Source organism: Tiliqua scincoides, chromosome 2 (genome assembly GCF_035046505.1).
Source record: "Tiliqua scincoides isolate rTilSci1 chromosome 2, rTilSci1.hap2, whole genome shotgun sequence".
In the NCBI taxonomy this organism is placed as follows: Eukaryota; Metazoa; Chordata; class Lepidosauria; order Squamata; family Scincidae; genus Tiliqua; species Tiliqua scincoides.
Genome location: NC_089822.1, coordinates 74,915,653 through 76,069,085, shown reverse-complemented (window position 1 = coordinate 76,069,085; position 1,153,433 = coordinate 74,915,653). Strand labels below are relative to the sequence as shown.

General features: G+C 42.9%; 1 protein-coding gene and 5 pseudogenes across 4 annotated transcripts; 2 read left to right on the top strand and 4 right to left on the bottom strand.

The window, feature by feature from the left end:
- Window positions 1-16,215: 16,215 nt before the first annotated feature.
- Window positions 16,216-16,334, bottom strand: LOC136642809 (5S ribosomal RNA; annotated as a pseudogene).
- Window positions 16,335-115,099: 98,765 nt separating this feature from the next.
- LOC136642729 (5S ribosomal RNA) lies at window positions 115,100-115,218 on the top strand (annotated as a pseudogene).
- Window positions 115,219-342,431: 227,213 nt separating this feature from the next.
- Window positions 342,432-1,133,498, top strand: PTPRD (protein tyrosine phosphatase receptor type D). Of its 4 annotated transcripts, XM_066616307.1 has the most exons (35): window positions 342,432-342,589; window positions 402,979-403,001; window positions 572,118-572,158; window positions 789,712-789,877; window positions 850,341-850,486; window positions 858,615-858,756; window positions 946,129-946,317; window positions 949,970-950,080; window positions 953,447-953,716; window positions 956,074-956,655; window positions 962,737-962,870; window positions 963,643-963,787; window positions 965,407-965,712; window positions 966,562-966,755; window positions 969,043-969,069; window positions 970,675-970,792; window positions 975,135-975,722; window positions 976,096-976,193; window positions 985,993-986,252; window positions 1,000,711-1,000,804; window positions 1,012,679-1,012,888; window positions 1,014,509-1,014,669; window positions 1,018,943-1,019,055; window positions 1,025,836-1,025,933; window positions 1,050,331-1,050,454; window positions 1,070,700-1,070,875; window positions 1,082,132-1,082,251; window positions 1,083,076-1,083,230; window positions 1,102,847-1,103,132; window positions 1,103,529-1,103,707; window positions 1,104,925-1,105,051; window positions 1,111,624-1,111,749; window positions 1,120,491-1,120,645; window positions 1,125,538-1,125,673; window positions 1,129,316-1,133,498. In XM_066616307.1, the coding sequence occupies exons 4-35, from the start codon at window positions 789,793-789,795 to the stop codon at window positions 1,129,382-1,129,384; spliced, it is 5,724 nt and encodes a 1,907-aa protein (XP_066472404.1). In that variant the 5' UTR covers window positions 342,432-342,589; window positions 402,979-403,001; window positions 572,118-572,158; window positions 789,712-789,792; the 3' UTR covers window positions 1,129,385-1,133,498. The 4 variants fall into 4 exon arrangements, with proteins under 4 accessions (XP_066472404.1, XP_066472402.1, XP_066472401.1 ...); XM_066616305.1 differs by lacking the exons at window positions 342,432-342,589; window positions 402,979-403,001; window positions 572,118-572,158; ... (2 more) ...; window positions 858,615-858,756; window positions 946,129-946,317 and adding an exon at window positions 1,025,270-1,025,311 and having other exon boundaries at window positions 950,003-950,080; XM_066616304.1 differs by lacking the exons at window positions 342,432-342,589; window positions 402,979-403,001; window positions 572,118-572,158; ... (2 more) ...; window positions 858,615-858,756; window positions 946,129-946,317 and adding an exon at window positions 1,025,270-1,025,311 and having other exon boundaries at window positions 950,003-950,080; window positions 976,093-976,193.
- On the bottom strand, window positions 468,740-468,859 carry LOC136642630 (5S ribosomal RNA; annotated as a pseudogene).
- Window positions 541,030-541,148, bottom strand: LOC136642692 (5S ribosomal RNA; annotated as a pseudogene).
- On the bottom strand, window positions 960,363-960,482 carry LOC136643340 (5S ribosomal RNA; annotated as a pseudogene).
- Window positions 1,133,499-1,153,433: the final 19,935 nt, after the last annotated feature.

Genomic DNA, 1,153,433 nt, shown 5'->3' with positions numbered 1-1,153,433 from the left:
AGATAAAGATACGTCATTATTTTCAGTCACATTGTAGCTACATCTGAAAGCTGATTCAGGAAAGTTGAATGCTCCACCAGATGGCAGTAAGCTTCCACCTACCCCAACAGAAATAGTGACAAGTTGGATTTACCTTTTCAGAACATTCTGTTAGCAAAACTGGACAGGCTCATGGGTGAGTTTCGAAGTGAGAACTGGTATTTCACACAAAGCAGAACAAGTGGCTACGAGCATGAGGTTCTTATTACACCATGATACTTCACATAAGAAGAATATACATAGCAGCCCTTCTGAAATGTTGAAAGGGTTTGTTTTGCTAATATTTAGAAAATGGTTGGCAAATGGATTTGCATAGGATTATGAGATATTCCTATAAATAGACAGTACTACCTTAAGTGTATGTACAAATAAGGAATCAAAGGAAGTTGAGGCTGAAATCCTACGCGCATTTCCCTGGCCTATTGAACTCAATGGGCCTTACTTCTGACTAAGCATGTAAGGGATTGCGCTTATAGGGATCCTGTAGTTTTTCCCTGTACATAGTTGCAATTAATGTGAATAATGCCCAATGCATACTGAGAAGCAGCAGTTTTACTTTACATAATAAGTCCCTAGGATTATGGCTAAATATAATTGCAATGATTTGACGAATATATTGTCCCCATGTTTGTGAATAAACTTGCCTTGGTGCTGTTCATTAAGTTGTGTCAGGCCCTGGGGCAAGCCATGGAAGATGTGCTCTTGCTTGGTTAATCATACCCACAGTGGGCACTCAGCTAGTGCCTGACCTAAATTATATCTGACATGGCCCATGGTGTTACTTCATCAAAACAGATGATGGAGGACCTTATAGATTTTTGGATTTACAGTGTCCTGATTCAGACATAACAACAAACTATGAATCTAATCCTAATTTTATATCCTGATTTATTAAATAGCAATGGTTTGCATAGGATTTGCCATTTTTTGTCATCATTTGCCATTTTTGGTTTGTTGCAAATTGCAAGAAGAAGCTTTAACTGTCCTCCAGTTGCATGTAGATGAAAGCAGATGGGGAGCTTATGGAGCTTACTGAAGCTCATATGCATAACAGCAAACCATGGTTTGTTGTTACGTCTGAATCCATTTTGTTTGTCTTAAATGTATTTGTGCTACTCCCTGTAAAAGCAAATCTCAGCAGCCATTGGAGAGAGCATGTGCCATCATCAAGTGCACATGATGGACAATGGGCAACTGTTATTTTTCAGGAGAATTCCACTGCCATTTGCACTGTTCCACCTTGCAGAGCAGGGCAGAGGTGGAAAATCCTGGGCAGTTGATTGGCTGCTTGGTTGGGGAGGGGGTGTGGTGCGACTGCCTGCTGGGCAGTTGGAGCACTGACCTATCATGTTTCTGTATTTGTGTAGTGTATCTGAGTTGTGATTTTACTAGAGTTGCAGGGGCTGTGTTTCTAGGTAATATTTTAAGGAATATATTTAAGAAGATTTTGAAGTACATCATTCAAAAAGTTGAAATTAATTTGATGCCAGTAGAGAAAACTGGTCCGTGGTGATTTTTAAAATGAAAGTATACTTGTATTGTCATCTATATTCATGCAAAACATCAGAACATGTAAGACCACCTTTCTCTATATTTATCAGGAAAAATTACAAGTCATTTGCTCTCAAAAACTGTGCTGTAATATAACCAGCTATTCCCACAAGAGCTCTAATCATATAGCAAAGTGCTAACTTTGCTAAGCTATGACTTCTGCAATTCTGTAAATGATGCAATTAATGGATGCACATTAAAGGTCCATCTTCCATGTTGCTACTCTGAGCCCAATCCAATGCTGTCCTACTGCTGGCACTGCAACTGCAGCACCAGCACTGGGTATTGCAAACGTGCCTTAAGGCATGTTTGTACCACCCAGGTAGTAAGCTGCACTGGTGGGGAGGCCTGAACTGCCCTATCAACCCTGCAGTGGGAGCCCTGGCTGCCCCCAGAGAGCAGGTAAGTGCCAGGTGGTGCAGGGGTGTGGGGAGGGTGGTAGGAAGACGTGGGAGACGTGTTCCTGGGTGAAGGGAGTGCGGTGAGAGGGTGGAACAGGCCCAGGAGGGGGTGGGACCACCAGAGGCCTCCACTGCTCAATCCTATCGCCCTCACCAGGCTTGAAAGACTGACACAGGGATTCTCAAGTCTGCATCAATGAATTTGCTGGTGTAGTCTTGAGAAGCCCCATTGAGCAGTCTAGGGCTTTTACTTAGGGTGAAGCGATGAATACCACCTTACCCTGAGGAGACCTCCAGCCTGTTCAATTCCAGCACAGGATGCAGCAGTAGCCGTTTGGAGCTGCTGTTTCCGTGCTAGATAGGATTGGGCCATCAAACAGTAACAACTGAAGAACATGATCAACTTTTTAAAAATGTTATTCTGTAGCCCCAAGGCAAGGTGAACTTTTTGGGTTGCAAAGGCTATCTGATATGCAAACATTAACTGGCAGTATGAATAGATAGTCCCTGTCAGGTATACAGTAATGCACCCATTAAAGAAAGGCCACAATCACTAAAAGAGAGAAACAAAACTTTTTTTTTTCTACATATGGCCAACTTGAAGAAAGGGAATTCCTTTCCAGTTCCACAGAATAAACCATTAGAAAACTTTTTGTGAGTACAGGTCCAGCCTTGTTATACATGGATTTGACTCAACACGAATGGCCCCTGCAAATGAGAAGGAATGTGCTGATCCCTGGAGAAGGGGAGAAATGCACCCCTTTAAAATCACAGTTTAAAAAACTGCTTTTTACTGTTGCAGAGACAGTGATGCAAGTGATTACAGGTATAACCTAAGTATCCACAGTTTTTTCTATCTCAAAGCTGATGAGAAGGGCCCTTTAAATTAAAGGAAAACAGTCTTTAATACCAGAGAGGGCAGCCAGCTGACAATTCATCAATCATTCTCTCTGCAGTCTTCACTCCTCCCTTGCCCATGAGCATGTGAACTAAAGGTAAATGGCAGTGATTATCACCTCCATTCTTTCCCCCTTGCTGGGGCTCCTGGTGAAGGGAGGAATTGCTGCCTCCTAGTGAAGCCTAAGTGCCTGGAGAGACACTGCCTCTGTGTGCATTACAAAGGTCAGCAAGGCTGTTTTTAAATCACCAGAACAAAGAGATTTTGTTTTTTAAATTGATTTGCTGTAGTTTGTTTTTTTGCCATGCACATGAGGGCTTGGAAGGGAACCCTCAGGTATAATGAGACTCAAGCTGTATTAAGTTTCCTCAAATACTATACTATCAAATCTGGGATTGGGGGAAGGCAGGGCTACTATTTCTTTGCTGCCTCTAACACGTGGTCTTAACCTCATACTTGAAGCCCTTTCAGTTTACTAGCCTTAAACTATTTTTAAAAACCTCAAATTATAATACTATTGTCTATCCATCTGTCTGTTTTATTCCTTCTCATAGCCCCTACATTAAATAATTTGCTTAGTAACAGATAGTTATTTTTCTCTTGCTACACTTTATTTTCCTATATTGTACAAATGAATTAATTCCACAAGAAATGCATATGTTTGTACTAAAATATATTCATTTCTGTGGGAAAAAAATGGTCAAAACAATGTCCCTCTTGGCTCAGTATGCTCCATCTGACAGAACATCCATCTGAAAAAATCCCTGGGAGGGGAACAGCTCTTGACTGCATCTTCAGCCTCAAACAGGCACTTTTTCTTTGGTGGTGGCTTAATTACTTGGGAATTTGTGTCTCCAATTTAAAAAAAGAAATGTTTCCTTTCCAAATTATTTGCATGAAGCTATGCAGTCAGGATAACTACATTCTCTTCTAACAGTCTTATCTAGTTTCTCAGAAGGAGTCTGATTTCCTCATCCAATTTCTGTTTTAAATTATTTTCAGTATAGAAAAACTTTTCAGCTGATGTATTATTTTACCGCTGCGAGTATAACTATGGTATCTGCCTAACTGCCAGATTTGACTTTCAGAAGCCCACACAAGTTCTTTTCTAATTAACATCATGTGGACACATATGGAATGCCTCAAAATAAACTTTATTCGCACCATAATTATTTAAGTGGATTTTATAGCGTTCCTGATTAAAACATCTGTTCATCATTTTACCTTTGGAATTCACCATCTTTTGTTCAGATACAACCAACTTATGTCTATGCATCTAATTGCCCTCTAATGTTTTCAGATATTGCACTGAGATGAAACTTTTCAGTAGCAAAAACAATCAACCCTGAGGAAACCATTTTTATGCTTATTTGCCTGGTTTTGAAAAGGATGGTTACATACTCTTGAATGAAATATTTCAGTATCCCTGACAGATTGTTAATTCTTGGTGACAATTTTTGGCTGTCACTCATGTATGCATGAGTAAAATCTATCCAGTCTAGCTTGGTACTTCGTGCTCATCAGTCATCTTAGAAGGTAGAAAAAAGACCTGCTTATAAACTATGTACTGCATTCTGGTGCCAGGGTACTAGAGACACTGAAGCTCAGCCTTGCACTAGGGCTCCCATGTCACCTTCTGATTCCTCACCAGGAGGTACTACTGCCCCCAGTACTGAAGGTTCAGGGGTAGCTTGACTAGACTATTGACTCTGTAAGAGGCATGGGTCTTGGAAATCTCAGAGGCTGGTCCAGCTAAAACCTGCTTTTTGCAGGTTTGAAGGGAAACCAGACCACGCTATATGTTCAGAAGAGTAAGGTTAATTGGCATGTAGTGGAGCATTAGGCAAAAAACAAAAGAAAACAGCTTATATATACAGAAGATACATTAAGTGAAATAAACCTTACTATGTCTCTTCAGCTGATCAGGGATTCCTGATGGCAGTAGATGGACTCCAGTGTGGTAGGTTTCAAAGCATAACTGTGCAGTCCTTGACTACAAGTGGAATCTGAAGAGCAGGGACAATTCTGAGCCTTATATACCTACTCTTTGGAAAGCTAGATGCTTAGCCTCTCGAAAGGCTTATAATGCCTTTCTCACATTCCCCCCCCCCCGCTGGTGTCAGTATAAAACGGCTTCTCTGAATAGAAAAGTCTTAAGACCCTGCCAAAAGGACTCTAAAGAGGGAGCTGTTCTCAATTCCAGGGGGAGGAAAATCCATAGATGGGGCACCACCACTGAGAAGGCCCTATTGGTTGCCACCACCCTCCTCACCTCTACTGGTGGTGGCACAGTTAGAAGAGCCCCTCTGATGACCTGAAAGCCCAGTTTGGATGTAAGTACAAAAATGATTACCATTGTTCTTGGTAAAATGCATCCCAGTATTAGACATTTGCATTCCTTTTTTTTGTGTCCTGGACATTTGTATTCCAATATATGCATAGATACTGGATATATAACATGAGGTTTGTTGGCCAGTTATGGTGTGATGCAAATGACTGGGACGTTAGAGGGAGAGAGAGAGAAGGGGCTCAATACATTTTCCTTGTCATCTATCAGTTTGTCAGTTTCACGACCCACCAAAAATTGTTGTGACCCACTGGTGGGTCCCAACCCACAGTTTAAGAACCATTGCTCTAAAGAGATAAATCCCTCAGTCTTCTACCTTTCCTTCCTTACTGTTATAAAAAAAAACAAAGTATTATGAGAAATCAATCAATGGAGCTCAAATATTGGGCTGAACCAGGTGATTCCTGTGCATCCCTTGTTACAAATATTTTATCTGTTTCTTATTTCAATAAAATCTATTTCTAATGTGTTAAATGCATTTTAAAAATGAGATTGGAAAGTTGCATTGAGTAGTAAGCATTATTGGGATGAACACTGGAATTCTCAGAAAGCAATTTTGCCCTTAGCACTGTGTATATCAACACTTTGAAGCCATTTGCAAAATATTATCCCAGTGCATTATTGCTCTATTGCCTGTGTGAATCCCGATCGCCCAATTACAAGCAGGGAGATCGGAGTTTGTATGGCCTGGCCAGAACTCGAAAGCCCCCTCCCCTGCGAGGGGATTGGTGGAGGGCTGTTGATGGGGGGAGCAGAGGTATTTTAAGGACACAGCAACAGCCCCCCTTCCTTCTTTGCTCTTGGGCACCAAGCAAACCTTACCCCATCTTGGTCTCGGGACCAGTGCAACTTCCGAGGCGGCCTCCTGGGCTGGATCCCACGTGCAGCGTGTTTGATCTGTAAGGGGGGGATGGGGGTTTGGACAGGCTCTGCCTAAGGAAAGGATTTGGAGCAGTCTAGGCACACTTTCCTGGGAGTAAGCCCTGTGGAGCACAGGGGGACTTGCTTTTGAGCAGACATGCTTGGAGTGTGCTCTCAGTCCCTGGCCTGGTGGGCAGAGGGGGCAGGCTGCCGCCTTCCAGCTCAGAGCCAGGTCTCCCTGCTGGCCTTGCAGGGGTCTCCAGCGCACGTGGTGCTTGCAGCTCCTGCTACTGCTTCCCAGGAGGGCACCCACATGGGTTGCTGGGTGGAGGGGGCAGGCTGCCGCCTTCCAGCTCGGAGCCAGGTCTCCTTGCTGGCCTTGCCGGGGTCTCCAGTGCAGGTGGCACTCGCGGCTCCTGCTGCTGTTTCCCAGGAGGGCACCCACAGGGGTTGCTGGAGAGGGGCGCCGTGATCTCGCAGCTGCTCCAGGGCTCCTGCCTGCCCAGGGGGCAGGTTGCAGTGCGCTCCATGTGGGAGCAGGCTCCGCATGGTACAGAGCCCTCCCAAAGGCGCAGGTGCCTGGCTACGTGAACTGCAAGACTGTTGCAGCTCCCTGTGCTCGGCTGGCAGGCAATCCCGGGGCTCCAGGAGGTGTCCCGCCAAGCGGGTGACCTCCGGATCCCTGTGGCATCGTGCACATGGTGAGCCACGCAACCCCCACCATGGGAGGTGGATGCCAGCTCAGCGCCTCCGCTGTCACCCACTTTCATGGGAATAAGCCCCAGGGACTGTAATGGGGCTTACATCTGAGGAGCCAGGCAGAGGCTTAAGCACTGGGGCTGCAATCCCAACCACACTTTCCAGGGAGGAAGCCCCTTGGGCTATAATGGGGCTTGCTTCAGAGTAGGCATGCAGAGGCTTGGACCATAGGACTGCAGTCCTCGCCCCACTTTCCAGGGAGTAAGCCCTTTGGACTATAATGGACCTTGCTTCTGAGGAGGCAGGTAGAGCCTTCGACTCTGGCCACAATCCTAGACATGCTTTCCTGAGAGTAAGCCCCATAGTTTATAATGGGCCTTGCTTCTGAGGAGGCAGGCAGAGCCTTGGACTCCGGCCACAATCCTAGACACACTTTCCTGAGAGTAAGCCCCATAGTCTATAAGGGGCCTTGCTTTGGAGCAGGCATGCAGAACCTTGGACTTTGGCCACAATCCTAGCCACGCTTTCCTGGGAGTAAGCCCCATGGACTATAAGTGGCTTCTGAATGGGCATGCAGAGGCTTGGATCATAGGCCTGCAGTTCTCACCCCACTTTCCAAGGAGTAAGCTCCTTGGACTATAATGGGGCTTGCTTCTGAACAGGCAAACAGAGGCTTGGTCATAGGGCTGCTGTCCTTGCCCACTTTCCAGGGAGTAAGCCCCTTGGGCAGTAATGGGGGCTTGCTTCTGCTGGGGCATGCAGAGGCTTGGAACATAGGGTTCCAGTCCTCACCCCACTTGCTAGGGGTAAGCCCTGTGGGGGCTATAATGGGGCTTGCTTCTGAGTCTACATGCTGAGGCTTGGAACATAGGGCTCAGATCCTTGCTCCAACTTCCAAGGAATAAGTCCCACCGAGTATAAGGGGTCTTGTTTCCGGGTAGGCTTAGCTGGACTTAAGGCTGCAATCCTGTCCACACTTTCCTGGGAGTGTGTTCCATTGATTTTGATGGGACTTACTGATGAGTATACAGGCATAAGAAGAACTCCTGTGAGTGCAAGCCAGCACAGATCCAGTAGCTCCTAAATGGGCACATGGGGATGCAAGGAACTGGGGCTTCCCATCTTGCACCAGCCTATAGGAGGTAGGAGGGCACTACCCCCAGCCCAATTCAGCCTCCCCCCCCCCCAGGTGGCCTAAAAGGGAGCACCTTACTGGCTTGCGTGGGCGGCTGTGGCTCCTACCTCTCCCCCCCCCCCAAAAAAAAAGCCAAAAAAAAAAAAAACAAACCCAGGGCAACTTAGACTCTGCGCCTGACAAGGGGAGCAGCCCAGGGTCTGGTGGTCGGGATAGTAGAGAAACTCAAAGTATCTTACAGGGATATTGCCCCCCCCCCGGGCTGAGGAGGGGAGGGAGTTGCAAGTATCAGGCAATTTGGCTAAAGGGATTTTGATTTACGCCTCAGCCGTAATTTGGATGTGCCCTGTTCTGTCAACAACACGCTTACCAGGAATACTGCCCCTACCCTCTTCAGAGAAGGGGGGTGTTCCAGTGCAGACCCACTCAGTGGGCATAATGCCACGAGGCCTTTGGAAGAGGGGAGGAAGTTTCTGTTAACAACCTGCGTAGCCGCTTCTCCTTAGAGAGGGGTGATGTTTTCTTACCAGCCCACTTAATGGGTGCACTGTCCCGGCTCCTGGGGGAGGGGCAATGTTTGGTTACAAACCCACTTATGGATTTGTGGCCCCTTCTTCTTCAAGAGGGGGGTGTTCTATTAGCAGCCATTTAATGGGTGCTCTGCCCCTCCTCCTAGGAAAGGGGTGATGTCCAGTTACCATCCCGCTTGTCAGGATTGTGGCTCTTCTCCTTGAGAGGGAGGATTTTTCTGTTAACAGCCCGCTTAACGGGTGCTCAGCCCCCACTTCTTTAAGGGCGATGTTATTACCAACCCACTTAACGGGTGTGCTACCCCTGCCCAGTGGGTGAGGGGTGACGTTCTGTCAACACCCCGCCAGCGGGTATGCTGCCCCAGTTCCTTGCGAGAGAGGTGAGGTTGCCAACCCGCTTAATGGGTGAGCGGCCCCTCCTCCAGTGGGCGAGGGGTGATGTTCTGTTAACAATCCGCTGGCAGGTATGCTGCCCCTGTTCCTTGAGAGAGGGGTGAGGTTACCAACCTCACTTAATGGATGAGTGGCCCCTCCTCCAGCAGGGGAGGGGTGACGTTATGCCAGCAATGTTGCTACCAACCTGCTTAACAGGCAGTGTTACCAACCGCTTTAATGGGCGTGCTGTTCCTGCTCCAGTGGGAGAGGGGGGAATGTGTGCTGTCACCAACCTCCTAACAGGTGCACAGCCCTTATTCCGTTGTAGAGAGGGGCGATACCACCAACTCACTTAACAGGTGAGCGGTCCCTGCTCTGATGAGGGAGGGGTGATGTTCGGATGACAACCTGCTTAGTTATCCCAACTCCTTTAAGAGAGGGGTGATGTTTTCCAACCTGCTTGACAGGCGGGTTGCTGCTGTGCCCGGTTGAGGTGCTGCAGGAGTACATTCAGCAGCATTCAGCGGCGCGAGCAAGAGCCTTGTTCCAGCATGTGGACGGCGCCCCACTGACTTTATTCCAGTCCAGGGTGGTCTTTTTGCATGCCCTCATAATCCTGGAGTTGCAGCCAAAGGAGTATAGCCGTCATTCCCTGCGTATCGAAGCGGTATCTGCAGCCGTGGCGCTGTGCCTGTCCGGGGGTGACATTCAGCGGATAGGACATTGGCGTTCTGCAGCTTATAGGTGCTACGTTCGGATCTTTTAGAGACAGGCTCCTTCATTGGCACCCCCCCTTTATGGGGGGGGCACTGCAAAGGGCAGGGGTTGTGGCAATAACTTCTCTTTCTCCTTCTGCAGGATGCAGTGAGAAGCCAGTTTGTGAACCGTCTGTGGCCATTCCATGATAGTTTGGGTGCATAAGTAGGCGGCCATGAGGCAATTTGGAACACAGCTCGGGTTCGGCCCCGCCATGCAAGTTGTCTGGCTGGCCAAGCGGGGGATGCGGTGGGGCCCGCTGCTGCCTGCAATGGCGGAGTAATTGAAGGAGAACTTGTCGCCTGACGTATTGGTGATCCACCTGCATGAAAATGATCTGTGTGGGATGTCCGGGCTGCCGCTCAGGCCCAGAGCAGGCAAGGAGCTTGCCACCCTTCAGGGTTGGCTGCCCAGTGGTCTAGTTGGACTTCCTACAGCGGCAGGTGTGGCATGGTGTCAGCCACTGTGCTAAGGTGGAGAGGATGAGGAGAAAGGTTGCCAAAGAGATTGGCCAGTTTGTGGCATGGACCAGTGGACGGGTCATTGTGCATCCAGCCATTGCCTTCTCGATGCCTGCTCTCTACAGAGGAGATGGGGGCACTTGTCTGAGCAGGGGGCGGACATCTTTCTGAGAGACCTGCAGGATGGCCTTAAGGCGCTTCTCCCTCTGTTTGGGAGCGGGGGGGGTCAAGCGCTAGGCTGACCCCTCCCTGTGGCAGGTGGTGTGGTAGAGGCGTGCTTGGGACTTTGGAGTGCACCTTCAGACAGCATAGGCAGGGCAGAACCCAATAGCAGTCCTCAGGGGCTCAGCGGCATGAGGACATCGACTGGGGCCCTGGCCGGGACCGCGGGGGTCCTCCTCAGAGGCTCAGCGGCTCAAGGCGGCACAGCCCTCAATCCGGCTGCCTTCCCCTTATGGGACAGACCTGGATGAGCTGCGTTGCCCAAGAACGGGTGCACACCCAGCCTGCAGGACAGATTTGGTTCTGGGGCCACCCAGTGGTCCCACCTCTGCACCACAAAGGGGTTTTTGCTGCCCCTGCAACTGCAGGTCTCAGCCTCCTTTCTGTATTAAAATGCTAATAAAGTGACCCTTTCTCCCATGTGTGTTGTCTGGAGTATTCATTGGACAGTGCCCAGACAACTGAATCTTCTTTCCAGTGTAGACAGAAGGTAATTGGACACTGCAGTTGGAAAAGAGAAAAAATTGTGGTTCTGGGGCTATCAGCAATCTCAACTGTTACACTGTAGAATGTTGCTATTTCCCATCATTCTGTTTACCACCTGATGTAGTGTGAACCTAAATTCTCTTTCCTTGTTTATGCCAAGAATACTGACAGTTTCTTTATATTCTTAATATAAACAAAGTGCTTTTTGTGTTGCTGTCATGACCCTTTCCCACAGCACATCAGCAAGCAGTACATACGTTACCTGGCTTTATTGTGAAGTAAACTAAAGATCAACTTCTAATTTAGTGAGCATTTATAAATAAACTTTCTCATGCTTGTTATATATTTCTACACTTTGGCAAAAGACTTGATTTGTACCCGAATACCTGAAAAGAAAATGGTGTATTGATAGTTTCATACAGGAAAATTAACATTAACACGCACGCACACGCTTCTTAGAATGGAAGAAGCATATCAAAGTAAAATCCTATTTTGTCTGAGTGGACAAGTTGTCCCTATCTCATGCTTTCCTTCTTTTACAAAGCAGATGGCCAGGGAAGAGAACAAGTGTTTATGTAAAGAATAACTTGTTCTCTTAATGAAGGAAGTTGAGCTAGATGGCTTATTATGGAGTTTCACATTTTCTGAAGACTACAATTTAAAAATGGAAAACCCCTAACTGTGGTAATAGTATTAACAAAACCTAGGCCTTTTTCTAATGCTAAGAAAGCCCACATGACAGCTGGTATTCTTTCTAGAGAGATTGCGCTGCTGTGAACAGGAGGATTAAACTAGCAGTCCAATCCTATGCTTTCCCCCACTGATACAGGCACACCAAAATGGCTCGTGGTGTATCATGCGGGGGGGGGGGGGAGATTGGCAGTGTAAGTCCTGGTGGTCCCCTCTGGACCTCTGGAACATTTGTTTCCTTACATGGGGGGTAAGCCTCCATTGTGAGAGGGGTCTACTTTAACCTGCACCAGCAAAATCACTGGTGCAGGTCCACTTGGACCTGGCCTACAGGATCGGGTCCAGGAAAGGGATTTGGTTTTAGTAGGCTGCCACTGCCCACCCCTTACCTGGGCCTGATCCACCCTCCCCTGCCACATCCCTGTTCTGCCTTAATGGCAGAAGTGAAGGAAGAAAAAGGGGCAGCAGAACATACAAATATCAGAAGGGTTGCCTAGGGGAAATAGGGCTTGAAGAACTGGGAGTTTTATGATAGTGTGAGGAAAGAGGGAGAGGAGAAGGACAAGGGAAAGAAGAGAAAGAAACAGGAAAATGCCATGTTTCCAGCTGCTGTGATGGTCTGTGGCTGAGTTCCTATTCACTTTAGCCTGACCCTGGGCTACAGCTTTGTGGCAGTCCATGAAACTAGAAACAGGCTGAGAGCTAGTCTTGTCTTGATGTGGATTCTCTTAGCCAGCACTGCCACAAGTGGTTCAAGAACTGAGACAGCATGCCAAATGCTGCCCACCTTACTGGTGATGTGCCAGCTTCTGTGCCTCTGGCACTCTAACCCACCAGTCTCCTGTCTTCCACACTTATCACATGCCCCCCCCCTTCCTTTTCCAGTTCAGGGAGTGGGAAGAAGTATAGGAAGATCAGTGGAGGAAAGCAAGTGGACAGAAGGGCCTCCCCCATATACTATCTGTAGCAACCACTAGTTGCCTCACATGGCTAGCCCTGAGCACTGCAGATGTTCAAGGGAACTTTCTTTACATTGCTGAGAAGCCTGGCTGCTTGAGTAGCTGCAGTGATAGTTAAGGGTACCTGTCTAAAAAGAAGGCCTGGGACTAATCTTTGGGCCACATCTAAAACAGACCAAGCATCTGGAGGAGAAAAGATAGAGGCAGAGAGGAAGTTAGTAATATCCTTGGCACACTTTCCATGTTAAAGTAGAAGTGGTGGAAGAGGAATTGCAACTTACACTTCCTGTTTTGCTACTTATTTGAACCACCTTGGGGTGGGGGTGGTCGTGACGTACATGAAACACTGTAAGAACACAATCCTAACCCCTACTTGGGCTGATGCAAGTCCCTTGCGCCGGCCTGAAAGTTTCACAGAAGTGCTGTAAGGCAACTTTTGGGGAAGATAGGCTGGCACATGGAGTGTGTCAGCATCTCCTTGCCAGCGCAGGCCCTGGAGGACAAATAAGTTGTGTCGGCCATGCTCTGCTGACACAGGGGTCTGGGAGGACGTTTTGAGGAGGAGGGAGGAGGCATTTTGGGGAGGATGGAGGGTGGGTGGTGGGCTTTCCTGGGGGCAGGTGGGTGAGGAGTGGGAGGCGGGGCCAGGATCTGGCAGTCATGCTGGATCCTGACCCCATTCCTGGGCAACACAGTGCGGCTCTGAGCTGCTCGGATCTGAGCCATGTCCTCAGGTGGTACAGATTCTAGTAGACCCATTGGGGTCGCTGCAGTACGATACAGGGTAAGGGGAAATGCTTCCCCTTGCCTCAGCCTGCTCTGCTTTTGGCCCCAAACTTGCACTGGATGCTGCGCAGACCTGCTGTCCTGCCTGCTTCCAGTGCAAGTTAGGATTGTGCCCTTAGTTGGTTACAGTTTTTCTGTTCCTACTAATGCTTGTCTTGTGTTCTATTTTTTAAATCCATCTCAGGGCAGTTTATTGGAACAGTTTTAGGGCCACATGACATGATGTCTTCTCTGTGAAGGAACATATGCAATCAAATCTTCTCTCTGTGTACAGTGTTGGCATCGCAGTAAGAAAGCAGGCTCTCTTCTCACAGAAGCTGGATCAGGTGCAGCAGTTTGAGAGCCTCTTCTAGTACCTAGCTAGAACTTGCCTTGTTTCACACTCCCAGCAGTGAGAAAGCTCCTACTCACCCACTCTCTGAATCAAGCCCTAGTTTATTTTTAACTGGTTGTACCCCACTGCACTAGCTATGTTCTTTCTTGTTTGTTCTATGTTGAGCAGACTAAAGGGTGCCGTGTACTCCTTTTCTTCAGGCTGATCAGATATACGCATTTCAGGTGGGTGCTTTAACAGGAGTTAAGGAGTTTACATGATATATAAAGCAACTCATCTTACTTTGTGTGACATCTAAATATTTGGATCACATTTCTAAAGGAAGATTATCTCTTGCATTATGGTGAAATGCTAATAAAAGATTCTAAAGCACAGATGAGCTTTTTTCTGTTTGTCTGGCATTTTATCTGGCAGTCTGAAGGCTCAACAAAGTCTAGGTGGCAATGGAGCTATAATTCACGCTGTCAACAAGCAACCATTTAGGTGTCTTAGATGTCAGGGAGCGAACAGAGCAAATGGGTACTGGGGACACTGGTTGTTTTCAGGTATGTGTACTGTCAGCTTTTGAGATAAAAATTAACAATCTTCTGTTTCCAAAATAATCCACAGCTGTTTACAAAAAGGATATATGTGGTATGAATTTTAAATAAACTATCTCTCAAGTTTATATGCGCATATGTCTACAGTTGTCCCCCACCCCAATGTTCTTGACATTTGCAGATTTGGTCATTTGGGGATGGTGGAGAACAGCCTGTGGTGCTCCCAGAAGCCACTTGTGGGTTGTGCCAGATGCTAAAAACTGTTCCCTTTAAAAACATTTTTAAAAGTTAAAAAAAATATATTCTTACTTTAGCACCAGAAATTGCACAGGCTGCAGGCCAGTCTCTGGCACCCCCAAAAGCCACTTCCAGGTTGCTCCAAGGCCTATGACCCCCTCCCTTGGCCCCAGCACACCTCAGAATGAATAGTGGAAATGTTTCCCAATTACATTTTGAGGAATGCTAGGGCCAAGGGAGGGATTGTGGTTCTCGAAGTGTCATGGAAGTGGCTTTCAGGAGTGCCAGAGACTTCACTGACGCTCTGCAGCTGGTGCTGTCTGTAGCAATAAGGTAAGGAATGCCTTTTAAAACTTGGTTTTAAAAAAAATTTCAACATTTTTAACACAGACCCCAATATCCGCAGACATTGGAAAGTTCAAGAATGGATCTCCCAAGTTATCAAGGGACTACTGTATATGTTATAGAGATGAACAATCTTAATAAATTACTGATTGAAGGCATATTCTTAATACAGCACTAAACAACTTTATTTATGTATTTACTTATAGTTTTTTCCCTGCCTTTCTCCCTGAAAAGACCCGTCAGCTTTATGCCACATGAAATGAGATCATCATTCTCTAGCAATCCGTCAATTACCTTTTAAGGACAGCTTCTAGTAAGGTCCAAGTATACAGTTAATAAGTACATTTGCAGCATATTTAATAAGATTTGTTAAGGCCCCAATCCAGTGGTTCTCAAACTGGGGTCGTGCGACACCCCCCAGCTAGAGAGTTCTGGCCTCTGGCCTCTGGCCTCTGACCTCTTAAGGGGGAGGGAGGGAGGGAGCGACGTGATCACCAGGATCGCGTTACTCTAAAGGGGCACAGGGGCTTGGCTGGACTTACCAGAGCCTGCTGCAGCCTCCTGGGGCTGCAGGAAGTGCTCCCCAATATGTGGAGAAATGCAAAACTAACAATCTCGACACACTTCCAGTTTGCGATCATGTAACTGGAAGTGGGTCGCGATAATTATTTTCACAGTCTCTGCATGTTGGGGAGCCCTGCGGATGCTGGAGTGGGGCTCCCCATGCCCCTGGGAGGTTGCAGCAGGCTCTGGAAAGTCCAGCCAAGCCCCTGTGCCCCTTCAAAGTGACATGATCCTGGCAATCGCGTCACTGCCTCTCCTCCTCCCCCACAGGGACTTACAGCAGGGCTCGAACTCCCTGTGAGTTTGAGAACCACTGCTCCAATTCTATGGAAGCCTTCCACTGATGGAACTCACATTCTGTCACCAGAAGACTCTCTCCATTTGTGCTGCAGATGCAGCATCAGTGAACACAACACAGCCAACACTGCAAATGGCTGGCAACTGCTCATTCCACTGGAGCACCCAGCAACTGCTACAGGAGGTGTGTTGGCAGCAGGGGTGGGTAGTGGGCAGGGAGGAGGAGTAATGGGGCATTTTGAAGAAAGAACTGGTGAATGGAGGGTGAGGGTGAATCCAGCAACAGTTGCACATGCTGGATTTTACCCCCTATTCGTCTGCCTTTTCTGCCCCATGCCTCTCCTCAGACTTACACCAGCTGTGTATCTGGAGTAGATCCAAGGAGACCCACAGGAGTTCATGGGTCTTATGTAGGGAAAATCCCTTACCTCTCACAGGCCTTCTGTTCGCCTCCCACTCAGCATGCAGTATGGCACGGCTGCATGCTTTGGCATGGCAGGGGATAGGATTGGGTAGTCAGGATTCTATGTATGTGTAATCAGAAGTAATTCCTGTTGTGTTCAGTAGCACTTATTCCCAGAAAGTGTATATAGGATTGCATCCATTGTCACAGCTGGGACTGTTTGCTCCTTTGATGCTAATCCCATGCTGATTGTAAAGTTTGTGTGGTTGGCAACCTTCAGTCTCGAAAGACTGTGGTATAAGCCTACAGCACCCGGTATTCCCAGGCGGTCTCCCATCCAAGTACTAACCAGGTCTGACCCTGCTTAGCTTCCAAGATCAGACGAGATCGGGCATGTGCAGGGTAACAGCCTAATTGATTCAGATCAATTCCCTAACCCTAATCCTATGCCCCCCCCCCACTGATTCAGTGATACATAATGGCTACAGCTGTATCCGGCAGGGGGACAGTCCTGGAGGTCTCCTTGGCATAAGGAGGTCTCCTTGGCATTAGGACTGTGCTAATAAAATTACCAATGCAGTTTTGTGTGAATCTGTAACATGGGGATTGGGTACAGGAGGGTACCGTATTTTTCGCTCCATTAGACGCACCTGACCATAAGACGCACCTTTTTTTTAGAGGAAGAAAACAGGAAAAAAAATGTTCTGAACCAAATAGTGTAATAAAATATTTAATAAACTATAAAAGAATAACATTTGAACCATCCCCCCCTTCTTAGGGTGAATGGGATCATAAACTGGCATGAAGATCCCTCCCTTTATTAGGGTGAATGGAATCATAAACTGGCATGAAGATCCCTCCCTTTTTTAGGGTGAATGGAATCATAAACTGGCATGAAGATCTCCCCTTCATTAAGGTCCCCAACATGCACTCTTTTTTGCAGTATTCGCTCTATAAGACGCACACGCTTATGGAGCGTCTTATGGAGCGAAAAATACGGTATATGGATTCAGCGGCTTCGCACTCCTGACTAGGCCACCCAGTAATCCGTAACTATCTGACATGGGTCAGTTGTCATCTGTTATTTAATCATGTTTTCCTCATTTGTAGGAAAATCAAATTTGGTTGATACAGATTAATTTGAGAAGAGAAAAATGGACTGTGACGGATTCTGCCTTGGGGCAGGGGTTTGGGTTTAATTGTTTTCTGCACTTCCAACTCTTCTGAATCTACAAAACAAGCCTGGTCAAAAAGCTGCTAAATAATTAGAAACAAAACAAGCAGAAAACATAAGATCTCAAAAACATAGTGAGGAATGAACAACTAATCGCATCCATTTAGGACCCAATCCTATCCAGTTTTCCAGTGCTGGTGTAGCCATGGCAGTGGGGCATGCGCTGCACCCTCTGGTGGAGAGGCAGTCACAGAGGCCTCCTCAAGATAAGGGAATGTTTGTTCCCTTACCTCAGAGTCCCAATGGGGCTGCACATGTGCTGGAAAGTTGGATAGGATTGGGCTCTTAGGGTGCAATCCTAACCCCTTATGTCAGTGCTTTCCAGCACTGGCATAGTGGTGCCAATGGGATGTGTGCTGCATCTTCCAGTTGGGTGTCATTCACAGAGTCCTTCTCAAAGTAAGGGAATGTTTGTTCCCTTCCCTCAGAGCTGCATTGCCCTTAGGTCAGTGCTGGAAAGCACTGACATAAAGGGTTAGGATTGTCCCCGTAGGCAGTTGTAGATAATCATAGGAAGAGAAACAGGTTAAGGTAGCTTGCTTGAACAGGTTTAAAAGGTAGAACCTGGCCAAAGCATGAAGTATTTGTGGGAAGAATTGCAGGAAATATTTTTAAGATGTTAGGAAAGCTAACACAAAACCATGAGGATCTAGATAGGAATGGTTTTTGGTGAAAATAGGATTGCAGGATCTACAATCTAAGGTAAATGTAGAAAAGAGGAAGATGGATGCAAACCCTTTTGATTATCACAGCACCCGGATTCGATACTAGCTGGGATTGTAAAACTTCAGAACTTCATGGTGTTAGCAACTCCAGGTTTAGGTTGGCAGCAAGATTTCCTAGATTTCCAGGAAGCTGGGCAGTAGATAAGGAGTCCCTAAGGTATTCAAATACATTTTGATCTTTTTCATATGCCTAAAGTGCTACAAGGGGTTTAAGGTTATAAAAGCCCTGCTGGATCAGGTCAAGGAGCCTTATAGTTCAGCTTCCTGTATCTCACAGTGGCTCACAAGATGCCTCTGGGACAAGGCAACAAGACACCAGCATTCTGTTGCTACTCCCTGTGGCAAAGAGTTACACAAATTAATTATGCACAGAATAAAGAAAAATTTCTAACTCTCCCACCACGCAGTTTCAGTGGTTGTCCCCTGGTTCTGGTATTATGTGAGAGAGAAAAGAACGCCTCTCTACCCATTTTATCCATTCCATGCAAATTTTAATATGTCTTGCAGCCCAGTCTTATCTGCATGATACCCTGGCAGACCGAAAGTATTTCCCTATTGCACTGTGCAGGGATTGGGCCAAGGTGGGGCTGATTGGGACAGAATGAGGTAGATCTTGGTAGACTTGGCAGCCATTGAAACCTATACTGCTGTCCCCTGCTGCTCTTCAGAGCTATAAGAACATAAGAACAGCCCCACTGGATCAGGCCATAGGCCCATCTAGTCCAGCTTCTTGTATCTCACAGCGGCCCACCAAATGCCCCAGGGAGCACACCAAATAACAAGAGACCTCATTCTGGTGCCCTCCCTTGCATCTGGCATTCTGACATTCTGACCAGCAAAAAGAATCCCTTGCATCTGGCATTCTGACATTCTATACCAGCAAAAGAGCTGGTGTAGACATGAAGAGTCCTATAGGGGACCAGTCAGTGACCAAGGAGATAAATAAAATTTTTCTTTACTTATCTCTCCCAGCCAGTCTGTCTCCTGCACATGAAGGATGCACAAACACTGCATCAGCAGCGCTGCACCCTAGCAGGAGATAGAATTGGGCCATCAATCATGGTGCCTTTTACTAGACAGAAGAACCACAACTACACCTTTTCCAGTTTTGCTATATCCTTTTTGAGATGTGGCAACCAGAACTGGATACAGTACTCCAGATGTGGTCTTACCATCAATTTGTACAATGACATAATAATAGTGGCTGTTTTATTCTTTTTTTAATTATACCATGTATGGGATTGGCCTTCTTCACAGCTGCCACACAATGGGTTGACACATTCATCTTTTTGAAAGGAAGGAAGCGATAAGGGAGTGGAACCCCAGGGTGGTCCTACTCCCTTATCGCTTCCTTCCTTTCAAAAAGATGAATGTGTCAACCCATTGTGTGGCAGCTGTGAAGAAGGCCAATTCCATACATGGTATGATACTTCAGCACCAATCAGTATGACTCCACCCACCAGTACTTCTGATTGACTGAAGTTGGACTTCTGGGCACTCCAGAGACCTTACTTAATGAACTTTACTTCTGAGTAGACATGCCTGATCTTGTCCCGTTAATATTTTATGAATGCAGTATATTGAACTATTTTTAGAAGACTTGGTTATCAGAGATCATAAATAGACACAGTCATTAACTACATGATTGTACCATGAATATTTTAATTGGAAAATGTCTTCTAAGTCATGTAATGTAATATATATGACCTTTATGTTCTACAAACTGCACTATTATGCATCATTACTACTGTATAAATTCTTCTTTATAAGGCTGTTTTGCAATGGTTTTAATATCTAATGTTCACTTGTCTTGTTAGCCTTTTTAATAGCATGATGCTTGGTGACAATAAGTGTTAATTAAAATTTTTGAACTCTTTTACAGGGAACTTTTGAGGGGTCTTACTCTTCTAATCCTCCAGTCATTGATAACTTTGGGTGTTGAAAATTGAAAGTTGGTAAGTCCTTGTTTAGCTCTTATGCTGGTTGAAAGACATTGTGCATGGTGTGAGAAGTATGGCTAAAGATGGTTCTGTATCTTAGATTAGTCAATTAAATCTTGAAAACAAGGTCAATGTTTCAAGTTTAGCCTAAGTAGACATGCAAAGTTGATGAGGTTTGGATGGTAAATTGACATTGTTTGGGAACTGAAGAAATATGGACATGGACTGAAAATAATGTAACTTTGAACCATGTTCTATTCTTTACAAAAATTGTTTGGAATAGCTGTAGTTTTCGAACTCTTCGGGAGTTTGAAAACTGCAGTAAGTGCTTGCAGGGGAGGGGAGGGAGGCAGCGGGGGCGGGGGGAAGGCAGCAATGTGATCCAAAGGATCGCGTCGCTAAGGGGGGCTGCAGGGACCAGGATGCACTCACCAGTCCCTGCAGCAGCTATCCTGGGGTACGGGGAGCCCTGCGTGAGCATCCGCAGGGCTAACCAGGCTTCTAAAAGCAAAAGTGGAGCAATCGCACTCCACCTCCGGAAAACCGGAAGTGGAGCACGATCGCTCCACTTTCACTTTCGGAAGGCTGGGGAGCCCTGCAAACGCTCGTGCAGGGCTCCTTGTATCCCAGAAAGGTTGCTGCAGGGACTGGTGAGTACATCCCAGTCCCTGCAGCTCCCCTTAGCGACGCGATCCTGGGGATCATGTTGCTGCCCTCTCCCCGCCCCTGCCTCTTAAGGGGGCAGAGACCAGGGCCTTCAGGCTGGGGCGTTGTGACAGCTGGGAATAGGATGGATATTTTTCAACTTTTAGGATAGAAATAACATGCAAGATGGATGAAAATGATGGCACTGAGATAAAACAGTTTTACCTAGGGACAAATAAATTCCAGAAAGCTTCTGTTTTTTGGTGTTTTTTTTTGAAATTTCCATAGGGAGATTCACACTGACAAATCCTATGCATGTCTACTTAGAAGTAATTTCTATTATAGTCAATGCTGCTTACTCCCAGGTAAGAGTGGATAGGATTGCAGCCACAGTTTGAGAACCACTGGACTACCTATATTGCTTTACGTATGTTTCATTTATTTTGGATTCCACTTTTGATCAAAGGGATGTGCTAAGTTCAGTCATTCTGGTCTTTGGAGAAACCGGTTTACATGCCAGTCAGTATGGCTGAAAAATGAAATGTACTTTCTAGCCTACCCATAACTGAAAACTTAAAGCAGTTATCAATATTTTCTGGTCATATCTATTTTACAGAAATATTGTTTTAAAGAACACATTGCTATTTAGTATTTTCTGGTATTACATTAACATAATGTATTAGTATTATCTAATACATTTTAATATTGTATTGAAAATTGGTCTTTTCTTCTGCTATTGAAAGCAGATTTTCAACCAAATTGATTTAAATCCAAGGAAAATAGGGCTTAAAACATATTATGAAACTAAAATATGGATCAGTGCTTCTCTGTTGGGCAGCCCAATCCTGCATAACTGTGGGTCACAATCCACAGTTTAGGAAATGCTGCTGTACACACTTCCCAGGGAGTAACTCTGATTGAACTCCTTGGTACTTACTTCTGAATGCACATGTGCAGGATTGCACTGTAAGGCCCAAATCCTAACCAATTTTCCAGCACTTCACAGCTGTGTCAGTGAGGCATGTGCTGCAGCCTGCAGTTGGGTGGCACACACAGAGGCCTCCTTGAGATAAGGGAATGTTTGTTCCCTTGTCTCAGAGCTGCATTGCCCTTACTTCGGTACTGGAAAGTTGGTTAGGATTGATTGCGCCCTCAGAAACTGAGCTGTGACATATATGACTTCCCTGGTTTAAATCTCTCCTCTGCCATGAATTCACTCAGTAGCCTTAGGCAAATTACTCCCACTCAGTCTCAGTTTTTCAGAAGCAATATAGGAATAATAATACATACATTGCAGCATTGTTGTAAGGATTATATTAGATTATACATGGAATGTGTTTTATACACTCGGAATGTTCTATACAAATGTAGTCAATTTGATTCAATTGAAATATGAATAAATAAACACATCCTTATTGCAATGAAGAACAATGCAATGCAGGAGTTTTTGGTAGGATCAAGAAAATTTACAAGTCGTAATAAACCTAGTAGCACACAAGTAATGTTATGGATGCCCTTTTTCTACACTAATGATTTATGTGAAGTGAAAAGCAGTTAATGGCAAAGGCACTTTAAAGGAAAAGTTCGTTTTGAACTGTCTGTGTTTATTGGCTTCCTAAGAGTGAAATATCAGTTACGTATCAGCGGCTCTAGATTTTTTGCTTTATGTGCATAATAAATCAGATTAATGCTTTTCATCATGGATAAGTAAAGCTAATTTTATATATACTGCTTCTATGGAGTGAACAAATTTAGGTCTATCATGCATACTATGTTTCTGAATGCTTTACTTAATTTAAATTAGCCACATTATGAAGCTTAGTCAATTAAACTATATACACTGATACTCTGCAGTCTATGAAATTATAAAGAAAATTATGCAAAGTAAAGTATGCTTAGCAAACACTGAATTGTCTTCAGAGTATGCAGAAAACATGCTCTATTTTAGCTCTTTTGGATGATACTGAATTGATTTTAAATACAATGAGGATGGCTATATTCTAAATGAGGGTGTCAAACAGTGGTGGGCCTGGAGGGGGGGCAGGGGGCAAAAGCCCAGCGTGCCACACCCACATGGCATTGCAGACAGCTCGGAAAATCTTCTGAGGCTTCCGACGTGGTCTTAAGGAGTACTTCCAGTTTCCCACAAGTACTGTTGGGCAGCCCAATCCTGAGCTGCTCGGAGCGCCCAGGCTCAGCGGCACCGAGAAGGGCTGCCGCCGAATCCTGCGCCTCCTGCGCTACCACAGGAGGCTCCTCAGGAGAAGGGGACATTCATCCCCTTACCCCGAGTAAGGTAAGCAGCCCCGCAATGGGGCTACTCACTTTACCGCCGACCTTGGTAGGAAGTAAAGGCGCTCGTGTAGGGCGTGCAGCCCTCCATAAGCACCCTGGATACTACGGAGCTTGGCTCCGCAGATCTTCCTCCTGCCCGCCCCCCGGCATGCCTCCCGCCCGCCCCCACCGGCCTCCCCCCTCTCCGGAACGCCTCCCCCACACCCCCATCCACGCCCCTGCCTCCCGTTCTGCAGCCCAGTGGTCCGGGAGACCACCGAGCCGTGGAACCTGGACCACCGCCCAGCGCTAGCCCAGCACCGGCCAGCGCTGGGCTAGCACCAGCGGGAGCCCGGTGGTGAGCCCTGCAAATGTGCCTTATGGCATGTTTGTGACTGTGGCCGGCGGCACGGAGCCATGCCGCTGATCACACGATTGGGCTCTAAGACTGCGTGGGAAGCCTCAGAAGGCTTTCCAAGTTGTCCCGAGTGCCACGGGAGACTCCATTGCACTGGGACGGTATCTGGGCAGGGGGCGGCGTGATGCAGGAGGGGAGCAAAAATATGGACCTGCACCCCAGGGCAACATGAGGGGCAGGGCACCATGAGGGGCAGGTTCATAACTGGAGTCAAACTCATGTCATACAGTGGGCCAAACAGCAGTCATAGCACCTAGTGAGGGCTGAAAGTTATGTCATTAAGCAAGAAGTGATGTGTAGGTGATGACCAGAAATAAGCACTTGGTTCTCACCAAGGAACCCATTAGCTGCAAATGACAGAAGAAACAATATCCAAATCTTAATCATGTTTTCAGATATGGGAGAGCCTAATTATTATATTGGCTGCCCTTTCAACAGTGCTGCTTCTGCCAAGGTGTCACTTCACAGCTCAGCTCTGCAGAGTGACACCTAAGCAGAAGTGGCACTGCTGAAAGGGCAGCCTGCATGATAACTGTGCTCCACCAGCACCTTGGCAGCACCTCCCTCTTTCACCCCTCTTGGTCTGCCCCTTCCCCCATACTGTTCCTTGCCTTCTGAGGTCTCCTTTCATCTCTCCTTCCCAGCATCTCAGAAGCGATGCTGCTGAAAGGGCAGCACTGGGAGAGCCTAATTATCATGTGGGCCACCCTTTCAGTAGTGCCACCTCAACAGAAGCAGTGTTGCATGATAATTGAGGCCTCCCAGGAATTCCCTTTCAGCAACACTGCTTCTGTTCATGCATCATTTCACAACTCAGCAGCTGAAAACAGCTGATGGAGAGCCCAATTATCATGGGGGGCAGATAAAGAGCTTCCATGGGCCGTATCTGGCCCGTGGGTCCTGTTTGACACCTAAATTGATTTACTTCAGTAGCCCAATACCACTTCTCCATTTTTTTTCAGCCTATGCACATTGTGCAGTGGCCCGTGTGATTAGATGACATGAACATAGAAAAGGGAATTGGAGTTCTCATTGTCATATGGGTGTATGTTACCTATAATCTTTTTTCAAGAAAGTTAGGGGGAGAAACCAAGGGGTTTTGTTTAATAGAATAGACTTAAGAGAAAACCCCTTTGTTGGAAAACAGGGATCCATGGGTGCTAATCCTAGATCTAGAATTTGTCATACATGCCTAATTGGATGAGAAGGTGTTAAGTGGTTTTGAGGGTATACATGAGTAGACTCATGTACTGGACCTAAACTGATTTTCTCTCTCTGATAGAAGAGAAGTTGCAAATAAGGGGGAATGAAAATGGGGACTCTCCATTGCTTGTCTGAAAATTGATGAGTTCCTGCTATTGTTTTGCAATTCACAAACAAGCAGAAGGTGTGTCTCATAGCTTCTGTGGTGCAGTGGCAACCCTGGGCAGTGTCACGCCCAGGGCCATGACCAAAGAGTGCACCCCCCTCCCAGGCTGGCACCTGTCCCTCATGGCTGGTGCCCTTCTCACTTACCTGAGCGTTCCGGAGCCTCATGCAGCATCCTAGAGTGCTTGGAGAGCCTTATGAGTCTCCAAACGGCCCTTAAACAGTCTTCCAGAAAACCGGAAGTACTGTTTATAGGGCCCTCTGGAGGCTCAAAAGGCTTTCCGAGGACTCCAGGATGCTGCATGATGCCTCGCTGCCCGGTCCCACATAGGCCTCTGGCTCTAATGCCAGGGATGCCACTGTTGTAGTATGGTGTGCATATGTCTATGTATGGGTATTGGCAGTGTAGCTAATAGGAGTAGCAGATGACAAGCTATTTGGAGAATCCCCACATCCTTCATTCTCTTCCCAAAGGGATGCCTTTTAAATGAGGATGGTGGGGCCAATAGAAATGTAAGAGAGAGAGGGAGAGAGAGACCATGCCTTGTTAAGGGAACAAGCAGACCACAATGCTTAACTCCAATGCTGTCAGACCTTTCAATGCCTGGCACCATTGTGTGGCTATATATAATTTTTAGGGTGCAATCCTAACCCCTGAGTTAGGCCAGCACAAGTCACTTGTGCAGACCCAGGGGTGTTGCAAATGTGCTGTAAGGCATGTTTGCATCTACCTAAGAGTTGGGAGAGCCAGCACAAGGAGTTGTGCTGGCCTCCCCGTGTCGGATCCAGGCCCTGTGGATTAAGTTTGCGTCAGCTAAGCTCAGCCAATGCAAGGGCCTGGGGGGGGGCGTGGGAAGGGCGTGGAGGAGGCATTTGGGAGTCTGGGGAGGATGGGTGGCAGGTGTTCCCAGGGGTGAGCAGGTGGGGAGCAGGAGGCGGGGCCAGGATCCAGTGGTTATGCCGGATCCTGACCCCATTCCAGGGCAATGCGGAGCAGCCTGTGGTTGCTTCGTTCTGCTCAGAATTACACCACCTAATGAGTGGGCGCAGATCCGAGTAGACCCATTGGGGCCAGTGCAGTGTGACATGGGGTAAGGGGAAAGTTTCCCCCTTGCTTCGGGTTGTGCAGATTGTGGTCCCAAACTTGTACTGGATATAGCCTGGTGGCCTGCCTGTTCCAGCACAAAGTAGGATTGGGCTGTTAGTTATTTATGTTCTGATGCTATTTTCCATCACCCTTGCCAATTCTACTGATTTTCCTCAATAAACTTTTCCTTGTTCAGCATTTTGAGTGTTAAGCTTTTGCCTATCCCCCTTTCCTGCACACATGTGCATGTAAGGTATACCACAACTAACATTTAAATTAACATTTAACATTTAAAGCCTATGCCATGGCTTCCTCTTGAGGAAGCTGCTTGAACCATTCACTAAAGAGGCTATACTGTATCTTCAAAACCAGACGTGATAGGGCAAAACGGATGCCATTTTTGGAATCGGCACCCCAAATTCATATCAAACCACCATAAAGTTTGGGAAAAACTTTTCTGACCCTCAATTTTGTAGCCCTGTGTAATTGAACAAAGGAAATCAGTTCATTCCATATTTCTTGGAATAATCACAATGTACGAGCTTTTGGCATCGCTTATCCAATTACAGCAAGCTGTTTGGCTCTACAGAATGTTATAAACTGCTAATAAGTACTTTGAGTCTATTCTCTGAACTCAGTTTTGCTATTGTCTCAAATGTCGTTCCATATGTTGGTCTGGAGCACTGGTTCCCAAACATGGGAACTAGCCTACAAGATGTCAGGCCGCAAAATTCTGAGCTGCCCAGGGTGCACAGCTGTAGCAGTGCCAAGAATGGCTACCACTGCATCCTGCGCGTCTCAGGCAGCTGTGGGTGGCACCTAGGGAGAAGGGGACTTTTGTCCCCTTCTCCTGGGTAAGAGAAGCAGCCCCGCAATGGGGCTACTCGTTTCACCGCCAACCAAAAGGTCGGCAGTGAGGGAGGAGCGTTCGTGTCGGGCGGTGAGCCCCGCACAAACGCTTTGGATCCAGTGGAGGAGAGCCCCACCGGACCCACCTCCCTGCTTCTCCGCTCCAACCCCCAGCACACCTCCTGCCCACCCTTGCCCTCCAACCCCATCACACCTCCTCCCTTCCCTCTCTCTGCCCTCCACCAGCCTCCCCCGTCACACCTCCACCTCGCCTCTGCCCCTGCCTTCCTCTCTGCTGCTCGGCAGTCCATGAGACCGCTGAGCAGCAGAGGCTCTGCACCTTCTGGGTGCTAGCCTGGCGGACTAGCATGGGCGGTAGCCCAGCAGTAAGCCTAGCAAACGTGCCTTACTGTTGCAAACGTTTGCAACAGTGCGCTCCGGCAGAAAGCCGGAGTGCCGAGCTCAGGATTGAGCTCTAAGACAGTGTATTTTCTAAGACAGTGTACCACTTAAGTGCTATAGGCAGATGAAACCCTGACATGGTTTGATCTGTTTGTGGGTGTGTAGACATCCAATTTTATGGATGTTCAGGAATACTAAACTAGTTGAGATAAATTTGGCACAGACTAGGCATAGGACTATTTGAAATATATGTGTCTTCTAATCCTGTATATTCTTCTAATTCTTCTAATCCTGTATATCAGGGCTCTCTAGACTCCCACCCGTGGGCCAGATCTGGCGCCCTTGCTAATCCCTCCCCCATGTGAATGGAGGTTACTGTTCCTCAGGGGAGGCTTCTATTGTCACAGTCAATCGCACCCCCCACCATTCACTCTGCCCTGCCACTTCTGCATTCTGCTGCCCCAGCAGGCTGTGCACCAGAAGCTCCTGACAGATGCAGCGGAGCAAACATGGGGGCGATCGTAGTGACAATGGAAGCCTCCCCAGCAGAACAGCAAGCTTTGGTCCTGCTGGGGAGGCTGTTTTATGGCATATTCAGTCATTTTTACAATGTGCTATGTTGTTTTTATTTTTTTCTGAAGTACACAATTTTGAAAATTCCTGTTGGGTAAATGACAAAGGGCAAAGTTCATTGTAGGTTTCATTATATGCAACAGGAGAGTGCTTTTATTCCCAAGGACAAGAAAATTGGAAACAAGTTAACTATATTCAATTCAACCAAGCAATCCTTTGCAATTATATGCCTCTGTGGTGATGTGAGTTCCTGCCTTCAGGATGTGAAATCAAAGCTAACAGCTTGAAACGCTGCCACTGATCAGCCAGTCTTCTTTTCCAAAATAAAGGACGTAATCTCTATTTTCTCTTCCGTGATGGTGTCAGATTGATTTCTTGGCAACATTTTTGTAAAATATATTATTACCCCTTTTGTTCCAATATATAATATCTTATACAAACTTGATAATGTTATAGCATTCACAATGCTAAATGTTATATTTTTTCACAAAGTATAGAAAACAAAAACATTCCTTCTTATAGTATCCAGTGATACCAGTATAGTATCATATACTTTCATGGTCGCTTTCATTTTTCACAACTTTTAATGGTGCCAAGTTTGAGAACTGGTGTCATTTATTGCTGCAAATATGTACTATGTAGCTAAGATGCCATCAGTTAAAAATTCTCCTCAACCATAAATTCACCAGCTGGCAATCCCTCAGATTCAATCCCACCCCTATATATAAAACAGATAATACTGCTCTGTCTTGAAGGTTTACTGTAAGGATCGCTGATAACGATGAGCTTTGAACACTCGTATCACTATATAACTATAAAGCTATATATAAATACAGGGATTTTTTTTTTCCAAATATGTCATTAATGAAAGATATATGATGTAGATTTATAGCTCAGCATTAAAACCTAATGTGGGATGTTCAATATTTATAGATAATTTAGAAACTTGCATTCCATTTGACATCCTTGATTGCAGAAAAGTAGATAATCAAATTTAATAGGTAAAGTACAATGTATAGAGAACAGAGATCCTCAGGTACATTGTACTGCAAGAGTAATGCTGACTAAAAACTGCTTAGGAGATCTCCACTTTTTAACTCAGTTGAAGGCTTTTCAGACAGGAAACTCTAAGATTCATTAGTTGATTATTATGGTGAGAAAACTATGAATCATTTCTCTCCTGTTAATTGTAGAATTTTTATCAGAGAATTTTCCTGCTCATTGCCAATATCATCTCCATTATGATGGCTCAGTTCCTAGACAGGGACTAAAGAGTTTTACATTCCCAAAGATCTGTATATTATCAAAACAGCCTTTCAATATTGAGAACATAGAATGTCGCAGAACACAACTTGTGTTCAACACAGCCTACATCCTTAGGCTGTAATCCTGCAGTTTAGTTGCAAATAGGTTCGATTGAAGTAAATGAGATTTACCTAGAAATAATTTAAGGCAGGATTTAACACTTACAACACAAGGGTATACAAGTTTACTCAGAAGCTAGTCCCAATAATTTCAACGGAACTTACTCTCATGTAAATGTCTATAGGAGTGCAGCCATGGTATATTTCCCCAATATATGGCAGCCCAATTCAACACCAAGGGAAGAGCCTGCGGCTTGTGTGCTGCTCCAGCAGTTGCAAAAGTACCATAAGGCAGTTCACTGTCAGTGGGAAACAAGCAGCACCAGCAGGGAAGCCAGCGTCAGTCAGCACTTTGCCTTTGCACTGGCAGGATGCCGCAGAGGTAAGTATCCGTGCCTCTCGGTGGGGAGACATTTCTCAAAAAAAGGAATTCCAGAAAATGAAATGAGTTCCAAAATAGGGACTCAGCTAGCATGACATTACTTGAGCATCACACTTACCGATAGGTCAGTGTATGTAAATTATAAATTTGTGGAACCTTATAAGCATCAAGCATGCAGACCATGTTAAAACATTGAGGGCCCAATCCTATCCATCATCATTACAGCTGTGCCAATGAGGCATGCACTGCATCTTGTGGTAGAGGCCTCTTTAAGGTAAGGGAACAAATGTTCCCTTACTTGGGGCTGCATTTCAGCTGCGTCAGTGCTGGAAAGTTGGTAGGATTGGGCATGCATTCATATCATTAGTCAGTTCTCTTTAGACGCAAATTCTATCTGCCAATCCCCTTATCCGCAAGGGGCAGAATTGTCATCTGCCTCTCATTATCTATGGCTCTGTTCTCATTATCTACACTGGCCTGGGCACAGTAGGGAAGGAGCTTAGAGAGCCTAGTGAATGAGTCAAGAGACAGGTGGAGGAGGAGGAAAGGTGAAGCAACCGCCTCCCCACTGCTGAACCCGGAGGCTTCATTGTTGAACCAGTAAACGTCAGTGAGCCTAGAGATAGCCAGTACGGAGAAACTGCCATCACAACAACTTTCAATGCGTCAAGGGATATCCAGCACATAGGAGGAAGCATCAGATGTTGGAGATGTTGATGAGCCCTCGACATCACCCAGCCCCATAGAATTCAAAGTAAGATTCAGTTCTATAAAGTTCATAGTGTGTATGATGAATTGCTTCTGGAACGTAACCCTATAAGTTCAGTGGTTCAGTATCTGCTAATTCAGTATCCACTAGGTTTCCAAGAAACCTAACCCTAGCACAGGGGTGTCAAACATAAGGCCCATAGGGCAAATGCAACCCCTCTAAGCAATTTATTTAGTCCCTGTTATAACTGGGCTCTCCCAGCATAATAGACTCTCTCATACCTTAGAAATGAACAAGAAATGAACAAGATTTGCACATTTTCATCTTCTGTCATTTGCTCATTTCATGAGTTTTTATGTGAGAACAAAGTGCTTATTTCTGGTCATCATCTGTTTAATGATGTCACTTTCCACTTAATGATATCACTTCCAGCCCTCAGCAGGCACCATGAATGCTAACTTTGGCCCTCTGTATGAAACGAGTTTGACATCCCTGCCCCAGCAGATAATGTGAACTGACTGTATTCAGGTCAAATGAATCTTACAGTGGTCAGAAGTGACCCTGGAGGATTTTGATGTGAGAAGGATCAAACACTTACAGAGTTTGTAAGGAAATGTTTCAAGTAAGTACAACCATAGTGTCCCACTGTGTTCAAGCCATCTTTCTATCTCTTTCTACAGATTCTGAACTGTAAAGGGGAATATTGACCCAAAAAAGGAAATGGCTCCTCCCAATTTCCATTCTGCACTGCTGACTTGATTTAATAGAGCAAAAGGCAGTCCTACTGATCATGATTTCTGGAAAAGAAAGATGCTTTGTTTTTATGTCATATACCATCCTAATTCCATCATATAGACTTGCAATACGGAATGGAAAAACCTCTGAATTTTTGTCTGTGGCCCCACTCACTATTTTTAAGTCATCTCTTAATGGCAGAAGTTTGTACTGCAGCAATTAATTCATGCCTGTCGCATATACTATAAAGATACACATGGCCTACTTTTCTGAAAAAGGCACACAAGACTGTGCTTTCATTTGCTGCTGACTTAAATGAATCTAGAATGCAAAATAGAAGAACCAGTTGAAGTCCAGTTCCTTCCTTATCTTGTCAGAAGCCACATAATTCCTCACTCACACATTGCACACTTGGTCTGCAACAGGTTCATGGAGCATCACAAATGAGAATGTTGTGGATGAAATTGGTTCTGATACATGCAGTAAGAACGCTCAGGCTCATTTTTTCTTCATCATAGGATTCAATTCTCCAACATTCAATTAGTCACCATTGTGACATGACTGTTTGATTGCAGAGAGGCATGGTGAATGTGTTTCTTTGCCCTCATACAGTGGAAGAAGGTCATGCAATCCAAGCTTCTTGTGATTAGGAAAGAATATGGAGAGTTTAATTGATAGCTGGCCCAGCCCTGTAGCAATATAAGGCAGCAGTCATATCCACATTTAACTGGGAGTAAGCCTCATTGACCATCATGGGACTTACTTCTGAGTATACATTCATAGGATTGGGCTCTAATGCAGCTTGCATCGGGGTGGTTCATGGGAAGAACAGGGGATTCAGTGGCCTTCACCTGGAGCCTGCTGCCGGCTCCCTCCAGCTTACTATAGATGCAAGCTGCATTGATCTGTCCCTGCTTGTTAAATGTCAGTAGGGGTTAGATCATCTTTTCCCCTTGTCTTGCTCCACCCTCTCACAAAGTTTAAAGGGAAGATGAAAGAAAGGAGTACTTTGCTACCCTCTCACTCCATACCTGCATTGTGTTTAAGGCTTAAAGGGACATGTTAACTTTAAACTTGGTACCAGGACAGTGCACACAAAGGAGGTAAGGAACTTTCCCCCCTACTCTCTCCAGTGCTGCTGAAAGAAGGAGAGGGAAGAAAAGATCACAAGACTCCAGGTCACCCTCCCTGCCTGTTTGGTGCTTACACACCACCATGTGGGCAGGCACAACTGATTTAGTGCCTGTCCTCCTTCCCATTCATTTTCTTACCAGGAACATGGCAAGTCTTTGGATCATTGCTTTTCTACTGAATAAACAGTAAGTTCTCATGGCTATGACTGTGAGTCATAGGAAAAGGTAGTCTTAAGTGAAATACCTTGAATATTTTTATATATAAATTAAAATTGTGTTCTTCAACTCTTCTGAACCTGTATACGGTTGTGGTGAAACATAAAGAAACCATTTTTTTGGAAAAGCTAAAAAATGATAGCTAACTCCTCGCACATGGATGCAGCAGCACCAGCGCAGCTTCCGCTGTACCCTTCGGGGAGTTTCAGCCTTCAAAGGCCTTCTCAGGGTAAGGGAATATTTGTTCCCTTGACTGGGAGTAAGTCCAAGGCAGTCCACCAGGTCTACTCAGATCTGAACCAGTGATATCACTGGCACAATTTGTGAGGAGCTGTGAAAGTGAATTGAGCCCAGGAAGGAGGAAAGGATTCAGTGGACACTGCTGCCAACAATTCTGGACCTGATCTGCCCTCTTTCCTGCCTACATTGCCTCCCCATTCTGCTCACCCCTACTTCATTCCATCCCCTCCCTGCCTCCCTTCTGCCTACTGTCCAGTCTTACCTTCAATCACCATGTGAATCCAGCTATATGCCACTTCTGGTAGCATTTGTGACAGCTGGAAATCATGTTTGCCCTGGAACAGGAAGTGTAACTGGAGGGTAGGATCTGGGTGTTAATTGTTTTTGCAATACAATTAAGGGCACAATCCTAAGCAGATCTACTCAGAAGTAAGTCCTATTGTGTTCAATGGGACTTACTCCCAGGAAAGTGAGGATAGGATTGCAGCCTAAGATAGTCGGGGATTCAACTTAAACATGGATGAACTGTATTTTCCATTCCATTCGTAATAGAATGTGTAGAAAATATAGAAAATGTAGTTTTTGTCCCTTTTCCAGTATTGCATAGAAATGTAACATTGCACTGTAAATGTTTCATGATGCTACTGAACAATACCATCAGTTACTTCAAGGCTGATCCACCTCATACAAGTGGTAGGAAATATAAATTGCTGAAGGTAACATAACAAGTTCAACAGATTACATCAGAAAGAATGCAATAATCAACATCTGAAGCTAATTTATATGTGCGGTAATTAAATATTTAAAAATCCTGCCATCAGATACATTTGCTAGCAGTTGCTAGGCCCTCTGATAAGAGCACAGAAAAAGCTGAATAGCTGACCTACTTTTCAACAAGATCTGAACTTTAGCTTGACAAGAAAACGGAATACCTATCAATAGCAAAGAGCACATTCTTAAAGCAAACTAAACATGTTACTTGAGAAAGAATATTGTAACTTCAACAAATGTGGAAATTCTGAAAGCTAGGGTTTTGTCACCCTTCAAGATTTATAATAAACATAATTGGGTATTTTTAATTAGGTTGAAAAAGAATATGAACTGCAGAGCTCTTTACAAAACAAAGCAGGACTTCTGACACAAAAGTACCAGATCAATAATAATTTACAAATGGTTTTTGCCTGGTGATTCATTACTTTTGTTCACTTGTCTTCCTGAACCATACTATGTTTAATCACCTATGAATGAGAAGGGACAACAACACATAATTCAAATTGGGAGAATAAATTTAATTTTTTAAAGTTTTTTTTTTAACAGATTAGTAGTTGGCAACCTTCAGTCTCAAAAGACTATGGTATCACGCTCTGAAAGGTGGTTCTGGAACAGCGTCTAGTGTGGCTGAAAAGGCCGATTCGGGAGTGACAATCCCTTCCACACTGGGAGCAAGTACAGTCTGTCCCTGGCCTGTCTCCCTGGCTATGGGCCTTCCTTCTTTGCCTCTTAGCCTCAGACTGTTGGTCAAGTGTCTCTTCAAACTGGGAAAGGCCATGTTGCACAGCCTGCCTCCAAGCGGGCCGCTCAGAGGCCAGGGTTTCCCACTTGTTGTGGTCCACTCCTAAGGCCTTCATATCCCTCTTGCAGATGTCCTTGTATCGCAGCTGTGGTCTACCTGTAGGGCGCTTTCCTTGCACGAGTTCTCCATAGAGGAGATCCTTTGGGATCCGGCCATCATCCATTCTCACGACATGACCAAGCCAACGCAGGCGTCTCTGTTTCAGTAGTGCATACATGCTAGGGATTCCAGCACGTTCCAGGACTGTGTTGTTTGGAACTTTGTCCTGCCAGGTGATGCCGAGAATACGTCGGAGGCAGCGCATGTGGAAAGCATTCAGTTTCCTCTCCTGTTGTGAGTGAAGAGTCCATGACTCGCTGCAGTACAGAAGTGTACTCAGGACGCAAGCTCTGTAGACCTGGATCTTGGTATGTTCCGTCAGCTTCTTGTTGGACCAGACTTTCTTTGTGAGTCTGGAAAACGTGGTAGCTGCTTTACCGATGCGTTTGTTTAGCTCGGTATCGAGAGAAAGAGTGTCGGAGATCGTTGAGCCAAGGTACACAAAGTCATGGACAACCTCCAGTTCATGCGCAGAGATTGTAATGCAGGGAGGTGAGTCCACATCCTGAACCATGACCTGTGTTTTCTTCAGGCTGATTGTCAGTCCAAAATCTTGGCAGGCCTTGCTAAAACGATCCATGAGCTGCTGGAGATCTTTGGCAGAGTGGGTAGTGATAGCTGCATTGTCGGCAAAGAGGAAGTCACGCAGACATTTCAGCTGGACTTTGGACTTTGCTCTCAGTCTGGAGAGGTTGAAGAGCTTTCCATCTGATCTGGTCCGGAGATAGATGCCTTCTGTTGTAGTTCCAAAGGCCTGCTTCAGCAGGACAGCGAAGAAGATCCCAAACAAGGTTGGTGCAAGAACACAGCCCTGCTTCACGCCGCTTCGGATGTCAAAGGGGTCTGATGTGGAGCCATCAAAGACAACAGTGCCCTTCATGTCCTTGTGGAAGGATCTGATGATGCTGAGGAGCCTGGGTGGACATCCAATCTTGGGGAGAATCTTGAAGAGGCCATCCCTGCTGACCAGGTCAAAAGCCTTCGTGAGATCTATGAAGGCTATAAAGAGTGGCTGTCGTTGTTCCCTGCATTTCTCCTGCAGTTGTCTAAGGGAGAATACCATATCAGTGGTGGACCTGTTGGCTCAGAATCCACACTGTGATTCTGGATAAACGCTCTCTGCAAGTACCTGGAGCCTCTTTAGTGCAACTCGGGCAAACAACTTTCCTACAACGCTAAGGAGAGAGATGCCACGGTAGTTGTTGCAGTCACCCCTGTCGCCTTTGTTCTTGTACAGCGTGATGATGTTTGCATCCCTCATGTCTTGAGGTACTCCACCTTCTCTCCAGCAGAGACAAAGGATTTCATGCAGCTCAGTGATGATGATCTCTTTGCAGCACTTTAGGACTTCAGCAGTGATGCTGTCTTTTCCAGGTGCCTTGCCAAAGGCAAGGGAGTCCAGGGCCACGTGAAGTTCTTCTAGGGTTGGTTCACTGTCAAGCTCCTCCAGCACAGGCAGGCACTCAATGTTGTTCAGCGCTTCTTCGGTGACTACATTTTCTCTGGAATATAGCTCAGAGTAGTGCTGCACCCAGCGTTCCATCTGCTGCGCCCGATCCTGGATGACCTCGCCTGTTGCAGACTTCAGAGGGCCAATTTTCTTCTGTGTTGGACCTAGGGCCTGCTTGATACCATCATACATCCCCTTGATGTTGCCCGTGTCAGCTGCTATCTGTATCTGGGAACAGAGCTGGAGCCAGTAGTCGTTAGCACATCTCCTGGCAATCTGCTGGACTTTGCTGCGAGCACCTCGGAGGACCTGCAGGTTGCGCTCACTGGGACAGGCCTTGTATGCTGTCCCCAATCTTTTTAACAGATTGGATTGTTTGAATCAGATTATGAGTTGTAAAATAATTTCCTCTTCCCTTTGGCACTCCAAACCATAGCTCATGGGCCAGATCTGGTGCCCTGCCTTTTCCCTTCCCCTCGTGCTTACCATTCCATGGGGGAGGCTGCTATTGTCACTTCTGATCTTCCCCCATGTTCACTCCACCCTGCTGCGTTTGTATTCTACTGCCCCAGCAGGCTCTGCACCACAGTTTTCTGGCAGATGTGGTGGGACAGAGTAGACATGGGGGGGAGATCAGTGGTGACAATAGCAACCACCCTGGTGGAACGGTAAGTTCCCGTCACACCGGGAAGGTTGTTTGCCACACACAGCAGTCTCCGGTTTGGAGACTAACCTTTACAATAAAGTGCTTAGCTTCTTTTTAAATGTTCATCTGACTTCTGGTTTTTGTTATTTTCATTTGGTGCATGAGATTTTACTGGATGGCTGACTCCATAAACAGTTGGCTGCACTGTGCCTCATCTAGAGCAGCAGTTCTCAAACACCTGCTTGGACTTTGAGAGTGAGGTATTTGTGGGGGTGGGACGGAGGCCCTGATGGTGCTACAGCAGCTACTTTATCTTGTTTTAATTGTTTTTAATGTGTCTTGTATTTTTAATGTTTTATCTGTATTTTTTAACTTGATTGTTAGCCGCCTTGGGTGCCCTTCGGGGAGAAAGGCGGAATACAAATCCAATCAATCAATCAATCAAAACGCGATTATGGTGCCACCAGGACCAAGGGACTTTTACACGTACCTCAGGGGTCATGCTAGCCTCCAGGAGGGTTCAAAATGCTCACAGCCTCCGCACTGCTGCAAATATCACTGCTGCGCCATCAGGCACCCATTTCTGAGCCGCTCTCCTTAAGCCATTTCTGCCCAGTGTTGCATACATGCAACAAGGACCAAATGTGTACATCTGTGGGCCAGGCAAAAATGGATTAAGGGAGAATGGCCCTCTTCTGGTTCCCCTGGTGAGTCATTACAGAGTACTGTATCCAATTTTGGGCGCCACACTTTAAGAAGGATAAATCTATACTGGAGTAGGTTCAGAGAAGGACAACAGGGATGGTCTGGAAAAAACAATTCTATGAACAAAATTTGAGGGAACCTTGTGTGTTTAGCTTGTGAAAGAGAAGGGTGAGGGGGGACATGATAGCACTCTTCATAGACCTGAAGGGCTGTCACCTGGAAGAGGGCAAAGGTTTGTTCTCTGCTGCCCTGCAGAGTAGAACTAGATCTAATGGCCTTAAGTTGAAGAAGGGGAGATTTAGTTTGGCTATCAGGAAGAAATTCTTAACAGTGAGAACAGTTTAATAATGGAACCATCTTCTGTGGGAAGTGGTGTGTTTTCCCTTGGGAAGGTCTTCAAGCAAAGCCTTGATAGGCAACTTTTTATAGAAGCTTTAGAGAGGATTTTTCTGCTTCAAATAGGGGGTTGGCCTAGATGGCCTTAAAGCCACCTTCCAACTCTATAATTCTTTCATTGAACAAATCCAAAAGCATTTTAGATATTTTATCATCTCAATTAAGAGAGTTGTCTCTGATTTTCATCCAATCTAGAAATAGATGGACATACTTTTCCTTCATATATTTTAGTTCTATACTAGCATTCAACTTGGTGTTTCCATCATAGTTAGAAACTTAGAGCTAATAAATTTACGGCACAATCCTATGCTAGCTTCTGCTGGCAGGTTGGTCACATTTACTGTCACAGATGTGCTATAAGAATCCCGTGGTGCCAGTGCAAAGTCCTGCACCTGCCGGAGAAGGTAAGATGTCCATGGGCTGGCAGAGGGGCAGGGTGGAACGGAAGCAGGGAGGGGCTTAACAGGGTGAGGGGAGGGTGGGAAGGCGATGGAACTATCCTGGGAGGGGGAAAGAACAGCAGCAGAGGCCTCTGCTGTATCTTATCCCCTTCCCTGGACCTGATTTCCTGACACAGAGCTGCTGAGATTTATTCCAGCTATTTTGCTGGCACAAACCCAAGTAGCCCCACTGTGAGTGCTGGGCTTACCTGGTGCAATGGAACAAACATTCTGTTACTTTGTAGTGCGCGCTGGTGGCCTCCTTTCCTATATAGGATGCAGTGGGGGCATTTTGGTGTCATTGCATCCCTTTGCAGTGCAGAGAATAGGATTGGGCTGCCCATCTCTCTGATTCTTCAGTGGTATACATTGAGGTAATAAAATGTAATTTATCTTATGTGTTTTAAAAATGTAACTGTTTTGTAAATATAACTGTAATATAACATTATTTTTTAATCTGCAATTTGTGAGCAATCATGGATGTTACTAAGATTTAATTGTAAAATATGGAGAGTATCATTCTATAATTGAAAATGAATCAGAGGAGGCCTCTCAGCTATGCACATGTGGGATGCTGAGAATAGGAGTTTATTGTCGTCTCCTGTTGGCATCACTTGTAAGAAATAAGTGTTGACACACTTATAATGAAAATGCTGTTACTGCAAATCTGTCAGGTTAATGTTACCCTAGGGTTGCCTTGTGGTATTTCATTATCCATTATAGTAAATAACATTTCTACTGTGAAATTGTGAAAAGATGAGTTTTGGCTGACCAGTTATCATCATCTAGTTAGCAGATAATATGTTAAAGAAAAAGCAAGATAAGATTTATTTTATGTATTGATAAACCACGTCATTACATATTCATAAACAAAAATGGAGGTGAAAAATTGGATCAAAAATAGTGGTATTTGCCATTTATTATTACTGGTACCTTTAATTAGGCATGGACAAACCGAAACATTCTCATCTTGAAGTGGTTTTGAAATCATTTCCCCTTCAAATCAGGGAGAAAAATATCAGATCAAACCGTCTGAAGCTCAGTAAATGCCTGATTTTTCAGAGGCTCCATCCCTCAAGCACCTCCCCTCTACCCTGCATAAGACTTCTTTCTTCCCTTTACTTATCCCGTTCTGTGGCAGTGGTGGGATGGTGGCAGCAACACCACCACAGTGGGCGGAAATTACAGTTTTCCTTGTAGCTACAAGTCCCAAGGGACATTATAAGTTTCCCACCGTTATCCCTGGTGCTTAGAAGCACAGCATAGAGGTGAGATGGTTGGGAGATGAAGAAAAAGCTTTCTTATTACCTGCTTCACTTTGATGGCTTCTTCTGATCCCTGCAAAATCAAGAAGGAAAAAAAGAAGAAATATGTCCTGTGGCAGCTACTGCAGCCTGTCTCACCAGTGTTCCAGGGACCTGGAGATGAAAAGAAAGGTGGCAAAGGGGAAGCCATCCAATGCTCATCTCTAGGTGGAGATGAATTTTGGAGGATCAAAAATCTCTCCTCTCCTTTGAGGTGAGCTTTTCAAGCCTCTGAAATTCTTCTCTGAACTTGAAGCAAGCTACGTTCACCTTTATACCTACTTCTAATGCTATATTTTCATTTCTGAACATGAAAAATTGGATTTAATTGTAGCCAACTTTCAGAAATATTTTGCAGTGCAAAAGCATTATATTGTTTGCATTTGTGTTTCTATCTATATATAGAACACTGTTCCCTTTCCTCTAACTTTCATTTCAGTGAAGGTTATCTGGGAACAGAATTGTCTAAAATATGCCATAGTTTTGAAATTCAAGGCAAATCCGGGGATTTCTATGTAGACAGAAGCTCTGATGGAATTATGAAGAAAGTGTAATTTCAAGGGAATATGAAAGAATTTCAATAAGATTTGCTAGAATACTGTCTGCACGTAAAAAAGAAAAATATCTTTCAAAGCACATTGGAAATTCCATTTATAAACTAAATAAGCCACAGGGGTCTAGTAACTTTACAGGAGACACCCAATACAGTCCCCAGCTTTCCTCCTGTCAAAGCAAATGTAATAACCAAACATTGTTTTAGGAAGCGCTCTCTCTCTCTCTCTCTCTCTCTCTCTCTCTCTCTCTCTCTGTGTGTGTGTGTGTGTGTGTGTGAGGGAGAGAGAGTGCGAGCTTCTCTGTGTATGTGTATGTGAGGAAGAGAGAGAGAGAGTCAGAGTCAGCTTGATGCTGACTACCTCATTGGCTTCAGGCTTTCCATTGGACCATTTCAGTGACTTGGAGAGGGGGGATTTGCTGCATGGGTAACAGTCTATCCTCCATATCTACTTTAACCTGGCTTCGCGCACTGGAGAGGACACTCTGTTCCAGAACCACCATTCAGAGCGCAATACCATAGTCTTCCGAGACTGAAGGATGCCAACAACAACATTTGTTATGAACCCAACAGTCTATTTTTTGCAAACGGGGCTACACACTACAAGTTAAATGGAGGGAATATTTTTATTTTTGTTCACAACTGCCAAGATTTCAAGGTTTGAGAGAAATGTAAGGATGCCCCCTCATACTTTGAAGTTCTTCCTCTATATAAAAAGCAGATCCATCTCACATATTTTTGGACCAGTAAAAGCAGGATAATCTGACACAGCTTATTTCACTGTGATCATGTATATCAGTAGTTTTATATGAATGAACGATTGACTGACAATGAATGACAAGAAAGAAACATGAGAATGATCACTTTTCTTCTGGTATGAGCAAACTGTTAGATAATAGCTTTCCACTGTTTTCCATATGAACAATTTGACGAACATACCAAAAGCAAACATAAATCGAATGGGAGGATAAAAGCTAAATAAATATGTTGGGCAGCCCAATCCTAACCTACACTGGAACAAGCAGGCAAAGATTTCTGTGCCAGTTGTCTTTGCAGTGGTATACTTGGGCATATGCCAGTAAGTCTTAAGGTTGGAATTGAACTGTTACACCCATATAAGCATGCAGAAGATTGCAACAGTAGAGGAAGAATCAGAACTGAACTTTAAATATAGTCTTAAAAAAGCATTGTCTGAAAGTGTTCAAGGGTTAATAAGATAGCCAGAGCAAAAAAAAAAAAAAAATGAACATTCAGGTCCTACACAGTCTATAATTTTTAGTTAGTGAGTGCAGTGTCAATCACTATTATTACATGATAATCTTAGTCATTTTCTCTTTTCTGGCTCAGAAATATCCCAATGTGAGGGATTTCTAAGTGCACAGTGAATATTCTAACAGATTTAATCTTGAAGCATTTGATACATTTTCCCTGGCTCTGTAGATCCAATTTCTGATATATATAAAATGTGTAGTTAGCAATTTTGAACATTCCTACATTGGTACCTAAGTAACACTGATGTATTTCTCAAAAAATCTCTGATTCTTATATAGACAAGATCTATAACAGTAAAATGTGAGAAAGCAGAATTACACCATTCATTATATTTTCTGAGAAATACTTGTGTGCCTTCCAATTCTTTAAACGCATTACCTATATTAATTTTAATGCCATGTTTCCTTAATAGTTGTAGTATTAAATGCACTTATTTCTATCCAACATACTTGGCACTAGTAACATGTTTATACAGTTTTTCTCAGGCTGCAATCCTAGTCACACTTTCCTGGGGGTAAGCTCCATTGATTATAATGGGACTTACTTCTGAGTAGACATGCTTTGGATTGGGCTCTAAATGATTATTTGCTAAACAGCATCCTGTTGCATTTTTGAAAAGAGAAAAAAAACCCTAACTGCCCTAGAACTTGGTAAGTAAAGGGAACAAAGGAGTCTTTTGGAGCGTAAGGATTGGAAGTGACGTGCGTGAAGGATAGAGGGCTCTGGGAGTTTAGGGAAAGTGTAATTTCTGCAATAACCTTAAATACCAAATGTATGGATGGATAGATAGATAGATAGATAGATAGATAGATAGATAGACAGACAGACAGACAGACAGACAGACAGACAGACAGACAGACAGACCTTTATTGGCATATAGATAAGCTATATTCTGTAGAATCTGGTGTAACATAATGGCCAAGGGCCTGGTTCTGTTTCCTGCCAGTCAACATCAGGCAGTGCCCTTAAATGTATTCCCATTCTAGTTGATCAATTACAGATATAATTCTGTACATAAGAAAATGTCTTAGACTATTGCTCCATCTGTCCTAATATCTACTGTAGCAACAGGTCTCTAGACAGCATTGATTTTTAACCTTTTTTACAAATAAACACTGTTCCTTTTTTCTATATCTCTTAATAAAATTTATAATCTTCTGGAAAACTCTAGTCTAGCTTATGGTCACGGTTAACCTAATAGTTCATTCTGCTATCCAGTCAACAGTCCCAAATCAGCCATATTCTGCTTTTTGGCCTGTCTACTTATAAATTCCCCCAATTTAGTTTAATTCCGGGTCAGGCAATCCTGGGTCCAAGATTGTGTGTATATATATGTTGTAGTGAACATATTTGAATGTGTATCAGAGCAACGTTGGCAACAGTAGACCAATCACCTTCTCATAAACCTTAGAGTGGCTGTAGAACTTTCAATTGAGACAGGCAGTTTGAAAACCCCCATACCATTGCTAGCAATCACAGAAACTGAATCTTTGTTCAGACTTAAATGGCAGAGTGAAAGTAAAGCTCATTTTATTTTGGTGGTGTGGATACATTCCCCTGTGAGCTGCAAAATATAGATTCCTAAATGTTGAATATCACAGGATCCAAATATAAAAGCTGGAATGTCACAAATAGCCATGCAGCAGTGCTGTTTGCAGAGACTTTCTGCTTAGGTAATCACAGAGCAAGGAGCAAATGCTGACAACACTGATATTCAAGAATAGAGCTGCATTCTGTTACAGTAAATCGAATCTTGCAATGCAAACTTGCCTCTGGGCTTAAGTGTTGTGAATTAGCACTGTGTCTTAGGTAACACAAAACTCAGGTTCTGTGTTGAACATTATGTTCTTAAAACAGTTCACTTCAGAACACATTCAATTATATATAATAAAGAGATCAAAAATGATTTTTTTCTAAAAGGAATTCAAACACAAGGCTGCTTGTTAAGTAAATTTCATATCTGCTTCATTGCATAAATCTGGAAGAATCAAATATTCCTCTGAGCTCCAGTCTCAAGTCACTTTATATGAAACAAAAAAGAGATTTATTCCCATTTTAATCATAAATCAGAATGAGCATGCTGTTTCCTTTTTTCAACTATTCTTTTATGCATATGGAGAATAAGCAGTTGAGTTATAAACCAGACAGAAAGATTCTAGGAAGACATATTTCTAGGAAAACACATATTTTTACATCTTTTTCGAAATCAAACATTTTGTCCAGTATAGTGACATGCAGAGTATATGATTTGGAAGAAGTGTTCCTTTAAATAATTTAACCATTGTTTGAACTTCATATCATCTCCAAAAATTTTCACAGTGACTACGAGTTTTATGGCCCAGTCCTGTCAGACCCTTTCTGACATCCTTATGCTAGTTTCAGCAACACAGAGGCCTTATGGCATCATTAGCAGCCACTTTGGATCCACCATCTGTAGCAGTGCCATCTCAAGGGGAGAAGTTCCACATCAAAAGGGGAAGGGTAGGACATCATCAGGGATGAGGCAAGCTCAATGGAGGACAGAACCAGGGAACTATCTGCTATAGTGAGGTTTATCGGAGGAGTTCACCTCTCTCTGCTAGTCTATCTCCTTCCTGTTCCTCTTTCCTGACTTAATTCCCCCCTTTTCTTTCCCCTGTGCTCCTTCTCTCTTCCCTCTATCTTCACTGCCTACACCTCCATCTTCCTCCATGTTTCTGCCCTGTTTCAGTATCTGACTCTTTCTCTGTCTCTGTCTCCATTTCTCCTTCAATTTCTGCCAGCATCACCCAGTCACTTCTCTCTTCATCCACCTCCTTGCCTGTCTCCCAGCTATTTTATACCTTTCACAACATGTTCCGTGTCTCCACTCTCCCTATTTAGCCCAGCCATGTCACTAGCTGGCTCTTACAAGGCTTTGACGCCTCACACAACTGGGCAGGACATTCTGGAGCCTCGCCCTATCATCATACCCACAATGTAAGCCCACATTGCCAGGGCTTACACCAATCAGGGCATACGGAGTCCTTCTTTTGGTGTTGCTAATCACTTTGTTCACTTAAAGTCACTTTGTTCACTTAAAGTTCCCAGGATGTGGTGGAGGATCTCAGTAGCAGTCATGCATGTTGGATCCTATCTCCCTTTTACAGACCAGACCCACCATTTCCTCTCCTTGAACTTATACCAGCCGAATAGCTGGGTTGCAATCAGGTGATCAAATAAATTTTACTTACTTCATGCTGGCCATCTGATCGTGCACACCCCCCCCCCCATTGCATGCAAAGCATGCTCTAGTGGTGCCACTACAGGGTGGAAGAAAGTGGGGGATACATTTGGGCTGTAAGAGTGTGGCCTTCCTTGATGCCTGTAGGCTCTGAGGACTCTTGTCATCAGTCCAAATTAAAAGTCACAGCAAGTCATGCTATCTTGTCAGGCACTTCTTGTCAGGCACTTGTCACCTCGTATAAGTGCATATAAGCGGGTCATGAATCACACATCCAAATAAAGAAAAGAACTGTCATCAGGCAGCACAACATCCATCCCTAGTTCAGTGTTACTACATATTTGGCAACCATCGGCATCTGCAATGTTCAGTGTTATACTTTCTGATGGTGAGGAAGAACAGGATGTCAGAATAAAAAAGAAAGAAATGAAACATTGTCATTCACATACGTAACATGGATGGAGATGGAAATAGGATAGACCAGTAATTCCCAAATTCCTCCTTAGGAGGAGGAAACCACCTAAGTCTTTGCAGGGAAAGTCTTTGTGGGGGTGGGGGGATTGCAGCAACGTGATCCTCAGGATCATGCTATGCTGGGGATGGAGGGGTTCTGGCTTACCTGATTGTGGGCTCTGGGGAAGCCCTGATTGTGGGCTCTGGGGATGCCTTTACAGGCATCTCAAAGTCTGGAAAATTTAAAAAAAATAGCAATTGGAAGTCATTTCAGGTTTCGGTTCACGAATCAGGAAGTGACTTCCATTCACAATTTTTTATATTTTTCTGACTTGGAGAGCCCTGTGGAAGTGTCCATGGGGCTCCCTGCACCCCACGAGTACATCACTGGCTTCTTTCCCCAGCAGCAGCAGATCCTGGGGATTGTGTTGCTGCAATCTCCCTGCCCCCACTCCTTAACGGGCCAGACCTGAGTGCTTCCCTGGCTGGTGGGTTACGACCCACCAGTTTGAGAACCACTGCAATAGACTTTTAATATATTTTATATTTTGCCCTTTTAATGTCATGATCAGTTTTAGTGCCCCCAAAAGATTTTGTCCTAGGATAATCTTCAATTTGATGACTTGGTTTAATATTCTCCACAATTTCCTCTGGCAGTTAGGTCCTGCAGAGATTATTTTATTTCATGATGTGCTTCACCAGGGATTAACTGGGGATTAATTGGTGGTTTGTTCAGTACACTTTTGCTATGATTTTTATATATTAAATTCTTCCTTTTTTAACCCCAAAACTCATTTGGCATTGGGGTCATAATTCTGTTGTCTTTAGATATTTGTTTCCTTCTTCAAGTTCTAATTATTTTTTCCTAAAGGCAAATAACTTTCCTTGACTTCACAGGATGAAAGACTTTTCTTCCTCCACCCTTCCCAAAATTTGACTGACATTCACAAAGCTCATCCCACGTATCCACTTTTAGTGTAACATCCCATGGAGTGTGATTTCTCACATACGATGCTATCCAAATCTCACTTTATTCTATATTGGGGTGCCCAAATCCTAGCCCAAGGGCCATTTGCATCCTTCAGGGATTACCAATCCAGCCCGCTGGGAGTCCCTAGTCTCCAATGAGCCTCTGGCCCTCTGGAAACTTACTGGAGCCCCTGTTCGCAGTGTGACAGCGACTGTTCAACATCTCGCGTAAACTGCGGGCCAAGCGCTCCCTCCACTGCTTGCTGTTTCACATCTGTGATGCAGCAGTGGCAGCGAAGGAAAGGCCAGCCTTGAGCTACTGCAAGACCATTCATTCAGATAAGTCCCATCGCTAATATATTCATGTATGTAAATTTATTCAAATTTGAAATGTAAATTAATTATTTTCTTTTCTGGTCCCCGACACGGTATCAGAGACATGATGTGGCCCTCCTGCGAAAATGTTTGGACACCCCTGTTCTAGATAATCAATACTTGTGAGCATATTGCTTTTTAAAAAACTACAACTGGAATTCATTAGCAAGCAGCATTTTAGCCATTTTCATGGGTTTGCATTGCACAACCTTGTAACTTGCAAATATTTAATGATATTTTATACTTTGAACAAACAACTATAACTTCCAGCTGGTTGCAAAAAGTATCATGGACATTGTACCCCCAGACACTACTTAATAAAAAGTGAAATGAATCCCTTAGTGGCTCTTTTATTGTGTGATAATCATTATTCACAGTACCACCATCATGAAGTAACACTATGATAATTAGTATGTACTAATATCTGGAAGTAATAGTGTTTGTGTGCTGTGAGTGCATCAGAATACTATGAGTGCACAAGAACAAAAACTTGTTTAATTTCTCCATTTGTTTTTGTTGCCAAAAGCTTGATTTATAGAAATTTAGATTAACCAAATTCATATTTGTTTCTGTACAGACTTTGTCAGCTGTGTTCATTCATATGGTTCCCATTTCAGTGAGACAACCAGGAAACAAGCTGCATTTCTCCTGCATCTAAATTCAATGCTTTCCAGTCAATGAATGATGTGATTTCAAGTTAGTCTTGCATATGCTTTCCCATACAATTCTATACTTGAGCTTTCTGTGTCACAAATCCCTATTGGATTTTTGGATACTTTGGCTAGAATGTTTGAGTTCAAGAGTGACAATTGATATTATCAGTCTTGAGCTCAAGATTGAGAGTTTACAGGTTGTGCCTGTTTATCCATGGATCTGGTGTCCACGGATTTGATAATCCACCCAGTGGTGGGATTCAAATAAATTAGCAACAGGTTCTATGTCCTAATGAACAATAAGCAACTCAGCTTCAATTGTCTGCCGCAAAGGACGTTGAAAGACTACGGCTGCACTCCTCTACTGTACAGTACACACTTTCCTGGGAGTAAGTCCCATTGAATATAATGGGACTTACTTCTGAGTAGACAGTCATAGGATTGCACTGTAACTTTAACCCAATGTCTAAATCCAAATGGCAAGGCTGCAATTCTGTCCTCTGTAGTCACACTTACAGGCCTCTGGCCACTAGTTTCCAAGGAGGATAAACATGCGGCTGAAATGCACACTTCAAATGGACATTTTTCTTGAATTCTCAAGGCAGTTGTATAATGAAATCAGGAAGGCACCAAGAAGAGGAGGTGGGAACTGCCAGGGCTCCAGGAGACCTCTGGAGACACCACAGCAGCATAGCACCTTCACATCTGCACAAACCAACTTGCTGCACTGGGCTTTGAGCTGGGCCACCTTCCTTCTCAGTGGGAACTTGGTGATTTTTACCAGAGCAGTCAATCCTCTCAAGGATCTGGTTCACTTTTAGTGGTGAACATCTGGTCAGCAAAAGTGCACTGAGCACATAGTCTGACACCTCATCATCAACCAAAAGCAACCACAGCACAGTAACATCTTTACATCTCCCCTTCTTTTTTGTTCTATTACAACATTCCTCAGCATCTGCCTCTTGCCACTGTGCATGGCCCACCTCTGGGAAGTACAACTGAAAGTAACTAGAATGACTTTATCACCAGTTATTTCCATACTAAGAGGCCAGACATGATGCAACAAACCACAGTAAGAGGCTCAGGCTACAATCCTATCCACTTTTTCCTGGTAATAGGTCCCATTGACTATAATGGAACTTACTTCTGAGTAGACATGCATAGGATTGGGCTCCCAGGGTAGATGGGAGGGCTTTTTTGAGTACAAGAAAAGCAGAACTGAGCCTCCTACCACTGTTTGTTGCATCATATTGCTGGTCTCACTACCAGGCAGTGGAGGGGGTCCTGCCATGGGTACGACTGGGCACTACCTCAAGTACCACTGGTGGTATGAGTACTACTGGTTGAGAAATGCTGCTCTATTCCTTTTACCACCCAGCCCCAAAAAGAATTCCAGTGAACTCTAAAGCTTCCCCCTCCAACTTCCAACTCTGCAATCTAATGCACGTCTACTCAGAAGCATCCCCTGGGGGCTGGGGATAAGAATAGGCCCTCAGTTTGGCTGTACTTGTCATAAGAGGCGACTAAACAGCCACCGGGTAGATGGGACTCGTCAGCCTGGGAAGGCAGCTCATCTGAGAGAAGGAAAACTCTGATCCCAAACCTCCACTGCCTTGTGGCTACATCCAGTTATGGAAAAGGCTTCAGGAGTCAACCTCGAGGCAAAATCTGGAGCCGGAGTCCCTGAGGCAGTTCATGGCTGAACACAGTCACGTTCTGGCAACTCCTGCAACGCCGCTGGAACCAACTGTATTGGCTTCTGCCTTTCCATTGGACCATTTCAGCGACGTGAAGAGGGGGGATTTGCTGCATGGGTAACAGCCTATCCTCCATACCTACTTTACCCAGGCTTCGCGCACTGGAGAGGACACTCTGTTCCAGAACCACCAATCAGAGCGTGACACCATAGTCTTCCGAGACTGAAGGATGCCAACATGTCTACTCAGAAGCCCAACAAGTTCAAGGAGAGTTGTTGACTTCCAGGGTTTGAGAGAGAATGGCAGCCTTGAAGGACAGTTTCACTAATGAGCAAAAAAGTACTATGAGGGGACTGTTCTTCTAGGTTGCTTTCCGACAGGCAACAGCAGATACCCATCACTTTCGTCTACTCTAGTGGCAATTCTCCCACAAGTTTGAGGGCTGCTACTGACCAGGGAGTGCAAAGCAGGGGCCTGCACTGGGTGGGGAGGCAGAACCTCCCCACCACAGTCCTTCGAAAGTGTTGCAGCTGTGTAGGTGCCCAAGCACCCACAACCCAGCCTAAAAATGAAAATTAACAGCACATGTAACAAGCCTTGCAGGTTTTGAGGTTCACCCTGATCACAAGTTCTTCCCAGTGCTTCTCCAGTTCTTCTTCATTAGGTGATAAGACCTAAACCCAATTTGCAAACGTGTTCAAAAAATCTTCAATTTCTAGTCAGCCTGCCATGGGGGGGGGGGGGAGAATAACCTAAATGAACTTTTCTGCTAGAGAAGGAGCAAATGCTAACTGTACCATCCTCAGTACACTTACCTGGGAATAGCAGCCCAATCCTATGCAAGCCTACACAGGAGTAAATCACATTCTATAGTCAATTGGGCTTGCTTCCCAGGTGTGAGTAGGATTGCAGCCTAAGGGCTATCCAACTTTCCAGAGCCAATGCAGCCACACTGCAGTCCCGAGGTAAGGGAACAAACATTCCCTTGTCACAAGGAGACCTCCAGGACTTGGTGCTGGAAAGTTACAGTTAAGAGGACTTGGGACCTAATCCTATCCAATTTTCCAGTGCCAGTGCAGCTGTACCAATAGCGCATGCACTGCATCCTGTGGTGGGGGGCAGGGAACATTTGTTCCCTTACCTCAGGGCTGCATTGTGACTGCACAGGTGCTAGAAGAGAGCCTCACTGAGCACAATAGGACTTACTTCTGAGTAGACATGCATAGGATTGTGCCCTAAGGCTGCAATCCTACTTCCACTTTCCTGGGAATAAGCCCCATTGGCTATAATGAGATTTACTTCTGAGTAGATATGCATAGGATTCTGCTCAAAGGCTGCAATCCTATCCACACTTTCCTGGGAGTAAGACCCATTGAACACAACAGGACTTACTTCTGAGAAGACCTGCATAGGATTGTACCCTTAATGAAGTAATGTTTGGTGCCACATTCCTGCCTTTTTTTAACCTGAAGAATTTCAGCTGTGGGAGCATCGCCTCTATGTGTCTGATAGTGTATTATACAATCGTTGTGTAACAACACATTGGATTGCAATGAAAAGATCCCAGGCACAAAACTGCATTCCCAAACCCCAAGGATGAAAACCAACCCCATGGTGCAGTCATGTGCTTTTGGGAAGTAAGGGCACTATCCCTATGCCCGTCTACTCAGAAGTAAGTCCCATTATATTCAACAGAGCTTACTGCAGCTTGAGAGCCCAAGCCTATGCATGTCTACTCATTATAGAGTCTCATTATAGCCAAAGGGGCTTACTCGCAGGAAAGTGTGGCTAGGACTGCAGCCTTTCAGCACAATCCTATGCATGTCTACTCAGGAGTAAGTCATTATAGCCAAAGGGGCTTACTCCCAGGAAAGTGTGGATAGGATTGCAGCCTCAGTGATGAGGATGAGATGCTTCCTTCCTTCGCCTTCTGATTGACAGTGGCTGCAATCCTAACCACACTTTCCTGAGAGTAAGCCCCATTGAACAAAACAGGAGTTACTTCTGAGTAGACCTGGTTAGGATTGTGCTCAGTGCCTACCCAGAGGTAAGTTCCATTGTGTGTCCATGGACGTGCGGGGGGAGGGGGGCTTGCCCTCAGGGGCAGCAGGGGCTCTTTGGGCGGGAGCTGCTCCGGTGCCCTCCTCTTCGTCCCGCCCGCGCCCCCAACCCACCGTGAGAGCTGAGCCCAAGGAGCCTCCAGGCACAGGAGCAGTCTACTCGCCAGTCAGCCAGCTTGGCCGGGGAGGGGAGTTGCGGGGCAGGCAGCTGGGCTGCTTCTCTCACCCTAGTCAGTAGGCTGCATCTGCGGGCGCACGTCGTGGGAGACTCCAGTTGGCCGCGTCTGGCTCGCCCCTTCAGCCCCAGCAGCCTCGGCACCCGCTGGGAGCAACCCGCTTTCCCCTGGGAGGGGTTGGCCCCGCACGGCTGCTGCCCCCAGGAGGGTTAGCCCTGACATTTCAAGGCGCGAGCTCCCTGGCCAGCAAACGGTTCTTAGAACCAACAGCTGGATTAGGTACAGGTTCTATAGAATAGGTGAGATCCTGCTGAATCCCACCACTGAATCCACCGGTTCTGAACCTGTGGGATGGACTGACCTGGACCCTCCAAATGCAACCAGAGCTGTGCTCTGGTCATGTCCAGAGAGTGTTCTGAGAGCCAGGGAGGACACGCACTACTTCCCTGGCCCTCAGAATGCCTTCTAAGGGGTGAAAACATCACTTCTGGTTTTCAGCTGAAAACTGGAAGTGATGTGTTTTTGCCTTTAGAAGATATTCAGAGGGCTAGGCCCGGTTAGTACTTGGATGGGAGACCGCTTGGGAATACCGGGTGCTGTAGGCTTATACCATAGTCTTTCGAGACTGAAGGTTGCCAACCAGAGGGCTAAGGAAGCCATGTGCAGCCTCCCCAGCCCTCAGAACATGCTCCGTTTGCATTTGGAGGGTCTGGTGTGCCTGTCCTGTGGATTTCATTTGTTGGAATAGGGCTAGGCTCAACAGAGCAATTACCAGCCAAAGGAGTTGCTCTTCTACCCAGGTTGCTTGCAACTAATAAGGCACAAGAAAAGTTGAGGCAACAAGTTTCAAAATTAAAAAAAAGTTTACTTACAATTCCACGCAAGTTCGTACACCAGCCCCTGTATACACCTGTATCCAGTGCAAGATAGGTCTCCAAAGTGGCTCAGCCAGAGATAAGGGGAAACTCTTCCCCTTACCTCCGGGTCAGCCACTGCAGCCCCAATGGGTCTCCTCGGACCCATGTAACTTCCTGAGGTAGCATAAGTCTGAGGAGAGCTGAGCGACTTGAAGCTGCTTTGCACTGCTCAGGAATGGGGTTGGGAGCCCCATAATTGCTGGGTTTGAGCCCCACCTCCCCCTCCCTTCCCCCGGGACCGGCCTCCACCCACCCTCCCTCTGCCCCAGAACGCCTCCCTCCCACCTCCTCCCTGCCCTCCCCAGAGCTTTGTGTTGGCTGAGATTGTCCGACACAAGGCTCCCTCCCCATTTCAGTGCAGAGGCTGGATTCAGCCTCCGTGGGCCGGTGCGCATTCGTGCGTCCGCCCAGCTGACTCACAAGGAGGCACAAATGTGCTTTGCGGCACATTTGCAACCCTCCTCAGACAGTGCAAGGGACTTGCACTGACTCAACCCTGGGTCAGGATTGCGCTCTTAGTTACATCAGGAGTTCTCAACACTTAGAAGACCAGGAGCCCTGGATAGGTACTCCTGGAGACATGAAAGTAAAATAAAATTACAGCTGAAAGCAGAGACTGAGGAAGACACATCTACACAAAAAGGAGTCAGGAAAAAAGATAATATATACCCTAAAAGGAAGAGGAAATCACCAACGGACACACCATTTACAATAACCACTAAAAGTGAACAGGTGCAATATCAGAGAGCAGGGGCCCAGGGGCCATTTGGGGACCCCCATTCTGGCCCACAGGGAGTCCCCATCTCTAATGAGCCTTTGGCCATCTGGAGACTTGCCAGAGCCTGCACAGGTCGAATGTGACTACTCTCAGAACAAGGGACAACTGTTTGACCTCTCATGCAGGGCGAGGGCTCCCTCCACTGCATGCAGTTTCATGTCTGTCAAGCAGCAGCAGCAGCAGCAAAAGAAAGGCCAGCCTTCCTTTGCGCAAGGTCTTTTACAGGCCTGGAGCTATCACGAGACCTTCATTCATTCATATAAGTTCCATCTCTGATATGTTAATGTATGCAAATTTATGTAAATTTATTCAAATTTTAAATAGAAACTATTTTTTCCTGGCCCCCAACATAGTGTCAGAGAGATGATGTGGCCCTCCTGCCAAAAAGTTTGGACACCCCTGCTTCAGAGGATTAGATGCTACCCTCTTCTGGTAAAAGCAATTCAGTGTTGCTATTTCCCAACATAATTATCCATGGGTTTCAGCATCTGCAGGGGTTCCGGGAACAGAACCCCTGTGGATGCCAAGGCACACCTATATATTGTCAGTTGTCACTTTTTCTCCTGCCTCTTAACTTCTGCTGGCTAGGAGGAACAAATTGAAAGGAATGAAGGAAACTTGAATGAAACCAAATAGATTGCTGCTCACTTAGGACTCTTTCATTCCTTTGTTGATTGTTTCGTTACAAATACTGAACTGAAAGAAAGGGTTCAATTAATCACATTTTCCCATTGTATGCATGTACCTACACAATACTAGTATGTAGTAATGCTATTACAATAAGATGATAACTCTGGATTTTCAGCAGTCAATTGTGCCTTTGAGGTCTGCCAAAGTTCAAAACCAGGTGCTGTCGGTAAGCCCCTCCTTAAATGCTCATTTGAGTTGAAATGCAGTGATTTGACTGAGTCAAGTGTTGTTTTTATATGCCCATTAGAGAGTATTAGAATTGTGGATGAAGGTTACCTCCCCTGAGCCTAAAAGGAGGATGGTTAGAAACCTGGAAAAAATGACAGCATTTGGAACCAAAGATCCCTTTTTTTCCAGAGAAAACCTTCCTCCAAAGGAAAACCTTTGGATCAAACTCTATGCTCACGAAAATCTATTACTGCCAGACAATTATGTTAGAATTCCTATAAATGAAGCACATGACTTTATGCTTCCTTCTTTTTCCTTGCATTTCTTTTCATTTTGTCTACTTGGCAATGATCTGCCATGGCTTCACTTTGCTACACTATCTCGGTCGGGCTCCGTTGCTTCCAGTGTGTGAATCCAGCCCTGGGGCTGCAGGTTAAGATTGTTAAGGGACTTGCTGGATCTGCTTTTTCCTTTCTTCTCTTCATAAGTAATTATGAGCAATTTGCTCACTGTTATGAGTATAATAAAAGGTTCTGTTCCACTCCAAGATGAAGCAAAATTACATTTTATTGTAGTAGCTGTCTGAACAGCTTTCTAGGGTCTACTGTGATTTCTCTGCTATATGCATTAACTTGGCTCACATTTTCTTGGTGGAAATTAGGGTAATTTATTTTAGGCTTGACTGTAGGCCTAACTTACATGAATAGGACATTATTAGCAACTTGAACATGGAGTTGTAGGATGAGGCTGTGCATGGCTAAGCAGCCCATGAATTATTTCTACTGAAAATAAAATATTTTATTGCTTTCTTTCTTTCACAGAATAGTCACTCGCAGCATTCTGTGTCCTGGGAATGATAATATGCTTTATCATTAAGTGAACCAAATGAGAATATGGATTCACAGGTGTTAATCAGGCTTACATGTGAAATTATGAATGTTTATTTGAAAATAAGGCAAAATGAATTCAACAGAGCTTAGAAGTAAGGACTGCGGAGCTGTTTGTTCTGAAAGCTAATCCTTACTTTGGATAAGTGACTTCCATTATTTGTCACACAGACTCTTGGGTTTTTACATGATCCATGGTTAATAATCATATGAGAAGTTTACAGAGTCTGCTCCACTTTGTAAAGGCTGTCATTTTTATTGTTTGATTTATTTTATGTGAAAATGTATACTAAATTAAAAGGTTATAAAGCCAGATAATATGCTTTTCTTTTACTTTTCCTGACCATGGTATTGTCTCTTATCCATTCTAAGACTAATTTTCCTTTTTTCTTCTTTTCCTTGACGCGTGGACTTAGCACCAATACACCTAATCATTATAGACATCTTGCTAATTTCTTTTAGGAAGAGCCAAATATGGCTACTCCACTATCTTATGTCAAGGTTTCCCCTATTTTGCCATTCTGAAACAGATTCAAAGGTGTGTGCATGGACTCACAGCTGAAGTTGCACTAATTAAGCATTTTTTAAATGGGCAGGTGTGAATTTCGAACATACCCTGAATTCTGGGACACACAAAGTTTGTTACTGGATAACAGGGAACAAATGTGAAGTGACATTAAATACAAGTGTACTTGTCTGGAGCTAACCAGATATCAGAAATACTGATATTGCAGTAACATCCAATGGGACAGTGAGAAACGGAAGAGAAATGGGAGGATATTTACAGTTTTAAATTGGGAATAACAGAATAGGACTGAGCACCCAAGCTGATAATCCTGACCTCATTCAGTCTACCTAGGAGGAAAAGGCTTATACCTAAGTCTATGCCAAGGCAGAAATGGTATGCTTAATGGGAGACATTAATTAGGAATGGGAAACTTTTACTTCTGCTCTCTTTTTAACCCATGTATACATTCATCTACAGGAAGAAAAATGTCAACAGACAAAATGTTGCTAACCTGTATTTCTGTGAGTGTATAGGCCAAGTAATCTTAACTTATTGTCTACCTACATCTTCCTCCTTTTTATATCTGAATTCTTATCCTGTGTTGGATAACAGCTCAATATGTTTATTCCATCTTCAGAACAGAACCTGGCAATGAATCTGATACAAGGCAAACACCTCTGACTTTTATACTCTTTAGCTCCGCCCAGAGTCCCCATGATTGGTGCAATTGAAACATTAACTAGAGGGCCAATCGGATGGTAGGATTTCGATCCATCACCTGATTGACCAGCCATAAGTCTGGGACAATCAGTTATGCAGGATGGAGATCCTGTATAACTTGCATACATAACACCCCTCCCCAGCAAACCATTCAAGGTTAACAAACATAGTCCTCAGAATGGCGGGGCTATACCCACATTCGCAAGGTGTGGCGAGGCTTTGGTATCGGGACCTCTGGTTCCTTAGTCCACTCTGGGGTTGGCACAGCTATGGCAGAGGGACTCTCCACAGGTGCACTGACATCGTGGCTCAGAAAAGTCCAGGGAGGTCTCTGGTTCCCACGGTAACACATCAGGAGTGATGGCCTCTCCGGTCTGTGGCAAGACCTGATGCTGGTTACCAGGGACTGGAATTGGTGTGGTGGGTGCTGAGTCAGCCAGGTGGCGGCGCATCTGGTCCACTTGACGGCGGAGAGTCCGGCCGTCCTGGATGGCAACCTTCTATGAGACAGGACTGGTGACTCTAATGATGGTTGCTGGGATCCACGCTGGACCGTTCACATAGTTCTGGACGTACACTTGGTCACTCGGGCTGAACCCACGAATAGCCTCTAGTATCATGGAAGTCGGTGGTCTTTCCAAAGTTCTGTTTGGCACAGGATGAATGCTATCAGCATCAAAGTCTTATTTGCTCATACTCTGGACCCCAGTTACCGGGATGCTGAGAGGATCAAACCATGCAAGGTCGAGGAGACTGGTGTGATGGCCCTCGACGACCACCAGATCCAGGAGCCCCTCAAAGTGTTTATAACGAACCTGAAACTTACCCACACCCTGAATGGGGATGCGGTTGCCCTGAAAATCTGTAAGCAAAAGTTCAATTGGCTCGAGGCTGGGGCCCTTTCTAGGGCAAAGACGCTGAAAAGTCTCTGTAGAAATAATAGAGAGTGCTGATCTGGAGTCCACTTCCATTACGCAGGGAGACCCTTGAATTTCTACTGTCACATGTACCTTTTCCTTGATTGGCAAACAGACGCTCTGGATGGGGTGTACTGAAGTAGTGTAGAGCTCTTCCTGGCTGACAGACCCCTGAAGAACTTTCTGGCTCCAAGCCCAAGAAGGCTAACTGTGACAAATGCAGGCAATATGGCCCCTCTTTCCGCAGGCCTGACAAGTCACATTGCGGAACCGGCAATTCCGACGTTCATGCGGTTCCCCACAGCTGGCTCAAGGGCCCAGGTTGGACACATCGGAGGCTTGCCGGGCCCCAGGTCTAGGTGCTTGTGGTTCCTGGCGACCATTGTGTCTCAACATACCTCGATTAATTCATAGCACCTCCCCTTCTTCCAAACGGTCTGAGGCTGTGTTCTCATAGTGGACTGCCTCGGCTTTTCGAGTTGTGGCTGGGCTGCGAGAGGCACAAATCTCCGTTGCTGCTTCTTCAAATGCCAGCGCCTCCTTGACAGCCTAGTGAAAAGTCAGCTTCCTTCGCAAAGAGCTTCCTCTGAATCCTTTCGTCCCAGACGCTGCATACAAACCGGTCGATGAGCATTTCTTCCAGGTCTCGGAATTCACATCTTTGTGCAAGATGATGAAGCATGGACACGTAAGCCGGAACAGACTCACTGGCATCCTGATCTCGCTTGTAGAAGGCATGGCGGCATGCAAAACAGGACGGCTGGGGCGAGAAGTGATTCTTCTCCACGATGAATCTTATAACTGGTAGCCCTTAATTCTGCTGGTGCCTCGAGATTCTGGGGGATTTCAAAAGTGGCAGAGCCACAGACGCTGAGTAAGGTGGCTTGCTTTAGGGCGGCATCTTTGACTGCGTTGGCTTCAAGGAAGAACTCAAGACGTTTTGCGTAAGTGTCCCATAGCTCTGGGGACGCTGGATCGAATTCCTCAATGTGACCTCGGGTGGTCATCATGGCAGCTCAGCAGGCTTATGGAAGCAGGTCCTTCTTTCCTGGTCTGGGGCGACAATTCCCCGGTGATGAATCAGCTCTAACTGAATCAGCTCTTGGTTCTAGCATTGTTAAGCATGGAGGAATCAAATCCCATCCTCGTCTCCAGTATTATATAGTAGGTTCATGCAAATAAAGGAAGGCATAGAGATAACAGCTCAGTATGTTTATTCCATCTTCAGAACAGAACCTGGCAATGAATCTGACACAAGGCAAACACCTCTGGCTTTTATACACTTTAGCTCCGCCCAGACTCCCCATGATTGAAACATTAACTAGAGGGCCAATCGGATGGTAAGATTTCGATCCATCATCCGATTGGCCAGCCATAAGTCTGGGCCAATCAGTTATTCAGGATTTCGATCCTGCTTAACTTGCATACATAACACTTCTAATAGGGTTTATTTAGTGTGGGCGATTATTACCTACCTCAGTAGGTGAGACACCTACATCTTTGCTACAGGAAGAATACAGGTAGACTATAGATCTTTGGCCTTTGCTAGAAACCCATAAAGTATTTCCATTAGTTTAAATGGCAATTTGAACAGGGCATGAATCTGAGAAAAAAGTTTAGAAGACATAATTTCATAAACTGAGGGAGCAATCCTAACTGGCACTTATACCAATATAGGAGCCCCTGAGGAGTCGCAAACATGCCATAAAGCACATTTGTGCCTCCTTAGGTGGGAGCCGCATCAGCGCATCCAGATGCACCGATGCACGGACGGAGGCAGAAGCCTCCACCGCAGCTCCTGCGCTGCCACTAAGCAAGCGCCTAAGGTAGGCGTGGGGGGCGTGGGGAGGAGGCGTTACTGGGTGGGGGGAGGGCGGGCCCAAGGGCAGGCACACGGGGAGCCAGGGGCGGGGATGGGACCTAGCAGTTATGCCAAATCCCAACCCCCATCCCCGGGGCGAGTGGAGCAGCTTCGAGATGCTCCGGAGGTGGCGCGGGTCCGAGAAGACCCAAAGGGGCGTGCAGCCCTTACCTGCGGGTAAGAGGAAGCGCTTCCCCTTGCCCGTGGCTGAGCCGCTGCCCACTACAATCCTGCGCTGGATGCAGCACAAGCCTTTTGGTTTGCCTGCTCCAGCGCGGGTTAGGATTGCGCCCTAAGTATCATTGATCTAGCATTATATATCAAGAGTTGAATCCTGGTTCAACTATAGACCTGATGATCAAGTGTAGCAGATGATCTTACAGCAGTACTAGTGGTTGACTCTGCACCTGCATTGTGAAAAAGCCCTGATTAGGGACAGACAGAGCTTTCTCTTTCCAAATTTCACATGATTTCCTATGATTTCCAGTCCACTCTCTGCTACCAGAAAATCCCAAGGTGTTTTTCTCATCACCATAACATTTTGGTGTGTTTTTCAAATGTTCATGTAATTCCTACTCAAGCAGCTGGTGTGCTAATAATATCAGCAGTTATAATGTTGACGAGCATGCATTTAAAGATGTGTTTTTAAGTAAATGTATTGAATGTACAGAAGCCATAGATGATCTCAGTGTCTTATAAAATCCAATATGCTGGCGGGTGAGAAGAGTTAAGAGCCAGCACTCTCATTAATATTGGAAAATTCAGAATTTGGTCAAGTTCCTAGCAGTACAAAAATACTGTACATGATGCTTTTGTAAGATAGGGAGAGGGTGGGTGGCTAACTAGTCAGTGACTAACTAGCATGGCATTGTGAGGTACCTGGGGATGGCCTCTTGTACATCTAAGGAAAAAATGAATTAATGGAAGATGGAAAGCTTTTGGGAAGCAGGTGGGAGCAGAGCATCTATCTGTGCCAGAACAGCTGCTGCAGCACAGGATGGATCAGGATGTAAGTCCTATATATAGGGTATTAAAATAACACTGCAGCTGAAAGAATGATTTGTATATTAAAGGTTCAGTGTCTTACGCTTTGAGTAATGAAGATCATCAACAGAACATTCAGGAAAGGTCTCATGCACTCATTTTTGTGCTTTCATTTAACTTTTCTTCATAGGAGACTATTTAAAGTATCATTTCATAAGTTTTGCTAAATGGATTAAAGGCAAATGAGCTCAAGGGAAACATTTTCCTCAAACTACCACCGATCTTTATTATTAAATATGAGATGATGCTCAATGAAATGTCAGCAGTTAAGCTTTCTTTTCCTTTTAATCATTAAATTTTGAAGTAATAAGGCAGTGCTGAAAAATACATGTACTTTATACACATGCGAACACTCACACATGCAGACACACAGAGGGAGGGTTTGTTTTGTCCTGGAACATGATTTCTATGTACTTCTTTTTGAATTAGCAATCCTATACAAAAATGTTTGCAATTATATACGTATGTTACAGGATCGATTCACAGCTATTTTATTTAGGGCGCAATCCAAACCTGCGCTGGAGCAGGCAAGACAGGAGGCTTGTGCTGCATCCAACGCAGGTTCGTTGGTAGCAGCGGTTCAGCCAGAGGCAAGGGGAAACTCTTCCCCTTACCCCTGGGTAAGGGCTACTGGCCGCAGTGGGTCTCCTCGGACCTGCTCCACCTCTGGAGGTGGCGCAATTCTGAGGAGAGCGGAGTGGCTCAAAGCCGCTCTGTTCTCTGCGGGGACAGGGATTGGGATCCGGCATAACTGCCGGGTCCCAGCCCTGCCTCCAGCTCCCCACGCGCCTGCCCCTGGGGCCACCCATTGCCTGCCCTTCCCCTGCCCAGAAATGCCTCCTTCCCTCCTCCTGCCTGCTCCCCACGCCTACCTTTGCCGCTTGTGTCGGCGCAGGCATGCCGACACAAGCAGCTGCAGGGACGCTGCCACAGAGGCTTATGTCAACCTCTGCGTGTCGGCGCATCTAGATGCGCCGACGTGGCTTCCTCCCATGGAGGCGCAAATGTCAACTTTAGGATTGCACAAGTCAACTTTAGGACTGTACCCTTAGTCTCTTCCTACAACTATAACAACTGCTATTATCAGTTCCCAGATTCCTAATTTTTTGAAAGAACTTCCTCTTGTTCCAAGCAATAATGAATACTGGGAACTAAAAACTTTCTGTTTTCATTTGGCTTTCTTTCTTTAGCTGCTTTGGTAGTTTCCCTTTTGTCTGAGCCTCTGGTTTTAGATGTTATTTTTGCTGCCAGTTCTTCAGTTTTGTTGCTTCTTTATGGTTTTAACACTGCTTTTTATGTTATTGTATTTACTTTTTATTGCATTTTTAATGTTGTAAAACTTCTTGAGTGCCCCAATGGTATGGGGAAAAGCATGATACAAGTATTTTTAAATAAATGAATATGTATTTTTTCTTGATTTTAGTTTTGCATTGGTACACGTAATGCCATGCTTAAAATTCAGCAAGCGAAATTGAAAGTTCTGCAAATTGTTTTCGGGTTGTATTTTACTAATTTTTCATAGGCTTCCAGTTTGTTTCTGGATGCCATTTGAGCAGGGCCGGATTAACATAGCAGTGAAAGTAGCAAATGCTATGGGTCCTGCACCCAGTGGCAGCACAAAGGGGGATAACCTGCCCCACTGGGTACTAGGGGCCCAAGGCAAATGAGAAGGTGTGTCACAAGAGGCAGAGGCTAATTGAATTAGAGCCCAATCCTGGGCTTGGAGCCGCAGGTTCATGCCACTGCGCACTGTTGCAACATGCCGTAAGGCACATTTACAAGTCTCACCGCAGGGCTACTGCCCATGTTAGCCCAGCACTGGCTGGTGCTGGGCTAGCGCCTAGCTAGTGTGTGGCGGGCGCCCAGCCTCAGCTGCTCAACCATCTCATGGACCACCGAGTTTTGGCAGGGTAAGTGGGGGTGGGGTGGGGGGCAGGGGGGAGGCGTTCTGGGGAGGGGGGAGGCATGGGAAGGGCAGAGAGAGGGTGGATGGGAGGCGTGGTGGGGAAAGGGCAGGCAGAAGACATGCCAGGGGGAGGGAGCAGGGAGGCAGGCAGCAGGTCCAGTGGAGCTCTGCTCCACTAGATCCTGTCCATTCGTGGAGGGCTTGGCGCCCTACACAAACGGCTTTATACAGTGAGTAGCCCCATTGCGGGGCTGCTTCCCTTACCTGGGAAAAGGGGACAAAAGTCCCCTTCACCCAAAGCGCCACCTGCGGTAGCCCAAGGTACGCAGAATCTGCCAAGGCTGGGCATTGGGCTGTTCGCTTGCTATGCAAGAAAATAATTTATGTTTTAATATTTGTGTATTTTTGTTTGTTTGTTTAGGGGCCCTTTATAACACGCTACAGGCCTTAATCCAACCCTGCATTTGAGGTGCTTTGCTTTTAAAAGTCTAAAAGTTCAAAACATTTAGGGTCAAGATATCTGAAAGATCATCTCCCAAGATACAAATTTACCCATTTCTTAAAATCTTGTAGGAAAGCTGCTTTGCATGTTCTATGCCTTCTGAGTTTCAAATATTTGTGTTATGTGATAGGGCCTTCTCAGTGGTGACTCTCACCATTTGGAACTTCCTGGTGCATAAGGTACATCTGGCTCTCTCTTTGCCAATGTTTCAGCATAAAAGAAAAACTAAATATTTGGCTATTTCAGCAGGACTTCTTTGATCTGCCTTATAAGCACTCTGATTGTGGTTTCTCTGATTGCTATTTTAAATTAGTGCTCCCTGTATTTTTTTCCCCTTGTTTCCTGCAGCTGTTTTGATTGCTCTTCATTTTTCTTAATTATTTTTAATTAAATGTTGTAAATGGCATTGGGTCCTTTTTGGAGACTTGATATGGGAATGACCATGTGTGTGATACACACACACACCTCAAAATTCTGAAAAACATGAGATCTTTGCTATCCCACATATCTAGACCTTAAAGGGCTTTCTATCCTCAGATGTCTAAGAATATTAGCATTCACTAGAAGAAAGAGATCTCAGGTGTAGTTCATTCTTCAAGACAAACACTCCAGACATCTATCATAACTCTGTGTCACTCTCCCAGAGAGTTAAATACTATTTGGAAGGTCACAGCCTTGTCAAATCTGTAAAGACTTTTTGACCAATGATTCGTTATTATGCTTCAGTGACTAGACATATATGACTGACCATTTTGCTTATCTGACCTTGTTACAACACATGATCACCTTAGCAGCCTGTACACACTCTGAATGCCAATTGCTAAACATCCAAAATTTCCATAAAGGTGTCTTAAACATTTTCTTTTTGCCTGACTAATTAAGGATGTCTGAGTTTGTGACAAATTGTACAATTTAATGATAAAGTATTACATTTTATTGCAGTTGAGCAGTGGCGTCACTAGGGTTCGCGTCACCTGCAGTGGGCGGGGCAACACTCTAGGTGGTGGCATGGTGATCTATCATCGCCCCACCCCCACTGGTTTTTTGGCTGTACCTTTTGATAGACTAAAGATATTTCAACGTACAGGTCCAGCCTATTTATACATGAATTTTTTATACACGAATTTGACTCAACACAAATAGCCCCTGCAAATGAGAAAGAATGTGCTAATCCCTGGAGAAGGGGGAAAATGCATTCCTTTAAAATCAGTTTTAAAAACTGAACAGTCCTTTAACAACAGCCTCCTTGAGAGAGAGAGAGAGGGCAGCAGGCTAACAATCCATCAATCCTTCTCTCTCCTTCAGACCCCTCCCTTCCCCCAGTGAAAGAATGAAACGTGATCATTTTGCACTGGTGAAGGGAGGGTTGAGTGAAGTGCTGATGGATTGTCTTCTTAATGACTCTTAGAGTCAAAAGGTCAGCAAGGCTGTTTTTCAATCACTGGAGCAAAGAAACTTTGTTTTTTTAAATTGATTTGCTATAGTGCGTTTTTTTAAATCCATGTGAGTGCTTGGAACCCACGTGAATAATTACTCTCAACCTGTAGTTTGTTTCATCGCATTCTGCATGAAATTACACATTGACTGATATATAACATGATGGTATTATTCCTCCAAACTCTGAGTTTAGTGATTTTGGTCACTAGTGGTGTCACCTGCCCCCAGGGTGTCAACTTATTAACACCTTATTTGAGCAGTTCTCAGACTTTTAGCACTAGGACCCACTTCTTAGAATGACAATTTGTCCAGGACCCAGCATAAAGCAAATTAAAATAAATAATTATAAATAAAGTAAAATCAATAAATAAGGGAAAGCCAGCCCTGTTCCACCAAGTGAATTTCCTCTGCAGCCTGCCTGCAATAACACCCCCCCCTCAAAAAAAAGAATCAGTAAGATTTTCACCCCTACCCAGTACCCAGTTCAATTTAAGTTCTTATATTTCAAGCATATCACTATCAGGACCCACCTGGCTTTGCAAGTCTGAGAGCCCAATCCTATGCCTGTCTACTCAAAAGAAAGTCCCATTATAGTCAGTGGGGCTTACTCCCAGGAAAGTGTGGATAGGACTGCAGCCTAAAACAGAAAAAAATTTCACCTTACCCTGTCAAGCCTGTTTCATTCTTTTTAGGGGGGGGGGCCTGCCTTCTGGAGCATTTGTTGAGCTCCAGTTGCATCAGATCAAGACCATTCTGGTAGCCTCACATTTCCCTTTGCTTGACCTGCCCAGGAGCCAAGGCACATTTGCTTACTCACAAGTAAATGTGACCATGTGGCTTAGTTTTGCTTTCCATAGGGCTCAATACATTCACCCGTTTGGAGGGAGGGACCTGCTTCTTGGGTGTTTTTTGGGGGGCTATATTCATTGGATCAGGACCATTCTGGTGTTGTTGGATTTCTCTCAGCCTGCCCTTTCAGGTGGACTAAGGCATGTTCACCTACTCTTGAGTAAACGAATGATACGCCTTGGTTTCTCTTTCCATTGGGCTCCATGCATTTTTTGTTTTCTGGTTTTTTGCCAATAACTTTTGATAGAAAGGAGATATTTCACTTCCTGTGTTTTGCATTGCATTCTGCTCAAAATTCCGCATCCAACTGTATATAACACGATGGTATTACTCCTAACCACCACGATTTTAGCGCGTGATCCTCCTAGTATGTGTCACCCCCCCTCTCCTAGTACGCGTCACCCAGTGCAGCCTGCACCCCCTGCACCCCCTAGCGATGCCAGGTTATAAGCTGATTAAGCTGTGATGGTGGTGAAGATGATGATGATGAAGATGACGATGATGTCTTCATGAAGTGCTTGTTTGTGTGGCCATACTGGAATGCAGCAGCTGCTGTACCTGTGTAGGCTGTTGCAAACATGCCATAAGGCACATTTGCAGCATGCTGTGAATAGCTTGCACCGGCAGTAAGGCCTGCACTGTCCCGCTGGTGTTGAGTCCAGGAGCACTGTCAGGGAAGCAGGTAAATTCCCACCAAGTGGTGCATGAGTGGAGGGAGGACAGAGGGGTTAATGGGGTGGGGAGGGCAGAGAGGGGGTTTCAGACATGGGAAGGGGGCAGGATCCGCAGCACTGGCCTACGCCACATTCTATTCCCCCTCCTGGGCCTGAAAGCCCTACATGGGGCCTCCTGGACTTGCACCAAATGCCCCATTACCCTGAGGAGACCTCAGGACTGCTCGGTCCCATCGCTGGACACAGTGTGAGTCATGCAGCCCCACTGCACCAATGCTGGTTAGGATTGCGCTGCCCATTAGTTGATTTCAGTCTTATCTCTTCCAAAGGGCTTGGGGAAACCATCTAAGAAAAAGAAAATAAATAGAACAGAATTTGTAGTTGAAATATAGAAGGTGAGGTGTGTTGGAACTGTTTCGAAGTGGTTAAAACATTTATTCTGCTTTCGAACTGACAAATTTTGCGAATACTAACACAAATACTGATTTAAGGTTTCTGTTCTATTTGTAGTTTTCTGTTTGTAGAATATAAAATTATAACACTGGACACTTTATTTTTAATGCAATTCAGGAATAGTGTTGTTGCCTCAAATGAACATAAGTTAATTAAGAGCCCAGTCCGATCCAACTCCTCCATCTTGCAATGGGGAGGGTGTCATGAATGTTGTTTCCAAACCTCAAGGCTGCATTGCGATTGCATCAGTGCTGGAAAGTTGAATCGGATTGGGCCCTAAGGGCCCAATCCTATCCTGCACTGAAACAGGCAAGCCAAGAAGCTTGCACTGCATCCAGCGCAGGATAGGGGCCATAGTGGGAGGCGGGGCAGGGTGACACAAGTTCGAGAAGACTCATAGGCACTAGTGGCCCTTACCCATTGGTAAGGAAAAAATGTTTCCCCTTGCCTCTGGTGAGCCGCTTGTGGCCACAATCCTGCACTGGATACAGTGCAAGCCTCTTGGCTTGCCTGTTCCAGTGCAGGATAGGATTGCGCCCTTAGTTTACGTTTGCAATTTTCTTGACATTTATGTTTAAATAAAATTAAAAAGGATAAATGTCCCTTATTCATTTATATAGATGACTCAGTATCAAGCATTCAAGAGTAATGCACAGAGTTGAATACTATATGCATCATGTCTTTGCAAGAGAGTTCAATGAACTCCTTAATGTGACAGGGAAAGATAACACACGGAGTGACTTATTATGCCTAGGAGACTATAAAAAAAAAAGTGACTGATGCAGGGTTTTTATTTTTTTCTTCCAGGTGGGGATAAAAGGCAACTGGTTTCCTGGCCTTTGACAATCTAGTTAAGCATTTGACTGACAGAATGTTGGCACCAGTTTTGGAGGAATCGATCGGCCTCAACTCAAGGTACAAAAGTTCCACAAAAGTGTAGCTGAATCTAAGACTTAATTTGCAATGTTAATTAATCTTCACTAGCAAAATAAAATGTAGCCGAATAGTGCAAGGAATGCTGAGTCAGAGATTCTCTTTTAAATTGAAAATAGCATCATTATAAAGGAAAATGACAGAGATAACGATGTGCAGTTCATAAATCCATTTTTGTAAAATTTGGAAATTCATCTTGTACTGAAATAGAGTTACAGATAGATGTGTTTTATTTTTTATTTACATATGCAAGCACTCAACTTCTGAAAAGTAAGGACAAATGCGACTTCCATTGAGCAAAATGTAGTCAGTATCAAAACATTTGGATTCTGTCATGTACAAGGGCTATTCTGAAAGTAAATACTGCTTGGCTGTTATAAAAGCAAGACTTAAGGAACACAGGGTGCAATCCTCCCAGGTGATTGTCCTCCTTTAAGGTCCTTCCTTTAAGGTCCCAGAACACAGTGGCCAAACAGTCAAAGGGCGCAATCCTATCTTGAGCTGAAACAGGCAAGCAAGAGGTTTGCACTGTATCCAGAGCAGGATAGGAGCCATAAGCAGCTCAGCTAGAGGCAAGGGGAAACATTTCCCCTTACCTCCAGGTAAGAGTCTGGGTCTCCTCCAACTTACACCACCTCTTGAGGTGGTGCAAGTCCGAGGAGAGCGCCGCTCCATTCTCCCTGGCAACGGGGGTTGGGATCTGGCATAACTGCTGGCTCCCAGCCCTGTCTCCTGCTCCCTGCCCCCTGCCCCTGGGAACGCCCACTGCCCGCCCTCTCCCCACCCAGGAATACCTCCCTCCTGCCTCCTCCCCTCCCCCCTCCTACCTCAGAGCCATGCGTCGGTGTAGCAATGCTGATGCAAGGCACTCGGAGGAAGCCAGCATGGAGGCTTCCGTCAGCCTCTGCAGGCCAGTGCTTCTCTGAGCGCTGGCCCAGCTTCCTCCCGAGGAGGTGCAAATGTGCCTTACGGCACGTTTATGTCCCTCCTGGGCCAGCGCAAGGGTCTTCTGCTGGCCCAAGTCAAGGGCAGGATTGCGCCCAGTTTGTTTGACCAGTGCACTTTTTGGGCTGTTTGAGCAGTAACCTCTGTAAGACAACCTTCGTCCTCAAACTTTGTCCAACAAGAAGCTGACGGGTCTTTAAAGGAGCTCCCGGGGGCAATATTCTTCATGCAGGGGATAAAGAAGGTGGTCCCACAACATGACAATTGCCTCAATTCAGATGGAGATTACATGGAGAAGTAGTGTGGGCATGGTATTTAACTAATGAGCAGTATTAAATTGTGTTCCTTTGTTATGAGGAAAGGCTACAGCGTTTGGGCCTCTTCAGCCTAGAAAAGAGATGCCTGAGGGGGGACATGATTGAGACATACAAAATTATGCAGGGGAAGGATAGAGAGATGCTCTTTACACTCTCACATAACACCAGAACCAGGGGACATCCACTAAAAGTGAGTGTTGGGAGGGTTAGGACAGACAAAAGAAAATATTTCTCTACTCAGTGTGTGGTCAGTCTGTGGAACTCCTTGACACAGGATGTGGTGACGGCATCTGGCCTGGATACCTTTAAAAGGGGATTGGACAAGTTTCTGGAGGAAAAATCCATTGATGTGTATGTGCAACCTCCTGATTTTAGAAATGGGCTATGTCAGAATGCCAGTGCAAGGGAGGGCAGGTCTCTTGTTATCTGGTGTGCTCCCTGGGGCATTTGGTGGGCTGCTGTGAGATACAGGAAGCTGGACTAGATGGGCCTATGGCCTGATCCAGTGGGGCTGTTCTTATGTTCTTATGTAATAAGCTCCCATTGCTGTTTTGTATGTTGGTATGAGAGCTTGAGCTGGAAATCTCTTGTTTGATGCCTGCTCATGTAGCTCTCCTATTACTGGGCATATCAATTGCTAGCTATGGAATGAGGGATGTTGTTTTGTGAAATATTTATCATTGTGAGGCTGATTTTTTTTTGCTGTTTGGTATCATAAGTACTTGGAATGTGTTTAGCTATCAGCATGGACTCTGTAAACTGTGTTACAAACACCAACAACAAGCTCTCTTAAATGGCAGCATTATTATAAATAGCTAGCACGATGTATTAGTTTGCATCTAAATTTGTTTAATGAATCAAAACATTTGAAAGCTAAAATGTAATATGTACACAACTGTCAGCACCACCAATACTTGATGTTTACATATGTTTTTTTTTTCTCCTCTTGCCACTCTGCAGTCCTGTTTATCTGCAGTCTGTGGCTATGTTTAATCAGAGACATTTATTCATCAACTTGTCTTAAAAAGAAAACTTTATTGTCCATATATAAATGTGTTGAAATAAACAAAGGTAGGTTTATGCCTGTACCAAATTAACTTGAGTTGTGTGGAATCTAAAATGAACCAGCAGTTTTCTGCCCTGCACGTCATCATTTTTATAGTTTTGTTGGGCCTGTAAGTTAAAAAAATAAATAAATCACAAAACCCATGCAGTGAGTGTGATTTACACTAGATTATATCGTTCAGGTGCTCCTGGAGTTATGAACGAAGGTGCTTCTTTACTGCTACAGTTGTTCTTAATTAAAATATATGCTCAAATGAGGTCTCAAAATTCTTTGGGTGCAATCCTAGAATGGACTTTGGCCAGTGCAAGTCCCTTGCGCCAGCCTGGGAGGGTCACAAACATGCCGTAAAGCACGTTTGTGCCTCCTCAAGAGGAAGCCAGTCCGGCGCTCTGAGAAGCGCCGGCCTGCAGAGGCCGACATAAGCCTCTGTGCTGGCTTCCCCTTGGATGCTTGCATTGGCCCGGACGGGCCGACGCAACCGGAAATGGTAGGCGGGGAGGGGGCGGGAGGGAAGCTTTCCTGGTGAGGGGATGGCAGGCAGTGGGCGGCCCCAGGGGCAGGCAGGCGGGGAGAGGGAGGTGGGGCTGGGATCTGGCAGTTACGCAGGATCCCAACCCCCATTCCCGGGGAGAACAGAGTGGCTTCAAGCCGCTCCACTCTCCTCTGACTTGTGCCACCTCCTGAGGTGGTGCAAGTCCAAGGAGACACATAAGGGACAGCAGCCCTTACCCAGGGGTAAGCGGAAAAGTTTCCCCTTGCCTCTAGCTAAGCCGCTTCTGGCCACTCTCCTGCGCTGGATACAGTGCAAGCCTCTTGGCTTGCCTGTTGCAGTGTAGGATAGGATTGTACCCTTTGTCTCTAAGTGCCACATATTTTTAGCCATGTTTATTTGAATGTTTATTTGAGGCATATTTTCAAGGAAATCTGGACAATCAATAGGTTTCCTCAGAATTATGCCAGTTCTTAAGCTGGTAAAAGTCTGAAGGGACTCCTGTAGGAAGATCTAGGCCAAGAAGAAGGGACAGAATCTCAGCATGGTAACTGCTACCAAAATGTTCATCCTTCCATTCCCAACCTGGCCTGTTCCCCAATTCTCTCATTATTCTCACTCAATTGCCTGCACTGCTAACTTACCCATAACAACGGAGATGGTGGAAATTCAGTGGGCCACTGTTGCTGGTGCCATTTGCCCTGGTAGCTGTGGATCACTGAATGTTAGAACGTCTTTCCCACCATCAGTCCAAGATTTATGCTGATGGATTGCAAAATAGAATTGGACTGTAAGTTCATCAGAAGCTCCAGCTTCATGTTGTCTTGTCACTGGACTCGTAACTAACTGAAACATGGATAGAGTCTTCCAGGTTTTAATTGTTTTGGTTTCATATGTCATATTTATTTTTCTACTGTGTTATGTTGTTGATTTCTTTGAAGGTCCTTGAATGGGGCTGAAACTAAACATATTTCATTTTTATTTTCATTTAGTTCCCAATCCTGTTTCATTAATATGTCATCAGATTCAACAAAGCATAACTTCAGCACCATTTTATTGTCACCATGAATTGACAGCTGAAGTGGATAAAGCTTTTGTCCGGATCCACAGTCACTGTGTCTGAATCCACAATTACATCAGTTATGCATACAAGGGGGAGTTATGAAGCAGGTAGCATGTCACCTCAACCGGTTTTCCATTGCTAGATCCCTTAGGTTCTTTGAATAAGAGGCACATTCCAGAGAGAGAGAGAGAGAGAGAGAGAGAGAGAGAGAGAGAGAGCAGTTTGTTCTTCATTGGCTCACTTCTTGCGGCCACTGATGAAAGAGAATTCCAGTGCTGGATAAAAGCTAATAGGCTCCCTACCAAGTTACTCACATTACGTTTTCTTCTGTAGCTTCCTATTCTTCCTGTCTAATGCTTCTCCTCCACCATCTGATACCAGCTCTTCCCTCCTTGCCTCCCTTTTGGATCAAGGCCTCTTTCCAGGCAAATAAAAGCCACAGCCTAATTTCTGTCCTAGTTCCACCACTAGTAGTAATTCCTGCTTCCACCACAGCCTAATTCCTGTCTTGTAGTAACTCAGCCTGCGATTTATTGCATTTTTAGATGTTATATTTCTACCTGTCATGGAATCATTAGCAGCAATAGGAGGTCCGAAAAACAAACAAAACAAAACAAAAAAGACCAAGGTAACCTGCACACTTTTTCAGGGCAAATGAAATAAGTGCTCCTTTATTATTCACTAGTCAAAAACATAAATGAACAAAGGCATTCTGCCAGTATCTGGAAATTATAACCATAAATGGAAATAAGACTGCAATGCTAAGCACTGTAGATCTCTCTCTCTCTCTCTCTCTCTCTCTCTCTCTCTCTCTCATGTGTGTGTGTGTGTGTGTGAAGTAGTATCAATGTGAAATATACCTTTCTTTGACTTTCAGAAATTTGATGTGGGACAAAAATCACCCCCACTCCAGAAATGCACCTTTCCGATTCTGTGCTTCCCCAATATTGTTTTCTAGTGCTGCGAATGCTTTTCTGGTACATTCTGCCTGTGGTCAGGCACTCAGATCAATCACTTTTAGCTTCTCATCTTGAAATCAAAAAGTCATAGAAGATTGGGCATACTGCCACCACCAGGTGATAGTGTGAATGGGTTCTGTGCATGCATGTTAATTCCTAACTGCCCAAGGAATATGAAGCGGGCCACTCACAGTTCAGAATGTGGACAGGGTTGCCTGGTAAGGTTGACATGGAAAGTGACCTAAAATGGGGCTGAGGGCAGGCTAGAACAAAAGGCTGTAGCAGAGGGAAGAAGCGGAAGGCTAGGAAAGGAAAAGATGAACAAGGCCAGAAGGCAGAATCTAACTTTCGAAGAACTCTTGAGGTAGAGATGTTGAATCAGCAAGTACTGAAAGGCTTATGAGGAAGATAGGATGCCTCACCCCTTCCTGAATCTTACTGAACCCCAATCCAAGGCTTGTGCCTGGGCTTACTTCAGCTGAGTAAGCCCAGAGGGAGGGGGTTCTTAGGTAGTACCGCTTTCCAGTTTTGGACATTGGCATTGATCTGGTGTCGCTACTGCTCTTGTGGTCAATGGAGGAAGTCTAGAGCTGGTCCAGGAGTCTAAATGGAGGTGTGTTGGATCCCCTAAGATCTCAGTCTCTTTGGGATATTTATCTACAGAAGGAGAAAGCTCTGGTTGTCTCTCAAGAGCCATGGTTGCCAGTGACATGCAGTCACAGCAGTGGACCTAGCACTGGAAGAACAGGGCAAATGCACCTCTAGGACCATGTGGAAAGTCTCATGGAGGTTCCTGATGCTGTCAGAAACTGCACTTCTTGTTTTCCAGGAGTCTAAGACAACAGGGAAGTGTTAGAATGCTTCCCCAGTTGGTCTAAGGGCTGTGAAGCTTTGTTGTGTGTAAGAAACGTACGGGCAGCTTTGTGCGGGGGGGGGTATCTCGGAGCTTTGCCATGGGAGCAGGGCGGGGTAAGTCTGTCACTGTGCAGTCAAGGTAGGCAAGGTAACAGAGACATATCTACTAAAAACCATCCCTATGGCAGGCACTGAAATTGCACCCAGGTCAATGCCTGATGTCATGACACCACTCAACTTCATGACATCATCAACACACTCATACTCCAACTCCTTCCCGATGGGGAAGCAGCTGGAACACACTTGCTCTCTCTCTCTCTCTCTCTCTCTCTCTCACACACACACACACACACACACACACACACACACACACACACACACACATGGAGGGAATAAGGAAAGCTGCCAACCATCCCAGTTGCTATTGTGGCTTGCAAGGGACAAAATAGGTAGGAACACCTACACACTTAAAACACTAGAGAGGAGGAGCAACAGGAAGAGCTGTTTCCATTTGCCCAGTAATTAAAAAAAGCACTTGTGTCATCAGTCTCTGGGGAGGCATTAGAAAGACTTGCCTCCAGCTGGTTAGGCTATATTCATTGCTAGCTTCTTCGAGAGAAAAAAAAAAGCAGGGCAAGCAGGGAGCCTGCGCAGTGGGCTGGTTTCCCAAAACACCAGGAGCAGCTGTTTTCTAGTTGCTTTAGGAGCCCTGTGCTGAGCTCTCTCCAGCTCCAAGTGGGGGAAGAAGAAGTAAGTTGTTTTGTTCTGTTTTTTTTAATTTGTTGGGGACAGAGAGAGTGTGTATTCCAGGGACTGAGCCTTATTTATTATTTCCAGAGGGGGAGGAGAGAGTGTTTCAGAGACTGAGCTTAAAAAAGGGAGAGTGAGTATGTGTTGCCGCCCCTGGACTGAATCTCAAGGCACATCTCTGATGGTTGCTGCAAGATCTTGGTTGGTCCTTATTTTTTAGTTCTGTCAGTGATGTGCAGTGAGGTCCAAGGCTGGGAAAGCACAGCATGCACTGCAAAGCACTTTGGGAGCTACCTGGAAGTCCTAGCACTTGCATAATCATAGCAGAGGCTGAGTTGCCACTGCTGCAGTAGTCTCTCAGAGAGACTAGAGCTTACGGCAGTGGCAGCTCAGCCTTCCTGGTGATCACACAACAACTCAGAAACTGAGTGGTGGGTCACTGTGAGATACCACTGTGGGCCACTATGAGATACAGGAAGCTGGACTAGATGGGCCTATGGCCTGATCCATTGGGGCTGTTTTTATGTTCCTATGTACTTAAACTGGGTGGAGCGTATGCGCAATCACAGGGCAGGCTGAACTAACAGGAAAGGAAAGGCTTCCTCCCCTGACTACATGTTCCTGCCGTAACTGCATTTCTAGCATCAAGTAGCATTATGAGTGGTCAAGCACTCAGATTAGTTTTCCCACTATCAATTTCCCAATTTGAACTAAAAAAAAACTATAGGTCAACTGCAGAGACAAGTTCCCCTACTTCTCCACAGAAGATCTACTCAGTCTGGATATGGCTGGGTCCTGACAAGTGCAGTGAGTGATATATAAAAATAAACAGTTTAAACCATGAGTACTGAAGTTAATTTGTAATATTATAGCAGCATCTTATTGGCAACAATTGTCTGTGATTATAGCTTTTGGTTTATCTGTATCTCTAATTAAGATGTGTGAAAAATTTACTCACAGAAAGCAATAGGTCACAAACTACTGACTAATTCATTGATTACTGTAACTTTGATATATTGCTACAATTTGTACAGGCACTTATGAGTAGCATGACTTAGGGGCAGAGCTTTCCCAATTAATAATATAATGTATAACTTTATTTTTAAAAGATTCTGTGACTGTGTAAAACAGGCGATAAAATCTGTATCTCCAGTGCCCAGATATTTATGTTATACACAGTCACAGTTATTTAAATATTTATAAAACGAGAGTAAAGAGAAGCACTTTTGAAAAAGCAGTTAATAACGGGCCAACATCAAGGGAGCCATCAGTATAACAGCAAAGTGCTTTGCAACTCCAATAACTTCACTAGTGCAGAAGCAGGCCATCAAATTTAATTAAAAGCAGTCAAAAATAAACTGAAAAATTGAACTGTAAAAGCCTATCCTTTGCCAGCAGCTGAAGGCAAAGAGAAAAGGGAGCCTTGAAAGTAGTAATGAATTGATAAGCCTTACTGCCTGCAACTTGTAATTTGCTCTGTCAGATTTTAGTATCAGTTAAACTAGATTAATAGAGCAGGCGCTGATTCTCTATCTTAAATCCTTCTTCACAGTCCTTTTCTTATGGACACCCTTGATAAATGGAAGCCTGAGTGGGTCAAAGTTTCAATTTGTTTCCTTGCTTGCTCACTTCCTTTAAATAATTCAGGCATCTATGCTTACAGAGATGCAGAGCAAAGTCTCCTGGACAATTTAAAGACTGAAATAAACCTTCTTGTTGACTGGCTTCTGGCCCGTGTGGGGAGCCTTTAATGTCTCTAATTCAGTGGGGTTAGAAAATGCCTGCAGTGCAAGCTACTGACATCTCCATCTGCCACTAGAGGGTCTCATGGTGAAATGAATGATAAGGAAGCTCATTTGTAATATGATAGGGCTAACACATTTATTGCTGCTTTAAATGCTCAGATTAATGTGGATCTGTGCAAACTGTACCACAAGGACAAAAACAATTTACTCGAGATCATTTTATTTTTTTTTATAATAATGTTCTTTAATGAAGCTAAAGCCTCCCTGCTGTGACCTTATTATGTTTTCCGACATCAGTAGGAAACAGATTACGTTGAATTGAAAGAGAGCTCATGAAACAGCAGGAATTTTGCAAGGGAAGATCAATTACATTTTTTTCTCTCCAAAGCACTGAATATTGAACTTGGAAAATCTAAAGCAAAGTCTGCGTATACTGAGAGTTAAAATCAATTTACTTACAAATAACAAAAACATGATTTAAAATACCAAATGTCTAACAAATGATTTGTATTATTTTTGACAAAAATGTCAATCCTCGTGGTGGGGTTAGAACATAATAATGGCTTAGATTAGATAATGTTATACTGTATTTTCTCCAAATAGCATGTTGTGAATACCTTTAATGACAGCCCTGTCCTATCCCCTGCTACCAGCACGGATGCCACCGCAACATGGAGGCACGCCCTGCATCCTGTGGTGGGTGGGTGATCAGGAGGCCTCCTTGATTGGGTGATAAATCTGCTTTCTATATATTGGAAAAGTTAGGATACTAAACAGTGTGAGGAGGAATGGTCAGCAATATGTGATTTTTTCTTCACCTTTTAACATGCTATTCCATGGCTTAAAAGCAGCTACAAATTATCAACCACACTGAATTGCCTTATAGGCATAAAAAGGCAGAATACAAGTGTTTCAAAAATCAATAAAATAGTTTTATTTTTATTTTCCAATCTGATCAAAAATTTTAAGAAACAAAAGAAAGATCTGCAAATCTCAGTTTTAGGTATGGGAGAAAGTTGGTCCCACAGTATTTAAAGACTCATCTTTATAATTCAACAGACACCACTCAAACAGCATGTAAGAATTATGTTTTACTAGCATGGATCACTCCACAGGGTATGTAAAAATTCAGAACAGACAACTTTGGCTGGATCTTTCCTTTCATTCATCTACATTCTCTCTTTGTCTATTTTGTTCCTTGGAACCCACACACATATGCAGGGCAGCCATAAGCTCACTTAGGAATGCTATTTGTGTTCTCTATGGTACAATTCACTATTTTGGGATCTCCATAAAGAAACACAGAAACCCACACTTGGCATTTTTAACAAACCTAACCAGTTTTCTCATGTCCAGGATGACTGCTCATTAAAAAAACTGATTAGTTAGTTAAATGTGCCTTGGGATTTGGTAGGTCTGTGTCATCATTACTGTGGGTCTGTGTCATCAGCATGCTCACTCCATATGAGAGTGAATCAACCGTCTTTTATTTACATTTTACTTTTAACAAAGCATATGGTATTATAGCCGTATGCTTCTGTTTCTGTCTGCTGAACCAAGAAGCTCACACATGATGGTTTGGGGAGCAGCAGAGCTCAGCTGGAGTAAAGGTGCAAAAGGGGAATGTGCTGCTGGAATCTGATATTTCAATGGAAAATGAAGGTTGTTTGTGTTGCATGATGCATTAACTTAAAATTTAGGACAAAACTACTGATAACATTACCAGTGACTGGTTTCAATCACTTACAACAATTGACATGATTAGCCCAATTATCTGAATAACACTTATCTGTTTTAACCCAAGAGCAAAAACCCACAATGTGTCTAGAATTGCACTGAGTCATTTCATAATCTTTTGATTGTGAAACCCTTTTTCAGCCCTCTTCAGTTGTTTCTTCAATTGTATGTGTACCGACCCACCCACCCACACACACACACACACACACACACACACACAGAGAGAACTATTTAGCTGGCATAAACCCAAGGAGACTTGGGGGGGGGGGTCAGGGTGGAGAATGGGGGTAGGATATTGAAGTGCATGGCTGCCACCAGAGGCGGCTCAGGATCATGCCTTCCCACTACTAAGGCAGCCCCTACCCAGTCTGCTCCCTGTACCTACAATCTTCCCTTTGATCATTCTTCACTTATGACCTGTCTGCTCGAGCAGGGCTTCTGTGTACCACTGTTATGCACATGAGACTTCCAGCCGTTCATCCTGGCAGTCCCAGCACGCATGACAGTGGTGTGGCTGTCACACCATCAGCCTGGGACTTGCAGTAGCAGGTTGTGAAATCTGCTGTTGTAACCTCTGGTTATGATTGGGCTGCTAGAATTGCTTGCTATACTAGATTGACTGTGTCAGCATTTCTCAAACTGTGGGTCACAACCCACATGTGGGGTTGCAGCCCCAAGGCCAGGTGGGTTTAGAGTTGGGCCCACTGCCCCCTTGCCTCTGTCCAGCTCAAAATTAGAGCAAAATGGATGCAAGTGGAGGCCACTTCTGGGTTGTGACCCAACTCCAGAAGCCACTTCTGCATTGCGCCAGGCCCAGGACAGCCTCCAGAGGCCTCTGTATTCCTGAGGCCTCTGCAAGTATGGGAATGCCTCTGGAAGTGACTTCTGTGTCACCACTGGTTTTACAAACTTAGTAATGTCCAATTGCATCCAGAGACCTGTTTCAGGTTGCAATGGCAGTACAAGAGATGGGCAGCCCAATCCAAAAAGGGCTGCCACCAAATCCTGCACCTCCTGTGCTACCGCGGGAGGCTCCTGGGGAGAAGGGGACATTCGTCCCCTTCCCCCGAGTAAGGTAAGCAGCCCTGCAATGGGGCTACTCACTTTACCGCTGACCAAAAGGTTGGCGGTAAGGAAAAGGCGCTCGTGTAGGGCTCGCAGCCCTCCATGAGCGCTCTGGATCCTGCAGAGCTCAGCTCCGTGTATCCTCCTCCCACCTGCTCCCGGCATGCCTCCAACCCGCCCCTTGGCATGCCTCTTCCCCACCCCTGCCGGCCTCGCCCCTCCCTGGAATGTCTCCTCCACACCCCTGTCCATGCCCCCACCTCCTGCTGCTCTGCAGTCTGGGAGACCGCTGAGCTGCAGAACCTGGGCAACCACCCCACACTAGCCCAGCACCGGTCAGTGGGAGCCCAGCAGTGAGCCCTGCGAACGTGCCTTACGGCACGTTTGCAACTGTGGTCGGCGGCACAGAGCTGTGCCGCCAACCACAGGATTGGGCTCTGATGTGGGTCAATACTCTGGCAAGTTCGAGAAGTACTGGACAAATGTTTTATCATCTAGCCAATTGTATAAGCTCAGCCCAGAGCAAAAAGAAAGATGTTAACAATTTCCAAGTATGTGTGTGAGGGAGGAATTATACATTTGTGGCCACTTTTCAAAAGGTATCCTATACTCAGTGTGTTGTACAGGATGACATACCTACTATCCTGACATCATCACAGTTCATATTTTCTCATCCTGCTTCACATAATTGGCTGCTATTTGCAGGAAAATGCACAACATGACAACACCAGAACAAGAGTGAAATGATCCTGCATAATAGTGGGAGCAGAAGTGAATTCAACATGTTGATGCCAGTTTTGGTCACAACCCTATGTCAAGCATACTGTATAGTTCACTGCCCAAAGCAATAAAGACTGCATCAACCTTGACTTGCCAAAGAATAAGCATTTATATGAAGAGAAAAGAAATGCTCAATCTCTTGTTTGAATGGCACTGGCACCCATAGATCTCTGTTGCTATGGCCCATTCACTTTCATTTGATTTGTAAGGTCTGTCAAATACATAGTTTATAATTCTGGATTGGATTGCTGATATGGAAAACTGAATGAAAATCCCTTCAATTACAGCAGAACCAATGTGCTAAACATATTTTAACTGCTAGAAAGGTTTGGCCACTGGCTTTTTTGCTTCAGAAAAAAGCAAAACAATCACAAACAAGGCTTTCATAATTTCAACATCTGGTGGTTTGGCTTCTAGTAACATACAGTTCAAAATTTGGAATACACCAGCATTTGTAAGCTGCTTATGAATACTTGAAAACTTTCCAAGCAGAAAAAAGCAAATTATGTTTAATTTTATGTGCAGATGAGATTGTCAAAATGTTCACAAAGCTAATCACACTATTTGAAATTCACCATTCATAAAAGGTGTAAAAATGCTTGCATTGGTAATCAAAACATTTTATCAATACCTGAAGAAAAATTAGATGTGATATTACAGTAGGTCTACTACTCTTACCTTGTTACTGAATATTTTATTATTTTTCATCATATACCGCAGACACCCACTGATAAGTCGATCACACAGATAAGTCGAGGGCAGGTTTGAGCCAAAAATCATGGAATTTTCTATGACCCTCGGATAAGTCATGGGTTAAACTTAGGGGGGGTGTCTGACTATAGTTTTGTCTGATTTTACCCAAGGCCAGATCCTGAAAAATAACCTACCACTAATTGTTACCTAAGAACTGTACAGTCTCTAATTTATAAAAACATAGTAAAAGATCATAAACCACCAATAGCTAGTTTTTGGTCATCAATTCATGTACGAACCAGTGATTGAAAACCAGCACAGTAAAAAAGCTGAAACATAATATGGAAAGTGATCAATCACCCAGAATTTCTCAGCACACTTCTGGTGCAAAACAGTGCAAAGGCAGAGTCTTCTGTTCTTCCAACAGATAAAACGAGAAAACACTGTGGTAAATACATGACGTCTGGGCTTTCATATAGAGGAGATGAGGGCTTGTATTATTAATTACAAACATTTTGCTAATATGAAGGGTACAATTTATGGAAATGGGCTGCCATGGGACATGCAAGTGAAAAAGGTTGAACCATGAATCAAATCCACCTTTAAGGTGTCTGGTGTGTTAAGCCAGAAGCTCTACATACTACATACAACCCCTAACACATAATTGGGAGTGTGCAATTCAATTCACAGATGCAGCTGCATATATTTGCAGCCCTTTTTACTCAGAAGTAGACCCACTGCTTTCCATGGGAGTTATTCTTAAATAAAGGTGCACTGAATTGTAGCCTGTGACTTTATTTCAAATGGAAGGAGGATCCCATCCTGGTGTTGAAAAAAAGAGACCTCTGCCAAATGCATTCATGCATTTGCAAAAAGGAACCAGGTTGCAGGAGAATAAAAGGTTAATGTTGGCTGGAATTTCCCAGGGAAGTTACTATAGAAACAAATGACCTTTAGCAAGAACCAAACCAAAACCAAATGACCTTTAGCAAGAACAAAACTGTTCAGAGTGGAAAGGCTCTGCCTTCTGATTGACCTAGAGATAAGGCGAAGTGATAATTGGAGCTTGATTACTTGCCAAAAATTTTACATACTATAGGCGAGTATCTATGGTAAGTATTTGACTTAAATTGGGCTTGTTTTATCATGATGCATTAATTGCAGTGCACACCTTTGTTGATTTATTAGCATGTATAGAGGGGCAGTTTGGATTAACCATGCTCCACTACCTCATGCAATTCTAAGAAAAGTCCCAAAATTACCATAGATGCTAGAGTACAGTATCAATTTCACAGATGAGGGCAGGTTTTGAGTCCAAATCACAGAATTTTCTATGAACTCTGATTATTTGGGGGGTTGGTGTTAGGGGGTGTGTCAGCTGGGCCCAGCCCCGTGGCAGGGGTCTCCTCATGGGTAGGGGCCTCCTTGGGTAAGTCACAAGTACTGCCAGGACTGGGCATCTCCCGGGGAATAGGGCCCAGGCCTCCTAGGAGCATCAAACAGCCACGTGGCTGGAAAGGGTGGGACCAGCTGAGCCAGGCACAGGCTTCATAAGCAGCCTGGGGAAAGGTCACTTCTCCCCAGGCAGCCCCAGCCCCAGAGGGAGCAGCAAACCCGGCATTATTCTGCAGGTCCATGACCTGAAAGAGAACTTGACTGCCCTGGTCCTTGAGAGAATGAGCCAGGCCAGGGAGCCCCCAGGACCAAGACCTGCCTGGGCTTCATCCTGAGGACATCTGGGCTGCAGGCAACCAACCTCTGGGAAACCCATATCCCAGGGCACCAAACAGCAGCAGGGGAGCCCTGCCTGGAACCTCAAAGGGTTGGGGAGCAATCCTAACGTGCATCAAAGGCACAAATCTGTGTAAGCCAAAAAGGGCCTGTGATGTAACAGACCCCATGAATGTTACGCGTCTGACTCAAGTAAATCGTCTGTGCAAAGTCTGTCTCCTGTCCTTCTCTTTGCTGACAACTACCTGTCATCAACAGGGTAAGCCCCCATGTTTGGTTGCACACCAGGGGGTGGTGTCTTTTCCCACTATGGACATTACAGGGTGTCTGGCTATAATTTTGTCTGATTTAACCAGAGGCCAGATTTTACCCGAGGTTTATTCTGAAAAATAACCTTCCAATTGTTGCTGCCTAAGAAGTGTACGGTCTCTACTAAAAAAATATAGTAAAATATCAGAAGGTACATTTTTATTCATTAACTTTTTAAATTCTTGTCTTCACAACCTTTTTGTAAACACTATTGGAGTAAGTGCACAGTAAACATACAGCAGAATTGTTAATCAAGTCTTTCTTTAAGGCGTCTGGTGTGTTAAGCCAGGGGCTCAACGTATAACATACAACTTATAGCAGGTAACTGGGAATATGCAGTTCAGTTCCCAAGCAATAAAGAATGAGCATGAGCAAGTGCAGTTACACATAGTTGCAACCTGATTTACTCAGAAGTAAACTTATTGCTTTCCATGGGTGTTATTCTTAAGTAATGGTGCCCTGAATTGTAGCCTCAAACTTTGTTTCAGTTGGCAATGAGGATTACATCCTGGTGTTTTAAAAACCAGACCTCTGCCAGACACTTGCAGAATTGAAGGAAGGTGCAGAAGGGTCAGGTGTGATCCTACCAAAGAGAAGAAGGCATGCTGGATTTAAATTGAAGTGTTGAGCCCTGGCTTACTTTTTTCTCAGGAGGAATGAAAAAGTTAACTTTGGCTGCAGCTTGTCCTGGAGCGGTTGCCCTGGAGAGTGATAGCTCTGTATCTGTATCTCTGCATTGTTCTCTTGCTCTCCTCTGGGCTTCTCCTGATGTGCCTGAACCAGCCCCGACCCCCCTAAGTAACCCGCAGATAAGGCGAGGAGCTGATTTACACTTGATTTATTGGCAGAAATTTCTCACCTTATAGGCGAGTGTCTACGGTGCTCAAGATGCTAAGGAAGACCAGGACTATCCAAACCTAAAACATGGTTACTGCATGGTGCTGTTTCAGACATTAACAGTGCAGTCCTATGAGTTGAAGCCAGCAGCAGACTGTGCATTCTACTGGGGGCAGCTTCTGAAAAGCAGCTGTAAAGTGCCTTCCAGTGGCATGATGGGTAGCATGCGGCCAGGGTGATGGCAGGAAGACCAGAGCCTTCCCATGCACATTGCTGAAGTGTCAGCCCCGAACTGAGGAAGGTGAGATGGCAGAGGAGCAGGAGGAGGCAGGGGAAGAGTGTAATGGGGGTGGGGAGGAGATTAAATGGTATGGGGAGAGGGAGAGGCAGAGGCAGGGAGGCTGCGAGAGGCGGCTGATCCAGCAGTGATGGTATGTGCCTGATCCTATCCCCTCCAGCAACAGCCACCCTGCTTCCTTTCTCTCCTCAGACTTGCACTAGTAAAATTGCTACTGCAGGTATGAGGAGACCCATTGAGGAGCTGATGGCTTAAGCAGGGGTCAGGGGATTTAAAGCCTACTGATTTCTCCCCCCCCCCCCCCCGAAAAAAGCTGAATATAGCTTGTCTATTTCTGGCACGGCTGCACCAGAGGGTGGGAAGGAAAAATAGATAAATGTATCATCTGACCCAGCCTCCTGGCAACCATTGGATTAAGCCATTTTAGGGCAATAATGCTCTTTGAACAGTGCATATCCTATGTCTCTTCGGGCACAGATGAAATATATATTTGGCACTGAGCAACTCATAGCATAAACTCCGTATCATACTCTGGAGGCAGGGCCATTGTTTCAGATTTCAGCAGGCACAGGTGGTGGATCTACTCTCGTTTAAAAAGGCAGAAACTCCAATGTGACATTGATCCATACAACACAAAGGATTTCTTTCAGTGAAGTACCTATAAAATTACATTCCTTAAAAATAAGGGTTGATTCTTGAGAAATGTGAGCAAAATTAAAACTTCTACGGAAGACACAATGGAGAAGAACAGTGGCAGTTGTAGCAGCTAGGATAAGAGGATGTGTTCTATACCAACCTGCAGCTTGAGGTGGCTACCTCACTCCTATCAGCCAATACTTGCTTGTACCTGATGCCTCCTATCTTCTCTGTATTTGGAGTTTCTTACCATTGGTCTTTGGGAACTTTTCATCTCATGCTCACCTGCTCCCTCCATTCATTCATTGTTCATTTACTAATTCATTCGTATTCTCTCTCTCTCTCTGAGCAGTGATGTAAGAGAAGGTGTTTTATAAGTGACACGATTGCAGTAGTAAAACATAGCTATGACAGATAACTATGAATGATTAACACCCCAATTCTATTGGGCATTTACAATGGCAGATCTTGCAACCAACCACTATAAATGCCTCTGTGGCACTGCACACTGCTGTCATGCATGTCAGAGCTGCTGGCCCACCAGAGAAGGGCCCAGCCTGTATCGGAGTAGGTACGTTGTAGAAGGGGCCAATGTTGTGGGGGGCTGAGGGAAAGTTTGGGATGGGGAGTGTGGAGGAAAGGTGGCAGCAGTACACCCCAAGATGCAATCTCCACTTTCCTGGCCCTCTGCCTCTATTACACACCCTCTGCCTCTATTACAGCAGCAAAATAGCTTTTGTAGGTCTGAGGAGACCCACTGAGAGCTAGCTGGCTGGCCTTTGGAGAGGTAAGCATGAAGTTTTTTTTTATGTTGTGAGATGTAGAGCAGCTGGTGAGCAGCTAGTAAAACCTGTTCTCATTTTCTGTCTTGTACCTATCAGTAGAAAGAACCTTGGCTAATCCTAGTTTTAAAAAATCTCATACTCCACTTTCTCCCTTAGTTTAAAGCAACTATTCCATCTTTAAATCAGTTATTTGAATAAATACTTTCTGGGGAGTAGAATAGCATATATATATTTTCATGTGTTTTGTTTATTCCATGGCATCTTGTGACATTGGTAACAATACCAATTACAGGCTGTGACAATAAATAATCTTTTACACTGTCAGAGCTAGTAATGCAGCAAATAATCATTATCCTTTTCTTCCCAATGGGAAAGAGAATCAAATGAAACGCATGACTCAGTTAATTTGCTCCTTATGAACTAAAGTCATTCCAGTGGGTGGAACAGCATGGAGCACTGTGCTAACAACTCCAGCCTTACTGCTCTGCTAGATTTTATAATCTAGCACAGTTTGTTGGAAAGGGAAAGGCAGTTAAGTTGGAAGAAGGGACTATAGGGGGAAGGTAGCGTTGAGTACCCTTCAATATTTTTGTTCAAGACAACCAAAACAGAGACCAGTGAGACCTGGAATGAGTTTCTCCATAGCAGTCTGTTCTTGTACTGTTCTTGTTCTCATTGCCATGTGTCCCAGACTTCCTGAACTCCAGTTTAACAAGACAGATTTCTAAGATTGATTCCTAAACCCGAAAGTACCACATTTTGTCACAGCTCTGAGTTCCTTTATTTTTATATTTTTGCTCTCTATGTCATCATTGTACATATGTGAAAAAGGAAAAATCCATGTGATTGAATGTGTAATTGCATCACAGTCCTTTTTGCACAATATTAACAATGTGCACATGCTCTCCAGTGCATACATGTTTGGTTTTCATGTGGTCTTCCAGTCTTGATACAGATGTACAGGGCTATTTCTAGCTTCAGCAGTGCCCAGGGCAAAAATAGTTTTTGGAGTGGGGGCTCTGTGGTATCACTGAGAAAGGAGGGTGGGATTTAAAAACCATGCTAGTTTGTCCTCCAGCATTGCCAATCACCCCCTAGCAGACTTCCTGCACCTACACATAGCAAAGTACCACTTTCCCAGAGAGCTTGCCCTTCCTGGTTCAGGCATACTATGTCATTTACTACCTGAGGCACGTTTTCTCCCCTCTTTCAGTTCTGTTCTTTAATCAAGAGCAGGGCAGTCCAAATGTTTTGGCAGGAGGGCCACATCATCTCTCTGACACTGTATTTGGGGCCAATAAAAAAAATTAATTTACTTTTCAAATTTGAATAAATTTACATAAACGAATATATTAGAGATGGAACTAATTTGAATGAATGAAGGTCTTATGATAGCTCAAGGCCTATAAAAGGCCTTGCACAAAGCGAGGTCAACCTTTCGTTTGCAACCACTGCTGCGTCACAGATGTGAAACAGCAAGCAATGGAGAGAGCCCTCGGCCTGCAGCTCATGTGAGAGGTCAAGCAGTCAGCCCTCACACTGAGAGTAGTTGCGTTGGGCCAGTGCAGGCTCCAGCAAGTCTCTGGAGGGCCAGATGCTCACTGGAGACTTGGGACTCCCCATGGGCCTGATTGGGAGCCCCCAAGGGCCTCCAGGCCAGGATTTGGGCACCCCTGATCAAGAGAAAGTGGTCCCTGGAAGGAGACTCCCACTGGCGTTGATTGCTCATCCACAAACCAAGTTGGAAACAAGAAAGAGATCATGTTTAGATCCCTGCAACATCTTGTGTTCCTGGCATAGAAATAAATATTTGAGCAAATTGTAGAAATAAAACACTAATTTTAAACCAGTGCTGATACCTCCAACACTGTTGTCTTATTTATAAACATAAAAACAGCAGTTCAGATGCACTGACCTACATGTTACAGAAGCACACTATTGAAAGAATTGAAGAGAAGTTGAATTCCTGGGTCTTCTATTCTAATTGGAGAATAGTGATGGTGTCTATTCCATCAGTACCTAATGGAGAACAAGTCTGTGCTGCAATGTGGGTGACATTCATTCATCTCCTTCCCCCAGGTAATGAAAGTAGCCCTGCAATGGGCTACTCAGTTCTGCACCAGCTATTTATGAGTAGTTGGACCGTAAGGCCCAACACAGGGCTCTGGATCCAGCAGAGCAGAGCTTCACCAGTCCCACCCCCTTCCCATCCAACTCCATCCCTCGTCATGCCTTCTCCCCACCTTCCCCTGCCTTGCCCCACCCTAGAATGCTTCCCCCCACGACCCCCACTCAGCTTTCTGCTGCCTGGCACTTCTCACGGAGTGCTGGACAGTAGTCCACTGGCCTCCGAATGGCGCTGTCCCATTATGTATGTCAGACAGAAATTAGGTCCAAGGTTTCTGTTTGCATTTGTATGTTCCTTGTATTTTCCAGCAGGGTATATTTTTCCAGTTCTTTAACATTCACCTTCAGTTTATGAGATTTAATGTGATGCAAAACTGACCAAAATCGTTGTGGAAGGCAAGGAAAAGTGACGTGCTGGACCAGAAATGGCCAAAGGACCCTGGTGAGTGATTACCCCATCTGTCCATATTGGAATCAGTTGCCATTTCTGAAAACTGTACAAGTCATGATGTCATCCCAGTGCTGACCTTTCAAGGCACCTTGTGCACAATCTGCGTGTCGCAATTGTGCCATAAAGCACATTCACAGTACCATGGGAGTCGAGCAGGCCACTGCAAGGATGCGCACTGGCTTCCCTGTGCTGGCGCAAGCCCTGGCAAAGGTAAGTTTGCACTAGCGGTGGGCCACCAGCACAGGAGTTTGGGGAAGACGGGGAAGAATGTTTCATGGGCATTCTGGGATGGGGAGGGCAGGCAGCAGGTGGACTGGTTAGTGGAGTGGGCCCAGGGTGGGGTGGGACCAGCCTCTGGCACAGGCTGGATACTAACCCCCTTCCTGAGCAGCCTTGCCAAACACTAGGCTGCTCAGATCTTCACCAGCGATTTAGCGGGCACTGATCTGGTAAGCCTCATTGCAGTGGCTGGGGCAGTGTAAAAGGAAAAAAAATTTGTGCCACAGCCTCCCCCAAACCTGTGCTGGCCATTGATTACTGTAATTTGGAACACAAATACAGCATGTTGCTTTAAGATGGCAGGAAATAAAATGTTTCCCTTTCACGTGAGAAATCTCATCACACCTTAATGGACAAAACCTCCCAATAATTGCTGCACAGAGTGAGTAGCTCATTTAAAGGGAATCACATCTTAAGACACTAAACAAGTTCTTTAGTGAAAGATTGATAGCATGGGCCCTAACATGTTTATGGGAAGAAGATCTCACTAGTTTCAATCACATTTGCTAGGAGACAAGCCTATGTGGGAACATAGTATAAATGTAGACATACAAGCATGAATTTCTACACTTGGGTTGTAACCTATTACTATTGGTCTTGTGCATTCATAGTGCATTCATGAATTCAGTGTGAATTCACAGAATTCAATGCATTCTTGTGCATTTCATACAATAGCCTTCTTTATGTCTTTCCTAGCCAGTGCAGCTGTCTGCAAGCATCCTTACAGGTTCTGTTCAGATTGAAATTCAGAAACACTGCCACCTGAATTTACCAGCTTTCAGATAAAAGATCCCCTGTAGACTCCCTTTGGTTGGATCAAAGAAATCACATTCACTGGCAGATATGTGGAAAAATATGACCGCTAACAAACTCTAAAGCGGGTAAATACACTTGACAGTTATCAAGCAAAAGGACAGCTTTATTATCCTCTGGTAGAGCCTCCTTTCTAAAATTCTCCTTAATGGCTGGCAAAGAGTAAGCCAAAAACCACTCCTTAAAAGATTCTGGCTGTCATCCAACATTCCCCTGTGCCTTATAAATCACTGGCAAACTCATAAGAGTTTTGAAGGCCCTAGGTTTTTTGTACTTCCTACAAGAAAAAGCTTCAGCTTATGCATGCCAGGTGTATTTGCACATAGTAGTAGGCAACCTTCAGCCTCGAAAGACTATGGTATCGCGTTCTGAATGGTGGTTCTGGAACAGCGTCTAGTGTGGCTGAAAAGGCCAATTTGGGAGTGACAATCCCACACTGGGAGCAAGTGCAGTCTGTCCTTGGTCTGTCTCCCTGGCTGTGGGCCTTCCTTCTTTGCCTCTTTGCCTCAGTCTGTTGGCAAAGTGTCTCCTCAAACTGGGAAAGGCCATGCTGCACAGCCTGCCTCCAAGCGGGCCGCTCAGAGGCCAGGGTTTCCCACCTGTTGAGGTCCACAAAGACTATAATGCACTCTTAGTTTATTTTGAAGCCATAAGCACCATTTTCACCACAAACCAGCGTAGAGTTTGGCAAACAATGTCAGAAAAGCCCAGTTCTGTATACCTGAGAAGGTATTAAACCATGTCCCTCACCAACTGCTGAAAAATAGTGGTATGCAGCTCAACCGATATCTAATTTACAGATCCCAGGCTGATTCTTAAAGTTATGGAACCATCCACCTGAAAATGCACATAGTTCACCAATGTTAATTTCACTGTGAAACCCTTTTGCTTTCTCTGGGCTTACCTTTGGAGCACTTTGCACTAAACCAGCAAAGCCACCTCCAACTGTGCCTTCTTAGGAGTTTGCTGAACTTTGGCACATTCAGTAAATGTTTCACTTTCAGCAACAAATACTTGCAATGTGTCTTTCTGCCGGGGTGTCACTAGGGGATACAGGGGGTGCAGCCTGCACTGAGTGTCAACCTCAAGGAGAGGGTGCCATGAGCAGGAAGGAGCCCTGTGGCAGAAACGTAAGTGGTGGAAGATGGGGGCCAAGACGTGCCAGCAGTGAGTCAGCCTTGCTTTCCGCCCTGCCCAGCAGCACCACCAACCTGTATTGCATACCTGCCACCTCTGGCAGGGGGTGGTGGTCACCCTATGCAGCCAAGGAGAACCGAGAGCTTTTTGTAACCCATAAGCAACAGTGGGAAACTACACGCTTGTCTGGGCCAGAGCTGAAGGAGGAGAAGGGAGGACCTCCAGCCTACTGACCCACTAGTGCAACAGTAGCAACATTTGTTGCAGCTGCCTCCAGAGAAGGGTCAGGCAGCAAAGGGCCCTCCTGGCATCTCCCTTTCTCTTTGCTCTCTCATTTTCTTTTTTGGATGGTGGGTTTTTCTCATAAAAAAGAATGAAAAAGCTCAGCAACCCAGAAGTTTGGCAGTGATGTCATCTGCATTGCTGAACTCCCCACACTGGATGACACAAGCCTATTGATGTCATTGCTTTCTGCTTCTTAATGTCACAGATCCTTGAAGAGCCAATGTTACATCCACTCATGCTAGGGTTCCAATTTACTCCTCTTTCTAGCATCCTTGCAATCTCTTAATTTCCATTTCAATGTTAGCCTTGTGTGCTTCCTTTTTACGCTTCTCTTACCACCAGCACCTTCATTCACCTTTGATGCCATCACTATACACAAATGAGCAAAAATACTCAAAGTACTGTACAATATAAATTGAAACTGCTGGAGGAGACAGAAGCACTCTCAGGTATCACAGAATGGCACTGCTTCAGTTGGCTTTATGGATGCACTGGCCCTGGGTACAGGCACCAAAAAAGCTTAACAAATGATCCGGGATTTGAACCTGGGTCTCCCCAGTTCTACTCCAATACTCTAACTACCTCACCATACTGTCTTTCTTTTAAGATCACAAAAAGTTTGAATCCCAAAGCAGGGCTTTCAGTCTCTCACCTAGTCAAAATTCAGCATTCCTTAGACCAGTGATTTTCAACCTTTTTTAACTCGCAGCCCATTGACATGATGCTAAAATTTTCAAGGCACACCATCAGTCTTTTGATAAGTGGCAAGGCACACCATGCTATTGGTGGGGGGCTCACATCCTCCAATGCCCCTACTTATAAATTACCCTTCTTCAAACTCCTGCAGCATACCTGCAGGCCATTTGCGGCACCTCAATGTATCACGGCACAGTGGTTGAAAATGGTTGCCTTAGACACTATGCTTCACTTGTTCTCCACTGAATTTCTGAGATCATGGCTCAATCATGCTTGCCTTAAGTGATGTCACATGTCATCTAAGTCAGAGGTCTAGTTTCATTTTCTTTTCTTTTTTTAGTTTCACATAATTTTCTCATGTAAATGTGTACATCCACTGTGGCATAAGATTATGTCAAAGAGCTGATCTTTCTGCCAGATTGATTAGCAGTTCCACAACACTGACCCTCCGTTCGGAGGTAATTTGCAATTCTGTCTCTGGCACAATTAACCAAAATTTGTTGCAGCCTTCAGTTTGGTCCGAAATTAATCCAATTTTTAAAAAATGAGGTAATCATTTCAACCCTTTTTTTCAGTCATCGTGAGCGGGGCGTTTCCTGAAAATTTGGGGGCAAGAAGAACAGTATCTTGTATGAGAAATACCTCATTGCATCCGTCCAGAGAGTATAAAGACATTGCTAACACATCTCTATAATATGCAGCACTGTTTTAATCTATCAGAGGGTTCTGCACTTTTGCACGGCATTTTGAGACAGTGACATGATGTTACATTTGCTTGCATAATATATTAAAACATAATGCATGTTGAGTGACTGGGTCATGATATATCTTTAATTTAATGCTACAATACTTTTTTGTAATGGCTGTCATTTATTGATGTACCAGGCCAGCATAAACATGCATACATTTGCAATAAAAAAGTGAAGAATCTTATCCATGTTGGTTCTTTCAGTGGGAAATCTCATTTTCTCTTTCAAAAATGCAAGTGTATCCTTAAAAGCCATTAATCAACATGCTAGCCATCCATAGCAAAATTTTATTAACAATACTTTGCTAACCACTCATTTGACAGACATGCCTCTCCAGGTAGAAATCTGCCTGCCTTATTTAATTTATGATGAGCAATACATGTGCATCAGCAATCAAAAACTATTAAAATCTGCAAACAAAGAAACTGAACTTTCTGGAAGGGGGAATTATTTGCAGAACCTTGGAGGATATTCTACCAACACAAAAGCATTCAAAAAGCAACGTTCAGGGGCAGGGACGGGCAGATTGGATCCCAGGAGGGGGTTGGGATCAGTTACCATATCCTATCCTCCTTCCTGGACCAGGTCCACCGACTCAGATCCAGTGAGACTTACACCGGTGATTTAGCAGGCACAGGTTCGAGCAGGCCAATTTCCATGACTGGGACTTTCTCTGGAGTAAGGGGACAAATGTCTCCTTACTTTGAGAAGACCTCCAGGCTGCAAAATTCCCTGGCAAGATACAGCACAAGCTGCAGTAGCCCCCCTGCATTGGTGCAGGGGAATTTCATTAGAACTAGGTTATTAGAATTTTTATTTTCTTCTGTTTGAAAGGAAAAAAGATCGCATATCCAGATGAATAAAATTTATATATGGAATCATTTGTTTTACTTTTGAAAGGTCAGTGGGCATGCACTTTATCTGCTTCTGAATTTTGAGATGCATCTACAGATTGTGAGGAGAGTAACTGTCAGCAGAAGCTTCTTCCACAAGCAGAAGAAGTTTTATGCTCATGAAGCCACCTACCACAAGCAGAAGATCCTTTGGGCGAGTGTAGCACTCCTTCTGCTTGTGGAAGTGACTTCTGCTGACGGAGCTGTGGTCTGTGTGATCTTACACTAGAACCCACTGTGAATGTCTAATTTGGATTCTTGCAGTTAATATTTATCTAATTATATTCATTAGGCCCTAAACTGTTTAAAATTGATTAGAATATGTCAGTATTAAATTACAGCCAATATTAAATTGCCATAGGCACAAAGCAGCTTAAACAAGCTCAAAATAAATTGCTATCCTGTTTGTAGCATTTTCAGTGAAACTCTAGATATTATAAAGCATCAAAAACCAGTCATTAGAAAGAAAATGCAGTCTACTCTTTAGTTCAGTTTCATTATTTCGCTATCTCTCCTATTTTGCTGCCTTGAGTATTTGGAAGGAAAGGTGGAATAAAAGTCAATTAAATCTTTTTTAAGTTAGCCCTTTTTTCTGTCCCAAAAACGTTTCAGTTTGGAGCAATTTCTTGTTCATTCATTCGTTATCATTATGCTAATATTCACTCCAGACCTGCATCGCATTTAATGATGGACTTTGGTTCTGTGTCAGTATAGAGCCACATAAGAGCCCAACCCTGTGCTCAGCAGCGCTGCTTCGTGCCACTGAGTACTGTCTCTGCCGGGATACCGCTGGGCTACGCCAGGCTCCCATCCATGCTAGCCCAGCACTGGCCGGACACCCAGCTTCCACGGCTCGGCGGTCTCATGGACTGCGGAGCCATGGCACGGTATGCGGGGGTGGGGATGGGGGCATGGAGGAGGTGTTCCGGGGAGGGGGGAGGCATGATACAGAGGAGTGATTAAGGGAGGGGGTGGGGGAGGCATGCTGGGGAGGGGGGAGGCGGGTTTGCGGAGCTCTGCTTTGCAGGATCCAAGGCACTCATGGAGGGCTCGGTGCCCTACATGAGCACCTTTACTTGGCGATAAAGTGAATAGCCCCACTGCGGGGCTGCTTACCTTACCTGGGGGAAGGGGACGAAAGGTCCCTTCTCCCGAGGCACCTCCCACGGTAGTTTGGGGTGAGCAGGATCCAGCGGCAGCCGTTCTTGGGGCCGCTGAGCCTGGGCGCTCCGGGCAGCTCAGGATTGGGCTGTAGGTGGCCTGTTTCAAATGTTAAAAGATGTTTCAAGCTCATCCTTGAACTGTCACATAATTGAAGAGGTAATTGCAGATATAATCTCTTCTGGCTGTATGTGCTTTTTTTTTATCTTGAGAATAACAAATGTGTATGATGTGTGCTTCCGTGAAATGTGTATGATAATATACATATACATAATACTATGGCTTCTAATCCCCAGGAAGCCCAGGTTATAAGCTAAAAGCTGTCTTCTTGAAAATAGATTTTTAAAAAGCTGCTATAATGAATAAAGGAGTTTGTCTTTGTATACATGTGGTTGGGTACCAAGCCTTTCATCTGTCTCATTTGCAGAAGATGGTGTATGATAAAACAGACCTCTTAGAATTCCCTCATTAGTTTAAGATCAAAGTGTTGCTTGTAAGCATTGGCTATGCAATCCGATGTCATATAGGTCTTCTGTTACAAAGGAGCTTATGGACTGGTGGAATGGAGAGCAGGGAAGTGGCGGGAGGGTGTTGATCCAGCGGCAATGGCACATGCCAGATCCTATCCTCTCAGTTCAGATTCTCTATCTCTTTCTTCTCTTTGAACTTGAATCAGCTGAAGAGATGGTACAGGTCTGAGGAGACCCATTGGCAAGTGGGAGGTTTATGGAAGGGTAGGGGAAAATTATTCCCCTTCCCCTGGAAGGATAGAGTGCACACCTTTTTTTGTGGAAAATGATAAGATTGGTCTGTTAGGGAGCAAGCCTACCCTGAGCCGCAACAGGCAAGTCAAGAGGCATGCACTCTATCCAGCACAGGATAGGGGCCCAAAGTGGCTCAGCCGAGGCAAGGGGAAACTTTTCCCCTTACCTCCAGGTAAGGCGCCTTTCCCCTATGGGTCTCCTCAGACTTGTGCCACCTCCTGAGGTGGCACAAGTCCAAGGAGAGCGGAGCAACTTGAAACTGCTCTGAACTCCCCGGGAATGGGGGTTGGGATCCAGCATAAGTGCTGGATCCCAGCCTCGCCTCCCGCTCCCCACCTCTCCGCCCCTGGGACTGCCCACCCTCCCCCCGCCCAGAAATGCCTCCCTCCTCGCCCACCCGATAGCTGGTCTGATGCAAAGCTTGCCAAGGAAGCTGGCACGGAGGCTTGTTTCAGCCTCTGCAGGCCAGCGCACTTCCATGAGCCAGCCTGGCTTACTCCCAAGGTGGCGCAAACATGCTTTATGGCACGTTTATGACTCTCCTTGCCCAAGTGAAGGGCAGGATTGCGCCCTTAGTCTGCTGGGTAGAGTGGAATATGATGAGTGGAATATTATGAGTATCACCTGTGAAGAAAATTTGGTCTACATGGCTATGAATCCTATTCCACAAGGAAAACAGCCAAAAATGAGACCCTTGGTGGCAGGGAAAGTAGCTCCTTTAGAGGTGAGGCCAAAAGGCTTTTCAAGCAAGAAGAATCCCACCACAAAGGGACACTCCTGGGTGAATAATGACATTTGTAACATTTTGGGTATGCAAACAGGGGTTTCCTGGGCTTATTTGAGTTAAAGGTGTTTCCTTCCAGGGGAGCACAAAGGCTTAATTGTACCCCAGTCAGTGAGGACCTGCTTTGGAGTGGACATGCATAGGACTGCACTCTTAATCTGTAACAAACGAATGTGTTCACCAGTACAACTGGTTTTCATATCAATATGGAAAAGATTTTAAATGCAGAACTGTCAATAAATTTAACGGAAGCTGGATGCCCAGATCCCAGCAGAATGAATTGAGAATATTCTGTCCATAAATGTCTTCATGTCGCTGTGAGTGTTAGAATCTGGCTGCACAACAGCCGCAGTAATGAAGGTGAAGTACCATAGGTCAAGTACAGCTAATTGCAGACTTTGAAAATCTCTGATTACTGTCAAGACTGTAGATAAAGCACTAACTTGCCATAGAGTGAAGAAAAGCATTCGAAACAAAGGTCAAAGCATCATCACTGCAGTTGAGCTGTCTGGGGCTAATAGATCAACAGAAACACTTACATGCATGGTTGCCTTTAATAGCCGTATTTGCCCTAAATAGCATCTGTTTAGACTGATATCTAGCCTTAGAAATAGACTGCAGTAATAACCATTGTTCACGTATATATGAAATAATGCCTGTCACAATGAAAGACACAGAACAGTAACGCAAACAATAGCTTCCTTAGGAGGGTTAGAAAGAGCAGTACTTACTAATATTTAGCACAGCTACTATTGTGATGATATACAACACACAAAGAGAGAAAAGCTTGTACTGCTAAGTTACCTTGCAATGCATTCGTTTCTTACTACATCTTCATAGCCGTACACTATCTAGGCCCATTCTGACCAGCACAGGCAAGATGGAAACATCAATTCCAGAACCACAGGAATAGAGATGTAAAATTTCCAGAAATTTTGAAGCTTGGAAAAAACCTGGTTTTTTTTCCAGTTTTTTTCAGAAAAAAATGGAAATTTTCAGAAAAATTTAAAAAAAAATGCTACATTAGCACCTTTTTTTTTCTTTTCCAGATTCAGTGTCATTTTAGGAACATAAAATATGACTATGGACAATTTGACGGCATAAAATTATCACAACTAGCATATTAAAAATATAGTGTATCCTAATAATATTACAAACAGAATTTACTTTTTAAATAATATTTATTTGTAATTGTAACAAATGGAGCAACAATCTCCTGAACTGTTTACTAGTTTATGTGGAACAGACAAGAAAAACTCCACAAAACAATTTTTAAAAATCCTGAAGTAACAATTAGTCATATTTCCTCTCCACAGTATTAAATTAAAAAAAAACAAACCCATTCTCATAAAAAGAATTGAAGAGGGGGGAAGTGTATAGAAAGGAGTGGGACTAAGTTTCAATGAATGGGCATGAAATTTAATCAGAATCATTTTCTGAGCTGTAATTATCAGTTTCAGTCTCTGCTTCTGCAGCTCCTCTGTTGTGTCTGTCATTATCACAGTTATTATGGACTTAAGAAAACTGAAGGTTTGCCCGGATTGTAACAAGCTTCTCTACCCTTTCACATGTCAGTTTATTTCTTGATTTAGTGTGAGTGTTTCCAAACATAGACTAGATTCTTTCACATGCTGCAGAAGATGGCAGAATCTGAAGAAGGCGAGAAGCAAGAGGAGTCAGAGGCTGTGTTGTGCAAAGACCTTGCCACCATGTTGCAGGAGAATATGTTTGGCAGAATCCAAGATTGAATTTCTGGACCAAATTCCTGAAGATTTTCTAAATTCTGCAACATTTGAAAGTACCTTCCCAACTTCAAGTCCTAAATGTGATGCTTGTTTTGTAATCCAGTCAAATGTAGTAACAGTGCTGTCATCACTTATATTTCCACCTTTGAATCTTGGATCCAGCAGATTTGCAGCAGCATGAATTTGATGGCAACAAAATTCTTCCCTTTTTTAAATAAAATCTTTCACTTTACTTTTTTCTATAGTTGTAAATGGAGATATATTGAGATTTTCAAAAACAGTTGTTTTTATCTTGGACATTAAATAAGGAATTTCTGACAAAAGCGCACTATCTGATTCAGATGCAGTGATTGCTGCAGCAGTTGGCTTTAGAATCTTCAGGGAATTTTGCAGCTGAACCCAGAAGACATCCTGATCAAGAACAGTGTTTCTCACACTCCTGGGTACTTTAAGATCTTCAACTATTACTATTTCTTGAAGAGCTTCTTTGTTTTTTAGTAAACTTTCAAAGGAGATCACCATTCCAGCCCACAGAGTTTGACTACAGAGCTTCAATGTCACTATTTTATTCTTTGCCTTTTCTTCTACTTGCTTCTTCTTGAAAACTGCAGCTACAATATGAGTACCTTTTACATGTTTTATAACTTCTTTTGCTCGTCCATAGATCATTTGAAGGGTGTCTGGTTTCATAATATCATTAAGAAGCAAGTTGAGCCCATGAGATGCACATTCTATTGCAGTAATATGTGGATTCTTATCCATTATGATCTCCCATGCTGCTTTCATATTGCTGGCAGCAAAGCAAATACTTTACCACTCCCAATTTTCTGTAGGACTTCACATATTTTACAGCTGATATACTCTGCAGTATGTCCGTTCTCGACATACTTCTCTGTGCCTTCGACCTGGTCAGCAGGGACGGCCTCTTCAAGATTCTCCCCAAGATTGGATGTCCACCCAGGCTCCTCAGCATCATCCGATCCTTCCACAAGGACATGAAGGGCACTGTTGTCTTCGATGGCTCCACATCAGACCCCTTTGACATCCAAAGTGGCGTGAAGCAGGGCTGTGTTCTTGCACCAACCTTGTTTGGGATTTTCTTCGCTGTCCTGCTGAAGCATGCCTTTGGAACCACAACAGAAGGCATCTATCTCTGGATTAGATCAGACGGAAAGCTCTTCAACCTCTCCAGACTGAGAGCAAAGTCCAAAGTCCAGCTGAAATGTATGCATGACTTTCTCTTTGCCGACGATGCAGCTGTCACCACCCACCCACTCTGCTAAAGATCTCCAGCAGCTCATGATTCATTTTAGCAAGGCCTGCCAAGATTTTGGACTGACAGGAGTGACAATCCCTTCCACAATGGGAGCAAGTGCAGTCTGTCCCTGGTCTGTCTCCCTAGCTATGGGCCTTCCTTCTTTGCCTCTTAGCCTCAGTCTGTTGGCCAAGTGTCTCTTCAAACTGGGAAAGGCCATGCTGTACAGCCTGCCTCCAAGCGGGCTGCTCAGAGGCCAGGGTTTCCCACTTGTTGAGGTCCACTCCTAAGGCCTTCAGATCCCTCTTGCAGATGTCCTTGTGTCGCAGCTGTGGTCTACCTGTAGGGCGCTTTCCTTGCACGAGTTCTCCATAGAGGAGATCCTTTGGGATCCGGCCATCATCCATTCTCACAACATGACTGAGCCAACGCAGGCGTCTCTGTTTCAGCAGTGCATACATGCTAGGGGTTCCAGCACGTTCCAGGACTGTGTTGTTTGGAACTTTGTCCTGCCAGGTGATGCCGAGAATGCGTTGGAGGCAGCGCATGTGGAAAGCGTTCAGTTTCCTCTCCTGTTGTGAGCGAAGAGTCCATGACTCGCTGCAGTACAGAAGTGTACTCAGGACGCAAGCTCTGTAGACCTGGATCTTGGTATGTTCCGTCAGCTTCTTGTTGGACCAGACTCTCTTTGTGAGTCTGGAAAACGTGGTAGCTGCTTTACCGATGCGTTTGTTTAGGGTGGTATCGAGAGAAAGAGTGTCAGAGATCGTTGAGCCAAGGTACACAAAGTCATGGACAACCTCCAGTTCATGCGCAGAGATTGTAGTGCAGGGAGGTGAGTCCACATCCTGAAATATGACCTGTGTTTTCTTCAGGCTGATCGTCAGTCCAAAATCTTGGCAGGCCTTGCTAAAACGACACCTGTTTTGCTTATGATGAGGTGGTGTTTTGAAGATGACATCTTCAGGTGTCATCTTGTCTACAAATGAAGTTATTTGAATTGAATAGTTTTTGGATGTAGCTGTCTTCAGTATCTGTTTTACTTGAAGATGCTGCTGATGGGACAACACTTTGTGCTGATGTTACAGATGGAGTAGAAAGAGGACTTCTTGAACGAGAACGTGGAGAGAAACTATGTGCATTTTCATCATTGTGGTCCTCTTCACTTAGATCCATGAAGGATTGTTTAATATCTACAGAACACGTGTTACATACAAGAATGTGTTTTGTCACCCTGGTAGCATTTGGAAATGCGTATTTCATCTGACAATATTTCCAAATCACATTTTTCTTCTCAGAAGAACTTGTAATGTGTAAATGCCTCCATATGCTAGATGTTGGTCTCACCATTTTCCTGAGGGAAGTAGGAAAGAAAAATAATTTAATGGCTAGTTTGCAAGAAGACACTAATCTATGGTTGTGGGTGGGGGAAGTAAAGAACCAGATTAGGAGTAATTAAATCATTATTTACACAAAGGTTATAAAGATAAACTAATGTAGCTAAATGATTCAGTTTTCTGGAATCATAAATGTAAACACCTTTTTAAATTACCGTAAGTATATACTTTCAGGTCCTTTTTGTTGCTCTGTATTTTCTTCCAATGCTTTGAGGCCTTGTGAAGAGGACAGAACAGAACCAAACATACCCACCCACATGCAAAAGCAAAACTGAAACCTTTTTCTTCTCTTGTGACAATGGCAGCACCTCCTAAAGGAAGAAATGCATCTTGTTCTTGCATTGGAGAGTTCACTTTGTAACCTCGGACTTGCTTGTCCTCAGTGCACAGAAATTAGAATAATCTGATACCATACATAATTTTTAGAAATGATTTGGAAAATATTTGAACAGCTTGTTTTAAAATATTTTATTTATCATGTTAAGATAAAACATTCCATAATCAATTTTTTTCTTTCTTTTTTTTTCTTTTTTTCAATTTTTCCAATTTTTCAGAAAAAAACAAAAAAGTCTTCAGGAAAAAATGGAAAAGAACCGTTTTTTCTGAATTTTTCCAGTTTTTTTCTGGGCCTTCACATCTCTGCACAGGAACAGGAATAAGATATATTCCAGATTTTTGTGGGCCCTAACCCCTCCTTATTTGGCATTACCAGTTTGTTATCTAATCCAGTGTTTCTTAAACTGTGGGTCGGGACCCTCACGGGCCAATTTCAGGTGGATCCCGATTCATTTCAATATTTTATTTTTAATATGCTTGATGCTACCATGGTATGTGACTGCATTTGAGGAAATGTTACAAATCCATACTTTTAACAAGCTACTATGTATATTCTTCTAACAATGATAGTAAATGGGACTTACTCCTGGGTAAGTGTGGGTAGGATTGTTAAAAAATTTTCCTGCTTGATAATGTCACTTCTGGTGGGCCCTGACAGATTCTTATTCTAAAAAGTAGGTCCCAGGGCTAAATGTGTGAGAACTACTGATCTAATCCTATTGGGCATTTATGACTGCAGAATTCATGTTCTGCCATTGTAAATGCCTCTGTGGTGCCCCAAATGGCATGACTTTGCTGAACATTTTGAAGCCACTATGCAGACAGCCTGCAGCTCTGTATGCCTGGCACCAGTGGACCCAGCCTGTGTCAAAACAGGTAAGGTTGTGGCAGGGGTGGGTCATTCAGCCCAAATTTGCAAGACCTTAGAGATGGGTTACACACAAATACCCTCAGGTGCTGCAGCCTTCACTTTTGGTCAATGGCCCTCAGCACGATTTTGATTTGGAGCAGAGGCAAAGCCCTGGCTGATCCTCGGGAATATTTGCTAAAGAACCAAAATGGAGTCAAGAGAGTCTCTACACATGTGGAAAGGAAGGTCACTGGCAACAAGGGTGAGGGGAATAATTTTTCAGACACTCCACCCTAGGAGAAGAATTCATTTATGTGTTTGTTTTGCACACTGCTTGTTGTGACAAGAATCTTACTTCATGTTGGTTGTGGTTCAGCAAATTACTAATATCTTTTGAGACCCAGGTCAGCTACGCACACAACTTTGGGTTTGCACATTTTTGTATTGTCCTCAATAATCCTCTCTATGACACATCAGCATTGCCAAAGATACATCAGATCATAAACAGAGTCTTTAGAGAATGCGATCTAACATCATATGTATTTCTTATGCTTTGTGCTCTATAGTGAGAAAGGCATTTCATAAATGTATCTTAGAAATGCAGCTCATTAGCTTTCTCTAGTTGTAATGCATTTTTTTTTAAATCACAACATTTGTATCCTGTGAGGTTATCGGTCAGAAATTATTTTTTGTGCTATATTGGAATTTTAGTCAAGATGAAAAGTGTTGGAGATAAATAAAAAAGCAATTACAGGACTGAGACCCAGAGAAAGAGCTCTTGCTTATTCTGATGGTTGTTAGCTTTAGCTGGAATTTTATCCTCCTCACCCTGTGGAAGATGGGCAGTGAATATAGTTTGGGGTTATGGTTTTAAAAAAATGGTCATGGAAGCTTCAAGTTCACAAGAATCTTTTCTCATTCCTGGGCAAATCGTTTCATTGACAATCGTTTCTTAAGCATTTTGCAGACAACATCCTTTTCCATTGTTACAGAAACAGGCTCATTTATTCTTGTTTCCTCATAAAATCATAATAGAACCCACCCAGCCTGAGCATTTAAAAAAAAAATTATTTTATTTTTATTTTTCCCCCAGTATTGAAAATTGATGAAAATTTTAGCAAGCTCTGAGATATAATTTTCAAATCTATCACCATTGTGGTGGAAAGGCCCAATCCTATCCAATTTTCCACAGCTGGTGCAGCTATGCAAATGAGGCATGAACTGCACCCTGCTGTGGGGAGGAACTCACAGAGCCCTCCTTAAGGTATGGGGACATTTGTTGTGTTACCTTGAGGCTGCATTACAGCTGCACAAGTGCTGGAAAGTTGGATAGGATTGGGCCCACAGCTGGATCAAAGATTTGTCATGGTTGTGCCTCATCCCTTTATCCTTACTATAAACTCCAGGAGTGTCTTGGGACAAAAACCAATTCTTTCTCTGATATTTGAGAAGCACACAGTATGCATAACAACATGCATGGAGAAGTAAACACAATACTTGAGTTCACTGGCATAAGACATTTCTTTTTCCATCATTGACTCTTGTCTCTGAAAATTCCTTTGGTAGATGTTTCATGTACACTTGTAAATAAAGTAATCCATTTGTCATGACCCCAGTAATGGAATTCTCTCAGTTGGGAGAAGTGTGGATGAATCAAGAGAAGAAGGTAGAGTCAGGAATCCCCTGAGCACATACTCAGGACACCCATTTTCTGAAAACCCCTGTGTGTAAGGAATACAACAGGAATAGGAGACAATCTCTGCCACAGCCAGGAGACACAGGTGTGCTCCTTGCTCAAATCATAGAGCAAAGGTTCCCACACTGGTGGGTGATGACCCACCAGGGGAACTGGAAGAGGTTTGTTCCCCCTTAAGGGGAATGGCCTAGAAATGGGTGCCCCAATGGCACCACACCGATCCTGGCACCAGTGCTGTGGCTAAAGGGCTGCAGCGGGTAGCAAATGCACCAGGCTACAGGGTGGGAGGGGGCTACAATGCGTGGGCTACAAATTGTAGTCTGTGCATTGTAATCCCTCCCACCCTGTAGCCCAATGCCTGTGTACACCAATCGGGCTGCTGCAGGCACACGGAGGGGCAAGGAGCTTAAGGGGAGGGCAACAGTCGACTGCTGCGCTCCTCACTGCCGCACCATACATTGGGCTGCAGAAGCGCAGAAGAATCAGCCTTGTAGGTTAGAGGGTGGTGGCAGCAACTGGGGATGGCGTGTGCTGCTGCTTGCTTGCTTGCTTGCTTGCTTGCCGCGACCACCCCTGCAGCGCAGCTGGCTGGGAAGAGGGGAATGGTTCAGCCCATGCCACGCACACAGGAGACAGGCGAGATTGAAGTTTTGCCCCCCACCCCTCCCCCAGCCGGCAGCAGAGATGGTACTGCAGCACACACCTCCCCAGCTGCTGCCGCTGCAGCTGCTGCCACCACCATTTCAGCTGCCCAGGAGCTGCGTGCTGCTGCTCTGGTGGCTGCTGCTTGCCGTGGGTCCCAGCGCTCTGTGCGCTTTGCTAGCATTGGGACCAGCAACTGAGCCTGGGCTGCAGGCACTGCGGAGCAGAGGAGCAACTAGAAGCAGTCCCGTTGCCACGCCACGTGGCCCCCTCTCCTGCAGCTGAGCTAGAGTCTTTCCTGTCTGCAGTGCATGGCGAGGGGCTCACAGTTAGGCTGCAGGAGAGAGGGGCTTTCAGCGACAGACTGCTTCTTGTTGTTCCTCTGCTCCGCGCTGCCTGCAGGCTGAGTCTCAGTTGTGGCCCCAGTGCTAGAAAAGTGCCTCATTGAACACAATGGGACTTACTTCTAAGTAGACAGGCATAGGAATGGGCTCTAAATTAGATATGCCTTTTAGATTTGTGGTCACTTACAGAAGTAAGGAAGGCTGAAATCCTATCCACATTTACCAGGGAGTAGGTTCCATTGACTATAATGGGACTTACTTCTGAGTAGACATGCATAGGATTGGGCTCTGAGGGCCCAATCTTGTCCAACTTTCCAGCTCCGATGTAGCCTCAATGCAGCCCCGTGGTAATTTAATTTAGGGTGCAATCCTAACCCCTTATGTCAGTGCTTTCCAGCACTGACATAAGGGCCATGCAGCTCTGCGGCAAGGGAACAAACATTCCCTTCCTTTGAGGAGGAGTCTGCGAGTGACACCCAACTGCAGGATGCAACACACGTCCCATTGGCACCACTATGCCAGTGCTGGAAAACACTGACATAAAGGGTTAGGATTGAGCCCTTAATTGATTAAATTTAATGTCATTGCGGGGGAAGGGGGCTACAGAATCTTCTTTGCACCGGGTAGCAACTAGGGTAGCTATGCCACTGCCTGGCACCATTGGGACCCAGGGGCCTTTTTTACTTACCTGGAGAGCTAAGCAGCAATAGTTCTAGAGAGAGAAACAAGGCAGGGGAGCCAAGATTGCTTCACTGGGAGAAGGATTCTGAGAGATAGCTGTGTGGGTGCTGCAGCAGTGGTCTGTATTTATAATTTATCTGTAAAAGAAAGGGAACTCAAAGGGCCCTGGAACAGCACCTTGCAATAGAGCTCAAGAGAAGCGTGTGGGGAAGAAGAGGGGCAAAATATGAAGAGGGAGAAAAAAAAAAAACACCTGATAACCTTCATGGGTGCCAGCAGACATTGCTGTTCTTGGGTAATAATAATAATAATAATAATAATAATAATAATAATAATAATAATAACTTTATTTCTACCCCGCCTTTCTCCCCGAAGGGACTCAAGGCGGCTTACAACATATTAAAAACAATTTAAAAACAAATAAAAACATATTAACACATACTAAAAACAGCAGTCAGAGTAAAAAAAAATAGGTAAAAAGAGCATAGAGCAGCAGCAAGTCATAAAAGAATCAGGCCTGTAAAAAATATTAAAAGATGTTAAAAAGATGTTAAAAGGCCAAGAACTCAGAAGGCCTGTTTAAACAGAAGGGTCTTCAGGCCTTGCCGAAAGGTCTCAAGAGAGGGAGCCATTCTTAAGTCAAGGGGAAGGGAGTTCCATAGCGTTGGTGCCACTACTGAGAAGGCCCTATTTCTTGCAGCCGCCCCACGTACCTCCCTAGGCGGCGGCACTTGTAAAAAGGCCTTCTCTGATGACCTGAGAGGGCGAGCCAGATTGTACGGGAGCAGGCGATCTCTAAGATACCCTGGTCCCGAGCAGTATAGGGCTTTAAAGGTCAATACCAGCACCTTGAATTGGGCCCGGAAACGAATGGGCAGCCAGTGCAGCCGCTGGAGAAGTAGTGAAGGGAATGGAAGTCCTTGATGCAGCATTAGTGTGTTGTCCAGAAATTCATGACTGGCAGCAGCAACAACAACAGAGAAGCAATGGAGGCCTGAAGGTACGTAGGATGACACAGTTTTTAACAGTTCAAAGTCCTATAAGGTAATATGACGTTTACTGTTAGGTGAGCACATCAATTGGTCTTTTGTTTCTTGACAACCCTTAATGATCTATCCCCACTGAAGATGAGTGCCTTCTATTGTTCTGCACCCTGAGGAGGATATAGCAGAGGACTCTATTATTGCTCAGGAGGCCTGTGGCTCAAATACAATATAATTCTTGTTTGAATTTGCAATAGGATTGGTGAGGGAAGCCATGGCTGAAAGCACCTCTTTTGTGCTCAGTAACAACCTTGTTAGCTCCAAAGTCAGGCACCTCCCAGGAGGTAGTTTGTGTACTATTTTAAATATGCTGACCAAACATGTTGCAGCTGGCCATGGTATTTCCTAAAAAACAACAACAATGCTTTCCCTAAGCCAGTCATATAGGGTAGGTGGTAGTAGGAGTTGCTCCGAAGTTTGACCTTTACCCTGTGGCAGGTGGGAACTGAAGTTCATAACAATTAACTAACTCTAATGTTCAGTTTAGTTCTGCTTTAAAAGAATTTTTTAAAAATCTATTTTGGAAATGTTAGCACAAATCATTTGCCTTCCTCCTCCCCATGGCACTGGAAGCATTTGGTATGGTTGAAGAACTGCAGATGGTGGTCAACAACAAAAGAAAAATAAGTATACTGTATAATTTTGCAAATTAAGAATGCATGTCGATGATGCTTGGTTGGCTGATTGCCACATTTTTATATCAACAGCAAGACAATTGTCATAAATGTTCCCTTTTCTGTATAATTCTGTGAAAAAAATATTTTTTATAAATTGTGTACTAAAGAGAAAATATCAGTCTGCATACATTTTAAGCAAACAAGAAGAGTTGCAACATTTCCCCCAATGGAATCTACAATATGGATTCCCATTGTTAAAATATTTATAATTTATCCAGATTGTATATAAAAATCTGGCACCATAAGGAACAAGATTCTGTTAAAATAACTGCCAATTTAAATCTTCTTTGTATATTGCATTACAGACTTGACTTGAATGCTAACATTTGAACTATACATCACCATGTGCTGCAATGTAAACATGATTCATTTATAGTAATGCCTAAGGGCCATATCCTACCCAATTTTCCAGCTCTGGTACAACTGTGCCAATGAGGTTTGCACTACATCCTGCAATAGGGGAACAGTCACAGAGGCCTCCTCCAGGTAGGGGAACATTTGTTTCCTTTCCTCAGCAATGCATTGTGGTTGCACCGGCACTGGAAAGTTGGATAGGATTGGGCCCTTAGGCTGTAATCCTATTCACACTTTCCTGGAAGTGAGTCCCATTGAACACAGTGGGACTTTCCCAGTCCAGACCTGCACCCTGTAGCTAAATAGCTGGTGTAGGTCCAAGGAGATCCATTGGTGTTCAGGCAGCCTATTGAAATGTAAGTAAAAAATACTTTAACTTACCTCTACTGATTCCCCTCCCACCAAAAGGATGCAGGGTGCACTCTTTGGTGCCACTACATCATGTAAACTGGTGGGGCCTTAGTTACATATTTCCTGCTTTGGCTCACTTTAAAACAGTGGCACCCCATTGTTTTGTTCATCAGAACACCATTAATTTTTTGATTCCCTGAACCTACAGAATTTGTATTCTTCAGCCCCCTTCAATATGGTCCCGGGTAACCCTGATTTTTCCACTTTTGGTCACCTCCTTTCTCTCCTCTATTTGAGCCACTAGGCACGCCCCTTGTCCTTGTAAAGATTTCTGCTTTCTCTTCTACTTAAAAACCATTGACATTTTGGGAGTAGTTGTGTGAGTGATTGTAGTGTCATTTCATTGCATTTTCTTTTGATTCCCCTGCCCCAATTATTGTACTATTAGCCCCTTTCAAAAAAAAGCTCCCTATTGTTGCACCCATGTCCTTGCCTCTCTCCTCATTTCATGCCATTCCATCACATTATGCCATGAGCCACTGCACTTTGTTCCCACACACACAATTGATTTCCCACGTGTATGTGTTACATGTGTTTTAGCATGTAGCTGGTAACACAACCCTGATAGTTCATCACCTTTTTGAATGGCCACTTGAAATAGTTGCTTCACATAGCCTCATGTGTGAGTCAGCCTTTTGATTAAACCAACTTCATCCTTCATCCAAAGTGATCCAAATATGTCCCTATTCCACAAACTGCTTATTGAATTATTGGAGACACACTTTGCTTGGTGCAATTAACTCATTCTCCCCTACATTTTCTCCTTCTTCACTGTTTAATTTTTACAGTAGTGTTCTATAAAAACTATTTATAATGTAAGTCCACTGGACATAGGCTGTGACACTACAATAAGAGTGTGCACATGTTATAATTGTGTACACTGGATATGTATAGTGGGGAAAAAGGAATCATTTTGCCTACTTACACCTATCATTGGTGTAACTTACACACAATCATTTGCCTACTTACACCTGATGGTTATGTCCCTTTCCCTAAGCATGTACACCATTAATTCTGAAAGGGCCTGTGTGCCTAAAAACTGTAAAGATTCCTTATGCACACTGGTACCCATCTTACAAAGTGTATGTGTGTATAATGTGCATGTCTGTATGCTCTTTCAGCAGTTATGACTGTGCATAGGGTTTCTCACAGCTATATATTCATTCAGTGTTCAAAATTATAACTTGTGATTGATACTATCTGATCCCTCTGCTAAGTGTTTCACCCAAAGCAAGTATTTCCCAAACAAGTATTTCACTTAAAGAAAGCCAGTTTATTAAAAATCATTGTTCCCTGCATTTTTCAGTACTGTAAATACTACAAGCTAAACTTGATATTGCGGTGGGGGGGTGTTCTGTGTTTTTTGTTTGTTATTAATGTGGTACATAGTACAAGTCGATTCTGGTCACTAGGGGTACTCCTGAGTTAATTTTGTTTGTGGAGCTGACCTGGGTTACACTTTGAAGTTGACATCTCATACTGTGTGCAAAGCAGAAATAATTTTGTACGGTATTTTTTTTAACCTATCTATGAACTATGATAAAAAGCAGTCTTCAATTTGACCTTCAGATGGCATACATGTTCTGACTCTGTAAAAGTCACCTTTAAAGGAAGAAAGGAACAAACAGCTATACACAAAAATCTGTTTAATCTTTAATGGTACATTGATGTCAACCATTATGCTGTTACTTAGTTCCTACAAATACGTATTACATTTTAAGTATGCCTTTAAAAAAAAAAAAAAGGCTTACAGCACTGGACCGGAATAGGCCGGCCAGCTGGCCTGCACTGTATCCAGCGCAGGCCTGGAGGTGGCTATGGTGAAACTCAGGGCAGGGGGATATTTTTCCCCTTATCCAGAGCACTACCCCAGCCACCTTCAACTCTGTGCTGGATACAGCACAGGCCAGTTGGCCTGCTGGCACAGATTTGAGCAGCCCTACTGCTCGGTGGGGGGTTAGGATCCAGCCTAAGTGTCAGAGGCCGGTTACACCCCCTCCTGAGCCTGGCCTGCCTACCGGTCCTCCTTTGCACCCCCTGCACCCAAAACACCCAAAAAACACCCTCCTGCACACTCCCCAAACCTCTGTGCTGGTGGCCCGCTGCCAGCGTGAACTTACCTCCGCTGTGTCTTGTGGGGAGGCTGGTGCATGTCCCTGCCCCGGCCTCCCCACCTTGAGCAGAAGCACAGATGTGCCTTATGCCACATTTGTGACACACCTCGGCTAGCAAAAGGGACTTGCACTGGTCGATTGAGCGTTCAGGATAGCACTCACAATGTCATATATACAGAATAACATTGAACCTGTGTTGCAAGATAATGATCTGTTTTCTTGTATTTAAAATAAAACTTATTTTAATTTTTTTTTAAACTGCAGTTTATTTTGAAAAGGCCCTCCATGCAAATAAAAATCCTCATTTAATTTAGTAGCAATATTTTTTGACAGCTGGTAATTTGCTTATTTACAAGTTCTTGATTACGTCTTTTAAATCTATGTTTACTACTAAAGATTTTCCAAGCTTCTAGTTTCTTAATACTTTGAATTGGCTTCAATAGCAATCCAATTTTTCTGTTTAAAAAGTTAAATGTGGCTAATTCTTAATTATTACAGACAAGCTTTCAACGCTTTGAATAAGATTATGATATAGGAAATAGACATATATGAATAGAAAATGCATTGTATTTTTGTTCCTTGCTATTCCATGCAATGCCACTGCTAATAGGACTATTTTGCAATGTAGTAAGGAAACCAGAGAACATATTTTCTTTGTTTTAACAGATACGGATGAAATAGGTTATTGCTCCTTTAATATTGTGCAAGACTAGTTATTTGAATGAATGTTACATCATCAGGCTATGGATATTTTAACCCAGAACATAATAACTAAGAAACAGGAAGGCAGTGGTTTAAGAATAAGCAGGTATAGCAGAGGTAGTGTCAATAGATGTGATGGCTTTGGCATCCTGCACCTCCTCCTTCTATATTGTTATCCTCTTCCTCTCACTTCCTGACTTCAAAAGCCCATGAAGTGAACAGAAAAGAGTATGGAGGGGTGTCAGGTTGTGGCGTAGACAATTTCCCTGGAGACACTTTCGGTCAGTGGATCCCAATTTTTTTCAACATGCAGCTCCCTTGACCTGCTCGGCCAGGGCCTAGGAAAGGGGGATAAAGGGGGTAATTTGAACCCAGGCCCAGGGTCAGAAAGGGGGCCCAGGAGTCAAAGGAGGAGGCCCAGAAATTTCCTGGGATCTGACATTTTCCTGTCTACTCAGACTTGTTGCGCACTCCAGATGCTGGGGACACTACCACGAGCTGCAGCTATTGGCAAGCCATATATGCTGGACAGAGGAATGCATACATGACATTCTTTAAAACAGTGTCAAATCTGGGAGGAAACTGGACTGCTACTAGGTCCGTTGCTGATACAGATCAGACAATTGGGGAAACATAATTGCGGTAGCAGGATTTGTGATTAATTTGTGAAACATGGCTTAAATAAATAGGTAGTCTTTATACATAATCCATGTAACATAGGCTGGACTAAGCTTCATATAAGTGTTTGATTTGTGTGCCACCTTTACATGACTGTATTATTAACCTAATTTTTGTTTTTAAAAATCGACTAAGGAGAAGTTATAGGGTTTGCCCCATTACCAAACAATTTGTGCTCATAGACTGTTGAATGAATGAATGAGAATGAGAATGAAGCAAGCTGTTCTACAGGGGCTTTCGCTGTGCTGAGCACAATGGGATGGGAGAGAGAATGATAATACATGCATGCATCCTTGGGAATAGCATCAGGCAAGGAAATTGCTTTACTTAGAACATTTTGAAGCAGAGGATATCCAGGATATACAAACACAGGAGCATGTGATTTCAACAATTATTTTAGACAAATAATTTTGAAGAAGTTGTGAGCCTGTGACCTAGTGGAAGACTTACCTGAGCCTAAGTGGACTGTTCCTTGGTGGAAGTCCTCAAGCACAAGCTGAACAGCCATCTGTTGAGAAGGTTCTACCTCCGGATTTTCTGTCTGAGAAGGAGGTTGGAACATATGGTCTGCAAGGCCCTGCAAACTCTATGATTCTACCATCTATGACTCTGTTTCTCTGGTCTCTGGCCATTGTGGGTCTACTCGCAGCTGATGTCAGTTCCTAGGTATCTACTGAACCCCAGAGGTGTGCAGAAGTTTGAAACATTTAAAAAAAAGCCCAAGGGAATAAATAAACCTCCAAATTCTTTCCTTTCTGGGCATTCTAAGGCTTAGAGACAATATTCCTAGAGAGGTATCCTTAAGAGGAGGGCAGATGGAAAAAGAGTAAGAAAAAGAACAAAACTGGCAACCTGGCCACAAATTGAATGAATGAATGAAGCTGAGAAGATTAGATATGTATATATGAGACTGGCTGTAGCAGTTCATATCACTAGGTAGTAGACAAATGCTATCTAGACCCTACAGGATAATAGTTCTGCTTACTTAACAAGCAAGCAAAGAATATTAGCTAGTGCAGTTATCACATACCCTCCGTTTGCTATGAATATTAGAATAGTTAACTGCAATCCAAACCTGTGCTGGAGCAGGCAAGCCAGGAGGCTTGCGGTGCATCCAACACAGGTTCATTGGGTGCAGCGGCTTAGCCACGGGCAAGGGGAAGCTCTTCCCTTTACCCGTGGGTAAGGGCTGTGCACCCCAACGGGTCTCCTCGGACCTGCGCCACCTCCGGAGGTGGTGCAAGTTGGAGGAGAGCGGAGCGGCATGAAGTCGCTCTCTCTTCCCAGGGACGGGGGTTGGGATCTGGTATAACCGCCAGATCCCAGCCCCACCCCAGGCTCCCTGTGCACCCGTCCCCGGGGCTGCCCGCCCCCTCCCCACACCCCCCATGCCTAACTTTGCCGCTTGTGTCGGCGCAAGAGCCGCTGCAGAGGCTTCTGCCTGCCTCCGCGCATCAGCGCATGTAAATTCGCCGACATGGCTCCCAGCCACAGAGGTGCAAGTGTGCTTTAAGGACACATTTGCGACCCTCCAGGGGCTCCTATACCGGGATAACTGGCAGTTAGGATTGTGCCCTAAGATAGACTATAGCTACCTAGACCCTACAGCCTAATAGTCCAATTCATGTATGTTGACTCTGAGATCTGGTGGAACTAACTCTAAAAAAGATGTCTACACCGTATATTGTAACATATTGTGGGACACTTTCATATATTAACAGTGCATATTAGTTTGTACACAAAATGTGTCTCAGAGAAGGCAGATTCCTACACACTTGGGGGAATACATAAGTGTACAGTTAAGTAGCTAAATTTGTAAATTAAAAGCTATAAAAAAATCCTAAATAGTCTGATGTGAATGTGGCATGCCCAGTGGCCCCCAAAAGTCAGGAAGAAACAGCAGCTCATATGGTAGGAGTGGGAAAGGCCTTAGACCAGGGGTGTCAAACTCGTTTCATACAATGGGCCTAATAGCATTCATGTTGTCTGCTGAGGGCCGGAGATGATGTCATTAGGTAGGAAGTGATGTCATTAAGCAGGTCATGACCAGAAATAAACACTTTTTCTCACTTTGGAACTCATTAGCTGCAAATGACAGAACAGAAAATATGCAAATCTTGATCATATTTCAAGATAAGGGAGAGCCCAATCATCATGCTGGCACCCCTTTCAGCAGTGCCACCTCAGCACTGCTCAGCAGCTGAGAGCTTGAGGGCTAGATGAAAAGCTTCAGTGGGCCGCATCCGGCCCCCGGGCCTTGTGTTTGACACCCCTGCCTTAGACAATTGGTCTGCTTGTGACAATTGGCCACTAGAGGCAGGAGGTTGCAACATTTGGTTGCAGATTCCGCTTGTAATTCTGTAATTGTATGATTGCACATTATCGGTGCTTACTTGACAAGCATGCAAAGAATATCAGCTAGCACAGTTTTCGCATGCCCTAAGTTTGCTATGAATATTACAATAAGTTAACTAAGATTAAAACATCCTTCATATGTCTGTAAGTGGCAAGCAGTAGGATATTAATGTGATCTCTGCCATTTGTTAGGCTGTTTAATGCGTTAGTATGCCAGAGGAACCAGTAGGGGGCACGAACATTACAGTAGTTTCCAGCAGGTCTGGCACTGAAAGGCCAACTACGTCACTTCTAATGGTATTCAGCAATTCATGAAACGATATGAGACACTGACTATAATTTACTGCCTTTCTGAAAAGCTACTGGGTGTCTGTGAAAGTGTAGTGCGGTATAATCCAGTATACTGTTGTTAGCTAGATCAGGGGTGCCCAAACCCCGGCCCTGGGGCCACATGCGGCCCTTGAGGCCTCTCAATGCGGCCCTCAGGGAGCCCCCTGTCTCCAATGAGCCTCTGGCCCTCCGGAGATTTGTTGGAGCCTGCACTGGCCCAACACAGCTACTCTCGGCGTGAGGATGACTGTTTGACCTGTTGCGTGAGCTGTGGGATGAGGGCTTCCTCCACTACTTGCTGTTTCACGTCTGTGATGCAGTAGCAGCAGCAAAGGAAAGGCCAGCCTTGCTTTGTGCAAGGCCTTTTATAGGCCTTGAGCTATTGCAAGACCTTCATTCATTCATATAAGTTCCACCTCTAGTATATTAATTTATGTAAACTTATGTAAATTTATTCAGATTTTAAATGTAAATTAATTCTTTTTTTTCCCCGGCCCCCGACACAGTGTCAGAGAGATGATGCGGCCCTCCTGCCACAAAACTTTGGACACCCCTGAGCTAGATGGATAGACTTGGACATGAGAGATCAGGATCAAGTACTTGTTCCTTAGATGACCTTGGACAGTTCCCTCCTGCTCCTGCTAATCTATCTCACAAAGCCATTGTGACTATAAAATGACCCTTGTATACCACCCTGAGCACCTTGAAAGACGCATGATCAATACACAAATACCTGCATGTACTATGACAGCATTTTCTACAGTAAAACAGAGCAATAACTAGATACATTGGCTTATCTTCTACAGGGGACAGAAGAATTAAGAAATGCAGTCCAGCCGCACACTTCCTCTTGTTCTCTCACCAGACCATTTCTCATTCCTAAAATGTAATTAATGATCTGCCTTAACCAGATGCCAAAACTACCAATTTTATCCTTTCTTCCTCTCTTCATATACGTAATGATGAAAATCCAAAAAGAAAAGCAGTAGCTCCATTGACCACTGAAACTTTCCATTTCCAGAGCAGCAAATCTGGAACAGTTTAAACTATTCATATTGAAAATTCATAAGTGCCATTCAGCTGTTATTCTGAAAAGGAGTAGAGAGGATATGGGATCCCGGCTCCTCAAAGCTTCTGACCCTACCAAGTTCCCCAAACTTTGAAAATTATGTCTCAATTGCTTTAGTATATACAAACTATGCACGCTTCAGATGTGTTCACTTGACCAGACCTTGAGTAACCAGTGCCTAGGTACATACTGGTTATGTACATAGTCATAGGGTCTTTTAGAATTACTTTAGATGCATGAAGGAGGCAGGTGGGGCCAATGGCCACAAGTAAGCTTATCTCATTTCCGCTCAAGACGTGGTCAGGCAGAGTTACTTCTGAGCAAGTCAGTTGATAACTCTGAGCAATTCTTGCAGATTTTTTTTCCAGCATAATGTGTTGTTGGAAATTCCTGGAGGCCATGTTAAAACTGCCAGGATTGCTTTCAGAAGCCACTTGGAGATGGATGCTGATTCCTAGAGACTCCAATTCAAGTCATCCAGCTAAATAGTCATGGGAGCCTATTGTATTCAACTTTTAAACTTTACACATTCTTGGCAGTCTTACTTTTTTATATGTAGCAATTTTCATTTGGTGGAATCATACTATACATAAGTGGGATACTTTACAACACTGATTTTATTATCATTTGCATATACTTATATTTCTGTCTATGGGAAACAATAGCAGCAAACAATTTTCACTAGTGTAATTAAATCTCAAACACAATTGTTAAAGCATATTTCAATTTCAACTTTCCAGAAGTAGTCTAACAATCATTTTCAGAAACTGTCAGTTGTAAACAAATGCTGGAAAACATCAACAGATTGCTGCTTCATGCTGGACCTGTTTCGAAGAGTTAAACAAAGGCAATTAAGAAACAAAAACATACAGTAGGTGCCTAAATGTCTAATCAAACTCAAATTATGACTATCTAATCTTCAGAATGAACAGTTCTCAAACAATCACAAGATGAAAAATTATCACACAAAGTTGGTGGGAGAAAATGGGCAAGCAAAACAAAAACACTAACACCTGCTCTCAGACAATTAACAAAGGATGCAAGAGTCATCCAATAAACTGTGTCGCTAATTGTTTCCCATACATGCTGCTTTTACTATTCTACGGAATTGTTTCTGAGGGTAAAAGGAGGTTGCTAGGGGAACTGAGAAATTTTTTCCCCTCTCTCAACCTACCTTTATCTGCAAGTTTCAACAACGTGTTGCCCACAAAACCAGTCTTCCTGTTAGCTGTGCTGGATTGCTACCAGAAGTGAGACACGTCATCAGTTTTTGCTGCCAGGCAGCCCAGTCCTGAGCTGTCCAGGACACCCAACCTCAGCGGCACTGAGAATGGCTGCTGCTGGGTCCTGCGCATCCTGGGCTACCACAGGAGGTACCTCAGGAGAAGGGGACTTTAATTCCCTTCTCCCGGGTAAGGTAAGCAGCCCCGCAATGGGCACAGAGCCCTCCACAAGCGCCTTGGATCCTCCCTCCCTCCCTCCCTCCCTTCCTGGAACGCCTCCTCCTGCCCCTGTCTCCGCCCCCACTTACCATGCCATGGCTTGGCAGTCCGGGAGACCGCTAAGCCATGGAAGCTGGGCGACCACCCCGCGCTAGCCCAGCACCTGCCGAACACAGGATTGGACTCTGAGACTTCAAAAACAGGGCAGTCACCAAATAACTGTGCAGGCCTGTTTAAGTCTAGTTGTATTTGAAAACAGAAGTTCTTTCACTACTTGAAGTCAACCTGACAACTCCTTGGTCTTATCTCTGTCCACAATCTTTCCCCTTGGATTTTTCAAATCATGCTTTGAGCCACTAGATCAGTGGTTCCAAAACTTTTTCAACTGGCGGCTTCCTTGACCTACTGGGCTGTAAGGGCTACAATACATTGTACAGAGTGATGGGATTTTTACAAGGATACTGTGGCTCCCCTGGCTGGTTTCCATTACTTCCCGGGGAGCCACAACTTACAGTTTGGGAACTACTACCTTAGGATGTCTTCCTTCCATTTCATTGTGTTTGTCATGATCTGGAATAAATATGAGCTCCAAATGCACATTCTTCCTGCAAATATGTGAACGAATTCAAACATGCAAGTTTTGATATCTTACTGTGTGATTGTACCATATCAAAATGAACATGGCAAAGATTCCTAGTTTCAAAACATTATCATTCAAAATTTTCCTCTGTGTACCCAATGGATAAAAGGTTCTTGCCTAGTTTTATTCTTGATCCAGATAAATCTTTTCACATGGGAGTTTTTTGTTTTGTTCTTTAAGAAAGAAAGAAAAAAGGCCATGCAGAGGTCCTAAGACAGTTCATGAGAATTGTCAACCCAATTCTACCTAAATCCCCACACGGAGCTGCAGCAATGCCAGTGTGGCTTCTTCTGCATCCTGCGGGAGGGGGGGGGAATGTCAGCTGCTGGAGGTCTCCTTGGGGTAAGGAAACATTTTTCCCCTTGCCCCATAGTAAGCTCCAGCAGCTGTTATAGGACAACTTGGACCTGCACAAGCTCAGTTGCTGGCACAAGTCTTCATTGGTGGATCAGGCCTAGGAAGTTGCTACAGATTTGGTGTACACCACCATTGCTGATCCTGCAGGATTCCTAGGTGGGGGGGGTGATCCACCCTCCTCTCCACCCCATCACTCAACTGTTCTGCCCAACCCTTCCTTCATTTGGCTCATCCTTGTCCCATTCAATCCCCTTCTCGCCTCCCTTCAACCTCCTAAGCCAGCTCACCTTCTCCGGCAGGCATCCTGCATCTGTCAGCTAGGTGTTCGCTACTTGCTGCAGTGGACAGTTCGCGTGCATTGGCCTTGTCTTTGTGACAGCTGTAAAGGAGGTTATACTATTGGAATGCACATTAGGCTGTCACAAAAAAAACAAAACACCAAACTTATATGCATCAGGATTTTGAGTGGCCATAAGGTGGCAGCATTAGAACTGTTTTAAAATGGAACCAAAAACAAAGAACTCCAGTATGTAGTTTTTCTTCATAAGGCCCATAGCCAGGGAGACAGACCAGGGACAGACTGCACTTGCTCCCAGTGTGAAAGGGATTGTCACTCCCGAATCAGCCTTTTCAGCCACACTAGACACTGTTCCAGAACCACCTTTCAGAGCGCGATACCATAGTCTTTCAAGACTGAAGGTTGCCAATGTGGATATTTACTAAAAACTTATAAAATTGAATTCACACATGGACAAATCTAAAAATGTTTCTCTCTTGTTTAATTTCTTTTTTTTTTTTTAATGCTAACAGGGGAACATTGGAACCAATATTATTTGTCTGCACTAAGTTTTATCCACAGCTGTTCATAACAACAAGTAGTGAACCTACATAAGTACTGAGTTCATGATCTTGACATTTTTAATATGGTTGAAACTCTTATGTTAGAACCTTTCAAAGTGTCATCAATAACAAATACTTCCCTTTCAGTTTGGATAGCTTGTACATAAAAAAAAATTATTATACATATTAAGACAATGACAGGCATGATTCCTTGCAGCCATGGGCCATGGACACAAGAATGACCTCAGGCATCTGGTGTATCTGAATTGTGGAAATCAAAAGTGAAAATCAGTGCACCTGGGCTGCAGCATTAAATCATCGCTCCGGATAGGCCCTAAGAGCTGTTCAGTTACAGCAAAATGTACACATTTCTGTGGACATTTTCTAGCTATGGTAATTATTTAAGGCCTGGTCTAGCCAATACTAATTCTCTGACACTGAAATTAAGATGACTTATAAACATGGTGTTCTAGCCCATTTTCACTGCATATGCCTGATCTCATCTGATCTCGGAAGCTAAGCAGGGTCAGGCCTGGTTAGTACTTGGATGGGAGACTGCCTGGGAATACCCGGTGCTGTAGGCCTATACCATAGTCTTTCGAGACTGAAGGTTGCCAACCATAAGCACAGTTTATAGAATTTGTATCTTTAGTTTTGAAAGTGAATCCTTGTATTACAGAAAACTAATTTTTCTTAAAACATCTTTGTATTTCCTATTCCTATTGCTTCCATTTGCTAGTGCGCAGCCCAGGTGGTTTGCTATGAGGCCGTCTGATTCCTGGAGCCAGGTGATTGGATTCTATTGGATCCCTGCTCCAGTGGCTGCACTGGTTGCCCATTCAATTCCAGGCCCAATTCAAGGTGCTGGCTTTAAAGCACTCCATGGTTTGGAACCAGATTACTTTCCCGTCCACCCTCTTCAAACATCTAAGGGGGCTTTCCTGCAAATGTGTCCTCTCACCCAAGTTAGGGGAATGGTAATGTGAGGGCAAGCCTTCTCCATAGTGGTGCCACAACCAAGGAACTCCTAGGGGTGTTAAGAACTGCCCCCTCCCTCTTGGGCAAAGGCACAAAATATTTTTATTTTGTCCAGAGTTTGAATGATGTATGTTTTGAATGTGCATTTCTATGTGCTGATGGTTACCTCCTGTGCCTCTGAACGATACCTGCTGCTATTCAGCCTTTTTTTTTCTTTTTTCATACCAACCCCAACTGTGTGTTTTTTTTAACTAATTGTTTTTTTCTATTGTATTTATTGTTTCTATTGTAAGTCTCATTGTTATTTGTGAAACTTTCAGCCGCCTTGGGCATTTGCCTTTGGCAAAGGAATGGAGGGATATAATATAAATTTCTGTACTGGTAGTAGTAGTAATCTGTCCCGCTTTTAAGGTATGGAGTTTTATCCTGATTCATAGCAGGGGTGCTCAAAAGCAGACAAGCACTGTTTGTGGCATTAGGCTTTGGAATTTGTTTTACTAGGTCAATACATGATGTTTACAATATCTTTGACAGCCAGTTGGGTTGTCCAGAAGCCTTCCTCACTGGCCGTGCATACCCTCTGGATCATATTATTGACTCTTGTATTTGCAATGGCAAATACAAAGATTGATCACAATTCCTGTAATATCTATATCCTTTTGTTATGCCAATTGATTGATTAGATTTATTCAGGCTTCCCCAGCAAAAGTTCTAAAGGCATAAATAAATAAATAAAATGGTTTCACTACTCAGAATATTCTAGCTAAAATAGCACATACCAAAATTTCCCAGCTCTCAACTCCCTGTTCTTGGCATGAAATGCATTCCTTGTTCCAGACACCCAAAGCAAGGTCTGTACATGATGCTCTTGCTTCCATGAGAGGGCTACTGAAAAACAAGACGGTGTTATATAATCTACTTCTGTAGCTTGCTGTATAGCGACCTAGGATTATATGGCCGGCTTATAGTATGGCTGGCTTATAGAGTAAAAGTGTTTTTTTTTTTCTCTCTCTCTTTTCTATTTTCCTATTATCAATAGTACAATTTGTATTTAATATACAAATCCCTTTGAAAGTACTAGGGTTAAAAATGTATTCAGTAACCATGTGAGATAGAAGCATACATTTATCTTGGTCATACGGAAAGTCTTCTCAGTCCACATCACTGGCATCCCTGACTCGTCTCTTTTGCCATCAGGATGTTGCTGGAAAGCAGCATGGGCTTTCCTGAGGCACCAGTCACATTTCCTATTAATGGTAGAAGGGGCTTTAAAAACCTTATGCTTTACTTTCTAAGTCTTCTTAATCTTTCTAAGTCTAGACTTTCGGGCAACCTGAGCTGCCCGCAGTGCCCAGGCTCGGTGGCTCTGTGGAGGGCTGCCGTCGGATCCAGCGCCTTCCGCATGACCGTGGGAGAAACCTTGGGAGAAGGGGACATTCGTCCCCTTCCCCCGAGTAAGGGATGCATCCCCACAATGGGGTTACTCTCTTTAGCGCCAACCAAAAGGTCGTCGCTAAAGTAAAGGCGCTCATGTAGGGCATGCAGCCCTTCATGAACACCTTGGATCTTGCGGAGCTCAGCTCCGCGGGTCCGTCTCTTTCCCTCCCCCTGACACACCTCCCACCTGCCCCCTGGCACACCTCCCCCTCCCCGGAATGCCTCCCCCATGCCCCTGGCCACACTCCTGCCTCCCGTTCCGCAGCCCGACAGTCCGGGAGACCACTGAGCCACAGAATCTGGGAGACCGCTGCCACTAGCCCAGCTCCGGCCAGCACTGGGCTAGCTCCAGCGGGAGCCTGGTGGTGAGCCCCACAAACGTGCCTTATGGCACATTTGCGACTGTGGTCCACGGCATGGAGCCATGCCGTGGACCACAGGATTGGTCTGTAAGTTTTTTGTGTTTTCTATCACCCCCATCATTTCCTCATTTCATGCCATATATCTTCTTCTATTTTTATTTATTTCTTTTATTTACTCACACAGTTTTCTTCTTGATGAACTATATTAACCTTGGCAGAAACAATGAGACAAGTGCCATAACTAAAAGTTGTGTGTTTTTTACAGTGGGGACATCTGAACTGTCTAGAGGGGTTCATTGGAGATTTGAGCTGCAGCAAAGCCACTCATCTTGTTTTGTTTTGTTCTGTTCTGCCTAGCATTGGGGATCTTTTCTGAGTTTGTCTCTGATTCAACTTTAAAAGCTCATTCCTCTGTTTACTCCTAAGACTTCTACTGTATACTCCTTATTTGTATAAGAGCAAATGTGGTGGGGGGCTGAGGATTGTAATAGTGCTGAAGAGTGAACAATTCAGCTTTATTTAAGGAAAAGCTTCCCTAGTCATTCTCAGAAAAGGACTTTTAAAAGTCAAAAAGAAAGAATAAAAATGTCTTTCTAATGTTTTTACTGCTTTAAATTCGGAAGTTATATTCAGCAGCTGAAAATATCTTGCACGCAGCAATTGAATCCTCTCATGTAAAGAACCCTGGAGATTTCCTTTTTTAACATCACATGGACATTAGGGGAAATGAGAACGATGTTCAATATGGTTAACAAGCTGTTCTGTTAAAGCTGTCGACAAGTATCTGATGTCTCAGCCTCTTCCCTAAGCACTGGCAACTGGTCTTTTGAAATGTAATCTTGGCATTGGATACCTGTATTGTCATCCTTGCATTTTATCTGAACTGTACAAAAATATATTGCACCTAGTGAAGTGACAGTATTGATAAATTAAGCCCATCAAATCTCTAAGGAGCACAAGCTGAGCTTTTTTGTTAATCTTGGAATATGGAGTGTTTGTGTTTCTGTATCCTCATCCACTGATAATATGTGTAGCAATTGCATTATCAAGCTTGCAAACTTGTGACCTACCAAATCAAATGCATCCCCCCACTACCATTTATTGTACTACTTTCAGGATTGTCAGGTTGGACGCATTCCAAAATGTAAGATGCAACTAGCATGGTCTGGTGATGTCACAAGGCTACCAGCCCTTGAAATACAAAACAAATGAACAAAAATGAAATCTTGGGTGGGACTGAGCCCAACAGTGATGGACACAGGGAGAACTGGAGCTCAAGAAGTGACAGCCCAAGAAAATGGAACAAACAATCCAGGAAAAAAGAAATCAGTTATGGAGAGAATTTTTCCAGGAGGGAAATGTTAATATTTTCTAGTTTAGAATTAAAGTGGAACACTTTTATTTTTTAAACGAATATTATCACAGCCACTTCTTGTACAACTCTTAGATTCAAAGTTCATAGATAGTACTATTAGTAGTGACAGCAATTGTCTGGATTACTAAACCCTCTAACAAGAGACGTTAGGGGCATGCTTTCTGTTCCAAAATGCAGGATCACTTTCCAAGCTTCCGGCTCCCACCTCCTCACACACACTTACTGGTGCACTTAGCTGAAGGGTTTTGTTCACCTGCTGTATTTGTTTATTCTGCAATTGCTTGTCCTGCAGCAATTTAGAATTCAAGAGCAGTTTGTTCTGTTACCTAAAGATATACTTAAAAAAAAATTGGCCTACAACATTCATTTTTAAAAACATTTGTACAATGCCCTTTCCCCCCAAAATGGAGGCACACACATTAGCTCACAATAATCTCCCGTTTTTTAATCTGTTAGAGATATTTTATGTATTCGTCTTTCTTTCAAAACCGAAAGTGAAATTCCTGGATGACTGAATGTAAGAAGGGGGTCTAAACCAACATACATAGCTTAAAAAAAATACGTTAGTGAGAAACTTACTTTTAGCCATTCCTCTCAAGCAGAAAAACTGGAACCATGTTGTATTGCTTTTCTGCTTAGGTCTGCATTGCAACTTTCAGGCCGCAATCCTAACCCAACTTTCCAGCACTGATATAAGAACAACACAGCTCCTAGGTAAGGGAACAAATATTGCCTTACCATGAGGAGGCCTCCATGACTGCCCCCCAACTGCAGGATGCAGCACATACCTCACTATCACAGCTATGTCAGTGCTGGAAAGTTGGTTAGGATTGCGCCCTCAGTTTCTCTTTCACATGACAAATGGTCTATTCAAAACATTGAGGATGTCTCTTATGTGGGATGGATCTTTTGTAAGGAAAATCTTGTCACCGAGGCTTATCAAACCTACCTGAAGAAAAAAAAAATAGTCAGCAATAAACCAATGTTTCTTTCTTTGATTTTGTTTTTAAATAGCCTGAATGTTATCTTTATAAAGCACTGGGTGCCAAATAATAATGTTACCACTTGGTCCATCTCATCTGTATTCAGCAAACCAAAAAGCCCTTGGATAAGGCTGTAGCTCAGTGGAAGAGAATGCATTTTTCATACAGAATGTCTTCAGGTTCAGTTCTCCACCAATCTCTTTGTAAACCAGTAGGTCTGAAATGCTGGAAAGACACCTTTTTATGTTCCCCAGTCACTAGAAGTCTTCTTGTTTTTTACTGATGTGCAGTTGAGTGTCCAGCACTTCCCTCTCTTAATTATTGCGCCCATTTTCAGGCACCAAAGGCAATATATCAATGCCTTATCTTTTTCTTCCTAATATGCCTTTCCAAGTTCTAGAGTTAGGGAATAGGAATAACAGTAACCTCTGTTATCCTATTCATTTTTCATCTGCCCACTTTAGCATCCATACCCCGTGCTCACACCTCTGTGAGCAGATTTACTGCTCTTTTGTTTCAAAATACATGATGTGTGACAATGGGCAGGCAGTGCAGTTTTCCCACTGTGCTATTTGTGGTTCAATCAAGCCTTGCAACCAGCAAATCATTTCTTAAATGCCACCTTTTAAACTGCAGATTTTGGAGGAGCCCCATGGATATTCCTTAAAAGCTGTAATTTATTCACAGATCTGTATAGGAACAGGAGACGTAAACTTCGTCAGACAATTCAAACTGTTGACTACTAGTCTAAGATAAATTTAAGATCCCTCTTCTTACTGAGAATAGAACCATCCTTTGCTACCTCCGTTCCAGCTCAGCTGAGTTTCAACAAAGCTCCAAGGGGCTAATAGGAAATGAAGCTTTTGCAGCCGGTACCTATTTCCCTGAATCTATTCTTATGTGAGATCTTTTCTTCTTTGCTAATTTATCATTTGAAGCACAGTAGTGACCTTAGGTGGTATCAGGCCTGGCTGTATTCACAGGAGAGTTTTCAAGCTTGCTACATTATTTGTTGGGGCAGGAGCTGGCACTACCAAGAGAATGAGGAAGCCAATTAGCAGTCTCAAAGGATCCCAGCTCAAAAGGAGGGCAGTCACAAGTCATTACTCATTACTACTCATACATGAGAACTCTCAAGGTGTGGTATAGTTAGAGACAGGCTGAGATGGAAACACTTTTTTATAATAGTGCTTAATAGATATTTAATAGCATAATAGAGGAAAACACTTTTTTTTATATTTCCAGAATATTTCTAAAAGAAAATAAGGTCCTTACTCAAGTTCCGTAAGGGCCTGATAGGAGCATTGAGAGTGTATATGAGCAATATACTGCCAACAGAGTATTTTTGAATATTGATTTTTTTAAAAATTGAATTGTCAACATTTACTTAATTTGAAACACACATTGCAAAACACACTTACTCAATTTAGACTAGTTTTCCAGCGATTTGGCATTTTTACTGTACAGAAATAAAGTATGCTTTCTCTCTTTTTCTCCACCCCACCTACACATATGCAACAAAACCACAACAGCGATATTAAATATTTGTATTACTTTTTCTTGACAATATTTTAGTGGCTGATTTGAAATGTCATTTTCCATTTTCAAATACAACTCATGCCTATATACAGGTGAACCTTTGTTAACCACGAGGGTTCTGTTCCCAGAACCCCCGCAGATACCAAAAATCACAGTTAATTAAACCCATGATTTAAGACACCTTTAACCCTCAGGAGCCTCCTGCAGCCTCCTCAATGTTCAAAAGCCCTTCTAAGGCCACTGGGAAACCTTAGAACAGCAGTTTTCAACCGCTGTGCCGCAAGGCTGCCTCAGGTGTGCCGCGGGATCAGAGGAGGCAGGCAGCAGCTGCGTGCCCGCATGCGGGAGAAGCGGCTGCTTTGAGCCTCCCGCGGCAGGGAGAACAAGCAAGGGAGCAGCTGGGGAAAGGGCTGGTCACAGCTGCTTTGCATCCCACGCAGCAGCTGAAGAGTCCACTTGGAGCTTGCTCCTGCTACTGAGCACGACTCAGGCTGCTACCTGATAGTCACTTTCCTGGGAGTAAGCCCCATTGGCTACTATAGGGCTTACTTCTGAGTAGACATGCATAGGGTTGGGCACGAAAGTGGTTGTTGCCTGCCTGTGTGCTGATTGCCCAACCAGAGAAGCCCGGAGGAGCCAGGAGGTGGGAGCTGCAGAGTGAGTGAGGAGGAAGCCGGAAGCGGGCAAGCAGGTACACAGTGAGCGAGTCTGCTGAGGCCCCCAACCTAAGGACTGGCCGGCTGAAAAGAGTTCCTGAAAGTCCCTTTTCCTTGCCTGTTTGCCTGCAATTCCCCAAAGTGACCCTCCCTGCACTTTGGGGCTTTTAGAGGAAGGGCACTGGGCCACAATCCTATCCAAACTTACCTGGGAGTAAGCCCCATTGACTATAACGGGGCTTACTTCTGAGTAGGCATGCATAGGATTGGGTTCTGGGGGTGCTATCCCATCCACACTTACCTAGGAGTAAGCCCCATTGACTATAATGGGGCTTTCTTCTGAGCAGGCATGCATAGGTTTGGGCTCTGGGGATGCTATCCCATCCACATTTTCCTGGGAGTAAGCCCCATTGACTATAATGGGGCTTTCTTCCGAGCAGACATGCATAGGATTGGGCTCTGGGGGTGCTATCCCATTCACACTTACCTGGGAGTAAGTCCCATTGACTATAATGGGGCTTACTTCTGAGCAGGCATGCATAGGATTGGGCTTTTGGTTGCACTCTTTTTTCTCAAATACCCAAGCAGGCAACTGGCATTTCTCTCCTCTTCTCCCCGACCCCACCCTCTTCCCTAGGCATCCCCCCCCAAATCTCACAATCACAGTTAGCAACTTTCTTACTGCCCCTCCCCTCACTTGTCTACACCTTCCAAAGATACAGAATCACTGCCTCACATTCTCTCTCTCTCTCTCTCTCTCTCTCTCTCTCTCTCCCACCCCCAGTTTAATCCTGCACTTGTTTCAATCATGTCTCCTCACTGCCCCTCACCCACTTTGTGATCAACCTGCCCTGTCCTTGCCAACACTTTCTGGCACCTTTGATAAGAATTTGAACATAGGATTTTTCTTCCTTTTCAGAAACCACATATACTTCCCTCTCCGTGCTTCTTGTCAATTTTTTTGTCATGTAATGATTTAATTGTATTAATTTTATTAATTCAAGATTAACTGTAATGTAGTAATTTAAAGTAAGTAAAAAACTGGTAGTGTGCCTTGACAATTTTAGTGCCTTGTCAGTGTGCCTTGAGCTGAAAAAGATTGAAAATGGCTGCCTTAGAAGGTCACTTCCAGTTTTCACTAAAAATTGGAAGTGACGTTTTAAGATCTTAAAAGGTCTTCAGAGGGCTGCGAAATCTCCCAGAGGCTTTAGAAGGGCTTCTGAGATCAGGGAGGCCGCATGCGACCTCCTTGGCACTCAGAACATCCTCTGGAGGTGAGGGGAGCTCAGTTCCTGTTGCCTCTGGAGGGTCCAGGTTGAGCCATATTTGGCTCAACATGTGGCCAGCGGACCTGCGTTGAGCTAGATCCACAAATGAAAAATCCATGGATGAATAGGCTGAACTGGTATAAACAGATAACCTATATGAACATTTATGATGACTAACAGCCCAATCCTATCCACACTTTCCTGGGAGTAAGTCCCATTGACTCTAATAGGACTTATTTCTGAGTATACAAGCATAGGATTGGGCTGTTAGGGCCCAATCCTAACCAGGTCTACTCAGAAGTAAGTCCTATTTTGTTCAGTGGGGCTTATTCTCAGGAAAGTATGGTTAGGATTGCAGCCTTATTCATTTTAGGTGACTTATGACATGCTGAATCAGACCCTGTTAGGAGTCATTAGAAGGTCCACCTGACCAGACTGACCCTTGAACCATCGGTTCTGGTGGGCAGAACTAGTACCTGATGTGTGCCATCAAGGAATGGAGGGCACCATGGGGCCCCAGTGAACAACAATATGTTGACAGTAAGCTGCGGTAGCTCTCCAGAGTTTTACAGTAGAGTTTATTCCCAGATCAACTTTGATGGTTGGGAATGTAAAGCATGCATCACTTATGTTTGACCTTCTTGTTTCTCCTCCATCCCTCCCATGTATACAGTGTGTCTCCAAAAAAAATGTACATGTATAATATAATATTATAATGCATGCATATACTGCTTATGCTGTACACAGAATATACTGCTTATAGTGTTGCTTGACCCAGTTAATAAGTAATTAGTTATGTCCAATCTTTACTGAAGTATGCGCCAGCAGAATGCGTGTTCTGCCGGTGCTGGCTGTCTCAAAAGTGCTTTAAAGTGTTTTGTGGCAATGTGGTGAGCTGGCATTCTAGTGGAAAGGCCAGAGCCTTCCCACGTGTCCTCCATTTTCTGGCTGCCTCCATTTTCTGCCTCAAACTGGTGTAGGTTCAAGGCGAACCATAGGTGTTTGGGCAGCCTACTGGAAGTACATTAAAAACATTTTTATGGCTTATGACCCATAATGGATGTTTCTTCCAGAAACTTGTCCAATTCCCTTTTAAAGGCATCTAGGCCAGATGCCATCACCACATGCTGTGGCAAGGACTTCCACAGTCCAACTACACACTGAATAAAGAAATATTTTCTTTTGTCTGTCCTAACTCTCCCAACACTCAACTTTAGTGGATGTCCCCTGGTTCTGGTGTTGTGTGAGAGGGTAAAGAGCATCTCTCTATCCACTCTGTCCATCCCCTACATAATTTTGTATGTCTCAATCATGTCCCCCCTCAGGCGCCTCTTTTCTAGACTGAAGAGGCCCAAACGCTGTAGCCTTTCCTCATAAGGAAGTAATCATTTTAGGGCACAATCCTAACCGGCAGTTATGCTGGCATAGGAGGCCCTGGAGGGTTGCAAACGTGCCGTAAAGCACGTTTGCACCTCCGCGGGATGAAGCTGTGTTGCCGCAGCCAGATGCGTCGACGCACGGAGGCCGATGGAGGCCTCCGCAGTGGCTTCCTCCCTGCCGCTTGTGCCAACACACCCGTGCCGACATAAGCGGCAAAAGTAGGCATGGGGGGGTGAGGAGGAGGTGGGAGGTAGCATTTCTGGGCGGAAGGAGGGCGGGTGAAGGGCGGCTATGGGGTGGGCGCATGGGGAGCTGGGGCGGGGCTGGGACCCGGCGGTTATTCCGGATGCCAACGCCCGTCCCCAGGTTGATAAGTGGCTTCGAGCTGCTCTGCTCTCCTCAGACTTGTGCCACCTCCAGAGGTGGCGCAGGTTCAAGGAGGCCCATTGGGGCGCACAGCTCTTACTCAGGGGTAAGGGGAAGAGCTTCCCCTTGCCCCTGGCTGAGCCACTGCACCCAACGAACCTGCATTGGATGCAGCATAAGCCTCCTGGCTTGCCTGCTCCAGCGCAGGTTTGGATTGCGCCCTCTGTCACTCTCTTTTGTACCTTTTCCATTTCCACTATGTCCTTTTTGAGATGTAGTGACCAGAACTGGACACAATACTCCAGGTGTGGCCTTACCATCGATCTGGAAACCAACTTTCCAGTGCCAAGGTAAGGGCAATGAGGTTCCGAGGTAAGGGAACAAACATTGCCTTACCTTGAGGAGGCCTCCGTTACTGCCTCCCATACTGCAGGATGCAGCACATGCCCCATTGGCACAGCTATGGCAGTGCTGAAAAGTTGTTTAGTATTGCACCCTAAGGTGATCATAGACCAATAACTATAACATATATGGTGGCACCAAAGAAGTCCTCCTGTTTTTGATGCCTGTCTGAGATTTTAACAGTGGGAAGGGAGTTGGCCAGCATCAGTATTTCACAATACATAGCTGGTAAGCTGTTTGGTTTCTTGAATCCAAAGTTATGAGGCTTCTTTTTGAGACAACTCTGATTTTCTCAATATAATAAACTGTAATTGACACTGTATTTTCTTAAATAATCGATCCTAACCACCACCACTAGACTAATATCTTAAACCTCATATTGTTCTGCATTTTCGATTATCTAGCTTCCTTACTTGCTATGAGAGGTGTCATAAAGCTATCATATTCAAGGCCAGGTTGGAGGAAAAACTATATAGCAATCAGTGCTATATGTTTGAAACAAAAAGGCATAACACTAAAAGGCACTTGCTTTTTCATTTCATTCCCTTCAAGTGTTGTGAGCATTCTTTGAAAGTGTCATGCCCTTTATTTTGAATGAAGACAGAATGCTTTGATATGAACGGGTTAAGTGTATGCCATTCTTCCATTATGTAGATGGTGCAAATGTAGTGTCACTTTCTATTCTTCTTACAATTGGGAGACTGTCACTATAATTGATTAATTTTGTGCCATTCTCTCTTTCTCTGATCTCTTTGTCGCAAGAATAAGCCATCACAGAATGTTAATGCTCAGTATACTTAGTGTTCTTAATGTATTCTGATTCTCATTCTAGTGACAAAGGTTGGCACACAATCAGACCGTATTCATAAAAATGGCTTCCAAAATAAAGCAGAAAGACTGTACAAAATCCATCTTTATGGCAATCTTGAGAACAATAAGAACAGAAATATCACAAAACAAAGCCCTGTGTTCTGGTGGCAATTTCAGTATTGTAATCTCACAATACTCCAAATGCCTTTCTCAACCTTTTTGATTGGATTTATTAAACGCAATTTTAGAATACAGAGACTGTTCAAAATATTGCTCAGAGGATGTCAATGTAACTGCAAGCAATTTAGATCCTCCTCATGTGATTCTTTGAAATAATTGTTGTATAGTGAAAAGCATCACTTGGCAGCTAAGAACCTATATCCATGATCAGATACTTGGGGATTTTACAGTAACTGATTTTAACGTCAGATTCATACATTCACTTGGTTATAGTGCAATCCTAACTTGTGCTGGAACAGGAAGGCCAGCAGGCTACCCTGTATCCTGCGCTAGTTTGGGGCTGAAAGCGGCTCAGTCCAGGGCAAGGGGAATTGCTTCCCCTTACCTCGAGGAGAGCTGCTGCAGCCCCAATGGATCAACTTGGATCTGCGCCACCTGCTGAGGTGGCGCAGATCCAAGCAGCTCAGAGCTGCCCTGGGCTACCTGGGAACGGTGTCAGGATCTAGCATGCCGGGTCCTGACTCCCCAGCTTTCCTGTCACCTGCGCATGGGCTTGCCCTCCCCTCACCCTAGAATGCCTCCTCCCTCCCCTCCCCATGCCCTCCATAGACTCCTGTGCTGGCTGAGCTTGGCCGGCGTGGACCTACCTTTCTCTATCGGCACAGAAGCTTGATGCAGCCTCCGTAGGCTGTTGCACCTTCATGCGCCAACCCAGCTAATACTCGAGGAGATGAAAACATGCTTTATGGCACGTTTATGACCCTCCCAGGCCAGTGCCAAGGACTTGTGCTGGTCCAGTACAATGTTAGGATTGTGCTCATAATGTGATAAAAATATTATTGTAATATGAAAAAAGTCTATGTACCCATCTTAAAAATACAGACCCTGATCGAAATGCAAGCACATGGGAAACTCACCCAAGCCCAATGGATGATGCAATTACTTTTAGCTTTGACGACGGTAGCCATCAGGTGGGGTTTGGGTAACAGAATCCTCCCACCTAAACATGTGGGGTTGCCCTTGATGATGGTTTGGAAACTGCAGTTAGTGCAGAATGTGGTGGCCTGTGCAATTACTTTGTCAGTTTGACTTTGCCAGGCTGCTTCTCCATGGCTACGCAGTCTGTCCATTTGTTTCCGGCCTCAATTCAAGGTGCTTGTTTTGACCTTTAAAACACTATACAGCTCGGAGTCAGAGTATCTTAGAGATCGCCTACTTCCATACAGGGTCATGCCGTTAGGTCATTGAAGAAAGGTCCTTTTACAAGTGCCGCCACCCAGGGAGGTATGTGGGACGGCGGCAAGAAATAAGGCCTTCTAAGTAGTGGCACCAACACTATGGAATTCTCTCCCTGTTGATTTACGAACTGCTCTCTATCTCGAAACTTTCTGGTGAGGCCTGAAGACATTCCTTTTTTGACAAGCCTTCTGAGTTCTTGGCCTAACATCGAACATCTTTTTAACATCTGGTTCACAGGCTTGGGGCTTATAAAATTGCTGCTGTTGCTCTTTTACTCTTTTTAACATGTGATTACTGTTTTTAATATTTTTTGTGAAGTGTTTTTAACTTGATTTAATTGTGTTTGTGTTTTGTATTTTTTATTTATTGTTGTAAGCCGCCTTGGGTTCCTTCAGAGGGAAAGGCGGGATACAAATGTAGTAAATAAAATAAATAAATAAATAAACACATACACAGAGAGAGAGCGAGAGAGAGAGAGAGAGAGAGGATATACACAGCACTGGAGTCAGAATCTATGTACAGAGACGCATGGCCCAATCCTGTCCATGTGGTACACTGGAAGGCCATGTGCCACTGACAACACCCTGGAGATTAGTCATGGCCATGGCTCAATTTTGCCAGTATTGGGTGCGAATCGAGGTGGAGATTGGGCCAGGAAAGGGACAGATCGGGGCAGATTTTTGTGGAAGTGGTGCCCACCATATCCAAAACCTTATCCAGACATTCCCCCCAGAAGACTTCCCAAGGCAGCAAAAGAGCAGGAGTAGTTTTGAGAAGTCCCATAGGGGACCAGGCAGTGGCTGTGAGTGTAAGTAAAGTTTTTATTTACTTACTTTCCCTGCTGGCTTGGTTCCCAGCTGGTCCATGGATGCAGGGGATGCTGCATCAGTACCTGCACCATACAGGCCAGCCCAGGATAGGACTGGGCCATCAGTCTGGCAGATTTACTTGTTAAACTAAACCTGAGTTTAGAGTAAAAACAACAAAGAGTCTTATAGCACCTTAAAGACTAACAAATTTACTTTAACATAAACTGTCTCACTTCATTAGATGAATCAGATGTAGTTAAGCCAATAGTTCAAATGATGTACAATAATGGTCCAGAACTTCATTAATTTATACTGAAGTCTGTGCTTTTCACTGGAGAATATGATGTGCAAAAATAGAAAAAATGGATCCCTCTTATATGCTTTACTTCTGACAGGTGGTGTTGAGAGTAAAACTTTATCAATCACATTAATGTAGGTGCCTAATGCTACCTAAAGATGACAGAACTGTGGAGGTTTGAGTGTGCTAGGACCATCTAGAAGAGGGGTGCCCAAACCCTGGCCCTGGGGCCGCTTGCAGCTCTCCAGGACTCCCAATCCGGCCCTCAAGGAGCCCTCAGTCTCCAGTGAGCCTCTGGCCCTCCGGAGACTTGCTGGAGCATGCGCTGGCCTGATGCAACTGCTCTCAGCTCTCAGTCAACTGTTTGACCTCTCATGTGAACTGTAGGATGAGGGCTGCCTCCACTGCTTGCTGTTTCACATCTGTGATGCAGCATCAACAGCAAAGGAAAGGCTGGCCTTGCTTTGCGCAAAGCCTTTTATAGGCCTTGAGCTATTGCAAGACCATCATTCATTCATATAAGTTCCATCTCTAATATATTCATTTATTCATATTTGAAATGTAAATTAATTCTTTCCCCCCCCCCCCGGCCTCCGACATAGTGTCAGAGAGATGATGTGGCCCTCCTGCCAAAAAGTTTGGACACCCCTGATCTAGAATCTAGTGGTCCAACAGGCAGCCTGCATCCCTCCCACCTGCTGCTGCTGTCCCCTCATGCTGACCATCCCCTCCTGCCTTGCAGAGCTTAGATGCCTCCCTTTTGGTCTGTCAGTGGTGCACTGCTCAGTGTTCCTTCTGACAGCAAAATCGGGAGTTGTGAACAGGGGTTCGTTGCTGGGGTTCGTTAAGTAACCAATTGCTTTCTGCCCTGCTGCACTCAATTGAATAACAGCACAGCTTTTGCTTACATAATGAACTGAAAAGCGAGTTTGAAGTTAAGGACCTCAACACATCACTGACTGCAGATGGAATGGGAACATCAGGGGAGTGTATAATGAGAACTGTGACGCACACACACAATCCACCAGCACCTCCTTTTTTCCGCAGAGTCATGTGGCTTGACTCGCTTTTCGAAAAAGACTCTGACTCATGTCAAAATGACTCTAAAAAAGGCACAGGATGAATTGCGCCAACCACCTGTTATGACTCACGAGCAAGTTGCTTCAAGGGGGCAGAGACTCACAACTCAACTCGCAGCTTGGCGCAGTGAATCTGGCACACCCCTGCCTGAGCCCACCTAATGAGTTCTTGGCAGAGGTAACACTTAAACCCTGGAAGTCCTGAGTTATAGCGCAGTGTTATCACCGCTATACCACACCAACTCTCTAGTCTGTGCTAGCCCTATTATGTTTGTTCTTAAAACAGAATAGAAGCCCAATCCTATCCCTCTTTAAGAGGGTCCGTTATTCTCATGAAAGGGGAGCATAGGAGACTGCTTTGGGGAAAGAGTCCAGAGAGTTACATCAGGCAGGTTGCTTGTATAAGACTTAGATGCAAGCTACACTAATTAATTTTAAAATGTGCTGTAAAAAAAGGTAGTCGCAAATGCCATTAGCAATTAAAGAACTGCCCAAAAGATAAAGTGCAGGTGCACAATGAAGATACTGCTACCATTGCCTTGGAAAATGAACAGCACTCTGAGAAACTCAAATGTGTACAGAATAATAGCATACTTCTTCCTGGAGGAGAAGCAAAATTGGATTGTATGACTGATTTGAAAAAAAAAGTTGTTATGACTATTAAAACATGGATATGAAGATCTGAGTTGAGAAGACCCTATTTCTTTTTCTTGCTTTATTTCTTTCTTGAATCCCTTTTTGCAGGATGCATTTTTTCACTTAGTAAAAAGATCTTTACAAATCTATCCCAGTATTAAATCTATAGTTTATTGCTGTTTCTGTCAGCCACTGCTTCAATGCATATATTCAACAAGGTAGTATCTAAGGGTGCAGTCCTAACCCATGCTTTGCAGCACGTTTGCAACCCTCCAGGGCCACCTATACCGGCATAACTGCTGGTTAGGATTGCGCCCCCAGCTGTCTAAGGGCCCAATCCCATCCTTTTCCAGTGCCAGTGCAGCCACAATGCAGCCCTTTGTTCCCTGAAACAATGTTCCCTTACCTTGAGGGACTTACCTCTGTGACTGCTTCCCCATCTCAGGTTGCAGTGCACACCCTGTTGGCACGACTGCATCGGCACTGGAAAGTGTGATAGGTTTGGGCCCTAAGATTTTTTTTTTTCTATAGACAACAGAAGGGAGAGTTGTCTCCTGGGCATTTTGCCTTTAAACACCTAAAGAATGGAAGAATAAAAATATTCTTATTTATTCAAAAAATATTCAATAAATATATATTAACTATAAAGACATCCAGTGTTCTAGTGGACTTTTGATTCAGCTCTTGCTCTTCTCACTTTAAAGCTTTGCCCATCCTCAAAAAACAAGTCCAAAAGTCATGCACTAGGAAATCATTATTTGTTCTTCTGCATTTTATTATTTCTTTCTGGGATTAAATTGGATTAAACAATGCTTAGGAGTCAGAAAGACGGGTGGTTATCTGTTGAAGATTTTTTTTGTGGGAGGGGGAAGAATAGTTTTGCTCAAAGAGAGCTTTGTTTGAAGTAGGTGGAACATATGAGAGATCAAGGATGTCAATAGTAAGGGCTGGCTCAAGACCTCCTGATGCCAAATGCTACCCCCTTACCCAACACTGTGCCAGCCTCCCATTCTCCAGATTGGTAGCTCAGGCCTTCCTCCCCTCCACATTTCCTCTTCCTCTCTGTCCCCCTTGGGAAGGAGATGGAGGACAAGTGGAGGCAAGTAGTAGACAGAGATGGATGCCAACCTGAATGACAGAGTGGTGATTGCCTGTGGATCTGCCACTTGCTGTTTTAAAGTCATGCTTCAGTCCTGGGTTGTGCTCTCCTTGCAGGCGCTGAGCACCATGAACCCATGTATATTAAATGTGACACTTAAATGACATGTGATTTGAGTACAAATACCAACAAACAGAGCTGTCAGGCAACCCTTCTGAGGAGAAGACTGTAGTTCTATATGTACTTACCTGAGAGTAAATTCTATTCACCTCAATCGGGTGTGTTTTTTTTTCTGAGTAGCCATGCATAGGCTTGTGCTGTAAGTTTCTTCATTGTGTTTGTTTAACTCCTTATACTGCATTTAAAAAAAAAACAAAAAAAACAGGAGAAAATTGTCATTTTTCTATAGGGTTTAAATTATAGGCTTCCAATTTTATATTTCTTGTAAAATTCTGATTTCAGGTGAATATTATTATTTGAAATGTTAAATTAAAAAAGCCACCTTACTCTTATTTTCACCCCTTTGAGCTGTAATTCCTTGAATGTATCTTATCTCACAGCAGTAAATGACACTGTCCAGATCTATGACTTTTCTGCATTATCACTCCACTCTAACCAAGATTTTTAGAAAGTGTTTTTTTTTTTTTTTAAATCGCTAATGGATTTGCAGCTAACCTATGGCAACAGTCCTGGTCAGTTGCCTTCAGTATCACTTGTGTATGCATTGAGCTGATAAGTACTGTAGTTCATTTTCCTCTTGGGCAAGCACACTTTTTTTTAAAGGAGAGAGAAAAACCTTCAGACTAATAATTACCTTTGCTTGAGACAAGAATAGTGAAATACACTTGATTGCTTTCCAACTCTTTGTAGAATTTAATGAAATATATCTGCTTCAGCAATGAAAAAAGTGATAGTTTTTGGGGGTATTTTTCAATATACAGTATTTATCTGAATTCCTCTGAACTGTGTTACATTCAACATTATCAGTGTGATAACGTTACAATTAGAGGGCAAATCTGTGTATAATTGTGCTGCAGTTAAAAAAAAAACAAAAAAACAGCGTCGCCCCAATTGTCAATGTCATAATTTAATATTTCATTTTAATTTGCCTGTTAGTATGTTGAATTCAGTGTTTCTAGTACAACAGAATTACTTGAGTTTGTAATCTTAAAGCTAATTGAAAGGTTGAAGTTATGCGAAAAGAACTATTGTTTCTTGTTCACTTGCCGTGGGCTTGTTTGCTCACCTATCCCCTTTCCTTGCCTTTGACTTCAGTCCTAAAATACTTAGTGGGTAGTAAGCTCTAGGGAACTCAGTGGGACTTACTTCCAAACAAACATGCACAGGATAGTACAGTTATAAATCTTGTTGTTCCCTGTTTCTGCCTGTTACCACATCCATCTTCCCAATTCTTTGTATGCTTTAGGCCGCAATCCTAACCAACTTTCCAGCACTGACATAAGGGCAATGCAACTCCGAGGTAAGGGAACAACCATTGCCATACCTTGAGGAGGCCTCCATGACTGCTCCCCAACTGCAGAATGCAGCACATGCCCCACTAGCAAAGCTATGCCAGTGCCGGAAAGTTGGTTAGGATTGCGCCCTGTCTGGGAAGTCTTAGAACTAAAAATCAATACTTTTATGTAAGATACATTGTTGGCAATCAAAAGAGATACTGAATGAATAATTTGGGTTCTTTTTCCTTACTCAATACACAAAGATGTGTTGTTGATGATTGTTTACTACATATTCCATCCAATTTAGCACCATCAGTTGACATCAGAGACATACAAAATTATGCAGGGGATGGACAGAGTGGATAGGGAGATGCTCTTTACACTCTCACATAACACCAGAATCAGGGGACATTCACTAAAATTGAGTGTTGGGAGAGTTAGAACAGACAAAAGAAAACATTTCTTTACTCAGCGTGTGGTTGGTCTGTGGAACTCTTTGCCACAGGATGTGGTGATGGCGACTGGCCTGGACACCTTTAAAAGGGGATTGGACAAGTTTCTGGAGGAAAAATCCATTACGGGGTACAAGCCATGATGTGTATGAGCAATCTCCTGATTTTAGAAATGGGCTATGTCAGAATGCCTGATGCAAGGGAGGGCAACAGGATGAGGTCTCTTGTTATCTGGTGTGCTCCCTGGGGCATTTGGTGGGCTGCTGTGAGATACAGGAAGCTGGACTAGATGGCCTATGGCCTGATCCAGTGGGGCTGTTCTTATGTTCTTATGACTCCATCCAGGATCTGATTCAATTCTAAAGTAAAGTTATGCATAGGTAGGTGTATCTGAATCTGCTTTGTCAGTAGCAGGAAATTCTCTGGTTTGATGGGCAACAACGATGCAAGAATTGACAAACTACTGGTACTAAACTCTGCCTAATATATTCATTTTCTGAACAAGGTACTGTTTGTGTCCAGGAGATTCAGAGGGTCCTCAGCAATGGGTTCAGGACCCGCAGTGGATCAAATCCATGGGTCCTGAATCCATGGAAAAAGAGGCCCCACCTTTATATATGAATACAGGATGCTGGATCAGATGGACTTTTGCTCTGATGCAGCAAGGCTCTTCTTATATTCTTCATTGTTGTAGTGCTAAATGGAATGGACATGCAGTATCAATTTAGTGTATCACATTCTTCCTTAGTTGTATTTTGTCGAGTCTTGATAGTTGCTGTTATCATGAATGACATTTTTTTCCTGCCTTTCAAAACAAAGTATGCAGGTTAACCCTGGTGTCCTGGACAGATTCCAGTTTGGTTTATTACATTCTGCCTACCAACATTTCCCCTGCAGTTTTAATTAGGTGCAATGTTCTTTTTCTGTGTCCTGAACTGTTGCAGTGTAGCAGTTCGCTTTGTAGCAGCTGCCTCATTGTGCTCAGGTAGTTGAAGCATTTCAGCATTTAGTGATGCTATCCTTGTGTGGGACAATAGTTATCTGTTTAACCCAGCTTAGCCACAAGGTCTGTGCAAGCACAGGAAGCCTGTGCAAAAATGGTATTACATTATGGCAGCGGTTTTCAAACTCTCAGAGAGAGTTTGAACCGCAGTGAGTTCTTGCGGTGGCAGGTGGATGCAGTCCCCAGGGTGGCGTCGCTCAGAGTGCATCCCAGTCCCTGCAGCCCACTGAGCAATGCAATCCTGGGGATTGCATTGCTGCCTCCCCCCCGCCCCACCCCTTAAGGGGAAAGTGGCCAGGGCTCACAGGCTGGGGCATCGCGTCACCCCACTTTGAAAAGCCCTGCATTATGGCAAGGAGAGTCATGGGGCAAAAATCAGGGCTTGCAGATATATGTCATCCACATGGGTATCTCTTGATCCTATTACAGATAATAGGAATCACAGAGAAAAGAGTCACCTGTATGCATTCCTTTGGTACATTTTTTTTTTCTGGAATTTGCTCTGGTGGGTAGGCCACAGACAAATAGGTTTAAATTACAACAAGGGAAGATTGTGATAAACATTAGGAAGAACTACCTAAAGTTCACTGTAAAGACGGTTCAGAGCGGAAGAGTCTGCTTCATAATGTAGCAGACTCTCCATTGTTGGAGGTCATTAAGCAAAGGCTGGATAGCCATCTATCAGGGATGTTGTAGTTATGGTCTGCCTGCATTGGCAGGGGGTTGATGACCTTGTAGGTCCCTTCTACTTCTATGATTATATATCTCTCTCTATCTGAGAAGAGAATTAACCTGTCCAACTCTATATCAGCGGTTCCCAAACTTACTGCAGTCACTATTGGCCCAAACCTATGGGTGCACAGTGGAATGTGCATTCCACCAGCATAACATGGTGGTGGACATTGCCAGAGCACATGGCCTGACTGCTGCTGCAAGAGGCAAGCAGCTACGTCCGCATGAAGATGAATGGAGGACACCCACTTGTGCAATCAAAGCCCATGCCAGGATTGGGAAGTAGGTAAGAAAGGGGTAGAACAGGGCAGGGGTGGGCAGACGGGAAGGAGATGGCAGGATGGAGGGCAGATCAGGCCTGGGAAAGGGATGGGTTTGGTGGCGGTGGCAGCACCTGCTGAATCCTAGCCCCCTTCCTGGGCCTGACCCACCTTCTCAGGTCAACACAGACCTGCACCAAGAGACGCCTCTGTTTTGCTCTAGCTGGCCGGAATGGATCCAAAGGGGAGGGGCCGTTTGCGTGGCTCCTTCAGGCACCTGCAAAATGTAGCACTATGACCCCCATCTAGCTATGCTACTGACATGAAGGGCTGTAAAAGCTTCAACTCTGGGCAAGGCCGTTGCCTGAGCAACAAAGTCTACTTGGAGATTAGTATCCTCCTATGTATTAGTATCTTCTATGACTCCTGGCGAGTTTCTGACCCCTGGATTCACCTCAAACTCCTTGTTTGATTCCTGGCCTAGGTCCTGGTCCTCACCTTTTACTCTCAAGAACTGCTGCCCACAGACTAGCTCTGACTCCTTTACAGAATTTTGTGTTTATTTAGGATTCATCTATATTGGTTCACTGAATCCCAGACTATTCATTTTTATGAATACAGATTCATCTGTATTGGTTCACCCAATCCCATAATCCCTTATTTTTGAAGAGCCCCACTGTTGGCAACCTTCAGTCTCGAGAGACTATGGTATCACGCTCTGGGTGGTGGTTCTGGCACAGCGTCTAGTGTGGCTGAAAAGGCCGATTCGGGAGTGACAATCCCTTCCACACTGGGAGCAAGTGCAGTCTGTCCCTGGTCTGTCTCCCTGGCTATGGGCCTTCCTTCTTGGCCTCTTGGCCTCAGTCTGTTGGCCAAGTGTCTCTTCAAACTGGGAAAGGCCATGCTGCACAGCCTGCCTCCAAGCGGGCCGCTCAGAGGCCAGGGTTTCCCACCTGTTGAGGTACACTCCTAAGGCCTTCAGATCCCTCTTGCAGATGTCCTTGTATTGCAGCTGTGGTCTACCTGTAGGGCGCTTTCCTTGCACGAGTTCTCCATAGAGGAGATTCTTTGGGATCCGGCCATCATCCATTCTCACGACATGACCAAGCCAACGCAGGCGTCTCTGTTTCAGCAGTGCATACATGCTAGGGATTCCAGCTCATTCCAGGACTGTGTTGAAGAGCCCCAGTTCAAAAATAAAGGCAGAGTATACAAATGCTTTAATTATCTTTAATCAATGCTTTTATTATTAAAAACACACTGTGTTTATAATCCTATTTAAAAAACCCTTTCAAGGTTGATTTTTTAAATATATTTAAAAATGCCAAATCAAATAGGTCTGAACATGAAAATATGGTTGAAGTCAGCCACTGAAACTCCATTCATGCTTTGTTGGAGAAGGCAACATTACAGTAGGTTCACAGAAAGGACAAACATAAAATAAAAACTCTTAGGGGTAAAACAAAGGAAAGAAAATTCCTCCAGCAGATTCATAGAGATAACTGTGTTATCAGTCGAGATGTGCCTTCCGTAATGCTGCACATTGCATGACTAGCACTGACAAGATTAGCCCCAGCTGAAATTAGAAAGAAATAAAAGGCAAACGCTACCTTCCCACCCCTGTAATTTGTTGACAACACAGCTAGGTAATGTGTCAGTGTCAGTAGAGTGGTCTGATAATGTTGTGCCACTGCCATGTTACTACATAACGCTGAAATTCATCTGACAGAACTAATACAGGCCACTTCTATGTATTCACACTCACTCAGAGATGAGTGCTGGTGAGGTTCTTTTTCATAAGCTAATATTAAGCTGTTCATAATTCCAACACTACTGTCACTGGAAGTTAACTTAGCTGCCACCTTTGGTTACAGTGCTGGCTTGTGGCAGTATTGCAAGAGGCAGGGAGTGTTACCAAGAACACAATATGTAAGGGAAATGCTAATTGAACTTTTGTGTGAATGGCTTTGCAAATGCTGATACAATTGGTTTGGTAACAATAAAATAAAATACTGAATATTAATTTTATTTTTTTTAAAAAACTATCTTCACTTTTTAAAACCTGCTTCAAGGTTAAAAAGGCTGTGAGTGGTTGTGTGTTTGTTGATAAAAGCAAATGGAACAAATTTCATTTTTGGAACTAAACCTGGAATTGTCCCAGTAGCAACACTGTCTAGCTAAGCCAATGGGATTACTAAAGGCACTCTTCCAGAGATGGCCTCAAATGATGAAGTCTGCTGTAATTGCCTGTTGTCAGACTGTGATTTCACAGGAGTTTATAGATTCACTCGTACTCATCAGGGGTTGTACATAACTCTGCTGCAAACAGATGCTACCTTCAATAATAGAGATATCTAATTTTGGAACTTCAGGATGCTGTTTCTTTGAAAGGCCATTTATTTAGGCCATGTTGCTGACACGTACCCATGGCAAGTATTTCTGTAAAGGAAAACTTTAAGCATAAATTAGGTAAACATATTAATTCTTCGTATTCTAAATGGGGCACCCAGAGACCTGGCATTTGACAATTGTGCTATGTTACAATGGGCGCAATCCTGTCCTTCACTTGGACTGATGCAAGTCCCTTGCACTGGCCCAGGAATGTCGCAAACATGCCGTAAATCACATTTGCACCTCCTCAGGAGTAAACTGTGCTGGCACATGGAGGTGTGCCGGCACAAGGAGGCTGAATCCAGCCTCTGTGGCGGCTTCTGTGATGAGCCTTGCATTGGCCCGGCTGGGCAGACGCAAGGCTCTGGGGTGGGCAGGAGGAATCAGGGAGGAGGTGGGAGGGAGGCATTCCTGGGCCGGGGGAGGACAGGCTGTGGGTGGCACCGGGGGCGGGCAGGTGGGGACTGGGAGGTGGGGCTGGGATCCAGCACTTATGCTGGATCCCAACCCCTGTTTCCAGGAAGTTCAGAGCAGCTTCAAGCCGCTCCACTCTCCTCTGACTTGCGCCACCTCAGGAGGTGGTGCAAGTCCGAGGAGACCCATAGGGGCCTACCCAAGGATAAGGGGAAAAGTTTCCCCTTGCCTCTGGCTGAGCCGATTCTGGCCCCTATCCTGCGCAGGATACAGTGCAAGCCTCTTGGCTTGCCTGTTCCAGTGCAGGGTAGGATTGCGCCCCTTATTAGTTACATTGCTATTGTATTTTAAAAGCTTGAATTTTTGTTTCCCTGAGAGCATGTTTTCCTTGAGAGATCTTTCCTGCTGTTTCTAACTTTTTCCCAGATATTTTTCTTCCGCAAAAGCCCCCTTCAGATATTCATTATGTCTTGGGATGTGCCTGCAAGCTCTGCCATCACTGTGCTCTGTAGCTCCATCATGTGTATACTGCTTGTCTGTCTGGACAAATGTTGTACCTGTGGACTATCATCCTAACGTTTAGGGAAGCTGGGTGCCAGCATCCTCAATAACCAGGAAGATCTCCTTCCAGGTACAGCTAGACAAACTGCTAGCGTGATGGTCAGGTTGCTTGGCTGTGAGCCATGGCAGGGCAAAGATAGGGCTTGCCACCAGGCTTCTAACTGTTCAGATTTCAGTTACAAATATCAGCATAGGGTATATGCATAGATACTTTGTTGTCATTCTTTCTTATATGGCTGGTTTAGGCTTGGGCCTTTCCCCCCCACCATGTATAATTGAATCCTTATTCTTTGACCAATGTGGGTTGAATTTTACCTGTAATTTTAGCATTACAAATATGTCTTTTGTATGTACCACATGTTGAAAACAGGTAAGAAATATGTGTTTGATTCTCTTTAAATCTATACGTTCTACAGTCTAACTCAGTTTTATTGAATGTGTATCTGTTGTGAAATAGGATGTGTGATATTTGTTGTGAATCAAAATAATGTTCAAGCATTTACATAAAATGAAACACAGTCACTGAAATTTTAGAATTGCATTTTTGTTGAAATATACTTACAGTATTTTAAAATGGAAATACCATCAATGCTTCTTATAAAATATATTCCTTCTGGGTGTTTTCTATTAATTTAGGAATATGTAAAGTATACTTTTAGTTTGACATCTTGTGTCTTTCTATGCTCAGCTCTGTTAGAAGAAATTGGATATTCAAAATCTCTCTCTAGTTAACTTTTCCCCAGTCCCCTCTTGTTTTTCTTCTCTGTGTATATTTGCCTATAATTGACAAGCTGTTCCAAGGAATTAAGTATTCCCTAGCTAGATGGCCTTTGTAAAGAAGAATATCCTTGAAGGTAATCAACAAACTGAAACACAGCATGTTTTCTTAGCTTGTAATTCCTGATAAATCAATATCAGGCAAACATTCTTACTTTAAAGGTTAAATACTTTAAGCCCTTTGACAGTAATTGAGTGTATTTTCAAGAGAGGTTTAATTTTGATGGGAAGTCTCTCTCTCTCTCTCTCTCTCTCTCTCTCTCTCTCTCTCTCTCTCTCTCTCTGTGTGTGTGTGTGTGTGTGTGTATGTGTGTGTGTGTGTGTTTTGCTCAATTCCAATGCTTCTGTCCTAGTTGGTCCAAGAGTAGATACTGCTTATTACTTACCACAGGCCATTTTGCATCCAAATTAATGTTCACAGTGCTTATATTGATAGTAAATATGTCCAAATAAGCAAATATATGATTCAGTATAACTTTGTGCCACCTTATAGAGTGCACTGCAAATTCACCAATCAGAATGTTTTCACCTTTTAGCAGAAAAGGAAGAGGCTGGGCATAACTACTTAAGTGTAACTATGTAACTAAGGGAATGCCAAATGACTTCAGTAAAAACAATATTGATAAAATGGGCAGTTGATAAAAACATACTGAAAACCAATATTGTGTAATAGATAGAGTATTGAAAGGAGATCAAGAGACACAGGTTCAATAAGACCCATTGAGCAGGAATCTCAGTGGGTAGTTTTGGGTCAATTGTTGTTGTTTAGGTAACCTAAAATTACCTCACAGGGAATAATACTATATGCAAGTAAATTAGAAAAGCGTTCAACAGCACCATCATTTGGGAGTTTTTGTAGAAGAGATTAAAATGATGCTTAGGAATTGTCACTCACATACATGGTGTGGTGCAGGGAATGGTGTAGGGAGGGACATTACTTTGTCATTTAAATAGTATGCTTAGGGACTGTACTTGTATTCTCAAATACATTGGATTGCATCCAAAGAAATGTGAGTGGAAGGAGAGCATTATTTAGTGCTGATCAATGAGTGCAGTAGTGGAAAAATGAAGAACCAGAATGAAGAATGGAAGAATATATGAAACTGCCTTTTATTGAATCAGAAGCTTTATTCATCTAGCAGCCCAGCCTATCCCCTGCCAGTTGATAGTGTGTAATCCCAGGTTCCTCCCTCAAACTTCCCCAATTCTCCCCCAAACCATCCATTACTTATCCCCGCTGCTATGGTTCAGCCCAGGTGTGCAAAGCCTCTTGCTGTTTGCCAGCAGCTGTGGAATGCCAATGACAGCATGCCTTTTGTACTCTTGTAACTGGACTTATGCAGCAGATCACTAGTTCTTCCGCCATAGGGCCCGAAGAAGATTGGGCCATAAGTCAATATTGTTGAGACTGAATAATAGAAGCTCTCCAGGATTTTAGACAGGGGCTTTCCCAGTCCTATCAAGAGATGCCATGGATTGAGATTGGGGCACTCTGCCTGAAAAACAGGTAGCTATCACTGAGCTTTCCTTCTTGCAGAATGTACAGGGTTAGCATTACAGTACATAAAACATGGTGAATAAGGAAAATACAGGTGGTAGCTTATAAATTCTAGTGGACCATTAGAAAGTCTGTTTTAAAAGGTTTGTAGCTGTGTTGATAAATTTGAATAGAGGGGGAAGATCAAAATATTGATGGGATAATTCTGCAGATACTCGCCTATAGGGCGACAAATTTTTGCCAAGTAATCAAGTTTAAATTATCACCTCGCCTTATCTCGGAGGTTGATCAGAGGGCAGAGCTTTTCAACTTCATCCTGTCCTGACTTTCATTTCAAGCAGTTATGTTTCAAGCACCGCTTTATCATTAGAAGCAATTCAGAGATCATTAGAGGGCTGTTAATTTCTATGGTAACCTCCCTGGGAAATTCCAGCCAAAGTTAACATTCAGTTATTCAGGAGAATAACTCCCCCTGAAAAAGAGCTCAAGGCTTCCACTGAAATCAAGCAAACCTCCTTCCATTTTGTAAATACTTGCATTTGGCAGGTCTGTTTTTTTTTCAACACCAGGATGTCATCCTCTTTTCCATTTGAAACAAAGTCCCAAACTACAATTCAGCCCACCATTACTTAAGAATAACACCCATTGAAAGCAGTGGGTCTACTTCTGAGTAAAAGGGGTTTCAACTATATGCAGCTGCACTTGCTCATCTCTCTGCTGTGAATTGCACATTCCCAGTTATGTGTTATAAGTTATTTGTTATATGTAGAGCTTCTGGCTTAACACACCAGGCACCTTAAAGGTGGATTTGATTCATGGTTCTCCTGTAGTGGTTCCCAACCTTTAACACTTGCATATCCCTTGGCAGCCCATTTCCATAAATGGTACTCTTCATATTAGCAAAATGTTTGTAATTAATAATACAAGCCCTCATCTCCTCTATACGAAAGTCCAGAATTCATATCTGGACATATGAAAGTCCAGAATTTATCACAGTGTTTTCTCTTTTTATGAGTTTGAAGAACAGAAGACTCTGCCTTTGCACTGTTTTGCACCAGAAGTTTGCTGAGAAATTCTGGGTGATTGATCACTTTCCATATTATGTTTCAGCTTTTTTACTGTGCTGGTTTTCAATCACTGGTTCATAGATGAATTGATGACCAAAAACTAGCTATTGGTGGGGCTTTCACAGCCAACTAGCTAACTCCCTTCCTGCCTTGCTGGCCTGGCAAGACATTCTGGAGGACTGCCTGCCTTTTTCTGCCTTTATTCCATTCTTTTTCAAGTACCCCTAAAGGTCCTGTTGGCACTGGGGTAGCACCGGCAGGAACCTGGCAGTGAGCCCCGCAAACTAGCCTTACGGCACGTTTGCGACTGTGGCTGGCGGCACGGAGCGGTTCCACCGACCACAGGATTGGGCTCTAAGTCCCTTTATGTTGAATCAAATGTTCGCCCAGGAAAGTGTGGTTATGATTGCAGCCTAAGTGTTTCAAAATAGTCAGTGAGCTTCTGTAGGATTCTTCTGTAGGCTGGAGGACAAAAAAGAGGAGAAGCGTGCTTGGGGGCATGATTGACAAGGCCCAGTGTCAGTCATGGTATAATTTCAGAAATGTAGAAAGCATAATTTCAGACTTAGAATAGAAACTTTGCTTTCATGAAATTGTATGTATGCAGTGGGATTGTGGTATGTGTGTGTGTGAGGGGACACATGGGACAAGTTTATACTGGAACCCCTCAAAAGATGGTATGTTGGCTCTGCTGCTAACAAGGACACAATAAGGGAGGGTATGTAAAATGCAGTGAACTTTCTCAGTCATACTCCTGGACTCAAGTTTTCTTTTGCATATACATCTTCAGTGTGGAAAAATTAATGCTGTCTAAGCCTTAAGGAAAATAAATAACACTTTTGCCCGGTACAGGTTAAACATCTCTTATCCAGAATTCCAAAATATGGAGTATTCTGAAATACAGAAATTTTTGAGCACCAACATGACTTTTTCTTTTTCTTTTTCTTTTACTTTTTGCCTAAAGAAATAAAATCACAAACTGTGTTTCATTCGTAAACCTTGGTTCATGCACAAAATTATTAAAAATATTGTGTAAAATTGCCTTCAGGTTATGTGTATATAAGGGGTGTATGAAAGATGAATGAATTTTGTGTTTAGACTTGGGCCCCATCTCCAAGATCACTCATTATGTATATGCAAGTATTCTGAAATACGGAAAAATCGATATCCAAAATGCTTCTGGTTCCAAGCACTTGGGATAAGGGATGCCCAACCTGTATGTAGTTACATATCATCGGAACATAGGAAGCTGCCTTATACAGGTCATTGGTCCATTTAGCCAAGTTTTGGTGACACTGATTGGCAGTGGGTCTCCAGGGATTCAGACAAAGGTCCTCCTTTGTATTCTTCCTACATAGAAATGCTGAGGGCTGACTCTGGCACACTGGAACCACTGAGCTACAGCTCCTCCAGTTTGACAGGAAGACTCAGATAAAAACTGACTTGGTGTGTAAGTCTTAGGAAAAAAAATCCATCAGGGGGAAAATGTGATAATGACTGATTAGAATTGCCACTGTCACTTTAACTTCCATTTCCCTCTATTTTCTCTTCTGTGCTTGATGTACATTGCTTTAATAAGTTTCCCTAGCCCTTCAGCTGATCTTGCAGATGCTTTTAATTTAAAAGGAATGTGGGGAAAAATAATTTGCTAGAACTATCTCCCATTTTCAATGATTTTTCATCTAGAAATGTAGTTACTGAATTAATGCAGGACGTGTTGTACACTCTTCAATGTGTTCCATATAGATATTGATCAACAAACCCAGCAAGAGACATTTTGACATATTTGACAAGTGACAAGATCAAGTCACTATACTTAAAGGTGAACTGCAAAGACATTTTAAAAATCGGCATCCTTATAAAAAAAATCTATATTTTGTGTGTTGCCCTGAAAATTCCAAAATATAATATACAACAGACACTTTAAAAATATTTAAACAAACATGGTAGTTTTATAAATGCAAAACTTGAATAAAATTTTCATCATCGTTAGATAACCACTGATTTCTTTCAAATGATTTCATTCATAAATAGCTTCTTCTGTTTTTCCAAAGGCTAACCCTTTTCACTTCTCTAAGTCTGTTCTATCCATGAGCTGAGGATACTGTGACAATTAGATGGGCAGCCCAAACCTAACCTACCCTTCTGTGTTGCAGTGCAGCTACACAGAAACAGCTTCCACAGCACTGAAAGAGAGGCTGCTGAAGGTCTCCCCGAGGGAAGGGGACCTTTGTTCCCTTCCTCCAGGGTAAACTTCAGCAGCTGCTATGGGAGTACTCAGTCTCGTGCTAGAAAAATTGCTGGCACAGGCCCAAGCAGCCTCATGTTGGTGGATCACGTCCAGGAGAGGGAATAGGATTCAGAGGGAGCCTTTGCAGCTGTCGCTGCCCTTTCTGGGCCCACTCCACCTGCCTCCCTGCCCTCACACCAACCAGTTACACCTCTTCTCGCCTCCGTTCCACCCTTCTCCTGTCCCTCTGCTGGCCTGCAGTGAGCCTACCTGCTCCAGTGAGCTCTGGTCTCCAAATAGTGCCAGCAGGCAGATGCATGCCTGATTGCAGGCATCACGATCCTCTGCATTGCACGCATCTGGTCTGCAGGAAGTAGCCGGCTTAGAATTGGGCTGTAAAATGGCATTCTAAGGAGTGATGGGCAACCCAATCCTAACCTGCACTGACAAATGTCCCCTTACCTGTTCTCTTGCTGGATGCAGTGGAGGTTGCACTGGCACTGCTGCATTGCAGCCCAGGACTTATAACACTTATAGGTAGCAATCTACTTAAAGGAGCAATCTACGACAAACGGTATCTTTTAAAAGAAGAACAATGAAATGTGGACAAACTTCATGCTACTACTTAATATGGATATCCTTGGGCCCTAACAATGCATATGTACGATTGATGTACACAAAGTGAATCTCACGAGTTTGCAGTGTATCTGTGATAGTAAATCTTCAGGTTCAGCCATGGTGTAATTTTCATGCCACATGTATTCTTTCAGGTGACAGAATTGTAAAAAAAATTTAAAAAAGAGGACAAGTAAAGTACTTATAAACACACCTACTAAACTACCCATTTCACGTTACATTGTTTATTCGTTTTTTGTTCAACATTTTATGAATGTACGGTTTCTTTAAATGTACAGGAAAGACATCTAGGTTTTTATTCCTTTTTAAAGTGATAGAATAACATTGTGAATGAAGGAAGAAAGCATCTTGCACGTTCAGCCACTGATGAAGCATATTTCATTTTTCTGTTTTAGCTCTCTGCCCTGAGACATACCAACAGGATGTGCCTTGGAGAAGAGTAAGTAAACTAATTAATACATTTACTGTAAGTGTCCCTGTGTATATATTCACATGTGTGAGAATGTTTTTTTTTTTTAATGTGCTCTAATACCTTTTTTGTGTTGTCTGAAAACTCAGAATTTGCAGATTTTGAAAAAAAATGGTTATATGTATTCAGTAAATAACTCCCCAAAACATTCTGCATTCCAGCCACTGAGTATTTAAAAACTCAATGAATCCACATAGTAGGAAAGAAGAGGATAACATTGGAATTTTGTTTTTTGTTTTGAAATGGGAGGTAGTAATTGAGATAGTTTGTCCTAAAACCCCCAACTTCAAATTCCAGATAGAAGGAATCAAATTCCTACTCTGAATTGTCTCTCCTTTAGCAGTTCCATCAGTGGAAAATCAGTGGAGCAGAGGTGTCAAACATAAGGCCCGGGGGCCGGATGCGGCCCGCAGAAGTTTTTTATCTGGCCCTCAGGCTCTCAGCTGCTGAGCCATGCTGAGGTGTTACTGCTGAAAGGGCAGCCCACTTGAAAATTGAGCTCTCCCGTATCTTGAATATGATCAAGATATGTATATTTTCTCTTCTATCACTTGCAACTAATGAGTTCCCAAGTGAGAAAAGTGCTTATTTTTGGTCATGACCAGTTTAATGACATCACTTCCTAATGACATCACTTTCGACCCTCAGCAGGCATCATGAATGCTATTCGGCCCTCTATGTGAAATGAGTTTGACACCCCTGCTTTAGAGTATTTCTTTCTTTCTTCGTTCTTCAGATAACCCCACTCTATTTAATATGAGTACACTTCCAGTATATCTAGACTACCCACTAGCTTCCTGTGAGTTTGTAAGCTGCATACTTCAATTAACTGAGCTGCTAAGGTGTTCCAGAGCCCAAGGTAAGAGATAAGAAAGTCAAGGAACAGGCAAGGAATCTTAAAGGAAGCATGAATACTGGGCTGAAATTGGGCCAGGGATTTCCAGGACTCATTCCTCTCTAGTCTATTTTCCATCATAGGATCAGTGCAGGGTTGTAGGAAATTGTCAAGGAGAGTATATGGTGCTGTGGCGTGAGAGCCAGGCTTCTATCTTGTGCTTCTGGGCCACTGCCACAGGCAGAATAGTGCAGCACATGCACCAACAACTTCAGGAGGCCCACGAGAGCTGTAAATTGGTGAGGGAGGGAAGGGAAATTCTGGGGAGGGGATAGATCCCGGTTGCAGCAACATGCACCAGGATCCTATCCCCACTTTGCCAAGCTGCCTTGCCCTCTTTCTCTCTTTGGACTACACAGCTGGTGTCGGTCCAAGGAGACCCATAAGCCTACCCAGAATAAGTAAAACTATCCCAAAGGAATCACTTTACCAAAATACAATGCCTACCTGATCTACCCCCTCTACTGAGAAAACATAGGGTACAATCCTATCCACAATTATCTGAGAGTAAACCCCTTTCACTGTAAAGGGACCTACTTCTGTATAGGTCCCATAATGCATAGAATTAGGTTCACAGTCTTTTTCCCCTACACAATGTTCACAATGGCCCGGGGGCCACTTGCAGCCCTCAGGGAGTCCCCACTCTGCAATGAGCCACTGGCCCTCCAGAGACTTGCTGGAGCCCACACTGGCCCAACTGCTCTCAGTGTGAGGATGACTGTTTGACCTCTCAGAGAGCTGTGGGATGAGGGCTCCCTCCACTACTTGCTGTTTCACATCTGTGATGCAGCAGCAGCAGCGAAGGAAAGGTTGACCTTGCTTTGTGCAAGGTCTTTTATAGGCCTTGAGCTACTGCAAGACCTTCATTCATTCAAAGTTTCTTCTCTAATATATTCATTTATGTAAATTTATTCAAATTTTAAATGTAAATTAATTCTTTTTTTCCCCTGGCCTCTGACACAGTGTCAGGTGATGTGGCCGTCCTGCTAAAATGTTTGAACACCCCTGTCCTATAGAAACACAACTCTTTGCAATTCTGCAAGTGACAACGCCCTCACACAGTTGCATGTGCAGGATTATATGTTTTGATTTTAAAAACACACACAGACACACACATGCATTTAAGCCATTTCTGCCCAATGTTGCATATACGCAACAGGGACCAAATGTGTATACCTGTGGGCTGGATAAAATGGGGTCAAACAGAACAGGCAATGGACCACATAATGTTATTGTTAAAAATAGTAATGTATTATAGTTCTAAATTAAAAAGACATATTTTACATTCTTCACAACAGAAAACAATGTATTCATACTAGTCTTAAAGGGTACATTCAAATAGTGTAATTCAGTCACATTATCCTTTATTTTTGAAGATTTGACTTCAGGTATGTTTACCTGTAAATAACATTTATAGGAAGAATTTTCCTGGCCATTGTAGTGTTTGCGAATCAAATATTTTCAAACACTTACATCTATGATTTGAACCTTGATCCCATGGCGAAAGTGAAAGGTAATTAATCAAATATTTTTTTAAAAAAAATCTAAAATAATCTTCTCTGGTTTAGAATCATAATACTGGGAAATTCAATATTTCTGCTCAAACAAAGAGGCTGGTAGACATATTTACAAAAGGCCTTATGATGTTTGCAGTTGACTTTGCAGAAGACAACATTTATAAAACCTTTACAGGGCCTGACAGGTGCCATAAATTCTCCCGAGGATTAGTATATTCAGATATTGTCTTTCATTTGAACTTCAAACACACATTTTGCTATAGAGTGCATTTTGATAGCTTTTGGAAATTAAAACCTTTGTATTTGTGTCTTCCTAATATTCTCTATGAATTTACTTTTGGGAAACAAATTGCTGCAAAGCTAAATGCAATTATAAATTTTGTTTAAGTAAAAAAAATAAGCTGACTGAATAAATGTAATAAGGATACGGAGGAGAAACTAAGAAAATGGGTTGTTTCTGTGACTGTCTTTTCAAAGAAAGACACAGGGAATGAAACAGACAGTTACAGTACTCAGAATCTTCTTAGAAAAAAATAAAATGAGAGTTGAAAATCTCAGCTTGCTTTGTAAGTTTTAACGAATATTCTAATAGGTCTTTGACTCCTTACCAGTTAAAGTTAGTCATGACTAATGGCCCAATTCTATTTGGGCCTTGTGCTGCCAAAATACTCATTCCAATGGCATAAGGCCCTTTACAGATGTTGCAAAAGGCTACAAGCCATTCAGTGCATCCTGGCCACCAACCACAAGCAGCAAGTGGCCAGGTCTATGTCTCAGATAACCAAGGGCATCCTCATTGAGAGGAGACAAGGGGCAAAAGCCCCAGGTGCCATGCCTTTGAGCCCTGTGGGGGCGGCACTACTGTGCCTGCCACGGCACCACCTCCACCTGCCACTGCCACCTTCACCTACCGTCCAGAGCCATTCCGGGGCAGGTGAGATGCGACATCTGCAGGCACTCCAAAAGCCTTCTGAGGCCTCTGGAGCACTTAAAAGGAGCATCCAGTTTCTGTCAGAAAACCGGAAGTACCATTAAGGGCACTGCAGAAGCCTAAGAAGGCTTTCAGAGCATCTGCAGACATTGCGCAAAGGTCTGTTGGGTGAATATTCCCGGGGGGGGGGGCAGTGTGTTGTGAGGGAGTTGGCGTGTTGTAGTACTGTGCCCCAGGGTGGCACAGGGACCAGGTCTGCAACTGGACACCCTTCAGTGCCAGTAGGTTTGTGCAAGGGGTTGGAGGGAGGTGGGGAGGAGGGTGGAATGGGGCAGAATGAGGGAGGAACAGAGGAAGATAGGGCAAGTTGGGAGCAGATCAGAGCTGGGAAGGGGCTGGTATCAACGGCAGTGGTGCACACTGTTATTCTAATCCCCTTCCCAGCCTTGATCTCCCCATCAGGGTCCACACAGACTTGTGCCAGCAATAGAGTTGAGTAGACCCACTGGTTCATTGCAGGCAAATGTTCCCATACCCTGAGCAGGTCTCCAGAGACTGAAACTGCCCTGCAGGATTCAGCAGATGCTATGTTGGCATAGCTGTATTGCTCTGCATGGAGTTGTGTAGGACTGGGCTTTGTCCCTAAAGTAGTGAAATTAAGGGCACAATCCTAAAGCACCCTTGTGCCGGATCAAGTCCCTTGTGCTGGCCCAGGTATTTTGCAAACGTGCCATGAGGCACGTTTATGCCGACTCGGGAGTCAGGGAGGTCGATGCAAATGCAGGCCCACCTGCCTGTTCCAGCGCAAGTTTGGATTGCGCTGTAAATTATTTACAGCTCGCATAGTTTCAATTTGACTTACAGATAACTAACAGTATCCTGAGGCACAACAAAAAATTCAAATTGTGACAATTCAGAAGCACCAAAAAACAGACAGAGCATTTTGGAGGCTGGGTGGAGAAAGTAGATAGCTTACTGGGGCGTACTCCTCTCATTGAAAGCTGGCAGCCACCATTTTTCTGCAGTACAGCTTTGATATTTGATTAAGGAGACAGTCCTAGCTGGCAGGCAGCGCCCAGGAGCCTGGGGGGGGGGAAGGCCCATACTAGCCTGTGCCACCAGCACAAGGAGCAGCACAAACAGTTCTGTGAGTTCTGAGTGGTGCTGAGTGATGCAGGGGTGGGGGAAGAGCAGGGGAGAGGGGGAACAGAGCAGGGAAGGGTGGCTCAGGCCCAGGATGGGGGCAGGATCAGCACTGCCAGCGTGTGCCGCATCCTATCTCCCTTAGCATGCTTCATCCGCTGATACGGGGCAATGTGGACTTGCACCAATGATTGAGGTCCAAATTGCCCATTTTGGCAGTTGGTGCTTACCCCAAGGCAAGGGAAAAAATATCCCCTCACCTCAAGAGACCTCCAAATGGCTAAATTTCCCCACAGGATGCAGCGCAAGCTGTGCCAGTGCTGCTGTATTGTTGCAGGGGAATTTGTCCTGAATTAGATGGAACATAGACTTGTACCTGGTGCATGTTGGGTAAAACAAGTGGTGGCCCATTGTGACACACATAGGCTGTAATCCTAACCAACTTTCCAGCACAGACATAAGGGCAATAAAACTCCAAGGTAAGGGAACAAACATTGCCCTGCCTTGAGGAGGCCTTCATGACTGCCCCCCAACTGCAGGATGCAGCACCTGCCCCACTGGCACAGCTGTGCCAGTGCTGGAAAGTTGGTTAGGATTACGCCCATAGTTATGTATTAATGTAGCCTGAGAATGATCTCTCTGGTTACACAGACACATGTATGAGGTTGGAAATAAGAGGTGCGAGACTGAAAGTTGAAAGTAGTATGTATTATTAGAGCCACTTTTGCTCATGGTATGAAATGCATTTCAGTTCCTCCAGTATGATCTTTGGATGATGGCAGTGATGTGGATGATTGTGCCACAGCCAGACATAGGCAGCTGCCTTACCTGGCACCAACCTCCAGGGGGTGCAAGGAGCCCGCTGACCTCTCCAAAGGTCTCCCCAAACCTCCGATTAGCTGAAATAACCAATGGGAAACCACTTCAGGTTTCATGATCAAAAACCAGAAGTGGTTTCTGATAGCTTATTTCAGTTCATGGGAGGATTGGGAAGCCCTGTGGAGGAGTCTGTGGGGTTCCCCACACCCCTTGGAGGCCAGCGCTGCAGCAGGTAAGGCAGAACCCACCTCCCTTGTATCCCTGGCAGCAGCACAATCCTCTGGATTGTGTCTCAATCACAGCCCCGTCCCTGCAAGCACTTAGGTAGTTCCGAACTCTCCAGGAGGAGTTTGGGAATAACTGTACTATGGGTAACAATCATTGCACAAACCTATGCATGTCTATTCAGAAGCAAGTCCCATTGTGTTCAGTGAGACCTATTCCCAGGAATGTGTGTATAGGGTTGTAGCGTTAAAATGTTTTCTGGCTTGTTTTGGCAAATATTGAATAGCTTGTTAACTTCTCTTTACTTTCCTATGTAATAGGAAGTCTACAGATCATTTATTTTTTTCTACATGCAAGAAATATTGTTTGACCTAGACATTTAGATATCCTTGGATGCACTGCAAGTCAGAAAACTGACAGCATCTCATGTGACACCTGTGTATAAGCATGAAATAAATCTAAACAATAGCTACAACAAAGGTTCTTGTTCTGGCATTTAAAATATATGTACTTGCAGCTTCTTGATTTCTGTTTAAAAGTGATTAAATGGTTCAAAGCTTGAAAGATTTCATACTGTTTTTATGGAGAATGTTTGCTGTTTGTCATGTGGTAAGTGGTTTCATTCTTCCATTTCTGCAGTATGTCTCTGCAGAAATCTGATGTTTACTTGAGCTGTAATATATATTATGGAGCTCAGTGATAATTACTGTAAAGAAAATCAGTCTTCACTCTTTGCTTCACTTTCTTTGTCCTGTTTAAGGTAGATAACTTAATGTCAAAATAAAATATACAAATTCAGGGAAAATAAAACAAAATATAAATTACCTATTTTACTTTACATATAATTAACATTTCAGTCACAAAGATATCTGCTAGTGATGTTATTATAGAATACTCAAAACAATGTTTACTGATACTGTGTTGCTGTGGTTCTCAAATTATGAGTCCTGACCCGATTTTTGGTGGTTTGCTAACTTGACAAAGCAGATTAGTCAATGTGCATCAAAGGTTAAACAAGCTGCTACTTGGGGGGCTGCCCAATCACCATTATGGCCACAGCCTTTGGCATTTATAAATCATGCAGCAGTCTCTAGGGCCTCTAAAATGTTTGAGAGCCACTGCTGTATTGGTTTGTTGGCATGTTCCAGGCTACACACCACTGTGTTGTTTAAGGCTAGTCAGAGCCAGGTGCTTCAACTTCCCTGGTAAAAGCATTGCAGACTCTACTGCATTTCAGGTTCATTGCAGACCCTGGTAAAAGCATTGCATACTCATCAAATTCTAATTGCATCTACATAATGTACAGCACTGGGGTCAGGTAGCTGAGACAGAGTAGCCAGATGCAGAAGCAACTCCAGGTTTCGGAGGGACTTTGGGCACAGATAATCACTGAGCCTTCTTTGTCTCCACCTCTTCTTCCTCCCATACGTCCCTCCTTTTAACTAAAACAAGGGTTTTTGAACACAAGCCTTATAATGTCTGACAATGTGGGGGGGGGGGATAACTGGCTTAAAAATGAAGAATTGCACTCCCTTTGTACCGTCTTAAGTACAGAAACATCTTTAGTTGCAAGTAACGGCATACTCCAGTGGAGCATCCAGCCAGCAACCATCAAAGGAAAATAATAGGCCAAGGGTGTCAAATAGAAGGCCTGCAGATCAGCCTCAGCCTACAGAAGCTCTTTATCCGTCCCTCATGATAATTGGGCTCTCCCAGAGCCGCCCTTTCAAAAGTGCCGCTTCCGTGGTTGTCACTTTGCAAAGCACCTAAGCTGCAAAGTGATACCTCAGCAGAAGCAGCACAGCTAAAAGCATGGCCTGTGTGATAACTGTTCTCCCATATCTTGAAAATATGATCAAGATTTGCGTATTTTCTCTTTTGTCATTTACACCTAATAAGTTCTGGCCATCATCTGCTTAATGATGTCACTTGCTGCCTAATGACCTCGTTTCCAGGCACCACGAATGCTATTTGACCTGCTGTATAAAATGAGTGACACCCCTGCAATAGCCTGTTTTTAGCATTTTTAGCTGTTTTTATAACTTTCTTGTATAAGCACAACTTAGAAATATCTTGATTCAAAAATTGATTGCATGCAAAAAAAAAGTGCTTTTCCACTCAGTTCTTCCTACCTAACTAATCCCCTCACACACACATACACACAAACTGGGGAGGAGGGCTTCACCTCTATTATCATCAACCAGTCCCTCATCCCAGGTGAATCTGTGTTCTGCTCCCCTCTGTTCTGCAAATCTCCCCTTTGCAAATTCCTACTTGATAGGAGCTGTGCTAGCTGTGGGAATGTCCCTGAAAACAGGGGGCTTTAGAGGTGGATTTGTGACAAGGCTCTTTATGGTCCATGATTGTTAAGACAGTAAAAGATTTTCAGACTCTGTGGTGGTCCAAATTAATATACCAGGAAACTAAATAAATCCTAAATAGCTTCAGTTTTTAGCTTTCTTTTAGTTCTTCGTCTTTACCATTAAAGTTTTTAGCTTTTACATGGGTTTTTAAGTCTTCAGTTTTAATCCTTAGATTTTACTTCAGTGTTTGATTTTTAGTGTTGGGTTTAGCTGTTTATTACTTTATTTCGTTTTCTGGTATATTATTATACAGCACTTAGCTTGAAAATTTTTCACTGTCTTAAAAGCCTCAGTGTGTTTTGTCCATGATTGTGCTTGCTCAAGCACAGAAAACGGTTTTGAGTCCAGAATTTGGCATCTTGAGTATCTCTGCTTTTTTTGCTTTCCTGCTTTAAGGCAGGTTTCTAGTCCTCAAGCCTGCAGGTGGGGTAGTGGCATAGCTAGAGGGGGTGCAAAGCACCAAGTTTTACACAGCACCCCACCGCGCCACACAAGCGGTTCCTCCCTCTGGGTCACCAGAGCAAAACGGAGGTGTATGCTTAGAAGGTATACACCTCCATTTTGTTCCAGTGGCCCAGAATGACCTCCAAGGGGAGGGCCCACCCTCACAGCTTGGTGAGGCACCCTGCAAAACCTAGTGCTTTGCACCCCCTCTAGCTATGCTACTGAGGTGAGGGTGTGCAGTGGCGTGAGCAAATGCAAGGCCTCGTGTGACTTCAGAAGCCAGGCTGGAGTGGGAAGGCCACAGGTAGTGCTACCTGGCCACAGGTAGGCAAGGAAGAGCCTTTGGCCACCAAGTACCTTCCTGCTGTGACTGCCCATTAAGGAAGCACCTTTAGCTCTGGCCTGATCTGGCTCAGCAGGCAGGGGAGGCGAGTCCAAGAGAGGGAGAGGGAGTCCGCCTGCTCGCCCCTCTACCTAAGTGGGGAAGGGAGACCCGGTGGTTTCCTCTGGTGAGGGCTTCCCTCTCCTCCACCCATGGTCTCCACCCCAGTCTCTCACCCAGTCCACCCAGTCTCTCACCTCGCCACAGCCTAGCCCAGCCCTTTCCTGCTCACGTTAGGCCCCACAGATGGTCAACAGCGTGACATTTCCACAGCAACCACCTCTATTACTTCAGGAAAGCTTTTCCTTCCAGGTATTATATGGAGAATTGTACTAAAAAGAGAACTGTTTCTTCTAGAATCTAAGAGGCTCCTAATAACTTAGATAGTCTCGACCTGAGCAGACAAATATTTTCCTTTTGTATCGAATCTATGAGGTTCCACCTTGTAACAGCTCGTGATGCATGCACCTATGCTGCTTCCCAGAAGCAGGCATTGAGAGGCATACTGCCTCTTAACCTAGATGTAGCATGGAGCTCATCATTGCTAGTAAACAACCATCTGCCCTTGCCTCCAGGAATTTGGCCAATTACCTTCTAAAGCCATCTAGGCTTGCCTAGGTTGTTGGCTAGAAGGTTGTTGCCCCTTCTTCTACAGCAAATTCCACAAATTAATTATGCTTGGTGTAAAAAAGAGTACTTCCTTTTCTCTATCCTGACTCTCCTACCAGTTTGTTTCATTGAATGTGCTGGTTCGATTCTGCTTAAAAAGGCCATTCTCTTGAGAAAAAGTTTCTTAAATAAAATAATCAATTACTATGTACTTAATAATTACTATCAGTGGGATTTAGAAGTACTTAATTTTGGGAGGATTGTTCCCACTTCCTTTAATTCTGTAAATTTGGGCAATTCTCCTACATCCAATGTTTCAAAATATTTTTAGAAATATTACTCCACTTCTTCATATGATTGTGCAGCTCTGGATGAAAACTTTAAGAGCATCAAAACAACATGGAGCAATGGAATTTAAACTCTGTGTTGTGCTCTGATCAGCTAATTTGCCCCCTTTGCTATGGAAAACAGACCTTTAAAAACAACCCCCCAAATGGTGTTTTGTGGAATGCTGAAGTTTACACTCTGTTGTGGTGCTGTAATTGGCTGATTCATTCCTTTTCTTCTTCTGCTTCTGATTTGCCCATTCTTGTGAAAGATCTATTATTTAGGAACTTTTTAAATGTTTTGGTGTATTATTTCATTATTTATATATTTTAAAGTCCAGCTCGACTGTGACTTTTTTGTGTTTGTGGGGACCATGGACGTTTGAGCATCCTGGAATGCTCTGATGCTCAAGAGCATCAAGAAGAATGCTGGAAGGGAAGGGAGCTCCTTTTGTCATCCATTCTCTATGAATCTCCTAGCTATTCATCTTCAGTTTAAAATCTTGTCAGATGCTCTTTTTTTTTAAAAAAAAAGAAAGTTTACTAGAACTACCAAATTTGTCTTATCTGTCATAGCAGAATTATTTTCCAAGAAATGTGTTTAATTAAGCATGTACTCATCTTCTGGAACAGCTATCCTAAATCAAGCTGTGCTTTTCCAGGTGTTCTCCAAGTGATTTAGACTATTCTTAATCATTCCCCACCCCCTTTCCATAAATAAAATTATTCTAAAGTTTCTAGATTGGCAACTTAACAGAGTTTTAAAGGTGGATTCTAGAAAATTTGCTGACAACAGTATAATGAACATATATTGTTAAAAGTACAGGTCTGTAACATTTCCCCAAATGCAGTCACATACCATGATAGCATCAAGTCTAATATATTAAAAATAAAATATTGAAGAGAATGGAGACCCACCTGAAATTGGCTCACGATCCACCTAGTGGGTCCCAACCCACAATATGAGAAACACTGGTATGTCATAAATAACTAGTACGGAGAAAGAATGATGACCATCCCACCTCCTTTGGAAGCCCATCCACCTCTCCCCCTCTCTCTGAGAGAGAGAGAGAGAGAGAGAGAGAGAGAGAGAGCAAGGACCACAAAAACCTGGAACTATCCCCGAAGGGAAGCTTTTTCAGTGAGACATCATATCCTAAACTCAGACCTCCCTCTCCCATTTGTCAATTCAGTGCTGGTGCCTGATTGCTGGGGCTCTGGGACAAAGCCCTACACTGGGTTTCCCATGGTACCCTGCATGTTCCTGTTACCACTATCACTGGTTCAGAGGTTCAGAAGTTAGACCTCCCAGCTACAACCAAGATCCTTCCCCTACCTCCCCAAACTGCCTCCCTACTCTCAGCTCCAATTTTCCACTGATTGGTGATCTGCCACTGGCACCAGCCTACCTGCTATGTCAAAAGTTGGGCTTCCTACACTGCCAGCACATGGCTTACCAGCTTCCACAGTAGGGAGCTGCTCACAGTTGGAGTGGCTCATGTCGTGGCAGGCCTGGCCTTATGCTGATAGATCATGAGATCCGTCAGCATTAGGCTCAGATAGGATTGGGCCATAACAGTGCAATCCTATGCAAACTTTCCTTGAAATACACTCCATTGAATCCATTGAGGTTTTCTTCTCACTTGATGTGCATAGGATTACTCTGATAAGCACCTAGATCCTTATTTTATAGTGGATTAAAAGTGTTTATCCTATAATAATTTAACCTTAGATGTTGTTTATTATATGCTATGATGAAACTGTTAGGATACTTGGAGAATATTGCTCCCATCTAAACAAATGCAAGTAAATGCATAAATATTCAAGGATAAAAGGAATTTCTTTGATTTACAGTGGATTTCTGCTCTTCTTTTCATATTTAATATTCCTAAAGATGTTAATAATCCTGAAGATTAATGTTATTGCAGCAGTGAGCAAAAGGATATTATTTTTTAAAATATCAGTGACTGAAAGGAGAAAAATTAGATGGAAAACAAATATGATTGCATGGATCATTTGGCTTCAAGATGGGGGGTTCATTTGTTTTGAATTATGCAGTGTTGAAAGTCTTGAAGAACAATGAACATAAAAACTTCTTAATGACTCAAAATGCCCAAGAGCAAAGGTATTAGATTTCTCAGCAGTACTGAAGGGAATTTATGGGTGTTATTACATATGACATACTCAAAGTTTTAAATAGCACTAAAGACTTCTAATCAAATGTGCAGTAAACAGAACAATTAACAAGCCTGAAGGTAAGGTGGACGCCAAGGATGGGAACAATTTGGACAACCATTTTACTAAAAGACTTGGGAATGACAAATGAGCAAGTTAAGAAATGAAGAAAGGGAGTGAAAAGCCCACTGGCAACAATACAACCACTCTCTGGGGCTATATCTTGCTGTATCCTCTCTATCATTCACATGTGTCATAATGTTGATCCTAACCTTTGGACACATGTGAATATCTTGCTGTTTTACTACTCCTCAATAAGTAGGTTCAAAGACCATTAAGAAATGCAGTTGCTCTTATATATCCACCTTGCTACACTGCAAGTACATCCATAATGTGTAGAACTTCATAAATACAACAGCTTGAATCAAACAGCAGGAAGTGAAAAAGATGGATCCAGATTTTACCACATTCTACCTGTTCTTTGCTTTCTTATGCTAACAGACACATTTCCTACTAGGTAATCCAAACTCCATTATTCTTCCAGCAGGACATCATCACAAAAAGGGGGGGGGGGTTTGATAACCTTCAATGTCCTACTCAAAGCAGAAATGATATGTATTTCTTATTACACGAGATCAGAAGGTACACCTACAATTACTAGAGAAAGAGAGGAAAAGAGACAGTACTGTAATTAGAGTGCTACATTAGCACTCTTGAGTTCCACTACAAAGCATGCATGACATGGTGAATACCTCATCTAAAATCTGTCTTCTTAGGCAACCAACTTTTCACAATAATTTTTCTACATTTTTCTTCTTTGCTCACATACACTTTCCTTCAGACATATCAGAATTACCACAAAGAGCATACAGCATTGGGAAATAGTGGCTTAACACCTCAGTGGAAACTGCAAAATAGCTTCCATATAAGCCATTTTACTATGTCCAGAAGGCTGACAAAGATCATTTGACTCAGAGGAAGCATAATGTAGCAGGAAGATAGTGAAAATGTCAATGTGGGGATTAAATGCAGGTGAAGCATACTACTCTTGCTAGAGGCCATTCAGAGACTGTACTAATTTTACTTTCTGATGTCTTCAAGATTGTAATCAGACTCATATTAGTAGACCAAGGTCTGTCCTTTACAGACTCTTGTGTAGTTTCAGATTTTGCTATTAGCTGCTTTAGTACTTCCAAATCTTCTGAAATTTTTTTCCTCTTGCTCAGTTATTGATTTGAGAATCAGTTAAGGTGGTCTTCCCTCAAAGGTTAATTATTTCTATTGGTTTACAGACGGCTCTTGATGATTAACCTGTCAATATCAGCTAGAGATGTTGCTTGACCCAAATGATTGCACCCCAAATAAATTGATTACTTTAAAGTTTTCATATCAAACAGCTTTAAGGGGCACTTTGAATAATTGATATGAACTTTGAACTTTGAATTCAACTTTGAATATGAATTGATATGAACTTTGAATAATTGATATGATATGAATTGATATGAAAATGCCAATTTAGCCACTGCTCCCACTTCTTTTCTATCCTCCAATCAAAACAAAACAGAAAACCTTATCTTGGGGGACAAGTGTGGGGTAGCAAATAGCAAGGGACTTCCTAGTACAGGAGAGGTACTGGGTGTGTCCTCAGTGCCTATGAATGTAAAGAGGATATGGCTTATTATGTTTTTTGTGTTCATAATATTTGTACAAAAGAGTTCATTAACCAACTCAGGTGCCATGTGGCAAATAAATATGTCAGCACAACGTATCTCATGGAATCTTCATTTAAGATTTTTAACCCCATCAGCAGTGGCTAGCAGTCACAAACAATTGAGCCCTGACAAAAGTTAGAAGAGGAAGAGAAACAAGGAGAACGGACCACTTCTTAGAAGGGGAAAGGGCAGAGAGAAGATGGGGAAAACTTGGGGGATGGGCATAGGGAGATTAGCTGGGCTTCCAGAGCAATCTGGGAGATGGAAGTGAAGGTTTTGGGGTGCAGGGAAGGAGAGAGACTGGAAGGAATAGGAAAAGAAAGGATAAAGGCTCCTAGGGTTCAATTCTCCTCACCTCATGCTCAAGGGGCTGCTTTGGGTTAAATATCCTTGTACCCAGTGCTCCTGTGTGTAGTTCTGACCCCAGTCCAGATATGGCTGTTTGCTGTGGCACTCCTGGTTGGCAACCTTCCATCTCAAAAGACTATGATATAAGCCTACAGCACCCAGTATTCCCAAGCGGTCTCCCATCCAAGTACTAACCAGGCCTGACCCTGCTTAGCTTCCGAGATCAAACCATTCTGCAATGAAGCCTTCCATTCCTGACACGTGGTGACAGCAGCAGAGTATTTGTGTTACCATCTCCTCCTTGTTCCTGGCAATCATCTGCAGGAGAAGAGAATCTACTCTGCAAGCTTTACTGAATGTGTACGCAAGTACATGAGTTCATGCTGGAATTACTAATTATTACTAATTACAAATTATCCCTTTGTGCATATGAAGGTCAGATCTTATAAAGTTATAACAACAATCAAAATTATATCTCTCCTTGATGTTCTCAATCTGAACGTGACTCCTAGCCCAACATTAAAAACAGTGTTAACAAAACAATAGTCACATTTTGCTTCTTTGGTAGTTGTTTAAATTTCACCTTGTAGTAATTTAAAGCAAATGATCCAGTACATTACCCAAATATTTTATCCCCCCCCACACACACACACTTTTTAAAGCTATGGAATGTGAAATGTATTACTTAATAAAGCAGAGAAGAGGCTTTGTATTTTGTATTAAGATAGATTACTTATGTGAAATGAAAATTAAGATCATAAATCAAAACAGCTCATTATAAGTTCCCTGTTTTACTGTAATTTATCAGTTGTACTTCTATTTTTTATTGTTTGGGTAACTAGCCTATGCCACTTATCCCTTTACTTCATCACTAAATCTGGCTGCTAGATATTGGTTACCTATCCATGAGCAAATGAATTATTGCCAAATGACTGCACAGTTTGCCGTCATCACAGACACTGAGTTTTGAAGGGGACCATTTCAGTTCAGGTAAAAACCCATAGTGAGAAAAATGAGTTAAATATCACTTTTCTTTCAGAAATAACTCTGTTATTTTAAAGTTGGGTGAAAAAAATGAACATATTGTTTGAAACTGTTATTTTCTCAAGATTTTAGACAAACATCATCTTTTTGATATCTAAATGGAATCTCTTGTAATGATGTTGAAATCATCTGAAGAATGCACCTTTGAAGAAACAGGGAGCCCAAGCGTATATAAGCTCCCCTGCACCAACACAGTGCTGCATCCTTCTGGGGAATGTCGGCTGCCATAGGTCTCAGCGAGATAAGGAGACATACCCCTGGGGTAAGCCTTCAGCCGCTATTGGGGTACTCAGGCCTACACCAGTGATATCATTGACACAAGTCCACGTTACCCCATGTTGACGGATCAGGCCTGGGCGGATAGGATATGGTGCACACTCGCACCACCAATCCTGCCCCCTCCTGGACCTACTCTAACCATCCAACTCCCATTTCCACCCCACCCTGTCTTGCCTCTCCCTGCCCTTCCCCCAACTCTCCCTGCCTTTTCCAGATCCCTATGCTGCCTGGCAGCATCTTACCTGACCTGGTGCATGCTGCTCCCTGTTCTGGCATTGGAGGAAATGTGCAAGCCTTCTCGCCAGCAGGCCCAGAAGGTGCAATGTGCTTTGTGGCACCTTTGCAACAGTAGTGCACAGCAGCCGAAACCCACAGATAATGAAACCCACGATTCAGGGCACCCAGACCTCCAAATGCGACTGATCACATCAGGAGGCTGTTCTGAGGCCTGGGCAGGTGCCCCCTGGAGGTGTTTAATAGGCACTTCCAGTTTTTGCTTGCAGCTTCTGAGGCCTCAGAAAGGCTCCTGGACATGATCGGAACAAGGTTCCAGTCACATCTTGGAGGTTCAGTATATCCTCAGTTGTGGGTTCAGGACCCACTGTGAGTCACATCCATGGGTTCCGAATCCACATATAAGATTTCCAAGGGGTAGACACCTTGGTCTGTTGCTGCAAAAACAAAATCCCTTAAAGACCAACCAATTAATGTCAGAATAAGCTTTCATGGAATACGGTCCACTTCACTGCATATATTTAGAGTGGAACAGCTAGACAGTTGGTTAAAGTAGATTCATGCTGCAATCCTACACTTACCTGGGAGTAAATCCCATTGAAATAGTGAGCTTACATCTGAGTAGACATGCATAGGCTTGCATTTATCACGCCAAGAGAACCAGTACTCTTCTGCCTGTAACTTCTGCCTTCTGAATTCAATTGACTTGAAATTTTCAGATTTTTCACTAATTCTCATGTATAGAGAAAAAAAAACCCACTAGTTTCCACTTGAAATAAAATGTTACTTTCCATTTATAATAAATGGAATGGATTTACAAAACTATGGAAATATTACTTTAAACTGCATTATATTTAAAACCACAGACTAGGTGTTTAATTTGGGAAAAAGAGGGGGAAGGTTTTTTTCAGTCCTATCCTTTTAAAAGCTGCAAAACCTTTTGTTAAATTTTCATGACTTTTGAGGAGAGATATGTATTACTAGTTTAATACATTATTTGTCTCTACAGGAATGCTTTTTAACTGGTCTCATAACATCCCATGTATATATCCCAGAATAACTTGTGTGTGTGTCTGTAAGTGCAAAAGATATGCAACATAATTTATTCTAAAGGTATAAAAGGGGGATTTTTGTCCAGTGACACACTGTGAATCTGGGCGCATTGTATTATGGACAGTGATGAATGACTTCTCTTTCAGTCTATGCATAACGGAGCTCTGAATGCATAAACCTTTTGTATGAATGTAACTGCATATAGAATAAAGTGTTAATGCTTAAATTTTACAGTCAGTGCTATTCTAGTTTCAGCTTGGTCATGGCATTACTCTAGTAAGTTCCAGTTGAAGAGGCATTCATATAGGCCAGCAATTTTCAACAACTGTGCCGTGGCACACTGATGGGCCGCAAATGGTCCACAGGAGTGCTGCAGGAGTTTGGAGGAGGGTCATTTATTAATAGGGCCATTGGGGGATGTGAGCCCCCCACCAGCAGTGCAATGTACCTTGTCAATTGTCAAAAAACTGGTGGTGTTTAAAGAATTAAAACATGAAAGAATTTCAAAGCTGCCATCCTCACAGTGATATAAGTCCCAGTGAAATTACTTGAAATAAACATGTTTAAGATTGGGCTGGAAATCCAAAAGTAAATATTACTGCATGGTGCATGGCGAAGGAGACTGCTTCTCTTACTTTCAACTGCTATTGTATTACAGATTTCATCCATGGTTGCTATTTCCACTGCAGTGTGCACGGAATTAACTTGTGGCCCTATCTGGGACTTGCACTCACATTCTGTCAGTGCAAGGCCTGGGCCTGTGGCATAGCAGCCACTGCAATGGCACATGGGCTGGGGTTGCCAGTGCAATCAGCTGGCAGCCCCACCCATTATCTCCAGAGTCCCTGCCAGAGCAGGTGAGTTGGTGATGGGGGCATTCGGAGGCAGTCAAGGGAGGATCAGTGCAGGAACTGGGACCGGCTGGGGATGGATATTGGCAGCAATAGCAGAGGCACCAATATCCTAGGTCCCCAGCCTGGACTCAGCATGCCCTCCTTGGAACTACTCAGATTTACATTAGTGAAAGAGCTGTCACAGTTCTGAGTAAGTCCATTGGGAACAAGGAGCTGTGGATTAGGCAAGTAGAAAGTTTTGACTAATCTGTTCATCATTGCCTGGTCCCAGGCCTGTCAATAACACGTAACAGAGGCTGTACCCATGCTGCTGCACACTGTGGTCTGGCCCAGGACAGGACTGGGCTATTAGTCATTGCCTTGTGTTTTGCAATAAGCTCTCAGATCCTATTGCATCTCCTCCTAACAAAACATAAAAACATTTGCTGTGCAGCTTGCTTGTCAAAATTGCAGTACCTTTGTGCTTTTACCAAAAGCCCTTTGAACAAACATACTCTTATCTCAGCAGCTGGATGGAGCAGTATATACTTGAAGCAAAATACATACGGTGATTGTTAATGTTTTCTTAGCTTTTTGGAAAGGAACCCTAAGGCTGTAAACCTGTGTACCCGTACTTGGAAATGTGTCCCAATTTGTGACTGTTTCAGAATAAACATGTCTAGGATCATACTGTGTGCTTTATTGCATTTTTAAAACATAGCCAAGAATATTTCCACTTTCTAAATATACAAAGCAAGCCATGAACTTGTACAGCTTTTCCATTAAATTTCATACACAAATTAATTTTAATGTAAAATGGGTAATCATGCCCTTTTAAACTCCTGTACTGTGAATCAGCAATAAAGGATGGAGAAGCATACAGATGAAGAGCCCATTATGAAATATTACCTGTCATGTGCAATTCTATGAATGTTTACTGAGCAGCACTTGACCTAAGATGCAGCTAACTCTGAAAGATGGATTTCCAGCATCATACAAAGTGCTCCGTGTAGCATAAAAAATGTTCAAGCTGATCCCGAGGGTAAAAAAGGAAAAAAAAAAAGCCTTCAGTTACAGCAAGAAACCGCAATTGCATATGGAATACGTAAAATGAAAAATAAGAATAGTGAACATTTGAATATGTTGTTGTTGTTGGCATCCTTCATTCTCGGAAGACCATGGTATCGCGCTCTGAATAGTGGTTCTGGAACAGAGTGTCCTATCCAGTGCGTGAAGCCTGGGTAAAGTAGGTATGGAGGATAGGCTGTTACCCATGCAGCAAATCCCCCCTCTCCACGTCATTGAAATGGTCCAATGGAAAGGCAGAGGCCAATACGGTTGGTTCCAGCGGCGTCGCAGGAGTTGCCAGAACGTGACTGTGTTCAGCCATGAACTGCGTCAGGGACTCTGGCTCCAGATTTTGCCTCGTGGTTGACTCCTGAAGCCTTTTCCATAACTGGATGTAGCCACAAGGCAGTGGAGGTTTGGGATCAGAGTTTTCCTTCTCTCAGATGAGCTGCCTTCCCAGGCTAACGAGTCCCATCTACCCGGTGGCTGTTCAGTCACCTCTTACGACAAGTACAGCCAAACTGAGGGCCTATTCTTATCCCCCAGCCCCCAGGGGTTTTGAATCTGTATAGAAATGATAAATGGGTGTTTTCCCCCACCCTCTGCTCAGTTTTAGAACTTTGTAAATTATGCAGGATGCAATTAATATAATGTTAAAGCCAGTGCTTTTTTTGTGAATGCATATACATATATTTTTATGTATATATATATAAGCCATTTTTTATTGGAGAAATAAAATATTTTTTATGTGCTTCCCCCGTAAAGATGAACTGTGTAGAGATGCATAGGATTGGGCTGTCAATCTCCACATCCCCTTCCCCCTAGCTACTTTTTCTACACATGGGGAAAAATACTGTACAGGTGCACTTGTAGAGTGTAGTATGTAGTGTGGCACTACTTCGAGGAGAGGAAGCAGTGAATGGATTCCGAAAAATGGCTTACATGAGTTCCATGTAGTAAAATTACTCTAAGCAACTGTGGGAGTAAGAACAAAAAAGGACTTCTTACACAAGAGGGGTCCTTAGGTGCACATAGAAACAGCTATGTTTGCAAACAAGCGATTAAATATGGTTTAATTCAGATATCAGAATACTCTGTGTCTTTGGGAAGGCGCTTGGCATGCAATTGTAAGTTCTCTGCTGCCCTGAGCAGCTGCTGTGCATTGCTGGAGAGGAGCTGCAAACGCTGGCTGGTGGAGGGCATGCTTGTGGGGGAAGGATGAGGAGGATCTCTGGCAAGGCTGGACAGCATGTTGTACACATGTAGAATCCCTTTTCACCTGCACTTAGCATGTGAAAACGGGTGCAGATATATATCTCTGCCAGGATTAAGAGCCCAATCCTAGGTATGTCTACTCTGAAGTAAGTCTCGTTCTAGTCAATGTAGCTTACTCCCAGGAAAGTGCCTAGGATTGCAGCCTAAGAGCCCAATCCTATGCATGTCTACTCAGAAGTCCACTTTAGTGAATGGGGCTTACCGTGGATAGGATGGCAGCCTTAGAGTCCAATCCTGTGCCTGTCTGTTCTGCCTCTGTTTTGCTCCCCGCCCTCCTGGAATGCCTCCGAAGGGGAGGGGCCCCTGCAAAAAGGTGCCAGAACTCTGTCCCCCCGCGTTTCATTACAAAAAAAGCCCTGGTTAAAGCTATCATTAACTGCAGTTGAACTGAGTAACAGACTATATTATCTGTGAATTTTTAATATGTTTTTTAAGATATCAGTGTGGTTTGTTATGTTGTAGGACTAAAATGAGATCATTTTAGTGAAATGTATATCAAACATTGATGTGCCTGCTAAACAAGATGACAAGGCAACACGACATAGATTTAAAATGGGTCACACCTTTGATTTCACAGTTGGGGTGGTGATTAATCACACATCAAGGCTAAAACGGTTTATTTTCCTTTAAACAAAAATTTGTCAAAACTCCTACCAGAAGAGTCTTTTTAGGAGGTCAGGATTCAATACCCAAATAACAGATAATGGATTAAGCAAAATACATTAAGTGCCCATCCCCCCCCCATGCAGCAGTACCAAAATGGCTACCACTGCATCTTGCAGTTGTGATGGTCTCCTCTGGGCGAGGGAATAATCATTCCCTTACCTGGGGATAAGTATTGTGGTGGGGGGGGCTATTTGGACCTGGGCTGGCTGGATAGCTGGCACAAGTCTGCGTGGACCTACGCCATGGAATTGGGTCTAAGAAGGGAGTTAGGATTTGTTGGCCACTGCTGCCACAAAATCCATCCCTTCTAAGACCCAATCTACCCCTCTCCCTGCCCCTATCGCCACAGTATTTTGCTGTACCAGCCCCATTTCACTCTCCTACCCTCCCCAACACCTTACTTTCAGTGGTAAATAGTAATGTGACTAGATCAGGGAAGGGAGTTAGGATTGGATGGCCACTGATACCACTGAACCCTCCCCCTTCCCAGACCAAATCCACCCCTGGCCCTATCACTGCGGTGTTTCATTCTGCATGCCCCCCATTTTGCCCTCCCCCACCTCTGCTGCCTACCCGGTCACCTTCAGTGGTGGGTGGTTCCATGTCTGCTGGCACCAGCTCTGACTTGAACTTGACTGAGCATGCTGCCAGAGCACCTTTTACAACCGGTGGTGGAATGGTGATGGGAAGAGTTGTGCTGCCATTGCCCGACTTAGGTAGGATAGGGTTGTAAGAGCTTTCTAGGGTACAGTATCCAGAAGAAAGGCACATGCTTTGGCAATTGCTAAAATGGACAGCTACCCCCAATAACACTTCCTGTGTATTCCAACTGACTACTTCTCCTATGAATGGATGTCTAGTTTCAAGAAAAGTTCCTGAATAAAAGATGTAGAACGTCTAAGCTAAACTAGCCAATCTAAAAGCTTTGTGTCTTTTTGTTGGAGTAAAAAGTTTAGTATACTTGTTAATTGGCTTCTGCTTCTCCTTACCTATGCTTCATCAGCTGCACCTGGATTCCCCAGGATTCTTCTGCCATGCTTCTTGCTAGAGAGCTTTGCCTTCCCTAGGAACAGAGGAAGAGCTTCCCTCTTTACGGAGGAAAGCTCAGTACTGCAAAACACACACCATTATTATTGCATTCTCAATAGGCACCTTACACTTTGCTAACTGTGATGCTTTGCTGCACTGGCATACCTGCTTGTTCTGCACTCCTGGGCTATTCCTCCAAATGCCACCCCCCACTTGACCCGGAAGTAATTGCAGTGATGTGACATCACTGCAATTACTTTACGCTTCCTTGCGCCAAGTCCAACCACCCAGGGAGCAGTCTGTGACTTCTTGTAGCCAATTCCCGCTGCCCCAGGCAGAGCCCTGCCTGCCTCTGGTTAATGGGAGCCTCAGTTTGACTGTACCATCACTACCAATGCCAGAGTGAGTGCGGTCAATGAGGCACTTCCCAGGAAGCAGGAGCAGGCTGCAGCTTTTTGCAGTCATCTTCTGCCTATTCTGCCGCCAAGGCCAGAGTGAGCATGCTCAGTTAGTGCTCTTGCAAGAGAGGAGAAGAAGGGGTGGCTTGGTGCTCCTCACCAGCTGCAGCTACATCAGGCAGTGGTTGCTTGTGATTTGCTAGTTGCGCCGCTGCTGCCGAGCACAGCTAAAGAGATTGAGAGTGGGCGCTGATGCTTCTATACCAGCTGCTCGCTGGCTTGCCTCCTCCTGCCAACTTCTCCTTAACTGAAGCCACACCACTGGGGACTGGGAGCCACCCTCAGAGCTTTTCCACGCTGCTCCAGGAGCCACCCTCCTACTCCACTTTTTTTTTTTTAACCCTCAGAGCAGTGGGGAAAGGCTCTGGAGTGGCTGCAATCATACTGGCAATGGGGGGACTCAACCAAGGATCACTGGGCAGGGGAAGTGTGGCGCCCCAGGACATTTGCACCCATTGAAACCCTTCTGGTACACAAGTGCTTTGCTGTCTCTATTGAACCAAACTTGTTCATGATAGATGATCATCTTTGTTCCTGGTAGAAGCTCTTTGCCTTAAATGGCACAAATTGCCATTTCGTGCAAGAGCTCCACCATCCTGCAAATGCAAAGGGGGAAAATTCTGTCACCCGTTATGTGCTTGCTTCACTGGGGGCAGAACTTTGCCAGCTGTTAACTGGCATCTTTGCTGATCTGCCTCAGTGTGTTTTGGCTGTCTGACCCTCCATCCTCCCTCCCTTTGTGTAGTCTGAGATTAGTTGGTTGCCTTTGGAATTTTTTTGGTTTCTTTTTTATAGCCAGGGTGGTGACTTTTGGCAGGTTTTGTGTGGGCTGGGGGCAGGATTTGGGGGTACACACTGAGGAAAACAGAAGCTAGTGAGTGAACCATTACTGCTCCCTAGAGATGGTCTGGCACAGGCTGACTAGTGAGGTCTCAAATCTGAATTGCAAAGTCTCCTTCAGTGTCTTTCTAGCTTGTAGATGTGCAGTCCAGCTTCCTCCACACTTTGAGAGTGGCACAGAGAAGCTTGGACCACAGTTGACAGGCCACAGCTTTTAGGCTGCAATCCTAACCACACTTTCCTGAGTAAGCTCCTTTGAACAAAATAGGACTTACTTCTGAGTAAACCTGGTTAGGATTGTGCCCTTAGTCTGGGTAGGAATGCCCTAAAGGGGAATAGATGGTGGGTTGCTGTCTCCTCTAGTTGGCCAAGCTAAGGGGGTTGCAAGGCTGGGCCCACTGCAGGGTTGCTCAAGTATTTGATTGGCTTTCAATAAAATGGCCTAGTTTATCTTTCAGGCAACTTACCAGTATCTCACATGTTTATTGGGGGTTTATGGGCAATAACTGTAGGACAGATCAAAAGTCAACATGTGCTGTTTTCCCATAGTTTCATTTTCCTACTCAGAAACTTGCTTGTGTTGCATTTCTGGCTGTCCTGCTATCATCTCAGATTCTTGGTCATGGGAAAAGGTGGAAACATATAAGAACATAAGAAAAACCTGCTGCATCAGGCTAAAGACTCATGGGAGTCATCTTCATTTCCCACAGTGGCTACCAGCTACCTCTGGGAAATCCACCTGAAAGAGAAAAAGACACACCTCTTTCCCACCATTGTTGTCCTAAAGCCAGTATTCAGAGGCACACTGCTGCTAAACTTGGAGGGAGTGCATAGCCACCATAACTACTAGCAATTATAGACCTGTCTTCCATGAATGTGTCCAATCCCCTTTTAAAGTCATCCAGGCTGGTGGCCATCACCTCATTATGCAGAAACGAATTCCATAGAATGATCATCTGCTGTGTAAAGAAAGACCTTTTACCAAGTCCTAAATACCCTACTAGTCAGATTTGCTGGGTGTTTCGTAGCTCTAATATTGTGAAAGGGGAATAAATCCTTTCTGTGCATAATTTTATTAGTCATGTCCCCCTTTATTCGCCGCTTCCTCCATCTTAAAGAGACACAAATGCTATAAACATACTTCATAATGAAGGTATTCCAGCCCTCTGGTCTTTTTCGCTGCTCCCTTTTGCACCTTTTTGAGCTCTGTCACTTAGTAAACTCAGAAACAGATCAAAAGTCACCTTTTGGACCATGTGATACCTCACAGTACCACATCACAAAGATCGCATTATCCTGATACAAATCTTTCACCTTTATTCTACTCTAAGTGCACATCTATGGCTTCCATCATTCTAAATCCAAGGTTTTAGAGGAATGTGTCCTATGCTTCACCAAAACGTTGTGGTGTACTACCAAATAATGCCCAGCACCCTCCTTCTGTATAGTTTTGGGCGTGATTAATACAAAATCCTTGTGATATAGGAATCGGTTCAGCATGGCCCAGATTCATGCCTGTTCCTAGAGACAGGTGCTGCTGGCATTAGAAAGAACCACATAATTTGTCTGACCCATATGGTTTCTATTCAGCGATGTTACTGGAGCAACGAACAACAGAGTCACAAAGAAGCAGCAAGTCCATCTTGAACACAGGTAGAATAACACAGGAAGGAAACATCAGACAGTGATCCTGCTCTAGCTACACTACAACTTTATAGATTTGCACTATTTAACCAAACTGTCCCAGTCCACTCTTTAAAAGGGCTGAAAGCAAAAGGCTGGTTCACCCTGAGCCTCACTGTTGCTGTTCAGGTGCAGGACCTCATGTAAGTGTAAAATGGGACAGTGATTAGCCCCACATAATTAGTCCCATATAAATCAATATGGTTGCGTGCTTTCTCAGTGTCCTATCTGGAATGGGGCCTCCATGAGCAACTTTGCAATGTAGTTGTTAAAATCCAGTACTATCCCATTTCAGAGTTACCTCCCCTGAACAGCAAAAACACTGCAACCTCTGATTATGTGAGCAGCTGGTACTAAGGATCTTGATTTGATCATGTTGCTTTTCTAGACAGACTAATTGTTCTGATTTATGGTTATCACCTGTATTTCATGGGTGCTTGCTTCCAGCTCTAATTGATGGATAATTTTCAACTGCTGAAACTTTAATTGTCCCTTGAATTTCAAAAAGTGGAAAGAAACATGGCTGCTGGTAACACAAGGTTTATTTTGTGACCTTTGGCATACCATGGGTCAAAATAATAAAAGGAACATTACGTTGAAATCATCATAATCATCAAGCAAATATGAAGTACATTCTGAGCAATATGATGATATCATAGACATTTTGGGTACGTAAAATTAACATTGGTTTGATAAATTAGATAGCTAGACAACTACAGGGAATAGTCATGTTAGGGCCCAATCCTATCCAGTTTTCCAGTGCCAGTGCAGCTGTGCCAATGGGGCATGCACTGCACCCTGTGATGGGGAGGCAGTCGAGGAGAACTCCTCAAGCTATGGGAACATTAGTTCCCTTATCCTGGGGCTGCACAGCAGTTGCACTGGCACTGGAAAATTGGATAGGATTGGGCCCTTAGTCTTTGGCAAAGAAAACAGCAAATAGTCATACAGTACCTTTAAAACTAAGAAATATACTACAGCATAAGCTTTGCATCAGAAAGGTCCACTTTGTCAGATTTATGATTGGTTCTGCCCCATAAAGACTGATGTCACAATATACTTGTGATACCTTTATTTAGTGGTATGTTCTATTAAGTCTGCACATGTGTAAATTTGGAATCTGATAACTTGCCTGATCACTGATAAGAACATAAGAACAGCCCCACTGGATCAGGCCATAGGCCCATCTAGTCCAGCTTCCTGTATCTCACAGCGGCCCACCAAATGCCCCAGGGAGCACACCAGATAACAAGAGACCTCGTCCTGGTGCTCTCCCCTACATCTGGCATTCTGACTTAACCCATTCCTAAAATTCTGATAATATCAGAATGAAATTTGGTACTCATGATTAAAACACAGTTCTGCACTTAACTTGTGCACATGTTTTCAGAAGAGAAAGGGAAATGCAAAATATAACTCAACCTATATTCTTGCCTGGTGCCACAGGGCACAGCAGTGCTGAAATGGCCACTGTTGTATCCTACGGGTCCAGAGCAGCAGCCAGAGGTCTGTGCAGGGTAAGAGAACTGATTCTCCCTTACCCTGTGTAGAATTTTGTTGGCCCTGATGGGCCTACTTGGATCTGCACCAGGTATTTAGCTGGTGCAAAACCAAGGAGACCATGTCAGGCTTCAAGGCCCGGGGGGGGGGGGTTCAGTGGCAGCCTCTGCCGCCATCCCCACCCCCCTCCTGAGTTGGAACCGCCCTCGGCCCAGCCTCTCCATGCCCAGTTTCACCCCTCCACGCCCTCCCCTACCCAGACATCTCCTCACCAAGTGGTGGGAACAAGTACCGCTGCACACTCCTTTCTGGCATACTGCCAGCACAGAGGCCCAGTACCAACGGGTGCTGGCCTCTCTGCCAGCACCACTTGTTGCCTAAGGGTGGCAAAGTGCATTATGGCACTTTCATGACAGCCATTGCTGGGGCAGCACACAGGCCATTGGTACTGCCCCAGTGTTGGAACAGGTTGCCCGTGTACTGTTTGCTTTGTTGATTGGCATATGTGATCAGGGTATTATTTGACATAACCTGTATAAAGCCCAGTATGTTCGAAGGGCATCAAAAACACATTAAAAATGTCATGCAGTATCCCTTTCGGGTTGAAACATCAGAAGAATTGGTGTGAACGTTCACCAAGCTATCCCGACTTTATTTTTGTACCTATTTTCAAAACACAGGAAATAATATCGGTTGTAATTAGACGAAGCATTTGAAGCATTGACTCCTCTGCAAGATGGCAACCCTGCAATTTTTCCTGTATAGTTTCTAGATAGCATTCTGTGTATTGGCTCTAGCTGGTGGTTTCCAGGAGTTGACAAGCATATTTGTAGCTCGACAGCTGCCTGAAGTACTGTCACTTCTCAGCTGCAACAGTGGAGAGGACTGAAGATGTCAACAAGATCAGCAAGCCTTTGTCTGGGCTTGTGAATGTGTTTTTCTCACCATATCATTCCTTGATCTGTGGTTTCTCATACACTGAGGTTAGTACTGTCAGAGTATGAAGCAAAGGATTTGCTGTTGTGCTGCCTACTTGGAAAATTATCTTCCCCACGAGAGACATCTGACTTTTTCATAATATTCATTCACTGTCAGGTAATGTGTAATCTTCAGTCGGGTGATTTAAGGATTGGGGCCACCAATTACTGAACATAGGGACCAATGCTGTGGTCGCTCTGCGCTACAGAAATTTGCGTTCCAGCAGTGCAGGGCACTTACTGGCAGCATGAAAGCTAAGTCGCAGTTACGTCTGCTGGGTCACTGCTACAAATGGGCAGCAGCATGCAGAGGCATAGCTAGGTCATTTGACACCTGAGGCCCATAAATTTTTGTCACCCCATATGACATTAATTAATTCATTCACATTTTTATACCACCCTTCTTCTAAGCAGCTCAGGGTGGTATGCATGGTTCCTCCCCTTATTTTGTCCTCACAACAACCCTGTGAGGTAGGTGAGTCTGAGAGATAGCAATAGTCATGACATGAAATTAATAATAATAATGGCCAGAAAATAAATGCAGTGAATATTTCCCCACAAGCAATGGATGAAATTCTGAATCAAATTGTATATAACACGATGGTATTATTCCTAAAAGCCATGATTTCCAGGATTTTGGTTGCTAGGGTGTCACCCCCCCCCCCAAGAATGTCTAAGTGACCTGTTTTGAGTTAAGGCAGTGGTTCTCAAACTTTTAACACTGGGACCCACTTTTTCGAATGACAATCTGTCCAGGACCCACTGGAAGTGACATCGTCAAGCAAAATAAGATAATTATAAATAATTGAATTAAAGTAAAATGAATAATTAAATAAGCCGAAGCCAGCCCTGTTCCACCAAGTGAATTTCCTCTGTACCCTGCCTGCAAGAACACCTTCCCACACACAAAAACATCAGTGAGATTTTCAGCCCTCCCCAGTGCCCATTCAGTGTAAATTCTTATGTTTTAAGCATAGCATGATCAGGACCCACTTGGCTTTACAGGTCTAAAAACAAATAAAATGAACCTTACCAGCTGAAGCCTCTGTTTTATCCTTTGCGGGGTGCGGCCTTCTGGAGCATTTGTTGAGCTCCATTTTCATCAGATGGGGACCATGCAGCTAGCCTTGCATTCCCCTTTGCCTGACTCGACCAGGACCCAAGGCATGTTTGCTTACTCTTGAATAAACACGACCTTGTGGCTTACTTTCTGCTTCCATAGTGTTCAATACATTAGTCTGCTTGGAGGGAGGAACTTTCTTCTTGTGTGTTTTGGGGGGGGCTGCTTTCATTGGATAGGAACCATTCTGGTGTCATTTGACTCCTCTCAGGCTGTCCTTTCCGACAAATGATGGCACGTTCGCCTACTCGCAAGTAAATGTGTGTTATGGCTCAGTTTCATTTTCCATGGGTTCCATGCATTTTTTTGTTTCCGGTTTTTTGGCCATAACGTTTGATGGAATTGAGCTATTTCATTCCGGTGTTTTGCATTGCATTCCGCTGGAAATTCCGCATCCAACGGTGTATGGCATGATGGGGTTGCCCCTAACCTCTGCAATGTTGGGGCATTTGTGGTGTGTCACCGCAATGTTGGGGCATTTGTGGTGTGTCACCCCCCCAAGGGTGGTACCCAGTGCGGACTGCCCCCACCCCGCTAGCTATGCCACTGGAAGCATGGTACATGCAGCAGGGGCTCCCAAAGCCTCTATCTATGTAATTATGTTAGTGGCAGAGCAGTGGGAGTTTGGGGGCAGATCAGGGAAGGGCAAGGACTGAGGATGGGGAGGCAGGGGTGGATCTCCATGCCACCAGCATGCGCCAGGATCCTCTTCCCTCTTTCCCAGGCCACCTGCCCCTTTTCCCTGCTAAGACTTATGCCAGCAAAATGGGTGGTGTAGGTCCAAGGAGGGGCTTGGACATCCTACTGAGGGATGAGTAACGAATATTTTCACTCATCACCTGCTGGCGGTCCAAATCCCACCCCCATTGCATGCAGCTTGTGCTCCATCAGTGTGCCAATGATGCAGGATACAATTGTGCATTTTATTAAAACTTTGCTGTGGTGGCTGTTATTGTAACTAATGATTTATACAAATTTATAAATTACACAGGCCAACACACATTTTGTTTCCTTAAACGTTACACCAATTCCTGGGTATATTTGGGGTGCCGATTCCAAAAATGGCATCCATTTTGCCCTATCACGTCTAGATTTGGAGACACGGCATAGCCTCTTTAGTGAATGGTTCAAGCAGCTTCCTCATGAGGAAGCCTACACCATGGCTTCCTCATGAGGAAGCTGCTTGAACCATTCACTAAAGAGGCTATGCCATGTCTCCAAAACTAGACGTGATAGGGCAAAACGGATGCCATTTTTGGAATCGGCACCCCAAATTTGTATCAAACCACCATAAACTTTGGGAAGAACTTTTCTGACCCTCAATTTTGTAGGCCTGTGTTATCTTTCCACTTAAAAGGGCATCCAGCAATGATGTATAAGCCATATGAGCATCTATAAGAATAAAAGATGGTGGTATTTTTGAGATGAATTATTTTATATTGCTTTCATTGTGTGTTACTCAATGTGTTTTTATTGGTGCATATTGATTGATTTTTGTAGATAAACAATATATGAAATGCACTTCCTCATCCCCACATGTTAGTGAACATCTATTTGGCCACTATAGGAAGGAAATTAATAGACTAGATCAGGGCTTTTCAAACTGGGGCGTTGCAACACCCCAGCCTGTACGTCCTGGCCATTTTCACCTTAAGGGGCGGGGGCAGCCTGAAGTCAGGGAGGAGGCAGAGACATGGTCCCGAGGATCGCGCCACTCAGGGGGCTGCAGAGTCTTGGCTGCACTTATCTGAGCCTCCCAGGGGTGTGGAGAGCCCTGTGCAACCTTCTGCAGGGCTCCCCGCAGCTTTTAAAGCGAAAGTGGAGCAATCACACCCTGCCTCCGCCAAAGCAGAAGTAGAGCACGATTGCTCCACTTTTATTTCTGAAGCTGCGGGGAGTCCCACAGAAGGTCACAGAGGGCTCCCTGCCCCCCCCGCCCCCCCCGGAAGCTGCAGGAGGCTCAGGTATGTGCAGCCAAGCCCCTACAGCCCCCTGAGCAGTGCGATCCTGGGGATCGCGCCGCTGCCTTCCCCCCACCCCCACTGCTTCTCCCCCATCCGCGCAAGAACTTAAAGCGGCTCAAACTCTCCAAGAGAGTTTGAAAACCGCTGAACTAGATGGATCTTTGGTCATGCAAGTCCTTTCCTATATCATTCAACTGAATGCTGGTTTTGTATCAGGAATTTCTTGCACATGCCACACTGTCATGATTTAAGGAACAGCCTTACTTTAAAGATGTGTTATTTTGGATCAACCCAGTACTAGGATTAGGATTACAGTCTAATCCTACCTCACTCCCTGCATGGCAATTCAGCGGTGCTGGCATGGCTAATGCTGTATTCTGTGGTGGTGTTTTGGATGCTAGAGTTCACCTTGAGGTAAGGGGACATTTGTCCCTTTGTCCCAGGGTATGCTTCAGCAGCCGCTATGGGTCAACTTGGACCTGCACCAGCTCAAATGCAGGCATTAGTCCATGTTGATCCATAAAGGCGGACAAGGCTTGGGAAGGGTGTCAGATCTGGCATGCACTGCCACCGATCCCCTCCCGAACCTCATTCGGCTTTCCCCCCACCCCATCTCCATTCCGTTTTGCCCATCCCTCCCTGTTCCACTAGCTCCATGCCCCATTCAGCCTTCTCCCCACTAACCCCTTGCACTAATTTATGTTTCTGGCTGGTGTCTGCTACGCACTGGCCTAGTCACATTTGTGACTGCTGTAAAGGAGGTTATGCTGGCAGAACACTCGTTCCACCGGCATACTCCTTCAATAGGATTGGGTCATTAATCCTCTTCTTGTGGATTCTCACCTTGAATATAGTCTCCTCTTGAAACTTACTGACTGATGTTATTAGAATAAGTATGAATGTGGCACCATTATGCAAATACATTATTTCAGCCAAAAGGACATGCAGATCATAATCTCATTTATACTGCATACTTATTTTAGAGCTTCTTTTAAAAAAAAAATACACTTCAATGACTGAGTAACCTGCAGGGGTTGTTTGCTGCAAAAAAGGCACCCATTAAAATAAAATCCCTCATAATATTTTGAATGTTTTAGCTGCCAGCCTCCTGCCACCAGAGAAATACAGATTTAGCCTCTCTGACCTTGATTAAGTCATGCCACTCACTGCTAGTTGGGTGCGCACTCTGTCACATTGCTCTTTCCTGAGTATGGCCTTCGTTGATGACTTGAAGACGAAAACAGGTCTATTGAGGTCTATTATGTTCCCATTAACCTAAAAAGCCAAAAGCACTTACTGTCATTGTAAGAGTCTATGTTCTGGTCTAAGTAGCAATAAAGTTGATCACCTCTGCCCTTGCCCACTGTATGTCATTAGAGATTGAGAAAATGACTTTGAAATGAGAATATTCCATCAGGATCTTGCAAGTCTAGCATGGCCTGTAAGCTTTTGAAATATGTCCTTGCATTTATGAATACTAATGGCCGAAAAAGGTAAACTTAGACTTATCAGTGATCTTTTTAAAATCCATCCAACTATGGAAAGCATGGTCTGGTGAATGGAGCCCCTGTATTGGGTTCAATAGGCAGAGCTCTAGTGTTGGTTGACAGATGCCTGGGAGTCAGAAAGGATCCTGATGAAAGAAATAAGCTTTGAATGAACATTCAGTGAAGTCTGTTTTCCAAAGGACCAGTAGTTTTAATACGGAATACTTTAGCCAGGGAAATCTACTGCCTTGAAACATGGCTGATTGCTTCCACCCTGAGAAGACATGGGACAAGGCAAATTAGACATCAGATGGGCCAGAACTTTATTAACTGTACAAAACAGATCCACAGTAGGACCCAGTTGGCCTCAACCTCAAGCAGTCTCAGTCCTGGTAATTATTTGGAAGACACAGCTCAGATTACAAATTCTGTTTTCCTTCCTACCAGGTGAAAATTCCACTCTCTGCTCAGCATGAGCCAGTCAAGGGGGCAGAACTGTCCTGGTAACAGGAGGTGGGGTAAGGCCTCCCTCTTCCGCAGTTGACGTGGAAGTGAAGCACTTCTCCATTTAGCTATATTGGGTAGTAGTCTAAGATAAGAATTTTCCTTTCTTAAATATTTGCCAGGTTAGTGCTTTTCTGCAACCCAGATGCTGGGGAGGAAAGTGTGCCACAAATTATATATCTGGCATTTTAATGAGATTGTCAAGCTCATCAATTGTCAGGGAGAAAAGTGGCTAATCATCGGGAAGAAAGTTCAAGGTGATGTCTATGCTAGCTGCAGAATGCCAACAGCTGCAAAACCAGCTATGAATATTAGAAACACTCCCTCTTTTCACCAGCCACTGAACAATCCCATATATAAAAATGGCTTTCCTCTTCTGGTGTCTCAAATATTTTCACCATGTCAGTCAATGACATGAAATAAATTAATCTTCTCTTTTGGAATCTACTTCTGATTAACATGGAAATCAGCTTATGGTAGCATGAAGATGTCACTTCCTCAAAGAACAATGACTGTAGATGAGCAAAGGTATGCCCACCTTGCAAAGATAAGCATATATATTTAACATATTTTCACTCAGTGTGCTAAAAAGTTATTTATTCATGATCAGGTCTTTTCTCCATCAGGGCACTTTAGCACTGCTAAGGCATAACTCTTGTGTAATCAGCTGGATGTTAAATTAAACTGATGGTTCCTTGTGAAACTTCATATAGTGGAGGAGTCTGAAATCTTAACCAGGATGCAGATATGGAGCTGCCTTGCAATAAACAGATAGGCAGCTAGGAGAGCAGAAAGGAAGTACAGTTAGTTGCCATGCATCTCGTTTGGATCCAGAAACCTGCAAAGAGAAGAGAAAGGGAGCCCTGTCCAAAATCACCTCACCCTCTTCTGCAGAGTCATTTTCTAGATTAGAACAACTAATCAACAGATTAGTTCAATCTAGATTAGAACAACAAAGAGGCTAGTTCTAAAACCCAAGTTCCCAAGAGCTCCCAGCTAAAAGCTAGGAGTAACTATGAGCTCAGAGAGACAAGCTGAGCAGACACTTGTGATACTAACAGCCCAATCTAGTGTTTTGGTGCTTCAAGGCCCTTTTTGTATTGGCAACCTTCAGTCTTGAAAGACTATGGTATCGCGCTCTGAAAGGTGGTTCTGGCACAGCGTCTAGTGTGGCTGAAAAGGCCAATCTGGGAGTGACAATCCCTTCCACACTGGGAGTAAGTGCAGTCTGTCCCTGGTCTGTCTCCCTGGCTATGGGCCTTCCTTCTTTGCCTCTTTGCCTCAGACTGTTGGCAAAGTGTCTCTTTAAACTGGGAAAGGCCATGCTGCACAGCCTGCCTCCAAGCGGGCCGCTCAGAGGCCAGGGTTTCCCACTTGTTGAGGTCCACTCTTAAGGCCTTCAGATCCCTCTTGCAGATGTCCTTGTATCGCAGCTGTGGTCTACCTGTAGGGCGCTTTCCTTGCACTGTGATTCTGGATAAACGCTCTCTGCAAGTACCTAGAGCCTCTTTAGTGCAACTCGGGGAAACAACTTTCCTACAACGCTAAGGAGAGAGATGCCATGGTAGTTGCATCAAGGCCTTTTATGGATGTCACAATGACATGCTGCCCAGAGCAGCTGTCCTGACACCACAAGCAGCAAGCAGTGGCATCCTCCGTGTTCTCTGATGCTGTAAGTCAGTGCATTCAGGAGGAGGGAGGTGGGGAGAGAATAGAACACTGCAGGGGGAAAGAGATTTATTTCCAGTATTTGTACCCTGTCTTTCTTCTCATGGGGACCCAAGGTGGACCAAGAGATGGGGTGGAACAGAGCAGAGTGAAGGCTGGTAGGGGGCAGCATTGGTGGCTGTAGCATCACTGATATGCTATCCCCATTCAGGGTCTTGACCTTCCTTCCTGTATCTATTTGGATTTGTTGCTGCATAATCACTTGTCTGATCTTGGAAGTTAAGCAGGGACAGGCCTCGTTAGTACTTGGATGGGAGACCACCTGGGAATACCAGGTCCTGTAGGCTTCTACAATAGTCTTTCGAGACTGAAGGTTTCCAACCAATCACTGGTGTAGGTCCATGTAAACTCATTCCAGAGCCAGAGGCTTACCCACAAGAAAGGGAACAAATGTTCCCTTTCCCAGAGTAGACCTCCAGGACTGCCCCCACCCCACAAAATGCAGCATGTGCTCTGGCAGTGCAGCTGCATCAGCAAGAAAGGAAAAGGCTAGGATAGGAAATGGATAGAGGCCTAAGTGAATGAGGTGACATATTGGGGGAAGGGTGCGCTTACGTGGCACTTTGCAAAATCACATCTTAGTAAGAAAATAATTTGTCTCCCTTGTTCAATATTATTCCGCAAGGAGGAAGTGTGACAATGCAGAAAAAAAGAATATGCAGAGATGACTTATGGACAATGATGAGCATTAATGTAATGAATTTAAAATAACAAGATAGGAGTGTTTGAATGGATATAGCCTAAACCAGTATTACTGCACTCCCTTACTTTGGAATATGAACTCTGTGGGACTTGCTTCTAAATAAAGAGAATCGGGCGACATGACAAATTATTTAAATAAATGCATATTAACACACCTACTATACCAGATGTCCCCTGTGGGGGTGTCTGGTTCTACTTGCCTACCTACCAGTTGCAGTTCCCATCACAGCTTAGCCTCCGCCCCACCTCTAATGAGAGAGGAAATGTGGAGAGCAAGAAACAGAGCCTCTTGTGCACACTTCTACTCCTGCACTTCTGCTGCCCCCACCAGCCCTCGCTCTGCCCTGTTCCACCCCATCTCTTGGTCCACCTTGGGTGCCCATGAAGAGAAAGACAGTGTGTAAATAGTGGAAATAAATCTCCTCCCCCATGCAGTGTTCTATTCTCTCCCCACCTCCCTCCTCCTGATTGCACTGACTTATAGCACCAGAGAACATGGAGGATCCACTGGCTGGCTGCTTGCTACTTGTGGTGGCAGGACATGAAACACAATGGGTTTCCGTGAAACACAATGTGTACTGAGTCAAGTAGTAGTTCAAGTTGCAGCAACCACAGAGGATGGCAAAATGGATGGAAGGGAGGTGTGTGTGCATGCGTGGACATGGATGGATGTCATCCTTTTTCAGAATTCCCATGGTGTCCACAGGCCCCACAAGGTTGGGAACCCCTGTACCACACTATTTTCAAAATGTACCTGAATGTTCAACATTTTTCAAGAAGAGTTTGGCTTAACAAGAGTCTGTAGTCACCTACAAGAAATAGATTCTTAGGTTTAAAGAGTCAGATGAAAATTATATATATAAGTTATGCTATTCAAAGCCAATCAACAGTGCACAAGACTTTTATCTGTTGTCACATTTTGGGCCTGAGAGAGAAGCTACTGTGAATCGAAACAGTTCAGAGAAGGGCAACAGAAATGATATATGATGTTTCCTTTGCAAAAGTGCTAAATGCACGTGAACTGGATCTATACTGCTCTGTTAAATTGAATGCCACAAAGAAAGCAAATCAGTACCAGTTTGCACTACCTCAGAACACAAGAGCAAGAGTACACTTAATTAAACTGACATGTGGCAACTTCAAAACTGATCGAGGTTTAATTTTTTTTATTAAACTTCATGACTTTTTGCCATATGAAGAGATCGATGCTATGAATTTAGCAGAGTAAGTAAAAATTGGTCATTTATACAAACAGAAGACATCTTCCCAGCTATGGTAGCAATTGCTATTAGCTTTTTAAAATGATACATAACTGCATAGGCCAAATTGAATCTAAGCATGTTTAATAGCACCAAAGATATGATTATACATTTTACTGTTACAGATAAGTATGTTTTTCAAAGCAAAGGGAGAAAGTGATTTTGTAATCCCTACATAAGAACATAAGAACAGCCCCACTGGATCAGGCCATAGGCCCATCTAGTCCAGCTTCCTGTATCTCACAGCGGCCCACCAAATGCCCCAGGGAGCACACCAGATAACAAGAGACTTCATCCTGGTGCCCTCCCTTGCATCTGGCATTCTGACATAACCCATTTCTAAAATCAGGAGGTTGCGCATACACATCATGGCTTATAACCCGTAATGGATTTTTCCTCCAGAAACTTGTCCAATCCCCTTTTAAAGGCGTCTAGGCTAGACGCCAGCACCACATCCTGTGGCAAGAAGTTCCACAGACCGACCACATGCTGAGTAAAGAAATATTTTCTTTTGTCTGTCCTAACCCGCCCAACACTCAATTTTAGTGGATGTCCCCTGGTTCTGGTATTATGTGAGAGTGTAAAGAGCATCTCCCTATCCACTCTGTCCATTCCCTGCATAATTTTGTATGTCTCAATCATGTCCCCCCTCAGGCGTCTCTTTTCTAGGCTGAAGAGGCCCAAACGCCATAGCCTTTCCTCATAAGGAAAGTGCCCCACCCCCGTAATCATCTTAGTCGCTCTCTTTTGCACCTTTTCCATTTCCACTATGTCTTTTTTGTGATGCGGCGACCAGAACTGGACACAATACTCCAGGTGTGGCCTTACCATAGATTTGTACAACGGCATTATAAAACTAGCCGTTTTGTTCTCAATACCCTTCCCAATGATCCCTAATGATCATAATCACTTCTGGTCTTCACCACTCGGAAAAGTTTGGTGTCGTCTGCAAACTTAGCCACCTCACTGCTCAACCCGGTCTCCAGGTCATTTATGAAGAGGTTGAAAAGCACCGATCCCAGGACAGATCCTTGGGGCACACCACTTTTCACCTCTCTCCATTGTGAAAATTGCCCACTGACACCCACTCTCTGCTTCCTGGCCTCCAACCAGTTCTCAATCCATGAGAGGACCTTTCCTCTAATTCCCTGACTGTGGAGTTTTTTCAATAACCTTTGGTGAGGGACCGTGTCGAACACCTTCTGAAAGTCCAGATAGATAATGTCCACGGGTTCTCCCACATCCACATGCCTGTTGACCATTTCAAAGAATTCTATAAGGTTTGTGAGGCAAGACTTACCCTTACAGAAGCCATGCTGACTCTCCCTCAGCAAGGCCTGTTCGTCTATGTGTTTTGAGATCCTATCTTTGATGAGGCATTCCACCATCTTACCTGGTATGGGTGTTAGGCTGACCGGCCTATAGTTTCCCGGGTCCCCCCTCTTTCCCTTTTTAAAAATAGTCGTGACATTTGCTATCCTCCAATCTTCTGGCACCGTGGCCGTTTTGAGGGACAAGTTGCATACCTTAGTCAAGAGATCTGCAACTTCATTCTTCAATTCCTTAATATCTGCCTGAGCGGTATCTGCCTGAGGTCTTCTGCCGTGAAGACAGATGCAAAGAACTCATTTAATTTCTCTGCCATCTCTAAGTCTCCTTTTATCTCCCCTTTCCCTCCCTCACCATCCAGAGGGCCAACCGCTTCTCTGGTGGGTTTCCTGCTTCTAACATATTTGAAGAAGCTTTTATTATTCCCCTTAATGTTGCCAGCCATGCGTTCCTCATAGTCTCGCTTGGCCTCCCGTATCAACTTCTTACATTTCTTTTGCCACAGTTTATGTTCCTTTTTATTCTCCTCATTAGGGCAAGACTTCCATTTACGGAAGGAAGCTTCCTTGCCCTTCACAGCCTCTCTAACTTGGCTCATTAGCCATGCGAGCACCCTCCTGGATTTAGTGGAACCCTTCTTTCTTTGCGGTATACACCTCTGCTGGGCCTCTATTACTGTTGTTTTAAGCAGCCTCCATGCACTTTGGAGAGATTGGACTCTTTTTACCCTCCCTTTCAACCTCCTTCTAACCAGCCTCCTCATTTGAGGGAAGTCCGCCCGTCGGAAGTCAAGGGTTTTTGTTAGAGATTTGCCTGGTATTCTTCCCCCAACGTGCTTGTCAAAACGGATCGCAGCATGATCACTGTTCCCCAATGGCTCAGTAACATTTACATCTCTAACCAGGTCCTGCATACTGCACAATATTAAATCCAGAGTCACCTGCCCTCTGGTGGGCTGCATGACTAGCTGCTCTAAGCCACAGTCATTTAGCACGTCAAGAAATCCGGTTTCCTTATCGTGACCAGAACACAAATTGCTATGACACTGAGCAATCCTGAATCCACAAGTTTTGCTTAAGTTCTCAAATCCTGAGCTCTCCACATCAGCACATTCATTAGATAAATATTGGGCCCTGTGTTGTAGCTGCTGGCCAACCTTGTTGTACAGATTACTGGTTGATAGACAGTCCAGGGAGATAGTTGTTATGCCATCAGTGGGAGCTGATGGTTAGGAAGGACCCTCCCAAGAGCTGATAGTTTCTAGCTGGACTTTGCTGAAACTGGAGTACTGCACTGAGTGGGGGAAATTTGCCCAGGGGCCAAACTACAAGACATAATTAATGTATTGCTAGGAGAGCAATACATCTCCTAGCACTGTTTTATCTTGCTAAAAGTAGCTGTACAGAAAGTAAGACCAGGTCTGTGGCAACGGGAATGGATAATCTAGGTGTCTTTGGTCCCAATCCAAATGGCCTCACTGAAGCTGCTGGTAGCTGCAGATGGGAAAACATATAGACACAATTAGAGCAGCGGAGGATGATGTGCCTCCTGCCCACCACTCAGAAGACAGTGGGCTTGACTCCTCTTCCTTACTTTCTCCTTTGCAGTCCTTTTAAACAGAACAGGAAGTGTGGAATGTGCTGGGAGTGGCCCCAGAGTGTTCCATACTTCCTGTTTTGCTCAAAGGAGCTGCAAAGAAGGAGAAATAATTGTGTCAAGGGGCAAGAGGTGTTCGGATTTGCTTTCCACCTGCTAGAAATGAGTGGGAAGCGAATCAGAGAGGCTTCAACTGTGGCTTTTTTCATTTCTAAACTATGGTTAGTGATGTCTGAAAGGAGCCCATTTCAAGTGTCTATGGACAGACTTATACTGCAACTTGGTGCTCTTTTTAATCTTATTTATTTATTTAACTATAATAAACATAAAATACATAAACAAATACATAAACAATATTCTAATGGTGTAGCAAGAGCGAAGCCAAAAAATTCCTACTAGTTATATTTTAGATACATAGAGTCTAACAAATAGTAGTCTATACCACTATCTAATCCTTCAAAACCAATCTTCAAATCCATAATACATCAAATCATTGTCTTCTCTCTGTTTCAAAAAATCAATAATTGGTTTCCAATTTTTCAAGAAGCTCTTTTTTTTTTTTTAAGCAAGTTTCTAGATATATTGTACAACATGTCTGGTTGTTGGGGACTGACGCTTCAGTTCCCTGCAATGTCATGCAGAACTTGTTCATTCCCTGTGGTTAGCAGAAGCATAATACAATGTTAAGGAAAACAGGATGTAAAAAATCAGTGGGAGAGGGAGGTTCCTTAACTTGCTTTGTCCTGCACATAATTTCTATTTTTTTTTTTTTTTTGCAGTACTGTATACAATATGCATACAGATCCCTGTTTATGCTTTCCTGTGCTATTCATGAGAACTACCAAGGTCACAACTAGACAAGTTGGGTCTCTTGTACATTTTCTTAAAATGGCAAATGCAGCTATGGGGAATTCCAAGCATGGTTTTGAGACCATGATGCTGTGGGATGGGGATGGTTCAAATGTTTCCTTCTTCATTTTCCCTGGTATAGATCCTCCCCCCCCCCCCCCAAAGATGTGATTCATCCAGTGGGACAAGCAGCAGTTTCTAGGATTTGTTATTTCAACAAGGAAAATTGCACAAGAGGAAGAGTAGCAAAGAGTGCTGCAGTCCAAACCACCCCACCACAAAGTCATTTGTCATTTAATGACACAAAGTCATGTGTCAGATACACAGCTCTTACATTCTGTGTTTATTACTAGTTACTCCATTAGTAATAGCAGTCTTGCAGATAAAAAAGGGTAAAAGAAGCACTGCAAGTAACCTATTCTCAGGACAAGTTGCATACTACATTTATGTCCCATGCTGCCAGAGTGCATGCTGCACGCAATGGTGAGGGAGGGACCTCACAGCCTGGGAGAGTTATGTAACTTTTTTAGGCTGTCAGTGAATCTCTTTGGACCTATGCAAGATCTTTTGCTGTTGTATGTCTGAGAGATAGGGTAGGGGGCCTGGGCCTGGAAGGGGACATAGGATCTTGCCTTTTGCCCCACTGTATTAGGACTTACAGCAGTGGATCACAAGATCCACTGCTGTAGGCCCTGCATTGGATTGGGCTGTTAGTATTTTAATCTTGAGATGTGCTTTGTATTGGCAACCCCTACCAACCCTCAGACATTCAGTGTGCTTCCTATTAATAAACCCTGATCTCATCAGAGCCACTCACTTAGAATGAGTTGACTATCATAACTAATAGTACTCGGGGGAAACCAAGAAGCCTTGCTGGGAGCCATTCCTTGCACTTTAAACTTTGTTTTAAATTGTACTGCCCCAACCTTACAAGAATTCATTGCTACGTAGAGTATATACATGCAGAATCTTGAAATCCAGTGTGGCTGATGAAAGCAAAGCTTCGCCTGGAATTCAGTTCTTAAATTGAGTTTGGGCTTCCATGTGAAATATTAATTTTATGTGCATAGGTTCAAATAGTATATTAATGAATGTGATTTATGCCATCCAAGCAGATGTAGACATGGCAATAGAAACAGAAGTACTGTGCACTGGAAGGAATTGGCAGCTGTTCTGTTCTTATTTTGCTATCTCAGTTCAAGTGGGGCATGTTCAGCTTCTCAGCTTTGGAAAAAGAATACACTGATTACAGCAAAACACTGCATTATATTATGGAACGGCTTTTGTATGTTTGGGGATGGTGTTTTGAAAGGTCTTCTACAGCTGTGAATGGAAGTACTCTATGGAGCACTGGGAGTGCCTTTCTGCTAATGCCTCGCTCTTGTAAAGCATCATGGCTTGATAGCAGCAGAAACATTGCGGAGGCATTATAAGCCTATCTGTGGGGGATGAGATAGCCTGTTGGCTGCCAATAAAGACAAAGATCAAGGACAGCTATAAATTCTAAACTTCAAAGCTGTAAACATGTCTAGCACATAGACATGACTGCTGCTAGGAGTGATACTGCCAAGGCATTTTGATAAAATCTTCATCAAGGGTGTATTTGACTGCTGTTGTTGCCAACACTGCAGTCTCTCTCTCTCTCTCTCTCTCTCTCTCTCTCTCTCTCTCTCTCTCACACACACACACACACACACACACACACACACACACACACACACACAAAATACTTGGGCCCATGATTGCCCCACCCAGACTTAAACTCAGTTTGGGGTTTATAATTAGAGACTGAAATACTGTGCAGCACGTTCTCACTTAAAGTTGTTGATAAGTTCTTGGAAATGGCAACTTTAAGGGTGCAATTTTAATTGCGCCCTGGACCAGCATAGGTCTCTTGCGCTGACCTAGAAGGGCCACAAACATGCCATAAAGCAAGTTTGTGCCTCTGTGGATATAAGCCATGCCCACAGCAGAAGTTGGGTCCCTACCAGCCAAGATCAGCTGGTGCAGGGGTCTGATGGGGGCAGGCAGAGGGCGGGGAGGAGGCAGGGAGGGTGGGCAGTGGGTAGGCTCTTGGGCAGAAGGACAGGGAGCAGGAAGTGGGACCAGAATCTGGCAGTTATGCTGAATCCTAGCCCCCATTCCTGAGTGGTGCAGAACAGCTCCTGGCTGCTCCATTCTGCTCAGATCTGCGCCACGTCGTCAGGTGGTGCAGATCCAAGTAGACCCATTGAGGCTGCTGCGGCTCTCCCTGGGGTAAGGGGAAAAGTTTCCCCTTGCCTTGGGCCGAGCCTCAGCAAGCTCCAAACATGCCTGTTCCAGCACAAGTTAGGATTGTGTTGCCTGTGAAATGAGTTATAATGAAACCAGTTTTACTCAGGGAGAGTTTGCACAGCTGTAAGTCCTTGCAGGGGAGTGGAGCGAGTGATGACATGAATGCCAGAATTGTGCCACCATTGGGGATGAAAGGGGTTTTTGAGACTTACTGGGCGGATCACTGTGGCTCCCTCTGCAGGCCTCCTTGTACCTCCAAACTGCTTTAAAAAGTGCACGCACACACACACACACACACACACACACACACACACACACACACACACACACACACACACACTGTTGAGTGCGCAGAAGCGCCACTGCTCCAGAGACCCAAGGTCAGGCAGTTACTCCTGGAAAATAACAAGGCACAGACACAGCAGTGTACCACCATCACCAGATGTCCTTTTACTGAAGTATGTACAGTATGTACAGTGCCAAGGCAGTGCAGCAAAGCAAAACAGCAAAGATAGAACTTGCCACAATCTCTGATCACCAACTCCACTGATGTAGCTTCCCTCAGACACTCCACTCCCACATAGCAGCTTGTACAAGCCCCAATATGTACTGGCACTGGCCAATGGAAAGCGGGGTATGATCTGGTGACACTATGACTTATGGTCTTGTGACATGGTATTACAGGCTATTGCATCATCCAAACTGTGCCCTGTTGCATCAGCCAATCCCATGATGCAACAGGGCTACACTGTATGCACTTCAGACATCAGGGCCTAGCCTTGTCCTATCCAGCCTGTAAATTCATATAGGCATGGGGCATATATCACAACACACACACCCTCTGTGTGCAGTGAAGTCTGTCTCCTTTATACATTGTGTGTTTACTGATTTCCCTATTTGTACAAATTGTCTCATCACTCTTACTTTGTCAAGCCTCCAGCCAGACATGATTTTCTGCTCTGGCAGCAGATGTTATGCTTGCAAAAGTGTCAGTTTTGCTGAGAAAGAAGTGATGTTTTGCCTGACTCCTGAACTAAGTTGCAGGACCGCATTAGAGTCAATTCTGTAGGACACTACTTGTTTACATGTCAATTAAATTTGACAGGTTTCATGCACCTCAGTTGGACATGTGGCTTGAAGGGTCACTGTCAAATTTCTATTTGTATATGCAGAAGAGATGCTGCTGATGTGAACAAGTAGCAGAGCAAAAATATGCTTGGCCTTCAGAACATCTGCATTGCCTTTTTTCCTGTTCTTTTGAAAATAGCACCTGACCTGATGAATGCTCACAAGATACATTGCAGCCATTTCAAGCTGCCACAATGTTGTCATTATTTACAATATTGACAAATGCTATATTTAAAAGTATTCACATTTTAATTTTAATTAAAATTAAATAATTATAATTAAAGTACATATTTAAAATTATAAATTTAAATAAAAATATCAGTGTTTTAAATTTAAAAATAAAAATCAGTTTTGTCTTCTCTGGCTCAGACTAAAGTATTGAAGTCTTTAACAAAGAGTGATCCAGTATATAGTGATAAATAAAGGCTCAATCCTATCCACAATTACCTGGGAGTAGGCCAAATCTGTTGTTTGAATTGGGCTGCTTTAGCTACGTACAAACCAAAGCACACTTACCGGAGTGTCTCCCTGAACTCAGTGGATTTACTTCTGAATAGAAATGCATAGGATTGGGCTGTTAATTGATAACTGTTAATAACTGTTAATTGATTATATCAGTTCAAATAATTCTGCATTGGTTCCTGGCTAATAAATCTCCTCCCTTCTTAGTGCAAGCATCTATTGCATGAGACACAGATGCAACTGTTGTGTTTCTCCCTTGGGCATTCACACCCTGGCTCCAATCACACCCTGCCTCTTGTCGACCCCTGGTTTTCCCCACCAAGTTCTGGAAAGGGGGTCAAAGCAGCCAGTTTGCTCAGCCCATCAAAAATCTGACAGCCTTGAAGATGGTCTTTGCAATTTAAGCTCCAGGGGTCACCAGCCTGCATCCTTGAGCCAGATAGCCTCTTGCTATAAGTTTCGGCTTCTCCTCTGACACTTTGGCTTCTCCTCAGACCTGTAGCACCAGTGGGACTCTGGGCGATGTTGGGTGGTATGCATAGCATAAGTAAGATTGCATGGGAGCTTCCAATAGTGACAGAAAGTTAAAGCTGGCAGGCAGAGCTCTAACACGCTGTTTTTGAGTGGAAGAAAAAACTCTCCCGCCTGCCCTGAGCCTCTTACTGACCTTGGAAACTCCTGTCATGGTCTCCAAACCTGAAAGTAACTGGAAGTGAATTAAAAAGTGACGTCATTGCCCATTACTTCTGGTGGTACCTCCGAGGACAGTGCAAAGTTAACACTGGGGGAGCAGTGTTGAGAAACACTGCCTTAGAGCAGGGATGCCCAAACCCCGGCCCTGGGGCCACTTGCGGCCCTCGAGGCCTCTCAATGCGGCCCTCAGGGAGCCCCCAGTCTCCAATGAGCCTCTGGCCCTCCGGAGATTTGTTGGAGCCCACGTTGGCCTCAACTGCTCTCAGCATGAGGGCAACTGTTTGACCTCTCATGTGAGCTGTGGGATGAGGGCTCCCTCCACTGCTTGCTGTCTCATGTTTGTGATGCAGTAGCGGCAGCAAAGGAAAGGCCAGCCTTGCTTTGTGCAAGGCCTTCTATAGGCCTTGTGCTATTGCAAGACCTTCATTCATTAAGTTCATCTTTAATATATTCATTTATGTAAAACTATGTAAATTTATTCAAATTTTAAATGTAAATTAATTCTTTTTTCCCTGGCCCCCTACACAGTGTCAGAGAGATGATGTGGCCCTCCTGCCAAAAACTTTGGACACCCCTGCCTTAGAGTGTAACCATTAGTCACTAATGATGAGTAGATCATTAGATAACGTAATCATTAATCACTAATTCTACTCCCAGTCCTGCACTATGCCTGTCAGAAGTGGCCAACCTGGCTAAACAAGCACCACATCTCAATGCCACAGTCTGGGGTAGGTTTAAAAGATTAAAAAAAAAAAAGCCACCAAAAAAATTCCTTACAACTGCCGATCTAGAGAGAAGCAAAACATTCCTACCCAACCAGCAGCCAGCTAATCTCAGACTATTCAGACTATCCCCTCCAACCCATTCCACCCCCTGCATGTCTTTACCTGCTCCTTTGGCTGTCTGCCAGCACACAGGAAGCTACTCCAGCTTCCCTCCAGCAGTCTGGCAGCACATGCCAGTGGAGGCTGCTTTACAACTGCTATGAAGAGCTTACTCTGAAACAACACATGTTATTCTAGCACTCAGTCAGCATAAGATTGGTCTGTAAAGCCCACAGACAGGCATGATCTTTATACATACGAAGGGAATCAATCAAAGCCTGAGTGAAGGCAGGGCAGAGAAGAAGAAAGCTTGGTTTGGCCATAGATATGAATTTCCCCATCTAAAATAAGGAGCATCTGGTAACTCTACCTGACACAGACACTCCTGACTGGAGTAGACTTTCACAATCTGAGCTTAGGCCACTGTACAGATTACAATATTACAATACTGTGAGATGAAATATTATAAAATTTTGAATTCATCTGAGAGCAGGAATTAATGACTCATGGAATTATAGGAGATGCTTGATAATTCTTCTATAACAAGTCTATTTTATCAACCTCACTTGGTACCCATAGGTTTATTGTACTTGTCACACACACACACACACACACACACACACACTGTAATGATGATAATTCCCACAATCCAGAGCATCCTGTGAATGGGAAAGGAAAAAAATGTGAATTTTAATCATTAGCTCCTCTACAGTAATCGTTATTTGAAGTCTGATGGGTATTACTAAACCAGGGGAAAACAAAGTTGTGAAAGGAGGAAATAATTCTGTAAATTCAGAAATAATTTAGTAAATAAATATTCAAATTGATTAATGTGATATATATTAATGAACATATATATATGTTCATATCTCTGCTACAGAAGGTTGATAGATTTCCATTGCTCCAGCACGCTATGGCTTTGGGAAGCTGGAGATTACTAGTTCAGAAAAGATTTCTAGAATAAAATGCTTCTCATTAATATACAACAAAGGTAGAAAGTACTTCTTCACTGATTTTTAATCAGTTTATGACATGGACTGCAAGACTCTTTGAAAAGGAGATTCTGCTTGACTAATAATACATTAGCAGTAATCCAGTGATCTGTCCATGCATTAAGGATACAATTTATTCTTTTACTGATCAATTCTGTTTTTCCCAGCAAAATGAATTACCTAACTTTTCATCAAAGTGTCCAAGAAACGGCCTTTGTGGCTGAAGTTGACAGACGTTATTAGGCATGGTATGCTCTGAATGTGAAAGTTAGAACCCTCCGCATTTGAATCAGAATGGAAAGGAATTAATTCAAATTGAAAAATATAATCTACCCCACCCTCTTCAAATGCATGTTGAATGTCAGCATAGCTCCCCTTAGTATGCATCTTTTACCTCTCTCAGCAGAGATGAGCAGGAAAATAAAAATTATAACCAGTTTAAACAAAGGCTTTTTTGTTTCTAACATCAAAATTGGGACTTAGAAATATCCCCACATCTGCTGCTCATAATCTGCCCACAAGGAAGACAAGGCACAGAAATGCAAATACAAAAATATGATTTATGCTTTCTGTTTCCCTTCCTTAATTTGAATTTTATTCTCATGCACCATTACTCCTTAGAAGAAAAACAGGACCTGGTCGTCTATGCTGTATGTCTATGCCCAATGTAAATGGGGCGTCCTGATCATTGCTCATCCCTCTAGCCAGTTATGCAAATTGGAAGGGAGGAAGAGGTGATCCAGAACCAAATCAGAACCAAACCAATCTAGGATCTAGTCCAAAGTGTGTGAATGAAGACTCTCTGGTCTGGTTAAATAATTTGCAGCCCAAGCCTGAGCTGCCCAGTGTGTGGGGCAGCAGCGACGCCAAAAATGGCCGCATCCTACACACTCCAGGCAACCGCCGGTGGCTCCTCAGGAGGAGGGGACTTTTGTCCCCTTCCTCCAGGTAAAGCAAGTAACCCCACAATGGGGCTATTCAATTCTATGGTGACCCAAAGGTCAGCATAGAATCAAGAGCCTCTGTGTCGGGCAACCAGCCCGTCATGGAGGCTCTAGATCCTGTGGAACGAACCTCCACCTGTCCCGCCTCCCTCTCGCACCACTCTCTCTCCCTGGAACACCTCCTCCCCATCCTCCCTCCACCTCCTCCCTCCCCAGAATGCCTCCTCCCCTCCTCCCCCCACTCCTCCACCTACCTCTATGCGGCTCAGTGGTCTGCGCGACTGCTGAGTGGCAGAGCTCTTGCGCTAGCCCAGCACTAGTCCAGCGCTGATCAGTGCTGGGCTAGCACCGGCGCTATGGCCCACAAACATGCCTTATGGCGTTTACAACAGTGCGTGCCAGCGGTGAGTCGGCATGCAGAGCTCAGGACTGAGTTCTTAGATATCTGAAGTTCACTAGTAAATCTTGTAAATCTATAAAGACTGAACTATATCACATCCAGCTTCTGAAACTACCAACTTCTAGCACTGCCCCCTAAGCTGAAAATAAAATTCCAGCAAAATGAAAACTCACATCTCCAAAGTACATAAGTTTTAATCAGTTCCGGAAATCTAATAGGTGGTACTGTCGAAACCCACAGAATAGTTTAGAAGAATTAGTGGGTTCACACTTCCTTGGTCCTTCACACTTCCTTGGTCCTTCTCCAAGTATTGATTGTTACCAGAACTATTAGGACAGTGCCAGTTTCTGCAATAAGGCTATAAGCCAGGAATGGGGTAGGTCCAGAATATCAGCTTTATGTAGAAATGCCTAGTACTAGGCCCACTATCAACTGTTTGGCAACATTACCTCAAAATGGAACACTGCCTTACAATTCTCTAAATTGGATGGATTATAAAACGACATCTTCAATCACTGCTTAACTGTTGCCTCCTTTAGTGAGACAAAAATACTACTATCATGTAAAGAAACAATAACCCCTTCTCTGTTATCAGTCAAGATGGGTAAGCAGAAAAAAGAAAATGTTATAAGCCAAACATGTCCAAAGACTCACTCTCAGCATCTCACAGACAGCAGCAACTGGAATTGGGCCAAGCAATTGAGATAATAAGAGGAGGATGGAATAATAAATGTTATTTTCAGAGCAAATAAGATTTTATGGCTGTATTCTTCATATCTGCAGGCAAGTATGGACACCCATCAAATGATATCAATTTATGTAAAGGCCTTAATGTGGCTGACCTTTCCTATGCTTGGGCAGCAGAAAACCATTTATGTGCTTGTGCTAGAAATGGAAGAAAAGTAATCATGGAAAATTCATTTTTTCAGAGACCACTAAAGCTACAAATTGCTTAGTCTTCACAATTAGTAACAAACTTTCAATGTGTGGGCTTTATTGTGCCACTTTTCTAAGAGCTGGAAATTCTCCCTATTGATGGTTCATATCTGTTGTGTTGCATAGAAAACTCTTTTCCCTTCTGCATAAATATCTCATATAGAAATTGTGATTGAAAATTCTTATTCATTCTCTTCATGCTGACACTATCCATATGACTAAACAGAGCCAGGAAATTATTTTGCTTCATGGGCATAACCTAGAAAATAATACTATGGAGCAGATCAGCTTTAACATCATTACTGATGGTGTGCTACATTTACTATTATTCATTTCTCATGAAGGATCTTTATGTTATTGGGAAAGATTTGTTGTTTCATTTACATTTTGCAAGCAAAATGGTTGCGATAACCGCATTTCTCATGAAAATGTTATTACAGTGTTTATCTTTAAATATTCCAGAATGTAGTTTTACATTACTATCTCAGTGTTATAATGATAATACCATGTCGATATCTTGAATTGTAACCCTAGGAGGCATCACAGCAATGACCATATGACCCTAAAAAATCAGGTGGTATAACTAGTATGAGTCTGTAATTGACTCACAGCCCAATCCTATCCACACTTTCCTGGGAGTAAGCCCCATTGACTCTAATGGGGCTTACTTCTGGGTAAATGTGCATAGGATTGGGCTCTCCTACTAGTTATAACTAGTTATGAGTATATAATTTTTTTTCCTAGCAAAGAATGGCAAACTTAAAATTGCTTTTGGGGAGACAAGGGAATCCTGAAGTATACATATACATTTATGTCAAAACACACACACAAGCAGACTGTCTATGATCTTGATCTTCTATTTATTACATCCATTGTACATCAGTCACACCATATGCTAAATAGCCATAAGAATTAACATTGTAGGTAAATCTACCCTGATTACAGTAGGACAGAACAAAATGAATCATGGAAGAGAATAACTATAGTAAATACAGACCTGTAAAAATATTTCAGCTGATTCCCAAATTAACAGCCTGATTTTAATGGCTGTTTACATTGGCGGAACATAAACAGCTTTACGTTCCAGCAGCATCAACAGCTTTATGACTGTCACAAATGTGATAGCACCGGTGTGCACAGCCTGGCCGCAAGCGGTGAGTGACCAGGTCTGCGTGAAGATAAATGCTGGAAGCCTGCCTGCTGGAGAAGGCAGCACAGGGGTTGGGAAGGAAGCAGGGAGAGGGTGGAACGGGGCAGGGGTGGGTGGAACAGGGAGAAGATGTGTGAGGAAGAGGGCAGAAGGGGGAGGGGAGGATTCGGTGGCAGTGCTGCCCCCCAAATCGTAACCCCTTTCCCAGGTGTGATCCACCTTCATTGATCAACATGGACTTGCACCAGCTACAGAACTGATGTAGGTCCAAGTTGACCCATGGTGACACCTGGGGCTTACAATAATAACAGATACAGGTGGGACCTCAGTATCCGCGGAGGATCCACTCCTGGACCCCCCACGAATACCAAAACCTGTAATGAATAATAATGTGGATAATGAAATCTGTGGGTTGCAGTCCATAGGAGCCCTAGACACAGCTGGAACCTTGTTCCGGTCATGTCCAGAGCCATTTTGAGGCCCATGGAGGCCGCATGTGGCTTCTGTGGGCTGCAGAAAGGCTCCTGGACATAACTGGAACAAGGTTCCGGTCACATCCAAGAGATTTAGTGGGTCCTCAGCTGTGAGTTCAGGACCCATGGTGGGTCAAATCTGTGGAAGTTATTTGCAATTTATTGGAATTTATTTGCAAATAAAATAAATAAAGTATTTATAAATAAATAAGTGCGCAATCCTATCTTGTGCTGGAACAGGCAAGCCAAGAGGCTAGCACTGTATCCAGTGCAGGATAGGTGCCCAAAGTGACTCAGCCAGAGGAAAGGAGAAACTTTTCCCCTTACCCCCAGGTAAGCCCCTATGGGTCTCCTCAGACTTGTGCCACCGCCTGAGGTGGCACAAGTCCAAGGAAAGTAGAGCAACTTGAAGCCACTCCGTGCTGCTCGAGAACAAGAGTTGGGATCTGGCATAATAGCCAGATCCCAGCCCACCTCCTGCTCCCCCCACCCGCCCCTGGGACTGCTCTCCCCTACCCCAGAACACCCCTCTCCCACCTCCTCCTCACCTCCTTCCTGCCCTTCCAAGAGCTTTTTATCGGCTGAGCTCAGCTGATACAAGGCTCCATCTGTCCGTCGGTGTGGAGGCTGAAGTCAGCCTCTGCAGTCTGGTGTTCGCATGCCAGGCTTGCCAACTCTTGAGGAGGCGCAAACATGCCTTATGGCATGTTTGAGACCCTCCTGGACTGGTACAAGGGACTTGCGCCAGCCCAAACAAAAGTCAGGATTGTACTGCACATAATATGTTATTTATTTCTAGATGCCCTTTTTAAAAGTTTTGTAAAGCTTGGTGGGTTCCAATAGAGGGTCATTTTAAAAAGAGGGTCCTGGTGCTAAAATGTTTGAGAACCACTGACTTAGCTTATTGGAAGGAAGAGAGAGAACTAAGGCATGGTTCCAAGGGCTTCATGGAAAAGGTTGGTTTTAATCTTGCACTTGTAAAAGTCCCCCCAAAATGAGTGAAGCAAAATCACGACTAATGTTTGTGAGCAAGATGAACAGAGTGGTTGTAATGGAAAGACTGTATGGAAAAAAATGGAGCAAAAGCAACTGGGGATGGACTTACATGACAAAAGTTGCAGTTGGGGATTCAGTACACAATGTGTTAGGTTACAAATTATTCCTAGCTAAGAATGTATCTGTGTACTTGTATTTCATTGATTTTAATAGGGGTTAGGCATGCTTAATTATCTTTGGTTTGCACTCTTAATATTTTACATATGGGATATTCTGTCATGTAATTACGAAGCATAACTTTTATCCAAGTTACAGTTAGTAATTTATATGAATGTCATCTGCTATTACAAAGGCTCAGATAAAATCACAAGGACCATTGATCTCCTTTTCAGACATGAGCTAATCACAAGCTGGGGGCAAAGATGAAATGTCCCCTGACATATGGAGCAGCACAATTAAGTACTTTGTGAGAAATATCACATTGCCCTTTTTATGAAGCATCTGAAATAGGCTGTGTCAGAGGCAGGATACTGGACCATTGGCCAGTTCCATTATAACGCCTTCTCATTTCCATATGCGCGTTTGTGTTGCACACACACAAGCATTATTTCTTTGCTGACTTCAAAGGAAGGCATTCTTGCTTGTTCTTGGCAGAGGGCAACTGTAATCTGTGATGTTTAAATGCATTTTGTCTTTAGTCTAAGGAAAATGTGGGAATACATGAAACCAAATAGCTCTCTCTGTGTATAAGCAGTGACCTACTTAAAATGCAGTTACATGCTTTTGCAGTGCTGTGAATATCCATAAAATGCAATATGAGATTAACAGAGATAAGGTAATTAAAATCTTAAGAACTATAATCTGCTTGTTTACATGACAGCATTACAAGGTAATGACCTGAAATGTAGCCTATGGATGAACAAAAACCTGTTTCTCCTCATGGCAAATTTTTTCAACTCCATTACATTACTTTAAGATTGAATCTTTGATCCACAACATTGGCCTTTGGAGAGTTCAGTTTTGTATCTCTAACCTTGCTTTCATCATGTTCTAAGCGAGGCTTACAATATTCTGGTACATCAAAGGTAAAAGATTAAAAGTTCATAGATAATATCACTGCTCTAAACACTATTCAGATAGCCCTCCAATACAGAATGCTAATAGTTTTCATGACTTTCATAGCAGTGTAGGAAGATAAGCATAATTTCCCTTGTTAGTGCTATAGGCAGCACAGATCTTCCTGTTAATTGCCCATCCATACTAACTGGAATCAGGCTGAAAAGGAATCATTAGAAACTCTATTTATATTAAAGAGGAAAATACAGCAACAACTCAGTATATTTTCCTCTCTCTCTCTCTCTCTCTCTCTCTGCACCCATTTTCTTTTCTACTGAGAAAGGCATTCATCATAATGTGATGCTGTATTTTCTGGCAGAAGATCAGTTAAAATTTCAGAGTGATTAGTTCTAGTAGTATCTTTCAGAGGGAGGGGGATGAAGACAGAGAGGAAAACTTCTGCATAACCTGTTTGAGAATTACAATAGTTGGTGGATATGCGATCCAAACCAAATTTTCTGGAATTTCATATCCTGTCCTATAAACCCGCTATAAAATACTTTAAATTTGATATTCAACACTCTTCAGGTTCACCTTGACTGAACAACTATCTGCTGCATAAAACAGAAGAGAGATATGCTATAAAGAATTAGCACCAATTTATTTGCAGACATTCACCATTCCGAAAGTGTGTTCTCCAAAGTCAGATTAATGGGTATATATTGAAGAGTTACCACTGTAGCTGTCTGTGTCTTATACGTTATTCATTCATTTTTTGGAGTGATGGGAATCACTTTTCTCTTTCAGTCTTATGCTGACACTAGACTTGTCGTTACAGCATCATGAGATAACTACATATAATGGATGAAGGGCTAGATTTACTGTAAAGGAAACCCTTGTTCTGTCCTCCAAATATGAGATGTGAACACAACATCTCACATGTGGGAGACAGGGGGAAGGGGTAATAGTGGAGACTGTCACTCTCCATAGCCAGCATTCCACATTTTCCGTTCCTGTTTAGAATTCTCATGCATGGGTTTCTGCCACTCATGGTTAGAGGGAATGACAACAGCTCAGAGAGAGTAAGTGGGATCCATCATACAGTACACTTACGGCATATTTTCCCATGTGTGTTTGTTGTTTATCTTCCATAGTGCACAAGTTTCTTTGGCATTTTAGTCTCAGTGAGCTGATCCAACCTAAAGTGAATTCTAATCTTCTCTGCTGAATTTGTATGAAAATAATATCTAGAACTGACCAAAGATATTCTGGTGCATGTCAAATGCTGAAAGGAGAAGAAAATATTCTAATGAGTAAATGTAAAGATTTGTGTGTGCGCGCGCGCACTTTATAGTCTTAATGGGGCATGACTGTGGAGAATGCCATGATAAGGTCCAGAACTTCAAAACTTTATCACTGTACCACTAAGAGGGAGGGAACAAGATCAAGCATGTCTCCTGTCTACTTCCACATTATATCAGATTATATAATATGGTTATATCATTTTGTTCCAAAATAACATTTCCATTTGAAATGCACTACGCATGTATAAGAACCCACCTTTTTTAGTATCAGAAACGGCAAGACTGAAGAGCACTTTGCTGAGCCACATGGCTTTAATAACACATGGCACTCTGCTTGATGGAGGGATAATAGATAGGAATCTGAATATAAGTGGAATAAGACAGCAGGTAAGTATATACCACTTCTGGAGTTAATTTTACAGCTGCTGTAACACAAGCGGTTCTACTGGAGAAACCTCATTAAAAGAACAAATTGAACAGAATGTGCAAGAAAATACATTTCAGAACTAGTTGGCGGGATCCTATATCTCAAGCAGTTTGACTGATTTTTAAAGACACCTGTTTTTAGTGATACAGGATTACAGCTTCTATTGTTGTTCACGGAAGCAGAATGATTGCGTTCAATGAGAATATTTTCAGCATTATCAATCGGGCAGAATGACAGGCCACTTGCATGAACATTGTTCACATGTGTTAATCATATGACCCTGGTAATAATGGCAATGTATTGTTCTTTTAGGACTCAAAAATAAAACAAAAAGCAATGTTATGTGTTTTAGTTATTCTGAGTATAAATTGATAAATGCTTTGCATTGAGATTATTTATGTGATGGATCTTGGGGTCTGTACAAGTCTATAGCCATGAACGGTGGCAGTACATATTGTCCCACCCTACATCATTTTATTCTCTCTGTCAGATTAAATTATGTTCGGAATTACATTACCCTGCACAGTGTTTTGATATGTTTTTACTGGCTGAACATTATATATTTATACAGTATCTTTAATTTTCATAGCATTTATGAGATTCTTTTATCTCAAATTGTTGTTGTTTTAATCCTTACAGCTTGTTGGATTGACCATTATTATGATAATTTTACAGAGAAGGAAACTTCCACTAAAAGACAGAGTACACACTACAATAGTCATGACAATTTTTGCCACAAATGTTACCATACATTGGCCATTGATGTGTGGTGGTCACCCTTTGGTGAGATGATTTACTGTCCAATTCTATTAGCCGTTTATGTCAGCAGAACATACATTTTGCTGGTGTTTACAGCTGTTGCTAATATGACGCTGCCAGTATGCATGGTCTGGGTGCCACTGCAAGTGGTAAGTAGCCAGTCTGCATGAAGATGGAGACCAGATGCCCACCAGAGCAGCTAAGGCAGTGCAGGGGTCAGGAGGTAGGCGGGGAGAGCGGGAATGGGATGGAGTTGGGTGGAACATGGAGGAGATGGGGCAGAGAGGAGGGCAGATCAGGCTTGGGAAGGAAGCAGGTTTGGCAGCAGTGCTAAATCCTAAACCCTTTCCTTGGCCTGATCCACATTCATGGATCAGCTATAGAGTTGGTACAGGTCTGCGATGACCCACAGTAGCTACTGGCAAGAGAACAAATGTTTCCTTACCATGAAGAGGCCTTAACTTTTCCAAACTCCCCCATGGGATACAGCAGAAGCCACCCTGGCATTGCTGCATCATCGTGTGGGGAGTTAGGACTGGGGTGCCCATTGATGAAACACATATAGCTATTCCTCCCAAGACTATTTGGTTATGTATATGAGATTGTACTGATTCGCACAAGGTTTTATCAAGCAAAACTTTTGCTGAGATGAACTGGAACCAAGATCTTTTACAGCCCAATCCTAAGCTGCCTGTTGGATGCCACTGCATCCCAAGAACACTGCCTCAGCCACCGGAGTCTCCTTGGGGAATGGGAACATTCATTCCCTTCAGGGACAGGGACATTCATCCCCTTCCCCCAGGGAAGGGCGTAGTTCCCCACAGTGGGTCTTCTCTGCACTGGCTATTTTGCCAGCACAGACTGGAAGAGCTCTGTGTCAGACTTTTCAGCCTGCCACGGATCATAGGATCCAGTGTAGCAGGGTTCTGCCGGTCCTACCCCCTCCCCCCCAGTTCCTCCCCCACCCACCCTGCTATCCCCCTGCTCCGGAACACCTCCCCCAACCCTGGCAAACCTTACCACTGCTCTTCCCTTGCTCTGGGTGGCGTCTGTCCAGCACTGGGCGCAGCGCAGACTGGTGATGGGCTGGAGCTAGTGGTCCCTACATGCAGGGTGCTGTAAACCTGCTTTACGGCATGTTTACGAAACCCAGCACTGCTGGTACGCTTGTCTCACTGGCACTAAAGAGCTCAAGATTGGGGTATCCTATCAGGCCCAGCACTGGCGCTGCTGGCCCGACTGTTGCTAAAAGTGCTGTAAGGCACTTTCGTGCCAGCAATTCAGGCGCACCTCCAGTACAGGGCCCAGTGGCAATCGGCGTGGCACCAAAGGATGCACAGCAGGGGCTCCTGCCGGTAAGTTTTGCCACCAGCCAGGGGCAGGACGTTTCAGGGTGGGAGTGGGCCGGGAGTGGGCAAAACTGGGAGGGAGGGGAGGGGAGGGGAGGGGAAGGGGAGGAACGGGACTGGGATGGGGCGGAGATGGTGGCAGGCTCTGCCACTGTATCCTACCCCCCCCCCCCAGACTGGGAAACCTAACACAGGTCTCCTCAATTCTGTAACCACTCAATAGCTGGCTCAGTTCTGAGAAGACCCATTGGGGCCACCTGGCCGCTACGCAGGGTAAGGGAACATTTGTTCCCTTACACCGAAGAGACCTGGAGGTGCTTCCCTGCCCAATTGGATGCAGCAGTCGCCATTTTGGTGCTGCTGCAGCCCTGGGCGCTAGGGAAGCTTAGAAGTGGGCTGCCCATCTGTTTATTCCCCCATATTGGAAATGTAGATGAAAGTTCCATAAATGTAGAGTTAACTTTGAAAGTTGTGCTCAGACAAAACATCTGAGGACTTGTGAAGAAACCAAAGAAGATTCAATGTCTAGCAAAAATTCTGAAGGATAGTTGCATGCTCTCCTTTTTGACATATGCTAAAGGAATTTGCCATAGTTCTTCCTCTTCAAGTACTTCAGTCTACCTCCTCTACATTTTAGTAACTTCTAAACTGGAATGTGCTTCTTTCACATTCATAATATCCATTTAATATGACTCAGAGCTATTAGACTAATGAGTTAGCTTACTACAATGAATGATTAAAATGTCATAGACAATCTTGCTCAGCAAAACAATATCAAAGTTCCTTATGAACTTGACTGTAGGAAGCAATTTATCACAAGCTCTTTTTAAAAAACGTTCTTTTTCTAATCATCTTTCTTTATTCACATGTTCAAATGTACATTTTTTCAGAATACTCACTCTTTACCTTACACTATTTGACTTCATGAGCTGTTTCATTCTGAGGTTCATTAGTTAAAGCAAACAAACTTAGATTACGGGTTACTTTGAAAACTTTCATTTTTACTTGCCACAAACTGGTGACTTGTATTCACAACACACATTTCTGAGCATAATTCAATTTTTATCTTTATCTTTGCTGTGTGAAGTTCACCTTAAGGTAAGAAAGTCACTATAATTACCAGCACATAACTTCATGTCTCCTGTCATAGTAAAGTCTATTGATCCTGTGTAACCAAGGGGCTCTTGAACCATGAGTTACTTCAGTCAATAAAGTGATAAACTATCCTGATGACTTTTTCATATGCTACTGTGCTACCATGTAGTGTTTGACTTGACATTGGACCAGCTGAAATCTGTCTAGACAGCTGACAGTTATTCCTTGATATCTTTTAAAAGCTCATCCATCTTGTAATAAGATGTTGTCACAAGACGAGTCTTTACTGATTAGAAAATAAGTGTTTGAGTTGTACTTCTTCCATGCTTATATTTTTTTGTAGATGTATAGTTATCCCAAAGAGTTCACATCCCATTCTGTGTTATTTCTTCTTATCAGATTTGAATAATTTTATGGCAACCTCATTTATATACCCATTTGATCACATGGTAGCCACAGCTATTGATTAACTCAGGCTGGCTTTTCCCCATGAATCCATGAGCTCACAAAGTGGTTTAAAACAAATGTTTTTTATATGTACTGAGTGCCCATCCAGATCAGCTATTTGCAGTTTTGTTTATTTACTTACAAATTTATGCCCTGTGGCTTACAAAAGACATAAAATTATAAACATTATAGAAAATAGAAAATATAAAAACATACACATAAAATCTAATCACAATAAAAACAGTAGACAATCTAAAAATATTATTAAAACCAGTGCAGTTGGAGATGTTGTTCAAGAAACAAATCTAAAGTTCCCTGGAGCGTATGGAATGGTTCATTCAGTTCTTAGGCTCAAGAATCAAGAAAGGAAACAATGCAATCTGCCTATGTGTTACCATCTCTGTCCTTTATGGTTCTGGTCCCACTGTATATATTTTTTCCCAGTTCTCATATTGTGAGACTAGTGCAGTTACAAAGACAAATGAATCATGCTCTCACTATATGTCTTTTTTATTCAAGATCTCTGAATGAGTATGCATTGAGTTTCATAAAATATGTAAAAATGTTGTTGGTTTCACAATTCCCTGAATTAATGCTTTGAAATGCAATAGTACAGACTTTTGCAGAAGTGCGTTGCCATGTTTGATGATAAAGCAATGAAACAATTAGCACATAGCAGGTGAGGTGAAGGGTTTTATAAATCTTTTCAGCCCTGAACAGAAATAAAGTACAATTATCTTTTATGCTATTCTGTACTTAAATCAGTAATTACAAAGAGGGATGCCTAAATCCTTTTGTGTGTGCGCGCGCGTGTGTGTGTAAAAAGACACATTTTTAAGGCTTCGTAATATTCCAGTGCTTTGTTATATTCCAGCCTGTCTCTAAAATTAATGGCTTACCAACATTATTCACAGATCTACCCAGAAGATTTAGTTATTTTAATGAACTATATGAGTTGTCAAAAGAGATGTTTTTATTAGCTATAAAGCAGCAGATAGAAACAATGTTTTTAACAAGCAACACCTATTCTTTTAAAAAAAAAAAAGTGTAGATTTTGGCTGCAGTACTGCACCCTCTTCATGTAGAGGGCAGAATGTGAGTGAGCCTTCTCATAGGGCTCAAGATAATATTTTCCTCCTTTGCCTCATCAAAACCAACCCACCACCAACAGATCACTGCTCCACCAAGTTAATTTACATAGAAGCAGGAGTGAAGCCACATGTGTGGCCAGGAGTAAGAGTTGGCTAGCGCAGGGCTTCTCAAACTGCCCCAGCCAGAGGGCCCTGGCCTCTGCCCCCTTAAGGGCATCTGCAGGGCTCGCCAGCCTTCTAAAACTGAAAACGGAGCGATGCACTCCACTTCTGATTTTGCGGAGGTGGAGTGTGATCAGTGCTTTCACTGATCTGGAGCTTTCACTTTCTGGAGGCTGGGGAGCCCTGCAGATGCTCATGCAGAGCTCCCCATATCAGCAGGGGACTGGTAAGCACATGCCACTACCTGCAGCCCCCTGAGCCATGCAATCCTGGGGATCATGTGGCTGCCTCCCCCTGCCCCCACCAAGACTTACAGCAGCTTAAACTCTCCCTGAGAGTTTGAGAACCACTGAGCTAGTGGATGTTCTGAGTGCAAGATGCAAAATGATCCAGGTTAAAGAGATTGGCCTTTCATGTCACAGTATGCCTCGAAGAACTTGCTTGTTGAGCAGGAAAGAAATATGGTAGGTTGAGGAGCCCTGTAAAAATATTGAGTTTATATAAGAGGGAAGGGGGTGTACTTTCCACTATCCACATGTGTAAAATGTATGCATTTGGTCTTGATTATTCACACACACTAGTGTATGAATAATACATGGCTCACCAACTTTGTTATAATACTATTTTTGTGTATTTCCTTGGAGATGCTGTGTACATTTCTGATGTGGGGAGGGAGATTACAGATACTGTCTTTTGGGGGGAGTTCACCTTCAACAAAGTCCTGTCTTTAAATCAATTCTGTTAATGACACCTTTATTTAAAGAGTGCATTTTTTTCTGCAACATCATGCTCCTCATGGAGTTAAAAATTTTCTGTCTCCCCAGATGCCACTTGTTTTCATCTAAAGAAAGGATTCTAGAAAAAATTGATTTTTTTGTTTTGTTTTGTTTTTTGCAAAACAGTAAGAGAGAGATTCATTCCTATCCTGTCACTTAGACAACTAATTACACCATTACATGCTGCAATTACAATTAAAGATTTTCAGCTGATGAAAGGCATGTTCACTGCATTCTCATTACCTGATGTTTCCTTGCTAGTACTCAAGAGTATCATGGTTTTGATGAAACAAAAACATCACAAGTACCTGAGTTTCCTCAATCACATCAACAGTCATAGGTGGCAGTCTGGTGCAGACTTAGGCCACTGAAATCAATGGGATTTCAGCAGTTTAACTATGCCTTGGTTGCAGCCAAAATTGCAGTTGTGCTGCATCCCATCTCTTCCCTCCATTTAAAGCTGTACTGCTAACATTCATTATATGTTTGTTTTGATAATTTGGGACAAAAAAAATCAAGAGAGACAATATGGTGCAATGACAGAGTATAGGGTTAGGATTAAGGAATTTTGGGATCGAATTCTTGCTGAGTCATGATGCTTGCTGCTAGAATACCTTGCATGAGTCATTCCTTTTCAGCCTGACTTGCCACACTGATCTGCTGCAGAAATGCTGAGGATGAAATGGAGTAACCCTATGTATGCCACAGTGTCCTTGGAGAAAGACTACAGGCATGCCCCAGAACCCCCCATGGTTACCTGAAACTACAGATACTGGTGAATGCCTGCCCCCTACCCTCCAGACCCAAGGGGAGCAGTGCTCCTGTCATCTCTAGAGCTCAAAACATGTGACTTCCAGTTTCACTGAAAAACTGGAAGTGATATTTTTAATGCCTTGTAAGGCATTAGGGGGCCTGGGGAAGCCCAGAATTTCAAACAATCTTGTTTTTCCTGCTCTCCTGCACACCACTAAATAAAACCAGTTTTGGCCCTGACCATAGCAAATAGATTCAACTTGTATTCCAGATACTTACAGAACAATCCTGTGTATGTGTACCCAGAAGTAAGTCATGCCTTATTCAATGGGCCTTACTGTGTAGTAAGTATGTTTAGGATGGCAACTTAAAACACCTCATTGTCCCCATTGATGATACGCCAAAGCCTAAATGGGATAGCCAATTTTCATAATAGGACAGTATAACTCACACCAAAATCTGCAGTTTGGTTGAATTCTGACTTTAGCATTGTTTATATACAGTAAACATACAAAGGGCGCAATCCTAACCCCTTATGTCAGTGCTTTCCAGCACTAGCATAGCGGTGCCAATGGGACGTGTGCTGCATCCTGCAGTTGGGTGTCACTCATGGAGGCCTCCTCAAAGTAGGGGGACATTTGTCCCTTATCTCAGAGCTGCATTACCCTTATGTCAGTGCTGGAAAACACTGACATAAAGGGTTAGGATTGTGCCCAAAGATGACAAATGTAGGTGGCATGGATCAGATTGCCTTGGATTTCTGTTTTCCCATAAAAATGCTGTCTAATTTATAGAACGCTCAGTTTGTTTTGAATAATAGTAGACTTAGGGCCCAATCCTATCCAATTTTCCAGCACCGGTGCAGCCACAATGCAGCCCCAAGGAGAAGGCCTCTGTGTCTGCCTCCCCACCACAGGATGCAGCGCACACCCCATTGGCACAGTAGCACTGGCACTGGAAAATTGGATAGGATTGGGCCCTTACATGTTTGCACTTATGTCCTTCAGTCCTTTTCATGACTTTGTATACAAAAATGTTAATAATAGGCTTTAATGTGGTTAAAGTAGTTAATAGTCATTAACCACTTGCTCAACGTAGTACAAGACTATGGGTAGAGCTTTCATTGCATCTTACAGCCTGATCCGGAACATGGCGCACCAGTGCTGCAAACATGCTGTAAGGCACGCCTGTGACACATACTGCCTGGCCAGCTCATTGCAAGCCTGCGCTGAGTCAGCAACAGGCAAAGGATGAGCTGCTGCCTGGAGCTCTGGGTGAGCGCCAGGCAGCGGAGAGGTAAGTGGGGAGGCATTCTGGCATGGGAGGAGGGCAGAGAGAAGGCTTTGTGGGGGATGGAGTGGGGCAGGAGATGGTGGAGCTCAGCCCTGAAGCCCCGCGGCCCCTCCCAGCCAGATACAGGACTCCCTTATTCTGTGCCAGCTAAATAGCTGGCCCAGAGTCAAGTAACCCCATTGCGGGGCTACTTTTTTACCCAGGGGATGGGGACAAATGTCCTCTTTCCCCGAGGAGCTGCTGACAGCTGCCTGGCATGCTCAGGATGCTGCAGCAGCCATTTTGGCACCACGGCAGACCTGCACACCAGGCGGCTCAGGATTGGCCTGTTAGACCCCAGACACAATCATGGGTGTTCTTCATATCATACCCATGACTAAAATTCTGGCGCACACACAGAAACATTATCCTATCCTTCATCAATTTCTTCTCAGAGTTTTGCCAAATATTTTGTGGATAAAATTTCGACGATTCATGTTCATTAACTCTTATTCCTCTTGAAATGTTTCTACAACTTGGAATGTTTGACTAAGTCCAGGAGAGAGCCAGCGTGGCTAATGTACAGAGTTAAAGAGCTATAAAAGGCAAGGAGGCTTCCTTTGTCCTAATGAGGAAATTATAAAGGAATACAAATTCTGGCAAAAGTTTAAAAAGATAATACCGGAGACAAAGAGACTTTTGAGGACCATATGCAGCATATGACCAGCAACATTAAAGGAAACGGCCTGGTTTTAGAAGTAAATTATATATGTAGCCTCCTGGTTTTATATTGGGGTAGGCAAACTTTCAGCTTTAGGTATCCTGGACTTTTAACAATTGTGTAGGAGAGAAAATTCAGCAGGTGAGATAACAATCCGCACCTGCTGAAATTCCCTCTTCTATACGATTGTTAAAAGTCCAGGATCCCTAAAGCTGAAAGTTTTCCCACCCCTGTTTTATATGAAACAGCAGCTACAGGCAAGAAATGAACCCCTTGATTGGCTTTACAGAAAAACTCATTCACTTGCAATGTACAGAGCTTGTATTTCTCATTGTATATTTCCTCTTAATTAATTCCTCTTTTAGCAGCCCCATAGCTGCTAAAAATGTTTCTGTAGGGGTGCAATCCTATACACACTTTCCTGGGAGTAAGTCCTATTGAACACAATGAAACTTATTTCTGAATTCACATTCCTAGGATTGCATTGTAAGATGAGGAATCCATCTGTCCATTTAATTTTTCTTACACTTCTACGAACAGTGTAACAAGATTGTTTTTCTTCACTGACTTTCTCTGTTGAAACTTAAAATCTTGGGTCTCTTCATTATTTGTTCCTTTTTAACCATCTTTGTTTCTTTCTCTCTTGTACTCTTACTTGCTTGCCTTTACTAATCAAACACTTCTTATTAACTCTTTATTAGAACTCTATTGCCCTGTGCTATATCTTGTCTCCATGCTTTTTCCTCTCTTCCTTTAAATGGTCACTTGTCATCTTATTTATCTCACTTTAAGAAATAATGAAAGACTAATCTTTTGTGTCTTGCATAATTCATATGATTTGCCTTTTTTTTTTTTGTTTCTTATCTGTTCTTAGGTTAATTCTTGTACTCTCCAAATGTTTAGATTTTAAACTCTCAGCTTGTGTAAGCTCCATGTTTTAGCTCATGAGCTAAAAGGTTTTTTAAAAAATGTTTCTTTATGGTACCTAGCATTGGTGATGATGATGAATAGTTATATACTGTTTTTCAACTAGAAGTTCACAGGTTGTTTATATAGCAAAATAAATGACTCCCAGAGCTTAAAATCTAAAAGAGTCAGAGGGAGCACAGCAAGCAGTCATGCAGACATGAATAGGGACAATTGCCGTACCCCTGAAAAATATAAAAGAACCACCTCTCTTAAAGGTGTCTCTCTGCAGGGGCTCAACACTTTAAAAAATAAACGGGTGATAATGGTTGGCATTGTTATACTATGTCATTTATCAGGCACTGGTGTGCCAATCTGATTCTAAACATATCTGCATCTGACATGGGTTGGAACAGATACAAATTCTACCCAAGTTGTCATTTAAAAAAAATGAGAAATGAATTATGGAAGCATTATTGTGAACAAAAGTGGTGATTCAGCCCCTGAAAGTGGTTGATAAAGTCGTAAGGTGGTAAGATAAAAAACCTTTCACAAACTCAAATCACACAGTTCTTCCTACTAATAGCTTGCATTGGGGGAAAAAGTGAACCTTGGCACTATGCCAACATTAATAATTTCTTATGACCTCTGCTCAAGACTCAACATTCTTTAATAATGTGCTAGAAAGAATAATGAAAAAGTCTGAAACCCAAGCAGCAGGAGGTATGAACTCCTTATTTATTATATACCTTTTAATCAGTTGTATTGTCCTGGTAAAATTCCTACACCTGTACCATAGACAAAATCTATTGTTTTTTTATTAAAGTCACAATGATTGGGATGAATGATTTTTTCTTTACAAAAAAAAATACTGGTAGGTGCTGCTGTCTCTGTGCTTCCTACAGATGTCACTGAAATTCTGCTGGGACGACATGTGATATGAATATGTTTGACTCAGTGTCCACTGATATCCCAAACCAGGCAAGAGTTCCTCTGCAGCTTGCATCATAGTGTTACCAAGCTGAAACAGAACTCTCCAACCCTCTTCTCTTGCTCCCTTCCAACTTTTATCTGGCCACTTCAGCAACAATGGCAGCCGAGAGGAGTTCTGAAGGGCACAGGCTAGCAGTAAAGTAATGGAATGTGTTTATTTTCCCCATTCATTCCAGATTTTATCTGGCTAATTTATTCTAATTCATTGGACGTTTTTGCATGCGTTTCCTAATGCACTGTTTCCTGTCCAAAACATTTGGCTTGAGGTGGATTTTAAATAAAGTGCTATTTTATAGTTTTACATAAACTTAATTGATGAACCAGCCCAAAATGTCTACAATTTTTGTTACCAGATTACAGAAGTTAGAGCAGTTCCATATATAACATTGTATTCCTCCTTTCTTCTTCAGATTAATATCTGTGTCCCCACCTCTGTCAAATTACCTTGTTCCTGGCAAATGGCAAAATGGTTGAGATGGAAGAGTTTTTCAAATACAGGGACTATGTTCACCATGTTTTCTTGATATGTCATACATACTGGAGTTTGGTGTTCTTTCTTTAGATCCTCCATTGAACAAATCCCACCAGAGTTAGCTATGTCTTCTTTTCCAGCTGTATCAACCCCTTGTTTCAGAGTCCATCAACTTATTTCCAGGGTAGCTCATTTCCTCTACTTCTCCCTGTGGGCAGTTACAGCTGAGTCATACTGTTTAATGGCCCTTTAGACATGGTAATAATGCTCAATAACAGTCCCATCTCCTGAGGTTGGAAAAGCCATTAGCCCTTGTCTGTGTGAAATTCCTGCCCTCTAAAATGACTCATTTCTTCTAATTATACAATATAATCCCTCCAATTGAGAGTTAGGCATCTACATCTCTGCAATTCTAGGCTCACATTCTTCTAAAACTTTTGTTTTCATTCACATAGGCACACTGATTTAATGGGAACTGCATGTGCATGTATGGTTATGTTATTTGTTCGTATTATAGAAAAAGTTATAATTCTCATTTATGACACTCAATTTTCTTTTAATGATTATCATGTTAGAATGTTTATTCCTTTGGATTTCCCAACCATTTCAAAAATATTTGTTCATTTTTTTTACTCTACCAAACCTTTGTTCCTGCTATTGTCTTCTTGTATTCACTACATTTATCTTTCATTAAATGAGAGGATACACTGCTGAGGTACTTCAGCCTTTTATTATAATGTTCCAGTATTGCTTTGTTGTTCTTTAGGATGATTTTAATCATGGAAAATCAAGAGGGGCTTGTTTGACTTTATTTAATTAGCAAATGTTTTGTACAAATAGCCGCAGTGAAGATTACTTTATGTACCAATAATCAGATTAAGAAACCATTTCTACAGGAACCCTTAGCTATCACTTCTGTCAGGTACTCTCTAGTGATTCAGGATTACCTGGTTTTGAAACAAAACCATAGTATTTTGCATGCACAAATTATTGTGCAATGCTTGGAAAGATAAAACAATTAATTCTAGGGCTGAGTGTGCTGAAACACCTATAGCCAAGAATACATGATAATATCAAAAGTCTGTGGACTTGCTGCTGCAGTATTAGTTGAAAAAGGATTACACAATGTTTGCACTCTACATCGAATATTTCATTGACTAAGGGCCCAATCCTATCTCCCACCAGTTGACAGCACGCAGCACTGCTGCCAGAATGTGTGCTACATGCTATGGTGGGGGGGGGGGACCAGACAGCCCAGGAGAGGTAAGGGGCAGCCAATCGTATCCAAGCCTTACACTGATGGATCTTGTGATCTGTCAGTGCAAGTCCAGGACCAACAACAACAAATCTGCTGTGCTTTTTGGTAGGTCACGGCCATCAGGGCCAACAGCTGGAGATTGTGTGTAGGCGACAGCACTTCACTTAACCTCCTCCATCCCATGTTGTTGCAGTTACATTGTTATCAGGGATAGTTTGGGAAGGATCATAGGCAGATTGGCATGGGTAGCAGCTGGGTTAGGAAGGAGTTGGATCTTGGTGGCACCAGCGCATTCAGATTCTATTTAGATTCTTCGGCCTTCCTGGCCCAAACCTACTCCCAGGGGTCTCCTCAGACTTACAGCAGCAAAAGAGCTGGTGTACGTCTGAGGAGACCCTTTTGAGGCCAGGTGGTCTATGAGGAGGTAAGTATAAAAGATTTTTACTTCTCCTGAGCTATCTAGTTACCCTCCCCAGATAGATGCTTGTTAAATAATAAGTATATATAATTCAGTTCTGAACTAATATAGTCAGTGGCTAAATTTTGACTGAAAGAGGCACACTACCACCATTGGTCCTGTGTTTCAGACATAAGTGAACATTCCTAAGAGTTCCTGTATCTCCACACAACATGCTGCTTCTGCATATTGAGTGGTGATTTCTGTCAATCAAACAGAGCTATATACTGGCTTTACCTGCCAAAGTCACAGATCTCATTGCTTGGAACACAAGAAAGAAGGGTAGCCACTCTTGTGAACATTAGTAAATTTTGCATATATATTCTGTGTATGATTCTACAAAATGAAAGCTTTTTTGGGGGTGGGGAATCCTGTCACTATGCATATTTAGATTTTTGTACATGGATTAAATTAAATTGTAAACATGTCTAACATTGAATGAATAGAGGCTTACCTAATCGCATTATTCATTTCAGTTTCAGGGTCTAGTAAATGAGATGTGACCTTAGATGAGAGATCCTATCTCTAAATTTTAGCAAATAGTTGTAGGAAGAAGGTGATCAGGATTACAGCACAGAAAGTGTTCTTTTCAGATGAAAATACCTCCACCCTCTGGATGCTATTCGCTTCAGAAGAGGAAGCTTAGGTACATAGGAATGAGGATGAGGATGAGGGAGTACATAGGCTGAGGATGGGGAGGTTAGAGAACAACAAGACAAAGGCAGAGTAGGAGAAGAAATTGGAAAAGGTAGCGTGATGGGATGTGATAGACGGTTTGGCACAATGAGAGGATGCGGGGACAAAGGAGCGAATAAGCAGCCCATCCTAGGGCATTCTGTGTACAAATGCTTTTATGCGAATGCCCGAAGTCTACGAGCAAAGGTGGGAGAACTGGAATGTCTGGTGACAAGGGAAAATATTGACATAGTGGGCATAACGGAAACCTGGTGGAATGCTGAGAATCAGTGGGATACGGCAATCCCGGGCTATAAACTCTACAGGAGGGACAGGCAGGGGCGTGTTGGAGGTGGGATGGCCCTTTATGTTAAGGAAGGGATAGAATCCAGCAAAGTAGAGATTGAAGGTGGGTCCGACTCCACTGTAGAATCTCTGTGGGTTAAATTACCAGGCTTGTGCAGCGATGTAATACTGGGGGCGTGCTATCGTCCTCCAGACCGGAAATCGGATAGGGACCTTGAAATGAGGAAACAGATCAGGGAGGTGACAATGAGGGACAGGGTTGTAATCATGGGGGACTTCAATTATCCTCATATTGACTGGGTCAATTTGTGTTCTGGTCACGATAAGGAAACCGGATTTCTTGATGTGCTAAATGACTGTGGCTTAGAACAGCTAGTCACGGAGCCCACCAGAGGACAGGTGACTCTGGATTAATATTGTGCGGTACGCAGGACCTGGTTAGAGATGTAAACATTACTGAGCCATTGGGGAACAGTGATCATGCTGCGATCCATTTTGACCTGCACGTTGGGGGAAGAATACCAGGCAAATCTCTAACAAAAACCCTTGACTTCCGACGGGCGGACTTCCCCCAAATGAGGAGGCTGGTTAGAAGGAGGTTGAAAGGGAGGGTAAAAAGAGTCCAATCTCTCCAGAGTGCATGGAGGCTGCTTAAAACAACAGTAATAGAGGCCCAGCAGAGGTGTATACCGCAAAGAAAGAAGGGTTCCACTAAATCCAGGAGGGTGCCCGCATGGCTAACCAGCCAAGTTAGAGAGGCTGTGAAGGGCAAGGAAGCTTCCTTCCGTAAATGGAAGTCTTGCCCTAATGAGAAGAGTAAAAAGGAACATAAACTGTGGCAAAAGAAATGTAAGAAGGTGATACGGGAGGCCAAGCGAGACTATGAGGAACGCATGGCCAGCAACATTAAGAGGAATAATAAAAGCTTCTTCAAATATGTTAGAAGCAGGAAACCCGCCAGAGAAGCGGTTGGCCCTCTGGATGGTGAGGGAGGGAAAGGGGAGATAAAAGGAGACTTAGAGATGGCAGAGAAATTAAATGAGTTCTTTGAATCTGTCTTCACGGCAGAAGACCTCGGGCAGATACCGCTGCCCGAACGGCCCCTCCTGACTGAGGAGTTAAGTCAGATAGAGGTTAAAAGAAAAGATGTTTCAGACCTCATTGATAAATTAAAGATCAATAAGTCACCGGGCCCTGATGGCATCCACCCAAGAGTTATTAAGGAATTGAAGAATGAAGTTGCAGATCTCTTGACTAAGGTATGCAACTTGTCCCTCAAAATGGCCACAGTGCCAGAAGATTGGAGGATAGCAAATGTCACGCCTATTTTTAAAAAGGGAAAGAGGGGGGACCCGGGAAAGAGGGGGGAGGCCGGTCAGCCTAACATCCATACCGGGTAAGATGGTGGAATGCCTCATCAAAGATAGGATCTCAAAACACATAGACAAACACGCCTTGCTGAGGGAGAGTCAGCATGGCTTCTGTAAGGGTAAGTCTTGCCTCACAAACCTTATAGAATTCTTTGAAAAGGTCAACAGGCATGTGGATGTGGGAGAACCCATGGACATTATCTATCTGGACTTTCAGAAGGCATTTGACACTTTCCCTCACCAAAGGCTACTGAAAAAACTACAGAGTCAGGGAATTAGAGGACAGGTCCTCTCCTGGATTGAGAACTGGTTGGAAGCCAGGAAACAGAGAGTGGGTGTCAATGGGCAATTTTCACAATGGAGAGAGGTGAAAAGCGGTGTGCCCCAAGGATCTGTCCTGGGACCGGTGCTTTTCAACCTCTTCATAAATGACCTGGAGACAGGATTGAGCAGTGAAGTGGCTAAGTTTGCAGACGACACCAAACTTTTCCAAGTGGTGAAGACCAGAAGTGATTGTGAGGAGCTCCAGGAGGATCTCTCCAAACTGGCAGAATGGGCAGCAAAATGGCAGATGCGCTTCAATGTCAGTAAGTGTAAAGTCGTGCACATTGGGGCAAAAAATCAAAACTTTAGATATAGGCTGATGGGTTCTGAGCTGTCTGTGACAGATCAGGAGAGAGATCTTGGGGTGGTGGTGGACAGGTCGATGAAAGTGTCGACCCAATGTGCGGCGGCAGTGAAGAAGGCCAATTCTATGCTTGGGATCATTAGGAAGGGTATTGAGAACAAAACGGCTAGTATTATAATGCTGTTGTACAAATCTATGGTAAGGCCACACCTGGAGTATTGTGTCCAATTCTGGTCGCCGCATCTCAAAAAAGACATAGTGGAAATGGAAAAGGTGCAAAAGAGAGCGACTATGATGATTACGGGGCTGGGGCACCTTCCTTATGAGGAAAGGCTATGGCGTTTGGGCCTCTTCAGCCTAGAAAAGAGACGCCTGGGGGGGACATGATTGAGACATACAAAATTATGCAGGGGATGGACAGAGTGGATAGGGAGATGCTCTTTATGCTCTCACATAATACCAGAACCAGGGGACATCCACTAAAATTGAGTGTTGGGCGGGTTAGGACAGACAAAAGAAAATATTTCTTTACTCAACGTGTGGTCGGTCTGTGGAACTCCTTGCCACAGGATGTGGTGCTGGCGTCTAGCCTAGACGCCTTTAAAAGGGGATTGGACAAGTTTCTGGAGGAAAAATCCATTATGGGGTACAAGCCATGATGTGTATGCGCAACCTCCTGATTTTAGAAATGGGTTATGTCAGAATGCGAGTTGCAAGGGAGGGCACCAGGATGAGGTCTCTTGTTATCTGGTGTGCTCCCTGGGGCATTTGGTGGGCCGCTGTGAGATACAGGAAGCTGGACTAGATGGGCCTATGGCTTGATCCAGTGGGTCTGTTCTTATGTTCTTAGGAAGTTACTTTAGACTATCAGCCCACTCCAGTGCATATTCCCCCGTACTGGTGCAGTGGCAGCAGTGTGGATTGCACTGCATCCCATTAGGGAATTTTGCAGGCTGGTGGTCTCCTCAGGGTTTGGGGACATTTGTCTCCTTGCCTGCAAGTACAATGGGTCTACTCAGACCTGCACCAGCAAATTGCTGGCACAAATTTGAGTTGATCTGTGTTGGTGGATAAGGCCCGAAAAGGGGATATAGGATACAGTGTGTACCAGGGCTGCTAGTCCTGCTCTCCTTTCAGGTCTCATCTGCCCATCCCCAGCCCTCCCTGCTTTCCCATTCCCTTCTCCCACGTAAGGAAAGCAGCCCTGCAATGCGGCCACTCGACTCTACTTACTTACTTATATACTTAGATGACCCATTCCTCATAGTGTCAGGTTCCTCCGTGCGGGTTCCAACATTTCTTCCATTCTTCATAGCATCGTGTTTTCATCAGTCAATGTCGGGTGACCCGACCTCTTGCGTCCCTCTCGTTGAGTTTGAGCGCGAATGCATCCGCCCATCATGTTGGTGGTTGTCCGAGTGGTCTCTTCCAGTCTCACAGATACCATTCCAACATCTTAGTGCTCCAACAATCATCTGTTCTTCTCGTGATGTTGCCTGCCCATCAGTGCTTCATCTTCTTGATGTGAATGAGTGGATTCGTCACACCAGAGAGCCTGCGGCTGTCCTCCCGAAGGAGCTGTCAGCCTTGCTGCTGTTGGAGAGTCAGTTCAACAAGTCTCTGTTCGAGAGAGGCGTGGGCAACTTGTAGCTGCTCCACAAGGACTTTTGGTCAACGGCCATGTCTCGGCTCCATAGCAGAGTGCAGGAAGGATGGTTGAGTCAAAGAGCTGCGCCCGTTGGGTGGCTTCTCTGGTGGTGTCAACAACTGTGCTGATGGAGGAGAAAGCTGCCCAACCAGCTTTACAGTGTCGTACGAGCTCTAGCCTGAGTTTGTTCTGCACGTTGACGAGGCGGCTGAGGTAGATGGACTCCTCCACGTTCTCAAGCTGCGTTGCACATACAGAGACCAGTGATGAGTGTGCAAATTGGTTCCAGAGCAACTTTGTCTTTTTGATGTTCATCTTCAGGCCGACGGCAATGCTCTCTCGCTGCAGGTCCTCCAGCATCCATGAATCATTGATTGACGAGTAGCAGAAGAGGATGATGTCATTGGTGAACTGGAGATGGCTGAGTTGGCGGCTATCAATGTTCACTCCTCAGTTGTCCCAGTCGCAGTGGCGGATGACACTCTCCAGGCATGCTGAGTAGAGGTTTGGCAAAATCGGGTCTCCTTGTCGAACGCCTCTCTCAATGGGAACAATCACGTCTCCTTGGAACAGAGTGAGCGTCGTCGTACAATCGGAGTAGCACGCGTTGAGGACATCAATGCATTTGGTGTCAGTTCCTTGATCTTTGAGGCTCTCCCAGATGCACTGCGGCTCCATGCTGTCGAATGCCTTCTTGTAGTCGACGAAGGTCAAGACGAGCGGCATGTGGTGCTCACGTGCTGCTTTGAGTAAGCGGCGGACGGTCGTGATATGGTCGATGGTGGAAAAGGACGGAATCCAGTCTGCTCGATGGGCTGTGCATCTTCCAGTGATTGGGGTGATTGCGGGCAAGTATGCATCTTGTGAAGACCTTGTAAACTGTAGGCAGGAGTGTGATTGGCCAGTAGTCTCCGAGTTCTTCACAATCTCCTTTCTTGAAGAGCAGGACTGTCTTCGAGAAGTGCCATGCTGCAGGGACATTGCTACTGTCGAGGTAGAGGGAGAAGCGTGCAGTGAGGGCAGTGTAGAGAGGGTGTCCACATGCTTTCAGCAGCTCCATCATGATGCCATCCGTTCCTGGCACCTTTCCAGACAGGAAAGGTGCCTTTCCCCTATGGCACCTTTCCAACCTTTCCCCTATGCCACTGCAACTTGAATTTTGCTCGTAGTGAAATACACCTCATGCTCAGGGCCCGGATTCAGTGGTGAGGGTGACCTCGACGTGGGAAGACGCCTGCTTCCCATATGGAAGGACTATCTGCTTCCCATATGGAAGGACTATCTCGATGAGTAGCCATGAAGTATCTTGTTCTCCAGCAGATGTCTTGAGACACGGGATCATTGACTGATGCGCGGCAATGTTGCATGTTACTCATTTGACTCTCCTCTTTGCTTCAGCTGCTTGCAGCAGTCTTATCTGTTGGTATGCCTTGTGGTTGGCGACAATGGCCTCTCGGCACTCCTTGGACAGGTCGCGGAAGAGGAGCAAGGATCGGTCAGCATGTCTCCTCTTCTCGAGCAGTCCTCTCATGTCCTCTGAGATCCTTCGTGTCACGTGGGTCAAGCTGCAAGATGTTGCCTGCTTCCTGATGCTGACGAGTGTCTTGATGAGTTGGTCATAGTCCTCGTCAATATCGTTCATCTCGTGAATGAGGCGTGAGCAGTGGGTTCATTTGCAAGGTCCGTATCGAGCACACAACGAGATGGCTGTCTGCTTTTCAGCTTGTCCAGCTTCGTTTGCTGCAGGTCGACTCTACTCAATTCTACATTGGCTATTTAGCTTAGCTTGTCCCTTCCCCCTCTGCCCCACTCCCTCTCCCACTACGCCTTCCCCTGCCCTCTGCCTGTCCCGAAATGCCTTTCCCCCTCCTCCCCCTATGCCCTGACGTACCTCTGTGCAACCAGGCACTTCACATGGAGCACTTGGTTGGCAGCCTCCAACTGGCGCTGTCCCAATGCAGGCTCGCACTGGGCCAGCTCCAGTGCTGGTCCAGCACTAACCCCTGCCTTACAGCGTGTTTGCGACAGTTTGCACAAGCAGTGAGCCAGCCCGCATTGCATAGGATTAGGCCCTTATTGTGTTGTTGCAACATGCTTTACGGCAGAGTGCTTGTTCCGTCAGTGCAGTTATAGGTTAGGATTGTGATGTAAGTCAAACCTGGAAAACTAGCTCAGTATTGTGCATCTATCTCAGTAACATCTAATGAGCAACCAGTAGCTGCTCTCCAGGGTTTCACATGGGTTTTTTTCCCAGTCCCATCTGACACTCCCGGATTGGCCTTTTCAGCCACACTAGACGCTGTGCCAAAACCACCTTTCAGAGCGCGATACCATAGTCTTTCGAGACTGAAGGTTGCCAATACCAATACCTACCATCTGACAACATGAGGGATTGAAGCTTGAACCTTCTGCATGTAGAGGAGGTGTACAATTATCTGACTACAGACCTGCATGCATCAGGTGCTGAGAATTGTATAACCCCACTGGCTGGCTTCTGGCAACAATCTTTAGATTTCCTGGTGTTCACAGGTAATTTTCTTACTCCAGAACCACAATTTCTGAACAAATGTACCTATTTAAAAGTGAAAATGCAAATGGTAAGTTGCAGTTCCAACTGATTTAAACTGAAAACAGTACAACTGATACATTGTATTGTAGACCAATATTCCAAGATGTTCCCAAAGTCAAGGCAGGAGGAAGAGATAGATCTCTTTACCGTCCTAGTCAGAACATCGATTCCACGAGCAATCAAAATATCACATTATCTTCTTTTTGGGACATCCCACATGAAAAATGTCTCATCACAGTCATTGAGTCACCCGAGTCACTACTGATCTGGTATCAACAGAACTCTTTCAAGTAGAGTTCTGAAACCCTGGACACTCGCTATCCTTAACTCACAGAAACTCTCCATAAAATGTTTATTTTCCCATCCCACCTCTGAAGATGAGCATCTTTGACCTTATCATTTCTTGAAGTGTTACGGAGATATTTAGTCACACAGATAGAACTACATCTTTTAGGGTTTTTTGGCAAAGACAATTGCCACTAAGTCTGTTTGGGGTTGTCGTATTGCTGTGCCTTTGGACACTAGGTACGATCAAAAAGAGCGGTGTAATTAGCCTAAGGTCTTAAGTTAATGTCGAGATGATCTCCTTTCCCAGGGACTGAGAGACAGTATGGAGCTCATGTTGTGTCAAAGCTGAATTTTCTGTGTGAATTTACTTGGTAGCAAGTCCTACTGTACACAGAGAGACTTACTTCTGAGTAAGCATGCATAAGCTAGCATTGTAGTATATATTTGATATTTATTTAAGTTATTTTTTATTCAGTTTTTAAATATTTATATATTCGTATCAAAACTATTGCAACCCACTTCAAGAATTTAGGATGAAATGTGCCAGTTATGAATCTCAAAGTAAAACTAAGTGATAGGGGAGGAAAACATACTGTACTAATAAAGGAATTAAAGTTGATTTTCTTGTCATTGTTATAATCTTAATGGCTATGGGGGTATCATGATGAGGTCCTGCACTTAAATATTTACCCCTACATCACAGTATAGAATATTAACAGAAATCTTACAGAGCCATATATAAGTTATCTGTGCAGTGTCAAATTAATCCAGGGCTTCTCAAACTAGGGCATCGCAACGTTCCAGCCAAGGGCCCTTGCCTCTACCCCCTTAAGAGGCAGCTCCTGGGGATCACATCACTAAGGGGGAGGCTGCAGGAGGCTCTGGTCAATTCAGCCAAGCTCCTGCGCCCCTTCACAGTGACAGGATCCTGCCCATTGTGTTGCTGCCTTCCCCCCCCCCCCCCCGCAAGAACTTATTGCGGGCTCAAACTCCCTTGGAGTTTGAGAACCGCTGAATTAATCAATAGAAGTCAATGGGCGAAATCCTAACCCCTTATGTCAGTGATTTCCAGCACTGACATAAGGGCAATGCAGCTCTGAGGCAAGGGAACAAACATTCCCTTCCTTTGATGAGGCCTCCGTGAGTGACACCCAACTGCAGGATGCAGCACATGTCCCATTGGCACCGCTATGCCAGTGCTGGAAAGCATAAGGGGTTAGGATTGCGCCCAATGCTATTCCTGGTTGTTTGTATAGCACCACTTTAGAGTAACTCTAGTTTCTCCCTGGTCTATGTAAGTTGAAAAGTCTTGAAAATTGCTGGTCTCTGACATCCCCCTGCTGCTTCCCTCAGCTGACTGAATTCACCAGTTCTCCAAGGGGAGGGTGGATGTTACTATCTTCTCTGAATGACTGTGTTTAATTTAGCATACCTTCTCCAAGCTAACTCACAGCTCAATCCTATATTCGGCAGTGGCACTGGGTGCAGCGGCACCAAAATGGTTACCAATATATCCCTCTTGTCATGGATGTACTTTAAGGCAGTGGCATAGCTAATGATCATGTAGCCTGGTGCAAGCTCAAAATAATGCTCCGGAAGAGATGTCACAACCAGAAGTGATGTTATATCCAGGCTTTTTTAAAAAGTGAAAATCGGGGGGAAAACGTGCCTCCTCCCCCAAGAAGCTCGCTACCCACTTACTCTGCTGCCTCTGGTGCTGCCCCCGGCCAGTGGCATAGCTAAGGCATCTATCTGCTACCTGGGGTCAAAGAAGATTTTGTACAACAAAAATCAAATCAAATCAAATCAATAAATAAATAAGTGTTCCCCCTATTGGTTAGAGTCACTGTGCTGGTGTGAAGAGGGACATTTATTCTCCCCCTGCTAAATATAAGAGGAGCACCACTTGAAAAAGTGCCTCTTTACCCTGTTAGCAGGGGTAGCTATATTATGATACATAGAAATTAGAGCTGACTCACCTTACTGGTTCCATGCTGCATCTTAATAATATCTCATTGGCTCTCAACAATCAGTCTCATAGGTCAGTTTTGAGTCATGGAAATCCATTTCTTGTTCCATAAGGCAGATGTGTTTTCATCTTCTGGTTAATTGGCTGTAACTTTTGATAGAATACAGATATTCCAATGAGGTTTATTTAATTGCATACTGCATTAAATTACCTTTCCAATGACATATAACATGATAGTATTATTCGTACATACCATTTTTTTTCACTGTTTTGCCACTAGTGTCAGCTTGTTGCCCCCCTAAAGTTTGTTGCCCAGTGCAACTGCTACCCCCTGCACCCCCTTAACTAAGCGACTGCCTTACAGCATGTTTGCAACACCTGGCACTGCAGTTTAGCATAGGATTGGGCCCTCAGTCTGGAGGGGCTACAAAAGGCCTTTCTTTCTTAATGTTAGTTATACGAATAACATTTGGGGAAAGGAGGTAATGATTCATTTTCTCATTTTAACTCAAAATATGCAATAAAATAACAAACTGATCATAACCACCACTCTCTGCTTCCCAGAAAAAGATCAAAATATATTTCTGGAGAAAATTTTTCCCAGAAAAGTATACTTTATGGTGAGATTTTGAATCCTTTCTATTTAATCCTAAATTAATATTGGTTGATTTGTATTCAAGTATGGTCTGATCTGGGGGGAAAAGAAAAGAAAAACTTAGTTTGAAATTACTTCTTAATTGCATGTCCTGTATTGTCTTATAACAAAATACAAAGTATTGAAAATGAATTCACGTGTTGGATAGAACTTTTGAAAACTGGTTTATTGGAAGCTTATGGATGGAATTAAACTTGAGCACAGAAGCATGAAATGGTAATAGTTCAAACCCATTTCATTCTTTCACTCCTGACACTCAGATGTTTGGGTTTTTCTGCTTAAAGCTTTATCGCATGTACATAAGATCACTATTTGGAGACACATCTTGTCCAGAAGATTTTTAGAAACCTCAATTTAATGATGCCCTCAAGAGAAACATGTCCTTAAAAAAAAAAATAAGAGTAGTATCCAGAAAACTCTTGGCAATACAAATAGCATTTCCATCATGTCATGACAAGCCACCCTGACCTGTCAATAGTGTCTGCCATATAAAAAATTGCACCCCATCTGAGACATGTTCCCCTTTATGCTGGTTTTTTTTTTAAGGATTGTAAAAAGTGCTCCATGTACATTCCAGATTTTCTCTATGCATGATATAATATAACAATACTATACATTTTAACTTAAGGTTTCCAAAACAGTTGGTCATAGAAAGCAGCTTGTGACTTGGTTGTAAAGATTAACTGCTAATCCTGTTCAACCGCTGCACTGGTGCAGATTTGAAGCGAACCATTGCAGAGTGGGAGGCCTACAGAGGGATAAATCTCTTTTCCTCTCCAAAGCCTCCTGATCGGTTCCTCTCCCCTGCTGGATACAATGGGCTTCTTTTTAGTGTGGCTGTACCAATGGAGGGGGGGCCGAGGGAGGACTGAACATATAGAACCACAAGGAAAGTTGTGGGTTGTTACCACGGTTATAGTAAAAGAGAAATTACCTTAGTCTGCTGGGTAGACTGAGGTATGATGCCCTTCTGCAAAGCAAAGCTAGACTGCACTTCTTTAGGTCCCAGGAAAAAGGAAAAAAACACAGGTACCTTGGTGGCCAGGGAACATAATTTATCAGAAGGTGAAGGCAGCTACTGAAGCAAAAGGCTCTCGAAGTAGGAAAAACTTCTCCAAAAATGTACAGAGTGGCAATTATAATTAGAAGGAGAGACTACCAAAATGGAAAGTATGAACACCTTCTGTAGAAAAGAAAATGCTAAAATTCTGCTTCCAGAGCTGGGGGTTGTTACAGGAATTTGGACAAAAGCAAAGACATTGCTGGGTGAATAACAGTATCTGGAACATCTCCTGGGCGGACAGCCAGGAGTATCCTGGGCTTGATTGAGTTTAGGTGCATCTTTCCAATAAGGCACAAAGGCTTGATTGCATTCTAATCAGCAAGGTTCCTGAAGGGACAAAAGGTGTGGGCTGCACCCAGGCTTTGGTTGTTAGTGGGAGAGGTTTCCTGGATAAGGAATCTGAAAAGACTGTCCAGTGTCCTGGCCACCAGGCAGTTAGGCTTATTTTATTATTCAGGAAGACTTGTGCTTGCAACTGAGATTATGTCAAGATGGAGAACCCAAATTTACCATAGAGGAAGGTGACACTCAGATAACTCACAGTGCTACAGCTTTTCTTTCCAATAAATGGTTCTTTCCAATTAATGGTTGTCTAGCGTGGTCCTGATTAGAGGAAGCTATTCCTCATTCCCTCCAAGGCAAAGTCCTGGCTGACTCTCAGGAATGTCCGCTAAGGAACCAAAATGGAATCAGGTGAGATTGTGCACATTTTGGAAAGTGAAGTCATTGGCAACAAAATATTGCAAATGCTTATCTAGATGTGCATCTAAATCTGATTATAATACAGGTTGAGCATTCCTAATCCAGAAATCCAAAATGTTCCAAAATCTGAAACCTTTTGAACACTGACCTTTTGAACATCCTGTGTAGATGCACCCCCCTCCCTACTGCCAGCCGATTAGTGTTTCCCCAAGCTTCTACAACAGTGCCACCCTGGCCCACTAGAGGGCAATGCTCCACTGCCAAGCAGAGCAACAGGTTTTATGTAATTACGCCTGCCTGGCTTCCCAGCAAATGAAGCCCAGGAGGTTAAGCTTCAGGAAGAAAGTGAAGTGGCAAGCAGGAGGGGATCCTCTTCTTGGAGGAGGAGGGTGATGGTCGGCAGGAGGGATGGTCGAGAGGCAGAGGATTCACCTTGGCTTAGGGGGCTGGAGGTTGCTGACTTACCCATTACCCAATGCAGAACAGGCAGGGAAAGAAGCTGACTTGCTCACTCCACTGGTAGGATTGCTCTGCCCCCTTTGCACCTTTCAAGTCTACATGTGATGTATATGCAAATATTTTTTAAAAAAAAAATATACAAAACACTTCTGGTTCCAAGCATTTTGGATGAGGGATGCTCACCCAGTAATCTGCAACCCACCGAATAGTTTGGCTCAGGAGTGGTGTCAGGAGTCAGCTAGAGAGACCCAAAATTCTTCTTAAGACTCCTGTGACAGTGGCGTAAGAATTTACACAAATTCCCCATTTTTTTAAACAGATGAGTACTAAGTATTTGGCATAGGATATGCACAGGCAACCTTAAAACATTTGCTTTGAAACCATTTTTGCTTGGGTTACTTCTGTGGCCCAAACAGAGGAAACCGAGTAAAGGGGGAGCAAACAAACAAACACTTAAAATGGCTCCTGGTTGAGTTGAATATTGTTAAGCGGAATAAGAAAGCAAAGTGATGGGGGAGATGTTTATCTTGTCAGAGGCTGTGCCTTTAGGTCTATTGGCCAAGAGTTTAAGTGTTACCATCCCTTTTACTTTTAGATTTGTGGTCTCTTAACCACTGCTGAGAGACCTTCAGGCCAAGGAATAAGAGAATTTGCTTCTCACAGCAGACACATATTTAGAAGGTTAAGGAAAGAATTATGTGGGCAGTTGTGTTGTATAGACTGGCTGGTTTTGCAGCAGGAGACAAGTTATTAGGGAATGATTTCTTTTCTTGTAGTATAGCTAAGAATGGCAGAGAAATGTGTATGTTCGTAGGTACTGCTAACACTTAATTCTTTCAAAGACTGTGTTACTCTTCAGGCGGCCTCACCTAGAGATTAACTGCAAGATTAGTTGCCCCAAACCCCAGTTAATTGCTACCCCCTCCCCAATTTCAGGCTGTGAACAGATAAAATATAATCAGCTTTGGCATGCAGAGAAAAATGCAAAATGATGGGAAATATAGAGTAGACCGTGGAGAGTTTGCACTTTTCATCTTGTTCTTACCTTAAACCTGTGGGTTTCAAACTCTCCCGGAGTTTGAAACCCACAGTAAGTCCTTGCAGGGGTGGGGGCAGGGGGGGATGCAGTGGGGTGGGGGGGAGTCAGCAGCGATGAAATCCTCAGGATCATGCCTGCAGGGGGGCTGCAGGGACCGGAAGTGGAGCACCATTGCTGGGAGCCCTGCAGACGCTCACGTAGGGCTTCCCACACCCAGGGAGGCTGCTGCAGGGACTGGTGAGTTCCTGCAACCCCATCAGAAGTGAAAGTGGAGTGATTGTGCTCTGCCTCCGGTTTAGCAGAGGCAGGGTGCAATTGCCCCACTTTCATTTTGGAAGCCTCAAGGAGCCCTGTGGACAGCCACACAGGGCTCCCTGCAGCCCCGGGGAGGCTGTAGGAGGCTATGGTAAGTGTAGCCAAGACCCTGCAGCCCCCTGAGTGGCATGATCCTGGGGACTGCGCCACTACCTCCTCCCTGCCTCCTGGTTGCCCCGCCCCTTAAGGGCAAAGAGGCAGGGCCCTTAGGCTGGGGCATCGTGACACCCCAGTCTGAAAACCTCCGCCTTAAACCATGTTAGTATTTAAGTGCATGCAATGGCTTCCTTGCCATCCGAAGGTGAAGCACTTCTCTGGCCTATTCCTGGGCTCACTCTTGTTTCAGGCTGCAGAGAACCATTTTTAGCCACAGCCTTTAGCCATGGTCTGAACTATCTGTAACTTTCCCTTTTCTTTCTGCTTTAGCTATCTCCCCTCCTTTTCTTTTCTTACAGCACTATAAACTTCCCTCTTTTCTCCTAGGTTTACCTGGTTCAACTAAGTACGTATTCCCCCCCCCATGTTTTACCCCTCTTTGCTTTGCCCCTTCTCCTTCAAGGGAGTTCCTCTCTCCTCCCCACTTTTCTCTTTCCTTCAAATTAGCTTATTCTTTAGGGCTCTATTGCTATGTGTGTAACAGCATGAGATTCCTCCTTATATAGCATATGTGAGTATTATAATTCAGTGTCCCAGTTCAAACCCCCCATTTGGTTTCTGAGAAAGAATCAATAGCAAAACTAGTGAAAAGCAACACAAGGTAAATAATCTTTAAGGTATGGGCCCTGAACAAGCACAACTTTCAGCTCGGCTCCCTAGTCTGAGCTTCTTGTCAACAGAAGGTGCCAAACAGATCCTTCTCTCATCTCTCCTGATGACTGACAGCTCAATCCCAAAATGCCCCTATACTCCAGAACTAGTATTCTGGAAATGTGAGGTGCTTTATGGCTATCACAAATGCAACCTACCATCAGGAACTGCTGGGCCACTGCCACAAGTGATGAGTAGTGGCAGTAACCTGCCAGCAGACCCTCCACAGTTCCTAGTGCTGGTAAGTCAGCCTAGGGGGTAGGAGGGAAGTGGGTAGGGGAGGGGAAAGATAGGATTGGGTCCTTAGTAAGGGGAAATTAACCCCATGAGGAAATCAAAGATGGTTGCAAAATATCTTACGGCCCAATCCTGTCCAACTTTCCAGCACTGGTACAGCTGCAATGCAGTCTTGAGGTAAGGGAACAAAAGTTCCCATACCTTGAGGAGGTCTCTGTGACTGCCTCTGCAATACAGGAAGCAGTACGTATTCCATTGGCACAGCAGCACCAGCACTGGAAAATAGGATAGGATTGGGCCCTCACACCACTGTCACAAACAGGATAAATCTAGGCCCAAGTCTAAACCAAATTATTAGTTGCACCAGTTCTCTGCAGCTGTGGGAAAGGAGGCAATTAGAAAGGAATGTGTTTTCTGTCCTTCAGAGGCCATGGAAGGCAGGCAACTAGGGAGTAACCCAGTAGAAGGCAGAGTACCTTTGCAGGCAAAGGAACTCTTATCAAGAGATGATTTTCCCCAGCTGTGCATTTTGGAGATGGGAGAACTGACAGTGTTAAAAACATAAGAACATAAGAACAGCCCCACTGGATCAGGCCATAGGCCCATCTAGTCCAGCTTCCTGTATCTCACAGCGGCCCACCAAATGCCCCAGGGAGCACACCAGATAAACAACTGTTATCTGGTTATCTGTGTTAGCAACTAGCCTCTTCCAGAAGCTTCTAGTCATCAAGCAACATGGTTGGCTGGTGCAGTAATTATTCAGTCAGCTCATTATTAGCATGAGGGGATAAAAACAAACCTCAAGGGGTAGGGTGTGTTCCATCTTGGGCAGAGAGAGTCTGGGGTGTAGCTTGACCTGGCACCATTATTCATCATGGGCTACTGATGAACCATAGGTCTTATAGGTAACCAGCCTGTTCTTCAGTGGTCAGCTGACCCAGGTGAGATATAGTTAAGTTTAGTAAGTTAACTTTGTTATTTTAAACTGATGTATTTCATAGATGTCTGTAGTCTTGCAATTGCTGCCTTCAACCTTTAAGCCTGTGTAAACTTATTCTCTTAATAAACTAAAAATATCTTTTAAAAATCTGTGTTGTTATATCCTGAGAGCAGGAGTCCAGAATCCAGCCTAGCTACTTGGTTAAGGTACTAAAGGTGCAATCCTAGCCCCTTATGTCAGTGCTGGAAAGCACTGACATAAGGGCAGTGCAGCTCTGTGGTAAGGGAACAAACATTCCCTTACTTTGAGGAGGTCTCCTTGAGTGACACCCAACTGCAGGATGCAGCACATGTCCTATTGGCACCGCTATGCCAGTGCTGGAAAATACTGACATAAGGGATAAGGATTGCGCCCTAAGTAATATACAATGCTAGAGGCAGAAGGGAGCCCAGTACCTGCAAGGGCTGGAACAAAGCCTGGGAGTCCCAGCTTCCCTGGACTTGTGCGCTAGCTAATACAGGGTGGTGATAGTTCTAACAGGATTGGCTTGTGTGGTGGCAAAAACCTGCAGGAGGAGTGAGTGCCTGGAGAGGAAGGACTAAGGCCCCCCCCCCCAGCATTTGCAACCACCTCATTATGTAGTGACACATTATGTAGTGTGCAATGTGGTCAAGAAAACCAGCTTGATTCTTTTTGATCACAATAAAGCTCCTTGTAAGTGTGTATTACAGATATCTTTTTCATATATAGGTTGAACATTCATTGTATGGTTTCTCCTAACTAGTGTTCTACTTAAAAATATTTGCTATCTGGCATATTTCTCTTCCATAAATTATCTAATGAACACACAGAAAGCTGTGCTGGTGGTGGGGGGGGGGGAAGCTTTTAGTGGGAGCAAGGAAAAGCCAAAAGAGTGTTTCTTGTGATGGCCACCATGCATTTTTTTTAGAAACTATATTGCAGTTTTGGCAAATATCCACATTTTGAAAGTGTTACTGCAACCCATTTCTTCTGGCAGGTTTTCTCATACAGAAACTATAGTTAAGCTTTTGTCCCCAGAATTTGGGACCAGATATAAATAATTGTACCTTGCTGACTTCACCATCTTGTCTTCCTGCTCTGGAACCAGTTACCTCCTTGATTACACTATAAGCCTCAAACCCTGTGGCCCATTGGCTCCTTACCTATTCCCTGGCTCCTTTCCCACTTCAGAGTGCACTTCAGATTGGGGGCTGCTGCTAGATTCTGTCATAATGTGAAGTAAAAGGATTGAAGAGGGCAGAAACAGAGACCATCATAATTCTGAACTGCATGGAGCCTACCAGTGCTGTGATAGCTCTCACATTCTAGTCTATAATTTCTCTATAGATTAAAGTCACATGGATCTAGCTTAAATATATAGAAAAAAGTTCTGACTTTTTAAAGTCAGATATAAATTCTACTTAATGATTTTCATTTTTCAGCCCAGTCTCTTGCAACCTGACTGCAACCTATGCCTAGACACATTTACCAAGGTCAATTGCTTGCTGTTCTAACTTTCTTTTTTGCTTTCTGAGGTGTCCAGGCAAAAGGTGGAGTAGACTACCTATAAAGGGCATGAATGATAGATCAATAGTTAAGCCAACTCAACACATTTTGAAATAACTAACCTTCTTCAGGGGCTCAGGAAAGAATTTCAAATTGCATAGGCTTCCATTGACTGTGGTGATCCTCATAAATCTTACGTAGTAGGCAGCAAATTGCCAACCCCTTTTCACCAGGTGTTTAAAAATGTATTCTACCTATTCAGTTCTATCCCTTGCCATTTTACAGCATGCAGCTGTGCTAACAGAGGCTGTGCTCTATGCTGTGGGGATGGTGAATTGGACAACCTGCAGGTGGTAGGTATATACCCACAGACACATATCCAAAGTAAAAATATTTTTTAATTACCCCCCCCCCCTTGGTCAGCAGCCAGATACACCATTTTGCTGGCATATGTCTGAGCCAGGGGCAGGGTGGAAAGAAAAATGGAGGAAACGTCAACATGCACAACTGCTGCCAGATCCACCTCTCCCCCCTCAACACATCCCTGGTTCCTTCCCCAATATTCCTGGCTACTCCCCCTCCCTCCCCATCCATGTCCCTCTGTCGCCACCAACTTACAGGCTTTTACACCACTATGCGGGACATTGTGCTACCAGAACTCTAGTTTAGGCAGCCCAAGTCCCTGATTGGGACATCCATTAGAAGTGCTGGTGTAGAAAATATGCTACTTGAATATTAGCAAGAAGAGAAAATAGCTTAGAACAAAGTTGCAGTAACTGTGCATATTTATCTTTGTTCTTATCTGACTCTCTGCTTGGTGCCTGCATCATCCTAAGAACAAAAGAACAGCCCCACTGGATCAGGCCATAGGCCCATCTAGTCCAGCTTCCTGTATCTCACAGTGGCCCACCAAATGCCCCAGGGAGCACACCAGATAACAAGAGACCTCATCCTGGTGCCCTCCCTTGCATCTGGCATTCTGACATAGCCCATTTCTAAAATCAGGAGGTTGCACATACACATCATGGCTTGTAACCCATAATGGATTTTTCCTCCAGAAACCTGTCCAATCGCCTTTTAAAGGCGTCCAGGCCAGATGCTGTCACCACATCCTGTGGCAAGGAGTTCCACAGACCAACCACACGCTGAGTAAAGAAATATTTTCTTTTGTTTGTCCTAACCCTCCCAACACTCAATTTTAGTGGATGTCCCCTGGTTCCCTTCCCATGCATAACTTTGTACGTCTCAATCATGTCCCACCTCAGGCGGCTCTTTTCTAGGCTGGAGAGGCCCAAACTCCGTAGCCTTTCCTCATAAGGGAGGTGCCCCAGCCCAGTAATCATCTTAGTCGCTCTCTTTTGCACCTTTTCCATTTCCACTATGTCCTTTTTGAGATGTGGCAACCAGAACTGGACACAGTATTCCAGGTGTGGCCTTACCATCTTCCACTTTGTTTCTTCTCAAATTCTGATCAAACTATTCACCTTGTGATCCAGTCTCTTCATTGTCCTGGTCTACATTACACCTTTGCTTTTTGCTATACTTCTATTCACTGTTTTCATTCTTCAGGCACCAATCTGATATTTAAGCCTAGGGCCCTTGGACTGCACTTAGAGCCCAATCCTCCTCTCCACCCCTGCTGGTTCAGCTGTGCCAAAAAGGAATGTGCTGTATGGGGGCAGGGGCTGGATCAGGAGGCTTGAGAGGGGAAAGGGGAATTATTTCTCTATACTGCTTTGTGAACCTGCAGTGGCTGACCACAGCTCTGTAGCTGGCATAAGTCTCAGGAGAAGAAAGGGGCAGGGAAGCTGCTGACAGAGGGGATAGGATCTGGCACATGCCATCACCACCACATCCACTCCCACATCTGTGCTCCTTAAGAGTAGAGATGCTTTTTAACATACATAACAACATACATAACAATTTTGAAAATTTGAAAATTAGATTAACTCTTGTGGAAGAACAGCTTTATGGTTCAGACCCTGCAGAAGGTCGTGCAGGGCTCCCCGCACCCCCGGGAGGCTGCAGGATGCTCCGCTACGTCTGTCCAAGACCCTGCAGCTCCCCGAGCAGTGTGATCCTGCCTTCCCCTGCCCCCTCTACCACTTAGAGTGGCTCAGACTCTCCATGAGAGTTTGAAAACCACTGATTTAGACAATCACTGTTCTGTTTTTTTTACACAATTATATTACACAATTAATCAGTACTCTATTTGGGCTTTTATTTGTTTATAATAGTATTAGCATTGGGTTGCCTTTGTTGTAAAAAGTAGATTGACTCCTTAATGCATTAAATCCTTAGAAAAGGAAATCAAAGAGTGAATTGCTCTGGCTTCATATTTGTCATTGTATCATCTGAGAGAACTGAAAATCAATCATCCATTGTACTTTTTTTTCCCTAGTTCAAAAAAAAAATCTCAAAAAAATACTGCAGAATACTGTGATGGAATAGAGAAGGCAAAAATTCTAAGCAACGCATGATAGACTGTTACAAATTTATGTATAATTGCACAACAATATTATGAAATATGTACACTCTGTAAACTCCTTTAGTATTAGAACTTGTAGAGAATGCTTACTCTAATGATCATTATTTGAAAGTGGGTATGATCTATTTCCTCTTTGAGCTGAGGAGAGGGGAGAGGAATTCCTTAGAAGGTAAAGGGGTAAAGCAAAGAGAGGGGAAATATAGGGGGAGAATGGGTATACTTCCCAGAGAAACCCAGGGCAAGGAAGGGAAGTGTCTGGACTGCAACGGAGAAATAGAGGAGAATGAAAATGGACGAGTTCATAGGACCTAAAGGAGAACGTTTCTGGCAGTGGTAGAAGGTTGCAGCTGCAAACAGCTCTCTGTGGCTGTACTGAGGGCTACAGGCAAGGGGGTGAGCCTAGACCCAGGCTATGAATGCACATCACCCACTTGAAGTGGGGAGCTAGCCTCTCCCACCAAACAAGCATTCTTAAACTATATTCCAAGCCAACAAAAGAGATCACAAGAGGCAAGTGAGATTCTCTCACTTGAAGTCTTCAATGACTTCCTGGATTGGTCAAGGGAGTCTGTTCTGGGAAAAGATGGATGCGTTAATCAGCTGAGTGACTTGCTGAGAGCACCAGTTGGAACCTTGCTGGAACTGGAACTTGAACATACAGGTCCAGCCTATTTGTACACGGATTTGACTCAACACGAATGGCCCCTGCAAATGGAAAGGGATGTGCTGATCCCTGGAGAAGGGGAAAAATGCATCCTTTCAAAATCAGTAAAAAAAAACTGAACAGTCCTTTAACAATAGCCTCCTTAATGACGGGGGGGGGGCAAGCTGGCTGACAACCCATCAATCCTTCTCTCTCCTGGGGACCCCTCCCTTCCCCCTGAGCAGGTGAAAGAAAGGTGATCACTTTGCATTGGAGAAGGGAGGGGCTGAGTGAAGCACCTTTGTAAGCCCTTGGAGGAGGACTGATTGATGGATTGTCTTCTTAATGACTCTTATCTTACATCACAAAGGTCAGCAAGGCTGTTTTTAAATCACTGGAGTGAAGAAACTTTGTTTTTTAAATTGATTTGCTATATTGCGTTTTTTGCCATTCACCTGAGTGCTTGGAATGGGACCCGTGCAAATAATAAGTCTCAACCTGTAGTCATAAGTGTTGGCAGTCCACAATATTAGTTTAGTGGTAGGCAATGCTTGTAATTCTCACTAAAGAGAAATTCATTTTTAGGTTCTCAGGTCATGTTAAAGAAGTCTGAATAGTTCCCTGATGTTTTGCCACAACTATGTGGAGCTCTCTCAAGGGAACAAATAACTACAGTGATAGCCCAAAAATGTCAGAACAAAGTATCATACTCTACTGCTTCATAAACCTGAAAGGTATGGCAAGTATCCTAGCCAAAAGCTCAAAGGAACCCTCAGCATAGGTAAATGCACCTGCTTCCAGTGGAGCTTACTCCCATCCCATCCGCTCTACTGGAAGAGCAAGGAGCGTGAATGTTTTGGAGTAGGCTGAGAGGTCTAGTGACTAGGATAAATAGCTTGACTATTCAGGACAAAAAATATTCAAAAGAAGCAACAGCTTTGTTTTGGTGGAGGGATATAGAGAGTATAACTCCTTTTTATTTAGTGGCACACAGTGGAGTTAATGAATTATATTGGCTGTAGCAATACTAAATTTTGCAGCAAATTCATCCCAATGTATCTAGAAAAAAGACAATCAGAACATATGGGACAACAACCTCATTTTGAAAAATTTGATTGCTTTACAGCTCATACATTTTGTATGGATTGTGCTGCCAGGGAATAGGAAGCACCAGACATGGCAATTCCTGGTGGTAAGTCAAGAAAGAAAGATTCCCGGATGGCATCCACGCAAGAGTTATTAAGGAATTAAATTAAGGAACGAAGTTGCTGATCTCTTGACTAAAATATGCAACTTGTCCCTCAAAACAGCCAGGGTGCCAGAGGATTGGAGGATAGCAAATGTCATACCAATCTTTAAAAAGGGAAAGAGGGAGGACCTGGGAAACTATAGGCCAGTCAGCCTAACATCTATATCTGGTAAGATGGTGGAATGCCTCATCAAAGATAGAATCTCAAAACATATAGACAAACAAGCCTTGCTGAGGGAGAATCAGTATGGCTTCTGTAAGGGTAAGTCTTGCCTCACAAACTTTTTAGAATTCTTTGAAAAGGTCAACAGGCATGTGGATGCAGGAGAACCCATAGACATTATATATCTGGACTTTCAGAAGGCATTCGACTCGGTCCCTCACCTAAGGCTCCTGAAAAACCTCCACAGTCAGGGAATTAGAGGGCAGGTCCTCTCATGGATTGAGAACTGGTTGAATGCCAGGAAGCAGAGAGTGGGTGTCAATGGGCAATTTTCACAATGGAGAAAGGTGAAAAGCGGTGTGCCCCAAGGATCTGTCCTGGGATGGGTGCTTTTCAACCTCTTCGTAAATGACCTGGAGACAGGGTTGAGCAGTGAGGTGGCTAAGTTTGCAGATGTCACCAAACTTTTCTGAGTGGTGAAGACCAGAAGTGATTGTGAGGAGCTCCAGAAGGATCTCTCCAAACTGGCAGAATGGGCAGCAAAATGGCAGATGCGCTTCAATGTCAGTAAGTATAAAGTCATGCACATTGGGGCAAAAAATCAAGACTTCACATATAGGCTGATGGGTTCTGAGCTGTCTGTGACAGATCAGGAGAGAGATCTTGGGGTGGTGGTGGACAGGTCGATGAAAGTGTCGACCCAATGTGCGGCAGTAAAGATGACAAATTCTATGCTTGGGATCATTAGGAAGGGTATTGAGAACAAAACGGCTAATATTATAATGACGTTGCACAAATCTATGGTAAGGCCACACCTGGAGTATTGCATCCAGTTCTGGTCGCCGCATCTCAAAAAAGGCATAGTGGAAATGGAAAAGGTGTAAAAGAGAGCGACTAAGATGATTAGCCTTAGTCTGGGGCACCTTCCTTATGAGGAAAGGCTACGGCGTTTGGGCCTCTTCAGCCTAGAAAAGAGATGCCTGAGGGGGGACATGATTGAGACGTACAAAATTATGCATGTGAAGGATAAAGTGGTTAGAGAGATGCTCTTTACACTCTCACATAACACCAGAACCAGGGGACATCCACTAAAATTGAGTGTTGGGAGGGTTAGGACAGACAAAAGAAAATATTTCTTTACTCAGTGTGTGGTCGGTCTGTGGAACTCCTTGCCGCAGGATGTGGTGATGGTATCTGGCCTGGATGCCTTTAAAAGGGGATTGGACAAGTTTCTGGAGGAAAAATCCATTACGGGGTACAAGCCATGATGTGTATGCGCAACCTCCTGATTTTAGAAATGGGCTATGTCAGAATGCCAGATGCAAGGGAGGGCACCACGATGAGGTCTTGTTATCTGGTGTGCTCCCTGGGGCAATTGGTGGGCCGCTGTGAGATACAGGAAACTGGACTAGATGGGCCTATGGCCTGATCCAGTGGGGCTGTTCTTATGTTCTTAACGTGGGGCATAGGATCCTGCAGAGGAGGCCTCCACTGGTGCCAACACAGTTCCTCCCTCCCCCTGCCCTCCCCCACCCTGGAATGCCTCTTCCCACCCCCAAAAGCCATCCCACCACCCTGCAGTGAAAGAAAGGAAGAAAGAAAGGAGGAAGACTAGGGGTTTGGGCCCTGGGACCTTTGTTCTTGGCTATCTTTGTCTCCTATAACTTTGGCAACTGGGTGAAATGGAGGCAGAGGCTGCAGGAAGGGGAGCCTTTGCATCTGTATGGACCCACTTCAGAGACACTTGGAAAAAGACGATCTAGGGACAGAAATAGTGGGTGAAAGAAGAGACGGAATACGTACTCACTCAGGCGATAAAACAATCTTTGCTGGAGTACGTGAGGGAGGCGGTGACTCTGATGAAGGAGATGGGGCTCTCGGCCAAGCCATATAAAACCAGCAGGCTGGAAGGGAAACAACTCAAATGTTACATGTATGAAACGACGATACAGGCCTCACCAAGAGAAACAGCAAAGTAAGATGCACCTTTCTGCGTACCTCTTTCAGGAGAAGGTGGCGCACAGTGCCTTTAGCGAGAAGAGAATCCCTGTAAGTTTATGGGAATTAAGGTGGAGGGCTTTCCATCAGGTCCTCAGGGTGGGAGCGGCAAACCCATGGTTGCAAGAAGATCAGAAGAGGTGCAAGAGGCCAACCTGTTTGGGGTCGGGACCCTCTAGATCGGTAGGTGCCCCACCACTGATAGAAATGGTAGCCCATTTCGTCCAAGAGTGTATGCCGGCGAAGGAGTTGTGGAGGGGCATAGTGAGGGCCTTTAAGTGGCCTGAACTGGCCCAACAGGCCAGGGAGACTATTGTCTCTGGGAAGGAGCCAGCGGAAGGTATGAGGGGACCCAAGAGGATGAGTAATGCAGGATAGTGGAGGGGAGGAGACGATAGGTAGGAGGAGGAGTTTGAGGTATCCCACCACCCTGCAGTGCTATTTAATATCAGCAGCTCCCCAGCATCCTTCTCTAGGTGCTGAGGCCCAGGGCCAACTGGCACTGGCCCAATGCTTGCACCCTCTCCTCACCAGGTGCTGCAAACATGCTTTACCACACATTTGTGACACCCAGTGCCAGTGGTACACTCATACCCTCCATGCTCAAGTCCGTAGGATTGGGTTCTAAGTCTGCGTAAACTTTTCTTCACTTTACCATTTTGGGGCTCTATCATTTTTTTGTTCTGCTTAATATCTAGAAGGCTTCTGTAGAACTCAAAAGCATGCTATTTGTGATATTTCAGTTGAAATAATATTGGGCAGCACAATCCTAACTTAGGATGGAACAGACAGGCCAGTGGACATGAGCTGTATCCAGTGCACGTTTGGGGTTGACTGTGGCTTGGCAAAGGGAAACCTTTCCCCTTACTCCGGGTAGAGCCACAGTGGTCCCAATGGGTCTACTTGTATCTATGCCACCTCAGGAGATGGTGCAGATCTGAGCAGAATGGAGCAGCCAGATGCTCTTCTGCACCACCCAGGAATGGGATCAGGATCCTGCATAACTGCCAGGTCCTGGCCCCGCCTCCTGATCCCTGCCTGCCCCAGGGAATGCCCACCACCTGCCCCTCTTGCCCCAGAACAATTCCCTCCCACCTCCTCTCTGTCCTCACTACGCCCCCCTCCCCCGAGACCCCTGCATTGGCTGAGCTCGGCCGTCACAACCTTACCTTTCACTGCTGCCACAGAGTCTGGATCTGGCCTCCATGGGCTAGTGCACCTCTGTGTGCGGGCGCAGTGTACACGTGAGGAGACACAAACATGCTCCATGGCACGTTTGCAACCCTCCCAGGCTGGTGCAAGGGACTTGTGCCAGCCCAGGTCACAGTTTAGATTGCACCTTTAGTTTGTTCCACCTTCTGGCCCAATCCTATCCAATTTTCCAATGCTGGTGCAGTTGTACCAGTGGGGTGTGGGCTGCATCCTGTGATGGAGGGGCAGTCACTGGGGTTTTCTTAAGGTATGGGAGCATGTGTTCCCTTATGATGGGGCTGCATTGTGGCTACATTGGAGCTGGAAACTTGGATAGGATTGGGTCCTTACTCTCCCCCTCCCCAATCTCATATGTACTATATATTCAAACAGTAACAATTTCTTTTTCTTCAAATCTAGTATAAAATCCCAATGGGCAGAATTACATATAATGTAAAAACTCCTTTACAGAAACAGACTTGCATATAGAGTTAATGAGGGGACGTTTGCAGCTGACTTTTAAGGTTATAAAGGTATTTTTCTGGAAAATCTTTATTAAATGTGAATGTGCTGCTGCGGGACTTGTTTAACTGCGAAATCCTTGATTATACTGTTGACTTTTTTAACTGGACGTTTTATTGTTTTAATTGCTTACTCTTTATATGCTTACATTTTATTGTAATTTAGTGATTTTATGGCATGAATTGACTTGAGGGCCTCGCTAAGGCCATATGGTGGGGTATTAATTAAAAAAAAACACCTAAAAATACCTTTCCAGAATATAGTCTGACATCTTAGCAAGGAAAAGGGTCATATTAAACAGCAGCATATTAGACTGTGTTTGCAAGATAATTCAGAAAGCTTATTATAAGAGATTTATATAGTGATAATTTATAGTGTTAGAAATCTGAATTAATTTTCTTTGGACCCCCGTGGATATCAAAAACTTCAGTTAACAGGATACCGCAAACCGCTGTGCTCCAGTCTCCTCCAGAGTGTTTTCTGAATTCCTCAGAGACCATGCGTGTCCACCTGCAGCCTCTGCAGGCTTCAGAATGGCCCTGAAGCATTAAAAAAAGATTTCCAGATTCCCAAGGGAAATTGGAAGTGATGTTTTTTGCCCTTGTAAGGCATTCTGAGGCCTGAGGAAGACTTCCAGGCTTCTGCAGGCTTCAGAAAACCCTCAAGAGGCTACAGGAGCACAACCGCAATCTCCTTCAAAGTGTTCAGCTTGGGCCAAGTCTGGCTCAGTGCACGTCCAGGGGACCTGTTTTGAACCAGATGGAAAATCTGTGGATAAATAGGCTCAAACTATATTATATTTGGCTCTATGGTATGTTAACAAAAGAGTTCAGTGTAATTCAAAAGCTGTTTACATGTAAGAAGCTGGCTTATGCAATAATACATCTCCTGCTCGGGGATATGTAACAATTTATGATTGTAGAGAAATTTTTCTAGTCTTATTGGCAGACTTTTGACTGCTTTTGAAATTAAGAACATAAGAACAATCCCACTGGATCAGACCATAGGCCCATCTAGTCCAGCTTTATGTATCTCTCAGTGGCCCACCAAATACCTTAGGGAGTACACAAGACAACAAGAGACCTGCATCCTGGTGCATCACTTGCATCTGGCATTCTGACATAACGCATTTCTAAGATCAGGAGGTTACACATGCACTTCATGGCTTGTAACTCGTGATGAATTTTTCTTCCAGAAATTTGTCCAATCTCCAATTCTGCAAATATTTTGTCCAAATTCATGCTGAATTTTACTTTAGGCAAACTGGACAATGAAATGTTGCTCACTTTAAAGTTTCTTTCTTTCTTTCTTTCTTTCTTTCTTTCTTTCTTTCTTTCTTTCTTTCTTTCTTTCTTTCTTTCTTTCTTTCTTTCAGCAAATTTCACCACATATGAATTTCGTTCTGTGCTCCTAGCTGTTCCAGTGCACCTGGAGAATTTCTACTAGCAGCACAGCTTTTCATGTGATTAAGCTTTATCCAGAGTAAAAAGAAATCCTGGAAGCTCTACAAGCACAGCGGTGATCACCGGTTTTAAACCTAAAATTGCTATTGCAAAGCAAGCTATTAAATGTAGCTGATGTCACACATACATGTGCGTCCTCAGACAGACAGACTGCCCAATCCTGTGCAGCATGTTCTATGCAGCACTTTGTGACAGAAGAAGACACTTCTGGTGTCACAAAATAGCTGCCAACAAAGCACATTTTGGGAACGCTGTCATGCGACACTGGGAGGGGTGAATCCAGGGATGCTGGCATTTGATGGGTCCTGACCTCTCCAGTAGCAAGTAGCAGCCTCCCTGCCCCCTTTTCCTTCTGATGTCTCCCAATCCACACCCCTGAATACTGCGCACTCATTTTCAGCACGACTGCATCAGCGAGGGGAAGGGCTTAGAGGAGGGCTCACAGTTTCTTTGTATTTGGTTGAAGGGTTCTGTGCATAAAATTCACAGGATCATGACACCAGTGAGAGACAATAGCAGCTTATCAGCTACTTGTGAGCATCTTGCTATCTCAGGGATGATTGGTAAAACTCATGTATAGCGCGCACTGTTCATTCTATACACAACTTGGAGCCATCTCAGTTTTTTGAATTTAACTTCATTTATATTTTTATCCTGGCAAACAAAAATAAACAATCATAAGGATTGCTCTGTTTCCTTTGCCAAAGGTTTACAGACATATTTGCAATTCTGCAGATCTCAGACTTTGGTATGTAGACCCTATAAAGTAATATATTATATGATATGGATCTTTGACTAGCTGCTTTGAATGCCCACTTGGGAGAGAAAGTGGTATATAAATTTGTAAATAAATAATTTCACTACATTATGAGGACATTATTGTTCTGTGGGAACTGGTGGAAAATCCCTGAAATTGACATCTGAGAGAATAATGAACAGTAGTGTTCACTAGTATTCATTAGACTTGAAAGAAAGGGTTTGTCAACCAGTTAAGGTTGTTTAAGGAACCAGTATGCTGACAATATGAGCTTATAGCACATATGTTCATTACAAATGCTGTAGTAAGTCCAGCCAAACAGCCCAATCCTATGCAGTTTGGGCTGTTGAACTTCCGTTCAACATTTGTGACAGTGGAACAGAGTTCCACTCTGGAGCAGGTAAGACAGCAGCAGAGGTTGGGAGGGGGCAAAACTGGGTGGGAGGGTGGAATGGGGCAGGGAGGCTGCAGGAGGTGGTAGATCTGGCAGCAAAGGCAGATGCCAGATTCTATCAGCAGCCATTTTAAAATAGTGGAACTCACTTCTGCTATCAGAAATGGCTGTGGACAATCAAATGCTAGATAGGATTGGGCTGTAAGTGCCTTAACAAAGCAATGTTGAAAATGCCTAGAAGAGAAGTCAGCATTTTGCTGCATATGGAAACAATGCTAGCTAGGATAATCACTGAAATTATGTCTGAAGCACATCTGGGTCTTTTTCCTAGGAAAGTCAAATGTGTTTTGCTCAGACACACCCCAGATAGGTGTGTTGCCCATCCCTTGTTGTCCACCATCACTCCTTTCTGAGGGTTAGCAGAATTGTATTGACTATAATATAGTTTCCAGCTATTTTAATCCTTGTTTCAAAGTTCATGGCAAATTGATTTTCATAAGACGAGTGAGTTTTTTCCCCTGATTCGATCAGACACCTCTAGAAACCAAATTGACACAAGAAATGTTTCCCCTTATAACTAAGCAAACAGCAAGGATGCAGGAGGGATCCATCAGATTGTGTCATAAAGCTGACATACCTTGTCACTTTTTCACTGCTCTGAGAAATGATGGCTCTCTCACTTTGTACCTGTGGTTTTGACTTTTGGTTTTTCATAGCCACTGTATAGATAACTTGTTTCATTTATCTACTTACCTAACATTTCTTGAAGGATTCCAGAAAACGTACATTTTATTTGAATGCCTCAGGAAGCAATAGTACTTTACGCAGTGGCATCGTTTCATTTGTCTTGTACCTTTGATTGCATATGTGTATTTTTTTCCCCCATCTGAGTGATACGATGGTTTGAACCATCTGGATTGCTTTTCTAAATTATTCCTTCAGTAGTTAATCTGCCTTTCTCTGCTTTCATTGTAACTGGAATGATGTGGGTTTTTGACCTCTAGCAGGTTAATACATAGCATGGAAGTGCTATTATTATGAGTGTTGGATTAACTAGATATGTATGCAGACTTTGCCTTAAGGCAATTTTAAAAAGGCAAGTTATGAAAGAGAGGGGAATTGGGTGAGCAAGAAAATTGAAGGGAGGGCAGGAATCTGGACAAGCTAGACTGAAGAGGTGAATCAAAAGGAGTCATTTAAGCAAAGGAAGGAAGGGAGCATACTTTATGCCGTAAGCCAGGAAACTCTGGTAATATCAGCAGGCAAAGACATGGAAGATGCAATTCAGGGTTGGACAAGCATGTATTCCAGGAAAGCTGGCATCAGGTTGCTGGAGGGCCTAGTGCAAAGCTCTGCATTGGAGCCCTATGGTGCCCCACCTGCCCCCTAAAGGCCCTTTGAGTACTGCTACTGTCATTAGTACTGAAAGTTCCAAGGGCAGAACTAGCCACATGGGCTCTTGGATAAGAACATAAGAACATAAGAGCAGCCCCACTGGATCAGGCCATAGGCCCATCTAGTCCAGCTTCCTGTATCTCACAGCGGCCCACCAAATGCCCCAGGGAGCACACCAGATAACAAGAGACCTCATCCTGGTGCTCTCCCCTACATCTGGCATTCTGACTTAACCCATTCCTAAAATCAGGAGGTTGCGCATACACATCATGGCTTGTACCCCATAATGGATTTTTCCTCCAGAAACTCGTCCAATCCCCTTTTAAAGGCGTCTAGGCTAGACGCCAGCACCACATCCTGTGGCAAGGAGTTCCACAGACCGGATGTGGGCCTTTGGCCAGTGCCTGAACTGGATGGCTCCTGTTGCCACTCATGTGTCCAGAAGAATAAAGAAGGAATGCAAGGGCTGGTGAATATTGGAATACGAAACTAAAATAAAAAGGAACTAAGGAAATATATGACCTTTTAAAGTAGGTATCTGTTGGCATCCTTCAGGCTCGGAAGACTATGGTATCGCGCTCTGAATAGTGGTTCTGGAACAGAGTGTCCTCTCCAGTGTGCGAAGCCTGGGTAATGTAGATATGGAGGATAGACTGTTACCCATGCAGCAAATCCTCCCTCTCCACGTCGCTGAAATGGTCCAATAGAAAGACAGAAGCCAATACGGTTGGTTCCAGCGGCGTCGCAGGAGTTGCCAGAATGTGACTGTATACAGCCGCGCACTGCCTCAGGGACTCCGGCTCTGGATTTTGCCTGGAGGTTGTCTCCTGAAGCCTTTTCCATAACTGGATGTAGCCACAAGGCAGTGGAGGTTTGAGATCAAAGTTTTCCTTCTCTCAGATGGGCTCCTTCCCAGGCTAACGAGTCCCATCTACCCGGTGGCTGTTTAGTCGCCTCTTACGACAAGTACAGTCAAACTGAGGGCCTATTCTCTTCCCCAGCCCCTAGAGGCCAAAGTAGGTATCACAAGCTTTAAAAAGTTAGGAGAAGAGGGAAACAATGTGAGCAAATTAAAGATGAACATCATGAAGAATGCATTTATTTTGTCAGTATTGTATTGTAAGCTTGTATGCCCTTACAGAAGAAAAGCAGGATGGAAATAAAATAAATGCTTTATGAATTCAGAACAGAAGACAGTAATTCCGGGATAGAAACAGACAGATAAATAATGTAATTAATTTATATTCTTTATTCTGAGAGTATTGTCTCAACAGAGCGTGGAGAAAGGGGGAAAGAGGAGTCAAGCAGCCCAAGCTTATCATGGGCTTATGCGGTAGGATCTTGAGATCTAGCCACGTAAGCCGCATTTTGGTGGCATGGTCGCCATGCCACCATCATGCACTTCAGAGGCATTAGTGCAAAAGGCTGGAGGATTCACGCAGAGCAGGTAAGGTGCGGGGGCAGTTCTGGGGAGGATCAGGGCAGGGAGCAGACTGAACTGGGGGCTGGAGGGAGCAGAAGGGGGAGGACCGTAACGGCAATGGTACACACCAAGATCCTATCTCCCCTTTCCCATCCCAACAAGCTCCTTGAGGCTCCGTGTCTGACCTGGATGCCTTTAAAAGGGAATTGGACAAGTTTCTGGAGGAAAAATCCATTACGGGTTACAGGTCATGATGTGTATGCGCAACCTCCTGATTTTAGAAATGGGCTATGTCAGAATGCCAGCTGCAAGGGAGGGCACCAGAATGAGGTCACTTGTTATCTGGTGTGCTCCCTGGGGCATTTGGTGGGCCACTGTGAGATACAGGAAGCTGGACTAGATGGGCCTATGGCCTGATCCAGTGGGGCTGTTCTTATGTTCTTAAAGAGCTGGCCTAGGTCCAAAGAGGCTCATGGGAAGCTAGGCAGCCTATAGGGAGGTAAGTAAAAAGATAAAAAAGTAAATCTTTTTTACTTACCACTCAAGGGCCATCTGGTTGCCTCTTCACCTCCCACAACAGCATCCATTGTGCACTTCATTGGCAGAGCTGCATGCTCTGGGCTGGCAAGGGATAGAATTTGGGCTAAAAAAATATGTTCTTGGGAATAGGGTCTGAAAGAAATAATATACATCTCAAAAAAAGAAAGGAAATAAGAATACAAGGGCTAGTGGCTGCCAGTTTGCCACCTTTGGGCATTATGCACTGATAAAGTTTGATTCATATGGCAATAATTGTCACTAGGTTTTCATGCTCTGGTATTTTTGTTTAAGGCATGTGTAGAAATGATTTTGAAAATTAAACTGATTAGTAAAAAAAATCATCCTTATCAGTTTTAATTAGAGACAATGTCAGTAGCAGATAGCATCACTGAAAAATAGGTACTTGATTGTTTCAAAAATCCAAATGCTTGATGCTTCTGGAAGCTTGTCACTTAGGTAGTTTAGTAGTTTTCACTAACCACAACTAAGAATTAGGGCAGTTTGCCCAGCTACATATTTGCTATCCCTAAATGAACTGAAGTGATAAGAAGTAAATAAATAAATTATCCCAAACTCAAGAGAGACTCTGACTATTTCAATACACAACACACACCATACTTCAGGCATTGTCGTATAGCAAAATAAAACCAAAGCAAAGAGTGCTGTGAACTTAACACCACAAATCTAAAAAAAGAGTTCACTGGCAGCACAATCCTATACTCAGAAGTTCCATCATGTTCAGTGAGGTTTACACCCAGGAAAGTTTGTACAGGATTGGAGCCTGAATCACTGAAAGAAAACAAAACAAAACAGAACAGTTTATTACATAAAAACAGTTTATACTGTAGAATCAATTCAGGCCCAACTATTCCAGTGGCACGTGAATTAATGCGCCACCAGCATTTGCCCTGCCCCGCACAAGGTACAGGAGGAGCCAGCCCTAGCAGCCTATTGGGTGCGGGCTCAATGGATTGGGGCCACGTGATGCAGCACGGGGAAGCCCACCCAGTCGGGACCAGGCAGCGATTCCCAACCTGCCCACCCTTTGGCAGTCTGAGGTTAGCTGGTTGCCATTTGGGGCCGGGTAGGAATTTTTTGCCATCAGCCTGATTGGCATAAGGCTGGTGGTTTTTTCGCCTACCCCAGACTGTGGAGTTAGGGGCAGAGAGGATGTCAATATGTCTCACTGGTCACTTTAGGCAGGTATTGTGCGGCTTTTGGGTAGGTAAGGATAATCTCGGTGTACACCACAGGGTGACAAGGGCTGGGTGGACTCCATGCTTGCTCATGCTGGCATTCCCAGCTGGGTGAGGCAGGCTGGATGAACCTCGGCCTGGTGGCAAAGGCGCATTGCGGGTTTGCTCAGATGGCCTGAGCTAGCCTGCCACCCTGACCCTTTGGGTGACAATGAAGGAGCGGCAGGCTTGTACTGATGCTGACCAGAGTTGGGTGTGGTCGCCCAAATTGCTATAGGGGGAGGTAGATGGGCAGCTCTGTTTCCCCTATATAGAACCCACACGACATAGTTGTTAGGCCCTGTTGCAATTTATGGTATAATTAAATAGTTAATAAAGTGGCCCTTTGTACCATATGCCCGTGCCTGTGTCTTTATTGGAGGGTGCTGGGTAATAAGGAAGGAGAAAGAGATTGCATCAGTGATGGATCACGATAGGTCTGAAGGGGCAGTAGATTCAGAGTGCCCTTCATTCTGCTGCCACCTCTCTCCCACCACTGATGTAAGCCACAATGATCCTCCTGCCAGTCACCAAAATGAGAAATGTATTATCCACTTCCTTACCTTTGCTCCCAATGCAATTTCCTAAAGGCTGAAAGTACAGTATTTCCAGCTTCATTTACAAGGATAGCATGTGCTATTCCTTTAAATAAAACCAGAAGTCTCACACTTCTGGGTTGGATGAAACTGTGGCAAAAGCATGGTAAGATTTTTTTTTTCCTTTTTAATAGTGCTGTGGCAGTACTAATGTTTCCATAAGTCTGATGCTGATTCTGTGTTTGATGGTATGAAGATTTTTTAATGCATCTTTATAGTTTTTGTATTTGTCATCTGCCTCATGGATTTCTATGATTAAGAGGTTTGGTATAAATATTGTAATTAGACAATATACATAGCTATTAATGCTCTAGTACTCACCAGCCATTTGCTTGATTTGCATTATTTTCAGTTTATGTTTTAAAGTCAGATGACTGAACAATTTTTCTTCTGGATTTTTTTCAGGTCTCAGGGTAGAGAATTTGGAATTGAATCAAAATCTACACACTCAGGGTAAGCTTATTTTTCTTACATGGTAACATGGTTTCTAGTTTGAGAAACTGTATTCCAGCAGAAATGTTCATTGCTGAGATACAAAGAACACTCAGGTTTTTGCTGTTTGAACATCTCTTGGGGTGGTATCTTTGATTGCAGATGATTGTGAGGCTGCTTGCTATAAAGGCAGTTAAAATGGTCCATATTTCTGTTTAGAATTGTTTTAACAAATCAGTGGTTAAATCTGTTACTCTTTCCTTATTGTCTGCATTTCTTATTGATTATAAGTTGTATATTGGTTATGATGCAGGGAAACATCGGATTTAATTCATACAGTGAGCAAAGACTCAATGAGCGTGGATGAATCTTTGTATTTGAGTTGTACGAATTGGGACCATAGTCCTGTTAAAGAATTGGAATAGCTGTGATTTAAAATATGATTGAAACAGCTGTTTATAAAAATGGCAGAATAAATGTGAATTATAGAAATTAGTTTTTCATGGAAAAAAAACCCACTGATGAAAATGAATGGTGGCCACCAGAAGCAGAAAGTAAAATGTCAGTGCAATCCCATGCATATCTACTCAGAAGTAAACTCCATTGAATTAAACAAAACAGTCCCAGCAAAAGTCTGTATAGAATTGCAACCTGTATCTTATCTCTTGTCAAGCATTAACAAAATGGATTATAAACTTTTCAGTACGAGGATCACAAAGAATATTTTATTCATTTTTGTGGGTGGAAAAAAATCAGTTTTATAAGTGAATGAATGAAATTTAAATGAATGAATACATTTTACTTGGATTTTTTTTGTTAACGAACATGACATGATCCAGAACAGAAGAGAAATGTGACAATTACAAAGAAAAATGTCATATTTAAACTGAGAAATGATATATAAGGAGTAAAAATGTCAAACATTAGCAAATGCTGTGACAGAAATGTTGCTGGGGCCAGGAAAATATCTTCTTGTGAGCTGGGTGTGGCCCCCAGGCCATAGTTTGGAGATTATAGTAACCAAAGTAATGTCATAGCTTCATAGAATAATTTACAGTGAAGACAAAGATGGTTGGAATCTTGTTGAGATTATTCTTGGAACAATTTTCTATCCTACTGGTTTGAATACTAGCCTTCAGCAGAATGTCCCTTCTCACTATGGTACCACTCTGCCAAAGGCTAGGATCCAACCCAATGCATTTCTAATACTTTTAAGAAGTGGCAGTACTAAATATATTTGGAATAATGATTTTCAACATGGTCATATGTTATGTTTATATGAAAATCTTACTTTCAATGGGATATACTCACAGCAAAATATGAAAAGGATTGCACCTTTAGTTTCATTTAATCACCTGCCATAATTTAAAAGTCAACCGCATTACTGTTTGAAGGAACAACCTGATCAGTGTTTCTAGAATGTTGTGCAGTATCTGAAATTGTTCAGTAGGACTACGGGTAATAAACTCAAGTGGTTGTTTATACAAAGAGATACTCTTGTTAGCATTCCACTGAGATAAGCTTATACGGAAACATCATTTGTATTACGCAAATTAGCTGTCATGCACAGCACATCTGGGAAAGCAACAAAATCCCTGAAAAGCAGAAATCCAAGCCCTTGAGACCAACCTGTCAACTCTGTGCTGTGGTTTTGTAGATTGTGTAAAAGCAGTAGCATCAAAAGTATTCCCAAAGAAGTTCTGTTTCACCACACCCTTCAACTTCCAACAGTAGCACTTTAAAGCCCAACATCACAAACCCTTATGAAATATGCTTCAGGACTTCTATACACATATAAAATATATTTAGGAAGACACTTGATTCCTCTGTGGACCTTGAGTTTATAAAATCAGCTTTCTATTAAAATGTGTTTTTACATATTAAAAAGGAGAGTTTTACTGTTAGATTACAATGTAATGGACTTAGACCGCAGTCCTAATCACACCTACTTGGTAATATGTCCAATTGAATTAAACAGAACTTACCTCTGTGACATGCTTAGGATTGCAAGATAAGTCTGTTTTCTGGTAAAGACAGATTGTATATGTTTTTCAATATCTGACTGAGGTTCTGTTGCATCTGGGAACGGGAAGCGTGAAAGAATGAAGTTGCTCAGAAATTACTGAGCAACTTGTTCTGGAGGAAATGTGTCTGCCTGGCCCCTCCATTCTAATATTAGCCCCACCCCTTGATCAGTAGCACTTGATCGAGGATGATGGGATGCCCCTGATGCAACCATGCCTTCATTTTTTACGTCTATGGTATATAAAAAGAACAGGATTGTGGTTTATTCATTCTTGGAAGGTTGACTTGATAGAGCACCTGGACGTTGAATTAGTTTGGTGGAGGAGCAAAAGAACTGGATAAGGATCAAATGGGATAGTGATTGTAGAATACTGAAATTCAGTGATGAAAAAGAAGAAAAACGGGGACAGTTCTGTGAAAAATAAGCTTGTATCTCTGTGCTGTTTAGGGTGGGACTCAACCTTCCATATTCCTAGCAAGTAAAAGTCATATAATGTGCTGTTGTTGATTTGATATCCAAGTTTGCTCCATCCCAGTCATAACTACTGTGCTTGAACACTGAAAGATGAAAAGGAAATTGAGAAGAGGAAAAGGAATTCATCTGGCTTTTAAAAAGTCAGACCAACTTAGCATTCTGCATTGCCATTATTTCAATGTTCAGACTTTGCTTTATAATAAAAATGGTACCTAGAATGACTGCATTAGGTTAATCCCTAGATTATAGGATATGGTTGGAATGAAAAGGTTTCAAAACTTTAATTTTAAGTAGTCTAGAAAGGAAAGAAGATGTTTAAATGGAACAAATCTAATTGAATTATATAAACTTTAAATGGAAGTACTTGATAATGTCAAAAAGATTAGCTTCTTCAAGGGAGCACAGCATAAATGATGAGTCTACAAAGCAAAAGACACATTCAGAAATTCAGATTCAAATGGGTACCAAGGAGTTTTTGTGTAATCTGGAAAAAAATGTAGGAAAGTCTTACAGGCACCATTACTCAGTCAAGTCTGAGTTATACAAAAGAAAAATCTCTATAGCTGGCATATGATTAACCAGAAACAACTGCAATAAATCTTAACAGGCCCATCATTAGTCACTTGGTGTTCTATTATTAGTACAATTCGAAGAATAGTAGTAGTAGTAACTTTATTGTCATTGTGCTACAGCACAACGAAATTTATGCACCTTTGAGATACAAGCATAAATATATACTACAATTCCAACAATCACACTCTACACACTCACCCACACATTCTATACAACATGCATCATAATATAAAAACAGTATAATTGGTTGTATTAAGATTAGTGGTGAAAACAGAAAAATCAGTTACAGGTTGATAGGTTTTTCATGAAAGCGTGTTACGTTACTAGAACATCAGATCCATTCTATTGCCTCAGCTGTGTTATTTTGGTCATGTGCTGCCTTTTCCTATTCATGTTTATTCAAAAGACACATGGATTACATTGACGCATACCCCCAATTAAGTAGAATTGCAACCATAAACTATTATGAACCTCCTAAAGTTTGTTGGCTATACGGCATCAGGAGATAAATGCTGCCAAGTTGTAGCTATGTGCATTGGCAATCTAACAGCCCTTACCAAAGTTCCAGCACCAGTGCAGCTCTGAGTAAGAGAATGAACATTACCTTACCTTGAGGAGGTCTCTGTGATTGCCCCACCACCACAGAATGCAGTGCATGCCCTGTTGGCATGGCTGCACTAGTGCTGGAAAGTTGGTTAGGACTGGGCTGTAAGACCATAAATTCCCTATCTGTTATTTCTATAGGGCAGCAATTTTCAACTGTTGTCATCTCACAGCACACTGACAAGGCACTAACATTGTCAAAGCACACCATGCTGCTCCTGGGGGCTCTACTAATAATTGACCCTTCCCCCAAACTCCCATGGCACACCTGTGGACCATTTGCAGCACAGCAATGTGCTACAGCGCAGTGGTTGAAAATTGCTGTTATTAGGATTTTGTGAGGATTTATCACCACATTACTGATGGAGCATTTACTGCATGCTATGATGGAGAGGGAGTAAATCTTTACTCCAGTGGATCTCCTTGGACCTATGCCTGCTATTTAGTTGGCTTATGTTCAAGGAACCTCAAGGTGTGTTTTAAGCCAGAAAAAAGGGGATAGGATCTTAGGCTGCAATCCTAACCACACTTCCCTGAGAGTAAGCCCCATTGAACAAAATAGGACTTACTTCTGAGTAGACCTGGTTAGGATTGTGCCCTTAGTGTATCTTGCTAAGATATAATAGAATCTTGCCAAGAGCCTCCCACCATAGGCTTGGCCCACTCCCTACCCCAAACTTCCTATGTTCCTTCCCTGCAGTCTTCCTGGTGGCAGTGTGGGATGGAGGAGTTCCAGCAGGCTGCTTATGCCCACACATGGCCTCCAGCCATTTGTCCTAGCAGCCACAGCCTACAGAATGACAGGGCAACTTTTGTACCGGTGTTCCAGGACTTATGCTGATGGATCACAAAATCCATCAGTGTAAGCCTACACACACACACACACACACACACACAGACACACACACAGACACACACACACGGTTTATTCTCCCAACATTTTACAGAAATAAGGAGTAATTCTAGCCCAAGTTATCCTGTTAGGATGCATTTCGGAAAGTTTGATAGGACCCAGCTTTCCCTGCAGATACAGTTATTGACAGAATCGTTATACTTGCCAACATGAAGACTTTCCTTAACTATTGACTTGGGATTTATAACAAAGTTTCCATGTCAGTGTTTAGGTAATCTTTGGAAAGTTTCTTGAATGTACAGTAAAAAAATTCTTTAATGTAACAATCGTTACTTGTACATTTCAATCTGTTCTTTGTTCCCACTCTAAGAAATGTTGTTCAGAAGAAAGTGGGATGAGTAGGAGACTATATAGGACTATGTTCATTGTTAGTGATGGGGTGGTCACCTTTTTGGTTCTGCCAGTCCATCACAAGCTGTGCAATTCAATATCCCCCCCCCCCGTATGCTGCAGCTTCCAGCTTTTTCCTACTCCTAACAGCAGGAATTGGGGTGGTGAGAGAAAATCATGCACTTTTTAGGGTGTCAATCGCTACAGGGAGTTTATATTTAAAAAAGAAACCAGCCCTACTTGTTGTCCAATTATTTATAATAGGTAATGGTGCTGTGTAGAAGGAATGAATCAGAAACTGTTGAAAGAAATGGATAAAATAATAAGTAATAATCTCTATCTTCATGTATTTGAGTCTGCAGGCAGCAGCCTTCCATCAAAACTGACCTTCCTTCAAATATTGTTCCAGATGGTGTTGTGTTCATTGTACTATGTATTTTCTTCCCATTCTGAATCAATCCCTCTCATCTCATGCAAAGTAACTGCTTTTACACTTAAAAGCTGTACCTGGAAAACCGGAAGAATTAAAGCTGTAAAATAATAATAATACCACAGATCTCATCTATGTTGAAAAACATTTGGTTTTCATTAGGCTGACATGGTTTATTATACATGACATTTAGAGCTACTCATTTATAACAACCCATAAAACATACAAATGGGAATCTTGCAAATGTAGCTTCCATCCTAAACAAAGAAGATAACTATAAATCTGGATGAAAGCCTATTTGCATGAGGTAGTATAGGGTAAGCAGTCTCCCAAATGTTACTGTGCAGTTAGCACACCAGAGTCTCCTCCCTTTCAAAATGGCTATAGTACTGTCACAAGGCCCAGCTGTGAGCTGGATGTAGCTTACCTATTGTGTTCTGAGCAAGAAAGAAAGAGCAGGTTAGATGATAACACCTTGTACAGAATGTTGTGAATGGGATCGTAAAAGAGGTGACACTGGGCAAATTTAGGGGAAAAAATAACATACTAGAACATGTTATTCTAGTTATCATTATCTGCAAATGACCGAAGAGAAAATACGCAAATCTTGATCATATTTCAAGATATGGGAGAGCCCAATTTTCATGTGGGCTGACCTTTCAGCAGTAGCAACAGTACTGCTCAGCAGCTGTGAGCCTGAGGGCCGGATAAAAAGCTTCTGCAGGCCGCATCCAGCCCCTGGGACTTATGTTTGACACCCCTGCACTAGAACAACACTTCAAGAGAACCCATGTCTCTTTTATCCAAGGTCCTGAAGTACCCATTTCCAACTTAGGAAAGAAATAATTAAAACTTAACGTATTGGATACCAGTCCAAGGGGTCCCAATCAAGTGTTGGCAAAAGGGATTTTTATGACTCCCACTTTTACACCACACTCCAGGAGCTTCTTGTTGCCCTGACTTAAAGGAACAAAAGAATCTCTAAAAGATACTAAAGGCTATCTTATAGCTGACAGTTAAGGAGTGTCTTCTTTGAGGTCACTGTAAAGTTATGTTATCTTTGAACAGGAATGGAAGTCTGAGTATAAAGTGCTTGCGTAAGTTTGGTTTGCCTGTTTGGTCTTCTGTTTTGTTTCTGTGCTTCTGCGTGATGCATCAAAAAGGGGAAGGGGGGAGACCCCAAAGTGCAGAAAAAAGTTTTATTGTTAAGAAAGATCCAATAAAATCCCACTTTAATTTCGTGATAGGTTTCAAGCAACCTCTTCATCAGAGGTGAACTAAAATGCAAAATGTAAAACCAATCACTGTCATTTTACAAAACAAAAATGCATAACATATGTAAAACAATAGAACAAACACCTACACCATGTCAACTCCAAAAGGCACAAAGTATCATTAAATTATATATCGACATATGAAGGAACAGCAAACTCTTTAAAACATAGATATATAATTTACTTTTAATTTTATTTATTTTTCACATTTTTATACTGCCCTTTCTCCAAGGAGCTCAGGGTGGTGTACACAGCAGCTCCCCTCCTTTTTGCCCTCACAACAACCCTGTGAGGTAGGTGAGGCTGAGAGAAAGTGACTGGCCCAAGGTCCCCCAGGAAGCTTCATGACTAAGAGGGGATTCAAACCTGGATCTTCCAGGTCTAAGTCTGCCTCCCAAACCACTACACCACCCTGGTTACACTGTAATTGGCTGATGGTTGGCAACCTTCAGTCTCGAAAGACTATGGTATAAGCCTACAGCACCTGGTATTTCCAAGCGGTCTCCCATCCAAGTACTAACCAGGCCTGACCCTGCTTAGCTTCCGAGATCAGATGAGATTGGGCAGTAATTGGCTACAGTGTAGGTATCTGCTGTACTATATACCCATTTTTGAGGTAATTTGACTCATGAATAGCCACATCCTAAGTAACTTCCCTGTCTTGCAGATTTAGCCATGGCTACAGTGCATGTGCTGCAGCCTATCAAGAGCTGTTGCAGAATTCTTTCCTTGGTAAGGGATCTTTGATTCCCTTATCCTTGGGCAAGCCTCTGCTACCCATATGGGTCTCCTTGGATCTGTGCCAGCCATTTTGCTGTCACAGTTAGGATTAGGATGTGGTATGGATCACTGCCACAGAGAACTACCTTCCTTCCCTTCTCCACCCTCTCCCTCCCTGCCCAGAAACTCCACTGTACCTCCCTCCTCCCTGCCCCATTCCACCCCCACCCATCATCTGCCTCCCATGATGGCTTACCTACCTTTATGCAGGACACTCTCTGCAGCAATGCATATGGAGGGGGAGGATCTAACCCTCCCCCCCCCCCCGCCTGAGCAGCAGCCCCAATCTATATCAACTTCTCCAAGTTGCTATTCACTGTAAATAAGAAAACTTGCAGGCACAAACACTGGATCTGCACTGACCATACCCTTGCAATACAACTCAAAGGCAGACTGTACAGTACAGCCTGCAAGATTGCCTCCCTCTTTGATCTGTTTTAGTTACCTGAAACCCTGATTCTGCCTTGATCCAAATAGGAACTCCACCCTAAATGTCCTTCCAAATATGTACTGGCAGGATAATATCAACATTCATTTAGTTTCATTTCTTAGAAGAAGACCAGAATGGAAGTTGAATTAAATGGCTGCATCAGTAGTGCATACTTGACTCTGTTATGTGGCCTTTGAGTCTCCTGTTTAGGAACAGAAAGGCAGGATAAAAATTCTGTAAATAGAACACTAATGGCTGGTAATATATCCACTAATATCTGTCCTAATGAAACCAGAAGACACAAACCGTAAACAGTCCCTACCCCTCGAGAGTTTTTCCTACACCTACTATGCTACGTCTTTTTAACAGAAACCCATGCTAGGATATGCATTTCTCTTCAGATAAAACAGGTGATTTATGTCCTAAGCAGTCCCTCATTTACAAAGTTGGGATTTTTACATTTGGCCTAGGTGCACTCCAGTGCAGACCCAAGTCCTCATCCTCTGTTACTTCTTTACTACATTATAGAATGCATTAACTTACACTGAGCTGGAAGGATTTTGTCATCACCAACTGGTGAATTACAGCTGTGAGTTTCTGTGTGTTTATCTTGTTTACAGAGAATTGTCACAGGCTATACCTCTTGCATTTCATAGCCACTCAACCTCATTATTATCATTTCTTTCTCCTTGTAAATATATTCCTGCCAACTGCAGGTATAGAACACTTCAAGCATCTGATAAAGCAATCCAGAATATACCAAACCCCATGTTACAATAAATTTGTTAGTCTTTAGGGTGCCACAATATGGTTTTGTTGTTTTTACTTCTTAATATTTCCTTCATTTCTGTGAAGACACAGGATTTAGAGGTAATGTTTTTAGGAGAACCTCTGGTTAAATGTGAAAGCTGAGCTGGTGAGAATATGGATACATTGTATGGGCCTTACAAAGACTGACTGCTGAAGGAGAGAAGTGATGCAGGTTGCATCACAGCAAAGGAGGGGATGAGAGGGCAGCATATTCAGGGTGCCTGTCAGCCCAAGTCTGCCACTGCCTTCCTTCAACCTGCTGTGGATCAACCTGCACTGATCTGCTTTCTGCCTACTAAAACAGAACAGAAAGTGGGTCACCTCCTTACACTGCTCCCCATGCAGTTTCTTCAAACATGGAAGTGCAGGACTTCCAGTTTGGTTTACAGGAACCATGTGAACGAAGGAACTCCTTCATTTGCACAGTCCCTTTAAATCAGTGGTTCCCAACCTTTAGTGGCCCATGGATCACTGACACAAAAATTGAAATTTTCTTGGACCACATGCAACCCCTGCACACACAAAAATACAATTGAATTTGTAATTAGAGATGTATTAAATTTTTTTATAGATAAGATCTTATTGCCTGCTGAGGCTGCAGGTGCTCCATTCTCTGCCCTCTCTGGTGGTCCATGGGGGAGCATCTCTTGAGTGAGCACTGCCCCATAGACTACCAAAGAGGGCAGAGAATGGACTGCCCACTACAACAGCCAGCACTGCCCACTACTACAGCCAACTTTGGTGGCCCATGGGGGAAAACCTGAGACATTGGAAGTGATCAAAGATGATCTTTTGGATCACTTCTGAGTGCTTCACAGACCACCTGTGGTGCATGGACCACAAGTTGGGAACCAGTGCTTTAAATCAAACATGGAAGTCCTGCACTTCAACAAATAAAGAAATCACATCAGGAGTGTGGTAAGAGGCAGTTTAAAAAAAAATTGTGCAAAGACTCAAGTTGCCATCAGCTGGTGTTCTGGGTTGCACCACCACTAAGAGAGAAGGAAGGCAAAGTTTTGTCAATCACAGTAATGAACACCAGCTACTCAAAGATGACCAAACTGTGGCGGTTCAAGTATACTGAGATTATCTAGATCAGGGTGTCCAAAACCCAGCCCAGGGGCCATATGTGGCCCTCGGAGATCGGGGACTCCCCAGTCTGGCCTGCAAGGAGCTCCCAGTCATGATGATGATGATGCATGCACTGCATCCTGCAGTGGGGGTGGGGGAGTCATGGAGGCCTCTTCCTCAGGGCAGCATTGCAACAACGTACATCGGGGCTGGAAAGTTGTATAGGACTGGGCCCTAATAGTGGGTCTTGTAGATAGTGATATTTGCTCTCTCTTTTTTCCTTCTTTATAGAGAAGGATTGAAAAAAAACCTTCATAAATAAGGAATAAAAAAGGAACAGCATGGAACTTGCTCAGTCAAATGGTTTAGCATAACCTTTATGCATGACAGGTGAATATATTATCCTAAAAAGTGTTTCTTTGATATTCTTGCAAATACATTCACAATTGCATGAAATATTGTTAAATGATTTCAGTGGTACTGAAATATTAATGAAATCTGTGACTGTCGTGCCTGAAATTAGAACTTTTGGACAAAGCCTACACTGCAGTTCATAGTTTACTAGTTTACTCTCTGTTCTTCAGGCAGTAACATTTGGATGTGGAAAACTTTTCTTTTGCTGTTTGTAAGAATGTGATCTATAAGAAACAGCCTGCTCTTTTTTAGGTAGCCCTGTTTGGTTCAAAAATAAAGGAACAATTCACCATTCCTTCATAAGTTAATACAGCAGCTCAGGAACCATATTCCTAAGGCTTTGTACATGCTGCCATGGCAATGTTTTGAAGTCAAAGGAATCATGTAGGTTGAACCAATCAGGTGTGCTTCCACCAAGTCATCATTGTTTCTTTTACCTGACAGTCTGTTAGAGAGGAGCATATAGTTATCCAGCAATGATTGATATAGGTATTTATTGGCAGCAGGAATGGGCACTCAGCTTGGAATGATTCACAAAAGACACTATTTTTAGCGACTCGAGTTGACTCAAGTCATGGACATCACTGATTCTGACTCAACTCACAATGTGGGGCCAGTGATTTGGAAAAGAGTCATGACTCAAATAGACTTGAGTCCCTATCTAAAGTCCTTAGTATGTGTTGTGTGTGTTCTTGCTCACTTTTTTGACTTGGGTGGTTCAGAAGTTGGCCTTCAGATCGATGGCAGGAGCAGACATATTGGGAGGAAGGTTGGTGGTTCCAGGAGGTTGGAGCTGGGAGGGGGTTGAGTGGAGGCAGAAGGTTTAAGGATTTTTTTTTTTTGCTCAAGGATTTGACTCACTTCTCAAAATGACTTGTGACTCGACTCAAAATGATTCAAAATCTTCTGTGAGTTGAGTCACGATGGCACATGCTGTGAACTTGCGACTCAAGTCAAGTCATGGGGTCGCTGGCCTGTGACTCGGCCCAGTAATTGGAGTATATCCCCGGTTGGCAGCAAGCAATTTTTTTAAAAAAATCCTTGTGGGCTAGTATCTTTTGTGGATTTATTTGCAATGCTGCCTTATATGGTCACACTGTGTGAATGAAAAGAGATCAATGTTGCAATCCAAAGGCCTCAAACCTATCTCCTGACATCTTATGGCATGTAGCCGTACCAACTGAGGCTGCTGTGCATGCTGTAGTGGGGGGGGGGAGCAATGAGACAGCCTGCATGGGGTTAGTAATAATATTTTTCAATTACATCCTGGTAGGTTCCCCAATTGCCTATTGGTCTCATTGGACACATGCCAGCCATTTAGATGGTGTATGTCCAATGAGAGAAAAGGGGCAGGGAGGTTTTGAAAAGAGGGAATAAGATCCAGTATGCAACTGCTGCCAAATCCACCCCTCCCTCGACATACCCTGGTTCCTCCCGAGCATGCCCCATTACTCCCCCTCCCCACCCACATACTGTCCCCTGCACCAGCTTACCTAACGCATAGCATGTTGCTGGCTATGACAGCAAGCCACCGGTGCTGCCGCTGCTTTGCAGTGGAAGCTTGGAAATGGTTGCCAGTGGAGCACTGTGTGTGTCATTGGCTCATTTACAGCAGTGGGACAGTGTCCCATTGCCATAAATCTGAAAATAGGATTTGAGCAGAAAAGATATCGAAGGGTCAGGCAAGCTTCTTTCATCTCAATTAAGGCTTATTTGTTCTATTTTTTTTAGTTATTCTTCATAGACTGTGGTGATGCTTGCATGATTTCCCCCCCTACTATTTTTAAAAACTGTTTTATGATCCCAATGACAGGCATGCTTTTCGGACATGCAAGTGTCATTGATAATGGACATCCTAGCAGTGACCACTGCCAAGAGGTTATTAACAGTTGTTCTCAGATTGATAGCTGTATGTGTCTTTTGACCCTTCTGAACAACTAACGGTTGTCCCTCTAAGTACAACCATTGTTGTTGTCAAACTCCAGGAAAGTGGCAAAATAACCTACTAACCTACTAAGCAATTACTTTACATTCAAAGGCTGTGTCAATATCTGCTTATCATAAGCCTGGAATGATATACATTAACAAAGGATGCAGAATAGAAAATGTAAATTGCAAGCTAAAGGTAACATAATTTCTGTCATCCAAATGTTAATTTTTCTTACATATTTAAAACATAAATGGTTTAAAATGCTGTTGAGCTGAAACTTTACTGTTTAGTTATTCAAATGTTTGGAAGATCAGTGTGTGTGTGTGTGAGAGAGAGAGAGAGAGAGAGAGAGAGAGGGAGAGAGAGAGAGAGAGAGAGAGAGAGAGAGAGAGACTGACTGACTTCAAGGGTATTATGGCAGTATATTATGACAGTGGGAGAGATCCTGGAATCTCTTGCACCAAATAAGCCTTTTAACTTGCACAACAGTCACTTAAAAAGGCTTGGAAAACTGGTTCTTGACTGTTTGCCATGATGGTTAAGGGAGTCCGCCTAAAAAGGAGCCTGGGTGGTCCCAGACTTCCCTTCCAACAATTAGACCCTAAGGAAAATTCCTAAAATCCATTAGCCTAGACTCCTTGATTGTGTTTGGCCATAAATTTGGTGAGGACAGCTAAGGCTGGGAATCTTCCTTTTGTGTTGTTAAGGATTTTGTTTGTTACAGATTGGGAAGCACCAGGCAGTGGTTTTTGTTCACATGGTCAAATGTGCTGTGCAAGCAAGTTGTGGATACCAATGAGATTTTCAAAAAAAAACACAAGGCAGGTGAGGCTTCCTCCAAGCCAGCCTAATGGATAGGGGTGGGTTTCCTTGAGGCCTATGGAATCCAAGGCCTCTTGCCATCAGTCATTTCAAATACCACAAGACTGGCTTGGTTGAGCTATTCTAGCAGGCATCCAGTGTCACGTACATGTGTGTATGTGCATGTCACACTTCACTTATTCAAAATAAAATAAATAAGAAAGTATATCAAGCAATAAGACAGAGTACTTTTTATAAAGGGGAAAAAATGACCCAGTCCATGCATCTGGAGTGATGTGTGCTTTGACATGTCTATTTGCCAGAGCCCAGCTTTCTACCTTTGCATGACTGGTAGAGAAAAAAGTGCTTCTGAGCATGCATGGTACAGAGTACTACTGAGTGATGATAGCTGGTCCCACGTCATCTAAAAACAGGACTTGGCCTCCTTTAAAAAAAAAAATAGTTTCAGGAAATTAACAGCATCTATGCCTTCATCTCCTTCTTCTTGCCTTTCTTTTCCAAAATTAAATACTGGATAGCATACCAAGTAATAGCAATAGAATAGCAGTCATTCAGCAGAGAGATGGCATTCATGATACACAGACCATTGCAGCAAAACTCAAAGAGGATAAGAATGCCTTTGTATGCTCCAGAAGTTAGGTGAGCGTTCATTTCAGAAGCCATTCTATTCTTCCCCTTGGGGTCTGTCTGAATCTATGCAGGCCCACTAAGTATACTTCTAACTGGGTTATCCATCCTCTAGAGAGCAAGAGCTCAATGATCTTATGCCATAAGAACTTAAATTGAACACACTGCAGAATTCACTGCTCTGCAAACCATTGTATGCATGTGAATTAACACAAATGAAGACAGAAAAGTCTTCCTGGGAGAGAGGAGTGGAGATGATTGTTTACTATGAATGATGGCAATGATGAGCAGTCTGGCTAGGCAGAGCCTCCCCTAACCCAGCAAGTAAAAAAAGTAAAGAAACATACAAGTTAAAAACAACAACACATACCTTTTGCCTTTCCCAGCAGCTCCTTTCTGCTCCTGCTCCAGCTATTTAAAACAACACACACATAAAACATAGAAGGAACAAGGACAGCAGCCAATTAGCTCAGTGGCTGTGGGGCTTGCAAGGGACAAAATAGGCAGGGATGCAATTAAAATCACCAAGGAGAGCTACCTCGGTTTGTCCAATAATAAAAAGGACAGTACGTGCATCATCAGCCTCTGGGGAGGCATCAGGAAGAGTTGCCTCCAGCAATTAGGCTGTAATCATGAGTTTCTTCCAATATAAAAGGAGGAGGATGGCTGGCTTCCAGTCATAAATATAGCAGGATGCCTGCATCAGCAAGCTCTGGGGAGGCAGCAGGAAGAGTTGCCTCTCTTCTGTTGCTTCAGGGAGCCTTTGCTGAACTCTCCCTAGCTCCCAGTGGGGGAAGAAGTGTCTGGCAGAGAGTGTCTGTTTATACAACAAAGGCACTAGATTGGGCTGAATGTTTGTTTAATGAACTACCTGCTTAACAACAGGGATTGGAGAATGTATCCTTTCTGTATGTGTGCATCACTTAATAACATGTGAATATGTGGATACATTCATTTTCTCTCTCTCATTCAGAGAGAGAGAGAGAGAGTGTATTGCTTCCCTGGGCCTAGACCTCACTGCATGTCACTGAATGATGGGTGGCTTGAGCAAAATCAGAATCCACACATTGACATCTCATGATGTGAAGAGATTTCAGTGCTGAAAAGATTCTTGGTGAAGTATTATGTTGAAGACATGGAAGAAAAGAGGAAAGAAAAAAGGTTATGTAAATACACGTTTATTCCCCTCCTTTGCTACTTTCTTCATAATGTTTCAGCTGATTGTTCATCTATTCATTTGTTCAACAGAGACAGCTTACTAATTTCATCTGTGTGTGTGTGTGTGTGTGTGTGTGTGTGTGTGTGTGTGTAAGGAGGATGTTATAATTGTTTCTAACCTTGTAGAGCTTATTTTTGTCCCACAGAGACTTTTTGAATTTTCTCCACGGTATATCAAACCTTGCCATGTATGCATACACAGGTGTGTCACTACTATAAGTAGCAATATTTAGAGATCTGTTAAACAACATAGCACTGCTGTAGATCAGAGGCAGAGAAAGTGCTTTGCATGTCAAGGATTTCAGGTTCATTCCCTGGTATCTTCAGGTATGGCTGGAAAAGACCCCTCTCTGAAACCCTGGGAAACTTGACCTAAATGGATCAAGAGACTGACTCGTCATAAGGCAGTTTCATGTGTTGTCAGTCCCTCTGAAGGAAAAGCAAATACAGTCGTGTGCCACTTAATGACAGGGATCAGGACTACGATCCCTGTCGTCAAGTGGCACTTTGCGCAATCCAGACCCTCTGCAGGGAAGGAGATGCTCTGCTCCCCTTCCCTCCAGAGGGTCTTCTGAGCTTCTCAGAGGCAGTGTGCGTCTGCATGCTGCCTCTGCGGAGCTCAGATTGAGGGAAATCTTGACTCTTGCATGACTTCAAGTTTCATGGAGAGCAGAGGCAGCACGCAGTTGCAGAGGCAGGACACAGATGTGTGCTGCCTCTGGGAGGGTCAGACAACCCTTGGGAGGGGAGCAGAGCTCCCCTTGCTTTTCAGAGGGTTGGGGTGTGCATCCCTGACAATCATGTGACCACACATGATCATCAGTTATGCGATCCCGGCGTAAACCAGAACGTTGCAAAGTGATGCACACCTGTACAAATATTCTTAATAATAGTATTATACAAAAGAAAATGCAACAAGGTACAAACTGCAACAAATTAGCTAATGTGAGTTGTGTAAGCATCTTGTTTTAAGATATTCAGTGCAGATCGGGGCTATAATTATGAAAGATATGTTGGTGAGCACTCTGAGGCATCACTTTGAGGATGAAGGACTTTCTTCTCTGTGCATGCCTCTTGAGTCTACTTTGGGCCTGCTGACATCCCGAAATGTATCAGTTACCTGAACTGGTAACTCAGTAATACCTCCCATAGCACATTTTGATGCTCTGGGGAGCAAAGAACTGGCAGCTGTTTTGAAGTTCTGACCCAGGGAATTATTCATTTGGTTGCTGGTAACTCAGTAATACCTCCCGTAGCATATTTTGATGTATGGGCTGTGGGCAGCAAGAAACTGGCAGCTGTTCTGAAGCTCTGACCCAGGGAGCTGAATATGGGAATAAAGATTATGCAGACAGATTATCCTCTATCTCTGGGTGAGATTTAAATGCATACACTGAATTTTGGGAGTTCCTTATACTGATTAACTATTAACTTCCATTACTATCAATAAAGTTCTGGCTGCTGTTTAATCCAAGAATTTGTGTCATGTCTCTTCATTCCTTTCTCAGCACACAAGCTCTGGACATATTGTTGCAGTTAATCTATAACAGGACAGTTATAAATTGTCAAGCCAGAGTACAAGACTCATCTTTTCTGGTGACAACTTGGCAATAAAATCAGTGCATGTGTACAAGTATATGTGTATTCTTACCACACAATATTTTTCCCATAGCTTGGCATGTTGAGAAGAGTTTGTGTTTGGTTAATAAGATTATTTTGTTTTTCTGATGGTAGCTTTATCAGCCACTATCAGCATTTGTATCTATTCTGAAACGTGCTCCTATTTGGTGGACTGTGGATATGCTGGTATGCCAAGATATGACTTCTGACGATGTCATTTGTTGATAAGAAGTTAATGTGGATAAAACGATAAACTGTATTGATGAAGCAACTTGAAGGCATGTTTATGCTTACAAAACCTTTTAAACAGCATGTTTGTAATTCTGGAGGTAATAAAATGGATTATTTTTCATTGTGTAGCTGAACAAAATTCAGTATCTAACACGTCACCTTTACATAACAGATTATTAATACACTGCCACTATTATCAGTAGATTCCAATCTACAGTAACGACCATGAACTTGAAATGGCTTTGTTTTCCCCTAAGTATCCTTGGCTTCTAAATCACTTTCCCTCTTTCAATACAAATGATTTTCTGTGCTACTTAGAGCAGCATATATATTTGTCTTGCCATACAATTGATGACCTTCAGGATGCTAAGTAATATATTTGTGTAAAACAGTAAGCCATAAATTGTTGTACAAATTAGTTTTGTTCATGCTTCTATCTGCCATATAAGAGAGGGGTTGTCCATGATTTGTGGGAGTGCTGTGCATTCCACATGCCCACTGAATTATATCGTTCAGATGGCCTTTCTGTGAAGACTATGATTGCATGACCTGGCAATTTTCACCCAGCCCTCCCCTTTGTTTTGGGGTGCCCCTCACACAAAGGTCAATGCTAGGTATGCGAGCCAGACTGATGTGGCTTTATGTCTAAGGTACTCGTAGATGCTAGGAATACATCAAACACAAACTTGAGTCAAAAGGACAACTTTTTTCTCCTGTGCCTTATTCTCCTCCATCAGTCTTGCTTAGAAAAACAGTCCTCAAGCCTCTTTGGAGAGGCTGGAGGTCTCCACCTCCTTGACTCTTACTTCAGTTGCCTTTCTTTGGTTCAAAACAATTGGACTAAACCGCAACTTAATGTGCAACCCAATCTTATCCTTCCTGGGGCCACCAATTACAGAGGCGCCAAAATGTATACCACTGTATCCAACAGAGCCAAGGAGGCTGCCAAAGGTCTCCTCAGGGGAAGGGGACTTTCATCCCCTTCCCCCGAGGAAAGCCCCATGCTTTGAGATAGAGATAGAGAATAGAGATTGGGCTATTTGAGTCTGCACCAGCTATTTTTCTGGCACTGACATAAGAAGCCCCGTGTTGGGCTTTGCATCCCAACACACAGCATAGGATCCAGCAGAAGAGGCTTCCGCTGGTCCCATCCCCCTCCTGGGCTCATCCCTTCCCCTGTTCTGCCCCAGAACCCCTCTCTCTGCACCATAAAGCCACACCATCACCTGGTGAGGCTACTTACCGTCAGTGGCTCCTGTGCAGCATCTTCATGTTGCTGAGGCCCAGAGCTGGTGCTTCCCTCTTACCAGGTGCTGCAAATGTGCTTTATGGGACATTTGCCACACTTAGCATTGGCGGTATACTGGTACCGCCGGTGCTTGAACACACAGGATTTGGCTGTTACCTTTTTCTTGATAAAAAGAGCCCATGGAAAATTACTATAAAAATTTTGACCAGAGTCCCCTGAGTTGTTCACACTCCTTCCACCTCAATTTTGATGTGTTGGAGAAATACCCACTGTATTGCACCATGCACTTCCACCCTGTTGACTCAACGGAAGTCTCTGTGCCAACCCAGGCTCTTAGGAAGTTCAGTTGCCTGTTCCTCATCTTGTTGCTCTGCCTTCTCCCCCTGTCTCCCCTTGACAGACACAAGCCCCCCCCCCCCCGCCCATTATTGTAGACACAGAAACGTAGTGGACAGCTGCAACAGCAGAGTCATAACTAGGGTGGAGTCTAAAGGGCACCCACCCCAGGTGCTCTACCAAGGGGGGCAAGACTGGCTGCAGCCACTTCCTGCAGCCAATTCCATCTCCTCTGGAGGGTTCCAGCATCCAGAATAGAAGTAATAAGGCACACAAAGCACCTGCAGCACCTGCCCTCTTCTCCAGAGAAAGTTAAGTAGAGACTATGCTGCTTGCAGCATGAAGGCAGTTACCTGGCAAACATGGTTCATCGGAATGGTCCTTTAATGGTTCCTTTCAAGTTCCATGTAGGTGCTGCTGAGCTGTTCAGATGTTCTAAACTGTGTTAAAAACATGCAAAGAAGAATGCGAAGAAAGTCGCATCTCTTTGCCCTTCAGCTCATCTATCTCCTTCCGCACGAAAGTGTGTGAGGTAATAGGGCTGGATTAGCCATTAAGCCACAGTGTCTGGCCCAAGCAAAACTAGAACTGGTGCCATAGTGCCATTTTCCTGAGAGCGTTTCTATGTAAAGAATTCAACCACTCGTGTTCTCTTTCTTGAGTTTCTTTAAAATAACATGGAGTTAAACAATGTGTACTTGTGTCATCCTATCATGCGATGCACTGAATTATTCCCATTTGTGGCAATATTTTAAGAAGCTGGTAAACTTGCACAGGATGAAAAATACCTTTTCACCCAGTATTATGGCATGATTTTCTCATGACAAGAAAGATGCCCGCTTTTGCTTGTATATGTAAAACTACATCTGGGTGAATTCAGGCCAAAAAGAATTGCACACAGATCAGTGATCCATATGGGCCCTAGGATATTTTTCAGCATAGGGTCTCTCTCCAGTTAATGCTTTTTCTTAATTGGAATGGAGACTGAATGTGTGACTTTCAGTTTCTCATCATATGAACAGTATTTGCTTTAGTTAGTATCAAGAAAATGTGGACACCCTTGGGCAAATTCTGTAAACAACCACAAAAAAGTGGATCGTTTCTTTTCTAATTTAAGGCACATTCCCTTTGGCTCAGTAGCTACCTAATCCTTTATTTAATCATGCTGAATTTCCTAGACTTGCTAGGGGACATTTTTTTTTTCGAGCGAGACACAGCCTGAACGACTAAAACAGAATCAGAAATCAAGGATGAAACAGTTGTGCCATGATACAGGTTGTTTATGTATCTGAATATACAGTATTGTCATTTTTAAAAAGCTTGCTATGTTTATTAGAATTATACAAGTACGCCCCACAACAATGTGTTGTGTGGATTCTCAAGGAGAGACTGGGGAGAGACTGGGATAAGGTCTTTGTGTTACCTTATCTCTTGGATATAGGGTACTCCCTTCTCTCCCATATTCTTTTGTCTTTTTCAGCTGATATCTGAACATTCTGCTTTTGCTGTGCTCTTCAGCTGCCCTCAGTTATACATTTAAATAACAGAGATGCACAGCTGACCTAACTTCAGACTTTTTGAGACACTTTTATTTTTATTTTTTCCTGTCTTGGGAACAGGAATGTGGGCTTCTCCTAGCCAACATTTGTCCAGGATTTTAGTGTAACTGATTTTGCAGCAACATTGTATCTCCTCTACCCCAATGAAAAGTAATGGAAAAGATCCTTCTCTACAGACATGTATTTTCTTATATCTGTATGTCATGAACTTTCTGAAAGAAACAGGAAGCTAAAAGGACCACTTTGTTGTTGTTAAAACAAAAATTAGTATGCAATGTATATATTTCTTCATAATTGGGTAAACCCCTGAGTACATGGAAACCGGTACTGTGTGACTTTATTTCACATACAAACTGATAGGTATTTGTTCACCTATGTTCACTATTAATTTAAAAAATTGAAGACAGCCTGTTATTCTTTTTTCAGATCTTTTGGACAATTCTACCATTTTGTACATATGGGGGGGGGGGGACAATATTCGTGGATCCTGTATCCGTGGATTCAGTTATCAGTGGATCAGGTCTGGGACCCCCTCTCCTGTCCTCTGGAGACGCTTCTGAGCCCAGCAGAGGCCAAAAACATCCATCACCGGCCTCTGCCAGGCTGAGACTGAGCTTTAAAACTCAAAATACATGACTTCCAGTTTGACAGAGAAAGTGGAAATGATGTTGTTAATGCCTTATAAGACATTAGGAGACCCGGTGAAGCCCCTTTGAAGTTGGGGGGGGGAGCGAACTGCTGGGACTGGAGTTCACCCATATCAGCAGTATCAGCTATCCACAGGGCAGGGGGTTCTGAAACAGAACCCCCAGGCACACCTGTTTTTTTTAATTTTTTAATTTTTAAATAACCAGACTTCCATCTTTAAATCCTTATAAAAGATGCTCCAGCTCAGTGAATTGCAGGAAATTGCTGATTCAGCACCCATTGACAAAGTAGGTGTTGTCATGTTGAGTGCTGCAGTCAGACTTTATTTAATTCCAGTCTAAGTATTTGATCCTATCCACACTTTCCTGGGAGTAAGGGCCCAATTCAGACTCCTGCATACCAGCGTATTGCCAGTGTGCACTGTCATAAACATGCCTTATGGCATGTTTGCAAGCTCTTACTGCAGGACTAATGCTGGAGCTAGTCCAGCACAAACCTACACTGGGCCAGCTCTGGTGCTGGGCTTGTGTTCCACCGCCTGGCGGTTACCTGGTCCGCCTGGTGACGGTGACGGAGTGAGGATGTGGGGGAGGTGGGGAGGAGGTTTTCCGGGGTAGGAGGAGGGTGCAGTGAGGATGGGGGAAGGTGTAGCAGGGGAGGGAGTAAGGTGGGAGGAGGGCGGGACCAGTGGAGCTCAGCTCCACTGGATCCTGAACACTGTGTTGGGCCACATGACCCAACATGGGAGTCTCTGATTCTGCGCTGGTCCAGAGTTGCCGCAGAATCGAGTAGCTCCATTGCAGGACTACTTTGCTCACCCAGGGGAAGGGGACTTTTGTCCCCTGAAGAGTCACCGCCGGCTGCCCAATAGTGCTCAGGATGCTGTGGTAGCCATTTTGGTGCTGTGATAGCCCCGTGCTCTGGGTTACTCAGGATTGGGTTGCTTGTCCTGTTAAATACAATGGAACTTACTTCTCAGTATACATATAAACTGGAGAAATGGGGCAGAGCAATGAGCCTGGGGGCAAGGTGCTGAGTTCGTCCACCCCTTACACTAATTTTGGAGATGAGTAGAAAAACTTGTTGGCAGCTTAGGAGGATTTTATTGTACTCAAGCAAATCTGTTTGCACCTGGACTTTATGTATCATAATACACTTAGGGCCCAATCCTACTCAGTCCGTGCCAGCTTACCACCAGTGCACACTGTTGCAAATTTACTGTAAGGCATGTTTGCAGGCCCTAGCACTGGTAGAGTGCCAGTGCTAGTCCAACACTGGTGGTTGTATGGACCATTGAGCAGCAGAGAGGTAGGTGGGGGTGTGGGGGGAGGTGGGAGGTGATGTTCTGGGGCGGGGGGAGGTGGAGGGCAGGGAGAAGGCGGAGAGGAGGTGTGCCAGGGGAGGGAGCGGGGCAGGAAGGAGAGGGAACTGGTGGAGCTTTGCTTCACTGGATCCTGAGCCTCCGTGTCAAGCTGTCTGTGACAAAATTCCTCTTCTCCTGAGGAGGCAGCGGCAGCGGCAGTGTCTGGGGCACGCTGGACGCTGTGGCAGCCATTTTTGGTGCCAGTGCAGCCCCGTGCGCCAGGCAGCTCAGAATTAGGCTGCCCAATGACAACGTGAAGACCAAGACACTTGGAAGTAATTTGCTTCCTTGAAGGACAAAACCAATGGCTCAATTTTTGTTTCCTTCACTTCCATTGTGGTTCCAAACTGAGACTGGTGTTCCAATAGAATGTAGCACATTTGTACTTCTGCCACACAAAGAAACATCTTTGTTCAGCCCTTCTGTTAAATTGGCCACCTGACTGCCAGGTGGCTTTGCACAGGAATTGAGTAAAGGAGAAAAAATGACAGTTGCGCCTGTATTCATTTACTGGGTGCTGTTCACTGAAAATTCTAGAGCTGTGGCAATGGTGGTTAGCAATAGCAAGCATACAGTAGGCTGTTCATAAGTGCTTCTATTTACTTTATTGGCGCCTTGAGCATATTTTTATTTCTCAAATCATTCACAGTGACAACCCACATCAATTCTAGTCTCATGCCAGCACCAAGCAAGAAGGTGCTGCTGGGTCTATTTTTTCCCCCGCTTTATTTTTTGTAAACTGCAAAAGCATTTGGTTAGCTTGATCCAGCCCACTGGCTGCTATGCCTCAAAGGCATTGACTTCCTTTAGGGAGGGCAGTGGTGCCTGCCTTATCTTCCCCTAAGAGTTCTGTTGGGGAATAACAGCTGAGCCCCCACCGTACAACATAGTCACAAATGCAGCTATCAGACGCTTCCTTGGGGATGTACTGAATCAGAGCATCCTTCAAGCTTCCTGACATATGTCTCCCTGTCCACATCTTCCTACTTTAGAAAGTTTAGCAGCTGGTTCAGTGCATCTAGCAGAGGAAGCCTTACTGGTATCTCTCAAATAGCTCTCATCCTACAGGGAGGTTGACATCATGACTGACCCCAAGTGACTAAAGATCAAAGCACAGAGCTTTCACTCCAATGTTTCTCTTTGGAAAGGAAAAAAAAATGTCTTGTGTAATTGAAGTGCACATTTAAATACAAAAGAAGGAATATCGTTGTATGAGGACTGTAAAGGCATGATACAAATTCATGATGAATTGTCGTCATTGCCACATGCTTAAATCCTATATGAAGCTGTGGGCAAAATCCTAACCCATTATGTCAGTACTTTCCAGCACTGGCATAGCGGTGCCAATGGGACAGGTACTGCATCCTGCAGTTGGGTGTCACTCACGGAGGCCTCCTCAAAATAAGGGAATGTTTGTTCCCTGACCTCAGAGCTGCATTATTCTTAGGTCAGTGCTGGAAAGCGCTGACATAAGGGGTTAGGATTGCACCCTGTACCTTACATCAGACCAGACCATTAGTCCATCTAGGTCAGTATTGTTCACGCTGTGTGGTAGCAGTTCTGCAGGTTTCAAACAGGGATCTTTCCCAACCTTGTCTAGACAGCAAGGATTGAACCTGAGACTTTCTAAATAGAAAGCAGCTTCTCTTCTAAGCTACAGCCCTTCTCATATGGATGATGTACTATTTTAAAAATAAATTCTGTGGGCTCAAGATATGAACTTGAGACTATAAAGTATAACAAGACCTTATGATTCAGCCATGTCAGATGATAATACAGAGGAGGGGAAAAATTTTTCCTTCCTCGTACTTTTTCTATTCTTACCTATGCCAGTTGTCTAAATTTGAAATTTGCTTTCCTTTCTGCTATATGTATGTTCTTTGTATAATAAGAACATAAGAACATAAGAACAGCCCCACTGGATCAGGGCATAGGCCCATCTAGTCCAGCTTCCTGTATCTCACCGCGGCCCACCAAATGCCCCAGGGAGCACACCAGATAACAAGAGACCTGCATCCTGGTGCCCTCCCTTGCATCTGGCATTCTGACATAGCCCATTTCTAAAATCAGGAGGTTGCACATACACATCATGGCTTGTAACCCATAATGGATTTTTCCTCCAGAAACTTGTCCAATCCACTTTTAAAGGCGTCCAGGCCAGTCGCCATCACCACATCCTGTGGCAAGGAGTTCCACAGACCGACCACACGCTGAGTAAAGAAATATTTTCTTTTTTCTGTTCTAACTCTCCCAATACTCAATTTGAGTGGATGTCCCCTGGTTCTGGTGTTATGTGAGAGTGTAAAGAGCATCTCCCTATCCACTCTGTCCATCCCCTGCATAATTTTGTATGTCTCAATTATGTCCCCCCTCAGGCATCTCTTTTCTAGGCTGAAGAGGCCCAAACGCCATAGCCTTTCCTCATAAGGAAGGTGCCCCAGCCCCGTAATCATCTTAGTCGCTCTCTTTTGCACCTTTTCCATTTAGTGCTGGCATCAACAATTTCTTAGCTTGCTTACTCTTCTCTGCATGAGCTGTGTCCTCTCAACTTCTTTCCTGCATTCTTCCCTGTTTGTTCATGAAATGAACAGAGTACTATACTATGGTCGGATTTCAATGGAACTTGCTCTATTATCTGGGACAGTATGACCAGGCTGACATGGTGCTGAATAACCCCCAATCTACCTTCTTCCTTGCATGCCTGGCCAACCATCATCTAGAGGTGTCCAATCCTGTAACCCACAATTAGGTTGTACACTGATTAGTTGGAAAGTCAGATGTGATTTAATTATACCAAGAAACTTGCCTATAAGTTGACACACCTCTTGCTAACTTACAAATACACCCTAATTATAAATCTTGTCAATATTAGCATTTTCTTTACTTGTACACTATTGCTAGGATAGCAATCACGCAATGAGCAAAATACATTTTCTCTGTCCACACTTACTGAGCTGCTGCTGTGGGGGGGATGCCCCCCCAAGTAAAAATTATGAATGGAAATTCCGTTCCACTCATGGTTTCTAGGTACTCTACTAGAAGCCCACTAGCACTGCATCCTGTCCCATTGCTATGAATCCCCCAGATGTGATTGTTTTTGGATGACTCGGGGAACTTCACTAGGTACAAGATACAGTAGTTGGGATTTTCTTTACACTAGTACACATTGTGCAAATGCTACTCTTCTGTTCCTGTTGATGGTGGAAAAGAGACTGGGGTGCTGGGAAGCAAATGTTCAGAGTCTTCTCTCTCTGCCCTCATCATGTGTTCCTGCTACGAGCATTGCTTTAAGAAGATAGGAACTATAGCTTCCAGCCCTTAGAGTTGAGCAAATGGAAACCCAGGAATTGGGGGGGGGGGGGAGAGAGAACTCAGAATTCTCATTATGTTTTTTCTTTTTTTTCTTTTCTTTCTTTTGTAAAGCTTGAAACCAAACTTTTAAAATATTCTATTTTTTAAAGAATTGCTCTTAAAATAAAACTACATGAAGCTCTTTACAACAATTTTCTAGTTTTAAAACTTGGTTGTGCTAATGCAGCTGCTACTAGGATAGTCTGAAAAATGGTGAACTGTAGTTTAAAAAATACTTCAAAAGCAGAATCATTTGTCATAGTATTTGTAAGTAAATAAATACCCTATTCTCTGTAATGGCTGGGCAAGAGATTATGTTGGTAGCTATATCCATTAGTCATATATTCAGCTATGGAATTCTCAGTTCTCATCTGAATGGATGTTCTGTGCTTTGGCAAACGAGCTGAAATATTTTCAGTGTAGTGCTTGACATCCATTGTGTTCTGTTTTGTAATCAAATTCAAACAGTGACTGCAGAGCCATCTTTGAGCTCTAGGGTACAAAACAAGCATCAAGCCTTGCAATTGGCCTCTACCACTGAAAAGGAAATTCTGTAGCAGAACCTAAAGTCACTGTACTAAAAGAGACAAGTTTCAAAGGCAGATTCCATGGTAAAATTGCAAAACGGAAATGCATCTGCAGATTTGATAATGTGTAACTTGGCTTTGGCCAATCCAGAGAATTGCTAGCTTACTCTAGAAAGTAATTGTTCCTCTTCAGGTTTTGATTTACGCTACTGATCTTGCTATATCTTTTCAGCATTAGTGCCTGATAGTTGGCTTACACCCAAGCTGACTGAATGTTGCCCTTATTTGATTGCATTATTGAATTCATATTATTGTTCTGAAAGCTGCTTTGGGACTGGCCTCTGAGCAAGAATGCTACTGCGATACAAATGCTTATACCATAGTCTTTCGAGACTGAAGGTTGCCAACCAAAAAAACGCATCCTGCATTTCTGCTTTGTCCAGTATTCTGACATCCTACTGCTGACTCACACTGGTCAGTGTTCTGGTTTCCCTTGTTAAAATAAATAAGATAATTTTTTTGTCTCTGTACTTAAAGTACAGGTGTGCGTCACTTAATGATGGGATATGTTCCCCAATCCCTGTTATGCGATTTGGTTGTTAAGCGAACATTCAGCCCAATCTAGTGCCTTTGTTTTGTATAAGAGACACTCTGCCAGACACTGGCTTACTGCACAGGCTACTGGACATAGATTGCCTCTTCTTTTCATTAAAACCCTCTTTGTTGTGTAAACAGACACTGCTACAGGCTATGGGAGACCTGAATGCCTCATTAAAAGCCTCTGTTGCGCTTTGACCACCACTGAATATGCAGTCCGTCGTTAAGCGGACAGTTGTAAAACGATGCATGTGTGTATATATCTACCATTTATGTGTCTATTTCATGTATCTAATAAAATCAATTCTGGCATACAGAGTCTTACGGCACAATTAATTTTGTTAGTATTTAAGATGCCCCAGGACTCTGTTGCTGAAGCAGACTATTGTGGCTATCCATGGAAACAGTCTCTGCATGATGAATTATTCTCCAAGAAGTGACTGGGGTGTGTTATGCGAGCTTTCTGCATCCAGAAGATGCGATCGCTGGTAGTATATGTTATGACTGTAGGTTGGGCTCTTCATCGCACAGAGATAATATCTTGTGGGCGTCATAAATTTGTAGTTCTAGGGGATGAGACTGTATCTCAGTAGTAGGCACATGCTTTGCATACAGAAGGTCTCAATTTCAATCTCTGGCATATCCAGATAGGGTTATAAGAAGGGCCATGCCTGAAATGGCTGAGAGCCACTGCTAGTCAAAATGCTTTTTGGCTAGGTACTCCCCAGGTACATTGAGCCAAGGACAACGTTGGTTGAGTCAGCCACTTTGTTAATTAATTACAAATAACAATGCAATACATCTTTCAGCAGATCTCAATATAACTCTCCCACACTTTAGTGCAGGTACCTATCCTGGAGGAGATTCTCGTTTACCCCTTGGGCATTACCACCCTGGCTCCAACTTGCCTTTTGACAACCCCAGATTTTTTACAGCAACCCTGGAAAAGAGGTCAAGGCAGGCAAATTGCTGACCTGGCTAAAAACACCACACCTCAAGGACAGCCTGGGAGAGGCGAAAAAACTTCCCACCAACAGCCAATGTGGGGAAGCAAAACAGTCCTACCTACCTCCCACCGAGGACAACCAGCTAACCTCAGATAGTTCCACCAGTTCACAAAGTTCCCCCAAATTGGAATGCTATGTTGCAACCTGCACACTGAAAACACTGCCTTGGTTCCACTTCTGGCACGCCCAAGGTCCAAATGGAAAGGGTCTGTCTTTCCTGCTCTTGTCTCGTGCTCATGCAGGGTGGAACCAGGCAAAGAGAGCCTTGCCTTAGCCTTAACAACATAGGACCTCAGGCTCAGCATAAGGCAAAAAATGGTTGGCAACCTTCAGTCTCAAAAGACTATGGTATAAGCCTACAGCACCCGGTATTCCCAGGTGGTCTCCCATCCAAGTACTAACCAGGCCTGACCCTGCTTAGCTTCCAAGATCAGACAAGATCAGGCATGTGCAGGGTAACAGTTAACCCTTTATGCTATTCCAGTTCTTAGAGCCAGCAGGAATTGTCAAGTAATTTTGTCAGGCTTGTGCTCAAGGTTCTTCACAGCTAATTGAGAGACAGAATTAATCCAAAGCAAGGACATAACCATGGAGAGCACAGGGGCACAACTCTCTCCTCAGTTTGGAAGGCAGACAACTTTTTTTTTTTAATCTGCAGCTGATCTTCTACCTCCCACTTCCAAGCATCTATAGGATGACATGCTGAATATCTCCCAGGCAACAGCAATGACAGTGTCAGTGCAATATGAGCTGAAGACTGGCAGCTTTAATCACAGCCTCTCTTTTTGTCCCTCTTGTCCAAGCCTTGTATCATGAGGAGGAGGAAACCTGTGGCAGATAGACAAGTGAGTGAAGCTAGAAAGAAGGAAGCAGAGAGAGGTCTACTTGCAAACTGTTTAGTGTTGAGAGTGGGCAGGAAGGGAAAAGCACGGGATCGTGGGGAAAAATACAATAAAAGTTTTTGCACACATGATAAGAGTTGCAGCCTTAATCTTATAGAAATTAAAAACAAGGAAATTGATTCTTGTGATGGAAGCACTGCTGGTGATAGGCTGCTGGAGGCCCTGGGACAAAGCCTGCCCTCTGGACAACACCACTGCTGCTACTGATAACGGTTCTGGGAGATTGGTCTGGCCTGGGGCCCCTCTGAGAGGTGTGGGCCCTCAACCAGAGCCCAATCTGGCCAGACATTTGGGAGCACTTCTGCGGAAACAGAGGAGAAGGATGCAAACAGATTTAAAAGAAGGACTTCCCACATTATATCATCAAGGCGTGACAGAAAGAAGAGCTCTTTATACAGGTGGGGCAGATGTGACTCACTGTCCATTCATCGTTTCTGTTCAGCAGTATCTCTGGTAAACATGTCTTATTGTTCAAACATGTTTAACTGACAATATTGTGCTAGAACGATTGGTCATTTTGTGACTTTCGGAATACCTTGTTCTTAGTTTGGCCTGCAGGTCACCTTGTGCCTCTCAGGCTGGCTGCAGTTTTCTTTTTGTCTTGGGGGGGGTGTGGGGCAGCAAGGCTCAAGTGAGCCAGAAGGCTGTCCTGGTGACAGGAGATGGGGCACTGAAGACTGGCCACTGAAGGCCCGTTCAAGACCCCTCCCCCCAGCACCTTACAGTATGCCAATGAATAAATAATGGCCCAATCCTGTTTGGTGCATCTGTCACTGGAATATTAGTTATGGTGGCATAACGCACTTCATGGTATCGTAAGTGCCATTCTGGAAGCACAGATCTGTGTGCTTCTGGGCCACTACTGCCTTCAGTGGGGAGGCCCTCATACGGCAGCAGAGGAGCCCTGATGACATTGGTAACTTGGTGTAGTGAGTGGAAAGGTCTGGGAAGTGAGAGGATCAGGATAGATTGCAGGGAGGACCAGAGGCAAGTTGGAGGCTGGAGATGGTGGCACTCAGCATAAATGACTTGTGCCAGATGCAATCCCCTCCGGAGCTAGCTGACACAACCCCTTTATCTCATTGGAATTGCTGGCATAGGTCTGAGGAGACCCACTGTGAGAGGCTTCATGGGGGGAAAGTACTCTCTCTTACCTCTCCCAAGCTTTCTACCCTCCCCCCAATAGCAGTATAGCCTGTTTTTGGTGTGGCTGTATGCTAGGGCAGGGAAAGGATAGGACTCGGCTGTCAATCAAAGAGGCTTTAACAACAAAATAGGGGGGGGAATTTATGTACTGCTTACAGGTCCAGCCTTGTTATACACACATTTTTTATACATGGATTTGACTCAACATGAATGGCCCCTGCAAATGAGAAGGAATGTGCTGATCCCTGGAGAAGGGAAATAATGCACCCCTTTAAAATCACAGTTTTAAAAACTGCTTTTTACTGTTGCAGACAGTCATACAAGTGATTACTGGTATAACCTAAGTATCCACAGATTTTTCTATCTCAAAGCTGATGAGAAGGGCCCTTTAAATTAAAGGAAAACAGTCTAATAATGCCAGAGAGGGCAGCCAGCTGGCAATTCATTAATCATTCTTTCTGTAAGCTTCACTTCTCCCTTCCCCCTGAGCATGTGAAAGAAGACTGAATGGCAGTGATTATCACCTTCTCCATTCTTTTCCCCTTGCTGGGGCTCCTGGTGAAGGGAGGGATTGCTCCCTCCTAGTGAAGCCTAAGTGCCTGGAGAGAGACTGATTGTCTCTGTGTACATTTCAAAAGATCAGCAAGGCTGTTTTTAAATCACCAGAGGAAAGAGACTGTTTTTTAAATTGATTTGCTATAGTGTGTTCTTGGAACAGAACGCTCGCAAATAATGAGTCTCAACCTGTATTTTTTTCATTTTTCCAACGTTTCTTCTGTGTTATTGTTATTATTGCAGTGGTTCTCAAACTCTCCCAGAGAGTTTGAGAAGCTACTAAGTATGTGTGTGGGCGGGGGGAAGGCAGCAGGGGTGGGGGGGAGGCAGCGGTGCGATGCCCAGGATCGTGCTGCCCAGGGGGGCTGCAGGGGCTTGGGTGCACTTACCCAAGCCTCCTTCAGCCTCCCCGGGCTGCAGGGAGCCCGGCGTGACCTGCAGCAGGGCTCCCTGCGGCCTGGGGAGGCTGAAGGAGGCTTGGGTAAGTGCACCCAAGCCCCTGCAGCCCCCCTGGGCAGCACGATCCTGGGGATCGTGCAGCTGCCTCCTTCCTGCCTCCAGGCTGCTCCCACTCCTTAAGGGGGCAGAGGCTAAGGCTCACAGGCTGGGGCGTCGCGACGCCCCAGTTTGAAAAGCCCTGCTATTGGTTTCAGACTACTAGTTGTCATTTTAAAATCTGCTCATTGTGATCTGCTCAGTGTAACAGTAAGCAACACATGTTGGGAGAGTTTCTTTCGTGAAGAAATTACACATTTTGAGTGTCTTGCTTTTACAAAATCAAAGGCACCTGAGACAAGTTGTTAACAGTCCAGTCCTATGGGCTCTCTCTTCTGGCACTGCAGGACACCTTACAGCAGTGTGAATGCCTGACCACTGCTGGGCCATTGCTGCAAGGAATGAGAGGTGTTGTGCATGCGGCAGTGACTCCAAGAGGCTCTACTGATGCTAGTGAGTTGACAGATGTATAAGGTGGGAGGATCAGGAGACATGTTGGAGAGGGATGGTGTGGGACTGGTGGCAGCGACTTGCACCAGGATCCTATCCCTGAAACCCCTCCCTGGAACACCTCCGGCTGTCCTCAGACTTATGCCAGCAAAATGGCTTGCTTAAGTTCAAGGACCCCAATAGGTGACCAGGGAGCCTACCGGGGGTAAGTTAAAAAAAATTAAAGTAACCTTACTTACCACCTGCAGACTGTCCAATCACTCCCCCAGAGCAGGCAGCCTGCATGCTATAATGTGCCAAGGGATCAGATCGGGCTGCTTTATGTGTTTGTGGGGGGTTGGGGGGTGGGTAGAGCTGATAAGGTAGTGCTTTGGATATTTTACAGCAAATTATTTTCCGCTTAATTGTCAGTGGGGGTGAGCCATGCGGGGCAGGGGATGTAATGGGGTGTGTAAGTGGGGAGGATCAGGGGGCATGTTGGGAAGGGAGGGTGTGGTCTGGTAGTAGTGACTTGCACCAGTTTGTGACCAGGGAGCATACCGGGGGCAAGTTAAAAATACATTTTTTTCGCTCCCCCAGAGCATGCAGTCTGCATACTATAACGTGGCTGGGGATTAGATCAGACTGCTTTTTGTATGTGTGTGCATGTGGTACAGTTGATGAGGTAGTATTTTACCTTTGCATATTTTACAGCAAATTATTTTCCACCTCGAATGTAGTGGTAAAAAGAGTTTTTTGTTATTTCAAAGAATCCCCATAGCTGTTCATACAAAGATGTTTACAAGAAAAGATTACACTCTCGTTTTTATTTTGGCCTACATGTGGGTAGCAGGCAACTTTTTAAAATTAGCTTTTGAAATCTGACCAAACATCCCAGATGTTTCAGCATCTCCAGTGGAGTTTTTCTGTGATCCATATCAGAAATGCAGCTGTCAACACAAATGTACACCTGCTGCTAGTTTCCTGTCAGCAAACAATTCTTCAATTGTTTTATGAAGTGTTGAAAACTCTCAAGCTGAAGCCCTGGCCTCCTAATGAAACCTGTGTCATGTTTGGAATTCATGATGAGTCAAAGGGTTAGTTTAGCTTCATTAAACTTCTACCTTGACTTAAAAAAAAGAAGAAAAAAAAGAGTCCTCTGCAATCAAGTTAATTGTCTAAAATATTCCAAAATACAATAGACAGAATGTAAGTGTACAACATTGGTAAACAAAGCACATAGGCAAGAAATAAAAGAAATTTAAACAGAAGTAAAATAAGTGCATTGTATTGCTGTACTTGTCTGACAGGATTGTTGTAATCATTGCATCAAATAATACAGTGAAACACCTTGAACACTCAAAAGTGCTATAGAAAAGCTTAATATTATTGTCTGTGTCCAGCCAATGAGTTGGATCTAAAGATTCATGATTCATTCTTTGACCCAAAGGAGACTTGGGGCCCAATCCTGTCCAAATTTCCAGCAGCCTCAGTACAGCCCCAAGAGAAGAGAACAAATGTGACCTTAGAGAGGCCTCTGTGACTGACCTTGCCCCCACACTGCAGGATGCAGTACACACCCAATTGGCATGGCTGCACTGATGCTCAAAAGTTGGGTAGGATTGGGCCAATGGACTTGTGATTTTTTAGCAGTAGCTAACCCCCCCCCCCAGCACCACCACAAAGCTCTTTTAAAATTGAGGACCATTTGAAAAGCAGCATATGATGTGGCATGATGATTTGCCATTCAAAAGGGAGAGTCTACTGGACATGCCCAAACAACTCTTTGGATCCAAGAATATACATGGAATATGCTAATATTACATACATACCTGTCTGTTGCTGGTTGTAAGCCACTTATGCTAGCTCAAGAAAGAAGAGGATCTGAAATTGGCTGCAATTCTATACACACTTTTCTGGGAGTAAGCCTCATTGAACATAATGGGATTTACTTCTAAGTAGATATGAATAGGATTGCGCTTTAAGATTTATAATGATATATCCAAGCCTATAGGCAGAGACAGATGTGATATAAGGCCGGGGATAAAGTTTTTTCCCCATAAAAACATTCTATATAAGTCCCATTACATTGAAATATACTTAACTGCAGGTGGTGGCTGAGTTGCGTGTAACATTAGCATGCCGGAATTGGAGACTGCTGATGTGCTAATGCTCCATCAAGGGTGCCAGCACATATTGTACAAGCATTTAAACATCACAGGATATCATGCCCTTTCCCCATGACCCATGCCACATCTGTTTGGCCTGAAGGTCATGGATTCCATTCAAATGTGTTGGAGAGTATATAAAGAGGAGAATGAATTCAATTGCTATTTACATTGCAGAGAAAATGTTTATAGCAGTAAAGGTACTGTGTAACAAATATAGCAGTCACAGTATAACAGGAGCTGTGACTGTTATACTGTTTAGGTACCCAAACTGGTCTAAATAACAAAAACCATAATTTTACAGGTTTTTCAACCCCCCTTTGCATTCCTTACACCTATAAATCACTTTCTGCTTCTTGTCTGTTCCCCCTGTAAAGACACTAGTCTCCTTTTTATGTTGCACAGGATTCTGAGAAGGAATTGAGCTATAGCACATTTTATATGGGATCACCAGTTATAAAGACTTGAACTTGTTCTCTAAAATAAATGATTAGGCCTCTATCTGCAACACTACCTTGCTAGAGGCACTACAGCTTTGCAGTCCATTTGTCAATTCCATAAGGTTGTTCTATAGACTGCCCAATGCCTTTTTCATGCCAAAGTAAAGTTTCTTCTTTCTAAAGGTGAAAAAGTAACAAAACACTTCCAACCCTAGTTCTCACTCTGAATAGAAATTTCTTAGTGTATCAGGTTGGATTACCATGTTAAGTAAAGTATTCAAATTAAAAAAAAACCCATGATTCCCTCGCCTTTGAACATTTATTGTGTTATTTTGATAGCACACATTAATAAGGGGACTTACCTAATAATCTACAGACCAGCCGTTCTGAGAGATACATTAAGTACCTCCCAGAAGTTTATTCTGCTCCATTCTTTCCAGGTCCTAGAAGGAACTTCATATAGCTGTTGAAGACCTGCTTATCTTGCCATGCATGTGAAATAGAGGAGGATGGGAGGTCTCTTCCATAGTTGGTTAATGTTTCCAAATTTTATTTGTATTGCTTGTTGTTGTATTATGTTTCTACTTATGTGGTTAAAAGCTTTGAGGTCTAGTTGCAGAAAGTCGCATACAAATCTATAGATAAATATATAATGTTATAACATTTATTTTTCTATAGATTTCCATACAGGTTGAGGCTACTTATGCACAGATTTTCCATCTGATTTCCCCCCAGACTCGCACTGAGCCAAACTTGGCTCAGTCGCAACCCTCCAAAGGTGACCAGAGCTGTGCTCTGGTCGCTTCCAGAGGGCTTTCGGAAGCCTGCAGAGATAGCCTGTATCTGCCCATGGCCTCTGTGGGCTTTAGAATGGCCTTTACAGGCAAAAAGTGCTACTTTCAGTTTCCCTTGGGAAACTGGAATTGACATTTTTATGCCTTTAAAGGCATTCTGAGGCCTGAGGAAGCCCCCAGAGCATGGACGTGTGCGGTGTCTGAGGACTCCTGAAAGCCTCCGGAAGTAACCAGAGCATAGCTCCAACTGCTCTCAGAGGGTTTAAGGGGCCAAAACCATGGATTTTGGTATCCACAGTTTTGGTATCCATTGGGGGGGGGGGAGTCAAACAACAGATACCGAGGTCCCACGTATATGGTTTATTTATCCTGTGTATTTTCTTTGGTTGTGCATGCCATTGTAGTAATTATCATTGTCTATATTAGTATTAGTATTTATATATACATTATGATATCAAACAATTAGGAAATCAGCTTGTAGCTAGGCAAATTACAGTCCAATCCTATAAGCATTTACTCCTTGGTAAGTGCGTATATAATTGTAGCCGAGCTCTTCCAGGTTAATAGATTGTAGTACCTAGTGGTGGGTGAAATCTGTTTTATTTTTTTGTGGATTTCAGTGTTTTCCAAAGTTAGAAGCACAGAAAGTGGTGTTACATATTATTATTCCAAGGGGCATTTTTATAAATTATAGTTATAACTGCTTTAAAGTATACTAGGTAGGTGATACATGTGGTATAGTGTCAGCAGATGTAGCCACATGCATGTAGAGGTGTTAGCGAATATTTAAAAGTATCAGAATTGTTTTATTTTTTCACAGATTTGGGTTTTTTTTTTGTTTTTACAAAAATGAGAAGTACAGAAAGTGGTGTTATGCATTTTTATTTCGTTATCACAGAAAAAGCTCACCTCTTGTAATACCCTATCTTGACCTTTCAGGATGACATGAATCCTTACCCAGTTATAGTTAGAATCATGGTTGAATACAGATGATCAGTAACTAACAGAGTTACTTTTGGGGCTGGCTTATACCATATTGCAGCGTTTCTCAACATTTGTCCCCTGCTGTACCACTTCACACCTTTTGGAAGTATCATTGAAAGTAACTGGTGATGATGTAAAAGCCAGTTACTTCTGGATTGGGAGGCCAGACGCAATGCAACAAACACCAGTAAGAGGCTCGGGGCAAATGGGAGAACTTTTTCAAGCAAGCAAAAAGCACACGTTCGAACTCAGCCTGCCAAGCTGGGCATCCTACTGCTATTTGTTGCATTGTGTTGCTGGTCTCTTTGCCAGACTGCAGGGGTCCGGGGGGGGCAAAAGTACCACCAGTCGCCACCTCAAGTACCACCTCAAGTGGTATGAGTACCACTGGTTGAGAAACACTGCCATATTGCTTTTTTGATTTGGAAAGACTCATCACAGCAATTTAGGAACATGAACCAATACTTTAGGTATACCCAAGTATGCCGTGTGACTGTTTTTCTTTGAACACCAGATACTTCTGTGATACAATCATACATTTGTGTTTGAGAATAGCCAGTTTCAGAAGAAGTTTGCCATGTGGGATGGAAGAACTAGTATTCCAGAAATATTATTTAAAGTTGACAGGCATCAAGAACTACTGTGTTTCCCCAAAAATAAGACCTACACCAAAAATAAGACCTAGTTGTGATCAGGGCCAGGATGGGGGGCGCAGAAGGGGTCCTTGGGCGGGTGCGGGTGGACAACGTTGTTAGAGTTGCAACCCTTTGTCTGGTAAAGAGTTGTATGGAAACTTGGATGAGCAGGCACACAAAACAGCATACACCAGCAGAGTTCTTTGAATGCAGTGATTATATTTCAGAGCAAGGGTTATCACAGGTAATCAGTAAACAGTCCTAGTCAGCACAATGGGCAGTCAGTCCATAAACAACAAATCCAAATCAGCTTTCCAAGATACACAGTCAAAGTTCATTCCATGGTCAGTATCAACATGCATATACTCACATCTAGCCTCCCATGTTACTGGCAGCAGTTCAGTAGTCTCCTACTACACTCCTACTGCTGCACTGGAAGCTCAACAGACCAAACATTAAGTAGTTGGAGTGGCCAAACAGTGTAGGCTAAGCCACACCCAGGGTGAGGCAGTCACAGGTGTTTGCTGATCCTGCTGACTCCAGCAATCTGCACCTGTTCCTGAACCACCTTGTTGGCTGTGTTTCTGCCTTATCCAGAACATAGACCTGACAAACGTGACCGGGAATGCTGCACCACCTAGAAAGCTGATGGTGGAGGGACGGAGGGCTGGACGGAGGGAGTACATCCTTGCTAGTCCTTTTGGACCTCTCAGTGGCTTTCAACACCATCAATCATGTGTCCTTCTGGGACGGTTGGCCGAGGTGGGGATCGGGGGCACTGTTTTGCAGTGGTTCCGGTCCTTGGCCGACAGATCCCAGATGGTGGTATTGGGGGACTCCTGTTCGGGACCCTGGCCCTTGAGGTGTGGGGTGCCACAGGGTTCTATATTGTCCCCCATGTTGTTTAACATCTACATGAAACCGCTGGGAGAGGTCATCCAAGGATTTGGAGTTGAGTGCCATCAGTATGCTGATGACACCCAGCTCTGTCTCTCCTTTCCACCTGACTCCAGGGTGGCTGTCTCTGTCCTGGAGTGTTGCCTGGAGGCAGTTGGGATCTGGCTTAGGGCAAACAAGCTGAAATTAAAACCGGACAAGACAGAGGTCCTCCTGGTGCAGAAATCCACGATGCAGGTGCTGGACTATCTCCCTGCTCTGAATGGGGTTGCACTCCCCCTGAAAGAACAGGTTCGCAGCTTGGGGGTTCTCCTGGACTCGCAGCTCCTCCTGGATGTCCAGGTGTCGGCTGTGGCCAGGAGTGCCTTTGCCCAGCTTCGGCTGGTGCGCCAACTGCGGCTGTACCTGTCTCGGGTGGATCTGGCCATAGTGGTCCATGCCATAGTGACATCAAGATTTGATTATTGTAACGTGCTGTACATGGGGCTGCCCAGGAAGATGGTCCGGAAGCTACAGCTAGTGCAGAATGCGGCGGCTCAGGTCAGTCTCTTTACGTTTCCTGGGCTGTCTGGTCTCCTGCCAGCTCTTAGCCCATGGTCAGAGACTTTGCATTTAATGGGCTGGTGGGGGAGAGGATTGGGCTAGAAATTATTCAGATTCTAGGATACAATGATCTCTGTCTCTGATAGATACTAGGAAACTAACTGCAGAACACTGAAGGTAGATAACTCTTCTGTGTTTTCATCCTATACAAATCATTTGACTATTTTAGACATGTATATGCCACCTTTCCATGTCTCATGGTAACTCGTATAAATGTAGCATAAAGCCCTATAGGAAAGCTATGTGAATGTTCCTACACACACTTGTTTTCACCTCAGTGTGAACGAGACAGTATCACTCATGGATTGGTCTTGTTCCATTGGCCATTTCTCAGAGTGTTTGAATTTTAGTGCACTTTCTTTAGTATGGATCTGTGATTTAAAAAATCACAATTGTTTTTTAAGTACGGAAACTGATGTTTTGGTGCCAGGTGTCATGATGCTTGCCTTCTTTAATCAGTCTTGGTATAGATGTCTTAAACAGTCATGATTGCACAATCAAGACTACTGTAGCAGTGAGATGACACTGCTTCTTGATGGAGATGCAGTTCATTCAAAACCGATGACACCTGCACAGTCATTCAAGCATCTTCATAAAAATTCTACATGTTTGATTTCAATAACAAATGCAAAAAAGACATGTTACCAGAATCCTAATTTCTTAGCTGAAGGGATGAATTTAAAGGTTACTAAGTAATCAGGTTGTAAAAATTATTTTGTTTGCCTGTTGGATTTCAGGGCTACAATCAGTGGTTCTGATGCAGCTGCAACTATTTGGTCTTTGTGTTCATGAAAAGTCCTAATTATCAACTTTAATACATAGGAAAAGACAGCTAAGAACAACTATGACAAAAGTATGTCAATGCCTAAAGTGATTATTAATTTCTCTGTGTCTGTTTTACAACTCAGAAGACATTTTCAAATATATGCAAGTTTCAAATGTATGCATACATTTTCACATGTATGCATGTGTGGTATGCGTGCAGCTCCACAAAACCTTGGGTCTTATCATTTTAAGGCTGTTATACGTGCTGGATGTTCTTGCACAACTATGAGCATCACTTGAGAGAACTGAGATGATTGACATGAAATGGCACACTATTGCATGAATGAAGATGGGTAAAAAATGTACTGCAATATGGATATCTTAAGTATACATAATACTCTTTCATGCAACCATGGCTCTTAAACAGATTCCTCAGAAGCTCAGGAAATTTAGAAATGGCCACTAGATTATTTATATTTGAAAGCCACAGAATAATAGTCAGTCTGACCTCTGTTTCAAAATTTCAGGAGCGTATTAACTAAAACTAAATTGCTTATTTTGACAACAAACTGTTCCATCCTATAAATCTTCAAGGAAAGGCTTAGGAAAGCCTTGGAAGTACTCAGCATGTTTAGCTGAGTTCTGCACTTAACATACCTTAGCATATGCCTCCGTAGATGGAATTAATTTTTAACCTTCTTGGTAGAACGTGCAGTAAGCATAACTGCATGCATATACACTGCTGAAATTCAGCTGACGTTTATCAGTCTGAAAAATATGCCTGTCTCCTCTTTATCCTTTCGGTGGCCTCCTGCTTTGACTGCTACCCATAGAGACTCCAGAAACCAAACTTTCTCTTGCGACCAAAAAGTTTTAATTGAAAACCAGAGTACCGGGCAGAATGTAGCTTCAACAGATTAGCAGTTAAATGAGAAGGAGCTTTTCGTTTAAGTTCCAGTGTTGATATGTCAGTGCACTGTGTCACTTTGAAAAGCGATAGTGCTTTGTTATCAGTGCTGAGCTCAGGCAGCCTCCTGATGTAGAGTTAGACTAAAATAGAATGCCAGAGTGATGAAGGTACCGCTTACATTTAACATCCTCGCAGCTACTGGACATGGAGGGAGGTGCTGACACACTGTTCTGTGCAGACAAACAGGTTGATCATCTTCCAAGGTCTGTTTTCCTGACATTTAACAAAGAAAAGCTGATAGCAAAAGAACGGTTCATTCCAGTTCAGATCGAGAAAGAGTACCAAGAGCATTTCTTATTAATAAATGATTCTCACTGTGTTGGCTTTTAATCCCTCTTTGTCAAGGAAAATGTTCTGCACGATTAAAATCCTTTGTATCATTGATTTTTGCTAGGAATCCTCCATGTACGAGCACTGCTGCAGTTGAGCCTGCATTTTGAATGTTGAGTAATGTGTGTCGTTCCACCCACCAAATGGGATGGAATTTAGGTCCATTTCAGGAAAGTGAGACAAGGCTTTGATTTAAGTGATAAGAAAGGCAGGGATGGAAAATATTCTGGCATCTCCAACTGAAGTGTTGACTGCAATCTAAGGATCTGCTCCGAGGCGGACAGATACCATGCAATCTCTTCCAACCACCAGGGCCAAAATGAGGATGGAATGAGAATTCTTGACCATATGTGAGATGGTTCTTCAAGTCAGCCATGTGCTGAAACATCTGAGGATGCAGTTGGATCATTTTTCTTTGTACACCCAAGGCCATGAAACATACCCACATCTCGGTCTCTTATTTTGTATTCCTATTTAATGTAGTGGATCTTTGTTTCTAAATTAAGGAACTGCTGAGTTCAATACTGAGAGCAGGGGGGGGGAACTCTTTCCTATGGACACCCACAAGAGATGGGCTTCCACCCCTATGTCTTTGGGTTTCGCTCCCAAAGTCTCTTAAGTTTTCTTATGTTTGTTGTAACGTAATGCAATGGTGAATCACTATCACTTTACAGAGGGAGAGAATTTAAATTGTAGCTGAGAGTGAGGTGGAATATCATCCCGCAGCAGAGGCTCCAAAAAAGATGACTTCTTCCATCCTGAATTTTTACTCCCTGAAGACAGAAGAGTTGCATTCATGCAGGTGCCAAACCACACTAGTTTCTGAGACCCCACAAGAGTCTCCACGGCTTGGCTAGACAGAGCTCTAGGGAGCCAACAATGCTTCTCAGCTCCGTTTTTTTTTAACCACCACCTCAGAAGAATCTGTGGGCTTTCAGACCCTAAGAGTTGTTTTCCAAAATTGCTTTGTAGAACCTTCCCACTATCCCTAGTTCCCTGGCCATAGCGGTTCCTCTTGTAGACATGCCTGGCTCTGTTTCCATTCTCCAGTATGAAAGTTAGCACTAGAGATGCCAGAAAACCCATACTTCTGGGATTCAGATATGAATTTTGTGGTTCATAATACATGCCTGTGTTAGGAGGTATTAGGATGTCTGAATACCTCCCCAACTATGATTAAAAATAAAATTGAATCAAAGAAGACTTCCTGTCCAAGCCCACTTACACCCACTCATCCCTCAAAACTTAGGCAACTTCCATTATTTCATTACATTTTAAAAATGTTTGCTTTCATATCATAATGGAAGAAGACTGAACAAAATGTCCTGAGTTTGTGCATGTGATCTTCATGCTCAGTTCTGCGGGAATGTGCAAAAGGTCTTCACAAAATGCCTGATGATGACAGACATCCACATCTGGCTACTCAAAACCATAGTCCTATCTAGGTGATATTAAATGGATTGTGCTGTGTCTGAGAAGAGGGGGAAAGTGCATGCACCCCTGCAGCATCACGCTCCTTAGTCGGGGTGGGGGGAGGGTGGGGAGGGGGCAGAACTGGGCTGGGGAGGGTGGGGGGAGGAGCAGGTCCAGGAGGGAGGGCAAAGATGGTGGCAGACTCTGGGCGGGAAACCTGGGCAAGAAACCTAACCCAGGTCTCCTTTGAATTTGTGCCCGCTCAGTAGCGGGCACAGATCTGAGGAGACCCATTGGGGCTTCTTGGGTCTTGCACAGGGTAAGGAAACTAAAGTTCACTTACCCTGAGGAGAACTGGTGGTGCTTCCCTGGCCCCATTGAATGCGGAATGTGCCATTTTGGCACTGCCACATCCCTGGGTGCTATGGAAGTTTAAGGTTGGACTGCCTGAACCCTGGCTGTTCCAGGTTCTAAATCATACGGTGGAAGTCTCTTTGGGTTCACTGCTACACTATCAGATAAATGTTGAACCAGGGGAACAACAGGAGGCAAGCTAAAAGTGCATCACATCAGTATGGTGACAGGAGTCTTCAGTGCATTTCCCCTTCCCCATCTGAGTACAACGTATCTGGTGAATAACTTCTGAAAAATGATTCAGTCTCGCATACATTTCAGTTGGTACTTTATTTATACAGGTGTCCTCCCATATCCGTGGGGGTTCTGTCTGCAGCCCCCCTGCAGATACAGAAACCACAGCTATGGGGCACCCTATATAAAGCACTGTAAGGCCCCCCCCATGCATAGTACCTTAGTTTTTTTTTTTTTTACTAGCAGTGGAAGCACACATTTTCTTGCTTAACACAGGAATAGTGTCTTGCTAAACACAGGAATTCGACATGCAGGCAGGGAGCCTGAACACTAGAGGGAGGAGACTGACTGAATGTTGACAGGAAGCAGGACAGTTCCTGCTTCCTGTTAACATTATGGCATGTTACATTCCTGCCTGCATGTCACATTCCTGGGTTAAACAAGAAAATAAAATAAAGAAAAACGAAGGCAGTGGGTGCTGGGGGCCCTGCAGAGAACCATGGATTAAAGAAACTACAGATACCAGATCAGCGGATGTGGGGAGAACTGTACAGTGAATGACTTCAGTAATATGGATCTCAGTTACAGATCTGCAGTCAGCCAAGTAGGATCCAATACATCAGATTCGTTTTGGATTCCAACCAGGGCAAGACTTTCATCCTTAGATTTTATTTTGCTCCACAGTGCTAAGCACTGTGCTTAGCACTGACATTATAGTTGGAAGCTTACACTTACACCTACTTAAAAGTATAGTGAACAAAGATATATTATTAAAATTAACAGGTTCCATGAGCCATATTTTTCTTTTCAATTTCACCACTGGCTGAAACTGCTTCTAAATTTTACAGTAATATACTGTTCTATCTCTATTTGAAAATACCCTGTGTTTATTTGTGTATTTTTCACGTTACAAAATGAAGCAGCATTCAAGGATTTTTTTCCCAAAGTCATTGCTGGAGAGTGATTTTAATTCTATTACTTGTTAAATTAACAGACAAAATGTGCCATTAAAGAACAAAAACATATCTTGCAGTTTTGACATACATTTTCACTGGATTGTTAGGAGGAGAGATATGCTTCCTCTCAATGAAAACATCAGTCACCACTACCGATGTCATAAAAACACACTCATGGATCATACACTTTGGAATATAGGAGCCTATGTTGTCCAGTAATATGGAAAGACTGATGATATCATTAATATTACAATAGGTTTGCAAGTGCATGTGAAGTAAAGGAAATTGAATCAGATGTGATGAATTATATTATATACAGATTTAAGCATTTTTGGAATAAAAGAAAAGTAATACTTTAGTTGAAGGTCGTTCCATACACTGCTAATATTGTTCAGGGTATTTATCAGATAAGATGGAATAGGATTGAATGTGCTCCTTTAACTCTCGTGTATGTAAGCACAGGAGAAGAGAAGTGAGCACAAGCATTAGCTGGAGATATGAACTAGTACTACCTTGATATTGTTGATTTGTGTTCTAAACATAGAGCATATTGATATATGTATTGATTTGAACATCTGTTTGCATTTCCACTTATTGAGGATTATTAGCCCTCAATCCAACCTCTGATCCATGTGCATTTTCAACAGGTGGATCGGGGTCAATGTGGAATGAGAGAGCATCACCAAACTCTGACAAGATCATTCTTTCTCCTTTATTAACTGAATTAACAATTAATTAACAGTTATTAAATTTATTGTGAAGTAATCACAAAATTGTAATATTAGTGGGTATTCATGGCTGCATTGGTGCTGGAAAATTGAATAGGATTGGATCCTTAGAACTGGCAGTAATATTTGGCTTTGTCGGTGTTTTCTATACAAGTGGGCTGAGTCAGAGCACATCACCTTGAAATGAAACAGCAAATTTTATGCAGATTTCTAAGATGTTGGATAAATTGCTTTAAGTAAAATATGTCTTTGAGCAGTAAATGAAATATCACAATTTAGACCGTAGTAGCTTGAGCCACAATCCAGTCCCTTATTTATTAAAGTTTTCGTATCCTGCTGTTTCAAATACACCATCGCTGGGTACCAGCTGAAGCTAGAAAAGTTTTCTTTGCATGGATTCTTTGCGTGGCCAATGCTAATAGAAAGGAGTATTTCCACAGAAAGTAAGAAAACATGACCTTCACGAGGAGGTCCTTCCTTCATGTCAAGGAGCGAATAAGCAGCCCATCCTGGGGCATTCCGTGTATAAATGCTTTTATGCGAATGCCCGAAGTCTGCGAGCAAAGGTGGGAGAACTGGAATGTCTGGTGACAAGGGAAAATATTGACATAGTGGGCATAACGGAAACCTGGTGGAATGCGGAGAATCAGTGGGATACCGCAATCCCGGGCTATAAACTCTACAGGAGGGACAGGCAGGGGCGTGTTGGAGGTGGGGTGGCCCTTTATGTTAAGGAAGGGATAGAATCCAGCAAAGTAGAGATTGAAGGTGGGTCCGACTCCACCGTAGAATCTCTGTGGGTTAAATTACCAGGCTTGTGCAGCAATGTAATACTGGGGGCGTGCTATCGTCCTCCAGACCAGAAATCTGATGGGGACCTTGAAATGAGGAAACAGATCAGGGAGGTGACAAGGAGGGAAAGGGTTGTAATCATGGGGGACTTCAATTATCCTCATATTGACTGGGTCAATTTGTGTTCTGGTCACGATAAGGAAACTGGATTTCTTGACGTGCTAAATGACTGTGGCTTAGATCAGCTAGTCACGGAGCCCACCAGAGGACAGGTGACTCTGGATTTAATTTTGTGCGGTACGCAGGACCTGGTTAGAGATGTAAACGTTACTGAGCCATTGGAGAACAGTGATCATGCTGCGATCCGTTTTGACGTGCACGTTGGGGGAAGAATACCAGGCAAATCTCTAACAAAAACCCTTGACTTCTGATGGGCGGACTTCCCTCAAATGAGGAGGCTGGTTAGAAGGAGGTTGAAAGGGAGGGTAAAAAGAGTCCAGTCTCTCCAGAGTGCATGGAGGCTGCTTAAAACAACAGTAATAGAGGCCCAGCAGAGGTGTATACCGCAAAGAAAGAAGGGTTCCACTAAATCCAGGAGGGTGCCCGCATGGCTAACCAGCCAAGTTAGAGAGGCTGTGAAGGGCAAGGAAGCTTCCTTTCGTAAATGGAAGTCTTGCCCTAATGAAGAGAATAAAAAGGAACATAAACTGTGGCAAAAGAAATGTAAGAAGGTGATAGGGGAGGCCAAGCGAGACTATGAGGAACGCATGGCCAGCAACATTAAGGGGAATAATAAAAGCTTCTTCAAATATGTTAGAAGCAGGAAACCCGCCAGAGAAGCGGTTGGCCCTCTGGATGGTGAGGGAGGGAAAGGGGAGATAAAAGGAGACTTAGAGATGGCAGAGAAATTAAATGAGTTCTTTGCATCTGTCTTCACGGCAGAAGACCTCGGGCAGATACCGCTGCCCGAACGGCCCCTCCTAACCGAGGAGTTAAGTCAGATAGAGGTGAAAAGAGAAGATGTTTCAAACCTCATTGATAAATTAAAGATCAATAAGTCACCGGGCCCTGATGGCATCCACCCAAGGGTTATTAAGGAATTGAAGAATGAAGTTGCAGATCTCTTGACTAAGGTATGCAACTTGTCCCTCAAAACGGCCACGGTACCAGAAGATTGGAGGATAGCAAATGTCACGCCTATTTTTAAAAAGGGAAAGAGGGGGGACCCGGGAAACTATAGGCCGGTCAGCCTAACATCCATACCGGATAAAATGGTGGAATGCCTCATCAAAGATAGGATCTCAAAACACATAGACGAACAGGCCTTGCTGAGGGAGAGTCAGCATGGCTTCTGTAAGGGTAAGTCTTGCCTCACAAACCTTATAGAATTCTTTGAAAAGGTCAACAGGCATGTGGATGTGGGAGAACCCGTGGACATTATATATCTGGACTTTCAGAAGGCGTTTGACACGGTCCCTCACCAAAGGCTACTGAAAAAACTCCACAGTCAGGGAATGAGAGGACAGGTCCTCTCGTGGATTGAGAACTGGTTGGAGGCCAGGAAGCAGAGAGTGGGTGTCAATGGGCAATTTTCACAATGGAGAGAGGTGAAAAGCGGTGTGCCCCAAGGATCTGTCCTGGGACCGGTGCTTTTCAACCTCTTCATAAATGACCTGGAGACAGGGTTGAGCAGTGAAGTGGCTAAGTTTGCAGACGACACCAAACTTTTCCGAGTGGTGAAGACCAGAAGTGATTGTGAGGAGCTCCAGAAGGATCTCTCCAGACTGGCAGAATGGGCAGCAAAATGGCAGATGCGCTTCAATGTCAGTAAGTGTAAAGTCATGCACATTGGGGCAAAAAATCAAAACTTTAGATATAGGCTGATGGGTTCTGAGCTGTCTGTGACAGATCAGGAGAGAGATCTTGGGGTGGTGGTGGACAGGTCGATGAAAGTGTCGACCCAATGTGCGGCGGCAGTGAAGAAGGCCAATTCTATGCTTGGGATCATTAGGAAGGGTATTGAGAACAAAACGGTTAGTATTATAATGCCGTTGTACAAATCGATGGTAAGGCCACACCTGGAGTATTGTATCCAGTTCTGGTCGCCGCATCTCAAAAAAGACATAGTGGAAATGGAAAAGGTGCAAAAGAGAGCGACTAAGATGATTACGGAGCTGGGGCACCTTCCTTACGAGGAAAGGCTACGGCGTTTGGGCCTCTTCAGCCTAGAAAAGAGACGCTTGAGGGGGAACATGATTGAGACATACAAAATTATGCAGGGGATGGACAGAGTGGATAGGGAGATGCTCTTTACACTCTCACATAATACCAGAACCAGGGGACATCCACTAAAATTGAGTGTTGGGCGGGTTAGGACAGACAAAAGAAAATATTTCTTTGCTCAGTGTGTGGTCGGTCTGTGGAACTCCTTGCCACAGGATGTGGTGCTGGCGTCTAGCCTAGACGCCTTTAAAAGGGGATTGGACGAGTTTCTGGAGGAAAAATCCATTATGGGGTACAAGCCATGATGTGTATGTGCAACCTCCTGATTTTAGGAATGGGTTAAGTCAGAATGCCAGATGTAGGGGAGGGCACCAGGATGAGGTCTCTTGTTATCTGGTGTGCTCCCTGGGGCATTTGGTGGGCTGCTATGAGATACAGGAAGCTGGACTAGATGGGCCTATGGCCTGATCCAGTGGGGCTGTTCTTATGTTCTTATGTTCTTATGTTCTTAAAACCTGAAAATTTATTCGTACTGAGAAAAGGAACTCAATTTCATTTTTGCTGTATTTTTAACTATCTGGAAAAAAATTAATTCTGAAACAGCCTTAAGAACAAGAGAAGTTGTAATTGAGTATATTTACACTGGAGACTCTAAATTAAATTGTTAATAAACTTACTGCGGTTAGTCTCGTGGATGAATTCTGCCTGGCTTACCTCATAATCACAATTTTTCTTTGAGCTTTCATGCAAATGTTTCAAAAATGCACAAGTTCTTTCTGAGAAAGGTTTTTCTGAGAAAGCTGAAAGTGATAGTGGGAGAGGGGCTCATTTCAGCCTTCCTCCTGGTGCCTCATCCTCAAATTTGAGGGGAATTCTGAAGCAGGGAAGATTGGGATGGAAGGCTTCAACAGCTCCATAGACTTACGGCCCAGTCCTAACTGGGCTGGGGGCTGACACAATGTGGATTGGCTTTATGGCAGCCAATAACCTCCACCAATATTGGCCATTGGTGGGGAGGCAGAGCAACCTCCTGCATGCTGGCAGATGGCCAAAGACCTGCTGGAGCTGGTAAGGTCACTCAGGGGGTGGAGCAGGGCAGGGAGAGGGTGAAGGGTGGCTGGAAGGGGGGAATGTGGACTGAGTGGGGTGGAGATTTCCCTCACCAAAGCTACTGAAAAAACTCCACAGTCAGGGAATTAGAGGACAGGTCCTCTCATGGATTGAGAACTGGTTGGAGGCCAGGAAGCAGAGAGTGGGTGTCAATGGGCAATTTTCACAATGGGGAGAGGTGAAAAGCGGTGTGCCCCAAGGATCTGTCCTGGGACCGGTGCTTTTCAACCTCTTCATAAATGACCTGGAGACAGGGTTGAGCAGTGAAGTGGCTAAGTTTGCAGACGACACCAAACTTTTCCGAGTGGTGAAGACCAGAAGTGATTGTGAGGAGCTCCAGAAGGATCTCTCCAGACTGGCAGAATGGGCAGCAAAATGGCAGATGCGCTTCAATGTCAGTAAGTGTAAAGTCATGCACATTGGGGCAAAAAATCAAAACTTTAGATATAGGCTGATGGGTTCTGAGCTGTCTGTGACAGATCAGGAGAGAGATCTTGGGGTGGTGGTGGACAGGTCGATGAAAGTGTCGACCCAATGTGCGGCGGCAGTGAAGAAGGCCAATTCTATGCTTGGGATCATTAGAAAAGGTATTGAGAACAAAACGGCTAATATTATAATGCCGTTGTACAAATCGATGGTAAGGCCACACCTGGAGAATTGTGTCCAGTTCTGGTCGCCGCATCTCAAAAAAGACATAGTGGAAATGGAAAAGGTGCAAAAGAGAGCAACTAAGATGATTACGGGGCTGGGGCACCTTCCTTATGAGGAAAGGCTACGGCGTTTGGGCCTCTTCAGCCTAGAAAAGAGGCGCCTGAGGGGGGACATTTTTGAGACATACAAAATTATGCAGGGGATGGACATAGTGGATAGGGAGATGCTCTTTACACTCTCACATAACACCAAAACCAGGGGACATCCACTAAAATTGAGTGTTGGGAGAGTTAGAACAGACAAAAGAAAATATTTCTTTGCTCAGTGTGTGGTTGGTCTGTGGAACTCCTTGCCACAGGATGTGATGATGGTGTCTAGCCTGGACGCCTTTAAAAGGGGATTGGACAAGTTTCTGGAGGAAAAATCCATTATGGGGTACAAGCCATGATGTGTATGCGCAACCTCCTGATTTTAGAAATGAGTTATGTCAGAATGCCAGATGCAAGGGAGGGCACCAGGATGAGGTTATCTGGTGTGCTCCCTGGGGCATTTGGTGGGCCGCTGTGAGATACAGGAAGCTGGACTAGATGGGCCTATGGCCTGATCCAGTGGGGCTGTTCTTATGTTCTTATGAGATGGAGCAGGGAGGAAGATGAATCTGGCCATGGATCTGGTTCAGTGATGGTGCATGCCAAATCCTTACTCCTCTCCCTGGACCTAATCTACCTTCACAGATTTACTTGGTTGTATGCCAGCTATCAAGTTGGCATTTATGTTGGCAACCTTCAGTCTCGAAGGACTATGGTATCGCGCTCTGAATGGTGGTTCTAGAACAGCATCTAGTGTGGCTGAAAAGGCCAATTCAGGAGTGACAATCCCTTCCACACTGGGAGCAAGTGTAGTCTGTCGCTGGTCTGTCTCCCTGGCTATGGGCCTTCCTTCTTTGCCTCTTTGCCTCAGTCTGTTGGCCAAGTGTCTCTTCAAACTGGAAGAGGCCATGCTGCACAGCCTGCCTCCAAGCGGGCCGCTCAGAGGCCAGGGTTTCCCACTTGTTGAGGTCCACTCCTAAAGCCTTCAGATCCCTCTTGCAGATGTCCTTGTATCGCAGCTGTGGTCTACCTGTAGGGCGCTTTCCTTGCACGAGTTCTCCATAGAGGAGATCCTTTGGGATCCGGCCGTCATCCATTCTCACGACATGACCGAGCCAACGCAGGCATCTCTGTTTCAGCAGTGCATACATGCTAGGGATTCCAGCACGTTCCAGGACTGTGTTGCTTGGAACTTTGTCCTGCCAGGTGATGCCGAGAATGCGTCGGAGGCAGCACATGTGGAAAGTGTTCAGTTTCCTCTCCTGTTGTGAGCGAAGAGTCCATGACCCGCTGCAGTACAGAAGTGTACTCAGGACGCAAGCTCTGTAGACCTGGATCTTGGTATATTCCAAGTTTACCCACCAGGCCTGCCTTAACGAACTTAACCCAGGGCAAGGGAACAAATGTTTCTTTACCCCTTGGACACTTCTGAAGCTCCCTCACAAGATGCAGCTGAGGTCACAACAGTACCACTACATCTCTGTGCAGGGAGTGGATTAGGCTGTTCATCCTTAAGGTCTGGTTGTTCACGGATGTTTTTGAACATTCTCATTGCCACATAGGATCATTCCCTATGTCTGCAATCCTATATACACTTTCCTGGAAGTAAGTCCCATTGACTGCAATGGGTCTTACTACTGAGTAACTTGCATAGGATTGTGTTGTATGACTCTCAGCTCTGTCATCCACTAAGTATAAGAATTTCCTTTTCCAGATTTCCTGACATCAACTACAGAACATGCTTAGATAATCTTAAAGGGATGCAGTATCTGGTCCTCGTAAAAGTTTATAAAGATTTACAAAATTGGTCATACCGATGGCATAGTGATGAGAGAGAGGATTATATGAATGATACTTGAATTATGATGTTAAAAAGTGATTACATGTATAATGGGTTCTTTATTAACAAGAACGTACTGAATTCAGAATTAGAATGTATCTGAATATATACAGCCTACTGCAAATATTTTGCTGGAAGTATTTAAAGTTGGTTATAGCTCATTAGATTATCCTTTCATCCAGCAGTACAACTCTGGCACAAATCTTCTCTAATTTAGAATTTCACATGGACTGTTACAAGGCACAATTTGTATATGTATTTATGAGGTAATCAATCATAGCAATAATTTTTTATTACATTATATTTTTTAAAAAAGACTTCAGGAAGATTCATATGCATTATAACATAGTTGCCTTATTAAAAGAGATGCTGTTGGCATTCCTACTTGAAAAAAAAACTGTGACAAAATATTGCTTACCAAACCAATTAATTCACGTTATGCAATGAAGTTCTAGTTACTATAAAAACACTGCAAAAGTGAACTAAGTATTTTGACAGCTGTGTTGTCTGAACATATGGTGATCTATCTTTTGCTATTGAAAGATTTTCCTACTGAGCTACACTTTAAATGTAGTTTTGAACAAAAGTATATAGAGTCATGCACAGAGTTGCCAACTCTCTCAAACTGACCTGGAATCTCCAGGAATCAACATACCAAGTGACTTCTGAAATCAGCCCTAGAGATTTTAACATGGTGGCAGCCCAATCCTGAGCTGCCCAGGGCATGGGGCTGCAGCAGTGCCAAAAATGGCTGCTGCTGCATCCAGCATGCTCCAGGTAGCCGCCAGTGACTCCTCAGGAGAAGGGGACTTTCATCCCCTTTCCCCAGGTAAAGTGAGTAGCCCCTCAATGGGGCTACTTGATTCTCTGCCAACCCAAAGATCAGCAAAGAATCAAGAGCCTCCATGTCAGGTGGTGAACCCAAGACTCTGGATCCACTTCCCTCCCACCCCACTCTCTCCCCCCAGAATGCCTCCTTCCCACTTCCCCCCACGCCTCCACCTACCTCACTGCTGCTCGACGGTTGACACAATTGCTGAGCAGCAGAGCTCCGGAGTTTACCTGGTGGTGGCCCAGCACAAATCAGTGCTGGGCTACCACCAGCGAAGCACCGGCGCTAGGCTTGCAAATACCAGATACCACCTAAAGTTCCATTGGTGGTTCCTGTACAACTGGTTGAGAAACACTGGTCTAGGATGCCTGCCGATGTGAACCGCGTTGAGCAATATCCAAAAGAGTACTCTGAGGAGTAGGAAAGGCAGTATATAAATATAGTAATAAATAAATATTGACATTTTAAAAGGGGGAGCAGATATTCACCTTTCTGTAAGAGTGAATCTGTGTATGATTGATTGATAAAGAATGGATGAAGGAAAATTTGTTGTTGCTGAGTGAGAGGTTAGAGAGCAGTCTGTTGAACTGGTCAGTGGAGGATCCATTGATGCTTGTGAAAGAAAGTGTTGCTAGGCTTGGGTATTAGTTCAAATCAAAGTGTTAGTAGGCCTTGTATTTAATAATTTCAGGTAGACCTGTCTTTGAAACACAGTCCTGTCTGTTAAAATGTTGCACAAGGACAAAATTGTCATGGCACAGTGTGGCCCTACGCATGTCTGCTCAGAAGTAGGCTCCATCGAGTTTACTTACTCCTGACTGAGTGTACATAAGATTGCAGCCTCCTGAGTTACAGACCCTTGTGCATGTATTTAGTGAAGTTTAAATGTTTTATACAGTACTCTGATTGGAAACTCATTGCTGGGGAATAGGTCCTACTAGTTTCAGTGGGGTTTGCTTTTATGTAATACGTTCTGAACTGGGTTATGAATGTATAGTTCTCTGCATTCTTTTCTCTGTTTAACTCAGGCTATCTAGACAGGAATCAGATTTTCATTGTGTTAATTACATCTGCGTCTCAGCATTAGGTACTTTGATCAGAAGTATTTGAAACAGCAAAGGATGTCTCATGGCGTAGTGTTGACCTTCTGCTTCCAATTTTTTCCCCCTCTTTCCTTTTAATATACATTATTTTTACACAAATCCATATATACACGTGTATGTTTGAAAAGTGCTCTCCTTGAAGGGGAGCCTCCACAGGAGAAAGAATGGGGGCACAAAGCTGCCAGCACCTCCTCCAGCAAGAACCAGAAGTGGCTGCCTTGTGTCACTTGATCTTCCTAGAGGGTGGGCACTCGCTGTGACTGCTTCTCTCCCCTGTTCCTTCTCCTGTGCAGGCTCCCCCTGAAGGGGAATCACCACAAGAAAAGGAACGGGGACGCAAAGCCGCCAATGCCTCTTTCTCTGGGAGGAACCCGGAAATGACTGCCTTGTGGAGGAGGGGCACTTACTGTAGTGGCTTCACACCTCCATTCCTTCTCTACAGGAAAAGGAATGGGGTGCAAAGTCATCAGCGCCTGCCTCTTCCATAAGTAGGGCAGAGCCTGAGGGGCAGTCATGTGCCTTCCCTTTGGCATAGCAGCCAGGGTAAGTGCTTATCAGTCTCCACCCTAGTTATGCCTCTGGTCTCCTTCCTGTACTGTGCAGGCTTGTTGACTGTATGTCATTCTCCAGTTCAGCAAGGATTTTGCTTTGCTTAAGGAAGAAACACAAAAACTAAGGCATAATGGAATGGGCATGGGAGGGCGTGGGGGGCTGCTTCAGTATTTGAATAGTGTCCCCCATATACACAGTTTCCATATCCATGGTGTGTGTGTGTGCGTGTGTGTATGTAAGTAGTTAGCCTTGCATAGGGCACAAAATAACCGGCAGCAGCCCTGGCTGTGCCTCAATGATGCGTGGAGGCAGTGGCAGACCTACCATTAAATGAACAGGGAAATGCCCCAGGCATGGAGCCTCACGCACCTCTAGGACTGCTTGGATGTCTCCCTGAGTTTAAAATGTCAAGAAAGCTTCAGGAGGCTTCCCCAATGCATCCTGGAGTCTCACAAGGCTCTGTGCACTCCAGGTAAGTGGGGGGCAGCGGATTTGTGCACGGGGCAGTGGCATCCTGTGGGGGAGCATTTTGTCCCAGGGTGCGGGGCTGGGGAGGTCCACAACTGTCTGGAAGCAGGACAAATGGCAGGATCTGCTCTTCCTGGGAGTCTAACTTGGGAATTGGGCACCCCAACAAGCCTTTAAAATGTTTCTAATATTAAATTTGACAATGTGGTGGGTCAAGTTTTCATGGTGAATCTTCTTTAGCCCAGCTCCAGGGTGTCTGGAAAGGTGCCTCAGATGTCCAGCTGCATGTTTCATTGGGCCATCAGGTGGTAGAGGTGGTGGACTCCCTGACAAACTTGGAATTTCATCTTCTGCCAAAGATGAAGTGCTGCTCAAAGAGCAGTGAGCCCAAGGATGTTTTTGACACATGAGATTCACACCTAGTGGACACAATGATATACCAGGCATGAGAACTCCAACTCACTGACGAGCAGAAATGAAGCAGAGCTGAGCACTGCAGAGAGGCTTCTTCCAGTGCAGAGAGGCTGCATACACACTCCCAAAGAACCCATAATCTATGCCATGAGATGTGAAATGGGGCTTATCCCTCCAGATAGAAGAAGTGATGTCAGGGCCGATACAGTCACAGAAGGGACCAAAACATGGCAGACATCATACTTCTATGATGTCATCCCCCTCACCTATAAAGAAAGCTGTGGGTCTAAGGTTGTCGCAATGGGATAGTGGCTCTCTTTGAGCACAGTGAAAGGGGTAGTGGCTGCCACTTCCTTACTTCTTGCAGCCCTTTTCTTCTTCCTGCAGTATATCTTGCAGAACATGTAGCTGTAGTTTATAATGGAGGAGATCAATAATGCTGCAAAGGTGAGACAAAGGACCATGTGAAGTGATGTGAGAAAGCGAAGAAACCGGAGGATGTTCCACTTCCCATGCAGTCTCTACAAGAGAGGCTGCTCACCAGTCCATATCTGGCTGTGGGGCCACAAACCTATTACACAAATGGGAAAAGAATAAAACATTGAGGACATGTGGGAAGGCAGGATATGTGGTCTTCATTTCTTTTGAATTCATATGTTATTTTTCAGTAACAGACTGCCACACACATTCCACTGCTGCTTGATTCTTAGGGGATTCCCCAGATTTGGGGGCTACTTTTCATTTGGGGGAGGTTTTCTCAAGGAGGCTTCCTTCCATGTAGGCTCTTTAACTTTGGGTCATGGCGATGTGAACCACCTTTTCCCTGCTCACTGCCAGTTAAAAGGGTGAAGCAGGGAGGTAGGTGTTAGTCATTGACTGCTAGGTGCTCCACCTGCCTGCCCCTTCTCCATTAACTTAAATGTGTGTTCATTCCTAGGGTCTGAACCTGAGGAGTTCTGGCAACTCTCCTTCATGCTCCTTAGATCTAGGCCAAAAAGCTAGTTCTTACATTCAGAACACTAGTGAACAGGTTCAGTTCCTCCTCCTTGGGTGAGGAATTCACAGACCCTTCAGGAAGACTCCTAATTCAGACCAGGATTCATCTTTTTCCCCACAGTGAGGTTTTGCTTTTCCCTGAGATCCAACCGGAAACCCTAGAATATGGTGAAGAGAACCAGATATAAGAGCTGCTACAGTCCTTCAACAAAGTCACGACAGGGCATGTCCATCATGAGCACAAACATGATGCTGCCTTGCAACCAAAGACCAAGAGCTGCTCTGGCAGTTTCTGGACCAGACTTGGAAAGAACCTCTGACATCACAAAGGGCCTAGCCCTGATTGGCTAAGGGGATCTTTGTGATGAAAATACAGCAGACTTCACAATTAGGCAGGAGCATTACACCATAGCTGTGGAAAAAAGTATAGAAATAAATATATAAGTAAATGATTGTCTATAAAATCAATAATTCACTCCCTAGAGAATGTACACTTTGCGGTATCCCTGCTTTTGTTGATGTGCAATGTACAAAATTGGCCTTAGAGCGGCTTAGATGGAGGGGGGCTGCATTTGTCTTAGGTGCATTTTAAAACTTGCATTTTGCAAGAAGTTACAAGTTGTATTTGTATTAGTTGGAGACCAGGGCCCTGCTAAGAGCTGTGCAGCCCTGCAACAAAGTCACAACAGGGCATGTCCATCACAGGCACAAATATGATGCTACCTTGCAACCAAAGAGCAAGAGCTACTCTGGAAGTTTCTGGACCAGACCTAGACTTTCCTTGGAAAAAAAACCTCTGATATCCCAAAGAGCCTAGCCCAGGGGACCTCTGTGATTAAAACACAGCAGACTTCACAATTACTGTGTACAAAATGGGCCTTAGTGTAGCTTTGATGGGGGCTGCATTTAGCTGCATTTTACAACTGCATGTTACAAGCTGCACTTGTACTAGTTGAAGAGCACAGAGCCCATGAAAGGAGGGTGCAGGAGGTAATTTGTACCTGGGCCCAAGGTCAAAAAGGGGGAACCATGAACCAAAAGAAAGGGCCAAAAAATTTCTTAGGATATTACATTTTCCAATTTCACCAGGGCCCATGAGAAGGGAGTGCAGAGAGTGTATTGTACCTGGGCCCAGGGTCAAAAGGTGACCTGAGTGCCAATGGAGGGGAGCTGAAAATTTCCTGGGATCTTAGAAAATGTTTGCATATATTGTATGAAGACCAGCATTCACATTTTGGATAAGCCCACATAGTTTTTTATATTGTGATTTGTAGCAGTTATGATCCAATGATCATATGAAATTATGATCCAATAGAAAAGGGAAGGGGCCCAAAAGAATCTTTGTGCTCCCAAAAGGAGCCCCCAAAACCTTTATACTCACTAATAAATTTCCTCTCAGAGGTCCTGGGCTGGAGAGAGCAAAACACAGGCTCTCATAAGCTCTGCCAATATGGATGATAAAGATGAAGGCAAAGTGAGGCACTATTCAGGCTCTACCCCTCAGGCACCAATTAGGTGCCAGCCCTGCCCCCTGCCTTGTGTGGGGTGGGGACTAAGCAAAAAACTTTCCTGCCCACAGACATTGGGGAGGGGGCACATTCCTTATGCTGCTTTTCTGCTGCATAATCAAGGCAGATATAGGCATAGGAGTTCCTCCCAGATTGAAAGAGTTTGTAGTGCTTTCTTCTTCCTGAAAAGTGATCACAAAGACAAACAGCTGTCTGTTCTGGGTTACCAGAACCATAAAGTTACCATTTTCCTTTTGCCTGGCAGCAGCAGTCACTTTAGAAACTGCATTTCTACCTGTCAGGAGTGATTCAAGTCTCTTTCCTAAGCACATTTGTTATCTCATGGGGTGTAGAGTTGGACTTGCATACCAAACTGCCAAGCTGGTGATAAAGACAGAGGGGAGGAGGAAGATTCTCTCTGGGTAGTTTGAACACTTCCCTGAGTTACACAAGGAATCCTACTTCCCTGCTGGTCGTTTCTGCTCTGCAGTTACTGTCTGTCCTACCATCTGTGTCTTTGATGCTGATAATTTCAAGGAATTCATGTGCTTTGGTGAGGAACAAGATGGTGCTGATAAGCAGGAAGGAAGACATGATTGAAGGTAGTCAACTTCATGGGGGCTGTCTACCTTTTTCTCCTGCTACTAACACTGGTATCCAAAGACACTATTTTGTGTTTGTTTTGAACACACAGAGGGAAATTCTGTCTGCTGAATCTGTTGTTTAGCAGTGGGTCCCACAGTCTGGCAATAGTTGCTTGGCAACAAAGTCCACAATATTCCTTCCAGCATCCAAGAATGCTGATGAGCATATTTGCTCCATATGCAGTGGTTAAAAGATGGCTGTGTTCACAATCATAGTGACTACATAGTCACTAAATAAGCTAAAGTGAAAACAGTTCAACCCTTTATGCTGCCTAATTTTTAATTTTAATTTTAATTAGGGCTGTCAGTCAGATGAAGAACTGTTAGTTGTTGTCATATGATTTTTAGTCAATGGATTAAAAGTATCTAAACCTGAATAAACGTGCATTAAAATTAGAGTGCATTGTTTTCAGATAATGCATGCATGTGTTGCAGCAGACATCAACCTAGAAGAGGCCTTGCCTCTTGTGTCTCACGCAAGAGGGAATGCGTCTTTTAAGATGGTATTTGTCATATCAGATTTTGTAAAAACTTCTATGAAACATAATGACACAGATCTGCTGTCCAACTTTTAATTGTTTTCACGTTAAGGTTTTAGTATTGTTTTATGCATCATTGTAGGGTTTCTCAAACTGTAGGTTGTGACCCACTTGGTGGGTGGGCCGTGAAGCCCCAACTGACAAGCTGATAGCAGATGAGCAAAATACATTGAACTCTATGGAAAGTGAAACTGAGCAATACTGTGCATTTACTTGCACTACCAGAAAGGTTTACAGGGCTGCCACAATGATCCCGATCCTATGCAAGTGGAGCTCAACAAGTGCTCCAGAAGGCAGCTCCCCCAGTATAGTACAATATAAAGAGGCTTGACCCAAGAAGACTTTTCTTTTTCTTTTTTAGTCTTGTAAAGCTAGGTGGGTCCTGATGGTGTGTAATTTAAAAAAGTGGTTTCCAGCGCTAATAGCTTTGGAATCACTGCTTGATTGGAAAGACTTGTTGTCTTTTACAGACTCCTCTCCCCCCTCTTCCCCCCCCCCCACTGGAGTCTCATTTCCTATCCTCATCATTCTGGGTTTTTAATGCTGTTTAGAGGGAAGCTTTTAAGCTCAGTTCAGCCAAAAAAAACACATGTTGGATTTAAAATTGCTTTTGTCCCAAATCACACTGAACTGGCTTAAATATAAGAACTTAAATTGAACTGGGCATCAGGTAGGGCTGAAAATCTTATGGTTTTGGGGGGGGGGGCTTGAGGTTTATGCAGATAGGCTACAGAGAGAATTCATGTGGTGGAATAGGGCTGGCTTCCCCATCTCATCTCCTTTTATTTAATTATTTGTTTTACTTCAATTATTTCTAATTATTCATTTTAATTTATTTAATTATTTGTAGCCTGCCTATCTAAGGAAAATGATAAAATTTCAGTGTTTGCCATGCATTTATATGCCATGCAAATATATTGGTGCTTGCTGCATTCTCAGAAAAGTATGTCCTGCTTGATGATGTCACTTCCGGCCATGACATCACTTTCAATGAGTCCCAAACAGATTGTCATTCTAAAAAGTGGGTCTGGGTACTAAAAATTTGAGAACCACTGCATGGATTGTATTGATGCATTATTTTGTAAGCTCCCTTGACGGCCCTAAGCAGGGTGGAAGGGTGGGAAATAATCAAACAACTAGGGATTTTTTTTTATGTTGATAAAAATGTATTAAGGGCCCAATCCTAACCAGTGCGCACCAGTGAAGCACCAGAGATAGCCTAGCCCTGGCCAGCGCTAGGCTAGTGCCGGTAGAGCGCTGGATCTCTGCCATTCAGCGGTCGTGTGGACAACCGGGCAGCGGAGAGTTTGGTGGGGGTCTAGTGTTCAGGGGCGGGGAAGAGGTGAGGAGGAGTCATTCAGGGGCAGGGGGAGACTGAGGGAGGGCAGGAAGAGGGTGGGGATGAAGCATGCCAGGGGGAAGGAACAGGGCGAGAGGGAGGCAGGACCGGTGGAGCTTTTCTCCACTAGATCCTGAGCATCCGTGTCAGGCTCTCTGCCTGACACGGAGGCTCTGAATTCTATGCCAACACTTGAGTTGTCATAGAATTGAGCTACTTCATTGTGGGGTTACTCGCTTTACCTGGGGAAGGAGATGGGGACGGCTTCCTGGGGCGCACTGGATGCAGCGGCAGCCATTTTTGGCACCACTGCAGCCCCACACGCTGGGCAGCTCAGGATTGGGCTGTAAATCAGTCATTCCAGGATTCTCAAGTTTATGGAACCTGTGGATTCCACAGGAATTCTGAGAAGAGATAGAGGGCACTATTGAAGGAGCAGGGTCAGACATAAAGTAGCTGCCAAGAGGATAGTTTCAACCCATACATCTATATGCATGCATCCATCCAAATGTTCTTTTCCTACCATCCATCTGTACTTATGCATTTTGCTCTCGTCCATCCATAAGCACATAGACACTTGCATCCACCAACCCCACCTTCCATCTTTTTGTCCTACCATCCTGAACTGCCCTCCACCGTCACTACTGTTGCCTGCCATAAGAACATAAGAACAGCCCCACTGGATCAGGCCATAGGCCCATCTAGTCCAGCTTCCTGTATCTCACAGCAGCTCACCAAATGCCCCAGGGAACACACCAGATAAAAAGAGATCTCATCCTGGTGCCCTCCCTTGCATCTGGCATTCTGACATAACCCATTTCTAAAATCAGTAGGTTGCGCATACACATCATGGCTTATACCCCGTAATGGATTTTTCCTCCAGAAACTTGTCCAATCCCCTTTTAATGGCCTCTAGGCTAGACGCCAGCACCACATCCTGTGGCAAGGAGTTCCACAGACCGACCACACACTGAGTAAAGAAATATTTTCTTTTGTCTGTCCTAACCCGCCCAACACTCAATTTTAATGGATGTCCCCTGGTTCTAGTATTATTTGAGAGTGTAAAGAGCATCTCCCTATCCACTCTGTCCATCCCCTGCATAATTTTGTATGTCTCAATCATGTCCCCCCTCAGGCGTCTCTTTTCTAGGCTGAAGAGGCCCAAACGCCGTAGCCTTTCCTCATAAGGAAAGTGCCCCAGCCCCGTAATCATCTTAGTCGCTCTCTTTTGCACCTTTTCCATTTCCACTATGTCTTTTTTGAGATGTCGCGACCAGAACTGGACACAATACTCCAGGTGTGGCCTTCCATAGATTTGTACAACGGCATTATAATATTAGCCGTTTTGTTCTCAGTACCCTTCCTAATGATCCCAAGCATAGAATTGGCCTTCTTCACTGCCGCCCCACATTGGGTCGACACTTTCATCGACCTGTCCACCACCACCCCAAGATCTCTCTCCTGATCTGTCACAGACAGCTCAGAACCCATCAGCCTATATCTAAAGTTTTGATTTTTTGCCCCAAAGTTCATGACTTTACACTTACTGACATTGAAGCGCATCTGCCATTTTACTGACATTTGAAGCGCATCTGCTGGATGCAGTGCACACCCCATTGGGACAGCTGCACCGGCACTGGAAAATTGGATGGGATCGGGCCCTTAGTTGGCATGTGCTAGAATGGCAAGTTGATGCTTTTTGAAAAAAATACTTTACAGGGAGAAGTTCTAGAGAAGGGCTTTTGTTTGACATTCAGAGATTATCCAAAAGTGTACCTACACATAAGAAAACTGTACATGTGTACTGTATACATGAGCCACTATAACTGTTGTAGTGATGCATGCTATGCATGAGCAAAAGACATTGGCCCCACCAATTCCAGACCTAATCAGCTGCCACTGACAGTAGCAGGGATCACAGCTGGTTGGCTGGTGTTACTGATTGTGCTGATTTGTGCTCTGCTAGTTGTTTATGCACTTTATTTACATCAAGTACCCTTTATCTGAAGCTGCTGCTGTGTGATTCTGGTTTGTGCATTTCTCCCCCTGGTTTTATTATTTTTTGGAATAAAGACATGACTTGTTCTAGGTTTTTATCAAGGGTGTAAGCATTCTTTGCATCTTCCATAAAGTGCGCTCATTTGTATTCTGTTTGGTTGCATGGTTTTTGATCATAAGGGAATGACCTTCATAACTAACATGAGCATACCTTATGAGAGTTATGGATCATTCTTTCCCTAGTGAAAATAAACGGGACTGTGTAACTAACCGCATTATTTTTTAAAAAGCTTTCCTTGATCTTCTTCATTTCACAGAGTTCAAACAATGACTGTAGCTATTAAATTATCACGTATTGTATGTGTTCAAGTTTAATATTACTATGGAAGATTAAGGTACTTGCTGAATCCAAGAATCAGTCTTGGAGCATACATTTCGTCTTAGTTCAGTTTCCCTATCCCTGCCTCTCCCAGGTTAACACAGGATCAGATCTTATTCGGTTTTTGTGCACTGACTGTTTCCATAAAATGAGAAAAAGCAAATGAGCCACCAGTTATATATTTAACTGAGAACTGAATAACAGTTCTGAATAACACATTATAAGTAGTGCAGTTAGGGTTAAAATTGATATTTTGAAATATTCAACGTTCATTAAATTTATGTGCATTTTGAATGTACATTTTCAAATTTGAAAAACTAAATATGATTTTTTTCTTAAATTTTGAAATTGAAGCTCTTCTGACTTCTTTGGTATTGTCCCACATTTTGACTTTTGCAGGCATCTAATATAAAATCTCACACATGTCAACTATTAAACACAATCCTATGTATATCTACTCAGAAGTAAGTCCCATTGTGTCCAATGGGACTTACTCCCAGGAAACTGTATAGCAGTGGTTCTCAAACTTTTAGCACCAGAACCCCCTTTTTAGAATGAGAATGTGTCAGGACTCTCTGGAAGTGGTGTCATGACCGGAAGTGATATCATCCAGCAGGAAATTTTTTTTAACAATCCTAGGCTGCAATCCTACTCACACTTACCCAGGAGTAAGTCCCATTGACTATCGTTGTTAAAAGCATATACATAGTAGCCTGTTCAAAGTACAAATCTGTAACATTTCCCCCAAATGCAGTTACACACCATGGTATCAGCAAGTCTAATATATTAAAAATAAAATATTGAAATGAATGGGGACCCACCTGAAATTGGCTTGCAACCCACCTAGTGGGTCCTGATCCATAGTTTGAGAAACACTGGTGTATAGGATTGCAGCCATAGTCACATATATGTATGTCATGTGTACCCCAGCACTGGGCTCATCACAGTGCCAGGCCATTTGTTTTAAGGCAGGCTCTTTTGTGCTAATTACCCCACAAGCATTAACAAGCATCCTCTGCTCCCTCCCTCTTCCTTTCTCACTCACCTTGGTTCTGCACCAGCGCAATGGCTGAACCAAGGAGACTCAATGGAGATACAGGAGATAAAGGAACCAAGTTCCTTGACCCTGAGGAGACCTCCATGACTGCCCCGCCAATCATAAGATGCAGAACGTGCTGTGTTGATACGGCTGCATCTGTCGGTGTGGTTTTTCTATAGCAGAGTCTCTCAAACTGTGGATTGTGACCCACTTGGTGGGTTGTGACCTGATTGCTGGTGTGTTTTTAGCTTAAGCTGATAAACTGATAGCTGAAAAGGCAAATGCATGAAGCACTTTGGAAAGTAAAACAGAGTCATATTGTGCGTTTACTTGTGAGTAGGTGAACCTGCTTTAGTCCATTGGAAAGGGCAGGCTGAGAGGAATCCAACAACATCAGAATGGTCTGGAGGGCAGGATCTGAATGGTCTGAATGGGCAGGAGGTCTGGTCTAGAGGGTAGCGCCTCCGTTTGCCTGAAGATAAGATCCGCAGGTTGCCAGTTCGAGGCCACCGGCACCGTGCGACCTTGAAGCAGCTGACAAGCTGAGCCGAGTTATTCCATTTGCTCTGAGCGTGGAAGGATAGAGGCCAGAATGTGAAACCAGATCAAAAAGAAACATCTGAATTGTTGTGGTTCTTGAAAGATAGAACCTTCTTTCAATCGTAAAAATCCCTACGGGGATTTAAATAGCCTGCCTATGTAAAACGCCTTGAATAAAGTCTGAGGAGAAATCTGAGGACCAAGAAAGGCGGTATATAAATACCTGTATTATTATTATTTATTAATGGTTCTGATCCGATGAATGCAGCCCCAAAAGAACACCCAATAAGGAAGTCCCTACCTCCAAGCTGATGAATGTATTGAGCCCTATGGAGAGCAAAACTAAGCTACATGTTCGTGTTTACTCGTGAGTAAGCAACCATGCTTTGACTCATGGCCAGATCAGGCAAAGAAGAATGTGAGGCCAGCAGAATGGTCCCAATCTGATGAAAGTAAGCTCAACAAATGCTCCAGAAAGCAGCCCCCACTCAATAAAAAGAATAGAAGCTTGGACTGGTAGGGTAATTTTTTTTCTCCTTTTTAAGACTTGTAAAGCCAGGTGGGTCCTGGTAGTTGGTATGGTTTAAATATAAGAACTTAAATTGAACTGGACACTGGATAGGGCTGAAAATCTTACTGATTTTTTTTGTAGGGTGTGTGTTATTGCAGACAGGCTGCAGAGAAAATTCACTTGGTGGAACAGCGCTGGCTTCCCCTTATTTATTTTGTTTTACTTTAATTATTTATAATTATTTTAATTTGCTTGAAAATGCCACTTCTGGCCATGACATCACTTCCAGTGTGTCCTGGACAGATTGTCATTCTAAAAAGTGGATCCCAATGCTAAAAGTTTGAGAACCACTGTGCTGTATGGTAAAGGCATATGTGTCAGTTCAGGATCTCAATTAAGCCATTTCTGTCCTTTGCATATATGCAGCAGTGATCAAATGTGTACACCTATGGGCTGGGCAGAAATGGGTTAATGTTGCAAAACCGTTTCTCAATTTGTTCAGGAATGGAAGATACTTCATTCATATTTTCTCCATTTATATGCAGTATATAGTAAATATCACTAGCATTGTTTTATTCTTGTTTGACTCTTAGCTGAATTTTTCATTTTTTCTGCATTGTATATCTTCAGTCAAGATGTCAGCCAGTTATTGAGTTTCTGTGTAATGGGAAATAAATCAGACAAATAGAATCTTGTTGTTTTACGAAGTGATAGGCAGCCTGTCTTTTAGGATTTATTGGACTGCTAATTAAAGGTCGTTATGAAACTTACTATGAAAAAGCATATCATTGCCAATGGAAAGTCTGCCTTTCAGTTTCCTTAACAACAAATGTTTGCATAAAGACTCCATCTCCAACTGTCATAGACAGCTTCTGATTCGGACTGATAACATGTCATTCCTAAACCTAGAATTGAATTTGTGGTCCACTGTGTATAGTCAGCAAGCATCCCTATCTAAAACTTACTTGCAAGGATTGGTCTGCATAAAGAGATCTGATTGGTTGGATATCATTATCCAACCAATTTAATTTTCTGCATCAGAACCATTCTTCTTTAGCAGAACATAAAGAGACATATTGTGCTCCCTAGGGCATACCTTGTATAGTCCCTGTTTCCTTCCCTCCCCAGCTGTCTGAATGACAAGCATTTAGGTAGAACTGTTTATTAAACAATGGTAGTATAGGGAAATTATACAATGTTAAATTGCTCTGCCTTGTGTCTCATTTTATGGGTTTTTCTTTTTGCTTACCCTTTGACTGACAGAGGTGCTTTATGACATCATATCATGAAGGATGAGAACATGTAGAATGTCAAAAAGTGAATTGCTGACAGGCTTATTTGTTCTTTTTTTCTCTTATGAAAATGTTTTTCCCGTGCATTCTAGGCAGAAGCTGTGCAAATTTGAGGCAATACGCAAAAAGTGGTGTAACCACTGTTATTAACATACAGAACCCCTCCTGGATATTTATTGCTGCAGAATCACTTGTGGCTTGCATGGATCAGTTTTCATTACATCTTATTAGTTATCAAAGGTTATTATTTGGCTCCGGTGTTTACAAACTATAATTCATCATCCTCTTATCTTTTATTTATGAGAAAATATCAAACGAAAGAAGCAAATTATGCATTGTTTTTGGTTGGAGGAGTTTTGCAGTCTCAGTAAATTAACCCTGCTGTTGCACTGCAGTCTTCAGCAGTCTGCTGTGTTGGCACCTGATCTCCCTTAAATCCACAGGAAGTCAGATGATGGGGTGGAGGGAGGCAAAGAACTGCTAATCATCAGGTATTGCTCTGTAAAATATCTAATTTCCCTTGAGGTAATTGTGAGTTGTGCTGTAGTGCTGGAATTGTGTGTTCCCCTGGCACAAGGGGAACCACACCATGAGACAAACTACACTGTGAGATGTTTCCTTTCAGATCAATAGGAAGAGGAATAGGATGGAGGCATAGTAGGACAGGGGGAGGGCGGGTGGTGGGCGGGTGGGGAGCAGGAGGTAGGAAAAGTTTCCCCTTACCTCTGGCTGAGCCACTTTGGACACCTATCCTGCGCTGGATACAGAGCTCGGCTGACGCAAGACTCCCTCCCTCCCTCCATCGGCATGGAGGCTTCTTCCAGTCTCCGCGCACCTTTGTGTGCCGGCCTTGTCGACTCATGAGGAGGCACAAACATGCAGCTCAGAATTGCATGATTTGTTATATATATAGTCAGAGCATAGGTCCATTTATGTTAGTATTGTTGACATTGACTGGAGGTGGCTCTGCCTTAGCTGGAAATTGAAGCTGGGGTCTTCTGCACACAAAGTAGAAGTGCTCCGTCACTGAGCTGCGGCCTCTAGCAATAGTGTAGCACTCTGCAAACAAGCTGGGGAGTGCTTCACATGGGGAAACTAGAAGAACATTAATAAAGTGACTAGGACTTTGCACAGGATGAGAAATTAAGGTTAGCATTTTCTATGGGGAATGAGGTGAGCAAAAGCAAACTGTTCATTACTTTGAATAGTAACCCAGATGAGAAACAGCAGACATGCCAGGCAATAGCAAACTGAGGTTTGATTAAAATTAAAGTCGTACAAGGCAGCCCACCCGCTTCCGAAGCAGAAACACTGCAGGCAGGAAACAGTGGTGTTCTGCCAGGACTTATGACAAATAACCTTGTTTTCTCTCTGATTTAATCTTACACAGGCAGTGGCGTTCTCACACAGATCATAACTTGAAATGAATATTCATTATGTTTCACTAAGGAGTTTATGTTTATTTTTCTGTAAGGGAAAAAAAACCAACCAGCTTCATTCATTGCTTTTTGTAGATGGAGACTCAGTTCATGGTCTGTGCATCATTTGCCTCAAAAGATTTATGAATTAAATGCACCCATGATGCATTTTGTGGCATTAATAAATAGGAGAACAATTGCAAAAAGACAGTGTTAACATCTCCTGTCCTCCTAAAAGCTGTGCATGCAAAAGGCTTGTGTTGAATGCACATTGGATGCCATGGGGGAGGAGTTTAACGGTTCCATATAAAAGGGATGTGCATACAGATGTATGATTTATCATTGGAATAATATTTGAAGTTCATGAGCCCGGCACTGGCTTTGTTGACTTGAATGTTTTAGCACTCAGATTTCATTGCTCTGATGGTTTGATATCTTATGTTTGTCTCCACACCACACAATAGTTATTTGTTCCCTGAATGATGCCTCTTTTCTTCAACATGCTAAAATTCTGCCTGAATGAGCTGTAGTGTTTCAGGGCTGTTATGGCTTTCTGTGGAACTTAATCCATCATTTTTCCTTCTTCTTGCTGTGTTTCAAGAAGGCCTATTTCAGAAGCTGAGCAGCTTAGCAGGTCAGGTGTCGTTTCCCCCATAACGTGATCCAGTTTGGTTCCACAAATCGGTTTCTGAAATAAGAATACAACTTCATCATCAGAGTGTAAACCACCCAGGGTTTGGGCTTTCTTTTTCACGTTCTTTAATCAGAGACAAAGATAAATGGTAAAGCAGAGAGTAGGGTTGTATTATACTAAAGAAGCACTGGGTTTTAGCAGTTGGCCTGATAGTCTTGGGAACTAGTTTCCAGAATCTGCTTCTGTCTCTTATTCCTGTCTTATCCAAGAGATATACAGTCCTTGATACATTTTATTTACATATAACAGGGGTGGCCAAACTTGCTTAATCTGTTGATTTTATGCTGCTTTTCAGACCAGTCCTTTGCTGACCTCCATTGCCTATTGTTGCAGATATGCCATAAGGCACATTGCGATACAGTGGAGACCCATCTCAACAGCAGAAAGGCCTGCATTGGCTTCCCACCATCAAAGTCCAGAGCCTGCTGGAGTAGTTAGTCACTCCGCAGGACAGCGGGAGGGCAGAGGAAATGCCTACCATATTCTGAGCCTGAAAGCCTGACACGAAGCTGCTTGGACTTGTCCAGTGATTTTGCTGGCAAATATTTGAGTAGCCTCAGAGAGGCTGCTGAAGCTTTACCCTCCTACCTCTAGGAGACCTCCAGCTTCTGTTGCTGCACCGAATACAGCAGAGGACGCACTGGCCCTGCTGCACCACAGTGTGGGAATTTGGTTAGAACTGGGCACTTAATTCTGATGCTAGTGTTATTAGGCTGCCATCCTATGCACACTTACATGGAAATAAGCTCCACTGAATTCAGTGGGCCTTTCCTCTGAGTGGACATGCCTAGGGGTGCATTATTAGCCTGATATTTTTTTTCTTTTAAATTTTGTTTTTATTCTTTCCTTGTTTTATTTCATTAGAATACCTTTTGGAGATTTCATTTGGAAAGGTGGTGTGGAAATGTATTTAAATAACAAAGTGGTCAAATAATTGCTGTTGCTCATGTACTGTGAATTTCTTATATAGGCAGAAATGGGGGTACATAGAAAGTCGTCATAGGAAACAAAGAGGGACCTGAGCCATTCAGGGAACATCATTTCCAGACTGAGACAAAGACAACACTAACAATCAATATGTAGCCGTGGCTGTTAGTTTTGTGCTCTATATGTTCAGGTCTGCTTATGAAAAGAATAGACGTAAAGATGCTTAGTGGATAAGGGCATCCTGAGGAGTCTCCAGTTGGACAAAAATAAAATTATACTCCACACTGTGCTCAAGACAGCCCATAACATTTTGTTTCCAAGGATACAGCAAGGAATGGTGAGTCCCATTCTGCAAAGGAACAATTCTCATTGTCCCTGTATTTTGAGAGGGAGGCTGTAGGCAAAGTAAAGTGGAAGCAAAAAGATGTGACCAGTATACCAAAGGTACGCAGCAAGTCAGTTGCTGACCTAGAACTATAAACTGAGATTCTTGAATTAGCTCTCTATTCTGTGTGGACTGCTGATTTTCCACACATTTTTAGCCACCCCATATTTTCAGTATTTCTTGGAAGCTCAGTGAAATACGTCAGGAGCTTGATTCCATTGAACAACTTGTGCATTTTTCTGCATCTAAACAACCTTTTGCTCCACTGAGGCACATCACATATAATTTAGTGAGACCCCCAATGTCTTGCCCCAGTGGTGCTTTTGCTGTAACCGAGGGCCCAATCCTATCCAACTTTCCAGAGCTGTTGCAGCCACAATGCAGCCCTGATGCAAGGGAACAAATGCTCACCTTGAGGATACCTTCATGACTGCTCCCCCATGGTAGGATGAAGTGAATGCCCAGTTGGCACAACTGCATTGGCACTGGAAAGTTGGGTAGGATTGGGTTCTGAGGCTACTACCTGAAAGGGAACCAGAATCTCATACACATTTCAGTTTGTGCTTCTGAAGTGGCAAGGACAGTATGCTTGTCACACAAAATTGTAAGTGACAGTTGAAGAGGAGGGCATAATGTGGTAAGATGATTATAAAGCACACCTGTGATCATATTATCAATAAAAATTAAAACGGGCTGGCATCCTGTGCTGTCATGTAGTGTTCACAACTTTTGTGGTAATGAAGCATTTATGCAGCTTAATCATGCTGTTAAGAGTGCTTTCCCTCCATCCCTTATCCCTGTATATTTGCCATTGTTAACACCATCCAATTTGTTGCATGAATGCCAAAAGCACTTGGTCGCTTTGCAGGTGTGAAAGAGGGATGCATATTTTATACCTATGAAAGAATAAGAACAGTATGTGACTTCTGGCTGCTTATTGCTGAAATATATAACATGATTGCAGCTTCACATCTGAAATTAATAGCAAAATAAATAGCAAAAGGAAAGCTAATGACAAAAAGTTGACATAATATGAACATCCCTGAAAACTATAGAAGAGCCAGTTAAAAAACAAACCCAAAACAGATGGTTAAAATCCGTATTTGATTCTGGCATGTATGTGGGGGTTATACTTTTAAAAAGCATATTCTTACTACCCAATTCTATCCCCCACCTGCGCTGCCAGAACTTGTGTTCTGGCAGTGCAACATGGTTGTGGTGTCACAAACTGCAGCGCACTGTCTCACGCAACCAGGCTGCTGCTGCTGCAAATGGAGAGTGGTACCACTGAACAGCAGTGGCTTGTCTGGTTTCCCCGGCTCTTGTAAGTTGTCATGGTGGATGGGGAGTGAGTGGGGAGGGGGAGAAACGGGGCATAGTGTTCAAGGTCTGGGGCAAGGATCAGGGTCACTGGGAGGCATGTTGGGTAGGCAGCAGGCTGTTGTCAGTAGCAGTGTGGCTGCCAATATCCTATGGCGTTGCCACACTTCCTTGTGTGCACTTGGACTTTCAGCAGACAGAAAGCTAGCACGGATCAAAGTAGGCACATGGGGCAACAGGGGGCTTACTTGGAAGTAAGGGGACAAACGTTTCTTTTCTCTAAAGAGGCCTCCTGATTGCACCCCCACCATCAGTGGGGGAGGGAATAGATAGGGCCGTAAGTAATACACTCTTTAGCTTCACATATAAATATGATCTAATGTTTCCTTAAAGAGAAGTAGGCTACCTCAGAAGGCCAGGTGCAAGGGAGTGGCACCAGGATGCAGGTACCTTGTTGTCTTGTGTGCTCCCTGGGACATCTGGTGGGCCACTGTGAGATAAAGGAAGCTGGACTAGATGGGCCTTTGGCCTGATCCAGCAGAGCTCTTCTTATGTTCTTATGTTAGAATCTGATATTTCAACCCCTTCCCCCCTAAATAAGACAGGTTTAGCTTTTGAAAATTATTCTTAAAATTCTTGATGAATAAGGGTGGCAGCAATAAGATGAAAACTGCTTTTACTGCTGCTTTCAGTTAATTATGCTGAGTACACTGAACAAAAGTGCATTCCTGTAAGTTAGCCCCTGCAACCAGCAGTACAGAAAGTGTCCCAAGAAACAGTGCGTGTCTTCCCCTTTCCTGTAGCTGTCAATAGGAAGTCTGTCTGGAAGTATTGAACATCTTGCTCTGAAGCCCCTAAAAGCCCCAATTTAAGGAAAATGCAGGACAGTCCTATGGATGTCTGCTCAGAAGAAAGCCACATCGAGTTCAATGAGACTTACTCCCATTTAACTGTGTATAGGATTGCTGCCTTAGCCTTGCTTAAATCCCATTGAAATCAATTTATGTCATGACTGTTGCGGATTTGTGGGACCTAAGCAGGACCTTCACTTTCTGTGAGCCCCTGATGTCACAGATCCCTGAAATAAGGGCCATTGACTTATAAGCTTGGTTTTAGTTTATGTTCTGGCACAAGCTTTGTCTGCCAAGCTAGCTTAGTTCCAGGTTTCTCTGATATGCCCACTGAGCTTCTCTCAGATTTTCTCACAGCACAGTAATGCTCAGAGAGAGTTTTCCAGATTTTTATTAGTATTTGTGGAGTGCCTTTGGAAAGGTGGAATATGAATAAAGAGTTTTTCTATATTCTATATTCCTCTCTTTTCTCTGTTTCACTAAATCCTTTCATTATACTGCCCTTTTAAGATTTCTCTAGTTAACCTTTGTCTCTTCTTGTATAAATAACAATAGTACTACAGGGAAATGTTACAGGATGTGAATTTCTCCGTAGCATATGAATGGAAGACGCATAGTACTAAAATACATAATTTCACTTAGATGCATTTATTTTTCCTCTGCCAACGGTCAGTTGCTTTAACAGTGTATGTGTGGTGCAATAGTGTGAAAATTAAATATCTATTAATACATGCTTTTCAAAAAGTGGCAGGAATATGGTGCAGCAGCAGTATGGAGCACTGTCACCAGCACAAGCAGTGGGGGTGGAATGGGGTGGGAAGGGTGAGAAATGGGTGTCATTCTAGGTGGGGTGGTAGGCAAGGAGAGAGGCAGGCTGGGAGCAGTATCGGCAGCACTCACATGCACCAATATCCTAACCCCTTCCATCTCCCTTACCTCTGCCATTATATGCCTAAGACTAACACCTACTAAATAACGCATCTGAAGAGACCCCATGGCCGTGATTGAGGCTTTCCTCGGGGTAAGCAAAGCAAACTCCACATCCCAAGGAGACCTTTCTGACTGTCCACCTCCCATGGATACAGCATGTATGGTGTTACATCCAGCATACAGCATACATCCATGTATCCATGGGACAGCTGCATTGGTGGGTGGGTGGGAGATTTGAGTAGGATTGGGCTGTGAGCCTCTATCCCAGTGGTTCTCACACTTTAAGCACTGGGACCCACTTTTAGAAATTAGACGCTGTGAGCACCCATCGGAAGTGATGTCATGACCGGAAGTGACATCATTAAGCAGGAGAATTTTTTTTTTACAGTCCTAGGCTGTGATTCTACCCAATCCTACCCAGGAGCAAGTCCCATTTACTATCATATACAAAATAACCTGTTAAAAGAACAGATCTATAATGTTTCCCCAAATGCAGTCACATACCATGGTAGCATCAAGCCTAATATATTAAAAATAAAATATTGAAATCAATGGGGACCCACCCGAAATTGGTTCGCGACCCACCTAGTGGGTCCCGGCCCACAGTTTGAGGAACACTGCTCTATCCTATTTCTTCCTCTAAACTATCTAATCACTAACCCTATCATACCCATGCACTCTCTTATAGTTTGCAACAAACCGCCACTTTGCACTCTGCACATCGAGGGAAGGGCCCCTTTCTGCGGATAGTCCATAATCATTTAAAGGGGATTTAATTAGATGTAATATGGAAGGTTCAGGAATAGGATTTCCCACAATTTACTTTGTTTTCCTAAAGCTGTGTGGTGAAGACATGGACATAAATATGAGTACCATAATATTGTTTGGGTTCACCCTTTTCCACCAAGATCTTTTCTCCATTAAAATCAGTCCTTTCCCTGCAGAAGTTGCCCTATAAATAGAGCAAATTGGTGTGGTGTGGTGTGGTGTGGTGTGTGTGTGTGTGTGAGGCATTTGGGAAGGCAATACTACGGAAAAGGTTAAGGGGCATTTGTTATCTCTCCTAGTAATACATAACTTCACAAAGTCATCATCCTTTTGCAGCAGTGGAAAAATGGGGCTTTTGAAGAATCTTTCTGTGTTTAAGCATATCAATTTAAGTGCCAGCAAAACCGAAGTTTACTCAGGCACAATCAAGAGGTGAGATAGATATCTAGTGACTAGATTTTGAAAAGGACTTCTTATTTTCAACGCTGGCAGTGCAAGCTGCATAATTTTCAAATAGTATTTCTCTGTCTTTCATATCAATCAGTATTTACCAAAATAAAGTCTGAAAATAATTTACATTAGAAAGGTAATTTGCTTTTATAGTTGGTTTTTGAAAGAAGAGTACTACAATTAACACTGGAAACACATATTGATCTTGTAATTCATCCCTTTCCATGAGTATCTCTTACTCCTTTTCCTAATAAAAACATTGCTTTCCTATACAATACACAATAAACAGTTCAATACTTTTCTCCCTGGGCCTATGATTCCGTTGCTTGTGCAGGAGTACCATCATAGCCTTAGTTGAGTCCTCCCTTATCCCTTTCCCTTTCTGGCACTGCTCTTTGCACTGCGGGTGTACAAGGTTGCAGTCACGCCGAAATGGCTGCCGCTGCATCCTATGGTTGCTCGGGAAGCCGCGAGCCTCCTCAGGGGAAGGGAACATTCGTCCCCTTCCCCTGAGTAAGGAAAGCAACTCTGCAATGGGGCTACTATTTAGCCAGTGCAGAGTAAAGTAGTTCCATGTCAGGCTGAGTGGCCTGATGTGTGACTTTGGATCCCCCCTCCTGCCCTATTACCCCATGCTGTCTCCCTGCCCTCCCCCACCCCAGAATGCCTTCCGCCACACCTCCACTCACCTCTCCACTACCCAGCACTTTCCATGGAGTGCTGGGCGGTGGCCAGCCGGCCTCCAACTGGCGCCAGTCCAGTGAGGTTTGCGCTGAGGAGTGGCATGTCTGTCTTGGGCCCTGTACTATTTGACTTTGTCATAAATGGCATGGTTGAGGGAGTAGAGGGACTGCTTATCAGTGTTGCAGAGGACAGTGAATTAGCCTGGGCAGTTCAGGATTGGGCACTGAGTAACCTTAAGGCAATCAATTTAGACTGGTCAAGGTAACTTTGATGAGGTTGACTTTTCTATGGATGTAGTTTGGAAGAACTTATTTTTTTTCAAATTCAGAATCTAGTCCTGGAAAAAAATGCATTCATGTCACAAATGTCACAAATTTAGTGGTTTAGCATTTAAAACGAAGCACTTTTTAAGCACCTTTCCTTCTCCATATAGATGAAAAGCAATACTGATCTTTGCAGATACACTTGGTAACAATATTTAGGGCCCAATCCTACCCAACTTTCCAGTGTTTGTGCCACCACAATGCAGCTCTGAGGTAATGGAACAAAAATTATCTTATCTTGAGAAGGCCTCCATGGCTGCTCCCCTACCACAGGATACAATGCATGCCCTGTTGGCACAAGTGTAAGTGCTGGAAAGTTGGATATGATTGGTTCATAGTAATGTTCAGTGCAAAATATGTGGGCTGTATTTTCTCTGAATGCTTCAGGAGACCTTTCTATATGGGACTCCCATGCTGCCTGGCTTATGTTTTGGAGAAGAAATTGTTTTGATGGTGATTTCCTTTTAAATATTCTTCTCCAAGAAGTTTAATTTAACATCAAGCAATCATTAAGTTTAGGGCGCATGTGACAATGTATAATTGAAGATTATAACATACCCCACTCACGCATTCAAACACACAGCTACTGTTCCATCAATAAAATAATTCCCTTTTTTGCTACGTAGTGCATTTTTAAAATATTCATCACAGGGGGTTAATTAATGAAACAATGCTTATAGACTTCCTGTCAGAGGCCCTCTAAAAATGCAATATGTTCTGTAGGCAACTTTCCTGAAATGTTCTGATGGGACTAAAATTCTATAGCATATCACTTAAGGCATGTAGACTCTATCTAAAATCTTTACTTAAACAATTAATACAATGTTTTTTTTTAAAGATAAATCTCTATGCATTTACAGAATTGTTGCTCAGTTAATAATCAGGACCAAGGTCTTAGGTCAGTCAGATCAAGCACTGTTTGAGGACCTACATGTTCCTGATGAGCTACCTGACTAAACCTGAGGTCCCCAGTACCCACCTTTACAGTTGGACTGGTGGGGAGATCTGCTTAACAGAAAGCATTGCTCCATTGCAGCCTTCTGACTTTCAGGCATGGTGTAGCCAGAGTCCATTTCAGGAAGAAGGAAGGATTTCCACAAGGCCTTTCTTCTGTCATTCTCCTTCCAATTGCCTTACTCCACAGTGACCTGCATGATTGAGTGAGGAGTGGAGGAAGAAAGTAGGGCCTTTGTGAAACTAGCATGCAACCAACCATCCTAGCTTCCTCAGTCCTCCTAATGCAATTTAAAGGCATAAAAAGTCACTTCTGGTTTTATAAACCATACAACGGAAGTGACCTTTTTGGCCTAAATGGCCATTCTATGCCCTGCAGAGGCTCTGAGCGGATGTGCGTGGCCTCTGCAGGAGTCAGCCAATCCTCGTAGTGAGGGCAGCACAGCTCCCCTCGCCTCCCCAGGGTGCAAGAGGGTGCAGGGGGCCCCCACATCCATAACGTTTCAGCACTGCTGTTCCACGCAGCATCAGGCAAGCATAGGTTTGGGTCCCAAAACAGCTAGATCTTTTTCACTCAGAATCTGCCAAGCCAGGTTTCCACCATTCAGTACTCTTGCCAGTGATTTTTTTTGTTTCTAAGTGCAGGACTTTACACTCAACTGCTGAATTTCATCTTCTTGGTGTGGGCCCAATGATCAAGTCTGCCAAGCCCATTTTCTGAATCCTGATTCAATCTTCCAGGATATTCACTGTTTCCCTTCTCCTAATCCACTGTCATCTGCACCACTGATAAGCAGTCCCTCTACTCCATCCATGCCATTCATAACAATGCTGAATAGCACAGGGCCCAAGACAGTCACACCACTCCTGTGTCATACTACTCGATACCTCCCTTTAGGTTGATATGTAACCATTTAATATAACTCGGAAACAATGCTGAATAGCACAGGGCCCAAGACAGTCACACCACTCCTGTGTCATACCACTCGATACCTCCCTTTAGGTTGATATGTAACCATTTAATATAACTCGGAAACAGATGTTCAATCTGCTTTGAACTGCCACTGCTGTTTGGTGTGGTTGCTAATAATAATTTAAAATTGAGTAGTCTTGTGCTACTCTGTTGTTGGCATCCTTCAGTCTCGGAAGACTATGGTGCTCTGAATGGTGGTTCTGGAACAGAACACTTGTTCTACTTGTGCTACTACTAACACTTGTGCAACTACTATTTATTTATTTATTTATTTATTTATTTATTTATTTATTTCGTGATCTATCCCAAAGGTTGTGAGTGGCTTATGAAAATATTCTCTATTCTATACTTAACAATGGGGAATGTGTGGAACACTGAAATCAATTGAATTTTCTGAAATACTCTGTGGATACCTTCAAGTTATTTATTGACCTAGTCGTTATTTTCTTCATGCTCTGCATAGATGTACTAGTATCACATAATATGTTGATTGTGTCTGCCTTGAAGTTTAGTCCAGACCATTCCAGAAGAATTATAGAAGAACAAAAGATAATCTTCAGGATCCATATTTCTTCTTTAGCTGAGCTTTTAAGCTTGGGTATACACAGTGTATACAGGTATAACCTAATTAACCACGGATTTTTTACCTGCGGTTTTATCTCAACACAATGAGAAACACCCTTTAAATTAAAGGAAAAAAGTTGTTTAACAATAACCTCGTTAATGCAGTAGAGGGCAGCCAGCTGACAATCAATCAATCATTCTCTCTCCAGGCACTTAGAACAGCTTCAGAGCAAGACCTCTCCCTTCCCCCTGAGCATGTGAAGGAAGATAATCACTTTACATTGGTGAAGGGAGGGGTTGCTGGCTCGGAGTGAAGCCTTTCTAAGCACCTGGAGGGAGAATGATTAATGGATCGTCTGCCTAATGACTCTGTTTTACATCACAAAGGTCAGCAAGACTGTTTTTAAATTACCTAGCAAAGGGACCTTGTTTTTTTTTTTTTTAATGGATTTGCTTGAATGCAATTATTGCCACCCACTTGTGAGTTCTGGGAAGAGAACCCTCGCAAAGAAAGAGACTCAACCTGTAGTTAACTCCTTTTTAACATTTTTAATCAAATACAATTTTAACTGTTTTGTATTGTCCATTGGGGTTTGTCTTGTTTGTTTTAATTGTTTCATATTTTATTATGGTTTTAATTCTGTAATTCTGTACTGTTGTTTAATTCTGTAAGCCACTTTGATTGCCTTTGCCAGGAAAAAGGCAGGATATAAATTATTTAAACAATCAAACATAGATATATGGATTGATAGACTGATTAGCAGATGCCATTTCATATCACAATATTGTATTGCTTTGAAATTCTTTTCAGTTACAGAAATAGTTTGCCAAATGGGGAAAGGCCTCTTTGAGATGGTTTTTGATGCCCCCAAATATCCTAGGCACACAATGATAGAGTATTTTGCTGCTTTCCACAAGGAAGAAGGCTGTATACTTTATTGTCTATAGTAAAGAGTAAAATTTGTTTTGACCTGTACACAGTGCCTTTCATCACAAAAACTCTCAGTTCACATTTTTTTTATATTCCATCCCTGTTATCCTCTGATATAAAATTTCTGAAATATCTCGCACAAGAGTGTCACCGTTTGTTTATTTTTACAGTTACCTTGTTGATCTTTTTGACAAACTAGAGGTGTTAGATTTGCTGGAAAGGTTTTACCTGACACCTTGAAAACCACCTGCTGAAAACAAACTCATGACATTCTTTCCTGCTCAACTGAATCTAAAGTAAACCAAAGAAAGCACTAGGATTTATCCAGCAGCAAGAAAAGAACAATACAATAGTGGGTAACAGCAGAAGTTGTTCATCCTTGAAAATATATTTAAGATGTGCTATGAATTCATATGAGCATTTAATGGACTCCTATAAATAGGAAATCGCATGTGGTTCAGCATGCCCTTCTATTGACTTAGCTTCTTAATTATAAGAACCCAAATCACCTTGATTGCTTCCTTCAGTGACAAGTGTTTCTTATATTTTTGACTTTTAGGAGAAATTTTTATCAAGGGAATGCTCAGTGAGGCCAGTCAGCTCTTTATAATGTGAAAGGTGGACAGGAAGTGTGGTCTAGAGGTTGAGCTGTCGAACTGCCAGAAAAAGCTTCATGAGCTTTGAGGATGAGGACCCTCAATGCTAATAAGTAGGATCAGCCTTAATCTCACCTTGGACAGGCGACAGGAAGCTGCTGACAGATCTTGGAAAAGTGTGGAACAGAGATTAGTCAGCTGGCAAGAAATTGATTGCATCTTGAAAATAAGTCTGAGGCATGATTTGCGATAGCCGATGAAAGCTTGGACAGTGCAAGTGCTGTGCAGCCGGATTGACAACTGCACTATGAAGGGGAAGCTGCTGGAGAAATGGAGGGTTCTATGAGTTCTCTCATAGAATAATACTTGTAAAAACCCCATTTGGAAAGAAACGAGACTTAAGGTCAACCTGCCTGTGTAATCTACCTTGAGTCTTTGAGAAAGGCAGTATATACTGTAATAAATAACAAGTAAATCCATTAATTTCATTATGGACATGTGTGGTGATGGGGGAGTAAGTAGACACACACCCTGTGCACCAGGTTTTCCCAGGCACTCTGAGATCCTCAAGGAAGACTGGGATCAGGCCAGGACAAATTTTCTAGGAGTTCAGCATTTAACTTGGGCTTCCCTAGAACTGGCTGGTTGTGGGAGGAGTGAATGAGGCGGCCCTGGACCATTTGTGCCAAACCTCTGCACATTCACACACACTCAGAGGCCTTGTAGCATTTAGCCAAGTGAGTGAGTTGTTGGAGAGTGAGGAGACAGAGTTCTTGCCTTAATGAGAGACAGGTAAATTCCTAAAAACAGATAAAGAAGTCAAGGATAAAAATAGAGAAAAACATGTACCTGAAATCACAGTCAAAATAAAATCTACCTAGACCCTGTCTAGAAAGCAGTTATGCTGGCTGCACTTCCTTGCTTATCTCCTGGTTCAGAAGGGCGTAGCATCCAACAGCATTCATCCTGCAACTGCTGAGTGGGGGGGGGGCACTCTCCCATGCGTCCATGGATTTAACTATCCACAGATACAGAGGGTCCAGATGGGTGCCTTTGGAGGCCTCTCCTGTGTCATGCTGGGCAAGAGACCCACTCTGTTGGCCACTGCGGGCCTTAGAATGTTCTACAGAAGCCTCTGGAAGCTACCTCCAGTCAAACTGGAAGTTGACTCTGAAAACCAGAAGTTGTTTCTTGAGGCTTCTGCAGGTCATTCTGAGGCCTGTGGAGGCCAATAGGGTGGGAATGACCCACCACACTCAATCCACTCCACAGTCCATGGAACTCTGAAACATGAGGCAAGGCTGGAGGAAGAATAAAGCCAACAGTGTGCTCCTCTGTCAGCTCCCCAGTTGAAGATGATGAGATATGTTGAGCCAAAGGAAGGTACCCTGAACTGACAGCTGCCTTTTAATGAAGCAGCCAGTAGGGTGCTTTCAGTTGCTTGCTCCTGCCTTTTCCCTGTTGTATCATTTTGGCTTTTAGAGAAGCAAAAAGATGCTTTTCTACATTCTCCTGTAGAATGCTACAGTGGAGCAAGAATAACAGGCATGGAGAAGCGCCAGTAGAACAAAATCAACTCTGAACTGGACACTGAGAACCCTAAGGAAACAAAAGCTTCTTGGGGAAAACAAAACGAACAAAAAACTCCAACAAATTCAAGGTTTACAGCCATGTTTCTAGTTGTCTTATTTGAGCTTCAAGGACATTCTGAAGTTATCAGGTCATAAGCCACATGACAGTATGTGTTCACATCTGCCTAAAAGGCCACAGTCTTCCCTGTACAAGAGAACCCTCTGATTTTAGAATTCTTGGTATTATTTCTTATTTGCCTACCGAAAGAGCAATGTCTGTTGCCTGTGTAGGTAAAAAGAATGTGAGAGCTTTCTGAAAAAGAAGACGCGTCAGCCATTTGAAAGAACATATTTTTTTGTCTTTCATTTTTCAGGTATAGGACAAAGTCTCGCACAAACATGAATATGCATATCCAGATGCATGACAGATGAGTGCAGTAATTTTATCCCCAAGCTCTTCTGTTTAACTCTGTATGGTGTGATATATTGCCTGATTGCTTGGAAATTTCTCAGATGCTCAATAGTTGTCATTAAATAAGAAACGGTAGATATAAACATAGCAATCCCTGGCTTAAGTGCACAGGCATAAAGGCTCCCTCACAAACAGGACCCAAAAAGAAGATAAACTATGACTGAGGTGGAAGAGATGGGGGTGTTGGTGATCAAGCATCAAAAGAAGCCCACCCCCTTCACTTTTTTTTTTTCCAAGAAGAGGGAATATTGAGCTGAAACTAAGGATATTTTAGGAAATTATTTAATTTACTTAATTCATTTCTGTATCAGTTTTCTTTACTTAGTTCCACAGTGACTAGCAAAAAATATAGAACAGATTCAGCCTTTCAGAATAATCAGCAAAAGATAAGAATACAACACACCAGCAGCAGATACAAATATTTTTCATACACCTCAGCTTCACAACTTCCACTTCTTACTGTGCTATCCCTCACCATGCTGAAACATGCAACCAGACACAAAAGTTCATGCTGCATGCTATTTGGGGGGGGGGAGGCAATTAGGAGCCCTGAGAAAGATAAAGGAAAATATTTTTCCCTTACTTGTACATAGGAGTGTTGATCTGGTTGCCTGGGCAAACAAAGATGCTTTCTTTCTCTTCTGTGATTTATAGTCAAGACAATGGAAGTACTTTACCCTCAGCATTATCTTTATAGCACCAAAAGTACAATCTTATCTTTGTGCACTGCTGGCACAGTGGCTACTGTGCTGGACTAGAGTGCCACAAATGTGCCATAAAGCACATTTGTGATGAACTGAGAGTAAGCTGCGCTGGTGGGAAGGCCTGTGCTGTCCCACCAATGCCAGATCCAGACTTGCAGTGCAGCCTTTGGAGCAGGTGCTGCTCCGTGTGGTGCGGGAGTGGGGGGAAGGTGGAATGGAGGCAGGGAGGGGGTGTTTCTAGGTGAGAGAGGGCAGAATAGGGCCAGGAGGGGACAGGATTGGTGAAGCAGGCTTACACCGTATCCTATGAACCCTTCCTACGTCTTTTTCTCCGACATGGGCTTCTTGGACTTGCATCGGCTAAGTAGCTGGTGCAGATCCAAGAAACCCCATTGGGTAAGTTGGGGCTTTACATGGGATAAGGGGATAAATGTCCTGTTACCTGAGGTAGGTAGGAATGAATGAATGAATACTGGGAAGTATGTAAGAAGATTATTTCCCACTTCTCCATTCCTCATTCCAATTTATAACTCAATCCTATCCCCTAGAGTGCTGCCAGGTACAGTAGCGCCAAAATGGCAGCCACTGTATCCAGAAATCTATCAGGGGACTTTCATCCCCTTCCCCTGAGGAAAGTCCCAGGCCCTGCAATGAGGCTTCTCAAGTCTGCGCCAGCTCTTTTGCTGGTGCAGACAAGAGAACTTACATGTTGGGCTTTGCAGCCCGACACGGAGGAAAGGATTCGGAGGTTCCACACCCCTCCTTGGCTGGTTCCTCCCCCTTCCTCGGCCCCCCACCCCAGAATGCCTATCTCTCCCCCATATCACTGCCCAGCAGGTGAAATTACTGCTGCTGGTGCCACAGAGTTGTCGCAAACTTGCTTTATGGCACGTTTGCGACATGCAGCACCAGTGCTGGAGGCCCATGGGATTGGGCCCTTAGTGCCATATCTGTAAAAGTAACTTCTGTGAGATCGGGGAACAAAACAAGGTAAACTCATGTCTCTCTGTAGATAGATATAAATATGTTGAAGTTGCCTGAAAAGAGTACGGCTAAAAATATAGTCAGCTTATATTTTGATGAGATGACATGACGAATCAATTCAGTGAAGTAGTTGAGCCGAAGACATCTTGCTTTTTCTGCAGCTTGTGATTTGGTTGTTCCAACTCAAATTCTACAATTTGGCTATGTGAACAACGACAACAACAGCAACAAAAAGTCACGAAATACTTCTCTACTGAATGTCTTGCTGATTCAGGGCATACAGAAATGCTTACTGTAATGAAACTAATTACTAGGAAATCCATGGTTCTTCCACAGCTGTGTTATTACTAAATAGTGAATATGTGCTTGTTAAACTTGAGCTAAAATTAACATTATATTTTATAAGCATTTTTTTTACTCTATGTGTGCTTGGGTTTTTTTCTGGACTGCAGGCCTGTTTGTCTCTCTTATTGGGTTGTGCAGGCAAAATGTCTATATCATGCTAAGGGTTTCTATTAACCTTTAATACAGAAACACATTTAGTTTTTCCAGGCTAAAAGCGGAGGTATTTTGATCAAGTGTAGGGAACCCTATTTTTCTAAAAGAAAGAATAGAAACTTTTATGGAGCTGCAGGTAACCTGAATAAGGATTTCTCTGTCTCAGATCTGCAAATCCAGATAATTGCATAATATATATAAATATATAAATTTATGCATTTTCTACCAATCTTTGTTAGTTAATGCAGATTTTGTCTGATCATTTGCTTATGCCAGAAAAGAATGGCCTGTCTTCTGTTCTACTTACAGGTTCCTCTGAGGGCAGAGCAGAGTATGTTGCTTACAGCAGGGCACTCTGTCCTTATCTTTACACTCTACAGATCTAACAACAGTACATAGCTTGATATGTATTGCTGAATGAATGGAACATCCTGTGGCACTTTACAACCTGATGTAACAAAGCAGAATGTGCAAGCCTATGCATGTTTACTCAGAAATAAGTCCCATTGTATTCAATGAGGCTTACTCCAAGAAAAGCATTATAGGTTTGCAGCATGAGCACAGCAACAGCTTTTGTAGACTACAGTTTGCTTCATGAGATGCACTTGATGAATTCAGCTTTATAATCCATAAAAGCCGATGTTATACTAATAGCTCAATCCTAACGTGGGCTGGCCCAGAGCGTGCAGTAGTGCTGGTGAAGCCTCTGCTGCATGTTATGGGCCGGTTGGGGACCAGCCAGCAATGGAGAGGTTTTTTACTCTGCCAGGCCACGCTCCCAAATAGGCTTACTCAAATCTGTCCCTGCTCTTTGGCTGGCGTAAATCTGAGTAGGTCCAGGGGAGCATAGGATATTGGTGGAGCTGCTGCTAGTATTTGTCCCAGCCCACCCTCAACACACCCCTGACTGACCCCAATCCCTGCACCAATTCTTCCTCGAAACGCCCCAAAATGCACTCCATTGATTTATCTTCTTTGGTGGGGTGGGGGCTGAGCACTCCATTGGGGCTGCCAGCCATCTGTGCTGGCGGACTCAGCCTGTGCACCATCACAGTAGCATCCATGCCAGTGGCTTGAGCCTTGTGCTGATGGAGCACAAGTTCTGTCACTCCAAGGATAATATAGGATAGGGCCATAAATTTGTTAGTCTTTAAGGTGCCAGAAGACTCTGTTCTCTTTACTGCTGTAAACTAACGTGGCTACCTCTCTGGGACACCGCTCCTAGCTTACTCTATCTAGCCAGTGTACTTGAAGCAGCAGCAGAGCTTGAGGTTAGGGATTCAGAGGGATTCCTCTGCCTCCTTCTAGCAGGAGAAAGCAGAGCAATCCTGTCGCACTCGATCATGGACATGAGCGATCAAAACAGGATCGCTGTGCTGTCCCATCCTGTAGCACTGCTGCCACAGTTGATTGCAGTGGAAGTGCTGCAGGAGAAAGGGCTGCTGCTATCCTGATCTTCCTCTTGCTGACTTTCAGTGAGCAAGAAGAGGATTGGGGCAGTGATTGAAGCAGCTAGGTGGGTGGCAAATCTGAGGGATTGTTGGACAGAGAACCCCTTGCCTGTTCACTGCTCCCTTCTGACCAACTGCTTGAAGCAGCCACTATAGTCATCATAGCTAGGGTGGCTCTGATGAATGAACCTAATGATGATGCAGGTTTGCATGTTCCTCTTCCTTTCCCTCTCTCATATATGAATGGAAAAAGAGTAAAACGTTTTGTTTGGGCTGAGAGGGGAGGATGGAATGTGCCTCCCTGGCAGAACAGCAACGTAATGGGGCAGCACAAGAAGCAACCGGTCCCAAAGACACCGACACAGCAGCAAATTGAGTAAAGAAGCTTGTACTGGAAAAGGAGCAGGCAGGAGAGTAGTCATCAAGGTCAGGTACACAGCCGGGCAGAGTAACGATAAGCAATCCAAGTCGGTATCCATCTACCACATACAGCCCACACCCTATGACTGCACCAGTCACCTTATATACCGGAGCCCACCAATCACAAACAGGGTGACCTCATCATCTTGTGACTGGCGATCCCATGTTGCTCTCCATAGCCTTACATTCAGCCTCCTTGACTCAGCACTTTTACCCTGAGGTCATATGACTTCCATCTATGCACAGGTGCATATCATTAACACAGAAGTGCAGCAGTTACAATGTTTACATTGCTAGACCCAGGCATCAGGGCCTCTCTGCCACATCCTGGCTCATAACAATCTTGTTCTGAGAAATGTCAAAGGCCTGACAATCGCCTTACAGCAAACCACAGTATTTGGTTACATCAAAACTCCAGGAACCATTTTTTAAACTGGCTATAGTTAAAACAAACCAGTATATCAAACCACAGTTTAATCCTAGTTTGATATCCTGATTTGTTCTAATTATAGCTAGTTAGCAACCACAATTCTGTGAGTTATTATAATGGAAAATGATTATTTGTTCTTAAAATGAAAATGGATGCTTTCACTTGATGCCATTTTTCTCCCGTGGCATACAAGAGAAGGCCATGCCTCAGACTTACTCATGTAGAACTAAACGGTTTAACATTAAAACTTCACTGGGTCTCAGAACACATTTAATTGTTATTCCCTTGCATCAAAATGCTTTATTTCTGTCTATATTAACTTTTTAAATTAATAAATGTAATTGAACTAAATTTTGAAAAGGGTTGAACTTTGAAAAATCTCTTTAATCACTAAGAACATTTTTTTAAGGCTGATGTGCAGTCAAGAGAAATTTCTCAATTACATACGTTTCAGTGGAAAAAGAAAAATTACATGTGGCTAGGGATTTCTACAAAAATCACCAGCCAAATCAAATTCACTTACAGTTAAAGCAAATTTATTATTCATGTAACTTGAGCTACATTTAGTCATTTTATAGATCAAATACTGCTAGAGGCTGAAATCAAGGATGTTTTACAAAATAAAAATTGTAAAATAAATATTTGGCCCTCTTAAATGTCTCATTGCTTTCAACAGGAGAGAGCTAAGCATATGATCAATCTTCTCATTTAAGAAAAGTCTTTAAATGGGACTTACACATGCTAAACTTAAATGGGTACATGCCAAATGGAATTTGCCTGAAAGCTGAGCTAGAATTACTCTGTTCAATCCCTCATTCTTCCTTTCCGTCCATCCCCCCATGACAATCCCTACCTTTCAGCAACTCTTTTATTTCATGTGGATAAGAAGACAATCAATGTTTAAATCAAGACTTCTCCATTTTTTTGAAGTGATGAAAGAGTAAAAATCGACAGAAACAGAAGACTCTGATCCGAGTTCTGTCTAGAACAGGGCAGTCCAACTTTCGGCAGCCAGGGGCTGCATGACCCTTGTGTGACCCCCAGCTGGTCCAATGTGGGCTGACCTGGAAGTAATTGGCAGTGATGTGATGACAAAGTCATTCGTCAGGCTCAGAATGTGAGGAGAGGAGGAGGCAGAGGAGACCTGCTGGGACCTACTTTTAGCACCAGGACCTACTTTTTAGAATGAGAATTTGTTGGGATCCACTGGAAATGATGTCATGACCGGAAGTAACATCATCAAGCAGGAAAATTTTTAACAATCCTAAGCTGCAATCCTACCCACATTTACCCAGGAAGTCCCATTTACTCTCATTATTAAAAGCATAAACAAAGTGGCCTGTTTAAAGTACAGATCTAGAACATTTCCCCAAATGCAGTTACATATCATGGTAGCATCAAGTCTGATAAAATAAAATATTGAAATGAATGGGGACCCACCTGGAATTGGCTCATGACCCACCTAGTGGGTCCCAACCCACAGTTTGAGAAACACTGTTTTATACAAATGGTTACATGCAATCAGATATATAGCAAGAAATCAGTTTTAGGGCTGATTAAATCCTAATTAAATTCTCTGCTGCCACAGATGCAGCCATGCCAAAAGAGCATATGCTGTATCTTGCAGTGGGGTGTGTGTGTTGCAGAGCTCTTTACGGGAACCCCATGGCAAGCCTCCACTGCCCCAGTGGGTCAACCGGAAGTGGAACGCGATCGCTCCACTTTCACTTCTGATGACCTGGGGAGCCCTGCAGACACTCGCGCAAGGCTCCCCACACCTCCGACAGGCTGCTGCAGGGACTGGTGAGCGCATACCAGTCCCTGCAGCCGTCCTGAGCGGCATGATCCTAGGGATCACACGTCACTGCCTTCCCCCCCCCACTGCCTCCCCCTGCCCCTGCAAAGACTTACTGCTGTTTTTTTTTAAGCTTTTTTTTTTTTAAATTTCTTGTTGTAATTGAAAATTCCTTTGTGATCCCTTTGTGATATTACATTGCAGGATAACCAGAAGAGAATCACTTAACAAAAAGTGACATATGGAAATCATGTATTTGTGTATTTTTGGACATTCCTCAAAATCCATGTAGCCAAATTTAAAATAGTTTTTAAAGTGGGCATCTCTAGAGTGTCTTCTGTTCTGTTATTCCTATTAGCTGTAGTGCTCTGTGTTGCAGGATTTTGATTTACAGTTTCGTATAGGCTTCAAAATATAATAGAACGTCTTTAATTAAATCCCAAAAACTCACATTCAGGGATAAATAATAATCCATCAGCTATTTCATTCTCTTACAGTACCCAAGAGGACTTGACAGTCTTAATCACTTCAGCCATTTATACCTTCATTTTAGCTCTATTTCAGTCAAGCCATTTAGCGGAGTTTATCTAAATTACAGTATCTTTTTTTATCACACGTCTGGAGCTGTAACACCGAAACTAATTTCTGGTGCAAAATGGAATATCTCAGAAGCACAGACATCAGTAGCAGAGGTGCATTAGAATGAAAAGTTACCTGTCGCTAACTGATATTTGTCTCTGTAATGAACAGAACCAGTCAGGAAATGTGGCTATAATAAAATTAGGAGCCCCCAGTAGCACAACAGAATGCTAAGCATAAAAGAACATGACATTTCTTGTCTTTTCAAGACGACAGCGCTTTCACATGGTAAGCAGAGACCATTTCACTAGCCTTGCTGAAATACCTTGTACAGTGTACATTCAGTGGATGACATGCTATACTGAGTGCAGTGGCACAGCCCTATAAACTGCTTCACTTACCTCACTTCAAACAAGGCAGAGTCAAAGTTCACTGTATACTAGTCAGGGCAGGGTGCAAATGTGACCGTGTGATCAGGGAATGTGTCCTAGAGCCCAGTGTGTTATTATAAAGAATTCTGGGGCATATACTTGCTTTGTACAGGGAGCTTACTGTGCCAGGAACAGCACAACAGCCCAGATATCCTCAGTGGCTTTCAGTGCAAACAGAGGGTGCACTTCAGGACTGTATGGAACCATCAGGTGGTTCTGATAGGTCACTTATCAATTTGCATTGAGGACTGGAAAGAACATGAGAGCGTAGACTCTCACACTGTTTGAGGCAGGTGACTGGAGTCCCAAGAAACTGCCTAGTCTAATGATAGGCCTTGTCCCTGATGACATCAGTAGCCCATACCTATGCATGCTTATTTCCAAATGTATTTGCCTGTGTAGCCCTAAGTCCCTTTCAGATGTTCTGCCCAGTGTGTGGAAAAACGCATTGTGGGAGGGACAGTGAGCATGCTTGCAAGCCCCACGCTGTGTTGACCCTGACCTGAATCTCTACCCAGGGCCTCTGAGATGAATTTTATCAGGGGGTACAATGTTTCTTTTGGGCTCCTTTGTAAAGGGGGGGAGAGTGGTGATGGGTGAGCAGAATGAGGGCAAGGAGGATCAAAACAGCGTGGGGGGGGAATGGAAACAGCTGGAAAAGTCTTGGGAGCTCAGGTCTACCCATCCATGTGGCATTAGCAGCTAGATACAGTAATTCAGAAAACTAAACATACTCCTAAGTCTCTCTAAAATCTTTTAAGTGTAGAAAATCATGCAGAAAATTAGCATTATCATATTTAGGCTCACACTAGAATGGAAAGTGTACTGTGCGTACCAAAACTTGCTTCTGCAACAGCTGTAGTCCCACAGCTGTGTCCCTGAGCTCCTATACACTCCTTTGTGGCAAGCAGATCCACAAGCCAAAGAGCTACTATAGCAGGCCACTTTCCTCCCAGATCTGTGTTAAGGTGTGTCATGTATGCATTCCTCAGTCCAGCATATATGGCATGCCAGTAGCTGCAGCCACATGTTCATGGTAGTGTACCCAGCATCCTGTGCAGGCTATGAGTAGATAAGAAAATGTCAGATCCCAGGAAATTTCTGGGCCCCCTCCCTTGGCTCCTGGGCCCCCCTTTGGACCCTGGGCCCGGGTACAAATTACCCCCTTTACCCACCTCTCCTAGGCCCTGGCTCCACCAGCCATGAGTACAGTGTTTGGCTAAAGCAGCAAATAGTGCATCCAGGAAGAGATCTGGCCCTGTAAGCTGGAATGCTAGGTTATGGTTGATGAACTCAGGCTTTGGAAGCATGTAGGCATAGGGACAGGGTTTGCTCTTGGGGTTCCCCATGACTTTGTGAATGGCCAGCAGGGCTCCTCAAGACTCCATTTAGGAGTGTAAAGGGCTTCATTTGGTTTGTCAGTCCTTATATAACAAGAGACCACTTCAGAACTTCATTTAGCCTGAAATCCTATACGTACTGATCACCAGGGAATAAGTGCTATTAAACTCATGTGCATTACTTCTGAATAGACATGTCTAGGATTGCACTGCTAGGCTGCAATCCTAAACACAGTTTCCTGGGAGTAAGCCCCATTGAACATAGTGGGACTTCTAAGTAGACATGCCTGGGATTGTGCTCTCAGTCTCAGTACTCTTGTGCAAATAACTTTTTCACCCAGACTTTGCCTTCCATCAGCCAATTGATGCATGTTTTCATCTTTGAAAAGCCTTGGTTTAAAAAAAAAATGCAGCTCCTTCAGTAAACAGTTCAAAGGACAGGTCTTTAATATTTTCCATGAAGCAGGTGGTGAAATGTTCTTAACGTTTACATATTTAGCTCACTCATTAAATTTTACGATGCACATATGCATGTGCTTCCAGTGGTGCTATTAAAATTTATGCTGTATTTTACATTTTCTGTTTTGTACATCTGCCTCTTGTCAGCTGTATACAAATACAAAAGAAGAGCCTACAGCAGGGCAATTGTAGCCTCTGCGGCTAATGACCAATTCAAGGGAAAGTTGTGTCTGAAAAAAAATGCTGAAATGTGAGGGCCGATGTCAGAGAGAGCAGTGGGAGCTGGATGAAGTGGGTCTGAGGCTTTTTCATCACACATACAGATATATGAGGACAACTCACTGTGTTGCTGTAGGCTTATTCTTGGAAACCCTGCGTAGTTACACTAAGCCAACAGGACTTGGGTGAAAAATGAACGTTAGCTAATGTTGCCACTCCATAGCTCTTCTTTGGCATTTTTTTCTTTATAAATATGTGCAACCATTTTATTAAAACAATACCATGTTTTCTTGTTCACAAAATGCTCTTTACAGTGTTTGTCCTGCTGAACGCAGTAGCAACTGACTAGAAAACAATACGGCAGGCTTACTTCGGAATTGTTAGGCTATTAACATTTTAGTATTAAAACCCAGTGGAAGGCAAAAATAAATAAACCAGTGTCTTTCCAAAAGTGTTATGGTAATAGAATAATCTTGGCCAACATCAAAATTGATATAAATCTCAACAACTAACAGTACACACATAGCTAGCAGGACTTACGTTGCCAACATAACAGTAACTTGATCCATAGCTGGCACCCAATGATCTTTTCAACTAGCCCCCTGAGGTGCTTTGGATTTGTATTTCTTAGGCCCAAATCCTAACCAACTTTCCAGCACTGACATAACTGTGCCAATGGGGCATGTGCTTCGTCCTGCAGTTGGGTGGCACTCACAGAGGCCTTCTCAAAGTAAGGAATGTTTGTTCCCTTACCTCAGAGCTGCATTGCCCTTAAGTCAGTGCTGGAAAGTGAGTTAGGATTGTGCCCTTAAACAACAACCCCTGCAGCACTAACGCAACACTGGAAAGGAGCTTTGAAACTGAGGAACATTGCAAAAGCAGTTTGTGAAATTTAACAGCAATGTGTTGTGTAAGAAGGGGAAAAAAAAAATCAAGACTGGCTGAATTACTGCAAGCCTTTGGGTTCCCTTAAGAATCTCTTAGGGTCCCAGCCAAAATGTTTTGCACACTAAGTTGGACATGCTGCTGTGCCAGAAATCAAAAACCAATCTAACTATCCTTTGATGGCTTTGCATCAATATGTCTTCCCACTTCAATAGGACCCTACAGTCCTTCCTCATTTTATGTGTCCCACTTGTTTTGTCTTTCTCCTTCTCCTTTCATCTCCTCGAAGTCAGTGGCTGGAGAGAGAGGCATAAATTTGCAGGACAGAGAGGAGTGTTGCTGTGGTATAGGGCACCAGTGGCAGGACAGCAAATAAGTAGGAACTGAAACAACCTTCTTCTCTCCACTAAGTATAAAACACAGGCAAAACCAACCACTGACAAACAGTTTGAAGGCACCAGTTGGAGACTGTGCAGGGGAGAGGGAGAGGTAAGTAAAAGATCAGATAGAATTGGGCTGGAAAAGTAGCATTTTTTGTGCAATTTTTGGTTATCTTCTTTTCCTGGCAGTGCCAGAGGAAACACAATGGATTGAGTTATATTGATACTTGAAATGTATTTGAAGACAGCTTCTCACAAAGTATTAAAGCAGCTTTGCTATTAATTAGAGCAAAAAGCAGCAGTTCTATATATGACACCTAGCCTTGCAAAACCGTAAACATATTTAATGTTTCTACCCTTCGGCAGAGCCATAGGGTTTTACTGTGAGGTTTCATTTTAATTTCATAAAATGAAAGATCCTTAGAGACAGCTGCAAAGTTGGGTAAAAAAATTGCCCTTCAGCAAATCTTCATATTACGCAATTCATTTCAAAATCAATATGGCACTTCTATGAACTGAAGTGCCAAGCTGTGCAACACAATTTTAAGAAACTCTTAGCTATACTGTTACAATAAGCATATTTTCTCTTATATTATCAGGCTTTGACTTTGTCACCAGATTTGTTTAAGTTGTACTTAATTAACAGACAATGGTTTCAACTTGCAATCTATTGAATTAATGAAAACAGTGTTTCCACCAAAAATGCTGGGCTTGGTTTTGCTAAATTTAGAGCGCAGTCCTAGGCATGTTTAATCAGTAGTCAGCCCTACTGAGTTAAAGAGATTTATTCCCAGCTAAGAATGAATGGGGGGAGTAGAACTCCAAGACTTCTATATCAGGAACAGTGATGTCATCAGCAAGAGCACTTGGGTGTTTCCTTTGAACCCTTTAAAAAATGCTTAGCTGGGAGGAAGCATCAGGCTCAACAGGAGGTAAATTACAGAATTTGCCTAGTACCATCTGCTCATGTCTATGCCATCGTGTTTCCCAAAGACCACCTGGGAGGCAATATGTAGCTCATGTTACATTAGGGCTACCATGCTATGCAGATTTACCTGGGAATAAATCTTACTGAACACAGCAAGAGTTCAGCTGAATAAACATGCATGGGTTAGCACCTTACTATTCTTTTTATAATTATTTGGGATTTTTTAAATTCATTTTTAATGCCTTTGTTTTAAAACTACAACAAACCACTCCAAGAGGATGGGGTGAAATGAGCTAGAATCTCATAGCAGGAGTAAGTAAGCTGGAGAATAAATCAATCTAATGGTGGAATTTAATGTTGACCACTGATTGCAGTCTCGCATGGTGGCAGCAGAGCAAAATCCTATCTTCTTTTTCCCAGCTTGACACCCCCTAAGGTTTCTTGGACTTATACAAACTAAATAGCTGGTGTAGGTCCAAAGAGACCCATTGGCGGCCAGGCGGCTGATGGGGAGAAAAGTAAAAATGATTTTTAGTAGCCTATCCTGGGCTATCTGTGCGCTGCGTTGATACAGCTGCATTGCACAGGCTAGTGGGATATATATAGGATTGTGCTGCCCATGTTTCTCTTGTTCCAGAAGAGGGACCCTTTCTTTCTTTCTTTCTTTCTTTCTTTCTTTCTTTCTTTCTTTCTTTCTTTCTTTCTTTAAAATAGCTCTTATATACATTTCTAGGGAAAAGACATCACATGCTTTTTAACATGCTTGGTGTGGTGTGATTCATCTTTCTTTCTGCTCCACATCAGCTGTAAACATTCTTCTATTTTAGCTTTAGAATGACCCATTTCTTTGTTTGATGATATTATGTTTTAGTCACCTGGGATTGTCCTGTGGAGGCCAACAATAGAAGTAACTTCTGCCTCAGTGGCTAGATTTTCAAATGAGCTCTGTTACTTTCACTTCTGCCTACTTTTTTTGGTATTCTTTTGTCTTTTTCACTATACAATGATCTCATACATGAGTTTTCATATCAATATGTTTCTTTCTTCAACAAAGTTCTTGCTATATTATGATATCCAACTGTGTCTACTGCCATCTGAACCACATTAAAACACTGTGCAAGCATTCTCTGTGGTGGTTAAATATGCAGCTGGTGTCTTATCTTGTTCTTCTGACAGACCTCCAACAAGTTTTTCTTTTCAATTGTTTTGCATTATACTTCAATATGAGTGTTGTACTGTCACTTGTCTTTGCATCACCCTCAGCTTTGTAATTTACGGCCTAATCCTGAAGTCTCATTATGCTGCTGAAACAAGCGTTCCAGCAGTGTAATGTACTTTCCAACTGTTGTGAAAGGCAGCACACACTGGAGCTCTTAGGTGGCTGCTGCCAGAAGTGGTGAATGGTTGGCTCAGCCTGCAGTGGACATTTGATGCCTGCTGCCCCAGGTGGGATTGTGCAGGGGGTGGTAGGAAGGCAGGGAGAATGGGGTGGGGTGAATGACGGGGAGGAGACTGGATCAGACCCAGGAAGGGGGTCTGTTTGGTGGTAGCAGCCCTTGATGAATCCTAACTTGTCTCTTGGACCTGGTCTGCCTTTTCAGGTCCACACAATCTTGCACCAGTGATATTGCTGGTGCAAGTCTGAGTTGATCCACCAGGCCAGCAGGGGCTTATCCCTGGGGAAAGGAACAGTGTTCCCTTCCCATGAGGAGGCATCTGAAGGCAAAAAACAAACACAAACAAACAGCAACAAAAAAAAAAGAAACACCCAGCTGGATGCAGCAAATGACAATTGGCACTGCTGCATTGCCACATAGGGAGTTGGGTAGGTCAGTTTGGGTACCTGAGTGACATACTTGAAGATGTTAGGCTTCCATCCTAAACAGCATTACAAGGGAGGAAGCCCCACTGAATGAAGTGCGACTTATTTCTGAGTAAACAGGCATAGGAATGCACTGCTTGACATCTATATGTTTAAAAAAGAGCAAGGCAAGTCTAGCTACTTATTAGGCTGAATACAAATTCAGGTACATTACCCAATGTGGTGTGGTTGCCATCAGAAGGTTCCTTTTCTTCTATGTACTGGACCCCCATTGCAGCAATAATATATACAAATACTGTTCACTGGGACCTCCTGATTCAAAAGGCTACTTTCTACAGCAGCTGACAAATGTATGAACTTGAGTCAGACCATTAGCTTTTTGAGTAGACAGTACTAGGACTGGCGGCACTTGTTCAAGGTTTCAGGTAGAAATCTTTTCAATTCTGTTACCTAAGCTTCTTCAATGGGAAATATAAGAGATTTACAGCCTAAGCCTGAGCTGCTTGGCGCGTGGGGCTGCCACGGTGTCAAAATGGCTGCCACAGCATCCTGAGCACGTTGGACAGCTGGCAGCAGCTCCTCAGGAGAAGGGGACATTTGTCCCTTTCCCTGGGTAAGGGAAGCAGCCCCGTAAGGGGCTTCTCACCTCTGTGTCGGCTATTTAGTTGGTGCAGAGGCAAGACACCTCGTGTCTGCTTGCAGGGCCTGGCACGAAACTCTGGATCCTGCGGAGCTGAGCTCTGCCAGCCTCTCCCCCTCCTGCCCCGCTCCTTCTCTCCGCCCTCCCTTGGCCTGCACTCCCACTTACTTCTCCACTACCCGACGCTCAAGGTGAGCACTGGGCAGTGAACCACCGGTCTCTGACTGGCACTGGCCCAGTGTGGGCTCACACTGAAACAGCTCCTACACTGGGCCAGCGGTAACAGTCTTGCCTTACAGCATGTTTGCGACACTGCACACTGGCAGTGAGCCTGTTACGTGAAAATCCCCTTTTTCTCTTCCAAGTTGTGATTTTAACTAAAATGCAGGCCTAAAACTTCTCTTTCAGGCCACAAAAGGAGTCAAATCTTAAACTCACTCATTTCTCATGTTGTTTGTCAGTCTGGGGAGACTCATTTCCTCTAGAGACACTGGAAATGTCTTTATTGTTTAAGTCAATCACTGAATATGCAAACACCTTAAAGAAGGAGGACTGTGGCAGCAAAGTCTACCACCTATTGTTAATTAAATCACAACCATTAAAGTCACCTCCAGACTCAAATCCAGTAGCAACAGGAAGTAAGCTACTCCCCCTCCCCCAGAGTCAAGCTTTGCTGATAACTGAGTTTTGGACCCTTCCACCTTTTCATCACATACTCCACGTGTACCATTGTGTGTTACTGAGCATGCCCACAGCTCTGGGATACTTCCGGTCAGTTTAGATTGACTTCCAGGTCAGACAGCTCTTATAAGAGAGAACGCAGAGCTCAGGTCTCTCTCTCTCTCTGACTGCCCACCTGCTAGAGGGGCCATACACAGGACTCTCTTCATCCAACTGCTCCCCCCCCCCACAGGTAAATATATCGTGCATCTAAACTTCCCCCCTTCCTCCCTACCTATTCCTCCCTTCTCCCCCACCCCATCTTTAGTCAGCAACTGGGTTTAGCAGATTAAGGAACCCCTAAAATACCTTCCTACACCCTAACCATTTCTGTTTCTTTTTTCGGATGCACTCAAATACATAGCACATGCATCCACCACAAGTTAGGTACACCAGACAAGTATATACTTATCGATTCTCCATGTGTATTATGTTACCTTTGTGTGTTTTTGCAATAAAAATATAATCCTTTGATTGAAAGTTACCTTCCTCCCAGTCTCCTCATTAGGCTAAACAAGGGATTTCTTTGCTCTACGCTGTCTTGTATCCAGCCTATGGTCCCAAAAGTTTCCAGAAGGCTAATCTAAATAATTCCCCTAAACAAAACAGCCTTTTTGGTAACAAGCCAGCATGAAGTACTCTGGATTGGGCCCTTAGAGCCTGATCCAATTGTTTCCCCCTTCCCCCTGCTGATCAGCAATGCCAAAATGGCTATTGCTGCATCCTGTGGGGGGGGGGGGCAGTCCAGGAGGTCTCCTCCGGGGTAAGGGAACAATCCATTACCAACATCAAGCAATGGCTCAGATCATCCATAGCCTCCCCAATATCAGGTGGAAACGTGGTGTAGAGGTGGGTGTCATTGCACAGATGCAAAGCTGTGCCCCCATAGCGCGTGCACACACCCTGAGCCTGCATTTCTCTCTCAGGCTGAAAATTTATCTCCCATTGTCATTTATAATTTGAGGGATGGATCAGCTATGAGCCTTGCCACATAACCTAATCTTCTAAGTAAAGTAAAGAAACTGCTGTGCAGTTAAGCAAAGCATTACCTGTGAACTGTACACTTTGGGCTGGACCTTGACATATGGATTGCATGCACACCAAATGTGCATTTCAGTGTATTGATTTGTGCCACTAACCTCTGCTTCAGTGGCATTCCTCATTTGTCTAAGCAACTGATTGTTTCTTCAGCACTTCTAGTATTTATTGATCTGGGGAAAGAACTTATTGAACCTTGTTATTCTTTTCCCAATATACTACCTCACCAGTATGAAGTTATTTGACAGGTAGCCATTAACAAAAATTGCTTGTGTGAGCTTTCAGACTGGGGGATGGAAGTACAGAAGTAGAAAATCATGCTTTATGCTGACATTAACATGTGGGTTAGAAGCTGGATGAAGAAAGGAAGAAAGGGAGGGCATTTCTTGTGCACACTTATGGCTCCCCTGGTGGACTCACTGAAGCCTGAATACTTGATAAATGTACTGCGAAGGCTTTGCTCTCTGAGTTGCTTAGAAATTTTCCAATATTATTGCTCCACCACCAAATATCTTCATATTTATTGACACTCACTGAACCATGTGTCCTGGTGAGGACGATGCTCAATCAGACTAAAATGAAAACTATTATTTCCACATTTTAGTATTAGCAAAGAAGAGCAAAAAGAAGATAGTAAGTTGCATATTGCACCACTTAGTGCTCATACAGTTGTAACATTTTGTAAGCCTTGACTTTGTCATGGCCAAACATGACCCAACCAGCAACCCAGATGCTGAGGATTATGCCACTGATAGGAATACTCTCAAGATTAGGCCCTCAGATTCCTCAGGTATCTGGATTAAAAAACGGCCTCTAAATGGAGAAGGAAGCATTGATAGACACCTGACCTCTTGCATATACCCTGCCTGAAACAGACAGCAATCGTAAACTAACCTCCGATTCATGCCGGAGAAGAGAACGGAATCTTTCAAAAAAGAACAATATAACAAATCTCCCTCTCACTAATGATACCCTCATTTAATAATAATCAAGTATGCAGCAGCAGTGAAGAGGTAATTCTGCATATTGTCAAGTGAGCAGTGATATGGAGTTTAGGATCTGGGATTCTTTATAAAAGGAAAAACATCAACACGTATTTTCAAAACTCTGCTGCTCAGAGAAGAAAGAAATTATCATTTTTATTGAAAAGAACCAGATTCTATATGCAAATTAGTAGCACTAGAAGGAAGATGCTTCAGAAGACAAGAATGGAAATTGCTAGTCAAAATACTATTAGAAATTCTCACAAGAGGATTAAATTCATGTACTTCTAATTTTTGACCCTAATCTCATTTTTTTTCTGTCATCCAAGTTAAACATATCATATGATTATGACAAGCTGCTTCCCAAAGTCCAAATTTTCAGGGCAAATTCTAGTACAACAATGATCCCTCAAAGCGTATAATTAAAAAAAAAAATCAATGACACAATACAGGTAGATTGTTGAAAACTTCAAGCAGAATCCAAATTTCAGAAGGGATTCTTGGAGTGCTTTCCACAGATCATTTTCAAGAGCTACAATCACCAGAGCGAAATTTTCACTGAAGTTCTAGCATGTATATATGATTAATGTATTAATGTATCATCATTGTATCACTTTTCCCTTTTCAGTACACACATCATTGATTGTTTCAGCACATTCCAACAATTGAGCTGTAGCTGATTGTCCATGTTAGTTCAGCTCTGGATTTAGACCCCCACCCACACTTGCCTTGGCAGGCTGAGATTAGCTGATTTTCTTGGGAGCAGGGTAGGAATTTTCTGCTGTTTGCCTGACTGGCCTTGACAGGCAGTTTTTTCACCTACTGCGCACTTTCAGTTGTTTGAGGTGGTACAGTTTTGCCTTTCTGGTCACTTTGGGCAGGTTTAGGCAGGAGTTGGGAATGCATCCTGAGATCAGACGGTGACTCAGTACTACTCCTCAGAGGCTTGCCAGGTTGGAAAGGCTGGCTGATTAATCCCCTGGCTTGGATTGCAAAGGGTAATTCAAAGGCTTTCTGGCTTGAGAGAGTCCGTGCAGTTTAGCTGCCTCAATCCTTCAGGAATGGCATAGAGAAGCTTGGACTATCCAGTGACAGGCCGTAGCTTGAAGTCAGAGTGGAAATTCTGGTCCTGGGGAATAAATGGTCATTTTCTGTCTCCTCAAAGTTAGTTGCTGGCACTTAGCAGGGACGCGTTTCAGGTCTTTCCCACTTCAGTTTTCCTTTCAGCAATTGGTTTTCAATGTAGTGATCCAGTTGAACCCAAGACTTTGTCTTACGTGATTACTGGGGGTGGGGTGTGCATGGGCAAGTTCACAGGGTCTAATTAATGTCCATGGCAGTCTGTAGTAGTATCTTATTGGCAAACTGTACCCTGACCAATGTGTATTCATTTCTCTGTTGAAAGACCCCAGCTGTACAACTGTATGTACCAGGCTACAGAGTCTGATACCACATAATCTACAGATGAAACCTGCTGCCATATTGTTGTTTACCCTTGCTTCCTATATAACGTCAACTGGTTTCATCAAGGCCAAAACAGTAGGCACTCCTGAACCTATTCATTACTATGCATTCTCAAACTCAAGGCTGAGAGGAATGGTTGAAGGATGTGTTATTACCATATTCTCCCTAAAGTATGTTCATAGCCTTCAATCCAAAGAACTACTTGGACAGATTCTTTGATTTCTTCCTTGCGTATAGGTCCTCACACCACATCACAAAATGCCAGAGTTTGAGCTGAATGTTTGAAACTGCAGGAAGTCTGCTCTGGATGTTTCCATAAGTGCCTCTTGCTGTGCTCTTTGGTTGCCTAAAATAGCTATGAGGTTGGGCACTTTATTTCCTAATCTGTGCTTGGCTAATGTCACACAGCAGGCGCGATCCATGGGACAATGAGTCAGGAGACATAGGGTTACTTGGGCTATGTCCTTGGCACAGCGTTTCAGCTAATGACTAAAACCTTACAAATACCAACTGATAGTTCTTAAAAAGTGCTGGAATGATGCATATATTACAGCCCAATCCTATCCACCTCCAGTCCATGCTGACAGAGCGTGCACTGCATATGTTATGGTGTGGAGCTGACCAGAAGTCCTGGGAGAAGTAAGTAAAAATATTTTATACTTATCTTTCCTTAGGTCACCTGGCCATCAGTGGTTCTCTTCAGACTCACACTGACTCTTTTGCTGGAATAAGCCTGAGGAGAGTCAAGGGGCAGGTCCAGGCTAGAAAAGGAGAACAGAATCCGACACATGCAGCTGCTGCTCTCCTCTCCCACTCCCTATTTGGCCTGGCTCCTTCCCCAAACCACTCGAATACTCCCCTGAACTGCCCACAGCCCATTCCACAGCCACTTTCCCTGCTCCAGTGTGATCTGGGTGGACTAAATGGGTGCACAGAGCCTTCTGCTGTTTGCACCGACCACACCTGAGCTCCTGATGTCAGTGCACCTTTTGCAAGATCCACTGCTGTAGACCCAGGATAGGATTGGGCCATTATATACATTGTGGGTTCTTAACTGTCTGCTCTCAGAACTCCTTCTTCAAACGGTGTGCAAAGTCAGCTATTTTGCATCCGGCATATGTTTCAAATTGTTTCTCATTCAAATGGTTCAGAATTTTGGCATTCTGGGAAATATTTCCACTTTTGTCTCTTGACACCCTCAAGTATGTCAGCTCCCCAAACTTCTGGTTTGGATTAGCTTGTGGTATGGCAGTGTTGTAGGCTGAAAGTTGAGCCATGTAACAAGCGCAGCCCATGGCCGTAAACATATGGTCTAACATCTTGAACTCATTGAAGAATACTAGTGCGGCTTTCTTACATTATCAGTGTGTCATCCAACTTAAGCACAGCACATTTGGACAGTCCAAGGTTCAGTGCTTTTAAGCATTTGTAGTCCATAGTGTGGGCAATATGACCAGGTTCTACAGATGGCATGGAAAATTGTTTAATTAGTTTGGAGCATGAGGCTGGATGAAAAATTACCAGACACATATTGATAACTGAACAAATATCCCCTGCTAAGAATACTCAATAATTTTGGTTTAGTTTTCCAAATTAATTAATGAGGGGGATAGATGTTGGGGGGCATCTGATCCTGAGCTTCTCTGTCACTCTCTCTCTCCATCTAATTCTTTTTTGCTTGGCATTTATGTCAGAAATCATCTTTCTTTTTGCATAGCATTACAGGGAGAAGGGATGGTGGTTCCTATTAGCACATCTGCTTTTAATTAGCATGTGCAATGTGGGAAAGTATTCGCTACTTTCTTGTTTTGCTACTGAAGTCTTTCTGTGTGCTCATGCGTGCAATGCTAATATTTTAATTAGTTCTGCAATTACTATCAAGTCATTTATTCATATGCTCACCTCATTGATCTTGAAAACCTGAGATGATTTGATTGCTTGCTGTACCTTTTCAGATAGGAGATAATACAGTATTTGTATGTCTTTTTCTAAAACTCATAAAAAAATACCTTTGGTATATGAAGCCACACACTAGTCGATTTGGCATTCAACAGATTAAATGATAAACAAGAATCAGTTCAGTGATCAGCTAAGAATCAATGTATCACCTACACTTAATATGAAATAAATACTCTGGCACTGATAAAATTACTCAACTCTGTTCTGATGGACTATCAAGCCTATTTTTGCTACCATTATAGCACAATCCTATGCATTTCTACTCTGAATCAAGCCTCATTGTGTTCATTGGGACTTACTCCAAAATAAATATGCACAGGATTGTAACCTTTCTTTTTTTGCATGATAAAATACAGGCCTTGAGCATGACCAATTTGAACTTTAAACTGTAGCAGATAGATTTTTTTTGCCCTCTGTTCTGCTCTTTGTCTGTGTTCTTTACCAGACAATTCTTATGTTCTAGTCATAGCTTCAGGCCAGTTTTGTTGTTTTCAAAATTCATGCAGATAATTATGAAGTAATCCTGTGTCCTGTAAAGTAACTCTAGGGTGTATCTTATCTCACTTAGGGCGCAATCCAAAATTGCGCTGGAGCAGGCAAACCAGGAGGCTTGTGCTGCATCCAACGCAGGTTCGTTGGGTGCAGCGGCTCAGCCAGGGGCAAGGGGAAGCTCTTCCTCTTACCCCTGGGTAATGGCTGCGCACCCCAATCGGTCTCCTTGGACCTGCACCACCTCTGGAGGTGGCGCAAGTCCAAGGAGAGCGGAGCGGCTGGAAGCTGCTCTGTTCTCTCCGGGGACAGGGATTGGGATCCAGCATAACCGCTGGGTCCCAGCCCTGCCCCCGGCTCCCCACGCACCCGCCTCCGGGTCTGCCCATCGCCTGCCCTGCCCCACCCAGAAACACCCCCTCCTGCCTCCTCCCCACGCCTACCTTCGCCGCTTGTGTCGGTGCGGGTACGCTGGCACAAGCGGTGGGGAGGAAGCTGCTGTGGAGGTCTCCACTGGCCTCTGTGCGTCGGCGCATCTGGATGCGCCGATGCAGCTTCCTCCCACGGAGGTGCAAATGTGCTTTACAGCACATTTGCGACCCTCCAAGGGCAACTATAACAGCATAACTGCCAGTTAGGATGGCGCCCTTAGGGCGCCATCCTAACCAACTTTCCACCACCAAGTTAAGGGCAATTCAACTGTGAGGTAAGGGAATACATTTCCCTTACCTTGAGGAGGTCTCCATGACTGCCACCCAAAATTGCAGGATGCAGCATATGCCCCATTGACACAGCTGTGTCAGTGCTGGAAAGTTGGTTAGAATTTGGGCCTTATCTGAGAAAGTTGGTTTCTTCTAACCATATTGTAAGGTGCTCAAAACAAGTTGAACAACTTTACATTGACTTTGATATGTCTTTCGTTTTTTTTCAGGATTATAAATGCTCAGTGGTCTATCACAGCATTTCTCCAACTTTGGGCCTGGACTCACTAGGTGGGTCTTGAGCCAGTTTCAGGTGGGATGTGTAGCACCTAGCTCAGTCACCATTGAAAATACAGAGCTGAAAATTCAGAGTACAAAGCTGCTGGACAGGTGGGCTCCCGGTGAGAGAGAGGCATGGTGCTTTACCCTAAATAGGAGGGAAGATGGGGTACTGGAAAGGGGGGGAGGGCTGTGTGGTTGGAGAAGGATCCAAGTCTGCCTACTGCTTTGATTTCTGAGCTGGATTGTTTGAATTCTAAGCTATGCAAAACAACAGCCTGAGCATGCAGTATAATAGAACCGTTGTCTGATTGCGGGTTAGGTTTGAAGCCTAAATTGTTGATGTTACTTCTGACCATGACATCACTTCCAGGTTAATGACATCACTTTGGGTGGGACTCAACAGATTGTCATTCTAAAAAGTAGGTCCTGGTACTAAAAGGTTTGAGAACCACTGGTCTATCAAATAATGACTACAGATATAACCTAATTATCCACAGATTTTTTACCTGCGGTTTTATCTCAACATGATGAGAAGGGCCCTTTAAATCAAAGGAAAAAGTCATTTAATAATAGCCTAATTAAGGCGAGAGAGGGCAGTTGACTGACAATCCATCAATCATTCTCTCTCCAGGCAGTTTCAGCTTCATTCCAAGGCAAGTGACCCCTCCCTTCTCCCAAAGATAATCACTTTGCATTCTCTCCCAGAGAGAGGTTGCAGGCGCAGAGTGAAGACTTTCTACGTGCCTGGAGAGAGACTGATTGATGGATTGTCTGCCTAATGACTCTAATGACTCTATCTTACATCACAAAGGTGAATAAATTGTTTTTAAATTGCCTGTCAAAGGGACATTGTTTTTTAAATGGATTTGCTTTAATGTGATTTTTGCCACATTCTGTTCTGGGAATATAATGAGACTCAACTTGTATTTCCAAAGACATCTAATGGAAGCTAGAACGTCCTAATCTGATCAGATTTTTCATAGCCATGTTTCAGAACTGACAATATTTTATATTTTATATTTTAAATATTTTAACTGACAATATTTGATGGACTTACAATTTGTTCATCCTAGATGCAGTACTAGGATGTCCGTCCATCCCCCACCAGCATAGTCGATAGGGGGCTGAGAGTGCCTGACATTAGCCAGGGAGTTGGAACTCTGTACTCTGAGGCTTCCTATAGCCTCTGTGGTGATGCCACTGCAATACGCTAAATAATATAGAAAGGAGAGAGTCAAGGAACTTGTGACTTTTGGCCCATTTAGAATCAGACATATCAATTGAAGATGCTTAGGTGAAAAGACATGATTAAATATGTCAACCAATAATGCTTAAGTGAAAATATCAAGAATGAAAAATGTCTGCACTAAAATGGGTGTTCACATGTCCAGTTATGCTCTTTCTTAAGACTTCTTGGACACAGGATGCATTACAGTCTACTTGCATCAGTATTCAACAGTAATAAATAGGGAAAGTACATTGCTTAGAAAGGATTTAAAACTCATTGAAGTGAGTGAGAATTTTCCACTCCCTTTAATAGGCCTTGGATTGCCTGCATGCATTGTACACTTAGTATCATTTTTTTAATGGTCAGTTGTTATGATGCAGTTGCAGAGCTATGTCCTGCTTTATTCTTATAAAACAGAGCTCTGGGGAGAATTGCATCAAGTCCCTTGATTAGAAGAAAAGTATGATATATATTTGATTGTAAGAAATTCATTAAGGATTGGGAACAATAGACACTAGTTCTCGCAGAGTCTGATGCATGGCAAATTGGGCAGGAATGCTTCCCAAACTGAGAGCTGCACTACCTGTTTCATGGAGCTCAGGAACGGGAAGTTTGGCAATGACGTGATGACGTCATCGCTGAATGACCAGGCCCTTTGTCTGAAAAGGTTGCCAACCCCTGCTTCATAGGTTATGGGAGTATCATTCTAGTCAAATGTCACAAAGAGGCTTTGCTGCCCATCTGCCTTGCTGTCATTTCTTGTGTGGCGGTGCACAGACTGAATCTTCTACAGGTTCAGACCCCTGACAGAGTGCTGAATCGTTCAAATCTACTGTCTCGGTCTTTTAGACAGTGCTATAACAGCAGTTGAAATACGACCATTCAAAAGCTGCTATTCCTTACTTTTCTTTTGTTGTCCCCACTAACTCCAGAATAATGTTTCTCTTGGGGGCTGTTTGCTGGTGTTTTCTTTTGAATCATGTTAGACCTTGAGTTGTTTGGAGAACAATTTATTTATTTAATAAATTGTTCTCCAAATGGCTCAAGGTATATTATTACTATATAACCTGCTTTATGCATGTTTTTGTTGAAAAGCAATATGTATATATATTCTTATTAATAGTAATGACACTTGAAGTATGACAATCAAAAATATATTCTACTATTCCCTACTTTCCTTTTACTTGACAATACAGCAGCTTTTATTAGAGTTTTGGAGTGTGCTTTTGATCTTTCAGCTTTCTGTGTGTACTCTTGTATGTATAATTTTCTGATGGAGCCCATGACATTTCATGGTAGAACTGTAAAAGTAAAGTATATTTAATTTAACCCCCATTTAACCCTCATTTTCAAGTAATGAGGTCTTAGAGGCTCTCATTACTGAAAAGAAGATTGTGTCAAACTTCTCCAATACCATACTCCATATTCCTCAATTATTTTGAATAGCCACGTGATGTTTTAGGACCTTCCCATCTAGAAGTAGTAAAAACTAGATGTTTACATTCTTACAGTATTAGGAGTCAATTCTACTGTCATTTGAATGACAAACCAAAAAAAAAAAAATCATGAACATGCAGTGGTACGGGTAAAGGTGACCCTCAAAATGCTGTTTAATATTTTAATTACTTTTTACGTGTATAGCTGCTTATAACAGAACCTATTATGTCCATTTGTTGCAGAAAAAGAGCATAGAAGGTCATAAAGTATTCTGTTTATTTTAAAAATAGATATTTCAATTTTCTTAATCCCACAACAAATGGTTCTCATGGTCAGTAATACTCCTCAGGTCTATGAAACCTCTTTTACATATTTGAATTTTAAACATATTTTCTCCCCCAGTCGGAGCTTTCTGTGTGACTTTTGAACTCAATTTTTGGGATGCTTTGCAAATTTAGCCAAGTTATCTTAACACTTTAGATCCCATACATTTTTCCTAGAACTAGGATATGACCTTGAAAGTTTCACAGCCAGACCCTAACGAAATGGCTCCCCCCCCCCGATGCAGCCATGCCAACAGAGCTGCGGCCACAGTAAGGGGAACAGTTGGAAAGATCTCCTTGAGGTTAGTGAACTTTTATTCACTTCTCCCAGGGAAAGCCTCCACTGCCACCATAAGACTCCTCAGATCTGCACCTGCTATTTATCAGGCGTTAAGTCCAAGGCATGTAACGGTACTCCAGAACTAGATATATACAGTAAAACTTTGCTTCAGCCCAGTGTTAATCATTTAGAGCAATTCCTTTCTACCTTTTGCAGGAAGATGAAATGTTAGGAAATTAGACTGAATCCTAAACATTCATACCGAGGTGTTGATCCCACTGAACCCAGTGAAATTTATTTCTGAGTATCCATGCAGAGAACTGGGCTTCTGCCAGCATACAGAGCCATTTATGTCAGCAGATTAATGTTCTGCTGTTGTAAAATGGCTGCCAATGACACATTCAGACCAGCGGATCGATGGGTGGACCAGCCCTGGAAGAGGAGTGGAACCGGTCTGGGTAACCTAGTCCCAATCCTAACTCCTCTCCCAGCCAGCCTGAACAATTTCACTGGTGCAGATCTAAGTAGCCCCATGGGGTGGATGGTGGCAACATAGACTAAGAGCAGTGGTTCTCAAACTCTCTGGGAGAGCCGTAATAAGTCTTTGTAGGAACGGGAAGGGGAGGCAGTGACACGATCCCCAGGATCGCATCACTACTGGGATTGCAGGGACTGGCATTTACTTACCAGTCTCTGCAGCAACCTCCCGGGGATGCAGGGAGCCCTGCGCAACCATCTGTGAGGCTCCCCTAAGCTTAAAAAGTGAGAGCGAAGCGATCGCACCTTGCTTCCACAAAACCGAAAGTGGAGCGTGATCAATCCACTTTCACTTTATGAAGGCTGGGGAGCCCTGCAGAGGGTCGCGCAGGGCTCCCTGCACCCCCAGGAGGCTGCTGCAGGGACCAGTAAGTAAATGCCAGTCCCTGAGCCCCTGTTAGTGATGCGATCCTGGGGATCACGTTGCTGCCTGCCCCAGCCCTTTACGGGGGCAGAGTCCAGGGCCCTCAGGCTGGGGCATCACAATGCCCTACTTTGAGAAGCCCTGGGTAAGGGGGAAATTATCCCCTTACTCTGAGTTGCACTGCAGTCACTTCTAACCTCATGCTGGGCACAGTGCAGGCCAGATGGCCTGCCTGTTTCAGTGCAGGTTAGAATTGGGCTGTTCATATGTTACCATATACTTGTAAACCATCTTGTCTTTTCTGATATTATGAAGTGTGATATCATACATCTGAACAATATCAAATGCCACAACATCAAATTAGTGGTTACTGGAACTGTGCAAAATAGAATAGCTCTCTTCTTAAGATTCGGGAAATTGAGAAAGATGGCATGTATTCATAGATGATGAAGCAACGCATAAATGAGTAGTTTATTTTGCAACATACTTTTGTTTTTAAAGTGTCCCAGAAATTCTCTAGTTAGCATTCAGGAACCAAAGAATTAGAACTATATCCAGAACCAAAGAATTAAACTGGGGGGGGGGGGAGAGATGGGACCTTTTGTTTAGAAATGACTCTGATGTGTTTATTCAGCATTAACTGAAAAGGAGAAGAAATCCTTGAAGCAATCAATATAATGTGGAATGACAACCTCCATTGAAAATATCAATGTTCTACAAACCCATTGATTTTATATAGTATTAACAAAGGCTATTACAATAGTGCTATATTTTGAGATAATTCAGTGTCTGAAAGAGACATCATCAATTCACTAAAAAGTTTATGAAGTTTTGCTGGATCTGGCAATTTCGGGATCTCCAGCCAAGCAATTGTTGTGCAGTGTTCTGTTGCCCAACTTCAGCTGGTGGCCAAATCCTGCCCTTTTTTTGGGTCTCAGATAGCCCTGGCCATGTTCACCCATGCTGGGCAGCCCAATCCTAACCTGACGTATTCAGCACGGAGTTGGGACTGGCTGCAGCTCAACGCAGGGCAAGGGAATTGGGAATTGGTACATTTTACCCCGGGAAACACAGTAGCAGCCCCAACAGGGCTACTCAGATCTGTGCCACTGAAAGAGATTTTTATTTCAATGTATTATTATTGTAATTTATTACATTTTTATTAGATTTTATGTTGTAAAACACTTTGAGCGCTAAAAAAACAGTATAAAAATCTTTTAAATACATAAATAAAATGACTGAGCATGATCATATGATAAGAAATCGAATGAGAAAGAGTTTTATCCTCCTAAAGGAGCAATAGGAAAGGTTGAAAAAACTAAACATGACTTTTTCCTCTCAGTTATTGTATTACATTCTGTCTTTCCTCTTTGTGTGTATGCGTGCGGCACTAGAATTTGCCATTCTGCAAAAATTCAGCCTCTAGTCTTTGTTGCATCATAAATGCAGTCTATTAAATCTGAATCTGTTAACATAAAAATGTGAGTATTAGTCTGACATGTGCGTGCAAGGGTTAATTGTTTTGTTTGAAACCATCTGCCATTTTTATGGAAAGCAAGTATTCTTGACAACCATGGAAAGCAACTGAGTGCATGTATACCGTAGATGCACTGTATAGCAAATCTAGCAAATATTAGAAGACATTTGGACCCCAAGACCTGGGATTAGGGGTGGCATCAGAGATCAGCTAGGTGGGGTACTGGTTGAGGGTTAATACCCAGGAGAAGAGCCATCTGTCCAGGCTGACTCCTGAACCTTCAATAAGGGTGGCAGTGATAGAACCCAATGTGCTGTGAAAGTTCAAGTGCGGGGCTTTGTTCCAGAGCAACCAATGTATGCCAGAAGAACTCCCTGTGTTCTTTTTAATATAATAATAATAATAATAATAATAATAATAATTATTATTATTATTATTATTATTATTATTATTATTATTATTAAGGCTGTGTTGTGCATAAAGGTAGTGTAATGCAAAATGCATGCTGAAATAACATTTCTACCAAAGTAGAAGATTAGGAAGATGTGTGCTTATTATAATCTACTAGCAGTGAAGGTATAAACTGAACTTAAGGAATATGTTGCCTGATATTCCAGCAGAGAAACTTGGAAAATATTATTTTCAAACTACAGTATCTTGCAATTCAGCTGTGCTATAGAGTTGAATTGGGTTGTTAAATAAAAGATGTTAAATTGGGTTAACATCTAGTCTGAATTTAGGAATTGTAATTCAGTGAGTGGGAACTTAGGGGTTTAAGAGAATTCTCAGAGACCATACTACAGAATTATATAGAGTAAGCCATGATAGCAAGGCTGCCACCCCTTCCCATGAAATCTGGTAGTTCCCAAAAGCAAGGCAGCTCTTTCAGGAGGTGGCACCTTGATCCCACATCCCATTCCCTACCATTTTAAGGGTGGCCCCTCTTGCTCACATACCTGCTTCTTTTTGTTGACCTGGCTAGCTTAAGTTAGACTTGCTTCTCTTTTCAGCTAAGTCTAGGTACAGATATTAAACATCAGTTGTGATTGAAATGTATTTAAGGTTATCTTTCCTGAGGGCCATAGCATGGAGGCATGTCTTAGCAGTAACAAGCTCAGGCATGTCTCCTAATGTAGTTGCAATTATTGTGTTCACCAAGATAAATACAAAAGATTCCACAATATTGTGATAAATTTAGAGTCTATAATTTTAGACTATTATTCTATAATTTGGTTTTAAAAGTATTTTGGCTCAAAGAATGTTTGCTCTTCTAATGCAATGTGGACCATAAAAAAGGCAGATACTAGATAAGTTTGTAATTAAGATTAATGGCAGAATGAACCAGAATTTTGTGTATTCATAAGGAAAAAATCCCTACCCTCTGTGAAAGAATGTCATTAATTTGAATCATTCCTTAGATTTGTTAGACTTCCTCTGAAATTGTGGTAGTTGCTGGATGTCTCTTGGGGCCAATCTGCACTATTAAATTATTCCAGAAGAACAGAAGAGGAGCCTTGCTGGATCAGGCCAAAAGCCAGCATTCTGTTTCCCACAGTGGCCCACCAGCTGCATCTGTGGGAAGCCCACAAGCAGGAGAGAAAAGCATGCTTCTCTTCTACCATTTCTACCATTTCTCTCCTGTGATTGGTATTCACAATCCTGTGATTGGAATTCACAGGCCTCTCCTGGTCCCATCCCTCTCCTGGGCCTGTCCCTCTCTGTTCTGCGCTCTCTCTGCCCTCCCTCCACCCAGGAACACATCCCCATGCCCCCACGCACTGATCCGCATTTACTTGTGTTAGCCAGCAGCTGGGGCTTCCACAGCAATGTGGGCAGGGTGGCATAGGCATTCCTGCCAGCGCCGCTTACTCCTTGGGCTGTGCAAACGTGCCTTACAACACATTTGCAACACCCAGAGTCAGCACTGAGGTCACAGAGCTGGCGTTACGGTAGCGCAGGATCGGGCTGCCCATCATGTCCTCCCTTAATCACCCTTTCTCCAAGCTAAAATGCGCCAAATGCTGTAGCCTTACCTTGCAAGGAAGGTGGTCCAGTCGTTTGCTCATTTTTGTTGTCCTCTTTTGCACTCTTTCCAGCTGTGCAAAATTTCTTCTGAAGGTATGCAACTTGGCATTATATAAATGTGGCCACGCTTCACATTTATATAGGGGTGATCTAATATTATTGATCCCTTTCCTCATGTTTCTTGTCAGGGGTTATTTGCCTTTGGCATTACTACCGCACATTGGGTCAACATTTTCATTGAGCTATCCACCATGACTCCAAGAAGTCTTTCCTGGTTTGTCACTGATAGCTCAGACTCTATCAGTACGAGTGGGAATTTTTTGCCCCAATATGCATCACTTTACACTTACTAACATTGAAGTACAATTGCCATTTAGTTGTAGATTCATCCAGTTTGGAGAGATTCTTTTGGAGCTCTTCATAGTCTGCTTTGGTTTGTAACGACCCTGAATAGTTTGATATCATCTGCAAAATTCGCCACTGCACTAAATCCAGATTGTTTATGAAGAAATTAAAAAGCTTTGGTCTTAAGACAGCCAGTACTTATATTGATCCAATTTACCCGTTCTGTGTATGGGTGATTGGAATCACCCATTATTACAACACTTTCTCCTTTAGTTGCCTCACTGTATCTCATGGGTTCTCTCTATTCCACCAGGTTTCCTCTAGCAGCCATGGCATATCTTCAGCTTCTTCTCTAAAGGTGGTGGAAGAGAGAGTGGCCACCACTGTAGCAGCAGTGGCAATAATGCTTGTCCACCTTATTCCTTGTCATCCATGGTGGTGTTTCGTCTACCGCCTCCTCTTTGCCTATCTACTCTAGGTAGACTAGGCAAGTGTCTTGCCAAATTGCAACCAGCTTTTAATGGACTGGACTTGAAATCCAGTTGGGATTCCTGCACGTTCAAATCCCATTTGTGACGCCAAGTGTCTTGCCAAATTGCAAGCGGTTCTTTTTATATTGGATTCTAGCATGCCAGTAGAGAAGCATACCAGTGGAGAGAGATCACGATGCTTATTTAATGAAGCCAGGAAGCAGGGCTCTTGTTCTCTTGTGTGCTCCCTGAGGCATCTGGTGGGCCACTGTGAGATACAGGAAGCTGGTCTAGATGGCCCTTTGGCCTGATCCAGTGGGACTCTTCTTGTGAAGCCAGATAAGGCATCTCTGAAGAATTAATAGGCGAGATTAATGCAGCATAGCACATATGACACCGAGGCTGAGCAGGAAGGGCTTCCTTCCCCTTTCTCTCACTGGGAACCCCAGGAGAACAACAACAGAGAGACCCCAGGAAACGGCAGCACACAGCACCTCCGTGGCTGAGGTCTGCATCAAGGTTCATCCACTTCTCCAGCACTGTTGGAGCTTGTATACCTGACCCTTCCGCAGATTGGGATGGTCTCTTAGTTAATAGCACCTGCTCATGATAGGTAGCGTATCTGTTCTTACGACTCTTGTGTCCCCTCTAATAAACTTGTGTTCTTACGACTCGTGTGTCCCCTGATAAACTGAGGCGAGTGGACAGCAGTCAACATCAAATATCTGGGAATTCACTTGCTGTGCCATCCTTGATGAACAGCTACTCTTGAATAAGTTAAAGTTGTGGAGAAAGCCTGTAAAAGCTCACCCAACCTTTTAAAGCATAATATTTCAAACAATGCAGCACGGAGAGAACAGTCTGTCTCACATCAACCTGACTCCTCGAAATACAATCATCTTCTGCGTTTATTCCCCCTACAGTGAGGTACCCCCACTGTTGCAGTTTGAATAGCGCATCAGGGTGAGTAAGTGAGGGGGAAGAGCTGAATAAATTGGTACAAGTGCCAACTCTTCTCTTGAATATTATTTGAACCATTAATTTTACTGGCTGCCTTTTCAAACTTTTGCATTTTTTTACAAATAATCATCACTCCTTTTTATAAAGGAATTCCTACAAAGGTCCATTAGCATGGCAGGAATTTTCCCGGAGAAAGCATCTTTATTTTAGAGATATATAAATATTTCACCTCCTTTTGTGACACTGACTTTCATTTAATTTCTTGAACAATTAAATACATCAAAATACCACAGAAAAAAATGTCAAGCTCCTACTTTCCAAGATACTCCTTGAGAGCTTCTCGGAATGAAGGTTCTTTGATTCATTAACATGTTATTGAAGTTAGGATCTTGTGGACAGAGCCAAATCCTATCCCGGCCACTGCACCACAGTAGAGTGGTGCCAAAATGGCCCCTGCTTTAACCTGTGGGGCCAGGAAAGCAACTGGAGGTCTCCTTGGGATAAACGAACTTTGGTTCCCTTCCCCATGTAGAGCTCCAACAGCCCCTATGGGTCTACTCAGAGCTGCACCAGTTATTTAGCTGGCACAGAAACCTGTGCTGGGCTCCGAGACCCAGTAGGGGGGATAGGATGCAGTGGTAGCCAAGGATGCCATCCCTCCCTCCCTTCTGGGCCTAAACCACCCCCAGCCGGCTGCCCCACCCTCCCCACCATTCTGCCCCCTCCCTACCTTCCTACTCCTCTCCCCCATTTGGTGGAATCTTACCACTCCTGGGTGCAGGCCAGTCACTGACTGGAATGAAGGCCCAGTTCCCACTGGCAGTGGCTTCCCCACCAGCACGTTTTCCCTCCTGGCTGCCGCAACCTGTCTTATGCTACCCGGCAGTAGGATCAGGCTATGAGACTGGTGGCTGCCAAGAATTATATGTTTCATGGGGAAAACACTATCATACCCCCTACAAGCTTTAAGTGTTGTAGTATTTTCCAGACTAGCCAAAGAAGAAAGATACTCCAGGAAGATCCTCTGCTTTGTCAAGTTCTTCCACCTCAGTTTCATTTTTTAGACATGAAACACATCTCACAACAAGTGAAAGGTCCTGACTATGGAAGTTACAATGGGGAGGAACCAACCACAGTCACTGCCGCAGGTTTTGCAAAAGAAGCTGCTACTTCCAATATCTCCATCACTAGCAATGTCTTCTCTAAAAAATAATAGTATGCACTCTGTGAAGTAGCACATGGGAAATGATGTGTGGCATTGCATACTGACGAATGATGTAATTGTGTCACTGACATATAAATAAAATTAAGTGGGTGAGAACAGTGAATTGTGAGACATACAGGCACTACGTAATGATGAAATTGTGCACTATTATCAACCTATTTCAGTTGTGGACCACAGTATCAGTTTTCAGTGGACACAAACATGCATTTCTTGGGCAATACAGCCACAAAAGCTTCCTGTTTTGCATCAGCAAAGATGACTTTGAAAACGATTTGGAACATGCAGAAAATTTAAATAATCACAAAATTCACAAAACAAAGCTTGGGTGGATGCTATTTTTGTTATATATAATACGTATAAATTACAAAATACTTCCTAAGATTACAAAACAATGGACAATCACATGTCAAGGACTGAAGGCTTAGAGTGTCATTATAGGTTCAGTCATAATCCCATCGAGAACATACCATGTTCTTGAAAATACCTGGAATACAAAGCTCTGTAGGGAAAAGAAGTGATTTTGATGTCTCTGTCTGCTTTCAGCTGATACTCCTGTATAGGTTATGTAAAGATGCAAAGAAAGATGCAGCCAGAAATCTTGCAATCATCTTGTCAAGGAACACTTACTTAAATTGGATGTGTAGACATGTGTTCCATTAAATACATTTTTTGTAGCCCTAGAAGTGTCCTTTCCTTGTCGTCCTGTCCAGAATTCATGGACAGCCCCATTAGCAGGAATCACCCAAAGCAACATTTAGATGAAAGCAGTTTAAATGAGATTCTAATCCTGCAGACCTTTCATTCAAACGCAGCCTGCTTTCTAAAAGGACAGTGCCTTTTGCATGGCAGCAAGAGGCATAACACTGATTAAGTTCACCGACATGTGGGGAAGGTCGTCCCTGTGAGGTCAAAATCTGTTGACTTTGAAAATGACAGGGAGTACTCAGCATTTTAGATAATTGCTGTTTATGACATGGTTTATTTAAACCACTACTCATAAAATTTCAAATTCATAACAGATGCCTGAGAAGCAAGGATGAATATTTTTTTTCTCCTCTCCTGATACACATAGTGTAGGTCCAGCCCACATAGCATGTAGGTTAATAGAGGTGCTAGAGAATAGTTTGATACAATCATATCTGATTGTGGGCTTGTCTGGACTAACACTGCTTTCCCCCCCCCTTGAGTTCCTTACATTAGAGTGCAATTAAGAAACAAGACACTTAATGACATTAATGACTGGTACTCCAAATTCAAAGGTACTAGATTAATCAAAAAATGGCCAACTCTTTACAGTATGCTTCTTTGGCATTTTCTTTTGTACTCCTTCTCCAAAGTCACTGTAGTGACTCCATTACTAACAAATTCATGTTTGTATAATATAGGGAGGCCAATCAATTCTTTTGTGAAGCTGTGGTACGATAATCAGCATTGCTATGTGGCATTATTGGTAAAGTGTGAGGTGGAGGTTACATTGACTGGCTATTATTTTACTGTTACTGACTTTAGAACAGAAAACGACCCTCAGTAAAAACTATCATTATCCCAAAGGAAATATACCTAGAGCTTAAGTAGTATTTTATGATAGGGAAACAGAGTGAAATAGCTTTTATTCACAGTATGACATGCTGTGAAGGTGCCGTGTTTTTGTCTTACACCTGAATCACTGCTGCACATACATTTTCTCCCACTGCAATAAATGGAAACATAAAAGGAACCCTTGGGGATGATTGACATGATAGTCTCTCTTTCTTCAGAAGGTTATTTTTGCTCACGTATATACGATGATGTGAGCCACTAGGAAGGGAAGCTTATCAGCAGATCCCAAAATACTGAGTTCTATTGCTACCGTGGAAAAGACCTCATGGTAATGAAAGAGCAATTACTGTATACAGAAATTCAGACATCTCTGTCAAGTGGTTATCAGCTTTTGTCCATAATCAGCTATCTACATGTGTGCACTACATTGACATTAAGCTCTTCTGCAGAATCTGGTCCTTTAAGGATGAATAGTGCAGGTCTGCTGCCAACACATCTTCACACTTTTCATATTGACTTTTGTCCAGCCTGTAAGGCTAATAGTGACTAGTTAATTTCTCCTATAATATAGTTACAATGGCCACAGTTCCACACACAGGAGTACTTCTGCCCCATTGATTTCAGTAGGATTTCAGTACATGTTACTGGATTGTTGGGCAATATATGTTGTCATAGTGGTGCTGGACAACAGCCTACAAGTCAAGAGGGCCTATTTGGAGGTTTCTGCATGCTTGCTAAACTGTTCCTTCACTTATACAGATAGAATGTAATACATGTGATAAAAACATGCATGCATAGTAGAGCATGACGTAAGATAGAGTGCATAAACCCCATTTTCACATTCCCATGAAAAAGATGGTGATCCTGCAAATATTGCATAAATGTAATCTTGTAATCTTCTCTGGGAGGAAAAATTCAACTATTTTCTATATTCTAAATTCATCTCATCTATATTCATCTCACCCAATAATCTATTCTGCCTTTTAAATATCTCTTCATCTGAGTATGCTGACCCTTCCACCACCAGCAGCAGCTGTTGGCAAGGACATCTGTTGTCCAATTGCCACACAATACAAGGCTGGTGACAGAGCATGCAGCCTGTTGGTGCTTGTTGGTGGGGTGGGGTCGCAAGAATGTGTGAAATACATGGCCTCCACCCACAGCATTTGAGGCTGGTGGAGTGCATGACTCCAGCACACCCACCTGTAGGATTAGCTGGTCACTCTTGGTCATTAGCTGGTCTACAAAAAAAAGTAGAATTTTTTTTGCTTCAGTCCTGATTGGCAGTTGGAGTGAGGACTTTTCACCTAACTCAGCCTTTCCTTAAGGTGGGATTTTAGCCAGGGGTGGCCACAATGGGTAGGTATAGAGCAGGACTAGATGGGGCGTAGCTGACAGGCATGCCATCCTGGGGCACGCCAGTCATCCTGCTGCCCCCTCCACTCATATCCCCTCCAACCTGGAAGCAATTGTGGTGATGTGTCTAGGTTTCAGCCTCAGGAACAGAAAAGAGAAACAGGGAAATCTTCCCCTTTTCCCATCTCAGCCACATTGCTAACATGCCAAGATAAAAAGTGCTATTGGTCCTTAGGATACGGAATGCTTCTAAGGATTACTGACATTACGGACAACATTTCCAAGAAACACCAGGGGGCAAAGAAAGATCTCTTTCCTTCTGCCTCCTGCTAGAGCATCACTGCTGCTGCTGCTGTCCTGGGATAGTGAGTTTAGGGGGAAATAGTGTTTTTGGGGACTGACTGCAAAGGTAAGCAAGAATTCTTTTCTACTTGGATTTTAATCCAAACAAGAACTGAACAGAGATTTGTTAGACTCACTTCTTTAAAAGAAGCATTACGAAAGTCCTTGAGGCAACAGCTTAGCAAGTATAAATGGCATCTCTTAACCATTATCCTGAAGACTGTAAAACCACTAAACTTCAAAGCAAAACATGTGTTTATTCAGAATATGCTCAGCACTAAATGTAATACAATTCATTTTGAAAACAGCAATAAATGAAATTAAGTACCGGCTTAATTTCATTAAGTGTGAAATGCAGGGTTGCCCTATTGTAGCTGACTATTTTTTGTAGGGTTCTGCCCCTTTTTAGCCCTTACCCTGCATTCCACTTCCCCTAAGCTCCAATTTAACTAGGAGCATTTTTAATTAATTCCAAAATTGGAGCATGTGCAGTTGCCACCTGTCTCGCTCAACAATCAGCTAAGATTCCTGACGCAAAGTGCAAATCAATCATCTTTTCCCCATACAATTCACAAGCCATTATTTTTTTAAAGAGCTTACTCTGAATGAAAGTATAAATAGATCAACAACACACAGTAGACATGGAGTCTTAAGGTTCCACCTGTCCCAAAGGGGATTTCCTGCCCTACAAGGTGAATACCACTGAGCTCCCATAACAAAGGACGTTCTTTTCCTGAAGGGGATAGTAAAATTGTAAAGCTTCAGGACACTATACATCAGATGAACTTGATAAGGTTAGAATAGTCACTACTCTTCGTGTCCTTTTAGCCCCTTGCTACAATGTAAGATTTAGCTTTTAGTTTTCACATCAAATGATGATCAAGGAAGTCAATACCATCTGCATTTGTTTCTGTATCTCTCATACCAAACCTTTTTTAAAAAATTCAGTCATCAAGCCCTTGATTTCCATTGCTGCTATTTAAAAGATAATGCAAAATAGAATCTAACACTGTGTCTGAATAATGGTCTCCCACTTCGTGAGAAATGCCAAAGCATTTATAGAAAGCAAATGCTAAAGTGAAGAAGATACATGATGCATTTTTTTTTCCTTCAAAGCAGGAAACAATTTTCCACTTGCAACTCTTAGTGCCAAACAATTCATTTTGACAATGAAAAGCAAATGAAAGCCACTAGGTAGATAAACAGACTCCATGATCGGGGAACATTTGCTTCATTTTAGTTTGCAAGGTGAACAGTGGTCAAGCATCAGAGGCTCTTTATACAAATCAAGATCTAGGAAGTTCAATAAGAATGAGGGCAGTATTTGCCCAGATGCTTTTCTGCCCTACTGTACTGGGTAGCTTTGGCTTATTGCTGTTGGCAACCTTCAGTCTCGAAAGACTATGGTATCGCGCTCTGAATGGTGGTTCTGGAACAGCTTCTAGTGTGTCTGATTAAGGACGCAATCCTAACCCCTTATGTCAGTGCTTCCCAGCACTGGCATAGAGGTGCCAATGGGACATGTGCTGCATCCTGCAGTAGGATGTCACTCAAGGAGGCCTCCTCAAAGTAAGGGAATGTTTGTTCCCTTACCTCAGAGCTCCATTGCCCTTATGTCAGTGCTTTCCAGCACTGACATAAGGGGCTAGGATTGCACCCTAAGTGTCTAGTGTGGCTGATTGGCTTATTAACTTTTCTCTTTCAATTGAAACATTTACGTGGATCACCCAGAATATAGGACCCCAAATACCCCATCAGTGCTGAATTTTTACAGTGAATGTTAATAGCTGATAATAGCAATAGGTGATATTGGAAAGAAAAATATTTTGAAGCAGCTGGTCCTCGCTACTACCCAGTAAGCCACCCCACTGGATGCCCAAATGAAAAAAGCTAACTAGGAATCAGGCAGTAACCAGACCAGAGTTCTCCTTCACTAATACTATTGTTGCTCCTGGTGGAGGCATGGGAGACTTTATCCGTCCACTGCCTCAGACACTATGAGAGGGCTAGGCTAAGTGGCATGCACAAATCCTTTCTAAAGAATAGGAGGAATATAAAAGTGGGGGACCCTGCAAGTCTGCTACTCTGAAGCCCACCCAAAGCTGGTGTTGCCAATGAATGCTACAGTTAATTTCACCTTCTCATTCCCAACTTACAGCCCGACCCTGAGCTTCCATAGTGCCCAGGGCTGCAGCAGTGCCAAAATACTACTGCTGCATCCCAAGGGGCTGGAACACATTGCCAGGGCTACTCGAAGTAAGGGAGCTTACACTCTCCTTACCCTGTGTAAACTCCAAGTGTCCCTGATGGGTCTCCTCAGATCTGCATTCGCTATTGAGTGGGTGCAGGTTTGAGGAGACCTGTGTTGGGTCTCCCAGGCTGGGAGGGGGGTCAGTATATGACGGCAGTGCCTGCCACCATCTTCCCCCGTCCCACCCTGCTCCCTTCCCTACCACACCTCCCCTGCACTCCCCTTCCCCAGAATGCCTCTCTCCACCCAGACTTACCTCTCCATTGCCCAGAGCTCTGGGTGGCGGTCTTATGTTCTCTGCCTGGCACTGGCTCACCATGGGCTTGCACTGAGCCAGCACCAAACCAGCACAGAGTGTTGCAGACATGCCTTACGGCACGTTTGCAACACCCAGAGTTGGTGGTACAGGTGTACTGCTGGCGCCAGGGGGCTCTGGATTGGGACATTCTGCTGCTTAGGTAGACCAGGCCTCTAATGGTGTCTTGAGATGCAAAAAGAAACCAGATAGACAACTATAATAGAAAATAATAGGTGACTGCCAATATCTTCAATTTGACTGTTACTGCAGGTAATATGCAGTGTTGGAAAAACCCAGTGGGGCTTGACTCAAGTTGAGTTGCAGAGTCACTGCCCCCCATTAGTTGACTCAAAAAAGCGTCATAACAGGGGCACTTTCCAAGTCTCCAAGTCACCCTTTAATGAGTCAAACTGCCCCCCCCACTTTAAAAATTCAGCTGTGGGGAAAATGGGACTGCTGCTGGGAAGTGTGTGTGTGTATGTTGGAGCTCTCCCCTGATGTCCCCACCTGTCTGTAAACAGGGTAGGAGGGGTGGGAGAAACTGCAAGAACTGGGACAGAAGCAGCAAGAGGGAGGAAAGTCACGAGGAGCAGCTGGGAGGCTTACCAGGATGACCTGATTCTTGGCAGCCCTGCTCAGAAGTAGTCCCACTGAAGCTGGTCACTAAATGAGGCTCCTTACCCCAAGTAACAATAGAGTCAAGAAGCCACCACAAGGTTGGAAAGCAGAATTGGGCAAAGGAGTTTTCTCACATCTCCCTGGGCTTCTGGCAAGAAACCCCTTTGGCTCCTCCTCCTGCTCTCCCTCAGCCAATGAAATATGAGAATGCCAATATGCAAATATGAGAATGCCAATCCTTTGTCCAATGATTATCTGTTCCTTCTATCAGAGATGAGGAAATAGAGCTCACTTCCCCGATTCTTTAACCCTCTCCTGCTTCCCTTCATTCCCTGCTGCTTCAGAATGCCATTGGAATGCTGGCCCCACAAGGTTTTCCACAGAGCAAAAACAGTAAGCAAGCACCCCCAGACACAGGCAGACTTGAGTCAGCATGCATGGGGATGAGTGCCAAGTTGAGGGGCCCTGACTCGAGTCTTCCACATATGTGACTCACGAGAGTCACCAAAAAACATGCGTTTTTGTGACTTAAGTCCAAGTCACCTGACTCAAGTTCCCAACATTGGTAGTATGACTTGACACATACATAATTTTGTTTAGACAGAGATTATTATGTGTTACAATTTGTTGTGGAATTGCTAACCAAACTCTTGACTTCATTCTAAGGCAGGGGTGGCCAACCTTTCCACTTTAGGGCTCCTGGACCTTTAACAATTGTGCAGAAGAGAGAGTTTCAGCAGGTGCAGCTTGTCATCTCACAGATATTGGTGCAATATTTAAGCATTGACGAATCAATGGAAAGTATTAGGAACAATGCCGCAATGCTATTATGTGCCATAAACATTAGTACAAAAATTTGCCCAACCTCATCATATTTTGGCATGGAAGCATTTCTTTTTGTAGAGGTGGATCCAAAGTTGCTGAGGATCTAAGATTTAGCGTTTTATAGTATTCTGACATGTATGCCTATTGTCTCTTCCTACCATGCCGTCTTATACCTGGGACAAAATGTGATGGTGTATCCTCTATTAAGGGGCATTTAAATTAATGAATTTTTCTCTGTACCTCTATTACTTGTTATGACTTCATCATAATCAGTTCAAGAACCAGCCGTTTGTGAGCCAGATTAAAAATGCCTTTGAAACGTTGTTGACAATGAAAGTAAATGAACAACAAATCACAGTGAGAAAGCACATTTAACTGATTATGCCTCCACTCTCTATATTAGCAAAAGCTGATTTTTCTAATCCTCCTCTTAACCAAAAAAGAATTCTTTTAAAATCCTGAAAGGAAACTATGTAATATCCATATCCCCATTGTTGTGTTGCCCATAATTAGTATTTCTTAAAAAAATAAAATTCCCCTTACTTTTTTTTCTATGAGAAGCCAGCATCACTAATTAATGTGAGCCGATAATCATGTTACAGGTTGGTTTAATGAGATTAGTGCTTTTGTAATTATTATGGTAATACATTGCCTCTGATTTGTACATAGTCCTCTTCTATTAATTATATTGTGATTGCTTTGCTATAACTTAGTTTGTCTCATGGTCTAAGTTTATTATACCATGCAATCCTATGCATGTTTACTTAGAAGTAAGCCCCATGGACTTTAATGTAACTTAGAATACAATCCTAAAATGGTAATGGGCCAGCGCAAGTCCCTTGCACTGCCCATTGGTGTTGTGAAAGTGCCATAAAGCACTTTTGCACCACCAGCAGAGGAGAAATGCCAGCGCACAGATGTGCGCTGACCTCCCAAATCCAATACAGGACTCTCTCAGCTGGTCCAGCAGGTGAGCCCATACCGGCTGAGCTTGACCAGTGTGGGGTCTGGGAGCATGTGAGGAGGGCAGGAGGGAGGCATTTCAGGGTAGGCAGAGGATGGGCAGCGGGCGGGCCCGTGGGCGGGTGGGGGTTGAGTGGGGGTGGGGCCAGGATCCGGCACTTATGCTGAATCCTATCGCCTTTCCCAGGCAGCCTGGGGCAGCTCTGGGATGATCAGATCTGCACCATTTCTTTAGGTGGCACATATCCAACTAGATCCATTGGCTGGCCTGCCTGCTCCAAGGCAGGTTAGGATTGGGCTGTTAACTCTCTAGTAAGTGTGTATAAGATTGCAGTCTAAGGCTTCAATCCTATGCAAACCCCATTGAGTGCAGTGAAACTTACTTCTAAGTAGACATGCATAAGATTGCACTGTATATACTGAATCTAATATACACCAGCAACCCATACAACCCATACAACCCATACAACCCAGCAACCCTCCCCTCCATTGATGCAGCCATGCTAGCAGAGAACATGCTGCGTCCTGTGGTGGGGAGGTAGTCACTGAAATCCCCTCATGGTAAGGAAACTTTTTTTCCCTTACTCTAGTGGTTCCCAAACTTTTTCAACTTTTGGCTTCCTTGACCTACTGGGCCATTGCCCACAGCTCCCCATTAGGGCTACAATCCTATACATTGTGTAGGGCAGGAGGTTTTTCATGATGATCCCATGACTCCCCTGGCTGGTTTCTGTGGCTCCCCAAGGAGTCATGGCTTACAGTTTGGGAACCACTGCCTTACCCTGAGGCAAGCCTCTGCTCTCCGAATGGGTCTTCTTGGAACTGCACAAGCCATTTTGCCAGCACAGAAGCAAAAAGTGAAAGGGAGAAGGAAGAGGTTAGGGAGCAGAGTAGGTATAGGATCCTAGTGCATGCCAGTACCCCCTCTCTCCCCCTTCCACCTCCCAATCACCCCTTTCCCTGCTCAGACACTCCCCTGTTGCTTCCCCTCCCTGCCCCATTTCTCCAACTGCTCACCCCCACCACCAGCCTATCAGTGTTCCTAGAAGGAGGTCTTTCCATCGATGGGCAACGGATCTACTACACTGCTTCCCAATTCCTTCTTAGACTTTTGTCCTATCTTTAACTGTAGCAGTAACACACTGTTTGTGAAGTATGGTTATTGAACCATGTTGATTAAGGAATGCAGCCTTGACTATCAGGGCATTCTTTTATCTCTGATCACTGGCTGGCAGGGAATCACTGGGGATAGATCATTCCTTATTGCAGTTCATCAGTACTATCGAGAGAGCGTTTTCTGCACTGCTGGTCAGCACTTTAGTGTTGGAGCATTTGGATAAATGGGGGTATCATGTTATGCAGGATTTTGTGTGTTCTGTGATAATTGTAGCTCAGCACTGATCCCTGCTCCATCATTTTTCGTAATGCGGTAAACTCTGTTGCTGTATGCCTTTTGGGATGTTCTGACTAAGTGAAGATGTTGAAATAAGCAGACTTCATCAGCTGCCATAAGTGGGGGATTATCACTGCACCTTCGCAAGCAAGTGGGGTGGTCTGATAAAGTAAATCAATGCAAATAGCCTAGTAGCTCTATGAAACTTCCATCACAAGTCAGTACTACAGAATGCCTGTTTTATTTTATCATGGGCAAGTACTACTTGTCAAAGTGGAAAGATCTCATATAACAGCTCTGTACATATAGCTTTCTACGCTGGCAGTGGTGTCACTAAGGGGAGCAACTGTGGTGGACCGCCTTGGGTGCCATGCTGCAGGATGGGAGTGACAGGCACATCATCCGAGTTTCCACCAAGCGGAGATCTGTACTGTGTTTGGCAGCAAAAAGGCCCTCCTGCCCACCCTGGCATCCAATTGGCTGAAAATTGCAGGCTCCCGGAAGCAATTTGTAATGGCGCAATGTTGCACCAATGTCACTGTGTTACCACTGAACTATTTTTGGATACTGCACTTGTGCAATGGAAGTTGCAAGTGCAAAACTACTGGTGGCACTGAAGTGACTGGGAATGTCATAATCAGATTGCTCTCTCTCTCTCTCTCTCTCTCTGTAATGGTACTGGTATGCTTAGCCCAGGGCAATTACCATGTATACTGGCTGCAGTGCAAGCCTTTAGAGCAGAGGGTTCCCAAACTGGGATGTTGTGACAGCCCAGCCAGGGAAGCTATGTCAGTGCTGCTTAAAGGATAACAGTGACAACAGTGCCAGCTGTCCTGTGATCAAGCTGGTGCCAGGGGGAAGAGTTCTATTTTTAAAGTGTAAATGTTTATCGAGAGTTGCTACTGCTATCCAGAAGGTGCCAGGAGACCATGGACCCCTCTGTGAGCCTCTCCGCACCTCTGAAGTGCCACTTACAGAGAGGTCTACGGGCTCACTGCACCCTCTGGAAAACAGTATTGACTCCCCCCCCCGTAAGTGTTTACAGTTAAAAAAATAGTACTCCCCACCCATTGCGATCACGGGAGTGCCAAAGCCGCCCCCTTCTCCTACCTCACAATTACTTTCAGTGGCCCAAACTCTCCCAAAGAGTTTGAGAACTGCTGCTTTAGAGAGAAAGACTTAGGGTGCAAGCCTAACTGATATTCCAGCACTGACCTAGCTGCAACGCAGGCACAAGGTAAGGTAACAAACATGCCCTTACCTTGAGGAATCCCCCCTTGACTGCCTCCCACTGCAGGATGCAGTGCACGCCACATTGGCGCAGCTATGCCAGTGCTGGAAAGTTGGTTAGGATTGCGCCCTCAAGGACACATTTCTTATGTATGATTACTTCATACATGTTATGTATGGAGTATTCTAATCATAATTCTAAGTTCTGGTTTCTGGGTAACAAGTATTTTGGTGAGTTTTTTAAAAACGTTGTTAATGTCTGTACAATAATTCAGAATTGCTGTATTGTCATAACAACAGGCTATGGAGAATCAAGATTTAACAGATCAAAGCTTTCCCGAATAATTAAAAGACTGCAATTCAGCCCACACTAGTGGATTGAATTACAGTAAAAGGAGCAAGTAATGGGACTGAGTTCTGAGTACACATGCCTAGAACTGGGCACTAATACAGATGCATGACTCTGATGCAACATAAGGCTGTGTCAAGCATTTCTGTCAACTTTCTGCAGACTCTGAAGACTGGTCTAGATAGGGCCCACTATCTGGTAGAGACAGCTGCTTTTGGTCTCAGCATTTTGCTAGTTCATTTGAGAATCCTAACATGCAGCACCCAGAATATGGCTCTTTGCCAGTGGTGTAGTAGAGGGGTGCAAAACTCTTAAGTCTTCCACGGAGCCTGTCCATGCTGTGTAAGCTACCCCTCCCCCTCGCCACTGGAGCCAGTCAGGGTGGTGAAAACAGTGTGGCTCTTTGTTGTTTTCAGTGCCCCAAGTGGCTCTGCTGGTGAGGCTGAGGGGCTGCTTACTTGGCATGGTTGGGTGCCCTGAAAGCAGTTTGCACCCCTCTAGCTACACCACTGCTTTTTGCCCCATGTCAGGTTTTGAAAATGGTGTTAGAGCATGGGATTTTTTTTCCCCTTCTCACCAGACTGCTATTCAGAATCAGCCTAAGATTTACAGTGTATTCCCTGTGTCACCATGCAGAATCCTTCCCAAAAGGAATTAGTGCTATGTATTAAAAACACTTGACTGTATTGAAGCTTTCATGCAGATCCCCCTCCATTGCTATGGTGTTGTTATTGAACAATCTTTCCATGTCTTCTGTAGTCATCTTTTCTGAACATGTTGAAGACATTTGCCAGCATTGCCCTTAATCCTTGTGCCTCTGTCAGCTGTTTTTCTTTTCCTCTGAGTAAGAAATGGATTTGAGGCACACCTGACAGCTAGGAGATGTACAGATCAGGAGTGAGTGTAAACTTAATTTCTTGGGAAGTTCTTAAGACCTCTATCAAACCTGGAAGACTCAAACATTATTTTTACAGCCTAGTCCAAGAAAAAATATAGGTTTTAAACAGAAAATCAAAACCCTTAATTACATGATGAAGAAATACTATATTCAGGGAAATTAAAGCTTTGAATGATTCAAAGCTTACAAGTTCATTCAGTGTACACTACAGAAGAATGACTTTTGTATCATAAAACATTATAGCATCGGGCTAGGTTCAGTATAAGGTCTTTGGTTTCATTTCTCAGGATGGGGGGGGGATGGAGTTGGCCCTGGGAGGAATTTCTTGTATAGTTTATTGTGTCCATACCAAATGTAGCCTCTGTGCAGCCCAATCCTATCTTGTGCTGGAACAGGCAACCCAACAGGCTTGTGCTGTATCCAGCGTGAGATAGGGTGCCAAAGTGGCTTAGCCAGAGGTTAAGGGTAAGTCTTCCCCTTTGTCCCAGGTAAGCCACTGCAGCCCCTATGGATCTCCTCAGACTTGCGCCACCTCTGGAGGTGTCACAAGTCCGAGGAGAGCAGAGCGGCTTCAAGCTGCTTCGCGCTGCTTGGGAATGGGGGTTGAAATCTGGGTTAACAGCTGGATCCCAGCCCCTCTTCTTGCCCACCTGCCCCCAAGGCTGCGCCAGCCTAACTTGTGGTTAGGATTGCGCACTTAGTTTACTAGGCTGCAATCCTATACACCAGCTGTTCCCAAAGTCCTAGTCGGACATTGGGACCACTGTGAGTTGTTCCATGGGCAGGGTGGGGTGGGAGCAGGGGGGTGGCCCCAACAGCACCGCAGCTATCATGGTGCTGCAGGGACCCAGGGATATTCCCACGTACCTGCGGGGGGCCTGCAGGCTCCTGGGGGGTCCTGGAGGCTTGCAGCCACCTCTACAACCCTCTGCACAGCTGCAATGAGCTCCATTCTGCTCTCAAAGCTCACTTCTTGTTTGTGCAATCGGAAACCACACGTGAGCTCCAAGAGCACAATGGTCATGGTGGCAGCTGCAAGCCTCCAGGACCCCCCCCCCAGGAGGTTTCAGGACACCCCCAGTTACAAGGGAATGTCCTTGGATCTCCCCAGTGCCATGATCGCTGTGGTGCTGTCGGGGACCCATTCCTGGGCCACTCCACTTAAGGGGGAATAGCCCAGTTTTGATTCCCATTGGTGGATCACAACCCACACTTTGGGAACCACTGCTGTACACACTTACTAGGGAGTAAATTCCATTAAGCCCAGTGGGACTTATAGACATGTATAGAATTGCACTGCCAATGTATCTGGATCTTTAACCCAATGTGGATCCCTTTTGCTTGACCAGGGTGCAGTTCAGTAGCTGTTCCCTTCACCAGTACTATAGTTCCCTCTATCTTATTTCAATATTCATTTATAGATAACTGACTGAATGGAAGGAAAACTGAGTTGGTGGAATTTAAGGCAAACATGAATATACAGACAATGGGAAATTTGTCACAGTATTTATCATATCATAAACCAAATGTGAAACAACATATCATTTACAGAGATGTTCTTTGATATTTCAGCATGCATATTGTTGCAAAATGTTAACTTGGAACAGGACAAGCCAAATAACAACACGATGGAATTTTCCTTGAAGATGGAACAGGGTTGTATCTGGCTAGCTTCCTTTCATCACAGATTCCTTGATCTTGGCTAATGGTAGAATCCTGCTGACTTCTCAGCTGGTTCATCAAAGAGGAGACTGAATGCAAATTCAGTGCTGCATACTGTCTGGCAAAGAACAACGGAGTTGACTTTTGAGGAGAAAATGTGTGTCTCTTCATTTCCTATTACCATCTTCCCTTCATACCTCAGATACAGGGTCTCTTAGTTCTACATTATTTTTTTCCAGAGAAATTACATAATTTCCATTAAATTTCAATAGGGTGATAGTGTTGCATGAAAGTTCTATTGCTGCCATTCTCAGTTGCAATAAAAATAAGTCAGGATTACTTTCAACCTTACTCTTCAAAAACTTAAATGTGAATATCCAGGCACATGAAAATGTTGTCAAAGAGGCACATATAGACCAAACCAACAGGAACAAGTCCAGATGAAGATCCCAGAGCTTCTCTAACAGACACATCACTTCCTTGTGTGTGTGTACACAAGAAAGAGATATGGATCCTAGAGTGAACCAAAGCGTTCATTTTTCCTTGCATGTGTGTGCACATTAACTGGAGCCATTTCAGAACAACTGGATATTTCTGATGGTCTTGGGCAAGACCTCAAATTAAGACATCCCTATATTCCTGAAAGGAATTCCCTATATTTTGAATAGCATATTCTGTGGACCTGCAGGCCATAGTCCCTTTTAGTTCTCACTTAAATTACAGTGTTGCCTTACCAACCCAGCTATCATACTTGGACTCCTATAATGATTTTAAGACTCCTAAATATTTAGACTTTCTGAAGAAAGAAATAAACTTTCAGTGCTGTTTTTCTGTGTTTGCATTTTCTGTCTAAAATATCATCTTCAACCTGGTAATTCCAGTAATGCAGTACTACTGAAAAACAGAACATCTAAACATCTTGACCTTGTAGAGGTTTCTTTGTAAAAGTGGGTGTGGTACCTGTGTTACTATGTGTCAGTTTTGTCCCAAATTTAAACTTTTGCACTGAATGTGTCACCCCAGAGTTGGCTTTAAGAGTCATTATTCTGCAGATGTATATTCCCTGCAGTGGCCAAAAGTTAAAATTGAGAGCATCTGTAGAGTGATTTGAGAAACCTGAAGCCTCACACTTTGGTTCCATTCACCTTGTTGGCTCCTCTGAGCTGGAATGATAGGACACTCCTGGCTCAGTGGCAATGCTAGCTAAGAGCAACTTATCCATACACGTGATAAGTTGAGGAGTTTCTTTCAGGCAGTGGCTACCCTCCCATCAATGACCCTGTAGTGTTGACCACCATAAATTCAACCAGAGTCTGGATATCCTCAACTGCACACAGTTAGATCCACTTCACCTGTTGAATTTGAATGCAGGTGAAGTCTCCACCATGGTCCACCTTATTTTTCCCTTTGGTCCACTCTCAGATCCAGGCCGCTTCTCAGGTAATCTCCCCACTTCCTTTAAAAGGGACAGCGCTGCTCCTGAGAACTGAAAATTGGTTTACCCTCCTGACCAACACTTCCTGCCTGTGCTAAAACTTTTGCGCCCATGGATTCTACAATCTTGCTGAATCACAATGGGTGCAATATCCAAAGAGAGGAATACCAATGGAAGAACTCCATATATTTCACCTATCTTTTACTGGGAGAGACTGTGGTTCTGAAGGCAATCCCAAATTTTCCACTGTAGTTCAGTTACCTTGTCTGGTGCAAAAGAACTAGGACATTTAGTCTAGGTTTGTCCAGAGTGAGTCTTAGCTTTTTTATAAAAAAAAAAAATCTCTGTGGCACTGAACAAGAGAACCAAACTTCGGGAAAGATAGTGCCTGGGCTAAGCAAAATGTTCATTAGGTTGCTCCATGGAGCTTCACTATCACTGTGCTCTGTTTCTTCTGAATAACAGCAGCCCAACCCAAGGTGCCTTCTCTGAATTGTTCCCAATTCTTATAGGGTTACCTCCTTTGAGCTACTCTGAAATCTTCATTTCCTGTTTTCCTCATTTAAATGCTAGCCTCACACAGGATCCCTATTCTCTCACTGGCAAAATCTTATCTGTAGAGTGCACACACCATAACCAGCCAAAGATCCAATAGCACACTTGTTGGGGGGACATGTGTATACTTGCCTATGTGTGTCCCTAGAGTATCTTTGGTAAAAATATACTTGATTTTTCAGGATAAGAATTCCATTGCAATGAATTCTAAACTGTTCAGCATGCATATAAGTACTTTTCAGGCATTCTATAACCATGGAAAAAGTCCATGGTTAGAGAGCACCTAAAAGTGCATCAGTCAGTTGTTGTTGTCGTTCTCCCCCCATGCTCCATTGCTCTGTCCCCCATTCTTCTCAGGAACAATATCTGAAAATGCAAATGCTGTCTCTGAGAAAAGTTTATACCCACAATTTTGAATTCTGAGGTTCTAGTGTTTAAAATTATGGGGAAGATCTCTTCCTGGGGATACCATTTGCCTCTTCAGACTAACACTGTCTCCGGTAGATTAGAGAAGGAAGAGCTACAGACCACTGTGGCCGGGATGAGACTCATTTGCAAGATCCTAGGTGTTCTGTTTGTCCATAGTCAGAGAACATCCAAGCAAGACTACCATATATCTGTCTGGCAGTCATTATTAAGCAAAACCCGCATAATCCTTTCCCCTTTGCCTTGCACTGATCACATTCTGCCCACTCCCTTTGGTTTCTATTTCCTTTACAGTCCATGACACATTCATTCAAAAATCATGCCAGGCCATCTTTCATCCATGTGGGCTTATCTCTCTCTTACTTTTGACTTGTGGTTCTCCTCTTCAGCCTGGAGGCCAATTGTATCTTCCACCTTTCAGGGATTTATTTTACTTCATTGTTTCTTCCACTTCTTTGGCTCTTTCCTCAATGTGTTTTCTATTTCTGCAATGCTTTCCAGTTTCCAGTTCTAAAAAGTATTTATAGCCCCATCAAAAACCTTGCTTTATCCTGGTTGAAAGACCTGGTTTAGGGACTGAAGTTGCTTTCTGAAAGACGGATTTCTTCTGGAGAAACCACAAAGCTGCTGTCCACCTGACAGAATTGCAGATCCACCTGACTGCTACATGCTGTGAAAAACTATATAATTCATACACAGCTTCTTCGCTAACACTAACCCAAAGTCTATGATTTTCAGAGTTATACTATATAATCACATATATTAGTAAATATATCGTATACTTAGCAAATATATTTTATACTTTGGAGTGTATGCAGTCTTTTTCAGTCTTTTCTTCATTTGTTTGATAACATCTTTTCTCTCAAATGGATGGCATAAGTAACAACTAAGAGCTCAATCCTATCCAACTTTCCGATGCCAGTGCAGCAGCAGTGCAGCCTTGAGAAAAGGGAACAAACATTCCCTTACCTGGAGGAGGCCTCCACGATTACCCCCTCATCTCAAAACGCAGCACATACCACATTGCTGCACTGGTGCTGGAGAATTGGATAGGATTTGGTCCTAAATCAACAAATTGGTTTTAGCATATTGCCTTGACACAGACTTGGTACCAAAAGATGCAATGGTTTCTGCAAAGCCATAAAATGCTTTTTTGCAAATGCCTGAAGTCTCTGAGCAAAGATGGGAGAACTGGAATGTCTGGTGACAAGGGAAAACATTGACATAGTGGGCATAACGGAAATCTGGTGGAATGCAGAAAATCAGTGGGATACCGCAATCCTGATCTATAAACTCTACAGGAGAGACAGGGAGGGGCGTGTTGGAGGTGGGGTGGCCGTTTACGTTAAGGAAGGGATAGAATCCAGCAAAGTAGAGATTGAAGGTGGGTACGATTCCATAGAATCTCTATGGGTTAAATTACCAGGCCTGAGGAGTGATGTAATACTGGGGGCATACTATCGCCCTCCAGAACAGAAACCGGAAGGGGACCTTGAAATGAGGAAACAAATCAGGGAGGTGACAAGGAGGGACAGGGTTGTAATCATGGGGGACTTCAATTATCCTCATACTGACTGGGTAAATTTGTGTTCTGGTCACGAAAAGGAGACTGGATTCCTTGACATGCTAAATGAGAGCAGCTAGTCATGGAGCCCACCAGAGGACAGGTGACTCTGGATTTAATATTGTGCGGTACTCAGAACCTGGTTAGAGATGTCAATGTTACTGAGCCATTCAGAAACAGTGATCATGCTGCGATTCATTTTGACATGTACGTTGGGGGAAGAATACCCAGTTGAAAAGCGATATATAAATACTGTTGTTACTAATAATAATAATAATAATAATAATAATAATAATAATAATAATAATAATAATACCGGGCAGATCTCTCACAAAAACCCTTGAGCGGACTTCCCTCAAATGAGGAGGCTGGTTAGAAAGAGGTTGAAAGAGAAGGTAAAAGGAGTCCAATCTCTCCAGAGTGCATGGAGATTGCTCAAATCAACAGTAATAGAGGCCCAGTGGAAGTTTATACTGCAAAGGAAGAAGGGCTTGACTAAGTCCAGGAGGTTGCCCGCATGGCTAACCAGCCAAGTTAGAGAGGCCGTAAAAGAAAGGAAGCTTCCTGCCGTGGAAGTCTTGCCCTAATGAGGAGAATAAAAAGGAATATAAAATGTGGCAAAAGAAATGTAAGAAGGTGATTCGGGAGGCGAAGAGAGACTATGAGGAACACATGGCCAGCAGCGTTAAGGGGAATAATAAAAGCTTTTTCAAATATTTTAGAAGCAGGAGACCAGCCAGAGAAGTGGTTGGCCCTCTGGATGGTGAGGGAGGGAAAGGGGAGAGAAAAGGAGACTTAGAGATGGCAGAGAAATTGAATGAGTTCTTTGCATCTGTCTTCATGGCAGAAGACCTCGGGCAGATACCACTGCCCGAACGGCCCCTCCTAACCGAGGAGTTCAGTCAGATAGAGGTTAAAAAAGAAGATGTTTCAGACCTCATTGATAAATTAAAGATCAATAAGTCACAGGGCCCTGATGGCATCCACCCAAGAGTTATTAAGGAATTAAAGAATGAAGTTGCTGATCTCTTAACTAGAATATGCCACAGTGCCAGAGGATTGGAGGATAGCAAATGTCATACCAATCTTTAAAAAGGGAAAGAGGGGGGACCCGGGAAACTATAGGCCGGTCAGCCTAACATCTATACCGGGTAAGATGGTAGAATGCCTCATCAAAAATAGAAACACATAGACGAACAGGCCTTGCTGAGGGAGAATCAGCATGGCTTCTATAAGGGTAAGTCTTGCCTCACAAACCTTTTAGAATTCTTTGAAAAGGTCAACAGGCATGTGGATGTGGGAGAACCCATAGACATTATATATCTGGACTTTCAGAAGGCGTTCGACATGGTCCCTCACCAAAGGCTACTGAAAAAACTCCACAGTCAGGGAATTAGAGGACAGGTCCTCTCATGGATTGAGAACTGGTTGAAGACCAGGAAACAGAGAGTGGGTGTCAATGGGCAATTTTCACAATAGAAAGAGGTGAAAAGCGGTGTGCCCCAAGGATCTGTCCTGGGACTGTCTCTCTTCAACCTCTTCATAAATGACCTGGAGACAGGGTTGAGCAGTGAGGTGGCTAAGTCTGCAGACGACACCAAACTTTTCCGAGTGGTGAAGACCAGAAGTGATTGTGAGGAGCTCCAGAAGGATCTCTCCAAACTGGCAGAATGGGCAGCAAAATGGCAGGTGCGTTTCAATGTAAGTAAGTGTAAAGTCATGCACATTGGGGCAAAAAATCAAAACTTCACATATAGGCTGATGGGTTCTGAGCTGTCTGTGACTGATCAGGAGAGAGATCTTGGGGTGGTGGTGGACAAGTCGATGAAAGCGTTGACCCAATGTGCGGCGGCAGTAAAGAAGAGCAATTCTATGCTTGGGATCATTAGAAAAGGTATTGAGAATGAAACAGCTAATATTATAATGCTGTTGTTCAAATCAATGGTAAGGCCAAACCTGGAGTATTGTGTCCAGTTCTGGTCGCTGCATCTCAAAAAGGATACAGTGGAAATGGAAAAGGTGCAAAAGAGGGCAACTAAGATGATTGCTGGGCTGGGTCACCTTCCTAATGAGGAAAGGCTATGGCATTTGGGCCTCTTCAGCCTAGAAAAGAGACGCCCGAAGGGGGGACATGATTGAGACATACAAAATTATGCAGGGGAAGGATAAAGTGGATAGACAGATGCTCTTTGCACTCTCACATAACACCAGAACCAGGAGACATCCACTAAAATTGAGTGTTGGGAGAGTTAGGAAAGACAAAAGAAAATATTTCTTTACTCAGCATGTGGTTGGTCAGTGGAACTCCTTGCCACAGGATGTGGTGACAGCATCTGGCCTGGAAGCCTTTAAAAGGGGATTGGACAAGTTTCTGGAGGAAAAATCCATTACGGGTTACAGGCCATGATGTGTATGTGCAACCTCCTGATTTTAGAAATGGGCTATGTCAGATGCAAGGGAGGGCACCAGGATGAGGTCTCTTGTTATCTGGTGTGCTTCCTGGGCATTTGGTGGGCCGCTGTGAGATACAGGAAGCTGGACTAGATGGGCCTATGGCCTGATCCAGTGGGGCTGTTCTTATGTTCTTATGTTCAAGATCAAACTAGTCTTCCTGCAGTCTGTAAGAGCCAGTCAGTGCTGGTGTAATATTTCAACAAGACAGATAGTAGGGTGAACATGAAATGAAATGGGACAGTTTTAGTTAGGAAGAGGGAGGCCTGTGAAGAAAGGAATGAGGTTGGAGAAAGAGGGATTATTGGTGGCCTGGTCCCTTGCCTCATTCGCTTCTGTTTTGCTGAGCAGATAGATCCACAAACTGGCTTCTCTCTCTGCCACTTTGGTAAGAGGAAGGTAGCCCCTGAATCCTCACAAGCACCTGTTAATAAGCTTCCAAAGAAAACAGATTGCCTGATTATGGGAGTTCCTCAAATTCTATAATTAGATTCAGTGTTCTATGGTTTATTGTACAAACCAATATCAGTGGAACTTTATACCCAATCAACCCTAAGTGTTGACTCCAGTGTAGAAGCATATTAACAATCTTCATGATTTGTTCTTTCTTTCTGTGTGTGTAGAGCAGACTTCAATGAAGAGCATTGCACTTGTGCACTTATTAGTCAACTTCTTTATTGCTTTTTCTTTGATCATCAAGCATTTCAATGTTATTATAAAAATGTTCATTGTTTTTAAAAGTATATTGGGATAATAAAGCATATCTGTAGGTCTATATCATCAGGGTCTTCTATCATGCTAGTGCCTATAACTCCACCTCATTAAGCTCTGCAGCCTTGTTTGCCAACATATATTTTCTCCAGAATCTAGGGAACATATGTTCTCCTTCCCTACCTTTCCTGGCACTGCAACATGAGAACAAGAAGAGCTGATGCCAGCAATTTTTGAGGTTTGGACAACGATTATGTTATAGCAGTATCTGGTGGCTCTGCATCATAACAGAGCAGCATTTTGTTTTCATTCCTGGAAATATTCTCTAGTGGTCTGTACAGATGTTTGCAGTAATACTTCCTATCTGCTCATAAGATAGCTAAAGTTAGCCAAAGGTACCCTATTTGAATATGATTTTTACCTTCCTCTGAGACTTCTGGGATACTGCATTGGGCTGTTGGTTCTAAATTGTTTCATGCTAATTAATTACTTGGATTGGTGAACTCCAGCATACCTTGCATACCACAAGAGACTAATTGTAGCAGTTTAGCAAAAGTGGTTTTCATTATCAGCAATGCTGCCTCCATAATATTCTAAAGCAAGGTATCAGTTTTTGTAGTTTCCTTGGTAAAGAATTCAGAATCAGGCTATGGTATGGAACTCTGCTGCTGCAAATATGTTACAATGTATGTGTTTTTCCTTTAGCAGTCTCATTGTTAGTTTTTGTTTTTTTTTTTTTTGGCCACAAAGACAAATAAATTGCAGTGGTTGTACCCAGGGCAGCATCAGGGGTTAGTCAGGAGGTACAATTGAGGACCCAGTACAGGGCTTTGACCTAGGACAGAGGTCAGAAACCTATGACTCACAGGCTGCATCTGGCCTACTACCTAAAGTCATCTGGCCCACAATCTCCAGCCTGTCGCCGACCAATGGCACCTTTCCCCAGGAAGCAGTGGTGATGGCAAAGGGAATCTGAAAGCCCAGGCAGGTGGTTCTGCCATTCCCTGCTTAGAGCATGGCAAATTGGTTGGGAGGCTTTGACTCTCAGGCTGAGCTCTGAGCAGCTGTTTCTGGAAATTCTGACATGATGAAATCATTGCTGAACATCCAGCCCATCTGCAAGAAAAGGTTGCTTACTTCTGCCCAAGGACCTCCAGCAGTCTCATTCCAGTACTGTGACCTGTAGCCACATACTCAAAAGTTCATTCATGTTAACCATATTTCTTTCCCTGAAACTTTCATTGATTACTGTGAAACTGACCAGAAGACCACCAGACCAACAGTCTTAGTAACTTTTCTATGTGACTTGTCAATCTCTCAATCCTTTCCTACAAATCTTTTATAATTCTTCATCCAGATTTTAAAAAACCATCTGTTCTTTCTGGATGGTCTTGTTTTGAAAGGAAAAGAAATGATTGAATTAAAATTTAAAGTACTTCCCTACTGTGGCTTGTGTTAATAACATTAATTCCCCTGAATGCACACTGCAGTTCACACATACGTAGCATGTGAGAATGCACATCAAACAGGGAAATGAAGTTCATATACAGCTTGGGGCAAGGGTACAGAGGAATCACTTTCTTCAGGGGTGCCCAAACCCTGGCCCTGGGGCCACATGCGGCCCTCAAGGCCTCTCAATGTGGCACTCAGGGAACCCCAGTCTCCAATGAGCCTCTGGCCCTCCAGAGATTTGATGGAGCCGGCACTGGCCCGATGCAACTGCTCTCAGTGTGAGGGCGACTGTTTGACCTCTCGTGTGAGCTGTGGGATGAGGGCTCCCTCCACTGCTTGCTTTTTCATGTCTGTGACGCAGTAGCGGAGGCAAAGAAAAGGCCAGTCTGAGCTATTGCAGGACCTTCATTCATTCATATCAGTTCATCTTTAATATATTCACTTATGTAAACTTATGTCAATTTATTCAAATTTTAAATGTAAATTAATTCGTTTTATCTTACATAGTGTAAGCAAGGTATCAGTTTTATGTCTTTATGTAAGATAAATCACTATGTTTTATCTTACATAGTGTAAGAGAGCTGATGTGGCCCTCCTGCTGAAAACTTTGGACACCCCTGTTCCATATGAATGGGCTTGTTCCTTAGGGCCCTGCTGCAAGTGCTTCCTTTTCCTTAAAACTAGATAGGCAGCAACAAGGGGTAGGGTCTTCTCTGTAGAAACACAATGATTGTGGAACTCCTTCCTTGTTGAGTTAAGAGCTGTATCATCACTGTTAGCTTCTTATCAGGGGTTGAACACTTCCTTTTGTTTAGCTTTTCCTTAGTTTTGCTAGTTTTGTTTTCCTTTTATTTTAGTTACTTGGTTACTTTTGGTTTGTTCTGCTGGCTGTCTTTTGGGGGTGTGTGTGAAATGTTTTTATTGTTAAGGCTTTTTGTTTTTACTTCTAACTTTTTTCTTGTTGTTGTATTGACATTCACATTGTAACTTTGGGTTATTTTTTATGATTTCATGAATATGGTAAGCTGCCTTCAGCACCCTGGTAATGGAGGAAGGAGAAGGAGTTGGGGTATAAATATTTTAAATAAATTATTTAAAAAGATGCTGATAGCACAATGCTATGTATGTCTACTCAGAAGTACGTTCCACTGTTTTCGATGGGACTTCCTTCCAGGAAAGTATGTATAGAATTGTAACCTTAGCAAATACAAGCCAAAGTTCTGCAAAGATATTTGTGTTTGTCAGCACCACTATTCTAAACTGATCTAAGTAGGGTCTTCCCATCCATATTTAAGACTACTGGAGTATGTGGGGCCAGGTGAAGCACTGCTTTGTCTAAGAGTAAAGCGTTCAATGCTTTTCATCCTGGATATTTGCTTTTTAAGTGTTTTTAGAGGATGCATGGCACAAAAGTAGGAGCTTTCAGTGTAAACTCAAATCTATTTTGATTTCATTCAACCTTTTTTTGAATTCTTCTCAAGTTCCGAGAGAACAAACTACTAAATCCCATTGTGATTCTGAGAAGCAATTTGTACAAGTAAAAGAAAAAATGATGTTCTCATCCCATCATTTATCTTTTCCGTTCAAATAGGTCTCCCTTGATTGTCATGTAGAAAGAAGTACCAAGGCAAATTTCAACATTATGCTAATCAAGCTTTAGAACTCACAGTTGCTCTAGAGACAATGCTGAGCTCCTAATAAGTAGAAAGCAAAGAACTTACCCTGAAAACATTCCTTGTTAGTTTAATAGTAACATATTCCTACTTCATAATTCTTCATATGTGTGGAGCAATGTCTGTCAGAGCTATTTTCCGAATAAGTATAATGCACTACACTACATTTAGTTCACTGTGCCATTGATTGTTAATTCACACCATTATGTATTTAAAAGCTTCTCTTGACACTACAGGATAGTACTTGGTGCTGTTATCCGCAGGGTTGGAAGACTTTGGAGGTTCAGAATGATGGATAGCAACTAGACTCACACTAAATAAAGCAGACCTAGCAAAAAGGCGAATAGATGAGCTAGTCCAGCAGTTCCCAAACTGTGGGTCATGACCCAATTTTTGATGGGTCGCAAAACTCACAGGGTGATAGCTGACATACATCCAAGGAGAGATAAAGGATTTTAGAAATGGGTTATGTCAGAATGCCAGATGCAAGGGAGGGCACCAGGATGAGGTCTCTTGTTATCTGGCCCAAGGTCACCTAGGAAGTGTCATTTCTTGGTAAAGGGAGATGGAGAAAGATAGAATCTGCTTATGAGCTGACTGATTTCTGAACTGGTAAGAAAAATGGCAATTTAGAAAGTACTTGAGATTGTCAGGACGCCAAGATTCTGAGCTCAGATCCCCTTCTGGGCACATGGGTAATGCACATTCAAAGCCGTCTTGGGACAGAAACAGCAAAAGCAGAAGGATAGATAGTAGTGGTATTGTATGACGCTCTTCCTCTAGTTTGCATCAAATTGCCTCTAAATATATCAATTAGAGATAAGTTGAGCGTGTTATTTTTATTGCCCTTTATTCCCTTCTGTATATTTATATAGCACATTTTTTTGGTGACAAGGTTTTACAGACATTGAAGTAAAACCAACCAAATATATCCTTATCACTGAATAAACAAACAGGGTAATAGAACGCATGAAAGCACTGTGAGGTTGCATTAATTTTATTTTTATTCCTCTTTGTCTCTCCCCTCCCCCTGCCCACCCTGAGAGGAGTGACCCAGTTTGTAGTCAGATCAGCATTTCCTAATTACTGTACTTGTCTAACCTGATTGATGATGCAAATGCTCCAGCCTCACAGACTCCCCTGCATTTGTCTTCCTGCTGAATTACTGCATCAACATTAAACACATAATAAAACAAAACTCTATTTTGGAGCAGTCTCAAGTCAATGAAGTGATAGGAAAACGTCTCATTTGGAAAGACGTAGAGTGCAGTAGGTGAAATGATGGCTTTTATGGGCCCAGCATGGAGCCCAGTCTCCTTAAGCATGTTTACTTTGAAGTAAGTTCTGTTGATTTTGGTGGGACTTGCTTTCAAGTCAGAAAAGTGTCATTTGTGGACAAGAGCTCTGGAGAATCAGACCAAGGCATCAGCCAGTTGTGTATTTTGTTCCCAGATACTTCCAGAAGGCAATACCGTCAGAGCTGAAATGGGAAACAGAAGCCAAGGTGATGCATCTGTAGCGTGAGGGCTGTACTTGTTGGAATTATAGGTGCAGTGACACCTGGAGGTCTCTAGGGGTCCGTGTACTGTCCAGATGACTCTTACCTGCCCTCTGTGGTACATGTTCCTGGCTTTCTCTCTGTAGGGTTCCCTAAGAAGTAGAAACCTCTGGTATCTCAATACAGTATATGCAAAGAACTGTAAAAATGTCAGTCATGTATTTCTTTTTGAAACCTTAACTGCCTCTGTTTCTGTGTGTGTTCATGGATAGCAATGAACTAGGTGGGTGGTGAAACTTCCCATAGGATAAATGTCTTCTGCTGATTGCTCTGCTTGCTAGAATCTCCCAACCACCACCCCCTTCCAACAGTACTACCACTTCAGACTGAAAATTGGGGACTGAATGTTTCATTTCCTCCCCTCCCGTGTCAAATGCATCTTATGGAAAACAAAACCAGCAGAAAGAAATTTAGGCTGGCTTTTTTCCCTGACATGTTGCGCAAGGGAATAGAGAACATATAGAGTGGAAAGCAAGTCTTTGGCCATTTATTTATCCAAAGGGGTGAAGGATCACCCCCTTATTCATGCAAACTTTACCTCAAAAGCAACTGTATTGTAGTTTAATACAGTTAGAACAGAGCAGAACAAAGCTGGACAGCTTTATCCCACAGAATGGCACTGTAGCCACTGTAGCTATACAGCCATCAACCATTTCAAGCTTCTGCAGTATTTGTGCTTCTGTAGCTTTAGGAGGGGACGGGATCAGACCTTTCATCTGTAGAAACGCATTTAAAACTTAGACTATACGTTAGTATTAGACTGGAAGAGGCAGCATGTGTTCATGACCCAGCTGTACCGTATTTGTGGGTGATTTGAGTAATTAAGCAATCAGATCCAAAATGCTGTTTTCTATAGTTGAAAGAAAAGGCAGCTCCCCCATGAATTTTAATAAAGTTTGCAAGCTCTGAGCTAAATTATCAACTCTCTTTTGCAGCTGCATGTCATAGCACCAGATTGTTTTTGTTTTTTGGAGATCTGTTAAGGATGGATGTGCAAATGAAGTAGTCCTTCTTTTCAGGATATACACAGTGGCATATGTTGCATACCAGTAAATAGAATCTCGCATTTTCAAAAATAGCAATCATGTATAATTTAAAGCTGTTGCGGAATGGGCTGGACCGAGCAATCCTAAGACCTATATTAAGATAAAGCAGAGCAGGATCCAGATGTGCTGACTTATAAGAATAAACTGAAAAAGGCTGTACCCAAATGTAGTGTTTTATGGTACCACATGCAGTACAAGTGAGGACCCAAGGAAGATATTAACAGTGAAAGGAAACCTCCAAAAGGACCATCTTCCATGGTCCCTTACATATGTACCACATGCCTTTACACTGTGAGAGGACAGTACTCCTTGCATTTTTAAAGAATCATTTAGAGAAGAGAAAATGGACTCGGAGATCATTGCACACTTTGGAGCACAAATTCGCCAAGCTCAATTTCTCTAAGGTAGGTGGTTTAATTTGCAGGCAGTTTAAAGGATCTGGGGTAGACGAAATTGGCTCAGATTTATTTAAAAGTTGAAAAATCATCACATTCCATAAATAATTCTGACTTTTCATATAATTCACTTCTGTATTTAAGGTGTATAAATTTATTTCAGTCTAACTACCCTTGCTCCAGTTTCATGACTAATCCTTAGTTGCAAAGTCTGACTGAAGTTATTCTTGAGAGGTTTTTGTCAACATGATCTAATGTTAGAAATTCCTCGACTGTTTTACTTTAATGTTTTGTTTTTTTTTTAATTTCATTTTTTCCATCTCTGTCAGTAAATATGTTATGTTAGAAGTTCCTAGAGCCCTTTACATAAGAACATAAGAACAGCCCCACTGGATCAGGCCATAGGCCCATCTAGTCCAGCTTCCTGTATCTCACAGCGGCCCACCAAATGCCCCAGGGAGCACACCAGATAACAAGAGACCTCATCCTGGTGCCCTCCCCTACATCTGGCATTCTGACTTAACCCATTTCTAAAATTAGGAGGTTGCGCATACACATCATGGCTTGTACCCCATAATGGATGTTTCCTGCAGAAACTTGTCCAATCCCCTTTTAAAGGCGTCTAGGCTAGACGCCAGCACCACATCCTGTGTCAAGGAGTTCCACAGACCGACCACACGCTGAGTAAAGAAATATTTTCTTTTGTCTGTCCTAACCCGCCCAACACTCAATTTTAGTGGATGTCCCCTGGTTCTGGTATTATGTGAGAGTGTAAAGAGCATCTCCCTATCCACTCTGTCCATTCCCTGCATAATTTTGTATGTCTCAATCATGTCCCCCCTCAAGCGTCTCTTTTCTAGGCTGAAGAGGCCCAAACGCCATAGCCTTTCCTCATAAGGAAGGTGCCCCAGCCCCGTAATCATCTTAGTCGCTCTCTTTTGCACCTTTTCCATTTCCACTATGTCTTTTTTGAGATGCGGCGACCAGAACTGGACACAATACTCCAGGTGTGGCCTTACCATCGATTTGTACAACGGCATTATAATACTAGCCGTTTTGTTCTCAATGCCCTTCCTAATGATCCCAAGCATAGAATTGGCCTTCTTCACTGCCGCCGCACATTGGGTCGACACTTTCATTGACCTGTCCACCACCACCCCAAGATCTCTCTCCTGATCTGTTACAGACAGCTCAGAACCCATCAGCCTATATCTAAAGTTTTGATTTTTTGCCCCAATGTGCATGACTTTACACTTACTGACATTGAAGCGCATCTGCCATTTTGCTGCCCATTCTGCCAGTCTGGAGAGATCCTTCTGGAGCTCCTCACAATCACTTTTGGTCTTTACCACTCGGAAAAGTTTGGTGTCGTCTGCAAACTTAGCCACTTCACTGCTCAACCTTGTCTCCAGGTCATTTATGAAGAGGTTGAAAAGCACTGGTCCCAGGACAGATCCTTGGGGCACACCGCTTTTCACCTCTCTCCATTGTGAAAATTGCCCATTGACACCCACTCTCTGCTTCCTGGCCTCCAACCAGTTCTCAATCCACGAGAGGACCTGTCCTCTAATTCCCTGATTGTAGAGTTTTTTCAGTAGCCTTTGGTGAGGGACCGTGTCAAATGCCTTCTGAAAGTCCAGATATATAATGTCCACGGGTTCTCCCACATCCACATGCCTGTTGACCTTTTCAAAGAATTCTATAAGGTTCGTGAGGCAAGACTTACCCTTACAGAAGCCATGCTGACTCTCCCTCAGCAAGGCCTGTTCGTCTATGTGTTTTGAGATCCTATCTTTGATGAGGCATTCCACCATCTTACCCGGTATGGATGTTAGGCTGACCGGCCTATAGTTTCCCGGGTCCCCCCTCTTTCCCTTTTTAAAAATAGGCGTGACATTTGCTATCCTCCAATCTTCTGGCACCGTGGCCATTTTGAGGGACAAGTTGCATACCTTAGTCAAGAGATCTGCAACTTCATTCTTCAATTCCTTAATAACCCTTGGGTGGATGCCATCAGGGCCCACAATCTTCCAGATTGCTTTCAGTAGTCACCTGGAGATTTATGATTATTTATAGTGTAACTAGTCCAGTCCGAGAGAGTTGGCAACTCTATTTAGAAGTCCATTCCAATAATCCTGATGCCATTTCTTGTAGACACCTTTACCATTATGGAATCTAGAACAATTCCAACTACAGTTTTACTTATTGCTTGACCACAGACTGCACCTGGTCAGGCAGTCATGAAATATTTTTCCAGCACTGACATAACTGTGCCAATGTGGCATGCACTGCATCCTGCAGTGGGGAGGCAGTCAAGGAGGCCTCCTCAAGGTAAGGGCATGTTTGTTACCTCACCTTGGGTCTGCATTGCGCTAGGTCAGTGCTAGAAAGTTGGTTAGGATGGCTCCCTAATTTCAATAAAGAGATGGGCTGTTTGCACATAACATCTCTCTGCATTTTCCAAACATGGCCATAAAGAATACCACCTAAAGCCCCTATTCTGATATTCCTGAATATAAAGCAACTTAAAAGCAATCATTTCTCCTTCAGTACGACTTCACTTGACTTGTATTTCACCTGATGAGATAGAAAATCTGGATAAAGAAAATACTGTATATTTGAACATCTTGATGAAAAGTCAGAGAATTTCAGTTGACACAAATCAAGATGTGACTTTAGGAAGCTGCGGGTGGGAAGGAATGAATGTTTTTTATTAAAGCTGATTCTGACTTCATTTGAAAGTCAAAGAAGCATCTTTCCTTGTCAAAAGTTTCCGCAGTGGGGTGTGTGCCTGCAAGTGTTTGTTTGGGTGGGCCTTTTATACACTGACTTACCTCAAACTGTGACAAAGAATAGTTTACCAATAATGGCAGAAAAAAACACCATGCAGCATTTGACAGCTAAGTGCAGGCTATTCTAATTACATATTTCTTATAGGGTTTTCCAAATAGCTCCCTGTTGCTCGCCCCAGCACTGTTTCTGATCAATAAAAAATGGAGGTGAATGGAGACTCAACTTCCTTTACTAATGGAGCCATTTTTCTTCCCAAGTGAAAACGTTCCAGTGAGTTAAATTAAATTTAGAGCACCTGTGCTATGCAGCTGCCAGAGTGTCATTGAGGTCAGCCAGGTCGGGCACCGGCCAGGGGCCCACACTTTTCGGAGAGCACACCTGAACCCCTCAGTGCTTGTGGGTATCGTACCACCTAGTGCGCCATGAAGAGACTAATGAGGGGCCATGTTCTTTATAAGAAATCCCCTTTCTTCTTTTTGTAATATATATCATATTTCTTTATTAACAGCAGTTGCATAAAAAGACACCCCAGTTGCTTTTGTTTTTAATTTAACTAGGCTGTAGATCAGGCTGTAAAAGTCCATGATCGACAACATCCCAGATGTAAGAAAGTTCCTTGATTACTTGGACCCCAACACACCACTTCATTCAGTTATGAATTAACCCATATTTTCTGAGAACAAGTAGATTGTTCAACCATGCATTATGCATACCAAAATCCTGTTTTGCAGACCTTCTGTATGCTTGACTTAGTTTTAGAATTGAGACTCTAGGGGAAAGGAACCGTAGTACCATTTTGTGCACTGTGTTTGTGTCCTAAAAATGTTCTTAAAAGATGTTGGAAGTAGTCTGTCCCCGAATAAAGTAGATTAGGTTAGCTGTGTTGGAAATATGTGATTGATATGTGGATTTGCTATCTCGAATATTGGGGGAGGTCAGTATCATCACTATCTACTCAGTCAAGGCTGCTAATCCATTTGCCTAATATTGCCTGGCAATTTAGAAAGCTGATGTGCTGATGCTCTGACTCACCAGAAGAATTTGTATGTACTGCTTGGCAGCAAAAAAACACTGCTTCCTAATATTTCAGAGAAAACCAAAGCCAGCTGTGTATTGCAGGTTTATGCTGCATTTTCTTTACACATTTGCCTTTGATTATTTCTTATCTTCTTGTTTCTTAATCTGTGAACCTTATAAACCTAAGATTATTTCCATGAAATCTGAGGATGAGTTACAATGAGTGTTACAATGTGTGTGACTAGTCTGCTTTATTGCCAACTTTACCCTTTCTGCATTGCAATTTGCTTAACTGTGGAAAAAAGTATATTTTCACACTCCTGCTGTTATATATGATGGTGGGTGGGAATCCCTGTGTGTGAGGTAGTGGACAGTGGCGCAAGGAAAAGATGACAGGGATGGACTGGTTGTCTTGAGCCAAACATAATGGCTTTGTCCCAGTGTTAACATGAGATCTGTGCACACATATTTTCCCTATCATCATAAGCTGCAGCAGACACATTTGCTCAAAGGGGGATAGTTTTCTCTGTGCCAGTGCAGATTCCTGCCACACCCACACCATTTCTCAGATGTTTTCAGCCAGATGCTTCTGTCCAAATTTGCATTACATCTGCTTCAGCTTGGCACTGAGCTTGATTAAAGCAGACAAGCCCGAAGATCAATATTTACTTTATTGAACAAGATGAGTTCAGACCAATGCATTCACTTCCAGAAGAGTGAAATAGATTTGAGGGAAATGATTGGTGAAGTAATTTTATTAGATATATGCTGTCGTCGTGAATGATGCTTCCAGTAATAAGAACATTTTAAAGTGTGTTTTCTTTTCATCTTTCTCAACATCATTTTGTGTTCTTGTAGTTTTACTGTTTAATTGAGATTACCATCAAGTTAGGTAAAGAAGGGACATGACATTGGTCACAAAACCGTGGACTAGCAGCTTTTTATTACTGCTGTTCTTATATTCCATATTAATTTATATTACTTGTTTAATGAATGCTGTAGGAATAAACCTGCTCCTGCCTTCCTCTTATTCAGTATATTCAGTACACAGGATACAAATACAGTTCCATTAAAATAATGGAATTGCAGTATCCTGTAGCTATTTAAATGTTTTGGAAAAGTACAGGCCTGTCCCCCCACCTTTCAGTATACAATAAATTGCATTATGAAAATTGCCATATCTTTGTTCTGCACATGTTGGTATCTCTACCATTCTCCAAATAGAAAATAAACAGAAAAATGGAATAAAGAGTGAAAATAGCTGTAGAAAACAGTACAAAGACATTATTTTCACGTTTTTGGGGAAAGTTTTGTGCTAATTTTCTCATGGTCTTGTATTTAAAAAAAAATGAACTTGCCATGTATTCCCAGTGTATGTCAGCTTGTTAAAGCTTCAGGAGACATTTATTTTCAAAGAAGCAACCTGGTTTTCTTTCCTCTTTAGGAATACACCATGCTTGGCTGCAGGCTGAAAAATTTCAAAAGTCGGGGGCACTATTCTGCTTTCTGCTGCGCAGCCTTCATGCATTTCAGTGGGGCTTTTGCTGCAGAACCAAAGGAAATCCGTAGGATTTTCAGCAGTTACTTTGGAAGTGAAAATTAACCACTCAGTAGGTGATTCTGCTCTCTTTTGAAGCTGCCTTGCAGTGTGGTGTTGGTGACTGGGTATGATCTGGGGGGATTCTCTCTTGCAGTGTTAGAACGTTTGCTTTTAGGAATTTGGCTATTAAGTTATTTGATGGTTGGCCACCTCACGGTAGAATGAGTGCTAGCACACCTACGCATGAATGATATATTTCAGTTTTTACTACATAGAGATTAACTCCCCCAAAGGAAATTGTAAGCCCTTTATGAACAAAGAGAGTAACAGCTAATTCATGCTATCGCCTTGCTCCTCACGCTCAGGGATAGACTTAAACAAGCCATATGTCAAGGGGCAGTATCCTGAAAGCAATTCTATAAAAAGAAATTAGGAGCTTGCAACTGATCCAGGAGCAGTCAAGATGCAGCCCCCACCAATGAAATGAGACAAGATATTCTGGGTAAAATGGGCCTACATTTATTAATTAATAACATATAATCATCAACATACAGTAGGCCTACTATAGGACATATAATGTGGAGGAGATGGGAGTCCTGTTGTCGTCATTCTGAGGATTAACCACCCTGGTTCAAACCTAGGTTGCCTCCACATCAGCCCTTTGGAAGAGGGTTGAGGCAGCCAAATTGCTTTGTCTGTCCCAAGCTTGATACACCTTGAGATAGACATCATGAGCAGATGTGACTGGCCAGAGCGTTCCTGTTCCCCAGTCTAGTAGGAATACACACGGCTACCCAGGAGAACGGTAAAGTCCACTCACTGGGCTTGTCAAAACCCCAGATCCAGCCCCAGGACCAGGGTTTGAAAGGCCCTGACTTAAATAAACATCATTATGGTGCATGCTGTCACACCTGAACAATGCAAACTGGAAAAAAAAAAATGATGGCAGAGAGTGCAATGACTGCACCACCCATCACCATCATAATGTTCTTCAGGTCTCTGTTAACCTTACATCTAATTCTTGCTTTCCTCCTACCAGTTCTAACACCCCTCCATAATCTACAGTGCAGCGAATATGCCCAGAGTCACACCACTCCAGGGATCTGCTCCTGTATAGTTGTGAGATTTTTGCATGCCTGGTGCTCCAAGGTCAAATAATCTCTCCACTGGCATGTCAATTTCATTCTGTTGTATTAAAGGACCTGTGGAGGAAAGGCTTGATGAAGATGCTCCCAAACCACAGGCAGCAACTGATTTCAATGAACTTCGCATCTGGCCACCTAGTTCACATTGTCTGCTTCACCAAGGCCCAGCTGGGTGCCTGTAATGCTGATGTCTGCTCTCTTGTGGGCCCAAAAGGGTGCCTGCAAAATAGCACCCTTACCCTCAGAGGGAAAAAAACAAAATTAACAGAGCAAGCAGCAACATCACATATGCATACAATGCCCAATTCCAGTGGCAACTTCACCTCAAGGGCAAACATGAGCTTTACACATCACTGCATACCTAGTGGGGGTCAACAGGGCAAATTCCCAGGGCACCACTCCTGTGGAGGCCTCCTCAGCCTTCAAGAGGGCTTCTAAGGCTATTAGAACACCATTTCTGGTTTTCTGCCCGAAAACTGGAAGTGCGCGTTGAAGACCCTCTGGAGGCCCCAGAAGGCCTTTAGAAGGTTACAGAGGCAGCATGTGGCCTCTGTGGCCTTCCGAAGGCCTTTGGAGGCCTCCAGAGGGCTTTTAGAACACAGATTTCCCCAGCCAGAAGTTGGGCTTACTGCTTTAGTGAACTTTTAGTTGGGATTGTCACTCCTGAATTGGCCTTTTCAGCCAGACTGTGCCAGAACCACCATTCAGAGCGTGATACCATAGTCTTTCGAGACTGAAGGTTGCCAACAAGTTGGGGAAATGTGTGTGTCCGTTTTTACTGTTTGTACTTTAGTGGAGTATTCACGTCTTTGCTCCTAGTGGTTTCATGATTTTAGGTGTTGTGCTTCAGTCCTTTGACAATGCCCTATGTAGTAGAGGGTAAAACATTAGGAAGAGCTAAACTTGATGACTGTGGTCCAGAAGCCTGCAGGAAGAATTTTTCACTCCTTGATGATGTCCTTATAATGACCAGGTTAGGTACATACCAGCCCAATTTTATCTCCTGCCTGTCTATACCATGCAGCTGCATCAGTGGGGGGGGGGGTGCACTCTGCATGCTATGGTGGAGGGAGGTGACCAGATGGCCAGTGAAAGGTAAATAAAAAAAATGTAGCTCCAGAGTGCATGATGACAGCATGCCTTTTGCGCTGTTGTAGATGGACTGATTGAGATATCCTCACTATACTGCTGCATACTTTGACTGTAAAGCTATCTAAAGTATGGTGACTTTTCTGAAATACTTGGGAACAACAATATCCACAGTGCAGGTCCAAATTATTTTGTGCTCACTACTGGAAAAGAAAGTGTGGTTGTATTTGCAAAGTACTGCAGTAATCTTCACTATGAAATGCCTACTTGTATGTACAAGCCAAGCAATAACATTCAGTACTGTTTCTCCTACAGAGAAGAGAACAACGCACAACTTTTAATAATGTACTGAATATTATTTAACGTTGGAAGCTGCCCCTGGAGTTTCCCTTGCAATTATGCAAAAAACAATTTTGTTTTTACTGTTGTGATTTTAAATATTAAGAAACATTTATTATTTATTTACTACCACAACACAAAGCATTCTGAAATGTTTGATGGAGCTGCTAGTACATAAATACCACCCAATGTGTAGTTTTAAACATGATATATCAAGGAATATGAAATTGCTTTTTTTCATCTTTACTCTGTAACAGTAATTAACACAGCATGGTTCACAGCGTACAAAGATTTTGTGATTCAAATAAATTCAAGTGATAAAAAATTCAACATGAAAAACTATTCTTTCATCAGTAGAATATATTATATTTAAATTCCCAGCAAAAATTCAATTTAACAAGTCTTTTAATCTGCTTGTTCTTACATTGTGCAGTTTTGCTGAGGCCAACACACAAAAAATGAATTAACTTGAGGTGCCGCAGTTTTAATAATGAACCCCCTGGTGCATGACAAAACAACACCTTGGGAGCAACATTGCAGGTGATATATGAGGAGCAGGGAGTCAGTGGGTCTCAATATAGCCTCCTTTTCCTGTAGAAAAGAGAAAGTATAGGGAGATACTTCTTCAATGTCTTTTTGACATCTGAGAAGGTCAGGGAGAGAAAGCTGCAATGTGAACTGTTATTTGAATGTTCTCGCCACTGTCCTCATGAGAGGAAGGGATCTGCAACCCATTCTGATTACAGTTTAGGAGAACTCATCAATTACCCAGGCAACCCCCCCCCCAAGAAGAACATGAGACAGAGGCTTGAGATGAGTGTAATTTAATGAATCAATAGAAATAACCTGCAGCAGGGAAAAATAAGCTAGTAACAGCCCCAAAGCGTGCAGGCCACTAACAGCTTGGGGGAAAACTGCACTAGCTATTTACCTCCTCCCAGACCCCGTGGATGTGACATCCTGGCTCCAGGAGTCACCCAAACAGCGAATGGGTTAGCCTGTCCCAGCCAACCCCAAAGGGGTTAAGCCAGCTGGCCAGCATAGATCTGCACGGGCTAAGTCTTGAGCTGGCCCTTGCTTAACCAGGCAGGGGGCTCGCCAGCCAGTCTCACCAACCCAGAGCAGTCCTGGCTCACCCCTGACCTTGCTTACCTCAGCGTGCGTGCCACCCCCATTCCTGACTACCCAGCCAGTTAGAACACACTCCCAATAAGAGACATAACACCAATAATTTTCCATTACATTGATATCTCTCATTTGCATATTTGAAATCAGGCACTTTGCAAAAGTGTAACTGCTTTGGAGGAAGGCATAAATTAAGGTCTGTGGTTGACAGGATGTTGCTTTGTTGAGTATTGAATCAAACTGTTGGATAATCATGATGTCACTGTTGCGTCATTGTGTTCAATAGGACTTATTCCCAGGCAAATTTCCATAGGTCTGTAGGCTTAATGACTTTGTAAAAGATCCCTTGTGCAAGCAGAATGCTTGTCATGTTCGTGGGGGGAGTTCCTTAGAGTGGAAGCGCGAACTCGGGTGCTACCTGAAAAGACACGGTCAATGAATGGTATTCAGATTCTGAAGAAATGCATTTGTTTCTGTGGTGCAGCACAATCCTATCTTGCCCTGGAACAGGCAGGCCAGGAGGCCAGCGCAATATAGGAGCCCAAAGTGGCTCAGCCGGGGGCCGGGGAAACCACAGCCCCAATGGGTCTCTTCGAACTTGCGCCTTCTCAGAAGGTGGGATAAGTCTGAGGAGAGGAGAGTGGCTTGCAGCCGCTCCGTGCTGTTTGGGGAACGGGGGTAGAATTCGGCATAAATTACCGGATCCCAGCCCCCACTGCCTGCCCGCCTGCCCCCAGGACCATCCTCCACTCACCCTCCCCCCACCCAGGAACATCTCCCTCCTGCCTCCTCCCCACCCTCACAACCCTTCCCAGGCCTTTGTGTCAGCCAAGCTCAGACGATGCAAGGCTTGCTCCCTACATTGGCCTGGAGGCTGGATTCAGCCTCCGTGGGCCGGCTTCCCTACTCTTGAGGAGGTATAAAAGTGCTTTACGGCACGGTTGCAACCCTCCTGGGCTGGTGCAAGGGGCTTGTGCTGGTCCAAGGTGCAGTCAGGATTGCACCCTCTAGATATTAATTGGTTAATTTCAATAGGAGTTTGGTAGCTAAATAGTATAATGAACTGGCTTCCCAAATGGATATGCAATCAAAATTCACAATCAATGTATACATCATCTGCTCATCAGTTTAAAATATTTGAGTCCCTACCCAAGCATACCTATTATTTCAGGATATCACTATCTGGAATGTTCTGCTTTCCCACAATCTACCCACAAGCTGCTGAGAGCTGGCATTGGACCTGGAGCAAGATGCCTGATTGTGCCCCACCTTCCTAAAAATTTTTTTTTTGCACTGTATGGATTGTTTTGCCATTGCCTGGGCCCGCTGGAAGCCCAGGCCCCAGGGATTTTGCCCCCTGCCCTCCTTCTCCTCGGGTCTGCCCACAAACGTATGCCAGTGTCTGAATTCTACAGTAATTTCCTGAGGGTCCCCCCAATTTGGAAAGCTACAGAGGACAAATGCAACAGCTAGACATTATGTCTTCCAGAGATACTTCTCCAAGCCGCTTGATCAGCCAAGTTTAAATACCCATCAGTGAAGGGGTGAATGTGAAAAACACAACCTTCCATGTACTAAGTTTAAAATAAACACAACTGAGCAGTGGGCTTCAAAATGGAAGAGTAGGTGAGGTGTACCCCTTAGACTTGGCTGCAAGAGCACTGGTTCCAATGTCTCAAATAAGATTTGGCTGAGGCACTCCCCCCAGCATTCTTCCCAACACCTGCAGTACCTGCCACCTAAAGCCATGCACATTGCTCCCAATGAAGCAATGCATATTAGGACACTGGTTGTGCAACTTTGGTTGCATTTGAAGCTCCACCCATATTGCCTCCTGCCTAGAGCCCTGCAAAAGAATTTTATTCAGGCTCTGAGCCCAGTGCATAACTAGGCCCCCAACTGAACTATGAGTCACCCAAGCCTTGCCCTCCCAACACAACTAGGGTGAGCAGGAATTCCTGACTCCCTGATATAACATATTGCCTCCGCCCAATATGCCGCTCCGTTGATGGGGCCAAATCTGCCACTGCCTCTGCTGTCACGTTGTCTCAGGCCCAAACACTACCTCTGCTAAAGCCCTTAAACGTTGCTGCCACTTTGTCTCTTAAGCCATTTCTGCCCAACGTTGCATATATGCAAGTAGGTACATCTGCGGTAAGGGCAAAACTCAAGCCTAGTTGCAGAGCAAGAGGCACAGCCCAAACTCTGAAGGCTCCTTCCCCTTGGCACACCCACTGGTGGAAAAGTTTGTCTTCATCTTCTCCCTTTATCTTGTGCACCAGGATAAAGCAAAGATATGGAATGGCTAGAATCAGAAAACCAATGAAAGAAAAAAAAAAGCAGTTAAGAAACAAATAGACAAATAGAGGAGCTGCTTTGCTATATTTTTAATTAGATGCTTATCTTCAACACCAATCTCACTCAAGAACCTCAGAGTAATCTTTTGGTTTTGACCTTTCGAGCAAGTCCAGCCCTGCTACTTACCTTGCAACAAATGGTTCCTCTGCTATTTTATTATCCCTCACCAAACATTTCAAGACTGCAGTGCACTTTTTTATTCAGATTTGAAGTGTATGTGATTTCTACATACACTTTCAGGTAGAAGTATTTTTGTTTATATCCATGTCAAAGAAACACAAGTACTCAGAAAGTTGATATTTCAGCATCCCACAGGGGAGATCCTTGAAAACATTCATCTGTAAGTGCAGTGCTTGAATGTGAATGAAATGTAGCTGCTGATTACAGCCATGCTTGCATCCGATTCAAAAATATCAGTTGCAGCTCGATGCAAAATAAGGGCATTTCCAGATCAGTTTCAACAATCTGTATTTTCTGTTAGCAGAGTGTAGTGTTTTAGATATTCAGTTCACTTGTACCCTCCTGAAAACCCATGTGGTGTTGGCACTTGGCTTGCTTGAACATGAGATGTCTAACTTTGTCCTGAACATGTCCACTAATATGCATTTTGGTGTTCCAGGCTTTAGTGGTGCAATTCAATTGCTATGCTGTTTTTTACTTTTTCTTGTCTCCCTTAAATATTGGTATTTCCAAATCAGAAATGTCTGGAAATAGGTGGGGATTGTGTATGGAATTCTGGAAATTGAAGTCTAATATTAATTTATGGTCCAATCCTATGAACCTTTTAGGAAAGCAGAACTAGGGTCCCACTTGTGTAAAAGGTTCTGCAACTGCACAAATATTGTGCCACTGGGTCATTTGTGGCCACTGCAATAAGGTGGCTGCAGGGCCAAATTCTTGCCACTGTGGACCCCAAATGGCACCAGGGCAAGTAGGCTGGTATGGGGGTGGTTTGTAGATGGGGAGGGAACAGGATGGTGAGGGCAAGGAACTGGGGGGGTGTCAAGTGTGCGGGGGGGGGGTGGATTCAGTGACAGTGACTTTTGCTGGAACCAATTCAGCATGCCCCCTTTCCCAGCTTAACATTCCCCCTAACTTTCCTCGGACTTGCACTAGCAAAATGGCTTGCACGGGTCCAAGGAGACCCATAGATGATCAAAAAGCCTACCAAGTATAAAATATTTTTACTTACCTCCTGCAAGTACATTCTTATAGCCCTATTCGTTGTTGCTCTCCAATTCTTGCTGTGAGTCTACTTCCATCAGCACGAATACATTTTGAGTGCAGATGTTGGAGTGGGGAAAAACAAGGATGCAAAAGAGTGAATTTTTCCCCTCTAGAACTGTCTGTTTTACAAAGACAATAGTCTTATGCAGTTGCACTTTCAAAGTTTATTTGTGTTAAGGTGTTGATGTGCAGGCCTCTGAGCAGAAGTTACAGTCAGTGTGTGAAGGCCTTCAGGGGCAGCTGTCCTGCCCTTCCTCTCGCTGTACATTCCTGCACAAGATGAGTATCAGGTTTCCCATCTTCTCTTCTGCATTGGAAAGAAACGGTAATCTTCAAAAGCAGTCTAAATGGTAGCTGCTGGAGTCCTCTCTTCTGTTTCCTATCTTCCAGATTCATTTATGTGAAGAGACTAAAGCCAGGCAATTGATGAATTCATAGTTAAAGCAAATGGATAATGTTCCTCTATAAATCTTAAAACACGACTACCTCACCTTAACTGCTCATGCTAATCACTATAAAGATATTTTTATACTGTATTTTAACACCTTCCAGCGCATTTCTTATTCCTCAATCTGTCAGTGGCTTTATGGGTCCCAATTGGACAATAAAAGACAATGTAAAACTTTATTTCAACTGATGGCAGTATCCTTTTGATTCACCTCTCCAAGTACTGGAGAGAAATTAGACAACACAGAAACCTTTTCCTTATTTAAAATGTCCAGTAATTACAAGGACTACATTTTAAACCATTCCATTTCTTCTTCATAGATCCCAGAAGATGAATTCTCAATAGTATTGTTTAGAATTAGAAAACCCCTCACCTCCCTGCAGCTTTGATCAAACACATACTCATGTACATGTGGAAAGCATGCTTCACATGAACTGAGGAAGGGGGCCCATGCCAATACATCTGATGTGCCTCATATTCCCATGTGCATGCAGAACATCATCCACAATGCTTTGATTTTCGTCTTGGTTTTGAAGGTTAAGGCCGTTACACCACCACTGATATCACAGCAATCAAGCTTGGGATAATGGGTACTGGAAAGGTGGTTGGGTTCATTGGTGGCGAGTAAAGAACCAGATGGCTTTCCATCCACCAGCATGTAATACAATCTGGATGTACGAGGAAACTTACTGTTTTGTTGGGTGACGTTATATGTCATTACATGGAATTCACTTTGCATCATGCTCCTTTTTAGTAAAGTAGGAAAGTTTCCTTTGAATTTTTGGATTAAAGAGAAATGAGCTTCTGGGTGGTGGCAAATGTTCAATAGTGGCAAATTCTCATGCCTCTTTATTGTGCATCTTTGTGCATCACTAAATCAACATGCCTTTGTGACAGAATTCGACTGCATGTCAACACTACATCTTCAGAGCGGGATGAAAGCATTTCAAGAATAGTCCCATTTCTGATACTTTCCAGTTGGTTTTGAACCTAATCTGCAAATAAAGGGATGAGTAGAAAAGGATGTAGAAAAGGATGTAGAAAAAGGGGAGGTGTTTTTGCAGCCCCTTCCTGATTAGCTGTCCTCGCAGGTGTGTCACTACAGTGGTTAGTGGGCTACCGCAGCGGTTCTCAAACTCTCAGGGAGTGTTTGAGCTGCCGTATCTGTGTGCAGGGGTGGAGGAAAGGCAGCGACATGATGTGCTAGATCACACAGCTTTGGAGGGGCGCAGGGGCTTGCTGCCACTTACCATGACTTGCAGCAGCCTCCTGAGAGTGCGGGGGGCCCCCACGCCAGCGTCCGTAGGGCTCCCCAACCTGCAGAGACTATCAAAATCAAAATTGTGATTTGAGTTTCACGAAGGCAAAAGCAGAAGTGGTTACAATTGCGATTTTAAGAGTCTCCGCAGCATAGGGAGCCCTGTGGAGGCTGGCGCGGGGGCTCCCTGCACCCATGGAAGGCTGCTGCAGGCTATGGTAAGTGGCAGCAAGCACCTGTGATCCTCCAAAGTGGCACGATCTGCTACATCGAGTCGCTGCCTTCCCCCCCCTCCACACCTTAAGGAGGCAGAGGCCAGGGCTCTCTGGCAGGATGTGGTGACGCCCTCGTTGAGAACCACTGGGCTACTGTCTTGCCCAGAAAACAAGGAATCTTGATAACATTTTACAAGATTCATGTGCTAAAGGATATAAGAGCCTGCAGAATACTACATTTTAACAGAATCAGCAGACTCTAATTGTCAATTATGTACCCAAAAGTTTTATTTTGTTTCATACCTTTAAAGTTCAGAGTTAGGAAACAAAGTAAGCCCAAACTCTATTATCACCATAATCCAGTGGTTCCTAAACTTTTTTTGACTGGCAGCTCCCTTGATCTGCTGGGCCACTGGCCATGGCTCCTCATCAGGGCTACAATCCTATACATTTTATAGAGTGGCAGGTTTTTGTGACAACTCTGTGGCTCCCCTGGTTCCCTGAAGAGCCGCAGCTCACAGTATGGAAACCACTGCCATATTCATTGTATTGGTCTGTGTTCTGGGATGGAGACTGCTCAGTGTCTGAGGTGATGCATGGATCCTGACATCAGCAGTCTGCACCCACCATAGGCTATCTGTCCACTAAGCAACTGAGCATTTCCACAATACTCTCTGTAATTTCCCCGGTCAGCTGCATGTGACGGCAATGATTCCGTGCCCACTGCAATCACCCCACAGCAGCAAGAAGAGATCTCACTGTTACAGAGATCATTTCCAGTGGATCAGGGACACTAGGACTGAGAGAGGAGGATCTGCAGCTGCCTTTTCTTCCATTGCAGTAGAAGCTTTGTAGGCAACAGTCTAGCCAGCTCACCTGGCATCCCTGCATAGGCTGAATGCCTACAGGTCTTTCAGTCCATCTGAATCCCCATCATTTCAGTGACTAAAGAAGGGCACAAGGCTCACTTTGTAGTGGAGTAGAACAGATGTTTTCCTGACACTGTTTTTAAAAGCATCTCCCCTAGTAGAGGGCCATGGCTCTTCCCATAATGTTCCAGATTAATGCAATGTCAAGTGTGCTATGGCAGAAAACATAACAGCTACCAAGAGGCAGCTATCAGGAAGACCCTCTAGTTATGAAAGCAAATGCGAGAGAATGAACAGAGGCTTGAATAACAAAATGCCAAACTGGGGGAAAAAATCTTGCATACTCTGATTCTGCACTTGTAAAATGAAAATAGTTGCCTTTTAAATGGGCCTATTAAAATATAAATTGCCTATTAAATTTTTTTGGGAACAAATGAAAGAAGAATTATACTCTGCTTTCTGAACTTAAAGGTATCACAGCCCAATCAATTGTAATTTCCTGCATGTTGATGCAGTGGTGCCAACATGGTGTCTGCTGCCTCTCATGGAGCGGGGTGGGGGTTTGGCCTCTGGAGACTTCTTCCGGTAAGCCCCTGCCAGCTCAGTGGGTTGACCCAGATTTGTGCCAGTAATATTGCTTGCTGAAGTCCGCATGGACCCACTTAGGCGAACTGAGCCCAGGAAAGGGGCTTGAATTCAGCAGACACCACTGCCCCTTCCTGGTCCCAATCTGCCCCAGTTGCTGCCCAATTCAGCTCAGCCCACCCCATTCCATTTACCCCACCTCTCTCCCAATCTCTGCATGCTCTGAACTTGGGCGGTGGGGATCAGAGTCTGCTGCTGCACAGAGCCGGCCATTTGCTGATTCCAGTGGTGGCCAGCCTGTGTGCTCTGACGTGTCACACTTTGCAACTGCTGGAGAACTCCTAACGCCAGTGGAACTTTCATTCCATAGGCACTAGCCAATATTAAGATTGGGTCGTAAGTAAATAAATTTTTCAAATCAAACAATGTTTTTTTCTAGGTAGAAAATTTGAAATCAGACTTTAGAAGTTAATTCCAGAACACATGCACAACTCTGATTTAATCTATACTGACAAATACATTTTATTTTCAATCTTCAGGTAAAATAAATCTCCAGAAAACAAACCTGTTTCTCTACACTTATTGTTTTCCTCCTAAATTTGTGTGGTTTCCCTCAATATAAGGAAAATCATTCTGACATGATTTCCCCTCCAGTTTAATTGAGTCAGTGAGTCGATATAATGAAGCGTTTTGTTAGTGGTCTCCAGTGGAGGTGTTAATGGGAAGGAAGGCAATTTTCACCTTATTTATATGTTGTATAAATATAAAGCAATCTTTCTGCTGAAAGCTCAATTTTATTCATACTATTTCAGTAGGAGTTGCAGGCCTGATTCAAGAAATACCATCTCTTATTGCAAATTACAGTACAAAAGTTGGATTTCTAGAAGCAATAAACTGAGCTACTGACTCATGATAGAATAATAAAGCAAACAAAAAACATAATCCAGATGCCATATTACTTACCCCTTTGAGAACTTTAAATAGACATTTTCTCCTAATAACTGAACATGATTATTAGGCAATCCACATTTTTGCATTAAAATATGCTGAATTAAAGTTTTCCAAAGACAATGTTTAGTCCCTTTGAAACCAATTTTTTTTCTTAAAAAAAAAAAAAAGGAATTTATGCATTTAATGACTCATGTCCTTATTAGATATGTAATCCATTCATTTTCTAGAATGGTGCTGCTAGTATCAATAATCTGGTTAGTGAAAAGGATAAAATTCATTTTTGACCACTGCAGAGAATAGTCAGATTGAAATTCCTTCTTGAGGGAATTATTAGGACCAAGCTAAAGCTATGGGCAGTTTACTCAAATAAAGAGTTTGACTTGTTTTCCAGCCTACAGTCCCTGAGGAACTGAGGAAGGTATTGATCACTAAGTAGCAAAAGCAGGCTAAGTTTGACGAGCGCATAGCATTTACTTGTTCAAACAGCAGAACCATGTTCTGTCAAGAGTTTTCTGTTTTTGATCAGTCCAGTGCTCTTTTCCTGACAAGCCAAACTGTTCCATGCTGTGTCCCTGATTGGTCCTGTCTCCTCCTGCCCTGTCTCCATTTCTTGGTCACATTCAGGGGCAGTATCTTTGAAATCAAAAGATGCCAGTGTTAGGCCAACCTCCTAGTATTTATTGGGCCTCATCAACCAAAGGTTTCATGTAACTTTCCAGATGAATGATGTCACCGCAAGAGGGCACAGAGCACTTGCAGCCTCAGATTTTGCTCTCCTTGACCTTTGTATAAGAACATAAGAACATAAGAACAGCCCCACTGGATCAGGCCATAGGCCCATCTAGTCCAGCTTCCTGTATCTCACAGCGGCCCACCAAATGCCCCAGGGAGCACACCAGATAACAAGAGACCTCATCCTGGTGCCCTCCCCTACATCTGGCATTCTGACATAACCCATTCCTAAAATCAGGAGGTTGCGCATACACATCATGGCTTGTACCCCATAATGGATTTTTCCTCCAGAAACTCGTCCAATCCCCTTTTAAAGGCGTCTAGGCTAGACGCCAGCACCACATCCTGTGGCAAGGAGTTCCACAGACCGACCACGCGCTGAGTAAAGAAATATTTTCTTTTGTCTGTCCTAACTCTCCCAACACTCAATTTTAGTGGATGTCCCCTGGTTCTGGTATTATGTGAGAGTGTAAAGAGCATCTCCCTATCCACTCTGTCCATCCCCTGCATAATTTTGTATGTCTCAATCATGTCCCCCCTCAAGCGTCTCTTTTCTAGGCTGAAGAGGCCCAAACGCTGTAGCCTTTCCTCATAAGGAAGGTGCCCCAGCCCCGTAATCATCTTAGTCGCTCTCTTTTGCACCTTTTCCATTTCCACTATGTCTTTTTTGAGATGCGGCAACCAGAACTGGACACAATACTCCAGGTGTGGCCTTACCATCGATTTGTACAACGGCATTATAATACTAGCCGTTTTGTTCTCAATACCCTTCCTAATGATCCCAAGCATAGAATTGGCCTTCTTCACTGCCGCCGCACATTGGGTCGACACTTTCATCGACCTGTCCACCACCACCCCAAGATCTCTCTCCTGATCTGTCACAGACAGCTCAGAACCCATCAGCCTATATCTAAAGTTTTGATTTTTTGCCCCAATGTGCATGACTTTACACTTACCGACATTGAAGCGCATCTGCCATTTTGCTGCCCATTCTGCCAGTCTGGAGAGATCCTTCTGGAGCTCCTCACAATCACTTCTGGTCTTTACCACTCGGAAAAGTTTGGTGTCGTCTGCAAACTTAGCCACTTCACTGCTCAACCCTGTCTCCAGGTCATTTATGAAGAGGTTGAAAAGCACCGGTCCCAGGACAGATCCTTGGGGCACACTGCTTTTCACCTCTCTCCATTGTGAAAATTGCCCATTGACACCCACTCTCTGCTTCCTGGCCTCCAACCAGTTCTCAATCCACGAGAGGACCTGTCCTCTAATTCCCTGACTGTGGAGTTTTTTCAGTATACTTGTTCATTATTATACTATGCAAGACTTAATAGACTTGCCTATTATTAGTTCATATTATTAGACTCTGAACTCCTCAGAGCTGAAGCTACAATTATTGACAAAACTGTTTACCATGCAGTGGGAGGTGTGCATGTCCACATCTTGATCCTAGTGCACTGTTTTGCTTGGTCTAGTGGCATGGCTACAGTTATTGAATCACTTGTAATGAATTATCTGAACCATGCCCACATATGATTTAAATACTGCATTAGACTTTAAAGTAGCCCAGTGGCTTAATAATAGATTTATAGATTTAGTTAGATGACTATTGAAAACAGAATCTCTAATAGCCAGTATTTTATGGAGGTCTTGATGTAAGTCTTCTTGTAAATAATTGCTCCTTGGTCAACATATTTATATTACTGGATTGGGAAGTAATTCGTATTACAGGAATCACAAGGAGCTCAATCCAGTCCTACTGTGAGAACAGCATGCAGAAGAGATGTGCTGGTGTTCTCAAGCACCACACCAGGACAATTCAGGAACAGGAAGTCTTTGCGCACCTCTTATATTGTCATCTAGACTTCCCCATTTCTTTGATCAATGACAGCAATCTCAGAGACGATGTTCCGTTACCAAACAGGGGAGAAAAAGCTACAAGTCTCCAGTTCTCCATAATGACCTGGTAAAATGCCTGCATGTTCTGTCCATGCATGGCAATCTGTGCACACCAAGGTGATGATGGGGAGGAACCAGGCTTCATTATCTCCTATGGCAATCCCACAGAACAGCGTGCTGGGAAAAATACTTCAATAGTTGAACTAAACATTGTTTCATTCAACTGACAGTGGTTGGAATCTTTGCTAATTAGTCCATGTATGCATACTATCAAATTAATATGTTTGTCCTTTATGAAGTGTTGGTGAATACAACAAAATTACAGTTTTTTTTTTCCATTTCTCAATAGGAGCCGTGGTTCACAAGGTTGAGGTAAGAGTATTCCAATCTTCATAAAAAATAAATGTAACTGTCTAATTGGAATGAAATCCTAAAGCATGGAATCATTGTTTCAAGCTGGATTGTTATACCACTTGATGAAATTAAGCACAAATTCTGAAAATTACAAATTGACTCTATTTAGTCTTTAAGTTTCTGTTTAGGCAAGGCAGAATCAGCATTGTTTAAACATTTTGCATTGTTAAGAACTTTTTTCATATCGAATGTTCACTTCAACTGAATTAACAGAGCTGTAGTTCTGAGTTAACCCAAGTCATCCATGTTTTTAGCTGAGCAACTACATTTGCAAATCAGTGCAAAGACTGGTTGGTGTGGACTTCTACTCATGTTTGTTGATAGTCCCATGATTTTCTCAGTGCACGGCAGTTTAATTTATAATCATCCCTGACAGATTAATTAAAGTGGTATATATCAATATATTCAAACAGGATATATAACTTCAGGTAAGTTATGAAAGGAGAAGGGTTTCTTCACACCTGGGGTCTTTAAAACAAGTGATATATCACCTGTAATATGCGGTACAGTCAACAAGATCAGGATAAAACTAGAACCAAAACAGCATGCTGGAAAAGGATCCCTGAGATTTAAAGAGGTGGTTCAGGTGGAGAGATTTGAAGTGAGAGCTTATTCAGAATCCTAAAAGAGAACATAAAACAGTGGTCAGCAGAAGTATGGAGAGAAGGTCTACTACTGGATAGAGCTGGGGGAAAAAAGAATCATTTTTAAAAGGGAGGAGTTATAAACAAGAATGGTGTTTATAAAATGGTATGGAATGGTACAGCCATACTGTCATCCAAATAGCGACTAAACAGCCACCGGGTAGATGGGACTCGTTAGCCTGGGAAGGCAGCCCATCTGAGAGAAGGAAAACTCCGATCCCAGACCTCCTCTGCCTTGTGGCTACATCCAGTTATGGAAAAGTCTTCAGGAGTCAACCTCGAGGCAAAATCCGGAGCCAGGAATCCCTGATGTAGTTCATGGCTGAACACAGTCACATTCTGGCAACTCCTGTGATGCAGCTGGAACCAACTGTATTGGCCTCTGCCTTTCCATTGGACCATTTCAGCAACATGGAGAGGGGGGATTTGCTGCATGGGTAACAGTCTATCCTCCATATCTACTTTACCCAGGCTTCGCGCAATGGAGAGGACACTCTGTTCCAGAACCACTATTCAGAGCGCGATACCATAGTCTTCCGAGACTGAAGGATGCCAACCAGATAGAATGGTACCAAACCATCCCAAATGAGACAGAAAAAGAAAGATTTTGAATTTCTATTTTTCATGCTTGTGTCAGATTCTAAGGCCTAGTGGTCCAAAATGCAACTTGTGGGCTATATGCGGCCCTCAGGCCAGCTCTGGCTGCCCTTGGGTGGCGTCTAGACCCCCCCTTTCCCAGCAGTCTGGCGCTGCATGGCCTCCCCCTTAGAAGGTGCTGCAGAATGCCTTCGTTCATCGGCTAGATCAGGGCAGGTCCATGCTGGAGGCTTTTCAGTCTGCCTGCCACACCATTTCAGCTTGTTCTTTGGAAAAGGAGAAGTGAGAATGGTGCTGCCGCACCTGCTTTGAGCCTGCCAAAGTCATTGCTCTAGACCTGTACCTGTGACCATTTGGTTTCTTCATTGTCTTATCTACATGTTTGCGCATGAGTTCTGGAACTGTTTGTGTATTCAAAACGTACGGTGGAAATCATCCCTAAGGTCCTTTCTTAGGAGATAAAAACAAAATCTAACCAGTTAAAAGTGCTAACGTCTAACTACTTTACATCTCATGAGGAATTCTACCTGTGTTGGCTTTAATACTTCTCAGTCTGAATGTGTGATAAGTTACCTCATCTAATAAGATTTGCTGCAGTGTGAGATTTGCGCAAAGATAACTGATTTCTGTCTATAATGTCTATATTAAATATAATTTCTGTATTCCTCTATAACATTTTCTAAGATTTCAGTGTCAGTTTTTAATGAAGCATAAAGCACTGTAAGTGTATGCCTCCCAATCTTTTCAGAGCCTGGAGATATTCTTGTCTCGTAGATCTGTTTCTTTCTGTCCGAAATCCAATAACTTCTTCATTCTGATCGTGGCATGGGTATTTTTCTATAGTTGAGCTAAATGAGCTACCAATAATGTTCTTTCTGCTGTATTTAGCAGGTCACTATTTTAAACTCAAATTGCACAAATGGGGGGGGGCAACAGAACATCTTACTAAGCACTAATTCTATTTACACCATTCTGCATCACCATGAGTTTGATATTTGAGAAAGCAGTAGAGTCTATTGGTACTTATCTGTTGTACTGGCCTTATCAGTCACAGATGGACCAGACACTTGTAGTGAAGTCCTCAAATAGAGACAAAAAACTGTGTGTAGTATCAAGGAAGATATTGTCTCATGGTGGAAATCAGCCAGAACCATTTGGTAGACCTGTGCATCATGCCACAGGTAAGGTGGCCGACTGGTTGTGTTTAGTGCTTTAAGCATCTAAGATTATTACTGTTGCCCAGTCAGTCTTTGCATGTTTCTGACAAGTGCATGAAAAAGGGCTGAGTGTCACCTCATGTTGGCTCTCATCCAAAGCCAATTAAAAAGAAAAGAAAAGAAATAGTGATATTCATCGTTTTAGAGATGTTTAGGGTGCAATCCTACCCTGCGCTGGAACAGGCAAGCCAAGAGTCTTGTGCTATATCCAGCACAGGATAGGGGCCAGAATCAACTCAGCCTGAGGCAAAGGGAAACCTTTCTCCTTACCCCTGGGCAAGGTGCCCTGGTCCCAATGGGTCTCCTTGGACTCATGCCACCTCCTGAGGTGGCACAAGTTCGAGGAGAGTGGAGTGGCTTCAAGCTGCTCTGAACTCCCCAGGAACAGGGGTTGGGATCCGGCATAACTGCCGGATCCTGGCCCTGCCTCCTGCTTCCCACCTGCCTGCCCCCAGGGCTGCCCACTGCCCGCCCTCCCCCTGCCCAGGAATGTCTCTTTCCTGCCTCCTCCCGGCCTCCTCCCTGCCCACCTCAGAGCCTTGCGTTGCCCCAGCTGGACCGACGCAAGGCTCACCATGCAATCCGCCACGGAGGCTGGATTTCATCTCCATGTGCCAGCACACCTCCGTGCACTGGTGCAGCTTGCTTGTGAGGAGATGCAAATGTGCTTGCTCGTGAGGAGGCGCAAACATGCTGCCCAAGTGCAGCTTAGGATTGCACTGTTACAGCCCAGTCCTATCCCCCACCACCAACACTGACGCAGCCGCACCAATAATAATAATAATAATAATAATAATAATAATAATAATAATAATAATAACGGGTATTTATATACCGCCTTTCTTGGTCTTTATTCAAGACTTTATTCAAGGCGGTTTACATAGGCAGGCTTTTATTTAAATCCCTTATTAAATAGGGATTTTTACAATTTGAAAGAAGGTTCTTTCTTTCAAGAACCACTACATTCAAGGTGTTTCATTCCAATCTGGCTTCACATTCTGGCCTCCATCCTCCCACGCTCAGAGCAGATGGAATGGCTCGGCTTCAGCTTGTCAGCTGCTCCAAGGTCGCACGGTGCCGGTGGCCTCGAACTGGCGACCTTGCGGATGTTATCTTCAGGCAGACGGAGGCTCTACCCTCTAGACCAGACCTCCTGCCCTCCAGACCAAAATGTGTGTACTGCATCCTGTGGTGGGGGGATGACCCAAAAGCAAACAAGAAGTAAGTAGACATACTTTGTTTACCTCTGCATAAGCCCTGGGACCATTTATGGGACTCCTTGGACATATATCATCTTTTTTGTGACATATGTCTAAGAAGGGAAAGAGGTGGTGAGGTCTTTGAAAGAAGGGATGAAGCATGCACCATTGCTGCAAGATCCACCCCTCCCTCCTCGTTCTCTCCCTAGCTTCCAGTTCCACCCACTCCCCTCCCACAAACTGCCTCATGTGGCAGTTTACCTGCTCTGGGTCAGATCACCATCGCTGTTGTTTGCAGTGGTGGCTCCAAAATGGCCATGAGCTGCATACTGCTCTGTGGCCTGCTACAACAGTGTAAGCCCAAATAGGATTAGGCCCTACGTTGCATAACTATTATCTGCAATATCAAACTTTTAAAAGATACATAAACTAGACATTCAGACATTATTCTATCTAAACTTTTAGACATTATTCAACTCCTTTCTCTCCCTCCCTTCTAAGTTGCAGTGCTCCTTCGACTATGCTGTATGATCTTACAATACCTTGCATTTATTACTGTAAGAAAACAGAAAGCAAGGGATAAATTACATTCATTATGTGCAACAATATAATGGAGAAAATACTAATTAAATTATTAAAAACTGAATTGCAAGTAGCAATTATAACTATGGTTGTCATGGAACTGGGAGGATTCCTGTGAGCACTGTACAAAAATACATTAGTTAAGCGTGCTGGTATTTTGCCTTGACCTTTTCCAGTTATACACCTGAGCAGACAGTCTGCAAATGTATTTGCAAGAATAAAGTTAAAGGTACTTGGTTGAAGAAGAAAAAAAAAAAGAAGGGGAGCCTGTTGGGCAATTAGGAGTAATGATTTTTATTATATTCAAAAGGTTAGGGAAAAGGAGTTTATGTGCTAAAAATAAAAAAGCAATTCCTATGGAGAAAATTTTGTCACTGTGGATTATTTCCATTGTAAATAAAGAGGCCTGATCCTAGGAACTCAATTTATAAAGATTTTCAAATGTAGCCTATAAAGCAGTGTAGCAAGTTAGACAGATACGTATTACAAATGGCACCTGTCCCCTGCATCATTAGGAATCTGCCGGTTCACACATGCACGCATATCACCTTGATGATTTGCAGCAGAATGTGTGAACTCCTGTAGTGAATGGGAAGCCTTCACTCTTAAAATGGAACCAGACTGGCTCAGGCTGTACAGTATGATTCCTCTGTTACAAAGTCCCTGCAGAGGCCAGAAATCCTGGTAACATCTTATATGGTCCGTTTGGGAATTACGTGGGAAAATGTATCTAGCACATTTGCCCTTTAGGACAATGGATATGAAATGGCACTTAGAATAAGTTCTAAGCGTTCTGTGTGTAGAAGAACCTACATCTTCTTTGTCATGCACTAGTGAATGCGTAGCTAGAAACTGCTTTTGATTTCTTTTGGTCTTTCCTCTGATCAAGAATGTCTGTTTTCCTTTATTTGTACTTTGCCAATTTTTCCTTCCAGTAAACCTTTTCCTATATTTAAAATAATACTGCCTTTCTCATCAAGGTATGAGCTTCAATTTGCCTGCTAGATTGCTCTCTGCCACTGTAAGGCCCAGGCTGCTGTGCACCAAGTGCTCTGCTGTTCTGAAGTCCACTGCTGCCAGTACAAAGCCCCACATGAGACAGCAGAACCAATGCTATTGCTGTTAAATGGGTGGCAGGGGCGGTTTAGGGGAGGTTTAGAATGGAGTGGGGCAGGAAGCGGACCAGGCTGGGAGTGGTTCAGGGGTGGGGCTTGGGAGGTTCTCAGTGGCAGCCAGACACATCACATTCTATTCCCCTTCAATGTCTGGACCCACCCCAAGTCTCCTCAGACTTATACCAGCTAAAGAGCTGGCATAGGTCTGAGAAGACCGATTGGAGACCAAGCAGCCTAAGTTAAAACATTCTTTACTTTCCTGGGCTGCCTGGTCACCTGTGCACCCATAAGCATGCATCACACGTTCCATTAGTGGAGCTGTACACTCTGGGCCAGTGGGGAATAGGATTGGGCTTCTAATTGTATCACTACATTACAGAGTTCCTTGTATTCACAAAAATCCCTGTTGAATCATCCATGGGCAAGGGCCTGCATTCTTGAATCATTGGTGAAATTGGGAAGAGTCTTCTTCTAAGGATTTACAGGTGTGCCCCCTTATCCACAGGGGTTCTGTTCCGGAACCCCCCCCCCTCATGAATAGTCAAAACCACAGATGCAGGGTCATCCCTGCAGTCTGGACCCTACAGAGGGGAGGGGAGCCCAAATCCCCTCCCCTCCAGAGAAGTTTCTGCATGCAGCGAAGACTACAGATATCCACGGCCTCTGCTGAGCTCAGAGAACATAAGAACATAAGAACAGCCCCACTGGATCAGGCCATAGGCCCATCTAGTCCAGCTTCCTGTATCTCACAGCGGCCCCCCAAATGCCCCAGGGAGCACACCAGATAACAAGAGACCTCATCTTGTCTCATCAGGGAGATGCCCTCCCTTGCATCTGGCATTCTGACATAACCCATTTCTAAAATCAGAAGGTTGCGCATACACATCATGGCTTGTACCCCGTGATGGATTTTTCCTCCAGAACCTTGTCCAATCCCCTTTTAAAGGCGTCTAGGGTAGACGCCAGCACCACATCCTGTGGCAAGGAGTTCCACAGACCGACCACACGCTGAGTAAATAAATATTTTCTTTTGTCTGTCCTAACCCGCCCAACACTTAATTTTAGTGGATGTCCCCTGGTTCTGGTATTATGTGAGAGTGTAAAGAGCATCTCCCTATCCACTCTGTCCATCCCCTGCATAATTTTTTATGTCTCAATCATGTCCCCCCTCAGGTGTCTCTTTTCTAGGCTGAAGAGGCCCAAACGTCGTAGCCTTTCCTCATAAGGAAGGTGTCCCAGCCCCGTAATCATCTTAGTCACTGTCTTTTGCACCTTTTCCATTTCCACTGTATCCTTTTTGAGATGCGGCGACCAGAACTGGACACAATACTCCAGGTGTGGCCTTACCATCGATTTGTACAACGGCATTATAATACTAGCCGTTTTGTTCTCAATACCCTTCCTAATGATCCCAAGCATAGAATTGGCCTTCTTCACTGCCACCGCACATTGGGTCGACACTTTCATCGACCTGTCCACCAGCACCCCAAGATCTCTCTCCTGATCTGTCACAGACAGCTCTGAACCCATCAGCCTATATCTAAAGTTTTGATTTTTTGCCCCAATGTGCATAACTTTACACTTACTGACATTGAAGCGCATCTGCCATTTTGCTGCCCATTCTGCCAGTCTGGAGAGATCCTTCTGGAGCTCCTCACAATCACTTCTGGTCTTCACCACTCGGAAAAGTTTGGTGTCGTCTGCAGACTTAGCCACCTCACTGCTCAACCCTGTCTCCAGGTCATTTATGAAGAGGTTGAAAAGCACCGGTCCCAGGACAGATCCTTGGGGCACACCGCTTTTCACCTCTCTCCATTGTGAAAATTGCCCATTGACACCCACTCTCTGCTTCCTGGCCTCCAACCAGTTCTCAATCCACGAGAGGACCTGTCCTCTAATTCCCTGACTGTGTAATTTTTTCAGTAGCCTTTGGTGAGGGACCGTGTCAAATGCCTTCTGAAAGTCCAGATATATAATGTCCACGGGTTCTCCCACATCCACATGCCTGTTGACCTTTTCAAAGAATTCTATAAGGTTCGTGAGGCAAGACTTACCCTTACAGAAGCCATGCTGACTCTCCCTCAGCAAGGCCTGTTCGTCTATGTGTTTTGAGATCCTATCTTTGATGAGGCATTCCACCATCTTACCCGGTATGGATGTTAGGCTGACCGGCCTATAGTTTCCCTGGTCCCCCCTCTTTCCCTTTTTAAAAATAGGCGTGACATTTGCTATCCTCCAATCTTCTGGCACCGTGGCCGTTTTGAGGGACAAGTTGCATACCTTAGTCAAGAGGTCTGCAACTTCATTCTTCAATTCCTTAATAACTCTTGGGTGGATGCCATCAGGGCCCGGTGACTTATTGATCTTTAATTTATCAATGAGGTCTGAAACATCTTCTCTTTTAACCTCTATCTGACTTAATTCCTCGGTCAGGAGGGGCCGTTCGGGCAGCGGTATCTGCCCGAGGTCTTCTGCCATGAAGACAGATGCAAAGAACTCATTTAATTTCTCTGCCATCTCTAAGTCTCCTTTTATCTCCCCTTTCCCTCCCTCACCATCCAGAGGGCCAACCGCTTCTCTGGCGGGTTTCCTGCTTCTAACATATTTGAAGAAGCTTTTATTATTCCCCTTAATGTTGCTGGCCATGCGTTCCTCATAGTCTCGCTTGGCCTCCCGTATCACCTTCTTACATTTCTTTTGCCACAGTTTATGTTCCTTTTTATTCTCCTCATTAGGGCAAGACTTCCATTTACGGAAGGAAGCTTCCTTACCCTTCACAGCTTCTCTAACTTGGCTGGTTAGCCATGCGGGCACTCTCCTGGATTTAGTGGAACCCTTCTTTCTTTGCGTTATACCCCTTTGCTGGGCCTCTATTACTGTTGTTTTAAGCAGCCTCCATGCACTCTGGAGAGACTGGACTCTTTTTACCCTCCCTTTCAACCTCCTTCTAACCAGCCTCCTCATTTGAGGGAAGTCTGCCCGTCGGAAGTCAAGGGTTTTTGTTAGAGATTTGCCTGGTATTCTTCCCCCGACATGCATGTCAAAACGGATCGCAGCATGATCACTGTTCCCCAATGGCTCAGAAACGTTTACATCTCTAACCAGGTCCTGCGTACCGCACAATATTAAATCCAGAGTCACCTGTCCTCTGGTGGGCTCCGTGACTAGCTGCTCTAAGCCACAGTCATTTAGCACGTCAAGAAATCCGGTTTCCTTATCGTGACCAGAACACAAATTGACCCAGTCAATATGAGGATAATTGAAGTCCCCCATGATTACAACCCTGTCCCTCCTTGTCACCTCCCTGATCTGTTTCCTCATTTCAAGGTCCCCATCTGATTTCTGGTCTGGAGGACGATAGCACGCCCCCAGTATTACATCACTGCACAAGCCTGGTAATTTAACCCACAGAGATTCTACGGTGGAGTCGGACCCACCTTCAATCTCTACTTTGCTGGATTCTATCCCTTCCTTAACATAAAGGGCCACCCCACCTCCAACACGCCCCTGCCTGTCCCTCCTGTAGAGTTTATAGCCTGGGATTGCGGTATCCCACTGATTCTCTGCATTCCACCAGGTTTCCGTTATGCCCACTATGTCAATGTTTTCCCTTGTCACCAGACATTCCAGTTCTCCCACTTTTGCTCATAGACTTCGGGCATTCGCATAAAAGCATTTGTACACGGAATGCCCTAGGATGGGCTGCTTATTCGCTCCTTTGTCCCCGCATCCTCTCATTGTGCCAAACCGTCTATCACATCCCATCACGCTACCTTTGCCAATTTCTTCTCCTACCCTGCCTTTGTCTTGTTGTTCTCTAACCTCCCCATCCTCATCCCATAGGGATGAGGAGTCCTGAACCGGATGCCCCTAGGCTCCTGTCGGCCTTCCCCCAGGGATCAGTTTAAAAGCTGCTCTGCCACCTTTTTAATGTTATGCGCCAGCAGTCTGGTTCCATTCTGGTTCAAGTGGAGCCCGTCCCTCTTGTACAGGCCCCGCTTGTCCCAAAACGTTCCCCAGTGCCTAACGAATCTAAACCCCTCCTCCCTACACCACCGTCTCATCCACGCATTGAGACCCCTGATCTCCGCCTGCCTAGCTGGCCCTGCACGTGGAACAGGTAGCACTTCAGAGAACGCTACCTTTGAACCTTCAGAGGACCTTTGAACCTTCAGAGGACCCTTCAGAGGCTCAAGGTTAACTGAATCCAGGGATCCATTGATATGGATTTGGATATGGATATTGATATGGACACCCCCCTGTACTTAGCACTATGAACTGCTTTTAGCTGTTCTGTGATAATATGGTTTCTGTTTCCAGAAACCCAGTGCTTCCTCCACTACAAATTACACATTTACTGTATTTTGTAAGATGTCTTGCTTCTCTGGGTCCTAAGCACTCTTTAATTTTTAAAGATGCTTAAAAATATCGCCCAGGCCATTTTCTCTTTTCTAGGTTTAAACTGAGAAACATGACCTGTGTTTGTTTCCTTTTGTTCCCCTTTTATCTTATATATGCAGCATTAAGAATAGTTTCATTTCCTTTTCTGTCAGTATACAGTTTTTCAAAGAGAAAAAAACCACAAAGGACATTTTATTTTGATATCATATGCCAGGTTATGCTTTAGCTTTATAGCACATTGTATGTATAATGGAATGAGGTGAAAGCCAGGTCAGATTCCTGACCTACAAAAGTGTAAAGTCCTCTTTAATAGATTTTATATAATACTTAATGTTACATCATAGCTGATGATTTCATCCAGAGGTAGCTAAGGGCCTGAGGTCCTCAGCTCCTGGGGGCTCCAGAAGAGAAATACACTGCCCAGGATCATGTCATTACCTTCCCCTTTGGAAGGAATATTCCATGTGTTCCGTGAGTCAGCTTCAGCCTTAGAGCCGGGGGAAAAAAAAAACACATTTGATTACAGTGTGGAAGTATATTCATTTGGGTTTGTTCTGTGACTGTTGTCCACTTGAAAATGCAGCCAAACACGCAAAGAATGCAGTTGTTCGTCTGTAGGAAAAGTCCATCAAAACCTACTCTGTCTGTAACAGTCAGCTGATGGAGGTATTCTGGTCAGCTTCTGAGCACATGCGTTTAACACATGGCCATGAGAACTCCCTTATCAAACAGACTTGAACCAGATGGAAATGACTGAAATCATGTTTTAGGAGTGGAGGCAGTGGTTTTTCCAGTGGTTTTGCAGGCACCTACACAACATGTAAAGCAGCCCCACCCTCTCACCTTTGGAGCCATTCTGGGCATTGAGAACAACAGAGATTCCATGTTGTTATCGCCACCCGGAATGGCCACCCGGAAGGTGAGGGGATAGGGCTCCTTGCTCGTTCCCTCTGGGAATGTCACTGAGCAGAGGATAAAGGAACCCAGTTTGTGAAACAAATCGCAGATGAAAATATTCATCTGGAATTACAATCAGACAACTACTAAAAGGGCAATGTGAAAACATCAAAACCATGTGATAAAAATAACATTTGTTCTGGCTCATATGGTGCAATCCTATACATGTTGATTCAGAAGTAAATCCAACTATATTTTATCACTGTTACTCACAGGTAAGTGTGTATTGGGTTCCACTAAATTCAGTGGCACTTACTTCTGAGTAGGCATGCTTGGGATGGCACTGTAAGGTTGCAATCTTATCCACACTTACCTGGGAGTAAGCCCCATTGACTATAATGGAACTTAGTTCTGAGTAGACTTGCATAGGATTGGGCTCTTGGTCTCTGAAAGAGGAAATGGGAATACTCAGAGACTTCCCAAAATATTAGCGTATATAGATGACAAAGTAGAGGGGTTGCAATTTGAACAAATAGTTTGCAGTAATGGGGTCCCCGTCCCCTATCTCCCCCTACCCCCCCCCCACACACACTCCAAGTAAAACAATCCAGGTGTAGATTGCACTGTGCAGGAATCTAGCTTGTTGTCATGTATAGAGATATATCCTCACCCGCTACTCACTGCAGTTCTGTTAATTTACTGGCATCTTCTGCTAACCCGTCAAGCACGTGATTTGCATGCCACTTCATAAAGAATTAGTCTGTGACACTTTCGCAGGTGGTGTGTTAAAATAGGAAATATCTTAGCCTTCTGGCCAAGAGAGCTTCCCACCTCCTTCTTCAAAGATAAACATCTTGCTTCATTATCTCTTTCATTCTAACACGTTTATCTGAATTGAATTAATAAGTACCTACCACAGGTTCTCCTGCACTGATTGCTTGCAAGTTTGTGCAAGCTAATATTCAAGGACATTAAAGGCGAAATAAAAGAAATGAGGTCTTGGCAAGTAGGAGATACTTTACCGTTTGGTCCCATAAAATAAAATAAACATTGTAAAAAAAATGAAGCCCATAAACATCAGGAAGACGGATAAGTTGACATATTGTTCTGCATATCTCTGTTTAATAATATTATATTTCATTTCCCGTGCTAAGAAAACAGCCATTACCCAAAGCAGCCATTCGTAAACAGCCATTGTGAACAGATTGCTTCCTTGTTGGTGGTATGATAATTGAAATAAGTTTACCAGTCTTTTATGAGAAAATACCAGATGTATAAAATACCTATTAATCAACTCACTCGCTTTTGCAGGCATCAGCTTCAGTACTGATGGCTATTAAAGAATAAATGGGATAAGGGGAAAAAGGAAAGAAAAATCAGAGAATGAGCTGAGCAGTTCAGCCATGTGGCATGTTGCTTGAAGAGACAGGAGGGGGGAGAGATGGAGGGGGTACTTGTGTTCTCATAGCAGCTCTGTTGAATCAAGCTTACAGGCCATGTTAATCAATTCAGCATGTGTTGGTATTCATAATTGGAGGAGTACATTAACCATTCCTTTGCAGACAATGATACAGAGCATCCAGCTTCCATTTGCCCACCTTCTTATTGCATTTAAAACCTTCTTTCCACTGCTAATCACATTTTCATTGAATTCCCTTCCATCTGAAGTTCAGAGGGGCTTCAGGGGCATGATTTGTTCTCATGTGCGCTAAGGATAACGTTACATTTATTTTCTCTTTTCCTGCAAAGCTAGTTGGAGAACGAAACAGTGGGGGCAGCTCAGTAAAGACGTTTGCTGATATAGTTCTATTGACAACATCTGGGGCTACCGTCACAGTGGCCATCAGGGAGGTGAAACACACACACACACACACACACACACACACACACACAGAGAGAGAGAGAGAGAGAGAGAGAGAGAGAGAGAGAGAGCAAGGCATTATTTAATGCCACAAATATTTGACCAACATTGTAAGGAAGCCTACTAGCAATACTGAAGGATCAAACAGACACCCAGGGGCACAGAGTTGTGTAAATCTTAGCTCAAGGAATATGCTCCTGCACTTGTTCTGCTTAGAGAAACAGTGTTTTGGATCTAGGCTGATTAAAGACCTTATTCTTGCTAACAAATCCTTGCTTCACCCATCAGCTTATCTGGATTGCTTGGGTGAGGGTAAGTGGGAAGGAGATAAGATTACAGATGTAGAAGAACTTGTGATGATATAATTAGCCTGGTAAAACAATTCTGGTAAAACGGACACCAGTGCAAGGGAGGTCAAGGGGCAATGTAGCCCCTAGTGGTTAGGGACAGCACCTTCTTCCAGGGATGGGAAAACCCAGCATGGCTTGACTCAAGTCTAGAGTTACCCCCCCCCCGTGACTCAACTTGAAAACGAGTCATAACGGAGTCACTTGCCGAGTTGCTGAGTCACTCTTTTGCGACTCTAAAGGACTCGAGTCGATTCATCCCCTTTAGAAAGCCAGCAGTAGAAAAAAACAGGGCTCCTGCTGAGGGGGGGGGTGTTTGTTGGAGTTCTCTTTATCCATTCCCCTGCTGTCCCTGCCCCTCTGTAAACAGGACAGGAGGGAGTGGGAGGGTTTGCATGAGAGCCAAGAGAGAAGCGGCAAGAGGGAGGAGAATCACATGCAGCAGTTGCAAGGCTTACCAGGATGACTCAATCCTTGGCAGCTCTACTAGAAGTAATCCCTTTTGCACCGGTTATTCAATGAGGGTTCCTCGCCCAAAATAACAGTGGAGTTCAGAGCAGCCATGCCATGTGGTAGAAAACGTGATTGTTATGAACTGCATCTCCCTCCCCTGGTTTCCCTGCCTCCTTCCCCTCCCTGGGCTTCTCCAAGCAATTATAAGGCAAGAATTATAAGGCAAGAACCCCTTTGGCTCCTCCATTTGCCCTACATCAGCCAAAGAAAACATCAGAATGCCCATCATTTGTCCAATGATCATTGGTTCCTTCCTATCAGAGATGGGCAAAAGAGCTCACTCCTGCCTCTCCCCTCCTGCTTGGATGCATTAACCTTTCCCTGTCTTGTGAGTGGAACCTTCCTGCTGCTCACCTGGTCAGAATGATGGCCGCACGAGTTTTTTCACACTGCAAAAACAGTAAGCAAGTACACCCAGACACAGGCAAACTCAAGTCAGCATGCGTGGGGAACAAGTGCCATGTCAGGGAGCCATTGGCTCAAGTGTTTTTCCAAGTCTTCCACACACATGACTCACAAGTCTACAAATCAGCAAAAAATGCACATTTTGAGTCCAAGTCACCTGATCTGAGTTCCCATCCCTGCCTTCTTTCCTTGTTCTCCACTTCACGGGACAGGGAGTGAATGGGGGAAGGTAGTTACTGCCACTATCCATTGCTAGAAAACCCAAACAGAAAGAGGCTGCCTTGGGAAAGCCTCTCTGCCAGGTTAACAGAGAATGCCAAAATCCAGGGGATGGGATCTTAAACTAACCAGTAGAGTATGATGGTCTGAAATACATGGGAACTCACTTCTGCACAAACTTAGACTGCTCAGATAAAACAGGAAAAAATGCTGTTTTTAATAAAGAAGTTTATTAAAAACTTAAAAAATCAAAACAGTGAATGAAGAAATGCAGGCGTTGAAAACTAGGCAAAATGGGGGCAGTGAAGGTTGTCAGGAAGATTAAAATCTTTGATGCAGCTAACTGGGTACAATCAATACCCAATAGACTCATGCTGTTTATGGATCTTGGGTCTAACACTTAGACATGCAGCAAGGCGAACCCCTTACCTGAAGCATCAGATGCTTCCAACATTATACCTGGGCAAACATGCAAAGGGGGTGTGTGTGCCCTCACTTTATGTACGTATTCTGGGGGCATTAATCCTGCTTTATCTGTATGACTAGTCACTGGAGGTCATCTGCACTCCTGAATTTCTAACTATTGGGTGTTGGGTGGGCTTCATGGTCCAAAGCCAAGTCCTTTGTCTGCTGGACAGTCAGGAGAAGAAGAAGATGCTCAAACCCACCCACCCCCAATAAGGGTAATGGCTACTGCATCTGGATGATTCAGCAGCATTTCCAGAAGACCAAGGCATCCCAAGTGCCTCCTGAGCGCTAAAAAATTGAAAATTGATAAAAAATAGAAGAAAATTGGAGATTTTCACTATAGCTTGTATTTTCCATGATCTCATGTGCAATTAAACTAGAAAACAGAAGCAGTGCTGGAAAGCTAAAAGTTGGAAAAGATCCAACATTCTGCTGTAAAGAAGCCACTCATCTACTTTTGATCATCCCAGTCATCCATTTTGCTTGACTGCCAAAAGATGGGTTCTCTACCAGACGTTATGATCATATCATTCAATGTCAGATAGGAATTCCAGGGGCTGTGTGATGATTGGCGGTGCCAGTGACATTCTACTTTTCATCCTGGTACTTCCATATCAGGAATAAGGATGTTGGCATAAATGGCTGAAGGTCATCTGAAATGTCTTGAATCAGTTTTCTGTGACCCTGTTGTCTGTATTAGCAGATTGGATCTTTTGTTCTTGTGGATAATCATTTAAATTCCTTAATTTATGAAAGAATAAAACTGGACTACATAGACAGGAAAGTGTGAGGAGAGTGGCTGAGTAAAGCTACAAGGATTTCTATCACTGGGGCTTAAGACATGAGTGGGTCTGCACAGGATAGGCCTAGGATGTTTTAAACCTCTAAAGCAGAAGTACAATGAGTAAGAAAACACATGCATGTACACATTTGGTTGTGTGTGTGTGTGTGTGTGTGTGAGAGAGAGAGAGAGAGAGAGAGAGAGAGTATCTGTATACAATATACATGTATTTTGAATCAACTGTATGACATTTACTAGAGTGTATCTTTCACCCCATTTCTTTCAAACATGCACACAAGCCCTGTCTCTGAACATGTATGTTTAAGGAATTATGGGACTAAGAATGCTTGCATTTAAACTTCATATCTGAAGCACTCCATGTGTATTTTACATTTGGATATTTATATCCCAGTAGAAAGTAATCTGCTGAGAATCAACCCTCAGACAGAAATACAAACTAGAAGGTATCCTATTAAATGCATTATCTAAGTTCCTAGTGTGTAATCGTGACTCATAAAAACTCCCTTTGCAGCTGTCAGTGGAGCCTGAGACATCGTTTGGAAGTTTAATCTACTGATGCTTATTCCATGCCCTGCAAAGGGACTCTTATCTCATCCACAGGCAGATTTTTCTATGCATTGCCATGCCTGCTGCTGTTTAACAGGGTGCTAGGTGATGTACAAAATGCAAAAGTGATAATATACACAGTCTTCTTGCAAATGCAGACATCCTCCAACAATGTATGTTACAAGGGATAATAAATCTTGAGGAGGTACAGAAATGAGGAAAGACTAGCAAAAGCATATCTTGAGAATGAAGGTAGTAAATGGCATTGTAAAATGAGACCTGGGAAAATTGATAATCACTTGGTGAAAGGTATGTAATTGAGGCAGAATGGTGCATATTTCTCTCTCTCTCTCTCTCTCTCTCTCTCTCTGTGTGTGTGTGTGTGTGTGTGTGTGTGTGAGAGAGAGAGAGAGAGAGAGAGAGAGAGAGACATCACAAGCTCATGCACTTTGAAATTTACTCTTCTCCACTGGTTGTAGAAAAGTTTGCAGTAGACCGGGAGACAGCACAAGAGAAGCAGAAAAACAGGCTTACTACTTTGAAGAAAAGCCACATGAATTGTATACAGGGTTGCTCCAATCTCAGATCACTGCTGATACGCTTGAATCACTATGTACACCTTACCTAATATACAGCATGCCAGTGACATCACTGGGTCTCTGTTTTCACTGCAACTGATTGAATATGCAGCCATTAAAAATAACAATTCCTGCAATGAATTAAATGAAAAACTAACCAGAAAAGCAGTACATAATACAGACCATAATAGTTGTCTTGAAATGTGTATCCTGGGGTTTCAGATGATGTCATAATCTGCTACAGCAAATTTAATAGTATTGTTGCCTGGAAGCTAAGCCATTATGCTGTGTTTAATTTCTCTAAGATGTAAATTACATGGTTCAATGTTGTATACCATTGGCTACTGCCATTTTAGATTCTTGTGCTTGCAGCTGTCAGGCAACATAATGTTTATGGGAGTTTTGTTTAGCTAGGAATCTTGATCATTAACAGACTTATCTTAAAATTATCCCACGCTGTTTTATTCGTCCTTAGTATTTCAGACATCACTTTCATTCAGATGACACTGATTTCACATTTCAAAGAATATATGAATACTAGAAGCAAAATAGGGCAAGTATGCCAGTTCTCATGTTATAGATTTGATGCATTGTTTCAGTGTATCTGATCCCCACAGTGTGTGGCTAGTCATGCTGGTCCACATTGCTATTGGGGAACAGAAGCTAGATAGGAGATTGCAATGGTGATTATTAAATTTCTGGCATACAGTGGCTAAACCGATGTAATGTTGCTTAGCACAAGAGTTCAGCAAGGACCAAGAGGAGGTGGGTAATGCTGATTTTTACACCTTGTTTTGAAGTCATTGTCCAAAGATTTGCCTGTTGGCTGTGGTCAGATACAAAGAAGGGTGTGAGAATAGGAAACAATGACCCAGGCATTGTACAGGCAGATTTTTCATGGTTCAAAGTTGCATAGTAGGGAAACCTCCATTAGGTTAAGCATCATCTGTCATAGTTCACACTGTGATGGGAAAAATACCATGGTTAGTGAAAGTGTTTCTTCTATGCAACTCTGAAGGTACACTCTAGGGTTATCTCAACACCTAAGCCCTGTGGAGAGGGTGAGAGAAGGGCTGAATTTTACAGAGTGATTGATTAAGGGTGTAATCTAGACTTGCCCTTGGGCCAGCGCAAGTTCAGGCTGAATTCAGCCTCCATGCTGACATAGGGAGCGAGCCTTGCGTCAGTCAAGCTTGGCCAATGCAAGGCTCTGGGGTGGGCAGGGAGGAGGTGGGAGGGAGGCATTCCAGGGAGGGGCGAGAGTGGGCAGAGGGCTGTCCCGGTGGTGTGTGGGTGGGGAGCAGGAGGCAGGGCTGGGATCCAGTTGTTATGCCAGATCCCAACCCCTGTTCTCGAGCAGCACAGAGTAGCTTCAGGCCACTCCACTCTCCTCGGACTTGCACCACCATAGGACCCATAGGAGCTGCAGTGGCTTACCCAGAGGTAAGGGGAAGAATTTCCCCATACCTTCAACTGAACCACTTTGGAGTCCTATCTTGCCTGTCCCAGCAAAAGATAGGACTGCACTGTAAGTAATCTAAGCTGGCATGGATGGAAGTGCTACAGACTCTGAATATTAATCTGAACATGCTTGCTGAATGGCCTGCAAGAGCCTGGCGTTGGGGGGGTTGCAGTGGTACCACCAGCTTTTGCTTTGTTTCACCACCATGGAGTGGTGAAACAGTTGCTATGGAGTGGCAAACAGTTCTGCTTCTTAACCTGTTTTTGCCCAGCCCACAGTTGTACGCATTTGGTCTCTGTTGCATATATGCAGCACTGGGCAGAAATGGCTTAAGAGGCAAACTGATGTTGAGAGGGCCTATACAGTCTGGGGTATCACAGGAATTGTATGAATAGGTATGTACACACACACACACACACACACCCCTACCTTTAATGAAACAGCATTCATTTCTTCTGTTCCAGCAGCAAGTATTAAATGCTTAACCCCCCCCCTCCATTTCTGCCAACGTTTTAAAAGTGATTTGAGAGGGGTGGGGCTAATGTATTCCATTTAAGAGAATACATACATTTCATTACTCCATTACTTAACACATTTCAATACTTGTTGTGCTTTCTGAAATGGACAGTCAAATTATACACTGCAATCAAATATAAACCCCATTATGCAAAACAGGCAAAACCTGTGCCAGATTAAGATATTCCACACAAAATTTCCCACTAATAAAATCCATTAGCTAAATTGCCTTCAGCATCTCTTAGTGAACCTTTGAGACCATACAAAGCTGTCTGCTCTCCACAATATTTATCATTCACAGAAAATATGCAACAGTCACACTATTCTCATATTAAGGTAGCTTTTCATTTATTCTCTTTCTTTAAAGCGTGACGTGGTTTTGAATTGCTTTTCCTTCTCCAAGTGCTACTGCAGTTTCTTGGACTGCCTGTGTCTGAAGTGAAGATGGGATCTATCAATATCACATGTCAGATCTGTGACTATATAATAGTCAGACACTCAACACTTTTTGCATGTAAGGAGGATTTGACATGTCTGTGCTTCAGCATCTCAAAACAGCTAGTCTCTAGTGTGTAGAATTCCAGTGTCAGTATAATCTTAATCCATTAAGGACAGAAAAGATGCTTGATAGATGGACTTTTTTTGTGGCTTAGGGGGAAAAAACAAAATGAAGACATGCCAAAACTAAGACATTCGTCTACTTCAGTGTAGTCCTTTTGAGAAGAATACCTTTTGTAGATTTACAGTTAGAGTCTTGCAGTTTACCACTCAAGTACACCATTTTTTTTCCTGAGAAGTAATGGAGCAAACTGAATGGATGCAAAAGTGCAAAATGCTCATTGCTATTAATTGACTGTGGTTTTGCAAAAAGAAATGCCCTGAAGTACATTTTGATTCTGCCTTCATTACCTCTTAATTTAATTATTGTTAACAATCATCTTTTGTTTCCTTAGAAAATTGCCTCATTTTCTATAGATATGCAGTACCTATGGTGCTGGCATGGTTACTTTTTAATATTACAAACTCTAATAATGTCTAGCTTCATAAAGGAAATGGAGCTGCTAAAATAAGCAAAAGTTTGATAAAAGTGCAGAGGACCATTTTAGTGATTGTGGGGTATATTGTGCTGCCTGTATTCAAGTTATGGATGACTTTATTTTTTCTAATTATAAATATACCGTATACATATTTTCAATGTAAACCATGGGCATTTACTATATTTGCAATATCCTATGCAGTCATCTCTTGCAGTGCTATTTTTAATATTGCTCTGCCCTGTGCTTTGAAATATTAGGCCACACAAAAAGTACAATTTTTATTTTGATATTCTAATCTAAGCGTTTTGCCCATACAATAACTTATATGTCTAGAAGCCATACCTTCAACTGGGAACTGATAGGCCTTAGGTCTGATCTCAATTATTGGTTGCCATACCAGAACAAACCTGCTCATGAGGAAAGATAAGTACGTAGCTGCTTCAAGCGGAATACTGGGAAGGGGGTGATGGTGGAGACCTGGTAGATGTTGCCCTACCTGCGTCTTCTCCAGTGCTACTACTGTGATTCTAGAAGGAAAGGAAGCAAGCACTACTGCAGCACTGGAGAAGGTCTGTCACCACACAATCCCTGGACCATAAGGCATGTGGGAGGAAGATCCTGGTGGTGGTACTCTGTCTGTTTTCTGCCCACCAATCCTCTTCTCAGCTCTTTTTGCTTGTAAATGGGGCTTTATGTGGGGCTTCCCCTGAAGACGGTTCGGAAACTGCAATTAGTGCAGAATGCAGTGGCCCGTGTGGTCACTGGAACTAGGCGGTTTGACTCTGTTAGCCTGCTTCTCCGGGGGCTGCATTGGCTGCCCATTCGTTTCCGGGCCCAATTCAAGGTGCTGGTTTTGACCTTTAAAGCCCTATACTGCTCTGGGCCAGGGTATCTCAGAGATCGCCTACTTCCGTACAATCCGGCTCGTCTTCTTAGGTCATCAGAGAAGGCCTTTTTACAAGTGCCACCGCCTAAGGAGGTACGTGGGGCGGCGGCAAGAAATAGGGCCTTCTCAGTAGTGGCACCAACATTATGGAATTCCCTTCCCCTTGTCTTGAGAATGGCTCCCTCTCTTGAGACTTTTCAGCGAGGCCTGAAGACATTTTTGTTTAAAGAAGCCTTCTGAGTGCATGGCCTTTTTAAACATCTTTTCTGTATCTTTTTAGTATTTTTACAGGCCTGATTCCTCTGATTTGCTACGTTTTGCTCTTTTTATCTGACTATGGTTTTTATGGGTATATGTTAATGTGTTTTTAATATGTTTTTATTTGTGGTTAAATTATGTTTTTAATCTGTTTTTAATACGTTGTGAGCCGCCCTGGGTCCCTTTGGGGAGAAGGGCGGCATATAAATAAAGTTTAATAATAATAATTAATAATAAATGGGATTGAGTAGCGCTGAAGAGCTGCTCGCACGCCTTAATCACCATCTAATTGGCCCGATGATGGTGGTTGTTTTCGCCTACCTCAGACTGGCTGTGGAGCATGTTTGGGTTTACAATATAGCTTTTAAACGCCGTGGTCACTGGCGGTAGAAGTGTGGGGTGGGTAGGCAGAAGACCTTCTCGGTGTCCACTCTAAGTCAGCAAGGACAGGGGGTGAACCAGAACCGCTCCCATGATGCCTGACTGGCTTGAGGAGGCAGGCTGGCTAGCCCCTTGTCTGAACTTGGGGGCCTTGCAGGGGTGACCTGAAGGCATAGCAGTTCGGCTGACTTACCCTCTTCGGGCGACAGTGAAAGGCGGGCTTAATAACAATTGAGTTATGCCTGGAGTCGGGTGGACGCCCTATGAGACTGGGGGACATAGACGGCTAGGGCCGTTTCCCCCACGTAGAACCCCGCACTTGGGATGGGTATTGTTTACCCTGTTGTTGCCTTGTTGCAATCCTGTGGTATTCAATAAAGTGGCCCATTTTAATTCCATACCTGTTGTCGGCTGTATTTATTTGGGGAGTGCATAGTAATGAGAAGGTAGTGCAATGGCAGTGAGGAAGACAGCGTGATGGTACAGGAGTATGCTTGGATAATGCATGTACTGATACATGTGTACAAAAAGGGGGAAGGGGTGAAATTTTGACACCATTTCATGTGCTGGTTTAGCTTGAGCTGGGCCTCGCCAAAGCAGAGTGCTGTTAAAATAACAAAGTAGGAATAAGCAGTCCAGAGTCCTAGGGGCTAGAGGCAGGGGTGCAGGGGCAGGGGTGTAGTCATGTTCAGACTGACTATCAAGTTCCAAAAAATTATTTCTGTGGTCTGTATTTCCAAAACAAAGCAGTAGTTATTTTATCCCTTCCTTATTGGACAGTTAATTTTATCTATGTGAAAAGCATGGTTGTATTAGTACTTCATTCCAGGAAGTTGTCAACTAATGTGTGTGTGTTTTCACTCATGCGAACAAAATACATAAATTAAGAACAGGATTTGGTTGTTTGTTCACCTTATGTATGTTCTGAGTCTACGAAAATTTGTTTCCTGAATGGAAAACAATGTTTAGCATATTGTTTTTAATCTTAATTTATGCCATAACGAATATATTCTTTCCGGCATGGGGAATGAAATGAACACCCAGAGTGATCTTCAATCCATCCATGAAGTTATAAGAATAATGATGGATTAAATGGTCTAAGTTTTGTAGAAAATTTGTTCACTACATGCTCATAAGAGATATCCGTATGTCTATAAACGGTCCCTCACGGTCCCTCACCAAAGGCTACTGAAAAAACTCCACAGTCAGGGAATTAGAGGACAGGTCCTCTCGTGGATTGAGAACTGGTTGGAGGCCAGGAAGCAGAGAGTGGGTGTCAATGGGCAATTTTCACAATGGAGAGAGGTGAAAAGCGGTGTGCCCCAAGGATCTGTCCTGGGACCGGTGCTTTTCAACCTCTTCATAAATGACCTGGGGACAGGGTTGAGCAGTGAAGTGGCAAAGTTTGCAGACGACACCAAACTTTTCCGAGTGGTAAAGACCAGAAGTGATTGTGAGGAGCTCCAGAAGGATCTCTCCAGACTGGCAGAATGGGCAGCAAAATGGCAGATGCGCTTCAATGTCAGTAAGTGTAAAGTCATGCACATTGGGGCAAAAAATCAAAACTTTAGATATAGGCTGATGGGTTCTGAGCTGTCTGTGACAGATCAGGAGAGAGATCTTGGGGTGGTGGTGGACAGGTCGATGAAAGTGTCGACCCAATGTGCGGCGGCAGTGAAGAAGGCCAATTCTATGCTTGGGATCATTAGGAAGGGTATTGAGAACAAAACGGTTAGTATTATAATGCCGTTGTACAAATCTATGGTAAGGCCACACCTGGAGTATTGTGTCCAGTTCTGGTCGCCGCATCTCAAAAAAGACATAGTGGAAATGGAAAAGGTGCAAAAGAGAGCGACTAAGATGATTACGGGGCTGGGGCACCTTCCTTATGAGGAAAGGCTACGGCGTTTGGGCCTCTTCAGCCTAGAAAAGCGACGCTTGAGGGGGGACATGATTGAGACATACAAAATTATGCAGGGGATGGACAGTGTGGATAGGGAGATGCTCTTTACACTCTCACATAATACCAGAACCAGGGGACATCCACTAAAATTGAGTGTTGGGCGGGTTAGGACAGACAAAAGAAAATATTTCTTTACTCAGCGCGTGGTCGGTCTGTGGAACTCCTTGCCACAGGATGTGGTGCTGGCGTCTAGCCTAGACGCCTTTAAAAGGGGATTGGACAAGTTTCTGGAGGAAAAATCCATTATGGGGTACAAGCGATGATGTGTATGCGCAACCTCCTGATTTTAGGAATGGGTTAAGTCAGAATGCCAGATGTAGGGGAGAGCACCAGGATGAGGTCTCTTGTTACCTGGTGTGCTCCCTGGGGCATTTGGTGGGCCGCTGTGAGATACAGGAAGCTGGACTAGATGGGCCTATGGCCTGATCCAGTGGGGCTGTTCTTATGTTCTTATAAATGGCTTAGTGCTGTAGCTCCCAAACCGGTGGGTCTGGTTCCCCACTAGGGGAACCAGAACATAAGAACAGCCCCACTGGATCAGGCCATAGGCCCATCTAGTCCAGCTTCCTGTATCTCACAGCGGCCCACCAAATGCCCCAGGGAGCACACCAGTTAACAAGAGACCTCATCCTGGTGCCCTTCCTTGCATATGGCATTCTGACATAGCTCATTTCTAAACTCAGGAGGTTGCACATACACATCATGGCCAGTAACCCGTAATGGATTTTTCCTCCAGAAACTTGTCCAATCCCCTTTTAAAGGCATCCAGGCCAGATGCCATCACCACATCCTGTGGCAAGGAGTTCCACAGACCAACCACACGCTGAGTAAATAAATATTTTCTTTTGTCTGTCCGAACTCTCCCAATGCTCAATTTTAGTGGATGTCCCCTGGTTCTGGTGTTATGTGAGAGTGTAAAGAGCATCTCTCTGTCCACTCTGTCCGTCCCCTGCATAATTTTTTATGTCTCAATCATGTCCTCCCTCAGTCACATGTCTCCAGGTCATTTATGAAGAGGTTGAAAAGCACCGGTCCCAGGACAGATCCTTGAGGCACACCGCTTTTCACCTCTCTCCATTGTGAAAATTGCCCATTGACACCCACTCTCTGTTTCCTGGTCTTCAACCAGTTCTCAATCCATGAGAGGACCTGTCCTCTAATTCCCTGACTGTGAAGTTTTTTTCAGTAGCCTTTGGTGAGGGACTGTGTCGAACGCCTTCTGTTAATCCAGATATATAATGTCTATGGGTTCTCCCGCATCCAAATGCCTGTTGACCTTTTCAAAGAATTCTGTAAGGTTCGTGAGGCAAGACTTACCCTTATAGAAGCCATACTGATTCTCCCTCAGCAAGGCCTATTCTTCTATGTGTTCGTCTCTCCAGAAGAGCCATTTCCCCTTAAGTGGAGTGGATCAGAAATGAGTGCCCTGATGGCGCCACACCTCTGGGAGCAAGGAACTTTTAAACTTACCTGGGGGGGTGCGCTGGCATCCAGCAGGGTGAAGGGAAGGGCTTGCAGCCTCCTCTGTGGAGGAGGCTTTTCCGCTGCTGCAAATAGCTCCAATCGATGATCAGAACTCCCAGTTTTCATTCAAAAACTGAAGGAGGTGAACGAGGTATGTTATTATGTTGCTAGAATAGCATTGTTGTCACACCACTGTGTTTTGTTCCCTCTCAGTAATGGCTTGGTTTGAAAGCCATCGTCATGTGAAAAGGATGGACTGTGTAGGTACTACTCACATCAATGGCCCAGATCTTTGGGAAAAGGAAATGACAGCATGTGTTTAATTTTTATCGTATTGGAAGCATATGAACCTCGGCAAAGAATAAGGAGGACTGCAGGTGGGGGTCTAAGTTGTAAATGTACCTGACTTCTTCCATTATAGAAGGTTTATTCCCAGCAAATGTATTATTTTATGTATATTTTTAGAAGCTGGTTTTTTACAAGAACGCTTAATAGCAATTTATCAGTTCTATGAGTACACGTCAGCTTTACAGTACTAAAAAAAAACCCCACTTGTTCCCCATATGAACCCCATCTAGCTACAATCAGCAAAACAGGCAATGAATATACAGCAGTATAACACCAGTGTGGCATTATCTCCCAATGGGAAGTAGCCTGGCAAGACTGACTTTTGCTGCCAAAAGCTTCTTTAAATGGTTCCACAGGGAATGTACCAACAACTTTCCAAGCCTATTATCCCGTCTGTTTAACAAAAGTCACACATGCTGCTAATAAAAGTTAAAATGCTCACTAGAGTTGAAAGCAATGCAATGGAATCACCCACTGATTTCTGTGTCAGCTGCCTGCCCCTACAAAGGTAGCAAGGCAACATGAAAAGCCCTCCAGCTGTTAATGCAGGTGGAGGGAAACTTGCGCGGTTCCTGCCTGCATGGCATGGTGAGCAGCTATTGGTCGGGGGAGCGGGCAAGCTGGGGCGTGTAGTTTAAAGGCTGGCGCCCATGCTTTCCCAGCCTCTTCATTCCTGGGCAGCAGTGGAACAGTGCAACTTCTGAGGAGGCTTTACCTGCGCTGGATCCCACGTGCAGAATGTTTGATCTGTAAGATGGGAATGGGGGTTTGGGCAGGCTCTGCCCAAGGAAAGGATCAGGTGCAATCCAGGCACACTTTCCTGGGAGTAAGCCCCGTGGAGCGCAGGGGGACTTGCATTTGAGCAGACATGCTTGGAGTGTGCACTCAGTCCCTGGCCTGGTGAGCGGAGGGGCAGGCTGCTGCCTTCCAGCTCAGAGCCAGGTCTCCCTGCTGGCCTTGCAGGGGTCTCCAGTGCACGTGGTGCTTGCAGCTCCTGCTGCTGCTTCCCAGGAGAGCGCAACCTACCTGCTGCAGAACCCACAGGGGTTGCTGGAGAGGGGATCCATGATCGGGAGCTGCTCCAGGGCTCTCCCCGCCGGCCCAGGTGGCAGGTTGCAGTGCACTCCATGTGGGAGAAGGCTCCGCATGGCTCGGAGCCCTCCCAAAGGCGCAGGTGCCTGGCCACGCGCTGCCCTGGGAACTGCGGCCGACCACGGCGAGCTGCAGGACTGCTGCAGCTCCTTGCGCTCGGCTGGCAGGCAAGCCTGGAGCTCCAGGGGCGGACCACCTCAGGATCCCTGTGGTGTCGTGCACATGGGGAGATGCCCAACCCCCGCCATGGGAGGCAGGTGCCAGCTCAGCGCCTCCGCCATCACCCACTTTCATGGGAGTACGCCCCAGGGACTAGAATGGGGCTTACATCTGAGGAGCCAGACAGAGGCTTGAGCTCTAGGGCTGCTGCCCCAACCACGCTTTCCTGGGAGTAAGCCCCATGGACCATAATGGGACTTGCTTTCAGGTGGGCATGCAGAGCCTTGGGCTTTACGGCTGCAATCCAGGTCATGCTTTCCTGGGAGTAAACCCCATGACCTATAATGGGACTTGCTTCCAGGTAGGTATGCAGAGGCTTGGACCATAGGGCTGCAGTCCTCGGCCCACTTTCCAGGGAGTAAGTCCCTTGGCATGCAGAGGCTTGGACCATAGGGCTGCTGTCCTTGCCCCACTTTCCTGGGAGTAAGTCTCTAGGACCTTAAGGGGGCTTGCTTATTAGTAGGCATGCAGGAGCTGGGACCATAGGGCTGCAGTCCTCACCCCATTTTCCAGGGAATAAGCCCCTTGGACTATAATGGGGCTTGCTTCTGAGTAGGCATGCAGAGGCTTGGACCATAGGGCTGCAGTCCTTGCCCCACATTCCGGGGAGCACCTTCCTCCATCTGATGAGGGGGACGAGGAATCTAACCGGAGCCTCAGGGTAAGGGTGGAATTTTTGGAAAGGGCCCTGGCAGAAAGTCGGGTGGGGGGGTTGTCCCTTCAGTGGCTCCTGCTTCTCCAGCGGATCCCCCATCATCCTCTTCTTTGGCTCCTTCCCACAGCGGTGGGCCACAGCATGGGGATGGGACACTCATGCAGTCCATTCTCTCCCAGCTTTCAACCATTACAGGTATGCTGCAAAGACTGCCTGGGGAACCTGTTGCACAGTCATCAGAGGCTCAAGACTCCAGGATTTCAACTCAAAGGCAGGATGCAGTGGCACGGATTCCACTAGGTGAGCATGCAAATGCACACAACCCAAGGGAGGGCAGTGCCAAGCCACATCAGGGCATGCAAGGCCTGCCTTTTATGAAGGAAGTACAGGATCCATGGAAGAGTCTCTTGGAGCACAGGAGATTTCTGCACTCACATCCCAAGGGGTGGGAGGGCATGAGGGACTAGCTAGCACCGCAGTGGCCATCACACAACCTGGGCTTATGTTGCCACAGGGTGAGGGGGCTCAGGGCTCCGCGGCAGAGGCTACAGTTTGCGCCCAGGTGTGGCAGGGCAAAGGAGGCTCTCCAAACTGGTTGGCACTGGATGCCTTGCCTGCCAACTCTGAGGTCCAGTGTGCATGTAGATGCACTTCGGCGGCTCAGCCACCAGAGTCAGCAGCTCAGCTAACAGGTCTTGCAGCTCAGCCAGTGCCAGCATGATAAAGTGCCACCGTAGGACACAAAGCTAAAAAAGAGGACATGTCCTCGAAAAAGAGGATGTCTGGTCAAATTGGTTGGCTGGTTACCTTATATACGCAAGGGTAATGATAGAGTGCCACCACTGGACACAAAGCTAAAAAAGAGGACTGGTCCTAGAAAAAGAGGATGTCTGGTCACCCTGCAGGAGATAAAGTCACATATTCAAGGCTGAGAAGGAATCATAAAAAAAAAAGGTGAACCCCATCCTGTCTGAACAGGAATGTTTTAACTTGCCTCTCAAACACCTGAAAAGAAGGCAGGTCTTTAGGGTGGGAGTCCAGTTAATGTGGGTTTATGAGCAAGGAAGTTGTAAAAGACAGCCTCAGAAGAAAGTCTTTCCCTCTCCTTGTGCATTTCATTGCAATTACAAACAAGATGGCAAGGAGGCCTGGTCTCCTTCCTTGTGCATTTGGTCCTCTCAGCTGCTTTTTATTTGGGGGTTATTTATTCGGAAGGTTATTTGGGGGCTGCCTATGCAAAAATAGGGACGGGAAATGGGGGCCTAGGACACTACTAGACCCATATTACACATGAACTCACCTGACAGCATGCACATTCTGAACAAAAGGCCTTTGCAGGCCACACAACTGCTCTTGGCATGAAGGTGACTGTTCGACTGTTGCGTGAGCTGCGGACCAAGGATTCCCTCCACTTCTTGCTGTTTAATGTCTGTGAAGCAGCAGTGGCAGCGAAGGGAAGGTTGACCTTGCTTTGTGCAAGACCTTTTATAGGCCTTGAGCTATTGCAAGACCTTCATTCGTTCATATAAGTTCCATCTCTAATATATTTACTTATGTAAATTTATATAAATTTATTCAAATTTTAAATGTAAATTAATTCTTTTTTCCTGTTCCCCAATACATTGTCAGGGAGATAACGTGGCCCTCCTGCCAAAAAGTTTAGACCTCTGACTTAGACCCATTTCAATTCACATCTAAATCTGTGTTTGGATCTGAAACTGGATTTAGACTGACTTGGTAGATGACTGGCCAAGGAAGTCAACAGGAGAATGCAACTCTGTTGCTCCTCCTGATTCTTTTATATCATCACCTGTGAGGTCATGATCATGCATCTGAATAGGATGGGGCCCCATTTTGTTGTAGTTCTAGTCCTACCTGGTAGGGAGAAGGTGGTGATCCGGGACTATAGTTCAGCATCATGGAAGTTGTGCTGTGGTGTTCCATGAGGTTCTATTTTTTCCCCCAATACTGTATACCATTAAACCACTGTTTAAGATAATCCAGTGAGACACCAATGGCACTCTCTTTTAATAACATATTCGGTTAAATCAGAATCAGGTGAGGTAGCAAAATTGTTGATACAGTACCTTGACTCAGACAATATGGTGCTTATCTGCAGCGTGGACCAGTGGTGGACCTCACCAGTCCCACGTCCAGGGGCAAAGGTTCACAATGGCTTCCCCTGCGGGCTGTCGCCATGCCCTGCATGGAAATCCACCCTCCCTCACCTGAGGTTCACAGAGCCTCCTGAAGTTTCCCCAACGCTATAAACTGTGCTTCCGGGAAACCAGAAGTGCAGTTTCTGACCCCGTAGGGAACCTCAGAGAGGCTTCCACAGGGTCCTAGAGCCTGGCACCCAGGGGCATTTGCCCCATAGACTGAATAGGACTAGCATGGATCCCCAAATGGCTAGTAGATCGTGTGTCACAGTCTCTCTCTCTCTCTCCCCCCCCACCCCCCAGGGATCTTCTGTTAGGAGTCTATTTCCACCAGTGTTTTCACCTGCAGACTAAATCCTCTAATATAATTGTTTACACTTCCTTTTCATAGCACCCTTAGTTTCTGATGGCTTTTTACTGAACCCTGTTGCTGTTGCAATTATATTGATTCTTGATATTTAGTTTTCTTGATTGTTTAGTTTACTTGATTGTTTAGTTTACTTTTTTGTCTCCTGTGTTTTAAGTTCTATTAACAGGTTTTAATCTAAAGCTTATATTGGTGATGATGGGCATGGAGTTTCATTCCCATGTGTATCTCACATGCCCTGAATACAGAACTCAAATCCCTTCCAAACAATTCTGTTGATTACCTCATCTGCAGAGTTGTGAGGGCAAAGTTGATGACTTCAAAGTATGAAAAAAGCAAATTTGTGCTTCTTTCTTGGGTTTTGTGTGTGTGCTTTTCCCTTTAACATGGTTTGCTGTTAAACCTTCACAAGGGTTTAGAACCATGAAAGAATCTTACACAAAAATCTTAAAAGAAGCTATTGGTCTGTCAGAAAATACCCTCAATGCCCGTGTTCTTAGTTACTCTGTTTTTGGATCCAGTGCAAGGGAGGGCACCAGGATGCAGGTCTCTTGTTATCTGGTGTGCTCCCTGGGGCATTCAGTGAGCCGCTGTGAGATACAGGGAGCTGGACTAGATGGGCCTATGGCCTGATCCAGTGGGGCTGTTCTTATGGACCTGTCATGTCTACTGCATGACAGCCAAGACTCTCTTCAAGCTGTGTTTTTCAGAACAATGTGGGTATGGTTAGCGCTAGATAATTTTCATGTGTTTAATTTTCACTGGCATATTATAATTTTCACTGGCATATTATATTCTATTAATTGTAATTTTTCATGAAGTTAAAAGGCAAAGTATGAAATGACCAGCTGGTAATTTTTAGTAGTTTTTGTTCCAGTAGTTTAAAAAGCACAAGCACTTATCAGAAAAACTCAGCTATGATTTGTGAAGATTTTCATACAAGGTTTAAGATGGGTACATTTCTCACACACACCATGGTTGCTTTGAAACCACCAAGGCCTTCTAGGGGCTAGGTAGCTGTCTCTTAAAAGTTGTGAGGTGTCCCAAGGGTTGCAAATACTAAACAAAAAGAGAACACAAAAATCATCCATAGAAAATCATCAAAGAGCCTTCATTTTTTTTTTAATTTTTCTTATTTTGCTTTAAACTTTTAACGTTATTTTTCAATTCATTTCACACAGCGCATTCATTACACTGACGAGCCAGAGTTCAAATACACCAGATGTGTGCTGAATATGCAAATAACCAGAGAACTTGTTTCCTTGGAAACCAGATGAAAGCCTTGGAATGGTCCCGCCTCCCGCTCCAGCTTTCCGTTCTCTTCTCACAGTCCAGCCATAACTGAACAAGACACCTAGGCTCACATTGTCCCCTTCACTTATGTGAAGAGAGAGTAAGCAGTGAAGTCAGTTTTCTCCCTAAGGATGTGGAAGAGAGAGAGCTCTCTCTGGTTTAAGATATTTCCCTCTCCAATAACTCCCTTTAAGTCCTTTTTTAAGAGCCAGGCTTTGTTGTTACCTTTAACAGACTTGAATGGCATCCATATGGAATTTTCCAAGTGCTGCTCCTCTAACCTGTTATATCATTTTCCAGTGGGTCTTACTAGGTGTTGTGGCTGGTTTCCATACCAACATCAGCTACTACTAAGGAAGTACAACACTAGCATAAAAAGGTTCATGTGATGTGTCAGAATGAAATGGAAAGTGGCATTATGTGTATTGTAAGGGTGGCCTGGAAAAAGACACAAAAGGGAGCCTGTTTGAGTGCCATTTGGATGGGACAATACTACATGTCAGCTTTCTTTGAACTGGTGGGGTCCTCTCTATAACTGTGTTGGTGATGTCATCAGGAATTCAGCAGTTGTCAAGATCTCTGCAGTCACTTCAATGTGCTTGAACATATTTTCCTGCTTCTAAGTAGTGTCCTGTCAATAGTACATGTTGCTAATCTTAAGGAAGAACCAGTTTCTATATCTTCATAAACACCTGCTTCTAAAGCATCCTTTGGAACAAAGTCTGGGGATCTGCATAGCTAAGAAGCTTCAACTCCATCCCCACATTCTATCTTCGCTCAGTGGAAGTAGGTTGCTAGAAATTGAGTTAACCTGACTTCCACTCTTCATTTTGCGACTGTCTTTCCCCCCTAGGCCTGAAAGAAAGATAACCAATTTAATCTGCTTTCCTAAACAGATGCATAAGATTTGTGGAGGCATAAATAACACTGGCCTACCAAGAATGGCAAGCTACTTCACCCAGGCAGGAATTCCAACTAGATACCAGGATGCCTCAATGGCCTTGAAAACTACTAACAGCCCTGTCCTATCCACTACACCCACTCTCTGTTGATACAGCAGCACCAAAGGGACGACTGCTGCATCTTATGGTGTGAGGCAGTCCAGGAGGCATGAGAAACATTTGTTCCTTACCTGATAGGGTAAGCCTCTGTGGTGTAGGGGGATCTACTTGGACCTGACAGCTAAATAGCTGCCACAGGCCTAACTGGACCTGCACTGCAGAATTGGGTCTAGGAAGGGGGTTAAGTTATCCACAGTACTGGCCCATCCCCCACAATCTTCCCCATCCTCCCCCACGCCTTGCACCCCTCCATGTTCCCATTCCACCCCCACCATCCCCTCTGTCTCTCCCTCTCATTTGCCTTTTTTGGCAAGCAGCAGGAGAAGCAACGATGTGGGCAGGAAGGTGCAAGCTTTCCTGCTGGCACTCCCAACCGTGTGCTGACTGGCATGTTGATGGAGTGCCTTTTGCAATGGGTGCTGACTGTTTTATAGTAGTCAGCACCAGCAGAAGAGAAGATTGGACTCAAAGACACAATTTGAAACTAGAATAATGTTGTTCTTGTGCATACTACCAAAATTTCCGGCTGCCATAAAATCAAACCAGAGGAAGTTGCCACAAATCCGTTGTGGTGGACAAACTGCCTTTAACTCCTAAGGAATATCAAGGTTGTCCAGAAAACAATTGGAAAACCACAAGATTGAGTAGAAACATTTCCAGATTGTACTATTCCTATTCAGTTTCATTCTTTATGTATTTGAGGATCAAGATGAGGAAACTAAAGAAAATGTCTTGCTTCATAAAATCCCATGGATGAGGTATTTCTGAGTATGCATTGAGATTGCATCTCTCTCCCCTATGAGTGTGGACAGAAGCACTGCTTGCTTGGTTCTTCCCTACATAAGGCAGGGAACAGACCTTCAGCTGATTAGCTGCTCAGGCAGAGGGAGGTGCTTAGAATGCTGGTATTCAGTGCAAGTACCTCCCAATACTTGTTCCATGAGGCAATCCTGAGTTTGGAATCAGGTTAATTTCACCCAAGAAGTTCTTGGCAGATTAGCTGTCTCCTCCATGATAGGTGCCAAACTTGCGGGGATGCAGTGTCCTAGGTAGGACCCACTGCACCTATTGATTGATATCTGTTTTCTGATCAATAAACATGGCCCTATTTCATACCAAGTTAACTTGTTTGTTTTACGGGGAGATACGTGGGCTGTGTGAGTTGCCATCTGCCCATCTCCAGAAAGCGATCTAAACTCTGGAGCAAACTTCTGTGGACATGGTGAGCTGAAGCCAAGGAGAACAAGTCACGCATGCATGCCCAGGCGTGCACGCACACACACACACACACACACACACACACACACACACACACACAAAAGTACCATTGCCTTCTGCTTGTGCAAGGGGGTCTTTGGATTCAAGCCAATTGATTATGTAGCTAGAAAGATGAACACAATGAAATACACTTACTCAAAATTGTCAGCCAGAATGAATACAGGGAAACAAACAATAGAAGTATCTTTCCCTATTAATGAGCAGTCGCTATCAGGATTAGCAAGTATTTGCCATATTTCTAATTAGTTTTTTATTGTATTAACATGGCAATGTTAATATGATACATTAATTTTAGTCATGCAGGCATAAAGCCAATTTTTAGGGACTTGGACTTTATAAAGAACAAAAATAGAGAACCAATGAATAACTAATTTACAGAACTACTCAGCCTAACACCATACCACAGAGACGGAATGTATAATCCCCCAACTTTTCAATACACGGTTGTAATTAAACAATGTACATTTTATTTTCATTAGCTATGGGTTTTTTTCAGGAAACAGTGTCCGTTTATATTCTGAGTGTGGTTCTCATAAAAGTTGGAATGAAAGTAGACTTTATGTTTTCTGTAGGCAAGATATCAAATAGTTTGAATGAAATATTTAGTCTTTTTAGTCTCCCTTCAAAAGACAGTAAAAGTTTCTGTGAAAAATAACATTCTATAGGATTTTGAATACAGAATTCCTAGTTTGACAATAGCAAAATATCTTCCCTTTAGGGGGCTTCTTTATTGATGTCTAGATAGTCCCAAGGACAAGATTTTTGCATTGCATGAACATGCCATGAAGATGAGAATTATGTTTAAATTTCTAAGAATCAAATATATATTTTTTCTAATACAAGAATTTCAACAATAAAAACATGGGCAGCCCAATCTTGAGCTGCCCGTTGTGCGGGACTGTCGCAGCGCTGAAACGGCATTGCTGCTTTGGATACATACATACATACATACATACATACATACATACATACATACATACATACATACATGTACATGTCTTCATTGAAATTTACTTCATTTTTAACCAGGAAACTAGCTATGTGATCTTATGTACACAAGATTCTTTTCCCTCAGCTTCCTGTTCTGAAATAGATTTGTCAGTATATTTTTAATCTTCAAAGCAGCCAGCTATACAATTGTGATATCAAAATGGGATTTCAGAGAATCAGCATTATTGTCTTTAGGCACGTAAACAAAAACAAATATTTGGATATCTGGTTTGGGATTCCCATCCTACATTACCCTTGCAGAATACAAGTAATTAAAAAAAAAAGAAATGAAGATGCAAGGGTATTTGCCTTTCTCCACAAACAAGTACCTGTCAAGAAATATAATTTCTGTTCTTATGGTTCGTTTATGTAGAGTATTATTGTTGCTTCGTTTTAGAGGCCTACTTTTTTGCATAATTAATTTGGTGTTGACACTCTTACTTTATATTCAAGACTGGTCATGACTTTTGTGTCAATCAGAGTCAAAAATAGATTTGTTCATGCCTTTGCCCATAAACAGTTTCCCATAAAAGAGTTCATTGCCCTCGCAGGACAGTTTAGCAATGTCCATTGCTGAATTAATTTACTCTAAAACTAGTTCATCTTAAACTGCATGTGTATACATGTTAAATAAAGGTCCCTTAATTCAGATTCCTGATTAGATACTGGGATACATGCCAACTAGTCAGTGAATTTTGTACTAAACAAATTAACAACTAAATACATCTTATTTCTTCCTACAGTACTATTTGATCAATGGAAATATTACATTTACAATATTACATACTATAGTATGTTACATATGCATACTAGGGACAGTATTTGACAGAATTATCTTATTAAAAGTAAGAATTAATACAGATTACTGTAAGTTTTGTTTTATGATGATGTGCTTTATATTGAATTTTTACCTGTTTAAAGATAAAGATAAAACTTTTTTCACAAAAAAAGATAAAGATAAAGCTTTTTCACACCTGGCACAAAAAAAAAATGAGGTTATGGGTTTACACGATATTATAGAGCTAGGAAATGCAGAACATATTTGTATCATATGTTAAAATTCCATTAAAATGCACATCATTAACCTTAATTATTTTTTTAATGAGGCTTCAGACACTAGGCAGTTGCTCCTGTGTCATCTGTGGCCATGGGTTAGGTTTACTCTTGTACTATGTAGCAAACCTATGTTCTGCTTTTGGGAAAAAAGATAAAATGGCTAGTTAGACAAAGGATGGAAGACTGTACAAAATGGACAACTTTAAGAATGGTGTCAGAGATGGATTTCCTGAAGTGTGGCATATGTAGCCAACTTGAGTGCTCCATTTATTTAAAGGTAAAGGTGTAGTGTGCATATGTGTTTGTGTTGTTGCCAGCACTGCTCTACCAATCTGTTGCCAACACTGCTCCTTCACATGTACACGTGTCCTACATGTGTCATGCGCACATACTCAAAGAACTGAAATTGGGAAAATTAGCAAGCAAGAGGTCAAATCTAGCAGTGTGACAAGGTTTGGGATCATTGGATGAGCAGTGTAAAACAATCTCAGAGTGCCTTAGAATTAGGCTAGCAGTAACCACAAGACAGAGCTTTTCAAAGAAGATGAGTTTATTAACAAAATATAACAAGTAAAAGGTATGTTTAATTTTAGGTCAGTTGCAGAGGAGCAATATACAGGTTGAACTTCATTATTTGCATGGATTCGGTTCCAAGCACTCATGTGGATGGCAAAAAACTATAGCAAATCAATTTAAAAAACAAAGTTTCTTTGCTCCAGTGATTTAAAAACAGCCTTGCTGACCTTTGTGATGTAAGATAAGAGTCATTAAGAAGACAATCCATCAATCAGTCCTCCTCCAAGCGCTTACAAAGGCGCTTCACTCAGCCCCTCCCTTCACCAATGCAAAGTGATCACCTTTCTTTCACGTGCTCAGGGGGAAGGGACGGGTCTGCTGGAGAGAGGAAGATTGATGGATTGTCAGCCAGCTGCCCTCTCTCTCTCTCTCTCTCTCTCATTAAGGAGGCTGTTGTTAAAGGACTTCTTGGCCCAGAGTCTGAAAAGAACTACCCTGTTGGGTAATTGTCATTTAGTTTAATATTCAGGCAGTACTATGTGCTTGCTGGTTATCCTTTTGTCAGATCTCAAGCACCCAGATTAAATTGACCACAGAGGGGCCTTTCCTTGGGAGCCAGCAAAATCTCACCCCTTTTTTCAGATCAGGGAGGCCTGCCCAGCTCTGAAACCAAGATGGAGTCTGGGAAAGAGGGTGTCTGTAACACAAACACTGTGTGTGTGTGTGTGTGAGAGAGAGAGAGAGAGAGAGAGAGAGAGAGAGCGCACCATGACTCGGACTTGAGTCTCAAAAATCTGGGTTTATCACAACTTATACAGACTCGAGTCATGCATGGCAAAAACTTGGGCACTGACTCAGGACTCGGGTTTTACCCTAAAAATGAAAAGAATAAACTAAAGACTCGCTTTTGTGTGTGCTTGTGACTCTATTTTGTTTGTGCTTGCTTGCTCACTTTTTTTTTGCCACTTTAATGACTCTTTTTGTCTCTTGAAAATATTTGAACTTGAGACAAAATAGCTCAAAAAATGGCTCTGGACAAATCACAATGGCATGGGAAACTCTAGTCAAGGAGGGTAGTGACTCAAGACTCAGCACTGTAACACCAGCACATCTCCTGGGGTATCCCAAGCAATAATGAAATGGTACTTGTTTGGGGATGCGTATCAAGTAGAAGATGATCAAACTGTGGCAAATGACTTTTGTTAGGGGTAAAATATATTATTTCTCTTTTTAGAATTCTTTTTTATTTCCAGCACAACCTTGCTCATGCTTGCTCAGAAGTCCCAGTGTGTTTATTGAGACTTACTGTCAAGTATGTGTGTACAGAATTGCAGTCTTACTTTCAGATAATTCTTAGTTTAATACTTTTACTTTTGTAATTCATTATAATTGTATTTGTTTAACACCCTATTACCATTTTGGATTTTTAAAATTCTGAATTTTGTTCTGAATTTATATTCTTACACTATTCTGTAAAACTTGTCGAAATCCATTTGCTGGTGTATTTCTTGCCTGGAGCACAAATGTCAAACTAAAGTGGAAGATTGCTAAAGGTCACTGGATTCAGAATCCCATAATCCCAGGTTCCCAGCTTTCCAGTTTGTTATGTTTTTATTTTACAGTGGTTAAAGTCCTACAAATTTCCAACAGTCATCCAAGGGATTATGTGTTCAAGAGGAAGAATCCCATTAACTCAGAATCCAGGGCTTTACTTTGAGTTGAAACACTTTCATGAAAGTTAAACCTATTTACTATCCCAGATCTTTCTTATGGGGCCTGTAGAAGAATAGCACTACCATAAGAAGCAAACAATAAATGCACAATTTTTTTTAAACTGCTAATGTTGGAATTCCTGATGGAATTTTCCCTGTGCTGGCCATTCCACAGTTAATTTGCATAGCTTCATTAGTGAAATATTCATTAATAGCATATGCATAAATTTCAGGTTTGCTCTGTGAAATGTACTGTGCTCTTCTATAAATAAGTTCTCAGAAATGATTCTACCCTGGCAGGAAGAAAAATATCTACCTGTTCTTGCAATCTCTTTCTTTCACAGGCTGCAAATGAGCTCTGCTTCATTTATTTATTTATTTTAATAATTTCAGCATGTTTATGTTTGAAATTAAAGGGTTTGGATGTCTTATCTTTTCTGCCTTAGGCAGCATAACTCTGAACTTGTTTTTCCTATAAATATTTCATGTGATGTTTTGCAGAATTTTAAAGGACTATATTGCAGGTATCTATAAATGACAGAGGGGAAAGAGTTTGATTTATTCATTAAAAAAAGAAAGTGAGAGAGAGAACATCCAAACTAGATTAGTTCAAGTCTTTTAGAGTTCTATCTTGACACTGCATTTTTGACATTTTGTATAGACAATTTACAGTTGATGTAGAGTTATTCAACGTTTTTAAAAGCAGTTCAAATATATACTTTTGGTCACAAACACTATACATTTTTATTGAGGTTAGAGACATCTAAGATATGTATGATATCAAGTGAAGACACCAGACTTCATTTTATATGTTTATGCAAAATGTATATAGCTCCCCACTCCAAAGACAGAGACAATTTAATATAGTAACATACTAAAAAATGCCATACAGCAAATTAAAATTGATCATCAATACATAAGAATCATCATTGGGAGACAGCAGATCAAACTAGTTGAAGCCTTAAATTGGCCATAAACTTGATAGAAGATCTTGGAGATATAATTATGTTTTGGCATCCCTACCCTACAGCTGGAAATGAATAATTACCTATCTGAGTTCACAAGGAATCTACACAAATTAATAAGATGCACATAAAATAGGTCTGTAGTCAGAAGTTTTTCTCTTAAGCCTTTCCAAAACCTCAAAGCCATCCTTTTGTGTAGAACTGCTGGAGTGATTATGCTCATATTTCTACATAAAGATGCCATATTCCAATAGAAATTGTCAATACTGCATTCTGGTCCCTGAGTGGAAGAGCAGAGTGAGGGGCAGGTAGGTCAAGGAGAGGTACTGGATAGTACCCAGAAGCAAGACAGAGGAATTTAGGGGGAGTTGGTGTATCATGGTAAATACTGACAGACACTAGAGTTCTAGTTCTAGAAACCCGGGTTGTAGTTCCCTGATAGAACATAGTTTTGCAAGCCAGACAGATACCGTAATGACCAGATTGCCACTCAGTCTTCCAATCCAAATGTTGTTTTACCCTTTCACCTTATCTAAATCAGCGCCAGCCACATCACAAGATAGTAACCATTTTAAGGAAGTGCACCTCACTTGTACAGCCTTCAATGAGAATGCTGTGCATCAATGTAGGTGTATCTTATAAGTGCCCCTTTTTTCCTAACTTCAAACTGCTACAAACATTTGTGAGGATAAGCATTGTATAAATGACTATTGATTCATGTGAGCATACTATCTTACTTTTGTTATCATTGTTGCTTCTCCCATCCATTGCCGTGGGTTCAAAGCTTGGTGAAGACAGGAAGAAAAATACACTCAATGTATACAAAAAGATCAAAGAGGAAGTCATAATCCTAAAAAGAACTGAGTCAACAAAGAAAAGACAGGGGACAACATTTGTAAAGACTCAACATTAAGTATAACTTCAAACAATTTAAATTCAAATTTTCATTTACTGAAGGGAAACATTGTATTCTGTGTAAATAGCCAGAAGGATTCTTAGTGCAGCACAAATAAATGTAAGTCACACATATTGTACTCATGAATTACTATACTTTTATTCAATGGTGAAATATCTTAGAACATATTTGATATGATTGGCTTAAACCAACTCATATTTTTTTATTTCATTTGATTTTATAATACGTTACTTGCAGTTCTTGTTGTGCATCCATTCTTCTTTACTTCTGGTCAAGGGTGCAATTCTGAATGATTATTTAGGCTGAAATCCTAAAAACAGTTGCAAGGGAGTAAGTCGCATTGAACATAGTGACACTAAGGACCTGTTCTAGTTGTGGCTTTCGCCAGACCTGGAAGTTCTTTTGGGGTTCCAGGGAAGAAGCACCTCTTGCCCAAGGTTGTCATGATAAAGCTTTCTCTAAAATCTAAGAGAATCAACCTACAGGAGCACCTCTAGGCATCTCCTGGCATAAACCTGCAGCATTTCCAGGCACAAGGCTAGCACACAGGCATCTCTAGGCATAAAACACACAGTGTTTCAGGCAACTCTTTGGGCAACACAACCTGCCGGTGTTCAGTGAAGTCCAAGAGCAAAGCCATGACCCAATAGAGGGACTTATGTAGGCTTAGGTGTTTTCGAGCAGTGATTTCCCAGGAAATCAGTGCTAATTAGCAAGACAGGCTGCAATCCTAACCACACTTTCCTGAGAGTAAGCGCCACTGAACAAAATAAGACTTACTTCTGATTAGACCTGGTTAGGATTGTGCCCATAGTCTAATTGACCACAAAATTAGCCATCTAACAGGTGGGAAACCCTGGCCTCTGAGCGGCCCGCTTGGAGGCAGGCTGTGTATTATGTGTACACAAAATGAAGCAGTATTCAAGAATTTTTTTTCCCAAAGTCATTGTTGGAGAGTGATTTTAATTCTAGTTGGCAACCTTCAGTCTCGGAAGACTCTGGTATCGTGCTCTGAATCGTGGTTCTGAAACAGCATCTAGAGTGGCTGAAAAGGCTGATGTGGGAGTGACAATCCCTTCCACACTGGGAGCAAGTGTAGTCTGTCCCTGGTCTGTCTCCCTGGCTATGGGCCTTCCTTCTTTGCCTTTTTGCCTCAGTCTGTTGGCCAAGTGTCTCTTCAAACTGAAAGAGGCCATGCTGCACAGCCTGCCTCCAAGCGGGCTGCTCAGAGGCCAGGGTTTCCCACCTGTTGAGGTCCATTCCTAAGGCCTTCAGATCCCTCTTGCAGTTATCCTTGTATCACAACTGTGGTCTACCTGTAGGGCACTTTCCCTGAACGAGTTCTCCATAGAGGAGATCCTTTGGGATCCGGCCATTCTCACGACATGGCCAAGCCAACGCAGGCATGGCTAATGGCACACAAGATGGAAAATGGTTGCTGGGCCTTACAGCTGCTGTTGCAGGACCCAGTTTTATCTTCCCCCTCCCTTGCTGGTGCAGCCATACCGAAAAGGAGTGCACTATATCAGGATGCTTTAGAGGAGAAAGGAAATTTAAACTCCCTTATCCATCTGTAAGCCTCCTGCTTCGCAGTGAGTCTTCTGCAGACCTGTGCCAGCTCTGCAGCTGGTGCAAGTCCGAACAGAGAAAGGGACAGGGAGGCTGCAAAATGAGGAGACTCATTCATCCCCTTTCAGAGCCTCCCTGCCCGTTCATCCCTCCCTACCCCTTTCCTGCCCCATTTTGCCCTCCCTGCCCCATCCACTTACTGCCTGGTGTATACAGTGGGATCTGGCATCATCAGCAGTGCTACCAAAATGCTTACCAGTGGAGTGTTCCATCAGCAGCCGCAAAGCACTATGGTTGGTGGTCCAGTCCAGCTAGGATTGGGCTGTTACTTCTGAGTAAATATGCACATGATTGCACTGTTTGTGTAGTTTGGTTTTCCTTTGTAGCTGTGTCTCACATTCAGAACACATACGCACTCTGGTGTTATTTCTACAAAGTCATATTTGAAGTTATACAAATATGGTAATTGCATGTGCTTGTAATATGTTCACATGCTGTTATTTCATTTCATTTCAGTTCTGTTTTATTTTCATATCAGTTGTGGACTGCTTGCATTGGTAGGGGGTTCGACCTGATGATCTTGTAGGTCAGTGGTTCTCAAACTATTTAGTACCAGGTCCCACTTTTTAAAATGAGACTTTTTCGGGACCCACCTAGCCTTATGAGTTAAAAAAGGTGATCTAGAAAGAAATAATATTTTATTCATATACAAGTAATATTTATTTTAAAAACCTCAATCTCTTTCTCATAATGAGGCTGCCCTAAGGAATAGCTTCAAGGCTTGAGGGTCTTAGTTATATGATCCAGCCTTCACCTGCCCCCACAACATGTCATTGATGGACTTGAAAACACACACACAAACATTATCTCCTTATATTTACACAAGCTTGCAAACTGCAGGAGCTCAGCTCTTTTCAGGGCAGTTAGCAGCTCTCTGATTTTGAATAGCCTCAGTATTAGAGGCAATTAGTTATCTGATCTGCCCACCCATGTTTTCATTGGAGGCTCTGAGGGACCCACTAGAAATTGGGTCACTGTGGGCTTCAAAGTGGCTGAAAAGGAAAAGCAAAAAACAAAACCGCTACTTCCCAGGCACTCGTATTGAGCCAGAACCATGGATATAAAATCCTAATTTATATTTCTGTCTGGTACTCTCTGATATTTGTTCAGGTAGCCTTGTGTATACTAGCTTCAGTTTGTCTACATAAAAGACTTGAGAAAATATGGGGTCGCAATACATGGTGCCAAACAATACAATTTGAAGAGTTTTAATTAAACATTACAGAATGTAACAGACACCTTGGTTGTAGATTAATTTCAGCCAGTATTAATATGCAATATGTGTTTGTTAAAGACAAAGAAAACACTAATGTACTGGTGATTAGGTTATTTGTAAGTAATTATTCACCAGTTCTTTTGTCATATACTGTTTTCTTTCTATTCTGTTTATCGGACATAATCCCTCAACTGATGTGGAGAATTAATCTGTAGCAAACCAATAGTGGAAGATCACACCCAAAGAACAGGGAGTAAGCCTAGATGGTTATCTTTCAGTCCTGTGAGTGCCACAATGATGATGTTGTGCTAAATTCCCTTTCCAAGCTTGTTCTAGAGAACTTGTGCCCACTTTAAGCTAAGTTTCATTAAAAATGGAATGGCCCAAAGAGGGGCTTCAGAACACCTCCAGTCAGAACCGAATAACATCTCCTGCTGTGTCTGGAGTTCCAATGGACCAGACTCATGGATTTGTTTGCCACAAGTTTTGGTATCTGTGGGGGGTCTTGGAACGGATCTCCTGTGGATACTGAGGTCTGACTGCACGTGTGTCTCTTTTGGGCCACGGTAGAAAAGTCCCAGTGTGAGTCGTGAAATAATCATAAATGTAGAAAATGCCGTTTCAAAATTAAAAGAGAAATTTAACTTTCAGAACTAATGAGATTCTGTATATGGAATGCAATTATTGTAAATGTGAAGGAGAGTATCATTGTTACAAGTTGTACTAGGCTCCAAAAACGATGCCTGGACCCTGCCTAGAAGGCACCTCATCATCAGAGATCCTGCTGTGTGTGCTCCTTCCATCTGAAGTTCAGTTGGCAGAGACATGTGCAAGAACCTTTCCAGCTATGACTCCCAGTCATGGAACTCCCTGGGCTGTAAGGGAGTTTGCCCTGTTTCCACTCCACACTGTTGTCTTTTGTTGCCCTGTGTAAACCTCCCTCCTTCAACAGAAATGTAATTTAGGGGACAGTTTCCTGTTTCAATGAATTTGCATTTGCACTATCTCTGTTTATTATACTGTTTTTAGGTTAGTTGTAGTTATAAATTATTTTACCTGGTATTCATTCATTGTTTTGATTTATGTGATTTTGTTTTATTTTAAATTTTTGTATGCTGCCTTGGGAGCCCTTGTTAGCTGGAAAACTAAAGTAGATAAAATAGATTAAAAAGTCTATAAAATAGAGCATTAACTGCCCAATCCTTTCCCCCACCATTGGCGCTGATGCAGCCACACTGGCAGTGTGGACTGCATCCAGTGGTGGAGGGGAGAATTGGACAGCCAGCAGGAGGTAAGTAAAAATATGTTTTTTACTTTCCTCCTGCTTGGCTGCCTGATCTCCTATGGGTGTCCTCAGACCTATGTCAGCCATTTTATTGGTATATGTCTGAGGAGGGAAAAGGGCTGGGGCTGCTTGGAAAAGAGGGGGAAAGATCTGGTATATGCCAATGCAGCCAAGATCTACCCCTTTCCACCCCTGCACCTCCCTGAAATTCGCCCTGCCCTGTCTCCCCACCCATGACGCACCTCTGCCACCAAGTTACCAGTGCTGGCAGAGGCCTCTAGTGCTGCTACTGCTGCACTCTCTGGCCCACTGCCTTTTTGCTGCTGCAAACCAAAAGTACACAACAGTGGCCTGGCTTTCATTCTGCCATAAAGGATCTTGCACTCCTGGAACTCACATTCCAGCAGCACCCAGAAGGACTGGAGCCTAAATAATTCAGAAGGCTGAGATTGGACTCTAATAGAAGTAGCAGATTGTCTGAATTCTCATTTCTAGCTGGCACAATATTTGAGCTAATTGGGCTACATTTAGTGTAGAGTCATTCTTGAGGTCATAAGATCATTCTTGACCTTCCTGAAGCAATTGCTCATAATTTTTGTTCACATACTTGCTGCATCTTTATCAAATGCTAATGGCAGAGAACTTGGAGATCATTACACGCTGGGAAGTCGGTCAGACCAATCCTATTCACCACTGCTGACGGAATGTGTGCGGCCTGCTGTGGTAACCAGGTGGCCTGAGAGAGGTTGTTGTTGCTGTTATTATTATAAAGTAATTATTTTTTACTTACTTCTACATAGGCCACTTGGCTGCCAAATCATTCTTCTTGGAACTATGCCAGCTATTTAGCTGTTGTAAGTCCAAGGAACCTCAGGGGCCATATTGGTCCAAGGAAAGGGGGATAGGATCTTAGATAGGGAGAACAGAATCACCACTGCCACCAAGATCCTCCCCTGACACTCCTGAACTCCCCCCAATTCAGCCTAATCCTCCCCTAAACCGCCCTGTACTACCCCTGCCCAGGGTCTAGGTGAGGGGGTAAAGGGGGTAATTTGTACCCGGGGCCAGGGTCAAAAGGGGGGCCCAGGAGCCAAAGGAGGGGGCCCAGAAATTTCCTGGCATTTTACATTTTCCTATATATTCAGACTTGTTGCCTACAGAGGATGCTGGGGACACCACCACAAATGTGCATCTGCAGCTACTGGCAAGTCATATATGCTAGGCCAAGGAATGCATATTTAACTCCTTAATACAGTGTTAAATCTGGAAGGAAACTGGTCTGCTACAGAAGCTCTTTAGCTTGTGGATCTACTTACCATGAGGGAGTGTATAGGAGCTCAGGGATACAGCTGCAAGACTATAGCTGCTGCAGAAGCAAGTTTTGGGACGAACAGGACACTTTCCATTCTCGTGTGAGCCTAAATACGATGATGCTGATTTTCTCTATTTAAAAGATTTTAGAGAGACTTAGGAGTATGTTTGGTTTTCCATATTACTGTACCTAGCTGTCGATGCCACATGGGTGGGTAGACCTGGGCTCCAAAGACTTTTTCCAGCTGTCTCCACCCACCCCCTCTCTGTTTCACCCCTCCCCCTTTACAAAAGGGTCCAAAAGAAACTTTGTACCTCCTGATAAAATTCCTCTCTGAGGCCCTGCCCCTGCCACCACCATACCTGGTCAGGCATGGGCTGGGTGAGTCTGTGGTGCATGAGCAGGGCCTCCAGACATTTGTGCAAGTGGCCCCAGCCTGCATGCCAGGTGGCTTTTGCACTGCTGACTTGGGACAACAGCTGCAGATTGCTAGATCTGCTGCTGTAAGCCTCAGGCATGATTGGTGTCAAAATGAGGTCATGTGCACAGAATTGTATTGCTGCAATTCTGGGGGGGGGGGAATTAAATTTTCAGCCTTGGCTTCACAGTCTGAAGATGTTTGATACTATAACCTCACTGAAGCTATGTATACCTTGTTCTGGTTATTCCTGGTTGGGAGACAGCTGGGCCTTCTGTATGTAACCCTGAGCTCCCCAGAGAAAAGGTGGGTTATATTATTATTATTATTATTATTATTATTATTATTATTATTATTATTATTATTATTAACAGTATTTATATACCGCTTTTCAACTAAAAGTTCACAAATCGGTTTACAGAGAAAAATCAAACAGCTAATGGCTCCCTGTCCCAAAAGGGCTCACAATCTAAAAAGATGCAAAAAGAAAGCCATTTTTGTTACTTATCCTGATGTCATCTGAGATTACCAAAAGTGAGTGTTTCTGGTTGTTTGTACAATTGTTACAGTCAACTCATAATGAGAATTATGATAGACAGTGGACTGGAAGCATAGCGAGCTTGCTTGTTGGTTCTGGCAAATCAAACATTCTCTAAACCTGAGTGCCACGAAGCTAGTTAAACACGCTGCACAGCTTTGAGGCAAACATCCATTTTTCCCATTTACAAACTGACCTTTCGGTTCTTTTGGACAGCCGTTGTCTACAACTAGTAATTTCCAGGGCCAAAGCGACTCACAAAAGCCTTTATAATCACAGCTGGAAGCCATATTTTTATGGGAATTATGAGAACAAACTTCAATTTCATAATGATATCCCATGAACAGAAACAGCATTTTGAAAAGACTTCTGGGGAGGGGGCACCTCAAAGTCTCTTTTATGAGGTGGGTGTTACTCTTTATCTCAAAAGGTTGTTTGAAGTCTCAAAAGACTTTTTTTTCCAATAAAAGCTGATAAATGAAACTTTTAAAGTAACAATTTTGTCATTATTTTTCTTTTGCTCTGTTAAAAATAACTCTCTTCATTGATGAAAATGATTACATCCAATCAGAGCAGAGGTAATCAGATTTGAAGCTAAAATTGAGAATTTCTGAAAAAAGAAAAAAGTGCTATCTAAAGTAAAGTAAATGCTATCTAAAATAGTCTAGAGTATAGGATTTTGATTGTTATTATAGTAGCCATCTTAAATCAGAGAATCATATCATATACTTTGTCCAGAAAGAAGCTCGTTGTTACTTAGAAATTTTTTTTTCAAATTAATCATTTTTTCTAGAAATGTGAAAATAGCTTCTAAAATAATAATTCAGTCATCAGGACATGGAGACTAAAAATCCAAATGGTTAAGGATACTAAAGTTATTATTGTTGTTGTTGTTATATTTTCGCACAGTCATGTTGTTTTTGATTGGATTTTGTTTGTATCCACGTATCGAGTCCTTCCCAAGGACCTAGGATAGGCAGCTATTTTTTGTCTTCATGATGTTGCATTACTAATATTGCCAAAATATATGTGCTGTTCCTAGTAAGGTGGCCTTTTGTAATGGACTGATAGTGCTTGTGCTCCTCCCGATGATGTTCAAGTGCTTTTCCAGCTGTTTTGGGATGGCACCCAAGGCCCTTATGACTATTGGGATTACTCTTGCTTTCATGTGCCACTGTCTTTCAGTTTCTATTTGCAGGTCTTTATATTTGGTGATTTTCTCCAGTTCTTTATTTTCTACTTTACTGTCACCAGGTACTGCAATGTCTACTATCCAGACTTTCTTATCCTTCTTGTCGGTGACGGTTATGTCTGGTGTGTTGTGTGGCTGATGTTTGTCTGTTTGTGTTCTAAAATCTCAGAGCACTTGGCCTTCTTTGTTCTCTACTACTTTTTCAATTTTGTGGCTCCACCAGTTGTTACTTGAAGGCAGTTTATATTTTTTACACAAGTTCCAGTGAATTATTTCTGCAACTTTGTCATGCCGTTCTTTGTCGTCAGTCTGCATGATCTTCTTGCAGCAGCTGACGAGGTGGTCTATCGTTTCATCAGCATCTTTACACAGGCAACATTTGCTGTCCGTAGATGTTCTCTCAATTTTGGCTTTATATGCATTTCTTCTTAGTGCCTGGTCTTGGGCAGCCAAAATTAATCCCTTTGTCTCCTTTTTCAGTGTACCTGTTCTTAACCAGTGCCAGGTTTTGTTGTTGTCAGCATTTCCTGTAATGTCTTTTTATGAACTGTCCATGGAGAGCTTTGCTTTGCCATTTTCCCCTATTATTATTATTGTTATTGTAACATTAAGCATCAAAAGGATTATCTCAAGTTTTATGGAGAGGTAGCCATGAAAACAGCAGGAGACATGAGAAGTGTTGAAATTTGTATGGGACGCAACAGCCAAGTATAGTGTTTACAATAAACAATCAAGAGAGGTAACCAATTGATCACATGAACCTATTGCTATTTTTGGGTGTGTGTGTTAGCAGTCATATGCACATGCAGTTTATATGCAAAGCACAAAGATTAAGGGCGCAATCCTAACCCATTTTCCAACTCTGACATAAGAACAGTGCAGCTCCAAGGTAATGGAACAAACATTGCCTTACCTTGAGGAGGCCTCCATGATTGCCCCTCAACTGCAAGATGCAGCACATGCCCCATAGGCACAGCTATGCCAGTGCTGGAAAGTGGGTTAGGATTGTGCCCTAAAAGGACTAAATCATGTATTATAATAATAATAATAATAATAATAATAATAAAACTTTATTTTTATCCCGCCCTTCTCCCAAAAAGGGACCCAGGGCGGCTAACAACATATAAAACAAATTAAAACATAATTTCACAGATAAAAACATATTAAAAAACACATTAGCAGAACCCATAAAAACAGTAGTCAGAATAGTCAGAATAAAAGAGCATAAAACAGCAGTTCTTAGAGGAATCGGGCCTGTAAAAAAGCAACTAAAAGATATATAAAAGATGTTTAAAAGGCCATAACGTCAGAAGGCTTGGTTAAACAAGGTCTTCAGGCCTCGCCGAAAGGACTCAAGAGAGGGAGCCATTCTCAAGTCAAGGGGAAGGGAATAATATACAGTATTTATATACCGCCTTTCTTGGTCTTTTATTCAAGACTTTATTCAAGGCGGTTTACATAGGCAGGCTTATTAAATCCACGCAGGGATTTTTACAAATTGAAAGAAGGTTCTTTCTTTCTTTCAAGAACCACTACATTCAAGGTGTTACACTCCGATCTGGTTTAACATTCTGGCCTCCATCCTCCCACGCTCCGAGCAGATGGAACAGCTCAGCTGCAGCTTGCCAGCTGCTTCAAGGTCGCACGGTGCCGGTGGCCTCGAACTGGCGACCTTGTGGATGTTAATCTTCAGGCAAATGGAGGCTCTACCCTCTAGACCAGACCTCCTGCTCTATATTTACAGTATAGAAACTGTAAATGCACAGAAAACACATTTTGCAAGGTTTTTGCTGAAAGGTTTATTATTTCATGATGCTCTCACCCAGTGGTGCTATTGTGTTCAGACCATATGTCTTTTAAAATAGAAGTGAAATGATGGGGGTTTAAAATATTGCTTTTAAGTGCTTATTTCCTCATTTTCAGCAGGACGGATAAATTATAACTGAGCAATATCGGCATGTTGTACCCTCCTCCTTTCTAACAAACTCTGTAGAAAACAGCTTTTGCAGCCATGAAGAGAATGTTTCATTGTGATTTCTTCCAAGCCAGTGTACTAGAACAAATTCAGCCCATTTAATCAGGTGACATCAGGCAGCACTGAGAACACAATTTGTTGTGAAATTTGGTTTTGCATTTGCTATTAGGAGCCAAGTGTTCGGCTCTTTTGCAGCTCTCCGCTGGACCTTATCAAAGAACACACTAGCTGGAGGGCATCAGCAATGCAGCTCACTCAGAAGGAAACAGAACAGCTGTGTTCCTGAAAGCTGGAATAGGCATGACGTCCATCAACCAATGCTGGGGATATCTAAAACTGTTTCCCTTAGCAGGGAGTCCAGGAAACCTGTTAAGTAGTAAATGAGAGCCTTAGCGACTGCAAGATTCAAATCATGGCTTTTCCAGGATGTGACACATTCTTCTTTTATACATCTTTTAAAAAATCTTTTTCATTTATGATTTTCAAGTTTTCTTACAAATCAATAAACCCCAAAATAAATTCATGAACAAACAAAAATGCCATACTGTCATTCACACCATAAAGTAGTTTCAGGTAAGAATCGTATGAGGAAATGTTTTTAAGTAAACCTGGAACTGATATAACAGGAAATGCATAGAGATGTATAAGTTGTACTTCTACAAATAACAGGATAGTTGTCATAGGTGTATAGCTGAAAATATAGGTATATAGCTGTATACATAGGTGTATAGCTGTATAAATAGATGTATAACTGGAAAAAGAGCCCACAACACTTTGCCTATGATAGTGAACATACATAGGTTTGTTTATAAGAGTGCTGTCATTCTTGATCACCCTTTCACATGAATCAATAATAAAATTCACTTTTTAAATTGGTGATTAGTGAATTAAGTTACGAATGATTTCAGACTTATTATCAGGGTTCATGGAACAAGACTCAAGATAACTCACAATAAGTTTGATTCCAAACCAATTAATTATCACATAGTAAGTGACATTGCCTTACGTGCTGTATCTCTAATTATGGCTATGAACCAAGCAGCTGAGCAGGGGGACAACAAAATCACTGTGTGTCAGGGAAGAAGCTGGAAATGGTACCTTTGGGGCTAGGACATCATGAACACCTCCTTTTCTTTTAATTATAGAAGGCAGGCGTAATTGCAATATGAAAACTTTTTTCATTCCAATTGTTTTTTTTCACAAATATTCAGGCCGCATTGCTGACTGGAAAGTGACCATTACTAATGAACTTCATACAGGGGTTACACAACTGCACATGAGCAAATTATTATATTGGCAACCTTCAGTCTCGAAAGACTATGGTATCGTGCTCTGAAAGGTGGTTCTGGCACAGCGTCTAGTGTGGCTGAAAAGGCCAATCCGGGAGTGACAATCCCTTCCACACCGGGAGCAAGTGCAGTCTGTCCCTGGTCTGTCTCCCTGGCTATGGGCCTTCCTTCTTTGCCTCTTTGCCTCAGACTGTTGGCAAAAGCATGAACAAAGCTATGTTGCAATCTATCATGGTGTCAACTTCTTCTTCTCAACAGCAAAGTATAAAGAACACACACAACTGTGCAGCTTGCAACAAGTACTTGCAAATGTGCAGGCTCTCAGTGTATACAGTATATGAAGCAGAACCTGCCTGTATCATTTGCTTAGTGTTGTGAACTCACAAAAAACATGATCATTGTGAATAGTTGACTGATGTGGATGCTTTTGGAGCCAAATTTTAAGTAGATATTTTATTATTTTCTGCTGCTCTTTTTTTCTGAAATGGAGATGGGCGACTAGCTGCAGGGGGGTGCAGGGGTAGCAATTACACCACGCTGCTGGTTGGCTATTGCTGGAGGCAATAGTCTGGCTACCCACCAATGCGGTGTCGTCCCATCCCATCCCCTGTTCCCCCCGCAATCACTGCTTGCGCCTCTTGCAAAAAGTGCTGGGAAAAAAGGGCACTCTGCAAGAGGGGCAGTGGAGATTGCAGTTTTCCTTTGCTCTGGGGGCTTGAAGGTGACCCGGAAGCTTGGGGGGACAAGCAGGAGGGGGCTGGCAGTGGGGGGAGGTGGCAGAGCACAGGGAGAAAGCGGCCAGAGACTCGTGCGGAGTGAGCAAAAGGTGGCCTGGGTGCGGGGCGAGGCAGCAGACTTAATTTTTTAATTTAAAAAAACAAAAACCATAGGTGTGACATCACACCTGGAAGTGTTGTGACATAGGATGTCATCATTTTTAACTTTGCCCCAGGATAGAGGTGGCTTGCTATGGCACTGACTAGTTGGATAGCCATTTGACTTGCCTTATTCTTTCCTAACAAAATGATCCTCTTCATAATTTTCCAAGCTGCTGTTTGTGCTTAAGGATCATCAAAAGTTCTTTAGAAATAAGAACATAAGAACAGCCCCGCTGGATCAGGCCATAGACGCATCAACTTCCTGTATCTCACAGTGGCCCACCAAATGTCCCAGGGAGCACACCAGATAACAAGAGACCTGGATCCTGGTGCCCTCCCTTTTATCTGGCAATAAGAGGCAGCCTACCTCTGCCTTGCACATACCTACCATGACTTGTAACCAGTGATGAACTTTACCTCCAGAAATAGCTAAGCCCTATTAATTTCAATGGTATTTAGGAACAGAACATAAAAATAGCCCCACTGGATCAGGCCATAGGCCCATCTAGTCCAGCTTCCTGTATCTCACAGCAGCCCACCAAATGCCCCAGGGAGCACACCAGATAACAAGAGACCTCATCCTGGTGCCCTCCCTTGCATCTGGCATTCTGACATAACCCATTTCTAAAATCAGGAGGTTGCGCATACACATCATGGCTTGTACCCCGTAATGGATTTTTCCTCCAGAAACTTGTCCAATCCCCTTTTAAAGGCGTCTAGGCTAGACGCCAGCACCACATCCTGCGGCAAGGAGTTCCACAGACCAACTACACACTGAGTAAAGAAATATTTTCTTTTGTCTGTCCGAACTCACCCAACATTCAATTTTAGTGGATGTCCCTGGTTCTGGTGTTGTGTGAGAGGGTAAAGAGCATCTCCCTATACACTCTGGTCATTTCCTGCATAATTTTGTATGTCTCAATCATGTCCCCCCTCAAGCGCCTCTTTTCTAGGCTGAAGAGGCCCAGACGCTGTAGCCTTTCCTCATAAGGAAGGTGCCCCAGCCCAGCAATCATCTTAGTCGCTCTCTTTTGCACCTTTTCCATTTCCACTATGTCCTTTTTGAGATGTGGTGACCAGAACTGTACACAATACTCCACGTGTGGCCTTACCATCGATTTGTACAATGGCATTACAATATTAGCTGTTTTGTTCCCCATACCTTTTCTAATGATCCCAAGCATAGAATTGGTCTTCTTCACTGCCGCCGCACATTGGGTCGACACTTTCATCGACCTGTCCACCACCACCCCTAGATCTCTTTCCTGATCTGTCACAGACATCTCAGAACCCATTAGCCTATATGTGAAGTTTTGATTCTTTTTCCCTATTGTGCATGACTTTACACTTAGTTACATTGAAACGCATCTGCCATTTTGCTGCCCATTCTGCCAGTTTGGAGAGATCCTTCTGGAGCTCCTCACAATCTCTTCTGGTCTTCACCACTCAGAAAAGTTTGGTGTCATCTGTAAACTTAGCCACTTCACTGCTCAACCCTGTCTCCAGGTCATTTATGAAGAGGTTGAAGAGCACCTGTCCCAGGACAGATCCTTGGGGCAGACCGCTTTTCACCTCTCTCCACTGTGAAAATTGTCCTTTTACACCCATTCTCTGTTTCCTGGTCTTCAACCTGGTCTCAATCCAGGAGAGGACCTGCCCTCTAATTCCCTGACTGTGGAGTTTTTTCAGGAACCTTAGGTGAGGGACCGTGTCGAACGCCTTCTGAAAGTCCAGATATATAATGTCCACGGGTCCTCATGCATCCACATGCCTGCTGAACTTTTCAAAGATTCTGCCTCAGCAAGACTTGTTCGTCTATGTGTTTTGAGATTCTATCTTGTTGAGGCATTCCACCATCTTACCTGGAATAGATGTTAGGTTGTCCGGCCTGTAGTTTCCCGGGTCCCCTCTCCTTCCCTTTTTAAAGATTGGTGTGACATTTGCTATCCGCCAATCCACTGGCACCGTGGCCATTTTGAGGGACAAGTTGCATATTTTAGTCAAGAGATCAGCAACTTCATTCTTCAATTCCTTTATAACTCTTGGGTGGATGCCATCAGGGCCTGGTGACTTATTGATCTTTAATTTGTCAATTAGGTCTGAAAAATCTTCTCTTTTAACCTCTATCTGACTTAATTCCTTGGTTAGGAGGGGCCGTTCGGGCAGCAGTATCTGCCCGAGGTCTGCTGTGAAGACAGATGCAAAGAACTCTTTTAATTTCTCTGCCATCTCTAAGTCTCCTTTTATCTCCCCTTTCCCTCCCTCACCATCCAGAGGGCCAACCGCTTCTCTGACACGTTTCCTGCTTCTAACTTATTTGAAGAAGCTTTTATTATTCCCCTTAATGCTGCTGGCCATGTGTTCCTCATAGTCTCTCTTGGCCTCCGGTATCACCTTCTTACATTTCTTTTGCCACAGTTTATGTTCCTTTTTATTCTCCTCATTAGGGCAAGACTTCCATTTATGGAAGGAAGCTTCCTTGCCCTTTACGGCCTCTCTGTCTTGGCTCATTAGCCATGTGGGCACCCTCCTAGATTTAGTGGAGCCCTTCTTCCTTTGCGGTATACACTTCTGCTGGGTTTCTATTACTGTTGTTTTAAGCAGCCTCCATGCACTCTGGAGAGCTTGGGCTCTTTTTACCTTCCCTTTCAACCTCCTTCTAACCAGCCTCCTCATTTGAGGGAAGTCCACCCATCGGACGTCAAGGGTTTTTGTGACAGATTTGCCTGGTACTCTTCCCCCGACATGCATGTCAAAACAGATCACAGCATGGTCACCGTTCCCCAGTGGCTCAGTAACATTGACATCTCTGACCAGGTCCTGAGTACCGCACAATATTACATCCAGAGTCACCTGTCCTCTGGTGGGCTCCATTACTAGCTGCTCTAAAACACAGTCATTTAGCATGTCAAGGAATCCAGTCTCCTTTTCGTGACCAGAACACAAATTGACCCAGTCTATATGAGGATAATTGAAGTCCCCCATGATTACAACCCTGTCCCTCCTTGACACCTCCCTGATCTGTTTCCTCATTTCAAGGTCCTCTTCCGGTTTCTGATCTGGACGACGATAGTACAGTCCCAGTATTACTTTGCTCCTCATGCCTGGTAATTTAACCCACAGAAATTCTATGGTAGAGTCTGACCCACCTTCAAGCTGCTGGATTCTATCCCTTCCTTAACATAAATGGCCAACCCACCTCCAACACGCCCCTCCCTGTCCCTCCTGTAGAGTTTATAGCCCGGGATTGCGGTATCCCACTGATTCTCTGCCTTCCACCAGGTTTCCGTTATGTCCACTATGGCAATGTTTTCCCTTGTCACCAGACATTCCAGTTCTCCTATCTTTGCTCGGAGACTTCGGGCATTTGCATAAAAGCATTTGTACATGGAATGCCCTAGGATGGGCTGCTTATTTGCTCCTTTGTCCCCGCATCCTCTCACTGTGCCAAACCGTCTATCACATCCCATCACGCTACCATTCCCAATTTCTTCTCCTACTCTGTCTTTACCTTGTTGTTCTCTAACCTCCCCATCCTCGTCCCATAGGGATGAGGAGTTCCGAACTGGATGCCCCTTGGCTCCTGTCGGCTTTCCCCCAGGGGTCAGTTTAAAAGCTCCTCTGCCACCTTTTTAATGTTATGCACCAGCAGTCTGGTTCCATTCTGGATCAAGTGAAGCCTGTCCCTCTTGTACAGGCCCCGCTTGTCCGAAAACGTTCCTCAGTGCCTAATGAATCTAAACCCCTCCTCCCTACACCACCACGCATTGAGACCCCTGATCTGCTCCTGCCTAGCTGGTCCTGCGCATGGAACAGGTAGCACTGTTGCATCATGTGGGGGGAGGAGGTTTCACCTGTCAGAGGTAGATCATGGGAGCTGCTGTGGAGCAGGTACTTCCATATACTGAGTGGAGCTTGCCAGATTGTTACCATAATCAAACTTTGGGGCTGAATTGTGGCAAAACACAATTTATAGCATGTGGTTGTGCCTCTTTAATGAGAATGTGTAGGATGAAATGTCTGAATTGCTTATTTATGCAAAACACACAAAGATAAAAATTGATTGGAGGTCATTTGGAAACAGCAAGACTCCTCTGTACCTGCTGTTAGTCAGTAAAGGAGAGCTTCCAGCTTAATTTAAGTAGAATGTCTCCCCTCCTCCTAAATAAGTGATTTATAATCTCAATAGCTGTAATTTAGTGTAAGCAAAACATAAGATTAGTAATATCCTTAATATGAATTATTAAATTCCCATTAGACTAAATTACCACCCAGAGAGATGTGCAAAATGACTCTGAATTAATTTGTATACTTCAGTAACCATGTGTTTCACCTGTTCTTTAAAATCATTGATTATTCAAACTCCTTTTGTTCTAAATCCTTCATATAGATAGCAGTTCAGTTAAGATTTCCCCCCTTTACATTTCTTAGGGCCCAATCCAAACCTGCGCTGGAGCAGGCAAGCCAGGAGCCTTGTGCTGCATCCAACGCAGGTTCATTGGCTGAAGTAGCTCAGCCAGAGGCAAGGGGAAACTTTCCCCTTACACCTGGGTAAGGGCTGCACGCCCCAATGGGTCTCCTTGGATCTGCGCCACCTCTGGAGGTGGTGCAAGTCCAAGGAGAGCAGAGCGGCTGGAAGCCGCTCCGTTCTCCCTGGGGACGGGAGTTTGAATCCGGCATAACTGCCAGGTCCCAGCCCCAGCCCCGGCTCCCTGCACGCCCGCCCCTGGGGCCGCCCATTGCCCTCCCTCCCCCCGCCCAGAAACACCCCGTCCTGCCTCCTCCCCGCCCCCACACCTACCTTCGTAGCTTATGTTGGCGCGGGGCCGCTGGCACAAGTGGCAGAGAGGAAGCTGCTGTGGAGGCTTCTGCTGGCCTTTGTTCCTCAGCGCATTTAGATGCGCCGACGCATCCTCCCACGGACGTGCAAACGTGCTTTACGGCATGATTGCGACACTCTCAGGGCTCCTCTGTCTGCGCAAGTGCCAGTTAGGATTGCCCCCTTATTCATGTTTAAACCTAGGGATGGCATCAGGACTGTCCAAGTCCACCACTGGCTGAGGGCCCACACCCATTAGAAGGCCTGTCTGGCCAGACTGACTCCTTAACCTTCTTTGTCAGGGACAGTGGTGGTGTCCAATGCACCATCACAGGCTGGGGAAGCATTATAAGATAGGGGTAACAGCACCATTTGGATCCTAAATCAGTAGTTCTCAAACTTTTTAGCACTGGGACCCACTTTTTAAAATGACAATTTGTCAGGACCCACCAGAAGTGATGTCATTAACCTAGAAGTGATGTCATGGTCAAAAGTGACATCATCAACATGCAGCACAATCCTGTCTTGCGCTGCAATAGACAGGACAGGAGGCCTGCTCTGTATCCAGCACAAGATTGGGGTCAGAAGTGGCTCTGCCAGAGGCAAGGGGTAACACTTCCCCTTACCCTTGGGTAAGCCATCACAGCCCCAATGGCTTTCCTCGGATTTGTGCCACCTGCGGAGGTGGCATAAATCCGAGGAGAATGGAGCGGCTTGCAGCTACTCTGCAATGCTCAGGGAATTGGGTTGGGATTCAGCATAACAGCAGAGTCCCAGCCCTGCCTCCCACTCCCTGCCCACCTACCTGCGCCTGCGACTGACCTCCACCCACTCTCCCCCACCCGCCTCCCCCTCATACCCTGCGTCAGCCAAGTTCAGCCAATGCAACCCTCCCTCAAGGTGGCACGGAGGCTGGGTATGGCCTCCACGAGCTGGCATGTGTCCCTGTACCAGCCCAGCTGACTCTCAAGGAGGCACAAGCGTGCTTTACGGCACATTTACAACTCAGGATTGCGCCCTTAGGCTTCAGACCTAAGCTGTGATCAGCGAAAGGTCCCATTATAAAGAGCGTTCATGCTGTTATTTTGCGTAGCTCGGAATTTAAACATTCTAGTTCAGAAATCAAAGCAGAACACAGACTTGGATCCTTCTCCAATCACACAGTCCTCCACTCCTTTCACAGCATCCCATCTGTCCACCAGGGCAGAGCAAAGCACCATGCCTCTCTCTCTTGCTGGGAGCCTGCCCTGCCCAGCAGCTTTGTACGCTGCATTACAGTTCTGTATTTTCAATGGTGGCTGAGCTTGGTGCTATGCAACCCACCTGAAATTGGCTTGAGACCCACTGTCCCGTCCAAATATTCCAACTCCCTTCTAATGCCCACTTTTTGGCTAATTAACACCCTCCTTTTCCAAGAACAACAGCTGTGGTGTGCAAAGAAATGAACAGAACTCCTTATCAGTTGAGCAGTTAACAAGAATTTATTGCAACAAACACACTCCCTGCAAGTCCTCTTGTCCAGAGGCTTTCCCTCCCCAAAACTCCACTTAACTCAGTGGGTAAAGGTCTGAAGCCTCCAGTCCAAGTCCAATCCAGTCTCCAAAGCACAGTCCAGTCTTCCCAGTCCAGTCTTCTCCCAATCCCTCCTCTCCAGCAGAGTGTCTCCTCCAGCAGGGTCCTGGCAGTCCTATGTCCTCCAGCAAAGTCCTGAGGACATAATGTATGTCCCATTAAGTCCAAATTAGGCTCAGGTGAGCCATCCCTTCAGTCCATGTCCATTCAAAGTCCCATCAAGGTCAAATTAAGCTCAGGTGTCCAACCAGGTCTCCATTGGCCTTGATTGATTACAGCTGTGGAGCCAGCCCTGCTCTTCCCAGAGCTGTCAAACAGCTGTCAAAACATGGAATCTCCTGGACTGAGACCTGGTTGAAAACCAGGAAACAGAGAGTGAGTGTCAATGGGCAATTTTCACAATGGAGAGAGGTGAAAAGCGGTCTGCCCCAAGGATCTGTCCTGGGACCGTCTCTCTTCAACTTCTTCATAAATGACCTGGAGACAGGGTTGAGCAGTGAGGTGGCTGAGTTTGCAGATGACACCAAACCACAGATGCAGATGACACCACCAGTTTCCAAGTGGTGAAGACCAGAAGTGATTGTGAGGAGCTCCAGAAGGATCTCTCTAAACTGGCAGAATGGGCAGCAAAATGGCAGATGCGTTTCAATATAAGTGTAAAGTCATGCACATTGGGGCAAAAAATCAAAACTTCACATATAGGCTGATGGGTTCTGAGCTGTCTGTGACAGATCAGGAGAGAGATCTAGGGGTGGTGGTGAACAGGTCGATGAAAGTGTCGACCCAATGTGCAGCGGCAGTGAAGAAGGCCAATTCTATGCTTGGGATCATTAGAAAAGGTATGGGGAACAAAACGGCTGATATTATAATGTCGTTGTACAAATCGATGGTAAGGCCACACCTGGAGTATTGCGCCCAGTTCTGGTCGCCGCATCTCAAAAAAGACATAGTGGAAATGGAAAAGGTGCAAAAGAGAGCGACTAAGATGATTACTGGGCTGGGGCACCTTCCTTATGAGGAAAGGCTACGGCGTTTGGGCCTCTTCAGCCTAGAAAAGAGATACCTGAGGGGGGACATGATTGAGACATACAAAATTATGCAGGGAAAAGATAAAGTGGATAGAGAGATGCTGTTTACACTCTCACATAACACCAGAACCAGGGGACATCCACTCAAATTGAGTGTTGGGAGGGTTAGGACAGACAAAAGAAAATATTTCTTTACTCAGCGTGTAGTTGGTCAGTCTGTGGAACTCCTTGCCACAGGATGTGGTGACGGCATCTGGCCTGGATGCCTTTAAAAGGGGATTGGACAAGTTTCTGGAGGAAAAATCCATAACGGGTTACAAGCCATGATGTGTATGTGCAACCTCCTGAGTTTAGAAATGGGCTATGTCAGAATACCAATGCAAGGGAGGGCACCAGGATGCTGGTCTCTTGTTATCTCCCTGGGGCATTTGGTGGGCCGCTGTGAGATACAGGAAGCTGGACTAGATGGGCCTATGCCTGATCCAGTGGGGCTGTTCTTATGTTCTTAAGAATTGCTATCAATACCACATCATCCATCTGGTAATCTTCTGATCTTCCATAAGACCCATCTAGTGCAGCGTTTCTCAAATTGTAGATCAGGACCCACTAGGTGGGTCGCAAACCAGTTTCAGATGGATCCCCATTCATTTCAGTGTGTATTTTTAATCTATTAGACTTGATGCTACCATGGTATGTGAGTGCATTTGGGGAAATGTTACAGATCTGTACTTTGAACAGGCTACTATGTATATGTTTTTAACAATGAGAGTCAATGGGACTTATTCCCGGTTAAGTGTAGATAGGATTGCAGCCTTTGGGATGTTTGGGGATTTTTTTTTTTAACTGGTCAGCAACTGCTTGGGAGGGTTAGGAGGTTTCTTTATTTTAAATAAAAATTTAAATGTATAAATATGTTAAACTTTTAATTTATTTACATAATTAGATTTTGTCATATGGTTAAAAAAATTACTGCTTGATAATGTCACTTTCGGCCATGACATCACTTCCAGGTTAATGACATTACTTCCGGTGGGTCCTGACTGTCATTCTATGAAGTGGGTCCCAGTGCTAAAAAGTTTGAGAACCACTGACCTAGTGGATCCTGACCCACAGTCAAGAAATGCTGCCCTAAACCATTTACATTTACTTCTGCAGTTGAGTATGTGAGTTCAAACAAATCTATCTGAATCCTTTGACAGGTCGCAAAATAATGGTCTTTAGATATCTGCAATCTCTGACATTACCCATAGCTTAGGAGAGTCCTGTAATCTTTTTGGCATATCTTGATGTGCGTCAAGTAGGTCATTTCCTGTACTGTTCTGAAATGTAAAAAAAGCAACAAGAGATTGCTCAGCTTCGCTATGAGTTGGGTAGATCTACAGTTTCACCATAACGCCTTTGTCCACCTTTCCCAAGCCAAGAGCCTGGACCACATGTTTTCAGGTTTAAATTATGATTTTATTTTTCTTTAAAAACCAATATTACTGCTGCTCGTTTTCCATATTCTAAGGCAACTAGTAGATTCCCTGATGGGCATTTTTTTTCTCTTTAGGAACCCTACTAGCATTTATGTTTGTTGGAAGTTTATCTAGATACTGTAGGTGTACTTCAGACTTTCCCGACAGATGACAATGTATTCCATTCCCATGTTATTTGTTTCATTTTGTCATCTAATCCTTAACACCTCCAGTCCTACAGTTTGCTATCAGTCATCACATTCTGCAAAGCACCTCATTTTAGCCAATCCAATGGTTGTATCGGTGTGGTTTCCTTTCCTGTGCTGACATTTTCTTTTGATGAATGCATGACTGCGTTCAATAAGTTCTGCGGGTTGAATATATTGATTTCAATTTCAGTTGGTCTCCGGAAAATGCTTAGGGGCTTTGCTGAATCAGGACCTCAGTTCCCCTATACTTCCTCTTAGGAGCAGACTGCTCCTGAGATTTTCATTAGATAACAGACATCCTGCTATTTTAGAACTCACTTAATTATTCCATACTGGTATTGAGTCAGAGAATCAACAGAATAACTGGAAGATAACCTGTGGGACTATATGCCCTGTTTTGCAGTGTTGCAGAGATTTTGCTATCTTACTTTTTTCCCCCAATATCATCACTTGTCACAGTCAATTTTTCTCTTTCTACCATATCAGATTGGCAAAAGACAAAATTAAAAAGCAGCTTGAAATACAAGCATTTCTCTACTTACGTCCTGCATTCTGCCACACGTTACCTCCGTTGCTTTCTGTTGATCTCCTTTGTAACCAGGAATGCATACAAGTAAGTTGGGTTAATAACAACCTCATATGCAGAAAGTAAAGTGATGAGCCTTTTCCTATCATTTTGTATCTATACCAGGAAAAGTCTCACCTGTTACATTGTAGCGTGTAGTGCTTCTGTTAATGGAACAGGAGCAGTTGACCCATTTCTGCCTAGCCCACAGGTCTGCACATTTGATCCCTGTTGTATATTTGCAGTGTTGGGCAAAAATGGCTTTTAAAAGAGAGCAGTATTTATTGTATTAGTGTAGGGGCTCACGCTAATGAAAAGGGTGGAGTTTCTTAACTGATAGCACCAGTGGCTCGTCCATGGGTGATCAGCTCCTGGCTCACTAAGAGATCTCCTGGCAAATAAACAAGAATCCTTCCCCTTGATCCAGACATGTTGGGGGATGCCCAGCTTAGGTGCTTGATCAGCCCAGGACTGGATCATGGCTGTCTTGTTGCAGAAGAAGAGGGGAGGAGGTTTGAGCGGCACCTGATTCCTCCTCATCTGCTGGGCAGCCTCTTTAGGTCTCCGTCTTCTTCCAAATCTAACTAGAACTCTTGGCTTCGTATCCTGCTCTCTTTGCCTCATCCCTGGCAATGGGAGGGGTTTTAAACCCCCCTGGGCCTTGTCTGGCATCACCCCCTCTCTGCTCAGGTTCTGGACCTACAACTTCTGTTGTGGCTGGCCTCTTAAAGGCACCTCTCATGGTAATGGACCTGGAGACAGCAAACTCAGAGGTCACACCTAGGGTGTGAAGACGGTTTGCCTCCTGTTCTTCCAGCAAGGAACAGAACAGCATTGTAACATCACAACAACCCTGTGTGGTAGGCTATGCTAAGGGACAAGGAATTTTGCCAAAGCCATCCATTGCGGGTTATACCGGAGTTGAACTTGGGTTTTTCACATTCAGCCAGCACCGCACATGAACTCCCGCCCCAACAATGACACTTACGGCCCTAATCCTGTGAGCATGCTGCACTGCTGGAACTTGCATTCTGGAGATGCAGAGTGCTTTATGGCTGTCGAAGAAAACAATGCAACCAGGCCGCCACCTGAAGAGGCCCACGCTAGGAACATACTAAGGAGTCTTGGTACTGGTAAGTTAGCATGGGAAGCAAGCCAAGAATGAGGAGAGAGAGGATCGTGGTGAAGACCAGGGCCGGGAAGGGGCAGATCAAGCCTGGGGAGAGAGTGGTATTGCTGGCAGTGGTGCTGTCAATAACCTATCCCCAGCCTTGATCCACCTTCCTGGATCCACTCGAACTTGCACGAGCTGAATTGCTGGAACAAGTCCAACTACACCTATTCAGGTAGCAGAGGCCTATCCCTGGGCAAGGGAACAAATGTTCCCTTACCCAGAGGAGATCTCTGGGACCACCCTCCCTCCCCTTGCAGTGTGCATGCTGGTGGTGCGGCTGCATAAGCAGTGGTGTTGGATTAGATAGGAAAGGGCTGTTAATTGTGGAATAGTATTCCCTCTGCTCACTTCCAATGAACTAAGCAATATCAGTCGTGAGAATATTCCTCTAGCAACTGTCTTAAATTAGGACATGGTGCAATATTTGAGATTCTATGCATCTATAGTATTCCCTACTGGAAAAAACATCAACATTGATTTATTGAATTTCAACATCCTTTTAATCACGGTATAATCTGTTAAGCTTCCATGTGTGAATGAAATTAATTGAGGCCTGAATTATTTTTTTCCCCCCTCAGTCTATGAAATTGTAACAATTTATCTCCCGTAGAGACCTAAGTAGCAGGAATGAAAGATGAGCTGAACTACCAATAGCTGTTCAATAGTTGTGCATTAAAAACAAAGGGCCTTCAAACCTGCATTCTGGTTGGAACTAGGATAGGGTGGCGCTCAATGCTAGAGGGAGTCATCTTTAGTTTGACTGATGGCACTAAAGCCAGAGCTCCCAATTACAAAGGCTTTTCTCCTTATTGGAGGCATGGGTGCCTTTGGTTCAGAATTAGATCGTATTCAAGTAAGATTTTTCTGTGCCTTGCTTTGGCCAACTCTGGCTATTGGCCCTATCTCCATTATGAGAGTGTCTTGTCCCAATTTTCAAATCCTGCCGACTGCGCCAATTTGTCCCGTCCAAATATCCCAACTCCCTTCTAATGCCCGCTTTTTGGCTAATTAACACCCTCTTTATCTCTAGAACAACAGCTGTGGTGTGTAAAGGAATGAACACAGAACTTCTTATCTATAGCAACTAACCAAATTTATTGCTATGAGCACAGACACTCCCTGCAAGTCCTCTTGTCCAGAGGCTTTCCCTCCCCAAAACTCCACTTAACTCGGTGGTTAAAGGTCCAAAGCCTCCAGTCCAAGTCCAATCCAATCCAGTCTCCAAAGCACAGTCCAGTCTTCTGAAGCAGAGTCCCTCCTCTCCAGCACTGTTCTCTCCAGCAGAGCATCTCCTCCAGCATGGTCCTGGCAGTCCCCTTCTCCTGTAGGTCTGGGTCAGGGTCCCGCTCCTGGCCAGCACTTTGCTCCTTCTGAAGCTGCCTTTTATCCTTGGATGTCTCATAATCCAAAATGCAGCTCAGCTGTGAGCTACCTTGTTAAGTCCAAATTAGGCTCAGCTGAGCCATCTCTTCAGTCCATGTCCATTCAAAGTCCCATCAAGGTCAAATGAAGCTCAGGTGTCCAACCAGGTCTCCATTGGCCTTGATTGATTACAGCTGTGGAGTCATCCCTGCCCTTCCCAGAGCTGTCAGCCAGCTGTCAAAACATGGAATCGCTGTCAACACCACATCATCCACCTGATGATCTTCTGATCTTCCATTACAGAGAGGCTGTGTGCTTTATCACTGTTGTACAAAAAGATTATGTTTTAAGTGAGAATGAAAGAGTGGAGAGCACCTAACAAACTCTGTTCTTATAAGTTTCCTATACTTTCACAGTGTTTCCATACATTGTATAGATAGCATATGAGGGTTCAATAAGTGAACTGTGGTTTAGGTTAGGGTGAACCTGAAAGCAGCCACACCTGAAACCCTTGCACCCTGATGGCTCAACATTCCTGGCACTGTGTAGAGACCGGTCTGAAAGAGTCAAAGTCTCTATTGCCTGGTTTTTCAGTTCCTTGTACACAAATATATATTGCACAGCACCAGGGCCTAGGAGAGGGGGGTAATTTGTACCCGGGCCCAGGGTCAGAAGGGGGGCCCAGGAGCCAAAGGAAGGGGCCCAGAAATTTCCTAGGATCTTACATTTTCCAATCTCACCCAGACACACTGTCCATATGAGATGCTGGGGGCACTACCATGGGCACATGGTGGCAACTGCTGCCACAAGTCATACACACCAGGCCCAGGAATGCATACATTCTTTTAACAGTGTCACATCTGGGAGGAAACTGACCTGCTACAGTAGTTCTTTGGCTTGGGATCTGCTAGCCATGGAGTGTATAGGAACTTAGTGACACAGCTTTGGAACTGCAGCTACTGCAGAAGTCAGTTTTGGTGTACACAGGACATTTTTTTCTATTCTAGTGTAAGCCTAAATACAATGATGCTGATCTCTTGCAATGAGTTTCTATATTTGAAATATTTTAGAGGGACTTAGGAGTGAGTTTGGTTTTCTGTATTACTGTATCTAGCTGCCAATGCTGGGCAGGCAGGTAGACCTGAGCTCTGCATTGGGAAGCCTGGTAGACCAGGGCTCCGAAGACTATTCTGACTGTTGCCATTTTCCTCCTGCCTGTTTTGCCCCCATTCTGCCCACCCCTATTGCCACCCTCCCCCCACTCTGATTCACCCCCTCTCTCTTTGGAAAGGGGCCCAAAAGAAACTTTGTACCTCCTGATAAAATTCCTCTCAGAGGCCCTACACAGCACAACTTCAGAATCTGATGGTCAATACAGAACCACAAACCTTACTGATCCTCTTTTGCACCATTCCTCTCTAATTTAAGTGGGCTTTGGAGAGATAGAATTGTCAGACACTTCTTCAAGAAACTGCCTATTATTTAAGAGCTTAGCAGACAGCAGGAGCTATGCCGCCTTTCTGTTTGTCTTCCTGCTGGTTCTGCAGTGGTCACAACTAGAATTTCACTGCCACCAATAGCAGGAGAGAAGTATCTATTGAAGCAATGGGATCAGAGGTGCTTCTACTGCATACACTCGCATTGCTCCTGATCTGTTGAAAGGACATACTGCAAACCAGTGTTGGTTACTTTTGAACCCTTGAAGGGCTTCCCACCTTTTTACCATATTGTAAAGCAGAACTTACTTTGTGAGTTAGAGACATCAGGTACTGATAGATATAGATATAGATATAGATATAGATATAGATATAGATAGATAGATAGATACTTTATTAACGGTCATCCGACCAGCTAGTCACAAAACAACACAACAAAATACACAAAATTAAAACCAACATCCCTTTACACATATATAAAATCATAAAATCATCAATTTATACATCAGGTACTGAGTTTTCCTGTCTCTGATCCATACCAGTGGTGACCATTGGGACAGGGGACACTTTCTGTGTGATATCCCAGTTCAGGTGATGAGTTCTGCTTCAGGAAAAGAGCAGGCCCCTGAACCAGTGTTTCCAATCTAGGGGTCATGACCCCCCAGGATACGCATTCCCAACTTTCTTTTGGGATGCTGCCCCTTAAGGAGCGTAGTGACCTAACCAGGGACCTGTAGTGCCATTAGAATAGCACTTCCGGGTTTCACTGCTGCCTCCAAACACATGTAAGTAAAAAAAGGGTTTTTTACATGCATTTGGCTGTGGCGGCAGCTGAAGCCAAACCCAGACTAATGATACTACGGGTTCCCAGTTGGGTTAAGGGGGAAGTGTCCCAAAAGAAGGTTGGGAACCATTGTCCTAAACGCGCAGGTCCTGGCTCACTGGAAAGCCCACTTCTCTCATTTGAATCTGACTGCACACTAAGCTTTTTCTCAGAAGCTCCACTTTGCATGGCCAAATCCGACTGATGGCCATGGGTCTGATGGCCACAGTGCTAACAATATTGTGGGAATTCCCTCCTAGGTATGTGCACTTTTTCTGTTGTGTCTTTTATGTGGCTAGCCAAGTTATGCCAATTCTGTATCTGATTTTTAATCTTTCATTAGCATTGTTAGTCTCCTCACGTGTGTTTCCCTGGAAAGGTGATATAGACATGGCTTTTAAATAAATCTTGTTGTTGCACTCAGTATCCCTGAGACAAAAGTAACACCGAGGCCAGCTGAGTGTCCCAGGCAAGCCCCTTTCAGGCCTGCTGAGGAATGGTTGGCAACCTTCAGTCTCGAAAAACTATGGTATAAGCCTACAGCACCCGGTATTCGCAGGCGGTCTCCCATCCAAGTACTAACCAGGTCTGACCCTGCTTAGCTTCCAAGATCAGACGAGATCGGGCATATGCAGGGTAACAGTTGCTGAGGAATCCAAAGACTGTTTTAGTCATTTTACGTGATACTATGATATTATTCTCAGAGCCATCATTTAAAGAATAAAGCAATACATATTTAGAACCACATAGATAAGCCAAGGTAAGCCAATATTATTCTTATGTTGCAGGTGGGGCTGGAGTTTTAGAAATAGTGAGTAATTTGCCAGCATGGCTATGCTGTGACTTGTAATGGGGAGTGCCTGGCTCATGTTCCCAGTGGTGACTCCATTGCACAGTTCCCCAAGATCAAGTAGGTCAAGTACAACAAATCACCTTTAACAAAACATAAATAAAAATAAGCCTCCTTATTGAATGCCTCCTTAATGAAGCAAATGCTGGAATGTTTTGACTGAAATTATGTGAATCCCTATGAGAATGCAAAAAGCTCTGAGTCAGATAAATACCAACAACAACAACAACAAGCAAATTCAGTTGTTCACTTCTTGCCTCTTTATATTTGGGATTTTTGTGTGTCATTAGTTTTGTCACCCAGCAGCTGGGACCTTGCAGGCTCGAAAATACCCTCAGATTTGGAAAAACCACTGAACCATGTCGTCCCTTAAAAGACTGGAATCTGGAATTGTGCATGTTTAATCAGATTTCATTTACATCTGTGCTCCATAATTCAGCATGTTTGGGGACAGTATTGCGCTCTGTCACTTCTTATTGATAGGGAACAAGGAGAAACTGCAGCTCTCCACTCTTACCCTGCGCTCCTTCAGCTTCAGGTTAAAGGAATGGCAGTAAGAGTGAGAGAGGGGGAGCATGGTTAGATTGTCAGACTGAATGTTAAGACCCAGGTTCAAATCCCCACTCTGGCTACAATCCTATTCATACGTTCCTGGGAGTATGCCTCATTGACTATAATGGGACTTACTTCTGAGTAGACATGCATATGATTGGGCTCAGGCTACAATCCTATCCACACTTACCTGGGGGTAAGTCCTATTGATTATAATGAGATTCACTTCATAAATAGTCATCATGAAGCTTACTGGGACAGTTGTTTCATCTCAGCCTGACTGTTGTGAGGATAAAGTGGGTAATATTAGAAATGTAATAACTATTACTGAAAGCTTAAGATAGATAGCTTCTCATACGCCACAGTTGTTGACAATTTGCTATTTGCAATTTGCTATTGCTGACCTGGGGGAAAGAAAGGACGGTACCTCCGTGGTGAACACATACTTTGCTGGGGTCCCAGGTCCCCAGAAGGCCCCTCTTGGCTTCGGTTATCACAACTATGAAAGACCCTTGGCTGAAGCCTTGGAGCACCATCAATTGAGACGGTACTGAGCTAAATCAACTCAGGGTCTGACTCAACAGAAAGCAGGCAATTTTGATATTCTCTCCCTGTGTAAAACAATCTTAGAAGTATGGATACAGTAAAAATGATTGTTTTATCTTAAAATTTGGGCCCTGGGAGATTCAGCCCAATCCTATAGCCTTGATATAGCATGCAGCCACGCCAATGGAACATGCACTGTTGCATGCAGTGGTGATGGGGTGACTTAAAGGGAAACTGGAGGTAAGTAAAACACTTTTTTACTTAATTCCATGTAACCCCACAGGCTGCCTATCTGTCTCCTTGGATCTGTGCCAGCTATATAGCTGGTGTAAGTCCAAACAGCAAAAAGGGGAAGGATCAGGTAAAGGATAAGGAATAGGATTGTGGCACATGCTGGTTCTGCTGGGATCCATGGCCTCCCTTTCCTGATCTGTCCCTGCCCTCCCCCTTCTTGCCCTGGAACTCTCTTGCCCTCCCCCTCCCTGCCCATAGCACGGCCCCACTGCCAACTTATCACAGCCATGAAACCTCCAGTCTGGAACAGGTCCACAGCAGAACAAAGATCTAAAGCCTCCTTCCTCACACACCAAGGTCCTGATCCCAGGACCTGAGAGGAGGCCTTGCTCCCAGTTGCTCATGAGTAAAGGAACATTGAGCATGTCAGAGATGAGCAACATGCAGTTTGGCCCTGGATAGAGTTGTTTCCTTGGAGAGAACTCCTTGACTCTCTAACAGTATTGATTTGCTTTGATTTCATGGGTGTTGATATTTTCTTCCCATAAGTGCATATACAGGGAAAGAATCATGCTTTAAAAAATGTTAGGTTTTTGTTGTTGTTTTTTTTAAGTGAGCGAACTGAAACTCGTTTGAAGCCCCTTTTAATAGTGGTTACGTTCAAAAGAATTACAATAATGATTTCCCTATTCAATTAACCTCTTTTAAAGTATTATGTTAGCGATTGTGGGTCATTTCAATGAGGGAGAAATTGGCATACAAAGGGCAGAGAGAAAATGTGAAGGCACAATGGCATGAGTTGCAAATTTAATCAGAAAGGCCCTGATAAAAATACTTCAAAGTTTTGTGCCAAGAAAGAAGGGCAGCTATTAGCATACTTATGAATTTTGTTTCAGAAAGAAAAAAAACTGGGATATTGGTGTAATGCCTTGCAGAAAGAGTCACATATTATTTTGTGGATTTTTTATGTGGAATTGCATTCAACTTTGCTGAATCACACAGAGGATTGTTTGTGTACTTACTCCCACCCAGAAGTTCCTCAATTTGCATTACTCCATTCTGGGGCTTCTCCATGTGCATGCACCCCTGCACCTCATTCATCTTTCACCGCCTGGTTCAGCCTCTCCACCTCAACTCTTCCCCATTCTCTCCTCTCATTCAGTTCAGTCTTCCCGCCTGTTTGCTTCTCTCCTGATAGCTCAGACTTCCACCCAGACTTCCCCATTAGCCTCTCTTCCCTGGCTCTTTCCTAGCACTAGTACATGCCAGTAGTACTGGCACTATATACCAGTACATTCCAACCCCACCGCATTTGCCTCAGTTCTCACAGCAGCTGCCTGATTGGGCAGACCAGTGTCCCTGGACGTACCCAGGTAGACCCACAGGGTGCAATACTAAGGCGCCCTTGGGCCAGCGCAAGTCCCATAAGGCATGTTTGCACTTCCTCGGGAGTCGGCTGGGCCAGCACAGGGATGTGTGCTGGCTCACAGAGGCTGAATCCAGTTTCCATGTCAATTTCACAGAGGAGCCTTGTGTCAGCTGAGCTCAGCCAACATAAGGCTCTGGGAAGGGCGGGGAGGAGGCTGGAGGGAGGTGTTCTGGAGCAGGGGAGGTGTTCTGGGGCAGGGGAGGGTGGGCGGAGGGTGGTCCCGGGGGTGGGTAAGCAAAGAGTGGAGGTAGGGCTGGGACCCAGCAGGTATGCTGGATCCCATTCCTGAGCAACACTCTCCTTGGACTTATGCCACCTCTGGAGTTGGTGCAAGTCCGAGGAGACCCATTGGGGCTGCAGTGGCTTACCTGGGAGTAAGAGTTTTCCCTTACCTCTGACTGAGCCACTTTGGCCCCTATTTTGTGCTGGATACAGCGCAGGCCTCCTGGTCTGCCTGTTTTCAGCGCAAGATAGGATTGCGCTGACAGTGTTATATATTACTTATCCATGCAAACAATTCCAGATTAGTGCTAATTTCATACAAAGGGTCCTGTATATGTAAATATAAATGATGTAAAAGAGTGCATTCACCCCACATTTACAATTTAAGTGCAATCCCTCACTTGTATTTACATTTAAAGAATGTACAAAGTATACATGTGTCAATAAGAAAGTAACCCAGAAAGATATCATCTGTAAGAAAGCTGATGGACTAGTATGGTGTTCAGACATTTGCCTGAATATGTACATTGTACCAAAAACAGTATTGTGCCTATTTGTATTCAATGGCCCCTCTCCATGCATGTACTTGGCCCCCAGATGCAAGGAAGCCTACTTTCCTACAAGCAAACTATATGTGCATAACTTGAGTGGTGCAGTCAAGGACCTTGCCTCTTTCATGGTTCTAAGTCACATAAGCAGGATCTATCCAGTACATTTTGTGCTTTTTTACCAAATGTATTCTTCAGCAAATAATACATTTGGAGCAGAGTCAGCAGGCTCAATCCCAGTTTGTCTGCCCTGCCCAATACAAGTATATAGAGGAATATCTGAATACTACTTAAGACAACCCATCAAAAGTGGGCAAAAATCAGCTGGCAAAAATGAGCTGGCATAACCACCTATGATTTTTCTCCTCTTTGTTTTTTCTCCCCTGCCTCCTGAGTATGAGGAAAAAGTTTGGAGCAAGTCAAAGGCCTGGTTTTACCACTTTAAGGAATTATTTGAGGCAGGCATGTTTTTAAATACTTTGTCTTTGTTGATTTCACTCTATACCACCAATGCAGCTACTAAGATATTGAAGATTTTTTTGTAGACTTTAATCCAAACCGGGTTATATTAAAATTGTGGTGACATAAGATACGTCCTGTTTAACGGAGGCAGATAAGCAAATGCAGGCCTCGCATTATTTCGGCCTATAAATGAAAGATAATTAATCTCAACTTACCCATATGAAAGGTCTCTGCGTTGCCTTCCTTATAAAGACCTTGGGTCAGAGTCAATGAAAACACTGTCTGAGCTGTGAAAATTATGCCCTGTGCCTGTAAACCAGAATGATTGCTAATTCTTAATTTAGATAACCTTTTTAGCTGTGGCTTTTAATATAAAACAGTACTGCCACGGAAGCTACTTTCAAAATACAGCTAGTCTCTCTTATTGGGCTTAATTTCCTGTTTATAAAATAATTGCTCCTCATGCACAGACTTCTTCCTTGATCTGCCCCATTTAGTCATAACATTTCTATAACACATTTATGTGTTATATAAATCATTATATATAGAGGGGGGGTTGTATTATCTTGATGATATCCCTTACAACAACCCTGCAAGATCTGTAAATATTAGCTTCCCTGTATTGCAGCTTGGTAGCTGAGATTGAGAGGGAGCAACTTGCCTAAGCCCACTTAGGCTGCAATCCTATACACAATTTCTTGGGAGTAAGTTTCATTGAACACAATGGGACTTACTTCAGAGTAGACATGCATAGGATTGTGCTGTTTTTGATGACATGGCAGAGATGGCACTAGAATTGGGGAAGCCCTGATCTGCAGTTCAGTCTCTAACAGTACAATCCTATACACACCTACTCAGAACAAACAGTCCAATCCTATGAGCTCTTTTTGCTGGCAGAACTACAGTTCCACCAGTGTGACTGCCCAATGGCATTCATAAAAACACTTCCAGCAGTATACAAAGTGGCATGCTGCCTGAACACCAGCAGGAAGGCCAATTCACTGGCTACCCACCACAGCAGGTAAGCTAGTGGGGAAGGTGAGAGGGCGGAGGGTGGATTGGGGCAGGGAGGGGCAAAACTGGCTGGGGAGAGGGCAGAATGGGGGGCTTCAGGAGAGGGTAAATCTGGCAGTGGTGGTGCACACAGAATCTGATCTTTCATCAAGGGCAGCCTCTCTGCCACCTTGCTCTCTTGGACTTGCACTAGCAAAACTGCTGGTGCAGGTCCAAGGAGACCCATTGTAGAACAGGAAGCTTACAGAGTTGTAAGAACATAAGAACAGCCCCACTGGATCAGGCCATAGGCCCATCTAGTCCAGCTTCCTATATCTCCCAGCGGCCCACCAAATGCCTCAGGGAGCACACCTGATAACAAGAGACCCGCATCCCAGTGCCCTCCCTTGTATCTGGCATTCTGACATAGCCCATTTCTAAAATCAGGAGGTTGCACATACACATCATGGCTTGTAACCCATAATGGATTTTTCCTCCAGAAACTTGTCCAATTCCCTTGTAAAGACATCCAGGCCAGATGCTGTCACCACATCCCGTGGCAAGGAGTTCCACAGACAGACCACACACTAAGAAATATTTTCTTTTGTCTGTCCAAACCCTCCCAACACTCAATTTTAGTGGATGTCCCCTGGTTCTGGTGTTATGTGAGAGTGTAAAGAGCATCTCTCTATCCATTTTATCCTTCCCATGCATGCATAATTTTGTATGTCTCAAACATGTCCTCCTCAGGCGTCTCTATTCTAGGCTGAAGAGGCCTAAACGCCGTAGCCTTTCCTCATAAGGAAGGTGCCCCAGCCCAGTAATAATCTTAGTTGCTCTCTTTTGCACCTTTTCCATTTCCACCATATCCTTTTTGAGATGTGGTGACCAGAACTGGACACAATACTCCAGGTGTGGCCTTACTATCAATTTGTACAACAGAATTACAATATTAGCTGTTGTGTTCTCAATACCTTTTCTAATGATCCCAAGCATAGAATTGGCCTTCTTTACTGCCGCCGCACATTGGGTCGACACTTTCATCGACCTGTCCACCACCACCCCAAGATCTCTCTCCTGATCTGTCACAGACAGCTCAGAACCCATTAGCCTCTATGTGAAGTTTTGATTTTTTGCCCCAACGTGCATGACTTTACACTTACTTACATTGAAACGCATCTGCTATTTTGCTGCCCATTCTGCCAGTTTGGGGAGATCCTTCTGGAGCTCCTCACAATCACTTCTGATCTTCATTACTCTGAAAAGTTTGGTGTCATCTGCAAACTTAGCCACCTCACTGCTCAACCCTGTCTCCAGGTCATTTATGAAGAGGTTGAAAAGCACCGGACCCAGGACAGATCCTTGGGGCACACCGCTTTTCACCTCTCTCCATTGTGAAAATTGCCCATTGACACCCACTCTCTGCTTCCTGGTCTTCAACCAGGTCTCAATCCATGAGAGGACCTGCCCTCTAATTCCCTGACTGTGTAGTTTTTTCAGTAGCCTTTGGTGAGGAACCGTGTTGAATGCCTTCTGAAATATAATGTCCACAGATTCTCCCGCATCCACATGCCTGTTGACCTTTTCAAAGAATTCTAAAAGGTTTGTGAGGCAAGACTTACCCTTACAGAAGCCATGCTGATTCTCCCTCAGCAACGCTTATTCGGCTATCTTTGATGACGCATTCCACTGTCTTACCCGGTATAGATGTTAGGCTGACGGGCCTATAGTTTCCCTTTTTAAAGATCGGCATGACATTTGCTATTCTCCAATCCTCTGGCACTATGGCTGTTTTGAGGGACAAGTTGCATATTTTACTCAAGAGATCAGCAACTTCATTCTTTAATTCCTTAATAACTCTTGGGTGGATGCCATCAGTGCTTGGTGACTTATTGATCTTTAATTTATCAATGAGGTTTGAAACATCTTCTCTTTCCTCTATCTGACTTAATTCCTTGGTCAGGAGGGGCCATTCGGGCAGCGATATTTGCCCGAGGTCTTCTGCCGTGAAGATAGATGCAAAGAACTCATTTAATTTCTCTGCCATCTCTATGTCTTCTTTTATCTCCCCTTTCCCTCCCTCACCATCCAGAGGGCCAACCGCTTCTCTGGCAGGTTTCCTGCTTCTAACATACTTGAAGAAGCTTTTATTATTCCCCTTAATGCTGCTGGCCATGTGTTCCTCATAGTCTCACTTGGCCTTCCATATCACCTACATTTCTTTTGCCACAGTTTATGTTCCTTTTTATTCTCTTCATTAGGGCAAGACTTCCATTTATGGAAGGAAGCTTCCTTGCCCTTTATGGCCTCTCTGTCTTGACTCATTAGCCATGTGGGCACCGTCCTGGATTTAGTGGAGCCCTTTTTCCTTTGCGGTATACACTTCTGCTGGATCTCTATTACTGTTGTTTTAAGCAGCCTCCATGCACTCTGGAGAGCTTGGGCTCTTTTTACCTTCCCTTTCAACCTCCTTCTAACCAGCCTCCTCATTTGAGGGAAGTCCACCCATTGGAAGTCAAGAATAGGATTGGGCTGAAAGAGAACTTTTCAAAAAGACTATGGGACCAAAGGTTCACTGAATAAGTGCAAGCTGGGTTTAAAACATTTTAATTTGTTCTTGTGTTGTTATACCTTGGTTCTTAAGAGTCTATTATAGGAATTGCCTTCATTCAAAATATCCATGCATGGGAAGAAATTTAAAGGGGAAGGGTAAAAGAGAAGAAAGAGGAATGGAACAGTGTGATATATTCACTTGATCATCTGTACAGTGAAATGAATATAAGGTGACTGAGCAGATAAATAAATGCCTGGTTTTTATTTTCAATGAAGGGAATATGTATTAAGAATAATCATTATTGCAACCCCCCAAAGCATTCCGTATATCATTACTTTTTCTAAGTTATTTCTTTATATACATACCACGTATTCCTTATATTGCAAATCTAGAAGTTCTCCAACCAGCCTTCAATATTTGGAGGTATATGAGCTTTCTGAGCCTTCAGTTAGCTACTGATTTTCCGCATTCCACCAGGTTTCCATTATGCCCGCTATGTCAATGTTTTCCCTTGTCACCAGACATTCCAGTTCTCCCATCTTTGCTCGGTGACTTCGGGCATTTGCATGAAAGCATTTGTACATGGAATGCCCCAGGACGGGCTGCTTATTATCTCCTTTGTCCCCGCATCCTCTCACTGTGCCAAACCGTCTATCACATCCCATCATGCTACCATTCCCAATTTCTTTTCCTACTCTGCCTTTACCTTGTTGTTCTCTAACCTCCCCATCCTCGTCCCATAGGGATGAGGAGTCCCGAACCGGATGCCCCTCGGCTCCTATCGGCTTTCCCCCAGGGATCAGTTTAAAAGCTGCTCTGCCACCTTTTTAATGTTTTGCACTAGCAGTCTGGTTCCTTTCTGCTTCAAGTGAAGCCCGTCCCTCTTGTACAGGCCCCGCTTGTCCCAAAACATTCCCCAGTGCCTAACGAATCTAAACCCCTCCTCCCTACGCCACCGTCTCATCCATGCATTGAGACCCCTGATCTCTACCTGCCTAGCTGGCCCTGCGCGTGGAACAGGTAACATTTCTGAGAATGCTACCTTTGAGGTCCTGGCTTTCAGCTTCCTACCTAATAGCCTAAATTTGACCTCCAGGACCTCCTGGCTATATTTGCCCACATCATTGGTGCCCAACATGCACCACCACCGCTACCTCCTCCCCAGCACTATCTACCAGCCTGTCTAGACGAGAAGTGATGCCCGCAACCTTCGCACCAGGCAGGCAAGTCACCATGCAGTTCTCACATCTGTCGCAAACCCCCCTCTCTATGTTTCTAATAATCAAATCCCCACTACAAGAAGCCCCCAACCTCCCTCCCGCCGAGGAGTACCCTGAGTGCATTCGGATATGGGCCCGTCTCCTGAAGAAGGGGTCCCCCCAGGGGATTGTTTCCCTCCTCTCCAGCATGACATCCTCCAGCCCCGAGACTTACCACCTGGGCAGCTGAGGAGCTGCACCTGAGGAGCTGTGGCCTGAGGTTGGGACGAAGCCTGATTGTCCCCGGAAGTCTCCCCATAGTCCTTGTCTGCCTGCTTCTGCTTTTCCAGGTCAGCCTCCAAAGCTTCAAGGGAGCAGACACGTTCCCTAAGTCCCTGGAGCTCCTTGCGCTGAGGACACACCCATGACTTATGCCCCAGAGGCATATAGTTATACATGTTGCACACGATGCAAAACACTGGACAGCCACCACCCTGCTGCTGGCTGTCTGACTGCATAGTTGTTTTTTGTTTGTTTGCTTGTTTAGGGGTGCTTAAAAACCCTTCACTGGTTTGCTGCCTTCTTCTCAAGGAGAAGGGCAGTGCCTGGGGCCCAGGCTTCCTTGCCCTGCTGCTGAACTTGCACCAAGGCTAAACTCGCGGTGCCTTACCCGGCACTTTGTTCCCGAGGCACTTGGTTTCCCAGAGGCCACGTGCACTTCTGCAGAGAGGCTCACGCGGTGGCAGGCACTAGCTTTATCTAAGCTTTATCTATTTGTAAGGGGATTTAAATCTCATTGTCCGTCCCAAGCCACCCAATCCCTCCTCTCTCGATTGGTTACAGCACATCCACTTGGTATGGCGGCACCAGCAAGGGGGAAAGATAGGATTGGGCTGAAAGACCCATTGTGTTCAGTGGAGCTTACTTCAAGGTAAATATAGGGCTGCAGCCTTAGATACTGTGTTTTGATCATCTGCTTCTGTGGCGACAGCAGTGCACACACATACCTCTCTTTCTCACTTTAGCACTGCAATTTCACACTGCTTATACCTTCTAGCACAGTTAACTCTGTTATAGAAGGAAGTGCAGCATGTCAGGCATGGTTATTTTCTCCAAATTGTAACCCTGGGGTTTGGGGTTCAACTTACTAATGGAGACAAATTTTAAATTGGGGAAGTTCAAAATATGGACTTGGTTCAAAGAGTCTCATCCTATTTTGGGACCACCTGAATTTTCTTCCAATTTAGGAGCAGCTCACAAAAATGAGCTTCTTCTCCACTATCTCCCAGGTCTCTGTGCCAATTCTCTCACTTCCCTTCCCTGAGCAAACATAAAATAAAATAAAAGCTTTTTAAAAAAAGGGCAAGGTTAACTAGTGCCAGGAAGGGCTCAGGAAAAGCCAGCCATGAAACGTCCTCAGGAACATCACTTCCAGTTAAGGTGAGATTTGCAAGGACTTCCCTGTCTCTTCTCTGGTCAACCTTTCTGCTGTCATCCTTTGCCAGTTATTACCTGCCCCTTTTCAAAGGTAAGACATTTTGGTTGAGAAGTGCTGGGGAATTCACAGGGGAGAGCACTGTACTCATAAAGGTATTGTTTTTAGTATTTTTGAAATAATCTGAAGGATGCTTTTGTAACATTCTCCCAAAAAGTTTAAAATAATACATTTTTGTATAAGCCCAAGACAGTTCATGAATCACCATCATCCTTGGATCCATACTTTGGGAAGGGTCCATAGTTCAGTAAAAGAGCCATGCTTTGCATACAGACAGTTCCAAGTTCAGCTTGTTCAAAAGCAATGACAAGATTCCTAACCAGTGCTTGGTTTTGGGAAAATACAACTCCTGTTTTGTACGATCTGTATTTGCTGCATGTTTATTTCTCTACACAATCAAAATTGCTTTCATTACCTTTCTGTCTTAGGACAAGGGCAGGTACGTGACAGACTGCTTCTCCCCATATGAACCAATCTGGCCACTGTGGAAATCAAAAGAGGCCTTCCATGTTTCCTATTACAATCAGAAGCACAATTGGTAGACAGAAAGGAAAGAGCCTTTTTGGTTGCAGGGAACCTGCCCCAAGACATCCATCTTGCCTTCAGTTTGTGAATTTTCCACAGTCTTTTGAAGACATCCTTGTTTTAGTAGGCCTCTGACCTATGTAAGCCTCTGTTAATTTGCTCCCTCCGGAGACTCCCTCCAGATGGGAAAAGTTTCTTCTGCTTTTCCTATCTAATTTTTATGCTATAATTTTGTCTTACACATATGATATTGTTAGTTGTGGTGGTGGTGGTGGTGGTGGTGGTGGTATATGCCTTAAGCATCTCATTTCTGAGATGAAGAAGTAGGATAAAAATTACTCTGTATGTTTTGCTATGCAGCATGCATGCCATTCAAGGAACACAATCAAAGCACTCTTGGTGCATGGAACCAGTTGACTGGATCTCTAAAACATGGCCATGGAATGTAAGGCCTTGCAAAACCTAGGTGTAAAGACAAGACAGTCAGTCTTAATCAGTTGGCAATCCAATAAATATTTCCTTAGATTCCACTTTCAAAGTTATCATCATTCTTTTCTTCAATCAGAACTTGCTAATATTTAGGAAAAAAGTAATCAAACACCCTGCAAATCTATAAAATGCTAATCACAAGCAGGTTTCAAGCTGAAGCTTCCTGCTTAATAAAAATAGGTTAGCTTTCTAATCTGTTGGTAATGAAATATGGATGCCCAGTTAATCCTTTGCTTTTCCCCCAACAGAGGAGGGCATACTTATTTTTAATAGGGAGACATTTTCATACCAGCTTTGCTTAAATTTGCAGAAATACAGAACATTTGTTTTCTTTTCCATTCTGCACTTCTCCTGTGCTTGTGAATTTTTAGGTGGTATACTAGATTTTAGGCAGCAGTCTTTTTTCTCCAAAGGAAAAACTCCAATGGAGAAAAATCATCATCAAAAAGTGGTTTGGTTTTGATCTTATTTGGTTGTTTCTGGAAAAATGTTCTGTTATATGAAATGGGGCCAAGAGAAAGCAGTGTTTGTGGTCACAAATTATTATTTGTTTTCAACCCACTCGAAGCTTCTCACTGTGTGGATCATACACCTTTAAGCACATGCAAAACAGAGGAATTGAAAACTCTTTTGACAGGTAAATGTGAATCATCTTGTTTCATTGAAAGGAAAATAATCAAGCTCCTTTCAAATAATGTAAAATGTAAAATGATTGCCTGTCAAAATGGGAGGGGCACTGATCAGCACCTCTTCTGTAGGAAATGATTCCCTGTTTTATAGCAGGAGAAACATATGCTGCGGCTTAACTTGCCGTTTGACTGCAATCCCTCATATCTATTAACAGTTGATTTCCTGGAACTTCTGCTGCTGTTCGTATTTCCCCATCAATTATTTCCTTGAAAACTATCTCTGCTCTCCTTTCTATTACTGTTTCTTTAAAATAGTTTATTATTTCATTGTAGGTTTTGAAAAGGCATTCGTAACAAGCAGCATGCCCCTCCTGTCTTCCCCTCTGTGTGTGTGTGTGTGTGTGTGTGTGTGTGTGTGTGTGTGTGTGTGTGTGGCACCTTCTCTTTTTATCAAAGTCCAGGCAATTCAGTCTTTTGTAGCTGCTGCATGGAAATGCAGCAATTGTGTCTGTGGTTTCAACAGGGGACTTAGCATTGATAGAAAGGTGGCTAGGCAAACTTCAAAGCCATGTCGACGATTGTGTACCTCAACAAGAAATCTGTTACAAAGGTAGAGCTCTGTGGAGCAAGAGGCATATTAGCCTAATATCTTGGCAGCAGGCACCTCCTGCATCTAAAACCTCTGCACACAGAGGATCGTCTTGTAGGCTGTTGTCCCCCTCAGCAGTTGATCCTTTTATAAAACTGAAGAGCCACTTTCTCCCATTTCAGAGAGTTTTGACTGGAAGCTTTCTTATGTCTACTGACGTACTGTGGTGCATCTGATTACTTTTGTACAGATCATAATCCTCGCTGCCTGTGAAGGGGGAGTTACATGCCTATTGTATTCTCAAACTTTGGCTATTCAAAAGCTGAGGAAAAGCTTAGTCACTAATGCATCTACGGTGCTTTGATCCAAACTTGGTGCCTGCAGCAGGAGTTGGGGAGGGAGAAATAATGAGGGAGCTTACATAATAGAGAGGAGTGAACAAATAAATTACAACTTTATTAATCATAATTCCAGTTTCTTTTGGCATAAGAGGCCAGGGGTGTAGGCTTTAACCTGCCCAGACCAGTGATGTGGTGATGCCACTGTATCACTGCACAGGGGGTTAGGATTGGGCCATAAGAATTATAATTACAGGTAACCCATGGCTCAAATCACAAGTTCACAGCATGTGCCATTGTGACTCAGCTCACAGAAGATGAGTTGCTAACTACTAACCAGGTAAACCCCTGCTAACTGGGTAAGAGGCACTTTTTCAAGTGGGTGCTCTTCTTTTTAGCAGGCGGAGAGTAACTGGCCCACCTCACTCCAGCAGTGTCTTTTCTAGTGGTTGTCTGCTGGTGTTCTTTTGCTTCTTTTTAGATTGTGAGCCCTTTTGGGACAGGGAGTTATTTGACTTTTCTCTGTAAACAGCTTTGTGAACTTTAGTTGAAAAGCAGTATATAAATATTGTTAAGAAGAAGAAGAAGCAGCAGTGGCAAACTGTCACCTCCACGCCCAACGGGGGAGTTTTGGTCTCTGAAGGCATCCTTGGGGATAATTTCTAGCAGCAACTATGGGTCAACTATCAAGCATCAAGTTGATAGCTGGCACAAGTTCAAGTAGCTCTGTGCAGGCATACTGGGCTTGAGAAGGGAGGGTCAGGATTTGGTGGGCACCGCTGCCACCAAACCCGCCTTCTTCCTGGGACCAATCCACCCATTCTCCACTCTGTCACCGCCTTCTTCTATGGCTGTATAAAATGGGGTCAAGCATACGCACCCTTGTGATTTGCCCAGTCTTTCATTGGATGCAGCTCCGCCTTCATGGGGGCTTACCTGCTCAGCTTGCTGCAAGTCTGAGTGTAAGGACCAGGACCCTGGAACTGTGTGAGTAATTAGGGTTAGAAGTGTTTCCAAAGTTCTCTGGGTCTGGGCTCAGAGACAGATGTTGGGAGTATATTATTACTGGTAGGCACTCTTATTCAGCCCTCCAGCTTCCGACACATATCTCATTAAAAAGAAAATTATAACAGCAGTGTAAACATTCAAATTCAAAACCAGAAACCTAAAACTGCAAAGAAGTAAACACAGCAGACATAGTGTAAAAAGTAACAGAAATCATGTTATTCCTTAATGTTATGGTCTGCAAAATGGCTATCCGAAATGAATGAATAAGTTTAAGATAAATCTGCATGAAATCTGTGCCAGTTAGCACCATGGGAAAGAACAACATAATTGGAACCCATTTGTTTATCAACTTAATCCATAAATAAATTTTAAACCAAAGCACCTGGATTGAAATTAATTGAATTGGTTTTAAGCCAAATAGTCCACCTTAACATGCTTTCAGACTGAATCATGCATTTGCAGTGATGTCTTCAACTCTAGATTAGATCCAGGCATTGAAAGTGGCATATACAGCAAGACATAAAAGGGTCACAGTCCTAAGGTTTTGACTTAATCTCCAAGCTTAGGTTATCTGCATTCCCAACAACCCTGATCTTCATCTACAACAACCTAAATATTCTGTAGGACCTTAAGTGCAAATGGCTAAGAAAAAGTCAGCAGATATATTCTGAAGTGGACAGCTATAAATCCAAGTAGTCCACCTTAGGAGGTGTCCAATCAGCCTTTAAATGAGTATCTTAACCCTCAGGATATGAGTTACAGACAAGCCTGTAAGTTTCAAGAGCGTGAACCATTCAATTGGCATTTATGGAAAGAGTATATTTGTTATGAACCTCAGGCTCTAAACTAGGTTCCTGATGCTCTTCTTCTGACATTGATTTCTTCTGTAAACTGGGTACATTAGAAATTTGAGCAGCGTTTTTGATTTATTTGATGCCCACTGAATGCCCTTCAGTTTCGTACACACACTGGCTTAAACAACGTTCTACTGTGAAAAAAGGGTTTTGAAATGTCATCAGTACCATATGAAAATGAAGTCTTTTTTTAATGAACCATATTGAAATAATTAATATTTCTTAAATTAAAATGCCTTGGTTTTGTGATAACCTTTTGGAAGTTGTGTAAAATGAGAAAATGAAGATTCTCTGTGTGTGTGTCATTTAAATGTCCAGACTTGCATTTGAAAAGATGGCATTTCAGGTATCTGATCAGATCAGTTGCTTTTATTCTCAAAGAAGCACCGATTGTATTTAACTATGTGCTGAAATTTCACACAGTGCATTCTACCTTAGATCTATTAACTCCCAGGAAACTTTTCCAAAGCAGAAATGTCTACAGAGAATTGATTTAGTTTTGTTTCACATAAGTATTAAAGTCTATAAACTGTGTATTGAGCTTCCCACCTTCTCAATGAAAAATGCATTTTTCCTCTAAAGCTTTTAATGAAAAACACACCATCAGACAGTTTTACTTTTGAAGCAGAAAACTGATAGTGTGGAGCTAGTTCGCAATGGCTTGTAAGTGAGACTTTTCCATGAGCCTATATTTATTGTTCTGTGTAAATATTGTGGAAATATAATATTGGGAAGGACAATCCAATGGCTCCAGCTCCATGAGGGACCACTGAAATGGTTTGAATGTCTGCCTTGCTTAGCTGGGATAATATGCGTGCCCAGCAGAAGTGCTGAGAATATAATTTACCAAAAAGATGGCAACTCCAAAACCCTCACCTTTAATGTCCATGGGAACACTGCCACTTATTGTCAGCTGAACAAGGATAATGAAGCTGCTAAGAGACTAAGGGCCCAATCCTATCCAACTTTCCAGCTCAGGTGCAACAGCAATGCAGTCCCAAGGTAAGGGAAGAAATGTCCCCATACCTTGAGGAGGCCTCTGTGATTACCTCCCCACCACAGTATGTAGTGTTTGCCCTACTGGCTCAGCTGCACTGGCACTGGAAAATTATTCCACCAGCACTGCCTTAAACAACTTTCCAGTGCCGACGCAGCCATGCCAATGGGGTGCATGCTGCATTTCGTGGCAGGGGAGCAATCATGGAGGCCATACCTTAAAGCAGGGGTGGTCAACTTTTCAACTTTAGGGTTGCTGGATCTTTAACAGTCATGTAAAAGAGGGAATTTCAGCAAATGCCACTTGTCATCTCACAGATGCCGAAACTCCCTCCTCTACATGGAGTTCAGTGGAAGTGTTTTGATTTATACCAATCTCTTTTGTAAGTTTGCACTAACGTGGGGGAGGGTTAAAGGAAATTTAGGTTTTGGACTAAGCTAGCACCTGACCTCACATCCCATACTGCCCAGACTTTACACTGAGCCAGTAGTAGACTTTTACATTGTAACCTTACACTGGCGTAACCTGGAGATATACCAAACACACTACTACAGGGGATTTATTTTGTGCATCACAGACATCTCCAGAGTGTCAACTGAGAATAGAATTCTATCCAGGCCTGGCCTTATGAGCTGTGAGGCCCAATGCAAAACATATTGGTGAATCTCCCCGTAGGCCCCCTATTCACAAGAACGAGCAGCAGCGATGAGCACAGGATCAATGGCACCCCACGCAAAGCATGGCACCCAGAAGTAGGTGGCAGTGACATGATGATGTCACTGCCAACTGCTTCCAGGGGTGCCAATTTCAAGCCAATTGGACCCAGCAATTGAACAGTAGCAACGCTCTGCTTGCCACACACTCCTCATGATGCTTTGGCATGGAAGATTCCATGCCAGAGTGCCCCCTGCACAGCAAGGTGCCGGCTGGGGCTGTGGGTGCTCTGCTCACTGCCCTAGCCTCACGCTCCAGGTGCATGGCCCAGCTTGGCTAAATTGATCAAATCACCCTACTAAGGCTGCCCTGGCTCTGGGGCCAGGCAGGACATGTGTGCTTTGCAAAACTGACCAAAAACTGAGCAAGCACTTCGCAAGCGCTGAGTCCAGCCAGGGTCTCTTCTACAAGTTTGGCATGGTACTGCCTGGAAGTGATCTCCCAAGTACCACAATCTACTGGTCTAGCACAGGACCCCCTTAGAAGCAGAACCCAATTTGGCCAAATTGCCCTAAATCAAGGCCTGATTCTTCCCCTAATAAATTAGTTAGCTGTACTAAGATGTTAGAAATAGGTTGCCTGCAAAAAGTCTGTAAACTAGGTCAGTGTTTTTATCTCCATTTTGCAGATGGAGAACTGTAGTGGGAAGAATATTTAAGGTATCTCAGGCCACTTGGTTTGTGCATGGCAGAGATGAAAGTTTTGAATTGTGGACTTCTCTGTTCACCCGTTCCTTCAGCATTCAGGAATTTACATTTCATTTCATTGTTGTTTGGCAACCTTCAGTCTCAAAAGAGTATGGTATAAGCCCACAGCACCTGGTATTCCCGGGCGGTCTCCCATCCGAGTTCTACCCAGGCCTGACCCTGCTTAGCTTCATTTCATTAGTAGCCAACTATTTCCATAGTGTTAAGAAAAGCAAATACTGTCATAGGCATTTCTTATGTGTGTGACCCTAAAGAAAATACCTTCAGAATTTTTTTTTTTTAAAAAACAGCCACCATTTGTAAAATGATGGTCATAGGGAGCCATTTAAAATAATTAGTTGCGAAGTTTTCTATCATTATTGGAAACACATCTTACAGAATTAGATCATTTGAAAATGGGTGTGTATGAGTTTGGAAATGTCAAGAGTTAAAATTTTACAGTGAAGTAGCAGATGCCAATGGTTCTCAAGGATGATTGAATTTAGCTGCTTTTATGAAATTTGTTGGCCTTAGGCAGGGAGCAGAATGAAATATATTTTATCATTCTTTCTTCTGGTGCTTCTGGAAACAATGATACTTGTTAACGAGAGGAATGAACTAAGTGGGAAAAAGAAGTTCATGGATTAAAGAATGGTGCAGAACCTTTATTAACCAAATATACGTTACTCACATAGCACCTCAGATAATTCTGTACCTTAAGTCAAATTTTCCTTAATTCCTTTTATTCATGTCTACATATAAAAAATATCCCCTCATTTTTGATATTTTGGTAAATGTTGGGTATTTATAATTGTATAGCTCTGTTTGGATGAGTATGGGTTTTAAGGAAGGGAAGGATGAGGGGGTTTCCTCCATCAGAGATGACCCAATAGGAGAGAATTGGTGGGAGATTTTAAAACAAGCATTGGGTAATGGAACTTGTTAGAATGGATGTGGAATTATTACAAGGGTTAGGAAGAAAGTGAAGAAGAGAAATGACTTTTCTGTAATCTGCTTGATAGACTGGGGTATGGTAGCCTTCTGCAAAGCAAGGCCAGGCTGCAACGCTTCCAAACTGGGGGAAAAGGATGAAACACAGCCTAAAATGATACCGTTTTCTGGTCAGGGAAAGTAGCTCCTGCAGAGGTGAAGGCCACTAACAAGTCGAGGGGCTTTCCTCACAGAAAATGGACAGAGTGATTTCCTTGAGACTTTTTCCCTGCTGAATTATATTTCTTAGTATTATAGGATTAGCTTTGGGGTTGGCTGTTAGTGCAAACCTGGAGGAGACATCCTTGCCGCTGCAGTATCTTCTCCTTCACAAGTACTCAGAGTGGTTGCAAGCCACTCTGAGTGGCTGACTGCCATTTTCATGAAAAAGATGGTCAGCCACTCAGCGCCTCACAGCCACTCTGAGTGCCAGCTAGGGGGGTGCAGGAGAAGGTACTGCGGTGGCGACAAAGCGCCACAGGCAAGGAGACATGGAGGGTAGGCTGGATCCAACTCTGCCTCGTGATCCACTATCGGGGGTGCAAGTTGTTACCTCTCAAGGCATGGTACCCAGGGCAAAGTACCTCCTGCCCCCTTAGCTATGCCACTGCTTTAAGTGCCCTCACCATTGATAAAAGACTTATATTAAACCATTGGAAGCATGTGTCCTCCTGTCATAACTCAGTGAATTGAGGACCTTTTAATGTTATCAACATTTGAACAAATGGCTTTTAGAGAACAATGACAAATGGATGTATTTGTGGATATTTGGAAGCTGTAGTAAGTGTGTGTGTGTGTGTGTGTGTGTGTGTGTGTGTGTGTGTGTGTGTGTGTGTGTGTGTGTGTTTCTTTGTCCTTTCCTTTTTTTCTGTTCTTTTTGATTACTTTTTTCTATTCACTAATAAAGGGTGGAAAAAAATAGAATATTGGAGTATCGATTGTAAAAAATAAGTACAAAAAGTAGGAGGAAGGAGTTGAGGAGAATCTTGGATAGCAGTGGATAGTAGGTCTTACAGAGGTAGTGGTGGACCTCCCATTCACTCAGTGGGGCAAATGCCCTGGGCATGGAGCCTCGTGCACTTTTAGGACCACACGGAAGCCTCTCTGAGGCTTTTTGTGCTCCAAGTAAGTGTGCTCCACTTACACTAGTAAGGCTCCGTGTGCTCCAAGTGTGTGGGGGGCAGATTTGCACATGGGGGGCGGTGGCATCCTGCAGAGGGCGCCATCATGGACCTTTGCCCTGGAGCACGGGAGGTCTGCTACTGTACAGAGGGAAGATGAGGATGGCATTGGGGAATGAACACTATGAGGCAAGAAAACATTCCTTCCTGGACTTTACAGGAATGTTTTGAAAAGAAAGTTTCTCCCTTTCCTGCTTTCCAGAACCCACCATGGCCCACATGGAATAGCAATAGCAGTGCTCAGGCTTGTACTAACAGCCATCCCCAGACTGACCCTATAATAGTAATAGTACTAGAAATAGTTTCAGAACCTTTATTGGCATATTACACAAATACATAGACAAACAATTCATAGACTCAAAAAGTGATACTAATTCCTAGGATGTTAAGAGGTACACCCCATTTCTCTAATACTAGTAATAGTACTATAATTCAGCAGGGAAAAGGCCTCAAGGAAATATGGGGGAGACAGTGTCTATTCCCCAGTTCACTGGAAAAGCACTGTAAAGCTATTTCCTGTTCAAGGATGGTTTGAGTCCCAAATAGAAGCACTCCTCCATGGGACGGGGAATACACTGTAGCAATGTATTACAGATGCTACTTGAATACACTATAGTCTGTGCAGTGCTGTTTAAAAAAAAAAAAAAAGGCTTCTTTCCCCTCTGTTTCTGCCACTACAAAACATCTTGTGAATCCAGGTTGCTCTTTGTTGTCATGCTCCATAAGAGATTAGGCTCTGGCCTCTAGCCAGTTGGTCTGAGCCAGCACTAATATAATTCACAACTGGGAGAAGACAATCAATTAATCAATACTATAATTTGGAACTGACCATGACACTAACACTCACAGCTATTAGATTCACTGACTGACACCATTTAGGATTAATGAGGTAGCAAGAGCAGACAAATGAAGATTCGTTTAAAGACTTTTTTGTTCTAAGATCAAACTGCCCACTCTATTTTGTCATTTTTTAAGTTGCCAGTGTCAGTATGAAGTACTAATGTAAATACAAAGTATTGAAAACTGCAAATTAGTTTATCACTGATAGAGGCGAGGCCAACTCTCTCACAGATGCATTTTTTTGTTGTTTGGACTAAGCTAATTTATTATTTTCTGGACTCTACATTAGGAAACATAGAAAAAGATGAACCATTTTCCTGACTTGCAAGTTACTGTTTGGCGCTCTTATCACATATATGGAGCATATGCAATCCTGCTGTGGTTACCCATGGCAACCAGAAGGCCAGGGCCTAATCAACCTTGGCACAAGCTGCTGCACAGAAATGTGGGATCTAGATGTTGCGAAATGGCACCTTGAAAGGCAGTACTTTCCCACTTATTGTACAAATAGGTGGGAGCTCAAAACAAGGTTGATAAGGACCCAGCTCTTGTGGGCCTAAAGTTCATAATGATAATAACATGAGCCTTGCATCTGCAGTGTATGCAATGAGCAATTAATTTTACAGGATGGATCTGGCTCATATAGCACTGCACAAAGCACAAAGACAGATGCAATGGCATTTTTAACAGGCAGATATAAACCACAATTATCCATGGATTGTTTATATAGTCAAAATAATATGGTATCAAGGCTATCAGGCTCCATCCCTGACATCTGACATCTGTGCAGCTTATATAACTCAGTTCAGTAGGAGAAGGAGGACTTGTGGCTTCTCCAGCCATTTCTCCCCCATTTCTGGTATCTACCATTCTCACCCACCTCATATGCCACACCTATATCGTTATAGCAGGAAGGTGGTTATAGATGGATAATTAGATGGGACAAGGAGAAGCTGCAGTTTGCACTATTCCTCCTGCATCCAGGAATGTAAAACTTCCCACATTGTCCGGGTTATACTCCAGCAATCCTATTACTAGATCAATTTGTAGCTTCAATTGTCTTATCGTTCTATTCCCATTACCTTTCATTGCACAACTGCCGCCCCCCCACCCCTGCATCTGCAGTATGATTGATTGATTGAAGCTGCAATCCTATGTACTTTTTCTTGACAGTAAGCCCCAGTGAACACAATGGAACTTGCTTCTGAGTAGAAAAGCATACGATTGTGCTGTAAAACTTTCATTGAGAAATGAATTTCCTGTGAAAGGAGATGCACTTGAAAATCCTGGTCAGCTACAATGTCTGAAATACAGTAAGTAGTTTTGTAGTAATAGTTTGCTCAACACTAGATTTAATTTTACCATAGGCAACCCAATCTGAACCTGCACCAGCACAGCTGGCTGCATGTATCCAGCACAGGTTAGGAGGTGAATAGAGGTCTCCTTGGGGTATTTTCCCTCTTCCCTTATGTTGAGCCCCAGCCTCCCCAGTGTAGCTTCTCAGATCTGTGCTAGGTATATAGCTATTGCTAATCTAGGAAGCCTTGGGTAACACTCCCACCAATCCTGCCCCCCTCTTGAACCCAATGCACCCCCCATTTCTCCCTCCTCTGCCCAGAAATGCCCCTTCTCACCTTTTCACCACTCTCACTTTTTCACCACCACCCACCTTTTCACCACCTTGCGTTGCTAGGGGGGTGCGGGGGTCATGCCATACAATGTTGGGTGTGGAATGGGCAGCGGAGTGCAGTGCAAAAAACAGAATTGAAATCGCTCCTTTTGTTCAAGAGTTATGGCCAAAAAACCAGAAGGAAAAAATGCATGGAGCCCTATGGAAAGTGAAAGTGAGCTGTATCGTGTGTTTACTCGTGAGTAGGCATACTTGCCATAGTCCATTGGAAAGGACAGGTTGAGAGGAATCCAAAGACACCTGAATGGTCCTGAGCCAATGAATGCAGCCCCCAAAAAACAGCCAAGAAGCTCCCCTGTCCCAGCTGCGAGTCTGAGCCCAAAAAGAAGCCATGTGGCTGCATTTACTCGCGAGTAGGCGGACTTGCCTTAGTCAAGGCAGGCTGAGAGGCTCCAAGGATGTCAGAATGGTCCTCATCCAATGAGTGCAGCCCCAAAAAACACAGGAGAAGGAGGTTCCTCCCTCCCAGCTGCCTCCCTCCCAGTCTATGGAGCCCTATGGAAAGCAAAGCGGCCTCACAATCATGTTTACTCGTGAGTAGGCAGATGTGCCTTGGCTGGTGGTCAGGCCAGGCAAAGGGGAATGTGAGGACACCAGAAGGGTCCTGATCTGATGGAGCTGGAGTGCAACAGAAGGCAGCCCCCCCCCCCAAAAAAAAAGAACAAAAAAGAGGCTTGAATGGTAAAGGGAAAGTTTTCTATTTTGCACTTGCAAAGCCAGGTGGATCTTTATTCTGATGTGCCTGAAATAGAAGAACTTAAACTGGGCACTGGGAGGGCTGGAAATATCACTGATTCTTTTTGGTGGGGTTATTGCAGGCAGACTACAGAGTAAGCTCCGTTGACCACTATGGGACTTACTTCAGAGTAGACATGCATGGGATTGGGCTCACAGGCTGCAATCCTACCCACACTTTCCTGAGAGTAAGCCCCACTGACCACAATGGGACTTACTTCAGAGTAGATTCACTTGGTGGAACAGGACTGGCTCCCCCTTATTTAATTATTTTATTTTAATTTCATTATTTATTTTAATTTGCTTGATGATGTCACTTCTAGCCGTGACATCACGTCCAATGGGTCTTGGACAGATTGTCATTCTAAAAAGTGGGTCCCAGTGCTAAAAGTTTGAGAACTGCTGCAATAAGGTGTTAGTAAGTTGACACGGGTGTGTGTGTGTGACATAGGCAGGGAGTTCCACAGAGCTGAAAACAGTAAATGTGTGCATGAATCCATCCTTGGACCACTAGGCTGAAGTGCTAACTAATTAAGCATAGGAAATATGTTGCTTATACATTGCTGTATAAGAATAATTCGTAACGAGTTATCTGAGAAGAACCTTTCTAGCACGAGTTTGTGAATTTGACCTTTCAGAGTTGGGTCACCTAAACTTACCCTGTCAAATCAAAAGTTATCCTACCTAAGCATCTCTGATTCTTTTTATTCCTAGCCAGAATTGATAGCTATATTGTTAGATTTCTGTAGCGAGCTTGCTGAAACTGCTGTGTGTTACAGCTGGTGAGCCAGCTGGTTCTGTACTCCTGGATCAAGTGTCTGTATTTTAAAATACTTTTTCATTGTTAAATCATACTTCAACACATGCAATATTTGGTTTAACAGAGTGGCCCATGAAATTCTGTTGTGGAATTAAGTTTATATATCGGATATTTACTACATGGCATAAATTCTGATGTTACAACAGATGACACAGTAACAGATGGGACATGAGGGAGAAAGTCATGATCAGCATAGGGGGTTCTGTTCCTGAAGGAAGATTCTCAAGGATTTTTATTTAAATTTAATTATTCTCTCATTTTATGTCAGCTTTTACATGTCAATGAATTGCACTGAGGGGAAAAAATAAATGCTTGCACCAGCTAGAAGGTTTAATTCAAATCATGACTCCCCATCTATCAAGTTGATGAACATTTAAAATGGTATTTCCATACACTTGAAACTTGAAAAAGAAAATATCAAGCTACATAGGTTTTTCCTCATTTTATGAAGACGTCTTTCCACAGAAAGAAACACAAGGAGTAATAAAAATTGTCTTCTGCTTCTGGATTATACATTAAAAAATAAATTCTTAAAATGGGTTTTGAGTAATCGTCTGCACATATCCCCCATAAATAAATGCAGCAAGGTTCAAATTTAATGGCCTCTTTAATTAATTTTCAGTTAAAATTGTGCCCAATAATTAAAATTAATGCTAAGCAGCCAAATACTGCAAATTCTGCATGGAAAATATTCAGTTAGAATGGATTAGCCCGGCCATTTTCAACCTTTTTCAGCTCACGGCACACCAACAAGGCACTAAAATTGTCAAGGCACACTATCAGTTTTTTACTTACATTAAATCACTACATTACAATTAATTGTTAATATAATTAATACAATTATATTATTACATGACAAAGAAACTCACAAGAAACTTGGAGAGGAAAGGATATGTGATTGTGAAAAGGATGAAAAATGTTATTAAAGTGCTTGAGCACATAGGAGAGCTGTGGGGTGAGGGGCAATGAAGAGACATGAGTGAAGCAACTACAGGATTCAGCTGGAGTGGGGGGAGGGGAACTTGAAGCAAGTGATCCTGAACCTTTGGAAGGTGCGGAGGAGTAAAGGGAGGAACAGTAAGAGAGGTGCTGACTGCAATTATGAGATTTGGGGGGCAAGTGCGTGTGGGAGGGAGTGGGGTGGGGAGAAGTGCCAATTGCCTACTCCTGTATTTAAGAAAAAAAAAAGTGTGACCAAAAGCCCAATCCTAGGCATATCTACTCAAAAGTAAGCCCCATTATAGTCAATGGGGCTTACTCCCAGGTAAGTATGGAGAGGATTGGGGCCCAATGCCCTTCCCCTAAAAGGCAAAAGGCAATGCAGGGAGGGTCGCTTTGGGGAGTTGCAGGCAAACTGTGGCAAGGAAAAGGGACTATCCAGGACCCTTCGAGCCAGCCAGTTCTTAGGCTGGTGGCCTCAGCAGACTCACTTGCTTCATACCTGCTTGCCTGCTCCTGACTCCCCCACTCCCCCACTCACTCCACCCACTGGGACCTCCTCCAAGCTTCTCTGGTCACCCAATCAGCACGCAGAGGAGGCAAGGAACTAATACCCAATCCTGGGCATGTCTACTCAGAAGTAAGCCCCATAATAATCAATGGGGCTTACTCCCAGGTAAATCAGGATTGGGTTGCAGCCTTTGTCTAGCTCAGGAGCAGGAGCAAGCAGGAGGTGCAAAGCAGCCGCGACCAGCCCCTTCGCTGGCTGGCTGGCTGGCTGCTCCTTTTCCTTCTGCTACGGGTAAGGCTCAAAGCAGCCGCTTGTCCCACGTGCATGGCTGCTGCCTGTCTGCTCTGATCTCGCAACACACCTGAGGCAGCCTAGTTTTTAAGGCTAAAACGCTGGATTAGCCTTACAGTTTATTTATCCAAGAACTTGTGAGGTAGCATCACAGGCAGCCTGAGCCTAGGTTGCCCTACCAAAGGCACTACTGCCCCAGCATTGTTGTTGGGTTTACAGATGTGCCATAAGGCACATTTGCATTACCCGGAGAGGAAGCAGTGCAGGTGGGGAGGTGTGTGCCTCTCCATCAACGCTGCAGAAGAAGTTGCGAGTGCCGGCAGAGCAGAGTTGAGTGCCAAGTGGCACAGGGGAGTGGGGTGGGTGGCGGGAAAGTATGGAGGAGGTGTTCCTGGGTGTGCAAGGGTGGGTGAAGAACAAAATGGGGTGACAAACCAGGAGGGCAGTGGGACTGGTGGAGGCCTCCTTCACCAAATCCCATCACCTGTTTCAAGCTCAGAAACTGGAAATGGGGCTTCTCGAGACTGTGCCAGTTATTTAGCTAGGACAGACTTGAGAAGCCCAATTGAGCAGGCTGGAGCTTTACTCAGGATAAGGGAGTGAATGTTCCCTTTCCCCAAGGAGGCCCCCCAGCCTGCTCAGATCCTATGGTAGCCATTTGGAGCTACAGTTCCTGTGCTGGATAGGATTGGGCCCTACATCATCACAAGATGGCCCTGAGCCAGTGGCTTAGCTAAGGGGGTGCAGGGGGTAGCGGTTTCACCAGGCAACAAGCTTTAGGGGAGCAACAAGCTGAACTTGACACTAGTGACCAAAATTGTGAAAAATTGGTATGTATGAATAATACCATCATGTTATATATCATTGGAAAGGTAATTTAATGCAGAATGCAATGAAATAAACCCCATTTGAATATCTGCATTATATCAGAAATTATGACCAATGAACCAGAAAATGAAAACACAACTGCCTTATGGATAAAAAGTGGATTTTCTTAACTCAAAACTGACTTATGAGACTGAGTGAGAACAATGAGTGAGCCAATGAGATGTTATTATAACACAGGATGGAACCAATAAGGTGTTAATATGCATCAGCTCTCATTTCCATGTATCATAATATAGTTACTCCTGCTAATTGGTAAAGATGCACTTTTTCAAATGGTGCTCCCCTTATATTTAGTAGGGAGAGAATAACTGCCCCTCTTCATCCCAGCACGGTGTCTCTAACCAATAAGGGCACACTTTTTATTTATTTACTTAATTAAATTTGATTTTGTCATGGAAGGGGCGGCTACAAAATCTTCTTTGATCCCAGGTAGCGTATAGATGCCTTTGCTATGTCACTGGCTGGGGGGAGGTGGCAGAGCAAGTGGGTGGTGAGCTGCTGGGGGGGAGGGGGCAGGTTTTCCCTTGATTTTCATTTTCTTAAAAGCCTGTGTGTGATGTCACTTCCGGTTGTGACTTCCGGGGCATCATTTTGAGCTCTGCACCGGGCTACACATTCTTTAGCTACGCTACTGCCCTGAGCTATTACACAAATTTCATTCTGGCAAACTCTTTCCTTTTAATATCTGAATGGAATCACACTCTTCGTAGATTCACAATGTTATGTTCAATGGGATTGAATAGTGTTGTCCAAGAGAGGTATGCTGAGAGTATTTCTGCTTTCTACTTAGTTTTTAATGTTGAGAAGAAGAAAGTAGATACCATCATGGTGGTGACACTGATACATAACTCACATAAAATAACAAGCTCAAAACATTGTGTAAAGTCGCTTTTATCAGGGATAAGCAAGCAATGCAACTTGACTCAAGTCAAGTCACAACTCTCCACCCCCCTGCAACTCAACTTGAAAACAAGTCATAACAGGGGCACTTTCTGAGTCACTGAATCACGCTTTTGCGACCCAAGAAGACTTGAGTCTCGAGTTGCCCCCTTTAAAATACCTGCCATGGAAAAAAATTGGGACTGCTGCCAGGGTGTGTATGTGTTGGAGTTCACTTTAAACACTCCACTGCTGTCCCATCCCATCAGTAAACAAGGCAGGAGAGAGTGGGATGGACCGCATGAGAGGGGGACAGAAGCTGCAAGAGGGAGGAGGGTTACTTGCAGTAGCTGCTATGCTTACCAGGATGACCCAATCCTTTGCAGCTCTATTGAGAAATAGTTCCATTTGTGCCAGTTGTTCAAGGAGGCTCCTCCTTGGAGCCATGTGCTTGGCAAGTGTGATTGCTACAAACCACCTCCCCCTGGCTTTTCTGCATCCTCTCCCTCCCTGGGCTTCTCCAGTCAATCCTAAGGCAAGACCCCTCTTAGGCTCCTCCTCCTGCTCTGCCTCAGCCAAAGAAAATATCAAACCTCCCATCCTTTGTCCAATTATCATCAAAGGAAAAGAGAGCTCTCTCCCACTTCCCCCTCTCCTGCTCAGATGCAAAAGCAAACATTAACCCTTCTCTGCCTCTTGACTGGAATTTCCCTGCTGCCTCCTCTGGTCTGAATGATGGCCCCCACGAGGTTCTTCACACCACAAAAACAGTAAGCAAGCACACCTAGACACAGACAGACTTGAGTCTGCATGCGTGGGGATGAGTGTCAAGTCAAGGGGTCCTTGACTCAAGTGTTTTGCTGAGTCTTACACATGGGTGACTCAAGTGTAAATGAGTCAGCAAAAAATGCACATTTTTCATGACTCTGAGTCAAGTCACCTGACTCGAGTTCCCATCCCTGGCATTTATGTACAAAGTAGTGCACAAAAAAGCCTATACTTCCTTGTTCATATAGTGGTGTGGCATGTTGCATGATGTTAATTTCTGCCCTTTATTAATTTTAATGAGAGATTGAAAACTTGCACTTTGATTTTTTAAATGAGGGTCAATTACCAGAACTTAAAGGAGCACTAGGAATTGCTTTTCTTTCATGAACAGATTTATGAATAAACAGAGATCAATGGAGGGTAGTTTCATAAGATGGGTTAAAGAAAATTCAAGTATTTATTTACAATATGAATAATATTCACTCTGATCTACTGAAGTTACACTCCAGGTTCCTTTTATTTCTTAAAATGAAATATATTGCCACCACTGTCTGCTACATAAATATGAGGAAAGGGTTGCATTATGAATTTTTAAGTTCTCTATATCTTACAATGAGACCCATGAAATTGATACGAATGCATTGAACCATTGTGGAGAAACACTGTGAATTGAATAAAACTTTGGCATGACTTACACACACACACACACACACACACACACACACACACACACACACACTTTAAAATTTGCTAACAATTGCAACTAGTTAATAGAAAAAAGTGTAGCTAGAATCAATTGCTTTTCTAAGCTTGGGAATAAGGATATGAGATGCTTAGATGTCTGAAAAGAACCACAGCTTTATTCCACAAAATAAGTTAGGTAATGCTAAACTAGGACCCAAATCCTATGGGGGCCTTGCACTGCTGGAACTAGCATTCCAGTAGCGCAAGGTCCTTTATGGCCAAGCAGCCATTGTGCACTTCCAGGCTGCTGCTGTAAATGGGTAATGGCACAGAGCATGCAGCAGTTGCTCCAAAGGCCTCCATCAACATTTGTAAGTTGAGACAGCTGAGTTGTGTCATGGGTGGAGAGGGAGAGGGCAAATGAAGTTTTGGAAAAGGATTAGGGGAAGGGGAACAGGTCACTCTCCATGGCATCAGTGTGCACCATACCCCTCTTTTCCAGGTTGCACCACCCCTTTCCTCTCCTTGGTCAGCAAAATGTCTGGTGTGTGTTTGATGAGATCCATAGGTGATTGGGCAACTTACCAGGGAAAGGGAAAAAGTTTTACCTCCTGCTGGCTGTCCAATGGCCCTTCCATCACTGGATGAAGCGTATGCTCCACCAGCATGGCTGCATCAGTGCCAGTGAGGGAGAATAGTATTGAGCAGTTGCTCTAGTCCAGAGCCTGGCAAACTGTGGCCCATGGGCTGGATCCAGCATTCGTGCAGATCCATCCACCTGGTGAGCAGACCTTTTCATTCCACTTGGGTGTCACACGAAGTCCCCCTCAGTCAGAGGACAGGGACATTCAGGCAGTTGCATTGTTTGCCTGGCATCCCTGAAGGCTGTGCGACAGAACATCCGGGTGAACGCAACTGCCCAGGTCATCTGTTTCCCCTGATTGAGAGGGACTTCGTTCAGCACCCGAGTCGAACGCTCGAATGCAGTTCGGACAAGGACCGCATTCTGGACATGCAGTGGTGGCAACTCTGAGCACAGCTGCTCTATTCAAATACTGATTGTATCCTCCTTCCTTCCATTTATTTGAACTATTGTGGCCAGCACTATCTCAGTGTCAATCACAAGTCAAAATTCAAGGCTAGTCTTTCCCATCCCTTATTTTGGAAGGTCATAAGCCCAGTGCAGGTGTTACAAATCTGTGGACATGGTACCCAGATTCGATACCCATAAACACACACCTTGAAGCTCAACTAACATGGGCTGAAATTCCATCCCCCATACTTACAGTGTTTGTATGAAGAGTCAAATGCTGTACTCAGGGGGAAAAAATTCTCCCCATGATTAAGAGTGCAGCAGAGCAACTTTTGGAAAAACAAAGAAAAAAAATAACCACAGTTATGACCATCGTAATATTTCTTATTGCCTCCCTTTTTAGAAAATTGGCACAAATTATACAATGATTTAAAGCAGTGGTTCTCACGCATTTAGCACAGGGACCCACTTTTTAGAATGAGAATCTGTCAGGACCCACTGGAAGTGATGTCATGACTGGAAATGATATCATCAAGCAGGAAAATTTTTAACGATCCTAGGCTGCAATCCTACCCACACTTGCCCAGGAATAAGTCCCATTGACTATCATTGTTAAAAGAATATACATAGTAGCTTGTTCAAAGTACAGGTCTGTAACATTTCCCTAAATGGAGTCACATGCCATGGTAGCATCAAGTCTAATATATTAAAAATAAAATATTGAAATAAATGGGGACCCACCTGAAATTAGCTTGTGACCCACCTAGTGGGTCCTGACTCACAGTTTGAGAAACACTGCAAAGGAAGAATTAATGACAGTTATTCATTTTTCATGAAAAATCGAAATAAGTTAAGATGAGGTTTAAGCCATTTCTGCCCAACTTTGCATATATGCAACAGGGATCAAATCTGTGGCGTGGCAGAAATCGGTTAAAAGATGGAAGTAGAAATAGTTAAACATTACCAGGACATTACAGTGCAAAGAGCCAAAAAGATATTTGAAAGAAGAGCAATTTACAGTGCAATCTAACTGCCAGTTGATCTAGGTCAGTCATCTCTGTGCAGGTTTAGAAAGTCGCAAACATGCTATAAAGCATGTTTGAAACAATATGTGAACCAGCAGCACTGGTCCAATGCCGTGGTCCAGCCAGCATTGCATCCAGGAGCAGCACTGGCCGACACAGGTAAGGTTGTGCCAGGCAGTGCAGAGGCATGAGGAGGGTGATGAGGAGGTGGGGAGGGGGTGTTTCTGGGTGGGGGAGAGGTGAATCGGGCCCAGGAGGGGGCAGGATCAGCAGAGGCCTTCTCGGCCATATTCTAATCCCCTTTCCTGGCTTTACATGGGGCTTCCTAGATTTGCGCCAGCTAAAGAGTTGGCACGGATCCAAGAAGCCCTATAGGGATGGCTGGGGCATTACTCAAGATAAGAGGAAAAATATCCCCTTATCCCGAGAAGGCCTTCATTTGCCTCCTAATCTGTGCTGGATACAGCACATGACATGCAGCCTTGCCATTCCAGTGCAAGTTACAATTGGGCTACGTGTTGGAGAGACAGTGATGGGAAGTGGAATTACTACTCAGAACTCTAACAAAGTTATTTTTATTGTCTTGTTAACCCTATTTCTGAGAAAACCTGTTGTATAGTGTTACTGAAATCAATGGGACTTTGATTACCCTTACACTCTTGTCTGGGAGTATGCTCCACTGAATATATTAGCACATACTTCTGAATAAACATGCATAGAATTACACTTCATTTTTAAGTTTAATACATTTTAAAATAGGCTGTTCCTGTTCAATGACCCTAGAATACTCAAAACGGGAGATCTAGGAATAGATGAGAATCATCCAATCCTTCACAGTGACATTCAGCGTGAAATAAAATCCAGTACACAAACCATGTGAATTTGTCTGAGGAGGAACAGAAAAATAATGATACAATTCAGGCAAAAGTAGGATGCACTTTTCGATTTTATTGATTTCAAAGAGAGAGATTTGTGTTAAACTCTGTTACTGAATTTAAAGGACACTAAAGTCATTGTCGTCATCATTCCCCGTTTTGGCTAGTTCATGCCCTAAATTTGTGAATTGGGGAAACCTGTTCATGATCTTTGATATTTTCTCCTTCTTAATGTTCTTTGTATGCTGTTTGACCTTTAAATAACTTAGCAGCCCAATCTAACCTAAATCCCTGTGCGGTGATGCAGCAGAGCCAGTACAGCTTCCATTGCATCCTATGGATTTCTGGCTGCTGGAGGTCTTCTTGGGGAGGGGACATTTGTCCCCTTACCCTGGGGCAAGCCCCAGGAACTGCTGTGGGTCAACTCAGACCTGCACCAGTGATATTGCAGGCACAGGTCCATGTTGCTCCACATGGGCAGATCAGGCCCAGGAAGGGCCTTGGATGCAATGTGTGCTGCTGCTGCTCGTCTTGCCCCCTGGGCCAAATTAGCCCATCCCTACCGCCTCTGCTCCCTGTACCACCCGCTCCCCACCCTCCCCCCTGCCATCCCCTTTACTGGGCTTATCTACTGCAATGGGCCTCCCTATGACCACTGGCTCCAGCCTTCTCCCTGGTGTGCTGGCTGATAGCCTTTACTGCTGCTTTGTGGCAACCTGCACTGGTGGAACACGCATGCTGCTGGTGCTTCCTTTAGATAGGATTGGGCCATAGGTCTGGGTTCACTATGCAAGGAAAGTCAACCATGCAACAAGCTTGATTGTTCAAGCTTCCATTCCATGGTGTCTTGTCAAAAGATTTGGCCATAGAGGTATCCAAAATTTGCAGGAATGCTCAGTCAGTTCTGGTGGTTTAAAGCAAATTTACTCCCTTACAGTTTAGCTTTAGTCATATAGCACTCTATAGTGGTGTAGCACTGGAGCACTTGATTATCCAACTCCTTCGTCTGATAACAGTTTTGTGTCCCTAGAGATCTTTTCTTTCCTTTTTTTAAAAATCAGGATTCTCTGATGTGATCTCCCATGTTGCAGTGTAGAGTCATTAAAAATGTACATATTGGTGCTTTCTATGCTGTGTTTGTATTGTTTTTGGTTACTTGCTCTTGAAAGCACTTCTTTTTATTTGCCAAACCAATTGATCTGCTCCATTTGATTAAGCCTCACTACACCTGTTGTTTCACAAAGGCTTGAGATAATAGAACATATACATTGCATAGTCTCTTTTACTTCCTTCCTTTTTCTGGGTCAATGCAGATAGAACAGCTTTAACATGGTTCAGAGATTAGGAATGGATTCACTTCACGGAACAATAGGGGTCTCCAAAGAGAATGCAGCCGGACCCAGAGATGCAGCACTTGCTTACTTTTTTAGCTTACTTATTTAGAACCTTTCCTGCTCCTCACTTCCCTTTGTTGGACAAGCAGTTGAATGGAAGAAAGCATTGGTATAATGTACCCACTGCCACTAGCCCAAGCTATGAGGTGGCCATCGGGGGGGGGGACCTTCCCAGGAGAACTCTAAACCTTGGGGTTCTTATTATAATCCCTCATAATTGCATCTGCAGAGCAAGACAATCTACTAAACCTCCCCATAACCAGAACCCAGGCAGACCAGGGGTTAAAATAGAACCAGTATTTATTAAAAGTTAAAACAACAACAACAACAACAGAAGAAGAAGAAGAAGAAGAAGAAGAAGAAGAAGAAGAAGAAGAAGAAATAATAATAATAATAATAATAATAATAATAATAATAATAATAATAATAATAATAATAATAATGTGGATACCTGGAAAGATTTTGCAAAATGGATTGAAATTATAAACAGAAAACCTGACACATTCTAATCTAGATAGAGTCCTTCTCTAGCTACATCACCTTCCCAGACTGTATCTCCAGAGCTTTTCACTCACTTTTAAGTGAGTGGATGCTCCTCTCTGAGTTCCATAGAGTGGGTTCTTAGGCTGCTGAAATGGAACTACCACAGCCTCCTTTGCTGGGTATTTTTACATTTGCTAGAATGATGTCATGACACTCCCTGTTTGGAGGAGTGGAAGAAAACAAACAAGAATGTGAGCCAATCATCAGATGCACTCCAGTGTTTGGCAGGGAAGCACAGGGAGCAACAGGGAGGTTCTAGCCAGGAGGCAGGGAAGGGTTAATATTTGCTTTTGCATAGGGCAGGAGAGGGGAGGCAGGAGCAAGTCTCTGATGGGAAGTTTTCTTTCTGAATCGTATCATGCTGATTATAAAAAAGATCCAAGTAAAACTTATTCATTCATTTAACTTTCATTCATTTATAAAACTATGTGTTTTTGTTTGCCCATGAAAATGTGTAAAAGGTATGATGTGGCCCTCATGCTGAAAAGTTTGGAGACATCAGTTCTAGATTTTTCCCTCTTGCATGCATAAGGGGAGTTTCCTTCTGAAGAGCTTGCCTTTTCATAAATTTCAAAAGTGAAATATATGTAAATATTCTTTGTTTAACACAATACTAATTACATTTAAAATACATTTACTTCTTCAAGCAAAAAAAGCCCTTAAAAAGAAAAGAGTAAGCAACATGGTCAGTTCATAGTTTGTTTAAAAAATTCATTTAATGTTTTTAGCAAACACATCCAAGTAAAAATGCCAGCATCAGATTACATCAATTCCCATTACTCACTCTGCAGGGTCAATGCTAGATTTTGAATCCACCAGAGGATAACACTAGCATTTGCTCCTGTATGTTCAGAGATTGCGTCTTGGTATTGGCACTTACTGTGAAATCAAGGCTTAATGGAAATATTTTCTATGAATATATTTACAAACCTTTCAGCAAAGGCACAACAGGAGCCACCCTAACAATGCCACCTGTTTTTCTTGGCTTAAAATGAGAAGGATCCTGTGGAAACAGCAAGTAAATTTTTTTAAGTAAAGATGAAGCGCATACACTTTCTGTGACATGCCTTAGGCCAAAAGGCCCTTTGTTCATATTAGGCCAGCTCATCTTTTTAAAGACTGGAGACAGATGATAAATAACAACTGTTTGAAGGATTGGTGTGTACATTCATCCCACTTTTGCCTCAAGGTAAACAGATTTTGAAGGGTCTGTACTGTTTCAAAAGCCTCAGGGGTGGCCCAAGCACCACCACCACCAACTCCTGCCCCTGAGGAAGTAAGGAAAGTAGTGTTCTCAAGTCCCAGTCTAACTGACAATGAACAGCAGAAATAAGGACTAACAGAAATTAAAACTAGCATTAAAATGGTAAGTGAAAAAGGAAATAATATTGTTGGTCATTATGTTTACTATGGCACAAAAATCACAATAGTTCTGTCAGCAGTGGTGCTAAACAGGGTAAACCTCCTCAATTTGGAATGAGCTGAGTCTTTCCAAATCTTTTTGGACACTTGTCTGAGAAGACTGGACTTTTCTATCCAAGACGCTTACTAAGTTCACAAAAACTCAGGGGGGCTTTTCTGCTGTCACTAGCCTTATCTGCCAGTTTCCTCCCCTTTTCCCACACTTACCAAATTGAAGGAAAGAGAGAGAAAATAGCAACTGTGAAGGCTGAGAAATCCAAGGGCTGTTTCTAAGCTCTATCTCGCTCTGTGCAAAGGAGACTTATGAGCACACTTTAAGCTTACGCTGCCAACAGAGAGAACAACTGCAGTGCTTTTATTCCTTCTGTCAGAAATAACCTTCCCAGAGTTCACCTCAGTAAAACAGACTCCAAGCATGCTCAAAAATGTGTATTTGGAAACATACTTTGTCTTTTGCCTGACCTCTTGGCTGTAATTTACCTTCCCCCTCCCCACAACTTGGTAATTTTAGGAAATAGAAGAAAAAATTTCCAGTGATGAGAGGACAGGTGTCAAGCCACTATGAGCTGAACCATATGTTGAAGAGGGTGTGAGTTTGGATCATAATGGCCCTAGGATTTCTCCAATACTCTCCTCCCCAGTTCCTTATATTGTTTTTCCGTACCAGTTTCTGTGTGCAGAGAAAATAATATTCCACAGTGCAAAGCTCACTGACATATTGTTGCCCAGAAGATATGCTGAGACAATTAGAAATGAGGAAAAACTTCTTTAAAAATAATGCCAATTGAGCTATTGGACAGAATGAGGTGGTAAGCTGGAGTGGTAGAATTCAAGACCTTTGCATTTCAGACTGAAGGTGAGGAGTCATATTTGTTTAATCCAAGGGTGTCAAACATAAGGCCCACAGGCCAGATGCCTCCTGGAAACTTTTTATCTGACCCTTGGGCTTTCCTGTCAGCTCACTCAGCTGCTGAGATGTGCTGAGATGTCACTGCTGAAAGGGCAGCCCGCATGATAATTGGGGTCTCCCATAATTTAAAAATATAATCTAGATTTGCGTATTTTCTCTTTTGTGATTTGCAGCTAATGAGTTCCTAAGTGAGGAAAAAAAACCATGCTTATTTCTGGTCATGACCTGCTTAATGACATCACTTCTCATCCTTAACAGTCACCTTAAATGCTATTCAGCCCAATCTATGAAATGAGTTTGACATCCCTGGTTTAATCTTTTCCCACATAAAGAAATCCTGCATGTAGTAAACCAGCAAAATGGGGAGATCTGTGCTAAACTATTCCTTCAGTGTACTAATGTGCAATACACGGCGAGTCTTTTTGCATGGGGACACATTCTAAAATATGACTCCATGCCTGCAGCCTGAACTTGAAATGAAACACTCCTGAATTCTACCTCTGTATAATGTGTAGATTTGATATGGTTCACTCCAGCCTTTAACAGAATGTTTCCAGTTTTATTAAACCATATATGGAGTATTAATGTAATTTGTTATCTCTCACCAAATTTGTTGTTGACAGAAATGCTTGTTGAGCATCAGATGTCGCTTTTAAAGTGATTGATTTTGCTTGCATGTTGGCTATGACCATAAAATGATATGAATAATATTAAGGTTTGATGAAATAGTTTTCTTACGTTGCTTAATGACAATGTGGTTTATGCAAGTATTCCAAGTTTCCATTAAGGAGTTTTTTAAATCACTTCAGTAAATCTTCAGATGATTTTCAGATATCACTTAATGCCTTCCAGTTGACATAACAAATGAACCATTTCAGATTTCATTGAAAGCTCTTTAGTACATGTCAGCACTCTTTCTTGGAAGACTCTCAAAATGTGACAAATTGTAGTAAGTCATTCCGAGGTTCCCTCACGCCATTCCTTTTATGAAGTATTATTCACTTCTTTGTGAATCACTTTAGTTTGCTGCATAGTAACATGTTTTTTTTAAAAAAAAATCACATAGTAGAAGTAGCAGAAATAAAAAGCTGTCGTGGTAGAAAATTTCCTTTTCCATCACTTCATTTTAGTAGCTGCTAAATAATGTTGTATTTTATGTCTATAATGAGGGGAGATACTTTCCACCTTCATTTGACAGTAACTTGGCTACAGAGCATGATATCACAGAAATAATGGGCCACTTGACCTTAGAGTGCAGACCATTTTCATGAACATCAGATCTGCTAAAAAGCAGAGATTTTAGCTGCATAACTAATAATAGCTTTAACTGAGCATTAGGTAGTGAATACTTATCTTCTACTTGTTAAAATGATATTCCAACTACATGTATTCCACCTGGTAACAAGAGAATTATAATTTTTAATACTCCTAATATTCTTATCTAGTATTATTGAAACCATATCTGTTTATTTTAAAACATCATTACTTATTATTTTTTATCTGTAGACATTCCTGCTGTTATTTAGGGCCCAATCCTATGGGTTTTAAACAAGCATAAGGCATGTCTGCAACACCCGGAGTGTAAGGCGCTCCAGCGCTGAGCCAGCACCAGTCAGTGAGGTGAGGGCCTTGGGGATGAGGGAAGGTGTTCCAGGGTGGGGGAAGGATGGGGTGAGAGGAGGAACCAAGGTGGTTCCTACAGAGTCCTGCTCTGCTGTATTCTATCCTCCATGTTGAGTTGCAAAGGTTCTCAGGTCTGCACCAGCAAAATAGCTGGTTGCAAGCCGCATTGCAAGGCCTGGGATTTACCTTGTGGAAAGGGGATGAAAGTCCCCCTAAGGAGACCTTCGGAGGCCAGGGCAATGTTGCTGGATACAGTGGTAGCCACTCTGGTGCAACTGCATCCAGTGGTACTGCCGGGGATAGGATTGGGTTACCTGTCAGGGAACACTAGTCATAAGAAAAGCCCTGCTGAAATAGTTTACCATCCTGTTTCTAATAGTGCCAGCCAGTTGCCTCTGGGACTTACAGTGTTTTTATTCCTTCTGCCTATGGAAAACTCACAAGCAGGAGAAGAAAGCATAGTTGTTTCCTACCATTGCTGTCCTGCAGGTGGTGGTCACAGTCATATTGCTGCTGAATTTGGAGAATTGTGCATAGCCACCTTGACAAGTAGCCATTGTTAGACATGTCCTTCTTGAATTCATGATTTTGGGGGAATCACACTTGTTAACTTCCCTCCACCTTGATAATTGCCTATTCATTTCTATCCCTCAGTTTCCTGCTCTTTTAACAAATTACTAATCAAGAGACTTGTCCTCTTTATCTGTGACCGCTAACTGTTACCCTGCACATGCCCAATCTCGTCTGATCTCGGAAGCTAAGCAGGGTCAGGCCTGGTTAGTACTTGGATGGGAGACTGCCTGGGAATACTGGGTGCTGTAGGCTTATACCATAGTCTTTCGAGACTGAAGGTTGCCAACCAATATTCAAAAGTATCTTTAATCCTGTTACTCTTAATTTTTAAAAAATCAAAACAAAACAACTATTAAGGCCACTTATCTCCTCACCCCTGATCCCGAATGGACACACGGTTAGTTCGGATTTTGGAGAAGCAAACAACAGACAGGAGAATTCAAAGGACTTCTAACAAAGTAAACATTTACTCATTTGCAAATGGGACCCCCACACACAGGTGGAGGACCCCGAAGAGTTACAATGATGCAGGTTTTATAGGGCATTCTAGATAGGGGAGGGGTAACAAGAGCACACAAGGAGAGGAGAACATCCATGGGGAAAATAACAGACCAACAGGCAGAAAAACAACATTTGGCATTTCAGGATGTTGATGTGAGAAGGGCAATTCGATGCGCATCAACAATTTGTTTACAGACAATATCCAGTACAGAGGATCTGGTACTCTATCACATCCCTTTACCCTAGCCCTTTCATCCTACATCCTTATTTGTTTATTGCCATTGTTTATTGCTTTCTGTTCGCCTTGGAGGCCCATACTAGGTTTCTTACAGCCAGCTTGTGGGGCAGCTATATACCTTGTGTCGTCAGAGGCAAGAAAATCTGGAGACCTGCTGACATCTTCTTGTCGTTCGATGTCCCTCAGTCTCTGTTTTATAGTCACTCTTGCCTGAATCAAATTCATTGCCAGAACAATCTCTGGTGAAAACCGCAAGTGTCTCCACTTCATGTGTACCGCCTTGAGGCAGGTAGACTGAATATTATCAATTAAAACCAAAGATGTTAGGCCTTGGGTGTTAAAATTTAGATTGAGCCACCAATAAATGGATGCTAAGGCAATCCTGGCCTTGACCTTTAACAGGCCAGAATCAAGATGTAAGCTTGCATTAGACACATAGCTGGACACTTGAAATATAGATCTTAAAAATTTGGATTGGACACATTCAAGTGAGACAAAGGAAGAAGAGGAGGGACCAAGAATTGTTCCATACAAAAGTTGGGGCAAGACCTTTGCAAGATATAGTCTAATTGCTGCCAGAATATAATGGCCACCTTTAACATGAAAGAACTTGGTTATTGCACTTGCAGACTTCTGGCCAGCTGCAGCCACAGATTCGTGATAAGCAGTTCTAGTTACAGTGGAGTGCAGCATTACACCCAGATATTTATAGGAACTCACCTGCTCTATCTTATGGCCATTAATACTCCAGGGCTTGCACTTAGGTCTCTTGCCAAAGGATATAATCTTGGTTTTCTGGTAATTAATGACCAGCTGGTTTTCTTCACAGAAAAGACTAAAACTGTTAAGGGCCCTTCTAAGTCCCACTGGGGTCCTTGAAAGGATAACTGTATCGTCTGCGTACAGTAGGACAGATATCTTACGGTTAGCTAAAGCTGGAGGGTGGAAGTCGGGAGAGCTCAGGTGATCCACCAAGCCATTTATACAGATGTTAAATAAAAGGGGGGGGGGCAAGAACACAACCCTGCTTTACACCCTTATAAGTTGGAATAGCATTTGAGAGATGTCCATACCTGGAACATCTTACCTTAAGTGATGTGTTGGAATATAAGGCACGGATTAGAAATAATAATCTGCTATCAGTGGACAAACCCTCCAGCGTCTCCCACAGTTTGACTCTAGAAATAGAGTCAAAAGTAGATTTTAAATCAATGAATGCTGCATAGAGGGAACCAGAGTATTTCTCCGTCAGATACTGCATGATTATAGTGTGTCCATTTGTGGCCCTGCCCTCCCTGAAACCAGCCTGTTCCTCAGCAATTCGTTTTGCTTGATCAGCCCAACATTTAAGCTTCTCTAGAAGATGGCCAGTGTAAAGCTTGCTGATAATACTCAGCAAGCTTATCGAGCCGTAGTTGGCAGGGTCGTCCCTCTTACCCTTCTTGAAAATCAGGACTATGACAGCCTGCCTCAGCCATCAGGAATGTATCTTGTGGAGTTAATTATGGTAAATAAAGAGGCTAAAAATGGAACCCACCAATCCACATAGTTTTTAATCAACTCAGGAGGGATGTCCTCAATGCCAGGGGCTTTGCCTCTTTTAAGTTGATTGATTAATGAAATAACTTCATCTATGGAAACTGGAGGCCATTGGGGCATGTCATTAAACTAATACGAAGTGGCTTTACTATAAAAATCAGCATACATCTCATAAAAATAATGCTCCCAAGTACTAGCTGGAATAAGGGAATCTAGAGGAGAGAATTCGTGGAAGGAAAAATCGGAAATCAATTTCCAGAAATGGGCTTGATTTTTCTGCTTAGCTGCATGAAAGAGCTGCTCCCGTGATGCCTGAACATCTGCTTTCCTCTTCTTGGTCACTATATTCTTATAGGATTTCTTAAGGGTCAAAATATGTTGGCGAAAAGAAGGAGTATCAAAACCAGGGACAGTGCGATAAATCTGGTAGGCAGAAGTAAATGCCTGCTTAGCTTGAATACATTCTTCATCAAACCATCTTTTAGACTGCCTACGTGATTGGTAAACCTGTGAACCAATCACTGGCACAGTTATAGAATTCCATCCCTGTATGATTTGTTCATAAAGGAAGAGGAAATCATTACCCACAAAGCTATTCATAACAGAACTCCGACAAGTTATCATACTCTTGTCAGCCAAAAAGGCACTTGCCTTATGTTCCAGTTGGGTAGACCATTTAACGTGACAGTTGACCCTTTTCAATGTCTTAATGGCTGCTCTATACTGACCTTTAAGGTGTACTGACTGAGATGGTAGGGCCACTCGCAGGAGAAGAGGGAAATGATTGCTATCAAGATCAGGAAGAACCTGCAAACTTTCAACCCAGGGAAGTAAACTGTTGCAGACCAAAAATTAATCAATGGTACTGCACCTTGCTCCTGCCATAAAAGTAAATTCCCTGGGATAGTCTCCTATCATGGCTCCATTTAAGATATGAAGGTTGAGATTTTGAGCCATAGCAAGCAATCGAGTATCAGCAAAATTTACCTTGCTATCTTTTGAAAGACGTGAAAATATAAATAAGTGTGTTCATTGCTCTGGATTGCCATTTGACCCTTGGCCATCCTATTAAAGGGATGGCCATTTGCACCAGTGTGGGCATTAAAATCCCCCCCCCCCCAAGAGAACTATATCTACTGAATTATCAGAGATTAGATCTTCAGTATATAGTTCCAAGTCGGCCCAGGACTTATTAATGTGAACTCTTGCTTGTTGTGGGGTAAGATAGACATTCACCACCAGTACTGTTTGGGCTCCCAGTTTGAAGCTAATAGCCATAGCCTGATTATCTAAGGGGTGCAGCTCTCTGCATATGATATTTAAAGAAGTGGAGACCAGAATCCCCAAACCTCCCTTCAACCTCCCTGGCCCTACTCCCGCAGTAGCCCCAACACTAAAAGAATGGTAACCATCAGCCCTAAGTTCTTTATCTGTCCATGTTTCTTGAAGTAAAACTATGTCATAGTTCCGATGAAAAAAAGAAACGTCCTGGCTTTTACAGCAGGTTCAGCCTGCAATGTTCCAAGAAGCAATTAACAAAAATTTCATTCGGTCCAATGCAGGCTTATCCTTGTGTAGTCAGGCCAAGCCTGCCTCAGCTGACTGCTGGTTTGAATTACAGTCTGAAGTTATTGCGCCTAGACCAAGGTTGTCCATAGGAACACTCACATTGGACCACAAGGAAGCCCTTTTAACTATAATTGTTGGTTCTAGTGGGTGACAGGGCCTCTTCGAGGAGGGCAGACCCTTGTTCTTTGGAATCACCTCTGACAAGTTTTGGCCAGAGAATCTGGAGACAGCTGGAAGGGCATTGGCAATAGATGTATGTTTAATATCTTTCAAGGCACAAACCAAAGATTCTAGTCTTGTAATCATAACATCTTGTTCATTAGAAGGCAAATGTCCAAATGAAGACAGGAGCTTGGCATCCAACTCATCTTCTGACAGGCCAGGTGTGGAGATACTCCTCTGTAATTGTTCTAATTGTTTGCTAGGGATTAAGGGGGATGTCTGACTCAAGACAATAGGGGAGCTTACTGATTTTACATTAGTCGATGCCATCGGCGTGGTCATATCTGTTGGCGTAGGTTGGTCTAATAGACATGATGCTTCAGGTTTCACCACAGGAATCCCCTTCTGAGCTTTAATAGCCTCCTTGGCACTCTCACCTTGCTTCACAGTGGTTAGCTCAAGCTTATGTAATACAGAATCTCTAAAGTGATGATGCACCTTAATCCCAAAGCTGGATAATTCTCTGCCTGTGCAAGAAGCTGCCTTGGGATATTGGTTGTCCAAAAATGAAGAAGAAAATGCTGCTGGTGTCTCATGTTGGGCAACCTTTCCAGCTTATAAAGCTCTATCACAGCAGGGGTCTTCCTGAGAAGGAACACATGATGCTGCCTGGACTTCCATTCGGAGGACCAGTCTATACGTCTCCCCCAGAAAGGGGAGATATTAATAACTAAACTGTTTATATCCAACGTAAGGGCAACAGAATCTTTCTCAAAGGTTGTCTGTGTAGAATGACTGCCAGGCTGTGTCTAGGGGTAGCTCTTCTATTTATAAATCCAGTCTACCCACTACTTGCCTGGGCATTCACCTAATTCTCTGGCTGTAAATTTTTGTCCCTGTCCTGAAGCAGATTGGTGATGCAGTCAAGCTGGTTAGATATTGCTTGAAGTATCTCAGCCATAAGGAAATTCTGGTTGATTAAGAATTCAATATCCGTATTTCCCTTCAGATTATTAGCATTTCTCACTCATAATAAGCAGCTACCCTCCTGCGTAACTTTAGGAGAGGGTTGCCTTAAAGGGTTCTCATTTGCACACGCAGCCTCCAAATAAGCTGAATTGCTCTGCCCCTTTAATGGCTTCTTTGTTAATGCAAAGAAATCTTCAATCTTGGATTGCTTAGTTGCCAGAGATAACTTTTCTCCCTCCGCACCCTCAAGGGAGTGAGACCTTTTCTGTCCCATAATAATTTTTCTCTTTGTTTCCAACTGAAGAAATAACTTGCTGGAATCTGGCATATGCCACAAGGACTATATATAATTAAATCTAAAGTCCACAGTCTGTAGGACGTAAAGGTCAATAAAAGCAGCAGAACCTTGATAAGGAATCCTTGCCGAAAAAGGATGTAAAAATTGTGGAGACCCACGTCCTAACAATTGCAAACTGGGGGAGCATTAAGACACTTTTCTATTGTGGAAATGTTAGCTGGCATTCATCTTCCTCCAGAGCCTTGGATGAGAAATGATGAGAGGAACTCAGGAGTCAGCTGCTGACCATCTTTGGAGCATTGTCAGAGACTGGGAAGAGTGGCACGAGCCCCTGGGCCAAGAGCCATGGGCAAAGAGCCCTTTGGCTTGCGCCAAAGGCTCGTGCCTCTGGCAAGCCCTACGGTGAAATAGTACACACCTGCCAACGAGGAGGAGGAGGACCATCAGTCAATCAGTCCCCAGCAGGTCAGCAGGCTTTCAAGCTCCACCCCCAGCAGGCTAGTCCCTCAGCTGAGCTTAATGGGCCCTTCCAGACACTGACTCTCACCAAACAGCATGAATTTCTTCATGGAGTCTCAGTGGATCTGTGATTGTGCTGTTTTATTTTTAACAAGTTGTAGACAGAACTGTAAAAAATCCAGAATTGAATCTCCTCAGAAAACAGAGCCCCAAATCTCAGGCATCCATATAAGATTAACAGTCCAATTCTATCTAAACCTCACTCCAATGCAGTCATGCCACCAGAGTGCTTGCTGCATCCTACAAGGGGGGGGGCAGTCCTGGAGATCTCCTCCTGGTAAGGAAACATTTTTTCCTTTACTCAGGGCTAAGCCTTCATTGCCTGAATGGGTATACTTGGACCAGCACCAGTGAGGTGGATCCAGGAAGGCGGACTGGGAAGGGGGATGAAGCACTGGCAACACTGGTGCCGACGACACCATTTCTTTCCAGCCGCAACACATCCCTCCCTGCCTTGCTCTTTCTCCCCTTGGAACCTCATTCCACCCCCTCACCCGCCCCCATGCCAACTTACCAGCACCAAGGTTCCTTTGTAAGCTGTTCGTACATGGCAGTGGCCACTCACCATTTTTGGGTGACAGCCCAGCCATGCTGAATGGCATGTCACATTTTGTGACCACAGTAAAGCACACTGCGCTGCCAGAACATGAGTTCCAATGGTGCAGCAAGTCCATCGGATGGAACAGGAACATGTCGTAGAGAGCCATTAGTATACTCACAAAATCTAGGTTCTTCTAGGATTATTTCAGTATCACTGATGCCTTGCAAACCAAATCCGTTTCCAGGCATATGCAACTTAGGGAAGCGAGTAATGTGTATTGCATTTCAGCTGCCATCAGAAGCATTTTGTGGAGTGGAAGAACAGTAATATGTCTGGTCCCTACATGATACATTATCTTCTTTCCCACTGAGATTATCTCTGCCATGAAAAACTACCTTCTAGAACAGGGAAAGTGGCCTTCAGAGCTATCGCTTCTTTTTAGTCTCTCCTTTGGAGTGGGGGGAGGCAGACAACGATCTCAGACCAACAAATCTATCAAACCTTAGGGGGAAAGGCAGCAGGAATCGACAATCCATTGTGAAGAAAACATTTTTAAGAACCATATTGTTAGGAAAACCTTTGATAGGAAAAAAAAAACCAGTATCATTGAATATTTGTTCCAGCAGATAGAATGAGTACTTGAAAATATATAAAAATACTCACATCACTATCAATAATAAGATTTATTGTAACATATATTCTTCATTCTTTTTTTTATACACTCTGGTATCCATTAAAACGAAACTACACTTATCGTTTACAACACACAAGAGAGATATGCATAGTAAATGAATAATAATTGTTGTGGATTTAGGCTCTAGGCCAGGGGTGGCCAAACTTTTTGGCAGGAGGGCCACATCATCTCTCTGTCACTGTGTCGGGGGGGGGGGGGCCAGGGAAAAAAGAATTAATTTACATTTCAAATTTGAATAAATTTACATAAATGAATATATTAGAGATGGAACTTACATGAATGAATGAAGGTCTTGCAATAGCTCAAGGCCTATAAAAGGCCTTGCACAAAGCAAGACTGGCCTTTCCTTCTCTGCCGCTGCTGCATCACAGATGTAAACAGCAAGCAGTGGAGCGAGCCCTCGTCCCACAACTCATATGAGAGGTCGAACAGTTGCATGAGAGCAGTTGCATCAGGCCAGCGCTGGCTCCAGCAAGTCTCCGGAGGGCCAGAGGCTCATTGGACACTGGAGGCTCCCTGAGGGCTGGATTGGGAGCCCTCAAGGGCCGCAAGTGGCCCCAGGGCCGGGGTTTGGGCAACGCTGCTCTAGGTAATTTGGTATTCCTAGGAATAGTAATGGATCACAGTGTTTTTAGTGTATAGTTTGAGTTGGTTTTGAAGGTGTTGCTCGGAAGACACAGACCATTGTAAGGAAAGATTCATATTTTCCCTGATACTATTTCCTCTGATACAACTACCCAACTTCTGGGTGTTATCTCATGTGCTGGTTAGGAAACCATATGAATGTGTGTATGACCCTGACTCAATGTGAGTTCAAGCCACGTATGGTGACTCGAGTCCAAGTAGCAGAAACACATTTTTTGCTGACTCATGTACACATGAGTCACATGTGTGAATGACTTCAGAACTGACTCCAATCTAAGGCCACTAACTCAGAAATGAGTCCCCATGTGTGCAGACATGAGTCTGTCTGTGTCTGGGTATGCTTGCTCACTTATTTTCCGCGGCATGAATGACCTGGTGGGGCCATCATTCAGACCGGGCAAGCATCAGGGAGGTTCCAGCCAGGATCCAGGCAAGTGTTAATATTTTGGTTTTGCACTGAGCAAGAGGCAAGGGAGATGGAGGTGGGAGTGGGCTCTCTTGTCCATCTCTGAAAGAACTGATGATAATTGGATGAAGGTTTTTCCCCTGGACAGGTGAGGGGAGAAGGCGGGGGAGGGAGGCGGTTCCTAGCCATTAAAGAGATACTAATGGCTCCAGCAGGCTCATTGAATGACCAGCCGCAATGGGACTACTTCTGAGTAGAGCTGCAAAGGATTGGGTCATACTGGTAAACCTCCCAGCTGCTGCGTGCAACCCTACTCTCACTTGCCACTTCTGTCCCTGCTCTCACACAGTTCATTCCACCCCCTCCCACCTTGCCAAGCTCAGGTGCCTTCCAGTCCCTGTTGCTCTGTGTCCTGGCATGCCTGGAGTTCCTTCTGAAGGTATGATGTGAAGGGGGGCAGGTGTTTCGTCGTTGGGGTTTGTAAGGAACCAATCAGCATATTTTTTTTACAGATAGGGTGGAGACTTCAGGGGAGTGTTAAATGAGAACTCTGACACACACACACACACACACACACACACCACCAACAGCTGTTTCTCCCCCCCCCACAGAACCACAGCTGACATATGTATCAAAAAGATTTCTGACTCGAGACAAATAAAGTCCTGAAAACACTCTGCACAAGTCTCCACAGCCATTAAAATTCATGCACAAGTCGAATCAAAGAGGGTGGGGACTTGGGATTCAACTCAAGTCTAGCCAAGGTGGATTTGCACATCCCTGGTTCAAACAACTGGAAGTCACCTAAATATGTTACAGGGGCATTTAAAAGCTTCTTGCTCTTTATAGCTTCTGACCATATACTTAAGTTCAGAATTACACATTTTGGCCACTTCTTCAAATTTCTGTGCAGCTGGGCTGATCAAGGTTGGTTGGCAACTTTGAGTTGAACAAATGACTGGAAGCCCTAGGAAACCACTTTCCACGTGTGGTAGAAAAACCATGTAGTAGGTACCCCCTCTTTGATTTATGTCTGAATCTTGCCATATTTTCTTTAGTGACTGAGGTTGTTGGGTGGCTGAGAATATTTTGATCTCTTCCATCAAGATGAAAACCAGTCTCTTTAAACATCACTTTAACATCAAAATAAAACCACTATGTTCCATGTTTCTATCATCTGACCTGTCTTACTCTTGACCCTTTTAGTGGACCACTACAATGGGGGGCCTGAGTAGAATTAGAGAATTATTTTGACCAGGACAGCAACAGCTATCATTGTCTAGTAGTTTACAGCCACTCTTCTCTACAAAGACAAACCTGCATGATCCAAATGCAGTGTACTATAAACAAAGATCATGACCCTTCAGATCAGATGAAGAGGTTCTGGCTAGATATTCATGACCCTTCAGATCAGATGAAGAGGTTCCGATTAGATATTCATATTTTGTTGGCATTTGGAATTCAGAATATAAACATAATATGAGGAGCTCAACTATAATCTAAAACCGATTAACAAGAGCAAAAACAACAACAACAACAACAAACCAGCCAAATTGTCTCTTTTCTTATTATAAGGCAGGTGTAGCTCAGTGGTAGAGTTCCTGCTTTGTATATATTTTCTTATGTGGTCTATTATTTCCCACATTGGATGGTCTATTATTATGCTAAACAAGCTTAGATCATTACCTGAAAGATATCAAGCAGAAGTACCTACCCTGCTGTTTAAGATCTTTCAACTGGTGGTACCAGGAACTGAAACTAGCACCTTCAAAATTTTGCCATAGTTCAGTTCATCTACAATTAAACAGTGTAACATAGCAGTGTTAAAACTTGAACTTCTGAAGAGCCATTGCCATTAGCGTATACAGTACTGGGCAAGAGGGATAAGTAGCCTGACACAGTACAGGGTACCTCCTTGAATCTATTCTTGCAGTAGATCTCTTCTGGTTAAAGACCACAGAACACCTGCACGGTTTAGGGCACAATCCTAACTCAATTTCCAGCACCGACATAAGGGCCATGCAGCTCTGAGGTAAGGGAACAAGCATTCCTTTACTTTGAGGAGGCCTCTGTGACTGCCACCCAACAGCAGGATGCAGCACACATCCCACTGGCATTGCTATTCCAGTGCTGGAAATTTGGGCCTTAAACATTCACATTTCAAACAAAGTTTCATTTCTTACAACCTGAAATTCTGTTTAAGCATCCTTACTTGATATTTCATGCTTATTTATGTTCATTTTTCAATTGCAGTACATAAAGATGTTTCTGGTTTTTTGTTGCAGGGGATATCTCCTATAGAAGACTATATTCTTTTTCAGGAATTATGCTCTGCTTGTCCAGTATCTGTTTGCTCAATATTTTTAAACAGATGAACACAGGTAGTTGACACTGTGAGACTTCTAAAAATGCAGCATCTTTGCCTGTAGGGATATTTATTTCACTGAAGAAGGTATATGTGATTGGTATATCTTGCTGAAAATTAAGTATCTATTGCCTCTAACTCTTAAAACCATTTACCAGCTCATCCAGACTGCCCTTGCCTTGCCAGTCAAAAGTTCATTAAATCCCCAGTAAGGAAATGTGTTTTATGCACCTAATATCTTACTTTAAACAACCTTGCATGCAAACAAGTTTTCAATTTTAAAAAAATGAATGAAACCATGGCAATAGGCTTTCCCTGTCACAAAATTGAAATACCATACTCCCTCAGCTTAATGACTCACCTTTTTTGTCTTCAAGACAAGACCATAATAAAGCTGAAAAGGTGTCTAACCAGTGTGCCTACAATTCACATAAACACACAAGACAGAGATGGGAAGAGAGTAACATGAATAACAAAGACAGGGTTGGGAGTAGCCAAATTACAATGGAAGACAGAGCAGGTAAGATTGTGCTACAGTGGCTCAGATGAAGTGGTAGTGAGTGAGATGTAGTGGATAGAATGACTGGGGACCTCAGTTGTTCAGGAGACATGTTTAGGATTAGTCTAAATCTGTACAGTACTGCATTCTAAACAGAAGCTAAAATAAATCCACTGGATTGCTTAGCACGGTCCCTTTAGCTTAATCTTTAAGAAACATGCAAGTCAGAAATTTCAAGGCATAATTTCTGTGGATTTCCTTGAATATAACTGCAATGATGTAAAATAAATATTAAAAGATACATCTTTTACCAAGATTACGTTGTAGCTGTCTCTTTAAAACAAAGTTGAAAGGCAACGAACTTTCATCATTGACAGTAGTATCTCTCCATGCAACATGAACACTGACTTCGTGCCACAGTTAATTACTAGCACTACAACACTAGACATAGTAGTGAAAGCTAAAAATATGCCTTCCGGCTTTGAAATACCAAGGGATTAATGCAAATGTTTCATTAACATGCATAAAAGGAAGCATTTTGTTGCTCAATGTTACAGGGAAGGGAAAAGAAAGCAGATTGTTTCCATAAACTGGAAAAAGGCCTAATTGTTCTACCCTCTAGAACTGAGAATGTTAATTGCCAATCACACCAAGATCAAACATATATTTGCAAAGCAACTTCAGCCATGAATATATTATATGATTTTAAACCACAGAGTATTCTACTGGCCTGGTGCAGTGAGTTCAGATCATACATTCTTGTTAAAGATGGGAATTGTGTTGATGTACAATTTGGAGACAACCAGACAGTGTATCATCCCCAATAGCAGCTACTAGAGGACCATATCCTTCCATGTCTAATTTGTATAAAAGAAACACTAGCATTGCAGAAATTTTATTTTAAAAAAAAGACACCACCACCACCCTCTAATGCAGTGATTTTCAATCTTTTTCATCTCGTGGCACACTGGTAAGGCACTAAAATGGTCAAGGCACACTTTGCTGTCAATGGGGGCTCACATCCCCTAATGGTCCTATTGATAAATGACCCTCTCCCAAATTCCCATGGCACACCTGGGGACCATTCACGGCACACCAGTGTGCCACGGCACAGTGGTTGAAAATGGCTGCTCTAATGCTTTGGCAATGTCCCCTTTAAAATGGAACCAGAATTGTATTCTAACACGGGAATACCAAGACACAAACTCTTATCTTATTGTACGTTGAATAGAAAGGAAGCTAAGTGATCATTCCCTTTTCTTCCGTGGTAAGAAAAAAGGGAAAAATATTTTTTGCAGGTACTATGAATTTATCCTCATGCATTTACCTTTCATCATTCTCATTTTATGCGTTGCAACTTCTCCTGTATAAGATCTGTATTTCCTGTCACATTTGCCCTTGTTCCGAATTGGCACACCTGGTGGAGAGGTGAAATATCAAGATGAATATCCTGAAGATGATGTGGAGTCCAAGGGCCCAATCCTATCCAACTTTCCAGCACTGGTGCAGCCGCAATCCAGCCCAGAGACAAGGGAACAAATGTTCCTTTGCCTTGAAGAGGCCTCTGTGACTTCCTCCCCACCAAAGGATGCAACATTTCACTGACACCACTGTACCGGCCCTGGGAAATAGGATTGGGCCCCAAGTGAGAACAAACATGAATATTGCAGAATAAGGATCATTTTAGAAGCAGCATTCTGAACTGCTGGAATAAAAGACTGAAGAGGAATGGCTGGTAACCAGCTGTCCTAACTTCACTATAATCCTCTGTAGATGATAATATTCTTGAAATTCATATTCAGTCATTGTTTCCAGGATTCAGGTGACTTACAAAGTAGCTACACAAGCTCCTCTGATGATAGTGACCTATCTACTGGAAGGTTTAACACTAAGTACCAAAGAAAACATGGCTCAAACACATTGAGGAAGACCAGTGATTGACCATTGACAAGGCGAGAAATATCACCAACAATTACCAAAAGCGGAAGCATGTCATGAATGACACAAAGATTCCAGCAGCACCTACAGTAGTGTTTGAGAGGACGACCTGCTCCCCAAGCACCAGCTAAGGACTAAAGAAGAAGACAAAATAAATATAAACAACAGTATAACATTCCAATAAGAGTAAAAAGAGCACTACAGTGTTTAGAAGGAAATGCAGAAAATCATGATGAAGATCTTAATAATACTGAAGCTAGAACATCATGTGGGACAAAAAGAAAAATAATGCAAGAGAGGACCCCATAATATACCCTGGGATGAGGCAGATTTTCACCATTAAGATAAATAAAAGGTAGACTAGCCTTTTCATTTCATAAATTTGTTGCCTCCACCAATTTTAATGTTATCTTTGCCAAAACAAAATGCAAAGACCCCCTCAGGTGAACCTAGAACCTGTGATCTCAAACCAGTCATTTATTACAAAGCTTTTAAGAGGCACTTTTCTTAAAAGGGTACAGTTAGACTGCCTTAAAGCTTTGCTTTTTCCTTTGTTCCCTATTGAGCCTTAGAAGCTTCAAAAGTCTGATGCTCATGCCTTTCCTATCCAGACCTATCAATTTTGTGCTTTTCCTCTGGGCAAGCATTGCTCTCTCTTTGTTTGGCTGGTGCTGAAATTGACATGGCTGTTTTTGTTTGCCAACAGTAGCCATTTCTACTTCCAAGTACACAGAGACAGCCTTATTACACTAAAACATCCTTGAGCACCAAGTTGATTGATAGACGGAAAATGGATTACATGACCCAGAAGAAGTCCCTCCCCAACCTTTGCTGGCATTACACATCTCAAAGAGCTCTTTCTTCTTCTCCCAGCCCCAGTTTGGTAGCTATTTAATGAGAACATATTATTGTTGTGAAGTGGCCCAAGAAAACAGCCATGACCTTCTTAAATGTCTTGATTCTTTTATTCTGAGGTGATGGTTCCTGACCATTTTATCGCTCATCTGCACCTGGTGTGTTTAAAATTCTCCTTACTACTCAGCAGGATTATGTAGACAAACTAGTCAGATAGTTTTGTCTTATCTTGCCTGTATGTAGGCAGTGCACATGTTATGGCTGCCATGTGTCAACTGTTTTAAATCAGTTCTGCACAGTGATTCTTATCAGAAACTGGCAATGCAATCCTCTGCATATCTACTCAGAAGTAAGCCTCAGTGAGTTCAGTGTGACTTACTTCCAGGCAGATCAGATTGTAGCTTCAGGGCCCAATCCTATTCAACTTTCCAGCACTGGGGCAGCCGCAATGCAGCCCTGAGGTAGGTGACCAAATGTTCCCATACCTTGAGAAGGCTTCCAAGACTGCTTCCCAAACACAGGAAAGAGTGCATACCTCATCGGCACAGCAGCAACGGCATTGGAAAATCGAATAGGATTAGGCCCTCAGTCATTTTTAGGTGATGCTTCCTTATACTGAGTGGAATATTTTACCAGGATCCCACAGAATATTTTGTCTGCTTCTGATGATATGTACAAAACTACCTGGTCCTCAAGTGCATCAGTACATCTCAGTCATAGAAAGCTAAGGTGTCAGGCCATTGGTCCATCTAGATCAGCATTATCTATATTCATACACATTGTGTACACATTGGATCAGGTCTTCACGTTTTCAGATAAGGGTCTTTTCTATCCTGCTTGGAGATGCCGGAAATTGTACTTCAGACCTTTTGCATGCAAAGCATGAACTCCACCACTGAGCTATGGCCTTTCCCACAGAAATATCTCTACAAAAAGTGCCAGTGTCAGAGCTATTTAGTATATGCCCTTGGCATGCCACCTGTCCTGTGCTCATGGTCCTAAGACTAAGTATACTTTCCAGTTGTTGGAAAAGTTAAGGCCTTTTGAACAACACACTTTTCATATATATTTCGATGCTCACCAATAGGAACTTAAACACACACACACAGCAATTCAAACCTTCATTTGCAACATTATTTTTCATACCATGGGTTAAGGTGCACCAATAATTTGTGCAACTCATTTTAATCTGTAAGAATAGCAGGTATGACTATGAGGTGTCTGACTCCTTTGCAGAAAATAATAAGGTATAAAACATTCCAGAGTGTTGCCTTATAACATGGGAGGCAGTGATCTTCTGTTTGGTTAGGCACAGAAGAAACTGCAATGAAGCATTTAAGATCAAACAATTCAGTAATTAAATTGGATATGAATTGGGGAATGGTTTCCCTTTTGATATTGTTTATTTTTTATTAATACAATGAGGATTATATGCCTTACTGAGAAGATAAACCTCCTTTGAGAAACTGAGAAATATATCTAATTTGAAAATGTGTATTCCCTAGTAGCTTAAAAATAAGCCAGAGCAGTTAAATAGCCTCATGGAGAATGTGGTATTACAAGTATTCTTGAGTTAATTCTCAAACTTTTTGTTAGAGAAAACTGTAGGGCATTTAACTCCCTAACAAAGGGAAGAAGGACTCCCCAGCACAGGGACTTGAACTTTTTGTAAAATTAGACAATATTTGTCATCTGTCATCCACCCAAAGATGATGAAGGGGAAAAAAAAAAAACCAACCTTTAATGTACATTGTAAATATACCTTTAAAGGCACATATCAATACCTATGATATTCTGCCAGAGGATTACAGACAACACAATGCTATAAATGTTTACTAAAAAGTATTGCATTACTCCCAGGTAAGTGTGCATAGAATTGCAGGCTAAGTTCCCTTTCTGCTACTGTTAACTCATTCATAAATGCAGCCAGAAATGTACAGCAGGAGAAGAGATTTCAGGAGAAATGATCAGCTGCAGTAAATCCAGCAGCAGCGAGCGTCCTGCTTCTGATGTAAATCACTTAAATGCTAGGCTGAAATATTTTTTTTTCATGATAGGAATACCACCTTCCCAACAGTACTGTTTTCTAATCCATGTAATAGAGAACTAAGTAAAATTAAACCAGGAGGTTCTGCTACTAGGTGTTGGAATCAGAATGAAATTCATATTGTCTTAGTTCTACACCAAAAAGGAGTATAGCGAACCTTGGTGCCACATCTGGCATGCTCCAAGCTCTCTCTGACCCATGTAAGAGAGGTGATGTTTAACATTTATGCCAAACTAAGATTATTTGAATTTCCAGGACTGTCCCACATCCTTTTCCAATTATCTGAGGCCAGGCCTAATATGTTCCTGTGAATGTTGCTTCTGATAAAATGCCCTCTGCCATAACTTGGTTGTTCAGCAATGCTCACATTAGCATTTGAGTATATCTAAAGGAGCAATAGCTGTTCCTTTTTGCAGTACATCGTATGTTTTACATTATGTGCCTGGATCTAGAGGTGTCTATTCCTAAACAAATGGAACTCCAAGCAACATCTGGTCGCCATGTGAACAGGAAGATAGCCAGAAGTAATTAAACATGAACTATTCAGTAATTTCAATAGAAAAAAATAGTTGTTACCTTGGAGATGTTTATCTAGTTAACTTCCCTACTGTAAATGGCACAATAGGACTTAAATTAGCATCACTCCAACTCAACTTGCTTGGGATTAATTAGCCTTTCCATACTACTCCCTCTTAGCTTGTTCTTATCTAATCATACCTACCTTTTAGTTTACCTGTCTCAGCCTTGTAATATCTGTTTTAAAAAATCAGAGCATTAGCTTAGTTGGTTAATGCCAAGTTTCTTTAAAGACATACAGTGTCATAGTAAACTGCAATCCACCACCCTATTGTGTGATAGAAATTCAAAGCCACTTCCAGTTCACACTACGCCCTTCCTCAGCCTGGGCTTGCCCCAATGTGACCCAGAAGTGGCTTCTGGAGCATCAATGAGTACTGCAAATCATGGTTTTGCAACACTATGATAGGAAAGACTATTTTCTGGCTTATTTTGACTTTTTAAAATACTTTTAAAAGCAGACTCCAGCATGCGCAGATAGTGAAATCTGTGGATGCAGAACCTGTGGATAATGCAGGTTCACTGTACTCCCAGGAAAGGATAGCAGCTGAAATAATCTGAAATTTGAAGACTAGCATGGGGGAGGGCCTAGCATGGGGGACTAACTCCAGACCACAAGCAGATTGTTACAGTTAACAAAAAGAAGATTTCCCTCATTATATGTGAAATGAAATAAGTTTTATCACTGCTAGTGCCATATTTCTCACATGACATTTGCTTAATAGCATGCAGGAGTGCCCCAGTATCTGCAGGCATACCTGAACTCCTGTTCTGGAACCCCCACTGAAACAGCTAACTGAAACCATTGACAGTGGTGAACGCCTTCCTCAGGGGCTTCCCTGGGTCTCCCAATGCTTTATAAAGCACTTCCGGTTTTTTGAAATAAAGGAAGTTAATTTCTCATTGAGAAGCTCAGTCTGAGGACATATGCAGCTTCTGCTGGGCTCAAAGGACCCTCAGAAGGTGAGGGCCCACAGACTCAATCCGCAGATAAGTGAATCTGCTGATACAGGATCCACGGATAAGGGGCCACCTGTATTTTAAAATAGCATTAGAACATCAGACAAGATAGTTTTGTTTTGTTTTTCCTTTTTGAGATAATTCAAAACTGGCAATTCGAAGCTACATCTTTAAGTAAATGGTATGCAACTGATACTTTGAGAAGTTTGAGAAAATACATATATGGCAAACAGTTTGCAGATTGAGTGTGTTTTGGAAATGCTAAGATATGGTTTTGTACTTCACTCGGCATGAGCCAGTTCAACTTCGGCAAAAAAAAAAGATTTAAGCTTGCATTCAACACCCATGGCATAATCATTCAGACTTTAAAATGTTTGAGCTGTGCCCTTTAATTATGGCATAGTTTGCTACAGAGTAAAACAGGTTATTGCAAGATGTAACAAATAATTATAAAAAGTAGACATAAGCAGAATATTGGGACTCCTACAGCCTGGAGGGATGTGGTACAGCATGAAAGTTTGATTGAATATGGGCCAGCACAGTCCCACCACCCTAACAGACAACTGCTTACAAATGTCTGATTACAAAATACCCAGTAACAACAAGGCAAACAGCTATAAGACATAAAACCCCAAGGTTAGGAGAATCCTAAAGATTATCTTGTCCATGTTTTTGGACTGCTTCCTGGTCTGGCTGTCAAAATAGAAAAATTACAGGAAAATGGATGCAATTTTCCATTTTATTGCTAGATTATTGCAAACTGAATTTCTCTCAGAATGGAAAACTGTGGGAGACAGGAATGTGGTCTCATATCAGGGAGAATGTCTTTCGAAAACAGCTTTTATATTTATTCTGTTTATACTGCTTAGAAAATGCAAAGCCTATGTACAAAAAGCTGGACAAAAAAGAAGTCGAGAAATATTTAGTAATGAGGGTTTTCTGCCAAAGCTTACGGAATCCTGGAGGCGTAAGTCTGTGAAGAAGAGACCACAACCTGTGGTGTTGAGACTGAGAAGTACATAATAAGCATGAACAAGTAAACAAAGCCAGGGCTAAAATCCCATGTGTTCTCATTGCATGGAACCAATATAGCTGTCTGCTCTGGAGTAAAACATTTGTGCATCATAATCTGCAGTGGTAAATAAAAAGTGATTATAGAAAACTTTTCTGACATGGTTTTAACTGGAATACTTAATTTTTACCAGGGCTTTTTTTCTAATGGAACACGGGGGGACAGAGTTCTGGCACCTTTTTGCAGGGGCCCCTCCCCTTTGGAGGCATTCCAGGCAGGGGGGAGCAAAATAGAGGCATTTGCTGGGTGGGTGCTGGGGGGTGCTGGGTGGGCAGGCGCCTGGCCCCTGCCTGACAGCACAACGACCCCTCCTGCCCCATCTCCAAGCTCTCGCCTGAGCCCAGTCTGCCTCCCCTCCCCTGCGCTCTGCTCCCCCTGCACTCTGCAGCTTCCAAGCCGGTGGAGGGTGTGGGGGAACACACGCCGACGCTGAGGAGGAGGACGGACAGCCAGCCAGCCAGCCAGCCAGCCAGGGAGACGGGCTGCGGCACCTGTGGAATGCCCAGGTACTGGCTTGGCGGAGGAGGAGGGGAAGGAAGCTGGCTGGTGCAGCCCCGTGCCAATCTGCAGCATGAGCCTAGGCGTGTCTACTCAGAAGTAAGTCTCATTGTGCTCAGTGGGGCTTGCTCCTGGGAAAGGGTGCATAGCCTTGCAGCCTGAGAGCCCAAGCATGTCTACTCAGAAGTAAGTTCCATTGTGTTCAATGGGGCTTACTCCCAGGAAAGCGTCATAGCCTTGCAGCCTGAGTAGACAGGCAGAGGAGGGGCTCTGAGGCTGCAGTCCTCTCCACACTTTCCTGGGAGGAAGCCCCACTGCCTCTAGTGGGACTGACTTCTGAGTAGGCAGCCATAGGCTCTGGCTCTGAGGCTGCCATCCTATCCACAGTAAGCCCCATTCACTAAAGTGGACTTCTGAGTAGACATGCATAGGATTGGGCTCTTGGGCTGCAATCCTAGGCACTTTCCTGGGAGTAAGCTCCATTGACTAGAACAAGACTTACTTCAGAGTAGACATACCTAGGATTGGGGTCTTAATCCTGGCAGAGATATATATCTGCACCCGTTTTCACCTGCTAAGGGCAGGTGAAAAGGGATTCTATGTGTGTACAACGTGCTGTCCAGCCTTGCCAGAGATCCTCCCCATCCTTCCCCCACAAGCATGCCCTCCGCCAGCCAGCGTTTGCAGCTCCTCTCCAGCAATGCACAGCAGCTGCTCAGGGCAGCAGAGAACATACAATTGCATGCCAAGCACCTTCCCAAAGACACAGAGTATTCTGATACCTGAATTAAACCATATTTAATCGCTTGTTTGCAAACGTAGCTGTTTCTGTGTGCACCTAAGGACCCCTCTCGTGTAAGAATTCCTTTTTTGTTCTTACTCCCACAGTTGCTTAGAGTAATTTTATTACATGGAACTCATGTAAGCCATTTTTTGGAATCCATTCACTGCTTCCTCTCCTGGAAGTAGTGCCACACTACATACTACACGCTACAAGTGCACCTGTATAGTATTTTTCCCCATGTGTAGAAAAAATAGCTAGGGGGAAGGGGATGTGGAGATTGACAGCCCAATTCTATGCATGTCTACTCAGAAGTAAGTTCATCTTTAGGGGGGGAAGCACATAAAAAATATTTTATTTCTCCAATAAAAAATGGTTTAAAAATAAATAAATAAATAAATAAATAAATAAATAAATAAAGATTAACAAGTTGTGAGTTCCTGCACCTTTTTATTTACAAAAAAAGCACTGATTTTTACTATCTCCTTGCAATAGAATAATCCAAAGGCATTTTAACATTGTATCCTTTAGACCAGTGATGGTAAACCTGTGTGGAACTCGTGGGTATCTTTGAGTCTTATCAGGGATTTGTTACTACGAAGATCTGGAATGGGGAACAACTAGTTTCTCTGAAAGGCAGCTGTGCGTCACCACCAAAATTCCCTGCAAAGTGCGGCTGGAGGGAAGTATGAAAATGCTCTAAGGTGCAAACAGTTCATACAAGCAACAGGGAATTCCAACAGGTCTGGTGAGTGCCCTACATTAACTGAAGGTGCACCTTAGAATGCAGAGTCTTCTGCAATGAACTTTGCAGGGATTCATACAGACACGTGTACATATAACTGTGTAAGCATGAGACAGCCATAGGAGACCGTCCACACTGACTTGTCTTCCATGTCAGTCTGTCAAGTGCATGCTGATGCGGCATGCTGGCTTCACATCAACCTGTCACTGGAAATTCTTGTTTCCGAAAGGTTTGTGCCACCTGGGCTTAAGATAGTTATGTGAAAAGGCCCTAGCATAGTCTGGAAATGATTTTAAGGTCAAACTAGGCATGCATGCCATTTAACAATTTTAAAAAATCTTATATTGAAGCCAATAGAAGTTTTTTCTAAATGTATAAATAATGCACTGGGGAGCTGTGACTGGGCTAGGTACTCCAGTGAGGGCTAAGAGCTCAAACTTGTCTAATGCCTGCTGCAGCTTTTGGCCATGTCACACTGCTGGGCCCACGCTTGTGAAAACAGAACAAAACTAAAGGGTCAAAAGCACCCATGTGCTTACATGTCTAGTTTGATCTCAGGCAAGGACATGAGAGCTCAGGAACCTAAACTGTCATCTGAGGCAGGGCTGAGTGCTGAACCATCAATCTTCTCCAAAACCACAGAGGAGAAATTGTACGTCACCAACTATTCACCAACAGTTTCACAGGCACGTGAAGCTTTGTATTTAACTGTTGTTTCACCTTCTCTGGCTCAGAGCTACAAGTTATTTTTTCTCTGGGAGGAAAAAAGTGCACATGGATACTAAGCTTATGCAAAATCACCTGTTTAAGAAGTAGTGTGGACATATAATAATAATAATAATAACTCAGTATTTATATACCGCCTTTCTGGTCATCGGATTACTCCTCTGACTTTATTCAAGGCAGTTTACATAGGCAGGTGTTTCTAAATCCCTCAAGGGGATTTTTACAATCATAGAGTTTCTCTCTTTCAAGAACCAACAACATTTCAAAATGGATCTTCCTGGTTTAGTCTCACTTCTGGCCTCCAGTTCTCCCACGCAGGCTGACAAGCAGCTCCATCTCTCACATGGAGGGCAGCCAAGACACTTCTTGCTCACACCAGGAATCACTCAGCTCGGCTTGTCAGCTGCTTCAAGGTCTCGCCATTCTCAACCATTCAGGGAGCTGCCGGTGTCCTCGAACTGTTGACCTTCTGATGTTATCTTCGGGCTAACAGAGGCTCTACCCTCTAGACCAGACCTCCTGCCCAAACAATATTCCAAACAATAAAGGGACAGGAGGCAAGCGTTAATGAGTAAGGAAAGAGCTCAATACCGAGGCATCACTGCTGGCATACAGACAGTTAATTCACTCACCATGGTTTTTGTATGGATATTCTCTAAGGCCCTAAACCAAGGAGACTGTCAACTATTATCTTCATTCTGAAATCCTGTTGCTCAGGCCCCAGGGATCCAGGATTCAGGGTTCTCCTTTTTGCTCTACGATAATCTAATCAGCACGTAGCTCTTTTCATGTTACAGCAACAACTGTGTATCTTTGCACACATGAGGTTTTTCCCAATAAAGTAAAATGGGGACAAACGGCAACCTGGAAGTCAATTTTCTTATCACAGCTCAGGCAACTTACATAGGTAATTCCCATTAATGTTAATAGAGAATTACCTGCTTAAATTCCCATTGCATTAGCACAAGTAAAAATCCCCTGGAATGTAAATAGGTAGCTGGGGTGTAACTAGAAGGTCACTGGGGACTAATTCAATGAGTATTAAGTGTGAAATTGGACACTTGCATCTTTCTTCCTGCTTCAGTTTATGTACGAAACAGTCAATTAAGTAGGGACTGCCCGTTGATATTTTTGTTCAGGTTAATCACATGATGTCTGTGTATTATGTGTATGTGTTTGTGCCAGTTTTTTTTTTTTTGTTTCATTAGCATGTGTGCAAGCACATGCATGCGTTTCCTATACAACCATTATATCTTTTTAAAATTGACAGACACTGCTTTTACATTTTTTTCTGATGTTTGATTTTTTTTTATGTTGCCTTTTGCTTATTGAAATTGACTATAAGTTACCTTGGCCACCTACTGATTACAAAGAGAAGGCAGGATAAAAATACTTAAATAAACCAATCTAGCAATAAAACATATTGCTATATGGAGTTCACCCCACCAATAATTCTGATATGTGTTTGGACTATAATCACCCTACATCTTCAATAGTAGGAGGAGGAGGAGGAATGTGATGCAGAAGAAGAGGATTGTGTTACTGGAATTTGCATTTGTTTGGGTTTGTCTTAAAAGGGAATAAAAGAGATCAAGTGCAGGACTCTGGAAAAATAATAATTAGGAACTGAGAAGATGTTTGTCCCTCTCTCTTCCTTCCTAATAAAACATTTAAGCCCAGATGGTATTTCAGTGTGCATCTGTATCAGAACAAATGATTAGAAACAGTGGGATGGCAACTGGCTGTAATTTTTGTGCTTCTCAGACCTTTTATTGCATTATAAAAATGTCCATGCATGCACTAATGGTACTGGTTTTATGCTGCACATGCTTTGTCCATTTTATTACAATACCCTTACGTATAATGCACCTTGATGCGCCAGTTCTTTCCATTTCAGTGGAATTTGGTTTTTCCATTCATTTCAGCAGGGCCAGAATTGAACCAAAATGAGACTACTCATGGAGAATCTACTACTCAGAATGATATATGGTGTCAGTTTCTAACCACTAAAGAAAAGTGGGCTTTTAGAAAATAATTGTTCTTACTGGAGCTTCATTTTTTACTGTCTTTGAATAAATTGTTGTTGACTGTAAATGGCAGGGAAGGGAGGAGAATATAAAGGATTGCATTACATTGTAAATAGTAGGTGAATGTTGCATTTTTAGAGGTCACTGCTATAAAAGAGGGCAACCTGCTTCATAATGTCAGATCTTCAGTCATTAATTGCACAGTGGTTAATTGCCATGAGGTAACAAGTGGGATGAGACCTGATCTTCTGACTTCAAAAAGCACTATGCTTCATGTCTTGAGAAAGAAAAGGCTTCACATGAGATCAAAATGGAAGGAGCAAATAGACTGGATCATTTGGCTTGCAACCAGATGAGAAGACCTTTTTCAGAAGCTGTCACACTAAATCAGGGATGCCCAAACCCCAGCACTGGGGCCACTTGCGGCCCTCAAGGCCTCTCAATGCAGCCCTCAGGGAGCCCCCAGTCTCCAATGAGCCTCTGGCCCTCCGGAGATTTGTTGGAGCCCACACTGGCCTGACACAACTACTCTCAGTGCGACGGTGACTGTTCGACCTCTCGCGTGAGTTGAGGGATGAGGGCTCCCTCCACTGCTTGTTGTCTCATATCTGTGATGCAGTAGCAGCAGCAAAGGAAAAGGCCAGTCTTGCTTTGTGCAAGGCCTTTTATAGGCCTTGAGCTATTGCAAGACCTTCATTCATTCACATAAGTTCATCTTTAATATATTCATTTATGTAAATTTATGTAAATTTATTCAAATTTAAATGTAAATTAATTCTTTTTCCCCGCCCCCCCGGCACAGTGTCAGAGAGATGATGTGGCCCTCCTGCCAAAAACTTTGGACACCCCTGCACTAAATAGACCATTGGTCCATTCTGCTTTGGCAAAGGGGGAATCTACTTTGATTGGTAGTGGGTCACCAAGGTCTGAAGCAGGCGTGTTCTCCTGAACTATTACCTAATGCCTTGCATTGGGGCTTGCTTTTTCCCTTCCATGAATAAGCTCAGATTACCACAAAGCAGGCTGTGATATGGTACAAGGATGTTTTGGATCAGGGGTAGGCAAACTTTCAACTTTAGGGATCCTGGACCTTTAACCATTGCGTAGGAGTGAGAAGTTCTGCAGGTGCAGCTTCTCATCACTTAAATGACAAGCTGCACCTGCAGAAATTTTCTCTCCTATATAATGGTTAAAGGTCCAGGATCCTTAAAGTTGCAAGTTTGCCCACCCCTGTTCTAGATCAGTGGTTCCCAACCTTTTATTGGAACACTGCTCCCTTAAGGAGATAGCAACCCGACCGTGGACCCATAGGTGCAGTTAGTATTGTACTTCCAGGTTTTGCTGCTGCTGCTGCTGCCACCACCACCATCACCACCACCAAATGCATGTATAAAAACCCTTTTTTAACTTGCATGCATTTGGTTGCGGCAGCAGCAGCAGTGAAACCTGGAAGCGTCATACCAATGGCACCGATTGGGTCTCCGGTCAGGTCACTACACTACATAAGGGGTAGTGAACTGAAAAAATGCATGTATGCCCTGGAGGGGGGTGATGACCCCCAGGTTGGGAAACACTGTTCTAGATTGTACTGTGGTAACTATGGTAGGTTGCCTGGCAACTTTGTCTTGCCTTATTTGGCCCAGGAATCATTAGTTGACCACAACTGTACTAATGGATTTGGCTATAGAATTATGCAGAATTTCATGACTGCTTGGTAGCTTAAACCCTATTCAGACCTTCAGAGAATGCTTAGGGAAGATTGGGACTGCACTTCCTGTTCTTGCTCTCACCTAGCAGCCCAATCCTATCCAATGCTGGTGCAGCAGGGCTGACGGACCCACACTGTATGCAGTGTTTGATGGAGAAGGGAACATTTGTAGCATCCCGGCCTGCTCAACGGGGCTAATGAGATCGGTGTCAGCTATTTAATGTAATACTGGCAGGACCCGGGACAGGATTTGGATACGGTGGAGGCCTGCTCTGCCTTCCCTGCCCCTCCCAGGCCTGAACTGCCCCTCCCTGCATGAGCCACCCCTCTCTACCTCTAGAACACCCTCCCCCACCCCTCTGCCACCCAGTGCAAGAACTACCTGGCCCAGCAGTTTTCAGGCAGAATGTGGTGCCCACAGGACAGCTCAGGCCTTTCTGCCAGTGCTGCTTTCTCACTGGGTATCAGAAAGCACTTTATGGTGCTTTTACAACACCCATCACTGGCACTGCAGCTGCTGCACCAGCGGAGTCCAACCATAGGATCAGGCTCTGTTACGTGAAAATCCCCTTTTTCCTTTTAGTTGTAATTTTCTCTCTGTACAGTGGTGCCTCGCATAACGAAATTAATTCGTTCTGCGAGTCCTTTCGTTATGCGAGTTTTTTGTTTTGCGAAGCGTGTTTTCCCATAGGAATGCATTGAAATTTAATTAATGTGTTCCTATGGGCAAGAAAAGTCAGAACAAAGTCAAATTTGGTTTACAAAGTGTTTATTAAGTGCTCTTTAAAGGCATACATACTGTACTGAGGATTTCAAAAACGGGGGGGGGATGCTGAGTGGGGAGCTTGAAGGCTGTAATCCTGTGCACACTTTCCTGGGAGCAAGCACAATGGGACTTACTTCTGAGGAGACACGCACAGGATTGTGCTCTAAGCTGGGGAGGAGGACAGAGCAGCTGCACTCAATTGCTTGCTTTTGCCGTGATCATGGGGGGAATGTGAAGGAAATGGGGCAGTGAGAGGGTGAATGAGCGATGGGGGGGATGCTGAGTGGGGAGTTTGAAGGCTGTAATCCTGTGCACACTTTCCTGGGAGCAAGCACAATGGGACTTACTTACATAAACTGACATGAAGATCCTCCCCTTACTAGGGTGGATGGGATCATAAACTGACATGAAGATCCCCCCTTATTAGGGTGGATGGGATCATAAACTGGCATGAAGATCATAAGAACATAAGAACAGCCCCACTGGATCAGGCCATAGGCCCATCTAGTCCAGCTTCCTGTATCTCACAGCGGCCCACCAAATGCCCCAGGGAGCACACCAGCTAACAAGAGACCTCATCCTGGTGCCCTCCCCTGCATCTGGCATTCTGACATAACCCATTTCTAAAATCAGGAGGTTGTGCATACACATCATGGCTTGTACCCCATAATGGATTTTTCCTCCAGAAACTTGTCCAATCCCCTTTTAAAGGCGTCTAGGCTAGCCGCCAGCACCACATCCTGTGGCAAGGAGTTCCACAGACTGACCACACGCTGAGTAAAGAAATATTTTCTTTTGTCTGTCCTAACCCGCCCAACACTCAATTTTAGTGGATGTCCCCTGGTTCTGGTATTATGTGAGAGTGTAAAGAGCATCTCCCTATCCACTCTGTCCATTCCCTGCATAATTTTGTATGTCTCAATCATGTCCCCCCTCAAGCGTCTCTTTTCTAGGCTGAAGAGGCCCAAACGCCGTAGCCTTTCCTCCCTTATTAGGGTGAATTAGATCCCCCCTTATTAGGGTGAATGGGATCAGGCTTGCGGGGGGGAGGCTGCGATGGCAGGTTGCTGGGGGGGCTTACATTCAGATGCTGGATGAGGTGAGTGAAGGCACCCCTCCCCTGCTGTGTGAGTGTGGGGGGGCAGAGCATCTGTGTGTGTAAGAGAAGGGGGCAGCCTGTGTGTGTGAGAGAGGGGGAAAGTGTTTGTGTTGCAGAGAAGTTGTGATGCTCCAGGCTTGGGTGGAGAGAGGCTGGGATGCTCCAGGCTTGTGGGGGGAGCACAAAAACGGGCGGGAGCAAGAACGTGCAACCCCTGACAGGCACACAGGAGCCTGGCCCTGTGAGTGAGTGAGTGAGGGGTGGTGAAGAGAGCGTAAGTGTGTGTGTGAGAGGGAGGGAGGGATGCTGACTGACCCGCTGCTTCGCTAGGAAACCCCAAGAACTCATCAGGGTGAACTGCATAAACTGGCATGACGATCCTCCCCCTTCCTTAGGGTGAACTGCAAAAATTGCAAAACGCTTTCGTTCTGCGAGTTTTTCAGTGCGCGAGGCATTCGTTATGCGAGGTACCACTGTATCTGGTTATGTTACTAAAACATCATGCAGGCCACACTTCTCCCAGCACACTTTTCCAAAAACTCTGGTCAAGTCACAAGCTCATGGTTACAAAATCCACCTCCCTATGATTCACATATTATAGGAAGGAGTCTGGCATAGTAAATCATTGTTTAAGTGTCTCCTATTCATTGTATTGTTTTAACCCAGTCTCCTACATTACTATATTCATTGTATTGTTTTAACCCAATCACTGCTTAAGTACCCTATGCAAACTTGAACTGCCTTCCTGGGTTGCCCATTCATCGTATTGTTTAAGTTCCCCCAGCTAGGAAGCCAGCCATTAGACCCCATTGAATTTTGCTGATAAGGGACATCCTGATCTTTTCAATGTTTACCCTGCTGTGTGGTAGTAAAGAAGCTACCATGCAGCTCAGCACGTTTTGCAAACCCATTTTTAAGAGAGGGCTTCCCTGCCACATTTCTCTGGCTCCCCCTCCAAGGACACAACACATCTGTGTTGTGTCAGAGGGTCCTCCACACAGGACTCTCTCTCCCCCCCATTCCAACTGCTCTACAAGACAGGTAACTATCTGGCGTCTGGAACTTTTTCCCTTCTCTCCCCCCCCTTTTTCTCCCCTTCTCTCCCCATCTTTAGTTAGCAACTGGGTTTGGCAGACCAGGGACCCCTAAAATTCTTCCCTACAACCTTTCCTTTTTCTAATTTCCTCTGATGCACCAAATACTTTTTTACATGCAACCACCATGAAAGCTAGGTGCACTGGATTCAAGCATTAGGACCAAGAAACATACACTTATCCATGTGCATTATGTTTACCTTTGTGCTTTTGAAATAAAACTATAATCTTTTATTAAAAGTTATCTTTCAGTCTCCTCTTTAAGCAAAAGGGAATTTCTCTGCATTACGCCGTCTTGTTATCCAGCCTGCGATCCTGAGGTTCCAATAAGGGTAGTGTAATAATTCCCCCTAAACAAAACAGCCCTTTTGGTAACATTTTAATTTCTCACTGGGTATCAGAAAGCACTTTACGGCACTTTTACGACACCCATCACTGGCACTGCAGCTGCTGCACCAGTGAAGTCCAACCATAGAATCAGGCTCTAGCACACATTCAGGTGACAGTCTGAACAGAGCCTACATGTGTACAGGTTGTACACATATTTATATGCATACAACTTGAACATTAGCATGCTGTGTTCATCTCTAGATATATGGAGCTGAGGGCAGGGATAGCAGCCATAATTGCAATTACACATACACACTTAGAGAAAGATACATTCACTAATTGCATCCAGGGGTTTGGTTCTATTGGCCAGTAATGGAGAGAAGCAAGCCCATTCTGGGTTTTATCTGGCAAGTAGAAAATATGAAGGGTCTGGAAAGACTGCAAGTTAAATTGGGAATAATCATAAAATATATTTTTTAAATTAAGTTCTTGAACTAGTCACACCGTTTACATACTTGTAATATTCCAGCCCATTTAACTTCTGAATATGCCTTTCACTGGCAATTTCAAATGTTAATCATATATGAAGTGTGAACCGAAGGTCCATTGTAATCACATCCAATGACTTTAATGTGCTTTGAAACAGGTCAGTGCGGTCTTATGTCACCGATATATACAATGGAAAAATGCAAACAATAAAAAGGTTAATACAAATGCATTGAATGAATTGTTTGTGCACCTACTGATCTGAAGTGATTTTTATGAGCCTGTTGGCAACCAGATTAGGTGCATATATTTCATTGAAGGCTTGGAGGAGTTTCACAGTTGGTAGTTTTATCATGTATTTTGCAGCATTAGTAAATTAAATGGAACCGCTCTTTGTTCTGAGAAAGAAGAAATTCCTTTTAAATTGGCTTATTTTTAGGAGACACAGAGTGCCTACCCAGCACTCTGACATATTGACTCTTCCAAAGCTGGTCTTATGAGGCCTTAGGCAACATTTTAAGTTTATTCTTCAAAACTAGAGTAATCATCATAATTGAACCATACCTCATAAAATTTGTTCAGTTGTTCCCTTAGGCTCTATGAAAGATGTAGCTTATTAACTCTTGTTTCCAGCTAGGTACCTTTAAATTTTAAAACAGAATATTGAAAATCTATTCCACTCTTTTATATATGTCTACAATCCGTTCATAAACATGGAAGCCTGAGTGCGCTCGATTCTGACACCCCAGAAAGCACGTGTGACCCACTGAGGGAACAAAATTGCAGTTCTGTGCTTAATGGCAATAAAATCCTCAGCAATTTGGCTTTGCATATAAAATCTTTTTTTTACACCATCTCTGGTTCAGCAGGGTCAGATAGCAGAACAGATTTGTAGAGCTGTAGCAACTGAAGTTACTTGAGTATAATTGTGATAGTGGATGGGTCTTTCCTGGCATCCTCCATCAGCAAGTGTCTGCCATTTTGTGTATTTGTGAAATTCAGAACAGGGAATCCTTAAACTGGGTCCCAAGCAAACAGTAAATTCAGATTCATATTGCAGCTGCCCAGGAAGCAAAGAAGCCATTCACTTGTTCTTCACAAGTCAACAATTTTCCTTGTGTAGTAAGATTTCTAATAGTGTTTTTTTCAGCTCACTCTCAGCATTATCTGCAAAATGGGCCAATTAAAACAAGATGGAACAGTGGGTCAACTTCTTTGCGATGTACACAGCAATGGCATGCTTTGATTTTGCTGAACAGCCTGCAGTGATTTTGGGTGATGTGAAAGGTGGACCACTCAAGGGGATCTTTGACCAAGCAAGATGAGCCCATTTGCTCAAGCCCACATGAGTGGGCTACCATTTTCCAGATCCTTTTTTTTTTCCTTTTCACCTTGGGGGTAATTGATCCCCGTATAAACATTTGCTGCTGCTGGGACTTGAGTGCTGTACATTGCCCATAGCGTAAGAGGCATGCTTATGTTTTGATTTAATGTACATGCTGCTGACACTAAAAACCAGATGTGGTTCCCTGTAGTAGATACACAGACTGCACATACGGTTTTAAAAAATGGATATGTCTCTTTCACATTACAGGTACTGATTGTGTACAATTGTGTACATGCTGTTTCTGGATTGTGTAAAAGTGTATGCAATTGTAGCAATGGAATGAGAGCCAGGGCACTCTGGTCTATACACCTGGTAGGCCTGTACTTTTTTTGCTCCAACTGCTACCCCACCTTTATGGGCTTCTTTTAGCAAAGTTGTCGTGTCCATTCTCCAAGGGAGCTTCTTCTATTCTTCTCTGCTGCCAGGACTTTGCTTAGCTTTTTGTGGGATTGCACATATTTATTGCAAATGTGCAGTACTTATATATCAGATTGGCTCTAGGCTTGATCTCATTGTGGCATTGGCCAAAGTATGCAGTGCAAGGAATGAAAGGTCTAGCAGGCTTAAAAAAAAAAAAAAAAGACACAGGAGGTCTGCTACTAGCAGCAGAAGCAGAATCCCCAAATTGGTCAAACCAGCAAGTGGTCTGAACTGAAAACCATGGTAGGGAAAGTATCACTTGATCTCCTTGGCTCTCTTATTATTAAGAGGCCCCTTGCTGGCCTGACTGATCCTCTTGTAACTCCCTCCTGAAAGGCTGGATGTTCCAGTGACTCTGGCTTCATGGTGACTTTGACTAATCTATTTCCTTTTCTGCTAGGTTTTGTCTTGTGATTCCTTTATATTTGAGTCTGCTAGCATTTATTCTTAACCATACCATCACTTTGTAAACTATGGTAGGCTTTTTATGTGTGGGTTTATACAGGAAAACGCTTCCCCCCCCCATCCTCTGGAGATGAGGGGAGTGGGGGGGGCTCGGACCCGATCTGCAGATAACTGAATCCGTGGATACAGGATCCGTGGATACAAGCCCCCCCCCCCCGTGTGTGTGATGCCTTCTTTATGAAAGGTTTTTTTTCTCCCAGAAGGCAATCGTTTTAGTGAACTACTTTGGTAACCTTCTTTCTAGAGGCAAAATGCTTTGCAATTGTATCTGCCTCCTTTACCCCTTTTCTTATTGTAAAGAGTGAGCAATCTACTTACTCTTACTCTGATCCTAGAACAGTCAGCTTAATTAGCTGTGTCGACTGTTTCCATCCATCCATCCATCCATCCATCCATCCATCCATCCATCCATTCAGCCCAACCAATCACTAGTAGGACCCATTAAATGTATCCATTTTCGAACAGACTCCACCAACACAGCTTTCACTTTTTATGTGTTTCCAAACAACATTACCTTTGAAGCCTGTTCATTCACAGCAACTCTTTTGCAACTATTCCTACATAAACTGCCATGACTAGATCGAGTTGGCACTAGATAAGTTCTGTATAGTTTATGGCTCATTATACCTGAATATCTCTTATGTTTGCATTGCAAGGTCTGAAATTGTGAATGAAGGCTGATTAGGTAATAACATGAGATAGAAAGTACTAGTTAGAAGGTTCTGAGTATTTAAAGTCATATGATTGGGCGGGGGGGGGGTAGAACTATAACAAATATCCAAGAATAGAAATCTATTACTGTTTAAAAAAAAATAGCAGTGGAAGCCTGAAGCTAAACTAGAGAAGCTATTTAAAAATGAGCTTTTAGCTGAAAGAGAGAAAACAGTGAGGCTCCCACACTGTAGGCAGATGAGTAGCAACTACAGCATTAACCATTTCTCATGCCAGAAAAGATCAATGGCAACGGATAACAGGTGGAATCATTCAAAAATGGCCTTAACGGGAAGAAAGAAGGGAGGAATATGAATCCTGCCAGTGATTAAAGGGCAGTGGCAAGAGCAGAAAAGATTAGAAATAAAGTGAGAGCAGAACGGATGACAAATTCACACTACCGTCGCTTGGTTTATAGTGCTGTATGCTCTATTTTTGTTCTGGCTTTCTGAAAGGAAGGCTAATGCTGATCTATGAAGTGGGCGATAGGCACCAAACAATAGCAACAAAAAAGCACTCATGCTCAGACACACCGGCATCTATCATTTACCTTTTAATAAAATTCACAATGCCGGTCTCCTAGGGTATAAATGCATCCAGAATTACATCTTAGAGGGGGCCCCCAAACACGGGGCCACTTGATGTCAATATAATTGCAGGGCTCCAGTCTCTCATTATTGCGAAAGAGGGAGCCCTGCTACAAAAGACAAACAAGCAGAAAACAGGTACTTCTGGTGTGCAATTAGTACCAGAGGCATGGATAGGCTGACAGAAATAAGGATCTGATTCAGTGTTTGAATAATGAGGGAGAAAGTAGGGAGTCCCTAATGAAGTCACAAGCCTCACTCCCTCAGCTGTAGCCAAGTCATGCCCCCTGTAGTTCTAAAAAGAGTCATTGGGGTTCATCACAAATGGTAAGGGTGCCAGCTCTCCTTGCAGGCAGTAGCTGATTAAAGAGATGCATCCCTCAACCTGAGATGCTTCCGTTCTTGAAGGAAAATATGTGGACATGCTCTTCCTTAAGATTGCTACTATTCTTGGGTAAAATGTTTTACGGCCCAATCCTGTTCAGTGCACGCTGGCTCACCGCCAACACGCACTGTTGCAAGCATGCTGTAAGGCACTCCACCAAGCGCTGGTGGAGCACAGGACCTCGGGCGAGTGGAGAAGTAGGTGGGGATATGGGGGAGGTGGGGAGGAAGCATTCTGGGGTGGGGGGAGGCAGGGAGAGGGTAGGGAAGAGGCTTGCCAGGGAGGGAGTTGGACGAGAAGGAGGTGGGACCAGTAGAGCTTTGCTTCACCAGATCCTAAGCCTCCATGTTGGGCCATCCGCCTGACACGGATGCTCTGAATTCTACGCCAACCCTCAGGTCGTCATAGAATTGAGTAGTCTCACTGCAGAGCTACTCGCTCTACATGGGGGAAGGGGACAAAAGTCCCCTTCTCCCAAGGAGGCGACAGCGGCTGCCTGGGGCATGCTGGATGCAGCGGCAGCCATTTTCATGCCGCTGCAGCCTCGCACACTGGGCAGCTCAGGATTGGGCTGTTAAGTATGTTTACTGTTTAGAGGAAGAATCGAGGAGACCATGTGTCACAACATGGGTGACCCACAGAGCCAAATTCAGTCCATCAGCCATGCCTGATACTTGACAACCTCCTTTTCTTCCTCTCAATCCCAGACAGGCAGCAATAACTGAAAGCTTATAGATTGCTGGTGGAGACAGCCTCTATGGGGGTAGAGATTACTGGTGGTTCCATCCTTGGACGAGCTTGACCTATAATGAGGCAATTAAATTCAATATATCTGTATACTTTTCAGTATCTAAAGGTACAATACAGAATAAGAGTTACTGCAGTTTTTCAATACATTTACCTGTGGAAATTTTTCTCTTGCACGTAGGTAAGAGAAACTGTTCTGCCTCTCCTATTAACCATTAGCCCAATGTAAATAATCCCTTAGAAAGAATACTAATAGCTTGACCACAGTAAACACGAGTTAAGTTTTGTATGTGGAGGAAAATATGACACAAGTGATGTTAGAGGGTATGAAGCCTGCAAAGCAATGCAGAGAGCATAGTTTCTTGTGGGTTTTTTTATTTCTTGCATAGGAAAGAACACTGTGTTAAGTACTGAAAGTCTCTTCTAGTGGGGACTGTGTAATTACTTGCATACTGGAACTTTTTAGTGTGTGTGGTGTGAGTGTGGTAAACCTACCTCATGTGTTGGAAAATTTTGAAATAAGCTCTACCAAAATCTCAAATGAAGCAATGAAAGCTAGTGTAATAAAATATGAGAGATATGTCTATTCTGCTCTTCACATCCACCACACAGGATGCAGTCAACAATCTGAAACAATCGCCTTTGGATAGAGTCAAATGTCAGGTGTCTGTTTTCTGCTACTGACCCCTCTTTGTTCAGGTTGTAGCTTGCCTGAGCCCCTTCCTTTCTCAATCATGCAGTCGCAGTCATATGATCATACTTGCAAGATGTATTTTTTGTAAACATTTAATTGGGAGGGTGACAGGAATACATTCTCTCCATCACCCCAAGGGGACAGTCTTTTGTTCGAGCATAACTCACAACATACGTGCCTCTGATGAAGTGGCCTGTAATCCAGGAAAGCTGGTTGGCAACCTTCAGTCTCGAAAGACTATGTTATAAGCCTACAGCACCCTGGTATTCCCAGGCGGCCTCCCATCCAAGTACTAACCAGGCCTGACCCTGCTTAGCTTCCTAGATCAGACGAGATCGGGCATGTGCAGGAAAGCTTCTGCTGAAATAAAGGGGTTAACCTTTAAGGTTTTTCAATCTGTTGGAAGGATTTTTTTATTTCCCTGCAACAGATCAACATGCCTACCTTTTGGAAGTGAAAATAAAAACATTCATTAAAGGAGCAATCAGATATGCTCTAAAACTATGCTTAGTGCTTATCTTAACACAGTGGATAGGTGTGACACTGTCTGATTTCAAAAGATAGCCAGTCTCTTCTCAATTGTTTAGTGAGGACGAGCATAATGCGCAAACTTTGTGGAATTAAGTACTAGCATCTGAGAATTTTTTCCTATTGGATCAAAATGATTCTCTGTGTTAAGCCCTAGTATCTCCTAATCACGTCAGGGTGGATTATGATCCTAACAGTAAGACTACACATTCCAATCAGCTGACAGCCCAATCCTATCCACACTTTCCTGGGAGTAAGCCCCATTGAATCGAATGGGATTTACTTCTGAGGAGACATGCATAGGATTGGGCTGTAATTCATTTAAGCTGCAATCCTAACCACACTTTCGTGAGAGAAAGCCCCATTGAACAAAATAGGAGTTACTTCTGATAGACCTGGTTAGGATTGTGCCCCTAGTCATTATGGGGATCAGGGAAGCACTCATCCTCCTTAAAATCAGCAAATTTCTGAAATGATTTTATATCTTTGAAGCCTAAAGACCATTGTAATTTCAGAATGAGGATACCCAGGGCCTCTGAGAGTTGTTTATCAGGGTGTACAAAGTTTCTTTTGGGCCCCTTTGCAGAGGGGGAAGGGTGAAACAGAGCGGGGAGGGTGGTGACAGTTGAGCAGAATAGGGGCAGGGAAGGGTGAAAAAGGATGGGGTGAGGGTAGAGACTGCTGGAAAAGCCTTTGGAGCCGAGGTCTACCCAACCATGTGCATCAGTAGTGTCCCTAGCGTCCTATGCGGGCAACAAGTCTAAGTAGATAGGAAAATGTAAGATGCCAGGAAATTTCTGTGCCCCCTCCTTTGGCTCCTGGGCTGCCCTTTTGACCCTGGGCCTGGGTAAAAATTACCCCCTTTACCCCCTTCTCCTAGGCCCTGAGGATACCTGCAATGGCTAAGTGACCAGAAGGTGTTTGTGAGTTACTGATGACACTATAATTACTCTCTCCTGTAACAGTGTTTCTATGGTCTCTCCACAAGATTCCATTCAACAACTAGAATGGGACCACAAACTATCTGTTCTGACTTCTTGACTATAAGGGTAAAATTACATGTTAGGCAAAATGGAACATGGCCATATATACTGTATTGTTATTTTAAATAATAGAGGGGAGTAGAGGGTATCTGGCCCGACACAGATATGGCTGTCAATGAAACATTATCCTCTCTTTAAAATAGGAAGGGTAGGATAGAGTCATACACACACATCTTGACAGGGTCAGCTCATTACCTCTTGGCACCTGAGATGGTGTGACAAATGCTGCCACTTCCACCTGGTGATATAGTGGGTATCTGCTAGAATAGGTCCTTCTCAGTTGTAGCATCCAAGTTTGGAATTACTTCTCTAAAGGCCCAATCCTATTCAACTTTCCAGAGCTGATGAAGCCATGCCAATGGGGTGTGGTGCATCCTGTGCTGGGGCAGGCAGTCATGGAGGCCTCCTCAAGGGTAAGGACACATTTGTTCCCTTACCTCGGGGCTGCATTGAGACTGAATCAGTGCTGGAAAGTTGGATAGAATTGGCACCCTTTGTGCCCTGCCTTCAGAAGTTTAGTGAAGGTTATGTTGTTTAGATAGGCTTTTTCGGATTTTTTAAGTACCCTTGTTAGAATTCCTTTTGTTTTGTTTATTACATGTTGATACGTATATTTGTGGGTGTCTTTTTTTGAAAGTAATCTGCCTTGAATGTACTTTAATGCAGAAAGGTGGGGTTTAATTTAATAAGCTACTAGTTGCAACGTATGGAATAACTTTGGAGAGAAAAGAAAGATAAGAACATGGTTATGTAAGTGTGTTTTTGCATTCGTGCTATGAAGAGTGTTGAGATGTGGACACACACAGACACAGACCTACTGAACACTTTTCCATTTTAAATCTACTTCTGGCATTAAAGATCACTACATGAAAGGAAGATACTTTCAGTCTTCTATTACAGCCTGCCTTGCAGTGGATCATTGGTGAGGGAGGATAAACAGTGTGAAGCCAGCTCAAAATAAGTTGCGTAAGCCAAGAAGAAAAGATTTTCTGCATTTGTGTTTTGATACTGGTAGCTCCTGTGGGTTTTACAATGAGGAATCTTCAATCCACTGTTCCCTTTGTTATAAGCAGAATTAACAGCATAAGCAGGTTCATATTCTGGGTGACAGGCTTCGGAGCAACCGTACCTTTGTAAAGCCTCTATTGTCCTTAACAGTGAACACACAGAAACACATCTTCCCTCAGGAGGAGGGAAACCTGAAATATTTTCTAGATGCTTCTTCCAGGAATGTTGGTGGATTAGCATGAAGCAGTCACCATCATGATTAGAACTGGGATGCTACAGCATATAAGGCTTTCAGCAGACATGGCAATCAAGCAGGCTAGCTAGGAAGGGTAAGAAACTTTAGCCTAGACAAAACAATCCCTTAAAGCAGCGTTTCTCAAACTTTGAGGGAGCTTTACTCCCTCCATAAGTTCTTGCGGAGATTCTTACCATCCACCTTTGTGTTGAGCACTGCAAATGAACAGCCTTTTCTCTGAAGATTCCTGATAAAGAGGTTAGAAAATTAAAGTAAACCTGAGGTACAGGTACATTCCTGATGTTGTTCTGTATCCACAAGTGGAGACTCAAATTCATATACTGTAGCATAGTGTATCCTCAGCCCCTGACAGGAATGATTCTGCTCAGGTCTCTTGCCAGTCAAGAACTGTAGGGCCATCTAGGGTACTTGGGGAGGGAGGACAGCTATCCAGAGTAGTGTGTTCCCCACTTCCTCAAAGTTTCCCCTGCTGTGTTCTAGAAGGTCAAAGTTGCTGTGGGCTGCCAGCTTGGAAATTGAGAATGTTTTTGCTGTATGTAGCTGGGGGGGGGGGAGGTGTCACATGAGTGGAAAAGAGGAACAGTGGGTTTTTTGATTGCCCTTTCTTTCCTCCTGAAACATCCCTTTATATATTGCAGAGTGACATTCACAACTCTCAGTGTTTTGTCCTGCCTTGAGCACAGTAATTGCCTCTCCCTCCCTCCTGTCTTCCATTTTCGTTCTTATGTTCCAGCTGACTCCTTAACATTTCATAACTCAACCATAAACTTAATGGATAGACTTGCATAGTTGGCCAGACTTTTGGCTCCATTTGACCTTCCCTGCCTCCTTTCCATCTCCTGTGTCAGAAGCAGTAACAATGGAGGAATCCAGGATTTTAGCATAGCTGTGATTGAGCAGCAACAGGCTCACCCCATCATCATAAAAAGGTAACAACAAAGACAAAAGCTCTCCTCTTGATACAGTGAGGTGATTTACCTGCTTCTCATCTATCTGCCATCAACATTCTGTAAAATTCTGGAGACTTAGACAGCTCACAGTCTAAGCCAAAAGCTCACAGTGTGATTTTGTTTTTTTGAATAACAACTTCTTTTAAGTTCCAAACATAGATACTTTTCCATATCTAGGAAATCCTCCAAGTACATAGATCCACAACTTTCTTTTTGGGTAGTCTCATTTTCTATCTAAACTGATAAAACACTCAACCATTGAGTTTGCTAGTTGTATATAAAGTATGTTGGATCAAACATCAGGACTACAGGTTGTTTGGCATTGTCTGTGCACCTTACACAAGCCACCTCTTCCCGTTTTCACTGCAATAGAGCACTGAATGGCCCTTTGATCTTTCCTAAGCCATAGTTCCATGTATTTAAAACATTTTCAGCTGTACAGCTGAGCAGGGCATCATTTCCCCTTGTGTCTTTGTTAAGGTCTTGCTCACCGTGTGGGCTCATGGTTTCCTTTTGAGTGTCGATCACAATGCAGCCTTCTGCAGACACTTTGTGCCTACATCATCTTTCTTCTTGTTCTCCTCCTTCATTAATGCAACAAGGATATCTGCACTGTCACCTTTAATCTCTATTCTTGATTTCATGGTTGGTGATGATGATGGTATTAATCATGTCTGCGCAGGTGTTTCTTTGGACAGCTGCCTGCAATGCCTTTCTACTTTTTCAAGATCATCTTGTCTGCAGTTCTTTCTAAAATATCCTTAAGGAGTAAAAAGCTGAGAGACGCATCCTAATAACTGGAACCTCGTCTGAATCAGTACAGGATTTACCAATTATCATTTACTTTTTTGCTGCTTCATTGATTTCACTGAGGGTACATCAGTGTTCAGTGGCCATCATTGAAACCTAGCTTTCCCACCCTACTATCTTGACAGCCCTGTTGAATTGAAGTTACCGCCTAATGCAGCCTGATCATGTACATGTTTGCTCAGATGCGAGTCCCTCTGTGTTCAGCAGGGCTTACTCCCAGTGAGTGTGGATAGAGCATCTTTTTGTTTTTGGCCTCATATTTTATTACCACACTTCAGCACAGTTCATCAGGTTCTTCTTGTTACACACTTTGCCATCTGTGCAAACACATTCTTTTCTTCATGATGTCATTTTGTTATTGGCTATTTTCCTTGGCATTGAAACTAAAAGCTTCTACAGTTCTTTGCTGTTCCTCCTGTGGCCTTAGTATTTTAGAACAAGCCATGTTATTTTACCTTGGCATGTTCCAACCTTTTATTGCACACAGAATTTGGATGGGTACTGAAATCACATAGTATTTAACTCTCTTTCTTTGCAAGCTTTCTCTGTGTTATCTGGCTCTTGTTCTCACTCTGTCTGATAGAAGAGGACTGAAACAGTATAGGGACATGCTGGTGTTATTAAAGCTAAGCTGTGATTTTAATAAATGATAAAGGGCTGGGTGATATGGTTGAGAAATGGCCAGTTTACAAAAGGTGGAAAATACAAGCTTTTGATTAACTGTTTTACGAAATGCATGGCAGCAGCATAATTAAATTACCTGATACATGTTTATCTTTACCTGAACATCTCATCCTTTAAGTAGCTGAAGCTTTTTTGACATTCTTATCCTTGTTCCAGTGTAATGTATTGGGCAAATTTACCTGGACATAAAACCTATTAAACACAGAAGTAATTACTTCTGAATAAACATGCATAGGCTAGCAGTATAATATACCGTAGATAGTCGCCTATAAGTCGATCTCATAGATAAGACGAGGGCAAGTTTTGAGGCAAGAATCATAGAATTTTCTATGACCCTTGGATAAGTCAGGGTCGTAAACTTGGGGTGTGTGTGTCTGATTATAGTTTTGTCTGATTTTACCCTAGGCCAGATCCTGAAAAATAACCTACCAGTAATTGTTACCTATGAACTGACAGTCTCTAATTTATTAAAAATATAATAAAAGATCATAAGATTCATTTTTATTCATAAACTTTTAAATTCTGGTCTTCACCATCTTTTTGTAAACACTAGCAAAGAGTAACTGCACTGTACACGACATACTAATAGAACAGTGGTTCCCAACCTGGGGTTCATGTACCCCCAGGAGCACTCAACAGGACCTTTAGGGGTACTTGAAAGAGCATGGAATAATGGCAGTGCTCCAGAATGCCTTGCAGGGCCAGCAAGGCAGGAAAGGAGGTAGCTAGTTGAATGTGAAAGCCCCACCAATAGCTAATTTTTAGTGATCAGTTCATGTATGAACCAGTGATTGAAGATAGCACAGGAAAAAAACTAAAACGTAAAAAAGTGACCTATCACTCAGAATTTTTCAGGACACTTCTGATGCAAAACAATGCAAAGGCAGAGTCTTCTGCTCTTAAGCCAGAAGCTCTACATATAACATACAACTTAGAACACAACTGGGAGTGTGCAATTCAATTCACAGCAGAGACAAGCAACAGCAAATGGCTGTGACCAAGTGCAGCTGCACATAGCTGAAACCATATTTACTCAGAAGCAAACCCATTGCTTTCCCTGGGTGTTATTCCTAAGTAATGGTGCTCTGAATTGTAGTTTGTGAGACATTTGATGGGAGTGTTTCCACTTTCAGGGAAGGTGCATCCTGCAGCTGCAACAAGCCCACCCTCGCCTGGTCTGAGGGCTGTTTCCTCCTCTTGATTTACAGCAGGATCAAGGCTGTCAAGGGGTTTCCTGGTCAGTTTCCCTGATTGCATGGCTTGTAAATAGGGGGGCAGAGAAAGAGGGGCAGTGGGGAAGGGAGAAGAGAAGGGGGAGAAAACAGAGTGAAGGCTGGTGGAGGGAAGAGAGGGGCTGGGGCTGAAGGGCAGAGAGAAGCAAGCAGTGCAGGAGTGGGGGCGGGCGGGCGGGAGGGAGGGAGGCTGTGTGGGGGGCTCCCCTCCTCCCTCTTGCTCGGAAGAAGCAGATGCAGAGCTGTAAACACCGCATGAAGAAGTAGCCCTCCTGTTTCTCACCCCATTTTCAAGCTACAATCTTTTCCTCGGAGTAAGCCCCATTGACAATCATGGAACTTACTTCTGAGTAGGCATGCACAGGCTTGGGCTCAAAGGCTGCCATCCTATGCGCACTTTCCTAGGAGTAAACCCCACTGACAGCAGGCATGGGACGCGCTCCAGGTTCCTGCTCCCCTTTCCTGTCCTTGTGAAGATGAGCAGGAGCAGAGGAGGAGGAAGTCAGAGCCAAGGAGACCAGGCTCAGGGGACGGGACTGCAATGCCCAGGAGCAGCAGGGAGGCAGGCGAGCAGAGCAGCTCCATCAGGCTCCCTGCTCCAGGTGGGAAGGGGGGAGCAGCAGGCTCCCCGTGCACAGTCACCCTCCCCAGCAGCACCACAGCTGCTCTGCAGTGTGCCTGAAACAGCCCTGACCCCAAGTGGCCCCGCAGGTAAGGCGAAGGGTTGATTCAGGAGCTATCTGTTGGGACAAATTTATTGCCCTATAGGTGAGTATCTACGGCACCTTTTATATTTGTTTGGGGTGGGGGGGGTTAATCTTGTGTTTCAATTTTTGTACATTTGTTTTAAAGTTATTGTAGCCCATTCAAGAATTCATGAAATACACTAAATCTTTAAATGAAGTAAAAGAAAGGAATGGACAAGAAAATACCCTAATGAAGAAATTTGAAGTTGATTTTTTTTTTTGTTACTGTCATAGTCTTAAAGGGTTGAGGCTATTGTATGGGGAAGTCATGATGAACTCCTGCACTGACATTTGTCACTACATCAGTGTTGCTAAGTGCCTGGCAGTCTCTCTGTTTTTTGGTCCCAGGAGGCAACAACAATAGAATACGCATCTTTAATATGGTGGATTGCTCTGTATAGCTGAGAGGCTTCATTTGCCCTGGGGGATCCTACATTGTGCAGGCCTAAATCCAACCTGCTTTTCAAGAATAAAATCACCATTGGGATCAGCGGTCCACGTTCCACTGAAGTTAGTGGCAAAACTTTTATTTAACAGTTATGCATTGCTCTCTTAAGTGTTCCAAAAAATGATTACTTATTGAATGAATGAACAACATGCAGATGACACTCTATCATCTCTGCAAAATGAGATAGTGTGGTTTTAAAGAGTGCAATATAATGTCATGGAATGTAGCTATTCCCACTAGAGTTGATAATTTTATGGCCATCATGTCCAAGTATCACACTTACAACTAATTAAATTTGTAGTTGAGAGACATACTGTGCTTTTCCATTGGCCTAAGAGGCACAAGGTTAGAGCTTCTGCTTCCAGAGGAAACAGTGATAACCAGAAGTGACAACCTTCTGCTCTCCCACTGCATTACAAACTCATGGTACTGTGAAAAGGGATATGTATCATCATTACAGAAACACATGCTACTGGGGTAATATTCCAAGGCACCTGTCTGAACCTGATAATTCTTAGGTCCCTTTGCTTTTTCTCATACTCTCCAGTGCCAAAACAGAAGTGCTGCAGGCCTGCAGTCATATTTGGGAGCAGATGGTCAAACCCAGTGTAGTGTCCAAATAGGCTGGTAGGCACACAGTTCTGTGATTTATTTGCAGCTCTGGGTAACAAGCCAAGCATCTCCCTTTACTCACCACCTAGGGACGCATACTCTAGGATGTGTCTTCCCTCTCCCTGAATATACAAATTGCTAATTTTTTAAAATATTCCCAAGTGTGTATTGCATGCTTCCTAGAAACAGAAACACTAGATGGTTTTTTTCCTAGAAATAGTACCATTTGCGCTGTTACTGTTCCTTATAGATTGTAATTTGGTTAAAAAGCTGACTGTACAGAGAAGGAGGCTCCACAACACATTAACATTCTGTTACTATAGATTATAACAGGTCAATCCGAGTTGTTTCAGGGCCCGATCCTGAACGTGGCATGCCAGCTAAGTGCTGGCATGCAGTGTCACAAATGTGCCATAAGGCATGCCTGCAACCCATTCCACCCAGCCTGTGGACAATGGCTGAGAGTCCACTTGGGTCACTGAAGAAAACAGGGCCATACAGCTGTATCACCTCAAATTTATAGTCATTGTGAAGCCTTTGGGATGATGAGGCTGAATGCTGGCATTAACCCATTTTTGTCCAGCTCACAGGTGTACACATTTGTTCCCTGTTGCGTATATGCAATGTTGGAGAGAAATGGCTTAAACATTTCTGTCTTTGCCGGTACTGATACAAGATATGAGTAAGCCCATTGGAGACCAGGAAGTGGTGGAGGAAGCACCTCTCCTGACCAGCCAGGCTCCTGGCTAACCCATGGATACAGCAAATGTTGTGTATCCTGGCTTTGAATACAGGCTGGCTTTGAATACGATTAGGGTCACTGAGTTGATAACATATAGTGCATGTTCATGGACTGCTGAGCCTGGTTGTTTCGCTGAGCACCAACTCAACGTTTCACATGCTGTTGTATAACAGACTATAAGGTGCCTGCTTGTGGCTAATCTTAGGCACTCCTATCCAATTCTATTGAGTCAAGGGAGACAGATACTTCACTCTGCAAGTGAATGTAAGCACAGGCTTGGCCTGCTGTATCTCTTAGCACTAGTCACAGAAGCAAGCAGAAAGTTTGACATTGGTCTTGCCCTTTCCAAGGCTATCACACTCTGCGACCTGAACTGCCTCTGACTCTGCATTCAATCCAGATAATATCTCTGAAATCAAAAGTTGGCAACCCTATTGCTTTGTCAACTGAACAGCACTTTCTCCTTGCTGTACTTCCAGCCTCTCCAGCTGTTAGCCCAAAAGTCTTACTTCAGGGACCATGAGCCAGAAACTGTCCACACCTAACATTGGCTATGGATTACCAAAGCCTCCCAAGTGACCCATCACGTAGCTGTACGGCATTGTGATGTGTCACAATGCCACCTCTGGACATTTGGCGATGAGTTCAGTAGGAAAGAACAATGCTCGTAACCACGGTGGTCCTAAAGTCTAAATGCACTTTCTTCTTTTCCCAGTCTGGTTGTAGTAAAAAGCAAGAGTTCCATATGTTGTAAAGAGGAAAAAAAAATGGGGAAAATTGGCCAACTAGCACCAAATGCCATTGGAGAGGTTAACTGATTGATAGATTGAGGCTACAATTCAGTACACACTTTCTTGGGAGTAACCCACATTCAGAGCCATCCCTAGTAGGGGCAAAATATTGCCATATATTGGTGCTGAAAACATGGGGTCCAGGGTGGCTCCCCCATTGAACTCAATGGAACTTGCTTTTGAGTTGACATGCCTAGGATTGGACTGTAACTTGCACACTGTAAGAGGAGTTCCACCTATGCCAACACCGTTATACTAAATAATAAACTCCCTTCCTGAGATATTTTTATCCTTTCGCATCAAGATCAGACTGGTAGAATGAACAATCCACTTGGATCAGCACTGCCTGGCAATCAAATAAACATCAGTGGTGTATCTGAGGTGGGGCAAGGGGGACAAATCCCCGGGTGCCAGGCTTGGGGGGGCTGGGCCACCATCCACCACCTGCAGCACCACTCCTCGTGCTACTCAGGCACTCTGGGTCTTTCACCCAGGGGCATTCCGAGGGCTAGGGAAGCAGGGGCTGCTTCCCGGACCCTCAGAAGTCCTTGTAAAGGCCTCAGAGGACCAAAAAACATCACTTACAGTTTCATAGAGGAAACTGCAAGTGATGTTTTTAATCCTTAGAAGGCCTACTGAGGGAATGGTGAGGCTTCCTTGGCTCTCAGAATGCCTTCTAAGGGCATAAAAATGTCACTTCCAGTTTCCTTCATGAAATCAGAAGTGATGCTTTTCAGCCCTCCAAGGCCTTTACAAGGTCTCCAGAGATTCAGGGAGCGTGTGCATGGCCTCCCTGGGTCTCCAGAAGGGAGGCAGGGGTTGGCATCCCGCCAGTGGGGGATGGTGACAGCTCAGCCTGTGGGGAGGGGCAGCATCCTGCAGTCATGGCCCCAGATGGTACTGGGGCCAGGATTGCCACTGATAAACATGGGCTGAATACTTGAAGGCCTTAACAGATCCACCAACTCTGAGAACATAGAGAATCAGTTTATGGAATAGTGCCACTCCAAATGTGAGCCTGCTAAACTCAGTCCAGAATATTGCCAAATCATTAACATCATGTGCTGAAATCTGGAAGCTTATTTTTGTTCCAACCCTTTTTAATATTGCTTTAACCACTCCTAATTAATTCAGACTGCAAGAACAGCAGGGTTTGATCTCAGTTGTAGATGTCACAGAGACTTATATTTTCAGTGAGGTGATAATTGGTGTCTGGTTAATTCTATCCATAGAAGCTATGGACTACGTATTAACAAAAAGAAGTCATCCTTACATCCATTACACAGCATGCGGTTTCAGAAATACCTATGTGGCTCTGAGGAGTTGTATTTTTACGCAGAGAACCACAGCACCTAATTGTAGTTAAGTAGGTAAAAGAAAGGAAAAACACAAAAATACTAATGTCTTGCTGTACAAAGGCGGCTTAAACACTTAGAGCCCAATTCTGAGCTCGGTGGCGCCCGTGCGCACTGTCACAAATGTGCCGTAAGGCAAGTCAGCGACAGTTACCACCAGGCTACCTCCCATGCTAGCCCAGGGCCAGCCGGTGCTGGGCTAGTGCTGGGCTAGCGCAGGGCGGGCACCCAGCCTCCGCCGCTTGGCGGTCTCATGGAGTGCCGAGCCGCAGCATGGTAAGTGGGGGTGGGGAGGGGGCAGGGAGGAGGCATACCGGGAAGGGGAGGCCGGTGGGGGGCAGGGAGAGGGCGGGCAGGAGGTGTACCTGGGGAGGGCGTGGGGAGGCAGGTCCGGTGGAGCGTTCGTGTAGGGCTCCGTGCCCTACACAAATGGCTTTACCTTACCACCAACCTTTCGGTAAAGTGAGTAGCCCCATTGCAGGCCTGCTTCCCGAGGCACCTCCCACGGCAGGCTGAGGTGTGCAGGATGCAGCAGCAGCTGTTCTTGGCACCGCTGCAGCCACACGCCCTGGGCAGCTCAGGATTGGGCTGCCCCTCACCACCTGATTTTGTAGTTGAGGATTGCCATACTTGTACTTTGACATTTGGATCTTTTTGACAGTTTTTGTTAGTTTACTACAGCTGCCATGTAATCTACAAGCTATAAACCACTTAGAAAGCTTACACACACTTTAAATTGGATTAGTTCCATTGAAGTTAATAGAAGTAAGCTTTTTAACGTGTTTATGGATTACACTGTGTTTGGGTTGGGGAATCTGAACTCATTTTTACCCATAGAAATGTCCTGGTTTTTTTTTATATCCACTGCCCTGGTCATTTAGTCAAGCTGACCAGTATTTCACTTGTACAACATTGCTTTGCTTATATTTTATTCCCTTTTATGCATGACGAAATACCTCGCATCAAACCATTGTCCACTGGTTTAAGCTAGTGCCCAATGGTTTGATGCAAGAAAATAAAGTTGTACAAGTGAAATATTCTGCTTGACTGTCTGGGAGTGGATATATCTTTGAAATATCCTGGCTTCCTTACAAGAGGTACAGAAATCTGCCACATTTGCATTTCATCTTGAATTAATGGTTGGTCCCAGTAATTTTTGTTTTTGCTTTTAAAAAGGTAACATCTGTTGGTAGTAAGCAGCTTGTTGGCGAGCTCTACCACGAAGACAGGTTGTTGCGAATAACTTTGCCCTAAGCAGAAGGTATCTTTGGGTTTAATTGCAATAAGGAATTTTGGATGTAATATCTTATCATTTTTTAAAAGGAAAAGGACAGCATTTCTGTCTTGTAATGGCACAGAGGGGAAAAGACTAGAACCTTTAGTGCCTGCATCTAGCAGTGTGACAGGCAAATGGGCAATTACAACGGAAAAATGCTAAATGTCAAAAATGGGGGTGACCTCACTGAATTGCAGCTCTTTAAGAACGTCCTTGGCTGGCACATTAAAGTGCAAGTGCTCATGGGAGCGTTTATTCATCCATTCAGAGTGAAAAGAAAGAAAGAATTAAGGGAATCTAAAATATTTACAAATGAAAACTTTACTTGCCGATTGAGCTAACAACAAACAGTCATTTAAAGGAAAAGGTTGTGCCTCCATGAAGTAAAGAAATCATTTTTTGCTCTTTGGCATGTTCAAATGGTAGCAACCTCCTAAAATAAGAATTATTATTACACGCTTCTGTTTGTGAAAAATATTAGAAGTGATTACCCCTATAAAATATTCAGCTCCACTGCCACTTTTCTATAAAAAGCTCTCTTATTTGCTAAGTTTTGATGAAAAGCTACAGTTTGCCTTTCATCCTTTGTACAACAAGGTCGTTAATATTTTCATGACTCTCCTCACACCAGTGCTATGAACATTCACAATTTTTTAAAAGAAAAATGTTGTAATAAATATTGCTTTTAAAAAAGTCCTGTGCTGGAAGATTAGCATATGATTGCCAGAGCTCCACAGCAAACGTGGCGTTCATTTTTCTTTTAATAACAATGTGCAATGGTAATTCAGTTAATCTAGCCTACACACTAAAATGAAAAGCTCCGTTCTCTTGATTCCCAAGAATTAGTGTGTATGGTGGAGTAACAGGCACAAGTCAGAGGTCTTTGAATTATGGCTGCATGAAGGCAAGGTGTTCTTTATAATAGTTCCCCTCCCCGCACTAGAGGATACTACTGTAATGGTTTGTTCCTCTCTACAGCTGGCCCAGAGTATGCAGCACTACCAATGTAGTGTGCAATGGATGCTATTTTTTTACTTGCCTCCTCCAATGCTCCCTGATTCTCAGTGGCTCTACTTGGATCTATGCCAGCTATTTTGCTGGTGTAAATCTGTTAGGTCTAAGGGGGTATGTTGGACCCAGGATGGAGGCCTCATGGATGCTGAGATCCGCCCTCCAGCCCCTACTTCCCTCTATCTGATCCTCGCCCTGGTCTATCCCGGCCGCAACCTTGTCTATTCCAGCAGCCAGTCTGCTGCTTGCCACTGCTGAGATGGGGCTTACCAGTTTCTGTGTCATTAGCAGTGAGCTGCCCACCATCAGAGTAACTTGGGACTGTCTGCCCATGCAATGTGATGGCAGATCATTAGATTTGCCATTGCATGTGAGGATAGGATTGGGCAAGCAGCACCTGAATAACGTTCAATCATATACTGGGGTCTCTTTGACATCCTCCATTATTTTTTTTCTAATTAGGTTCCATCCAACTCAAGCTCTGGGAGCTTGCAGGTGCTGACACTTCTTTGCCTCTAGTAAGTAACATAAACATGAACTTGGTGGATATTTGAAAGCCACAATTGTTCCTTGCAGTGAAAAGGGTCACTCTTTTTAAACACATACTCAACAGCACAGTAGCTGAGTTTGACAGTAACACATCCATTCCATTTTCCAAGGTTGGATCATGCAGTCAGTCAATTTGCTTAATTCACAATTAACTCACAAAGCCATAAGGCAAGTTTGTGCCACACAAGTTTGAGCCCCGTCAACTCCGCTGCCCCAACTGCCGGCAGAGTGGATGTAAGCACCAAGCAGTGCGGGGACATGGGGAGGGTGGCAAGAGGGCATGGGGGGCACTTCTGGGTGGGGAGAGGGCAGAACAGGCCCAGGAGCAGGGTTGGGCTGGCGGAGGCCTCCTTGGCCGAATCCTATCCTCTGTATTGGGCTTCAAAACCCAACACAGGGCTTCTGAAATCTGTGCCAGTAAAACAGCTGGTGCAGACTTGAAAAGCCTCATTGAGCAGGGGAGCTTTACTCAGGGATGACAAATGTCCCTTTGCCCAGACCTTCAGTCTCCTCAGTTCCAGCACAGGATGCGGTGGTAGCTGTTTGGAGCCACTGTTCACGTGCTGGATAAGATTGGACTGTTAAATTGATTGGCTGTACCAGGTCAGGGGTGTGATGTAGAGAACTGGTGGAAACAGTATCAACCGCAAAGAAACTTTGGGCCCAAGCCTATCCAACTTTCCAGCACTGATGCAGCTGTACCAATAGGCAGTAACAGACCTGCCCCTCTACATGCCCCAGAGCAAAGGTTCCCCACACCACACCACTCCTACTCACCCAGCACAACACCAGAAACAACTCTGAAAGCTTTGTGAGGCTTTCCACATGTTCTTAAACAATATTCCAGGAAACTAGAAGTACTGTTTAAGATTGTGTTGGAAGCCTCACAAGGCTTTCCAAGTGGTCTGGAGTGCTGCACAAACATGGTGCTCGGGGTGTTTGCCCCCCTGCCCTCTCTCCAGGCCTGCCGCTACCAATAGGGCCTGTACTACATCCTGTGGGGGGGGCAGTCATGGTGGCCTCCTCAAGGTAAAGGAATGTTTGTTCTCTTACCTTGGAGCTGTATTGTGGTTGCATCAGCACTGGAAAGTTGGACTGCATTGGGCCTTTTGTGACCTTTTTATAACATTTTTCAGTGCTTTCTACTGGGTTTCATTTTTATGAAAATAGTAATCTAAATATTAACTTAGCACATCTGGGTCCATGTAGCATCAAAATCATCATCATCATGACGAATAATGCATGTTTATGTAGTGTATGTGTAAACAACAAGACCTTTGAAAAACGCATGGTTTATATTCAGTGTGTATTGTGGCCAAAGCTTCAGATAAGCTCTTTAACCATCATTGTTGCTTCAAATCAAAATTGCCTCTTAGGGAGAAGATCCTCTTTATAATTGTTGCTGGTCTTTGGTACCTTACACTGCTCCCCAAAGAGAGAGTCATTTAGAAATATTACATTTGCTTTTGTCTAATCTCCACTTCCTTGGAATTGTATGCGCTATGATGATTGTTCTGACCGTTTTTATCAACAGAAACATTATGGGCTAGTTTGGGTGACACTTCAAATGGATGGAAACGATAGTGGATACAAACATCTCCCATAGGAAATACAACAGCAAATAAGGAATTCTGGGACTTGTTCCTGATCTCTCTCTCTCTCTCTCTCTCTCTCTCTCTCTCTCTCTCTCTCAGGACACATATTAAAGTTTCCAATGCAAACACTTTCTTCCTCTCTGTTCCAGAGAAGGTCTGGCCCAAGAATGTCTTGTTTAGAATACTGCTTGTTATCTAATTGGCTCCAGCAAAAGATTTGGATAGCTCATATAAATACAAGAAAAAGGGTTGCATAGACAATCTCAAGAATGATGTACAATTAAGCCACAGTTTGTTCCTCATTGTAATGGGCTTGCAATGAGATTGCCTGGGGTGAAGTGTATGCTTTTCCCTCCAACATGCTTGGATTCTGCTCATATTTCTCCCACACTGTTCCTATTTTCTTATATTACCAGGGAACTCCTGAACCAAACCATATGAAATGACTCCTGCAAAATATATATTTTAGCTATGCCTTTGATAAGGTGGTCTGTTTTTGTCTTGTGCTAATCTGTATTGTGTTAATATGTTCTATAAGCAGCCTTGAAAGCCTTTATTGAAAGGCTTGTGATAAATATTTTAACTGAGAAATAATTTAATTATATGAATTGGTCTCTCATCATCCTTCCCACAATTCTGTAAAGTTAGGCCTGTATTGTTATCCCCATATTACAGAAAGGAGCCTGAGAGATTGTTAAAGCCCCCTATGAATCCATAACTCACTAGAGAAGTGAACCACGGTGTTCTAGCCTCAGAGCTTATTTGCCTAAGGGAGCAAGATAGAATATGCCTTGAAAATTGTAGCAGTCAGATATTATACCATGTAGGAAAGGAATGTGCTTTGAATGTCCTAATTTTTCCTCTTGAAAAATAGGAAAGAAAAACAGTAAAGATATAATCCCAATGAAAATAAACAGATTAGTAAAATGAAGGAAAGGGATACTGTCACTCATCACAACCATATATTACCATGCCTCAGTGGAAACACACAAAGAAAATAAATAGCCTGTAACTCCTTCTGGTCGCACAAGGTTCCCTGATGCAAGACGAACTTTAAGAGAATCACCTTGATTTAGCTTTTGACAAGTTGGCATCTCTGAATTGCGAAAATTGCTTTTCCAACCCTTGTGTAAATCTGACTAATCAACTCAAGCCAAGACAGAACCTGGCTAATTTAAGTCAAGTTTTCCTTGTGAATAAATAATATGCTGAAACCTATTACTTCCACCGGTATTCCAGGCAAGGTTGACGTGAAATACCTCACTGATTCCTCAAGGACTCTACTGTAGAACAGCCAGTATAGCAAATTCTTACTAAATCAAACCTTTAAAAAATTAAACCATATACCGTTGCAATGCCCACAACAAAACTAGAATAGAAACAGCTATATATGAAATATGGAAATGATTTGTATCACATTGCTTCAATCTCTTTAAAAGGAGGGCAGCAGACAAAGGTAAAATCAATCAACCACACACTCAAATTGGTCCAAAGATTCTTGTGGCAAGAAAAGTATAATGTCCAAAACTCTATAGAATAGCAACAAGAACAATTGGTCGCTAGGTCATTGGTATTCTTTTATGCAACAAGCAGTGGATCAGAGAGTTAAAATGAATTATTTTATTTATTTATTTATTTATTTGTTCACATTTTTGTACCGCCCTTCCTCCAAAGAGCTCAGAGCGGTTTACACAGCTGCTCCTCCTCTCCTCCTTGTCCTCACAACAACCCTGTGAGGTAGGTGAGGCTGAGAGAAAGTGACCAGCCCAAGGTCACCCAGGAAGCTTTGTGGCTGAGGGGAGATTTGAACCTGAATCATCCAGGTCTAACTCCACCTCCCAAACCACTACACCATCCTGGCTCTCGATTATGATTCGTTTTTGCATGACTGAAGAAGTTCAACTGAAGTAATTTGTGATAGCATACCTTCCCCTCCCACACACACACACACAAGATAGTGGCAAAAACAGACTCAGAATTAGACATCTGTATTAATAGAAAATCTGCTTGTTTCAATTGGTCACTTGAGTTTAATAAGCTGTCCCAAGTTAAAGCCAAGTCATAGGCTGGTGTCTTCATTGGGGGGGGGGGGGTGCAAGGGTAAATAGAATGCCAGATGCAAAGGAGTGGTAGCAAGTTGCTTGTACGTATTTTATCTTCTGTGTTCTCTGAGGCATCTGGTGGGCTGCTGTGAGATGCAGGAAGTTGGACTAGATGGACCCTGGGCCTGATCCAGCAGGGCTCTTATGTTCTTAATGAAAAAGGGTTCTAAAAGTGAGAGAGCACTGAAAAAACAGAGCACTGAAAGAAGGCTAAATTAGAAACAAAAAAAAATGAAGTGAAAGCATTATTAGATACGAGAGGTAGGGCAGCAAACTATCAGCCTAACCAAAATGCAGTTAACAAAAAATAATGGGATTTGAGGGATTTTCTTTGATACCAAAGGAACTGAATTGTCTTAACTCAGATTACTTTGCTTTTGTGAGTTGTAGAACAGACAGCTCATGACAAAATGATCACGCTGATGTAACAAGTCAGTGGTTTTGGTTATTTCTAGTCTGAAGTGAAAACTAAAGATCCATAGCAGAGAGATAAAGCATTATATTCCCTTTTGTGCACCTATGCCGCCTTTCTTTATCTCTCCTTCTGAAGGTCAATGCTAAAGGAAAAAAATTTGCATTTTGTTTGTATAATTCACCCAAACAGGCTAGTTACTCATCATTAATCCAGATCTCTTTCTCACTCTATTCCCTTATAAAATAATTAGTTATTGATCTAGTTTTGCTGAGAAACTGAGTGCAAAATCCCATCATCAAGCATAAAAAGAAAAAAAAAAGCAAATTTAACAAATCCATTGACAGAATTTTGTTTCATATGTTCATTGCAGCAGGAAGGGGAAGTATGGAAATATGTAGCGGAAGAGTTTTGCAAGTATCTTCCTTCAACCATTCAGACAATTAATGCTAATGGTCAGTTGTGCAGTTTCTACGTAAAGGATCCCCCCACATACACACACACACATTTATGAGGTGATAAAATGCAAGGCTCTGCATGATTATATGTTTGTTTGTTTATTCATTTGTTCATTCATTATACAGTAATAATGAATAATAAATTAGTGCCCGCCAAGTTCTGTTTAATGGCAGGAGAAGCTTGTGTCACTTTCTCATGATATTACTGACCAGTGAACACATGAATGAAGGGTTTCTACATTCTATAACATGAGCCAGAGACATGCAGTTAGGTCCAGGCCAGGGAACGCAACACACTCACTCTCCCCCCTTAAATTCAGTCTCTGAAACACACTCCCCACCCTGGAAGGAAGGAAGGAAGGAAGGAAGCTCAATCTCTTCCCCCCCCCCCAAAAAAAAAAAATTAAAAACAAAACTTACCTCCTTCCCCCACTCGGAGCTGGAGAGATCTCAGTACAGGGCTCCTAAAGCAACTCGAAAACAGCAGCTCCTGGTGTTTTGGAGAGCCAGCCTACTTCACAGGCTCCTTGCTTTTTTCATTTATTTTTTTTTTAATAATGTAAGAGAAGCAATTCTTCCTGCTGCCTCCCCAGAGCTTAATGATGCAGATGTCCGGCAATTTTTTTGATTGGCTAGCCAGCTGCCCCCCCCCTTTTTTTTTTTCCTCTTGGAGCTAACTATGAATACAGCCCTAACTTGCTGGAGGCAAGTCTTCTTAAACCTCCCCAGAGACTGATGACACAGGTATTTTCTTTTTTATTACTGGGCAAATGGAAACAGCTCTTCCTGTTGCTCCTCCTCTCTAGTGTTTTAAGTGCGTAGGTGTTCCTACCTATTTTGTCCCTTGCATGCCACAATAGCAACTGGGATGGTTGGCAGCTTTCCTTATTCCCTCCAAGTCTGTGTGTGTGGCTTTAAACCAGGGCCTTCCAAATCTGGCCCAGGAGCCAGATCCAGAGTTTGGACTAACCCTTCTACCCCACGAGCAGAGCTTCCTGTTCCACCATGTTGCCACATGACTGTTATGTAGATCAGGGAACAGGGACTCTCTGGGAAGTCGCGTCTGCCTGGACATCCTTCTGGGATGCTAGGCAACAGATGAGACTGCCCAGAGCATCCTTGTCCCTTGATCTAAGTGAAAGTCATGCAACGATGAGGCGGAACATTAAGCTCCAGTCCAAACAGGGACTTTTTTGTAACACAGCTGTCGCATGTCTGGAGACCGCTGCTTTAAGCAGACTGAGCTGAGCAGAGAGGAGCAGCTTTGGAAAGGGAAAAGGTACTTTATAAACTTGTTTGGATCCTTTATTTTTCTTGCTGGATTAGGTGAGACTCTGCCTCCCTTGCCTACCCTGACTGCATGTCACTGACATGACCAGGCTTCCTGTAAACGGGAAGACCACAAAGTATATGTTTCTTCTGCAGCATTCTCACTAATTATCTAGAAAGTTAGACGTGAAGAAATGTCACATTTTTGAAAGTGTAGACCAGTGGTTCCCAAATGTTTTCAGCTGGCGGTTCTCTTGACCTACTGGCCCAGTGGCCGTGGTTCCCCATTTGGTCTACAATCCTATACATTGTATAGGGCAGCAGGTTTTTTGCAAGGATGACATGACTCCCCTGGCTGGTTTCTGTGGCTACTGGGGAACCATGGCTCACAGTTCGGGAACCACTGGTGTAGACTTTTGCAGTCAACTTCTGAGACCAAAGACTGCAGGCTCCAGGTTTCCTGGGGTATTAAAATGTTGAATCTCCCCTTAACTCAGTTTTGGGTGCTTCTCTTTGGTCATCTCCATCTTGGCACACTCTCGATGAGACTGAGAACATGATATTTAGAAATCTCCACAATCTCCTTTGCTGCCTCTATTTTCTGATACCAGGGCATGTACGAGTAATTCACTTATTTAGAAAAATTAAGAAAATAATATTTTCTAAAACAATTTTATCACTTAAAATGTGACTCTTACCGTGCATTATGGTCTGAATATCCACTTCTTGTGGATTATTCTTGTTATTTGCTAATACAGAAGAAAGGTGTGGGAGAAGTTTCTTAATTTCAAACACATTTTTTCTCTCCCCTTGGAATTGTTCTGCCCCTAGATTTGTACCACAGTATAACTCTCTTTACTATATTATTGAAAGCATTTCTTTCCTAGTGCCTGTGTAATTCAATGTAGATTTGTCTCAGCCAGGCCTGGTTGAAACTCAGCTGCTGCCTGAGGCAGCTCAGGATTGCCACACTGCCCCCCCCCCACACACAAAAAGGGAGGAATCCCCATGTGCACCCTGCTGTATCCCAAGTGGATAAGGAGAGGGAAGGGAAATAATCCGGCTCGCCCTCTCAGGTCATCAGAGAAGGCCTTTTTACAAGTGCCGCCGCCTAGGGAGGTACGTGGGGCGGCTGCAAGAAATAGGGCCTTCTCAGTAGTGGCACCAACGCTATGGAACTCCCTTCCCCTTGACTTAAGAATGGCTCCCTCTCTTGAGACCTTTCGGCAAGGCCTGAAGACCCTTCTGTTTAAACAGGCCTTCTGAGTTCTTGGCCTTTTAACATCTTTTTAACATCTTTTAATATTTTTTTTACAGGCCTGATTCTTTTATGACTTGCTGCTGCTCTATGCTCTTTTTACCTATTTTTACTCTGACTGCTGTTTTTAGTATGTGTTAATATGTTTTTATTTGTTTTTAAATTGTTTTTAATATGTTGTAAGCCGCCTTGAGTCCCTTCGGGGAGAAAGGCGGGGTAGAAATAAAGTTATTATTATTATTATTATTATTATTATTATTATTATTATTATTATTATTATTATTATTAATCCCCTGCCATCCTCTTTCTTTTCCTTCTGCTGCTGTCCACATCACCTTGTTTATCTGCATGGGTCTTCATGAACTTGAACTTCATTTGAAACAATCTGTGCTGAGGATGAACACTGTGTTGCGGGAGGGTAAGAAAAAGGAAAGGGGGTGAGCTCTACTTTCCACCTCCATCTTCTTGCCCACTTTAGCTGCTTTCCTAAGCAGCCTGGTAGGCAGGGCGAAGAGGTAGCTGCAGAAGGGGCTATGGGACATATAGTTTTCCAAGTTATCCAAAGTGCAAACTGTTAGGCACACTGTGGAAATGACATGTATAGGGTCCCTAATGTATGTATTTATTCATTTAAAATATTTATCTCCTGCCTTAAAAGTGGGAAACTAACAGCAAAGATTAAAATAAAAGGATTAAAGCCCTACTGCTGCAGCATTCAAGATGTCAGGGAAGTGCACTGTTGATAGAAAAGGATCATGTAGGAATGAAGGGTAAGAAATAGAACTGCTGTAAAGTGGAAGGAAAGAGGCAAGAAGCAGAAATGCTGTGGGAGGAGGAAGGAACTGAAGAGCAGAGAATATGGGACTTGAACATTCCACATATGTGTCTGAAGAGGGATGTGTGAGCCCCAGCACTGTATTTAAATCACTTTTTTTTCCTAATAGTTTAGGGATGGGACAGAAGAGCTAAAATGGCTATTACACATTTTCACTTTTGTCCCCATAGGCCCATAATATATGCCAAATCCGAAGATCTCTTTCTTTGCTGCTCTCTAAGGGAACATTATTTCTGGGAACAACAAAAATTGGGTCAACACTTACTCCTGGCATACAGAGGCCTAAGATGTAAAATACTACACACATTCCCCAGCCGCCATGCACAGGGGGATTCCTCATTTACATTTTTCATCTCAACTATTCATTGCACAGCGCTCGATAAAGAATTGCCCGGTGCAGGCACATCTTTTAATTACATCTCTGAAAACAAATACCCTGGGATGCAGTCTTAAAGCAGTTTCCTTGAAAGTAGTCCCGTTGAATTTGAGAAGATTACCCAAGATCTAATGCCAGTTGAAACATGTGTAAAAAAAAGTGTTCTTTTGTCATTTTCGCTCCTGGTTATCTTTTATATCAGGCTTGTTAAAAGGGTGGGGAATACAGGGAAATAAGGAGAGTCAGCATAGTATAATTCCTGTAGTGACTGAAAAATATGACTTCCAAACCCTATCAGCTGTGAGATACATAAAGGGAATATTTTGTGCAAACTGGCTGGGCAGCCCAATCCTAACCTGCGCTGGAACAGGCAGGCCACATGGCCTATGCTGTATCCAGCACGTGTTAGGACGTGGCTGCTGCACAACTCGGAGTAATGAGATATTTAACCCCTTACCCTGAGTAATGCCTCAGTCACCCCATGGGGTTACTTGAATTTGTGCCAATGGAATCAGTGTAACACCAGGCTGGGAGGGGGTTAAGATTTGGCCTGAGTCACTGAGGCCGGTTCTACCCCTTCCCAGGCTCAGCCTGCACACTGGCCTAAAACACCCCAGTCCGCTGTCCTTCCACCCTCTCCAACCCCCCATGCCGGCTGCCCTTGGCCGGTGTGAACTTGCCCTGCCAGGTTGGAATCTTGTGCCGGCCCAGCCTCCTTCTGAGTAGTCGTGAATGTGCTTCATGGTGGTGGGTAACCACATAGCCTGGAAGAATAAGTATAAAATATTTTATTTCTATAGGCTGCCTGGACATCAATAGGTCTCCTCAGACCCGTGGTAGGTCTTTTGCTGGCATAAATCCATCAAGAGTCAGGGGATGGGTCTGAGCTGTGAAAGGATGCAGCAAGTGTTGCCGCCACTGACAAGGTCCTCCCTCATCCACCCCCGAACTGCCCCAAACCATCCACGCCTGCCCCTGCCTGGCACCTCACCTGCTCACTTTCGTGCAGCCTGGGTGGGCCATTGGCAGGGGCACATTGCCTCTGGCCATTTGCGCCAGCAGTTCCAATGGCAGCATGCTTTTCACGCCACCAAAACTGTACTGATGGCAACAGATCACAATATCCACTGCTGTAGACCCAGGGTAAGATCGGACCATTAGTCTATTTAAAAATTACATATCTCATATGAATTTTTAAAGCCACCAGATGCAGTAGTTAAAAATAAATTTCATTTTCTTTTAAAGTAAAAAAAAAAAAAAGGTAGACAGAAGTGTGAAGGGTAAGCTTGAAATATTGTGTGCATAGGGATTTGCTTCTTTTGCCTTGAAATACCAACAAACAAACAAGGGTAAAATGCGCTGCTTGCAATATGGAAGAATACATTAAGAATACTGAATTTCTTTTCACTCCAGTTATTTTAGGTTCTCAGCAGGACCCTTTTAAGGCACAAGCGTAACAATCAAAACTGGATTAGCTATACAGGCTATGTACATAACTGGTTTCATCTCTTCTCAGTGAGCAGCTCTAAGGGGAGTTTGACAGCATTGTGATTGACGGAATCCCTAATAATTTACTCTTACCTAAGTCAAACAACAGCTTCACTCCAAACACTTCTGCACAACCTCAACATCTTGCAGTTTTCACAGCTTTCTGAGCATCATCATTCCCCTCCCTGCACTCCCCGTAACGTAAATAAAATTGTTTCCAGGACCCAACAGCTGGCACTTGAAGGAATGAACAGGAAGACAATGTGTTCACAGGATTACAGAACAGGCTGAGAGGGAGAATTTATGCATAGCTTTATAAGCTTAGTGAGCCAGAAAATAGATTGGGGTGCACAGAGGAAATAATATGTCAGTCAAAGCTAAGTTTACAGACATAAGCCTCCATGACGGAAGAGCAGCCATGGGCTCTTGTCACCCTTGTAACTTCAACTCTTACCTCTGAGTTTGGGGTGAAATGTGGAACAGGTGTTTCTGAGAGATCTTCCTCTCCAGTGGCTTTGGCATGTCCCTGGCTAGAACCCAGAAACTGTGCGGGCAACTGGAAAGCACAAGCAATAATGGAGTGTAGTCAAGGAAGACTCAGAGAGAGACAGCGAGAGATTCTTCCATCAGCCACGTAGACATTACAGCTATTTCATTAAATGTCTGGCTTCTGAGTTCCCTGCAATTGTACACCTTCCTGTTATTACAGTGAGCTCCTGTTGACAGCACAGTGGTACTGAATCACTAGATCCCTCTCCTGTAACATTTATGTATGACTGGAACGTTACAAGCTTTCACTGTATCATCAGATCATACATACAGTGAGCTCTGCCTTGAGACTGCAATCATGTCCTCTTAGTCTTTCAGCATGATTAAAAAGGTCGCCTGCCAGTGCCCTTCTCCATGTAGTGTGATTTGTAACCAGTGAGCTTCTTTTGACAGTGACTGAGCAGACACATTTACCAGCAGAATGATGACACAAAGACTTATTGGTAATGCTAGGCAAATTTCCTCCCAGGCAGTCATACTACCATTCTAACTACTACCTTTGGAAGAATGCCTGTTATGACTGTGACATGCGGCAATTAAGGGGACTGCTCAGTTGCATTTAGAGTTTCTATTTTATTATTTTACTTGAAGCATATTTTAGTTCTGCTGGTGGAAATATGACTTGGAGAGTAAAAGAGAAAGGAAAGAAAAGTAAAGCAACCCAAAATGAAAATGTAACGAGAGGTCAATTTTCTCATCTTTGTCACATGGAGGATTAACAGATCACTGCAACCTATCAAAGCACCAAAGTACAGAGCTGGAAACAAAATATTAATCCAGACTCCTGCAAGGGAATAGATTTCCCCATAGCTGAATAGGTGCCTTGCTGTGGTTCTAACAACAAAATGAAGGATTTCTAGTGACCTGTGACTTTAATAGCTACAGAGATATATTTTGACCCTTGTCTACAGTACATTGCTATTGTGCCTCACCACTGTTAGCCAGGTCTTAGACCTGAAATATTGGAGATACTTGGCAGATACTTGGTCCACCCCGGACAGAGATGGTAACTGCAGGGGTATCAGGCAACATATATGACACACCAGCTGCCATCCTAGCCACACTTTCCTGAGAGTAAGATCCATTGACTATAATGGGACGTAGACAGGCATAGGATTGTGCTCGCCATCACTTAAACATATAAGGAACACCATCAGTTAATGGTTAATACGACAAGGCCTTATACCACCTAGGTCAGCCATTTTTCTTTGACTGAACATCAAAAAGCCTCGGCTCTTTGCCAATACTCATCTCACCTCACCCAACCTTTGCCTGTGCCTATCTCTTGCTTCACATAAGCCACAATGAGTCAGCACAACCTGGGGCTGCCAATATGCCCTCACCCATTTAGGTTCATGTGGCTTTGGACCATTAATGTTACCATGGTGCCAAAAAGAAAAGCAGTGTTGCTGCAGCTTCCAGACTGCTGGAGTAATATGAGTTCTGGATCTTAGATTCAGAATGTATTCCCAGCATATTTTCACAAATCCCTTCTGGCATAAACTTCTGGCAGAGGCCCTACTTAGCACACCACCTTGACTCTGCAGAGGAGAGGAGGGGACTCTAGTACAGGCATCTCTTTTGTTACACATGTTTAATTTGGACATTTTTGGAATATCATGCTTATTTAATTAATACCAAAACCTGATTCAGTGCCCAATCCTATCCAACTTTCCAGCACTGGTGCAACCACAACGCTGCTCCAGGATAATGGAACAAACATTCCCTTACCTTAAGGAGGTCTCTGTGTCTACTTCCCTATCACAGGATGCACTGCATGCCCCATTGGCACAGCTGCACCAGCACTGGAAAATTGGATAGGATCGGTCCCTTATGCAGGCAATTTTTTGAAATAACATAAAAACATAAGGAGAGCCCCGCTGGATCAAGCCAAAGGCCCATCTAGTCCAGCTTCCTATATCTCACAGTGGCCCACCAAGTGCTTCAGGGAGCACACAAGATAACAAGACACAACCTGCGTCCTGGTGCCCTCCCCTGTATTTGCATTCTGAAGTAGTCTACTTCTAAAATCAGGAGCTTGCACATACCTACCATGACTTGTAACCCATAATGGACATTTCCTCCATAAATTTGTCTAATCCCCTCTCACCACTTCCTGTGGCAGGGAGTTCCACAGACTGATTACATAGTGGGTGAAGAAATTTTTTTTTTGTCTGTCCTTGAGTGATGCCCAACACTCAATTTTAGTGGATGTCCCGTGGTTCTGGTGTAATGTGAGAGAGTAAAGAGCATCTCTCTATTCACTCTATCTATCCCCTGCATAATTTTGTATGTCTCAATCATGCCCCCCCTCAGGCACCTGTCTTCTAGACCAGGGGTGTCCAGACATTTTGGCAGGAGGGCCACATCATCTCTCTGACACTGTGTCTGGGGTCAAGGAAAAAAAGAACTACTTTACATTTTAAATTTGAATAAATTTACATAAATGAATATATTTGAGATGGAACTTACATGAATGAATGAAGGCCTTGCAGTAGCACAAGGCCTATAAAAGGCCTTGCACAAAGCAAGGTCAGCCTTTCCTTTGCTGCCGCTGCTACATCACAGACATGAAACAGCAAGTAGTGGAGGGAGCCCTCATCCCACAGCTCAGATGAGAGGTCGAACAGTCATCCTCACACTGAGAGCAGTTGCATTGGACCAGCACTGGCTCCAGGAAGTCTCTGGAGGACCAGAGGCTCATTGGAGACTGGGGGCTCTCTGCGGGCCAGATTGGGAGCCCTTGAAAGCCGCAAGTGGCCCTTGGGCCAGGGTTTGGGCACCCCTGTTTTAGACTGAAGAGCCCCAAATGCTGTAGCCTTTCCTCATAATGAAGGTGCCCCAGCCCAGTAATCATTTTAGTTGCTCTTTTTTGCACCTTTTCCATTTCCACAATATCCTTTTGGATATGTGGTGACCAGAACTGGACACAATACTCCAGATGTGGCCCTACCATCAATTTGTACTACAGAATGTGGTACAGGTTGAGACTAATTATTCACATGGGTTACGTTCCAAGCACTCATAAAGGTACACTGGATTTAAAAAACCGCACTATGGCAAATCAATTTAAAAAACAAAGTTTCTTTGCTCCAGTGATTGAAAAACAGCCTTGCTGACCTTTGTGATGTAAAATAAGAGTCATTAGGAAGACAATCCATCAGCACTTCACTCAGCCCCTCCCTTCACCAATACAAAATGATCACCTTTCTTTCACGTGCTGGGGGAAGGGAGGGATCAGAAGGAGAGAGAAGGATTGATGGATTGCTAGCCTGCTACCCTCTCTCTCTCTCTCTCTCTCTCTCAAGGAGGCTGTTGTTAAAGGACTGTTCAGTTTTTAAAACTGATTTTAAAGGGATGCATTTTTCCCCTTCTCCAGGGATCAGCACATTCTTTTTCATTTGCAGGGGCCATTCCTGTTGAGTCAAATCCATGTATAAATAGGCTGGACCTGTATTATGTGTTTTTATTCCAAATTAATATTTTAAGCCATTTGAAAGCATTTTTATCATGTGTATCAGTGTCATATAAGTGGTATGTATGTGTTTTATGCCTGTGACTGTCAGCAGACATAGCCACAGGAATAAAACACACACACCCAAAGAGCACAACTACATAGTCAACTACTTGAATTAAACTTACTGAAGCCCTTTAAGATTTGCATGCTACTTGAATGAACTGCAACAATGAACCTAATGCTGCCAACACAAACAAATTAAAATGTTGCCAGATTAAAACATTGAGAAGATAGCAACTTGAACCAACCGAATTGAACACAGCATTGAATTGCTATGGAAACAAATGGGTTTTAAAGTGCAGGGAAAAAAACAGCAAGGAATCATAAAGCATGTGCTTACTTGTGAGTGAATGCAAACATGGAGCTCAGTTTCACATTCCATAGGGTTCAATACATTTATCAGTTTGGAGGGAGGCACTTCCTTCTCAAGTGTTAGGGGCCTGCATTCATCAGATCAGGACCATTCTGGTGGTGTTACATTCCTCCTAGCCTGCCCTTTCCAATGGACCAAGGCACAGTCATCTACTCATATACACTGTGGCTCAGTTTCACATTCCATAAGGCTCCATGCATTTGCCTTGGCAGCTTCTGAGCATGCTCAGAAGACTCTACAGCTAGGTACATAAGAACATAAGAACATAAGACCCTTTTTCTACATAAGAACATAAGATAACACAGCTCCAAGGAACACAGTCAGAAGTATTCAGGACAATGCACAGACACTCTGCAGCCACTTTAATAGGTGCATGTCGGTGTTATTTTGTTAATTGAGCAGGATACCATGTTTTATCATTTTATAAGTCCAATTTTACATTATAGTGGTGTTATTTTGTTTTTTACCATTTTAGACTGCCCCTAGTTATATGACTTTCCCCCTAACTGTTACCATTTGCATATGTGTATGGTAAAAAGTATTTTTAATTTACATGTTTTTGAGATATGTGCTGCTTTTCAAAAATATAACCGCCATGTAAAACATGAGGTGTCTGTATAGCCTTAAGCAGTAGAAGCACTAGAAGAGAGGTCTTCTAACCTTCTGCTACAAAGGTAAGGATAGGGAATGGGTCTAGAATGTCACACTGTGCTTTGGAGGCAGAGGCAGTGAGAGGTGCACTGCTTCTACCAGGTGCAAAACGCAGCACAATATGAAAGGCCCTCTCCTTGCCTCTCTGGAAGAACTTGAGTGACCACAGAGTATAGTAAGCCAGGCCAAAATGTTTGGCTCCTGATGATCCTACTCTTGATGGTCTTTTTGACCTTTGAAGATAACCTACTTGGATTCACTTCCTCTAAAGCCTCACCTGTTTGTTTAGTCATGTTCTCATTATTGAGCTAGGCCAGGGGTGCCCAAACCCCGGCCCGGGGGCCACTTGCTGCCCTCAAGGACTCCCAGTTCAGCCCACAGGGAGCCCTCAGTCTCCAATGAGACTCTGGCCCTCCAGAGACTTGCTGGAGCCCATGCTGGCCCGGTGCAACTGCTCTCAGCATGAGGGCAACAGTTCGACCTCTTGAGTGAGCTGTTGGATGAGGGCTCCCTCCAAGGCTTGTTGTTTCATGTCTGTGATGCAGCAGTGGCAGTGAAGGAAAGGCTGGCCTTGCTTTTTGCAAGGACTTTTATAGGCCTTGAGCTATTGCCTGGTAATAAGTTCCATCTCCAATATATTCATCTATGTAAATTTTTTCAAATTTGAAATGTAAATTAATTATTTCTTTTCCTGGCCCCCGACACAGTGTCAGAGAGATGATGTGGCCCTCCTGCCAAAAAGTTTGGCCACCCCTGAGCTAGGCAAACACTTGGCATGTCTGTTGTGCTTGTGTGTACATGCATTGTTCAATAATATGAATAAATGCCCGAACCCATTTGTTGTACAAAAGAAAAGTGCAGCAAATATTCTAGTCACTTTGCCATTGCTGGAAGACAACTGAAGTGGGGAGGGAGTAAGCTCTGATCAACCAATTTTCCAGGCAACTGTCATCTTAACAGCCTACTGGGATCACTGTATTTATATACTTTTGGCAGGTTAATGCAAGCCATTTACACCTGGCAACAACCTCAGTCCTTAGCAATAATGTGTTCGCATCTACACCACTGGGTGTCATTTTTGTCTATAGTAACACCCAGTCTAAATCGAATATCAGGCAACAGAAACCTTTAGCAAAAGCATGTCAGACCTTTTCTTTTAAAAAAAAGTGTGTCAGACTATTTCCCCCAAAAAGAATTTTGTCTTCCCAACAGTCTTAATTTATTCCTTTGCAATGCTGAATACAAATTTAGCCCATTTATTTCCTAGTGCAAAATTACCGCTCTGAGCAACAGGGAGGATTCCTTTGTTGTGGTTAATTTCTCTATTTGTGCTGTACTTTGAGGCAGAAAAATGGACCTCAGACCTCCTCAACAGTAATTTAAATACAAACTTAATATATGACTGTGTCCAAACACTGAGTTTTAAACATCTGCTGTATAGCAGAACAACTTTATTATCATATAAAAATGTACTGTTCTTTATTATTATTTTAAAATGCATACTGTAATATACTGACCAATTTGATGATGATGGTGTCCTAGCAGTGATTGGCTGAAATGTCTTACAGCACAATCCTATCCACACTTTCCTGGGAGTAAGCCCCATTGGCTCCAATGGGACTTACTTCTGAGTAGACATGCATAGGATTGGGCTGTTAGGCTGCAATCCTTCCCACACTTACCTGGGAGTAAGCTTCATTGACTACAATGGGACTTATTTCTGAGTAGACATGCATAGGATTGGGCTCTTATTGAGGAGCAAGGCAGGCAGAAGTCTGGGAAGTCAGGGAAAGACACCAGGACAGCAGGGCTTGGGGCAACAGTTCCAGACCTTACCCAATCACAGAGCCCTGCAGTCACGGAGCACTGTCATGGCTGCACCATTGCCTGACTCTCCTGGATGCCACCATCTTGAATTGTGTGGGAGGTGGAAATACGGAGGGGAAGGGTAAGCCAGAGTGTGGTTGAGGTCCAGGAGGGGGATGGGAATGGTGGCAGAGGCTGCCACCGCATCCTATCCCCTCTCCCAAGCCTTGGAGCCTGGCACAGGTCTCTTCGGTTCTGTACCAGCTAAGTAGTTGGTATGGATCTGAGTAGACCCATTGGGGCCGCTGGAGCTCTACAGTAAGATGTTCCCTTACCCCAATAAGGCATCCAGCTGCTGCTGTGGTCCTGCAGGATATAGCAGTGTCCGTTTCTGTACTGCTATACCACGTGCCTAATTCTAAGCATAGAATTAGGCCCTATATCTATATGTGTCGCTCTCATATCAGATTATCATTCTATATACATTATGTCTCACTAGTTGGATTTCATTGAGTAAAATAAAAGGAGAAACATGTTTCAATATTGGAATGATGAAAATGTTACGTATTTTCTGACAGTGTGCATTGAATTGTTTTCTTGTTTTAGGTGAGAAGTCTGGGCAGCAGCAGAATTCTAAGAACACCAAAGTAAGATTTTATGTATACTTTTTTTTTCTTGGTGTTGAAGAAGAAAAATGCTTAATTTCTAAGTGGGACTTGTCAGATGGTATATTAAATAGAAATCTAGAACTTGAATTGAAGGAAGAAGAAAAAAAGATGCACCCTGCATTTCAGTGTTTTCCTTTATAATATAATATCTGGAAAAATAATGTTTGCAAGAAATATTTTCGCAATTACAGAATGACTAGTGCCCACTCTGCACCATTTCACAACTGCCCAAAAACACACTGCAGGCACCCAGCTATAAATCGACCTCACAGATAAGTCGAGGCCAGGTTTTGAGCCAACAATCATGGAATTTTCTATTACCCTCCGATAAGTCAGGGGTTAAACTTAGGGGGGGGGGGGTGTCTGACTATAGTTTTGTCTGATTTTACCCGAGGCCAGATCCTGAAAAAATGACCTTCCAATAATTGTTACCTAAAAACTGCAGTTTCTAACTTATTAAAAATACAATAAAAGATCATAAAATGCATTTTTGACATTAACTTTTAAAATTCTGGTCTTCCCAACATTTGTGTAAACGCTGTCAGAGTAAGTGCCTGTAAACAGCATACCAATGGAACCATCAATCAAATCCTTCTTTAAGGTGCCTGGTGTGTTAAGCCACAGGCTCTGCATAGAACATGCAACATAAAACATGTAATTGGGAGTGTGCAATTCAGTTCACAGCAGGGAGACAAGCAACAAGGACTGAGCTGCGCCCAGTTGTAACCCTACTGAGTCAGAAGCAGACCCACTGCTTTCCATGGGTGTTATTCTTAAGTAACGGTGCATTGCAGCCTGGGACTTCGTTTCAGATGGAAATGAGGATCACATCCTCGGTTTTTAAAAACCAGACCCCTAAACTGGGGGAGGGGGGTGGTAAATTCTTTGCAAATGACTTGCCAGGAATGTTCAGAGCCAGCAGCAAAAGAAAAGGAGGCATTTCCCTTCTTCTCCAAACTGGAAGGGAGACAAAGGAGCTTCTGGGAATTGTGGGGGGGCTTTGTGGGAGTATGTGCTGCATTCCATAGCAGCAGCCCATACAGGCTACAATCCCCAGAAACACCTTCACTTCTCTTCCTGTCTGGAGACGAGGTTAAAATGGCTGCCTCTGAATACCGTAATTACTGGTAAAAATTCTCCTTTTTCTTCACCTGCTTCCTGCTTCTCAGCCCATTTCCAGCCCCCCCTTCACCAGAAGGCTTCTGAGCCTCCATAAGCTTCCCAGAAGCTCCCAGAGGATCCTGCTCCATTCATTGCATTGACCCTGGTATAAGTCGACCCAGGATCTCAGGCTCAATTTTTTTTAGGCATAAATTTTTTGACCTATAGGCGAGTATAAATGGTGCATCTTGCATGCTATGCCTCACTGGCAGCCCAATCCTATCCACATTTTCCTGGGAGTAAGCTCCATTGACTCTAATGGGACTTACTTCTGAGTAGACATGCATAGGATTGGGCTGTAAGTTTTTACACTTGCACTGCAGTTCATTTGCAGAGTAGGCACTGGTGTTAAGGGGAAGCCTTCATGGTCATGTACAGAATCCAGTATGTTAACATCAAACTTACTCATAATGAGAATACAGCTACCTAGGCCAAATGTCATTCTATAATAATTACTGACATGGTTACATAGAAAAATGTGACAGTTTTCTTCTGGAATGTTCTATTTCAACAAGGAAATCTGCAGACCAAGGTTATATAGAATTTCCGTATAGTCTTTTGGTAATAAATGTGTTGTTGGTTATAATCAGGGTCTGTATTTTGTTATGAAAAACCCTGCAATGATTGTTGCTTATGTATTTATTTAGCGTTATTGATGTGGTTATGTAATAAGGAAAAGATAGTCCCTATCTTGAACAGCTTACAATATTTTATACTGTATTTTTCACAATTTTTTTTTCCATTTTTCAATACAGTATTTTCCATTTTTACCAACAACAGTTACAGGAACAGCCCATCCATAAGACAAATTGAGGCAGTTGCTTCAGGTCAAAGTTCAGCAGGAAGTGTCCATCTCTGCCCACCCACTGGCTTCCACTGCTCTTCCTCTTCCTCCCACTTCCTGAATTGGAAAGGGTGGAGGGGTGGAACAGAAGGAAGTGAGGAGGACAAGAGAGTGGTGAGCTACAGTGACAAAGATGCTCTAGCAGAGTTTGGCATGCTACCTCCTTAAGGAGGGTAGCAACCCAAATGGGCACCTGTAGGTGCCATTAGTACCTGAGTTTTGCCAAAGCTACCACCAAATGCATGTGTGTGGGGGGGTAGCATCCCAAATGAAGTTGAGAATGTCTGTCCTGAGGGTTGCAACCCTCAAGTTGGGGAATATTGCTCTAACTCATGACTATCCTCTCCTTTGCACTTCCTCTTTCACTCTGCCTGCCTCTTCCTTTCCCAAACCAGGGAGGAAAAGAGTGTTGGAGTTGGTGCAACTCTGTCTGCTGTCCAGAGGGGGCAGGATGCTGTCCAGAAGGGGTCAAGCTATGGCCCAGTGACTCTGACCTTTCTACCTGTTCTCTCTGTGATCCTTGTGGGGTGTGGCCCTAACCCTTTATCCTTCCCTTCCCCTCTGAGCACTTCCTCTTGTCCTCTGACCACCTACCTGTTAAGATACACACACCAGGGCTCTGATGCCCAGGCCATCTTGAGCACAGGGCATGCAGGGCAAGGCAGCTCCAGGGCCTTGCTATCTCTAAGTGCTAGCTGAACCTCTGATCCTAATCAGATGCTGTAAATATACACTCAATGGAACTGTAAGTAAATAACTTTTTTTTTGCAACTTTAACAAGACATTGCCTCTTTGTCTTTTTTTATTGATTAGCAGTCAGCCAGGTGAGGGAGGTTCCCTGGGGTGATACCCAAAATGGGGGATCCGCTGCTTAAGCTACTCTGCTTCCCCCCCCCCCAAAAGGAAACAATTTTTAAATTCCTCCAACACAGAGTCTAGCACATATCCAAACAAGGAAGGGAACACTGGCACATGATCTACAGTACTGGGAGGTCTTGGATTGGCCTTGATCAGTTATATCAGGGAATGCAAAGAGAAAGAGAAAAAAAAGAGTGAGTTTTACAAAGGTAGCTTATGTGGATTGTAGAAGGTGTGTGCCAGGATGTTGAGGCTTCAGAGAAAAGGTGGAGGAGAAAAAGTAAAAACATGAAAAGGGGCATGATTACAATACAACAAAACCAGGTCTACATGCCCAATTAGTGCAGTAGACTGGTACTCAGAACTTGTAGGTGGCAGACCTAAGCCCCTACACTTAACAGTTGTATTGAATCAGAAATCAAAAGTCTGTGACCAAACAGATAGGTGTAACTAGAAGCCCCAGCACCGGAGCAGTGATGTCACAATGTCACATAATATTGTAATGTCACTTCTGGGTTCTCTTTGTAGCAGGAGGTACTAGCAGCTTCATGCCCCCATTCTATCTCCTGTGGATGGTACCCAAAGGAATGGGGGTGTGAAGCCACCAGCGCTTCCTCTTCCAGGAGAACCCAAAAGTGACTACCTTAGACATTGCGCCCCCTCTCCTGGCATAGTGCCTCGGGCAGGTACCCCTCCACCCTAGTAACACCTCTGACCATGCAACAGAAAATGGTTGGTTACTGTAACATTTTACAACTTACGATGGCTTAAGATAACTTCTTCAATCAAGGGTAGATTCACTGGAGTGAATCATTGGAAACCAGCCTGGAGTAAATGTAATGTGTGATTTGGCCCCATTGCTGTGTTTAACAAAGAGCTTGCAATGCTTTCCTATGAAACTGGTTTTACCTGAGCCACTCCCAAGCTAAGTACAGTACTTCACAGGATCACAGTATCCAGGATCACAGATAATCACAATAGTTCAAATAGCCTCTTCATCCTCCTCTGGTAGAAGTTGCTATAGTGGGCAAGCAAGAAGTTGCCATTCCCCTACTTTCAGCCATCTGCACTCAGAGTGGAAGAAAGAGTGATTTAAGACAGCTTTCATAATGTGAACAGGCAAATAAATCCTGATATAGTGAGATAGTTTGTCAGTTGGAGAAGTGAAAAAAAATGAAATCTGCAAATACAGGAGAGAGTTCAGAAAGTGCTCTAGACCTTTGATTGCTAACCACAATCCATTTAACTGAGATGGGACTGTGCAACCCCTTTAAGCTGATGGCCAGACATCAATATACTTTAAAACAAGAAAATCCACTCTTCATAATCCATGTTGGAAAAGACATAATGCATAGACTTTTTAAAATATTTGAACAACATAGTATGCTGGTATGCTATGCTACATTTTAATCCATGGAGAAACATGCAGCCAGTGATTATACAGAGTGGATATATTGAGAGAGGGGTGTGTCTACCTTTTTTTCTTTTCATTTCTGTAGCTTGGGCTCTAACTTGTCCAATATTTTTAATGACCATTCTTTTAAATGAACCCCTGATTTCTTGTTGGGAAAACAATGGCAGCTCATAAATGCTAAATTGTACCTGTAATCAAGGTTAATTTGAATTATCTGACATCCAATGGACACCGTTACCACTGAAGCATTATGATTTTATTTGTGTGCTTTGATTGTGGGGAATCTGTTATAAACCCCTGTGTTCAGCCTTATGGGACGTCCTGTGTTCAGTGACTGCACAGACGAGATTATGTGCTGACAGAAGGAGGATGGGGCATGGGGGAGCAAAACACTGTGTCCTCCAAGCTATGCAATATTCCCTTTCTCCTTCTCTGTGTGTATGGACTTGAGCAGAAAGATAAACTCCTGTAGATAGTGCTTGAGAAGTTCCATATCCTCCTTTGTAGCTAGACTCTAGCACTTACAGAAGCTGGCAGACTTTCCGTCAATGAAAAATATGACTTGGCTATCTCCACTGTTTAATCATATCACCTTTAGATATACTGATTCTTTTGTAAGCATATTGCTGAACTGGAGGAATTGATAATGCTTTGATTTTAAGCTATTTTTTTCCAGCTTGATATCAGATCTAAGTCAACTTTATCTCCTCCCAGTTGTTTTGCTTTGAGATATGGGGCTATATAAGCCACTGGTGTTGCTGCTTTACTCCATGTTATCTGCAGAGGTTGCATTTATCTTGCATCCACTATTGTATTGGCAACCTTCAGTCTCGAAAGACTATGGTATCGCGCTCTGAAAGGTGGTTCTGGCACAGCGTCTAGTGTGGCTGAAAAGGCCAATCCGGGAGTGACAATCCCTTCCACACCGGGAGCAAGTGCAGTCCGTCCCTGGTCTGTCTCCCTGGCTATGGGCCTTCCTTCTTTGCCTCTTTGCCTCAGACTGTTGGCAAAGTGTCTCTTCAAACTGGGAAAGGCCATGCTGCACAGCCTGCCTCCAAGCGGGCCGCTCAGAGGCCAGGGTTTCCCACTTGTTGAGGTCCACTCCTAAGGCCTTCAGATCCCTCTTGCAGATGTCCTTGTATCGCAGCTGTGGTCTACCTGTAGGGCGCTTTCCTTGCACAAGTTCTCCATAGAGGAGATCCTTTGGGATCCGGCCATCATCCATTCTCACGACATGACCAAGCCAACGCAGGCGTCTCTGTTTCAGCAGTGAATACATGCTAGGGATTCCAGCACGTTCCAGGACTGTGTTGTTTGGAACTTTGTCCTGCCAGGTGATACCGAGGATGCGTCGGAGGCAGCGCATGTGGAAAGCGCTCAGTTTCCTCTCCTGTTGTGAGCGAAGAGTCCATGACTCGCTGCAGTACAGAAGTGTACTCAGGACGCAAGCTCTGTAGACCTGGATCTTGGTATGTTCCGTCAGCTTCTTGTTGGACCAGACTCTCTTTGTGAGTCTGGAAAACGTGGTAGCTGCTTTACCGATGCGCTTGTTTAGCTCGGTATCGAGAGAATGTGTGTCGGAGATCGTTGAGCCAAGGTACACAAAGTCATGGACAACCTCCAGTTCATGCTCAGAGATTGTAATGCAGGGAGGTGAGTCCACATCCTGAACCATGACCTGTGTTTTCTTCAGGCTGATTGTCAGTCCAAAATCTTGGCAGGCCTTGCTAAAACGATCCATGAGCTGCTGGAGATCTTTGGCAGAGTGGGTAGTGACAGCTGCATCGTCGGCAAAGAGGAAGTCACGCAGACATTTCAGCTGGACTTTGGATTTTGCTCTCAGTCTGGAGAGGTTGAAGAGCTTTCCGTCTGATCTGGTCCGGAGATAGATGCCTTCTGTTGCAGTTCCAAAGGCCTGCTTCAGCAGGACAGCGAAGAAAATCCCAAACAAGGTTGGTGCAAGAACACAGCCCTGCTTCACTCCGCTTCGGATGTCAAAAGGGTCTGATGTGGAGCCATCGAAGACAACAGTGCCCTTCATGTCCTTGTGGAAAGATCTGATGATGCTGAGGAGCCTGGGTGGACATCCAATCTTGGGGAGAATCTTGAAGAGGCCGTCTCTGCTGACCAGGTCGAAAGCCTTTGTGAGATCTATGAAGGCTATAAAGAGTGGCTGTCGTTGTTCCCTGCATTTCTCCTGCAGTTGTCTAAGGGAGAATACCATATCAGTGGTGGACCTGTTGGCTCGGAATCCACACTGCGATTCTGGATAGACGCTCTCTGCAAGTACCTGGAGCCTCTTTAGTACAACTCGGGCAAACAGCTTTCCTACAACGCTAAGGAGAGAGATGCCGCGGTAGTTGTTGCAGTCACCCCTGTCACCTTTGTTCTTGTACAGCGTGATGATGTTTGCATCCCTCATGTCTTGAGGTACTCCACCTTCTCTCCAGCAGAGACAGAGGATTTCATGCAGCTCAGTGACGATGATCTCTTTGCAGCATTTTAGGACTGCATCCACTTGCATCCACTACACAAAGGGCATTATAGTATTATTCAAAGAAAATGACAGTGTTACTGGTTTCTCCGAACTAAAGGACCATGTAATTAAAGCATGATCTTATCTTGCTTTCCAGTTTTGAGTTAGAAATCAATACCAGAAACAAATATTAGGAGTCAGTTAAAAGAGCTAATTGACTGGTGTATTTACAGTAGGTTGTACTTGTTTGGGAGCACTTAATAGAAATTAATTGTGTTTTATCATGCCATGTGTAGTAAGGCAGACCAATGTGCCTTTTCAGAAAAGAGAACAGGATTGAGAAGTAGTCAGGAAGTTGATTGAAGGGGAAATAAATGTTACAAAAATGCAACTTGGTTCTAAAACCCAAATGCCCAATCCTTTTCCTGATGAAGCCAATAGCAACACTGCCATTTATTTATTATTATTAACAGTATTTATATACCGCTTTTCAACTAAAAGTTCACAAAGCGGTTTACAGAGAAAAATCAAATAACTGAATGGCTCCCTGTCCCAAAAGGGCTCACAATCTAAAAAGATGCAAATGAATACCAGCAGACAAGGTTGAAGCTCAAATAAATAACATTAGGCAGCAAATCAGAAAACCCCTGAACCATTTTCTTTCATGAAATATCTGAAAACGGTAATTGCTCTCTTTCCTAAAAGCCATTACTGTACTTCTTCCAAGAAGACTTACAGTAATTTGTGTATTTAGAGGAAAATGTGCATTACTTGTGTGAGAAAGTGGTACTGATTATAGAGATCAAAGGACATTGAAATGGTGAAAGTAGGGCTTCTTTTGATTCTGTGCTTGCCTAATCTTGAAAAACAACAAAATCCCACTAGAGCACTACCTTTCTCAGGCGTCAATCCTATCCACATTTACCTGGGGGTGAACCCCATTGACTAAAATGGGACTTACTTCTGAGTAGATGTACATAGAATTGGGCTGTCAGTGTAGTTCAGTAGTTGATACCTAGGAAGGTGCTTGTTTTCCCAGTACCAATAGCTTCATTTTAAAAAGTGAGTCCTTTTCTGCAAAAGATCTAATTGCATACTGTCTTAAAAAAATTCAGTGCTACTTATGATGCAGTTTTTCTCTCTTGCTGCTATCCCTGATAAGCAATGAGTTCAGGCATTTGGTAGAAACAAAAGCTCCAGGACTTGTTTATGTACCAATGCTGAAATCCTAGCAAAAGCAGCCCGTTAGTTCTGGATATTGCATAAGTAATGTGTTTCCATTTTGCTGCCATCTTCATAATGAATCACTACTTTATGCTGTGTGCAGGTATTCACCCTCGCTGTGTGAATACCTGCACACAGTAATGACGTCATTTCCAAAATTGAATCTTCATGAAAGCCAACAAGGTTATGAAAACCGTCAGTTATATAAGTGCTGCATTGCCCCTTTTACAACAGCGAGAACTCTCTCTCGCTCTCTAAGGTAGTTCCCGCAGCCACCAGGGAACACAAAGTCTGCCTATGACATACTTCATTTTTTTACAAAGATTCAAATGTTTAGATTTTACCAACGAAACAGATACATCAGAAAAGCCTAACCACAGGCACTGTGGGCTGTATTCAAATTAAGGTACAAAGGGAGTACCAACTTGAAGTAGATAGGAGGTCTTTCAGTGTATATTTGAATGCCACGGTGCCTATTATTGTGAAAGAGCACACAGGAGATGTTTAACTGCAACAGCCTGAGAAGCAGGTGACAATGGGAGAAAGTCAAGAGAAATAATACATCAGAATGGTGGCCTCTTACTGCTTTGTGAGTTTGTATGCCGCAAAGCAATATCTCTGTAGTCTTAATACTATTATTATGTGCTTGTTAACAAATCTGCTAAGCGCTGCCTTCTCCCTCTCCCAGCCAAAGACTCTATTTGTATTGCATGAGCTGATTCATTCCCATCTTGGGGGGGGGGGAGGGATACATACCCAGTCATTGTATTCACAATTGCCTATGCTCCTGAGGACAAGAGTGACTAGCAGCCCAATCCTAACCTGCGCTGGAATAGGCAGGCACTGGCCTGCGCTGTATCCAGAACAAGTTAGATGCAGGCTGGAGCACAACTCAGGATAAGGGAATTTTTTACCCTTACCCTGTGTCATGCATGAGTCACCCCATGGGGCTACACAGATTTGCACCAGTGATTTTGCTAGTGCAAATCCTAGTGTCCTGTGTAAGGCCGACTGGTCTGGGGACGGATTAGGATCTGGCCTAAGGTGAGAGGCCAGTCCCACCCCCCTCCCATCCTGGTCCACCCTCCCTGCCCAAATATGTCCCTGTTCCACCCTCCCACCACCCTTTCCAACTCCCCGCACCAGCCTCCCTATGCCAGGGTGAACTTGCTCAGCTGGCTCTACAGGAGGCACTAACTACTTCATGACATGTTCACAAATTGGCACAAGGGACTTGTGCCAGCCCATCTTCTCCTCTGGATTGCGGCCTAGGACACCTTTATTGCACTTTTCTAGGGCATCACCAAGGATGCCTTTGGCTAAATACTCTTATCTTCTTGGGGCCTTTGTGCAACAGGGATAGCTCTGTAAGTGAGGCCTGGTGGAGCTCATGCCAGAAGTAAGAAACCACACCCAGGCCTGGCCACCCAGGAAGCCAGGCCCTTTGGGGATGATTACTGGGCAATTGTGGAGTAGCAATGAACCCTTTTCTTCTTCTGCCTGTGCCATGTCACAGTTACAAAATTATCTTCTCGCCAATGCAACATTGGGAGCTGGGGAATCTGGGAATTGTTAGACTGAAGAAAGGCAAGAGAGACTTCTGCTGCAGACTGCTTCCCATTGCCTCTTGACAAGCCTTCCCATTTGACTCTAGGCAACTGGCTGGTTTACTGGAAGGAAATGGGTGGCAGCAACTGTGGCCCATTCTCTTCTTCCCCCAGTGCCATTTAACAATCACAGATGTTTCCCCCTCCGTGTAGTATCTAGGCAGGGCATCTGGGAACTGTAAAATGGTACCAGGGGAAGAAAGAGAAGCTTCTGCTCCACCAGTTGCTCCCCACCATCACCTGGGTGACCAAGAGTCCTTCACTGCCACCACTGTAACTGCAGGTGGTGGAGCAACTCTGTCTGCTGCCCAGTTCCCAAGCATCATGAGAAGAGCTGGCACAGACTGAGCATTTCACAGAATAAGCTGGCACCACTGCCTCTCCCCAAAAGCTGGACTCAAAACCAGTAAGCAAAGTATACAGAAATATGCTGGACATTTATCCACATGTATGTCCTACGCGAAAACTATCAATTCAGCATAATGGGCAGCCCAAACTTATCCTGCACTGGAATAGGAAGGTTGACTGGCCTGCCCTGTATCCAGAGCAGGATTGGGGCTACCTGCAGCTCAACCCTGGGCAAGGGAACTTCATTCCCCTTATCCCAGGTAATGCCACAGCAGCTCCAGTGGGGCTACTTGGAACTGCACCACCTAAAGTGGTGGTGCAGATTCAAGCAGCCTGGAGCGGTACTGGGTCTCCCAGGAGTGGGGTTGGGTTCAGGATCTGGCCACTCCCCACTCTGCCCCAGCCTACTCACGGGCCTGCCTACCACTGGCCCTCCCCCTTTCCCAGAACATCTCTCTTCCTTCCTCTTCCTTCCTCTCTTCCCTCCTCAAGCCCCTGCGCCAGCCTGACTCAGCTGATGCAGCCTACCATTGTGCCGGTTCTGTGGGGTTCAGCTCTGTCTCCCTCCTCACCTAGTGGCCTGAAAGTGCCTTATGGAACTTTTGCAACACTCTGAGCTAGCGTAAGGGACTTGTGTCAGCCCAGGAGGGTTGCAAACACACCGTAAAGCACATTTGCACCTCCTTCTGAGCAAGCCATGCTGGCGTACAGAGCGACGTTGGTCCATGGAGGTCGGATCCAGTGTCTGCGGTGACAGCAGGTGAGTTTGTTCTGGGTGAGTTTGGCTGCCACAAGGGTCTAGGGAAGATGGGCAGAGGGTGGGGAGGAGGCGTTTCAGGGCAAGGGAAGTGCAGGCAGTAGGCGTTCCTTGGGGCAGGCAGGCAGGGAGAGGGAGGCGGGGTCAGGACCCAGCAGTTATGCCAAATTCTAACCTCTGTTCCAGGGGCGCGCAGAGCTCATCTGGTGGTGCAGATTTGAGTAGACCCACTGGGGCCACTGAGACTCTTCCAGAGGTAAGGGAAAAGTTTCCCCTTGCCTTGGCCGAATCTCAGTCAACCCCAAACTTGCGCTGCATACAGCGCAGGCCTGCAGGTTAGCAAGTTAGGATTGCTCTGTAAGGCACATATGTGCACATGCACAAACACATCACACATAGACACATACACATAATGCACAAATTCCATCTCTTTCACTATCGTTAAAATAACTTTATTTTAACTCTACAAGGGCAAAATTTTACAGAGAAATATAGCTTTAGAGGTGACAATGTTCTTATACGAGTGCCATATGTTAATAGGATAAACAAAGTAAGTCCACTAAAACTATTTCCTTTAAAAAGATTATGACTTTAATGGAGGGCTACCATCTGCAGCTAATTTTAGAAAGATCTGGTCAAGGGTCTCATTTGAGTGAACTACTGTAAAAGCCTGCTGCCTGAGATGGCCCTGGCTTGATTGAATTGCCTTGATGTTTTGGACCTTGGTGAAGCATTTGCTCTTTATGGTGTTAAAAAGGCCATTTTCTGGAAAAGGTTAAGAGGCATACTAAGAGTTCAGTGCAAGAGCTCATAATGGGAAGTAATGATGTTTCAAAACAGCAGCAAAGATAAATGTCTGTAAACGGATGTCTTTCACAGCATAAAACTTCAAATAGATGACATCCACAGCTTGCTATGTGTTCTATAAAAGCAAATATTAAGGGGCCATTTCTGCAGAGTATGTTAGACTGGCGTCATATTTTTACTTCGCTTTGCATAATCTCAGTCCAAGTCATAGAGCTGTTACTGGTATATCTTGGCTTTGAAGTGCAAGTCTGGATGGCTCTTAATGGTCATCTCAAACATCCTGGATCCCACTCAACCGGTTCCCAAAGTCCTACCTTTCAACCCAACAATAATCCTCCAAACCTCATAACATAAGAACATAAGAACAGCCCTTTGTATTTGTGTCCTGCCCATCTACTTAGCAACTGCTGCTACTGTTCTGAAGGAAGCAAGATACAGCAGGTTCTCCCCAATTCTTCCTCCAGTGCTTGCATGATAATAGCCAACATAATAGTTGTAGAAGAAGGATAATGCTGAGCTGCACCTTACTCTCACCTTGGCCATCTCCACTTACAGTAAGGTTGGGCCAGGAAGACAGTACAATATGGTTTATATTGCAGTAGCAGTGCATGGCTAACTATCACCTACCATATTGTGAAGGACCACAGTGGTACTCATTCCATTGGTTGAAAGTGAGTATCGTTGGACATATACGTAAAAGCTGTGCAAGAACAATCAATCACAAGGTTCTTTTTTTCTAATATTTTTAGTAGAACACATATAGCCAATACATGTTCCACAAACTGTTGACGATAACCAAAATTCAGTGTTTCTTCTCAGCTACTGTACAGTAGTATAACTTAGGACCCAGTTCTATCCTCCACAGCCCATAGCATGCTGCTTGGTTGGCAACCTTCAGTCTCGAAAGACTATGGTATAAAGCCTATAGCACCCAGTATTCCCAGGCAGTCTCCCATCTAAGTACTAACCAGGACTGACCCTGCTTAGCTTCTGAGATCAGTCAGGATCAGGCATGTGCAGGCCACATACATCTTAGCTAATTTGTTGGAGTGAGTCCAAGGAGGCTCAGAGGTGGTTTGGGGTAGGGAAAGGGGTAGGATCTTGGTGTCCGCTGGTGGCTTCAATATCCTCCCCCTCCTGCTCCAGATCTGCCTTCTGTCTTGGCCGGCTCTCTGCCCTGAACTGCCCACAGTCCTCCCTCAAACCGCCCACACCACCGACCTACCTGCTCTGGCAGGCTGTCTGGGATCCACTCTCACATATGCAGGGCCTCCAGCCATTTATGCCAGTGGCTCTGAAGTGGCAGTCCAGAGTTTTTGCTCCACCAGTCCAGGGTTTGCAGTGGCAGATTGTGAGATCCGCCACCATAAATCAGGGATAGGATTAGGCTGTTATTAATTAACTAAGTGCTAAGCTTGTGTAAACCAGCTCTGCGCTATTTCTTGAAGTTTAAAAGCTAATCATTTATTCAGGTTTACAGCCATGTTGGAGGTGCTGGTAATATGCAATTACTGTACAACAAGAGAGAAAATCAACTGAAGCTGTGAATCTAGGCAAAGTTTGGATTATTACAGAGTGGTTTCATTAAAATGTTCATTAATGCACTATTCTCCCTTTTGAATGGACTAAAACCTGTAAGGAGCTCAAGGAAGGGGAAAAAAATGGCTAAAAAGCAATAGACACCAGCAATTAACAGTGTGATAGGCTGCTCTCTTGCTGAGGCTGCTGTATATCTTAATAACATGTTTGAAATTTTGGCTTATTGTTTGCCATCCTTGGGTAGTCCTGTTGGATTTTTTTCTTCCCTTCATTCTAATCACAGACATTAGATCAATGAATATGCCCCATGATCAAGCATGTAATTATTACACTGCATAATAATACACATTTTAATGGTGATTTTACCAATTATTTAAAGTTTCATTCTTTTTTTTTCTTTTTTGCATAGCTGCTTTGTGTAGACTTGCTTAGAAATTTGTTTGCATAGTTGTACCAATATGAGTTCCATTTTCTAGTATAAAAAATTACAAAGCCAGTAGTTTAGTTGGTGGTAATACTGACTAATCATGTGATGAAATAGCTACAGAGCTGGAGTAAATTAGTGGAGTAAGGTCTGGTTCTCACCAATAGCAGATGAAGTGGTAACTTGTGTTTTGACTGTACTACTCAGATTGCTGGTGGATGCTTACATTGATCTGAATGCTCATCTGGAACAAAAACCTTATCACATGGAAGATTATATGTTGGGGGATATGTTCTACTCTGGGCTTCTTCTGGACATGCTAATTTTCTGCTGCCAAGCAGTGACTGTTGTTGTTTGGCATGGAGAAGCAGTAAATTAAGTGAGCCCACACTAACAATCTGAAGTGGTATAATTCAGACACAGGATTGCCACTTCATCCTCATCTGCTGTTTGCAAGAACTTGGCTTAAAGAGACACAAACTCAAGAAAGAACTGGAAAAAGAAGGAGATGCCTGAAAAACAGATAGAAAATGTAGAAGTAAATTCAAGGATTTGGGGAATTCTGGAAAGTAGGGGCTGATGAGAAAGGAGCATTGGTTAAAGAACCCACGGAAAGAAGAGATTCCATACTTTTGGCAAGAAAGGGACATAAACATGGGTACAAGTGCTGATGCCAGTTTGCTGGGGCCCTGGGTTAAAGCCCTGCACAAGATTCCCATGGCAGTCAGCAACAGTGTCTTGGGTGCTATCATTGCTATTACTAGTATGGTGGTTCACGGTTGGCCTGGCTGGGTGAACCCTCCAACGACCAGTGTCTCAGCTGGTGCCAGCTGTAGGAGGAGTATCTATGCTGGTGGTTCCCAACCTTTAGGAGTCCGTGGACCACTGAGGCAAAAATTGGAATCATTGTGGACCACATGCAACTCCCTGCACACACAAAAATACAGTTAAATTTGGTAGTCTGTGGAGAAGCACTCGGTGAGACACTGGAAGTGCTGGCTGCGGCTGTTCTCTGCCCTCTGTGGTGGTCTATGGGAAAGCGTCTTGCCAAGCAACCATTTCCCCACAAACTACCAGAGAGAGCAGAGAATGGACTGTCCACAGCTGCAGCTGACAGTTTAGTGCTGGCTTGCTGGCTGTCTGTTCTCTGCCTTCTTTAGTTGTCCATGGGGAAGCACTCACTTGGAAAGATGCTGGAAGTGCTGGATGTGGTTGCTCGTGTCCATTCTTCTTCTTCTCTGGTGGTCCATGGGGGAGCACCCCCTCAACAAGAGGCTGGAAGTGATAGAAGGCCATCAACTTTTTTTTCTGAAACCTCACGGACCACTTTTCAGGGTCTCGCAGACCACCTGTGGTCCACAGACCACAATGTTGGGAACCACTGATCTATGCAGACAAGAAAGCTGTGCTGGATGTCTAAATTATAACAGAGCTCCAGAAGAAAGAAACTAAATAACAGATTGTTTATATAGGATGAGGCAGCTGAAGGAAGGAAGGGAATTGGGCAACAAGTTCAGAAGCAAAGACTTGAGGGAAGGATAGTGAAAGAGGCACAGTGCCAGGGCAGGATGAAGTGAGCCACATTTAGGTTTAGGGTATGAGGTTCCAGTGATAGAGGGACTGGAGGAAGTCTCACCCAGGCAGTCAGAGAAGCTATGCTCTGTTTGTGAGAGGCTCCACCAACTAATAAAGGAACTAATGAGGTGGAGTGTGGAAATCAGTAAGCTACTTTGGCCAGGGCACAAAGGAACCTGGGACTGACTACTGATTTGAAACCAGCAGCCAAACCCATGGCCTCCGATTGCATGTATTGTTTTATTTGCTCACAGAAAGGGATATAGGTGTCGATTATTTGTTGCTACAGGAAAGTGGTAGTTGTGTTCTGATTTAATATTGTAAATTATACTTCTCCACAAGTCATGTGTAATATTTCCTGCCCTCTGATCCCCCCTAATTAATGTTACTTGGATCTTGGTGGGACTTGGTTGAAGTTGAAAAATTACTAGATTGTTTTAATTATTCAGTTTGACTGATTAAAGCATGTCTGGAAGCAGTGCATCTCTAATTCCTAGTTTTACATATAATGAGAAGTCCAGTGGATTCAGCTTCTACCTTGCAAGATTATTTTTTAAAAATCTAGTCTAGGCGATGATCAGTTTTGTTGAAAAAAAATATTGTATGAAAGCATGGAAGAAATGGTATGTCTTGAATTTTGCATTATTCTAAAAACAAGCAGGAGTGAGACTGACATATAGTACTTTGAATTCAGCTTCAGTGAGATGGGAGGAGAGATGGGAGTCTCCTGTGATTTTGGCTAAATGTTCTGTCTTGGAATATTAGTTGTGTACAGAGAGGAGCTGTTTCAGAGGGAGACATTTGCCTGAATCCAGCCATCAGTTTGCTTAGACAGAAGAGTATTTGGATGCTGCTATTCATAGGCAAAAAGTTCAAATATCCGCCTTTGATTTGAGTGCATTTGCAGTTGACAGACCCATCCATATGGATGTGAGTACAGATTGGTGATGATGTGGTACATTTAGATGTTTATTAGCCACTGAAGTCTTTGTAGCTCATGACAAGGTGCACATAGCCACCCCTTTCTTGATCCAGATGGGGAGGTGTATCCTCACAAACTATCCTTGTGCTTTTCTTTGTAGTGATTTGTCATGTGCCATACCTGGCTAAAGGATGGCTGGCAAAATTTCCTAGACTATTTTGAGCATTATATTGGCAGGTCGGAAATATGGCTGTGACGCTTTGTAATGGAAGCAAAGGGGCCAAAAGGTTGCAGTGTCTCGTGATGAGTGACAGGACCCTTTTCACTTTCTCTTCTTCACTCTTCGGTTCACCCTTTAGTAAACTGGAAATGAACTGGGAAAAGACAAGTCTCCACTGCCACCACCCAAAAGAAGGAAGTTCACACCGAAAGCCTCTCTCCCAAGTTAACGGAGAACCTCAAATTTTGGGAGGATCACTTAAAATCAATCAATAACAGACTATAAGAGTCTGAGAGATGTGGCATCCTGCTCCCTTCTGAGAGAACAGAGACCAGAACAGTAATGCAGTAAAAGTACAAGACGTTTATTAAAAGGTTAATTAATCAAACCAGTGGATAAAAAAAAGATCAGGGGATGAAAGCAAGGCACTGATAAACTGTCAAAAACAAAAACAGGAAAAGGAGGTGGCAGCAAAGGTTGTCAAAGAGGTTAAAATGCAAGTGGCAAATGAAATAAAAATCCCTACCTGAATTGCTCATCTTGTTCCAGCGTTCTGGTCCCTCCACTCGCACTTGCTGTAAAGTGAGCAGGCAGGAATTTCATGAAGCTGCAACTGTTACCCTACACATGCCCGATCTCTTCTGATCTTGGAAGCTAAGCAGGGTCAGGCCTGGTTAGTACTTGGATGGGAGACTGCCTGAGAATACCGGGTGCTGTAGGCTTATACCATAGCCTTTCGAGACTGAAGGTTGCCAACCATAAGGTTGCCAACCAGCTACTTCCAGTTATGAACCTGGGCATCATGCCCAAGGGCATCATATGTGCCCCTTCTTTATATAGCTAGTGGGCAATAGCCGTTTACCTGGGAGAATTGGTCATTTGGGATCCACCTGAGTTTCTGAATTTCACATCCTTTGACATCAGGTGGGCTTCATGGTCCAGTGTAGTGGCTAAAATTCAAGTTTCTCTGTGTACTGATCAAGGGGGAAGATGGAGAAGTTCAGCAAAAAGCTCAGTTACCGAAACGGCTACTGGTCAGGACAATTCAGCCACCTTTTTAGGATGCTGAAGAATCCTAAGCTTCTGGGTATTTAGAAGAGTTCAAAATATGAAAAAATAGGGAAAAATCCAGGATTTTCACTACACACTTGAACACTAGCAATGTGAAAAACTTGAATGAGACAATGGACAAAATGCCAAACATGTCAAAGACATGCCAAATGTCTTCTCCTTTTGTCACCTCACCAAACGAAAGCTCTCTACAACTTTGCTGGTTTCCAGACCATGCTCATAGATCCATTTGACATGAAGGTGTGTTGGATATATGTGCTCAGTTACTGCCTAATGGTATATCATTAGGCAAGCCTACACAGGTGCTTGAGCACAGGTACATTCTCAGAATTTAAATTTTCCTAATTTTTCACCACTTGACCTCCTTGTCAGTTGTTCAAGAGAAACAGACTAGAATTTGAACAGAATAATATACAATCAGGGCATGGGTTATGTTTCTGTATTTTCACATACGGTAAATGTACAAGTGGGAAATCAGACATCATCCTTCATAGGGAGATGGGGGTGGTGTATCCATATAAAAAGGATGCCACATGTCTCTCTGGGGCGACAATGATATGTTCAAATATGGAAAGTATGACTTATGTTCCCTATATTTGCACAAATCATTAATGCCCAAGCTGTTCGGTCTGAACAATGCAAACGTTCAAAGAGTTTTACTCTGTTTGCTTGCCATTAAAAGGCAAAGATAATATCCTTTGAGGATAAAGGAAGCATTTGTCCTCCCATTAAATAAATAGAATTGCACATCTGGTGTGAAATAAATGTTAAATAGGAGAGGTATTGGTAGAATTACATGTTATTAAAAGCAAAGATCATTTCTTTACATCTCCTCAGTATTTCAGCTTTTTTCTCTTAGGGTTGCTGCTAAGGCGGAATTGTATGCTTTATTCTGTGTTAAGAACATCTAACTTATATGGCATTTTCTGGGTATGCAAAGCAATTCACATGTATTTTCTTGGTGCTTTCTTTACAACAACGCTGAAAGAGAAGTATTATTATCTCCATATTGCAGTTGAGGTTGAGAGGGAGCAGCTTGCTGGGGGCCACCAAGTGAGCTTGTGGCAGAAGTGAGAGTTGATCTGGGAAACCCTGATGTGAAGCTCAGTCTCTTAGACACTATGCTTCACCAACTCTTCCTTCTTCGAGCTTCTGCATGCATGAAATGAAATGCTCACAATTTGAAATAGAATAATATCCGTAACATTCTTGACCTACTTCCTGAAATTCATTCTGTCCATCCCCTAGTCTCTGAAAGAACATGTAATTAGTGCTTAATTTATAAAAGTTTTAAAAAGCGAGGTGCCAGAGCTTAAGACACAACCACTCCCTGCCAGACCGAAACTTGTGCATCACTGCATACATACATACTGCTGTACAGAACTCTGTAATCATTAGAGATAGTGGGTGAATGAAGATGTCAGTGAACCAAGAAATACTTTTGTAAGTGCTGATACACATAACAGTAAGGGCCCAATTCTACAGGCACACTTTGCTTCCAGATCTCCATTCCAGTAGCGCAGCATGCAAAAGGTGACACAACATTCCACGCAACTGGGCCACCACTGTGAGTGGCAAGCAGCCATAGTCGCATGCCAGCAGCCCCAGGAAAAGTCTTGATGCCAGTAAGTCAGTGCAGGAACAAGAGATGAGCAGAACTGAGTGGGGAGGAGTCTATGTCAAGGACAGGAAGGCAGCACTAGTGCTGCCAATAACCTATCCCCCTTCCTGGCTTCCATCTGCCCTCCCGGGTTCACTTACGCTTGTGCCAATTGGTGGAACATGTCTAAGTAGACCCATTCAGACCGCTGAAGCTTACCCTGGACAAGAGAACAAATGTCCCCTTACCTGGAGGAGACCTTCAGGACTCCCCCCCCCTCACCTCCACAGGATGCAGTACATGCTTCGGTGGCACAGCTGCATCAATGGGGGGGTGGTTAGATAGGATTGAACTGTAAATGTATATAGTTAACCTTTCAGTTTATTGCTTTTTATTTGTATAACTCTTTCCCATGATGGTTCTGTCAAAAATCACTTTCCCAAAGTTCCCATTTGCCTTGGGAGGAAAGTTGCTATTGGCACCAGAGGAGGTCCTACATACAGCCAGCAGATCATCTCACCATATTTTTTATACATAGCTATGAAGGAACCTGGCTCATGAGGATCCAGGCTGAGCAAATGGAGGGCCAATTTTGGCCCTATGGAACTTCACTACAGGTGTTTCTCATTTCCCAATTCTTGGTTTAAAGTGCACATTAATTATTATTTTGTCTGGCTCACTTCATCTATCATTAGTTCTCATATGAACTGTTATGTGCTTCAGATCAGATTGTTCTGGGCCATGCTTGTTAAGAGGAGAAACTTTGATGTGGGTGTTAAAATGTCTCCTCAAAGTAATTCCTTCTCCACAGTATGGAAGATATTTTGGTCAAGGTCTTTCAGTCACAGAGCCTTTATAAAAGAGGATATCCCTAGAGAAAGGTGTGGAACAGGAACAGGGTTTTTGCAAAGTTGCTTTCATCAGTATTTTTGACTTTTTTTTTGATACAGTGGATAAAATTCTTCAGGCTGACAGTGGGTTTTAGTGAGGTTACCATTACAGAATTAGAAATACATATGTGCCTTATTAAACTGTCCATAATTGAACAAAAATAGCCGAGCTAGTGGAAAGAAAATATCTGGACACTGGACAACTGATGTGTCCAATCTTGGCAATTGACAAGATCAAATATCATATGGTCACACCTTCCATGCAGCCAAAACTACCCTTGATTTCTTATTATGTTTCATCTGTTAGCAACAGCAGGATGAGGAACCCTGTCTGTGTTCTGTGGTGCCCATAGGCATCTCTTAATCAGGGCACACGTTTCAGGCAGAAGTAAAACGAAAGGCAGACAGTACAGTTGTCTCAGTGGCACAAATCAAGGATTACCATCTAGCCAGTGTCTTTACTGATTTTTAAATCTTATCCACTCAGACAGTTGCCTGGATTTATTTATTTACATAATGTCTATCTCGCCTTTCTCTGTTAAAATTTTCTCAAGATTACTTACAGCATTTAAAACAGTAACAACCAACACAAATATACAGTTTAAAACTGCAAGCAAACAAAACTAAATAGAATAAAGCACAGCATCAAAGTAAAAAACAGTAAGAAACCGATTACCACAGTAAAAAAAGAAAACACATTAACACAGACCAGCCTTTTTAAACATCTACTGGAGTAAGACAGAACTGTCTTCACTGCCTGCTGAAAAGCAAGCAATAGGTTGGGATTAAAATAGTACTTCTCTTAGGAGGTGTGATGATTGATTTCCCCTCTCATTCCCCATCTGTTCCCCTTAAGGGAAGCCCCAAGGAGGAGAGAGGCTTCACTGAATCATTCTGAAAGTGTCACCATTACAAAAGGAATGCACAACCAAGCAAACAGGTCATTTTGTATATTAGCCACCTTCATCATCCAGGTTCAAGAAAAAGAATGATACCTCATGCCCACTGATTTGACATCCAAGTCCAACTGGTTGGGACAGAGTGTGGGTGGGTTGCCTATGTTTGTAAAACACCCAATCTGATGGGACAGTGACATCACTGAACCTAGGTTATTTAAGGTGAGGGGCAAAGATGCTTGTGGACCCAATTCTATGGGTGCCTTCCATTGACGGAGCTAGTATTCCATCACTTAAAGGCCCTCTCTGTTGGCATTGCAAATGCAGAGATGATGCTCACATGAGGCCACCAGTGGCTGGCAACTACATGTGCACACCACTGAAATGCCCAGCTACTGCCAGAGGAGATACACTAGTGGCAACGGTGGGCAGTTGGCAGTGCTCAGTGGGCAAGGAGGGTGATAGGGCACTTTGAAAGAGGAACTAGGGCATTTCAGGGGATGGAGGGAGTGGATCCAGTGACAGTCATGTGCACAAGATCTTTTCCCCCATTTTCAGTCTATCCTGCCCCCCTGGCTGTCCTTGGACTTATGCCAGCTATATATCTGGCATTGCTCTGAGGAGACCCATAGGCCATCAGGGGGCCTACACAGAGGTAAAGGAAATATATTTTTGCTTACCCCATTCAGTGCACACCTCCATGGCATGCCTGCATGCTACACTATGGTGGGGGATAGGATTAGCTGCTTGTGTACTCTTACTTGGTCCATCCAAGTGAATCGGTGTGTGTTCAAGTTCCATCTTGATTGCTCTTTATCCTGGTCACTTCCACTGAATGTGTGGCAGGTGTGTACAAGCAACAGAGCCTTGTAATGTGGTGGAGTCCAAAGTGTAATGGAGTCCATAGTTAATGCCTAGAAAGTACATGTAGGGACCAATGATCTAGCAATGTAAGGAACTTTATTTGCTTTTATGTTCTACCCGTAATTTCTTGCTTGTACTTTTTTGAAATAATGGAACTATGTCAGTGTACAAGTTTATGCTAGTTTATGCCACAGTTTATACATATTTAGTCTTATAGTTCTCCAAAGACTCTATTCTTTGTAAGTGTGATGACTTTAGAATTATCTGGAAAGCTGTGGGCTTTGTAATTAGCATAATTCAAGCCAAAAAAGTTCCTTTAAGAATAGTCACCTCAATTCTGCTTTAGATATTTTATCAATATTTGACTCATTAATTCGTCAAGTTTCATTTAATGGGTCAAGGCCTATTCCTAGTTAAACTATCATTGGCTTTATGGATGGGCAGAAACTCTCTAAGACAGGGGTGTCAAACATAAGGCCTGAGGGCCAGATGTGACCCGTGTAAGATTTTCATCCGGCCCTCAGGTTCTCAGCTGCTGATCAGTGCTGCGATGTTACTGCTTCAAAGACAGCCCGCATGAAAATCAGGCTCTCCCATATCTTGAAATATGATCAAGATTTGTGTATTTTTTCTTCTGTCATTTGCAGTTAATTAGTTCCTAAGTGAGAAAAAGTGCTTATTTTTGTTATTATTATTATTAATAACAGTATTTATATATGACCTGTTTAATAGCATTTCTGCCTAATGCTGTCAGTTCCGGCCCTCAGCGGGCATCATGAATGCTATTTCGCCCTCCATATGAAATGAGTTTGACACCCCTGCTCTAAGACATTCTGTTAGTCTGTTTGAGATGTTTCAATACGTTTCAATTATAGTTCCTCAACAGAATCATCTGAAAGAAAATGACAAATCTACTTCAAAATTGCACATTGACCACAGTTCTGACTGACAAGTTTACTACCTGTGTTATTCATCTAGTTTAGTTATATCAAGGTGGATGGACAATTAAAGAAAAAAATGAATATACTAATCAGGATCTTTGAAACAGAAGTGGAGGAAAATGCAATTAGATTTTTTTAAAGATATATTTATCTCTCTAATGAGTGGCTTTTATATGAACATTAAAGTCTGTTACAAAGCATTTCTGCAGTAGTTTTGTTAATCCAAAATTACCTTTTTAATGAGATCAGGAAGGTGGAGCATACATTATCTAGGCTGTTTTCTTGGGTTGTTGCTTTTGCCATTTACAGACATTGCCTGGAGAAGTGGACAGGGATGCCAAGTAGTTCTTTCACTTGAGATGTAGCTAAATAATAAGGCCAACTTCAGGATTAAACAGGATGAAGATGCCGCTTCAGGTAGCAGAGTGAACTTCGGTCACAGTGACCTTCTGTCGCAGACTTCAAAGTGTAGCACATGCATTTGGGAAGTGCCCCATCTTCTGCTGCTACTAGTACAATGAGGTAAATGAAAACCAGATGGACAGCAAGGTTATGGGAAGACCTAAAGCACTGGGCTGCTTTGGCGGCCAAAGAGTCCTGCCCTGCTAATATGTAGAAATCAGACATTACAAATTATTGTAGATTATAAGGTGAGCCATGGCTGAGGCCAACAATGACATTCACATCGGGTGGCGGATTGGGAAGAATGGTGAACAAGTGTCTGCCACTTCCCTCTAGTCCACCGCCCAGTGGCATAGCTGGAAGGAGTGCCGCCGTGGCGCACACCTTCCAGGGCTTCCCCCTGACTTGGGCCACCCCCTGACCTGTACCCCTCCACACGTGACTGGAGTTCTGAGGCCCGGGGAGGCCACGTCCCCCAAAACCATGATGCCCAGGAGCACAGCATCCCCAACTCTTCCTTAGCTATGCAGCTGCCATTGCCAATGAAACTGGCCCCCTAAAGTAGGAAATGTGGAGTATGCTGGGAGCCAGTGAGGTTCACCTTTCCTGCTTTTTAAAAAACAGCCCACACAGGAGTGAAGTACAGAGACAGGATCCCTATATTCCAGTCATTGGAGTGTAATGATCTGGCTCTTGGCCTTCTCACCTGACTCCTTCTTCCACCAGGCTCATTAAACAACTTGTAATGTTCCACTTGTTTAAAGGGCCTGTGTGGAAAAAGGAGTGTGGTGAGGGATGTGTGGGTTTGGGGCAGTGCAGGAGTGCAGAGGGTGGCACTGTTGGTCTAGCTCAGGCAACTCAACAGCTTCAGCCATCCCTAGGGTAGCCATGGGCAAGTGCACTTGGGAGGGATTATATTGAAAATATTATTTGAAGAACTCACTGGAATAATAGATCAACTTTTAGATTCTAACATTTGGGGGAATTGTAGCATTTTGGGGAGTGCTGTGCCTTGGAGTAAGAAATTCATCAGGTGCACCTCCAGCAAGTAATTAGGGAGGCTAGATCTATTGAATTTCTGCCTGGAAAAATTCATCCTCAAGCTGAGTCAGATTTTGGGTGTATGGAACCTAATTTATAAAGCCAGAACAGTGTTCCAGACTCTATAAAATCTATACTGCTTACCTGGCTCCGAAGTTGAAGTGACCACCTGGACTTCAGAGCAATTTTCATGCTTTTCTGTGCAAGGGTTAAAATTATAAGCAATGCTCATCTAAAACTGACAGGTTGAAAATATTTTAATACTGAATATTGAACTAGTGTGAAAACAATACTAAGACTCATAAAGTTACCAATGACCAAGTCTTGTTGATACAGTCTGAGTGATGTGAGCCCATTTTACATGCACTTTATTCATGTAGTCGCACATTAACGACCACTGAGCTTCTCAGATGTGCCTGCATTTTATCCAAGACAGTCAATTTGCTTATTTTTCTTTAAATGGATATTCATACTTTAGCTATTTTTCTACTGAACAGTTGTCGCTTTATTCCTGATTAAATATCTGTCTGAAGCCTGGTTTTTCACAACCTTATGTATTTTGTTAATGTAAAAATAAACCTGAGTTAGTGTTATACAGCGAGATTATTGTGGTTTATTTAGCATGCACAGCCCTATATCTGTTGACAGCAAACAGATGGTTTTAGAAGAATCCTTGATGGTCTCAGGAAAGGCATGGGAACCTCCTGTTTAGGGAAGAGATGACATTCCACTCAGGAGCTGTCTGCCGTCTGTTTGATAGAAGCCAAGTGGACTTACAGCTCTCCAGAGAGCAATACTTATAGCAAGGTACACCAGTGGGGAAGAGAGAGTTTTTCTAAGACTGCTTGTGTTTCCATAGTGATTAACAATTTCAATGTACCTAGGAGGATTCTCACTCCTTCATCTTGTCCTCTCATAAGAAGTTTAGCGATACCAAGTCTTCCCCGTCCTTGAGGAAAAGTTATGCGATTGCATCAAAATTTGACTTTTCTACCCTGTTTTCTGTGAGATAATCAAAAACCTTAAAGGGCTATGAGTTAACTACTCACATCTTTACCTCAAAACGGCTCCCTAATTAACTGATCTTCTGGAGAGATTACATAGAATGAAGAACTGATATAGTATGTGATTCCACTAAGTGATACTTATGGTCTGTACCTAGTAATGAGCTTAAATCCTTCCAGACTGTGTGAATAGATCCTTAAATTATCTCATCTTGGCTCTTTTCCTCAGAATAAGATTTAAAATCAAGCTTAAATTGAATTCTTCGAAGACTTCTTTTATATGCTCACACATGTTTTCAATCTGACACTCTTGTTTTTCCACAGTGCTATGTGCTTGCTCATAAGAGAAGTATTTCTCCTGCTCTGCTGTGCTATGAGCACCTCAGTATAGTTTTACCTTTTCTACCCCCCCCCCAACTGGCTTGCCACCCAAACTTCTTAGACCATGAGATTTTTCTCTCCCTCTCTCACATACACACAGACATGCACTGTGGGTCATGAATGTGCATATTTTTCAGAAAAAAATTATTCCTTGTTCTGTGAATTCTAAAGCAAGAGATTTTTACACTTTACCAAAAAGATCTATACCAAATATTTAAGACAAATTACATTTTACATAATGTTTTAAAGCATAGTTAATGCAATACAAAAATCCTGAGGTATGATCAGTCTCTAGCCAAAATTTTAGAGTTGGAAGTTGGAATCCTGGTTTTAATTAGTTTCAGTTAGGGGCTGAGGTGAGGAGAAAACCAAATTAAAAGGGGATAGTTGGTATCTTCCCCCTCCCAAAGCACCCTGACATCATTCTTCATATTGATGGACTACGAGTGAGTTTTTAATATTTGACAATAGTTGGGCAGCCCAATCCTGAGCTGTCCAGGGCACCCAATCTCAGCGGTACTGAGAACGGCTGCCGCCGGATTCTTCGCGCCCTGGGCTACCATGGGCATACTTTTGTCCCCTTCTCCCGGGTAAGGTAAGCAGCACTGCAATGGGGCTACTCACTTTACCACCAACCAAAAGGTCAACGGTAAAGTAAAGGCACTCATGTAGGGTGCTGAGCCCTCCACAAGCGCCTTGGATCCGGTGGAGCGGAGATCCACGGACCCACCTCCCTCTCTCCCCCCCAGCATGCCTCCTGCCTGCCCCCTTCCCCACCCCCCGCCTCCCCATCACACCTCCTTCTGCCCTCCCTCTGCCCCTTCCCCCTTCCCCCCCACTCCCCAGAATGCCTCCCCCTGTGAGACCAGTTCATGAGACCGCCGAGCCGCGGAGGCTGGGCGCCTATCCCGTACTAGCCCAGCACCGGCCGGCGCTGGGCTACCATGGGCGGTAGCCTGGCGGTGAGGCCCACAAACTTGCCTTACAGCATGTTTGCAACAGTGTGCGTCGGCAAGAAGCCGTGGCACTGAGCCCAGGATTGGGCTCTCAGTTGACTGTCTAGAGCAGGGGTGTCCAAACATCTTGGCAGGAGGGCTGCATCATCTCTCTGACACTGTGTCATGGGCTGGGGAAAAAAAGAATTAATTTACATTTAAAATTTGAATAAATTTACATAAATGCTTTTGAGATGGAACTTACATGCATGAATGAAGGTCTTGCAGTAGCTCAAGACCTATGAAAGGCTTTGCACAAAGCAAGGCCAGCCTTTTCTTCGCTGCCACTGCTGCATCACAGATGCGAAACAGCAAGTAGTGGAGGGAGCCCTCGTTCGACAGCTCAGGTGAGAAGTCGAACAGTTGTCCTCACGCTGAGAGCCATTGCATTGGGCCAGCATGGGCTCTAGCAAATCTCTGGAGGGTCAGAGGCTCATTGGAGACTGGAGGCTCCCCGCGGGCCGGATTGGGAGCCCGAAGGTTGCAAGTGGCCCCCAGGCCAGGGTTTGGGTACCCCTGAAATAGAGGGATGACTTCCTGAGAAGCATTTGGGCAAAAGGTTTAGCTTTGAAACTAGAGTCTTTAAATCTCCCCACCCCCAGGTGGTGATATTTCATTATTTAGAATTTGTAATGACTTGTCAGCAACATAATTAATTTTCTATTTTCAATTAATTATCCAGTCTGATTTAATTAAGGATACAGACTACTAAAATCTGATGAAATGATATACTTATTCTTTAGTAATGACAAATAATTTTGAAATGTCTTGTTTGGATATGGCAGACGTTTGAGATTTTAAATGGAAGCAACACTTTGCTTTCTAGAGTTGTGGTGTAAGAAGAAACTGGAGTATAACTATATCCAGGGTATGGTAGAGCAGACTTTGAGAAGCCCTGTGCCTGAATGCATGACTATAGTGTCACAATCCTTTTTAGGTCAGAACCTTGAAAGCACATCCCTGAGAACTGAAATTATAGGGTTCCAGCATCTACCAATTACATTCCAGACTAAAGTCAAAATACAAGAGACTGCTGTAGTCCTTGGGAACAACTCAAAGTTGGTTCAGTAGCCATGAAAATGGAATATAAGAGCCCAATCCTATCTAAATCTCCATGTGGCAATGTAGCAGTGCTGATGTGGCTACTGCTATATCCTGTGGGGGATTTTTGGCTGCTGGAGGTCTCCATGGTGTAAGGAGACACTTGTCCCCTCACCCCAGGGTAAGCTGTATCAGCTGTAACAGGTCAACTTGGACCTGTGCCCATGATATTACTGCCATAAGTTCAAGTTCATCTAAGCAGGCAGATATAGTCCAGGAAGGGGCCCTTGGAGACAGCCCCCTATTCCACCCTTGGGGAGCAAGCAGTTCAACTCATTCAGGACACGGTCTAGCAGCTTTGGGTGGTAGAGGTTTCTCCATCTGACATACAGTATAGCAGTTAGGTGTGTGGATAATTTCTTAGCTGCATGGCAATCACCAGGCCAATGGGCTCAGCCTTCATGGACTTAATTTACTGCCCAGCAGGACCTCACAGCTTGTATCTGAGAATCAGAACTTCCTTGGTATTGATTCTTTATTAGCTAGTTTCAGTAGCACTTCCTTTGTCTAGCAATTGAGTTGTAGATGAAGATTTGCCTTCTGCTAGCATAGTTGAAACTTATTACATTATAAGAGCATGACCACTTTCTACTGCTTGATTCAGACACCAAAATTATGTACCAGAGGGGAGAAGCATTATGGAATAGCACAGCAATTTAATGCCCCAGAAAACATACCACTTTTGCAGAAAAGAAGCAGACGAAAGCCACAGATATTCCTGAGTGAAGTAACTGCTGAGCAAGTGGGAATTCTGTCCGTACATAAATATTAAATACCAAAGAGAGCTCCCTAAATGCTGGAAGGGGCTGAGAAGAACTGGCAGAAATCAAGGCAGGCTCATGTGACAGCATACGATGTGCCTGTGTGTTGTTGCACATGCATCTGTGAAAAGAGCATGGGTGTCAATTCAGGACAAAGCAGGAGCCTCAATTTGGAACGTAAGGGCTTTTTCATTTTGCAAGAAGCTTCTTGGTATTTAAACATAGTTTCTGGTATTTAATTTCCTTGGTGGTTTTCATAAAGTAAATCTTTCATGGAAGGCTGTACAATTATTGTATTATTTATCGGGAGCTCTTCTCCCAAGCTGATCTTTTGGCTGCATATGTAATTAGAAAGTATTTTAAAATACAACTTTTATTAAAACGTTTTATTTTCCTCTAAGATTCCAGTCTCTTGGGTGAATCATTAGGCAGTTCTTAAAAACCTATATTATTGACCCAAGCAAGAGTTTATCATGCAAAGTTATGAAAATATATGCAGTCAGTTCTCAGTATCCACAGGGGTTAGGTTCCTGGAAACCCCAGCAGATACTAAATATGTAGATAGGGAATCATTGATCCTATGGGATCAATGGGGATGGGGGAGCGGTAGCTAACCCAGTCAGGAATGCCAGAAACAAATACAGTACCTTTAGAATGGCGTGGATAGTGTGAGAATGGCCACCGTGGATAGCTTCAGGATGGCTGCAAAAAGCTCCTAGATGGCTGCAGGATGGCTGCAGAGAGGTCCTGGATGAAGTGAAGACATTTAGGATGGCATAGATACAGCTAAAAATGGCCACCACAGAGAGCTTCAGGAGGCTTATAGGGAGCTCTAAAAGGCCCCAGTAGTTTCAGGATGACTGCTGAGATAGGGCGTGTTGTCAACAGTGGTCCCTTGCCCAGATGGGTCTGGGAAGTATGGAATTAACATCAGGGCCTTGGAATGCAGTGCGTTGCTGCGCAGCTGCAGCCACTTGAAGGCTATAGGGTCCTCAGGGATAAAAGGAGCACCTGAAGAAGGGAGAACTTGTGGGTAGTGGAAGGAAGGAGGTTGGAGAGACTGATAGCCCAATCCTGAGCTGCCCAGAGCTCCCAGGCTCGGCAGCTCCACAGAGGGCTCCCGCCGGATCCTGCAGCTCCCAGGCTACCGTAGGAGGCTCCTTGGGAGAAGGGGACATTTGTCCCCTTCCCCCCAAGTAAGGGAAGCAGCCCCACAATGGAGCTACTCACTTTAGCGGCCACCAAAAGGTCGGCGCTAAAGTAAAGGCTCTCGTGTAGGGCAAGCAGCCCTGCATGAGCACCTTGGATCCTGTGGAGCTCAGCTCCGCGGATCTGCCTCTCTCCCTCTCCTGATACGCCTCCCCACGCCCCAGCCATGCCTCCCCCACGCCCCCGGTCACATCTGTGCCTCCCGTTCCATAGTTTTAGATGACTGTATATGTGAAAAGAAAGTCATGAAGTAAAGTATTAATAGCACTTCTGATTCTGAGGTACTTCACGAAAGTCTTTTTGGTTGTTGCTAATCTTAAAAGAATCTCTCAAGTACTTTTTAATATCATTATGTAATATCTACAGAGCTGAATGTCTCACAGGTTAGGGAGTCATCAACACCACTTATCAGATGAACACTCTTGACTCTCTCAATCTTCTCTTCAAAGAAATGATGGTTCTACAATGGCCACCATGGGACTGTTGAGAAAATGCAGAAAAAAGAAAAGCTGTGGAACTGCCTAGTAATAAATCATGAAAGAGGATTGCCATTTATGAAATTGTGGGTGATCCAATCACATTCTCCTTTGTATATGTTTTAACTGCTTCTAAAACAAAAGCAAATCTTAATAGTCAGTACTTTATATGGAGGAGATATTGAGAAAATAAGCTGCCACACTAATAAAGACATAAACTTGCCGTGCTTTACTTTTAAGACGTTTAGGGCCCAATCCTATTCAACTTTCAGTGCCAATGCAGCCACCATTCAGACCCGAGATAAGGGAATAAATGTTTCCCCACCTTGAGGAGGCCATACATGTCAGCTGTTGAACAGGCCTTGCTGTGGGGCCTTCTAAGGGTCCTACTGCCCTTTTCCCCAAAGTGAACTTCAGGGAAGCAATTGAAGTCTGAACTAAATTAGCATCATCCAATCCTTCTGCCAGCAAGTATGCTTTGATTTTCAAAGCAAGTGGGTGGGTAGATAAGACAATTGCTCTTTGTCTCTCCTATGTTGCCATCTCTCATCTCGCCCCTTTCCTTCTTCTCAACCCCTTCCTCCATCATTGTCTTTTTTCATCTCCAACATCCCCTCTTCTCAGACCCTTGCCTGCAAACTGTCTTCTCTTTTTTCCCAGCAGTTTGCTCCAGCATCACCCATTCCCTTCCTGCCAGTTCTCTCCAGTTTTGACTTCTTTCACTCTAAATCATTCCAGTTTTGCTCTCCCCCTCCCATCTCTGCATTTGAAAGGAACCCATGTGTTTTAAGTTTAGACCAGAGACTGGACTGACGTTGTAAACAATTGCATTATAAGTAAGTGTAATTGAATTCCCACTGAATACCCAGGTCAGTGTGTATAGAATTTCTGCTGAGTTCACTTTACAGGGTTTGTATTTCCAGAATGGGTGAGAGGACTTATGGCCCAGTCCTAACCAACTTTCCAGCACTGATGCAGGCCCAAAGTAAGGAAATCAGAGGCCTTTACAAGGCCTCTCTGACTGCCCCCACTCCATCTCAGGATGCACTGGAAAGTTGAGCCCTTAACCATTTCTGGCTTCCTCCCATTGCCAAATCAGCCCTTTTGGGTATTAAAACCAGTTCATAACTTTCAGGACTGATCCAAGTCTGCAAAAAAAGCATTACTTTATAGTTTACAAATGTGTAGTTACAGATTGTTGGGGTCTCTACAAAATGACCTCCCTTTGTCCTTTTGCTAATCATCTGTTTGGTGAAGACTCAACAGTGTTCTGTTTCATACTGTAGTTAGAACTAAAAGTATCATCCTCATTTGAATTATGGCTCTTTCTTCTTGTGAACCAACACAGTCATCTACAATTGCATGTTGTTTGTATACCTAGGGTGGGGGTAGGGGGTTCCCATCTCATTCATTGCTTCAGACATTCTTTGCTTCAGTCTTGGGCCAGCCCTGCACATACATTCAGTAAAATGTCTATAGAGCAGTCATTTTTAACCACTGTGCTGTAGCACACTGGTGTGCCGCAAATGGTCTCCAGGTGTGTCTTGGGAATTTAGGAGAGGGTCATTTATCAAGAGGACCATTGCAGGATGTGAGCCCCCCATTGACAGCACAGTGTACCTTGTCAATTGTCAAAAAACCGATGGTATGCCTTGACCATTTTAGTGCCTTGCCAGAGTGCCACAAGATGAAAAAGTTTGAAAATCACTGCTATAGAGAATCTCTGTATGAACCCAGAAGACTCTTTCCAACAACTGGGACCCCTGTAAAGGTTGAGTTTCCAATTGCCTGGATGGAGCAGTTTCCATTTGCAGCCATAGCCACAGATTTTTGAATAAATGCATGTGGGAGGGCAGTGCCTACCACTTAGGGATGCCATCCAGGGGCTGGCAAGGGTGTACAGATACGCAGATACTTCTTCAGAAGCCAGTGAACCTGGAGACTGGAGTTCTAATGTGGAGACTATAATTAGTTGGTGAGTTCTCATCATATGCATCAATGAGTAAATTAAATCATGATAAACAGCACAATTTTCTTTATTTGCCCTCAGAATTTCACGTCTGTCGCTTTAAAGGGGTGAGTGTATGTGCGCTTGTTGCTTCTTAACATCCCAATTCAACATTCAACTCTCCTTCTGTTTTAATAGCACTTTTATCTAAAGGCTGTTACAAAGAAGGTGAAGTTGTTTTCTTCTTGATTGCCATTCCTTAAGCGACTTAGAATTCTTCTTACATTTCTGGAAGAGTTAAGAAATGCAGCTCTGCAGGGGGACAAAGTGGGTGACAAAATCTGATCTATCTCTGAATCTGATATTGTTAATCTTCATACAGTCCAAACTAGAAAGGAAGTGTTGAATAAATCTACAAGATAAATGGATAGCCCATGTCTACCCCATCCTGTTGTTGTGTCACAGCAGCTACTCTGGTACGTAGTGCAAGGTACAAAAAATAGTGATGAGCAGCTTCATCGCGCATGCTTCTGAAGGACAGGCAATAGAGCACAGGGTGATTTCCCATCTGACATCCCTAGGATTCCCAGTACAGAACCCATGTTAAGACACATCACAAAATATTGGCTGATAACATGAACTCTTAACTACCTCCTGAAGATATTGATGAGACCATAACTTCACAGAAAGGATGTGCCTTGTCGCCACCACCCCTCCCCCTACCTCATCCTATGGAGGAATGCTTATGCTGTACAACTCACGGAATGACTTCTGAACCCCTTTTCCCAATTAATGTTCTAATATGTATGGTTCCCTTTTGCTTGAAGTTCAATAGAAACGACTAGGGCTTGTAGCTGAGGAATATCTAATGCTCTGTCTGTTTCCTATACTGCAAAGGTTCCCGACCTGTGGTCCAAGTACCACAGGTGGTCCGCGAGACCCTGAGAAGTGGTCCGTGAAGTCTCAGGAAAAAAAGAAGATGGTCTTCTCTAATTCCCAGCATCTCGCTGAGGAAGTGCTCTCCCATGGACCACTAGAGAGGAAGGAGAATGGACACCAGCAGTCAGTGTCTTTCCAAGTGAGTGCTTCCCCATGGAAAACCAAAGAAGGCAGACAACGGACTGCAAGCAGCCAGCACTGAAGTTTCTGCTGCAGCTATGGACAGTCCATTCTCTGCCCTCTCAGGTAGTTTGTGGGTAAACGATTGCTTGGCAAGATGCTTTGCCACAGACCACCAGAGAGATAGAGAACGGACCACCCATAGCCACAGCTAGCATTTCCGGTGTCTCACTGAGTGCTTCTCCATAGACTACCAAATTTAACTGCATTTTATGTGCGCAGGGGGGTTGCATGTGGTCCACAATTATTCCAGTTTTTGCCTTAGTGGTCCACGGGCTCCTAAAGGTTGGTAACCACTGCTCTACTGCCACTCTGTTGAACATAAGAACATAAGAACAGCCCCACTGGATCAGGCCATAGGCCCATCTAGTCCAGCTTCCTGTATCTCACAGCGGCCCACCAAATGCCCCAGGGAGCACACCAGATAACAAGAGACCTCATCCTGGTGCCCTCCCCTACATCTGGCATTCTGACTTAACCCATTCCTAAAATCAGGAGGTTGCGCATACACATCATGGCTTGTACCCCATAATGGATTTTTCCTCCAGAAACTTGTCCAATCCCCTTTTAAAGGCGTCTAGGCTAGACGCCAGCACCACATCCTGTGGCAAGGAGTTCCACAGACCGACCACACGCTGAGTAAAGAAATATTTTCTTTTGTCTGTCCTAACCCGCCCAACACTCAATTTTAGTGGATGTCCCCTGGTTCTGGTATTATGTGAGAGTGTAAAGAGCATCTCCCTATCCACTCTGTCCATTCCCTGCATAATTTTGTATGTCTCAATCATGTCCCCCCTCAAGCATCTCTTTTCTAGGCTGAAGAGGCCCAAACGCCGTAGCCTTTCCTCATAAGGAAGGTGCCCCAACCCCGTAATCATCTTAGTCGCTCTCTTTTGCACCTTTTCCATTTCCCTCTTTTGTCCTCCCTTTGGTGCTGACTACAGTAAGGCCCTTCTATGGCCCTGCTACCCACTTTGGGGCTATGCAAGGTGTCAGGTCCCTGGTCATTTGCCCTGTCCAAGAGCCATTTGACCCACAGGTCTTCTCTCTGTCTCTTCTTCTGTCTGTCTGTTCCATGGTCTCCTCTGGCTGTCTCCCTCTTCTCTTGTGTCACTACCTCCTTCTCCTCCTACTCCACTTCCCCCCACTTTGCCTTCTGCTTGCTCCGGCTTTTCTTCCTTTGTCCTCTTCATACCTTCCCTGCCAGTCCTTCCAGCTCTCCACTTCTCAAGCCCCTTGTCTGTCCCTTCCCCAATTCTAGCAATGCTCTCTGCTTTCACTCCCCTTTCTGCCTTCACCTCAAGTCACCCTCTGCTTCCTTGCTTCACTCCAGTCCACTCTGCCCTGTCCTGCTCCACTTTGACTTGTCCTTCTCCCTCCATCTGCCATCTCACCCTTCCTCTCCAGGTTCTTCCCCCTTTTGCTGTGCCTTACCTGTCTCCTCCTTCTCTCCTGTCATCTCCACCCCCTTTCTTTGTCACACTTGCTGCTTTCTGTCCTCTTTTGTTCCTCCACCTCCTTTCTCTCCACCCCTATCTTCTGCCTGTGGTATCTCGGTCCTGCCACACCTCCAATCTTTTGAATGGGGCTCTAGCAGCAGCCACATCACAAGTGTTCAGCCCACACTCCATCCAGCATCACTGATGCAAGCAGGTGCATATTTGTTGTCTTCTAGCCCCAGTAAGCAACACTTCCTGGCAGCCATGCCAGCCTGTCACATTGCCTTACAAAGAGAAGATCTGAGGTTCAAGCGTTAGCATTTCTACCCCCAAACATCTTAAATAGCAGGGGGGAAAAGAGCTCTACTAACACTACTGTCAGAGTTGATAGCACTGGGGAAAAGCACCAATGACAGCCTAACAACAACACGGGCCAATGTCAGGAGTTGTGGGCCTTGTTGTTGGGCTTTACAATAAGGGACAAAATTCCACCCACCTGCTCTTTGTCCTTCCCAAATTCCATTACACCTTTATACAATGGACCTGTTGACCACTCTGCTAGTTTGGTGCAGAAATTGGGGACAATGACCTGCTCTAGAAAAAAGTGTCTATTGAAAATTTTGCTCAGGACTGCATCCATCACAACTCATTCCAAAACAGAAAGATGATGAAAGGGTCATGAACTTCTTGTTTTAGAGAAATAGGTTTTAAACTTTTCTTTGCACATCTGCCTACTGAAATGGTAAAGATTAGTTTTTACCAACAATTGAATAGCTTTTGAACAATTTCTGCTGAGGAAGAAAATGTTTGAAAATTCTGGGTTTAAAACCTAGTTTCTCATACTCATCTCTTTGATGTGCCTTTTTGTCATCCTTCTGCTGCTTTCTGGAGCCCTCCTTCGGCTTGCCTTGCTGTTTTTCATTTTAAAATAGCCACAATTACATTATTAGCACCCCAGGTATCTCTTCTTAATATGCCTGGAGAAGAAATCTTTCTCCTGCTGCTCATCTCAATCCATACATTCTCAAAGTTGCTCCATGAAAACAACCAAAACCTCAGTATGCTCATCTTAAAACCTCCGTATGCTCATCTTAAAATAAAATGCATGCAACTCCAGTAAAAAATGTCCAAGAATCATACTTGGTGACTATATAAGCGTTTATACTCTTTGCAGTTATATCACATCATATAAATGTTCACTTTGACAAACCTAAGACAGCCTAACATTATGTTATTTGATTAGTTGCCAACAAGGTTAATTGATAATCTGGTTCCTCAAAGAGAAATGTCAGTATTGCACTGTATCTTATCCAAAAGCACATCCAGTCAGCTATTATCAAGCACTCTTTTTATCACCACCCTATTGTGAGCTCCTCCCAAGCCCATAATGTCCATAGACTGCAATTTATATGTAAATTGAACTAGTCTGAGGACCAGGCTGATGTGAATCTGATCACAGACAAAAACTCCTAAACACTGTGGAAATGTCAGAAAGAAAAGTGCGAAAACTGCCAGTAGATTGAGCAGTTGATCATCAGTATGTAGATTGATAAATGAAACTGATGAATAAACTACAGACAGGAAAATGGAAAGGTGGTAGAGAGGAAGATGACTGGTAGGTGAACATGAAAGGTCATTATGGAGATAGGGATTTCTATGACCTGCCTTTCAAGAGATTGAGTTGCAAGGAGTTCCACAGAGCTGAATGGAAAACTATATGTACTATATGTAACAGCGAGTGGGTTAGCCATTAAACAAATCAGCATCACAATTAGGGAGCTTAGGTTGGCTTTAGGACTGTGATCCTGCTCATGTGGTCTATGTCGTGACATTGGGCCCCATTGGACCCCACTCTCTGGGGTTCCTCACACTGGGGCGGCAGGCGAATTTCCCATTACTGCGACCACATCTGGCAGCCTGGGAGGGCAGTGTGGCAAATGGAGTGTGGGCTTGCTCGCTCTCCCCCTGGAACTGTTTGCCCTTAAATGGGTCTCCTGGAAGTAGTTGGTGGTGATGTTATATCACCACCATTTCTGGGTGCCGTGCTTTGCACACAGCACAAGCATCTGGTTTGCCATCGCTGCAGTTGCTGTGGCTGCCTGGTGAGTGAGGGGGCTGTGCAAGTGCCCTGCATTGGGTCCTGCCAGTCCTGAGGTCGGCCTTGCTCCTGCTGCAGTTTTGCTCTCAGGCGTGCCCTCTGTGCACTATTTTAAGCAGAAAAAACCCTTCCATCAGCTTTTAGTGAATTGTTGCCCTGATCCTATCCCCTCCATCCTATACAAAGCAACTGTGTTGCCAGAGCATGATTTGCATTCCATGGCAGAGGGACCAGACCAGTCTGGAAGAGGCAAGTCAAAATATTTTTTTACTTACCCCCAGTAGGCCGACTGTTCTCCAATGGTTTTCAAGTCGATGTCAGCTATTTAGCTGGCATATGTCTGAGGAGCCTCAGGAGTGGGTCCAGGATGGGAAAGGGGAACAGGTTTCTGGCATGTGCTGCTGCCAAGAGCCACTCCCAAACCACCCCTGTTCAGCCCAATCTTGCCCCAAACCTCCCCTGATGGTTCAGCCCAATCTTGCCCCAAACCTCCCCCTAACCACCCTCTCTTCCACCTTACCTGCTGTGGAAAGGCTTCCAGGACATGCTGGTGTGCGCACATAGCCTCTGGCCATTTGAGCCACTGGCTCTGTACTGCACAACAGTGCTGCAGCTTTTTCTACACCATAAAGCAGTGTTTCTCAAACTGTGCGTCGGGACCCACTAGGTGGGTCGTGAGCCAATTTCAGGTGGGTCCCCATTCAGTTCAGTATTTTATTTTTAATATATTAGACTTGATGTTACCATGGTATGTGACTGCATTTGGCGAAATGTTACAAACCTGTGCTTTTAACAAACTACTATGCATATTCTTTTAATAGTCAATGGGACTTACTCTTAGGTAAGTGTGGGTAGGATTGCAGCCTAGGATTGCTAAAAATTTTCCTGCTTGATGAAGTCACTTCCGGTCATGACATCACTTCCAATGGGCCCTGACAGATTCTCATTCTAAAAAGTGGGTCCTGGTGCTAAATGTGTAAGAACCACTGCCATAAAGGACTGCAAGATCTGCCACTAGTAAATCCTCTATTGGACTATTGAGCTCCAGAAGGATCTCTCTAAACTGGCAGAATGGGCAGCAAAATGGCAGATGCATTTCAATGTAAGTAAGTGTAAAGTCATGCACATTGGGGCAAAAAATCAATAGGCTAATGGGTTCTGAGCTGTCTGTGACAGATCAGGAGAGAGATCTTGGAATGGTGGTGGACAACTAGATGAAAGTGTCGACCCAATGTGCAGTGGCAGTGAAGAAGGCCAACTATACTCTTGAGATCGTTAGGAAAGGTATTGAGAACAAAACGGCTAATATTATAATGCCATTGTACAAATTGATGGTAAGGTCACACCTGGAATATTGCATCCAGTTGTGGAGACCACATCTCAGAAAGGACATAGTGGAAATGGAAAAGGTGCAAAAGAGAGTGACTAAAATGATTACAGGGCTGGGGCACCTTCCTTATGAGGAAAGGCTACAGCGTCTGGGGCTCTTTAGCCTAGAAAAAAGGCGCCTGAGGGGATACATGATTGAGACATGCAAAATTATGCACAGGAAGGATAGAGAGATGCTCTTTACACTCTCACATAACACCAGAACCAGGGGACATCCACTAAAATTGTGTTGGGAGAGTTAGAGCAGACAAAAGAAAATATTTCTTTACTCAGTGTGTGGTTGGTCAGTGGAACTCCTTGCCACAGCATGTGGTGATGGCATCTGGTCTAGATGCCTTTAAAAGGGGATTGGACAAATTTCTGGAGGAAAAATCCATTGCAAGCCATGATGTGTATGTGCAACCTCCTGATTTTAGAAATGGGCTATGTCAGAATGCCAGATGCAAGGGAGGGCACCGGGATGCAGGTGTCTTGTTATCTGGTGTGCTCCCTGGGGCATTTGGTGGGCCGCTGTGAGATACAGGAAGCTGGACTAGATGGGCCTATGGCCTGATCCAGCAGGGCTGTTCTTATGACTAGGCCACCCAATATGCAGAAATTGAATAGACAAATCTTTTTCTGTTACTGCATGTCCATGCTGGATGAAAACTATGCCAGTTATATTCCCAACTGTCTTGCTTCTGTTAAAAGTACAACAGCTCCAGAAAAGGGGGGGGGATGAAAACACTATAGAATGTTATTGTTATTACGTTATTGTTTTTTTTATCAGACTTCTTTTCAGCAGTGCTAAGGAAGTATAAGGGACATTTAGAATGCAGTTTATTTCATTTTGCCACTTTATCTTTTTAATTTTTGTTGCACAAAGAAAAAAATACTATGTCTGCTTCTCCCGCATAACATATAATATGAAGAGAGGGAAGATATTTTGGACAGAAAAAGTCAGAGGCACTATCAGCTGATGGAAGACACGATCAAAGGAACCAAAGGATATGTTATGATTATAGAAATACAACTAGATATTCGAAGACTTTAATAATAAATTAAAGAGATTGGGTGCTCTGGCTAAATTCCATTATTATAATACTTCTGAGAAGGGTTCACACAATCTTGGTGCCCCCTTTTCAGATGTGTATCTTCTTTATTTTTCTTCTGCAAAATAATTAGAACTTGCCAATTAATCTTGAGAATATGTGTGGCAGGGGGAAGGGATGAACAAATACACATAGATTGCTGAAGCAGTTCAAAACAGAACCATAATGAAATGTGAAGTGATGCATCAGATAAAAGTTGATAATAATTATATCATATTAGGCCAAAAATGTCATTTCTTCCTTTCTACATTCCCTTTGAAGTTCATTGCTCTCTCTTGCATTATTCTCCCTCTCAAAAAAGATCTACAGTAAACACAAGTGACCTTGCAGTGTCAGTCATGGAAAAGAAAGAAAACTATATGTGTTCCTTGAAAACAGTGCTTCAAGAGTGCATGGGGAGGGAGGGAGGGAACAATGTACACGCCTCCCAGCCTTGCCCTTTGAACTCTTCCCTTGACATCTGACAGCGTGTGCTGATGGAGAAAGAAAATTGCAGATGAAGGCTAAAATCCCATACAAACTTCAATGGGAGGAAGTCCCAATAGATTTAACAGGACTAACTTCTGAGTAGATGTGCATAGGATTGTTCTAGGGCAGTGGTACTCACACATTTAGCACCGGTACCCACTTTTTAGAATGAAAATCTGTCAGGACCCACAGGACCCACTTCCATCATGACCGGAAGTGATATAATCAAGCAGGAACATTTTTAACAATCCTAGGCTGCAATCTTACCCAGGAGTAAGTCCCATTGACTATCATTGTTAATAGCATATACATAGTAGGTTGTTAAAAAATACAGGGCTGTAACATTTCCCCAAATAAAGTCCCATACCATGGTAACATCAAGTCTAATATATTAAAAATAAAATATTGAAATGAATAGGGACCCAGCTGAAATTGACTCACGACCCACCTAGTGGGTCTCAACCCACAGGTTGAAAAACACTGTTCTAGGGTATGGAAGGTATTGGGTGTCTTGGCAGGAACTGGAAATGATATTTGTATGCTTTCCATTTTCCCTTGTGTGTGACATGCCAGGCATATAGCCAGTGCTGTCATGGTGCAGAGGGACCTGTCTGAATTGGAGTATCTAAAATCAAGGTGAAACAGCAAAAACCTTAAAACAAATAGTCATGTATGTTTAAGTTCAAGTTATTTACAGCTCAGTCCTTTTACATGCTGGTGCAGTGAAGCTGCATGGCCCATGCCATATCCAGTGCTGAGAGTGGACCACATTTGTTCCCTTACCCCATGTTGAACCCTAGACTGCTCAGTGGGGCTATTTGCATTTGGGCCAGCCCTGCAAATTGAGCAGCCCCGTGTAAGGCTTTCAGGCCCGGGACAGGGGTTAGGATATGGCTGTCAGTGCTGTCAGATCCTGTATCCACGGTTTAATTACACAGGCTAACACACATTTTGCTTCCTTAAATATTACACCAATTCCTGGGTATATTTGGGGAGCTGATTCCAAAAATGGCATCTGTTTTGCCCTATCACGTCTAGTTTTGGAGACATGGCATAGTCTCTTTAGTGAATGGTTCAAGCAGCTTCCTCATGAGGAAGCCTACACCATGGCTTCCTCATGAGGAAGCTGCTTGAACCATTCACTAATGAGGCTGTACTACATATATCTCCAAAACTGGACATGATAGGGCAGAACGGATGCCATTTTTTGAATCAGCACCCCAAATTCATATCAAACCAGCATAAAGTTTGGGAAAAACTTTTCTGACCCTCAGTTTTGTAGGCCTGTGTTATCTACAGATGTGGGAACCCTTGCACACACACACACACCCCATGTGCCCAGTAAAGTGATCGCAAGGCTTACCTTTAGGAAATGTACTTGTTTTACTGGATTGCTATAAGCCTTCAGACTTATAGCGACATTCAGGCTGCTCTTCAAAAGATGCAAACGATGTTAACAGGAAGCGGAATTAACTTCCAGGTTGGGAGATGGCCTGAATGTCGCTATAAGCCTGTAGGCTTATAGCGACCCTGTAAAGCAAGATAATTTTAACAAAGGTGAGCCTTACTATTGCTTTACTGAGCATGTGGCAGGGTGTGGCAGAGACAGAGATTCCCCATAACTGCAGTTTCCATATCCATTGGGGGAGTGTCTGTGGAATGGATCCCCTGTGGATATGGGGCACACCTATATTGCATATACTTTTCTCATGCCCCTACACATAAATGGCATTGCATAAGAACATAAGAAGAGTGCCGCTGGATCAGGAGAGCCCCATCTAGTCCAACTTCCTGTATCTTACAGTGGCCCACCAAATGCTTCAGGGAACACACTAGACACAACCTGCGTCCTGGTGCCCTCCCCTGCATCTGGCAATCAGAGGCATTAGAAGCTTACATATATCATATCCATAAAAATAAATATAAGATAAATACAGAAAATTAAATGAAGAGCCTTAGGATCTCCCCATAACTATGCCTTTCCTCTCTCCTGTTAGAGAAATATTCTCATTATATTGATAGTCATTTACAAGGAGTTATGCTCTGTTAGTGCTCCTCAAACTACCTGGCAATTCTTCTGGGTTTCTTTTTTCCAGTAATAGCAATAAGCTTCGTGTTTACCTTACTGTCTCTATAGTATAATGGAGTTAAGCCTTTCTGCTTGATAGGGCAACTTTTGCTGTATATGTTTAAGTCATTGTTCCACTCAAATTAATACTCTAGAACTGATTTTTTTCTAATAAAAAACCCGTTGTTTACTAAAAATAATACAACTCTAAAATTATCCTTAGGGAATTCTTCAGACAGAGAGAAGGTTTTAATATTCTGCAGTATGTAATTGAAAATTCTAAAGACGATCATGCTACCGACAGATATAATTTAAATATAATGTAATGGATAATATTTGTAAAGTCCCGCACAAATACTAAAGGGAGTCTTGAAATAGTGCTGAATAACTTCATGAGACTGGAATAATTTCAGTTTTAGTCTACACATAAAAACCAAATATTTTATACTGTGTCTGGAAACTCGTATGGCAATGTGCAGTGTTTGATTTGTAAACTTTTCAAAGAACTTTCACTTTACCAATAAATTATTATGAATTCAGTAGACCAGCATTTCTCAGTGTTTGTCCCCTGCTGTACCACTTTGCATGGTCCACCTATTGAAAGTACCACCAGAAGTAACTGGAGATGATGCCATCACCAGTTATTTCCAGATTCGGAGACCAGGCGCAACATGACGAACACTGAAAGAATTTTCTATCTCATGACAAACCATTTAAGAGGCTCCAGGTAGAAGGCAGGTCTTTTTTGTGTGTGAAAAGCGCATGTTGGAACTCTGCCCACCAAGCTAAGCCTCATACTGCTGCTTGTTGCATTGCATTACTGGTCTCACAGCCAGGTGGTGGGGGTCTGGGGGTCCCACGTGTACCACCAGACAGCACCTCAGGTACCACTGGTGGTATGAGTAACACTGGTTGAGAAACACTGCAGTAGACCAATATATATATAGGAAAAGGTAGAGGGGCCACAGTGAAATCCATGTCTCCTCCCATTAATGTCAGCATAAACATGGCTCTAGAGGAGCCTGGTCATCGGGGTCCCCTCAAACACAAGCTGCAATTGGGCATTGTCATAATGTGTCGCATTATGCCAGTGGTTCCCAAACTGTTAGTTATGGCTCCCTAGGGAGCCGCGAAAACCAGCAAGGGCAGCTGCAGAAGGCTTAAAATATATAGGATTGTAGCTCTAATGGGGAGCCGTGGTCAAGGGTGCTGCCAGTTGAAAAAGTTTGGGAACCACTGCATTATGCTGTTGAGGGTCCAATCTTATCCAGCTTTCCAGTACTGATGCAGCCATGACAACAGGGCATGTGCTGCATCCTACTATGGAGGGGCAATCTTGGAGGCCTTCTCAAGGTGGGAGAATGTTTGTTCCCTTACCTTGGGGATGCATTTGCAGCTACATCAGTGCTGGAAAGTTGGACAGAATTGGGTCTTAGAAAAATAGTTCTGTGAAAAAAATAATCAAGGAAGTTATATTTTTCTAAAACCTTTGGCACAAATCCTCTCCTGCCATACATGCAGGCCTCACGTACTGAGCAAATCCTCATAGGGTTATCCCTGTTTCTCAGCACAGGGCCAGCCCAACTATGACACCAACTAAGAGATTTGTATAGAGTGGCAAGTTGGGGAAGCAGTGAACTAATGAGGGGTGCTTCCCCCCTGGCCTGCCACATACAAGTCACTTAAGTCAGCTCTCTAATAATCATCCTACTTTCACTGAATGGGAAGGGGATCAAGCCAGCAGCAGCCCACTTCTTCCTGCAGCAGCCCTGAAGAAAGGAAAATGAAAGGCTGCTGCCACTGCCTTATGCCTTCCCCTGTCCACCCAGTTGCTTAGAAAAGCAGCCAAGTTGACAAGGAAAGGAAGAGTCAGAGATCTGGTCAGCCCCCTTCCCTTAATGTGGTCCTGGATTGTCACCTCCAGAATGCCTTTGCACTGTACTCTTTCTTATTTTAAACAGGACAGCAAAGGAGGCAGGAGGGGGTGAACCAGAACTCCAGGTAATGGGGCAGATCACAGTACTTCCCTCTTGTAGCTGCTTACTTACAGCCCAGTCCTAAACTGCCCTGCGCACAGGGCTGCTGAGGCACCAGAAATGGCTGCCGCCGTATCCTGAGCACGCCGGGCAACCACTAGCGGCGCCAGCTCTTTGGGAGTAGAGGATGTTTGTCCCCTTCCCCCAGGTAAGAAAAGTAGCCCTGCAATGGGGCTACTCAGTTCTGCAGCAGACCTTGGGCTGGCACAGAATCAAGAGCCTCCCTGTTGGGCCGCGAGCCCCAACATGGAGCTCAGGATCTGGTTGAGCTCAACTCCAGCAGTCCCACCCTCCTCCTGCCCCGTTCCCTCTCCCTGGCGTGCCTCCTTCCTGCCCTCCCCCACCTCCCCCCACCCTGGAATGCCTCTTCCCTACCTCTCTACCGCCAAGTGGTTTGGGCGACCACTTTCCACCAGCATTAGCCCAGCACTGGATTGGTTGCTCAGGGCTTGCAAACATGCTTTATGGCATGTTTGCACCAGTGGTGAGCCGGCGCGCACTGTTTAGAAGCGGGCTCTTAAGCAGCTGAGGGTGGGTATTTGCACAACAGCAGAATCAGAATGATTTGATTTTATTCTATCAACATTTTTAGGTTGTGATTGCATAGTTCTTCCTTTAGTGAGTAATCCCAGTCCAAGCAGGCAGTGTACAACAGGTAGCACAGACCTGACCAGTGAAGCAAGTAACAGACGTGTTGACATTAACTCGACCAGCAGAAGCAGCAACCACCTGGTGATGTGTTTGTTCTATTTCTGGAAAACAGCAGAGCATATGGCCAGCTAAAAACCTTTTTCATGTCACTTGAGCGCTTTCTCTGTCTGGGCAAACTCAGTCTGCTTTATGATTAGTGGAAGATTTTTTTCCCCTTATGATGAAATACCTCCAGGTGCGTTGGGCTAGGAAAAAAAATCATCCTTTGCTGTACTAAGGAACTGTGATGCTGGCAAAGGCTCCTGCCAAAATGGCGATTCTTTCATTCAGTTGTCCACCTGCCAAGATGTCCTCAGAGGATGTCTCTGGGACTGCTGTCATTATCAGAGACAGAGAGCTTTGCTTTGTGCAACCTATAAGTGGAGCATCTTGCTTTTTTAACAGATGAATTGGTAAAATATTTCAGATTATCCATCTGCTCCTCTTATTCAAGCTGTTGTCTCTTCCAATCTGCTCTAAAACAAAGACTACACATTATTTAGAATAAAAACATCACCTTTCCCTTGGCACCATTGACAAGCATGGCTGCTTCTCAAAGCACTCCACCAAGCATCAAGGCCCACTGAAATAAATGCGGCTTGTACTGCTGGTGTACTTTGAAGATAAAGGGTTAGGGTGTCTACAATCACTAAAGACTGATTACCTGGCATAAGTACATCTCATTTGTTCCCTGAACATCAAAAATGAAGGAGAAGAGTTCTGTTGAACACATAGGCTTGCATCCAGCATGCTGTCACACAAGCAGTGTTTATTATTTTGGAATGGGAAAGCAGTCTTGGATGATCAACATATTCAGCACAAATTTCTCAGGAAACAATATTGCTTAGATTGAATTGCTTATTTTCTTTATGAAGACTTACAGCTGCCTTGAGGTTAGTGCAATACTTGCAAGTTGTTATTCTGACTTAAAATGGTTGCTTCCGAAAGCTTTATACACTTCTGCCTTCTTGTAAGTCGGGCATCTGAGAATCCAGGGCCAGCAGATTCTGAGATTTCAGATTAGACCAGCCATTTTCAATCACTGTGCTGTGGCAAACTGGTGTGCCGTGAATGGTCTGCAGGTGTGCCACAGGAGTTTGAGGGAGGGTCACTTACTAATAGGGCCATTGGGGGATGTGAGCCTCCCACCAACAGCATGGTGTGCCTTGTCAATTGTCAAAAAACTGATGGTGTGTCTTGAAAATTTTAGTACCTTGTCAGTGTGCCGTGAGACAAAAAAAGGATGAAAACCACTGGATTAGACAGAGGTACAATTCCTTCTCAGTACACATTTGGGATGGGATTAATTCACAGTTACACTCTTAGTAATGGAAATCATTCACTTGAGTCATTACTCAAGTGGGTCTTCCAATAGCTCATTGACTCTTCAGATGCTGACCAGATAGACAGAAACTCTGTATCTTCTATTGAAGAATTATTTGGAAGGAGAAAGACTTCAAATGGTGGGTGCTTGAAATACAAATACCTCCCACTTGAAAAGCCTGGCTCCATTCAAACTGGGCCTAGACCCCTTGGAGATGGACTGACTCATGGCTGACACCTGTTCCTGGTGGAACAATGTGCTAGGAAGAATTTTGCTGAGTTTTGCTAGCACCTGTCCATTTTCAGGCCTGTCCACCTAATCATGAACTACGTGAGGTCCAGGGGTGAATTTCCTACCGTGCTATTAGCCAATGGGAAGGCCAGAATCTCAATCCCTCAAATCCCCATGAAAATAATTAGTTGGTTTGGGTTGCCATGTGTTTTGTTCCAGCTGTTATGGCGTGTTGGAAATATGTTTTACTGTTTTTAAACCGTGTTTTTAATTTGTGTTTTTAATCATTGTTGTAAGCCACCTTGGGTCCCTTCAGGGAGAAAGGCGGGATATAAATAAATAAATAAGTGTGAAGTTATCACACCCCTCTTACAGTGGCAACTTTTACAGTATTTAAAAGTGGCCACTATAAGAGATTAATTTCAATAGGAACAGTGACACTGAGGATGTTAATTATGTCATTTTCCTGATTTAAAACCCCTTTCCCCTCAGCTGCAATTTGCAATGCAAGAAAAAAATATTCAGATACTATTACAGGCAACAAATTAATCTTTCATAGTTTTAGTGGATGCCATCCAGGGATGCCATCCATATATTTAACATGCTATTACTTAGGGTAATAGCATGTTCAATATATGTTTCAAAATCTAAACTTGTAGCCAAAATATTGCCTATGCGTAATACCCTTATCTCCACACCATTTTACAGTTTTGGCCATGCATGTGTAATCCACTGGACTCCAGTAGAATTTTCTTTTTAGAATTGCATGGAGGTTAAGATGGTTAAGAGCTTATAGCACTGTAGCACTGATAAGCACTTAGGGTCACTGTTTTGATTTTTAGAACACTTTCATGCCATTTAAAGTACAGTGCTTTAAACCACCTGTGAAGCACTTTGTGCCTCCTCTTACAGCACTTTAAATGTTTATCCTCTATGGAGCTGCAATCTACAATGGGAGTGGCAGTCTACAATCTCACATGAGACAGTAGTTCTCCCTAACACAAGCCATAACTGGGCAGGGAACAGGCACCCAACCAAAAGAATAACAAATGTCCCAAGCAGGGCACTGAGATGATGGCAAATTCTAAGTCCACATAGCAAAGAATGTGGAGTTGGTATCAATTAGAGAGCTTGGATCGTAGCATACAGAAGAGGATTGGAATAACTGTTTCACGTGGCCTCCAAAGCAGGCAGGAAAAACAGGCAAAAGACAGTTTAAGAAGACAGACACAGAAAATGTGACCAAACTCTTGTTGCACAGGCTCAGTTGAACGTAGTTCCCAGTGCAGTCCAGTTAGGCTTAGTGTGTTCTCTCACACCTCCTGGGAAATGACTAAGAAACAGTGTACTGAGGAATCCACTCCAGCTCCAGCTAGGAAATCTGTCTTATTTTTTTGCTCTCTAATACCACCAGTTTGGAGCTCAAAAATGATTTTTTAAAATGTGAACCTTATCTTCTACCTGCTATAGGAACACTTCAGTCACCTTCCATGTCCATTTCTGTTTCTCCAGAAACCTTGTCAATCCCACATAAGTTGGTTGTTCCCAACAGCAAATGCTGACTGCTGGATTGCATCCCATCATACTTGTCCATTCCCACCACCACTGAGAGATGGCTTGATCTCCTGCCTTTCTGGTGGTGCTAGAGAGATGTCCAAAAGGGCAAGTATCCAGTCCATGACAAAGTTGCTGAAGCCAAGATCAGAGCTCAGGACTAGGAGCTGTACAGAAGGGAATGCAGCATCAATAATAATAGCTAGTGAGATATTTTTTAGCTAGTATTACTTCCCTGCCCATTCCTTTCTTGATGTGACTACACTGGTGGCCCAACCCTATCTCCTGCCAGTCTATAAAATGCAGCTGTACCAACACATGCTATGGTGACCTGACAGCCAGTGCAAGGAAAATAAAGAAGTTTTTAACTTACTCCCTGGTAGGCTGCCTAATCACCTAAGGGTCTCTTCAGACCCATGCCAACTATTTTGCTGGCAAAAGCCCAAGGAAAGCAAGGGGGAAGAAGGACTGGGCCAGGAAAAAAGGATAGTGTAAGTCTGAGGAGAGACAGGAGGGTGTTGGGTGACAAAAAAGGAGATAGCATCTGCTGGGATCCATCCCCTTGAATTGAAGTATACATGCTTGCCCCCCCCCAAGAGACAGAGAAAAACAACCCCTTAAATAGTGCAAGCAATTTCATCCACCATTCAACTTACTCTGTTTATGCCCCAGAGCAAGCCTGAAGTGATAGAATGAAGTTGCTGTACCCTCAGTTCCTGGGTGTCCTGTGTCTGTGCTTTTAGTTCTTAAAGAGATAGTGTATATGTATGTATGTATGTATGTATTATATATATATATAATTTAAGGGAGTTCCAAACATGTGATTTTGGCTTTACACGCTGACCTTGGAAAGTAAGATGTGGGCTGACTGTATGTGAGAAGCCCTGACTGTAGTCCTTCTTCCTGTTTGAGGTCAAAGTTGTGTAAGTGTGTAATTTTTTGAATGCGAGTCACTGATTTGTAGAGCTCATAGTGATGCAGATGTAGAGAATTTGAATGCATTGTGGGCCACAATTTCTTATATTCAACTATAATATTTTCAAGATATACATATACATAACTTTGAGTACAACTAGAAGCTGAAAATAATATGATATGAAATTGTTACACTGATCATGTATGAACTGATCTGTCAGCAACACAGTGGATTTAAAAAATCCAAATGCTAAATGCAGTGGCTTATTTTAAAATGCCATCTTTATTCTTATACATTGAGCAATGCTCTGCTCCAACTTCAGTAATCATTATCTCCATCACTACTGTTTTAGATACATAATCCGCATACACAAACTGCTCCATTAATTAATCTTGACCTTAATTGCACTGGCACATAAACTACATTCAAAAGAGAAAAACCATGTTACAGATATCTCTGTTAGCTATAGGACCTACCAGTCCTTCTAAAGGACTGTGTTGTTTTTAAAACAAAATATAGAATGCAGCTACTAATCTCTTATAAATCTGTTTTAAATCTTATAAAGCGTCACACAATAGCTGACCCTTAGAAATGCTTTTTAAATTCTTATAATACTGATACTAGCATGCAGTTGAATTGCTGTTGTTTATTCCTTTATCTTCCTTCAGTGGCAACGGTTTAGGATTTTCTTTTCTCTTTTCATTTTAGCTTCTCATTTAGGGGAAGAGGGAGGAAGAAGACACTAAATTCCAAAAGAGACTGCATTCTCCTTCTCCTTTAGCGGCTGGCTAGTCGTGAGCAGCCAATCAGAACTGTAGGGTAGCTGCAACTGACATTGATTAATGGACACCTTGCAGATCCACTGAATGATTATCCTTATCAGAAAAAGAGAACAGGGCAGGTTGAGAAATCTCAGGGCCTAGTGCTCTGTTTGTTAATAATTTGAATGCACCCATTGTTTTGGTTGGTGTTTCTCTTGTAGAGGGGGGAAAAAACAAACATAATTTCAGCATAACACTCTTCTTAATAGGCAGATACTTTCTCTTTCATTTGAAATCCTTCTAGAACAGTGTTTCTCAATGTTTGTTCCCTGCTGTACCATTTTGCATGGTCCACCTAGTGGAAGTACCACTGGAAGTAACTGGCGATGACAGACTGGGAGACCAGACTCAACAAAACAAACACCAGTAAGGCTCTGGGGAGACAGGATGGCTTTTTTGAGCACAAGAAAAGTGCACACTGGAGCTCTGCCCACTGAGCTGAGCCTCTTACAGCTGTTTGTCATGTTGCATTGCTTGTTCTGCTGGCAGGTGGTAGGGGTCCTACGTGTACCACCAGGCACTACTCAAGTATCACTAGTGATATGAGTACCACTGGTTGAGAAACACTGTTCTAGAACATAAGAATGTATGCAGCATAATGGCATGACCCTCCCCAATTCTTTTCATCAGTATCTGCTCTGTCCAGAGGCGTAGCTAGGTCATTTGACACCTGGAGCCCATAAATTTTTGTCACCCCATATGACATAATTAGTTAATTATTTACTTATATTATTAATTACATTATTAATTAATTAATTCACATTTTAATACTACCCTTCCTCTAAGTAGCTCAGGGTGGTGGTCATGTTCCTCCCCTTATTTTGTCCTCACAACAACCCTGTAAGGTAGGTGAGACAGCAATAGTAATAGTCAGGGCCTTTGAGAAGTCTCCAGTGAGCCTCTGGCCCTCCGGAGGTTTGTTGGAGCCCACACTGGCCCGACACAACTGCTCTCACTGCTCTCAGCTTGAGGGGGAATGTTTGACGTCTCGTGTGAGCAGTAGGATGAGGGCTCCCTCCACTGCTTGTTGTTTCACGTCTGTGATGCAGTAGCGGCAGCAAAGGAAAGGCCAGCCTTGCTTTGTGCCAGGCCTTTTATAGGCCTTGAGCTATTATAAGACCTTCATTCATTCATATAAGTTCATCTTTAATCTATTCATTTATGTAAACTTATGTAAATTTATTCAAATTTTAAATAGAAATTAATTCTTTTTTCTCCCGGCCCCCGACACAGTGTCAGAGAGACAATGTGGCCCTCCTGCCAAAAACTTTGGACACCTCTGGGTTAAATGGAAAGCACACACAGGGAGTGCAGGGAAGGTTGGAGAAGCGAGTTGGCTGTGCTGAGCTCTCAGGAACCTGTAAGACTCAGGGCCCCTTCCTCTGGCTCCAGTGCCCCCTTTTGGACCCGGGGCCCGAGTACACATTACCCCCATTGCCTCCTTCTCCTAGGCCCTGACAATAGTCATGACATGAAATGAATAATAATAATGGCCAGAAAATAAATGCTGTGAATATTTCCCCTCAAGCAATGGATGAAATTCTGCATCAAATGGTATATAGCATTATGGTATTATTACTAAAAGCCATGATTTCTTCTCTGTAGCCTGCCTTTGGGGGGGGGGGCTACCTTCTGGAGCATTTGTTGAGCTCCACTTTCATCAGATTGGGACCATGCAGCTAGCCTTGCATTCCCCTTTGCCTGACTTGACCAGCAACCAAGGCACGTTTGCTTACTCACAAGTAAACATGACCCTGTGGCTTACTTTCGCTTTCCATAGGGCTCAATACATTTGTCTGCCTGGAGGGAGCGACTTCCTTCTTGGGTGTTTTTGGGGGGCACCTTTCATTGGATAGGAACCATTCTGGTGTTGATTCCTCTCAGCCTGCCCTTTCCGACGCACTAAGTCAAGTTTTCCTACTCACAAGTAAACAAGCAATATGGCTTGGTTTCACTTTCCATAGGGCTCCATGCAGTTTTTTGGTTTCCAGTTTTCTGGCCATAACTTTTGATGGAAAGGCGATATTTTGCACTGCATTGCATTCTGGTTTTTTGCATTGCATTCTGCTGAAAATTCTGCATCCAACGGTATATTGCATGATGGGGTTATTTGTAACCTCTGCGATGTTGGGTCATTTGTGGTGTCACCCCCCCCCAAGGCTGGTACCTGGGGTGGACTGCCTCCCACCCCTCGTTAGCTACGCCACTGGCTCTGTCCTCCAGTTACTTCACCTGGAGTTCAATCTTTCTCTCCCCACCGGTGTAGCCATTCAAAAAAGGTGTGTGCTGTATCCAGCTGGGGTTGGATTGGGAGGTTTCAGAAGGGAAAGGGAAATTATTTCCCCTCTCCCCCGATTAGCCTCCCATTCACTAATGGGTCTCCATGGACTACATTCCACATCGTAAAACCTTCATGTGATAAATTCAATCCTGATGGGATGGGATGATGGGTAAAGTTCAGGTGGATCTTCAGCAGTCATGGTCCTTTATGTCAGGCAAAAGTTATCTATGGACCTAGGAAACAATCTTCCCTGGTCTTGGTGGCTTTTAGTCTAGGGGGAACCCCTCTGTCTCATCCGTGGGTTTTGGGGTGATAGCAAAACCTGGCATAGGTAGACATCTCTTGCAAGATTACCAGTATATCTACCTCCCAGGGCACCTTTGCTTGCACTCAGGAAATCTTTCCTTCTTTTCCTTCTATCTTCTCCTTTCTTCCTCTCTTTCCTTATTCATCTTCTCCCAGGGTCTTTTCCTCTCTTCTTCTACCCCCCCCCAAAGATCCTTGTCATCTCCTCAACTTCTCATTGCACTCCATTTGCATTCCTTTTTTGATTTCTTTGTTTCCCTCTTCATGTACCTCCTCCATTTTTTCCCCACTTTGCTCCTCCTTCTCCTTCCTCTCACCTCCATCTTTCTTTCCCTGCCATTTGACTTTCCCTTGTATAAATCCCTCCCTCATTTCTTTTGGCTTCATCCCATGAGATTGCTGCCTGCTGTGAGGCTGACAGCATCTCATGCTTTCTTGGTTTCTGGCAATGATGTCATGCCAAGTCTGGTAAAGCAGCCCTGCCAGCTCCACCCAAGCCAAGCAACATCTTTGCCATTGTTGTAGTAGTAGTAGTAGTAGTAGTAATAATAATAATAATACAGGTATTTATATACTGCCTTTCTTGGTCGTCAGATTTCTCCTCAGACTTTATTCAAGGCGGTTTACATAGGCAGGCTATTTAAATCCCCGTAGGGATTTTTACAATTGAAAGAAGGTTCTATCTTTCAAGAACCACAACATTCAGATGTTTCTTTCTGATCTGGTTTCACATTCTGGCCTCCATCCTCCCTCGCTCAGAGCAGATGGAATAACTCGGCTTGTCAGCTGCTTCAAGGTCACACGGTGCCGGTGAACTGGCAACCTGTGGATGTTATATTCAGGCAAACGGAGGCTCTACCCTCTAGACCAGGCCTCCTGCCCAATTATATTGCCCTGCTCCTGCAATTATATTGCAGACCTCCTGCCCTACAATTATATATTGTAGCTGAAAGCAGAGGATCACAGGTTATTACGATCAATCCTATCAGCCAATAAGAGCATTTCTTAGGTTCCTATGATGACACAAGGGTTGTAAATGGGGTTCCAGGCACAGCCGTGGAGCACCTCTCGGATGACTCATGCTGCTGCCGCCACCACCGGTACTGGGGGTTTCAAGTTGGCCTGGCCAGATGGTCCCTCAAATGCACATAGATCCTTGCCCAGTGTCCAGCTTGTGAGGCAGGTGAGTATTATCTCAGTCTTACAGATAGGAAAGTGAGACTGCAGGGCTGTGGCTTGCTGAAAGCTTTTAATAGGTTTGTGGCATAGACAAGATTTGTACTCAGGCACTTCTTGGTTCATAGTTTCGTTGCTAGCTCTCCCTGAAATGAAACTGAATTAAGAAATATTATATTAAAATGCTAAAAAAATATATATATTAGCTTTCATTTGAAAGAATTCCTTAATTGTTAGGGTACAGTCTGAGTTTGGCTCAGATGTATTGATCAGAATTTCAATGAATCAATAAAAAAATCTGCAAGCTTTGTTTATTATGGACACTGCTGAAGCACTAGATCTGATTGGATAGCTTCCTTCTACAAAAGAAAGGTACATTCAAATTCAGACACAAAAATACCTAAATCGAATCAGTCACAGCAAGGCATGTTTTACTTTACAGTTTTACTTCACCCTTTTGGAGGAAGCCAATGTCATTTGCTCAGTCTTTCCAAATGTGCAAGATTTTTAACTTAATCCAATTTCAGCTTATTTCACTTCTTCCTAAAACAAAATGCTGATTATTTTTTTCCACAAAAGGTGTTTCATTAACCATGTTATGCAAAACTTAGAGTTTTGGGGAGGCTTAGAGTTTTCAGTGAATTAATTTATATGAAATGTTCTTGTATCTTTCTAATTTTGCTTGTATCATTCATATATAATAGCTCTCTTTGGATATTCAGTCTGAACACATGAGAATGAGAACATGTCAACTAGCCATACCCCTGCACTGATGCACCAGTGGGCTATGCCTCATGTGCCTCTGTGCATTTACTGCTTCTCTGCAATAGAACGTGCTGAATGTTTAGAGGGCTTTCTTCCTACACTTGAGAACCCTGACCAGCCAGAGTGAAAGCTTCCACACATTCAGCTTTCAAACATTCAGCACTCATCTTTCCAGACAAACATTGACTGCACACAGGCCCAAGAAGCATAGCCACATAATATGTCTACATGAGAACATAGCTAACCAGGGCTTTTTACCTTTTTACCTCCTCCAAACCTGGCAGCAGGTGTTGCTTGCTCTTATGCAGTTATGCAGTTATGCTGATAGCTTCAACTCCATTCCTTCTCCACTTCGTTTTTCTTCTTCCCCAGGTTATCTTGCCATACCAGGTGAGCAAGCAAGCATATAGGTGAGCACTACAGCTGGCTTAGCTAGTGGATTGGCTTTTCTCATGCCGAGTTAGGCTGGCAGCAATGTTGAGATGGGCATTGCCATGCCATCTCAAAAACTGCTTTTCAAGCAACCTCAGTTTCCAAAGAGGATTGTCATGGGTGTGTGTGAGGGGGGTGGCAGCACAGTCTTGAACAGAGAACTGTTCAAGAAACAGAAGTTGAAATCTAAGGTGTAGTTCAATCATGTATATGGCATTTCCTGAAGTTCTTCAGCAAAAACTCATTTTCTTTAAAATGTTAAATATGTACTATATATATTATAATTAACATAAACAGTACATACAGTGTGTGTATCGCTAGCTAGATGCATGTTTTGTGTGTTCAGGTGTGTCACAATAAGTTCACAGTCGAGTGTAACAGCTTTGTTGAAAACAAAATGCATTACTGCAGTACTGCCTTTAGAAGTCTCTAAAGGAATGGGAGGGGGTTAAAGAGGCTTGATTACAAAAGCATTTTTCCTGGAAGGGGTCATTTAGCTAGATGACAACATAACACCCTATAACCAGGTTCCATCACAGTTGTAGACTTGGGCAATGACAAATAAAAATGGTTGTGGACAGGAAAGGCCATTTGATTGATAGAACCTAGTATTTTCTTTAGAAGTGTTGCTGCCCAGCTACTCTGAGCTTCTTTTCACACTGGTCATCACAACATGTGACTTTTTGCTCATTCTGCATTCATTTTTGTTGCCTGGCAACCTTTTATCCTTTTTATTTGGAAGTGTGATGTGTGACATGCTTGGAAGCACAATCCAGGCCAGTACCATGACTTTGGAACTGGACTGGCAAAAGGCCTCAGTTCCCACAGGCCTCAAGGAAAGCCATAAAGTTTAGTGACACAAAAGAAGTTGCCTTCATCAACTCCATCAAATTCAACCAAAACGTCCAGGCCATTTTGAGTCCCTGGCTTCCAGTTAGCTGCTGCACCCCTTGATAGGATGGAAAACAATAGAAGTACCGATTTAGGGTCAGGGATGAACATTCAGGGATGAGAAATCAAGCCCTCAAAAGAAGGTTCCTTCCTGATCTCACCCAACAAAAGAACCCATAGCTTTTTGGGGTAGAAAAAAGGACCCCATGTATCTTTCTCTTGTTCTCTGTCTGCCTTGCTATTAGTCAGTGGTGTGGCTGGGGGCAGGGAAGTTCACTGCCCCATTTACCAGGCAGGTCCAAGTAGACCCATTGCACAGTTCTGGGGTGTACTCCTGGGGCATACTTCAGGGCAAATGTCCTGCTACCTCAAGGATTGGGACTGTGTAATGTCCGGTTACCACAGGATTGGGCTGTGTAAGTAACATTGCATTGATTTTGATTCCTACTGCCTTCAGTGGTATTATCATCTCCACAATAAAGATGTTCTCTTTGTACCTCCCTTCTCATTATGTGCCCAACCTCTGAGCTATTCCATTGGCCATTGCCAATTCTTAAAACATTTTTATTCTTATTTTTTCACATATTTCATTTTTTTCTAAGCAGGAAAAGTGCAGAAAGTGGTGTTATGTGTTTTTATTCCAAGGGTGCATTTTTTATTGATAGAAATAATAACAGCTTTAAAAGTGGACTAGGTAGGTGATATAAGTGGTGTACTGTCACGAGATGCAGCCAAAGTCGTTATCCATGTGCTCCCCTGCTCAGCCCATTATTTTTCCCCCACTGATTTTCCAGTTTACAGGTTGAGCCTCATCATTCGCATGGGTTCTGTTCCAAGCACTCATGTGGATGGCAAAAAACGCACTGTAGCAAATCAATTTAAAAAACAAAGTTTCTTTGCTCTGGTGATTTAAAAACAGCCTTGCTGACCTTTGTGATGTAAGATAGGAGTCATTAAGAAGACAATCTATCAATCAGTCCTCCTCCAAACGGCTTCACTCAGCCCCTCCCTTCACCAATGCAAAGTGATCACCTTTCTTTCATGTGCTCAGTGGGAGGGAGGGGTCGCCTGGAGAGAAAAGGATTGATGGATTGTCAGCCAGCTGCCCCCCCTCTCTCTCATGAAGGAGACTATTGTTAAAGGACTGTTCAGTTTTTTAAACTGATTTTAAAGGGGTGCATTTTTTCCCTTCTCCAGGGATCAGCATATTCCTTCTCATTTGCAGTGGCCATTAATGCTGAGTCAAATCCGTGTATAAAAAATCAGTCTATAAATAGGCTGGACCTGTACTTCTTTGCAGATTTCAGGGTTTTTTTGTTTTGTTTTTCAAAAATGAGAATTGCAGAAAGCAGTATTGTGTATTTTTATTTAGTTATTACCAAAAAAAATATGCATTTCAATACAGTCTTCTATTGGGTACACTTTGGGGTTTCTCTCTACTATGCCTTTTTGCGATTCTTCATGCTGCCTTTTTCTTTTTTTAACAAACGGTAATCCAGCATGATTAATTTCATTTAAAATTAGATATTTCATTTACTCTAGAACCATCTTCATTTTTCTATAGCCGAAAGAAGTATACGCTGTAGTTATAGTTAAGGTTAGCACTGCTTGCACAAACTTTTATTACATGTATGCAGTCATATGTTAATATATTGCAATGGAATTAATGGGCTGTTGCAGTATAAATATTCTCATACTTGTGTTTCCTAATTTGGACAATGTAACTGACTCTTTTAAACAACCAAACAGTATTCTCACCTGAAGTACTGTGTCTAATTCTGGGCACCTCACTTGAAGAAAAATGCAGCCAGACTGTAGCAGATTCAGAGAAGAGCAATGAGGATGATCAGAGGACTGGAGAACAAGCCCTATGAGGAAAGGCTGAGGGGAACTAGGTATTAACCTGGAGAAAGAAGACTGAGAGGGATATGACAGTGATCTTCAAATACCTGAAGGGCTGTCATGGGGAAGAAGGAACAAGTTTGTTCTCAGCTGCCTCTGAGAGTAGAACTAGATCCAGTGATTACACACTGCAAGAGAGAAGAGGCTGGCTGGACATCAGGAAAAAATTCCTAATGGTCAGGGCAGTTAGGCAGTGGAACAGATTGCCAAGGGAGGTGATAGATTCTCTTTCACTGGATATCTTCAAGCAGAAGCTCCAGAGGCACCTGCTGGATATTCTCTTTGAGGCTTTCCTTCTATAGGTGGGGGTTGGACTAGATGATCTTGTGAGACATCCCAAATCTATAATTCTATGATAATTGACAGCACAAGTCTATGCATATTTACTTGGAAGTAAGTCCTACTATATTCAATGGGGCTTTTCCCAGAAAAGTGTGTATATGGCACACACTCGCACTTTTCGCACATTATTGCAATCTGAAAAGAATGTAAATAGAAGCAGCATCATGGTAGCATGGCGGGGTGGTATCAAAGTGTCCACCCCAAACCCTCAGTACCAGTACTACTGAAAGTGTCCAGTGAATTATCAGCATGAGGGGGCCTTTTCCCCAAGGCCTCCAGCAATGTCACGCATATGTACAGAATGAACAATTTGCTCCAGCTCACACTGAAACATATGTACACAATGTATGCATGGAGGGCTATATTCAGCACTCTGTAATCCTGCAAAGGATTAATTCATCTCACCATTTTAAATCTTCCAAAAGGTGGTTGAAGGGAAAAGGATGAAGCAATTAACACACAGTCTTGTGTTCGAGAATCATGAAATTACAATGCCATGGATTCAGTTTTTACTATTTGGCCAGCAGAACCACATGCTTAAAAGATAGTATGAACTGTAAAGTAAACAATCTCTAGGCTAAAACAGTGCTGTGAATCAGCTTTAAATGAAACAACCACCTTAATGACAAAAAATAGTCAATGAAATATAGTTGTAAAAATGTAGAGCAAGAAGCTGTAAATACAAGAGGTCCAGAAATAAAGCTGATAAAAAGCAGTTAAGCCTTTTCTAATATTTGATTCTTAGACAATGAGTGCAGCCAAGCTTAATCTTGCAGCAAGCAACACACAAGGACTGCGGAATACTAGCTATAGATTTTCTCTGTGCCACAGGCAGGGATTTTTCATTTCATACATCATTTGCAACTCACTGCAGTGATTCTCCAAAGACAATGCCCGAATTTGCAAGCACAAAGTTGGAAAGAGAGAGACATACCTTTTGTTCTTGTGACTACTAATATTGGGAAGTTCATTTGGGCAGCTCTTTTTACCAGGCATCTCTGCAAAAATGTAGCATACAAGTCACTGTACAGATCTTAGCTGCAGAAACCATTGAGAGTTCAAAGGCCATGCTGCCTTTTCCCAAGACTTCCTTTATCCTAGTATTCTGCTACTAGATGCCCTAGAAAGCTTCCATGCAGCATGGAGGTAGCCATCCTCTGTTGTCTGAGCACAGAATTTGTTAATTGGAGACATGCTGTCTCTGAAAATGGAGATTCCCTTGCGGAATACGCCTTTATGTCATTACCTTTACTTTTTGCCTCATTATTTTTACAATGGTACTTCCTCATATCAGTTCTTAACAGAAATACTGTTATTTCAAGGAAGAATAGTTTTTGCATAATATCCATTTACTTCAACTGAGCTTACACAGGAGGTGTTCTTGGTCAATTGTACCCTAAAGCTGATGCTTCTAATAATGAAATTCTATAGGTATTTTCCAAGATGCATGTCCTATTAAATTCTTACTTCCAAGTAAGAATAAGCTATCCATGTTTCTGCCTCAGAAAGAACTAGATTGTTTTGAAAAAGACCATAAATTGGATGATCAGGGCTCTTTGCAAAGATGGGTCTTGAAAGGATATGGGCAATTTAGTATGGATAGGACATGGTTATTTTATCCAAAATAAATATAGATTAGTTGCCAGTTTAATGTAGTTTTTGTTAAAATTTCAACATTACATCACAAGGTGACCTTCAAGGTACAAGTGGGGCCTTCATATCTGCAAGGGATCTCAGACCACCTGCAGATACCAAAAACTGCAGATAAGCAAATCTCCAGTTTTTGGACTCTTAAACCCTTTGAAGGGGATGGGACCTCTGCTCCAGTTGACAGTGGAGGATTTTCTGAAGCCCACAGAGGCTGCGCATATTTGCCCGCGGCCTTTGCAGACCTCAGATCTCCTAACAGGCTGAAAAAATGTTAAAATATTTAAAATAGTTAAAATAGTTTTTAACTATAAGGCATTAGAAATGTCACTTCTGGTTTCCCTCCAGAAACCGGATGTTGTGTTTATTTGGCCTTTTAGGTCATTCTGAAGCCTGCAGAGGCCTCAGGCAGATGCGCAAAACCTCTGCGGGCTTCAGAAAGCTCTCTGGAGGCAACCAGAGCAGAGCTCCAGAGCTCCAGAGCAGAGCAGAGTTTTGGAGGGTTCAAGTGGAGCCAAGTCTGGATCAATATAGGTCCAGTGGACCCACGTTGAGCCAGATCCACGGATATAAAATCTGCGGATAAACAGGCTCCACCTGTATAACACTGCCTTTTTGTTGTGAGATTTTACATCTGTTCATTCAGAAGTAATTACATTGTCTGTACACACCCACACACCCACACACCCACACACACACACACACACACACACACACGTATGTAAGATTGCAGCCTTGGGCATACAAATATGGCTGGAGTTTCTAGTGAATCAGCAAGCAGAAGAAATGGTATGAGGTTCATACTTTTACACCACATGATCTTATATAGGCTCATAATTCTTTTCCCTTGGTTTTGCCATATCATCCTGTCTACCACTGACACTACTAAACAAATCAACGAAGTGGTTTGGCAATCAGATTGCTGAAGCGTATGGTGTTTTTGGAGTCAACCTCGAATCTTTTTGGGCACATGGTCGTACAGAACAATTATTCCCTTCACTTCAAACATTTGTAAGAAAGTTGATCTAATCCTTACAGAGACAAGATCTCCTCAAGTTAAGGGAGCTAGTATTTCCCTTACTTTGGGGTAAACTCTGCTACCCCAGTGGGTTTCCTCAGATCTACATTAGCTATTTTGCTGGTACAGAGCCAAGGTAAGGGAGAGGGAACAGGGAAAGAAATGGGTTATGATACCTTCACATGCGAATGCTGCTGTTAACTAACCCTCTCTCCCCCGCTTCACCTCCTGCTCACTCCTGCCCCTCCCAGACACTCCCCTGTTCCTGTTCCTCCCCAATTGTTCCTTCCACTGTCCACCCTCACACTGCTTTACCTGCATTTTGCTGGTAGTCAGCTGCATGCCTTTGGCACTCCCACCACTTATAGTGGTGGTTCTGGAATGGTTGCCTGTGGCACACACAATGCCAACAGTGGTACCGTTCCGCTGTCGTACAGCCCGCTTAGGGCTGGGCTGTAAGTTTTTTTTCTTCTCTTTCATAGCTCCAGAATTCATTACTCTTGTTACACTTCTCTTCCTCTCTCTGCTCTTCTTCTCCCTCAGCCCTAATTGTGCAACTTTTGTTCTCCATTCTCTCTGCTGCACAGATGTTTTCAGAGGCAAGAAGCTATGTATTTTATTTTGCCTGTCTCTGAAGTCACACCAAGTATTTACATATGAAGTGAACACAAAGAATGCATGTTTTACAGTACAGGGATTTGTGGTTCCATTAATTGTAAACAATTAAATCATAAGCTAAAACCTATAGTGCCTGCTACAATTTGGAATGATTTTCAGTGATCACATTAAGTGATCAGAGGTTCATTGTAACCATTATTTGATTATGGGGAGAAGATATTTACTCTGATGTACTCTCATTGTTGCATTTGTCTTCCTTTAATGAGTCTTTCTATATATTCAATTTGGGAGGAAATATATGTACAACCTGTGCCCCTGTTGCAGGGATATCACATTCTCCTTGCACTCAAAGTGTAATATTTTATACCTGCGGAAACATAATTCTTCCCCCTGGCAGCACATGCATTACTATACTGATTTCCTGTGAAATGTAGTTGTTGTACTAGAGACTTGGGTATATTGCCTGACAAGGGATAACACTTTTCTCTCTCCACTACTTAAAAAAGTATGTGCACAATCCTATCCTGTGCTGGAACAGGCAAGTCAAGAGGTTTGCGCTGTATCCAGCGCAGGATTGTGGCCAGAAGTGACTTAGCCAGAGGCAAGGGGAAAATTTTCCCCTTACCCCGGGTAAGGCCGCTGGCCCCTATGGGTCTCCTTGGACTTGCGCCACCTCTGGAGGTGGCGCAAGTCCAAGGAGAGCAGAGCGGCTTCAAGCTGCAACATTCTTTCCAGGAACAGGGGTTGGGATCCGGCATAACTGCAGTACAGGAATTTGCTGCATAACTGCCAGATCCCAGCCCTGTCTCCCACTCCCTGCCCTCCTGCCCACCCCTGGGGCCGCCCACCACCTCCCCCCCCAACCAGGAACGCCTCCCGACGCAAGCATCCGAGGAGAAGCTGGCTTATGTCAACCTCCACAGGCCAGCGCTTCTTGGAGCGCTGGCCCAGCTTCCTCTCAAGGAGGCGCTAACGTGCTTTATGGCACGTTTGCGACCCTCCCAGGCCGGCCAAAGTAGTTTCTAGGATTGTGCCCTATGGCTTTTTCAGTGATATATCTTTCTCATTCACAGCCCAATCCTATCTGGGCCTTGCTGTTTCAGAGCTCTTGCTCTTACAGTGCAATTCCCTCTCTGGTGATGCAAAACCTGGGATATCATTGCATGCTTCTGGGCCACTGGCACAAATGGTCAGAGATTCAGTGCACATGCTAGTGCCTTCTGGAGTCTGTGTTGGTAGTTGGTACCAGTGTTGGTAAGTTGCTGGGGAGGAAAGAGGGCAGTGGCTGGGAGCTGGCTGGGGGGGGGTCAATCTTGGCAGCAAAGGTGCATGCAAGATCCTATCCTCCATTTTCTAGCCCACCTCACCCCATTCCTCTCTTTGGACATACCACAGCTACATAGCTGGAGTGGATCTGACACGACTCATTTACCTGTGGTTGGCCTTGTGATTGCACCCCCTTACCCTAGCATGCAGCACACACTCCATTGGCATGGCTGCATGCTATAGCACAGCTGGAGATAGGATTGGGCTGTTGTTGACTGGCCATTTCCAAACATCAGTTCATGGAATTGTGATGGTAGTATTATTTCTGGGTTGGGGACTGTGGGAATATTGTAAAAAGGGTAAATATTTGATTTGAGCAGTTTGCTTCTCCTAAGGCAGGCTGGTGCAGAGTATTTCGTCACAAGGTTTGAGTCAGGTACTTGTTTAGCACAGCATGCTGCAAGGATAGTTTCTGATACCCGTTACTGATTCTGGACATTTTTGCATGACAAGACTAATAGGCAGGGTCCACTGGAGGAATGAGTGATGTTGGCATCCCATGTCCTACCTTCTTTTTGGGTGGGGGGACTTCCCCAAACTCTGCTACTGACACCACATATACACTTGGCTCTGTATATACATGTCCCACGTAGATGTGGTCTCAATCTAACAAGTCACAGCAGAATAAGACATGAAGGGAATGAGTGCTATCCTCTCTCCATTGTGTCTGAAGAGTGGAAGGGATGCTCCATTTGCCCGCAGCAAAGACTGCCTAATCAGAAGTACTGGCCTGTCAGCTGCCAGTGCCCTGAGTTAATAGGGTCAGCAATCGCATGGAAAACTTGATAATACTAGCACAGCTTCTTGCAGACCGCTTAGTGCTTTTTGATTCCTTTGTGTTAAAAAAAATTGGTTTCATTGATTATTTGTTAGCTCTGTGTTTTTTCCAGAAAATTTATCAACTGCTCAGGTGTTTTTGGGACCCTACCAATTAATCAATTTCCCCCATGCGCACAAGCGTATTTAATAAGAACTTGAAAGTTTTTTTCTATTCAGGGGAAATAAAACAAGCTCCTGTTGAAATATTTTTGCCTAAAACTCTCACACTGGGTTGTTCAGAATGTTCACAGCTCTTTGTACATGGGGAAAACAGATTGTGTGAATTAACACAAAGTGTTGTAGAATCCCATGCAAGCACCACATTGTTTGGGGCCCTGGTGTTCCCCACCCAACCTCTGATGGTACATATGGTACTACCATTGCCACTGAGGGTTCTGGCCAGGTCAGACCAACCAGGGGGTCTTTCTGTTTCCAATGACCTCACTTTCCCAAACATGCACAGTGTCTCCTAATTCCTTGGTTCCTTAGCAGACTTTCCTGAGAATGAGCCAGGACTTCAACCTGGAGAGGGTGAGACATAGCTCCCTCTAATCAAGATCATGATCAGAATGGAAATATGTAGCACTGTGAGGCATCTGTGTGTTACCTTCCTCAAAGGTTTTGCCAGTTTGCCTGCATAATCTCTTTGCAAGCGCTAGTCATCCTGAAGAATACATTAAGCCCAACTGCCCAGTGGTCAGACCAACTGGATAGTCATTTCAGCCTCTTACTCCAGGAAGCCTCTCTCACCAACAACCTAATCATAGGCATTGCTCACACCCTGCCATACCTTCTCTCCCTTTCCAGTTGGGTTGCAATTAAGCCTTTCTGCACTCCTGGAAAGAAACACCTTAACTCAATCAAGTCCATGAAACTCCTGGCTACACACCCAGGAGATATTCCAGATACCTTTATTCACCCAGGAAAGTCTTTGTATTCTTTGTCCAAAGTCCTATGGCATTTTCTTCCACAATGAAAGTGTCCCACACTGTCCATTTTGGTAGCCTCTACCTCCAACAGAGACTTCCACTCTGACCATTTTGATGAGGTTTTTCCCACTTGGAAAGCCTCTTCTTTTGTTATCTGTCCTTATCTCCAGAGAAGTTACTTTTCCTGTCCACTAAAGCGCACCTTTTTGGCTGCATTTTTCTTTTTCTTTGGGATCCAAAGTCATGCAGTCCACCCTCACTTCAAAGATGAACATCATACCTCACTCCAGCCAGCAGACTAAGGATAGTTGTCTTTTCTAACCCTTGATCTCCTAAAATTCTCCATTACCAGGATCCCTGTTTTCAACCTCCCACTAATCCTTCTCTCTTGCTGAATCATGTCTGGTGAAGAAAACTCAGTCCAACTGTCAGCCCTCCTCTCACTCTCTCTGTCTTTTGCTCTTTCACTTAACCTTTCCCTATCCAAACAAAGTTATTCAAAAGTATTCACTCACTTGCAACCACTTAAATGTAGAACTAATCTTACAAGTAAACATGGCATTTTCCTTGTTTTTCTTTATCTCTTAATAAAATCTATATTATCTTGGAATATTCTGACTCCTGGTTACTGTTAGCCTAATTTGAGGCACTTTGAAGTTTTTCACTATCCAGCTTCAAAAGAGCCATATACTCTGTTTTGGCATTTCTTGTTATAAATTCCCCAAATTTAGTTTAATTCTGGGATGGACAATCCCCTGTCTAAGACTGTGTGTGTACACATGTAGTGGTAGACACATGTGCATGTGAGTGAAATCAGTGTTGGCAGCACCTTTGCCAGTATCCAATCTGCCCGACACCTGACCCCATTAAAATTCTTACAACCCAATCTTATGAGGACCTTGCACTGCCAGAACTAGCGTTCTGGGAAGCACAAGGTTTTTTATGACTGTTGCAAAATGTGACATGCCATTCAACATGGCAGGTCCACCATTGCAAGCAGTGAGCCATGCACCAGAAACTGACCAATGACCACTGGTGCTGGTAAGTCATTGTGGGGGAGGGGCAGGAAGGAAGTGGGGGTGGGCAGAACAGGGCAGGGAGGGAGAGTAACAGGGAGAGTACAAGGGCAGGGGTTGATCAAGGTTGAGAACAGGTCAATATCAATTAGCATCAGTGCTAACGATATCCTTTTCCCCTTCCCTGCATCTGCCTTCCTGAGTCCACTCAACTTGCTCCAGATATGTAGCTGCCACAGATTCAAGTAGACCTAGCAGGGCTGCAAGGCCTTATCCTTGGGCAAGAGAACAAATGTTCCCTTACCTGGGGGAGACCTCCAGGACTGCCCCCTGCAGAATGCAGTACATGCTCTGGTGGCATGGATGCATTGGAAGGGAGGGTTTTGATAGGATTGTGCTGCTAATGTTATTCTGGCTGGTAAAGGCCCTAACTTAAGAACTGCATATATAAAGACTTCAGAAGCCACAAGGCATAACATCATCTTCCTCATGAACAGGCCACCATCCTCTGGCCTCCCTCCATGAGTTTCTCCCTACTTTGAGTCTCATTATTTCCCTCTATTCTTCTAACCTAACCGATTCCATTGTTCTCCCAACCAAATGTGTAATTGGAGGGGGAAGAGCAAGCTTCTGTTGTGATTCTAGCACATATGCAAACTACAAACAGCTTCTTTTAATTCTGTTTCTACTGCCATTGTTGACCTGCCCTGGAGCTGAACATGACTCATAAACCAAAACTTGACCACCCTGTTGGATGTGATGTGTGCGGTCCAGAAGACTGTGAGTGCACAGTGTTCTAAATGCTGCCTGTGGGAGGGAAAGATCATGAGCATTCAAAGCTTCTTCCCATTCAGTAGTCAGCAGTAGGAAACTACTGTTTCTCATGCCAATGCACCAAGCGGCTGATTGCAACCACTTCCTAATTTCTCTGTTCGAATTCTACATGTGTTCTCTAAAGCCCCAAGCAGAAACTCTGGCAACTATCTATAACTTACATGCACCAGTATCTGCAAACGAGTTAAGCAGGCTGGTTTCACATCTCTCATATAAATATGGCTATTTCGTCTAATTTCATTGTCATACTCAGCAAAATTAAAACATTTTCTTCACAGCATGAGAAAGACACTGCTAATAAGCCACTTTCATGGAACAGTATGGGAGCACTGTCTTATTATAGTCTAATCATTGAGGAAAGTAATTATGTTGGGAAAATCATGCCTTGTAGTTGCTGCCAGGGCACAGCTAAGGTGACTGGGTCATAGCTGCATTTCGAGAAAGGAAGTGCAAAATAAAGAAGACCCATCAGTTTGGAAATTCTTGGAATTTTAAGCACTCGGATCTATTGGGGACCGGCAAGCAAGCCAAAAACTGCAGGCAGGCAGAGAGGATCACCTAGAGCAGTGGTTCTCGCACATTTAGCACTGGGACCCACTTTTTAGAATGAGAATCTGTCAGGACCCACCAGAAGTGATATCATGACTGGAAAAGACATCAACAAACCTAGGCTGCAATCCTACCCAGGATTAAGTCCCATTTACTGTCATTGTTAAAAGCATATACAGAGTAGCCTGTTCAAAGTACAGGTCTGTAACATTTCCCCAAATGCAGTCACATACCATGGTAGCATCAAGTCTAATATATTAAAAATAAAATATTGAAATGAATGGGGTCCCACCTGAAATTGGCTCATGACCCACCTAGTGGGTCCTGACCCACAGTTTGAGAAACACTGACCTAGAAGCTTTCCTCCATTACAAACTGAGCAAATGCTACCACTTGGTAATCATAGCAGACAGTGGAATACAGTATTGGATTTCTGTGATAATCTGATATGGATTCTAGACTAGTGTCCCACACTCCCTAAGGTTCCCTGACGGAGTCCCAGTTTGAACTCCCTGAGGTTCCTTGCTCCAACAGGTGCTCCAGGACAGGACAGTGCCCTGAGGCAAAGAGCAGAGAACCAGTGCCTGATCTACAAGAGTCCTCATTCTAGCCCCATAGAGCATGACAAATATTGTACAGAAGAAACAGCCTGCAACTGCCATTCATAATCCCAGACTCTGTTCTGTATTTCCCACCATCAGAAGATTGGTTGGGATGATGTGGGACAGAGCCTTTTTCTTTGCAGCCTATAAGTTATGGATAGAAGCAGGAGAAAATGCTGATAACGAAATAAATAGCCCAGTCCTATCCTCCCTGGGTCTGCTGAGTGCAGCGGTGCCAAAATGGCTACTGCTGCATCCAGTGGCCCTACAGAGGCCACCAGAGGTCTCCTCAGGGGAAGAGGACATTCATCCCTGTTGTGGTCTGAAACCTGAGAAATCCCTCAGGTCTTGTTCACAGGAGGAAAGTTACAGGCACTGTACCTGATGTAGCCTGTTGGTGTTTAATTCTATTGTGCTCCATGTATCTAAGTGGCAGGTGATATTAAGTGCAAACCCTGTGCACCTGAGTTTGGGCGTGGCCCACGCTCGGATGCAGAGGTCCCCTGATTGGTACACCAGATATGTTTGACGTATAAAGCAGGCCTACAAACCAACTCTTTTCTGGTATAGGGGATTGTGGAGCCAGACGTGAGCTTTTGTCTATCTGACCGGCGTTTCTGCTATGTTGCTGTAAATATCTCCTGTAAATATACATTGGTGGTGGATCCCAGCCTTCTGTCTGGAGTTGCAACGGTCGTGCCTCCTGTGGGACAGCCTTGAGCACCAGCTTCATGTTTTTGCTGTGCAGCCGGAAGCTCCTACACTCCCCATCAATCCCCTTCCCCTGAATAAGGGCTAAGGCCCCACAGTGGCCTACTTGAATCTGCATTGGCTATTTTGCCGGCGCAGACTTGGGAACCTCTGTGTCAGGCTTTTCAGCAAGACAAGGAGGATAGTCGGAGGCTAAGTAGATGAATTCTAAGGGACTTTGGATTCCAAGGTTTGGAATGTTAATTTTAAGCTGTACAAGTAACTGGGCAGCCCAATCCTATTGGGTCTCGGTGCCAGCACTGCAAACCCAGCACTGATGCTGGGTGTCACAAATGTGCCATAAGGTAAGTGCTGAGCGGCATCGGGGCATGGGGTGGGTGGGAGGAGGGTGGAATGTGAGCAGAATTGTTGGTGGGACAGATCCAGAGGGGGGGTGGGACCAGCAGAGGCCTCCTCCACCAAATTCCATCCCCTGTGTCAGGCTCAAATGTTCGACACAGGGCTTCTCCAGTTTGTGCCAGCGAAATAGCCAGTGCTGACTCTAGAAGCCACATTGAGCGGGCTGGGGCTGCTCAAATGTCCTCTTCCCTGAAGACACCTCCTGCCTGCTCAGATCCAGCACAATATCCGGTGGTAGACATTTGGAGCTGCCGGTCCTGTGCTGTTTAAGATTGGGCCCTTAATCATATTAAACCATATAAATATATCCTATGGGAGATTTCTAGTGATACTTTATGGATGCAAGTGGGTTGAGTAGTTTTGGAAGCTTTTTATGAAAATGGTCTGACAAGAAATGCCCCTTATGTATGTGATAGTTGTTCTTGTAACTGTTTAACATATTGTGCATAATGTATATAAATACATATCTCTAAAAGGTTTCAATTATCCCCTAGAGTGCAGTTTTAGGTAAAGCCAAGAATAGTAGAAAAATCAACAGCATCTAACTGCAACATTAGAGTTTCAGAATGCTAGGGCACTTTTATTCTCTTGCAAGAAATGCACATATTATTAGGGTTTCCCATCTACTGAACTGCCAGATTTAGATCCATGTATGCACTACACTAGCAGAAATATCTAGCTTTTCCTGTTATCAAAATCAACATGGAAACTGTTGTTCTAATGGAAGTTTCATTTTCGTGCTGAATTATAACACAAACAAATTTCAGACTTCATTGGATGTGTATCAGGAGTTGGAACTTCATAGCAGATTTTTATAACAAAGAAACTAAGCACATAACTATTCCCCTGTCTGGAATTTGCCTTCTTTCTATAGCCTATCTGGCCATGGCAAACTGACTGAACCTTCTGAGTAAAATCTGTGGATTCTGTTTCTTCTCTAATGAACATATGAACAACCAAGTCAAACCACTAGTCCAGTGGTTCTCAAACTCTCTGGGAGAGTTTGAGAGCCACTTTGCTGCAGGCAGTGTGGGCGAGGGTAAGGCAGAGACGCAACATGCTCTGATTGGGGTGCAGGGGTGTGCTGCCACTCACCGCTGCCTGCAGGAGCCTCCTGGGGGTAGGGAAAGTCTGGTGCCAGCCTCAGCAGGACTCCCCACGCAGCACAGAGCCCTCCAGAAGGCAACTGTGACCACTGCCGGTTTCTTGATCGCAAAACCGGAAGTGGTTGTGATCACCTTCTGGAGGGCTCTGTGCTGCTGGGGGAGCCCTGCTGAGGTTGGTGCTGGGCTCCACTGATCTCTAGGAGGCTCTTGCAGGTGCCAGTGAGTGGCAGCGTGCCCCTTGCACCCTGATCAGAACTGCGATGCTGGGCATCGCATCTTGGCCTTCCCCCCACTCCCGCCCCTTAACGGAGAAGAGCCCAGGGCTTTCACGCTGGGGCGTCACTACGCCCCAGTTTGAAAACCACTGCACTAGTCTATCAAGCTTAGTACTGTCTGCACCAAGTGGAAGCAGCTTTCTATGGCTTCAGGCAGGGTCTTTCTGAGGCCTGTCTGGAGATGACTGGTTTTGGATCTAGGACCTTCAGAGTATAATCCTTTGCATGCGTACAGAAGTAAGTCCTACTGTATTCAGTTGAGCTTACTCTCAGGAAAGCTCTCAGTTACTCAGAGTACTCTCAGTCCTGTATAGGACTGCAGCCTCGGTGTGCTTAAGCAGGTGCTGTACCGCTGAGCAACAGCACCTGCCCAGTGGCTTATTATAGAGTTGTTGGGCACTGCAGAGTGTAATGGAACTTTGGGAAGGGGCTTTTGTGTGGGGTAGCCTGATCCTAACGAAAGTCCCACACTGCAATCCAGTGGGGCCAGTGCAGTACCTCTGTGCTGCTTGGTACAGGACTTACCTGTCTCAGCACCATGGGGACTGCATCAAACATGGGATATGAGGCTGCTGGAGGTTTCCTCAGGGTAAGAGAACATTCATCCTCTTGCCCTGGAGAAAGCCCCAGCAGTCAATATGGGGCTATTGGAATTTGCACCAGCAAAATCCCACTGGTGGAAATCTAAGTGGCGTTGTGTTGGTGGATTGGGGCTGTGGGGGGGATAGGATCCTGTGGGAGCCTCTGCCACCATCCCTGTTCTCTCCTGAGTCTGATCCACCCATCCACCACTCCCGTATCAGCCCTTTCCTGCCCCATTCCATTCCCTTCCCTCCTTCCTTCTGCCACCCTGCACCCCGGAACACCTCTGCGCTGCTTGGCAGAGGACATACCTGTCTCAGCACTGTGGGGACTCTTCTGCCAGTGCAAGAGGCCTGCATGGACCCATACAAGCCACTGGCATCTCCTTCCACTGGGCCTTCATGAAGTGCTTTACAGAACTTTTGTGACAGTAGTCTCAGTGGCAGTGTGCGCTAGGCCAGCATGCCTGTCATGAAGGATTGGGCCCTGAGATGAGACTGGGAAACAGCTTAATCAAGAATGTCTTGTAATAATCAGGCTCTTTCTTTGCCCTTTTAAAGAAAGCCATGCTTAGTTCACACATTTTCTTTCTGCAGCAGAATACACATTTGCAAACACAGACAGTAACTATCTCAGGAAGAAAATAACCAGCATACAAAGATTCCTAAAGTACAGTTAACACAGTAATTAGAAGAGCTGAAGTTCAGATTCACAATAAATCAATAAAAATAGAAAGACCTTTCTACAAACACACCTGATTTAGCACCTGTTTTTCAAATCTCTGACTTCGCTTGAACATTTGGATCTGTGTAAGAGTAAACTACAGGGGGCAGCAAATATTAACCATATTCACATGAGCGTTGTTGTATAAAACTAAGGACAGCCTAGCAGGTATCTTCTGTAACATGTCTGTAATTTCTGATTCTACTTGTGTTTAATGGAAGATTTTTTGTCATTGTTTTAAAATAATTATTTTGATTGATTTAAATTCCTAGTCTTAGGGAAGTGATGTGAGGAAGAAAAAAAAAAAAGACATTAAATGGCAAAAGGCCACTTTTTATTTCTCTTTCTTTTTATTTATTTCTTCCCTTAATATTGCTACAGGTTTCACTTATTATTAAGGATAATATTTATAAACCTGTTTTTCATAAAAAGGTTCACAAAGCAGTTTACAGAGAAAAGCAAATAAATAAAAAAACGATCCCCTATCCCAAAAGGGACCTAGAAAGATGCAGAAGAACACCAGCAACATCCACTAGAAAAGACACTGTGCTGGGGTGAAGAGGGAGAGTTATGCCCCTTCCCTGCTAAATATAAGAAGAGCACCACGTGCAAAAGTGCCTTGTTGCAGAGTTAGGAAGGTTCACACTTATTCTGGAAAATTTACAGCCCAATTCTACCTAACTCTCCGCATGGCAATGCAGTTGCAGTTTCCAATGCATCTGAGTGGGAATTTTGGCTGCTGGAGATCTCCTTGGGGTAAGGGGACATTTGTCCATTTGCCCTAGGGTAAGATGCAGCAGCTGTTATGGGTCAACTTAGACCTGACCCAGTGATATCGCTGGCACAAGTCCAAGTTGATTTGTGCCAGCAGGCCTGGGAAAGGGATCAAAACTCAGTCTGTGCCACTTCTGATCCCACCCCCTCCCATCCCCAACCTGCTGTTCAGTGCTCCATCAACACCCGGTTTCACTCACCCCCACACCATTCAGCTCCTACCTGCCCTCTCTGTGCCCCCTCCCACCCCCTGCATGGGCTTATCTCCATTAGCAGGTCTCTTTCACTCTTCTGGCATGTGCGGGCTCTGGCCTTCCCACGGGCACACCAGCAGCTTATGGTTGTATTGCGGCAGCCTGCACCAGCACAAGGTGCATTATACTGGCGCACAGTTTAGATAAGATTGGGCTGTTACTTACATCCCCTTGCATTTCAAACAGCTCACAATCCTATACTTGCTTACTCAAGTACCATTGTATTCAATAGTGGCTTACAGCACAATCCTATGTATGTTTACTTGGAAGTAAGTTCCAGTTTTTTGCTTTTCCACTGGAGGTTACTCCCAAGTAACTGTGTTTAGGTCTGCAACCTTAGTAATTTAAAGTGGCTTTAAAGTGATTTTCCTGGGAACCTTTTTATCTGGCATTGAGCTAGTTTATGCAAACAAGACACTTTTTTCTCCTTTCTGTGCGATTCATGCAAGAGATTGAGTGCAAGCCTATCCACACTTACCTGAGAGTAAGTCCCAGTGAACTCAGTGGAGCTTAGTTCTGAGTAGGCATGCATAGAATGAAGAGAAACTTCAGCACAAACTGGGCTGTTCCTGGAAATATCCTACAGCTTTTTCTGTGATACCATAGCTGTAACCAATTTGCCACTACAAGGAAAAAGTAGGCAGTTTCAATGCATAACTTAGTTCTTTCTGATATTGATACATGTGTCTTAAATAGGAGAGATATTATGGAGTGAGGAAACGTGATCCAGTTCCAGGGAATTTAAGAACCAACGGCCTCTCATGGCTTTTTGGCAAGGCTCAAAACATGTCTTTTTCATCTGGCATTTGGGTGATGGACTGATCTCTGACTTCTGCACCTCTATAGTAGTAATGTGAACTGGCTGTTGTTTTCTGGAATCCCCCCCCCCCAGCTATTGTGTATGGGGGGAAGGGGTCTGTTTGTTTTACGACTTCACTTATTGGTGTAACGCACTGTACATTTTATTGTGGAACTTTGTAAGCTGCCTTGGACATTTGCTTTAGCATGAGAAAGATAGGATATACGTTTTACAGATAAATAAGGTCCTCTTTACCAAGACTACTTTGGGAGAATATAGTTAATTCACTTTAGTGAGTACTAAAAGTACCTACCAGTACCTAACTTTAGTTACCTAACTTTAGTCACCAGTACTCACTTTAGTGAGTACCTAAAAGTACCTACCACTTTAGTGAGCTACTTTTCCACCATGTTAACAAATATCAATCCTAGAGGCAAAAATTAACTTCAGGCATGTAATTGACTGAGTGCCTGATCTAAGGCTGCAATCCAATACACACTTTCCTGGGATTAACCTTTAGTGAACACATAGAACTTACTTCTGAGTATGTATAAGACTGTGCTCTAAAGACCATATTATATAGCAAGTCTACACTTAAAGTTGTAGTTAGGTTCTTGGAAACTGCACCTTTAAGTGAAACGACTTATCAAAACCAATTTTGCCGTACGTGGCCTCAGTAACACTGTCTCAAGTGGCAGGCTCACTCAGCGCATTCCTATCGTGTTGCATGTTGTGTTGTTGTGCCCCAGAATGGCATTACTGTGGCACAAGGCAAAGGAAATGGATTGTGGGCCTGGAACTGTGGAACTGCTGACTAACAGCCCAACCCTGAGCTGCCCAGTGCGCGGGGCTGCAGCAGCACCGAATATGGCTGCCACCACATACTTCAGGCAGCCGCTGGAGCTCCTCGGGAGAAGGGGAATTTTGTCCCCTTCCCCTGGGTAAAGCGAATAGCCCTGAAATGGGGCTACTCGATTCTACATCAACCCAAAGTTCGGCCCAAAGGTAGAATCCAGAACCTCCCTGTTGGGCGGTGATCCCAACAGGGAGGCTCTGGATCCGGTGGAGTGAAGATCCACCGGTCCCGCTTCCCTCCCGCCCTGTTCCCTCCCCCGTCACACTTCCACCCCGCCCTCTCCCCACCCTCCCTCTGTTTCCCCCTGCCCTGGAACACCTCCCTCTGCCTCGCCCCACGTCCCCACCTACCTCTCTGCTGTTTGGCGGTCCACGTGACCATTGAGTGGCAGAGCAGTGGAGTTCCAGTGCTCGACCAGCATTAGCCTGGCTCCAGCCAGCAGTGGGCTAGCACTGGCAGAACACTGGCCCTAGGGCCCACAAACATGCCTTACGGCGTCAGTGGTGAGCCAGCGCAAGGAGCTCAGGATTGGGCTCTAACTTAAAAATGAAACAATGTTAAATGAAACAACTATCAAACAACACCAAAACAGAGCATGCTGCATCTTGTCGGGGGGGGCAGTTGTGGAGGCCTCCTTTGGGCAGGTGAACATCCATTCCCTAACCTGGGAGTAAGCATTTGCAGCATGAAGGGTTCTACTCCAACCTGTGCTAGCGGATTCAAAGTCCCTCTGGCAGCTGATCCTAATCAGTTTGGGCTATCACGTACCTTAGAAAATTTAAGCTTATGCAAACTGTAACTTATGAATGTTTGCAAATGTGCATATATAACTGCTGTCTCCAAAGGCGTCTGGTAAAGGCATCCCTGGCATGGACGGAGTTTACCATTCTGCTTGGGAGCCTCCTTGTTGCTCTGCAGAACACGCCCACCTTCGTGCTGGCCAGCCACACATGCTTGGAAATGCAGGCACAAAGCCTGCTGGGGCTGCAGACCCTGGAAGAGGCTGACTGGTGTGAAAGTCGGGGGCAATCTGCAGTGCAACAGGGAGGCCTCCAGGTGAAACAGTAACCTCTGTTCACCCGAGGGAAGGATCATGGTTGGTGCTGGATCTGGCTCATGGGCCAAGTTTGGTGCCCTCTGACATAGGATCATCAGGAAGTCATGACTGGCCATAGCTGCCTGTTGAGTGTCCACTAGATGGCAAATCTAGGTTTCTCTCTCTGTCTCTCTCTGTAATGTGTGTAAGAATCCTAGGTCTTACACTTTAATTATGAATTAATAACAGTGAATGTACAGTGCAAAACAAAACAAATAAAGCATAATGGCTGGGCTCAGAAGAGCTACTTGAGGCATGTTCAAGGGCGGTGAGTTTTGTTTGTGTAAATAAAGGTATTTCTTTGCACAGCAGTGCTCCCAACTATATAATAAACTGTTTCTGAAAGTTCAAGTTTCAAGAGAGATTTGTAATGTGGCATGGGTGATAGCTCTTGAGGAGAGCCAGGATGGTGTAGTGGTTTGGGAGGTGGACTTAGACCTGGATGATCCAGGTTCAAATCTCCCCTCAGCTACAAAGCTTCCTGGGTGACCTTGGGCCAGTCACTTTCTCTCAGCCTCACCTACCTCACAGGGTTGTTGTGAGGACAAGAAGGAGGGGGGAGGAGCAGCTGTGTAAACCGCTCTGAGCTCTTTGGAGGAAGGGCGGTATAAAAAATGTGAATAAATAAAATAAATAAACACAAGTCCAGCGGGCCCTTGGGCAGACTGAACTAACGGCACAGTTCTGTCTATATTGACCATTATCTCTTGTATAGTCACTGACTCAAAGTTATCAAATAATCATTTTTAAACCCCAGGTCAAATGTAGGCCTTGTGCACTTAATAAATGTTGCTTTGAGTACATTGATATATTGATGTACTAAGGAAAGAGTAGCTGGTCCTTCTTCAGTGTGTAATAGAAAATGCCTAAATTGACAGAACATTACATTTAATTAAAATGTGTTGATTTTTCTGTAAGAAACGATAACACTCACACTGTCAAGATGCAGGTCCTAATAAATTTTTTGCCAACTGAAGTGATTTTCTTCCCTTTATAAAAGGGATAAATAAATTTAACAAAATTGTGTTATTTGATAAGATTATTCTTTTAAGTAATAATGTATTAAGAGGGAGGCTTGTCAACTTGCATGTCAGAGTTCAGACTTTATTATTCCATGGCTGGAATAATATAATGTACTGTACTTTTTAAATTCTAGAAATATATTTAAACATTATATATCTTGTGCTGCAACCAAAAGATGCAATTCAAACAAAGTTAAACAGATTCCAGTCCAGTGGATTTCAATAGAGACGTTAAGTGTGCGCTCTTAGTTATCTCTAAAGAACATCAATGGCATGTGCAGCACAATCTTCCGCATGTTTATTCAGAAGACATACCACTATGTTCAATGGGACTTACCAATGCTCTTTTTGAATCTAGGAAAAGCCCTTAAGCTTGCTCTAGGGCCTTGCTCACAGAAAGAATGTTTCTAAGGTAAATGGAAATATTCACCCACCTCAGTGCTGGCACCAGGTTGCTATAGTGGGCCTTCCATGGTGCCTTCTGTCCCCCAAGTAGTGGGCCAAGTGAACCTTCCGCCAGTGCCTAACTATCATTTCCAACTAGATACTACTGCTTTTAGACTGTTTATTTCCTCAAAATAGTATGTTCTGGGCTGTATTAAGGCATTCAACTTTTCTTAGACTTATCAATTGTGCTGCAGCAGCTTGTGCCAAAATCCTGTCCCCTCATTCCCAGGCCATCCCACTCCTTTTTTTTCTCAGACTTACACCAGCTACATAGTCCAGAAAGCCTATTCAAGGATAAGTTAAATTTTCTTATCTGTGATTGGTCTTCTCCTCATGCCCCAACCATTGATTGCACATGTGTTCCCTCAGCACAGCAGCATTGTGGACAATGGCGGAGGGTAGATTGGGCTTTTACAGTGTAACCTTATACAGTGGTACCTCGCATAACGAATGCCTCGCGCACCAAAAAACTCGTAGAATGAAAGCGTTTTGCGAAGTTTGGTAACTCGCACAACGAATTTTTATGACCCGTGCTTCGCAAGATGAATTTTTTTTTGGTTTGTTTTGGTTAGTTTTAAGGGGAGGATCTTCATGTCAGTTTATGATCCCGTTCACCCTAGTAAGGGGAGGATCTTCATGTCAGTTTATGATCCCCTTCACCCTAGTAAGGGGAGGATCTTCATGTCAGTTTATGATCCCGTTCACCCTAGTAAGGGGAGGATCTTCATGTCAGTTTATGATCCCCTTCACCCTAGTAAGGGGAGGATCTTCATGCCAGTTTATGATCCCGTTCACCCTAGTAACGGGAGGAACTTCATGTCAGTTTATGTAAGTAAGTCCCATTGTGCTTGCTCCCAGGAAAGTGCACAGGATTACAGCCTTCAAGCTCCCCACTCAGCATCCCCCCGTTTTTGAAATCCTCAGTACAGTATGTATGCCTTTAAAGAGCACTTAATAAACACTTTGTAAACCAAATTTGACTTTGTTCTGACTTTTCTTTCCCATAGGAACACATTAATTAAATTTCAATGCATTCCTATGGGAAAACGCGCTTTGCAAAACGAAAAACTCGCATAACGAAAGGACTCGTGGAATGAATTAATTTTGTTATGCGAGGCACCACTGTATATGTCTTCTCATAATTAGGTTCCATTGTTCCCAATGAGATGGGCAGCTCAATCCTATGGTTCCTGGTGCCCGTGGCTCCAGTGGCACTAAAATGGTGACTGCCGGATTATGTGGGAACCAGAACACCAACAGAAGTCTCCCGGGGGAAGGGAGCATTTGCTCCGTTATCTGGGTAGACAGCATCTGGCAGCAATGTGGGGGCAGAGCTGGGCAGAGCTGAGGAGGCCTGTGTTGGGAGAGAGGGATGATACAGCAGCTGAACCTGTTGTGTCTCCACCTCCTTCCCAGGCTGGTTCCTCCCCACCTCACCCTCCTCTGCCCTGGAACACCTCCCAACTGCCCCCAAAGCCCTTACCACTGCCTGGAGCACCACTGCCTAAAGCTCTTACCTTGCTCTGGGCAGCGTCCATTTGGTGCTGGGCCCAGTTCTGATGGCACTGCCCTGGCACCAGCGCTCCCTAAGAGGGTTCCATAAAATCCTTGATGGCATGTTTAGGACACCCAGAGCCGGTGCTGGAGCCCATTAGGACTGGGTTCTTACTCTTAAGTATGTAAGTATTGGTCTTTACTCTCGCATAGAATTTTCAGCACTAGTGTATTACCTAGTGGTGTATACATAATTTTAGTGGCACTACTTGTGAGTTAAAAGTTTCTGGATTGTAGTGTTAATTTTGATTTGAATGGGAAATGAGAAGAGTAGTGCAGAAAAGCTGACTCATCAGCAACAGGACTCTTTTAAAAACAGATCAGTATGAAGTGTTGTAATTAAAATCAAAAAGGGACCTTAATGTTGTGAAGGTTTCTGAGTTTGCGGATTTGTTAAAATGCCTTCAAAACCTCTAGTTTCAAGCTTGCCCCAGTTTTTATAACCTCTAGCACATTATTTTGAACGCATGACAAGTTCCTGACGACAACCCAATGCCACAGTATAACTTAATGTTCCATTTCTCAATTACTGTGCAATCAGTACATAGTGTCTTAGAAGCGGTTTTATCTGCAGTTTTCGCCAAGCAAACAATCTCTGCATTTTGCAGTAATGATTGTTTTGTTAATATTATTCAAGTTGTTGAAACTATTTTCAATTCTAATATATTTTCAGAATAAATCCCTGCAGTGCTGTCCTCAGCAGTTCCCTCTACAATGTGATCTGCTTCTTTTCTGTAGAGCCATTGCAAGAAACTAAATTCCGAAACCGAAGATATATTAGAGGTAGATATATAAACCAAAGTGTAACCATGGCTCTCTGGATCTGATGGTACTTTCACAAATGAACTAAGTACAACGTTTATTCCTGGATGTGTTATTTGTGAATATTAATATGTTACACATATGTTAACACATATGTTATTATGCGTATGTATATGTTATGTATGTGTAATACATGTGTGTTAACACATATGTTAGTATGTATAACACATAGGTTACACGTATTATTTGTGAATATTAATCTTAATATTGTGAATATTAACAAAAGACAGAAGACAGTCATTTAATATATACATACACAGGTATTCTAGCCTAGGCAGATTTTATATTAAAGTATAGGCATGTAAAAACTAATTTAAATATCATTTGTTTCTTTCATTACAAATCTGTTTGCAGACACAGGATGTGGTTCTAACTATTGAATCTGCGAGAACAGCAGCACATGCTAATCTTCTAATAATGTGGCTAGGTTTTGCTTACAACTCACTCGAAAGGCCCAGGGAAACATTTAGGGCGCAATCCTAATCCACTTTCCAGCACCGACATAAGGGCAGTGCAGCTCCGAGATAAGGGAACAAACATTCCCTTATTTTGAGGAGACCTCCATGAGTGCCACCCAATGGCAGGATGCAGCACACATCCCATTGGCACAGCTAAGCTAGTGCTGGAAAGTTGGTGAGGATCTGGGCCTTAGGCTAGTGAAATAGCAAGTTCAGCTTATCTGTGACTTACTTCTGGGTTACTGATCCAGCTGAGTCTGAGAATTTCAGGCTACTAAGGATTTCATGCAGGCTCGACTACTCACACAGATCTCTGCTGCAAAAATGAAACTTTTTTTCCTGTTCTTCACATGGCCAGTCTCATTTTGATGACTTCTGGCCTTGCCTCTTAAAGAGGCAGTATATAATTCAGTGGTTCCCATAATGTGAGGCGTGGCTCCATGGGTCAGTGCAGTGTTCAGGAAGTGCAGGACGCTCATTGCCTAGCAGCAAAGCCACGACACCTAAGACCCTTGAGCAGAGGCTAGGCTCAGTTGAGTTTCTGTGCACAGTTTTCAGTGCCTGAAAAGCCCACCTGCCCATCCTGAAACTCTTACCACCGTTTTTAGGGTCGCATTGTCATCTCGGACCTGGAAGTTAGTGGTGGTGATGTCATCATATCACATGTTACGTATCATGACTAACTACTTCTGATGCCAAGATCTGTGAGGTAGCAGGATGGGGCATTGTAGCAGCTGTGTTTGGGGACCACTACACTAACTGTTCTCTGCTCATTTCAAATTGAGTTTGTTGAATCAAAATAGAGTAGAATTCAAATTATATTTAAGATGGAAAAGCTGATCTCATTGATCAGTCTGTTCAATAAATCCTTAATGTTTGTACCTTGGGAGCCGTGCACTTCAAACAGCATGGTAAAATAGTAAAATAAATATTGCTTTCCTGCATCCATTGCATTTCATCTGTGAAAGAAAACAATTCTTCAATATTTGAACAAAATGCTTGAAGTTTAAGGCACATTTTCCATCCCCACTCCACTTAAAACATTAAAGAAAGAGTCCAATAAATAAAATTGTCCATTATCCTTAAAATAAAGTATATTGTTTGAACATTTTAAGGCCTTCTTTCTTATCTCACATGCTAAACTCTAAAAAGGTTGAATGACTGCATAGATGCCCTGAGTCAATGGCTCATTAGGTTGGTTCTGTGGCAGTCAAGAGAGATGCAACCTTATCACATCTGAACACCTTTGCTTTCTCAGATGAAACAGCACCCCTTAGCAGCAAACTACAGCAGAGCTGACCCTTCATTGTCAGAGCACCAAAGACTTCAATGTATGCCCTGTGGGGGTACAGCTGAATGTCTCTGTATTGCAAACTTTCTCTCTGGAGTGTCTTGCCCTTTCTTCATGACTTTTTATAGGAGTTCTAATTGAAGTTCTGTTTGTAAGAAGTTAGTATTAAATAATGATTCTATCCATATGTAAGAGAAAATTGTGGCTAACAATTTAGGGCCCGATCCTATGCTTGGAGGCACAGCTCCGTGCTAGCTCAGTGCTGGCTGGTGTTGAGCTAGCGCGGGGAGTCACCCAGCTTCCACGGCTCGGCGGACTCGAGGCAGGGGTGGGGACGGGTGGAGAGGAGGTGTTCCAGTTAGGGGGGAGGCAGGCGGGGGGCAGAGAGTGGGCAGGGAGGAGGCGTAACGGGAGGTGTGACAGGGAGGGGGCGGGCTGGAGGTGTGCCTGGGAGAGGGATGGGAGCAGATCCGCAGGATCCAGGGCACTCATGTAGGGCTGCGTGCCCTACAAGAGTGCCTTTATCTTACCACCGACCTAAAGTGAGTAGCCCCATTGTGGAGCTGCTTACCTTACTTGGGGGAAGGGGATGAAAGTCCCCTTCTCCTGAGGCGCCTCCTGCGGTAGTGTGGGAGACGCTGGATTCGGCGGCAGCCCTCCTCGTTGCCTCTGAGCCTGGGCGCCCCAGGCAGCTCAGAATTGGGCTGTTATTCATTAAATAAGGAGAGGAAAGCATATTAAAATGTGTGCCTACTATCAATACTTTTTTTAAGATCTCATGTGTCAGTGACCATGTTGTATGCCTAACCTACTGGCTTTGCTATTGCAGTACAACAGTCAGCAGCAGTGCCGGATTGTGCCAGGTTATAGTGCACATAGCCCCTCCCATGTTGCCTCTCCCATCCAGTGGGCAAGCAGGCAGGTGGGAAGGCATGCGCTTGTCTCCAGGAACATCTCTGTATCCAGTGGGTGTCTGGGAGCAATTTAAGAGCCTGGATGAAGGAGGAAAAAGGAACCAAATGCACAAGTCATATGTGAGCTTCTCCTCCCGGCATCCCTCAGAAAATCATGCTTATTCTCATAACACTTTTGGGCCTAGAGGTCTGTGTGGAGCAAGTCAGCTGATCAGGACGTAGGAGAAGGAAGCTGATTCTCCAAATGCAGCAGAAACTGGAAGAACTGTTAAATGAAAATTGCCTCTTGAGGGGAGTGAAGTAGAGCAGAAAATGCCTGGACAGAAGAACTGGGTTCCAAGGCTAGCAAGAGTTCAAGAGAAGGGGGACTCTGAATTGGAAGTGAAGATATTTTCACTATAATTTGGAAAATGTAATACTGTACAGGTGGGCCCCAGTATTCAAGTGAGTTACGTTCCGGCACCCACTACGTTAGGTGAAATCACAGATACCAGGGCCTCCACCCTCCAGGGGCTGTGCACGTCCATCTGCAGCCTCTGCCGGGCTCAATCCGAGCCTTAGAGCTGAAAACGACACCTGATTTTGTTTTAAACCAGAAGTGGCATTTTTCATACCTTGTAAAACATTTAAACGTCACTTCCAGTTTTTTGAAAAAACCGGAAGTGACTTCTCTCTCTCTAAGGCCCAGTCTGAGCCCATCAGAGGATGTGGACAAATGGGGGGGGGGGCAGCATGTTGTGGACCTGCTCCCTGGGGCAGCGTGGGGGCCAGGTCCATTACTTTATGTAATAATGCATTTAAAGGATCAAAGTAGAATGGATGCTATTTTAGTTATTTGGCATTATACTAGCACTTTTCTATGTACCGTGTTTCCCGTGAAAATAAGACACTATCTTATAATTTTTGGCTCAAAAAAACCCAAAGAACACTAGGTCTTATTTTCAGAGTAGGTCTTGTTTTTTTCAGAAGTCAGTCCCTTTATAGTTAATGGGACTTACTCCCTGGAAGGTGTGGAGAGGGTGTCCCCTCAGCGCCCAGGAGGATGCCTGCCTGTCTACTCAGAAGTCAGGCCCTTTATAGTTAATGGGACTTACTCCCTGGAAAGTGTGGAGAGCTTCAGAGCCTGGTAGACAGGGTTGCCTCGCTTGCTGCTTCCCACCTCAGCTCCTCCTTGGCGTCCTCTGCCCAAGGTAGCACATCAGGAGCTTTCTAGGTGGTGCACATGGGAGTGCAGCGTTCCCGGTCACATTGTCCACCCTCCCCCACCCGAGAACCCCTTCCACCACCCCCCGTCCCAGCCCTGATCACAACCAGGTCTTCTTTTTGGGGTCTTATTTTCGAGGAAACAGGGTAGCATGCAGCACTGGGGTCAAAATACTCTTTGGCAGTATTCTTGTGATGGACTGTATATGTGATAGGAGCCACACCGGAAGTATTTACATGCTTCAGCACCTTAGGCTGGACCATTGACCCAGAAGAACCTTCAGAGATTTGAGAATAGGCAAGTGCTAGAAATATCTGCAACCATCTTTTATCTTTGTGTTTTGAGCTGAAGTTTTCTCTCCTTATCTTTCCCTTCCTCCTTAATAGGTCTTACTTATTATACTACAAAATAATGATGTCTCTGGATGGAACATAGCATTCAATTTGGTTTCAGCATTAAAAAAATATCCATATCATACCACTACTGCTACCAAATATAGCACAAAATAATGATCAGAAGTGCAGCTGTTTGTTCTGCCATCTTTTTTTTTTGGTTCAAAGTTGAACCAAAGAAACCCGCTATATCAAAATGTGTTCTAAAGCTGCTTTCAGAGTGCAGGTCATATCTCTGCTTTCTGAAAACTTCAAAAGGGATGTAAAAGTGAAATGGCAAAAAAAATCTCAAATCTGCTTTCCCTAAAATTAAATTTTTTTGAATGTTTGTTCTCAAGTTTCTGAGTCTTCTTAATGGCCAGCTTTTCTCTGCTAACACAATTGCTGCAAATTTATTTGAGAACAATAAAGATGCTGGTTTTTATTAAAATATTACTATAAACTCTGTGCTAATAAACTTGATACTCTTATGAACATGATGCCGTAAGACACCTTGACAATGGCACTGATACTGAGAATGGAGGTGTGAGACCATTCCTATAATCATGTGTTGCCCCTTTTCTTGGAAAGAATTTGTGAATTTTATTTCAACCTCTTTCCTTTGACATTTCCTTGTTCCCTTTGTTTCTACTCTAATTTGTAACAGAATACAGTATTCTGAATCTTGATAAAAGTTTATCCATTACTGGGCATGTGCCTTAACATAAGAACATAAGAACAGCCCCACTGGATCAGGCCATAGGCCCATCTAGTCCAGCTTCCTGTATCTCACAGCGGCCCACCAAATGCCCCAGGGAGCACACCAGATAACAAGAGACCTCATCCTGGTGCCCTCCCTTGCATCTGGCATTCTGACATAACCCATTTCTAAAATCAGGAGGTTGCGCATACACATCATGGCTTGTACCCCATAATGGATTTTTCCTCCAGAAACTTGTCCAATCCCCTTTTAAAGGCGTCTAGGCTAGACGCCAGCACCACATCCTGTGGCAAGGAGTTCCACAGACCGATCACACGCTGATTAAAGAAATATTTTCTTTTGTCTGTCCTAACCCGCCCAACACTCAATTTTAGTGGATGTCCCCTGGTTCTGGTATTATGTGAGAGTGTAAAGAGCATCTCCCTATCCACTCTGTCCATCCCCTGCATAATTTTGTATGTCTCAATCATGTCCCCCCTCAGGCGTCTCTTTTCTAGGCTGAAGAGGCCCAAACGCCGTAGCCTTTCCTCATAAGGAAGGTGCCCCAGCCCAGTAATCATCTTAGTCGCTCTCTTTTGCACCTTTTCCATTTCCACTATGTCTTTTTTGAGATGCAGCGACCAGAACTGGACACAATACTCCAGGTGTGGCCTTACCATCGATTTGTACAACGGCATTATAATACTAGCCGTTTTGTTCTCAATACCCTTCCTAATGATCCCAAGCATAGAATTGGCCTTCTTCACTGCCGCCGCACATTGGGTCGACACTTTCATCGATCTGTCCACCACCACCCCAAGATCTCTCTCCTGAGCTGTCACAGACAGCTCAGAACCCATCAGCCTATATGTGAAGTTTTTATTTTTTTGCCCCAATGTGCATGACTTTACACTTACTGACATTGAAGCGCATCTGCCATTTTGCTGCCCATTCTGCCAGTCTGGAGAGATCCTTTTGGAGCTCCTCACAATCACTTCTGGTCTTCACCACTCGGAAAAGTTTGGTGTCGTCTGCAAACTTAGCCACTTCACTGCTCAACCCTGTCTCCAGGTCATTTATGAAGAGGTTGAAAAGCACCGGTCCCAGGACAGATCCTTGGGGCACACCGCTTTTCACCTCTCTCCATTGTGAAAATTGCCCATTGACACCCACTCTCTGCTTCCTGGCCTCCAACCAGTTCTCAATCCACGAGAGGACCTGTCCTCTAATTCCCTGACTGTCGAGTTTTTTCAGTAGCCTTTGGTGAGGGACCATGTCAAACGCCTTCTGAAAGTCCAGATAGATAATGTCCACGGGTTCTCCCGCATCCACATGCCTGTTGACCTTTTCAAAGAATTCTATAAGGTTGGTGAGGCAAGACTTACCCTTACAGAAGCCATGCTGACTCTCCCTCAGCAAGGCCTGTTCGTCTATGTGTTTTGAGATCCTATCTTTGATGAGGCATTCCACCATCTTACCCGGTATGGATGTTAGGCTGACCGGCCTATAGTTTCCCGGGTCCCCTCCCTTTCCCTTTTTAAAAATAGGCGTGACATTTGCTATCCTCCAATCTTCTGGCACCATGGCCATTTTGAGGGACAAGTTGCATACCTTAGTCAAGAGGTCTGCAACTTCATTCTTTAATTTCTTAATAACTCTTGGGTGGATGCCATCAGGGCCCGGTGACTTATTGATCTTTAATTTATCAATGAGGTCCGAAACATCTTCTCTTTTAACCTCTATCTGACTTAACTCCTCGGTCAGGTGGGGCCGTTCGGGCAGTGGTATCTGCCCGAGGTCTTCTGCCGTGAAGACAGATGCAAAGAACTAATTTAATTTCTCTGCCATCTCTAAGTCTCCTTTTATCTCCCCTTTCCCTCCCTCACCTTCCAGAGGACCAACCGCTTCTCTGGCGGGTTTCCTGCTTCTAACAAATTTGAAGAAGCTTTTATTATTCCCCTTAATGTTGCTGGCCATGCGTTCCTCATAGTCTCGCTTGGCCTCCAGTATCACCTTCTTACATTTCTTTTGCCACAGTTTATGTTCCTTTTTATTCTCCTCATTAGGGCAAGACTTCCATTTACGGAAGGAAGCTTCCTTGCCCTTCACAGCCTCTCTAACTTGGCTGGTTAGCCATGCGGGCACCCTCCTGGATTTAGTGGAACCCTTCTTTCTTTGCGGTATACACCTCTGCTGGGCCTCTATTACTGTTGTTTTAAGCAGCCTCCATGCACTCTGGAGAGATTGGACTCTTTTTACCCTCCCTTTCAACCTCCTTCTAACCAGCCTCCTCATTTGAGGGAAGTCCGCCCGTCGGAAGTCAAGGGTTTTTGTTAGAGATTTGCCTGGTATTCTTCCCCCAACGTGCATGTCAAAACGGATCGCAGCATGATCACTGTTCCCCAATGGCTCAGTAACGTTTACATCTCTAACCAGGTCCTGCGTACCGCACAATATTAAATCCAGAGTCACCTGTCCTCTGGTGAGCTCCGTGACTAGCTGATCTAAGCCACAGTCATTTAGCACGTCAAGAAATCCGGTTTGAAAATACATGAGTTTCTGACAGAGATCCCTGTACCTGATCTGACCTTCTTTATTTACAGGTGTTAAGAGATATTTTGTCTTGGATGTAGCCTACTGTGAACTTCCTGCTGAAGTCAATGAAGAGCTCAAAAGACAGCAGAAGTTCTGGTGTAGTGTTCTTTTTCCAAACAGGAGAAGACAGCAGAAGTTCTGGTGTAGTGTTCCTTTTCCTGTTGTTTATCAGGATATGTTTTTGAAACTGGGGTACTTTCTATTGTTACAGTACTTATTCATTACTATCACTACTATGCCTGATGTCCAAGGAACAAGAAGTACAATGTATCCTATATTAGAGTAGGGGTACGTATCAAACTCACCATTTATCAATTACTTCAGCAAGTGGATCAGTGGGATAATTATACTTGATTACATCAGTATAGTTGCTACCAAATGTGAGCTGGTTTTGTAGTTGGCAGGAAATCATCATCCAAAGAGAGAGCATAAAGAAAATAACAGCTGGTTGGCAGCTATGTGCAGGATATTTTTCTGTAATGTGGTACAACTGAGGATAGCACCCAACTGATGTGATATTTTTTTAAAAAGTTGCAATAAGGTGAAGATGATAATTATTGCAGAAAAAAGGAATAAGCTCGACATGTACATGCGGCTTAAAATGTGTTGGTCTTAGATTTATTTATGCAATAAATCTATTCCAGTTCCTTACTACGGACTATATTTTTTGAAACAGCAGTGGAGGGAGACTATGGTGATATTTTTCCATTCCACCTTTCCACTTGTTTTAGGCTGAAGAGGGAAAATACTTGCCTTAAAAAAAAAAAATTGACTTGCTGTATGAAGAAGAGTGTTAGAAGATACAAAGATAAGAGTTTGTGTCTACTTTGTGGAGAAATTATCATGTTGCTTCCCTTTCCTTTCCTTTGCTCTCATATCTAGCAGTGGTTGTTTGGCAACAAGAATGATGACTGCAGTTTTTCACCATTATTCCCTCCCACCTTTCCTGAAACAATTACTTACAATTTTCCTTGTCAGGTTACCTTCAACCAGGTATCTTTAGGATCTGATGAGGCCAGGTTTCCAAGAGAAGGGCTGAGAGCTCCTTAAAATGGTTCATCTTGCCCTTTATCCTTTTTCAGAATAAATCCATGAGCAGGACTCCTCATTTCAGCTTCAAGAAAAAAATTTGGAAGAGTTCCATGCTGCACTAATTATACCGCTTATTTGTATCATTTATAGAGCTGCCAACTCTTGACAAAAGCTATTCCTGGAGATTTTCTTCCAATCTGATGTAGTGTTGGAAATTCCCAGATGTCTGATTAAATATCTTGGATCATTTTCAGTAGTCACCTGGAGATAGATGCCAATTTGTAGAGACTATCTACCCCAATCCTGAGGGATTAGCAATTCTTATCTTTTATGTGACTCAAAGAGTACGTGCATGAGTGGAGAATATTATGATAGAACAGTCTCTTAGGAAGGAAAACAGAGCAAGATTAAACAAATGAAGGACTAAGGTCAACAGTAGTCTACCACAAGTCTATAAATTGGTAACACTTCAGATATGTCTGTAGGAGGCCTTGAGCAGGCTTGTTCCTCCCCAGGGAGGCCTCAGATTGGCTGGAGGAGGAAGGGGTTCCAGCACCCTTATCCTCCTCCCTAGCAGAGCTGCCAAACCTGGCCTAGGAGCAAGAGCTGTTGACCTCACAGCTCCCTGCTCCACACTGTCCACCTCTCATCCCTGGCCTCCCTGTTTTATGGAGCAAGCCTGCCCCCTTTGGCCCCTCCCCTTCCTCCAGGTGGGGCAGAAAAGGCCTTTCCTGGTCTTGGCTTGTTTCTTGTAGTGTTCCTTGTTTGCCCTGGCAGCCCCCTCTGGCTGGTTGGGATGAACCAACCTGCTTTGCCCCCTTCAAGGGCAGGGAAGTCTCCCCACCCTGGGCATGGGGTGCCTGCTCCCAGGTAAGTTGGGGGTCAGGGTATCTGGGAGGGGCCCCGACAATATCATCAAGCTATACAGTCTGCAATGAGGGTTGGTTGTGTACAAACCTAAAGAAGTCTATTAAAAGGGTTATAACTAATCTGAAAGTGCAATCCTAGGCATGTCTGCTCAGATGTAAGTCCCACTATAGTCAATGGGGGCTTTTCCCAGGAAAGTGTGGCTAGGATTGCAACCTAAGAAACGCTGTGGGTGGAGTAAATGTAAGCCTAATGCAGGGAGAAGCAAGGCAATGAGAATGGGGGAGAAACAGCAGAAGAACAAGAGAATATATTTTTAAAGTGTGACTGTGCAAATGACAAGTGCTAATAGTGCAATACAAATAGCTGCTTCAGAGGCATATAGCAGTTTTGTGGGAAGGGACATTTTCAGCAAACAAATGGTGTAATAGAAAGGGTTTCCCCTTGCTACGTACTGTGGTTCCAATCAGAATTTGGGGCTCTGCAGCTCTTTTAGTGAAATAACAGCTACCTCTGCTTTGAAGCATGCTTTTTACTAATGCAAGTAGGTGCATGTCTAGTCTTAACGGTTTGTTTAGGAACATTTCACACAGGAAGAAGATTGGAAGGGAAAGATACTAATGGTGTCACTGGAATAGTAGGGAAACTATTCTGCCTACAATAAGCTGCAATGTCACTGTGGCAAAGGGTGAAATACTCAAACACTGTGAAAGGGAAGCTGAAATAAGTATTGAGTTTTTCTTGGTTTCGTTTTTCTTTAAGGACAGTAAGGAGGAAGAATAGTATCTGTGTTAGCAGTACTTGAAACGCGAGTGAATTAGGGTGTGCTCAAGGCATATCTCTGTTCTGTGTCTGTTAATTTCAGATTGGCAAAATAATATTACTCTTTAGATAAGTTTCTCAAACTGTGCTTTGTATAACCCTGGGGGTCCGTGAGACCCCTTCAGAGTTTCCACAAGTGCAGCACCACAAGCCACCACAGTACCCACCACGTAGGACTTGCATTTTATCCAGTTCCACTGAAGGGTAAGGTGGAACAGAGCAGGTCTGCAAGCGCCAGCTCAAAGCTCAAACTTTTTTGCTCTCTCCTTCTCTTCCCTGAGTCGATGCAGTGCGGGAAGGAGTGTTCTACAACAGAGAAGGCAGGAGCTGCCACCTATTAAATGAGAGATGAGAAGAACACAATATTCCAGCAAGGAGATGCGCATGGCACTTCCATCCCAGACCAGGAACCAATAAAACACAGATTTCACTCACAAGTACCTGCAGAGCAAACCCCACACATGCTAGAATCCTGCTGTCCTAAAATGCCTTGGTTGGGCAGGAAGGATCCTTTGAGGCTTGAGCAATCTTCATGAACAGTTGAGTCTGTGGTTGAGCTGGCTTACTTGGCAGCAGGTCCCATAGCAAGTAGCTTAAATGTAAGCCCTGCAGTTGGTTCTGTAAGCCTGCCCTTCCCAAAAGTTTGTTCTGTAAGCCCTGACCCAATAGGTTTTAATGTCTAGTAGTTCAAGCCTATGCATGTCTACTCAGAAGTAAGTCTGATCATAGTCAATGGGGCTTGCTCCCAAGTAGGTATGGATAGGATTGCAGCCTTAGCCTTAGTTTTAATGCCTAAATGGGGGATTAGGGTTAACCCATTTTTGCCCGGCTCACAGGTATACACATTTGGTCCTTGTTGGTAGTATGCAACGTTGGGCAGAAATGGCTTTTAACCTACACACACACACACAGAGACAGTATTTCCACTGCCTCTCTTCCTAGGGAGTGTAGCAAGTAGTTTTACATGTAAACCCTGTTCTATTTGCATCTAAGTGATACTATGAAGACTGGAGTATCCCAGAAAATATCATTTAAGTTTACAGGCTCAAATTCTGAAAGGTTCACCTGCTAGTGGCATGAACGATTTGCTGTGGCAGCCAAGGATATGAAGTCTTCCTACAAAACTAGTTTGAACTTTCACTCTGACCTGAAAAGACATCTGCTGTGGTTTATGCTTAATGTTTTGTGTTAACAGAACTCAGAGAACTTCTTTTCTTTCTTAAAAAAATAAATTCTCCAGTTGAGCAACTGTGACTAATGTATGGTTTTCCTCACAAAGCTAGTTTAATATGAAAGTGTATTTAAAATAAAAACAAAAGTGATAACCTTACTAATAATTACCATGCAGTGAGGCAGATTTAAATTTTCATTCCTTCTTTTCTCACATGTCTCTCTCTCTCAGCCAATCTGTGGATGAGATGATTCTTGTCTTAATTTTGTTATTAGAAGAAAGTTGCACAACCAACTGCTTTTTTTGGACAGTGCAGGTTTAACCTAGTGCTTCTTGTGCTGTCCAGAACACCACACAGTACTTAATTTAAAATCTTATGCTAGCGTTGTGTTGTTTAGGAACTACTGAAATGCATTACAGTTAATATTGAATAGTCCGCAATTAATCACCAGTTTTGTTGTAAAGTGAATGCTGAGCAATATAGTTCGGGTATCTGGGAAGTGTTAAGCTCTTGGTCTTTGGGGCACTTGCGCAAATCCTCTACCCAAATCTGGAATGCTACATATAGGTCTCAACAGGACACAACAAAATTGGAAAACATGTGAACAAGGGTAGTCAAAATTATTGAGGCAGGGACGGGTTAAGTACATCCGCTAAGAGGAAAGCCTGAACTGTTTGCAGCTTTTTGGTTAAAAAAAAGATGATGGATAGAAATAATAGAGGTTTATAAAAAGGTGCGTGGTGTGGATAAAATCTACAGAAACAAGTGTTGTTTTCCTGATCTCATAACAGTAGAACTTGGAGAAATGAAATGAAACCAATTGGCTTTAGCTTCAAGGTAGACAAAGACTCAATGACATAAGGCAGTGCTTCTGCTGATCCACAATGCTCCCATGCTGCAAAGGCAGTGTGTGGTTCTCAGAAGTGATTGGTGTTGATGTCATCGCCAGTTACTTCTGGGTTCAGAGGCACATGGGAGGCCTACAAACTCAGGTAAGAGGCTTAGGGTGGGCAGGAAGGCCCTTTAGAATGTGCAGAAACTATGTGCAGCAGTCTTGTTGCTGGCAGGCGAGTGACCTGTGGTGCCTCATGACACCCCAGGGTGTCACAACACACAGTTTGGGAACCACGGACATAAGGCCTAACTGACAGCCCAATGCTACACAGGATTGGGTTGCTGGGCAGAGCAGAAGTTACTTCTGCTGTTGTAAATTGGTTGTTGATGGCATGTGCAGCATGCCATTTGGTATGTGCTGCCACAAGAGGACCCACCATGCCTGCCTGACCCAGTAACCAGTGGTGGGGGTGGGCAGGGAGGAGTTGGGAGGGGATGAATACAGGCGCACACTGTATCCTATCTCTTCCACTGACCCTTTCATCTCCCTTGCCTCTGACATTTGATACTAGGCAGCCCTGGGACTTAGTGGGAGGTAAGTATAAATGTGTTACTTACCAATTGCCCTTGGGTCCCCCCCCCACTGCTAGATGCATGATGCTCCTTTTTGGTGCAGCTGGATATGTGGGAGGGGGAAGAGGATAGGATTAGGCCCTCAGTTGTTGAATTTGCTACTCTAAGATGTAGTGATGGCCAGTCGATGTCTTTAAATGAGCATTAGAGAAATTCATGGAATGTAAGTTATCAATGGCTATTAGTGATGAAACCATACATATTCAGAAAAAGAAAGATATTGGGAAATCTGCCTGCATGACACAAAATAGTCCTGATGTCACCAAGTGAGGGAAAGCCTCACATAAGAGCTAGAGACTGAAGTATGTAAAGTTAAGAACTTTATCCACCCTCTGAAAATCATAGAGTTTTGGGAAGTCCTGCTGAAGCATTTCAACATGGGTACTTGATAGAATGTGAAAAGTTATAGTAAACCAATTAGAAGAAAATCACTTCCCCACATATGTTCACAGGCTTTCTCAAATGTTCACAGTAGACATTTATTTGAAGTATTAGAGGTGCAAGCATTAACTACTGGAAGTATGCCAAATTAAAGTGAAATGCAGGTATACTCTCTATTGCTCTCTTTCTTTATAACAAGCGTTATGATACCCTTGTATTTCCATTATTTATATTAAAATAGGATGAGTTGCTAAAATGTAACTAGTGATTAGTCATAAACACCATAAAGGTTAGTCATTTGCACACACTATAAGCCCTGGATTTTTAAATGACTAGGAGATACAGATCCAGTTGCTTCATTTTCACTTTTAGGATTTTTGTTTATAACCCTCAAGACTTTCAAGCCACTTCTGATGAATGCAAAAAGGTACATACTACCAGACTAATAATATACATGTTGTCAGTAAACACAAATAATGAACTCTGCAAACACTGAGTGAATATGCTTTGAGATGCATATGCTGGGAGTGCTAATTTGGTACCACTAGGGATTTACACTCAATAGTCTATCCTTATTTTTTAAACTTTCATGATTCTTATAAATCTTTCAAGTGATAAACCTTTGGTACTTAAAGGAAGGGATGTCTGAAGAAGAAAGAGATTCTAAGTACAGTTACTTTTTATTGTTTTTGCCTTGCTTGCTATTTTTGTCTTGGCTGTTTATATTAAAGGAATCGAGGAGAGTAAAAAAGACTTCAGGAAGCTGGTAATTAATCACACGATAAAATCCATGGAGATTTGAGGCTGATGAAGTAAGATCAAGGTTTATTAGCTGGCAATAGAGTCTGTGTTATGAACTGGAAGTAAAGCATGTATACTGAAAGCAGTGTGTATGATTTAAAAAAATGTAATTTTATCATATAAAGTAGTAATATAGGGAATCCTGGTGAATTAGTTAAAGCAGACTAGAAAGGACATTTTAAATATTAAGGTATACAGATGTGTCTATGTACCTGTCTATTGGAAGATATACATATGGGGGATGTGCTTATGTTAACTGTGGATTGATACTGAGGTATACACTCTTAGAACTGCCATAAATTAAATGTACTGCAGTTCTGTCCTAAGAGTTCACAGTGCTGGTAGCTACTATGTGAGAATTAACACCAGCATAATGTAGTAATAATCCTTTGGACAGCAGCAAAGTAGGAAGTATGAAAGCTATAGTACCAGTGTAAGAGCACTGAGAGGCACCATTTTCCCTCTAATGCCACCCACTGATCATAAGTCTGTAAAGTGATAATAACACCCTTCATTTATCACACACCAATCAACGTGATGCCATGGTGACATCGCCATATCCAACCCTCACTCCTCTGTCTCACATAAATAGGCATCTGGAATAAGCTGACAACATCTTCCCAGACTACCATAGTGCAATAAGCAATGGGCATCCATGGGCAGGTACAAACTAAGATGATAGAGGGGGAGACAGTTCCAACAAAACAAGGGAGTTGTCTGAATCCAGAGTATATACTACATCAAAGAATGTTTGGTGCTATACAGAATGTGTGGCATTGGTGGTTCCTTCTGAAAGCATTACCAAAATGCAGTGTTGATCTAAAACAACAGCATTACAAAAATTTCAGAAAGCTAAAATCAAACTTAAAATTATAACTATTTTACAACAAATGAATTTTTAAAAAGAGTTAAAAACTTCAAGGACACTGGAAGTTAAGTCCATATGATGGTTTTCTCTGTTATATGAGATAATAGCTTTCAGTTCCATTATAACCACATGCCTCTTTGCAACTTATACTATGAGTTTACTGCTTTGTTCTTTCCAAAATTTAAAGATAAATAGACATTGGCACAAGACATCTTAGCAAAACAAAGTACTTTTCAATGCGCTATTTATCCAGCCAAGAAAGCTGTTTTACAATGTGTGATATATTACCAAGCAGGATACATAATATTGCTTGATACCAAATAAATAAGATAAATGTAAAATAAATCTAATGACATTTTGATAGACATTTTTGTTTGGTTGCATTTTGCATCTTATGGGGAAAAACTTGAGATACAACTTCTCTGTCAGTCAGGCAAGAATAGGATACAGTCTTCATTTCTTCTACTGAGGTCTATTTCTTTTGCCTGACCTTATGAAAAGCCCATTCAGAATGAAGACAATGGAAGTTTTATCTCCTTAGGAATCAGGGCACCAATTAAATGCATGGTGTCTTCACCTGATTGCTTTGCATTTCCTGTCTTACAATGACCACTATTACTTAGCTGCTTAAGACAGTACTGAAAACAACAAAATGATGTGTGTGGATATACAGAATTAATTTTTATTCAGAATCTCCAAATTACTGCATTCATTCATGTGTATGTAGATGTTATGTGTACATGCAGGTTAAGCAAAATTAACTTTATTGGTGTGGATACAAACTGATAATGTAAGCCATATAGACCATCTTCACCTTACAAAACATTTGCATGATTTCAAACATGACTTCCTGCGGCTAATTATTTCTTTAACACTGTTAGTGTGAAATGTTTTGAATTTTTTGATCATTCTTCAAAATTATGAGTTTGTGATGTAGGTGGCATTTTCTCCCATTTGAAGTCTATGAAATGAGGTTGCAGTAGTTGTCCAAGGAAAGCTTAAGGCTGAGTAACAAAGGAACCCACTTTCATCTCTTAAATAATGGAAAAACATTATCAGTCATAGCGTTTATCATTTTGAATAAACCCAGCATGTAGTAGTACATATAGTGCATTATGTCTGTACTTCATAGTCTAGTGCTGATTGTTTCATTAGCACACTTTTGTAAGTAAGATTACAAAATGTTTGTTTTGCCACAGTTACAAAAGACTTTTACAAAACGCGTGTAACTTTTTGGGACAAGCGGGGCCTGTACAAGAGGGACGGGCTCCACTTGAAGCAGAATGGAACCAGACTGCTGGTGCATAACATTAAAAAGGTGGCAGAGCAGCTTTTAAACTGATCCCTGGGGGAAAGCCGACAGGATCCGAGGGACATCTGGTTCGGGACTCCTCATCCCTATGGGACGAGGATGGGGAAGTTAGAGAACAACAAGGTAAAGGCAGAGTAGGAAAAGAAATTGGGAATGGTAGCGTGATGGGATGTGATAGACGGTTTGGCACAGTGAGAGGATGCGGGGACAAAGGAGATAATAAGCAGCCCATCCTAGGGCATTCCATGTACAAATGCTTTTATGCAAATGCCTGAAGTCTCCGAGCAAAGATGGGAGAACTGGAATGTCTGGTGACAAGGGAAAACATTGACATAGTGGGCATAACGGAAACCTGGTGGAATGTGGAAAATCAGTGGGATACCGCAATCCCGGGCTCTAAACTCTACAGGAGAGACAGGGAGGGGTGTGTTGGAGGTAGGGTGGCCATTTACGTTAAGGAAGGGATAGAATCCAGCAAAGTAGAGATTGAAGGTGGGTCCGACTCCATAGAATCTCTATGGGTTAAATTACCAGGCCTGAGGAGTGATGTAATACTGGGGGTGTACTATCATCCTCCAGACCAGAAACCGGAAGGGGACCTTGAAATGAGGACACAGATCAGGGAGGTGACAAGGAGGGACAGGGTTGTAATCATGGGGGACTTCAATTATCCTGGGTCAATTTGTGTTCTGGTCACAAAAAGGAGACTGGATTCCTTGACATGCTAAATGACTGTGCCTTAGAGCAGCTAGTCATGGAGCCCACCAGAGGACAGGTGACTATGGATTTAATATTGTGCGGTACTCAGGACCTGGTTACAGATGTCAATGTTACTGAGCCATTGGGGAACAGTGATCATGCGAGCCATTTCGTCATGCACGTTGGGAGAAGAATACCATGTGCAACCTCCTGATTTTAGAAATGGGCTATGTCAGATGCAAGGGAGGGCACCAGGATGCAGGTCTCTTGTGGTCTTGTGTGCTCCCTGGGGCATTTGGTGGGACCGCTGTGAGATACAGGAAGCTGGACTAGATGGGCCTATGGCCTGATCCAGTGGGGCTGTTCTTATGTTCTTAAGATGTCACAGTTAATATTTTTGAAATGTTCCCACACATCAGCGTTGTTCCAGCATTACAGTATATTAAGGAATTGTTGCAACTGCCTGAAAATATTAGTATTAGAACATTGTGCTTGGATACTCACAAAAGAAAAGGGCACAGTATTTGTATGTCAGCTGTTATCTCGTGATATTACAATGCTGTTTATACAGTGCTGAAAATGACATGCTCAGTAATATAAGGCTGTATATATGGTACATGGATTTGTTAACTTGTACATAGCACCATTTTCTACAGTTAGATCTTCCCGCAGCAATATAGGCAAATGCGCAAATTGTGCTTTACTGCCCTTAAATGCGTTAAGAAATGGAAGGCAGTAGTAATGCTGGGGCAAGCTGTCATACAGGTCTTACATCTAGCTTACTGACATCACAAGGATGGAAAAGAGTTAGTGTCGTTCCTGTACTATCACAATGCTATTACTGTTGTTACTGCTTTACTGCTGCTACTGCTGTTTCCTGTGTATATGAGAGCTCTCCTTTACAGTGAAGGAAGCTAGCCCTGTTTGAGGAATGGCACAATTCAACGGCACAACTCAAAAGTAAGTCCTACTGAGCTCACTGAACTCCGTAGGACTTACTCCCAGTAGGACTTACACTCCCAGGTAAGTGTGTTTTGGAGTGGCGACTTTGGGCCCAATCCTAACCAACTTTCCAGCACTGGTGCAGCCGCAATGCAGCCTAGAGGTAAGGGAGCAAATGTTCCTTTTCCTTTAGGAGGCCTCTGTGACTGCCTCCCCACCAAAGGATGCAGCATATGCCCTGTTGGTGTGGTTGCACTGGCCTTGGAAAATTGGATAGAATTGGGCCCTTAGTCCTGAGCTCACTGTTGATTTACAGCCCAATCCTATCCCTGGTGCTGCTGCCGAATGCAGCAGTGCGCAAATGGCTACTGTTGTATTCAGTTGCACCTTCAAGGCTGTCTGAGCAGGGGGTAGCACTTGCATCAGACTTTAAAGGGGCAACAAGCTGAGCTTGACACTAGTGACCAAAATTGTGAAAATCTTGGTATGTATGAGTAATACCATCATGTTATATATCATTGGAAAGGTAATTTTATGGTGAATGCAATGCAACAAACTGCATTGAAATATCTGCATTATATCAAAATTATGGCCAATTAACCAAAAAATTAAAACACGACTGCCAAACAAAAAGTGGATTTTCTTAACTCAAAACCTACCTATGAAACTGATTGTTCTGCGAGGCAATGACATGTTATTATGTTATTGACGTGTTGCAATGACATGTTATCATGATACAACATGAAACCAATAAGGTGTTAATATGAGTCAGGTCTCATTTCCATGTATCATAATACAGTTACCCCTGCTAACTGGGCAAAAAGGCACTTTTTCAAGTGGTGCCCTTCTTATATTTAGCAAGGGGAGAATAACCATCCCTCTTTACCCTTGCACAGTATCTCTGACCAATAAGGGGCATACTTTTTATTTATTTACTCAATGAAATTTGATTTTGTCTGGGGGGGGGAGGCTACAAATCTTCTTTGACCCCAGGTAGCAGATAGATGCCTTAGCAGTGCCACTGACTGAGGGAAGGCAGCAGAGCAAGTGGTTGGCGAGCTGCTGGGGGGAGGAGGTGAGTTTCTCCCCAGTTTCACTTTTTTAAAAAGCCTGGGCATGATGCCACTTCCTATTGTGACATAACTTCCGGGGCAACATTTGAGCTTGGCACCGGGCTACATGATCATTAGCTATGCCACTGTGTCAGAGGTGTCTTTGGGGGAAGGGGACTTTCATCCTCTTCCCCCTGAGGAAACCCCTTGTCCCCATAATGGGGCATCTCAATTTTGCACGGGCTATTTTGATTGCGTAGACTGGAGGGTCTCTGTGTCTGGCTTTGCAGCCTGACATGGAGGATAGGATATGGCAGAGCAGGGCTCTGCTAGTCCCACCCCATCCTGTCTGGTTCCCCCTCTCCCTCAAACCTCTCTCTCGTCCCCAAGACCCTCACTACTACCCAGAACTGGGTCTTGTGGTGACTGGCACTGGCCTGGCGCCAGCGCTCCTTACACTCTGCACGTTGCTGATGTGCCTTACAGCATGTTTGCAATACCCATAGCTGGCGCTGGAGCTCAGTGCCGTCGCTCAGAGCCTTTAGGATTGGGCTCTCATGCAAGCACCCTTCAGAGAGAAGGGCACAAAGAGAAGACAGAGACTCAAAAGTTTCTGCTGTGTATGTTTCCTACCTTCACACAGGAAAATGTGTGGAACTGGTTCATTCTTCTTAAAACTTTTTACAACTTTGCAAGTGCAGGTAGTACATTTTGGGGGTGATCCACAAGTATCAGTTGGTGTTTGACCCTGTGGAAAAGTGTCATATCTGGTTGCGTCTGTCTCATGTTCGTGTGTGGGTGTTGCAGGGACTTGGGTGGATGTTTGAATTTCTGACTTCTGGGGTTCAGACTCTTCTTAAACCCTCAAGATGCTTCTGTATAAATCAGGTGTGGGCAAACTTCCAGCCTTAGGGCTCCTGGACCTTTAGCAATTGTGTAGAGTGGGGGAATTTCAGCAGGTACAACTTGTCCTCTGTGAATGAGAAGCTGCAGCTGCTGAAATTCTCTCTCCTGCACAAAGGTCTAGGATCCCTAAAGTTGAAAGTTTGCCCAGCCCTGATCTAAGTGCACCCAGAACCCTTGAATGGGTTTCTTTCTGGAAGCTGTCACTGATATTAAATTTGTGTTGCTTAATTAATATTAGCAATGCTCAAGTAGCAACAGTACCATTTGTTGCTATCCTTGGTATCAAGAGCACCATGTTTCCATTCAAAATAAATGGTCCTCCACATGCAAGTGGAGAGGGGTCAGGAGTGACACCAAAGGGAGCCGTTTCCTGAGTGTGCGACCTTGAGGTTTGATTGGAATGCCTTCTGAGGAGAGCCGAGGTCCTCACTGCAAGGCCATTCAAACAACCTGGCAGCCCCAACGTGTTGGGGAAGGGAGCAGGAGTTAGAACTCCACCAAAAAATGTTCTCTGGACCCAGGAAAAAACTGAATGCGTGATGTGCCATGCACCCCCCTTTCCCCAGCCACAAAGTCTGGGAGGTGGCATTGTGTGTGCTCTCTCTCACCCCCCCCCGTGTGTGTGTGTGTGTGCGTGCGTGCTGTGGGAGCTTGCATGATGAGACAAGCCATTTGCAAATGCCCTGGAGTGGGTGAGGAAAAGGCGGGCTGTGCAATGGATACACCCAAGCAAGCAGCCTCCTCGCCACTGGGAAGCTTGTGCTTTTGTGGAGGGGGAAACCCGGGCACATGCTCCGGCTGGCTTCTTGAAAGCCTGTGTGTGTGTGTGCGCGCGCGCGAGGCTGGGCGCTGGGGAGAGTTGCACGGCGGAGGACCTTCTGGGCTGGTACAGCTGGATGGCCGGGAGTGACGTCACCAGGCCTGCCTCCTTCCTTTGTGCCACCCCCCCCCCCTCCCGGCTGGCGCGCTCCAGCGAGTGCGTGCGCCTGTTGTGTGCCTGCCTTGGTTCTTCCGCCAGCCAGTGGTCCAGCTTGCAGGAGAGATGCCGGCTGGTGCTCCTCAAAGCGCTCTCTCTCCAGTCGCTCTCACTCCTCTCATTATTCGGGGGGGGGGCACACAAATCCTGTGATGCGCATAAGCATAAGAGGATTGAACAATAACCATCATCATAAAAAATCCCAGGGAGAGGGGGTGGGGTGGAGTGGAGTGCAGGGGGGTCAGGAGAGGAGCATCCCTGCTACTTTCCTCACTAAGAAGCTCGCACACATCGCTTCTTCTTCTTCTCCTGCCCCTCCCCCCCAGGACTCCCAAGGGGAATTTGGGGTTTCTGGGCTAATTCGTTGTGTTTCCATTTCTTATCTGAGAGCCCGACCTTATGCATGTCTACTCAGAAGCAAGTCTCATTAAAGCCAATGGGGCTTACTCCCAGGAACGTGTGGCTAGGATTGTAGCCTTAGAGCCCTAAACCCATGCATGTCTACTCTGAATGAGGTCCCATTGTAGTCAATTAGGCTTACTCCCAGGAAAGTGTGGCTAGGATTGTAGTCTGACAGCCCAATCCTATCCACACTTTCCTGGGAGTAAGCTCCATTGACTCTAATGAGACTTACTTCTGAGTAAACATGCATAGGGCTGTTACTCTTCACCCCCTTTCTCTTAAATGCCATAGATCCCAATCCTATGCATGTCTACTCTGAAGGAAGTCCCATCATAGCCAATGAGGCTTACTCCCAGGAACGTGTGGCTAGGATTGCAGCCTTCGAGCCCAATCCTCTGCATGTCTACTCGGAAGTAAGTTCCATTGCAGTCAATGGGGCTTACTCCCAGGAAAGTGTGGCTAGGCTTGGGCTGCCACTCTCCACGCGCCCCCTTCTCTTAAATGCCTAACTTGCCCTTTTTGGGTTTGCAGGGCACTTTGGGGATTTTTCCTCCCCTTTTTTTGGAGGAGGAGAGAGAGGATCCGGTTGCTATTTGTAGCTAAAGAATGGACTAAATGAAGAGGGGCAGGGGGGGGAGAGAAGGGAGGAGGGAAAGAGGAGGGGGAGCAGAGAGCGCCCGGGAGCAGCAGCAGCAGCAAGAAGAAGAGAGGCGCAGAAGCAGCAGCAGCAGCAGGAGGAGGAGGGAGGGGAAGGCAAGGCAGGCAGGCGGGGAGACCGGCTGCCAGGGGAGTTGGGGGGCTGCTCCTGCTGGACTCTCCCCTCGGAGCCACTTTGGACCGTCTTTGGTGAGAGGCGAGGAGAGGAGAGGGCGAGAGACCCCCAGCCGAGGAAGCAGCCGGGAGGGAGTGCGCCTTGCAAGAGCCGCTGCTCGGCTTTGGATTAAATTGGCCGCCCGAGAGACGAGCGAGGGCAGCAGCGGGAGAGGTGGCGGCGGCGGCAGGAGCGGAGGCACGGGGGAAGAAGCAGCAGCAGCAGAAGCGCCCGTGGTAGTGACGGGCGGGCGGGCAGGCGGCGCTGCTGCTGGGACTCTGGGGGAGCCAGCATGACCAGGTAATGCTCTTGCAGCTGCTGCCGCCGCCCCATTTCTTTCTCCTAGCCCTTGACACACACACAGCCATGTGCGTCCTCCACCCCCCCCCCCAGCAGCAGCAGCAGCCCCGGGGTCTGCTCTCCAGGCAGGGCTGACAAGAAGGGAGGCTGGGGAAGCATGGGAGGGGGTAGCAGCAGCACGCGGTGCGGTGCCTTGCCTGGTGCCCAGAGTGAAAGAGGTCTCTGCGCACTGTGTATGTATGGAAGGGGGCCAGGGGAGGAAGGCATGCCCAGAGTAGTAATGCCAACAGAAAGAAGGGCTGCTGCTGTTTATGGTTAAGAGCCCAATCCTAGGCATGTCTACTCTGAAGTAAGTCCCATTAGAATAAATGGAGCTTACTCCCAGGAAAGTGTGGTTAGGATTGCAGCCTGAGAGCCCAATCCTAGGCATGTCTACTCAGCAGTAAGTCCCATTTGAATAAATGGAGCTTACTCCCAGGAAAGTGTGGTTAGGATTGCAGCCTGAGGCTCCAATCCTATCCACACTTTCCCGGGAGTAAGCCCCACTCACTATAATGGGACTTCATTCAGAGTAGACATGCCTAGGATTGGTCTCTGAGTTAGCCTGGCTGTCCTGAGTGGTGGTGATCACAGTGGGGAGAAAAGAACAGAAATCAAAGGCAAGAGTAGCTGCCATCCAGAGTGTGGTTTGGAAGGTAGAGCAGTGGGGTGCCTTTGGGGGGGGGAGTAGGATTCTTTGAAGACCCGCACATCCTGAATTTCCAGATAAAGGTTCCCCATTCTGCTTCATACATCCTGGGGGATGAAAATCAATGACTAAAGAAGAGATTATTTTATATTTAAAGAAGAAGCCACAAGAGGTCTTTGCCTGGCCATATTGTGGGGTTGCGAGAGTGTTTCCATGTCTGTGTGGCAAACTTATTTGGTCAGTGTTTTCATGTCAAGACATAACTGTTCCTCCTTTTGTTCAGCCTTCTGTGATTTCCAAGTGTCTTCCTGACACTTGTTAAGGGCTTTATTTGGCCCCTTCTCCCACCCCACCCTTACTGACTAGCTGCTCTAGAAGTCGTAACCACTGCATAACCTTTCCTCCACTCTTCTCTTCTGCTGGCGCTAGTTCTGTTTATCTACAGGTTACTTCTGGAGGGCATGGTGTCACTGGTACATGTTCTGTCAGGGTTCTGTGCATTTAACAGTCCCTTAGAAATAGCTTTATTGTCAACTTTCCTCTATTAGCACACAAATAATATGATTTTTTAAAAACACGGATCAAGCGTGTGCACACCACTAGAGTGCAATACAAAAATGTTCCTTCAGCATTTGTGTAAGGCAGTGCAATATGGGGATGAATTGCTGGACAGATGAATTGCTGGACAAATACTGATTTTGTTGTTGAAATTCTTTGTTTTTCCATGGTTCAAATGGTTTTTCTTGTTGGCTGTGATTTTATACTTTGGAAATGATGTAGAAAGTTCTGGTGTTCAGTGATGACTTTGACCTTTTTACCAATTGCTTTCACTCCACTATCTGCAGAGGCATAACTAATGTTTTTTTGTTTTTTTTTAATATCAAGCATTTTTCTTTTTACTTTTTAAAAACATAAATACAAAATATTGCGAAGGTGAAGATGCATGGAAAGTCTAATATGGTGCATGGAAAGCCTCCAGAAAGCCTTTACTGTTTTTACTCCTTTCCATTATTGAGGTAAATGTGTCTTACAACATGGCTTTCCAGACTTTTTACTGGGTTGGGAAGAAACAAAGCTACCTTACTACCACAGGATTACTTAAAAAGATTTAAATTAAAATGAAAGATATTATCTGAAGATAATCAGTCATAAGTAGTTGTTTTTAAATGAAGCTCCTGATCATTTTATCATAGTGTCTTTAATTTCATGAGATCTGCTGTACACTGTTGTATATTTCAAATGTGTAATTGATAGGTTAAGCAGTGCCATAAGGTCAGCTGCCAAATTCTACCCAGGTGAATTGCTGCCTGCATCAGATGGTATTTTCAAGAAATTTGTCCTGTAGCTTTTACAGAGAGAAGGTAGATGGATTTAATTGGGTCTGCTTTCCAATAGCAATGCTGTCACTTGTGGTGGTATGGTGGAATATATTTATAGGCTCTTTCAGTTCAGAATGATATATGTTTTGTGTACATCCGACCCTCTTAGCTTAAGTTAAGTAGAAGGCTTCTGTTTTGATAGCACGAAGGAATTCACTGTGGGTTTGTGTATGCTTCGCCAAGAATGACTTTTAAAGAGGTAAATACATCCCTGAGCATAATTCCCTTTTCATTTGTCCAATGTATTACTATTAATGAATAATAAATAGTGACATGGATTAAGCATTCTATTGTGACAAGGTAACTCAGATGTTAATTATAACCAAATCTCTGTTCCAGTTTTCTTTGTTAAAGACCACCCATAATTTCCATAGAGGAATGGTATTGGTACTAACTTCAGAAGCTAAAAAGTAAGCATTACCCCTTTGCCTGCTGTTGTGAGTGCTAAACCACTAGGGGCCTGTATAAACTGCTCTTACACAGCAAATACCATTGTACAGAACAGTATCATGCTTTCCCTAGAAAGACATTTTTGTGCTGATACTCATAAAGACTTACCTATGATTCATTATGAATATGTTAGGCTAGTTTTGTTGGAATGATGATAATTTTTCGTGGTATTTCCCACTTGGAAATCTTATCTGGGCTTTGACTGCCCTTGCTACATTTAATGTTGAGGAAGAATGCTGTTTGGAAGGAGACTGACTTGATCAAATTGATATCTGGATTTATTTCTTCTTTAGTCTTGCGTCTAATACCATCAGGATGAGATTTTTAAAAAGGACAAGGGGTGGGAGATGTAGGCGGTGAGATTCATGATTAGATTTGAGATGGCACTGTTCACATACCAACATAGGGTTAAAAAATAAGCCGAAGAGGATTATCCCAAAAAAGAGATGGACATAGATAGATTGTATATTTAAACTACTATTGTAGCTAGAGAGGTTCCAAAGTTATGCATGGAGTCTCGTCTACTGTTATAGGATCTGGACTGAAAATACACTATACATTTTTGAATGTCGTTTTCAAAGATTTAAAATCAACTAACCATGGCATTCCTGATAGGCATTAAGCAATAAGGTCAAGTGTTCCTTTGCTGATTGTTGATTTTCAGCTTGTCAAACTGACAAGGCAAACCATTTGTACTATAGAGCAGCTGAAACGTTTGCATATGGCAAATTGAACATGACTTATCAATCAACAGACAATTCTGTTTTTGAAAAGATACTGCGATTATTGAGAAGACAGTGAGGTAACATAATAAAAGTACAACTTCAGTGTACCTTCTTTGCATGTGTGTGTGATCTTAGGATTCATTTATGTGGTTTCATACAATTGGGTATAATATGGGTGGACAGTTGCGTTAATGTGGCACCAAATGATAATTGCTAGAAATACGTGTTGAAAATTGGCTAAAAGCAGTGGCACAATGTTATGTCACTGTTGGGACAACAGCCTTCTAAATACATTTTCTTAGTCATATTGTGCCACATGTATATGCGTATTAATCTTAAAATGAGCCTTCCTCCCAAATGCATAGGACAGCTGTAATGCATTTGTAATTAGAAGTGCTTCAAGGATTTATTCTACATAGATGTTAATGACAAGTGCTCTCATAGTCTTGCTTTTGTATTGCAATACTTTCTGAGGGCCCAATCCTATCCAACTTTCCAGTGCTGTTGCAGCCATGAAAATGGGGTGTGCGGTACATCCTGCTGTGGGGGGCAGCCCTAGAGGCCTCCTCAAGATAAGGGGACATTGTTCCCATTTGGGGCTGCATTGCAGGTGCATCTTTGCTGGAAAGTTAGATAGAATTGGGCCCTAAATTTTGTTTTTCTTTAACTATTCCCTAAAAGAGGGGGGGGGGGAGTTTCTTAATGTGTTTAATGACAGTCAAATGCCAGCAGGCTTTGTTATGTAATTTTTTAAGCAAACCCTTTATTATTCCCTTCTTCTCTTGGCAAAATGTAACATGGTTTAGAATTGAAAGTAAACTCAGAATTCAGATAGTGATCTTTTAATTTTTCTTTTTAAATGGTTATCTCTGCAAGACTCATAGGCATGTGTGACAGCAATTGGCAGTTTAGAGCAGAGTGCTTGAAATATTTCTTCATATACTATCAGTGATTTTTGCCAAGTGGGAACAGAGGGGAAGGAATTGTTTTTCTCTGTGATCCACTACAATGAGAGCTTCCATACAATACATCTGCTGAGGAACTCTGATGATGCAAAAACAAACTGTTTGAGAGCACTTTGCCTGTAAATACCATTGCAACAAGCATAACTTGTTGTTAAGCCGCAGTACATTCATAGGGGTTCTTTGTCTACCTATAGCAGAAATATGTATTTCTCAGGATTGTATTGTCTTCCTGATAATGTCACTCACCTCTGTTTACATATTGACATCTTGAACAACGATCATCTTATTATTAGTCATGTATATCACATACATGTATATCATAACAAGCTCTGGTTAAAAGCAGGATGTTTTACATTCATTCAAAAGCAAATTCCAAAAACCATATCTATATGCGAGTATAGTAATGAAAACTATTACTGTATTTTTTTTAAGGTGGCTTTATTCTTTTCACTTTTTTCCCTGTTTGCCAGCTGATTGAAGTGTATGAAAAATCACACCTGTACATTGATCTCTAGTATAGACATAATTATAGAATTAAAAGAATCCCCTATTGCCATCTGGTACAACCCATGTCCTGAGGCAGTCTATTTTATACCTAATGTATCCTTAACAGATGCCTGCTCAGCCTGCAAGAAATCTCCAAGAAAATGATTCCACAGCTTTCCTGGGCAACTTATAAAACTACCTTTGTATGAAAACATTCCATAATTTATTCAGATAAATCTATTTGAGATACGGTTCATATCTTGCATGCCTTGGCATACACGCTCATACAAAACGTCTAAAAATATTCCAGAATAACATACTGGTAAACAAGTATACTCAAATATGCCAGGTATTTAACATGAGTGATTTCAAAAATTAACATTAGATGAATGCCTGTCATTAGTGAGATCTCCTCTGAGAGTTCTCTGTGTTAATATATTTCCAAGATATAATAGAACTCTGTGAGCTGTGCACCTCTCCTCTTCTCAGGTCACTGAAGTGATGTGACTTTAGATTCCTGTGTTACGACTGTAATTCTTTTTCATTTGGAGATGGCAAAAAATTTGCCCTAGGTTAAGCATAGCTGGGTTGTTTTACTGGGTATATGTGCGAAGTGGACGGTGCATCAAATGATGTTGCTTCAAAGACAATCAAAATGCAGCTCCTTTAAAAAGGCAGCCTAGCAAATATTCATCTGTTATGGTTAAAGTCGCTTCGTACACATTTCCACCATAAATAATATATTAAATGTATTGTATGAAATAGAGCAAGAAAATTTGGTAATCCCCAGGTTGTATCCTTTAATGCTTTGGGAAGCATGCTTCCAAGTTCAGTAAGTGGTGTGTATAATATGGTTTTGTAGATGGCCAAACCTTCTAGCTTCTCACGCTAGCTAATGACCATGTGTCATGACAGTAGGATTTCTACAGAAGTAGCGGACTGGTGCACACGCATACAAAGAGGTTTGCATATCTTTTGCTGATTGATTAATGTTCCACCTCGTTTCATTATTAACACTTATGCTTCTTTCCATTATTGCTTGGATCCTGTGTTGGATTTTTGGATTTGTGCCGTGGAAATACTCCTAATCTGGTGACAGTATCAGAGGGTTGGAAGCATTTGGGAGAAATTGACCACTGTCCAGTGAAATCAGTGGAATTCAAAAGGCTACGCACTTTATGGACTACTAGTTTGATACGTGCTTACTCTGTTGTAAGACCTATTGTAAAGTACAGTTTTATGCATTACTAAAAGCAAGTTAGAATTTTTGAAAATATAAAAATTAATTCGATTCCTTGTTAAAGAAGTAACACCCATAAAAACAAAATTATAAATGAAAATAGATGCTCCCTGGTTTTTTTTTTCCCCAATTAAAAAAATGGTAGTGTATCTTAGAAAGCTGCTTAACTGTTGTCCAGTGCAGCTGTCCTTCCCTGAAAGATTAGGTTTCAGAAGCAATGATGGATGTTGAATGCCTGTAGCCAGTTGTGGGGTTTGCTCTGAGGTCAACAGTACTGATGGAAGATAGGAATTTACAGCCTTCTGTCTCAACGCCAACTCAACCAGTAGCATTTCTCAAAGGAAAAAAATTAGACTAGACACATGCAATGCTGAGCTAATATTCCAGTCTAGTTCAGAGGGCCATACATTTCACAAGCAAAAAGGGAAGCACAGTTGTGGATCGTGCTTAATATTAGCCCCTTAAAGTTTTAATTTTTCTGTCTAGATAATATGAATAAATGCTTTTAAGTTTCATATATGGTGTATGCATGCCACCTTTCATTCAGTTTTGGATGTTTGACTCTGGTAAAATTGTGTGCCAGCACACACTAAATCTGGATTTTAGATGTATTTATATTCGAATAAAAATATCACTTTACAAAACAGCGCAGACATACTGTAATTACCTATAAAAGGTGTCCTCTTAAAAGCCATGTTTTTTCAAAAGTATAATACATTTGTACAGGCTCTTTTTTTTGGGGGGGGAGGAATCTATAAACTTTTTTCCTAAAATGTCAGTGTAGATGTGGACAGACTGAGACTGTATGGCAGTTGAGCATGGCTTTATTCTGTGGTATGATTTGGGTATACCTTTAAAGCTTAGAAGGATTTTCCTTTACATATGAACAGAGGCTATTAAATGCAAACAGTCCTACTTCAGGTGTCTTACAGTGCAATCCTATGCATGTCTCCTTAGAAGTAAGCCCCACTGAGTTTAAAGAAGTTTCATTTCAAACTACTGCCAGCTAAGGCTTCAATCTTATTTACACTTAACAGATAGTCCCACTAGATTCATTCATAGTACATTAGAGTTGTAGGGAACCTTGCAGATCAAGTTACTTTTGAGAAATGTAGGTTTGCGCTGATAGTAAACTACCTGATGTTTTGTAGTGTCCCTTAAGGTAGGAGATCAGAGACAGTCTCATAAAGGCAAAATCTCCAGAGCCCTAGTCTACTAAGGTTATGAAAATATGCCATTATTGTGTGTTGTTTATCCTTGGCAGCATACCATAGAACAGGGGTGTCCAAAGTTTTTGGCAGGAGGGCCACATCGTCTCTCTGACACTGTGTCGGGGGCCGGGGGAGAAAATAATTAATTTACATTTAAAATTTGAATAACTTTACATAAGTTTACATAAACGAATATATTAAAGATGAACTTATATGAATGAATGAAGGTCTTGCAATGGCTCAAGGCCTATAAAGGGCCTTGCACAAAGCAAGGCCAGCCTTTCCTTTACTGCTGCTACTGCATCACAGACGTAAAACAACAAGCAGTGGAGGGAGCCCCCATCCCACAGCTCACGCAAGAGGTCAAACAGTCGCCCTCACGCTGAGAGCAGTTGCATTGGGCCAGTGTGGGCTCCAACAAATCTCCTATGGAGGGCCAGAGGCTCATTGGAGACTGGGGGCTCCCTGAGGGCCGCATTAAGAGGCCTCGAGGGCCACATGTGGCCCCAGGGCCGGGGTTTGGGCACCCCTGCCATAGAACAGTGGTTCTCACACATTTAGCACTGGGACCCACTTTTTAGAATTAGAATCTGTCAGGACCCACCAGAAGTGATGTCATACCTGGAAGTTATATCATCAAACAGGAAAATTAACAATCCTAGGCTGCAATCCTATCCACACTTCCCCAGGAGTAAGACCAATTGACTACACAGGCCAACACACATTTTGCTTCCTTAATCGTTACACCAATTCCTGGGTATACTTGGGGTGCTGATTCCAAAAATGGTATCCGTTTTGCTCTGTCACGTCTAGTTTTGGAGACACGGCATAGCCTCTTTAGTGAATGGTTCAAGCAGCTTCCTCATGAGGAAGCCTACACCATGGCTTCCTCATGAGGAAGCTGCTTGAACCATTCACTAATGAGTCTATACTATATCTCCAAAACTAGACGTGACAGGGCAAAACGGATGCCGTTTTTTGAATCAGCACCCCAAATTCATATCAAACCACCATAAAGTTTGGGAAAAACTTTTCTGACCCTCAATTTTGTAGGCCTTTGCTATCATTGTTAAAAGAATATACATAGTAGCTTGTTAAAAGTATAGGTCTGTAACATTTCCCCAAATGCAGTCACATACCATGGTAGCATCAAGTCTAATATATTAAAAATAAAATATTGAAATGAATGGGGACCCACCTGAAATTGGCTCATGACCCACCTAGTGAGTCCCGGCCCACAGAAACACTGCCATCGAAGAAGGTGTACATCAGGGGAGCTGGCCCCATAGAGGGAAACGAGGCTTGGCCCCTGGAAGAAAAGAAAAAAATGCACTTGAAGACTTAAATGCATCAAATCAATTAATAAAAGATTTGTGTGATCTAGACTAAGCCGCTGACTAATGTTCAGTGAATTATGATCTATGTTCAATGATTTATGTTCAAATTTGAATCCCTTTCCTTGGAGGAGCTCTTGAGTGCCAGACATGTACACGTCATCTCTTGTTATCCTTTGGGGTTCTGTTCCTGAACCCCTAGTGGACAAAAAAAAAATGTGGATAAAAAACAGTGAAAAATTATTTAAAGACCCACTGCTCTTAATGGAATAAGGTTGTGCCTTTACATCGCAGGGGTTTGATTCTGGGACTCCCTGCTGTTACCATAAAATGTGTTTAAAAAAAGCAGTTTAACAGAATTAAAAAGTGAATCCCTTTACAATTGGTTTAAAACAGTTTTTCTTACTGTTGTAAAGGGCAATCAGCAATTGGAACCCTGCTTTTGCCTGGCTTAGCTGAAGAATGGCATGATCACTTACATGACTGTCTCTCTACAACAGTAAGAAAAGCAGCTATTTAAACTGATTTTAAAGGAAAGCATTTCCCCCCTTCTCCAGGGATCAGCACATTCCTTCTCATTTGCAGCAGCCATTCATGTTGAGTCAAATTCGTGTATAAAAAATCCATGTATAGTAAGGTTGGACCTGTACTTCTCTCAACCCCCTTTTATCCACGCACAAACCCTGTGGTTAAGCTGTGAGAAGTGACTGGCCTATGTGATCGAGCTACAGCTGAAGTGTTTGATATTAATTCTTTCTGAATAGATAAAAACACATGAATGCTCTTAAAGTATAAATGTTGTGCAGTTGTGTCCTATGGGTGCTACCCCTCCAGGATGGGTCTGAATGTCTCCTAGAATCAGCATTAATCTCCTAGTACAGACACATAGAAAATTTTGCAGGAAAGATAATCTTTGAAAACTAGGGAAATTGGTACTGAGAATAATAATAGTATTTCTGTAATGTTCCTGTGTGCTCAAAGCAATTCACTCACTGGTATGACTTCATTAACCTCAGGATGCCTAATTTACAGTCCAATCCAACCAAAATCCCTCCACAGTGATGGAGTGGTGCAGGCTATGCTGCATCCTTCAGGGATTTTTGGGTGCTGGAGGTGGTGTCAGGGTAAGGGAACACTAATTCATTAGTCCCCTGGCCCTGGGTAAACTCCAGCAGCCACAGTGGGTCAACTAAGACCTGTGGCAGTGGTATCGCTGGTGCACGACCAAGTTGATCCATGTAGGCAGGTCAGACCCCGGAAGGGCCTTTGAATTTGGCATGCACCATCTCCACTGATCCTGCCCTCCCCCACTTGGCCCTGATCCACTAACCCTGCACCTTCTTTCCATTCTGCCCTCCCCCTGCCCTCCACCTTGCCTCCCCCCTGAACTGCAATGGGCTTCTGTTATTCTGCCAGTAGGAAGGTTCCAGCCTTCCCACCATCTTGCCTGGGCCCTGTGCTGCAGCAGAATGCTTTATGACACTTTTGTGGCAGCACACACTGGCACAATGTGCATTCTACTGACACAGGTCCTCAATAGGATTGGACCTTAATTTACAAAAATGTAAATTTTTGTAACAAGGGATAAGTATCAGATCTAGTGTGATAACACAAGAAGTGATTGTTAGTTGTCATTTGCTAGAATGGCAAATTGTCTTGATGATGTCATCAAGCAGGTAAATTTTTAACATCCCCATATGACCAAATCAATTTATTAAGTAAATTAAAAGTTTACAGTAAGTTTAAAGTTTAAAATTTTATTTAAAAGAACCCTTGTAAACCTCCCAAGCAGTTGCTTATCTGTTTAAAAAAAATTCCCCCAAATCCCAAAGACTGCAGTCCTATCCGCACTGGCCCCAGGAGTAAGCCCATTAACTACTATTGTTAAATGCATAAACCGAGTAGCTTGTTAAAAGTACAGATGTGTAACATTTTGCCAAATGTAGTCACATACATTGATAGTATCAAGTCTAAGACTGTATATTAAAAATAAAATGCACATTGAAATGAATGGGAACCCACCTGAAACTGGCACCTAGTAGGTCCTGACCCACAGTTTGAGAAACGCCATGCTACAGTATTAGACATGTTAGTACTAAAAGGCTATCATACATCAGTATTAATTCTGGAAGATCCCAGAACATGTCAAAAGAACTGAAGAGTTTGAAGCTAATATAACTTTAGCTTTTTAATGACTACACTGTGTTTGATCAGTGTATTCTAAGCTACTTTCTTAGATATAAGTGGTATTACGTTATGAAGTGGTACCTTTTACATTTGTCTTTGGTTGAAAAGAAATCATGCTCGGGTCATAGGAAACATATGTCTTTAGTAGCTGTTTTCACATAATTAAATTATTACAGTCCTGTGGCTTGGTCTTTTAAGCTATGTCTGCCTCTTGCATGGATGAATTTTACTCTAATGCAGAGCAATGTCCTTCTAAAGGCACGGTTGAACATACTATTCTTTAGGTAGTATCTATGAGAAGTGCTTTGGCAACACATGATTCTCTCTCCTTAAATAAAGCTATTAAATGTTCTCATCCCTTTAATTTTCAAAGCTTCAAAACCCTTGAAGGCAAATATTTCATTGTGCTATTCCTGGTTGCTTTTCATTCCTTCAGTTAGCTAGTCTGCATTTTTGTTTACTCCAAAGTGAAACCTTATCTTTCTACATCAACTACCCTTTCTCTGTTTACACATGGAGAACCCCAACCTCCTACTCTTAAATTACAGTAAAATAGTTCCTATTCTGAGTAAGTATCCGGAGGGAGGGAGAAATTAAGCTATTTTTCCTTGTGCATTATTTTGTATGCATGTCTAGTGACATTTTTTTAATGTATAGTGTTTTAATGTACAAAATAAGTACAATGAACTCTCAGTTTAATGGACTTTGGCTTAAGAGACCTTGGAAATAACTTTTTTAAAAGCTGCATTAAAAAACTAGTCCTATATGTCTTGTGCACCTACATGTGCATTGTTATTAATTGTATTTGGATTTAAAAGATCTTCGACATTAACAAACACCTCTTCCCACAATTAGTCTATTAAATCGAAGGTTTACTGTATACATGTCATACATGTAGGTAGGGAAACCAGATGTTGCTCCACAGGTAGCCAGGGGCCCATGCATCTTCAAGACTCACAACTGTGCCTGGCCAGTGCCTGAGGCAGTAAGAGTCAACTGCTGTTGTTCCTCACCACTACCTGGGAAGCTAAGACGCATGGAAATGCTACTGGAGATAGTGGGGGAGCAGTGGCAGCAGCATCTGGAAATTGTTAAATAGCAGCAGAGAATGAAAGAAAACACCTGTTCTTCACTGCCTCCTGCTAAGCAGTCTGCACATTCTGTTGCTCCCCACCATGAATCAGCTGATAAGTGAGCCGAGTACCAGTGGGGAGGCTTACCAGCAAGTGGTGGGGAGCAGGTAGCACCAGTGTAGTACATCACCTGCTTCTCAGGCATCATGGTGGGTACCTGACATGAGCATGCACTTTCCAAAGAATGGGAGAAGAACGCTACTGGAAGGCCTTCACAAGACTTTTACCCCAGAAACCCCCATAGCTGGAGATGATACTGAGGGTAGCATTTACTGATAGAAATTGCTTTTTGCTTCATGCTACCTCGTGACCATAATATATGGGGGGACCGTATCCATGGATCCCATATCCACAGATTCACTTACTTGTGGATCAGGTCCACGTGCTCCCTGCGTGTGCCCCCCCTGCACCCCTCTGTGCACCCCCTCTGGAGGGCAGCAGAGCTTCCCTCACCTCTGGAGGATTGTCTGAACCCTGCAGAGGCTGCATACATCCATCCACGGCCTCTGCTGGTCTCAGACTGAGCCTTAGAGTAAAACTTAAAGGATTTTTTTTAAAAAAACTGGAAGTGATGTTTTTAATGCTTTATGAGGCATTGGGAGGCTCAGGGAAGCCTCTGCGTTCAGATGATCTTTGGGAAGCAAGGAAAGCGGAGTTGCCCTTGGCTCCAGAGGGTAGAGGGGGTGATGTTTGCTTGTATCTGCAGTTTTACTTAATCACAAGAGGCTTCTGGAATGGAACCCCTGTGGATACGGAGTCTCTGTGTTTGCATGGATGGTGAAGTCAGTAATTATTGTATCTCTCCTGTCCTTTTTCAAATGATAGTTTTTTGTGTTTTTTTAACAGTACTTGGTTTTGGCTGAGCCTTGTTATGGAGATATCTACAGAGGAATATTTTCATTAGTTTCTGTTACTCCTTTTCCGGTTGCTTCTTGTAGGCCTACTAGGCTCTGATGTGAACTGATTTTGGCTGGGATTCAGGGTGTTGTCTGCAGTGGGGGTTGTCAGGTTCCCTGTTCCAGTGGCAGGATCCCAAAAAGCTCTCTCAAAATTGGGGAGCTTTACATAGTCCCTCATGAGATGTAACATGCTGCTGCCAGAAGGGGGAAAAAGTATGTGTGAACTTTAAAGACTTTTGCTTGTGTGCACAAATCTTTCTGTAGCTGTTTGATTTCTAGAAACAAAACTGTAGATCTAGATTAGGTGAAAAGTTTCAAGTTCTGTTACCAGAGTTGTTGTTATTAACAGTATTTATATACTGCTTTTCAACTAAAAGTTCACAAAGTGGTTTACAGAGAAAAATCAAATAACTAAATAGTGCAGAATGCGGCGGCCCGTGTGGTTACTGGAGGTAGGCGGTTCGACCCTGTCAGTCCGCTTCTCCAGCGGCTGCATGGCTGCCCATTCGTTTCCGGGCCCAATTCAAGGTGCTGGTATTGACCTTTAAAGCCCTATACTGCTCTGGACCAGGGTATCTTAGAGATCGCCTGCTCCCGTACAATCCGGCTCGCCCTCTCAGGTCATCAGAGAAGGCCTTTTTACAAGTGCCGCCGCCTAGGGAGGTACGTGGGGCGGCTGCAAGAAATAGGGCCTTCTCAGTAGTGGCACCAACGCTATGGAACTCCCTTCCCCTTGACTTAAGAATGGCTCCCTCTCTTGAGACCTTTCGGCAAGGCCTGAAGACCCTTCTGTTTAAACAGGCCTTCTGAGTTCTTGGCCTTTTAACATCTTTTTAACATCTTTTAATATTTTTTTACAGGCCTGATTCTTTTATGACTTGCTGCTGCTCTATGCTCTTTTTACCTATTTTTTTTACTCTGACTGCTGTTTTTAGTATGTGTTAATATGTTTTTATTTGTTTTTTAAATTGTTTTTAATATGTTGTAAGCCGCCTTGAGTCCCTTTGGGGAGAAAGGCGGGGTAGAAATAAAGTTATTATTATTATTATTATTATTATTATTATTCCCTGTCCCAAAAGGGCTCACAATCTAAAAAGATGCAAAAAAAAAAAACACCAGCAGACAGCCACTAGTAAAAGACACTGCTGGGGTGAGGTGGGCCAGTTACTCTCCCCCTGCTAAAAAAAAGGAGCACCCACTTGAAAAAGTGCCTCTTACCCAATTAGCAGGGGTAGAGTTGGGAATTTCTCAATAGAAAGGGCCACTCTGGAAATTTACGATGAGACAAAGGAGTTTTCCTCTTACAAAAGAGTTTTTATTAATTCTAATTTTCACAAAACCTGCCTGGCTATGTTAAATGGCAAGTAGCTACCCAAGCTGTGTGAATTGGGTGCTAAAAACATCCTAATTCTACACAGTTCTGTGCCAAGAATATACAAAGCTTTAGATATGCTTGATTGACATGATGCACTGTGAGCCTAGAAGTTGTAGTGTTAAGGTGCTGTGGAATAATTGTTGATAATTTGTGTATCAGTTTCATGTGTAACTTTCCGCAGTTATGTGGGCATTAGAAATGTGTATACAGCTAAAGAAAGAAGTCATTTTAAGCGAAGCTCCAGTTGTCCTTAGTGTGTTCTATTCAAACATGCCAGTAAACTTCCTAGCATATGTCAACATCTCTGAATATTGTAGGACAGTGAATTTTCTTTGTAGTTACGTTTTAGGTTGCTAAAATAAATTAGGTTCAGTAAATACTGGATACTGTTGCTTTTAAGCATCTAAGGAGTTTCTTTTTTGTGTTGAACAACACTTCATTTTCAGAAACAATTCCTGGTGATCTGGGAAATTGAACGATTCCCTTGTTTCTTCTTTAGCCAATTTAACAGGTCTAACCTCTCCTACTGTTAACCTTATTTAAAATGAGTCAAGTCTTCAAAACCATACAGTGTGTTTATAAATAATGCAGTTATTAAAGCAACAGACTTGCTGTTTTATTAGCAAAACTCTGTCAATGGATGTGATCTGTGTTTATGGACAGACGTTGCACCTTCCTGAATGCCTGTGTGTTAGGATCCTGCCACACAGTTCTGCTTTCACTGTATCAGAATCTTCTAGTACAGTACTGTTTTTGCTCATGTGAAAATAGGTCATGCTGATGTATGTGTGTTGGGGGTATGTCTATGGATGCCCCTGGTGTGAGGGCAAAAGCTGCTTCTTGCTCCTGCTGACCTCGGCTAGTAAGCTTTAAGCATGCTTCTTTCTGATGCATAACCTGGCTTTTGTTTTTGGGCCATCCTGGAGCGTGAATTGTCGTTGAATACAATATTTTATTTCTGTCTAGCAGTCTAGAAGTGAATGAATCAGTAACATAAAAGCAAGCCAGGTCACTGTCTCAAGATTTCTGGATATTCTGTCATTTGTTTCTATAATTTTAGCAGTACCCTTGTTTTAAATCATTATTTCTAAACCAGTGGTACAGATACCAGCATTGGTACTTGAGGTGGTGACTGGTGGTACTTTCAGGACCCCTGGGCACCTGCCGCCTGCTAGCGAGACCAGGAACACTACACAACAAACAGCAGTAGGAGGCTCCAAAGCAGGGGTGGGCAAACATTTTGGCCTGAGGGCCACATCATGTCTCTGTCACTGGCTGGGAAAAAATTAATTTACATTTCAAATTCAAATTTACATAAATGAATATATTAGAGGCAGAACTTGTATGAATGAATGAATTTTACTGAGCTTATTTATAATACACATGAGAACTATAATACAGGCTTGTTGAACCTCATGAGAAGGTCTCACGTGAGCTCAAGGTCTCTAAAAGGCCTTCCTCTAAATTGGCCCACAGGTTGTGTTTTGCAGTCGTGGGCCAGTGTGTGCTGCAGCAGTCTCTGATGGGCCAGAGGCTCATTGGGGACTGGGGGCTCCTGCAGACTGAATTGGGGGGCCCCAAGGGCCGCAAATGGTCCGCGGGCTGGGGTTTGCCCACCCCTGCTCCAAAGCATGCTTTTTCATGCTCAAAATCCCTCCTGTTCACCCTGAGTGTCTTACTGGTGTTTGTTGTGTCGCATCTGGCCTCCCAACTCAGGCATAACTGGTAGTGATGTCATCTCCAGTAACTTCTGGTGGTACTTCAAATAGGTGGATCATGTGAAGTGACACGGCAAATGTTGAAAAATACTGTTTTACAAAGTTAAAATGCGGCATTTTTAAAAGTGAGGTGAAACTGAGTTGGAAAGATGGATTCTTGAGTTGCCACAGGCTTTATCTCGTTCACCTGTTTTGTGTGTCATCACAATGCCAGTCTTACCCTTTGATTCTTTGGTAAAGCAAGCTAGTTGTGCGGCTTCCACTTTGTTGTTCTGCAATGGTGTATTTGTCTTAAATCTAAGGTTGTTTCTTCAGGTATGAGGCAAAATTACTTGAGGAGATTCAAGAATGCACTAACAGGGCAAACTTATGCCTGTCTACGTAGAAGTAAGTCTAATTGAATCAATGTAGTTTACTCCTTGGAAAGTCGCATAGGGATTCTGGCCTAATTCTTTTCTGATAGGGTATTGTGCAAATTTGTGCCAGGTAAGAAAGAACTATCTGGGGGGGGGGGGGGGGAAAAAGCACTTTATGACTGACTTTCTCACCAATCTATAGTTAATTACCTATTTTGCAAACACAGAATAGCTTCTCATCATGTTTTTTGGACTGAGATTATGGACCCTCAAGCATTGGTCACTCTGTCTTTCTGGCTGTCACATGTTCTGGGGAAGGCATCTGAGGCATAAGTTTTAAAAGCACAATAAAGTTTCAAAGAGAAAATGTAAAAGATTGATATAGTCAAATACAAGGAAGGCTGCAACCCTATGCACACTTTCCTAAGAATTAGCTCCACTGGAGACAATGGGACTACTGAGTAGACAAGCATAGGATTGTGCTCAGAATCGGTTAACAGTCAGGACAATAGCAGCAGCCTCCATCCTGGTTCAGAATGGAGGAACTTTAAGGGCCCAATCCTATCCAACTTTCCAGCTCCAGTGCAGCCCCAAACTAAGGGAGTAAGCATTCCTTTACCTTGAGGAGGCCTCCATGACTGTCCCTTCACTGCAGGATGTACTGCACACCCCATTGGCACGGCTGCATCAGTGCTGGAAAGTTGGATAGGATTTGACCCTAAAAGAGTGCGGTATTAGATCATCTTAAGATTTTTTTAGAGAGAATCTCTTGCAAGTTCTGCCTTTCTGCAGTTGGTAGTGACCATGTGGTGTTCCATATGCCAGAGATGGTGGCCTGTGGAATTCCCCGTACTGTGAGATATGGCAGACTTACTTTCTTCCAATCTTCTGACAGTTCGGCAACTAAACTAAGGCTGCAATCCTAACCACACTTTCCTGAGAGTAAGCCCCATTAAACAAAATAGGACTTACTTCTAAGTAGACCTGGTTAGGATTGTAGCCTATGTCAGTTTACAGCAACCTCCTCTTATCCAGCTTTTCTTGTCCTTCTATCACCTGGTGTAAGCTTTTATATGCAGGGAATATTTTTGCATTGTTGTGCTTGATGGCACCTTTCTCACTGGAAGACTCTAACCCTGAATTGCAGCAATAATGCATTTATTACAGAGATTATAGTAGCAGATCATGAGGAGTAAGCAAGGAGTCGAATTCACAAGCTTTTGATCTTAGACTGCAGCAGGGGGTGTTAAACATAAGGACTGTGGGCTCAATACAGACCCCAAAAGCAATTTGTCTGCACCCCCCCCCCCGGTTTATAATTGGACTCTCTCATAGCTTGAAAACATGAACAAGATTTGCACATTTTCTCTTCAATCATTTGCAACTAATGTTTCTATGCCAGAACGAAGTGCTTATTTCTGCCCATCATCTGCTTAATGATGTCATTTCCGACCCTCAGCAAGCATGACGAATACTAACTTTGGCTGTCTGTATGAAATGAGTTTGACAGCCCTGCGATACTCTTTTTTTTGCCAAAGATATATGGTAATTAGAAACATTTGCAAGTGAGACTTTCAAGATTGTGTACACTTACCATTGAGTAACTCCTGTTGACCATAATGGGACTTCTAAGTTGACATTCATAAAATTGCACTATATGTAGATTTTATGATTCCTTACGTGGTGTTAACAAATAGCTTTTTTCTTTTACTATTGTAGATGGAGGTTAACCACCATGTTAACTTTTGCTTGTGCTAAAGTAGTTACCTAAGTAAGTCACAATAGTAGACCTATTGGAAGAAATTTGATGTGTAGGAAATTACACATACCTGGTTTGCTGTGAGGAAATACCATCTGAGTTTAATTTAATTGTGGACCATTTTCAAGTAGTCATGTGAATAGGCAGTAAGAATTTTACATAAATTTATTCTCTAGTTGTGAACTGAATCTGAGTTAAGGGTGCATCTTTTCAAATATTTTCTCCATGATGGGTTGCTCTTCTTTTGGGGAAAAAGTGACTGGAATAAAAGTGATCATTTCTCCCTCCATCTGGCATTCAAGGAGTAACAGCACTCTCTAAAGAGTTTCTTTGCAGCTCTGATCAATCACCTGTTTGGCACCATTTTTTTTAAAAAAGAAAAGAGATATTCTTTCTAGAAACAACTTTCAGAAGGGTAGTCATATTAGTCTGTAGCGACAAAAATAACAAATTGTCTTGTGGCACCCTAAGAACTAAGACATTTATTTCTGTAAAAAGCTTCTACTACCACTTGAGTTCATCAAATGCATATCCAGCCTTGTTATACACGGATTTTTTATACATGGATTTGACTCAACACGAATGGTCCCTGCAAATGAGAAGGAATGTGATGATCCCTGGATAAGGGGGGAAAATGCACCCCTTGAAAAGAGAGCAAAGAGCAAAGAAATCAGATCAAAGAAACTTTGTTTTAAATTGATTTGCAATAGTTGGGTTTTTTTGCCATCCACCCATCCACATGAAAACAGAACCCTTGCGAATATTGAGTCTCAACCTGTAGTAATATCCTCAGTAGACACGCATATATGCACATGAGTATGTGGGGGGGGGAGCGGAAATGATAACATCAGAATGAATGTGCAAGAGGAAATAAAACAAAACTGATTCCCTAAAAGGCTTGAAAATGTGCAAGATAAATGTATAACAGCTCCAAAGCAACGCTAGTTTAATTAATTTTGCAATGTGATAAGACTCTGTCCCAATTCAGACTACCTATGAAGATGTTAAATCTTGTTACAAATTCTAATTATTTGTTTTCCCTGATCCAGTCTCCCTTTGAAGATTTTGTTGTTGTTGTTGAATTGTCTTCCTGAGACCTGCAGGGGATGTCCAGGCTTGTGAAATGTTTCCACAAGGTTTCTAGATGTTGTCATTCCTGATCTGTGTTCATTTATCGTTTTGGGTAGAGGCTGATCTTTGTGTCTCATATAGGCAGCAGAAAGGAACTGCCTATATCACACTGTAGGATGAGCAAATTAACAAGCCCCTGAGCGAGTCACTGACATTATTGGGTCCTGTAATGGTGTTTCTTGACAAAATATGAAAACAAGGCTGGTAATGTGGTTTTTGATGGTGTCTGGCTTTTGTGTATGTGTCTCAAATATTTTGGTGTTGCTGACAAGTAGTCTTTTAAGGTTAGGGGTCTTACAATTTTAGGGATGGATGTGTTTTTAAAGAAGGATGTGCTTGCAACACAAGGCCTATGAGAGAACATAAGAACATAAGAACAGCCCCACTGGATCAGGCCATAGGCCCATCTAGTCCAGCTTCCTGTATCTCACAGCGGCCCACCAAATGCCCCAGGGAGCACACCAGATAACAAGAGACCTCATCCTGGTGCCCTCCCCTACATCTGGCATTCTGACATAACCCATTTCTAAAATCAGGAGGTTGCGCATACACATCATGGCTTGTACCCCATAATGGATTTTTCCTCCAGAAACTTGTCCAATCCCCTTTTAAAGGCATCTAGGCTAGACGCCAGCACCACATCCTTTGGCAAGGAGTTCCACAGACTGATCACACGCTGATTAAAGAAATATTTTCTTTTGTCTGTCCTAACCCGCCCAACACTCAATTTTAGTGGATGTCCCCTGGTTCTGGTATTATGTGAGAGTGTAAAGAGCATCTCCCTATCCACTCTGTCCATTCCCTGCATAATTTTGTATGTCTCAATCATGTCCCCCCTCAGGCGTCTCTTTTCTAGGCTGAAGAGGCCCAAACACCGTAGCCTTTCCTCATAAGGAAGGTGCCCCAGCCCAGTAATCATCTTAGTCGCTCTCTTTTGCACCTTTTCCATTTCCACTATGTCTTTTTTGAGATGCGGCGACCAGAACTGGACACAATACTCCAGGTGTGGCCTTACCATCGATTTGTACAACGGCATTATAATACTAGCCGTTTTGTTCTCAATACCCTTCCTAATGATCCCAAGCATAGAATTGGCCTTCTTCACTGCCGCCGCACATTGGGTCGACACTTTCATCGACCTGTCCACCACCACCCCAAGATCTCTCTCCTGATCTGTCACAGACAGCTCAGAACCCATCAGCCTATATGTGAAGTTTTGATTTTTTTGCCCCAATGTGCATGACTTTACACTTACTGACATTGAAGCACATCTGCCATTTTGCTGCCCATTCTGCCAGTCTGGAGAGATCCTTCTGGAGCTCCTCACAATCACTTCTGGTCTTTACCACTCGGAAAAGTTTGGTGTCGTCTGCAAACTTAGCCACTTCACTGCTCAACCCTGTCTCCAGGTCATTTATGAAGAGGTTGAAAAGCACCGGTCCCAGGAGAGAAAAATCATTTTAGAAATGAGAGCCCATTTCTAAAATGGGCTATGTCAGAATGCCAGATGCAAGGGAGGGCACCAAGATGCAGGTCTCTTGTTATCTGGTGTGCTCCCTGGGGCGTTTGGTAGGCCGCTGTGAGATACAGGAAACTGGACTAGATGGGCCTATGGCCTGATCCAGTGGGGCTGTTCTTATTTTAACTGTCATTGTCTAGGATGAGCTGAAAATCATTGATAGTACATCAGAGTGGTTTTAGCTGGCTGCTTTAGGTTTCTAATTGTCATTTTCTCTTCTGAGTCTGACCTGTTGTAGGTTGTCCCTGGTACCATCTGTTTCTCTACTTTGTTGGAAAGACTTTAGTTTTTAGGAATGCCTGTTGTCTGTCCTTCAGATGTGAGTCCCTGTCTGATGAACTGAAACAAATATGATTGTATTGTCGAACTCAGTGATAGGCAGTGGATCATATGTTATGTTCTGGGTGAAAGCTGAAATCATGTAGGTACAGTGATGTTTCTACACAGCCAGATTTTGCTGTGTTGCAACATTACTGAGGATAAATGAAGTTAACGTTATGAATCTCTGAAAGGTTCCTTTTTGTGCCAAAGCATGGTTTCTATGAACATTTTAGTGCAGCCCTAATGAAGGGGAAAGCTTTGACTTTGCTGGGCAGATGGGGGCTTTTACATGACTCATCTGTTCAGCACCATCCTGAAGAAGTCAAATTCACTAGCATCCAAGAACTTATTTTAGGAAATCAATCTTTCCCCAATTGTTGCTTTGCTGAGAGAATTCCTCATTAAGTATTCCTTGGATTTCTGTCTGATTATCCTATGCTGTTGTGAATGAGCAACTGTGTTCTTTAGTTTTGAAGATAAATAGCTGCATCTTCACTGCCTGCAAATCTTAAGAAGATCATTTTCAGTATTTCCAGGAGAGCTATGTGGCATTCATAGCTTTTTATTCTGGTGAGGGGTTAATGTTAATCTGTATTTTGGCTGGATAAATATTTTTCTTTCATGAATGAAGCAGTTAAAAATGGTTGCAGTAAAAGTGTTTGAGTGCTTGTACACTCACCTTCCTTACATGGATAAAGAAGACTAAGATGGGTTTCAGGGCATAAGTGCTCTGTCCCTGTCTCTTAACAGGTTATATCCACTAATCTTTTCATGTTTTTGTAGGACTGCAAAATCTGTAAAATAGTAGTTCTATTGCTGCTTTCTTTGTTCCTTTTTTCTTTTTAATTAAGGTGAAATGATGTGCAAATTTTGTTTTAAGAATAGATTTTGTGGTGGGGAAATAGGGTTTCCTGGTGGGGAAATAGGGTTTTACACTGTCACTGATATGAGCTATTCTAGCACACAATTACAAGAGGACATTGCTACGTGAGGGAAATTCCAATACAATTATACAACAGAGAGCGCATCCTAACCTGCTCGGGTATAGCCAGGCCGCAGTGGCCTGTGCTGTATCCAGCACAGGTTGGGAGACTGCTGGGTCACCTCTGAGTGAGAGGATATTTTTCCCTTTAACCTGTGTCAAGCCCCAGCCTGCCCTATGAGACTGCTCGGATTTGTGCCAGCTAGCTGGTGCAAATCCAAGCAGGCTGTGTAAGGCTGCTTGGCCTGGGTATGGGGGTTAGGATACAGTGTGTGCTGCAAAGGCTGATCCTGTCCCTCCTGCTCCCTCCAATCCATTCTCCCCTTCTGCAAAAATGCCCTCCCTCCACTCTCTTCCCTGTACTGCCCAGTACAAACCTACCTCCTCTGTCTGGCACAGGGGCTGGATCCTGCCCAGGTGAGCTGGTGCGGGCCTGCGCTGGCCCAGCCAACTCCTAAGTTGGTTCAAAAGTGCCTTACAGAACGTTTGCAACACTCAGGAGCTGGCACAGGGAGCCTAGGTTGATTCATCTGCAGGTTTGAATTGGGCTGCTCATGGGTTGATCCAGAATGTGCCTGTAAAAATGGGGGTGTGACTCCATAATGTAAATGCACAAGGTACTTGCCTTAATGGGTGCATGATGCAGACAGGATGCAGAGTACAAACAAGAGATACATTGAAAGTTTGCATTGAGTGTTGGACAAGAAAAGTTTAGATACAAGCAGGAGGTTTCTTAATGACATTTATTAAATGGAAACGGGAGGTGCATTGGAAACATTCCATGGGGGTTGGACTTGCTTAAATGGGATTGTCTTCTCTCAGTGTGTGTGTGTGTGATGTGAAGTGGCAAACAAAGTTCAAGATGGAGTTTTGAGGCATGAGTTTCAGAAAAGCAGAGTCCAGAGCTCATGTTGTCCATGTGAGGATTTGCAGCACAAAAGTTTATGGTGCAACCCAGAGTTGGCCATAGTTGGTATGGGCAAACAAGGTTAGTTTCTGTGGTGCTGGCTGGCATCAGATGTATGCGTAGCCCATAATTAAATATGAAAGCATAATGCAATAGAAAATAAAGGAAGCGAACGCAAGAAAAGCATTTCTTTTACAACCTGACATGCCTTTTTGCTACCATATATTTGCACTGGGAAATTGTCCGAACCACCCTCACCATGTGATTTAATTGCTGCATGTTGCAAGGTAGTTCAGACACTCCACAGAGGCCACACCACCGCCCAGCAGTTTCATTTATCCCCACCACCGGTGGCGGCACTCCCTCCTCCTGCCAGTGCTGGGCCTGGCACCTGACTGATGTGAACCCACATCCTCCTGCCGGCGCTCCCTACTCAGCAGGTGCTGTAAATGTGCTTTCTGGCACTTTTATGGCACCCAGCACTGACTGTAGTGCTCAGTGCTGGTGCTGGGAAAGTTTAGGATTGGGCTCTGAGGCAGCTACTTCACTGGTTTTTGTGGTCAAATGGGTTTTGCTCCTTTTCTTCTGCTATGCAGCATAAGTCTTAAGTCTTTTAATTTTTTTGGTATCCTGTACCTCTCCTAAACTTGCTACAAACACAGTGTACTCCAGGCTTGTAAATCAGTTCACACAAAAGCTGAATGACACGATATTGAATAGATATACAATGGTGCCTCGCATAACGAATGCCTCGCGCACCAAAAAACTTGCAGAATGAAAGCGTTTTGCGGTTTTTGGTGACTCGCACAACGAATTTTTATGACCAGTGCTTCGCAAGACGAATTTTTTTTTGGTTTGTTTTGGTTTGTTTTAAGGGGGGATCTTCATGCCAGTTTATGATCCCGTTCACCCTAATAAGGGGGGATCTTCATGTCCGTTTATGATCCCATCCACCCTAGTAAGGGGAGGATCTTCATGTCCGTTTATGATCCCGTCCACCCTAGTAAGAGGAGGATCTTCATGTCAGTTTATGTAAGTAAGTCCCATTGTGCTTGCTCCCAGGAAAGTGTGCACAGGATTACAGCCTTCAAACTCCCCACTCAGCATCCCCCCCATCGCTCATTCACCCTCTCACTGCCCCATTTCCTTCACGTCCCCCCCCCATGATTACGGCAAAAGCAAGCAATTGAGTGCAGCTGCTCTGTCCTTCTCCCCAGTTTAGAGCATAATCCTGTGCGTGTCTCCTCAGAAGTAAGTCCCATTGTGCTTGCTCCCAGGAAAGTGTGCACAGGATTACAGCCTTCAAGCTCCCCACTCAGCATCCCTCCGTTTTTGAAATCCTCAGTACAGTATGTATGCCTTTAAAGAGCACTTAATAAACACTTTGTAAACCAAATTTGACTTTGTTCTGACTTTTCTTGCCCATAGGAACGCATTAATTAAATTTCAATGCATTCCTATGGGAAAACGCGCTTCGCAAAACGAAAAACTCGCATAACGAAAGGACTCGCGGAACAAATTAATTTCGTTATGCGAGGCACCACTATATAGACTTGGGGCACAATCCTAACCCCCTGTGTCAGTCCTTTCCAGCACTGGCTTAGCGGTGCCAATGGGACGTGTGCTGCATCCTGCAGTTGGGTGTCACTCATGGAGGCCTCCTCAGAGTAAGGGAATGTTTGTTTCCTTCCCTCTGAGCTGCATTGCCCTTATGTTGTTGCTGGAAAGTGGATTAGGATTGCGCCCTTGGTTTTACTTGTAAAGAGCAGGACTGCATCACGGAGTTAGAAATGTTTAAGCCATCATGTTTGTGCCGTTTTCCTGCTGAAAATACCTCCCTCTGAGGTAGGTATTAACTCCAAAAAGTACCATTGTAGCAAATGTTCATGTAGACTTCTGGAAAGGCATTTTGGACTCTGCTGTGGTCTGAGTCAAACTGAAAATATTTTCAATTACGTTTATTTCTGTCCCCAAAATCTGTGCATTGCAGGGCAACACTAGTAATTTTGGATAAATTGTCCTTCAGAGCTTCTAGCAGAGGTACCCGTAAAGATTTTCTGAGCATATTCAGAAATCACTGGTTCAGTGATTCCCTGTGAGTTCCATTCGCAAATCTCATTTCATCACCTTTTGTGTCTAGGATTTTAATCGGGGAAAATTGCACCATTACATCTTTCTGATAATATTCTTATGAGTATAAATTGGAATAAAGAAAGCTGGGGGCTTAGATATTGTGAGCGCCTAATAAATATTTTAACTCATTTTCATCACATTAGTCTCCCTACTCTAGACTTGTCCTACTGACTTTTATCAGGACTTTTATGTGTTCTGAATCACCATCTTAATGTGATATATTACTTAGATTAGCCTAAAACTCTGGATCAGATTTTTTGATTTTGCTTTCAGTATGATACATAAAACCAGCTCACATTTGTTATTTCTATAAAAATGTTGATGGTTGAATTTTTTTCCGCACCTGTCACTGCTATGAACTCATTTCCGTGCATGCAGTTAATCAAAATGAAGTGTATGGGAATTGGAAACAAACTGTGATTTTTTTATTATTTTTTACTCAAATTCTACCTGTTTAATGTAACTACGGGGGTGGGGGACAATCTTAATGGTAAATTACATTTTAAGGGCCATTTTAAAAATTCAGCAGCCAATAGGGCAGGTGTATCCAGTTCAGGTTGAGGGTCAGTTTCCTGTACTCAGTAGTTCAGGTCAACCTTCCTATTTTTTCCACTGAAAATGTCAATTCCACTTCAGCTTGAACATAAGAACAGCCTCACTGGATCAGGCCATAGGCCCATCTAGTCCAGCTTCCTGTAGCTCACAGTGGCCCACCAACTTAGCTTGCAGATAAGATGTATTAGTTTTCCACATGCAGGTAGCTCTTGATGAAACATCACCTGTAAACAGTTGAATTGGCACCATATGCCAATCTACAAATGTGTGACTTTATTCTTTATGGAATAATGAAAACTATTTTAAATAAATGCCTTTAAATGTAGGGCTTGCTTGATTTTTTGCAAAAGAAAAGCTGTTGCTGCTAGCTTTGTTTCCAGCCAACCTCTCTGTTCTTCCTCTCACATATTTTCTGTCTGACTTGATGTATCAAGAACATGCAGTTGAAAAACTTGATGTTTGTTCTGGGTTATCGAGAAAGCAAAATTAAATGTATACTGTATTAGAGGGAAGACTGGCAGGGAAGGTGATAATTATATAAAGGTGATATTTCTAAAATGTTAATGTCTTCATAATACCTAAGATGAACCTTCCAGTTTTTCTTGTAACTATTTGTTCATTTAGGTGCAGTGTTCCATTATTATTAGCAGTGAGGATATGTTTGTTTCAGTAGTCGCTAGCCTTGAATTCCGTTTTTGTTGTTCTGTTTTGAAGACTACAAAAAATACTCTGCTCCCTGCAGTCATATTTTTGTCAGGGTATAGAAGGATTTTTTCCTCAAAGCACTTCTTTCTGTTTAGGTAAATTAAAGAATTCTTGCAATGTACAGTTGGTCCAAAATGTGATGACAGGCAGCCCAATCCTGAGCTGCCCAGTGCCCACCAAAAATAGCTGCTGCTGCAGCATGTGCAGCACTGGCAGCCCCTCCGGAGAAGGGAACTTTCGTTCCCTTCCCCCAGATAAGGTGAGTAGCCCTGCAATGGGACTACTTGATTTTACGGCAACACAAGGGTAGGTATAGAATTAAGAGCCTCTGTGTATAACCGTATTGGGCCAGTGTTGAGGGCCACATACTTGCCTTATGGCACATTTGCAACAGTGTGTGCCGGCGGTAAGCCAGCGTACACCATATAGGATTGGGCTATAAGAGCTTGGGATTTGCTGGATAATGCACATAATATGATATGACATTCTGATTGCTAGATACATAAATGATTTTTAAGGGTCAATAGGAAATACCTGTCAATCTATCTGATTGATGTCTGATATCTGAATACTGATATCTATCTATCAGATAGAGCTGTTGTTTCCTGTGGTCCCTAAAATCATCTGCATACCTATTAATGTATATAGTTTCTGTACATCAAACATTTTAAGTGTCAGAAATTTTTGAGGAAGATGTAACGAAGTCTTTCATTTCAACCATGTATTGCATTTCCCTAGCATTTGGATCAAATGCAAGAATGGGAGTGAAATTAAAATTTCAAAGATGAGGGGCGATTTACAGGCTTTTGCTTGTTCCAGCTAAGGACCTTCCACCTGAAGTCTACATGTAAACTCTTTCCTTTTTGTATCTGTAATTCTCTTTATTTTTTGAGAATTGCGAACATTGCCTTTTCATTTTAGATACAACTTGTTCCTCTTAGAATCCACTTGTACAGTATGCCCAAATTGGTCTTTAAAATCTCTCAAGTTTAACAAGCATTTTGGGAGTCTTGGATTATTACAATTGGTTGTAGATGGGATTGCCCTTGAAAGTGGTTTGATAATTACTGTTAGTGCAAAATGTGCCACAATGCTAACTGGAACCAGGCACCTAGAGCATATGTCACCAGCAATTTCGGTGTCTTCATTCTGTGTTCTGGTCCAGTCCAAGTCCAATCCCAAGAGACAGGTATTAACTTTAAATCCGTAATGGCACCGCTTGGTATAACTAAGCTCAAAAAGCTAAAAAGATGCTTCCCAATAACAGTTGCAAAACAAACAGTAGTAAACCTAGGGCTACCTGTGCTGTCTTGTAAAATATGCAGAGGACTGGGTTCTGTAGATTAACAGAGGCTTTACAAAAGATTATCAGAATTAAGTGATACCCGAGGAATGTGTGTCACGTATGAATAATTCATTGGAGAAATTCATGGTAAATAGCTGCTGGTAAATCTATTTGCACAATACCTAAATGGCGTCTGTGTAGAATCAGTATAGTTCTATACACCATATTCTAGGGCAGGGGTGCCCAAACCCCAGCCCTGGGGCCACTTGTGGGCCTCAAGGCCTCTCTATGCGGCCCTCAGGGTGCCCCCAGTCTTCAAGCTCTCTGGAGATTTGTTGGAGCCCACACTGGCCTGACACAACTGCTCTCAGCGTGAGGGCGACTGTTTGACTTCTCGCATGAGCTGTGGGATGAGGGCTCCCTCCACTGCTTGCTGTTTCACGTCTGTGATGTAGTAGCAGCAGCAAAGGAAAGGCCAGTCTTGCTTTGTGCAAGTCCTTTTATAGGCCTTGAGCTATTGCAAGACCTGCATTCATTCATATAAGTTCATCTTTAATGTATTCATTTAGGTAAACTTATGTAAATTTATTCAAATTTTAAATGTAAATTAATTCTTCCCCCCCCTCGGCCCCCGACACAATATCAGAGAGATGATGTGGCCCTCCTGCCAAAAGCTTTGGACACCCCTGTTCTAGGCATATACAGTTGTGTAAGGGCTGCAAAACCAGGGAATGTGGCCCTCAGTATTATCACAATTTTGAACAGGGACCTCCAAACTTTTTGGCCAGAGGGCCGCATCAAATATCTTACATAGTGTTGAGGGCCGGAAAAAATTTAAATATAAAATTTATATAAATAAATTAGAGATGGAACTTAGATGAGTGAATAAATGATTGAATGGGCCCATTCAATCTCTCTGGCCCTTAGAACACCCTTCGGACACAACCAGAGCACAGCTCCAGTCATGTTCAGCCAAGTGGGCCAGAGGCTTTCAGGGTTCAAGAGACTGGCCACGGGCCGGAGAGAGGCTCGCCACAGGCTGCATCTGGCCCCCGGGCCGGGATTTGGAGACCCCTGATCTTGAAAACGGGAGCAGAGATGAGGAGCCAAACTGTGCATCATAATACATTTTGTTTTTTGTTTTGAGTATGGGGAAAGAGTAATGTCCTGATAGTATGGAGACAGGTAGGGTACCTTGAGCTACCCAGACTATGTGCTGCTGTACATAGCATTTAGGGTTTTCTTGTTAGAGCGTCTGTTGAAAACCAATAGAAACCTCTCTGGGCCTAATCCTATCTAGCACAGGAGCAGCGGATACTAAATGCTCACTGCTGTATCCTGTGCTGGATACAAGCAGGTTGGAGGTCTCCTTAGGGGAAGGGGACATTCATCCCCTTAACCCAAGGAAAACCCCAACCTGCGCATTGGTGCTTCTCAAATCTGTGCCATTTAAATTGCTGGTATAGACTCTAGAAGCCTTGTATCAGACTTTTGAGCTTGACGCAGGGGAATGGGATTAGGCGGAGGAATCCTCCACCTGTCTCACCCCCTCCTGGGCATCTCGCTCCCTCATTCCGCCCTCTCTCTGCCCTCTCCCACCCAGGAATGCCTCTCCCATGCCTTCTTTTCACCCTCCTCACTCCTCAGTACCACTTGGCACCATTTCTCTTCCGGTATCTGGGGCTTCTGCAGTGGCATCGACGGGGTGGTACAAGCCTCCCTGTCAGTGCAACTTACTTATTGAATGGTGTACATGTACTTTGTAGCATGTTTACAACACCCATTTCTGGTGCTGTGGTTGTAGATCCATCAGTAGGGCAGTATTGGATTGGGCTGTTAATAATCTACAAATAGCATGCTTGTAGTGCACAGTCAGATTTATGGCTGGGCATATGTACCAAAGGCCCTTAATATCAGATCATTTTGTCAAACCTGCTCCCCCACCCTAGGGCTGCTTTGTTAAAAACAAAAGAAAATGCCAACACACACAATTGTCGCAATGTGTAGTTGGGTCCTTAGTATAAAACCAAGTAAACGGGCAATAATGAGTCTGAGCTTGTGCAATGTCAGTCTCTGACACTGTAATGGGACAATAAGCCTTGAAAATAAATAATGCTGTTCATGAATTTTTTTTGAAACATCAGAGTGGACAAATGATATCCAGGGAGGCAGTTGTCATCTGTTGGACTGTGACAGTTATTACCTGCATGGCAGCTTGTAGACAAAATGATAGCAGAATCCTAATAGCTGTATTCAATTTTGCATCTTCCCAATGAGAAAAATCTGAGAAAAACTGAGCCAACATTTCAGTATTTACTTTCACTACTTCAGTTCTACATAGAAATAGAATTCTGCAGTGTCTGTCAGAAAGAAAGAATCAGGACGTATTATTGTCAAGATATTGGTTCAAGACTAGTCATACTGGCTAAGTCTTAGCACCAGCAGTTGTGCTTTGCCAGATTTATTGTCTCAGAGCCCAATCCTATCCTTTCCCCTCCCCCACTGGTATAGCCATGCAAAAAATGGGTGCACTGTATCCAATGGGCGGGTGTGGATTGGGAGGCTTCAGAGGTAAAAGGAGATTTAAATCTCCTTACAGTAAGCCTCTTGACCTGCAGTTAGTATTGATTAAGATGGGTCTTAAGCTAAGATGGGTCGAACCTGTACTAGTGATTTCGCTGTTGCAAGTCTGAAGAGAAAAAGGGGGCAAGGAAGCTACAGAAAAGGGGAATAGGATCCAGCGCATGCCATTGCTGCAGAATCTACCCCCTTCCACAGCCTCCTACCCCCATTACGCACTCCTCCCTGCCTGGTTTTGTTAACTGGTATTTTGCCAGGTCTAAGTGCCTTCCAGTAGTGCGTACATTTATGTTTCCCAGGCTCTGGTGGGAAGGCTGAAGCCTTCCCCATGTGTGCTGGATCAGCCATCCGAACCTACTAATGTAGGTAAGGTGGGGGAGGAATGGGGTGGGGGGAGGGCATAATGAGGTAGAACAGGGGAGAGGGGAGGGGTTATGCAAAGGGGGAAGGTTTAGCAGCAGCAGCTGCTGCCAAATCTTAGCCCTTTTCCCAGGCCTGATTCTGTGGCACAGGTTCGCTTGGACCTGCACCAGCAGATTCACTAGCATAGATCTGAGAAGATCTCTCCATGCTGCAGCTTACCCCAGAGTAAAGGGATTTGTTCCCTTACCCAGAGGAGACGTCTGTGAATGCTTTCCCCCTCCCCTGTAGGTTGCAGTTGTGGCGTTTTTGGTGCCGCTACATCAGCTGTGGGTGGGATGGGTAGGATTGGGTTTTTAATTGACCTTACCAGTTTATTCTAAAAGAGACGGTGTTTAGGGCATCAATTCAATACCTCAGGGCTAATCACATTTGAAAAAACATAGCTCCCACTGTGCCTCTTTCTAGGTGAATTAGCCTGCACCAGTGGTCCTTAACCACTTTCTTGCCATGACCCCAGCATATAAAGACTTGGGACTCCACTGTCAATCCAGGACCTTATCCACCCGTGCCCACCCCCATTAGTCCCTCCAAGCACTGTTCACTGTAACCAAGTGTTCTTGTTAGAGTGAACAGAAAAAGTTGCCTTGAAGCTGGGCACTGGCGAAAGCTGTTTCAGCACAATTTCTCAGGATCTGAGCAGGACTGGGGCACCATCTCTTGGTGCCTGGAGTGGTGCACCAGATTCCTCCCCCTCACCTGGTGGTGCTCTAGTTCAGTGGTCTTCAACCTATTTCATTCCCCATTGGGGTCCTGACCCCAAGGTTGAAGAACAGTGCTACACACTTTACATAGGAGCAAATCTGAGTAGACATGTATAGGATTGCAGTGTCAGGTTATGAGAGTAGTTCAAGCTTACTTACTTCTCTCATAGTTACTTTCATTGCTTTTAAACCATTGATACTTCATAGTAAGGCAGGTGCTCTATTGCTGTGTGGCATGCTTTTTCTGTTGTGACACCACTGAAAGTAGCGATGGCTGGGGCAGTGGTGTACCAGTGGGCAAGATATGGATGCGCATCTACCTGGCTCTTCAAAATAGGTGCCTTATGGAAAAGGAGAGTGCAGAGTGGAGCCCGAACTGTGGTGCAAGCTGTTCATGACTTTGTGCAGTTGTCATCTGTGGTGGCAGTGGAGACTGTTTGCAGAAGTGGAACCTGCAAAATGTGTTGCTTGGACAAGTGGTCTTTGCAAATTAAAAAATAAAGTTGAAAAGTCTCTCTTTAGATACTTTAAATGTACAAATGCTTAGTGCACATCATATTTAGGTTATACTGGTTTTATTAAAGCTTTAGTCTTTACAAGATTTAGAAGACTGACTGGCTACATGTTTGGTTGCCCATTTTTGATTTAAAATAGAACTCAAAATTTTTGAATGCACCTCTGGCTGTTCACCTGGAGTCAATTCTTGCTGCCACAGGGAGGCAGGTGTAGTCACATAGATGCAGCAAATTCCCTTTTGGTAAACTACACTGATACTTCTGATAATTCTCCCACTCCCTGCTCTGCTTCCTTTCCGTGAACATGCAAACTTGCTTTTCATGGGCTGAGTGAACAAGGGGTGTGGAAGGGGAAAGTCTCAGTTACCTTTTTCTTAGTTATCATGTCTAGATCCTCAGGGGATTATTATACCCATTTAAGCAATAGGAAATTGAAACTGACACTTGTAACTTGCTCCCGGTCACTACAGTGTTTTGTCAGGTATCATGCCATCAGGAACATACTGTTGTGAAAGTGTGTTTAAGAGTTTAAAAGTGGTTTTTAAAAAACTTGGCTTCCACTTAGCTGTGCTCAGACTACAGTCCTGGCATCTTTACATAAGAATATTGAGCTGAAATCATTTGGCTACAAAGTGTCTGTTTTATCATACTTCTGGTTGTCCTTGGCCAGATGATTAGAAGCATCTGTTTCACACATGTAGAGCTCTTGATGAATCTTTGACTATAGTAGTTTCCTTAAAAAAAAAACACAACACTTTTAAATTGGCATTATTGAATAGTTTTATTTTGCTTCTGCCACTGGTTCCAGAATGAAGGGAAGATAATCAAATGATGTTACTATGGGGAGTTTAAATGGATCAATGTACTTTATATTTTTTAAAATAACATCAAAACGAATGGGAGTTAATAGATGAAGATAAATTATATAGTGATTGACATGTCAGACTGGAATTTGGGAGACCCAGGTTCATATTCAGACCCAAGTACAAGTTTGGATTTCAGACTGTGAAAGTTGCTTAAGCAGAGAGAGCAACCAGGCTAGGTTGCTAGGATATGGATTCTCCTTATCAGGGACTTACAGAGTAATTTCACATCTTCTCCCCTTAGAATACCTACCCAGTAGCCAAGTCTTGAGAATGCTCAGAAGGGTTGCAAACCAACCTGGAAGCTGTGTTGGATCCAGAAGATTCCAACTTCAAGCTACCTAACCAGTAAAAGAAGGAACTCCCTTCTTTTAGGAGGAACTCACTAGGAGCCCCAGTGAAGGAACTCAAGAGCTTTCACAAAGCACTGAAGAAGTACTTGAGTTTACCTGTACAAATCTGTAACTCAGTTTCTAATAAAAGAAGATGTTCCCAAAGTGTGTGTCAGCAATGTTGGTGTCTCCTACTGGCTCTTCCAGGTGCCAACATCTTGGATCACAAGATCTTAAACAGTCCAAAATGGTGGTGCTTGGCTGAGCTGGGCTGTGGAATACTGTAACCCTGGTAAGTTTGGAAACCACTCAATTGTAGGATGCCTTGCAAGAGTTCAGCTGGTCTCTCGTGCTCCTCTCCTCCCTCAGCCACTCCTCATCATGTGATACCCCCTACTCTTTGATGTAGCTGTACCCCAAAGGGATGAAGCAGAGTGGGCAGGACCCACCACACTGTTTCAAAGGGCAGTTACATCTGTATGGAATATATTAAGGTATCCATATATCAAGGTAAATGGGCCTAGACTTCCCTCCCTCTGACCCAAGAGCCCTGGCTTCTAGGCTTAAAATGTTATACAACTGGTGTAGTGTAGTGATTGAGTCGAGATGGGAAATTGTCAGTTCAGATCTCATCATGACAGTGAACTAGGTAAGCTGAGAACTCTCTTGGATTCACAACCCCTGCACTTTGAACATTTGAAAACCATTATATAAAGGATCACATGATTAAAATGGCACTTTAAAAATCATAAGAGGAACAAAAAATAAACATCTATAATTGTTAAAATACTACTTTAAGAGACAAATAGCTTATATTTTGAAGGTAAATGGACATTTTCACAGTGATTACTGATAGAATAATGTTAAGATTTTTTTCTGTTTTATCTAAATTGTACTATCATTGGTTCTTTGTCAGCATAAGACCTAGGGCACTGACTTTAAGGAAGAGTTATTTTGACAAGATGACTTTTATTACTATGGTCTGATGAGGCTGTCATAAAAGCTCAGAATCATACAGCATCAAGGTGGCTCAGCAAAACAAGTCTTCTTGGACGTGTGTAAAATGTCTGTCTTAGGTTTTATTAAATAGGAATAAAATAGATGGGGTAAAAAGCTTTGACACACGTGTGCATGCGCTCTCTCTCTCTCTCTCCCTCCCTCCCTTCTGAAGGTACAGTATATTTGAATGTATACAAATGTTTCCTAACTGTAGTCAGCTGTGCTGATCTAGTTAAGAGCCTTGTACAGAGTGTTCCAAGCAGGCTACAACTGAGTCCTAAGACTTCTCAAACACAGTTACAATTTTGGCAGAAGCTCCTTATCCATCTTGACTGATTTTCTCCATTAGTCTGAGAGCACTATAGCCTGATTCAGATGCTTTAAAACAGTGTTTCTCAAAGTTTTCAGCATCAGGACCTACCTTAAAAACAAGTTTCACTTTACCAGCCATTCAAGCCTCTGTGCCTCTAATGGTGGTTGGGCAGCAGTTCTCCCCCCCCCCCCCCAGTAGCAAGTTGTTTAATACTTGATACACATAGCCAAATCTACCCTGTCAGTTTTGCCACCAAACATTGGGCTGCAAACCTGCAGTTTGAGAACCATTGCTCTAAAACCTTCAGTGCAGCGCATTTCCAAGGATGCAGGGTAGTAAAAATTTGATCAAGTGTGGCCATGCCACCAGACACTGCTGTTTGGCAGTAATGTGTGCAAGCTGAGCAGGTTAAAAAAGTGGGCTACTCTGCTCACATGCATCACTGAACTTGCTTTCATCATTGCCATTCCAAGTCAGATTTTGCTTTATTTTGCATATTCAGTAGGAATTGTGTGTCCATATTATTTGTCAAGTCAAACTGAAGAAATAATAGAGCCTAGTGATAGGGTGACTCTTGAAGCAGTGGCGTAGCTAATGATTTTGTAACTCGGTGCCAAGTTCAAAATGTTGTCCTGGAAGTGATGTCACAACAGGAAGTGAGATCACACTCGGGCTTTTAAAAAAGTAAAAATTGAAAGGAACCCACATCCTCCCCCCAGCAGCTTGCCACCCACTTGCTCTGCTGCCTACCTGGGGTCAAAGAAGATTTGTAGCCCCCCATGAAAAAATCAGATTTAATTAAGTAAATAAATAAAAAGTGTGCCCCTTATTGGTTAGAGACACAATGCTAGGGTGAAGAGGGATACAATACAGAATAGAATACAGATAGTCCAATGCAGTTTGTTTCATTGCATTCAGCATAAAATTACTTTTCCAATGATATATAACATGATGGTATTATTCATACATACCAGAATTTTCACATTTTTGGTCACTAGTGTCCAGCTCAGCTTGTTGCCTGGTGCAAATGCTACCCCCTGCACCCCCTTAGCTACGCCACTGTCTTGAAGCAAGGGGTGGTGGTGGTTGCAATGCATTTTTTAAGGGAACTCTATAAGATCCCTTATAGAGTTTGGGCCCGCTTGCTCTGTTATTTTCACTTAACACATGTAATAGATTTCCATATATATGTCAGGTTTCATATATCATATATTACAGACTTAAAAGTATAACTAGTTCTTGAGAATATGTTTAAATAGATAATTTACTCCATAAATAGGAAATGCTATGTCTGAGTCTGACTGGGAGAGGTGCGGCTAAGTTTCAGTTGCATTTCAATCATTGCACTATATCGCTTTACGCTTATGTGTTTTAAAGAAGGTGTAATTGCAGAGAAGTAGATAAATATCCAGATTATTTATATTCATACTTCACATGCTTTGGAGAGCTTTTCAAAAATTGTAGTATTCCTTGTTGCCTCTTAAAGTAATGCTTGTAATAGAAGCTTGATTGAAACCTGAGCCAAGAAGCACTGTCCATTACTCTGTGATAGTTTGTACCAAAAATACACACAATATTTCCTGGCATTTCAAACTTTTGGGGGAAAGGCTTTCCCAGGGGTGAATTACATCACCCATGAGATGGAGGCTCATAAATCTGGCAAATTCATGTGTCAGCAATATTTTTGTACAGTTGCTGTCCTTCTATTTTATGTATAGATTATTTTCAGCCACATGCTTTAGCAATTCTTGTTTGAATATTTCCATCATGTCAAATGGTAAATCATCGTACCTTTTTTATTTAGTTATAAAACAAATATATCTTACATGCGTCTACCAGATATTTATAGTAAAGCAAGCTATAAATTTCTTTTGACTTGCAAGCCATATTTACACTGCAGACGTGAAAAGGCTTTAAACATACTGTTGCTCAGCTTCTCAAGAACAGAAAGCATTATTATTATGATTATTATTTTGATTGTATTATCTTTTACGCATGCCATCTTCAGGGTCAGTTGAGAAACCAATTGAAGAAGGTGTTCCAAACTGAATAAATTCATCCTCATTATTTTTCTTATTTTTTCTGAAAACTTATCAACTGTCTTTAGATCTACAGTGTGCTCTCAGTATCCTTGGGGGTTCCATTCCTGGAATCCCCACGGATGCCAAAACCCACTGATGATGAAATTCACTGGTTTAGTTACCTGAAATTCTCTGCATGTGAATGGAACTGTGCCCCTGTTGCATCTGGAGGACCTTCTGAGGACTGGAAATGCCTCCCTGGCCCTCAGAAGGCCTTTTGATGCCTCTGGAAGGTTGAAAAGCATGGCTTCTGCTCCTGTCGCCTCCAGAGAATACAGGTTGGACCCACCCCGTAGGTTTGGAACCCCCGGATAGTCAAATCCACAGGTCCCAAATCAGTGGGTAAAGCTGCCTGCGCTTTTTTCTTCAAATTGGACTCGTCAGTGGATGGTAACTCAACCTTGTAGCATTGTTACCCATACTGTGTCTTAAGTTATGGCCCAGTCCTATCCTGAACTGGCCTGCATGGTGCAGGGATGCTGATCAGGTGTTGTGGAGCATGAACGCTGGTCTGGATTAAATCCTTGTGCTTCTTTTCCTACCAAGCAGTCGATCACCTCTCGGCGGCTTTCGATACCATCGACCATGGTATCCTTCTGGGCCGATTGGCCGAGTTGGGAGCTGGAGGCACTGTTTTGCGGTGGTTCCGCTCCTACTTGGAGGGTCGGTCCCAGATGGTGGTGCTGGGGGATGCCTGTTCGACACCCTGGCCCTTGAGATCCGGGGTGCCACAGGGCTCAATTCTGTCCCCCATGCTATTTAACATCTACATGAAACCGCTGGGAGAGGTCATCCGGGGGTTTGGAGTGGGGTGCCATCAATATGCTGATGACACCCAGCTCTATCTCTCCTTTCCTCCAGACTCCAGGGTGGCGGTTGAGGGCCTGGAGCGCTGTCTGGAGGCAGTGAGGATCTGGATGGGGGCTAACAAGCTGAAATTAAATCCGGATAAGACAGAGGCTCTCCTGGTTCGGAAATCCTCGGTGCAGGTGCTGGACTATCGGCTTGCGCTGAATGGGGTTGCACTCCCTCTGAAGGAGCAGGTCCGCAGCTTGGGGGTCCACCTAGACTCGCAGCTGCTCCTGGATTCCCAGGTGGCAGCTGTGGCAAGGGGGGCCTTTGCTCAGCTTCGGCTGGTGCGCCAGCTGCGGCCGTACTTGGATCGTGCAGACCTGGCCACGGTGATCCATGCCTCGGTGACATCGAGATTAGATTACTGTAACGCGCTCTATGTGGGGCTGCCCTTGAAGACGGTTCGGAAACTGCAACTAGTGCAGAATGCGGCGGCCCACGTGGTTACTGGAGGTAGACGTTTCGACTCTGTCAGTCCGCTTCTCCAGCGGCTGCACTGGCTGCCCATTCGTTTCCGGGCCCAATTCAAGGTGCTGGTATTGACCTTTAAAGCCCTATACTGCTCTGGACCAGGGTATCTTAGAGATCGCCTGCTCCCGTACAATCCGGCTCACCCTCTCAGGTCATCAGAGAAGGCCTTTGAACAAGTGCCGCCGCCTAGGGAGGTACGTGGGGCAGCTGCAAGAAATAGGGCCTTCTCAGTAGTGGCACCAACGCTATGGAACTCCCTTCCCTTTGACTTAAGAATGGCTCCCTCTCTTGAGACCTTTCGGCAAGGCCTGAAGACCCTTCTGTTTAAACAGGCCTTCTGAGTTCTTGGCCTTTTAACATCTTTTTAACATCTTTTAATATTTTTTACAGGCCTGATTCTTTTATGACTTGCTGCTCCTCTATGCTCTTTTTACCTATTTTTTTTACTCTGACTGCTGTTTTTTAGTATGTGTTAATATGTTTTTATTTGTTTTTAAATTGTTTTTAATATGTTGTAAGCCGCCTTGAGTCCCTTCGGGGAGAAAGGCGGGGTAAAAATAATATTATTATTATTATTATTATTATTATTATTATTATTATTATTATTATCACTAGAATGTCATATTTTTAAAAGTGCTGCTTGTACGTTCTACTGTTCTGATCAGTACCAGCACACTATTGGATAATAGTCCATATGTTTTTGCTCTGTTTTGCGCTTTTTAATAATTACCTACATCAGTGGGAGTTCTATATTTTATTTCATATTTGTACTTTACAAAAATTTAAATGTATTCCTTAGCAAGATTTTGAACACTGCCATAGTTGCCTTCCAGGCTTGATGCTAAAATGATAGCCTAGCTATTTCCGTGTTATCTAGCAAGTTGTCCTTAATGTGCTAGAAATAATTATCTGATCTAAAACAAGTGTGTTAAAAGCTCTGAACTAGACAAAGTTAATCTCTAGATAAAGGAGGGAGGGATGTTATAGCTAGCTGACCAAAAGATTTCAGATAAGTTTCTAGCCTAAAAAATAGGTCGCTTTTGTAATTATGTGACTTATTGTATACTGCCTTGAGCATAGGAAAGGTGGTATATAAATATTCTAAATAAGTAAATGTGATAAAATATTTGTTTAATTTAAATAGAAGTTTATACCTCATCTTTCTGCCTCCAAAGAAGCCTCTAAGGCAGCTTACATTATTTTAAATATATATGTAAATGCAATTATAATATCGGCAAAATATATAAATCAGTCCCAAATTCAAAAACACCAACTGAAATGGGAAACTAACTACAGTGGGCCTCCTTATCCATAGGTTTGGCATCCAAGGATTTGAATATATGTAGATGGTGAGCCTGCAACTTGAGGGCCTCAGAGACTAGGACACAATTAGAAGAGCCTTCCATTTGTGCCTGGCAGTCTTCTGAGGTGTAGGGAGGTTCCAGTGGCTTCTGAAAGGCACTTTTGGTTTGCCGCGCCCCCATGGATTTCACTATCCAAAGAATTCGGTATCTGTGGGGATCCTGGAATGGATCCTCTGTGGATACCAAGGACCCACTGTATAGTAAATAGCAGTGTGTAACAAATGCATTTAATTTGGGTGCATTAAACTTCATCAAACACCAGCTTGAATAAAAGGGTCTTCGCTAGCTGGCAAAATAAAAGCTGTAAATCAGGTGTGACTTTCTTCCCTCCTTTATCTAGAGGTCAACTCTGTCTAGCCAATGAGGAAGTTCCAAAGCCTGGGACTACAACTGAAAAGGTAGTAGTCGTGTGCCTGTCATGTGCCTCCCCCAAGAACTTCAGAAAGAAGAGGAAAATAGATATTCCGTAGCTGATATCTTCTGTAATGGGGACTGAAGCCCAGTTTAAGTTAGTATTGTGTACACACTGCCATATCAATATGGCTTTTTGTGTATCTGTCCAGTTTAAGTTAGTATTGTGTACACACTGCCATATCAATATGGCTTTTTGTGTATCTGTCTTATTGTATATTTTTGCAACTGTCATTTTTAGCCTTCAGAGAATTAACAATACAGGGTTGAATTCTGACAGGAAGAGTAACCTTTTGAAGTATAAATTTCTGCCTTGAGTAACCATTTCAGGTCTGAAACACACTTGCTTGCTTAGGACATTTTGTTTTAAAGTTGGAATTAAAGCTTTCTGATATCTGAATACAGGGATCAATGCAACTTTGTGATTGGGAGCACAGTCAAGAAGATATGGCAGCAATCCATCATCTTGAAGCAGTGGCAACCTGCTTGTAGCATTCCTTTGGATGACTTCCCACTTCTTTCACTTATTCAGGGCTTGTAGAAGCTACTATTCATTATAAATTTGTGTGCTAACCAGGAGTGATGATGCCAAATGTTCCATTTCTAAGAAAGGATTGACTCTTATATACTTATGAATTTGTATCCCACTGATATGGTTTAAAAGGCTTATGGCTAGCTTTCAGAACATGTAAACATGATGTTTCATTGATTATAAATACAGCGCACACACACACACACATGTAGAACAGAAAGCAAATTAATATAATATACTGTTCATGCTATTAGCAGTATGATAAAACTGCAAAACTAGTAATGTAAGTGATTCACTGTTCTCCCATATAATTAGCTTTTGCCTGCTACTGGCTCAAAGCAGAAACAAAACAGAAACCGAAACATACCTGCTTTGAAATATACCTATGCGGGAAGGGACGTGTGGTGTTAGGGTGGCAGGTGAGGCAGAACCATCCCATCATGGTCCATGGAAAAGCGCCACAGCTGCCCTGCCTCCTTACACCCGAGGAGGTTCTCCTTACAGTTGAGAAAGCAGGTGTAAGGAGAGTATAAGGACAGCCCTCAGGTGTAAGCAGGAGGGGCAGCTGCGGTACTTTTCCATGGGCTACTGTGGGGCAGTTCTGCCTCACCTGCTGCTCCCACACTGCATGTCCCTGATGGGGGGGTGCAGGACTAATTGCAGAGGGAAGTATTTAGTTATGATTGTTTTTAAAGAAGTAATTTTCTACAGATTTGCTATGTTATATTTTAGGACAAGTGCATATATTTAAAATGTCCACACTTACATACCTTTTGATCTTTCCTGAGGATGCTTTTGCATGGAGAGCTGATGCATGATCCAGTACTCCACAGCTATAACCAGGTTCTTTCAGAAGCAATGGCTGTAATTGCAAAATTGAGGGGGGGGGGGAAAGCTTGTTCTGCCTCAAATATGGAAGTTAGCTATATGAGGCTACAGCTATACCAGTGAAAGGGCTGGGTAACATGTTAAATTCTCCATGTGAATATATCCTAGGGTTAAGTTGTCAACAGTAGTTACAGTGGAACTGACCTACATTTACTGTAATTCAGTCCTTTGTGTCTTGGTCTAGTGAGGCCTAGATGAATGCAGAAACATGACAAATGAAAAAGTTTTCTTTTCCTTGTTCTCCACAAGAGAAGATACATGCAAGACTTTTACCACAATGCTATGCATGTTTACTCAGAAGTAAGGTCCATTATGCTCAATTGGACTTCCTCCCAGGGAAGCGTGCATAGGATTGTAGCATTATAGTCCAGGCCTAACTGGGCTGCTTCTCCCGTGGTATAGTGGTGCCAAAATGGGTTTCTTTACTCTATATTGGGCCCCAATGGGACACTTGGATCTGTGCCAGCTCAATACCTGGCAGAGAACCTAGTAGACCCATGTAGGACTTTGAGGCACAGGAAGGGGTATAGGATCCAGCAGCAGTCTCTGCTGCCATCCCTTACCCCCTCCGGGGCCTGAACTGGCCTCCCCTGCCCAGTTTTGCCCTTTCCCACTTCCCCCCCCCTCTACCCCAGAACCACCTCCTCACAACATGGCAGGGAATGTACTGCTGCTGGCTCTCTGCAGTCATCTGACCAACGTGGAGGCCCAGCACCCGCAGGCATTGGCCTTGCCACTGGTGCCTCCCTTTTCCTAGCTGCCACAATGTGCCTTATGGCATGTTTGTGACAGCCATTTCTCAGGTAGTGTGCAGGAGATTGTCGCCGGGATTGGGCTGTTTAGTTAGAAAAAGAGGTTCATGTAGTCTGGTTGAATTAAAAACCAAAGATTGGTTAGTTGAAATTCCTTTTCGGAAGCAGGATTATTCATCCAGTAAATTCAACCCCTGAACTTCAGATTGCAGCGTGTTACAGGCAGCGATATGGTTCTACGAGAATGGGAAATGGCAAAGTAATGGCAAAGTTTTAATCATGTTTCCCCATGATTAAAACAAGGAAGCTGAGCTGCATAAAAAGAGCAGGAAAAGCTTAAAATCCCTTTAGTTTTCTCAGGGGTGGAATGAATTCCGCCCTGTGTCCAAAAATATACACTTCCATGAGTGTCAAAAAGCACTTGTTATTGAGCCAAACTTCATGCCATCTGTAGCTGTAATCATAGCTGATACTCCAGGGCAGTGGGCCACAGATGAGACATCAAAATAGAAATCACAAACTATTCTTTAATATTTATAGAATTGTCTTGCATACCCTTCTCTGTTAAACTATTCTAGAACTTTAAAGTAGCAGCAATCTTTTGATTTACAGTTGAGATAGCATCTACTGGTAGTTATGTGAGCAGTTATCTTCAATTTAAGTACTTTTGCTTTGCTATGGTTCTTCCTCAGGTGTCTTTTTTTAACAGTGCTGTTATTCCATCTCTGACTTTTTACATTAGAAGCTCCTTTAATCTCTGCTCATAAGCTAAATGAGTTCCGATGACTGTCACAAGTGCTCATGCTTTTATTCTGAATTCACTGTTCTTGAATGTAATGACCCAAATGGATTCCAGGAACAGCCTTTTTGTGCCATGATTCCAAATCCTGACTAAAAATCCTTTATAAATTTGCTTCTTCCTAGTTGCATTACATACTTAAATTGAAAATACCAATGTTGTTTCCTTTTGCCGTTTTGTCTCTAGCCTTCAACTGGGAAAAAAACACACCAATGAGATACTGTTGTCTCCGGGTTACATTATGTCTTCCCACTCTAGTCATCCTGACCAGAGGAAAATACAGCACAGCCAGTATAGGTTGAGATGTAGTTGTTGCGGGTGTTCATAGCTTCCATATTCAACCCAGGCTCTAGAAAACAGTGGGAGTGAAGAAAAGGGTATTGGATGACACAATATCTTCAGTCTCTGCCAAAGCAGCAAGATCATCTTCATATAGGTTTTGATAGTTGTCTTTCTCCCAGTCTGAGACCCAGTTCCCATGGCAGTTAAAGCATAAGTCTGTTAAATTAGAACTCTGTCTAAGCATAATAGCCATGGGAGGAGACATAAGGTGCCTAAAAAAATAACCAACCAGGGTTTTTCATTTTATCCCCATCCACTTCCAAAATGTACACCTGTGTAAGAGGAAAGATTAGACACCTGCTGGGAGCACACCACCAGCACCCCAAAGGATAACAGAGACCTTAATTAAATATAAACATAGCTATTGATGACAACACATTCTCCAGCATTCCGAGTGCCCAGGAACTTCTGCCAGATCCAAGCTGTGTGCTCGTGAGGCATTGGAGGTGGAGAACTCAAACGCTATTTGCATGAATTAAGTGTAGTATATATTATGACATATATTGGAAATGGCAATTACCATTGTAATCAGTGTTGAAATAGTTTTAATCAAAATTATTTTACACTTATTATTTTATGAAACATCTTCCATGTTACTTTTCAAAGAATAACAGCTAGCATCTCTAAATCAAGAGGCTTACAATCTACTTAAATATAACAGTATCAGAAAAAATTTATCCAGTGGGTGTAATTTCTAATCTGGTTTGTGTGTTGTTTTTTTAAAATCGTGATGTAATTGCTTTCCAAACTTACAAAGTGTGCAAAACAGAAAAATTTTACATATTTCTATTAGCGTTATTATTGCTATTATTGTAACCGCTTACTCCTTCTGCCGTAGGATAAGATGCTAAACATTATGAAAATATATAAATTTGAAACTGCAATTCTCTTTAATTTCAGGCCTATTATTTTAAATGGATCCCTTTCAAGTTCATTTAGCTATGGTTTAATTGGGTTAGCTGTTTGTTCAGCTCAATACTACATTTCCAGTAAAGTACTGTGAGTGGATAACCTCAAAATGAAGCTATTCATAATAAGTATCTGATAGATGTAAGTGTGTAATAGAACGTCCAATTTGCGTATAGTTGCTTCAAATAAACACAATAACTGTTGCCTCCTGTTTCTGAGGCTGTATTTTAGCTTTCCCAACTTATATGTATTGCTATTTTCAAGCATGTCAATTATGTTAAAAACTAGTTTCATGAATTAAAAATAAAGAATGTTGCCTGTGTAGACTACATAGGAAAATTATTAACAGAAGACCACATTTTATTCATATATTTAAATATGTGTAATTAGTTTCCACATCGCTATCATTTATTTTGCAAATACAGCCTTCCTTCTTTATCAGTATGTTTACTATAAGGATTTTCACTTGCCAATACTGCACATATTAAGACCATCCCTTTTTATCCACACCTAGATTTTTGACATACTGTGTAGGAACGAGTGGGGCACCAAGTCTCTCATGGAGGTAAGGGAGACCTCCCATTTTATTCAGTGGGTAGAACTTCCCTATTCTTTGACCTCTGACAACAGAGAAGGGGCTGGATTTGACTTGGATGCCCAGGAGGAAGTTCAAGAAGATTAGATTAAATTTTGGATTTTTCCCTTTTCTTAGGTGAGCTATTGAGGGCTTTGGGGGAAGACTCTACAGGACTCTTGGAGGACAGAGTGCTGTTTGCACTTGTGTTCCTGGGTGGAGGTCAGGGGGAGTAAATGCCCTGGGGCGTCACCCAGCAGGGCAGGGGCAATGCCATGACCCTTTGCCCGCTGCTATTTTTCCTTTTTTTTTTTCCAGGCCCATTTTCAAGGCCTTGGAAAAATTTCCAGTTTTAGGAGAGAACCTACTTCTGAGTAAAACAATACCTTTTTCAAACACTGCTATGATGGTGTAAACTGATGCAAAACTGAGTATATACTTTTGTTGCAGGATTAAGGGATAAAATAAGTACCTAATTGGATCACATTTGTTTCCTTTCTGAAAGGCACTGTTGTATGTGAATTTAAATTTTGTTTTGATATAATAGAACTATGCACATATTTTCTCACTGGCAGAAGTTTTATTTCTGAAATTGCAATCTAGTTATAGTTTTCCTCCTACTCCTTCCATGCATGATTTAAAAGTAAAAATAAAACATGCTTCACTATGAAATGATTTCTTAAATTATCTCAGAATTGATAGAAATGGGAATATCATCAAAGAAGTCACACTATTAACAAAGTATTTCTGAAGATGTTATATAATGAAAGGAGTGGAGAGAATGTGCATAGAATAGTTAAGTGATGTGCTCTGCTATAGTGGGTTTGTTGGAAGGATAAAATATACTATTTTAGTTTTGAGGCACTTCAAAAAGGTAGGTCAAATAGGGATAGACCCCTGACCCACAAATTTTTGCATTGCAAAGGATTAAGGAGTATGTGATTAAACTCATAGAGTGAACCATGCATTTTGTTCATGGGTAATTGGGAAGATATCAAGATACACTCTAAAGTTAACTTAGTATTAACATTTAAAACAGTACATAAGAATGCATTTGTTTACTGCTACTAATGTAGAATGCAGAACATATAGTATTTTCTTCTGTTGAGTAAAATCATTTGGAGTTTTATGTTATCAGTATACTGCTGGCATCCAGTTTTTTTGACAACAAACTTCAATCTGGTTGTTTGAGTTCTTTGAGTTGTCCTCTTCATCCTAGGCTAAGGATTTGATCCACACGAGAACAGTCTTTGGGTCAGTCCTTGGAAATCAGCATCTCTGTATCATAAATTTGTTGATCTTCATCAGCCTTATGAAGTATTATGTGAGAAGATAACTAGGGGAAGATTTCATGTTCACGAAAAAGATTATCTGCTCAGGTTGCTACTGAATTCCTTGTGTTTTCTGGTCAGCTGCTGTTTTTCTTGACTTGTAGTGTGCCCTTTCTTTCTGCTCCCATGACTTCTGTCTATTCAGTGCCTCTAGCGTTTCTGGTTGTTGATTTTATCAACTTCCTACTTATACTTTCCTGTTAATTCCTAGCTTTTCTTATTACTTATTGGGCATACCAGTTTCATACTTTATGATGTTAATGTTGAGGCTTTTGTCATTGTAGTTTTCTGTTGTTAAATCTTGCATCCTACAATCTACTGTTTGGTTTTCTTTCCTATGCTATCTTCTTCTTATTTGGCCTCTGAGCTTAACTGATAACTTAATGTGATACATCAGTGTTTCTCAAATTCTGGGTCAGGACCTACTAGGTGGGTTGTGAGTCAATTTCTGATGGGTCTCCATTCATTTCAATATTTTTAAAAATCTATTAGATTAAATATTGTATGTGATGGCATTTGAGGAAATGTTACAGACCTGTACTTCTAACAAGCTACTATGTATATTCTTTTAACAATGATAGTAAATGGGACTTACTCCTAGGTAAGCGTGGGTAAGATTGCAGCCTAGGATTGTTAAAAATTTTCCTGCTTGATGATGTCACTTCTGGTCATGGCATCACTTATGGTGGGTCCTGACAGATTCTCATTCTAAAAAGTGGGTCCTGGTGCTAAATGTTTGAGAGTACCCACCACTGGGAGGGATGCTGTGCTGGATGAGTAGGAACAGTTGCTATCCCCCACATAAATGCATGTCATACTTTCTTTGCTCAGTTAGAAGCAGACCTATAAGAATGCAAAACTAACTTTTCCTGTTTAGTTAGGCTCAATCAGTAGTCTCTGTTCCCATAGAACTGGTCTGACCATAACTGGAAACTCTATGTAGTTGGCAGTGACATTTGATGCAGTCAGGACCAATGACTGATAGGTATAGAAAAGTGTTTCCCAATCTGGTTGCTGCAGTGAACTCACAGGGGATGTTCCTGGTAGCCTCTTCTTCTCAGCTCTCCTGGGTATGGCCATCTTAGTTGGGCCAGAATCATGTTGCCACAGGATGTGGTGCTGGCGTCTAGCCTAGACGCCTTTAAAAGGGGATTGGACGAGTTTCTGGAGGAAAAATCCATTATGGGGTACAAGCCATGATGTGTATGCGCAACCTCCTGATTTTAGGAATGGGTTAAGTCAGAATGCCAGATGTAGGGGAGAGCACCAGGATGAGGTCTCTTGTTATCTTGTGTGCTCCCTGGGGCATTTGGTGGGCCGCTGTGAGATACAGGAAGCTGGACTAGATGGGCCTATGGCCTGATCCAGTGGGGCTGTTCTTATGTGAGATCTCAAACAATTCTCATGCGATCACGTGTGAGTGAGTGCTAGCAACCGTCTTGGCGCTGTAGGACACCATGACCAGGGTACATTTGGAAAATGCTGTCATAGAGGGAATGGCGCACTTATGGTATCTAGTTTTCCTTGGCTACTAAAGCCTATAATATTGGAGCCTTTGCCCACTACATAATTAATGATTACAGGGAATGGTCTTGTTGTGGTGCGACACGTATAGAACTCGCATCCAAGTATAGTAGTGGGCAGCCTAACCCCATGCAACTCCCTATGTAACAATGGAGCCACACGCTTGGGTGTTTGCTGCATCCAGTGTGGGGGGAGGGTGTTCAGGCTGCAAAGACCTCCTCCAGGGAACTTTTGTTCTCTTGCCACAGGGTAAGCCCTCACCACCTCACTGGGTCTACTTGGGCCTGCGCTAGTTATATAGCTTAGTTGACCTGGGAAAGCAAATCAAGGCCCGGAAGATTAGCAGTCACTGCCCCCCATGACTCGACTCAAAAAAGAGTCATAACAGGGGCACTTTTGGAGTTGCTGAGTCACCCTTTAGTGACTCTAATGGACTCAAGTCAAATCATTCCCCCCTCTTTAAAAAACCTTCCTTTAAAAAGTTGAAAAAACAGAGCTGCTGCCGGGGAGTGTGTGCATGTGTCAGAGCTCTGTTTGAACCCTCCCCTGCTGTCCCTGCCCATCTGGTTTAGTAATTCTATTAGTGTATTCTGAATAATGAAATATTGGAAACTATGATATTTGTTAGATTTCTGTGATAATGGTAGTCAAACTTACTATTTTCTAAATTGGGCTAAACCTAACGTTTTTGTTTTTTTTAAGGGAATAATACCAGCCACTACTCTTTTAGGAGTCCCTTAGTTCAACCCCAGTATGAGGAAACATTCATTTTGCAGTACATGCGTTTATTCATATTGCAAATATTGCAAGATAGTAGGATTAGCCCTTTTAGATTGTATTATAGTTTGTTGTGACAACAATATGTCACTGTAGTCCTAACTACGTATGATTGTATCTGCCTACAATTCTGCATACATATAGGCTGCTTAAATCCATTTAAAGAAAATGCAGTTTCGCTGCTCTATGCTGGATTGCAACTTCTGTTTCTGAATTTCTGATCAGAATGCTAGTAAGGAAGGCATGTTTTTACCTTTGTTATGGAATTTTTGGTTCTTTGTTTCTTATAGAGTGGTGCTTTTAAATGAAACAGTTTGTGGGAGATATCTAGATGTCATTGTATTGGCAACCTTCAGTCTCGAAAGACTATGGTATCGCGCTCTGAAAGGTGGTTCTGGCACAGCGTCTAGTGTGGCTGAAAAGGCCAATCCGGGAGTGACAATCCCTTCCACACCGGGAGCAAGTGCAGTCTGTCCCTGGTCTGTCTCCCTGGCTATGGGCCTTCCTTCTTTGCCTCTTAGCCTCAGACTGTTGGCAAAGTGTCTCTTCAAACTGGGAAAGGCCATGCTGCACAGCCTGCCTCCAAGCGGGCCGCTCAGAGGCCAGGGTTTCCCACTTGTTGAGGTCCATCCCTAAGGCCTTCAGATCCCTCTTGCAGATGTCCTTGTATCGCAGCTGTGGTCTACCTGTAGGGCGCTTTCCTTGCACGAGTTCTCCATAGAGGAGATCCTTTGGGATCCGGCCATCATCCATTCTCACGACATGACCAAGCCAACGCAGGCGTCTCTGTTTCAGCAGTGAAACAGATGTCATTACCATTGGGTAAAGATGTTTAAGGAGATAGTTTAAAAAACATGAAATGTATCAAAAGTTGAGAGTAAGGAGGATTATCTATTGCCCACCACACAGTAACATGCAAGCGTGCCATGCAAGTGTATGCTGCATGCTATGGTGGGGAAGCAGTCAGGAGACTTTATCTCTGGCCTGAGGGTCTCCTTGGACGTATACCAGCTACATAACTAACATGCTGGCATCCTTAGTTAGAGGAATGGCAGCACAAGGTGCTCTATAGTAGTGCCTCAAGTATGGAATTCCCTTCCACAGGAATTCCGTCCCACCCACCCAAATGGCCTTTCAGCAAAGTCTCAGACTGGTCTTGTTTCATCTGGTGTTTGAGTAATGCTTTGTCGTCTGTCCTCTGGTGTCTTTGTCTCTGTGCTGCAGTCTAAATAGTTGCTTAGTTCTGCATATTGTACACTTTAAATGTAGTATCTATAAGCTGCCTTGGGCATTTTCTTTGGCATGCGAAAGGCTTGATATAAATAAAAAAAATGGATACAAGGGGAGCCAGGGTGTAGGGTGGGCTGTAAAATGAGGTATAGGATTCAGTGCAAGTGACTGCGGCTGAATCTGCCCAACCTTCTCCTGACATACTCCTGGTTCCACCCCTGAAATGCCCCATTACTCCTCCTCCCTACTAACTGCCCAACCTAGCTCCCAACATACGTCCTCTGTTGGTGGCTGGGTACTTTGGTGGCATGTGTGCATGGCTGCCAGTTGTTTATGTTGGGGGTTCCATTGCAATTGTTGTCACTGTGTCTGCAGCACCAACAGAGAGGGCCTTCCACTAAGAAAATGCCACTTCTATCAGTGGAAGGCTTTCATAGGATTGGGCCCTATAAGAATGTGTGATATACATTGTTTAGATACATATAAACTATAGGAAGAACACTGTTTAACAACATACACAGATGCACTATTAGTCCTTACATTAACATGCCATGACAGGAAACAACTGTTTAGTTTTTAGTACACTGATTGCTACTCGAAAAACCCCTAGGTGCACAAAAGGTGTAAGCAGAATCATTCATGTGAAAAGTACCTGTACCTTTTACCTACCTTAATAGTTTAATCATGGTCGTGTTAATTTAGTTTTGAGTTCCATATTTTTTGTGCAAGTTTGCTAATAGAATGTGACATAAAAGACTTTGTGGGGAAGCTTGATTGGTTCTGTTGTCATAGCAACATGGATGAATGAAAGGATGATTTTCTTTTGGAACTCTTCCAGCAAGCTGTTTTGTACACTATAATGATATCTCTAGATTGCTGTCCCTTGTGAGAGGTGAACAGAGATCTCTTGACCCTTCAAGGGTCAACTTCGTTCCTTGTGTTTATGGATTATGCTCAGCAGTCCAAAGACCGTGGTGCTCTTCTTTTTGCTTTGCAAAATCCATTCCTCCATAGATAGTAATAAACTCTGCAAGAACTCCCCCCCTTTTAAAACTCACAAAGAATAAATTAGAGCTGTGCCAACTTATCATATTGTTTTTAAACAAATATGCTTCCTGTAGCTAAAGTTTGTAATAGATTTTTAAATTCCAGATTTATATTTTATTTATTCTTTCATTTGTAAATAATTTATTCCTTGTTCTTGTAATGTCTTGAGGAAATGTGAAATATCAATCTAGGAGCTAGAACAGCTCCATGCTTTGTTTAAGAGCGGATGGTATTATTTAGTATTCTGAGCCTTTAGTAAACCTAAAGGCTAGTATAAAGATCTCCTTTGTTACGGGGTGAATGTCTGCTCCATTAACAGAGCATTCGTGAACAGGAAAGACAGATCAAGTTAGTTGAATGCCGCCATAGGGTACTTCCCAGGAGCTAATGTACGCAAATTGTTACTTATTTTATAATGCAATGGAAAATGGTAACCGAACAGTATGACTTACTAATGATGTTTTAGTAATAAGTATGTTTGCACTTTTTCCGATCATGTAAATTAGTCATTTTTAAAAACCAAGGTACACAGTTTTAAAAATTGGTCACATTTAATGCAAAAGAAACATTTTCCATGAACTTATTATAATTGCACCATCAGTGTACATGCCCTTTTTATACAAAATGAGAGGACAGGCCACTCCTGGGGGCTTACAATCTCAATAACAGAATGCTTGCAGATGAAGGAGACAGGAGGGAAGAAAAGATGAACTTGGCAAACCACTGTCAAGTTGCTCTACATTCTCAACTATCTGATGTGCTAGGGACTGCACGTTTTTCCTCAGTGGGCCAGGGGCTGATACCATATCTGTGCTATATTATTACTATGTTTCTTTCCTGGAAATTAACTGCAGGCTGGCAACCATTGACTCAGGTCCATGGACTGCCACCTTGATTAGCACTGCTCTAGATTAGGATCTGGAGTGTGGGTGAAAAAATGCTAAAGACAGTCTGCCCAATCCTATTCAAAGTCTATGCCGGAGGAATGTGTCTGCTGGCACAGGCTACCACAAAAACACCTATTCAAAGCCTATGCCGGAGGAATGTGTCTGCTGGCACAGGCTACCACAAAAACACCGTAAAGCACTTTGTGGCAGTGCAGGGAGCCAGCATGCCAGTGGGAAGGCTGGAGCTTTCCTGCATGCACTGTCAAAGCAGTAGAGGCCCACCAGTGCAGATAGGTCTGGCACAGGGGGTGGAATGGGGTAAGGGAGGACAGGGAAGGGGTTCAGTGGGGCAAGGGAGGGTGGAACAGGGAGGAGATGGGGTGGGATATGTGGATTAGGCCCAGGAGGTTATGGGTTTGGTGGCAGTAGCATATGTCAACTCTCAACCTCTTTCCCTGATCTGATCCACATGAATGGATAACACAGGCTTTAGCAAGCCTTATCACTGGCGCAAGTCTGTGTTGACACATGGCTTGCCCAAAAGAATGTTAAATAAATAACTATTTATTATTTAACTGGTAAATATCACGTTGAACAAAAATTTGTGGTCTACCATAGTACATACTTCATACAAGCGCAACTAGAGGATCCATGAAACAAGGTTGTCCAGATGTTGCAACACTAGGAAAGTTGCTATTAGCATAAAGTATTTGTAGAGCAGTTGTAAAATGCATTTGCTAAAGTTGCTTATTTCCAGCTGTTATACATTAGGCCTGAAATACTGAAGATTGTTAGAACAAAGTAGAGATTAGTAATTGGTAAATATCTGTGAAAGTTGTATCCATTGTTTCTAAGAGAGGCGTTCGTTGAACACTCACACTGACTGAAGTTGCAGTTTTGAAAAGTCAGGTTGTAATGAAATGTGTGCCAGCTCCCTGCCCTTTGATTGCTGTAATTTTAAAGCTTCCTTAGAAATGTTTGGTGTGGTTTTGTGAATATTTTAAAATCCTAAATAGATCTGTGGTGGTCAACAAGCTTGTACAAGTGAAGTTTCACCAGTACTTCATTACACTGCTGCTTTTGGTTTCTGTGTGAGGTGTAGATTAAAAATCCTGAACTTCTTTATTGATAAGCAGAGAAATGCTATGGTGTGCAAAATGTGTGTGTATAACATAGAGTTCTGTACAGTAATATTATAGCTAAGTTTTGTTTTCCTATCATGTTTTAGAGAAATTTAAGTCTTTAGGCAGGTGATAGCATTCTTGGTAAAGGCCACCATTGTGTCAAGCTTTACTTCTTGCTCTTAAAAAGAAACCTGTTGAAATAGAAGAATGTAATAACTAACAATCAAGATTTGTATGCTTCTATTCTGCAACAGTACTCGGTTTATCTGTTTGCGTTTCGTCAACATCTTTATTTTTACCTACAATTATTTTGGTATTGTTTATGCACTTGATAGTTAATAGATTGAAGAATTACTGTCATACAAATCAGGGATATTTTTAAGTAAATAACATGAAAAAGGACAAAGTGGTCCACTTAAGCACTGGGAAACAACTAGAATGTTAAATTAAAAAAATACAGTTGATGCCATGGTCGTTAACTTGGTGTAAAATAGTTTTAGGAATATTAGCTGACCAAGATGTACTGAAGTCTTAATAGAATAGTGGAAAGTCAAAGCTAAAAGCAGTATTTAGGAAGATTTGTATTTATAATGGAAAATAAGTATTTTAAAAAATGGCTCAGGGCTGATTAATATGATAGTTTCATAAACAAGCTTAAACTAAACACCCAGTTTGAAGCAAAAAGACATATGTTTCTCATATTCATTTGGAGCATACTTGGGGCACAAATAAATCAGTCTGCATTGTCTTACTACACAGCTGTCATTTTAGCACTGATAGCAGGTGATAGTTTTGCAACTGTGTGTCAAATCTAGGCTTATCTGTTTTGACATCTGTTGATGGAAGCTCTCTTTTTCTGTTTGATCCAGACAATGACCTTGATATTCCTTATGAACAGTTAGGGCCCACAATTGTTTTAAAAAGAAGGGATTCGTAGCCTGTGCCTTGCACCTGTCATATCAAATTATCAGTCAGCAACTGGTAATATAACTAACATTGGCACATTTAAAGCTGATCCTCTGTCAGCCTCTTGGTTATTTGCCTTTTGAAGCTGAACTCTACTGCCATTGTTCAAATCTATTCAGATGGTATAATCAATTGCCAGTATTTCTTTTCATTTTTCTGAGAGATGGAATAGTTCTCCAGAAAGACAAATTAATTTTAGAAACAGGTTTTGGAAAAGAAGTCTTGGAGGATGCCAGCATTGTTAAATATAAGAAAGAAAAGATTATTATAAATGGCATTAAGACTTGCTTTAAACAATGGAAGTCTTCACCAAAGAAAGATATAAATAGTGTACAATTTCTGAGAAAGCCAGTTTCTCCACACTTCCAGAAGTACTGATGTCTCTAGCTGATATATGTGCTTAAAATTTGCTAATTTTACACACAGTCAATATGATGTGGGAATTAACTATGTGGGTGATAATTTTGCAACCAGAATAATCTCAAGGGATAAGTTTGTCTTCATATTTTAGATTAACGCACCATTTCCTTTGCTGATATTGATGTACATATAACAAATCCATGTTTTTCCTCAAATGCTGAAATTTTTCAAACCCAAACAGTCTGAGCCTTGCTGAATGCCTTTCTTGTTTAGAGAATGGGCAGGATGGAGGGGGTTATTGCTCTTGTTTGATTCTGTTAATTCTAGAAGACAAAGAATTTAAAACATTTTAAAAAAGGTTTTGAAAGGACAAAAGCAACTGTAGACAAAGAAAATGGAGGCTACAAAGAGATTTATAATTTCGGTAAAGGGCTGAATAACTGTGGGAGGAATGGAAAACACAAACAGAAAATACAAGTTTTCGTAAGAAATCTTTATAGTTGAAAACAGCATTTAGAAATTCTTCTCAAGAAAAAACAATGGAAATGATCTGCTGTTTCAGTTCCACAACTTCATCAGATAATTGAGTTTTGTGTTCCATAATAATGCTAAATAATAATGAAATGTACCTTATAGCAATTTCAGGTTCATTTGCCATTTCTAAATATAATTGCCCATTCAGGGACATGGTGATACCTTCCAAATAGTAGTGTAATTCTCTCTTAATGTGTAGTTGCTTTGTTTGTTTGATTATAGTGATTAGGGTATTCATTAGCACTGACTGGGTAGGTACTGGGGCTCATTTAATAAAAAAAAAGGTATATGAGCATATCCATGGAGTGTTTTTGCACCATTTTCAGTATGCATCCCTTCTTATGTGACCTGCTTTTGTGATGGCTTACATTTTTTGTTGTTATGAAACCTTATGCATAGTGTATTCAGCTGTGATCTCTGTAACGGAGCTCACCATAGGGCCTGTAGTATTCGAAATCTTCCCTTTCTATTTCTTCACCCCTACCAAGAATGTGGATTTATTCTCATATGAAACCAGATCAGATGATACTTCTCTAATGGGCTGCTTCTTCACACAACAAGGACATGGGCTCTTCATGAGCACGTGTATTCTTGCCTCTTTTGGACATGCTGGAGATTGGTAGCCTAATTCTGCAAACTGCCTTTACACAAGCCATTCAAATACAAACTAGTATTTAAATTACACTAAAAGGGAGCTGGTTGGATAAGTGTTGTCCAGATCAGTCCCTTTCAGAATTCACATACCTTTGGACACAACTGTGTATTTGAATGTGTAATACAAGATGCAGTGCCTGCTTCACATATGCTTTTTGTTCACATAGGTACAAACAAATGCCACGGGCTGGCCCAAGACATTTTGGTGTGTGAGGCAAAGGATGATGCCTCCTCATTTCACATACTAAAGAATTTGTCATGAGTTCAGAAAATTGCCACCAGAAAAGTGAAGCAGAAAAGTTGTCTGAAAAACAAATTCAAAACCAAAAGGCAGCTTCCTAACAAATCTGTTGCTAGCTCTCACAGTGACATGCAAGAAAATTCAAGGCGCACATAGTGCCTTCTCCTTTAGGATCTGTAAAAGGTCCTGTCAAAAAAGGACTGGAGGAAGGACTGGAGCACTAGTCAAGTGCTCTAGCCTAATTCTTGCTCTTCTGTGATAGGGCCTGTGACTTACCTCCTTGCTAGCAATTTCCCTCCCAGAAGATGTGAAGGAAGGTAGAAGGACTACTGAGGTCTTTAAAGGTAGTTGATACCTTTTGTAAGAAGCCTTTTTAAGAAATAAAAGAGTAAGAAGTGTACTTTGAACCCTGTATCTGTGTTTGCTTTAGAACTAGGCAGACTATATGCTCCCATAGTATGAACCAACACAACCGAATCCTGACTAATTTTCCAACATTGATGCAACTGGGCCAACAGGGCATGCACTTCATACTGCTTTGGGGGGGCAGTCATGGAGGCCTCCTCAAGGTCAGTGAATGTTTGTCTCCTTACCTTGGGGCTACATTGCAACTGCATCTGCACTGCAAAGTTGGTTAGGATTCGGCTGTTAGACCAAAGACATATTTAGTGCAGGGGTGTGTGCATGTGTTCACAAACATACACTGAGTGACAACTGTTTTCCCACTGTGTTGCCTGTAATTCCTTAAGTGGAAATGCCAAAAAGTCAACCTGGGACCTAAAACTTGTTCTCTGCTATTGAACTTTGTTCGTACTCTGCATGTGAATGAGAGTAATTAGTGTGCTTTATGGGCATGCAAGTCTCTAGCTATATGCAGATGTCTCCTCTACAAAATATTGTTATATAAACATTACATGATATTACAATAGCTTCACAAAAGAAATATGAACTTTTCTAAAGTCTAATGTCGATAACTAAAACCTCAACAAACCAATCATAAAAGTGAAGGGAAGAGGCGATCTGAAATGTAATTAAAGGGGCCTTTTCTAGTAGTCAAGGTACAGAGTAAATGAGACTGACAGAAACTCATTATAAAGTGCATTTAAACATGAAAGAAGGAAGGTTAAGTGTTAATTAAAGCTATTTGATTCTTCTGCACGATCGTTATTGACAAGTGGACTGGAACATGTAAAAGCTGCTGCTTACTGTACAATTTTGTTGCCAAGCAAGAGCTGGTTTGTATTGAGTGTTTTTTACATCTCTGAATGGTGAGTTTATGGGCAGTGCCTCCAGGTTTAGGTACCTTAGGATGAGAGAGAGTGAAACAGAGTCTCTGTGTGATATCTAGCGTGCAGTAAATATCTGTAATATCTAGTGTGTAGTAAAACCCAGGGTTGTCGACCCAATCAGAAAGCCTGCAGTAGACACCCCCCAGAAGGCAAATCAAAACGAAAAGACAAAACTACCTGTGAATGTGTCAGCTTTAATCTGAAATTCCATCCACAATTCTTAATATCTGCATATCCAAATAAAAATTGCTGATTAATTCTAAATCTATCTTTGTCCCTCCCCAAAGCATTGATAGTAATAATGTTCCATGGGCTGGAGAAACAATCCAGGCCATAAAGGACCATCAGATCTTTCTTCTTAAGGTTCTGCATCTCATTAGTTTCTTGGCAGGCAAAATCTTAGTAATAAGCACATTCACTAGAATCGAGATCATAAAATGTAGCATGCTGTGTTACATGTGTGCTGTGTAATGCACCACCTAAGAGTCTGAGGTATAAATTAAGACTTCACTGGTTTGAATCTTCCTTTCTACAAACACAGTAGGCATTTTTCTCTGTACCACAGCTACATGGTGGGGGAGGGATTAACACTTACATGACAAAGTTGTTCTATGGAGTACACCAAGAAAATATATGTGACTTTGTACACCCAGAAAGCAGTGTACGTATGTTGTTAATCTAGTGGACTGCTTGTACAGTACTAGTGATCTGCCTGCATGGACAGTATAATGGGAGAAGAGGGACCCTCAACACTCTTCAGCTCAGCTTCTGTAAGAGATTTGGGTTTTGTTACATGCCCTGCTCACAGAATCTGATCTAAAATAGTTTTTCATTTAATTGCATGTAGTGGTCCTTTTTGTAAGTAATACTGTACATATGGAAAAGAGAGAGAATGAAATTTTGCGTTGCCTTTGCTTCTTTTTGATCTATTTCATTATTGCAGTTTTAGTTCTCACGCTCCTTTATTGAATAAGTGTTGCTATTAACGCTTGCTGGTGCCTTGCTCCTTTCCCCTCAGAATCTTGCTACACATGCAGCAAAGGGAATAGCTTTTAACCTTTTAAAATGCATTTAATTGTGCTATCTCCAACAGACTATAAAATTGGCACTAGGCCAAAAGAAGCTTCCTTTCAACCTTTCTTGGGTTCTTCCCAAGCAAGTACCATTAACACTTTTATACACTTGCTGTACAATGTAGATTGTAAATGTAAGCTGAACATGGTGGTCCCTGGGATTATGGTTACTGTACTACTGTGGTTACTGTACTACTGTGGAGTAAAACTTCAAATGTTAATGGACTGGCCAAAGATGGTGTCAGGCTGCTAAGTGGAAATTAAGTGCTCCATGTTCTTTCAGGGATATGCTGGAGTCAAGCTATATGGGTGAGATTTGCCAAATGTTCATCTCCCAGAGGAAGTCAGCAGTGTGGTGATGTGCTATGTGAAGATGGAGATGCAATTCATAATGCATCTGAATGGGGTCATAATTTTTGATGCTGTATTAATCTAAAAGGATTTTTGACATGGTTCTATGATTTGCTAGTCAGAACTATAGACTCTAGAGGGGGAACTACGCATCACATTGGTCAAACAGTGCAGTACAATGAATATAAACAAATTAAAAAAGAGGTTCTTCCTTAAAGAGTTGTCCACATAAATTATTTCAGGACATGTGATGTAATTAATTATGCAGTTTCAAAGCTAGATCAATACTAAGTAAATCTCATTTTGTATTGTCAGATTCATAGAGTACTAATTTGGGGTGATAATGATCAAATGTGTGAGAGGAGTTTCTAAATGCTTACATACTGATAATTTGTGAGAAAATAACCGAGCAGTTGCTTTAAGTCCAAGACTGGACATTAAACAAAAGCATAAGCCAAAAAATATAATTCATTACTTCTGTAGTGCTCAAATAAATATAGAAGAAGCTGTTATGCCCCAAAGGACCTTATGGAGCTATAGCAATGACTGACTTCATTGGTTTAGCTATAAATGTCCATAGCCATTAGAAATATAATTAAAAGGATGAGATCATTCAATCCATTATCAGGCCACACTGAGAATGCTTAGGAATGTAGTCACTAGTTCTAATACTGCATATCCAATGCATACTTTGCAATCTGTTTCATGTATGAATAGATTTTACCATCCAGTATTTAAATCTTAACAGGCTGTCTTATTATTTTTCTCTAGATGCTTAAAGACTACTGTATCTCCCCTTAGCTGACATTTCAATCAGATTCACACAAACTTAAAAAAACAACAGTATGACGACAAATATTCTCCAAGTCCTCCAACATGGCCTTTCACCCTGAGAAAGCCTGGAATTTTCTGTAACACTGTGGAACTCCTGAGCTGGAGAATCTGGCTGCAAGGCTTAAGTGCTTTTTTTCTCTGCACCTTCAATGGCATTCTGAATCATATGGAGTGTGAATTCTGCTGCACTGCAGTGCCATTCTTATAATGGCTAGAGCCAGTACTGCTACACTTGCCAGGTGGCCTGGGAAATCAATATGGCCTGGCTAGCTCGATATAACAATTGCCTAAGGCTTTAGTCAATCTGAACAATTGGTCTGACTGAATAGTGAAATAGCACTGCCTTGTCTTATCTGCAGTTTGTCAACCAACATGTTTTTGATCATACTTGTTGCTTCTGATCCTCTGATTATCTTCTGCCTAATCCAATACCTGACTTACCTGTGTGACTATGGCCCAAATCCTAACCCACTTTCCAGCACTCGCATAGCTGTGCCAGTGGGATGTGTACTGCATCCTGTAGTTGGGTGGCACTCACAGAGACCTCAAAGTAAGGGAATGTTCGTTCCCTTGGAGCTGCATTGCTCTTATATTGGTGCTGGAAAGTGGGTTAGGATTGCACCCTATGCCTTCTGCCTCTGGCCCACTGATTCTTAATGCCAGCACTGCCCTGCACATTTTGACCCTTTAGGGCTCTGGCACTGCCTTATGTACACAACATGGTTGCTATATAGCACCTGAAATGCTGACATTGCTGCCGCAGCAGAAATTCCCATAGCAAAGAGTTAAGTAGCTATTAACCTTGAACAGTACATAGCAGTCAGAGCTGCTAAGTTGAAATGTAATTGGAAACGTCATCTGTGTGAATAATTCTCCTAGTTATGCCCTAAATGTTTTTACTACACCATTTTCCCATAGGCATACATTTCATTTTGATGCAACTTTGTTTTCGTTCCTTTCACCCAATTCTATATTTCTAAGCCGTTTCTAAGTTATTACTTGTAAAATACCATGGGACATAATCGAGTCTCTCGGTGCTGTGGACAATGAGGCAAACAGCAAGCATCAACAAATGTCTTGGCCTCCTTCCATTTCAAATACTGTTATTTTTTAATGTTATACCTTCAGAGTTGTTAAGAAACATACACATAAAATCTGTGAATACATAGTGAACCATTGTAGTAAGCAGTACTTGGAGATATTTAGATATCTGTTTGTGTTTGGCTTTGATTTTTGGCAGTCTATACTAGTAAGGAATCTCTTTGGTTAATGAAACCTTCTTGAACAAATCAGTAATGTCGGCTGAATGAAAAGCATGCTCTCTCAGCATGAGCTGCTCTTCTTCTTTGTCGTCGTCTTTTAAGCTGCTGCATTTTAGCATAAATAAAATATATTTGCAGTAGGTATAAACTGGTTCAATCTAGTTTGTATGGTGTGTTAAGCAACAAATTTAAATGGGTATGGCATTTTAAGCACAGAAGCCTGGTGCTAATTTTTGGTATCTTGATCTAGCACATTGTCCTCAGTGTTGGGTCATGTGTTTCCCTTCCCTTTCCCCTAAATGGCAACTTTGAATCTTGGATCTTCTGGAAATAAAGGCTGCAGACCTGTAAACACTTACTTGGGAGTAAGACTCATTCAACTCAGTGGTACTTAACCTGAAGTAAACATGCATAAGCTAGTAGTGTAAATTGATTTACTGCATTTTACTGAAATAAGAAAAATTCCTTATGGATGCTCAGAATAGGCAAAACAAATGCCTTGTGAGAGAAGCAGCATTGTGACAGGTTCATCAAGTTGCATGGATTGAATACATGAAGAGAGCCTACACGCTTATGCTTTTATGTCCGTAGAGATTTCATACAATTGGAACACAACAACACCAGTTTCTTGATCATTTGGGAAGGTGTAATATTCATATTCCCTCTTGAGACATTTAAACAAATGCACACAGGTCAGGAGCAGAGTCTGCTGCTGCTATATTGTTCCTCCAGGTGTGTTTAGTGAACCTGCTTTAAATGTTCATAAGAAGCTGAGAGATTAAAGTTCTCTGTGCCTTATTCACTTAACAACAACAACTTCTTTTTTTTGAAGTGGAAGACAAGACTAGGGCTGCAATCTTGTGCTAAATTATCCTTGCATTTGAGATAAAGAATATTTGCAAGTATAATTGATTGCAGAATTGTAGCCTAAGTCAGTAGTCCTATACACTCTTACCTCATAGTAAGTTCCCTTGAATGTAATGGAACTGTCTTCTGCCTGGTCCCCTGTGTGTCTCTTTAGATCTATGCTAGCTTTTTTGATGGTGTAACTGTTTAGGATATGGATCCACCCCTGTCCCACCCTGATTTTCCCCTGCTGCTGGCCAACAACCACTTGCAGCGGGCCTGTGAAGTGCTGCTGATAGCGTGAGACCTGGAAGGCATTACACAGGCAACAGCGGCGCGCAGAGTGGTGGATAGGCCACTGTGATGGTGGTCCATTCTGCTATCTCACTGAAATATCTAGGACAATTTACCCAACTGATGTTGTAGCATGTTTTCTTGTCCATCTTTCGTTTCTGCTAGTGGCAAGAAATGTACAGCATTGTGATAAAGGCCAAAGTAAACATTACAACGGGAATGGAAGGAGTGCACGGCTGCTGCTTTAACTGGCTGTCACACATTTAATATAATTTGCAGCTTTCAATTCCCAGTGCTTGACTATTCAGAAGGATACATAATCTGCAGCTCTTTGCTGACTACTTCTGAACATTTTTTCCAAAGTACAAAAATAACGAAAAACTGTGCTTGAAGCACCTATGCCAATTACATGTCCTTTTCTTTTAGTCTTGAATAAGCATTTCCTAAATTACCTACACTTAGTCAAGTGCAAATACTTTTTAGAAGAAATGCAACCACTGAAATTTTGAACCATGTCTACTTCTCAAGAAATGTGCAAAATGCTTACCAATGATTTCATTCCTCCTGATATTAGTAGGATTAACTTTACATTCCAGATCTTGATTCTGTATGGAAATACCTTTCCATTGAAAAGTGGTATGTTTGAACTAGCTGTGCAGATATAATTGGTTTCTTCTTTGTTTTATAAAAAGCATCTTTAAGCTATTGAATTACAACTCTTCTGCCATATTATTCACATCAGTTTCTCAATGTCTTACCTATGTGATCTGGCTGAGAAGAACTGCTGTATATGGAGTTTTGAGTAAAGAATTCAGAGTAAAGATTAGATTGCTTTTTAGTCAATTCAACCATGCAGTCCCTGTTTTTTTTCCTGTTAATTGCTGTGTGAAAAGCACTGTTCCTGTACACATAGTAGAGAAGAGGAAGAGCCCAGGCCAGAATATGCATACCATCAGCTCCCAAAGAGACCACTACTGGCTTGAGGGAAGTCACCTGTCCACTCTTATACTTTCCCAGAGGGTACTGAAAGAGCTGTGTGCCCTGAAGCCAAGGCAGGAGAAGAGGTCAGGTTAGTCCTGCCATGAGTTTGTGAAGAGATCACTAATGACCTGAGACAATTCTGCCTCTATGTTGCCTTTTGTAACATTTTGTTTGTTAGTATTTTAAATTGCAAACATCCTTGAATGTCTTGGCAGTAGAGCTGTGTGTGTGTGTGTGCGCACACACACACAAGCATAACAAAATATGTTGGACCATAATATTTATTTCATTTTGGTTTAGGTTTGCTAGCACATTCTTTGCTTGTGATCTGTTTACCAGCAGTGCTCTTTTAAAACACATAAAATACACATATAGGTGGAAAAACGATTGTGTATAGCAGTGTTTCTCACTGCTCAGGTCGGGACCCACTAGGTGGATCGCGAGCCAATTTCAGGTGGGTCCCCATTCATTTCAATATTTAAATTTTAATGTACTGCAGCCTATTTATTCACGAAATTTTTATCTGCGGATTTGTCTCAATGCGAATGGGGTGGGGGAACTGAAAGTCACACACACCTTTGCCTCCTTTGCCCTGCACTGGCTTCTCCCTCAGTTTCAAGGCAGCCCAAGACACTGCAAAAAGGCTCTGCCTCGCCCAGGCAGGGAAATAGCCCTGGAGCATGGAAGAGGTTCCCCTTTCAAAGGAACAGTAAGGCTCCTGGAGCCCCTGAGGCAGCAAAGAGGCTGAAGAGGGGGCAGAAAACCTCTGTAGCCAGAGCGCGTGCAGCAAGGTGGAGCGCGCGCATGCACACGGTAGCAACAGAGGGGATTGCTTTAAAAAAAACCCAGGGAGTGTTTGCCCAATTCTCCCTCCCCCCAGATGGTGCAGGCTCTCCATGCTCCAGCCTACTAAAACAAAACAGCTCAGCAAGCAAGCCTTCCCAGCAAGCAAAGCAGGAGATTTAGGCTACAATCCGATCCACACTTTCCTGGGAGTAAGCCCCATTGACTAGGTTGGGACTTACTTCTGAGTAGAAATGCATAGGGCTGGATTCTTAAAAGCTCAGCATCCCACCTGTGGAAGGAGAGGGGATTGATAACAGCTGCCTTAGTTTCCTTCCATCCAGAAGTGTCAGGCTGCAGCGTATTTGCTTAACTCTATGACATTTAGCACAACACATTTTTTTTAATCACAACGAGTCACGGAATGGCACTAATGCGGATAAATAGGCTCCACCTGTATTAAACTTGATGCTCCCATGGTATGTGACTCATTTGGGGTAATGTTACAGACCTGTATTTTTAACAAGCTGTCCTGTCCAATAGGTTCGAATCCTGCCGACTACGCCAATTTGTCCCATCCAAATTATACTCTGTCTCCCAATGCCTGCTTTTTGGCTAATTAGCACCCTTCTCCAAGAACAGCAGTTGTGGTGTGCAAGGGAATGACTACAAACTCCTTATCAGTTGAGCAATTAATAAAATTTATTGCTCTAAACACACTCCCTGCAATTCCTCTTGTCCAGAGCCTTTCCCTTCCCCAAAACTCCACTTAAATTAGTGGGTAAAGGTCTGAAGTCCCAAGTCCATAGTCCAGTCTCCAAAGCATGGTCTAGTCTTCCCAGTCCAGTCTTCCCAGTAGCAGTTCACTGCAGCAGAGTCCCTCCTCCAGCAGGGTCCTGGCAGTCCTCTCTTCTGTATCTGTCCGTAGGTCTGGGTCTTGATCCTTCTGAAGCTGCCTTTTATCCTTGTGGCCCCTTGTTAAGTCCAAGATGCAGCTCAGCTGTGAGCTACCTTGTTACTCCATGCAAAGTCCCATCAAGGTCAAATGAAACTCAGGTGTCCATCAGTCTCCATTGGCCTTGATTGATTACAGCTGTGGAGCCAGCACTGTCCTTCCCAGAGCTGTCAACACTATATCATCCACCTGATGATCTTCTGATCTTCCATTACACAAGTGACTATGTATATTCTTTTAACAATGATAGTCAATGAGACTTACTCCTAGGTAAGTGTTGGTAGGATTGCAGTCTAGGGCTGTTAAAAATGTTCCTGCTTGATGATGTCACTTCCAGTCATGACATCACTTCTGGTAGGTCCTGACAGATTCTCATTCTAAAAAGTGGGTCCTGGAGCTAAATGTGTGAGAACCACTGGTGTATAGTGATCTAATGTAATGGCCATTGGTGCGACTGTGTAATTTGCTCGTGAAAGGAACATGGAGATGAGGGTGAAGGTGCACAAAAGTTTATTATAGTACTCAAAAAGGGGGGTTCCAACTGGGCCTAACTGAATTGGGTCACACACGCTTAGTCTAGATGGGGGTATTCTACAGCTAACTTTCACACACAGTGAAGACTTGGGGAAAGTGGTTAGAAGGAAGAAAGGGGAGAAGAGAGCTCCTTAAAAGGAGAACGGGCAGAATAAAGAGGGGGGAAATGTGGGGTTGGGAGAAGGGTGTAAGGAAATTTACTTGGCTTCCCAAAGTAACCAGGGGAAGGTTTTGGAGCACCAGGGGGAAGGAAATAGTGGAAGAGAAAAGAGCAGGCTGCTTCAAAAGGCTGTGGCCGAGAATGGTTCTAGCCTGACTAGAAGGCTACAGGCAAGGACTGAGCCTAGGAAGTCACTGTTAATGCACATCATCCACTTGCAGTTGGAGAGCTAGTATCACCCACTTGAGACTGATAGCCTAAGCCTCTGAAGGGAATCGCCACTGGAATAGTATATTCTCCTTACTTCAAAGTATTGGAGGTTGATTATGGATTTGTTTGCAAAGGAGGCCTGAAACATAGCTCAAGTCTCCAGGCAAAAGATACAAAAATCAGAAATAGCTTTCACAAACTCACCACCATACACAAATAGAGAAGACAAGTAACAGTTGCCAAGAGTGCAGTCATCGTGGGCTGCCGCAAGACAAAAACAAGGAAAATACTGGAAAGCTGGTGGGTCTTTGGGTAGGCTGCATTGTGGATCACGGTTGCCATTCTCAGGTCTTTGAGACTTGAGAATACTGAGTTGCAGGGTCATGGTGGCAAAGGGCTGACCGTGCATTTCTCCTTGGACAAAGAAAGAAGGATCTCAAATACAGAAAGGGGACGATCAAGCAAGGTCTTAGTGTACGTCAGGCCTTGAAGGGAAAAGGGCATGGGCACCAAGCTGCTTTTCTGGGAAAGAAAAGAGAGGGGCTCTTGGAGAGAGAAAAAGGCGGTCTATGAGGCTAGTTGATCAGCCCATGCTGGCTCAGGAGGAGTGTTCCTTCTCATTCTTTGTGCAGCTGCACAGACCCCTTTCATGGTTGCATACTGGCCTTCAGGGCCCTATCATTGCCGACTTTCCACAAGCTGAGTGCCAAACTGCATGGCATTTGGTTTAGAAGTGTGCAGACATATGACTGACTTACCAGCACTAGAGGGGAGTATGGATGGACCCCTGGTGTGCCACTGTGACTGTTTGTGGAGACTTAGCTGTGCAAAATGGCATGTTGTGTTTTGTGACAGCTGTAAAGGAATTTATACTGCTAGAATGTTAGTTCAGCATAAGGCTCCCATAGGATTGGGCCTGGAATAATATGGCCTGCTAGGCTTATGGATCTGTGACCTCTTGCCATCAGTGCTGCAAGTAGCAACTTTACTGGTCTGGCCCTTCGTACTCTAGTCTGGCCCCTGCACCAAGTCCATGTGTTTAGATGCGTGTCTCCTGAATTAAACAGAATGAACAGAAATAAAGTATTGCCCATGTAAAGGTTTGCTAATGTTAACGCAGCAAAAGCCGCAGCAGCCTGACCGTTGTAGCTTTTTAACAACAGTTCTGTAGCTACTGCTCTTGGTTTGATAGTCCCCTTAATTTTGTATTCTCCCCCCCCCCCGATAAATACATCCCCTTATCTTCACTGTTCTTTAAGTCTGGTTCAGTTAGTTGTTCGTAATAAAGACTTTTAGCAAAACCGTCTTGTGTTTTTTCTAGCTACTTGGATACTTTCTAAAAATACCTCCCAATCTAGTGGCTGATTAAGAGCTGACAGAACAGTTTAACGAATGTATTGTTATTGCCGATGGCAAAACAAATTCTGAACTGAACTGCTTAACTAGTGTAGGCAACATACATTAGATTTTCCTTCCTACTAGTAGGTGCTTCTTAGCACAGAAAAGATTGATTCCAAAACTTCTTTGCTAATGGCTTGGATACAGCCTGAATTTGGCATGAATTCAAATTCTGAACCATTTAAACTTTAGGTTTTCCTAGATTTGTAAGGCAATGTATAAAATATATAGTAAAAATATTACCACTCAGTCAATAATCAGTAACCTTGTCCATCACCCAGTTTCATACTTCTACAAATGTTATTTTTATCTTTTTCTTTTGTTCTGGAAGGCCAACTTTTGATCCTCTTTATATACATTTTAAGATATTTATTTATTTATTTTCTGCTTTTATCCCTGAAGGACACCCATGGCTGTTCACAAAAACATCAAAAATATATAAATCATAACATTCATAAAAAATATGATGCATATCTAGTACAACACTAAGCCCCTACCCTCCTCCGTCAAAAGCTAGATGAAGTAGAAATGCATTTAACATTACTTTAACATTAAATTTTTCATTTGCAGCTGTTTGTCGCTCAGGAGATACAGATTACAATGGCCAACAACCCAGAATACACTCTTAAGTTCATTGAGTTCAGTGGGAGTAAACACCTGGGGAGTCCTATCTAATGTTGGGTTTAGGCAGACAGATCTCATGGTCTATTAATGTAAGTCCCTGTTCCAGCTGCATGAAAGCTATTCTACTATCATGTGCTTTGGAGCTGCCAGTGCAAATGGCTGATGCCATACACATGTGCCTGCAACTCCTGGATGCCCTGCTGGAGCAGGTAAATTGGGAGGATCAGGGCAGGGTGTGGGCCAAACCGCAGGCAGTTGGGGGGGGGGAGGATCTCATTAGCAGTGGCACCTTCCAAGATCCTATCCCTCTTTTCCTGGCCTGGCAACCTGAGGCTCCTTGTTCTTATTCCAGCTAAATAGCTGAGAGAATGTAGAGTGCTGGAATGGTAAAGAGAGATTGTCAACAATCAATCAGCCCTCCCCACCTAATGCCAGAAGGGTTTCTATAGGCAGAAGATCCTAGATTAGGAGAGTATGGCTGCAATCGTAACCCCACTTTCCTGAGAGTAAGCCCCATTGAACAAATAGGACTTACTCCTGAGTAGACCTGGTTAGGATTGTGCCCTATGTAAAGTATTGAATGTTTGGCAAAAATCAGAAAGCATATAAACATTTTTATTTGGAGATGCTAAACCATTATGCTTTTATATGAAGGACTTTTAAATCCTGTATTGAACTTTTTTCTTTAATACCATGGCAAAATCACTGTTTGCCACAATTAATTTGAATTGTGAAGTAAAAAAACTAGTGTATTAATGACACTTTCTTATTTTGATTTATTGTACCCTCCTGTCCACTGGTTTTGTACCTATGCAGCCTGCCAATATGTCTAACACAAATGAGCATTCCAAAGGGTTGTGAACATTGTCCATTTTTGCTCTGGATGTAGGTGGAAGAAAATAATTAAATGTGAACTGGAGAATACCCTTTAAGATTGCAATTCCAACAAATGACCATTGTTTAGAACCAAAGCTCAAATATTTTCTCCTTATGCATACTATGTTCTTAGTAGTGAATGAGAAATTAGAATGAGAAATCCCTGGAGGGCAGGAGGTGTGGTCTGGAGGTTAAAGCTGTCCCTTGCCTGAAGAAGCTAAGTGGGAGTAACCCTGGCTGTGATTTGGAAGGGAGATGGTCCCAGCTGATAAGCTGTTGTGAGAGAACAGAACCATGAGGAGTCCCTGTCACTGTTGATCACCAGGCATGAGAGGGCAAAGGAATCAACTGTGATAAGCTGCTGAGAGGTGGAGGAGTGTGGCGGCCAGCTGCCAAGAACAAATAACACCTGGCTGATTTGTGGCTGCTCCTGCTGTAAGCTTAGAGGGCACGTGTTGGCAAAAGAATGATGACCACACAGTAAGGAAAACATCTGGAAGTGAAGAGTTCTATGAGTTTCTCATACAACATTAGTTGTAAAAACTTCCTTTATAAAAATGGAGTTTGGTGACAGCCTGCCTATGTGAACCGCCTTGGGTCTGTAAGACTCTCATTCATTGCAAGTGTTGGTGAGAAAGGCAGTATAGAAATAATAATAATAATAAAATCTGAAAGTGTGTCTGTTCCTTTTAGGACTTAGAATACCTTAGATTAGTGGTTCTCAAACTTCTAGGGAGCTTTATTCCCTAGGGGCAGGAGGTCTAGTCTAGAGGGTTGAGCCTCCATTTGCCTGAAGATAGTATCCGAAGGTCGCCAGTTCGAGGCCACCGGCACCGTGCGACCTTGAAGCAGCTGACAAGCTGAGTCGAGCTATTCCATCTGCTCTGAGCATGGGAGGATGGAGGCCAGAATGTGAAACCAGATCAAGAAAGAAACACCTGAATGTTGTGGTTTCTTGGAAGATAGAAACCTTATTTCAAATTGTAAAAATCCCTACGGGGATTTAAAAATTGCCTGCCTATGTAAACCGCCTTGAATAAAGTCTAAGGAGAAATCTTTGGACCAAGAAAGGCGGTATTATTATTATTATTATTATTATTATTATTATTCTCTAAGTAAGGCTTTGTGGGGGAGGTACGAGGGCAGCAACGCAATCCCCAGGATCTTGTTGTTCGGGGGAGAGCAAAGGGTTAGGGTTAGGGTTAGGGAGTGCTTTCAGTTTCACTCACTGCAGGCTGTGCAGCGCCACCTCCTGGAGCCTGCAGTGAGTGAAAGCAAGTGAAAGTGCCCCCCCTTAGCGATGCAATCTGGGAATCTTGTTGCTGCCCTTGTCCCTTCCTTAGCCCCCTAAGGGGACCTGGGGACCTTTACACGAGCTGTTGGGTCACAACCCACCCATTTAAGAACCACTGCCTTAGATTAGTGGTTCTCAAACTTTTGAGTATGAGACTCAATTTTGAGAATGATAACCTGTCTGGGACCCACTTGAAGTGTTGACATCACTTCCAGGTTGATGACATGGCTGGAAGTGACATCATCAAACAAGAAGTGTCATTTTGATGCCAGAGCCGGAAATGATGTCATCAAACTGGAAGAGACATCTCCCTTTAATACAGTTAGCACCATGTAGTGGAGGCACAAGTGTTGACTTTATTAAAGGAAAGTATCTCATGGGGTTTTATTAGCATTTCACATACTCCTGCAGATCACCACTTTGTTTAATTCACTCATCCCAGAAGCTCTTCAGTCCTGAAGTTTCTCTTGGCTGACTGGAAACTTTCAAAATGATGGCTCTCAAGTTTACCAGCTTCCGAGATGGCACTGTCCATCTCATTTACCATTTTCCAAGATGGTAGCTGCGAGCTTATCACAACCCACCAGAGACTGGGGTTGCGACCACCAAGTGGATTGTGACTGACGGTTTGAGAAACAGTGCCTTAGATATTTTATATCTTGCAGAATGATTGCAGGTTATTGAGCTGTTGGTTAGGAAAATCTGACTACATCAATCCTGAAATTGATGTAGATCTGAAAGGAGTAGAAAGAAGAAAGTAATTTCTTATAAATATTTTAGCTTTTAAGAAATGTAACTTAACTATAACCAGGAACTTGGTGAAAAATGCTTGACTGCAATTGAGTCATTACCCAGTTAAAAATAACCTTTCCAGGTCATGTCATTTTGTTTGCCGCAGTGAAATAAGTTTATTTCAGCAGAATGAAGTCATTATTAGCTTGGCAGAGTCCACTTGTCAGAATTTTATGGAGCAGAACACCGTTTGGCTGGGAAATTCAATAAATACTGTAATGTGAGAGGAGTTGAACTCCAAGGGCTGAAGGGGCATAGAGTGGGGGAATTTGTCACTAATGCATTGTTTTACTGTTCTCTAAGAAGGTGTTGCTTGATAAGAAGAGTCATCATTAAAGGTCAGGCAAACACTCCAACCGTAACACATTGTGGCAGGAAAATATGTGGATTAATTATCAATGTTTTGACATACTGCGTAATAGTGATACAAATATAAATGCATCTTCCTGCCACTTGCATTTTGTATTTGCATTATCTATTCCTTGCAATCTTACCTCATTTCATAACTCTAGAGTTAAGAAAAATAGTACAGTCAGAAGCACATCTGCAGTGTATGTAATCAGATTTTAACACTGTTTTAAACCGTCTGCCTTGTTTCCATCATGAGGAGTGCTAGAGGCCAATGTTGTACTTCTCCAGGGGAGAGGATAGCTCCTCTTGTGAAGGGTTTTCATTGCAAAATATCGTCATTACAGGAACATGAGACACCTTCAAAAAATTTAGCCCTCCTCTTCCCGCTTTTAAAGAACATCTTACGAAACTGTTTGATAGGTTTTTTGTCAAATTATACTTCTGGAAACGTCATTAAATTGTCAGTTTAGTGTACTTAACATAAAGGCAAGGTCTAGTAGCAACATTTCTTAGATGGCAGCGACATCTAAGAAACTATCAAGACATTCATTCTTCTTGCAGTTTATTCACTGTATTGACTTTTTGTTATATTTCTCTGCATGCTGCCTCTTCATCTTTTAAAAATGATCTCTCCTGTATAATACATTATTCTCTCTCTGAGCTGCAAAACTCTTAATGTGTGGGTGAAAAGAATGATAAATCATGTAAAGATGTTAGGGAATAATTTTAGTGTGCACCAGGAAATTTCTGAGCCTGCTATATCACTTTTAAAAAAGATTTATAAATTTTGATTTGATCTACATCATTAATTTAATAACATCATTCTCTCTTGAAAGTACAGTTTCATTCAGCTAAAGAATGCTGGTAGTAAATTATTCCACTTGTACTCTGAATGAACTTGGAAAATGTTTTTAATTAAATGTAGAATTTTCTGTTTTGCAATATGCAGTGTAAAAATTGCAATACATAAGAATTATAAAGACAGCCATGGTGATACCTTTCTTTTATCTGCTTCCAGTTTAAGCATATGCCATTTCACATTTATAAAGACATTTCTGCAGAAATAGTATTAGTAGACCACCAAATTAAAAATTGCATCCAGGTACATGTTGGCAATCTTCAGTCTCGAAAGACTATGGTATTGCGCTCTGAAAGGTGGTTCTGGAACAGCGTCTAGTGTGGCTGAAAAGGCCAATTTGGGAGTGATAATCCCTTCCACACTGGGAACAAGTGCAGTCTGTCCCTGGTCTGTCTCCCTGGCTATGGGCCTTCCTTCTTTGCCTCTTTGCCTCAGTCTGTTGGGCAAGTGTCTCTTCAAACTCAGAGAGGCCATGCTGCACAGCCTGCCTCCAAGCGGGCTGCTCAGAGGCCAGGGTTTCCCACCTGTTGAGGTCCACTCCTAAGGCCTTCAGATCCCTCTTGCAGATGTCCTTGTATCGCAGGGGAGGGGGAGAGGGAGGGATTGCAGAGGGCAAGCAGGGAGGAGGCAAACGGAAGTTTGCAGGGGGGGAGAGGGAGGGATTGCAGAGCGTGAGCAGGAAGGAGGCAAAGGGAAGTGTGCAGAGGGGAGGGATTGCAGAGGGTGAGCAGGGAGCAGGCAAAGGGAAGTATTGCATCCAGGTACACTGAGGGCGCAATCCTAACCTTGTGTAAAGGGCGCAATCCTAACCTTCTGTGTGTGCTTGGGCTACAGAATGATCTGAGAACTTCCTTTTTGCTCGATCACACTCCCAAAAAGGCATCACAGCCAAGAGGGATGAACACCTGCAACTGACATATGCTGTCATTGGGGGCTCTGCTCAGGGAACAGGGTTAAGATCTGGCATAACTGTAGGGTTCCAGCCCCGCCTCCCACTCCCTGCTCTGCCCACCCACCGTCTGGAACCTTGCTGTAAAGTACATTTGCACCTCCTTGGGAGCAAGCTGCGCCAGTGCACAGTGGTGCACTGGAGCATGGAGGCTGCATCCAGCCTCTGTGGCGGCTTGCGCCAGGAAGGTTGTGTTGACTCAGCCAATGCAGGGGTCTGGGGAGGAGGCGGGAGGGAGGTGTTCTGGGCGGGGGGAGGGCGTTCCAGAGGGTGGGTGAGCGGGGAGCTGGAGGTGGGGCTGGGACCCAGCAGTTGTGCAGGATCCTAACCCTGTTCCCCGAGCAGCGCAGAGCGGTTCCAAGCCACTCCGTTCTCCTCGAACTTGTGCCACTTCCTGAGGTGGAGCAGGTCTGAGGAGACCCATTGAGGCTGTGGTGGCTTACCCGGGGGTAAGGGAGTTTCCCCTTGCCTCCAACTGAGCCAATTCTGGCCCCAGTCTTGTGCTGGATACAGCGCAGGTCTCTGGCCTACCTGTTCCAGCGCAAGATACAATTGCGCTGTGAGAGACTGCAGTCTACATGCCCAGGATTTGAGGAAAAAACTGTTCTCCTTTTTAAAGCGTAGGCCTGAATTGGTGTACGTCATCAACTAGAAGAAAGAGCTTGTAAGAATGTTAGTTATAGGAATTCCCTTTGCTCTCACTTTTTCCAGAATGCAAGTAGCATCTGGTCATGTTAGGCCTTGTAGGTCTTGTGGGGAGAGGAAAAGGTATTCGACATGAAGAACACATTGTAAAGCAGGCTATAACTTCATTGAAAATCATCTAATGCAAACAACCCAGTAGAAATAGCTACCTGTGCAACGGGTAGAAATGCAAGCATTGCACAATGTATCTATGCAGAAGTTACGTTTAGTGTGACTTACTTCCAGGAATGCGTGCAAAGAATTTCAGCCTTTATTCTGATCTGTCTGATAGTGTTAGTGGGATGGTACAACACACATTTACTCTGACTACAGAGCCCCGATGACAGCATATAGCTATCAGTTGCAGTTATTCATCCCTCTTGGCTGTGATGCCTATTTGGGAGTGTGATCAAGCAAGAGGGAAGTTCTCGGATCATTCTGCAGCCCAAGCACACATGGAAGGCTGAAAGTTCAAATTTATTTATTCATTCAATGTGTTTTGGACTATATATGGTCTATATCACGCCTTTTCAGGGTAATGTGGGTTGTTTGAAAATGCAGTGTTAGAGCTGGAGTGTCACTAAAATCTATGACAGGCACTGTATATATTTGTTGTGCTGCTCTCTAAAAGTGACTTTAGCCTGAATCTTTTAAGGCTTCCAGAGAGGAGTACAACTTACCCAGTACTTTCATTATTAAAACCCTACGGAAGGGAGCAGTGGCTGAGATCCCAGTTTTATAATAACTCAATTTCACTCCTATTTCGGCATAGGTTGTGTTGCACTACAAAATATGTACTTCTTTCATACCCTTTTAATTTCAAATATGTAGGCAGGTTTCTGCAAAACGAGCTAAACTCCAAAATTACATTGCTGATGTTGTATGTACAGGTATGTACAGAATATAAGTTTTTAAAACTTTAGAGGAGATAAGACAGAACAAAGTATCTGAAGGAGTTGTGGAACTTTGACAAGTGATCTGTGATTTTATATCTAATGAAAACTCAGGAATAAAGAGTACAATAATAGGCCATTTCTAGTTGACTAAAGTCTCTAGTTTTATTTGGTAAAATAGATTCCATTAAGATGATTAAAGAAATCTAGTAATTTGGATCTAGTAGTCAGACATTTAGGAACCAGACAAGTTTTTCAGCTTTCAAGGTTTTTTGTTTTAGCAATGCTCAGAACAAAATCTCATATGTCAACAGTGAATGGTATAAAACAGATTTTCCATATAAACAAACATAAAAGAGAACATTATCATTAGACAACCCAATTGTATCCAGGCCTTGTGGTGGGACATATTTTGCAATCTGCTATAAGTCTGGGACTGCTGGTGCAAAAGCCATGCTGCTGTTGTGTGAACTGGGGCCACCAGCACAAATTGCTGGAGGCCGGGTCATGTGATAGCAACTCCCTGGAACTCCATAGAAGCTAGTAGGTTTGCAGCAGGGCAATTCAGGGGAGAACTGTGAGTGGTTTGGAATGGGGAGCAGGTTGGGCAGGGGATGGGAGGATCTTGGAGGCAGCAGTGCATGCAGTTTTGAAAATCTGAGGTTAGTGTTCCATTTGTGGCATCTTCACAGTTTCAGAATGTGGGTCCTGTCCACGTTATGTTCGGTTCAAAAACATGTTGAACTGTAAAAATATATCTTGTGTTGCATTTTCACTTCCGTCAGGGCTTCCTGAAAGTATTTGTCTTTAAGAATTAATGGATGGAAAAAGAAAGATAAAGCTATATTGGTTCTGTTTACTTGGACAGACACCATTAAACCGAATGCTGTATTGTTCTGTGATTTTTTTTACTGCTACAAGTTCAGAAGCTGTGGTTGAATTTATTCTATTTATTTTAATCTGCTTTTCTGGGGCCAGTTTTGCAGCTAGGATCTAATATGAATTAACTTCTAGTAAATTAAGCATATGTTTTCCTCTTCCTTTCCTGGGCTTGTTCTACTTTTAATAAATATTACAGTTATTCTCTCAAGGACCCCCACAGTTTAGGCTGTGAATTGCTTCAGTCCCCAGCCTCAAATATTAACATCTTTCCACATGCATTGAAGATAATGCTGCTAACAAGGGAATCAATCAGTTCATCTAGCCTCAGTATCGCGTGAACTTGTATGATGGCTTAGCTGGAGTTCTTTTTTTAAATAATTACTTTCATGCCCTCCCCCCAAAAAGCATGACAAGGATTATTTCGATTATTAATATGGTCATGATTTATGCAAAATAAGACCTATAACCAGTACAAATACCCTGGAAATTCTTTCCTCATTACACTCCTACATCTTCAGTGTGGGTTTCTACCATGTAGGAGACAGCCAGCTACTGTCAGTTCCTTCCTGTTGAGTAATGCACCTTGACTCCAAGCTGTAGATAATCTAGAATCCCAGTTTGTCAATGTTAACCCCAGAAAAGGAGGCAAAGTAGCTGAACTGGGCTGCCTCCCCAAGCTGGGCAGCCTTTGGCTTTGCAATCGCAGCGGAGAGTCTGCAAGTCAGGCAGCCTCTGGATCAGTTCTGGGTTCTCCACTAGAACTACTTGCTGACCTCATGATGTACTCCAGTCCCTATTCTTCAAATTCCATTCTTCACTCTTTCTGCCACATGGAGAGCACTTAGCAACCCCTTGCTCCACCTGCTGTAAAAACACAGTGCAGGCCCTGCTGCAGGTCACCCAAAACTAATCTGTACCTTGATGATATGAACCTCAATGAATATGAAACCTCAACCTCAATATGACCGGATATGAACCTCAATATCCCTACACAGTTCAGGCAGAGACTAAACTATGTGTGTGAGAGTGTTAAGCACCCTCTAGCAGGCCACCATCTCCCTTCCCAAATTAGAAATCACTTATCTAACCTTTTTTACTCTCTCAGGCAGTGTTTCCTGTGAAAGTTACAGGGAGTATACAGAGCTCTACCCACTAGCATACCTGGGGAGTTGGGCACATATTACCTGGGCGGCACCCCACGGGTGGTGGGGTGATGCCGCAATCCTTCCCCCACTGCCCTTTTTTTGACTCTCAAGTTCAGGCCCATTTTTGAGGCCTTAGAAGGCCTTTTAAGGATTAGGGAAGTTGCCTGCAGCCTCCCTGGCCCCCAGAAGGCCTTCTGGGACCTTCAGAATGCTGGAAAATGGTACTTGTGGTTTTCATGGGAAAACTGGGAGGTCGCATTTTTTTGGGTGGGGGAAGCATTTTGTAGTTCTATGCCCCTGGGCTGCAATTGGCCCTACATTTGCTGCATAGGGACAACTCCAGGGCACTCAGCGATAACATAAAGTACCAGAGCACTGTGAAGGAAGCCATGTAGGGCTTCCAATTCTAACTGTGCAGCTTAACGGGAGCTGTGCTCCAAGTCCCAATAAAATACAGAATTCCATGCTTCACAAATTAGCTGATGTAGGCCATTCCCCTGAAAGCCAGCAGGACGCCGATGTTGCTATTACCTGCTTTCATGCGGGTTCCAAAATGGTAGAATGCCTGCAAGTCATCACTTCACTGGTGCCTTCCAGCCTCTGTCCGCTAGAAGAAAATAAAACAACTAGATCAGTGGTTCTCAAACTGGTGGGTCGCAACCCACCAGTTTGTGTAATGCTTCCCCCTTCCCTTTAAGAGGTGAGGAAAGAGGAGAGGCAGGGAAGCGATCCCCAGCATTGCGTCCCTAAGGCGGGGGCACTTACTTGGTCTCAGTGAGGGCTGCTGGAGGCTGCAGGAAGTGCAGGGAGGCCTACACAGCACTCCGCAGGGCTCCCTGACTCTTGGAATCTTGAAACGGATTCATAAGGGCATCTGCAACCCAGATGTTTGATGCCATTCTCTCCACGACACTATGGAAACTATCTATACTTGTGGGGCAGAACACACAAAAGAGAAAATAGGGTTGGTACCTATTTTGTAGCATCTGATAAATATCACATTCATTCTAAACTGGACGCGGTTCCATATTGTGGCTGTCATTCTTTGTTTTTCTATCAGTGAGTTGAAATTGGAAATCAGCAATGCTCGTCTCATTGGTAAGCCAGGAAACATGCAAGCAGGTAAAGAGATGTGGACAGCATAGGTTATTTCAACAGCAGGGTTCTTTGCAGTGAACACTTGTTTCTCACTATTGTTTGCACGTGTTTAATTTTTATGCAGTAATATTCTTTAATGGGATAAGCTGGAAGCAAGGTTAATAAACTGTTCTTGATCTTCCTGGATTCTCTTGTTGCTGCTTCAATTCATAAAATAGTATGAATTGTGCCAAAAGAGTTAATTTTCCAGCAGTGGCTGTAGAAAGGTATGAATTCAGCCTGTTACAGGCAATATGAGGAATTTTCAGTTTTTAGTACTTGATAAATGCAACTGTCACAAGGTGTATAATATAATTTAAACTTTCACTATCTTATGCCTGCTGTTTTTCCCCCCTATTTGTAGGCTTTGTTGATGCACATTTTGAAGGGAAGTCACCTGTTTCCAAAAACCCTTTCCCAGCTCATAATGTTGGCATAGGCACATGTGACTTTTTGATTTGGAAAATAGCATATGAAGTTGCCTTATACTAGGTCAGCTAACTGGTTCATCTGTAAGCCACTATTGCAGCAGTTCTCAAACTGTGGGTCCGGGACTCATCAGTGGGTCTGGATCCAATTTTTGGTGGTTCGCGAAACTTAACAGGGCTTTGTGCATCAAGGGTTAAACAAGCTGCTACGGGGGGGGGGGAGGCTGCTGCCTAATCACCTTTACAGCTGCACCCCATGGCATTTATGAATCGGGCAACAGTTTCTCCCCAGATGTAGGGGAGAGCACCAGGATGAGGTCTCTTGTTATCTGGTGTGCTCCCTGGGGCATTTGGTGGGCCGCTGTGAGATACAGGAAGCTGGACTAGATGGGCCTATGGCCTGATCCAGTGGGGCTGTTCTTATGTTCTTATGTAGTTTCCAGGGCCTCTAAAAAGTTTGAGAACTACAGCACTATTGTCTTAACTGAGTGGGAGTTGCACTGATTGGGAGTGGGGTTTCAGACAGGTGACTTTCATAGCCCTACCAAAGACTGACTGTTGAGACATTCTGCATGCAATGCATGTGCTGTGGCATGTGCTGTTGACCCAGGACCCCCTCCCCCCAGCACTTTTGGAAAGTTCTGTTTGATTGGGAACGGAGTGGACTGTGTTCATAAACTGGATATAAACTGAACACATCTACTTTCCAAACTAGATAATTACAAGCATCAGCAAAACGCATAGTTTCAATTGTAAGGAATTTGTGTGTAGAACTTAAGATTTATGTTCCTTGTCTTATACATTTCAGAAAGCTAAAAGAAGAAAATACATTTTGTGTGTATTTACTTAAGAAAGTGACTTCTTTAGGGAATGCAAGTCATAATAGAAAGAGAACATTGTTGTCTGTGTTTGGAGTTGAATAACAGCTTTATTCTGCTAATATTAAAGCTCGCCAACAAGCTAAACTTAAAAAAAAGGAGGAAATAATAGCACTTTTCCTTTTCTTGAAGTGGGCACTAACTCCCAGCCTTGATAGTTCATTTGTGTGTACTTAGATTTAGGTGTCAGGAAGATGTTTAAACATTGTCACAACACTAGTGAGCATAAATAGCTCTTACTGACAGGTTACAGCAGAACAAAAGCTTGAAAATATAGGACTATACCTAATCTTACCCAGATTAAATCCACACCACGTTGTTATGTACTGAGGCAGAAGGAAGAGAGTCACAATGTCTACTAACAACCAGTTTGCTTTTTTGTTTGTGTAGAAGTCATTCTGCTTAGCTGCTGCAATCCAGATAATTCAATGAGACAAATACAAATGTGCATTTTAAATTCACTGACGTTTTGGAAAAATCTTGTTGCTGTGTGTGTGTGGGTACACACACAGAGGCGGTTTAATAGTACAATAATGTATGCATCTCACAAATATAGGCAATAGTTGCTTCATAAGGGAAAACCCCCTCATACACCCACTAATTCTCTATGACATTTGACCTCTGAGGAATTGATTTACTTCCAGTTTCTTTACCTGTATGTCCAGTTTAGCACTGGTTGTGTAAGAGTGTAATTGCAGTAAGACCGGCCTTAGGACAATTTGGCCAGATTGGGCTTTACACTTTGGAGGGGCCCTGTGCTGCTTCTACCGCCCCCCCCCAACGTATAATAATCCATGCTGAGTCGCAGCGAGCAGAGTGTATGTCAGTCCTTTTGCCTGCCCCTACGTCTGTATGACACAAAATGGGTCTCCCAGAAGCAGCTGGAGATGTTATCACGTAGCCAAATATTTCTGGGTACCATGCTAGAGGCATGGCACCATCAGTGATGGTATTGTTGCTTCCACAGTCCCTGTGGCTCCTTGATGAGTGGGCGCCATGGTGGGGCTTGTGGCGAGCGGAGCACCCCATGCAAATGTACTGCATTAGGCCTTGCCACTCCTGGGACAGTCCCTGAATTGCAGAATCTTTTCCTTGCAGCACTTTTCTAAATCAGCAGTCACCAAACTTGTGACCGCTGTCCATCAAAAAAGTGACCTCCCCATCCCAAATTTGTACCCAAGCTTATTGTTCTGCCTCCGTATCGTGTGTATTCTGAGTAGATCTGGGCAACAGGATGCTCTGGGCAGTCGCATCTGTTGCCTCGTGCCCCAGAAATCTGTTCAACAGGATGTTTGGGCAGACATGACTGCCCAGAGCATCCTGGTGCCCTGAACTACTGAGATTACACATGGCGCAGATGCAGAACTTTAAGCTCTGCTCATGGAGCAGCTCTCCCCAAACCCTGTATCCAGTTCCTGGGCCGGGGTTTGGGAAGCTCTGCTCTAAATAGATGATAATTCTGGTCAGACACCTCAACCCCTGACTTGAATAAGGTTGGGTTTATGGCCCTGTTCATACTCTTACTCTTTTCTTGAATGGCTGGACACTTCATATGGATTTGTGTGATAATTCAACCCCCCCACCCTCCACCCCAAAAATGGAGGAAAGATTATATAAATTGCCATAATGGGTACACAGGCCTCCATACATATCACATGTTAATTTATATATGGGTAGGAAAGGGAGGGCATATATGTTTCCCCATGAAAAGAGAATTATAGTATGCAAGTGATAACATTCAGAGTTAGGAAACGTTTCTCCAGATAAATATAAACTCTGCTTTACAGCCTTACCTTTCATGTTCCTCTTTGAATACCAGCTTTGTGCTGTAGTTGTGTCAGATAACTTGGCTAGTATATAATGAATTTTGATTTTCTAATGCTATGTACCTGAGAGTTCTAATTTTTCTTCTCAGCCTAACAGTATATCTTTTCTGGATGAGAAGGAGTGATGATGCAATTTGATGTTCGGGTGTCCAAAATTTTAAAATGTTGTATTTGTGCCGACAAAACCATAGAAACAGCTTCTTGCCATCGTAGGAGAAACATATATTTTAATAACAGAGAAATCTAGCTTTTTTGCTTCTCCAACAAATGAATAACAAATATTGGAAGATTAGCAGCCCAATCCACTGTCACTCTGGTTATGGTAAGCAGCCTCTGTTGCATCCTTTGAGGGAGTTTTGGCCTCCATAGACCACCTCAGAGTAAAGGGAACATTTGTTCCCTTGCTCCGGAGTAAGCCCCTGTTGGCCCAGTAGGTCAACTCACTCCTGTGCAAGCTCAGTAAGTTCAATATGATCTATGAAGATGGATCAGGCCCAGGAAGGTGGTAAGGATTCTGCGTGTTTCGCCACCAGCTAACTCTCTTTTGGACCTGATCTGCCGTCCTTCTTGCCTCATCACTGCCCCATTCTGACCACGTTTCTCCCTTTCCACTCACACCCGCTACACTTCCACCATCCCGTTCTACCCCACCCCCATGCAGCATTATGCTCTGGTGATCTTCTACCATCTGCTGGCATGCTGGACTTTGCCCTCCACACCAGTGGCCTGGCAGTTCATGCTTTTGGATGCTGATTTGTAACTGTCATATCAGTCATCCCTGGCTTAATGTGTGTTGCTCTGGTGCTCAGCCCAGTTGCTATTGGGTCATAGAACTAATGTTCTGAGCATTTAATGGTGAAGAACAGTGTTTTTTTGGTTAATTCAAATCTTTGACTTTTGTGGCTTATGTGTGTTGTATTAGTCAAAGAAGGCAAGGATTGCACTATTTTTTGCTCTAAATTTTGCTAGTCTCTGCCTTTTCATTTAGTCTGCTACTTGTAAGGCTGCACTCCTAAATGCTTACTTGGAAGTCCCAATTGAACTCAGTGTGGCTTGCTTCTGAGTAGACAGGCTTGTGCTGGAACTGTTTCTGGATCATATCCATAAGAAGCAACTATCTATCCACCTGGATATTTAGCTTAAAACACTATAAATACACTCTGCTAGTGCCTTAAAGTTGCTTACAGACACTGGCAGTGTCTGCCAGTAATTAGCTCAGGTTTCAGTGGGCATATATATGATAGCAAAGAATTAGGTTTCAAGTGCCTGTATTGTCTGTCTGTCAGTCAGTCAGTTAGCCTACTGAGATAATGGTTTACAGTTCACAAAGAATCACTGGAAGTGTTGAAGAAAACTGTGGAGGCTGATTTGTAGGTCAAAAATCTTTGTGCCTTGATTTTTAAGAAAAGTAATTGAGATGTTCCTTGCCAAACCTATTAAAAATGAAGTAGAGGAAATTGATTCAGAGAGATTTTGACCAAATTGTTTCACTTCTTCAATCTGCTAATATATTCTTTTTCTCCTTAGAACAGCATTAAAAAAAAAAGTGCACACACCTGGCAGTTGTCTTAGACTAGGAGTCAGAGAAAGAGAGTTATAAGACCTAATTATTGCTTGCTTCCCCTGTTTGTAGGCTAATAATAGTAACTTTCTTCAGGTACAATACTTTATTTTGACCTAACACAGTTTCAAATGTTCCTTCCACTTATTTTTGGTCTGAAGAGGAATAGAATCATGAAAATTAAAGTTGGAAAGGCTTTCTTGCCCCTAGTCATGTCGTTCAGTGCCCGGCCATTCTCCCTGTACTTCATTAGTGCTTTGTTCTGTCAAATTTTAAATTGGATCAAGTGAAGGGCCTTCATAGCCTCACCTCTTTCGTTGGGTAGACTTCTGTTAACAGACCAGTATCGCAGAACTTTTCCTGATGGTTAATCTTTTTCTTCTGCATTTTCATTTTTTGACATGGACTGAGATCCAAAGAACAAATTTAGATACAAGTCTGGTGTATTTATTAAATCGAAGCCCCTCCTTTCGTGCTTTTAAAATGAAATATATTCAAAATGTGTTTCCCATGTGGGTAGTTGGCCACTAATGGAATAATATGAGTCTGATGCTTTTTTGGGGGCATGGAACTACCATATTTTTTGCTCCATAAGACGCACCTGACCATAAGACGTACCTAGTTTTTAGAGGAGGAAAACTTACTTTTAAAGTAAGCCTGCCCTCCCCCTGTGGCGCCTGCGCAAGTGAGGACCTTGCCCCCGGTGCGGACCTTGCCCCCTTTGTTCTCCGCCTGCCCTCCCCCTGTGGCGCCTGTGCAAATGAGGACCTTGCCCCCAGTGCGGACCTTGCCCCCTTTGTTCTCTGCCTGCCCTCCCCCTGTGGCGCCTGTGCAAATGAGGACCTTGCCCCCGGTGCGGACCTTGCCCCCAGTATTCGCTCCATAAGACACACACACTTCCCCCCCACTTTTGGGGGGGGAAGTGCATCTTATGGAGCGAAGAATACGGTAGTTTTAGGCTTCTTTCGATCCTAGCTATGGCTTGATAGAAATAAAGCAAGCACCAGTGGTATTTAGCTCATTTAAAATGGGGATGCTAATAATGAAGCACTGTTGTGTAAATGTTTGGGTGAGACTGTACTATCACATGGGTCATAGTAAAAAAATGAGAAATAGTAGTGGATTCATTGTTTTGGATCTGCTTACTGCATGTATATTTCCTCTGATTGTCTTGCTTGTGCTGTCATTTTGAAATGTGGGCATATATGCCTAGATAAAATTTTTTTATAAATATAAACAAACATGGTAACACCATGTAAACACATGGGTGTTGGCCATCAAAGCAGTTGGAACAATAGTAGTGGATGAGTGGGCGAAGGTGTATGGACAATTTTGGGGTCCAGGCTGCAATGGTACCAATTTTGGGGTCCAAGCTGCAGTGGTACCAATGTCTATAATAGATATGACTGCAAGAAGAGAAGGGGTGGCTCCCCATCTTCTCCAAGACCAATACAAAATCCCCTACATAACTCTACGTTATAAATGTAAAATCTCTGTCTTCCTTGCAGATGTACAAATAATCTTGGTTAGCTATCTCCACATGTCCTCTCTTGGACCCCATTTATTTTGTGAGGACCCTCCAAAAAAAAAAAAAAAAAGTGTAGAGGGTAGGTGAGAGGGTGTGTCAGGGAAGTCTAGAGTGAAGGTGAGTCAAGGAAGCTGACCTTGCATGTGATTCTTGACCTTAACTTGAGTTAAAGACACAGTAGACACAGCTTGTGAAAGGTGGATTAACTGCATAATTATCACTTCATAATAACTTTTTCTGTATTTCAGTATAAAAGTAATTATTTATAAATGTTTCCTGTTTTTACAACTATACTATGAATATTTGGATTTTTGCTGCTCAGAAAGGCTAATAACTAAATTTATTAGAAGAATAGTGAACTATGGCCTATAAAGGTGGTGCCTCTATGGCCAAGAGAGATCCATTTCCAATCCCCCTGAGGATATAAAAAACTATGGATAACAAAATCTGCAATTTTCAGAATCCACCTGTGCTCCAAATGCAACCAGAGCCGTTCTGAAGCTTGCAGAGGCAGTGCATGTCTGACCATGGTCTCTAAGGGCTTCTGAGTGCCTCCTAGACAGTGGCGTTGCTAGGGAGGTGCGGGGGTGCGGGCTGCACCGGGTGACGCGCCCGGGGGTGATGCGCTAAAATCGCGCCATTAGGAACTACTGCGTTGTGCCTTACACCATTGGATGCAGAATTTGCATTGCAAATTTGCATTGCAGAATTTGCAATGCAAAACACCCCATTGAGATAGCTCTTTTCGTTCAAAAGTTATGGCCAAAAAACCGGAAGGAAAAAATGCATGGAGCCCTACGGAAAGTGAAAGTTAGCCGTATTGCGCGTTTACTCATGAGTAGGCGAACATGCCTTAGTGCATCGGAAAGGGCAGGCTGAGAGGAATCCAACGACACCTGAATGGTCTTGATCCATTAAATGCAGCCCCCCAAAAACACCTGAGAAGGAGGTCCCTATTCAGCCCTATGGAAAGCAAGCGAAACCACGTGGCCGTGTTTACTCATGAGTAGGCACACTTGCCTTAGTCCATTGGAAAGGCAGGCTGAGAGGACTCCAAGGACGTCAGAATGATCCTGATCCAATTAGTGCAACCCCAAGAAAACACCAGAGAAGGAGGTTCCCCCTCCCAGCTGCGAGTGTATTCAGCTCTATGGGATGGGAAGGGAAAGGAAGCCACGTGGCTGCGTTTTCTCGCGAGTAGGCAACCTTGCCTTGCTCCCTTGAAAAGGGCAGGCTGAGAGGACTCCAACTCAGAATGATCCTGATCCAAGTTTCCCTCACAGCCCAATCCTACCCACACTTTCCTGGGAGTAAGCCCAACTGACTCTAATGGGACTTACTTCTGAGTAGACATGCATAGAATTGGGCTCTGAGGCTGGACTCCTATCCCCACTTTACTGGGAGTAAGCCCCATTGACCCTAGTGGGACTTACTTCTGAGTATAGGATTGGGCTATCAGACTTGTAAAGCCAGGTTGGTCTTTGTATTGATGTGCTTTCAAACCACATTGAAATATCTGTATTCTGTCAAAAGGTACTGCCAAAAAACCAGTGGGGGTGGGGCGATGTACATCATCCTGCCCACCACCTGGGGTCCCACCCACTGCATGGGGTGACGCGCAGGCCTCCCACACTGGGTGACGTGAAGCCTAGTGACGCCACTGCTCCTAGAGGCAAAAAAAGTCTCTTTTGTTTATCAAAACTGGAAGTGACTTGTTTTTTCCTCTAGAATGCATTCTGAAGCCCTCAGAGGCCGCAGGCAGACATGCACAGCTTCTGCGAGCTTTAGAAAGTCCTCCAGAGGTGACCGGAGCACAACTTATGTTCTTATGTTCTTATGTTCTTATGTTAACTTTGGTCGCCTTTGGAGGGCTCCGGTTGGGCCAAGTCTGGCTCAAGGTAGGTCCGAGGGACCCGTGTTGAGCCAGATCTGTGGATGGAAAAGCCATGAATGAATAGGTTGACTTGTATTGCTATATATTTTTCCTCTGAGCAAATGAGGATCCTGTTATATTTTTGATAATCATACCAGTCATAATTAATTATATTCTAAACAATCTACAGCAGGGGTGTCCAAAGTTTTTGGCAGGAGGGCCACATCATCTCTCTGACACTGTGTTGGGGGCCGAGGAAAAAAAGAATTAATTTAAATTTAAAATTTGAATAAATTTACGTAAGTTTACATAAATGAATATGTTAAAGATGAACTTATATGAATGAATGAAGGTCTTGAAATAGCTCAAGGTCTATAAAGGTCTTGCACAGTGCAAGGCTGGCCTTTCCTTTTCTGCCGCTACTGCATTACAGACCTGAAACAGCAAACAGTGGAGGAAGCCCTCATCCCACAGCTCACGAGAGAGATCAGACAGCCGCCCTCAGGCTGAGAGCAGTTGCATTGGACCAGTGAGGGCTCCAACAAATCTCCAGAGGGCCAGAGGCTCATTGGAGACTGGGGGCTCCCTGAGGGCCACATTGAGAGGCCTCAAGGGCCACATGTGGCCCCAGGGCCGAGGTTTGGGCACACCTGATCTACAGTATTTCTCTTTCTGATGGAGTATAAATGTGTTTAGAAAGTCTTGTTGTGGCATTTAGCCGTTTCCATTTTTGCAAACAATGAGTTAAATTTATTTTAAGCAAATATGTAATGTATTTACAGTGTGCTTAGTATAGCTAGCACTCTGACATTTCAACATGTTGATTAGTTTATGTTAACATGATTTGGAACATATTTTCTTTTAGGAGCATTCACCTTTTGTTATTTCTGATTTACTCAAGGAGGTACATATTTGTGGTTGATATTTTACCCGTCAGAGCCAAAAACATGTATTTCTGCTGGCCCACTAATTGTTTTCCTGTATGATTTCATTCTGATTGTAGAGGTGTTTCCTTGATTTTTCTTCTTAATGGAAGAGTCCATAGCCAATTCTAAATCAGTAGTTAGAATTTATTTCTGGAGTCTGTTATCAGCTGTGCTTTTTAAAAACACAAGTAACTACTGTGCATGTAGAGTGGGGGGAATTGTTTGCAGGAATCCAGTGTATTCGCTAGTGGCATGACTGTATAATCTTGCAGTGAAATGGAAATAGAGATGAGGGTGAAGGTGCACAAAAGTTTACTATAGTGCCCCCACAAAAGGTCTGTGTATCAAAATGGACATAACTAAAATAGCTCAATCACATTTACTTAACCCTGGTGGTTTACAAACCCTGGTGGCACTTACAGAGAAGAAATGTAATAAATATTAAATGTGTGATCAATGTGACCACACAAGAAATGAAAATAGTGGAGAGTTGGTGGTTCTTTGAGGCTGCATCATAGACCAAGGTTACCCATGCTTTTTCTGTGAATCATGAGAATGTTGAGTTGCAGGAGTCGCAGTGGCAAAGGGCTGACTAAATGATTCTCCTTGGGCAAACAGGGGTTACAGGGACTGACAGAGGGATGTCAAACAAGCCCTGGGCATGCACTTGTGGCAGTAAACCTGAAGAGAGCCATTCAAGGAGGCCTCGACTTGCTTGGTTATGCATTTAGAACGAAATCTTGTGTCTGTTCTCTCCAGAGAAAAGGATAATCTGCAACCAATGTGAATAATCATGTAAAGCTTCCATGATATTACACAATTCCTAGAGAGAGCAACATGAATTGTTCTTGAATTTAAAGCAGACTGCTATCTGGTTGGTTTTACCCTTTCGAGAGTCATAATTTGGAGATTTTCTTTGCTAAAAGGAGCGGAAGGTGTTTTGTCTCAAGTTCTTCTGTTGGAGTTCTTTGATATCATAGCAGTCTAAAGAAGTTTCATTCTCAATCTTAGCCTCAGCCCAGGAAAAGCAATTTTAAATTAGCACTTATTTGACTTGTTTCATTACATTATTGATGGAACTTCAAAAAAGTGCTAGTGCAAGTAAATGCAGCTACACTATGGCTGATTACAACTCTCATAGTTTTTTGTCCTTTGCTTTTGTTTGAAGCCTGCAAGGAAGCCATTGGCCCACTAACAGGGAGCAAGACCGAGGAATACCCACAGTCCCAGCAGTAGATGAGTTACAAAGCTAGGCAGGCAGACAAACAGGCAGAAAATATTATAATGGTCAGCATGGAGTGGTAGTTCAAAATCAGGACTGGGACAGCGCATTGTAGGAACTAGAAGCATTAAAAACCAGTAGGCTCTAGTCTGGAAAATAACTAAGGGCCTAATCCTGTTCAACTTTCCAGTGCCAGTGCAGTCACAATGCAGCCCCAAAGTAAGGGAACAAACATTCCCTTACCTTGAGGCGACCTTTGTGTTAGCCTCCCCCCCCCCCCCACAGGTTGCAGCGCATGCCCTAATGGCACAGCTGCATCAGTACTGGAAAGCTGGACAGGATTGGCCTCTCAGGGTGTAGCTTGAGTACTGTCTCAAGTCTTGTGAAGGCTAAAACCATCAAGTGTAGGCCTGGAGGAAATCAGGCCTACCATCAGGCTTGGAGGAAATCCATTGTCAGTTACAAGAGCAGTGCTCTCCAAATTAGGCATGTGTTCAAGTGACAATGAGATGTATCCTGCTGTATCTAGGACTGGTGTTGTGCTCAGTAATGCTCAAGTGCTCAGTATGGTGCATTCAGATGTTTTCCGGTGAGGAGTCATGAGTACCTCAGAGTATTGGCATTCTCAGAAAGAAGAAGCATAATCTCTGCAGAGAGTTTTTCTCAGAGGTTCCTGAGAGTCATTCTTAGGGTCCTTGATATTCAAGAACTTTCCCTAGAGCTCAGTCGTAACTACCTCCCCTAGCACCAATGCAGCCATGCAAATGGGGTGTACACTTGAGGTAAGAGAACAAAAGTCCCCCTCCAACTGCAGGATGCACCGCATGAACTATTGGCATGACTGCATCAGCACTGGAAAGTTGGCTAGGGTTGGGCCCTAAGTAGAATAAATACCCTGTGTTAGACTGTTAGTTGATCATGATGATACCATGATTTGCATTGAATGCCCTTAATAAATATCATAGCAATAAGAAGATGAAAGCATGTGAATCTGTAACACTTCACCAGATTGACAAGTACTGTGGCTATAAGAGCATCACGCACATTGCAAAGCTCTCTCAGAGATATTACATAAAATGTTCATTACTAACATTTACAGTAAAGCAGTGGTTCTCACGCATTTAGCACTGGGACCCACTTTTTAGAATGAGAATCTGTCAGGACCCACTGCAAGTGATGTCATGACAGGAAGTGACATCATCAAGCATGAACATTTTTAACAATCCTAGGCTGCAATCCTACCCACACTTATGCAGGAGTAAGTCCCATTGATTATCATTGTTAAAAGAATATACATAGTAGCTTGTTAAAAGTAACATTTCCCCAAATGCCAAATACCACGGTAGCATCAAGTCTAATATATTAAAAATAAGATATTGAAATGAATGGGGACCCACCTGAAATTGGCTCGCGACCCACCTAGTGGTCCCAACCCACAGTTTGAGAAGCACTGCAGTAAAGTGTTAGATTGCCATATGTACTAATATTAAAAATACCAAACAGATGTGTAATGTATGAGGTAAGTGTAAAATATGTAACATAATGAGCCATTCTGCCATCAATTGTAATATTAAATCTTTTACTGCTTCCAGCAGGTGTTTTGTATTAGATGGCCTTGAAAGCCTACTCCAGCTCTGTGATTCTATGATTCTTTGGTCTCTCAGTCTGTTGCGGGGAAAAGTGAAAGTTCTTAACCTGCTTGTGATTAAGGGCCAATCCTATCCTTTGCGGCCTGCCCCGCTGATGCAGCCACACCAAAAAGATGCCGGCTGCATCCAGTGGGAGGGGTCAGATTGGAAGCTCGGAAGAAGTAAGGGGAATGTATTTCCCTTTACCCCCCCCCCCCCGTAAGCCACTCACCTGCCATTGGGTCTCCTCGGACCTCCTGATTGGACCACTATGACAGCAGAAGTGACTTCCTCTGTCGTAATAGAGCTCCACACAACAACCCAATTCTGCATAAGATTGGACTGTAAGACTTGCAAGGTAAACTGGGGATTTCTTCAGCTTAGTGATGTTAGCAAAACGTGCTCAGTAAGTAGAAGATAAAATTAGCCCAGTCACTGAAATTTCATTCACCTACAACATTCTCTTTATGCAAACCTTGGGGTTTCACATTGCTCCACATGGTGCGATAGAACTTTCAACAAATATGCCACCCAGCAGATTTTTACTGAGAAGGAGTAGCGTTTGCCAAAAATACAGTCTGGAGTCATGACGAGAATCTTTCCTGTTGCCTTCCCTGTACCATTTATATTTGTAGCTTTAAAAAGAAAAAAAGTGGCATACAGCATGAGATTCCAAAAACCTGAACTGAACTGTTGTTACAAAATGGAAGAATTCCCCCCCCCCCCATATTGATGCTGAATCCAGAGTCTTCCTTAACAGAAACTGAATTGTCTTACAGTTCTATGCCTGGTGTCTCATAACTAAGCACCATTCAGTGTGACTTACTCCCAGGATTGCAACCTAAGTATCTTACTGAAATGTTATTTCTATTTCTGTGGGCAAAATTCTGAACTGAGGTTCTGTTACAGTCATCTGTACATTAAAATAATTGTCTTATTGTGAGCAGTATAAGTGCTTCACATAAGATGTCTACTCAGCAGCCAGTTATGCTTTCAAACATGATTAACATGGTCTATTGGCAACCATCAGGATGTTATGCTTCCTACTATTCTAAAGTCAGGTATGTGTGTTAACATTTACTTATTTAGGGCCCAATATTATACCCTCCCAGTGCCAGCGCTGAGTACCAGCACCAGTTTTGGGTGCTGCAAAGTATGTTTTTGGCCCCCAGAGAGCAAGGAACACTGGTGGTGGGGCCAGCGCTGGGAGGCCGATGCTGGAGGAGTGCCTGCAGTAAAGCGCACTGCTGGGTGGCAGTGCAGGATTTCTGGGTGGGTAAAGATGTGTTCAGGGGAGGGGGAGGAACTGGGGCAGGAGTGGGGTGGGACCAGCAGAGCCCTGCTCTGCTGAATTCTATCTCCTGACATGGAAATCCTCCAGTTTGCACTGGCAAAATAGCTGGTGCAGACTGGGGGAGACCCATTGCAGCTCCTGTGCCTATTGCAGCTCCTGTGGTCCCTTCCCCCTAGGAGACCTCCAGCAGTCCCGGTAGGGCCACTGAATATTGTAGTCACCGTTTTGGCAGCACTGCACCCAGCGGCACTGCCATCGCTAAGGTTCGGCTGTTACTTATTTAATTATTATTAATTTTTTAAAATGCCAATTTAATGCCTTCCCCCCCAGCTGATGCAGCCTCACTGAAAATGCATGTGTTGTATCCAGATGTGTAAACCAAAGGGTGGATTGGGGAGGGCACTTCAGAAGGAAAAGGGGATTCTGCAATAGGTCTATCAGTGAAGAGAAAGAGGGCAGGTAGGCTGCTGCTAGAGGGGATAGGATCTGGCATGTGCCATTGTCACTGGATCCTCCTACTTCTGCAGTCTCCCTGCTTTCCCCCTCTCCTAGCCTCTATTTTGCCCTCCCATCACCTTCTCCTGCCTCCCGTGGTGGCTTACCTGCTCCGTTGGGCGGCCAAAAATCCGGCAACGTGCATGGGAAGACTCCCGCCTTTGAAGTGTGCTTTACGGCTGCTTTTTATCAACCAGTGCTGGTGGAACGTGTGTTCTGCTAGCAGAGTAGCCCAGTAGGATTGGGCTGTTCTAATTTTATTTTACTCTCTGAGTCAATCAGAGACAGGTATTTCAGTGTAAGTTCTTTCTCCTCTTAGTCTGTAACCCACATTCTATTTGCCTTCCATGCCTAGCAAGGTAAAGGAGGATAGAAGGGCGTAGGTGGTGACAGGATATAGCTCTCTTCCTCTCCCCAACCCATCCAGTTAAAAATAGGTACACTGAGTGTCCATTGAAGAACTTAGAAGTTAAACATTGAAGATCTTGTATGATTAGGAGCAATCCTGGTAGGAGAATCTGTAGAGTGGAATATGTCACATTTTGGGATGTGTTCTCAGAAGACAGCGTGTCTGTATGAAATGTAGGTTAATTGACCATATTGTGGGAAGGCCCAGGGCTTGAAATTACAGCTGGAAAGTATAGTGGGAACTCAACATACAGTGGGGAAGGATGATTTCATGGTATTTATATTGAAGTATCCTCAAAATTGTGGTACTTGTTAGCTCAGGGATTTTGAGCTAATATGTAGCTTTTCCTTTTACTAATTGTGCGGCCACACTTGTCTCCTTTTGCCTTCTAATCGTCCTTTTATTATTGCCATCTATAGATGAAACTCACTAATTTATTCCTTGCCATGCTGAAACATCTATTGTAGCACCTTCACATTTGGCACATTATATTGATAGCATAACTTGTTGATATATGGCTAGACTTGGGGTTTTTTTTTGGGGGGGGGGTTAAAAACACATAGCACAGCATTATTTTAATTTTTGGGAAATATCTTAAAACACCCAAATGCTTTTCCAGTTAGAAGTAATGCAGTGGCTGCATCTGCTGACACTTTATCACCTACCCAGTATACTTTTAAAGCATTTAAAATTAATAAAAATGAGAACTTAGAATAAACACACACACACACAGGTCCAACCTTGTTATACATGGATTTTTTATACACTGATTTGACTCAACATAAATGGCCACTGCAAATGAGAAGGAATGTGCTGATCCCTGGAGAAGGGGAAAAATGCATCCTTTTAAAAACTGCTTTTCTTACTGTTGTAGAAAGGCAGTCATGCAAGCAATTACAGGTATAACCTAATTATCCATGGATTTTTCATCCATGGATTTTTTTCCATGGAAAAATCAATGGCGTTTTCTATACGATGAGAAGATCCTTTAAATTAAAGGAAAACAGTCCTTTAACAATAGCCTGGAAGAGAGGGCAGCCCTCTGTCAATACATCAATCATTCTCTCTTCAGGCACTTAGAAGAAGTGCCTTCCCCCTGAGTTTGTGAAAGAAAATCACTTTGCTCTGGAAGAAGGGAGGGGTCCACGTGAAGCCTTTCTAAGTGCCTGGAGAGAGACTGATGGGTGGATTGTCTGCCTAATGTCTCTGTTTTACATCACAAAAGTTAGTTAGGCTGTTTTTAAATTGCCTAGCAAGAGGACACTGTTTTTTAAATGGATCAGCTTTAATATGATTTTTGCCATCCATGTGAGTTCTGAACCCTTTCGAATAATGAGATCAGGGGATCAGGGAAACCATGTCGCTCACTGGGTGGCCTTGAATCATTGTCTTGCAGTTATCTCACAGAGTTGTTGTAAGGGTGCAACGAAATAACTTCCATGTGTTGCTTTGATATATTTGGAACGTCTGATTTGCCTTTGAGACGCACAGTTCTGTTTTTCTGAATTCATACTTTCAAAAATGGGTTGTCTCCTTTTTAAAAAATGGAAATAGTATACCTTACATATTACACCCACCTGCCTCATACTGTTGTCTGCTCTGAATCACCTCAGTAGGGAAATTTAAAAAACAATACTATGAAAGGACTGAAGATGTGTCTTATGTGCTGCTAGTTATTATGGTTTTAATCTTACGGTGATTCATGTTTTGCTAGTTTTATTGTATGCATTGTTTTAAATTATGACTCAGCCACCAACAGGGAGAGAGTAAGAGTGTGTGTGTATGCTGTAACATGATCCTGTGTTCACGTGTAACATTATGTGACTGTTTTGCATTTGGGATATATTTACTTAACATGTTCCCATGTTGTTTGGGAGCAAGAGAGGAATTATAATTAGGGTTGTGCTGCATGTTTGTCCAGTTTGATTTTTGGGATGAAAATAGTGGTGTGGGGGAGAAGCACAACTATTTCCTGAAGCAATCCTTAAGTGCGTGAATGATCTATTTCAGTGTTTCCCAACCAGTGGTATGGAGTACCACCAGTGGAAATTGAGGTGGTGTCTGGTGGTACTCGCGGGGCCCCTCGACACTTGCTCTCTGGCAGCAAGACAAGGAATGTGACACAGCAAACAATGGTAGAAGGCTCGGCTCAGTGGGCAGAGCTCCAAAGCATGTTTTTCAGCACTTGAAAAAGCCCTTCTGTCTGCCCTGAGCTCTTACTGGTGTTTGTTGTGTCACATCTGGCCTTCCAACCCAGATATCATCACCAGTTACTTCCAGGGATACTTGGAAAAGGTGAACCATGTGAAGAGGTATGGCTGAGGACAAACCTTGAGAAACACTGACCTATTTGTAATTGTGGAGAGACACCACTGAATATAAATAGAAGATAATTGCAAAAGTAGATGAAGAGAAAAAGATGCTTTTAAATAACAACTAATGGTATCAGAAGAATAATGAAAATAAAACTTGTGTGAAAGTTCCTAGATGGTAACAGAATAAACAAACCCATGCAATTTACGCAAGCTTATATACAGACTGAATTTATTTCCACTTATTAAAGTTTGAAAATATTGTACCAAATGAAAACACACTACATTATGAAGCATCTTACTCCAGTGAATAAAATATATCAATTCAACCTGGTATAATCTTTCTAGCATTCATTAGAACTGTATCTAATCTTTGCAAAGAAAAGGAATGCATGATACATTCCACTTCAAGTGCTGAAGTAGGATTATGTTTCAGGAATTTATTCTCTCTCTCCTAAAGATACAAAACTGATCTCATCTCCATTTTGCAGGACAACTAGTGAACTGCACAGGTTACTTAAGCAAGCATTCTTAACCCCTCTGCTGCCAATACTCATGCCTTGGCTCTTTAATGATAGTTCTAACATTCACTCTGAAAAATACAGTTTCATTTACTAACCAGAGTCAGAAATGTTAACAATAATTACTGGCATTTTCTCCTGTAATCCAGTTGCTTTTGTTATCTTTTTTTTTCCGGATAAAAACGAATAAATAATTCACCCATCAATAGTATATAGCTGGAATCTAACGCAAGACAAGCAGTACAAACTAACCCATCACATCAACAGCTGAATGAGTTTCTTTAGCAGAAAAAGCCTCTTTTAAAATTAATGGCCTGCTGCAGCAGGAGGAGTGCTCAGGAATGGAAATATTTATAGTTTTTCTCCTAACTTCTGACCCTTGAAATTAAAAGCACTTCTCCACCCCCTCACATCCAGTTAACCCTCAGGAAAAATGTCTGTCAATTCATAGGAAGGATTGTTTTGAAAGACATTGGGACAATACTGTCCTCGGATGCTGGGATACAAAAGAGTCTTTGCATGCAACCAACCGAGTACCGGTTCTGTGGAAGCTCCTTTGGAATGAAAGGTTATAATACAGGAACACAACTATTGATACTTACCCTAATAATTAGATGGGCAGCCCAATCCTATCCTCCCTTACAGTGTCATTCTTAAGTTATCCTGTACCAAGATAATTTAGGTATGGCTAAATTATCAGAGTTCAGAGTCTATTTTTAATGCCAGGGGACTGAACTAGAAGATGTGAAGCCATCAGCAACATCTTTCCTGGAAAAATAACAGCCCAATCTTATTCTCTCCCCCCTCCCCACTGCAGTGACACCAAACTGGTGATTGTTGCATTTCATGTTGGGGGGGGGGGCGGTGGCGGTCAGGAGGCTTCAGTGAGGAAAGAGGATTTTCAATCCCCTTACCCCTGTGTAAGCCTCCTGACCCCCCAGTGGGTCTCATTGAATCATAGAGTTGGAAGGGGCCTAATTGGTCATCTAGTCTAACCCCCTGCCTTCAGCCTTGAACCTGTACCAGCAAGTTTTCCAGTGCAAGTCTGAGGAGCGAAAGGGGCAGGGAGGCTGCTGCCGGAGGGGATAAGATCTGGCATAGGCCTTCTGTGTTGGATCCTTCCCCTCCCACAGCCTCCTGATCCCTGTTACACTGCTCTCCCTGCCTGGTTTTGCTCCCACCACCCTTTCCCACCTCTTCTGTTGTCCTACCTGCTTCAACAAGTGGGGATAATGATGGTTGGGACAAGAAGGCACTGGCTTCTCCACCTGCACTCCCTGCAGTGTACCAACTCTTGTGCTGTTGGAGCAGCTTTTGCGATAAGCCTCTCCACCATTGGGCAGCAAGGGAAAGACTGGACTCTAATAACAGTTTCCATATACCTGGAATTACAGGGAAGAACTTCAGGTTCAGATATTGTCGCCTCCTTTACAGATCTGAAAGACAAACAGGGTGTAAGAGCAGCAGCAGGTAGAGAGAAACCAGCAGCCAAAGAGTGTAGGAAGAAAAAACGGGCCTGGATTGTGGACCACACAGCTGTCTTAGGAACCACATGTGTATTGCAGCTGCTAGTTGCACATCCCTTTGTTGAACCACATGCAATTAATTGGAGTTTGTATCCTATTACAAAGTGCCTGAAGTTGTTTCCAAAGATGGACTCGTTTTTTCAGTGACAAAAGTTCCCAAGACATTGTGACTGCATTTTATGAGATTTTTTTTTTATATTGAAAAATTGGATGCAGTTGGTTGAACACTTGACAGTGGGAAATAAAACTCCAGCTGTAAATCGCAAGTGGGATTTCAATATAGGTTATGAATAACACTATAAATAGTTTTCATTTTTTAAAAGGAGCCTCACTGCAGTTGGAACTTCTTCAGTTGCCTTTCATGCACTGGTAATTAAGAGGGGGGAAATCAAAACAAAATCCCTAACTGGAAAATACACACACTCTTTATAATTACCTATTTCAAAGCAGTAATTGAGCATTTCATTATGAAGATGGTAATCAATCTGGAACAATACTCCAGGGAGAGCACACACATCAAGAGACTTATGCATTGTACTAGAATGTGCTGCACTAACTTTTCTTGGATTAGCATCAGTTGCTCAAGCATTTCTTCTTTGAAAGATGAAACCCCCTCAAAGTGCATGGCAGCCTTCCATTAAGAACTTTGCTATCATTTTTCAAAAAATGTTTAGTTTTAACATAAGGAAAATATTTCAGAGAATTTAAAAAAGTTAAAACAACCTTTGAAAGAAACATTGTTCCCAAATGTCACTTTCTTTCTTTCTTTCTTTTTTAATATAAAAGAATCAAGGTGGGTGGTTGTTCTAATGCAAAAGAAACCTTAGGTTGCAATCTTCTTGGAAGTCATGTGTTCTTATGTCTGTTTGCATTAGGCTGTTGTCTTGTTGAAGAACTGAAAGCTTCATACTAGAATTTAGCAGTATCCTGACTTGCTCAAGGGTGTGTGTGTGTGTGTGTGTGTGTGTGTGTGTGTGAGAGAGAGAGAGAGAGATTTGTTAATAAGAGAATATAAATATCTGAAATAAAATATGTTGTGCCCTTTAGCCATATTTTTGCACCCTTAAAACTGTGTTAATTGAATCGTTCAAAAATTTGTCTAAAATACTCAGCCCAACTCCACACACCCCAAACCTGGTGAGGCAGTCACACCAGTGGGTTGCACGCTGCATCCCACAAGGGAATTGAGGACTGTGAAAGCCTCCTTCAGTAAAGGAACATTTGTTGACATTGTCCTGGAGAAAACTCTCCCTGCCCCATTGGGCCTACTTGGACCTGTGCCAGCTATATAGGTGGCATGAGTAAGTGGACCTGTGAAGGCAGATTCAGGCAGGGAAGGGAGATAGGATATTGGTAGCACTCTTTTCCCAGTCTTTTCCCAGTCCACTCTTCTTCCCACCCCAGTTTCCTTCCCATTCCTCTACACCCTGTTCTGCCCACCCCCACTTCTCTCCTTCTTCCTGTTCCAGGGTTCTTTCTCTGTCTGTTGGTGCACAGACCTGGCCACTTACATCTTTGTAACAGCTGTGAAGAATCTTGTGCTGCCACAACACTAGGCCCTGTTAGGATTGGGCTGTAAATTGCACCAAAAATCTAGGGGAAATTAATTTATTTTGAGAACCCACTAAGAAAAACAACCCATTTGAAACAAATGTGTAAAATAGAGCTGGTTAAACTAAAGCCTAGTTCTGCTCACAGATAGGATATTGGCAACCTTCAGTCTCGAAAGACTATGGTATCGCGCTCTGAAAGGTGGTTCTGGCACAGCGTCTAGTGTGGCTGAAAAGGCCAATGTGGAAGTGACAATCCCTTCCACACCAGGAGCAAGTGCAGTCTGTCCCTGGTCTGTCTCCCTGCCTATGGGCTTTCCTTCTTTGCCTCTTTGCCTCAGACTGTTGGCAAAGTGTCTCTTTAAACTGGGAAAGGCAGGCCGCTCAGAGGCCAGGGTTTCCCACTTGTTGAGGTCCATTCCTAAGGCCTTCAGATCCCTCTTGCAGATGTCCTTGTATCGCAGCTGTGGTCTACCTGTAGGGCGCTTTCCTTGCACGAGTTCTCCATAGAGGAGATCCTTTGGGATCCGGCCATCATCCATTCTCACGACATGACCGAGCCAACGCAGGCGTCTCTGTTTCAGCAGTGCATACATGCTAGGGATTCCAGCACGTTCCAGGACTGTGTTGTTAGGAACTTTGTCCTGCCAGGTGATGTGGAGAATGTGTCGGAGGCAGCGCATGTGGAAAGCGGAGACATAAGTGCTCCTTTTAGTTTAGTTTCATGAAACATTTTTTGTGAAAAAGGATCTAGGCATGATAGCTGCATCTTTCATTGATGACATGCTGGCTAGCCCCATCCCCTGTTCCTCTTGCATTCAGCTTTTGCTCTAGTGATCTAATTACAGGGAGAAACTCTATGTTCAGGATTTACTTCTGCAGCCAAATGGAAGAAGAGAAGGTATGGCTACCTATTGTGGGAGAGGCCATGGATACTGAAGCCCTTCTGGTCTCTATTCAGAGAAAAGGAATGCCTCAACAGGTGAATATGTTGACCATTCAGGGGACAATTACAGTTGTGAGGACAATCTGCATGGTTAAAGGGTTCACACACCTTTAATTAGTTTTGACAATTGTTTCTAGTTTTCAAGGTCCCCTGAAGAGGTTGTAAGGGCCCAGCTATTCTCACCCTCTGTTACTGCAAAACAGAAACTGTTTTTGGTTGTCTTATGGCCTTATTCTGAGACTTTCTTGGCTTACCTCTTAGAGCAGTGGTTCCCAGTCTGGGGATCGTGCCCTCACAGGGCAACCAGAACCAGTGCCTTCCCCCTTAAGGGGGGTGGTGATGGGAGGGGGTGGCAATGATATCGCACTGCCGCCGAGCAGAACAGGTGTTCGTATGTACCTTGGATCCTCACTCACTATCGGTGGGTGCAGATTTGAGGAGACCCATGTCGGGTTTCCCGGCCCAAGAGGCGGGTTAGGATATGGCAGCAGAATCTGCCACTGTCACTGCCCTCTCCTGGGCGTACTCCTCCCCCCTCCCTGCCCTAAAATGCCTTGCTGCAGACTTGTGGTATAACTTGATAGGAGCCCACACTGCATGTCTTTCAGTGCTGCAACCCCGTGCCAACTGCCCCTGGGCCTGGCACCAGAGGTGTGCTTGTACTTCCAGTGCAAAAGTGCCTTATGACACTTTTTGCAACAGTCAGGCCAGTGGTGCTGGTGGAGCACCGGTGTGTAAAATGTTTATGTAAAAGTTGGGAACCACTAAGAGGAACAGAACAAAACAGCCATAGTGGTGCAAGAAATGATTCTTAGCTTGTATTATTTGTATGAACCGGGAAAAAGATCTGTTGCATGGGGATCACTAACTCCTGCAGGAATGTCTTATATGGTATTTTCTATGACTAATTGTGTTGTGTGAATGGTTCGAGCAAGAGGACTACTTGTGTATTTGGAGAAAGATGAAAGAATGGGTGCTCTTGCACAGTTAAGAACACCTGCTCTATATAGACATTGTTTTAATCTGTTTAAAGAACCTATTTGCTTTAAACATGGATGAATTGAGCAAGTAACTTTTGGTGTGGTGTGTGTGGTGTGGTGTGTGTGGTGTGGTGTGTGTGGTGTGTGGTGTGTGGTGTGTGTGGTGTGTGCAACCCTGAAACTTCCTTCATGCTGCTAAGCCTTCTTGGTACACCTTCCCGATAGAAGGCATACAGTCATCTTTGTCAGATGTCCAGATTATCAGTCATACTTCTTTTTCTTGTGCAGATCAGGTGCACAATGCACAACCCAGCTTCTCACTCTCAAACAGGACTCGCACTTTTTCCTTTGTATATATTGTTTACAAATCCAGTCACGTTATCCAATTAGGTGTTGTGAGTGACAGTGCCTAACCTGGATTTGTGAATAAGGAGGAAATAGAACTATCCACATTATACTGTCTTCTGTATTCCACTGTACTGTATATGAAGTATTTATATTCATTGTTGTAGCTTATTGTACTTGAGTACTACTTGTTCATAATGGAAAATGCATATACATATACAATACATACATACCTACACAAAACACACATACGTTTGTAGAATAAATATGTGTTGTTGCCCAGTCACAAAAGGAGAAGTGATCAGCCATTATGTAAGTGAATTCTGATTCTCTAATCCTGAACTATTCTTCTGATTTTATTATCAACCGTAGTAATGGAAGAAAAGTTCAGTGTATGTAACACCAGCTGTTTCTCTGTCCTCTCTCCAAACTTCCCCAGTAAGTTAGTGAAAGTGGACACAAGATGCTCACATCCCATTTATGCTGCCTTTATACTCCTCTCCAACATACCCTGTAACATTATTACAATGCTAACAAAGTTGACATGTAATGAGTCAGAATCAAGATTGATATGGAAATTAGCTATGCCGTCTCTTTCTCTCTCCAGTAAACACTTTTATTTGTAAGTATTATCTGGGGAATATCTAAAGTGTTCAGTAATCAGAAGTTTAGACAAATAGAAGGATGATTTTAATAGAGTTGCATTGCCTTGAGGTGCTGTAGTAGAAGTCTGTCTGTCTGAATTTGAAATTTAACCCTTAATTTTAGGGTATTCAGTGTATCTAATAACATTAATTTTAAAAGTACAATCAATAAAACACAGTAAAAACAATAGGAGAACTCATCATAACAGGCCAGAAATGAGGGGAAAGCTCAGCAACAACTATTAAAGGGTGAAAGCTCAGCAAAATACAAAGTCAACAGGAAAGGGGAATTCTTAGCTCTGGTGAGTTCCAGAGCTGTGGCACTGCAGAGAAGGTCCATCCTCTCATCGCCAGTAACCTAACTGGCTGACGGCAGCACATGTAGGACGGCCTCTTCAGATTACCTCAGGAGATGGACTCTTTCATAGAGGATAAGATGGCACCTTGAATTGTGATTCAAAAAAAGCACAAATTGTATCCAGAAATGAATTGGCAGACAGTGTAGCAGCAATAGTAGTGGCAGGAGAGAGTTAAATTGTTGCAGCATCATGAGTACAGAGTATACACAATCATGTCTACAGAATACTATCATGACTGTACTGTATACTCTGTATCTGTATTTAATTTCCGTTTAAGACAGAGCTGCATACAGAATATAGAAGTAATTCTACACGAATTGCAATTTCCAGATGGTCTTCAAGGGCAGCCCCATGAAGAGCACATTACAGTAATCCAGTCTTGATATCACTAATGCATTGAACTGCTGTGGTCAGGTTTGATTGACTCAGCTAATGCCACAGTTGGCGCACCAGCCTAAGCTGGGCAAATGCTCCCTTTGCTACTGCCAACATCTGACTATTCAGGAGCAGCAAAGAATCCAGAAGGATCCCCACACCATGCACTTCTCCTGCAGAGGGAGTACAACCTCATTCAGAACCTATGTCGTAGTACACCGAACCAAGAGGACTTTTGTCTGGATTTAATTTCAATTTAACCTTCATCCAGTCTCCCACCACGTCCTGGCGGTGCTCTAGGTTAGTGGTTCTCAAAGCTTTAACCACCTGTACCCATATTTTAGAATGAAAATCTGCTGGAACCCACTGGTAGTGATGTCATTAACCTGGAAGTGATGTCATGACCAGAAATGACATTATCAAGTGAATAAATTTTTAACACCTCCTATATGACCAGATCAAATCAATTAAGTAAATTAAAAGTTTACAATAAGTATCAGTTTTAAAAATTTATTTAAGATGAAGAACCTTCTTGTCGTACACTTGGGTCTCACTCCCAGGGTTTTGGGTGCTCAGAGTTGTTGGTTCTGAACCCTAGAGCCCTCAAAGATCCCTGTTCGGTAGTACTGCCACCACCCTGTAAGAGCCAGTGCCTCAGCCCAGGGAAACCGAGACCCTCTAGGCTTAACTGTATCCCTTGTAGGCACTGAGCACTTTCTTTACTTAAAGTCTCAGTCCTCAAGTTACTAGTCCACAATGAGGATTTTTGGTAGCTTGCTGAACGGCTAGGCAGGATTCTGAACCTTTGTCCCCAACAGACAGTGAACCAACATGGTAAAAAGATTTTCTACTTTATTAAATACATAAGGTTACAAAAGGTTACAAAAGGCAGCAAATGCTAGAGGCATAAAAACTTCTAGGAAACATATCAGCATAAAACAACAAAGCTAACTGGCTAATTCTATTAATCCCTGACTCTCACCTGGGTCAGCTTCTTTTGTAGATCCTCAGTTACCTAAGAGGCCACATGGTCCTGGCGGTGTAGGATGTGCACCCACCACCTCTCTCACCAAGAGACAAGGAATCAAGACCCTGTCCACTGGAAGTGGGGCTGGAAGCTCCCCTCTCAGCTCTTCCCTCCCCCCTGGAGATCTGCAGCTGCATTCCATCCTTGATGGGTGCCTTTCTGGCTGCCTAGGTGCTACATAATCACCTTCCATTGAGTTGTAAATCCTAGCAGCTAGGAAATGCAAGCCACTTCTGTGTTACTGTTTTAGCTTGGTTCAGGCCTTGCAATGCTACTAGGCCTGAACTGTACATATCCATGACACTTCCTAAGCCTCCCAAGCAGTTGCTGATCTTTCCTCCCCATCCCCAGACATACAAGAAGCTACAATCCTTACATTATGCAGTTCTGTTCCTTTCAGGTAATGGGCTGATTCTGACAATATATCTAACTGGTCCCTCTCCATGTGGTTAAGAAAGTGAGTGTGCATCCTGCCTGTCTATTGTACTAGAACTAGTTTAAACAAGCATTTAATTTGTCATACTTCATTTTCTGCTACCTGGATTTGTTTATAATGTTGCTGAACAGAATATTCCTACTCAAAAGCTTTTCAAGAGTTTGGATTTGGTGCCTAGAGTTATGGAATAAGTGTCACTTCATATACCGAAGAGTGCTTGAGACTGAGTATTTAGATTTGTCTCTGTATTTGTCCTTTCTATCTATATAAAATTTCCCAAAGATCCCACAATAAGCATTTTTAGTGCTTCATGGCATATTTCAGTACGGATAATGCATTGTGCTTTTATTGCTTCACAAAATGTACTTTAACTTTCTTATCAAATCATTTTATAATGCCAACTGCTTTTGAAAAATTACACTGCATCTCTGCATCTAATGTGGTTGTATTGCCATCAGCAACGTTATAATAAAGTGCAGTCAGGCTAAATGTAGATGTAGCTGGATTACTGTCCTGTATACACTCTGTGAATTTGCTGTCTCATTCCCATCATGTTACTGTCTTGATTAGCTAGAAAGTAGAATGGATAACTTAGAAACAAATCTATAAAGTTGATAATCAAGAAAGAGAAGTGATGAGGCATGATAGGACAATAAAATGATGCCTCGTATCATTGGGGGTCTCAAGTTTACCCAGTGGAATGGAAAACTCTTCCTGCTTTTGATCTTCTAAACCAGCAATTTCCAACCTTTTTCATCTCACAGCACACTGACAAGGCACTAAAATTGTCAAGCACACTGTCAGTTTTTTTTAACAATTTGTAAGGCACATCACACTGCTGGTGAGAGTCTCACATCCCTCAATGGTTCTACTAATAAATGACCCTCCTCCAGACTCCTGCAACACGGCTGTAGACCATTCATGGCACACCAATGTGCTGTGGCACACTACTTGAAAATCTCTGCCCTAAATAGACAGTTCTGAAGAGTCAAATCTTGTATCTAGCAGCACCACAACAGGAAAAGCAAGGAGTACAATAATGTTAATAAATCATGCCTGTGCTACCGTTACATGGCTGTTTCTCCACTTATAATGTTTATGGAAATATTTTGTAATGAGATCATATAAAATTCATCAGTGGGAATCATGGTCTTTCCTTTCAGTACATAGGCTATATTTGTGGTCTGTTTTATCATTTTTAATAGATTGCCTAAGAGCCAAATGATGTGCTGTAAGCAAAAGTGTGTAACGGCAGCTCAGTGACCTTTTTTTAAATTGGGAAAACAGTTTTGGAAAGAAACAACTTGAAGTGGAAAAGTGGTGGTTACACTTTACCTATCCACAATTTTTCTTTCCAAATTCCCAATTTCCATAGCTCTCTCCCCAACAGGGTATCAAATGTTTTTCCACAAACGTGTACATTTGAAGCCTGTTTATCCGCGGAATTTCCATCTAGCTCAACGCATGTCCTCTTGCTCTGCATGGAGCCAGAGTTGGTGCCACCTGAGCCCTCCGGTCACCTCCAGATGCTCTTCTGAGGCCCGTGGAGGCTGTATGGAACACAGGTTTTTCGGGCCAAAACTGGAAGTGCCTTTCTATGACCTCCAGAGGCAATTCTGAGACCCAGAGCAAGTCTCCAGTTGCATTCGGAGCTCAGGGGATCCCAAAATTCATGTAATTTGATTTCATGCACAATTCAGTATCCATGAGAGTTCCAGGAAAGGAACTTTGGCAGATAACAAGGTTCCACCTGTATTTGGTAAATCTGGAAGAGGGGAGTTTTTTGAGGATGCTTTGCGGCATAAATTTGGGTGCCTGTGCACATATCCTTTTGTATTCCAAGCAGACTGCCATTTTTTTTTAAAGCAGACTATCATTACACCCTAATGTAATGTATGGTAAGAGCCTATAACTCCTTGAAAATGTTAGATCTGTAAATAATTTTATTGTGTTGCCTAAAACAATATTCTCCTACTATCTTTAAGGTATCTTCAAGGTACTTTTAAAATTATATATGACACTTTCATTATGTTTTTAGATCTGCTGTTTTTTTTTTCCAAATGTGCCATAAGTTAAGTCAGAATCGAGAAAGTGCCACTCTACAGTCAACTAAGAGCTAGATTGCTGTCATTTTCCTCTAAGTGTGAAGTCCGAGAACAGGCACTAGAATAACATAGGCGACACTGCAGTCAACTCGTAGGTTTTCCTACCCTCTCTACCACTTACGTCATCATGTTTCAGGTTGGCTGTCTGGTACCTCTTTCTATCTGTATCTAGATCCTTCATCTGTTGTTATGTCCCCTGTAGATGCACAACTTGTATTTGGAAAGGGATAGTTTGTCAAATAAATTGTTGGTGACTAGTTATTAGACCAGTGGTTTTCAACCTTTTTCATCTTGTGGCACACTGATGAGGCACTAAAATGGTCAAGGCACACCATCAGGTTTTTGACAATTGACAAGGCACACCATGCTGCCAGTGGGGGCTCACATCCCCCTACTAATAAATGATCACATCACCCTACTAATAAATGATCTTCCCCCAAATTCCTGTGGTGCACTTGTGGACAGTGTGCCACGGCACAGTGGTTGAAAATGGCTGCATTCGACCTTAGTCATTAGCCTGTGTTGTGGGAACAGATTCACACATTTCCCTTCAAAACAGCTTGAAGCTAGCATATTCATTCTACCTCAGCCATTGAACTCAACCCAGTGTCTGTACCCACTGACCACAAAGCAAAGGCACCAGTTGCTGCTATTCATTCATTGGACGTGGGCAATCCCTGAGCTATGTGGCAGTAATGGTCCTTCCTGTTTCCTTCTGCAACTATTAATCTCCCTTTCCGAATGGTTATGGTGATAACCGGTAAGTTGATGCTGGCATAGGGAAAGAGCAAAGGGAGGTAAGGGGACTTTTATGCCTGGTCCCCATCTTCAGAGTCATAATGGAGCTTTCTTAATATCTGCACCTTTGTCTCTACTACATGTGTCGAGGAAGCAGATTTGTGTTTAACCAATACTTTTTTCCCATTGTGCCAATGGTGTTATATCTTCTTTGCTCCTTGCCATGCAGAATAATTCACGAATCATACAAACACACCACACTACACATCAGTCTGTATGAAAGCAGAAAGACTGAGACAATGAAGGGCTTGCTGTCATGTACAGCCTGGTGCTTTATGTTCTGTTCATGCATATGTGGTAAAGACACTCTGGTGTAGTGTCCCATTCTTGTGCAGTGTGCAATATCCATTTGAAGCAGACTTTGACATTGTGTAACTGTACAGAACAGTGGATGATCTGACGCTCGGACTCATTCTTTTTTCTGCACAATTTAAAGACACCCTAGGGCGCAATCCTATGCAGTGATGGAACAGGCAAGCCAAGAGGCTTGCGCTGTGTCCAGCACAGGATAGGGGCCCAAAGCAGCCTGGCCAAAGGTAAAGGGAAACTTTTCCCCATACCTCTGGTTAAGGCACACTGGCCCCTATGGATGGGGCTCCAGAGGTGGCACAAGTCTGAAGAGAGCGGAGAGGCTTCGCGACACTTTGAACTCCCTGGGATTCTGGCATAACTGCTGGGTCCCAGCCCCACCTCCCGCTCCCCACCTTCCCACCCCAGGGCTACCCACCACCCAACCTCCCCCCACCCCAGAACACCTTCGTCTTGCCTCCTCCCCGTCCACCTCTCCAGAGCCTTGTGTTGGCCCAGGTGGGCCGACTCCAGGCTTACCGCAGAAACTGCCACGGAGGCTGGATTCAGTCTCCGTGTGCCAGCACACCTTCATGCACTGGCATGGCTTGCTCCTGAGGAGTTGCAAACATGCTTTACAGCACACCTGCGACTCTCCTGGGCCAAGGGCACCAGGCCAAAAGTACCTTAATATGTGTTCCTTACACAGTCAAGAAACTCAAAAGAGAATGTAGCCATGAATATTCAACACACTGATGTCAATTATGTTTTCTAACTTTGTACTTTGTTTCCTGAACTTTGCCACTACCAGAGGGAAGATTTTGGATTAGGTGGCTATGATAACCAAACAGTTTTTGTAAATTAACATCCCAATCCTAACCAGTACCAGTGCGGCCATATCAAAAAGGTGCGCGCTACTCCATCCTGAAACTTTCCCAGTCCTTCCACTTTCTGCCCCTCCCCACCATAGCCCACCCCTGCTGCTGACTTACCAGTACTCTGGGTTCCAGAGAAGCTGCTGCCACCCAGCTGGCACCACTTACAATTTCCAGCAGTCATCTGGTTGTATGCTATAGTGTAGAGCAGTGGTTCTCGCACATTTAGCACCGGGACCCACCGGAACAGAATGAGAATCTGTTGGGACCCACCAGAAGTGATGTCATGACCAGAAGTGGCATCATTAAGCAGGAAAATTTTTAACTATTCTAGGCTGCAATGCTACCCACACTTACCTAAGAATAAGTTTCCTTTACTATCATTGTTAAAAGAATATACATAGTAGTTTGTTAAAAGTACAGGTCTTTAACATTTCCCCAAATGCAGTCACATATCATGGTAGCATCAAGTCTAATATATTAAAAATAAAATATTGAAATGAATGGGGACCCACCTGAAATTGGCTCATGACCCACCTAGTGGGTCCCGATCCACAGTTTGAGAAACACTGGTGCAGAGTGTCACATTTAGTTACACTGTAAGTTGGGCTGCACTGGTGGAACACAAATAGGGGCAGCGCAGTCTGATGATAGGATTGGACTGTTTATGTAAGTAGCAATACAAGCTGGTCAAGTAAAATAGAAGCTTTTTCTAGCAGAAGAACTTTAAGTACTTTGTGCTGTTGGTTTGTTAAAGAAACCTGTCAATCCCAGACTTTAGGCAGTTATTGTTCTTCCAAAAACATGTTAGATATCTATGTTCTGCTTTGGAAGCATTTGAAATTTATCAGTGAAGAAAGAATTCAAAGTCCTATATGCTTGTTGTAATGGAAAATATTTCTTTGTTCAGCTAATGTGTTCTATCATTTTCTATCCTGATTGCCTTTCTGGTTTTTTTCGCCCGATGGTGTTCTTAGATTAGGGGTGGACCAAGTAATTTGTGACCACTGGACTGTACAAATCTTCTCTACCTCTATGACAGGGGCTCAGTAGTTATTGATGTTCCTCCTTGGTCAGCGGTTGAGCATGAAATCTGTTTATAAAACAGCCCGAGAAGTACACATGGACAGGCATGCATGAGCTTGGCGCATTATTGATGCTTCTTTTGACTGCTTGATGCTCTTTGAGACACAGGGAAGGTCAACATTCCTTAATATAGAAGAAGCATCAGCTTGCATTTCCTCAACACTAATCTTTCAGTGGTACAACTTAATTATGGTGGTGATGGGGTAATCCCTCCTCTGCATTTATCTGGAGTATTGGTGTTTCTGGCTTGCTCCATCTAAACATGGAGTGATTACTGTAAGAACATGCACTGCTTGTCTGAACCTTGCACACATTCCAGCTGAATAATTGTATCTGGGTTCATATTTGCTCAGCAGTGATCGGTGTGTGCCATACATAGATTATACCTGCATTGAACTGAATGCATGAATAACTGTATCCGATACAATCTAACAGATTGTACCTAGGGACACCGATGTACTCGGTGACAATTCATTGTGTGTCTAGCTGTAGTTTACATTTGGCAGCATTGCTGTCTCTTACAGCAGAAGTTACCAAACTGGGATGTTGAGACGCCCCTGCCAGTGAAACCCTGTTTCTGCCCCCTTAAGTGGTGGGGTGATGGCGAAGGCAGCGACACAGTCACCATGATCATGCTGCCGCCAGGGACCAAAGGGGTGTTTTTTCACTTAACTTTGGTAGCGCTGGTCCTCTGGAGGGTCCGGAGAGCCCATAGTAATCTCTGCAGGGCTCCCTGTTTTTCCAAACTGCTGTAAATAGTGAAATACAGCCACTTCTGGTTTATGGCAAGAAAGCAGAAGTGGAAATTTGTCACCATTTACAGCAGTATAGAGGTGCCAAGAGCCCTGCAAAGTTGTCCGCAGGCTCCCAGACCCTTTGGAGTGCCAGCACTGCCACAGATAAGTGAAAATACCCCTTTTGACCCTTGCAGCAGCGTGATCGTAGCAAGCACATTACTGCCTTTGCCTATCCCCAGCAGGCAATTTCAGCGCTTCCCAAAACTCCCAGAGAGTTTGGGAACTACTGTCTTAAATCAATGAAAATAGAAGCACTTAAAGCACAGAGGCCGCCTCAAAGTAAAGGAAAGTTTGTTCCCTTACCTCAGAGCTGTAGTGCTTGCGATGCATGTAGAGATGCAGGGTCGTTCAATAGGGCATTTTCATTGAAGGATGAGGGCCCAATCCTGTGGTGCGCGCCATGCCTCCGTGGCACGGACCACAGTCACAAACGTGCCATAAGGCACGTTTGTGGGGTTACCGCTGGGCTCCCGCCAGAGGTGGCTCAGCTGCAGCCGGTGCTGAGCCACCGCCCGGTGGGTGCCCACGTTCCGTGGCTCAGCAGTGTCTGCGACTGCCAGGCTGTGGAACGAGGAATGGGGGGGCGTGGTTGGGGGTGTGGGGGAGGATGTTCCGGGGGGGCGGGGGAGAGGCGAATCCGTGGAGCCGAGCTCCGCAGGATCCTAGGTTCTCATGGAGAGCTGTGCGCCCTACATGAGCGCCTTCACTTTAGTGCCAACCAAACAGTCACCGCTAAAGTGTGTAGCCCCATTGCGGGGCTGCTTCCCTTACCTTGGGGAAGGGGATGAATGTCTGGATCCAGCAGGAGCCCGCCAGGGAGCCGCCGGGTCCCGCAGCTCTGGGCAGCTCAGGATTGGACTGCCCGCCCTCATCTTAAAATAGATAGTTATGAGACATATAATTTTTCTACCGGTATTTACAGAAATTGTAGTGGATAAAGATAAAGTTGGCTTCAAACTTGGGTAAAGTGCTGAAGGAAGATTAGTGGTATTGTTAACCACTATTCATAAACATAGTGACCTTGCATCTTTAAAGAGAATCCATCATCCCAAAACTAATCATATACCTGTCTCTTCAGTTACATAGGAAGTCTATTGAGAACAAAGTGACTGAGGCCCCAATCCTGTTGGGGCCTTGCACTGCCAGAACCCACATTCTGGAACTGCAAGGTTGTTTATGGCAGCATGAAATCCTTGCTGCTGCTGCAAATGGTGAGAGGCGTGGCGCATGTGGCAGTTCTAGGAGGCTCTGCAGGTGCTGTTAAGTTGGTGGTGGGGATGGAGAAGGAATGGTTTAGTGTTGTTCTAAGGCAGATCAGAGGAGGATAGGGGCAGGGAGCAGGTTGGGGGGAGGATCTCAGCAGCAGTCGTGCATGCAGAATCCTGTCCCCCACTTTTGGTGTGCCCCCTTTCCTCCATTGGCGTGGCTGCATGCTATAACATGGCAGGGATAGGCTTATTCCCCTGTTTCTCAAACTGTGGGTCACAAGCTAATTTCAGGTGTTCCCCATTCATTTCAATATTTTATTTTTAGAATATTAAACTTGATGCCAACATGGTATGTGACTGCATTTGGAGAGATCTGTGCAGGCTACAATGCTTTAACAATGATAGTCAGTGGGGCTTACTCCTGGGTAAGTGCAGATAGCATTGCAGCCTAGAATTGTTAAAAAAAAAATTCCTGCTAGATGATGTCACTTCAGGTCATGGTATCACTTTCTGGTTAATGACATCACTTCTGGTGGGTCCCGACCAATTATCATTGTAAAAAATGGGTCCTGGGCTAAAAAGTTTGAGAAGCAGTGGATTAGGCAGTTAAGAAAATGAATTAAAGTTTGGAAACTTCAGCATGTAGTTTTATTTTCTGAATAGGTACTTAATTTGGATTCTTTTCCCACTATATACTGGTTATACTGCTAACAATTTGTTCAAGTCAGCTTAATGGCTGAGCAGAGATTTGCATGTGGCTGTCCTTTATCCTGGATCAGGACTTTTCCAATGCACCTCATATTCTTTGAACATTTGTCAAATTCTTGGCTGCTGCACCCTTCTTAATTTTGTTTGTTTCCTGACTGTGTGAATCTCCTTCTAAAGGCTCTTTTCCATTATATTATGCACAGTGCACTTGGTTGGTTTGCCTGTTTCCAGTGGAATAGGTCATTGCTATGAAGAAAGTTGTTTAATGTATAGCATACCTTTATAAAAATTGAGCATTAGTGGTGGCAGTTCTGAAGTAATTTTAATTGCCTCCATAGCCTCAATGTGTAACTTAAGGTACAAGCAGTGCCCCTTTTCTATTTTCCTGCAGTATTGTCTCTAGAAGAACACTTCTAGTTCTCGTACAAGTGTGTGTGTATTCTAATTCATTTCTCTTTGCGTATGAGGAGAGGCCCAAACTTTCTTACCCTAACCATGCTGTAGGTGTACTAGAGATCTGTAATTTTACACAGTTATAGGTGGGAACCTTCATAATATGCATGCCGGTTTTTGGCATTACATGCCCTGTTAAACCGGAGTGAGAACCACAAGAGTAGGAGACGGTGTCAGACTGTACAAATTTGAGTATCGAACTGCGATACGGTTCCTCCATCTTCAAGAGGAATCTGCACAAACAATCCATGAAGAGATGTCAGCTGTGTATGGCAAGGAATATCCATCATATGTCAGATGTTGGAAACAGGAATTCAGATATGGTTGCATTAGTCTACAGGATAATCCAAGAGAATGCCGTTCATCGACAGCCACAGAACCAAGTATGGTGGCAAAAGTTGAGCAGCTATTGCTTGTAGACATATGTGTGACTGTTAATTTCTTAGCTTGGGAGGTGAACCTTAGTGGGGGGGGGTCAGTCTCCAACATATTGCATGACATCTTACACATGAGCAAGGTAGTTGTGCGGTAGGCTCCCAGGCTGCTGGCACCTTTCCAAAAACAGCAATGAGTGGAATGCTCACAAAGCGTTTTGGAACTGTACCATAAGAGTGAGGAGGACTTTTAAAACCAATTAGTGGCTGTAGATGAATGCTGGCTGTAGATGAATGCTCTATGACTCTGAAACCAAAGAAATGTGCAAAACATGGAAACACGCCTCATCAGCCACCCCCCAAAGGCTAAGGTTCAGTGTTTAACCAGCAAGGTCATATTGTCCATATTTTGGGGCAGTATTACAGATGTGTAATACTGACAGATTACTTAGAGAAAGGGTTGACAGCAACCAGGGCATACTACAGGAACTTACTTCAAAAGTTATGGGATGTTTTCAGTGGAAAATACATGGTTTTCCGTCAAATGGTACGTTGCTGTTAGCTGACAATGCACCTGCACACCCAGCTGCAAGAACAGTAGCTTTTGTGTGCAATTGTGGCTATGAACCTCTGCCCCATCCCTCCTATTCTCCCAGCCTGGCACCTTCAGACTTCTTCCCATTTCCAAATATGAAGAAACATTTATGGGGAAGAAGTTTCTGCAATGATGAGCAGGTCAGTACTGCTGTGGAGAGCTGGTTTGTCCCCAAACTTGTGGGCTTCTTTGTTGACGGGTTTAAAGGACTGCTGCAGAGAGACCCTGGGATGTGGATATGCAGAGAAGGAAGAGTCAGTGTACCAAATTTCAGATCCCTAGCACACCGAGATCATGGTGATGGTAAGAACTTTGGCCTTTCCTCATATAACTTTCCTTTGTGATCCCAAATGCTATTTTTAAAATAAATTGTACACAGTCCCAGTTGCCTTAGGAATGGTGCAAGTACAGAGTGGACCAAGACTTAATTTACTGTTGCTTTTTGTTGTTTTTCCCCTTTATTTTCTTTGTTTCCCCTTTCTTTTCTTTTTAAAATATGCTGTTCTAGATGCTTTTTCTCCCCTGAATATACAGGTTGAGTCTCATTATTTGCATGGGTTCCACTTAAGTGGATGGCAAAAATCGCACTATAGCAAATCAATTTAAAAAACAAAGTCCGAGCAAAGTCCATTGCTCAGGTGATTTAAAAACAGCCTTGCTGACCTTTGTGATGTCCAGACAGAGTCATTAAGAGGACCATCCAACAATCAGTCTCTCTCCATGCACTTAGAATTATCTTTCTTTCAGGGGGAAGGGATTATCTTTCTTTCAGGGGGAAGGGAGGGGGTTGCTTGGAAAGAGAATGATTGATGGATTGTCAGCTGGCTACCCTCTCTAACTATTGTAAAGGACTGTTTTCCTTTAATTTAAAGGGCCCTTCTCATCATGCTGTGATAAAAATCTCTACAACAGTAAGAAAAGCATTTTAAAGGGGTGTATTATTCCCCTTCTCCAGGGATCAGCACATTCCTTCTCATTTGCAGTGGCCATTCGTGTTGAATCAAATCCATGTATAAAAAATCCATGTATAACAAGGTTGGACCTGTATACCATTTTTTCAGCTGTAAGATTGGAGTAAAATGTGATTCAGTCACATACACAGTGGATACAGAGATGCAGTTCAGTGTTAAAAGGGTTTTTAGTGCAAGATTTAGCGAAACAGCAAATGCCGTGAAAGAAAATTCCAGCTATCCTATTCAGGGTGATTTGGCACCACTGTTTGTGCTTGAATGAGTGAGGTCCAGGGCTGAGGTTAAAGTATGTTGTAGGTCAGAAGTAAAGAAGAACTTGTGTGGCGTCTTTTGATAGCAGTTGCCTGAAGCTCGCCTGGTTCATATCCAGTGTTACCAGCCCGCATGACTTCACTAACATTAACAGTATTTTAAAAATCACTCTCCTATTCTAGATACTTGTGTTTTCACAGCTTGGAATACTAAAAGCCTGCTGTAGATGCACAAGCAACAAAGTATTGTTTTTTTTCCATAAAGGCCAAAGGTCATTAGGAAAACATATTAGTATGTTTTCCTGGTTAGTTAAAGTCATGACTCTGAAAGTGTACAGAGAAAAGGAGCAACAGAGGGCTCCAGGTTGTGTGATGTGAACGATAATGAATGCCACTTGAGACACAGTGCCAAAGATGTTGCTACTGTTAATTGCTTATGCCTGCATGGAGAATGAATATCTGCAAAATGTGTTTCTGGTCTTCCACCGTGCTTGACATCTTGTGGCATCGTTTTTCATTCACTGTTAAGAGGTATAAGGAATGTGTTTGAAGAAATATGTTCAGGGCAGAGGTATTAAAAGTGTAAGTAGTGAACCTGTGCACACTTACCTTGGAGTACGCCTTATTGAACTCATTGGGACTTTTAAGAGAAGTAGTACTGAGTAGAGATGCAGTGTTAGACAAAGGAAAAGGTTGCCCCAAAGAAAGCCGGACAGCTTGGCTAGAGCACTGGTGCTTCTCTTCTGTCCTAGAACTGTAGACTAACTCAAGGGTGTCAGACTCGTTTTATACAGTGGACCAAATAGCATTCACAGCACCTGCTGAGGGCCAGAAGTGATGTCCTTAAGCAAGAACTGACATCATTAAACAGGTGAAGACTGGAAATAAGCACTTTTTTCCCAACTTAGGACCTTATTAACTGCAAATGACAGAAGAGAAAATATGCCAATCTTGATCATATTTGCAAGATATGGGAGAGCTCAATTATCATGTTGGCTGCCCTTTCAACAGTTTTCCTCCTGCCAAGGAAGGTGCCGGTTCACAACTCAGCAGCTGAGAGGTGCTCTACAAAGTGATGCCATGGCAGATGCAGCACGGCTCAAAGGGTGTCCCGTGTGATAACTGGGCTCTCCCAGTGCCTCGGCAGCACCTCCCTTTCTCACTCCTCTTGTTCTACCTCTTCTCTTGTACTGTTCCTCACCTTCTGAGGCCTTCTGTCTCTCCCTCCTAGTGCCTTGGCAGAAGAGGCACTGGGTGAGCCCATTTATCACATGGGACGTCCTTTCAGCAGTTACACCTCAGCAGAAGTAGCACTGCTGAAAGGTTGACTGCATGATAATTGGGCTCTCCCAGCACTACCCTTTCAGCAGTGCCACTTCTGCCAATGGGGGTGCAATCCTAACCCCTTATGTCAGTGCTTTCCAGCACTGACATAATGGCAGTGCAGCTGCGAGGTAAGGGAACAAGCATTCCCTTACTTTGAGGAGGCCTCCATGAGTAACACCCAACTGCAGGATGCAGCACATGCCCCATTGGCACCACTATGCCAGTGCTGGAAAGCACTGACATAAGGGGTTAGGATTGCACCCTGGGTCGCTTTGAAGCTCAGCATCTGAGAGCAGCTGATCGTGGTGCTTGGAGAGTCCAGTTGTCACAGTGGCCAGGTGAAGAGTTTCCACGAGCCAGATCCAACTCATGGGCCTTATGTTTGACACTCCTGAACTAGCATATTTTGTCTTCACTCTATTCCTTTTTTGTTCATGGTTCACACTTCCTTGAATTTTACACCTCCTAAATTTCGGTTAACTAGAACAATATCCAGTAGACCAATTGCACATAACTAATAAGTAGAGAGGCATTTATTCAAGTGTTATCTCTCTAAAATTTAGTAGGAACAGTCCCTATTCATCACAGCCCAATGTCTTTTCCAGTAGTCGTTTGCTGGTGTTCCTTCTGCATCTTTTGTAGAAGAGTGTGAGCCCTCTGGGGACAGGGAACCATTTATTTTTTAGTTTTGCTATGTCAACTGTTTTGGAAACCACTTTTTGTTGAAATGTGACAAACATATATTTTAGATAGAGAAATGATATTGATGATAAAGTTAAACCTATAGTTGGGCCCTCAGTGGTTATTTTTATAATATAAATAATTTTATATTTTATAAAATATAAATATTTTATACATTTTTAAAATTTTATATAATTTTTATATAATCAAAATAATAACTGTAAATAATAGCTGTATGGATCTACAGCAGTGGGGAGGGTTACGATTCATAATCTGTTATACTACTTCTAAATATTTCAGTGTTTCAAGTAACATGTAGTTTCAACTAAAATTAATTCTGGAATTTGAGCTTGTTCAGTTTGCTGAATACTTTGGTGCATTTTAGTACATTTGCAGCTTTCTCTCCCTCTGTTACTGATGTGCATATGTGCATAGATAAAAAATACTATGTTGACTCCAAATATACCTTGTGTGAATGAAAAGGCCTTTCACTCATGCTAGCCGCTCCCTAGTTCCCCTGCGTCTTTCCTTCCATTGTAGCTGTCTAGTTCCCATCCCATGCTCCTGGCCCAGGAGGGTGGATTTTGAGTAGGGGCACAGGAAGCTTCATCAGAGGGGATGGAAATGCCCCATTGTTTGTGCTGAAATCCACCTAAATCACTCTGGATCCAGCCCACTTCAGAAAAGCAGTAAGGGGGGGGGGACTTTGTCCGTGGTTTCAGTTAACTGCAGATCAGGTCCGTACGTACACCCCCTCCAGAGGTGAGGGGAGCTCTGCTTACCTCGCCTCCAGAGGATCTTCTGAGCCCAGTAGAGGCTGCAGGCATGAATGACTCAGAATGACTGTAGGTATGGAAAAATGTGACTTCTGGTTTTTAGTGAAAACCACAGATTCAGCTATCTGCAAGGGGTCCTGAAATGGGAACCCCACAGGACACCGCACACCCGTATATGTGTAATTGTGTGTAGGACTATGTATATCAAGCTGGTTTTTTTCTACGGTGTCTTTACTGGTGTCCATGCCCTCCTGCTCATTGATAAAACATAAACAGGAACTTGATACAACTGATCATACAATCACAATGCTTTTTTGTAGCAGCTTCTTAATAAGCAGAACTATATGTGGGAATCCATAAGGACTGTGCACAAACATTGTTAATGCCACCACATGCATGATCACATCAAGGTAGTCTTTTTACGCTATCAGATATGCAATGCATGTATGCATATCAGATATGTATCAGTAATGCAGATATACATTACTAGTGCAGAGGAAGGGGAAAGATGTGATGAAAGAATTGAAAGCTTCAGCAAGCTTCTCATCTATAAATCTCTATATAGAATTTGAACATTTAAAACAAAACGATTGAGGATTCCTAATGCAGCTGTTGCACTTTGGAAACAATAACATGTGCAAATATGTTTGAGGTGGTCCAGAAATCTCCTCTTGTGACTGAGGAGCCACCATTTCAAGCCCATGAATGTGAAGGTTGACATGAAAAGGACCAAAGGGAGGAAAATGTAAGAAAATTCCTTCATTGGTTTAGGTGTGTGAATTCACTTCATATTATGGGAGTGCAAGATCCTGAGTTTTAAGGCAGAGCTAAATATAAAAATGCAGCTAGTAGGCAAGAAACTACAACCTGCCAGATGCTATAGTTAATGCCTTCCTTTTATTCAGCTATATTATTTTCCATTCGCTTGTCACTGAATGGTTTGTTGCATACTTGAACCACAGGAGCAAGACATTCTTTTTCAAGCTATGTTAGAGAGATCTTAGTTGAAAAGGTTTTGGGTGCAGCCCACAGTTTTCTTCTTCATCACTCCCCTGAGCCATTTATTTGCTCATTAATTTATACATGCGTTCTACGAAGGCACAGTTTGAAAACTTGGATGCTGTTGGTATCAAGATAATTTTTTGGTTCACAAGGCCACCAGTATCTGGAAATAGTTCTAGCCTTTGTCATCACTTCATCAGTCCGGTACATGCAAAAACCAAAATCGCCTCATCTTTGAAAATGCATTTGATACACTTTCCCATCTTCTGTGATTGCATTGGAGTCATTATTGCAGCAGTTGGCTGTGATACGCTTGCACAGACACAAATTGAGTCCGACAGGACTGATGTCTCATGGACTTTGCTGTCATTTGGAATGCTGGCATGAAGATGGTAGCAGTGAGATCAGAGAGCTGGTGCTTTTAGTGCATTGCCTATGAAGGTTTCTTAGGTTTGTGGTTTTTTGATAGCTGCAGTTGAATCAAGAGTCTGTTTTTTTTAAACAGATTTATAATACTACAGTTCTAGCATCTGCTTCTCCTTTTGTTATCTCAAGTAGATTTTTAGTATTATCTTGTGCTATAAAACCAGCTCTTCATACCACCCACAATTCTGTAAAAATCTCTTTAGTAGAAAGATAATTAGTATGATTTTTCTGCTCTTCCCTTTACATCTTAATCTTTGCTGCATGCAAGCCACTGATGTGAGATAATAAAAAAGTATTTTCTTTATATTGTGCTGGTTTAAACCTGCCAAAGCATATCTCTTACCATTGCTTAGAAAACTACAATTAAACTGCCTTATTCTTTTAGTGACATAGCTGGTCTATTTTGAGATATCTCTAGAATTTCCTGTAGGAGGGAATGAATTTTTCTGTTCTGTAATTTCTAACACAGCTTGGATGAAGTGAAAGTAGCAGAGTAAAATTGGTTTCTTCTTAAAGGCAGATGCTTGCACTGTATTATTCATTAGTTCTTGTACAAGATATGAAATTAAACTGACTGAACTGGAATACAGAACCTTTATTCATAATTTATTCTGTGAATTATGTAATTCGTGTATAGTGTTAAATCCAAATTGAGACAATAAGGTGGCTGAATAGAAAGACTTTCAAGATGCCAAACCAGATGAGACTTTGTTGGACTAATCTACAAATGCCAATGCCCTAGCCTTTCAGATCTCGCATTAGGATCAGAAGCAGATTTAGTAGCTCTGTCATCCTTACCTGATGCAAGGGAAGCAGCTTCCAGTATGTTGTTTGTTAGAAGGCTTTTGTCCTAAATGTTGAGTCCTTCTAAACCCTTCTTTAGAGTATCCGTTTGGCTTATTCCAGTTGAAGTATTAATGTGGGACTTCATGAGGAATGACAGCTCATTCTCATGACATGTTGATACGAAAGGAAAATACGTTGCTGCATGAGAACTGTGGATCACAGCGTTGGCTACAAGACACCTTAAGGAAGGTTGCTGCTTACTCTGTCCTTTTTGCAATTGCTGGTAAAGTGTGCAGCTCTTCAGTTGTTTTTCCAGTCTAATCCCAGCCTTTGAGAGTGGAATCTAATGCTTTCATCTTGCTTGTTGAAACTGTGTTTTGTTTGTATGGTTTAGCGGGGTGGAGAAGTGCAAATATTCTAAACATTTCTCTCTCTCCTTCTCTTAGGCTTTGAAAATTCTTCATCTGGAATTTCAGATTGGAGAGACTCGCAGTGGCTTCTAAGCCTGTGACCGAAGCCGCCAAAGCATGCTGGTGCCAAGTTGTCGGATGATGCACATAGCCAGGCCAGCAGTAGTGCTCCTGTGCTTCCTGCTCTGTGCTGATGCTGAAAGTAAGCTCTCCTCCCCCTACTTTTTCATCTTGTAAAGAAAAACTTGGCCATAATGAACAGTTTTGTTTTCAGTTGGCATATTCTGAGGGCCTCTGAATAAGCCTCCTTTTGACTCACTCTTGAGACACTGTGGGATCCTCCTTGGCTCTTAGCCAGTGTTTGAAAGGGATTATTTACTGACTTCCTTACTATTTTTTTTCTCATTGTTAATACCCTTTTTCTTATGCATTGGAGAGTTCCTACTGCTCTTTATTTGCTTGTGATCAATCATTTCAAAGAGACAATGCTTATAAAATTGTGTAGCCAAAGCAAAACCTAACCTCGCTCTCCAGAAGGCAAACATCACTTAGCCTTATTAGGTATTTTTCAGTTCCTTGGATATTTTCTTTTCAAGTTTTGGAAAATAAACAATGCAATGTTGAGGCCAATTAAAATTCCAGGTCCTTTGTGTCTGTCACAGCAGCTGTTCTAATGTATTATTTCCGACAGCTGTCGTGGTGTACAGTATTTGAACAAACCAAGCAGAACTGACAACTTTGAGGCTGGGCTTTAGAGTGTGGAGACTTTGGTGTACTACAGGCACCTATGTTCCAAGTCCACGACTCATATTACGATACTGTAGGGTTTTGGTCAATTAGCTTGCCAATTAATGAGAAGATAATATCTCCTTTTTAATTAGAAAATCATTAAGTCTGTCTTGTTTACACATGTTATTTCTCCCAGCTGTCTCTGGCTTTCCACAGTTTGGAGGGGGGAAGAGGGGGGAAAAAGCTATTGCCTGAACCTGTTGAGAACCAGGTTAGTCTATATGCTGAGTCAGGTCACTTGATCCTGCAGTGTTTCCTGTTGGCTGCTTTTTAAATATGATTTGACCTAATGTTTTGCTTTAATAGATTTGCTATTTAACATGACCTCATGACCATGTATATGTAGAGGCATTATGTGTGAACTGCTATCTGTATAACTAATCTGTAGCGGAATTTCTGAACAGTATTACCGGATGAGACGAACTCTAGAGTCCTGCTTGTGATTTTGTCCATAATCTTCATAATGGCCTTTAACATCTCCGCATGTAAGCACTAATGGGAATCACTTCAAGAAGAGAACTAGTTGAGTGCTAAAAATGTTACATCTGTATCAGCCCTATGTGCCATGACTATAGTAGTGTCAGCAAGCAGTTAATGTTGGTCACTTGTTTCTTGCCTCATGAGGAAGAGAATGCAGTGTCCATCTATCTTGAAACATTAGTTGAAATGTAGCTTCAATAAAACTTACGTTACATATTCATATGTTTTCACTCCGTATGAGAAACTGCATGCAAGTCAGAGGCACTTACAGTATAGTCTGAACTGCAGGTTAAGAGGAATCTCAAGAATTTGTAAGACTATTGCTCTTGTCATTAACATTATATCTTAGTTTGGGTGTATCTAGGTTCCACCAACTGTTTACGAACAGTAAAACCCTGAAAGATGCTTATTTGCCACCTATCTCACCTTTGTTTTAGGAAGATTCTTTGCCTAAATACCGCACTATGAAAATGAATGAAATTAAAAAGCTAGTGCAGAAAGCGTGCATATTTGTAGATTAATGACAGTGGATAATGTTGGGTATCTTCCAGATAGTTAATGACCAGCTGGGATGCTTGTGCGTAAGGTGAAGCCAAGGACATTTTAACACTTCAGCTCATAAATAATTAACTGGGAAATAACCCAGCCTGAATACAATTAGGAATTGTAAAAGTCTTTTTTTTTTTTTAAAGGTGAAATTTATTCTTAAAGGATGATAGAGGAAACAAAATCTTGATTTTCTTCCAGTCCTAAAATGACAGGCATAGAAAGCTGTTGTATTCTGAATCAGCCCATATAGGTCAGTATTGTCAACACAGACTGTCAGTGGCTCTCCAGGATATTTTGTCACTTTTGTACAAGTGAAAGAGAACTTTACAAAAAGAACCATGAGGCAGTACTGTAATTTTTGGGGGTAAATCAGGTATGAAAAGAACCCTTCAGTTTCTTGAGCAAAGTATTGCCTGGGAGAGAATAGAAGCTCCTCCTTCCTTGCAGTTTCCTTCCTTCTCTTTTGTTAAGCAGTTGAAAGCGGAGAATATATTCTGCTGAGAATCACTATCAGAGTTCCTTTTAAAACAGGCAATTTTGTAATAAGGTGTTTTCAGATGTTCCTTTCTCTGCAAATTGTTGTTTTCAACATTTTGTTCCTCATTGCTCCAAAACAAAATAAAGTTTGGCAATAGGCTATTAACCTATTCTGAGTTTTGACAGGAGGTGTTTTGTTTCTGTTAACGCATTTGCCTCTTTAGACTAGTTCATGAAGCTACCAACGTAAGGATAATAAGTAGGTCTAGTTGGGTAGTTTCCAATTAAGTATTTCCCAGTGGGAAATGTTGCACTGAAAAATAGCACTAAATACTCTGTGGTGAAAATAATCTTTCTTCCAGAGCTGACGTTACTGTTGTAGCAGACTCTGACTCTCAAGGTGTAGAGACTGCAGCCACTCTCTCCCTCATTATTTCCTTGACTCTGTAGTGGGGGCTGCAGGTGAGGCAGAACTGCCCTACCATCTTCCATAGAAAATAGTTGCAGCTTCCCCTGTGATTGCGCACTCATTCCTTCCACTTTTTGGCTCAGATATTGGGTGGAGCACATGTGCAATCACAGGGAAGGCTGTGGCAATTTTCTGTGCATTACAGTAGGGCATTTCTGTCTCCCTTGCCTGCCCTCCCTGCTCTGCCGGACATAATGCATATTGCAAGTGATGGTTGGAGTGAAGCTTGCTAGATGACCCTGGCCCAGTCACTGTCTTTCAGCCTAAATAGCGTCATGGGGTTTTGTGAGAACAGTTTAGATATAGGAAAATGTATGTGCCGCCCTGAGCTCCTTGGTGGAAGGGCAGCACAGAAATGTACTCTACCTGTGGAAGCAACAGGTGCCTGCCATGAAAAGGTTGCGGCTGTCTAATGGAAATGAGATCTACTTAAGTAGGGGCACAGATCAGCCAAAATAAGTAATTTTTGTGCCCCATGTACTTTTGTGGGGTAAACAAACAAAAAAAACAAACCCTTAAGCTTATGCTTAAACGTCAAGTTATACATTATCTACAGTTGCATATAATAAGATCTTAACAACTTGCATCTTTGCTGAAATGTCTGTTAGAAGAAGGGGAGGAGAGAGGAACTTCTTAGAAGGAGAAAGGGGAAGAGCAAAAAGGAGGGAAGCAAAGGGAGGGAAGGGATATAGGGAGATAAGGTGGGCTTTCTAGCGAATCTGAATATAAGAACATAAGAACAGCCCCACTGGATCAGGCCATAGGCCCATCTAGTCCAGCTTCCTGTATCTCACAGCGGCCCACCAAATGCCCCAGGGAGCACACCAGATAACAAGAGACCTGCATCCTGGTGCCCTCCCTTGCATCTGACATAGCCCATTTCTAAAATCATGAGGTTGCGCATCTGGGTGAAGGAGACAGAGGTTTTGGGGTTCAGCAATGGGAGGAAAGAGAGGAAGGTTGGGGAGTTTAGTGAGAGAAGAAGAGGAAACTATTCCTAAGGCTCAGACGATGGTAAAACTTTGGAAGCCATGGGAAGTGGGTCTCTGGAGTCTGAACCAAGGGGTGCACCTATAGGCTAGACATGCTTCCAAATGGGGGAGCTAGTTTCATAGCTGATGTTTCTGGAGGGGAGTATAACTAGGAACTCCAATGGAGAAGCCATATTTTGTAGGGCATCCCAGCTCAGACGGGCTTTAATAGGTGGTGGGATTTTGTTTGGGGAAGGAGGCTTGGGGCTCCACTTGAATCTCCACTACAACAGTTAAAAAACAGACTGAATTCATTCACTCACAAATGCACCGCACTTAATGGCGAGAAATAAAACCACAAACACTAAGTGTGTTGTCTGTCTGACTACACATGAGGCTGATAGCCTAAAACTATCCTTTCCCCCACCATAGCATGCAGCTGTGCTAAAATGGGCTGTGCTGGATGCTGTAGTGGTGGGGGCAATCAGGAGGCTTGGAAGAGATAATGGAAAATATTGCCATTTTTCACAATTGCCAATGGGAGTCCTCAGAACTGCACCACTTCCTCAACTGGTGCAAGTTCAAGGAGATAAAGGAAGCATGTTGACTGCCTCTGGATGGGACAGCATCTGTCACAAGTCACTCATGCTGGGTGCTTCCCGCCTCTGACATGCTCCCATCCCTCCTCTGGTCTTCTTTCCCCAATCTTCAGGGATCCTTCCTTATTTTGTTGAGTTTGTTTTTTTTCCCAAAGTTAGGAGCTTCTCAGAGGTGGCTGTATTCACAAGGCACAAGATTTGCTGTTCCAGCAGGATTTGGAGTCAGTAAATTCCATTTGAGTTTTGGAGCTATGAAAACCCCATTTAAATCTGGGTCATGTAGAGCTCAGCCTGATCAGTTGGGTGGGGGTTAACTGGGATTAACTAGTTTATCAAAAGTGTGACCTTCTTGGCGTGTGGATCTGAGCCCTCTTGCCATTAGTCCATGAAAAGCTGGGTTACTGTTCTGCTGCATGCTTTCTTGGCAGATGCTCAGCACTAAGTACATGTTGCATAGATTCTTATCTCCTGTGAGCCTTAAAATAAAGGAAAATAATATATTGTTCATGTTAAGAGCTGAGAAAAAAAAAGAACTTTAAGCAGACCTTCCTTGCTTCATCAGGACATTTGCTGGAAGCTTGTATGAGTTAGCCAAATCTTTCCCTACCCCCCTTCAGGCAATCCCTTCCAGTCATTCTTAGATATGAATACTCATGAAGGAGAACTTATTGAACACATGGCAACCTTTGGCTTATAGATTGCTGATGAGATTGAGAGAACCACAGCAATGTTGTAACTGAGAAGCGATGGTTTCATGCCATACATTCTAGAGGCAATATAATAGCAGATGTTGGTTTGTTTTCATGAATGAACTGGCACTGAAAAGTCTAATATTTATTGCAATAGTTTTATTTGTTTACTTAGTAAAAATATTTATATTCTAGTTTATATATTTATAAATATTTATATCCTGTGTTTCATTTCCCTGTTCGGTAATGCCCAAGATGGTTTGCCTTTTACACATTTACATTTTACACAAGCCCTGTCCCCATGCTCCTTTTAAAAATCTATTGTTTTCTCCTTTTCACGAGCTGTTGGTGTTGATATGATCACTGTGGGGAGTGGGGGAAGCAGAGCCTACTGTGCAGGAGGCAGCAGATTTATACGTATGATGCATTTCAGCCAAAACAAATAATATTGGAACCCTTAATTATAAGGGATGAAAATCCAGCAGTTTCAGCACCCAACATAATATACGGCTCACAGTCACCGAAAACCACACAACCCATTTATAGGTGTGCCCCCTTGTCTGCAGGGGATTCATTCTGGAACCTCCACAGATAACTGAAACCATGGATATGGACGATTGCCCGTCCTGTGGTCCCAGGGGAGCACATGCTGAGGGGGCCCACATCCGATCTGTGGATATGGGGGCCCCAACTGTACAATTTGCTGCAACAAATTGAACATAAAAAATAAGCTGGCTAAACTGGAGAGACTTCACCTGGCATCTCAAAGATGGTAAATAAGATACCAGGAGTGTCTCTACTGGGGGATGTTCAATAATTGGGTCAATCACAGAAACAACCCACTGTCTGGTAGTTCTTCATTTTTACAGGTAAAGACACCTGGAGATGACAATCGCTGCTGCGAGACAAAACAAATTTTCTTTCCTCTTGAAAGAAAAACGTATTAAGTAGAACAAGCCAAAAACAATAAAATTAAAATAAAATGGAATTACTTTTTGTTGTTGTTATTGCTATGTGGAAGAGTTACAGATCAAATGTAGAATTCTGGAGTTTCCCATCAACTTTAAAATAGCAGGAACCGTGTGAAGCTGCGCTACAGAGAACGGGCTAGGAGATGACAATGTAATTATAAGACGTTGCATAGTTCAGCGGATTAAGAGAAGCCACTTCATTCTTTGCATTCCACTACTTGTACTACCTACTTTGCTCTCTTCCTGTTTGCTACAATGAAAAGTACGCTAGGTTTGCAGGACAATTTAAAAACAACAACAAATACTGGGAATTGAATCACTGTATTATCCCATTGGGAATTTGGACATATAAGAAAAATTACGTCACGAAAATTATACCTCATGCCAATGCATGCCTGCTGAGTTGATGTAGTTAAAGGGTTTGGTAAATGATTGAGTGGTTCCTAATATTAAACCAAATGACACTGACATTATTGATTACTTTTTTGTTATACTTAAGAGCTTTAGTGGAAGGAACAGGGTGCATGGGGACTGATTTCCAAGCTCAGCTGAGACATGTGGGACCTGGTCCTCAGAGTGTTGGGATGGGCAATTTCATTTAGAGGAATGAATGAGATTTGCTAGCAAAGCACTTTGAGGATTGCTACTGAAGGTTGATTAGATAATAGCACGAAGACTGTAGATTGTAATTTCCCTTCAGCTTGTAATTAAACATTCCCCTGGGTGCTCTTCTTTCAAAGCAAAGTAACTATCTGGTGAAAGGGCAATATAATACGACTCTAGTGAATGTGAACTGTAGAGATTTTAGCTGTTAAGAGTGAACTTATGGACATGGCACTATAAATTTGTATATTCTTCAATTCTCTGAAACTGAGGTGTATTTTTCATTAGAGAATCTATTTTCTGCTTCTGTGGTCTCCAGAATTTTTTAAATATTTTATTATAATGGGAATAAGAAATGTCCTCATATTTCACTGCTTTCAGTGAAATTAGAAGGTACTCGGAAATTCAGACTCTCTTCCTCTAACGAGATTGAGATATGTTCTTCTCTGAAATCAAGAGTGTTCAGAAACTCACATGACTTCTTGAAACAAGACAGCTTATTTTTGGCAGCAAAAGAAGCCATTTTATGGGGTAGAAATGGGCTTTTAAATAAAGATGACTGAGTCTGTCTATTGAAGATGCAGCAGTGGAGTTTTACACATGTATGCTTAAGATTTCTCTTGTATCTTAGTTTAATGCTGAAGCTTGGGGAGTGACACAGATTAATTTGCTTATGCATTTGTATTGGCTCTAGTGTTGAAAAAGTAGCAATGGGGAGTGAGATCAAGAATGTACATGAGTTTCCCTTTATGTCTGGTTTACATGATACTTAACTAGGCTTTGCGATGCCATAAACATATCTGCGACAGCATGTATGTCTTTATGATGTCACAAACAGTATTATGCTGGTGGCTCTTTTGGAAATGCCACCACAAATGGCGGCAGTAGCTCCGGCATGCCGCTTAAGACTACCTGCCTTGGTACAGGTTGCCCTCTATCACAGAAAGGAAACAGTGGGCAGGGGCGGGAAGGGTTGGAATGGGGGAGCTGCTTTGAATGCCTGTGTGGGAGATAAAGCAGAAAGTAAGTTTCTGGGTAGGAAGGGGACTGGGCAGGAGGAAGGATGGAGGAGGGATCCACTTGGACCGCTGATTTAGAAGTTGCTGGTCTGAATAGATCTGTAGCCATGGCTGGGGATTTCCCTGGGCATGGGGTCAAATGTCCTCTTACCTCAAGGAGATCTCCAGACTGCAGAATTTCCCTGCTGGTTGCAGTGTAAGTCACACTGGCCCTGCTGCATCGGTGTGGGGAAATTTCAATTGGATTGGGCTGCCTGTCATGTAGAGTTTAAAGATGATAACCAGCATCTTGAATTAGGCACTATATATATTTTAGAAATAATGTTTAAGTATTTATTATTTTGTTTAAATCCTGCCCTTATTTCAAGGATGTACAGAGTGATGTACATGGTCCTTCCCAGAAAGGAGCAACACCTTCATGACTGAGTGGGGATGTTAACTGGGTCTCCTTGATTGACATCCTAGTCACTAGTCATCTAGTCAACACCCAGTTACACTGCACTGATTCTCTCACCATGCTGGTTTTGGCAAATTCTTTGTTAACCATCCCGTTTTCTTCCCCACTGTTTGGAATCTTGGCAGTTTGGAATCTAATGAATAGGCTAGCATTCACTGGAAATCAAGAACTCATGAATGATTAATAAATAAGGATAGTCAGTAGAACTCTGACACATTTTCCTCTGTTTTCTTTTAAGAATTCCACAAAAGACAAAATTCAGTCTTTACTAAAGACTGGCTTGAAAAAAGGGCAAATTAGCATTTGTTTTTAACCTAGTAACACTTCTATTTCTTCTCTTCTATTTACATTTTCATTTTTCTTTCATGCAAACTTTGTAAATTGGATCACTGAAACGTGATTGAATGTATCACACTCTGTGTATGTATCATACTCAGTATGTATCATACTCAGTGTGTATCACACACTGAAACGTGATTGAACTCCTGAAAAGGAATCTGCGTTTTCTACGGACCTACTATTCTATGCACCTGTATTCGGCCCTCTTTATTAGATTTCATTTTTAGTGAAGTTGACTTCAATGAATCTTGCAATTTAAAGATTCATATTTTGTCATTTAATCCCCAATTCTATCCAACTTTCCATTGCCAATGCAGCTGTATCAGTGTGGTGTGTGCTGCATCCTGCAGTAAGAGGGCAGTCATGTAGGCCTCCTCAAGGTAAGGGAATAAACATTCCCTTACCTTGGGGCTACATTGTGGCTGCATCAGCGCTGGATAGGACTGGGCCCTTAATGAAGTAATTTAAAGGCCTGAAATAACAAAAATATTAACTTGTTTAATGATTACAATATTTTTCAATGCTTTTTTTAAAAAATACACTGGAGGTCAAATATAACTATTTACACTGCTATTTTCTTGGCATTGGTGTCTCAGTTTGGGGAAAAAAAGGTTAAAGATAGAGAGTATTGTCTACGTTTTGTTGTAAAAAACCAAGTTATTATATTTGCTTTTACCATTTAAAAAAAAGTTACTTTAGTCACACATTACAATAAAGCCCTAGGAATTCTTTTTGAGTTGATTTTACAAAAATTGCTATGTAGTATTGTGACAGTAATGTTACACTGCATTTGCTAAATTTGACATTAAAATGCATCTAGTAAGGCACTTATCAGTTTTCAAAAAAGTTTCTTTGACAGAAGTGGAAAAGTCTATTGCACAAAAGTACCCTATGCAGTTGCATTTGCACTGCTCTGAAAAGTGAAGGTCTCCCAGAGCACTTAAAGAACAAAGGAGAAAAATCGCTACTGGTCTCTAAAACACAAATGTTCTTATCTTCCCATTCTAGAGCTAGTGACTCTCAATCATTAAAATGGCAGAAAGTCTGAGAGGAAGTGTAACACAGGCTTGCCATGCTATGTTTTATCCCGGTTCTCACACTAACTAGAGGAATGTAGTTAACTACCAGGGATGGGTATTCACCTCTGGTTGACTCTACTTGAGTCATGCTAAGCGACCGTGTTTGATGACTGTAGTTGACTTGAGTTGTGGGTGTCACTGATCTCGACGTGCGACTTGAGGTCGTTGACTTTAAAAAAAAAAAGAGCCTGGATTTTGCCTTCAGATGTGCAGTGGAATCGGGTGGCCACTCTTTGGAGTGGTGCCCCTACATGTCAAATCAAATCCTGTTTCTTTTGCAAATCCTGTTTCTTCTAATATGTCACTAGATGTATTATTTCACTGTTAATTCAATAACAGCGGAAGTTCTTGAAGCCCGAAGGGCCTACGGGTGAAACAGCCTTGTAGCAGGTTCATTGGTTGTTTGCAGCGGCAGCAAGGCTGCACTGAATGGCATGTCACATTTTGCGGCAGCTGTAAAAGTCCTTGCATTGCCAGAATACAATGAGCGCAAGGCCCTCATAGCATTGGGCCATTGGGCAAATAGCCCTTCTCCACTGTTACTTACCATTAAAACTGGTATTCAGAGATATATTGCTGCTGAACCTGGTGAAAGAATATAGCCACCTGACTGGTAGCCCTTGATAGAATTTTGGGTGGTTGCCTTTTAAAGCTGATTAGGATTGTGACTACCACCATGTGTTGTGGCAACAAAGTTCAGGCATTTGTTATTGCTGTGTGAATAGGCTTATTTGCTATACATACATACTCAGAATAAGTATGTATTTATAAATGCATGAATGTAATCTGCTTTTCCAAAATAAAATAAGTTCAAAGCAGTTTACTTAAGAACGTTATAACAGATAACTCTTCGGTGATGCATTCTGTAGGCATGGAGACACCACCAAACAGGCTCTGTATCTAGGCCCAACCAAATGAATCTGTGTGAGTTGCAGGCTAGAAAATTGATGAGTGAAGTCTGAGAAAATTACCTAAGGGCTTGATTCAGATAGGCAAAGGCTGTCCTTCAAGTTGCAGAGTTCTCTAGACTGTGTAGGTACTAGACTTGTACCTTTTTTGTTTTTGTATTGTGGAATGTGGCTAAACAATAAAATATAACTTCTGTGATTTTTGGCTGACCTAGTGAGCACCACTGCAGGACAAGCCTTCCAGCAGTGAAATGCACTTTATGACATTGCCAATACTATTCTGGAAGTTCCCATAGCCACACGCTTCCAGGCTGCTGCTGCAGACAGCAGGAAGGATGCTGTGTGTGGTGGTAGTGAGAAACCCAACTGAGCTTGGTAAGTTGGTAGGGTGGGGGTGTGGGAAGAATAGGGAGGATCGAGTGGGACAGGGCATGTCGGAGGCGGGAGGGGGTGTCACCTGGTGCAAAGGACTTGTGCCACATGCTATTTCCTCTGGAACCTTCCAACACTCCCTCTTTATTTCCTTGGTCTTACACCAGTTAAAGAGCTGGCACAGGTCTGATGAGAACCATTGGCAATCAAAGGGTAAGAGAAAATATTTTCCCTTATGTTTAACAGTATTTATATACTGCTTTTCAACAAAAAGTTCACAAAGCGGTTTACAGAGAAAATCAAATAACTGATGACTTCCTTTCCCGAAAGGGCTCACAATCTTAAAAAGGTGCAAAAGAACAGCAGCAGACAGCCACTAGAAAAGACCGTGCTGGGTGAGGAGGGCCAGTTACTCTCCCCCTGCTAAATAAAAGAGGAGCACCCACTTAAAAAGTGCTTCTTACCCAGTTATCTTTTCCAAGCCTCCCAATTCCTGCCTTCCCCCAACATAGCATGCAGTGCAGCCAGTTTTGGTGTGGCTTCTTGCTATGGCAGGGAAAAGGATAAGACTTAGCTATTCGTTGCATGGATTTCAGGGTGTATATGCTTCTGTAAAACACTGACCACTTTCAAAGTGTGTACTATGTGTAAACACAAAGTAAAACTTCGCAAAACTTGATTTAGCAGGAAGCCATTTTAGTAAATAATGCTTTTATTAAAGGAAATTAGAATAAAAATGAATATCGTCACACTTCTTGTGAAGCTGATGTATGTATTAACTCAACTTAATTTGTCATGTTAAATATAAAATTATGTATTGAAATATGAAAGCTGTGTCACTATCATTTTAATTTTGTGACTCACTGGAAACTTAGATTCAGCTCAGATTAACTGAAAGTCTGTTGAATGTGCTAATTATCAAAAGCAGACATAGTGAGCTGGTGATAATCAAAATCATTACACCGATTATACAAATTATAAATCATACTGGTATTTAATTTTGCTAATGTAGCTGTGAACAAAGAGAATAGGATAGTCATATTCCAGGTCCCCAAAACTGGGTAGCCCAATTGCATATTATGCAAATTGTTTGCTAATTATGTTGTCTGCCCTACAGGGTCATAAAAATGGGTAAAAGAAGTGACATAATTTTCTGCCTGATGATTTGCTTATGCATGGAAAAAAACGATGTCTTTAGGGCGCAATCCTAATCCCTTATGTCAGTGCTTTTTGGCACTGGCATAGCGGTGCCAATGGGGTATGTGCTGCATCCTGCAGTTGGCTGTCACTCATGGAGGCCTCCTCAAAGTCAGGGAATGTTTGTTCCCTTACCTCAGAGCTGCGTTGCCCTTATGTCAGTGCTGGAAAGCACTGACATAAGGGGTTAGGATTGCGCCCTTAATCTGGCCAACATGCCTTTCTTCTTAAGAAAAAATACGTTGAGGAAAGATGTGGCAAAGATGTCCTTGGATTAACTTCTCTAACAATATTTGGTTTTATATCTGTCTCACAACGAATATGAAAACAGTTGTTTCAGTCATAAGGGGAAGCGTCCTTGTCTCTCCTACATCTTCATTGGCAGATCATACAAAGCATAAGTTAGAGAGTTTGCCATTGGCTGGTAGGTAAATAGAACACCCCATAGATATCCTTTATCAGGTACAGTGTAGGGGCAGTCCTATGGAAACCCATTGATCCAAAGATTTCAGTGGCATTTATTTATTACAGTATTAGAGCCCTTTATCAGGCTTACTCAGAAGAAAGACATGTTCATTTCATAAGAGGCTTGAAGAAAAGACTGTCTGTGGAAAGGTAAGTTAAAAAAAAATCTGATCGCTCCCATACCATAGCATGCAGCAGAAGTTCTGGGAGCATAGCTACATGGCATAAACTGATGGGAGTTAGGATTGGGCCATAAGTGAAAGATGGGATGTAAACAACTTTAATAAATATTAAAGCCTCAAAAAGTATTGTTTCTATAATACTGCAATGTAACAGGCAATCATTGGCCAACATGGAACCCACAGAATCCAGTGGGGAAGGGAACATTTGTTCCCTTGCTCTGGGATAAGCCTGTGCTGGGCCACTGGGTCTACTTAGATGTGCACCTATTTTATATGGACTCAGGTCAGGGGATCAAGACTGGGAAGGGGGTGACACCTTTGGTGTACACCACTGCTGCTGCTCCTGCCTTTCTCTCCGCCCAATCCACTCTATGCTCTGCCTCCACCATGACTTCCTCTAACCCCTTGTGCAAAACCTACCAGCGCCAGCAGACATCCTATGATTACTGGTGCATGGAGCTGGCCACTTAGCACTTACGGTGGTGGGCAGGCCTTGTGGAGTGGCATGTTGTGTTTCGTGGCAGCTGGAAATTGCCTTATGCTTCCGAAATGCTCGTTCCATTAGTGTGTGGCTCAACTTGGATCAGGCCGTAAACCCTTGACATGTCCTGTGAAGGGATTTTGTGGGTTAGGAAGACTTCTGCATGAGGTAACAGAGAAAGAGAAACCAATAAGAGCAAAACACTTTTTTATGGATAGTGTGTGGTTCTGACTCAATACAATTCAATCCTCTATACCTAATGCTTTGTTCCTGGTATCTAAATTATGGCCCAAACCTATCCTGGGCCTATGGCAGTAGATCTCATAATCCTTAAGTCCAATTATAATGGCACAAAAGACATGCTGCCATTGGGCACTTTGGAGCCGACTGCGCAAAAGGTCAGTGACACTGCATAACTGCCAACAGTTCATCCAGGCTGCACTGGAGCAGGTAGGGTGGTGGTGTAGGTGTTTTGTGGGAGGTACAGGGGATAGGAGGCAGTGGAACTCAGTGGCAGCAGCATACACTGCATCCTGTCTCCCTTTCCCATCCTGAATGTGCCTTCAGATCTCCTTGGTTTTCTCCTAGCATGGATCTGAGGAGACCCATTGACGGCCGGGTGGCCAGTGGAGAAGTAAATATAAAATAATTTTACTTACCTCTCCAAGGCCATCTGGCCACTCCTTTCCACCATATCATGCAGCACGCACTTCATCAGTGGTGTTGTGTGCAGTGGACTGGTGTGGAATAGGATTGGGCTGTACAGTAAATGTTATCACATATACATGTGCTGAGAATTCATTTTTTGCATCCTAGAAAGAAAACGAACGCTTTTCATGATTCTCACATATATAACATTTTATCTTCCACCAGCTTAGGTATTTGTGGTCTAATTATCTGCTTAATAACAATTTTTATTGCTGCATTAGAGTACTAAAAATAGGACAGTGTAATAAAAGTTGTGGGAAACTCTTAATTATGGGAATGACACGGATATATAAAAAGTAGCTTTTAGCTCTGCATGAAAAGCTGTGTGGGTATTTCCCACGATAAGAATTTGTATTGCTTTCTCAGATATAGAGAATGTCATTGGCAAACTTGATTCCTTTGTCCAGTGATTTATTTGCATTATTTCATGTGGCAATAGAGTTTTCATGCATTTCCATTCTCAGTGAATTATTCACAACACTTGCATGTACAGTACCCTGGTGTGAACAGAAAGCACTTCCATCTGCTCAAGAAAAGGACCCTCCCCAGCACCATTTTGCCCCCCACACCTCCCCTGCTACCCTACCTGCATTGGCAGGTGGCCAGCGATCTGGCATGCAAGGGAAGGCTGTGGCCTTCCCACAGGCACTTCAACACTGCACAAATTCACATTTTGCCAGAGTACCTTTTACAACTGCCATAAGGCAACCACCACAGCGGATTGGGCTGTTATAGTCAGATTTACTTTTCTTTTTTTCCCTAATCAAAGTGACTCTTTGTAGTTCATATTGGTTTTCCCTAATTATTTTCAATAAAGATGCATTTCACTGTTTTACTTGTTCATCAGTAGTTCAGTGCCTGTCTCTTTTCCAGAGTGAGTAAGAAATGTGTAGATACTGAAACCATCTCTTTCACTAGTAAGAAAAAATAATAGCATGTGACAATAAGTTGTAGCCATGGACATTCAACCTTTGTTCAATGGAACCAGGTAATTGAATAAGACAATTTATGAACAGAGTAAACCATTAGAAGAAATGGAATTTAAGTATAGCACAATGATAGGGTAGCTGTGATATGATTGTGAAAATATTTCCAATTTTTTTTGGGGGGGGGGATAATCCTGTCTTTTATCCCTTTTGGCTGGTTACTTTTTCTTAACTATACAGAATGTGAAGATCTATTATGACAATTTAATAACTGTAGTGCACTTCTTTTTGAAATGACACCATTTCAAGGGCGAAGGGAATACCATACCATAAGGATAAAATTGTATTCTTCACATTTAAGTTGTACATCAACAAAATGTCACACAAAGAGATATAAGATATTAGTGTAGATAGGGTGGGCCTGTTGAAATGAGGAATAGGATAATAAGGGATTCTGAAAACTTCCATTACTCTTTTTACCCACAGTTGTAATCTTTGAAGTACAGCATCTAGAGCACACACTTTTATTTTATGACAGCTATATTATTAAAAGAAAATATAAAAGGTCTGGATGGTGGGCTTAAGTATAAGATATAGGACAGCACTGTTTATTTAAGCCTCTATTCTCTAATACTCTAGTCTCCATAAGAAAAAGAAAAGAAACCAATGGACAGACTTTACAGCTCAATAGCTATGTGGTGGAAATTGATAGGCACTCAATCTTGCCTGGATCAAAACAAACAAAGCTCCCCAAGCTAGGAAAGTACACTGAACTTGAATCAAAACTATTCCAAATATGAAAATTAATCCTAAGAAAATATTCTCATGGATAAGTAGCCCAATCCTATCTGAACCCCCCTCCAGTGCTGATGCAGCTGCACCACTGTATCACTGTATCACTGTGAGCATGTCCTGTGGGGAGGGCAGTCCCAGAGTAGGTATGGGAACATTTGTCCTGTTGCCTGAATGGGTCTACTTGCACCTGTGCCAGCGTTGTGGGATAGGATAGGAAGTGGAATAGGATTGGATATCCTATAGGATAGGGATAGGATGGGAATTGGGATAGGATATCAGCAGTGCCACTGTCTCTGATACTGTCCCCTTCCCAGCCTCAGTCTATCCCTCTACTCAGTTTCTCCCTGTTGCATCCATCTCCTGCCTGCTCCCCCTCTGTGCCCACTTATCGGCACGAGAGTTCCTTAGTAGGCCACTGGCACACAACCATAGTCACTCACTTCTTGTGGTGGTGGTCTTAATAGCATGTCGCCTTTTTGACCTCTGTAAAGCATGCTGCACTGCCACCAAATGCAGCATGCTCATAGGTTTGAGGTGCAAAACACAATCCCAAATGAATGCTTTTGGCAAAGTTTTGAAGAAGGGATCCTATGTGCCATTCAGGTTTTGGAAATGTCGTTTCTCCTTCCTATCGAACTTATTGGCTACCATTCTCTGTTCTAATTGTGTGTTTCTTTTGTGGGCAGGTCAGAACTGTTTTACTAGATTCTAGACACATACTAATTATCTCTCAGTAATTATTTTTCTTAAAATTAGCATGTACATTTGCAATTTTGTAGTTGAGAAGGAGAGTTTCCAGACCTATTTTCAACCCTTCAGCAGAAACTGATGTAGTAATTTTCTAGTTAAACTGCTTAGAATCACCAGATCTAATATTTTTTATAAAAGTACAAAATCCAGATTGCTCTATTCTAATCTGGATTCTGATCAATATAATGTAATTTTGTGTATTAGAGGTAAAAATTAACCATACTTCATGGCAGTATATTGTCTCCCTGAGACACCTGTAAAGTCATAAACACGCCTTGCTCCCCCGTCTTAGCAGTTTCAGTAGCGTAGCTTGGGGGCAAAACAGTAAGTACTGCAGGCGCTGCCAAAACCAAAGGTGCAATGCCGTTTGGTTTGGTGAGTGCTTGCACATTGCTGTAGTTGCAAGGGAGGGCCGTTTACATGGTGTGTTGCAGTGCCTGCAGTACTTACCATTTTGCCCCCTTCTAGCTATACTACTGAATAGCTTTTAAGTTCTGTATAGCACAATCCTATGTGTATCTACTTAGAAGTAATCCCCTTTGAGTTCAATGGGGCTTACCTAGTAAGTGTGTATAGGGCTGCAGCCTTAGGACCCAATCCTAAAGGTGGTGCAGCCGCCGGGTGCAGAGGCACCAACGCGGCAACTGCTGCATCTTCTGGCCCCATGGCAGCCACTGGGGGTTTCCTCAGGAGAAGGGGACCGAAGTCCCCTGCATTGGGGCTTCTCAAGCTTGCACTGGCTATTTTGATGGTGCTGAGTTGAGAGACTCAGCCTGACACGGAGCTCAGGATCCAGAGGAGTAGAGCTCTGCTGGTCCTGCCCACTTCCACCCCACTTCCTCTCCCATTCTACCCACTCCCTTCCCCTGCCTCGATAATACCACCATCCAGCACTGCTGAACCTCTGGATCAGCCTCTGAGTGATACTGAGACTCAACATTGACTGGGGCTGACCCAGCCCCGGCAGCCCCTCCTCACCAGGTGCTGCAGACATGCCTTCCGGCACACTAGCAGCACCTAGCATTGGTGGTACGCTTGTATCACCAGCGCTGAAGAGCTCAGGAGTGGACTCTTAAGTCCTAAAAGATGTACAGTTGTGTAAACAGGAAAAATGAGTGAGGAACAAAAGAAAACTTGCAATTGTCTTACTGTCTTTTACAGAGTTATCAAAATTGAAAGATCTTTCTCTTGATAAACTTTGGCAGGTGAAAACGTTAGTCTTAGAGCATATTCCCTTCATGCAGAACAACAGAATACTATTTTGTTACATGGCTTAAAACACTAGTACAACTCAGCCCATCAGATTGTCCAAAATATGTACCAATTGGCCACTTAAAATCAATTAGAGCAGATATAATGCAGAAGCATTGGAAGGAATTATGCCAGATTGCTCTTTCGTCTTCCACTGCATTCACAACAATAGAATAATAATCAATACCAACTGCTGTCGTGCAGTTCACTGCGTTTACAGCTTATTGTAATAGCGATTACCTTGTCATTACAGTGTAAGCAAGAATTAAGACTTCATGTCTTTCTTCTTACAATGTCTCTTCTCTGAACATTTTCCAAATTTGAGTTAGTATTCAGGAACGCATGTCTCTCCACCAAGGGTTGGCCCATCCATGTAGTGGATGATGTCGCTTTTCCTTTTATATGTTCTAACTCTCCTGACACTCAATTTTAGTGGATATCCCCTGGTTCTGGTGTTGTGTGAGAGGGAAAAGAACTTCCCTCTATCCCTCTAACTTCTATCCATCCCACGCAGTTTTATATTTCTCAGATTAAAGTGCTACAGGGAATTAGGTAAGAGGCACTTTTTCAAGTGGGTGCTCCTTTTAGCAGGGGGAGAGTAACTGGCCCACCTCACCCCAGCACTGTCTGTTCTAGTGGCTGTCTGCTGGTATTCATTTGCATCTTTTTAGATTGTGAGCCCTTTTGGGACAGGGAGCCATTTAGTTATTTGATTTTTCTCTGTAAACCACTTTGTGAACATTTAGTTGAAAAGCGGTATATAAATACTGTTAATAATAATAATAATACAGGTATTATGCCTCATGTAATGAATCATTATGGTCCCAGAAATGGTCTTTGTGATGAATGCATTATATTCCTGCTGAACTCTGCTGGACTCTTTCTGAACACAGTTGCTATGAATGCACCTTTAAAATAAACAAAAATATCTCTGCCTGCCATAGGAGTCCATAAACATCCCCTGGCTGGTTCAAAAAGGGATAAGGGACTTGTGTGCACTCCAAATGAGTCTGCACATATCCTTAAGCTTTGGAACAATTGTATTACACAGAGGATGAAAAAAATGAAAACCTTGTTGCTTGTGCTACTTCTCCCACTGTCCTTGGAACTAGAGAAAGATAGGCTAGGAGGTGGTGGTGCTCCAAGCAGCCTTGTCACTCCTCCCCCAAGCTGTAAGGAGCCCAGAATCTTATCTCGGAGCAAGGAAAGTCCGTGGCAGTGGACGTGGCACAAGGTAAGTCCAGGCACAGGCTATGTTTGTTTCCATGCTGTCACTCCATTGGGATTGCAACACCCTTGTGAGGAACAGATTTTGTGCAGTCCTGAGATGTAAAAACAAAATAGCCACAAATCAGTGAGGGTTGGTGTACCCCTGCAGAGGCCCTCTCACAATGGCCTTTGGATTTGGCTGATTATTGTGTGTCTCCACTTCTCATTATGAGAGTTACCCAAATAGCATTTTCCTATTCCACATAGTAAACTGTTTTTGGAAGGACCTTTCAGAAACAGTTTGTGATATGGCAAGGAAGTCAGGAGTTTAAAGTGGAAAAACATAAACCATTCCATCGCACATGCCTAAGCCTTTGGGTAGACCTTAAGCAGCTCTTTGGATTCCAGCCATAAACTGTAGGAAGCAGAAGATGTCAGAACTGAACTCTTGAACTTTATTAAATTTCGTACATTTATATAAAATTGCCTGAAGGGATAGTATCCTTTTACTCAGCATGTATCAAAGCAATGCTTTTAATTCCATACAAGTTTTTTTTTGTTATTTTTTACTACAAGCATTTTACAGTGAGATCCACCATTTCCAGGAACACTGTAATAACATATATTACATGTATCGACTGTTGCAGGCATGTATTACAGACATTTTTTTTTTCTTCTGGTGCAGTTCCAAGACCAGAAGTAATCATCACTGGGAGAGAAGCAGGTTACAAAAGGGACTTTTGGGGAAGGGATCATGGAGAGGAAGGAGTCAATGCCCTCTCTTCTCTCTTTTAAATCTTCTGTGTACAGATTGTACACATTTTGTATGATCTGTGTTCCAGTTCATGGGTGTTCCATAATCAGGTACATGTGGTCCTTTTGCATCTGCCAAGTTAACACTTGCCTAAGATAGTGTTCGAATGGCCTGAATGGAAATGAACTGAAACTATAACTAAAAAAAAAATGGTTTTAAAAAAACAATAGTCGTGATTAGAGACCATGTTGTCACTCTTCTTCTTTTAATTTAAATTGGCTGTGTTGTTTCATTAACATATATTAATAAAGGCTGAGTAATACAAAGAAGTGGCTCTGACCAGAATAATCTGGCTTGCTGCGAGACATTCACACTTTGTAGATAAATCATTTCTCATATGTGTGGCTTAAGAACATAATGTTAATTATTTGCATTCAGGATTTGTTCTCTTTGAGGGGGTCCTTTTAGGTTTTGGTTGTCATTAAGATAATTTGTATCGCTGCAGGAGTTGGCTTTTTCATTGAAGAGACATAACAATTAAATAAATACCTCATGTCTGAAATACACTCCTCTGTACTGTATTCACTGCTTCCTTAATACTTGAATCATAGTTGCTGCGTAGTGCATTTCTTGCAATAGGTTTATTTAGCGTAAACTGACAGTGTGTCTGTGCTAAATGATAAATCAGCAAGCAGTGTTTGCATTAATCATTTGCACTCCTAAACTTACTTTCAGGCATTATTGCTGGGTAAGTAACTTGCAGTAAACCAAGTGTTTTTGGCATTTCTGAATTTCTGTTTGTTTAGCCATGCTAAGGTTTGCTTTGCCTGTGAAGGTGAATTTTGGATATATAATTTTTTAGCTATTGTGTGTGAAAACTGTATATTTGAAAGACTTTAAATTCCCAAGTCACAGATTCTTTTTTGAAGCTTATAAACTGTGAGTTAAGAGAGAACTTTATTTTACATGTTTACTGCAGGAGCTGCTGTAATGTTTTGTTGTAACAGTGTGGCCCATTTACAGCACAATCCTATGCATGTCTACTCAGAGTAAGTTCCATCGTATTAAATGGGGGTTGATCCCAGGAAAGTGTGGATAGGATTGCAGCCTTAGGGCCCAATCCTATGCTGCCCAGTGCCCAGGGCTGCAGCGGTGCCAAAAGGACTACCACTGCATCCAGTGGGGTTAGGAAACAGTGTGGGGTCTACTCAAGGTAAGGGAGCTTGTGCTCCCTTACCCCGTGTAAACCCCAGGCAGTCCTGATGGGCCTCCTTGGATCTGTGTCTGCTCTTGAGAGGACACAGATTGAGGAGACCTGTGGGACTTCTGGGCTGGGAGGGGTAGGGGTCAGGTTATGGTGGTAGGGCCTTCTGCCATCTCTGCCGCTTCCGCCCCACTCCCTACCCCTGCCTGAAATGCCTCCCCGCATGCCCTGTCTTGTCTCTCTGTAAGACACTTCACACGGAGCTCTAGGCAGTGGACCACCTGCCCAGCGTGGACTTGCATTGGGCAAGTCCCACAAATATGCCTTGTGGCTCCAGTATTCTGGATTGGGCTGCCCATCAGCCACTGCAGAAGAGTAGTTTATTATTTCTTTTTCTGAGAGTTTGCTGTGGTCTCTTACACTTTCTTTATGAGAATTTATATCCCAACTTCCCATCAAGGCAGCTCAAAGTTTAAAACAATAGAAATGAACAACTACTAAAACAATTAATCACTGATTAACAGGAGGTAGACAGAGTAGATTTACTCCTTCCCTAATCTCTCAGAAAGAGAATTGTAGACTCGTAGTTTATAAAAAACACTTAATCACTACAAGGGTTTAATAAGAGCTCAGCGTTTAAAAGTACTTTTCTGTAAAAAAATCCAACCATCAGCATTCAGATTTACGTTAGGGATTTTGGCATTCCGCTATCCTATATTAATTCATAATGGGTATTTTATTCAATAAAATAGCTAAATTACTCAGGACATGTGACAATGGATGAATTGATCATAGCATATGTGAAAGGAGACCCTAGCAAAGACGATGGGCTGTTCAGTAATTATGGTAACCATCCAAAGATTCTAGTGAGGTATAATGTCATTTGAACTACTGCTACTTTATTATCCTAGAGAATGCCATTTCTTGGATCTTTTTAAAAACACGCTTTGTTTTCAGTTTTGCTATTTCAGGCCTTTTAAATTAAGTTACAGAATTTTCTTCTGTGAAATAACAAAAATCAGCAATTCCAACTGGGTTCTGATTGGGTTGCACCATAATTTAGGATGCAATCTTAATCTGCACTGGTACACCAAGCCGCATGGCCTGCACTATATCCAGTGCAGGTTGGGAGGCTGCCACCATCGGGTAAGGGGATATTTTCCTCCTTACTCCGTGTCAAGCCCCAGCTGGCCCTGGGCTGCCTGGGCCAGGGTAAGAATACGATGTGCATAGCTGCTGCCTCCTCTTCAACTGAATCCTCTCCTGTTCCTCCCTCCGCTGCCCAGAAACACCACTCTCCCACACCCTCTCTTACCCCATGCACTGCCCAGCTCAAACATACCTTGTTCTGTTTTTAACCATTGTAAGCTGCCCTGGGTCCCTTTGGGGAGAAGAGCGGGGTATAAATAAAGTTATTATTAGTATTAGTATTATTGTTGTTGTTGTTCGGCCAGCACAGGGACAGGATCTGGTGAGTCTGTCCTTGTGCTTACACAGCCTGCTCCTGAGTTGGCGCAAATGTGCATTACAGCACATTTGTAACACGTGGAAGTCAGTGCAGGGGTCTGCGCTGGTACAAGTCAAGGCTTGGATCAGGCTACCCATGGTAGAACATCTGTTTTGCATTCAGAAGGTCCCACGTTCAGTCCCAGTCATGTGTAGTGAAAAATAACTCAGGTAGCAGGTGCATGGAATGTCAGTGTTCCCTCTAATTTCCCCCCCTGAGTTTGTGGAGCCCTGTGGTGGCTGCCCAGGGGCAGTTGTGGAGCATTCAGTAATGATGCCATTGTTATCACTGAGCTCTGGAGTGCCAAGGGGGAACCTGTGCTTGTTGTGTGGCTGAATGGCTGCAAGGCTCCCAAGGAAGGCTGCAGCCAGGTCTAAAAAAAGAGTGCCTTGGCCTAGATGGACCATTGGTCTGATTCATTGTAAGGCTGTTTCTTCATTTATTTAAAATATTTTTCCTACTTTGGGGGAAAATGTTCAAAGCAGCTTGTATCATTAACAAAACAGACATGCACATGCAAGTTCACACACACGAACATGCAATAGATGGGTACTGAGCTGTTCAGATGGGTTCTGAGCTGTCTGTGACAGATCAGGAGATAGATCTTGGTGGTGGACAGGTCGATGAACATAACGGCTGAGCAAAACAATGAACAAAACGATGAGAACAAAACAGCTAATATTATAATGCCGTTGTACAAATCGATGGTAAGGCCACATTGTGTCCAGTTTTGTATTGTGTCCAGTTCCGGTCGCCACATCTCAAAAAGGATATAGTGGAAATGGAAAAGGTGCAAAAGAGAACAACTAAGATGATGGCTGGGCTGGGGTACCTTCCTTATGAGGAAAGGCTACGATGTTTGGGCCTCTTCAGCCTAGAAAAGAGACACCTGAGGGGGGACATGTTTGAGACGTACAAAATTATGCAGGGGAAGGATAAAGTGGATAGAGAGATGCTCTTTACACTCTCACATAACACCAGAACCAGGGGACATCCACTAAAATTGAGTGCTGGGAGGGTTAGGACAGACAAAAGAAAATATTTCTTTACTCAGCATGTGGTCGGTCTGTGGAACTCCTTGCCGCAGGATGTGGTGACGGCATCTGGCCTGGATACCTTTAAAAGGGGATTGGACAAGTTTCTGGAAGAAAAATCCATAACGGGTTACAAGCCATGATGTGTATGTGCAACCTCCTGATTTTAGAAATGGGCTATGTCAGAATGCCAGTGCAAGGGAGGGCACCAGAATGAGGTCTGTTGTTATCTGGTGTGCTCCCTGGGGCATTTGGTGGGCCGCTGTGAGATACAGGAAGCTGGACTAGATGGGCCTATGACCTGATCCAGTGGGGCTATTCTTATGTTCTTAATAAAGCAAGCAAAAGACATTGTTAAAGATGAGCAGTCATTGAGGTGAATCCTAAACCTACGGTAACATGCTTGGAAAGAGGTTCCCACATGAGAACTTACCTGCTTCCTACTCCTCAATTTAGACTCTTGCAGCTGCCAAAAATCCACGCCTGAGGATTGGGGAATTCCCTAAGGCAGTATGGAATGCAGCTCATTGGTAAAAAATCACATCCCTTTAAACAGGCAGAAATGTTTTATGTTCCTGCAAATTGAGGTAAGGATACAGATCACTATATCTTCTGTTTTAGGTATGTATACTGTTTGAATAGTTTCCATAGAAATCAATGGAACATGCAGTAAATGTATTTAGAAATGAAGTTTAAAAATATAAACATGCGTTCACAAATATATGATAATTTTTACATGGCACTCAGTTACATTTTAGGGCAAAATCTCTTTTATTTCTTTAATTAGTACAAACGAATTCTGGCTCAAGTCACAGCATATCTATTTTTTAATTGACAGATTTAGAACAGGAGGATTATGCAAACGTGCAACAGTTTAAGAATAGCCTTCAGTATGTTGAACTGAATATTTTCAAACTATGATACATTAAATATGCTGGGAAGACATGCAAATCAGACTTGAACTTTTAATTGTTAAATTTTAAAAATCAGAAGTACTTCTTTTTCGTACAAGGAGTGGTTTTTGTCACTCTGGTAACAGTGGTGTCCCTGACAAACAGGTGGGACTAGGCCTACTTTCATGTGGTGTTGGCAGTTCCAGTGCTAGGAGCTTTGGTACTTTGGGCCTCTCCATGACACTCTTCACCCAGACCTTGATAAATCATTGAGTTCTGCTACTGCCATTGGCATGGAAATGTCAGCGTTTGGCCTGACTTGGGGGGCCATCTGGTGAGCGTAGGCCCTTAGCTAGCACCCAACCTAACCAACCCTTGACAAGACTCCTCAGTTGTTGATCCCTTGTCATAAAAGGACTACCTACAATATTCAAGGCCTGTGTGATTGTGCTGTAGTTATAGAAATGTTCAAGAAACATCCTCATTCGTCTACTGTTTTGCTTATTTCTCAAATCATATGGCTTTGCGTGACACTTAATGCACCTTTATCCCTGGACATCCAAGGTATTTCATGTTCTGTAGTGAAAAGCATTGGTTTGCCATTGAATGTGTAGTCAATAGGAGCAGCATCGAACTATGGGACCCAGCTTGTGGTAGTGCTGTGGTTCCCAAACTGGTGGGTTGCGACCCACCAGGGGAGCCAGAAAAGGGCCATTCGTCTTTAAGGGAAATGGCCCAGAAATTGGCAGCAAGATCATAACTACGATTGTACTGCTGCCAGGAGGGATGATTTCCCCCCCCCCCCGTTTACCTGGGGGTCTCTATGGCTCCCTGGAGGATTTGGGAAGCCTGCGACCCACTCTGCAGCCCTCCCAGAGACTTTAAAATGTAAAAAAAAAAAAAATGGGGTAAAAAATCCCACTTCTGGTTTTCGTCCTGCAACAGGAAGTGGGTTTCCCTCCCTTTTTCTACATTTTGAAGCCTAAGAGACAACTGCAGAGGCAGTCGCAGGCTCCCCAGACCCTATAGGGAGCTGTAGTTTAGTGTAGAAGGGTAAGTGAAATAACTTTCCCTGCCCAGCAGTAGCATAATCGTAGCAATTGTGTTGCTGCCGCCACCCCATGCAAAGACTTACTGGTGCAGTGGTTAGTGTTGGACGTAGGACCAGGCAGATCTGTTCAGATTTCTAGAACATAAGGCCCACTGGCTGATTTTGCTCCAGTCCTTATCTGTATTGGAGTCACCCTCACAAGGTTGTTTTGGGAACAAAATGGGATAGAAGGGGGAAAAAAATCATATACACCATCCTGAGCTCCTTGAAGGAACAAGTAAATGAATGAAATGAAAAAGAAGGTTGCCTGCCAGAAATTTGCAAACATGTTTGTTCCTATGGAGTTAAAATATGAAGTATAAAGTTGCTTGTAATGGCTACCTGGACAGTGATTATTTATTCATGCTGTAGCAACAGCAGAATAGAACACATTGCACAAATTCAGTACCACAGTTTGTGGCACTGTAGCGCTCAGCACTCTTCATTAAATATTAGTTTGTTGGTACAACATTGATTAGGTTGCTTTAAACAAAATATGTGAGCACTTTTCACCTCTCATTTTTCTGGTCTGGGTGGGGATGGATGGACAACAGTCGTATTCCATAATCAGTATAATTCAAAGCAGCTCCAGTAAAATGTAAAGAGAAGGGTTTGAATAAAAGAAAGGCATCCCCCCTTCCGATAAAAGAACTAGGTCAGCAGTGTAGCACATCATTATATGCAGTTTAATCCCATTGAAATCAGGGACTCTACTGCAGATGTAAATGTACAGTTGTTCTTAGCCTGAAATAAATAACTGAAATTTGAACTCTTAAGAACCCATTCAAAAACTATTCTCTGCAAGTATGTGTAACTCTCAATCCTTTGGGGGGAATTAGTGTCCAATTCAGATTAATTTTTACTTTAATTGTGACTTTGGTGACAGACAATGAAAAGTCAATTACGTAAACTACTTGAGACTCCTGCAGTTCAATTATGAACTCCACCATTCTTACACAATTATTTTCAATTCTCATTTAGAAAAGTTAAATTAGAATATCTACTAGTAACTTCATAACAAAAAGGTTACTTCAGAGATTACCCTTAATATTGAATTTACTAGCTCCATGGAATTCTGAAGATTTTAGTTTTCAGAAAGAAAAAAGTTGGAAGACTGGGCAGTGGACATTTATTTCTTTAGAGCAGTGGTTCCCAAACGTTTTATCATCAGGACCCACCTAAAGCATAGGTGAAGACTTTGCTGAAGTCTCAGTGGCTGTATTGGTGATTGGGTAGCAGTGCTCCCCTCAAGAGCAGGTTGTTTAATCCTTGATGTGCATAATCTAATCTGCTTTGCCAGTTTTGCAACCTACCAAAAATTGGGTCATGATCACAGATCCAGTTTGGGAATCCTATATACAGTGTAAGCCCCACTGAGCATAAAGAGACATAGAGCCCAATCCTATGCATGTCTATTCAGAAGCAAATTCCATTATAGTTAGTGGGGCTTACTCCCAGGTAAGCAGGGATAGGATTGCAGCCTTTCTTTTGAGTAGACTTGCGTATGGTTCTGCTGCTTGTTTCTGTTGCCATTATGTTTATGCAGGACTTAAAAAAATAAAAATTATGCACATCCATGTTAGTGGGAGGATTCCTTTAAATAAGGTTTCAGGGGTGAGGCAAATAAATTTTGCTGCCTCAACTGGATCATCAAATGGCATCCTTCTCCTCCCAGGCCAGTTTGAGGGAGAGGAGGAAGGAGAACAAAGTCATAGCAGCAACAGAAAGACAAAATTACATTTTCCATTTGAACTATCTTCATGCCATTATCTGCAAGCCTGGGGCCATCTTTTTTATCCTTCTTTCTTTTTCTTTCCTTTATATTTTTAAATATGGTGATGCTCATTAATACCCAGAAATGCCACCATTTTTTCTTGCATATAGGAGATAAACACACAGTTTTACTGGATGAAGTGTGTTACTGGTAAGTTGTGCAGAGACCTAGTGTTATGGCTAATGTTGCGACTGTATGATTCAGTGTTGAAAGGAAAAGAGAGGTGAGAGTGAAGGCACATAAAGATTTACTAAAGTGTTCAGGAGATTTACTAAAGTGTTACAAGGAGGTTCAGACTGTGTCTAATCCTGTTCCTCCCCTTGCTAATGCAGCACCAAAGTGGCTACTGCTGCATCCTGCAGTTGCAAAGGTCTCCTCTGGGCAAGGGAACATTTGTTTGTGTAGGGGAAAATGCAGAAGAGCTCCCCCTACCGAGGAAATAGGGTGTGGTACTAGTAGTGGCCTCTTGCTGAAGATCAATCAGGTAACCCAGGGTTAATCCCAGGACTCTCATTAGCACTGGGTGTGCTGCACAGCTACAGCCACTAGAGGTAGCCAGGTCTTTACAGGGATAAAAGCAGAAGCTGGAGCAGTGAGAGTTTGTGGATGGTAAAAGGAGGAAAGCTTGGAGGAAGGAAGGAGTAAGGACTAAACTGACTGACTGACGAACTGGCAGATGGACTAACAAACTGGTAGACTGACTGGTGGATAGACAACGAACTGGTGAACTGACTTACAGACGTACCACTGATGCTGAAGCCCTTAGGGTTGGGCTCTTAAACATAGAATGCTGTTAAAGTGTTCAAAGAGATAAGCAATTTTTTGGAGGAAAGAAGTGGTTGATTTAGGAAAGATGGAGGAGAGGGCAAATCCCTGATGTACTATGTTATAGTCATAACCTGTAAGAAATGTATAAATAAAACAACGTGCTGTAGTAGTGTTAAAGATTTGGTGTTATTCATTAAGTGAAAGCTACTTAGAAAATGCCTGTGCAATAATAATTAGGCCAAAATAATTGTTCAGTTCTGTAGTTACTACAACTTATTTTAATGGAACATTTTGAATTAATAAACATACCCATACACTTGTTGTGACAGTAATAACCACAGTGTATCTTATCAGATAATTAACTTTCACAAACATAATAATAGTACTGCTAGAGTGCAAGGATACATTTACTTCTTTGCCCATTTCATTAAAAAGCAGAATTTTTGCAGTAAAGTCATATAAGTCTCGGTTTGCCTGTTTCTATTTTATTTTGGTTTTTGGTTTGGTTTTATTTTGGTTTTATTTGGCCAGTGCAACTCCATTGACTTCAGCAGAGATGCTGCCTGGAAATGAAATGAAAAGGGTAAGCAACAGAGGTTTTGCTAAGCCAGCCTCTGTGGGAGTAGAAGGCCAGTCTGTATTGGGTGCTCTATATGGAGAGTCAAAATTCCCTCTGGAGCCAGAGTAGAATTCCTGGTCTGGTTAAAATGTTAGCCGATATATGGTCAATATTTCATTTTTGTTTTTCTGCTTGATGCAAGGCATGCAGGAGATATGCATTTCAACGCATGTACTTGATACTTGGAACCTACCTGGAGAACAAAGGGCTCTTTGTTATTAGAAGAACTAATTACCACAAATTGTCAGGCCAGGATAGCCATGTTTTCTGTTCAAACCATGTAATAACCACCACCCCCACCTTAATTGATACCTGTAACCCAGTGCCCCCCCGGGGGTGTGTGTGACGCTAATAGTGGCCAAAAGTTTGGAAACCTTTTGAAAAATTTGCATTTATGAAATATACGATCATAGTATAGTATTGGCAACCTTCAGTCTCGAAAGACTATGGTATTGCGCTCTGAAAGGTGGTTCTGGCACAGCGTCTAGTGTGGCTGAAAAGGCCAATCCGGGAGTGACAATCCCTTCCACACCGGGAGCAAGTGCAGTCTGTCCCTGGTCTGTCTCCCTGGCTATGGGCCTTCCTTCTTTGCCTCTTAGCCTCAGACTGTTGGCAAAGTGTCTCTTCAAACTGGGAAAGGCCATGCTGCACAGCCTGCCTCCAAGCGGGCCGCTCAGAGGCCAGGGTTTCCCACTTGTTGAGGTCCATCCCTAAGGCCTTCAGATCCCTCTTGCAGATGTCCTTGTATCGCAGCTGTGGTCTACCTGTAGGGCGCTTTCCTTGCATGAGTTCTCCATAGAGGAGATCCTTTGGGATCCGGCCATCATCCATTCTCACGACATGACCAAGCCAACACAGGCGTCTCTGTTTCAGCAGTGAATACATGCTAGGGATTCCAGCACGCTCCAGGACTGTGTTGTTTGGAACTTTGTCCTGCCAGGTGATGCTGAGGATGCGTCGGAGGCAGCGCATGTGGAAAGCGTTCAGTTTCCTCTCCTGTTGTGAGCGAAGAGTCCATGACTCGCTGCAGTACAGAAGTGTACTCAGGACGCAAGCTCTGTAGACCTGGATCTTGGTATGTTCCGTCAGCTTCTTGTTGGACCAGACTCTCTTTGTGAGTCTGGAAAACGTGGTAGCTGCTTTACCGATGCGCTTGTTTAGCTCGGTATCGAGAGAATGTGTGTCGGAGATCGTTGAGCCAAGGTACACAAAGTCATGGACAACCTCCAGTTCATGCTCAGAGATTGTAATGCAGGGAGGTGAGTCCACATCCTGAACCATGACCTGTGTTTTCTTCAGGCTGATTGTCAGTCCAAAATCTTGGCAGGCCTTGCTAAAACGATCCATGAGCTGCTGGAGATCTTTGGCAGAGTGGGTAGTGACAGCTGCATCGTCGGCAAAGAGGAAGTCACACAGACATTTCAGCTGGACTTTGGATTTTGCTCTCAGTCTGGAGAGGTTGAAGAGCTTTCCGTCTGATCTGGTCCGGAGATAGATGCCTTCTGTTGCAGTTCCAAAGGCCTGCTTCAGCAGGACAGCGAAGAAAATCCCAAACAAGGTTGGTGCAAGAACACAGCCCTGCTTCACTCCGCTTCGGATGTCAAAAGGGTCTGATGTGGAGCCATCGAAGACAACAGTGCCCTTCATGTCCTTGTGGAAAGATCTGATGATGCTGAGGAGCCTGGGTGGACATCCAATCTTGGGGAGAATCTTGAAGAGGCCGTCTCTGCTGACCAGGTCGAAAGCCTTTGTGAGATCTATGAAGGCTATAAAGAGTGGCTGTCGTTGTTCCCTGCATTTCTCCTGCAGTTGTCTAAGGGAGAATACCATATCAGTGGTGGACCTGTTGGCTCGGAATCCACACTGCGATTCTGGATAGACGTTCTCTGCAAGTACCTGGAGCCTCTTTAGTACAACTCGGGCAAACAGCTTTCCTACAGCGCTAAGGAGAGAGATGCCGCGGTAGTTGTTGCAGTCACCCCTGTCACCTTTGTTCTTGTACAGCGTGATGATGTTTGCATCCCTCATGTCTTGAGGTACTCCACCTTCTCTCCAGCAGAGACAGAGGATTTCATGCAGCTCAGTGACGATGATCTCTTTGCAGCATTTTAGGACTTCAGCAGGGATGCTGTCTTTTCCAGGTGCCTTGCCAAAGGCAAGGGAGTCCAGGGCCACGTGAAGTTCTTCTAGGGTTGGTTCACTGTCAAGCTCTTCCAGCACAGGCAGGCACTCAATGTTGTTCAGTGCTTCTTCGGTGACTACATTTTCTCTGGAATATAGCTCAGAGTAGTGCTGCACCCAGCGTTCCATCTGCTGCGCCCGATCCTGGATGACCTCGCCTGTTGCAGACTTCAGAGGGGCAATTTTCCTCTGTGTTGGACCTAGGGCCTGCTTGATACCATCATACATCCCCTTGATGTTGCCCGTGTCAGCTGCTATCTGTATCTCGGAACAGAGCTGGAGCCAGTAGTCGTTAGCACATCTCCTGGCAGTCTGTTGGACTTTGCTGCGAGCAGTTCGGAGGACCTGCAGGTTGCGCTCACTGGGACAGGCCTTGTATGCTGCTTGAGCTCTCCTCTTTTCCTCAATGACTGGTGTCAACTCCTCAGAGTGGGCTTCAAACCAGTCTGCCGCCTTGTTGGTCTTCTTGCCGAATATGGACAAGGCGGTGTTGTAAACGGTATTCTTGAAATGTTCCCATCTGTTCTTGAAATGTTCCCATCACTGGGTTTGGCAATGTTTGATTTCACAAAAACAGATCCCTGACCATTGCAAGCAATGAGGTAGGCTGAAATGGGGAAGAACCAGGCAGTTTAGTTGGTATCGGCAGATCAGGGGTTGAACTACAGAAGAATCTGGTAAGATCGGGCCATTGTCAGGCTAGAAGATGGTGATTTGTGAGTTAAATTCTGGAGGATTCTGGCAGACTATTAATGGAACCTGATTTTTCCGAAACCAAAACAGGTAATGTGGCTGAACCTGATTTTACTGATTGGACCAGTAAACTTTGGCTGATAGTCTGTCCTATTTGCAAAGCATAAAGTGCCAAATTCTAAAGATCATAGTTTTGTGCCACTGTAGCTAAGCCTCTTGGGCATTATGTACAATGGCTCAAGTCCACACACTGCGGTATATGTGACTTAAGAATGACTATTTTTATGTTGTTGTGTTTGATGTTAAGTTTTTTTTTTCTTCATCAAGTGCATTCTGATTATGAGTTACATGCCTGAGGAGCTATAATAGAGTTTATACTTTGAAGTTATTTTTATTTTTAGTTTAGTTTAACACAGGCGTGTCAAAATTGTTTCATACAGAGAACCGAATACCATTCATGATGCTTGTAGAGGGCCAAAAGAGATGTCATTGGGCAGGAAGTGATGTCATGAAACAGGTCATAACCGAAAATAAGCACTTGCTCTCTTATTAACTGCAAATGACAGAAGAGAAAATACACACATCTTGATCATATTTCAAGATTTTCATGTGGGCTGTCCTTTCAGCAGTAGCATGTGGGCTGTCCTTTCAGCAGTAGCACCTCAGCACTACTCAGCAGCTGAGAGCCTGAGGGCCGGATAAAAAGCTTCCGCAGGCCACATCCGGCCCTCGGGCCTTACGGTTGATATCCCTGGTTTAGCATAGTTTAATCAGGATGGAGTTTTGCTGTAGCTCTGATGAACATTGAACTGGCACGATCATTTCTTGTGCAGGTGCAGAGAGGAATCCACAAAGACATAGCAATGCTTCCCCTCCCCGTGAGTATGCAGCCATAGTACAGTATGGAGAATGATAATTTGTGCAGACTTCCACAGCTTCACTCAGCCCCTTTTACTTAGTCAAGGAATCTCGCTTAGGAGCTCAAGTTCCTAGAGCAAATGGAGGTTGGAGTTGTACTGAGATATGGAAAGCACACTCGGCTCTACCATAATAACTCACTACAGTGGTTCTCACACTTTTAGCACCAGGACGCACTTTTTAGAATGAGAATCTGTCAGGACCCACCAGAAGTGATGTCATGACCAGAAGTGACATCATCAAGCAGGGAAATTTTTAACAATCCTAGGCTGCAGTCCTATCCACACTTACCAGGAGTAAGTCCCATTGACTATCATTGTTAAAAGCATATACAGAGTAGCCTGTTGGAAGTACAGATCTGTAACATTTCTCCAAATGCGATCACATACCGATCTAATATATTGAGAAATAAAATATTGAAATGAATGGGGACCCACCTGAAATTGGCTCATGACCGACCTAGTGGGTCCCAACCCACAGTCTGAGAAACACTGACCTACTGGAATGCTTGCACATTCTAGTGGTGGAAAAATCAGTGACGGCCATGTTTTGTTATAGCGTAAGGAGTGCCCTCTGTTTATAGACCCTTTGTACAGGTGAAAAACGACCGTGCCATATGTTGAAATGCCTTATGGTGGAACTGAAGATCTATCAGCATAGAAAGGTATGGAGAAATAGTACACCTTTTAATAGAAGAGCATAGAATGGTAAATAGTCCATTTAATTTTTAAAAAAGTGCTTCTGGGAACAACTTTGTATGACAAATGCTACTTAAGAATTTCTATATTTAACTGCAAGTCGTACGTACAGCATGTCATTTTATATGAAATGTGGGTTTGTCGCTGTCTCATATGAAGCTAAGTGCAGGTATTTTAAAGACAGCCATCCATTTAGTGAGCCTACCATTTTCATGCCATATTGTTTGACTGACTGACTTGCCAGCCAAGCCATTGATTATACTTCCTAGGGGAAAAGAGGCAAATGTCCTTCTCAACATTGTTTGCAATAATCACTAGCAGATTTAATGAAACTTAGTTACAGCTACTTGGTGTCTTATAGTACTCTGGAGAAGAAGGTAGGAAGTGTGTCAGATTATACGTATTCAATCAACTTGTGCAGCCAGGGGTAATTTTCCAGGCTGGTGCATGACGAATTATGCATGCAACTTCAGTTATTGTTGGTAGCTCTACAATTAATCCTTGATTGTCATATTGTATATGTACTCCTGCAAGTTTTGTGCCTTAACAATGGAATCTAAAAATAATTGGTCAAGACTTGGTTGCAAATTGGTTTTGCTTCGTTAGCATGTGTGAAACACCAGCTGAAAATCCAACACAAAAGTGCTTGGATAAAATAATTAATAGAAGTGGCCGTTTAATACTTATGAATTAAAGAGAGTCTCAGAGGTATGATTTGTGCCAGTTTGTTAAGACTAGGTGCTGCCCAGTAAAGTGCTAATTGAACAGGATTGTGACAAGTTGAATTACTGGATTCTTAAAATGTAAAATAAAATCCTCATTCCACCTCACCCCCAATGGGTGGTACTTGTTCAGTTAGCCTAAGTAATATTTGAATGCTGTTGTTGTTGGTAAACATCTCCACAGAACATGTAGTATGGATGTTTATTAAATGTGAAAATCAGTTTTTAGAGGTGACTATGCTGGCCCTGCAACCAATCTCTTGCTGCTGGATAATCTACATGAACATACATGTATGTGGAAACAAACAAACAAAAAAAAACACTGCGTGCAGAGCCCCCATACATATTCAGTAGTGTGTATTTAGGCTTCTTTGCAAATGGGAACCTGAAAGTATTAAATTTGGGAACCAACCAGCGGGTTCATTCATCATCCACTGACACATTTTCATTTGTCTACTTAATGAGTATCGGAAGAAGATCAAAGTCAAGCTAATATTGATAGAGACAGGGGACCCAAGTATGCTTTAATGGAAGGATGACACTATTCAGGTCCCAGAGATCCAGAGGGCTTGGCCTTCTATTGCTGTGAGGAAAAAATTGAGGCTAAATTGAGTTCAAGGGTATTTATGCAATCTTATTTTGCTATATCTACCTGGGATGTCCAGGTCTTGTAAGATCTCATGAAACTTGCTGAATCCAGTTAGATTCTATATTAAAATAACACACAACATTTTGATTTTTAAATAGTGAACTGCTGGCCTTTTCCCAAGGATGAGGTGGGGGGGGGGGGAGAGAGAGAGAGAGAGAGAGAGAGAGAGAGAGAGAGAGAGAGAGAGAGGAACTGATACTAGATCCCAGTGAAGAATGTCTAAAGTGCATTTGTCATCTCTGTATAAATAATAAATATACGTACCATACTTAACCCATTTCTGCTTGGCTCACACGTGTACACATTTGGTCCCTGTTGCATATATGCAACTTCGGGGAAAAGGGGAACATAAGAACAGCCCTGCTGGATCAGGTCATAGGCCCATCTAGTCCAGCTTCCTGTATCTCACAGTGGCCCACCAAACGTCCCAGGGAGCACACAAGACAACAAGAGACCTGCATTCTGGTGCCATGTCTTGAATCTGGCATTCTGAAGTAACCCACTTCTAATATCAGGAGGTTGCACATACACATCATGGCTTGTAACCCATGAAGGACGTTTCCTCCAGAGGTTTATCCAATTCCCTTTTAAAGGCATCTAGGCAAGATGCCGTCACTTCTGTCTGTGGCAAGGAGTTCCACAGACCAACTACGCGCTGCGTAAAGAAATATTTTCTTTTTGTCTGTCCTAACTCTCCCAACACTATTTTAGCGGATGACCCCTGTTTCGGCTGTTACATGAGAGGGAAAAGAGCATCTCTATCCGCTCTATCCCCCCCCCGCATAATTTTGTATGTCTTAGTCAAGTCCCCCCTCAGGTGCCTTTTTTCTAGACTGAAGAGTCCCAAACGCTGTAGCTTAATGTCTTTCTATAAATCCAAATTTACACAAATTGAGGTAAACAGAAATGTAAGGAACTGACCAAAGGAAGCTCAAGAATCAAAAGGACACCTATTATTATTATTGTTATTATTATTGTTATTATTATTATTATTATTATTATTATTATTATTAATTTTTTTTTTCCAAAAAAATGAACAAGGCCTTTTATAGGAATGGGGTAGGTGTAGGGAGTCTGGAATAATTTGTAAGTTCCTGGCTTAGAGAAATTATGCTTGTGGATAGAAGAAAGGATATGTAGCCTTCTTCTAGTAGTGGAACCAGGATTGGTGGGACTCTTGGATCAAGCCTGGTTCTTGGGCCACTTGCTCCCAGAGGTTTGCATTCACTTCATATTTGCAGAGTGATGTCAGGTGATCCACTTCTTTAGTTGTCTAGCGCTACTGAGATCTTCCGAGATTTTCCAGAACCTCTGATGATAAAGAACACAGAGTATGGGCAGGTCCACTTTGATAGAAATAGTTCTTCAGGTACCTTAGAACCATGCCATGGAGGACTTTATAATTAATAAGCAGTAAATTGTGCTCAGAAGCGTACAGGAAGCAAATGGAGTTCACGAAGCTCAGGTGCGGTGTACTGTGATGTGCCCATAAACATCCTAGTCACTGTATTCTGCACCATTTGAAGCTTCTGAACAGACTTACGGGGTTGTTCTACAGAGAATATGCTATAGTCATCTAAACAAAACTTGACTAACAGTGCAGTCCTATGCAGTGTTATGTTCTGGGATAGTAAATCTGAAAACACATTTACTTGGGAATAAGTCTTAAGGCACATTCCCTCTTGGCCCATGGCATACACATCACTAACAGTGCTGCATGCTATGGGAGAGGGTGGCCAAATGGCCCAGGACAGGTAAGTAAAACTTTTTTTCTTACCTCTCCATAGGCCATTTGGTCTCCAGTGAGTTTCCTCAGACCTATGTCAGCTATTTTGCTGGTTTTATACCAGCAAGAGGTCACTTTGAGGCAGGGAAAGGGGGATAGGACATTAGTGTGTACCACTGCCACCAAGATCCTCCCCTTCCGAACCTGAACCACCCCTTCCAAGCACACTTCCCACTCTGAATTGCCCATGATTTTCCCCCAACCGCCCCTGCTGCCATCGTACCTGTTCTGGGAGCCACTGTTACACGTGGGGTGTTTGGCCATTTGCGCTGGTGGCCCTGGAGTACATGACAGCAATGTGGCTTTTCACAAGATTCTCCATGGAAGTCCTGAATAGGATAGGGCTACCACTGAACTGAATGGGGCTTCCTTCATGTTTGGAATGTTCCCTATCACACCATTCTTTACCCAATAAGGAAGAAAACTTGGTTATGCATTTTGTAAAAGTAGCACACTCTAGCATGCCTTCCTACCACCAGTTTTTGTTCGTTTGTTTTTAGGAAGTGGGAGGATGATTTAGTGTCAGCTTTCATTTTAGACACTACTCCTTTTCCCATTGGAGCAAAATCCCTTACAATGAAAAACACAAAATCTGCAGGTTCTTATAATCCTGGATCAGGTCCTGATCATTCAACAGCTTTGAATGAGAACTTTGGAGTAGCATACCTTAGACCAGGGGTGTCAAACTTGTTTCATACAGAAGGCTGAATAGCATTCATGATGCCTGCTGAAGGCTGCAAGTGATGTCATTAAACTACTCGTAACCAAAAATATGTACCATTTTTTCTCACTTAGGAACTCATTAGTTGCAAATGACAGAAAATACACAAATCTTGATCATCTTTCAAGATATGGGAGAGCCCAATTTTCACATGGGCTGCCCTTTCAGCAGTAACACCTCAGCACTGCTCAGCAACTGAGAGCCTAAGGGCCATATAAAAAGCTTCCATGGGCCGCATCCGGCCCCCAAACCTTATATTTGACACCCCTGCCTTAGACATTGCTTTGCATGCATCTTCTATTGAGGTTGTCTTCCTTGGTATGAAGACCCAGGAACAGCATTGTCACTAGCCTGTGATAAATGACTCCCTGAAAAACACTGCCAAGGAAACCTGTACCCACATTGACTGCTTTGGATAATTCAGATCTTTGGGTGTTTGCCAGGCAAGCTGAACAGGATCTTCTGCGAACCTTGTTGTGCCAGTGAGTACGTTTGTATATGGAGCTGATAAGGTGTTGTGTTTGTTGCTGTATTACATAAAATTGCACTGTTAAAATAAAACACACTGATATCTTCAGTGTATTTTTTTCATTGAGTGGTTTGAAAGTTGCCTACACTGAAATAGAGATTTGATATTAAAAGGAAATCATCAAAGTATAACTGTTAAATATTTATTGCTAAGCCTAATTACATTATTTTCCAGTTTTACAGCACCAGCTTTTGATAGAGTGATGTGGAAAATTATTGAACCCCTTGAAGTTGTTTCTCTAAAGCAATTCAGCTGGAAGAAGAAAAAAAGAATAATTGAATCAAGTGAATTATGTGCAGTGCAGTAATTATTTCAGGTTATTCTATCATATTATATGTGGGACTTTTCACATTAGGAATTAAAAAAAGAAAATTATTACCTTATAGGGATGCTCAGGAATCTCAAGAATTCTCAAAATTCTCAAGAATCCCAATGCAAATTGTATACATCATATAACCCATAGGTATAAACATTTTTAGCTGATTGACCAGCTGCATTTATTGATTCACAATAAAAAGAGACTGTAGTGATCTACAGCAATGATTCGTCTTTTTAATTGTTTGTTGGCACAAAGTAATATTATTATTATTGCATTGGAAATACTCTTTGTATAAGCCTTAAAAGTAGTTTAAATGTGTGGAGTACAAAAGTAGAGTTGTGTGGCCCCTATTTTTTTCCTTGTATAGATTTTTAATCCAAAGAAATAGAATTAAATGATTCAATTAACAATGAATAAATTGTTAAAGTGTTTGATAATTTTAGGCCGCAGTCCTAACCAATTTTCCAGCACTGACATATAAGGGCAATGCAACTTCGCGGTAAGGGAACAAACATTGCCATACCTTGAGGAGGCCTCCGTGACTGCCCCCCAACTGCAGGATGCAGCACATGTCCCACTGGCACAGCTATGCCAGTGCTGGAAAGTTGGTTAGGATTGCACCCTTAATCATTTTTCCAAATCCAGGACCAACATAAGAAATCCTGGTGCCTCAGATGGTGTACCAAATGCTGTCCACTTTTCCTGGTATAGGAACATGCAGCACAGTTTTTACTCTTTCCACTTTCTGGATTAGAAGGGAGGCAGAGAGAAAAAAAAGAGGAGAGTGATGGACTAGAATCTGTCCTTCTCTTCCTCCTTCCCCAACCAGGGAGTGGGAGGAAATGGAGGAGAAGCAGTGAAAGTGACTGGTTGGTCAGAGGTGGGTGTTCCCACTATCGCCTGAGGCATTCAGTTGGTTCCATGGATGGGTTGACCCTGCTTAAATCTTGCCTTGATAACATTAACCTTATTAGTTTTCAGTGTTCACATGGCTTTCTCCGATAATGTCCCTTTTCCACATTATCTTTCTAGCATGGGAAGCACTACAGTGTTAGCACAGTCCTATGCATGTCTATTCTGAAATCAGTTCCATTAAATTCAATGGAAATTAATCCCATGTTTTGTACAGGATTGAAATCTCAGGTTCCTTCCTGTGCAGCAAATATATTATGAAAAGACTAGAGCAGTGGTTCCATAACTCCTATAGGGGAGTTGAGAACCTGGTAAGTCTTTGCAAGGTCAGGGGAGGGCCTGCGTTGACAGCGCCACAGCGATTGCATTGTTGCCGCGACCAACAGGCTACATGGGGCATAGCACTGGACTTTGGCAGGGGAGGGGCTTACAGCCCCCTCTGAGGGCCTCCCTACTGCTTTTCTTGCTGATTGTAGTCCACTTCTGGGTTACAGTCACAAAACTCAAAGTGGGTCACAATTGTGAGAAAAGTTGTTTGGATCAGTGGGGAGGCCAGCAGAGGGAGCTACAACCCCCCTCTCACTCTGCCAAAGGCCAGTAACACCCACCAGATATATGCAGAAGCCCCTTGGTCGTGGCAGTGGTGCAATCTCTGCCATAGGCTGCAGGGCTGCTCCCCTTAAGAGGGACTGCCCTGCTTCTGGTTCCCCAGTGGATCACTGCCCACCAGTTTGGGAACCACTGATCTAGAGCCATGCAGGTGAAGCCCACGCTGTGGACCTCTTTCTGGAGGGCCACCACAGGCATGAGAAAGAGATTCAGAATGGGCATCTCTGGTGTTCCTTACGTTTCCTGAAGCACCTTCCACACTGCATCTAATGCAGCTGCAACTATCTCTGATTGGCTGAACCGAAATGACTAGGCATGTTAACAAAAACTTTATTTACCTCTTGATGTCTCCATGATTGTGTCTTTAATTACTCTGGATGCCAATGGCTGAGAAAATCCAGATAATAATTTAAAAAGACCCACCACTTCCAGCCATAATGCTTAAAAACTTGCTTATGGAAAAATGTCATGTGTTGGTTAATTATTGATGTTGATTTAAATTGGCTAGCACATGTTGCTATGGTTTGTCATCATCATTAAAAAATGTTGTAAATCATATTGAAGGTCCCGTGAAGCTTATGTCAGAGGAACTGAGTCTTTTGTCAAGAGTACTATGTAGTACTGTAGTGCAGTGATTCTCATACTTTTAGCAACCAGACTCACTTTTTAGAATAATAATCTGTTGGGACCCACCAGAAGTGATGGCATGAGCAGAAGTGACATCATCAAGCAGGAACATTTTTAACAATCCGAGGCTGCAATCCTACCCACACACACTTACCCAGAAGTCAAAAGCATAAACATAGTAGCCTGTTAAAAGTACAGATCTGTAGCATTTCCCCAAATGCAGTCACATACCATGGCAGCATCAAGTCTAATAGATTAAAAATAAAAAATTGAAATGAATGGGGACCCACCTGAAATTGGCTTGCAACCCACCTAGTGGGTCCCAATGCACAGTTTGAGAAACGCTGCTGTAGTGAATAAGGTGTAACAGAGTACGTGCCATAAACAAGATGATTCTTAGTGCTTACAGAAGATGTTCAGTTCTTCACTAAATGATTCACAGAATAGAAGTGGGAAGCCTCAAGGAGTTATGGAACAGGGGCACAAGGGAGGAAGCTTCCAGTTTCTTAGCCCTTACTTGTTTGTGCCATGTTCTGGCAGAGACTGACTGAATTAGTGGGGAGGGTGGGTGGGTGGGTAGGACAATATTCCACTAGTTCAATTTCATTCTCTGTTCTATGATTCTGGAATAACCTTGACCTCAAAGCATTCAGTCATGTTGGGACAGACCTACTGAGAGAGAGAGAGCGCACATTATGTTGGTCTAGCAAGATAGTGTGCAGGATGGCACATTCCTTCGTGGCAGCCCAAGCTCTTACCCAATTTTACATTTCAAGGTTGGTTGCCCTGAAACATTCGGTGAGGGATGGGATAGGGGTTATCAGTATGGAATTTGATTAATGTCTTCAGTCCAACTCCTGAGCCTTTAAGGACCGTGATTTGTGATTATGGGAGCTGATTATTCTTTCCATTGCACAACTGCTGCTGTATGCTTTGGAATGTCTTGTTCTAGTCTGTATACTAGAACGTACCTGTGCAGATAGGAGAGTGCACAGAATTGCGAGTGGTTCAGAGAAGGTTCAGGACAGAGACTGGGAAAAGGGCAGGGCGGATATTCTGCAGAGTATTCTGCAAATAACAGCACCCAGCCCAGTGCTGATAAAACTGCTGAGAACCCTGGAGCAAAGTCCTGCATGCATCCTTCAGCTATTACCAGATGGTGCATTGTGTAAGGGGTTAGTCCTGCCAGGTGGGTTCTTGTCCAGGTCGGGCACTTCTCCTGTCTCTTCCTGTACCAGTCAAATTCCTCTGGAAGACTTACAAACAAGCTATGAAAACCCCAATTCTAACTGTTGTACATATCCAGCATCTGGTATGCACTGGACGTTCATCTAATCACCATACCTAAAAGCCATCAGTAGAGCTATCCTGCATGAATTTTTCCTTTTCCTTTTTAAAGCTCTCTAATGGCCATTGCCACACTTTTTCTTTTGGGTATGAATTCCATAAATTCATTATGTGTTTCGCACTGTCATCCTGCTAGTTTATTTCCATCATAAAATGTTACTTGTCTTCAACATCAGTCATATTGCAACCTCCTACTTGCTGGCATTCAGTTGAGGAATTATATGTTATAGAGAATTGGATGTCATAGTTATAAGTCTTAATGTTCATGGAGATATAAATATATACCACTTCAGAAGATAACTTTGTATGCAGTGCGGATAAACTACTGCACATCTAAGGGCAAATAGGGTCATCAACCATTTGGTCTGCCAGCTCAACTGTGGATTTCGCTAAGTCTTAGCCAACTAGGGCATGTCAATCTTTCTGTCACCAAAACTTCAATTTGAATGCTAGCTATGAAATTAATCTCTTCAAATCATTGGATAAATTTTGTTAGTTCACTAAGCATCTTGCTTTAATCTTGATTCATAACGGGGTTGGCAGTGGCATCAGAAGAAAACTAAAGGAAGTGCTTATGGCCTGTCTGTCTTGAGTTCTACTGTAAAAAAAAATGTCTGCAAGAGTAACACTTGGCAAAATACTGACACATCTCTTACTAATTTAACTGGAGGTTCAAGTTATTCAACACTATAGGCTTAATTTTGATATTTTGGTATTGGAACATAAGAACATAAGAATGTGCTTTTCCTGAACAGCATACAAGCTAGTCATTCAACAATTCATTTCAACGCAAAAAATTAGGTACATAGTGACACCATCTGTTCTCTAGAGCCAGTCCTATATTAGTGCAAGGGGAAGTGCATGTTAAGGGATGGTGCCGGGGTTCCCTGGGGCATGGCCTAGTTCTGAGTCTTATGCACATACTTTCTCTGCCTCCTCTCATTTGCCTTGCTTTCATCTTGCCTTACCCATCCACTCCTGGTTTGCTTCACAGCTTTCATTGAGATTGGGACTGGGGTGCATTTTTGGTGAACTGAGGCAGTGCCTCTGATTCCTGCCCTGGAATGTTCTCAGACAGCAGTTTCACCACTTGGGAGTGTATCGCCCATTGGACTATGCCAAACTGAACACTTCCTACTTCTCTCCTCAGTGGCCAAGAGATTTTGCTCCCAAAGGTTCTTTATGACCCTCATTGACTGGCATGGGGTTCACAGCATCTAGGGGCTCAACCTTTCTGGAACTTGCACTCCAGCAACACAAAGCCCTTTGCTCCAGTGCAAAAGCTGGGATTCTGTTGCATGCTTCCAGGCTTCTGGCACAGGTGGCGAGAGGTGCAGCGTTTGAGGCAGTGACTCCTAGACACTGTGCTGGTGTCTGTAAGTTAGCAATGGAGGCAGGGAGTGGGCTAGAGGAGGTGGATCTCAGTGGCAAAGGCACACACCAGATCCTATTCTCCATTTTCCACTCCACTCCACCTTCTTCCTATCCTTGGACGTATGCCAGTTACATAGCTGGCAATTGGTTCAAAGAGACCATAGGCAGCCAGAAACCCCCCCTAGAGGTCAGAAATTTTTTTTTACTTGCCTATTATTTGCCTTCTGATTGCTCACCCACCTTAGCATGTAGCATGCACTCATTTGGAGCAAGTGCATGCTATAGCATGGTGGGGGAATAAGCTGAGTTGTAAGAGTCCACTTTAAACCTGACTCCTAATTCTACATATTAAAGCTGAACAATAAATTCTAAAATGGTGGCCTGCAGCTTGTTAAGAACTGAGACCTGCTTCAAACCTCAACCTGCCACATGGATCCCACCTTCCAGAACCAGCAAGCGGCAGGGTGGGCAAGTGGGTGAATAGCCACAATGCCAAAGTTTATGTTTCTTCTTCTTTTCCTCTTTTCTTCTCTCCTGGTAGCAGCCCGCCAGCATGTGCTGCTGGTCCCATAGTGCATATTTTGAAAGGTAGAGGGAAGTAAGAGCAAAGCATCTTCCAAAGTCGCTGACTGCGTTTACCCATTTTGGACCCCCAACCCTAGTTGTTTGAACCGTAGAGGCCTGAGCCTCAAAACCAAATGATAGTGACAGGACTCCCATGACTCAGCTGTTATGGTATCAGCCCCAGGCCTGCAGGGAATTTACAGGCTGGATAGAGCAAGGCCCTGATGTCTTGGCCTGACACACAGTATAGCATCATGGGAGTGGCTGATGCAATACCTGTCACCTGATATGTCACCCCATGTATCACCAGATGGTGAGTCAGCACATCACCAGACAGTAGCTCGCCTCTGATTGGCTAGCACCAGTATATACTGCAGCCTGTGCAAGCTGCAGTGTGGGAGATGAGAAGTGGATTGTGTGCGGGAAGCTACGTCCGTGAGGATCGTGATCTGTGTGTTGGAAAGGAGTGCTATCTGAACTGTTTGCTTGCAAGTCTGCTTGGAACTGTAAATATCTTGTACATAGTAAAGGACATCTGGTGGTGGACAACTGCCGTGTGTCGTCTTCATTCCTGGGAGTACGTTGTCTGGCCTTGAGCTGCAGACGCAGTGCTTTGGGCTGCTTGCTTACTGCAACAGGTTGTGACCATTTTCTGGGTCCCAACTCACACATTGAAGATCTCTGTGCTAGAAAAACCATCTTTATCCAGGTGAAACGTATTCCCATTACATTAGAATGTCATCCCACACCCTACTCTGCTTCCAGAGATTGGACAGGTAGCAACTAAACAAAGGGCCTTTTCTGTGGCATTGCCGTGTCTAGGAAACATCCTCCTCCGGCATGTTTGCCTAGTGCTTTCACTGCTGTAGTTTTGGTATCAGGTGCAAATATGATGTTCTTAGACTTTAGGCAAGTACCATCATGACATCTTGTGTTCTTTGTGTCGCTATATTTGCATTTTTTTGGTTGTCACTGAGTTGTTTTAAACTTTCATTTCCTTAATTGTAAGCTGTCTTGGACACAATATGTGGTAATTCATGCCAACAATGTTTTAAATAAGTAAAATAGTTCCTTCACCAGTACTGAAATAGCGACTCGTTCTGAGGAGTTGGATAATACTTACTGGATCAATCTCTCTGTTCCAGCATAGCGGTATTTTTTTTTTGTCAAGTTTGACTCTTTACAAAAATCTGATATTTCCACTGATAGGATACTACTTTTATTCATTGGTATAACATAGTTTTAAATCTCAGTTCTGAAATAACTCCAGATACTTTTAGAAATATAAACAGCTTTTAAATTTACATTGGTAATCATAATACTCAACTTGCTTGAAATCTAACTTTTGTTAGTACCTACATAGGTATGGATTTAGGGTAAATTTAGGACTTTAATTTTCTGCATTAAAAGCAGGGATGGGAACTCGAATCAAGTGACTTGAGTCTGAGTGGTGAAAATCAGCTTTTTTTGCAGACTTGTGTACACTCGAGTCACGTGCGTGGAAGTCTCAGCAAAACACTAGAGTCAAAGGCCCTTGACTCTGCACTCGGTCTCCACACTTGCAGACTCGAGTCTATCTGGGTGAGCTTGCTTACTGTTTTTGCAGAGTGAAAAACCTCTTGGGGCCATCATTGAGTACAGTACAGGCTTTGGTTTTGATAGAAGATTCGTTATATATCCACCAGATGCACCAGCAACTTTAATTTGTGAAATAACTCAGAAATGTTCAAAGGCTAATTGAAACTTAACCTTGTGAGCTCTTCTTTTCTCCTTTCCCTCTTAAAGGAAGAACTCCTCTGAAAAGAGATCAACTTTGCCTGGCATTTTAAGACCAACAGCTTCTACCTTACACAGGGAAAAGCAGTGTAAGATCTCAGTAACCAAATAATTCATATGCAGTCAGCAGACATTAAAATTTGAAAAAAGGAGCAGCAGAGAATGTGAAGGAGAGAAAAAGCTTTGAAGCGGAATTGTCTTTCATTAAATTAGTGAATATGACAAGGTTATGTAATGTTCCAGAGGGATGAAGTGGTGCACGTCACTAACCTTTTAGATTCAAGAGGCTTTATGCTTTTCATTTGCTGCTGGCTGAAGGCTTAAGGCTGGATTAGCTGGCAAGTTTTTTTTATTTTTTTTAATTCAGGTAAATTAAGCCCTACCCAGGTTTTATGTAGCATTATTTATCATATGCAATATAACAATGAGTACTATGCATGCACAGGCATAGTTTATTATGCCTGCATGCATGGTCAGATAGCAATATCTGTTTACACTTGCCATAATGTATGGATTTGTGTTGACCGACCAAGATCATTACTAATGTTACTAGTACTTTAATTAAAATATTTATATAGCTTGCTTTTCCTGCATGTACAAAGTGACTTGCAGCACAGTCTAAAATGCGCAGTGCAAAACAGTAAAGGTACAGTAAAACAACAGGTTTAAGCAACAAATATTTAAATAAAACTGTAAGCGCATCAGGTCATAATAAAAGTCACTTTTAGTAGAAAGGTCTTCAGGTGACAGCAAAAAAATAGCGCACAGAGGCTGTCAGACAGATCCCTGGGGAGATATGTTCTGCAACAGGAGGTCAGAAGACACTATGACAAATCCAAAAACTGACCTTTGTTGTGTAGTGTTTTAAGGTATCCCCTTATTATCTTGCAGCTCTATTCGTGAATGGTACCACTCAATGGCATTTATTTAAGTCCTGGAACACAATTATAATGTTACTTTTCAAGAAAAAATATCCTTTTAACTAGAGATGCCAGAATTGTAGCTGGGAGCTTCTGATAGCAGACTAGGTGCTGTAGTACCGAGCTATGACCCTTCCTCAAAGAGGAGGTATAAAGTTCCAGGGGTCTAAACTGGCACTTCAAGCAGCAGGACATAAGTGCCTTATTGCCTGTGCAATCAGAAGCATCTGAATTCCAAGTAAATGTGTTTAGAGCTAGTTCAAGGAATAATACGGGAATTTTTTCCACCAGTGCAACCCAATTGATGTTAGTGGTATCTAATATGTACATAAAAATTAAATCCCTGCTAAACCTCTGATCCATGGGTTCCTTAAAGGACTCAGAGCACAACGCTAACATGCACTAGCACCAGTGCAGCATTAATTGTGCCAGTACTAAGTGTTGCAAATGTGCCACAAAGCACATTTGCAGCAACATGAGCAAGCAGCACTGGAGGGAAAGTCTGTGCTGTCTCACCTGCACTGCATCTAGATCCCTGGTCACTGGCGAAGGTGAATGCAGTACTGAGTGGCACAGGGGTGGGGAGGCATTGGGACAGTGGTAGGGTAGAGAGAGGATGGAACAGGGATGGGTGCAGGGCCAGGAGGGGGGGGTGAGCTCAGTGGATGAGGATTCCGCTGCATCTGAACCCCTCCCTGGGCCTTGTGGCCCTGCATGAGCGTTCTCAGACTTGCACCAGTTGCTGGTGGTATCGCTGGTGCAGATCCAAGAAGCCCTACTGGGGAGACTGGGGCTTTACATTTGTCCCTTTACCCTGAGTAGATCTCCAGCCTTCTCTCAACCTGCGCTGGTTAAAGCTTAGGCCGTGTGTTTCTGCTGCGCTTGCTCTGGTTAGGATTGGGCTGTCATTAAGTTTGCTGTTTATGGGAAAAATAATAAATGGGATCGTGATTAATTAAGTAGTTCATTAATTAAGTAGTTATGTATTGTATCCTAAACATTAATCATGAAACTATTTTAAATTATTAAGTTGCCAGGAACAATTTATACAGCACACAAAGCAAATGCACATGCAGATAAATTCCTCTGTTACATTCTATACAGCTTGAAAATATTGGTAAACAGCATTAATTAAAAGCTGGTTTTCACAAACATTCTTCGTATGTGAGAGACCTTTTGTTTCCCAATTAAGCAATATAAACTGTAAATTAGCGTGTGGGCGAAGGAATGTTAGTTGGCAAATAAATGTCCACTGCTGCCTGGCTTGTTTGGAATTCTTCCCATGCCTCTGGGGTTCAGATAACATGTGCCTCTAAGAAAGCATACACTATTGATAACAAAATGAGCTGGTTCTGATGTCTACAAAGCTCAGGATTACCAATTATGACTTGCTACTTGAACATTATGTATACTTTTGGCAAATGTAACCCACCTATCCCACTTGTGGGCCCTTACTTATCAGACTGTATGTCGCAGAATCACAATTTCTGGAACAAAATATTCTGCATTATTATTATCAGCCATGTAATCAGACACTCTACATTTCTGAATACTAGAACAGAAGGGCTTAACAAAGTTTGGCTCCCTTCATTGAAACTACAGGAAGCCGGCTGCTTTGAGCTGGCTGGTAATCTAAATGTCTTGTAGGAGAATATTTTGGTTTGCACAAGACGAGGCAAATAGGATAGAAGATTTTCTTTGCAGCCTTAATTTGTTTCTGTGGAAACAGTGACATTGACACAGGACTGTTGAACAGTGTGACAATCTACCCAAAGCTTATTTTATGAAAATCCCCTTTAGGATTTGATATATCAAAGAGGACTCAGCCATGCCTTTAAATGTGAATACAAAGTTTGCATAGCTGTAATTTTTAGGCATTTGTATTTGATGAAATACTCATCTGGTGTAAATGAATATAGTTTCTTTGAACTTTCTGGATTTTAGCCATTTTATACCTACCAAAGTTATGACCTAGTAGTGCAATTCTCCTATATGTTCACAGAATGTCATAGGTATTGTGGTCCTAAAATCAATCATTATTGGAAGTACTGAAGGCGGTCTTCACAAGAATATAGACAACTGCCTTTGGAGCTTTCAAGTGGGTAATTTGTTCATGTGTAGGGGGATGTACAGAAACTGCCTGCACAATTTGTGACCTACCAAGGTAAATAAAGCCTATCAGCCATGGGTTATGATTTGTCAGATTCTCATCAAGCCTTCTGCTTTTTATTGTTTAAGATAGGGAGCAAAAACAGGAAGTTCATCGAGGTTCCAGTGGTCCATAAAACATAGCTGGTTTGCTTATATTCAAGGGGCAGCACAGTCCTGAGCTGCCTGGCACGTGGGGCTGCAATGGCGCTGAAAATGGCCTCCACTGCATCCAGCAGGCCCCAGGCAGCTGCTGCCACCACCTCTGGAGAAGGGGACTTGTGTCCCCTTCCCCTGGGTAAAGCAAGTAGCCCTACAATGGGGCTACTCAATTCTACGACAACCCAAGGGTCAGCGTAGAATTCAGAGCCTATGTTTCGGGTGCTCAGCAAAGCTCCACTGGTCCTGCCTCCCTCCTGTCCCCAGCATTCCTCCTCTCCCTTCCGCTTGGAATGCCGCTTCCCCGCCTCCCCCCACGTTCCCACCTACCTCTCTTCTGCCTGGTGGTTCGTGTGAACACTGAGCAGCGGAGCTCCGGTGCTCTGCCGGTGTTAGCCCAATGCTGGCCAGTGCTGGGCTAGCATCAGTGCTCCACCTGCCCTAGGGCCCTCAAACATGTCTTACAGCACATTAGCCACAGTGCACGCCGGCAGTAAGCCGGAGCACACTGGTTAGGATTGGGTGCTTAGTGAGTTACATGTGGGCCCTGTACCTACTTTCCCCTCCACCCACTAAGGCCTCATCTAAGAATTGGGTACAAAACCTTTTCCACAATGCGTTAGACCAGGAGGATTAACCTGCATCTTCTTCAACCTTTGTCTTCTGTCCAACCTTTGTCTTCTGTCCATGCTCTGAGGCCTCTCCAAGGAAACAAAGGAACATAATCTGCCCCTTCAAAGCAGGATCTAGATGTTCTTATTTGCTTTTTTTCAAAAAAAGGTCCTGTGTAGATATGGACATGCAGTGAGTTGGCCATCTCATCACCCTGAAGTATACCCCTTCCAATTTGAAGCCATATGATACAGTCTGTTGTATTATGCAGAGCCCAGTCCTATCCAACTTTCCAGTGCTGATGTATCTTTCCTTAACTTGAGGAGGCCTCTGTGAATGCCCCCCCCCCATTGCAGGATGCACCCCACACCCTATTGGCACAGCTGCATCAGCACTGGAAAGTTGGATAGAGTTTGGCCCACCGTCTCACATCTAGTTATATCTTCTGTTGATGGAAACGGCCTGTGAAAGCATAGTGTCATTGTCCTAAGAAATGTAGGAATAAAGAAGAAAAGTTAAGAAAATAAGTTTTAAGCCATTCCACTTATTTAAGGAAGCAGCCCCTGTACCTCATCTGTATTGCATTGTTCACTTACTTCAGAAACCACGATGAAAGAAATAAAGCAATTTTCATCTGATTACTCTCTGGGTCAGATAAAGGAAAAACAAACCACTCACATTAAAATAACGTAAGCAGTCCACAAACTTTATTGTCAGCATTCATTAGAGAATGGCCCAATAATCAAAGCCAGTTTTGCTGTGGTAAGTGCTTGTTTTAAACATCCATATTTTGATAGAAAATTTATCGAAAGAAACACTGCCGAAGCAGTTGGCATTTTAAATCCAAATAATTCAAAACTTCCATCAATTAATAAAGCAAGTTCAGGTAGCTGTGGTACAATATATACATGTTTTATAGTAATTTATAAATATAATATGTAAATTATATCACATATAAATATATAATATTTAAAACATGTGGAAAGGCTGTGCATGTCTTGTGGCTCTTAAATGTTTGAAACTTTTTATATGATGCTTAAAACAGACATGCATAAAACCTTAAAACAGGCATAAAACCAAACATGTCATTGGAAGAAAAAATAGTAAAACTCACTTAGCTACTTTGGCCATGTTATGTGGCCAACATCATTGGAGAAAGATGCTTGGAATGGTCAGTGGTAAAAGACAACGGGGACACCAAAGAATACGTTGGCTGGATGTAATCAAAGCAGACACTGGCCAAAATATAAAGCATTTGAAAGAAGCTGCACAAGATTGGAAATCTTGGAGAGAGCTGGTTCATGGAATCGCCAAGGATTGGACATGACTGAATGGATAATGCAGCCTTGGGTGCCCTTCGGGGAGAAAGGCAAAATATAAATCTAATAAATAAATAATAATAATAATAAATAATAATTCAATTTCAATATGAGGCTTGGAAGTTTTCAAACTGGGACCACTCCTGGCCTTTATAATGTGAGCCATGTTTGAAGCCATTGAAGAAGGAGAAGAAAGATAATGTCCATTTACTTTTGAACTTGCTGCAAATTGCTGTGCAGGTAAAGACATTCTTATTTATAGCCTGTGGAATATTCCAAGACTATGCCTAACTATGTGTCCTTGCTAGGTATGTAGCTACCCATATAGTCATCAACCACAGCAATTCAAAACTGATGCAGTAACATTTTTTTAATGATCTGGTGCAGCAATTGATGTACCCGTCCTTATTTACTTGAACAGAAAATCTAAGGATAAGAGCAAAGGTTAACTAGTCATTGAGTTGGGTAGTCATGTATTTGTAGTTACCACTAATACTGTGCTATATCTGGTATACTATTGTGAGCAAGGATTTATGAACCCTTTGGAATGAAATAAGTGACAGTTTGTAACTCTCAGGAAAATGTGGAGAGAAGCTTTGTTTGGGAGATTGCTTAAAAATTTTATGAAATCATACCTCACTTGCCTGCCCTTTTAGAAATAAAAGCTAATTAACTTCTTGCACAAGCCAATTTGCAGGTACATTGTAAGCACAGGTTAGAATTAAGGAGCAGTAATTGCTTATAATGATGATCAGCATAACTGATGTGATAAATTATGATTAATGAGTAAATTAGCAGTGAATGTTGTAAATGAGTCTGCTATGAAAATTCTTTTAAAAAGAAACGAAGGGCAACCAGATCTATCAAAATTGCTGTGTGTGTACAATGGTTTATTAGATCTTCTAGGAAATATGATAATCTGGGATCATTTGAAATGCTTTTCTATAATACTACATTACTCTAAATATCAGTTTATCCTAAGTACCTTTATTTCTGCTCAGTTTAAATTAGTTCATAACCATGTTTATTTTGACTGAAGTTTTTATAAGTAACTCTCTACAATTTAAAGAAAAGCCCTGAGCTACATAGTAACTGTTTTATACTGTCCTTTTGCCCTGATCCCGCAAAGGTACGTGAAAAATAGGCTTCTGTGGACAGATCAGGTCCCACACGTGCAAAAGGAACAGCGTATGGGAAAAGACCTTCTCCTCATTCCATACTCTGTGGTATGTGACAAACAACTGGGTGGATAGTTGGTTGATTTTGGTATTTCTGATAGCTACCTGTAATTCATGTCATTGATTCTTTGCACTTTTTCTTGAACCTGATGGACAATGTGGGCTTATGGTTGAAATGAATTTCTTCTATCCTGAAAGATCTGTGCATAAACAGCAAGAACAAATGTCATTCAAAAGTCTGCTGGGCAGGTGGAAAAAAAATATATATATCCAGGCACTCAGATGCCTATCTTCAAAACATTACCAGTTACTTTTACTATTATTGTGTCAGGGAGACTGAATTGAGCTTGTTCTCCAACAGGTGACTGATAGAGGTGTCCCAGACCAAACCTTTGTCTAATATGGCATGGGGTGGGAGAACTGTCAGCAAACATGTTTGCGTACTAATTGCAGCTTTTATGTACTCTCATTCACATTTTATGGGTAACATCCAGCAAGGTGCTGCACATTGTGATCTATGGGACCATTCTGACTGTCACTGAGGTATAAGTGATATTTCTGGGCTTGTGTACATTGTATGCATGAGAGATGTCATTTGAAGTAGATGGAGACTTAGCTCCACTGTCTCCCCATAACCAAGGCAACATGCACAGGTTCGAACATGATGTCTAGTGACTCAGGACAACTGCAGTGATTACCGAAAGCATGAAACCTATTTTGAATTGTGAGGAATGCTTTCGAGTTCAAAACTCAGTGGGTAGTGGCACTAGTATGGCATGCAAAAATTAGAAGACTGAAGGAGTGGCAGTACTGACTCATTGAGTTCTATGACAGTATTGGCTAATCACCTAATAAAACTGAGACAAGAATTCAGACTGGGTAGAAGCACTCAAGCCCCTTGAATATAAAGCCCTAGTTGTAGCTCCCAAAATAGAGGGAATTGCAGACACCACCCAGTTACATCATGAATCGGAGCATTAGGAATCATACCAGGATACTGCTCCTTTCCCAGTCCAGTTAAAGATGGAGGATCTCAAAACATACAGCATCTATTGGAAATTTTGTGTCCAGCATTCATCAGTTGGAAGAAGGGGACAATATGTATGGTTCTCTATGATGTAGTGTCTGAGGATTTTGAATGGATACGCAGAGCCTTTGCATCTCTCTAATCCAGTGGTTCTCACACATTTAGCACTGGGACCCACTCTTTAGAATGAGAATATGTCAGGACCTACCAGAAGTGATGTCACGACTGGGAATGACACCATCAAGCAGGAAATTTTTTAACAATCCTAAACTGCAATCCGACCCACACTTACCCAGGAGGAAATTTCATTTACTATCTTTGTTTGTTTGTTTGTTTGTTTGTTTATTTTATTAACACTCACAAACATACAAACATGTATGCCAATGAACTGAACTGAACTACAAACATATAACATACATTTAGGAGTGCTAAGTACCATATACAAATTAATCATACTGTATCTCCTAATCTACTTACTCATCTATTTCTACCTCTTATTGATTTATCCATTTATTTATACAATAAATTTTCTCTAATACCCTATACTATATTTTTTAAATATTCACTTTCTACCAAGCGTAAACTAACTTCAATTGCTCATTAATATTAAAACGAAATAATCTAATTACCAAATTTATCACTATATCAACTCCAATCTATTTACACTTTTTTTCTTTGACATAATAACCATATATAACACAATTCTTCCACACGTTTACATTTCCAGCTATATTTTTATTTTAATATATTCTAATTCATATTTATCAATTTCATACGTATTCTTTTTTTTTTTTCTTCAAATAAATTTGGGCCACTGTTATTAGCTGAATAAATCCTCCAATTTTCTTTAACTTTCAGATTACCCCTCAGGGTTATTTTTCTTTCTTACTTTCCATTTTTTCTCCTGTAATATCTTTAATAATTTTTCTTTATAACAAAATCTGATAAATCCACACTTTCTTATATAGGGTGTGTTCATTCTTCCAGTTAACTGGGATATATTTTCTCCTTGTTCCAACAAATTTTGTGATTTGTGCACTCCTGTTACTCTGTCCATCTTATCTTTCTTAATCTCCATCAGCGCCTCTTCTTTGTCCTGTTGATTTTCCTCCTTGTTCGCTTTTTCACTCCCTTGTTTATCTTCTGCTTGTTTCTTCACATTTTCCAATTGTTCCTTACAGACATCTATCTGTTGGGAAAGAGTCTCCAGACTGGCTTGAATCTGCGAGGACCAATTCAGCTGTTGTCGCTTCATAACAAGCAATCTCTCCGTATTAATCAAGATTTTCTGTATCCACATTTCTGGAACAGAGTCCATTTTGCAATTTCTCTCTAGTCCACTAGATGTCCACAACATATTATTCTCGTCACTTCCACCACGTCATTACTACTCTGCCATCCGCATACCTCTTGCAGATAATAGTCCAGTGCGGTTATCTGAGAAAAAAACAAAATGAAAGAAAACAGTCTCACCGTCTCTGGTGCAGAGAAAACAAAGCTCTTTCAAATCTAATGAGAATTATATTTATATCCAATTATGTCCAAGAGTAATTCTGGATTTTAGTTCACACCCAAGTTATAGTTGTAATTATAATCCACCACCAATTTATTCCACGACAGAGAAAAAGAGCACTTTCAACCTCCTTAAAAAGTTTCTCGTTAACGCCTCCAGTATATCCAGGGCTTTTAAACAAATCAGTCAGTCAGAACCAGGGACAATATTAACATTTGCGTATCTTAAATTTCCATCTTCAGCTTTACACTTCACGCTTTTTTTTCTCCATATGGCATCTCAGCATGGAGCCAGCAGCTTGATTGCAGATCACTGCACCTCCCCCAATACTGTCACAAATGGTTAGATTCTTCTGAGAAGAAAGCCCCCCCACCCCCCGGTCAGGCTTTCACTTTCCCAGATACCTGCACCGATGAAGATCTTGTCTCTCCTAACAAAGATCTTCAGGTCCTCTTCAGACCTGCAGTATTTAGGGAAAAACAAACTGTCTCCTAGGAGCTCCTGGGGACATGTCTGTTCATCCACTGTTGGCTCCTCCTCCCTCGTTTACTATCATTGTTAAAAGAATATACATAATAGCTTGTCCAAAGTACAGGTCTATAACATTTCCCCAAATGCAGTCACATACCATGGTAGCATCATGTCTAATATATTAAAAATAAAATATTTAAATGAATAGGGACCCACCTTAAATTGGCTCACAACCCACCTAATGGGTCCTGACCCACAGTTTGAGAAACACTGCTCTAATCAGTTTCAAATCCTCCCAGTGACTCCTCATATTTCTCCTTAAAGAAAAGCTGCTTTAATAACTGCCAAGGCTGTGGTCTCCATGATTTAAAGGTGAGCCAGTTACAGTGCTTCATAGTGCTACAGGATTGTATCCCAGCCACACTGAAGCATAGAGCATCTACTAATGAACATGAAAAGAAGTGCATCGTTTATCTTGTTTGCTGGTTGTACAGGTGGGGCCACTTTATCCACAGATTCACCTCACCGTGGATGCCAAACCATGGATTGCCCCATTGAAGACCTCCCAGACACAACCAAGGCTGTGTGCCACTATGCCACTAAATTATTCAAATTTAAAATATAAATTAATTCTTTTTTCCCCCCAGCCCCCAACACAGTGTCAGAGAGATGATGTGGCCCTTCTGCTAAAAACTTTGGACACCCCTGATCTACAGCATAGAATAAAAATAGTTTTTGTCTTTCATGCTTTTTTGCAAGTATTACTCAACTAATATATGTGAAGCTCTTTGAACAGTCAAGTGTTGTTTATAACTGCTATGCATTTATGATAATATGCAACTCTCCAATACTGTGGTCTTTATCTCAATATTTAAATGTAATTATAAATAAACAATAGATTAATTTCTAAATAAATCTGTTGTACATTTGGAAGCAGAATTGCTTATTATCATGACATCCACAGGTCTGGATTAAATTAGACAAACAGGGACATTATTGGCCATTTTCATTGAACATTGCTTGTTAATTATCTCACCCAGCTGGATGTTCAACCTGGTCAACCCAGGGCCATGCGCTGTGTGTCTAATTTACTGGAAACAAATTCTGTCTCTTTTTGTTTGGCAGAATATTTTGTATTGGAATTTTCCCACGCTGATATGAAACTTTGCTTAATGAAGTGTGCCAAAGAGAATTTTCATTGGACTTTGCACTTCAGCATTCAAAGAAGTTTAAAAGTGGGTACCAGTTCTCAGTTGGTGCAGCTCTCATGTTAATCAGCAAAGCAGTGCTATTGTGTGCTAATACCACATGCCATTAGAGGTCTTGATAACTGAGCTGAATGTCCAGAAGAAACAAACATGGTGTGTGTGTGTGTGTGTGTGTGTGTGTGTGTGCACGCTTCCTGTTCTGTTAGTGAGAACAGGAAAGCCCCTGGGAATTTCTTTAATATCAGTACGTTTGCTGAGTAACTGACTCTCCTGTTTGCACTTCAACACCCACAACACCCTGAATTGTTCTTATTTAGTCAATTCATACTTGTGGGCTCTTATGTAAGTACTTAATGAAAACTGAATTTTCATTTTTTCAACTGACTTCACTTTTTCAATTGATCACTTACAGTGGTATACAGGAAGCTAGTTGTCTTCTGCTGAGTTAGACCATTGGTCCATCTAGCTCAGTGTTTTCTATCCTGATTGGCAGTGCCTTTCCATGTTCAGACTGTGGAATTTTCTGTCAGTAACTGGAGGCACCTTGGTACTTTCTGAATATAGACCAGGTTCTCTACCACTTCTTTACTCCCCTCTCTGTATACCTGGTGATACAGGAAAGCTTGACACTCCAAAAATGAAGCAAGTTTTGTTCTGTAAAAAGAGAACTGGACACATTTGTTACATTTCATATGTATGAGTTACCAGCATATGAGCATGTTTCTATTGGTAGTTTAGATATTTTAGTGAATATAGAATGCATGCATTCCCTTATGTGTATTTAAAGTCTGAACTTCGTTATTAAAAAATCCAGTCCACCAAACTTTGAAAATCAGGTAATGGAAATAATACTTTGTCCTTTGTATTTTGATAATGTATTTTCACCATCAGTTGTTGTGTAGCAACATTAAGAAACAAATCTGAGGCAACAGTTAAACATTATGCTTTCTTTTTCCATCAACAGTTTGATCAAAGCCCTCAAACTCCCACTGTAGTTTCCTTAATTATTTTTTCAAAGGGCTTCAGTGCATTTTTCACCTGTCAAACACAGTAGAAAGAATATGACAGTATTTATTTTAATAACAGAGAATAATGACTTACCATATATACTCAGTGAAGGCCCAAGTCCTTCTACATATTACAAGGTAAAGTTTATGCTTATAAAGTCAAAGTTGTCAAGCCTATTTTCTTGGGATTGAGATTTAACGTGGTGTTGTAAACCACAAGATCCTTCTGCTGTGGCAATAATTGTCCTTATTTTCACCTAGCTGCTAATTGTTAATGGTATTCTTAGAAACTCATGTGTTTCTCCAGGGTGTAGTACTTTGTAGACAGAACTGGTTCAGGGAGCAGGTCAAGGTATCCAGAGATTTCTGAAAGCTGGTTGCTTAGATGAGCTAATCACATCAGCTAAGCCTTGCTGCGGGTTTTCATCTCTGAATTTAACTATTTCATTCTGCAGTGGCTTTACATTTTGCTGTCCTGTTTAAGCTTATGTACATTATCTATTGTACATGATAAATTTTTGCATGTGCAATGTGATGAACTATTTTCAAATGTGATTGTGATGCAATGTAAAATGCAGTGTAAACTGTAATGTGATGAAAATTTTTTTTTTTTTTAAAAATATTTATTCTAAAATACAGAGCTTTCCTAACAAATAATATGATTTAAAGACCAATTTTCCATTGAAAGGAAAAGAAAACATTATGGTAGTTCATGTTCCAATGCAGAGAGCAAAGGTGTAGTGGTAGGTTACAGGGGAAGGTAGACAAGCTGCCAGAGACCAGCATGGCATGTGAACACCCATCCCATTTGGGGAGCTCTCCAACAAGTGGGAGAAATCAACAGATCTCTGAAGTGAAATATCAGGTAGCGTTGTCCCATCAGGCACTACATGCAACATGAGAGAACTGCATTCAGACAGCCCCTTTGCCTTGGTGATGGGAACACTCAATCTAAGTCTTCCTGGGGGAGGGCAGAGATTATACGTAGTACAGACACACTGGATTGTGACGGCTTTAAAAGTCACACTGCAAGCACTAGGAAGGAATCTAACCCTGGCTGCCTGACAGGAGAGAACACAGGTGTGAGTCCAAGGATGGCTGCCTGAAGAGGAGAAGAAACAAGGGTGGTTAATCCCAAGTTTCATGCATCAGTGTTTGCAATTGGTGGTGCAAGTCTTTGGTCCAGTCTTGTGTGGCTTCAGAAAAAGGGGGCAGTATAGTGGGGCAAGCATTGCCTGTATTTCGTAAGTGTCAAAGTGACCTTTTCTCTTAGTCAACATAAGACAGCAGTGAGTGGGGATTTAGGGCCTGGCATAGGATATTGCTTTGTTTTTAACTGCAATATAGAATGAGACTTTCTGACTCATAAACTGCATTATATTGTTGATTAACCCTACACAATGTAGTTCAGCATTCTTATGTCAGACACCTACTGTTTCCTCCTTTCATTTAAATCAGGGCTCTCCAGACCCTGTTCCATGGACTGGATCCAGCACCCTGCCTTTTCCTTCCCCTATGTGAATGGTGTTCCGTGGGGGAGCCGTCCTTCCCCACTACTGATCTCCCCCAAACAGAGCTCTGTCCCACCACTTTCAGGTTCCGTCACCCCAGCAGCCACTGTGCCCAGATTTCTGGGCGGATGCAGTGGTCTTGAGCTCAGTTTGGGGGAGATTGGCGGCAGGGAAGCATGGCTCCCAGTAAAATGGTAAGTGCTGGTCACTCCATGGGTTGCTTTCCCATTGTGTGGTGGTCTCCAGTTTAGAGACCACTGATTTAAATAAAGAAAAGAATAGTTTAGCAGATGCTTCTCTGCAATGGTTGGCAAGTCTTGTGGTGGTTCAGAACCTTTGAACCCAGCAGACTTCAAAGGCTATATGCAGGGTTCATTGACCCTGAGTACTTATTTCACTGCCTTTAGTCATCTCACCAAAATATATTGGATTTCTGAAGGCTGACCAGTTTTGCAAGAGAAATTTAGCAGCTGTCCTCAAGGACTTGTCAGCATATACATTTGCTTGCCCTGGTTAGACTATAGTGCATTGGTCTTTATGTCAAATGTCAGGGGCCATATCTGACTTTGAGGATAACACAGAGTTTTAGTTGACTCACGTTCTGATCATTGGCTATTTTGACACATGTATTTCTTTCAGCTCTTAAACATCTGAAAAGATTTCCTGCTGGAAGCACCATAGATTTATGTTCAATCTGTGTGTATGTTTATATAGGATCAAATTACTTTCCCTTGTACTGTAAAGGGGGATGACATTTTTTTGCTAGTTAATTTCTGTCCTTGGTCTTTCTCAAAAATTTTCTGACAATACTCTTTTGGTTTCTCTTTTCTCTCTGTCCCCACAATCTTTTATATCATTCTTTTCAAATTATTGTTTGCCCCTTTCTTCCCAGTATCCTATTATTCCCTAGGCCAGTGGTTCTCAAACTGGTGGGTTGCGACCCACCAGCTTGTGTAAAGCTTCCCCTGACCCTAGGGGCGGGGGAATGGGAGAGGCAGGGACGTGATCCCCAGGTCAACGATGCAATTTCTAGGATTGTTTCACTAAGGGGGTTGAGGGGGGTGCTTTATCTTACTTTCCACTGAGTTAGGGCTGCAGCAGGCTTCAGAAGGTGTGGGAAGCCTGTGCAGCCCTCCGCAGGGCTCCCCGAGGCTTGGAATCTTCAAATGGAGCAATTGCAAAGCAAACAGGAAGTGCTTTGCTATCATTCCATTTAAGGATTCTAAGCCTTGGGGAGCCCTGCAGAGGGCTGCACAGGGCTCCCCAAACCTCCTGTAGCCTACTGTAGCCCTAACTCCATGGAAAGTAAGGTAAAGTACCCCCCCTCGCCCCCCCTTAGTGGGCGTCACTAGTGGGCGAGGGGGGGTACTTTACCTTACTTTCCATGGAGTTAGGGCTACAGTAGGCTTCAGGAGGTTTGGGGAGCCCTGTGCAGCCCTCTGCAGGGCTCCCCAAGGCTTAGAATCCTTAAATGGAATGATAGCAAAGCACTTCCTGTTTGCTTTGCAATTGCTCCATTTGAAGATTCCAAGCCTCGGGGAGCCCTGCGGAGGGCTGCACAGGCTCCCCACACCTTCTGAAGCCTGCTGCAGCCCTAACTCAGTGAAAAGTAAGATAAAGCACCCCCCTCAACCCCCTTAGTGAAACAATCCTAGAAATTGCATCGTTGACCTTGCCCCTCCCCCTCAAAGACTGGGAGTAAATCTCCCAAAAGGTTTGAGAATCACTGCCCTAGGTTAATTATTCTAGTTTGGGAATGAAGCAGAAAGCGGAAATGTTGCATGCCAGATGTCATATTGGACCTACAAGTGCTTGAGACCCCAATCCTACCCAAGTGGTTTTCCAGCAGAGCATACACTCTGCCAGTATACCAGGACTTCACAAAAGCGCTGTCAAATTCACTTCACTTCTGATTCTGATGATAAGTGCTGACACCAGATTGCGGGGGACTTGATTAAAGTCCCAATAGCACACTTGATGTTATGGTTACCACTGGGGCTGAGGGTTCAGGGATTGGCCCAACCTGGTGGACCATCTGATGGTCAACCCTTGATTACAGTAAATAGAGCTACCAGTGCCAATGCATAAACGTTTTTAAAAAGATATAATCAGCATAGTCCTTAACTGTATACCTGACATGGAGTTGACTTTGTACATGGGTGTGTATGCAGTACGTTGGATATGAGGTCATGAGATGTTAAATTAGCTTATTTGATTGTAGAATTAACTTCGCACTGAAAGAAAAGTTGATATTTTTTAAAATGTGTACTGATACATACATATTTTTCATTTTCTTTGTCTGATTAACATAATACTAAAATCTCTGAGGTCTCCTTGCCCCACTAGTGACAAAATCTTTACAGACAACCACTTTAATGCTGCAATACTAAACACTCTTTCCTGGGAGTAAGTCTCACTGAGTACAATGGTATTTCTTTCTGAGTAAACATGTATAGGATTATCCTGCAAATGAATTAATGTGTTACCCTGTAGATTTCATAATGTATAATGTCAATTTGTTTAGTTGTGCAAACTAGTTTGCAAACTATTTTTTTTTACTGAAAAGCAGTATATAAATATTCTTAGGAGTAGTTCCAACATGGAAGTGCCTTTTGTAGGAATTTTGTAACATGAGAAGCCACCCTACACTTTTATTTCCTTTTAAAACTTTGCTTCCAGGGTTAATACTATTCTTGGAGACACAAAAGATTTCCTTTACTTCTTTTGACAGCTTGACACATTCTTTTGGACATTTTTGCTTAGATTTATTTTGCTGTTTTCTTTTTTAGCACCACCAAAGTTTACAAGAACACCCGTTGACCAGACAGGGGTCTCTGGAGGAGTCGCATCATTCATCTGCCAAGCTACGGGAGACCCAAGACCTAAAATTGTCTGGAACAAAAAGGGCAAGAAAGTCAGCAATCAGAGATTTGAGGTATTAGGTCCATTGTTCTGTTCCTCTGAAAAACATTTACTTTAATATTCCTTTATTCTTTCCCATTGCTTCATACCAATGGTCATTTTAAAACCACAGCATCAATGCTTGCCATGGTCTAACACAGGGGTGCTCAAACTTTCAATTTTAGGGATGCTGGACCTTTAACAAGTGTATAGAAAAGAGAATTGCAGCAGGTGCAACTTGTCATCCGACAAGATGACAAGCTACACCTGCTGAAATTCTCTCTTCTATATACTTGTTAAAGGTCCAGCATCCCTAAAGTTGAAAGTTTGAGCACCCCTGGTCTAAAAGAACAGAACAAAAATGTTTCACGTCAAGCAGGCCTTTTCCCAAAAGAGGAATTTCAGTTCTCTCTCTAAGGCTTGTTCTCTCAACCATTGACCAGGGATGGGACTGAGAAGTGCTTTGGATTTTTAAATTTTTCTTCTCTGCATTCTTTCCCTGTATTCCACTAACATGCACTGAAGTAGTGCTATACATATTAATGACTGGATGAAAAGCAGAAATATGTATATACAGTTGCCATCTATGATAAACGCTATGTAGTAAGCAATGGGCAGCGCAATCCTGACTTGCGCTGAAACAGGCAGGCTGTTGGGCCTGCACTGTATGCAGCACAAATTTGGGGCTGAGTGTGGGCAGCTCGGGGCAAGGGGAAATAATTCCTCTTCCCCTGGGTAACACTGCAGCAGCCCCAATGGGGCTACTCGGATCTGCACACCTATAGAGGTGGCACAAATCCATCTGACATCCCCCGCCCCAAAATGCCTCCTGCCTGCCCTCATGCCCCCTCCGGACTCCTGTGCCAGCCTGGAAAGTCCAGTGCAAACTTACCTGTCCCGGGGCCCGCAGCGGCGCAGAGAGGCCAGCGTATGTCCTTATGCCAGCCTCCCCAACTTGAATGGGGGTGCTTTACGGCATGTTTGCAACTGTCCTGGGCCAGTGTAAGGGACTTGCGCCAGCCCAAGGGTGCTTTAGGATTGTGCCCTAAAGAACTGAAACTGCGATTTTGGGGAATGAGTTCATGAATGGAGTTGAGCAGCATTAAGGAATCTTGTCATTTGGATAGAAGTAAGAACATTTCTCTTGGGTTTATTTTATTCCATGAAAGAGTAATCAATATTATGGAATAATAGAGAGCTGGTGTAGTATAGTGCTGAGAGGCCAGGCTGTGAATCACATGTTACTCCGTTCAAATCTTATTTCTGCCATTAACTCACTAATGTGGTCTTAGGCAAATCACCTCTGCTCAGCCGAATTTCCCAAAGGCAGTATGACAATTCTAATGGTTACTTACCAGGTTGTTCTAAGGCTTGTATGAAGATAACACAAATAAAGCATTTTGCGTTCTCAGAAAGTGTAATATAGATGAAGTACAGTCGCTACCCAAGTAGAAGTGAAACAGTATGGGACCCACACAGCATTTTGTTTCATCCTTGTCCTCTTTTCTTATTCATGTTGCTCTTTGCTTGTGTACTCCCCAGAAACACGTGAGGAGTATATATGGGTGAAAGGGCTACTTTATTATAGACCCATATAGGAAGGGAAAGATTTAGACCAACAGTGCCAGACAAAGACTAGTACGGCAGCAACTTGCTGAAGGGATGTCAGACAGTAACCTGACCCCAAGATAGGCATTCCCACCTTGAGTCAAAGTGATGCCCCTCCGCCAGTGGGATGCAAACTTCTCACAGTCAATCCCGTCAGGTGACCAAGCAGCCAAACCACATAAGCCCATCTCAACCTGGTAGGCAACTCAGGAGGGCCAGGATATCAAGGCCAGGGATTACCCTGTCAGCTTCTTGCGCCAGCAACAACTGAGTAGTTGGAGATGGGTTATAGCCTCTCTTTGCTGCCTCTTGGTGCACACCAGGAGCCCAACTTCAAGCCTTCTTGCTTGCACTATTCTGCAAAACAAAATGACCAAGTTAGTAGAAGAGGAAACCCCAACCCAACAGCAGTAAGGGATAGGCAAAAAAAACTGTGCCATCAGGCAGACAGAAAAATTCTTATCCAGCCCCAGTGGTGACCAGCCAGGCCTAGACTACATAAAAGGGAGAGGGGGAGGGGATTGGTGACTGATACACAGTCTTCTGTCTGCAGAATGGCCACCCAGGGAGGTATATTTGGCCAGGTAAGTTCAGGCTATGCCCCCACCTCCTGAGGTAGCCAATAGCTTCAGGCGGCTACCGTTTAAGTTTTGGAGAGGCCAGTTAAACAACAAACCTTGCATGAAAGGTGGTGATATGCCGAATTCTGTGGAAGTGCATTGCCGCTGTCCAGCTGTCAGGTGACTTACAGCAAGACCTGGTCTGCTCTCCGTTTGTTCCTCACCCCTTAGTAACAGTTGTTAGAAGGATATGGGCACATGATACAGTTCAACTGCATAAGTCAGGCGAGTGGGACTTGTAAATTTCATTAATGATATCCTGACTATTCTTCCAAACTTGATTGCTGCTGCCGACCTTCTTCCCTCATCAGTTAGATTCCCACGTATGGAGAACTGCACTCATGAAGGTTGTGCATGCCTGAGTGCGCAATCCAGCCCTTGACTTGGGCCGTGCCTTTTCCGGAGAAAGCCAGGCCAATGCTCAGAGAAACACTCAGAGAAGTGCCACATGTTCCTGGGTGGTGGGAGGGTGGGCGGTGGGCAGCCCCAGGGGTGGGCAGGGAGCAGGAGGCGGGACTCAGCCCCGTTCCCGGGGAGAACAGAACGGCTCCAAGCCACTCTGCTTGTCTTGGACTTGCACCACCTCAAGAGGCAGCGCAAGTCTGAGGAGCCCCATAGGGGCCAGTGTTTCTTACCCAGAGGTAAGGGAAAATGTTTCCCCTTGCCTCTGGTTGAGCCGCTTATGTCCCCTATCCTGCGCTGGATATAGTGGAAGCCTCTTGGCTTGCCTGTTCCAGCACAGGATAGGATTGCACCCTAAGTTTGTGAATAAAGTATAATGGAATTGGACTCTGTGTGACTAGTATCACTATTTAGGAAGTTCTTATTTTCTGTTTATAGACTGATGGGGGAAAAATTGAAGACATGGACATTGTTGCCAGTCAAATTGAAGGGTAGTACATAATGGGTTGCAACATCATCACAGCTTTCTTTATAATGGCACTGTTGTGGCTACACAAAGTGGAGAACAATATAATTATATGTTTGCTTTCTCCCCCCCCCCTTCCATCACAATGGAAATTCTTGAGGCAAAATAATTGCATATTTATAAGGATCAGCTTAAGCCAGAGCTATTCAAACTGGGGTGTCGCAACACCCCAGCCTGAGAGCCCTGGCCTCTGCCCCCTTAAGGGGCAGGGGGAAGGAAGTGATACGTTCCCCAGGATCATGTCTCTCAGGGGGCTGCAGAGACTGGGATGCACTTCCTGGGGTGCGAGGAGTCCTGCGCGAGCATCTGCAGGGCTCCCCAGCCTTCTTAAAGTGAAAGTGGAGCGATCGCGCTCCACCTCCGCAAAACCGGAAGTGGAGCACGATAGTTCTGATTTCACTTTTAGAAGGCTGGGAAGCCCTGCAGATGCTTGCACAGAGCTTCTTGCACCCCTGGGGGGCTGCTGCAGGGACTGGCGAGTACATCCCAGTCTCTGCAGCCCCCCTGAGCTGCCTCCCTCCCCTCCCCTGCAAGGACTTACTGTGATCCTCAAACTCCCTGAGAGTTTGAAAACTGCAGGCTTAAGCTATAACCATACTAGGGATAAATTAAGCCATAAACCATTCTTTAGAATTTAAAACTTGATTTAAAGTTACCGAATGTTCTCTCTAGTTTCTTTAAATAATTTATGTAGCCATGAGTGTGAAAAATTCTCTATGTATCTTTTATCATATTTCTTCTTTTCAATTGCTTCTTAAGCAGTATCCTGAAATTAAAATTTGACTGACCACCCATTCCCCAAATTTTCTGCTTTAGGAAAGTCAAAATTGTTCTCCTTTAGTTTATTTAAACTCATTGATATTTGTCATTTATTTAACTTTTGACTGGTACCTGTGTAAGCATACTGAAATGTGGTTGCTCGATGATTTTACTATGAACTTGCAGTTGCTTTCAGTGCTAGCTACAGGTCTGTGTTGGTCCTGATAGGAGAACCAACCTTTTCACATGCACACCACTTCTTCATAGGCACAGGCAGCTTTAGGGCCCGAACCAGAACAATCAGCGCGCAGCCGAGTGCCTGCGCTGAGCATCACAAACATGCCATAAAGCACATTGTGATGCTTACCGCTGGCTCAGCGCAGATACCTGTTCAGTGTGGGCCTGCGCTGAACCAGCGCCAGGTGGAGGAGCATCAGCTGCTGCCTGGAGCGCTGGGTGAGCACTGGGTGGTGGACTAGGCAGGAGGCATTCCAGGGCAAGGAGTGGGTGGGGGGAAGGCGTGGCAGGGGAAGGGTGCAGAAGGGGACAGGACTGGTAGAGCTCTTCTCTGCCGGATCCATAGACCTGTATCGGGCCTCCCGGCCCAACATGGGGCTGCTTTACTCTGCACCAGCTAAATAGCTGGCACAGAGTCTAGTAGTCCCATTGCGGAGCATCTTACCTTACCCAGGGGGAGTGGCAATTACCCTTCCCCTGAATAGCTGTTGAGAGCTGCCAGTGGCTGCCTGGCATCCATAGGATGCAGCGTCAGCCATTTTGGTGCCGCTGCAGCTTGGGGCACTGAGCAGCTCAGGGTTGTTTGCCCCTTTCTCTGCTTCCTACCCTGTGTAAGGTGGCTTTGATCTGAAAGCATACGGTGAAGCAGAGCGATACAACCAGAGTTGGTGGTGGGCAACCTAAGATTGTGAGACATGACTAGAGACCATTTTCCTAATGCCCTTTTGACAGAGATGCAAATTTGCATTGCTCTGGAAGTTACATGGAAGAGGATTGCCTTCCACACAGTAACAGAAATGCAGTTTCCTGACACATGAAACTTGAAAGATCCAGCAACATGATGACATAGGAGTAGGATGCACATGTAGAGTTGGAGATGTACTGACGGGCAGGGGGCTAGCGAGTCACAGAGAATTCAGGCAGGGCTTAGTTCAGTGCTGGAGAGCTTGAGGCTGAGGAGGGAGGGTGGGTATGCTGGGGCGAAGATTGAACTCTTTCCTCCAATTTAGGGGGGTACTGCTGTGTGGCAGCTTTTGCCATGCTTACTCCTTGACCTCTCTATACCCTCTCTTTCCTTATGTTGGACTATTCCTCATTGGAGTAAAGTGGTGCTGGCTGTTCCCCCTCCAACTTCTGCCATGGGCTGGGGTGGGCAGGGTCAGAGAGAGATGGGGGGAAGTTAAGGTGAACAAGGGACAGGCAGGTGAGGGAACGGTAGGGCCCAATTCTATCCAACTTTCCAGCATAGCAGCAGCAGCTTCAATGGGATGTGCGCTGCATCCTGCAGTGAGGGGGCAATCACAGAGGCCTCTCAAGGTAAGGGAATATTTGTTCCCTTACCGTGGGGCTGCATTAGTGCTGAAAAGTTGAATAGGATTGAACCAGTAGAAAGGTAGTTGTTGCACTGTTGCTGTTACTGCTGTAGGTCTTCTTTTTTGCTGCATCTTTTTACTGCAACTAGGTATTGGCATGCAGCGAACCCCACCAGACCGAATGCCAGATTGTTTGCTACTTGTTAATCTTAAAATATCTGTTTCAACATTTCAACACTCTGGATGAGATTCTGTGCTGCCTTCCGCCTTCATCTGGAGGGCAAGATAAATGGGCGGCTGGGCAGCGAGACTGGTAGCACCACCCCCACTAGCATGGCACCTGGGGCATATGCCCCCATTGTCCCCTGTAGGTATGCCACTGGGAAAATGTGTAATCACAGCAGGAATCAAAGACAGCTGAATCCGTTAGTCTTTGTCTTCCCAATCCCCACCTCTTCCCCTGGTTAGACAACTATTTGGCCATTTCCACTGTTCATGTGGATCCATAACAGAAAGTTTGAGGCAGCAAACTATTCTTCAACTATTCCTGATTAACCTATCCATTTTCTTTGATATAACTATATCTCTCAGTGAGGCATCGGGTTCTGTGTTTGCTGTTACTGTATTGAGCACATAAGTCTGGGGCAAGAGAAAACTGTCATGGTAAAAAGGCTCATTTTTTTCTTGTCTTTTTTTGTGTTACATTCAAATCCCAAAGAAGAAGAAGGGTAAAGATGATAAAATTCTCTTCATTTTACTCTTCGTTAGTGGTGACCCAACGAAGAAGATCCATGTGCAGAAACAGCTATTCTGACTTCATATCATTGCCAGATCTACAGCTTGGGTCCTGCACTGGTTGTATATTCAGATTTGGATCTAAGTAAGAATGCTGCCTATCTGCACACTGTGACCTTCAATAGAATATTTGTTTCAAGGAGGATAAGTGCTGTTTGGAATTTGGGGTTCTGTCTCTTGCCTAACATGCTTTATCTACCATAACACTGTTTTGGTTTGGTGTTAATGTAATCGTTTTCAGTCTCTGATTGAGTCTGGAAATTGACCTCTGTTAAGGAGGCTGATTTTTACTTTTATTTACATTTTCTGCTTTGAAGACCATGTTACAAACAGAGACAGCAGTTGGAGTGGATGGTTGGTTGAGTAGAGAGGGGATCATAACTCTGTAAAGCAGTGAATAATCTGTGACAGAGTGCAGGTGCTTGGTGCATAGTTTATACCTTGCCACAAAATTTTGCCACATCAAAGCTCTGCGCAATTTTCACGCTAAGCTGCGCAGCTGGACAGCTAGAACTGGAGCCTTACACATCATCCCTGAGCGCTCCAGAGCCACCCAAGTGGAGTTCTGTTCTGTCTGTTTGTAGTTCCTATAATTTCTACAGCGGACATTGCTTCTGGGTGGCAATAATCTGTAAAGATAGTCTGGTTCTTTAATAGGCATCTAGTGCTTTTCTTTTTAAACATGGAATCTATTGTCTTGTTACTAAAGATATGGGGTAGCCCGAGAATTCTCAGCTGTTCTGCAGCAAAGACATGTTCCTTGGGTGTGTTAGCTGAACTGATCTCAAAGGTTGCATTTTTCTAAATGATAGCAGTCCTGAAGCTCGTGGTCTGGAACACCTTTGGATTTAAAGTGCAGTTGCACTGGACTGGAAACAGTGAACTTGGTCATTATGAGTGTAAAAAATCACAATGCTGTCATGGCTGTATGATCATTACCTTCTCATGGCACAGTTGACAACCCCATTTTGGTTCTGTCATTGTATTTGACAACTGGATCAGCCCACCCCTAGAGACGTAAAAAAATCAGTTTGATTTTCAGGTTATGGAACTTTCCAATTTTCCCATTTAAGACCACATTAAGCAGATCAAGAACTACTTTTAGTACCTAGGAGCACTGGCTACTTCTGAATTTGCCCCTCTCTATGCATATGAAGTCTGATATTGACCTTCATTAGCAGTAATAACTTATCCTGGGATGATGAGGATGATTAAGAATATTTGTATACTGCTTTTCTACAAAAAGTAGCTTGTCATAGGGTTTACATGGTCAAATATCAGCCCAATCCTATCCTCCCTGCTGATGATACAGCAGTGCCAAAATGGCTACTGCTTCATCCTTTGGTGGGGAGCAGTTGCAGAGGTCTCCTTTGAGTATGGGAACAATCATTCCCTTACCTGGGAGTTAACCTCTGCAGTGTAGGGAGTTCTACTGTGCCAGCTATTTAGCTGGCGCAGGTCCGTTTGAACCTATGCCATGAGATAAGGTTCGGGAAGGGGTTTAGGATTTTTGGACAATACTGCTGCCAAACCCACTCCATTCCCAGACCGGATCTGCCTACCTCTCCCCCCTGCCCAGTTTTGCTCCGTGCCCATCTCCATTCTGCCCTCCCGCATCCCCTCCCACTTCTCCTGTTCACTTACCTGCTCTGGCTAGCGATGAGAGAAATGATGAGGATGGGAAGGTGTTGGATGTTTCACTGGTTCTCCTGGCAGTGTGCCAAGTAGTGCGCTGTCAAGAGCTCCTATTACGACTGCCGCTGACAGCTATATTGGCAGTCGGCGCCAGTGGAGGATCCTCACCAATGACGGTTGGTAAGTATAGGGTTGGGATCTGAATCAATTAGTTGAGTGGTAGGCCTTTGTAACAACACCTGTGACAGCTGTTGTTTCCTTCAATAGGTAATAGAGTTTGATGATGGATCTGGATCAGTTCTCAGAATACAGCCACTACGGACTCCACGGGATGAAGCTATTTATGAGTGTGTGGCTTCCAACAGTGTTGGAGAAATAAGTGTATCCACAAGACTCACTGTATTGCGTGGTAAGTGGCTGCAACCTTTCTTTCCCCTAGTAAGTGTGGGTATATTTTTCTTACTGTTGGTAAGGATTGTCGTTCTTGAATCGTAGTATCAACCCTTGAAAAAATAAAGTTCTTTATGAGGTGACAAATTTGATACATTGGAGTATTTCTCACCTGGAATAGTTGTCTTTTGAATCCAGTTAGCATAATCTTTTGTGTATTTGGGGTGACGTTTGTGACACATTCCTTTCCTTTGTCTTTGGTTTGTCCCTATTATAACTGCTGGTTTATCTTACTTGTCATGAAATAAGGGCGCAATCCTAACCAACTTTCCGACCCTGAAGTAAGGGCAATGCAGCTCCTATGTAAAGGAACAGACGTTCCTTGAGGTATCTTGAAGAGACCTCTATGACTGGCCCCCCCCAACTGCAGGATGCAGCACACGCCCCATTGGCACCATTGGCTATGTCAGTGCTGGAAAGTTGGTTAGGATTTGGGCCTAAGTATGTAACGTGTGTAATGTTGAGTGAAGTACATAAGGGCATCTGATGTACATAAGGGCATAAGATTACAGAATCATGGTTGCTATCTTCATACAACTGTAGTAAATATGAACTAAATGGAAGCAAAACTGCAGTAAATTGGGTTAACCCCTGATTATGTAGAGACATGACATGCAATTTGGTTTCTATGTGTATCAGACTACCACAGTTCAAAAGGGGCACAGTAGGAGAAGTCAGATGTAAGAAACAAATTCCTGTGATTCTGTGGATGTATTGGTTTTGTAAAGTGCTGCTCTTGCCATTTTATACCGTGTGATAGGCATTTATATCAAAGATAATCTAAGCAAGTTGACACTGACCTTGCAAAACTATAAAAAACAGAATTTATTTACATATTTATGAGCTGCAGTTAAACACTTTGGTGAACACTAAGAGACGTTCATTCAGCATTCGGCATCCTTGTCATCTTCTGTTCCTTCTGTTTCTGAAGGAATTAGAACTACTTTGGCTGCTTTTAAAGTCAAATCCAGTGCTCTGTTCATATCTGTGTTCTGTTTCAGTCCTCACCAGTATCACTTCTGTGAACTCTCTAGTGAGAACTTTCTTCAATAAACATTAGAAATCAGATGCCCTTTTGTATTTGATTTCCAATGTTTTACACATGACATTTGCTTCTCCATTGCTTATATCTTCTTCAGATAGTGAAGTCTTTCCCCAGTTTCCCCAAGGAAATGAATGTGCATAGTTTATATCTCTATTCATGATGCTGGGCCTTAGATTCCAGTATTTTCGCACCTTTAATTTGGAAACAATCTTTGTTACACAGAAATTTCATTTCCCTTTTAGTGTGAAAGGCTAATTTATTAAAGGTATGGTGCTCTTCACCACTAGTGAAGATGATATGAAGCTCTTCAGAACTATCTCATTTAATTTTTTTTGGTCTGTGCATTTCTACAAATGTCAGTTCTATCCTAATGCATTTTTGTCAATGCTTGAGCTTAATGCTTGTGATGGAAGTACCGAATTGACTGGGGAAGCAGTGATGTGTATTATTATTGTCTATGTTTCCCCTCCCTGTCCTTGGAGAATGGTAACACAGATGAGATTATTGCAAGGTAACTTGGCTTCAGAATATGTTGTTTCAATTGCTGTGAAAACAGTTCCGTCCCGTCACTCTTGCTCTAAGCCCTGTACAGGCTGGAAAGTGAATAAAGAGATTGTGGAGAGAAGTCAAATAGAAAGATAGCATCACAGATGCAAGGAACATTCTACACAATGTATTGCCAATGTACTGAGAAAATCTAAGGTGCATCAATGAAAGTATCCACCAGTCAGCAAGAGGAAAGGAACAGTGGAAGTGGGTGGGGCGGGAGTTGAAACAAGGAGAGGAGTGGAAAGAGGAAAAGGAGTTGGACCGTGAAGGGGACTTTGCCAGACTGGTTGCAGGAGTGAATGTACCTTGTACTGATTGACAGGCAGTTACTAGTTTATGTCTGCATGTGCAGTAAGAAATGGTCCTGGCTCCTATTTAAATCTCACATCCCAGCAGCCTGTTCAATGTGTGATATATCCCTGGTTGTTTCTGCAAATCTCCCCTCCCTTAATCCAAGGAGTTTTAGACTGTAAATATGTTATGTGCCTCTGTATTCTGTTGGGGGTGTTGCTTGGGCAGTTTGGTAGACCAACAGTTGCTGCTTCCAGGAATAATTCATGTAGCGTGATTCAGTGCTTAAATTTAAAAATTGCCTCTTTTCAGGCTTACGGTGATCAGGGATTATTGAACTGCTTGCATAATATCCTGTTTCAATTGTTTGTTGAGGTGTCCTACCATTTTGAAACCACAGTGAGTCATTGCTCTGAGTTCCAAGCTTGGAGGCCAGTTTTAATTGATGGCACCATTTAACTGGATTTAACTCTTGTTGTTCAAGTACTGGCTGCAGGCATACCATAAAAAAACACATACTGATGTGCATAGGGAAGTTATGGGTAGCTTCTTGATAGCCTCTAGAGATATTTCTACTGGGAAAAATAGAGTGATTGGAAGCTATTAAATTTCTAATGCCGTGATTCCAATCCAAATATCAACTTCCCAATATTGATCTTAAAGAAAAAATGCAGATCTTTTATCACAATTTCTTGTGTGTTGTCTGCTTCAGTCATTTCTGCCCAATGTTTCATATATGCAATAGGAATCAAATGTGTATGCTTGTTGGTCAGGCAAAAATAGGTTAAGCAACAACTGTTGAAAGGGAAGTGATTAATCTAATTTCTTGTTAAACTCCTTTATTCAGTAAACAGAGAATGAGATTGCAAGTAAAGAGGGATTTCCGTTTATCTTACAATAAGTTTTGCATTCTTAAAGCAAGAAACTTGTGGCATGTGCGGGTGGGGAGAAAACCCCACACATTTTTCTGGAGTATAACACACAGTTCTTTTTCACCATGATGTGTGTATTGATTGATTGATTGATTGTATTTTTATCCCGCCTTTCTCCCATACCAAAGGGGACTCAAAGCGGCTCACAATATAAAAGAAATAAAATCAATAAATATATAGTAAAAAAAAACCTTAAAACAAACACCCAGGATCACAGCAATTAAAATATTAAAAAAAAATTTTTTAACGCACCAGCTCCCAGTATCGGTTAAAAACCTTCATGAATAAGGTCTTGAAGCTCTGCTTTATGTGAAAATGGCAGTTTTGCTGTTTTTAATTTAAAGAGGTCACTGCTGGGGATGGACTAAGAAAGTTAAAGAACAAAGCATAACTGCTTGATAGTGACACAGTAGCCCCCCCCCCCCCATTTCAATGTATGTGTGAAACAAACAAAACAGGTAGCTGATACCAACAATTCTGATTGCAGGGCCTCTGAGAGGAATTTTATCAGGGGGTATGAGGTTTCTTTTGGGCCCCTTCCCAAAGAGGGAGGGGGTGAAACAGAGTTGCGGGGTGGCAGTGGCGGTGGCTAGAATGGGGCATATGTAGTTCATTAAGGTTTATGATTGAAATAAATAATCTTGACTTGATGTCAGGCAGCTCGGAATTTTTCTTAATAATGTTTGTATTCAGTGTAAGATTAAAAAGAACTGGAGGAAATAATATGATAAGATTTAATTAATTTTTCAACAAATATTCTTATAGGGAACAATTAAAGCCAAATCAATTCTTATAATTCTAGAAGGCATTCATATACTAGATCAGGCCCTAGTGGTTTCTCATTTCATCAAATATACCATTAGGATGAGAAAAAAATTTAGACTGTATTTGACCTAAAATCACTGAAGTACAGATTGTGCCTGCATATCTGCGGTTTTGGGATCTTTGGTTTTACTTCACCAATAGTCCTGAACCTGTGGATTTGCCCGATCTGAGGTCCACCAAAAACTATCGGAGCAGTGCTACGATTTTCGGCCTTCCAAGACCTCCGGAATGTCTCCTGAGAGTTGGGGAGGCCATGCACAGTCTTCCTGGCCTTGAGAAGGCCCTCCAAACATGGCTGGAACACAGCTCTGGTTGCATTCAGAGGGTTAGTTTGCACTGACCCACGAATTTGCTTATCTGTGGAGGCACAACTGTAACAACAAAATTAAATGGCTGTGAAAGGTATAAAGAGAATAACAATGGCACATGACTATAACAACCATCTGCTAAATGGTACTGCATTGTACTTGTGGAAGAAACTTTTGGAAAACAGAGATTGAACTTCCCTGTTCTGTGATTCATACTTGTCAAAGCCTCCCAGGCAGGAGGGAATGTATGAACAGGAAAAGCTCCTCTGGTGATGGGTTTTCTGAGATGAGCACTGTTTGGCATGTTGTGTTGATGCTAGTTTCATGAACAGTGTGCACTGACAAACAAGTGAAGAAATTAAACACACTTTTATAGAGTAATTACAACTAGCGTATATGGGGCGATGTTTTCCATTGTCAAATGTGAACAATATATTTCACAAATATGAATTTAGAATTTCAAAGACTCTGTCATAATGCATACATCAAAACAGGAGATTTATTTCTCATGCCATGGTAAGAGAATCAAACAGCTAAGATTAAAGCAGCCTACCAAAAACTATTTCTAATGGATAGTGCAGGGTTTTATGCATGGCATTAGATGTTATTATGATAGATTTCATTTCAGGTAATGTGAAGCCTGTTTTAAACTGACATCAAATGGTGCAGCTGACTTCTAGACTTCCATTAATCTTTGTTACAAAAAAAATGCATTAATAAAGTCACTACTCACCAGTTCAATTACAAATGGAATTTCCTCACCTTTCCTTACAAACAGATAAATCACCTTGTGCAAAGGTTTCACTTTGACTTAAATTATTCCATTAAAATGATTTACTATCAAACTACTATAGAGGGCCTGCTAGAATATGAAATGTTGCCAAGTAATGGTAGCATGTCGTCACATTTTTATTTCCAAAGCTTCTTATGAAATGCAGCATTGGTGAAAGCATGAAGGAAAAAAATGGAAAGAATGAGACTGGTGTCAAGTCATTGTACGTCCATTCAGAGATTAAACATTGTGGTTTAATCTTTTTTTCTTTTTCTTAAATTTATTAGAAGGAAGCATTTCCATTTATGCTTGATGGAATCTGTTTTTAGCGCTTGTGACCTGTATTCCCTCTAATGGGCCCATTCCGCTGCACAGACCCCTTCCATGATGACAAGGCATCTCTGGACGCTCGGCAATGATGCCTTGTCATTGTTGAACTTTCCAGAAAGCTGAGCTCTAAGCTGTGCAGAGCTGCAGCATATACAGCTTGTGACAACGTATTGTTGTAAAATAAAAATAACATACACGCATAATAATAATAATAATAATAATAATAATAATAATAATAATAATAATAATAATAATAATAATATAATTTGTAAGTACTTTGATCCTGACACTATCTAATCCAAACATTAAGGCCCCGTAGTTCTGCCTTTCAAGATAGCTCTGAAAATATAACTTTTTTGATCCTGGTCTTTAACTTCATACCAAAACCTAAATTTGGCTTACAGACCCACATAACTACATTCCCCTGTGGCTTTACATTCCCCTGTGTCATGGCCACTGACTCTGCTTCTGTATAATCTGCATGCCTGTCAAGCGACTGCCTAGAGCAGTCTTTGCTCTGGGCAGGAAAGTCACCATGCAGTTGACACATAGCTTACAAATTCCTCTCACTACAGCCTATTTTCCATAGGTTGTATATGTATCTGTTGAATTATTTGGTCCTTTATTTTAAGAAAGTGTATCATCTTATATAAAATGACATTGTCCTGTCTGTTTGCTGTCTAACAATAGGTACATCTGTATACTTTCTTAGTGTTTGTATAGATGTATTTCCTTTTGGCTCGAAGATAAGGAGACTGTCTGGGGAATCCTACTCATCACAGAGCCAACAAAAATGACTTTCAAGTAACATGACTTGAGAACATAAAAAGTTGCCACTGGTTTTGCTTAGGGATATGTTTCTCATAACTGTAATTTGTGGTGCGACACATTTCATATCACTGAATGCTTGAATCAGCAAGAGTGAAGACATCTGTAAACTGCAAAAGAAGTTATAGTCTCATTGTACTCCCTCTGATGTGACTTTCTATAGGAGGCCATATCATTTCCACCAGTTCTTTAGTCATAACTACAAAAAATAGCTCATGATTTTCTTTGTCTCATTTTGCACCTGATTCTACACTTCTATGTCAATTCAAACCAGTGTAGAAACTATGTATCCATTTTTATCTTTGACATGTTGGATTGGTGCATTTTGGCAAAATATGCTTTCTTTGACAAAGAGGATTTATAAGGCCTAGAACTCTTGTCACATTGGTCTTTGCAAACCACACCCTGAAAAGCTTGGTTCATATATTTAAATGAAAGAAATATCAACTTTCAACACAAAAAGATTAGGTTATATCAATCCCAGAGTAATTTATCTGAACTGTGTATTACCAATTGTGTAAACATGTTAATTGGAACCTGACCCCTAGACACTATAATAGTGCAGGTATATTTTCAGACAATCTCAGATTAACTAAGAGTGTGATTGTATACATGTTCACTCAGAAGTAAGTTCAGTTGTGTTCAGCGGTGCTTACTCTCAGGTAAGTATGTTTAGGATTGCAGGCCCCAAATGATCACCTTACCATTGGTTTTAAATGGATTTTTTTAAAACCTAAAAGTAGCTGGGGGGACAGAATTGGGATTGAAACTGAGCTGGAAGCAAAGTTGTAAAATCTGCCTCTCCCTGTCATTGGTTTGCAATACTACATTACCCCCCTTCTTGCAGTTTGTGGAAGGAAAATTAACACCCCTCCCCATCTGATTATGTTGTGTGATGTCTAGCTGAGCGGTAAGGTGTTGCTGTTGCTGTTGCTGTTGCTGTTGTTGTTGTATTCCCTCTGTGTATTGTTATTATTTATCATGGACTTGTTTCAAGGCAAATGCATGTAGATTGGCAAGGGTTGAATTTACAACGTATAGAAGTAATCTAAATAATGAAAACCAAGGTGAAAGTCTTGCTTATTTTTGGCACCATGGAATTGGGTTTTACATTTTAGTATCTGCATGAATAACTTTGATAAAAGTCTTCAAAGCACCTTATTGATTTTATTTTCATCAAACCCTTGCATCCTGCCAAAATTAAACAGGCAAGTGATTATAATTCATTAAAGATATTGGCTTAACTGAATCTGTGTGAAGCCTTTGTACATAGCAGTCCCTGGGAATATGGGCAGTTAAATGTCAGTTTGTAATTTTTGAACATTATGTTGGACTGCTGATGAGATCTCCATAACTGATGGAAAGTATGCCAAGTGATTTTTGTCTTAGCGTTTATCATAATTGCATATTTTTTGTTAATTTGTCTCCATATTTTTCCTAATTATTACTTGAAGGAAGACCGCCACATTCCCTCAGTATAACCTAAGAGTGCAGGCCTTGTCACATGCTTCAACTGCAGCTAGAGAATAGTGGAGGTGGGACAAATGATATGTGTCTATCTATGGTGTTAGTCATAAGTCACCGTATATACTTGTGTATAAGTTGGAAAAAATATATGCCTTAAAATCAGCCCCGAAAACATGGGTCAACTTATACACGGGTCAGTTCAATAGATAAAACTTCTGAGAGTAACTGCCATGGTGTAGTGAGGGTGGGACTAGGCTGACAAAGCAGGATACAGGTGGTGGGGGAAAAGGGGCAATTTTATTTACCAGTAATTGTTCTGAGGCAGCAACAGAAAGCAAACCAAAAAAGGTAACTGTAATGGAAATGCTCAAGATCCCTCGAGGAGATAGTATATGGTGTCAGCAGTGGCCCCTTTAAGGGTTAAGACCTGGGCATTCAGCAGGGAGTGTGCTGCACAGCTGCAGCCTCTAGAGGCAATGAGGGCCCTCAGGCATAAAATCACCTGATGAAGGGAGAGTGGGAGGTGGGTAGTAGAAGGAGGAAAGCTTGAGGAAGGGAGACTGGATTGATGAACTGCTTGGTGAATGGACTTTGGAAACTGCTGGAACAGATTGCTGAAGACACTGAGATTGGTGTTTGGCTGCCATGCCCATGACCTGTGGAGGACCAACGTGCTGCTATAGTGGTGGGAGGAGCTGCTGGCAGGAGAGGGGAGGAAGGAGGACCTCTGCAGGTGGAACAGGCGAGCTACCCTGGTGGTGGGGTCCAGCAGTGCTGCAAGGCAGACCTAGGGTCATTTTTTAGGAAATAAGGGAATAATTAGTTTTCAGCTAATTAGCTGAAAGTGGGTATAATTCTCTAGGCAGTGCTTGACCTTGTAATCTGGCAGAATAGTAGCTATTTTAACTTCTTCTCCAAACAGGAAGAAAAGTGAAAGTGCTTATGGTTGCTGCTATGGAAGTGCAGCACTATACTCACAAAGCCTACAACTCTCATAAGCACCTTGATCTCCCTTCCTGTTTGGAGAAGAAGATAAAATGTCTTTCTTTTTTTTCCTTTTGATGCTGCCTCAGAACAATTACAAGTAAGTCATTTTCAAAGAAGTTCACATACCCCCAAGTTTTTCCTCCCCCAATGTATCCAAGGGTCATAGAAAATTCCATGATTTGGGGACTTATCTGGGAGATTGACGTATACTTGAGTATCTACAGTGATCCAGCTAAAGTTAGAGTGTAATCCTAACCATGTGCTCGGCTGGTGCAAGTCCCTTGTGCCAACCTGGAAGTGTCACGAATGTGCTGTACAGCATGTTTGTGGCTATTCCAGAGTAGGAGAGGCTGGCCCAAGGACGCATGCTGGACTCCCTGTGCTAGATCCATTCCAGACAGGGGTAAGTAAGGACTGGCCTAGGTAGGTCAGCGCAGGGGGTTGGAGAGGGTGTTGGGAGGATAGAATGGGTGTGATTTTGGGTAGGGTGAGGGCAGAGCAGAGGGCTGAACAGGCCTGGGAGGGTGGTGGGACTGGCCTGTGCATTTCACCGGGCAGCTTGAATTTGTCCCAGCTATTTTGCTGGTGCAGATCCAAGTAGCCCCATAGGGGTGACTGGGGCATTGCTCAGGGTAAAGGGATAAATACCCCGAGTTGCACAGCACTGGATACAGCACAGGCCACTTGGCCTACCTGCTCCAGCGCAGGTTAGGATTGTGCTATTAGTCTCGCTTCAGTTTGGTTCTGATCTTTTCAGTCATAACCGACATACCCAATTGATTAAAACACAATTGGTGCAACAACTAACTTCCCCTCCATTGAGGTAATTGACTCTAGATTTTTCTTCAGTAAAAATGCAGCCTGAAAAAGAGAATGAGGACAACAGAAGCAGCAGGGTCAGCTGCCCACAGTCCCATTAATTCAGAGCACTATTTAATAGATTTTTGAAAAAGGAAACGGCTATTTGAAATTATAGTTTTGAATTACCACTATGTTTTTAAAAGTCTTTGGGGAAAAAACCGGATGGTTAGGACCATTCAGCAGTGGAACAGATTACTGGGGGAGGTGGTGGACTCTCCCTCACTGGAGATCTCCAAGCAGAGGCTCGACAAGGACCTATTAGAGATGCCCTGCTATAGGCAGGGGGTTGGGCTAGATCAGGGGTCTCCAAACCCCAGCCTAGAGGCCAGATGCAGCCTGCAACAAGCCTGTATCTGGCCCTGGGCAAGCCTCTGGTCCCAGGCAAGCCTCTGGCCCACTTAACCGCATGTGACCAGAGCTGCGCTTCAGTTGCTTCTGGAGGGTGTTCTGAGGGCCAGGGACGCCATTTGCCTCCTCTCACAGTGCCTTCTAAAGGCCTAAAAACATCACTTCCTGGTTTTCCTGAAGTTTTGGGGCCTTCTGAAGGCTTTAGGCTTTCTAATGTATTTATTTAAATTTTATATTTAAAATTTATTTATTTTGCCAGCCCTTAGCACCATACCAGATATTTCATGTGGCCTGCTGGCCTAAAAGTTTAGAGACCCCTGGACTAGATGACCTGTTAGGTCCCTTCCAACTCTGTGATACTATGATTCTAGGAAAACTGAAGCATTGCTGGCTTTCAAAACAGTTTCTCCATTGCAGTGGAGTTTTAAGGGACAACATGTTTTAGTTCTCTAATAACTCTGTAGTTGCATTATAAAACAGATTTTGAATGCCTTCTTGTGATCTGATTAGTAAGCTGTCAATTGACCAAGAAGGTTGAAGCTTTCAGTTCTCTGCCAGGTTTCATGCCTCAGAATGTGTCCTGTTAAATTAACCACTGAATTGATAAGATTCAAGAAGAGTTGGATCAGAGAAGCAGAAGCCCTATCTGTTTTATTGATAATACATACACATATGTACACACGCACCCTGGTGACAAGATCATCCCAGCTTTAGAACAGAGCTGAACATGTAGTGTGGATTGTGGTGTACTGAGGTGAACAAATGCATTGTTTCATTTGTTGTTTCATTCTAATTAAGAGTAATTTCTGTAAAGTATAATTTTTCTTTCACCTCTTCTCTTTCATTCCATCTGTATGTATTCAACACTTTCCACTCTGCAAAGGCTTATGGGGAATAGCTGTTAAAACAGAATTGTGAACAGTGTGGTTCATTTTAACCTCTGAAGCTGAAAATTGCCATAGGAAGCAACCACAATTAGCAATCCTAACATCAAAGGGTAAAAATGCTGTTTTCTACTCCCAGTGCTCACATCTAACTCCCACTCATTTTTAAGAGGCGCACGGCACATTCCTCTGAGTCTTTTATCTGATAAATGAGCCGTTAAATATGATCAGCCACATTTTCGGAGTGTGCCCACCCGGACCTTCTTTAGCGTGGCAAACAAGCAACCCGAGTTCCCTGTTTTGTTGGCAAATCAGATTTTGGCAGCTATAAAGTACAGTGGATATTAATTGATATTCTCCAACAGTATTGTTGTTGTACGCTAATAAATGCATTTTGTGTTGAGCATTATTTAGGCAAGAAGTAATGCTGGAATTAGCCATTAGATATTTGATTTTCTCTGTAAACCGCTTTGTGAACTTTTTGTTGAAAAGCGGTATATAAATACTGTTGTTGTTGTTGTTGGAATTGTACTGCATGTGGTTAGCACTGTGAGTGAAAGATTCTGTGTTTTAGAGGTATGTTTTTCATATTATCAAGCAAAGAAATAACAGGCGTTTCCAGTAGATTCCAGTGGTACTTCAAAGCAATTCTAGGGCATTAGGTGCAGAACCTCTAATCTGCTACCCAGTGTTACCCTGCAGATTGGTGCAGATGCTTTAGTAGTCGTATATACCAGTAACTGGTCACTAGTTCCAGCTTTCTGGTACCATGTGGCAAACAAGTGAGAACAGAGCTTTCCTTGCTATATCTTTCTGTACCTCTGTGTTCAATACTGTTTCTCATGCAATACACTGAGTTAAGCATTCCTATTAATCATCATCCCTATGGCAGACGACTATTATTTCCACTTTAGAAGCAGGAAAAGCTGAAGCAGAGAGGTGTTGAATTGCTCAGGTCGTGAATTCATGGCTGTGTTATGATTTGAACTGTAGTGCCCAGAACACAAGCGAAGTCATTTATACTAGCTTTGTCTCTTGAATGGACTGTTTGACACATGTGCACGCAGAATGGGACTCCATAATTTACTTACTTACTTACTTTCCAATGCCCCCCCTTTGTGTTGGTTGCAAGATCTTAGATAAGTCACTAGTTGTGTCTATTTTAGACATTAATATTCTAAAGTTTATAGCCAAGGATTGCTACAATCCAAATAGACATGAATGTCAACACAGAACATCATTTTGTTGTTGCTCCTTTCCTCCCTTAAGCAATCTCGTCTCTGTAGTGGACATAAAATAGTGTGACTGCCACTTGGCATAGGATCAATGAACATAATGAAACTGTCACTTAATGTAAGTTTTACTCCTGCGCTGCTCAAGAGACAGACTTCCTCCTCCGCCCTCTCCTTGTACTTCATGTATTGAGTTAAGGCTTCTGTTGTTCTAATGATTTTGTTGTTCTAATGTAAAACACAAAAAACAACTGAACTCTAGATTTTCACATCTTTATGCTGTCCTATGTCAAGTGGCAGTCACAAGACTAAATAGGTTTAGTAAGGCTAAACAAGCATTGTATACCTCGGCATGCAACAATCAGCATGGATTCTAAGATGCCCAATTTAACAATAACAACTAGGTATTTATATACTGCTTTTTTGGTCATCGGATTACTCCTCTGACTTTATTCAAGGCAGTTTACAAAGGCAGGCATTTCTAAATCCCTCAAGGGGATTTTTATAATCATAGTGGTTCTCTCTTTCAAGAATCAACATCATTTCAGAATGAATCTTCCTGGTTTGGCCTCACTTCTGGCCTCCAGTTCTCCCATGCAGACTGACAGGCAGCTCCATCTCTCACATGGAGGGCAGGTAAGATGCTTCTTGCTCTCACCAAGAGCAGGTGGAATCACTCAGCTCGGCTTGTCAGCTGCTTCAAGGTCTCACCATTCTCAGCCGTCCAGGGAGCTGCTGGCGTCTTTCCTCAGACTGACGACCTTCTGATGTTATCTTCGCGCTAATGGAGGCTCTACCCTCTAGACCAGACTTCCTGCCCATAATTTAGTTATCTGTATTTGATTTTTATATTTTCTTTCAGTCTATGTAAACACAGCAGTTGGCTGAGCATAGATGCCATTAGGCACACAATAGGTGAACACAATGAAACAGCTCTTTGCTGCTCAGCAGACACTCCGCCCTCTTCATTGTCCAGCTTATACCACTGCAGCATTGCAGAAGATACTTTCATTTCAGCAACTCATTCCCCCACTATATAGAAAGGCAGTGTTCAGCACTGATTGAAATGAGACTTGTAGGCCTCTTTTCCAGTCTGAAACCACAGGTTCCCTGGTTGGCAGCTGTCTTTGGGACACTGGTTGCCAACTGATTGGGGCAGCAAAGGAAACAAAAGAGAAAGAGATCTTCAGGACACTGGTAGCTGTGGGAAGGTTGATATGCAGAAAATATAGCGCATGTGTTGAGTTATTGAGTAGACTTGAATATTGATGGATGTTGAATAGGCATAGGACCAAAACGATATCAGCTCAGATGCAACATGGACAAGTGTCTTGGGCTTTTAATATTTGTGCAGGAAAGAAAATATTTGGTCAGTCTTAGAGCACCATGTTGTGCAAACCATAACCCCCCTTTTTTGGTGTAACTGTTAAAAGTACAGGTGAATGTTACTTTGTGATACTCTGACCAGTGATGGGCTACATATGCGATACCGCTACTGGTCCTGCACACCCTATTAATCCTCCAAAACTGAGAAGAGCTCTGCTCCCCTTATCTCTGGAGGCTTTTCTGAGCCTTGCAGAGGCCTTGGATTCGCGTACTACATGAATCGCAAGAGAGACGTGACTTGCGGTTTCCTTGGGAAACCGGAAGTCACGTCTTTTGTACAATTTGGGCATTCTGAGCTTTGCAGAGGCAATGCACAATCGTGTACTGCCTCTGCGAGGCTCGGAAAAACCTCCGGAGGCGAGGGGAGCGCAGCTTCCCCTTGTCTTTGGAGGCTTTTTATAGCATCAAGCCTCACTTGACGATGGGGGTGCCATCCGCATCCCTGTTGCTAAGCAATGCACGACTATATGTTAAAAGCGTGCTGAATACTGCATATGTTTTTTGTGTATTTTTTCCCTTTTAATTGTTTTGTTAAATGGATAGGGTTTATCTGTAGGTTTTACCTATTATAGATTTTTTCTATCATGTATTACATGATAGATAACCAGATTTTGGAACAATCCTTTTTTTTTCTTTAGATAAGTACATTCTTCTGAATTACATTCCTATTGTTTAGAAACTTTCTGACGGCTAGCAGAGATGGTTTTTATGCTCCCTGACTGTAACTAAAAACTTGTATTGAAAACACGGAAAGAGAAATGCTCACCTACCATTTCACAGTGGACTGAGGATCTCTTAACACAATCTAACTTTGAATCAGTTATTTAAAAAAGACAACTTCATATGGATAAATTCTTAAATATTTGGAAGCCTTTTTAAAATACTTGTTTATAATGTATCATCAGTGATTTATTTTTTTCTTCTCTTTTCTTTCTTTTTTTCTTTTCTCCTCTAACACAAAGTGTTGTATTGATACTTTGATTTACAATGTCTTTTGTGAATTAGGTGCATCACAATAAAAAAATAAAAATAAAACATTACATGATAGGTGTATTAAAGAGTTTTAATATATTTTTGAAAGCCTTTTTCAGAATGTTTCAGTTGATAAGATTCAGGTAAGAGAAAGAGAAGAAAACAAAATACAGTTACCCTTCTTATATTATCCATCGTATAAGAGTCTCTATTGTGAAGAACACTGTGACTACTGTCTCATTGTTCTTTTACTTGAGATAGGACGGGTCCCTTTCAGGAACAAACTTGTGACAGTCAGTGTCAGCCTATTGCCCTGTTTTGTGGTAGGATCTGTATGTTGTCCTCTGCCAGCCCAGGTTACAAGACTGCCAGTATGCTGGGCTACAGACTACCATTTTAACTTTGAAAAATGACAAAAGGATTGCAAATTACTTTTTAAATGAACCATCAGTATTCCAGTGTAACCGTCATGATCTTGAATAATCAGCCCTGGTTCACATTACTGAGCAGTACTTTCTGTACAAAGAAGGGATTTTAATTGTTGTCATATTGGGGTGGATAATAGATACCTACTAATATTATGTGAGGAAATGTGATTTGGCAGCTTTATAAGCCCTTTAATCATATTGCAAACCTTTTGTATTTGTGTAGTAACACAAACTATGCATTTACTAGAAAAATCTCATTTAAAAGATTTCGGGATAAGACAAGAAAATCCTCTTGCTATGCAATTACAGACTTCTAGCTGTCTCCACAGAAACTTGGAAAGTAATTACCTGAACTAGGAAAAAGTTGAATAGAACTTCTTAACTTATGTAGAATTCTAAAATAGAACTGTTACTCTTAATATGTTGCAATCTCAGTATAGAATTCTTTAGAGCCCTGGTCTCCAGCCTTTCCTTTCTACACTTGATGTAACTGATTACAAGCCTTGGTGTTCTGGAGTACTATTAGGGAAGGGAGCAATCTCATTGCCTGTAGTTTAGGCTACATGTGATTACATCTCGTGTACAGATATCTGTGGCAGTTATGAACTGTATAAAAAAAGTGTTGAGGAAAACTTAATAAAGAGGTTTGACAGCAGATTCTCTGAAGAGAACTTTGTGGAAGATTTTATTTCCAAAAGTAACAATTACAAATGAAATCCTTGTAACCAAACAGTGAGTCGGTCGGCAGGGACTGCCTCTTCCAGGAAATGCAATAGATTACACATGTTTTTCAGCTTATGCTTATTCAGCTTATTGGTCCATCATCAGAGGTTCCCAACATGATGTCCTGGGGCACCCATAAGCAAAACTGCAGCACGACCCTACAAACAGTGTTAGGGAGCTTGGATCAGCAGGCACAGCTGCTGCATGCAGTTTTTGCCTGCTTGGAAAAGTCCCACCTGCCTCAAGTCTCTTAGTGCTGCTTATAGGGTTGCATCTGCTCCCAGAAGTAAGTGGCGACAACATCATTGTGCCATCACATCATTGCCATTTTCTTTTGGGTGCCAGGGCATTGTGATGGGGGTAAATTTGGGAAGCACTGGTTTATACTTTTGCTGACAGTGTGTTTCATATATATATATATATATATATGGTTGATGTGACAGTTTCCTGTATACTCTTGAATAATTGAATATTTATTGGTAATTGGTCTAATTAATCTTGTCCGATTCCAGAAGCTAAAATGTTCCTTTTTGAATTCCATTCCAGAAGGCACAAGATCTTCTGTCTCCACCATATATTTGGTCTTTTCACTGCCCCTTTTCACTTTTTCACTGTCTAAATTTGTTAAATGCAACAGACTGAAAAAAAGATGTAAGGCAGTGATGGTGAATCTTTTGAACCTGGCATGTCAAAAATTCAGAAAAACCCTAACTTGACTCTGCTGGCATGTTACCCTCTCCACTCTCGAACAAAAGAAAATCCTTTACAATTCCTGAACAAAAGAAAAACATCAAATAACAAAAATGAAATACCAGTAAAACACACACAGTTGTTGTCAGGTGTTGTTGGCGGGTCACCTTTGACACGTGTCATAGGTTTACCATCAATGATTTAAGATATATTCCAATCAGGCAGCTTACAGAACCAGACTTGTGTCATATGCCTTTGGGCCATAGGTTCATGAAAAGAGAAATCTAAGTTGAATTCTGTATAGGGAAGCAAACTGTTTTGCAGTGGATTGATACATACAGATTGCACTAACAGTTGAGCTTGCATACCGACATAGAAAGTAAGGATCAAAAGGGTCAAAGACCTCATGAAATGGATTTGTGGTTGCAGTTTGTAGTGGCCTATGTAACTATAATCTACTACTAAGTGCTGTGTAGGGTGACTGAATTGTAACTTGAATAAGAAAGCTTCTGATTCATAGAAGAGTCATACATGGAAAATATCAGTTGCGTCACATAAAATCAACCACATAATGAAAGCACACCCCAAGGTTATTGTTATTGCTGTTTTAAAATTACAGACCTTTGATTTCCTTGTTAAGGCTTGATATTTGCATTTCCCTGTAATAAAATGAATGTTTATTTGATGTGTTTTAAATGAGTGTTCTTCTCATTTCCATGAAATTTGGCAATCCAAGCATGAGTTTGTAAAGCAAAATGGGAACTGGATTTCCATCCATTGTAAATAGTTTTGAAAATATGCAATGTTTTTCTCTGTCTTTTTTCCCCTGCCATTGATTTCATTGCTACTTATTTTGGTACTTTTACAAATATCAGCCTAGCCCGTATACTCTGATTTATCCGAAACCAAGTTTTCTTCTAGTAGAACAAGACTTTAAACACACAGCAAGTTCTTAGGTCTTTGAAAGCATTCACAGAGAATGTTGAACAAAGATGAGGATTTTCTACCCCTCCCCCAATGATTTAGCATAATTGAGAGATTAAAGCAGTCCCACACTCAGTAGACTGACTTTTGTTAAGAACTTTATTGGGACATATTGGGAGCTGCAGCTATTGTTACAAACAAATAGAAAGCAACAAGAAAAGAAGCCAAAGAAGAGGTCTAGTAACTGTAGGAGACAGCTACTCACAATTCTTTATACCAGTAGTTCCCAACCTTTAGGAACCTGTGAACCACTGAGACAAAAATTGGAATTGTCGGGGACCACATGTTGCTGTGGGTGGTCTGGCCTCTGTCCTCTCTGGTTGTCTGTCTCCCAAGGACTCCCCAAGGGAGGACAGAATGAACTGCCCACAGCCACAACTGACAAGTGGTTATGGCTGTGGGTAGTCTCCACCCTCTTTGGTGGTATTTGGTGGAGTTTGCTCGTTCAGCAAGACGCTGGAAGTGATCAAAGGCAATTTTGTTTCCTGAGACCTTGCGGACCACTTCCCCGGACCACAGGTTGGAAACCAATGCTTTAAACTAAGCAACAAACACCCCCTATTGGTGGAGGCCAACATTAACACACTTGCTGACCATACATACTCTGGGTGGCTCAGTTCACATGCTGTCATCTTGCCAAAATGTTTAAGGTACTTATTCAGTATGCTGAATTGATGCATAACACTTAATTGGCAAAAGGAACTTTTCAATAATATGATGGTAATTGTTAGCACTGAATCCATATCCACAAGGGATTTCTTGCACTCTTGCTCTGTATCATAGTCTAAAAATAGAAGTTTAGGAAGTAATACATCTCCCAAAGACAAAAGGAAAATTAACACAACATATCTCTGGATGTCCTGTGACTTTCAGAGAGTGAGTGCTCATCCTAAACAGGAGGACTGAGCAGACAACACAAACTAACATTTAAACTTGATAAAAAGAGTGTTGTGAACTGAAAGAGTTAATTAACTCCACTGTAGCCCAGAAAGTTAGGTTGATAATCCCATCTAAACCAAGACCAGTAGTTAAGCCCAAAATTTATAACACTCTTGGACTCCATAAATATTAAACTGTCAGACAATTAAAAATCATGAACAACTCAGCTCTGAAGTCCAGCTCTCATTTGTTGTAGTGTTCACTGCCAGCACATGATTTCTAGTTAAGTGCTTTTTTGTAGAGAAGGCAGACCGAATGGACTTTTTAAATAATATCTGGGGGAAAGGTACTTGAGAAGTTATCAGCACTGCATGTAATTGTGTCAGTTCATTAATAGTACTTAAACTGCTATATGGGACCTTTGAACAAAGCAAGGTCACTTATTTAAAGCAAATGAGCTTTATACGAAGCCAGGATATTTCCCCAGGTACAGAGGAATATACATTTGTAGTGAATGTGATGGTCATATCAGTGTCTTCAAAAAACATCACAGTTAATAGAGAGAACAAGCTTGTGATTCCTTTATGTATACGACACATTTACAAAGTGACAAAGCCATGATGAATCATGCTTGTGAATTAAGTTGTCACCCATTATGATAATAGTTAAAATGTTACTACTGCTACTTGTCATGGCATTTATTTAGCACCAGGAGTGTGCTGGTTAGTGTTTTTGACTCCTGTTGAGGTTGTGTCTTTCTTCTTCATCACTGTCACTGTTACCAGATCTGCTTCCCTAGCATTTAGAGGATTGTGAAAGAAGTGCAGTAAAAGTGTGGTGAAATCCTCTGTGAATTTCCTTGATAAAGCAGGTATTAGCAGAATGACAGATGTCGCCATCCAGACTGAGAAAAGGGGAAGTTTGCATATAATATTTGACACCAGACAAAAACATAATACCAGGTACCAGTCTTTAGGTATCAGTTCTTGCTGATGTATGTACACCTTTTTACTCTTGGTTAATTAATCCAAGATATCCACTTTATCCAAGGTGCTTCCATGCAATGTTCAATATCCCCAGTGCTGTTCCTGTTCCATTCAAAAGCATGTTTAATGAGCCTGAGTCCCATGTCTCTGAGACAATGCCTCTCTCCACATGAATCTGGCTACCTATCATGATTAGGGAGGGCACTATAAGATTTGTGCCCTACCACTTTCAAATAAGTTAGCTGTTCAATTTTCACCTTTTGGCTAGTTGTCAGAAATAGCAGATTGATGCTAATTTGATACTAATTTACTATGCATACATCTAAAGGCTACTTTTCCTTACCTAAAACACACATATGGGCTACATTCTTTAAGAATGCATATGCTCCAATGGTTCAATAAGAGTATAGTTCTCCTTTGTCCTCTTTTGTGTAATGTTCCATATACCCGCATCCTAAGTGCTTTTACTTACTTTAGGGTTATCATTTGTCTATTTTCCACCTATGCAACAGTGGACTTGTAGATTGATGTCCACTATTCAGATGCAGGTGTTCAAAGCATGGAAATAATTCCAGAATATTTGCAAGAGTGCAGTATCTCCCCTTCTGTCCAGATATTTTCTGCCATGTTTTTCTCAATCTGGGTAATTCCGCAGCAGTTCCAATGGGGCTACTCTGATCTGTGCCACCTAAAGATAATATGAATTGAAGTGTGATCAGTATGACAATTCTAATTATCATTGTAGTCGAAATGATAGAAATGTAGTAGAAAGTCACTACCCACTCCGCCAAAGATCTCCAGCAGCTCATGGATCGTTTTAGCAAGGCCTATCAAGATTTTGGACTGATGATCAGCCTTAAGAAAACACAGGTCATGGTTCAGGATGTGAACTCACCTCCCTGCATTACAAGCTCTGCACATGAAATGGAGGTTGTCCATGACTTTGCGTACCCTGGCTCAACGATCTCTGACACTCTTTCTCTCGATACCGAACTAAACAAGCACATCGGTAAAGCAGCTACCATGTTTTCCAGACTCACAAAGAGTGTCTGCTCCAACAAGAAGCTGGAACATACCAAGATCCAGGTCTACAGAGCTTGCGTCCTGAGTACACTTCTGTACTGCAGCGAGTCATGGACTCTTCACTCACAACAGGAGAGGAAACTGAACGCTTTCCACATGCGCTGCCTCTGACGCATCCTCGGCATCACCTGGCAGGACAAAGTTCCAAACAACACAGTCCTGGAACGAGCTGGAATCTCTAGCATATATGCACTGCTGAAACAGACGCCTGTGTTGGCTCAGTCATGTCGTGAGAATGGATGATGGCCGGATCCCAAAGGATCTCCTCTATGGAGAACTCGTGCAAGGAAAGCGCCCTACAGGTAGACCACAGCTGCGATACAAGGACATCTGCAAGAGGGATCTGAAGGCCTTAGGAGTGGACATCAACAAGTGGGGAAACCCTGGCCTCTGAGCGGCCCGCTTGGAGGCAGGCTGTGCAGCATGGCCTTTCCCAGTTTGAAGAGACACTTGGCCAACAGTCTGAGGCAAAGAGGCAAAGAAGGAAGGCCCATAGCCAGGGAGACAGACCAGGGACAGACTGCACTTGCTCCCAGTGTGGAAGGGATTATCACTCCCAAATTGGCCTTTTCAGCCACACTAGATGCTGTTCCAGAACCACCATTCAGAGCGCGATACCATAGTCTTCCGAGACTGGAGATTGCCAACTAATGTAGTAGAAAAGGCTTTACTTATGGTGTGTTCATGCTAAAGCAATACTTTCTTTTTAGCTGCAGTACTTCTGAAAGCTATGAAATGTTGCGAATTTTTTTGTCAAAATTTTATGTGAATACCTTGATAATTATACTATTTCTGCATGTATTTTTGTATGCCGGTTTTTCATTGAAAGAATTTTTATAGTCTTGAAAATTCTGTTGTGCATTCGGTTTCCTAGTTTATTTTGATGATGGAACAAGAACTGTGCCCCACATCTGACTTGTGGATCCATGAATAGATTGATACAGGCTCAGTGGTGTCACTAGGAGGGTGTGGGGGGTGCAGCCCACACTGGGGGGGGTCACATGTTAAAATCATGGTTTGTAGGAATAATACCATTATGTTATATACCATTCGATGTGGAATTTACAGCAGAATGCAATGAAAAAAGTTGGAGTAAAATATCTCCATTCTATCAAAAGTTATGGCCAAAAAACTGGAAAACAAAAAGGCAACTGTCTTATATAACTTAAAAGTACATTTCCTTAATTCAGAATGGACCAATGAGACTGATTGTTCAAAAAGCCAATATTATGAAACAGCATGGAACCAATAAGGTATTGGTGAGGGGATACCTGGGGGTATGTGTGACACCACTAGTGACCAATATAGCTAAAATCGCGGTTTGTAGGAATAATACTATCATGTTATGTATCGTTCAACATGTGATTTACAGCAGAATGCAATGAAACAAACTGCATTGAAATATCTCTATTATATCAAAAGGTATTTCTATAAAACCAGTGGGAGTGGGCCAATGGTACATCACCATGCCCACCATCTGGGTTTTTGCCATGCCCACTGCATGGGAGGAGGTCCATCATGGGGGGGTGACATGCTGGTCTTCTGTACTGGGTATTGCAAACCCTAGTGATGCCATTGTACAATCTGCCCATGTTACCTGCAAGTTTGGGACCCAGGGTTATGGGTCCCAATTTGGCCCAACATGGACTGACTTGGAGAGGTTCTCCAGACCTCTGAAGGCCTTTAAATGTCACTTCCATTTTTTTCCGAAAACTGGAAGTGATCTTCTAAGGTCTTCTGAAGGCCTTAAAAGGCATTCTGAGGGCAGTGGAAGCCACCTGCAGCTTCTCTGGTCCTCAGAACACCTTCTGGAAGTGACCAGAGCACAGCTCCTGTTGTCTCTGGAGGATTAGAGGGTCTCCAAAATACACTGATTTCAACATCTGTGGGTTTGGGAATCCGTGGGGGTTCCTGGAATGGAACCCCCATTGATAACGTGGGCCCACCTGTATTTTTTTCCCCTTTGTACACCATGAATGTATACAAAGAAACAGAAGAGAACTTTGCAGGGATAAATCTGTTATTACAAAACAAAAGAAAGAAAAGACAAACTCAATACATTTTAGATTATTGCTTCTACTGGAACATTTAAAACTGTTCTCTGAAAAATACACCAGTGCTCCAATTGTAGGTAACAAATATTGACTTTATGGACTGTGGCTAACATTTTTAAAAGAGTGCGTGAAAAGACAGATGAGAAGCTGCAGATGCCATTCTTAAAGTTTCTTGCTGAGCAAAGTTTCCACTAAACTTGATAGAAAAGTTCAGTCAAAGTTCAGTCCAGTCAAAAACTTGACAGATGATTAACAGCATCAAACTCAGATTTTGACTTGAAATTAACTGGACTGAGGGAACTTATGATCAATTTTCAGATGCCTCTTCATTTGAAGCTGTGAAAGGGTTACCAGTAACAGAATTTGTCCTTGAGAGAATTTATCTTTTACTAGGCCGTTTTGTGAAGAAGCTAGCTTTTGAAAAACCTTTTAAAGCATATTGGAAGAATGATGTGATTGTAATATGAACACACTTTATTGACTGATAAGTAACCAGAAAAAATTCAGAAAGCACATGCTAAATGCTAGTTTGAACTTTTTAAATGGTTTAACCCAGTGGTTCCCCACACTTTTTCACTTGCTTACCCCTTGGCAGCCCATTTTCATAAATTGTACCCTTCATATTAGCAAAATGTCTGTAAGTAATATATTTATTTTATTTATTTACTGCATTTATATCCCACCTTCCTCCCCAAAGGGACCCAAGGTGGCTTACAACACAAATAAAAGAATACAAAAACATAAACACAATTAAAACAAGTTAAAAACACTTCACAAAGTATCTTTAAAACACTCAAACATTAAAAGAATAGTGAGTATAGTTGCTTTTATTTCAGATTTATTTGTTTTCAACTACTGATCCATATTTGATAAAACACAAATTGATAACCAAAAACTAGTAGTTGGTGGGGCTTTCTCTGTCTTCCTCCCTATCTTGCCAGTACCACAAGGCATTCTAATGCAGATCTGCCTTTTTCTGCCATTATTTAATTTTTTTTTCCAAGTACCCCTAAAGATCCTGGCACGTACCCCTGGGGGTACACGTTACCCAAATTGGGAAACACTGGTTTCACCCAGTGGTTAAATATTTTTGACTTGCTGCTCCCTTGATCCCCATGGCTGTGGCTCCCCATTCCGTTATTTTTTTTATTTGGTGGTGGAGTATTATAATTATAGGATTATAATTAGTATTATAATTACTCTGCACCCCTCATGCAGAGTAGCAAGGTTGGTTTCAGAGCATCAACTGTGAATGTACCCTACCCCCCTCCCGCCCTTTCTGCTAAAGAATAATCCTCTGAGGGTTCCTCCCTCTGAGAGTTCCACCAGTTCCAACATGGCTGGCCTCAGTGTGCTTCTGAAAGGAGAAGTTTCTTGTGCACTTTGCCACTTTCTCCCACCACACACAAACACACGCATATGCAGGCACAAAACACAGCTGAGCTCTTGATCCTTTTTTTGCCACCAGTCAGAACAGTGAGGGGGAGAGGGGCATGCTGGGGCAAAGGCAAGGAGGAGGGGAAAGAAAAGCTACTTGCCCCAGAACATTTTCAGCCTGAAACTCCCAGCAACAAGACAGAGGAGGAGATGAAAGTGGGTCTCCTCTCGCACCCGCCTGGCTGGAGCAGTGGCTGCATTCTTGAGCCAGTTCTTTGCCCGTCGTTGCCCTCTACTCTATCCCACTCCCGACTCCCTACTCTCATAGCAATTGGATTGCAAGAGGCAGAATGTCCCAGGGAAGGAGCAGGAATGCGTAACCACACACAGCTCCAGGAATCCAGTCTCAGTGTGCATGGTGGCAAATGTTGCAGCAGCAGGTAGAGCAGACAGAGGAACGGGGAGGCTTGCAGGCAACTCCACTGCATCTGCCGAGTCCCTTGTGCCAGCGTAGGGAAGGACATTGCAGCTTCTCTCTGCCAATTGCCACACTATTCTCAGGGTAGTCTTGCTGTTGTCTGCCTGTGGCGGCAGCAGTAGTGATAGCTGCAATGGCAAGGCTTGGTAGGCTAAACAGTACCAATTGTATTCAAAGGCACTGAAGCCAGCTGTGTGAGTACATCCACTGGTTATTTTTTCTTTCTTTCTAGTTTCATGGTAATTGCTCCAAGTTTCAAAGATCAGGATTCAAAGTGTAAGCTTATTTCATGCTCTGTTGTTAGAAGAAAAGAGACATTTTTTGTTAACTGCAGAATATCTTAGGAAACATCCATAAGTCATTGTGACATGGATCATCAGAAAACTGACTTAAAGAGCTAATCACTCATGAACATGCCTATGTGAAACCTCTTGGAAGTGGTTAAATGGGTCTCGTACTACTTTTGAATTATAAAACAATGCAATTATAGTCATTCCTGAGAGATGTGGTATCTGCTGGCCTATTGTTTGCCCTTTTAAACATTAATTATGTCTTTGTCACAACAATAATAAACCTAAATCTGCATAGATTTCTGGCACATTTTGATTTATTCCATCTGTCCGATGCTATTTTGGACTTTCTCACCAATTTTAAATGGTCTCCTTAACGTTCTACATTGCCAATCCCTTGTCATTTTCACCTGTTTAATCCCACACCTACAGCCCAATCCTAACCAGTTTTCCAGCGCTGATGCACCTCTGCCACTGGGGTGTGCACTGCATTCTTTGGTGCTGGGGGCAGGCATGGAGGCCTCCTTAACGTAAGAGAGTATTTGTTCTCTTACCTCAGGGCTGCATTGTGGCTGCATCAGTGCTAATTCCAATTTAAACAGGTTGACTTTTGCCCTAGTGCCATTATGCTTACAGTTGTCCCTTCTATAATCCCAGTGTCTTCACATTGGATTTGGAAGTATTGCACAGTGTCTGTGCAAAATTAGCAAATGGAATTGTGCCATAACTTAAAGGCTTAACAGATATGCACACGGACACTTTCAAGGCTCTGGAAGCCTTCAGTGCCTGGTTTTTCTGGAAAGGCACTATTGCTCCTGAGAGTATATTGTCATCATATAATAATAATAATAATAATAATAATAATTATTATTATTATTATTATAATAATAAAACTTTATTTATACTCCGCCCTTCTCCCCAAAGGGACCGAGCAAAATGCTTTGTGGCATAGTACTTCATCTGACTTAAAACTCACAATAAATATTTTCAGTTACATTTTGCTCTTCTACCAGCCACATCCTAATAATAAAAGCAGCATAGGGGCCACAGAAATTACCATCAATTAACTGCAAAAAGCAGCATTACTGGGAACAGCTTATGTTTTGCGACGGTATTTATAGAATAAAAACCAGTCATCCTAGGTCCTTGGGAAGGACTCGATGTCTGGATAAAACAAACCAGCCAAAATACCTGACTGTGTGAAAATCTAATAATAATAATAAGTGATGAGGAAAAAGCTGTTTTTGGTCTAGTGTTTCCAAGAAGGAAATTGAGTGCAGTTTTTAATGGAACAGACTGAAGCCAGAACAGACCGGGTTTGTTGACTAGAAACCCAAGGAAATGCAGTTCCTGTTTCTTTGTGAATTTCTGTGAGACTGTCCTGTTTATGTAAGTGTGGCTGTTTGGGAAGGGTATTCCATGGGAAGAAACCCACTTCGCATTCTATTATACATTTCAGTGATCTTCTGGTTTTTGGTACCATCTTTTTTCAATTGAAAGTCTTCTTTGATTTGTGATTCTAGCAAATCAGTGTTCATGTGACAAACAGAATGATGTGATGGCTCTATGTAACCAAATGTTGTTATAAGTCAGTTTTGATATATGATGATATTAGAGAATAGGAACTTCCCTGGTTTGAATCTTACCTCTGCCATGAGTTTACTAGGTGGTCTTAGTAGGTCATTCCCTATGAGCTTCAGGTCCCCTTACCTAGTTAGGTTATTGAAAGGGCAGTAACAACAACACAGTTCATGTGAAATGTTTTGCACACTTAGAAAGTGCTTGTAACGTCCATGGCGGGAGCAGACCCCTTCCTTGGGGTTGTTACCGAGCGCAAGGGGCTTACCCGGCCAATGAGCAGTGGTCAGCGGTGAATCAAAGGACAGGAAGCAGGTATGGTAGCTCTACATAGGCGGTTTAATTGCGTCAACCGTTTTACATTCATGTGGACCGTTACTGCATGGCCCACCGCACTCTATGCTGACTTGTGCCGTCGTTGTCTGATCGGCTCAGGACTTGGCCCTTCTGGCTCCTTGGAGGTTCCAGCCCAAGCTTCCTGGCCAGGGTCTCATGGCCCAGAGTCCGGGCTCTGGAGGGCCACAACCCCGCTGGCCGGGGTCAGGCTGGCTGATCTTGGGAGGGCCCACGGTACCTCTGTGCTGGATCCCCGTTCTGCTAGCCACCACGGGGTATAGTTGGTGGTGAGCGCCTGGCTCGACAACCCAGTCTCTCCAGAATTCACCCTCTGGGTCCAGACAGGTCCTGGGTCAGGGAGGTCCCTGCCCCAGCCTTCTCTCTCTAGAGCGGACCGCAGCCCCTTCCCTTTGGAGGCTTCTCTCTTTCCCCTCAGGCAGGGGAGACTTTTTCCCCTCTGGCTTCTCTCTGGCCTTTCACCCCTCTGGAGAGGAGTGACCACCCTCTTTCCTGTCCAGGCTCCTTATGAGGCCAACCTCAGGTCGGTCCAGCCCCACCCCTCCTGACCACGTGTCTGCCTGTTCCCAGCTGTTTCTTGTCCCTACTCCCAGGTAGGTGTGCTGCAAGGGCCCCCAGTCCTGATGACACTTGGGGCTTACACTTGGATCCCTGCTCCCAGGGAACTCCTGGCCACCCGGGCTGGGCCCAGGTGACAGTGCTATACTTACGTTAATATTGCAGATAGAGCTGAACTGGGATGCAAACCTTGTAGTGTGGTATGACAAGGAGTGTTAGATTGCCTGAATAAGAGTATCCTCCTGCCATTGTAGAGTAAGGGCAATTAAAAGAATTCCTCTATCAGTGATATTTTCTTCTCTGCTATCATCATATGTTCCCTGATCAGCTATGGGTCTACTCAGACATATATCAGCCATTTCGGTGATGTGTGTCCGAGATAAGTGGCAGGGAAGTTTTGAAAAGGAGGGGAGATAAGATTCAACATGCATAATTGGTGCTGGATACACCCATTTTCTCCCCTGACACGGCCTCTCTATCCTGACATGCCCCGCTACTGTACGTCTGATTATAGGATATAGACAGTGACCATGCTAGAGTCATAACTTTACATGGCTGCTTGGGATAAAATGTTAGTGGGGATGCACACTTGAGTGCATATCACTTTAAAAGATGGGCAACAGTACATTCCAGTATGCATCTAAGGGCGCAGTCCTAACCAACTTTCCAGCACTGAGGTAAGGGCAATGCAGCTCCAAGGTCAGGGAACAAACATTCCATTATCTTGAGGAGGCCTCCATGAGTGCCACCCAACTGCAGAATGCAGTACACTCCCCATTGGCACCCTGTGTTCAGAGCTAGAAAGTTGGTTGAGATTTGGGTCTATTTCACAGATGACTGAACTGTAGTCTTACAATGATATATTTATTCACATGTACATCCAAACATGCTTCCCCACCCAATTTTGGCAAGGGGGTGTTGGCCAGCATTGAAGGTATATTCCTCCGTCCCCCCAAACTGTTTTAGATGTTATGAGAATTCCTTTCAGGAAAATGGACTGCAAAGTCAGTTGGCTTTTAATGGATAGTTGTTTAAACTAAAAATAGTGACGGGGTGGGGATGCAATCGGGTTCAAAACCACAGCAGGCAAAGTATAGTTGTGTGCCACTTAACAACAGGGATGCAGACTGGAATCCCTGTTATCAAGCAGGGCTTGACACTATGCAAAGCCTCTGAAGGTGAGGGGAACCCCTGTTCCCCTTGTCTCTGGAGTCTTTTCTGAGCCTCCCAGAGAGATGCGACATTCGGTTTGACTGAGGAATCCAGAAATCGCATCTCGCACAATTGGGGCATTCTGAGTCTTGCAGAGGCAGTGTACAGATGTACACTGCCTCTGGGAGGCTCAGAAAAGCCTCCAGAGGCGAGGGAAGCAGAACTCCCCTCAGCTTTGAATGTTTGGGGGTACAACCTCCTGACTAGTGGTGACCGTCACATATGCAAGCTGTCGCTGGCCGGAAGATCATTAAAGGGCGCACACCTGTATGAAGGCTCCTCACCCCCTCTATGGTTTCTCTGTCGTCGTCCCCCCCCCCACATGTTATCTGTTATCATTTGCTTAACTTTGGGCCACATTATGTGTTTATTCACACACATTTTTTCTAATGTGAGTTTTCTAACTGTGGTCCTCCAGGATTGGGACTGTGATAGGGAGAAGGGTTAACACCTCCATACTCCTCCACCATGTTTCTGATCCATAGGTGGCCCAGTGTGGCTGCTGTTAACTTAAAGAAAAGTTATGTCCGTCAATGCTTCAGATGTTACGTGTAGTTCCGACCCTGAAAGATCCAGTGCTGAGAACTGGTTTTTTAAGCCCTGATATTTCCCCTTACTTTGAATAGACATAGGAGAGAATGAGAAATTTTGTTCTGGAGAGATGCGAATGAGTTATCTTTAACTGTATTTCATTCAGCTAATCAGAGGTTAAAAATTAGAACTTGGATATTATCTCTGATCAGATTAGGTTGAACAAAAATGTGAAAGTATGAAAAGATGTGTCTTTTTTATATTCCTTAGAATAAAAAATGTATATACTGATAACAAATGTAGTTTAGATTTAGTAGTCCGATTTGGAAGCATTGAGGAGGCGCCAAGGAGTTGATAAGATTTGTTGTTAAAAAAGATCTATATGGTCATAAACAGCAATAATGCAAAAGAAATAAAACCAGAACAGATTGCTGAGTAGCAGGTACAAGATAGAAACTTGGAATACAGTTGCAGGTTGGAAAGTGGAACTTTTCTGAACTGATAAGGCTCAATGAGCTTTTATTAAATTCTTTTATAAAAGGGCTAAGAAATAAAAGTGGGGATATGAACAGCTGGGTAGAAAGAGGGATGTATTCAAGGAGAAACAGGTGGCTAATACAGAGAACAGCTGCTAGAAATGTTGTATTGTCATTTGCCATTGTGGACTTTCTGGATAAACCTAAGCAAATGAATATCTTCTATGATGGGCTTACTTTCAATTACAGAGAAAGAATTTGGAGCTGAAGGTGATTTCTATAAAGTTTAATTTTAAAAAATGGCAATTATATTACACTTAAACACCTGAAATAGTTTAGCAGCACTTGGGGGAAACCTCCCCTTACATTTTCATGTTTCTATTGAACATTTTTATAAAATGCAAAAATTCTCACCACCACCCCCCACCTTCTCAAATTTAGTCACATTATGCCCACCAGAGCTTTCTAAAACCAGTAGCTAAGGAAATCACAAAAGATTAGAGGGCCAGGTTCCTTCTGCTCCCTTTATAAATTAAACACTGCAATACACTTTACTCCTGATTATGTCATGTGAGAATCCAGATTCCCATGCTCATCAATATATTCATCGCTTAAGTTTGTGCCTAGGTGAGTATTGTGATACACATCTATGCTTGGAACTAAATCTTCATTTACATCAGGTGGATTCACAGATCTTCCTCAGTAGATCGGGGTGTCTATAATTATTTCCTTCTTGATTCAAGTAGAGGTGAGCTATCTACTTAAATCCTTGGTAGCATTTTGAAAATGAACTTTGTATATTATGGGTTTGTATTAATGTATGTCTATTATATCCATGAGCTGGATCGTGTTTTCATAATGTTTTATTTTCTTTGGTATTTTGAATTCTTAGTCATCTGAATTCCTAATTACCTAGTTTTCATTTGTTTCACAAAGTGCCCTGTGCGTTTACCTAAGCAGTTATGCATGTTATGCTATTGTCTCCTCAAGTCCCCAAAGGAATGGTAACATATAAACATGCACCTCTATTCATGGAAGTTTTCTGCAAATATGCTAGCAATGGTATAGGCATCAAGATGTGAGCAGACAGGGCATATTTACCTCTGGAGAACCAGGCAAAAAACCCCAGCCATCATCCAAATTCTTTCAATCCTCTGCTCCATATCTACCATAGGATGTGATCTAATATTTCTTTGTGCATCTTCTTTTATTGAAGTAACACTGTGTCAGAAGAATCCCCAAGGAGTGTGTAAGAAATAGCCAAGGTGTTGCCCTAACATTTAATCCCATAGACTAGTGCTGTCCCCCAAAGCCTGGAGAAAGCACATGGGTTCAGACATAGAGATAATCAAGTTGTTTTAGGCCATCCTTGGCATGTGTACTGTGCTGTCAATTTTTTACATGCTGCATGCATACTATGCACACCATACAGTCACACTAGGCCTTTGCCAAGTGGCAGTGTTGGCGTGTGTTCAAGGCTGCTTAGCTGGAGTTTCACGATGAATGTGTAACACGTGCTCCAGATTACTTGTAACTCCACAATACATTTTCTAGTCCAGAGCAATTAGGAAGTCTTGAATCAGTTAACACAAAAATACCTCTGTCAGACTAGCCCAAAGACTAGAAAAGTAGTCTGAGATGTTTAACAGCTGTGGGCACACAGCAGTCCCAGGTCTGGTTTCCTGACAGCTGGCCGGTTTCCTGGGTGTTGACCTGAGAATGTTCCAAATGCATACTTATTGGACTTGCAGACTGTTTTCTTATTTATGGTATTGAAAATGGTTCTCGTGTTACATTTGGACTCCATAAAATTACCACAATTTTTCATGGTGAATAAGGAGTCCTCAATCATGTAACAGCTCATGTAACAATAGCTTCAGTGTCAGTGTTTTGCTGAAACATGTTAAAATTCTGTATTTCATCACCTGAAGGTATGTTCAGACAAAATATTAACCATGCCCAAATTGGCATTAAAAAAGAAAATTTCCATGGGGCCTTTACCATGTCAAAAAGAATGTGACAATCACCCCCATGCAATTTGATTAATCAAAAACTGGCAGTGTTTTCTGTACTCTACAAGTCAAATACTTCTATATCTTGCTTCATGTTTGCTTTGGAAATGTCAGGGCTTTGCTCTTTCTTGCACTTTCAACCCATAGCATAAAGTAGCATAAAATAAAAAACAAAAGCAAAACAACACCTGAATGTCAAGTACAACAGAAACTCTGAACTGACTGTGTACCATCAATAATATGTGGTAAACTATACTAAAGGTCTCCAACAGCATTTTCTGAACAAACTGCAGGAGAATTCCATTTTCTTTGGGGGGGGGGGGGGAGAGAGTGGTCAGGAATATTCACTGATTAGGATCCCACAAAACCTCAAGTCTTCTGGATGTGCTTCAAACAATATGTCAAGTAATCCAAAGCATACACTGCAGGGTCATTGTGAACCTGAACTTCAGTAGGCATTCAGCATTTTTAAGTGCGATTGTGTTATTAACTTTGCTGCAGAAATATAGAGAATGCACTGGATAGCATCTTGCTGCAGTGCTAGACAGAAAAAAGCCTGTTGTTTAGCAGATGCTGGAGAGCTCACAGGTATATGGAAATGTCACTGCACATGCTGCTGACTCCCTGTCCTTTGTGCACTCATGTCATGGCAAATAGGAGAAAATAAGGCAAAGAAAATATTTGTTTTCAGATTCTGCTTATAAGGGTTCAGAGGATGATGCTGATATTCTCTCTTATTAAAAAATGATGGTTAAGGTCTTCATGAACGGTTCCTCTTTTAGAAATCAGATGCAAGCACACCTGCAGCGTTAGCAACTACAGCTTCACTGAATTGCTAGACTTTCCAAAGTTCTAGTGGACACCAACATCCAGTTCACATGAAGTGTGTGTTGTACACACACAAATGAATCTCCTTTCCTGTGATAGACTCCCCATTTTCTTCAAACACATCTGCCAGCCACCATTGTCTGTGTTCTGAGCAACATAGATGAAACACTGCTGGCTGCAATTTTGAAATGTGATCTGAAAATTCTGCCTCACCCTTGTCCCATTGCTGTTCCATGCTGCTTCCGTTCAGTCAGGTTCTATAGAAACTGTTTGGATTAGCACTTGAGCTTTTTTGTACAGGACAAAAATGCATTTTGTAGATAATCGTCTTGTTTCACTTGTGGTCTGAAACTGGAACATGAAAACAGAACTATTTAGCACTAAGTTATAATACAGTTCATATATTGGCAACCTTCAGTCTCGAAAGACTATGGTATCGTGCTCTGAAAGGTGGTTCTGGCACAGCGTCTATTGTGGCTGAAAAGGCCAATCTGGGAGTGACAATCCCTTCCACACCAGGAGCAAGTGCAGTCTGTCCCTGGTCTGTCTCCCTGGCTATGGGCCTTCCTTCTTTGCCTCTTAGCCTCAGACTGTTGGCCAAGTGTCTCTTCAAACTGGGAAAGGCCATGCTGCACAGCCTGCCTCCAAGCAGGCCGCTCAGAGGCCAGGGTTTCCCCACTTGTTGAGGCCCATTCCTAAGGCCTTCAGATCCCTCTTGCAGATATCCTTGTATCACAGCTGTGGTCTACCTGTAGGGCGCTTTCCTTGCACGAGTTCTCTATAGAGGAGATCCTTTGGGATCCGGCCATCATCCATTCTCACGACATGACCGAGCCAACGCAGGCGTCTCTGTTTCAGCAGTGCATACAAGCTGGGGATTCCAGCATGTTCCAGGATTGTGTTGTTTGGAACTTTGTCCTGCCAGGTGATGCCGAGAATGCGTCGGAGGCAGCGCATGTGGAATGCGTTCAGTTTCCTCTCCTGTTGTGAGCGGAGAGTCCATGACTTGCTGCAGTACAGAAGTGTACTCAGGACGCAAGCTCTGTAGACCTGGATCTTGGTATGTTCCGTCAGCTTCTTGTTGGACCAGACTCTCTTTGTGAGTCTGGAAAACGTGGTAGCTGCTTTACCGACGCGTTTGTTTAGCTCGGTATCGAGAGAAAGAGTGTCGGAGATCGTTGAGCCAAGGTACACAAAGTCATGGACAACCTCCAGTTCATGCGCAGAGATTGTAATGCAGGGAGGTGAGTCCACATCCTGAACCATGACCTGTGTTTTCTTTAAGCTGATTGTCAGTCCAAAGTCTTGGTAGGCCTTGCTAAAACGATCCATGAGCTGCTGGAGATCTTTGGCAGAGTGGGCAGTGACAGCTGCATCGTCGGCAAAGAGGAAGTCACACAGACATTTTAGCTGGACTTTGGACTTTGCTCTCAGTCTGGAGAGGTTGAAGAGCTTTCCGTCAGATCTGGTCCGGAGATAGATGCCTTCTGTTGCAGTTCCAAAGGCATGCTTCAGCAGGACAGCGAAGAAAATCCCAAACAAGGTTGGCGCAAGAACACAGCCCTGCTTCACGCCACTTCAGATGTCAAAGGGGTCTGATGTGGAGCCATCGAAGACAACAGTGCCCTTCATGTCCTTGTGGAAGGATCTGATGATGCTGAGGAGCCTGGGTGGACATCCGATCTTGAAGAGGCCGTCCCTGCTGACCAGGTCGAAAGCCTTCGTGAGATCTATGAAGGCTATAAAGAGTGGCTGTCATTGTTCCCTGCATTTCTCCTGCAGTTGTCTAAGGGAGAATACCATATCAGTGGTGGACCTGTTGGCTCGGAATCCGCACTGTGATTCTGGATAAACGCTCTCTGCAAGTACCTGGAGCCTCTTTAGTGCAACTCGGGCAAACAACTTTCCTACAACGCTAAGGAGAGAGATGTCACGGTAGTTGTTGCAGTCACCCCTGTCACCTTTGTTCTTGTACAGCGTGATGATGTTTGCATCCCTCATGTCTTGAGGTACTCCACCTTCTCTCCAGCAGAGACAGAGGATTTCATGCAGCTCAGTGACGATGATCTCTTTGCAGCACTTTAGGACTTCAGCAGGGATGCTGTCTTTTCCAGGTGCCTTGCCAAAGGCAAGGGAGTCCAGGGCCACGTGAAGTTCTTCTAGGGTTGGTTCACTGTCAAGCTCCTCCAACACAGGCAGACACTCAATGTTGTTCAGCGCTTCTTCGGTGACTACATTTTCTCTGGAATATAGCTCAGAGTAGTGCTGCACCCAGCGTTCCACCTGCTGCGCCCGATCCTGGATGACCTCGCCTGTTGCAGACTTCAGAGGGGCAATTTTCTTCTGTGTTGGACCTAGGGCCTGCTTGATACCATAATTCATCCCCTTGATGTTGCCGGTGTCAGCTGCTATCTGTATCTGGGAACAGAGCTGGAGCCAGTAGTCATTAGCACATCTCCTGGCAGCCTGCTGGACTTTGCTGTGAGCAGCTCGGAGGACCTGCAGGTTGCGCTCACTGGGACAGGCCTTGTATGCTGCTTGAGCTCTCCTCTTTTCCTCAATGACTGGTGTCAACTCCTCAGAGTGGGCTTCAAACCAGTCTGCCGTCTTGTTGGTCCTCTTGCCGAATATGGACAAGGCGGTGTTGTAAACGGTATTCTTGAAATGTTCCCATCTGTTGGATGCGTTTGCATCGGCCGGGCCTGGAAGAGATTCCTCAAGTGCTTGTGCAAATTCCTCCACTTTTCTCTGATCCCGGATCTTGCTGGTATCAATGCGAGGTCTTCCTTCCTTTTTCGTGTGATACAGTTGCTTTGCTTGCAGTTTCACTCTGCTGCACACCAGGGAGTGGTCAGTGTTGCAGGCAGCACCGTGATAACTGCGTGTGATCTTGATGCTGGGAAGGCTGGAGCATCTGGAGAGAATCAGGTAGAGCTGGTGCCAGTGCTTTGATCTTGGGTGTCTCCAAGAGACTCTATGTTGGGGCTTCGTGTTGAAGAATAAGTTGCTGACACAGAGACTGTGATGACAGCAAAACTCTATCAGGCGTTGGCCATTTTCGTTCATCTTCCCAGTGCCGAACTGACCTAAGCAAGTGGGCCACGAACTGTTATCAGCACCAACTCTAGCATTGAAATCGCCGAGGATGTAGCTCTTTTACAGGGATCTTCTTGATAGTGGTGGCCAGGTCATCGTAGAATTTGTCTTTGGCTTCTGCTGGAGACAACAGAGTTGGTGCATAAGCACTGATGAGTGTGACAGGTCCTGCTGATGACTGGAGCTGCAGGGACAAAATTCTTTCACTTCCCACAGTAGGTGGGATGATGGATTCCAACAGGGTATTTCTGACCGCAAAGCCAACGCCATGTTCCCTGGTTTCGTTTGGTGGTTTTCCCTGCCAGAAAAATGAGAAATTTCTCTCCTTGACAGATCCGGAATCTGGCAGCCTCGTCTCTTGAAGGGTGACGATGTCCATCTGCAGTCTGCTCAGCTCCATGTCGATGACAGCTGTTTTGCATGCATCATCTATTTCTTGCAGGTCATCAGAGAAGCCAGGTGTCATTGTCCTTACATTCCAGGTGCTCAGTTTTAGGGCAGGAGTTTTCTGTTGCATGGTGCAGAGTTGTCGATCCGCTTGTCGGTTTTCACCCTAAACCCCATGCACCCCATGAGGTTAACGGACCGTGGCGAGGCAACACCTTACTGACTGGGGACTGCCCAGCTTAAGGTGGGCGGTAGCTGCCCAATGAGATGCAATGATCTCTCCCACCGTCGGAAGCAGCCCCTGGCGTCACGCTCTACGCCAGTCAAGCGAAGACTTATAACCGGTAAACTGCTGCTTCCCATGCTGTGCTGACGCCGTATGGCGAAGTTGGAGTGTCCTCTCCAGTGCGCGAAGCCTGGGTAAAGAAGGTATGGAGGATATGCTGTTACCCATGCAGCAAATCCCCCCTCTCCACGTCGCTGGAATGGTCCAATGGAAAGGCAGAAGCCAATACGGTTGGTTCCAGCCGCGTCGCAGGAGTTGCCAGAACGTGACTGTGTTCAGCCATGAACTGCCTCAGGGACTCCAGCTCCTGATTTTGCCTCGAGGTTGACTCCTGAAGCCTTTTCCATAACTGGATGTAGCCACAAGGCAGTGGAGGTTTGGGATCAGAGTTTTCCTTCTCTCAGATGAGCTGCCTTCCCAGGCTGACCAGTCCCATCTACCCGGTGGCTGTTTAGTCTCCTCTTACGGCACGTACAGCCAAACTGAGGACCTGTTCTTATCCCCAGCCCCTGGGGGATGACGCAGGAGTGGAGGGGCAGAAAGGAAGATTGTGGAAGCAGGGGTGGGGCTAATGGAGGATTGCAGAGAGAGGAAGCAGAGGTGGGGCTAATGGAGGATAATACAGTATAGTATAATATAATATAGTATACTACATATATAGTATAGTATAATATAGTATAATATAGTAATGAAATAAAATCCTGTTATTCTCATCCTCCCTGTTTTGTTCTCTCATTTTTATTTTATCACATATTACATATTACATTTTATCATATTACAGCGGCATCATTAGAAAAGGTATAAAAAACAAAACGGCTAATATTATAATACCGTTGTACAAATCGATGGCAAGGCCACACCTGAAGCATTGTGTCCAGTTCTGGTCACCACATCTCAAATAGGTGCAAAAGAGAGTGACTAAAATGATTACTGGGCTGGGGCACGTTCCTTATGAGGAAAGGCTACAGCGTTTGGGCCTCTTCAGCCTAGAAAAGAGACGTCTGAGGGGGGACATGATTGAGACATACAAAATTATGCAAGGGATGGACAGAGTGGATAGGGAGATGCTCTTTACACTCTCACATAATACCAGAACCAGGAGACATCCACTAAAATTGAGTGTTGGGCGGGTTAGGACAGACAAAAGAAAATATTTCTTTACTCAGCATGTAGTTGGTCTGTGCAACTCCTTGCCACAGGATGTGGTGATGGTAGCTAGCCTAGATGCCTTTACAAGGGGATTGGGCAAGTTTCTGGAGGAAAAACCCATTATGGGTTGAAAGCCATGATGTGTATGTGCAACCTCCTGATTTTAGAAATGGGCTATGTCAGAAGGCCAGATGCAAGGGAGGGCACCAGGATGCAGGTCTCTTGTTATCTGGTGTGCTCCTTGTGGCATTTGGTGGGCAGCTGTGAGATACAGGAAGCTGGACTAGATGGGCCTATGGCCTGATCCAGCGGGGCTGTTCTTATGTTCTTATTACAACTATTTACATGTTTTAATACATTTAAAATATAAAAATACATATTTAAAATATTTATATCCTGCTTTTCAACAACAACAAAAGGTCTCCAAGTGATTTATAAAGCAAGTAAGTGAAAATATGGTTCCTGTCTCGAAGAGGCTCATGATCTTAAAAAAAAAAAAAGTTCACAGACACCAACAATAGCCACTGAAAAACAGACAGTCCTGGAATGAAAGAGACTTTACTCTTCCCCAGGAGTCTTGTAAGATAGTGTTTCAATGTTACCGACACTGGTGGTGATTGGAAATGAGATGTGGATGAGAAAACATCTATTTTTCATTAAATTGTGCAGTATGTTTTGGTTTATACACAGCTTCTTTAGTCATAGCCAGCTTATCTCTGTGTTCTGTATTTGTTATAGCATTCTTCGGTGAGGAAAAAATAGCATAATCTGTGGTATATGTGAGCATTTGTTTATAGCCAGCTGAAAATAATCTGGAATCTGTCATAAAATATTTTCATTGATGTCTTGATTATATATTTCTTTACACTCGCTCCTACACCCTTAAGGGAATCTCAGGGTTTCACCCATAGTCTCGGTACACTTCAATTTGTCTGAAAAGGAAAAAAAAGGAGCAAAGAATGTTTTTCTTTTCTTTTTTTCTACTTTATGTTGAAAAAACAAATTAAATTATCTCCCGTCTATTCAATTTTAGAAAGTGAGATAACATTGGATAACATGATCATGATGATACTATCCTGATAAAATCCATCAATCATTCTGACAATCCATCAATCATTCTCTCTCCAGGCACTTAGAACAGCTTCACACTGAGCCAGCAACCCCTCCCTTCCCCCTGAGCACATGAAAGAAAGATAATCACTTTGCTCTAAGCGCCTGGAGAGAGACTGATTGATGGATTGTCTACCTAATGACTATTGTCTTACATCACAAAAGTCGGCAAGGGTGTTTTTAAATCACCTAGCAAAGGGACACTGTTTTTTAATGGATTTGCTTTAATGCAATTTTTGCCATCCATGTGAGTCCTGTGAATGGAACCCCCGTAAATAATGAGACTCAACCTGTTCCTCACTCTCTATGCAATTCATGGCCTGCATCCAATGAGATGCTCACGCATGGGTTTCACACTATCCTGTAGAATTTGTCACTTATACTTCTTCATGGTTTCAGTACATTCACACTTGGGATCTGCACAGAGTAATCTTGGGAATTGTAGAGTATTAGGGAGAATTTGTGTTGGAGATGCTGGAAGATAACATTGGTACCGCAAGGAAAACAGAATCCCATACCTAAACAAGGTAGCCCACCTTCACTTTCTGTTGTCTTATGTATGTGGTTTGAAAAGCAGTTTTGGAAACTCTGTAATGTACTATCTTTAAAGCTTTTGTCAGTTTCAGAACAGTTTGCTGTTCCATCAGGCTTTGAAATACAGGCTGTTAAAGAAATGTAAATCCAAAGAAGTCCTGTTGAAGTCATGGCACTTGATGCACAATTCTTTGGATCCTGCCTCAGTTCTGTTTGTTTGTTGTTATATCTAAAGTGATTGACCACCACCATCGTCTTTTGTACCTGGATATTCTGAAGAGTTATCCGGAAACACTGAACTCACTCTGTTGGCTTCAGAATGAAATCACATAATGATCTGGCATCATTTTGAAGCCAGTCTGAATGAGAACAATGCTTCCTACTGTCAGTTCTGGAAATCATGGGAGAAAAAAATGATGGCTACCAACAAATGATGGCGTCCCAGGAGTGTTGCCACACTGGTGATAAGTTTTACTGATGGCTTCACAGCAGAAAATCCTTCAAATGACTCCATCTTGTATCCGGCAAATGGGACAGGGCAAAATGATTAATCACATTATTTCCCTTTGAAGCCATAGAAATTAGAATTCCATTAGCAACACATTGTGATAGTTCTGAAATGGTTTATTACTTTACAGCTGTATGGGACTGGAACATTGAAGTTATAAGGCTGAATAATTATGAGGAGATTGTGTCAATGATGCTTGAGGTGTATCACAGGAATGGCTTTAAACCACCTGATGGTAGTTCTAAAATTTGGGCACATTTATCAAGCTGTATACTTTTTTTCTTGAAGGATATAAAATACAGTCTTAATGTAATCTATTTGGTGGTCCTAGTGTGGATGTGGTTTAGCTAGTTTCATTTCATTTTAATTGTCTGCATTTACAGTGTGGTAGCTTTATTATCTTTTTTCCTCACATAAAATGAACCTAGGAACATCTAAGTTCTGCAATTCAGATTCAGAATCCCTTGATATTAGAAAACAACAGATGCTTCAGAGGATGGTATAAGAAATGTGGGGTAATCTGCCCTGCCCCCCAATGAAAGTCGTATCCTAGCCTCTAATTGATAGAGATTAGGTTAATCTCTGAAGCATGAGGTTTCATGTCCTTTACAAAGCATTAATGACTATAATCCCCCCTTTTCAGCTTTGGCTGCTTTGGACTCAATCCTCTTCTCTTCTCTGGAAGTCTGAGCTGGAGATTGGTGTCACTGCCATCCAGACTTTCTGATATGATGTTCTAAAACACATCATTTTGGGGGAACCTTGTCAAATTGTTATTATTATGTTTCATTATATAATTGTCTAATACACTACAGTAGTATTCTAATGACTTGGCATTTAAAAGCAGTACTAAATATTAAACTTGAAATGATATATCTTTGTTGACTGAATTTATTGGTTACAAACTAATATCTACATTGTTGTACCTTTGATGGATTTTAGTAGCCTTATTTGTTGAGGATTATGGCCACAAAACTTGCTGGGACTAGTCTCATTAATCTGTGTGAAGTTTGTGACCTGTGGCTTTTAAAGTTCAAGAAACATCTGTTGTTGATCATTCCCTCATTAGGAATCTTGTGTTCATTCTTGAGACAATAAAATACCAGTTCTCCCCCCCCCCCTTTACTTGCAGTTTGATAGAATGTTGGACTCAGATGTAGTAAACCCAGGTTCAAATCCCAAACTGATCCCGTGACTGATCTTGAACAGATCTCTCAGGATAGAGCCCATCTGAAAGATCTAGTTCCCTGCTCTCTGGCTGTTTCAGTTCCACCTGGCATTGAATGGGCATGGCCATAACTTATTCGAACAACAGTGGCTGCTGATAAACACTAGGAATTTAGGAGGAACCAGGTTATACCCATGTGCCATGGGTTACTACACACACTGAAATTGCACTTGATAAAGAGTGAAAGGTAGCCAGAACATCTGTATGGCAGGCTTATATTACTGGAGGAATAATATGAGTATATTTACAAAAGTTGTTTGTTGTGGTAGCACACTATAAAATATTTGTTGTAATTTTGATAGCTTTAAACTGTGAGTTTGCAGAGTGGTTAAGTGCTTTAGGAACTTCCTTCCAGAGTGGATCCGAGTCCAGCTTGAGAAAAAATAAAAAACACAAGTCTGGAGAGCTCCCATTTTAGAGGATATATTTCAGAGCATTTACTTTGCTTGTTCCTTAAGACCTTCTGTTTAATTAAAGCTACAGGTTATGATTATGCTGTTGTTGTTGGTACAACTGTTACTACCACCATCACCCTTGGGGATCTGGCAGGGCCTATAGAACTGGCAGGGTCTCCATTTGCCTCTCACAGTACTGTCACCCAAATGTGATAGTTCTACAGGACATGTTTTTCTTTTACCAAAAAATCATTCCCACTCTGGTCTGTCCTTTTACAGTGACAGATCACCCACAGTCACAATCTCTGAAGCCCCACTCCAATCCAGCTAAATACCAACTTCCAGCTCTGATGGAAGACGCAGTCTGTGCTAGCAGTGAGCCTTCCTGATGCAATCTTTCACCCAGCTCCAGTGGAGCTGAACCACCTCTCTCACTCCCACTAGATACCCACCTTAAACCCCTTTGAATTTCATTTCACCACCTTATTTCTCTGCTGTTTTCTCCACCTCCCACTTTGGAACTTCGTATGCGTGTTTCTTACTGACTACACTCAAGTCGTTTACTCTTTCTATCCTTGCATAGAAAGAGATTGGCTTAATCTTTTCGGTCAGGCGGAATATTGCTCTGTCTCTTAGTGTGTACCAACAACACTACCACCAGCACAATGGAAGAGTGAAGGAGAATACAACTTTGTACCATTAATGTACCATTATGTACATTAATGTACCATTAATGTCAATGAAAGGCATTTGTCACTGGGTTAATATGTTAAACTGGACAGCTACTTCTGCTGAGACACTGGAGGACCATAGAGGGTGTGACTCTAACCATGGGCAGCCCAATCCTAATCTGTGCCAGCAGAGCCAGTGCAGGTTAGGAGGCAACTGGATGACTCCTCAGAGTAAGGGGATATTTTCCCCTTACCCTGAGTAACATCCCAGCCTGCCCTATTGGGCTTCTTGGATCCATGCCAGCTATTAAGCTGGTGCAAATCTGGGAAGTCCAGTATAACACTGGAAGGGCTACGAGGAGGGTTCAAATATGGTGGAGGAAGTCTCCACCAATCCCGCCCCCCTCCCAAGCTGCCCCACTCTCCCCACCACCCTCCACATACCTTCTGCTGCCTAGCATGAGCCTACCTGCTCCATCCAATGCTGTTCCTAGATGCAGTGCTCGTGTAGGCCTTTGCACCAGAGTGCCAGCTCATGAGTAGTCGTAAACATGCTTTGCAGCATGTTTGCAACACGGAGCCAGAGCCGGGAGAGCAGCACAGGGGGTATGCTAGGATTGCGGGATTGTGCATTTATGGATGTATTTTAGGCATGCAGAATGCTTTGTTAACTTCTTTGTTAAGTGGCAGTATATAAATATTAAAGTAACAATATTTACCCTTATAAAGAGGGGGTATCAATCTAAGAAGTTACTTGGTGTGGTGATCGGAAGGAGCAAATAACAAAAGCTGCTGGGTAGGACCTGGCACAGTATGCATTTTGAGTGAGAGGCCCATCCGCTGTCCATATTTGATGAGTTACAAAAAATTCCTCTGTTGGAAAGTGTGATATTTATGACACATATACCCATGATGTGTGATTAATGTGTGTGCAATATCTGGCTAGTGAAACTTTGCGCAAACCATTGTTTTGCAATGTGTATCTGGATTTCTTTGGCGTATGGAAATTTTTGCAACAAAAAATGTTGCTGCATTCTTGTTTTGTTGTCACTTGTATTTCGAGTTAACTGCTGGTTTCATATTCCCTAAGCCTCTTTGGGTGCAACTTGTTACAAAGAAGTGGGGTATAAATAAATTTAATAATAATGAAACCTACTTCAAAGTTAGAAGAGACTCTAATGTGCAGAGTGTTAGAATCACATGTACCAAATGAGTTAGGCTTTCTCTCTTTCTTGCTCATAGAACAGTGGTGGTGACCTGCAGTGCACCAAGCATCTTTCTTACATAGCCCATGATCACTATAGGTCCTCACAAATTTTTGAGCTGTTGTTTATGCTTCCTTCTAAACATTAATAGCAGATTTTCCCTCCCTTTGAAGCAAATATGAAAGAAGGACAGGACAGAAAAGATGAATCGCTAGCAAGGCAGAAGCAGAGAAGCTTGAACTAGAACTGCTCTTGATTTTCTGTAAAACAGCATTTTGAGCAAAATGTGAAAGTTCCTGATTAGGGGGAACATATCTAACTTATTCCAGGAAATTCAAATAGTTTTTATATGATGTGGTATTTAATGGATCCCAGGAAAATGTTTAATAGTGCTGCCTTGTTAGGATTTTACAGAAACCATGGAATGGCTAGCTGTAGCTTGTTACTTTGTCACTCCTGTGGAAAGAAGTCCTGTAATTCTTTCATGGACTGAAGAGCATTATTAGCTTCTGTTTTCTAGCCTGCCTTGTACAACCCAGTAATTTGAGATTTAGTTGAGGGGAAATTTTAGCATATGATATGAGGTAAACATGTGCCCACTGAGACTCATCTGAACACTGAACATTGTGCATAAAATTACAGAAATACTTGTTTAGCTGTAACAGAAACAGTTTTTCTCACCAAAGTTACATAGTTGTATATATGTGTGTACACTTCTAATTGGTTTCTTTGTCTGTAGAGAACTGTTAAACTCCATTAGTGCAGACAAAGTGCATTATTTTGTCTCAGTCCCAAAGAGAGCCATATTTTATTTTTCATGTAGTGTTGGCCTTGAGATGACTTTCCCTTATTTTCATAATTTTGAAGTCTGTACAAGGACTGTTAATCTAGCTCTGAATGACACTAAAATGCCCCCCCCTTTTTTTTTTAAAGAAACGGTTGATTCAATTAGTAGATGTAGCTACAGGAACCCTTTATGTTTAAGACATGGCTGATATTTTTGATTGGAAATGCTGACATTGTTGTCTGTGTGAATCAGCTGAGTCAGCTGTGAATTAAACAGCATCTCTCAGTCAGGGATATGAAGCATGGCATTTCACAATGACTACACCATTTCATCTACTCCTAAATTTGCAGCAGTCAAATATCAGCATGGTCCTAAAAGTGAGGCCTTAATTTGTGTTGGTGGTGAGATGCAGGTCACAAGGTTCTGCACGCAGAACCAGCTATTAAGTTCTGGAGTCTTATCTGGAAATGCAAAGTGTCCATAAAGATGACAGTATTTGTGAGCGTTCACCATGTGCCTTTTGGGCACCACTTCATTTGTTCCACAGTTGACCATCCCAGCCTCCAGATGTCCAGGACAGGTCAGAGGGAATACTTTGCAGGCAGTCTTAAATTAAGCACCACTCAAAGTGCAGCACAGCAAAAGCTGATTTGCAAAGTATTGCTGTGGCTAGGGTACTTAAGGAACAGAGCTTTCATCCATGTGTAATTCTACCAGCTGTCCATTACTATTATACTGCAAGAGCTTAGGCATGGATAAATCCCAGTGTTTGTAAATATATAACGGTGATAGTACAGTTTGGAGAACAGAAGAGGACTGACTTCTTATATCTTGTATTGCGGGAAGAACACAAATTTGATTCCTTGTCTCATCTGTTGTCCACCATTGGCTCCTGAACATAAGAATGACCAGTGCATAAGCAGGCATAGTAAATTACTCCAAATGGTTTTAAAAAAAGCAAGCAAGCAAGAAAAAAAATATTGATTATAGACTTGCTACCTTAGGATTGTCCTGGAAACAAATAGGTAAAATAAGGACTTGTCTCAAAAATAAGCAGTCATGCAAACAACTAGAGTGGAGTTGTTCAGTGACCAAGGATCCAAACTCATCATAGGGTCCATGAGGCCTCAATCCTCCATGCTGGTGGTAGTGCCCACTGCACTCTCAGGGGTACCATGGAAAGCCCAGTGCAGGAATTTGGCCCAAGTCTGCAGCAGCCTGGTGATGGCACTGGAAACAAGTCTTAGCCACCTTAAATCTGCCTACTGACCAGCTATGTCAAGCATACACAGAAGTCTAGACCAGTTTCGTGGCTACTGTGTTGATGATGGAATCTTATCTAAGTCCTATTCAGTAACTTAAAGCTGCCTAGCCCTAAATGATCCTATAGTGTTTTCTGTATCCGTACTAGCATATATGTATATTTTCAAATTTTGAGTAGTGAAGAGTGATGACAATGTGGGAAACTGTTGCACAGATTTTGAGGGACATATCCCCCCCCCTGTTTATTTGATAGCTGAACTGGCAACTATTATTATTAAGAATATTTATATATCTTTTTCAACAAAAAGTAGTTCACAAAATTATTTACACAAATGGTTACATAAATAAATTATATGATATATAATACATAGTGGCTTATAATTATATCTCTCTTTCTCAGCTGAAATTGCTGTACTGTTGCATTCCCCTTTGAATGAAGTAAGTGATACAAAGTGTTATCAGTAGAAGTTTAGCAAGAATGCTTACCTGAAATATAAACAGCATGGTTTTTGATCTCTCTCTCTGAATGTTCAACTTGAGTCTCACAAGCATTTGGCTGGGATTGGGCAGCCTGCCACAAGATGTTCTCTTAGAACAATGTTGATACTTTTGAATGCAAGCACAGTGAATGTTCCTTTGTTTTCAGAGCACAGAAAAAAAAAATTTCCTTGGTACTTTTAAAAATGCGGTTTGAAATTCGGCTTGAAGTTTTAACATTGCTTTAAGCTCAGAGATTGCATATATAGGCATATGTAGTTAGCTATATAATATTATTAGAGCAACAGGCTGTATACACACACTGGAACAGTATTATACACCAGAACCAGTTTGGTGCATTACCACATGTGACTAGCAAGTAGTAATATTTTAAGTTGTAGTAGTCTAACAGCAGTAAAAGTTTTAAAGTTCACAGCAAAATCATTTCCAGGTTCAGAGATCAGATTCCCACAGAAAATCATTTCGCAGCAGTTTTTAGATGAACACACACACACCGTGACGTCAATAGCAAGTATGTTGCATTTCACGGGCTGCACACGAAGGCCACAGTGGATCATGCGATGGTTATGAGGTGAGGTAACTTGTGTGTGCAGTGCCATTGGCTAACTGCTGGGGGTATATTGTATATGATGGATGTATAAGATGGCCTATTATAAAACAACAGATGTTTTGAACCCACCAATGAATTGTCTCCAAAGAGAAATCTATGTGTCTCAAGGAGGGAACCCCAGATTGTTATAAAAGTGCGCTGCAGAAGGCACTCTGGGCTTCGCTTCTCTACTTCCACTTCTGACTTGTACACACACTCTCTCAAAGCTTCGCGTAACGTTAGTGTGATTTCTCTCACTTTGGATTTACAATAAAGGCCTGGATTTGATCACCTTTGCCTTCTGAGTTTGCTTTGGTACCTGGGATTACAGTGCAACATCTGAGATCTCTTGTAACATCTAGGATCCCTTGTAACATCTTGGTTTTTGCACCTTGCAACAGTGAGCATGGTGACAGCATTTTGACAGTGGTAGTATTTATTCTAGCATTTTAGTGGAATAAATTTGATCAAGGAAGATGTGTGTGCGCGTGTGTACTTGCTTTCTTCCATCTCATCGAAGGGAGGAAGATCTACATCAACAGATGCCAGGTAGGACATGACAGGTGAGGGAAGGGATTGGTAATAAAGATGTGGATGTCAGGATGCTGGTGTCAGGGATTTACTGAAGAGGGAACAATAGACAAAGGAAAGAGAGGGAATGAAATTGTGTTGCTTCACCTATGAGTGCAGTCTTTTATTTTGGTCCTGTAGTTATGGCAATAGGGTCTAGATATGGATTCTTCAACGATGCCTCCAAGATCTCCAAGGCAAATGAGGGTATTGTTGGGCCCTGGGTATTCAGCCTCATCTCCAAGTTGTTTCTTGTGTGGTCCTGCCAGCATCAGGGAACTGTAAGGGCAGTCTGCGGTCATGCCTGCTCCCACATCCTTGGGTAGGTTGAGCTTCCTCATCCTTTTCTAGCTCCCCTCTCCAGGAACTCCCCAGGGTTCTCGGTTGTCCCTGTCCTGTTTCTGTTTCCTTCCCCATCCAAACTAGTCTCCTTCTTGCCTCTGCTGGCTCTCTCGTACTTCTTTGCCTTCTGGGTTTCTTCTTCCTCCTCTGTCTGGCTGGGCCTCTCTCTTTTCCTTTTCTTCCTGTCTTGCTGGATTTCTCTCTCTGGCTTCCTCTCTCCTCCTGTTTTTCACTGGTAGCCCTTTTAAAGGCTGATACCAGCCACCAAGCTCTGTCCCCCCGCCCCCTTAAGGCTGCTGTCAGCTGCAAGGCACCCTGCAATGTTGCTATTTTTGGGCACTCCAGAAGGAGCTGCTGATTGCAGCAGCTCCATGTAGCCCTTATCAAGGTTCCCTAGGCTGCCTAAGCTGTGACAAAGAAGTGTGCAAAATATATTTACTGTTTATCACAGTAAATAGACAAAGAGAGTATATCACAGCCATAGACAAAGAAAGTATAGCTGATGAATCTCTTCATACAGCATTTAAGGGGAACACCCTTTTCAAAGGAAGAATATGATAATTCAACACCATCATCATGTAGAAAAATAAGTCCATTTAAACTGGTGTCCCCAGATTTTCATCTGTTAGGGTTACATTAGCCAGTAGTTAGTTTTATGCCAATAAAGGTAGAATGAATGAATGAGGGTTACATTAGCCAGATCTGCTCTTATGGTGGGCCACAGCAGATCTTTCAAGGCATCACTAACTTACAATTACACTAACTTGGAATTCATGTTGATAGGAAGGCAGGGCTTCATCTATGACTGTGCTTGTTTTTCACATTCTAGCGCTGGAGAGCTGTTTTTTTCCCCACCGTCCAGCATGCTTGAGATGTTCATTTTTCACATTCTAGCATGCTCATCATGCTAGTACTTTGAATTGTAAACTCGGAGCTTTTAAAAATGGCTGCCTCCATGCATTTGATTTCTGTTGGCAAACATTGATTTCAATGTTGAGATGCCATACTGTAGTTTTTTTTAAAAATGAGCCATGCTGGAAGTATGCTAGAAGCATCACTTCCTCCTGTCTCCTGTTGGGAAAAGTGAACGCAGCCCATGTCTGTACCTCCTAGAATTTACTTCCATGTGTGTGTACAAAGTGCCCTTTATGGCTGAGGCGGAGTATATGTGATCCGGTTCATCAGAAGGAGAACAGTGTATGGTGGGAAGTAGGGGGTGGGCAAATAAGAGGAAATAGTTGCGGGTCACGTGTCATTCTAATGCCCCTGGGCTCAGTGAGCCTGCCAGAATGTGTTGATGCACTGCATGTGATCATGGTTTGGGGACCGATTTAAATAAACAAAAAAATCATATTGCTAATAGCAGACGGTCGTCCTCTTTTTTGCTAATAGCGACAATATTACAGCAATTTAGAGCACTGCAAGCTACTTTTTTAAACTGGAGCATGAATTATTTGCCAGTGTGGTGTTTGTTAGCTTTGTAAACTAAATTTGATAGGAAGTGCTAATAGATTTCATTTGCTTTCTTCAATCACAAAACATAATTTGTCTGTGCAGTGCTATGAAAAATGCAGGAAAGTGAGTGCCTTCTTTTTAGCTTCTGACATTGTCATGTAAAGGAAGATGCTTGCTGTACAGAGGACGGCTGATAACATTTATTATCCCTGTTGTTTATTATTATGAATTGACCTCTGCTGTGATGGCTGCCACAGAAAACTCCCCAGCAACCCAACACCTGCTCTGTTGGGTACATCAGTACACGGTCGTTTGCCTCCGTTTGTGGAATGCCTACTACTGAGACACTCTATAACTTCTTCCTGGGAAGAAATTTCATCAAATTGATGCTGCAGCTCAGCATGACTGCTTTTACACTGCTATTTTGCTATCAGCCGACTTGTCTATGTGGAGAAGAGATGTAATCTTAGGTATTTAAAAATTAGATGGTTCTGGTGCTGAAAGTAGAAATCAATCTTCCCAGTAAGTGGACCTGCTTTCTTGAAACAGTTAGATATATTAGGAGTCAATTACAGGCAGCAGTCTTTTGACAAACATGCAGCAGGTCAGCAGAATACTGCAGTTCCAAGGAAAACATCTCTTATCTGTTGCACTTGTCACAAGTACCTAGTATAAATATACAGTCAGAGCAGCACGTTTGTGTCGAGGTCAGGAACGTACCAAGCTGTTTGCCAATTGAACAAGGTAGTATGTATGTATGTATGTATGTATGTATGTATGTATGTATGTATGTATGTATGTATGTGACACTGAACAATATAAAGTTGGGCTCTCTGCTGACCCCTGAACATATTTCGATCATGGTTGGTCAGCTTACATAAGTTTTTACAGTTAGTGTAGGGCTGCCTGGTTGTTAAAATGTTTGTGCTTGATCTTAGCCATGAGGCTTAACCATGAGGCCAAGCCATGTGCACAAGTGCTCTCTTTTTCTGTCCTCTTTACACACTGACAGAGAGCAAGTATTTTCTTTTTAACTTAGTGTGAATATGGTCATTTCTCTTTAAATGCAAATTCACTTATCTGTGAGGGGCAGAATTGCTATCTTCTCTCATTAACCAAACCTCTGTTCTCATTATCTACTATGCAGAGATCTTCTGGAGGCTGCAGGGACCTTCAGAATGGTGCCTGTGACCAGCAGAGACCCCTTTAAAATGGCCAGCAGAACGTTCTGCCGGTCATTTTTAAGGGGCCTGCACGGGTTGTGGGTACCATTCTGAAGGTCCCTCAGTCTCTGGAAGGTCTCTGCAGCAGTCAGAGATCTTTTGGCTCTTCCTGCTGCACTCTGCTGGCTTCCTGAGGGTCTCTGTTGGATTCTTCTGATGGCAGAAAAGGTACCCCTTCTCCCCCCCCCCAGCGTACCCCTTGTACCTAACCATCGATCCTATGGGAGTAACCCAGGGGTGTCCAAATCCTGGCCTGGGGGCCACTTGCAGCCCTTGGGGGCTCCCAATCAGGCCCACGGGGAGCCCCCAGTCTCCAATGAGCCTCTGGCCCTCCAGAGACTTGCTGGAGCCCATGCTGGCCCAACGCAACTGCTTTCAGCATGAGGACGACTGTTCGACCTTCCACCTAAGCTGTGGGTTGAGGGCTCCCTCCACTACCTGCTGTTTCACAACTGTGATGCAGCAGTGGCAGCAAAGGAAAGGCTGGCCTTGCTTTGTGCAAGGTCTTTTATAGGCCTTGAACTATTGCAAGACCGTCATTCATTCATATAGGTTCCATCTCTAATATATTCATTTAGGTAAATTTATTCAAATTTGAAATGTAAATTAATTCTTTTTTTCCCAGCCCCCGACACAGTGTCAGAGAGATGATGTGGCCCTCCTGCCAAAATGCTTGGACACCCCTGGAGTAACCTATGGGTTACTCTTACCCATGCCAACTCTGTCATTCATGTAGCATTTTTTCCAGTGCTAGGGGCATGTCCAGTGTCTGAAAGGGGGTTAAGTCCCTCCTCATCCTGCCCACATCCCTCCCTCATGTCGCACCCTGATGTCCTCCCATTTTGACTGGCAGAGTTGCACTGATATGTGATGCTACATTGGTGTGGTGTTTTTTTCTGACGTTGCAATGGCATCTGTGTTGTGTCCATCAGCAGGTGAACTTGTACATCACTGGGGTTGTTGTTATGCATGTGTATCTGGAGAGTAGGATTGGGTTAAAAGGCTAATACAGATCGCTAAATGAACAAAAAGTTTAATTCTTGGCTGGCATCCCAGTTCTAGACATACAGTGGTGCCTCGCAAGATGAAATTAATTCGTTCTGCAAGTCATTTCGTATTGCGAAAATTTCGTCTTGTGAAGCACGGTTTCCCATAGGAATGCATTGAAATGCATTTAATGCGTTCCTATGGGCAAAAAAAGTCAGAACAAAGTCAAATTTGGTTTACAAAGTGTTTATTAAGTGCTCTTTAAAGGCATACATACTGTACAGAGGATTTCAAAAATTTCAAGCACAAAACTTCAACTTTTTAAACATGTACAATGCATCCTGGGTATTAACGGTTGTGTGATTTAAAACAAACCAAAACAAAAAAAGATATGCAAAAAAATTTGTCTTGCGAAGCATGGCCATAGAAAAATTCGTCTTGCGAGTCACCAAAAAAATCGCAAAACGCTTTCGTCTTTCGAGTTTTCTATTGCATGAGGCATTCATCTTTACTTGGATAGTGTTCCCAGAGACTTCCAAGAATTTTAGTTCCAAATACTGGATACCCAGCAACCTAATCCCCCATACTGGGGAAATAAAGAATTAGGTATGATCAAAATAGGCTAGGTATTCCAGGTGCTGTCCATCTCCTACTTGAATAGTTGATGTGCCAGAATGTGAAGAGTGACTTTCCTTTCATAAACTTCCATTTTGCTCAGTAGTACTCAAACTTTTTACTGCTGCTACCCATTTCTTCACACTCTAGAATGCCTTGTGGCTTCTGGATTGTGCCCCAGAATGCAAGACCACAAGGCATTCTGGGAAGTGACAAGGCCCAGACTTCCTTATAGCTTCTGGATCATGCCAGCCCGCAAACTACCAAAAATTGGGCCGCTTGTGAGTCGCTACCCACAATTTGAGAACTACTGATTTAGATCATAGGCATGTATATAAGCACCCATGGAGAAATCTGGTTCTCAGTAGATTGCAGGATACTTAGATAAGATGTATCATAGAAGAACAGAGAAGTTTCAAACACACACACAAAATTGACAGAGAGAGAGAGAACCAGATGCTTTTGAAACATTCTTGATACTGGATACCCATGTAAATAACTTTCCTCATTAGATCATAATAAGCTAAGAGTTCCCAAAGCACTTGTCCTCCATCACCAGGATCCCTTCCTTGATAGACTTGTTTATGAATAAATAAGGGAGCACCATGACGCTTGTAATGGCAAGCACAATGCGTACAACTTTAGTCATAAACAACAAATGGGTTTATATCTTAAGGTAAAGATTGATAAATGGAATATGCTAAATAAGACCCTGAATAGGAACACTTGCCCAGTTCCTGCAGGCTATCCTTACAATAGAATTGTAAAAGCCTGCTAGTTTTATGTGTTAGCCTGTGGAAACAATTTCACTTCTGAAATGCTTCAAGAAGATTTGACTGTAATGGTTTTTGTATTGCCTGCCTTGGTTGTATCCTGGAGAGAACACTTGGTCCCTTCAGCTTGAACTCCATTTTATCTAACTTTTTATCCATTAATTTCCCCATGACCTTGGGCATAAAATATATGTTCTTTTTTATGCTTTGTGTGGACAAAGAGGAATACTGTTACCAATTCATCACTATTATGAATGATGCTGCTTAAAACAAACACAGGTCAGTGACAGATATTTTAAGACAGATTTGTATTGATTCCACCGCAACAATGAGCTAAAAGTGAAGAAAAATCAGTCTGTAAATGATGAAGAGAGACTTGACAAATAACGGTAGCTGTGAAAGTAAACTTCAGAGCTTTGCTTAAGGGTTATTATTGGTAAGAAAGCAGAATTTGTTGCTGCTGTTATTAAAATCCACCCTTCCTAAATATATTTATTACCACAGTCTCTTCATCATATATTGAACGGCAGTAAAGTGTCTTATTCCTCTCTCTCCCTCCCTATCTGCTTGCTTTCCCTTTATGTTTTATTGCTGTTCATCCGTTTACTTGCTGAAAGCTTTTTTGTTAGCCAAATCAGACTCTGATTAGCTTTCTTAATCTTTATTTAGCTACTCTGCTGAGATGTTGTAACCATACTTTGAACATTAGGGAGCTTTATTTGCTTTGAAACCTCTGAGGATGTGCAGAAATGTAATGTAATAAAGATATATGTCTTGTCAAGTAGCATTGTCTGTAATCTGCCCTAGTGATTGGGATTCTGGTGAACTTGCAAGAATGCTACAGAAGGCAAATACTTATACGTAAAACAACTGGAACAAACAAACTTGATGTATTATTTTGAGAGAAATTTAAAAAACACTTTTCTTTCATATTGTACTTTTTGAAGAAATATGTCCCTTTCTATTATAGAAGCTTTTTCAAGCATTTTCATTGTGCCCAAATGTATATTATCCAGTGATATTAATGTAATTATAGATGATTGGTACTTATCTGACTTGTTGGTATATACGGGCACACTCGTCACCAATGCCATATATCAAGTTGTTTACAGCAACTACTCATGATATACATTTGTTTGTAATGTGTATTCAATGATTTAACGGCTACAATATTGCCATTATTAACTAATAGTAATTGCATTACATGAAAAATTTGCACTGCAATCCTATACACAAGCAGTAAGACTTATTGAGTTGAATGGGACTTAACTTCTGCATAGATATGCATAGAACAGTATATGCCACCAGTGTGTTTGGTCATTAACATCACTTTGGGGCTATACCTTTCTTGCCTGAAAGAAATGCTGGGCAAGAAAATAAAAAGAACTACTAAGAAAATGCATCTGATTTGAAGCAGATGTGAGACCGTCTTCTTGCCACCTTCCAGTGTTATCCACAACCAATATTTATAAAGCATGATTCTGTGAAAGAATATGTTCATTTCTGAAATTAAGAGACGTACTGCCCAATCTTATCTACCACCACTGGCGCTAATGCAGCCGAGCTGACAGAGTATGCACTGCATTCAATGGTGCTTGGGGGCGATGGTAAAATACTTAAAAAAAAAAATTTTTTTAACAGTACCCAATAGATTACCTGATTCCCCTTGGACCTTTGCCAGCCATTTTGCTATCATAAGTCTGAGGAGAGAAAGGGGGCAAGGTGGATTCAAACAGTGAATAGGAACTTGTGCAACCTGGTGCTGCCAAGATCCTCTCCTCATTCATCCCCCCCAATCCAATCTGAAAGTCCCCCTCCTCACCAATGTCACATCTCTGCCTCCAACTTATTGGTGCCAACAAAGGCTTTGGGAACTACTGCCATATGTGCCATGCCACTGCTCATTTGTGGCAGCAGCCCAGAAATGTGTGATGGTGGCCTGGCTTCTGCACTGTCTTAAAGGGCCTTGACCTGCTGGAAAGCCAGTTTTGGCAGTGCAAATCTCCAGTAGAATTGGGGCATAAAGAAGCACTTTTTTTCCATTTACAAACTGAACATGGGCAGAATAGCTGACTACCTGTTGAGGCCCCAGTCAAGCCACCGGAGATACTCGCCTATAAGTCAATCTCACAGATAAGTTGAGGGCATGTTTTGAGCCAACAATCATGGAATTTTCTATGACCCTCGGATAAGTCGGGGGCTAAACTTGGGGGGGGGGGTCTGACTATAGTTTTGTCTGATTTTACCCCAGGCCAGATCCTGAAAAATAACCTACCACTAATTGTTACCTAAGAACTGTAGCCTCTAATTTATTAAAAACATAGTAAAAGATCATAAGATACATTTTTATTCTTTTTAAATTCTGGTCTTCACCACCTTTTTGTAAACACTATCAGAGTAAGTGCACTGTAAACAACATACCAGTAAATCAGTGGTTCCCAACCTGGTATTCATGTACTCCCAGGGACACTCAACAGGACCTTTAGGGGTACTTCAAAAAGAATGGAATAATGGCAAAAAAAGGCAGGTCCTGCTCCAGAATGCCTTGCAAGACAGGAATGCCTTGCAAGGACCAGCAGGGCAGGAAGGGAGGTAGCTAGCTGGCTGTGAAAGCCCCACCAATAGCTAGTTTTTGATCATCAATTCATGTATGAACCAGTGATTGAAAACCAGCAGAGTAAAAAAAAACCCGAAACATAATATGGAAAGTGATCAATCACCCAGAATTTCTCAGCACACTTCTGGTGCAAACAGTGCAAAGGCAGAGTCTTCTTCAAACACATAAAAAGAGAAAACACTGTGATAAATACATGAATTCTGGGCTTTCATATAGAGGAAATGAGGGCTTGTATTATTAATTACAAACATTTTGCTAATATGAAGGGTACAATTTATGGAAATGGGCTGCCAAGGGATATGCAAGTGAAAAGGGTTGGGAACCACTGCAGGAGAACCATGTATCAAATCCACCTTTAAGGTGTCCGGTGGGGTAAGCCAGAAACTCTACGTACAACATACAACCCATAACACATAACTGGGAGTGTGCAATTCAGTTCACAGCAGAGAGATGCAGCTGCATATATTTGCAACCCTTTTTACTCAGAAGTAGACCCACTGCTTTCCATGGGTGTTATTCTTCAGTAAGGGTGCATTGAATTGTAGCCTGCTTCAAATGGAAAGGAGGATTCCCATCCTGGTGTTTCAAAAAACAGACCTGCTTTGCAAGCATTTGCAAAGCAGTACCAGGCTGCAGCAGAAGGAAGGAGAATAAAAGGTTAACAAATTGCTTCTAAGGAGCTGTGCCTGCCTGCTGCATGAGAAACTTGGCGCCTGCCTGTCTGCTGCTTGAGAAACAAAACTTTTCAGAGTTGAAAGGCTTTGCCCTCTGATTGACCCGAAGATAAGGCGAAGTCAGAACTGGAACTTGATTACTTGGCAAAAATTTCACGTACTATAGGCGAGTATCTACGGTAATCTCTTTAAGTTCTATCTGCACAAAAATCACTTTGGCAATACTGAGTATGTCATTCATTGTAACACCTAAATCCTCCTTAGTAATACTGTAGGGATTTGTATTATTCAGGATATTCTAATCATAATCAGATACTTTTTTTTACTTCCTACAGTATAGCATTTGGCACTGTGCCAATTACAGCCAAAATACTTTTACCCCAAGGAGACCTCCAGTCTGCTCAATTCTAGTGCTGGATATAGCCTGGGCTCGGTGGCCCTTTGTTTTAATCCACAAGTCATACACAGTTTGGGAGTGTTGTTGAACTCATAGCTTTTCCAGGAGAGCCAGGTGGCAGCAGTGGCCTGGGGTGCATTTGCCCAGCTCTGGCTGGTGCATCAGCTGCAGCTGTAGTTGAGTTGATTGGACCTGGCCATGGTGGTCCATGACCTAGACTTCAAGTTTGGATTATTGCAGTGTGCTCTATGTGGGGCTGCCCTTCAAGACAGTTCGGACGCTGCAACTAGTGCAGAATGTGGTGGCCAGGTTACTGGAGCTCGATGGTTTGATTCTGTCCAACCGCTGCTTCGGCGATTGCACTGGCAGCCCATTTGCTTATGGGCCCAATTCATGGTGCTGGTATTGATCTTTAAAGTCCGGCACGGTTTGGGGCCAGGTTATCTGAGGGACCACCTTCTCCCATATATTCTGGCCCACCTTCGTAGGTCATATGAGGGGGCTTTCCTGCAAGTGCTACAAGTTAGGGGGATGGCGTCATGGGGGTGAGCCTCTCAGTACTGGCGCCACAGTTATGGAACTCCCTACTGGAGGAATTAGGATCTGTCTCCTCCCAATGGTGTTTCGGCAAGGGCTCAAAACATTTTTGTTCCGTCCGGCATTTGGGTGATGGGTTGTCTGCCTCCTGTGCCTATGTAGTGGTGCTTTTGTTGCGAATTGTTTGCCCTCCAACAAATGGTTTTACTTATTCTTTGTAATTGTATTTATTGTTTTTAATATATTGTATATTTTAATTGTAAACTGTTAGCTCCTTTGGGCATCTGGTCCAGCAGAGGAAAGGTGGGGTAACATTTTTTTAAACAAACAAATAAATGGGAACATAGAAATAGCTCTGCTGGATCAGACCCGTGGCCAGTCTAGTCCAGCTTCCTGTATCTCCCAGTGGCCCACCAGATGCCTCAGGAAGCACACAGACAACAAGATATCTGTATCCTGTTGCCACTCCCTTGCAACTGGCCTTCAGAGAAAGGCTACCTCTAAAACTCTGAGGTTGCATATAGTCATCATGGCTTGTAATCTGGGATGGACTTTTACTGCATAACTATGTCCAATCTCTGGCATCCAGGCCAGGGAAGAGGGATGGAAGATTGGTGGCACAAGAGCTGCCATCCCACCCTTCCTGGGCTCAGTTCATCCATCCCCTGTCCCGGTTGTGACTCCTCCCCTGTCCTATTTTGCCCCTCTCCCACCTCTCCTGCTGACTTACCTGCTCTGGAGAGCAGTGGTTGACATGATGGCGTTGGCTGGAAGGTGGCAGGCCTTTCCTCCAGCGCTGCTGGCTTTATAGCAGTCAGCACCGCCACAGGAGGTGCAGTGCCAGCACAGGAGGCCTTCTGTCAGTGGTAGCACACCTAAGATTGGGCCCTAGTTTTATAGGAAAGCAATAGAAATATAAATGGCAGTTATTTGTTCAGAAAAATTGGCAAAAGCTTAGAACTAAGTGGTTATTGCCTTTCCCTTAGGACCATTTATCATTTTCCCTAGGAAGACATTTGCTAATGCTACTCCTGGGAGTTGTATTCATATCTAAAGATTTGTAAAGTGTAGCACTGAAAATCTAATACATATGACCATGTTAGATAGCAAATTTCCAGAAGTGTCACTGTCCTTTCCCAAAATGGAAGTATATTAATACTGATTATATATTAATGTGTATTAATGCTATCTATTAATACATTTTGAAGCATATTAATTCTGGTTCGTACATTTTCCTATAAGACAAGTCCATTTGCCCATGGCAGAAATTACATTGGTTCTGTTCATCATATATTTCAAGACTTTCTTTCTTTCTTTCTTTCTTTCTTTCTTTCTTTCTTTCTTTCTTTCTTTCTTTCTTTCTTTCTTTCTTTCTTTCTTTCTTTCTTTCTTTCTTTCTTTCTTTCTTTCTTTCTTTCTTTCTTAATACAAATTTTATGTATAGGGTTCCATTTCTGTCTGAGATGAACACATAATACAGTCCTTTCATTCTACCATTAAGCAGACGATAGACATCAGTGCAATTGTACAGGGAATTTTTGCATCTATCAGAAATGATTTACTGCACAGTCTTACTGTACGGTCTGGGCAGCTGGAGCTGTTGGTGCGAGCTGTTTAGCCAAGGACACTATTGGCAGCAAGGGAGAGGTGTCCCGGATGGAGACTAAAGGCTTTTCTCAGGAGCAAAAGGGAAACCCAAGCAGCCTCAGACATGGACAGGGGAGGGGCTTAAACCACCCGGCTTCTTCCTCCTGCCTTTTGCTCCAAGGGTCACAGGCAGCAACCATCACAGAGCAGATGCCTACCCTTTACTGAGTTCCTCATTGGCTGCTGGGTGATCTTTATGTACACATATCTATGTCTCCATCCTGCTCCTTCATATTCTTGCCCCTGTGTACATAGTGCTCTGTTCATGGGCCCCAATCCTGGAAGAAGCCTCCTCTCCATACCTGGTTGCCCTACCAGGTCTGCCAGAAGATTGCTGAGGCTGCAGTTGCATTGCGGCTCCATGAGCCAGTTACGTGGAGGTGGTAGGGCCATCTGTGACCAGGCACTGTTGTCAAATCAATTTTGGCCACTTACCTTGTTTGGGTTTTTGCTGGCACTTCTATTTCTGATATTTTGCCAAAGTTCCACTCACTCACTAAGCAACGCATTAGAATATTTACAAATACGAGTTTTTGTTTTTTTCTCAGAAGCTGCAATGGTTCTCAGATATAGGTGAATCACTTACTTGATCAGTGGATGTACTTTCCTCCAAACAGCTACAGAAAATATATTTTTTTTCTAGAACAAGTCTCCAGACTCCAGCACATGATGCACCATGATAAGCAACTTAGGCATGACTTTGGCAAAGCCGTACTGTTCCACAGTCTCCTTTTTTCACTCCCAATCTCTGTAGCAACTCACGCCTGGCAGCTGCTTCACCCTGGGAATTGGGGCAAAGAGCCTTCTGGGGCAATCTGAAGGAGCTGTTTGGAGGAAAGTACATCCACTGATCAAGTAAGTGATTCACCTATATCTGAGAACCATTGCAGCTTCTGAGGAAAAAAACAAAAACTCATATTGGTAAGTATTCTAATGCGTTGCTTAGTGAGTGAGTGGAACTTTGGCAACTATCAGAAATAAAAGGAGGCTGTGGCATGGAAAGGTAAGGCTTCACCACCACTGTGCTGAACCAAGATTATTATTGTGGTGCACCAGATCCGACCTGAGGACCAGAGTTTGGAGACCCATGCTCTAGAATATTCAGTATAATACAATTGGTGAAGTTGGTTTAAAGAAAGTGGGAAATGATGCTCTCTGTAACTATTAGTGTTGCACTAGCATAACCTGCCCTCTGGATTGGGTTTTATTTTGACTCCCATTAGAATCACATATTTTTCACTGAAACAACGTACATGTACATGTGTTGTATTTTTGCCTATAGCAGCCTGACCTCACCATATCATATATCAATGTGAACAAGTTGTTTTAAATAGAGAAGTTTGAAAGCATCTGAAGGTGACTCTATAATAAAACAATACTTCTTTTAAAAAATGTTGTGAATGGTCATGAGACTATTGTATAGGATAGGTGTATTTAAATCAATAGTATATGTAAAAGGGGGGGAAGGTGACTGAAGGAACGAACCTATGTCTTAGACAAATAGATTCACCCAGTTGAAGTCAAAGGTTCAATTGCCTGCAAATCAGCAAAGTGCATACAAATATACAGCAAAGGTGACTTCATCGAAGTGGCAACCATTGCATTTTTTTTGTACATGAAGGTGACACTGGTCAGAAAAATCCTGTTTAATAGGCAGTTATTCTTTAAACCAACGGTAACCAAATAGTTCATATGTGAGGTTTGAAGTATATCTCTTCAAAGTGCTGTATGTAGCAAGTTGTGAGCACAGGTCAGTTACAGTGCAATCCTTTGCATGTCTACTCAAAAGTGAGACCCAATGTGTACAAAGAGACTTATTACCAAGCAAGTGTGTATAGGATTATAGCCAGGCAGCCCAATCCTAAGCTGCCCTGGAGCAGGCTAGCTGGCTGGCCTTCTCTGCATCCAGAGCAGGGTTGGGACTGGTTCCATTGCAACTTGTCAAGGGGAGGTAATTCCCCTTACCTGAAGCAATGCAGTGGCGTGCCGAATGGGGCTACTCTGATCTGTGCCTCCTAAATAGATGGCGCAGATCCGAGCAGCCCAGCATTGGTCCAGGTCACCTGAGAGGTAGGTTAGGGTCCAGCCTAAGTGCCAGATCCTGGTACCACCCCCTCCTGGGCCCAGTCTGCCCACCAGCTTCCCCAACCTTCATGCTTGCTGAGGCAGGCTGGTGCGAACCTACTCTGTATCAATGCCATGGAAGCCGGATTCCATGTGTCTGCCTTCCAACTCTCTCTGTGGCGCAAAAATGCCTTTTGGCACTTTTGCAACACCTCCAGGCCGGTGTAGGGGACTTGTTCCAGCCTAAATGGCCCTTAGGATTGAGCCCTTAGGGTCTATCCTATCAGCAGGATATGGTGACAGACCCTGGAGTTCACCAGCTTGTCCCACAGCCTGCCATAGCAGCTGCTTTTCTGATGATCTGTGGAACACGGCTGTCAGTGCAAAACCTGTGAGCTTTGCGCTGGCAGCAGTGGTCTGTCATGCCTGTCTGAAAATATTAAGTAGGTTTGGGTTCTGCTGAAGTAACCATGTGCTTAATGAAAAGCCAAATGAAGTAAATATTAGGTACAGACAAATTAACCAATTTGATGTTCATTGAGCAGATATTGTTCTTTGTTACTTTGGTACAAAAAGTCTTCTATTACAAAATAGGACTGCATAACTCCCTCTCTGTGAAATCAATATCTCCTGAAGAAGAACCTATTTTAGTCTGAAACATGTTTCAAACTAGTTTTCAATAAAAACTGGGGGGTGGGGGTGGATTGCACTTATTACTAGTATATCCTTGGCACAGGAAAAGGAATTTCTGCTTTCTGTGTGCTAGTAAGTGATGATAAAACGGTGTTTTAGCATGAACAGTGTTGTTTAGTGTGCTTTAAAGTGAGCAGTGTTGGGAAGCTGGCGTTTTTTTTGAGAAGCGTGAAAAGTATGAGTTCAGACATCACTAATAAACCTGTCAATTTGTTCTCTTTCCTCCTCTATTCTCTTTTAGATTCGTCACTTATGTAAGAGGTTTGGCATAGATTTTTTGCCCAAAGGCTTGCCAAATTTGGTATAGAACAATGGTCAAAGTCAGGATTTCAGGACATAGTTCTTTAGTTTTCAATTCTCTTTTAATGTTTTCTTAGTGAGTTTGTTCCAAGGCTGGCCTCCTGATGCTTGAGGAGGCATGCCAAATACTGTCCCTTTATCCGATGATGTGCCAGCCTCTGCGTTCCCCACTCTCCAATGTTCAACCTCACCAGTCTCCCCCCCTCCATATTCCTCTTTGTCCCCTCTTCCTTTTCAAAGTGGGAATGGAAGGAGAAAAAGGAGCAGTGGACTGAGACTAGAGCCCCCTACCATCTTGTGCTTTGTTTGGCCTTGTGAATGAAGTGGCCCTGGTTTGTTACCTGCTCTTACTCTCAGCACAGGATTCTCTAAAACAGCTGTGAAATTATCATACTGGTTAAACATGCCATTTGAAGAAGGTGTACCATTGTTTTCAACATTGAGCACCCTTAAAATAAGTTCCCCAAGACCTTATTTGGACTTCTGAGTAGGCATACTGAGTAGGCATACTGAGTAGGTTCCACTTCATAGGAATAATGCTGTTACAACAAAGTCTGACAACAATACAACTCTGGTTTTAATTTAAAGCTGAAATGCTACAGCTATTTAAATTGGTACATATTTATACTGGCACATCTTTTTAAATGGTAACTTTTTTCGAAACCAGGAGCAGTAAGGATACCTGTATGCTTGTACAGCCTTGCTGTCATCTTATCCGTTTTCCAGCAGCTTCTATTGATAGTGACACAAGAATAGCAGAAAACAAATCAATATACCATTCCTTTCTGGCGGATAGGAAAAAAAGTCAATAAAGATTGCTCTCCAAATTAATGCTAATTGCTCTTTGCAGACAGGAATTGTGTGTAGTGGTAGATTTACACTGAAAATATATGATGGGAGAAGGGGACTTGTCAGAGCATGTGTAAATTAAAGCTTGGAGTGTTGAAATCAAAATGTGATGTTCTCCACAATCAATGAAATTCGCTGTTAATGGGTTTGCCCAGTGTGGGGTGTGTGTTTGTGCACACCAGTTCTAAATAAGTGCAGACTGCAGCCCATTTCTCTTTACAGAACTACAAAGAAATTTGAATCATCAATGCATTTACAATCTTGTGTTGCAATGAGAAAGTTAAGAATGATGTGCTCATTCCTACAACTCCCAAGAATTGTACCTTGGGGCGTACCTTGAAAATTACTGGTTATGTCTAGTTAGGATATTATTAAATATTTCCTGAAGAAACAATTCACCCTTTTCCACATTCATTCAGTAATTGGGGGTGCTTTAGGCATTTACTAACAACTCAGTCCTATTTTCCCGCTGATGCAGCAGCTGGGGGGGGGAAGCGTTGTAAATCGAAACAAATATGGAAGAGGAAGGGTGTGATGAGGAGGTTAGATAGAATGTTGTCGGTTGGGTATTTCCATTGGTAGACAAAGATAAAGAGACCAAAGCTATAGCTATAGCACAAGCAGAATCCATGTTGTCTTAAAGTCTTATATTTTATGTGTGTTTCTGTGCAGACTGTATTTTGCTTATTTTTTTATATGGGAGAGAGTTGAAGCTCCCTGGCCCAGTCTGTGTCACACAGCTGGGATGCAAATTACAGACAGCTTGGTGAAGGGGAGATGCAAACTGCAACCAGCAAAACTGGTTCAGTGGGTTTCAAGGGGTTTCAAGGGGAGTTGGCAGATTGGCTCCTACTCCTGCCAGTTCCCGTCCAAAGAAGGGGTGAGGTAGAGCTCAGGTAACATTTCAGCAGAGAAAGAAAAACCCTAGTGGCTGGAAGCTCTTTCGGTCTCTTCCTCCAGCTATTACAGACTCTGGCAGGGAGCTCCAAATTGTGAGAGCCACAAGCACACATGAAAAATGCAAGGAGAGGCTGGTGGTCAGTCACCTGGGTAAAAACATATAAGGAACACTATTTAGACAGAAAAACTGCTGGGATTTTATGTTTGTTTATTTTGTCTTCTCTGTGCTTTACAAGTTCATTCAAAACTCAGGGCAGGTTAGCTCTGTGTTACAACATACGCATGAGATTCTGTAGCACGTCTCTGCCATCTGCTGGTGGTCTGTATTTTCTGATCTGATCTGTGGGTTTGCAGGTTAATTAACCCTTTTCCTGCCAAATTTGATTCTCCTTTAGGAAATTGAATTTTGTTAGAAAAAGTATTTGGAAGTCGTGGGGGAGACAATTTGCTATTGTCATGAACACGCACCTGTCTCCTGCAGAAGGCACCGTTTCTCCCTCCCACATGTCAGTGTTCTGTGTTTACCAAGGCTGACCTAGAAATTAGCTTGTTGCATCCTCCATTATGTCCAGATCTCTTGGTCTTGAATAACAGTGTTCTCCGTCTGAATGTATATTGGCATCTCATGACTCTCTGCTATTATAGCCTTGACCAAACTCTTTCTGAATCCCCACCAGGTTTAGTTTACACCTGGTCATTCATCCTATAAGCCCATCTGACTTGGCAGTAGGAAATTTGAATATGTTAATTTCAAACCAGCCTATCAGAGTTTGGGCAGCTAGTCTCCCTAAAATGGAATAAAAGAGAGCTGACAAGCTGTTTTGTGGCAAGATGTGAAACATATGCCAAGAGAAAAGGGACGTCAGTGCTGTCAAGTCTGGACAAGACAGATGCCTGACGTGGTCGCCTTTCACTCTGGTCAAGGAAGAAAAGATGCTACATTATGCTGGAAGTTTGTGAGTGCCTCTGGCAAATAGGGAAATGTATTTAGAATCTGTTTTTACCTTATCTCAAATTTTACATATTGAACATAACTGTCTTGTTTATCCCTTGTCCCATTTTGTCTTTATTCCCATTATATTATTTCCTTTCTGTTGATTAAAACAAACCTGGTTAGTTCTTTGTCCTAAAGAACTATCAGTATCTTGTCATCGCTGGTTTACTCAGACCATCTAAAAATGTTGTGTGCTTCCCCCTACGATGCCCTCTTTTCTCAAGTAACTCAGTGTGAGGTCTGTCATTTGCCAAACTGATCTACCCACCACTGAGAGAAGGTTCTGTAGCATGAACATGACCCCATGGTGCTGATGGCAGCTGGAACGCATTTTACATACCCTGATTTGATGTGATCAGAGGGCTAGAAGAAGCTCTGATTCATAAAGGTGAACATGGTCCTTCTTATCACTACCCTGGCACTCGCCACACACATACTGTCTCCAACCCTGTCTGTTATGTGCAGCCAGCACATCTTGCTTGCGTGGTTGAAAATGGACTTTGGGAAATACAACAGAAAGACTCAAATTAAGGTGAAGCATGCTTTGACTGATGGTTCAGGCAGGACTTTGGTAAGAAGTTTAAAATCTTGTAAATCTTCTGCTGCCAAAGAATAATAATAATAATAATAAACTTTATTTATATCCCGCCCTTCTCCCCAAAGGGACCCAGGGCGGCTCACAACATATTAAAAACAGATTAAAAACAAAATTTAACCACAAATAAAAACATATTAAAAACACATTAACAAATACCCAGAATGGTCCTAGTCTTCCATATGTTGTATTTGCTCCAGTAAAAAGTTGATTTGTTTTATTCAGTAGTTTTATACTGATAATTTCCTTTGTTTTCCTCTCATGGCTCATTTTAACATACATTTTCTGTTATTTCAGACAGGGCAATGTCATCTTAGGTATATATTTAGTGGCTTGCACAATGGAATACTAGATCAGAATCTTTATAACTTTATAAACTTATATAACAGCCCAGCCCTGTCCTGGGCTAGCCAATACATGCAGAGGCATTGGCACAGCCTTTGCTGCATGCTATGGAGCATCTCTGCACCAGGCAGAGAGTTAAGTAAAAAAAAAAAACTGTTTTAGAGGTGGAGCCTCTTTATCCATGGGAGTTCTGATCCTGGACACACACCCCTGCAGATACCAAAAACCACATATAATGAAATCAGAGTCCACTTTTCCTGCAAACGTGACTGGAGCTGTTCAGAGCCTCAGAGAGGCTGTGCGCGGCCTTTCCAATGCTCAGAACGGCACCTGGAGCATTTTTTTTGACTACTTCTGGTTTTATTTTTATACCGGAAGTCGTCAAAAAACCCACTTTCAGCGCCATTCTCTTCAAGGCTCAAAAAACCTCCCAGACATGACCAGAACAAGGTTCTGCAATGGTCTCCAAGATCTGCGCAAGCTCTTTTGCCCACCTAAATCTGAGTGGGTACGGATGTGTGTGTTGGGGGCATAGGATATGGTGGTGCTGCTATCTGCCCCAAACCCACCCTTGATATACCCATGACTAGCCATGATACCTGCCCTGAGCATCCCCAGAAGTTCCCGTCTGCTCCGTACCTGCTGCGGTGGGGACTTGGTGCTCCATTGGCATGTGTCCGAGGCTGCCAGCCATATTTTATTTGCAGTAATAGATACTAGGTACTATAGTAATAGGTACTACAACAGATGAGATTGTGTTTTTGTTTTAAGAGGTTGCAAGTCTACTGTCCTTTAATTGTTTTGAAACGTAAGTACCTTTTTGTGATAATGGAACTTTTTATTTATTTATTTCCTATTGAAACCAAAGTAGACTAGTGAGTCAACATACAGTAAGAAGGTTTAACCAGTGAGAATCATTCCATTTTAGTAAATAAATTGCTTTATCACATACTGTAAAGTGAATAGACAGCTGAATCAGTCACTGGTAAGCCATTAGTGGGCAAAGATAAAATGATGCATTTTTTGCTTAGACAAATGGTTGGCACAATGGCTCAGAACAGCTGATATTCTCAATGTGATGCTTTATCCAAACTGCTTTGAAAACTGTTTGGCTCTACCTTTCAAACACAGAGATGAGAATCTGACACTGTTTAAAAGGCTATTTCTAGGCTGTCAACCATTTGAAGTCCAAGGAGATGTGCAGTGCGCTTACCTGGGACATGCCAATTGTAGACGCAGTAATTAGATGGTTACGTGCCTCTGTGAGTTCTGGATTACAAGGATACAGCACAAAATAAGAAAGGAGATAAGAAAGATGACATCACTGATCTAGTATAAGGCCCCAGAGTAGTTAATATATCCTTTGTTTGGCTCTTTGCTCTTGAAAGGTAATGATGATGACTTACAAGCCATAGTGCTGCTTCTAAGAACTCGCCTGCACTGGTGAAGGGAGAAATAATTGAGGAACGACTAGCAGCTGGCGTCCTGTGATTTGCAAGGGAAGAGGGACTCTGGCATCTTCAGTTTCTCCCAGTTTGTATTCTGTAGTGTTTGTGGGTCTTCCAGCTGAAAAGATAGAAAGTAGAATCAGATAGGACTTCTGACGCTTTGGAGAAATGGAGTTGTAATCTTGGGTTGGACGTTCCCACTTTAGAATCCTTCTTATCCATCATTCAGCATAAGAACATATCAAGCTCCAAGGTCTGCTGAAGGTCTGAATTTGTACACCCTCTGCAGCATGATAGCTGCTTGAGTATGGGTGGGGGGGGTATAGATCTTTGTACCACATAACCCTTCCCAGCAGTAAAGACCAGTATGATCCTTTCACTACTCTGCTCACAGGCCTGGGGCCAGGCTTCCGGGGGCCCAGGCTACAACAAAACAAACTATACAATACAGTACAAGACAAATTTATTACAAAATAAATTTGGGTACCTCAATCTCTGTCTATCCAGGGCTGTGTTTCCACCACTGCTTGAATCCACCTTCAGTGCACTTCTATTACTCCAATGTATCTTGGAGACTGCAGTTTGTTAAGGGTAGCTCTAACAGTTCTCACATTCCTTAACAAACCGCAATCCCTCCAGAATGCATTGGAGGAATAGAAGTGCATTGAAAGTGGATTTAGGCTGTAGTGGAAATGCAGTTCATGTCTTCTCCAGAAGCACCAACAAGTATTAGTATAATTCAAACATGGGAAAGTGAAACTTAAACCTTCAGACCAGAACTACTTGGCCCCAGTGAACTGTATTCTGTTCACAGAATTCCTTGGTTTCACTAAACCGTTCTTCTAGTTTAGTGCGCGTCTAGAACACACGACACTTGATCAGGTCTGCATGCATTTTGAAATTGTTTGAAGGCAAGATTATCAATATATAATACAAATATAAATCTGAAGCACAGAAGAGAAAAGGAAAAAGATAAAATGAGAGGATTTTGCTGAGGTAGAAGAAAAGAAACACAGTAGTACTACTCAAAATAAGAAAATTATCCCATACTGATAAATGCTTTCATTTAGTTTTAATCTTGCTCATGCTAAGTTAAAACTGTCAATTAAAAACTTGCTTTTAAAATGTGGTAATGTTGGGTTTATAGGAAAATTTAGGAAATGAAGCCCAGTCAGGCATCTTAAAGGCCTTGGGGTTTGCGCCTTGTGCACCGATGACAGTAGGGGTGATTGCTGTATTTCAAGGCACTGTTCTTCAACGTACAGGTCTTTGTATTTCATTATCTTTTCCATTGTTTCTTCTTGGTTTAATTATCTCCTGAAATAGCTACATCAATAAGCATCACTTGTTTCTTCTCATCCACAGTTAAGTCTGGCATGGTGGTGGTGATGATGATTCTTATTACATGGTGTAACAAAATTTGAACAGTTTCATGTTTATGGAAATTTGGGAGGCTGCCCATGTGTGTCTCTAAGAGTAGGCATTTTATGGTGCCTTAATTCTACTAGGAGCTTGATGTGGATTTTGAGGGTTCCTGTTTGGTGTGTTAATATGTGACCTGTGTGTGAATGGAATCCAAAATACATTTGAATTGGTTTGTGGACTGTGGTTTGTTAACTACAGATATGGCCCTTCCTGACACGCCGTAAGGAAAAGAGTGTCTTGGTTGATACAGCTGACGTGCAAATATACAGATAAATGTCAAAACTGATACCACGTGAAGATGAAAGTGTCACAATGCAATGAGATAGGAATTCACAACATTGTTGCCTCTTCCCAAAGTATGTGACATGCGCAGGATGGCTTTGTTGTTACAAGCAGAGGTCAAGATGGTGTTTTGTGTGATTGACCTAAGTTTTGGGAAGACAGATGTCCAGAGTTCACATTGTAGTGCATTAATATATATGCATTCAAACAAAATGGTCCAAAAACGCATTTTGGGGAGATAATTATTTATACAAGTATTAAATTATTAAGGCTGCAATCCTAACCGCACTTTCCTGAGAGTAAGCCACATTGAACAAAATAGGACTTACTTCTGAGTAGACCTGGTTGGGATTGTGCCCTAAGGGAGATACTTAGGACGCAATCCTAACCCCTTATGTCAGTGCTTTCCAACACTGACTTAAGGGCAATGCAGTTCTGAGGTAAGGGAACAAACATTCCCTTACTTTGAGGAAGCCTCCGTGAGTGACACCCAACTGCAGGATGCAGCACACGTCCCATTGGCACCGCTAAGCCAGTGCTGGAAAGTTCTGACATAAGGGGTTAGGATTATGCCCTTAGTTAACAAACCACAGTCCACAAACCATTTCAAATGTATTTTGTATTTGTTTTAAAGCATCTCTTATTGAGATGTATTAGGCTGGCACTTAGGCTGCAATTCTGTACACATTGGATTTTCCTTGGAGTAAATCCTATTGAGTTCAGTGGAACTTATTTCTGAGTAGACATGCATGGGATCATGCTATTAATGTTTTAAAAAATCCCACCTAGTTTAAAAATCTAGTTTAGTAAAAAAAGAGGGTCTTGCATCTAGATCCAGAGGCTGGAGGCTAATGTCAAAAAAAATGAATCCACTCCAATTAATGTAGTATATTCACTGAAACGTTTGAAATCTGAATCCGGCTAAGTTAGCATCCAGTGCGCACTCTATACTTAGTCTGACACCAAGTCAGCTCAACTCATGTTAATCTGTTAACTTCAATATTCTGATTGTTTTAAAATAATACTCCTGAATTACGCTGTTTTGGAGTCAAAAGCAGATAACTGTTTTCTCGGTTTTAGGATAAATTCTGTCTCTTTGCTCTGTTGTCCTTTTCACTAAAAGTATAATTTAAGTCTATTGCTAAATGACTGTTTAAATTAGAAAAAAGAAATTATAACTAAACAATCCAACACAGAACTTTTTCATTGGTTTTGGAAGTATGGTGCTCAGGATGCATGCATTAGGTAATATACTTCTGTCTCTGGCTGTGCACATCTACTTTTTATGGTTTATTGTTGATTCAAACTTGCTTTTGGTGCATGACACGATGATAGTAGTTATTTACGTGCTGTACCATGGGCCTTCCTTATACATGGGTTTGGCACCCACAGATTTGACTCATCATGGGTGCCAAGCCTGTTTGGACAAAAACAGTGCCAATAAGGGTTTGGACAAAAACAGTTGGTGAAGGGGAGTGCATATTGTACACTTCCTTTCACTTTTCAGCTATTTGATGTGTTCTCAGAGTTAGTCTTCCAACACACAACCAAGGGTGCAATCCTAACCCCTTATATCAGTGCTTTCCAGCACTGACATAAGGGCAGTGCAGCTGTGAGGTCAGGAAACAAACATTCCCTTACTTTGAGAAGGCCTCCATGAGTGACACCCAACTGCAGGACGCAGCACATGTCCCATTGGCACCGCTATGCCAGTGCTGGAAAGCACTGACATAAGGGGTTAGGATTGCGCCCCAAGTTGCATAAGTACACAATCCAGCCAAAGCCTCTGATACTGCTGAAACTAGAATGGAAGAAGGTTAAAGAGTCTTTTTCCTGTGCATTTGCTCAAGTAGAAGAAAATGCATAATTGGACCAGATCGGAAGCCCTTGAGGGCTGTATCATGTCCCTAGGCCGCCAATTGCCTATTCTGAGTGTGAATTGATTGTATTTCTTGACATGTGATCCTGCTTTTGGATTATTAGGTAGCCTCTTGGTTCCTGCAATTCAGTGATTCTATGAAGAATGGAGGTTGCAAGAGCATAACTCTGGAGACTAATGTTTTTCTATTATTTTCTAACAATAAAACATGCCTTGTTGTCTAATTGGGAAAAAATGAGGACATCCCTCTGATCATCTGAGGGATTTGATTGTACTGCATAATATGTCTAGAAAAAGAAACTGCAGCTGTTGTGCTCTGTTGCAGTTCCTGCAGAAAGAAAATGCAAAGTGACATTTTATTTGCCCCCCAATTTTTCTATTAATTAATGGAATTATTGTATTTTTAAATTTTGTACACAATGTTAGTGGAAATAAAACTTTGGTTTTCTTGCAGTGCCACTAAATAAATGAATAGAATAATTTTGGTTATATAATTATGTTCAGACAATAAAACTGTGTGAATAACAATACAAAAATGTTAAAAAGTTAAAAACAATACAAAAAGTATTAAAAAAAATGTTGCGTGCATGTGGACCTTGGAATGAACTGGAACGATCTATTGATGAGATTCTGATTTTTAGTTTCTAAAGAAATTTGAGATATACCTTCCTTAAGTCAGCAGTTGGTCAATGGTAGTAACCCAAATTTGGGATTTGGACTGCTGCTAAGAGATGGTAGTATTGATATTTAACATTTGTATAGTGCTCTCTGAGTGTGCAACACTTCAGATGTATTATACTGATGTAATCCTTTCATCAACACTGTAAGACAAACAAGTATTATTATCTCTATATTGCAGCCAGCACAGTTTAGAATTGGGTGGTAAATTATGTCCATTGTTCTTCAGCACCAATCATTCTATTCGGAAATGTATTTGGCTTCCAGTTTAGGACTTTAATTCAGGAAACACACGTACGCACACACACACACGCACGCACACACGCACACACTCACACACACACTCACACAAAATTGGGGTTTCTGGCAAGGCCATGATAGACATGATCAATAGCAGACACCTCCTCAGTATGCCCTATCACTTATTTATCTCTACATGTGCCCGCGCGTGCAGGCACACACACCTACCTATGTTTCATTTTAAGATACCTGTTTCTCCAGCATGATACATATAGACTTTTCCACCTTCATTTCCTGTCCCTTGGAACCCTATACTTATATGAATCACCTTGTTTGAATCTGTATTGTTCTTCTGTGCACTGGGACCAGATATGTTATCTGTATGGTGATTGCAATTATCACTTGATAATCTGACACCAAAATGTTGTTCACCTGTCACTTAAGCAGAATGCCCTAGAACAACTTTAGCTGGCAAGCACCTGTGTGCTTTTATTCTGTTCCTAATGATTCCAGTTGGGGGAAGAAGGAGGGGAAAAACAAAAAAAAGCTCTTATTGACATTTGGTATGACAATGGCCATTTAAAAGAGCTCATTAAGCTTGAAAACCTAGATTTGGGGTGTGTGTGTGTGTGTGTGTGTGTGTGTGTGTGTGTTAAGGTGATTATCACTGGATTAACAGAACAACAACAAACCATAAAACTCTTATATCTTATTAAGCATAGTCTCTGTAGTCTTGTAGGAAAAATTGGTTTCATCATAAAAATAGCTCATTAAACTCCTACTGAAAAATATGTGAGAGGATTAAACTGAGGCTGAATGTAAAATGAACACATTCCCAGAACAACCTGGATTCTCTTAAAATAAAGAAAACAAAAATAAACAATGAGAATATATTCCCCTTAAATCACTTAATTGTGTTAATATTGTAGAAAAGCTTTGATGAAAGATTGTAATGCAGTTTTCATATGTGAAAAATATATTGTGGAGTTTATTGCGTCTTGTTCCTCTTTCATTGCCCTCCTGCAGGGTCCAGTAATGCATCTGGGCCCTTTGCATCTGTGGAAATCTGTGCAGATGCCAAAATCAGTGGCTGCTCAAGCCCCCTTTTAAAAATAGTGTTTCCAACAGGGGGGAGGGTCACGAGTGACATGGTCCACACTGGCTGCAGCATTGCAGGGCAGTATCATGCACTCCTAGAAGCAACTTCCAGGTTGCACTGAGGCCCACCACCCACTCCGTTGGACCTGCTGTGCACCTGAATGCATTGTGGAAGTGTTTTGCACAGTGTGGGAAGCACTTCTGCAATGCATTCGGGTATGCACCAGGGCCAAATGAAGCAAGCAATCTGGAAGCAGCTGCCCAGCTGATGCATGGAGGGTCGGATCCGTAGTTGCAAAGTCATGTTTTATGTCACAATCCAGTCCTCAGCCATTGTGGGCAGGCCAGGGACCACGATGCAACAGACAGTAAGTAAAATAATTTTTTACTTACCTCCTTCTCCATGCCATTGTCCCAAATGGGCCTACTTGGATCTGCAAGGCAAAAATCCAAGTGGGCGCAACGGTGCGTGTCAAGGCTTAGAGGGGGGCCATTGGATATCAGTGCCAATCCTCCCCTTCCCTGCCTATGGCTCACCCCTGTTGCCAGTTTACTGGTGCACCAGTGGTAGTTGGGTTCTCCAGTGTTGTATGTGCAGTTGCCAGCTATTTGCACTTGCAGTCCCATTCTGTGTGCCTTCACTATGGCTCCTGCACTAGCAGCCCGTGGTGTATACAGTACAGTAGAACCTCCAAAGTTGACCACCTCTCTATACTGACCACTTACTTAAGTTGACCTAATTTTCACAGTATGGACAGACACTGCATATACACTATGGGAGACCAGCCTCTCTATACTGACCACCACCATAAGTTGTATCTGGACCACTTCGACCATTGCACAGAATTTACCCTCCGTAAGTTCCCCACTGAACGCGATACTGTGGGCCTGTGTTTTGTCTGGTTTGTCCCATCTTGGAAAAGCAAGAAGCCATGCAACAATCCCTCCCCTAAGCCTGCTAGTGCATGTGTGAAAGGGTTTTTATAGGTGGGCACACTGCACATAGTCGACAGACCTGTGCCGGCTGCCAATTGTACCTGGACATGTACCAAGTTGTGAGGGACATGAGGTTGCTTGTGCATAGTGAAGCCCATCACTGGTTCCCATCACCAATGCATTACTTTACACTTATATTGAAACACAACTGCTGCCTATTGCTGCCTATTCGCTCCAGAGATCCTTCTGGAACACTTCACAATCCCTTCTGGTCTTCACCACACAGAAAAGTTTAGTGTCATCCACAAACTTGTCCACCTCCCTGCTTATCCCTGTTTCCAGGTCATTTATGAAGATGTTGAAAAGCACCAGTCCCAGGACAGATCCTTGAGGCACTCCACTTTCCACCTCTCTCCACGTTTTTTTGTCAATTGCCCATTGACACCCACTCTCTGTTTCCTGGTCCTCGACCAGTTCCCAATCCGTGAGAGGACCTGTCCTCTTATTCCCTTATTGTGAAGTTTTCTCAACAGCTTTTAGTAAGGGACCGTATCAAACACCTTCTGGCATTTAGTGAATCTGAGAAGACCCAGTGGAGGCCAGGCAGCCTAAGTAAAAAAGTGTTTTTGTTTTTGTTTAGCTGTTGGGGCTATGTAACATGCTACATGCTATGGGCTGGCAAGGGATAGCATTGTTCTGCCTGTCTGCTATGAAACCAGGTATTTTTTTTAACTTACAATTTTTTTTAAGCTTATGAATTTTCAGGGGTTTTTTTAAACACTGATTGTGGGCTGTTTATTCTCTGTCTCTTGATATAGATATAGATGATATAAATAGTAAGCAGCACAAGAGGATCAATTCTCATTGATATTTGCAATAAAACTTTTTAAAAATCCAATCTAAATAATAACTTGGCCTTGCATTTGTTGTCCTGGGAGCTAAACATGATAATATTTAAATGCCTTTTTTCCATATGTTGACCACCTCCCTATGTTGACCAATTCCTCCACTCCCTTGGGTGGTCAACTTAAAGAGGTTCTACTGTATTTCTATATTACCTTTCTCAATGAGTCGGAGTCTTACAGACTCAAGGCGATTCACATAGGCAGGCTATGTATGGAGTTTTTTACCATTAGTGTTCTGTGAGGACTCATAAAACTCCTCATTTCCAGATGTCTTCCTTCATGGCATGGTCATAATTCTTTTTGCTGATTCTAAGTTTCTAAGATTCTAAGAAGTTTGATTCTAAACTTCTAGCAGGAGCAGCCACAAATCAACCAAGTGTTTTCATTCCTGGCAGCTGACCTCCACACTTCTCCACCTAGCAGCTTTTCAGAGTGATCCCTTGCCCTCTCACGGCCCAGGAAAGCAGCGACAGTGACTCCTCGTGGCTCCGTACTCTCACTTATCAGCTGTGTCAATCTCTCTTCCCAATCACGGCCAGGGTTACTCCCACTTAGGTTCTTTGGACAAGGCAGCAGCTTAACTTCCAGACCACAACTTCTGTCCTTGGAACACAAGTTCCATCAGCAGAAGGCACAGATAGGCTTGGGCCCTGATTCTGTTAATAATTAACTGTACATATCTTACGGAATGGGTAGAGGCAGTCTAAAATGGTTTTATTTTTTCAGGGATTTCTGTGTTATTTCTGAAAACGGTGTTACGTGTTTTTATTCAAAAATTAAGTTCTAATCAATTTTAAAGAACTTCTATAAATTCTAATTGCTGTAATATAGGTTGTATTGTCAGGTAGGCTGTAATACAGTGGTTCACAAACTGGGGCATCGCAACACCCCAACCACAGAGCCCTGGCTTCGCTCCCCTTAAGGGGCGGGGAGGGGGAAAGGCAGCGATGCAATTGCCAGAATCACATCACTGTCGAAGGGCGCAAGGGCTTGCCTAGACTCACCACAGCCTGCAGCAGCCTTCTGGGGGTGTTGGGAACTCCACACCAGCCTCCACAGGGCTCTCCAACTTGCGGAGACAGTGCAGATAACTGTCGCAACCCACTTCCACTTTGCAATTGCGAAACCGGAAGTGGGTTGCGATCATTATTTTGACTGTCTCCACATGTTGGGGAACCTTACAGAGACTGGCACGGGGCTCCACGCACCCCTGGAAGGCTACTGCAGGCTGTGGTGAGTTCACTTTGACAATGACGTGATTCGGGCAATCACGTTGCTTCCTCCCCTGCAAGAACTCCCTGTGAGTTTGAGAACCGCTGCTGTAATAGGCTGTGTACACCCCCTCCCTTAGAATAATGACAGAAGATTGATGAACATCAACTTGAGGAACAGAAGTAAACATAGCATTGAATTGATGGGAATACTGAGATTCAAACTGCAGGAAAATAAAAAGTTTTGTGCAGCATAAAAAAGCACAGCAACTTCAGGAAGCAGCAGCCCTTAAAAATTTTCAAAAATACAAATCAGCTCACTTTCAGCTTTCCAAAATAAAAATAAAAAATGGAATTACAGAGGCTCCCTGGAATGCAGGACAGGTTTTAAGCAGCACAGAAAAAAAAGTTTTGCAATGCATAAAAAAGCACAGCAACTTCAGGAAGCAGTAACCTTTAAAAATGTTTAAAAATGCAAACCAACTTACCCCCAAAATGCTGCAACCATTGCTACAACACAAGGTCTTTCCTATACGTCTTCTAGTTTCAAATAGTGCCATCCCTTAAAAGTCTCATCAAGAGCAACCAACAGATATTTTCTCCACTGGCCGCACCTTTTTAAGGAGTGCACTGTGGAAAAGGAGGGTGCTAAGGGCCATCTTTGTCCATCCTCCCAACTCACCTTTCCCAGTGGGCAACCTATCAAAACTTACTTTTTTCTGATTCGAACCTAGGGAAGCTTGCCCATTTCTAACCAGAACTGCCAATACTTTTGTTTAAAATGTGTTACCAGTTATACTGGTATAGTGGAGTAACTTATAGCGTATCTCCTGCCCCAATCTGTGAGGATGGTTGTACATACCCTAAAATCAAAACTGGTTCAAACATAGATTGGTTCTATGGTTATAAACGCAATATCCGTGGATCAACAGGATGATCATATTGTGAGCAGAACTGTTTCATGATGGTATTAAGGACCTGCATCTTTGGAACAGACAAAATCATAAGAAAACTAGAAGTGAGATGGGTCCTTTGAAATTCAAACTATGCATTATATACCGTTCATACAATTGGTCTAAATCCTCAATTCACATTTCTTCATACTTGAATAAAATACACCTTTTTAAAAAAAAAATGTAGTTTTAAAATTCCTCATATTGAGTAATAGGTTTCTTGCTACTGTACATAGATATAAAGGTTACTGAAACTAAGAACTACTATTTTCTGGGCCAACCAGAAGGAAATATAGTAATTTTATTCATACTGGTTGAGGTTAACTTGCTGGTGAGGTTCCCAGGAACAAAGTGGAGGGAATCTGAGAAAGGATTCCCACAAACTACAATAACAAACTAGTGTTGGGCACAAACTAATAACAGTGTTTATAATAATAATATAATATACAGTATTTATATACCGCCTTTCTTGGTCTTTATTCAAGACTTTATTCAAGGCGGTTTACACAGGCAGGCTTATTAAATCCACGCAGGGATTTTTACAAATTGAAAGAAGGTTCTCTCTTTCAAGAACCACCACATTCAAGATGTTAGGCTCCGATCTGGTTTAACATTCTGGCCTCCATCCTCCCACGCTCCGAGCAGATGGAACAGCTCAGCTGCAGCTTGCCAGCTGCTTCAAGGTCGCACGGTGCCGGTGGCCTCGAACTGCCGACCTTGTGGATGTTAATCTTCAGGCAAATGGAGGCTCTACCCTCTAGACCAGACCTCCTGCCCCTTTATGCTCTTGTGTCAGTGGTGGTCTTAAGATAATACTAAGAATTTGATGGGAGAAGTCATAAACTTTCAAAATATTTCCTCTGGAAAGGGTGTTAATTCATCAAGATAAACATTCCAAACTGCTTTCAGAAGAGAATGGTATGGGAAGCCGCAATCCAAAAACCAAAAGGTGGAAAATATGATGTTTTTCTTCATATTCAAAAATTAAACATTGCTGATAAGCAAATAAAAAAAGCCCAAGCTTCTTACAGCTTTATGTGTTTCAAAGGAGTGTAATTTACATATTATTTTTGTTGTCCACTCTCTCTCTCACACACACACACTTACTTTATTTGCTTGCTTTCAGTTCTTTCTCACTTACCAGTGCAATATTTAGAACAATAAAGAGAGAAAAGCAAGAGGCTTTAAACTACCATTCCATCATTGTTTCTACTAACAACACTAGCCGAGGAAAGAGGCACTATTTAAAGTGGTGGTCTTCTTATATTTAGCAAGGGAAGATCAACTATGTCTATTCACCCCAGCATCTTTTTGCAGCTGTTTGCTAGTGTCTCTTTTTTTTCTTGTTTTAATGATTGTGTGGCTCTTTGGGACAGAGAGACATCTACTTGTTTATTTTGCTACGTAAAACTCTTTCTGAACTTTCCAACACCACCTCCTTCTCCTCTTCCTCATCCTCTGTCCAACCAATGTGTGGACTCTGCAAAACATATATTCAAAGCTGGTGGGACCTCAGAGCTGAAAAAGTTATTGAAAACAGGTAAGTGAAAATTTTGTGTGATTTTTGTAATCAAACAGGCAAGCACCTAGCTCACAACACCCCATATTTGACAATTGTTGAAGAGAAGCAGGTCCAGATAATGGATATGGCAATAACTGGAGATGTGGGAATTGAAGAGGAAGAACAGGAGAATAGCACAAACTATAAAGATTTGCAAATTGAAGTCCAATGCCAATAGCAGAAAAATGAAAAAATTGTACCAATAATTGTTGATATTCTAGGTGCAATACCAAAAGACGTTTAAAAACTCATGAACATCCTGGGTGTAAATTACTCACCAGCTACAGAAAGCAGCCTTACATATTACATACACATAGCTCACATATTACAAAAATATCTGTGAATATCCTGGGTCCCTGGGAAGGATCCGATTTGACAGGCTGAATTCAGTCATCCACATCTGGTGGGCTGTACATATTGTTAATAATACTAATTATTAATAGTTTTGTTTCTTGGTGAATCCATGACAACCTTGTGGTTCTTTCATGCAGCATTCCAAATTCAACCCCACCCACTACTTTTCTTTTTGACTGCCTATAAATCCCCAACCCATCTTATTGGTTCCCCGGATTGTGCACACTCCCCGGATAGGAAGTTCCATTCTGATTGGGAAAATCTTCACTGTGCAATTCAGAATTAGGCTTAGGAAAGCAAAGCTATTACCCAAAAATGAAAACTAATCACCTTGATTGACTCTGTTGTACCACCCCTTCCAATTCAGCTGGAATTGGAGGTGGCAACTTCTAATTTTGATCCCTCACAGAACTTTGCTAAACCCGTTATACAACAGATTTGATTTTAGTCAACATATCAAACTGTCATTTAAACTAGCCAGTATGTCAGTGGGATGCAAGCAGATAAGATTAAAAAAAATCCCCCAGGCTTGGGGGACTTCCAGCCATGTTGCCAGCCCAATAAACCATTATTTTTCTGATCATTGGAATTGGCCCAATGAAAGAGATAAAGCATGTAAAAGAAATGCCAGAACGTAGTACAGAGGAAGAGTGATGGGTTGCAGGAAAACTTCATTCAGCTGAGAGAGAATTTCCATAGGAAAAGGAACTGCAAATTCTGTGGCATAACATAGCTTGAGAAGTGAGCTGTCTAGTGGCTCCTGTGATCCAGTTTGTAGCAACCTAAGGTAAGTTAATAATTAAAGTGACGGTAAGCAAAAAGGGCTCCCCGTTTCAAGAATGAATTCATGAGTGATACTGCAGTAGCTAGTATGATTCCTGATGTGACATTCAGTGTTATCTTGAAAAGTAAGTGCCAAGTTTTAGGAATGAACTTACCTGTTGAGGTTATATTATTGTTTGTGTGTTATGTGTGCGATATGCGGAATATTTTTAAAATGATATGATTCAAATAGTTCAGAAGGTGGTTTAGTTTACATTCAATAAAGTAACTCTGCAGTCGTTAGACTTATGCAGTATTTGCTTTTTCATTTTTTAATTGTTCTAACATGGTATAATATTCCATTGTTTTCCTAGCAGAAGACAGAGTACAATAGAAACCAGATTCACATCTTTTCTGAGTGCAGGTGGAGGTCTCCAAAAGGGCTTTATGAAGTAGTCATACTTTCACATTTGAAAGTTGGATCTCAATATTTTTGTTGTATTCACACGTTAACCGTGCTCAGCATTTAAAATAATGTTGGGGAGATTTATTCTCTACAATTTGTGTTCTGGATAAGTGAGAGGATAAACAGTGAAAAAGAAAATGTTGATAGAAATAGTGCAACAATTAAATAGACTTTAGTATGTGGTTTAATGTATGTGTGTTCATGGGAATTCTTTTAGGGCTTTATATTTGACCTTTCTGGGTATGCAGATATTCTGGATAGGTTTTGTAGATTTCTGGTGTCATTACATTTTTTTTTTTTTTAAACTCCTGTAACCTGCCTTTTGAAAAAAACTTTGGAGTCAGCATTCCTACTTCTTAGAAAGTAACTCCCTTTCTAAGGGAGTTGCTGTGGAATGTAAAGAACTCTGGTTCTTCCTCTGAGACTGAGAATACTTCCTCAACAATACTCCTAGCTTGTCCCACAGAAATTATCAAAACAATAACTGACTATTGAACCTGTTCCTTTCCACAAGGCAGTGCAGAAATACAGGCTAAGTGTCTGGCCAGAGTGTTTTTGATGCATTTTTAATGCAAAATATATTAAAATGCGATCTTGTCAGGTTTATTTTGGTCTCTGTCAAAAGCAGATGAGAAGCAGCTGCTAGATTAAAAATGGGGGGTGAGAGTTTTTGCTTCTCTGAATGACTAACATACTTCATTTAAAAATAGACACTTCAAACCTTTTGTGGTTTTCACAAAGGAACGCTGTTCTCCAGAAAGGCATCCATACAACATTACACATTTGCTTTTTCTGGTTAATCCATTGCAAACTGTGAAATTTCCAATATGATTACGGTTTAACCATGAAATTCATAATGAATAATTTATATAACTCTAGACATCTATCGGTGAGTTTCTGCTATGATAAAGGTGCAGTTTAAATATTGAAGTTGGAAAGACTGGGAGTACTTAACGCTAGTAGTGAGTGTGTACACACAGTGCCATTTGCTAGTAAAGTGGGACTTTTCTATATTATATCATGTATTTTCTTTTCTCCAATGGAGGAAGGGTGCCTTAGTATGGGCTTGCCCTTGTTTTGCTAGGCAAGGTCTAATCAAGTAACATGACCTCCTCCACACAAAGGGCTCTCATTTCCAGACATGTACTGATCAACACCACAGGTTCTGAGCAATTCTTCAGTTTTACTTATGCATTATTATATTTTGTTTTGCATAGAATTGTGCCGTGCGCCATCTTTTTCTTTCAAGAAAACAAACTAAAGCAACCTTAGTGAAGTTCTAGTGCTCTGTTTTGACACCAGCTGAGAAAAATTGCATGTGAAGTCATTAGCTCTGTATATCTTTTCTGAGTCATCATCATCATCATCAACAACATCGTTGTTGTTGTTATTACAATTGCAAATGGAAATATCACCAGAATCAGCAGTGTCCTTCCAAACGGAAAGCAGTTTTTCACATCTGTTCATACATTAAAAGCAAACACTATAAGGACGCAATCATATGCACAGTTATCAGGAAATAAGTCCTATTTAACTCAGTTGGACCTACTTCTAAGTAGATGTGCATAGAATTGTGCTGCAAAGAATGTGAGGCACTGAATATATCCATTTCTATTTACAAAACAAAGGGAAAATAAAATTAATTTTTTTTACCAGCTTTAACAAAATTGAAAGACTTAATAGGAAAAAAAGGAAAGTAAAACAAATGTGGTTGGGAAGGTGGTCAGGAAAGCAGCAACCCAAGGCCCTAGACTGTAGACAGTATTAGCATTAGGATAACATTAAATCCGGGTTAAAATGGGGCTTGCCAGGAATGAAGATTAGGAAGATGTGGATTTCTCCTAATGTGGTATTGAAAACATAACGGTACCAGCAGTCTACGGGTCATTCCCAGCTTCCACTACTGTTCATGCTTATGGATTCCTATAATTGACATTCTTACAACAAAGAATGGCAGAACATAGAAATATTTCTAGTTTACTTAGCATTGCAGATTACACAACTTGATGTAACATGATACTGCCAACTATGAGGTAAGAATGCCAATATTATATATCTGTTTGTATTTCTACCAGTGTCTTCTAGAACATGCAACAAAACCATTTATAAATACTAGTTAAGAAACCCTACACACACAAACACACACCACATAATAATGGAAGATATAGTATTTAGTGAAAACTGAATGCTGTACTAAAGGGACAAAAATCAGGAACAAAAAAAAATGGTGCAGGGGAGAAGCAGTTGAGATGATAAATTTTCTGGTATGTTGTCTCACACTGAAGGCAGTATGTGAAAAACAGATTGATTAAAGAGAAAAGACCTCCAGCTGTTAATGCAGGTGGAGGGAACACTTGTCCAGTTCCCCACCTGCATGACGGGGTGAGCAGCTATTGGTCGGGGGAGGGGGCAAGCTGGGGTGTAGTTTAAAGGCTGGCGCCCATGCTTTCCCAGGCTTTTTGTTCCTCAGCAGCAGTGGAACCCACCTACCCGCCCTTTAAACACAGTCAGAAGCCTAGCTGGTCGCCTTTTGGGGCCGGGTAGGAATTTTTTGGCTTTTTCCCTGATTGGCCATGCGGTGAAGCTTTTTTCACCTACCCCTGACTGTCCCCTTAGGGTTCTTGTGGGTCTTTCAGTGAGGTTGGCCGTGTCTGGCAGGGTAGTGCGGGAACTGGAGGAGAAATAGGGACCCGGTGTCTACCTTCAGGCAAGCAACAGGCCGGGTTAAGGCCAGTGCTGAACCCCGAGGCTACCCGGATCGGGGGCAGCCTGGCTTGACCCCGGAATGGAATTGGGATGCTCACCTTCGTGGTTCCCCGGCTCAGGGTGGGCAGAACAATTCAGCTGGCTGGACCCCGTTTCCAGGTGTTGGCGATGAAGAACCTGGGGGAACTTGGGCGAGCTCAGGTTCTGAGTCAGGGTGGTTCACCCAAAAGGAGGGCTCAGACAGGAACTGACTCCTCCTAGTTAGGTGCCCGCACTAAAGGGGGGGTGGAGTATAATCAGGACCCGTTGCATGGCACCAATCGCTGCACGGCCTTGTAATGGAATAAATCACGGCCCTGTTCCAACCAAATCTTTTGTGTCATGCATGTTTGTGGGGGGATACCTGGGCAATTTTAAGGATATCAGATTCCTCCAATGAAATCTGAACATCCTTTAGAATTAGCATTTGAAGACACAAGTCCAATCCTGAGCTCTCTAGCATCAGTGGTATGAGTGTACTGCTGGCGCTGGGTGTTGAAAACATGCCATAAAGCACATTTGTGGCACCCAGACAGTAGGAAGTGACGGCACTGGGCTTCAGACCAGAAGGGGGATGGCATGTGGCCATTGGCGGCAGGTAACACAACTGGGCAGCAGTGCAACTTTTTGGGGTAGGGTGGACTGTTCTGGGGTGGAGGAGGGCGGGGGTGGGTTCGATCTGAAAGGGGGATGGGACCACAGAAAGCCTGCTTTACCAGATCCTATCCTCCACGTCCTCCCCCTGAGGAGACCCATTCAGGTGGTGCTTTCCCAGAGGAGATCTTGGAGCCTGAAACACCCACACAAGATACAGTGCACACTGCATCATTACATGGGATTGGATTGGGCTGCCTGTTGCATCTAGGAGTGCATGTGGAAGACAGAATGACTACAGTAGCATTTCTAATCTGGTACCTGACATTTCATTGTAAAAATGTATTAGGCATTCACTCTTATTCTGTACTTTTCTGGGCCTCATTTTCATGTTGCACTGGAGCAGGCAAACAGAAGCCTGAATGAGTTACATTTCCGCTTCCTTTGCACCTGCTGCTATCTCTGCTCCAAAGACTTGGTTGAGATTTTAGGACATTGATCAAGGCTCACAGATCTCACCACAGGTGAGCCAACATTTCACACTTTTGAAGGAAAAGTGCATTCTCTCATGCTTTGATATCTAATGTGTGAGTTGGATCTGAGTGTCAAAATGGTTGGGAGTGAACTCATTCATTTGAAACAAAGCAGGTTTTATTTAAACCTATTGATTAATTTCAGTAGAATTGAGCACTCTTAAACCTGTGCTGGATTATAGCCGCTGCGTATAAAATGCTAATATAACCTTTCGTTGGTTGGTTGGCAACTTTCAGTCTCGAAAGACTATGGTATAAGCATACAGCACCTGTTATTCTCAGGCAGTCTCCCATCCAAGTACTAACCAGGCCTGACCCTGCTTAGCTTTCGAGATCAGATGATTTCAGGCATGTGCAGAGTAACAGTTTCATTTGTGTGATATATGATGGGCTCTTTTGCTTTGAAAACTGCAGATTACATATAAGAACAAAGAGAGTTTTTCACAATGAAAAGATTTACACTATTAGACAGCAGTGGGGTGTGATTGCTTAAATCCATTTCAGACATTTTTTTAGGTACTTTATATGAAAACTTCTGCTTTGATCACGCTATTACTGCAATTTTCATCTTCATGGATATCTTTTGTCCCTTTGAAATCATTGGTAGAAAAGGCCTCCAGGGCTTACAAAATTTAGGAGTATTGTGAGATAGTTATAGTTGGGCAGAGATATCTTACTATGATGTACAGGCCCAAATCCTAACCCAACTTTCCAGCACTGGCATAGCAGTGCCAGTGGGACCATAGCTGTATCCTGCAGTTGGGTGGCATTTGAGAAAGCTGCCTAAATGTAAGGGAATATTTGTTCCCTTATCTCGGAGCTGCATTGCCCTTATATCAGTGCTGGAAAGTGGGTTAGGATTACACCCACAAAGGGATAACTTGAAAAGGACATATGCTTTTGTAAGTCAGATATTTATTTTATTTATTTAAAATGTTTATACCCTGCAGGTACACTTGCAAACTGTAGCATTAGGGTGGATAGGACTGGGCAGTTAGTTATGGTCATTTTTTTTTTTTTTACATGAAGCACACTAAGGTTGAAAAGCATCTACTTGTTTGCAGTCAATAGCATATGGTTTCAGATTCTTGTTAGGATTAGATATGCAACAATTCTAGAAATTCTGGAGACATGAGGAACAGGAATGCAACTTTTTTTGGAAAGGTAGGAATGCAAATTTTAGTTAAAAATTGATATATATGCTGTATTTTCCTTACAATCAAGCCTAAACCCACTTTATTATTTTAAAAGCATTTTGTATAACAGACAATAACTTACTAATTTAGACTGTTGGGATAGTTGTAGTTTCTTTCCTATAAGGACAGACTTTCCAAAGACATGCCAAACAGGCATGTAAGTCAAGTTTTAAATTCTTAAAATTATGCATGTGGATAGATTATGCCAGGGAGAGAGAGAGAAGTTATTCTCCCTGTCTTAACATTAGAACTTAATACTTGGGAGCATCTAATAAAATTGATGGACGGCATCAGCAGTAGGTTTAGGACAGGTGAAATGAAGTATTTCTTCATACGCTACATAATCCTGTATAGAATTTGCCCACACAAATGTGGGGATGTCAGCTAGTTAAGATTGTGTGTGAATCAGACAAATATTTGATGATACATCTACTAGTATGACTATGGCTACAATCCTATCCACACTTTTCTGGGAATAAGCCCCAATGACTATAACAGAACTTACTTCTGAGTAGACATGCATAGGATTGGGCTCTATAAGTATGCTTGCTATATGGAATTTCTAGATTCAATGATGGTGTTTCACTGAAAACTAAATGTTGGATGGGGTAGGGGAAACAGTGGCAGAGGATTCATTCCTTTTATGCCCTCCTTATGCCTTTCCCAAGTGCATTTGGTTGGCCAATATGGCAAGCAAGATGCTAGGCCAGTGGTTTCCAAACTGTGGGTTGTGATCCTGGGTCATGACCCGATATTTAGTGGGTTGCAAAAAGAGACATTTACCAAAAAATTGAGCATTTTACACTGTTCCAAGGCAACACAGACTCAGAGCTATTCAAACAGGAAGGTGAAGATGCTTATGGGAGTTGTAGGTGACCTACAGAAGCATCTCTCCAAACTGGGAGACTGGGCAGCAAAATGGCAGATGCATTCCAATGTAAGTAAGTGTAAAATCATGCACATTGGGGCAAAGAATCAAAACTTGACTTATAGGCTAATGGGTTCTGAGCTGTCTGAGACAGATCAGGAGAGAGATCTTGGGGTCCTTGTGGACAGCGATGAAAGTGTCAACCCAATGTGCGGCGGCATTGAAGAGGGTTAATTCCATGCTTGGGATCATTTGGAAAGGCATTGAGAATAAGACAGCTAATATTGTAATACCGTTGTACAAATCGATGGTAAGGCCACGCCTGGAGTATTGCATCCAGTTCTGGTTACCACATCTCAAAAAGGATATAGTGGAGATGGAAAAGGTGCAAAAGAGAGTAACCAAAATGATTACTGGACTGGGGCACCTTCCCTATGAGGAAAGGCTATAGTGTTTGGCCCTCTTCAGTCAGAAAAAGAGGCACCTGAGGGAGGACATGATTGAGACATACAAAATCATGCATGGGAAGGATAAAGTGGATAGAGAGATGCTCTTTTCCCTCTCACACAACACCAGAACCAGGGGACATCCACGAAAGTAGAGTGCTGGGAGAGTTAGGACAGACAGAGGAAAATATTTATTTACCCAGCGTGTAATTAGTTTGTGGAACTCTTTGCCACAGGAAATAGTGATGGCATCTTGCCTGGATGCCTCTAAGAGGGAATTGGACAAATTTCTGGGGGAAAAGTTGATTACAGTTTACAAGTCATAGTAGGTATGTGCAAGCTCTTTGTTTTAGAGGCAGGCTGCCTCTGATTGCCAGATGCAGGGGAGGGCACAGGGACACAGATTGCGTCTGTTGTCTTGTGTGCTCCTTGGGGCATTTGGTGGGCCACTGTGAGATACAGGAAGCTGAACTAGATGGGCCTTTGGCCTGATCCAGCAGGGCTCTTCTTATGTTCTTAAGTAAAAAAAAGAGTTTTTTCCATCACCACCACTGTGTGCTATGAACTGGTAGGAGATAGGATTGGGCTGCTGGATATAGTAAACTTTCTTTTAATGACCTGTACAAATGGCCTGCCAAGTGGTTCTGGGAAGGTCAAGTCTGATTTAAATTGTTGATGAATCACTGCCTAATCCAGCTTGATTGAATATTAAAATGAGAAGTGGTGGACATTGCAGTTAAAATCTTAATGACAACATTAATGTGCAGAATAATGTACAAGGCAAAATGTTTTTCTTTTCACTTTGTGTAGATGTTTAAAGCTACTAATATATCGATTAATAGTTATTTTTTCTCTTCTTAACATTTTTCCTCTTCTCTTCTTATGTGTCTGTATTGTAATTGCCGATTGATGTGATTGTTCATCTTCTTTGACGATCTTTCAAACATGTTGCCATCAAACTAGAAAGACAGGTTTTATAGAAATCATTAATAAATTTAAAGCAGAACAGAAAGCAATTAACGTCTTATAAACTACACCCACTGAGATAAGCATTCCAATTACAAATTTCATTATTTCCTCCAGTCCGTTTTATGTTGAATACTGGGTTTTATTGCCAAATACCTGACAGCCAGATTGGAAACAAGCCACAACTGTCAAAGTAGAACAGCTCCGACTATTTGAATCTGTTACATTGTGATGTTTCTCATGAAAATTTAATGATGAGCATGTATTCAGAGAGGTTCCGTGTATAAGAGGGATGGATGGAATTTAATTACCCTTATTAAAAATAAGAAAGGAGATGCTCTTTACACACTCCATCCTATTATTATGCAAGATGAATTATCTTCCTTGTGTGCTTGTTTATATGAAAAGGGGGCTCCAGAGTGTTCTTTTTGAGCCAGGAAGGAAAGAGAAAGGTCATGCAAATGCATTAGAGTACTGCTTCAGGTTTGCACAAGTCAAACCTTATCAGTAATTGCCAAGGTAAAAGCATCACTTCTTATAAATTGTTGTCAAATGTAAGCTGCTTTGGTAAGAGCCTGTAGCAAATGGCCTGCTGCTGTCAGCCTTTTGACAGTGGCTTCTCATTGGCAGAGATAAAAAGAAAAGTATCCATGCTTGCAGATTAGCATCTTCCTCTGCCAACCCCACCCCCTCTTGGGACTGATCCACCCCATTGCATCCCCTCCACTGCCCTGTTAAACCCCCTCCCTTCCTCTTTCCACTCTCCCCTCCCAGGGAACAAATGGGAAATGTCTGGGCAGGAAGGGAATGGGATTCCATTGGCACTGGTGTGTGCCAGGAATGTCTTCCTTCTCCTTTAGTTCTGCACCAAAATGGCTAGTGAAGGTCTGAGGAGACCCATTCAGAGAGTGGAGGCTTGCCCCAGGGTAAGAGAACCTAGGGCATAAGGAGATCTCCGCGACTGCCCCCCCCCCCATAGAATGCAGCACACACTCCTTTGGTGCATCTGCATCAGTGGAGGATATAGTTAGGGTTAGGCCCTCAGTATTTCTATGATGGCTTTCTTAGTCTCTTTCAAATTTAGTCTTGCCCCAGTGAGTAACTATAGAAGTGGTTCATGAATACTACTTGGCAATAATGTTTCTAAAAGGTTCAGAGAATGATTTATGAAGCATATTTCATATGTATCTGTCAGTAACTTACCAATATATAACTACCTGTAGCCCATCTGCAGGAGAATCTTTTTGATCTAGTGTTGCATCACCAACATCAGCAACTTCCCTTGTTGCTAAATGATATTTAAAGTTCGCAGAATACAAGTGAACCGATCAATATGAGTCTTCTAGGACTGTTGAGATAGAATCAGATCATGAAAACAGGCATTATTCAGATTAGTTCTGAGGGATAAGCAATGAATAAGTAACTTGTTTCTATGTTCTGTACAGTCGGGAGCAATTGATGGCGGTACCTATGAGTCCCAGTCATTGGCCCTTGCTTGTTTTTAATTCAAGCTTGTTAGAATTTAAGTACGTATTATTGACATCTTCGTATTTCTGATATATAGAAAGTGGAAGCAATCGGTTGTTGTCCATTATAAACATTTGATATAAAGCGTTGTGTCTAGATGTAGCGCAAGTAGAAAGTTACGCAACAGAACGTTCTTGCCCCTTCCTATGCAACAGTCCTTTGCCCCCGAAAATATTTTCTGAGGTTTAGGGGGCACTCAAAAATTGGGTGAGATTCAGTGTAGGAGAATTGATGAAAATTGGAAGAAGTACTTTTCCTGATTGCTGCTAAGCACTGAGAAAGTTGAGAAATGTTCAGAGTTCAGTACTGATTTTAGAGTCCGTTGGAAAAACACCATTAGTCAAAGTGGGTTTGGAACACTTCTGATGAAGGATCTGTGAACGTGGCTGCGATTGGGAATATTCAGTGAACAGAAAAATCTGTGTTTTGCTTTCCAGAGGATCAAATCCCTCGCGGTTTCCCCACCATAGATATGGGCCCACAGTTAAAGGTGGTTGAACGTACACGGACAGCCACCATGCTATGCGCAGCCAGCGGTAATCCTGATCCTGAAATAACTTGGTTCAAAGACTTTTTACCCGTTGACACGAGCAACAACAATGGACGCATTAAACAATTACGATCAGGTAAGGTCTTGCTACTGTTTACACTAATGCTTAGATTTATTTCTTCTTGGGGTTTTTTCTGTTCTTTTTAATTATTTTTTTATTTTATTTTATAGGTAATGATTTCTTCTCCTCTTCTCTTTTTTTATGTTGTTGAGGGTGTTGTCCATGTCTGTGTCATTGTCATAGCCTGTTTCCAGAGTTTGCCTCTGTGTGTGTGCGTCCTGCAGCTTCTGTTATTCCACATTGCTCACTGCTGTGACTGTAGTTTTGATTTTTTTTTCTTTTTGGCAGTATTTGACAGATCCATTTTTTCCTCTATTCCTATCTACTTTTCCTTTTATTACAATTATTTTATTTTAAAAGAAATTTATTCAACATTGGACTTCATTCAAAACATGCAAGGAGTACCAATGATTATATCCCTGTGACCCAAGATGCCATTATTTGATGTTTAAAATATTATATAAAATAGTGTTATCAACTGTCTTTTCAACATTTTGAATCCACCAAAGAATAGCTTGTTCGGACACGTCTTCTTTCTTCTCACTTATACATACACTACTTTTTCTTATGTGTACTAAACCAAAAAATCAAGTAAAACATAAACCAAAAAGTCTTTGGGTTAGGAGAGATTTTAACTGGCTGGTACATTTAACCACAGTAGTGCGTATTCACGCCAAAGCTTCCTGAACATGATACTGTTTGGATCTACAGAAGCCTGCTTTTGATGTAGAGTCCATCTTTTGCTGCTTTTTTTCTCTACCCCTTTCACATTCCTAAGGAATCCTTTCACCCCACCTGCTTTATGCTTTCTGCAGCTTTATAATAAGATAACTCTAAATTTATTAAGTTGAAAACGTATCCCTATATAAAACATAATATAAGGTGGAAGTGTGTGTATATGTACACACACACACATATATGCACACAGTATGTTTAAATTCTGCGTCAATGGGAGCACTAGCTTTTGCTGCAGAATCAGTTGTTTTACCACCTATCTTCCCAGACCTTTCAGCTTTTTGACCTGTTCTGTGATGTTAAGCCGTCTCTTGTTAACCAACTTCTATGCTTGTTGTCAGCAGAACTGTGTAGATTAAACTTCTGTTAATGTAAAATTAGAAGTAATGTTCACATGTGACATAGATTATTTAGTATATAAAGCTTTAACTTGAAAACTTTTGTGCCAAATTATAAGGAATATAATAATATTTTTATGCTGTCTTTCTTCTCTCCGTATTTAAATCTCCAGAATCTATTGGTAAGTGCTTAGTTCTGAAGCGCACTTCACCCCCACTAATTTTCATATGCAGAATACTATGATTATGGTATTATAATGATGATTATTACTCTTAAAATGCATGGCATGCATTTTACTAACAGTCAGTGTAGTCACCGGACCTCTGTAGTGGCACACACACTCCTCCACAGAAATGTTGTCTTATCAGTCTTAGAAACACTCGGCTAGAAGGGACAATACACACATTTCACGTAGTTGTAGCACAGTAAACAACAAGAGTCCAACAAAAACACAATTGTTTATCTTCTGATAGCCTTCAGAATATCCTCTGTCTTTCTCTCTCTCTTTCTCTCTCTTTCTAATTATATATATATATATATATATATAGTTTATATATATATAAAGCTTATTAATAGAATCTCTTCCAAAACAATGTATTAAATATACTATCATAAAGGTGTTTTTTAAAGGATTTTAGACCTGTACAAGATATTTTAACCCAATATAATCAAACATCTAACTCTTGTATGGGTGCCAGTTCTACCCTTCCCCAGCAAAAATGGTGGCCTTTGCCCATTTTGGTACGCTGTTATTTGCTTTTATAATCTAAGGATTGTACCTTTTAACAGTATAGAAATTCAAGTTTTTCTTTAAAGACCTGATTTAATTCTGTGATCCTAATGTGCCTCTTCTTCCAAAGCCCTTGCCTCCTTCTTCTCGTACTAATGCTTCTTCTTTCTAATCTTATTTGCATTCATATTATCCACCCAGGTGGTACACCAATAAGAGGTAAGAGTGCTGAACTAACGTTCACAGAATGATCTTATTCTTCCTGTCCTTCCATCCCTCTCATTATTGTCCTTTTAAAAAATAAATGCATTATTGAAATGTCCGTCATCTTTAATTTATTCCCTTTGTCCTGTTCAGCTATGATCAGTGACTTTCATCTTGTGACTTTTTTTCCTCACACCATCACTTATTATTTTCCATTAAAAGAATTGTGTTTGGTCATTCATTCTTTTTTTTTTTTCCAAAAAAAAGATTCTTTATTTTGTGATATGCTTCAAAGAAAGCATATCCAGGTCTTCAGGCCACAACCCAGTCACAGCGTACCATTTGTCCCTCTTTTTCTTCTTTTTTTCTTCTTCTTTTTCTACTTTTTTCTTTTCTTTTTTTTCTTTCTTTTTTTTTTGGTCCAGCCGGAGCAAAAAAAAAAAGATCATTTTTTTCTTCCTTAGCTGTTCTTGTTTTGGACCAAGCCAAGATGGTCTGGAGAACAGTTGCAGACATGCAGAAGACAACATGGAATATCTTCTTTTTAACTTTGTCTTTCAAAAGGGTTTCTTTTTTTTCTTCTTTTTGTTCAATTACATTTTTTTTCTTTTAACTTTATAGAGTTAAAAAAAATACGTTCTTCTCTCTAACAAATTGCAGCAACACTATATTTTTTCTTGGATTTACCCTTCCCTGGATTTTTGGATCCTTCTGATCTTCAGGCTTTGAAAATGGAAAGGTTGATGACTCGATATTATTGGTGGTATGTGGTATTGCTGGTTTTTAATGATTTTATTAAAAAAAAATTGTTCATGTCTTTTGTAATTCTTGTTTTGTATTTTTCTTGGGTTTTGTGACACCACACTGCTAATCCCACTCGTGGATTTTGATGGGTGTCTTAGGGGGGCCATCCTGAGGTCCTCAGCAGTGGTTGGTTGCTTCTTCCTTGTTGGCTTGGGCCATGCTTTTTAACATTTTTTTTGCCTTCTAATTCAACTACTCTTGTTTTTCAGCAAATGCACTAAAATGATTGTAAGTTGTGGCGAAATGTCTTTCTTTTTCTTACCAATCTGCATGTCTTTAAGGGAGTTTTGTTTCTTTAAAAGAATATTTTGATTACTATAAATGACTAATTCAGTTTCTTTTTTTCACTTCAAGCAGCCTTTTTTGGTACTCGCTGCACATTTTTGGCCTTCTTCACCGGAAGACTTTCTTGAAACCCATCTTCTCACTTTTTTTTGCCAAGTGCCACCTTTTGTATTAATTTGTTACACAAATAAATAAAATTGATTTTAATAAATGGTGACAACCCAATGAGTCTCCTAATCTCGTTGTTTTATTTTGAAGCCATACTTCCTTGAAGCAGTCTCACCCATCTTCATTTTAAATTGTCTAGGAGAAACCGTATTGTGTTAGAGAATTGTTTGCCAAATGCAGATTGTGTTTTCCTGTGCTTGCATTGATGGTGTGAAAAAAATAATCTCTGTTTTTTTCATCACACCATTTTTTTTGCTTGTGCCACTGTAGCGACAAAATGAATCGACGTTGAGTGGACCTTCACATACAGGGGTTTTCATTATTATTAAGCGGTGTGTAATTTGGAGCTTGAAAATTTTTATTTGACTGTTTTTTTTGGCAATGTATTTTATATTCATACAGGTGCCCTCCAAATCGAACTGAGTGAAGAATCTGATCAAGGGAAATATGAGTGTGTTGCAACCAACAGTGCGGGTACACGCTATTCTGCCCCTGCTAATCTATATGTCAGAGGTAGGAATGACATCGCCCTGGCATCCACTCTTCATTCAGGCTCAAAGGGTGTTAAGATACTCTTGGGGTCTATGCCATTAACATCAGTATTAAACAATGTATCAAGGCAAAATTAAGAAAAATGTTTTAAAAGCTTAGCGGTACGAGATATGAAAAAGTGTATATAAATAAAGACACTTTTCAGTCCAATCTGGCCCTCTGACTTAAGGTTTGTAAGTATGCCTACATTTTTTTACATCTTGACTTCTACTTTTCCTGCACTGATTATTGACCTGGATGTTGCATTTATTTTTGGGTTTTTCTGTTTTTTCTTTCTTTGATTTGTTTTGTTTAAATTCCTAATGTGATTGCTTGCTGTGCAACTAATTCAGCTCTAATTGGATCTCAGGGTACTGAGGTGTGTAGCCACATGACCTCTGCTGCTGAGTTGTAAAGGAAAAGTTCTTAGCTTGGAAATTCTTGGTGAAGAAGATATTGGTGTAGCCTTCTTGTTCTGTTTTCTAAGCATCGTGTCCTGCGGTTATATATTTCTTTTAAATTGAAGCCTTATCAGTAAATTGTAATCCTTAGCACTGCTGTAATGAACTAGCTGTTCTTTATTTGTGGGGGCGGGGTGGATGAATTGGGAAAACAAATAGGGGTTTGATTTTTAAATCTATAGAAACATTCCCCCCTTTTTAATTAAGTATTTCCTCTTGGGCAAAATTCCAGTGTCTACTCTTAACAACCAACTGTACAAGAAGAGCATAACTTCTAAGATATATACAGATTATCTGCCTGGAAAGTACAAAGGCAGGTTTGAAGGGCAATGAGAACGGAAAGATTTCAACTTGTGCAGCTGTCAGCTCATTACTTTAGTGTGAAGGATACTACACAAAACCTCTTTAGAAAATAAATTATGGTTTACTTTTCTGGCTAGAAAGGTCTCAAAAGTTATTATGGCATCCTTAGAAAGCTATCTGAGCCTTTTCCTTTCGAAATACTGTACTGCATGAGGCATGTGTGCCTTTAATATCTGGAGGGCAAAAAAATTGAGAATGATGCTAGTTTCTAACACCGTGATAGCTGTGAGAAATTGCTAACAGTCAAAGCTGAGGAAGGAAGGTTTGATTAGAGCAAGTAAAAGATGTTCAAGTAGCAGTTGAAAGCCTTGATATGGCCTTTTTACTCTCTCTGTGTTTCCCTTGTTTTTCTCCTTTCCTCATTTCATTGTGTTCTGCATCAAACCCCCTACATCCCTCAGAGCTGCGAGAAGGTTGGTGTGTTTTTTACTTTTTTACCCACCTTAAAAAACTATTAATTAAACCAGTAACAAAGAATACAAATGAAATGAATGTAGCTGCATTGTGGCCTTTTTATTTTTAAGTTAATGTTATGTTTGAGCAATGAGTGCTCTGGTCATGGCTTCTAATGCGTGCTGGTATCTAACTGTTGCGCATGATCAGAGAGGGAGAGAGCCTGGATGCATGACAAACCTGTAACACTTTTAACACTTGAAGGCCTTGTCAATTTGCTCAGTGTTCCTGCTTTTCCCCCCCTTCTTCAGTTTTATTTCCCTTTATTTTCTGTTCTTGATGCCTGCTGATCCAGGAATGACTTGCTGCAATTGTTCCTTCAAGCAGCCCAAGCATGAAGACTAAAACTTACCCTATGTTTTATTTAATTTTTTTAAAGAAAATAATTCTGTTGGTATTACAAATTCTGCATTGCCTGTCACTTGCTTTTGTGACCTCTGTGAATTGGCTGCTAAAGGCATGTTTTGCTATTTGTTCTCCCTATGCCCTTCCCATTCACTCACGAGGCCATCACAGCAAGCCCCTCTTGAATTCATGGAAATTTACAGAAATTTATTTCAGTCCAGTGGAAATGGGTCAAACTAATGAAATGCTTATTTTATACTTACAGATCCTGATCCAGAGAAAGTGTTTAAGTCCCACTTAAATACTAGGTCAAATTATTTGTGATTGATTTATCTCCCATTGATTTCAATGAGCCCTAACCATGACTGACTTTTTCTGGATTAGGACCTTTTAAGTATTTGTTTTGTTTGTTTGTTTAACTAATGTTTAACTGAATCAAAGAGGTTTGAGAATGAACTACTTGTTCATAAGGCCCATAAATAAAGCACAGAGTGCCTTCTTCAATGAAAGGCGTACGTGCAGATCTTTGCTACCTCCCCCTCTGCCACCATACATGCGCACATACACAGTATTTGAAGCAGGAACACTGATCTGTTATTACCTGGTAATTTTCTCGGTGTTGTGTTTGCTTAATTATTAACTACTCTGTTAATGCAATGCCCTGCTATGTCTTAGATATACCATCCCTCATTTTGTACACATAGAGCTGCCTTTAATATTATTAATCCTAGCAGCTTATTTTGTTTTCCCTTTTATGTGAACACCGTGGAACCTGGAATGTTTAATGTTTCTGCACCTTCCCCACCACCTTACACTTGCTTCATAACAGTCCTGGGCTTAATGAAGTATCTTCCTACTCCAATCCTGTCCTCTTTAAATTCCTCTTTTCTTTCAAATGATCTTGCCCCCAACATGTTTAAAATTCTTTGTTTTATCCCAATATGTTTTCACCCTTGCTTTTCTTTAATTGGTTTTCCTTTCTTGTAAAATTTTTCTCTCCAACAGTCCTTTCCTCAGCATGATTCCCTATAGACACTGTCATTTGCTTGCCTGCATGACTAAGTCCAGTACTCATACTGGCTTTGCCTTGTTTCTTCTCCTGTGATTATATATATATATATATATTTTATTTTCCCCCTATGTTTGTTTCAGTGTTAGTGTGAGGTCTTGAGGCTGCATCCACTTTTTCAGTCTGAAAGCAAATCAGAATTGCATTTTCAGTGTACTGTAGGTGATGTGTTTCAGGGCTGTGATGTGACAATGTGTTGTAGCACATTTCCTCACATCAGCTGGAAGTGTGCAGCATTAAAGTTGGTTTTGATACTCAACTGAAGCATGCTGTTAATCCTCCAGTTTTCTTCTGTGCATATATATGTATACTTATGCGTATAGAATAATATACATGCATATATATGTGTGTGTGCGTGTGTGTGTACCTTTTGCATGGTGTTTGTGTATTGTTAGTATGTAGTTAGTCTCTTGTGGGGCCCTACTAGGTCTGAATCAACTCATTGTATGAATGTGATTAAAAGATATTTCTGAGTAATTGTAAAATAATGTACTTTGCGTGCATACAGTATACCTGTCTAGTCTATAATTTATCTTTGGCGTATGATAATAAGAAGTGAAACCTTTAATTGTGTCTGTAAAATGCATGCAGTCTTGTGTGCAAGACCTATGCCCCTCTTTTGTATGGGTTATTAGTTTTTCTTGTGTTTCATTTCAGTTCGTCGGGTCCCACCAAGATTCTCAATCCCACCCACCAACCATGAGATCATGCCTGGAGGAAGTGTGAACATCACCTGTGTTGCTGTGGGTTCACCAATGCCCTATGTCAAATGGATGCTGGGGGCCGAAGATCTGACACCGGAAGATGACATGCCAATAGGAAGGAATGTCCTGGAGCTCAATGATGTCAGGCAGTCTGCCAACTATACCTGCGTGGCCATGTCCACTCTTGGGGTTATAGAAGCAATAGCACAGATAACTGTTAAAGGTATGTGGCATATTATCAGGACTCTGATCTCCTAAACCAGTGTTTCTCAAACTGTGGGTCGGGACCCACTAGGACCCATTTCAGGAGTCCATGGATCTCATGGTCGTGAACCCATTTCAGGTGGGTCCCCATTCATTTCAATATTTTATTTTTAATATATTAGACTTGATGCTACCATGGGATGTGACTGCATTTGGGGAAATGTTACAGACCTGTACTTTTAACAAGCTACTATGTATATTCTTTTAACAATGATAGTCAATAGGACACACTCCTGGGTAAGTGTGGGTAGGATTGCAGTCTAGGATTGTTAAAATTTTCCTGCTTGATGATGCCACTTCCGGTCATGACATCACTTCCGGTGGATCCTGACAGATTCTTATTCTAAAAAGTGGGTCCCGGCGCTAAATGTGTGAGAACCACTGTCCTAAACCTGCGGTTTTCAAATTCTCAGGGAGTTTGAAGACCGCAGTAAGTCCTTGCAGGGGAGGGGAGGGGAGGGAGGCTGGGGGCGCGGGGGGAAGGCAGCAACATGATCCCCAGGATTGCGTCGCTAAGGGGGGCTGCAGGGACTGGAATGCACTCACTAGTCCCTGCAGCAGTGTCCTGGGGTTGCGGGGAGCCCTGCACAAGTGTCTGCAGGGCTCCCCAGCATTCCAAAAGTGAAGGCGGAGTGATCACGCTCCACCTCCGCAAAACCGGAAGTGGAGCGCGATTGCTCCACTTTCACTTTTAGAAGGCTGGGGAGCCCTGCAGACACTCGTGCAGGGCTCCCTGCACCCCAGGAAAGCTGCTGCAGGAACTAGTGAGTGCATCCCAGTCCCTGCAGCCCCCCTGAGTGATGTGATCCTGGGGATTGTGTCGCTGCCTTCCCCTCGCCCCTGCCCCTTAAGGGGGCAGAAACCAGGGCTCTCAGACTGGGGTGTTGCGACACCCTAGTTTGAATAACTCTGTCCTACACGGATAATAATTCTATAGCATAGGAATCCAGATTTTTGCAAAACCAACCAGTTGTGCAATGATGCTACATATACATTCATGCACAGTGGTCATTTGAATATAAGTTGATCTCACAGATAAGTGGAGGGCAGGTTTTGATCCAAAATCATGGAATTTTCTATGACCCGCACATAAGGGGGGGGATAGTTTAAACAGGGGGGTGTCTGATTATAGTTTTGTCTGATTTTACCTGAGGCCAGATCCTGAAAAATAATCTACCAGTAATGGTTACCTAAGAACTGTACAGTCTCTAACTTATTAAAAAAATAGAGTAAGAGATCATAAGAAAAATTCTTATTCATTAACTTTTTAAATTCTGGTCTTCACAACCTTTTTCTAACACTATCAGAGTAAGTGCACTGTAAACAACATACCAGTAGAACCATTAATCAAATCCTTCTTCAATGTGCCTGTGAGTTAAGCCAGAGGTTCTACATACAAAATACAACATATAACACGTAACTGGGAGTGTGCACAGTGGAGAGACAAGCAACAAGGAATGACTATGAGCAAGTGCAGCTACACATAGTTGCAACCTGATTAACTCAAAGTAGATCCCATTGCTTTCCATGGTATTATTCTTAAGTAATGGTGCACTGAATTGTAACCAGGGACTTTGTTTCAAATGGAAATTAGGATTACATCCTGGTGTTTTAAAAACTAGACCTTTGCCAAACATTTGCAAAATGGAACAAGAGTGCAGAATGGTCTGCTAAAGAAAAAGAGACTTGCTTGATTTAAATGGAAGTCTCGGGAGCAGTGAGAAGGTTGACTTTGGCTGCAGCTTGCCCGGTAGCCCATCACTATGCAGATTGATTGCCCTGTCATTATCTTTGCTGCAGGAACAGCCCTGCAGATAAGGCAAGGTGATGATCTATGCTTGATTTATTTGCAGAAATTTCTCACCTTGTAGGCAAGTATCTCCGGTATCTTTCCATTCTTTATCCCCCTTCTCCAGTCATGGACTGGTAAAACCAGCTCTTCCGGGAAGTAAAATCCTACTTTGTGACTATTGGCCATCCTACTGAAATGTGTTCTGGATCTGTAATGCCATAGTATACACATTTTTTTTTTTCCAAGTAAAATTTCCAAGTAAAATTCCAAGCTAAAATTTTCAAAATTCTGTACCAAATACAGTGTGCACTTGTGCAAAATTAAGTATATGTGCTTGGCTAACAAACAAGAACAGAAAAAGAACTTTTCTTCTTTTGGCTTGTTTCTTTTCTTGATAGAATTTGATTTCAAGTATAGTAAATACCAGAAATTTTGTTTGCTTTATTTGTCACATATTTGGTTAGTCATGCTGATGCATCTTTATCTTCTTCCAACTGAATCCATTAAAAAATTTTTTTTTCTAGCCTTACCTAAACCTCCAGGAACTCCTGTTGTGACAGAAAGCACAGCAACAAGCATTACTTTGACTTGGGATTCTGGAAACCCTGAGCCAGTGTCTTACTACATAATACAGCACAAGCCTAAAACTTCAGAGGAACCTTATAAAGAAATTGATGGAGTGGCTACAACACGATACAGTGTTGCTGGTTTAAGCCCTTATTCTGAATATGAATTCAGAGTAGTTGCCGTCAATAACATTGGTCGGGGTCCACCAAGTGAACCTGTGTCAACACGGACATCAGAGCAAGCACCATCTAGTGCGCCACGCAACGTGCAGGCTCGTATGTTGAGTTCAACTACCATTTTGGTGCAGTGGGAAGAACCTGAGGAACCAAATGGCCAAATACAAGGTTACAGAGTTTATTACACCATGGACCCCTCACAACATGTCAACAGTTGGCTGAAGCATAATGTGGCTGACAGCCATATCACCACCATTGGAAATTTAATACCGCAAAAAACCTACTCTGTTAAAGTTCTTGCTTTTACCTCAGTTGGAGACGGACCTCTTTCTAGTGACATTCAAGTCATCACTCAGACAGGAGGTAAGCAAACATTCATGAATGATTTGTCCTAAGAAGTAGGGCTGAAAGTTGGGAATTGTTCTAAGCAGAATGCCAAAGGTGGGTGCTGACTATCTTCAAGTACTAAAAAGAAAAGGGTAGAAGTGTATTGAAAATCCAGGGAACTATATGTTGATTTGAAATGGCACTCTACTGTTTTGTGACCTGATCATGAAATTTATTCACTGATCTACAGTTTCAAAATAATTTGTTGTTTGAGTATTTAGCGGCTTTACACAAGAGATATCACTTCTTCCTGAAGCTTTGTTTGTTGGTATTTATCATTTGCAGTGGTATACCTGAAAGGGGATATGGGGCAAATGTCCCAGGTGCCAGGCTTGGGGGGCGCCGCCGCGACCCACTCTCGCCACTGTTTTTCTTCATAGTCCAGAACCATGTGAACAGTGGCTGTGCTCCTGCTATTAGAGCAGTTCTGTGCTGATCTGAGGGCCGCCCTTTTGTCCTCCCCATCTTTAAAGGGGAGAAGGGGAGAGCAACCCTCAGATCAGTGGAGAATCCTACTGAAAGTGTCTGTGCTCCTGCAGCCACTTCAGTGCAGCTCTGTTTTGCCAAATTCTCTTTCCAAACTTGGTCTAGAGAACTTATATCCACTTTAAGCTAATTAGGTCCCCTCCTCACTCAAAATAGCCCTAATCCTGCAGAAAGCACTGCTGGACCCCACCACTAGGGTACCTCACCTGTTCAACCTGCAGAGTTCCTTCTTCCTCCACTCTCCTACCAGCAGCTTCTCCACTCATTGCAGCAACAGTGTGGTTCCCAGCAGCTCCTAGGCGTGGCAGCCACGCACTAGTCTCCAGAAGTCTCCATTCATTCAGTCTGTCCTCTTTCCACCAAACTCCTTCTTTCTGCTCTCTCAATCTCTCCAACTTTCTTCCTTCCACACCATTTCCTTTCTCCAGGTGCTGCTTTTAACCCTGAGAACCTTGTTGCCTCCAAGTTGCTGCAGCTGTGAGTGCACACTCACTCCAATCTAAGGCCCTGTGTTAACCCCATGCTTCCCAGACCTGGCAGAGCAAGAGGCCACTGTTGACACTACACCATGTCTCCTCAAGATCTTACGCATTTCTGTTACAAGTTTCAACTGTGTCAGAGGGCCAGCCTCCTCTACTCCCCTTTAAAGAAAGGGAAGGAGAAGAAGGAGGCCCTCAGAATGTCTGGGTAACCAATCAGACGTGGCACACACCTCCTCCGATTTCGGAGGAGGTATGCACCACTTCTAACTCTGATAGAGCCTTTTGCACCACTGCTAAGCGGCATGAAAGGCTCCATTGGAGGTTTTTCACGCTGCTGGAAGTGGCGCCCAAGAGATAAGCGCTGCTTCCAAGCACCACTCCATCTGTGCCATTAGTGGTGGTGTTCGCCTCCTGGGTGCCGTTTCTATCCATGCGAAAAAGCTCCAAGGGAGCGCCAATGGAGCCTGGGCCACCTCCTTCCTCCCCTCCCTTTTTTCATGATACAGAAGTAATTGTGGTGATGATGTCACCACATTTACTTCATTGTCAGGAGCAACAATTGGGGGCTGCCCCTGGTGGGAAAAACACCACCACTGCCACTGATCATTTGTTTTGTTGTTTTTTTTTCTAGATTTTGGGTGGGAACCATGAGACTTTTTTTAAAAAAATTGAATAATCTCTTTTCTGAAGCAGTTGCCTTTTTTGTTGTTCTCACTTTGTGTATCTTAAATATGAATGCACTTGAAAGATATTCTTCTGAGTTCTTCCTTGCACTTCTCATCCTGCTTTATACAGTTAGAACCAAAATGTTGTGCTGCCTCAAATGAGGCTGCTATGGGGTGCTACAGTTGCCAATTACCAAGTCCTAGTGAGAAAGTTTCTCCCCAGAAACATAGCAGGTCTTTCCCTTTCTTGTAGAAGCAGGGCAGGTCCAGTCAGCATTAGAAAATAGAAGCCATTTTATCGATTTACAGCACAGCTGATAGCTCAGTCCTATGGGGACCTCATGGTGGTGGATGTGATCTGCCACTGAAAAACCTGGGATGCTGGTGCAAAAGTCACACCCATTATCTTCTCAAGGGCCACCAGCACAAATGGCCAGAGGTGCTGCATGCACAGCAGTTGCTCCCAGATGCCCCACTGGAGCAGGTAGATCAGCAGTAGGGGAGCAGAGAACGAGCTGGGCAAGGATGGAAGATCTTGATGGCACTGTCACAGCGCTGAAATTCTATTTCCTTACTCTGAAAAGTCCCCTGAATCTCCTTGCATGTACAGCAGCAAAATAATTGGTGTAGGTCTGACAAGACCCATTGGAGGCCACATGGCCTATGGGGAGGTAAGTAAGAAAAAGTTTTACTTACCTATCCAGAGCCATCTGGTTGCCCCCTCATAGTGCACAGCACACGCTTCAGCAGCAGTGCTACATACTATGTGCTAGCAGGGGATAGAAGTTTGGGCTGTGAGTTTGCTTAATTCATCCCATTCTTGCACACACACGGACATAACCTTTCTGATCACTCTGGCCAGAAATTCATTGTTAGTTTTACCCAGTCCAACCCAAGGAAATGTATGAAGGTGAAGTCCTTCTGTTTTCTGCTCCCTTGGGTTTGCCCCTTTATCCCCTTGGGCAGTTTCTCCTGAAAGGGATGGCTACTCTGTACTTACAGTTCCATTTCAGTTTGCCTCTCTTGGTGGCGGGGGAGGTACAAAGAATTTTTCCCAAGCTACTTTCCTGCTACTCCCTTCACACAGCCTTGAGTTAAATAATTACTGAAAATACCAGTGTGCTCCATTCTCCTCCTAGTACATCTGCTACTTTTCCTTGGCTTTTGGTGTCTCTTTGTCTTGATGAAGTACATCTAGTTTCAATAGGCCCTGCTATACATTCTAGTTTCTGCTAGCATCTCATGCTTTTTTCACTCCCTTTCTTTTTCTTAATTCTTAGTGGCATTCCACAGGAAGAGGATAGAGGAAGGGGAAGGAAAAGTGACAGAGAGATCTTCTAGCAGTCAATAGCCACTACGCATTAATTACAGCATAACAAAAATATATGCATCATAACAAAGCATCATAAGTTGTCTGGCATTGAATAGCATAGTATGGCTCTGCGAATACATGTAGTTCTATGTCAGTGGTATTCAAACTGGGGCGTCATGACGCCCCAGCCTGTGGGTCCTGGTCTCTGCACCCTTAAGGGGTGGGTGCAGCCAGGAGACAGGGGGAAGGCAGCGGCGCGATCTGCAGGATCGTGCCACTCGGGGAGGCTGCAGGGGCTTGGGTGCACTTGTGGAGGCAGAGCAGATCGCTCCTCTCTCCCTTTCCTGACCTGGGGCGCTCTGCAGGTGCTCGCGCAGGGCTCCCAGCACACAGGGATGGCTGCTGCAGGGACTGGAGGGTGCACCTCAGTCCCTGCAGCCCCCTGAGTGACGCGATCCTGGGGATCGCATCGCTGCCCTCCCCCTGCCCCTGCTGCCTCCCCCCTGCCCCCGCAAAGGCTTATGGCGGGTTTCAAACTCTTGGAGAGTTTGAAAACCGCAGTTCTATGTTGCTTATGGTTCTTCTCTTTTCTTTGCCTGAGTAATGTAAGGTAAATGATTAGAAAAGACTTAATGAAAAATTAAAGTTATGCACCAAATACAGCTTCCCTGAGGTTCTGAATTAATAAGTATTGTAATTCCTGGTTGGCAACCTTCAGTCTTGAAAGACTATGGTATAAGCCTACAGCACCCAGTATTCCCAGGCGGTCTCCCATCCAAGTACTAACCAGGCCTGACCCTGCTTAGCTTCCGAGATCAGATGAGATCGGACATGTGCAGGGTAACAGTTGCTGCCTACCATGTAAAATATTAGAAAGCCTACTGGAAATGCAGCACATCTCACTTTTTATTTTTATTTTTACTTTGCCATATTTAGTTGTCATGCCAGAAAGCTCAAGATGGCATACATGGGGCCATTTTATCATTACAGCAACCCTATGTGGTAGCTTGCACTAGGAACCAGTAACAGTTCCTTATCCCTTTACTCTCCTCAGACATACTTCACTGAATGTGGTTTCCCCTCCCCAACACAAGGGTCTGGGGAGGGTGGGGAGGAGGCAGGGAAGAAGCAGGAGGGAGGCGTTCCGGGGCGGGGGATGGAGGGGACAGAAGGCGGTCCTGGGGGTGGGCGGGTGGAGAGTGGGAGGTGCATCTGTTATGCCAGATCCCAAACCCGTTCCCCAAGCAGCACGGAGCAACTGCAAGCTGCTGCACTCTCCTCGGACTTATGCCATCTTCTGAGGTGGCGCAAGTCGGAGGAGATACATTGGGGATGTGGTGGCTTACCCGGGGGTAAGGGGAAGAGTTTCGCCTTGCCTCCGGCTGAGCCACTTTGGGTTCCTATCTTGCTCTGGATACAGTGCAAGCCTCCTGGCCGGCCTGTTCCAGCGCAAGATAGGATCGCACTGTTAAGCAGGTAACACAGAGACATTCATGGTTGAGCAGGGATTTGCATCCTACGCTGTACATATTACTTGCAGCAAAGTATTTATTATTATTATTATTGTTGTTGTTATTATAATACACACACATTCTGTTTTACAGTTAAGTTACACAGAAATATAGTCAGAGTTGCTGTTTTTGTCTTTTCTTTGGGTTGCAAAGTTGTTTTTTCCATCACGACTTATGCCATCACCACTGTGGCACTGAGAGCCCAAACCGATCCAACTTTCCAGCACCAATGCAGCCGTGCCAACAGGGCATGCGCTGCACTCTGTGATGGTAGTGGGGAGTCTCTGAGATCTTCTCAAAGTAAAGGAATGCTTGTTCCCTTATCTTGGAGGTGCGCCATCAGTGCTAGGAAGTTGGATAGGATTGTGCCCAGAATTCCATAACTGTTATGGAAAGATCCATGTCCGTTAATCCGTCCTCCAGCTCCTGCCAATCAACTTCATTGAGTGACCCCATGTTCTAAGGTTATGGGCAAGGAAGAAGAACTCTGTCCACATGGAATTAATTAGCTGTCACATTTTTGACATGAATTGGACAACTGTACAGAAAATATAATTTGGATGTATCTCTTATAAAAGCTTTATATTATCACCAAGTATCTGTCTACTATCTTTCTTTGATATAGCAATATAGCCAGGGCTAGAATGAACTTGTAACCAGTTAAGTAATGACTCCTGTGTGGAGGTAAATAGCTCACAGGATTACTCATTCTGCACTGTATTGATGTCTATCCTCTGTTCTGCAGCTTTAAATTACCACAGTAGGAGGAAGTGGATGAAATCTCTTCTGTTCATTTCATAGAGTTTTATTAAAAATATTTTACCTATCAGTGTAACAGCAATCAGAACAAACCTGCCCTTAACGTGAGTAGAAGATGTCCATAAGCTCTAGAGAATTTTTACCTGGCAGAGAAGGCAGACAAGCTCATCCACAGTCTGCTTGTTGTGTATGGGATTCTATGGTAACTTAAGTTTGAAGAATCTAAACAAATTTTGTGTGGTGACCAAGAACTGAGTAAACAGAAACACCACTCGAGGCAAAATAATTACTATAATAAAGAACAGTGATAAAAGTTGGAAGATTGGTGATTAACAGCCCAATCCAATGCTTCCCAGTGCCCAGGACTGCAGTGACGCCAAAATGGTGACCGCTGCATCCAGTCTGTCTTGGTAAGGGAGCTTATGCCCTCTTACCCCGTGTAAGACCCAGGTGGCCCCAATGGGTCTCCTTGAATCGGCGCCTTCTATTAGTGGCACGTTGGTTGTAATGTGTGCCAACATTGGGCTGGCGCAGGCCCAATAGGATCAGGCCCTAATTTCCTAATTGAATCAACAAATATACAGATAAAAAGAGAATGCAGGTTTGGAATGCTGTGCTCTGTTTTGGATTGTAGTTATTTGAATAATTATGTTTATAGAAACTGAGATAAGGTTACATAGTTCTTCTCTGAGCAGGATTTCAGCAGGAGCATACGCTTGAAAGGGATAGTCTGTTTGAAGTGTATAGTCGTAAGGAATCAACCTTTGGGGTGTCTTTGAGTGTAAATGAATGGCAGGAGAAATGTACTGTGTGCTCACTGATATCATGTACTCCCACTTCAGTACCAGGGCAACCATTGAATTTCAAAGCTGAACCAGAATCTGAAACAAGCATATTACTTTCCTGGACCCCTCCACGATCTGACACAATCTCCAATTATGATCTCGTTTACAAAGATGGAGAGCATGGAGAAGAAGTAAGTCAACTAGTGTCTTGCTTTTTACAAAACTTTTGGAACCATTATAAATACTTCCACTGTACACTGTATTCTTAAAATGTGCATCTTTTATGGCAATGGTTTTATATCCTTTCAGTGCTGTCCTTGTAATGTCATTTGCAATACTGCACTTTCTCCAAGTTCTTAACTACGCATTAGAATGTGTCTATATTCTAATGACTTCCCCATTGTGTTATATGCACAGCAAATTAAACTGAATAATGATATCGGTATTCATGTACAACCTAACCACGTTTACTAAAACATTACGTTCCTGTAAACCAATTGCTTGCTTAAAATCTTATAACAATCAGGCGGAGACTACTGAAAATACTTTGTGTGGTATCAACCCCATATGGAGGCAACACAAAATGGTTGTTTGTGTTGGCTACTCCATTAAATGCTCAAACGTTCTCATAGGGGTCAACCCTCACAGTATAATGGGAATCCGTCATGGGGAGTATCCGTGTCAGTACTAACTGCTGCCAAGAGCATGCAATTCTACCATGGAATTTATCCAGTGAGGCGGCTTTGTGTATAAGTGGGCTTCCTGATATAGCTGCCTCATGAAGTAGCTACTATACAATATTTCAGTGTTCTCTGTCTAGCTACTATAATATTTGAATTGGCGCTTATAGATGTGTAGAGTTAGGAAGTTAGGAATTATTTTTAAGCAAATTCTCAAATGTCTGAATATTAATTCATTAATGAATGCTGTAATTCATTTAGTTCCTCTTTCTGACTTGTTTAGCAACGGATTTCCATTGAACCAGCTACATTTTATCACTTACAAGGCCTAAAACCAAATAGTTTATATTACTTCCGTCTCTCTGCACGCTCTCCACAAGGCCTCGGTGCTTCAACAGCCGAAATCTCAGCTAGAACAATGCAGTCAAGTAGGTGTCTTTCCTTGATTAATTCATTTCTCTTTCTTATATGTGTTGAAAACCTGGATGACAAGCGAGTGAAATTGTATTATTTTTTTACAGTTATGACTACACCGAAAGTTTCTAAATAAGTTGTGTAGGTAGATACATTTAGAAGAACTATAAAGCATGGTATTTTCATTTTCTTAAAATAATTATGAGTCATGAGACAAAATGTTTTTGATAACCCACTTCTAGCAGAAAAGACAGAAAAATGTAGATCCCATATTTTAATAACTGAGGTCAAAGAATATAGGAGTGTTATGGACTTGTAAGAGGTTTCACAGAAGAGCAAAAAGCTCAGAAAAATCAATAGGCACCCAGAAAAGAGAGAGAAAAGGGGCTTAGGTAGTGGAATAGACATTTTAATCAATGAGTCTTCTGAGTAATGTTTGTGTGAATAGCGGTCAAATTCACCAAATTTTTTAAGTGTGTAACAAAGTTTAAATAACAGTCTTGTAGAAATCTTGTAGACTTTGATGAAGGACTCACTGAAGTTACTGTGGACTAATAATGGACTAATATTCCAAATAGATGAACATGCTAAGATCTCAAACATATTTAGATAGCAATTGACATGCATTTTTCTTATTTTTGCAAATAAATAAATAACTAAATATGAATGGGGAATGCTTAAGGAAATTAGAAAATTCAATTAAAAGTCTTTGACAGGCAAAGACTTTTTATAATAGCTATTTTGTGCATTGTGTGGGGTGGTGCGGGTAGTTGTTTGTCTGTGTATAAATTCGTTGGTAGATTTTAATTCTTTGCTAGCCAAGGTTTCTCCAAGAGGAGCTAAAATATAAAAGAGAGACTGGATTTAGGGTAAGTACAAGTTACAGTCAGAATCATCTGCCCTGTCACTTTTACATGGTAGGTAAATCTTTAACTAAGACAAGCATTATCTACAAATTGGTTCTGCATGCTTTACAAAATGTTGGCTACAACCAGTCTTTTAATGAATACTTTTTAAAAATTTAAAACTTAGCTGGAGTTGATTGTATTCAGGCAGATTTAGCTGCATAAGACAAAGAACAGAAATCATGGTTTATTGGTAGTTTGAGTTATAAAAAAGAAAGAAAGAGAAAACCCACAAAAAACCTGTATGTGTTGGGTTTCAGAATAGAGGTAATTTTCTTTTTCCATCACTTAGTGAAAGGTAATAGTTTGTACAGTGAAAATAACGGCAAGACTAGCTAGTGTGCCAGACATGCTGAAATGATTTTTTTTAAAGAAAGGGAGAGACCAGTAAATGTGTTTGATAAGAACATAGATGAATAGACTCATAGAAGTATCATGTTTGTGGTTTTTATTTCAAGAAGAATTTTTAATCACAGGTAGGTAACAATATATTGAGGCTCATTTTCATCTATTTACCCCCACATTCCTTTCCACTTTTTAGTTGATTCATTTTCTGTTTGTTCACTTTAATAAGCCAAGGCTCATAAGGTTATCTAAAGCTTCTGCTTTTTAAGTTTGTGGTTTTTGAGTTGCCCTTTGTTGTTTATTTTTTCCTTTTGTTCATTTTTTTTTCTTCAACCACTTCTGCCCTTTCACTCAAATCCTCCTTTAACCCACTACTGAAATAGAGCCTTCAGCTCCTCCTCAAGACATTAGTTGCAACAGCCCCAGCTCCACTAGCATTTTGGTAAGTTGGCAACCTCCTCCAGTGGAAAAACAGAATGGGATTATCACTTCCTACACCATCAAGTACACTGGAATTGATGGGGAAGATGACAAGCCCCATGAAATTTTGGGAATTGCTCCGGACACCACACAGTACCTTTTGGAACAGTTGGAGAAATGGACTGAATATCGGATTTCTGTGACAGCCCACACTGATGTCGGACCTGGCCCAGAGAGCGAGTCTGTGTTGATTCGGACAGATGAAGATGGTATGTTGCCTCCAACACATCGGTTTGACTCCCTCTGACTCTTTCTCTCAATCTGCTATCTTTGTATGGTTTAAAAGTACACCCTATTCATACTGCTTATTTTCCCCCCCAGATTGGGTATTACCAAATTTTTTAACCCAAATAACTATATCTGCATTCATTTTGTTTTTTTGCTTTGAATCCAAACATTCTTTTTTCAAAAGTATCACACTGAAAAGTGGTGTTTCTTATAAGCATGCCTCTTTTTCTTGCTTCTTACTTTTTGTTTTTAAATGGAAATATTTTGAGATCTTTTTTTCTACACCTTTTTCACTTACTTTTAGATCTTCTGTTTTAACACTATCTTTATGACTAATGTATGTATGTCTGTTTTGGAAAACTGATGCTCCTCACTTTGTACCTATTTTGATGCTGAATGTTTTTCACATCTGAACATTGAAGATGACAGCTCAGTTGCCATTGCCTTTTTCCCCCACAGTAGTAAAAAACAAAAACAACAATCAACATTTTAAGAGTCTTTTTGGTTTTTTTTAATTATTATTTTGATTACTAAAATACTTCTTTGTACTTTAATGCTTTGAGTCTCAAAGCATCCTCCTTGGCTTTTGTACATTTTTACATGTTTTTTCTATTTCTCTAATACTCTTTTTTCTTCCATTTTTGCATCAGTCATGGTTTTTGATCTTTTCACTCAAATGTAGAGCAGATTTGTTGAGTGTTTTCATTTATATTCTTCAAGGAATGCTTAGTGGGTCTGCCCTTAAAAAAAGAGAAAGAAAGGAAGAAAAAGACTTTAGTTGGTTGGAACAAGTGCCTGTAATTCTTCTTTTATCCACTGATATATTCCAGTTCCTAGTGGTCCTCCTCGCAAAGTCGAGGTGGAGGCTGTCAACTCTACATCTGTTAAAGTATCATGGCGTTCACCAGTGCCCAATAAGCAGCATGGTCAAATCCGAGGATACCAGGTGCATTACGTGAAAATGGAAAATGGAGAGCCTCGGGGCCAACCCATGCTGAAGGACATCATGTTGGCTGATGCACAGGTAATGAATTGTATTCTCTCTCTTTCTCTAGAAAATAAGTATAGTGGCAGCATAACTATGGGTGGCAACGCTCCCACTGTTGCGAGCTTCCTCTGTAAATGAAAGAAGCCTTCAGCTGCTACAAGGACCCCTTTCACTTGTTCAAGGACGCCAACCATGAGTGGCACACTTCTATTTGCAAATAGAACTTACATTCTCAGAGGGAGGTCCTGATGGTGGGAGTGGTTGGCAGGCTACCACCCTATGTATTTTATTTTAGACAGCAAGCTGGAGTGTTTCCTTGCCATTCCTACAGTTGATTGCAGTTAAGATTCCTATAAATTTCTGAACCATATGTTCAGACCATCACCCCCAACTGCACCAACATTTATTTATTTATTTCTATATAACCTTTCTTGATTTGTAGCTACCTATATTAAATAATGTAGCAGCAGGGGAAGTTGTACTTTCAAGGTCCTCTTGGGCTCTGAATTAGAGTCTATATTTTTTTTTTCTTCATTTCATATGTTAACAACAAAGTGATCAACTGTACCTGCTATGCCTCTGTTGTGTATCTGCAGAGTTAGATACACAGAGTTAGAGGTAGAATATATTTCATAAAACCAAAGGGAAAGTAAGTCATGAGTTAGTGCAGTACTGTGCCCTAATTTCATATATTCCTATACCTGGCTGGAATATCCTAACCTATTTCTAGGAACTATATCATGGAGGATTGTGATGTCAAATTCTTTGGCACTGTTGTTGTTTTGCAGTTATCGTCCTTATCCCAGTGGGCATCATCCAGCTAAACTTAGGCCTTTAATGCCCCATTCATTTCAGTGAGTTAAGAATGCCATGTAGTTAAATTTTGTCCATTACAATAAATCAATTTGGCATGATCATGTCAAATGGATATAGATGGGCTAGAGGTTCACATTATAGATTTAAAACTTAGTGACATATTTTAAACTTATGGGAGCATGGTTTAATTGAATAGCTGACCTAATGAAAGATTTACAGCCCCATCTTATCCCCCACCAGCTTATCCAGTACATTAGTTCTGACAGAGCAAATGCTGCATGCTTTTGTGGGGAGGGGCAACTAGACAGCCTGGGATAAGTAAGTAAAACACTTTTTTTAAAAAAAACTTATCTCCCTTAAGTGGCGGCAAGGCAGGCAGTTTAGCAAGGGACAAAGGGCATGACGGTTTCGTGACCAAGTTTTAAAATATGTTTTTCAGCCATAGAAATTGTATGGGACCTTTTACGGGGTGATCTCAGCATGAAGGTTTTCTTCCTTGGCCCTTAATGGTGTTTCCCTGGTCTGTGATGGATATGTCTCTGTGCCTGCCTGAGGGTGTGGTGGCTAGCTCAGGAGGTCCATTGTTTCATTGAGATGTCTCCTTGATTGTTTAGCATTGGACTTTGTGATGGCAGCTAGAGTTTGGGATCCTTTTTTTGTGGTAACAACTTTTAAACTTTCATAAGTATGGAAGATCCTAGGAGGTTGATCAAGGGATCCTAGGAGGTTGATCAAGGGATCAAATCTGATACATCTGCAAGATGCAGCTACTCATGGAATATTGGAACAGGCAGAGCTCCATCAGAGCCATCACCCTCTGATCATTAAAAGCATGGCCTTCCTCTTTCCCTGAGGTCCCTTGCCATCAGTCCTGAACCTAGCATCATGTTACTGACCTGAGTAATGCACTCCTGGCAGACACCCAGCTCTATGTACATGAGTGCATATGTGTGTTCCCTTGCAAGCTTTTCATAAAAAACTGTAAAAAGTCTGGGCAGGGAGCAGGCTGCAGTTTAGATTCCATTTTAAAATGATAAAAGGAACAGAGTGTGTGTACTCTTGGTCACAAGATTTCATTACTGAGATGACTTTTCAAGTACATATAAATTGCCTGTATTAATCTATACAGGTGCATTGAATTAATTTTGACAAGTTAAAATAGAAATGAAAATGAATGTGGCTTAGTAGCATGTGATTAAACAAAATGTAGCCTTTCATTACATCTCAGCAACTCCAATTAATTCAGTCACAAAACATTACTAAGCAACAACAGTGTGGCCGCTGTGCTTTCCTAGTAGAAGTGTAGGTGCTATTTATGTATGAACAGTATGAAGCTGAAAATCCATCATCCTCTTTTAGGGACTGACTTTTCATATTCATGCTGATTTTGCTAGGTAGTTTTCACATTTTAAAAAAAATCACATTTTTTTAATGTTGCCTCAGCCAGGCTACAAGTATTTCCTTATTTCTTCTGTTTTTCTCTCCAACATTCTTTACTCTCAATTAGTGGGAATATGATGATACTACTGAACATGTGAGTAAAAGCAAACTGGCCAAGCAAAAAAGTGTGGTGGCTTTTTTTTCTGCCTTAACCTTTATTTTTCAAACATTTGGTTGTTTGCACATATGCATGGATTAATACCTTAATTCATTGTCTGTGACGTTTTATTTTATTTTTGGTTTGGCATGGTGCTGACTTTTTTTCTGAAGTGTGTTGGATTTGCATATTTGTCTATTCACTATTTGTCACTAACTTTATCTGACAATGCAAATAAATTGCCTGTGCTTTTAAAAGATTTTTTTTAATTATCATTTTCGTTTGCTTAATAACTCAGTGTTGTTCAAGCCCCAGTGCCTAACATAGTGCCCATTTTCAGTTAACAAGACATTGTATGTGTACTTACATAATGTATATTTGTGGAAATATACATTATGGCCCAATTTAGTGGTGTTTAGACAGCCTTACTGCAGATGAGAATATCATCGTCATAATTATCAATTAAGATATCATTGCTACTATTTAAAGAGCTGCTTCTTCTTCCTTTTCCATACTTTTTTTTCTTCTGCTTGTAACTGAAGCCCCAGGAATTATGGATGAGTCATTCATTTTCCTGATCCCCCCACCACAATGAAAACATGACATTCAACTCTTTGCAAATTTTCAGATAACATCCTGTTTTTGTGGACAGTTTAAAATGTTTTCAAATTTCATTTTGCCATGCTTTAATGTTCCTCACTGAAAATTAAGATTTATTTTAGAATTTTAATGAAAAAGAAATACATTCTGAATACACCTTCAAAGAATTAAACCCAAGTGCATGATACAGTTTGTTCTAGAACACTGGACAGACCATGTGACTGCCTACAGCATCCCTGTCCTCCCAACAAGGACTTTGTGCGGTGCCCAAGTGGAACACTTGGATGCAATCTGGATGGGGATCACATTTGAGGTGCACAGCAGTTGCGACTTTGAGCACTGCTGATCTAATACATTTTGAGTCTAAAGTAAATCTCATTAAATTCAGTTAGACTTGCTTCCAGCCATGCAAAGAATTGCAGACTTAACAGCCCAGTCTATGCATGTTTACTCTGAAGTATGTCTCACTGTGTTTAATGGGGTTTACTTCTAGGTAAGGTACCACTGGACTGTAGTCTTTGACTGTATTATTACACTAATACATAAAGCAGCTTTAGACCTGGGATATATAAGGAATTCTCAGCTGTGTACTGTTAGAGATTTCACTGCTTGGTCGCTAAAAACTAATAAATGCCTAGGTCAAACAGCTTATGATTTTTTCCCACCTGTACCTCATTCCATATAAGCAATGTGAATTGACAGAAAGCTCGTTTTGCTCACACACTATTAGTATAGTTAACATCACTCAGCCTTCAGCTTTATGCTTGATAAAGCCACCTGGGGCATGCTGCGCAGAAATTGCTTACTGCTTAAATAAGTGAAATGCAGTGCATTGCAAAGCCTCACCCACCAGGCTTCTCTTCCAATACCTTGGAAAGCTTGTCATTGTGAAAGCCTTGTGCATCGAACTCAAAACATTATAACCAACTACAAGTCTATTCTCTTTAGATTTATTTGGGCATATATTTTAAAACTTGTTCTGCTGTTGTTGCTTTATTTTAGGAAATGATCATAACTGGACTACAACCTGAGACAACATACTCTCTCACTGTGACAGCCTACACAACCAAAGGAGATGGAGCACGGAGCAAGCCCAGGCTGGTATCTACTACTGGTGCAGGTAATTACTTGGAAATTTTATCTGTTATAATGAAGAATTTACAGGGTGTGCTTTGATGCTTTCTGAGTTGAAACTCAAAATGCTTCCAAACATTATTATAGTAGATAAAAGAACTGTTGGTTTTCAAAATGATTTATGTATGCCTGCTTTGCTCTGGAGTACACAGCTAGTTTGGGATCCAAATAAATACTGTGGAACATACTCAAGAGCTGAGTGAACCCAATAGAATTCTTGCCCTTTTTACCTTGATTAGCAAATCTTTATGCCTTATCACAATTTTTTGATATTCCAGTCTCTGGAGCATGTGGGAGTTTGCTGTTGAAGAAACACAAAGTCTATCACATGGTATAACCTGTAATGCAAATCTTTAGGTCCCACAGCTTATGAAATTTTAAGAAACCAGAGAAATATAATGTCAAATGGTGAACCTTCAGCTTATGCCCCTCCAGAACACAGCTTTTTTAAATCAGTCTGCTTCATACATTTCATATTTCAGTTTTATCTGACTTAATTTAGCTCATGGCCTGACCCCACATGATACAGAGGTTGCAATCCTATCCACACTTACTTGGGAGGGTGGGACTTACTTCTGAGTAGACATGCATAGGATTGGACTCTGAGCTGTTAGGATTAATGAATTTAAAAAAAGGAATCTGAGTGCTTGGGAAGGAGAACTTTCCAGGAAATTTACTTTTGTATTTATTTTATAAATTTAGATTGTGTTCCTAGTGAGGCATAGCAGTCCGTATCTGCAATAATTCTTCTTATTAATTAATCTAATGACAAATATTTATATCACACTTTTCTGAAATGCGAGGGGCTGTTCCTTTAATTAGGAATTGAAAACATAGCTGTTATACTTTTGCATAGCTCCCATTCATTTCAGGGAGGCTTACAGGGAATATCCTGATTGGTTGTGACCTATGGGTGGACTCTACATAGTTACTATATTAGCCAAAATATTGTACTGAAGAGTTGCAATCCCTGATAAGTATTTTTTGTTTATTTTAGCAGATTAGATACTTGCCGTCATCTTCCATTTCTATCAGAGAGAAAAAATAGTAAAATTTACCTTTTTTTAATAAGCACAACTGATCAAAATGGTCTTAAACTTGAAGGCTGCCACAAGAGTAAAAGCAATTTATGGTATAAATAATTTAGTGACAGCTTCCAGCAGCCTTTTCTCTAGAAATCGGAAGCAATTGTTCCTCTGTTTCTGTGGACTCCCCTGCTTTTGCTCATGCTCCATTGGTTTCAGTGATAGTTATAATGCAGTGAAAAATATGCCCTGAAATACACATCTGTAGCCTTTTCTCAGCTCCATAGATGACTCTTCTTATGCAGCAGTGGGAAAAAGTCAGAACTAATCAGGGAGATATACTTCAAACATTGGAAAGGAAGGAAAAAACTTATAAAAAGCAGAGGATTCTATTGGCACAAGAATAAGCCATTAAAATGAGTAACATGTGGGAAATAGCTATAACTAAAAGACACCAGAATTCATGTATTGTTGAAATGGTTCGTTCAGTGGCATTTCTAAGAATAGTCATAAAGCAGAGAGAGAGAGAGAGAGATGTGAGCATTTGTAATCAATTATCATTATGTATGTATGTATGTATTCCAGAACCACCATTCAGAGCGCAATACCTTAGTCTTTCGAGACTGAAGGTTGCCAACACACTATGTATGTAAACACACATGTACATGTTCATTCAACCCAGAGACTCTACTGCTCTGTTCATTAATAATACGTTTTCTAATAAGTACCATTTTACTAGTAGTAATGTGTTTACAGTGTTGTTACCACTTTTATAATATAAAGTGCTTTCTCAAGTCTTCACGTGTCCCTGTTTGCACCCATTCTTGTTGTATGTTCCTTTACACTCTATGTTAATTAGCTTTACTTCTGTGTCCCGTCTACATAAGCTGCAACAAATTTTTCAAAATAGGCCATCTATGGCTGTGACTTCCACACTCAATAGAGAGTAAAACCCACTAAATAGAATGGACATACATTTGAGTAAATGTGCATAGAATTACACTGTGAGGCTGCAATCCGATACACACTTACCTGAGAGTAAGTTCCATTGGACCAAATGGGCCTCCTTCTCAGTAGACTTGTATACAATTATGTTAGGGTGCAATCCTAACCCACTTTCCAGCACCGACATAAGGGCAATGCACCTCCTAGATAAGGAAACAAGCATTCCCTTACTTTGAGGACACCTCCGTGAGTGCCACCCAACTGCAGGAGGCAGCACACATCCCATTGGTACAACTATGCTGGAAAGTGGGTAGGATTTTGGACCTTAGTTGCATAAACATTATTTAGGAGAAAGAAACTGATTTTGCATGGGTTGTATGACTTCTATAATGAGTGTATGAATTTTAATATAGTGTTGATATCAGTTTTTGTGCCTTTGAGAAGCACTTGCTCTCACCGCTTATTAATGAACAGAGGCCTTGCTCCTGCCCCATTGAGCTCAAATGTCAGGTTACCTAAAACAGAGCATGTTCAGTAGCAGCACCTAGATTATGGAATTACCCTGTCCTGAGACCTGCTAGTTGCCCCATTCACTGCCAGTGTTCAGTTGGATGGCTTATCGTATATACCACCGTTCTTTTACTTAGGGCACAATCCTAACTAACTTTCCAGCACCGAGGTAAGGGCAATGCAGCTCCGAGGTAAGGGAACAAACATTCACTTACTTTGAGGAGGCCTCCGTGACTGCCACCCATCTGCAAGATGCGGCACACATGCCCTATCGGCACAGCTATGTTGGCGCTGTAAAGTTGGTTAGGATTTGGGCTTTAATTTGTGAATTGATGTTGGCTGTGTTTCACAATTAGTTGTGTTGCCTAGTTTTATTTGGTTTATTTAATTAATGAATTACATTGTGACTGTAGTTAAAAAAAATTATTGTAAGCCACATTGGGAGTCCTTTAAATGAACTGGAAGAGCAGAGTATAATTATGGGATGGGGAGCATATCCATGGATCCCATATCCATTTCAGTTAACCACAGGTGCATGTGATCCCCTCCCATGAAGGTGGGGGGGAGCTGTAGCCCCGTGCCTCCAGATGGTCTTCTGAGCCCCACGGAAGCTGCGCGTGTCTGCCTGCAGTCCCTACGGGCCTAAGTATGACTGTTAGAGTGAAAAAATCACTTCCAGTTTTTCGGCAAACTGGAAGTAATGTTTTATGCCTTTAAAAGGCATTATGGGGCTAGGAAAGCCCCAGAGGTGAAGGGAGCGCAGCTCTCCTTGCCTCTCGATGGTAGGGGGCATTCCCCCTTATCCATGGATTCAGCTATCTGCAGGGGTTTCCGGAACAAAACCCCCAGAGATATGGGGGCATGCCTGCATTTTATATAAATTTTCTCAGAATAGACTCACGCTGTTGTGATTTCCAGTGGATTGCTATATTTGAAATTTACATTAGGTGGAAGATTTATGTAATATGAAATACAAAATTATAATGAACATGAGCTTTTGCTCTAGTGGCCCACTTTCAGGTTCAGATGTAGAAGCTGAAGGTTTGACTCCTCCAAAAGAAGCATCCTAAACTTAATAGCCATCCTAAACAAAATACAAAGTAACTAAAACAAAATAACCATCCTAAGCATAGAAAAATAGAGGAAAAAGACTAGACTGAAATGTTTTTGCAGATATATTAATTCTGTGTCTATGGTTTGTTTGTTTTTTAAAGATGCAACCCCTTATATTTATATATTGCTTTTTTAAATACCAGTGTTCAGGCCCAGCGTCATCAGAAGGGCAGATGCCGGGTCCCCAGCATTCTAAGATGCCTAATGCCACTGACACTTGCTTTGCCACTGGGGTTATTTTATTTTTTTATTTTTTTTCTTGTTCCTATAACTTCTCTCAGTGGTGACATATATGCAATTTTAATTTCCTTTCAATGCCTCAGTGTTGATTCCTTTGGACCAGCACTACATCAGGGGCACTGAGGGGGAATTAATGGCAGACCAAATTTCCTGACACTAAAAGGAGAGATGCAGCTGTTTGAAACCTGCTGCTATCACCATACACAGGGGGAGGAGCCACTGATGTAGAAGAGGTTTCACCAAAGGGCCTCCTCACCCCTGGAATCAGCCCTGCTCTGCCTATATATTTTTACTCTCTAGTTGCAAACTAGGAAAATAAGGTAGAAAGTAGAGAGACCCATGTGTCCAGAACTCATGCATTGTCTGAATAAATATCCAATTAATGAAAAAGCCATGCCTAACATGTAACTAACTTCCAATAATATTGAAATAAAGTACAGTGTTAGAAAAAGTTTGTGCAGTTGCAATTCTAATTAAAGTAATGTTTTGTTGCAGTTCCAGGAAAACCCCGACTTACAATTAGCCACACACAAATGAGTACAGCTCTAATTCAGTGGCACCCCCCTACTGACACATACGGCCCCCTGCAGGGGTACCGGCTCAAGTTTGGCCGCAAAGACATGGATGAATTTACAACGCGGGAATTTACTGATAAAGATGACCATTACACAGCCACAGATATTCACAAAGGAACTTCTTATGTCTTCAGAATTTCAGCTAGAAATAAAGTGGGCTTTGGGGAAGAGATGGTAAAAGAAATTTCAATTCCAGAAGATCTACCAAGTGGATTCCCTCAAAATCTACATGCAGAAAGTGCCACCTCGACATCCGTTCAGCTAACTTGGCAACCACCCATCTTATCAGAGAGAAATGGCATAATTACCAAATACACGCTGCAATATAGGGACATCAATGCGGCACACCAGCCAACAGAGGTCCCTGTTGTTCCTGCTGATACAGTTATGACACTTTCAGGCTTAAAACCAGATACTACATATGATGTAAAAATACGTGCACACACAAGCAAAGGGCCGGGTTCATATAGTCCCAGTGTCCAGTTCAGGACACTACCTGTGGATCAAGGTAGGATTTGTCTGCTTATGGCTTTTCTTTTAAAGGAATTTCGGTCTTTGGATACCAATGTTTTTGAAGCTGTAATTAAAACTGACCAAACCATCTATAAATAATTTCAACTAATACCAGAGGTAAAGTATGTATATCTTCATGTGTTTTGGATTCATTAGAATTCAGTTATCCCATATCAGGCAAGTCTGGTTGACATCGACGCAATAATTGCAGGTAAGAAAAATAACATATTCTGAGTTGTCTCCTGTAAGAATTGGATATTTTTAAAAGCAGGTAGGAGAATGGTTGAGTATATTAATAGTGGTGGACATGGGATGGGATCCAAAGGTCAAGATATACTTTAAATACATTGCTTTTCCTTTTCCAGCAGTGTTTGCAAAAAATTTTCATGTCAAAGCAGTGATGAAGACATCAGTATTGCTGTCATGGGAAATACCAGAGAATTACAACTCTGCCTTGCCTTTCAAAGTAAGTTATTCCATGATTCATAAGACTTGAAGGATAAAACAGGCCACGGAGGTATGTTCTGGTTGAGTAGTTTACTGTCCAGAAGATTGTTTTTGTTTCTTTGCCTGCTTTTTAATTTTCACCGTACTTGTACATCTTACTGAGAAATGCCTTATCTTGTTGCTAAGTCCAGTCTTATGGCAATGTGCACTGGCTATCTTACTGTTAGTGTGGTGGCAGCCTTCCAGTCTTCGACCCATATTAGGTATTTCAGGTGAAGTCAACCCTTGCTTGCTTTACTGCACAGTGATGCTTGTGTTAGATTAAAAAAATAAATTATTTTTTCCTTATCTTCTTTGTTGCTACTCTTCAGCTTATTATAAATAATTGAAAGTGTTTTAATAACTTTATAGTTTCCTTCAAGAAAAAAGCATTGCTTGCAACATTTTCACAGTGATAATTTTTGCATGCTTGGATTCTTTTCCTTTTTGTGTATTTTGCTGAACATTTTAAGCAAGCCATTTTAAGAAAAAGCACTATGCAATGCCTTTAATTGTTTCTTCTTAGAATCCGGGTAGAGAAATACAGACTATTGTGGGTAAAAAACCACCACAAGAGTATTTTCCTATGGTATTACATTATCTTGTGGTGAAGCTTTCTTATAAATTTACTGCATATGATCTGAATTACATTAATTGTATCCTAAAGAAATATCCAGAACTAACAGTTTTAATTTATTTTTTTTTATATTTACAAAAAATGACAAAATAAGTCATCATATTATGCCTCTTAAACAATAACCAGTATTTTCCATTACCATATGGTTTAATTTTGATCCAGTAAAAATGACAGTGTCATTGTTTCAAGAGAGTTTCTGTGGCCTCTTCTAAAGTGCAAATTTGTTCATTAGAGTTATGTGCCATGCAGTGCAGTCCTAAGCAAGTCCCAGAGTGTTCAGTAAGATTTGTTTCCAAATAAATATGCACAGAGTTGCAGCCAGTTTCTCTCTTTTCATTCTTGCTCTGGAGGAAGCTTGTGTTTCCAGTATTTTTCAGTTAAGATCCCAGCAGTGATACAGAAATTTATAATCAGCTTCTGATGCTTTTGATTAGCTGCATTCTTGACAAATCTTATCAGGGCAGCATCTGATCAAATGAAAACTCATATCTAATTTGTATGCTTCTTATGCTTGTGCGCGCACTCTGCCCTCCTTGACGTCTTCCTACCGGGGGGGGGGGGCTCACATTGCAGGGGTTGAGGAATGACATTCTTGGCTGTAGGTAAGGTAAATAGGATTGCGGAAGACCAGTCCTGCTGTCAGGGGGAGATTATTTTGTCTTTGGAAGGGTTTATAGGACCGTAGAGAACATCAGGCACCAGAGGTCTTCAGACACTTGCCATGCCAGGCCTTACATGGAGGCTGTTCTTCCCCTCCTCGGTCTGGCCCCTACCCCACTCCTGGTCTTTGTGCCACAGTGTGATTGGGGCAGCTACAGTCCTCTCTTCTCCCCTTTTCCCTGCCTGCTCTGTATATGTGTGGTTGTCCTTGTGCCCTGTCCTTTAGGTTTCCTGTCCTTCTCCCTGCCACTCCTCCTCCTGTTGTCCTAATTCAACTTGGTTCTCTCTCTTCCAGCCTCATTGGCATCTCAAGTACCTTCACCCCATGATCTCTCTCTCTCACATGTTTCGCTGTTTCTGGTCTCTCAGTCTGCACCTGCTCCATTCATGTTGTCTTTCTTCATTTGTTGGCCTTGTACCTTCACATTTTCTGAAACCCCCCCCCCCACTATTCTGCTCATTCTCTTACTGTCTTCACCTTACTTCAACTTACTCTTCAACCTTGTGCCTTTCTTTCCTCTCTCTTTATTCACTTTGACTCTGTTGTTCCCTTGTCTCACTCTCCTTCTCCTCACTTTCTACCCACCTCCTTTTCTACCTCAGCTCCTCCTTCACCTACTCTCTTTCCCCACTGGTCCTGATTTAAATCTCCCTGTTGTTCCACCCCCCTTTCTCCAGCTGGAAGCTTCTCCAGCCAGAAAGCTTCCACTCCGATTTGCAGAGTCATGTGTCAATAACATAATTGCTACCCTGGCATGTGGAGTCACAGCCCCGGCTAAATCCCCATAGCGGCTGCTGAGCCAGGTGGCCAGAGTTTGTTACAATGACTTTCCGTAAAATTTCAACATATTTGCAAGTCCAGGAGATATGCTTAAAGTCAGCTTTTGACTGATTCCATCTTCACTGTCTAAACTGGCCCTTACATTATTTCAATCAATTGGAATTTAATACCCCAAATATACATCATTGATGGTATACCATCAAATATACATTATAAAACAACTTTATAAAAACATATAGTTCAACAGGAAACATAAGAAATGTCATTTAATGATTACATATATAATCATTATATGCATATATGCCATGTGATAGTATATAATCATTAATACTGTAATCATTATATACATATGTGCCATTGAGATAGTAAGCTGTCCCTTTTAAGGACAATTATGTTACAATACAATTTGTCTGTCTAGACCAGCCATTTTCAACCACTGTGCCGTGGCACACTGGTGTGCTGCGAATGGTCCCCAGGTGTGCCATGGGAATTTGGGAGAGGGTCATTTATTAATAGGACCATTGGGGGATGTGAGCCCCCATTGACAGCACAGTGTGCCTTGTCAATTGTCAAAGAGCTGATGGTGTGCCTTGACCATTTTAGTGCCTTGCCAGTGTGCCTCGAAATGAAAAGATTGAAAATCACTTATCTAGACACTCACATACACAACATTCAAAAGTGCCAATAAAAATTCAAACATCTTGTGTATAACACTGTAACATTATGGGTGCCCATGATCATGTTGGATCACTGAGGTGTGGCAGCAACCATTCTGCCAGGTTTGGAGCCCTTTGTGGGGTGATAATGGCTGGCTGGTAAAGTGTTTTCCCCTCTTATCTGTTCTGCCCATTCCATCCTTCAACATGTTGTATCTCGGTCTCATATGAGCCAATTTATCTAGACCAGTATTGCCAGACATGAGGGAATTCTGAATTGACAATCTGTCAGTGTTGACACAAACCACTGTCACATCCTCCCACTTTCTGCTGTGTATCTTCTAGAGCAGCTATTCTCAACGGGGACCATATGACCTCCCTGGGGAGCACTGGCACATTTGAAGAGGACCCCAGACTTGGTGTTCAATAATAAATGATTTTTGTTTATCTGTTTGTGTTGAATCCTTGTTTGATTAGTGCTGTAGCAAAAAAAAAAAAAAAAAGTTGAGAATGGCTATTCTAGAGCATTGCTGTCTGTTCCTTTTAGTCTGTCTAGCCAAAATGCATTTCCATTGCTTCCTGTATACGTGCCCCAAGTCAGTGGTCATTGAAATAGTAAGCTGTTCCTTTAAGGACAAATATGTTACAACACTGAGCCAGTAGAATTATAAAAAGAAAGTGGGGGGGGGGGGAAGAGAACAAACTGGCTTACAGTAATCCATTATTTTGTACTTTGTAACACAACCAGTTCACTTTCAAGACTGCTTTCAGCTTAATCACTCTGAGGTTAGCAGACCATAACAGTTATCACAGTCATATAGGGTTCCAAAGGTCTGATTCAAGGAAAGGATACAGAGGAATTTAGAAAGCTTGCAGAGATGGACCATCAGGGTCCTCAAAGAACTAAAACTCTCAAGTAATCCTGCATAGTTTTATAAAAGATTTAGAGTTGTGATATATGCCTGTAACCAGGTTGTGATGAGAGAGAAAATAGAAAGTCACTGTATTTCTAAATATTGTAGAATAAGAAGCAATAGCACTCGTATAAGCTAGACTGAGAAGGTAAGCTTGGATACAGTTAAGCAGAGTTTTATATTTCCTGAAAAATGTAAAATATTGGAACGACATACATTTCAAAGAGGTCTTAAATACCTGGTGATCCTAGTGGAACTATAGTTAACAGTATTCATTGTGAGATAGCAGATTTTGAACAGCACTAGAGATTAAAAGCTGGGGGGGGGGGAGGAACTTTTGGAAGTCACAGATCACAATTTAGACAAAGACACAATTTATACTGTTAGAATGTGCCATGTAACTGAGATTACCTGTACCAGCTAAAAATGGTTCAGGGAACCCCAACTGCTGTTGCTTTAAACATTATGACCAGGGTATAGAAAGTGAGGAGAAAGCCAAGACAGCAGGAAAATCTATGAGTAGACAATGACAAATCAAATCAAAGACCTTTATTGGCATAAACAATCAAGCCAGGGTGTTAGACACAAAAGTATCCGTATCATACATTAGACTCAACTTCTTGAGACAATTCTTGCATAGATACAATAAAGGTACTTTGCCATGATAATTGATAAAATCTCTTTCCTGCCCATTAGTAACTGGTAGACAATGGCAAAATGAAGCATCAGATAGTGGAAGGATATGCCCAGCACATGGCTATGTACCCGGTACCTCATATTAAACACTCTCTGTAAAATATTAAAAAGAAATTCATTTTATTAGATTCTTAACCAGGAGTAAGTATGCAAGTTAATGCTATGGAATAAGACTACAGTGGAGAAAGCACTGAACTATATAATTCAATACTTGTTTTAACTGAAAGGAATACTATTCCTTAGAGGGAGTTTGCTGACTCTTGAGTCATTGTTGGAAGCAGGGTTGTGTGCCTTGTTGGAGCAGAAGTGCTTAACACTTTTCGCTCAACACACTCTTGCTACAAAATAGTTACCCAGTTGTCCGACTGCTGCTTCAAAAGGGGAAATTCAAACACTGCTATTTGAGAAATAAACAACAGTAGATTAAATAAGACTGAAAAGTTTCCTGTGTTCAAAAAGCATAATTTGTTGCAGAACATGATCACATGTCTTTGAATCTTGTTACTAAGGAAGTTTTAGCAAATGTTCCTCCAAAGTTACAGACTCCGTCCAGTTTCAGCAATGTAATTTAACTGCTGTACTCAATATCAGTCAGAAAAAGCTCCAGTGGAGCAAGCACTTTGTTGGGCTGTTTAACAGTACTTTCATCGAAAATTGTGAGGATTTTAAAATGTCAGTGTGGTAAAGGAATGCTATTGGTTATCAGGGGACAAAAAAGCACAAATTTGCAAAATGGACAACAAATGGCGTCATAGGGCAGCAATTAATCAGAATTGTTATCAGAGATTGCAAAATCAACAAATAAAAAGAGCTACAGAGTCACTTAAACCAAAAGACTACAAAAAGTTCCAAAAAGACTAATGCAGGTCCAACCTTGTTGTACACTGATTTTTTTAAACCCGGATTTGACTCAACATGAATGTCCATTGCAAATGAGAAGGAATGTGCTGATCCTTAGAGAAGGGGAAAAATACATCCCTTTCAAATCACAGTTTAAAAAACTTGCTTTTCTTACTGTTGTAGAGAGATAGTCATGCAAGCGATCATTCCATTCTTCAGCTGAGCCAGGCAAAAGCAGGGGTTCTAATTGCTGACTGCCTCTCTCCAACAGTAAGAAAAGCTGTTTTAAATCACAGTTGTAAAGGGACACCCTTCTTATTTTTTTAAACTGCTTTTATTTAACACATTTTATGGCATCAGCAAGGAGTTCCTGGGGGCTGGGGATAAGAATAGGCCCTCAGTTTGGCTGTACTTGTCGTAAGAGGAGACTAAACAGCCACCGGGTAGATGGGACTCGTCAGCCTGGGAAGGCAGCTCATCTGAGAGAAGGAAAACTCTGATCCCAAACCTCCACTGCCTTGTGGCTACATCCAGTTATGGAAAAGGCTTCAGGAGTCAACCTCGAGGCAAAATCCGGAGCCGGAGTCCCTGAGGCAGTTCATGGCTGAACACAGTTATGTTCTGGCAACTCCTGCGACGCCGCTGGAACCAACCGTATTGGCCTCTGCCTTTCCATTGGACCATTTCAGCGACTTGGAGAGGGGGGATTTGCTGCCTGGGTAACAGCCTATCCTCCATACCTACTTTACCCAGGCTTCGCGCACTGGAGAGGACACTCTGTTCCAGAACCACCATTCAGAGCGTGACACCATAGTCTTCCGAGACTGAAGGATGCCAACAACAAGGAGTTCCAGAATGAAACCCCTGCGGATGTTGAGTCATGACCTTATTCCAATAGGAGCAATGGAGGGGCAAGAAACCTGAAGTGGGTCTTTAAATCTATTTTTCCACTGATTTTTTTTTATCCATGATTTTTTTAATTCACTAGGGGATCCGGAATGGAACCCCAATGGATAACGAGGGACAACCTGTATACACTGTTATGCCTGATCTATCTTTCACCATCATGTGCAATGCAGTGTTGCCAAAGGAACATATGCTGCATCCTGGGGATGTGTGTGTGTATGTGAGAGAGAGAGAGAGAGACCAGACACCCAGGAGAGGTAAATAAAAATCTTTTTCATTTACCTCCCCATAAGTTCCTTGAGTCTTAAGTGGGTCTCTTCAGACCTATACCAGCTAAATAATGGGTGTAAGTCTAAGGAAACTCAGGATTCACATCTGTTTGGAAAAAGGGAGATGGATCCCAGCATGCACTTCTACCACTGAGATCCACCCCATCCTGCCCTTGAATGGCCCCCTGCCTTCCCCACGCTGATCCTTCCCCAAACCACCCATGACCTGGCTCCATTACCACCTTTCCTATTCCGTTGTGGCCTAGGTAAGCCATTTGTGCATTCATAAGGCCTCCATCTGTTTGCACTGGAGTTCTGCAGTGCATGACCATGGTGTGTCCTTTGCACCTCTCACTAGGACTAATGGCAGCTGATCGCAAGATCAGCCACCATATGTCCAAGACAGGATTGGGCCGATGCTTTATTTATAATTCCATGCTAGTTTTTATGATTATATGCAGTAGCTATAAGTCCTTTGTTAAAAGAAAAAGATTCTGAGAAGATAACCTGGTCTTTCACATCACTTCCCTTTTTAAATCTGCTGCAGCCCACTAGCCACTCTGTTTTTCATCTCCATTGTGTCTCAGTACCTATCACGCCACTGCTGATCTTGCATTTGAGAATCTTTCCATAGTAAAGTTTCCCCATGAGAAAATGAAAGAGGAAATAATATAAATTCTTAAAAAATGGTGTGTAAACTCATTCTCTCATTCCGGATGTATAAAGCTTGAAGCCATGTGACTGTCTCACATCGTCACTTCCAAAAAACATCTTCCTAGCTGGTGACTAAATATTATTTCCCTAAATAGAGTGAACAGGCTTATGTCAATCACCTTGCTTGTACTTTCTCTTGCAACGTTGAGATAGTTCTTGTTCACTAGAGCACAAAGTCAACAAGGTACTATTTTGCATGGTAAATGCTAAAAAGCATTTAAGTATAAAAAATGAATAAAAATAACAGAACTCTAAGGAAAGGTAGACCTTCGATTACTGGAAGCTTGTAGAAAACCTTAGCAGGAACAATTCAAGGATTGTTTGCATCCACTACTGATCTGATAGTTCTCTCACAAAGATATCTTCTTAATATTGAAGAAGGGGAGGAATGGTCCCTTAGAAAAGCACTCATTTTTCAGTTGATGATTTACTTTCATGCCAAGGATATGCCTTTTTGAGTGTAGGACTCACGTACATACTGTGTGTGGGCAGGGCCGATTGAGACATGCAATTCAAACTACTGCAAATACTCCTACCGTGGTGCCCACATTGTGTGGCTAACAAGTGGAATCAAGAAACCTGCAGAGAAGCAAGAAGAGTTAATAGTGGAGGAAAGTGGAAAATTAGAGGAGCACAAAATCTGGCAGAACAAATATAACTAGACCAGTGGTTCTCAAACCTTTAGCACCGGTACCCACTTTTTTAGAATAAGAATCTGTCAGGACCCACCAAAAGTGATGTCATGACCAGAAGTGACATCATCAAGCAGGGAAATTTTTCACAATCCTACCCACACTTACCCAGGAGTAAGTCCCACTGACTATCATTGTTAAAAGCATATACATAGTAGCCTGTTAAAAGTACCAATCTGTAATATTTCTCCAAATGCAGTCACATACCATGGCACCATCTAAGTCTAATATATTAAACATAAAATATTGAATTGAATGGGGACCCACCTGAAATTGGCTCGCGACCCACCTAGTGGGTCCTGACCCACAGTTTGAGAAACACTAAACTAGACAATAAAACTAGTCTAAAGACAATTTGAGGAGGCTATTGCTAAAAACATACAAGCAAAATATTTGTACACAAAGACAAGAAAAATGTCTTGGACTATAATTTGAAATAATTACTGGAGGAAGATAGGGAGGTTAAAGAAAAATTAATGAATTATTTTCATCAGTCATCACTGGTGACAGTGCTGGACACTCATTCTTGCCTGAACAGCTTTTCTCTGGGAGCATGTCTGAGAAACTAAACCGGAGACAACATTAGATTCTAGGGCTAGCAATTGACCACTTGAAACATACAAAAGTGACTGGGAAAACATCATTATAGTTAACCTATAGAAAAACAAACCTTGCACAGGAAGAATCAGCTTGGCTTCTGCAACAAGACATTTAGCCCAACCAACTTTTTGGGAGGTCATTGGAGAGGTCATTGTGACTAGTATAATGAAAAAGTAGTCTCCATGTTAGGTATTATTGGAGGATTGAAAATGGAGAGATCAAATTAAGTAGTCAGTAGTGTAATGCCCTTGTATCAAAATATAGAGCAATTGCTTTTGGAAAACTGTATATAATTCTATTTATTTATTCTCATAAAGAATATCATTGACAAAATGCTGAACAGTCACAATAATCAAGGGATTGAAGTGCTTTCCTGTTCCCCTCATGGGCTAAAGCTTTTCAACCATGTTATTTTATTGTTTTTCAAAAGTACCACTTTTCCAAGTACCATTTTCTGTGAGGTAGAAAAGTACCACTTTTGCAAGGACTACGACTGCTACCAGAGATGGCAGCTATGCACAGAAGTGGGCACAACCTCAACAGCTGGGGCTTTGCTTTCCTTCTTCCTTCCCCAAGCAGTGCCTCTTTTGAACAGCTGCGTCATGTTCACTTTGCACCACCAACCCAGCAATCTTTGCTCCCTGCATGATCAGGCAGGTCAGGCTGTACACAACCTGCTATACTGTGAAGTATCACAAAGGGTGCGATCCTAACCCATTTTCCCACATTGACATAAGGGCAATGCAACTTTGAGGTAAAGGAACAAAGATTGCCATACCTTGAGGAGGCCTCCATAACTGCCCCCCAACTGCAGGATGCAGCACATGCCCCACTGGCACAGCTATGCCAGTGCTGGAACGTTGGTTAGGATTGCGCCTTAACTGTACTGGTGGTTGAAAAGCATTGAAAAAGTGAGTGGAGAAATACGTATATCTAAGATTTGATTCAACTAATGAAACAGATTGACAATAGATTCCACATAGATATAAAGGTATGTTTTTCACATGATGCATAGTTCACTTTTGGAATTGGCTGCTGAAAGATGTGGTGATGTCCTGGGCATAGAGGGCTTTAAAAGGTAAGTAGACAATTTCAAGGGGCATAGTTCAGCTATTAGCTGTAATAACTAAACATAACCGCAGTGTTCAGGGGCAGTAAACATCTTGTAGCATTTTCAGAAAGACAACAAACTGTGTTCATGCTCTGCTTTTGGGTTTCCTAGAGGCTGACCACGCTGGATTAGGTGCATACTAATTATTCTAATATATTGATATACTCTTTTTTCTGTTAGATTACTCATGATATATCTATGTGCGTATCCAGTGATTTGATAATTGGTGTTTGATCAGTTTCCCTTTGCTTTTTTTCCCCCCTAAATTTCCAACATTTTGCTTAATAAAACCAAAACACTTAGATCCTATATGACGACGGGAAAATGGCAGTTGAAGTAGATGGCCGAGCTACTCAGAAGCTTATCACCAACCTAAAGCCTGAGACGTCATATTCATTTGTCCTAACCAATAGAGGAAATAGCGCTGGAGGTCTTCAACACAGGGTAACAGCAAAGACTGCACCAGATGTACTGCGCACCCAACCACTATTCATCGATAAGACCAACGGTGATGGAATGATAACAGTGAAATTACCAGAAGTACCTGCAAACAAAACTATAAAGTGAGTCATAAGTTGTAAGTCAAGAGTATTTTTGAGAGCAAATTGCACTTGTGACTACTTGGAAATCGGTTTCATTATATTTAGAACAATAACCTTTGTAAAATAGTCTTACAGTCCAATCTTAATGTCATATTTACAGCAGTGGGATTCTGTCCTACTGCTGTAAATTGGTTGCCAATGATGTGCAGATCATATCACTAGTGGCCATTTTTGATCCACTGCCATAAAACAGCTGCTGCAGCCAGCGACCTGCTCCGGTACAAGTAAGCCAGTGCGAGGGGAAGGAACCAGAGGCATGTCAGGAAAGGAGGGATGGATCCAGTGGCAGTTGCACGCCCCAGGACTTGTCCCATCTTTTTAAAACTTCCCCACCCATTTTCTCTCCTTGAATATACACTACCGAAGTGTCTGGAGTATATCTGAGGAGACCCGTAGGCGGCCTGTAGCCTTACACAGAAGTAAATTAAAAATGTTTCTGGCTTACCTTCTATTTGCTTTGAAGTTGCCCTTCACCACCATAGCTTGCAGTGTGTGTCTTTTTGATGTGGCTGCAAGCCGTAGTGTAGCGGCCATCCTGTATAGTTCATAATTTCATTCAAGATGGCATCCGAAATAAAGCATGCTATTCAGTGTCTAGGGTGTGTGTCTCTTTGTGCTTCCGCCATTCTTAGAATAGAAAAAGAATATTAGCTTGGATCCAAAAACTGCAGCTAAGAGTTTAGACATGTGGAATAAAATTTTCAGCTTTTTTCTTTTGAGTGGCAGATCCATGCTTTCAAACTTGTTTTTGAACTTTGACAAAAGTTCTGTTAGACTATTTACATAATCAGCTTTTGGGGTGAATACATGCTCTTCTTCCTATTCATCATATAGATCCCATAGTTTGGGTCACTCAGTCTGAAATGTGCAAGACTACCCAGAATGCTAACAAAAGTGTCCCCGAAACAGTTTTGCATTTCTGTCTCCAAAACATAGTCCAGTTTGACCTATACCAACAGTTCCCATTCCTTTCCAAACCCAATCCAAGGTGTTGGTGATGACTGTGATACCTCAAGGACCACCTTCCCCCAAATATTCCTATGAGTCCCCTGCGGTCATCAGGGAGGGCCCTTCTCAGGATACCGCTGCCATCTGAAGCCAGGAGGATGATGGCAAGCTGTAAGTCCTTCTCGGATGTGGCACCATGCCTCTGGAACCAACTGCCAGAAGATCTGAGAGCATTCAACAGCAGCAGCTTCAAGCTTGCAGGACAACCACCAAAGGCCCTAAGGGGGAGGGTTACAGGCCACAAAGAGGTATGATCTTCCTTTGATCAACCTTCTATTGTAATGGCCTGCCCTACCACCACTGCCATATCTCCCTTTGCCTGTCACGTTGTAAATTGTGGCACCATCCCTGAACTCAAAACACATTGGGGGGGGGGGAAGAAGAGGGAGGAAAGTTAAAACTGAGAATAACACTCCAGGATCCCTTCCCAATTGGAACAATCTCACAATATCGCAACACACTCAACCCTAAGACAGCTCTCACCCATCTTATTGCAGTCTATAAATAAGGGCCAAAGCCCCTTTACCCCTTTACCCAACAGGGTGGGTGGGGAGGAGCGGGAAGAAGGCATTCTGGGGTGGGAAGAGGGTGGCTGGTGGGTGGCCCCAGGTGTAGGTGGTGGGGATGGGATCCGGCAGTTATGCTGGATCCCAACCCCTGTTCCCAGGGGTTTTGGCATGGCTTCAAGCCACTCTACTCCCCTCGGACTTGCACCACATCAGGAGGTGGCGCAAGTCCGAGGAGACCCATAGGGGCCAGGATGGCTTACCTGGAGGTAAGGAGAAAAGTTTACCCTTACATCTGGTTGAGCCACTTTGGGCACCTATCCTGTGCTGGATACAGTGCAAACCTCTTGACTTGCCTGTTCCAGTGCAGGATAGGATTGCACACTCAGTTGTCAAACTTTCTAGGAAGGGCTCTTCAGTCTTCTGGGTGTGATCCCTGGTCTAAGAGCCACAGGCAGAGAGCCCTTTGGCTTGTGTCTCTGGCAAACCAGAGGCCCCTTGCAGGCTCACCTGAAGGAAAGAGCGAATGGAGCCTTCAGAGCCTGTTCCAGTCTTCAGCACAGGTATTCCCAATCACAGACTTTGCCCCACACCCCTCAGCCAGCGGCCTAACTCAGCATACTTCACAAAACTATGTCCCAACTTGTTTGCTGATTTCATTTTGGAGGCTTCTAGATAGGAAACTTGAAGAAAAACAGAAATAGCCTGGCCATGATGGCAAGTGAAGCAAACTGTTTGCCTTTCATGCACCTCAAATTGCCAAAATAACCCAACTTTGCACCTTGAAAACAGAGCAGCATAGAAAACAGAGCAGCATAGATCAGTTTGTTAACATAAGTTCCCAAACAAAAAGCATGAGTGACTTATGTGTGATTCTGCTGTTATGTGCCCAGAGGAGAGAATTGTGTTATTTCCCGTATTGAGAGATGTTTATTTTAGATAGAAGAGCAGCTCACGTTTCTCTTCATATGGAAGTACTCTCTTTATGTGTTATGGCAGAAGTGTGAAAAGAGTTTGACAGACTCATTTGTGCATCTTAATACACATTTTCTTAGAAGGTTCAAGGCACCTCCGTTGATAGCTATGGTTTGACTAAATTACTGTAAGACAAAACTACAAGGACTGAATCAGACATGTTTAGCAGTTCAGAACCCCAACGATTCAAATTAATAGGTCAAAAGTGATTTAATATCTTTCTTATCAATAGTTTTTCTCTTAGACGCTGCCTAGAAAAGCAGTTTATAATTTTCAAAAATAGGAAGTTGTGATTTAACTCTTAAAAGTGATTCTGTAATAAATGTATTTGGCAGCTATGTGTTCTGTTTACAGTTCTGGCACATAGTTTACAAGGCTCTTTAAACGGCCCTTTGCAGATTAAACAACAAAGATAGTACTAAAGAGCTGACAGCACAGTGCCAATAGGGATTCAAAAGGATGGACAATAAAGAGTTGCCAGGAAACGCAGTACAATCAATAAGTGTTATTGCTCTGGTTGTAGTGATTCTTGCTGCTTATAAAGCTCCCATGTGTGTGGCGAGGAAATGGGGAGGAAAATGAGCAGGTTGTTAAATATTGTTGGGGATGCAACCTGGCTTTTCTCAGGTGAGTTTTTATAAGTAGTATAGGCTTTGCAACTGGAAACTCCTTTGTTCGTAACTGATGGAGGAGTGGAGGACATGGAGAAAAAATTTATTTGGAGAGTATTACCCAGTGTGAAAAAATTAATCCATTCATTAAAAAAGACAAATGATTTGTAAAAATATAGAAAAGGACATAGAAGATTGATGAATAAAAGTAGTTACGAGACGAAGCCAGAAAAACAATAGCACCAAACACCTGTTGAGAAGGCGATAGCCATTCTCATAGGTTATGGAAATATTTGAGACAGGGCTGACTCCATGCCGTGACTCATTAGGGATCAGCCATAATCAAAGAACTTAGTAAAAGAGAAAACTAATGAATATTGATAGGAATTGAGGGAGATTAAATATACCTTCCACATGAAAATGCATGAAAGTTGTATAGTCTGGATTGTACAACATACAGTGGGACAGTGAATAAATTGCTAGCAAAGGGAAGTACGCAACTGTGTCTGGAAATTTGTTTGATCTTTAGCTAATATCCATATTAGGAGAATGTCTAGAAATTTGATAAAAATCCATGAAATATGATAAGATCGGTGGGATTTAAATACAAGTTATCTTGAAAAATTTCATATTTGATGGTGTGATATTAGATAAAGGGGAGATTTTAGAGTCTGTGAATTACTTTGTCACTCAAAGTGGTAATGCTTGTTTTCATGTTTTATTCGCTCCCAGATTGTTCTTTGTCTTGTTTTGGGCACAACCCAAACTTGCACTGGAAGAGGCAAACCAGGAGGCTTGGAACCAGCGCAGGTTCGTGGCAAGAAGCATCTCAGCCGGAGGCAAGGGGAAACTCTTCCCCTTACCCCTGGGTAAGGGTTGCTGGCCCCAGTGGGTCTCCTCGAACTTGCGCCACTTCTGGAGGTGGCACAAGTCCAAGGAAAGCGGAGTGGCTTGAAGCCGCTCCGTTCTCCCCGAGGACAGGGGTTGGGATCCGGCATAACTGCCATATCCCAGCCCCGCCTCCAGTTCCCGCACACACACCCACGGGGTTGCCCATCGCCCTCCTTTCCCCACCCAGAAACACCTCCCTCCCTCCCTCCCTCCCTCCTCACCACCCCCCATGCCTACCTTTGCGACTCGTGTCGGCGCAGGCGGGCTGACACAAACGGCTGCAGGGAAGCTGGTGCGGAGGCTTATGTCATCCTCCGTGCGTCGACACATCTGGATGCGCCGATGTAGCTTCCCTGTAAGGAGGCGCAAACGTGCTTTACGGCACATTTGCCACCCTCCTGAGCCTGCCCAAGGTTTGGATTGCGCCCTTCGTCTTTCACTCTGTACTTCCTATTTCTTTTAAGAGACCTCTCACTGATGTTTGTTAAGTGTAACGTTTATAACCCTTTAAGTTTGTAGACACATCCATTAGCAATCTGAATATATAAGCATTCTTTTGGAATAGGTTTTGGTTGTAACAGTCTACAGTCTAATTTCCTAGTTTATTGTAAATGGCGTTTGTAATTAAACCTCTGCTTTGCTTTGCACAAATTACCGAGTCATTTGAACAGAAATGTACAAAACTACCTGGGTTTAGTTGCAGCACAAAATCCAACTGAGATATCGAAATCCTAGGTATACCCAGAAGGAAAAGAAGTATACATTTCAGACTGGATTGTGTGATTGAAAAGCTACAGAGCCCTAATTTAAACCATGTGTATTTTGTGTGTGAGAGAGAGATGCTGAAGTGAGAAAAGACTCTAGGGAGAAATATAAGCAAAATTTTACATGTTTTTCATATTAATGCAGGCGTAATGGTCATTAAAAACATTCTATGCATGGTGTTTTTTTAATATTTAATTCCCAATTTCAGATGTTTATCAAAAGTAGTCCCTATTACTTAATTTTGAGACTTATGACCCTCTTTATCTGTTCAGCCATATTCATATCCATTCATACCTCAATTACAATATCCCACGTAGTTAGGTGACAAAATGAGATGAATAGAAGGGAAAGTGGAAAAGAAATAATGGGGAGAAACATGTTGTCCTCCATATTGCGGTCTTTTTATGCTGCATATATTTTTCTCGAATTTCCTTATTCTGCCTTTTTATTTACACTATGATGCCTTGATTTTTAAAAAAATGTCATTTATTCCTTGACTGACAGCTCTACGAACTCTAACATTCAGGTACCTGCATTTGGTTTGGGCTTCATTTCAATTAATGTAGCTTCTGTCTTTTTTTGCAACCAACTCTTCTCATCCAAATCTTGTTTCTTCTGCATTCCAAATCTCATAGATGTATCCTTATAACAGTAATTCAAAGTAAATACATTTGCAGCACAATCCTATGAACGTTTACTCATAAGTAAGTCCAACTATGCTCAGTGAAGCTTACTTACCGGTATGTGTGCATAGGCATAGAGCAGGGGTGTCCAAAGTTTTTGCAGGAGGGCCACATCATCTCTCTGACACTGTGTCGGGGACCGGGGGGGGGGGGGGAATGAATTAATTTACATTTAAAATTTGAATACATTTACATAAGTATACATAAATGAATATATTAAAGATGAACTTATATGAATGACTGAAGGTCTTACAATAGCTCAACACCTATAAAAGACCTTGCACAAAGCAAGGCTGGCCTTTCCTTTGCTGCTGCTACTGCATCACGGATGTGAAACAGCAAGCAGTGGAGAAAGCCCTCATCCCACAGCTCACGCGAGAGGTCAAACAGTCGCCCTCACGCTGAGAGCGGTTGCATCGGGCCAGTGTGGGCTCCAACAAATCCCCGGAGGGCCAGAGACGCATTGGAAACTGGGGGCTCCCTGAGGGCCACATTGAGAGGCCTTGAAGGCTGCATGTGGCCCCAGGGCTGGGGTTTGGGCACCCCTGGCATAGAGCCTTGCAACCCAGTCCTACCTAAAGGAAGCACTGGCATGTTCAACCGGCAGTGGCTGCCACAAAAGCGCCATAAAGTGCTTTGCAGTAGTGCAGAGAGCTGGAGTCATCAGTAAATAGTTTGCCTGTGGGGCTGCAGGGTCCCTCCTCCCAGTTCCCAAAGCAGCAGCTCTTCTAGGTGCAGCAGTGCCCCCTCAGCTCTCCCCCACTCAGCAGTCTCTGTTCAGTTAGTCAGTTTGCCAGGCAGTCAGTTAGTCCATAGCCAGTCTGTGAGTCAGTCCACCAGTTCATCAGTCCTCTCCTTCCTTTTTCCAACCTTTTCTCCTTCTGCTACCCACGCCCTTTCTTTCTTCCAGGTGCTGCTTTTATTCCTGAGGGCCTTGTTGTCTCTAAGTGGCTGTAGCTGTGCAGCACACTTGCTGCAGTCTAAGGCCCTGGTTAATCCCATGCTTCCCAAACCTGTCAGCGCAAGGGGCCACTGTTGACACCACATTCTGTCTCCTCAAGGGATCTTGTGCATTTCCACTATATTTATTAAAATTGTTAGTGTTTGTTAATTCAGCAGTATGCTTTAGACTAGGCAACTTCCAATTGTTCTCTTGTTATTACAATATTCATTTTGCAGCCTTGTAATTTTCTCTTTTAAATGCAGTTTGTAGTACTTCACACCAGATAATCAGACTTTTCCCTTATTTTAGATAATCTCACATGTGCAAAAACATTTCAGAATTTACACTATTAAAATACCTCGGTGTAACATAGAACAAATATGCATGATGACAGCTTCTGAGTCTAGGCAATAAATAATGGAAAACATGCCATTATCCAACTAATCTAGGACTAGTCCTGAATCTCCCAGTGAAAATTCATTTCATGGATTTGAGAAAATAGAATTCTCCTAGAGGGTTTCAAATTAACCCAGAATCATTACTTGCTAGCTGCTGATAAAATCCACAGTATCCTAGGATGTTCCTATCAATTTTAGCTCATTAGAAAGATATGCTGATGAATACAAAAAGCACTAAGGCCCAAATCCTAACCAACTTTCCAGTACTGGGATAGCTATGCCTGTGGGACGTGTGCTGCATCCTGCAGTTGGGTGGCAGTCACGGAGGCCTCCTCAAGGTAAGGGAATGTTTGTTCCCTTACCTCAGAGCTTCATTGCCATTATGTTAGTGCTGGAGAGTTGGTTAGGGTTGCGCCCTAAATGTTTTAGGATGTGGGCTGTCCAGGATTAAAGTCATTTTGGGCTCAATCCAGAGGTGCCCTTGGGCCGGTGCAAGTTCCTTGTGCCAGCCCAGGAGGGTTGCAAATGTGCTGTAAAGCACGTTTTTGCCTCCTCACGAGCAAGCCACACAAACGCACGGAGGTGCGCTGGCACAGGGAGGCTGAATCCATGGTGACTTATGCGTCAAGCCTTGCATCGGCCCAGCTGGGCTAACACAAGGCTCTGGGGTGGACGGGGATGAGGTGGGAGGGAGGCATTCTGGGTCGGGGGAGGGCAGCTGGGGGGCAGCCCTGGGCAGGGAGTGGGAGGCAGGCCTGGGATCCGGCAGTTATACAGGCTCCCAACCCCCGTTCCCAGGGAGTTTGGAGTGGCTTCAAGCCACCACCTTGGGAGGCAGTCACAGAGACCTCCTCAAGGGAACAAACATTCCCTTATCTCAGGGCTGCACTGAAAAAGTTGGATAGGATTGGGCCCATAGCCTAGTAAAAGATATTTCCAAGAATCTTGCCACAACCCATGATAGCACCTCTTGATACGGGTAAAGCTATGGGCCTTTCAAAAATTAGTACCCTAATACTCTGCTGCTTGCCTTCTGCTACTTACTTACCCCCTTACCATGGATTTCTAACATACGTTTTTTAGAGGAAACCCCTTTTATCAGTTTGTGTCAGAAACTCCATTCAGTATGATGAGATACAACACTATGCCTGTTGATTTTCCTTTCACAACCAGGGAATCAAAAATCTATTCCAGATTCTGATTTACCACATATTTGAAGTTGGTTTTGTTCTTATTTCTTTAAAGTCAAATATACTAATACAGATTTGATCAGCCAATCATTCAGTCAGTGCATTATTCAACTAATCAACTTCCCAGTTCTGAGAGGAACAATTCAAAACCTGTTTTGTTTCAAACTCTCTGTACTCAACATATCTCACAGATATTTTCCATTCTCTCTTCCATTCTCTCTTAGACCAGTTAGAGATAAAGTAGTTTGAAACAACTAGCAGCCATGCTATTGATTGCACTGTGGCGTATACCTGCTTGTCCTTACAGTTAATCCTTATGGCCGTACCTTAGGATTTATTTTTAACTAGAGTGTCAAGCGCTTTCTCGAGGTTAGTGAGTACAAGAGCAGTTTTATTATGTCATACAAACTGTTGCTGTTAACTGGTTTTTTTAACCAGCCATCAGTATTTTACCACTGCTTTTCGCATACCAACAGTCATATTTAAACAGAGGTCTCTGCCCTTGGTCTACCCAGTAATTGCCTGCTTGCCTGCCTGCTTTCTGCAGCTCTTATCAGTGTCATTTGTAGCTTGCTGGGTGTATATGTAGTGAGGGAGGATGTTAGAGGGATTGCTCTTTAAGCCTACCTGTGATGATAAATGTCAATGTGGCAATTAAACTGTATAATAAAGTGAATCCAGACAGAATACATTCACCTTGCATTAAATGCTTTTCAAGCACAGCTGGTACACCATAAAGTCAATAAGTGTGCACATATACACAATTCCTGGTACTGATTTGTTCTTGGGCTTTTTGTCCCCATCAGGTCCCTGTCCAATTTGCAGCATCACATCTAAAGAGAGTTTAATCCTGGGTGATGCCTTAACCTGTACTCTAATTACTTTCCAAGCATGGATGGTGTTCACATTTTCTCTTGCCCACTTCTCTGCAACAAAAGATAGAGAAAGGTGACTTTTGCCGCATTAGACCAATGCAGTTCCACAGGCAGAGTAGAAAGCCATGAAATGGTGGGTCTTGCTGGTCCAGGAGAACTGCCAAATTACTGTACTACCACTCCCATTTCTTCCTAAGGTGGTCACGCTTCTTTCCTTGCATTGTACTTCATCATTGTCCAGGTGCAAGAGCATGTTATTTCCTTCAAATAGAGATGCAAAAGGGCAGAACTGAGTGACACTTCTTTCTTTTAAAAACTTAGAGCCCAGTCCTATACATGTTTACTCAGAAGTAAGTCCCATTATAGTCAGTGGGACTTACTCCCAGGAAAGTGTGGATAGGATTGTAGCCTTGGGGCACAGTCCTAACCCACTTTCCAGCACCAACTTAAGGGCAATGCAGCTCCAAGGCAAGGAAACAAACATTCCCTTACTTTGAGGAGGCCTCCGTGAATGCCACCCAATTGCAGGATGCAGCACACGTCCCATGGGCACAGCTATGCCAGTGCTGGAAAGTTGGTTAGGATTTGGGCCTTAGAAATGTAACAATAAAAAGAAATAGCTAGTCCAAGAAAGTCATGTTCAAACATTTCCTACCCACCTCGCAAGATTCTGCCCATGGTGATATTGGAGTGATTCTCAGGCTTGCGCACTTCTTGCACAAAGAAAAGGCAATGAGAAGCGAGATGACCGGTTTGCATTTGAATTGGAGGTCTCTCTTGCACTGTGAGTGAGCATGTCCAAATTATATATGGGATCTCCCAGTGTGTATATTACCCATACAGTGCAGTATTGGGGACAAGAAAAGGAAAGCAAGAGCCTGAGGCCTGTTTCTAGCCTTGCCCAAGTCAAATCTCAAGGACAAAGTATATCTGAACAGGCTCACAGCAGCACGCAAGCATGTGCTGGGTTTTGAACAATACAAGTCAAAGTTGGAGAATTTAGTTCTGTTTGTGCTTGTTCATTTTTGATGCTTCTTTATAATTTTACTCAGAATATTTGGGCTTCCTATGTTACCCTTACATTTCTAGGAATTGTAATAGGTTCTGTTACCTGTGGAACAGACCGTTCCTGTAGATATACTTTTTTTGGAAGGAATTACAAGACTATAGGTATAGTCTCTTTTGCAATGGTTTAAAAAAATAAAGTACATCTTTTAAGAGACCGTAAACAACAGTTTTCTTTTTGCTTGAATGCATTCCCCTTTGCTTTATTTCTTCTTCAGTATTGATATCTAATGGATGTGAGGGTATCTTTCAAAAGTGTATACAGAATTTGCCACTAGAGGTCTTGTTCTTTGTTGGGGCTATAACAATTAATGTGGAAAAAGGTTTACCGAGTTTCTATTACTTGTGCTTACAACAAAAGAGCAGGTCAGTGGTTTTCACACATTAAGCACCCACTTTTTAGAATGAGAATCTGTCGGGACCCACTGGAAGTGATGTCAGGGCCGGAAGTGGCATCATCGAGCAGCAAAATTATTAACAATCCTAGGCTGCAATCCTACCCACATTTACCTGGGAGTAAGCCCCACTGACTATCATTGTTAAAAACACATAGTAGCTTGTTAAAAGTACAGGTCTATAACATTTCCCTAAATACAGTCACATACCATGGTAGCATCAAGTCTAACATATTAAAAATAAAATATTGAACTGAACGGGGTCCCACCTGAAATTGGCTCGCGACCCACCTAGTGGGTCCTGACCCACAGTTTGAGAAACACTGGAGTAGGTCATTGTTCTAGTTTTACTGATGGGAATTGAAAGCAAATGACTTAGCCAAGGCTGACCTGTGAAGCCATAGATTATGCCAGATTTTGAATTCAGGTCTTCCAGGTTCAGACCATTTTGGCTCTCAATCACTTGTGATCTGTGTTTCAAATTTACGGCACAATTCTATGTACACTTACCTGGGACTGAGGGTCCAGTCCTAACTGGCTCTAGTGCTGGTACTGAACTCCAGCGCCGGTGCTGGGTGTCACAGATGTATCATAAGGCTTGACCACAGCATCTGGACAGGAGGGTCCGCCAACGCTGGGCCTCCATGCTGGGTGGACAGCCGGCTGATTCTCCTCCAGCACCAGCTGGTGCTATGTCTTCTTGGGGCGAGCAGGATGCAGGGAGCAGGCGGAACAGTGTGGAGGGAGGACAGAAGGAGGGAAGGATCGGACCCGGGAGGCCATAGCAGCTTCTGCTGTTGTGTCCTAACCTCCCTCCTGGCCCTGGCAGCCTGACACGAACCTCCTTGGGTCTTTACCCACTCAAAAGTGGACACAGATGCAAGGAGAACCATTGGCATAGCTGCTACCTAACCCTAAGGGAGCAAACGCTCCCTTACCCCAAGGAGATTCCCAGCATTCGCCCAGTGCCCACTGGATCGAGAGGTAGCCATTTAGGCACCACTGGAGCCCTGGGCATTGCCAGGTTTAGAATTAGTGTGTAAGTCCCATTGAATATAGTAGGACTTGCTTCTGAGTAAACTTGCATAAGCTTGCACTGTTAACGTACTACGAACCTTTCACTCCCATCTTGAATTTGGGAGTTGGGGAAAAAGGAAAGCAGCAGCGTAGTTGCAACCACTTGAATTGCTTTGGAAATCAAGAGCAGTTAAATAATTATTTTATTTCCGTTGGGGAAATGATTGCACTTAAATGTAGGTTTTGCATATGAGCAGCACAGCTACAGTAAATGTCAGATCTATTAGCTTGTTGATATTTTGGCTGGAGTCAAATCAGTTTGTACTGCTTTATTTTAAGTGTTTGTTCTTTTTATTTTTCGAGACTCAATTTTCTTATCTAATTGAAAATGGTATTGCTGAGAACATTAAACAGTCAAGTCAGCACTTAGCAAGATTTATTGGCAATCTTATGAGGGTGGATCTGTGCTTGATCCATCTTCCTAGCCATTTTGCTAGAACTAAGTTTAGAGTAAAGGAAGTGAATCACTAGAATGCACATCAATGCCTGTGCATACTTTCTTTTAAGAAGCCATCATGATTTTTTATGTGCAATTTGAACCTATACTTACAACTGTGTCTTGTCTGTATGGAATCCTTGAGCAGAAGTTTCACGAGATCTTAATGGCTTCTCGGATGAAAAATGATAAAATGTAGTAATCCGACCTGGCTACCTATGTGTATTGATTTTGCAAGTGATTCGGTTCCATTAGGAGAATTGCTGCTGTGTTAGAAAACAGGTTGTGGGGAGTCATTTTCAAGAAATGAAACTTGTTGTGCACCTTCTATAACTGCTGATATGGGGCAAAGAAAGATAATGGATATAAATTATTTTTTTAAAGGGACAATCTACTAAAATTCATGTCAGTGCATAACAAGAGATACTTTTATTCCACTCCTCCGTGCTGCTTTTTCAATCCTATGTTGCCCTAAAGGTATAGTTAGTTTCTGAAACACTGGGTTTCAGTTTATCTCATATATTTGGGTATATAGTTTTTTTTGGTGCTCATTATATGCAGCTGCTTATATTGGAAAACATGGTAATTCACTATTCTGGATGGAGTGACAATGATTATACATTTCTGGACTTACCATTCTCTTATATTGGATGAAATGGAGTTCATATGCAGTGGATATAAGCCATCTTATAGGACTCACATGCAGGCGTGTTACAGTAAAAATGTAAGCTCAGAAAGTGCAAGCCAACATTCTTGAGACTGGACAGTCATTGAAGCAAGAATTTCCGTTTTATTTTTATAAAAGAATACGCAGAAGATGATTTCCAGTGACAAATTAGCGTTAAAAATGGCATAAGACAGACAATGGAAAAGAAATAATACATAAAAGCAATACAAAAGCAGCAGGCAAGAACAAATAAAGCATCATAGAAGAAAGTCTTCTGTTGTCACTTAAAAACCACAAGAGAAGGAGGTGTCTTTTTGAGATTGTTTGTATACCATGTTTGAATTTAACTTACTTCCCACAATGAAACAATTGCGACGAAACCATTCACTGCTTTAGGACAAAATTACAATATGCAAATAGACGAGCTGGTACAAGATTTGAAAGTTGAGGAAAGTATCTTTGTTCATAAAATAAACCATATACCGTTCAAGACCTTTTTCTTCAAAGCATAAAAGTGAAAATCAATAAATACATACGTATTTTTGAAATAAAAATCCTATCATCATCATCATCATCATCATCATCAACAACAACAACAACAACAACAACAACAACAACAACAACAACAACAACAACAGTATTTATATACCCCTTTTCAACAAAAAGTTCCCAAAGCGGTTTACAGAAAAAATCAAATAACTAATGGTTCCCTGTCCCTAAAGGCTCACAATCTAAAAAGATGCAACACCAGCAGACAGCCGCTAGAAAAGACACTGCTGGGGTGAGGTGGGCCAGTTACTTTCCCCTTGCTAAATAAAAGAGGAGCACCCACTTGGAAAAGTGCCTCTTACCAGTTAGCAGGGGTTATATATCTGTTTTTTTAATTGTTAAAGGCATAGATCTGTAACATTTCTCCAAAGGCAGTCACATACAATGGTAGCATCAATTTTAATATATTAAAAATAAAATATTGAAATGAATGGGGACCCACCTGAAATTGGCTCGCCACCCACCTAGTGGTCCCGACCCACAGTTTGAGAAACACCTCCCTAGACCCCTGCCACTTCACAGTGAGACCTGCAATACAATGTGACAAACAGTGGTAGGAGGTTCAGCTCGGCAGGCAGAGCTTCAGCAGGAGCTTTTCTCACATCCTATCCTCCAAGAGCCTCTTATCAGTGTTTCTTGCATTGTATCTGACCTTCCAGTCCAGAAGTAACTGGTGATGACATCATTGGCAGTTATTTCTGGTGGTGCTTCCAATAGGTGGACTATGCAAAGTAGTACAGCAGGGGTCAAACATTGAGAAATGCTCTTCTAAGGTTCTTGTGTAATCTGCTCATTTTTTCCCCACAAGCGGAACTCTGCATATGGAAGGTGCCACCACCTGATTATTGATAATTCCTCCTCCTTTCTGCATGCCCTTGCCCCACATGTAATCCCATCCCATTCCTGTGCATTATTAGAAAAAGTGTTTTAAGCAAAGCACAAGGTTGTTGTGTGGAGAAGAGGGTCGGAAAGCTTACATGTGCAAACTTCCTTTAGCTAATGCATGGTCCACATCGACTATTCAGAATCCCACAAGTGTATTTTCAAAATATTTCAATACAGAGCACAATTAACAGACTGGCTGTGGGACAGGGAAAAACAAACCTGACTGCTTAAAACGGATAGATATATAATTGTAATTAATTCAATTAATAATAATTGTAATTAATTCAATTAAGAATTAATTGAATTAATTCAATGAGAGTCTTAAACATATTACCAAAGAAGAAGCTTCCCTGTCCAAGGTTTTCACGGACTCGATTCTGCTGGCTAGCATATTATTACTTAGAGATTGTTCTGTACTGAAGTGTCCTTTAAACTGAATCAACCTGATCATCCATTTCTTGTTATGTGAATTTCATTGCTATCTTTTGTTTCCTTTGCAGAGGTTACTATATAGTAATTGTGCCTTTAATAAAGAAGTCTGATGGGAAATTTATGAAACCACGGGAGAGCCCGGACGAAATGGAATTAGATGAGGTACCATATGCTTATTTTAGCTCTTTACTTCTGAAAAAAATGTTTGTCATAGTAGCAGTCTTAATGGTTGTGTCCAATTAATGTACCTATGTCATCAAGCTTGACTTTTGAAATCTTATCATTTGTATTGGAGTTAGCCTCTGGGGACAAAAACAAAAAACTAATTGCTTAAATTAAGGGACATTAAGCCACAATGAGGCACACAAACTATCTGATCTTTGTTGGTGTTAATATTTTGTTCAAATTGGAAGACATAATGCAGAAGGTGAAACGAGTTGTCAGCAAATGTATAATCACTGTTGATATGAACTCCAGTAAAGGTCTAGTTTGTTAATGGGGTGTTTGCTAAGGCTGAATCAAATCCTAAATTGTAATTTGCTCTGCAGTTTAACATTTGACCTACCTCACAGGCTCTTTACCTGTTTCTCCTGTACTGGAATATTACTAATTAGAAAATATTTCTCTCAAGCGCTTTTTCTTTCTCCTCCAGAATTAAATGCCATTTAAAGAAAGAAGCGCCTTGCATACTAGCATGCTAATAATGGAGAGGTTGAACAGTTAAGACATATTTAGGTGGCGATTCTATACACATTTTCCTGGGAGCAAGCTTCACTGAACACAATGGCTCTTGCTTCTGAGCAGGCATGCATCGGATTGCATTATTAGTCCATTTCTACCTTGTATATAGGCAGATTAGTTCATCTAATGCAACAATTTTCAACCAATATGCCACAGCACGTTGGTGTGCTGCGAATGGTCTGCAGGTGTGCCTTGGGAGTTTGGGGGAGGGTCATTTATTAATGCTATTGGGGGGTGTGAGCCCCCCACCGGCAGCATGGTCCAAAAAATAGTGGTGTGCCTTGCTGGTTTTACTGCTTTGCCAGTGTGTAATGAGATGAAAAAGTTTGAAAACCACTGATCGAGTGGATTAGATGCCAAGATGCCCTTCCATGTGCAGAAAGTGCAAGAATTAAAGCCATTTTGCAGGCCTGGGTGGGGAAACAAATCCCAGGAACTCAAAGCCTCATGCACGTATTTCCAGAAAGTTGTGATCATTCGCTGGGTGGCGAGGGGCTTGCTCCTTTTTTGTGACGGTAGAGCTACTTTTTAAAATTCCTTTTTTTCCCCTTGCAGCACCTGTGAGGGCAGCAGTGGCTTTAGCAGCCCTTCAGGTGCAGAGAGCTTGCTCCTGCCAGTTGTCAATGTCAGTGACATTCCCTGGGGGGAGGGCAAAGCAGTAAGTGTTTCAGGTGCCTGAACAACTGTGTAAAGCGGCCCCTCCTCCTCAGAGCCATTCGGGGATGCCTCCACTTTGCTTTCGCAGCTGCGAATGGCTCTAAATGCAAGGGAGAGGGGCTGCCTTACATGGGCATTCAGGTACCTGGAGAACTTAGTGCTTTGCTCCCCCCTCTGGGAAGCCTCTGGCCAATGTTTCTGGTAAGAAAGCACCAGAAAATTTCCTATGCCATGTAATGTGATGGAGGCCCCAGCTACTGGGAATGGTATCAACACTTCAAGTGTGGTTGAAACTGCTGCTGCTACTCTCAGGAGCATGACAAGAAAAAGAGTTACCAAAAGAAAAATGTTTGGCTGACGTCACTCACCCCGACATGGTTTGTTCAGCTCCACCGACGGTTGAATGAGCTCCTCATTCAGCTCCTACCATGAGCGTAACTTTGGATACAATCCAATCTGTTGAAGTATTTTGACACGTGTGGCATTTTGAGTTTATTATATTTTTATAAGGTTTCTTCAAAGGGCAGCTTCTTTTCTAGAAAGATGGATATACTCTTGACAATTGCAACCTGTCGAGACTTGGAAGGGTATTATGAGAACCCAAAAAGGATTTTTAAACATCAAATACAGATAATCACAACAACCAGAGTTAGGAATCACTAGCTTTCTCTCCTGGACAGAAACATGCATTCTTAAATTATCATGTATCTAAAGTCATAATTGAGCAGTAGCGGCAGATCTCAAGAACAATTTTCTCTGCTATTTGAGACATAGTCTAAAATTCATTCTTTGTGACCAACTTACAGCCCAATCCTAATGGGCAGCCCAATCCTGAGCTGCCTGGGGAGCCCCTGCTCGGCGGCACCACGAGGGCTGCTGCTGAATCCAGCGCCTCCCACGCTAGTGCGGGAGGCACCTCGGGAGTAGGGGACGTTTGTCCCCGTCCCCCGGGTAAGGGAGGAAGCCCCGCAATGGGGGTACTTTCTTTAGTGGCGCCCAAAGGGTGCCACTGAAGTAAAGGCGCTTGTGCAAGGCATGCAGTCTCCATGAACGCCTAGGATCCTGCAGAGCAGAGCTCCGCGGATCCTCCACTCGCCTGCCTCCAGGCTCGCCTTTGGTACTTCCCCCTCCCCACGTCACACTGGCCTCCCCGCTCCCCCCCCCGCATCACGCTGGCCTCCCCTCTCCCCGGAACACCCCCATCCCCACCCTGTTTGCTATTCCGCAGCCCGGCAGTCGCAGGCACCGCCAGGCCACCGCAAATGTGCCTTATGGCATGTTTGCAACTATGGTCATGCCACAGAGGTGAGGTGCGGACCATAGGATTGGGCCCTTACTTAGCAACTTTCTCCATGGTCACACACATTTATCCAGTTTATCCACATGAGAGCCACATGTTTCAGCTTAGAGGAATTTGGCCTTTACCTGATGTAGGACATCAGACAGTCAATATAGTCCTCATTTTTGAAGATTTATTTTGTAAAAAAATTCCTCAGAAGAAGGCAATGCACCAGTATGTGTAAAAGGCAGCCATAATAGTTTACATTACACTGAAAACCCAATCCTAACACCCACCATGATATAGCATGCAGCCATTCCAAAATATGTTTTTTACTTACCTCTGAGTAGGCCAGCTATGTAGCTGGTATAAGTCCAATGAGAGGAAAGGGGCAGGAAGGTCTGGGAAAAAGGCAGTAGAATCTTTACATACCATGCTGCCACTGGAATCCTCACTTGCCCTCCTCTCTCCTTATCCCAAAACTCCTCCTAATGTCCCCCTCCCTGCCCATGACATCTGCCCACCTCTGACTTACACTTAAGTCACAAACATTGGTATCAGGAGATAAGCTACCTCTGACTTAACAATGTTTGTGACTTACCAGTGTATCAGGAGATAAGCTGTCGTAAAAGGCCCATAGATTTGGGTCATAGGTCCCTTACTTAAGTACATGTTAGGTTAGGTTATGAAGGTATGTAGTCAAAATGTGCTTAAGTTGAAACATCCAGCTTTTGCTGGCCCAGCACTGCCTGTATGAAAGCACCACTGAAGGACGTGAGCGCCAACACAGCCATCTGTAACTCAGAGACTTGCCTGTCAACAGGACAAAGACATGCCTGTGTGCAAAAGTATGACTTTTGGGTGTCCATTGGACAAGTAATGACAACGCAGAAGAAAGCTATCTTAAGAATGTTCCTTTGGTCTTAATTTTTCAACATATTAATCTTAAGAATTTTACTGTGGTCTTAATTTTTCATGATATTAATCATAATTGTAAGATTTTATTTGTTTTCTTCTTAGAGAGAGTAGGTGGCAGCAGTCGGGGCCCTCAATCAAACTCAACTTTAACCCTACCCTCCCTCCTTTTCCTACTTAGTACTGCTAAAACACGGCTGTGCTTTTTAATTCTGTTGTTGGAGTCGCCTCCATTAAAGGACTCACTTTTCTCATACAATATTTGTGCTGCCCTGTAGCTTGCAAACTCTCAGTTAACCCTGTACCCAAACAGCCTTGGCCAAGCTTACTTCCTTCATCCTCCTCTCCCCATGAATCCTCATGGATTTTCAGTGTAATTTGATACTGTTGAGCTGTAGTTTTTCCCCCATTGCCACAGCAAGGGGTCACAATTTTCAAAGTTCTTGAGCTGCTCCCGTGATCTTCAGTCAGCTTCTATTGTTTGCTTTGCCAATGTCTTCACAGCTGTGCCTGCTTCAAAGCCCCAACCAAGCCTGTTCATAACTCAGATATCTGTAAATCAGGGACCTTCTGTAATTTTTATCTCTGCAGGCCTGGAGATAAAAACTTCTTTGTTGCTACTTCAGTGTTGCCCCCCTTTTGCTTCTATGACTTTCCTATGCCTGTTACATTCATATTTATGGTATCAGCAGGGTGAGAGATGGCAGAGCTATTTATATAGCCAGTACTAGAGCATCTAGGAAAAGTGGTTTCCACATATGCACGTGGAAGCTTTCCTGCCCACTTGAGACTATTGTACAAAATGTAGATCACTGCAAGCTGACTTTGACCTTCATTCAAGAAATTCCCATCTTTTGTTACTAATAGTGTCATCAACAATGACTTTTTTTTTTTAACACGTACAGCTCTGATTGTAGCTGATATGCGTATTGGTAGAAAACTAGGTGTGCTACAAAAATGTTAGTAGTAGAAAATCCCTAATGATAGGAAGGGAACCAGTTCTCATTTTTAACAGGACTACTTAAGGCTTAATCACTATTCTAATGAATTTATAAACCAATTCTATGCAGTACCTGGGATTGGTACCTGGCCTAGATGTCTTTAAAATGGGTTTCGATAGATTTATGGCGGAAAAGTGCATCGAGGTTACAAGCCTTAATGACAATATGCAAACTCCCAGTTTTAGAAGTAGCCATTTCTGAATGCCAGAAGCAGAGGAGTGGCAACAGGATGCAGGTAGCTTGTCTTCAGTGCTCCCGGAGACATCTGTTGGGTCTCTGTGAGATACAGAAAGCTGGACTAGGTGGGCCTTTGGGCTGATCCAGCAGGGCTCTTCTTACGTTCGTATGTCCTTAACAATAAAAAAATAGCCATTTAGTTATAGAGAATGACTTGCTATTTGCAGACTTGTTTAACATGGAGAACTACACAGTTAACCCATTTTTGCCCAGCCCACAGGTGTACGCATTTGTTCCCTGTTGTATATATGCAACGTTGGGCAGAAATGACTTAAATTCAGTAACATGTACAGATTCCAGTCCACGTACTCCTAGATGACATTGAACTTCTTTGTAATTAAGTTCTTTGGGTCTGTGCTGCTGCTTCCCATAATAAAGGGTCATTTTAATCATTGTGTAAGTTGTGGTGCATTAATCTGTATAATACTTTGATAAAGAACATTTATTAATTCAGAAACATTTTGGGTCAAGATGGGTTCTCTCCCACTTTTTACAGATCCAATTGAGTTTGCATTGTAGAATTAATGGTGGAAGAAATAAGATATGCATTGACTGGAAAATGAAAATTGTTTCTAATAGAGAGTTGAAGCCTTTAATATATCTTTCTGAATTGCCTTCAGTGGTAACTGTTGAAAGGACAGAAAAATATCAGAAGTTGACTGAAAGACTATTTTTGCTTTGTTGACTATAGATTTGCAAGGTCTCATACATTAAATTTTATTTGCATGCCAACAACCTGCTTAAATTTGTGTAGCGTATCACTCCATATGATGTGCTTACACAAACACCAGCACTCATCCTTACCATACCTGATTTCCAAGTGTGCAGTGGCAATGTGTACCCTATATTAAAGCCCTTGGGAAACCATTCCTTATATGGGAATTCTGTACATGGTGACATATTCATAAAGACAAGCAGGCATTGATTTGGGCATAGAACTTCAGGTTTATGAAGAGCGATGCAGGGTGTATACCTTTGATTTCTGTGGACAAATGGGGGCAGAGCTGAGCAGTCTAAATCCTTCCACAGTTACATTCACCTTTTCTCTTTTACTAAGATTTCAGTGAACAGATTCATATTATTGTACAACCATGCTGTAGTGTCATAAGAACATAAGAGCAGCCCCACTGGATCAGGCCATAGGCCCATCTAGTCCAGCTTCCTGTATCTCACAGCGGCCCACCAAATGCCCCAAGGAGCACACCAGATAACAAGAGACCTGCATCCTGGTGCCCTCTCTTGCATTGGCATTCTGACATAGCCCATTTCTAAAATCAGGAGGTTGCACATACACATCATGGCTTGTACCCCGCAATGGATTTTTCCTCCAGAAACTTGTCCAATCCCCTTTTAAAGGCGTCCAAGCCAGTCACCATCACCACATCCTGTGGCAAAGAGTTCCACAGACCAACCACACGCTGAGTAAAGAAATATTTTCTTTTATCTGTTCTAAAGTTTAAAGTGTAACACTCTGTTCTGTCAGAGTTTTACACTGTTTTCTGATCATGAACAAATTGGCAAGATATTGACTCCAGGTATAAATGTTTGGGTATAAAGGGGGAGAAAAACCTTCAGCTTCCTACATTATTGGTTTTCCAATTGCAAACTAAAAAATTACTTGACAAAGCAAGTACGGACAGTTCAAGGACTGTTCAGCCACACAAACTTGTCTTCACTGCTGCCTTCAGTATTAGCAGATCCAGCTCTAGTAAAAGTTGGAGGCACCAATAAATGGAACTTTTGCAAAAGAAGCAACAGAGGCATATAGATTGTTTTCCAAGATCTCTGCAAAAATCTGTATCCCTGTAGGGAGCTTGAATGCAGGGCTTCTACATCATAAGGCAATGCTCACATTAGAAATGTCTCTTAGGCTGCAGTCCTATCCAAACTTTCCTAAGAGTAAGCCCCATTGAATGCAATGTGTAGGCATGCATGGAAATGTGCTGTTAGAGTGCTAATACACATTGAACAGCAGAAACAAAATATCTGGAACTATAAGAGGAAGGAATTATTTTTTCCAAGATTCTCATGAAGTGAGAAACATCAGGACAAAATATTAACATGGGCTCTAGATTGGTCTTGTTAATAATGTTTGAAAGTATGGCAAACATCACTTATAAAGAACTTCCCCTTCTAAATACCCCTTCTAAATTGTGTTAGCTGAGCATTGGAGATTGTTTTTATTTCATGGTATGGAATGAGGCAACAAGGGACAAGGTAACATTTCAGGTTCTGCTCTCCAGAGGCCTAACAGATTTTATGCTAAATAGTATCCATTCATAGATTCTTTGAAGAAGATTCTCACGCTTTATAGCCTCCAATTAAGTATTCTTTAAGAACAACAACAAAAAACTAGCTAACTGATATTTTTTAGGCCATTTGTATTTTGTGTACCACTTTATTGGATGTTAAATATTGTGATGTTTAATCTTGGAGAAAAAATAATTCCTTCCCCTGTTTTATTTATCATGCTCAGATGGGTATGTTTGCACTATTGTTCAGAATCCCCCAAAGCAATATAAAATGAAACATAATAATCACAACCTTCAATTGAAATCCTAAGTCTTATTGAAATCAGTAAGATTTACTCCCAAGTAAAAATGTTTAGGATCGGTTCTTAGTAATGTAAAAATGCATTTCTAAATGTTGTGAAAGCTACATGAATAAGGAGAATATATTATGTTCTAGCATTTGGTAGCAGATTTTTATGACTTCATTGCTTTCCAATCTAACCTTGATCAGAGAAAAAAAATCCCTCAAGGGATACATTTGATGTTAATGATATATGACAACAGCCTCATCTATATCTGAAATATGAATGAAGAAGGGGTGCACTTCAGGTCTATTCATTCATGTGAATTAGATGATACAGAGATTTCCATCATCCCCCCCCCCCCTCTCTGACTCACTCACCACACACCCATAAGTTTATCTGACCTTTAATGGCACAATGTCCAGCTTTGACGACACATTCTCCAGCACTTTTTGCATGGTCTGAAAAAAATCTATGCAGCTGCCACAGTACAGACTAGCATTCCTGTAGTTCTAGCGACAAGGCAAGCACACAATTTTAATATTTGCAATTAAGGGAAATGTGGAATTGGATCCTGATTTATTGCTCTGTAAATTGACTCTTTCAACTCACATCAAGACAATTTCAATCACAGAAGGGGTACACATATGTGTACACTCCTTCCAGGAATGTAAGAAATTGTGTTCATGGAGAGGTAAGTTAGGATCCAGCCCATTTTCTCTAGTACAGGTATACACTTTCTGCAGCTCAGGAAACTAATGGACACAAATAATCAGCTTTTTAAATATACTGTTTTTAAATACTATTAATAGAAATTGGTATTTCAGTTTTAACCAGTGAGGTTTTCTGCAGCATTGTTATCATGTAATGACTAGTGATATTAACAACTAGGTTTGAACATGTCCTAGCGTAGTGTTTCTCAAACTGTGGATCAGGACCCACCAGGTGGGTTGTGAACCAATTTCAGGTGTGTCCCCATTCATTTTCAATGTGTATTTTATTTATAATCTATTAGACTTGATTCTACCATGGCATGTGACTGCATCTGGGGAAATGTTACAGATCTGTACTTTGAACAGGCTACTGTGCATATGCCTTTAACAGTGATAGCCAATGGGGTTTACTCCCAGGTAAATGTGAATAGGATTGCAGGCTTTGGGATATTTGGGGAATTTTTTTTAAACAGATCAGCAACTGCTTGGAAGGGTTAGCAGGGTTCTTTTTATTTTAAATAAATTTTTAAACTTATACTTCAATTTGATTTATTTTGTCATTTGGGGGTTGTTAATTTTCCTGCTTGATGATGTCACTTCCAGCCATAATATATCTTCCAGGTTAATGACATCACTTTTGGTGGGTCCTGACAGATTGTCATTCTAAAAAGTGGGTCCCGGTGCTAAAAGTTTGAGAATCACTATCCTAGTGAATTTAGCACAGTTAGGATAAGTGCAGTCATTAGTGCCTCCATTCTCTGAAGGTAGTTAAAAGTTCACAAACAGATCTCTGAATTTCATGCATACTTCACAAGCCCTTGGTTTCTTTTGGGTTGATTGTTTTGCTAGTGATATTCACGGTTTGTCATTATGCCTACACTGAGGTATATAATAACTTGGAACTGGAGGTGAGGAAAGTTAAATGTTTTCCTAAACCCATGTTGCTCTCCCTTTCCCCCCCTTTATTTTCTTTTTTTAAAACTGCTGCCTCCTGTTTTAAGGTTCTGGGTCTCCTTAGTGCATGGTTATTCCTTAGACCAGGTCTCCGCAACCTACAGCCTACAAGTTGGATCCAGCCTGCTCCCCAGTGTCATCCAGCCAGCAGGCTCCAGCCTATTGCTGATCAACAGGCACTTTTCCCCAAGAACCAATGTAAACTATGCCATGCCCTGTCTGGTGCACAGCAAATTGGACAGGAGGCCTCATCTCCCAGGCCAAAATCTGCTCAGCCACTTCTGGGAGCTCAGCAACCTGGAGGTTTGGCAATGACATTTAATCATCCAATGTCCAGCCTTTTTGCCAGAATAGATTCCCTGCCGTAAGTGGAAGCAGGAACTATTGACATCTTAGTAGCTTCATAATTATGTGTGTGACTTTCTCATTGTTGTGAAACCTATGCTTCCTGATTTCACTGTAGCAGAATCATGTGGGGAAAAATGGCAACCCGCAAAGCCGCTAGGAGCCCCAGCGTTAAGTTGGCTTCCTTTTGCAGTCCCCTGAGTATCCCCAAGTGGTTGCCCATTTTAAAATCTTTGCATGGGAGATAAAATGGCATTCCCATGATCTCTCAGGCTAGTCATTGTCTCAAAACAGGAGATGAAATTAGTCCGGCGCAACTTGATAAACCCATTCTGGCTCCTAGAAATTGCCCAATTACAGGCATGCCTCGGTATCCATGGGGGTTTGGTTTCTGAACCCTCCACAGTTAATTGAAACGGTGGATAACCAGGGATGCCCCCTTGTCCTCCTGAGGTGAAGGGAGCCCAGCTCCCCTCACCTCTGGAAACTTTCTGAGGCCTGCAGACGTCACGCATGACCACCCATAGATGCTGCAAACCTCAGAATAGCCTAAAGGGCAAAAAAAGTGACTTCTGTTTTTATGATAAAACCAGAAGTGACATTTTTTATTGTAAAACCAGAAGTAGCGGTAGTTTTTTTTCCCTTTTAGGCCATTCTGAAGGTGGTTGCCGCGGCCTCTGTGGGCCACAGAAGACTCTCCAGAGATGAGGGGAGCCCAGGCCTCCCCTTGTCTCCAGAGGGGGCGCAAAAGGAGGGCCCTGCAGATACAATTCACGGTTATGTAAAATTACAGATACGGGGGCCACCTTGTACATTCTAAGTACACTCAGACATTCTACTTAATAATCTGTTCCGAGATCTGTTCCAAAATTTGATTGACATACCGATTTGTCTGTTTTTGCCACTGATATCCCATTTCCCTTCTCGGTCTTGATTCTCCTTCCTGTGTACACTCAGACTTGTGCCAGCAAAGTAACTGGCACAGGTTTGATCACGCCATAATGGAGGCTTACCCCCAGGCAAGGGAACAAATGTTTCTTTACCCAGTGGAGTCTTCCAGGACATGAAACTCCCCCATGGGATGCAGTACATGCTTGTTCTGGTGCTGTGGGTGGGGATTTAAGGTAAGGTTGGACTGGTAGTTAAAAATCACAGATGACTGTCAATGGTGCTTAGACAGAATGAACTTTTTTAGCATACAGCCCATTGAATATATAAGTTCCTTCTTTCACTCTTCTGTGGGTGACTAGTAATCACAGCAAACTGCTATGAATGGAGATGAAATGGGAAAGAATGTGATATAAAAATATTTTGATTAGAGGGTAAAAGGCGCTATGCAGTGTAAGCTATGAAACATCGGTTTTCTGTGGTTATTAGATGTTTGAAGTCGCAGATAGGATATATTTGAGATGTCTAGATTTGGATTTCAAATACAGTTTTAACTATATCATAACTGAAAGTCTTTGGGCAAGTCACCATGAATTAAAATCCACTGGCTATTTATCTTTTTCTTCCTATATTGACATTAGTATTTCTGAAATTAGTTTGCAGCTCTTCATAATTATCAGTCTGTTCTGTATTCATTTGATGGCAATTTTAAAATATTGTGCTGTCTGCCATTTGACATGTAATATATTGCATATTCATCACTTTTATTGTAGACAGTTGCTTAAAACCTAAGCAGTGATCATAGCCAAAGCACTAGTAGTCCTTATAATCTAAGGCAGGGGTTTCCAAACTGTACGTTGCAGCACCCTGGAGCCAGGGGCTGATGCAGTGTTTGTTTTGGGGGGAGGCTTGATCACTACCAACTTCAGAGCCCAGGTCAACCAGGCAGGCTCCCAATTTAACTTATGGCCTCCATGGCCGAGGTTCACTGGTTGGGTAGGCCTGGGCTTCCACTTGGACTTGGAACCTAGATCTACTAACTGGGTAGACCTGGGCTTCTGCCTGGACTTGGTACAGTTGGCTGGAATGGAAGGCCAGGCCTACCCAGCTGGTAGATCTGGGCTCCAAGTCCAGGTGGGAGCCCAGGTTTACTTGCCCAGAGAATCTCAACCATGGAGGACACAAGTTAAATTGGGAACCCAGGTCTACCTGGCAGGTAGATCTAGGCTCCCATTCTAGTCAATTTCCTCCAGATCCAGAGCCCCATGTCGGGCCTCTTGGCCCGACATGAGGCTTCTTGACTCTGCACCAGCTAAATAGCTGGCACAGAGGCGAGTAGCCCCATTATGGGGCTGCTTACCTTACTCGGGGGAAGGGGACAAATGTCCCCTTCCCCCAAGGAACCACCGCTCAACACACTCAGGATGTCACAGCAGCCATTTTGATGCTGTGGCAGCCCCGCACACCGGGCAGCTCAAGATTGGGCTGTGTCCCATGTCAATGTATAAAGAATTGCAGCCAGTGTTTCCTTATTGAACAGTACGTTGGAGCTTATTTCTTGTCTATAGTAACAAGTGATCAGATTTACTATAGCTTTACTGTACTGTACTGGTTTGTCATGAAATGGGATAAATTGTATTTTTGTATTTCCTATAGCAGAATTTAATTTTTTTTTTCCATCAGTCAGTGAATAAGTTGCATTTATGTTGTTTACTGTTATCTTTCTGTTTTTCCTCTCTCCTTTTTCTATTTTCTTTGTTTCCTACCCTGAAGCTACTTAAGGAGATAGCACGGAAACGCAGGAGCATTCGTTTGGGGAGAGAAGCAGATTTAAAGCCATATATTGCAGCACACTTTGAAGTTCTTCCTACTGAGTTCACCCTGGGGGATCAGAATAAGTATGGTGGTTTTGAGAACAAGCAGCTTCAAAACGGCCAAGAATATGTTGTCTTTATTTTAGCTGTTATGGAACACTCAGAATCCGTAAGTTGACTGCAGGTTTTAAGTTGTTGATTTGTACCTAAAATGTACCTCTCTGAAGTTCCTGTAGCATCTCTTCACACACTTTACTGTTCTATCATCTCCCATAAGGTTGGTTACATGCTGTGGAAAGTGATGCTTTTCAAAAACTCTTACTTATTTTGAATGGTTTCTCAGGGCTAGGAAACAGCCTCTCTCTCTCTATATATATATATATATATAGCGTTGAAAGCCTGGTTTATACATTCAGCATTTTGGGTTCATTCAATACGCAGTTGGGCAGCAAGATTGCACGCGACCCACACTCCACCTCTGTTTTTATCAGCATTCTACTGCTGACATTAAAATGTACATGTGTTTATTCCATGTGTATACACCAAATACATGTTGTCTTCCTTAGAAGCGGAGCTGGAGAAGGTGGCGCAGTAAATATGGCAAGTTCCACAATGCGCCATGTAAGTAGCCCCTCCCCCTTGGCGTTGGAGCCATTCGGGGCAGCAATGATATGTTGCTGTCGCTGCCCTAAATGGCTCCAACATGGAGGGAGAGGGCCGCTAACATAGCGTGTTGAGGAGTGTGCCATATTTACTGTGCTGCTCCCCTAGATCCACTTCTGGTCTTCCTCACTTAATTTGGAAGAGAAAGGGTTGTGCAATTGCAATGCATGCACATCCTTTGCCTCTAGTTGTTATTTCATGTAGAAGGTAGAAGTAAACCAGTCCCATTGCAACTGACCATACCTGTATTGCAGAACGTATAAGGTCGCTATCATCAGCTTAATCATCACTGTTTATATTCTGCTTTGTTTCTTGACTTCTCACTGTTGTGTTAGCAAGACATGAATTTCACTGTAGTATCTTTTATCCTGCCTTTGAAAAAAGAAAGAAAGAGAAAGTTCTTCCATGCCTAGGGACATATTGCACAGGCAGTGGTACTCATTGCCAAACATCTTTGGAAAAAGGGGAAAAGGACATGCACAGCTAGCTTCTTTAATTATAGTAATTTGCTACTGACTTTATCAGTGAATTGTAGCAAAGTTAGAAAATAAATCCAGAAAGGAGAATTCCTGAGGTGATTTAAATAATGAGTTGTCTTTTTCCTCTCCTGTAATTCATCTCTTTCGTATATCTCTTTTATACTTTGGTCGGTTAAACTGTACATAATACTGTTTCTAAGAAAATAATTAAGCAGGGAATGGAATTGTGGGAAGGTGTAGTAGCAGGCATTAACATTTTAACATACAAGAACCTACTTGGTAGTTTACTAATTGATTCTTAAAACTGCCATGTATATATCCTGGGCTGAACTGTTGAGTTCAAATAATTATAGTCAAAGGCTTTTCATGGTGTCTCTGCTTTCCTTAGAGTTTTGCAAAGAGGACATTTTGTTTAGTCTGCTTTTACACAAATAGTTGTGTTTGACAATGAATGCCTGGGGTTTCCCTCTTCTGCTTCAATCTGGAAACTGTTGCATCAATAACCACAAGAACGAAAGCTTTGACTGCAAAAAGGGGAAAAAAAACTCAATACTCCCAGGTTCACAAGCATAAAAAGTATTATTCTTATAGCAATATTTTTAATCTTTATGACTATATAACTAAATAAGAATCTTATTTCCTCCTAGACTATGTATGCAACCAGCCCATACTCTGAAACTGTTGTGTCAGTGGATCTTAATCCCCAGCCAATTACAGATGAAGAAGAAGGCTTGATTTGGGTCGTAGGACCAGTTCTAGCTGTTGTGTTTATCATCTGTATTGTTATAGCTATATTGCTTTATAAAAGGTAAGTTTACAAAATAGTTTCAAAATGAAGGCAGCTTTCAGAAACTTTCAGTTCCTTCAGAAGCAAGAAAAAAAAATATTTCTGTTTTAAAATTGACCTTTTTAAAGTTGGATTTTCTAGGGATTCTCAAAATTCATGCACTGGAGGACACTCTTGGGGGGAGGGGAAGGCTCCTTTGAGACTGTGGTATCCATGGGGGATCCATTCCAGGAACCCACGTGGATTCCAAATTCCATGAGTAATTAAATCTGTGGTTAGGCCACAGAAGGCCTCCAGATGTGACCAAAAGTCTCCAGTGCAAACTGGAAGTGTCTTCCAGATGCGACCGGAATTCACTTCTGGTGGTGTTCAGGAGGTTCTCTGAGGGGCCCCAGCCACAGGCTCAGCACCCACAGATAATAAAAATGGTGGATGCTGAGCCCACAGATGAGGGCCTACTGTGTCTTCTAGATCTTTACATGGAACTGCAAAAAAAAAAAAAAAAACAGTAGAAAGCCATACTTTCCCAAAGCCGGAAACCAGAAACCATTTTTTCATTTCTTTTGCTATACAAACCACTTCGTTACATTTTTGTTAAAAAATGGGATCTAAGCATTTAAAATAATCAACACCACCAATGGTCAGGTTCAAAGGTTTAGCTATTGGTTACCTTCTTTCTGGGTCAAGTACCCAGAAAGAACCTTACTGGGTCAAGTACCCACCTGGGAAACCTTGAACTCCATTTTATACAAGTGGGTAAATGTTTCTCTTCCCACCACCTAAACCTGAATAGGAATAAAGTCATTTATCCACATACACAGGAAGGAATAAAAATGTGAAAAATTACTGTTTTGTCAGACTCAACCTGGAATATTCCACAAAACTTAGTCAAATTAGCCCCAAAATTTATTTTCTGTGCTTATCTAGATATGGCCAAGAGGACTTTTTGGTTTCCATGTTTTCAGTTAGCATTGTGTTCTGGAGGAATTGGGTGACTACATTACTAAGAGGGGGACATGCTCTGATAGTTGCTGAGAAGCAAGCCATAGGGTTCATATGAACTTCACTGTACCAAGAGCAATGTGTTCAGCTTGAAAGTTCCACCAGAAGTGAGGTGCAAAAGATATTTGGCATTAAATGAGTCCCCAGAACAACTGTGACTAGAACTCAGAAACATACATGTGTAGCTGTGAATGTTCTCTAGAAGATAACAGGAAGTGGTGAGCACCTCTTTGAGAAATAGGAGGCCCATCTCATTCTTTGAGAACCATGGCATTATACCATGGCACATTATAAAGATTAGGTGTCTGTATGGAGCTTGCTGTAGCAAGCAAATTCTAAAGTAGTCGTTTGCAGCTTACTTTGGGGATGGGGGAAAAAAACTCCTGTTTTGCAGTTTAACGCTGCAATCCTATGCATACTTTCCTGGGAGTAGCCCATTGAATGCAGTGGGGCTTACTTCTGAGTAGACATGCCTAGCCTGGGCTGTAAGTCTGTAGTCCTATGCACACTTGGGAGCACAAGGGAAGAAGGAGAGCAAGAAGGATTCTAGGGAGCAAGTGGAAGCTTAACAGCAATGAAAGCAAAAGTGCAGAGAAGGAGTGTGAACAAGGACCAAGGAGAAGCATAACAGAAACAAAAACGGGAAAGGGGAGCAGAAAGCAAGTGTAAGAGAAGGTGCTCAAAGAGGAGCTAGAATGAGGGCAGAAGGAGATCCCAGATCACAGGAGGAGTGAGGACAGTCGGTAGAGCATGAGTGAAGACAGTGTTGCAGGGGCAGGTGCAGATCTGTGTAAACTCCTGAGAGATTAAAAAGGGGGCAAAGACTGCAAAAGAATCAGCTTCAGAATATGAGCCCTAATGGACCCCAAAATGCTGATTTTGGAGTGGTTGGGCCACCTGGGACTACATCCCAACTCGTATGATACAGATCTTCCCTCTTGGGACAAGCCCTCAGAGGCAGATGCAGTGACAGTGACTTTCTTTCACTGCATATTTTTACCTTCAATTTATTTCTGTAATTATGAGCTATTACCAGTAAATATTTCCATAGACTGTAACTTTCTAATTTGAATAAACAATACATCCTGATTGTGAAACACAAAATTGCCTTTTGTTATAGTTACTCCTTTTTGCCATTGGCCAACTAACATTTAACCCTTTTCTTTCCTTCTCTGCTGCATAATAATGGAGTAGTAAACCCGACAGGTGAGAAGAACAATTGCTCTTGTTTTCATCATAAAAAGGAAAGCAGTATAATGCAAGTAAGGCAAATGTAGCTGGATCAGGTTTTTAAACAGGGTGTTTGGCAGTCTAAAGGAGCCTGGCCAGATATATAAGAATTGGTTGCATTAAAGCAGTGTAGAATTTCTCTTTGAGGAACACCAATGAATTCAAGTAGCATTTCAACTAGTGTTTCTGCCTTCAAGAGCTCCTTCCACGAAGAGTAGCTCCCTCCATGAATAGAAAGATTTTTCAACTCATGCACAGAGCCCTTCCAGTTGTGAAAGGATTGTTTATGCAGGCAGAACCATCCATTCAAGTGCTGTCAGTGATTGCAGCACTTGTTGGGATGCTGCTCAATTTTTTCACCTTTGAAAGGAGTAGCTGCTGACCCCAGGAGCACTTTTTTTTGCAAAAAACCTCAAAAGTTATTGGGTCTAGCAAATTGTTCACCAAACCACGGCCCATAGGCCAGTTCTGGCGTGATACTGATTCTCTCCCCACTGTGAGCAGCACTTACCGTTCTGCTGTGCTGCTTACTAGAAGCCCCTCTGACTTTTTCCGCAGTCACATCTGTCCGGAAATCTGGGCGCAGAGCCTACTGGGACAGTGGGATACAGACATGGCTGCCCAGAGCATTGTGCAATGGCAGTCAGAGGGGCTTCTAGTGAGCCACGCAGCAGAATGGTAAATGCTGGTCTGACCAGGGACCGTTTTTGCGCTACACAGCAGTTGCGAATTTATTACCACTGGTCTAGCATGTTGTCACTGTCTGCCCACAGTGCTATATTCCCAAAGGAAAATGAATAACCATTAACCATTTCTTTCTTATGAGCAAAACCGTGTCTGGGATGTATTACCCAGAAATGAGCTGGACGTCCCATTGGGGCAACCTTGTTCTTCATCTAAGTTTCATTGTTTACCCCTCCTAACTTTCATTTCTCTACTTCAGCTAGTTTATCCACTCCAACTGCACCATTTTTTAAATGCAGTGTTAACGGATGGCCCAAAGTAATCCATGCGAGCAAGGAGCATTGCTCTGGTATTTAGAGCTTACTGAATGTAAACATTACTGCATTCAGTATACACTTATGTGGGAGTAAATCCCACTGAAATCAGTAAGTCTTGTTTCTGATTAGACATACACAGGATTGCACCATGAATATACATGTGGCATACAAATGTATACAATTGCATATATGTGTTTGTGGGTGTTTCTGCTTACAAGGCATATGGTGATAACTTCTGTTGCTAAATGCAGTTACATTTTCTTGGGGTTCATTTGTAAATATCACAAACTCTGTCTCTAAACAAAAAAAGTGTAATGCTTTTTCTGTTAACGAATGAAGTTTAATATTTTCATATTTTCTTACGTTACATTTGTAGAGGTAGTATAAAATCAGTTTACAGAAATCTTAGACTTCATGTGAAATGTTACTAATCAGAAAATGTAACTTCAAAGGAACTGGCAAATTATTGGCCTTGAGCTGACTCATTAACCGTTTATCTCCTGGAGTCCTGCATTTAGTTTGGAAACTCAAGTGGTATTCCCTTCCCATAGATAAACCTGGGGAATCCCTGTTTTTGTAATTACCCTCCAGCTGGCCTAGGAGTGCAGAGTCAAGGCTCATTCCAGAGAATTGTAGGCATGCCTTAACTGCCATTGAAATAAATGAAACTTTGGAACTTAACTGTGAACTCAAATCCCGTAAATTTCATCAGGGTAAAGGGATTCCCTCCAAGCAAACCCATTATAAATTATGAGTGTAGGCACTGGCTACATGAAGATTTCTTACTTATAGCTTTATGTTAGTTTCAGATATGCTAGATATCATCGTTTCAGATGTGTGGATTTTCGTGTGTGTGAATAGAGGTTATAGTTGTTTTTTAAAAAAATTGCATTCTTGCTCTTCTTTTAGTTTAGAATTCAACAGAATTTGGTTTCCCCATTGCACTGTAGACACAGCGCAAAACTGTGCAGAACTGTAGACACAATGACGGGGGTTAAATATGTCACTGTTCATTTATAATTATTGATAATATTCAAAGTATATTCACTTTGTCTGTATAGGAAAAGGGCGGAGACAGACTCTAGGAAGAGCAGTATACCCAACAGCAAGGAGGTACCTTCTCACCATCCTACAGATCCAGTAGAGCTACGGCGCCTTAATTTTCAAACTCCAGGTAAGCTGCAAAACATTTTCAAGTACAATGTGCAGCCTATTGAGTATCTGCCTGGAGTCTGACCATTTTTGCTATCCTATAACTTAGGTTTAGAATACTGAATGGATGGATTTAATCTTTCAGTGAGGGGTTTTCTTAAAAATTTGTATTACTGAAGACACTTTTGTCACGTTTTGGTGTTCACAACATTCTCATTTTGAGAAAACTGCTGTTGAAAGAAGCTGTACAGTTGGTTCTCCTTTTGGATCAGCCTAACAGAAACACCTAAGAATAAGACAGCCATTTCTTACTTGTGGTCTTGCTTAGGTATGCTGTAGATAAGTTAATCAAATGAAAGCTGCATACACACTCAAAATGGCTCTGTGAACTTTGAGGTCTTTAGCCTTCCAGAACCTACAAAATATTGTGATATCTTCAGCTGGAATTTCAGTTATTTTTAAATAAGGAAAATAGAAGGTAGGGAAAAGCGGTTTGTGCAATCCTAAATTGGCAGAGTGGGGATTAGAGTTGAGGGATTCATGCTGAAGACTAAAAACTCCCCTCCATGCACTATACAAGGATTTTTGAAGAGGAAGCAAGCCTTATATATTCCTAAATACAGTGGACAAGGAGATTCATAGTAAAGTCTTTGCAACGGAATTAAATGAGTAAAATCCACATGACAGAGACACTTTGCTTTCAAATAATTGAGTGAATAATTTTAAGCACTCTGCAAATTGATTTCCATAGACCTCAAACTCCAGGAAACCTTCAATTGGCTTGTAATTTAAGTAAATAGGATTTAGACTTTCCTAGTAATGCCCCCCACATTTGTCCTCATGGAAGCACTAAATGTGTCACAGTTGGAAGTAATGTATATATGTTAATGTTAATTAAATCTTTAGGACTCACTATAATCTAAAAAGACCTTTGAGCATTAAAAAGCCCCACAAGTTGTAATGCTCTTATTTGTATAGGAATTTTTTTCACCAGATCCTTGCAGAGTAAGTGTAGTACCTTGCTTCTGAGTAAAGGAAAGGAACTCTGTTTTGAAAACTCAGTAGAATATCTTACTAAGCATATGAGAAAGTTTGACTCATTCATCACTATTGGCTATTAGGTGAGCCTATTAGGTTGCCTATTGCCTATTAGGTTCCCCTTCAACAATAGCATGCTATTACTAATAATTCCTTCAGATGAAGTACTCACACATTAAGTGGAAGAAAAACTTTCAGAACCAACACCCCAAACTGCAAACCTGATCCTTCAAGGGCAGTGCAACTCTATTCCAAACAAGTTGACAATCCAGTTTCCAGGTCACAAATCTCTTCAATAATAGCACCTCTGACTTCTCGAAATTAAATGCCAGCTTGTTACCCCTCATCCAGCCCATCACTGACTCCAGGCATTGATTCAGAAATTGCAAAACCTTCTTGGAAGTTGTGGAAATGAGAAGCAGAGTTGGATGTCTTCCATATCTTGGTGACACCCGACCTCAAAAATCTGGAATAACCATCCCATTAGGTCCAACTTGATGTACAAAAGCATGGGGGAGAAGATAGAACCCTGAGGGCACCACAGATAAATGGTCAAGGCAATAAACACAAGTTCCCAGTACCACCTTCTGGAATCTACCCTACCCTCCAAGAAGGATTAGAGCTGCCATTACAGTGCCCCTAAGCTAGGTCTTAGCAAAGCAGTCTTGAAGGATACAATTTTTTTAAAAGGTATTTAAGAATGAGAGAACTGCAGAACAGAGATGCCCTCCTTCTATCTAGCTCCTAGCTAGGTTAGCCAACAAAGTTGCCTCTACCACAAACCTCATTTTGAAACCAGATTGAGAGGGCTCTAGGTAATATGTTCCTCTCAACATAACACAGATGAGAATTATGTTATCACTTTTTGGTTTCTAAGCCCCGTGCTTAGCACAAACTGATTGCAGTCTTCTGAACTATGTTTTTAAAAATAAGCACCCCCAAGAAAAATACCTTGTCTTGAGTGATCATAAGTATTAGTTTGAGGCTCGCAAGCAGTATAATTATTTTAATGAGCTTCATGCATGGAAATGGTATTTCAGGGGATTTTGTTCCTTCTTTTGTTTTTGTTTTTACTAGTTTGGGTCTTAAAATGTAGGCTTCAGTGTATTTATGAAGGGATTCTTAGCAAGGGATACTCAATCTTGAGCACCTCTAACACCGGTTGTGCACTTACCATGTTAAAGATATAAGAAAGTTTCAAACAAATGGAAGTAAGAAAATCTCAACTGAAAGCTCAATTTGAGTCACTGGCTGTGTGAAGATGAATTGTCTCTCCTTAGATGGCATGGGAAAAAAATTTTCTTAACATCGATATTTTTGCAACAATCCAAAAATGGAAATGAGTTTTCTATAAGAATCTTGCTTCTTTTCAACTGTAATGTTTTAGCTCACACCTTACATCAGTGTTTGTCTTGGTGGGTCAGCATTCTAACTGTGAATGTAAGCATATGCCTGTAAACATATGACAGATTTACGCCAGATAATTGCAGCTTAACCTGGCTTTCAACTATGCCTTCAAGGTTATAATCCGAAGTTTAGTTAGTTATGAACAAAGAAGTTAGTCATGACTAAGAATTCCAGTCGTATCCTTTCTCCCCTGCTGATGCAGCCACGCTGAAAAAGAGAATGCCAGAGTACGAGTTCTGTATAATGCACACATAAAATATCATCAGGCATATTGTGCATAATACTGTGAGAGTACTTAGGGCATGCACATACTCTGTGATGGTCAGTTGGAAACCCAGACATGCACAGAGGACAGTGTTTAACCTTAACACGTACTTATACTATATATCATTTTTGGATACCAGGTTTCATGAACAGTGTTTAGATAGATCCTAATGGAGGGGGGGGAAATCATCTTACGAACATAATGAAATCCTATATGGTTATCATTATCTCTTTTTATGAAATTACTATGAAACCTTATTGAAAGGTACTCAATTTGTATTAATCAACACTGAGAATGCTACGCTGCAATAATAACTAGATTATTAAGGGTGCAATCCTAACTTGCGCTGGAACAGGCAAGCCAGGAGGCTTGCGCTGTATCCAGTGCAGGATTGTGGCCAGCAGCGGCTTAGCCTAAGGCAAGGGGAAACGTTTCCTCTTACCTCTGGGTAAGGGCTACTGGCCCCAATGGGTCTTCTCAGACTTGCGCCACCTCCTGAGGTGGCACAAGTCCAAGGAGAACAGAGTGACTTGAAGCCGCTCCGTTCTCCCCGGGGACGGGGGTTGGGATCCGGCATAACTGCTGGATCCCAGCCCCGCCTCTGGCTCCCTGTGTGCCCGCCCCCAGGGCCGCCGATCACCCTCCCTCCCCCCACCCAGGAACGCCTCCCTCCCTCCCCTCCCCACCTCCCCCACACCTACTTGTCACCCTTGTGTTGGCTCATACTGCTGATGCGAGGAGCTAGGATGAAGCTGGTGCAGGAGCCCCCGTTGGCCTCTGCAGGCCAGCACTTCTTGGAGCACCAGCCTAGCTTCCTCCCACAGAGGCGCAAATGTGCTTTATGGCACATTTGCGACCCTCCCAGGGGACTTGAGCCAACCTAACAACAGGTTAGGATTGCGCCCTAATTCAAGAAGTTGTTGGGTTTTCATATTCCTCTGCTAAAAAATGATTGTATATCTCCTTTTGATGAACTGTGGAAAGATGCTGATAAATATAAATGGCTGAACACAGAACTGTTGGTCCTGGAGCTTCTGTTAAACTAAGTACATCAATATGAATGACTGAACTCACATTGAAGTGGAGCTTCAGTGGAAACACCTGAGGGGGGACATGATTGAGACATACAAAATTATACATAGGAAGGATAAAGTGGATCAAGAGATGCTAACACCAGAACCAGGGGACATCCACTAAAACTGAGTGTTGGGAGGGTTAGGATAGACAAAAGAAAATATTTCTTTACTTAGCGTGTGGTCAATCTGTGGAACTCCTTGCTGCAAGATATGGTGACGGCATCTGGCCTAGATGCCTTTAAAAGGGGATTAGACAAGTTTCTGGAGGAAAAATCCATTATGGGTTACAAGCCATAATGTATATGTGCAAGCTCCTGATTTTAGAAATGGGCTATGTCAGATGCAAGGGAGGGCACCAGGATGCAGGTCTCTTGTTATCAGGTGTGCTCCCTGGGGCATTTGGTGGGCCGCTGTGAGATACAGGAAGCTGGACTAGATGGGCCTATGGCCTGATCCAGTGGGGCTGTTCTTATGTTCTTAAGGGAAAAGCTTGTTTAGTTGAAACACTTAAATATCCATTCCTGATTTCTGTGTTGAAGTAATACCTCACCGCCATGTTCATGTGACTACTGTATTGACATCCAATTCTGTAATGAGCTGGTCCACAAATTCAGCAAGACTTGAATTTAGTTGTATAGCTCTATATGTTCTGTTTAGGTAGTTAAATATTCTTACCTATTCTTCCCGAAACAGAACGTCTAAGAAATATTGTGCATGCAAAATTATGCATTTGTATGAACTGACTGAATATGATAGTCTTCTACTGTTGTTACTAATTTGTTTCCCGTTTCCAACTGGCTTTACTTTTTACAGCTTTGAGCAGTAATTCAGTCCCCTACGCCTCCCTGATTGGCTCTGTGTCCTCCCTCTCTAGCCAAACTACCACTCAGTCCTTATATGATAATAACTCTCTCCCACGATTCGCTCGAAAAGGTCTAAACATCTTTGTCTCTATTATTTTCTCTGTTCAATCACTGTTTTAGATGTTCCATCATTCAACTTCCATTTCTGAACAAGCCTAGCATTTTCTTGTGCCTTTTATACTTTTATATTTTTCACTGGGGTGCTCGATCTGGATCAAATAAATTTGATGGATACTAAAAAACTTTTAAAAAATTCACTCAGCTTAAATGTCACGTATGATGAAATGGTAGATATCAATTCTGATTCATATAAGAATATTACTAGCTTGAATAGCTTTCCCTTCCAAGAAGAAGTTTCCATAAATTTGTGGGTACTTCCTCTGGTACACTTGATCTTACAGTATAAGCACGCAGGCCACACAGTCAAAAGAGCTATTGTGTATATAATTACTTTAGCTACACAATAGTATGCAGTGCTATTTTTCATACCATGAGCAAGATTTGAATTATATGCTGCTTGTCCTACCTATGGACTTTATCAAGCTAGATAAAAATGTAGCAAATCATTTTATGAATGAACCGTATTGCCAGTTTTTGGTCATGTCGTGCAAGCTATGCTGCAGTAATTGCAAAGTAGGCTTTCTTAGAGCATACCCTTCAAATACAAGATGGTGAAACAGCCTGAATGGTGGAAAATGTGGCTTCCAGTTTGAGTTTCCCACTACTCCCTTTCGGTTATCATGGTTTTGTTTTATAACTTCAACGCATTCTGGGGTTCACTAGTTTAAACATTTCAAGCCAAACTATGTGCCTCCCTGCAGCAACCTATTTTATTCTAGACATGCTTAAAGTGAATGTAAAGAATAAACAAATAGAAATATTTTTGGTGGGCTGAAACCATTCATATTGATTGGTTGAAGAGAAATACCCACAAGAACTGGACTAAAACCTTCAGACAGCAGGTCATGCTAGTTGACCCCACATTGGCTATCTCCTCTTTCTCCCTCTGTCTTTCCTTTTCCCATCCTTCCCTTTGTCTCTTTCCCATCCCATCCCCCAGCCTTGTCTGTATTCACTATTTTTCCATTGGTAGACAAAGATGTTTACACCTGAAGTAGATTGTAGGTCATTTATTGGGGTTGATAAAGGGGCTTGGGGTTGAGATCTCTTCTCTAAGGTTGTAGGGTAAGCCAGATGTTTAGTGGTCAACTAAACTTGAGTCTGTACAACCCCTGCCTCTACAATCTGCTACTAGTGAAAACATTTTTGAAGCTCAAAATGTCTGATGTCTAATCTTGTCTTTATTGACTGTCTGTAAGCAGCAGTGCATGTTACTCTGGCAATCCATATTTTTTTGCATGTGAATGTCCCAAACCTTATAAAATACTTTAATATCATGGATTTTGTTCCTCCTGTCTTATTTTAAGTCAACTCACATTACCTAGTTTCTCAGTCCTTGAGTCACGATCATCACTTTCCTAAGAATCAAGCTGTACATTTGTTTATTTTGTTTTATTTTGTTATAACGAGGAGACTTTTTTCCTTTCTTTTCTTCTTTTCATTTATTTTTATAATTTCCTTTTTCAGGTTCAAGTGTCTCTGGTTACCCTGGTAACCTACATTCTTCAAGTTAGTTTCCCTCATAAGTCATTTCATTTTCTGTCAGTACTATTCTTTCCCCTTTAGGCTTCTTTGAATGGCTTCTCCCTGTCCTCAGTTCACCTTTTGTTCACCTAATTCCAACACAGATTCCATTTCATACAGCTCAGGAAAAGGTGTTTGATATGACATTCCCAAGTCATTATTCAAAACAGAGTCAGCATCAGGTCTAACTGTTTCATTTTTCCCCACCTAGCTAACCTCATTAAGTCTTGGCATAATAACTTTATTTTTTTTTTCTTTTACACCAGGAATGTTAGCTTTGGAAATATGCTTGGTGATTTTTTTTTTTTTAAATTATGTTTTGGTAATTTGGCTTCAAAGCTCATTTCTCCAGAGCATGTTTTGCTTTGAGTGACTAAACTATCTGCCTGCTTCTATCACCTTACAACATCTTTACTATTTTATACATTATAGCCATTCTAACTGCTGTATTTGGGTTTCGGATTTTTTATATTATTGTTTAAAATGCCACTGTGTTATTTCTTCAACAGGTATGGCTAGCCATCCTCCAATTCCTGTTCTGGAACTTGCAGATCATATTGAAAGACTGAAAGCTAATGACAACTTGAAGTTTTCCCAAGAATATGAGGTAATTTTCTTATTTGTATTAAGAGGTAATAATATGAGGTCAGTTCTTGTTTACTGACCATTTAGAATAGTGTAGTAACACTTAGATCCCAATCTTATGCATTTCTGCTCAGAAGGGATAGCCCAATCCTAAAGGCAGCACCAAATCGGCTACTGCTGCATCCTGCGGCCCCAGGCAGCTCCAGAGGTGTTTTCAGAGGAAGGAAACTTTTGTCCCCTTCCCCTGGGGAAAGCCCCAAGCCCTGCAGTAGGGCTTCTCAATGGCCATTTTGCCAGTGTGGACTTGAGAGACTCCGTGTCAGACCTTCCTGCCCAACACTTTAGGATCCAGTGCAGCAGGATCCCCACTTCCCTCTCGCCCTCGTTCCTCCCCCTGCCCCCTTCCACCCAGTCCCCCTCTTCCCTGATACTACCATCACAGTGCTGCTGGAGTACTGACTGGCCCTCTAGAGGTGCTGATGCTCAGTGCCAACTGGCACTGGTCCAGAACTGGCAGCTCCTCCTCTCCAGGTGCTACTAACATGCCTTATGTTATGCTCATACTGCCTGCATGCAAAGGCTCAGGATAGGGCTCTAAGACTCATTGTAGGTTAATCACAGGTAAGTGTGGATAAGATTGCAGCCCTAATGAGTCTGTCCTAATGTAAATAATCAGTGCTATTCACCATTGGCTTTTAAATCTACCCATGCATACTGAAAAGTAACTACCATTGAGTTTGATAGAATTTTAGAACTAAAGCCTACATGCTCATTTGGAGTTCTGAAAATTCTGAATTTCAGATTTTTTTATGGACCAGCCTTATTCCATCACAGTTTTGCCCATATAAGGGAGGATTCTGAGTGTTCCATTTGGATAGGCAAGAGATTAAAATGCTGTTCTTGGGAAAGTGTCCCATTAGTAGCTCCCATAAAGAGGATTGTCTGTGTATTTATCATCTATCTAATACTGTAGTGTAAGAAGAATGAAAATGCTCAAGACAAATGATGTGATGGAGGAGCATCATAGAAAGTGAAGGGAATATCTCAGTGGACAACATAGTTTGCTGCACAAAAATAGCTACGAGTATCATTTAGTGGTACTACTTGCTTGGAAATACTTTGTTGTTGAACATATTTGTGCAGTTAGTATTGAATACATGAAAATATGGACATTTGGACAGCGCAGTCCTAACTGCGTGATGAGCTGGCACAGCCGTCCCTGCGCTTGCTCTGAGTGTAGCAAAGCATGTTTGCGGCTGCTTGGGAACAGGCAGCGTGGCACACAGGCCTGCGCCGTCCTGCCAGCACTACACCTAGCAGCAGCATCTGCCAGCACAGGTAAGATTGTGGTTTGGGGCCGTGGGGAAGGTGGTAGGGAGACAAGGAGGGCATTTTTGGGCAGGAGAAGCTAAATGGGGGCAGATAGGGTCCAGGAGTGGCAGGACCAGCTGTGGCCTCCTCTGCCATATTCTAACTCTCTTCCCGGACCTCATGGCATTACACCGGGCTTCCTGAATTTGTGCCAGCTATACAGCTGGTGCAAATCTGAGAAACCCCATGGGGTGGTTGGGGCTTCACTCAGTGTAAGGGGAAATATATCCTCTGACTCCAAGGAGACCTCCAGCCACCTCCTTAGCTACACTGGATGCATCAAAGGCAATGCAACCTCGCTGTGCCACCTCAGTTTAGGATTGGGCTGCCTGTGGCAAACACCTATAGTAATCCTTAACACTTGAATATCTAAATGGCAGGAAATACAAAATTGTTAAATTCCTCTTTTTCGTGATTAGCCTGCTAGCTTTATCTATGAATAGTGTAGGACAATGGTTTCCAAACTGGTGGGTTGTGACCCACCAAGCTGGGAAGCACATAGCTCTGGCCCCTTAAGGGGTGGGGAGGGGGAAGGCAGCAATGTGATCCCCAGGATGCTGCTGAAGAGGAGGGTTTCTTTTCAACTTATCTAAGGGAGTGCTAGCCTGGGGGGGGGGGTGCGAGGAGCCCTGCAAATGCATTTGCAGGGCTCTCCAAGCTTCTGTAATAGTAAAAAAAGAACTTGATTGGAAGCCACTTTCTGTTCTTGATTTAAAAAAAAACAACGGAAGTGGCTTTCAATCGAGGCATTTGCAGGGCTCCTTGCACCCCTCAGAGGTCAAGACTTCATCTGGTAAATTGGACACACACACACACACACACACCCTCCAGCAGCAGCACAGTCCTGGAGATTGCGTTGCCGCCTTCCCTCCTCAGCCACACATACTGATAGTGCTCCCAACTCCCTTGAATGAGTTTGGGAAGCATTGGTGTAGGAAATTGAGTTAATGCAGGTAATGCAATTAATGCAGCTGAAATCTATTCTATTAAAAATTTAGTGCAAAACAAAAAAAATGGAAAAGAATATGTATACCTATATAACATGGTTTTATTTAATCAGCTATGAAGTTTAAATTTGGTGTTCAATCAATCAGCGATGCGGGGGTCCCAACTGCTGCCCGCGGGCCATTTATAACTGTCAGGGACCCCCCCATCCAGTCTGTGGGGAGCCCCCAGTCTCCAGAGAGCCTCTGGCCCACCGGAGACTTGGAGGAGCTGCCCTTGCAGAGTCTGACAGCTCTTGCATGAAGTTCTGCGGGAACACCTGCCATCTGGCAAACATGCCCGTTGTTAGGTTTTGGGAGGCTGCAGCTGAGGCTGGGCGTCAGATCAGGTGTGAGTGCAAGCCATTTCCAGCTTTGTTGCTGGGATAGGGAGGGGGGACTGAGAGAGAGGGAGAAAGAGAGCGCACATCTGTGTGAATGAGGAGAAACACACAGCTCCTTGCAGTCTTCCAAGTTAGCTTGCTGCTTGATGTCAGGATGGGGAGGGGAAGAGACAGAGAGAGAGAGAGAGAGAGAGAGAGAATGAATGTGTCTGTGTGTGAATGAGGAATTACAAACTCCTGCACAGAGGGGGGAGATGCCCACCACCTCCCTAGCTGACTGCTTGTAAGTTCTTTGCTGCTGCTTGTTGCTGGGATGGGGGAGGAGAGAGAGAAAAAGAACATGCTCCTGCATGGAGGGGGGAAGGAGCCAACATTGGATCCTCTTAAGTTGGTATCTGCGCTCCGTTTGCTGGGGCTATGAGCACCGGGGAGAGAGTACTTGTGTGTTATGTGAGTAATGTAGTGGAAGTGTACTCTGAGTCATCAGCATTTAACAGGAGGCATAGCAAAAAAATAAATCTTGATTTATTCAAATTTATTTAAACTTTAAATTTCAATTTATTTTTTTTTTCCAGCCCTTGACTTTGTGTCAGATAAGATGTGGCCCTTGTGCCAAAAGGTTTGGGCAACCCTGGTTTATGGGATAGGCAAACACTGATTAGATCTGCCCTCCTTTCCTTTCCATATGTCAGAACTGTTCTAGAAGATGTGTTGGTCCACTGGGTAAATTTATCATAGCTTAAAGATTCTGTTCAGTGTTGCTATAGACTGCAACAGCATAAAGCCATTATTACCTTTCCTATCAATAATTCATGAAATGTGGGTTATAATTGTATCATAACAAGAACCATTTATGAAATACTCTTTTCATGGCCTATGGATTTCCGCTCCCTAGATACACATCAGCAATGTAGACAGAAGTGGCTATCATGTCAGTAGGTTGTGGATGAACGGACTTGGACCACATACATTAAGGGCCTATTACTGTTTCTTGAAAAGGACAGTGTCGTTTTTTTGTGCCAAGGAAAAAGAAATAGGGAAAGTATCCTGAACTGTCTATAATACAATAACTCAACTATAATAGCCCTGGTAATTGTGCTAGTGGGGATTAAAGAATGCCCAAGAATCAATAGGCATTGTGTACCATTTGTGATCAGCAATGTACATGGCTTTAGAATTTCCTAGGATACTTTGCTATAGTAAAGGTCAATGGCTATGAAGAAGCCAACCCAACTCTTTTCAATAGTATGTCCATCAATACATTTCTGTCTCCCCTCTCCTATTAGCCCCATATATGTCACAGTGTAAGTTCATGTCTAATCTCTCAAACAGTAGAACTTCAGTTCTTTCAAGCAGTACAATGCATCATGTTTGTACTCTTCCCAAGGTCAATTCAGATAACTTACTACTGGCTTGGCAGAAAAGAAGTACTTTAATATTAGAGTAAACTACAGGTGAGCATCACTTAGCGACGTTCCGACCAGCGACAGCCCATTTCTGCAATGGCCACCACTGGTCCCTGTTCACACACACACACACACACACACACACACACACACACACACCCACGCAGCCTCCGAAGGCGAGTGGAGCCATGCTCCCCTTGCATCTGGAGGCTTTTTTCTGAACTGGACCTCTCTGCACCTCAGAGCACCCCCAGATGTGACCAGAAGGCACTTCTGTCATGTTTGGAGAACCTCTGATGGCCCAGATCCATGGATCTGGTTATCCACACATTTCAGTATCTGTGGGGGGTCCAGGAATGGATCCCCCACAGAACCAAGGGGCAACTGCACATTATACTTTTATAATGAAATAGTGTAATACAATATCAGCTGTATCAATGGATTTAAACTTCTGTTGCTGAACCCAACACTACTATCTTCTAAAAAACAAGTAGTTTTATAGGTTACTGATGTATATTTAAACTCTCTTATTATTAACTTATCCATCACATGTAAGGATCGGAGACTGACAGTCCTTCACAGGGTTCAGACTGACGAATCTCACAATTCATCTGTGTATGTCCTGGATCGACACAGAGAGAGAGAGAGAGAGAGAGCTATTCCACCATGCAGTGGGCCATAGCTACCAAGACAAACAACTAATGGCCACATCCAGTCCTGCTGAACCTCTGTCACTTGTCCTCACCAGTAATTCAGCAGTAGGAGTGGTTTCATGGGTGGGGGATGAACTGGGGCAGGAAGGGGAGGATCCCAATCTTCCCAGCCCGATCCCCCTGATCCCCCCCTTCCCAGCCCGATCCCCCTGATTCCCCCCCTTCCCAGCCCGGAGCCTCTCCTAGGAGTCTCCTCAGACACCAGCTAAAGAGCTGAGATAGGCCTGAGGAGACCCATTGGAGACCAGGCAGCCTATGAAAAGATAAGTAAAGAAGGTTTTTACTTATCTCTGCTGGGTCATCTTGTTTCCTTCCCCACCCATTGTATGCGCTCTCTTAGCAATGCTACATGGTCTGGGGCTGGTGAGGGATAGGATTGGACCCTAAGCGTACCATAAGACACAGACATTATAAGATAGCATTGTAAAGAGATATTTTGGTGAATTAGTACTGTTCGCACTTCATTTTGCTATGAAGAATGGATTGCTTATTTGTGAGAGAAAGCAAGTTTGTTCATACTTTTAATACGTTACTTTTATAAGTCAGTTTTCTATGACCTTTTCTACAAATAGAAGTTCTATTCAAAGGCTGAAGAGCATAACTATCTGGTTCATTTAAAAATATTAGGCAGGAGAGGTTTCAATTGCAGCTCAACATGTACTGTTGCAGTATAGAACTGCAGATGCATTTCATTTAATGATGCAGTGTTCAAGACGGCCTTAAACCTGATCTGAAAAATAATCTCATTACTGTCAAAGAAGAAAATACAATCTCCAGCATTCACTAAAATGTGTTGACTTGAAGGGCATTTCAGGGTTTAAAGTTATACGTAACACAATTCAGGAATGATTTCCTGCCACTTGTATGTAATTATACAGTGTTTACAGTCACAAAAGATCAATCTATATACATTGTGCGCACAAGTATTTCATCTGTCATCTATAAGCATTCAGGGTTCCTACCCCCCCCCCCATGTATTGTTACTTGCAGAAAATTCACAATACTCCCTGTGTACAAGCAGGGAATCTAGTCTATGGTGGGGACAAAGGTTTAAAGTCTTCTCTGTCTTTGTGGTCCCAGTCCAGTTTCCCACTGCCCTTGGCTGCTACTTAGCAAAGAAAAATGACATGCCAATGACACATTTAATAAATATGCATATGATATATTTAACCCCTGAAAGTTCTCTCTGAGCTTCATGCATAGAGTATAGAAAGGGAAAATGTGGCAAATCTAAGAGACTGAAACAAGATATAGAGAATGCAGATATAGTGATTCAGGGCCCAATTTGTGCTAGACATGCTTCCAACCAGAGTCTTTCAAGCAAAATAGGTACGGACGTGCCCCCATATCCGTAGAGGTTCCATTCTGGAACCCCCTGCAGTTAAGTGAAACCACGGATACAAGGAAACGCTCCTCTTGGCTTCCCAGTTCTCCTAATGCCTTTTTATTCCTTTAAAAGCCATTAGGAAGGCCGGGGAAGATGGGAGGGGCATTTCCTCGTATCCTGTTTGGGGCTGAAACCCCCAAACCCCATATCCACAGAGGTTCCAGTTTGAGGCTGAAAACTGAAAGTAGTGTTTTTCAGCCTGTAATAGTCATTCTGAGCCCGGCAGAGGCCATGGTCTGACGTTTGCAGCCTCTGCTAGGCTCAGAAGACCCTGTGGAGGCAAAGGGAGCAGAGCTCCCCTCATCTCCCATAGGGGGTGCGCGAAGGACCACAGACCCCATCTGCACCATATGTACTAGATTTCAATTTTATAACCCTTACCTTGTACAATTCTCTTTTTTCCTATTTTGATCCACCCCAGCTAATTATCCTACTGTTTTTTGTTCCACATTTCCCTTACAGTTTTAGTGGGCATTTTTGTGCAATGCAAATATATGGATTTGACAGCTGTTAAACAATAAGGCTTATTTATTTGGAAACGTATTCTTTAGAATTTAGCAATAGAGTGGTGATATGAAATGAGCCTGTGCGCACTGTCACTGAATAGCGAATGCCAAATATAACCTGAAGCAGATTTTCCCAGCATCTTGTAGCATGCAAAACACAACATTATATCAAATACCCGCTTGGTTCTTAATTGCTGCTTGAGTATTTTATTCCGAGGCTTTTAGTCTCATGATTTTAATCATCAGCTGTTTGACAGTTAACAACCTTGGTGCTTTAAGATCTTTGTTATCGGCAGAAAATATTGTGAAAGTGTAGGCTTTTGTTTTGAGGTTGAGCACCTGCCGTGTAACACATATTGCTAACAAATACTAATAATGGCATTTCCATGTCACTTCAGCTCAGTGTCACTTGGCTGGCATGACAAGCTATGCAAACAAGGCTTTCCTGTAGTAAAGGGCATGTCCCTTGAGAGTCTTCTCAGATTGTACTGCTCCCTGTGTTGATTCCATCTCTCCTACTGCTTCTGTGGCAAGTAGTTCAGGTATGCAGGGGGAAGGACTGGTTCATATACTCACCCAACCTTCCTTCTTAGATGAGTGGATACCAGTGCATAAGGTAACATGTGAATATGCAAGAGACAAGATTCACACAATTTTTCCCCTCACAAAGACACCCCTGTTTCTGTCCCTTCATTGTGCACATCTTTGAATGTCCTAGTAAATGTACAAACCAGTCCAGAGAGAGCAAGAGCCATAAGGGAAGAAAGTGTGCATTTAATCTCACTGTCCAAATTGGCTGAACATCACTGTAATGGCTCTTCTCATCAAGCTTTGTGCCGTACATTAAAGGCAGCCCTCTTGTTTAAAATTTCATATTGGTGGTCACGTCACATTATGGCTTGTTGCCAAGATGCTGTCACACTGGTACGTTTGCTTGACATTGCTAGTGTTAGTGAATCATCATTTTTGTTTAGAGAATGTAACAAATAAACTCAAGTAAATTAAATATTGAGATTTTATTTTTGCACTAATTTTTTTAAACTGTATAAGCTAAGGTATAATATCTTTACTAAAATGTAGCCTGGCAGTCCTTTATTTGGATGTGTGACATGTGATAAGTTGGTAAACATGTTGTCTCTGGATGCCTGTCAGGAGAGCATAACCCAGGTCAGTACCATGGTTTTGGAATTGGTCTGATGGCAAAAAGCCTCTGATCCAACAGGATTCAAGGAAGAGCACATCAGAGTAATGACCACCACCCCAGCTGCCTGGCTTGGAAGAAGCTTTGCTCTGGCTTTTATTTCCTAGAAAGTTGCATGAGTGGCTATACCTTGCTTGCACAGCACATTTGAACTGGTGAACAAAAGCCACATCCCAGGAATTTCCTGACTTGGGTAGTCAAAGTCATTAGTGACACCAACGCCATGGCTAAATTCAGCCAAGAAATCCATGCTACCTGAGCCATTAATCTCCAGAGCTCGATTAAAGTTCATTGCTGTTCCCAGGGTATGGAACCAAAACCCATTTTGGACGAGGGGTGAGCAATCAAGGGCCATCAAGTTACAAAAGAAAATTCCTTGATGAGTTCACTCCACAAAAAAAATCCCATAGGTTCCTGTGGTCAGAATAAAAGACCCATGCGTCTCCATCTATCAGCCTTACTGCCATTCTGTTTGTGCACCTGACCTGCTAGGGCTGCATGAAGCACCCCCATTCCACCTGCTGCTTAAGAACTAATGTGCCAAGTCAGCAGCCAGGATTGGTAACCAACTGCCCTCTTTTCCACCCTTTCTCCTTCTTCCTTGCTTCCCTTCTCTGAACACAACCAAGAAACAGCTGCCACAGTGCATTCTAAGCAGGGACCTTTCCTGAGCTTAACCAAGAAGCTCCTGTGCCAGTCCCATTGAACAGGCTTCCTTGAGTGTAGAGCCACGGCACCAGGTCGTGCTGGCCATCGGCTTTTTGTGGATCCCCTTACAGGATACCTTTTTCTGTGAAATCAGCTTTGGTCCCTTTGCACTGCTTCCTGCATTGCTACAGCCTTGCCTTGTGTTTTCAAGCCCTTTCTACCTGTGCATCCCACTTTAAAATCAGGAGTTTGCTTGGTCTCAGCAGCTGCGCTACAATACTTCTTCCACAAGTCAGCAGAAGATGGTCTGGTAAAGCTTAGTGGTGGACCCACAAAGCCTCCTTGTTTTTTCTGACCTGCGTGCAGTCAAATTGATGGCATGCTTAATGCCTCTACCATCTCATCTTTGGTGTGAGTGCTGTGTGTATGTACATGTGAGTTGAGAAAACGCAGTCTGTCATTAAGGGTTTTAACGGAGGCCTTAATCATCACAACAGGCACTTAGCTGCTATGCCATCATCATTCAGTGAGAGAAACTAGCCCTCCCCTCTGCAAGTGAGTGAGGTGACTTCACCTCACCAACCCACCAAGGGGCTCATTCCTTGCCTGTAGCCCTTGGTTCAGGCTACGAAGAATTGCAACTCAACCATGGCCTTTTGCTGTGGCCAGAACTTTAAGATTCTTCTAACTTCCTTCTCCTTTCCCATTCCCCTTCCTGCTATCTTGAACTCCTAGGTTTCCAGCTCCATTTTCTCCTGGGTAGCCCTCCCTATGTCCCTCCTTGCCTCCTTTCTCCCCTCCATGCTTGCACCCTTTCCCTTGTAAGAATCTCCTTCTCTTCCCTTCTTTCCTCTGCCTATTATCTGCTTATGTTTACAATCTAATTGTATCAATGGCTAAGTTACATTGCATTGCTTTTCAGTTTTGTTTCCCCCCTTCTGTTGGGTTTTCACAATAGATTTCCTTGTTGTTGCACCTTCATGGCCTTCTTTCTTATATGCCAAACCACTGAATTGTGCCATTGTCCACTGCATTCGGTCCCTGCACACACAGCAGGTCCCCCCCCCAGGTGAACATGTTAGACATGTTCTAAAAAGCACACCTGGAAACAAAATGTATGTCAAGACGGCATCAAAGCCCCTCATTATGAAATTCTAGTTGAGGTTTTGCACTGAATCCAAACCATCAGTATTCTGTTCTTGTCTTTTCCTTCAGAAGGAGGCTGGCATTAAAACATTACTGGCTCAGACCCAAACAAGTGAGCACCGCAGCGGGGCTTTCCTGCCTCTTTCTGCTGGCCCCTCATATTCTTACATCTTAGTTGTGGGGGTCTTCCTGAACAGTGTGTTGCAGGAGCTTCAGCCTTAATGAAACTGGCATCAACCCATGTCACATACACGCTACCCAATGCACTGGGCACTGTGGATCCAAACCACTGTATCAAAACTCAGCAGAGTTTATAAGAAAACACTTGAATTAAAAAGAACATGCTTTAAGTTTTATAATATTGCACTGGAGCATATGCTGCAGTGATTAAGAAACAATTAGTGTAGTCAGTGAACAGTGTGTTGTTGTTTTCCTTTTTTAATTATGATGTGGAATACATGAAAGTTTTGTAGGTTCACTTTTGCCTATAAGCCATTTCTGACCCAATGGGGAAAAAATTGTGGTAAGATAACGGCTCTCATTTTTAATTTTAATTACAAAAGCCCCCCTTAGCAATAATTCTGTATCGTGTCAGGCTGCTTGTTCTTTTTGTGGTTTTAGAGTCCTGTGCCTTTTCAGTTGCATTGGCTGTTGTGGATGCATGTATATGTGCAATGCATCCCCACTATGAAAGGCAACTTTTAATTAACCTAAAATTCTTGGTTACAGGCCAAAATATAATGACCTTTTCTCAATACCCAATCAATTCTTATGCAGAAATCATCCTGTCTATATGTGAGCACCTCTGCATACAAGTATTTCATGAGGTACTTCAAGAGAATAATCATGCCTTGGCATCTGCATGGTTTACATTCCTGGAACTCTTATGGATGCCGAAATCCATAGATAATCATGGGTCAGGCACCCTGTTTCCCTCCGAACGTGACTGGAATACAGCTCCAGTCACATTAGGAGGGAACAGGTTCTGTCTACACCCCAGGTTTGGAACCACAATTGGTTAAAATTGGTCCTGAATCTTCAGATAGGAAGATGGGACCTGTATTTCATGAAAAGATTGGTGGGGAAAATAGTTCTACCAATTTGAGAAGTAACTGTATGCAGGGAAGTAGGAAATCTAACAGCCCAGTGCTACCTAAATCTTCCCCTTCCCAGCAATTCTGCTGGAGTGTGTGCTGCATCCTGCGAGACCTGGAGATCTCCTTTGGCTAATGGGACATTTGTTCCCTTGTCCAGGAGTAATCCTCCACCACCCACATTGGTATACTAGGACCTGCGCCAGTGATTTAGCTGGTGCAAGTCCAAGTGGACTCAGGAAAGCAGATTGAGACTGAAAAAGGGGATAGGGTATGGCGGTGCTGCCGCCACCAATAACATCCCCTTCTCAGCTTCAGTTAACCGTCGTTCCCCACCCCATTGCCCACCCCAATCCTCCTCTTTCCCAACCTGTTCGACCCCTCCCCCCCCACCTCTCTGTCCTGTGCTTACTTAGCTGTATCAGGTGTCATTGCTATGCCACTGGTGCATGGCCACTTGCAGCAGCAGCCCAGCTGCATAAAACAGCATGCCATGTTTTGCGACAGCTGTAAAGGCCCTTGTGTTGTGGGAATGCCAATAGGATTGGGGCCTAAGTTTATTATTAGTTGTCTGCTAGATAGATTATAGCTGCCCAGTGCTATCCACCTATTGGGACCAATGCTGCCACACTAGTGGAGTGTGCTCCGTATCCAGTGATGGGAAGGGTGATCAAGAGACCTGCCAGAGACACCCTGATGGCCTTTGGGCCTCCTTAAACCCACTCCAGCTGTATAAGTAGCATATGTCTGAGGAGATAAAGGGGGCGCTGAAAAATGGGGGATAGGATCTGGCATGTGTGTTTGCCACCAAGATCCTCCCACTCAGACCCACTCCCCTCCCAACCTTGGAACACTGCTGAACTTCACTGCCACCAACTTACTGGTGCTTTCGGAGCCTCCAGAGCTGCTGCCACACACCACACCTCTCACATAGCAGCCTAATTTTCACACCATTCTAAAGGATCTTGCATTTCCAGCACAATCTCCAATAGGACCAGGACCTAAGAAGTACAGTTAAGGTTCTTGCTTATAAAGTGCCTGTTCCAAGATGCTTTAACCTTGAGGTATTCCATGTATCTTTACGTATATTTACCTCATATGGTAAAGTAGTTAAGCAATCAGATCCTTGAAGAATCCAGAATACCAGGCAGATGGGACACTCCGAAAGCTAAGATCGAAAGAGATTGCCTAGTGTGCTAGGAGACCCAGTGTACAAGATAAAAGGCAGGCAGTCTCCACTTTCTCTATTGCCTTAGTGTGTTAGACCATCTCTGAATTCTGAGAAAAAAACAACAGAGCCTCCCTCAACTGCTGTGGTCTCCAGTTCATGAAAAGACAGAAAGACTATCTTGCTCCCAGCTTACCTATGTATCATGAGGAGACTCATTCTTGTTATACAAATGTTTCCTTCCCTAGGCTGAAGGAAAGAAAATATGTAAAATCTCAGTTTACCAACCATACGCATTTTGGAGCCATGTATAGAGATACTGTAAATGGTGCTTTTTTCCTGTTTTTGCTATCTTGAGTCCTTACTTGCTAGAAAAGAAGCGTGAAAAGGTGTGTGCTGAGTGTTCCACAAAGTTTAGACAGTGGGACTTCTTCATTACCTCCATTTCACTGCCCCATGGATTTCAATCCCTCTTTCCCTTGTATCTCTGTTTTCAATAGCAATCTCCTGTGGCATACCTGATGTGGGGCAAGGGGGACAAAAGCTCTGGGTGCCAGACTTGGGGGGGGTGGCGGCGCTGCACCATCATCCATCCCCCATGGCACCACCCCCTGCAGCACTCAGTTGGTCAACGCGCCAATCTGAGGGCTGCCCCCTGAGGGCCTTTCACCCAGAGGTGTTCTGAGGGCCTTGGAAGCAGCACACAGCCTCCCTGTTCCTCCGAAGGCTTCTGGAAGGGAAGCAGAGGGTGGCAGCCTAGCCAGTGGGCGGGGGCATGGCAGCCCAACCTTGGGGGGCAGCAGCTTGTGGTCGTGGCCCCGGGCAGTACTGGAGCCAGGATCGCCACTGGCGGTCTTACATTTTTTCAGTCTCTACTAAAAATAGAACCTCTACATCTTACCAAAGCAAATCCATTTTCAAAAAGGATAATGTGTTGAGAACCTTACTTACGCTTCTTATGGGGTGCAATGCCAATCCTATCCTTGATAAACTAGCATGTCACCACATGTACAGGTGCAATGACAGCCTTGATGGAGTAGTAGTCCGAATACTGAGAGATGCACCATGGATACCAGCATGCTGTCAGAAAAACCCTATGCCAGCATAGCTCAGACATCTGTTGGTCACCTTCGCGCAACCTCTCTGGTAAAGAGGCCAAAACCAGGTGGAGATGGGGGCATGACATTGGAGGGATGTGGGAAGGATGGCAGCGAATACTCATTGGCATACCCTTCCCAGTACTACAGCCCCTGCCAGAGAGTCTGCAGCTCAAGTACGAAGATGCGTGACATGGGGCTAATCCTCTCTAGTCTTTCAAAGGGAAATTTTGGTGATGGGAACCATGATAAAAGGGCACTTGGGAGCCTTTTGCACAAGCAACCTCTTGCCCTTCACAATATGTATCGCAGGGTGTTTTGGTAACTACTTTATTCTCAGAGTTTTGATTGCAGGGATTCCGTCTCAGTAAATCTCCACATACAAACATCCAACTGGGAGCTCTACCTCACCACCCCTACAGGGGAAGGACAAGGCACCACACAGGTAAGCAAAAGGAGAGGGGGATCCCATACTGCAATAAATTAATGCTCCATCTCCACCTAATGTCTCCACCTCCCCCTGCCTGCCTTTCTGACCTGCCAGGATTATCAAGTACGTCTCCACTATCAACTCGGTTGTCTAACTATCCCTTTCCTTTGCAACAGCTAAATGTTGTTGTGACTGTTAACTTTTGGGGAATGCCAGGGATTCCAAGTATTGCCATACATGTCTGAACACTCATCTGAATTCTTTTTATTTTTCAGGATTGCATCATTGCCACAGGGAGTTGGTATTTTGTGTAGTTTCACTGCAACCCTCCAAAGAGAGAGAAAGGTAATGTTCTAAGCCTCCACAGTTCCATCCCTTACAGGGCACCACTGCATGTATGTTCTGGTGGCACCAGTCTCTCTCACAAACACCAAGTACGCATGTCAAGCCAGAGAACACATGTGATTGATGCTGTTGTCAAGTGCCTGTTACTTTCTCTGTGTTTCTCCTTGTTCCCCACAGGCAGCTGTCTTACAGGTTTGGACATCATGCAGACTCCAAGAGATGCCTATAGCCTGCTTGCCTGCATTGACCATCGTGGCAATAGCTGCTGCTTGGTGAGGTTGTTGACCTACTCATTCCAGTCAGGCCCCTGTGACTTTGCAAACTCCATGGCGGAGAGCGAATGAACGGATGCAACCAGACCTCACTGGCATCTGTTACATAGCTATCTGTTGGATAACTTGAAATGGCACAGTGGCCCTGCTGGGAGGAGTTGTCTGGCAAACCCACTTGTGTGTTTCTCTTTCAAATGTTGCTCTGGCACTTCTACCATTCAATAAAATTTGTCTGGACCACACTTGTTGTTGCATTATTAGCAGTTAGGGATCCTTTCTTCTCAACCTAGTAGTTTTTTTACCTCAGCAGGCCTCAAGGTCGGACACTGCAAGGGGAGGGGCCTCTCTGATCCCACAGTCTGTAGCATCCTCACTCCATGACTTCTTGGGCGCCAAGAGGTGGACACTCCTCTGTGATCATGAGCTCCCTGTTCCCTGCTGCCATTTTATATGGTGGGCAATGGCAAAGGGTCATGAGGGTACCATACTGATAGCCATCCCAGCAGGTACAACCCATCTTACCCAACTTCTAGCCTGGGTCTTTGTGCAGTGAGCTACCAGTACTGTGCTATCTCTGAGTGCTGTTGAGGCTCCCTTTGTGACTTGTTCCAATCCCTCCCCTAGCATAAGGTCTCTTTCCAGCAGATGGATGTCCCACTCATGGACTCAAACCCTTGCTATGGAGAGACTTGTATAGATGTTTCACATGGATGCCATCTTCCAAGGGAGCTATATTACTAACCTTGCTCTGCTCAGAAAGGTATTACTTTGATGTGTGTTTTTGATGTGTGATGAGAGGACTTGAAACCTGGCTTTTTGCTTTTGCACCTTTCCTGCCAATGCCATTATAAGTTCTGTAGGAGTTAGGGGTGCTGTAGTATTCTTGTATTTTGTGTGTGCAGCGTCCTTGAGGCTTCTCCCCATGGTTGGGGGTGATGCTTGTGGCTGTGTTGCTCATTTATAGTGGTTCATGGAAGTTGGCACCCAGCACGGGTCATTCAATGACCCTGCTAGTGCTTCTCTGTCTTCCATGGTTGCAGCTGATTGGATCAAGTGATTGGCTCCTTGGACATCATACCAATGATAGATGGATGTCACATGGATGACATGTCAGTTGCACAGTGGTGACAGTGCACAGTGGTGACACATGGATGTCACACAGATTATGCATCAACTTGATCACACATGGATGTAACAGATGATGTAACAGATGATGCATCAACTTCAGACACACATGTCTCATGGATGACACAGCGACGGCAATGATGTACTTCTGTCAGGACCCTGTTCTGTGGGTAATGTGCTGTATCAATTGTTTTTGGGAGGATGGGGATGTGAGCACCAGTATTGCTTTGGCAGGACAGGCTTGGTATTTGGCCCTTGTTGCTCCAGTGTCAATGTGTTGTTGGTGTGATGTTGCCAGCATGGGCTTGGGATATGACGGATATTGTCTAGGAAGCTAAGCAGGGTCAGGCCTGGTTAGTACTTGGATGGGAGACCGCTTGGGAATACCGGGTGCTGTAGGCTTATACCATAGTCTTTTGAGACTGAAGGTTGCCAACCAACCATGACGGATATTGTGTTGGCATCCAGTAACGTCTGTGCAGTGTCTGAATGGAATTGGGCCAGCAAGAATGCAGGAGCGATGATTGCGGAAGTAAACTACAAAAACTTTTCCTTTCTGCCTCTTTTGTGGAACTTCTGGCATGAATAACAGAAAAGAGTTTATATGAGTAAAGCCACACAATCCTCTCTAATAAGGCATTTTTGACTTTCTGATGCTGATGTCCCTAATGCAGTAGGAAAATGTAATTTTGCTGGCAACTTACCATGATGATGTATTAGTGTTCATGTATTTAGCATTCATGTTCTGCTAATGCACTTTGTAAATCTCATTCTATTGGCAAGCTTCCTGAATAATAAAATAGCATCTTATTATAGATTCATTAGAAAGATAAAATTCTCATAGTGAAAGCTGCATTGGTAAAAGAGGGTCAAATTGTTCATTTTCATAGGTAATTAACTATGCTGTTTCCAAGCCATCTATCTGTTTTAATGTCTGCCAGGATCCTTGTTGGTCTCTCTGCAGTGCAGTTCTCACATATGATCTGATCTCTTGCTTTCTTCTTAGAGGCACTTAAAATTGTACCACAAGCCCAGCAATATCACATGTCTTTCCCATGACTATATCACTTAGGTTTACAGATTGCTGGATCAATCTTTGGAAGCTGTCCTGAATGGTGAAACTAGCACATCGGAGAGCTCTTACCTGCAGTTCAAAGTGGGACATTCCTAACAGCCTACTGCTTGATTAAATTGTAGGTCTTCCTGTAGGCAGTCAGTTCATATCATCTATTGACTAGATCTCACACCTAACAAATTCTAAACAATAGCTTTTTCAAAATGCAAAACCCGCTGTTTAACCTCTTATGCACCTCGTAAGAGGGTCTCATGTTTATGTGTTTTTAGTCATGAAAGCTTTCAGCTATGACTCCTCTGAAACCAAAAGGGGGGGGAACAGGGGCAATTCAGCAATCAAACTAGCAGCACAGAGAGCTGTTTGTTTTCATTCTAAAACAATTGGCAGAGGAGATCATAGTTATTGCATTTTTGGAAAAGGCAACAGATTCTCTCAGCAGGCATGTTAAAAGAAGAAATCCTCGGGTGGGAAAAGGTTCAGAGGGGAGCTGAAATAGACTATAAAACAAACAGTTCATGAGCGTGATAATGTGCTCACAGGATGAGAATGTTGTTTTTCATTTTCCCAGGAGGGAAATGCTTATTCAGTTCCTATTTGGCCAATAGATCTGGGTTGCTCCTCTTTTCCAAGTTTATGTACAATGGCTTATTTGCTTGAGCACCCTGGGATTACTTTTTCCAACAGGTATTCGTGACCATTTGCCATTGACACTTCGGTGTGATTAATTCCCTTCTGGATTAACATAGTCATTCATTATGTAGATAAATGGAGGATCTTATCTCATTGCAGAGGTTTGACAAGAGAATTTTCTGAGGAACATTAGGGCCCTACAATTGGTTGGCTCTAGACTCTAGTGACCTACTTATCCAGCAAATGGAAAAAAAAGTCTCAAGGAAATGACAACGTTTTTTCATAACCCAGATCTGCTCTCTGCAGAAGTTCAATTATTATTATTATTATTATTATTATTATTATTATTATTATTATTATTATTATTATTATTATTATTATTATTATTATTGTGTGTGTGTGTATGTAAAAAGTAGCCAAGAATTAGAACCTGAAAATATTGCAACAGCATTGCAGATTTTTTAAAAATTGTTTACAATACTTCAGTATGCTATAAATGAAGTTACTGTGAAGAAATCCAGTTCCCCTGTTAATGACAGCTTTATTGAAGACAAGCTTTCAGAATGAATCTACTAGGAATCCTATTTAAGTGTCATCCATTAAGCCATTAGAGCACTCATTAAAACTGTTAGTGCAGACTTGTTATTCATGAGTTATTGGTCTTCCGCACTTCTAGGATGTTTCTGTCAATATCGCTCCATTCTTCCTTTCAGCATGGCTATTCAAACCCAGGAAAAGTAGATTAGTTTTCTTTCTTATAACAATTCATTATTGGATGGAGTATGAAGAAGTTGCTAGTATTGAGCATGCAACACTGAAGATTATGACTTTGGCCAATTCTCTTGAATTTCACAATTCTGTGAAATTGTGTCAATTCTGTGACAGTGTTGATATACAAGATTATTATTTGATTGATTCCTTCATGTTCTCCTACATCTTAACGGGATACAACCTACATCTAAAGAAAGATATATTGTGATATATTGCTGGTGAATATGTCTGATGATACTGTATATTAGAAACTGTATGAAAGAGAAATGCAAAGAAGGATGGTTTCCCCTTACTGATGAACCTTACGGTAAGGTGATTGTTTTTCTCCCTTGGAAGTCCTACCAGCATAAGATAAAGACATCACTATTGCAATATAGACAACATTCACAACTTTCCCAGTCATGTCTTCATAATTTCCAGAATGAATTAGTATTGCCAGTTACCTCAAACATGCATTGTAATAATTAGGAAAGTGCAACTTTTGACTAATCTTGATAATAAACTTAACTGTGCAATCATTGTGTAACTAACGTATGTTATTTTGAACACAACTCCAAGGGCATTCATTCTGGCAGCACAGATTGCTTTACAGAGGTCACAAAAGATGATGTGCTGAATGAGACGTCTGGGCCACCACTATTAGCAGTGTGCAGTTGCACACCAGCAGCCCCAGGAAAAGCCCTGGCACTGGCCAGTCAGCACAGGGCAGGGGTGGGCAGAATGAGGTGGGGAGAAGAACAGAATGTAGCCTACAGCAGGGAGGGTGCACGTGTGCCAAGGATAGGAAGGGGGTAATAGCGGCAGCAATACCACTGCCAACATCCTAGTCCCCTTTCTGGCCTCAGACCGCCTTCCTGTTTCCACTCAGACTTACACCAGCAAACTGGCTGGCATGGGTCCTGGTAGACCTGTTTGGGAGGCAGAGGCTTACCCCTGGGCATGGGAACAAATGTTCCTTTATTTGGAAGAGACCTCCAGAACTGCCCCCCCCCCCGCCACAGGATGCATTGCATGCTCTGATAGTACCGCTGAAGTGACAGGGGGGCTATATAGGCTTTGGGTTCCTTCCACAATTGTGAATTGAGACTTCCTTGCACAGTTCCTCCCCTGTGTGGTAGGACATTCTGCCATTGGGCAGGCCAGAAAGGGAGGGCCTTGGAAGGCTGCTTCACAGTGCTGAAACCTCCTGCAGTCATTCTGCACTTGGCTGCAGCAGACTGTGCCCACCCACCCAGTAGGTAACAGTCTTGAGATTCGCTGGCCACCATGTGGGGCCAGGTAGGAATTTTTTTGCTTCTCTCCAAATTGGCTGGGGACATAATTATTTTTCTAGCCCAGACTGACCTTAGGGTTGGGCTATAGCCAGGTTGTCCGTGACTGGCAGGATACCTGTTGGGGAGGGAGGAGGACTAGGGATCAGGTGTCTTCCCTTAGGCAAGCAAGAGTTGTGGCAAAATCAGAACTGGTTCTTATGGTTGCCAGAGGCTTCTCAGGTCAGGGACACAGGCTGGTTGGCCCCAGGTTTGAATTGCAGCACCCACTTTAGGAGCTACCTGGTTCAAGGTGAAAGGAGCAATTTAGCTCTCATGGCCCCTTTTAGCATTACTGTGGCATGGTTTTTGCATCATTAGCCTGAAGTGGGATTAAAATTAAGGTTCCATACAGCAATTGATATTGCTCTGTATTAAATAGAAATGGTTTATATGATTTTCTAATATAGAAAGTTATATTGATTCTTCTATAATGTCTACTCACAAGCAGTTCTTTTTGACCGATGGTCCTTTATAACTTTAAGGGACGAGTAATACTGGATAATATAGGATAATAACACAGAATGCACTGAAATGCAACAATTTATTCACAATGTTGTCTAGATTCTCTGTAAAAAGTAAGTCATCAAAGAATGCTAATTCCAGACTAAACCGCTTGTCTGGAAGCAAACTAAGGCTTAGGATTCTGCTTTATCACTTGATATTGATAATAATGCAATTTACTATTTTTTAAGATTTATTTTATTATGCGTTTATTAGAAGTTATTCAAATGACTCAATATAGCATGCCGACAAAAGGGGGGGTTGTAGAAAAATGTAACAAAATAAAACAGAAACCAAAAAGTAATATATTTACATGTGCAGAATGAAAAAAAAAACTTATAATAAGGTAATTCCACAATAAAGAAAAAGAACATTTAGGTCTGAGTTCTCCAAATAAATTGAAATACAAGACAATATTTCTTGTCAGGCAGGTTGCAACTTTAGAAAGATCTGCTGTTTAGAATGAATCACTGATGCACACTCAGAAGAAATAAAATCCAGTAATTCATTCTTAAAATTGGGAGCACTACAGTCAGTTTGTTCTGCAGGCTTCTAGTTTTGTTGTCAAGAATGAAGATAGAAGTGTAAGTGACATTTTATATTGTAAAGTAATCTCTAAGATACTTGGACACAATAGGTACTGCAGGAGAAGATCAGACAATGTCTCTTTCAATTACATTAGTAACCCTAATACGAGACACCATTAGCTCATGCAAAATCAACACAGTGTTGAATAGCCACCGTTATTTGAATGCTCCCCACCTAATATTAAATGTATTTCGCACAGGTATTTTGGATAAACTATGTTCCTGGTGCACACAGACTTGCAACAGTATGCAGTATGCCTTACTTTAATGAATGGGTTGATTAGGAATGCGATTCTGTACACACTTATCTGGGAATAAGTCTCACTGACCTCAGTGGGACTTACTTCTGAGTAGACATGCATAGGATTGCACTACCAGTAGGATTTTGAAAATTGTCCGGTTATTTTATTAGCCATGTTTTGACTGTTTCCTCATCCATGTTGCTTAAAACTTCTCTTCCAAACCAGGATACGAAATCAGAATTTGAAGTTAGCTTTGCATCCTGGTTTGGAAACCAGAGTTCTCACTTCACATGAATGATGGAATGGTGGTTTGAATAAATCAGTATATTGATGAGTGCGAATGGAGGAGGGAAGGGAAGAGGCTTGGTAGGGTTATAAGCTGTGTTCATGTAGCAGGACAGAATAGTTTCCTGTTATGACTGAGCTAATCCAAAATAGCATACACAGTGGACTTACAGTGCTCATATTTCTAGTTATGGAGGGCATAACTGAGAAGCATCCTTTATTTCATAATCAGCAGTAGACCTACTTCCATGCTCAGTCTGCCTTGTTCTATTGTGGCTAGTATATACTACTTCTGGGCATTCATGTATATGTCTCTATGTAAAATACAAATGAATTTGGCTTATTTTCAGTGTATTATGATGGCAAACGGCAACTAACCTGATAGGACATTATTGTGGGGTTTCTGCTGCTAAAACAAAATGTATGCATTGACCTGAGAATAGGTAGGCTGTTTCTAGGCAGATTCTGTCCTTGGTGTTGGTTATGTTAATTTCAGTGAGGACCTGTGAGCTACAAGACCAGTGCAGTGTAATAGGTAATGGAATGCATTGTTGTTGTTGCCAGAGGAGGTGAAGGTGCAGGAAATAGCTCTTTTGCCAGGATTGAAGATAGCAGATCATCAGTTGTACAAGCCATTCAGGGAAGCCTGCAAAGTAGCAGCAAGTAAGACTCTGTGCTTAGGAGGACAAAGAGAACCTTGTAATTTTGTTTTGGTGTAATTCATGAAAGCTTAAGAGAATAGGAGGGACCAGCATTTTTTACTCTTCATCATCTTATTTCTACTTAAAACGTTAATCTTTTAAGCTTTCTCTTCATAATGTCAGTCACACATAAGTGGTTCAGTTAAGAATACAGATCACGGCACCGTCCACTTCTTTACAGAACTAGCTCATCCTCACTCTGTTATTGCTGCCTGTAATAGCATGCTCCAAAAAACATCTACACAACGATGTGTAAAGTATATATGGCATTTTCCTTCTACCTCCAGGGACATCCTCTTGCGTTTGTGTTCATAAGGAAAACACTCTGCTTTAGTATGTTGACATAGTCTTAACAGAAAGCAGGCTAGGGACTCAGTGGTTTCCTTATAGTGCATATGATGACAGAATACCTTTGATTTTCCTTTTGGATGACTAAATGCAATCCCAGTCCTGTTTACTTAGAACTCGGTCCCACTGAGTTTGGTGGGATTTACTTGCTTCCTAGTGCACTTAGCCTTGCAGCCTGATACTTTACACATGTTTCCACTATGACTGAAATCCTTTATTCAGTTACGTGTGGATGAGTCTCCTCTCAATTGACTAGAAAACTCATTAGTTGGAAAACAGTTTTAAACTCTTTGGGAAGCATTACAGCTGGACCCCAGTATCCATGGTTAACAGGGCTTCCTGTTAACGTTCTGGCAGTCTCTCTCTCTATCTTTCCTTCTGCCTGCCCGCTCGTTGTGTTCCTATTTTAGCAACCTGTAAAAGCAAGAAGTTTTTTTTAGTAATACTGTATGTTAAAGCAGCAGTTACCAAACTGGTGGGTCGTGACTCATCAGGTGAACCGGGAAATGGTATTTCCCCTTAAGGGGAATGGCCCAGAAATCAACAGCAATACGGTCACTACAATTTTGCTATTGCAGGGTAGAGAGGTGTGTTTTTTTTGTTGTTTTTTTTACTTATCTGGGAGCCACTATCACTCACCAGGGGTTCTAGGTAGCCTGAGACCCCCCTCTATAGCCCTCCCCAAGGCTTGAAAATGTTGTATAAAGGGGGGAAAACCCATTTCTGGTTTTCATCCCAAAACAGGAAGTTTGTTTTTTCTTTTTGCAACATTTCCATGCCTCAGGGAGGGCTGCAAGGGGTTGGGGGTCTCTGGCTCCCCAGACCCTCCAGAGAGCCATAGCAACTCCCAGGTAAATGAAAAACCCTTCCCTACCCAGCAGCACTGGGATTGTGGTGATTGTGTTGCTGTCCCAGCCAATGTAATGACAGGGTTCCCAAAGTCTGAGTCAGACTCTGGGGACCACTGTGTTAAAGCAAGAACAGTAACAAGGTAATGGGTGAGGGGGAAGGGGGTCAGAGAACCACAGATAACCAGATTCATGGATACCGGATCCATGAATACCAGGGCCCACCTGTAGTTTTGTATCAATTTCTAGGTATGGGTGGCACAAATGTCTTCTGTGGGTACAGCGCAGTGTAGTGACTATCTGCATTGTGTCAGTGCAAGAAGACTTGCATTGAGTCCTATCATGCTCACAAGATGTTAGCACCTTAGCAGGAGACAGGACAAAGTCCTAATCTTTCAGCAAAGTTGAGCATATGGAAGACCGAAAAGGGACTAAGGGTCAAACTACTTGCTACAGGTGCATGTAAAGTTAGTCTGATGGTCATTGTTCTATCAGACATAATTGAGAGGGGATGATTTGCATTTGCAAAGGGAACACAGTTTTGAATCAGTCCTTTAATTCACAAGAGTGAACCTTAAAATAGGATGGTTCTTTCATTTTATCTGCTTTTACATGTTAGAATTGCTTATAAGCAATTGATAATGTGCTTGTCATCAGACTCTGATGTCTGTCAAATGTGCCTGTTCAAAAAGAATGTACTTCAATTATCAATTAATGATGTGGGGCAATGGTAGTTTTCTACATATGTTATTTTGTTCCTTAACCTGGATTCTTCATAGACCAGTCTGTTGCTTGGATAAGATTGATTGAAGCATCTATAACACCCCTTTTCATTGTTGTTGTTGTTTTGTAAGTGCACCTATCTCCAAGTAACACCATTTGCAGGTTCTGTTCCTGCAAGTGTATCGAGTCAGCACCTGTGTACAGGAATGAGCAAGTTGCGCCACAGTTGGCTTGCACCCTCCTTCCCCAAACCCTGCCTTTTTAAAGGGACAAGCAGCTGCATAACCGCATCTTGTCCACTGGTCCACCACTGCCCCAGAGGTTACAGTTTCAAGCAAGGACAGTGTCATGTGGTCACCTTGGCAGTGGGAGCCATGACCACCAGCCATCCTGTGAAGTATCACTCATGGTACTACCTACCACTAGTTGAAAAGCACTGGACTCTAGATGCTAATCACAACTCCCTCAATGATATTATGGGGTCCTAGAACTAAGTCCGTCCTCTTATACATCCACAAACGATGAATGTTGGGGTTGCTTCAAATTCTTCTACTGTGTTTCTTATAGTGCAATCCTATGTATGTTTACTAAAAGTAAGCACCACTATGGCAGCTTGCCACTGACTGGCAGAGAGGGTGCTGAACCAGAGGCCTGCATAGGTACACTGGCAAACCTCATGATCTACCAGTGTATTGTTACAGATTGGGCCTTTCGTCTATCTTCAAAATGGGGTGTGGAGTTTCAGGTAATAGTATCTTTTAAGGCAAATTACATTAGCCCTTGGTTATGTCAGTTTTGGCTTTTCATTATTCACTGTCCAGTTTATTTTTCCCATCTCTCTGCTTCACAAACACACACAAAAACCCAACTCTACATTTCTTGAGAAATAAAACTTATCCTCCATTGAGTTTTGTCTTGTTTTTGTATAAGAATAGAGATCTGTGCAAAGCTTGTAACTACGGTAAATATGACTGTCAACAGGTGTCAGTATGACAAACTGCAGTGGAATGAGGTCCACAGTTGAGTGCTTTAAGTTATATAATAACTTAAAGGGAATGTGAATAGTTTTTAGATAAACACCTTTGATAAATTATATTTCCAGGATAAAAATGATTCTTATGCTAACAACATTTCCCTGTTTGTTTCTTCCTTATTTAAGTCAATTGATCCAGGCCAGCAGTTCACCTGGGAACATTCTAACCTAGAAGTAAATAAACCAAAGAATAGATATGCGAATGTTATTGCTTATGACCATTCTCGGGTTCTTCTATCAGCAATAGAAGGTAAGACATTTTGCAAGTGAAACCAAGTAAACCTTAAAACATGATATTTTAAGCTGTTTATTTTAGCTTCCCAAAGATCAGACTCGGCTCAAAATCCAGAGCATTGAAACCAGTGTAATCAGGATATTTTTCTACTACATTTTTGAGTGATTGGTTACTTGAGTGTATTAAATATGCCATTCTAAAAAAGTCATCATTTATATGATATGTTCCTGTAGTGTAAGCCAGCAGGCATGAAATGAGCAGGGAAAGTTATGACTTGGTGCCTTTTTCCCCCTCTAAACTGTCAGTGCAATTGAAACCTCAGACCCAACTAAAGAGCCTTTCCTTCTGGTGATAATGAGTGAACCAGAAAGAATAAACTTTCATTTTCTGATCTACCTCTTCCAAGACATACTGCCCAATACAATCTCCCATCTACACTGCCAGAACTCACTTTCTGGCAGCACAACGTGGTTTTGGTGCCCAAAGTGTGGTGCAGTGTCACACACTGCTGGGCCATTACCACAAATTGCAGGTGGCGTTGGCTTGTCTTGCCCCTTTGGCAATGGTAAGTTGGCGTGGGCAGTGAACAGAGAGGGGGAGGATCAGCACAGAGATTAGGGCCTCCAGAAGGCATGTCAGGCTGTGGTTTTCTGTGGCAGCAGCACAACCAATCTTGTAAGCCACCTGCCCAGTCTTGCCATGCCCCCATGGATCAACTTGGACTTGCATCAGCCAAAGAACTGATGCAGATCTAAGTAGACTCAGGGAAATCTGGACTTTCCTAGAGGTAAGAAAATGCCTCTTACTTTGAGGAGGCCTCCTGAAAGCTCTCTCCTTAGGATGCAGCACACACAACCACGGCACAGCTGCTTCAGTGCAAGTGACAAGGGTTAGAATTGGAGCATTAGATATATCTAAAAGCATTATGTAACAAAATGAACTGAGCCAGTGCCTCTTGCAAGTTACTAATAGTTACCATCTGAACTGCAGCTGTGTTATATAAGATTATCATATTATTTTGAAATGTGTTGGGTTGCCAGTTTTCTGAAATAACGAGTTGTCTCTGTTTTGTAAAGCTGTGCATTTTCATGAAGAAGCACGACTTTGATCCCTGGAGTCCTTATTTAATAAGTATCCAGTTTCAGGATTAGACATTGAAAGACTGGTCTTGACTGCCAGACTTTGTTCTGATTCTGTTCTGTTCTGTTCTCAGTCATTGTTCTGATTCCACAAAAGTGGCTTTTTATATGTTTCAGTAAATGATTAAGATATATCTTTTGTGGAGGCTTCACCCTTTAGAATGTTAAGCACTTTCTTTGCGTGCAGGAGTTCTGTGTTCCCAATACCACTAATTAAGTAATTCTTAGGGAATATTGCCATGTTTCCAAATTAAAATAGTTCAGAAATCAGCTTGATAACTTGTGCTAGATGTACTAGGCCAGTGGTTCTCAAACTGTGGGTCAGGACCAGCTTGGTGGGTCACGATCCAATTTCTGGTGGGTCGCGAGAAGCTGGCGGCAGCCATCTTGGAAGATGGCAAAAGACCTAGGCAGCGCTATTTTGGAAGTGGGCAAAACCTGGTCATCACCATTTTAAGCTTCCCGGCTTAAACATCTTCCGACTCTGACATCACAGTGATGTCACTTCCTGTTTGATGATGTCATTTCTGGCTATGGCATCACTTCCAGATTGCTGAAATAACTTCCGGTGGGCCCCAGACAGATTGTCATTCTCAGAAGTGGGTCCCAGGCTAAAAAGGGTGAGAACCACTGTACTAGGCAATTTATTGTTGTTTATATACAGATGTACACAATTCAGTCCATGGAAGTGTCATTGAAATTGGAAGGACTATTTTTTTTTAATTGTGAGCCGAGTTATACCATATATACAATAATGGTGGTGACAGTAGCTATAAAGATGATAAATCCCGAACTCAGCTGTGTTTCTACAGGTCTCACGGCTTTTAATTTCCATCTCATGTGAAACTTGACTGTCCAAATTGACCAGATGCGACAGTGTTTGTTCCGGTGCAAGGGGAAAAAAATTAAGCCTAGGGCATCATAAATTTATCCATCAAATAATTACTTCAAATTCCACCACACTGTTTGCTGTTCCTTGAGATAAAGGTTCCTGCTTTTGGCAGAGGGAGATGCTTTCAAGTAGCTTAACTGCTAGCATGGATGATCACAGTTCCTTCATTCCTTGTATGCTCATGTTAAATTGTATGTCGCTAAATCTGCAGTTATGTAAACAACATCTTATCTTAGGCTACCCAAAACAACCAGACATGGGATAGAGTGGTGGCTGTATTTGTAGGTGTAATCAATTCTCCAGTGTGCTATGTGAAGCTAATGCTTGCTGAGGAAAAGCATAATTTCACTGGTTGAGCCTATGTCTCTGACTAATTTATTGCAACTACTTATTGAAGCCTTTGATAACAGTCACGGCATTAACAAATATATTAGAACATTTAAATGATTGCCCTGAAAAAAAATTGCATTTAATAATTTACTTACATTTGTTCCACCTGTAATGTTCATTTAAGTGACGTTGACTTCATTTTAGCAGTGCCGGTTCTGTTCCCTTGCATCAAAATATTGGGTAGAAATGCTTTTCCACACATATATTACTAAGAGTTTGGCTGTCCTGAAAGAATGACAGAAATATCTAGACAAAGTGGCATTCTTCCAACCATGATACGTTCCTTTGTTTGGGGCAATCAGGTTGCAATCAGTTTCCAGATTGTTCTTTATTTCTGTGGTCTAGGGATAAATGTCATATAAAGTACATTATTACTATTTTACTATTATTATAAATATTTCTACAGCACTTGTTAAAAAAAGTTCACACAAAACTTTTCACAAAAAGTTCACAAAGTTCATATAGCAAATAAATGAGAAGGTGGTTCCCTGTCCCAGAAGACTCACATCTAATAAAAGACAAAAGGGAGGATGCCCAGGAACCACTGGAAAACACACAGTGCTGAGTGAATCTGAACAACTGCTGTACCTGTATAAAGATAAGAAAAGCATCACTGAAAAGATGCCTCTTAGCCAAGTTAGCGGGACAAGTTAGCATAATTTCCCTGTATGTTATCCCAGAAGAGATCTGTGTGGATTTAAGTTTAGTTTAAAAGGACTGCCAGATTCAGTGTATATAAGTAGCCCAAGAACTTCCTTGAAAGAGAAGCAATATTCTGAGTCAGAAGCAAAGAATAGGCATTGCTATGAGTGAACAAAGAACTCCTCATAATGCAAAATTTTGATTTTTACCAAACTCCTTTTCAAATCTAAGCCATGGATACATTTGCCATCAGATACTTTATAGAAAAGTATGAATTTCTATGAATTCTGTCAAGACACATTTTGCATCAAAATAAGTCAAGTATGTGTTTGACCATTCAAAAAACTAGTTCCCATACCAAAAAATGAAATTCAAGGAAGTCTGTATGAAAGTGTAAAAGCCTGTATAAAAGATATTAGAAATGGGCTATGTCAGATGCAAGGGAGGGCACCAGGATGCAGGTCTCTTGTTTTCTGGTGTGCTCCCTGGGGCATTTGGTGGGCCGCTGTGAGATACAGGAAGCTGGACTAGATGGGCCTATGGCCTGATCCTGTGGGGCTGTTCTTATGTTCTTACGTTAGTAATCATATGAATTGGCCCTTGGTTGTAATCCAAGCTTACAATGAATTGGTTATTACCTATTCTAGTCCAGTGTTTCTCAAACTGTGCGTTGGGATTTCAGGTGGGTCCCCATTCATTTCAATATTTTATTTTTAATATATTAGACTTGATGCTACCATGGCATGTGAGTGCATTTGGGGAAATGTTACAGACCTGTGCTTTTAACAAGCTACTATGTATATTCTTTTAACAATGATAATAAATGGGACTTACTTCAGAGTAAGAGTGGATAGGATTGCAGCCTAGGATTGTTAAAAAGCTTCTGCTTGATGATGTAACTTCTGTTGTGACACCACTTCTGGTGGGTCCTGACAGATTCTCATTTTAAAAAAGTGGATCCTGGTGCTAAAAGTTTGAGAACCACTGTTCTAGTTCATTGGTTAAGAATTTATTTGAACTATTGTCCACTTACACACATCAAAAATATGTTCAACATCTGTGAAAGAAAACGTTAATGGAAAGCTCCTCTTCCCACACCTCAAAAAGATCCAAAGAGAATTCTACATGACTCAGAATTCTCACAGTTATATAGAAGTTTGTTTCATAAAGTGCAAAGAACCTGGATAGCTGATAGGATTTAAATCCCTCATGGCACCCAAAACTTTATCAGATCATAATCTAGTGGTCCAAATACCAAAGATTTAATTTGAATGCTGTTGAAACTTGCTTCTAACTATGATTTCAAAGTCTAAAGCTAGTGGTGGCTGGAACTCAGTTGGGTGCAGATGTAATATTACAAACCAAAAAGGAAAGACCTACACAAATCTGGAGAAATTAAAAAGAAAAAAAAGCAAGTACTTCAACTGAATGAGAAGAGTATTATGTTAAAGTGAAAAGTACGAAAATATAATTAGTAATTAAAATGTATAATTAATAAGATAATAACTATATATAATATATAGTTATAATATACAATAAAATATATTATAATTAATAGTATAATTAATAATATAAATAATAATTATTAATATAATTAAATCAGCATTTGAAACCAGCTTTGAGCAGGGATGGGATCCCAAATGTCCCTGAACCAAATGCAGCACTATCATAAATATAAACTCTCCACCTGTGGCAGTCCTGTTAAAGTCCATCTGGCTGCCTGTGAATGTCACTGCCACAGATTGATCCATTCATGTCATCACAGTCTAGTTTTTGGCACTCGGTTTCAATTTCTCCAAACACAGTTAAATTTATTTCATTTCCCCCCAGGTTAGAGCTTGTGCAAAGATTTTATGTGCAATATGTCAGAGACCCTTTTTGCTTCTCAGATACTAAATTTTAAAACACTGGGTTATCATGCAGTCTTTAAACTGACTTCCTTTTCCAAGCTTTGAGACTTTATTGTATTATATTGTCAGCCTCTAAAGAAACAGTAAACAGTTCAAATATGAAAATGTATAGGTTGCCTAGCACTACATTCATTTCACAGCTGCATTTGTTTTTGGGTTACCACAGAAACTGAAACTTTGATGTCATTAAAATGTTTTGGGTTTTAAAAAGTGTTTAACCAAACATGCTGGGCCCAAAATATTTATTTCAATACATTTATTTTATGCTTCTAGCAATTTTCTGCAAGAATAAATTGTCTTAGGGTCAGAATACATTTGTTTTTTTTTTAAGTTCTTCATTAAGCAGTTCATTTTAAAGCTGTGGGAATTACAGCCCAATCCTAATCTCAGCCAGCACCCACACTGAGCCCTAGCGCCAATGCTGGATGCCGTAAACATACTATAAAGCACATTTACTGCACCTGTCGAATAAGGAGCACCAGCATTGGGCCCACATCAGTCAGGTGGAGGGCCCAGTGCTGGCAGGAAAAGGACACACCGCCACTAGGAGGGTAAGTGAAACTACAGGCTGGTGGTGCAGCCTCTGGGGGGTGGGGTGAGGGCAGAACGAGGGCAGGGGTGGGGGAGGAGCCATGGCAGGAGGCAATGGAATTGGTGGAGCTCTGCTCTGCTGTATCCTGAACTCCATATCAGGCCAGAAGGTCCAACATGGAGTCTCACAAGTCTGCGCCAGCAGAATAACCAGCGCAGGCTTGAGAAGTCCCATTGCGGGGCCTGGGGCTTTTCCTGGGGGAAGGGAATGAAAGTCCTCTTCCCCCAAGGAGACCTCCAGCTACTTCCCAGCACCCACTGGATACACTGGTAGCCACTTTGGTCCTGCTGCCTGATGCTAGAACTTACTCTGGATGGGATCCAGTGTCACCCTGTGTCGGTGTCAGAAAATAGTGTTATATAGGGGAAACACATTCTGCAACCAGACCTGGATTCAAATCTACATTCAAACATAAAGCTTCTGGGTATCCTTCAGCCAACCCTACCACTCTCATACCTCACATGATTGTTACAAGGGTAAAACAAGCTAGCTTCTAGATATGTTCCCCTGAGCTTCTTGGAGGAAGGATGAGATACAAATGTGATAAATTTGAGTTTGCTCCAAGGCATAGTGTGTAATAGTTCTGTAAATCTCCTACAGATTTCCCCTCTGTATTTTGTTGCCACCAAATTAAGTTTCTTTTGTCAAAGTTCCTTGAAAATTCCATGCCCAGTATGTGTGTATATGCTGCTGTGCTGTGCATTTTCCCCAGACCACAAACTAGCATTTATTCAGATGCTCCTGCCCAAAGACTTTGTCACCGCAGATACTCGTCCATAAGTCGATCTCACAGATAAGCCGAAGGCAGGTTTTGAGCCCAAAAGAATGGAATTTTGTATGACCCTTGCATAAGTCAGGGGTTAAACTTAGAGGGGTGTCCAAGTCTGATTTTGCCCAAGGCCAGATTCTGAAAAATAAGCTACTAATAATTGTTACCTAAGAATTGTACAGTCTACATTTTTTAAAAGTACGTATTAAAAGCACAGAATACATACATAGTAAGCGTACATAGCATAGCAAAAACAGTATTAAAAGCAGTCTCTATTAAAAACCATGATCTATCTCATAGATTATACATTTTTATTCACTAGCTTTTAAAATTGCTTTCTTCACAACCTTTTTGTAAAAGTGCACTGAAAACAGCATATCAGTAGAACCATTAATTAAACTTTCTTTTAAGGTGCCTGGTAGCTTAATCCAGAGGCTCTGCATAGAACATACAATTTAGAACACATAACTGGGAGTACGCAATTCAATTTTCAGCAGAGAAACAAGCAACAAGGAATCACTGACTAAGTGCAGCTGCACATAGTTGCAGCCTATTTAACTCTTAGACCCTTGCAGGTCTAATTACTTCTTAGACCTTTGCAGGAGGATGGGCAGTGGCGCCTCTTCCGGGCCTCCTGTGGGGTTCCTGGCAGCTGCACCTCCTGCCCCTCTGCACCCAGCCAGTCACCTATTGCACTGGGATTGGAGGAGCCCTTGAAGAGGCAGGGTTGTGGGGGGGGGCAGCCTGCTGGCCGGCGCTTTCCCGCACCCTCTTCGAGCCCACTGCATGCACTCCCCATCGCAGTCCTGCTCCCTGTTGGGGCAAAGAGTGGAGCATGGATGTCCTGGCTGCTGCTGCTTGCCGCTGTCAGACCTGCGGAGGGCAGAGAGAGCGCAGGGAGTGTCCTGTGCTGTCCACTCCCTGCCAGGTGTTCCCTGGCATGGAGGCAGCGTGCCTCCCTCCCTGCCTGCTGCAGCCATGCACTTGGGAGAGGGCAGTGCAGAACAGTCCCCACGGTCTGTTGGTCTGGCAATGGCAGCAGTGGCGGCGGCAGCCGGCACGCCCCTGCTCCACTGCCACCACCAGCAGGCAGCAGGACTGCAGTGGGGAGTACACATGGGAAGCTCTGAGAGGGAGTGGGGGAGCACCAGCCGGCAGGCTGCCCCTGTATGCCCTGCTTCCTCTGGGGCTCCTCTGGCTCCCAGCGTGATGGGGGACGGGACTGGCCAGGCGCAGGTGGGCGGAAGATGCAGCTGCTGGGAACTCCCCCTCCCCGCCCAGAGGAGGTTCTGCTGCCTGTCCCCCTACAGAGTTCTCCCCGCACCCAGGTGCATATAGCCCCCTTGCCCTCTCTGTCTGCCTGGGTGACTGTGAAGATACGGTGCAGGGGCAATTCGCTGGGGATTTGGGCACACAAATTTCTTGCTGTATAGGCGAATATCTAAAGTACTTACCCAATTTTTCAATGAATTTTTATATACAGTGTTTGGGTCTTGGTCTCTCTCTCTCTCTCTCTCTCTCTCTCTCTCTCTCTCTCTCTCTCTCTGTCTTAACCATGGTAGCTTTTAAGTTGACTAATCTCCTTACCATCCCATATCTTGTTACAAGCTAACTTTATAACAAAGAACAGTTTTATTTCCATCCAATATTTGGTTTAGGTTTTCTTTTCTTTCTTTCTTTTTTTGAGCATTGTTTTCCACCAATAGGACATCATCGTCGTGCATTTATCATACTTTCTGAAGAGGAATGTTTACAAGTACTATGAAGCTTAATCCTATTACTTCAGACTCTCTTAAAATATTCTTTAATTGCACATTTCTTAGGAAGCATCTCTAACACAAAGGTTTATGGTTTAATTTGTTTTAAATAGGCAGATTGTGTAGTACTTAGCCTTTGTCTAGACTTGAAACAATTCCACGATGTGATTTCAGTTTGCAAATAAAGTGTGAAGTCTAATTAAAACTATTGAAGATGACAACTTTCCTCAGTGAATCAAAGGAAGAATGCTGAGGTCTGCGTTATCAACCCCATTGTATGGCTTGTGTTTCATTTACCTTTGAACACACAAAATGCTCAGTTTGTTTTAGTACAGCTCAGGAAAACAGTTTGGTAGTAAAGCAGCGACTGCAGCAAGAGAGTTTGTTACAACCACATTTGTATCTAACTTGTGCTAAAGAATTGTTTTGTTGCATTGTTCTTTATGTTTTGCAGTCTGTAAGTTTGTGTGTGTGTGAAAAAGAGAGAGCGAGAGATGCTAGAGGATGCATTGAATGCTGTGCTTTTGTATGTACCAAAAGGAAGAAATTCTTTGGGGAAAGCAATCTAGAATGTTCTTCTATCAGCTAAATAACAAATACATGTGTGTTTATTGTGCAGGAAAGCAACTGGCTGGAAATGATAGCCTAATATTCATTGGCATTCATTCCATATTCAAGAGGGGAATGAATTCGTGTCTGAATGGTTCATAGCAATGACATTCCATTGTGTTTTTAGATGTTTAGTCTCTGAAGTAGTTCACAGCCAGCTCTGGGAATGTGTTCAATAGCACACACTGTGTGAAGAACACACTGAGTCAAATTAAAGACCTAATTTCAGCAATGAGGTTGGTAGAGACAGTTTGGTGCAGTGGGTAGAGAGTGTTGATGTTCAGATCTACTCAGCTGTGACGCTGTCAGGGTGACCTTGGTGTCTTAGTCTATCTTAGTGTAGCCTACCTCATAAGGTTGTTGTAAGACTCACAGGAAAGGGAGAAGCCATGTACACCACCCTGAGTTCCTCAGAGGAAAGGCGTTCTGTGAATGTGAAAAAAAGACTCCTACTGGGTTCTTATTTCAGTTAGCACAGGATAAAATGTGGCCCTTTTCAAACCCATGCTTTTGCAAATGGAGCTGGATTCCAAAATGACTGACAACTCTGAACTTATATCCAAATTTAAGTAATTAAGGCAAATGCTGCTGTGCTTGTGGGTAAAGATGCCTTCAAGCTATTGGAGCTAACGAAGGGCTGCAGAATTTCATCAAACTGCCTGCAACATTTGATGGTTTTTCTGTTATCAGATGTGACATAGTATTGCCCAAGGTTCTTTTTCTGCTGCGCGATGCAAGGACCACAGTATGAGAAGCAACCCTGTAAAATAGCATCACATTTATATTTATTCTGAGTTAGTTACCATTTCACTTTTCCTCTATTTTCCAGATCTTGCCATTTCTTGTTTTACTGTCTTAAACTATATGTAGCAGAGAATTAAAATGTCCTGTCCTAAGGGTTTGGGTTCCCCTCCCCTTATTTTCAAGAGGTGAATAACAAATATAGCAGAGAGAGGCAGAAGTATATGTATGTAAACGCTGGAAGTGTTTTTTGTTTTGTTGTTAAGTATTTCCGTATTAGCAGTCCTACTCACCTTATTTTCAAATTGGGTTTAATAAGTTGGAGGGGGGCTTTTAAGAGGTAAAATTTAAAATATATATTTTGGACAAACCAGAAATAGTTACCTAGCAGCAGATCTGGTGCCATAGTATTTTATTCTTTTTAAACTTATATTTTGACCATTTGTTATAGGCTCTTGGAGGCATTTTGGGCTCTGAATAGACAAAATGAATAGATACCAAGTAATATTAAAAAAACTGGGGACTTCCCATCCACAGTCCCAGGCTCCTACTAACTCATATTTTCCATGTGCAAGTTAGGGATCTTAGGTTTGCTGTTTCAAGAGTTAAAAAAAAAAAAAGGATAGTCATTTACAAACAAGACTTAACATCTTCAGGGCTTTGCAGTTCAGCAGTTCTCAGGTTATAGGACTTTTCTAGTTTTGAATCATTTTTTGCATTCCCAAGATCTGTAATGCAAATGTAAACCTTAGAATAAAGATTTCATACGAAAGTGTTGCTCTCCTGCTTAACTTGCTTCAGTAGTAACATTTACAAATCCATATACAATGCATTCTTAGGGCATCCTCAAAAGTGGCCAAATGTGGCCTGGTGGGGGTTGTTTATTTTTTAAATACCCGCCTGGGTGAGCTACAAAATAGAACAGAAGAGCTGGAGGGGTTTGGAAATTTGTCCCTGCTGTGGTTTCATCCCAGTCATGCTCTTTGGGCACTATTTTAAACATAAATATCTTCCATTGAAGCCAGTGGAATTCTTTTTCTGTTTAAAATAGCACACGGTGTGAGGGAGCTTGATCAGGAACGAAACTGCAGCAGGGCAAATTCTTAAAGCCCTCCAACAACTTCACTCAGGTTCCATCCCATTTCATAGCCCCAGGGCTAGTATTTAAACAATAAACATTCCACTCACTGGGCCACATTGTGTGCTTAGAGGCACAACTGCTTAGCAGCCCCATCTTGCGCTCTCAGCGCCCAGTGCTGCAGTGGCGTCAAAAATGGCTGCCACTGCACCCTGTGCACTCTGCAGGCAGTGCCCTTTCATCCCCTTCCCCCGGGTAAGCCGAGTAACCACGCAATGTAGCTGCTTAATTCCACGTTGACCCAAGGGTCAGCGTAGAATTTTAAGCCTCCATGTCAGACCAGTGGCCCGACACCAAAGCTCAGGATCTGGTGGAGCAAAGCTCCACTGGTCCCGCCTCCCTCCTTCCCCTCTCCCTCCCCCCGGCATGCCTCCTCCCTGCCCTCCACCCACCTTCCCTCACCCCAGAAAGCCTCCTCCCCACCTCCCCTCACGGCCCTACCTGCCTCTCCGCTGCCCAGCAGTCTGTGCTACTTCCGAGCAACCGAACTCAGGTGCTTACCCGACACTAGCCCAGTGCTGGCCAGCACTGGGCTAGCACTGGCGCTCCACCGGTGCTAGGGCCTGCAAATGTGCCGCACGGCACGCTTGCAACAGTGTGTGCCAACAGATCAGCCGGTGCACACTATATAGGATTGGGCCCTAAGCCCTTTGCATGTGCACTCTCCAATAACCATGTGAGGCAGGTATACAGGTCCAGCCTTGTTATACACTGACTTTTTATACATGGATTTGACTCAACGTGAATGGCCACTGCAAATGAGAAGGAATGTGCTGATCCCTGGAGAAGGGGAAAATACACCCCTTTAAAATCAGTTTTAAAAAACCACTTTTCTTATTGTTGTAGAGAGAGACAGTCATGCAAGCCATTCCAGGTATAACCTAATCATCCTTAGATTTTTCTCTCTCAATGCAATGAGAAGTGCCCTTTAAATTAAAGGAAAACAGTCATTTAACATTAAGTGAGAGAAAGAGGGGGGGGGCAGCAGGCTGACAATCCATCAATCCTTCTCTCTTCAGGCATCTTCAGCCCAGGACCCCTCCCTTCCCCCTGAGCACATGAAAGAAAGATACTTTGCATTGGTGAAGGGAGGAGTTGGAGTGAAGCCTTTCAAAGCAACTTGAGGCAGACAGCTTGTTGGATTGTCTTCTTAATGACTTTATCTTAACATCACAAAGGTCAGCACCTGAGCAAAGAAACTTTGTTTTTTAAATTGATTTGCTATAGTGCATTTTTTTTGCCATCCACATGAGTTCTGCGAATAATGAGACTCAACCTGTATATGGATGAAAGGGGGCATTTCATTACAGTAAGATACAGAGAAGAGAAAGCTGGAGAGCAGTAGCAGTTAAGCTAAAGCAGAGAATGGTACAAAGGCAGCTCACCAAAGAGGTGTCAGACCAAAGCCCGATCCCAGGCAGGCAATAACACCCTGTGTCAAAGCCATGCCCTTTGCAAGGGAGTTGCCTGCAGAATGGCCATCGAAGGAGGAGCATGGCACCTGGTAAGCCTCAGGCACCACCCATTCCCCAAAACCACAAATGAGAGAAGCTACTACCTCTAGCGGTAGGAGAGGCCAACCAAAGTCGAACCCCATGCTGGGGGCTGGGGGATTCAAGATAACATGACTTGTGAAAAGGCCCACAGAGCCTCTTGGAACTCCTCTATTTTCAGCGTGTGCCAAAGGTACCAGATCAGGTTGTTTCAACTTCTGTGGTTTCCTTTGTAGGCTGAGGTTATATAATTTTACCAGGCCATTTTGAGCAGCGTCCTTAGTGGCAGTAGCAAAGAAAGTCCAACAGAAAATAGTTCAAAGCTTCCTAACCCAGAGCTTACTTTTTAGCTCAAGGTCTGTGGAATTGTGTATTTATATCCTACTATGGAACTCCAGATGGCATTCTTACAGCACAATCTTATACATGTTTATTCAGGAGTAAGTTCCATTGTATGCAGTGGGTCTTACGTAAGTGGTTCTCAAACTTCCTGGGAGATTTACTCCTGGGGTAAGTCTTTGTGGGAGTGAGATAATCCCAGGGAAGTGATCCCCAGGATAGCACCCCTGTGGGAGAAGGGGGGGGGGCTTTTCGAAACTAAACATACTTGCTGTCAGAGAAATTTCACTTCCGGTTTAGAAGCCGTGGGGAGCTCTGCAAGTGCTCTGTGGGCTCCCCACACCTCCCGGACCCTGACAGCAAGTATGTTTAGGTTAAAAATAGCCCCGTTCCCCCGCAGGGGCACAATTCTGGGGATCGCTTCACTGCTTTCCTCCGCCCCCACCCCTTAAAGGAAACAGGGCATCGTTACATGAGCTGGTGGGTCACGACCCACCAGTTTGAGTACCACTGGTGTATATGATTGCAACTTTAGAATTCCTAGTTATCTGCCATCCAGCCACTGACCAGACCTTCTTAATTTCAGGCATTGACCGGGCCTACTTAATATCAGGAAGCTTGCTTCATCATGTGTATTTGATACTTGTCTGGACAAGTGTTAATGCACCATATGTGCTATATCTGCCTGTTAATTTGGACAAGTGTTTATCATAAAGAGAGACCGGTCTCCTGTGTGAGCACTGAGTCATTACTGACCCTTGGGGTGATGCCACTTCTGCAACGCTTTCCTGGCATACCATTAGCAGGATGGTTTGCCATTACCTTCCCCAGTCACGTAACCTTTCCCCCAGCAAAGCTGGGTACTCATTTTACTGACCTCAGAAGGATGGAAGGTTGAGTCAACCTCAGGCCGGCTACCTGAGATCCCAGTTTCTGCTGGGCTCGAACTCAGGTCCCGGGGAGAGTTCTTGGTTGCAGTACTGCAACCTACCACTCTGCGCCACACAAGGCTCCCTAGTATTTAGTATAGTTCCCCATAATAACATAAGTGCCTTTCTGAATCAAACAAAAAATCCAGCTAGATGAGCAAACTATCTCCAGAAGTGACCAGCTATAGGGGGCTTAGGGCTGATACTCACAAATCATTTCATCTAGGAGGAGGCTCCACTGTGGTGCACAGACCCCTTTTGTAGCGGCACAGTGTTCTGACTGTATTGCAACACCACTTGCAGAAGTTCACTAGAGACATCATCATGTCATCACCGAACTTTCAAATTTCCATGCTTTGTGGAGCTTGACGTGGACGTGCGTGGCCACTTGGCCGCACATATTAGAGGATAAAATGGAGACTATTATACTCCATCTTTCCAATATTTTCTAGTTAATCCCAAACAAATCTGGTCTGAGATACGGTGTGGTTGAAACAAAAACCTTGGAAGCCTTTGCATCACATTCAGCATGTGAATCTATACTTGCCATTGTTCTTGAAGGCTACATAATAACATGAGAAGAGCCCTGCTGAACCAGGCCAAATGCCTGTTTAGTCCAGCCTCCTGTGTCCCACAGTGGCCCACCAGATACCTCAGTGAGTGCATAAGACAACAAGATACCTGCATCTTGTTGCCTCTCTCTTGTACCTGGCATTCTGAGGTAGCCTATTTCTAAAACTAGGAGGTTGCACACACCCATCATGGCTTGTAACCTGTGATGGACTTTTCTTTTTTTACTTGGAGTTTCAGTTGAGGCTTATATCTTACTGTAGTAGTAGTAGTTTATTTAACTGTCTCAGACCAGCATAAAAGCAAAAGTGCAACTCCGATATATCTTACTGACCTCTTGAATCAAAAGGTGAAAAGATTTTTCTTGATCTTGGGGCTGTTCTTGATCTTTATATTTCCCAACTTTGAGGAAAACTGGAAACACTAGCATATTGGAAATTCCTTCTTCTGGATCTTATACATTGGATTCAAATATTATATGAATGACTTAAGTGACAGGTAGGCAGTGCTGGCATGCTGGTAAAGTTAATGATAGTTCTTGGAAATATTAGCCATCCATCCCCCACAGCTCTCTTCTAACACATTATGAAGAAAAAGGTGGGTGTAGGATTTGTTTGTTTGCATTTGTTACACTTCGTGGGCTTCTATTTTGTTGCACTTCTCAAAACAATACCAGACTCTTGTAATGTTATTCTAGCTTCTACAGAATAATGTTTCTTTTGTACGTGCCTGGTCCACAGCTTTCAGTTATAATACCCACTAGGTATAGATTTCTCTTGTTGGCCTCGTTCTCCCTCTCATCCGCTGTGTACAAAAGTGTTTTATCATCTTTGATAAATGGCGGATGTGTGGCACTGTGCCCAGCCTGTGTTATTTTCTGAATCATTAACTCATATTTCCACATTCAGGAAATCTACAAAAAGCTTCTCCTTTACCCAGAAAGTTGGTGAGCCCCAAATCCTCTGTTTTATTGTAAACTGTTAATTCTGAAAGGCTTACCGCAGCGTTTGCAAACCTGTAGCAAAAGAGCTGCTGTGTCTGTAAAGTGTGATATTCACAGTTGTTTGTCACATTAATAGTTGCCGCTTTTCCCAATGCTGTGCCCTTAACTCCACTCTTTGCAAGCAGTTTCACTGCTCAGAATCCAAATAGGGTTTTTGAGGCTGCCAAGAAGGTACATCAGCTTTTGTTTTGCCTTTCCAGATTATAAAACGGGCATCAAGAGCTGTCTTTGGAATGAATTGTGAGCAAAATGACCATAATATATACAGTGTATTGTGAGAAGAGTAATTACCGTCAGTTTACAAAATACATTGTACGTAAGCGTTTAGGAACATAGCAATGTCTTTATAACCCCTTAAGATTACCATCTAGTATAAGATACAAAATGGTAGCTCAGTATCCATAGTTAGCATACTGAGGTTTGCAAGGATTCCAGTCCTCACTAAAAGTAATGGGACTGAAGCACGCATAAGTATATACATGACTACAACCTAAGTAAATTCATAAATAGCATACAGCATTACCTGTCTTCTGTAAATAGGATCGGTTCACAGAATGCATTATTTGGTTTTTGAATTCGAATAATCTTCTGCGCATGAAAGAAAATCACTACCATCTTTGAACATATGTTGGCATATATAAAGTGAACATACACAATCACAGATACTGTTAGCAGCATTACTATAAGCCTACCAATACTTTTCACATCCACTGTGATTGCATAATTCACACATTACTTTAGTCCATGTTCATGAGCTCATGGCCTTTCCCAGTTTGAAGAGACACTTGGCCAACAGTCTGAGGCTAAGAGGCAAAGAATGAAGGCCCATAGCCAGGGAGACAGACCAGGGACAGACTGCACTTGCTGCCAGTGTGGAAGGGATTGTCACTCCCGAATTGGCCTTTTCAGCCACACTAGATGCTGTTCCAGAACCACCTTTCAGAGCGCGATACCATAGTCTTTCGAGACTGAAGGTTGCCAACATGAGCTCAGGTACATAAAACACTGTGTAAACTGCCTTCAGGATATATTCCTTTTTTTTCTTCTTCTTCTTCCCAGTTTCAGGTTTGTCTTTTGCACTGTATTTTTCTGCTGATACTTACTTTTCAGTAAACATCTGTGTCATATTTGGAAATCATAGTGCAGCTCTTGCAAATTATAACTTTCAGCCATGCTACTGTCAGTTGTCAGGTGTCCGTGGTATTAGACCCAAAACACTATTGTCAGTCTTGGGTCCCCATCTTTATACCTATGTGTTGCTACCTGGAATCCAACCAGTTAGAGTGATATTGTAATAAAGCCTACACACGTGCATGGCTTGCCTACGTTCTGGGGACGTGCCTATCTTTATGCACAAACATGCTTGAAATGAGGGAGACCATTATGTGAGGTGACTCTGAGATATCAGTAAATTCAGGTGAAGTGGTTTTTGTTTTCCTTAGGTACTTTGGATCTTGAAGCAGCATTTTTTCCCTTCTACTTCTAAAAATGAGAGAGAGAGAGAGAGAGAGAGAGAGAGAGAGAGAGACATTGTGTGTTAATTACCTGGAGCAAATAAGTCATCACTTTCACCGCTATATTAAAAGCTGTCCAAATTCTGCTTGTGGTTTGATGCTACTTGTACAGATTCTTGAAGTCTTTATAGTTGATCAGGGTCACCAAGGATGATGCTGCAGGTCAATGCAAACTTCATAAATAATCCATACAATTTAAGAATCCTTTCCAAACTGTATTGGAATTTAAATAGGGTCACAATAGGTCAGTAGTCTCTTTCAAAGATAATCGAGTAGTAGAATGAAAAATTAGGCACATGGGGAAATAATATTTTTTTAGCAAAAAGAAAGTTCTCTTAATGAGATTATTCTGCTATATTTTCAGATTTCCATTAATTTTGAAAGGCCCATTTATTGAGCCCGCTGATGGTGCTGAGGGGGATAGCTGCATATTCCACATTTCGATATCTTACTGGTGAACCCTGATCACAGAAGCCCTGTTAAGAAGATTTAGAGCTTGTACATCCTTCTGTTTACCCTTAGGTACTTGCCCCTTTGTCACTGGGATCATCACAGCGCAATCCTATGTTTGTCTTTGGCCAGCACAGCTGAAGGTGTCGCAAACGTGCCATGAAGCACGTTTGCAGCACATGAAGAATAGGCTGAGCTGGCGGGGAGGCCTGTGCCACCCCACCAATGCCGCATTCAGACCTTGGGCCACCAGCACAGACCCGTAAGGTACCAAGTGGCAAAAGGATGTGTGGGGAGTGGCCAAAGAGCGCTCCAGAGGTGGGGAGGGGGTGTTTCAGGGCGGGGGAGGGCAGAATGGAGGTTGGGACAGGCATGAGACGAGGCAGGATCAGCAGGGGCCTCCTCTGCCATATCCTACCCCCAACAGCCCTCCTAGCATTACACCAGGCTTCTCAGATTTGGGCCAGCTATATAGCTGGTGTGGATCTGAAAGGCTCCATAGGGCAGACTGGGATTTTATGGGGGGAAATGGAAAATGTATCACCCCAGGGATATCTCCAACCACCTCCTAACCTGCATTGGATACAGCACAGGCTATGCAGCCTGGCTGCATCAGTGCAGGTTTGGATTGGGCTGCTCATATCTGAAATGCAGGACAGATACTTGGTGCCTTCCCCAGCTGAATCTCCAGTTTCAGGCTGCTTCATTGTTCCAATAAAAGTTCACAAGATAATTGGTGGTTAGCCACCGCAACAGTTATGGAAGTATGTTACCCCTTATAAGTGAATAGTTTATACAGCCATTCGTTCATTCCTGTAGAGAAAAGTAAAACTTTGCATTAGAGGCTATAATTGTAGAAAGGTCAAAACTTGCCACCACCGCCTCTAATACTGTCCTACGCAGGAGCCAGTGACATTTCCCAGTTTCCACTGACAAGAAGCCCATCAGGAGGGAAGGCACAGTATACATCTGTCCACTTGTCTCATGCAAATATATTGCCCTCCCCCAGTCTCTCCTGTGTACAGCTTTATGCTGATGATTACTGACTCATGAATGGTTCATATGATCTAGGCACTCCTTTATCCCATGTTTCTGCTTCGGTTTGGGTGCACAACTTATAATAGATCCTGACTTAGAGCCCAATCCTGTGGTCTGTGGTGCGCCTCCACAGCACGGACAACAGTTGCAAATATGCTGTAAGACATGTTTGCGGGACTCACCGCCGGCCTCCTGCCGGAGCTGGCTCAGCTCCAGCAGGCGCTGAGCCAGCACGCAGCAGGCACCTGGGTTCCATGGCTCGGCTATCTCTGTGATCGCCAGGCTGCGGAACGGGAAATGGGGGCATGGTGGGGGAGGCGTTCCAGGGAGAGGCGTGGTCGGGGCATGGGGGAGGTGTGTTGGGGAGCGGGGGAGAGGCGGATCTGCAGAGCTGAGCTCCACAGGATCCAGGGCACTTGGGCAGGGCTGCTTGCCCTACACAAGCGCTTTCACTTCAGTGGCGACCAAACAGTCGCCGCTAAAGTGAGTAGCCCCATTGCGGGGCTGCTTCCCTTACCTGGGGGAAGGGGACGAATGTCCCCTTCTCCTGAGGAGCCTCCCACGGTAGGGCGGGAGGCACTGGATCCAGTGGGAGCCCTCCGTGGCGCTGCCGGGTCCCGCAGCTCCGGGCATCTCAGGATTGGGCTGTTACTCATTAATAACTTCGTATGCCATCTAATTTGCTCCTGGTTTCATATTCAGGCTTGCAAACTACAGTGAAACTGCATCTTCTGAATTGGAATGACACACAGATCTGTGGGTTTAACAAGCCAGAATTCCTTGAAGTGAGAAAGGGGAAGAGGGAAAGGAATATATAGTTATATTGTTTAAATCTTTTTCACAATGTCGCTTGACCAGTTATCCTCATGTCACACTTGCATTGGGTTAACTTCCATTTGTAAATAAACTAAGGCTGCAGTTCTATGCATGCTTTCCTGGGAGTAAGCCTCAGTAAATTCAGTGGGTCTTATTTCTGAGTAAACATGCATAGGACTGTGCTGTAAGCTTCCATTTTACATTTGTATTTACAATCCTGTTAATTGAATTGCTTGTCTTTGACATGTTTGCCTGTCAGAATGAAATGGTTGTTTGTGGCAGGCCTACAGCACAATCCTTTGTATATATACTCTGCAGCCATCATGGATGCACTTGATCTTTTAATTCTCTTAAATGTTAAACCTCTGAAATTGAACTGAGTACACTGCTGGTTTTTGTTCAGTTATGTGTGTATGTAGGTTTCCATGATCGTTATTTGAATTTCTATATTTTACTGTTTGTGCATCTGTTGTAAGCCACCTTGAGTGCCCCTTATTGGGAAGAAAGGTAGGGTATAAATTGGCTAAGGAAATAAAATAAATACGTCAATAAATATCAGGGAGCTAGACTATAAAGCAGCATAAAAGACATGATGGAAAGACATTTGCAGGGATCTTTGGATATTTACTTGTTTCATTGATAACTTCCCTTGTACTGCAAATAAGCATAACAGCTACTAACAATTTCAACATCTGAAACAGTAAAGCTTTTAAAGTCACTAGTAGTGGGGTCCTCCAAGGGTTTATGTTGGAACTGTTGTATTTAATACTTATAAATAATCTGGAGTCCAGAAAGAGAAACAAGATAGCCATGTTTGCAGATAAGATCAAGAGCCCAATCCTGTTCTCCACCATCTCTCTCTATGCAGCCACACCAATGGAACATACACTTTATGCAATGGTGCAGGACAATCAGATAGCCAGCAAGAGATAAGTAAAAATTCTTTTTACTTACCACCTGGTATGCTGTCTGGACTCCTGGGTCACCAGCTATTTTAGTGAATGCAATGAACTGGCTCAAACAATTGAACCTTTCATTGTTATAAATGGTTTGCAACCTTCGGTCTCGAAAGACTATGTTATAAGCCTACAGCACCCCGTTTTCCCAGGCGGCCTCCCATCCAAGTACTAACCAGGTCTGACCCTGCTTAGCTTCCAAGAGTAGACATGATCAGGCATATGCAAGGTAACTATTGATAATTATTTAAATCTGTTCCAGGAACCCCATCTAGTTGGCTGAAAATTGACAGGAGCATGTTTAAAAGAATAAACAGCAGAGTCTGCTGCACAAGAAAGCTGTGGTTTATCTGAGCGTCATACACAGGAATTGCACAGAACCTGCCTGGAATGAGCTATACAAATAATTCCACAATAACCACAAACAACTATCTTAAGATACTAAAAGAAAATTCCAAAGAGTTTATTAGAAATTACTTACTTATTAGAAATTACTGAATGTTAATTGATCATACTTCTTGTCTAGAAAATGTCCCTATATTTCATAGGCAGATCTTGTTTTTTGTTTTCTAGGCATACCAGGCAGTGATTATACTAATGCTAACTACATAGATGGCTACAGAAAGCAGAATGCCTATATAGCAACCCAAGGACCTCTCCCTGAAACTTTTGGAGATTTCTGGAGAATGATGTGGGAACAAAGAGGTGCAACTGTTGTCATGATGACCAAATTGGAAGAAAGGTCCAGGGTAAGGAAATTTTTGATAATTGTATGTTTATTGGGCTTTCCTTTCCAAATGTTTTATGTAGAAAGCGAACTTCCAAAAGTGATGGAGTCTTGTTGCTTTCTAGTTACTAGAACATTCAAAACATCTTAAATTATTTTTTCCCATTAATTTCAGTTATATCCTTGGAGCTACATTGCACTGTTAATTGTAAATATATTAAAAACAACCTTCATTGGCTTCGATTCAGAGAAGGGCAAGCACTTTAGCTTTCCTACTTCCACCCCTATTTTGCAGCCCCCCAGCATCCCTTGAAAAAGCAGTTCTAAGTTTGGGGAACTCACTGGAATCCCAAGACATGGGGTGGGAGGCTGCTGATGATGCAGGGGGAAGTTGGTGGAAATCCTCTCTGCCCTTTCATAAGTGGAAGTGCCATTTTCATTGTGCAGAGTCAGCATCCAACCTGATGTTTATTTTTATGTGTAATGCATAATTGCTCACCTTCTCCTCTGCGCCTTTGTATATAGAAATGTTCAAATGCAGAACACCTGGAACATCTACTGAATAAGCGCCATTGAATGAATAATTTCAATTCGTTTCACCAGGCTTTCGTTAGACAACAATTAAGCATACAAACCTATAACACTTTCCTGGGAGTTAGCCCTTTTGAATACAGTGGGACTTACTTTTGAGTGGACATGCATACAATTGAACTGTATGAATATCTAAATGTCTTGGAGATTTTGTTTTAGAGATATGACCGTTAGTGCCTTCAGCACTAATGGTGGTTACCCCACCCCCTGCCTGATGCAGACAGGCTATGGCTTTGTCCCCCATTGGCCCGCCTGCTGTTGGGGGCAGGACAGATAGGCTGGAGTTGGGCAGCTGCCCGACCCAGCCTCAGTCCGGGAGCAAGCGGTGACCCCGCCCATTCGTCAGGCTGAGATTAGCTGGCCGCCGTTGGGGCCGGGTAGGAATTTTTTGCTGACATCCTGATTGGCCTTTGACTGTCAGTTTTTTCGCCTACCCTGGACTGTCGTGGCTAGGTTTTCCCATGGTTATCATAAATTTGGTCGCTTTAGCGTGAAGTGTGCAGTGTCAGGGTAGGTAGACACACCCCGGTGTCTGTCTAAGTCAGCAAGGTCAAGGGGTGAGCCAGTACCGCTCACATGTTGCTTTCCCGGCTCAAAGAGGCTGGCTGGCAAGCCCCTTTTACTGGACTGGCACGCCTGGCAAGGCTTGACCTGTGGGCAACCAGTCCTGCTGTTTTAACCATTTGGGCGACGTTGACAGGTTGTCCTAGGCCACAGGTCTGGTGACAGCCTCGAGTCGGACGGTTTCACCCTTTGACCTTGGGGGAGGTAGATGTCTAGGTTCATTTCCCCCTATTAACGACCCTGCACGACTTAGGACTGGGAGTTTAGTCAACTACCCCAGTCACCCTGCTGTAACTTAATGATCAATAAAGTGACCCAGTTTTAAACCGAAGCCACAGTCTGGTGCATTTATTTGGGAGGGTGCACCAGTAAATGATCAAGTTGGACTATGTAGTGGCATTGATCTTGTAGTGTAAATTGTAAACATAGAGGTTTTTTATTTTTTTAAGTCCTGGGGCTGATTCACCAAATCCGTTGATGTGATAGCACCTCCCAGTTTTCCAAGGGATCAAGTGAAAGTATCACCAAACCTTGTGTGACTCTGTTATTATATTCCCAGTAGTGCATATTAGTCATTCTTGTCACATACCAAACACAGGGAAGCAAACTGGGCTGTGATAAGGAAAGGCATTTGAAGATAGCAGATCTGAATTGATGGTTTAACAATATTTGCAATGGAAAAACTGTTAAATGCTGTTGTTAAATCCATCTGCATTAACCACACACATCCTAGAATTTTGGTAACTTGTTGCTTGCAACAAAATTAAGTAGGAGGTTGTATTTAGAAATGCCCTGAAGTCATTACATTAGTGATGACCCAATCATTCCTAGGACTGGGTGGACTCATGAAGGGCTTTATGACAATGGAATACACTTCTGTTATTGTGAAAGGGCTTCTACAGGAGACAGGAGCACTATTTAGCTCTTGCTAGTCCGCTTAGCAGCCTCCAGAGCATGTAAGGCAGTGGCGGGAGTGGGATCGGGGGGGGGGGGTGAAATGGGGCAGGGAGGAGGGAACGAGGCATGAAGGCTGCAGGATGGGATGGATCCGATGGTGATGGCACACACTGGTTCCTATCCCCTCTTATTCCATTCCCCCCCTTCTTTTGTCTCCTTTGACTTGGTCCAGCAAAATGACTGGTGCAAGTCCAAGGAGACTCATTGTGTAGCGGAAAGCTTATGGAAGGGTAAATTCCTTTCCCCTCTGAAGCCTCTTGATCCCCCCTCCTGCTGGATACAGTGCACCTGTTTTTGCTGTAGCTACTCCAGCAGGAGGGGGGGAAGGATCGGACTGGGTCTGAATTACTTATTGCTTCCTTGCATATTCAGCCTGCATTAATATCACTTTTTTCCCCAAATATCTATTGGTAATGGCAAGTCCACTATAGAAGGAATTTTCATGTGCACACTATTTTATCTTGGTGCAGCAGGCTGTAGTTAGCTCCATGTAGAAAGTTGTTTTGAGTTAGGCAAATGAAATTCTCCTTCCTTTCTCATTATCCGCTTCTAATAATAAAGCTAATTTCGAAGTGGTATCAATGCCGCAACCCAGTGCAAGGGGAACAAACAATCCTTTGCAGGATTTGTTACTTAAATGTTCACAGTTTATCATAACACTGCAGGCCACAGTTAGACCATTCATAGAAACATGTTTTGAAATAGCGAAATGAAATTTTGCTCATTCCGCTTATTAATTGCTTTTTGCAGCTTCCAGTTTACTGTCTGCCTGACTGTTCTTTCATAGTGCTGGCCAGAATAATAATGTCCTTAGTATATGGTTTTATTCGGTGGCAGCAAATGCTCTGAGTCTGGGAGTCCAGTTAGATTGTATATTATAGATTGGAGCCTATACCTCTCAATTAAATGTGGGTTTTTAGTAGTTCATAAAAGAACATAAGAACATAAGAACAGCCCCACTGGATCAGGCCATAGGCCCATCTAGTCCAGCTTCCTGTATCTCACAGCGGCCCACCAAATGCCCCAGGGAGCACACCAGATAACAAGAGACCTCATCCTGGTGCTCTCCCCTACATCTGGCATTCTGACTTAACCCATTCCTAAAATCAGGAGGTTGCACATACACATCATGGCTTGTACCCCATAATGGATTTGTCCTCCAGAAACTCGTCCAATCCCCTTTTAAAGGCGTCTAGGCTAGACGCCAGCACCACATCCTGTGGCAAGGAGTTCCACAGACCGACCACGCGCTGAGTAAAGAAATATTTTCTTTTGTCTGTCCTAACCCGCCCAACACTCAATTTTAGTGGATGTCCCCTGGTTCTGGTATTATGTGAGAGTGTAAAGAGCATCTCCCTATCCACTCTGTCCATCCCCTGCATAATTTTGTATGTCTCAATCATGTCCCCCCTCAAGCGTCTCTTTTCTAGGCTGAAGAGGCCCAAACGCCGTAGCCTTTCCTCATAAGGAAGGTGCCCCAGCCCCGTAATCATCTTAGTCGCTCTCTAAGATAGGAATTTAATCCAGATGTTGTTGCTTGCCAGATGATTGACAACCCTATCCCCTCCCCTTTGATTGATGATGGTTTGTTTTTAAATTCTATCACACCTTTATGCTTGAAATATCTATGGTCACAATCCTGTTGGGACTTTGCACTACCGGAACTAGTTTTCAAGCAGCATAAGGTCCTGTTCCCTCTGCCTGCTGGACAGACATCCCTGGAGCCTGATCCCTTATAAATACACTGCTGCCAGGAGACCCAACTGGGCCAATGACAGCACTGGGGTGCAGCCAGCAGGTCTGCACAACATGATCCAGCAAGCTGATCATAACCTGCCAACTGTGTGTCACCATAAACTGGAGGTTCAGTACATCTCTTTTTATTGCTGAGTTCTGATTTCTAAGAGGAATTCAGGAGGTGTGAAACATGGCTGGTAGGTTACATTAGGTTACATTCAAATTGCAGAGACCTGATAACAGGGTGATGCTGTATTTTCTGTTCATAATTTTTAACATGCAAACTAACGAAATAGCCCAAATGAGATGAACAAACTCTCAACTCTATTAAAATGCAGCTGTTAGTTAAGCAATGCTGCTATTCTTTGGTTTTTGTAGTTTTTTTCTGCTCGGGGTCCAGAAACCAGGGGAGATGAGCATTTTTTCCCCCTACACTGGCAACCTTGATAATTATTTTATCTTGAAGCAAAGAGCATTCTGCTGAGGGACTTCATCTCTGTCTATCTTCCATCACATTTTTTTGTTTGCTTGCTTTCCCCTTGCTCAGTCCTGCAGCTTTGCTCCAGCATTTCTAACCTGTGCTGCATAGATAAAGGGATTTTTTTTTTTTTTTGGGGGGGGGGGGGGAGCATAAGCAGAAACAAACTTAGTTTGTTCATTAGCATGTGTTAGATGTCTGACTAACCCCAGCTTTGAGAACTTACATATTCAACAGCTGAGTACATTGAATGAAGATGTTACAGTGAATTAGTTATTCATTTGTTTGCCTTTGGGGAAGCTGCAGGGCAAAAGGAGCACTTTCATTTCTAACCCTTCACACTTATTGTTTTCACTTTAAATGTCATCTCCCAAATCTCACCTGACCTAATCCAGACCTCGGCAAGAAAATCAGTCCCCATTACTTCGCTATCACATACGTAACTTATATCAAAAAAAGGATTATGCACAGTGCAGCGCGTGGAAGAATGTTGATAACATATTTATTACATGCATGAGTTTCATTTGTACAAAATGAAAGGAAAATATTAAGGGGTGGAAACCAGAGATTAGAAAAAGCAGTTACAGGTTAGGAATACATAAAGCCATTTAAAGCATTAGCATTCCTACATTTGTGAATCATGGTAGAATTCTTTTCGGCAAAATCTCCTTGTGCAGCGCCACGTCCTTTTCCTTCTCAGTTCATTTCTTTGGACTTGTATTCTCCTTTGTGGTCCCAAATTGTTTCCATGCTGCATTATTTAACTAATCAAAAATTTACATTGCTCTGGGCAACCAGCTGAGGTTGGAGAGAGTTTGGAACAAAATGAATACGTTATTCTATGGAAATAGCACCATATGCCTTCAAAAATACATTGTTTGGGGAAGACAGATTGGTTTGGTGAGTACAGACAAGCCCCCGAATCTGCAGGGGTATTATTCCAGAACCCCCTATGGTTAAGTGAACCTCTACCAGGCTCAGCTTAATAATAATAACTTGGTATTTATATACCGCCTTTCTGGTCATCGGATTACTCCTCTGACTTTATTCAAGGTGGTTTACATAGGCAAGCGTTTCTAAATCCCTCAAGGGGATTTTTACAATCATAGAGATTCTCTCTTTCAAGAACCAACCACATTTCAGAATGGATCTTCCTGGTTTGGTGTCGCTTCTGGCCTCCAGTTCTCCCACGCAGGCTGAGCCTTAGAGCTAGAAACGCGTGACTTCCAGTTTTTTCAAAAAACCAGAAGTGACTTTTTTAATGCCATATAAAGCATTATGAGGTCTGGGGAAGCCCTCAGAGGTGCACAAGGGGAAGCGCAGACCCAATTCGCAGACAATTAAATCCACAGATATGGGAACCATGAATACAGGGGGGCCCCTGTACTAAATTATAGGCTGCAACCTATTCCAACAATGGTACTCTGGTGTGGTCGACTGTGACAGATTATAGCACAGAAGCCAAATAAAACAGAGGGTTCCATGAACTCTCAACCCCATCATAGCTGTTGAGAATATTTTCCTCATATTTATTTATTTATTTAAAATGTGCCCTGTTTTTCCCCTTTAAAAAATGGTGCACACAAGGCAGATGAAGACATATAAAAACAAGTTAAAATACAATATCCAGTAATTAAAAACAATGTATCAATGATACTGTATTAAAGCCTGATATAGCTGGAGTCTCAATTCCCCACCCTCCACAGATACCAAAACAGGTGAATAATGAGTCGCTTGTTCTGATCCACAGGGACTCCGAACGTAACCAGAATTTCTTTCTATCACATCTGGAGCCTTTCTGAGGCCCGGTCTCTATGGGCCTCAGAATGCCGCCCGGAGCAATTTAAAGCCTTTAAACCATTTAAGCAATTTAAAGGATGCTCCAGAATGCCGTGCTCGGCCTCTACAGGCCTCAGAAAAGCTCCCGGACACCATTAAAGAGCAACTCTGGTGTCATTGGGAGCTCAGGTCTAGCTTCCACCATGGATTCATAATCCATGGTTAGTTAAAACCATGAGTTCCGAATCCATTGTTAGGGAGTCTGGACCTGTACTGTGGTTCTGTTAGGGGGTATATGCAGTACAGGCAGACTTCTGTGCACACATTCCTAGCAGGGCAGGGTATCAGACCTGTCATTCTCTAATCTGCTCCAACATCCAGGGCTAACAAGACAATCCTATGCATGTGTACTCAGAGGTAAATTTCATTCTTTTCAATGGGAGTTATTCCCAGAGAAGTGTCCATAGAATTACAGCCTAAGCAAGCTAGAATTTCTGTTGATCTGCTATTGAGGAATACAATTCAGTCATCCGTTCATGTTTGCCTCAAAACAGCAGATGGGTAGGATTCTAGTTTCTTTCACTCAGATATGCATGTACAGCTTGGCTTTTGCACATAGGGCCTGTTAATGGATCAGGACCGGAATCTTCTAATGCAAAAGCTTTGGATGAATCACAACCAAAGACGAGCATCCCAACATTTCTCCAGTAGCATTGACTAGGTTTGAGCACCCATATAGATTAGAAATAATTAATCAATACAGCTTATATGCCATTCATGTATTTAATAGTGTATCACAATAGCAAAGGAATGGCATTTGCTTGCATCCAGGGCTGGTGGCAGTGCTTGTGGGCCCCCAGTCTTGAGGGTGTCAGTAAGCTACTTTCTATTCCCATAGTTGACTTTTTCTACCATTTCATCTTTCTTTTGCTCACTTTAATTTCTCTGATAGGTGCTGATGGGCTAAAAGGAGCATGAAAAGAGTCTCTAATGCTTGTTCTATGGGGTTACAAAGGCCTCTTGTGCTTCCCATTTCCTGATGGGAGGTGTGCCTCTCATGACTCTCAAGCTTCTTTTGGCCTTTTTAACTCTTACAAAGAGACAGAAATATTACAACAAAAAGAAAATCTATGAAGTATAAATATCTATTTAGGCTCATTCAAGATATGTGCACTAAACTAGTGGGGCAGGAGGCAGGCAGATTGGTCCTGGGATGGGGGCATGATCAGTGGCAGTGATGTGTGCCGCATCCTATCCCCGTTTCTGGGGAGATGCGCCAACACAGGTGCACATGGACTTGTGCCAACTATATAGCTAGTACAGGTCTAAGTACGAGATCCGTTGCGTGTGCTGGGGCTTATTCCGGGGTAAGGGAACAAATGTCCCCTTACCTTGAGGAGACCTCCAGCCTGCAAAATTTCCCTGCAAGATTCAGTGCAGCCCACTCTGGCCCCTCTGAGTTGGAATTTGTGCTGGATGGCGCTTCCCATTCATGGGGGAAGAGACTTAAGACACCCCATGTGTGGTTCTTTTCACTATGAAAACTGTTGGAAATGCAGCCCAGATATACCATTTGCTTATTTATTTAAGTGATTTGTTTCCTGCTTTTCTCTCCTTATAAATCTCAAGTTGCAGGCCATTCATAGGATTAGAGCTGTGGTTCCCAAACTTTTTGACTGGCCGCTCCCTTGAGCTTCTGGGCCATTGGCGACAGCTCCCCATTAGGGCTACAAACCTATTCATTGTGTAGGGTGGTTGTTTTTTCATGAGAATTTTGTGGCTGCTCTGTTTGGTTTCTGCAGCTCCCTAGGGAGCCGCAGCTCCCTGTTTGGGAACCACTGGATTAAAAATTATTCATGAGAAACTCAAAGCAACCATTATTTGATCTGCCTTTTAAGTACTGTCTCTCAAATTTTTTCTTTCAATTTTCTTTGTGTAAATACCTCTTCATTTGCAGTTTTGGTCAGAATAAAAGAATGTTTTAATAAACCAGAATTTTAAGATAAGCACAATTTCAGCAATTTTCACTTTATCATAGCAGATTGATCAGAACATCGCCTTCTTGTTCCTAAAACCACAAGCCTCCTAAATCAAGTCCATGTGTCGAAGTAGGTTTCTGTCTAATCTAAAGGCAGTGAGGCAAGTTGATCAGTTTATATTGCGCATGAGTAGTGTTCCAAAACCAACAGATGCCTTGTTGTGAAGCCCAATTGGCAGTCAAGATAGTTCAATTGTTTTTAACCTGACACTTACCTTGTTCCGCCATTACATGTGCTTAGAATTCAGCTCCTTTTCTGTATTGGTAATATAGTCTAGCAGTTAATTCATAAGCATGCATTGAACAGTCTATCAAGTTCAATCTTCAAAACAAGTGCCAAATGCATCAGAAGAAAGTAAAATTGCATGACAAAAGAAATCTGTGTTTTATCCTTTTAAGAAGGTTCACATAAAGCAGGTTCACAGCCTGAAAATGCAGTCAAATTGTTCTTGAAGAGAGGGAAGAATGGCTGAGTCTCCATACTGCTAGAGGCCTCTCCAAGGTGCTGAAGAAAAGAAGCCCAATAAAGTATCACTTAATACTCTTCCCCCAGGAGCTTTTTCAAGTGAGACTAGATCTTTCTACCGGAAAATTGTCTCTCTACCCTTGAATGTCAGGAATTGTGTTCATGGGGTGTTTCTTTTTCTTTTCTTTTTTCTTTTCTTTTTTTACATATGGAAATCTGCCTCCTTCATCACCATTGATGCAAGGCAGGACCATCTTCTGGCATCTGTGACTTGCTGGAGTGTGAAGGTTCATGAATATTCTTTGGTAATAGATGTAGATTTTTAAATTCCTCAGGTCTGAAATGGTGTCAGCCTTCAGCTTTTATTTCAGCATATGGTCACATTTCCATGTGAAAGCAGGGAGTCCATGATGGCTATATAATGCAGTGTAACTTATGTGATTGGAGCCTCCTGTTATGATTTTAAGGGGGAGAGTCATAGCACTGCATCTGATATGCACCCATGTTTTGAAGTAGTGTCAAATGTCATCTATGCACTTAGCCTTTGTTTTGTAAAAATGACAAACCCTTATTCCAAAGTAGTAGCATGGTTGATAGAAAAGGGCTTGTAGGCTGTGGAAAGACATATAGAAATCTTCCAAATCAGAGGTGGCCAACCTTTCAACTTTAGGGCCCCTAGACCTCTAACAATTGTGTAGGAGGGAATTTCAGCAGATGCAGCTTGTCATCTCACATGTGGCAAGCTGCACCTCCTGAAATTCTCTCCTCTACATAATTGTTAAAGGTCCAGGAACCCTAAAGTTGAAAGGTTGACCACCCCTGTTCCAAATAAATAAATAAAGCTAAATTTATGACAATGTTGTTGAACTGTACTGCTTGATTATACACACTACCATCTTCCGTAATGCAGTAAACAGGTGAGGGAATTCAACTATTACCAACAAAGTAACACAGTCAAAAAAAAAAAATTGTTCTCTCCTTGAATGCATGTTATCAAAAGCTGTTCCAACTCACAGTACAATCCTATACATGTTCACTCGTATATAAATGCCATTGTATTAAATGGGGCTTACTCCCAGGAAAGTGTCAATAGGATTGCAGGCTCAATCACATTCTCCCATTAAAATGAGCTGCAACTCCTAAAAAAAAAAAAAAAGTTGTTAAAATAAAATTTTCTTTCACCCTTCCACTTCAATTGCACACATCTATGACCAGGGGTGGTTTAACCCCTCATTTTGTAAATCAAAGAATACCAAGTAATAGTATCAACTTTCTCAAAATCAGATGGTTAGACAACTGTGGGCGCAATCCGGTGCTTTCCGGCACTGACATAAGGGCAGTGCAGCTCTGAGGTAAGGGAACAAATATTCCCTTACTTTGAGGAAGCCTCTGTGAGTGACACCCAACTGCAGGATGCAACACATGTCCCATTGGCACATGGCTGGAAAGCACTGACATAAGAGGTTAGGATTGCACCCTGTCTTTGTTGCTTAGGAAAGTAAGTTAATGTCCATTCTATTTACATAATCAGCAGTCCAGGGATAGATACATTTGTAACCCAGTAATTCTAATATAGGCTAATCATCCAATGTGATCTATCAAACTGAATAAACCAGTTTTTGCTGCTTACTTTGTGGGTAGTCAGGCACCTGTCAATTTCTGGCTGTTGTTAGTGTGTTTGACCACAAGCTGCGTAGTCTAAAAATGTCTAATTCACACCAATGTTTAATTTACTTATAAATTCAGACCCAAATCCTAACTAACTTTCCAGCACTGGTATAGTTGTGCCAGTGGGATGTTTGTTGCATCCTGCAGTTGGGTGGCACTCACGGAGGCCTCCTCAAAATAAGGAAATGCTTGTTCCCTTACCTTAGAGCTGCATTGCCCTTATGTCAGTGCTGGAAAGTGGGTTAGTGCTGGAAAAGTGGGTTATTATGCCCTCAGTGTTTGAAACAAGGCAAGTCCACACCCTTTAACAAAATCTGGGCCTCTTGACTCCTTTTCTTTCCCCCAGCTGTAGAATTATTGTCTCCAATGGGTGCGGTTTGCTGCTCATTTAGAGAGGCATAATCTTGGCTTGGCTGCCACTGCTATGCAGTGGTTGATGAGGAAGGGCAGAGTCTGTAAGTGCATAGTACAATGGCAAAGGAAAGACAAAAGAAAGAATCTGTGCAGTGCAGGCCAGTAACATCATTCATTACAACATCTGCAAAATTTGTACGTAAAAGTTTATAAAACTGGTGTGGACAAAAAAGGACAAAATATGCAGCAGAAAAGTATGAGACTGAAGTAAAGCAGAGGTCATCCAGAATCATAGGTGGTACGTTGGTGGCGGCGTGGATTAGGGTGCAGTTTGGGCCAGGCTAGGGAAGTTCAGGGGTAGAATGGGGCGAATCTCAGCAGCAGCCACAAACGCCAGATTCTATCCCTCTTTCCCAGTCTGGAAATAAAAGTGTATGGTGTTTTAGTTATGTTCCTGAAGTACAACATCCTCTTGTTTCTCTTTCTAGATAACGTCGATCAGTTACATAACAGCTGGAGTTTATACTGCTGGGATATCTTCATATTAGTATTCTCTTCAGCCTGTTTGCATTAATTTACAGATGTTGACAATATGCTCCATGACATTTAAAGATACTATATTAATAACCTGAAATATCTGTTGCAGGTCAAATGTGATCAGTATTGGCCAAGTAGAGGAACAGAAACGTATGGACTAATCCAGGTGACCTTGCTGGACACGGTAGAATTGGCAACATACTGTGTTAGAACATTTGCACTTTATAAGGTACTTTTTGTGTCTATTGGGTATGTTTGGGTGTTTGGGGAAAAGGGAGAGGAAAGGTAGAGTTGGAGAAGCAATATTTCTAAAGACTTTCTTGAATGAAGTAATAACTGAATCACAAGCAAATGTTGTACTGTCTTGCTTCACGTGGGAGCCACAATATTTGAATTTCTATTTATAACATAGACTCAAACTAGAAAAGACTTATGAGGCCACCTGTTTATCTGACATATGTCTATGCAGCTTTACGAATCTCCCAAGAAAGAGATTCCACAAAATTCTTTGTCATTTCCAGCCATCCTTACAATTATGTGAGCAGTTCTTTACATGGACTTGGAATTCAAAGTTGTATTTTAGACACATTGCCACTTGTTCTTCTCTTATAACCCTAGTGAACAACTTCTATCTTCTTTATGCCTTTTAAATACTCGAACAGTTTTATTTTGGACTCTTCTACAATAAATTTGAGCAGTTCAAAGGATTTTCTTTTATGTCATGTATCCTAAATGTTTTATTAGTTATGCAGGAAGCTTTGTGCTAGATAGGTGCTCCCAGAAATTTCTTGTATTTCCTATGCCATCTGTATTTTTATTGTGGGTAGTCGAGTATTTTTAACTATTCAATAAGAGTGGAGCTCAGAATTAACTGCAGATCCCAGTTTTATGATGAGACAGATTCTTGCAACATCTTCCCATCACATTTCTTGTGTTTTCTACCTGTCCAATTGGTGTTTCAATAAAACACCAATCTCATGATGGTATGTCATTTCATTTGGAATGCTGCTAAGGTGTTGAAGAGTCATTTCAGCTAAGATTCTTATTTGGCAGAACGGGTCAAGTGAGAAGAGAGAAGTAAGGCAGTTCCAGTTCACTGCCTGGCCTGACCATGGAGTTCCAGAACACCCTACACCATTCCTAGCTTTCTTAAGACGAGTCAAAACCTGTAATCCTGCTGATGCAGGACCAATGGTTGTACATTGCAGGTAAGTGCAGACTGCTGTAAAATCTTTCCAAGTATAATGGAAATGGAATACAGTTGGGCCGCATCTTACACGGGGGTCGTGTTCTGAGGTCAGCATGTAAAGCCAAAATCACATACAGTCAGATCTCCCTTAAAGCCAATAAATATGTACTGTGTCTTTAAAAACTAAAAGCATGGTACCAGCGATGCCACACAGCAACTGAGGGCACAGCAGTTTCATTCTCCCATTTCAGACTTGCTCCAGGACATAAACACAGTAAGTGGAATGGCAGGCAGAATCCCTTACACTTTTAAAACATGTTTCTCTGTCTTTTTTGCGGGGGAGGGGGGGTGAGTACATGTACTTGAATTTACGAAAGTCCAGGTTATCTGCTGTGCCAGTAAGTTAGTAGAGGGAGGATCATGGGTGGGGAGTGGGCCATGCCAGGGGCCTTAGGGGGAGAATCTCAGCAGTAACTGTAACTGCCAAGATCCTGTGTCCCTGGTTTTGACCTGACATATCCTTTTGACCTACCAGATTTATGTCAGCAAAAGAAGTGGAGTAGATCGGAATAGGCCCATTGGGCACCAAGTAGCCACAGAGTAGATAAATAACAAATTTTCTTACTTACCTCTCTGCTGCTGCCTGGTCCTCAGCTGTCCTGTGGGACACAACGAAGGCTGTGTTGACACCACTGCATTGTGCAGGCCTGCCAAGTACAGGATTGGACTGTTGGACTATATTTCTCCCCAATTTTGTTTATATATGAACAAAAAATTTATAGAGATCTTACTTCCTTTAAATCTCTTCTTTAAACTCCTCATTTCTGTGAAGCTTTTGGTACCATACCTTAGTCCCCATTCCCTATTGAAACTAGCCTTAAATACAGGTACCTTAAATACAGGTAACAGAAGCCTTAAATACAGCCTTAAATACAGGTAACGGAAACCTGGTGGAATGCGAAAAATCAGTGGGATATGGCAGTCCCGGGCTATAAATTCTCTCTCTCTACAGGAGGGACAGGGAGGGGCATGTTGGAGGTGGGGTGGCCATTTACATTAAAGAAGGGATAGAACCCAGCAAAGTAGAGATTGAAGGCGGGTCAGACTCCACCATAGAATCTCTGTGGGTTAAATTACCAGGCCTGAGGAGCGATGTAATACTAGGGGTGTACTATTGTCCTCCAGACGAGAAACCGGAAGGGGACCTTGAAATGAGGAAACAGATCAGGAAAGTGACAAGTAGGGACAGGGTTGTAATCATGGGGGACTTCAATTATCCTCATATAGACTGGGTCAATTTGTGTTCTGGTCACAAAAAGGAGACCAGATTTCTTGACATGTTAAATGACTGTGCCTTAGAGCAGCTAGTCATGGAGCCCACCAGAGGACAGGTGATTCTGGTTTTAATATTGTTCGGTACTCAGGACCTGGTTAGAGATGTAAATGTTACTGAGCCATTGAGGAACAGTGATAATGCTGCAATCCATTTCGACATGCACATTGGGGGAAGAATACCAGGCAAATCTCTAACAAAAACCCTTGACTTCTGACGAGCAGACTTTCCTCAAATGAGGAGGGTGGTTAGAAGGAGGTTGAAAGGGAAGGTAAAAAGAGTCCAATCTTTCCAGAGTGCATGGAGGCTACTTAAAACAACAGCAATGGAGGCCCAGCGGAAGTGTATACTGCAAAGAAAGAAGGGCTCCACTAAATCCAGGAGGGTGCCCGCATGGCTAACCAGCTAAGTTAGAGAGGCCATAAAGGGCAAGGAAGCTTTCTTCTGTAAATGGAAGTCTTGCCCTAATGAGAAAAATAAAAAGGAACATAAACTGTGGCAAAAGAAATGTAAGAAGGTGATACGGGAGGCCGAGAGAGACTATGAGGAACGTATGGCCAGCAGCATTAAGGGGAATAATAAAAGCGTCTTCAAATATGTTAGAAGCAGGAAACCTGCCAGAGAAGTGGTTGGCCCTCTGGATGGTGAGGGAGGGAAAGGGGAGATAAAAGGAGACTTGGAGATGGCAGAGAAATTAAATGAGTTCTTTGCATCTGTCTTCACGGCAGAAGACCTCGGGCAGATACCGCTGCCCGAACGGCCCCTCCTGACTGAGGAGTTAAGTCAGATAGAGGTTAAAAGAGATGTTTAAGACCTCGTTGATAAATTAAAGATCAATAAATCACCGGGTCCTGATGGCATCCGCCCAAGGGTTATTAAGGAATTGAAGAATTAAGTTGCTGATCTCTTGACTAAAATATGCAACTTGTCCCTCAAAATGGCCATGGTGCCAGAAGATTGGAGGATAGCAAATGTCACACTTATCTTTAAAAAGGGAAAGGGGGGGACCTGGGAAACTATAGGCTGGTCAGCCTAACATCTACACCGGGTAAGATGGTGGAATGCCTCATCAAAGATAGAATCTCAAAACATATTGACAAACAAGCCTTGCTGAGAGAGAATCAGCATGGCTTCTGTAAGGGTAAGTCTTGCCTCATGAACCTTTTAGAATTCTTTGAAAAGGTCAACAGGCATGTGGATGCAGGAGAACCCATGGACGTTATATATCTGGACTTTCAGAAGGCGTTCGACACAGTCCCTCACCAAAGGCTACTGAAAAAGCTCCACAGAGGGCAGGTCCTCTCCTGGATTGAGACCTGGTTGAGGACCAGGAAACAGGGAGTGGGTGTCAGTGGGCAGTTTTCCCAATAGAGAGAGGTGAAAAGCGGTGTACCCCAACAATCTGTCCTGGGACCAGTGCTTTTCAACCTCTTCATAAATGACCTGGAGACAGGGTTGAGCAGTGAGGTGGCTAAGTTTGCAGACAACACCAAACCTTTCCGAGTGGTGAAGACCAGAAGTGATTGTGAGGAGCTCCAGAAGGATCTCTCCAAACTGGCAGAATGGGCAGCAAAATGGCAGATGTGTTTCAATGTTAGTAAGTGTAAAGTCATGCACGTTGGGGCAAAAAATCAGAACTTCACATATAGGCTGATGGGTTCTGAGCTGTCTGTGACAGATCAGGAGAGAGATCTTGGGGTGGTGGTGGACAGGTCGATGAAAGTGTCGACCCAATGTGCGGCAGCAGTAAAGAAGGCCAATTCTATGCTTAGGATCATTAGAAAAGGTATTGAGAACAAAACAGCTAATATTACAATGCCGTTGTACAAATCTATGGTAAGGCCACACCTGGAGTATTGTGTCCAGTTCTGGTCGCAACATCTCAAAAGGTTATAGTGGAAATGGAAAAGGTGCAAAAGAGAGTGACTAAGATTATTACGGGGCTGGGGCACCTTCCTAATGAGGAAAGGCTACAGTGTTTGGGCCTCAGTCTAGAAAGGAGACGCCTGAGGGGGGACATGATTGAGACATACAAAATTATGCATGGGAAAGATAAAGTGGAAAGATGCTCTTTACACTCTCACATAACACCAGAACCAGGGGACATCCACTAAAATTGAATGTTGGGAGAGTTAGGACAGACAAAAGGAAATATTTCTTTACTCAGCGTGTGGTTGGTCTGTAGAACTCCTTGCCGCAGGATGTGGTGACGGCATCTGGCCTGGACACCTTTAAAAGGGGATTGGACAAGTTTCTGGAGGAAAAATCCATTACCAGTTACAAGCCATGACGTGTATGTGCAACCTCCTGATTTTAGAAATGGGCTATGTCAGAATACCAGCTGCAAGGGAGGGCACCAGGATGAAGTCTCTTGTTATCAGGTGTGTTCCCTGGGGCATTTGGTGGGGCTGCTGTGAGATACAGGAAGCTGGACTAGATGGGCCTATGGCCTGATCCAGTGGGACTGTTCTTATGTTCTTACCTGAAACAATCACACATAATTACCCTGCCTCCCACCCGCCGTTGTCTCCCTTTTGTCAGTATCTAGATGGTATGTCCTTCGGGACAGGGACACTCTGTGTAAAGTGGCATTATATAAATGAATATTATCAGTAGTATTAGTAGTATTATTAAGTACCTAGACAGCTCTGGGTTCTTGTCTGTTGCAACTTCCTTGCAAGCTGGTCTCTCTCTTCTAGACTAGACTTTTCCGTTCTTGTCTTTTCTTCATCTCCAACTGCAACTATCTTAGGATACAATCCTGTGCGCACCTTTACTTAAAAGTATGCTGGCTCCCCAAGTTACAGACGGCTGCACTGACACTTTTGTCCTGGCACAGTGTGTCATTTGGTGGCGCTTTCTTGCAGGTGTAGTAGTGCTAGGCTGACAAGAGCTGGATGTTTCGAACTGTGTGTTTCGACTTATGTACTGACCCCTGGAACCAAACCTGTATGTACATAGGGGAGTTAGCGTAAGCCCCACTACATGCAGCAAGATTTACTTCTAACTAAACGTGCATAGGTTTGTGTTCTTAAATGGCTTTTCCACACTGTGATCCTTGAGGGCTGTTCTTGTGGTAAGCTTCCCCTGTTTATTTGTGAGCAAAACTTGTTCTCTCATTCTTAGTCTCCAATGAACTTTTTAAAATATCCTCTTTTATATTCCCCTTTTTTCAAATGCAAGCAAACTGTGTTGATGGTAGATTATAAAAAGCATAATCATAAACATTTCTCAAATAAGCTTTTCATGTACAAATTTAAGAGACGCAACGGAAAGAATTGACATGACTGAGGATGTAATTTTCATGGGTGCCAAAAAAGCTTTTAACACGATGTAGCTAAAAAAAATAAGAATAAACAGTTCTGTTAGGCAACAATGATAAAATGCTGGGTGAATTGTTTTCTTCAGTACCCAGGCAAATAAAGTTTCTGGTTAGAGCATATTATTAGCTTGACATTTTCTTTATATGGACTCCTGCTATTATATATTATGGCCTGAATCCAGAGAATGGTTTAAAATCCTACTTAAATTAGGCTAAACTATAAATTCTCAGATGAGAACTATCAGATGAAATTTGGGGAGAGGGGAATTGGTGGGGATTGAAAGGCTGGTGCCAGTCTTTCCTTATTTTGCTGCTGCTGGGCTTGTGTTTCACACTGGTGGCCATCGACTGGTGGCTGCCATTTTTCCCTAACCCCTAACCCCAAGTCACACAACTGTGTGATGATTGGGGGGAGGGGAAATAATGGCCCCCAGGCAGCAATCAACTGGAAAAGTGCCACTGCTGTGTTTGATCTCCCCTATTTTGTCACCCTGCCTATGAGAACAGCACAGTACCACCACCATTTCATTTCGGTTGAGTCTAATTTTGCCCACTGATATCATGACATATCAGGATCACCATGCCAGAATTGAATTATCAAATGCCAAATCAGCTTCATAATGTCCAATGGTTTCATGAATGTGGCTATAAAAGAGCAAAATTGGAATCAGACGTTTTAATTCCATTCACCCGCTTTGTCCTTCTTGCTGTCTCTTGTTGCTCCACATCAGGTCCAGTGTATTTTCCCTTGGCTGCTCAAATGTACTTGTCCTGCAAGAAAGGAAAAGAAATATCCCAAGCAGTCTTTGCCGTGTCTATGACAGGCAGAACTTTTCACTGCTAGCCATGAAACACAGACACATAGAGAAATCACACCTCTAGTTCAGGGGTTGGCAACCTTTGTAGGAGCTGGATGTTCGGCAGTGATGTCCTGACATCTAGTGATGACATCATCACATCATTGCTGAACTTCTGGGTTGCCAGGCTCCCAGAAGAATCAGTGCAGGGCTTGGCTTGGGAGGCAAAGCCAATTTGCCATGTGACACAAGAACGCCACAAGCTTGGGCAGGTGGCTCTGCCATACCCTATCTGTCACTTGGCAAATTGGGCGGGAGACTCCTCCCAAGCCGGGCTCCACTCAGACTGTGTGGCTTTGGGTGGTGGGCTGGATCCAGCCTGTGGGCTGTAGGTTGCCAGCCCCTGCTCTAGGTTAATTATTAACCTTTAAAACACCACTTAAGTCTAGCATATATTGGTGTAGGACTTTTATTTGCTTGTTTTGGTTACTATGAAGAGCACAGTTGTGGTGCTGTGTGAATTTTCCTGGTGCACACATCCTGTACAGTTGTGTGCCAAACAACAGAGCCAGCCCTAATCAATAGCTTATAAGGGCCTCATTTTGATACCTATTTCTTCCTCTGCATAACATTCTGCCTGTTACAGAACAGTTTAACAATATCACAGTGCAGCTTCTGCCTCCATGCTGATGAGCTTTAATTTGCAAAATTAAATATCCTTTTAATGAGCATTTATTGGTTGAAATGCAGGCTTAAATCTGCACAGTACCAGGGAAAGCACACAGTTGCGTTTGAAGTTGGATTAATGCTGGCAAACAAGCGCTAATCAGATCATAGCAAAATAGCCCCTGAGGGCATCTGGAAGGCTCTTTTTAGATTGTTTTCAGAACTTCACAGAAGTTTGTAGCAGTCACTTTAGCAGTAATGTTACCCAGAAGCTTAATGTAAAGATGCAGGTTGTTATCACCTGCATTTCGGAGCCTGAGCACCATTAGGCAATTTCCAAAGAGCCATTTAACATAATGAAATTTTCTTATACATTGCTAGTGTTCATGGAGTCACGAAAAGGAAAGAGGAAGATGGTTTTGAAAAATATGAATTATAGATGTAAGGAACACTCTCACCTAATACGCAGGAAACAGTTCATTAGCATGCTCATGATAAATTGTAAACTAATTAAGAGTGCAGGTCATTCAATTAATTTTGGAGGAAAGGAATCTAAATTTTGTACACATGAGCTCTGTACATTTCCTGAGTTTCAGCAGAAAAAAATCACACAGGATGCTGTCTGGTGAACATAGGCACATTTCATTAATTAGGACTGCAATCCTATATGAATCTCATGGAACTTCCTTCTGAGCAGACATGTGTAAGATTGTGTTGTTTGCTCCCCCTCAGTATGCAGTAAGGGTCCAGGACTGTAGGTGTATTTTGTCATTTAAATTTGGTTAATTTTTGGTGTGCCAGCATTCTAAATGTAAAGTGGCAATTGCCCCTTGAGATCAGGTTTTGCATGGCTCTGTCAGTAAGCCAAATGTGTTAAGGTAAAGGTAATGGTTACATGCTTGCATGTCTCCCATGAAGAGCAAAGTTTGTGGTGCAGAGCTTGTGTGATCTAACCCTACTCAGAAACAGGTGAATGAGACTGTATGGGCAGGACCTACACATATGCCTTTGTACCATATGGTATGGCTGGCTAAAGAAGTTCTTTTATAATAGTAGCTAGGGAAGAGCAACTGTTCCTATTCATCCCAGGATAGCATCTTTCCAACAGTAATTTGCTGGCAACTCTTTTGTGTCTTTTTAGAAGGAAAAAAAAAGATTGAGAGCCTCTTTGGGACAGGAAAGCATTTTTTTTTCCTGTGGGAACTGCTTTGAGACTTTGTTGTTGAAAATCTGTATATAAATAGTCTTAGGCTGAAATCCTATACACACTTTCCTGGGAGTAAAACCCATTGAACACAATGGGACTTACTTCTGAGTAGACATGTATAGGTTTGTGGTGGTGTTAAAATAATGATATGTTCTGCTCTGTGCACAGAGAGAATGACAGGCACAAACCAAAGGCTTGAATCTGCAGTCCATCACATGGGGACTGTGCAGGTAAAGGCTCTTAGTTCGAAGTCATGACATTTTACTTTTTGACTTTTGGAGTTTGAATAATGTTGAATAACAGAACAAATTTGAATAATTTGTTTAAATAACAAGTTTGAATAATGTTGAATAACAGAACAAATTTTGGATCTTGATTTTTCATTTTGCATGGAAAATTAGTGTTTCAGCTCTTCCAACCCAGATTTTTCTTTTTTTCTTTTTGAGGGTGAGACAACAAATATGACTGTTGTCATCAAGCATGTTTGTGCTTGATTTGATCCCATTCAAATCAAACTATTTCTCTGTTTCTGTTTGTGGGAAACTACACTTCACCTGGTTTGTCTTTCATTTATAATGTTTTTTTAGTTCATTTTTGTACTCACACTTGGCAGGCATATGTACCTGACCCTATCTGATTCTCTTTTCTTCTTCTAGTTTATCTGCTTGTTTCTTTTCTGTAACATGTTGACTGTTCCAACATAATCTCAAATGTATAATAACTCAAAAATAAATCATAATAGTCTTTATGTCCTCCTCATTCTTCTTCTTTTTCTCAGTGGCTCCCAAACCTTTTTGAATGGGAACTCACTTAACCTACTGGGCTATTGGCTGCAAAACCCCATTAGGACAACAATCCTATACATTGCATAGGGTGTTGGTTTTTCACAAGGATTTCACAACTATCCTGTCTGGTTTCCACAGCTCCCCAGAGACCCACTGCTCACAGTTTGGGAACCACTACTTTTAAACATAGTGGTATCCTTATGCTGCAATCCAGAATAGACCTGTATAGGATTGCACTGTTGTTCACCCTTCCTTTCAAGCTCATAATCTAGTTGTTATATTGCTTGATATTGCTTTATATTCTTTTATGGAAACCCATAATAAATCTTGTTGTTTTCATCTGCCTAATGTGACTAACAGCGCAATCCAACCTGCACCTTGGACCAGCGACTTGCGCCAGCCCAGGGGTCGTTGTGAGTCTTTGTCAGTTGGCTAGGCCAGCGCACAGAGGCACACCGGCCTGCAGAGGCTGAAATAAGCCTCCACGCCGACGGAGGCATCAAGTCCTGCGTCGGCCTAGCTGGGCCAATTCAAGGCTCTGGGGTGGGCGGGGAGGAGGCAGGAGGGAGGCGTTCTGGGGCGGGGGACGGTGGGCAGTCGGCAGTCCTGGAGGCAGGTGGGTGGGGAGCAGTTATACCGGATCCCAACCCCCATTCCCAAGGAGCACGGAGCAGCTTAAAGCCGCTCCGCTCTTCTGGGAGTTGTGCCACCTCCGGAGGTGGCTCAAGTCCCAGGAGACCCATTGGGGCCAGAGTGGCTTACCCAGAAGTAAGGGGAAAAGTTTCCTCTTACCTCTAGCTGAGCCACTTTGAGCACCTGTCTTTCGCTGGACATAGCGCAAGATAGTATTGGTGTCCTAAGACCTGTTCCTTTTTTTTCTCATTGCACTAGTAAAATATTGTCTTATCATTCTCTTATTGTTTTTCATCTTGATTGTGGCAGTGGCCTCTCAACAGCCTTCTTTTATCTCATCTCCATGTTCCTGTTTTTATGAATGTTGCTGCACATCTTATTTTCTGCTACAGCTGCTTTGTCCATCTTCCTCCTTTGTCTCGAACCATCTTACATATTAAATTTCAACGTCTATCTTTCATCTTCAAGTTATTTTATTAATTTGTTATCTTTTATTTCTTCTTTGGCTGCTTGTTCCCTTCTGTTCTTATCTATCTTCTAGTACAGGGCTGTCCAAACTTTTTGGCAGGAGGGCCACATCATCTCTCTGACACTGTGTCCGGGGCCAAGGAAAAAAAGAGTTAATTTACATTTCAAATTTGAATAAATTTACATAAATGAATACATTAGAGATGGAACTTATATGAATGAATGAAGATCTTGCAATAGCTCATAGCCTATAAAAGACCTTGCACAAAGCAAAGCACAAATGGCCTTTCCTTTGCTGCCACTACTGAATCACAGACATGAAACAACAAGTAGTGGAAGGAGCCCTTGTCCCACAGCTCACATGAGAGGTCGAACAGTTGGTCCTCATGCTGAAAGCAGTTGCATCGGGCCAGCATGGGCTCCAGCAAGTCTCCAGAGGGCCAGAGCTCATTGGAGACTGGGGGCTCCCAGTGGGCCAGATTGGGTGTCTTCGAGGGCCACAAGTGGCCCCAGGGCCAGGGTTTGGGCACCCCGTTCTAGTACATTATCCTTATTAAACCATGTTTTACTTCTGCTTGTGTTTATATTTGTCCTGTTTCAGTCATCATACCTTTGGAATTATCTTCTTCAATATAGTTGCTTTGCTACTTGCCTTTTTTCTTGGGTTTCTTCAGTTTGATTTTCTTTTATTGCTGACCTCTTTTTCTGAGATTTTTTTTAAAGCCCTCTCTCATTTCTTTTCCCTATATATGTTGCATCATTAAGCTAGCAAGCCTTCAGACAGAGTCTCTCTCTCTCTCTCTCTCCCCCCTCCCCTCTGTGTATGTGTGTGGTTTCAGTCTTAAAGTGCCTTTTTGCAGGCGCTATATAAATCAATAAATCTTAAATCCATACAAAGGGATGAAAATTTGTCTTTATGCATCCTGGAAAAGTGGGATACTGCATTTCTCCTCTATTATAATGTGTGTTTCTTTCCAGAACATTCCATTACAAGGTTTTTCTTTTTGCTTTTATTTTAAAATATTGTGACCAGCGACTGACTACCTGTCATGACCCTTATATGAGCATCTGTCTGACTGTGTGGAGTTATCTTTTAAGGTCCTGACATTTAATCATTGCATATAGCACACAGCCTGCATAAGTCCTGCTGAACTCAAGGACACTTATTTCTGAACAACCATGTTTAGAAACGATTTCAAAATGCCACCTTCCTTACCACAACTAAATGCATGTGCTGAGTCAAGAGTAGACCATGTAACAATACTTCTGGGGGAATTAATTACTAATGAACTGAATAGACAAGTTTAGTAAGGTTCAATTTGTTTGCTACACAGCGCCACTGTTTTGTTCCTCAGCAGTGACTGTGTGAATAGCTGAAAATATATTACAGTAACATTTGTAAGCTACTCAATAGAAATCGGATTTTCCTAATTGCTATTCACAAAGTTCCCTCAGGTTTCCTTGATGGCAAGACCCCATATAGCCTAGACTTATTCAGAAAGTAAATTGTTTTCTTTACTGAGGACCCTGTACACAATTCTACAGAATAAATCAACCAGTGGGCTGATCTGACACCATTTCCTACATAAAGTTTGGCATTCAGAACGAGAACATACATATGGAAATGTTATATTGGAATGCATTAGCTATGTAACTTTTCCATAGACAAACTTAAAGGTGTCAGCTCTATAAAATACAGATCCTTAGGCTGCAATCTTATGCACACTTTCTTGGGAGTAAGCCCCATTGAACACAGTGGGACTTACTTCTGAGTAGACATACCTAAGATTGGGCTATAAATGTTAATGCAACAACAAAAAACCACCCTCTCTAATCTGATATCTCTCTTTTCTAATATTTAGGAATTCTCCATGTCTCTGACCACACAAACACCATTGTCTATCTTTATTCTGAATACTGTTAGGCACACTACCCACAGGCTGTAGTCCTTTAAGCACTTACATAGGAGTATGTCTGTTGTACTCAATGGAACTTGCTTCTGAGTAGACATGCATAAGAGCGTGCTGATAATGTAGCATTCGACACAAGAATCAGCAAACCTTTTCACAGTTTGCTTTTGCTGACATTCCATTGAGAGAATGGAAGCCTGCCTTGGCTGTAAATAATTTATGCTGAATATATTGCTGGTGGTTTGATAAATTTTCAGGTGTTTAAATTGTCCACTTATTAAAATACAGTCCTGTGTGAATTTTTTTTTTTTGCTAAAATAGAAATGCTGCTCTTTTAACCTATCATCAGTATAAGTTAGCAGAAATCCTTATTTCTAGATATTTATAATGTCCTAACAGTCCTATAATTTCCTTTGACCTACAGTGTGATTTGATACATTATTTGATCAGCATTCACAATGAGTCATTTTGTCCACATGTATTTAGCTAATTTTTTCCTGCCTGTGTTTATATATATTCTATAAGGGAAAGGAAGCCTGACTGCTCACAGCTGAATCTGGTAAAAGAGCAATTAGTTTCTATCAGAGCCAACAGCTGTCCATAATGAATTCTGAATTAAAATTACGAGCAAAGAAAAGAATCTAGCCATCTGCAGGAAATGTGAAAATATTTTTATAACCCTAATAGCTGAGATCTGGACAAGGGTATCTGTGAGATTTCCCAGCTGTACCTACAGTGAATTCTCAAATATCCACAGACACAGAGCACACCAGAATGCATTGCATCAATTTTGGCTGCTTAACCTCTTTGGCTGCAGTTGAACCAGCCTGTATTTTGATCTAAGTAATCAGCATAAAAGCCTCCTTTGTTGAAAAGCATTTTTCTCTGCCCTCCAAAAGGAAAACATAGCTGTAAAAATAGTCCTGTCATCTTTTCATGCATGGAGGCTTTCCAATCAGTGTTCCATTACTGACACATTTTTTTCTCTTCTTAAAAAAAAAATCAAAAATCATTGAGGATGGTGTAGTAGTTCTGGTGTTAGACCTTGGAAGATCCAGGTTCAAATCCCTGCTCAACCACGAAGCTTCCTGGGTGACTTGGGTCACTACCTGGGTGACTTGGGCCACTACCTCTCAGCCTCAACCTACCTCACACAGCTATTGTGAGGACAAAAAGGAGGAAAGGAAACATGTACGTGTACACCACTCTGAGCTCATTGGAGGAAGGGCAATATAAAAATGTGAACAATAAAATATTAAATACTTTTCCTTGCCCAAATTGTTTCTTTCAACTGTCTCTTGAGTTGTAATATCTGTTTACGTGGGCCGTTTGATTATATTACCACTACAAGTTCTATTATTCGTTGTCTAACCCTCCTTAATGGTTCTCTCAAAATGTCTTTAACATGCAACTTGGCCGTTTTGAGCAGCACATGTAGGAATCTTGTTTGCTCAAAGGTGCCAAATTGTATGTGGGTGGAGACCTCAGTTCAAGTAGAGCAATCTGTTTTGCATGTATGTGGGCCCACATTCAGTCTCTGACATTTCTAAATTAAGGATTCTGAAGTTAGAGGTCAGTGGAAAGGCATCCAGTGTTAAGATTAACACTTCGCATACATGGGAAAGAGCAAGACTCCTCATGCAACTTGTTGGTCTATCACAGTCATTAATCATAATTCTAATTTATGGCTGTATACGATCAACTAGATAACTAAAAATGTTGTCCAAGCTGAAGATATCATGCAGAAGTCTCTCTGAGTATAGTTCATGCCAATGGAATTTTGCCACTACTAATGAGTTGCACAGTATAGCCCTGTTTCTTCTCCCCTCCTTCCCACAAGACTTCTGATTGGAGGAAGGAAACAGTTATCACTCTGAATCTATTGATAACTTCAGTTGTGAAAGCATAAAAAATATTATGATCAACACAAATTTTGTTGGGATTACATCTTCTCAATCTGATTGCTATGCATGCATGTGGGTTAAATGGCATAATAAACTGGAGTTGATTGATGTCTGATACTTATGCTTTGTTAGACTGTGCTGCTTCCTAGGGTAACAATATTCTTATCCACTTTTTAATTATTTCATGTGCTAATTAACTGTGCATCATTTTTGTTTCTGATCAAGTATAATGCCTATTTTGTTGTTCCTTCTTAAATCTCTAAAGAGTTTATAATGGTAATCACTTACAGCGCAATCCTATCTTGTGCTGTAACAGACAGGAAGCCTGTGCTGTATCCAGTGCAAAACAGGGCCTCAAAGTGGCTCAGCCAGCAGTAAGGGGAAATTTTTCCCCTTACCCCTGGGTAAGCCAGTGCAACCCCAGTGGGTCTCCTTGTGCCACCTCCAGAGGTGGTGTAAGTCCAAGGAGAGTGGTTGAAGCCACTCCACACTGTTCGGGAATAGGGGTTGGGATCTGGCACAACTGCCAGGTCCCAGCCCCACCTCCCACTCCCTGCCCGCCCCCAGATCCAAGCCCTGCCTCCTCCACTCCGCAACGCCTCCCTCCTGCCTCCTCCCCACTCACCCCAGAGGATTGCATTGGCCAAGCTCAGCTGATACAAGGCTCTCTCCCCGAGTTGGAGCAGAGGCTGGATTCAGCCTCTGCAGGCCAGCATGCATTTGTGCACTGGCCCAGCCAACTCACGAGGAGGTGCAAACATGCTTTATGGCATGTTTGCTCCCCTCCTGGGCCGGTACAAGGGACTATGGGGGGGTCCAGCCTCCACCACAGGAAGCACTGCCCCTCAAGTCACTCCATGAGGGACAACAAGTAGGGTTTCTCCTCCCCCCCCCGAGCCCAAAATCACCACAGGACCTGAAGTTAGGAAGGACACATAGGGCGGGAGGCCCCTGGGCTCACAACCCCCCATCCTTGCATCCTCACTCGGGGATCTGGGTGGGCCAGCTAGGGATTCTCCATGTGCAGGCAGGAGCAGGACATGTACAGGTGTGAGTGCCTCCCTTGTATTTTTTCTTTTTTGCTACAGGTAGTCATGGATGCTTAATGAGATCAAGACCATGTATCCATCTCCCTCACTGAGCTAGTTTTTGCTGCAGAGGAGGAAATGTACAGGCACAACTGAGAACTGTATGTTTTCCCTTTGCGGCAAATAGGATGCGTATCAGGGAGATAGTGCAAGGGAAAAGGCTCAAGTCCTCTGCTGCCCTACTTTGCCCCAATCTTGATCTGGAGCCTGCAGAATGCTGAAAATGCATTCACCCATCTGCAACATCATGTCTGGTTTGCCCTCAAATGCTGGGGGGGGGGAACTGCCTCTGGGCCTGCCTTACTGAAAATATTTGTTGATATCTTTAAGAGCTATTTATGTGTATTTACCATGCCCCCACTCCCTAGCCCCCCCCCCCAAAAAAAAATCCATGGAAGATGGATCACTTTGCTTCTTAAGCTTTTTTAATACCCATGATGAGTTCCAGGTCAATTTGTTTATGCTGAAGCTATCAAAGATGTTCACTGTCTCTCCTAAAATGGGTTATTAGGCCCAATTTACATGCTGCTGTCCAGTTCACTGGCACCACAATCCAAACCTACATAGGTACTTCTCTGAATTAATAGCAGCTTGTATACTTCTGTAGATGCCCATTAGGTTCAGAGCAATTATAATTACACTGGATAAACCCCTCAAAATGAACGGTTTTCCAGGTTTCATTTTAGCCAGACTACTAAACCGTGTAGTGCCTGCTCACAGAAGGTCATACAAATATGGAGGAGTATCCATGAGATTTGGCAGTGCTCAAGCAGCATTGTAAATTACACTCCAGTCTCTCGGTAACTGCAGAGATGGAAAGGAATAATAAGGGTAATTTACTACAACTTGTTAACTTATACTGTGTGTGAGCACTGTAGCCAGTGTTTTTGTTTTGTTTTGTGGTGGACATTTAGTAACTATAAGTGGCAAAGATTAAGCCTGCTGTGAATACTGCCCAAGTCTTGTATTAGGCACAGTTAGTTCTTATGGATTTGCCTGGTATGAGATTATGTTGTTAGCATTACTCTATCTTTCTGTAGGTATTGTGGAGAGCAGTGGCAGACCTCTCCCGCCCCACTCCCGAGGCAAGGTCTGTGAAGCCGCCCCCACCAAAAGATGCCACCATCCCCATGCACAAAGCCGCCCCCCACCTCTGAAGCATATCAAAGCCTCGCACTATCTCGGAGCCAACTGGGGAAAACTTATGAGGCTTCCCTGCAGTCTTAAACTGCACTTCCAAAAAACCAGAAGTGCAGTTTCTGAGTGCGTTGGGAGCCTCAGGTCCTAGAGGCACGCTGGCTCAGTGCCTGGGGCATTTGCCCCGTTCGCTCAGCTCTGGGTCCGCTGCTGGTGGTGAGCAAATGATGCGTGTAGTAAATTACATGGCACTTTGCAACAGAGACCAACATTCTTCGTATTGATATGAACAATACATTTAATGTCTTATACTATTAATCTGTTGTGCTTTGTTCTTATTGATAATAGTGCATTTTACTTCTTGTCTTCAGTAAAGTAATAGTGGGACAGTTTTTATCCCCCACACCCTATCATGTCGTCTTCCCACTTCAACTCATTCTGGTTGAGTATTTTTCCCAACGTTAGAGTAAATTTGTGCAATTTCACGAGCTTCCATATAATTTGCATTTGCAGTCTTTGGCTGTGTCATTGCTTTCTTCTGAACTCTTGCTTTTTCATCACTAAAATTAAAGGGATATTGCTGCTGTGCTCTGCATCAGTTATTGCATGGATAATTATATTCCACTGTTGTTGTTGTTGTTGTTTTAACTGTTACAAATGCCTGAAACAGAAATTTGCCTTGTCCCATTAAGAATGCTTCTGCTGTTCCATTTTGATTCTGAAGAACAGCTGGCATGTTCTGTGATCTATCTGACATTTACAGTTTTTAAATCCTTTATTTGGACAGTTTGAAAGATTTATAGTTCATTTCATCCACGTCATATACTATGGGTAGATACTTGAACAGAGCAAATTATCAGATCAGACCATTTTATCCAAACTGTGCACTTGTCACAAACCATGTTTTACACTTTGTGAAACAAACAAACAAAAAAAAGTGATACCAGAGATCAGAGATGAGGAATGAAACCTGTTCCTTTGATTCTGCAGATATTTCTGCCTTCCCACCTGCTGGCACTGCCTATTTGGGATAGTTATCCACCTTTGTCTTAACTGCACATAGTGTTCCCTGTTCAAAAGCACAAGCATCTCTCTAAGCACTATAACACAGAGCTGAGTCGTTGAACGGAACAGAAATCATCCAATACCGCATTAAGCATTCTGGCGCCCAATGATTTCTGTGATGTGATCACCAAGAGAATTTTTCTTAACCATCTTAACCATCACACTTCCTGATCCTCTGAACTGACAAAATGGCTCACAACAATAAGGTGTCAGTGAAACTGGATAGTCTTTTATGCCCGTGTCAGCAGCCAATATCAACAATGATGTTGCAGCAGCCGTCAACAGCTGTGTATCTGTGTTTCCTCCCTCCGAGCCCTACAATGCTATTCCATTTTACTCTCACAATCACCTGTGTGCTATTTGAGGCTGAATATACATGCTACTTAATTTTAATGAATGGCCCTGAAAACATCTGAAATGGTGTTCATCATATAATGTGGCCATTTATAAAATCACTATAATCTTTATATCAACACTGCTGTGCAATGTCATTGGCACTGTCATTAATTTTGTAAACTGTTTCAGATAGTCCTGTATATCTTCATTGGGGTTTTTTTTATAATTATCACATATCCTTTTTGTACTTACACCTCATAAATGCTAGTCTCAGTATATCCAAAACTGCAATATTCAATCAAATTATCCCTTGATGTATGTCAGAAGTGTCCTAAATGATTTTTGGCCCATATTGTACTATCTTTCTCTTCCAAATAAATGATCTGTGAAATCTAGTAATTACAATGACTTCTCTTGCCAGATCACTGAAGTATCAGTTAAAGGGCCGGCATTATAGCAGCAACAAATTAATCAGGAAAGCCCATCTTCAGGCATAGCAACACAATAGCTTCAGTGTGGAATGGCCCCCCGAATGCCTCTTAATTTTCTTTTTCTGCATACTGTAGCTGTATCACATCATGGGACATTAAGCATATTTCAACTCTCAGGACTAGCTCAGTTGTGTTTTTAGATATGGAAAACAAATGTTGGAACTGGATGAATGATAACATTGAAGCAATAACAATTTCCTGCTAGGCATGCTTGTTTAATGGATTGCATAGTCTTTTGGTTTGTAAACATTGTAGTATCTATTGCTAACTGAAATAGAAGCTTTCCTCCCCCCTCCCCCATTAAAGTTTGGTTGCACTTTTGCTTGCGTAAAGTGAATTATGGGAAGTTATGAAAGCTAAGACTTTTTACTTCCCATAGTTTTCATAACCTAACTGACGGCATGATGATGTTCTTCTGGACATGTTCTGGGCATTCTTTCCAAGTTGAATTGTTTATCACTTCCTGGAGTGATACAAAATGCAAAAATTTTGTATAGATGGGTGTGTACAGAACAACATCCTGTGAAATTCAGAATATCCCCAACAGAAGTTGATCCTTTATGCCAAAGTATTCTTCCTGTTCTTTGGGTCAACTACTCCCCACGGAATTGATATAAGGTGTTTGTTACTTGGATAAGAAGCTTTTGTGACCAGGAATTTTCTTGATCTTGATAGACAAGATCAATTGATTAGCTGAATTTGTTTTTTAATTTCACTTGATGGGTTGGTTGCACAGTTTCCATTTCTCCAGTCCTGAGAATCCAGAATTAGAAGTCCTTGCTCTGGAGTAAGTCTCTTTGTTTATGGGTTAAGGAAATTGTAGATGCTTTCCCCGTTTGAGAAACGGAGATGGTTCTCAGTGTCTTTACCTGCTTTCAGGGACAGGATAAGTGAAAAGTTCATATTATAAATACATTCCATGATGAATTGACCAATGTATTTTAGGACTGGGGCCCTAGATAATAGCTTTATTAGGCAGCAGCTCTGCTTTCCTTGCTTCAAGATTTTCAGGTTTAAGCACAGTAAACTTTGCTGCGTTTCGCTCAGTCTGTTCCTTTTGAAGACTTTCAATACTCCTTCTCAGTGCTTGGCAACTGGGACAAGAAAAAGTGTGGATAATGCCGAGATGGCTTATCAGCTGTGCTGTTCACGCCGTGTTTTTGGCTGAATGCTGTTGAAATATGGGGGGTAGGCAAACACAATGCAGATCTATCATTATCGCCCTGCCGCCAAGCTCGGTTCTTCAAGATCAAAGAGACTTGCTTTCTCTTTAGGAATTCTAATCCTCCAATTTAAGTCATGCACACCATTTCGCTGCTAGCAAGCGGAAAAACAAAATAAACACTAATGAACTAGACGAGAGAAATATGAGTTGTTAAGGAGGCCCTTCGGATTCTGATAAAAACGCAGTCCTAACAATTTCACCAAAAAAAACCCACAAATGAATTCCCACATTTACTTTGCTAGTAAACCAGGAGCAGATTAACAACTCTTGTTTTTTTGAAATCATGACTGAAAGATATAGAAGCTACTGGCCTTTGTAAATTTGGCTCAATTAGGAGATGAATCATAGATACAAAATGTCTTGTTAAATTCCTGGTTTCATAAAATGCACATTAATGGTTGCATTTAAGTGGGCTGTTTATGAAAGAAAATTGTAATAGTGCTGCCTCCCTATGTCATGTCATGGATTACAGCCTCCAACATGTTGTACAGAAACTAACTAGCAAAGGTGAATTGAGGACCATTGGGAGCATTGTAGATCATCTGGCCATAGAATCACCGCTTTGTTCATATTGTTTAAAAAAAAAACACACAACGCAGATCCTAGCAGGCTGTTGTTTCCATGCAGAAACTGGCCTGAGAATGCAAGGAAATGGTTTTCATTATACACATTTGCATTACTCCCAAACTCACCCCTTAGAGAGGTCTTCATGGAATGGAATTCTGAAACATTCCAAAGTGCATGGTGCCAAAAAAATGTTGGAATTGTGCATGAGTGAGTGAAAACAAGTGCTGATGTACAAGGACAATACTGTTAGCATAATCTATCCCTTGAATCTCATTGGGGAGGGACTTTATTTTTTAAAATGTTTTGTTCAGCAGGTTGTTGTAAACTCAGAATCCATGAAAGGGTGGAAAAAGCACATTATAAGCCCAGTACAGAACTGTGTCTGTTGCCAAACCTAATTCCAGTTGCGTAGGTTTTTCCCACCCAACATCGACTGGCTGGAAAGGAGAATCTTGCTGTGGGCACATAATTCCAAAATGACTGGGTAGCATAAGAAGAGCACTTGGGTTGAGTCTTGGGTGCAAAAGAGTCGCATAGAAAACTGTAAGAATGTTTGTAAGAAAGCAGGAGTACACTGCACTAAATTGCAGTGAAATTTGTATAAAGCAAATACCATGACAGTCTGCCAAGAAATGACATGATGATCTAAAATGTTCCCATCCTTTATGTGTATCTTGTGTTGGTCTCTCTTTTTATTCTAGTGCTGGAGTTGGCAGGACCGGCTGTTTCATTGTAATAGATGCCATGCTAGAGAGAATAAAGCATGAAAAGACTGTAGATATTTATGGCCACGTAACTCTAATGAGAGCCCAGAGGAATTACATGGTTCAAACAGAGGACCAATACATCTTTATCCATGATGCACTGCTTGAAGCAGTGACATGTGGAAATACCGAAGTGCCAGCCAGAAACCTGTATGCATATATTCAGAAGCTGACACAGATAGAAGCAGGAGAGAATGTCACAGGAATGGAACTGGAATTTAAGGTACTTCACATAAAGGGGGGTTTCCTGTGTTGTTCTAGTGGGAAATCTTATACTACTTATTTCCTGTTTGGGTCAGATGGGATAAAATACAGGTTGGATTTAACATTGTTCTAGCATACAAGCACATGCTTTTGAAGAAGATCAAGAACAGATTCTAAATGGTTGATGTTTTCCCTGTGATGTTGAACTTTCTTCATAGCTTACAGTTGGGACATTTCTATAAGATTTAACAGTACCTTTAAAAGCAGATTCTAAACATGGATTTTTGCATTCAACTAATATAATAATAACTATGATAGAGTGATAGGAAATTATCACTGCAAGAAGGTTAAGTCAGATCAACCCACAGAGGGATATTTTGAAAACTTGCCCATGCCGTTTCTTCCTTTTCCACAGAGGCTAGCCAGCTCGAAAGCTCACACTTCAAGATTCATCAGTGCCAATCTTCCATGTAATAAATTTAAAAACCGCCTTGTTAATATTATGCCATACGAATCCACAAGGATATGTTTGCAGCCTATCCGAGGAGTAGAAGGCTCTGATTATATCAATGCCAGCTTTATCGATGGATACAGGTATCCCAAAAAGAAGTTATTTTGAGTTAAAAACTGTTTATGCTTCAAATTTATGTGGATCAGTATGAGCAGATGGATGCAGTGCTTTTCCAAAGAGTCTGCTTGCTGTCATGTAACTGTTACTTAGGGCTTCTTGCAACTCTCTTTTGAGCCTTATGGGAACTTCTGCTACACTATTACTTCCTGTGCCACTCAGTAATACGAGAAGAGTTCATGCTGCAGCTTTTTGCATGCCAGCATTGCTCCACTTTCCGGAAGGTGTGACGGTGGTGTTGGAAGGAGTCAGGCTGTGAAGGCCTCTGATATGGCCTTGATCTTCCACCACTACCAGAGCAATATGGAAAAAGCAGGTGCTGCTGAAAGCATCAGAACTGGACGTTTTCTTATAACTGCTCTCACGTGGAATGTTTGTGGGTTGTCACATATTTCCTTTTGAAAAAGGAAAATCACAATGCTGCAGCTCCTACTTTAACAGTAAAACAGCAAGCAGTTGGTCTGGGAATGCACCATGATTAATAATGGTCAGCTTCTAGCTGCTGGTTTTTTTAAGATACCATGCATATATTTCAATTGGTAGGCTGGGCTTCTGTGTTCAACTGATAGATTTGGTAGCCATCACCTGTGGAAGAAAAAGTTGGGAGGTTGTCTTGATCCCATTCTATCTTTGTTCCATGGCTTCAGAACCTTTTTTCTCCTCTTTTCTATTCTTTTTAATCATTGTTGTAAGCTGCCTTGGGTCCCTTTGGGGAGAAAGGCGGGGTAGAAATGTAGTAAATAAATAAATAAACTCCCTTCCATTTCCCAGTGACATTGCACAACTGAAAGAGTTAACAAATAAAAGGTTTGGAGCTATAAGTCATAAACTCAATAGGCTGTATGACAGTCAGCCTTGGACGCAAAATGGAGCTGTACCACTAAGTGTTTCCTAAGTGCTTTTTACGACACACCAAATTGAGCTATTAGAGTTGCATTAAAATTTAAATAAGATAAAGCCATAAATCACAATATTAACAAAGCAATTTCTTACACAAACTTCTAGACATAAAACAATGCTATTGTTTGATTAAACAATTGTTAATATGTTTTTAATGTGCTACAATCAATAATTTACAATCATACATTTCTTGGAATGGTGTTTCAGCAGTATGTTTAGATGCAACGAGAGAGTCTTTGACTATTTTGATTGGTAAATGTTTGTTCTTGTGTTTTAAATTTAGGCAACAAAAAGCCTACATAGCTACGCAGGGACCTTTGGCAGAAACAACAGAAGATTTCTGGAGAATGCTTTGGGAGCACAATTCAACTATCGTAGTCATGCTTACTAAACTACGAGAAATGGGCAGAGTAAGTAGGTGGTTTTTTTCCAGACAGTGAAGTTCCCAAATTAGTTTGCCATAGAAAGTGGCTGTCTTGTTGAATAAGAAACTCAGAAGAGGCAAGGTGATTGCCTCTTTTGGTTTTTAGTGTATCTTTAACTCTTCACTAGGTAGAATGGAGCAAAAGGTAATCCTCAGGCCCATTGCACACATGCAATGAGCATGTCTTTGTTTATATGCTGTTCAGGTTGCATGGGGATGGAGGTTAGGATACAGCGAATGCCTCCTCAGCCATCCCTGCTACCTTCCTGGGCCTGAACTGCTAGCTCCCCATCCTTTCCTGCCCCAAGATATCCTCTCCCCATCTTCATTCCACCTTTCCCCTGTGCTGCGCAGTGCTGAACTTAATGGTGCTGGCAGCTGCTCAATTGGATTCAGCGCTGGTGGGATGTCGCAGGCCTTCCTGCCGGCACTGCTTGTTCCTGAGCAGTGGCAAATGTGCTTTAAGGCAGACTTGCAACAGCCCACATTAGGATTGGGCTGTAAGTCATTCTCCTGGCCTTCAAGCCTTAGCGGAATGTTTTCTGGCTTTCTTATGACAAAGGCTCTGTGGAATCCTGGAGGAATGACATTTGAGTTGCAACTTCAGGTTCTGGCCCAGGATCAGTTTCTACAGTATGAAATGTTTATTCATATCTTCATCAGAGCTCACTCAGAGAAAACATAATATATAGGAACTTTGCCTTGCATCATGTGCATTATACAAGGCAGATGTCATATTCATGTGAAACTTACCCACATCAATCAAGGAGGAGTTTGAGAATTAGCATCACTGAATACCTAGTAAAATCAGAAACAAATTATCTGCAGTCTCAGGTATCAAGAAATTACAACCTGTCAAGATTGTAATTGTGACAGATACAGTATTTATATTTCAGACAGTTTGAAGAGTTTCACCTAGGATAAAATTCAGATCAAACCAACATGGCAGGCAAATGATGTACTTTTTATGATGCACTGAACAAGTAACAGCTTTTCCTTATACCATGGTTGTAGCTGCCACTTTCTCACACTCTGGGCTCCTATAGACAAGATTTGCACCTAAGATACTCAGGTGACCAAAAGATATAAAGAACCCTCATCCCTTATCCCTCGTAAGGGATAACCACCTCTCTGCTTCATTGAGTTCAGGCTCAAGGCTTAATTACACAGTGCATTAAAGGAGCATTGCTAAATCATGTATAAGGCACACTGGACTCAAAGCTTGCTCACAGTTGTTGTACTTTGCTTGAGTCAAGAGAGGGGGTGAGGTATTCCCATGTGGTTTACCATTAGAGCCAGGTGAGGAAGTATGAGAGGTGTCTCATTCCATCCTCACTGCTCATGGTGAACAATCTGATTATTCATAAGTATGAAAAATTAAATTAGATCTCAGCAACTCTTCCCTAAGTTTCTAAGACTAAAGGTGATGTTTTCATCCTTTCCTTTGATCTAAAATCAGGTTTATTATTGACTTCTTAGATCTCTATATGTTTCATTCACTGTCTTCACACAAAAATATTCTTTCCAGACTTTCTTCAATGCCAAACCACCCTTTATCTCACTCCACACCATTGTTTAATCTGTCTAGTGCCAGTAAGGGAACAATTAATCATTCTGCTAGTAAGACTTGTTTTGCTCTCAGGGAGAAATTCTTAAGGTAAGAAGGTGAATCAAAGAGGAAAAGGAAGGAGTGGAATCAAGCAGAAGTTGAATCAGGCTCAGTTCTTCATACTGAGACTATTTTTTTCTCCACGTCCATAACATCCCCTCTTCTTCACCTGTACCATAAGAAAATAAAATGCATAATCACTGTTAAACATTTACATAATTAAACAGTGTACCTTATTCAGTAATCATAAGAAAAGAGGTTAAAAATAAAGCACTGAGCTGTAACATGCAAGAAGCAGAAATTCAGATCCTTGTTTGGTGGTGTGACCCAGTAACCTGATTGCAAACAAAAGCAGATGACTTTGAGATGTACCATGACAAATGGTCTTCTTTACATCCAAGTCACTGGGTCACACCACCAAACAGGAATCTGAAGCTCTGTTTCTCTAAGCTAAAAGCTATTTTTCTCTGGGGAAACTCCGATGCCAAGCTCATCTTGACTCCTCACTGCTTTCGGTAGTCCATTCCAATTCAAAGCCTCCATAATCTCACTGGTGAGAAGAGAGAGATGCAGTATTGGCAGTTCATCATGTCTTTGTCAGTTCAGAAAAGAGGATCAGGTATCTAATTACTTCCTCAAACTCTTTCTACTCCCACTACAAAGAAAGAGAAAATGTTACTCTTTACCATTTATCTTACCTTTCCTCTTTAGTTAGTTTTCTTTGGTGCTGATGGCATAATAATAAGGTTCATTAATTGTGTTCTCAAATACCTTAAGAGGAAGACTATTATTAACTATTTTAAGACATATTACAGCCCAAACTTGTGCTGGAGTACCATTCAATCCCATGGAATGCTGGCGTACCATGAGGCACGCCAGTGTTACGAGGGCTTCGCTGGCTGGTGCTGCACAGCTGCTGATGCAGCGACAATAAAGCTGCATACCTCCAACAGTGCAACACAGAAAGCCACTGGCAGGGTTCTGCCTGCAGAGTTGCAGATTGGTATGGGGTGGGTGGAGCAGGGCAACCGTATCCTGAACCCCCATCCTGTTCAGCGATAGAAGTCATATGAAGATGCTCCAAAGACCCCTGACCTCTCAGCAGTTTGAGAAAGAGTCCCAACACTTCCCAAGCTAAAAGGCGGAAGGTATTAGTGTAAGATAATACCTCATAGCTTTGTGAACAAAGCAAGAATGGATCTCTTCTGACAGAAGAATCAAAGCTATATAGGTAAACTGCTGCCCACTCGGACTATCTATCAGGCTAAAACTGTAGTCATGAGCATCCTTGTATAGCAACCACCCCCTTCTCTAGAGCACTTTGGCTGGTTCGTGGACAAGTGTGCCAATTTGGATAATGATTCCAGCTGTCCTTAATATATTTAATATGCTGATCAAGTGGTTCTGCAAAGGAAACTGTTTCTACTGTAAGCGTGAAGAAGCCAGCCTAGAATACACAACATTTTTCAAGTGCAGGTGTTTGGAACTCGTACAGTATTCAGTCTAATAGTAAAGATTTTCACACACTTTCCTACTGAGGATAATACTATATTTGAGGAAGTAGACCAGTGCTTTCCAAACTCCTACAAGTGAGTTGGGAACACCGTAAGTGTGTGTGGAGGGGAGGGAAGATCCCCAGGATTGTGCTTCCGCCAGGGATGGGAGGGGTTATTTTTACTTACCAGCAGGCAGTGCTGGAGTCCTGAAGGGGGTCCAGGGAGCCCTTCACAGGATTCCCCGTTTCTCCAAACATGTAAAAATAACCAAAAAAAGGACATTTCTGGTTTTGCGACAAAAACCGGAAGTGCCCTTTCTTCTTTTTTTTGATGTTTGGAGCCATGAGGAACCTTGTGGAGGGCTCCCCAAACCCTCCAGGTCTCTGGCATTGGCTGCCAGTAAGTAAAAAAAAAAGCCTCCCATCTCTGGGAGCAGCGCGATCCTGGGGATCACATCTTTGCCTTCCCCCTCCTTAAAGAGGCAGGGACAAGTGCTACCCTGGCTACTGGGCCATGACCCACCAGTTTGGGAACCACTGAGGTAGACTATAGCCCACAAAAGTTTAGACTCGTATAAATTGGTTAGTCTTTAAGATAGCGCAACACTTTGCGTTGTGTCAGATTTTTAAAAACTGACTTTTTGTTCCTGTCTGGGCCATACAAAATTTCTTCAAAACAGATTTTGGCATTTTTTTAACAAGTGTCAGCTATCAGTTCTTGGTTCAAATTACTAAAAATTCAGAAGAATTTCTAGTCTAAATTCAACTATAAGGATTTTTTAAAATGATGCTTTTCTCTACCATGAAGTAGTAATATGAAATAAACATGCTAAGCCACTTGAACTGTAGAGGTGTAATGATTTTTTATTTGAAAAGCCATGTGTGCTCTTTAGCTCTATGATTCCAAAAGAAAACTGTAGTATTATATATTTAATATAACTGGATCACAAAAATAAACTATCACAAACAGGTTGAAAGTTTAAGTCATGTCTATTTTCTTTGCTCAGATCTCCTCTGTATTTATTCTGCTAGCCTTTGCAGTTCTGCCAGTTTGTTTACAGCCTTTAACTTTATTAAGCTTCCTCAGAACATTGCCAGAGGAATGAGCCTGTTTGCAATAAGAGCAGAGCTATATACAAATAAAGCTAATGTCAAATAAAGCTATGGGATCTGCAATAAAATCCTATAGGATTGCTCTCCAGGCAACTGTTTTTTCCAACAGGGATTTCTGAGATTATCTGGTTTTGGCACAAGTAGCAAGTTTCTAGCCCTCAATGTTGCTTAAAAAATAAATACTGAAAAATGTGTCTTTATATGTGCTATAATGCTGTCTGTGTGACTATCAGGAAAATACGTTTTGGTCATGGTATCTCTAAAGCACTTGCTGGGCTCAGCATATGGCTGGATTCCGTATGTGAAGGGTAAAAACAGTGTTAGGCGAAGAATGTTTTCAGTTAGAGGATTATGGTCCCCTGGAGCTGACAGAAGAGACAAGGCAGACCATTGCAAATATGGCAAGAATAGTGGATGTGAAGAATTAAAGAAGCAAGAGGGAGAGAGTGCTATCAAGTTCAGAAGAACTATCAGAAAGTTCAGAGTGAGGAAGAGTAGGAAGAAACAAAGCAGGTACAATTCACAGTTGCAGAGGTATTGTGTAAGTACTTGGGCCAGTGGCAGCACAACCCAGAACACCACCTGACACTTCTCGAGTCTACTGTCTTTGCACAGTCACAAATGATAAAGGGCGAGGAGTCCTGAGTAGAAGGTTGGAAGGTGAAAGGAGCAGAGACTGGGCGTCATGGGATAAAAGGAGGCAGCATCTGGCATGTTGTCTCAGGCATCAGGAGGTCTTGGACCAGCTCTGCTCCACCCTGAATTTCCACCCTAAGTGCTAGACAAATGAGGCAGAGCTGCACAGATGTATCTCTCACTCGCTGGTAATTTTCAGCAGCTTTTCAATAGTGCAGTGGGGATGGAAATGCTCTAATAACCTTTAAGATGTGGCAAAGATCTGGAAATTGGGCTCAAGGGCTCACCAGCTGAAGAGTATTTGTCCTTTCACTGCTTCTACTTTCATAGATGGATAGACAGACATAATATGTCAGATACTGGTATGTGCTACTGTGGGTAAAGTACTGCGTTTGTCGATCATGCAATGTAAGCAGCAAGATCGGGGTTTGTTTGGCCCAACCTGGAACACGAGAGTCTCCTCCCCTGTGGGGGGATTGGAGAAGGGCTGGGAACTGGGTGGTCTCAGAGGGCTCTTAGGGCACCAGCACCCAGCCCTCTTCCTCCCTTGCACGTGGGCACAGTACTGACACTATACATAGTGTAGAGACAGTGTGTGCAAGTAACTTTTTTCTACCTCTGTCATAACACTAGAACTTGGGGGTCACCCAGTGAAATTATCAGTAAATCCAAGTCAGATTACAGCCCAGTCCTGTCCCCCACCATCTTCTGCCATGCAGCTGCACTGATGGAGTATGCACTGCATGATAGGGTGGGGGGACCAATTAAAGCTAGTAAGTAGCAAGTGAAAATGTTCTGCCTGCTTCTCGGTAGTCTGCCTAATTACTTATGGCTCTCCTTGGACCCATACCAGCTACTTTGCTGGAGTAAGTCCAAGGAGAGGAAGGGGTGGGGTGAGTTAGAAAACTGGAGATGATCCAGTGTTCCTATTTACTGCCGAGTTCCACTCCCTCCAACCTACTCTCTATCCCTACTCTCACCCGAACATCCTCCTCCTTGCTCACAGCCTGCTCCCTCCGTTTCCTTTGCCACTTTCCCTCCTCTGGTGCAGCCCAGGTGGGCCTTTGGCATGTGCAGGAAACCACTGGCTGCTTCCACTGCTGGCTCATTTGCACTTGGCAGCAGAGCTTTAACAGTGGCACAACTGCATTTCCGAAAGCAGAAGCTGAGTTCCATTGTCATAAAGTAAATATTTCTTTGCATAACTCATAAATAATTAGAGAATTCTGTGCACAAGATGTTGTGATGGCCAGTGATGGCCTAAATGACTTTTAAGGAGATTATTAGACCAATTGTGAAGAGCACATTTATGATGGGTATTTGTCCCGATGCTCAACCTCCAGGATCCAAGGCAGTGTGCTGTTGAATATCATTATAGTTGGGTGGGGAATAATGACCCTGGTAGGCTGTTGCTTCACTCCTTGCTTGTGAGCTTCTTGGCTGGCCACTGTGGGAAACTGGATGCTGAACTAGATGAGTCTTTGGACTGGTCCAGCAGGGCTCTTCCACAGAGCTCTTCATATGCAACTGGCTTTCTTATGCTGCTGTACCTGACCAGATTTTCAAACCTTATAAATCTACTTATCCCATATTGGCATATTGTATAGATTAAAATGTATTGCTAAATGCTGTACCTCTCTGGACTGTAGGATGAGATGGGCATTTACATAAAAATGAAACAAAACTGGATGTGTTCTTACTGCAGGAAAAATGTCACCAGTATTGGCCAGCAGAGCGTTCAGCCAGGTATCAGTACTTTGTGGTGGATCCCATGGCCGAATACAACATGCCACAATACATCCTAAGAGAATTCAAGGTCACAGACGCTCGGGTAAGTTCAACAGAGCATGCTCCAATCACCTGAGGTTTCCAAGGGATACATCTGCACTTTGCTTTTTCATCCTCTGTATTTTTAGAGCTGTACGTACTGAAGTAGTCTGCAACTGAACTGTGTGTCTGCTTGAGACTGTGAATTTGAGCCCCTGAAAAGGAAAGAGGCCACCTTGATTTCCCTGCAAACATCCACCTTGGTGACCTCACCCACACTGTCTGCAGCCCTGCAGTGGATCAGGAGGAACAGCTTAGGTGTTGGTGCTCAGCGGTTTCTCCAAATAAATCACTGTATTAAATATATGGCACCTTTTAAGTCAATACATGATTCACAGTCAAATCTAATATTTGATCAGCCTGAGTTTGGATAAGAAATTGTATGAATTTTAAAGCCTAGAAAGCATTTCACCAATTAGGAGATCAGGATGTTGTTCACCTTTTCCCCTGCCATGTCACTCTCCAAATCGTTTCTTAGGCATTTTCATCACTTAGGGCTGTAAATATGCTGTTGTTCTGAAATAGCCTTTAGGTCGGGAGAGCTTGAAGGTTAATGTGGTGTGATTTAAAAACTACAGAGCAAATAGCATTCTTAAGGGAGGCATGACAAGCTTACACATTATAATTTGATTCTTGGCATAGCTGATTCCTTAGCATTCTAATCTGTCTGCTGAGAGGAGCTACACAGCCGTGACCCTTACTGGCTAATTTTCATTTTGCATTTCTTATCTGAACAGCTGAGTCGGAGGTTCGGTGCTGATATAAGATTAGCTGTATATAAACATTTTTATAGGCCTGACTGTTTCAAGCTGTGATTTGTAACACTTCACACCCCATGGCAGGATAAAGCCCCTACCCTGCTCCATTTCGGGAAGCCCTGTAGAAACGACATTGATTGGAAGAATCTTTGCAGAGCCTTGTGCTTATACAACATGATGGCCCATTAAAAACTCCAGCTCTGCTTCCTAAGATTCTACCCCATCCTCAGCTCAAAAGGCTGCTGTGGCTGCTAACTAGTTCCAATAAAAGGCCCAGTTGGAACACAAGCAAAACAGCCACATGGGAGTTGCTAACCTACCAGCTGAGGCACAGAAACCCGGGATTTGGAAGTGCAGCATCTGAAAGCAGTATGGGGCTTGAACTGCCACCTGCTTAATTCTCTGACTGAAATAACTAGGGCTTGCATGTGCTTTATTTGGCAAAAGCATGGCCATCATCAGATGGATCTGCACTACCGAAAGCACTTTAAGTCTCATAAAATATCTCTGTTTTCCAGGCTGCAATCTCAGTGATCTGGTAATAAGATGAAATGAGTACATAAAAGCAGTATACGCATTGTACATTTTCATGTCTTGGAGTGGCCGGTGCAGTGACATTTGTCACCAGTCAGTTCGAATGTGCTGTACTTTCATACTTTTGCTCTTAGGGGTGTCGTGTTACGAGCTGTTGCAATGCCAGGCACCATGCTGCTAGTGTCAGGTATTTCGATATGTGCAATTTCCAAGATAATGTGTGTAAAGCACTTGGAACAGTTGGAATGTGCTTCATAAATGCAAACCAGTGTTATTCGTACTATAACAATGAAAAGTTGACATCAGAAGGTCAGAAAACCACTGAGTAGAGCATTCGCTGTTCATAAATTCATCTGTCTCAGTTTTCAGTGCAAGTTCAGATGGTTGTGTGAAGAATTAGCATGAGAGTGACTTGCAACTTTTTAAACAACCACAGCATCAAAGTAGGTTCAGCAAAGGTAGCCTCAGTGCCACTTGACAAGTTCACAGAATATAAAGAAGGTGTCTATATACGTTGTCGGGCCAGAAAAGAAATCAAGGTATATGTGTTACCTATCACAGGTTAGAAATGCATTTGTAGAGGGAATTCATTTGATTGTGTGTGTGTGTGTGTGTGTGTTTTGAACAAATGCCTGAGAGCAAAGATCTATCCTGTCAAACTATCTTGCGCTGGAACAGGCAGGTCAGGAGGCCTGTGCTGTATCCAGTACAAGATAGGTGCCCAAGATAGGGTCTCCTTGGACTTGCGCATAACTGTTACCCTGCATGTGTCTGATCTCGGCTGATCTTGGAAGCTAAGTAGGGTCAGGCCTGGTTAGTACTTGGATGGGAGACCACCTTGGAATATCGGGTGCTGTAGGCTTATACCATAGTCTTTTGAGACTGAAGGTTGCCAACCAACAGAGATGGCATAAGTCGAGGAGAGTGGAGCGGCTTGAAGCCACTCTGCACTGCTCGGGAATGGGGGTTGGGTTCTGGCATAACTGCTGGGTCCAAACCCCGCCTCCTGCTCCCCACCCATCCCCAGGACCGCCCTCTCCCCACCCACCCCCACCCTTGAACACCTCCTTCCTGCCTTCTCTCCAACCTCCCCCCCCCCCATTACGCAAGGCTTCTCCATGAAGTCAACCCTGAGGCTGAATTCAGCCTCTGTGGGCTGGCATGAATCCCTTATGGCACGTTTGCAACCCTCCTGGGCTAGCGCGGGTAATAAATTTTAATCCTTCTATCATATCCGTATTCACTAAAATATGGAATATAAAGCCCTGCATATATTTCATTGGGTAAGTATTCTCATCTCCCCATATTTGCAAAAGAGAATCTTTTGCCTATTACTTCAGTATTTAGATAATACTTCAAACATGTACTTGACGTTACTATACAACACATTAACCCATTGACTTGCCACAGTCCTAATTCAAACCCCCCCCCCCCCATAACTGCTGTTTCTGTGACTCCAGTCACAGAACCCACGGGAACTTTTCTTACAAGTCAAATAGCATGTGTAGGGAGGAACTAATTTGGATTGGGACCATTGCAGGGACAAGGAGTTAAATCCCCCTGGACCCAGTCCGGATTGGCCCTCCTGCAGTGCTATTTAACAAAGAAAAAAACATGTATGCAGCTCTGTAGCATGCGTTCACCCTCCCTACTACATTGCTGTGGCCATTACTTCTAATTAATACACATTTTAAAAACATCAACAGCAATTTCATGTAGACAATTTCAGTCCCTGGACAATGACTGATGGATCAGATAATTCATCCATTTTATTTTTATATTTATTGTTTGTATCCATAGTTGCATGAAATGTGAGTTCTGACTTATTTCTGGGTTGCTGAGTGACTTGCAATGGAAAGCACGAATGGGCCTGCACTTAACAGTTCACTATTAGTTATATAGTTATTACACTATAAGTCATGCACATTGGGGCAAAAAATCAAAACTTCACATATAGGCTGATGGGTTCTGAGCTGTCTGTGACAGATCAGGAGAGAGATCTTGGGGTGGTGGTGGACAGGTCGATGAAAGTGTCGACCCAATGTGCGGCGGCAGTGAAGAAGGCCAGTTCTATGCTTGGGATCATTAGGAAGTGTATTGAGAACAAAACGGCTAGTATTATAATGCCGTTGTACAAATCTATGGTAAGGTCACACCTGGAGTATTGTGTCCAGTTCTGGTCGCCGCATCTCAAAAAAGACATAGTGGAAATGGAAAAGGTGCAAAAGAGAGCGACTAAGATGATTACGGGGCTGGGGCACCTTCCTTATGAGGAAAGGCTACGGCATTTGGGCCTCTTCAGCCTAGAAAAGAGACGCTTGAGGGGGCACATGATTGAGACATACAAAATTATGCAGGGAATGGACAGAGTGGATAGGGAGATGCTCTTTACACTCTCACATAATACCAGAACCAGGGGACATCCACTAAAATTGAGTGTTGGGCGGGTTAGGACAGACAAAAGAAAATATTTCTTTACTCAGCGTGTCGTCGGTCTGTGGAACTTCTTGCCACAGGATGTGGTGCTGGTGTCTAGCCTAAACGCCTTTAAAAGGGGATTGGACAAGTTTCTGGAGGAAAAATCCATTATGGGGTACAAGCCATGATGTGTATGCGCAACCTCCTGATTTTAGAAATGGGTTATGTCAGAATGCCAGATGCAAGGGAGGGCACCAGGATGAGGTCTCTTGTTATCTGGTGTGCTCCCTGGGGCATTTGGTGGGCCGCTGTGAGATATAGGAAGCTGGACTAGATGGGCCTATGGCCTGATCCAGTGGGGCTGTTCTTATGTTCTTATGTTTAGTTGCTCTTCACTCACATTCTCTGTAAATGGTCAGGGTCAACATGTTGTGGCAGTTGCACACGGGGCTTCCATAGTAATGAAGCCTGTGAGAAGTGCTTGTTATACTGTCCATAATCTCTTCGAAAAGCATTTGATTTTATCCACAGTGACAGGCAAGATAGAAATTCAAATGGCAATCCAGGTCATAGGGTTAGATAGAGAATGAAATCATCAGGTAACTATTTAGCACAACTGCCAGAAGTGATTGTGAGGAGCTCCAGAAGGATCTCTCCAAACTGGCAGACTGGGCAGCAAAATGGCAGATGTGTTTCAATGTAAGTAAGTGTAAAGTCATGCACGTTGGGGCAAAAAATCAAAGCTTCACATATAGGCTGATGGGTTCTGAGCTGTCTGTGACAGATCAGGAGAGAGATCTTGGGGTGGTGGTGGACAGGTCGATGAAAGTGTCGACCCAATGTGCGGCGGCAGTACAGAAGGCCAATTCTATGCTTGGGATCATTAGAAAAGGTATTGAGAACAAAACGGCTAATATTATAATGCCATTGTACAAATCGATGGTAAGGCCACACCTGGAGTATTGTGTCCAGTTCTGGTCGCAACATCTCTAAAAGGATATAGTGGAAATGGAAAAGGTGCAAAAGGGAGCGACTAAGATGATTACTGGGCTGGGGCACCTTCCTTATGAGGAAAGGCTACAGCGTTTGGGCATCTTCAGGCTAGAAAAGAAGACGCCTGAGGGGGGACATGATTGAGACATACATGGGAAGGATAAAGTGGATAGAGAGATGCTCTTTACACTCTCACATAACACCAGAACCAGAAGACATCCACTAAAATTGCGTGTTGGGAGAGTTAGGACAGACAAAAGAAAATATTTCTTTACTCAGCATGTGGTCGGTCTGTGGAACTCCTTGCTACAGGATGTGGTGACGGCATCTGATGCCTTTAAAAGGGGATTGGACAAGTTTCTGGAGGAAAAATCCATTGCGGGTTACAAGCCATAATGTATATGTGCAAGCTCCTAATTTTAGAAATGGGCTATGTCAGATGCAAGGGAGGGCACCAGGATGCAGGTCTCTTATTATCAGGTGTGCTCCCTGGGGCATTTGATGGGGCCGCTGTGAGATACAGGAAGCTGGACTAGATGTGCCTATGGCCTGATCCAATGGGGCTGTTCTTATGTTCTTAAGTGTGTGTGTGTGTGTGTGTGTGAGAGAGAGAGAGAGAGAGAGAGAGAGAGAGAGAGAGAGAGAGTGTCTGTGTGTGTTAAAGAGCATTTGAAAAAAAATTGGCTTCTCTAACGGTGACATGGTTTTGTAATGAAAAGAATCAGGTGGAGCTGAAGCCCTTTATAGCTGGTCTTTGGATCTGATCCAGATTTGTAAATATAATCTTGGCATTCCTTTACTGACTTCCATAAGTTAGCATTTCATTAAATTACAGGACAGACAGTTCATCATGCTGCACTGAGAGAAGAGAGTCGATTCCCAGGCAGTTTTTTGCTAGCTAACTGCCATCACACAGCTTTTATGGTGTCAGCCTTAAAGAAGTTATTAAAGCAGGACAGAAATGTGTTTTATATTCTAGCCTTCCATGCCAAGTAGTACTGGAATATCTCAAAAAAAATAAAAAGGGAAGGCTCCAAGTTATTAACATACAGTACCTTGGGCAGAAACAGATGTCCTTGATGTTTCAGATGACAACATTAGTGCTAGTTTTTGCAGATGCCAGAATTAGCATGCTGTAATCATAAATGTTTTTACTCCCATTCTTGCTTGTTCTGCCAGTATGCTATTATAATGCTAGAAATTGTAAAAATCATTGTTTGCAGTTCCAGTGACAATACTTGTTGTATTGTATATGAGGTTAAACCATTGGTGTCATATGACACTCTCAAGTAAACTGCTGCCATTTTCTCTTAAGTAAAAGGAACTTTCAATAAGGCAACAATGTCCAGAACATCTTTGGCAGACGACTACAGACTGAATAGGTCTTTTCACAATTATACATGCTACCGTGGCTCTAAACCACGAAATGCTTTAATCAGGCAAAAGAGAAATCACTGCCGTTTAAAATATTTCAAATGAGCAAGAAAAGTTGTGGATTTGTACAAGGGTAAACCAAGTCTATAATTTTCCTTGGGCTTTCCTGATTGCACAGATTGTAAATACTCCCTTCCCCTATAGACTCTGTAGTTGAATTATACCTAAGAAACATGAAGGATTAGGAAGCTGTTCTGGTGGCAAAACATGAACCAAGTTATCATATTTGTGTGGGTTTGTTATTTTACGCTGCCTATGTTCACTTCTAGGGCAATCACAGCCAAACATTTGAGTGGGGGAATCATTTTGTTTTCTTGCCTTCAGCTTCCAAGCTGCTTTATTGGAATTCCCCTAATCATTGAGCTTATTCATTGGTTTCATTCTGCAAAAAAGTGTCTTTTTCAGGGATTGGCATCTGGCAATAGCTTGTGCTTCCCTCCCCCCATACAGTGCCTTGCTTACTGCTTCTAGGCATGGTAACATGGCATCTGCTGTTTCTCCTACCATGGCAGGAAAGTAGATATCTCCAGGAAGTGCGAGGTATCCAGAAGGCATGAAGGTTAACAGCAATAGCTCATTTCATGTCATTTCTATTAAATGTCACAGTTTACCCAGATTGACAATGTACAGAACCCAGCAAGCACAGCAGTAGCAATCAAAGCCTTTGGTTTCGTGTTGTATTGCGTCCTGCATGCATTCGGCTGAAAATTTACATGTCAGACAAAGCACTGAACGCAAGATCACCGTAAACCTGATACTGACGCTTATAATGCCAGATATAAGACAGTTTGATCTATGGTTACAATTGTAGTAATCCCCACTTTTAAAAATTATGGTTTTAAAAATCATGAAGGGATTGGATGTCTTCATGTTGATATGTCATGGGAGCCTGAACTTTATACCTCCAGGTCACTGAATTGGTTCTGATTGAGGCTAAAAATCACAGCAGTCCCATGGATGGCTAAAAAATGAGCAGTATCACGGTAGCTCTAACTGGACAGTGCCCAGGTCCTCAAAAGCACACTTGATTCACAATTTTAGTCAAAAAAAAAAAAGACAAAGCTTGGAAAGAGTCACTTGCTTACCTCAAGCAGGTAATACTCACCTGCAGGCAACCAGGCAGTGACTCTTTTGTGACTAAGTACCCATGGGCTTGCAAAGGTTTTGTGAACTAGTAGGTTCCATACGCTTATTTGCAAGGCTGACCAACAAAACAAACTCAGACATTACACAGTGCGTGTGCCTGGAGTTTCTAGTCCACTGAATAGGAACAGTCTCATCAACTTCTTGCAGAAGAAAATACAATAGAGCGTCTAATGCAGCCGTGCACTGATTGAACATGAAACTGTGCAGATGTGGGGGAATAATACTGGGCCCTTTCTCATTCCCATAACCATGTAGATATAAGAATATGAGAACATAAGAACAGCCCCACTGGATCAGGCCATAGGCCCATCTAGTCTAGGTTCCTGTATCTCACAGCGGCCCACCAAATGCCCCAGGGAGCACACCAGATAACAAGAGACCTCATTCTGGTGCCCTCCCTTGCATCTGGCATTCTGACATAGCCCATTTCTAAAATCAGGAGGTTGCACATGCACATCATGGCTTGTAACCCGTAATGGATTTTTCCTCCAGAAACTTGTCCAATCCCCTTTTAAAGGCATCCAGGCCAGAGGCCATCACTACATCATGTGGCAAGGAGTTCCACAGACCAACCACGCCAGGAGGGCAGCCACTGTGCCACCTACTGCCAATTAGAATCTCTGAATGAGCACATCCCAATCACTGGAGAAAAGCACTGCAGAAAAAGCCTCCCTGCAGATGGTTTTTCCAAGCAAAAAGAGAGGCATAATTGAAGGGGCACTAGGGGGACCTTGAAAATGCCACTGGCCCGTTTGGAGATGTTACGTGAATATAACAACCCCTGCTAACTGGGCAAAGAGGCACCTTTTAAAGTGGTGTCCTATTATACTTAGCAGGGGACAGCAATAGTCCCTTTTCACCCCAGCAATGGAATCTTTTCCAGTGACTGTTGCTGATGTCTCTTTTGCATTTCGTTTTAGACTGTGAGCCTTTTGGGGACAAGAAACCATTTATTGATTTGTTTTGCTCTATAAATGGCTTTCTGAACTACTTTTTTCTTGAATACTAATATTCAACATCAATATTCTTATTAATAATAGCAATAATAACAACAACATCATCAAGGCTCTGGGTATTTTATAAACCCAATATCTTCTACAAACATTAAGCCAGGGGAAAAAGTCCCACTTAACAAGTTTGCAATTTCCCTTGTCCTTAGACGCTGTTTTTCCAAGATCTAAATGTCAGAGAACATCCTCTCCGATGCAGGCAGTAATTTGAGCATCACTGTGGTTAATGAAATGGCACTCTTATGTCAATGTGGTTTTGCTAACTGCAAAACAAGGAGGGAAACACGAGCTCATCAGCATTGTAGTTAGAAGTGTTTTTGTAAATGCCATCTTAGCTATTTTTTGCTCACTGCAGGTTATTTGCCTGGCCGACGTATTCACCCTCCATCCAAGAAAAATTTGTCTCCTGCTTCTCTGAATTTCATACTCTCTTTGTGCATCTTTTGTTAAAGGATGGCCAGTCCCGAACAGTGAGGCAGTTCCAGTTCACCGACTGGCCTGAACAAGGAGTGCCAAAGTCAGGAGAAGGGTTCATTGACTTCATAGGCCAAGTGCATAAAACAAAAGAGCAGTTTGGGCAAGATGGGCCCATTTCAGTTCATTGTAGGTAAGTAAAAGAAAATGAAATGCAGGTACCACTGAATTGTTTGCCATTGTTCAAAAGCTTATTTGGAATTACAGTGGTCATAATGACGGTAACTATTGGCTGTGATAGTAGATTTGGAAAGAAGTACAAGCAGGAGATAAAGTGATGCTGTTACAATAACAGGTGTAACGCTGTGACTACAGGTGCTTAATTATGGGTGCTGTGATCAAAGAAGTTCTAGGTTAAAATATGACCTTGTTCAAAAATACACAGGGTGGTTGTATGTAATCCCTATTTTTCAGTCTCAGCTTTCCAACTAAAATATGGAAATGGTAATACTACCGACTTAGGTAGTTTCGGTGATGTAAGGATTGCTGAGGAACAATTTACCTAAGACTGGGTTCTTTGTAGTCTGGTGTCTGCTCTGAAGGATTCTGAGTCATGTGCTGGCCCCTGTGCATGCAGTGTTTGCAACCCATTATGCGCTTCATTCAGGCCATGGGTTGCCAGGATGTAGATGCTGTGGGCACAGAAGCAGACACACACTGGGTTGCACTTACCCCTACAGCACAGGCACCTGCCTCATACCCAGTGCCTCCTTTAAATCTCCGAGAGAGAACATAATCCAAAGTTTATGAGATAAAGTCTCATAGGGCAGAGAGTCATTTTTGTGTTTTTCATTTCTGTTTTGATTTGCAGTGATATAGTTTTAGCACATTAAAGTCCCTAGCAGGCAGCTAAAAATATCTTTAGTAGTCTCTTATTTAATCAATTGTTTTTCCAATTCCATTATGGATTAAGAAATTAATTTCACGAAAGTATGTTTAATACGTGGAATTGTGTGTTTTATATAATGAAAACCCTTTCTCAGTGACTGCAGCTGTCAGAGTCTTCCCTATAGACAGAAATCTCCTTCACTGAGACTTGTTCTGAGGCTTTGTGATGGGTGTGCACAAGAATAGTGGAAGGCACAGCTTTCTCATCCATGTAAAATTCAGTGGAAGAATTTGGTCAAGAATGGCTGGGTGATCAGCCATTCCAAAGGAGTTTGCACACACCCATGGGAGTGTTTAAGCAGGCACACTATTTTACCTTTTTGCCATGTATATGTCAATTGGAGTTCAACGATGCACACAGGAAGATCAGTCGACAGACTGGAACTTTCATATGCTATACCCCAGCTGTGTCATAAGTTGAAATAACAATCTCCCCTTTTACCTTTCCCAGAAGGCCCAGAATTTTTTTTTTGGGGGGGGGGGGTATGTGTGTGCCCATGAACACAATTGGAGGTGGGACCCAGTGTACCGGGGGGACGACTTAAGGCTTTGCTGCAGGTGCAGCTCCCAGTAATAGATGCTGAAACCACCTCTTCACAGATTTGTCCTGGGTTGGGACAGTAGTTTTGCTTGGGATGAGATGACCTTGGGAACTGACAGCCTAATCCTGAGCTGCTTGGAACATGGGGCTGCGTGGCACCAAAATGGCTACCGCAGCATCCTGAGTACAACTGGGCAGCCCAAAGTGGCTCCTCAGGAGAAGGGGACTTTTGCACCTTTCCCCCAAGTAATGGAAGTAGCCCCGCAATGGGGCTATGTAATTCTGGAGCCGCTCTGGAGCTAGAGCAGAATTGGAGAGTCCCATGGCCCAACATGGGGCTCAGGATCCAGTGGAACCGAGCTCCACCAGTCCCACCCTCCTCCTATCCCACTCCCTCCCCACCACACCTCCATCCTGCCCTGCCCCCACCTCTCCCCACCCCGAAATGCATCCTCCCCGCCTCCCCCACTCACCTCCCCACTGCCAGGCGATCTGGGTGACTGCCAGGTGGCAGAATGCAGGCCCAGCGCTGCAGCTGGCTCAGCGTGGGCTTGTGCTGGGCTAGCTCCGGCACTAGGCCTGTGGTAAGGGCTTGCAAATGTGCCTTACAGCACACATCAGCAGTAAGTCGACGCACTAGGCTCAGGCCCTGAATGACCTGGAGGAGCTCACAGCTGCATGCATTGCATACTGACCTCATCCATCAAGCTGAAGCAGAAGGAAAGAAATGAATTGGGCTTGTACAATACTTAGGGCAACTGGAGATGTGCTTCATCAGGGATATCTAGATGTCTACATCATTCATGGGTTAGTTGTTCTACAACAACACTTTTTTTAAACTGCCTACACCATTTTGCCATAATAATGAACAAAGACCATCATATTTAATTGCTTTTTGACTTGAGACTGAGCAAATTCTAGAAATTCAGACCCTCATTTGAAAGTATGCTATGCAGTCTGTATTTGTTTGCCAGGTCAACGCCCCCCCCCCAATGAATCCATAATTTTCTGTACAGTAGTTTTATCCAAGTACTATATTTCTTGTTTAATTACAGCCTGAATCTTTGGAGATCGTCTATAATTCTCCTTGTTCACAGTCACATTCCCAGATAACAACTCATTTTTCTGTTTCAAAATATTGTACAGAAGTTGTCTAAGAGCCCAGTCCTACTGAGCTGTAACTCTGGTGGAACGAGCATTCTGCCAGCGTTAACTGCCTTAAGGCAGACATAACAAAATCGTAAAAACCCTTCTGCAGCACACGGAGTTGTGCGCTGCCCAAGTGTCAGCAGGAAGGCAGGAGGCACTAGAGTATTGTCATGGACTCGCCAACCCAGGTAGGACATCGGGAGAGGCAGGGCAGTGCGGGGGAGGATAGAACACGGAGGCAACGGCGGCAGATCTGGTCAAGGAAGGAGGTGGGTTCAGTGGCAGTGGTGGCCATTAGAGCCAAACCCCCTTCCTGGACCCAGTCCTGCGGCACAAGTCCACACAAACGTGCACCAGCAATTCTGCTGGCACAGGTCCAAGTATATCTGCACTATATAGGTATATCCCCAGGTAAAGGAACGTTTGTTCCCTTACCCAGAAGATACCTCGGGAATGCCCACCCCACAGGATGCAGCTCAAGCCATTTTGGCACAGCTGCATCAGCAGGAGGGGGAAGCCTGGGCTGATAGAGTAATTAGGACTAAGGGAATGTCTGGTTGAAAACTATTGTATGTATTGGATTTGGAATGGTGGTTACTGTTTTCAATTTGTTTCCATCATTGGAAAATATAAGCTATAATAAACAAGCAATCTTCTGAAATAAAAGACATACCAGAAATGTTATTATACACCAACTTCTTTCTCAAATACCTCAAGACAAACGCAATGAAAAGAAAATACAGCATCTGTTCCTAACTTTCTCCCTCTGCTTTTCAGGAGTTACAGGATGGGAAATGGTCATCTGTTGCAATGGACAGGGTTGAGTTTGAAACAAGGATGGACAAAATTCAATTTGTCTATCTATTGTCTATTTTCAGGTTATTGTTAGGATAATAAATTATGCCAGAGTTTTAATTAAGATAATTCTAAAGGTAACAGTTTGCACCATTTTCCAGGACAGGGCAGTCCACAACTCCATTTTTCCATCTAGTATGGTTTTGTTTATGCCTCAGATTTCATAGGAGTCAAACTTTAGGGGTGCTCAAAGTTTTTGGTGGGAGGGCCACAACATCTCTCTGACACTATGTTGGGGGCTGGAAAAAAAAGGATTAATTTACATTTCAAATTTGAATAAATTTACATAAATGAATATATTAGAGACAAATGAATTCAATCCAGTTTATGATCCCATTCACCCTAATGGGGGGGAGATCTTCATGCCAGTTTATGATCCCATTCACATACACAAATGGAGGGGCGATCTTCCACACTTTCACACACATACACCCGCCTGCTTGCCTGCCCCCTCACCCTCCCTCCTTTACTTGGGCGGTATGTGTTCCTGCCTGGCTGCCTGCTCACCCATTTGGCTGCCTGCCTGCTTGCCCAGCTGCATGCATGCCTGCCTGCCTGCCCACCTAACTGCCCTTCCTTGCTAGCTAGGGTGGCATGTGCTGCTGCTGCCTGCCTGCCTTCCTGGCTGGCCAGCCAACCAGCACTCCCTCCCTTGGTGACATGTGCTGCGGGCTGGGCTGGGCTGCCCTCCTTCCACGGGTGATCTCTCTCTCTCTCTCTCTCTCTCTCTCTCCTGCACTCCCCTGGCTCAGGTTGTAGGAGGGGATGGGAACTGAGCCCAGCCCAACAGAGCCCAGCCAGCCAATGGGCAAGGCAGGGAGAGACCTCCCCCCATCTCTCTCTCTCATGCACTCCCCTGGCTCAGGTTGCGGGAAGGGAGGGGAGCCCAGCCCAGCCCATGGGAAAGGGAGGAAGAGACCAGCCGGCAAGCACGCAGGGTCTTTTATAGTGGGAAGTAACGTGAGACCTGCAAGTCTCACATTACCTTCCCACTATAAAAGACCCTGTGCACCCACTGGGCTCATCTTTCCTTTGCTGCCACTGAGCTCAGCGGCAGCGAGGGAAAGCAAGGTGCGGAGCTCATATGGTGGGCCAGCACGGGCTGGGGTTCCCATAGGGCCGAGTTCCCATAGGAGATGGGTGGACCCCCTGGGGGCCAGATGGGGACCCGCAGCAGGCTGCAAGTGGCCCATGGGCCGGGGTTTGGGCACCCCTGCTTTAGAACAAACAAGAACAGTTTTCTTTTCTTGTGGGCTTTCAAATGTACCCACAAGTTCCAAAAAGAACCCTGCACTGGGGACAGATATCCTTCATATCATTTGGGAAAGGGGTTCCAGTTTCCATTACCACATATTGTCAATTCTATTCCTGGCTAAAGAAATAAGATCCTTTCAAATCAGTGCTTGAATATCCAGCAAATTATTTTCAATTTCATCTGAGCTTGTTGCCTAATGGGGCAGCAATACTGTACTTTTTGCTAAACAACAGTTATGGTCGGACCATCCGAGATACGTGCTTGCAAATGTGGAATAGTTACTACTCAGCAGACAGTCACACTCTTCAACTTCCTTTTGCCTTTATTAATGCAACAGTGCGGGTGTTGGAAGGACTGGTGTGTTCATAACTCTGAGTATCGTATTGGAAAGAATGAGATACGAAGGCGTTGTAGATATCTTCCAGACCGTCAAAATGTTAAGGACGCAACGGCCAGCGATGGTACAGACAGAGGTGAGGAAATAGCTTATGGATAGAAACTAAGAATAAGTGGAACACTGACAAGTGATCAGGACGATCGTGTTTTCTTTCTATATTTACTGGTGGCATTATTGTAATGTAGGCCCCCTAAAATGGCTACAGTGGCACTGTTCCCTCCTTATATTGAATTGTGCCTGTGGCAGTGAAGCCTTACCATTAACAGTACACACATCAAACAGAAAGGAAGGAGAGCAATAGATTAATGCAGATTAATGCATCTCCACTGATTGCTTCACTAAGCACAGTTGATTGTGTGTGTGTAAGAGAACGTGTTTAATTCTTCTTTTTCAGATTCACTTGTGGTTTTCATATTCTGCACCACCACCCATCTCAGCAGAACTGCTTTCTTTTCCTAGGCCTCAAGATAAAGAGCTGTTGATAACAAAGGCCAATACACATTTTGCTTCCTTAAATGTTACACCAATTCCTGGGTATATCTGGGGTGCCAATGTGAATGGTTCAAGCCAGTGGTGTAGCTAACAATAGTGTAGCCCAGTGCCAAGCTCAAAATATTACCCCGGAAGTGATGTCACAACCAGAAGTGATGTCACATCTGAGCTTTTTCAAAAGTGAAAAGACATCTATCTGCTATCTGGGATCAAAGAAGATTTGTAGCCCCCCCCCCCCAGATAAAATCAAATTAATTAAGTAAATAAATAAAAAGTGTGCCCCTGATAGGTTCGAGACACTGTGTTGGGGTGAAGGGAGATGGTTATTCTTCTCTTGCTAAATATAAGAGGGGCACTTCTTGAACAACAATCTGTCTCATAAGTCGGTTTTGAGTTAAGAAAATCCACTTTTTGTTCTATAAGGCAAGTGTGTTTTCATTTTCTGGTTAATTAGCCATAACTTTTGATAGAATACAGATATTCCAATGGGGTTTGTTGCATTGCATTCTACATTAAATTACCTTTCCAATGATATATAATCTGATGGTATAAATCATATATACCAAGATTTTCACAATTTTGGTCACTAGTGTCAAGCTCAGCTTGTTGCCCCCCTAAAGCTTAACAACTGCTACCCCCTTAGCTACTCTACTGGTTCAAGCAGTTTCCTCATGAGGTAGCCTACACCCTGGCTTCCTCATGAGGAAGCTGCTTGAACCATTCACTAATGAGGCTATACTATATCTCCAAAACTAGACATGACAGGGCAAAACGGATGCCATTTTTGGAATCAGCACCCCAAATTCATATCAAACCACCGTAAAGTTTGGGAAAAACTTTTCTGACCCTCAATTTTGTAGGCTTGTGTAATCCTCCCCTTCTCAGAACAGAATTTTCTGTCTTGGTTTATTATGATTATTATTTCTTCCTCTATTCCAAGCATTTTTATTTGCTTTTTTATTATAATAATATAAATACAAAAGAACAGATAACCTCAAAAACTAGCTAGAAAGTATTGTAAGTGCAGCTAGTAATAGAAGAATAAGAGCCCAATCCTATGAGCCTCCAGCACCAGCACTGAGCGCAATGCATGCTGCGCAACACATCCACAACACCTGGAGAGGAGGGACAGCCACGATGAAACTCAAGGCACCAGTGGCAGAAAGTTCACCCGCTGGGTGGTGGTGTGGTTGCGGAGTGGGGGGAAGCCATTCTGGGGCGGGGGGGAACCAGTCTGGAAGGGGGTGGGACTGGCGGAGCCGTGTTCTGCCAGATCCCATCCTTCGCGCCACAGAGGTTCTCCCTTCTGCGCCAGCAAAATAGCCAGCGCAGATGCAAGGAGGCCCATTGCAGGGCTGGTGCATTTTCTTGGGGGTAGAGGACAAAAGTCCCCTTCCCCTGAGGAAACCTCCAGTGGCCTCAGTGGACCTGCTGGATACAACAGCAGATGCACATGGCGGCAGTGCCTAGGTTAGGATTGGACTGTTAATTTTTAAAGCATCAACATTAGACAAACTCTAAGGACAACTTCAAAGTGAAGAATCCACGGTGTTAAATCTAGTACTCCCCACAACCCAACGGTCATCTTAATTGATTATATTATTCATACACAACTGGCAAGTGAGGAGTGTCTGGCTAGGATTTGGATCGGGGAAATTCTGCTTCAATCTACTATGAAACTCCCTGAACAGTCACCATGACTTTGCTTAACCTACCTCACAGGGTTGTTGTGAAAAATGTGGGGCCAGTGTACGCCAATCTGGGCTTCTTGGAAGAAAGATGGATATAAATGCAAACAATAACCCAATCCTATCCTTCACCAGGCTACAAATTGCAGCTGCTCCAAGAGAGCACACGCAACATCTTATGGTGAGGTGGAGTGATCAGGCAGCCCTGAAGACATAAGTACAAATATGTTTTATTTACCTCCTCATAAGCTGCCTGGCCGCCAGTGAGTGTCCACAGATCTGCAGAGGGACTGTAAAAGGGGAGTGGGATCCAAGTGTCATATTATTAGTTCTAAGTGTGAAGGGGGAGTATGTCAGCTGCAGTTGTTTCAGTGGTAAGACAAATGAACTCGGCATATGCTCATTTTCATTTTTGTATGTCCTAGGACTAATATGTGTTTTTTAATATATATGTGTATGTATAAGAAAAACCACCTGAAATTTTCCTTCTTGATCTGTGAATGATATTCAGATATAATAATATACCAGTACACAGTTTTACTAACAGTGGTAGAAACCACTTTTAAAACAAATTTCCTTAAAATAAAATTAGGCCATTAAAAAAGAAATCATATTTTTCACTGCAGTAATTCACTGTGACAAAACAGAAGAGTAAACTCCATTTATTTTCCATTACCAATATTGCTGCAGAGATGTACATCTAAGCAAAATGAAAAACATCTTCTTTCTGTCCCATTAGCTCCTAGAAACAAATGCACACTCGTGGGGGGAGGGAGAGTTTGTGTATACAAGTTTTTGAGTATGCACAGGATGAAACACCTTTGAGAGATACTCCATTTTTTTTAACCTGTTTCTTAGTGAATAATGTTGCATTTATTGTTGTTTTGCATTCCTTGTGTGCAAACCTGTGAAATATGAGCACTGGACAATACCTAGTGAATTTTCTATTCTCTGCAGGATATGGAGTAAAAAGATACTGTTAAAGCAGAGTCTATGAAATGATTTTTCAGGTCCATAAGAATATCGCCTAAGGGACAGTCAATTCTGTGCAAGATGATTGTCAAAAAGCCAGTACTACCTGGACTTTTTTTTTTTTTTTGGCTAATTCTCTTTTATTCATAGGAGCACCAACCATACTCCCGACTCCAGTTAATTAATATAGTACATATTACTTTCACTAATAGAAAAGGCATCTTAAGAGTACTTCACACAGTATATGTATACATGACACATGCATACCGGTAACTATTATACACATTAGAGATACAGAATTTGCCACAACTTCTCAGTGTGTGTCTACGTATAGTGGCTAATGCCACTTAAAATGGAAACGCTGGTTAGTGTTGATTCAGATATTCTGCTAAACCATGGTTAAGCAGGGAGTTTGTGTCAGAGCACGGGAAACAGAGGGGCACCCAGTTCTCTGCTGTTCCCTTAATTTTGGTTAACTGGTTGGCAGCAGTATGTTTGCATCAATCTTATAACTGGAAAGTAGAAAATAAATTTATTTTAACTTTTCTCTCTCTCTTTTTTTAAAGGATCAATATCAGTTCTGCTATCGGGCCGCACTAGAATACCTGGGCAGCTTTGATCACTATGCAACGTAAAAAAGAAACCCTGACCCATCCTGGATTTTTAACTGCAGGCCCTTTAAGATCCAGAGAGCCTCTTCTGAGCCATACAGTGTGCTTGAGAAGTACTTCTTAATTCCTAACTAAAGACCAATTAGTGGGAAATATTAAAAGGAAAAAAAAAAACTATTCCAGGTGGACCAACAATTCACAGTTCAATAAACCTAACCGAGAAACACAACAAAAGAATCCTGGCCAGTTGAGGCGTCTGAACGATTGCATTTTACAGATACCTCAAGGATTTGGTTTTGGTTGAAATCAAAGGGAAGAGGAAATTCCTGCAAAGAAGCATCATCTTGTCCGGGATTGCATGATTGTTAACAACGCTCATCTTGGGAGTACTGCAATTCCGTGCAAGATGTTTGTCAAAAAGCCAGTACTACCTGGCCCTGCTGAAAGGAAACGGACTCTCTGCTTCAACATCTCCCCTTCCCAACATATTGCTCATAACACTTTGGGGGGTGGGAGGGAGAAGGGCGAATGTTTAAAAAGAAAGTCCTTGATTTAGTTTTTTAGTATTGTAAAGAAACTGCTGACCTGTGCTTCATTTTTAACTGTGTAAACCTTTATCCTTTTTTTTAAAACAAAAGTTTATCATTCAATGAAGTGAATTAAAAAAAAAGAAAAAATGCATAACTGTTCATTTTATTTTCTGTTTCAGAATCGTAGATTTTTTTATGCTGTAGAACTGTTATCTGTAATATCTAGCTGTAGAAATGTTACATAATTTGAAAATTTTGCACATTTTTGTGCAGCCCTATATTTATCTCCAGGACCACATTCTCATTTAGATATTACTTTTACATTTTTAATTTTTAAGGAAATATGAATCAGTTAATCTACATATGGAAGGCTTTGTTTTTGTTTCTTTTGGAATCAACAGGGAAGCGCAAAGTATAAAGCTGCTACTAACACACACAGAAACACACACCTTTCTCTTTCTAAGTATAAATATATGTATATCTCTGATTATCTTTCTATCAATCTACAATAATACATGTAGATAGATAGACAGAAATGCACATAGTTATAAATATATATGTATAAATATAAAAACACATATCAGTTCTTCCATGACTTGGATTTATTGAAGCAGTAGGGGAAAAAATCCAAAATGCTACATTCAATCCATACAATATTTCAGAACATCTTTGCATTTTTAATGGTTCTTTTTTATTTGGGGGGATTTGTTTGTTTGTTTGTTTGTTTCACTTTCCAGGGGAAATGAGGAATGCACATCAGTGATACTTGAAACTCAGTCCTACCCAAAAGTACAGAAAGGACGGAAATCATGTGTACCCACAGAACACATATGACCATCTTAAAGCTTCCAGTGAAGTTTGGTATTTGTAACACCTTAGTGCAATAACAAACCATTCTAAATATCGGAAGTGTGCATGTGGGAAAGGTCAGTGCATATCCCCTTAGGAGGGGAGAATGTTGTAATATAATAGTTGTCGAGAAGTTTTGAAAATGTATTCACTCGTGTCATTGTGTATAGTATATGGTAAGACATTTGCATTGATGATGTATAATGGGGCAAAGCCAAACTCATATTGCTCTGTTAAATCAGAAATATTTTGTGGCAAACAGCATTCACTGGAAATGCTGGTTTTTATTTTAATTTTTGCATTTAGAGTGCCTTATATTTGATGCCTATTTTGATAGCATTTCTTCAAGTTTTATTTTGTCTGTATTTGTGTTAGTTAAATTCATCTCTCTCTCTCTCTCTCTCTCTCTCTCTCTCTCTCTCTCTCTCTCTCTCTCATTAAAGCATTATCTTTCAGCACATGTACAAAGAGGTCTTTTAACAATATGCATTCCTGGTGTTTACCCAAGTGTTAAATACTAATAAATGTCTATTCAAAGGGTAGTCAGGGACCCCTTTTATCTAATCAGAACTCTCAGCAACAGGTAAAGCTACCAGAAATGTGGGTCCTTTCAAACTGGCATTTGTAACCACTGCAGTGGTGAAGAGAATACAGCATTGCTGTGGGGAAAATATAGGATGGCTCTCCTACTAATGATAGGAGCAACATTTAGAATGGTTCTTGATTCTTTCTCATGCTCCTGTTTTTCTGTTGAAGCCAATGCATGCTCGCCTTACTCGGGCTAAGAGGTCCTGAGATTGGTTGAGCCTGGCAAGTGAATGTAGGGCATACATTTAGATAATGTGATTTTTTTCCTCCATGGGTAGCACAAGTCAAGTGTCTGAGATGCTTTACTGAAAGCCATTTGTTCTACTGTGGTCTGGGTTAAACCTAGTACCGTTTTAGAACACGAGTATCAAAGAAACTCTTTTGGGTGTGGTCTAGAATAAGAATCACTAAGGAGATAGTAAACCTATCTTGACTTTATTTCTTTTTTTGTTCTACCATTTTTTTCCATCACTACCAGAAATAAATATATTAAAAGACCAAACACTAGAAAGCATTCTATTTGAGCACTTTTATATATATAAAAAAACTTTAAAAGCAAAAATGGGAAAATTAAAACGTATATATGTATAATAATAAAACAAATTATAGAAGGCTACCTCAGAATGAGATTCTCTAATTTACATCAGAATCAGAGAAGAATGTGCACTATATGTTTCCTTTTAGTTCTGATTAATTTCTGTCAAAAGAATATTAAAAGTGCCAGATTACCGAGCAAACTTGCGCTTTTAGCCAAAAGTACAGTCAGACACTCACGTTTGAAGAAAAAAAGCTACATTTTTAGAAACATAGGATAAAGGCACATAGACCTTTCCTGTGTTCTCAGTTTGAAACTTCAGCGCAAAATTAGGAGGGTAGGAAGCAATACCCCCTCCCTAGGGAAATGTTGTTTTGCATGGGGTTTGCGTGTGTCCTTACTCTGTGTAAAAACTGGAACTGCAAAGTATATTGGGGCTCATTGCAGGTTCTGCACAGCACCATGTGGGAATCGGGAGGTCTGTGGCAGGGCCTAAAGGAAGTCCTGTGTGGACATGCCCTGTCAGCTCTATTGTGCACAAGAGCATTCACAGATCAGGTGTTTCTTTCTGCAAGACATCTTTTGATTTCAAAAAGACGAGTCTTAGGTAAGTCTCACTGGTGAGAGTGAGCACTTCATCGGATAAAAAAAGCAAGCCACAACATAGCGGCCGCACGTATTCCCATCAAACCTACTATTCAGGAGTTGCTTCTAAAGAGAACTCTGTTTGAATCATTGATGTGCATTCCATTCTCTGTAACTTTTCTGTGTAGTGATACTCTTTTCTTTCTCTCTGTGTTTTGTTTTTTTTTAATTAAATGAGTAGGTCTCATTAACCACCATTTACCAAGCGCAGAATTTGGTTTCATCAGCATAACCCGTATGGTGCTATTATTTACCTATGTATGTGTAGTTATGTATAATTTTGTAATTAGTTAACAATGAAGAAATACGCAAAATATATAAAAATTATTTGTACAGAACTTTTATTTTAGCTCTTTTTTAAAAAACAATGGTTTGCATGGTTCGATGTTGGCGAGGATGGCTGGGGGAAGGGAGGGAGTCCTCTAGGGAGATTTGCACTTTCTATACCTTTGTACTATGCACTGCCCTATTGATTCTACACCCTATAGTATTATTACTTGAACCCATCTATAAGAAAACTGCTTATGAAAATTCACTTGTGTGTATGTAAATAACACAAAACATGTGAAAAGGGGAGGGAGAGTTTGCAGGGGCAACAACAGTGAAATGCAAGTTTCCCTCCCCCTTTTTTAATTTTTCCCCCTTTTACGGTTTTAATCTTTTTTTCTTTTGAGTGCCCTGATACTCCAACAGAATATCAGAAGGCTGCAGGTCCCGTCATCCATCTGTTACGTGGCTTTGCCATTCAAGCTTGGAGTGTCTTTACCAAGATAATACAAGTTGTGTTATTTGCTCTCATTTTGGATGCCTAGACTGAAAAAAATTTAAAAAAAATTACCTTGTAAAATGGCTTGTTAAAAAAAAAACAATTACCTCTAATTAGTAGTACGCGTAAATGTTTTACAGAATGAAAGGCGTGCTTTTTATTTTCTTACTTCGTTACATTGGTGGCGAAAGAAAGTCTGTATGAAAATCGGTTCTTTGCTGACACAAGTTCCATTTGTTACAAATGAATTCTAATAAAAATGTCAGTGTTATGCAGCCCTAGTTGTCTTTTCTTAAGCTGTACTACCTGAAATCAAAAGGCATCTTTCTTAGCCTTAAAAGTCTCTCATTCTGTGAAATGCGCCGGAGTCTAGAACCAGGACAGTCCTAACTACACTAGCAATGTGATCCTTGGGGTAGATGTTTGTGCCAATATCATGATCTGAAGAAGCAATGAAATCAAGTGATACACCTGAGAATCTCTTGCAACCAGACGTTTGTGAATTGAGGCTGTGTCAAATCATCTCCCTCCAAATCTGCCACCCCCGTTCACAAACACTGAAATGGGGAAAGACACAGATTGGCATTTTGGCCACTTCCCAGGGAGGGACAAGGAGTGTTGGACATTGAACAGGGCAATCTAAGTTCAATCCTCACTCAGTCACAAACTTTGCTAGGTGAAGTTGGGACAGACACCATCTCTCAACGTAAATTAATTCACAGGGTTGTTCTGTGAAAAAACATCATCATGTGCATTGTTCTGAGCTTCTTAGAAACAGAGTGAGATAAGCTCTAATAAACAACAATACATGATATTTGAAATTGTTATTGCTAACACCCAGTTGTGCGTTTTGAAGGACTCAAGACATCCCCACTAGTTCCACCCCACTAAGGGCCCGATCCTAAAGTCACCCAGCAACGAACCCTAGGCTGGCACTGGGTGACATAAATGTGCTGTAAAGCATGTTTACAGCACCCAGTGAGTAAGAACCGCTGGCTCTGGGCCCAGTGCCACTAGTCTATGTATCTTATGATATAAGTGTTTGCATCCCTATATTGCATCCCTAACAAGTGTTAGAGAGTGTTCCACACTCTGTATTCAGCAGTTTGATAAATGATGAGTCTGTGACCTGGCCTAATAATCATCAGCACCTACTATAGAGCTACAAGGCCCACTATTTCCAAAAAAGGAAACAAATATGGGCTGTTCACACATTAAACTGACCCAGGTACCATCATTGTTATGCCGTGCCTTGGTATATTTATTCACGTATTCCATTCAATGCAGAATGTTGATCTGTAGAAATGAACCCTTGTATGGTCATTCATTTGGAAATGTGTCCCTGGGCAAAGACCTTCTGTACCTGGGTATGGCATAATGTGTGAATAGCTCTATGAACACTTCTTTTGGGGAGAGCGACAAGTTAAGATTTCAGAGAGAAATGTGTTTTGCACTGCTAAGAACTAGAAATGTCCTTAGTCCGCTGTCATTTTCCTCTCTGTTGGCTCTCAGTCACATTTCTCAGACATGTATAGAAGCCAAGATCACTGGCTCATGCACGCCTAGCATTTAGGTCCTGTACCTTGATTTATAACATTTGACCCAGGACTTGTGATGCGCAGACCTTTTGGAGACACCACAGCCAATTCAGTTGAGTTTCTTATGCCATAAATCTGTCGTCACAAACTCAGTTCACTTCCCCAGACACTGACTGGAACTCCTGCGTGCTTTTACCTGCTGAACAGAAGCAACTGTTTGGAATCCCTTATGCTTAAAAAAAACAAACACAACTGTAGCTGACTCACTAAGGAAGGAGCTTTTGAAGAAACTAAGCTAATAACTCCTTCCCAAAATCAACGGAGGCTCCTAACCTACTTCATCACTCAGGCTGGCCACAATACACCAGTACCTGGAATGGATTATGGAAAATACCTCATTGTTTATAATTGGGCTGTTTTGCGGCATCTTATATAATGGAATTCATCTTTGTATCAGGAAGAAATGCAAACTCTTCAGCAATGCCTTAAAACAGTGGTTCCCAAGCTTTTTTCACTTGCATACCCCTTGGCAGCCCATTTCCATAAATTGCACAAAGGACTGCAGCAACTCAGCCATGGCATTTTTGTATCTAAAGAGGGCAGTTCTTCAAATAACTGTTCTTGGACACTGTTTATGGTGGTGGGGGCTAGGGAGGAAATGTACAGGTGAATACATTTGAATGCACAATAAGATCTGAACTTTGCAAACAAATGTTCATTGGTATATTTGAGGGTGGGGGGAAAAAACAAATGGAATCTATCCTTTTACCTGTGGCACATGATTAGAAAACAGTGCCTACAGCCTGGTTAAAAATGGCTGATTTATACTCAGTAGCCTTGATGATACACCCACATTACTGGGGGCCAGTCTTGTCAGACGATGTTTGCAAAATGCATGCAAACAAGAATACCAGGAACCCACAAAGCTAATAACATACATTTAAAGAAGTAGCCACAGTAGTTAGTTGCAGCAAAGGCTACCCTTTTCCCTTTTCCAAGAGACTGTTCCTTCTACCAATCCCAATCCAACCGTTCTATGTGCATAGACCTGTATGAAACAGGAAATTGCATTGATCAGCTGCTCAGCGTAAAGGGAAACCCAGGAAAGGATCAGCTAGTCTCCATTCCCCTAAACCCTGCTCCATAGATTGCTACTTTTGTGGCCAGGCAGAAAACCAGTCCCAGCAGTTGCAAGCAAAAGCTACAGGCCAGCATCCATCTGTGTGCAGAAATTCACTACTATGTGCATATGGCCCTCAGCTGAATCAGGCCACCCGTTTCCATTTTTAGGGAACCGACAGCTGCTGAGTATCTGTTGAAGTAAATCCTGGACAAAACACCAATGCCGGGTCCTCCAAAGCCTCACAACATATGTACTGCACATGCAAATATGAAGCATTGTTCTGTCTTGAGCAATTAGACATCATGTTTACTTCACAGCTGTGCCAAACATGTGAGTTAACTTTTGGTCTATAATTAAGGGTTGGGCAACGAGCTCAAGATGACACTTGTGGCTGTTCAGTCTCTCCAGCAGCTTGGAAATCAAGAATATTTGCCAGTATTCACATCCCGCAGCTTGGTTACCCTCCATGTGTACGAGAGCAAGCAAAACATTCTCACTATTCACCAGCCTTTCGTTCACACTGTAAGGTGGTTAAAAATAGGCAAAAAGGGTTTATTTGCTGAGCTTCCCAGTGCACCTCAGTGTGTGCTGTGTCCATGGTTAGCATTGGGCTGTGACAAAACCCACAATATTGGAGGCATTCTGGATTAATAAATTGTTAACGAAAAGTGTGCTTTTGTAAATATGCAAGAGTTTGAGATCCGTTCTATTCATGTCTCATTTGAGAGAAGAATCCCCCCCCCTCGGTCCCTTGTCTTTTTTTCTTCCTTAAGTCCTCCTTTTTGTCTGTGGGGACGACTGATGCTAGTCAGTGACAGAAACAGGCCCCCCCCCCCCCATCCTCCAGCAGTGAGTAAAGACCTGCAGCAGCATTTGCTGACTGGCTTTCACTGAAGAGCTCAGTAACAACCTGCAAATGGGACAGTGTAATGAATAGCGATCATTTTGAATCAGGCCTATAAATAGGCTGCTTTTGAACGCAGCCTCCCCTTCCCCGGAATGCATGCAACGCGCTTCTGTCAGCAGAATGTAAGAGAAGGGCCTTTCATTATTACAGCAGGAACAAGCAAACAGGCTTGCCTTGCCAATAAAAACAATGTATAATACATTCAACAGCCTCAGTGAATCTGGAACATAAATCTTTCCAGTCAGTTTGCATCTGCTATCATTTTTCCAGACCATTAAGACTCCCTTGCTGTTAATCATCTACATACTACGTTCACTGTGCAAAGTGCTTTACCAGCATTATTGCACCAGTTCGCACTATTATTATGTTCAGTAGGGCACGTCTGGTTCCATTTTATAGAAGGAAAACTAAGCCTTCTCTATGTATTTAAAAAGCTTGTACCCCACCTTTTGCCCTCTTGGAATCTCAAGGGAGCTTACATAAACAAAAAACGAAAACAATGATATAATTTTATTGTATATATATGATTACATGAGAACCCGAACCAAGCGTTCAATCAGTGTTAGCCTTAGATAGCACTGGGTTATAAATGCAGAACATCAGAAATTTCTGACCTTTTTCTGGTAAACCTCAAGTCCAATGACATACCCTTATGAGCCAATTCTCATTTCTATCAATTACTAATTTAGGACATTGACCATGACCTGGGATAAATTTCAAACGCAAGCCACATGACCAGTCATTTCTGATATTTACTGGTACATCTCAAGAACCACCATGTGTCTTCAAAAAATGATCTGCAGGTATTATTGTTTCCATCAGTTATTAAGAAATATTGGCATTCTATTTCTAGCAGAAAAATTAAAGCATTGGTATGATTGAAAAATCATTTTGTTTCCATTCTGCCTGAAGTTTGTGTAACTTCCTTCGATTTCCATTCCACTCCCTTCCACGAAAAATCTTTGGATGTTTTCTTTGTTGCAGAAAAATAAAAGTATCCACATACAATTTTTTTTCTCAAGTATTTTTACAAATTTTCCCCAATATGCTATCAGTTTGTATGATATGTTGCAAAGCATTTAAGTATCTGCTTTGGCTTTTTTCTTCAAATGTGCAGGATGTTTTGAATCCAGAGAAATCTCCATGTAAAACCTGTTCCACTGGAGAGCAGGTGGAGTCTGGAGCCATGCATTCCATCACAAAATTTTTGCTAGGGAGGAATTCAGGAACGTCCCTAACTTCATGGCATTTGGCGAAATTACTGCAATATAGGCAGGACCTACCTTTTACTCCACTACTGGATGACCTGGAAAGCATCTCAAGAACTCCACAGGGAAAAAGGGGAATGTTTCGCAGTGCTTCAACTACAAAAAGATGTGCTGTGATTTTCCACCCTGGGATGCCAGTAACATAAGGCCCAGCACCCAAGGCCTATTCCACCTGTCAGAATGATGAGTATTCCATTAGTATTTATTAAAGTGGAGCATTCACAACCTGTTCGTTTGCACAGAATTTTTCATTTTAACGGCTACACTGAAATCCATTTTTAGCTGATGTGGGAATTAATGGTTGAGAATGATTGCCCCATTGTTCTGTGAATATAGACAGGGGGTGGAGGGGGAGAAACCATGTGTTTTCTGTATCTCACTCCTATTCGCCTTATGCCTTTCCCTCTTTTGTGATGTAGGGGCTCTGTGCATGGAAGGGAAATTGATATTTTTATCGGTAGCATTCTCTGAGGCTCTTTGCCCGCTGTCTGGCTTTCTGCCGGTATTGCTAAGAAGGAAAATTGATTGTAATTTCCTTAGTGGGGTGTGTGTGTGTTGTGCTCTTCTGTTTGCTGGAGTTGAAATCATGTCCAGAGGCCAAAATCAAGCCTAATGCGAGCTGAAGTTTGGCGCAGGCTAATTAAAAGAGTTCTGGGCTTCTTTGCCACTGAATGGTTCTGACAAACAAGCTGCCAAAAAAGACCCAGCAAAGAGCAAATTTTGTAGTGTGGCATTCTTTGACCAGACTTAATCTAGTGCCTCTGCTGCTAATGCAGAGTCATGCATTCCTTTGTCCAGTCCCAGATGCACTCACTCACCTTGGCGTTCTGGGGACTCCAGCTCCTGAACCATCCGGTGGGCAGCCCAGCAACCCTCACTGAGATCACATAGCTCGAGGATTGGCCACCACTGGAATGCTGGCTGGAATGCAGAAGGGTTTCTTGCTCCCGCAAGAATGCTTTCTGAGAGTGCTTTCTCAGGAAACACAACCAACCAGTATCACCAAGGAGGGCAAGAGAAAGGGGGAAGAAATGCCAGAGAAGCTGTGAGCACACAACTGGGAACCTTTGTAGCCATCCAGGGGCGTGGCCAGGAGAACTTGGTCAGGGAAGGGTTGGGAGACCCAGCCGTAAGAACCCCTTAATGAGGGGTCTTGCAAGTTTGCCTCCTGAGGCAGAGCAGGGAGGACACCTCCCTTACCTGGAGCCTCCACAGCTACACCATGCCCATTGTTGAGAGACCCAAAGGCTGGTGGTGGAGGTCCCAGAGTCAGATAACTCTTTCCCCACCTAACCTTATGCAGCCCGATGATACTCCTCCCCTTCTGGGAACCAGCCATCAGGAGGGAATACAGAAGAGGAAAGGCAGGAGTGGCCCCTCCCCTGTGGGGCACCACAACACCTTCATTCATCCCCAGCCAGTCACATCACAAGAGCTAGCTCTGAATGAGAATTTTTCAATGAAGCAATCAACAAAATAAGCAAGAGAGGGATAATTGCTCTCTTTAACGCACACACACCCAGAGTGACATAATCATGGAAACAAATTTATGTGGGACAGCAACACCACCGTATTCACTACATGATCCCTTATTGGCTGGAATCATTCAGTGAAGGAGAAAGACACTCCCTCCCCCACCTCATGGAATCAAATCACACATCACAGAAAAACCACGGAAGACTACAGTGAGAGGGGCGATTTTCACAACCTTCAAAAACCCATTTTTCTTATCAGAAATCTCAGCAGAACGCTACACCATATCCGTTAGCCCCCTCTTGGTAAACTGTGTCCCTATTTCTCCCTCAAAGTCAGAATGAACCCCCCACCCTTAGCTGGATGTATCTTTAGAAAAAACAAATACATAGTCTTATAGCGATTTATTTTGCATGAGGAAAAGTTCCAAGTATTCGCTTGAGAAGTTATTGAAGGCTTTGAAATAGAGGCTGTGAGTGAATAGATTTCTTTGCCAACCAAGAATGTTTAATTGATTATGTAATTTAACTTGTATGTTCTATTTGATAGCCTCCTATTAGAACTTTGCCCTCCTACTTTATAGTCAATTGTAAACTCCAGCAATGACAGAACATATTTATTTGCTTTAGAATTTGCAATTTTCTGCCATATGAACTAATAGTTATTTGCAATTTCTTTCACTAAGGGGAGCCTATTACGCTGGGAAAAAATGATTAGCGATTCTTCAGCTACGTAGCCTGTTTATTTTTATTTATTTCATGGATTTAGCTTGGCCTCGCACCATTTCCTAGATCACATATAGGCCAACAACCACAAGTCTTAGAGGGCAATGCTATTACTACCAAAAGTGCTTAGCTCCTACCCACCCACCCAATCACATATTTCCACTGACCAAAAGATGGTGCACTTCGATGAGAATTGAGTTGGTGGTGACAAAATGTTAAATAAACACAGATCCAAGGATTTTCTCTCCTTCCGGCCCAACACATCTTATTTAGGAAATTGAAGCTGAGAGTTTAGGAAATAGGAATGCATGAGCAAATCAGGATGCAGTGTTAAGACTTATATCCAAAGATGCCTTTCTGCTTAGGGTGGGTTGTTTCCAACTTAGAGGAAGTGTTGCATGAGAAAAGAGGGCCCAGATCAGAAGAGATCCTCCATTTGCTCAGGGCATTGCACAACATAGGAAAGTGCCTTCTACTGAGTTGGACCATTGATTGATCTAGGTCAGTCTTGTCCAATTGATAGCAGCTCTCCAGGATCTCCGCCTGGGGTCTTTCACTGTCCTATCTGTAGATGCTAGAGATTAAACCTGGAATGTTCTGCCTTTGGAGAAGGTGCTCTACCACTGAGCAATGAACCCAAGCTCTTATCTTATTCATCTTTTCTCTTATACCATAATGCAATTCTCAATGTATTGCAATCTGGGTCATCTTTCACCAGTACTTGTGGAAGTCATTTCTTCCTTCCATTCATGGTTTTGTGTTGTTTTTTTTAACCAACCCAGTGTATGTGGCTGGTTAGCACCCATGGGATCAGCACTTGTCCTAGGATCCACAGAGTCACACTGGGAGGAGGGGATCTACTCACAAGCTAAGCCAACTTTTTATCCTTTTACACAATTCTGCAAACTAAGTACAAGCCCCATTGATTTTAACCTGCTCACAGTATGCATTGCTGTAGCTTTTCTTGGACAAAATATCAATTCCTAAGTTACAGTGCAATCCTAGGCAGAAGGAAGCTCCATTATGCTCAGTCACTTCAGGTTTTTTTTGGTAAAACTGGACGTGATGTTTCTATGCCTTCATGCCTGAAAGTGATGTTTTTATGAGGCCATTCTGAGGCCCACAGAGGCCACTGGCAGACAGCTCAGCTCCTCTCACCTCCAGAGGATGTGGAAGGCCACTGGGAGGGGGTCTCCCCACAGCCGCAGTTAACTGAAACAGCAGATTCCATATCCGCAGATATTAACAGTATTTATATACCACTTTTCAACAAAAAGTTCACAAAGTGGTTTACAGAAAATCAAATAATTTACAAAAATCAAAACTTTACAAAAAGTGGTTTACAAAAATCAAATAATTAATGGCTCCCTGTCCCAAAAGGGCTCAGAATCTAAAAAGATGCAAAAGAACACCAGCAGGCAGCCACTAGAAAAGACACTGCTGGGGTGAGGAAGGCCAATTACTCTCCCCCTGCTAAAAAAAAGAGGAGCACCCACTTGAAAAAGTGCCTCTTACTCAGTTAGCAGAGGTAACTGCTCAGAGATATGGGGCAGCCTTAGTCTTGATTTGGTTTACGAGTTACCAAATGGGAGATACATAAGGAAAGTTATCCTTTCCTGTTCCTGGGTACATCCATCTCTGGTTCAACTAATTCAGTGGTTCTCAAACTTTGAGGGAGCTTTATTCCCTCAGTAAGTCTTTGCAGGGGAGGGGCAAGGGCAGGAAGTGCTTTGCGATCGCTCCGTTTGAAGATTCCAAGCCCTGAGGAGGATTGCGCTTGGCTCCCTGCACCTCCTGCCCCCTCCAGCAGCCTTCACTGAGTCCAAGTAAGTGAAAGACCCCCCCCTTTAGCAACACAATCCTGGGGATCACTTCCCTACCTCTCCTGTGCCAGTGGAGCTTTCTCCCAGGAAAGTGTGTACAGGTGTGTCCCTGGGGTGGGGGAAGGCATTCCAGAGTGGGGGGAGGGCAGATGCCTCTCTACTTATGTTCATGTTCTAGATTCACCTTCACAGACCTGAGCTCTTCTTACTTTATCCCTTCACTACAATGGATATGCCCTTTTTTTCTCCCAAAAGCCTGGCCTTGCAACACCTTGCTTTTGATTATACAGGCATATCTTGACATTCATCCACTTGACTATCATTACTTTGCTCTTTCAACAACATTTCAAATTTTGTCCACATACTTTCCTTTTTGTCCAGTTTTATCCAACCTTCCACGATGTTTGTCAACATTCTTATGTCGATTTTTCTTTTATTAATTTTTCTTTTGTTTCTGTTTATTTAAGTTTCATGCATTTGCATGTGTCACATTGTAAGTTTTTCACTGGCCAAAATAAATTTGCAATCTAAATAAGGCTGTGCTTTACATTCATCCACTTTTGACTTTCATCCATGCTCTGGTCCCTAACCAAATGAAAATGCAAGTTATGCCTGTATTGAAATAGATGCTGCTCAATGCGCCTAGCCAATAAAAATGGTTTTCAAGGATATTTGAGGAAGAAACAAAACACATCCCAAGATTTTGTAGTGCTGGTACCCCATACAGTACCCTTTAATAATTCTTAAGTCCTCCCTGACCTATGTGATTCCTGCACAGCTGGAAATATCACACTTGGAATGGAAAAAAACATCCTTGTTTTTACTGGAGTGTATTAAAAATTGGTACAGCCACCAGCAGTCAGATAGAACTGCTGCAGGGACCAGATTTGGCCCTCTAGCTGCCCACCTGAACAGAGCAATATAGTGCAGGACTGTGATAAGAGCTGCTTGTACCTCTGGAATCCACAGAGCACAGCTCACATGTGCCCACTTGGTGCCCGTTCTTGTAGCTTTCATAGCCCCACCTCTCTTTGGACACAAGAGACATTGCGGGTGTATTCCTAGAACACAAGTACGGCACAGCCAACTCCCTTCAGGAACTTTTAGGATACCGTAGCATGCCTAAGGATTAAACCAAATGACAGTTTTGCATGAGCACAAGGGAGTGAGACATCAACTGGTTCTATCAACATCAATTATAGTATAATTTTAAACTGTACACACTAAATTCATTTTAGTGCTGGCTCTTTTTGCTTCTGTCAGCCTATTCCACATTCTGAAAAGAGATCCATTGTTCATCTCTAGCTGAACATTGATGCAAAGAGAAGGAGTGTGTTGACAATGGGACAAAGCGGCGCTACATTCTGACCTCTCTGTGAGCTGCTCACTAATCCAGCTAGTTCTAGCCCCAATTCAGACATCCACTTCTGCACAGAGACAGATATGTCTTCTTGGGAGTGTGTCAATAGAAATATTGACCCTCCCAGTTATTTGCGTTTGTCTGCAACAACCAACGCTGAACAAAGGGAGAGATTCTTCTTGCGATTGTAACCCAGGAATGTTTCAGAGTGGCAGTCCAAGGTAGAATCTCTCCCCATGTTCAGCATTTGTCACCACTGAGGGCAGTGTGTGTTTTCATGTGCCCCATCCGCAAACTCCCAGGAAGCCCTCATGTGGTTGTCCCCACAGGGAGACCAAACACCTGAGCAAAGCTTTTATCACTAGCGTTATTGGTTTATTTGCATCAGTGGCGTCGCGGGGGGAGGGTGCAGGTTGCATCGGGTGACGCACATAGGGGAGACTACTACTGGCCAAAAATTTTTAAATCTTGGTGTTTCTGAATGACACCATCATATTTCTCATGCAAAATGCAATGGAACAAGGTGTGCTGAAATAGCCCCAACAGTTACAGCCAAAAAACCAGCAGGAGGCAGGACGATGGAGCAACACCACACCCACCACCCAATGCACTGTCCTGCCTACTGCATGGGAGAAGGTCCATCATGAAGGTGATGTTCTGGTCTCCCACACCAGGTGACGAAAACCCTAGTGACGCCACTGAAATGGCATACTAACCTGATTCATTTTGTGAACTCCACAGCCACAGTTGATACAATAGCGTAATATTAGAATGCCTGAATAATATTGGACTGACACATCCCTATATGCTGACAGTTCTTGAATTAACAACTAGTAGATCTATACAGAGTGCAGAGGATTATGCTGTCAATGCTCACCTTCATTTCACGTTGAGCAAACGGGAACCCATGCCTTGTTTTCATTCACACACACACGCACACTTCCTCCTGTAGAAAAGATGGATATACCTACACAACTGCACTCTCCATTGCCTCATTGTATATTGGAAATGAACAGCCGTTTGTGAATGATTGAATACTCTGGTGTGTAATCAGCCGCAGCAGCCATTCATCGCTCTCATATATTATGCTGTGACAGAAATCCTTGCTTATAAAATATATGCCGGGAAATAAACCAGGCATCCTTCTGTGGGAGTTAATGCAAACTTCTAAAAGCAGCCTGCTCCCTTCAGAATTCTAATTTCATTAACCAACCAAGCACACAAAGGTCTTATTGTTGTTGTTATTAATTTCCCTGGTCCTCGTGCAAACCTTAAAAAAAATCCTTATCTCAATTGCACACGGCTCCTTGGAAATGATTTTCAGAAAAGGCCCACTAAGCTGACGCCTTTCCATTAACACCTGCCCTCCGTCTCCCCCCATTTGTTTAAGCACTAGCAGACTTCCCCTCACAAACAAGGCAAGCAAGCAAGAGGGGGTAAAAGACACGTGGCTACAAGTGACAATGGGCAATTTCTGGATTTTATCTAAATTAATCTTTCACCAGATTGAGGAAGAACAAAATGTGTTACCCAAATGTAATATATATTCACTGCTTTGTATTAGGGTAGCCAAAGATGAAACTTCAGTTGTGAAGCAGAGGACTTTTCTTCCTCTGAGCCCCTTTCTATCTTTGCCCTTCATCTAGATGCTGTCCTCACCATATTCACAACAGCCCTGGTGCAAGGAGTCCTGGGACTAGCAGTTTCCAGGAAGCTAAAGATCCTGTTTGGGTGCCTTGGAAAACTACGTGTTCCAGGGCTCCTTGCTGATTTGTTCATACTCACAAACTTGGTTAACATTCCAAGCCAGACAAGAACTACTTGGGAGAAACTTCTTGATTTATAAAGCAGCCAAGCATAATGAGTTGGATTTATTTTGCAAACATGCTAGTAATGATCTTTGATGATATCACTAATCTTCACCTGGAGCTGCCACATGAATCTTACTTTTTTGCCCAAATGTCATGGTTCCCTCTGACGATGTTGCTTTATCATTAAAAATAAACTAAAGACATAACTGCCACTTACACCTATCCCTGCCTTGCTTTTCTGCTGCATGGACAGCAGCAGACAGAAAAAGTCTTAACCTGACCTCATGCAAGGCCGGGGTGGTTGAGCATCATGAAGAATGTAATTACTATGACAGTCAGCCATTTTGGAAGCATTGCATGGCACTAGGGCACGTGTATCCTGGACAAGTGGGTCCTGATCAAACACACCTCAGTCACTGGCATTCCTGGACATTTGCATTTGAGTTTTTTTTTGTTTTTTTTGGGCACATCCTGGTTATTTGCATATCAATATAACTGGGTAACAAACCCCATGTTCTACATCCTCAGCCTCTTACCCCAGCCCTAAGCCTAACCCTACCTCTGCATTTTAAAGACAGAAAAAGTACATCTAATATATATAAATATATTGAGACAAATGTCCTGGAGGCAAAAAGAATGGATGCAAATGTCCAATACGGAGATGCATTTGACTGGGCCACAGTTATCCAGGATGCAACGGTTCTGTTGCTACTCTGCAAATGCACAGAGGCTTCCAAAGCCTGCTTAGGCCCAGCATCCAGCCCAATCTTCTTCTTCTTCCTCCGCCACGCCAAACTGGCGAACGCTGCATTCCATGGAGGCTTCAATGGGGAAACAGGATTTTAAATACCCTTACCCCCATGTAAGCTCCCTGACCCACAATGGGTCACCTCAGACCTCTGCCAGCAAGTTTGCCAGCGCAAGTTTGAGGAGAGCAAGGGAGCAGGGAGGCTTCTGCTGGAGGGGATAAGATCTGGTGTGTGCCAATCAGGATGGAACTGTCCCCTCCCGTGGCCTTCCCATCCCCATTATGACACCTCCTCACCCAGTTTCACCCCTTCCCCACCTCCATTCTGCTCTCCCACCTCTCCTGTCAGCCTAACTGCTTCCAGCAAGTGAGGATTGCCTAGCTGGCAGGGGCAGGAAGGCCCATGCCTTCGCACTGGTGCTCCTGTCAGCATGGTGACTTGCACGCTGTTGAAGCGCTTTTTGAGACAGGTGCTGACTACTTTTTGGCAGTCAGCAGTGTTGTGGGAGCCTTGCCACTATCAGGCAGCATGAGAAAGATTGGGCCATTCGTGCTGGTTCTTATTCCTGCCTCTTGTTAGGCACAAGGCAGCATAGAGAACCCCAACTTGCATGAAAGGACACTGAGTCTAAAGAGACATTTTGGACCTCTTTTGGAAAGTTGCTGAATAAAACAAATTTCTAGAAACCAGTTTCAACTAGGCACCAACAAGGAGCAAAAGGCCATGTCAGCTTAAGACTCACTTAAAGAAACTCAGTTGTGTCTCCTTGTTTAAATGTCACCAATTCCTCTCAGTGGAATTACAATCTATTAAGAATAAATACATTTCCAGATTTGTATAAAATACCCTTGGGCAACAATCTACATTATGGGCCATTGACTTGGAAAATGTAATTACTAAATTAATGCCATTCTTGATTTATGATAGGAGTGCAACACAGTTGAAAACGACAGCATATGTATCTTATTTTTGGATGCAACTTGGAAGAGTACAGATATCTCAGAGCGGGTTAAAGGAAATGTGTTTTTAAAAGTTCTTCAACGGTAGATTCCCTGAACTTTATGGGACAAAAGCAATGAAATGAGGTAACAACAAATCAGTGTCACCTGTGAGATACTGTGCCCATGACAGTAGTACCGGCAGATGCTTAATCCTGAACTAAGGTTTCCTAAAAGAGGATGCCAGAGCCTTTATGGGGACAATTTAGAGGGACCATTAACCGACAGTTGTCCCACACCACTATGAATGGCCTCCCTTGCTAAGCAGAGCACACTGTGCTCAATATTACTTGTACCACTGCTCTTTCCAAATCAAGCTGACTATGGAATCTCACCTATGGATTAAACTCATTCCCCCAAATTGAGAAATTGAACACTTAGAAGTAGCTGAGTTCTACATAACTGGACCATCGTGTCAAGTGGAAGGATCATTTTTTCATGCTTTAGGAATAGCTGCGTGGTAATATGCATGTGAAAAAATGTAGTCATGTTACAACACAAGTCTAACCAAGTTGACTCAGAAGCAGGTACTTCTGTGTTCGAAAGCTAATTCCCAGGCAAGAGTACAGAGGCTGCAAAGCCTTAGAAAAGCTAAATGGCATGTCAAACACAAAGTTTTGCTTTTCTTTTCTTCCCCACTTAACTAGAAGGTGTGAGGAGGGCCCTAACAGGATTGGGACCATGGTGCGTGAGGAGGAGATGTTTAACCCTTGCCTGCCCTGCTGCATTTCCAAGGAATATCATGTCCCAAATGTGATGAGAGTCCCAGAAGCTTCCATAGACATCAATGAGGGTTAAATCTCTCCACATGCTATGATTCTAACCATAATCTGTCCCTCCTTCTAATAACTACTATTTAAGTTTTTTTAAAAAAGACAAAAGAGGGCCAAATGATGTCATCTGTAGCTTTGTCTTCAGTTATGCAGGGATGGAGGAAGAAAGGAAGGGAGGCCACCCCCAGTATACAACAAGAAGAAGGAAGTCTGTGAATAGAAACATGAACAAAGTTTAGCCTTCCTTTGCAAGATTAATGAAGTCAGGTGATTACTGTTCTCTTATGCTTGGATGTAGCTGTGGAGAAATCTCTCAGTTATAGTGATAAATGAGAGTTAAACAGACCAGCCAATTTAAATGCTTTGATGAATGGGCTGCTGGGGATAACTTTTGGGACTGTGAGGTTTACAATACAGGTCTCCTCATGTTGTTGGAAGATGGCAACATATCTTTTTGGTATTTTGAATGACAGACCGCATGGCTAAAGTAGGATCTGACTGCGTTTTGCCAGCAAAAGCTGTACCATGTGTAGAGAGGATGGTGGGTAAAGCTCATGCATCATCTACAGATGACTGCATCTGAATTATTGTCACGTGTGAAAAGAGTTACGTTCAAAGACAAAGGGTTCCACCACTGAGTCTGTGATGGATGAGACCATCAAAAGTGGGTCAAGGCATCAATTAAATGGAAGGCTGATGAGTTCTCTCAAGAACAATCTCAGGATTTCCATTTCCTAATGGAATTAAAGGAAACCAATTTGGCCCCAGCATGATGACTGGGGAGTACATTTTTGGTGGCAAAGTTACTTGGGAGTAATGGCCCCTTCCCACATTACACAGCAACAAGCCCTAGTTGACCACTGAGTGCTGTTTACTCTGCAGGATGTTGCTGCCAATTTTGGCTCACTGACAAGTGTACATAATACACATATTATTGAGAACAATTTTGTTGCATTCAAACTTTACCTTTTGAAATGCGTGCTGAAAAATACCATAGATTAAACCTAAACACTTCAAAAAGTGACTTGTGAAGAGGTGCCCTGTAGTTCTTCTAAGTAGTAGGATGCTACTTGCACTAATTTGGTGTTTTTAAAAAATCCCTTGTACCACAAACCCCCTAGGCTCTGAACAACATCTTACATCTTGGTTTCAATACCACTGTGTATGCAATAGTGACAAAAGGTTCATTTCCTGCCTATCAGAGATCCCACATGGGATAATGGTATGAGTTAATTACTAGCGATACAACTTCTCAGCCTTTCATGTCATGGGGGACAAATGAATGCCTGCCCCAGGAACTTATCTTGAGATCTAGTGATGGGGATGAAGTATAATCACGTTATCATCATGCTATACCTGTGAGGAGAAGAAATGTGTGAAGTCTAATCTTATCTCATATCTGACATAATCCCTGCTAAGAAATAAATTAAAACCATTGGTACTAGCAGGGAAAAAAAATCCTGTTCTGTATTTTAATTTAAAATGGTCCCATCATAAACCTGCATCTAGCCTGAAAGCAGAAATGAAAAACATGGTATCCTGGATCATTCCTTAATTGCTTCATTGCACTGACCCGAGGAGGAGATAAGATGGCCATGGGTTTGAGTTAGTTTGTGCAGTGATCCCTGCCATGGCAACCTGCAGTCTAATAAGGCAAGGGTCAAATGAACAGGCAGGGCCTGATAAAGAGTTTCAAGGAAGAAGTGGGGCCAAATAAATGGAAATGGAACATTCCAGAAAAATTAAGCCATGACCACTATTCTGGAGCTGCCTTCAGGGGGAAGAGTTGGGATAGTGTTTTCCCTTCACCATGAGTCTCTCTTGGTAATGAGTAGGGCACCCAGGACACCTCTGTGATTAGAATACTTGTTTACACAGGCCTACAAAAACAATCCTTTTTAGTTGCCAAGGATGTTTGAACAAATTCAGGATATTTTGGAGGTGCTGAATCAAAAAATGGCATCAGTTTTGCCTGATTGGGGGATATGGCATAGCTACCTTATATGTGGATTCAAGCAGCTTCCTCATGAGGTACCCATGGCATTGGCTTCCTCATAAGGAAGCTGCTTGAATCCGCATATGAGGTATGGCTATGCCATACTCTCAAAACTAGAGACAACTGGGCAAAACCAATGCCACTTTTGGATTCTGCACCCCAAATATACCCTAGAATTGATCTAACTTTTACAATAGCCAGATGTGTGTAGGCCTGTATTGTCTGTGCATTTGTTTTTTAAATCCTGCTATTGCCAGCTGCCTTGAAGTTCTTTTATGGAAAGGTAGGACAGAAAGATTTTATGAAATAAATACAAATAAATTGCAACACTTTTCTTTCCTTATAGGAATGAACAGCAACCTCTACAGGAGGTGAAGCAAGATATCACATAAAACTTGTGACTAGTGTTTCACCTCTCTTTCAGAATGGGCTTCCATCTGCGTATGTTGAAGGGGGGCAATTTTTCCCCTCAGCACAACGTGCTAGGCTGCCATTGGGGTGGACTAAGAGGGCAGCTCTGACGCTCTGTGAAAAAGTGACATGCAGGCCTCCCTCTTCCTCGTTTGGTCTGTTGACCCCATTGACACACTTAGCGTAACATGCCATCTCACCTTTATTTAGGATAAATAGAAAACAGGCACTCAGGGACAGCACTGGGTGGGTGCTACGCCTGCCCCCAGCACTGATCCATGGGCAACAAAATAGATTTGGTCTCCTCTCAGCTGCAGCCCAGATTTTTTTTATTGTATCTTAATTGACTTTTACTTTTTTATCAGGAAAGCCACAAATCAGCCTCTATTTGCATACTGCTGTTCTGGATTCTGTTCTTCAGACACATCAGAATGTGATCAACACAACATGATGACATTCAGTTGAAGCTTTGCAACTAGAGTTTGTTTTTTCTTTAACAGTCAGTGAATCAGTCACTCAGTCCCTTCATCACCTTGTCTCAAACTTCATCTCTTGTTCTTTCAGAAGGCATGGTGGAGAAAGAGAGAAGGGGCCAATAGTAAACATGCACTTTGGGCTCAGCACTGAGGAAAGTTTGAAGAGGAAAAGAGAGTAGATGGAAATCGGTACCTACATTTGAAAGAATGCATTTTTCCCCAGTTCCATTGCTCGAGTTTCAATGCTCAAGCTTACATAGGAACACCTCCCATCATCATCATCATCATCATCATCATCATCATCATCATCATCATCATCATCATCATAATTATTATTATTATTATTATTAACAGTATTTATATACCGCTTTTCAACTAAAAGTTCACAAAGCAGTTTACAGAGAAAAATCAAATAACTAAATGGCTCCCTGACCCAAAAGGGCTCACAATCTAAAAAGATGCAAAAAGAACACCAGCAGACAGCCACTAGAAAAGACAGTGCTGGGGTGAGGTGGGCCAGTTACTCTCCCCCTGCTAAAAAGAGGAGCACCCACTTGAAAAAGTGCCTCTTACCCAATTAGCAGGTAAATAATGCTGCTTCTTTACCACTGTTCCATTACAGTGCTTTTTCAGCCCAATCCTATGGGCCTTGTCCAATGCCGGAACTACCATTCTAGCAGCAATGCACTTTATGGCATTGTGAACACTACTGGGAAAGTGCACACAGCCTTGTGCTTGTGGCCAAAACAGCTAAAGCACCGTGGGTCACAATAGCTCTTTTCACTTTCAGCAAGCCACATGAAGCCTGCAAAAGGCTCCATGGAGCTCCCCAACCCCCCCCCCCCTGACCACAGCAGACATCTTTGGAACAGATGTCTCCATGAAACCAGAAATTATGTTAACTGCTGGGCTCAGAGAACCTTCTGGAGGCAAGGGGGGCAGAGCTCCCCTCAGCTCCAGAGGGTAGGGGGGGGTCAGGCATTTGACTGTATTCACAGTTTCATGTAACCATGGGGGGGGGTATATGGGGGCATGCCTGTATCATTAATCATTAATCTACCAAGCAGGAAATGGGCTGATTGGCCTACAACAGTGGTTCCCAAACTGTTCGACTTCAGGCAATATAAGCATGATCAGGCCAAACACATCCAGAAAAATCCCAGCTGTTTTAAAATCCATCAAAGTGAGGCTTTTCCTCAGGACAATGTTCTGAAAGTCAGGCTTGTCTAGAGGAAATTATCACTGTTGGACTATAAGGCACTGAACCCAAGCCTCTTCAAAAGCTGCTGTTTTTCAGCAATCCACTTAAAGGGCATCTGATTATTTCAGATGGACAAGAAAACAAGCCATAATTACACCTTACATTAACACTCATCATCTATTACACAGTCTTTGAGAATCATCATGTGCTCCTGTCCAGGCTGCACATGAGGGAAGTGTGCATATTGGTCTAAAGCATAAAGAGGTCAGTACTTCTAAGTCATGTATGTTTCTATCTTCAAAGTAAAGTCAATGGGATCAAAGGGAATGCAATTTGGCCCATCAGGGCAGGTGACATTTTCTGGCTATAACTTCAAGCCAGATCAATCCTAATGCACCGATTACTTCAGTCAAGTAACAAAATGACTTTTCAAAGCTTCCTTACAGCTCTGTCCTTAGCATCTTGCAATGTTCTGAATCTGAACACATACACACACAAAAGATAGAGGAAGAGAGAAAAGGGAAAAAAATGTGGGGAGTGTGGGGAGGACAGCCAAGAGGCATGGTAGAAGGCGAACATTTACCCCGCACCAGAGGTGTATCCATAGCAACTGGAACTATTCATTTGCTGTCTCAAATAATGTGTTCAGGCCTGTCTCACTAACAATTCAGCAGAGGACATTGACAAACGATCGCTGTATTCAGCCAGCCATTTTAAACATACAGGCTATTTGGTGGAATTGTAATTCACCCAATTAATACTCAAATAATAATACAATCTCATGAGCTATTCCTCAGCTGAGGAAGTGTTGCTTTAGTTGCAAGCACACACACACAAAATATTGCAGCCCCTTTCCTCTGGGTTATTTAATCCAGTATACCCATACCTGATACTCCCATATTGGCACTCAGTAGGGCACATGAGACTTTCCACCACACTACTGCAAGCGAGATCTGTGAATGCAGAGGATCCCTGGGGTGGCGGGTCCATTAAGAGCAGTCATGCCCACTTCCTGATCTGGCTCCATTGCTCTGCAGTAGGTATTGTCTGCAGAACAATGAGTGAGGGTGGTATCATAATATGGAGAAACTGGGGGTCACAGCAGCGTACCCTGGGCAGTAAGTTATGATGCAAAGCCATAAGGCTTCATATATACAGAGCAAGGAGAGTGACTTACATACTTCAACTGGTGTCTGTTCACATTCACATAATCTTTGTTTACTGAGTAGAAACAGAAGTGAAGTGTGTTCATGTCTCACTCTACAGGGTAGAATTTCACATCGAGGTGATCTACAATAGCTGAATGATTAGTTGAAGATCCACACATTAGATTAGTACAGGAAAAAAAAAATCTGAAGGCTGCTTGAGAACAAAAAGCACAAGGCTTCTGAAGGACAGCCTGACTGAACCATGAGCTATAACAACATTTCTGTGAAGGGGGAGAAGGTTCAGCACTTCTAGCTAGCAATGTTTCCACAATTGCCAAGATCCTCCCCAACTTCAGCTAATGTTGACAATCCTGCTGGAT

Bases quoted from the DNA above. Each gene is read 5' to 3' on its own strand.
- PTPRD (XM_066616307.1), top strand. From the start codon at position 789,793: ATGCTGGTGCCAAGTTGTCGGATGATGCACATAGCCAGGCCAGCAGTA. The intron at 953,717-956,073 runs GTATGTGGCATA...TTTTTTTTCTAG, and splicing joins AGCACAGATAACTGTTAAAG to CCTTACCTAAACCTCCAGGA. The intron at 1,111,750-1,120,490 runs GTAAGTTCAACA...CTTTTGTTAAAG, and splicing joins TCAAGGTCACAGACGCTCGG to GATGGCCAGTCCCGAACAGT.